This window comes from Ambystoma mexicanum, chromosome 4q (genome assembly GCF_040938575.1).
Source record: "Ambystoma mexicanum isolate Mex_15411 chromosome 4q, UKY_AmexF1_1, whole genome shotgun sequence".
NCBI classification, from domain to species: domain Eukaryota; kingdom Metazoa; phylum Chordata; class Amphibia; order Caudata; family Ambystomatidae; genus Ambystoma; species Ambystoma mexicanum.
In genome coordinates, this window is record NC_090928.1 from 1,004,591,002 (window position 1) to 1,005,549,319 (window position 958,318).

At 46.8% G+C, this 958,318-nt stretch overlaps 1 protein-coding gene across 3 annotated transcripts; it reads left to right on the forward strand.

The window, feature by feature from the left end:
• The first annotated feature begins 396,244 nt into the window (after window positions 1-396,244).
• Window positions 396,245-925,686, forward strand: KCTD3 (potassium channel tetramerization domain containing 3). 3 transcript variants are annotated; one of them, XM_069608570.1, is made up of 18 exons: window positions 396,245-396,527; window positions 462,548-462,601; window positions 470,767-470,812; window positions 519,433-519,506; window positions 533,649-533,707; window positions 547,190-547,270; window positions 630,027-630,197; window positions 631,701-631,791; window positions 668,436-668,626; window positions 730,840-730,955; window positions 774,159-774,246; window positions 774,569-774,685; window positions 793,808-793,978; window positions 821,613-821,768; window positions 862,866-862,962; window positions 886,304-886,488; window positions 886,597-886,729; window positions 923,766-925,686. In XM_069608570.1, the coding sequence occupies exons 1-18, from the start codon at window positions 396,427-396,429 to the stop codon at window positions 924,337-924,339; spliced, it is 2,505 nt and encodes an 834-aa protein (XP_069464671.1). In that variant the 5' UTR covers window positions 396,245-396,426; the 3' UTR covers window positions 924,340-925,686. The 3 variants fall into 3 exon arrangements, with proteins under 3 accessions (XP_069464671.1, XP_069464670.1, XP_069464672.1); XM_069608569.1 differs by having other exon boundaries at window positions 396,252-396,527; window positions 886,591-886,729; XM_069608571.1 differs by lacking the exons at window positions 396,245-396,527; window positions 462,548-462,601; window positions 470,767-470,812; window positions 519,433-519,506; window positions 533,649-533,707 and adding an exon at window positions 609,008-609,144 and having other exon boundaries at window positions 547,204-547,270; window positions 886,591-886,729.
• Window positions 925,687-958,318: the final 32,632 nt, after the last annotated feature.

Here is a 958,318-nt window from a genome sequence, read left to right on the forward strand (position 1 = left end):
TGGTGCAATATTTCTCTATTCTCAACTCCTACTCATGGCGCAGAAGAAAACCTATTTTATTTAAACAAAATAAAATGCCTCATTCTCTTTTTATTTGCAAAAATGATTTGCCACACATAAAACCAAATAACTTATGGGCATTTCTCAAAATGCATTTATCAAAAAGCATTGATTGTCAGCTAGCTAACATGACCAAAACACTTCTCTCACAATAAAACACAGTATGTGCAAGAAGGTATTCCAATTAATACTTCCCTTTAATCATGAGACTTCCATACCACATAATCAGTCAACCTCTTTCGATTTAAAAACAGCTCCTGTAATTCTTAAACAATGTGTCAGCATCTTTTCTCAACCTACACATGGCTTCATTGCTGTGAATATCCTTAAATCATACAGGCAACAACTCAACTTAAACAATTTTCCCTCAATCTAAAAATCTCAGCTTTTTCAACATACTGATTCAGTAAGGGGTTAACTTGTTCCGTACATAGACAAGGGCCTTTCCTGACATCTGTTTTTCATCATAATTCATGTCATGTTTTTCGTGCACACATAACCTTTAATTGCATTTTACTCAAGAAGACTCCTACTGTGAACATAAATTATCTGCGTTGGCTGTAACCAAACACTGTCCTTCACTAGTGCGCGCTTATCATGGCCAACAGTCAAGTTACATACTTCCAAAATAAATCTCCTTCTCTGCCCAAATGTCGTGTAAAACCAGTGTGGATGTATACTGTTCAAAGTATTTTAAGCTCCTAAAGGGGTTGACTCCATAAACATAAAAGATTAACCTCGGTCTCCTTGCGTTTTTCTGCTGCAGAGATCTTAAAGTGCCTACGCATTTGGAAAACACAAATCATAATTATTTTCCAAAAGGCATACTTTCATGTCGTGTGAGGTTAATTAAGTAGTTTAACCTGTCTATGTTTGGCAAACACAAGAATTAACTCCATATTTACTGGATTTTAGTTTTTACACAGGTTTAAAAATGACCTCTTTTTATACTTTCTCTCACTAAATATTTAATTTGCCATATTTTCAAACAACGCACCACTGTGCACTTTTATCCATTGTTCATATTTAAATCCTTTTTCATTTTAATCCACTATAATTTCTGGCTTGATGCCAATTTTTCCTAACTCAATACAAAATACATTTTTCTTAATCCTAAATCATAAACAAATGTAAAGTGCACACATATGACGCATAATACAACACACAAATACAATTTTTTAACAAACATAACAAACTGGCCGGCCAAATGCACTTTGTCTTCTCTCATAAGACTCATTTCACCCCTAAAATTACTCTATACAGAGTGTGAACAGACCTCATTAGCTTCGACTTTAATCAAACCCATCTCCTACGGCTTCCTCAATTGGATTTTAGGTCCTGTTCCTTCTATTATGCTCTTTAAAGCGCAGGGCCCGGATGTACACTTTATCGTGGCTCCTCCTCACGATACATCTTAATTGCTTGGCTCCTTGTTAAGTCAATTTCTCAATTACTCAATTGCTTGGCTCCTCCTCAAGTCATTTGCTCAATATTCAACACTTATTGTTTCTTAAGTTTTTCCCAGTCCCGTTTACTTCTAAGCTACCATATTCAGTCTAAAAACATTAATTCTCGACAAAAACAATTCTAAGGGGGGGTACCCCACAAGTGATTAAAGTTGTTTTTGAAAGACCCTTAAAAAACTTCCCAAATTCATTTTTTCTAAGAGAGGACTCCCATAAGTGCTTTCAAAGATTGTTCTAAAAAAACTTTCAAAAATGGTCAAGACTTTTTCTAAAATGGGTCTCTCAAAAGTGGATACATAATTAATTTGTCGAGGGAAAGGGAATAAAGGTGTGTCTAAGATGTTAGCAAGATCATGTGACCAAGCTACAAGCTGTAGCGAAACGCATAATCTGTGGAGGACTTTTGTCAGGCTGGGCGAGGGCTGGAAGTTTCCATGCAAATTTTTGAATAAAGACATTTTAAACATTTTTGGACTGCGGTGCAATCTGTGGTATGCAAGTTCGGAACCTGAAAGCGGAATCCCACTCACGCCGTTCAGTCGGTGTGACAAAAAATTGAAACATAATTAATTAAATACATTTTCTTGAAGACCCTAAAAAACACACAATTTAAATATTTTTGGAAGATTTCAAAAAAGAACTTTAACATATTTTTTCTTGGAAAACTGCCAAAAACAATTGTCCCCTTCACTCCCCAGGTGCCAAGGCCCCCTCCCAAGCTATCAGACATGCAAGACACTTCCCTTTAGTGTTGTGCAGGCAACTGCAGTTTTGCCCTCCCATCCCTCCCCCTCTTTCAGGACTGCTGGACTTGGCTCCCCAAATGTACAGACGGGCCCAACACATTCTGTGCGTCTTGGCACCCCGGCATCAGGAAAGGGACTCTGATGCACATCAGGAAACTGAAGCAGGATTTTCAAAGACATCAAGTTTTATTTTCTTCCAGCAGGCAGGACACATCATACAGAAAAGATATCTCTGGAACTCTCCTAACACTTCTGAGCTCTTCCTACCTTATATACACTCTAGGAAGGTGAGGTGATGGCCTGATCAAGTACAACCCCTTTCCTGTCTGTGATTCAATGGCCTATCATGGCATGATCAATGTACATCCCCTCTTCCTGCTTGTGTTTGGTAGGCCTATTCTGCCACTCCACAAAGTTCCCATGTCATACCTACATCTGTAACTGATTAAAATTGTGTGAGATGTACCTGACCTTTAAAATGGAAATATTATTGACGTCAATCCAGATATAATTTTAGCAACAGCATCATGCTATCCTGTCCCTGATATAGAGGCATCAGCTGTGCCCTCTCTGCTAATTGAAACAGCTACATGCAACAATCACTATCTTCCCTTGACTGCTACCTTGCTCCCACAGCTCGTCTCTGTCAAGATTAGGGCTCAGCAATACAAACAAGCCAGTCCTTGACTACTGAACTCCAACTGAACTTCCAAGAGGTAATTCTTTGATCACTTCAGCATGGTTTTACAGAAATCCACTTATTTGTATGGCCAGCATTATCTCAGAGTTTGCCTGACTCTGTCCCAACCCAAAATGGCTGATCACTTATGAAATGCCTGACTAACCCATTTTTTACTTAAAACTTGGCACCTGCTCGGATTCAAATCTAGTTTTTCAATAATTTATGATACGCAAGTACTACTTAACATACTTTCTATCGCACAAAACATTCTGACCCCATAAAATAGATCGTCGTTTATAGCGCCTTTCTAGAAAGCACTACAATTCTGATTTCTTCAACATTTAAAGTCATTGATCAACCCGACAAGTTATCAACATTCGGTTTGAGGTTGAGCGGGTCTATCTCCACTACTTTCAGTTTGAGTGGGGGTATAACCAACTTCTGTACAACATGGCGCTTGTGCGCAATGCATTTTGTTACATTCAAAGCCATAGTGTACATTTGCTTCATGCCTCAGTGGAATCTCCAATCGATGTGAGCTATTCTGCTGATAAATCATTTTTCAACGTTGCTCGTATTATGCCACAGGAAACCAAGTTTTCAATGCTATTCATTGCTTATGTTAGTCTGCACTGCTCATTCAAGTACACTTTGGGAAGAAGGTGCTTGAGTAAGCTAGAATAAGCCGGTGTTGTCTGGTACCTGATAATGTTGCCATAGATATTGGCAAAGCTGAATGTGAGTTATGGATTTGTTTTCATGCTTTCTTGAGAGAGGGAAGAGATCTGCTCGTTCGGGGTTACCATGGGTCATAAGGTTACCAAGGGATCTATAAGGTGCCACCCCGCAATTGTGGAGGGCTTAAAACGAGGGGTGCGTAGGCCGTCAGTTAGAAAGCTTCACTTGGAGGATGGACGCATCGCTCCAGGCCTGTTGATGCCGAGATCTCTCTCCTTGACTATTTTGGGGCTTTTCAGTGACTTTTGTCAGGATGAGGATTTTTTCTTCTACTGTGTCAACAGTGTTGTATTGTATCTAAATGTTTTCTACTCTTTGAATGTATAGCATTCATTTACCCATTCCTTATTTTCCCATTCATTTATTGTTTTTCTTAATGGTATGAATAAAGAAGCCACAAATAGCCACTTTGCAGTGCAGTTCGGTGTCTGTGTGAATAAATTCTCTCCGGCGTCTAAGGTTTTCATTCAGTGAACTAGGGAAAAAGACAGCTAAGTGTTCTGTGCAATATATCTGGGCACTTTATAAAATGAAATCACATGGAAACAAGGAGGCCAGACTGCGACAATTGTAAGTTCCAATATCTTATGAGCAATAACCAGATTTGAGTTCCTCCAAGTAAATATTAGTGGCCACAATATTTTAATAGTCTCCATGTATATAACGAAAGTGGTCACCTAGACTGACGTACACTGCAAGTATTGAGTTCAACCAAGGGCTTATTTGCCTCGAGATGAACCTGCACAACATTGTATTATTACAACAGAAATTGTTTGGAGGTTTGTGCAACCAAACGGCTAATTAAAAATAACCTTTGATTAACTATACACCCTTTTTGTCAGAGTATGTGGTACCAGTATGGGCAAGAGGAAAGAGTTGACACATAAACACTCTTATAATAACAATATAGTAAGAGCAAAAAGAGAATTAAGAGCAGAACTGAAAAAAGATAAAATTCGGCTTGGGCCCAAATATACTACCACTTTTTAGAAGGACCGACAGATGTATAAAAATTGGTTGAGAGCAGGAAAATATAAAATTATTTTTTTTAATTAAAATGTCATTGGTTTATAGAATTAAACCTTACATTTATCATTCATCTAAGGAATACAAATAAAAAGAAAGAGAGCGAGGAAAACATAACATAAAAAAATTAAAAAAAATATTCAATTGCCCAAAAGGATGCAGAGAATATGCTGTCAAAAATTCAAAATAAAAATCTCGGAGAAATTTGGCAATTGCTAAATACTGCTGTAATTCTGCAACAGGCGATACAGCTAAGTGCTACTCCTCAAGAGGTCTGGGTTAAACATTTACCAGCCCTCTTCGAGTCAGTTGCGAAACCTTGTACCACTACAGAGTTGGATGGTGAGGAAGATTGGTCCTTCAATTTTGAGAAAGAAGATCTGACCAGACTGATAAGGCGAGCCAGTAATTGAAGGACACCTGGCCCTGATGGAATTACCAAGGTTATGTTGAAAAAGGAGATAGATGCCTGTTCAGTCTTCATTTGATTCTATTTCTCCAGATCACTAGATTGAAAATTATAACGGGTTCCTAGAAAACATCAATAATAGTTCCCATTTTTAAAAAGGGCATTAGAACCCAAGAATTACTGCCCTATCTGACTCCTGTATGTGGTGGTCAGGTTGTTTGCCTCACTACTTCTAGATAGGCTGGTAGGGTGAGTGTCGACCTCAGGGAGATTCGATCAGTAACAGTCGGGTTTTGTCAAGGAGGTTGTTATAATATCAATCTAGTAAGGTCAAAAAGAGAATTAAGAGCAGACCTGAAAAAGATAAAAACCTGTCTTGCGCCCAAATATACTGCCACTCTTTAGAAGGCGATGACAGATGTATAAAACATTGCACAAGAAGATGCAGAGAATATGGTGTCGAAAATTCAAAATAAAAATCTGGGGGAAATTTGGCAATTGCTAAATACTGCTGTAGCTCTGCAACAGGCTGTACAGCTAAGTGCTGTTCCTGAAGAGGTCTGGGTTAAACATTTTAGATTTAGATTTTATACCCCTACAAAGTTGTATGGTGAGGAAGATTGGTCCTTCAATTTCAAGAAAGAGGATCTGACCAGACTGGTACGGCGCGCTAGTAATTCAAGGACAACTGGCCCTGATGGAATTACCAACTTTATGTTAAAAAAGAAGATAGCTGCCTGTTCAGTCTTCATTTGTATTCTATTTCTCAAGATCACTAAATTGAAAATTATAATGGGTTCCTGGAAAACATCAATAATAGTTCCCATTTATTAAAAGGACATTAGAGAGGAACCCAATAATGACTGCCCTATCACACTCCAGTACATGGTGGGCAAGTTGTTTGCTTCACTACTTCTAGAGAGGCTGGTAGGGTCGGTGTCAACTTCAGGGAGATCTGTAACAGTTGGGTTTTGTCAAGGAAGTTGTTAAATATATTAAAGACCTGTTCTATTATGGGAGTGTGCTTTGCTTTTGTCAACCTTGAGCACGAATTTGATTCAGTGAATATGGTTCTCCTCTGGAAGAAACTAATCAAAAGGGGTTGCCCAATGGGATTGACACAGGCTATCAGGGCCATGTACACTGTCACTTCCCTTCAGATAAAACTAGATAGTGGGGGAAGACTATTGAGACCTATATAGATTCCAGAGGCTTAAAGCAAGGCTGCCCACCACCTCTGGCCCTTTTCAATCTTTTCATTTCTAAGCTGGCAGAGACATTCAGGAAGTCAAGATCATCCCCTCTGAGTTTTTGAGGCAGGCCTTTGGGCCATCTCCTCTTTGCAGATGACTTGGTCCTTATAGAACAGATGCCTGTTGTCCTCCAAAGGGAATTTAGTGCCTTGCATAGATTATTACCATGGAATAATTTAAGGATTAATGTTCCCAAACCAAAAGGTTTGGTAGCACAGTCATCTGTCCAAAGGAGAATTAAGTTTAGACCATGGAGCTTGAATCAAGAACAGATTTCCAGTGTAGAAGCTTTTATCTACCTGGGAGTCGTGATAAATCCAAGTCAGAATGATACACATAGGGTTGTCCAATTAAGGACAAAAGTAAAAAATTGCGCCTGCCGGGGTGTATTTGTGTTGAAGAGATTGTGTCGTTTCTCTTTGACTTCACTTGTGAAGTTTTATAGAGTTACGGTGGTAGCCATTTTGACCTACAGAGCAGAGGCCTGCTTTTCCACTCCATATTCTATTTTGCCCATTTTGGAGGTTTTATTTTGGAAGAGGGTTCTGCAACTTGCTGGCGGAACTACAATACAGATAGTGATTAGTGAGTTGGGACTTATTTCACTGCAAGCCATGGTTGTTTGGAAGTCCCTCTCACCTTATCGGAAGTTCATCATGACTTCCCCCATACAGGGATTTTGTTTGGTAAAGGGTGCTTGAATAGGCCTTAGCAAATACATTCTGTAGGAATGGAGAAGGGTGTGTCAAGCTATAAAAGTAGATCTGGGAACATCAGTGGATGTTTTAATAACTAATCCAACAGCAGTGAAACTTAAATTGTGGAATGAAGATTGGTGCGAAACATTGAATCAGAGAGCAAAATTTAAGCTCTTTGGAAATTGTCTAATTGAGAACCACTTCTCTAAAACATTGCCAAAGTGAAGTTTCCTAGTAGTCTCCATAGGTCTAGGTTCATGAGGTTGTGCATAAAGCTATATCCTACTAAGGAGATCTTGATTGTGAGAAAGCAATGGATAGGTACTGATCAGTCTTGTAGGATTTGTTATAAAAGAGAGGTTCAAGAAACATTGTACCATTTATTGTTGATATGTATGGGATTAATTGAAAAAAGACCATTGTGGTTGGGTAGATTATTTCCTGAGATTGAAATACGGACAATGGACGATTGGTGGTTCTTTATGAGGGTGGGTAACAGATTATAGGTGATATTAGAATTAATTGGATTCATTGATGATGTATTGGGAGTGATATGTGTGGATCAATCAGAAGAGAGGACGAGGGTGGGGAAAAAAGAAACAACAAAGAAAGAAAAATTAGTTTGTATAATGAAATTTTGTTTTGAAATGTGTAAGTGGAAGGATTTTTATGCATAATTGGTTTTATGAACGAGTAATGTATTTCATGTATAATTGTTTTATGTGTTATTTATGAAGTCTGGTTTTATTGTGTATAGGGGGGAAAGGTTTACTTTTTTTAATGCCAAATACCTGAAATAAATTTTAAAAAGCAGTTAAATCATCAGTAGAATCAGGTATAGTGAACACTTGTTAAGAGTATGTTCCCACTTCTTCACAAATTATTTGTTCTCTTTACACAGTGTGGGTTTCAGGGGGAAATATAAGCCTCTAGGTATTCGTTGGGCCTTGTAGTAACGCTCCAGTGTTACTGCATGCAGTTTCCTGTTGATTTTTTTCCTTATGACATATTCTAGTTCTTTCATCTTTTTAGAAGGATCAATGCCTGTAAGTGTATTATTATTGTCCTTGATTATTGCGTCTGATTCTTCGGAGCAGAAGCCTAGAGTTCCTGCTCTTTTCTCTGTAAGGTGACTGATGTTGTCATTAGACATACTTGGGTGTGCCTCCACTGGCAAAAAATGCAAAGTGGAAACAGTGTGAGAGGGATGAGTGGGCACCAACACTATTAAATTGGGAGGTTCTTGAGTCAAAAAAAGAGATACAACCCATAGTCCACAGCTGCTTCACAGATAAACTAGAAGTGCATGGCCTGACACTCCCTATGTGTCAACTAGCAAAGTTTATATCAAACACAACTGAATTGGAAAAGGTTTTAAATCTCTTTCTAAACGGCAGAATAATACTAATACACAATCTTAACGTGGGTCAAGGTTTACTCAATGGAGGAATTGGAACAGTTGTTGTCTTTCAAACATATCCAAAAGAAAACAATATCCAGTTTGTCATCATCAAGTCTGAACAAACCAAAGAAATCTCCCGCACCACAGCACGTTTCCTTCTTTTTAACGATATGTATGTAAAAAGAGAAAAACTATCTCTCTCGCTTGTATATGCTGTTACCATTCACAAGACAAAAGTTATAACCCTCGACCACACACTTGTAGACATTGGCATCACAGTCTTCAAAGAAGGTATGAGTTGCTTAGAGCTCTCATGTCTTTATAGACTCACTGGTCTAGAATACAGCAGACTGCATGCACTGTACACTCCACATCTGAATAAATACACTTAACCTAAAAAAATAAAACCTTTAAAAGGACAACTAGTACAAACAGAAACCATAGCAGATCTCCACATAATCCCTGTAAAAAAATACAACATAAATGCAGGTTCATCAAACCAGAGATCAAATTACCTGGTCCTTTTAAATCCAGCAACACAACTGGAGTAAACTGCTATGCACATGTAGCCATCAATCTTCTATTGCAATTTCCACCAATTGTGGACAATATCAGCTTAGATGACTCAGAAAAGCTATGTTTACAACTCCTCATCCTGCACAAAAATGGCACTAACAACCCTAACACTATCAACAGTGTGTTAGGGAGAAGACAAGAATTGGAGCACTGTGCAATAATTGTTAAATTCACATAAAGAGTTCCTAGAGACCATGCACATGTTAGTGGTGCACCACATAAATCAGCATAACATAATGACACAGGAGGAACCACAAGAACGCATTTCATACATTTGGAAAAATGCATGCACTCTCTGCAACCATGTTTGTCAAGAGCATTTTCCTAATGATCGATTTGTGTTTGTATCTATACCAAAATGCAATATAATTCCATTTCAACAACTTCTCCAAAATGCAAATCCTGGCTTAATGTGCTCATTTTGCAATTCAGACAATCTTTCAAACATACAAATAGACTTACATGCCCAAAATGTACTAGGATACAATATAGATGGCACTAAAAATAACTGTGAACTCATTAACTTCACACACGCCCAAGTATCTCTTGCAAAAAAAAATTCACAACAGTAGACATAATATACCACACTGGTGCCACAACGACTTCAGGCCACTATACTGCTTATGTGAAAAAAAGTAGTCGGTTTGAATACAGCAACACTATTGTTGCTCAAAAACAAAGGTTACCGGCAAATCTAACAAATGCCTACTTAATGTTCCTTAAACCCCAATTTAGTAATTAAATTATATTTTAAATTCATATATAGTTTGAATACACCAATGGGTATCTAACTAATTTAAACATAAACAACCACACAAAACAAGTATGTCTTATTTACATCATACTTAAAGAACACCATCACCTATCTAATTACTTAATACATCCATACTACCACTATACAACTTTCTACAGATGCAAAATATGTCTCCTCTTCAGAAACATCACAGTCAGAAAAAAATGGAGATAAAGTTGAACAAGATGCACATTTTATTAACAGTAAATGTACGAAATGTGTTTTTTCAATCAAGCTTGGATTTATTTTCCCCATGACTCAATGATTAGAATATGTTAATACAACAACAGTGTTTAGAAAACAAATGTTGTGGAACATTTAGTACATACAATGTACTACTTATGATGGGCAAAAAAAAGTAAATGTATGTACACAACCTAAACTATGTATATTTTCTGGATCATGTTCCACAACTAACTATATTTTATTTTATTTACAGACAAAGAAACACTGATGTTCCCTTGTTACCATGTCCACTGCTTCGCATCATCAATTAATCCACTATTTACCACATTTTTGTGACGACTTCTATTGCTATACCACACTCGAAAAAACTCCCATTGTGGCTGTGACCATGGCCAGAGGTCTCATAGTCCAAACTACATAACTACTAAATGCAAAGTAAGCATACTGTTCTAGCCATGGCCAATGGCCAGATTGTTTGGGGCATGGCCAAAGCCCATACCCAGAATAATCTGGCCACCTGCCATGGACACAACAATATGTACTGTGACTACTAATACTACTATACCAACACTCAGAAAGTCCTCTTCTGTCTCTAGCCAGGGGTCTCATTGTTCAAACTACATAACTATTAAACCCATGGTAAGTATACTGTTCTCACCATGGCCAATAGTCAGATTGTTGGGGGCATTACATCTAGAGTAAGCATACTGTTGTGGCCATGGCCAGTGGCCACAACCATGTGCAGTGTAACTACTATTACTACTACTACAATAATCACACTTCAAAAGCCCTACTCTGCCTGTAGTAAGGGTTGACAATGTTCAAACTACATAACTATTACATCCAAGGTAAGCATACCGTTCTCACCAGTTGCCAGATTGCTGGTGGTATTAAACCCAAAGTAAGCGTACTGCATGGTCACAGCAGTATATCCTATATTTAATACTACTACCACTATTACTATTCCCACACTACAAAAGTCCTATTCTGACTCTGGGTTCACATTGTTCAAACTACCTAACTATTAAACACAAGGTAAGCGTACTGTTCTCACCACAGCCAGTGGCCAGATTGTTGGGGGCATTAAGACCAAAGCAAATGCACTCTTGCATCCATGGCCTTAACAATGTGGCTATAACCACATCAAACGTACTAGTCCCATTGCATAAATATTAAACCCAAATTAATCATTGTTGTAGCATATAACATAACACCACCATTCTAAATGGATGTTCACAGACAGACAAAATTACCGAGAATATGGCGACAACCATGCAAAAATGTTTACACCCAGTAACACATACATTGTTCCCTTTCTTTTCTCAGCCATACTCCCCAGGCACTCATTTATCCTTTAAATAACCAGAAATGTATTTTTCATAGCTTTTTTATACCACAAAGTCCACAAACCAATGAAAATAAGCGCCAATCCAACATGCCGTCCTTTTCAAAGTTTTTCACGTACCTCACATTTTCCCAATTGGCCAATCATTGATTATAATTAAATTCTGTTGTTATCTCTATGTTATTATTTCTACTGTTTGTCGATTTTATGTTTTTGCTGGTTTAACCTCAACGTTTTTGTAAAAAAAAAAAAAAAATAATGTACTGTATACACATGTATGTTTTACTTGTGAGCACATTTAATTGAACTACTTACATTTATATTATCATTGTCTATATATTGGTATGTATAGTTTGCTAGTGCCTATGATGGTATTTACATGTTAGGTATAGTCTACTAATGTGTTAAGCTGTGCGTCTCTGGAGCGCTGCGTACCTGGGGTTTCAGTTGCTGGTCTCACTGGTGACGCCAGACTGGTAGTTTCCAAACCGAATGTAGATATCGCAACGCTAGGAAGCGACCCCGACCCAACCCTAATGGAACAGGGATGGATTGGAATAACCTCCCAACGCCACTGGCTCACCTCCCTGTGGATTACAGTGACGTCGGGACAGTGCAAGCACTGACAGGGAGGTGACTAGGTTGAGCTGGTGCGGTCCGGTAGAAAGCCACAACTGGAGGACGAGAGGTCTTCAGCACGATCCACCAAGGCAGTTGATGATCCGGAGGGCTGGCACCCAGAGCCAAAGTGACAAGAAGTTCAAGGCAACCAAGGAGGTCAGGAAGAGAGAATGGACCCAGGAACAGGGAGACCCAAAGAGAGGGAGAAGGCCAAGATGGGAATCCCCCCCCAACCTCCTAAGAGCCACGGAGCCAAGGGAGCTAATCCCAAAGGAATTGGACCCAGGAAGGGAGAGGAACTGGCGGGTAGCAGGAGTAAGGCAGCCCGTAGTCGGGACAAAGAAACAGGAACCAAGGAGCAGGGACCTGATGCGAGGCACCAAGCGACGGTAAGTGGGGAAAAACCGCGTTAAGACGCGAACAGTAGAGGGCTGGACGCTATTTACAGTGTCCAGCACGAAAGCGAGGCGTGGACCGCTAGCGGGACAGCGCATGCGCGATGGCCGAGCGGGCACCGGAACGAGGCTTGGAACACAAGCTTGCCTGCCCGTTCCTGGTTACCCGCGGGGCTCGCGCACGCAAGCGAGCGCCGACCCGCTGCCCACAGCCACGCTTCCCAAGCTGGTAACAGGGGTAAAACCGCCACGTCCGGGAACGGATGCGGCGAGAAGGCCAGGTAAGTGTCCTAACACCATACCCCCCTCCGGAAAGGCCGGAAGAACCTGGCTTCCAAGGAAAACGGGCATAGAACTCCCTAATCAAACGAGGGGCATGAACGCTCCCAACAGGCTCCCAAGTGCGATCACTGGCAGGATAGCCCTTCCAGTCAATCAAATACTGCAATATACCCCTGAAGAGACGGGAATCGCAAATCTCCTGCACCTCAAATTCAGGGAGACCACCCACATCAATAGCAGCGGGCCGGGGGCAGGCACGATGGAAGGGATCAGGAAGATAAGCTTTCAAAAGAGACACATGAAAAACAGGATGGACCCTCCAGGATTCAGGCAATTTGAGTTCAAAAGCCACCGAAGAAATCCTCCTGACAATCGGAAAGGGACCCAAAAACTTGGGGGCTAGTTTCAAGGGTATGTTACGTGCGGGCAAATGTCTGGAGGATAACCACACAAGATCACCCACCCGGAACGGTGGCTCAGGGCTCCGGCGTTTATCGGCCTGTCTCTTCATGGCCTCACGTGCCTTGGCCAGGGTACCAGCCGCTCGATGCTGTAGATCCTGGATCTCGGTCACAAGGTGATCCGCTGAAGGAACATTACTTGGTAGCACTGGAGTGAAAGTCAGCAGTCTGGGATGAAGGCCAAAAGTACAAAAAAAAGGACTTAGTCCAGTTGCAGAATGAACCGCATTGTTGTACGCAACTTCGGCCATGTCGAGATGCGACATCCAATTAGTCTGGGAGGCATTGGCAAAACAACAGAGGTACTGCTCCAACGTTTGGTTCGTCCTTTCTGTCAGTCCGTTGGTCTGGGGATGGTATCCAGAACTGAGAGCCCTCCGGATGCCCAGATGCTGGAACAATCGACCCCAAAAGGAAGAGACGAACTGGGAACCACGGTCGGAGATAATCTTAACAGGCAATCCGTGCAAGTGATATACACAGTGTAAAAAGGCACGCGCCACTAGGGCAGTCCAGGGAAGGGTATGAAGTGGGCCATCTTGGTGAAACAGTCAACAACGACCATGATGCAGGTATGTCCTTCGGAGGGCGGAAGGTCGACAATGAAATCAGTGGCAATTGTATGCCAAGGAAAAGGTGGTGTTTCCACAGGATGTAAAAGACCCACAGCCTTCAGGCGCGGAACCTTGACCTGGGCACAGATGGGACAGCATTCCACATATCGTCTGACTTGCAAGGTCCATTTAGGCCACCAAAAATGCCGGGAAACGAGCTCCTGCGTAGACCGTATACCACGGTGACCCCCAATCTTGGAATCGTGAAAACTCTGTAGGATTGTCTTGCGAAGCTCATCCGTGGGTAGGTACAACTTGTTCTGCAAAAAGAGCAATCCGTCCTTCTCCCTAAGCTGGCGACGTCTTACCAATGTATCCCGAGAAGAGTCCGACGAAGTAGCTTGTACCACCCTCTGCAGGAACGACGGCACGGCCAGTAGGAAATGCTTGGGAGCGATTACAGGCAGGTCCCGTCCCTCATGTTGCACATCAGCAGCCAAAGAACGGGAAAGAGCATCCGCCTTCACGTTACGGTTACTGGGTACATAGGTGATACGGAAATCATACTGTGAGAAGAAAAAGGCCCATCGTGCTTGGCGGGAGGTCCGACACTGTAAGGAACGTAGAAATTGCAGGTTTCGATGGTCAGTGCGTACCTCAACTGGAAAACGTCCTCCAAGAAGGTGATGGCGCCATTCCTCAAAGGCGGTTTTGATGGCCAGTAGTTCTTTTTCGATAATGGGGTAGTTCCGTTCACTAGCCGTGAGTTTTCTGGAATAGTAGGCCACAGGAAACTCCATTCCAACGCTCGGATCCATCTGAAGCAGAACGGCTCCCACAGCAAAATCCGAAGAGTCGGCTTCCACGATGAACGGCTGGTCTTCTTGGGGATGGTGTAAGATAGGCGCGGAGCTAAAGGCCTTCCTTAGTTGCTCAAAAGACGCGGCAGCATTGTGCCCCCAAACAAAGGTTCTCCTACTGCTGGTCAAACAGGTTAAAGGTGCAGACAGCAGTGAGAAAGACGGAATGAATCTCCGATAGAAATTAATGAAACCAAGAAATCGTTGAAGAGAATTCCTGTCGCTGGGAACCTTCCATCCTAGGATAGCACGAACCTTGGCTGGATCCATGTGTATACCCGACGCACTGATCACATACCCAAGAAATTCGATATGGTCCTGATGAAAATGACATTTCTCAAGCCGCCGGAGTACCTCCTTTACTTGGACAATGTGCTCTTCAAGATTTCTTGAAAACACCAATATGTCATCCAAGTATACCCAGACTGAGGTCCCGATTAAGTCGGAGAATATGTGATCCATTAAACGCTGGAAGACAGCAAGGGCATTGCACAGCCCGAAAGGCATAACTCTGTATTCGTAGTGCCCGCTTGGGGTCTTGAAGGCCGTCTTCCACTCGTCCCCGGCCTTTATTCGTACCAAATGGTAGGCTCCACGGAGGTCAAACTTGGAAAACATCCTTGACTCACGTAAAGATTCCAGGATGGATCGAATCAAGGGAAGCGGGTATCTGTCCTTTCGTGTAATGTCGTTTAGTTGGCGATAATCAATACACGGGCGCAGGGTGCCCTCCTTTTTCTTTACGAAGAACAGCGGGAATCCTGCCGGGGAATTAGAAGGGGCAATATACCCTTTCCGAAGACATTCATCGAGATACTCCTGCAAGACCTCCCTTTCTTGAGCGGTCAAGGAGTACACCTTGCCGTGTGGAATCACAGCATCTGGCAACAGGTCGATGGCACAATCGAAAGGTCTATGAGGTGGTAAGGGTATGTCCTTAGGATCAGAGAAAACCTCATGAAAGCCAGCATATACAGAAGGAACAGAAGAAACAGAGAGTAAGCGTGGCACACCAACCCCTTCAGTCTGGGTGGCGACTGATGATTGCGTTGGAGAAGAACCGACATGGCAACAGTCCTGCACACAACGCTCAGAGCTGAAAACCAAGGTCCGAGTCTGCCAGTTGATGTTGGGGTTATGATCTAACAACCACGGCAGCCCTAAGATGATCGGATAAGAGGGATTCTTGATGATATCCAAAGAGATCTGTTCATGATGTTCTTCAATCCATAAACCTAGTGTCTCGGAATGTTGATGGACCGGACCCGAAGACAACGGGGTACCGTCAATAACTTCCACCACTGAAGCGCAGTTCTTTTCGATCAAAGTGATACCATTCCTGATGGCAAAATCTGCGTCCATATAATTTCCAGAGGCTCCGCAATCCAATAATCCAAGCACCCCTATGGGTTCTCTTCCTGACCAAGAGACCCGGAGCGTTAAGACCATAAGCACGACTGATTGCATGGGTTGCCGAACCAGTACCGTATCGGGAAGGACTGTAGAAGGAGAGGGGCCCATCGTCGCCTTACCCCTGGACGACAGGCCATTCAGTTTTCCGACCTTCGGAGCGGCCTTGATGGGCAAGCACTGAGATAATGACCAGAGGCCCCACAGTACAGGCACAACCGTAGGTCACGCCTACGTTTCTTCTCGGCATCAGATAGGGGGCCTCTAACCGCTCCTAGTTGCATTGGTTCGGGGTTTGGTTCAGACGAGGTAGATGCTTTGGTTGGTACTGGGACGAATCTTGAAACCGTCCTTTCTAAACGGCGCCTCTCACCCCTTCTCTCCGACAACCTGTGATCAATCCGCATCACTTGTTCTTGTAATGCTTGCAGGGTTTCGGGTTCTGGTATATGGAGGAGTTCATCCTTATATTCATCTCTCAACCCCCTACGAAAAAGGGTCTTTTGAGTAATCTCAGGCCATAGTGAATCGGTGGCCAGCTGACGAAAACGGCTGATGTAGGCAATTATATCACTGGATCCTTGCTTCAGGTCCATGAGCTGATTTTGCGCAGCAGCGGCAAGGTTGGGAGACCGGAATACTTCCAGAAAAGCCTTCTCAAAGGCCACAAAGTCTTCCAGGACTGGACTCTCGGCAGCCACCAAAGGAGTGGCCCAGGCCAATGCGTTTCCGGTGAGATTCCCCAAAACATACCCAATCTTAGCCTTATCTAGGTTGAAATGTGTAGGACGGCACAAAAAATGTATCCTACAATGATTGCAGAATTCAGCTACCCGTCTGGGGTCTCAGTCGAACTTTATCGGGGTGGTCTGAGCCATCACAGATTCTGCTGAGGTACCGGGGTGAGTCCCTTGAGCTACCAGCTGACGTAAGGCCACATTTTCCTGATGCAGTACGGTCATCTCGGCGCGTAGGGCCCTGATCTCATTCCTCAATTCTTCGGAGTCTTCCATTACAGAACCAGAGCTGGTTGTTAGGCGTCTTAATCTGTTAAGCTGTGCGTCTCTGGAGCGCTGCGTACCTGGGGTTTCAGTTGCTGGTCTCACTGGTGACGCCAGACTGGTAGTTTCCAAACCGAATGTAGATATCGCAACGCTAGGAAGCAACCCCGACCCAACCCTAATGGAACAGGGATGGATTGGAATCACCTCCCAACGCCACTGGCTCACCTCCCTGTGGATTACAGTGACGTCGGGACAGTGCAAGCACTGACAGGGAGGTGACTAGGTTGAGCTGGTGCGGTCCGGTAGAAAGCCACAACTGGAGGACGAGAGGTCTTCAGCACGATCCACCAAGGCAGTTGATGATCCGGAGGGCTGGCACCCAGAGCCAAAGTGACAAGAAGTTCAAGGCAACCAAGGAGGTCAGGAAGAGAGAATGGACCCAGGAACAGGGAGACCCAAAGAGAGGGAGAAGGCCAAGATGGGAATCCCCTCCCCCAACCTCCTAAGAGCCACGGAGCCAAGGGAGCTAATCCCAAAGGAATTGGACCCAGGAAGGGAGAGGAACTGGCGGGTAGCAGGAGTAAGGCAGCCCGTAGTCGGGACAAAGAAACAGGAACCAAGGAGTAGGGACCTGATGCGAGGCACCAAGCGACGGTAAGTGGGGACAAACCGCGTTAAGACGCGAACAGTAGAGGGCTGGATGCTATTTACAGCGTCCAGCACGAAAGCGAGGCGTGGACCGCTAGCGGGACAGCGCATGCGCGATGGCTGAGCGGGCACCGGAACGAGGCTTGGAACACAAGCTTGCCTGCCCGTTCCTGGTTACCCGCGGGGCTCGCGCACGCAAGCGAGCGCCGACCCGCTGCCCACAGCCACGCTTCCCAAGCTGGTAACAGGGGTAAAACCGCCACGTCCGGGAACGGATGCGGCGAGAAGGCCAGGTAAGTGTCCTAACATAATGTAACGCTAGTAGCTATCGGCACATTATTATATATCACCTAGTGCTATTAATACTAGGCTACTGCCTACATTTGAATTGACATTTCATAAATCAGGCTATCTTCAGTATGCAAGTGGCTAGATTCGCACTGATAGCATTACATGCTACTGCTTACATTTATACAAATATTTTGTATCTAGAAACATTTATATATGGTATTACCTACATTTGTTTTATATGTTATACACAGCGCTATTAATACTGCGCTAGGGCCTACATTTGTATTACCATTTTGTATATTGTACTTTTATCAGTACGTAAGTGGCTACAGTGACGATTCTCTACATGTTGTCACTTTTAGGCCAGGGAGGTGAGGCCAGTACTCGATAGTCCCCTGGGGTCGTACAATGTGGGAGGATCTCATTGGGAAGGACTCTCCCCCCTAGGAGAAGGACGACCATCTGGGGGCATAGCCGTTGTGAGAACATCAGACCCCCACACACTCTAACCTCTCCTTCTTCTGCTAACTTCTTTGTAGACAGTAGACCAATATACTGTTGTAAAGTGAACTACCTCAAGGATTTGGAAAGTACTGAGATGAAGAACAACTTCAGAAACATAAGTAATCCAAGTACTGGGACGAGGAGTGACACAGAAAGTATGAAGAGCATAACCAAGAAGTAACTCCTGAGGTATAGACTTCTGCTGAGGCATGATTCGTCCAACGCAATAAAGACCAAAGCAGGACTGCCTATCGAAGAGAATCAGCCAACCAGGACGGGATATGTGGAACCCGGGAAGCACAAAGCAGATGCAGAGAAGGCCAGGCAGGAGCCGAGAGCAGTCCACTATCGGAGTCAAGAGGACAATGGGACTCCTTTGCCCAGAAGCATGCAGCCAGTAACTGGAGGCTGGCAGATGGTGGCTCAAACGCAAGAAGCAGAGTCCACAAGAAGCAGCGTCCAAACCAACTGTCCAAGTGCTGGGCAGGAGATCCGCGAGGTGAAGGCACCACAACAAAGAGAGGCCCGCGCAGCACACAGAGTAGGAGAGAGGCCCCAAGAATAAACTGCACTCATCCCGGGAACAGATAAGGTAACCCAAGGGACGCAAACCAAGAGAGCGATACAAGTCATCATTCTCGTGCAGTACTTGCCAGGGAAGTGAACCAAGTGGGCCAAACCAAAGAAGAAGAGAAACAAGGGTGGAGGACCCATATCAAGAGAGTGATACAAGTGATACAAGTCATCTTCCTCATGACAGTACTTAGCAGAGTTGGGTGTTGTAAGTGTGAAACCTACTGAGGAGAAGGCCAGGGGAAGAGAATCATTGCACCTGGTTGTGAGAGATTGTGTTTTTGACTAACAGGAGAAGGGAGTCATTCTCCTAGTAACTTGGAAACGGTCCAACAGGCCTGGGGAAGGGAATCATTCCCCAGGCTAATTTGAGACTCAGACCGAATGCCAGGAGAAGGAAGACATTCTCCTGGCCCACAAACTAAATATTCACTGGAACTTTGTGACCTTTGGAAGGGAGTCATTTCCCAGGATATCTGAAACTGAACATCAGGAGAGGGGAGACATTTTCCTGGCCCACCAAGGAAATATTGTGTGGAACTTTGACCATAATTGAGGAGAAGGGAGGTTTTCTCCTGGGAACATAATGGTACTGCTTTATGCCTTCGTTTATAGTGTAAAGGACAGAAGTAAGGTTTTCTTTGCACAAGACAATGGACACCTTTACTTTAACAGACATCCTGCAGTCACCGTAGATCTTTTGACTGAGGCAGGGAATCCCCTCTTAGGAATAGAGAAAGATAGACTTTCTCTTGCTTTATTATCTAATAAAAGTCCTTAGCCCCAAACATGCCACCTTTGTGTCAGAGTCCTTCTGCAAACGTACACTAAATTCATATTGATGACATTGGAGGCTAGTGCTTAGATTTGTATTCAATTCACATTTTATATGTAGTAATAGTTATAAAACGCACGTGGCTACATTCATATTGATGCCATGTGATGCTACTGCTTACTATCTAGTACTATTTATAGAACAGTACTGCCTATTTTAGTATTGTACATTTGCATATGATTATATTAATTATATGCTAGTGGTTTATTCTTAAATTGCATTATAAAATAGTAAGTACAAGTGTAGGTTTTATCATTGGCAATGTTCATATTTAAACACTAGTTGCAATCAGTTGAAAAGCTTTTATTTGAAAAACTAAATTATTCACTAACCTTGTTCCGTTGAAGGCTCAAAAATAGCTGTTGTTGAAATTTAGAAATATGCCACAAAAAAAGTTACATATTATTTATTTTAAATTATAAAATTATAAAATGACAAGCATGACCTAATTTTAAAAGTATATACGTTTGCAAAGGGTACTTACTTTGCATCCGCACTGGGCGCTGTGTTCAATAGAAAGGACTTATTTGTTTAATAGGCGTGGTTGAAAACGTTGCGCATATGTGCAAAATGTCACATGTGTTTGTTGTATCTGAAGTACGCAGAATGTTTCTATATGTTGATTGGTTGATGCCCATTATGCATGCACAGTTGGTTATTATTTGCACAAGCTGTTTGATAAAGAAGAAGTTGTGTTTTCCTTAATACATTTCACAGTGCGATTTTCTGAAAATGTTACCCCAGGGAAGTTTGAAAGCAATATTATTGTGTATGCATTGTGTGTATTTGTCAATCTTGAGTTGTGAAAGTGTGTTACATAAATATATATCAACATCCACAATGTAAGTCTATTTGCCATTTCGCATGCATGAGTATATATTGTGTTGCTGTATTATTCAAGTCATGTGATGGTAAATGCAGCACTAGTACACTGTACATGTTTGGAGCTGGAAGTGTGCATATTGTGCGGTAGGCATGCATGCACATATGTTATTTTTTATGCAAGAAAAACTATTATAGTTACGTTTAGCATGTCTGTATGTATATTTTCATTCAGGTGTTTATAATTGTATTACTTATGCATGCTTATTTGTATTTTTGATTGGTGTGCAGTTATTTAAATATTAGTTTTTTAAATGTTGGTGATAACAGTCTTAATTGTAGGTGATTTGATATGATATGATATTTTATTTGTGTCAGGCTCGTACACAAGGGTTTCAGAGGTGATTCATGGATCCATTGGTTGGAGCATTATATTTGCTGAGTGCTCACAGTTTCACCATTTGGTGAAATAAAGGTGGAATGGCTTGCTTTTAGAGGTGGCGCCGGAAGTGTTGTGAAGCCAACTGATTTTATTTTAATCCATGCCAGTGGAAATAATCTTGTCTATAGAAGAGGAACTGAAATCTGCTGTAATATTAAAATGGATTTGCTACAGTAGCAGGATTATTTCCAGCAACAAAAATGTTGTGTTTGTGTTTGGCAGCACGTAAAGTGTAGATGCAGAGAAGTGCAAATCAATGAAAACTGAATCATGCCTGTACAAGTGTAAATAGGTATATTTTTACTTTTTCAGTTGAACATCGACTACATTTTATTTTTCACAAGAACATTAAGAGCAACGTTTACCCTTTTTCAGATGAATTTGACAGATATGGGGAATAGGGTTTTTATAGACAATATTATTGAAGACCTATGTTGCGTTTACCAATAATATGCTCCTTTCCTTTTTTTTTACAGCAGATACATTTTTGTTAACACATTATTATGTGTTTCCTCGGCTAAATGATGTATTTTATTGCATATGCTGTTTGTGGTTAGGCTAATGTCTAAATAGTGTTGCTATCATGTATTTTCATGCTTGTGTGTATGTTGGAATGTGTATGCAGAGGGGTAATTGCGTATGATGTGTGTGGTTATGGTAATGTCTGAATTTTGTTACTGGAATTGTGTGTTTTATAGTTTCAGTGTATGTTGGAATGTGTACCCTCTGTGGGTGCAGTGTATGTTGTGTTGTGTGTGAGTGTGTAAATTCTAATTGTCAGTGCTATGTGTGGATATTGTAATGTTTGAATATTGTTACTGGAATTATCAGTCAGTGAAAAACATACTTTTATTCTGCATGTTTACCGTTAAGTTATTAAAAGAAATGCATTCATACAAAACAGATACAGTGAAAAATATTAGCAGTAGATGAAAGGATCCATGCAAAATATATTGTTAGCAACATACGAGGGAGTAGAGTAGAAAATCATAAAACAGAGGATTGTAAGCACTGGACTTTGAAGTAACCCTGCAATAATGGGTCGGTAAGCGGCTATATTCTTGCTGGGATATGGGTAAAGTAGTTGTCAGGGAGAACAAAGCTTGCAGCCACTGGCTCTTACTCACCAATATCCATGCTTATAGGGCCGTACTTGATGGCCCTGCATCTCAGCAGCCAAAACCTCTGAATAAAAAGTGCAGTGCTGGATACCACATAAGAGAGGAGACATTCTCCTAAAACCCGTAGAGCTGACATTACTTGGCGAATGCCTGCATTGGTCAAAATACATTGCAGGTACATGCGTCTCAAACAATCCGCTTTTTGCATAGCCATAAATAATGCAGCATATTTTCCAATCCAGAACTACACATAGGGCACAGCTCTGATTGAGACCCCTTCCACCTATTAGTTTGACAGGCTACTATAGGAATCCAAGCCTAAAGCGAATGCAAAGGGATCAGTCCAAGGGCACAAGGGTGGATTCAAGATAAGCTTTGAACCCTACTTTTCCTGTGGTGTCAATGTATTCGACTCCAAACTTCAAATTTATGGCGTCTCCTCTAAGTTTATCAAGCATGTGCCTTTTAACCTTGTTTTTTAAGTCACTCAAATTCCATACCAGTAGTACCTGGGGTTTATCCATAGCTCAGGCAAACCCAATTCTAAGAGACAATTCTTCACATGTGCTAACCACTTTAAGCTTTCCCCCCCTTCATTGGTCATTACGTGTGACAGCGCCCTCCTATGTACTTCAACCCTTCCCCATTCCAGATCCAAAACAAGTGGCCCAGATAGGTGATGTCATCAATGACATTTGTGATGCCATCTTTGATGTCCTGAGTGTTAGTCTTAGCCGTGCACGGTGGTGGCGCGAGTTATGGTTGCTTACCTTACCATAACTGGCAAATTTCTGGGGGTTTTCGGTGTTACTTGTAACCATAAAGTCCCCTTAACAACGTTTTTTCACTGAATTTCATAGGATTCTGCTAGTGCACCTTTACTCTGCTACAAGTCCCTTATATTGAAATCCCCCCCCCCCCCAATGTGGCAGCTATGGAGTCGGTAGACAGTGCAGCATTTGCAAGGCTCAAAATCATAGGTGAGACCCAAAAAAGATATACCGATCAACCAACAAACAGATGTCCCTAAAATCACAACTAATATTTACAGCATGCAAGTATAACTTTTTGTACAAATTCTCACGTTTAAAAATCCTAATTTTTTTAATGTAAGACACATTGCAATGGAATGCACCAATCACAAACCATAAGTGTACACTTCATATCATCTCTCCAGTACAACTCTGGATACAGGTTAAGAAACAACAGGTGCTTACAGGATAAGACATTCTCACTAAATAGTAAGTGCATTGAAATAATTTCTCTTTTATTAGCTTTCATTACATAAACATGTGTTATAAGACAGAAGTCAATTTTTTCTCACAGAAATGGCAAGCACACTTGAATGGTTAGAGAAGAACTTCCCAAAATAAGAAATGAGTGACGATAACATCTCCAATGGTATACAATAGATATCTTAAAGTCAACAAATAATGTATTTTGTACACAACTTGCTAAAAATTTTATTTCTATTTCTGTTACAGAACATAGTTTTCATGAAGAAACCATGCCCTAGTGTAATCATTCACAATCCCAAGAATCAGAAATCGAAGTCCTATCCCCAAGTGTAAATACTGAAATCATGAACTTGTCTAAAAAATAGGATGAACTAAGTAATGATTTTAAGGAACTTTTACAGTACATCAAAAATCATGTGATTAAAAATGTTCCCTATCACTGTCCTTCTTGTACCTGTCCCCCTTATCCCCAGCAATCATACCCATCAAATTCTGAACATTTGAATCAAAGACGATTTGATGAAACCTCACTTCCTTCATCCCCTCATGATTATTGTACACACATTCCTAATTCTCCCATTTATGTTTCCCATTCCGATACCCCATCCCTTTCTTGAATAAATATATTGTTTGTACTACAAATGTTTCTTATTTTAAAACTCCCATTATGAGTCAGTGGACTATGCGACTGTCCGGGATGTCTACACTCAAAATGGAGGTACCCCCAGACAGGCGTGATGTCCGGACATGTCTGTTTTTACATGACGCACGTTTAATTAGTCCGCGTAAACTGTGCCTGTTCTATGGACATCCAGCGCCTGCACGCTGAAATTTCCTGCCCGAGGTGTCTGGGGATGGATGTCAGGCCGTGGACGTCTGGGGACATCATCATGTGGTCGCACCCATGCGGTGTGACAGCGGTGTCCGCAAACGGTATATGTGGCCGCAGACAGTTTAAATGTGCATTTCCTGCCAATATAGGGTGTTTCAAGCAGAAACGTTACCCTTGCACAGCTCCCACACCAATTCTATGTTGATCTGGCAACTTTTAGCAACTTTCAAAAGCCTATTTTTGACTCTGCAGTCTGCAGACGGATCCTCTAAAGGGACCCACTGATTACTTTTCCTTATTCTCAATCTGGCTGTCCAGGAGAGAATATCTGGAGAAGACCTGCTTTGCAAATCTCAGCAAACCTGCTGCAATGGCATCTGCGTTGGCCATCTCTGCTTCCACTCCGCCCCCAGCGCCACCTCAACAACTTGGAGGGCCTGAAGAGAGGAACAGGCATGGTGATACAGAGGAGGACCAAGAAGAAGAAGGTGATGAAGTGGACGAAGTCCCTGTCACCAGTTCTAAGAGTGAGTCCTGGGTGTGGACATTTTCACGACTGTTGGAAATGTCCCAAAGGCTCATGCACGCAAGGTCCGATGCACTGAGTACAAAGTTGTACTCAGTCAGGGAAACCCTGGCTTGTATTCCTATGGGACTACTTCCATGAGGCGCCACACCAAATCGGCCCACTGCAGTGCTCTGTTAAAGGCGATATCTTTGTCAGGTAATAGCAGCTTGACTTCCTCCACCCCATCATCTTCATCTACTCCTGTCATCACAAACGATAGTCCTTTGGGACAGAGGATCCCAGCGGCAGCTTCACAGGTCATACAAGACGCTGTTCACCCTTACCTTTCGAGGGTCACAGTGCTATGTATGTAATGTGACGCACCGACCTGTTGGGGGAGCAGTTTCAGAGTGCTTTCGAGGCTGCGGTCAAGGAGCATGAGCAATACTGTGTTGTGCTCTCCTGGTCTCTGCGGGGGCTTTGGGGCATGGTTGTAGCCCTCACTGGATTCGGCTCCCCTGTATCAGACTTCTTCCCCAGCTTCTGTAGTGTGGACTGCACTGGTTGCTGACACTGCCCCTGTTTATTTATGAGGATGAGCTCTCCGTCCTGCTTCTCAACTTCAGGGGTGCCTTTAATGGAACTAGTTACTTCACTGGTCCGTGTGCGAGGCAACCCAGACCAGCTGTGGCAGATCCACTTCAAAGATAAGTGTTTCTTAACAATGACTATTGTCCGTATCCTTTTGCAATGTCTTTTTTCCATGATTATTGTCCGTAATGCTTGTAATGTGTTTCCTTCTCCCCAATAGGTGTGATGAAGGCCCAGCGGAGTTGCTGTGTTGGGAGCAAGTCCAAATGGGTGCCAGAGGAGTTTACGAGGTCCCCAGTAGATGGTAAATTGGGTTCTAAGGTCAAGCGCAAGGATTGTGTAGCGCTCAACCTAGCGTAAAGTCTTTATGTAGTTTCTAACCTTGTTTGTCCTTTTCTCCTGCAGGGATGGCCTGGCGACGTCTGACAAGAGACAGCTATCCAAAGACCTGTCGGCTGTTACTGGATGGATGGATCCACGAGGGTGCTGGGGGAGAAGATCTCCCGTGTAGCTGGACACCCAGAACAGGTGAGGATGCGCCTCGACTGCGATGACTGTTGGAATCAGGTAAGATGCCCTGCAGGCGATGGGATTGCAGGAGTCTGGTAAGATGCACTTAAAGCAATGGTATGGCTGGAATCAGGTAAGATGCGCTTACGGCGATGATGTTGCTGGAGTCAGGTAAGCTGTGCTTCAAGCGATGTTATGGCTGGAATCAGGTAAGGTGTGCGCTGAAGATGATGTGCTGGAGTCAGGTAAGCTGCGCTTGAAGCGTTGGTATTTGCTGGAATCAGATAAGTGCGGTTCAGGCGGCGGTGAGTGTTACGCTGCAAGAAGCAGACTAACACGAAGTGCTTGCAAGTGGGCAGGGCAGGCTTAAATAGCCTGGTCCCAGCCACACCCCATTTGCTCTGTCTTGTGGCCCCACCTTGCCACTCCCAGCGGATGCTGCACGTGCACCCCAATGTTTCCCTATGCCACGTTTGGCCTGGGTGCACATGGGGAACCTGCTGGGGAGGAAATAACATGTGCCCCAGAAATAAATTGTGAAGAGCACACTTTCTCATGAGCCTGAAGCCAAAGGCGCCAGGACTGGGTCCACCTGGACCCTTTAGATGAGGGAGCTAGTGGTCCTTGCCCAGTGGCCATGACAGCACTGCCCTTCAAGGCCCCTCTCACGGGCGCTCTTCTCCCTGGTCCTGGTTTGGCGGGATTGTTGCAATGGAATTGTCTGATTAGTCATTGGGCATGGATGAATTTGAACAGGTTCCCATTTTCGGTCTTGAGGTCCATAACCCTCCCAGTCGATCAAGTAGTATAGTTTAGATCGCACTATCTTGGAATCCAGAATGGCTTTCACTTAGTATTCCAGTTCTCCTTCTATGATATCAGGCTCGGGTGGTGCTTTAATCCGAGTATCTGGTTTCATTGGTTTCAGGAGAGAAACATGGAATACCGGATGGATCTGCATATTGGCTGGTAAATCCAATTTCATGGCAGCAGGGTTAATGATGGCTTTGATGGGATACAGTCCAAGGTTCCTGGGACGGAAGGCTTGAGGTCCTTTCAATGGAATATTCTTGGATGCCAACCATACCTTATCTCCGACTTGGTAATGCAGGGCTTCTCTTCTATGTCGATCTGTTGTTCTTTGGCTCTGATCAGGTTTTCTGTTGCTTCTTTAAGGGTTTGAGTAATGGTCTTTTTTTTTTATTTGGTTAGTTGTTAAAAACAACTTTTCAAATCTTTAACATTTTTACACAACCACAAGACAGCATGTAACATTATACAAAAATTACAAATTTACACTAAGATTACATTTTTTCCTTCAACAAAAACAAGACATGGACAACAACACAAGTGGTAACATCACTAAATCTCACATTAATCATGAAGCCTCGGCATCAGTTGGTGACTGTTAAAATATCTGAAATAAAACATTGTTATGAAAGTGCATGAGTACCATCTATTGTGATTGAATCTCTCTTTCCTGAACACATTTTCTCTCCTTCATAGTATATTCATGTATATGCATGCAAATTCTGGGACGGTAGCTTCCAGAAAGTGCACAATCACAACCTTTACAGCCAATGTTGGGCTTGTAAAAACTAGTTTCCAAAGTGTGCCCTCATACAACTCAGAGAACAATACAAAACCATTTTGAAATAATTTCATGCAGAGCGGATTTAAACACAATGGTCTTATGTAATGTGGTGATTGCTGGCATTTCCAGTTCATCAAATGGATCAAAGGAGGACGTTCGAGGATGCCGACCGTGCATTGTGTAGAATGGGGTTTGTCTGGTGTTAGTGTGGATAGAGTTATTGTAGCCAAATTCTGTTAACCAGAGGATGCTTTTCCAGGGCCCTTCAGTTTGTTGCAACATACACCTCAGGTATTGCTCCTGAGTCTGATTGGTCCTTTCAGTTTGACCATCGGTTTGGGGATGGTGACTCATAAATAATCAAAGGTCAATTTGGGCTATCTTACAGCACCTCCTCCAGAGAGCTGAGACAAATTGAGTTCCGTGATCTGAAATCAATACAGATGGGAAACCATGTAACTTGACAATTTACTCCAAAAATACAGTGGCAGGAGCGGAAGCAGTGGGAAGGCCCTTCAACGGAATAACATGCGCCATCTTCGAGAATAAGTCTGCAGTGACCAGGATTGTGTTAAACCCGTCGCAGGGTGGAAGATCGGTAATAAAGTCCATAGACAGCGTATGCCATGGTGCGGGCAGTAACCCTGTGGGACTTAACTTTTGGGATGTGTGTTGCACGCAGACACCGCAAGACGCAATAAATTGGGCAATGTCTTTTCTCCAGGTTGGCCACCAATAGCTCTTCTGAATTTTGGCCCGATCTTAGCAATCCCAAGATGTCCTTCCATTAATGATTCGTGGTAGTTTGCTATTATTTGGATTTGCATTTCCTTGTCCTGAATATATAGTCTTCCTTGAAAATAGGGTAAGTCATCTTTGATGGAGTATTGGTCCGCCTTAACCCACCACTTCTGTTGAGCTGTTTGGTACATCTGAGAATGGGGATCGGTCTTCAAGTCCTCCCAGCAGGCGGTTGCAGCGCTCTGGTTTTGAATCCATACTTCGGGAATAATGGCCACTGGCTCAGATTGTGTGAAGGCTTCTTTATCCTCATCCATGCGTGACAGAGCGTCTGCTTTCCCATTATGTACTCCTGATCTGTAAGTAATGATGAAATTGTATTCAGCAAAGAAGAGAGCCCAGCAAAGCTGGCGCGAAGAAGGGGCATTTTCAGTTTTCAAGTATTGCAGATTACGGTGATCTGTGATAACTGTGACTGTGTGTCTTGCCCCTGGAAGGTAGCGTCTCAAGGTTTTGAAGGCTCCTTTGATTTCTAGTAGTTCCTTGTCAGCGATTGCATAGTTTAGTTCTGATGCGAAAAACTTATTTTGCAGGTCCTTTTGTGTTAATACGTCTCCCATGGCTACTCTGGAGGCGTCTGTTTCAACCACATAAGGCAGGTCGCGTTGGGGATGCCGAAGAACAGGTGCTGTGGTGCAGGCCAATTTCAATGCCTGGACAGTGTGCTCTGCTTCGGGGAACCAGAAGAATTTTTTATTTTTTCTCAATAGGGAGGTGATTGGATGAACTATTTGCAAAAACCTTGGGATACACCGTTGATAAAAATTGGCAAATCCGAGAACACTTTGCACTCGTTGTGTGGTTGTTGGGGATGGCCACTGAAGGATAGCATCCACCTTGCGTGTGTCCATATGAAATCCTCATGGGGTAAGCATGAAGCCCAAAAATGCAACTTCCGTAACATCGAAGAAGCATTTTTCCAATTTGGCAAACAGCCGGTGCTGACAAAGCTTCTCCGGAACTGCCCATACATGGCCAACATGATCTTCTTTGGACATTGAGTAGATAAGAATGTCATCAATGTAAACGAGGATGCAAACATCCAACAATTTGTGAAGCACATTGTTCATGAAGAATTGGAACGGCGCTGGTGCATTACATAACCCGAAGGCATCACCTGATACTCGAAAAGTCCATATTTGTTCAGAATGCCATTTTCCATGTGTCTCCCTTTTTAACTCTCGCAAGGTGATAGGCTCCTCGTAGGTCCAGTTTTGTGTAGATTTGAGCATTCTTCACCTGATCTAGCAGCTGCGGGATGAGTGGCAAAGATTATCTGTTCTTTACTGATAAAGTTGGTTCAGTGCTCTGTAATCTATACAAGTTCTTAGGTCGCCCTCCTTCTTGGGTACGAAAAAGACAGCCGAGGAGGCAGGAGACTTAGATGGGCGGATGAATCTGTTAGCTAGGTACTGATACAGGTAGGTCTTCAGATGGTGATTTTCTTGTTCAGTTAGAGTGTAAATTCGACTGCAGGGGATTAGTGCTCCGGATACCAGATCGATTTGTCAGTCGTAAGGTCTATGTGGAGGCAGGGTGTTTGCTTGCTCCTTTTGGAACGCATCCAGATAATCCAGATATTCAGGAGGTAGGGAACCAGAGAGCCCCAGGATAGATTTCATCTTGAGTTTCTGGCTCTTCACGCTTTTGTGGTAGCAACTATTGGCACATTCTTGAGGAAAGGTCAGCACTTGTGTTCGCCAGTCGATCCTGGGGTTATGGGTTTCCAGCCAAGGCATCCCTAAGATCATGTGGAACTGGGGAGCCCTGATAAGATCGAAAGAGATGTCTTCCCGATTTCCATCCTGACACATCAGCATGACTTTGTCGGTATGTTGCGTCACTGGGCTGGATGACAACTGAGAACCATCCACTGATGCAACGTTTTCCGATTGTAGCTTTTGCTGGAAGGGAAGGCTATTCGTGCAGCCAGATCTTGATTGATATAATTTCCCACCATCCACTATCAATATATGCTTCCAAGGCATGTATCTTTGACGGTTGTTGGTGGTTGACCAAGAGCACAGGGATGACCAAATGTGAGGTCTGTACAGATTCCTTCTTTTTTCTCGACAAGTCGACCCCTACGCTTGTCAGGCGTTGGAGTTTTCAGGTTTAGTTCTTTCTCTTCCTTGCTATTGTCCGTTGCACCTACTATTATCTTGGGGGGTTTTATTGGCATTCCGGAGGAAATGTCCTGCTCTTCCGAAGTATAAACAGAGTTGTTCTTTCCTCTTTTCTCTCTCCGCCTTGGAGATAGGGGCCCGTAATCCCCCGATCTGCATTGGCTTGGTTTGGCTTGTGGGCTTTGACTTCATTGTCCCGGGGTCACATATAGACTGACCTCCCTTCAGTTCTTGTGCTATCCATTTTTCGGTCCTGCAACCTATGGTCCAGTTGTACCGCCAGATTTATGTACTCCGCACAACATTCAGGAGGATTGACCACTTGGGCTAGAATATCCTTTAGTTCACCACACAATCCCCAATAAAATAGTGTGGTCCTCTTCACTTCTGGCCAATTTGTCTGTGCTACGAGACGAGTAAAGGTGGCGATATAAGTCAGCAGATCATGGTTTCCCTGTCTGAGGGACAATAGTGTGTTATCCAGGGCTTGTCATTGGGTGTGTCTAGCAAACATATTTTCCAATTACTAATGGTATCGACCTGTCCACTGCGCTGTCTCCCAAGTATGAAAGTGCAAAAGCGACTTTTGCGCTATCGTTAGGGAAGGCCCCAGGACGGCACAAAAAGTGAAGGCGACATTGGTTCATGAATATGGCATACCTGTTAGGATTGCCGGTAAAACGTTCGGGCAGGGCCAGTGGCACTGCCCCTGGGAGCACCACTTGGACTGGTGGTGATGGCTGCGCCATAGAAGTCTGTGCGATTCTGGGTAATGGAATCTGCCCTGTGTGTGTCTGAAGCATCTGCCTTGCCAGGTCATCCGTTCGTTCTCGGGCTACAGTAAGGTCTCTTCTCAAGGCATTAGTCTCTTGTCTGGAGGCATGTACTTCGGCCCACAGTTCCCCCAGCAATTGGACCAACTGGTCAGTTTATGAGGTGTCCATAATGCCCAGGCAGAGATTCAGAGAGGCTTCGCGTTCTCTTACGCTCACCTGGTCCTGTGGGGGCGTTGGGGCATGGTTATAGCCTTCCCTGGACTCGGCACCCCTGGATCAGACTTCTTCCCCAGCTTCTGTAGTGTGGACTGCGCTGGTTGCTGACACTGCCCCTGTTTATTTATGAGGATGAGCTCTCCGTCCTGCTTCTCAACTTCAGGGCCACTTTTAATGGACCTAGTTAATTCACTGGTCCGTGTGCGTGGCAGCCCAGACTGGCTGTGGCTGATCTACTTCAAAGGTAAGTATTTCTTAACAATGATTATTGTCCGTATCCTTTTGCAATGTCTTTTTCCGTGATTGTTGTCCGTAACCCTTGTAATGTGTTTCCTTCTCCCCAATAGGTGTGATGAAGGCCCAGCTGAGTTGCAGTGTTTGGAGCGAGTCCAAATTGGTGCCAGAGGAGTTTACGAGGTCCCCAGTAGATGGTAACTTGGTTTTAAGGTCTGTGAGACCGTAATACAAATATACCATTGGCTACCCCTAGTGGGCAACCATGTGTCAGTCTTAGACAATCTCCTAGGGGGCGTGGATCATATGCCCCCCCTGCCTTGTATCTCAGGGCCTTTGTGCACTGTGTTACTCCTAGATTACTCCTATCTTACTCCAATGGACACATTAACATAAGACACAAAGAAAACACATGAATCGATTCAACAATAGAAACACTTTTAATTATACATAGCAATGCATTATGCAACCACTATTATAATGCAAATCTCGAATTTGCACCTTTTATGCTTTTGGTGCAAATCTACTAGCAATGCAATAACTGCAAGCCGTACGGGCTTCTAATGCAAGCAATCTAATAGGCACATCATTCTTCTCCATTCCACACCATACTTCACACTCACTCTCTAAGACAAATCCTGTCTGATTACCCCATCTATCATGTCAGCCAAAGCTCTGTGTGAGAGTCTGTTCTAATTCCCCATGCACGTGTCTTATTCAGCAATACTCCCCTTTTCTCTGTGTTTTGCTCTGCCAGTCTGGTCACTCGAACTGCTGCAATGCCTCTGCCAAGCTCTCGAACTCTGCTCTCATCAGAATGCTTCCCCAAGTTTCCGAACTCCCAAAGCCATTGGATTCTTCTGCACCAAAAACATTTCTCCCTCGATGTCAACTTCCTTTCATTCGCCTCTCGATCTCATGCCAACCAAACGTCTCTCTTTAAGTCATCTCCATCTACATCTAAAAACTACAATCTCCACACCTCTAGTTATACTATTCAATGCCGTACACATTTCGATGGTTACACTTGTTCTCTCTAAGCTAAAATGCCTCTCTTTCTGTCTGTCAGCAATTCTAAATATGATCAGTGCCTAAATGTCTGTGTTGCATGTACTTGTACTTTTTCAATCACTGCGTGTTCTGGTCATCATGACATTTGCCATCATATCTATACCATATCTTTCTTCTTTCTGCCTGCTATCCTACCATCTACTCATATTTCTCCATTCAAATCCCTCTATCCTCCTGCTGCATGTCTCTGCCTACACAAGCTCTTCTCCCTTCATGGCGCTGCCTACCCCTACCTTCTCTGTCTGCGCGAAGCACCAGCCATGCTGATAAGGCCAGCATCCCTCTCCTCTCGGACAAAGGTCATGTTATCTCTGTCTGCCAAGCAAACTGTTTACGCATACTTTCTTCACACTGTAACTCAAAACATCTCTCCGCACTCCGCGGCACTTCTGTGTGTCTCATTCAGTGGCAATGGTTTTCCACGTGACACACTGCCACCTACCTGATTAAGGCCCAACCAACATCTTCCTCTCTCCACCTGCACCTTCATCCCTCTGGTTGGTGCCCCTTCCTTCCCCTCCCCCACCCACCTTGCCTCGCCTGAGAAAAAATTACAACAAATACAAAATTGAAAAAATACAAAAAAGCTTCCTTTAGGAGGCACATTTTACAGTTAAAAAATTAAAGTGAGAAACAAAATCACAGGCCACTGTGCAACCTACAAAGTCCACAGACTTTGCGGTAGTGCGCAGACATCTAATAAAAAATTCAGGGCATTGGACAATTATAATCATTGCAATTGTTTTGCGCTCAAAAAGGGTGTTTCTTAAAAGAACCGATTTTTAGGGTTTTTGGCTTTTACATTTTTTTTTAAGTTTTGGTTTTACAAACTGAACTAAGAAAACATATCACTGATTTTAATTATGTCTCCTCAATTTAACAGATACTGCTTCAAAGCATTATGAATGTTTTCCACAAACATCTGATTACCCACATCTGTTAGATGACCTCCATCTCGCCGTAAAATGTTGGCCTTATCAAAATTAATGTTGTCATTATGGAACAATGTCATGCCAACACACAGCTTTATTGATGTTGCGCCTCGCTTTTTCCATTTGTGGATCAAATGAACTGGATCACATACATCTGTCTCTGGGCAATTTGTGAAAGATTTATTTGGGTGGGGAGGGAAATTAAATACAATGTAAGTCATTTGATCTTTAGTGGTGGCTCTGAAAAGAATCTTTTGGGGTTGGGGGGTTGTTATCAAACACCTTTTTTTCCTTTTTTTTTGCTTTTATGTTTTTTTTTTCCTTACAGGAACCTCTTCCATGCAATCCTAAGATTGTAGTGGAAAATTGCATTTCCGACATCTGTGAAGTGAACTCCATCTCGACAAAACAAAATTCACACACTAAGAATTGTTATTATCATTCTCAAATATGACATTCCTGCAGCATACAAAAAAGCAGATACACCTTTATTGACAATCTGCCTTAATTGATCAATTTGAGGACTGAAAATGTTTGTTGGGCATCTCAATGTGCGGCTCTGAATTATTTTAGGAAAAATGATCTGAGCTGCAGGAAAGCTGCAGGAAAAATCCTTCAGCACAACATGCAAACACACTGGAGTCACAAACCCCAAACTGTCCCCCCCCCCACAATGGACAATCACAAAATCTGGACGTTTAAAGTGAGCCATACACTCACAGAATGAAAATAGGCTTGACCAGTTTGAGCCACAAACTGCATGCCAGGAAACTTCCACTTCTGAAAATCCAATATTTACAAGGATGCCATGATTATCAGCATATACCTTCATCGACTGAATTGAAGAGTCCCCCAGAATCCACACAGTCTGCCTTCTCAAACACATAGCCATAGTCATTATCACTGCTCTCACAACTCCTTCAAACAAAACTCCTACTACCCTCTCTTCCTGTATACCACACCCAGCAAACCAGATTCGCTGCTCCCCACAGCACCCTTTCCATGGCAGGCATCGTCAAAAGACCCAACTGTGGCACGTGCTGTCCGCGGACTACAGCAGTGTCCGTGGACCTGCTTACAGAGGGAAGCCCCTCTATCCTTTCCACTTTCATGTTCTCAACACTCCCTCATTGACTGCTTTCAAAGAGTCACACATCCATCCACCAATCAAGTCCAAAACCTCTACACCTAACCCTATCATCTCACTTCAACACTTCAGATGTACACTTGAACTCTCAGAGTACATATCTCCTGCAAATGAAAGACATATGCTTCAAAAACTACAGTGCAACTGTCCAGGAATTCTATTTCCAGATTCAACAAGATCTGCCTGTTACAAATCATAGTACAGGTATGCTTATATTTCTTTAAACAATTATTCATCTCTTTCACAAATATATATATATATATATATATATATATATATATATATATATATATATATATATATATATATATATATAAGGGTTCCTGCTACTGACCCTGTAATAAGCTTCTCAAAATAAGCATATTCTCTTTTTTAACCACTCTAGCAAATGCCATGCAGTGCAGCATTCATCACCTGCTCACATGAAGCACCAAACCATTAGAATGCTCTGCATTTCAAAATGTTTCTTTTTACAAGCATTTTAAATGCATGTACAGCAGCACTGTGTCACTTTTCCATAAAATAAGGGAAAGCCAGATACAATTGACCTGTAGGCCATTTTGAAGTGGCTCTTAGTGTCTCACAGTTTAATATGTTGGCAGCACATGCACACATCCCAACATCACCCATTCCAATGTATAGGTGCTTCTTCTGTTTTTTTTTTCCTTTGCATTCTATCACTTCCATTTGACTTTGCCTATTATAAAACTGAAACTACAAGTCCCAGAATGCAAAGAAAAAAACATGATTGAACTTCAAGATTTAAAACTATGACATGTATATCAAATAAGCATATGAAATGCAGTGCTTTTCAAAATATTTTTGGAAAGCATTTTTAAGAAAGTAAAAAATGCATATCTGCATTTCCAGCAGCACTGTGTCACTTTTTCATAAAATATAGTAAAAGCATAAAACATAGATGTGTATACCATTTGTAATTGGCACTCAGTGTGTGCCAGTTTAATACATTAACAGTACATGTATACTTCCTAACATAACTCATTCCAATCTTCAGCTGCTTATGCAGTCCTACCCTTTTCTCTACATTATGTGACTTGTTCTCTAGCTTTCACTATGGTAAAAGTGGAACTACAAGTCCCATATTGCAAACAAAACCTCAAGCACTAGATAAACACCTACAAATTAGAGTGCGTCATGTTGGCAAATATGCATATACTCCAAACACATTAAACTTATACACATCAACTGCCATATCAAAGTGTACTACAACTCTTTTCTATGAACATTTCCTCTCATTTACAAAATCTTACAGAGCTTCTGCAAATGCACATACGCATTGCCTACATTTCATGAAAATGCTCCTAAAAGCAACCATTTTTAATCATCCACCAATTGTATTAACTTTTCCTCAACACTCCCCCTTCCATTGTAAATATAAACCTTGCTTCCTAACAGTACTTAGCCATTACCACATATCCCAACGATATTTCTTTTACAATTATAGGAAAGAAACACATCACAGCAATCAACAACCGAAAAACGAATGCCTTTCGCATCCGACAAAGTAAGTACATTAATATACCATGTATATGTATGTAATTATAGCAGTACAGTCCCAGTATATATATTACCCCAGACTACTCTTTTCAACCCAACATTTTTCAGTCTAGCCCATCATGTTCCACAATTCACACTCCTACTATTTTGATCTACACACCACCATTGCAACACCCACTCTGTTCCCCAAAACAGCGAAATCACTGTACAGATTCCATCACACCACCACTCCCTTCATCACTAACCCAACACCATCACACATGTGTACATTTGTATTCTCACAACCTTCCCAACCACACCTAATATACCACCTCACAATCAAACAGCACTCCATTCACACCCACACACGTATGCACCATACATGCATATACAACGCAACTTCCCAATACAACAGTTCTCTTTTCCCAACAGACACAAAAAATGCCTACTAATGATAATGATAATGATGTGTTATTTATATAGCGCCTTTACTAAACAGCAGCTCTGCAGAAAAGAAGGAAAAAAAATAGCAGACAAGAATAAAAGTAGAGCACATACTCTTGCACCTCTAAAACAATGCATAGAAAACATTACAACGAAAGAGACAGTAACCTCACTAAAAAAATGAAACCAACCACGACTAAAAAGGGTAAGGCCTCTCTTGCAGAAACAAAAAGTAAAAATGATGTACAAACAAAAGCAGACCTAATAACAAACACAATCCTTCCATCTACCAGTGTTAACACAGTCACGGTAAAGCAATCCAAAAGAATGATGTTACAATAAATTTTCCACAATAGAGTTCTTCAAAATCTCATAAAAGCATATGAAAAGTCACGATCTTCCATTAAAAACTACTGCAGGAGAGTGATTGTGAAAGCTCTAATTGATAGTGCTTTTCTACTGAAGGGAAAATTGCTAATATATTGATTTTAAACAGAATGAAACCACTGACTAAATTAATCAATAAATTACAACAAGTACTGCTAAACATGCGCAGTGTCGATATAGAGACCTTTTCAAACTTCTGTAATGGTGAATGGATTCACATAAGCAGCTCAGAACCATACCTCAATGAAGAAGCTTATAAACAAGAACAACAACAAACAATTGCCATAGACAATAATGGTTGAGGGTATGAAATGGTGGAACAATGGTGGAACAAACCATTATGGCAAAAGAAATCCTTATAGAAAAGAAATCCCCAACAAACTTTGAACCAAATGCTCCTTATAAACAAGAACAACAACAAACAATTGCCATAGACAATAATGGTTGAGGGTATGAAATGGTGGAACAATGGTGGAACAAACCATTATGGCAAAAGAAATCCTTATAGAAAAGAAATCCCCAACAAACTTTGAACCAAATGCTCCTTTCACCCAAACAAACCATCCAGTGTACAAATGGACGTGCAGCTCAATGAGCAATGTATGCCAACAATCCTTTAAATCTTTACGACAATTCCTCAATCACTATGTAAAACTGAAAGACAAAAGTAAAATGAAAACTTTAAAAACCATAGACTCCTGTCCAGTGCGCAGCCACAATGGTCTGTGAGGACATTCATTAGCGTGAATTTTAGGAACTGCTTACAAAAGCACTTTCCACCACATCATAATGTTAGCAAAACACTGCTGCTCTAGAACTGCAAAAGTTAAATAACATTCTCCTACATGGAACAGCCAAAGAACTCCTTCAAGAAATAGAACACATCCAACATAAATACTTTGAAACTGAAGGCGACTTAGAAAATTCTGTACCTTCAGAAGACATTACCAAACACCTAATAAACACCAACGTCCTAATAAAGACATACAAAAAAGGAATAGCTATGTTTCAACATACATCTGCTGAAATACAAGACCAAATATGTGTCTGTTGCTGCAAAACATTTTATAAAAAGAGCACAAAAATCGTAGACCTAGCTTACAAAATAGAAGACAATGAAGAATCCCAATGGTTCCAATTAGAAGGTAAATACAAAATAACTAACCCCTCAATGGTGTGCACATACTGCCACACAAAGCTTGACAATATATTCCCACTTCCAAAAGCTCTCCAACAGCTTAACTTGTACGAGATCATTATAATACAAACAGTGTACCCTTTTCAAACTTTAATAAGCCTTCAACCAAAATCAGCCAAATGACCTGCAACCGAGCTACTAAAGGGCATCTGTGGCAAAGTAGTATGTTTACCATATGGATCTAAAAGAAAATGTTCAACTCTAGGACTACAATGGCCAATGGATCAATCTTTGACTATACTAACTAATGGTGTGCCAACAAAAGACAATAGAATTTGGCAACAACTAGTCGACTTAAACAAAGTTAGACAGGCCCTACAATATCTAAAAGAAAATAATGAATACTACAACGATATAAACATAGAGGAAAACGTAAGAGAAACCACCCACATTATTCAAGAGTCACCAGAAATGGGCCAATTTGAACGTGTAGATCCTGTTACAGCAGCCAACATTTTAGACCAGTATAACATTCACCCACTGCACTCCAAAGACACAATTGATGATACATTAGAAACATATCAAATGCATCAAGCCAAAGGATCCCCAATGAGCATATGGGAAATAAAAAGTGTAGAAGCGTGTTCTTTTCCTCTACTCTTTCCTACTGGAAAAGGAGAACGATATGATGAAAGGTCCACACAAATTAGTGCATCAGAATATCGCTCTTTACGAATGTATTCTGAAGACCCCATATTCAGGCAAAATGTTGATTACATTTTCCACCTCCTCTTCGAAAGTGAACTAGCAATTCTATGCTATGGAGTTGCACACACATTAAAAACAGGCTCTAACTTTTTAAACATATCCGCTACACAACTGCTTCAAAAGATAAAAGACAAAGATTAGGTTTTGCAGTCAAGCATCACAAATCTCTTGGCAAACCTGGGTGGTACAAAAGAAAACTGGTTCCAACGTCATGCTGATGTACGTTGCATGCTAAGGAACCTAGAGCCCCCACATGATTTGTTACTTTAAGTTGTGCACAGTATGCATGGGATGACTTGCACGACTTCTGATGCACTGGAAACCAAAAGACAGACAGAATAGACATAAAAACACCAGGAGAATGCTACTCTCTTGACCCTGCACATTTATCAATATGCTTTCCCCATCGCTTCATAGCCATGCTGTATTTTATCTGCAATAAAACTACCCCTCAGTTCAGAGAAGTTCAACACTTCTTTTGGAGAAACGAATATCAATCCAGAGAAGCACCACACATTCACATCCTTTTCTGGATAAAAGATACTCCAAAATGTGGCCATGATTGTGATGCCACTGTTTTACTGTTCATTGAAAAATACATAAGCTGCAACATCCCTTCGGAAGCCACAGATAGTGACCTAAATACACATGTGTTACGCTTATAAAAACATAAATGTGGCAAATACTGCCGATGTAGATATAAAAACAAAGGGAAATACTATACCAAATGTTGCTTTGGCTTCCCTAGACTAGTTTTGCAAAATAGGACACGTAAATAGCTTGATGTCTTCTGTTAGACACAGCGTAAAAGGCAAATCCCCTAAAATACATACAATATTAAAAGGGATGAAGCATCCAAGTACATCAATGATTACAATACATTCATTGCCCTCTTGTGGAATGCACACATAGACATACAATACATTGCAGACAATTCCACTACAGTTGCAAGATATGTCACAGCCTATCTCACCAAATCTGAGGAAACAGAGCTAAAAGACCTGTGGGATGGCATATTATCTGACAAAACACTATCACAGAAATTGTACAGCTTCAGTATAAAAATGCTCTCCCATAGAGAATGTGGGACCTACGAAGCTGCAGACCGTTTTACAGGTACAACCTGATAAGGCAAATCTGAGCACATTGTCTGGCTGAACCTTGGACTAGCTTCATCCCGAAAAAGAGTACTAAACTCCTACAAAGATACAGAAAACATAGCACAAAAGATCCCAATAGCCAGGACATTTAAAAAAATAATTTACCTAACACATGCTACCCAAACATAAGTACTACTTTGCATCTGTATGATATTGCCCAAAACTACACCTACAAAAACAATGCCACACCAAATGAGACAACTGGCAAACTTGTAAATGAAGCCTAGTGAAACTAAGCAAACCCAGTCCAATTAATCATGTAAAGTTATCAATTAAACCTCCACAACATAGAGAACTGTATTACATGGCCCTACTCCAACGTTTTAATCCTTGGAGAAAAGAAAAAGAATTATTAGGTGACTATCACTTTTTGAAGCTGCATTTAAAGCAAATGAAAGCAGTATAACAAATGACAATTTCAAACAGTACAAGCAAATGTTGGACTATGAACGCCAACAAGAGGATCAATTGAAGCTCAATTAGACAAAGACACTCGTGAGTGCAGTCAACCTTCCCTTACAGGAATCCAAAACCCACTTGGAGAACCACTCATTCTAAATTAAGCAGAAATAGCCATGACTGAGGTAGAAAATACCATGTATCAATACAAAAAATCTGAGGAAGACTTGTCAGTTCTGGAATCTAAGCTCAATGATGAACAACTCGCCATTTACCTAGAGATCGCTCAAGAAATTGAACATGGTTTTAAACATGAAACTATAATCTGTAGCTGTAAAAATTATAAACCTCTGCTCCTGATTGTAAATTGTCAAGCTGGTTCTGGCAAAACATTCTTAGTTCAAATAATCAGCAAATCTCTACAAAACTTAACAAACAACAACCTTTCAGCTGTAGTAACTGCCCCCAGAGTTTAGCTGCCTACAACATAGGTGGTGTATCTTTACACCGACTACTACTCCTCCCCGTAGAACATCAAAACAAATTAGAATACTACAAATTGTCACCAAAAGCTGCTACTGAGGTACGCATAATTTTAAAACAAATAGAAGTGCTCCTGATAAGCATGGTGTCCAACTGCATGTTGGCTTTAATTCATCTCAAAATGCAAGAAGTCCTAAAAACCAATTACGAAGAACTGTTTGGAGGAAAACATGTTATTCTTTTCAGAGGAAAACATGTTATTCTTTTCGGAGACCTCCTACAGTTAAAGCCAGTTAAAGGGCAACCTATTTTCAAAACATTAAGACATAAAGAATGCTGCAATAATCTCTGCAGCATTGGAAATGTAAATCTCTGGCAACATTTTCACTACATAGAACTAACTCAAAACATGTGCCACTCTTCAGACCTCACATACGCTAACATTTTAAAGCATTAGAACTGGGATGCTTACTAAACTTGCAAAATCCATCTTAAATAGTAGATTAATCCATGAGCTATATGAGCAAAATACATCTGCTCCTAGTGTCATGGAACAATTACCTCAAAATCTGAAATGTATGTTCTTAATGCCAACCCTTGCAAGCTGTACTCAATTCAACAACACAATGTTGAAAAAAGGAATGTTTGAACACATTTCAAAGCCATCACACATCCATAACTCGATTTAAATTAATACTGATAACACATTGTGCTACTAACTGACAAATTAAGTGAGTTGTCTAAAATGGACATTTCTTGACTCCTTTCATGGCATCTTTTGGTCTAAACCCATACTACTATACATGCATATACTTATCAATCAATATCACTTTACTGGATGTTATCTTTTCATTTTTGTTACAAACTGTGGGGTTCATTCTGAGGTTGGAGGTAAGTAACAGTCCTTACCGTCATGTCGAAAATAGCGCATCTGCGCAGTCATTAGTCTGCTAATAGAGGACTATTATGACTTTGTGGGCACGAGCTTTGTGCCATGCTGGTAAGGGAATTACCGCCATGCCGTTAAAGGCACGAAATATGCCCTTAGCGGCATCATGCATAGTGCAGATAGCACTACCGTCATGAACCAATGCGGCAATAGCGGTGACCGTTAATAGCGGTGACCGTAATTAGCAGTCACCATTATTAACGGTCACCGTAAATAAGCGCAACCGGAAGTAGCATCATCACACAGGAACGGGAAGGAGCACGTCGACCATCTTTAAAAACACAACCCATTGCCATCCTCACCACACAGGACCTGTGAGTCTCTGCTGTTTGTCTGAATAACTTCTCCAAACACACCACAATGCCCAAAGCCCTTAAGAAGGGAGCTGCCCGCTAGCGCAAGGAAAGATTCAACGAGGATGAGCTGGAGATGCTGGCCGGGACACTGCAGGAGCATGCTGGGATAGTCTTTACCAACAGCATGAAGAGGGAGGCAATTTTGGAAAAAAAGGAGATCTGGGCACTTGTTGCCCAGAAAGTTAGTTCTGTTGGAAACACCCCACGCACCACCAAAGACTGCCATAAGCGCTGGGACAACTTGCGACTCAGAGTAAGAAATATAATCTCAGTTCACAGGAGCCAGGCAATGGCAACAGGAGGAGGTCCCAGCTCACCCATCAAGCTGACCCCATGGGAGGACATCTGCGCCAGCATGATCAGAATGGAGGGGATCAAAGGTGTTGGCGAGATGGAGTGTGGCGCCACAACATCGGCCGATGGAGGTGAGTGTCCTAAGCAAACACTGTAATCCTGAGTCTGATGAAAGTCAACCAATATGTCAGTCCAAAGAGTCAAGCCATGGTCCAACACACACTCACTCCCAGCAAAGTAGGCGGACGCATCACAGACACATGCAGATGCCTGCTGCAAGGCAATGCCGTACCTGACACATGCCACACAAAGATGTAAATGCCATGAGTCACACAGAATGCAGGCCCCAAATAATATGCATGTCAGATAGCATAGCTCTAGGCCAACATGAGTGACCCCAACGTATGCCTGCATAACCCACTCATGTATCAAACAATGTGCTCATCCAAACACAAATGCCTATTACCCTCAATTGTGTGGATGATCAATTGTCCCAATTTATGTATGATGCCTATCAAAACATCACTCATGCCGTCCCTCTCTTCGACCCCCACAGGCTCTGACCATGACAGCGATGGGCAGGACGCAACCCCCGCAAAGACCACACCATGGGAGAGGTCCCGGCATGACGCCAACCGCCCCTCGACCTCAAAGGGACAACCCAGGGGCCGCCGTTCACTACCAGGCAAGACACCCCAGGTTGCCAGTATACTGGTGCCGCCAAGGGCTGTAGAGGCCGAAGCACGAACACCCATTGGCAGGCCTGCGGAATCAGGTAATGCACCACACTCTGAGGAGTCCAGTCTGGCTGGAGAGGTGGCAGCCACAGCACCCCAGGCTGTTGAGGACCTGCAGGATGAGGTATGGGTGCCCGTTGAAGACGATGCATTAGAAGTCCTCTGCGCGCCCACTCCACCGGCATCCCCCCAAATATCTTCCCTTGAAACTTACCACACCACCACCCTGGAGCAGTCTGTGCAGGAGCAAATGGAAGGGCACTCCAGTCCCATTTTGCCGAATATTGAGGCTGAGCAGGACAGCCAGGAACCATCAACCTCCACCGGTGCACCCGCAGGCCCGCAGCAGTCAGAACAGCTGACTGCCCTAGTGCGGCAATTCGTAGAGGACAACACATTGGCTTGGCAGGAGTGGCGGGAGAACATTGCCTCTCTAGGCAGGGCCACCTCGGAGAACACCGCCTCCATGGGCAAAATATTTGCCGAAAACACCAGCCGCCTCTGCGAGGAGGTCTCCGCCCTCCACCAGGTACTAGGCCGCATAGCCGATGCCATGGAGGCAGGGCGTCCGGCTACGCAATCCAAGCAGGCGACAACACACTCATCGTCGAGCTTGACCCAGACGAGCCCGATCCGCAGGTCTGCACGCACCCTGCGCCGGCCAGACATGCTGCCGCCTGGGAGTGTGAATTGACAGTCTTGGCAGCCTCATGTAGGCATGGGAGACTTGATGGAACATGTGTGCGGGAGTTGCAGGGGGAGTGGGGGGGTGTGAGGGTGTGTGGGGGAGTTGAGGGGGAGGGTGTGTGGGGGAGTTGTGGGGGAAGAGGAAGGGGGGTGAGGGTGTGTTGGGGAGTTGTGGAGGGAGGGGGGTGAGTGTGGTGGAGGGTTTTTGCACTTTCGTTATCATTGTTATATTTAATACACCCGTTGTGTCAAAAGAAAGACGTGAGTGGACATTCATCATTGCGCATGTGTCATTTATTCATATACAGTGCATAGTGTGCATATACCCACACACCCAGTGGCCTCTGTCAGCATATCATGTCACCCACTGCAGCCATGTCTGTCAGTAATATTGTGCAGTCACTGACTGACGCACAGCACGTCCCTCCTGTGCATCGGCACCGCAATGAGGTGCCGCCATTTCTTCTTCATCCCCTTCATCATCACCAAGTGGTAGCAGTTCAATGTCAGGGGTCAGGGGCACGTTGCATCGGATAAACATGTTGTGCAGCATAACACATGCCATGATGGCCTTGGCCACATTCTCATGCCTGTATAGGAGTGCCCCACCTGACGGCCTAAGGCTGCAAAACCATGCCTTCAACAGACCAAAGGTCTGGTGAATGACCACACGGGTAAGGGTGTGGGATCGATTGTAGTCGTCCTCATGCCTGTTCTGTCTGTTTCGGATAGGGGTGATGAGCCACGGCATCAAGAGATAGCCACTGCCACCTGCATGGGAGGCATGGAAAGCTATATGTCAGTCAATTAATGATGGACAGCTGTACTAGTCACACATGCCGGCAGATTATCGTTGGTCACATGCACATGTCCCTGGTTATATGCACGCCATTTTTAGGCCCTCAATGTGTCCTTTGCCATGGAATTATGGTGTGGGTTGCATCTTCAAGATGATACACGATGTGCTCTGCCGTATTGTAGCTCATGCATTGTGTATGCATAGTGCTGTGTTTGTGTAAATTTAGTGATGCGTTGTGTTCTGTAGGATTTTCTGATGGGCAGCGTCGGCAGTAGGCTCTGCAATGTTAGGCATTCTGCGCTGATTTTTCCCATGGTGACATGCAGTATTCCTGTGGTTGATCCAGGATATCGGGCACAACAATGTGTGATGATCTTGCTTGCGTCACCTTCCATCTGCACCTGTTTGTAGTGGTATAGTTTGTGATTGCAGTAAACCACCTCCATGGCATGGAGGCCACCTTTTGTTTCTAGAATCTCCTGGGGAGTCCGTGGTAGGGATATGTATTCCGTTGTGTGCTTGAGGTGGGCATCCGCCACTTGCTTCAGGATGCAAGTGAATAAGGGTGGGGATTTGCCATGCATGTACCACACTGTGTGCTGGTAGGTGGCTGTGGAAAGGAAGTGGAGCACCGACACTTCCTTCAGTAGAGGGGGGATGGCGGTGTGTATTTCAATGAGGCTGACAGTCGTGTATCATGTCCACAATGGTGTTGATGGTGTCCCGATCCAGAAGGTACAGGGTATGGTTGTGCTGCAGGGTTGGGTTGGAGGGACTGGCTCTGATGTTTGGGATTGGGGGCTGCATGCGTGATTGCGCTGGCTGCACTGGTGGGGCATGCTTGGCCTGCCTCACCCTCCTTCTCCTGCTGCATTTCCTCTGTGTTGCCCGCTTTTGTTGTAGGTATTGTTGCTGGTGTTGCATGCATGTCCTCCAGCTGAGGGGTTGATGCTACTATTGGATTGATCTTGGTGTGGTAAGGGGTGAGGTGTGTGGGTGTGCTCCTTTTGGTCAGGCCCAGACTCCATTGCCTCTACCTGTGCTGATGGTGTGCACCTGGGCAGTTGGGAACACTGCACATGGCATTTTACGGTTGGTCAGAGATGCCGGTATTTACGGCATGCCAGTAACCACTTTTCACACCTTCATGATGCCGGTATTTGCATGTCTGCTTCACTTTTGATCTCCTCCAGGTTATGGCATGCCGCTATTGCTGGCATGATGGCCTGCGTGCCCGCGTCCATGCTGCTATTAGAGGCACCATACTTTACGATGCCGCTAATAGCGGTTTGGCTGGTCACAATAGCCCGTAGCGGTAAGCAATGCCTGTAATCCTTTACCGGCATTGTTTATCCCTTACCTCCAACCTCGGAATGACCCCCTATATCTGGCTTGTCTGTTTTGTTCTCCAACTATCTCCCTTTTTGCCATTTCCCACATAACATTTCCTTGTTTGCATTTCATTCCCAGACCACTGCACCCAAACGGACAAGAGTTTGGTGCTTTAAGACCACTACGCTGGTGATGTGCGCAGTATAAAAGCCAAGTACATAGCATAACAGTACACCTCATGCTTATATTCAATAGAACTACAACTTCATTTTGATACATTTACATTAGCATCTTTGCTTGTTAGAATTAGTGTGTGTGTAGGGGATTATATTCCTTTTTGTGAGATTTAACATCACTGACAGAAATTGTATTCATCCACTGTTGAAAGAGATATATAGAGCGGTAGAAATATCAAGTGGAACAGTGTTTGCACCAAAGAGCACACACGTGTCACGGCGTCCTTAATATATATGAGAGTGGATATGAAAAGGATTTTACCTGGAATGATGAATGCCAGTATTTTCTCTATCTGTAGTACCCTGTAGAAACTCATCATTAGCTTTAGTAACTCAATCTCGTGGATAATTCAAGGGAACATAATATAAAAATATAATTTAATATTATTGACCTGCACTGAGGTACACTGTTCCTTAATAAAAAAACAGTAACGTGTGGCTATAAATCTCGCAAACGTTATCCTGTTTATCAAAAGGTTCAAAAGAGCAACTCAATTATTCTAAATGATTTTGTTAATATTGTCTCTTTATTAGATACTGGGGTGCCAATGTCCGTCATCTTCTGCTGTTGCTTCCTTCATAAAGCACAATAATGTCCAGGCGAAAGACACAGCGGGTATATGGTAACAAAATAGACATAGAAAGGTTCTAAAACAACCATGAGTGAATCTGGTATCTCTTAGCATTGTTGGTCCTAAACAAATACGAACACCTATTGATTTGTAGTCTGAGACTCATCAGATACAGCTGCAGAAATCCAATAGCCTGAGCTGTGAATTGTGTTTGCAGAGCTTAGTAATTGTAACTGCATGTTTCACTCATATGACTCTAACACCCTCATTCGGGAGGGTGCAGATGCAGTGTTTCCCCAGACATGCGAGAACATCACATAGCCCAAATAAATCATGATTCTGATGATATGTTGATCCTCATGCGTGTTGTGTGTGTTTTTAGAATACATTCGTCCCCACATGCATGTTGAAACATCCCTTTGTTTCTTGCAGGTGTTAGGGTTCTGGTGTGATGCGGAAGTTGTACTGAGTAAAAAGGTGTGACATACAAAGGCATTGGTCTCTATTTCTCTCGAGTGGAGATGTTACTTACATTGCACATGGAGGCAAGAATAAGGTTGGTCAACTCTTTCAGGCAGTGATCCATTGAAACATACCCATATTTCCCATTGTTCATGCCTGTGGTGTTCTGAGGGATGTGGTGCTTGCCTGGATTAACCCAGACTTAGTCTGACTGCCGGATGCAGCAGCTAGTGGGCTAAAATCTAGGGAAATACCTTATTCAGTAGAATGATACTGATATCAAATACTATGCACCATATTGTACGATCTAGCTCCTTGGCAGGGTTAGCAGTAGAAGAGCATGGGCAGAGAATGAGTCACTTCAGTTATCCTACAGATCAATGATTGGCCCCATATTCTCTAGAGACCTGAGCAAGATTTCAAAACCTTCCAGAGGATTTGTTTGTTCCCCTTATTGCAACCCTGCCATTATAATTACGTGAGGCCCCTTGCCAGTGACACTTACAATTAAGGATTAAGACCACATCTGGCAGGCCAGATCGGGTGTTATCGACCCGGGGCCCGAGTTAAAGGCACGAGCACTGCAGGGATGTTTAATGAGGGTCCCTGCTGTGATAACACCCAATCCGGCACGCTGGAGAGGGTCTTAAAGATATCAGCAATGCATCAGGGGGTAGCAGAACTTTTCTCTTCAGGCAGAGATTGTGCAGCATGGCACACACAAGCACAATTCTACCCAGATTCTCTCCACTGGTACGGTTGAAGCAGCGAAAACGTCCCTTCAGGAGGCCGAAGGTACGCTCAATGCAAACACAGATCCTGCCGTGAGCGTGGTTGTAGGCAATATCCTGCAGTTTTTGTGGATCACGCACTGGGTTCATTAGCCATGGCAGCTGTGGGTATCCAGAGTCACCTGCATGGGGGAGGCACAGACATCAGTCATGGTGCAATGTGTGGGGGGTCTCCTTGCACAGTATTAGGACAATGGACATCATTTGCATGCATATGGGGCTTCATTTTGTAGCATGTTCTGTGTGATGTCTGTGCATGCTGTGTCACTCATAGCATGCATTGTTTTCACTTCACATGCACCCTGTTCCCTTGCATGAGTTGTTACGTAAGGTGTCTGTCTGTGACATGTGCAGCATGTGGCATGCTGGTTTTCCCATCGACCCTCACTAGGCTTCTGGGGCCACCGGGTCAGCTTTGCAGGATGGGCGCACATTTGTGTATGGCTGTGCTACTGGCAGGATTGCTGTTGTGTCTTGTGGTGTGGCCATTTGCCAGCATTGCTTTGAATTGTGCATGTTGCATTGTGGTACATGTAGTCATGTTTGTGTTAGGAGTTGCTGCTGTATGTGTACATCAACTTCGCCATCCAGGTATGTCTGACATCTGTATGCTCCCTGGGCTGCACTGTGACATTGGTGCGAGAGGTTGCCAGGTACGTCTATTGCATTCGCTTATCATGCCATGCCTTGTGCTGACATTGGCATCCCCCCATTTGGCCAGGTGTTCTCTGCACATGCGTGCAGGCAATATTGTTCACCCACTATCCATTTCCATTGCCCTCTGTCCCTCACCATGTATCCAGGCAGTGTGCTGTTCTGTTGGACCATGGAATCGTGGGTGGAACCAGGGTAGCGGGCACAGCAGTGGGTGATATACAGCACATTCAGGGCGTGGTAGTGCTTATGGTTGTGGTACACTGCTTCGTGGGATTGGGGGCCACCAACGCAACACAACATGGGTACAGTCCAGGGCTGCTATCACTTTTGGCATTGGGTCAACGGCATAGAATTGTGTCTTCATGGCATTGACCTGAGCTAGGGTGGTAGGCCGTCAGATGTGCCGCTGCACTTGCCACAGAAGGGCTTCAAGCACCTGGGTCAACACTGCATAGAATGTGGGCTGTGCCATGCCATGCATCATGGCCACAGAGTGCTGGAAGGTGCCAGTTCCAAGGAATTGTAGGACGGACACTAGATTCTGCAGTTGGGACACAGCTGTCCGGATGTTGATCCTGCTCGATATGTCATCCCGTATTGTAGTGAGCAGCTCATTTAGGATCTCCCTGTTGAGGCGGTGCAGGGTGACAGTCCACCATTTTAGGACACAAGCAAGAGTTAAAATCAAAATGGCAGATGATTCTTAAAATGGCTGCGAAGTTGATCAGAAATTGGAACATTTCAGACGCGGTTTTTTGTGCAACGCGAATGGGCTTAGGCCAATATTCATAACAAGGCAGTATTATACGAATACAGTTAAACCATACCACTTGCCACTTCCCACTTTTTAAGGCTTACTGCCCAACTTGTGATGAGGCCCTAAATAGTAAGAGGGTTACAATAAACATTTAAATGTAGAGACCTTCACCAATGCAGAATCATTCACATACTGAGAGTTATGATTGCTGTGATCTAAGTGACTAAGTGACTTGGAGGTGGTGTAAGGGGCAACAGGGGTTGCTGTGGGCACAACGAGGGAGGTGGTTGCCAGAATACTGAAGGAATTGGGTGAAAAGGAATTCGGACAAGAAGAAGCAGCAGGAAGACCCGAGGGAGGAGACCTCTCTGATCATCACAGCAAATTAATAAGTAGCACAATGTCTTCTTATTCTTCCACCTACCTCCAGACGCATTAATGTGACAGTCTCTCTCTCTCTCTCCCTCCCTCTCTCTCTCTCTCTCTCTCTTCCTCTCTCTCTCTTTGCCCTCCATCACTAATCTTCTTTTCACAATGAACCTCTTCCATAAACCCATCAGTGATCTTTGCGACCAGCCAAGACTATTGATAGTCAATCTGTCTTCCTCATTAGCAGGAGCCTATCATTGAGGTAATTGAATTCCCTTCCTGCATTTAAACCTCATCTGCCTTTAACATCTTGACATTTTAAATGGTTCATCAAAAGGATATCTTCATTTATCAGGTCTTCCATATTTCCCCTTTGACCTCAAGCTCTACTTCAGTCTCTCCCTCTCCACAACCTCTCCACTCTCTCCTTATCCTCCTCTTACTATGCTCATTTTAACCTTTCATCAGTCCCTTTGTTATCTTAATCCTCATCCATCCATGCCGTTCATTATTCCCAACCACACACACTTCTTTCCTACATCATCCTCTCACCATGATGCCCACCCTTCCCCTACCCCATCACCTCTATTGCACTTCTCCCCTCTTACACCCACTTCTCAAAAACCCACAAACTCTGCAAAATAACACCTCACACCGGTGACTTCTCCCTCTTCCATCAATCTTTACACTTTCTACTATGATCTACTATTTACTACCATATATTCATTGCTCCCTTTCTGCTAATTGATTGAGTGATTGATTTGCTATTTATTATGCGCCTATACACAAGTGTTTCAAGGTGCAACAAGGCAAGGGAGGGGGAACAAAGGGAGGACAAATCAATTATCTAACTAGGCCTTCCTTGTGTCATTGAGATCAACCAAGTGTGCAACAAGAAGTGCAGGAGGAAGGGCACAGGGAGAAGTGCACCCAGAGCAGCATTACCCCGAGTTAAGTGCAGGGAAGGCTGTAACTACAGGGGCAAGTTCAGTCCAGTAGTGCAAGGTTAGCCAGGTGGCAGTGCAAGTTGGGCCAGGCGGCATGTTCAGGGGGACTAGTCAAGCTGGAGCATGGTGTCCTGTAAGACTCAGAGGACACTGAGCAACCAGCCAGCAGACAGAGCAGGAGCCAGGGAAGGTTAGCAGGGGAGAGGGAGCAAGAAAGAAGAGGAGAAAAGGTAGGTTTTGAGAAGCTTCCGGAACTGAAGGAGACCCGGCTCAAGGCAGAGAGAGTAACGGATGACATACCAGAGGGAGGCACCTGAAGATGAGAGAAATCTATGCCTCATTCTCTCCATAGAGAAGCAACTCACCCCCAGAGAGCTAGAAGAAGACAAGAGAAGAGCTCTAGGAGGAAGGTACTTAGTAAGAGAGAGTTGAAAGTAGTGAGGTCTACGGCCCCAGAAAGCCTTGTAGGCAATGCAGATGGTCTTAAACTTGATCCTTGCAGCCACCGGGAGCCAGTGGAGGGATTTCAGGCCTGGAGGGATGCAGTCCCTGGGCTTCAGGCCAAGGATAAGTCTTGCAGTCCTGTTCTGGGTGAGTTGAAGAGGGCAAAGAGTAGAGATAGGCATATTGAGAAAGAGATGTTGCAGTAGTCCAGCCTAGAGAGAATCAGGGCTCTGGACACAGTGAGCGTCTGGAGGAAGGTGAGAAAAGGGAGAATACCTCTTAGGTGGAACAGCTGAAAACGGGCCTTCTTGGCAAGGTCCATGATGTGTGGAGAGAAGGAGAGGTGGAGTCGAAGATAACTCCATGGTTGTTTGCCTCACAAGAGGGTGAGGGCCCAAGGAGGGTGGCCAGAATGATAGAGGAATAGTGGGAGCAGGGATCCCAATGAGGAGGATCTCAGGCTTACTGATGTTAAGGCAAAGATATTTAGAGGTGCACCATGCCTGAACAGCAGATAGCCAGTCAGGGATGAGCAAAGAGGAGAAGAATCCCGAGGGTAGCCTGAAAGAGAGCTGTTTGTCATCTGCATAACACTGAAAGTTAGAAGAAAGGGTGTAGATCAGGAGAGTCAAAGGGGCCAGAAAGATATTGAAGAGACAGGGAGAGGATGGAGCCCTGGGGAACACCACATGTGGAGAGAGAGGTGGTGGAGAGAAAGGACCCAAGCTGAACCAGGGAAGGTCGGTCCAGAAGGAAGGAGGTCATCTACGCCAGAGCCTGATCCATGATACCACGGATCTTGTGGAGATGAGTAATCAGGATGTTGTGGTTGACTGTGTCAAATGCAGAGGAAGGGTCAAGGAGAATAAGGCCAGGGGGAGAGCTAGTGTCAGGGTTAGAGAGCAAATCTTCACAGGTGTTCAGGAGTGCAGTTTCCATGCCTCTGGATGCTCTGAAGCCAGATTTATGGTCATGGAGACAACCAACAGATTCAGTGTAAAGGGTTAGCTGGGGGATAGCCAACCTCTCCAGGAGTTTGCCCAGTAAAGGAGTGATAGAAATCGGGTGATAGTTTTTCGAATGGAGGGGTCAGTGGAAGGCTTTTTTAGTAAGGGGTCCACAAGGGAGTGCTTGAAAAGAGAGAGGAAAGATCCAGTGGCAAAGGAGTGATTACAGAAATCGGCCAAGGCTGGAGCAAGAGAACCAATGTTGTCCTTAATGGTTTTGGAGGAGCAGGGGGTCACCTGTTCGGATGAGACTTGCATAGACCGAACTTATCTGGAAACATCTTCAGGTGTTACAGGAGAGAGGGTAGGAGAGAAGGAGAGGAGGGGGCAGCCAAGGGGGGCCTGCGAGAGGTGGAGGAAGAGTGCAGAGAAGAAGAGAGTGCAGACAGGATGTCCTGGGTTTTAGTGGTGAAATGAGAAGCCAGAGCCATCCAGAGGGCCTGGGTAGGTGTAGAAGAGTTCAATACTGCAGTAGGATAGGCCAGCTCCTTGCAGATTTGGAAAAGTTTAGCTGTGTTGTTGGAGGCTGCGGAGATGTGGGTTTGAATATGGACCCTCTTCTTAGAGAAGACAGATAGTCTGTATTGCCTTTGGTGCAGGCGGAGGGCCAGTTTGTCAGAGGGTGTACCTAAGCTCCCCACTACCGTTTAGCTACTCTGCACTTATGTTTCAGAGCGGCTAGATCGGAGTCATACCAAGAATTGCACTGGGTGGCAGGCTTCAGGCAGATCCTTATAACAGGGGCAATGGTATTCAGAGTGTTAGGGATGGAAAGGTGAAGGATGGAAAGGGCTGTGTCTGGACGGGAGTCAGCCACAAGAGTAGGTGGGGGAGAGAGCAAGGAGGCAAATGCAGCCACTGACACTGACTTCATAGGTCGAATGACCGCAAAGGAAGGTGGCAGTTCTGGTTGGGACTTTGCCAAGGGAACAGGAAGCTTCAAGTAAGAAGAAAGAACAAAGTGGACAGTCCAGGGGGGAGCAGTAGTAAGACAATTAGAGGGGGGATGGCTGAAGAGATGAGAACATCCAAGGTGTGGCCGGCAGAGTGAGTCGAACCAGAGGGTATAATGGAGTGGGAAAGAGTGTCGCATAGGTAGTGAAAAGTCCCAGAGGAGTCTGGGGAGTCCAGGTGGATGTTGAGATCCCCAAGGAGTAGAAGCTGGGAGGTAGAGGAAAGAAGAGAGGAAGTGAGGTCCGCCCTTTCAGAGAGGAAGAGGGTGACCTGGCCAGGTGGCCTGTAGATTGTGGCAAAGGTCAGAGAGATGCCTCGAGAGATAGAGATCCTGCAGACCAGGCATTAAAACGAGGAATAGGTCTGAGGAGGGGAGGGTGATGGAAGCAGAGGTCCACTCAGGAAAGCTCAGAGCCACCCCGCCTCTGGGACTGTTGGGCCTGGGCTCAGAGAGGATCTTGTAGCCCTCAGGGAGGAGTATGGCAAAACTCGTGACATAGCTGGCCTTGAACCATGTCTCAGTAAGAGCAAGAACATCCAGGACCATGAGTTCAAGGAGGTGGCAGATGTCAGAGGGTTGTTTGATAGTGGAGCAAGAGTTGAGAGTAGCCACATGGAGCAGGTTGCCACTTTTGAAAGACTTCCGGGGCGGGAGGTACAGAGAGAGGAGTACCCGTCAGAAGTGGCAAAGGAGCCAGAGAGGTAGTGGATGGCAAGGGAGCCATAGAGGTGGTGGACGGAGGTGGGCAAGGAGCCAGAGCAGTAGAAAAAGGAGGTTGCGGAGAAGTCAGAGAAGTGGTAGACGGAATAGCAGGAGAACAAAGGAAGTTGATGAGTTGAGGGAAGCACCTATCAAATAGTAAGCAATTGGGCTGACGGCCTGGGCCATGAAAGTGCCATTTAGATAGACATTAATGATGACTCTGGGGGACTGAAACGGGGTCAAGAGGACCTCCCACCGGATGCCACCATTAATGGGAGAAGTGGAGGAAGGAGAGAGAAGAGCGAAGGAACGACAAAGAGGATGTTGGTGAGAGTCTGTCTGGAGAAAGCACTGATATAGGTGTCAGTGATGGGAAGGCCTGGATTGGAGACCAGGGTGTCCTTCTTGAGCTTCTTCCTTCCAGACTTAGTGAGACGAGCAGGATAGGAGATAGAAAAGCAGTTAGAGAATCTGGTGGAAATTGAGAGCACCATATTGGGTGTAATAGAGGGACGAGAAAGGGCAGGTGAAAGGAGGAGAAAAGAAGGAAAACCTGCACAGGGCAACGCCCAGAGGGTGTACAAGGAGGGTGATGTTGAAAAATGGGGCTGAGGGGTAAACAGAGGGAGCAACGGGTAACAGCAGAGCACAGATGGAGACAAGTAAGCAGGGGCAGCAACAGGCAGTGAGTGGAGAAAGTGGTGGGACCCAAACAGGGACAGCTCAACCTAGAGAGGACAAAAGGCCTGCAGGGCAGTAGTAGTGATCCCAGCATACAAGGGAATTTCGAGAAGAGGAGGAAGCGGACACAGCAAGCCGTGTACAAGCACACCCAGGAGCATTCGCCTAGAGGGGAAATGCAAAGAACAGTTATAGAGGCCAAAACATTCACTTATATGGGAAAAATGCAGAACAAGCAGGGGAAAGCAGGGAAACAGTGAAGGAGGCCAAACAATCATATAGACAGGAAACATGTGAAAAGATGCACAAGAAATGCAGAGAATCAGTAGCAAAGACAGAAAACAAAGTACAGCTACCCGGAAGAGGTACAGCCTAATGGATGTGTAGAGACAGTGCATGGTGAGGTTTGCATTGAAATGAAAGTAAGCGTGAGGAAGGGCAGTTTAGTGGGATGCAGTAATGGCTGCAGCACCCACCTGCATGTGTCTTACATTGCAACTTTGAAAACTACTTTTCTTCTAAAATCTCTAAAATTTGTGACACTCTCACAGTCCTCCTCTCTCTCCCTCCACAGCCATCCTTGGGTCAACCACCTCTCCCACTGCCTGTTCTACTATTGGCTACTTCTTCCCTACCTCAACTATTGAATTAGAACTCATCCTTCACAACACCAACCCATCTTGCGATCCTATCGCCCCACTTGGTCCCAAATGTTCAAAGACTTAGGGGCTCATGTTGCCCACAATTGTAATTTGGTGGCAGGGAGTCGTTATGTCTACACTGTAACGTAAGCTGCTCCCCGCCGCAAAACCTTTGTCATTTGCACTGAGGCATGCAAATGCAACGGGGGATGTAAAGAGGAGACAGGTATCGAAATGGTCTCATCACAAATTGGGTGGTAAGCCCTGAAAGGGTCGGAAACGGAATCAGCACAGCCATAACTGCTTGGCCGGATATCGAGCCGGCGCACATACAGCTGACTGCAAAACCAGCCGGTGTTATTACAGCAGGGGCTATTACAGCCAGCGGTATCTGCTCTGGCAACATGAAGCGCAATCACAGCCACATCACAAGTCTATGTATGGTGGTATTAACGCTGAAAACTGGTGCTAAAAACAACGCAATTACCTCCAGCTTACAGCTGGAGGTAAAAAAACACATGTCAGAAATGAAGCCCCAGGGGATCCCAATCCACTCCAGAGGGCTACACATGACACAGCCCTGCCCCAATCCCTCTTTCCAATACCATGCTGCCACTAGCCACTGTGAGCTGGGACAGGCAGCTGCTCATGAGAGGCAGGACAACCAGGCGAGGGCACAGATGGAGAAGGAGGAGGAGGAGAGTTGAAGCAAGGCGTGCACTGGTCACCATGGTCAGGCCCTCACCCTGAGCTCTCACTGACAGCCAGTTGGTCACCCTGTACTGCCTCAACAGGGAGACCATAACTGACCTGCACATTGCAATACACGACAACATAGGGTTTAGGATCAACATCTAGACAGCTATGCCCCCACTGCTGAAGCTAGCATCCGTCCTACAATTCCTTGGAACTGGCACCTTCCAGCACTATGTGGCCCTGATGCACAGCATGGCACAGCCCACAATCTGAGCAGTGTTGGCCCAGGTGCTTGAAGCACTGCTGCAGCAAGTATAACGCCACATCTCACTGCCTACCACCCCAGACCAGGTCAATGCCATGAAGGCACAGTTCTATGCCGTTGTCCAAATGCCAAATGTGATAGCAGCCCCAGACTGTGCCCATATTGCGCTGGTGGCCCCCCAGTCCCCTGAAGCAGTTTTCCATTACTGCAAGCACTACCACTTCCTGAAAGTGCAGGTGACCTGCGACCCCAAGCTGTATATCACCCACTGTGGTGCCCCCTACCCTGGTTCCACCCACGATTCCATGGTCCTACGGAACAGCACACTGCCCGGATACATGGAGAGGCACAGAGGAAAACAGACATGGATAGTGGGAGAGTAAAATTGCCTGCACGCATGTGCAGCAAAACACCTGGCCAAATGGGGGGGTGACAATGACTACATAAAACATGGCATGACAAGCAAATGCAATAGACGTACCTACCCACCTCCCACATCAACGTCACAGTACAGCCCAGGGAGCATGCACATGTCAGACATACCTGGATGGTGAAGCTGATGTACACATACAACTCCTGACACAAACATGACTACAGGTACCAAAATGCATCATGCACAATCCAAAGCAATGCTGACAAACTGCTACATCGTAACACACAACATCAACCCTGCCAGTACCACAGCCTTCCATCCATGTGCGCCCACCCCACAATGCCGACCCAGTGGTCCCAGAAGCCTAGTGAGAGTCAATGGGAAACCCAGCATGTGAGAATTACACTGCCACCATGTCAGCTGCACTTGTCACTGCCAGACAACTTATGTAACATCTGCTGCAAGGGAACAGGGTGCACGTGAAGTGAAAACAATGGATGCTATGAGCGACATAGCATACACAGCAATTGCACAGACACATGCCATGAAATTAAGCCCCATATGCATGCACATGATGTCCTTTGCCCGGTTACTGTGTAAGGCCACCCACACACATTGCACCATGACTGATGTCTGTGCCTCCCTCCATGCAGGTAACTCCAGATACCCACAGCTGCCCTGGCTAATAAACCATGTGCATGATCCACAGGATATTGCCTACAACCACGCTCACAGCAGGACCCAGGTGTGCATCGAGTATACCTTCAGCCTCCTGAAGGCACGTTTCCGCTGCCTTGCATCCAGAGAAAGTGGGTAAAAGTGTGCTTGTGTGTGCCATGCTGCACAATCTCTGCCTAAAGAGACATGTTCCGCTACCCCTTGACATGGACATGCCTCCCCCCAGGATGAGGATGAGGATGCAGTGCCTGTGGCAGAGTCAAATGCATGCATTGCCAGAGATGACAAGAGGGATGGGAGACTGGCTCGCCAGGGACTGATAGACAATTTCTTTTGATACATTCTCATAGCACATGCCATGCACCACTGTGAGACACTCACGTCAATCAAAAAACACAACAATGACACAATCTGGAATGTCCACGCATGGATGAAGTTCCACAGTTTTACTGAAATAATGTGCACTAACTAACTCCCTACCCCCCTCCCACTACCAACTCCCCAGTACTCTATCCCCCTCCCACCACCCACCACCAACTCCCCAGCATAATATCCACCCTAACACCACCCACCACCAACTCCCCAGGACACTAACCTCCACCCACTACCAACTCCCCAGCACACTATGCTCCCTCCCACCACCCATCACCAACTCCCCAGCATGGCCACCAGGGCAAAAAGTGTCTCAATGGTGTTTACATTCATGGCCTATTTCCCCCTATGCCAGCCCCTGCTGACATTGAGCCCAAATGTCACTGTGACCAGTGTGTGGGAGTGCTGTGACTCCTCAGTAGCAGTCGTCAAACTCAAAGCTATTGAGCCTGGCCCCAGGATATGCTGGAGTGTGACCTCAGTGCATTGGCAGATGGCCTCTGCATCACTGAGACCCCTTCAGTCATCTCCCTGACCTTCTGCCCATATACTGTCAGGGCGGCCATACTGGCAGCTGCCTCCACCCGGTTCCTTGTCATGGCCAGCAGAATCCTGCATGTGGCGCTTTGCAGGCAGTCACGGATTGCCTGCAGGTGTTCATAATGGATATGCCCAATCGCCTTCATCGCCCTCTGTTGCCTCTCCATCTCCTCTAGCCTCTGCAGCACCATGTTGCTTGGTGGTGTGTGCCGAATGGGAGTGGAGCTGTGCATTGGCTCTGGGCTGTGGGCGTGGGTACCATAGGATGGTGTGTTGATGTCTGGCTCAGGTGCCTGGCCATGCTGGATGTGGTGAGGGCTCTTAGGAGATTGTGGCCCTTCTGCAGGCGGTGACACTGGGCTGATGTCCCCCTGTGTCTCTACAGTCTCCCTGCCTGGAGGTGTGGCCTCAGTGCCTGTTTCAGCAGCTGCAGGAGTGGATTCAGTGGGCCTTGAGGTGCTTCTGCTGGGCTGTGGTGTTGCCGTAGGCTTAGCCTTGCTGGGCTGTGGTGTCTCACGACAGCCTATCCACCTAGGCGTAGACTGTCTGCACCTTTGTGTGGTGGTGATGGTGGCTAACCTTGATGACCTGGATGTGCCACTCCCAGATTGGCCTGCCCCCTTGTCCTCCTCCGATACATATGGTGACCTGTGAGTGCCTGTCTGGGACATAGGAAATGTTGTCAGGTATGGTTTTATCAAGTGTGTTGCTATGCAAAACACATTTGCTATGGTATAGAGTAGGACCCCACACATACGGGCAGATGGGCATGGTTGGTCAGGGGAGATTGTATGTGGACACAGCATTGTGGGTATGGTTGCAGCAATGAGTGTTTGACCCATAGCCAGTTGTTCCTTGGCCTGTGTGTGGGGAGGGCACAGTATCCATGCTGGGACAGCTGATCTATGACTTGCATTCTTGTAGTCCTTCATGCCCCCACATCCCCTCTCGGGGTGGCACACACCTTGTGGGAGTGGGTGTGGTGGCTTACTCTATGGCACTGGCATGGGTCTATGGGGCACTAGTGTGCATCCAGCAGTATTGTGCAGTGGTGTACAGTGTTTGACTAGCTGTGCCCATGTCGGTTTAGGGGGACGTGTATTTCTATGTGGCTTGTCTGCCATGCCAACTGGGCCTGCAACATTCTGGTGTGACTGCTGCATGGTGTTGTGGTTGCTCACGCACCACAATCCCGCTGGCACAGGGTGCACCAGCAGGGTTGCGTTGTGCTTGGCATTTGAATAGGTCACTTGTCACCCCTTCCCGCTGTCCTGCACTATCCTGTGATTTTTCGCTGTCTACTGCTATATAGCTCCTCACAGTGGGCAATGACCTCATCAGTGAGGACCACCAGCTCTCCCTTACTGAACTTTGGTTTTCTCAAACGTTTTTCAGGCACCTTGCATCTGGTCCTCTCCTTTGACCTTTTGGTTTGTGCGGTCTGGATGGCTGCAGGAGGTAGCAATTCTAGATGGATTGTGTTTTTCAAGATGGCCACTGCAATGCTTCCCATTCCGGCGATGACGCAATTTCCGTCAGTGCTAATCGAGCCAGGGTTGCCGGAGATACCACTATTTGCACCAATATTTTGGTGGTAACCCTTATTTCGGTGCTGTTTCCGCATGGCTTTATTAGCGTTACCGGCAGAGTGTGGCGTGCATTCACACCAGGTTGTGATGCAGCGCTAATACCGCCAACATGACTCAGCAGTAACGCGATTTACGCTTGGTGGAAATGTCAGTCTAGAAAAATTGATACCTGTCATGATTGACGGCAAACTTATTTTGGTGGCCGAAGGCCACCCGTCTCATGCACGAAACGATAGAAATACAGGTTTCCGAGTTTACCAATGAACGGCCATTTTGATGTAACAAGGATCGCCATTTTGTTTTCTTTCAATTGCTTATTGCTTTCTGTTCAGATTGCTTCGCAGCACATTTTGTATATATGTAAATGACATACGTAATTCGCTCTCTTGCGTCCCTCGAGGTCTAGAGATACACGTCGCGGGACGTGAGACCGAGTTGGCCAACTGAGACTATTTGCTTTGCAATAAACCCTAGCTTTGGGAATACAACCTCGTGTCTGGCATATCTATCGTGTGTGGTGACTTGTCTTGTTTCCATAGATGTGAGGGACCCCTAGGGGCCCCTTTCAGAAATTGTTCTGGAATATCACCCAACTTGTGATGAGGTCCTTAGTGTCTTAGCTCCGGGAGCTTTACATATGAAAGAACAATGGTTGGAGGGAAAAGAGGTGCATAAAGTAGGCAGACCTCATGGAGATCTCCAGCATCTGTGCCAGCATGAAAATCCATGCCGGCACAGATGATGGAGTGTTCCGCCCTTCCACTCTGCCACACAAATCCTTGAAAATAAGCCATGGTGTAAATAAATGCAAGGCGTTAAAGCCTTACCCAAGGCTTTTACATCTTCCATCTACATTTTGGCAAAGTTGAAAATTAGCTGTGTAGTCTTGGTCACTTTCCCGTTTCTCTACGATCTCTATAACATCTCTCTCTCTCCACTGGACTCTTCCCTGACTCCTCCAAATCTGCAACTGTCTTACCCATATTGAAGAAAATTTCTGCTGAACCAAACATCCAAGCAAACTATCGCACAGACTTCCTTCTTCCCCATTATTCAAAGGTTCCTGAGTGGTTTGTCTTCAACATTGTGGAAAATGCCCTTGGAGATCCATTTCAATATGTCTTCTGTAGTAAATACTTCAGTGAGACTGCACTCATTCATGTCTTCAACTTTCTCTCGGATGCTCACCACTCCAAACACTTTTCTGTACTTTTGGACCTCTCTGCTGCTCCACCCATCTCTCCTCCTCACTCTCCAGAACCTTGGGTTTTACAAATCTGCTCTCACCTGGATCGTATCCTACATCTCCTGGAACTTTCAAACTTCTGACCGCATCCCTCTCGCTGTCAGCGTCCAACAAGAATCATTCTGTGGAACTCTGATCTTCACCATTTCAACCTCTGCCCGTTGCTCCAGGAAGACTTATCTCATCCATTGTCTTTCACTGTCACCTTTTGATGACACTCACATTTTTCTACTTTCCCTCTTTTTCCCCAGCCTTCTCAGAATGGATTATGATGTATGTACTGTCTCACTGCAATTCATCACTGGATGGCCCTCCAATGCCTCATGCTGAACTTTTCAAAAATTGAAGTAATCTGTCAATGCCATCCCTCCCCTTACCCATCTACTTCCCGCTTGACTTCTTGCTCCCTGGCCAAAGGCTTGTAAAATTGCAGACCTCTTTGATAGCAACCTCCAACTGCAACAATTCATCCCTACCACTGCCTCTGCTGCTCATATTAACCTCCTCAACATTCAGAAAGGTCATCATTTTCTTACTAACTACTCTGCAAAAACTCTAATCTCCACCCTCATGCTCAGCAAATGTGACTACTGCTCAAATCTACTCTTTGGCCTTCTCCAAACTCTTTCCTCCCTCTAGCCAAAGTCCTCAACTTTGCTATCTGCACTCTCCAAAACCAACCCAGATTCTTCCCCACTTGTACTTCGTGACAACATGCTGGATGCCTCTCCATGCACAACCACTCCCTTTTCAAGTGCCTTGTCCTAGTCTGCAAAGCTAGCAATGGTCTTGCTCCTCAGTACGTGTATCAGTGCAGCTCTATATACTCACCATCTCGTTCCCATCTCACCATCTTGTTCCTTTGCACTGTAACTCACTGTCTCATGCCTTTCCTGTGCCTTCTCACGCTTCTGCTCTTCTCCCTACTCACCCTGCTCTACTGGAACGCGCAGCCCATCACAATGAAAGCCAGCCTCAATTGTGAATCTCTTAAAATCTCGGCTTAAAATTCACTTACTTAGAGGGAGCTTCCTCTGTCCTCTCTCCCATCCTCCATACCTGACACCACCACTTACTCCAATGATGCTTCATAATATAAGTTTGTGTATTTACATAATACTCCTCTTTAGTTTGAAGCACTTGTCCCATTAGGTTAATGTTACCTTTGTAAATCTCCTGTTTTCTGATATATATTGTTTTCTGTTTGATTTGTTTGTCCCTGGTTCATATCCCACGTTTTACACCCTAATAAACTTGCTCCCCATTTTTTATCATTTTTGTGCTATTGTACAGGAACACTTTTGGGGATTATATGCGCCATCTGTATATGTATTATTGTAAGTAATGTCTGATCTAAATTGACATCCTTGTTCCTCAAATAAATGCAAATACAAATATTCTGAATCCCACACCATCGCCCCCTCACCCACACCACCAGTGTCTCCCTCCTTCATCCCACTAGCTACACTTGCCCCTCTACCCTCCTAACCCATAAATCCTACCATCCCACCCTTATACAACCCATTATACAACCCCTCTCTCTTTTTAGCACCCACCCAAATGATGACTATCTCACCCACTACCTCTAATCCCTCTCCCTAAAAGCCCACACCATTCATTGAGTAACTAGCCCTACATTTCTTTCATCAGGATACATGCAAATTGCATTGCAAATTCGAATCTGGTTGTGCCCAGCTGCTGCATGTGTTTTTCCCCTTGTTTTGCTAATTCAAATCTGGTTGTGCGCAGCTGCCGCATGTGTTTTTCACATTGTCCTGCAAATTCAAATCGACCTGCTCCATCTGCAGCCTCAACCTCCTGCCTCTTGTTTCCCCTCTGCCCCCACCCCATACTACCGCCCCCTTTCTGCTTTCACCCTCCTCTCTTCCTTCCTCCTTGTATTGTGGTGCACCATTCCCCTTCTGTTTCAACCCCCACACCCTCATCCCACCTACATCCCACTTCCCTCTCCCTATACCTTTCAACTGCTTAACTACTCAGAGCATAGTAATGCACAGTAGTCCACCTTCCTACACTACTCCTCCCTCTCACACTCCCACCCCCTAGCCTAACATTTGGAAAGAAGCAGACTAAGGATACAAGGGATAACTGGGAAAGGGTTGTCATGGGTGTTTGTAGAGTGTGGATTAAGTTGGCATTGGGAAGAGGGAGATGTGGGCAGGAGTAAAGGAGTGGAGAGCAAGGGGGGCCTGGTGTAGATTGGGGACAAGAGGTGGAGAAAGAGAAACATTAGAGATTGGAAGAAGGGGAATCACAGGATGTGGAAGGAGAAGAACTTCAGAAAGTGGAAGAAGGAGAACACATGTTGCTGGCAGGAGGAGAACAGCAGAGGGTGGAAGGATTATAAATACATGTAGTGGAAGGGTGAGGAGTAGAACAACAGGGCTTGGAGGAAGGAGAACAGTAGAGAGTGGAAGGAGGAGAACGGCAGGTTGTGAAAGGGGCCCCTAGGGGTCCCTCGTGCTATGGAAACAAGGCAATGACCATACACGAAAAGATGCACAGACACAAGGTTTCAAATTCCCAATGCTAGGGTTTATTGCAAGCAAAAGATAGTATCAATTGGCCAATTCTGATCTCACGCCCCGCAACGTGAGTTTCCTAGACCTCGAGGGACTAAGAGAGCGAATTACATACATCAGTTATATATATACAAAATGCATATCATACAATCAGCAAAGTCATGTTCAACACCCCTCTGTATTAAGTTCCTTTGAACTCGGGATGACGATGGACATATCCGACGAGTATGACGATTATAATGCTTTCGATGTCTATTCTAGTAACAATGTGCAATTTAGAAAGTGCAGAGGCATCTTTTAGAACACGGTGGTTCTGTTCTTGGTAGCAATCTGTACACGGGGGAAGAGCCACATTCCAAGCTTTGCTATCTATGAGGTACTATTCGTGTCCTGGGAGCCGACACGTTCTAAAGGGTTTTGCGAGGGGGGGCCGTAAGAGAAGCATAATTCAAGCCTTTAACTGTATTATTCTAACATATTCTACCATCGTACGAGACTGGCTGGATGCTGTGAAGTGATTAAATGCCCTGCAGCTTCCTCCCAAGGCTACAGAGAGGGAGCATGGGCATTCCTCTCTGGGCTACTCATGAGGAGTTTCAGCAAACTCTTCAGTCCCGCGACCTTGTCCTTTCATATTCAGACAACAATGTTAACAGTTGCAAAATGGCGATTCTTACTACATTTAAAATGGCCGCTCGTCGGTCAAGCATAGCAGTTCATATTTCTCCAATTCGGTGCATGAGACGGTTGGCCCACGGCCATCAAGTTACGTCTATCATTCAAATGAAGGGTATTCATTTTTCCAGATTGACAAACCCTCCTTTTGGCCGTGTGCCAAACGTCTTATTTATTCATTGTATCCTCCTCTTCTGAGGAGGAGTCTGGGGTATCTGCATCTGAATCATCTCCATCATTAATCTCTATCGCCATGAATTGTTTTACTATTTTTGTTTCCTCAGTGTCTCTGTTATTCCGGCCATGTGTTTGTTTTCCTCTCAACACCATGTGCACACATCCCTTAGTACATCCATCAGTTATTTCAGTGCATATTATTGGTAAGCATTGTATCCAACAGCAGCATGTTATGAATATCCCGAGCACCATCATTAGTATCGAAATTAACTTCCATCCCCAAGACCGCAATAATCCCCATAACCAGGATTCTATCCCCCAACACCCTGCTTCAGTAGAGAGTGTGGAACTTATGACATGTAATTTCCAGATCGCTTTAAATATCGTAGGGGAGTAGTCATCTATATATACACAGCATGCAGTTTTTACGAGCTTGCAAACTCCCCCACGATCAACTAATATTATATCGAGAGCCATCCTGTTTTGAAGTGCCACCAGTCTTATTCCTTTTTCTTCTAACGTCATATTCAATAAAATATCCGTTGTGGAATCTATTGTTTTTTGTAATATTCCAGACAGTTTTCTTATATTGTAAGAGTTTTCTATTTGGGACAAGAACGTTATAAATGATTTGGCTATATCCATTGCTATCATTCCATCCTCACTACTCCTTTGAGTTCTACCTTTTGTTCGTCTGGCTACTTCTGCTGTCTCCAAGAGGAACACTCCTGGAAACAGTAGACCTAGGTAGCATGTACCTCCCCAGTTCCTAGGTAACCATGGATATGCTTTTTCTCCACATATAAAATAAACAGGGTCTCCCACGTACACAGGTTCTATTCCATGTTTTAAAACCACTATGTTCAGGCAGTTGCTAAACGTTCCTACTTTATAGGAACCCGTTTTCTGTAGACAATGTATTGTTGCCGTATCCTTCTCTATGTCTTTCTTCCATTGGGGGCAAAGTACCAGTGATTACATGAACCGGGCTTTCAGTGGCTGTTTTTGGCAAAAGTGTTTCTAATGGGTGTACGTACTCCAGGAACCATAGTGTAATAGCTGTCATTGTTGGTACTATCATACTTAAGAAACATAGGACAAATGTCCAAATCAGTACCTTATTCCTTTTACCATGCTTTTTCCCTAAATTTACAGTCTCTAAATCTATAATTTTTTTAGCAGGGGTGCAGGAGGAGGCTGAAACCGGTCTTGACTTGTTCTTCATCGTCCTTCTTCTTGCTGGCGAAGTTCGTTGTGAATGTCTCTCAGTCTTGATGCCAGAAAAGTTCAACGAAAAATGTCACAGTTCAATTCTCCCAGCCTTTTCACAGCCTGGATCATTTATCCACTCCCGAGCAAGATTAGTTGTTCTTTCTCCCACTGCTCAGACGATTTCTGAACAGTTCTTTATTGATAGAGTACCATGTGCATCCAGCTTGTCCCGCTCTGGCTTAGGACACATGTACTCTATCAGCCTTAGTACTTATGTGCGTCCAGCTTGTCCTGCTCTGGCTCCTGACACATGTACTTTATAAGCGCACCGAGGCGCTGTGAGTTTTGAATTGTCCGACTTGCACGATTCTCAAACTTCTCTCCTCTACGCCCCTGGTTCCTACTCCGTCTGTGAGTAGAACCAAAGGCCAAAAAGAAAAGCACCAAAGATCTGTGGATCACTTTGCCTGTCCAGGCCGCAGATTATATCGATTCACTCCTGCTATTGTATGATCCGTGAATAGTGCCCTTGCATTTCCAGTATCAGGCTCAGTGTCAGCCTGTGGCACAATGATGGGCAGTGATGGGCGTCGTGGTAATGATGTAGTTCCTTTCTCTGGCTTTGGTGCATTCGCGAGAACTGGTGGGCGCCAAAGGGGTGCACGCGTTGTTTCTGCTCGTGTTTGCAATGCAGGGTTTGTGTCGTTCGGCAGTGATGTTGTTTCCGCTGAGCAACGTTGGGGCACTTTTCGCCCTTCCCCCTTACTGGCAGCCTCCTCAGGCTCTGTTTCGAGTTTCACTTCTCGTTTGCGCTTTGTTTCAACTTTCACTACTCGCTCAGGCTGATGCTGTGGCACTGGACTGGCAACAGTTTCTTTCATTTCCGGGACCGTTGTCTTTTTCTCGTCGTCTGGATCAGGCAAAGTTTTCAGTGATGCTGGGAACCTTTTGGCATGGGTAGCATGGATCCATGCCTTGCGTCCGTCCACTCGAATGGCCGTCTGTGTTGCCAAAAGTACTTTATAGGGGCCGCGCCACCTGGGTGCTAATGCTGTCTTCCGTTCAAAGTTTCTGATTAGCACCCAGCTCCCAGGCTCCAGTGAGTGCCCCGGTCCTGTATATCGCATGGGCAACGCCTCCTGCACCTGCTGATGAATCAAATGAAACATTTGTATTAAAAGTCCACAGTAAGTGCTTAACATAGGATGCTCAACCTCACATAATTTTCTGGGCTACGGTGCGCACCATACATTTGCTGGTCTCCCCATTATAATCTCATAAGGGGAGAGCCCAGTCTTAGCCTGCACAGACGTGCGCATGCACAACAGCGCTAGGGGTAATGCATCCACCCAACTCAACTTGCTCCCAGCGCAAATTTTCGCTATCTTTGACTTCAGGATTCCGTTGTGTCTCTCCACAAGCCCGGCAGAACTGGGATGCCTGGAACTGTGGAATCGCTTCTCTATTTGCAGACCTCCAAAGATCTGTAGCACTACTGTGCCCACAAAGTGGGGACCATTGTCTGACCACAGGACACGAGGCAACCCAAACCGGGAGAAATACTCCTTCAGCATTTCTTTTGCTGTGGACATGGCAGTACAGTCTTTTAAAGGATATGCCTCCACCCACTTGCTGAATGCACAGATTACCACTAACACGTACTTGTAGTTCTGGCACCTTTCCATTTCTATGAAATTAAAATGGACCACCTCAAATGGCAAAGAGGGTGGGCCGAAACTACCTGCTAGAGTCACGGTTCCCTTTCCTACATTGTGTTGCAGGCACGTGATACAATTCTGCACTAGCCTTTCTGCATTCTTTTTCATGTGCTCATTCTTCCATACTGTGGATAAATGCTGTACCATTTTCTTTGTGCAAATGTGGGTAGCGTAACTGCATTATAACCATTGCAGTTACGTAACAATTTGGCAACATCCAGTTCTTTGTTTCCTTGGCCACCCAACATCCTTCCAAATCTAACTCAGCAGAGCCCTTAGCCCACCCCTGAATCTCTTCGGTCGTGGCCTCAGCCTGCATTTCATTGACTGTGGCAACTCCATTCTCTATCATACAAGGTACTTCCTCAGTCTGTACTGTCATTATTTTATTCCCCAAATCTGTGGCTGTTTGCTTCGCAATCCTGTCTGCAAACGCGTTTCCCTCTCCCACTCTGCATGTTACTTTCTTATGCGCCTCGCACTTTACTATAGCTAGGCGCTTTGGAAACGTGAGCGCAGACAACAATCGCACAATCAAAGGGCCATGCTGAATCCTGGCTCCATGTGATGTCAAGAAACCCCTCTCAGCCCAAAGTCGGCCAAAATTGTGAACCACGCCAAAGGCGTACTGGCTGTCAGTATAAATATTTACATTCAGATTCTCAGAGAGTTCACAGGCTCGGGTCAGTGCTATTATTCCTGCGGCTTGTGCCGAATTGTAGGCGATCCTTCTGCTCTCTACAACTCTCGTTAGGATAGTAATTGCATATGCAACCGTTGATGTGCCATCAGGGAATTTAAAACAAGAGCCATCGCAAAATAACTCCCCATCTGGCTCTTTTTGTGGGATATCGCTCAAATCAATCCTTCCCTTTGTTTCTTCTTCAGTGATCATTAAACAATCATGGGGTGGTGATTCGTTGTCACCAATTTCTGCTATGGGCAGTGGCATTAATTCTGCAGGATTCAATGCGCTACACCTCATAATTTGGATGTGGGGTGCAAACAAGATGAGCTCATATCTTGTCAGTCTAGCTGAGGTGAGGTGTTGCGTCTGCGTCCTATTTAATAGAACGTCCATAGCATGTGACACCATCAGAATTAAAGTGTGCCCCAATACCATTCCTTCCGTTTGTTTCACTGACGCAGCAGCCGATGCGATGGATCGCAAACATTGTGGCAGTGCGCGCGCTACAGGGTCCAACGCGCAAGAAAAATAGCTGCATGGCCTATTTCTTCCATCTTGTTCCTGTGTCAAAACCGCCAATGCACATCCTTCACTCTCACTCACAAATAGTCTGAAGATCTTTTTATAGTTAGGCGTGCCTAAAACTGGCGCAGCACACAATGCAACTTTCAATTGCTCAAACGCTTTCTGACATTCCTCATCCCACTGCAAAGGCATCTCTGCATCCTTTTTAGTCAATTTTATCATCGGCTTCACAATCAACGCAAAATTACTGATTGTCATGATGTCTACCTCCAAGGAGCCAGGTCCGACCCAGCAACCCCAGAGGCAGGCATCATTTCCCCCAGGGAAGTGCCAGCGGGCCCAATCTGGGGCCCTTTGGACACAGTCCTGGCGCCTTAGGCGCCAGGCTCATGTTGGACCCCTGTCCTGGCGCCTTAGGCGCCAGGCTCATAAAGCTAGACATGTGTTCAAGTGTTTTAAGGTGCACTTACCTGCTGCAGACCATGCTGCTACATCCAGGCCCTTTTGAGGCCTGAATGGAACTACTTTACCTGTGGAACTACTTTCCCCTGGGTGTGGTCGGGGAAGGGTACATACCTGATCGGTGGAAGGATACATACCTGGAACTTCTTCCAAAGCTATTTAAACCACGCCCGATCAGCAACTCACGCTTTGCGTTGTTCTGCTCCGCGCAGCTGGACGCTCATCGTGTCAGCTCCTGCTTCTGGACTTCAGCCACGCCTGTCAGCATCCTGGGTCACCTGCTAAGAGAGAATTGGAGAGAAAGAAGACCTTACCTGCTAAAGCTGCATCACGGAGTCTTCACACCGATGATCCTGAAAGGGAAGACATCATTTTAAAAGCATTTTGCTTCGATCGCTGCAGCGCTGCATTTCACTCACCTTTCCTGGGCACCTCCATCTTCAGCAGCGATCATCCGGATCCGCAGCCACATCCCAGAGCCTAGAGAGAAAAAGACAAGAACACAAGGTGAGAGAAGGAAGGGAATAGGAAAAGCTCAGTTTCCTTCTAAGACTTACCTGTTGGGTCATTCCCATTTCATTTCGGGTCCTGCCGCTTCCTGACATTCCGGACCCCGGCCCGTATGGGGAAAAAAGACAAAGACATTGAATGAGCGAATGCAAAGACATTACCCGAACGCTCATCCAGAATTTACCTGCCATTTACTGAAACTGCCCGTTTCACTTCGGGTCGGCGCCATATCTCCGGCATTCTGAACCCCGGCCCCTAAGGGGAAAAAGACATAAGCGTTAGCGCTTGCTGCAATAAGACAATGAACATTATTATTAAGCTTGAAGTTTTGAACTTGCTACAGAACTCTTACAGCGCCTTACCTGAATAGTCAAGCTTATTTGAACTCCCATCAAACCTCAATCCAGTGAAGTAACTGGGTTTCAACGCGCCCCTGCATCAGAAGCAGGATGGAGAACTCATCCTTCCAGACCCTAAGGTGAGACTTCACGGGGAATCGAGGAAGGGTATCGTGGAGGGTTGGAAGGGAGTGGGAGGCTTGAGCATTATTCCGTCAGTAGGTAATACTCCCTTTTCACGCACAGGGGAATATTCCTGCGAGCCAGTGAGTCCATCTTCAGAGTCCTGCGCTTCACCATAGAAGAAGCATCAGCACTCGAAGCCAGACCAGCGCCTCCGTGGGAATCAGGTGAGCGTGACACTGATCCACTGCCGACAATAAGAGGCCATGCCTATTACAGCTCTCACTCCTTTTTGAGTTTTTGGAATAGGCATACTAGAAATATTTTGTATGCGTTCTGGTGTTAATCTTCTCCCTTCTTTCGAAAGTAGGTATCCCAATTAAGAAACCTATTTTTGATTATACTGGAATTTCTTCAAACTTGCCTTATGACCATGGGTCGCTAAATGTGTCAAGAGTAATACAGTACTTTCTTTGCAGATCTCTTTCGTGTCAGCAGCTAATGACAAGTCATCTATGTACTGCAAGAGTACGCAACCTTCGGGTAGTTCTAGCATGTCTAGCTGCTCTTTTAGCGCTCTGCTGTAAATGCTTGTGCTTTCTGTATATCCTTGTGGAATGCATGTGAATGTGAATGATGGACCTCCTAGAGTGAACGCGAACAGATATCTACTGCTTTTATCCACTGGGATGCTAAAGAATGCGTTCTTCAAATCAACTACACTAAAGTATTCTGCAGTGGCCGGTATCATTGTCAGTATTGTTGTGACATCTGGGACCAAAGGGAATTGTGGGTCTACCACTTTGTTTAATGCGCGCAGATCAATTATGAAACAATAGGGTACTTCATTGCCTCCTTTCTTGTAAACTGAAAGAATCGGGCTGTTGCACGTGCTCCCTGCAATTTCCTCAACCACCCCCAATCTCACCAGGTCAGTAACAATGCTTTTCAATCCCTTCTCACCTTCAACAGAAATTTTATACTGGGGAATTCGTGGTAGTGTTACAACTTCTTTCAAAGTTATTTTTGCTGGCTCTATTTTCAAGCATCCTACATCATTATCATGCATTGCCCACAGACAGGTTGGTACTCCACTTAACTCTTCTGGCAACTCTTTTGACATGAATTCCGTTACCGGTGCATCGTGAGGCCACATCGTGAGGAACACCCCGTCTGCCGTACAATGTATGACTGCCCCCAATTTTCTCAACAAATTTAATCCTAGCAAGTTCTCTCCACAATTCTCTGTCAAAAGAAATGGGCACTGCTCCATAAATGGTCCTATTGTAATTGGGACAGCTTTGGACATGGGGTTAATTACTGGTGTACCTGCGAACCCTACAGAAACATTGTTCTGCCACGACAGTGGTATCTCCGGAACCAAGTGGTGCTCTATCGAACACTTCTGTGCCCCTGTATCTACAAGGAAACGGTGCTCCTTATTCCCGACTCTCATTTCACATAGGATCTTCTCTGATTCACGGTAATAGACACTGGTTCCGACCCCTGTCGTGGGCTGTCCCATCGCAAAAATAACACATCGTCTGATGTGTAGTCACCGCTACTGCTATAATACGTGTTTGGTTGTGTATCAAAAATATTCCCATTTCCCCCTCCATGTCCTCCACTATGATCATTTCTCTGTTGGCCCTGCCTGCCCTGATTTTGGTTCGAAACACTTTGGTTCAATGTCTGGTTCTGTTGTGCTTGGTTTTGGCCATATGATTGGGTTTGAGTACCTCCATTGGTATATCCCTGCTGCTGCTGCATGTTACTTCTGCTTGGGCCGTTCGACCCCTGATGTCCTCTATGAGGCCTTCTCTGACCAAACCCACCTCTATTCTGTAGGTGCGGCATTGCGCTCACCTGTGTCCTTCCTCCTTACAGTACAGACATTGATTTAATCCGAATGACACCCCATGCATATTATTCAAATGTCCCCGGCCTTGTGCATTACCTCTATTGTATCCAATGACCTGCTGCAGTAACACCCTTGTTTTTAAATTTACTCTATCCTTCACCTCTCTTTCTTTCGCCACATTTACCCTGTTCTCGTAATATTGGGCTATGTGTAATATCTCACTCACCGGTTTTGCTGCCCAGGAACTTTCCGACGTCATTAACATATCTTGAATTGGCGATATTAGTCCCCTCACATATTTATCAACAAATAGCCTTTTCCCCGACTCTGTGCTCACATCCTGCCCACTGAAGTCTGTGAATACTCCTTCAAATCTATTGAAATAATCCGTTACTGGCTCATCCTTGCCCTGTACACATGTAGTTAATTTGTCCCACTGAATCCTTTTTTCTGGAATTATTTCCCTCAATCTCCGCATTATCTGTTCTGGTAGATCTGCCATGCGGGTTCCCGGATTTTCCCCTACTTTTCTATTTTTATCCTCCAGTAGTAACTCCGCCCATGTGGCGCCAAAAACCCCCGCGTCATCTACCGTCCTCATCTGTTTCCATATATCTGCTGGCAAAATGGCTGGGAAAATCAAATCTATATCGCTCATAGTAAGCACTGCTGATCTCAGGGTTGACTCCACTTCCTTGTAGAACCCTGCTGGATTCTTTCTTATATCAGGAATCGTCTGTTTTATAGTATTCACCTCTTGCCTGGAAAAGGGGATATGCACATACTCGGCGTTGAAATGGGTTGGTGTTACCTGCACTCCTACTGTTCCCGTCGCAGGGATCTCTACTTTTGGTACAAACGTGGGCGGGACCTCTCTCATTGGAAATGCCCCACTCACGATCTCTCCCCCTTCTCTTAGGTTCAATGGTATTCTGGCTTCTGCCTAATCTCGGGACCCTCGCCTCCTTTGCCCTTTGGCCCAGTATGTTGATCAGGGATCAGATGTGTGCAGATCTGCGGATGGAATCTCTCCTCACTTCTACAGGGCGTCCCGTACACTTCTTGATCCGCCTTTACTCCGTTACAACGTATACGATGGGGCAAGTGGGGGAGGGTCCCTATTCGGGCGCCATCTTGAAAGGGGCCCCTAGGGGTCCCTCGTGCTATGGAAACAAGGCAATGACCATACATGAAAAGATGCGCCAGAGACGAGGTTTCAAATTCCCAATGCTAGGGTTTATTGCAAGCAAAAGATAGTATCAATTGGCCAATTCTGATCTCACGCCTGCGACGTGAGTTTCCTAGACCTCGAGGGACGCAAGATAGCGAATTATGAACATCAGTTATATATATACAAAATGCATATCATACAATCAGCAAAGTCATGTTCAACACCCCTCTGTATTAAGTTCCTTTGAACTCGGGATGATGATGGACATATCCGACGAGTATGACGATTATAATGCTTTCGATGTCTATTCTAGTAACAATGTGCAATTTAGAACGTACGGAGACATCTTTTAGAACACGGTGGTTCTGTTCTTGGAAGCAATCTGTACACGGGGAAGAGCCACATTCCAAGCTTTGCTATCTATGAGGTACTATTTGTGTCCTGGGAGCCGACACGTTCTAAAGGGTTTTGCGAGGGGGGGGCCATAAGAGAAGCATAATTCAAGCCTTTAACTGTATTATTCTAACATATGCTAGCATCGTACGAGACTGGCTGGCAGCTGTGAAGTGATTAAATGCCCTTCAGCTTCCTCCCAAGGCTACAGAGAGGGAGCGTGGGCCTTCTTCTCTGGGCTACTCATGAGGAGTTTCAGCAAACTCTTCAGTCCCGCGACCTTGTCCTTTCATATTCAGACAACAATGTTAACAGTTGAGCAGAGTAAGCAGAATCTGCAAGAATTGCAAGCTGCAAAGCAGTTTTTAGACAAAAAGCAATGAGCAATGGTTAACAAGCAAAATGGCGATTCTTACTACATTTAAAATGGCCGCTCATCGGTCAAGCATAGCAGTTCATGTTTCTCCAATTCGGTGCATAAGACGGTTGGCCCACGGCCATCAAGTTACATCTATCATTCAAATGAAGGGTATTCATTTTTCCAGTTTGACAGTTGTGGAAGAAAAAGAAGCTCAGAAAGTGGTAAAAGAAGAATAGCATGTGGTGGCAGGAGGAGAACAGCAAAGGGTAGAAGGATAAGAACTACATGTGGTGGAATGGAGAGAACAGCAAAGGGTAGAAGGAGGAGAACAAGGATTGGAGGAAGGAGAACAGTAGAGAGTGGAAGGAGGAGCACGGCAGGTTGTGGAAGGAGAAGAACCTCAGAAAGTGGAAGAAGGAGAACAATATGTTGTGCAGGGTGTGAACAGCAGAGGGTAGAAGGAGAACAACAGGCCTTGGAGGAAAGAAAACAGCAGAGGCTTAAAAGAAGAGAATGGCAGGTAGCGGAATGATGAGAACAGGAGAGGGTGGAAGAAGAAGAAAAACAATTGGTGTAAGGGGAGAACTTTAAGGTTGAATGGAGGAGTACTACCAGTGAACACAGAGGACCACCCAGACATGGGGTACAGGAGGAGATAGATAAGACCAGTGATGTTATAACTAGTCAGAGTCAGAGGAGGAAGGCATGAGAGGGCACACATTTCCCAAGGTATGGGGCAGGGGTAAAGTCCTGGTCTAAAGGAGCTGAAATCATGGTGGGAGGAGAATTGAGCACCTCAAGGGGTAGCAGGATGAATATAGCCAATCTAGGGTCAGAGCAGCAGGGCAAGCAGTTGATTTCATGACCCCATGCAAGGAATGTGAAAAGACCCTTGAAGGTTTACTTCTGGAAACTGAGGCCAGGGTTGGCTTTCTCTGCCTGCCGGTGAGAAGCAAATTAACAAGAGGGGGGTCCTGGGAATCCCTCTGCCAGACATTAGTCCTGGTTACAAGAGACTTACCCAGAGTCTTTAGCTCACTATCTTTCACAGAGAAGAAATATCCCAAACATATCAGTCTTTGTCCTGCCCAGGGGCAGTCCAGCACCGAAATGCTAGGCAATTCTCCTCTGAACAAGAGTACCAACAGCAACCCCAGAGACGTGTTTTGGTCTGGTTGGACCTCATCATTATGGTGAAGCTGTGCCTCTCTAAGAATAGTGAGCAAGAGGTCCACGTCTGGATTCCCCTAGTAACTTAGGGTGAGACCCAAAGTTACTTAAATATGCAAATTAACAAGGGGGTCCTCGGAGTCCCTCCGCCAGCCATTAATCCTGGTCACAAGAGACTTACCTGGACCCAATCAGTAAGGTGGTGTTACACTCACCTGGTCTCTGAGGGGAAGTTGGGGCATGGTTGCAGCCCTCCCAGGATATGGCTTCCCTGGATCAGGCTCCTTTCCCTGCTCCCATGTTGTGGACTGCTCTGGTGGTTGAAACTGCCCCATTGAGGATAAGAGAGGTCGTGAGGATGCTGCGATATGGCTGTAATTCTCGGACCCTTCTTCCCAGAATGTGGTGAGCATGCATTTGCCCATATAGTCTCACCTATTTAACTATGAGGATGAGCTCTCCGACCTGCTTCTCAGGTGCAGAGGTGCTTTCATTGGACCTAGTTCCTTCACTGGTCCGTTTGCGTGGCAGCCCAGACCGGCTGTGACTGATCCACGTTGAAGGTAAGTGTTCTTCAACAATGATTATTGTCTGTACTTGTTTGCAATGTCTTTTTTCCCATGATTAGTGTTCTTATCCCTAATAATGTCTTTCTTTCATTCTCCCCAATAGGTGATGAAGGCCCAGCGGAGTCGCAGTGCTGGAAGTGAGCCCAAACAGAGCCCTGCGGAGTTTACAATGTCCCAAAATAGATGGTAAATTTGGACCCTAAGGTCAGCGCGAAGGTTATGTAGTGCACGACCACAGCGAATTGTCTTTATGAGCTTTCTGACCTTATTTGTCCTTTTCTCCTGCAGATATGGCCTGGCGACGTCCGATGAGGCGCAGCTGTCCGAAGATCTGTCGGCGGGTGATGGATGGCTGCAGCCACGAAGATGCTGGTAGAGAAGAGCTCCCGCATAAGTGTTGGACCTGCAGAGTAGGTAAGGAGCACTGCACGCAATGGTGTTGCTGGAGTCAGGTAGGTGAGCTTTAGACGATGGTAGATGGTATTTCTCAAAGCAGGCAAGATGCGCTTCTGGCGATGGTAGGCTTCGGGCGATGGTATCGCTGGAATCAGGTAAGTTGTACTTCAGGCGATGGTATTGCTGGAATCAGGTAAGATGTGCTTCAGGCGATGGTATTGCTGGAATCAGGTAAGAAGCGCTTCAGGCCATGGTTTTGCTGGAATGAGGTAAGGAGCGCTTCATGCGGCGGTGAGCGTTACGCTGCACGGGCAGACTAACGCCAAGTGCTGGCATGCGGGCGGGGAAGGCTTAAATAGCCTGGTCCCAGCCACGCCCCTTTACTCTGCTTGATGGCTCCTCCCTGCCACTCCCAGAGGATGCTGCACGTGTAGCCCAATGCATTCCTATTGCCACGCCCAATCTGGATGCATGTGGGGGCCCTGCAAGAGATGAAATAACACGTGCACTAGGAATACAGTGTGCAGGACTGGGTCCAACTGAACCCTTTACATGATGTAACTTGTGGTCCTTGCCCTGTGGCCATGACAGCACTCCCCCTCAAAGCCCCTCTCACGGGCACTCTCCCTACCGGTCCTGGTTTGGTGGGGTTATTTTGATGAAAATGTTTGACTAGTCGTGGGGCATGGACAAATTCACTAGGCTCCCATGTACGATCTTGAGGTCCATAACCTTTCCAGTCTATCAGGTAATACAGTTTAGATCGTACTATCTTGGAATCCAGAATGTTTTTGACTTCATATTCCGGTTCCCCTTCTATGTCGGGCTCAGGTGGTGTTTCAATCAGAGTATCTGGCTTCATCGGTTTTAAGAGAGAGACAAGGAATACTGGATGGATCCGCATGTTAGCTGGCAAATGCAATTTCATGGCGGCAGGATTAATTATGGCCTTGATGGGGTAGGGTCCTAGGTACCTAGGACAGAAGGCTCGGAGTCCTTTCAATGGAATATTCTTGGATGCCAACCAAACCTTATTCCCAACTTGATAATGCAGAGCCTCCCTTCGATGTTGGTCTGCACATTTTTTCTGTTGTTCTTTGGCCCTGGTCAGATTTTCAGCTGCCTCTTTAAGGGTTCGAGAGATAGTCTTGTGCAGTGTTGTGATTGCTGGCATTTCCAGTTCGTCTAGTGAATCAAAAGTGGACGTTCGAGGGTGCCGACCTTGCACTGTATAGAACGGGGTCTGTCCGGTGCTAGTGTGGACGGACTTATTGTAGGCAAATTCGGTCAACCAGAGGATATTTTTCCCGGACTCCTCAGTTTGTTGCAGCATACACCTTAGGTATTGCTCCAAGGTCTGGTTGGTCCTTTCAGTTTGACCATCGGTTTGGGGATGATAATCGGAGGTCAATCTTGGCTATTTTGCAGCACCTCCTCCAGAGAGCTGAGACAAATTGTGTTCCGCGATCTGAAATTAATACCAACAGGAAACCATGTAGCTTGACCATTTGCTCAAACAAATTTGAGCACAGTTTGACAAACACAGTGGCAAGGGCGGAAGCAGTAAGAAGCCCCTTTAATGCAATGAAATGGGCCATTTTGGAGAATAAGTCCACAATAAACAGGATTGTGTTAAATCAGTTGCAGGGAGGAAGATCGGTGATAAAGTCCATACACAGCGTATGCCATGGTACTGGTGGTACAGTCAAGGGACGTAATAACCCTGCAGGACTTAGCTTCTGAGATTTGTTTTGTGCGCATACAACACAGGTGGCGATGAATTGGGCAACTTCTCTTCTCCAGGTTGGCCACCAATAGCCCTTTTGAATCTTGGCCCAAGTCTTGGCGATCCTAGGATGTCCTTCCACTAATGATTTGTGGTAATTTGCTATTATCTGATCTTGCAATTTCTTGTCCTGAATATATAGTCTTCCTTGAAAATAGGGTAAATCATCCTTGATGGAATATTGGTCTCCCCGAGCTAACCACTCCTGTTGTGCAGTTTGGTTCATCCGAGATCGGAGATCCATTTTTAAGTCTTCCAAACAGGCGGTTGTGGCAATTTGGTTCTGAATCCGCTCTTCGGGTATGATGGCCACAGGCTCAGATGTTGCGAAAGCTTCCTTGTCCTCTCCCATATGTGATAGGGCATTGGCTTTCCCATTGCGCACTCCTGGTCTGTAAGTAATGACAAAATCATATTCTGCAAAGAAAAGAGACCAGCAGAGCTGGCATGAAGATGGGGCCCTGGCTGTTTTCAAATATTATAGATTACGGTGATCCGTAATAACTGTGAACGTGTGTCTGGCTCCCAGAAGATAGTGACTCCATGTTTTGAAGGCTCCTTTGATTGCTAACAGTTCCTTGTCAGTGATTGCATAGTTTAATTCCAGAGTGGAAAACTTACAGGACCAAAATGCTATGGGATGTGGTTGTCCCGTGTCCGGGTCTCTCCTTGACAGCATGAATATGCTGGCGGTGTCTGTTTCAACCACATATGGCAGGTCGGGTCGAGGGTGCCGAAGAACTGGTGCTGAGGTGAAGGCCAGTTTCAGCTCCTGGAAAGCTTTTTCTGCCTCGGGGGACCAAAGAAATTTCTTATTTCAAACTTTGCCTCTCTAAGAATAGTGATCAAAGGGTCCACGTGTGGATTCCCCTAGTAACTTAGGGTGAGACCCAAAGTTACTTAAATGTGCAAATTAACAAGGGGGGTCAAGTTATTTCAAGTAACTTTGCTCATTATTCTTAGAGAGGCACAGCTCCACCCTACTGATGAGGTCCAACCAGACCGCAACACGTGTCTGGGGTTGCTGTTGGTACTCACGTTCTGAGGATAATTGCCTAACATTTCGGTGTTGGACTGCCATAGGGCAGGACAAAGACGGATATGTTTTGGATATTTCTTCTCTGTGAAAGATAGTGAACTAAAGACTCTGGGTAAGGCTCTCACAACCAGGATTAATGTCTGGCAGAGAAACTCCCAGGACCCCCCTTGTTATTTGCATATTTCAAGTAACTTTGGTTCTCACCCGAAGTTACTAGGGGAATCCAGACATGGACCCCTTGCTCATTATTCTTAGAGAGGCACAGCTCCACCCTACTGATGAGGTCCAACGAGAGCAAAACACGTGTTTGGGGTTGCTGTTGGTACTCTTGTTCAGAGGAGAATTGCCTAGCATTTCGGTGCTGGACTGCCCTAAAACAGGGCAAAGACTGATATGTTTTGGTTATTTCTTCTATGTGAAATATAGTGAGCTAAAGACTCTGGGTAAGGCTCTCACAACCAAGACTAATGTCTGGCAGAGAGACTCCCAGGACCCCCATTGTTATTTGCCATTGAGAAGCTACAGCTGTGCCCTCACAAAATTCTCATACATGAGCTAAAACCAATATAGACATCGTTCCATCCATTTCATCACACTTTGTTTCGGCCTCAACATGGTGCAACTGATTATTCAGTCCCACTGATTGTTTTGAGGATTGCATTCATCAGGACAAATCACAATTTTACAACCCTTTAAATGACATCCCACTGGACTATAGTGTGTGCTGAATTTATAAATATGTATAAAACAAACCATTATAATTAGAATCTCTTATCAAACCTACTGTAGTTCTTAATAGTCTTCCAATACATCACAAATTACCCGGTTTCAGCCCAGAAGTGTAATATTCCTCATTGCACGGCTTTTGAGCTAATTTGCCTAACCACAATGCAATGCTCAGTCATGTTGAACTGGAGGTAAACTTCCACGAATGACTATAAGGTGGCAATGTGGCATTTGTAGCTTGTTAGTTGAACTCGACTATTCAACTCTGAGCTTTCAGGTTAAAGGGGGGTGTTATGCACATTTAAACTGAAACATGTTACTAAACATAACTTAATGCTTCAATCACAAAGAAGAAGAGGGGGATTTCAGAATATGCCAATGGATGACTCCTGATGAGTGTGAAGTGCTTATGTGATTGCGTACTTGATACAATAGCACCGCCCTCTAAGCCATAGGCATTATTCTGGAATTAAATGCATGCGTTGAGCTCATTTGCATTCCTAAATGCATTGCTACATAACTCTGAGCGTTATGTGAACTTCCAGGGATGGCTGCTTGGTGGTGCAGTGGCATGGGTGGCTTGTTATCAAAAATATCCTATTCTACTCTTATATTTCAGATAGAATGTTTTTTTCACACATTTGTAAACCCACCATAATACTGATGGTGAATGTTGCACTTTACTAATCATAAGTGATATGGAGCAATATCTTTGAAGTAACAACGGATCCCTGTTGGTGCCAGAGAAAATGACCATCTGTGCCTTCAGGGATGAACCACCCATGTCTTCTGTTTCTAGTATTACAGCTGCAGTAGATATATTCATGCTACCAAAAAGTATGATAACTTTCAGAAGATGACCTGGTCCAGTTGATTTACCCTTGGCCATGGGTTTAGTCAGGCTTCAGACTTCCTCGTAGGTAATAGATCTTTCCAGCACATCAAAACATTCTCTAGAGGCATCATGTGGAGGGACATCGTGAAGGAAACCACATATCTCTTTCTTTGAAATACAGAGGGAGTTCTCAAAGACTACAAAATCTGTGGCAATGCCTTCATCTACTACAATATAATTTAAAATAATTATTTTGGTGCTTGTCATTTACTGTAAACAATGGCACATTGTTGTGGCTCTTCTGCTGATAGCACATTTCCTTGCATGTGTTACTTTCAAATGCTTTGCGGTCAATCCAGTTCATATATTTATTTTTCACCCTGAAGTTATCATTTGCATCCTTTCCTTTGGATAGATGTCCTTACCCTTGCATTTGGCCTGCAAATACTTTACATTACTAGTACATTGATTTATATAAAGATCACCCACCACTGGAATGGAATGGAATGAATTTTGTAAAGCGCAACATTCGCCCGAGGGCATCCTGGCACTCCCTACAGAGCAGTGAAGAATCAGCCTAGAAAATAAAAGTTTTCAGAGCTTTACGAAAAGCCAAATGAATAGGGGTAGCTCTGAGAGACACATGTAGAGAATTCCAGAGAACTGCCGCAGCCACTGAAAAAAGAGTGGCCACCAATGCGACTGTACCTGACCGATGGAACAGTCAGCAAACAAGCGTTAACTGACTGCAGAGCTCAGCTCGGGATGTAGGGCAAACATTTTTCCATGAGATATTCCACCCCCTGGCCATATAAAGATTGGTGGACTAGGAAAAGGGCTTTGAATTGAATGCGTTTGGCCACTGGCAGCCAATGAAGTTGGCAGAGAAAGGGGGAAATGTGACAGCAACGAGGAGTAGAAGTCGCCAGCTGTGCAACACCATTCATGCTGCATCCGCTGGGGAGCCAGGCGGTGTCAGGGTCTGCAGCAAAGATGCGCACAAATTCAGTTTACCTTTTTTTATTGCGGATTGGCAGGACATTGATAAAACAAGCATTGGCACAGTCAATAGCTCTGACTATATAAATGGCATGGTTAGTTTTTTTTATACTGCTTCCACCAGAGATAAAAGGATCTTCATCTACTTCTGCAAAGCCAGGCCAAGTGGCTTTGCAAATGCTCTGTTGAATTTGAAATATATCCATTGGGAGCGCAATCAAAAATGAAGCTCATGTCTCAGACCATGATGGGCCTTAAACAGGACCTCCATTTGCCTTCCGCATTTGTGGACCTAGCAAGAGACCTGGCATAGTAGCTACAGGGGTGTGAGGAGTTTACTGGCTCATTGCAATGAGACCCTCAAGGGACAATGAAACTGTTCTTTTCTGTTTGAAAAAAAAAAAGGTGACTGGTTAGATTCAGTATGAGGATAGCTCAGGGGCAACGTGCTTGACTTGAAAGCAAGATGATGTGGAGCAACGCAGGTTTGATCCCCAGTTCCGTGCTTAGAAACCTCTGGGTATTAAGCGTGTTATAAATAGCCAACTATTATTACAATAAAGTTTTTTTGTACCTACTTCAAGTAGCTGTGGTTTCGCTGCCTATAAAATGGATCTGGCGGCGGAGTGCTTATATATATATATATATATATTTTATTTTTTTTTTCAGTAAAAAAACTTTGTTAAAGGGACGTCATGGTTAAGTTGCGCTACTAACAACCTATGAGATTCAGTAAAAAAGCGTTGACATCTTTGATGTCCTGGGTGTTATTCTTAGCAATGCACGGTGGTGGCGCGAGTTATGGTTGCTTAGCTTACCATAACTGGTGACTTTCAGGCGTTTTTTGGTTTTACTTGGAACCATAACGTCCCTTTAACAAAGATTTTTTACTGAATTTCATAGGTTTTTAGTAGCACAACTTAACCATAACGTCCCTTTAATAAAGTTATTTTACTGAATTTCATAGGTTTTTAATAGCGCAACTTAACCATAACCTCCCTTTATCAAATGTTTTGTTTTACTGAATATACATATACATAGTGTGAATTTAATAGATGTTTACTAGGATTCCCTTACTTTATACACATGTAACATAGAATATACTGAACCCCTTGCTAGTGATTTTGATGTCAGCGGACTGTGCGTATGTCGGCGGAAGGACGCGGACAACATGAACACTACTCAATAACTCAGGGGTTATCTTAGATTGTTCTATCATGCCATATAAACACTGAACAAGTTCAAAAAGCCGCACATTAACACATTATATGCAATAATAAATAAGAAGTGGAACCTATATATGTAACACATCAAACGACCATTTAAATAGCACATGTACCAAAATGGAATATACCAAAACAAAAAAGATATGCCTCCAACATTATTACCTCACAGAAACTGCACAGCAAGAAGCAACAGCAGACCTACACAACAGTAACAACAAAACTTACCAGAAACTAGTAAGTAAACGTCTGCCTCGGCACCACGCCCACCCCCTCCACCACCACCAACTCCCCAAGGGCCTGCAGAGGGGAACAAGCGTGAGGATGTAGAGGACGAGGATGAAGAGGATGAAGTAGTGGAAATCCCTACTACCAGCACTCGCCGTAAGACTTGGGTGTGGCGGTTGTTTACCACTCTTGGTGGAGTGCCAAAAGCACATGCGAATAAGGTCACCTGCAATCAGTGCCACATGGTGCTGAGTCGGGGGAGGCATGATTCGTACAGCTTTGGTACAACATCGATGAAGCGACACATAAGTTCGTTCCACGGTGGGGCTATTTGCAAAGTTGTACCTTGTGATAAACGTAGTAGCTTGACTTCCTATACAACATCCTCTGTTTCCGATCCTGTCACCACAAGAGACACCCCTGTGGGACAGCGCATCCCTCCAGCTGCCTCACAGGCCATTTATGATGCTGTTGACCCTTATCTTTCGAGGGTCACAATATTGTATATGTACTGCGACGCAGTACTCTGCAGGGGGGAGAATTTTCAGAGTGCTTTCCAGACAGCGGTCAAGGAGCACGAGAAGGTCTGCCCACTACCTGAATAAGGCCCACCCTACATTTACCTCCCTCCACCTGCCCTTTCTTATCCCCATGGTTGGTGTCCCTTCCTTACCCTCCTTTCCTTGTGTGTCATGTTTAAAAAACCAAAAAAATATAAAACAACAAAAACACAAAAAAAAGTCTCTTTTCAGAGCCGCCTTTCACAGTTTAAAAATAGAAGTGACAAATAAATAGTGCAGGGCCCTGTCCATTTATTTAGAAGTCTGCGGACAGTCGCGGACCTTTATTTTTTGGGGGTGCTGCCCTATCATAACCATTGCACTTTTCTATGGGAGGAAGTGGTGGGTCTGAAAAGAACCTTTTGGTCATGTTTTTTTGTGTTTAAAACCTTCAAATGGTCAACACCTACTGCAAAATGGATGGCTGTAATTCCAAAAAAAGGTTGCAATGCATTTTGTACATTTCTCAGAAAAATCTGATTGCCAGCATAAATAAGATGGACTCCATCTCTGCGAAAAATGTATGTGCTACGAAACATAATATTTTCATTGTGAAAAGAGGACATGCCAACATCTCTTAAAAAGGCACAAACAGCCTTACTGACATTGCGCCTCGCTTTCTCCATTTGTGGACCAAATGAAGAAGAACGCGGCCACATTTGTCTCTGCGCAATATGAGAACTAATTACTTGGGAATTTGTAAACATGCCCATGTCCTTCCAAAGTCCTTCTTTCATTGCAAATTGCAAATAAATTACAGACACATGTCCTAAACTGTTCCCTCCACAATGAATTATAATTATGTCTGGATGATGCTGTGTCTACAAAGTAGCAAAGAGAGGTACCAAGTCCAGCCACTTAATTCCACGCACTCCATGCCAGTGCACTTCCACATGAGGGAATCCAAGATCTGCAGCTAGTCCACAGCGTTATGTATGCACCTCCAACCAATGTATCCATGAGTCTCCCACAATCCAGATAATCTGTTTTCTAAAACACACAGCCATAGCTATCTGTTCTTCTCTAAGGAAAAAGACTTTCTGACAAACTCTCTCCTTACACAACACACCCAGTAAACTTCATTGACCAATCCCTTGCTCTACTCTTTCTCATTTGCATGCCTCTCCACCCCAAAATCCCCGTATGTAATACGCGGTGTCCGCGGACAACCGCCATGTCCGCAGACATGTCGAAAATCTGAGCGTGATGAATTTAAATTTAAATAGTGTGACCCATTTCCCCTTTGAGGTTGGCTCTGAAAAGAGCCATTTTCTTTGGTTTTTTTGCAGATGCTTGACAGACACATGTTATTTTGTATTTTTCTTGTTTTTTTTCTTCTTACTTTACTCATACAATCTTCACATAAGCTTCTCCAAAGCAACTCTTATATTCCAAAACGGCATGGCATTTCTCATAAAAGATAAAGAAATGCCATTTTATTTCAAATAAACAGCATTACTGGAATCAATATTCTCATTATTACATAAAAACATACCAGCTCTAAGCATGAAAGTAAACATGCTTTGTTTCATTGCACAACTAGCAATGTTTTGCTGAGGACAAAAAACAGAACTATCGTCCCATATTGCTCTAGGTACTTATCCAGAAAAAATAACTTTGGCATTTGGAAGGACGTTCATTACTGCTTGAACCAAGTGTTCCAAATCTGCCAACAAAGTAGGGGCACTGACATAGCCCAAATGCAAAGCACAACAGTGCAAAACTACCACATGGGGATTGTTAATCCTGCCCATATCTGTACAAACGTGTACAATTCCCTGTACATTGCAATCAGGCACAGTGTTCCACACCGCCTCCACTCCTTTAACACCAACATTGTTTGCCACATGCATGCATTGAGTACATTGCTGTAAACCGTGCACAAACATATCTCCAACCACAAACACCCAGGCTTTCTCCACCTTTGCCATCTTCACTACACACAGCCTCTTTCAACACAAATCCACAACCTCAACACCTGATTGGCTAATCCCTACAGTCCCATTTCCATGCTGGATTTGCTGGAAAACCACGGATGTGGCATGCCCTGTCCGCAGGCAGCTGCAGTGTCTGCGGAGCGCGTAACTCTTAGACAGCCCTTCTACCATTTCCACTTCACTCTCTGTGCCATTCCCTCATTAGATACAGGTAGGCAGTCACACAACCATCCACCAATCACAACCAAGACCTCTACATCTAACTCCATCATCATAGTTCAGCACTTCAAATGTACTGTTGATCACTCTGAGTACAAGTCTCATATCATCGGAAAGCACCTACTACAAAACTACTGTACAAGTCTCCAAGATTTCTACTTGCAGCTGCATGCATATCCACATGCATGGATACAAACTACAGGTATGCATATTTTATGCACAGTACATGTACAACTCTCATAAATGCATATAAAAAGAGTAACTGCCACCTAACCTGTATAACCTATAAAATGAGCTTACTATTATTTTTCCCATCTGCTATAATCAACTGTCACTTCCAACCTGTCTGGTATCTAAATTCTTTTTTTACACACACAGCTATCTAAAAAATTATTATATTAAAAGATGGGAGAAATAACAGTATAATTGTAGAAAAACACTTAGTAGTGTATTATAAAATTACACACAGCCAGGATAAGTTCATGCATCTTTATACACTCACACAGATAGACACTATCATTGAAAAGCTCCCAGCTGAAATAACACCACTGCCTGTACATCACATCCTTCTTCTTTATTACCCACACCTTCAAAATGCATACATTCCATGCTTTTCTATACAGTTTCTGCCATTTACCTTATAATAATTGCAAAATAAGTATATAATTATTTCTTCTATCTCCTAACATCCAATAACAGAGCCTTAAGAAACCAAGTGAGTTTCATACACTTAGTATTATTTGTATTTATTTTATTTGTATAGCGCAAACCAGGCCCGGAGGCTACCGGGCGCATTTCTTAAGGCAATGGTTACATACGTTGCATACAATGATGATATATCAACAATAAGTAAGGCATAGAAATAGACATGTGTAGGTGGTACATGGAGAGTCAAGTAATGCATCCTTACTGATGTTATTGCAGCACGTTTTAGTAAGAATCTTAGGCATTGGAGGAGGCGAGCCAACATTTGGCTTTGTGTTTGAAAAGGTTGAAGGAGGGGAGGTTTCTGATAGTCAAGGGGACAGTATTCCACAGTTTGGCTGCCAGGACTGGGAAGCTAGACCCACCGGCTGTTTGGAGCTTGTATCTGGGTATCGTTAGGCTCTGATTCAGGGTAGATCTAAGTGATCGGACTGGAGTGTACATCGTGAATCGTGAGGAGAGATATGTGGGGGCCAGATTGTTCAGGCATTTGTAGGTAAGGGCAAGCGATTTTAGTGAGATCCTTTGGGTGACTGACAACCAGTGAAGGTTCTTCCTAGTATCCGAGATGTGTGCAGATCTAGGGATATTGAGGGCTGCCCTGATGGCATTATTTTGTATAATTTGGAGCTTGTCTAGGTTACACTGGTTAGTGCCCTGGTACAATGCATTGCAATAGTCAAGTTTAGACATGACCAGGGTCCTAGCCAGGGTAGTGCAGTTATGCGAGGAGAGGAGAGGACGACAGGCTGTGATCAACTTGCAGGTATGGGCGGCGGCGGCCGCAACTGCATTGGTTTGTCTGTGAAGGGGGAGGGTGGAGTCAAGGTAGATTCCAAGTGTTTTTGTGTCTTTAGAAACTTTAGTTATGTTTCCATCAATGTTAAAGGAACTAAACATAGGGTTCAGTTTGTTTAGTCTTTGCTGAGTACCTAGGATGAGGAGCTCTGTCTTGTCATCATTGAGACAGAGCTCATGTTGGGCCATCCAAGTTTGAATGACATGGTAGACATCGTTCAAGGCTTTTGAGTCTAAAGTGTAATCACCCGTGATGTGGATGAGTATCTGGGTGTCATCCACATAATTTGTGTAGGTAACACCCAGGTAATCAAGCACATCGAATAAGGGTTTAGTGAATACATTATAAAGGGTGGGGGAAACACACGATCCTTGGGGGACTCCGCACGGGACTGGTGCAGGGTCAGCCGCAGAGGTGGGCGAGAATACCCTCATCTGTCTGTTTGCCAGGAAGGATTGAATCCAGTTTGTGGCCATGTCAGAGAAGTGAGCTGCAGTTTTCAGGTGGTGACAGAGGATTTGGTGATTAACCAGATCAAAGGCAGCAGATAAGTCTAGTAGTAGTAGCAAGGCTAGTTTACCTTTGTCTTTGATATCCTCGATTTGGGTCTTGAGATCAAGGAGGGCTGTCTCTGTACCATGCTTCGGTCTGAAGCCGGATTGTCTCATGCCTAGTAGGTTGTTTGATTCCAGATAGTTCTGTATCTGAAGATAGGCTGCTCTATCTAAGATCTTTAGCAGAAAAGGGACCGTTGTGATGGGTCTATAATTGGTTGGAACCTCCGGGTCTAGGGTGGGTTTTTTTAGGAGAGGGATAACCCAAGCATCCTTTAGGTTATTGGAGACCACTCCCGATTGAAAGGAGGCATTGATGAAAGATGTTATAAAAGGAGCGAGGTCATGAGCCGACTCCTTAATGATTGGGGCTGGACAGGTGTCCCCTTGGCAATTTGAGGGTTTTAGATTGCGGATGATTTTTTCAACCTCCAGAACGGTGAGTGGTGTGAAGCTAAACGGCACCGGGGAGTCGAGGGTTGTTTTTTTGGGTGGCCTGGTATTGCTAAATAAAGGGGTGTGGAGGGTGTTTTGTTTGGCGTTGATTTTGGCTTGTAAGGTGGATATTTTGTTGAGAAGGGCATTTTGTATGTTGTTGCACCAGGTGGTGTCCTTAGTGCACGTGTCCGGTGCAGGGGAGGGAGATTCTAGCTCTTTAAGGATTTTGAATAATTCCCTGGTGTTCGATTCTGCCTGGCATATTCGTGTGTTGTATGTCTCCTTTTTGGCTTGTAGTATGGCCTCCTTGTAATTAAGAGAGGTGATTAGAAGGGAGGCTTTGTTAGCAGCACTGGGATGGCTTTTCCAAAGGGCTTCAGCTTTGCGCTTTTCTTTACGCATCGCGTTGAGCTGCGGGGTGAACCAAGTGTTCAGGTGGGACTGTTGTTTAGCTTTACGGATTTTTAAAGGAGCTAAGCTCTCAATGGCATTGGTCATTAGGCTGTTATAAATGTCTACTAGGACAGTGGGGTCCTTATCCTTCTGCTGTGCAGCAAAGGTGTTCAAGCAAGGGAGGATAAGAGGAAGCAGTTTCTCCCTGGTGATATCTTTTTTGTTTCTGGTAGGTATAGCGGGGGCTATGGTAGGTATGGGTTGGGGGTTGGTGGCTGGAAGGAGGAAGGTAATAACATGATGGTCCGACCAGGCGCATGCATCATTAGAAGTGACATTGGTGTTACAGTTAAGGTCGGCTAGCCAGTCGAGCGTTCTTCCTTTGATGTGTGTGGGATCACAAATACGCTGCTGGAAGCCTAGGTTGGAGAGGGTGGTGTCTACTTCAGTAGCCATGTGGTCCTTGGGATCTGAGGGACCTAGGTTAAGGTCTCCTAGTAGCAGTATCTGAGAGTTGGGCTTGGTGTTAGTCGACAGGGTAGATGCAACCTCATCTGTGAATGAACCTAATGGGCCTGGAGGTCTGTATATAAGGTGGAGTGTTGCTGTATTGGTAGGAGAGAGTGATAGTTTCACTGAGAGAGATTCTGCAGAACTAAATTGTATGAGGGGAGCAGCTCTCATAACGATTTTGTTGCTGTGAATAAAGGCGACTCCACCACCTTTCGACAAGTTGGAGTGGCGGTCGTTTCTGATGATGGTATAACCCTTGGGTAGGGATAGAGCGAGGAGAGGACCAGAGGCGTCATGTAACCAGGTTTCGGTAATAGCTAGGAAGTCAAGGTTCTGGACCGTGATGAGGTCAGCGATGTCAAGGGCGTGTGCTGTGAGGGATCTAGCATTGATAAGGGCTCCCTTGAGTGCTGCGATAGGTAGGGTGGATGGTGGATGGCTAGGCGTTGCCCCTGGAAGGGCAGTATGATTGTGCACAATACAAGGTGGTCTAGGCAGTCTAGTTCTAAGTCTGCTATTCCTTTGTTGTACAGTACATGGGATGTTTGGGGTGGGTTTGGTAGCAAAGTGCTTGAGCCAGAGGGCTGGGTCATTGAGGTAAGGGTTCGATATAGGCACAGGATGGTAGAGCATGATTGATGGGCGAATCAATCGGCAGTGCAGGCTGATAGTCCTAGGAGGACTATACATATAAGGATAATGCTGGCAAAGGTTCTTGGCTGCATGTCGCAACTTGTATTTCTCAATGTGCCGAGGATATGGCTATAAGGGTTCAGTGCAGAGTAGTGTACCTCAGGACAATAGGCACAGTCCAGGGGCATCTATATGCGAAATGGCACAATTAGGCAGCTAGCAACAGTGCAAGTCAGGTAAGTAGGCACAGTACAGGGACATCTGGATTCGAAAATGGCGCAGTTAGGCAGCTAGCATCAGTGCAAAACGGTCAGTAAGCACAGTACAAGAATAACTAGATGCGAAATGGCACAATTGGACGTCTAACAGCAGTGCAAATCAAGTGAGTAGGCACAGTACATGGACATCTAGATTCAAAAATGGCGCAGTTAGGCGGCTAGCATCAGTGCAAAAACAGGTCAGTAAGCACAGTACAAGAATAGCTAGATGCGAAATGGCACAATTGGACAGCTAGCTGCAGTGCAAATCAAGTGAGTAGGCACAGTACAGGACATCTAGATTCGAAAATGGTGCAGTTAGGCGGCTAAGCAACAGTGCACCACGGTTTACTCGGCAAAGTAGAGGCATCTAGAAACAGGGTGGCATTGGATAGGCCATACAGGATATACTTGTAAATAATGGGGATGTAAATAAAGGTCTAAGGAGAGGTGCACGTAAGGGATGCACGAGGTTCAGTCGTGGGAGTACAGGACGTGGTCCATAGTAGTTGTAGCTGTGGGCGAGTGACAAAGGTGACAACGAGGTGATTTGGGGGGGTGAGGTGCTGGGCATGGACAGCACATACATGTGCAACCGTGCGTGGTGGCAGCGTTGGCTTACCTGGAGCGGAAAGGGCAAAGTTCCTGGCCCCTGGCTCCTATGGCTCCAAACAGGCACCCAACAGGCCTTAGTATGGCCTTCGTCGTGGCCGGCGTTTCCGCCTGCCGGCGGATGAAGGCCGAAGAAAAGTGAAGATGCGGCCTCGTTGTGGCGCCGCAATGCGCCCGGAATTGCGGGGTCAGGCGCTCCGTCGGGACAAGGTCAGGCAGGCCTTGCTCCGTGTGCCCGCACTCCTGGAGCTGGATTCTGGCTTCGGGGGGGGTGCGAGGGGCTCCTGCCCTCTACCCTTGCTGCAGGCAAGTGGAATGGAGGTCATGGGCACCCAACAGGCCTTAGTATGGCCTTCGTCGTGGCCGGCGTTTCCGCCTGCCGGCGGATGCAGGCCGAAGAAAAGTGAAGATGCGGCCTCGTTGTGGCGCCGGGATGCGCCCGGAATTGCGGGGTCAGGCGCTCCGTCGGGACAAGGTCAGGCAGGCCTTGCTCCGTGTGCCCGCACTCCTGGAGCTGGATTCTGGCTTCGGGGGGGGGGTGTGAGGGGCTCCTGCCCTCTACCCTTGCTGCAGGCAAGTGGAATTATACTCATTTGCAAAGAATGTTGAGCTAACATATTGTAAGTAAAATATAAAGGCTGCATATAGTCAAAGGAAACTACATGCACACACTATGTTCAGTTATCAAACAACAATACTACAACAAAAACATAAAAATCAACGTCTAAATTAACATCAGTGCTATAAACACACACAATTACTAACTTCTTTCTTTTACAATTGCAGTGAAGACCACGCTGCTGAAAAGCAGCAGCATCTGAAGTACAAACAACAACTCAGAAGAAACCTGCTCATTCCAAAGAAAAAAAGTAAGTACAATACTACCATAATATTGTTAGTGTTACTCAAACACTCTGTGGGGTTGATTCATGGAATTTGTGTGCCGAAAAACAGGGATTTGTCCACCATTCTGCCTACAAATCCCATTTGTTAAACACGGATTTGCAGGCAGAATGGTGCAAAAATCCCCGTTTTTTGGCGCACACATTCCATAAATCAGCCCCTAGAATGTTAATATTGCAGAACAAAGAACTGTTTTAATTCTATTCCATTAGATTTAGTATTAGTGCTTCTCCTCACCACTAGCTTACTTTCTACTGTCATCTGAACCCACAAAAAACAAGAATAGGCTTCCTAACTAGTTGTAGCTGCCCAATGCACAATCACACACCACCACATACATCCTTACCATCATACTCAGACACTCAGGGACACAGCACACATACATTGCAGAACAGCCCAACCCATACCTTCCTTTGTTTTCAACAGAGCCCAAAGAATGCCGACCAAAAAGCAAGTCCGTAGAAAGCAACGCAGAAGTAGAGCAAATGAAAATAAAAGTGTCCAAAATAAGCATCCATCTCTAGCAGAATTTGTACAAAAAGTTCAAACAAAAGGTCCAATAGAGTCATTAGGCGAAACAAAACAAGCTTCCAGTACAAAAACTTTGCCTCCTCTTTCAAAATTTAAAACGAAACAGAAAGTGATTAATAAGAAATCAACTACCACTATTGCTAACACTGCTCCTATAAATCTTGCTGTAGTGGCAAGTAACCATACCAAAAAAAGTATTTTACAAAAAATGTTCCACCACAGAGTCCTTCAGAATTTTTTAAAAACAGGAGAGAAATCATGTACATCCCTTAAAACCTACCGTAGAAAATTAATTTTAGAAGCTCTCATAGACAGTGCAATCCTTCTCAAAAGGAAGTTATTTAGTGTTAAACAGAATGAAACCATTAACAAAACTAACTACTAAACTACAAAATAGACTTCTCAATAAACGGAATGTCAACAAAAATAACTTCTTAAATATCTGTGGAGGTGAATGGCACCACACCACGAACATAGAACCATATTTAAATGAAGAAGCATACAAAGAAAAGCAAACAAACACAATTGCCATACATAGCAGTGGACGAGGGTATGAAAAACTTAATAATACCATAGTGAAACAAGAAACGCTGCTTACAAAAATATCCCCAGAAAACTCATTATCACCTCTCCATCCGACTGAACCAAAACGTCCAGTGTACAAATGGCCATGCACGTCAATGTGTAACATTGACAACAAATCTTTCAAATCTTTATGCCAGTTCCATAATCAATATGTAAAAGGCAAAGACAAATTCAAAATGAAACTTCTACAAAATATGGATACCTGTCCAGTGCACAAATACACAGGACTACAAGGACATTCATTAGCCTGCATTTCAGGACCTAATTGCAAAACCTTCATCATATAAAAATGGTATCAACACATCATTCAACTATAAGAAATCTAGTCCATAAACTGTACTATGCTAAAAGTCCAGCTTTAGCATTAGGCAATTTAAATAACAATCTTCTACATGGTACAGCCAAAGACCTACTCGAAGAAATAGAGCATATCCAGAGAAAATATTTTGGAAGTGAAAGCCACTTAGAAAATGCAATAGCATTACAACAGACTAGGAACAATTGTACAAATGGCAAACTTCTACTGCACACATAAAAAAAAGAAATACCAAAATGTAAAAGTACATCCGCTGAAGTACCAAACCATGGGTCTCATTACGAGAAAGGAGGTAGCTGTCATGATGCCCGCTCCCGGGGAGCCGGTTCAAGCCCTGTGTCCCCGAAAGCGGACATCCAGTCCCCAAGGAAGGACCCAGCAACCCCATATAGGGGCCCTTTGGACAGTGTCCTGGCGCCTATGGCGCCAGGCTCATAAAAGACATCAGTTCTGGCGCCATAGGCGCCAGGCTCATTATGGAAGTGCTTGGGTGCACTTACCTGATGCAGACCATGCTGCAGGATCCCGGCCTCCTTGAGGCCTGAAAGGAACTACTTTACCTGTGGGACTAATTTACCATCCTGGTGTGGTCGGGGAAGGATACATACCTGATTGGAGGAAGGATACATACCTGGAACTCCTTTCAAGGCTATTTAAACCCCACCCGAACAGCCACACGTGCTTCCCGTTGTTCTGCATCTTGCAGCTGGACGCTCACCGTGTCTGCTCCTGCATCCTGACTTCTGCCACGCCTGCCAGCATCCTGGATCACCTGCAAAGTAAGAGAAGAAGAAAACAGAAGAAGGAAAAGTCCTTACCTGCTAAATCCGCATCCCGGAGACATCTCGCCGACAATCCTGAAAAGGAAGACTTTTATTTAAAAGCTCATCGCGTCGATCGCTGCAGCGCGCATTCCACTCACCTTTACAGGGTGCCTCCATGTTCAGCGGCGATCATCCGGATTCGCCGTCACGCCCCAGCGCCTAGGGAGAAATAGACAAGAACAAAAGGTGAGAGAGAGAAGGGAATAAGGAAAGCTAAATCTCCATGTTAAGACTTACCTGTTGATTCATTCCCTCTTCATTTCGGGTCCGCGCTGCATCCTGGCATTTCCGGACCCCGGCCCCTAAGGGGAAAAAGAGACATCAGCGTTAATGAGCGAATGAAAAGACATTACCAAAAAAACGCTCATTAAAGACTTACCTGATTTCTACAAGGATTTCACCTCTCATCTCGGGTCGGTGCCTGTTCCCCGGCATTCCGTACCCCGGCCCCTATGGGGAAAAAGACACTAGCATTAGTACATTAATGCATGGACACAAGGGGAACCTCTTATCAAAAAACTTACCTGGAAGCCAAGCAAGTTTGGTTCTCACCAATCCGAAAATCCAGTGAAGTAACTGGATACCAACGCGCCCCTGCATCAGTAGCAGGATGGAGAGCTTGTCCTTCCAGACCCTAAGGTGAGACGCTACGGGGAATCACCGAAGGGTTTCGAGGAGGGTGAGAGGGGAAAGTGGGAGGCCAATTGCATTACCCCGCAGACAGTTAATCCCCTATTTTCGCCTACAGAAGGATACTTCTGCGAGCCAGACAAGCCAGATTTGGGGGCCCGGTCCAGTCCGTCTTCAAAACCCTGCGCATCCTTAGAAGAGGTCACAGCAGCGCGAACCAGGCCAGCGCCTCCGTGGGAGTCAGGTGAGCGTTACAGAATGCGAAGCCTTCCTACAAATTCCCACCCAGGCGCTATGGAAAGTTCTGAGACTGATCAGTTGGCCCAATTACTGGGGGAATTACGGGCCGAAGTATATGCCGCTCGTCAAGAGACTAATGCCCTCAGGAGGGAATTAATAATATCAAAGGAAAGAACTGATGACCTGGCCAGACAGCTTTTGCAAGGTCAAGCTGGGCAAACTCTTCTACCCGGTTCCGGAGGGAACCCCGCTCCTGTGGTTTCCAGTAACCCTGTGCAGATTAATCTACCTGGAAACATGCCGCTGGTCCCACCTGAACGCTTCGCTGGGGACCCCAAACGATTTGCCGTATTCATGAATCAGTGTCGTTTGCACTTCCTATGCAGACCTAGGGCCTTCCCTAATGATCAGACCAAGGTAGCCTTTGTATTGTCATATCTCAGCGGCTGCGCTGCCGATTGGTCAGTTCCACTGGTTACTCAAGATGACCCGATTCTCCGTGATTTTCAAGGGTTTCAAGCAAGCATGGAAAGGTTATTTGCTCGACACTCTCAGGGGCAGGCTCTGGATGACGAACTTCTATCCCTGCGACAGGGCAATCAGGACCTCCTATCCTATATTGCAACCTTTAACAGACTAATTGTGGAAACGGGATGGCCAGAGGATAAAAGAGTCACGTTGTTTTAGCGAGGCCTACGCGGAGAACTTAAAGATGTCTTGGCCCAAGTTGTAAATCCGCCCCAAGAATGCACACAGTATATAGACTTAGTGGTCCAATTGGATCACAGACTTCAAAACAGAAAAGCAGATCGGTCCAGGTTTGAGACCCGGGTGTTGGTCAAGACCCATGCTAACCCCAAGGGAGTTGATGTCTCTGAGCCTATGCAAATTGGAGGGGTTAAAGGACCCTTCACTCAAAAGGAACGTGAAAGGAGGCGGAAGTTAAAATGATGTCTTTATTGTGGGAATTATGGACACTTTCTACGAGATTGCCCGGCAAAACCGCCCCAAAAGGCGGTAGGAGCCGCTGATAAAAACATTGAAGACTCTGTTTCGGGAAACGACTCTTGCTGACAAGCGTAGGGGTCCGCTTGCCGAGCTTGAAAACTAACTCTCAGACCTCGCATTTCATTGTGCCAATGGTTCTCGTAGATCCAGAACAGCCTAAGCGGTTGCATGCAATAAAGGCATACATCGATAGTGGGGCTATTGGAAACTATGTGGATCGTGAATTGGTCTCTAGGATTAACCTCCCTCTCCGTCCTAAAACCAGCAAAGATGTCATCACCACAGTCGATGGAACTGAAATTGCCTCTGGACCGGTAACACATTCCACTACTGAGGTGACTCTTATTGGTCCCGACGGCCATCAGGAGGGTGTTGTGTTTGATGTAATCAAGGCTCCACAGTTTCAGGTTATTCTTGGAATCCCTTGGTTAGAGACACATAATCCTCAAATTGATTGGCGAGCTAAGAGAATAACCTTCCCGGATTGTACACAAACCTGCTACCTAGAAAACCTGAAGATTAATCTAGCATCTGTAACCTCTGCCTCCATGCAACTACCTCCGGAATACCAAGACTTTCAGGACGTCTTCCAAAAGGAACAGGCTAACACGTTACCTCCTCACAGATCGTACGATTGCCAAATCGATCTGGTGCCCGGTGCACAACCCCCTTGTAGCAGGATTTATGCCCTTACCGAATCTGAGAACCTGCATTTGAGACAATATTTGGATCAATACCTAGCTAATGGTTTTATTCGCCCGTCAAAGTCCCCGGCATCCTCGGCTTTGTTCTTCGTGCCCAAAAAAGAAGGCGACCTTAGAACTTGTATCGATTACCGCGCATTGAACCAGATAACGGTTAAAAACCATTATCCTCTGCCTCTGATCCCTGAACTCCTTGACCAGGTGAAGGACGTTTGCATATAGACCAAGTTAGATCTCCGGGGGGCTTATCATCTGGTACGAGTTAAAGAAGGTGACGAATGGAAAACTGCCTTCCGTACTAAATACGGATTATTCGAGTACCAGGTGATGCCTTTCGGATTGTGTAACGCGCCGGCTGCCTTCCAATACTTCATGAATGATGTCCTTCGGGAACTCATTGATGTTTGTGTAGTCGTATATATCGATGACATTCTGGTGTACTCCTCTTCGGAATCTGATCACGGAAAACACGTCAGGGCAGTACTTGAAAAACTGCGCCAACACAAACTATTTGCTAAATTGGAGAAATGTGTTTTCCATACCACAGAATTCGAGTTTCTAAGTTTCATCCTGACACCCAAAGGAGTCCGAATGGACTCAAGAAAAGTGGATGCCATCCTCAAATGGCCATCACCTAGCTCTGTAAAAGGGGTTCAAAGCATGCTCGGCTTTGCCAATTTCTATCGCAGGTTTATCCCGGAATTTTCACGCGTGGTACAACCCATTACTGCACTCTTGAGGAAAAATAAACGTTTTGAATGGTCTGAAGAAGCCGAGCAGGCCTTTCAGGATTTAAAAGCTAAGTTTACCTCTGCACCTACATTGAAACACCCGCGTCTAGATCTCTCTTATGTCGTCGAGACTGACGCATCCAGCCTAGCAATGGGAGCTATCCTGTCCCAAAGAGATCCCGAAACCAACCAACTGCATCCTGTAGCATTTTGGTCCAGAAAATTCTCGGCACCCGAGGTTAATTATGCAATCACTGATAAAGAACTGTTAGCCATTAAGTCCGCTTTTAAGCCTGGCGGCATTTTCTGCTTGGCGCTCGACATACCATCACAGTGATCACTGATCACCGGAATTTACAGTATTTGAAAACCGCCAAGGCTCAGTCATCACGGCAGCTCCGATGGGCTTTGTTTTTCGCTGAATTTGTTTTCGTGATTACCTATCGACCTGGCTGCAAGAATGGCAAAGCAGACGCCTTATCCCGAATTGGAATGGGAGAATCTGATACAAACTCAGAACCAGTACCAATAATTCCCGAACAGAGGATTCTATGCATGACTTCGTTACAGACGCTTGAAGACATTCAAGCCAGAGTGAAACAACTCCTGGACCCTACAACCTTACAGGATTGGATACAAAAGGGATCAGACTTTACCATAGATAATGGTTTAGCTTATTTCCAAGGACGCTTATTCCTGCCACATAAGGAATTACACGAACTAGTTATTTCCGGTTATCATGATACATTAATAGAGGGACACCCTGGTATTGCCAAGACAGAGGAAAAGGTGAAACGACAATTTTGGTGGCCCTCTTGGCGAAAAGATGTTAAATCTTTTGTTATGTCCTGTGGTGTTTGCGCCCAAAATAAAAGTCAAAAGAAAAGACCAGCCGGTCTCCTTCAACCTCTAGACATATCGCCAGCACCCTGGCACACCCTATCAATGGATTTTATTACGGACCTGCCTCCTTGTTCGGGGTAAAATACTATTCTGGTAATTGTGGATTTGTTTTCCAAAATGGCCCACTTTATTCCTTTGAAAGGTTTACCTGCAGCTTCTGTCCTAGCCAAAGAATTCCTCGAAAATATTGTTCGGCTACATGGATTCCCATCTATACTAATCTCTGACCGGGGAAGCCAATTCATTTCCCACTTCTGGTGCAAATGTTGTCAAATGGCGCAGATCGACGTAAGATTATCGACCAGTCACCACCCTCAGACCGATGGTCAGACCGAGAGGACAAATCAGACCCTTGAGCAGTACTTACGGTGTATGTTACAGCAATCTGAAAGCAATTGGAAAGACATTCTTTGGATAGCCGAATACGCATATAATAATTCGGTACACTCTGGAACTGGCCACAGTCCTTTTTATACTTTGTTTGGGCATCACCCTTGAACCTCAAACCTTGACTCACCTCAGAACCTCGGAATGCCTGCAGTAGAACATCTGCATTCTACAATTACCCAAGCCTTCAAAGAGGCAACTACGCATTTACAACAAGCCAAGAGAACATACAAGGAGAATGCTGATCTACATCGGAGTGAAGCACCTCAGTATCAGATTGGGGATCAAGTGTGGTTAGCTACCAGACATTTACCACTCAAAGGGCCTCGAACTTTTAACCCAAAATATCTGGGACCTTATTCTATTACGGCAATAATTAACCCAGTGGCTGTTAAACTTGATTTACCAGCTAGTATGCGAATTCACCCTGTTTTTCATGTGTCACTTCTGAAACCAGTGGGACCCGGAACCCGACTACTCAAACCTCCAGAGCCTATTCTAATAGATGGGGAGCCCGAATTCGAAGTGAAGAACATTTTAGACTCAAAAATGTTTGGGTCAAAACTGTTCTATTTAATTGATTGGAAGGGGTACGGACCTCAGGAGAGGTCGTGGGAACCCAGCGACCATGTACATGCACCTCGATTAGTCAGGAAACTCCACCGACTCTTCCCAGACAAACCAAAACTCCCAGAGGGAACAATCTTGGGAGGGGCCTTGGGGGGGGAGTGCTGTCATGATGCCCGCTCCTGGGGAGCCGGTTCAAGCCCTGCATCCCCGAAAGCGGACATCCAGTCCCCAAGGAAGGACCCAGCAACCCCATATAGGGGCCCTTTGGACAGTGTCCTGGCGCCTATCGCGCCAGGCTCATAAAAGACATCAGTTCTGGCGCCATAGGCGCCAGGCTCATTATGGAAGTGCTTGGGTGCAATTACCTGATGCAGACCATGCTGCAGGATCCCGGCCTCCTTGAGGCCTGAAAGGAACTACTTTACCTGTGGGACTAATTTACCATCCGGGCGTGGTCGGGGAAGGATACATACCTGATTGGAGGAAGGATACATACCTGGAACTTCTTCCAAGGCTATTTAAACCCCACCCGAACAGCCACACGTGCTTCACGTTGTTCTGCATCTAGCAGCTGGACGCTCACTGTGTCTGCTCCTGCATCCTGACTTCTGCCACGCCTGCCAGCATCCTGGATCACCTGCAAAGGAAGAGAAGAAGAGAACAGAAGAAGGAAAAGTCCTTACCTGCTAAATCCGCATCCCGGAGACATCTCGCCTACAATCCTGAAAAGGAAGACTTTTGTTTAAAAGCTCATTGCGTCGATCGCTGCAGCGCCGCATTCCACTCACATTTACAGGGCGCCTCCATGTTCAGCAGCGATCATCCGGATTCGCCGTCACGCCCCAGCGCCTAGGGAGAAATAGACAAGAACAAAAGGTGAGAGAGAGAAGGGAATAAGGAAAGCTAAATCTCCATGTTAAGACTTACCTGTTGATTCATTCCCTCTTCATTTTGGGTCCGCGCCGCATCCTGGCATTACCGGACCCCGGCCCCTAAGGGGAAAAAGAGACATCAGCGTTAATGAGCGAATGAAAAGACATTACCAAAAAAACGCTCATTAAAGACTTACCTGATTTCTACAAGGATTTCACCTCTCATCTCGGGTCGGTGCATGTTCCCCGCCATTCCGTACCCCGGCCCCTATGGGGAAAAAGACACTAGCATTAGTACATTAATGCACGGACAGAGGGGAACCTCTTATCAAAAAACTTACCTGGAAGCCAAGCAAGTTTGGTTCTCACCAATCCGAAAATCCAGTGAAGTAACTGGATACCAACGCGCCCCTCCATCAGAAGCAGGATGGAGAGCTCGTCCTTCCAGACCCTAAGGTAAGACGCTACGGGGAATCACCGAAGGGTTTCGAGGAGGGTGAGAGGGGAAAGTGGGAGGCCAATTGCATTACACCGCAGACAGTTAATCCCCTATTTTCGCCTACAGAAGGATACTTCTGCGAGCCAGACAAGCCAGATTTGGGGGCCCGGTCCAGTCCGTCTTCCGAACCCTGCGCATCCTTAGAAGAGGTCACAGCAGCGCGAACCAGGCCAGCGCCTCCGTGGGAGTCAGGTGAGCGTTACAGTAGCCATGGAGCTGTTAGCTCCATGGCTGCCTCCGTTCCGGGCTCCATTACCGGGTTCCTGCAATGGGAACTTACCGGGTTCCTCCGAGATAGGAGGACCCGGTAAGTCCTCCATGCAGGAACCCATCCCCATTCCCATTTGAGCCCCTATAGGGCTCAATGGGAATGGGGATGGAGGTAATAAGGGGCAGAGTACAACTTGTCCATTATTGCCTCCCTCTTCCCCTCGCGGGATGCAGAAAGCACACCTGGTTTTACCAGGCGTGCGATCTGGGTCCCGCGAAGAGAAGCTCGTAATCGGCGCTCCCAGAACCGGCACCCTTCAATCCGGGAGTGCCAGGGTTATAATGAGGCCCCATGTGTGTGTGTGTGTTGCCGCAGAACTTTTTATAAAAGTAGCACAGAAACTGTAGACATAACATGCACAATAGAAGACAATGAAGATTCCAAATGGTTTGAATTAGCTCTCTACCTTATAGCAGAAAACAAATATGAAATAAATCACCCCTTAATACTTTGCAGTTACTGCAAAACATGACAACAACAAAACTCCTTCACGTGCTATCACAAATAACTTGGAATTATTACCACTACCAAAACCCTTGCAACAACTCAATTCATATGAGAGCATCATAATTCAAACAGTGCATCCATTTCAATCAATAATACACCTTCAAACAAAAACAGCAAAATTACCTCCCTCAGAATAAGTGAAAGCATTTGTGGCAAGGTAGTTTATTTACCATTAGATCTGAAAGAAAATGTACAGACTCTAGGAGTGCAACGTCCAATAGAACAATCTTTAATGGTCTTAGTAAATGGTGTACCTACAAAAGACCAAAAAATGTGGCAACAACTCGTAGACTTACATAAAGTGAGACAAGCCTTGCAATATTTAAAAGACAATACCGAATACTACAAATAAATTAATATTGAAGAAAGCCTGAGGGAAACCACTGAAATAATTCAAGAGTCACCAGAAACTGGTCAATTTGAACTTCTAGATCCTGCTAGAGTATCCAATATTTTAGACCATTATACAATTCATCCATTATACTCTAAAGACACCATAGATGATGCACTAGACACATACCAAATACGACAAACCAAAGGATCACCAATCAGCATATGGGAAAAAAGTATAGAAGCATGTGCTTTTTGTCTACTCTTTCCTACTGGGAAAGGAGGAAGGTACGAAGATAGACCCACTCAGATAACAGCATCAGAATACCGCTCGTTACTAATGTATTCTGAAGATCCCAGATTTAGACAAAATGTGGAATACATATCCCACCTACTCTTTGAAAGTGAACTAGCAACTCTATGCTACGGAGTTGCACACACATTGAAATCAGGTACCCATTTTCAAAATATGTCAGCAGTGCAATTACTACAAAAAGTGCAAGAAAAAGATGAGGTTTTACAAACAAGCATTACAAATCTGTTAGCAAACATGCATGGTACTAAAGAGTACTAGTTCCGACGTCACAGAGATGTACATTGTATGATAAGAAACCTTGGCCCACCCACTTGGATTGTTACATTAAGTTGTGCAGAATATGCATGGGAAGATTTACATGATTTCCTACACATATCAAACAAAAAACAAAACAAACATAGATATACTAACACCTGGAGAACTTTGCTCTCTAGATCCTGTTAATGTTCCAAGATATTTCAATAATCACTTCATTGCTATGCTACACTTTATTTGTAATAAAACTGTTCCTCCCCTCGGAGAAGTGCAACACTTCTTTTGGAGAAAAGAATACCAAGCCAGAGGAGCACCACATATCCACATGCTTTTATGGATTAAAGATGCTCCTAAATTTGGTCAACACAGTGATGCCACTGTTTTACAGTTTATCGAAAAATATGTCACTTGTGAAATTGCTTCAGAGGAAACAAATAGTGATCTTCATGCACAAATTTTACAATTTCAAAGTCACAAATGTGGGAAATATTGTCGTCACAAATACAAAAACAACGGGAAATACTACACCAAATGCTGCTTTAGTTTCCCTAGATCAGTTACAGCAACAGGTCAAGTAAACAACTTATGTCTTCAGTTAGACAAAGTGTTAAAGGTAAATCACCTCAGAACACATATTACATAAAAAGAACAGAAGAAGCAAAATATATCAATGATTACAATGCAATTATTGCCCTCTTATGGAATGCAAACATAGATGTGCAGTACATTGCAGAACATTCCACTGCAGTTGCACGATATGTTACAGCCTACTTAACCAAAGCAGATAAAACAGAGTTTCAAGACCTCTGGGATGACCTATCATTGGACAAAACACTTTCTCAGAAATTGTACAGTTTAGGCATAAAAATGCTCTCTCATAGAGAATGTGGCTGCTATGAAGCTGCAGACCGTTTAACCGGTACTGCTTTGTATGGAAAATCTGAAAATATAGTATGGCTAAGTCTTGGTCCTGCTAAATCTAGAAAGAGTTCTCAAATCATAGGACAACATAGAGACAACAGCCAAAAATGATCCCAAAAGCCAAGACATTTTGAAAAACAATTTACTAGACACATATTACCCAAACAGGAGTACCACTTTGGAAACCATGTGTCTATACCACATAGCCCAAAACTTCACATACAAAAATAATATAAAACCAGATGAAAATAAAGGTAGATACAGAGTGAAAAATTGTGAAGGCAGCTTAGTGAAACTTACCAAACAAATCTTATTTAATCATATCAAATTGTCATTAAAAACTCCTCAACATAAAGAACTATATTTCATATCCCTGCTACAACTTTTTAAACCATGGAGAAAAGAAGAAGAGTTACTAGATATCTATGACTCCTATGAAGAAGCTTTCAAAGTAAATGAAAGCATTATAACCGATGTAAACTTTACAAAGTACAAAACAATGTTGCACAATGAACAGCAACACGAAGAAGAACTCCAGGCCCAACTAGATAAGGACACTCCCGACAGTAGTCAACCTTCTATAACAGGAAGCCACGAACCGCTGGGACAGCCCTAATAGTAAATGAAGAAAAATTTGCTATGATAGAAGTAGAAAACACCATGTGTCACTATGAAGAAGATACAGAAGACTTAACTGAACAATGAGCAGCGTAGCATTTTTCAAGAAGTAACAAAAGAAATTGCACATGGTGTACAACATGAAAATAAAGAATGTACCTGCCAAAATTACAAACCTATACTACTATACGTCAGTGGTCAAGCTGGTTCAGGCAAAACATTCTTAATCAAAATAATCAGCAAGTTCCTTCAACAATTGACAAACAACAAACCCTCAGCTGTTGTAACTGCCCCCACAGGTTTATCTGCCTACAACATAGGTGGTGTCACTTTACAGTGATTACTACTCCTTCCAGTATATTACAAACTTTCTACAGAAGCTGCAATGGAACTAGGCAGAGTGTTAAAACAAATGAAAATGCTACTAATAGATGAAGTGAGCATGGTCTCCAACCTAATGTTGGCTTTGATTCACATAAGATTACAAGAAGTACTCTAAACAAACTACAAACTATGGTTTTCGGAGATCTTCTTCAATTGACACCAGTGAAAGGTGAACCTATTTTTAAAATCTTAGCACAAACTATGCCGTAAAACTGTTGGCAGCATAGGAAATGTCTACCTTTGGCAACATTTCCAATAGAGAGAATTAACAGAAAACATGCACCAGTCTGCAGACTTCACATACGCTAACATTTAAAAAGTATTAGAGTTGGTGCACTACCTCAAGAAGCACAATCAATATTAAAAACACGGCACATCCATGGACTGTATGGCCATAACTCATGTGCTACTGATGTCATGGAAAAATTAGCACACAAAAATGTCAATTATAAGTCCTTGATGCCAACTCAAGAAAGCTGTTCAAAATTCAATGAAACAATGTTGAAAAAAGAAATGCATCCAATAATTGAAATTTGCTCTACAGACAAACTGGACGTACATGGTATGACACTACCCATGTGTCAATAAGCCACAACAAGACTAAATACCTTAGAAAACTCTATTTCCAACAGAGCTGGTTTGGAGAAAATATTAAAATTATCATTAAACTGTAGAGTAATGCTTAAACGTAACCTTGATGTAGAGCAAGGACTAGTTAATCGAGCACTTGGTACAGTTGTTGGCTTTCAAACATACGCACGTGACAACAACATTCAGTTTGTCAATATTCTCTTTGACAAACTATCAAAAGTAAAAAGGATATTATGCTCAACAGCTCGATTCCTTCTTTTCAAAGACATGCATGTACGCAGAGAGCAACTTTCTCTAACTCTAGCATACGCAGTCACCATTCACAAATCACAAGGTCTTACCCTAGATAAAGCATTGATAGATATTGGAAACACAGTCTTTAAAGAAGGCATGAGCTACCTAGCACTATCACGCTTACGTACACTTGACTGTCTATTTCTAATCAACTTTGATGCAAGTAAAGTAAACGCTGATATTCCTTGCATTTTAGAATACAATAGACTACATTCACTGTACACCCCCATCTAAAAACCTATCCTGTTCCACAAAAGCAAAAGTTGTAAAAGAAAACTACCTCAAACAGAAATGCAACAGGATCTAACCGCAAACCTCCAAAGAGAGTAAACGAAGCTAATACTTCATCAATTAATACAACCAAAGAAGAATCTACTACTCAAAGTAACTCAGGTACTTCTTCAAAGAAGCAACCCACACTCAGAAGAAATTACTGGACACAGAACTATCTGGTCCATTAAAATTTTCAAATATAACTGGTGTAAATTGCTACACAAATGTAGCAATACATATTCTATTCCAATTGCCACCAAATGTTGACAACATTTACTTACACAATACAGACCAATTGTGTTTGCAAATGCTAGTCCTTCATAGAAATGCAAGCAACAATCCTGACAACACATACAGTATTCATGGAATAAAATAAGAATTGGACTACTGTGCTGGAATGGTGAAATTCACTATAAACTCACAAGAAGATCCACAAGAATGTCTAATGTACTTACTACAAGTATTGGAAAACAAAACATACATGTGGAAACATATATGCACTCTCTGTAACAATGTGGCACAGGAATAAATCCCTAATGAATGCTTCGTGTATGTATCCATACCTAACTGTGTATCCGTTCCATTTCAGCAACTTGTACAAAATGCAAACCATGGCAGATTATGTACAACCTGCAATTCAGATAACCGCTCCACCTTACAAATACAAACACATAGTAAATACGTAATACTAATGCTTCTACGTTACAATGCAGATGGTACCAAAAGCAAGTGCAAGCTGACTGGATTCACACATGGTCAAATATCACTTCGTAAGAAAACCTTCACAACAATAGGTAAATTCTACCACACAGGAGCCACAACAAATGCAGGTCACTACACTGCATGTATAAAAAAGAATTGTGGATGGTTCGAATGCAATGATAGTACCATTACTCTAAAGCAGAGATTACCAGCAAATCTTTAAAAAAAAAAATAATAACTAATCTGTGCATAAACATTAATGAAACTTCAATTAGAAAACTATAAACAGTTAGAATATGCCAACAGGTATCTAACTGCCCCAAGATTCTGCAACAACCAAACAGATAAATCAATACCACTAAATTATAAGAAGAAATAAACAGTTATAATATGCCAAAAGATATCTAACTGCCCCAAGATTTTGCAACAACCAAACAGATAAATCAATACCACTAAATTATAAGAAGAAAAAAACAGTTAGAATACGCCAACAGGTATCTAACTTCCCCAAAAATCTGCAACAACCCAACAGATAGATGAGTAACTTGAAAATATAAATAAAAACTATAACCAGTTAGAATACGCCAACAGGTATCTAATTGCCCCAAGATTCTGCAACTACCAAACAGATAAATAAATACCACTAATATATAACAAGAAATAAACAGTTAGAATACGCCAACAGGTATGTAACTGCCCCAAAAATCTGCAACAACCCAACAGATAGATGAGCAACTTGAAAATATAAATAAAAAATCTATAACCAGTTAGAATGCACCAACAGGTATCTAACAATCTGCAACAAGCCAACAGATAGAACATTAGCCAGAATCAACAAATAAGCACTGAAAACAAAGAAAGAAATGTATTGTACCATAACAAAAAAAGTTTGTTTTTTAATCCAGCATGGATTCTTTGCCCACAGACCCAATGATTTAAGAAACAAACACAGAAACTGAGCAAATTGCACAGTACACTGGTTTTTAAACTACTAGGTATTAGGGTCGCAAATAATGCGGAAATGTCTATTATGCAATGCAACAACTCATTATGAACTACCTACACTAACATGACCTTTTCTTTTATCACAAAAATTGAAAAAGAATATCTGCTCCAGTTACCCAAATCATGAAAAAAATATATCCAATCAAAAAAAAACAAACAGTAAGTATATAATAATTCAAATCACAAATACTGCTCCATAACACAACCATTGAAGCAAACATCTAACCATACACCACAATCCAAAATGTTTACTTCCATGGATATGTTATACTGCAGTGCTTGTTACCAAACTCTACAATCTTAATTGCATGACGTAGCCAAAACTTCACATACAAACTATACAAATCAAAAAGTACACAAACTGTCGATTTGTGGATATTTGATTTATGTTTGATTCTATTGGTGTGTTATGCTGCGGTGGTTGTGGCCAGGGCCTAGAGTCTTGGGTGCATGGCCTACGGCCACATGCTATTCCTATTGGATTAGCAACTTAACCATAACTACACGGCCACTACCGTGGCCCGTGTAATATATATATACATATATATATTATCATCAGGAGCCGCGTGTCTATCTTGGCAGCAAGACAACGCAAAGCATCATAGGTTTGAATCCCAGTCCCACAGTTACAAGCTGCTCTCTGGCATGTTTTGCAGGAGCTGGAGTTTGGCAATGTTTTTCGGCGAGGTGCCCATGAGAAGAGCATTGCAGTAATCCAGTTTTCTGTTAATAATGGCTCGTGCAAGGGTGAGGCAGTTCCCAGGGGAGAGGAATTGTCCACTCAGTCATCTTTCTTAGCCATGATGCCCACTGTGTGAAATGAAGAATTTTTCATGATGGCTCCAGGTTTCTCTGTAGTGGATGTAAGGCTGCTTTCTTATCCATGTCTCCCTTCAGTTTCTTTGGCTCCTTTCCGTCGACTGTAATCCTAGGAGTCGATTCAAGCACTACTTTCTAATAACCTGACTTGAAAAGCCTTGTCAGATATGAGGTTCTACATTCGTAAATGGACCACTTGGAGACATCCACCAAAAAGACGGTTCCAATATCCCACAATGGACTGGAATTCAGTAAACAGCCAAAAGGATTGCGTTAGTATTACTGTGAATGTGTGGTGTGAATTGAAAGGTACAGTACCAGTGTTACATATGATTTAGACGGGTCTGTGGCTCAGTTGACTAATGCATCCACTACAGGGGCCTGTGTGTGATCTCCTGGGCACAGGTTTGAATCCTGGTAGGTCCACTCAGCCCTTCATCCTTCCGAGGTCGATAAAATGAGTACCATTAAGTTAGTTAACAATAAACATCTTTTATTAGTGCCAAAATGCCCCGTTGGGGTGAACGTGATCTTTACAAATATACCTTCTATGTGTTATATATGTGGTCTGGGGAAAAATGTCAATTGACAGGAGTAGCAACATCCTGATACAACAGAGGACTGGAGGTAAGGGGAAATGTTTTGATCTGCATGAATATTGCCCCCAAAATGCAAAGTTCCAATCACAACACAAAAGTCAATATACAAGCAGCAGTGAAACAGAACATGCTCTTATAAGCATCAGAAAAAGAATCTCCCCTTCACATCGACATCTTCAATTGATCCTTCAGAATAGCAGCTGCTTAACAGAGCGTTCAGCTTGCACTGTTTATGCATGACAGAGCAGCAGACCAACACCAGCGCCACTATCTAAAATGTATCTTCATAAGCTCTGTCAATGAGCAAAGACCACTATAACCGGACAAATGAAGATGGCGGAAACCCAGTGCTCTTATTGGGGCAGAAGTGAAGAGAGGATCAAAGGGTGGACATGCAGTTCTGCTACCTTAGGAAAAGTGACTTAATAATTTCTGTTCGTTGATGGAGAAGATCCTTCTGCGACATGTGAGGAAGATGGAGTGGCAGGTGAGTTGTCTCAATTCCCTTTGGACCCTCCTCTGCCTGCACACTACCCAATGCACCCAATCGAGGAGCCACGAAATTACCGTTATTGGTATAAAAACAAAAACAGGCCATGGGCCTCATTACGAGTCACTCGTAACACTTTACCAGCGCATGACTTCCCGGTGCCACTGGGACATTGCAAATCCCGCCAGATCGGGAATTCAGGCGCCGGAAAATGTTAGTCCCCATTCCCAGGGAGCCCCACAGCACTCCATTGAAGTGAAGACACGGAAGCACCAGCACCGTTACTAACGGTGGCGGTGCTCCCGTAAAAACTCTGCGGGCAGGTGCTGTTGCGCCCGGCAGGTCAGACCTGATCAGAGTTGTACTGTGGCAGTCCGGAAAGGGCGCCGGTATTGTGCAACCGGCACCCTTATTTCCAGACCGCCACAGTTATAATGGGGCCCACTTCAGAAAGGAGAAATTCACAAATAAAACTACAAGGACGTCATATAAAAATCTCCACATATGCACGTTTGGTGCAGAACGATAAAGGATGTCTCTGTGTTTTCACCCACCATCACAGTCTTGCTTAGGCCACGTCTTTGAAACAGTCAATAGAGCCCTATCACACTCTAAGCAAGAGAGCTCTATCACACTATTTCTTAACTCTAGGCAGGGGCAAAACAAAACCTGCATTTTGGGGGAAACTGGTGATGGGAGGGGACACTTTAAAAAATGGGCATGGCAAACCTGGAGGCTCCACCCCCTCTGTTCTACCCCAAGGGTTGTCTGGCATGGGGCCCAAGTATCAAATGGTAGCAACCCAGCATTACATATAGGCACACACACAATTGCACATACACTCACTCGTTTAAACATCCCATTTACCATACACTTGCTCATTTACATGCACACCCAGCCCCCCATACATCCGACACACTCACGCAGTCACACATACATACACAATGGGGGTCATTACGACCCCGGCGCTAAGTGGTTAACGGCGCCGTAAAAGGCTGCGGCGCCATTAACCACTTAGCGCCTAATTACGAGGTCCCTTTGCGGGACCCGACCTTAACGGCTGGTGTAGACCAGCCGTTAAAGTAGGGACCCGCAAAGGGACCTTGGTGCTAATTACGGTACCGCAATTTGCCGTACCGTAATTAGCGCCTTCCCCATTCCCATTATGCCCTATGGGGCAAAATTGGGAATGGGGAAGGGCCATGGGGAAATGGGGAAATACTGCCCTGCCAACCTTGGAATGGGGCGGTATTTCCCCATTTCACCATGGCGGACATGTCACGATACCGGCACCAACCATGGTGCTAATAGCGCCATGGTTTAGCGCCGGTATCGTAATGAGGGCCAATGACCTAGTTTCAGAAAAGGCTTTCCTCACGTCTCTGCCTAAGTAAGTGTGCACATCAGCCCCTTCCCCTCAGATGTGAAAGAACACATAACGTTCGCACAAATCCGTGGAGATGTGGCTGATGTGTTAATTTGATTTTTGTTTGGCAGAGAGTCGCTATTTGGAGGTCGAGTGGTCCATAAATGCTGACTACGCAGGTCCAAGCTTAAAACCCCATCGACAGCCCTGCTCTCGTTATTGCAATCATCACTCAAGTGCAGCGGTTTCAAACCAATCCACGTTTCTGCCAGAATATGCATGCCTTGTTCGTCAACTGGAAGTCGATATCTAACTGCGCATTTTCATAAAAGGAGATGCATGTCACATTTCTAGTAATAGTTGTAAACATGTTTATTAGGTGAACATCTACACGAGGGGATGTCTTCTCCCTCTATATAAACAATGAAGTACTCACGTCAAATCTAAATTAAATAAAAACATTATTACATAAAACGAGAATCAAAATCAAGCATGCATTGTTCAGTGGTGGAAGAGCGCCGCCTTGTGGTCGACTGCATAATTTTCGAACTGAGAGTTAAGTGGATTGAATTTGAAGCGTTAAAACAGACAAGAGACAAGCCGTGAGATGTGTTTCAATTAGTTCTGTTATTTCTTTTTCGCTTCTGTCCATTTTGTGAAGCCCCAACTTCCTGAATACCATAATATAACTGTGATAAAATAATAATAATAAAATCATATTTGTGCGTATATATTTCACTCGTTGCCAGGGTGGGGGGGTGACTTTATGGGAGCTATGCATTGTAAAGGTCCTGTACATTAGGTATATTTACAAGAACAACTAAAAGCTTATGACTGGTTCTCCTTGCACAATGACAGGTGGGGTCACGCTTACCTTTCCTTTCAGTGAAACACTATGTTAGGTTAGGCGATGTCACCCCATAAGTAGCACCTCCCCATAGTCCTCAAGTAGAGCTGGCAGGGAGGAACAAAAAACCAGGCTCGCACTGGCCTATATAGAATCAGTCAACGCCCGAAACAAAAATGCAAAATGCTAGTATGGCACCGTTTTTTAGGTCAGCCATTTTTTGGGCAATATGGGCCAGTTTAATGAGTTTCTTCACCATGCAGTTAGTAGTTTTGAGCAGTGTTGCTGATAGGGCCTCCTTACGCGTCTGGAGGTAACCCTGCCGATGCTACTAGCGGGATGCCGCCGGACCCGTAATCATTTACCGGCGCCACCGGCTCAGTCCGGCAGTCTGGGAAGTCTGGGAAGTCAGGCGCCAGTAAATTGTAAGTCCCCATTCTCATAGAGTTCCATTGGACTCGATAGGAGTGGGGACATGGAAGCACCGACACTGTTGCTAATGGTGCCGGTGCTTCCGTGACCGGTCTGCCTACCATGGCCACTGGGCCCATCAGGGTCAAACCTGTCGGGCACAGCGGCCCCGGCTGGCAGGTTCAGAGTTTGCCGATCCGGAAACATGGGTTCCTGTGAGCTTGTTCCGACCTGCAAACTCCTAAGGAGGCCCATAGTCTTTAAAAGGCACAATTTGCATTGCATTTTATCCAAAAACTCCCCCTTGAGTACTATTCAAAGAGTCTTTTACAAAAGGAATGAATTACTATTTGCAACAGTGGCCACTTTTCTTTTTCATTGGTGCCCGCAACAATTTAATGCCCCAGTCCGACCCTGCGTAACACACCTGCATCAGGCCACTAAAGTGAGGTGGGGAAGGGTGGGACGGGTGCAGAGGCAGTGCTCTTGCTTACCCACTGTACTGAGCCGACCCACAGATGTCAATGGCCATCACCTGAGTGCACTTTGTCCCTGTGACGACATATCTCAGGGTGATTGCGCCTATTTTCTATTCTTCTGTCCATTATCATATACTCTTAGGACAAGACTTTTAATTCTGATACTAAAAAAGAGCAACTGTAGAACAATAGTTAATACCAAGAAATGTGTGTGTTCTGCGCCGGACAAGCAAGCTGCCTGCACCGGGCACTCCTTCATTGAAGGGGCTTCAGCACTGAATGATAAATGTCGTCAGAATAATTAATGTTGTTCTCTATGATCTTTTGGGGTTTTTTTCACTGCTATTTTTTTTGTATATAACTGTTTTAATCTGTATTGCATTAATACTCGTTTATGAAGGTTTAACCTTCGAAGAAAAGAATTATATGGACATCAAGGCTACCCGTCTATGCACTTGGCTCCATGCAGATTGTGAAGAACGTTGGTACTGAAAATTAAGAGCTAGTGTGGGGGTACCTAACTGTGGCGTCTCTAAAAGTCAAAATGGGTTGGGCAAACCAAAGGTCACATATAGAACAAGGGGGTCAGAGGGTTGGCACATAAAATAAGGATGAGCAGGCCCAACTGGTTTAAGTGAACATATATTTTGCCAAGTTGGTTAGAAAATGTGACATTATGCAAGTTCAGAGTAGGTTTAAGACACTAAAGGTTTTGCATCAAGTTAATATACACTCTAAAAAGTTAACTCATGTTCAACACATGTTCAACAGTTGCAAAACAACCCCAAAAAACATTTCTTCTTACAAGTGCTTCAATGTGTGCTGTTATTTGAACACATATCAACATCTGCTGCTCTATCTTTAAACTAATTAATGAAAAAAGACATACCAACAGAAATGAACATTCTGCAATCAACCCACATTCTTCCCTTTCATCATGTACTTTCAAGTTCCAGCAAAAAACATCCTGAAGGGCACCCCATCCAAAATGAAATGTTACAATAGATAATCCATAACAATGTTCCATCAACCCCTAGTCCATTATTTCAAGTTTAACAATAATATATCATGTTTTTATCTAGTGCTTCATGGTGGATACCGCTCTCGTCTAGGTGCTGTAATATGTTTCATCATTACCCAAAAGTCCTGAGTGCTGGCATTGCTCTTTGTGGTTTGTTGCATTGATACTTGGGAATGAGTTTCCAGAGGAAAAACTCGAGATCTACTAGATGACAACACCGGGATATTAGGGGAGCCCCTGGCAGGGCATAGTATGTGATAGAACGACTGATGTATCGTCGTATCGTTGGCGAGCAGCTCAGAGCTCAACGGCTGTGCGATGAGCTCTGAGCTGCTCGCCAACGATATGTGCTAACAGGCATACATCTATTGAATGTGTTATAGTTCTTGTGTGTAGTTTAAAGGTGCTAGCAGATTGGAGGTTTGGGGAAGTAGGAGGTGGTTTGGGGCTTGTGCGGAGTCCTATTAGAATTTTAGGGTTACACTGAATCGTTAGAGTTCAGGTTTTGTTGCTATCCATCTTGCTGAGGTGTTGTTACTGTTCATTGATATTGATATTGATATTTTATTTGTATTGCGCTTGTACACAAGTGTTTCAAAGTGCGACAAGGCAAGGGAGGGAACAAGGGAGAACAAAAACAGCAATCTTACTAGGCCCAGTGACATTGAGAACGCGCAAGTGCATGGGAGAGGGAAAGGGAAAAAGTGCATGGAAGGGGGAGAAGTGGAAAGTGCGGAGCAAAGGAAAAAACAGGTAAATAATCAAAATAAAAAATAAAAAAAAGGTAACAAACAATGCTAGTGCAGCCAGCAAGTGGCAAGTGGCAGACCCCAGTGCAAGAGATGGTCGGAGGTCAGGGTGAGCAGGTTCCTGGGCCCGGAAGACAGAGGGGAGAGGAGAGGCGAAGACAGAAGCAAAGAGGAAGGTCTTCAGAGGCTTCCGGAACCAGAGATGGTTTTCCTCAAGTTTCAGAGTGGCAAGGAGGCTGTTCAAAAGGGAGGCCCCAGCTAAAGACAGAGATCTACCCCCAGCTTGTTTCTTTGAAAAACGCTGACCCTGAGGGAGTTAGAGGTAGATGAGCGAAGAGCTCGAGAGGGGAAGTATTTACGGAGGGATAGCTGAAAGAATTTCGGACCCTGGCCCCAGAAAGCCTTGTGGAAATTGCACAGGGTTTTGAATTTAATCCTTGCATCCACTGGGAGCCAGTAGAGAGATTTCAGGTTTGGAGAGATACGTTCCCTGGGCTTGAGGCCAAGGACAAGGCTTGCAGTCCTCTTCTAGCTGAGTTGCAAAGGGCGGAGAGTAGAGGCAGGTAGATTTAGAAAGAGGCTGTTGCAATAGTCCAAACTAGAGAGAACCAGGACTTGGGAGACAGTGAACTCCTGGGGCAAGAATACCTCTAAGGAGGTGAAGTAGAACATTTGACTTTTTAGAGACATCAGAGATGTGTGCATAGAAAGAAAGCGTGGAACCAAAGATGACCTCGAAGTTCTGGGCCTCGCAGGTGGTGGTAGGAAGGGGGCCAATGGAGGCCAACCAGAGAGTGAGGGGAAATGAGTGTGAAGGTGTGCCAATGAAGAGGATCTCTGTATTGCTGGCATTCAGGCAAAGATCGTTGCCGGCACACCAATCCTGAATGGCAGTTAGGCAATCAGAGATGAGAGAAAGAGAGGAGGTGGCCTAGGGAAGCCTGAAAATGAGTTGGGTGTCATCAGCATATCACTGGAAATTGTAGCAGAAAATGGCAATTTAGTGTTCCATTCCATGAGGATTGTGGGGTGGTGTCAATGTTTTATGTGTGATGGGGAGAAAAGGTTTGGGAGATTATCCCAACGGAGTTCTGATATCCGAAGTGTTATTGATGTATGTGTTGTGCACAGGCATATTTCACAAGTCAGCAAGGCTGACCCAATCTATTCCATCCTGTTTGTGAGGGTGGTGCTCTGCTCAATCTTTGTGTCCAGATTTGCAATTAGGTTGTTAGAATCTGAGTACCCCTTGGGCATTGCAGGACTAAGGTGGTTCATCTGCATGGTTCTGGTGAGTGCTAGTGCAACAGCCTTGGGTAGCTAGAGGTTAAAATGTGTGCCTGGTCCTGTCTTTACAAGGGGCTATGCTAGATTGTCTGTTGCAATCTAGTGAAAAGCTAGCTATTGAGAGATGTTCCAAAGATGAGGTGATCGTCCTCTGTGAGCAGTTGTATAGTCACTGGGTTCCACAGATTGGTTCATTGGAAAGAGAAGGATTTTCAAGGTACTCAATTTATCAACCCCAGTAGGATAAAGCACCAAGCCTACTATGCCAGAGTTCAACTGTGAGACTTCAGATAGTCTGAACTCATGCAGGGATACATTCTTGGGTTGAAACAATCTGCACACACTGCCTCTACCTTGCACATGACTCATCTGGGGCTGTCTCCTGAATCCCCCATTAGCTGCAGTGGCAGCAGATTAGGGTAAATGGTCACATGTGCATACCCGAGGACAGCCAACTCCAAGCAGGTGGAGGAAAGCCTTTGTAGTGAAAGTCTCCCCTTTCCCCAAAAATGATAATTGTGTGTCTCAAAAGGGCCTGGTGGCAGAGAGCACTATAAAGATAAGCTCTGCCTAAAGACCACACACTTATAAAACCACAAACACATTTGGTGTCACATAATTGTCAACATGGATCAGTAACTGATCCATGGCATTACTCCATTGATTCAGGTTTGACAGACCTAAGCACCACACAGGCATCTATTGACTGGAGGTCAGGGGGCTTCCCTTTTGATGTTCCTGTTAAGGAATGTTACATCCTCTCCCAGGACAGGCAATTCCCCTAGGGAATGGGCTAAAAACTCACTTCAAATGTTTGCTTGCTAGGATACAAAAGATGGTTCACGTCAGGGTGTCGATTACCAGACACCCTTTCAGGTTTAGCAGACAAAGGAAGGGGGCTGAGTTATGGTAGCCTGTGACAGAGGTACAGTCCACAGGGGGAACCAACACATTTCTTGCCTGCTCCCCACCTCCTGCAAAGTGTGAAGTATATAACATCAGAGGGCAGAGGATACTTGTTACAGCAGCCTGGTTTGAACCACTGACAACAAGCTTATTTTGGAATGAGCAGCCCATAAGAAGGTGGTTGATTTCTCTTTAAACTACTGAAGAAGAAGAAGAAGAAGGGTTCACCTGAAACCAGATCGGAGTACTGTATGCTTCAATGTCCACCGCCAAAGAGATGAAGAACAGGGACTTCCACAAAACAGGCAAGCTCTTGCCCCCAACATCCCTAAGGGCACATTTGGGGTCATGCTGCTGTGTGGACCAAGGTGTTACCTGCTGTCTGAACACTGGAACCAGATCCTGCTCACTGAAAGTAGCAGATCCATGCCAGTAAGGCTACTAGTGAGAACCTGCAGGAAGTTCAGAACAATGGCTACCCTTGCCCTAGTGATCCTGGGTTTGGGATGATTCGATTGAAAACATTTGGCTGTGGCAGATTTCATCAAATATGCAGTGGAGACTCCCCACAGCCCCCTCCTTAAACTCCCTACCTGAATTATTTCCCTAAACCCACCCCCAGATATATATGCAGTAAAATGCGTTGCGAAAAATGCGACAAAATCTCCTATGACCAAATGTTGAGCACAGTAATCTACCATTCCTGTGATCCTGGATAGGACTTCCCAGCAAACCAGAAGTCAAGGAACAGCTCTATGCAATGCATTATTCCCACAGCAAACAGCTTGAGAGCTGCACCTATCCAGACATTGCCTGCCTGTTTGCATTTATTTGTGCTTATATAGCGCCTATTGCCAAAGCACTGAACAAAGTATGATGCAGCACAATTTAAATGCAACAATAAACCATAAAAATACAGCCTTAAGAACAAGAAAGAAAATGCATTTTCAAGAGAGCACAAAAGGGAGAGAAAGGTGTAAGAGACGGAAGAGAGTTCCATAGTTTAGATGCCAAAAGAGGGCATGAATGAAAGCGTGATTTTCTGGGACTGTAAAAGAAAACATTACTGATAACGATGGGTATGTAAGGGCTGGTACCAAGAAATAAGAGCGGAAGGATATGGAGGAGCCTTCCAAAACAAACATTTTGAATATAATACACAAAATATGATATTGAAGGCGATTTTCAAAAGATGGACACTGAAGAGAATGAAACACTTGAGTAATGTGGTGGCGAGGTTGATGAGCAGTGATCCAAGAAGAAGAGAGGAATAATAATCAGTGCGTGAAAGAGTGATACTAGCAACCAGATGTTAAGTGGCTCTAAAAGTTAAAAACCTGCAACCCTTAGTAAGATTAAATACATTTAACACCACACAAATCTGAAGGGCAAAAGAAAGTGAAGAGTCTAACATTACACCAAAGTTATGAGCAGTAGTCAAGAGAGCTAAATGAGAACAGGCAAAGGTAGACAGGAGAGGGTGGAATGGATTTGAAATGTGGGGAAAAACAAGATTTAAAGATTCCTTTTGCAAGCTTCTTTATGTCACAGACCATTGCTGCTTGTGAACCACACTTTGGGCCTCATTACGACCCAGGCGGTAAGTTACCGCTTGGGCCGTACCTTTACCGCCATGGCGTAAACTACATTTACGCCATGGTGGTTGGCGGACTTACCGCCCCATTCCGAGGTTGGCGGGGCGGTAAATCCCCATTAACCCATTTACCCTTGCCCATTCCCATTTTTACCCCATAGGGCATAATGGGAGTGGGGAAGGCGTTAATTACGTGACCGTAAATTACGGTGGCATAATTAACAACATGGGGCCTCATTCCGAGTATGGCGGTAAGGGATAGCGGCCACCGGTAACGAGACCGGTGGCGGTAATCCCTTACCGCCATACTCCGCGGTTCCCTTTGCGTCCTCGCCCTTAACGCCTGCTTTGAGCAGGTGTTAAAGTCGAGGGCGCAAAGGGGCCTCCAAGCCAATAACGGTGACCGTAATGAACGGTCACCGCTATTTGCATCTTCCCCATTCCCATTGAGCCCTATGGGGGCTCATTTGGGAATGGGGAAGAGCCTTGGTGAATGGGGAATTACCGCCCCGCCAACCTTGGAATGGGGCGGTAATTCCGCCATCCACCAAGGCGCTGCCGGTCCGGGTACGGCGTCAACCAAGGCGTTAATAGCGCCATTGGTTAGCGCCGTACTCGGAATGAGGCCCATGGTCCCTTAGCGCCATGGTTTTAGCGCTTTTAGCAGGTGTTAAATCCTCCATGGCGCTAAGGGACCTCGGAATCAGGCGGTAAGGGTCGGCGCTGTTTACGCCGTCGTAAACCCCTTACCGCCTGGGTCCTAATGAGGCCCTTTGTGTTGGACCAGATGCCCAGCTCAACAACCAGATGCCACATCACCTCTTCAGAAAGGGCCTTGGAGCTTGGCTTCACTCTGTTGAGCCACAAGAAAAAGACAAGTATTTGGCGATGTCCTATCCCCATGGCCCACCTTTAAGGACCCTAATAATTTGCATGACTGCACTCTCTACCTTTTGCCAAAGACATCTTCTTTTTAATGGTATTGCTGCTGGAATATTGCCTGTGCCACCCCTGTCTGCAAGACCCAGAGCGCCCTTTTCACTATAATGTCTGCATGTGTTGTGCTCTCCCCAACGGGAGGGTGTGTTTAGTGTTTTTAATTGGTTGTGTGTCTCTTTAGCTTGATTGGAGGTCCTATATTATACAGCTTTGATTGAAAATGCGTCTATTGTGGATTACTTCTATTAATGCTGCTTGGGGTACTAATGTTACCTGATCACACACCCCTCTGAAGAGTATAGGCTACCCCAGGGCCCACCATACCAAAAAAGGAGAGGGGGAATCTCGTTCAGTTTGTGCCTTGCTCACCTTTACGTTTGGGATCACTGTTGGTTTAGTAGTAGTGTGGGGCTGATTCGGTGTTTTAGCCACTACTCCCACCATACTCCTGCAGAGCAGCAGGCATTTTGTCACTCCTTAGACTACCCCTAAAGGTTTTAGTTCACTTTTTATGTACATATTGATTGTTCTTATATATTTGTAGTTCTGTGTCAGTAGGGGGCTGGGGTTGATCACAGACACCTTTTTTCTAGCCCCTTTTCAGTCCTGGAAATAACCCAATGGTCTTGAAGAATGACTGTGGGGTCACAGGACTAACCCACCGCTGCTTCTTTACAAAATGTGTAATGTGCAGAAAGAAAGCTCTTGAGTTGTGCTCTGTCAGTTCTTTCAGCTCACCCCAGTCAGTATTTTTGTACAGTAATTGTAGTTTTAGTTTCAGGCTATAAAGCCAGGCTTATGAGTACCTGAATGCAATGTGATGGCGAGAACTGGTTTAGCATCTCACACCTGAAACACACCAATGTAAGATGTCTTTCTTCTTCCCGCTGGGTTGTAATAGTCACATGTTCTTCGTCTTTGTTTGATGAAGGCGTTCAGCTTGTTGTTATGCATGATGTGCATACAAGCAAGAGATAGCATACCTTTTATGAGAAGGCATCACTCATAGCTCAATCATCTAAAAGTATGCCCTCATTAGGAGAGACTGCAGTCTTTTAACTAGAACAGACATCACTCCCCGCACAGCTTCAAATATTATGCAGTTAAAACAGTAGGTTTAACAGAAGAGGCATCACTCATAGTATCAGTTTCAAATGATAGCTAATCAAGGACAGTCTGTTTAACAGATGAAATATCACACATGTGCACTAAGTACAAGGAAGAAAGGGGAAACAACCCCCTTAGTTCTTTAACAATGAGGGCAGAACGCCACTTCCCCCTGTGGAGATGTCTACAGTTTTCGGTTTCTGGTTGTCCATCCTATTTGAGACTGTGCACACTGTCAGTTTGGCTGGAAATGAAACAACTCTTGGCTTTAGAGTCATGTTCATAAACTGCATTGTTGGTAATGTTGTGATTTTGAGCACAATCAGGGAACGATAGTGTGACGCGTCCCAAAGTAGAAAGCTACCAAGGTTTGAGTGTGACCAGTAGGATGACTTTTGAAATGTGCTATTATTGTGGTGATTAATCTATAATTTATATTAAAAGAAATGTGTTCATAACTAATTCCTGTTTATCTGAGACATATTTAAAATACATGCCAGATAACAGGTTATTTTGAAAAATGTTACTTTATAAAAGGTTCTTTCAAATGTAATTTTAGTAAAGGTATTCTTGTTTTTCCTCCGGGTGATGCTTTTTTGCAGAGAGGAGGGGGGAAATGGAGCATGTGATCTCCGGGGATTGGGTTTGAGGAAATAATCCTTCCATTACAAATGATTCTCACACTCCTGGCAAGTTGGAGGTCAGGGGTGTACTTTGGTGTGTCATATAATTCAGAGACCCAATCAAAATAGAAAATCGATACAAAATAGTTGAAATACGAATATCTCATGGGGGAGCGGTAAATGTCTTTATAGGGCTTAACCGCATGAAGATGGATGGAGAAAAAGAAACGGAGACTTACTGATTCAGAAAGAAGAAAGAGGAAGGAGCTATCCTGGCTGAGGTGTCCTTACACCATCTTGGGGAGGCCCATTCTAGACTGGGACTAATGCAGAGTGAACCTAGCACTTAAGAACTGAACCATAAGTGCCCAGTGGTGAAGTTGGTTCCCTGCAATATCTGAAGGCACTACTGATGTTCAGGCAGCGAGGAGAGATTTGCCGCCCAGTGGCCAGGGGTGGCCATCCTGTGCAGAGTCCTGCTGCCTTCCATCCAATACAAGCACTTTAGAAATAAGTGAAATGATACCTTATCTCTACACCTTATGCAAGTAAAGCAACTTCTTAAGGGGAAAATGTAATTGTAACAATGTACTTGATCCATAACAATCTGTAAAAAGGTGTATGACTATCTGTAATTAACCAAACAGCTATGTACCCCTGTGGTACAACTGGAACCTATTACCACAACAAACCAACCTGTAACCATTTTCTTAAGTTAAGCGCCCAGATGCCCCAGCGCTTTGTACGCTATATAAATGGACAAATAAATAAATAAAACTACCCTGAAAGAATGTGTAAAAGTTATATCGCAGTAGAATATAGTGCAGGATACCTACTGTGTGGAAGCTAATGCCGCTGGTTTTCAAAAAAACATTATATCTTGTTCTCTGAGTTATGGCATGAAATGAATCCTACAGAGTCACAATGATTAAAAGATGTTTTCTCCCTATGATGAGCATGGTATAAATAAAAGTCCTAGATTAACTTAGTACTAGTTCTAGTACTTAAACCGATTGAAAATAATGCAGTCGCTTTATCACTGATGAGGCCCAACAAGGTTGAAACATGTCTGGGGATGCTTGCGGTTTCGTGCATAAGGGATGTGACCTAGAATTCCGGGCTGGACTTCCCCTTTTGGGATGTGACCAAACCTGATTTGCATATGGTCTTTCCCCTTCTGTAATGGCTTGGCAGCCGAAGAACGATGGTCTGGAGGGTTGCCCAGAGAAAGGGCAGAGGTGGAGATTGATTCTAAACCTTCCAACCATCACCTCTTTGTTTTTGCTTTGTCATCCCTTGTGGGGCGGGTATGCCCAGATGTGGGTCCCCTACCTGCTGGGCCTAGAGACCTAAGCTACTCCTCACTGATGAGGCCGAAACTTGTCTGGCGATGTTTGTGGTCTCGTGCAGAAGGCACGTGACCTAGCTGTTCGGGCTGGACAGCCCCTTTTGGGATGGGACCAAGCCTGATTTGCATATGGTCTTTCCCCTTCTGTAATGGCTTGGCAGGCAAAGAACGATGGTCTGCAGGGTTGCCCGGAGCAATGCCAGATGTTGAGATTCATTCTAAACCTTCCAACCATCACCTCTTTGTTTTTGCTTTGTCGCTTTGTCTTTGTACATGTAATATTAACCAGTCTTCTTCAGAAAACACATCCCTCTATTCACGTTTGTGTTTGTTTTGAATATGTATTGCAAATATAACTGTATTTTTAATTGTTCTCTGACGTTTTGGGAATGGATTTGTTAAGCTTGTCTTTGGCAACTGTTACGCAGGTGCATTTCACTCATGTTATGAGTCAGAATCCACTGCCACTCTTTTTGTGATCTATTTGGAATGTATTGTTATAACACATCCTTGTTTTTGTGTCCAAGAGGGTGTGATTGAGATTGCAAGAACAGTACACTGATATTAACGTGTGCAAATCGTGTCTGGGCACTGGTCATTACCCCCAAATTAGATCCCACTCAATTATGCGTCATTACAGAGGTCCCCAAAGTGATTCAGTTCACTGCACATGCTATCCCAAAAAAGGTTTCACTCATTGTTTACTGGATTTATATGTTGGCTAAAATAATAATACTAAAACAATCTTTTTATGTATATATTTCAAGCATTTCAATGGTGGGTTAACTTTCCGGGTGTCACGCTTCGTCCCTGGAAGCGTTGGCATCAGTGGAGGCTGGGGGGTTTTGTGTAACCCAAACCGGCTGCAGCGGTCTAGTTTACCCCTAAGATGGCCGCCGCATGGTTATAGGCGGTTACTTCCGGACACGCTTCGCGTTGTATCCATCTAAGGACCCTCTGTCACAGGTTTCCCCCTTCTCACCTGTCTGTGTTGTTTATTGGAGTTCTTCGATGGAGTCTTCTTGCGCACAGTTCAGGTCTTGTATAACCCTGTGCGTACGTCCTCGGGTTCCAGCGTGTGTTCAGCGTTCTGACTCCTGGAACGTTCATAATGTCTGGGAAGTCCAGGAAAACCGATGAAGAGTGTACTCGGAAAACAGGTACACGGAGATCCGGGATTCAAGAGGGGACAAAAAGGAAAGGAATGAATGAGGAGGAATAATAGGGGACAGGAACCAGGAATCAAAGTAGTTACCAAGAGCGAACTACGACAGCACGCATCTAGCCACTGCAAGCAGTAGTGTTGAGATGCTCAGGGCCGCGGGCGTGTCTTCTTTATAGAACGTGATGCGTCTGACGCGGAAGCTGGTAAACAGCGTTCTGTGTTTGACGGCCATGTTGGGAGTACTGCTGAGTGCAAGCCCCTATGTGTCAGGGACCAGGAAGTCCAGAAGGGACGCTTCCGATGGTTCATGACAGCATGCCTCCTCCGAAGGCCTGTTCCTCCGGGTTTGCCCGGGTGTATAAGATGATACCTTCTGAGTAATCTGGGGGCATTTAGGTTTGAGATTGGTTCCCAGGTGCATTCACTGGGAGGGTACCCTTTCTACTAAACCAGATACTGTAACTGACCACGTCTGTACCTGTAGTCACATATTCTGGGCACTTATTTCAGCTGGTCATCGACAATTACAGGGGTAGACCTTGGGGCAGTCCGCGAGGACTGGATGTATGGTTTCATTAGAAATGTGTGAAACACCGGATGGATCCTCTTCCAGGAGTCTGGTAGTTTGAGTCAGAAGGCCACTGGGTTTATGATTTCCTTTATGGAAAAGGGGCCATAGTACCAGGGAGCCAACTTATTCAGTCGTAAATGACGAGGCAGTAATTTCGAGGATTGCCAGACCTTATCACCCACTGCATGGGAAGGCCCTGGTCTTCTTTTGGAGTCCGCATAATGCTTGGTGTTAGTTTGGGCCCTTTCTAGGTGTTCTTTGGCTTCCTTGTGTACGTTGATGAGGGTTTCAATCCAGGAGTCGACTGTAGGTACAGGTGTAGGATGTGGGAGAATGGATGGTAGAACCGAAGCGTGGAATCCTTGACTGCTAAAAAAAGGGCTGGTCTTGACAGCCGAGTGATCCGAATTGTTATAGGCGAATTCAGCCACAGGTATTAAGAGTGACCAATTGTCCTGGACCTTGGTGGTGAAACAACGAAGATATTGCTCTAGGGTTTGGTTCACACGTTCAGTAGCTCTGTTGGTCTGTGGATGATAACCTGAGGAGAGGGCACGTTGCATTCCTAGTATACGGCATAAGTGTTTCCAAAATTGAGATATGTATTGAGGTCCTCTGTCTGATATGATCTTGGAAGGGAGTCCATGAAGTCGGAATATGTGTTCCAGGAAGATCCCAGCGAGTTCTGAGGAAGATGTTAGTTTATACAATGGTGTAAAATGAGCCATGTGAGTGAATAAATCAATGGTGACCATGATAGTTGTGTATCCTCTGGAAGGTGGCAATTCCACAATAAAGTCTGTAGTGATGAATTCCCAGGGCCTTGTTGGTAGCGTTGGTTGGAGTAAGAGACCCGCCGGTCTCTTGTTATCATGCTTGTTTTGATTGCAGACTGCACAGGCTTGGATGTACAGTTGAACGTCAACTTTCATTTTTAGCCACCAAAATTGTCTTTGTATTAGACGCAGAGTGTTGGAGATGCCACGATGTCCTGAGTGAAGGGTATCGTGACAGAGGTTCATAATCCTTTGTCGTAGTCTCTGTGTGGGAATGACCAGGCCATTATCCTTGAACAAATCCCCGTCCTTTGTTCTAAGATTCCATCGATTCTTCACTGTAAATTCCTTCCAGATCTCAGAGGACTGGGTTTGCATCTGAATGTCTTCGAGGAGGCTGATTGCTTGGGCTACAAAAATTGTGTGGGGAAACATCTTTGGGAAGGACCGATCTTCAAGAGTTTCGTAGTCGGGATGTCGGGATAAGGCGTCAGCAATTATGTTATGTGTTCCAGGGACATGATGGATCTGGAACTGATACTGGGCGAAGAAGAAGGCCCAACGGGCGTGGCGACTATTCCTATATTCCAGAGACTGTAAAACTTGAAGATTCCAATGGTCCGTACGGACCAGAACAGGATGTTTTGCTCGCAGGAGTAGATGACGCCACTCTGTGAAGGCTTGACGGATGGCTAACAGTTCCTTTTCCATAACAGAATAATGAGTCTCGCTGGGAGTTAGGGTTCGCGAAAGATAAGCAATGGGATGTTCTAAGTTGTCCTCGAATTCCTGCTTTAGAACTGCTCCAATGGCGTAGTTAGAGGCATCCGTCTCCACTAGGAAAGGTCGATCGATGTCAGGTTGAGCCAGGATGGGGGCTTGTGTAAACTCTGCCTTCAATCGTTGGAACGCTTCATCTTGGGCTGCTGTCCAGAGAAAGGGAGTATCTTTTTTCGACAATGTGATGATCGATTGAACTATCTAAGAAAAGGAAGGTATGAATTTCCGGTAAAAGTTGGCAAGCCCCAGGAAGGATTGAATCTGTTTCACGGTAGTTAGAACAGGCCAAGATAGTATGGCTTTTACTTTTGAATGGTCCATTCCTATTCCTTCTGGACTAAGGACAAGTCCTAGATAGTGAACAGTAGAGACATGAAAAAGGCATTTCTCAGGTTTAGCCAGGAGCTTATGTTCACGTAGTCGCTGTAAGACTGCCTTAACATGCTCTTCATGCTTAAGATGGTCCTTGGAGTATATCAGAATATCGTCCAGGTAAACTATGACGAAGAGGAACAGCATATCGGAGAACACCCGGTCCATGAAACGTTGGAAGACCGCTAGGGCATTGGCGAGTCTGAAGGGCATGACCAGGTATTCAAAGTGACCAACAGGTGTTCTAAAGTCTGTTTTCCATTTGTCACCCTCCTTTATACGGATCAGATGGTAGGCACCTCTGAGATCCAATTTCCTGAAGACTACAGCTCCTCTCACTGCTTCCAGGATATCTGAGATTAAGGGCAATGGGTAGCGGTCCTTGAGGGTGCATTGATTTAAACCACAACAATCAAGACAAGGCCTAATCTCCTTAGTATCTTTCTTGGGAACAAAGAACAACGAAGCTCCCGCCGGAGATTTGGATGGTCGTATGTTGCCATTTTCAAGGTTGGTATCCAACCTTTCTCTCGGAGGGCCCTTTTCTCTGGTTCGGATAGAATGAACATCCTTCCAAAAGGAATCACTGCTGAGGGTTCAGTATCAATAGCGCAATGTTCAGGTCTGCAAGGAGGTAGGGCCTGAACTATGGCAGTTGAACATCAGTGTAATCCTGATAGGCCCTAGGAACCTGGATGATATTTGAGACCATGAATGGGCCTTGCCGGTCTGTCAGCGTTCCTTCAGAAGATGTCGTAGAGGAATCCAGGGATAGACAGTGAGAGATAAAATACTCTGAACCAAGAAACAAGGATCCTGCTGCCCAGTTGATGTATGGGTTGTGCTTCTGTAACCAGGGCATACCCAGTACCATTGGATAATGGGCAGACTTTATGATGTCAAATTTGATCACCTCTCGATGATGGTTTATCGAGAGCTGGATCTCTTTGGTTTGTAGGGTTATGGGTCCTGAAGAGAGAGTTCTTCCATTGATAGCCTCTACAGGTTGCATGATGCCTCGAGTTTCATATGGAATGTGGTGAGTAGTGACCCAATCTTGATCTATAAATATCCCCATGGCTCCACAATCCACCAATGCTAAAATGGGGTAGGTTTCTTTCTTGGATGGCGATAGAAAGGCCTGCAAGATCACAAGATTGTTTTGTCCAGGAGAGTTCAAGGATGGAATAGATGTGGAGCAAACATCTCTCTCCCGAATCTGTGCTCCATCTAGGATCGGGAGCTGGCGTTTCCCGAATGCTGTGGAGGAGCTACGGGACATTCTCTCACAAGATGTTTGTCTGAGGCACAATACATACACAGCCCAGTGTGAATCCGTCGCATTCTTTCTTGCGGGGATATGGGTCCACGGAAGCCCCCCAGTTGCATGGGTTCTAGATCTGTAGTGGGGGCAGGAGTGGGCTCAGCTTTAGAGGAAGGTTCTATGGAGGTCTTTTGGTAAGGCACTTAAGTCTTCTTCTTTTCTGCCTTCCTTTGCTGGATACGGAAGCCTATCTGTAAAGAGAGGTCCATAAGAGCCTGGAAGGAACCTGGGCGAACCACCCTGGCTAGCTCATCTTTTATTTCTTCATTCAGTCCTCTTCGAAAAAGGGTAAAGCAGGCTTCTGAGGACCAATCTGCTTCTTTGGCCAGTTGCTTAAAGCGAGTCACATAGGTAAGCATATCCTGTGAACCTTGTTGGAAATCCAGTAGGCGTTCCAGGGCACTATAGACCTGATCTGGGCAGTCAAACATGGTCTTTAGAGCCTGTACGAACCCATCATAGTCATCTAGGAGGGCATCTCCAGAATTCCCGGAAAGATGCAAAATTATAAAGCCCACCTTTGCCCTGGGGGTAGAGAAGCAATAGGGGTTAAAGGTAAAGTGGACTAAACATGAATCAAGGAATCCGCAAAGGGTTTTTGATGAACCATCATATTTATCCACTACTCCGCCCAGCAATACGATTTCCTTGGTCGCGGAATCACGTGACAGGACTAATTGTTTTAATGCGGCATTCTCGGCTTTAAGGTTCTGCACTTCTATTGTTAACTCCTGCATGCCGCGCATGAGGTCTTGAACTGCCGCCTCCATGTCCGTATCAATTTCAGTTTGTTGACGTCTCAATCTGTCACAGGTTTCCCCCCTTCTCACCTGTCTGTGTTGTTTATTGGAGTTCTTCGATGGAGTCTTCTTGCGCACAGTTCGGGTCTTGTATAACCCTGTGCGTACGTCCTCGGGTTCCAGCGTGCGGTCAGCGTTCCGACTCCTGGAACGTTCAGAATGTCCGGGAAGTCCAGGAAAACCGATGAAGAGTGCACTCGGAAAACGGGTACACAGAGATCCGGGATGCATGAGGGGACAAAAAGGAAAGGAATGAATGAGGAGGAATAATAGGGGCCAGGAACCAGGAATCAAAGTAGTTACCAAGAGCGAACTACGACAGCACACGTCTAGCCACTGCAAGCGGTAGCGTTGAGACGCGCAGGGCCGCAGGGGCGTGTCTTCTTTATAGAACGTGATGCGTCCAACGCGGAAGCTGGTAAACAGCATTCCGTGTTTGACGGCCATGTTGGGAGTACTGCTGAGTGCAAGGCCCTATATGTCAGGGACCAGGAAGTCCAGAAGGGACACATCCGAGGGTTCATGAAACCCTCGCTGCTTGTGCGTCTTGTTCATGCTAGCGCATTTTCTCCCAATTGCTTGCTTTATATTACTCTGCTCTCTCTGTTCGCTTCATTATCTTTTTCTACTTGTGTTCTTTTGCTCTGTCCTGTTGCTTTCTATTCCTTCATATTCTTTCTGTGTTTATTTACTTTTGTTTCTGCAGTACTTCCGGTTCATTCTATCTGCTACTGACCTCTCTCTGGGTTATATCTTCTGTCCAGTTACTGACCTTAGCTATCTATTCATTTCTACATACATCACAGTGCTTAAGCCATCTCTATCCCTATTTTTATTTGTACCTGTTTTATACTTTACTCCGGTTCCTTCGATTTCTGTCATCTTCTTACCGTGATTATACATCACGTTGTGTACCGACATCAGGGTTTTTTCTGCCACATCAGGTTTTCCCTGGATGTCTTTGGGGGCTTGCTCCTTGGGGTTCCCCCTGATCCTGTTTTTCTACAGGTCAAGGTGGCCTCCGAGGGAGCTCACCTTTACTTGCACGAGAAAAAGGAAAGAAAGACAAAGGAAACTAAAGGGAACCGAAAGAAAAAGGAATTGGACATCTTAAAAGAAGAATCAGGTGAGTAGAGGGAACGGGGAGGTACCACAGACTTTGACAGTATACCATGCCCAATTACTACCATGGCTTCCCTGGAACAGTACCAGGAGTTAGCTAATGCCATACAGGGGCTTCGTTTGGAGATCTGACATTTAAGGATCAGAACGCTGTTCTGAGTCAACAAGAAGCACTTCGAGAAGACACCCAAGGAGATCTCCCCTCTCTTCCATTTCCCTATCGAAAGTATGATGGCAACCCAAAACAACTTAAAGAATTCCTGGATGCTTATCAAATATACGTTTCCTTTTGCCGAAAGACCTACAAGACGGACAGATGCAAGGTGGGCTTTGTGGTAGCCAACTTAATAGGAAACGCACTTGCTTGGGCATCGCCTTTGGTCACAAACGCAGAACCATCAATAACTAATTATGTGCAGTTTGTGCAAAACTTTAAGAGCCGTTTTGATCGGCCTGAGGTGCAGTTTTCATCCTTTGAAGCAATGGTAGATATCAGACAAGGAAAGCAGGATGTTAAGACTTATGTTTCACAATTCCAACCTTATTCTGCACAATCAGAATGGCCCGATTCAGCACAACAGACGCTGTTTTGCACAGGACTGCATGAGGAAATTAAGGATGAATTGGCAAGAATGCCCAGACCCAATAGGTTTCGAGGAGCACGCTACAGCGGCACTCCAGGTCAAATATTGCTGCAATGAAAGGAAAAAGGAAAGATGAAGAGGAAGGTACTATTCCCTGTTACCTACCTTCTCACCCAATCCAAGAGATCGTGGCTCCTCGGAAGAGCCTATGCAGACAGGGGCTACGAGAGAATTGTTGTCCTCCGATTATAGAAGAAGGAGAAGTGAGAAAGGACTGTGTGCCTACTGTGGTTCGGCTAAACACCAACTAAATTCCTGCCCTGAAATTCTACTTAAGCGCCAGGGAAACGCTCAACCCTGAACCTATGCAGGGGAGGTATCAGGGAGCTGTGCACCAAACCCTGTGACCACACCAGATCACTAGAAGAGGAAGAAGACAATTGTCTAATGGTGTTTTCGATACAGTTGAAGATTTCCCCTCAACAGAGTCTCAAGACACATGCCATGCTGGACTGTGGAGTGGCTGGAAACTTCATAGATGTTACCTGGGCCAAGAACAACATGATTTCACTCAGAGAGAAGAAGAAGCCTATTCCAGTGGAAGGGGTAGATGGTACCCCCTTCTCATCCGACCCCATAATTATGGAGACTCTTCCCATCCAGGTAACGTTGGGCAGTCACACTGAGCAATTAACATTCAACATAATCAGAGCTGCACACTTCCCAGTCATACTGGGAATACCATGGTTGAGACAACATAATCCCAAAATAGATTGGAAGTCCAATACTCTTCGTTTTGCCTCCACCTACTGCTCACAGTTTTGCCTCACAACTCCTGAGACATACTCCCAGACAAGTGAACAGATCACGCCTACCAAGGTATCTGTGTCCTTGATACCAAGAGCATATCAGGAATAGCAGGAGGTGTTTGAGGACAGATTCCCTCGGTTGTTACCTCCACACAGACCAGAAGACTGCAATATCGAACTCCAAGAAGGGGCGCAAATTCCATTTGGATGGATGTTTCCTCTCTCTGTTCCGGAGAAACAGGCACTCAGGGAGTATCTGGATGCCAACTTACATAATGGTCTTATTCAAGAGTCTAAATCCCCAGGAGGAGCAAACTTGTTCTTCATTTCCAAAAAGGGGTCTTCTGAATTAAGACCTTGTATTGATTACAGGGGTCTTAATTTTTTGACCATCAGAGACCGATACCCAATGCATCTCATCCGGGACATTCTTGAGGCGGTCCGTGGAGCTCAATTCTGCACTAAGCTAGACCTCCGTGGAACCTACCACTTGCTGCGAATTAAAAGAGGCGATGAATAGAAGACTGCCTTTCGAATGCCATTGGGTCTCTACGAATACAGGGTCATGCCATTCGGGCTGGTAAACGTCCCTGCATTCTTCCAAAGGTTTGTGGACAAGATATTCACTGATCTTTTATTCTTGACCATGGCAGTGTACTTGGATGATATCTTGATATTCTCCACTACACTGGAAGAGCATCACAAACATGTGAGAGAGGTGTTATGCAGACTTCAAGCCAACCAATTGTATGCTAAACCGGAGAAATGTACATTTGAGGCGTCTCAGGTTTCTTACTTAGGGTTCATATTAACCTGAAGGTGTCCAAATGGATCAGGACAAAGTAAAGGCTGTTTTGGAATGGAGACAACCCACAACAGTGAAAGAGGTTCAGAAATTCTTGGGACTGGCACATTTTTATAGGCGATTCATTACTAATTTCTCAGATGTCATCTTGCCTATAACCTCCTTACTCAAGAAAGGTGTTCCGTTCTTCTTTTCTACTGCTGCACAAGAATCCTTCCAGAAGTTGAAGAGGTTATTCACCACGGCTCCTATATTAATACAGCCTGATCAAACACAACCTTTTATTCTAGAGGCGGATGCTTCAGGAGGCGCCATTGGGGCAGTGCTGATTCAAGAGAAGGACGGAACAGAACATCCAATTGCATACTACTCATGCACTCTGAGCACCAGCGAAAGGAACTATTCCGTTCTAGAAAGTTTAGCCATTCGCCAAGCTTGCAAGGAATGGCGTCATCTTCTCCAAGGTGCCACTCATCCCTTTTAGGTCAGAACTGACCACCGCAATCTCAAGGTGCTCCAACAAATGGAATGTAAGAATTCTCGCCATGCTAGGTGGGCATACTATTTCTCGCGTTTTGATTTCAATATCACCTACGTTCCCGGCTCCAAAAATTTTGTGGCAGACTCATTATCCAGGAGTCTAGGAGATTGGTCTGGTAAGTATAGGGATACCGAAATTCTTTTACCTAATCCAAGGTTTTTGGATTCTGTGTTTCCATTCCTTAAGGATTTATGTGAAGCCACCAAGAGAATGAAGAAGAATGATTTCCCCAAGGATTTGACTCCACTTGAGAATGGTTTAATGGTACATAAGGGAGCTCTCTCTAGGGGGGCATGGCTTGGCAGCCATGGAGTAAGCTGCATCTCTACTGAGCTCTGTGATCCGTTGATTGATCCTGAGAAGCGTGAGCTGCCTGGCAGCAGATCAAGACATTAAAACAGCACCACGGGTACATGAAGGCGTCTGGAATAATAAGCAAGCACCCACGAGGAAATCGACCCAGGCAAGTGCAAAATTGAAACTTTGTTGCACGGACCGAGAGTGGCAACAATAAAGACAACAATAAAGACAAGATGGCGGTGTACTCGGGACAAAAGGGGCCCGTGAGGATGTAAGGAGCGAAAGCAGAACGAGCTGCTAAATGAAGCACGATATATCAGACACTGGAAGAAGACGTGCGCCGTGATACTATAAGCATACCCCTATTGGCCAACAAACAAAAGAAGACGGAAGGTGCGGTGCCCAGTGGTGTGAGGAGATGGCTGGAGATTACGCGACACGGCAGGCAGAGCGCGAGGTGGAGGGCAGCCGTGCGCAAACAAAAAGAACTGCGGTCCCGGCCCCTGCGTACACTAAGAAATGCGAGGTGGCCCCAATGGACGAAATAGCGGTGCAAATAAGTGCAGGATGTGAGGGGCTGATGGCGAAGCCACCCACTGGCACAAAGGCATACTGAGGCTTGCGACTCGCGAGCTGCGAGAGTAGCGCTGGTGGGGAAAAGGACACCGCAGAACACATAGCCCGCCGCAGCCTGTTCAAGCTGTGGCGAGCAAGAAGCGGAGGACGGACGACCTGGAAATATGCCCACAAGAATAATGGTGCAGCACGTAGGACCGTGCTGTGTGGCGGGGAGAGTTGGTCTGGGTGCGCAAGGCTGGGAACAAAGATTATAAGGAATCCCGCTCATCACGTGGACAGCAACAGGAGGCAGCCAAACTCGAGTATAAGAGCAAGGGGCGAAACATCACAATGATCGACACGCGGGGCTGCCTGCACTCATACAGAGGCTTAGGGATAAGCCGACAAGTAAGGAGCGGACTGGGACTAGGGTGCGGACCGTTGTGTGCCCCCTCTCCCCTAGAGACTGGCAAGGAAAGGAACTCCTGGAAGGGATGGAGGAGCGGTGCATGCCCCCCCCCCTGAGAAGCTGCATACAGTGAAGGGATAAAGTACAAGGTTCCTTAATAGACACACTGGCCATCAGAACGATTAAGCCAGTAAGCAGCAAGTAACAGAAACACCGGAGTAACAGGCAAGCTGGGGGCAGGGGAAAGCATAATATAAGACATATACTGAGGCCTTAGTAAAAGGAAATGGTTGCAGTAGACAAAGCGCTGAGATATAGCTTGAGGCAATAATTACTGGGGAGCACTGTAACTTATAACATTGGATGGGAACACATGATAAGTTGCAGCAGTCAGCCCTGGCGAGGACAGGCCCTACGGCACGAACAAAGCAGAGCAATGTCTATGACGGGCAGAAAAGTTAAAAGCAAGCAGCCCACGATGGACATCTTCGCAAAGTTGCAGCAATCTCCCAACACCCCAGCGCAGGGTACGGTGACTGCACCGGCAGATGTAGCCACTCCTCGAGAGGATAGCGCAATCTTAACGGCCATAACAGAACTGAAAACCTCATGGGGGGCAGCGATGGCAGTCATGAGAACTGCACTGGAGAATAAAATAGATGCAGTGGGAATCGAGGTCAACCTGTTGAGACAGGACATGAGGGCCCTGGTGGAGTGAACGAGTGGCCTAGAAAGTGCAGTGAAGATTAACACAGACACTAGCGCGAATAATGCCAAAGAAGTCCACATATTGAAGCAGCAGGTGGCTAACTTGGAGAATCGAGCAGAGGGGGCGGAAGGACGGGCAAGGCGCAACAACATACGGGTGGTCGGGCTCCCGGAGGGGGAGGAAGGGCAAGATCCCACAAACTATGTGGAGAACATGATATTACAGGAAATAGGAGCTGGTGAGGTCTCCCAAGGGTTTGCAATCGAGCGAGCACACAGGGCGATGATGAGAAGACCGCTACCTGGGGCCCCTACCAGAGCAATTAAATCTTGAACTACAGAGACCGAGAGAAGATATTGGAATTCTTCCGGAAAGGAGGGACGATAAAAAGAGGATCTGTGACCATCACTGCATATCCCGATTACACCATGCAGGTGCAAAGACAGCGGTATAGATATGTGGCAATCAAGAGGAGACTGCGCGCAGCTGGATACAAATACATGCTCCTGTATCCTGCAAAGCTCAAAATTTTCCACAAAGGAAAGCGTTATTTTTTGACACCCCGGAGGAGGTGGCAACATGGCTGGATGCAAATGGCTGTCCGGAATGAGATGAGCAGCAAGATCAGCAAGAACACGATAATTGACTATAATGCTATGTAGGGTGGTTGGAGGGAGGAGGGAGCCAGTAAAAGGGCAACAGAACTAGGAAATAGAATAGTGTCAGGAGATGTTAAACAAATGACATTTGGACATGATGGACTAGAATATAAACCGTGAAAATCAGGATGGGCAGCGAAGAAGGCGCTTAGACAGATATGTTAAGTTGGAGTTATTAGCTGGAGAAGGCTTACCCCCCAAGTAGTAGAATAGTTGAATCACCATTAGGGTGATATCTCCCTGCTGAGCCGTAAGTACGGCACTTGCTGGAAAAGGGCCATTTGTGGGAGGGTTGGGGTGGGGGAGATTGCAGTGGAAATTGGGGAAGGGGAAAAGGGGGGGGAGGGGAAGGTTGGAGTTGGGATGTTGAGGTGTTTAAAGTTGGGGAGTGTTGGGGAGGGGGGAAAGTTGGGGTGCGAGCCTACACCCCAGTAAAACGATATAAGCCATGGGAGACCTTAAAATTGTTACTTGGTTAGGGGGCTCAACAGCTATTTGAAAAGAAATAAGGAAATGATGTACCTGCGCAGGCAGAATATTGACATAGCCTTGCTACAAGAGACTCATTTAACACAGGAAAAGCTGAAAGTGATACGTAAGAAGTGGAGGGGGACGGTTGTGGGGGCAACATATTCAGCCTATGCCGGAGGGGTAATTATTTGGGTGGCACTGCATGTCCCGTTCCAGCTAATGCAATCTACAGCGGAGTCAGACCGGAGGATGGTGGTAATGAAAGGGCTGGTGGAGAACAGAGAGATATATATTGTATACACTTATGCCCCAAATCAGGACACGGCAGCATACTTCAGAACCCTATATGGTAAACTCAGTGGGAGTGTTGGGGGGGCAGTAATTTGGGGGGGAGACTTCAACTGTGTACTGAACCAGAAAATAGATAGATCGGACACCAAGATAGATAGACCCACTCCAGCTGCAAAGACATTGCAGTTACTATTAGCGGATTTTGGGTTGGATGACGCATGGAGGTCATGCCATCCGCAGGATAGACATTATTCACACTATGCAGCCCCTCAGGACCTACATACTAGGCTAGACTATGTGTTTGTTACGCATGAACTAATGATAGAAATTGTGCAAGCAGAGTACAAGACGAGGGTTCTTTCCGACCACTCGCCGCTGATGTTAGTATGGCAATACCGACCCCCAAGAGCAAGGATACCGACATGGCGCCTGTGAGCAGAGGCGTTGAAAGACAATGGCCCTCATTACGACCCTGGCGGAAATCAACTGACATGACCGCCATAGCGTAAATAGCGTTTCCGCCACTGCACGATGGAGGAAAGTGCGGCTAATTCTGACCCATCGGGCACGAGCATTACGCCATGGCGGAAGTGCAAAGTCCGCGATGGCGGAAATGACCCCAAAACGCCCCTTACCGCCGTCGTACGTCGCCCTAGGTGCAATTCCGCCACCCATCTTAGCGGTCACCGTAATGAGCGGTCAGCGCAAAATATGGTCACCGTAAATATACGGAAACGGAACTAAAAACATGGGGCCGGAACGGGAAACAGCACGCCGCACACCCATAAAATCAGAATCCCAACACAACCATTAAAAATCCGACCCTGAGACACATCCCAACCCGTAAGCCACCCCAGTCCGAAAAATCAATATGGGAAAAGTTGCTAAAAAAGCGTGCGACCGCAAGCGGCAGGTCCACTTCTCCCACGAGGAACTCACCGTGCTCACAGAGACCCTCCAGGAGAACGCTGCCGTCGTCTTCTCGACGCAAATGACCAGGACGGCACTTGCGAACAAGAAGGCCATATGGGCGCTGGTGGCACAGCGGGTAAGTGCGGTGGGGACCGCACCCCGCAACCCACAGCAATGCAGAAAGCGATGGGACGACCTACGGATACGCGTCCGGAGCATACTCTCTGCCAACCGGAACATTGCCACAGCTACCGGGGGAGGATCGGAATCACCCATCAAGTTGACCCCCTGGGAAGAAATCTGTGCCTCCACCATTGGAATGGAGAGCATAGAGGGAGTCGGAGGGATGGAGAAAGGAGTGCAGACATCAGAAGAATCAGGTAGGTGGCACAAATGAAACTATGCCAAATCCACAATTACCAACCATGTGAAGTACCATGTGTCCCCATAGTGCACTAGAAACACATGTCCAGGAGAACGACCACATACATTGCCATGACAGCGCCCCTTAAAAGTCAGATTAAATAAATAAATATTTAAAAATCCAAAAAACACACTCTACATGTGCAGCATGCACACCCTAACTGCAGACTGCAAAATAACTGCATCCCCAATGCACACAAAAATGAGACCACCTCCAAGGCCCTGACCCAAATCACCCCCAGGTACCACCCCAATGCATGTGATACAATTGCCATTACAATTACCACAGACCCATGAATAACGATCGCCCTCCTTTACTCCACCACAGGGTCCGATTCCAACGACGAGCTTCAGGACACCCCTACCAGCACACCTGCAAAGAGGACCAAGACCAACGGCCAAAGACCCTCCACCTCAGCTGCACGGATCAAGACACGGCAGCAGCACAAATCGAGTGGCAGCACACTGGAGGGGACATCAACAGGCACCCCAGCAGCCAGCATGTCCACAACAGCAGCACCACAGGTCCCCCCAATGGATGCCACAGAAGGCACTGCTTCTGGTGGCAGCAGCACCACAGGTGACACTGCATACATGCCAGCATGCTCCGACACAGAAAACGGTGCTGCCGAAGTAGGACACATCCATGACCTGTCTCAATCCCCCTGTTTGTATCATCCCGTACACCATGAGGAAACCACGCAGGGGCACCCACAAGACGACGACTGGCCAACCCCCACAAGGCCTGTTGCAAGGCAACATGAGGCGTCCAGCCCCTCTGTGACACCACCGCAAATGGGCATGGCCCAGCAGAGGCAACAGTCCCTCGAGCAGATGATAGTGCAACAGCAGCAAATCTCCACGCTCCTCAAGGAGCATGCTGCTGAATGTGGGGGTTCTAAGGCAGCCATTGAAACATCTACTGAGACACTTAGGGCAGAAATGGAGTGTAGTACAGAGACACTAAGGGCACAAATGGAGAGAAGTACCGAGAGCCTGAGGGGACAAATGGAGAGAAGCACCGAGAGCCTGAGGGGGGAACTGCATGCGACGTCCAAAGATGTATGTGGTGAACTTGCCGCTGTGCGCCGTGAGCTCACTGAGCTCTCACAAACCCTTAGGGACATGCATGGACGTGAGCAGGCAGAGACATCATCCGTTGCAAGTTCCGTCCAGGGCAGCACCCAACGTAGATCTGGGAGGAACCGGCGCTCCACAGGCAGGGGTGCCCCTGATACCCGGAGAGGGGGCTTGCAATAGCGTCTGCCCACTGACAATGAGCGTCATTGGACACTGGTGTTGGGGGGGTTAGGAGGGTGGAGGGGGTGTGTTGTGCTTCTTTGGGTGGCGGTTCGATTGGGTGTGTAATGTCATTTCACATCTGCAATACAATTCTTCATATTCATCCAATGAGATGTGTGGACATTGATCTCTGTGTACGAGGCCTATCTTGGCGTACAGTCCACATTGTGCATGTTCCAGACACACACAGTGCCACAAGTCCCGTGTCCATGTAACAGCCACCAGGCGTGAGTGCTAGAAGCATGCATCTATGAGATTCTGACGTAATTCACGGGCCTCCTGTGCCTCGCGGACCCCTTGAGGTGCTTCCACATCACCACCCTCATCATGACCATCTTCGGGTGCAAGCAGTTCTGCGTCGGGGGGCATGGCCACATTCCTACGTACGCACATGTTGTGTAGCATGACACATGCCATGACCATCTTTGCCACCTTCTCATGGCGGTACAGGAGTGCCCCGCCAGACCTGCTGAGGCAGTGGAAACGAGCCTTCAGTAGGCCGAATGCCTGTTCTACGACCACACGGGTACGTGAGTGGGCATGGTTGTAGTCCTCCTCATGCTGGTCCTGTGGGTTCCGGATTGGTGTAAGGAGCCATCTCTTCAGTGGATACCCGCAATCACCTGTATGTGGACAAGAAAGGATGTTTGTGGAATGTCATTGCTACGTACGCACCCCCCCCCTTCCTGCCAGGTCATTCACGCATCACCTACCCCACATACTCATGCATGAAATGAGACTCACCGAGTAGCCAGGATCGGCGCCCTGCGTGTCGCTCCATGTAGCGTGGTATTCTAGAGTTCCGCAAGACCATGGAATCATGTGTTGATCCTGGAAATCGGGCAGAACAATGTGTAAAGATCCTGTTGGAGTCACACACCATTTGTACATTGATAGAATGATATTGTTTCCGGTTGCGGTACTGGGCCTCCATGGCATGTGGGACAACCAATTCCACATGGGTGCAGTCGATGGCACCAATGCAACCCGGTATGCCGCCAAGTGCATGGAATCCCACTTTTGTGTTTGTAAGCTCCTGCTCCGAGCGTGGTAAAGTGATGTAGTCATCTGAGTGCTTCAGGAGGGCATCAAGCACTTGGAATAGTGTCCGTGAGAATAGGGGCTGTGAAATGCCATGCAACTGTCCGACTGTGTGCTGGTAGGTGCCTGTGGCCAGGAAGTGGAGTACAGACACCACCTTCAGTAGGGGTGGGATGGCGGTTGGGCTATCTATCATGCTGACAAGGTCAGCGTGTGTCATGTCGACAATGGCGGTTATGGTGTCCCGGTCCAAACGGTAGAGGGTGTGGATCTGCTCAGCTGTGAGGTTGAACGGATTAGCTCGGAGGCGTGGGATTGCGGGCTGCCTGCGTGGTGGTAGTGGCTGTGCTGGTGGGGCTTGCTGGCCATGCCTTGCCCTCCTCCTCCTCCTCCTGCGTCTCCTCTGTGCGGCCGGTTGTTGTAGTAGTTGGCGTTCGTCTTCTTCTTGAAGTTGGAGTACTTGCAGTGCTATCAGGTCCCCCAGGGCCAACATCGCTAGTCCTGCCGGTAGCATTCTGGAGTGGGTGTGGTTGTGGGAGGGGTTTGGGTATGCAATTTATGTGTTTTCAGGCTGTATAGCCTTCACCTGTGGTGATTCATTCCACCTGTGTCAGCTGCAATGCCTTTCGTGCGAGCACGTCCCGCACACGACGCTGCAATTCGACGCATGGCATCTTGCATTTGCATTCATGTTCTTAATCCCGAAGGCTGTGGAATATTGGTTTATATGTTAATTCTGCTATGGTCCCATTGTTGCACATACGATATTTGCATTCGCGAGCAGACTTGTGAAGGGTCAGTGGAATGTAGTGCTCGATCAATGGTGGACACTCATGCAGCACTGTACCGACGTTAACCGACGGGCGGGGAGTCCCATCAGTGACTGAGGCCAGTTACCATTTTCACACACAGCCGCACTGCATAGATGTATTTGTGAATACAAGCGTTCACAGATGCCTTTTCAACGTGATGTTGCAAATTAGGAATTCGAAGGACAGCGCTTTCGTTTTTCAACTAGCGGCGTGGAGACGCCCACAGGTCTGACTGGAAATGTAACGTTCTATTGTTGAATGTCCTTGAGACAGGGCCCATGACGGGAATGCAATGATTGATGTGATTTGAATGGGATGCGCTATAGCGTAGTGGACGATAAGGCAGGACGTTCCCAAATACATGTGACTTCACTACACAAGGAATCCGGGCAGGAGCACAGTGGATTTTGAAGGCTGCATTACGCACAGACTCAATGGAAATGTCGAATGTTATGTGAGTGAATATTCAGGCGTTTTCATTACGGGTTGAGGGAATGATGAATGGATGCATGGAAAGATGATTTAATTGGGAGTCTGCCATGTACATGGCTATTTGGAATCTATCCCCTTCCCCTGCGCTATGTGATGCAAGGCTGCCATAGTGGGACCATCGTCTGTCTGCCCTTGTTGAACCCTCCCTGTCTCGACGCGCCTTCAATCACTTGTGTCTATGCACGTTGATGATCCCATCTGATGGATCCTGTTCTGACAGGCGCATGCACACAGACACTCGTTTGAAATAGTGTATTCACCTCGATTTGTGTCGTTATGATTCGCAAGTGATTTTTGGGTGCAATTGATCCTTGTGAGTGGGCTAACATGCATATGGTTGTAGGTTTGGTGTGTTGAATGTAGTGAGTAATACATATGAAGTTCGGATGCCCATACTATCTTTTTTTTCATTTGGGTGACAGGTATCTCCTCCCCTTCTGCCGCTGCCATCTGTACGCCACTCCTGCAGATGGCTTCTACAGTCGACACCTGCAGCTTCGAGTTAATCAGTGGAGCACCATTACGATCTTATGGGACGATCGCCAATGGCCCACATGCCCTTACGCAGTACTAGTGGCTAGGTGCAGCATACCTAGCTTCCAGCTGGACTAGTGCCTACTTCATGGGACGGGCCTGCGGTCCTAGGCGCTTCCATGTTGCCTTTTTTGACGTGGATGTAGCCCCTGTGTGCCATGAAGGTACAGGGCGTCACACATGGGGAAGCTGGTCATTTATTGCGGATGCAGCCCACAGTAATGCTGATCATTTGTGAGTTTATGCTCAAATGGCTGTATGGGCTTGGTGATTTTGATGTGCATTAAATTTATATTCAGATATTAACCGTGTAGCGTTATTCTTTGCTAGTAATGTGGCATATTCCGATTTGTGGCGCGATGTGTTGTGAGGTGTTCTGCATTGGGTTCCGGCTTCTGGGTACAGTTGTGTGGTACGTGCTTATGCTGATGGTTGGTTTGACTACTGGCATGTGTACAGGGCTGGTGCAGTCTCCCTCAGGTTACTGCTTTGACTGTTGGTTTACACTGGTGGCAAGCGATGGGGGACTGTTGTTGTTTTGTGTCATGGCATTTTCAGTTCCTTTTGGTGTACTTGCACCTTCAGATGCCTGTGCTGCATCAGTACGGCAATGGTGTGTTGCCAATTGTGGATGGCCACTCACAGGGCACTTGGGGCCCCTGCATGCATTGGTTCGTTGGCATGCATGGGTGACTTGTACATTTCACTGGTTGCATGGTGTGACTGCATTGCGCCTACGAGGAGTTGTGCAATGAGGCCAGGGAGTGGAGTACAGGCACTCAGTAGGGCCATTACGGTTGGTTCGCGATGCCGTAGTTCTCGCCATGGCGGAATGGTACTTTCCGCCATGCTGGATGGCGTTAGGTGAATGTCCGCTGGGGTCAGCATTCGCGTACCGTTGCGCCATGGCGGATATTGCGGTTTTGCACGGCGCGCGTGCGCGTACTTGGTGCAGTTAGCGTTGGCATTCACTACGGTGTCGCTAATCGCATCGTACTTTACGGTGACGGGTCATGATCGCAACGGGCGGTATTCGATGGCGGTATCACATTTCCGCCATCGTTTTTCGTATTCCGCCAGGGTCGTAATGAGGGCCAATGTATTTAAGAAGGACATGCGAGAGGGAATAATATGTTATTTTGAGATAAACACTGGCAGCGCAGAGACAGCAAGCACAATCTGGGAAGCCTTCAAGGTGGTGGTGAGGGGGATAGCCATAGCTAAGTCCAAAGGATTGCAAGGTGGGATCTTGACCGAACTGCAGGGAGCGGAAACAGAGCTAGAAATGGTGTTGAAAAGGGGTGATAATACCAAAGAAGACACTGAAGTAGTACTTGAACTGCAACAGAAATGCGTGGGATACTGGGAAAGATTATGCAACCTCAACTACAAAAAGTATATAGAGAGACAACATGCAGGAGGGGACACACCAGGGAGAGTCCTGGCATGGCTATATAAAAATGAGACCCCTAGACCCACAATCAGAACGATAGCGAAAGGTGATGGGAGCATAGTAGATACTCAAGAAGGGGTTAATCAGGAATGTTTAGATTATTATAGACTCCTGTATGGAGATGAGGGAGGAAGCAACAGTAAAGAAATAGGAGACACGTTACAAGATATTGGACTACCACAGGTTAGTGCGGAAGAGAGAGAGGAGCTAGATGCACCGATTACCCTAGAGGAACTGGAGGAGGTAGTGAGGCAGCTGTCCACTTGTAAGACCCCGGGAACTGATGGACTCCCAAGCGAATTCTATAAAACGTATAAAAACGAGATACTCCCCCCGCTTTTAGAGATGCTCAACGATGCATATGCGGTAGGGAAACTACCGGAATCCCTACGAGAAGCAGTTATTATACCACTTCCCAAACCTAATAAGCCTGGCCGTGACTGCAGCTCTTATAGACCCTTGTCAATGTTAAATCAGGAAAGTAAAATATTAATGGCGGTCTTGGCAAACAGACTGAGGAGGGTCATCAATAAGCTAATACATCCCGATCAGACTGGCTATGTCCCCAATAGGAATATATCAAACAACCTCAGGCGTCTTCATCAAGTCATTGAATATGCTAACGGAGATGCGGGTGAGATGGCAATAGTATCGCTAGATGCGATAAAGGCATTTGACTCGGTCAGATGGCCCAGGCTAATTGTGGCCCTGGCCAATTATGCTATGGGACCGGGATATCTCAAATGGGTTAAGCTATTATACAGCGCACCACTAACCAGGGTGAAGACAGAGCTATAATATCAGAGAGATGGCAACTCAATAGAGGTACTAGGCAAGGATGCCCATGGTCCCCCATGCTGTATATTGTGGCCCTAGAGCTCCTGGCAATATACCTGAGGCAGCAGTATGACGCAATAGGCATCACCATGGGAGGGGAACCGCATCTAATTTCCTTGTATGCTGATGATATGTTATTGTACTTACGCTATCCGGAAGAGAACGTCCAGTACATATTAGAAGTGATGGAGCGATGTGCGGAACTCTCTGGAATAGCTGTGAACTAAGGAAAGTCCTGTATATTTCCACTGGGTAGGTATAGAGGGATCCCGTTAGAGCAGTTGCCAACCCTGCAGATACCATGGGAGGTCAACACATTCAGATATCTTGGGGTAGATATATATCATACGGTAGAAGCAGAACATAAACACAATACAGAGGAAACAGTTAAGAAAATAGAGAATGGTATGAAGTTTTGGGAGAAGCTCCCCTTGGCAATGATGGGACGGGGGGCAATGCTTAAAATGGTGCTATTGCCCAGACTACTGCACTGCTTCGCGAACATCCCATACTTGATACCTAGAAGATTCTTTGCCAGGTTAGACAGCGTATGTAGAGAATTCCTATGGCACGGGATGAGGAACAGGGTGGCCCTATGGAAACTACAAAATTCACACAAGAAAGGGGGCATTAAACTACCAAACTATGAAATTTACTATATAGCAAGCCAGCTACAATATGTAGCTAAATGGCTCTCCAAAGAGCTGACTTTAGAATTCAGGTTGTTCCAAATTAACTGCACCCCATCCTTCTTAAAAGAGATGATATGGATGCCCAAGTCGGAGATGGAAGGATGCCCAAGGATGATGATGGAGAATCCATCCCCGTCCTCCCCGCAGATTCCATCGGTCGCTGTGGCGGGAAATGAAAAGCAACTAAGACTAATGATTAGGAAGCACTGGGAAACAGTGGGGAGAGGAACAATGGGTGATGTGTGGCAGGAGGGGAAGATAGGGGATTTTGAGGGGCTGGTGGAAGAAACGGGGTTACATGTGGGGCAGTATATCGCATATAATGGGGTGGTGCAGCGAATTAAAGTGACCTGGTCTGAAGTGGTACTAGCAGATGAACCGGACGCCACCATAGACACGATATATGACATAGCAGAGGGAGGACATGAAACATCCAGATTATATGAGATGATAATGACCAAAGTGGGAAGGAGGTGGTGCAACTTAGACTGGACTGGGAAGAAGAAGTAGGGGCCCCGATGAGTGATGGGATGTGGGAGCGAGCTCAAGGATATCATAATAAAGTTTCAAGAAACGCCAGATTACAACAGATACAATTATATATAACTCACAGGGCATATATGACACCCCAAAGAAAAGCCAAATTCAAAAACGCAGGACGTCAATCATGCCCCAAATGTAATGAGGAAAATGTGGGAATGGTGCACATGTTTTGGTCATGTCCAATAATAGAGAGATTCTGGGGAGAAATAGCACAGAAGATGGATGAAAAAGGGATCAAAATGGGGGTGGATACAGCATGGGCTTGCCTGATAGGAGGGTTTCCCAGACCACGTTAACTTAAACATGTGAGCAAACTGAAAGATCTAGTGTATGTTCTAGCAAAGAGAAGAATTGCGATGGGATGGAAGGCATGTTATAGACCAAGATTGGAGATGTTGTGGAAAGATCTACAAAAATGGGCAGAGGCAGAAACTATGGTGTGGCAGGAAGCGTGTAAAGGTGGGGGGGGAGGCTGGAACCTTACTAGGTTGGAGGCAACTGATAGCTGAACTATTTGGGCCCACACATGAAGAGTCAAGCGACCGAGATCCAACAAGTACTGTTGTAGAGGAATCCCTACTGCAGGATGTAGCAACGGAAAATGAAGGGGAGTAGGCTGAGTGGGGGGGTGGGAATGGGAGAAATAGTGGACTTGGGTGCAGCAATGCATATTCGATCATTATTTTCACTGTAAGTTTGGTTTCTGTTGTATGTTGGAATAAAATTAATAAAATTGTTTTTTTTTAAATAAAAAAAAATAAGGGACCACTCTTTTTGCCATCTCCTGTATTACAAGCGCAGGCTCTACAATGGTGTCAGGACAACCCCATGTCCGGTCACAAGGGACAAAACGCTACTGGGGGATTGCTCTCTAGACAATTGTGGTGGCCTAACATGCATAAGGATGCCAAGTTGTATGTCAAGACTTGTCCCATCTATGCCTCAAGCAAGGTATCCAGACAAAGGCCACTAGGACTGCTTCAACAGCAGGAGTTTCCATCTAGGCCCTGGGAACAGATATCGATGGATTTCATAGTGGACTTACCTGTTTCCAATCACCATACTGACAAAATGGTGACAGTAGATACCTACAATAAATTGGCACATTTCTCTGAATTAATTGGAGTTCCCTCAGCACCAGAGACAGCCAGGATTTTTCTCAGGGATGTGGTTCGATTACATGGTATTCCCCAGACTATAACATCTGACTGAGGGGTGCAGTTCACCTCCAAGTTCTGGGCTTCTCTCAGTGAACAGATGGGCATACATTGGGCTCTCTCGTTGGGATATCACCCCAAGACTAATGGACAAACAGAGCGATTAAATACCACACTGGACCAGTATCTTCATTGTTTTTGTAATGTAGAGCAGGATGACTGGACTACATACCTTCCCATGGCAGAATTTTCTTATAACAAGGCCAAACATACCGCCATAGATATGAGTCCGTTCTTCTGCACCTATAGGTTCAATCCCGAACAATTTCCCTGGGGTGGTTTCTCTACCACCAACTCTCCTTCAGTGGACAACCTATAAACCTCTCTCAGACAAGTTCAGAAGGATGCCCTGAAATCCCTCGAGGACAGTCGCTGGTCTTACAAAGTTCAAGCTGATCAGTCCCGTAGACCTAATCCGGACTGGAAGACTGGAACTTTGGTGTGGTTATCTACAAAATACCTGCCTCGTTGGGTTCGCAGGGGAAAGTTTTCTTCCAGGTACATTGGTCCATTCTCGGTGATCTCCAGGATCAACCCATTGGCCTTCAAATGGAAACTGCCTCCTTCCCCTAAGAAGGTTGACCCTGTTTTTCATACATCTCTTCTCAAGGCTTATGGCAAGGATCCTTTTGGGAGAAGCTTGCCCCCAGTGAGACAACCAGGTGTTCAAGATCCTGATGAATATGAGGTGGATAGGATGTTGTATTCAAGTTATAGGAGAGGTGGTATCCAATACCTTGTACATTGGAAGGGCTATTCATCTTCCGAGAGGACCTGGGAACCAGCCCGCAACATTCACTCCCCCCGCCTTATCCAACGGTTCCATGCTCTGTACCCCACTAAGCCAGGAGGTGCTGGCTAAGAAGGGGGCATACTGTCACGCTTCGTCCCTGGAAGCGTTGGCATCAGTGGAGGCTGGGGGGTATTGTGCGCACAAACTGGTGGCAGTGGTCTAGTTTACCCCTAAAATGGCTGCCGCGTGTTTATAGGCGGTTACTTCTGGAGACACTTCACGTTGTATCCGTCTAAGGACCCTCGCTGCATGTGCGTCTTGTTCGTGCTAGCGCTTTTTCTCCAATTGCTTGCTTTATATTACCCTGCTCTCTCTGTTCACTTCATTATCTTTTTCTACTTGTGTTCTTTTGATCTGTCCTGTTGCATTCTATTCCTTCATATTCTTTCTGTGCTTATTTACTTTTGTTTCCTGATAGTGCCAGCGTTGTGGTACTTCCGGGTTCTTTCTATCTGCTACTGTCCTCTCTCTGGGTTATATCTTCTGTCCGGTTACTGACCTTAGCTATCTATTCATTTCTATGTACATCACGGTGCTTACACCATTTCTAGCTATCCCTATTTTTATTCGTATCTGTTTTATACTTTACTCCAGTTCCTTCGATTTCTGTCATCTTCTTACAGTGATTATACATCATGTTGTGTAGTGAATGGCTTCTTCCTGCTGGTTCCGTACTTTCGTTCTTCATTTCGTCTAGGTATTTTGTCTTCATACGCACCTCCACTTCCTCTGTCTATTCTTGTATCTCCTGCTATCCACTTCCTGTGTTCCATATCTGGTTGATACTACACCTGCTACAAGAATCTTTTGGAAGATTTGGACACAACAGTATTCTATTCTGTCAAAGGACCGGAAACCATTTCCTTGCCACTGGGTTTCAGGGGTGAACTTTGGAGGATCTCTACAGTGGGAAGAGGGACGCTACCCTTCTATCCTGGTCCTTAAGAATTCTAACATAAAGGCATCACCTCTGTTGTCTACTCAGATGAGGGTTTTTTCTGTCACATCAGCTTTTTCCCTGGACGTTTTTGGGGCTTGCTCCTTGGGGTTCCCCCTGATCCTGTTTTCCTAAAGGTCAAGGTGGCCTCCGAGGGTGCTTGCCCTTACTTGCACGAGAAAAAGGAAAGAAAGACAAAGGAAACTAAAGGGAACCGAAAGAAAAATGTATTGGACATGTTTAAAGACAAATCAGGTGAGGAGTGGGAACGGGGAGGTACCAAGGATTGTGACACTGGGGCTGTACATTGTGCAGGTCATGCATGTGATGCTGGAAATTCATCGGAGGGACAGGGCCTCCGTATCCTTGCCCTTTACTGCTTTTTTATCATGTGTTCTGTCTTGTTTTCCGTGCAGGAGTTCATGTGGGACTCCTGGAGGTGCAGCTCTCTCTCCTTTGGTTTGGTGAACGGACACTTGGGATACCCTTATGGCACCCATGGGTAGGAGTACAACCCTGTGCCCCTAGTGTATGTTTTTGGGCACCTGTGTGTGACCCACAGAGCAGGGTACGGGCTGGTGGCAGCTCCGTGCTGAAATGACTTGTGCCCTGAGCCTCCTCCATTTTGGAATGCCCAGGCCCTGTCATTGGAATCGGTAGAATCATGATGAAGACAAAATGCCCCCCATGGCCTCTTGCCTTCTATCACCTGTTACCCTGATCTTCCCGAAGTCCCGGGAAGCCCTGCCTCTATCCCTTCCCCCTGACTGGCTGTTGGGTGGAAGTTACGTATATGGTAGTGTGGGGAAGTGCTGACCAGACTGGCTGGAGCCTTCTCAACACCCGTATGTTGTGGGTACGCCTGTGGGTGGGACCTGGTGAATGAAGTGTGTGACGATTATACATTCTATGTTGTGGCTGTCTAGTATCTGGTGGTTGACACAATGGTTGAGACAGCCCTGCCCGAAACCGGTATTAATGCAGCTTGGAGTGTTGAATGGCTCGGTACTTGTCGCAATACACATAACTTGTTGTGAGTGTCTGGAGAGGAGTGAATGGCCTGAATACCTCGTGTGCCTGATTGGCTGCCTGCCTGCATGAATGCCCGTAGTCGTGATTGGATGCTTGAGTATGACCCAGCGGAGTGAATGGGAGATCAACAGTATATCTGGGGACCTCTCACTGCTAGGAATCGTGTTCAGAAGCTGAAGTCCACTACGACGAGTAACTGGAGTAACTGAAGCTTGACCCTGAAGCCCTGCTGGACGAGAAGAATTGCTGTTGCTCTCCTTCACAATCGGAAAGCTGCTTTGCTTCAAGAACTGACCCAGAGAGGACCTGGTAAGGCGCCCTCTTCCCGAGCTACGACGGACCATCGTGCACAGCTGATCTTTGCCTAAGCTCCCTGGTAGACAGACCTTCGACAGGCTGCCGACCCGATATGGGGACTGCTGCGGAATTCCAAGAAGAAGCGCCCGGACTGTTGTACGCCACTGTCGACGACCGCCGTCGCCGACTGGAGCCGCCGTGCTCCCGTTGCCTAAGTACTTCATTGATCCAAGGACGCTCTCGTCTGCATCGTCGCCGCTGTATGCTGCCAGAGAAGGCCTGACTGTCGACACGCCGAGGAGCATCCGCTGGTGGGTTTCCCGCCACCCAAAGACTACAGAGACGCCGACAACTCGACGTCCTTGCTGGGCCACAGTTCTTCAACTCTTTGCGGTCCAGAACTATAAAGACCGAGGTGCCCCGCACGCCTCTTCCTGGCAGGACGTTTACGCTTCCCTGTCAACGAGCACCTCTAGGAATGATGTGGCCACTTCACCATTGTAGCTCAACCTGTTCTCCGTCAAACGTTCGATGACCCGTGACTCCTGCCTGAAAGGGAGGACACTCAAGAAGGGTTGTCGATTTCCCCGACGAGGAACGCTACAACGCCAAGGTACTTTGGGGTTGCAGAACTATTGGGAAGTCTAAGGGTGAACAATATATGGACTGGGCTTGTAACTTAATTCTACAGGTTGCCCAGGTGGGGGGATCTCCACACAGAACTGTGTCCAGTGGTACGGGGCCAGTATTCTGCCAATTGCTCAACCATCTTGCTTTCCTTCCTCTCTATACTGCTGGTTCACTCTTTATTTTGATCTGTGTGTCATTCTGACCGTATGCACTTGAGTAAGATCTAATAACGTTAGTGGTACCACTTTAGAATTGTACATGTTTACTATTGTTGATTTTCAGAGTACAAAGTGAGTTATCGTGATCGTGTATATGACTTTGAATATTAATTATATAAAGACTGTGTTTTAAACCGATACAGTGTGTGGACATTCCTTCGTGGGTGCTCGGGGACTACACTGTACTTAAGAACCAGCTCGCATCACCTCCCGAGAAGCTAGGCCCTGATTGCTCGACTACGTCTGCCAATACTAGAGAATCTTGGCAGGGGTCTCTGTGCCTCCCCTCTACCATATAGAGAGCAGAAGTGCAAACCCCCCCTCTGGTCTTTACAGCTGGTGGCCGCAGTGGGATGCTTATGGTTTTAAGACTCAGTGTAAAACCGTGCCACTTACGAAGGACATCTGCACTTTGTTAAATTAAGGTTTAGTCGTGTACAAGATAACTCCATTACAAGCAATGGAATCTATTGCGAATGGTAAATTGACTCGGATGAGCTTAGAGGCTCTCCAGAGAGCTTGTGAAGCCAGGGAATTAGACTTTGTGGATAAGTCTAAGGCTGAGCTGATAGCTGCCCTGGTGGACTACCAGATCGATTGTGAAACTCTTGAAGGGGGGATTGCAACCAATGAGGACTTTACCCCGGGGGTTGTCACCGAGACTGATTATGGGAATGCCACCATTCCTGCTGCCTCTGTTCTGAACCCCAGCAATTCTTTAGAGCTTGAGTTATTGAGGATGAAGTTAGCCTTTGAATATCGCAAGTTAGAACTAGATGCTGAGTTTAAGAAAGAGGAGTTGGCACAGCAAGTGGAGCTCAAGAACCGGATCTTAAGCTAAAATATAGGGATCTTGACCTCAAAGATAAGGACCTTGAACTCAAGAACCGGGACACTGAATTTCAGCGAATCCATCTAGAGAAAGCTTGAGTGGAGACTTCAGCGAAACCAGTTGAGAGTGTCAGCTCCCCCGCAACCAAGTTTATGAAAGATTTGATTGGTGTGTATGCGGAGGGTTCTGATATCCTCCAATGGATTGAAGCGTTAGAAATGGCTTGTGCAATTCATGATGTTGATAAGAGAGATTGGGCTAAGTGTTTGTTAAGCAGAGTGCTTCAAACTGGATATGTCTGTATTCTGAAACTGAGTGTGGAAGAAAGGGGTCAGTATGAGTGCATGAAGTCTGCCTTAATCGCAAAGTTTGGCAAAACACCTACTCAATATCTTAAATGGTTCCGGGGTTTTAAGAAACGAGAGAATGTGTCTTGGGTTGACTGGGTGAGTGCTGCACACATAAACATGATGGGGTGGATTGATGGTTACAAAGTGAAAACGTTTGTTGAATTGTCTCACCTCTTTTATTTTTAGCATTTTTCGGATGCCTGTTCACCAGAGCTGTGTCAATATGTTGCTGACCAGAACATTTTGGACCCCTTTAAGCTGGCTAGGTTGGCTGACAAGTGGGTCTCCCACCGGGTGTCCCCTAAGGACTGCAGTCGGAAGGACAAGGACAAAGAAAAGGGGGCCTCTCAGAAAGCTGAGGAGTCCCAAAAGCAATCACAGTCGGGTAAACCAAAACCTTCCTCTCCGAAGACCCAAAAACCTAGTGGGGATAAGTCTGTTGTGGGTGGGAGTAAGAGTAGTGGTCCGCCTGCTGCAAAGCAGGCTCCCAGTGGTTCCAGTACTGTACCCCGCACGCCCGGCACATTCTGGGATTGTAGGCTCTGGATCAGGGAAAGGGTGACCCCAAGTGTAAGGGTAAGGCACTTGGAGTCCAGGCTGTCAGACTGACCTATCCCTACTCCTTACCTGAGGTGGAGGCCACCGTCCTCCCCTCCTCTACTGGGATCACCTTCGATGCTCCTGTAGAGATTTCCTTAGTGTCCCTTGGGGCCTGGGACCAGTACGCAGAAGTACTGGCGACTATCCCGCAAAACACTTGTAGGTTTTTGAGAAGTGTCCTCTTGAATGATCAGCCTTCTACTGGTTTGAGAGACACTGGGCCAAGCATGACAGTGGTGGACAGGACCCTGCTCAAGCCAGAGGACTATGTAGGTGCTCCTCTGAGAACCACCAGGTTAGCTGGTGGGCCTCCCAAATTATTGCCTGTAGCCTTAGTCAACATTACGATTGGAGACAAGACAGCAAAGCTTCCGGTCCTGGTTCAGGACAACGTGCCTGCGAATATTTTGTTGGGAAATGATTTGGTCGAATTGGAGATGATCACGGATGGTCTACCCCTGGCTGCTGTGGCAGTCACCTGATCGCAGGTCACACAGGGTCCGGCTGGGAGCCCGGTACCCTTGCCAACGGGGAAACCCAAGGCACGAAAGAAATGGAGGAGTAAGAAGGCTGCCCCTGTGGAGGGAGTCCCCACTCCTCCCGCTGTTGTGACAGCACCCATTTGGAATCCATGCTCCGGACGGGCTGGGTCCAGTGGTAAATCCTGGCTCAACTCCTGTGGGAGACGAGCCAGAAGACTTTCTTGCGGGAGAGGCTCTTAACCCGGAGGATCATCCCGACCTTCAATGCTTGTTGGCTGAAGAGGGACCCTCCCTGGCGGACTTCTGAAGGGGACAGAGAGAGTGCCACTCTCTCGAGGGTCTGAGGACACAGGCCCTGTCCCAGGCACAGGGAGAAGTGCCTAGGGCATTTCGGATTTATTGGGAGGGTAAGCTCCTTGTTAGTGAGCCCACTAAGCCTGAACCTGGTGCCCTCAAGAGGTTGGTGGTACCCCAGGTTTACCGGCCCTTCCTGCTGCAGTTGGCGCATGAGGTGCCCTTGGCTGCTCATCTTGGTACCAAGAAGAATAAGCAGAGGCTCCATGCCCATTTCTATTGGCCATGGATGGGAGTAGAAGTGGAAGCCCACTGCAGGACCTGCCCAACTTGTCAGTTGTCTGGCAAGACTGGAGGCAAAGTCATCGCCCCACTGCAACCGTTGCCAATGGTGGGCACACCGTTTGAGAGGGTTGGCATTGACATTGTCGGACCCCTTGACCCTCCCATGTCGGGTGGACATCGGTTCATCCTAGTTTTGGTAGATCATGCCACCAGGTACCCTGAGGCTATACCCCTTCAGACAGTTATGGCCAAGGCGGTTGCCAGGGCTCTCCTGGGAATTTTCACCCGTGTTGGATTCCCTAAGGAGGTTGTCTCTGATAGAGGATCCAACGTCATGTCAAGTTTAATGAAAACCATGTGGAAACAATGCAGAGTAACTTACAAATTCTCCACCTCTTACCACCCCAGACCAACGGTCTGGTGGAGAGATTTACAAAAACTCTCAAGGGCATGTTAGGCGCTTTGGAAGAGCACCTTAGGAAGAAGTGGGATCTTCTCCTGCCATGCCTGCTGTTTGCTTACAGAGAGGTACCTCAAGAGGGTGTTGGTTTCAGCCCCTTTGAGTTCCTGTTTGGACATCCCGTGAGCAGTTCCCTCGCCTTGATCGGAGAAGGTTGGGAGGCCACCCCTCCAGGTCCTGCCAAGCAAGTGGGGGACTATGTGTTAGGCCTCAGATGGAGGATGACACAGATGATGGGTTTGGCAACAGCGAATCTTAAGGCCAGCCAGGATTTGAATAAGTACTGGCATGACCTTAAAGCATTGCAAGTGGATTGGACTCCGGGACAGGAGGTCCTCGTGATGGAGCCTACCAAGCCTCGGGCTTTGGCGGATAAATGGACTGGACCCTTCAGGATAATCTCCAAGATGGGCGAGGTCAATTATCTGGTTGACAAGGGAGCCTCTGGGGTAGCCCCTCACATATTTCATGTTAACAGGCTCAAGCCTTTCCACAGCCACAGGCGGGCCGAAGTCTCATGCCTCTTGCTAGCCTCAGGGCAAGAAGAGGATGAGAGTGAGCCCCTTCCTGATTTGCTACATAACAAGCCTCAGGATGGCTCAGTGGAGGGAGTGCATCTCTCTCCCGATCTGACGACAGAGCAGAAGAAGGCCTGCCGGGCTTTGCTCCGGCAGTACGCCACTCTGTTCTCACTGACACCAGGCCTTACACCGTGGTGTAGGCACGAAATTGACACTGATGACAGTTTGCCTGTCAAAAGCAGGTGCTACCGTATGTCAGATACCGTCAAGAACCACATCCAGGCTGAGGTCAGGAAAAGACAGCGTTCTCAACACCAGAAGGACCCTACCAGTTTAGAGACATGCCTTTCGGGCTGAAGAACACCCCTGACACTTTCCAGAGATTAGTCAACCATGCACTCAGAGGCCTGGAAGCCTTTTTCGTGGCTTACTTAGATGACATTGCCGTCTACAGTTCCACCTGGGAAGAGCATTTGACTCATCTGGATAAAGTGTTGCAGGCGTTAAAAAGGGCTAACCTCACTATCAAGGCCACCAAGTGCCAGATAGCTTAGGGGAAAGTCACCTATCTTGGTCATGAGGTAGGAGGGGGTCCAATCCAACCTCTCCCCAGTAAAGTGCAGGATGTACATGACTGGGAGACTCCCACTACTCAAACCCAGGTGAGAGCCTTTTTGGGCCTCACTGGGTGCAATCACAATTTCATGGCAGACTATGGAACCATAGCTGCACCCCTGACAGTGTTGGCTTCGCCCAAACAACCTAGGAAGGTTAATTGGACTGAGGACAGTCAGAGGGCCTTTGATGGCTTCAAAGGAAGTCTGTGTCGGGCACCCGTGCTGTGTGCACCTGATTACAGCAAGCCCTTTATCGTTCAAACTGACGCCTGCGACACTGGAATTGGAGCTGTCTTGTCCCAGTTAGATGACAAAGGAAGAGAACATCCGATCATATTCATCAGTAGACAACTTAAGGGTAGGGAACCTAGGTGGGCTACTGTTGAAAAGGAATGTTTTAGTATTGTTTGGAGCCTTAGGCATTTTAGATCCTACCTTACCGGGTCTACCTTCAAGGTCCAAACCGATCATAAGCCCCTGAAGTGGCTTATGCAGATGAAGGGTGAAACCCCGAAACTGCTCAGGTGGTCCATTAGTCTGCAAGGACTAGACTTTACCATTGAGCATAGACCAGGGAAGAGTCACGATAATGCAGATGGCCTTTCCAGAAGGTATGCTGACCGTCTGGATGAGGGTGTCTATCCCGTGGGAGATTAGGCACCCTCCACGTCAGTCTGTGGGGGCGACTGTGATGCTGGAAATGCATCGGAGGGACAGGCCTCCGTATCCTTGTCCTTTATTGCTTTTTATCGTGTGGTCTGTCGTGTTTTCCACTCAGGAGTTCATGTGGGACTCCTGGCAGTGCAGCTCTCTCTCCTTTGGTTTGGTGAACGGACCCGTGGGATACCCGTATAGCTCCCATGGGTAGGGGTACAACCCTGTGCCCCTAGTGTATGTTTTTGGGCACCTGTGTGTGACCCACAGAGCAGGGTACGGGCTGGTGGCAGCTCTGTGCTGAAATGACTGGTGCCCTGAGCGTCCTCCATTTTGGGATGCCCAGGCCCTGTCATTGGAATCGGTAGATTCCTAATGGAGACAAAATGGCCCACATGGCCTCTTGCCTTCCATCACCTGTTACCCTGATCTTCCCGAAGTCCCAGGAAGCCCTGCCTCTGTCCCTTCCCCCTGACTGGCTGTTTGGTGGAAGTTCCGTATATGGTAGTGTGGGGAAGTGTCGACCAGACTGGCTGGAGCCTTCTCAACGACTGTATGTTGTGGGTACGCCAGTGGGTGGGACCTGGGTGAATGGAGTGTGTGACGAATATACATTCTATGTTGTGGCTGTCTAGTATCTGGTGGTTGACACAATGGTTGAGACAGCCCTGCCCGAAACCGGTATGAATGCAGCTTGGAGTGTTGAATGGCTTGGTACTTGTCCCAATACACATAACTTGTAGTGAGTGTCTGGAGAGGAGTGAATGGCCTGAATACCTCGTGTGCCTGATTGGTTGCCTGCCTGCATGAATGCCCATAATCGTGATTGGATGCTTGAGTGTGACCCAGCGGAATGAATGGGAGATCAACAGTATATCTGGGGACCTCTCACTGCTAGGAATCGTGTTCAGAAGCCGAAGTCCACTACGATGAGTAACTGGAGTAACTGAAGCTTGATCCTGAAGCCCTGCTGGATGAGAAGAATTGCTGTTGCTCTCCTTCACAATCGGAAAGCTGCTGTGCTTCAAGAACTGGCCCAGAGAGGACCTGGTAAGGCGCCCTCGTCCCGAGCTACGAGGGACCATCGTGCACAGCTGATCTTTGCCTATGCTCCCTGGTAGATAGACCTTCGACAGGCTGCCGACCCGATACGGGGACTGCTGCGGAACTCCAAGGAGAAGCGCCCAGACTGTTGCCTGCCACTGTCGACGACCGCCATCGCCGACTGGAGCCGCTGTGCTCCCGTTGCCTAAGAACTTCATTGATCCGAGGATGCTCTCATCCGCATCATCGCTGCTGTATCCTGCCGGAGAAGGCCTGACCATCAACGTGCCGAGGAGCATCCACCGGTGGGTTTCCCGCCACCCGAAGACCACAGAGATGCCTACGACTTGATGCCCTTGCTGGGCTACAGTTCTTCAACTCTTTGCGGTCCAGAACTATCGACACCGAGGTGCCCCGCACGCCTCTTCCTGGCAGGACGTTTACGCTTCCCCATCAATGAGCACTGCTAGGAACGACGCAGCCACTTCACCGTTGTAGCTCAACCTGTTCTCCATGGGACGTTCGACGACCCGTGACTCCTGCCTGAAAGGGAGGACACTCAAGAAGGGTTGTCGATTTCCACGACGAGGAACTCTACAACGTCAAGGTACTTTGGGGTTGCAGAACTATTGGGAAGTCTAAGGGTGAACAATATATGGACTGGGCTTGTATCTTTCTTCTACAGGTTGCCCAGGTGGGGGGATCTCCACACAGAACTGTGTCCAGTGGTACGAGGCCAGTATTCTGCCAATTGCTCAACCATCTTGCTTTCCTTCCTCTCTCTACTGCTGGTGTCCTCTTTATTTTGATCTGTGTGTCATTCTGACCGTATGCACTTGAATAAGATCTAATAACGTTAGTGGTACCACTTTAGAATTGTAGATATTTACCATTGTTGATTTTTGGAGTACAAAGTGAGTTATTGTGATCGTGTATATGACTTTGAATATTAATTATATAAAGACTGTGTTTTAAATCGATACAGTGTGTGGACATTCCTTTGTGGGTGCTCGGGGACTACACTGTACTTAAGAACCAGCTCGCATCACCTCCCGAGAAGCTAGGCCTTGATTGCTCGACTACGTCTACCAATACTAGAGAATCTTGGCAGGGGTCTCTGTGCCTCCCCCTACCATAAAGAGAGCACAAGTGCAGACCCCCCTCCGGTCTTTACAATGCACATAAGGTATATTTGCACAAATAACTAAAAGCTGATCACTCTTTCCCCTTGCACAATGAAAGATGGTGTCACGCTTACTTGTCTTTTGAGTGAAATACAATTTTAGGTAAGGCTGTGTCACTTTTAGCACTGACTCACCCAATTAATGTGTAGCAGAATCAGCACCTCCGCCAGGCACACATGACCCTCATGTAGACAGGCAAGTAGGCATAGAACACACCTGCATCTGGCCACCAAGGAGGAGCCTGAGGAGAGGTTCTTGCCTTTCACAAGTACTTCTGCCTGGCAAATGCTGTTCCACGCCATCAGAAGTAGACTTGACTGGATGGTAAGCTGCTGCATCAAGGCGGGTGGAGTTGGACTCCAGCTCACCCATCTATGCATAGGATTCCAAGGAAATGCTGAAGAGTGTGGCTTGAACAATACTTCTATGACCTCTTTACTATGTAGAAAACCTAAGTAAGCATTTCCAACATGCTTTTGCCTACGCACAGAGAAACCTCGAGAAGGGTGTGGTGAGTTGACATGCAGACATCCAAATAGGAATATGAGGTATGAGATTGAGTTACCTGGATCATTTCCAAAGGAACCGATCTAAAGAGTGTACATTCATTCAAACGTGGTTAGGGGCCTTTGAGACCATAGATAAGATCTTGCCCATTGCCTACAAATTCAAGATACCAAGGTGGGAACAGACAGAGGAACCATGTGAACCAGCTACATACCTGTCATCCCTGAACTGTCTGGAATCCTAATGAGACACCCTCTGAATAAAAAAGGAATTTGTGTAGCAATGGTAAATACAAATGTTTAGATGAAAGGATGAATGGTTGAGTATTAATATTACAAATAAAAATGTATAGTCTTGATTATGAAAAACATGTACTAGAATTAGAAATTAAAGAATAGTGAAGGTTGTTTATGCAAATTGAAAATTGTGTCAAGTTCTTATACTAAATCAGCCTTTCTACCCTTCTATCTTAGTTAAATAACTTGAAGTTCCTTACAGCCTCCAAGATCAGGAGAGAGGAGACAAGGGTGTTAACCCCAGAGATGGATTTCCATTTGGCATGGGTGTATAACCCCTGGAATTGTTTATTTGTATTAAAATAATACAATTATATGGGTAATTCCATCTGTGGATGGGTAATCTGCTAATCATATTCCCCCTTCATGAATTCCATGCTGAAACTATAATATACACTTGTGCCCTGCTGCACCAGTACCCTGATCTGCAGTGCATTCTCTCCAGTGGCACAAAGTAGGTTCAGAGTCACAGGAGCCAGTGTGAGAGCTGCAGTGACAGCTAAGTCTCTGCAGTGCAGGGACTGCATTTTAGATATGCACCCTTGTTCCACAAAACAACATTACTTTGAGTATGCTGTTCCGGTGTCACGTAAAACTTTAAATATAAGCCATACCTACGTTTAAGGTATGGTTGCCAGCATCTCTCATCGTAGTTATCAAAGCCACATACTTTTGATATCATAGATATGTCAGCCTTGTAAGACCAGTTCAGCTGTGGAAGGGTTTTGTGTATTCTCCTCCAGACAGGATTTCCTTTGTGCTGCTAGCAGGACGGTCACTTGGGGGGAAGGGGAGTTGCTCATTGTGAGGGCAGGTAACACCCTCCTCTGAGAGGCAGTCACTCCACAGGAAGATGTCCTAGCAACAAGAGTCGAAGGGGACACACATTTACAAAAGGCTAAGCCTCACACCAGCTGTTTATTGTAGGCAGAGGGACCTCATTACAGCTGGTGGAAGGTTCCACCATCTTGTTTCTTTTTGCCTCTATCTTTCCTTCCTGTTCCCTCCACTTCCATTAGCGCAAAGCAGTGTTGGGTGTGATGTCAGAAGGCAAATTCAACTTACTCTAAGAAGGGGGAATGGACCCCCAAATCAGGCTAGCTTTAGTTCAATCTCCTGTAGGCTCCTGCCTTTAAAAGAAGGGCTCTCCAACTCCATTGATTCCCTCTTCAAGAAAATTCATTAGACATCTGTTGGGGTAGTTGATCTTTCCAAATTTCTCCGTCAGTGAGGTGATGACTGAGTGTCCATGGCATGAGCAGGCTCTCTCACTTCACCAACCCCAGGCACCATTGGGGGCAGACTGCTTTTGGGAAAAGACCTACCTCTCTGCCCACTATTAGGCAGAATCACATGCACTGCCACTACATGCAATTGAGACTACAAGTGTCAGTACAATTTCACCTTTGGTACAAGCCTGTACAACACAGTATTGTGGTAGCAGTGGCTGAGCAGCCAGACTTATCTCAAGAGTAAAGTGAGCAGTACAGGGGGTTACTCAAGGGACCAACAATTCATTTGGAAAACATTACACTAGCAAGAGCAGCTCAATATCATATACTAATATACTACAAATACACAACCAATAAGTTATTGAACAAGTTCAGCTCCCCTGAAGTGGGAGCAAAATGGCACTTCAATTACTTTTAAAAGGGGTAAAAAGACAAGATTAAAAGAAATCAAGGCACAAATACTTTCATAGTCAGGGCAAATGGTTTCAGTTCACTACAGCCAGCAATTCAATTCAATAGGCCTGGGCCAAAGTCAATGGTTCAGAGTCTTGTAAAGGATAGCACAGTTCTGGTAGTAAATGGTTAAGTCTTTGCCATGGATCTTAGAAGAATTTGGTCAGACTAAAAGTTAGATGTTGGTTTAGGGGAGGACAAGCCTTCAAAGTTGTGAAGGTTTCACAAACTTTCACCGCATCTGAAAAGATTTCCTGACCCCATTTTCACAGTACCTTTAAAGTGAAGAAGAGCTGCAGCTGAGGCAGTTGTTCCTGGCAGTTCCTGCAGATCTCGCTGTTCCTGAGCTTCAGCCGTGGGGACAAGAAGGAGAACGTCGGGAGGTTCCAGCACTGCACAGGTAAGAGGCCACAAGCTTTGCAAAACGTCAGTTTAAGGTATAGAAAATTCAACCAGTATGGGGACGGTGTCCAATCGGCTTACGAGTTGGTTGTTCCCACCAAACTCAAGGGAAGAAGTTAACCTTGAAGGGCTTCACTGTCGACAGAGTTTCAGGCAATTTAGACCTGCAGCAGGGCTTCACTGGTGGACCCGCAGTTGTAGCAGTCGTCTTCCTTCAGCTCATCTTCGGTTCTTTCGTTCCAGTGGTCAACTCTGTTTTCCAAGTCCCAGAAGCCTGCTTTTAAACAGTTTTCCCCCATTCATTCCAGCTTGGCTGTCATTCACACAGCAGGGTGGCAGTCCTTGCCGGACAGCCAGCTGGCCAATCATGCCAGAGTGCATTAAGGTCTCCTAGGAGACTAAGCACATGGGGTTTCGGGCACCTCCCTCAGATCCTGTCCACCCCAGACACTCAGGCGCCAGAGGAGGGCTTCAGCACTGAAGCCCGCCAAAGGCCAACCGACAAAGGGACCAAACTTGGTTTGGCGTGCAGAGTTGGACACTAGAACACTAGAAGGACCTTTCCTGAAAGAAACAGCGAAAAAAGATGACTGTCGTCTGTTTTTACAGATATGTCTTGGGCGTCATATTGGAAAACATGGCTGACCCGATTTTTAGCTACTGGTGTTCGCGGTCGGAACAAATCATGGTAGTTTGTTTAAAACCACTGCCACCAGCCATTCAAAGTAGGAAAGGGTAACATCTGACTTTTACGTGAGTGTTCAGACTCAGGGGATGCTAGGCAACCTCTCCAGCACTCCATAGTAAGATAGTGTGTGCTGGGTCTGTAAATTTGAAGAGACTAGTAAAGTCAATTCAACTTTACAGGCTCTGGGAGACGGTAGTCAGTCTCAGAGAAGGTATTTAAACCTTGGGGAGTTTTAAAAGACACCCCTGTGCCACTGCACTGAAGGTGCTGTGTGACACATAAGAGAAAGATGATGCCTATGGAGTTTGTTTAAAAACCCCATAACCAAAGAACACAAAAGTAAAACACACATCAAAATACATGGAAGAGTGGGGAAAAAAGGCTCACATTCTTCCCAGATAAAAAATAAAATCCTAGAATTCCAGCAAAGTTGCTGGGGCTCTCAAAAGGTAAGGGAAATTAGCACATTTTGAGAATTCTCCCTAACATCCACCACAATAATATCCAGGACTAGGGGTGAGTACAATTTTTACTTGCGAAATGAAAAAGTGCGAAATTCACTTGGAATCTGCTTCCGCCCATTCCACAAAATCAGCATTATGGTTCCACCACCACTGAAATTTCGACCGGTTTTGTATATTTTCATGTGGAGCGTTGTGTTGTATTCCTGTGTTAGTTTTGTGTATGTAGCACAACAAGAAACTTCACACTGGTCTTTTTTTCGATCCATGCTAGTGACACGAGAAATGTCATACATGCTTATTTTAGATCCATACTAGTTTTTCATTGCGGCATGAGGAAATGTACATGTTTTTTCAAACCATGCCAAGTTCGCCCAGTGGCACAAAAAACTCCATGCAGTTTTTTGTTTGATTCGTGGTATGTTCACTCAGTGACACAAGAAACTTTGTGGCAGCTATGTTTGATTCAGGCTTGGTTCGTGCAGCGGCACAAGAAACTTCATACCAATCCTTTTGATCGGTGCTAAATTCACACAGGGGCATGAGAAACATTGTGCAGCTCATTTCATTTTAAGAGACGCAAGAGAAACTTTGCTCTGCTCTTTTCAATATGGCGGGGTGGATGAACGGCAGATTGTGGCAAACAGATTGAAATCTTACAGATTCCCATTCTTCAGCTGGTGGAATGGAACTTAACAATGTCGCCTAGCTCTACCCAGGACCTCACCATGCTGAGGAACACCTGCATTTGTGGGCCGGCCTCCCCTATGTGTGGGAGCATGAGGACACAGACTGAACATATCCTTGGGGCCTTGGAATGGGGTTCACAGCAAAAAGAGGACCAAAACAGCCAGCCTGTGTTTATCCAGTTGAACCACTTTGCTCTGTGATTTGAGACAATTTAAACCTCCTGGATCGCCCTCTGAGCTGCCTTTCACGCTATGATCTCAAACCACATGTTCAAACCTGTTTGCCACTGAATTGCTCTAGCGAATGTATTGTTGCATCGGCTCAGACTACAAGCTCTTGGTTGCATCTGCTACCTTTGAATCCCCACTCGCCCCACCAGCATCTTCACTGCAAAGCTGCATTTCCAGTCAAACCAACACTGGTATACCATTGAGCCTCAACCATCAAACGCCATATGGAACTGCTCGAACCGAACTGCACATACAGTCTCCAGCCTCTTCAACCATCGCACTGACCCTGATGACCCTCACAATACACAGCTGCTCAAGCACTCAATTCAACCAATCAAGTAGAAGTGTACATCTTGTTAGCAGCCTCTTTGCAGCCCAATTGACCTGAACTGATCCTGGTGGCTATCCTGATTCGTCCTTCTCAAGCATCGCCTTCGAAATGCAGCAATCTGCTGTTCAACTCCTTCTCCACACTGTTCCCCGAATAGAAGAACGTGACTGCTGCATGTGAACTATTGTACTGCATGTTCAAACCAGTTTTCCGTTGCATCCAGGAAGCAAAGCATGTCCTTGTGATGTTTCAATCTGAGACTTATTGTTGCACCCACCGCCTTAGAACCATCTCCTCAGACCACCAGCATCTTCATTGCCGATCTCTGTTGACAGTCGAAAAAGACCCTGTGGGATCGTTTGAACCCAAATCTTTGAATGCCACACTTGAGATGCCAGACTCAAATTGCATATGTCTTCACCTGCTGTTTTGCCATTGAACCGTCTGTCGAACCGACCCTGCTGGCCCACACAATCCGCACTTCTTCAAACCTTAACAAACATCAGCTTCCTGTCTGCAACCACGAGACCAACTAACTTCGAGCCTGATTCGTAATGTGCTTTGCTATTTGGGTTCCTACTTCATCACATTCACGCCTTTTTTGAGAGTATACCACGGACCACTTACAACAAAACGCGTAGGATGTAAATCTATTAACTGTCCCTATTTTACCTTTATTATTGGTATCACTCTTGGTTTGCTGCTATTTGAGGGAAGAGTAGATGCTTTAGCCACTACTCATCCCTTTACTCTTCCAGGGCAGAAGTCATTTGGTCACAAACCCTCATCCTAACAAAGAGGAAAAGAGGAGGTAAAGATGCCACATCCCCACACCACAAGACATGGATTTCCATCGATGTGGAAACCATAGCATTGACGAGTGAAGGCCAGTCGAGGCCCTGGTAAAAGTACACTTGGGGAAACTAAGCCTCTCTTCAGAGCCGAGGTTCTTATTCCAACTATATGTTGGATAAGTCTCTTTGTCAACTGCTAAGAAATAACAATCCCTGAAAAAAATATCTTTCCCCTTGAGACATTGGTCCCTGAGGTAGCGGAAATCTGTGAAGATAAATGGAACCTAACAATATTTAAAGCATGAGATGTTGAAAATTGACACTACTTCTGTGAAGTGTGGCTCATTTTATATAACGATGATGAGAAATATTGTGCCGGTCACTAGAAAATGAACTTCATTTCCAAAAATACAAGAAAGCCCAATGACTGGGTTTTAACCAACTATGATTTGACAGAAGGAAATGCTAAAAGTCTTAGTTCAAAATGGAACTCTGCATTAATGAAAAATGGTACTTTGCCAACTTGAAAAGTGTACTGTAAAGAACTCTACTAATGAAGAGCTGTTGAGTGTGAAAAATTTAAAAACAGCATTACATCTAATCACTAACAACATTACTCCCAATTAATAGGGGAGAGCAGAGTGAAAGAAAGGCATGGATTTCATTGTTAGTTTTACACTACTTGCAAAACATTGTAATGTATTAATCTGTAATTTTAGGAAATCAAAATGTTGGTATGGGTTTCAAATGAAGCACTGCGGGTCACATTCCTGCAATACCATAAAGTGTTGATGTGTAATTTCAAATGAAGCTCCATATTATAATTACCAAACCACCCTGCAGTGCATTCTATTCAGAATAGTGGAAATAAAATGTCTAAAACATGAATGTGATACTTTTATAGATGCATGAAGGAGTCTATTGTGATTACAGAAGGTTATGTCCATGCACATCTTTAAAAAATAGAAGTACATTACTATTTTAATGTAAAGGAAATCAGCGGTTTTCTATCATGGCTTTGGCAATGCCCGTTTTTGTTAACTCTCCAGTGAAAGCTGTGACAAGCTATTATTTCTGTTTTAGCCCTGCATACATTATGAAATAACGAAAGGTGTAGGAGTCAAAGGAGACCTCCCTTGGCCATCTAGAATGACTAGGCATGTTTGTTTTTTTTATCATGAAAACTAATTCAGTTTTTAGAACAAAGAGCCATGTGGACAAGGCCTCAGAGTTACTTCGATCCCCCTCCCACATTGGTAAATTTCAGGTAAAGATATTCTTTTTTTTTAATTTTAATAATTTTTTTTATTAAGGTATGTAGTATACAATCATAAAGTCATAACTACATAAACATAATGCAGTGAAACTTTTACATGAGAATAGATTAAACAATGGTAAAATGGAAGTGTTCCAGTAGAGCAATTAATTAATTACACAAGGTAAAGATATTCTAAAGTAAATGCATCTTTACATTCCAACAAGTCTGAATTTACAAATATACAAATTTGAACTGACCACAGAGCTTTGTTTTCCAAACTCTGAGCCTCAAACATCTCAATGCACTTAGAAGGACCACCTCTTGACATCAAGTTAGGTAATAAGGTCCACCAGATGGACAGCCTAATGAAAGAACAAACAAAGAGACCTAGTATTTACTAAAACCAATCATTGATTGAAGGAATTACAAAGAGCTGCTCACATGGGTCGTTATGCTGAACATGATGTGTCATGTCCATAATTCAAATCTAAGTTATTTGTGCATAGAAACAATATTTTTAACATAACTTTGCATCAATAAGACATAGAATCAAAAAGAAAGGTGCATGAGGACTGTGAGGTTTTTTATCAGACTAAATCCAAATTGCTTACATTTTAAAATAATGTACACAATTATGAATATTAATAACTTCAAGAAAAGGTATGGCACATATTAAACCTGCATGTCCCTTAATCCTTATGGACCAAGGGATTCACAGAAGTCATATTTCATTAATGTGTCATGGTGCTCTGAACAAATATGGAACAAAAAATATTTTGAATTCAAATGCATTCAGAGCAGGTATTCCCCACCTTTTCACATGTACTGAAAATATGATCAGCCGATTAAGATTAGGGGGTGTATTCCCTGGGAGTCTCTGCCTACTGAGCAAAACAAAGAAAAAATGTACTGAATCAAATAGTGTTGGGAAAAATTATCGTTGTAAGTGTCGAAACACACAGGGAATAGGGAAGACTCTGGAATAAAAATATGGATAGAAGGATAATACCTAATCCAAAGAGATGAGAGCTGAACATGCATAATATTTTGAGGATAGGGTTTGTACCTGGGGCAGACCTGCTTTCCAAGAGGAAGTAGAAACTGATTGGGAGTTCTTTTGAAAATTCATGAGGGTCCATCATGGCTCAGTGCCCTGAAGAAATGTTTAAAAGTGAGCATAACATGTCCCCATCCAGTTAGATAAGTCCTTTAGAATTATTGCCCTACTAAATCCTTAAGGTGGGAGGTACCTGGGGAGGTGATGCCACTATGGAGAGCCCAGTTCAATTAAAATACTTTATTAATGTAACAGGAAATGCACTTTGCTTTCTCACTATATTTAAAGTCAAGTGGGATTTTCATTTCAATGAAAACCAATAGCATTTTTGTGTGCAGTGTGCACAGTTTACAACCAATAGCATTTCTGTGCAGAGAAACTGTATTGATTTGTTAATTAAATACAAATAAATTGTAGCCAGAGTTTTTTCACAGGTGTAATCAACCACTTAGGCTGAGAATTGAATACTAATGCTCCATAGCCTAATGGAGAATTGCTTGACAACTTGTTGCCAGCGAACAACATAGATACTTAAAGGGAGTTATTGGAAGGTGACATGGAGTTTAGCTGTGCCACTTCTATAACCATAGAAAATGATTCCATTGTAAATTACATTCTCTCCTCTCTCTTGACATTGCACACTAGTGGAATGGCTTTGCACCTGTGGGGCACGATTGGTGGACCGAAGAGTGAGTGGTATTCATTCCTGCATTAGAAAATCATAAAACCATTCTACGTTTGGTGTCTGAACCAATATCCTCTACAGCAAGTGATAAACAAAGACGAAATGTTGGGAATAATGATGTAAATAGGCTTGGAACGCAAGAAGCTAAGGAAACGATGCTGCTTGCAATGCTGAGTAGGAGGATAGAGCGGCAAAGCGCTAAATATATATCTACCTCAGCAGCACATTATACAAGTGTGACTGCATTTTACAAAAGCAGAATTAAGCCTAGGATGGTAGAGGACGAACAGGCCAGGATTAATAAACTAGCTCAAAGTCAGACAAAAGAGCGGAATCGAAACTCAGCAAGAAGCAGCTCATGGCTAGGAATTTGAGGTCAACCCAAGGAAGATAGGAGAGCAGCAACTCCGAAGAATCGAAACTTAAGAGCATAGAAGCCTGCCCCTTGAAGGTCGAGATAAGGAGGCCCAGGCAGGTGGCAAGGCCGAACAAAGGATCAAATACACAATTAGAGGGAAAATGAAGTCGACCCACGGTGAACTGACACGTGACCAGCCTGGCGCGGAGAGGTGCCCACATTTGATGTCATTCAAACCCAGAGGATGCCATAACTTTTCCGGATAAGAATCTACAGTTCCAGTCCACACTCAGCCAACTAATTGACACATAGGCCTAAGGGTATTGATTGATGGAAGGGAGGCAGGGTGCATTTTGGGCCATCCCGCACCTGGGCGACCATTCTGCATGCTGCTAATTAAAGTGGAGATTTATGTCTAGGGGTGTAACCGACCCAATCACAATGGACCAAATAATCTAGGGTCCTTTAGAGAGTAGAACCAATAAGATGCTGTACTTTTTGTGATGTCTATCACGAGTGATGTAGAGGGATGGACATAGACGCCCACCCGATAAGAGTTATCCAATACCCACACTCTGTTACCATATACAGATATAGTACCTATACTTAAGTTACCTTTTCCAACCAATAGAATTGCATGTCAAACTTATGAGTTTTACACGTCAATGATAATGAGAATTTGCTATAAAAGTTACTGTTTCCATGAAGAATTAGGAAGTTGAAGTGAGACAGGCGATCGCAGCTTATGATGATTTCCATTTGTTTCCCCACTTTTTGTACTTGTCATTAAACGGACTTCCCTTTGCCAAACCATTGACTTGTCTTTATTGATTGGTGTTGGAGTATGTGAATCCTGCACCCCATCTGCCTCAAGGTGCAGCTATCTCGACTTAAGGTGCCGGAGGGCAAGCTCTGAATCTCATGGGCCCGTTCAGAGGTCGCTCCGCCCTCCTGTACAAGCCGTTTGGCTGAGAGTTCTCTGCTTTTGGAGTCTTCTGGTGGTGCATTGCAGGCCATTAACTTTGAATGCCTATTATCTTAAAAAAAATGACTTAAGTGGCCCCGGCGAGCTCATGCACACACGCTCACAGCAAGTGTGTGGTTTGGTGGTGAGTTCTCTGCTTTTGGAGTCTTCTGGTGGAGCGTTGCGGGCAATTACCTTGGATGCTGATTACCTGTAAAAACACTACTTAACTGGCCCCTGTGCGCTCATGTGCATGCACTCACACCAAGTGAACGTAAGTGATCAGTTTGGCAGTTCGGCGAGCATGTGATTGTGGGGTCTGTAAATTCTGTTCTGTTCCTGGTTTTCCTGCTTTGTTTGAAAGTTTCTATCTCCCACCCTTAAAGTGCGATGTGGCCTGGCAGAAATGGATTGAACACATGACTGAACAATTCGAAGCCCTGAAGGAAAAGGCATTGGCAGAATAAAGTAGGGGTGACTGTGGGTGTATACCTTTGAGCCCTTCTTGTTTTTCTTCCTTTTTGTAACATACAGTTTCATTGCGCAGTGTGCACTGGGAACCTTACTAGCGACTTACGAGTGGAGCAACATGGTAGGCAGTGACTTTGTGACTTTGAGCTCTCTGTCTCCCAGTAAAAGACAAATCCAGAGCCCATTACTGCATGTCCAAGCTGCATAGCAGCAAGCACTGGAACCGAGGAGTAAGTGCAATTAAACACATATAGTCAAGTGGCAATGACGCCATCAACGGCAAACAACAAGAAATGGAGAAGACATTTGACATGCTAAAAAGCCCTATTATCATTATGAGCAACCAGTTAGAGCAGCTGGTCCCAGCCCCTGCTTCGATGGCCTTCTCATTTTTAGGGGGAGATCCGGTGGCCATAAGGGAGCTCTGAGTCCAATATCTGAGTCACAGTAGTTGGTACTTCAACAAGATAAAAATGGCTTTCCTCCTCTGTCAAATAAAAATAAAAATTGTATGCCTAGATATCAATGGCCTGACTGAGATGGATAGAGATGGATAGAAGAATTAATGTGCAGGAAATTGTGCTATCACAGGAAAATGGGAATGACGAAGTTAGGAATTCCAAGAGCAAAATGTGGTCCTCATTAGGGGATTCTGAATTAATTAGCAAAATGTTTTGCTTTAGTGAATAGCACCCTTAATGTATTGAGTTGGAACACGAGGGATTACAAAAGTTATATTAATAAGAGTATTAGTGATGAAATCTTTGGCTCCTTTGATCTAATCCTACAACATGAAACATGGTTGCTGTCTGAAATGAAGCTTGACGGTTTCCCCATAATGTTTGATTTTGCGACTAATAGTAATGGTGGCTGGCCGTCTGGTGGACTAATACTGCCTCACGGAATTCTAAAATAGTAAAAATGGTGGAGGGTGCAACCTCTCACTATGGTAATTTAGCAACCAAACTGGGTTATAACTTTAAAAACTTACAGAGGAACATGGTAGTCCTCAATCTCTACTATAAACCCTCCTATTCCAAGCTGGATGATTTTTTGGAGTCAATGGCTGAAACCTTGTCAGATATTGTGGGCTTGAGAGAAATTACATGCATTCTAATAGCGGGAGACCTAAAGTCGTACTGTTTAGACCTACAACATTCCCAGTACAGAACTGGCTTAGCCGAGGAAAATGGTAAGAAGTGGTTTAAGTTCTTTGATGAATGGGATTTGGTTGTTTGTAATGTGATGGGAGACCTGCCCCAGGCTTATACCTGGGTAGGGAATCAGGCCAAATCCGTCATTGACTACATAATCCTGTCAAGAGATATGTTTGATTGCTGCTCTGGGATGTGCATAAGACCAACACAGAGAAGTGATCACAATATGCTGACTCTTAGGATGTTGGATGAGGGATACTCTGTGGCCAGGGGGCAACAGGCAGACCTTTTGGTGAACGAGGGAGGAAATCAATTGGTCAAGTTTAGTAGAAACAGGAAAGGAGTGAACAAAAATCTGAAAGACTCCTTAATTGCAAAATCAGATAAGCAATTAAGATTAGCATGCCAGCCAGATACCTTTAAACACTTTCTGTGGGATCTGGATAAACCTCAAACGGGAGGGACCAAAACTGTGTCTAACCATATATACCAATTTGATTAGGCTACTTGTATGCGCAAGAAAGAATTGAGAAAGAACCTTTGAAAAGTAACATTGACAAGGGTATTATTTTAAGGGGGAAGAAAATATTGCTTGCTGCATATCTTAAATGGAATCACGCCAATATGTATCTAAAATTTCAGCATCACGGGGAGTTAATGGTCGAAAATCTTGTCACAAAGAATACCTGTAACTTCTGGTCCTTAGTAAATGGCGGGAAAGCCTTGGAAACTACTTGTCAAATTAAAATGTGTGTTGCAAGATCTATGGTGTTAACACTTTAGATCTCTTTTTAATAAGGTCTCTCAGGACTCAGCCTGTATTTACCTGGATGTTCCATGGTTTCAGTGCATCTCCCTAGCTGTTGTACGAAAGTTAATAAAAAATCTTCCAGCTCAAGGGCAGCAGGTTGTAATGGGTTATCCAACTCTATTCTAAAGGCTGAGTCGGAGACCTGGACTACAATATTATATTCTCTTTTTAAGAACTCTATTGAAATGAGACAATGCCCGGAGACCTCGAAGTCAACTGTAATCATTCTGATCCATAACAAGGGGGATCTAGCAAATCCTAACAACTACCCCCCGATCGCCCTGCTTGATGCGGATAGCAATATTTTTGCTGGCACAGTGTTATTGCAATTGGAAAGCTGGGCCGAGAGTAATGGTATTTTAGACAAAGCTCAGATTGGCTTCAGGCGAGGTATGGGCTAGTAGTGAAATGCTCGGGGATAGTGCATGACAGGTGGGTAATCCACAACTATATGTGGCCTTAATAGATCTCAGCAAAGCCTTCGATACCGTGAAGAGGAATCGGCTGTGGGAAAAACTGAGGGCATGGGGAATCCCCTTGGGATTATTGCTAATTTTGATACACTTGCATCAACACACCACTATGCATGTTAGATTGGATGCATTGGGACATTTTACAAGACCAATTTGTACAGAGAGGGGAGTGAGGCAGGGATGCATACTTTCTCCCTGCCACTTTAACGTATACCTGGCACATTTAAATGGTGCACTAGGTAAACATGCATTTGCAGGTACAAAAATTGCAATTCAGAAGATCAGTTGGCTAGCTTACACTGATGACATCTTGCTCATTGATTTTGCACCCCATAGAATCCAGCAATTGTTGTGAACTATAAGTGAGTTGCATCAGCGAACACCTTGGTGATTAATGCTGGTAAGACCTACATAATGAGGTTTGGTACTCGGAAGAAGAAAGGAAATGTGTTTAGTTGGTCCATGGAGTCTAAAATAATTGAACCAGTGTTGGAAACTACATATCTGGGCTTTAGACTTGCAGCATACCTGAGCGTGAGTTTGATGGAGGACAGATTGAAAACCAAATTAGACCAACTGGCTGTCCAGATAAAGAAAATTAAGACCAACTATTGTAGATTATCATTGACCCCTTTTATAAAATCCTACAAGGATAGAGTAATTCCTACCCTGTTATATGGTATGGAAATTGAATCCCAGGCATAGACTCTTGAGTGGGATTGTTTGGAGGGAAGGCTTTGCAAAAAGGTCTTGGGCTTGCCGCTCTCCCTCCCGATAGTCTCGCTCCATTACGAGCTGTGTCAAAAATCACTCAGGGTTAGTATGAAGTCGATATGATATGATAGTTTATTTATATAGCGCCTATACACAATGTGTTTCAAAGCGCTTCAAGGCAAGGAAGGGAACAAGGGAAAATACAACGACATTCTTACAGGCCATGAACAGTAAGGATGTGAAATTAACTATCGTACTCGGCCCGATGACATTTCAGATAGTGCAAGTGCTAAGACATAGATAAGGAAGGGAGGGGGAGAGTGGGAAGGAAATGGAAACAGACAGGCGACTACAGTACTAAGCCTGACGACATTTCTGGTAGAGCCGGAGGAAAACAAAAGGTGAGGGAGAGGGGTTCAGAAAGGGAGGGGAGGAACAAAACAAGTGACTATCGTACTAGGCCTGACAACGTTTCAGATAGTGCTGGAGGGAGGGGGGGCAACAGTAAAGGGAGAGGGGAGCGACAGACAAGGTTGCTATCATAGTAGGTCCAGGGACAATTCTGATAGAGTAAGTGCATAGATGAAAGTAAGGGGAGGAGGGGAGGAAATGGGAAAAGGGAGAGGGGAGGGGAGGAGAGAACAGAGAGTAAGCAGTCAAAAAGAGTGGAGAAACAAGAGAGGAGGGCGAATACAATTGCAGAAGTCAGTAGTAACACATAATGTTGCAAACCAGGATACAAGATGAAGATGGAACAGCATGATTCAGGGCCACCATGAGTACAAGATGCAAAGGAAGTCCAGCATGAGAGTTGAGAAAGGGTGACGCACCGTGAATCAATGAAGTCCATAAAAGTAAAATCCAGCATTGGCCACAAGACGGTGATGGTGAAACCAGAATGTATCAGGACAGACAGAAGTGGAGACTTTTGCAATCATACAGGCTGATCAAATTGCTTCGAGAAAATTCCCTGTATATGCATATGCATCAAGAAGAAACAAAACAATCAAACGCCTTCATGAAAAATCTGACTAGAAATGTAATCGCTATTCTGTCAAACATCTCAAGAACAGTGGAGGACCTGCTGATTAACCCAATTAAAACCAAGATAGTACTAAATGAGAAGGACTGCATAAGGACAATTGACGCAAGGCATTTGTTAAGGCTTCAGGGTAGTCTCTCTATCCTGGACAAACCCATGGGGGTTTTGCCTAGCTATCTGATTAGGTTTCCGGATAGTAAGGGAAGAATTGTCTTGTTAATGTTCCGGATAAACCTACTGCCACCTGGAGACATTTTGTCCAGTAGGTTGAGGGTAAGGCTGTTGAAAGATTTGTGTCCCAAATGTAAAATCAGGATTCAACAGAACAGTCTCTGTTCCATACTGCACTCCTACCTCACTCGCCGGATGGGCAGGAGCACATAACTGACATCAACAGCTGCTACACACGACGACTCTGTGATCTGGGTAAGAAGGCCAGAGTGGGCACACATTGTGCTTCGTGGCTCCAGACTGCTCCGCTGAGCAGGGAAGACCCTTCATGGGCACTGCATTATTTATCAGGCATTGATTGCCTTTCATTGCACCTGATCGCCGCAAAATCCACTCCGTTTGCCATAACCCACAAGGACATCCACACAGACCTGCCCAAAATGGCCGCCGCCAGATATTGTTTAGTTTGCCTGGCAACCTGCTCGCTCCTCATTGGCGAGCACGACACATTTTAGGAGTCCAGCGCTACCGGAATGCGGCACCCTTTAAAGACACTCGCCTGTCTGTGTCTTCCAAGAAAACAAAAGATACAAATGAATAGGTCCAAGTATGCTAGGCTCAGAACAACACCTCCACATGTATTATCAAACTCTGCATTGCTAAGGAAGGAATCACTCTTCAATAGTATGTTGTAGAGATAAATCTCATTTTTTTATATTAGAGTTGTGTGCAAAAAGACATAAATCCAACATTTAGAGAAATTAAGACATCAAAATGGTTTGCTAAAACAGAACAATCAGACAAAAAAACAGAAAGATATTTACAACACACAGTGCCAAAAAAACATTTTTTGGGACAATCTCCAAATTGTGTGTGTGCAACAAACCCGACTCCTATTAGGATTTGCCAAGAAATTCACATATTACAGTGTACATATTCAAGTCAACTTTTGTGGAAAACACATAGAACAATGGTGGGTACACAAAATTATTTTTCTTGCGTAAACAGCATTAATGTGCTGTAGTTTTGGGGGAGTACTGCGTCTACACCAGGTGTTTCAGCCGTTTCTAGGTGGGCTAGGTGTGCCTCATCTTTAACACGGCCTTCATCAGGACGGAGTTCTGTGTAGATTGACGTCTGTGCTGCAGGGGAAGGAGACTACAGTCAGGGGGGTGTCTGAGCCAAAATTATTTAGTTTGAGTGAATCACGTGTGGTTGATGTAAAATCAAAAAGCACATAGCTTACCTATGGGTTAATATATTTCACAGGCGCTAAATTTGAGATCTGCTAGCCGCATGGGCTGGTCTCTGTATGATCCTGTTGCAAATAACAGAGAACGAGAGAAGCAAAGGGAAGTTGAAGCTAAACATGTTCCCGTTTAAAAAGGCATGAAAAAAAGTTCAGGTAAAAAAGTCTTACCTCTCGCTGGAGGTCAAAAAATGCTGATCCAGGGTGGTATCAGTGGGAAACAGACATGGCTTGCAAAGCTAAAAAATATATATGGCTCAAGGTGAGTGTGGTTACTTAGTAACAACTGTCTCATATATATAGCAGTAAGTGCAGGGTTTATTTTAAAGTACCTGTGAGGGTTGCAGCATGGGCAGCCTGTCTGCAAAAAAGTACGAGCTGGAGCTCCTCAGGCTGCTGAGTCACAGATGAGACTGCAGGGGCCTGACTGCAAAGCGTTGGTAACGCTGTTGCTAGGTCCCTGTAGTTATTTATATGTCGGTCATCTTGGAATGGCCCTAGGATCGAGTGGGAAACAAAATGATGGATTCTGGTCCATCCGGGGGGCACAAAAAAAGCTCAATCAATTATGGGTGTGATTAGTGTCAACGCGTGTCTAAAAAATTAATTTAGACAATATTGTTGACAAACGGTTGTCATGGCAACCGTAAGCATTGCGGAGTGGCATTGGTTTTTTATACTCTGGAACAACATAGCTAATGGCCCCATGAGGTTGTGATTACCGAAAATACTTCATTTCAATATGTTGTGGCATGGATCACAAAATGTTTATGTGTCTCAGGAATCTCAGCAGAGAAAAAACATAATTAAGTAAGTGGACAGTTTGTATTGTATTACTAACAGCCCGAGAGGGTGAGAATTAGGGCGTGTCGCCTGGAAACTAAATACATAGTTTCATAATGACAGAAAACATTTGGAATTAACAAAGAAAGTATAGTTTTTCATGTAGGTGATTTCATACATTGACTGTGTCTTCCAAGGCCATAGGTCACAAAACGCTGCTTCCACATATATGTCTACACACTTTGTCAAAGAGTAACAGCAAATATCACTTCACCGTTCCTGTAACTGTAGACATTGCCGCCATCTCTTTGTCCGAGATGCCCCTACCACAAGTTTGCCTCAAGTGTATGGTGCTGTCCGCTATACATACCTATCAGCCTCGTGCAGAGAGTCATCCTATCTAAAAATTACCTGATGCCAACCTTGCACCTTTGCTTTGATTGCCTATGTCTGCATTTAACTGGAATGCTTCCACTTGAACATACCGACTTGAACTCAGTCAGCCAATTGCATTGTAGGTTGTTCCATAGTCCTATGCCTCTTATACTGCTTGAATACGTCTCCACATTCCTTATATTAGTTTTGTGCCCAAGTCCTTCAAATCACATCGATTCGCTGCTAGCTATATCCCACTCACCATCTGCCTAACATGTCATCACGATTCGAGAGTTGGTTGCTGCTCTAGTTCATTCAGGCAGCCTGCAGGACTCGCAAACTGCCTGAACTGTTACCGCTTATATTTCATTTAGCTCCAAAATGTGCAAATTGCCTGAACAGCCCACATTTATATCCTACCAGTGTGTATTCTGTGCATACTGCCTGAATTGCTCATACGTTTTTTTTTTTATCAATGTGTAAACAACACACATTTCCTGAAACGCTACCGTTTATATCACATTGGGGTTGCCCTGCCTTACCTCCAGCAGCAGCTTATATTTGAGTGCCTTAACTTGACTCTCATCAGTACCCGTAAATAGGAATACAAGCTCGGGCCAGTCCAGAGCAACGAATGCCTACAATCGGCCTTTGTCTAGCTGGACCCCATTACTATGTTTGCCTCTACCAGACATATTACTGTCCTACCTCGAATTAGCCTTTATATTCTTATCTCCATCATAAGTGCGATCACCACCTTGACTAAACCCCTTTGGACTAGCACCACCTCACATTCCCCTATGTCCGGGAAGTTCTGTGACAATGTCCAATCATTTCTATGCTGAAACCTTCATCAAGGCAACTCACTTTCTTCTACCACTGACACTCACTGATAGGATCACGCCCACGCCATTCCTACCACCGCTGAAGCTAGCATATACACCACAACCCTCAGATACGAAAACCTGGAATAACTATAACAGGCCATTGGATATCCTACAAGGTACTATGCCCTGCAAACCAGGCACTCACCTAGATACCTTCCCCACTTCACCTATCTCGCATCGCCCGTGCCCAAAGACAACAAGAAACGCCAGGCTTGGCGCTAGACTAGGTAAAATGTACAAAACTCCTCCTGCCATTCTACCCACGAACAGACCCGAACAACGCCCTAAAAATGTCCCATTAAAATCCTACAATGTTTCTAGGAGAACCACTGCACCAATCACACATGATCCACCTTCTCTTAGCAACAGGGACAGTTTCCATGGGGCATTGATTAATGCCAGATTCCTGGTAGCCCACGCAGCTGATATTGCGGACTTGATCTTAGAAAATAATTTGGACTTCTTAGCAATTACCAAAACCTGGCTACATGCAGCAGCAGGCCCTTCACTCCTCATTGCTACCCCTGACAACTACACAGTCCTCAGGTCTGACAGAGAATCTTCCAGAGGGGGTGGCATTGCCTTTATTGCCAAAGCCACACTATGACTCAGAACTGTCCTGCACGCCCCCACCAAATCATGCGAACTAATGACTGTGAAACTGCCCCGTACCAACATGCGTACCATGACAATGCATCTAATCTATAGACCCCCTGGGTCCCATAGGCTCCTTTGACAAAGAAATCAGTACCTTGTTCTCTACTAACACAAAGCCCTTCTCACAAATCCTCATACTAGGCGACTTTGACCTAGGTTTCAACAACCCTACAGACCAGCCCGCATTGACCCAGACTAACTCCTTGATTAAACTCGGCCTCACGGTGAGAGCCCTCCTACCTACACACGAAAAAGGAAGAATCTTAGATTGGGTTGCTGACCTCAACTGTGTAACTAACATAACCTCTATCGAATCACAATCCTGGACTGACCATTTCCTACTGTCATTTTATCTGCAAGACTGCATACTTCCCATTAGAGAGAACCTTACTGCTCCACCCATTCCAACCAGGAATAAGTAAAATATTACTGTAGACAAATGTAGGCCTTTTCTCCAACCCCTACTTAAACCTCTACCTACCTTCTTCCTCCAATATGGAAGAATTAGTGGATCTCTATAACCAAACTATTACCACAGCCACAGACACTATTGCACCTCGAACAAATGTGCAAAAGTAAACCCATAGCACACCTGAATACTTGGTTCACTCCCAAACTCAAAAACCTAAGAAATGAAAAAAGGAAATGTGAAGCTACCTTAAAAAACAACCCCTCCACAGCTAACAAAGATACCATCTACAAATAAATCTCAGCCACTTATAAGGAAGACATTCTTTCTGCAAAGTGTAATACTTGCAACGATACGATTGATAAAGGCAGTTCTAGCACCAGAGAATGCTTTACTGTCTTATGAGAACTTGAATCTCCCACCCCACCAGTAGACAACTGCCTCAAGGATAAAAACTGGTGCACCAAAATTCAAGATGCCCTTTCTAACAAGATCACCATGTTCCAAGACAAAATAGCTGCCAAAAAAATCAACCTGCCTCTCCAGGCCTATTCCCAGAAACAGAGCCCCACCCTCCCTCAAACGTCTAGAGTTTCAATTTCACACCAGTGTCTGCCCAAGAAGTACAGAATATCATAGCCTCTCTCAAACCTTCCACTTGTCAAGGTGACACCAGCCCAGCAACTACCATAAAGGAAGCTGCTAGTGTACTTGCTCATTTTATCGCCTCTTTAATTAACGCTCCTTTCCGTACTTGCACTGTCCCCACCAACCTGAAGAATTGAAGTATTCATGGGTAAACCCATTCCTAAAAAAAACATCACTGGACCCAAGCATCCGTGCAAACTTTAGACCTATTACGACAGTCCCCTTTTTACTAAAGATCATTGACAAAGCAGCCTATATTTAGATACAATCAAACCTAGCGACCAATAGGCTACTTGGTCTCCGCCAATCCGGCTTCAGGCCCCAACATGGTACAGAAACTGCCCTGATTGATTGATGATCTGAACGATAAAGGGAAATCAGCACTCTTGCTTCTGTTGGACTTGTCAGCTATGTTTGATCTGGTTGACCATAAGGTTTTGTGTAAGCACCTCTCTACAGAGGGCCCATTTCTCAACAGAAGCAACGGTATGGATCCGATCCTTCTTAAACAATAGATCCATGAGAGTCTTCTCAGCATCGGCAGCAGCTGATCCTATCCCCAGATCCTATGGAGTCCCTCAGGGATCTTGCGTATCGCCTACCATGTATAACGTGTTCACCAAACCTTTGTTTGATGATCTGGACCGTCTAGGTGTCACCTACACGAATTATGCAGATGACACCCAGATCCTTATACCCCTGACAGCCGATTAACACAGATTTAGCTCTTGTTAACAGAATCTACCTCATCATCTAGGCCTGGATTGCAACTCATGGCCTGTGCCTGAATGATGAGAAGACCGAGCTACTACTCCTAGCCTTACCCAGTAATTCAAAAAAACTGAGTAACCAATACCTTAACTTTAACATTGATGGAAATTATATCAAGGTGGCCAACGAGGTAAACCTTGACTCTTCCTTGAATCTGCGCAAATAGGTCAGTGCTACAGCCTCGGCAACAGCTTACACCTGCAAGCTCATCCATGCCTGTAAACCATTTCTTTTCACAAAAAGCTGCACCACCCTGGCCAGAGCCCTATTACTGTCAAAAATTGACTATTGCAATGCACTGTACTTAGGCCCCAGTACATTTGTTAACAACAAACTTCAGATATTGCAGAACAATGCACTCAGTACTGCCCTGTGCATATCTAGAAAACAACCTATTTCTGCTATTAGACGTGACATCAACTGGCTTTCCATCAAGGAGAGAATACAACTTAAGACAGCGTCCTTGACCTATAAATGCCTCAATAACTCTGCACCCCAATACCTCACAGAGTAAGAAGGCCCGAGCGTGCACACATTGTGCTTCTTGGCTCCAGACTGCTCTGCTGAGCAGGGAAGACCCTTCATGGCCACTGCATTTTTTATCAGGCATTGAGTGCATTTCATTGCACCTGATCGCCAATAAAATCCACTTTGTTCGCCAAAACCCACAAGGACATCCACACAGACCTAACCAAAATGGGTGCCGCCAAATATTGTTTATAGGTTGCCTAGCAACCTGCTCGCTCCTCATTGCCCACGTGGGTCCTCATGATCAATAGTTGGTCAAGAATAACCCCTAGGATTTTTACTTTTGCATGTGGGGATAATTTCACATCACCAAGTATAAAGCAACAATAGTCAGGGTCCAACTTCGCCAGCATCGATGAGGTGCCCACAATCATCAGCTCGGTTCTACCTCTGTTAGAGGGAGAGATTGTTACCGTCCATCCATTTCTCTATCAGAGAATAGACTCTGTTGAGTTCACCTACATCTATGGCATGAGAGACAGTCAACGAGATAACACATTGAGTGTCATCCGCATAGTTAGAAAACCTGACCCCCTCATGCTTCAAAAGGGCAGAAAAGGGGGCCATGAAGATGTTATAAAAACATGGGGTGATGCAGCCTGATGAACCCCAAAGTCGACTGAAACAGGAGCAGCCTTTCGCCTCCCCCACCGAGAACCTACTTTCTCTATTAGCTAAAAAGGAGCCAATCCATTGAACTGCAAGTGGAGAAAGATTGGCCACCTCCACCATTCTGAAAACCAGAATGGCGCGATCGACCAAATCAAATGCGGCCAACAAATCCAGTGATATTAGAGAGACGAATATCCTTTATCTAGCCGCTCCAAAAGTCTTAATTAAAATTCCAGTAATGACGTCTTGGTTCCAAAACCCCTTCTGAAACCTGATTGATATTGGTTCAAAATGGGGAATTCATCAATGTGTTTCGAAATTTGATTGTATGCAATACGATCAAGGATTTTCATTAAGAACGGCATATTAGATATGGGCCTATAATTGAGGGAACCTCTGGGTCAAGACCCGGTTGTTTAGTATTGGGGTGACCCAGGCTTTTTTTATATGAACTGGAACAGACCCTTCTAATAAGGAAATGTTGACAAATGTACCAATAGCATCCAGGAGAACGGGGGGGACAAGATTTAATTATCATTGAAGAACATGGGTCGCCTTTACACCTGGTGGCTTTCAGCTGTTCTACAACTGTTGCCAGGTCCTCAACCCCAATAGGGGTCACATTAAACTAACACATACTCACTGCCCTCTGATTCACGTGTGCACACATTAACACCCACACTTACACACTCGCCACCTCACATTCACGCATGCATGCATAGGTACAACATTTTTCTTACATGATATCTCAGCTAGAGCTCAGCACTCCCTCCATATGACACACAACTTCAGCTTGTCCTCCAGATCCCCTACACCCGTCAGGCAGGAACCAAGATGCAGGTGGCGGCATCAATCATTGTCTCTCCCTTTCTGGCTCCTGACATGCACAGCAGAGCCAGAACCATACCACATGGGGAGGCACAGGAGCAACTTTTACACACTTTGGGCCTACAATACCTCAGCCTGAATGCCCAATGAACCATGCAAGTCTGTGTAACATAATGCCCTCGGCCCTGCATGACCCATTGGCCGTGAGGTAGCTATGATACTGTAAATCTGGGGAAATATTGTTTCACTCAAGAAGAACATGATCCCAAAAGGGCAGCCGCAGCTGCTTGGTGCAGATGAGAGCGTGCTCAGTGTTTTCACAGAGCTGGCTTGATCAGGTCCTCCAAAATGAATGATGGTTCAATGCATGTAGTGTGTAGCTCATTATGAATAATCCACCCCTAACTGCTTTACAAACGAGTTAACCAATAGGGATACAGGGAGGGATAGCGAACCCTATATGAATATAGTTAAAATTCCCAGTCAGTGTATTTTATTGGTTCTTTCGATACATGTAATGTGAGTACCACAGGATATCATGGGCACGGGTAGTAATGCTTAGTGGCAACAGGCTCGTCTTGGAAGCAAGATGACGCAGAGCAACACAGGTTCCAATCTCGGGTCCGCTCTTATCCACGCTTAGAAACCTATTTGGTATTAAGCCCTTATGAATAAACAATTACAACATGTGCCAAATTACTTCATCACCAATTACAACAAGTACCAAATTACTTCATCAAATTACTTCATCAACGGAGCAAATACGTGGCAATAGTCTGGAAATGCCTGCTTAGTATGTACTTGATGGTCACAAAAGACACCAAAGACCAACACGTAAAAGATCTGACGCCAATCTAAAAGAGAGCCGAATAAATATCAATCATCTTGGCAAATAACCTCAACTTCCTGGCAGTGACAGAAACCTGGCTACATGATGCAGCTGGCCCATCACTTGCACTAGTTATCCCCGACAACTACTCCATTCTCAGAGCGGATAGACCTAATGCTGGAGGAGGCGGCACTGCTATTATCTTCAGATCTACCCTAGATATGAGAACAGCCACCTCCTCACCTCTTAATTCATGTGAATTCCTATCAGTCAAATCCCAAACCTCACCCAAAAATACCATTACTATCCATTTAATATACAGACCTCCAGGGCCTCCAGGATCCTTCGAAGAAGACATCACCTCGCTAGTGGTGGACAACTAAACCAACGGTGCAAAACATTATCCTTGGGGATTTTAACCTTGGCTTTAATGACCCTAACGAGTTGCCTGCCATTTCCCTAGCCAACGCCTTGTCAGAACATGGCTTCTTACAAAACAGTACCCAACCTACCCATGAGAAAGGGAGAATGCTCGTCTGGGTAGCAGACCTTAACTGCAATCCCACCATAAAAGACTCATCACCCCTCTTTTGGACTGACCATCACCTCCTTTCCTTTGAAATCAATATCAATAACCTTGAGATGAAAAATAGCCCAGTTGCACCACCCTGCCTCACCAGAAATAAATGCAACATCACAGCTGAGGCCATCACACCTCTAATAATCCCCAAACTCAATTCACAACCTGCCACAAATGACTTAAACCTGATGGTAGACATCTACAATGATACCATGGCCAAAGCCATGGACACAATTGCCCCACTAAAGTTGTGTAGTGGCAAACCAAGAGCACATCTGAACTCCTGGTTCACCCATGAACATAAATTACTACACACAGAAAAGAGGAAACTTGAAACACTTTGAAAAAATAACCCTACTTCAGAGAACAAAACTAACTTAGCAAACATTACAGCTACTTACAAAAGTGAGATTAACTGTACCAAAAAAGAAACCTTCAATGACAGAATAAATCAAGCAGCCTCTAACACCAAAGAATTATTCAACATCCTAAGAGACCTGGAAAACCTCAACCCCCCAGCAGACACCTGCATTAAAAATAAAACCTGGTGCACTAGCATCCAAAATGCTCTCACCAATAAAATCACGGGGCTCCAGACTAAAATAACTGCCAAACGACAACAACTATCCACCTGTAATCCAGCCAGTCCTACTGTGCCCACCTCTGCACACCATAACTCAGGCTTCAAATTCACTAAGGTATCAATACCTGAGGTACAAAAAATCATAGCATCATTGAAACCATCAAATTGTAAAGGAGACAGCTGTCCAGCCCAGATCATAAAAGATGCGGCCAGAGATTTGGCCCCTTTTACCTCCATATTAATAAACTCCTCTTTTGCCAATAATGCAGTACCATGTAACCTGAAGCAATCTTGGGTTCTCCCATTACTCAAGAAACAAACACTAGATCCGTCCATACCCACAAACTATAGACCGATCACAACAGTCTCTTTCTTATTGAAAATCCTAGATAGGGATGCATATTTGCAAAAACCATGACTATCTCAAGACAAATAAACTACTAGGAACTTGTCAATCTGGCTTCAGACCCCAACACGGAACGGAAACTGCCCTTGTTGACCTCAAAAGCCAGATTGACAAACTAAAAGACAAGGTTAGAGTAGCCATTCTACTCCTCCTAGACCTATCGGCGGCCTTTGATCTGGTTGACCACAAGATACTATGTGACCAACTCTCATCGGCAGCACACTTTTCAAGCTCCTGTGTCACATGGATTCAATCCTTCCTTGACAACAGGACTATGTGTGTTTTCTCACCCACAGCAGCGGCCAATCCCATACCCATCACCTGTGGCGTACCACAACGTTCATGTGTCTCGCCCACTTTGTACAATATCTTTACAAAGCCCCTATTTGACAAATTGGACTGTCTGGGTGTCACCTACACTAACTACGCAGATGGCACCCAGATACTCCTGCCCCTATCCGGAACCTTTGACACAGATGTCTCTCGGATCAGCAAAGTCTACACCATCATTCAGGCACAGATAGCCATTCATGGCCTCTGCCTGAATGATCAACAACTTACTGAAACTAAGTCCAAACTATGCCAGTATCTACATAAATGGGAATAATATACCCATTGCCAAAGACGTTAAAACACTAGGCTTCTACATTGATGCCAACTCCAAACTAACCAAACAGGTAAACATGACGGCATCAGCCACTGCATATACTGGCAAACTGATCTGGGAATGTAGACCCTTACTGTCACCTAATAGCTGCCTCACACTGGCCAGAGCATTTATACAGTCCAAATTGGACTACTGCGATGGCCTTTGCTTAGGCGCCAATAAATCCATACTTAACAAACTGAAGATTTTACAGAACAATGCGCTTAGAGCTGCACTAAACATTCCCAGAACAGAGCATATTTCGGCAACTAGAAAACTCTGCAAATGGCTCTCCATAAAGAAAGAAATGGACCTGTAAACTCTATGCCTCGCCCACAAAGCTTTGAACCACCAAGCCCCACCCTATATTACTGACAAATTCACCCTGAGATCCTCAACCTGGACCACGAGATCCACCAACACTTCATGTTTAGTGGTACCTAGATACAACCTCAAAACAGCAGGAGGGTACAGTTTCCCGGACCTTGCCGCCCAGCTATTTAACACACTCCCACAGGACATCAACTCCATTCCAACCTTTGAAAAATTCAGAAGTAACGCCATATCCTGGCTACTCAATAAGAACTAACATTCTAACCCAGTCTGCCCATCTATGTTCCCGCATTTTTCATGTATGTATATAATTATGCTCGGATTACTTTGCTCCAAACCTCCTGCGACGTATCATATGCCTCAGGATTGCTTCTGTATGTACCATGTATCCTATGTACTATGATGTATGATTGTTAACTTGTAACCGCTATTTTAACCTTTTAGTGCCCAGATACCCCCGGGTCAGGCGTGCTATATAAATAAAATAAACAAACAAACAAACTATCACACACACTCTGAAGACTGCCACAACATAAAGGCAGTGTTGTTTCGATTTTGTTACTACATGCACATCCTCACATCCTCAAATCCCAGTGCTTTTAAAATTGCTGAGTACACATGCATGTGTCAACCACTGAGGAAAACAGGGAACACCATGCATTTCTGAAAATAAGACACCCATGGGAATCCAAAGAGGTCTGACTTTCGCAAATCGCCCTAGAAATGTTACCCACAAGGTCCGTCAAAATCCAAGATGTATGGAAAAAAAAACAATTTTCAGACATTTGCCACCATGAAACCACCGAAACAGGCTGTCAACACCACATGTCCTACTTTTCCATGTTCCCACAGGTGTCCCAATGAAAACAGTATCTCACTTGTGTGGGTGCACTAACCTGGGTGTAAAGGGAAAAGTGTAAACCAATTGTACATCCAACATCATGGGGAATACTGGATTTGGCCACCTGGAACAACCCACAAATGTGTGCCTGGGATGTCGCAGCAACCAAGGAAAACAGGTATCCCCATGCATTTCTGAAAAGAAGACATCAGTGGAAATCCAAAGAGGTCTGACCTTCGCAAATCGCTCTAGAATGTGTTACCCACAAGGCCCAGAAAACTTCAAAATGTAGGGTAAAAAACACAATTTTCAGACATTTGCCACCAGAAAACCACTGAAACACGCCGGCAACAACACATGTCCTACGTTCCCACGTTCCCACAGGTGTCCGACAAAAATGGTACCTCACATGTGTTGGTGCACTTACCTGGCGCAAAGGGAAAAGGCCAAACCACTGGTATACCAAATGATCTGGGAAGAGGACATTTTTAGGTTTTTGGTCTTGTGGATAACCCACAGATTTGGCCCTGGGGTGTCGGAGCCACCAAGGAAAACATGCAGCCCGATGAATTTCTGAAAAGAAGACTCCCGTGGGAATCCAAAGAGGTCTGACGTTTGCGAATTGCCTTAGAAGTGGTTACCCACAAGGCCCGTCAAAGTCCAAAATGTAAGGGAAAAAAACACAATTTTCAGACATTTGCCACCAGGAATCCACCAAAACAGACCGGCAACAACACATGTCCTACCTTCCCACGTTCCCAGAGGTATCCCAATGAAAATGGTACCTCACATGTGTGGGTGCACTGACCTGAGCGCAAAGGGAAAAGGGTAAACCACTGGTAAATCAAACACCATGGGGAATACTAGATGTGGCCTTCTGGACAACCCACAGATTTGTACCTGAGGTGCTGCAGGGATCAAGGAAAACAGGTAATCCCCTGCCTTTCTAAAAAGAAGACAGTCGTGGGAATCCAAAGAGGTCTGACTTTTGCGCATCACCCTAGATTTGGTACCCACAAGGTCTAGAAAAGTCCAAAATGTAGGGGGGAAAAAACACATTTTTCAAACATTTGCCACCAGGAAACCACCGAAACATGCCGGCAACAGCACATATCCTTCCTTCCCACATTCCCACAGGTGTCCCGACAAAAGCGGTACCTCATATGTGTGTATGCACTGACCTGGGCGCAAAGGGAAAAGGCTAAACCACTGGTATACCAAAGGGTCCTGGAAGGGGACATTTTTAGGATTTTTGGTCTTGTGGACAACCCACAGATTTGGCCCTTTGGGTGTCACCAGGGCTCAAGTCGAGGACACATGCGGGGGGATGGAGTTCACCCACTTTAATCAGGGGTGGACTCAGTCCCCCCCCAGCTAAAATGATAAACATTGAATATCCTCTTTAAGTTCCTGAGTTAAAGCCGACCTTGGGCATCAACCCGCAGTCAGCAGGTTTGTAGGGCAGACACTTCACCACTGCACTATTATGACCTCATGAAAAGTAACAAACAACTAAAGGTGAAATGTTCCATTTCTGTACAGCAAGTCCCAGGGAAAAATTGTGTATTGGGTTCTTGGAGTTTAAAACATGCACACCTTTTAAAGTTATTAAAACACTATCAGAAGAAAATATCCTCTCATAGTTTTGTGTGTATGTTAATTTTATGAAATGCAAATGTCATTCGTCCTGTTCAATTTGGGTGCTTATGCAAAGCCAATTTAATGAAATGTGCTCACATTCATATGCACATGTCTGGCGACGTCACCTCCCATTGTGTTTGTTGATGAGTACCCCAACTTGAATTTGTAGGACTTGACCCCTGTGTCTCATGTGTCGAACAGTTCTCGCTGTTTGCAGTAGACTGATTACGCTCGTTTGTAACACTGACCTACACAAGTTAGAAATATAAAGGAAGAACAAGGCTGCCACCTAACGGTCCTATATGGTACCACGTTAATTGTGATACCATAGAAAATGTAGAGGAAGCAGTAGGAGCATGATTCCGTTCAAAATTCTGTTCTGTACTTTTCCCACGAGCAAGTCCTGCCTAGCAATTCAATGGCTTATACTTGATTACAAGTTTCATGGCTGGATTATTGCCAGTGGCAGCTGCGTCTGCCTCTGCTGAGTCTGTTTAAATGATATTGGCTTAAGTATCATATGGTGCAGTTTGAAACACTGCATTGCTCCATGCATTGCAAGGTGAATGCATTTAGTGAGGTCTAACAAATGGCTGGGAGCAGTGCATCATAGTGACATGGAACCTTCCCTATCACATGGGGATATAGTACTGGTGTGGGAGCATTGCCGTCCTGGGGCCAGATTACAGAAATGTTGCACCGGTGTAAGTGCAAAGGTGCACGGTATTAGCACAAGTGCAAAGTTTACCCTATTTTTTTTAAACAGTGGGACATATTATAAAACTATTGCACCATGAAAGTGCAGTTTGGCATGGTATTAGCGCCAGGGCGTTCTGCAGCCGGCAATGCTGCTATGCCTGCATATTGATCAATTCAGCCGGGGGCAGGGGGGTCAGATTGGGAGTGGAGTGCTGGCCTGCATGGGTGAACGGGCTGTCTGTAGGGGTTGGGTGCACTGGCGTAACAGGGGCCCCCGCAGCCCCTGCGGTGCGGGGGGGCCCGCGGTGTGGGGGGCCCCACCAGCACATGGCTGGGAGGGGGCCCCAGTAAAAAAAATAAAAAAAAAAATGAAAATATTTTTTTCTAAAAAAAAAAAAGTTTCTTTTGAAATTCACTCTGCATTCATAAAGAACATTTCTGTAACAGAAATAATTTCTTTATGAAGGCTGAGTGACTACAAAAAGAAACTTTCTTTTTGAAGACTGAGGCCCCTCGTACCCCATGACATGGAAGACCCTAGGCTGGAGGCCTCCATATCATGGAGTGGGGGGGGGCCCTATGCCTTCAAAAAGAAATTGTTTGTTTTTGAAGCCACTCAGCCATCATAAAGAAATTATTTTGATTATGGTTCGGTCCTTAACTGAAATAATTTCTTAATGAAGTTATAGTGACTTAAAAAAGAAACAATGGGGCTCATTCTGACCATGCCGGTCCGGAAACAACGGTGCTGGTAAGCTTACAGGCACTGTTGTTTCCGGACTGGCATATTACAGGTCTGCCTGGTGGGGCTGCTGTGCCCGACAGGTCTGACCCTGCCAGGCACAGCAGCCACGGTAGGCAGACCTGTCACGGAAGCACCGGCACCGTTAACAATGGTGCAGGTGCTTCTGTGTCCCCATTCCTGTGGAGTCTGGGGTTTAACGAAATTACCGGCACCTGATTTCCCAGCCGCCGGACTTGAAATAGCACGGTGGCACCGGGAAGTCAGGCCATAGTAATTTTTTATGGGTCCGGCGGCAACCCGCAGGTAGCACCGGCACGGTTACCGCTGGACCCGTAATGAGCCCCAATTTCTTTTTGAAGTAATAGGGCCCCCCCTCAACTCCATGAGGTGTGTGTGTATGAGTCTATGGTGAAAGGGTGAACACTCAAATGTATAGCTGGCTGCCTGTGTGTATGGTGAAAGGGTGCACCCTTAAATGTATGGGTGGCTGTGTGCCTACATGGTGAAAGGGTGCACACCCAAATGTATAGGTGGCTACCTGTGTGAGTGTATGGTGAAAGGGTGCACACTTAAATGTGTGGATGACTGGGTGTGTATAAGGTGAATGGTGTGTGTGCTTGTGTACAGGGGCACAACAAAACCTTCATTTCGGGGGGGCTAACCCTTCAAATGTTGGGAGAAGCGCTAACTTCACATGTGGTGGGGAGGGGGTAACTTATTTGTGTGGGCGCATCCAAATTATTTACGCATTTTAATGAGACTATTCTAGTGCAGATTCAATGTTACAAGCAGTTAACTCTCTCCTATAAGTATCCTGTTCCCTCACTCCCCTGGCATGCAAGTACTAAACCCACATCACGATTTCAATTGCCTAAACAATGTGGCATTTGAATGCAGGTACTAACAGTGAAATGCTTTACGTTGGTAATTGCTGGGTTCTTGTTAACAGCAAAAACCAGGTGCCGTTTAAAATCTGTGTCCTGTTCGGTCTGGCAACTGCTCTAAAGGTTAGCCAAGTTGAGTCAATATAGCCCAAAATGTCAGGGGGGGTAGTGCTGAAGCCCAGTCAACTCAATGGTGTTGCGCTACTACTTGTGTTTAATGCCTTGCTTACTCCTAGCCCTATTCTTCCTCGTCCCAGTACTTATATATGAGGCAGTACGTGTGTTTGAGGCACTCTGCCTCATACACAAGTACTGGGAAGAGGTAGAGGTACATGGAGGTAATGCCTGATTTAGCTACCTGTAATCTTCATCACTCCTAGTCCCACTGTTCCTCATCCCAGTACTTACCTTTGAGACAAGGAGCCTCATACGTAAGCTCTGGGACAAGGAAGAGGGACGCAGAGGTAATTCTGGGCCAAGGAGCTGATTGTGGAGGTTGGGGTAGTGGGTGGGAGGGAGAGTGGATGTGTGGGGGGCAGGATTGTGTGATAAATCATAATGGTTGTCCATGTCCAGGCTAAGCAGGCATGATATGTGGTATTAGTGGCTAGAGAGGCATTTTGATGCAGTCAGTCTAGTCATTGCTCAGTTTGGTATGACTTTCTTTTAACTGGACATTTCTGATAAAGTAGTCCTGCTAACTTTAATTACCTGGCTAGATTGGCATTTGGGTGCTGCCAGTCTAGCCATTTCTTACTGCGGCATTGTATATTTTTCTGGACATCTGTGATAAAATTATATGATGTGATTCAAGTCATTTATAACGTGCCTGTACACAAGTGTACACAAGGGAGGGATGATAGAGGGAGGACAAGACAAACGATCTCACTAGGCCTTGTGTCATTGCGAGAACGAGAAGTGCAAGGGAAAAGGGAGCAGGGAAGTGCAAGTGAGAGGGGAGGGGAAAACAGGGCAGCAATGCTCTCAGTAAGTGCAGCCAGGGCAGAGCAGCTATTGGTTGTGCAAGGAGAACAATGGACTGCAGGGTTACAGTTACAGCCCCTAAGTGCCTGGTAGGCCCGGAGGCAGTGCAAGGGTGACCAATCAAGAAAGAGCCTGGACTCAGAGAGACTCTGAGGGTAGCCAAGCAGCCAGTCAGTACAGTGGACAGGTAGGTCAGGTAGGTTAGCAGGGGGGGGGGAGAGAGAGCGAAAGCAGCAGAGAAGAGGAAAGCTTTTAGCTGCTTCCGAAACTTCAGGTTGTCCGCCTCAAGTTTGAGAGGGGCAGGGAGGCCATTCCAGTTGGAGGCACCAGCAGAGGAGAGAGGTCTACCCCCACTCTCTGCCTGGAGAAATGTCTAAGCCTTAGAGAGTTGGAGGTAGCTGAGTGAAGGGTTAGAGAAAGAAGGTATTTTGGAAGAGAGCATTGGATTTAGTGTGGGCACTGGCCCCAGAAAGCCTTGTGGGCAATGCAAAGGTTCTTGAACTTGATCCTTGCAGCCAGTGGAGAGATTTCAGGGCTGGAGAAATACAATCCCAGGGCTTGAGGCCAAGGCTAAGTCTTGCAGTCCTGTTCTGGATTATTTGCAGATGACGGAGACTAGAGGAAGACAGATTGAGAAAGTGGCTGTTGCAGTAGTCCAGTCTAGAGACAGTAAGCTTCTGGTGGAGAGTGAGAAAGGGAAGAGTCCCTTTGAGGAGGAGCAGCTGGTAGTGGGACTTCTTGGTGATGTCCGAGATGTTAGGAGAGAAAGAGAGTGTGGCGTTGAAGATGACACCAAGGTTTTTTGCCTCGCAGGAAGGCAAAGGAAGAGGGCCCAAGGTGGTCTGCTATAGTGAGAGAGGAAACGCAGTGGCAAGGGTCCCAATGAGAAGGATCTCTGTCTTACTGGCATTAAGGCAGAGATCGTTGGAGGCGCACCAATCCTGAATCGTGGATAGACAGTCAGGAATGAGCAAGAGAGGAGAGGAGGATGAGGGGATCCTGAAGGAAAGCTGAGTCATCCGCACAACACTGAAAGTTAGAGGAGAAGGTAGAGATCAGGGAGGCCAAAGTGGCCAACTAGAGGTTGAAAAACCAGCGTGAGAGGATAGAGCCCTGGGGAATGCCACAGGTAGAGAGAGGTGGCAGAGAGAATGGGACCACGATCGACCTGGGAGCGGAGTGGCGGTCCAAGTGGAAGTAGGTCAGTCACTCTAGGGTCTGATCTGTGATGCCCAGGTTCTCACAGAGTCGATTAATCAGGATGGCGATGTTGACCCTGTCGAAAGCAGAGGAAAGATGAAGGATGAGAATAGAAGGAATGCTGGAATCAAGGTTAGAGAGCAGCACGGGTGTTAAGGAGAGCAGTTTCCATGCCTCTGGCAGCTCTGAAGCCAGACTGATGGTCATGGAGACAACCAACAGATTCAGTGTGGAAAGTAAGCTGGGAGATGGCAAGCTTTTCCAAGAGTTTGCTCAGGAAAGGTGGAGATTGAGCGATAGTTTTCCGGGCAGGTAGGATCAGCAGACTGCTTCTTGAGGAGTGGGTGCACAAGGGAGTGCTCAAAGGGAGAGGGGAACATTGCAGTGGTGAAAGAGTGATTACAGAAATCGGCCAAGGCTGGAGCGAGGGTGTCAATATGGGCTTTGATGGTTCTGGAGGAGCAGCGGAGCACCTGTTTGGACAACACTTTTATAGATCGGACTTGTCTAGAAACCTCGTCAGGTGTTGTCAGAGAGAAAGAGGAAAAAGGAGGAGGAGAGAAGAGATGGCCAAAATGGGCCGAGAGAGGAAGAGGACATAGAGGACAGGATGTCCTGAGATTTAGCAGAGAAATGAGAGGCCAGAGCTGTACAGAGGGCATGGGAGGGAACAGAAGAGGTATAAACCACAACAGGATTGACCAGTTGCTTGCAGATTTTAAAGAGTTTGGCCGTGTTATTCGAGGCCATGGAGACACATGCTTTATTGTGTGCTCTCTTCTTGATGAGTGTTATTGCTTTGACTGGCATTTTGCTGAAAACAGTCTAGGTATGTCTAAATGTGGCCTTGCATTCTGTACTATAATTTTATTACGTGTTTACACTGGTCTACATTGTGCAGCCAGTTGGAAGCATTAATGTTCCTGTGCACTGTTGGTGACTTGCATTTATTGGATTGTGTTACCCTACAAAACAATTGCAAACACTCTGGCTTTATAGCCAATTTATCTCAGAAAGTGTGCTGTATATTGCATTAAAACACATATTTATATCTTTTTCCTAGTGCAGTGTGCGGCATACCCCTTCAGCAGCACGTTCATGCGTATTGTGCAAGCGTGACAGTCTAGACCGGCCCAGAGTGTGGCGCAACCCGTGATTTGTTGCCGAGTTGGGGGGCCCCCACAGCATGGCTCGCAGGGGGGCCCCCACATTTTGTGTTACGCCACTGGTTGGGTGCCATACTTTATAACAAGCATTGGCAAAGTTGACAGTTTAGGCTTGTGTATATGTATTGGATAGGCATTTTCCAGGCACTGCTATTACATGTTCAGGAACTCACACCATTTTGCAGCTGTTACCATTTTATGACCCGGTACTACCAGTGTTAGTGCCGGGCAAATGTCTAGCCTATGCCTACACCACAAAAAGTAAAAACTGTTTGCTTTGCCAATTCTTGATTTTTTCTTGCGGGTGTCCTTCTTTCCCTGGAAGCATGAAATACTCTGTAGCGTGTACTCCACTGGCGAGCAATGCGTGCTGTACAATAATTGGCAAAGGCACAATAGTTCAATGGAAAGGAGGGGCAGGTGAGGGTGTAATGTTGAGGTCCCAGATGTGTGGATGGCGTGAGATTCTCTGATGAGTAGAGTTTTGAGTTACTCCTGAAGTCCATTAGGGAGGGAGCCTTTAAAGACATGGCATTGTTTTGGACACTAGAAGAAAGCGCCGAAAGGTATACATTTCCAGCATACAATAACAAGAAAAAAGCACCAGTCTTTTTATATGTTGAGACAAAAGGTCCCAAGCCATTCTGGTCAAATGAGCTGCTTTGTACGTCCGGACCAAAAGTGCGGGCCCTTCATTAAAGTTCACATAAAGTTACTAAATAAGCCTGATTTCAGAGGGTGGTCGTGGAACCCACAGTGATTTGGCGGAATGGCTGGTTTAAAATAATAACAGTAGTGTTGCGTTACTAAGCGCTGTAACAGCAAGCGTAACTACCCCATTGTGAATGGTACTTGATTACAAGTGAGGGCTCAAAGCTGGATTAGAAACGTGCATACAGGATTTCTTACTTACTTTGCTTTCTTACCATTGCCTTGAGCTAACAGCCTTAAAAAGTGTCAGTGTGGCTAAAAGGTGATGGGAAATAATCAAGTTTCTAAATTGTTGTATTTGAGGGAAGTCATCTTGGAGCAGCAGGATGCTGCTTCCTTAAACTTGTTGAAAAAAGTCAAAAAATGTGATTTTTTTTCTGCCACTAGTAGTCCGCATAAACTTAATAGATGGAGCAGACCTGGGAATAGCATAAGTAATTGGAGAAGCGTATTGGAAGTTTTTAACATTGACCACTCTTTGAGGGTGGTTTGACTGTCCGTTTACCTGATGAAATGCTGGCGCGCAATTTGCGCGGTTGATTAAGAATTTGTTCCACTTAAAACTTTGAAGACTATCTACCTTGGAAATGCTCTCTACTACACCAATGAATGAACTTTGGAAGGCATTTGGAATGTACCTACTAGCAGTGGCGTCATAGGGTTAGTGACACACAGTGCGTTAACTCATGGTGTCACTTTAATTTAAAAAAGTAGAGGAGCACCGCTCCGAACCGCTCCCGCTCACTTCGACCTCTGCATTGTAATCATTAGAGCCGCCATGGTCATGCGTCTACTTTCTATAAAGAGTATGTTGAAACGTTCCAGAGTCCCATTATTCTCTGGATGGTAGACAACATTAGTTTCTTGTCCTACCCTAACACAATGGAAGTTACCCTCCATCACTATGAATTCTAATCACATCGATTGCCTGTGGCAATCACTGCCACAAGCCCTTGCATTAAAAAACACCGCATTCATGAACTCGTTCCCATTATGGTTGTCACTGGAACATGTTGCAAAATCAAGAGATACTTGAATTCATTATGTTTAAGAAGTACACCAATATCACCACCCAGTTTCATCATCTGAATGTTTCTAGTTATGATTGGTCAGCCATGCTATCCCTTCCATATTCCACCCAACACATTTTGAGCTAATGCCACACTGGTTTTCATCCAAAAATGTTTCAAATATGCATCCAGCTATTTATAAGACCCACCCTGCAAACCGTGCCATGGGAAACACTACAAGCCTTAAAAAATAATTAAAAGAAGCGTTGACAAAGCCAACAGTTTTGGCTATTGTGTTGGCATGGGCTAGGCATTTGCCAACCACTGCTTAATGACAGTACTTGACCTAATGAAAACAACCAAACCTATACATGGCCATAGGATAGCAATGTCTGGCAAAAAACATACCTAATTCTTATGCACAAGCAAAAACGGTTGTCCTTGTCAGTGTTTGTTTTTAACAGGACCTGCAAGCCACAGATATAAATCAAGTGGCTGAAGGCACACTTTGTTAAGCAATTTCTATTACACCAGTAGTTAATTTGCAACTGTGCTTACGCCATGAACTCTCGGCAGACTGCATAGAAACAGCATTGGCGGGCCAAAATTTGAAGTTACTCTACAATAAAGTTAGCTCATAGAGATGTGAGAAGGGTGCGTTTTGGGCGTGGATGGGCAAGTAGTGGGTGGGAATGGCCAAACGGATTAGAACAGACATGGAGAGCTAATATCTCTCCCTTCTCATATGTCGTTTCCCTCTCTCCAATGCAAAGTTTTGGCATATAGGTGGCATTTAAGCTCTAACTTATAGCCAGTGACGTTACTAGGGTTCTAGGTTTAACTATAAGTTATATCTAAAACTATAAATCTAACAGCTATAGGAAACTGGGTATGGCAGTGCAATATGCATAGCCTATGACACCTATTCCAAAGGGCCCAGAAGGAAAAAAACAAAAGACGGGGGAAGGGACGGAGGATGTAATGGTGAGAGGCATGGAGGGAGTGAGGAAGATAGGGAGGTAATAAGGGATAAAATAAATTGAGAGTGCTCTATAGTGCTCGGAGGTGCATACCTTATTTGGGAATTTTCGGATAGGGCAGCATTAATACAAATTTCACAACACTGGCCCTGGCCTGCACTTCTGATATACCAAGTTGGGTAGCCTGGTTAGTATACACTCTTCTAATAATGTGTATATTGTTATCAGTTATGTGGTCCTGTCACCAGAAAGCACCCCATTTGCACAGTGGGGTGATACGTTATATTTGCCAAGTATTTGTCTGGGTTCGGTGCCCGAGACAGCTGGAAGGACCTGGGTGGCAAGCCACAAAATGCGTTCTCTAGTTCTTGTAATGGTAATCCTTTTTGATATGAAAAGAAATGATGGTTCATCAAATGATTGCAAAGTTTTCTTGTGGGGTAATATTTATTCAAAGCAATAGTTCAAAGAAAGGGCCTGTTGCAAATTGCATCCAATGCATTTCGGGCAATGATGACCATCTTCAGGGACTATTTCTGAATGGAGAAAAAAAACAAGTTGAACAAGATATGTACAATACGACTCTATAGTGGTCTCACTACGTCTTGGGCCTCATCACGACCCTGGACGAACAGGTTAACGGGTGCCGCAAAAGTATGCAGACCCGTTAAACCGGTTCTGCCACATTACGAGGTCCCCTCGCGGGACACAGTAAGCACGCCTGGTAAAACCAGGTAAAACCAGGCGTGCTTACCGGGTTCCGGGAGGGGAAGAGTGAGCAAACAACGGGCCACTCGTTATCGGCCCATTGTTTGCTCCCTCTCCCATTTCCATTCAGCCCTATGGGGGCTCAAATGGGAATGGGGAAGGTCCGGGTCCTTGGAGGGAGGAATTACGGGCCCTCCGAACTCGGAATGGCCCGGTAATTCCTCATTCTGGGAACCCAGACCCGGACCCAGACCCGGACGCGATTTTGGCGGCAGCCATGCCGCCAATAGCGGCATAGCTACCGCCGAGATCGTAATGAGGCCCCTTGTCTTGAATTAAACCACAATTTCAAATTAATATTTACCAGGCCTTTCTTGTCTTCACTTACCCATAGCAAAGACTTTGTCTCCCTGTTAATCTAGTGCCCTCAGTGTTTCTGTAATACATCAGTAAATTGACAATCATCTAGTTTCTTCAAAATCACCTAGGTTGTTATTATGTGGGTATGGTACTTCAGTGCAGAATTCAAACATGAGTCATACCTTAACCCCTTAAGTGCCAAGGACGAGTATGCTCGTCTTTTTTGCATAGACTTGCATAATAGCCTAGCACTTTTGTCCGTTCATTCATATACTCTAGAAGTCCTAGGTCAGGCACCTGCATGTAAAGATATTAACTGGTTTAAGTAAATGCCCACAATGCTATTCAGGTGTAAGTAATGTCTTTAAGAGTGTCATGCAGTCTGAGCAGGAGTACTGCTTATCTTGTTTCTTGTGGGATTCCATCAGCAGGGCACCAGGTGCGCGGGGATGCGAACGGCTTGGTGACCTGCTCGTTTGTAACGTAAATAAATGGCGCAGGTTTAACGATTCTATTTGTGTTCAAGTGTGAGCCTTTGCTTGAAGTATGTAAGCAATAGGTACAGTCACAATGGGCATGCAGCCCACTCGTATGGTGTTTAAAATTAACCACTGAAAAAAACGGGCTATTACTCCTGGTAGATTGAGGAGACATTAAGAGAAAGTAAATAAGGCGAATAAAAAGGCAGTACGACCGCTCTGCTGAAGATGCAGCTGACAGCTGTATTTGTAATCTCAAAGGGATATGATGTGCCTGGCTGTTGTAAAGCCCCTGTAGTCATCAGCACCAAGCACTCATACACAGACCTGCTGTGGAGTCTTATATTGGTCCAAGCAAGTCTTTATTATACAGTATGCACATTATGTACATATTCCAGTTACTCTTGGAGTATTTAAAGTCACGTTTGGACAGGACAGGAACATGGACCAACCACAACACTGGCCTGCACTTCTGTCAGCACCTTGTTGGTTTTAGCGCTGAGGTGTCTATATTGAACGAACATTGCTTTACACACACGCACCTAACCTGACACATACACATCACAATACAGTCCTTTGCATACAGGAATTCCACATTCCAGCCCAGAAAGGAGTGTAGGGTGTACATTCACCCAGAAACCATACAATCCCTAAGCAACACAAGCACTCCAGTGCTCCTGATTGTGAGTGGTGTGGTGTCGAGCAGCAAAGTCACACAAAGAGCAAAACAAATTAAGAGGTTCTCTCTTTAAAATATGTCAGTGTGAATATGTGGTGCCAGCCTTTGCAGCATGCAATTAACATGCATGCTGGTCAGATAGAACAATGAGTTGAGTGCTCGCTCCTGATACCTGTGCACAGTCTACTGTGTCAGGTTTGAATCCTGGCAGGGTCAACTTAACCTTTCATCCTTCCTTGGAAGGTGAATTGAGTACCAATCTGATGAGGTTATAACGGCATGTGTATGACTCAGACAGTCAGCCCTAGATAGAATGCAGACAGCTCAGCGGTTTGTGCTCTTGCAGCTCTCCAAGTGATTACTTTCTCCAACGTTTAGGAACATGCCTGGTAATACGATAGTGTAATTAAGATGTCTAGTCTCTAATAATAGGCGCCTTCCATTCAAGAACTAAGATAAGAAATGAAGTTTCTTGTCTTAGTGAACTGAACTAGGCCTCTACACAGAGTGCACTAGCAGGCACAAAGGGATGTTTAAAAGCTGGATTTAAGAGGAGAAAACACAGCACTGATCACTGCGATGAAGGATGCAAATTTGAGCAATATACACCTGCGTTACTACATTCGTTTGTATTGCTCCAAGGTGCAGCCTGTATAGGGCCGCTACTACGGGGGTGGAGAGGCATTATGCGGTCCGCACCCCACCGCACCTCTTAGTGATGTCAATACCTACAAGCACAGTTTTTTTGTGCAATTTGCTCATATTACAAAGTCACTTTGTTTACTTTCGTGCAACATTCTATCAGGACATGACTTGAGCATTATGCAGTTTCCTGATAAAACAAGATGAAGACGCAATGCCGTATATGTTCACAAGCCTAGAAAAATTTTTAAAAAAGCTGAATTAAAGTGGAGTGTTTCGAAAAGTATTCTGTTTTGGTTAGTAAGTAGTATATTTGATAGGTTGGTAGAAGAAAGGGGTTACCTGTACACCCAGAGTCCTCCAGGTAAGATTTGTATGGGTACAAACAGAAGAAATGGACCCAGGTAATAGGGCTAGAACAATTCAATATACAATTACTGAACACTCTTTATATAACAAAATATATATGTTGTTCTTTTCAAAATAACATTTTAGTTATTGTTCACTCGTTAATCATATAGTTATATTACACAATTTGACACCTAGCTGTGGAGCTATTTGTCACATACATACAAAGAATAATCACTAGTGTAATCGAAAGAGAAAAGTGTCAGAATTGTTTTTTGTGATTGGAAAATGTTTCCCGGACATGCTTTTTTGGTAGAATGAATTAATAACGATATGGAATGAAAGAATAGATGATTGGTGAAAAGATTGATAAGGTGTCAAATTGCATAATATAACTATATGATTAACTAGCGAACAATAACTAAAATGTTATTTTGAAAAGAATAAAATATATATTTTGTGATATAAAGAGTGTTCACTAATTGTACATTGAATTGTTCTAGCCCCATTACCACGGTCCATTTCTTCTTTTTGATAGGTTGGCCAGCAACATTCATTATAAATACAAAATGTTGTTGTAGCATATGGGTAAATCGATATCAACCAAAAACAAATGTGTTTTTGCCCTAATACTTCTAAAAGCCCTGATCAAATTGCATATAAAAGCACCTTAGAACCATGCTCCTGCTTTATTTCCCTTGCTTCCTCACTCACTTGCCCTCACTCAGCCCATCCAACCATACACTTGTTGGAGGGTATCTTTGTAATTAGTACTAGCCATGCACCCGGAACAACCACCGAAATGCATCAAAGTTCAAACACGCAAGTTGGTTACGTGTGCATGCAAAATACTGTCTGGTGTATGTGCCTTCAGCATGGCATGGCGTGCGTGTGACCAATTGAACTTGCATGCATTCTGCAAAGCCAGCGTATTGTCCTCTTAAAACATGCGTCCAGAGTGTTTGCACAGCTTTATAAAAATCGTCTGCTCAGACAATATCATTTCCTTATGATCAGAAGTCCAGGGTTGTGTTTGTCTTAGAAATGATGTCAAGATAAAACGTGCCTCCTGAAATACCTGCCAGGCTAGCCTAAGTTGTGTTCTTCATTCAGACTATCAGCCCACAGGTGCATTTTCTCTGCAAAGATCACACAGCATTGCTCTATCCTATTAGATGAGCGCGAGAGCTCTGTATGTAACCTGCAGTTCCAGGATAGACTAGCACCAGGCCCCACTCAAGCCTTTTGCGCTTACCAGGTCTATTGAGTCCCATGAAAGCAGGCGATTGTCACAGCACTTGGAAGCAAGAAGAACCTGGCATGGAGCACTGTATACACATGCAGTTATTATTCTACTGAAGACATGGACCCAAATATCACAACATATCACAACAAAACAATAATTTAGGCTTCTGTGTAGGTATATGATACTGGAAACAGCTGCACAATTCTTTTACATCTGAGGCTTTTGACAGCAGTGCCTGGCAAATGCCTATCTAATACTGATGCACAAGCCAAAACTGTTGACATTACCAATGCTTATGCATAGTTTGTGTAAATCTAGTGGCTGAAGCCACACTTGGTTAAGAGCTTGTTATTACACCAGTAGCGCGTTTCTAATTGCAAGTAAGCTATTAACTCTCAGAAGACTGCTTTCAAATAATAGTGGCAGGAATACAGAGCACAACATCTGAACTTACGGCATGATAACACTAGTTCACAGTGATCCCCAGAGGATGTGTTTTAAACAGGGAGGGTCAGGTAGTGGGTGGAAATAACCACAGGACATGGCATGGCCATGGGCAATCAAGGGGTGGGTAAATAACGAAAGCAACACCCACAACCTCTCATCCCATCTCCCTCCTAGCTGTACTCCACTTCAATATGTTTGGCTTGTAGCACCACCTAATAGCAAAAACTAAAAAGAAAAAAAAGATTGTGAATAATTCATTTTGTGCATTTCAGTGCCTTGAATGGAGTTGAAGTACCACTGATTTTAAAGTATGGGTGGTGTGGTAAGTCAGAATCAGGAGTTGAACCAGGAGGCATAATTTGCATAGGTTTTATTCTCTTTTCAAAGTCAAAACATGGCTACTTCCCAAAACCTCTCATGCTAATGCATAAGCTATTCAAACAAAGGTCCAAAGGGTGCTTGTCAGGTTATCAAGATGTCTAACATAAATTGGGTTCTCTACCCAGAAACCTATTCTAACTTTGTTTCTCTCCCTTTTGATCAAAGGAAAAACATAGAACAGTACTTTTGAGCATTGCCCAACGAAATTGATGGCTGCTGGCTTCTGTCCCTTTCCTATGTTCAGTACAAAACATATAGTTTGTGTTCTGCTTGAGTGTTGTTCTGGGGCTCCAACCAGTTCCCTAAATTTCTCACAGTCTTTGGGCCTCACTGCGAGTTAGCCGTTAAATCACTGGTGATTCTGCCATCCCGGTAGCATAGTTTCCAGCAACTGCAATGACGGAATCACCGGCACATTACAACCTCGCAGGAGCGCGCAACCCTTATTGACGTAATCAGTGTTACCGGCATGATGGAAACACCAGCAAAATCAAAAATTACCTGTTTTTCCATGATGAAAGATGCCGGTAACAGCAATTCCGGCAGTATAATCACAGAAACACCGGCATCGGGGCAACCAAATCAGTTGAAGCAATAACAGCATCATCACAGGAACTAGAAGCTTGCCATTTTGAAAAAGTCGATCCATATAAAAATCACCCACTTCCTGTAGCCATCCACTCACGGAAACAACAGAAACATGGCAGGATCAGCAAGATCACACATCCCTGAGATCCATCAGCGGAAGCTGCGCTTCTCTGAGCCTGAGCTGAAAGTGATGACCGACACCATAGTGGCCAATGTAGAGGCACTATTTGGCACAGACAACTGGCAAACCAGCCAACAGAGAAAGCCTGCAATATGGGAGGACATGGCCCAGAAGGTCTGGGCAGTGGGCACTGTCCCCTGTCCCCCATAAAACTGCCATAAAAGGTGGGGCGACATCTGATTCTGATTGAGGAACCTGCCCCTAGGCCCCGCTTGTCTCTCTTTCCCTCCCCGATCTGTTCTTGTCCTTCCCTGCCCTCACTCCCTCCTCCCAGCCCACCCTCCACTGTGATTGGCCAGTGCCATGGCCCTGCTGCCTGTAGCAGCTAGCGGTTTTCCACGCTCGCCATTTCCACCTGGCTGAGTGGGAGATCGCTGCTGCAGCTGCCCCTCCTGTGCTGGTGAGTCCCTCTTAGGGATTTTGTGTTATTTTGGGCTGATTCCTTTTGTTGCAGGTGCCCCTAGGCCCCGCTTGTCTCTCTTTCCCTCCCTGATCTGTTGTTGTTCTTCACAACCCTCCCTCTCTCCTCCCAGCCCGCCCTCCACTGTGATTGGCCAGTGCCAGTGCCTTATCTTACTGACCCCCCTGGGCAGCCCTATGCCAGCAGCCCCTACGGCTAAGGGCCCGAGGCAAAGGGCAGCTCCCATGGTAGCGGCTCCTGTTGTGTCTGCAGGTGTCCGAAGGGGATGCCAGTTGCCAGTCCATCTACCGGGATAGTACACAGGCTTCCCTGCCTACCCCCCTTCCAGCTTCAGTCTCTTAAACTCAGGGTTTCCCCAGCCCTATTTGTATAATATGCACTGTAACAGTATTTAAAATTGCATTGAGAAACCTAGGCCTTTTCTCCCTCCATTCAGGATTCTCAAACTTAGGTGTGTTTTTCCCGCTGTTTTCATAATATGCACTGTATCAGTATTTAAAATTGCATTGTGAAACCTAGGCCTTTTCTCCCTCCATTCAGGATTCTCAAACTTAGGTGTGTTTTTCCCGCTGTTTTATAATGTGCACTGTATCAGTATTTAAAATTGCATTGTGAAACCTAGGCCTTTTCTCCCTCCATTCAGGATTCTCAAACTTTGGTGTGTTTTTCCAGCTGTTTTCATAATATGCACTGTATCAGTATTTAAAATTGCATTGTGAAACCTAGGCCTTTTCTCCCTCCATTCAGGATTCTCAAACTTAGGTGTGTTTTTCCCGCTGTTTTATAATGTGCACTGTATCAGTATTTAAAATTGCATTGTGAAACCTAGGCCTTTTCTCCCTCCATTCAGGATTCTCAAACTTTGGTGTGTTTTCCCGCTGTTTTTATAATATGCACTCTATCAGTATTTAAAATTGCATTGTGAAATCTAGGCCATTTCTCCCTCCATTCAGGATTCTAGGTGTGTTTCCTCTCCTGCCTAAAAAATGTGCATTTTGTGAGCTCTTTAACCCTGAGTGTCGTTGTCTTGTCCTATTGCTCAACCTGCTTGCCTCTCGCTGTCTTGTCTGCCTACTCTAGTGTCCTTCTCTAGTGCCTCCCCCTCTCCCTTCCACCTCTCTCCTCTCCCACCTACTCTATGGTGCTCTCTGTCTCCCCTATCTTTTCTAACTGCTTCTCTATTGACTATCCTGCTCTCCTCACACAATCTGATAGGAAGAAGTTTAAAAAGAACATCCTGGTCTCCAGCCCACGCCTCCCTATCGCTGATACCTACACCAGTGCCTCCGCCAAGGAAACTCTCACTGACATCCTCTTTGTCGTTCCTTCGCCAGACCTATGGACCCCACATATGGTCTCTGTGCTTTCTCCTTTCTCCTCTTCTCCCATTAATGCTGGCACCCATTGGGATGCCCTCCTTGCCTCCTTCCACTCCTCCAAGGTCATCATTAATGTTTACTCGAATAGGACCGTCTTGGTCCAAGGCCCTCAGGCCAACCTTCACCTCTTTGATAGACGCTTCCCGCACCTCATCAATTTCCTTTCTTCTCCTGCTGTCCCCTCTCTCCCTTCCTCGGCTACTTCACCTCCCCCTTCTGCCTCCTCCGGGGCTACCTTACTTTCTCCCTCCCTCTCTGCCCCCTCTCGGGCTCCCTCTACACCTCTGAAGGGCATACCTCTGATCTGTACCCCTATCCAGAAGTCCTTCAAGGATGTAAACCTTCTCCATATTGCCACTCTTAACTCTTGCTCTGCTGTCAAACACTCCGCTGACATCTGCCGCTTTCTGGAAGAACTTGACCTTGATGTCCTCGGTCTCACCGAGACATGGTTCACGGCCAGCTCTGTCACTAGCTTTGACACGCTGCTACCTGATGGCTACAAGATTCTCTCAGCGCCCAGCTCCAACTGCTCTGGAGAGGGTGTAGCTCTGATCTTCCCAGAGTGGATTCCTGCCTCTGTCACTCCCACACAGGCCTACTCCTCTTTTGAATGCCTCGTGTGTAGGCTCTCTCTCTCTCCTAGCCATTCCCTTACTGTGGCTACTATCTATCGGCCACCTGGTCAGGTCTCCTCCTTCCTCTCTGAGTGGACGGACCTCTCCTCCTCACTCCTGGCCTCGACTACTCAACTCCTCCTTCTTGGAGACTTCAACATCCACCTGGATGCCTCCTGTCCTCCCTCTGGACTCTTTCGTGACCTCTGGACTCTCACTCACTCACTATTCTTCCCTCTGGCCTGACTCACTCTGCAGGGCACACTCTGGATGTTCTGATCTCCTCAGACCTTCCCGTTTCTGTCCCTCTCTCCACTCCTCTCTCCTGGAGTGATCACTTTCTCCTCTCCTCCAACCTCACCCTCCCTACCCCTCAGGCCAAGCCACTTCCATCACTGCGACCCAACTTCTTGGTCTTCCGATCCATGAAGCACCTATCAGTTGAGGCTTTTGCCGCCACCTTCTCTCCCCCCTATCCCCCTTTGGCTGACTATCACCCTGACAAAGCCCTCTCCATACTCCTTTCTGCTATATCTGATACTCTTGATATCCTTTCCCCTGTCATGAGAATCTGCATGAAGCCCAAAGCCAAGTGTAACTCCTGGTACGACTCAGATCTCGTCACCCTAAAACGCAAGTGTAGGGTGGCCGAGGGGAAATGGCGTGCTTCATGTACATCCTCTGACAAACTGGCCTGCCGCCTGCTCCAAAGGCAATACCAGCTCTCTGTTCTAACCAAGAAAAGAGCCCATATCCAAGCCTGTGTATCTGTGGCCTCTAACAACTCGGCTGAACTCTTTAAAATCTGCAAGGAACTAGCCAATCCGGCCACAGTCTCTACCTCTCCTGTCCCTTTCCAGGCCCTCTGCACAGCACTGGCTTCTCACTTCATCACTAATACTCAGGACATCATGTCCTCACTCTCCTCCTATCACCTACCTCCCTCTACTCCCTGCTCTTCCTCTGGCCCTTCTGCAGCCACCTCTCCTCCCTCCTTCTCTGCCTTTCCCCTGTTCTCCGCAGACAAAGTTTCTAAACAAGTCCGATGTATGAAAGTCTCGTCGAAACAGGTTCACCCCTGTTCCTCCAAAACCATCAAGGACCACATCGACTCATTGGCTCCTGCTCTGGCTGATTTCTGCAATCAATCCTTTGTCAATGGATTCTTCCCATCCCCCCCAAAGCACTCCCTTATGCACCCTCTTCTTAAGAAATCCTCTGCTGAACCCTCCTGCCCGGCTAACTATCGCCCAATCTCCATCACTCCCTTCCTGGGCAAGCTCCTAGAGAAACAGGCCATCTCCCAGCTTAATCTCCACACTGAATCTGTTGGTTGTCCTCATGACCATCAGTCTGACTTCATAGCTGCCAGAAGCACGGAAACTGCTCTCCTGAACATCCGTGAAGACCTGCTCTCCAACCTTGACTATACCACCCCTTGCATCCTCGTCCTGCTTGATTTCTATTCTGCCTTTGACACTGTCAACCATGCCATCCTGCTCAACCGTCTCCATGATAACCTGGGTATCACTGGTCAAGCTCTGGCGTGGCTGACTTCTTTCCTCTCTGACCGCCCCTCCCAGGTCCAACTTGGGTCCTTCATCTCTGCTATCTTTTCTTATACCTGTGGTGTGCCCGAGGGGTCTAACGTCTCTCCCTGGCTCTTCAACCAATACCTAGCACTCCATGCCCACCGCATTGCCGCTCTGTGCCCCAACTTTCAGTGCTATGCGGATGACACCCAGCTCATTTTCAGGCTACCCTCGGCTTCCTCTTCTCCCCCTCATCTCTGACTGTCTGTCTGGTATCCAGGAGTGGTGCGCTGCCAATGACCTTAATGCCAGTAAGACTGATATTCTCCTCATCGGCACACCTGCCCCCTCCTTTCCTGTGGGCAGGTCTCTGTTGGCCCTCTTCCTGCTCCCACCTGCAAGGCTAAAAACCTTGGGATCATCTTTGACTCCACACTCTCCTTCTCTCCTCACATCTCTGACGTCTCCAAGAAGTCACACTACCAGTCGCACCTCCTCAGAGGTAGTCTTCATTTCTTCTCCTTCCCCAGAAGCTCACTCTCTCCAGAGCTCTGGTTCTCTCTAAGCTGGACTAGTGTAACAGCCTCTTTCTAAATCTGCCTGCTTTTACTCTCCGCTCTCTGCAACTCATCCAGAACAGGACTGCGAGTCTTGTCCTTGGCCTCAAGCCCAGGGATCGTATCTCTCCAGGGCTGAAATCTCTGCACTGGCTCCCAGAGGCTGCAAAGATTAAGTTCAAAACCCTCTGCACCGTCCACAAGGCCCTCTGGGGCCTGGGGCCTCAATACCTTCAACTCTCTCTTCCTAAATATCTTCCTCCTCTTCCAATTCCCTTAGGGTCAGCCGCTTCTCCAAGCAACAAGTTGGTGGTAGATCTCTCTCTTCGGCTAGTGCCTCCCTCTGGAACAGCCTCCAGCCTCCCTTAAACTTGAGGAGAACCATCTCCGGTTCCGGAAGCACCTTAAACCCTTCTCTTTGCTTCTGCTTTTTCTCCTTCTCTCCTCTGCTGACCTCATTGCTGTTACCTGAACTGCACTGGCTACCTTGACACCCTCTGATCTAGGGCTCAGGTTTCCTCCCCTGCCAGCATCACACACCTGCACTGCCCACCTGGCAACCCCCACACTGGTGACTGTTTCTGTAGTCCTACAGTCCCCTTACCAGCCCTTGACACCTGATGTCTGCACTTACCCATGCACTTGCCACCTGCGTGCCGTTACTTGCTAATTGTTTTATCCATACCCCGCCCACTTTCCATGCACTTGCACGATCTGAATGACACCTGGCCTAGTAGGATCGTTGTCTGTCCTCCCTTTGTTCCCCTCCCATGCCTTGTCGCGCCTTGAAACACTTGTGTATAGCAGCGTTATAAATGCCATATCATATCATATTACCTGAGGGAATGCCTCGCGACCGGAGTCCGGCCAGCCTCCCCACTAAAACCAATTCCCTGGGAGGACACATGCAGCACGTTGCTGCACATGGAAGGGAGTAGGCGTGGCAGAGGTCAAAGTTGAGATGCAAGCAGAGTGTGGTGAGTAGAACAAGCCACATCAAAATACACAACATGAGATGCCTGTGAAATGCACCACACACATCATGCAGTCAGGTCCAAGTGCATGCAAATGATACATAACCACAACATGAAAATAGGCCATGCACATACAGCTGCCAGGCTCGTGGGCCAGGGTAAGACAAGCATTGAGCCCAAAATGCATGCACACACATATTTGGGGACATGAGTACCGGTCATGTGCTCAGAGACAACATGACGAGTAGCACATACATGAAGTACACACTAGTACTGTTAAACCATATTTGCATAAATACCGACTGATTATGAACATTTGCCTAAGACATTTGCATTTGTATTAAAACCTATGATTAACTCAATTTAGATAGAATTGACTTTGCCGTCATCTTGAAAACATCTGTCATTTTGATCCCAACTCCTGCTGCCTTTTCAGAAATAATTAACCATGTTTTAAGCTGCCACTGAGCAGAATGACCTTTGAGCCTATGTCAACACTAGGACTGCCAAAAGCAGAAATGTTTGTCCTCTGCAAAGAGACCTTGTAGTCAAAATGAACTCCCATTCAAAGTGTTATCTGTGCCTACAGACTCATCCTCTTTCAAAAAATGACACACAAAGCAAAGCAACTACAGCTGTGTGTTTTGGCAGAAATCCTTTATGCATCTCTTGGAACAGGACTTATCCTAAAGCTCAAGAAACAAGGAAAGGTCTGCACAGCTGAATACAACAAAGTTTGCCAGAAGTGTATCTTTAAGGAAACTTGGAGCCACAGTGCACCTCAATTCAAGTGTTATCTGCATCAATAGCTTCAGCAATATACAAACATCAGAATTGAATGGCAGACAAACTAAAACCATGTGCCTTTGCAATAAACTATTGAATTTGTTTCTTGAAACTGGGCTTAACTTGAGCTAGAGAACCAACATCGCCATTGAATCACCAAGGATAGGAAAACATGTCAAAAGGGTAAACTAATATTGTTATATTTGTCATGTGAACTGGGCACGAACTCAAATTTGTAACTTATTAATTTGGAGAAGGGCTGGGAAATGACCAGGACTGTGTATAAATACTGCATGCTTTGTTATGACCAGTACTCTCTCACCCCTCGCTGTGTCTGCTGGTACACACTGCGTGGCAATTGGGAGCCAGATAGCTATCTGCTTTGATATTTTTATATGTACAGAATAAAGTTATATTCATAACTTTGACTTTGTGACTGGCGGATTCAATTTTTGGTGGTACTAAGCCTTGATATTCCTTGCTGATCTATCAGTACAAGGCAGCGTGACAGCACTATGACCAATGTGCATCCATAACACACACACATGAACGCATCAGAGCATTCCTGACCACCAGACACCATGTACAAGCTAAATCATGCACAATGACATATCTGTGTATTGCAAGTCCGTTGAGGTGACACACAGGTGACACACAAGTGAATACATGCATGTGTATCTCATCCTGTGACAGTGACCATGCCATAGCCTCCACATCCCAGTCTGCCACACAGAAGAAGGCGACTACACCACATGGCACAACATCACAGCCAATGCTGGCTGCAGCCCGAACCAACTGGACCAGCAGTGCAGCCCACTGTCCCAGTGGCCCAACCACCTGCACCGGCAGGGCAGCCCTTTGGTCCGCCAACTCATCCAGTGCCCACCCAACACCAGCCACAGTCAGATCCTAGCACATGGGCAGATGATGACAGAGTGTCTGAAGCTACCCAGACCACACCCCATGCCGAGCTTCAGCCCCTCCGACCTGAATTCCCCACCTCCACCTCCAATGCCAAACATCCGTGAGATGGATGCATGCATCTTCAGAATTGAGGGCAGGCATGAAGAGATGGCAGACATCATCATGCAGAAGTTACAAGAGTCCTGTATGATACAGGAATGCATGCAGGCCAGCAACTGGCACTGTGCCTGTGCCCTGGTCCACACAACCTCCGTCCTGGTGGTTCTAGCACAGAGGGTCCAAGAAGGGGCACAAGGGCGTTTCTGCTCTCGCAGAGTATCTCACTCACACTCTTCAGGTGGCCCTGGACTGCATGGGTGTCCAAGGATTAGACACCCCCCTCCACTGTCACCACACCAGCAAGTTCCCACCAGGGCAGCCCAAGGCACTGCTCCAAGTGGCTGTCAGGGTCCCGGAACAAGGCAAGGCCTGTGACATAAAAATACATAGAAAGTGGCTATAAACCACACCATTGTTGATACATTGATTCATTGGTGGGTTTAGTAAGGGGGGGTTGGGGATGAAGTGTTTGGGAAGGGAGTGTTTGGAGAGGGAGTGTTTGAGGAGGAGAGTGTGGGGAGGGAGTGTTTGAGGGGAGAGTGTTTGGGGAGGGTTTTGGGGTGGGAGTGTTTGGGAGGAAGTGTTTAGGGAGGGAGTGTTTAGGGAGAGGGAGGGGGCACAGGGCGTAGATTGTAAATAGTTCCACCTAATGTCTGAATCTTGTTATGCACATACATCAATGATTGGACATTCCTTGTTGGTGTGGTCTGATTTATTGGTTGTGCATGTCACATGCAGTGAGGGGCATGGGTCATGCACATTGGATGGGTAGTCAAAAGAAGTTTTCAAATTTTTCTGATGGGCTACACACCCATCCCTGACATCCATGAGCATGTGTTAATGCATGGCTGGAGCTGCCTCCCCATCTTCATCATGTTCACCTCTGGTGGTGGCTTGTCCATATCCAGGAGTAGGGGTATGTTGCATCTGAAACATAAATTGTACAACATTGCACAAGCCAATACTTTTTTCCCCTTCTTCTCTGGCCTGTACATGAGTGCACCCCCAGACCGGTGTAGGCATCGTAAACATGCCTTCAACAGCCCGAATGTCTGCTCAATAGTTGTCCAGGTTTGCACATGTGCGCAATTGTAGGCCACTTCCTGCTGTGTCTAGGGTCTCTCAGAGGGGGCATTTACCATGGCAGTAGCGGATATCCAGAATTACCTGCAAGGGGTAGGACTCGAGGTGAGCCATGACATGCATGTGGCTGGACGGAGCTATTCACATTGACTGTCTGTGTGTGGATGCATCTGGTACTGTGGATTAGCGGTGCCTCAGGTACCCTGCTCCAACCTCTGACAGCCACTGCTGGACATGCTGTGTGTGCAGGGTTTGGGTACCTGGGATGAGTTCCTCGGGGGTAGGACAGGACTGGCCACTGACTGGCCCTAGCATGAGTTGCCCATATGCCTGCATGTCCACATTGTCTGGATTAGACAGTGATGTTCCCCTGCCACATATATTGCCTGTAAACAGGGCATGGCACCTGTAATGCAGATTTGACAGTGATTGACTTGTATGTACGACATGTGATGGCTCACTAGCTCAGAAGGCCTGAAAGGCCAATCCCCACTTTGGATGCACTGAAGCCATTCTTGGCATAGTGTGGATGGCTTGCCCCTCTTCTTTCCGTTCCCACTGAGATCCCACCCCTGTGCTATTCACAATGCAGTGCCAGCAGAGCGCAATGTGTCTACTCCAGTGGGCACTGTGCAGTGCATGGATAGCATTGGCATCGATATGATATGATATGATATGATATGATAGTTTATTTATATCGCACCTATACACAATGGGGGTCATTACGACCTGGGCGCAAAGGGATACCGGGAACCGGTAATGACACTGTTGCCGGTAATCCCTTTGCACCCTATTCCGAGGTCCCTTTGCGGGTCCCTCCCTTAACGCCTGGTTGTACCAGGCGTTAAGGACGGGGCCCGCAAAGGGATACCGGGGTCAAAACGGTACCGCAATTTACGGTACCGTTATTGACGCCTTCCCATTGAGCCCTATGGGGGCTCAAATGGGAATGGGGAATGGCTTTTCAAATGGGGAGTTACCGGTCCCGCAATGGTCGGAATAGACCGGTAAATCCCCATACCACCAAGTTGGTGGTGGTACCGGTATTGGTGCTAGTCATGGCGCCAATAGCGCCATGACTAGTACCAACCTCGGAATGAGGGCCAATGTGTTTCAAAGTGCTTCAAGGCAAGGGAGGGAACAAGGGAAAATACGACGACATTCTTACAGGCCATGAACAGTAAGGATGTGAAATTAACTTTTGTACTCGGCCTGACGACATTTCAGATATGGCAAGAGCAAAGACATAGATAAGGAAGGGAGGGGGAGAGTGGGAAGGAAATGGAAACAGACAGGTGACTACCGTAGTAGGCCTGACGACATTTCAGGTAGAGCCGGACAAAAACAAAAGGTGAGGGAGAGGGGTGCAGAAAGGGAGGGGAAGAACAAAACCAGCGACGTTCGTATCAGGCCTGACAATGTTTCAGATAGTGCTGGAGGGAGGGGGGGACAGTAAGGGGATGGGGGAGCGACAGATGAGGTTGCTATCATACTAGGTCCTGGGACAATTCTGATAAGTTAAGTGCATAGAATCAGACCCTCCAGTTTATAGCGATTTTGCGATCCCGCAAAATGCAGCTAAAACGGCCTTTTTTGCGCAAAATGCCGCAAAAATTGCCGTTTTGTGCAAAAACAGCATCTTTAAAAAAAAAAGTTACTTTTTTTTAAAGTAATCTGCAAAAATTACTCTTTTGAAAAAAAGAATCCTCAGGGTGCCAGGTTCTCAACTTTTTTTTCTTTTTACACAAGAAATTAAATCACTTGCGCCCCAAAAAAGTGCAGCCCAATCCACAAGGGACACATTAATGGGCACATTTTATATGCGCGCCCGTTCAGATGCCCTTTTTCACCTCCTTGATCAAATAAAGTGGCGTTTCTGTCAATTTAAAAGCGCATCCCTCATTTCCAAGCAAAATGCACTTTTAAATGTGCAGAAATTGTAGGCAACCCTACGCACACGGGATGTGGGGCTGCCACTGCACGACAGGGTCTTTCCTGACCCTGTCATGCATTTCTTTTAAGGTATGAACCGCTGCTGAGTCGCTTGCATTTTCATGTTCCTCAAACAGGATACAAATGCATTTTTTGAGTCGCATTTTACAGTGGCAGGCACCTGGAGTGCCTGTCCCTGTGAAAGGCACTGGGAGCTTGCAGAACACTGCCGGGAGAGCGATTCTATGCAAAGTACTGTCCATTTGGATGACAAAAATCTATCAAATGTTACAATTTGACCAATTTCGTCCAGTACTATTCGATCGATTTTTATAAATACTGAACATGTGTTGCGGGGGTGTCACCCGCTCCCCATGTTCAGTATTTTTATGTCTAGGGTGGTTGCAGAAGTGTTTTCCCCTTTTTCCTCAAAATTGGAGGCGGGGACAGAAAAAAAAGAAAATAACGAAAAAGGGATCCTGCGGAGTCGGATCCGACCCGCGTTGGAGGGACTGATCAGGCACTGCAGGGTAAGCGGCAGCGACCAAGCAGTTAAGTAGGGGAGGGGGTCGGGTGGTGGTGAAAGGTACATTTTGGGTTGTTTGGCTGAAGTGCAAATCAATTTGCCGAAAAATTGACTACGGTCAATTCTGCCGCAAATAATTACACTTCGGTCAAACAACCCAGAACACCATTCAAGGCAGCTGCCAGCGCACAATTTGCGCTACAGCTCAAGCCTGTGGAAATGTGCCGGTCACCTTTGAGAATAAGGTGACCTGCTCATTTCCAAAAATGGGTTGTCTAAAAATAGCATATCCTCTGTACTTTTTTTAAATGCCCCATTATTTGAGGAACTGGGTCAAAATCGACATTTAAAAAAATAAAAAAAATGGTTACACTATGAGAGAGAGGGAGAGTGATGGGTGAGATGTGAAGTGATAGGTAAGAACGCAGAGGGAGAGCAGTGGGTCAGAGGAGGAAGTGCTGCACAAGAGAGCAGAGGAAGCAATGATGCGGTGGGCCAGAAATCTGAGAGCGAGCATAGGTACAGAAAGTAGAGGGAGCGTGTGGTCAGTGAGCCAGAAAGCAGAGAGGAAGCGGTTGGCCAGAAAGAGGCAGTGAGCTGCAGATTGGGAAAAAGGATGAGGGAAGAATGCAATAGAATGGGAGAAAAGATGCAAGATGCAGAAGCAGCACAAAAGAATGAAGGACTTTATTTTGATGGAGGAATTGTAGAGTGTAAGTTGTGAGTTGGGAATATGATTTGGTGTGGCAGGGGCTGAGCAGTGCAAATTGTGACATTACATAGCACGTGAGTATTTGTATGACAGAGTGAGAGGTTAAGGAATGTAAGTTGTGATAGAGAGTTGGTGAGATGTGTGTTGGTGAGAGAGGTGTGTGGGTGTTTGGGGGATTGGAGAACATAGAAGGGGAATATTTTCAGCATTACAATTGATAATGATCAATTTAGTTAATACTATTAAATAGGCATGAACATTAAACCAGAAATGTAGCCAAAGCAAACACTGTTCTGCCAAGCCAGAGACATCTGGGACTCTTCCTATTAAATTGATACAAAAGATACATAATAATGATACCCTGGCTCCCTTCTAGCCTTGCACTCTGCCTATTTCCTGCAATGTGGCAATCTTACACCCTCCAGTTCATACAAAATGTCCCGCAAAAATGCCACAATAAATAAAGGTTTGTGCCGCAAAATTTGCCATTTCATGCCGCAAAATTTGCTATTTCATGCCGCAAAATCCTGGAAGGTCTGAGAAGAAAGTAAGGGGAGGAGGGGAGAAAATAGGAAAAAGGGAGAGGGGAGGGGAGGAGAGAACAGAGAGTAAGCCTCTGTGTCGCCTCTGTGGAATCAGAAAATACAATATTAAGGCTTTTACACCATGCAAAAGGAAAATACACCGACACGGGCTTGTAAAGATTCCCAGAATCTTTATTGCATAACTGAACAGTTACAAAACAAAGTACACAAATAGCTATTTGGCCGTCAATACATCACAGACACCACCAGCAGGGTTCAATGTGAGCAGTGAGCAGGATTTACTAGCTGGACATCGGCGTATTTATACATTTTCGTTATAACGATGTCCAGCCTCTTTCAAGTTAATCATGTACTGGGCTAGGGTCAAGCCAGGTTCATTTCTAATTTACATATCTCGTGCATACGGTTTACTTTTTAATACATTTACTAACAAACATTATTATTCTCTAAGTTTAATGTTACACTCTTTACACATTGCCTTAATACAGATCAAACAAATGTTTCGCATGTCGTATTTGGATAGCGTTATTGTTCTTGTATACTTGTAGGTTAACATCGCTAATTCAAGTAATCCCCTGATCCCGAGGTCGACAAAGGACAAGGTCTACATGACCCTAACATGTAGCCTGAAGGCAGGTTGGACATTAACTCTCCTTCGGAGGTTGAAGAGGTTAAAACAAGAACAAGAGAACACCAGATGGCCATTTTAGACCATAGGGTGACTTTGTACAATAAACTAAAATGGCGGATGAACCTAAAATGGAGGCTTGATTCACTTAAGGTCACGACCTTGTAATACGAATTTCTTCGCAAAGCGACTGGGCATAGGCCAACATATACAATGAGGACTAAACAATATTATATCAGTTCTAACAGCCACTTGCATGGCATTCATCATCATCATCATCCTTTTCCTCCTCCTCCACTCCCTGTCCTTATGTTGCTCCTGTTTATACAGCTGCACTCCAGTGTATAGCACCTCCAGGTCCATTGCTACGGCTGTGAGTGGCATCATGGTTGTGTTGGTCAGTGTTTCTGGTGCGGATGTGGTTCATTTGTGCAGGTTCTTATTGGGTGCACCAGGGTGCATTGGGTGCACCTGTGGCCTGTTATTCCCCACCTGTGCCCGTTTTCACCTGCTCCATGGTGCCAGTGTTTCCAGCATGGATTTGCCATTGGTACCCGCATTTTTATGCATGTGTTTCCGGCAATTCCAATCTCACAAAGATGCCTTCTTTTCATTGCACCAGTGGTTCCACCACATGTCCCGGTAGGTCTCGCTAATACTGTTGGCTGTACTACCTTCAACGGTGGCAGTGTGTGCTGTTACCAGCATCAGTGTTACCGGCGATATGCCTCAGAATGCTACGGTCTGGAAAAAGTTTCAGTAAATGGAATAACCGGCACTAAATTTCCAGACTGGCACACTTGTAATGACCCACTTTCTCCCTTTGGTGAAACCTTCCTCTGTTTGTTTTCCCCCAATCTGGGGTTCTTTCAGTCTCTCTCTCCCCACTGTGAGGTTCCTCTCCTTTTCACTTCCCCCCTTGGGATTTCTTCCTTCTTTCCCACTTTGAGGATCCACACTTCTCTCTCCCCACTATGGGTATCTTGGTTCTCTCCCCACAATAGGACATGTCTCAATCTGTGTCTCCACTCTGGGGATTCTTTGTGTGTCAGTTTCTCTACTCGGTTCTTTCCCCACACCGGGACTTGTCTCTTTCTCTGTCCCCACTCTGCATTTTCTCAGAGACTTGCCCCACTCCTGGACTTTTCTTTATCTATCTCCCCACCATAGGGTATCTCGGTTCTCTCCCCACAATGGGGCTTGTCTCTTTCTCTCTCTCTCCACTCTGGGGCTTCTCTTAGTTTTCCCCACTCTGGGGCTCTCCTCTTTCTGCCTCCCCATTCTGGGCACTCGTGATTCTCCCCACTCCAGGGTTTGTCTCTGTCTCTCTCCACACTAAGGGGCTTCTCAGTTCCTTCCCTGCTGCAGGGCTTGTCTCTGCCTTTCACCCCACCGTGGGGCTTCCTTCCTCACTCTGTGGCTTGTCTCTCTCTATATTGCGGTGGTGCCTGACTCCTATTCTGCTGGATTGACTATGTACCTGATTGTGATTGTGGTGCTCCTCTGGATGGTTGTGCAGTCTGTCCGATTTTCCTCTTTCCACAGAGCTGCTTATACGACTCCTCAATTTTACCCTGCATCACTCATCAGATTTTCTTCTTTCCCAGTCTCTCCATGTGAGGACCAGTGGCGGTTTCTTCTCAGGGCCTTTCATCGGTCCTCCTCGGTTCTCTGCTCTTGCGCATGTTGTTGTGCCTGATGGTTCCAGTTACCTATCCGTAAGGCTTTGCTCTATTCGCCAAGTGCACATTGTGGCCAGAGGCACCTCGCCTGGCTTTCTCTTTCTCCTGCCACACACACCACCTGTGTCGGTGTGCGCTGCAGTGTACTTTTTCTCTGTATACTTCGCGGATCCTCGGTTTTGACTGGTTCCTTAGATGACGTACCTCTCAGAGGCTGTTCTTTTTACCTTTCTACTGTTTCCCATAAGGACTAAGCAATGATTGGTTCAGAAGCTGAGCTATTGGTTCAGAAGCTGAGCTAGTCGTTAAAGGGGTCATACGGTTCTCATATACCTTAGTTCCTACATAGCTCTTAAAGATGGTAGTGTCTGGGGGAAATGGATGGTGACTTAAGTCCCTTCTCTGGGAGCTTCCTGTTCCCTAAGGGGGAGTCACCTCCAGAGGCATCCTGCTTACCCTGTCCCCTATGGAGTGTTAAGCACAGTGTGCTCATCCCCATAGTCCCAAATTGGGGGGCTCCCCCTAGGAAAGAGGTGACAACCCCCTTTGATTCATCACAGTGGCCATGGCTGAATGAGTGACATGGTCTTCCACACAAAGGCAATTCATCTTCAGGAAACGGAACACATTTCCCAACATAGTTATATATTTTTTCGTGCATTTTGTATCTAAGTTACCTAAAATACTTTTTTGAAGGTAAAATACCCTCCTCTGAGTCACATCATGTTGCAAGTGAAGACTGCGGCCTTACTCTGCACTGCATCAGTTGAGTGGCTTTAGGCCTAACACCCTTTGGAATCTAAATGCAAACAAAAACCCTTTTCGAAAGGCCAGTTCTAGGGTGATTGCTTACAGTTCAGAAAGCCCCTATAAAGGTTCACTTTACAAATGTAGATGATTTAATGAGGAACAATATCACTACTATGGGACTAATTGATGTGTATCCATAGGGCAGGTGGCACACCTCCCCATCTGCACAACTGGTTTACTACAAACTGTTTCTGATGATGATGTATGAAACCATCACACAAACACATAAGTTCGTATCCCTTTTAATCAAAGCAGAGTATCTTAAAGAAACAATATCAAAGAATTCAAGCAATGCAACTCCTTGGGAAATGAGCTACAGTAGGTTCTGTACACATCACAGAAAATAAAGCACACCCTATAACAAACATTGGCAAAGTCAACAAATGTGGATTTTGTGTAGGCATGGGAGTATGCCTGCACTTCTTCAATGGTACATACCTGGAAAACAATGCGGGTACTTGGGCCTACAATGTCAGTGCCTGCCAAAAGCCTATCTAATACATGTACAAGAGCCAGAACTATTGACTTTGCCACTGCTTCCTTTCAAAATGACTTAAGTGCAAGGAAAAGCTTTGAGGAGACGCTTATTGCTTGAGAATTAAGTATCTGATGGATACATGGCACGCATTCGGGAGAGTGCCTTTGGTGAGTGCTGTTCTGCTGTTCAGCGTGACAGCAACCAGCACTCGCCACAGGACACACAAGTTGAGCTTACTCTAAATCCATCCGAACTTGTCCTCAGCGGTAGAGGTTAGCAAGACATGGCGGCTTACACACTAAAAACAGACATGCCAATACTTGCTTGGAGCTCTTCCCTGACAAACGACTGCATTGCTACATCCTATGAATGGGAAAAGAAACACTTGAAAATGGTGTGATCAAAGTCATTGACAACAGACCTAAGACTTATTTGGCTTCCGAAGCCCAAAGCGACCTGTGGCAAGGAAACAGCAATAAAGGATGACGTAATACAACCCACTACATCCATAGAAACCCAAAGAGCAGAGCATTTACAAGAAACCAAAGAACGTGATAACAATGGCCCGCACATATCGGACGAAGATATATTAGCAGGCCCCTTACCAAATACCATGAAGAATAAATCATTTAAGATGACAGAGCTGAATGTATTGGAATCCAACCCAACAACAATTGCTGTCATACACAAAACAATGGATATATTTAGACCTATACTATACCCCGAAATCATTAAAAGAAATTAACCGACAAAGAAGACCCAGAGTGAGCGCTTATCGCATGATGAATATAGTAGAAACACCTTTCATAGACCTAAGCAAAATGACGCCGCTTGGCAAAATGTTCCTGACATTCAAAATTCTAAAGGTAGAACCAAGAAAGCATCAACTCATTCTCCTATGACCGAGCTAAACAGAGAACTAGAGGAAGAACCACAAACATCCCAAATTGTATATGAAACACATGTGGGATCATCTATTATGCATACATTAAATGTATTCCATTGCCCAATATTTTATATGAATAGAGGCAAATCCTTCACTAACACAACAATGATATCAGATGTGTTGTTAGCAAAACCCATGCCTAGATCTTCCTTTGAGATAAGACAGTGTAGTGGAAAGCATCTAGACACTGGCGTTAACCTACTGAGCTAACTGTGCTTTCTTGGCCTAAGGCTTGTTGAGCATATATTCCGCTTATTCAAAGCGTGTAGAAAAATGCTGTTCAAGCACATGATCAGGGTGAGCCCATCTGTGCTTGTGAGGGGTTAACTGCAAAAGCACCTCAGCGCGTAAACATCTATTTTGCAAGAGGCTCTGCACAGACATTTGCAAGCCGGCACTGCCTTGCACTGCTTTCACTAGGAGCACTGAGCACTGACTGATAAGAATGGAATGTAGAGAAGCGCAGCTTCCCAAAACAAGGTGAAGCGACCCTGGGAGCCAAAGAGCTTGGAAACTTCCTATCAAAAACATGTTTTTGTGCACGGCGGGCTCTGTCGAGAAGGTTCTCGAAATTCTAATACGTCACATTGATAGACAAGCAGGCCATAATAAGAAGCCTCCACCTGTGCAAGGGGGGAGGGACTCTTCATGGGCTGTTTGGAGCGTGCACACAGAGCAGCACCTGGAATACCAGGCAAGCACTGGAAGGCAGAAGCTCTTGCTGTTATATCCCGTTACTGTGCAGGCTGCCGGAGCTAGGCCAGTTCCGGAGCGGTGCCCGGGCACAAATTGCGGCCTGGGTCCTAGGTGTAACAAGATCACATCAAGATCAGCGATTTATAGGAGCATAAGATATTTACATCTCACTTGTAACTAATAATCTGCATTGTTTAGCTTGCATTTTTAATTCCCATTTTATAGAAATTGCTGCTTGAATTTAGTCTGATTTATTAGTAAATAAATGCAAGTATAAAATCCTCTTCTGAGTGGGTTTCGTCCAGACTGAGTACATTGTGTTTCGCACAGCTTGAAACTTATGAGGGGTGGTAAAGGGTCATCAGGCTTGTCCTGGGGTGAGCAGATACCCTTTTCACTACAGACAGATACTGAATCCATCATACGAAATAACATTAACAGTGATGGATAATGGCTTATATAGCCTGACTAAACTTTACGAAATCTTGGAGAAAAAAAATACAGGATCAGATACTTGCAATGAATGAGATTGCTGTAAAACTCAACCCGATAAATAGGTTGGAACTATTATATGGAAACATGGAAAAAAAACGAATTGAACAAACTGGCACAATAAGTGATATATTGGCCAAATGTGATCTTCTGATACCAAACAACATAGAGATAAATCATTCTAGACTGCAGAAAAGTTGCGATATACATCTAGCCACTAATATAATCATGAGTGACCTGAGCATAAACGCCCACCAAACTATAATGAACATCCATATATGCTTATCATTGAGATGATGGAGAAGGAAGCAGAGAAAACCTGTGAAATTGAACATGATCATCAGGCAATTAGCATCATTGAAACAACTGTACCAGCTCACGAGTCAGTATTCACGGTATTCACCTGACAAAAGCAGAAAATAAATATATGAAAGAAAAAACGAATGCTAAAAAACAAAACAAAAAAACAAGAAAATGCAAAAAAAATCAAGCACTCCAAAACCAAACAGTTTGTGAATACTTTGATTATCCCCAATAACGCTGAAGGACCAAATCTGAAAATCACCAGCTCGGAAAAAGCACAACAAAAAAACACATGACAAACTGAAAGACCTAAATCGCAACAAACCCCTAGTAGTTGCAAGCATAAATCAAGAAGATATGATAGACCAAGAACTCTTGAATCTCTCCACTTATTCTATCACTACTATCCAACAAAATGATGAAGAAGAACTCATCATCGCAGAAAGAGGTGATGACAATGATGAAATTCAAAAACTAGATGAAGACCGTAGAGCAGCTAGCACATGGATACATGCCCCAAATCAAAATATGCAAAGTTTCTTAATCTTAGGACAAAAAAAGATTATGCAGTCATGGAAAGAATAACCCTGCTCAACGAGATAAAAACAGAAATGAAAGCAAGGTACCAGTAAGCAAGAAAGATCAACACGAGCGAGATGACGATGAATACACAGAAGAAATTCGATCAAAGAAAGATTCTGCTCTATGGGGCGAAAATAGGAATGAAAATAAGATAGCAGCAATCACGCAAAATCGACATGAGCAAAATCATGATGACCATCAGAGAGAAACTCAATCAAAGAAAGAAAGAATAACACAAGACAATCCTAGTCGATCGGACAACCTGGTCTTAACCATGATTGACAGAAACTGGAATGATCTTTTCCCTAATAGAACCACAATATTGACGTGCTTCCGGGCCATTGCTGATCTAAAACTAATCGCATCAAGAGACATTGAAGCAATTCAGATTAGAAATACACAAAAAATGGATACAGCCACTTTGGGAATTCCTTCACAAATCGTAAAAGAATTAATCTGGAGTGTCCAAAGGGATTTGATCTAAACATTAAAAAAAATACATAACTACAAAATATAAAGATGAGAGAACAATGTTAAATGAAAATGAACAAGAAGAAAAACAAATGAGAGGACAAGATCTACTAATACATTGTGAAGGAACTAGGGGAAATCTGAAACGCGAGGTATTCAGTGAATCCAAAGAATCTTCTCTGCATACTACGGAATGGGCATGGCTCAAAGATGCTATTAAAAATACCAACCACTCCAATGACAACTAGAGCCAAAATAAGACATCCCCCTCCTCTTTCAAGATGATAGTCTGGAATACTATGGGTGTTATGCATCTATTAAAAGAAAACCCAAAACATCCATTAGGTAGATACAATCTCATCATTCTACCACAAACTTGGATCACGTCACAACCTACCATATGAAAAAAATGCAGATGAGGTGTGCACTCTGGTTCCCAGTCAGATTTACCTGCTAAAGCAACAGTTAGTCTTCTCCTCCAAACGTTTTCTTGACTCTATCAATCATTAGGGAGAGGGAGGCTGTTTTCCTAAAGCACAAATCTTACCTTTGATAGGGGGAGGGGGAAAACAATGTTTATGGCTCTCCATGGTAAGGCATGATGATCCTGGTGCTATTGCCTCTTGGCCCTGGGACTCTTGGAACACTGTAAAAAGTGGAGATGAGGCGCGCACTCTGGTTCCCAGTCAGATTTACCTGCTAAAGCAACAGCTGGTCTTCTCCTCCAAACGTTTTCTTGACTCTATCAATCATCAGGGACCGAACTACGAACATGCTGGAATCCTGCAATTAATCAAGACACAGGAAGACCAATGGCTGGTTTACTAGCTGCTTTGCGGTGTGATTCAGGTGGAAAACTGACAGCATGGCAAGCCCCACACCCATGTGTTAAATTACTCAGATTAGAATTTTCCGAAAAAATTATCTACTTGATGCATATACAGCAAACATCAATCTGTTTTCAAAACCTGCCATTATATCGGACGATGATTGTTTAAAACATGTGTCATCAATGCTGGATATTGTAGAGAGTGAACCGCATCATTATACCATTTTAATCGCTGGGGACTTGAACATAAGGTGTATTCCATTAGATAATAAATCACGCTCATCAAAGTGCAACAGATAGATGTCACTGATGGCTGAAATAAATTTCACCATCCTGAATGGCACAATTGAAGGTGATAATCCTCCCAAACCTACATGGAGAAAAAACAAGTCCATTGCTATTCTAGACCATGTATTCATATCCTCGCAAGGGATAAACTACGTGAGTAGTTTCAAAATTATTATAACAGCTGATAGTGATCACAACATGATGGAAACTTCATGAAAAAAAGTAATCAATCCAGCAAAACAATTCTACTTAAATGAATTATCACTAAATAATGGAAGAAACAGAATCAAATGGTCAGTTCCAAAAATAGACTTATTACTGAACAAAACGACTGAAGAAAATAAAGCATCCTTGAAAGATAAACTACTGATTAAAAATCACCAGTATAATTATTTCCTGGCAAAGTTCCAAGAAAAAACTCAAATGAATAACCGCCCCGAAATTATACAAAAGCGGCTGGCAATGTTCCAAGAAAAAACTCAAATGAATAACCGCCCCGAAATTATACAAAAGCATATAAGAAATCCCAAAATCAGATGAATAAAAACAAAGACAAAATGAGATATAAAAAATCTGATACACTGCCCAAAAGGTGAGCAAAAAAGTAGAACAGCAAAAATAAAATAAATTTATAAAAATCGTGTCAAACAACTCAAAGCAATGAAGAAACAGGAAGACAACAAGAACATGATCAAAGCTATGTCTGCAAAGTCAAGTGCCCAAATCTGGCATCTAATAAAAAATGCTAATACTCACGAAAATGACTCTCTCCTGTTAAACACAATAAGGCTAAAAGGCATGGGCAGACCATTATACCAAATTGTTTGCAGATCCTGAAATTACAAACTGGTCGGAGAAAAGAGAAAATTACATGCATGAATTAAAATTTGATTGCATGGATATCATAATACAAATTAAAAAGCTTAGCTCCTGGCGTGCAACCTGGCCTGATGGGCTATCCAACACCACATTAAAAAATCATCCGGCACAATGAGCAGACGTTTTATACACCATCTATCAAACAATTGTACATACTGGAAATACCCCTTCAACATGGTAACAATCAATTCTCTTCTATTCAAAAAAGGAGACAGGAATAACCCAATCAATTGTAGACCATTTGTTACACCTTTTCAACGGTGGCAGTTAAGACGACGATGGTCGTTGTATGGATCCGCACTTCACGGGAATTTCATGATGGCTGGGAATCACCGGCACTGGAGAATTGACGGTCTAGTTGTTGCATGTCTTTCACTCATGCGATCGAGCGATCACGTGACTGCATTTAAAGACCGGAAGCCTTCCCTCCAGTGCGTCGCTTCTGCTTTGTACGACGCTTCGTAAGTTCGCTATACTCTTTCTGGAATATTCCTGTGCATATTCAAGGACCTTACCGTATTCCCTTTCTGCCTTCCTTCCCATACAGCAATCCTGCACTTACCATCTCTCCCGCGATAGTTCCTCTCCCGAACTTCCTGATTCACAAACCTCTTCCTGCTCAGGTTTCGCCTTCCCGTGCAGAATCCTTTTTTGGGCCAGCCTTCCCTCTTGAGACAGTGAGTTTCCTCCTCTCCGCAACTAGTATTCCTCCCTCTTCCTCCTCTAGTTCTACAACTAACCCTCTTTTTCTCATTCGGAATCTCCAGGCAGCACACGGAGCCAACGCTCTCGACCCCAGCCTCCTCCTAACGATTTAAATCTGTTTAAAGTCTAAGTCAGTAAGCAGGGTTACCTTCCAACAGACTTTCTATTTCTGACACTCTCTCTTTTTCCATTACTCACCTGTTAATCCTTGTTCTGTAGGGAACTCCTCTCCTGCTTCAGCATCCTTGCGCCAAAGAAGAGCCAACTCCTTACCGAAGCACTCGTCAAGATCGCCCAGGGTTTTCTTCCCCAGAGGGTTTCCCTGGGGCTCCTGTCTCTCCCTCTCTGGCGTTCATACCACCCGGGACTCGGGAGGGGCAGGGGTCTCCGGGAGATGCTTGTATTCTCCCTTGCTGCTCCAGGAGATTGCCATCAGAACAGGTTAGTGACCGTAATTTACTGACCCGTCTTTAACACCATTGGCACTATTGGATTCTCCAGGCAAAATATATGCTCGTCCTGTTTTGAGAGACATGCAAAAATGGTTAAAAACCAACAAAAACAATGCATCATCATCAATCAGGATTCATCTCTGGCATAGGTACTGCAACCAATCTAGCAATAGTTTTGGCACTAAAAGAACAGGCGACTAAAACAAAGAGACCTCTAGATATAACGTTTGTTGATTTTAAACAAGCGTTCGATTCTATATCTCGCTCACTACTATGGGAAAAGCTAAAAAAAAGCAGATTGCCCGAAATACATCTTGAATCAAATATGCCAATTTTATAGCAACACATCCATTAGAATAAAGATGGATCAGAAAGGTCTCCTGTCACAACTAATCTTGACGCATCAGGGATTAAAACAAGGATGCATACTGGGACAACCCGAATTGATCGAGTACAATTGTTCGAATGGCACAATTGACCGTATTACAATGGTCCTAATTGACCTTCTGTACAATTGACCGTTTGGGTATTTATATATATATAATTGGTTGGGTTGGGGTTATAATAATATAAGGGGATTGGGTGGGGGGGCTAGTGGGGGGTTTGGATTTGGTGGGGTATGCAGGGGGTTTCCCCCACATATATAGCTTAATTGACCCTTTAAATTTGGTCAATTGTGCAGAGGTCAATTGTCATTCGAACAATTGTAATTCTAACAATTTGTATACAACCTGCATACTAGCATCCACTTTGTTCAACTTCTATAGCAATGACATTAATAAACATCTAACCATTTCTAACACCTATCCCCCCAAATGGGTCAGCATCCAATAGCATGGCTTCTCTATGCAGACGACTTGATGCTCGTAAACCAGACACCAATTGGCCTACACAAGTGCTACATAAATATGCAAGCCAAAATAAACTTTAGATAAATGCCTCCAAAACAAATATCATGAAGATACAGAACAAGAGAGGAATTTATAAATGTTCAGAATTCAAATGGTTCATAAGAGGTGACCCTTTAACCACCACCCTAGAGTAAACCTGAGAATTAATATCAACAACAATAAAATGGATACACCATATAAAGTGGAAATAAAGTACAAAATGCAGTCACTGTGTTCACAAGGAAAGATGATCCATGCCAACTATGGCAAATTCTCCAACACACCATTATTGATATATTATAAACAAAAAGTTGTACCATCCATGATTTATGGGGCACAATCCAAACTTCTTCAATATTAACCCGATTGGGACTACATAGAAGGTTTATATTGGAAATCATAGCTCCCTGTACCAATCAGTTTTCCTATTGCCATCATCAGATATGAATTAGGATAGGATTAACATCACTGAAAAGAAAAGTATGGTGGAACACATTGACCCTGTACAGAACATTTCTAATGCCGGAAGAGTATAAAAACATGTTAATTCCAACTATTTCTCAATCCTTGAGAAACAACGTTTTCAAACATCTTGACACCTTGAGGGACCATTTTAATCAATTATGAAAAGGGCGCATATCGATAGCACTACATCAATATCGACCATGACAGAGATAAAAGAATGCTGTGGGAAGTTCATTGGATCACCAAAACACAATGTAGATCATATAAAATATGCAAGAAATGTCGAGATCAAATTCCAAAATATTTACAAAAATATCCGGACCCTATCTATCAAGCACAAATAATGAGAATGAGATTCAACTTGTTGTCTATGAGAGCACTCCTCGCAATCTCATACAAAGAAACTGAAATCAATGCCAGATGTAGATTCCTGTGAAATGAAATGCAATATAGAAATGCTTGAACATCTATTAGTACAATGCAAGAGTCTGACAGAATTACGCAAAGAACATTATTACAGATACTTCAAGGAGTATCACAACATGACCCAAACACAAGCATGGAATTTGATAATTAATACAGAACACGTATCGATGAATATAGCAGCGACAAGATTTTTAGAAAGAATGAATTTGTAAATAGAATGGACATTTTCATTTGCAGAAAGTATAATGCCTAGACTGCTAGAAATCAATCCTAAAGCAGATTGCAATATACATGTTTTAGTATGACCTTTTTTTAAATGTATATAACTAGAGTTTTATAAGAAAAAGCATGACGTCCAGTTGAATAAGTACCAAAATGTATTTTACAAAGGAACACATTAGTTGTGAAAGGTTTTTATAATATGATATGATATGATATTTGTAACGCGCCTATACACAAGTGTTTCAAGGTGCAACAAGGCAAGGGAGGGGGAACAGAGACAGCAATCTTACTATGCCAGGTGACATTGAGATTGCGCAAGTGCAGGGGAGGAGTAAAGGGGGTAGGGGAGGGGGCAGTGCAGAACATGGCATAAGACAAGTTAGTGTAGACATCAGGTGTCAAGTGCTGGAAGGGGACTGCAGGGATACAGAAAACAGTCCCCAAGTGCGGGAGTTGCCAGGGAGGTAGTGCAGAAGTGCAGTTGGTGAGGGAGTGGATGTGAGCCCAAGATCAATGGGTGGTCAGGTGCCCAGTGCAGTTTCAGTTTCAGCCAGGAGTTCAGCAGGGGAGAGGAGGAGAGAAAGCAGAAAGCAGAAGCAAGGAGGAAGGTTTTGAGGTGCTTCCGGAACCAGACATGCTTCTCCTCAAGTTTCAGGGAGGCACGGAGGCTGTTCCAGAGGGAGGCCCCAGCCGAAGAAAGATATCTACCACCAACTTGTTGCTTGGAGAAGCGACTGACCCTGAGGGAGTTGGAGGCGGATGAGCAAAGAGCTTGAGGAGGAAGGTATTTAGGAAGAGAGAGATGAAGGTATTGAGGCCCCAGGCCGTAGAAGGCCTTGTGGACAATGCAGAGGACTTTGAGCTTAATCCTCTTAACCACTGGGAGCCAGTGCAGAGATTTCAGTCCTGGTGAGATACGATCCCTGGGCTTGAGGCCAAGGACACGTTTCGCAGTCCTGTTTTGGATCAGTTGCAGAGGGCGGAGAGTAGAAGCAGGCAGATTTAGAAAGAGGCTGTTGCAGTAGTCCAGCTTACAGAGAACCAGAGCTCTGGAGACAGTGAGCTTCTTGGGGAAGGAGAGGAAAGGAAGAATACCTCTGAGGAGGTGCAGCTGGTAGTGTGACTTCTTAGAGACGCCAGAGATGTGAGGAGAGAAGGAGAGTGTGGAGTTGAAGATTACCCCAAGGTTTTTTGCCTCACAGGTGGGAGCAGGAAGAGGGCCAAGAGAAGCCTGCCAGAGAGTGACAGGAAAGGATGGAGCAGGTGTGCTGATGAGGAGAATCACAGACTTGCTGGCATTAAGACAGAGATCAATGGCAGCACACCACTCCTGGCTAGCAGACAGACAGTCAGAGATGAGAGAAGGAAAAGAAGTGGCGGAAGGGAGCCTGAAAATGAATTGATTTTCATCTGCATAGCACTGAAAGTTGGGGCAGAGAGTGGCAATGCGGTGGGCAAGAAGTGGCAGGTATTGGTTGAACAGCCACGGAGAGAGGTTAGATCGCTGGAGAACACCACAGTTTAGAGGTATACATAGAGGAGAGGAAATTCCCAAGTTGGATCTGAGAGTGTAAGTGATTTCGATCCGGAACACACCCAAGTCACGCCCAGCATGTAGTGTGCAAATGAAACCCTTATTTATTTTTTATCTATGTATTATGTATTATGTAATTTGATCTACATTGGAAAAACCAAAAGATGTATCAGACAACGTATTTGTGAACACAAATCTTGTCTGAAGAATAAAGTGCCTAATAAACCGTTAGTTGCACATTGCGAAATAAAAAAACACAAACACACTGACATGTCATGGTTTGTGTTACAAACAATTCCGGCAACTGAAAGAGGAGGCAATAGGGAAATGTTACTGAGCCTTAGTGAACAAAGGTGGATTTATTCCCTCAACACAGCGAATACAGGTTTGAACTCAGTGGTAGAGTGGAACTCTTTAATTGCCTTAAGATAACCCAGATCAGAACTGGTGAAAAAGAATGCCCTAGATGATGGAGAGCACCAAAAACAAGGTTTGCCCCGATTTTGTCTGGGGGTGCCCACACTAGATTCAGCCATCTGGAAATGCGTGTCCGTTCATTTTCCAGAATATAGGACTTAAGGTGCATGTATAACTAAATTGAGAAATGATTTTGAGGTGCAAGGCACAGATGCCAATATGTTATTCCCTGCACATTGAATATAAGTATTTACAGTACCGTGTGTGCTCGCCACGTAGTTTGCCTGGGTGTTTTCCCACGGCCTCGATCGAGAAAATACAACGCTGTTGCTTTAAATGCCCTGAAGGGCAATGCACATGTTAATGTCACGTGAACGCGTAAGACAGCTATAAAACAAGAAGGTAATTACATACGCGATTCAAACACGACGGTTCGGACGCGTTCGTGAAGCGTTGCCGAAGCTTTACTGAAAAATTAAGGTAAGTCTGCTAGTTAGATCCCCTAAGAGTATTGCTGAGCCTGCTAGTTTACTGACTCGCGTACTAAAGCACGCGCGGCCGAGCACAAAGGAATTGCCGCGACCGCCGGCAAACTGCGTTTTGAAAAAACTCAGGCAGTAGCGTGGGGGTTGCCATAGTGTGCTTGGAGATTATGGAGATAAGTTTGACCAAACTTGCATGCCTGTCTTTGTTGTGTCTCCATAGGTAATCGAGTGAGACGCATTGATTTATTTACACATGTTCACTGATGGCTTTTCCAAGCTGTGGAGGTTCGTAGTGCTTTGGAGTTTTGCCCCTGCACCGAATAGAACAGACTCTTGTGTGTGTCTGTTGTGAAGGCATATATCCAGTGGAAATCAAGTAAGTTAACGATTTACCACGGATGTTCATTTAGTCTGATGGGCCTCATTGTTCGAATATGCTTGATACGTGGCAAACGAATGTGATAAAGATAAAAATAAGATCAAAAATAAAATGAATTGACAAAAGTACTGAACAAAATCACTTAACACAGGAGACTAACTAACCTAGGGTGTAATATATAGAAAGTATGGTATATACACTATGGGTTGATTGGACAATAAATAGAGGTAGAAATAGCACAATAGGAGTAATTTCATGGTGTCCTGCTCTGTATTAATATGAACTAAATGAACATTAACTAAACAAATATTGGGTTTCCTTATGCAAAATAGGTTTCCCACACAGCCTGGAATTATCGAAAAAACCCAGAGTTGATCCGTGAATACTCGGGAGTAGGAGTTAAGCCCTGCCACGACTAGGTTTTATCTAGCACAAAGCTCAGGTCCAACCAGGATGTAAGTAAAGGCTAGTGTTATTTATGGATACAATATTATTGTGAAAAAACTGTGAAGTAATTGAAAGATATTATGAAAATGCGATGCATTGAAATAAACAAGACAAAGAATAAAGAAAAAGTTGTGTGTTTGGAATGGAACCATTGTTTTACAATGTGCTAAATGTGTATATGTTTGTTTTTCGATTATGCTTATCCTGTTACGGGGGATTTGAAAAGAGGTGTCTACCATCTGAAAAGAAATTGTCTGTCATGAAGAAGGCCGTAAAAAGTATTGGTTGTAGAGACAATAGGGATAGTGTTTCATCTCCTAAAATGGCCAAAACATGTCGACACTTGACAATAGACTAGCTAAATAATATAGGGCCTCATTACACGGTAGGCGGTAGTGGTTTACCGGTACCGGTAACGGCACCGGTACCGGTAAACCCCTACCACCTTACTACGAGTTTCCTTTGCAGGACCCGACTTTAACGGCTGGTTTTACCAGCCGTTAAAGTAGGGTGCCGCAAAGGGACCTCGGAGCTAATTACGGTACCGCAATTTGCGGTACCGTAATTAGCACCTTCCCCATTCCCATAATGCCCTATGGGGGCAAAAATGGAAATGGGGAAGAGCCTTGGTGAATGGGGAATTACCGCCCCCACACACCTTGGAGTAGGGCGGTAATTCCGCCATCCACCAAGGCGGACACGGTAAAATACCAGCGGCAACCATGGCGCTAATAGCGCCATGGTTACCGCCTACCGTGTAATGAGGCCCATAGTCTTGTATCTGTAAACTGCTGAAGTGTACATAGTGGTTTTTACTAAGACGACGAACCCCATATAAAGCATACTGTTTTTTAAGAAGTGAGCAAGAAGAATATGTTGATGTACCACGATTAACGTTTGCGTTGTTGCTTTGTTCTCTCTCTCTTTTTTAATTTTTCTAAATTGGTCTTAACACTTAGGGCCTCATTACGAGTTGGCCGGTAAAACCGGGTTCATTACCGGCATGCCGGAATGAGCGGGTCCGTGCACGTATGAACCCGCTAATAGCGGGTCATTACGAGTGCGCGAGCATGTGCGTTCCCCCATACCGGTAGTGGCAATACCGCCATGCCGGTAAAGGGCCTCCAAGCCCCCTATACGGGCATCGCGGGGTCCGCCCGTTGCGCTACCGCCTCACACTAACCCGTAAATACCAGCACGGTAATACCGGCATGTTATTACCGTGTTCGCAAAAAACGGACTCGGAAATTACGTCATCGCGCAGGAACGGGAAATGGGCCGGCGGCCATCTTTAAAAACACAATCCATTGCCATCCTCCATTACTACCACTACACCCGTGTTGTTGAGTGCCAAAACACAACCAGGATGTCAAAGGCCACCGGAAAAAGCACACAAAGGAAGCGGAAGCAGCGCTTTTCAGATGCTGAATTGACAATGCTAGCGGACACCCTACAACAGCATGCTGACATAATCCGAAGCACGGACCTGAAGCATGCGGCCCAAACGCGTAAAAAACAGGTGTGGCAGGAGGTTGCGCAGAGGGTAACAGCAGTGGGGAGCACCCCAAGGAGTGTCCGGGATTGCAGAAAGCACTGGGACGACCTCCGCCTCCGTGTCCGGAAGATCCTTGCGGAGAACCGGAGTGCCGCAATGGCGACAGGCAGTGGCACACACTCCCCTGTTAAACACACCACATGGGAGGAGATTGCAAGTGGATTCATCGACCCAGAATCCATAGAGGGGATCGGAGAGCAGGAGTTCGGGGCAGCTACTACAACAGAGGAAGGTGAGTGAACCATCACATCCACCAATAACAAAACATGATGTGACACAAGTGAGGTGGGAGTCCGATTAGGCAAGGCAATTCCTTTACCCAAGGCAACATCAACTCACCAACAGAATACTGATGGCCACCCCCTGCACCACACGCATGCTGCGTGAAATATGTAAACCCAACAGAGGTGCAACATGACCCATCCATGCCCATGCCCCCCCCACACCTAGACAACCCATTGCCACCAGCCATGCAATCATTGCCAACATGTCCCCTCAGTACACCAAATGCCACACAACAGAAATGAAATCATGCCTGAATGTATCAAGATATTACACTGCAACAAATCACAGCTGCCATTTGGCAATCACACTGATGACCTGCATCTCTTCTATCCCCCAGGCACTGATGAGGTAGGTGGAACCCAGGACAGGGTCAAGCATATCCAGTGCACGCAAGGGGACCAGGGCCACCGCAACCCCCTACGCCAAAAAATTGCATGAGACCACTCCCAGTGTGCCACGCAAGGCATCATCTCTGCAGGGTGCACCTGCTACGATAGTGCCAGCTGTACCGCCGGCCACCACGGACGTCGTGTCCACAGAGGTGGTCGAAGAGGCCGAAGAATCTTTGGAATCGCCCAGCCCAACACCCATTGGCAACCCCTCCCCCCCTGCGGAGACAGAGAGCCTGGATGACCCATGTCTCCATGACTGCGACCTAGGAGATTCGGACATCGCCATTTTCGTGGACGACAGTGCCCAGGACGAGGGCCCCACGCAGGTGCCTGCCACCACCCAGCCTTCCACCACCCTGCCATCCACCACCCTGCCTTCCACCACCCTGCCTTCCACCACCCTGCCTTCCACCACCCCACCAGCCACCGGTACACCTGCGACAGAAACCCCCTTTGAGGTACGTCTGTCAAGGGTGGAGGCCCGCCAAGACGAGATGCTGCAGATTATGCGGCAACAGGTCGTTGCCGGTAATGAGGCCATGAAGGCCATGAAGGCCATAGCCATGGCCATTGCTGCAAATACAGCTGCCGTGGAGGCGTCCACGTCTGCATTCAGGCAGTGCATGGGGTCACTGACCGAGGCCCTACTAGCCAACATCAGGCAAGTGCATCAGCCACACCATGGGTCTGCAAGGGGATTGACAATTGACACCTCCACCACGTCAACACCTTCCACCTCTGTTCAATCAAGCCCTGTGCGCCTAACGTGCAGGAGCGCACGGCGCATGGCCATGGCACCCCCAGACCCAAAAGTCGCCAAAAAGTGACTTTCTGAAAAATGGAAAAAATGTGAGGAGTAACATTGGTGAAGGCAACACTGTTTGTTGCACACATGGGGACATTTGGGATCTGTGGGGTGGGTGAGGGAGTTTGTTGGGGGATTGGGCACAGTTTTGCACTTTCATATAATACACAATTTTTCTGGAGAACAATCCATGGCTGGACATTGTTGTTTTTGGTGTGCATCCATTTAATGTGTTACGGTGTTCAGTGTCCAAATTACAACCTTCCCTTTGTGCATGTTCACATTGGCCCAGTGTCTGACCTACAAAAGTCATTCATGGTCCCTGTGTCTTAAAAGTATTCGTCAATTAGTGCTTGGCGTACAGCATGGCCGTCCCGTGCATCACGTACTGGCAAGGGGGCTCCTTCGCCTCCGTCTCCATCCCCTTCATCCTCACCCGGGCCATGCATGTCAATGTCAGGTGGCAGTGGTACATTCCTTCGGACGCACATGTTGTGCAGCATGACACAGGCCATGGTGATCTTTGCCACCTTCTCAGGCCTATATAGGAGTGCCCCACCAGACCTGCTTAGGCAGCGGAACCGCGCCTTCAACAGGCCAAAGATCTGCTCAATCACAACACGGGTACGAGTGTGCACACGATTGTACTCCTCTTCATGGCTGTTCTGCGGGTTCCGCACAGGGGTAAGTAGCCACGGCCTCAAGGGATATCCTCCATCACCTGCAAGCAGATACAAATAGGTGTGTGTCACTCTGAACTGACACCTTGAGGGAGCACGGTCATGGCAGCAGCTATTAGGTGTGAGCATGGACATGTCCCTGTATGTGTACCAAATAGTCACCTATATGGAATGTATACTGTAAAGAGGTGTGGAACACTGGATGGGGTTGAATAGATGATGCAGGGTGTAATCATGCATGCTGAGGCAGATGTGCTGTGGCAGTGCGACAATGTTTAGCCTCCAATTCATGCTGTATACTCTTTACTATGCATGGTCACACTGGCCGCTTTGGCACAGTTGCCATCCTATTCAGTCATGCATTGCTTGCCATCACCATGGTGCCCCGGTTGTGCCTCTTACTTGTTGTCATCCATTTGCATTATTTGTGATATGTGGCCCAGTGATGTGTCATTTTCAGTTTGGCTATGTCAGGTGAGGAGTGTTTTGCTCTGCATTCATTCTCCACTCACTGGCTATTGCCACCCAGGTGTACTTTTAACCCCCCCTTTCCCACCCAGGTAAACTACCCCCCCTTCTGCATCCGCACTCATGAGTACCCCACAACATGGCCATGGGCCTGTTGTGCAACTCACCGAGCAGCCAGGCACGTGGTCCAGCATGTCGCTCCATGTGACGGGTAGCGTGGAGTTGCGCAGTACCATGGCATCATGTGTGGATCCAGGAAATCGGGCGCAGCAATGGGTGATGATCTTGCTGGAGTCACATACCATTTGCACATTGATGGAGTGGTATTGCTTGCGATTGTGGTACACCGCCTCTATGGCATGGGGGACTACCAATTCCACATGGGTGCAGTCGATGGCACCGACACAATTGGGCATGCCTGCCAGTGCATGGAAGCCTACTTTGGTTTCGGCTATCTCCTGGCCAGTCCGTGGTAGGGATATGTGGGTGCTTGCGTGCTTCAGGAGGGCATCCAGCACTTGGTTCAGCATACGTGAGAATAGTGGTTGTGAAATGCCATGCAGCTGGCCCACTGTGTGTTGGTAGGTGCCTGTGGCCAGGAAGTGTAGCACAGACACCACCTTCAGTAGTGGGGGGATGGCAGTGCGTATTTGTATGTGGCTGGCAATGTCGTTCTGTATCATGTCCACCATGGTGGTGATGGTGTCACGGTCCAACCGGTACAGGGTGTGGATCTGCTCAGGGGTTAGGTTGAATGGGCTGGGTCTGGTGCGAGGGATTGGTGGCTGCCTACAAGGCGCTGGTGTCTGCGCTGGTGGTAATTGCTGGGCCTGTCTCACCCTCCTTCTCCTCCTGCGTCTCCTCTGTGCTGCCTGTTCTTGCTGCTGTAGTAGTTGTTGTTGTTGTTGTTGCTGTTGTTGCTGTAGTTGTAGCAGTATAGGCATGTCTTCCTGCGCCATGATTGCAAATGCTAGTGGTAGCATTTTGGTGTAGGAAGGGGTGTGGTGTGTAGGTGTGCTCCTTTTGTACTGGGCCACTCTGCATTGCCTACACCTGTGGGGGGGTTGTGGTGTGTGGGTGTGCTCAGTTCATACTGGCGCAGCCTCCTTTGACTCCACCTGTGGGGATTGTGTGCACCTGTGGCAACTGCCTTGTATCTTGGTTGCTGTTTGCGGGTGGTCCGTGATGCCTGGTTTTCCGGCATCATGCAGCCCGTTGTTACCGTGTTCGCGATGCCGGTATTTGCATGTTTGCGTGGGTTGTGATTGCCCCCTATTACCGGCATGCCGGTATTTACTACCTGAAGAGGCGCGTGTACGCGCCTATGCCGCTATTAGCGGCACCGTGAATAACGGTGCCGTTAATACCGGGTTTGCGGGTCAGAATGCTACGGAACGTTAAATGATGCCGGTATACCGGCATCATTCTTCCCTTACCGGCATAACTCGTAATGAGGCCCTTAATAAATTGACGTGGACTTATTGAAGAATTGCTATGTTGTTAGTGTGTATTAATTGAGTGGGATGGTTCATTTTCCTTTGCACAAAGTATGAGATATGTCTTGTATGAACGTGGCTTACTAAATTTGAAGGTGAAAGCCATTATCACAATAATTCTGTAGATCACCATGCCAGCCCTGGTCGGACATAGAGTGGGGTAGACAGTTTTTCTCAGTTTACAGACAATCCAGTTTGTCTGGGGAAATGTTTTGCTCTTTACACTTTATGACTTTGTATATTTGCCATGCTTCATTAGATTACATGAATTTTAGCGCCAAGCAAGATTTTGAATGTTGAGAAGTGTTGTGTATAGGCATTTTGGAGTTTTTAGCAACAAAGCAATGTCATTTATAGCCTCATTTTGGAGTTTCATTTGCAAACCGCTGCTTCTCTCTCTGCACTCAGTTTGCTCGTCATGGAGCCCACTGCACCTTTTCTGCAGTGTGTGCTCTATCCCACCACCTAAGCACCATGGGTGGCAGGTAGTGCTTCCATCTTTTTGTGTGTTTAAATGCACGGTTTTGGAGGTTTTTGGCATGCAGAAGAGTTTTGCTGCCATTGTTGCTGTTCCTTGCACCATAACTATCAGAGTGATGCCGCATCAGATAGCGGAGTGTGTCAATACATCACACAGGAGGGTCGATCTAAGAGGAAAGAGGTCAGCCAAGCCAGGGCTTGATCGGTGATAGCCAGGTTATCACGGAGACGGTTGAGCAGGATGGCATGGTTGACCATGTCAAAGGCAGAAGAGAGATCAAGTAAGATGAGGACACCAACAAGCTGTTGCCCATCCTGCTCCCTACCTTAAATTCATCCAAATCTCTAGACCCAGTGGAACTAGTTGACTTATTTAACACTACAATGATCCAAGCTTTAGATGCTATTGCCCCACTTAAACTACGGAACAGCAAACCAAAAGCTCATCTCAGCACCTGGTTTACCCCCAAAATAAAGAAAAATGGAAGCCTAGTGGAAAAAAAGTCCATCAAAAGAAAACAAAGACAATGCAAAGGAAATATCCTCAAAATATAAAGCTGAGATTATCCCAACCAAACGTGAAACCTATAATGAAAGGATTCACAATGCTAGCTCCAGTACAAAGGAACTATTTGCAATCCTGAGGCAAAGGGAATCACCCATACTCCCAGACGATTCCTGCCCTAAAGACTAACACTGGTGCACGGACATACAAAATGCCCTATCCAACAAAATTACCACTCTCCAATACAAAAATAGCAGCTAAAGGGCTTAACTTTTCTAAATATGAGACCCTCTAGAGACCCTAAACATCTCTTCCCTTAATCCACTGCAAGAATTCAAATTCACGCAAGTCACCACCTTAGAGGTCGAAAAGATTATAGCATCACTCAAACCATCAAGATGCCAAGGTGATGTATGCCCTGCCCAAATAATCAAAGAAGCCGCTAGAGATCTTGCCCCATTCATCACCAAGCTAATAAATGCCTCATTCAGAACATGCAAGGTACCTACAAACCTTAAGGATGCGTGGGGTCTGCCATTACTTAAGAAATCGACATTAGACCCAGCCATCCCAACTAACTATAGGCCCATCACGACGGTCCCATTCTTACTGAAAATAATTGATAAACCTGCATACCTTCAAATCCAGCGATATGTAGAGACTAATAATCTCCTAGGATTTTGTCAATTTGGCTTCAGAGCACTCCACAGCACTGAAACTGCTCTAATATATTTGAAAATAGATCAACTGAAAGACAACAGACAATGTTCCCTACTTCTCATATTAGACCTCTCAGCTGCTTTTGATCTGGTGGACCAAAATATCCTTTGTGAACATCTTTCACCAGCGGCTAACTTCTCTCAAGAGGCTTCACGCTGCATCAAATTCTTCCTCAGTAATAGATCTATGAGAGTCTTTTCTCCATCTGCTGCAGCAGACCCATTCCCTATTACATGCAGAGTGCTGCAAGGCTCTTGCGTCTCTCCGACAATGTACAATATGTTCACAAAGCCTCTCTTTGACGTACTGGATCATTTGGGTGTCATCTACACAAACTACGCAGATGACACCCAGATACTTGTACCACTATCAGGCAACTATGACACAGACCTTGCACTAGTCAACAAAATGTACCTTATCATTCAGGAATGGATGGCAGTCCACAGCCTCTGCCTGAATGATGATAAGCCTGAGATCCTGATCCCAGGTCCTCCACTAACTTTTCTAAACTTGATGTCCAATACTCTTTCTTTAACATAGACAGCATCATCATCAAAGCCGTCAAGGAGACTAAGACACTAGGCTTCTACCTCGATTCCACCCTGAACTTTCGCAAACAAGTTAATGCGACAGCTTCTGCAACCTTGTAATACATGCTTGCAAACCGTACCTATCGACAAATAGCTGCATCACACTAGCGAGAGCTTTAATCCTGTCTAAACTTGATTACTGCAATGCACTATATGCAGGGGCCAACAAACAAATCTTAGACAAACTCCAAATATTACAAAATAATGCTCTCAGAACAGCTTTAAGCATCCCAAGGAGAGAGCATATTTCAGAGACCAGAAGGAAGTACAAATGGCTCTCCATCAAGTACAGGATTCAATTTAAAATAGTTTCCATTACCTACAAATGTCTTAACAATGCGGCTCCACAGTATTTAAGAGAGAAAATCACTAAGAAAAACTCATCACGACCCACCAGGTCTACCAACTCCTTCTGCATCATAGTACCACGGTTCAACTTGAAAAGAGTGGGCGGCAACAGTTTTCCTGTTCAGGCTGCCCAAGCCTGGAATGCCCTCCCCCTTCATCTGCGTACTGATCAGACCTTCCAAATATTCAGGACTAACACTAAAAAGTGGTTAGCTACAAATGACTGCACCACAGAGTGCTTTCAGCACACAGAGAACCTAATCTGCTCCCTCTTGGTATTGCACCTGCTTCCTTACGGCAGTATTTGTCTCCTCACCTGCCCAACATTGTATATTACCTGTTTGTTTTGTGCTGCTTTGTACTTATGTCCTTGTATTAATTTCCACTTATTATGATTATATGAATGTAACCTATGCATCTAAGCTGCCTTGTAATGCGCCCAGATACCTCAGGTGTGGTGCGCTTTATAAATCAATAAAACAAACAAACAAACACAGGGGGTGTTGGAATCAAGGTTGAAGAGCAGGTCTTCATGGATGTCCAGGAGAGCAGTTTCCATGCTTCTGGCAGCTCTGAGGCCAGACTGATGGTCATGAAGACAACCAACAGATTTAGTGTGAAGATTAAGCTGGGAGATGGCCAGTTTCTCCAGGAGCTTGCCCAGGAAGGGAGTGATGGAGATTGGGCAATAGTTAGCCAGGCAGGACGGGTCGACAGAGGGTTTCTTAAGAAGCGGGTGCACAAGGGAGTGCTTGAGGGGGAAGGGAAGACCCCAGCGGCGAAGGAGTGGTTGCAGAAGTCAGCCAGAGCCGGGCCAAGATGTCAATGTGGTCCTTGATGGTTTTGGAGGAACAGGGGTGAACCTGTTTTGACGAGACTTTCATAGATGAGACTTGTCTAGAAACCTCGTCTGGGGAGAACTGGGGTTTTGTTCAAAACCAAAACACAATAAAATAGAGGGAGCGTGGCCAACTGCGAGATGAGAAGGACATGAGTCTCCTAGGCTCCCGCGGCCAAAAAACTGTTAATAACGCCTGAATTTCCATTACTGCTGATCCCCTAATCACGCCTGCTGAGAGGTAGCACCTTGGGGCACAAACGGTGCTCAGGCTGACTAAAAACGCTGCAGTGTGGAGGAGTTAGAAGCGCTGTGAGGTCCAGAGCGGGCACCGAGCTGTAGGCAACAAAGATGGCCGCCGGAGCGAGGGAGTTGAGCGCGCCGTGAATGGAGAACAGAGCGGCGCTGCGGGGGTGACCGGGCCACCGTTCCACCTGTTGCCTGCTGCAGTGAGGGGCTACTGGACTGAGACGCTGCGGACGTCTCCTGGCCCCCAGCCGGCCTCGGCAAGATCAAAACGGAGGCAGTGAGGCAGTGAGGCGGTGAGCGCCCACCCGTGGACCCGACTGAGAAGCTGGGTGGTCGCGCTCCGGGGTGTATGTGGTGCCCCAGCGAAGGAGCGGAGGCGGTGGGCTGAGGGACCTCTGCCCTGCTGAGTCCGAACCGCCCACCCAGGCGGCAACACACAGTGGGAAAAGAAGACCAGCCAGAGCGGAGAGCGGAGCAGAGGAGGAGCAACACAACAGCTGCCAATCTTGCCGCACCGGTGAGTGCCAACGCCAGTGGCCCCCGCGTGGCACCTCAGTGCGGCCCCCCATCCCTCTGCTCTCCCAACCTAAAGTCCTTGTGCTGCCTTGGGTTTTGCTGCTCTGGAGCACTCTGCACTGATTAAGGGGCCCGGAGGCCTGCCGTGCACGGGGTCCCCCCAACTCAACAAACTGCGTGGCCGCCTGGCAGAGGCAGTGCGCTTGCAGCACACCGAGGAGGGCAAACGGACCTGCAGGGACTCGCAATTCTAACGGAGGGAACGAGCATTCACCCGTGAGCACAATTGGGAAAACTGAAGCGGCGGCTGCAGTCCCACAGTCTGGGTTATGACATGGGACCTGCAGCCCAGGCCATATGAGAACCGGCTGGCCGGCAGTGCAGCAGCAGGACCCTGAATAATTGCATAGCACGGCGCACAACCCCTGGATGCAACCTCAACCTCCTGCGACACTATCTAATACACCTAGCCGCTAGGAGCAGCAGAGGGTGAGCCAGGCATCACAGCACCAAGTAGAAACACAGCGTTGCCAACAGCCACCGATCTGGGGTTGATAACACGCGGCACAGAACCATACCCCACCTCCCAGAGGTTCTGAAACTCCACTTGTGGGATAAGCAGCTAGCAATCAGAGATCAGGCGGAACACAGGCGCTTCCCGACCATCAAAACAGGGAATTTTACAACAGAACTACGCCTGCAAGACTTGCCAGCAAGCATGGGGAAAGAAAAAGACAAGAAACCTCCCACACAAAATAGAATTGACCAATACACCATACCCCCATCGCAAGCTCCCGAACTCCAGCCGCTGTCCACTGGGGACGTAGAGCCTGAACATACGCTTTCTTTAAAAGACGTCATGGCCGCTATAGAGGATTCCCGCTCATCGATGGAACAGAAAATGGACGGAGTAAGTCTGGACGTATCCCTCCTCAGACATGACCTACAAAAACTATCAGCGCGTACTGGAGAGACAGAACAGCGTATCTCCAACACAGAGGACGGGCTACACAATGTGCAGCAACACCTCCAGGGAGTCACAGCCAAGCTCAAGACTGTGGAGGCCAGAGTCGAGGAAGGAGAAGGGAGATCTAGGCGTAACAATGTCCGCATACTTGGCATTCCCGAGAAAACAGAAGGCCCATGCATGGAACTCTTTCTTGAGCAATGGCTAGCAGATCTGTTCGAGCCGGAATCCTTTTCAAAAAATGTTTCTATAGAAAGAGCACACTGCATGCCCACAGGTAGACCAGTGCCCAGCACCCCCCCATGAACTGTGATAGCAAAGCTTCTAAATTATAGAGAGCGAGATGCACTCTTACAGCAGGCACGAGCCAAGGGCACAATCACCTTGAACGGGTCCAAGATAGCCTTCTTCCCCGATTACACGAGGGAAGTACATAAAGCGAGACAATCTTTTGAAAAGCTCAGAAGGACGCTCCAAACAATGGGAGTCAAATACGGCCTGCTCTTCCCTGCGTAGCTCAAAATCTATCACAAAGCTACAACAGTCCACTTTAACGACCCTAAGGAGGCATGGCGCTGGGCAGAGCAACACATAGAAGGAGACTGGTCAACACCTCATGGTAACAAGGGCAGAAACCCCTGATTACTAGCGGACCAACGTCCGGTCCCGGATCAGCCGCCAATACTGGACCGGCCGGAGGACATAGGAGACTGACCCCTGCCCTGATCCTCATTAGAGGCCCAGAACCTAAAAGTGAGTACAAAGCTGAACTACTAATTGTCCCGTGGAACAGCCCAGTAGCCCGCACAAGGTGTTCCATACACTCACAATACAGTAATGCGGTGGTCTGCCGCCCTCGCATCTAGGGACCCCCCCACTTTCTTGTTTTCTTTTCCTTTCTTATTGTTAAACACTATTGTCATCTACTACAGTACTAAAGGTAGCACCTCCCCAAGCACACAACACAAGGGGTGCCTACATGAGTTATAACCCAGTTCAGTGCATGTGAGTTGTCCGGTTGACAACTAAGAGTTTGTATGTTCGGGCGACCGTTGCTTCTAGTTGGGAAGAGTATAGGGTGGGGGGTTAGGGGTTTGATTAGTTTGAGTTTAAAAAGGGCACATCAAGCACAAAGCATACCAAAGTCAGATGAGAGAGGAACAGCACATGAACACAACCTAGCTTGGGTCGCCGGGCCGTCTCTATCGGCATATATTTTTTCTAAAGTGGGTAAATATGGCTGTACATAGCTACACCACCAGCATCCCCAGTACCCTCAAGTTTATGACATGGAATGTCAACGGCCTGGGCAATGTAGTTAAATGCAGACTAGTACGACAATTCCTAAATAGACACACCCCAGACCGTGTGTTTGTCTGAGACCCACCTAGCTGGAACCAGCTGCAACCTATTCAAACGCACAAACTATAGACTCGCAATACATGCGGGCTTTACCATGGGCTCACTTGGAGTCATGATACTAGTACACAAAAAACTCTCATTACACCTAAGCACAGTCATCCAGGACACCAGCGGGAGATACATATACGTGACAGGTACACTCTGGGAACAATCTATCGCAGTGCTAGCCATTTACGCACCACCCACTCTAGTGGCATCGCTACTTACCGACATTTCACCTTTGATCGCTGAAGGCACGTCTAATATTATGATCATAGGTGGTGACTTTAACGAAGTCATGGACACCGGTACGTACCATTCACACCTACGTAGTAGAAACCCCAACATACCTACCAGGCTCGCCACATTTGCAAACGCCATGGCCTGTGTGACGCATGGAGAGGCCTCCACCCTAACATCAGGGAATACTCTTACCACTCCGGGGCACATGCCTCGCTCTCTAGGATTGACTACTTCTTTCTCCCGTCAACTGACATACACAAGGTGTGTGAGGCATACCTACTTCCCAGGGGTATCTCTGACCATTGCCCACTGGTGCTAGGACTCACTACGTCCAGGCCAACCCCACCTCCTAGCTGGCGCCTCAACAACTACTACTTGGGGGTTCCAGACCTAGTAGACAAAATCCAAGAAATAACCAAATCATACCTTGAACTAAATTCTTAGTCCGTATCGGATCCCGGGATGCTATGGGAAGCCTATAAGACATTACTGAGAGGTGAAATCATCTCATGGATGACCGCTTACAAAAAAAAGCACCTACTTGAGGTACATGAAGCCGAACAGGCAGAGGAAATACACCTAGCCCAAGATACGCCTGACACGAACAGGTTATTACTAGCACAGAAACGACTCCAGAACGTGGCCCTAGAAAATGCCAAGCAAGCTCATAGAGCGATTCGGGCGAGGATATACAAATCCGGGGACAAGGCCAGCAAGATGTTGGCGTGGCTAGAGCGCAGGGAACAGGGTCGCAGCCATGTCAGACAGCTAGTGACTGGAGGCACGATCCTACTGGTATCAGACCAAGACATAGCGGGGGGATTTGCAGCCTACTATGCCGAGCTTTATGGGCCACCCACCACCCCTATGGACACCTCGTTAGTAGAGGAAATCATCTTCCCTACTCTAAGTATAGCACAATGGGACCTACTAGGGAGGGATATCACAGAGGAGGAGGTGGTGAGTGCCATGTCAGGTCTCCAATCCGGCAAGACTCCGGGCCCAAATGGCTTCCCGGTCGAGATATGTCAGAAAGTGGGAACGAACATGATCACCCCCCGCCTACTGCGTATGTACCAACACGCAAAGGACCAGGGCTCCCTGTCCCCAGACCTAAGAGAAGCCACAATAATAGTGCTACCCAAAACAGATAAGCCCCCCGAACTCTGTAGCTCATACAGACCCATTTCACTCAATAACAGCGAATCCAAAATATTAGCCAAAATACTAGCAGACCGATTGCAGCACGTCATCCCTTCACTGATCCACCCAGACCAATGTGGTTTCAGGTCCCAAAGATCGACCCGGATGAACCTTTACAGGTTACACTCAGCCCTAGAAAGAGCAGACAGTCTTCAAAACCCATTAGCGCTATTAGCAATCGACTTTGAAAAAGCCTTTGATTCAGTCAGATGGGAGGCCATATGGGAAATAATGAAACACATGGGCTTCGGCTGGAATTTTATGAGCTGGGTGCTACTGTTATACAACCACCCAAGGGCCAGAACTAAAGTCAATGGCTGGCAATCGGACTCCTTTGAATTGGGCAGGGGTACAAGGCAGGGCTGTCCCCTATCTGCTATGATCTTCGCGATCGCCATCGAACCTCTAGCCATACTCCTGCTTAACACCACACTCTCGGAGGGTTTCCGATGGACAGACACGTGGGAGGATAAAGTCTCACTATATGCCGACGACCTGTTAATCTATATAAAACACCCGGCCAACTCCTACCATAGAGTCACGCTCTTGCTGAAGAGATACGAGGCATTTAGTGGTCTCTGTGTAAACTGGTCCAAATCCACACTATTCCCCATAGGCGATGCAAGTGCTACGATACCGGCAAACTGCCCCTACCGAGTTACAGCGGACCAGTTCAGATACCTGGGAGTGCAAATTACAAAGAACCTTACAGACTACATAGCCTTGAACTTACATCCAATAGTGATGAGATTCGCGGAGGATACTCGCCACTGGATCTCCCTGCCACTGGCACTGTTGGGCAGAGCGGCCCTATTCAAAATGTTGCCCTCCCTAGGTTTCTGTACGTCATGCAAAACGCACCACTTTATATTTCGAAAACACAAATTTTGCAAAATCGATTGTATCCTGCGGAAACTACTATGGTCTGTGGGACATCCCTGGATAGCCCCCCCCCACTCTTCAAAGATCTATTTGGGAGGGAGGGATACGACTACCCAGGTTACAAACATATTACTGGTCCAGTCAAATGGCGATGGTGAACGACATGCTCCATGGGGTAAGAAACTTGCCACACACCAGAGGAATCACTGCCAATAGCACAACATCATCCTTAGAAATCCTGTACTGCAGTACGGGAGGAGCATCGCCCCCCACTATGTCGGCTCACATCACCCGAATATGGGCAGAGACACATCAATACATAGGGTGGGATTCGTAATTGACACTGATACAACCGTTATGGAACAATAAACTCCTCCCGGAAGTAAAGAAACTCCCCAAATTGCCCGCTTGGGTCCAACTTGGAATCATAAGAATTGGTGATGTGGGGCAGGAAGGCAGAGTGATCCCGTTTGAGTCACTACAATCTGATTCCTCCCTCCCACCCATGGAGAGATATCACTATACCCAATTGAAACATGCACTGCAAGCTAGTTTACGAAACATGAGGGATATGCCGGATTATACCCTGATAGAACGCAATATAGTCCAGGAACAAATTACATGAAAAGGCACCTCAACCATGTATAACGCGATTACGTCCTTTGTCACACCAGAACTATCCAGCCTAAAGGCTAAATGGGAACAGGATGTGGGATCCTTACAACCAGAGGACTGGATGGAAGCACTGATTTACCCCCGGGAGGTAACCATCTCATCCAGGCTTAGATTGGTCCAGATCAAATTCCTACATCACACTTACTATCCAAGAGTAGCTCTGTTTAAGTGGGGCAGAGTGTCGGATCCACAATGCCTGTGCTGCAAAAGAGATGAAGGGACCTTCTTTCACCTCCTATGGGAATGCGACAATATACAACAGCTCTGGCAGAAATGCTGCGATAAATTATCTAGAGTCTTGGGCAAGACAATACAAAGAGGACCAAAACAGCTACTGCTGGGTGTTTTTGATGAAAGCGATCTGTCGCGGTACGAGAAACTACTCTGGTCGACTGCCACAGCAGTGCTCAGAAGGAACAGTGCACAGCTGTGGGAGTCGGAGACAACACCCAGCTACGACCAATGGGTCACAGACGTGGACATTTGTGCAGCAACAGAACGCAGAGTGTACGCTGCAAGGGGATGCCCACAAAAAGCACTCAAAATTTGGCAAAAATGGGAGGATATCCGCTGAGGGCACGAAGCAGCATCACATGCGTCACACCTCCTGCAGACCGAGTGGATCCACCCAGGTGGGCCGGACATGAACAATCTGGAGTGTGTGAAATCTCAACTACCGTTTGACAGCCTTAGGGGGCGAGACTCTTTCTTATATGGTATTAATTGTAATGTGTATTGATGTTGTTTGGAAAATTTCAATAAAATTGTTTGATTAAAAAAAATAATAATAAGTAAATAAATAATTATCTGATGGAAAGCTTTGTTCCAACATTTTTATTACACCAGCAGCTCACGCTTGTATGTTCTGCCATATTTACCCAAACGCCTACCACCACATGACATCTTACGAACATCGATATCGAGGTTGCATTAGTCGCTCAGACAATGGTAATCTTTGTTAAAGCCGAGGTGGAAAAAGTGTCTTGAATTTTCAGGGGTTGAGCATCTCAGAATTTATAAAAAGATCTGATCTAGAAATAGGTACGGGTTCTTTGGTTGAGAATGGGTTGATAGCAAGGATATTGTCTGTTTGCCTTACAAGCGAACCAAAATAAACCCATTTTGTTTAATCATAACCTGAAATGAAGACACTTCTTATTGACATTCACAGATTGGCAGCGCAACTCAGACCTGTCGCACAACGAGATAGGGCATCGAACCAGTAGGTTACCTCCTCTCGAGGACCTCACATGCATGAAAAAAAGGAAGGAGTTCATAGTAAAAACTTGAAGGGGTTTATTGGATGGAGGATGCTGAGGTTAGTTGGAGCTGTGCGTGCATAACCGCTCAGGGAAGCCAAGGATTTTCACTAATATGATTGGGCAAAAGGAAGATCTGTTTACGGAATAAGCGACCATGGAGTGGACATTCTGGGTTGGTTACGATATACTACTAATTGGATTGCCTGTTGTATTGCAGTGGTCTTGGTTATTGTATATTTCTTCTACCCTGAAATTGATCTGGCATAATACAGGAAATGATAATTTGGTCAAGTAACAAACTCTGCAGGTTTCAGATCTACGTATCTGGATTTAGTCTGAATGTATTCTGGCTCTTGTAAGAAGAGCAGGCGCTCTAACGAGGCCTCCCTGTTATCTATATATATGTCTTAGATAAAGAACATCAATCAGGAAGAAGTAACGGGATCTGGTGGGTCAGTAGTGCACAATTTAAATAGGAAAAGATGGATACTTGCAGTCTGAGTGCCCCGTAGTCTATTCAGGACAACTCCGCTGAGTCACTGGTAAATTCCGCCTCCCTTCTCAGGACTGCGAAGAAGTGAGGTCAAAGTGTGAGTGGTACAGGGGTAAGTGAGCGCAGGGCACCTGAGAATAATAGCAGAGACATAAAATGGGAAGAGGCCGTCGAGGGAGGTGGGAGCCCCTCCAAAGGACTCATTATGAGTATGGCAGAATGAGGAAAAATTGTGGTAATGCATCTTTTACCACTGCATTACCGCCTCATTATCACACCACTGTATTACAATTTTGGTGGTAATGTGGAGGATTTTTCTCCAGCAAAATGCTGGTGTGAAATCCTCCACCTTACTGCCAAAATACAGCAAAATCGGCAGAATTACCACCAGTGGATATTCTGCCAAAATTCCCATGGCATCTCATGGAATACAAAAAATGTACACTGAATACCCCCACTTGTAATCCTGTAGTAAATCTGCTGAACCAAGTGCTGGTAACAGTAATTTCATTTGGTGGTGTTTCTGCAAATTTGTCACTTAAATACCGTCAAACGTCTCATGAGGCCCACATATGTTCATCAACTTTAACAGTACTACTTGTGACTTCTTCAACTTCTGGCATTATCTGACATGACTTAACAAGCACACCAAATTCCCCATAGAGGGAACTTTTAATCTGAACAAATTGGGAGCTCTCAAATTAAATGTAGAGGAGCAAAAGGGTAAGATAACCCCTAAGCAGTTTGCAACTCGGTTAGAAGAGGCAATGGCTAGACACAATTGCAAGATTAGGGGACTGAGAGAAGTCAACGACAGATTGTGAGGACAGATACAATTTTTTAAGAGCCAGAGATTTGTCCGAGAAATTGACACACATGTTTCACCAGACTGGGAAGGGAAAGACAGACATAGAGCAAGATCATAACAATAGTAAGACCGCTGAAGACATTATAGACTTCTTCACCAGTGAGTCCAGGCACCGGGAGCTGTCGAGCCACCCACTAAGATACCACCCCTACACAATGAGCCCTCTACAGCAGCGCTGCCTGGACCTAGAAACCTGGTTACCCACGGGAGGCATGTGATGCCTGATGCACCTCCATCTTCCACCCTGTCTGAGACTAGGGAAGGCACAGTGTATGGGTGAGACTCTCGGGTCCTCCAAGCACCCTTTAGACAAATGCGGGTAGGGAATGAGATGGGGCAGCAAAAGCCCAAGCATGTTACCATATATGTTGCGTGGACACCAGGCTACTTGTAAAGGCTGGCAAAGGAATAACCAAATATTATAGAGGAGCTTCAGTGATTCATTGAAGATCTGCACACAGTCATTCAGTGTTACAATCCTGCTTGGGCATATGTGAATCAGCTCACGATGGGGCTGATGCCGTTATTGTGTATGCTACTTGGACAGACCAAGATTAAGGAATGTGAAATCCCTTTGTCCAAGGAAGGGAAATAATAACTGCTGCTATCCTTGAAATCTTCCCCCAGAAGACTGCCTGGGCCAAGATAGAAAGCAGCAAACCAAATAAAGGAGAATCACCCCCAGTAATATGTGTTCAGCATTCAGATATAACTAAGCCAGATAAGACTGCACAGGGAGCCATTTCAAACACTATTGTAACCAGTTTACTGCTCAAAGTGCAGGCACATTTAAAAGACATGTGCATTTGGCAGCAGACAAAACCCCTTGTGCAGCCATTGGTGGTTGTGAATCACTGTGTAGCATGCTAGGAGCAAAGGAAAGATTTATTTGAGAATTAATTAATGATCCTCTAAATGCAGAATCTACAGGGACAAATGCAGGGACAGGTACAGAATGCACAGAATTCCACCCCAAAGGAGGAAAACCATGGAATAGGTGAAGAAGAGGTCCACTCCCTTTGCAAATGGGACCAGAGGGCAGGTGGGTGGTTCCTTGGAACAGCGGGATAAGCAGAAGCAGTGGGGTCAATGGGTCCTAGAGGGACAGTGGGGTCAGCATGATCAGCAGACATAATGGGGATCACAGGAACCGTAGGGAACCCAGCAAACCCACTAGTATGTGATTAATGGAAACAGATAGGGTACTAGATGAACGAGTGCACATATAGACCGCAGGGACCTTACTTTCTGTGCACCCAGGGGGAGAATAACAGTCAAGGTCCCCTTGCCCAAAATACTGCCCCATTTCCAAATATGAAATAGAGAGCCCCAACCCCCTTTATGAATCTAAGCATCAGCCTTTTCCCCCAAACCTCCACTGATCCCTCAAGGCAACCAAGACCCATTTTGACTAAAGCAAGAGGCTGTGTTCCCAATAGTTCTCCTAATCCTGATATATTAGGATGGATGATATGTACAATGTAGTGTGGAAGGAATATCGTTACCTTTTCTAGTGGACATAGACAGGGTCGGACTGGGACAAGAAAAAGGCCCCACACCTCAAAAAAAGTGGCCCTCAAACCATCAACCGTGAATCGCATCAATTCACGACTTTACAGACAATGCTATTTATGGAAGATTCATGTGTCTGTTGCATGTTATGTATTTTGTCAATGCTTCAGAAAGTGATAACATTCCTTTTGTTCTTTTAAAAAATAAACAACATCATCACATAGCTAAATGCTTAATTTGCAGAACCAGACTGTGTATTGTTTTGTCTTAATTGGCATTCTGAGAGTTTCTGGCATAGATAACCCTACTTGGTTTATAGTGATAATGTTGAAAAATAAATGTCGAAATACAAAAATGTCGAAATTTTTTTTTCGAAAATCAAAATATCGATGTTCGGTCATAATTTAGAATACAATAAAGTCGAAAGTCAAAATGTCGAAAAAATGTTATCGAAAAAAAAATGCTGAAAATTATAAATGTCGAATTCTTTCTATATTTTTTTCGAAATATTAATAAAAGCATTATATAAGGTAAGTAACACAAATCAAATAATAACATTATTTTATTATTATATTATTTTATTTTATTTATTAACAACACATTTTATAATAACTTTTATTTAGTATATGAATTAATAGTCACAAACCCTACTTATAGACCAACACAACCAATCAAGCGCCTTGCAGTTGTTTGCTTGTTGCCGGCACGATCTTTTGTTAAGCTAACCACAATATGCCAATGCTGAGTATTTGTTAAGATTAGTTTGTGAAGCCAAAAGCAGCGCCTGAAAGTTGTCAGAGGCCGTCGGTAGGCACTATAGAAAGTGTGTGTCAAACATTACTCCCCTCACCATAACTGACCCCTTATATGGACTTGAACCGTCTGTGTTGTTTGTGCGTTGGAAACTTGCTGGGGGTGGTGAAAAAATACGATGTCACAAATGAAAACTTGGAGTGCTGGGGAGACGTGGGGGGGGCACATATGAGGAATTAAGACATTTGCGATATTTTAAAACAGTACTTGCAGTAAAGCGGCAGGACTTTGTGCAGGTCCCATGCGCGGGCCTATGTGTTTTCCAGGCAAGGAAGTAGCGTGGGAGATTGGGACCAGACGTGCCGGGAGAAAAGGGGGAGCGGAGGGGGATGGAAGAGAATAAAGAGGGGCTTACAAAGTCGTAGGTTTGAACAGAAAGATATGCGAAGTGTGGGAGAAAGTGAGGGGGCAGGAGATATTAGGAAAGAGAGAAGACTGGGAGAGGAAAAAGAGAGGGGGTAAAGAATGTGTGGGGAGGGAAAGAAAGAGGAAACGGAGGAAGAGAGGGGTGACGGCCAGAGATGGAGACGAGGGACAGGACGAAGTGGATGGGTAGAAGTAGAGAGAAAGGGGGGCAGAGGGAAAGGGGAAGAGGTGTGAGAAAGAAGCGAGAGGGACGAAGAGTAAAGAGAGGGATGAGTGAGGAGGGAAGGGGGTCAGCCCCAGAGAGGCCCATGTGAAGGAGGAAAGGGTGGCATGGGCGGGCTAGGGATGAGAGCAAAGGAGAGAGTGGGGAGGAAAAGAGGGAAGTGCGAGAAGGAAGAAGAAAAGCGGAGGGCGGGGAGAGTGAGAAAGAGCTGTGACACCTGCCTCCTTGGCAGGACCATTGTTTCCTGGTACTTTGCATAGACAGTGTTCAAGTAATTCTGTCGGGTGGGGGAGAGGAAATAGGAAAGTCTGGGAGCCGGGTGAATAAGCACTTATGCTCCTTGGAGTGAGTGAGAATTCTGCAAACCCTGATGCACTCCCATTAATCCCCCCAGCCCAGACATCTCCCCAACTATATTGCCTCCAAAGTGGCTCCAAAAAGGGCAAATCCAATCCCTGATGGGAAAGCTTAAGTGGGGACCCTTGAAGCTGAAGTACAATTCGTTAGGAGGGAGCAGTCCGGGCACCGGTCCGGCCCAGTCCGGCCACTCCCACTGTTTTGTAACACTGACTGTTGGCCCCATGGAGTTGCGACAGTTGGCTGCCAGCCCGGCCACTGCATTCATCAATTATAGAAAGGTAACACTTTGGTGTTACCTTTCTCGGCGGATCAGCTGGGCCGCAAAGGATCTGAATCATATAAGTTGCAGTAACCTACTTCCGGCCCATAAGTGGGCTTCATGAACCAGCCCCCAGGCCGCCTCATCATGATTTCGGCCCAGCCACAGGCCGAATGGCCGACGGGCCAATCCGTCCCTGGACATAGAGTCCAGTAAGTCAGCTTTAATTATAGATAGTTTCCCCATTGTGCCCATATCCATGAAATCAGTATCGATATTGTGAAGAATTTCCATCTGGCTAGGGTGCAAAGCCCTGGCTTTTTTTATTTTTGGTAATACACAAAATGAGCCGAGTATTTCCATCTAATAAAGGGTAATCTGCTAACCAGATTCCCCTTGTCGTCATCTCCATACCAAAATTACAGTGTACTTGAACCCTGCTGAATCAGTAGCCTGATCTGCAGTGCCTACTCTACTCAATGTGTATGGCAGGTTCAAAGGCCACAAGATGCCCACTCAACAGCTCTAGCAACAGTCAACTCTCTGCGGTGCAGTGGAGGCATTCAAGATATGCCTCCTTGTACTAAAACTCTGATGATCATAAGTAACCCATGCTGGCAGCAGGGTAAACTCTAAATAAAGCTGTGCCTGAGGTTAATTCATGCTGGATGTTATTACTTATCATAGCCGCCATATCCCAATCGATACCGTCATGTGTTAGTTCCTATGAGTCAGCTTTGCTGAGGAGGTGATGTGTATTCTGGTCAGCCAGTTGGACACTGCCAAATGGCAGGACAGTGCAGGAATCTGGAGGACTGGCTTCTTCTTTGACCTCTTTGTGAGAGCAGGTAACACCCTCTGTCAGAGGCAGCCGCATAGTCAGCAGCTGTCCTGATCAAGTGCATCAAAGAACCATCATGATGGTGCATCTCCTAGGGCCCTTGTTCTCAGTGGGAAGGGAAGGGGGCAGGATTAGAGTAGGTAGGAATGCTCCCATCATTGAAAGGAGAATTCTACCATCTTGTTTCTCTCTGTCTCTCTTTCTCCGCCCTGTCCCCTCCACTTCCTCTGGAGCAAGGCACTTTGGGTGTGACATCAGAAGGGCACAGTCCACTCCATTAAAGAGCAAGGATTGGACCCCTAAGTCTTTCCCTTCTTCATATTCTCTCAGATCTCTCAAGACACAAAGATTCGCTCTGAACCACCTGAGAAGAACTCACTGGACTTCCTTTGGAAAAGTTGTACTTTCCAAAGCCATCAGCCTTAGGTCAAGAAGGAGCTTTTCAAGGAAGAAGGAAGCCATGCCCGCTAACCACTTCCAGGGCACATCGGGAGTGACATTTACTGTGGATCAGGACCTGCCACTAAGCACCGGAATCTCCTAAAGCCGGGAGAGTAGACCCTGAACAAAACCATTCTGTCCTTGTGTTCCCCTGAGTGGGGATCATGGCAACCAGAAATGTGAGGCCAGCCGTAGCTCCCTGTTCTCCCACCCCAAGCCGGTTACTCCCTGTTCACCTCCCCTCTCGAGCCCTTTGCTCCTCTACCTCTAACTCCCTCACCGTCAGACGTTTTTCCAAGAAAAGAGCTGGGGATAGATCTCTGTCTTCAGTTTGGGCCTCCCTCTGGAACAGCCTCCCTGCCATTCTGAAAGTTGAGGAGAACGATCTCTGGTTCTGGAAGCACCTCAAGACCATCCTTGAAGCACCTCAAGACCATCCTCTTTGCTTCTGCCTTCACCCGTCCACTCCCCTGCTGATCCGTTCTCTCTCTTGGCACTGTGCACCAGACCTACCCTCTGTCTTCTGGGCCCAGGTACCTGCTCACCCTGCCACCCTACCGCACTGCCTCCAGGACTCCCCTTGCACTGGGGTCTGTATCTGTAACCGTACAGTCCCCCACCCCTTTTATTTTGTGCACTTATCAAACATACCCTGTCTGATGCCTTGAACCCATCACTTGCCACTTCTGGCTGCACTACCACTGTTTGTTGCATTTTATTATTTATTTATTTATTTTATTATTTATCAGTTCCCTTGGTTCTGCACTTTCCACTTCTCCATGCACTTGCGTGTTCTCAATGTCACTGGGCCTAGTAAGATCATCGTTTTTGTTCTCCCATGTTCCCCTCTTGTCTTGTCACGCTCAGAAACACTTGTGTATGAGCGTGATATAAATAAAATATCAATTCAATCAATTGAATTCACCACACCTTGAACGAGAGGGAGGGTGCCAGCACTGGCTTTTACACTACTCCAACCAACTGAACTGTTGCTTGCACTTCGACACTGCATTGTGCCCTAGCTGAGCCCGTCCACTACTAAGCCCGAATTTATTGCTCGATGGAGGGGCACAAGCTGAATTGCTGGTGATTCACATGCCGACTCTGACCATGGGTTACAACCATGGTTCGATCCAGCTAGCCCATGAATGGCCACCTCACCGACCTGCACATCGACACCCCCAAGGTCGCCACTTCAATGACCGTTGTCTGCTGAATCGAACCACTGGCAATCATGCATCAACTCCTCCGAGTGGCTAAAACCTGCCATGGCTTTCAACTACTGTGAAGAGATACTGGAATTACCTGACTTGGATCATTAAAAGGTCCCCTTCGACCACACAAGTGACCTCATTTGTCCCTAGTAGATGGCTGCTTGCTGCTTGAGCCCACACAATCGTGTGTGCCAGAACTGAGCTTGTTCCACTTGCATCAACGTTCGACATTGGGTCTGAATCCAAGTACTGCCGACCACAAACTTCCCCCTATGTCAACTTGTACACTAGAGACTGATTAGGTTATGATCACGCCTGCTTTCAACAACAACATATCCTTTTTGTGGCTAGTAACTTACCAACCACCCCTGCAACTACGCTAAAAGTGCTACTTTCCTCAGTCTGTCAGAGATTCTCTGTCCTTTCTTCTGGGTGGGTTTATGCACAGTCCTTTCTATTCATTCTCTTGCAGAAGGTGTGTTCAATTAAAGCATATTTATTTTATATAGAACCTTGATTGGACATTCCCTTTATTTTGGACTGCATTACTGTGCTGTTTGAGTCACTACTGGTTCACTCTCAAGCCTCTCTTAATAGCATAGCCTTCCCTCAGCCCATGTTACCACAAAAAGCAATCTCTCAACGTCCTTGTTTTTACCTTAATGATTGCATTGGTTTTTGGTTTTTGAAGCGTTGGTTTTTGGTTTTTGAAAGCTGAGGCCAGTTTACCCCGCCTCATCCGCGTACTCCTGCGTAGCAGAATCCAAATCATCACAGATAGCCCAGTCATTCACTCAGTTAATGTATTTGTCAAAACAATCATATTGGCTGTTGGATTGTGAAAAATGTTTTTGATTCATGCACACACACTTAGATGAGGGATATGAGCAGATGAAGTGTAGAGAGGATGCAGGAGGGAAGGTTGTGATGCAGGAAATGCATCGGAGGGAAAGGGCCTCCGTTTCCTTGTCCTTCACTGCTTTTAACGTGTGTTCTGTCGTGTTTTCTGCGCAGGAGTTCATGTGGGACTCCTTGCGGTGCAGCTCTCTCCTTTGGTTTTGGTGAACTGACCCATGGGATACCCTTATGGCACCCATGGTTGGGGTTACAACGCTGTGCCCCTAGTGTATGTTTTTGGGCACCTGTGTGGTCCACAGAGCAGGGTACAGGCTGGTGGCAGCTCCGTGCTGAATTGACTGGTGCCCTGGGCATCCTCCATTTTGGGATGCCCAGGCCCTGTCATTGGAATCGGTAGATTCCTGATGTAGACAAGATGGCCCGCGTGGCCTCTTGCCTTCCATCGCCTGTTACCTTGATCTTCCCGAAGACCCAGGAAGCCCTGACTCTGTCCCTTCCCCCTGACTGGCTGTTGGGTGGAAGTTCCATATATGGTAGTGTGGGGAAGTGCCGACCTGACTGGCTGGAGGCTTCCCAACAACAGTATGTGGTGGGTACACCTGTGGGTGGGGCCTGGGTGAATGGAGTGTCTGACAAATATGCACTTCTTGTTGTGGTTGTCTGGTCTCTGGTGTTTGACACAATGACTGTTACAGCCCTGCCCGAAACTGGTATGAATGCAGTGTGTAGTGTTGAATGGCGTGGTACTTGTCCCAATCCACATTCTGTGTTGTGAGTGTCTGGATGGAGAAGAATGGCCTGAATGCACCGTGCGCATGATTGGCTGACATCCTGCTGAATGCCCTTCGTAGTGATTGGATGCTCGAGTGTGACCCAGCGGAATGAATGGGAGATCAACAGTATATCTGGGGACCTCTCAATGTTAGGAATCGAGTTCAGAAGTGTTCAGAGTTGAAGTCCAAACTACGAAGAGTAACTGGAGTGAAACTGACACTTGACCTTGAAGCCCTGCTGGAAGAGAAGGATTGCTGTTGCTCTCCTTCATCAATCTGAAAGCTGCTGTGTCTCCAAGGACTGACCCAGAGAGGACCTGGTAAGCCGCCCTCTTCCCAAGCTACGAGGGACCATCATGCACCAGCTGATCTTTGCCAAAGCTCCCTGGTAGACAGACCTACAACAGGCTACCGACCGGAGACGGGGATTGTCCGCCACTGTCGACGAGCACCGTCGCCAACCGGAGCCACATGCTCCCGTTGTCTAAGAACTCTTGATCCAATGACGCTCTCGTCTGCATCAGCGCCCTCTGATCCCACTGGAGAAGGCCAGGCCGTCGACGAACCGAGGAGCATCCGCAGGTGGGTTTCCCGTCACCCAAAGACCACATAGACGCCGACGACTCGACACCCTTGCTGGGCCACAGTTCTTCAAACTCTTTGCTGTCCCGAACTATCGACACTGAGGTGCCTCACACACCTCTTCCTTGCAGGACGTTTACGCTTCCCCGTCGACGAGCACCACAAGGAAAGAAGCTGCCACTTCACCATTGTGGTTCCCCCTGTTGTCTGTCGGACGTTCGAGGACCCGTGACACCTGCTTTAAAGGGAGGGCACTCAAGAAGGGCCGCCGATTCCCCGATGAGGAACGCTACAACGCCAGGTACTTTTGGGTTGCAGAACTATTGGAAAGTCTTGTGTGAACAAAATATGGACTGGGCTTGTGATATATCTTTATTCTACAGGTTTCCCAGGTGGGGGGATCGCCACACAGAACTGTGTCTAGCTATCAGGGCCAGTATTCTGCCAATTTTTCTAACCAACTGCTTTGCTCTTATACCTATTGCTGGTTTCCTTTACAAACTGATTTGGGTGCCATTTAACCATACAGTTGATGCACTTTAAAGAGATCTAATAGTAATTGTGGTACCACGTAGAACTGTATATTTGCCATCATAGATAACAGAGTACAAAGTGAGTTATCGTGATATTGTACATAACCTTGAATATCAATTATATAAAGACTGTCTTTTAACTAATACAGTGTGTGGACATTCTTTTGTGGGTGCTTGGGGACTACACTGTACTTAAGAACCAGCCTGCATCACCTCCTGAGAAGCTAGGCCTTGATTGCTTGACCACGTACCAATAATAGAGAATCTTGGCTGGAGTCCTCTGTGCCTCTCCTCTACCATATAGAGAGCGGAAGTACAGAATCCCCCCCCTCCGGTCCTTCACAGAGGTTGAAGGAATACAAATGTGAGGATTGATCAATGAAATTGAGCGAGGGATCATTTGTGAATCATGATGAGGTCTGATGAATAGGTAAGTGTAGGTTGCTGGAGGGATGCCTTCAAGTATTTGAAGGTGGATGAATGAAAATGTAAGAGCATATGATAGCATGAGGATGTATGGAATGTTAACTTCACTCAGAAGTGGCAAGAGAAAGCACATAAATACATGGAGTCGAGCGGGTGTTTAGGCAGGAGTGGGGTTGTGGCGGTATACAGAAAAGTGTGGAATAGGCTGGTTGCGTAGGTAGCCGTCCGGTTGGGTAGATGGTTGGGTTGGTTTTCTTTTCAGGCTCGAGGTAGCGCAAGTGTGTATGCACACAGGAATGGGATATGCCAGTAGTATTGTAAGGCAGAATGTGGTACGTGGTAGGGTAGGTACATGAGCAGTTAGTCAGGTATGAGATAGGGAAGGTATGTCTAGACTGGTGTGAGATAAGATGGATGTAGCGGTAGGCATGCTTTGGGTGGGGTGGGTCGATGGGCACAGGATGCAAGTGTGTGACAGACAATTAAAAGAGCCCATATGAAAATGTTACATGGTGGCTCTGATGAAATGACTTCTGCTGTGCAGGAGTACAAGGATGAATAGTGACTAAACTGTCTACTCAGCCCTCATACTTCTACAAACCAACAAAGATCCCAATCCTAAAGGTAAAACAGGCACAGTTTACCCTTTTGTGGTAACATGGGCTGAAGGGAGACTATATTCTTAGGAGGGGTGTGAATTTGAGACAGTACCAACCCAAACAGCAATAGTACACAAGTTCCAAAATAAAAGAATGCTTGATCAAGGTCCTATGAAAATATAAATATTTTAATTTAACAAATCAGTCATAATATTAACAATTAAAACACTATCAAAAGCCCACTTCGGTATTAAGCAACAGAAGATGCAGAACAGCAATATATAAGCACTCTGGACATTTTGCTAGGGAGTAAACATGCAAGAAATGGAACAATGTTGGTCAAAAGGATATGTCTTGGCAAAAAAAAGCGCAAATGGAACTTAACAAGTCTCTAGGGATCAAAATGTTGACCGGAGGGACGGGGTTACTTGAAAATACCTGATTCCAATGTTTGGTGGTTCAACAGTGTTGAGCCAAGCTTCGATGTGCACTATGTGTGGGTCAAACCAGGTTCCAGTGTAGCACGCTTGCATGAAGGTCCCAGGCTCCAGGCTCAACAGGCACTGAGGAGTAGAAAATAGAGTAGACCATTACACCAGACACTTAGTCACCCACCCATCCACGGATTGATTAATTCATGAATCCGTTTGAGCAGCATTAAGGCATCTAATAGAGTAGTTACATACCGACTATTCTTTATGGGCATCTTGGTTAAGGTCACACCAAATGCATAACTTACATCAGTATAGTTATTAACAGATTGTTGGACAGCCAGTTGGCAAGCCGTATTAAGGGCCACCAGTTCAGAAAGCTGTGCGGATGTTACCTGAGGTGACAGTCCACTTTACACAACCTCTCCATTGGCACAAACTGTGTACCCTACCACCACTTTCCTGTTTTGAACCCTAAAACAAGAACCATCCATGAAGTATTCTAAATCTGGATCTGGCAGGGGCACATCAGACAGATCAGTACTGGGCTTGACCGGGTCGTCAGTGACTGACACACAATTATGAAGGGTAGAGTCATGAAGCTCCCCTTCTTGTGGGGTGGGGAGCAAAGAAGCTGGGTTAAAGACAGAGCACCTAGTTCGGGTGATATTGGATGGCTTTTGCAGGTGCAACTCATATTCGCTGGCCCCTGAACTAGAAATGTGTTGTGTTTTCATGTTACGTAATAGGGATACCACTGCATGGGGAGCTGCCACTTCCAAAGGAATCCTTGTGCAATATTTTCACTCTGCTATACAGCTAACACAGCGGCTGTCACTGATCTAAGATAGGGTGGCATCCCGGCTGTGACCGGGTCTAATTCCTTACTTGTTCCTAGAAACTGGTCTAGAGTAAATTCCATGCTTTTAGATAAGCACTGCCAGTGCACTATGGTTGCTTTGATGACAGTATAACGTAAACCCCTTTCTATAATCTAGCAAGCTCAGAGCCGGTGCCTCAGCCAGGTGAGTTTTTATTTTAGCGAAAATCTCCTCGGCATCCGCTATCCACTGTAAGAGCTCTATGGGATTAAGGCAAGTGTAAGCCCAAAGTTATTTCACTATTTCTGTGTATCCTATGATCCATTGCTGGCAGTAACTGACTAGGACTAGGAACACTCTCATTTGGGTAATTGTCTGAGGTTGTATTAAGGGATTGTGTAGTTTCCTTTCTCATAGAGGATATCGGCTGATTTTCTTCCGCAATGTTATGTCCCCGGTAGTGAACCCTACAGATGCGCACATTGAGCTTTTTCTTAGAGGCTTTATGTCCCTTCTCGGCTAATGCTGTTAATAGCACTTGAGTGTCTACCTTACAGGACTCAGAGGAAGGTCAGGCGATCAACAAATCATCAACATATTGTACTAGTACTTATTTTCCAGGCAAGCTGATGTCATCTAAATCTTTCTTGAGCTGTTGTAAGAAGAGGGTGGAGGACTCTCCATACCCTCGGGTAAACGGGTCCATGTGGACCTGCCTCCTCTTTGAGAAAACGCGAAAAGGAATTGGCTATCTTTGTGTATAGGCACCGAGAAGAAAGCACAGCATTAATCAACTACAGTAACATGTGTTGCCTCCAGTAGAATACAAGACAGTATGGTGACTGGATTTGGCAATACCTGAAATGAGGATATGACCACTGCATTAAAGGTCCTTAGATCTAGTACAAAATGCTAATCTGCCTTTTCCAGCATTTCACTGGCAGAATCCGGGTATTGCAAGGGCTACTAGCAGGGACAATAATCCCCTGGTTTAGGGGTGATTCAATAACTTAGGAGATGCCTGCTTCAAAGAGCATTGGGGAATACGGGGCAGTTTCTTGAAGGGATCGATCTTAATTTGTACCAGTTCATCTGTGTGCATGTATCCTACCTCATTATCATGGGTAAACCAAAAGGAGCTAGGTATGGAAACCATTAGAGCCTTTAAGTCACTGGACCAGTGTCACTCCTCTTCTTCAGTAGTTTCCCCATATTATTCTCTATGGGTTGCTACGGATGCCTCAGCGTTGTCAGAAGGCACACTTAAAAACACTCCACTGGGGGTGCAGTACACAGTGCACCTCAGCTTGCATAGCAGATCTCTTCCCAGAAATGTCCAGGTACCGTGGGGCTCAAAAGGAATGCATGTTGGTCTTTCATGGGCCCTTAGTTAATGGTCAGAGCCTTAGTAACTGTGTAATTAATTGGTGTGTAAATACTTACCACATTAACTGTTTCCTCAGACAATGGAATGTGGGGGAAATGGCAATTTTCAATGTAGATCTATTAACTACAGTGTCTACTAAACAAGCTACCAGTTTCCCTTGCACCTGTCATTGAATATATGAACCCTCCTAATCTACTGGAATCCAAGGAGCCTCTAGAATTCCTCCCCCCTCTATTTGTCAGAAGCCGCTTTGGTCTGCTCTCGGGCCGCTGCGGTCCCTAGCAGTAAAAAGGATTTGGATGTGGGAAATTAGGTACATTCTGTGATGCTGGAAATGCATTGCAGGGACAGGGCCTCCCTGTCCTTGTCCTGCAGTCTTTTTTCATTTGTGTTCTGTATTGTTTTCTGCCCAGGAATCCATGTGGGACCCCTGGCAGTGCAGCCCTTCCTGTTTTTGGTTTGGTGCACAGACCCATGGGATACCCTTATGGCACCCATGGGTGGGGGTACAACCCTGTGCCCCTAGTGTATGTTTCTGGGCACCTGTGTGTGGCCCACAGAGCAGGGAATGGGCTGGTGGCAGCTCCATGCTGAATTTGACAGGTGCTCTGAGTATCCTCCATTTTGGGATGCCCACGCCCTGCCATTGGAATCAGTTGATTCCTGATAGGAAACCAGATGGCCCCTGTGGCCTCTTGCTTTCTATTGCCTGTTACCTTGTTTTCCCAAAGTCCTGGGAAGCCCTGGCTCTGTCTCTTCCCCCTGACTGGCTGTTGGGTGGAAGTTCCATATATGGTGTTGTTGTGAAGTCCAGGCCAGACTGGCTGGAGTCTTCCCAGTGACTGTATGTTGTGGGCACAGCCTGTGGGTGGGACCTGGGTGAATGGAGTGCGTGACCAATATGCACTTCTTGTTGTGGATGTCTAGTATCTGGGGTTTGACACAATGGGCCTCATTGCAACTCACCCGGTATGGAAACAACGGTGGCGGTAAACATGCCGGCACCGTTGTTTCCATACCGGGTGATCACGACTCCTGCAGGCGGAGGCGTCAATCCCGCCAGGTCTGACTTGGCGGGTTTAACACCGCCCGCCTGCAGGCGGACGAGGAAACACCGGCACAATCACGAGATGGTGCCGGTGTTTCCATGATCCTCATTCCCATTGGTTCCTATGGGACTCAATGGGAATGGGGATTTACACCATTCTGCCTCCAGAATTCCCAGGTCACCAGGGTTGTAATGCCCCGGTAATTCCGGGAATCATGGAGGTGGAATGGTAATACGAGTCCGGCGGTAACCGAGGAGGTTTTACCGCCTCGGTTACCGCCGGATTCGTAATGAGGCCCAATGACTGAGACAGCCCTGCCCGAAACTGGTATGAATGCAGTTTGTAGTGTTGAATGGCTGGGTATTTGTCCCAATACACATTCCTTGTTGTGAGTGTCTGAGAGGGAGGAGAATGGCCTGAATGCACTGTATGCCTGATTGGCTGACTGACTGCTGAATGCCCTTCTGAGTGATTGGTTGTCTGAGTGTCACCCAGCAGAATGAATGGGAGATCAACTAGCATATCTGGGGGCCTCTCACTGCTAGAATTTGTTCAGAAGCTGAAGTTGAAACTGACTCTTGATCTCGACACCGAGTCTGAAGAAGAAAGTTGACTGCTGTCTCCCTTCACCGAAATCTGAAAGCCGCTGTGACATCGAGACTGATCCAAGAGAGGACCTAGTTACGCGCCTTCTTCCCATGCTCCGAGGGACCATCCAGTACGGCTAAACTTCGCCGAAGCTCCCTGGAAGTCAGACCCTCGACAGGCTGCCGACCGGAGACGGGGACCACCGAGGAGAATGAAGATAAGCACCGGACATTCCATCCACCATCGTCGACCAGGGTTCGCAGGTTTGATATAATTGCTGGAAGCCCGTCGAAGTCGTGTTGCCCAGAAGAAGGTGCCGCTTAACGCCATGCCATCGACGACCAGAGCTGCAACGATCCTTTGCCTAAGACTTTTGATTCACGGACACGCTCGTTTGCACCGCCGCCCGCTTTATCCCGCCAGAGAAGGCCAGGCAGTCGACGCGCCGAGGAGCATCCTCCGGTGGGTTTCCCGCCACCCAAAGACTGTAGAGACGCCGAACAACTCGACGCCCTTGCTGGGCCACAGTTCTTCACAAACTCTTTGTGGGCCTGAACTATCGACATGGAGGTGCCCCGCATGCCTCTTCCTTACAGGACGTCTGGCACTGCTGGGACCGAAGCTGCCGCCTCGATGCCGAGTTCACTTTCTTCGTTGGATCTCGACGATCCATGGCTCCTGCTTTAAAGGGAGCCGCTCAAGAAGGATCCGTCGACGACTCGTCGTCAAACTCTGCTATTCCAGGTACATTAGGGTGGTAGAAACATTGTAGAAGGAAATAAGACTTATTGAACAATACATGGACGGGGCTTGTAGTGTATCTTTGCTTTACAGGTTGCCGAGGTGGGGGATCCTCATACCGAGTTGTGACTTAGTAGCTAACGTACTATTCTACCAAATGTTCTAACCAACTGCTTGTTCTCCTATATCTATTGTTGGTTGCCTTTATTAAGTGATTTGTGTGACATTTGACCAGAGTACAGTTGATGCACTTTAATGAAATCTGATTATAATTGTGGTACCACTTAGAACTGTATATATTTGCTATTAAAGATTAACTGAGCACAAAGTGAGTTATTGTGATTGTGTATATAACCTTGAACCTTAATTATATAAAGACTGTGTTTTAACTAATACAGTGTGTGGACATTCCTTTGTGGGGGCTTGGGGATTATACTGTACTTAAGAACCAGCCTGCATCACGTCCTGAGAAGCTAGGCCTTGATTGCTCGTCCATTGCTACCGTAATAGAGAATCTTGGCGGGGATCCTCTGTGCCTCTCCTCTACCATATAGAGAGCAGGAGTACAGACACCCCCCTCCAGTCTTTACACAGTCCTTTGTGGGGCTTACGGCATCTGTATTGGCCCACCCTGCTGTGGCATTTGGGTATTTGTGGGCCCCACATTTCCCTGTCAATATGGCCTCTGCGGTCTGAACAGACATGAATTTTTCAAATGGTCCCCCTTTCTAAAATAGTTCCATATTAAGGAACTTGGCATCGTCGCACTTGGGGCTTGTTGATTCTGCCACCCTCCCTGTCTCTGTTGGTCCTGCATCCTCTATGCCTTTTGCTGGTCTGATGGTTCCCAGGACAGCTGCTGAAAGGGTTGTCCCGTGTACCTCCCTGGTGGTCTGGTTGCATCTGCTGGCAAATATGATCCCCTCCCCGGTATCAATGCAAAACAAAACAAACGACTAAGGAATCCTATCGAGAATGTTCAAGGCAATATGCCATTTATTGCTGTTTTGCAAACCGATAAAGGGACAGCACATCACTAACCCACCACACAAGCTAAGCCAAGCCAATTCCAATTCGCCTTCCCCTATTTCCCCCTATGGTCTGGCCTCTTAAAATACATGTTACTTCCATGTAACCTCTCCTGCCCCCAAAACATGACAATAGTACTCCTTGTAATTTCCATAGTCCATCTTCTGTTTCCATCTCATCTCTCGTCATCAGGTGATCCTCTGCTTTAAGGACGGTCGCTCTGGTGTGATGAATTCTGGTATCCACCTCCTCTGTTGAGAGGCGTCGGGCCACCACCCCCTGACACACTTCTGGCAAAGAATAAGGCTCCACTGTCTGAACGAATTTAAGCTGGTGAAAACCGAAAATGGGGGCAAAGTGGCTTTCAGCCAGTCCCCCTGAGAGCTCCTGAAAGTGCTGCCTCAGGCGTCCTACAGTGCATGTCCCTTTGGAGAGCCCTTGGGGAAAACATTACTTAAAGTCAATGAATGATGATTTCCCTATCCAATGTCTGCTATAATAAAAGAAAAATAATAAACACTCTGGCACATTCAAGAAGTGAAGTGACACTTTGGGTATTCCAATGTCTGTCAAACTCCTCCTCCTACATCACTATTTACCTCCATGTATGAACACTCATTATTGCATGCATTTATGGCATCACCATGACATAAACTGTGTTCCCCCTGACCCTGGGGCCCATCAACTTTCACAGGCCCCCTAACACACTTGAGAGATGGCATCATAGCCTTAATGTAGCGATGGGATGAAGCAAGCCATCGATTTGGACATTTTTAAACGTCATAAATCTGGAACAGGGCATACAGAAAACACATATGCTTCAAAAAATGAGTGGCAAAAAAACGACTAAAATTATTGAGAATTCGCAAAAATGTAAAGAAATTGCCGAAAAGTATGAGACGCTGGGTTTAAGTGATTATATGGCGTTTCATGTTTCATTCATTGTGCTATAAATATGAGGCTGAAAAAGAAAAAGTGGTGAACAAATAGCTCAGTTGTGCAATATCAAAAAGTAAAAAATTGTTTAATGAAGAAAAGGTTCTGACATATTAGATAGTTAAAAGGTTTTAAAGGTTTTCCGTGACAATATATGAAATAAATCATTTTTTAATCCGTATTGTTGACTTATTGAGAAAATGTTTTGTGTTTTAATATATATGGAGGTGAATAATATACTTGGATAAGATATAAAAGATGAAATCACAATGATTATTTGCAGTATAATTGAATATGCTGTTTATAATTATGGTGCAGGTACGTGGCATGCCAGCAGATGACAGTATTGTTAACAAAAAACAGGAAAATGAATTGGGATATCACAGTGGAAAAACGGGAGAAAAACATGGTAAGTAAACAGTTATGATGTTAATGTACTGTTCAATGAATGTCTTATGGGGGTATTATATCATGATAACTTAGGAAACGACACGTGTATATGGAGCCTTGCGTGCAGTCACTTTCTGGTCTTTGTGGAGGACTTGCGTTCCTCTGTGTATGCTTTCATCTGTGGAGGACTCGCAGTGCGATTGTCCTATATTTTGGATAATACCATCATTTACAGGCACCTAGCTTCCCGGAGCCCATTACAAGTCCGGGCGGACTGGGAGGCTAGATTCTGGAAAATGTTAGTCCCCATTCCCATGGATAGGAATGGGTTCACAGAAGCATCAGTAGTGTTGCTAACAGTGCTGATGCTTCCGTGATGAGTCTGCCTACCAGGGATGCTGCGTCCGGCAGGATCATACCTGTCGGGCACAGCAGACCCTGCAGGCAAACTCTTAGTGTGGCGGTCCAGAAAAAGGGGTGCCAGTAAGCTTACCGGAACCCTTGTTTCCAGACCGCCACACTTGTAATGAGGCCCAATATTATCTCCAATACCTGCCACATCGGTTACATGTCTTACTGCTCTCAACTGCCCCAAAATCCTGAAATCTAAGTGACACTAACTTAAGCCACACCTTTAAAAACTCGACATACACCTTTATCATCCTTCTCTCTGTAGATGGTGTGAGAACCAAAGGGTGTCTCACCTGCTAGTCGCATGGATCTCTCTTACAGGCGGCCAGAGCACAGCCATTACCTTTGTATCCAGACCCTGGTGGTAGACCAGTGCAGGAGGATCACCTGAGTGAGAGGTCTTTGGGAAGTGGGGGTGAGGCGACCGATGGTGAGACGTGGTATTCCTACTTTCCCATACACATGATCCATCCTATTTCATATGATTCTCCAATGTCCCAACTCCCCCCATTTTTACAAAAACAGTGGGCAGAGGAAGAGGGTGACTGAGAGTAAAGAGGCTAAACCTTACATATCTCATTGGACATGTCCCGCTAATCGGGTCAAGCAAAGTCAGGCACTAGACTTTAAGTGCATACATCTGAAACCAATTAGCTCTCCACTCACAGATAAAAGGTGGAATATAGAGACACACTCTGAGCAAGGTGGAACACGAGCAAAAGCAGAACCTCCGGGCAAAGGTGAACCTACTGGAGCAGAGTGACTGATTGAAGGACAAGAGCAAAGGGTAGAGAACCCCAGGAGTTCCCAGCAGGAGGTTGTTGCCTCCAAAAGGCTGTGAAAGACATGTGGAGAAGTGCAAATCCCAGACAAGAAGACTGCATTGTGTTTCAAGGATGCCAGTGACCCTCCCTGGTGAACGGCAGAATTGGGGAGGCAAGACCAAGCCTGTGGTGTTAACGCTGAGTCGTGAAACTGCAAAAGATAAGAAAGAAATGCACACAGCCGGTGAGTTGGAAAGCAACATGAAAGCCTGGTGTGTGTTAAGGAAAGATTGAAGTTGAAACAATATATCACACAATTGATGGCTGAACGCAGCTGGATGAGACGCGAAGGAAGGCAGACCTGTGATGAACTTTGAATTACTGATTGTTGTTAAACCAGCGATACTGGGTAGCAAAGTGGTCCGGCGAAAGGAAGTAGCCCACTCAATTTTCTCCAGGAAAGGTGAAATGTTTTGTTATGAAGCGAGAAAGTGAATGAACTATAAAAAGCAAAGTGATCAAAATGAACCCCAGGAAAAGGGGAGGAGTAAAAAGGTGAACAGTGAACTTTTGTGCTTATGTCATCGAACCGCCCAGACCAAGAGACACTGGGGCAAATAACACCAGAGTGTGAGCTGGAAGGAAAGTCGAAGTGGTCCTGTGGAGGTCTGTAGTACACGTCACGCACATTCGAAAGTCTTTGACATTAGGAAAAGGTCCAAGCCTGACTGAGGGAGACCGGAAGTGTGATAAGTCAGGGCAAGGTAGCGCGCAAGGGAACCCCTAAAGGATGTGAATCAAGCTTGGGGAAGGAAAAACCCACAAGTTTGTGTTTGAAAGGTCTGAGCCTGAGTGAGGGAGATCTACCTGAACTTTGTGCTTTGAAAGGTCCTAGCCCAACTGAGGGAGACTGGCATGAATTGTGTTTTGAAAGCTGGAAAGAGAGACTTTGGACCTCATTACAAGGTTGGTGGTCCGGTAATAATGATACCGGTAAGGCATTACCGGCATCGTTTCCGGGACCGGCCCATCACGACCTGCAATGCCAGTCCTACCGGCATCGACAGGGACTGGCTGTGGCCGTGCACCACCGTACAGGCATGCGCGCGTGCGCGTAGGTACCGTGCCCGTAGTACCGGCATGCAGCAAGGAAGAGGACATTATGAGGCGCACAGACATGCACATACCGGCATCCAGATGCTGGTAAGAAGGGCCACCATGATGCCGGCAATACCGGCATCGCAGATCACCCGTTAATAGGAAACTGCTGTGTTCCCAACTGCCACAGGTGCACACAATCGGCACAGGTGGAGGCAATGGAGCCTGGCCCTGCATAAAAGGAGCACACCCACACACCACACCCCTTCCAAGACCAAAATGATACCACTTGCAGTCGCCATACTGGAGCTGGAGGACATGCCTGCACTGCTTCTCCTTGAGCAGGCAGTACAACAGGCAACACAGAGGAGACGCAGGAGGAGAAGGAGGGCGAGACTGGCCCAGCAAATCCCACCAGTGCAGGCAGTGGTTCCCCGCAGTCAGCCACCAATCCCACGTATAAGGGCCAATCCATTCAACTTAACCCCAGCACAAATCCTCACCCTGTACCGCCTGGACAGGGACACCATCACCACCATAGTGAAAGTAATACATGAAGCCTGATCAACATCCGCACCGCCATCCCCCCTCCGCTGAAGATGCCCTATGTGCTCCACTTTCTGGCCACAGGCACCTACCAGCACACAGTGGGGCAGCTGCATGGCATATCACAACCATGTTAGTCACGCATGCTGAACAAAGTGCTGGATGCCCGCCTGAAGCATGCAGCAATATCCCTACCTCGGACTGGCCCGGAGGTGAATGACACACAAATTGGTTTTCATGTACCCACGTGGAGTTGGTGGTCCCGCATGCCATGGAGGTGGTGTACCGCAATCGCAAGCTATACCACTCCATCAATGTTCAGATGGTATGTGGTTGCTGGGTAAGTCTGCTCACAGGCCCATGGTAGTGTTTGTTTGGGGGTGAGGCATGCATAGGCTACCTGGGTGTGTTTGGGGGGAGAAGACATGCATATGCTACCTGTCCGTCCTCTGGCCCATGGGTGTGAATGTGGTGGTGACTGGACACTGTCCATGCTGGCAAACACTGTTCCCCTAATCATCCCAACCTGAACGTGACACTGAAAATGTATGCCGACATACTCTGGCCGCACACCAATGTCAAAATGTCAGACTCTCAAGCAGTGCACAACCCTCATCATGCCCACTGCACATCATCAGACCATACCCACAGCACCACAATGCACCAACATGCAGTCACAAAGCGTAATATATAAGACTGCATCGAAGCACCTCACAGGTCATGCATCCATGAGTGCGTTGAATCAAATCCCGCTCAAGGAATCCACTATCACTGGCACTCCACCACAGGGACAACGCATACCACCATGGCAAAATGTGTAGATGAATGCCAACGCAATAATCTACTTGTGACAAGACTGCTAGAAATCCAACCCATCAAGTAGAGAACATCACCTATATGGGTGTGATTGGAGTGCTAAACATCCACTGCACATAAGTACCAGCATGCAAGTGGATACCCTGCATCATCAAAAGAATGCATCTCTACACTTGTGGACAATACCACCTTACACATCGTGGCATTATTACATGTGTGCAGACGTGTAGGGACATGTGCATGGCGTCATCAAATATCTGCAAGCATGATACTCCAAACAAGTTGTGAAAATGGCCCTCATTACGACCCTGGCGGAAAGTGACTGACCGGACCGCCACAGCGTAACTAGCGTTTCCGCCATTGCACGAAGGAGCAAAGTGCGGCCCATTCCGACCCATCGGGCACGAGCACCACGGCATGGCGGAAGTGCAAAGTCCGCGATGGCGGAAATGACCCCAAAACGGCCCACACCGCCGCCGTACGGCGCCCTAGGTGCAATACCGCCACCCATCTCAGCGGACACCGCAGTGTGCGCCTACCGGAAAGTACGGTGACCGGAAATATACGGAAACGGAAGTTAAAACATGGGCCCGGAACGGGAAACATCCCGCCGTACACCCATAAAACCACGAAATCCACACAACCACTATAAACACTAACCTGAGACACACCCCAACCCGTCATCCACCCTAGCGAAACCAAGAAAAATGGGAAAAGTAGCGAAGAAAGCGTGCGACCGCAAGCGGCAGGTCCACTTCTCCCGTGAGGAACTCACCGTGCTAACAGAGACCCTCCAGGAGAATGCCGCCGCCGTCTTCTCCACGCAAATGACCAGGACGGCACTTGCGAACAAGAAGGCCATATGGGCTCTGGTGGCACAGCGGGTAAGTGCGGTGGGGACCGCACCCCGCACCCCACAGCAATGCCGTAAGCGATGGGACGACCTGCGGATACGCGTCCGCAGCATACTCTCTGCCAACCGCAACATTGCCACAGCCACCGGGGGAGGTCCTGAATCACCCATCAAGTTGACCCCCTGGGAAGAAATCTGTGCCTCCACCATCGGAATGGAGAGCATAGAGGGAGTCGGAGGGATGGAGAAAGGAGTGCAGACATCCGAAGATTCAGGTAGGTGGCCCTAACAAAACAATGCCAAATCCACAATGTCCAATCATGTGAAGTACCATGCGTCCACATAGTGCAACAGAAACACATGTCCAGGAGAACGTCCACACACATCGGCCTGATAGCGCACGTTAAAACCCACAATAAATACATAAATAATTAAAAACCCCTAATACACGCACTACACGTGCAGCAGGCACACCCTAACTGCAGGCTGCCACACAACTGCACCCTCACTCCACACACAAATGAAACCACCTCCAAGGCCCCGACCCAAATCACCCTCAGGTACCACCCCAATGCATGTGATACAATGCCATTCCAATTCCCACAGACCCATCAATAACCCTCGCCCTCCTTTACTCCACCACAGGGTCCGATCCAAACGACGAGCTCCAGGACACCCCTACCAGCACACCTGCAAAGAGGGCCAAGACCAACGGCCAAAGACCCTCCACCTCAGCTGCACGCATCAAGACACGGCAGCAGCACAAATCAGGTGGCAGCACACAGGAGGGAACATCAACAGGCACCCCAGCAGCCAGCATGCCCACACCACCACCACCACAGGTCCCCCCAACGGATGCCACAGAAGGCACTGGCTCCGGTGGCAGCAGCACCATAGGTGACACCCCATTGATGGCAGCATGCTCCGACACAGAAGACGGGGATGTCGAAGTCAGATCCATCCATGACCTCTCCCAATCCCCCTGTCTGTCCGATCCCGTACAACCTGAGGATACCACGCAGGGGCACCCACAAGACGACGACCGGCCATCCCCCACAAGCCCTGTGGCAAGGCAACATGAGGACAACAGCCCCTCTGAGACACCCCCGCATATGGCCATGGCCCAGCAGAGGCAACAGTCCCTCGACCAGTTAATCGTGCAACAGCAGCAACTGGCCACGCTCCTCAAGGACCATGCCGATGAATGTGGGGGCACTAAGGCAGACATAGAAACATCAACTGAGACACTTAGGGCAGAAATGGAGAGAGGTACAGAGACACTAAGGGCACAAATGGAGAGTAGCACCGAGAGCCTGAGAGTCCAAATGGAGAGAAGCACCGAGAGCCTGAGGGGGGAACTGCATGCGACGTCCAAAGACGTATGTGCCGAACTAGCCGCAGTGCGCCGTGTGCTCACTGAGCTCTCACAAACCCTTAGGGACATGCATGGACGTGAGCAGGCAGAGACATCATCCGTTGCAAGTTCCGTCCAGGGCAGCCCCCAACGTAGATCTGGGAGGAACCTGCGCTCCACAGGCAGGGGTGCCCCTGATACCCGCAGAGGGGGCTTGCAATAGCGACTGCCCACTGACAATGAGCATCTTTGGACACTGGTGTTCGGGGGGGGGGTAGGAGGGTGGAGGGGGTGTGTTGGGCTCACTTGGGTGGCGGGTCGATAGGGTGTTCAACATGATATCACATATGCCATAAACAGTGCACGATCAACCAATGAGATGTGTGGACATTGATCTTTGTGTACTAGGCCATCATAGGCGTAAAGTCCATATTGTGCATGTCCCAGACACACACAGTGCCACGAGTCCCGTGTCCATGTATCAGCCACCAGGCGTGAGTGCTAGAAGCATACATCAATGAGATGCTGACGAATTTCACGGGCCTCCTGTGCCTCGCCGACTCCTTGAGGTGCTGCCACATCCCCACCCTCATCCTGACCATCTTCAGGTGCATGCAGTTCTGCGTCAGGGGGCATGGGCACATTTCTACGTACGCACATGTTGCGGAGCATGACACATGCCATGACCATCTTTGCAACCTTCTCATGGCGGTACAGGAGTGCCCCGCCAGACCTGCTGAGGCAGCGGAAACGACCCTTCAGTAGGCCGAATGCCTGTTCAATGACTACACGGGTACGTGAGTGGGCATGGTTGTAGTCCTCCTCATGCTGGTCCCGTGGGTTCCGGACTGGTGTGAGGAGCCATCTCTTCAGTGGATATCCAGCATCACCTGTATGTGGATGAGAAACGTATGATGTGGAATGCCATTGCTACGTACGCACACCCCCCCCCCTTCCTGCCAGGTCATTGCCGAATCACATAGCCCACATTATCATGCATGTAATGAGACTCACCGAGTAGCCAGGATCTGTTCCCTGCGTGTCGCTCCATGTAGCGTGGTATTGTAGAGTTCCTCAAGACCATAGAATCATGGGTTGATCCAGGGAATCGGGCACAACAATGTGTAATGATCCTGTTGGAGTCACACACCATTTGTACATTCAGGGAATGAAATTGTTTTCGGTTGCGGTACTGGGCCTCCATGGCATGTGGGACGACCAATTCCACATGGGTGCAGTCGATGGCACCAATGCAACCCGGTATGCCGGCAAGTGCATGGAATCCCAATTTTGTGTTTGTAATTTCCTGCTCCGAGCGTGGTAGGGAGATGTAGTCGTCTGCGTTCTGCAGGAGGGCATCGAGCACTTGCAATAGTGTCCGTGAGAACAGTGGCTGAGAAATGCCATGCAACTGTCCGACTGTGTGCTGGTAGGTGCCTGTGGCCAGGAAGTGTAGTACAGACACCACCTTCAGTAGGGGTGGGATGGCGGTTGGGCTATCTATCATGCTGACAAGGTCAGCCTGTGTCATGTCCACAATGGCGGCTATGGTGTCCCGGTCCAGACGGTAGAGGGTGTGGATCTGCTCATCAGTGAGGTTGAACGGATGTGCTCGGAGGCGTGGGATTGCGGGCTGCCTGCGTGGTGGTAGTGGCTGTGCTGGCGGCCCTTGCTGGCCCTGCCTTGGCCTCCTCCTCCTCCTGCGTCTCCACCGTGCGGCCGGTTGTAGTTGGTGTTCGTCTTCTTCTTGGAGTTGGAGTACTTGCAGTGCTATCAGGTCCCGCAGGGCCAACATCGCGAGTCCTGCCGGTAGCATTTCGCTGTGGTTGTGGGAGGAGACTGGGTGTGCAATTTATGTGTTTTCAGGCTGTATGGCCTCCACCTGTGGTGATTCATTCCACCTGTGCAAACTGCTCTCCCCTTTGGCCGAGCACATCCCGCGCACAACGCTGCAAATCGGGGAATGGCATCTTGCTATTGCAATCATGTATTTGTACCCGATGGCCGTGTGACATTGGTTGACATGTTCATTCTGCTGTGGTCCCATTGTTTCACATACTATCTGCGCAGTCGCGAACAGACTTGTGAAGGGTCAGTGGAACGTAGTACTCGAGTAACGGTGGACCCTCATGCAACACTGTACCGAGTTGCAACGACGGGCGGGGCGTCCCATTTGTGGGTGAAGGCAGTTGCCATTTTCACACACAGCCGCACTCGATGAAATAATTAGTGATTTCAAACGGTCACAGATGCCTCTTCGACGTGATGTTGCAAATGAGGAATTCGAAGGGCGGCGCTTTCGGTTATCAGCTAGCGGCGAGGAGATGCCCACAGGTCTGACTGCAAATATAACGTTCTATTGTTCAATGTCCTTGAGACAGGGGCCATGGCGAGGATGCAATGATTGATATGAATATTTTGGGATGCGCAATAGCTACGTGGGCGATGAGGCCGGCCGTTCCCAAATACATGTTACTTCACAACACTGGAATTACGGGCTGGGGCACTGTGGATTTTGCAGGCTGCATAACGCACAGACTCAATGGATGTTTCTAATGTTATGTGAGTAATTATTCAGGCGTTTTGATCCCGGGATGAGGGAATGATGAATGGATGCATGGGCAGGTGATTTGATACAGAGTTTGCCATGTACAGGGCTTCTTGGGATCTATCCGCCTCCCCTACGCTATGTGATGCAGGGCTGCCATAGTGGGACCATCGTCTATCTGGCCTTGTTGAGCCCTCCCTGTCTCGACGCGCCCTCAGACACTTGTGTCCATGCACGTCAACATTCCCATCTGATGGATTCTGTTTTGACAGACGCATGCACAGGTACACTCGTTTGTGATGGTGTTTGCACCTCGATATAGATGGTTATGAGTCGCTAGTGGTTTTGGGGTGGTGATGATCCTTTGGAGTGGGCTAGCATGCATATGGCTGTGGATTTAGTGTGATCATTGAAGTGAGTTGTTCGAATGTAGTTCTGATGGCCATTCTGTTCTTTTTCTTTTCTTTTGGTTGACAGGTATCTCCTCCCCTTTTGCCACTGCCATCTGTATGCCACTCCTGCAGATGGGTTTTACTCCCGACACCTGCTGCTTCGTGTTAATCAGTGGAGCAGCATTACGATCTTATGGGACGATCGCCAATGGGCCACATGCCCTTACGCAGTACTGGTGGCTCGGAGCAACATTTCGGCCTTTCAGCTGGACTAGTGCCTCCCCATTGGGATGGCCCTGCGGTTCTGTGCGCTTCCATGTTGCCTTTTCGTACGTGAATGTGGCTCTGTGTACCATGAGGGAACAGGGCGTCACACAAGTAGTGGCTGGTCATTTCTTGCGGATGCAGCCCACAATGGTAAAAAGTGTTTTGGAGTTCATGGCCTGATGGCTGTATGGGCTTGGTGATTTTGATGTGCATTAAATTTCTATTCTGATTTGGCCCGTGTAGCGTTCTTCTTTGCAAGGGATGTGGCATATGCCTATTTGGGGTGCGATGTATTGTGAGGAGATCTGCATTGGGTTCCAGCTTCGGAGTTTAGTTGCGTGGTACTGTACTGGGCGCGTTTGCCTACGAAGCCCGTGAGGTCAGGGATGGGGGCTGCCAATATGACAGTTTGAATGTTGTCATGCTCAGGGGCGGGGGATTGGGTTTTGTGTAACAGATGCCGGTCAGCCAGGTGGACTGGTGGAATGATGTGATTCTCGGAATATTGCTGGTCACAGGTGCCTGTGTTTGCGTGCGTTTCTTGGTGGGGGACTGTGGTCATGTCCATTGGGATGGCTTCTTTATTCGTGCCATCTGTGCCCTGCAGCTCCCATTGGCCCCTCTTGTGTTTCTTTTGTTCGTTGCCATGCATGGGTGACTTGTACATTTCAATGGTTGCATTGTGACTTCATTGCACCTACGGGGAGTTGTACTTTGTGGGCAGGGAGCGGTGTACAGGCACTCAGTGGGGCCGTTTACGGTTGGTTCGCGATGCCGTACTTCTCACCATGGCGGTATGGTACATTCCGCCATGCTTGATGGCGTTAGGTACATGTCCGCTAGGGTCGGAATTGGCGTACCCTTGCCCCATGGTGGTTTTTGCGGTTTGCCATGGCGCGCGCGCGCGTACTTGGTGCAGTTAGCGTTGGCGTTCACTACGGTGTCGCTAATGGCTTCGTACTTTGCGGTGACGGGTCATAATCGCACCGAGCGCTATTCGATGGCGGTCTTGCATTTCCGCCATCGTTTTTCGATTTCCGCCAGGGTCGTAATGAGGGCCAATGTGTATATCAACCTATATCATCAAACATTGGCCTATATGAATGTGGTCACATCACCTGCCACACATCCCTCACATGTGAGTACATCATGGTCCCTCTCACTCCATCTGGGTGAGTGGTGAGTCTGATGTCAAGTCCCCTCAGTCCTTTATGTCACACATGCCTACCACCATGGTTTGGCAAGCTGTGAACAGGCCAGATAGTTGCACATATGTGTAGTCAATGGCTGCCATCAGTAATATTCTGCATATGAACATGAACAATGTACAGGCTGAGCACAGATGGAATTGAAGAATTACCCTCACACATAACTTATTGTGCTCCCATGCAGGTGATGCAGACTATCCCCTGAAGCCGTGGCTCCTCACCCCTGTCAGGAACAGGCACGATGAGTACTTCAATCAGGCTCATGAATGTACCCGTGTCGTAATCATGCAGACATTCGGCCTGTTGAAGGCATGGTTTCGCTGCCTCAACAGGTCGGGTGGGGCACTACTGTATGGGCCTGAGAAGGTGGGCAAGATCATCATGGTATGTGCCATGCTGCACAACATGTGCATTCAACAGAACGTACTTCTGCCGCCTGACATTGACCAGCAACCACCGGGTGAGGATGAGGATGATTAAGGAGAAGGCGTTGCACATCAGCCAGGTGGCGATGCCCATGAGGGACGTGCTGTGCGCCAGTCTGTGATAGATCAATTTTACGAATGCGCATGGATGCAGAGGGTGCCATGGATATGGGACTTCGGGCACTGGGTGTGGAGGTAGATGGACACTGTGCACTGTAATGCAATAAATTCACACACACCCAATAAGCAGTGTCCAGTCATGTGTTTGTTTTTTAACACAACGGGTGTATTTAACAGGTGATGATTACAACGTGCATAGACCCTCCACCTCACACACACCCCCTCCCCCCAAAACCCCCACAAATCCCCACCACCCTCACCGCCAACACCCCCACACATGAAGTGCACAAAATGTTTCATGCTGCACTTGCAGTCAACACATGCAGGGTGCCCCTACTACCGCAGCCCCCACTTCGGGGAAGGGGTCTGCATTTCCGTATGCTGCATGCTGCACAGGGACCTGCGCACAGGGCTGTCTGCGTAGAGCTGGCAGGAGTGGCAGATAATGGGGTGGATGGTTGCGGGTCAGTTGGTGCTGGACTCAGGCTGAGGGGTGCCCTGTGGGGTGACCTGGGGGCTTGGGGTTTGCATGGCATCCTCAGAAAGGGTGCCTCCCTCGTCATGGCCCTCTTCCTCATCGCCACTAAGAAGCGCAGATGCAGCTGCCTCCCCAACACAACTCGTGGCCGCCGACTGTGTTCTGTCATGCTCAAATTCAACAGTTGTGGCCACGTCCTGTGTGATGGTTGACTCCTGGGGTGTGGCGGCAGGTGTTTGTTTGTCCTGTGCTGGGGGATCTGAAGACAGTGGTGCACTGGTGTGTGCCTTGTGTGGCACTTGGACCATCCGACTGCCCCTGGACGTTGAAGGCCTGGTACCGTCGTCCCTGGCCCTGGACCTTTTGGCAGGTTTCCTGACCTGGGCACCTGCTTCATGGTCATCACTGTCTGCATCCGAGCCTGTGGGGGACAGAGAGAGGCAGGGCATCAGTGATGGTAGTACTTGCATCATGCATGCATTGGTGTCTGTGCAGTTTGTGCCATGTAGATCGTTGCATGCTTGTTGTTGTGACGGGCAGTCTGGATGCAATATTAGTGGGGGTGGAATTGGCATAACTCAGGTTTTGATATGTTTGCCGTGGTGTCTGCTGTGGGGCCTATAGGTGTGTTGTGGCTTGCGTGCAGTGTGACACATGCTGTTTATCTGTGTGTCAGGTGTGTTTTGGGTATGGGTGCAGCATGCAGTATGCATGTTGATGTGACAGTGGTGGGGCCAGCATCTAGACAGGGATATGTGTATGTGTGAATGATGGGCCATGTATTGGTTTACATCACTATCACATGTGTTGGGCAACATTGTATTTTGGATGTCCGTTGTTTGTGGGGACACTCACCTTCATCAGCAGATGATGGTACTCCAAACTCCACTACAACAACTACGTCGATACCATCCATGTCTATTATGGTCCTGCAGGTCCCTTCCCACCTTACAAGCTTTATGGGGGAGTGGGCCCCACTGCCTGTTGCCTGCCCCTGGCTGCTATTTGCCGACAGGATGTTTCTTACTCATAGGCGTAGATCGTGCCACCACTTTTTACAGTCCTTCACGGTGCGTGCGGTGGTGCCAACCGCACTGACCTTCTGCGCCACGTCCTCCCAAATGTGCTTCTTCCGCAGCTGTGGCAGACGCCTCGGGTCGTTGCAGAATACCACGTCCGCCTGCTCCACTAAAGTGTCAGCCAACATATTTTGTTCATTTTCACTAAATCTTGCCTTGCGCTGGCGGGGAACGCTTTTCTGGGTGGCTTTAGACATCTTCTTCAAGGTGTGGATGGTATTTTGCCAGAACAGGTCTTGTCTATCAAGGATTGCAATGGATTGTGTTTTTGAACATGGCCGCCTGAGCATTTCCCATTCCTGCGCAATGACGTTACTTCCGGTTTCGGTAATTACGGACCCGGTAATAATGCTAATGTTATTAGCTGTACCATTATTTAGGGGATGACAATGGAGGAGGAGGTATCAGCGGGTTTCATGATGCCGCTATCTAGGGGTTTGAGGGTCGTTACCGGCATGACGGTACAGCCGTTACCGGCATGCAGGATGCGCATACTCGCACACTCGTGATCAGCCGCTGTTTGCGGGATCAAGGCTACATGGACATGTTGTTACCGGCATGCCGGTAAAGACAGATTTTTAGCGCAAATCTCGTAATGAGGCCCTTTAACGTGGAAGGCATGGCATACCTTGATCCATGTTTTGGAACTGCCTTGCTATGAGAACCTGAGCCAGAGTGTGTCATCCTGTCTACGGGGACCGCCTTATTCTGTACTGTTCAATGTGGGGAGGAGAGCTGACTCAGTCACATTTATTCTTTATATTCTAACACTGATTTTCCTTTGCATACATATTCTCCTTTACACACTTCTTGTGAAAGAGATAGGGCAGGCATTAAGTTTTGTTAGTGTAGGCCATTTTGATTTGACAGACTCTACTAGGACTGTTTTATTTATTATTTGATGGTTGAGACTACTCCCATCTTAGCTATAGGGCAATGTAGGAGTTTTTCCAAACTCTGAAGCTTGAATAACGGTTTTACAAATTGTACCTGGCGTGTCAGTGTCATACTTGTGATACCATGCCTCCCTTAAATATGGTGTCAGAAGTGGGATACGACTCAATTGAGACAACTTGGAGGACCCTAAAATTCCAGAAACTTAGTCAGACCCCTCTACCACCACAAACAAATCCATAGACTTTTGACATTTGTAGCAGCATAGAAGCCAATATCCCTCTCGGGAAAAGAGGGATGATTCCCATAGACTTAGTTCGAATACCCCCTGCAGGTTGTTATATAAGATTGGACCCAAAATCTGGCCTGGCCTGGAAGTTTGGTATAGATATCCTAGAAGGTGTTATAGATCCAGACTTTCGGGGAGACATAAACGTTCTCCTACAGAACCATGGCAACACCCTGTTTGAAATACGTCCTGGGGGAAAAATTGCACAGGGAATTCTTGAGAAGGATCTATTTCCCTGTTTTGAGGAAGAAATTGAACCAGAGGAAACTGAGAGAGGTAATTTAGGCTTTGAAGAGGGCGATGAGATACTCATCACCGAAGCAAAAAGGGAAGAAGAACCTACCATATTTCCAGATCTAGCCTTCGCCCAGCAAAATTATCCAGTACTCACAGAGGCTTTCTTACAGGTGATTCCTGAGGGAGAAGGACAGGAAAAGGGAAGTCCATTTTTCTTCCTAAAACAGGGGTTACTGTATAGAAGGGAAACCTCCTGGGAAGGCCTAAGTAAGATTCAGTTAGTAATACCCAAAACCCATTGCAAGAGATTGCACACTCTCATGGGACAATCTAAAACCCAAGCTCACATCAGTGGGAAATTCTATTGGCCGGGTGTCCATGCTGACATAAACTTCATTCACACATATGAGATATGCCAAAAAACAGCTCTCATATTCCCTTACCTGCCCCTCTAAACCCATTACCGATAACAGTAGCCCCTTTCTCTAGAATCGGGTGGATATTATCGGACCGTTGGAAACTTCTAGACTGGGTAATAAATATGTTCTTGTAATCGTTGATTACACAACTCAGTACCCAGACGCCTAACCCATGCAGAACAACACACCCAAGTAAATTTGAAAACACCTGTTGCTTTTTTATTCTAGGATTGATTTCCGCAGGCAAATTCTAACGGATCAGATCCAATTTCATGACTAAGCTTATGGGTAAAGTTACCACCTTAAGAAACTCAGTTTATCAACCCCAAATGGATGGATTGGTATGGAGATTTTAGAAGACCTTCAGAATGATTCTGAGAAAATTAGTAGACGAGGGTGGGAAGGACTGGGCTTGTATAATCCTACGGGCCCTATTTGCAGTGAGAAAGACCCCTGAGGCATCCACCAGCTTTTCCCCTTTTGAGTTACTCTACAGTAGAGAACGAGGAGATGTCTTAGACATGCTCCAGGAGACGGTGGAAGAAAGAGAAGAGGCACCAATTCCCCTCTCACAGACAGCTACCCGATTGCGAGAACACATGAAACACGTCCGGAGTCTAGTCCACACTCACATGGAGAAAGCTCAAGCACAGCAAAACTTTATCTTTGACAAGAAGGTACATTTAAGATCATTTTCTGTAGGACAGAAATTATTAGTCCTCTTACCTACTTCTAAAAAAAACTTGTTTCAAAGTGGCACCCGGCCCCATGAGGTGCTAGAGCAAACAGGGACCTGTATCTATTAAATAGACCAACCCGATAGAGGGCAACAGACCCACCTCTACCACATAAATCTCCTGAAAGAGTGAAAAGAAAATCCTTTCCGCTACTACCTCCTCTATATTGTCTTGTTTAGTACCCAAGGAGATAGACAACGCTGAACTTATTCCCGAAGAACTATCTAAACATAAGCAAGAGGAATGGAACAACCTTATTACTGCATTCCTTGATGGATTCTGTGAGAAACCAGGGAAAGTACATGGTTATTACCATTATATCAGAACTCCAAAGGGCAAAGTGGTCCATTTGAAGCCATATAGACTCCCAGAAGCACAAAGGAATATAGTAATTAATGAAGTCAGAAAAATGTTGAAGGCAAACATCACTGAGCCCTCTTTGAGTCCATGGTCCTCCCCTATTGTGTTGGTGACCAAACCCGATCACTCTTGGAGGCGTTGCATAGACTTCAGGCAGGCCACGCCATCGCCGACTTTGATGCCTATCCTATGCCATGCATCCATGAGTTAATGGATAAACTTGGAAATGCCACATTCCTGTCAACCCTAGATTTAACCAGAGGATATTGGCAGGTCCCTGTACATGGACCTGATAACGAAAAGACAGCTTTCTCGACACCAATAGAACTATTCCAATTCAAATTCAAAGTCCTCCCTTTTTGGATTGCATGGGGCCCCATGCACTTTCCAATGACTCATGGACTGGATATTACAGCCTTTTTCTGATTTCTGTGGGGCCTATATTGACGACATTGTCATTTATAGTAAAACCTGGGAAGACCATCTTGTTCATCTTGCTACTGTAAAGAATGGAGAGGGGTATCTGTACTCCTGCCGTCTATATGGCAGAGTAGAAGCACAGAGCACCCCAGCCAAGATTCTCTATTTGGTAAACGTGGACAACCAATCAAGACTTAAGCTCTGAGGAGGTGATGAGGGCTGGTTCTTAAGTACAGTGTAGTCCCCAAGCACCCGCAAATGAATGTCCACACACTATGTTAGTGATAACACAGTTCTTTATATAGATAAGGTTCAAGTTATATACACACACAATAACACACTTTGTGCTCAGGCAATATTATAATGATAAATGTACAATTTCGATGTGGTACCACAATTACCCTTTGACTCCATTAAAATGCACCAACTGCTGACCGTTTCAAATTACATACAAATCAATAGCAAAAGGTATCAACCATAGACTTGGGAGGAAAACAAGTTGGTTAAACAATTGGCAGAATAGTACTTTAGCTACTAAGTCACAGTTCTGTGTGATGATCCCCACACCTAAGCAACCTGTAAATAAGATAATAAACAAGCCCAGTCCATATATTGTTTAGCAGAGTCGTATTTCCTTCTACAAATGTTCTATCAACCCAATGTACCTGGTTTAGCAGAGTTCGACTTCGGGTCGTCGACGGATCCTTCTTGAGTGAACTCCCTTTAAGGCAGGAGACATGGATCGTCGAGATCCCTTGCAGAAAAGGGTGAACAATGGCGTCGAGGCAGCAGTTTCGGTCCTGGCGGTCCTCGTCGACGATCTGTTGTGAATGTCATGCAAAGATGAGGAGTGCAGTGCACCTCGACGACAATAGTTTGTTGCAGCAAAGAGTCAATGAAGAACATAGGCCCAGCAAGTGCGTCGGGTCATCAGCGTCATTGTGGACTTCGGGTGGTGGGAAATCTACTGGCGGATTCTCCTCGGTTTGGCGGCGACCTTGACTTTCTCCGGCGGGACAAAATGGTTGACGGTGATGAGCAAGGGAGTCCTTGATTCAAAGGGTTCATAGGCAATGGAGCGTTGTGGCTCCAGTCATCGGCGGCACAGCGTCAAACTGTCCCCGCTTCTGGGCAACACATCATGGACTGGCCTCCAGTGGTTACGGCAATCCTCCAAACCCTGGTCGACGATAATGGACTTAGATGGCCTTGATGTCCAGGTGCTGCACTTCGAGATTCCTCGGCGCTCCCCGTCTCCGGTCGGCAGCCTTTCGAGGACTGACTTCCAGGAAGCCTTGGAATTACAATGTATGAAACTAATAGGACTATAGTCACAAAAGCAAGGACTTTTTTTGTGAACCGCTAAAGCAGATGACAGGGACATCTGTAACGCTCACCTGGTTCCCACAGAGGCGCAGCGTCGAAGGCGCAGAACTCTGAAGATGGACAGGAAGGGCCCCTCTATTCTGGCTTCCCTGCCTCGTTGGATACCCTCCTGTGCGTGAAAAGGGAGTATTACCAACTGTGGAACAATGCTCAAGCCTCCCACTCCCTTCCAACCCTCCACGATTCCCTGTGAAGCCTCACTTTAGGGTTTGGAAGGATGAGCTCTCCGTCCTGCTTCTGATGCAGGGGCGCGTTGAAACCCAGTTACTTCACTGGATTGAGGATTGATGGGAGTTCAGGTAAGCTTGACTGTTCAGGTAAGGCGCTGTAAAAGTTCTGTTCAAAAGTTCAAGCTTAATAATAATGTTCGTTGTCTAATTGCAGCAAGCGCTAATGCTTATGTCTTTTTCCCCTTAGGGGCCGGGGTTCGGAGTGCCGGAGATATGGCGCCGACCCGAAGTGAAACAGTTCTGGATGAGCGCTCAGGTAATGTCTTTGCATTCGCTCATTCAATGTCTTTGTCTTTTTTCCCCATAGGGGCCGGGGTCCGGAGATGCCAGGAAGCGGCAGGACCCGAAATGCAGTGGGAATAATCCAACAGGTAAGACTTAAAAGGAAACTGAGCTTTCCTTATTCCTTTTCTCCCTCTCATCTTTGTTCTTGTCTTTTTTCCTCTAGGCGCCGGGGCGTAGCTGAATCCGGAAGATCGCTGCTGAAGATGGAAGCGCCTTGCAAAGGTGAGTAAAATGCAGCGCTGCAGCGATCGAAACAAAATGCCTTTAAAATGATGTCTTCCTTTTCAGGGCCATTGGAGAAATGACTCCGGGATGCAGATTTAGCAGGTAAGGGCTTTTCTTCTCCTATTCTCTTCCTTTCTCCTCTTGCAGGTGTTCCAGGGTGCTGGCAGGCGTGGCTGAAGTCAGGATGCAGGAGCTGACACGGTGAGCGTCCAGCTGCTAGGTGCAGAACAACGCGAAGCATGTGTGGCTGTTTGGGTGGGGTTTAAATAGCCTTGGAAGAAGTTCCTGGTATGTATCCTTCCATCAATCAGGTATGTATCCTTCCCCGACCACACCCGGGTGGTGAAGTAGTCCTACAGGTAAAGTAGTCCCATTCAGGCCTCAAGAGGGCCTGGATGAAGCAGCAAGGTCTGCATCAGGTAAGTGTGCACCCAAGCACTTAAACACATATCCTCTTCTATGAGCCTGGCGCCTAAGGCGCCAGGACTGGGGTCCGCTATGAGCCTGGCGCCTAAGGCGCCAGGACTGAGTCCAAAGGGCCCCGACTTGGGCCCGCTGAGACTTCCCTAGGGAAAATGATGTCTGCCTCTGGGGTTGCTGGGCCCGGCCTGGCTCCTTGGAGGTAGGCATCATGACAGTACCCCCCCTCAAGGCCCCTCCCAAGGTCTTTTCCTCCGGGGGTTTTGGTTTGTGCGGGAATCTTCGATGGAATCGTTGAATTAATCGTGGTGCGTGAACATAGTTACTGGGTTCCCAAGATCTTTCCTGAGGTCCATATCCTTTCCAATCAACAAGATAGAAGAGTTTCGACTTAACTACCTTGGAATCTAAAATGTCTTTCACTTCGAATTCTAATTCCCCATCAATTTGGACAGGGCCTCGGGGCTCAGACAGTCTGGTTCCAGGTTGTACTGGTTTTAGAAGAGATGCGTGAAAAACGGGATGAATCCGCATGTTGGATGGTAAATCGAGTTTAAAGGCCACTGGGTTGATAATAGCTTTGATGGGGTAAGGCCCAATGAATCTGGGATTAAAAGTTCGCTGACCCTTGAGGGGTAGATGTTTAGTTGCTAGCCATACTTGATCTCCTACTTGGTTAGGAGGAGTTTTACTTCGGTGCAAATCAGCGTTTTCTTTATACTTTTTCTTGGCTTGCTGTAAGTGGGTTGTAGCTTCTTTGAAGGCTTGGGTTATTGTGGAATGTAGGTGATTTACTGCAGGCATCTCCAGGGTCAGAGGTGGATCTAGGTCAGAGGTCCGAGGATGGTGACCATACAGGGTATAAAAAGGAGTCTGTCCGGTTCCAGAATGCACTGAATTGTTGTATGCATATTCTGCAATCCAAAGGATGTCTTTCCAATTTAACTCGGATTGGTGTAACATGCACCGCAGATATTGCTCAAGAGTCTGATTGGTTCTCTCGGTTTGTCCGTCGGTCTGGGGGTGGTGGCTGGTGGATAACCGCACGTCTATTTGTGCTAGTTGGCAACATTTCTTCCAAAAGTGGGAGATAAATTGACTTCCACGGTCTGAGACTAATATGGAAGGGAAACCATGTAACCGCACTATATTTTCCATAAATTCCTTGGCCAAGGTGGAAGCTGACGGCAATCCTTTTAAAGGGATAAAATGGGCCATTTTGGAGAATAGATCCACTATTACGAGAATCGTGTTGTAACCACCACAAGGAGGCAGGTCAGTTATAAAGTCCATTGACAAGGTGTGCCAAGGTGCTGGTGGAATGTCCAAAGGTTGAAGTAGGCCGGCTGGCCTTTTCTTTTGACTCTTATTTTGGGCACAGATTCCGCAAGACAACACAAATGACTTTATGTCTTTTCTCCAAGAAGGCCACCAGAAGTGGCGTTTGATCTTTTCTTCTGTTTTCGCGATACCGGGGTGTCCTTCCATTAATGATTCATGATGACGGGTAATGACAAGTTCCTGCAATTCTTTACTTGGCAGAAACAACCGCTCTTGGAAGTAGGGTAAATCATCCTTAACGGTGTAGTGAGGACCCTTTTGCTCCATTCCAGTAAGGCAGAAGAGTCAAAAAGCTGTTTTACTTGAGCTTGGATGTCCTCAATGGTTTGCAATGAAGTCAAGCCCAGAATTCTTTGTTCCGGTATGATTGGCACAGGTTCTAAACTCGAATTGGGTTCTTCCATGCCTATCCGGGATAAGGCATCTGCCTTACCATTCTTGCAGCCAGGGCGATAGGTAATTACAAAATCAAATTCCGCAAAGAATAAAGCCCATCGGAGTTGTCGCGAAGATTGAGCTTTGGTCGTCTTTAAATACTGCAAATTTCTGTGGTCCGTAATTACGGTGATGGTGTGTCTTGCACCGAGAAGATAGTGACGCCATGCCTTGAAAGCTGATTTAATAGCCAGTAGTTCTTTGTCGGTAATTGCGTAATTGAGTTCAGGTGGAGAGAATTTTCTGGACCAAAAGGCTACAGGGTGTAGTTGGTTAGTTTCTGGGTCTCTTTGCGACAGGACAGCTCCCATGGCCGAACTGGATGCATCGGTTTCCACGATGTAAGGGAGATCTGGGCGCGGGTGCTTCAATACAGGTGCAGAGGTGAATTTGGTTTTCAGGTCCTGAAAGGCTTGTTCAGCCTCAAGAGTCCATTCAAAGCGTTTATTTTTCTTTAGGAGAGCTGTGATGGGTTGAACAGTTCGAGAAAATTCTGGGATGAACCTTCGATAGAAATTGGCAAAGCCAAGCATGCTTTGCACTCCCTTCACAGAGCTAGGAGATGGCCATTTGAGAATGGCGTCCACTTTCCGCGAGTCCATTCGGATTCCTTGAGGTGTCAGGATGAATCCGAGAAACTCCACTTCTGTGGTATGAAAAACGCATTTTTCGAGCTTGGCAAATAATTTGTGCTGGCGCAATTTCTCAAGAACGGCCCTAACATGGTTTCTGTGATCAGATTCTGAGGAGGAATACACCAGGATGTCGTCAATATAAACGATGACACAAACATCGATAAGTTCCCGAAGAACATCATTCATGAAGTACTGAAAGGCGGCAGGTGCGTTGCACAAACCGAAGGGCATTACTTGATATTCGAAGAGCCCAAATTTGGTGCGGAATGCAGTCTTCCACTCGTCGCCCTCTTTTATACGTACCAGGTGGTAAGCTCCTCGGAGATCTAGCTTGGTGTACACACAAGCATCTTTTACTTGGTCGATAAGCTCAGGTATCAGGGGCAAAGGGTAACGATTCTTAATCGTTATCTGATTTAGGGCGCGGTAGTCAATACAGGCCCTAAGGTCTCCTTCCTTTTTAGGTACGAAGAACAAAGCGGAAGAGACTGGTGACTTTGATGGGCGAATGAAGCCATTGGCCAGGTATTGATCCAAATACTGGCGCAAATGCAGGTTCTCAGGTTCAGTAAGAGCATAAATCCTACTACAAGGTAGTTGTGCATTGGGTACCAAGTCGATTTGGCAATCGTAAGATCGATGGGGAGGTAAGGTGTTAGCCTGCTCTTTCTGAAAAACGTCTTGGAATTCTTGGTATTCAGATGGTAGCTGTACAGGGGTGGAAGTTACAGAGGCTAGACCCATAGCTGGATTCCTTGGGTAACAGGTTGGTTCACAATCAGGAAAAGTTATCTTCTTTGCTCGCCAGTCTATTCTCGGATTATGTGTTTCTAACCAAGGGATACCAAGAAGTACTTGAAATTGTGGGGCCTTGATCACATCAAACACGATTGCTTCCCGATGTCCGTCCTGACCCACCAGAGTGATTTCAACTGTGGAATGCGTTACAGGCCCTGAGGCTATTTCGGTTCCATCAACTGTAGTAATTACATCTTGGGTTACTTTCGGGTGGAGAGGAAGCTTAATCCTGGAAGCCAATTCACGGTCTATGTAATTTCCAATAGCTCCACTGTCTATGTATGCTTTTATAGCATGCAACTGCTGAGGCTGTTTTGGGTTCACAAGCACCATTGGCATGACAAAATGCGAGGTCAAAGAGTTTGTTTTCAAGCTCGGCAAGCGGACCCCTACGCTTGTCGGGCTAGGTCGTTTCCCGAACCAGGTGTCAATAACTCGTTATCAGTGGCTCCAACCACCTTCTTGGGTGGTTTAACTGGACAACTTTGAAGAAAGTGACCGGAAGTTCCGCAATACAGACAAAGTTGCATTTGTCGCCTTCTCTCTCGTTCCTTCTGCGTTAATGGTCCTTTAACACTGCCAATTTGCATAGGTTCGGAAACGTCAGTACTCTTGGAGTTAACGTGGGTCTTGATAGGTACTCTGGTTTCATACTTGAGCCGATCTGCTTTTCTATTTTGAAGTCTGTGATCAAGTTGAACCACTAAGTCTATGTAGTCTGCGCATGCCTGGGGTGGATCTACTATCTGAGCTATAACTTCTTTATAACTTCGCAGGCCTCGATGAAACAATGTGATCCTTTTATTTTCAGGCCATCCGGTTTCCACAACTAGTCTATTAAAGGTGGCGATATAGGACAAAAGATCCTGATTACCTTGTCGTAAGGATAGCAGTTCGTTGTCAAGGGCCTGTCCCTGCGAGTGTCGAGCGAACAATTTTTCCATGCTGGCCTGGAAGCCCTGGAAATCCCAGAGAATGGGATCATCCTGATTTACCAATCGAATAGACCAATCGGCAGCACAGCCACTGAGGTAAGATAGTACAAAGGCTACTTTGGTCTGGTCGTTGGGGAAGGCCCCGGGCCTGCATAAAAAGTGTAAACGGCATTGGTTCATAAAAACGGCATATTTCTTGGGATCCCCCGCAAAACGTTCCGGCGGGGCCAAAGGCATGTGTCCAGGTAGATTGATTTGTACCGGGTTATTCGAACCCATTGTTGTAGAAATATCTCCGGAAACAGGTAAAGGAGTGTGGTCTGCCTGGCCCTGCAATAACCTTTTGGCCAGATAATCAATTCTTTCCTTGGATAGGATTAGTTCCCTTCTGAGAGCATTAGTCTCCTGGCGGGCTGAGTGCACTTCTGCCCGTAATTCCCCTAAAAGATGGGCCAGCTGATCTGTCTCGGAAGTCTCCATAGCGCCCAGGTGGGAAATTGTGGACTGGCTTCGCGTTCTGTAACGCTCACCTGGTTCCCACAGAGGCGCGGCGTCGAAGGCGCAGAACTCTGAAGATGGACAGGAAGGGCCCCTCTATTCTGGCTTCCCTGGCTCGTTGGATACCCTCCTGTGCGTGAAAAGGGAGTACTACCAACTGTGGAACAATGCTCAAGCCTCCCACTCCCTTCCAACCCTCCACGATACCTCCTCCACGATTCCCCGTGAAGCCTCACCTTAGGGTTTGGAAGGATGAGCTCTCCGTCCTGCTTCTGATGCAGGGGCGCGTTGAAACCCAGTTACTTCACTGGATTGAGGATTGATGGGAGTTCAGGTAAGCTTGACTGTTCAGGCAAGGCGCTGTAAAAGTTATGTTCAAAAGTTCAAGCTTAATAATAATGTTCGTTGTCTAATTGCAGCAAGCGCTAATGCTTATGTCTTTTTCCCCTTAGGGGCCGGGGTTCGGAGTGCCGGAGATATGGCGCCGACCCGAAGTGAAACAGTTCTGGATGAGCACTCAGGTAATGTCTTTGCATTCGCTCATTCAATGTCTTTGTCTTTTTTCCGCATAGGGGCCGGGGTCCGGAGATGCCAGGAAGCGGCAGGACCCGAAATGCAGTGGGAATAATCCAACAGGTAAGACTTAAAAGGAAACTGAGCTTTCCTTATTCCTTTTCTCCCTCTCATCTTTGTTCTTGTCTTTTTTCCTCTAGGCGCCGGGGCGTAGCTGAATCCGGAAGATCGCTGCTGAAGATGGAAGCGCCTTGCAAAGGTGAGTAAAATGCAGCGCTGCAGCGATCGAAACAAAATGCCTTTAAAATGATGTCTTCCTTTTCAGGGCCATTGGAGAAATGACTCCGGGATGCAGATTTAGCAGGTAAGGGCTTTTCTTCTCCTATTCTCTTCCTTTCTCCTCTTGCAGGTGTTCCAGGGTGCTGGCAGGCGTGGCTGAAGTCAGGATGCAGGAGCTGACACGGTGAGCGTCCAGCTGCTAGGTGCAGAACAACGCGAAGCATGTGTGGCTGTTTGGGTGGGGTTTAAATAGCCTTGGAAGAAGTTCCTGGTATGTATCCTTCCATCAATCAGGTATGTATCCTTCCCCGACCACACCCGGGTGGTGAAGTAGTCCTACAGGTAAAGTAGTCCCATTCAGGCCTCAAGAGGGCCTGGATGAAGCAGCAAGGTCTGCATCAGGTAAGTGTGCACCCAAGCACTTAAACACATATCCTCTTCTATGAGCCTGGCGCCTACGGCGCCAGGACTGGGGTCCGCTATGAGCCTGGCGCCTAAGGCGCCAGGACTGAGTCCAAAGGGCCCCGACTTGGGCCCGCTGAGACTTCCCTGGGGAAAATGATGTCTGCCTCTGGGGTTGCTGGGCCCGGCCTGGCTCCTTGGAGGTAGGCATCATGACAGTACCCCCCCTCAAGGCCCCTCCCAAGGTCTTTTCCTCCGGGGGTTTTGGTTTGTGCGGGAATCTTCGATGGAATCGTTGAATTAATCGTGGTGCGTGAACATAGTTACTGGGTTCCCAAGATCTTTCCTGAGGTCCATATCCTTTCCAATCAACAAGATAGAAGAGTTTCGACTTAACTACCTTGGAATCTAAAATGTCTTTCACTTCGAATTCTAATTCTCCATCAATTTGGACAGGGTCTGGGGGCTCAGACAGTCTGGTTCCAGGTTGTACTGGTTTTAGAAGAGATGCGTGAAAAACGGGATGAATCCGCATGTTGGATGGTAAATCGAGTTTAAAGGCCACTGGGTTGATAATAGCTTTGATGGGGTAAGGCCCAATGAATCTGGGATTAAAAGTTCGCTGACCCTTGAGGGGTAGATGTTTAGTTGCTAGCCATACTTAATCTCCTACTTGGTAAGGAGGAGTTTTACTTCGGTGCAAATCAGCGTTTTCTTTATACTTTTTCTTGGCTTGCTGTAAGTGGGTTGTAGCTTCTTTGAAGGCTTGGGTTATTGTGGAATGTAGGTGATTTACTGCAGGCATCTCCAGGGTCAGAGGTGGATCTAGGTCAGAGGTCCGAGGATGGTGACCATACAGGGTATAAAAAGGAGTCTGTCCGGTTCCAGAATGCACTGAATTGTTGTATGCATATTCTGCAATCCAAAGGATGTCTTTCCAATTTAACTCGGATTGGTGTAACATGCACCGCAGATATTGCTCAAGAGTCTGATTGGTTCTCTCGGTTTGTCCGTCGGTCTGGGGTGGTGGCTGGTGGATAACCGCACGTCTATTTGTGCTAGTTGGCAACATTTCTTCCAAAAGTGGGAGATAAATTGACTTCCACGGTCTGAGACTAATATGGAAGGGAAACCATGTAACCGCACTATATTTTCCATAAATTCCTTGGCCAAGGTGGAAGCTGACGGCAATCCTTTTAAAGGGATAAAATGGGCCATTTTGGAGAATAGATCCACTATTACGAGAATCGTGTTGTAACCACCACAAGGAGGCAGGTCAGTTATAAAGTCCATTGACAAGGTGTGCCAAGGTGCTGGTGGAATGTCCAAAGGTTGAAGTAGGCCGGCTGGCCTTTTCTTTTGACTCTTATTTTGGGCACAGATTCCGCAAGACAACACAAATGACTTTATGTCTTTTCTCCAAGAAGGCCACCAGAAGTGGCGTTTGATCTTTTCTTCTGTTTTCGCGATACCGGGGTGTCCTTCCATTAATGATTCATGATGACGGGTAATGACAAGTTCCTGCAATTCTTTACTTGGCAGAAACAACCGCTCTTGGAAGTAGGGTAAATCATCCTTAACGGTGTAGTGAGGACCCTTTTGACTCCATTCCAGTAAGGCAGAAGAGTCAAAAAGCTGTTTTACTTGAGCTTGGATGTCCTCAATGGTTTGCAATGAAGTCAAGCCCAGAATTCTTTGTTCCGGTATGATTGGCACAGTTTCTAAACTCGAATTGGGTTCTTCCATGCCTATCCGGGATAAGGCATCTGCCTTACCATTCTTGCAGCCAGGGCGATAGGTAATTACAAAATCAAATTCCGCAAAGAATAAAGCCCATCGGAGTTGTCGCGAAGATTGAGCTTTGGCCGTCTTTAAATACTGCAAATTTCTGTGGTCCGTAATTACGGTGATGGTGTGTCTTGCACCGAGAAGATAGTGACGCCATGCCTTGAAAGCTGATTTAATAGCCAGTAGTTCTTTGTCGGTAATTGCGTAATTGAGTTCAGGTGGAGAGAATTTTCTGGACCAAAAGTCTACAGGGTGTAGTTGGTTAGTTTCTGGGTCTCTTTGCGACAGGACAGCTCCCATGGCCGAACTGGATGCATCGGTTTCCACGATGTAAGGGAGATCTGGGCGCGGGTGCTTCAATACAGGTGCAGAGGTGAATTTGGTTTTCAGGTCCTGAAAGGCTTGTTCAGCCTCAAGAGTCCATTCAAAGCGTTTATTTTTCTTTAGGAGAGCTGTGATGGGTTGAACAGTTCGAGAAAATTCTGGGATGAACCTTCGATAGAAATTGGCAAAGCCAAGCATGCTTTGCACTCCCTTCACAGAGCTAGGAGATGGCCATTTGAGAATGGCGTCCACTTTCCGCGAGTCCATTCGGATTCCTTGAGGTGTCAGGATGAATCCGAGAAACTCCACTTCTGTGGTATGAAAAACGCATTTTTCGAGCTTGGCAAATAATTTGTGCTGGCGCAATTTCTCAAGAACGGCCCTAACATGGTTTCTGTGATCAGATTCTGAGGAGGAATACACCAGGATGTCGTCAATATAAACGATGACACAAACATCGATAAGTTCCCGAAGAACATCATTCATGAAGTACTGAAAGGCGGCAGGTGCGTTGCACAAACCGAAGGGCATTACTTGATATTCGAAGAGCCCAAATTTGGTGCGGAATGCAGTCTTCCACTCGTCGCCCTCTTTTATACGTACCAGGTGGTAAGCTCCTCGGAGATCTAGCTTGGTGTACACACAAGCATCTTTTACTTGGTCGATAAGCTCAGGTATCAGGGGCAAAGGGTAACGATTCTTAATCGTTATCTGATTTAGGGCGCGGTAGTCAATACAGGCCCTAAGGTCTCCTTCCTTTTTAGGTACGAAGAACAAAGCGGAAGAGACTGGTGACTTTGATGGGCGAATGAAGCCATTGGCCAGGTACTGATCCAAATACTGGCGCAAATGCAGGTTCTCAGGTTCAGTAAGAGCATAAATCCTACTACATGGTAGTTGTGCATTGGGTACCAAGTCGATTTGGCAATCGTAAGATCGATGGGGAGGTAAGGTGTTAGCCTGCTCTTTCTGAAAAACGTCTTGGAATTCTTGGTATTCAGATGGTAGCTGTACAGGGGTGGAAGTTACAGAGGCTAGACCCATAGCTGGATTCCTTGGGTAACAGGTTGGTTCACAATCAGGAAAAGTTATCTTCTTTGCTCGCCAGTCTATTCTCGGATTATGTGTTTCTAACCAAGGGATACCAAGAAGTACTTGAAATTGTGGGGCCTTGATCACATCAAACACGATTGCTTCCCGATGTCCGTCCTGACCCACCAGAGTGATTTCAACTGTGGAATGCGTTACAGGCCCTGAGGCTATTTCGGTTCCATCAACTGTAGTAATTACATCTTGGGTTACTTTCGGGCGGAGAGGAAGCTTAATCCTGGAAGCCAATTCACGGTCTATGTAATTTCCAATAGCTCCACTGTCTATGTATGCTTTTATAGCATGCAACTGCTGAGGCTGTTTTGGGTTCACAAGCACCATTGGCATGACAAAATGCGAGGTCAAAGAGTTTGTTTTCAAGCTCGGCAAGCGGACCCCTACGCTTGTCGGGCTAGGTCGTTTCCCGAACCAGGTGTCAATAACTCGTTATCAGTGGCTCCAACCACCTTCTTGGGTGGTTTAACTGGACAACTTTGAAGAAAGTGACCGGAAGTTCCGCAATACAGACAAAGTTGCATTTGTCGCCTTCTCTCTCGTTCCTTCTGCGTTAATGGTCCTTTAACACTGCCAATTTGCATAGGTTCGGAAACGTCAGTACTCTTGGAGTTAACGTGGGTCTTGATAGGTACTCTGGTTTCATACTTGAGCCGATCTGCTTTTCTATTTTGAAGTCTGTGATCAAGTTGAACCACTAAGTCTATGTAGTCTGCGCAGGCCTGGGGTGGATCTACTATCTGAGCTATAACTTCTTTAAGCTCTCCGCGCAGGCCTCGATGAAACAATGTGATCCTTTTATTTTCAGGCCATCCGGTTTCCACAACTAGTCTATTAAAGGTGGCGATATAGGACAAAAGATCCGGATTACCTTGTCGTAAGGATAGCAGTTCGTTGTCAAGGGCCTGTCCCTGCGAGTGTCGAGCGAACAATTTTCTCCATGCTGGCCTGGAAGCCCTGGAAATCCCGGAGAATGGGATCATCCTGATTTACCAATGGAATAGACCAATCGGCAGCACAGCCACTGAGGTAAGATAGTACAAAGGCTACTTTGGTCTGGACGTTGGGGAAGGCCCCGGGCCTGCATAAAAAGTGTAAACGGCATTGGTTCATAAAAACGGCATATTTCTTGGGATCCCCCGCAAAACGTTCCGGCGGGGCCAAAGGCATGTGTCCAGGTAGATTGATTTGTACCGGGTTATTCGAACCCATTGTTGTAGAAATATCTCCGGAACAGGTAAAGGAGTGTGCTCTGCCTGGCCCTGCAATAACCTTTTGGCCAGATCATCAATTCTTTCCTTGGATAGGATTAGTTCCCTTCTGAGAGCATTAGTCTCCTGGTGGGCTGAGTGCACTTCTGCCCGTAATTCCCCTAAAAGATGGGCCAGCTGATCTGTCTCGGAAGTCTCCATAGCGCCCAGGTGGGAAATTGTGGACTGGCTTCGCGTTCTGTAACGCTCACCTGGTTCCCACAGAGGCGCGGCGTCGAAGGCGCAGAACTCTGAAGATGGACAGGAAGGGCCCCTCTATTCTGGCTTCCCTGGCTCGTTGGATACCCTCCTGTGCGTGAAAAGGGAGTATTACCAACTGTGGAACAATGCTCAAGCCTCCCACTCCCTTCCAACCCTCCACGATACCTCCTCCACGATTCCCCGTGAAGCCTCACCTTAGGGTTTGGAAGGATGAGCTCTCCGTCCTGCTTCTGATGCAGGGGCGCGTTGAAACCCAGTTACTTCACTGGATTGAGGATTGATGGGAGTTCAGGTAAGCTTGACTGTTCAGGTAAGGCGCTGTAAAAGTTCTGTTCAAAAGTTCAAGCTTAATAATAATGTTTGTTGTCTAATTGCAGCAAGCGCTAATGCTTATGTCTTTTTCCCCTTAGGGGCCGGGGTTCGGAGTGCCGGAGATATGGCGCCGACCCGAAGTGAAACAGTTCTGGATGAGCGCTCAGGTAATGTCTTTGCATTCGCTCATTCAATGTCTTTGTCTTTTTTCCCCATAGGGGCCGGGGTCCGGAGATGCCAGGAAGCGGCAGGACCCGAAATGCAGTGGGAATAATCCAACAGGTAAGACTTAAAAGGAAACTGAGCTTTCCTTATTCCTTTTCTCCCTCTCATCTTTGTTCTTGTCTTTTTTCCTCTAGGCGCCGGGGCGTAGCTGAATCCGGAAGATCGCTGCTGAAGATGGAAGCGCCTTGCAAAGGTGAGTAAAATGCAGCGCTGCAGCGATCGAAACAAAATGCCTTTAAAATGATGTCTTCCTTTTCAGGGCCATTGGAGAAATGACTCCGGGATGCAGATTTAGCAGGTAAGGGCTTTTCTTCTCCTATTCTCTTCCTTTCTCCTCTTGCAGGTGTTCCAGGGTGCTGGCAGGCGTGGCTGAAGTCAGGATGCAGGAGCTGACACGGTGAGCGTCCAGCTGCTAGGTGCAGAACAACGCGAAGCATGTGTGGCTGTTTGGGTGGGGTTTAAATAGCCTTGGAAGAAGTTCCTGGTATGTATCCTTCCATCAATCAGGTATGTATCCTTCCCCGACCACACCCGGGTGGTGAAGTAGTCCTACAGGTAAAGTAGTCCCATTCAGGCCTCAAGAGGGCCTGGATGAAGCAGCAAGGTCTGCATCAGGTAAGTGTGCACCCAAGCACTTAAACACATATCCTCTTCTATGAGCCTGGCGCCTACGGCGCCAGGACTGGGGTCCGCTATGAGCCTGGCGCCTAAGGCGCCAGGACTGAGTCCAAAGGGCCCCGACTTGGGCCCGCTGAGACTTCCCTGGGGAAAATGATGTCTGCCTCTGGGGTTGCTGGGCCCGGCCTGGCTCCTTGGAGGTAGGCATCATGACAGTACCCCCCCTCAAGGCCCCTCCCAAGGTCTTTTCCTCCGGGGGTTTTGGTTTGTGCGGGAATCTTCGATGGAATCGTTGAATTAATCGTGGTGCGTGAACATAGTTACTGGGTTCCCAAGATCTTTCCTGAGGTCCATATCCTTTCCAATCAACAAGATAGAAGAGTTTCGACTTAACTACCTTGGAATCTAAAATGTCTTTCACTTCGAATTCTAATTCTCCATCAATTTGGACAGGGTCTGGGGGCTCAGACAGTCTGGTTCCAGGTTGTACTGGTTTTAGAAGAGATGCGTGAAAAACGGGATGAATCCGCATGTTGGATGGTAAATCGAGTTTAAAGGCCACTGGGTTGATAATAGCTTTGATGGGGTAAGGCCCAATGAATCTGGGATTAAAAGTTCGCTGACCCTTGAGGGGTAGATGTTTAGTTGCTAGCCATACTTAATCTCCTACTTGGTAAGGAGGAGTTTTACTTCGGTGCAAATCAGCGTTTTCTTTATACTTTTTCTTGGCTTGCTGTAAGTGGGTTGTAGCTTCTTTGAAGGCTTGGGTTATTGTGGAATGTAGGTGATTTACTGCAGGCATCTCCAGGGTCAGAGGTGGATCTAGGTCAGAGGTCCGAGGATGGTGACCATACAGGGTATAAAAAGGAGTCTGTCCGGTTCCAGAATGCACTGAATTGTTGTATGCATATTCTGCAATCCAAAGGATGTCTTTCCAATTTAACTCGGATTGGTGTAACATGCACCGCAGATATTGCTCAAGAGTCTGATTGGTTCTCTCGGTTTGTCCGTCGGTCTGGGGTGGTGGCTGGTGGATAACCGCACGTCTATTTGTGCTAGTTGGCAACATTTCTTCCAAAAGTGGGAGATAAATTGACTTCCACGGTCTGAGACTAATATGGAAGGGAAACCATGTAACCGCACTATATTTTCCATAAATTCCTTGGCCAAGGTGGAAGCTGACGGCAATCCTTTTAAAGGGATAAAATGGGCCATTTTGGAGAATAGATCCACTATTACGAGAATCGTGTTGTAACCACCACAAGGAGGCAGGTCAGTTATAAAGTCCATTGACAAGGTGTGCCAAGGTGCTGGTGGAATGTCCAAAGGTTGAAGTAGGCCGGCTGGCCTTTTCTTTTGACTCTTATTTTGGGCACAGATTCCGCAAGACAACACAAATGACTTTATGTCTTTTCTCCAAGAAGGCCACCAGAAGTGGCGTTTGATCTTTTCTTCTGTTTTCGCGATACCGGGGTGTCCTTCCATTAATGATTCATGATGACGGGTAATGACAAGTTCCTGCAATTCTTTACTTGGCAGAAACAACCGCTCTTGGAAGTAGGGTAAATCATCCTTAACGGTGTAGTGAGGACCCTTTTGACTCCATTCCAGTAAGGCAGAAGAGTCAAAAAGCTGTTTTACTTGAGCTTGGATGTCCTCAATGGTTTGCAATGAAGTCAAGCCCAGAATTCTTTGTTCCGGTATGATTGGCACAGTTTCTAAACTCGAATTGGGTTCTTCCATGCCTATCCGGGATAAGGCATCTGCCTTACCATTCTTGCAGCCAGGGCGATAGGTAATTACAAAATCAAATTCCGCAAAGAATAAAGCCCATCGGAGTTGTCGCGAAGATTGAGCTTTATCCGTCTTTAAATACTGCAAATTTCTGTGGTCCGTAATTACGGTGATGGTGTGTCTTGCACCGAGAAGATAGTGACGCCATGCCTTGAAAGCTGATTTAATAGCCAGTAGTTCTTTGTCGGTAATTGCGTAATTGAGTTCAGGTGGAGAGAATTTTCTGGACCAAAAGTCTACAGGGTGTAGTTGGTTAGTTTCTGGGTCTCTTTGCGACAGGACAGCTCCCATGGCCGAACTGGATGCATCGGTGTCCACGATGTAAGGGAGATCTGGGCGCGGGTGCTTCAATACAGGTGCAGAGGTGAATTTGGTTTTCAGGTCCTGAAAGGCTTGTTCAGCCTCAAGAGTCCATTCAAAGCGTTTATTTTTCTTTAGGAGAGCTGTGATGGGTTGAACAGTTCGAGAAAATTCTGGGATGAACCTTCTATAGAAATTGGCAAAGCCAAGCATGCTTTGCACTCCCTTCACAGAGCTAGGAGATGGCCATTTGAGAATGGCGTCCACTTTCCGCGAGTCCATTCGGATTCCTTGAGGTGTCAGGATGAATCCGAGAAACTCCACTTCTGTGGTATGAAAAACGCATTTTTCGAGCTTGGCAAATAATTTGTGCTGGCGCAATTTCTCAAGAACGGCCCTAACATGGTTTCTGTGATCAGATTCTGAGGAGGAATACACCAGGATGTCGTCAATATAAACGATGACACAAACATCGATAAGTTCCCGAAGAACATCATTCATGAAGTACTGAAAGGCGGCAGGTGCGTTGCACAAACCGAAGGGCATTACTTGATATTCGAAGAGCCCAAATTTGGTGCGGAATGCAGTCTTCCACTCGTCGCCCTCTTTTATACGTACCAGGTGGTAAGCTCCTCGGAGATCTAGCTTGGTGTACACACAAGCATCTTTTACTTGGTCGATAAGCTCAGGTATCAGGGGCAAAGGGTAACGATTCTTAATCGTTATCTGATTTAGGGCGCGGTAGTCAATACAGGCCCTAAGGTCTCCTTCCTTTTTAGGTACGAAGAACAAAGCGGAAGAGACTGGTGACTTTGATGGGCGAATGAAGCCATTGGCCAGGTACTGATCCAAATACTGGCGCAAATGCAGGTTCTCAGGTTCAGTAAGAGCATAAATCCTACTACATGGTAGTTGTGCATTGGGTACCAAGTCGATTTGGCAATCGTAAGATCGATGGGGAGGTAAGGTGTTAGCCTGCTCTTTCTGAAAAATGTCTTGGAATTCTTGGTATTCAGATGGTAGCTGTACAGGGGTGGAAGTTACAGAGGCTAGACCCATAGCTGGATTCCTTGGGTAACAGGTTGGTTCACAATCAGGAAAAGTTATCTTCTTTGCTCGCCAGTCTATTCTCGGATTGTGTGTATCTAACCAAGGGATACCAAGAAGTACTTGAAATTGTGGGGCCTTGATCACATCAAACACGATTGCTTCCCGATGTCCGTCCTGACCCACCAGAGTGATTTCAACTGTGGAATGCGTTACAGGCCCTGAGGCTATTTCGGTTCCATCAACTGTAGTAATTACATCTTGGGTTACTTTCGGGCGGAGAGGAAGCTTAATCCTGGAAGCCAATTCACGGTCTATGTAATTTCCAATAGCTCCACTGTCTATGCATGCTTTTATAGCATGCAACTGCTGAGGCTGTTTTGGGTTCACAAGCACCATTGGCATGACAAAATGCGAGGTCAAAGAGTTTGTTTTCAAGCTCGGCAAGCGGACCCCTACGCTTGTCGGGCTAGGTCGTTTCCCGAACCAGGTGTCAATAACTCGTTATCAGTGGCTCCAACCACCTTCTTGGGTGGTTTAACTGGACAACTTTGAAGAAAGTGACCGGAAGTTCCGCAATACAGACAAAGTTGCATTTGTCGCCTTCTCTCTCGTTCCTTCTGCTCTAATGGTCCTTTAACACTGCCAATTTGCATAGGTTCGGAAACGTCAGTACTCTTGGAGTTAACGTGGGTCTTGATAGGTACTCTGGTTTCATACTTGAGCCGATCTGCTTTTCTATTTTGAAGTCTGTGATCAAGTTGAACCACTAAGTCTATGTAGTCTGCGCAGGCCTGGGGTGGATCTACTATCTGAGCTATAACTTCTTTAAGCTCTCCGCGCAGGCCTCGATGAAACAATGTGATCCTTTTATTTTCAGGCCATCCGGTTTCCACAACTAGTCTATTAAAGGTGGCGATATAGGACAAAAGATCCTGATTACCTTGTCGTAAGGATAGCAGTTCGTTGTCAAGGGCCTGTCCCTGCGAGTGTCGAGCGAACAATTTTCTCCATGCTGGCCTGGAAGCCCTGGAAATCCCGGAGAATGGGATCATCCTGATTTACCAATGGAATAGACCAATCGGCAGCACAGCCACTGAGGTAAGATAGTACAAAGGCTACTTTGGTCTGGACGTTGGGGAAGGCCCCGGGCCTGCATAAAAAGTGTAAACGGCATTGGTTCGTAAAAACGGCATATTTCTTGGGATCCCCCGCAAAACGTTCCGGCGGGGCCAAAGGCATGTGTCCAGGTAGATTGATTTGTACCGGGTTATTCGAACCCATTGTTGTAGAAATATCTCCGGAACAGGTAAAGGAGTGTGCTCTGCCTGGCCCTGCAATAACCTTTTGGCCAGATCATCAATTCTTTCCTTGGATAGGATTAGTTCCCTTCTGAGAGCATTAGTCTCCTGGTGGGCTGAGTGCACTTCTGCCCGTAATTCCCCTAAAAGATGGGCCAGCTGATCTGTCTCGGAAGTCTCCATAGCGCCCAGGTGGGAAATTGTGGACTGGCTTCGCGTTCTGTAACGCTCACCTGGTTCCCACAGAGGCGCGGCGTCGAAGGCGCAGAACTCTGAAGATGGACAGGAAGGGCCCCTCTATTCTGGCTTCCCTGGCTCGTTGGATACCCTCCTGTGCGTGAAAAGGGAGTATTACCAACTGTGGAACAATGCTCAAGCCTCCCATTCCCTTCCAACCCTCCACGATACCTCCTCCACGATTCCCCGTGAAGCCTCACCTTAGGGTTTGGAAGGATGAGCTCTCCGTCCTGCTTCTGATGCAGGGGCGCGTTGAAACCCAGTTACTTCACTGGATTGAGGATTGATGGGAGTTCAGGTAAGCTTGACTGTTCAGGTAAGGCGCTGTAAAAGTTCTGTTCAAAAGTTCAAGCTTAATAATAATGTTCGTTGTCTAATTGCAGCAAGCGCTAATGCTTATGTCTTTTTCCCCTTAGGGGCCGGGGTTCGGAGTGCCGGAGATATGGCGCCGACCCGAAGTGAAACAGTTCTGGATGAGCGCTCAGGTAATGTCTTTGCATTCGCTCATTCAATGTCTTTGTCTTTTTTCCCCATAGGGGCCGGGGTCCGGAGATGCCAGGAAGCGGCAGGACCCGAAATGCAGTGGGAATAATCCAAAAGGTAAGACTTAAAAGGAAACTGAGCTTTCCTTATTCCTTTTCTCCCTCTCATCTTTGTTCTTGTCTTTTTTCCTCTAGGCGCCGGGGCGTAGCTGAATCCGGAAGATCGCTGCTGAAGATGGAAGCGCCTTGCAAAGGTGAGTAAAATGCAGCGCTGCAGCGATCGAAACAAAATGCCTTTAAAATGATGTCTTCCTTTTCAGGGCCATTGGAGAAATGACTCCGGGATGCAGATTTAGCAGGTAAGGGCTTTTCTTCTCCTATTCTCTTCCTTTCTCCCCTTGCAGGTGTTCCAGGGTGCTGGCAGGCGTGGCTGAAGTCAGGATGCAGGAGCTGACACGGTGAGCGTCCAGCTGCTAGGTGCAGAACAACGCGAAGCATGTGTGGCTGTTTGGGTGGGGTTTAAATAGCCTTGGAAGAAGTTCCTGGTATGTATCCTTCCACCAATCAGGTATGTATCCTTCCCCGACCACACCCGGGTGGTGAAGTAGTCCTACAGGTAAAGTAGTCCCATTCAGGCCTCAAGAGGGCCTGGATGAAGCAGCAAGGTCTGCATCAGGTAAGTGTGCACCCAAGCACTTAAACACATATCCTCTTCTATGAGCCTGGCGCCTAAGGCGCCAGGACTGAGTCCAAAGGGCCCCGACTTGGGCCCGCTGAGACTTCCCTGGGGAAAATGATGTCTGCCTCTGGGGTTGCTGGGCCCGGCCTGGCTCCTTGGAGGTAGGCATCATGACAACAACCAACACAGATTAACAGAGGCGCTAACGAACAAGAGATTTAAATTGCATTACAATTGCGGATCAGGAAGCTCAATACACACACTCTTTAATTTTAGCTACGCAGGGATCGAACCCATGACATGACTACAAGCACTTTTCTATTGACCAATTATGGATGGTAAGCACGGGATGACTTGGGATTAATATCATGAATACGTAATGGTCGAGAATGACATCATCAACAGTGTATGGTAACACAAGACCTGATGAATCTCTCTGTTCTTTCCCATACTTTCTGGCCACCCCTACCAATCCTCCCAAAACCCCACCCTCAATCTCTGTCAACAAATGGTTACGTATAATTTTACGGGTAACATTTAATGATTGTTTCAAATACACATAATGTATGCATACAACAATTTGTGTTTCCTTGATGTTTCGTGAATCTTTTGATATTATTTTGGAATTTGTATTCCTATATTTTTTCTGTTTTCTTCAACACATTTTTATTTGTAATAATGATGGTTTATGATTTAGATTATGCCCTGATTTGATAAAGGCAAACCAGCCGAAACACGTGTCATCAGGAAGGGCTGTTTGATATTTGAAAAAATGTAAACGTACAAGAACTAATAACTTGGCGCAAGTCTCCGGGAGTTTTCCTTTACCCGTCTTAGATGCCCCCACACCCAAGAGCAAGAGAGATCTCAGGGCATGTCTAGGATTGATTGGTCATACCGTAGGTTTATCCCAAATTTTTCTGATAGAACAGGCAGACTGACAGACAGACTAAGAAATGCGGAACCCCAGAAGATTTGGTGGACTGATGAGGACAATGCTTGTTACAATATCCTGAAACAAACCTTATGCCAAAATCCAATTCTAAAGGTAGTAAACTTCTCAAAGGAATTCGTATTACAGACCGATGCCTCCCTCACAGGGTTAGGAGCAGTATTATTGCTATTACACAATGGATTAGAACACCCCATCTATCCCCATCCTATTCACTAGTCATAAACTATTCCCACGTGAGAAGAACTGCTCTGTTTTGGAATTAGAAGCCCTTGCCATCAAATGGGAAATTATCCATTTTAGGTACTACCTTCTAGGGAGAAAGTTCACACTCGTTACCGACCACTCACCTTTGGTATGGATAAATCAATGAAAGTACTCTGTATTTTGCACTGCATTCCCTGATGTGCCTGATATTTAAATTTAGCAGCACTCAGATTGCTGTAAACTGTGATACGTCATCCAGCCTATCGATGTCCTGCTACCTAATACTAGTTGCTCCTAGCCTGCCTGTACTAGGCCTTTCTAAAACGTACTGTGACACCTCAAAATTGTACCTAGCCGGTCAGTTACATCTAGTATCTAGCCTGCCTGTACTAAGCAACCTTATAGTGCACTCGATATCTAAACTGTACCTAGCTTGTTAGTCGCATTTAGCTTATATCTGCACCCAGCTTGTTAGTCGTATCTATCCTGCTTGTACTTAGCCAGTTAGCATGTACTCTCTAAATCTAGGTACACAAACCATCGCTGCCCATTATAGGACAGCTAATCCATCTCTCGACATCGCCTTTTCCATCATACTAGTAGCTTTATCATTTAGCTTGGCTACCAAAGCTAACATATCGACCCACTGTACCAGGTCCCACCCTACTCACCCCTCTTACCTTACCATGCCTGTCACACAACAAATCACAGGTCCTATAGTGAACCAGTATCAAAATGATACTATTATACATAGACCATGTAGCACCGCAGACAGAAACCTAAGACTATGCGCGCGCCTGTCCAAACTGTATGAGCCACCAGCAAAGAAAATTGAACAACTTAATCTCCTAAAAAAATAAAAACACCCTCCCTTGAAGGCAACTGTAGAGTATATTAGGAAATATGGCAATCCCAAAAGACCCACACAAAACTGCACTAAACGTACCGCTACAGGTAGACCCAGTACCACACACCCCAACTCAGAAAGCCACAAACATCATCTCAAAGGCGCGCTTATAAACGCCAGGTCTCTAGTCGCACACGCAACAGAGATCTCAGATATCATTCTCGCAGACAACCTCGATTTCCTGGCTATCTCAGAATCTTGGCTTCATGATGCAGCAGGCCCTGCCCTATCATTAGCAGTTCCTGACAATTATACCATCTTACGAGCTGTCAGACACACCTCACGTGGTGGGGGTCTAGCAATCATAGCTAAGAGCAGTCTAGACATGAGAATTACTGTAACCCCTAATATGAAATCTTGTGAATGCCTTACGGTCAAAATTGCCACTGCTAGCTCCCAAACATTAAACCTCTTCCTTATCTATAGACCGCCAGGTCCTATTGGAACCTTCGCTGAGGATCTCTCTACTACCCTGTCCATTAACTTAAAAAACACCTCCCAAACAATAGTGTTAGGCGACTTCAACCTAGGCTATAATGACATTAAGGATATCCAGTCAACAGCTACTGCCTTGATCCTAAAAGAATTGGGATTCTCCCAGAAAGTCAACCTTCCCACTCATAACAAAGGTCGAATCCTTGACTGGAGAGCGGAACACAACTGTGAAGCAACCATCACAGATACTGTACCCCAGATCTGGACTGACCACCATCTACTATTATTTACAGTAGCAACAAACTATGCTACGGCCCAGTCCTCATTTGCCCCTCCTATGCTCACGAGGAACAAAAAATTTATGACAGCGGAAAAACTGTTGCCCATTATACTACCACAACTTAACTCGCTCCCAGTCAATATGGATCCTAATGGGCTAGTTGAACAATTTAATGATACTATCAATACAGCCCTTGACCACATAGCACCACTTAAACTACGGAATAGTAAACCAAAAAAACACCTTAACTCATGGTTCACTCCTCATCTAAAAAATCTAAGGCTAATAAAAAGAAAACTTGAAACTATTTGGAGACTCTCTCCTTCAGCCGAAAACAAACTTAACCTCGCCAAGGCATCATCCCAATACAAGAAAGACATCCTACTAGCCAAACAGGAAACGTACAATACTAGAATATCTCAATCTAAATCTAGTGTCAGAGAATTATTCAGCATTCTGAAAGAACTGGAAACACCTATTGCTCCCCAAGAAAACTGCACCAAGGATAAGAAATGGTGCTCTAGCATACAATCTGCCCTAACCAACAAAGTAGCCAATCTACAAACTAAAATTGCCCTCAAAAAATCATCTCTAACGTCTCATATCCCGCAGACTATAGCACCACCACCAAATCCCAAACAAGAATCGTGTTTCCGCTTCTCCAAGGTATCGCCCATTGAGGTAGAAAAGGTTATTCTGGGACTTAAACCGTCCAACTGTAAAGGTGACCAATGCCCTGCCCAACTGATTAAGGATGCTGCGAGAGAATTATCGCCATTCATAACTAAACTCATCAATTCATCCTTTACCACAGGCACTGTACCAAATAACTTAAAAGAGTCTTGGGTACTGCCACTTTTAAAGAAGCAAACCCTTGACCCGGCCATTCCCACTAACTTCAGGCCCATCACAACCGTGCCCTTTCTCTTAAAAATTCTCGACAAAGTGGCATACATGCAAATACAAAACTTCCTTGAAACCAACCACCTACTCGGAACCCGCCAATCCGGATTCCGCCCACAACACGGGACTGAGACAGCCCTTATTGATCTTAAGGCCCAAATAGATCAATGCAGAGACAATGGCCAAGCAGCCCTACTCCTCCTGCTAGACCTCTCAGCTGCATTTGATTTAGTTGACCATTCAGTCTTATGCAGCCACCTAGACTCTGCAGCCCACTTCTCTAAAGAGGCCATAATATGGATCAAGTCATTCTTGAGCAACCGAATTATGAGAGTCTTCTCTCCATCAGCCTCGGCAGACCCGATCCCCATAACTTGTGGTGTACCTCAAGGATCCTGTGGGTCACCTACCCTCTACAATGTATTCACAAAGCCACTTTTTGACGAAATGGATCATCTGGGTATCGCCTACACCAATTACGCAGACGATACCGAGATCCTCCTTCCGCTTTCAGGAGATTACGTCAAGGATCTAGCCCTAGTGAATAAAATCTACAGCATTGTTCAGGCATGGATGGCCACACACGGCTTATGCCTGAACGATGACAAAACTGAGCTCATTATTCTAGGCACCCCAACATACATATCCAAACTCAGCCCTGACTATGCCAATTTCATTATCGATGGGAATAACATAAAAGTAGCTAAGGAAGTGAAGACCTTAGGTTTTTACCTAGATGCCACCTTGAACTTTGCTAAACAAGTTAACTCTCTAGCCTCAACTACTGCATACACATGCAAACTTATCAGAGACAGCAAACAATTCCTCTCTACAGACAGCTGCATCACGCTCGCCAGAGCCCTTATACTCTCCAAATTGGATTATTGTAATGGACTATACATTGGGGCCAATAAACAGACCATACATAAAATCCAGGTCCTCCAGAATAATGCCTTGAGAGCAGCACTCAAGATTAACAGAAATGAGCATATATCCTCAGTAAGAAGAGAATACAAATGGCTATCTACTTCTGATAAAATTCAACTCAAAATTGCCTCCCTCACCCACAAGTGCCTAAACAACACAGCACCACCCTACCTCAAGGATAGGCTACATCTAAGAACCTCGACCAGACCCACAAGAACAGCTAACGCAAACTGCTTACAAGTCCCACGATTCAAACTTGCTACCATAGGAGGACATAGTTTCCCAGTCAAGGCTGAGCAGCTGTGGAACTCATTACCCCACGGCATTAGAGAACCCCAGCCTTTTGTGAAATTTTGACAGAACTTGACCAATTGGATGAGCGCTAATGACACCTAACTACCCTGACTTGTATGTATCCGCTGACGAACTAACCTGAAGTTCGACTTGCACCCCATCACCAGGCTATGTGTATCCGCCTCTGTCTTTATGCACTGGAATGTTCGGTTGACTGTATTTTATCTCTGTGTTTATTATTACTATTGTATATTCCTCTCAAGAATACCTCCACATGTAAAACATTGTTTCAGGACCCAGATCCTGCCTTGGATATATCTACCTACTGTATATTGTCTGATGCTCCTACTTATCATGTACCTGTAACTAAGCTGAGCATATTCTTATCTTGTGCGCCCTGATGCCCCAGGGTCTGGCGCGCTCTATAAATAATAAACTAAACTAAACCCTCAAGTCATGCAATGGTTCTTAGACCTGCAACTCTACTGTTTCACTGTGGAAAACCAAAATGGTAAAGAACAGGGGAACGTTGATTTCCTTTGCCGGTTTCCCTGTGAAACAGGTGCAGCTACATTGCATAGGGTAAGGGTATATGAGAAACCAAAGGGTGTCTCACCTGCTAGTCCCTGGGGATCTCTCCCTCAGGTGGGCTGGGCGCGGCCATCACCTTTGGATCCAGACCCTGCGGGTGGACCAGTGCGGGAGGATCACCTGGGTGAGGGGTCTTCGGGGAGTGGGGATGAGGCTATCGATGGTGAGACGCCCCTTTCCTGTACCCATAAGCCATCCTATTTCATAGGATTCTCCAATGTCCCAACTCCACCCTCATTTTCACACAAACACTGGGCCGAGGAAGAGGGAGACTGAGAGTAAAGAGGCTATCCCTTACATATCTCATTGGACATGTCCCGCTAATCGGGTCAAGCAAAGTCAGGCACTTGACTTTAAGTACACACATCTGATACCAATTAGCTCTACCCACATGGATAAAAGGCGGAAAATAAAGACACACTCTGAGCAAGATGGTACACGAGCAAGAGCAGAACTTCTGGGGCGAAAGCGAACCTACTGGATCTGGGCGACGGATCGAGGGATGACAGCAAACGATAGAGAACACCAGGAGTTCCCTGCAGGAGTTTGTTGCCTCCAAAAATTTGTGAAAGACACGAGGGGAAGGGCAAATCACAGACAAAAAGACTGTGTTGTGTTTCATGGATGCCAGTGACCCTCCCAGGTGAACGGCAGTGTTGGTGAGGCAAGGCCAAGCCTGTGGTATTAACCTTCACTCGTGAAACTGCAAAAGACAAGAAAGAAATACACACAGCCAGTGAAATGGCAAGCAACATGAAAGACTGTTATGTGCTAATGAAAGATTGAAGTTGAACTAATATATTGCACAATTGAAGGCTGCACATGGGTGGATGAGATGTGAAGGGAGGCAGACCTGCGATGAACTTTGAATTATGGATTGTTGTGAAACCAGCGATACTGAGTAGCACAGTGGTCTGACGAAAAGGAAGTAACCCACTCGAATGTCTCTTTGAAAGTTTAAATGTTTTGGTATGAAGCAAGAAAGTGAATGAACTACAAAAAGCAAAGTGATCAAAATTAACCCCTGGAAAAGAGGAGTAGTACAAAGGTGACCACTCAACTTTTGTGATTATGACATCAAACTACCCAGACCAAGAGACACTGGGGCAAATAACGCGCCAAGAGTGTGAGCTGAAAGGAAAGTCGAAGTGGTCCTGTGGAGGATTAAAATAAAAAGCCACGCACATTCAAAAGTCTTTGCCATTAGGAAAAGGTCTGAGCCAGACTGAGGAAAACCAGAAGTGTTGATAGGTTAGGGGAAGAGAACCCCTAAAGGATGTGAATTAAGCTTGGGAAAGAGAATCCCTGCAAATGTTGTGTTTGAAAGGTCCGAGCCCGACTGAGGGAGACCTACCTGAACTTTGTGCTTTGAAAGGTCCAGGCCCGACTGAGGGCGACTAGCATGAACCTTTTGTTGAACTGTGTTTTGAAAGCTGGAAAGAGAGACTTTAATGTGGAAGGCCAGGCAGGCCTCGATCCACATTTTTTAACTGCCTTGTTTTGAGAACCTGCGCCAGAGTGTGTCATCCTGTCTATGGGGACTGCCTTACTCTGTGCTGTCCAACGTGGGGAGGAGAGCTGCACCAGTCACATTTATTCTTTATATTCTAACACTGATTTTACTTTGACTACATATTCTCCTTTACACACTTTGTGTGTAAGAGATAGGGCAGGCATTAGGTTTTGTTAGTGTATGCCGTTTTTATTTTACGGACTCAACTAGGACTGTTTTATTTATTATTTGATGGTCCAGACTACTCCCATCCTAGCTATAGGGAAAAGTATGAGATTTTCCAAACGCCAAAAGTTGAATAAAGGTTTTACAAACTGTACCTATTGCGTCAGTGTCATACTTGTGATACCATGCCTCCCTTACAATGGCCAGAAAACAGTGAACAGCTTAGTACCTGTATGAACAGTGAAATGCACATCAGACTCAAGCGGTGCCATTAATTCTACACAACAATCTTTCCCTCAGAACAACCTTCTTCCTACCAAGCTATATTCAGCTTTGTCGCCTTCCCAGCAAACTCCATTTCCAACCAACACTATCTGCCCTCACGTAGTTTAAGCAAACATTGCAACGGTGGCAGCTGCCAACACGGTCAGACTGGGGACTAAAATTGGTTGGACACCAATGAAAAAGTGGCCCACAGTCGCAAATGCAATTCATTCAGTTTGTGGCAGGCTATTTGAGTAATACCCAGGGGGGAAGTTTTCTGGTAAAATGTGTTTGCAAATTGTGCATTTTAAAGAATATTTTTTCAGGAAAGCTGGTCATAACTACTAGCAAAGTTGAAGAAACTCAATAAACTGGCCCACTTTGACCTAAATCTTGCCCACTTTGAACAAAATAACTGGCCCACAAAAGCATATTGGGTCTTTAATTCGGGCATTGACCTATAGGCCAGCCCGAGCTTGGCCGGCAAAGGCCATAACTGCCAATTCGAACCAAGACTAAACCACAAATCAGGGATCATCCCGAGCAGAGATCAGGTAATGAGAGGAATTGTTGGATGGTTTGATGTCCCATACTTTGTGATACATCACACACTCCCAGTTACATCCTGGACCGTATTCTGATAGCCAGGGTGCATAGTCCTTTGATTGGGCCAGGTGCTGTAAATTAACACTGTTTATCCTCACAGTACCAGCCACTGCACTTCCAGAAATTCCTCCATTGCCATAAACCTTCTGGTATGCTGGAGTCGTTGGGCCTCATTACACGGATGGCGGTAAGGGATTAACGGCACCGGTAGGGGCACCAGTGCCGGTAATCCCCTACCGCCCTACTACGAGGTCCCTCAGCGGGTCCCGTCCTTAACGTGTGGTCAGGCCACACGTTAAGGAAGGGACCCGCTGAGGGACTTCAGAGCAAATAACGGTACTGCAAATTGCGGTACCGTTATTAGCTCTTTCCCCATTCCCATTGAGCCCTATGGGGGCCACAGATATGAGCCCGCGGGCCTTTTGAAGTTGGCCAACTCAACCCTCTAAATGTGTACCTTTTGAGGCGGGTCAGAAGAAGGACACATACACTGTGATGACATTTCCACTGGTTATTTATTAAATGATAAAAATAAGGCCTATCTTTCCCTATTACAATACAGGTGCTCCCTGTCTTTATAAATAAGCAATGTGTTTGTCAGTCATCAGTAAGTCTCAAATGAATAAGTCTGTCATCCAAAAAATAAGTCTAACTGACCCTATCACTATTCTAAACAACTTCCATAAGGTCAGGAAAATGTCTTCCTTCTCCTGGTTGTCTTTTCCCGTGATGTTTCTCCTTCACTCCAGAGTTCTTTTTAGTATACTAGTTTTAAATAGTATCTTGTCACTTTCTGTATAAGTTCTTGCAACTCCTTGGCACGGTCTTTGGGTTTTCTTTCTTTGCTAGGGTTAGTTTTGCATTAGTTCCTTTTTACACTCTGTCTTATCTTCTGACCCAGGCTGGCATGCATTTTTGATTTCTGTACCATATACTTTCCTAGGTAGGATGTTCGTTCTTGACTGTTAATGTTCCCCTTTCCTGGGGCGGCTTACTTTGCATATCTTTTCCCTTATGGGTTATACCCAACTTAGTTCATAATCGTAGATGTTTTTTTCTGGTATGCTCCACCCTGTACTTCTTGAACTATGGGATACTTTCCCCTCTTCTCAGGGTATTTGTACTGCAGTTTTAATTGCTCTCTCTTTCAGGCTTAAACGTGATTTCCTTTCTCACTTTGGTACAGTTTCACTGCATCGACTTTATATTCACTATCTCATCCATTTCACTGGGACAAGTTTCTCTTGCTTCATAATGATTCTCCGACAGCCTTCCATTTCTCCTGTACTTCCTGTTACCTCTGAGTCTGTTGGAGAATATCTTCGGTAGGAGAACCTCCCCAGGGCCTGCACTTGCTCGGGTTCTCTTTATTCGCTCAGTTTCACCGCCTTCTCAATTCTGCCAGCGTCCCACTCTCGATCCTCTCTCACTCTACAACCAGGAATGTCTGTGGGTAACTGGACGTCTCACGGACTTCTCAGTGGAGTGGTTTCAGCATTGTCTGATGGAAGCACTGCCAACCAAGAAGTTGTTGCATGTAAACACTGGGACTGCAACGTTTTGCTTTCACAATCAGGCCACTTTTGAAAGTCCTGAAAGTCGATGGATGAATTCCCTCGATTCATCTCACTTTGTATGTACCCCACATGGCAAGTGCAGTATTAGCCCCAGCCCACATTTTAAATAGTACTTACCTTTTCTGCGGTCCTACAAACAACTCCTCTCGCTGTTGCACCAACCAGATTCCAAGCCCACATTGTGTAATTACAGTAATGGGTACTCACCTGGAAAATAGACAATGGAACAGTAAACAAAAAAAGTTGGGCCATGTGGTAGAAGTGTTGCAGTAATAGCCTTACAGCCGCATTACTGCACCGCCCAATTACAAGTTTGGGGGAAGTTAGAGGATTAACCTCCAGCTATAAGATGGAGGTAAATCCACTAACTGTATGCCCATGTTTGGTGGAATTACCGCAGTGCAATTACCGCCACAGTAATTGCACAGAAAATGCCCCATTGAGTCCTGTGGACTCCAAAAAATGGGGCCTTACACTGCCACTGCCACTTGTAATACCGCCGGACACAGTAATTGTGTTGGGTGGTATTCTGACAGATTTACTGCTAGAATACAGCCCAACTCATATATATCTACAGCCAGACCTATCCAGATTCAACTCACTGTTGTTCCACAACTAGTGATTATACACTTGAGTATACGTCATAAACTCCCCTATGTCCATATCTGGAGACTGTAATTGCTGAATCATAGTACATGTTCTATTGCTTAAATTGTCTGAAAAAACTGCCACTGGGCATCTGTAGAATTCAAACAAACGTTACTATTCTTCCCATCCACTATAGTTAGTAAATAACACTCCAAACATGTTGGGCGTTCCTTTCCTTTACCTACTACAACACAGAGGTCCTCCAAATCATAATACCCTGTCACCACCACCCGGTGCAAAGCCATGGGCAAGATTACCAAGTCTGGAGCTACACTTCCATTGCACCAAGTTCCTCTTGCTGTCACCACTGTGGTTCCTGTACATTGTTTATACCAATAGATGAGTTTAGATATAATTTTGTTTCTTCTCCTAATAAAAAAGAACTGAGTGAAATAATATATTAAATCAGAAACATGTGGAGGGTCTGGATACAATACAGTAATAGTATTGGTTACTTTAGTAGTTGCACTCGTTTCTCTATCTCTAAGGGTAGGCTGGGGCATCACTGTGGGCTCTTCCAATTCAGAGATCAAGATTTTCAAATAATTTTCCTCACTCATCCAATTCGGTAGAGCCTCACAGGGATGGCTGTGTTATAAATCCCAACCAAAGATCCACCCCATATTCCCACTTTCCATTTAGATCACTTGTTCCCCCTTTCCAATGCACTAGCCACCATTTCTTATACCATGGCAAGGCCCTGACATCAGTTGATATCAAAACGTTGATCAAGTTTTTCATAGCTAAAATAGTTTGCACAATAGAGTCATGTTCTCCTATAACTACATTAGTCTAAGTCAGCACAGATAGACAGATCAGCAAAGCAACACAAACTACACTGCCGGGGCAACAACCCATTTGCAATGACTCACATTCACCCCTGCTGGATGCCCCTGAACCTTTACAGCAGAGTTTGAGGTGAGTAGTATCAGGTATGTCCCCTTCCACCTAGGGGCTAGAGCTGTCTTTTTTGGTGAACCGTTGTCAGGGCACTGTCACCATGCTGCAAACAATGACCTGGGGAGTCTGGTACCCAAGGCAGAGGCGCTTGAACCTGATTGTGAATGAGCTGACAGAAGACAGAAGACCTTAATGTCTTAACATATTCAATTGATCATCTGACAATTCATCTGGTACTATTTTCAGATGTTGTGCTACTGGCAATCTCATAGGTCTTCCACAGAGAATTTCAAAAGGACTTAAACCAGTTGTCCTATTAGGTGTGCTTCTCATACTAAATAGAACCAGTGGGAGGGCTTCTGGCCACTTCAAACCTGTTTTCTGACAGAGTTGGCCAATTTTATTTCTTTATTTTTACATGTATAAAGAGCACTAAACCCATGGGCATCAAGGTGCTGTTACCTTACATGTTACATGATCGAAGTTCTTGTGTTGACAGAAGTTGTTGAGGGTAGACAGATAGGGTACTGCCCTATGTGAAAAGCCAGATTTTCAGAAACTTGGAAAACCCAGCAAGATTGTTAGGCTCTCAAGGCAAGCGGTAGTGTTTTCCAAAGTTTAGCTGCAATGACTGGGAATGTAGTTTTTAAAACCCCATTTTGTTGCTCTATTGCCCCTGCTGACTCGGGGTAGTGAGGGCAATGCAAATTATGTTGAATCAGTGTGGATAAAAGTGTTTTTAATGATGTTATTGACAACATGAGATTCCTGATCATTGTTAATACATACAGGTATTTCAGACTTGGATACACATTCCAGAATCAATGATTTTGCAACAGTCACTGCATCTAGCTTCCCACAGGGGTGGGCTTCCACCCACCCAGAAAACACATCCTGCTTTCCTGCGGATTCTGAGCCTACGTGGATAAACTACTGTGACCAGCATTCCCTTAGGATGACTGTTGGGTACTTGCCCTAGTAACCCTCTTTGCTGCTTTTAAATTGGAGGGACAGATGCTGAAGCGGTGTGTACCTGTGTAAGGGTGCAGAAGCAGAGGACTGACAGAGAGGTGGCATGCTTTTTGGCATAATTGTGTATTTAATCCAAATAAAGAGGAAACTTATCCCTCCTTAACACTAAGCGGGATTTCCCTGCCTCAACTAAGGAACTAAGGATTCTGTCAGAAGTAAACATAAAGAATCCAGCGTTGTGTCAAAATGCCTACTTCTGTCCCTCAAATCTGCAACTCACATAAAGAAGTAGTGGATCTTCTTTGTCCAGAAGAATTGCTCCCTTCTTCTGGACAACAGCTCATAGTTCAAATTGGTAGGTGAGAACTTTGCTTGAGATAATTACTTCTAGCCCCAGGTCTCAGTTCCTTTCCAAGATACAAAACAAGATTCCAGCTTGTGGTGCTGTAAAGTTCTCAATTCAAACTCAAAAGGTAAAGTTCCAACTCAAACATCATTCCTTGTTGCCCACAGTATTCTTCACTATTGGGCTCCTGGAGAATGTCTCCCTTCTCCAGCTATCTTGATTTCAGTACTTTCACAGTGCCAGGGGAATGACTCCCTTCCCTGGGGTTTCCTTGACTTTGGTTCACAGTACACAACACCAGGGGGTATGGCTTCCTTCCCCTGATCTATGTTGGCTTGCAGTTTCACTGCAGTAGGGGGACATCTCCATTACCCTGTCCCTTTTCAGGCTCTTTGCCACAGTTCACAAATGCTGGGGAATGACTACTTTCCCCAGGCCTTTCTCAAGTTGACTTCAAAATGTCAGGGGGATGACTCCCTCCCCCTAACCTACTTTATGTTTCACATTGCCAGGGGGAATATCTCCCTTCCCCTGGTCTTTCTCCAGCTTTCTTTTCACAGTTCACAGTGCCAGGTGGAATGGCTCTCTTCCTCTGGCTCTTATCAGGCTCAATTTCACAATTCCTAATGCCAGGGGCAATGTCTCCCTCCCCCTGGTCTTTCCCAGGCTTAGTTTCACAACTCAAAATGCAAGGGGGCATGTCTCCCTTCCCTTGGCCTTTCTCAGGCTTCACAATTAATAACTCCCTTCCCTTGGCTTCTTTTCACATGGATTCACAGTCAAACACATCCAGGGGAAATAACTCCCTTCCCCTGGTCTCTGTTTCCCCTGATACAGGCCAAATTGGTTCACTCTCCGGCGAGGCCCCAATGAAAAAAACAATACTCACGTCTCTCCGACTTGATCTGTGGATACTTTCTGTCTGTCTCCGATGTGCTAACTCTTCTACTTCTTTTTAAGGGTGTGGGTCCCAGACCCATTCCTCTCTGTCAAAGTAGTTTGGCAGACCTGGTTCACTAGCTTCTGGATGGCAGGGGTCCTCAACCCTTGTTTGGTGGCCTATGGCCTTTGCCCAATCCCCATGACAAATAGGAGTGGGATTCACCCACTTCCCTGTTCCCCCTCTGGCACTTTCATGTCACCCCTTACCTTCTTTGGGGTTACGACATGTCCCCAGGTCTTCCTGGGACAGCAGGCTTCCTGTGCAGACCCTGCGGCATCTCTTTGTGGCATGACAGGGACAGCGTTCTGCACTCCTTCCTTCCCTTTCTTGACACCTCTCTGCATAGGTCCACTCCGACGGGTCCTTCTCCTGCTGAACACGGCTGACCGCCAGCGTTCTCGCTTCTTCTGCTTGTCCAGCGCATTTGGTACCCCATGCCGGGTGCTGCATGCACCAGCAGCCGATCACAGCTCTGCCACTCAGCACCTGGACCCCGTCGACTTTCTTTAGTCCATCTTCTCTGTTTATAGTGGTTGGCCTCCGATTGTTGGCATTGGGGCTAAAGTCCTTTTTACATTTCCTGGGCCTTTCAACCTTCATTCTTCTGCATTTCCAGCTCTTTTCAGTATTTTGATCCAAAGACTTCCAACTCCTCTTCCTGGTTGCAGTACAACCTGATAACAGTATATAGAGATAGATTGATAATAGAGCTAAGGTGAACCCATAGGTTGAAACATATGATGTGGTTCTATGGATTTGGGAGGTGCATTAGGTGTGGGTGGAGGGTTTGATTACTACGTTCTCTACTTATAGTGGTCCCTAGTCCCACATGGGGGATCCCTCCTCATAAAATCCTGCCCCTGAGCCCAACCCCCAGAGGGACTATCAGGTAGCGGCCTCACTTCCCTGGCCTCATGGTACAGGGATCCCCCTAGGGGAGAAGGGACAACATCAAAGGATTCATCACATCTGCTTTCTTGGTTTTTCTGAGCCTATGTGGAATGACTACGGCAACCAGCATTCCCTGCAGGTGACTGTCAGGCACTTGCCTTTTGAACCCTGTTTACTGCCTTTAAATTGGAGGGACAGACGCTGAAGCAGAGTGTTTTCCTGCTTTCCTGGTGATTCTGAGCATACGTGGACTGACTACGGCAACCAGCATTACCTAAGGGTGGCGGTCTGGTACTTGCCCTTTGAACCCTCTTTGCTGCCTTTCAATTGGATGGACAGATGCTGAAGTGGTGTGCAAAAAAATTGACTGTGACGTGCGTGTATGCGCAAATTGCCTCGCCATTATACTGTCATCAGGGTGCGCAAATGATGAGGGATAGTTTCCAAATTGTGTGTATATTGGAATGGAGTTGCCTTCGAACTGTGAAACAACTATGCAGGATCCATCGGAAGACCCCGTAAACTCTGACATTACTTTAGTTTGCAAACTCCACACCCATTCTTACGATCTTTGGTAGCCTAAAGGGTGCCAACCTAAGATCATCAAGGTCCCCCTGTTGTGAGTAATACTGCCCAAAATGAACAGACTTTGTTCAGCCCGCACCCTAAGTGAATCTGACCTTTCCACTGTCTTTAAATAATAATAAGCTTTCCACTTCTCTGAGCTGCCTCGGATCCAAGATGCTCGAGCTTGTACCGAATGCTTTACTCACTTCCTCCAATGAAGTCCCCTCAGGCGTTTTGGCAGCTCCAGCTTCTCAACATCCTCAAGCATGCTCAAACTAGGGCATGGCTGCCTCCATACCGGGTTCCAGTACCAGGTTCTGTGACTGAGGAATTCTGTCATGATGCCTATCCCCGGGCATCCGGATGAAGCCCATCAGCCCCAGGAGCAGGCATCCAGATATTTAATAAGACCCCAGCAGTCCCGGCTGGTGGCTGTCTGGGTTCAGTCCTGGCGCCTTAGGCGCCAGGCTCATAATAGAAATCAGTCATGGCGCCATAGGCGCCAGGCTCATAGACTTTAGTTACCTCATGCAGACCATGCTGCAAATGAATCTAAGCCAACGTGAGGCCTGGATGGGACTATTTTACTACAGGGACTATTTTTTACTCGGGTGTGGTTCTAGGGACTTCTTACCTGAACTACTTTGGAGGCTATTTAAACCACACCCGAACAGCAGCACATGCTTCGCATTATTCTGCATCCAGCAGCGTAACACTCACTCTGCCTGTAGTCAGCATCCAGTCTTCAGGCACGCCCGTCTCGAATCCAGAGCGCCTAGCAATAGAAGAAAGAAGAAGGAAAGGTTAGAAAACAGATATTATTCTCAATCCTTACCTGAATTCCGGATCCATCACGTCTTCGAACTTGAAAAGGACATTATTCTACACGCGTCACATCGCCAGCTGCAGCGCCGCGCCATACTCACCAGTCCTCACAGCATTTTTCGATCCGGCGCAGCCTCCATCATTTTCTCTGCCGAATTCCACCATCTAGGGGACAAAGAAACATAAGGTGAGCCGAGAGAGCCAACAAATACAATCTCTCCACCATAGACTTACCTGATTAACAACCGGAGGCATTATTCTGTAACAAACCGCAATTTCTTACACCGCACCTTTAAGGAGAGAGAAACCAGCAATTAAAACACACGCATCTTTGCCGGACAGTGTTTGATAATACAGACTCTTACCTGAACACCATCAGCTGCCACAAGACAATCTTCTCTTGGACCCAGCTGCAACACAAGAAAGGAATGTACAAGAGTGAACATCGGACATATTGAACTCTTTGAACTTTATACGTACGGGTTCTCGACTGGCACCTAGGAGTCAATATTCACCGGAACTCTTCCAACACCTTCAAACCAGTGAAGTAACTGGTATCTACGCACCCCTGCATTCCACGCAGGATGGAGAGCTCATCATTTACAAACATAAGATGAGCTTACTGAAAGTGAATATCGGTGGTGATTAGTGGGGAGAACAGTGGGGTGCCATTACTAAAATCCACGGGTGGCTAAATCCCTTTCTCCACTTGCAGGAGAATACTTCTACGGGTCAAGCAGACGAGATTAAGCGGCCCAGTCCAGTCTGTCATCTCTGCACTACGCTTCACGTTGGAGGAGGTCACAGCTGTCCGGGTCCGATCGACGCCGCTGTGGGAGCCAGGTGAGCGCAACAGAACGCGAAGCCTATCTACAAATTCTCAACCGGGCGTTATGGAAACCTCCGAAACAGACCAACTAGCACAATTATTAGGGGAACTTAGGGCGGAAGTGTACTCTGCGCGCCAAGAGACTAATGCCCTCAGCAGAGAACTGATTGTGTCAAAAGAATGCACAGATGATCTGGCTAGACAACTGCTGAAAAATCAAGCTGGGCAAACATCCCTACCTGGACTCGGGGGAAACCCAGCTCCTGTTTCATCGAGCAATCCTGTGCAGGTAATCCTACCAGGGGCTATTCCTTTAGCTCCACCCGAACGCTTTGCTGGGGACCCAAAAAGGTTTGCAGTGTTTATGAATCAATGCTGCTTGCACTTTTTATGCAGACCTGGAGCTTTTCCAAATGACCAAGTCAAAGTAGCATTTGTACTATCATATCTTAGTGCCAGCGCAGCTGACTAGTCAATTCCACTGGTCAACCAGGATGACCCTCTTCTTCGGGATTTTCAGGGTTTTCAAAGAAGCATGGAAAGACTATTCGCCAGACATTCACAGGGACAGGCCCTGGATAACGAACTTTTATCCCTTCGACAGGGTAATCTGATCTGCTAACCTATATCGCAACCTTCAATAGGTTGGTGGTTGAAACCGGATGGCCTAAGGAGAAACGAATTACATTATTTCATCGTGGGCTTTGGGGAGAACTCAAAGATGTTTTGGCTCAAGTTGTGAACCCACCTCAGGATTGCGCAGAAATATAGACTTAGTGGTCCAGTTAGACCACCGACTTCAGAATAGAAAGGCTGATCGAGCTAAGTTCGAGAGTCGGGTATGGGTTAAACCCAATGTTACCCCCAAAGGAACAGATGCATCAGAACCTATGCAGATCGGGGGGGGTTAAAGGACCCTTAACTCAAAAGGAAAGCGAAAAGAGACGGCAGATGCAATTGTGTCTGTACTGTGGAACCGCGGGACATTTTCTACGGGATTGCCCTATAAAACCACCCAAGAAAGTAACAGGAGTTGCTGACAAAAGTCAAATAGAGCCTGATTCGGGAAACAACCACGCCCGAAAAGCGTAGAGGTCCGCTTGCCGAGCTTAAAGAAGGACATTCAGACCTGCCACCTAATTATACCAACGGTCCTAATTGAGCCAAGGCAGCCATCACGTATGCACGCAGTAAGGGCATACATTGATAGCGGGGCGATAGGAAACTACATGGACCACAAATTGGCTTCAAGGATGAATCTACCCCTTTGCAAAAAAAACGTTTCGGATGTCATCACCACAGTCGATGGAACTGAAATTGCCTCTGGGTCTGTAACTCATTCCATACTGAGCTGACACTGTTGGGTCAAGTTGGGCATCGAGAAATTATTGTGTTTGATTTAATCAAGGCCCCGCAATTCCAAATTCTGGGAATGCCATGGTTGGAAACACATAATCCTTGTATTGATTGGCGAGAGAAGAGAGTGACCTTCCCAGATTCTGCACACACCTGTTACCCGGAATAAACCTTGAACAAAAGCCTGGCCACCGTTACTAATCCAGTTGTGCAGTTACCTCGGGAATATCAAGAATTTCAGGATATCTTTCAAAAAGAACAGGCAAATACCTTACCACCTCACAGATCATACGATTGTCAAATTGACCTAGTAACCCCCATGCAGTAGAATCTACGCCCTTACGGAACCCGAAAATCTTCACCTACGACAATATCTCGACCAATACCTTGCTAATGGCTTCATTCTTCCATCCAAATCTCCTGCATCCTCAGCTCTATTCTTTGTGCCTAAAAAGGAAGGTGACCTTAGAACATGCATAGACTACCGTGCATTAAATCAGATTACGGTAAAAAACCGATACCCATTGCCTCTGATCCCCAAATTACTAGACCAAGTAAAGGATGCTTGTATCTACACTAAGTTAGACCTCCGAGGGGCATACCATCTGGTACGTGTAAAGAAAGGCGATGAATGGAAGACTGCCTTTCGCACCAAGTACGGGTTATTCGAATACCAGGTGATGCCCTTCGGGTTGTGCAATGCACCAGCAGCCTTCCAGTATTTTATGAACAATGTCCTTCGTGAACTCATTGACGTCTGTGTTGTCGTATACATAGACAATATTCTAGTGTACTCCTCGTCAGAATCAGACCATGTGAAGCACATTCGTGCAGTCCTAGAGAAACTACACCAGCATAAGTTATACGCAAAATTGGAGAAATGTGTTTTTCATTCTACAGAAGTTGAATTCCTGGGATTTATCCTGACTCCAAAAGGGATTCGAATGGACTCTTGAAAGGTGGACGCAATCCTCAAGTGGCCATCACCCAGTTCTGTTAAAGGGGTACAAAGCATGCTTGGATTTGCTAATTTCTATCGCAGATTTATTCCTGAATTCTCACATATTGTACACCCCATCACAGCACTTTTGCGAAAAAACTAACGTTTTTTGTGGACTGAAGAGGCTGAAAGAGCCTTCCAAGAGCTAAAATCGAAATTTACGTCTGCACCTGTCTTAAAGCATCCATGCCCTGAGTTTCCATTCATAGTTGAAACCGATGCATCCAGTTTAGCCATGGGAGCTGTCCTGTCCCAGAAGGATCCCGAAACCGGTCAACTTCATCCAGTAGCATTCTGGTCAAGAAAGTTCTCAGCTCCTGAATTAAACTATGCGGTTACTGATAAGGAGTTATTAGCCATCAAGTCCGCCTTCAAGGCTTGGCGGCATTATCTTCTCGGTGCCAGGCATACCATCACTGTAATCACCAATCACAGGAATCTGCAGTATTTGAAAACAGCCAAGGCCCAATCATCGCGTCAACTTCGGTGGGCATTATTCTTTGCCGAATTCGATTTTGTGATAATTTATCGACCAGGTTGTAAAAACGGCAAGGCAGATGCCCTATCCCGAATCGGGATGGGAGAAGTATATTCGAACCCGGAACCGGTGCCTATAATTTCAGAACAACTTTTCGATCCAGAAGCCCTGCAGGACTGGGTAAAGAAAGGCCAAGATTATTCAGCCATCAATGACCTGCCTTACTATCATGGACGTCTATTTCGACCACACAAGGAACTACAAGAACTAGTCATCTCCAATTATCATGACGCCCTTATAGAAGGACATCCAGTTATCGCAAAAACTGAAGCTAAAATTAAAAGACAATTCTGGTGGCCCACCTGGCGAAAGGACGTAAAGTCATTTGTGATGTCTTGTGGTATCTGTGCCCAAAACAAAAGTCAGAAGAAAAAAACAGCTGGCCTTTTACAACCCTACACAGGGAACCAGGCTGCACCTCACTGAGGAGGTCCAACAAGGCAGAAACATGTCTGGGGTTGCTTGGTTTTCTGTGCAGAGGGGACCTGGCCTAGCAGTTCGGGCTGGGCTGCTACCTTCGGTGGCGGCAGCTGCTGACTGATTTGCGCATATCTGGTCCCCTTTTGCAATGGCGCAGACAGGCTAAAAAACGGTGGTGTGCAAGGTTGCCCAGAGCAATTGCCAGTGGTTTAGATTCATTCGAAACCTTCCACCCATAACTTTTGTGGTCAGTTTGTTTCTCCTTGTGAGAGAGGGTATGCCCAGACGTGGGTCCCTTGCTCGCTGCGCCACAGGGAACCAGGCTGCACCTCACTGAGGAGGTCCAACAAGGCCGAAACATGTCTGGGGTTGCTTGGTTTTCTGTGCAGAGGGGACCTGGACTAGCAGTTCGGGCTGGGCTGCTACCTTCGGTGGCGGCAGCTGCTGACTGATTTGCACATGGCTGGTCCCCTTTTGCAATGGCGCAGATGGGCTAAAAAACGGTGGTGTGGAAGGTTGCCCAGAGCAATTGCCAGTGGTTTAGATTCATTCGAAACCTTCCACCCATCACTTTTGTGGTCAGTTTGTTTCTCCTTGTGAGAGAGGGTATGCCTAGACGTGGGTCCCTTGCTCGCTGCGCCACAGGGAACCAGGCTGCACCTCACTGAGAAGGTCCAACAAGGCCGAAACATGTCTGGGGTTGCTTGGTTTTCTGTGCAGAGGGGACCTGGCCTAGCAGTTCCGGCTGGGCTGCTACCTTCGGTGGCGGCAGCTGCTGACTGATTTGCACATGTCTGGTCCCCTTTTGCAATGGCGCAGACGGGCTAAAAAACGGTGGTGTGGAAGGTTGCCCAGAGCAATTGCCAGTGGTTTAGATTCATTCGAAACCTTCCACCCATCACTTTTGTGGTCAGTTTGTTTCTCCTTGTGAGAGAGGGTATGCCCAGACGTGGGTCCCTTGCTCGCTGCGCCACAGGGAACCAGGCTGCACCTCACTGAGGAGGTCCAACAATGCCGAAACATGTCTGGGTTGCTTGGTTTTCTGTGCAGAGGGGACCTGGCCTAGCAGTCCGGGCTGGGCTGCTACCTTCGGTGGCGGCAGCTGCTGACTGATTTGCACATGGCTGGTCCCCTTTTGCAATGGCGCAGACAGGCTAAAAAACAGTGGTGTGGAAGGTTGCCCAGAGCAATTGCCAGTGGTTTAGATTCATTCAAAACCTTCCACCCATCACTTTTGTGGTCAGTTTGTTTCTCCTTGTGAGAGAGGGTATGCCCAGACGTGGGTCCCTTGGTCGCTGCGCCACAGGGAACCAGGCTGCACCTCACTGAGGAGGTCCAACAAGGCCGAAACATGTCTGGGGTTGCTTGGTTTTCTGTGCAGAGGGGACCTGGCCTAGCAGTTCGGGGTGGGTTGCTACCTTTGGTGTCGGCAGCTGCTGACTGATTTGCACATGTCTGGTCCCCTTTTGCTATGGCGCAGACGGGCTAAAAAACGGTGGTGTGGAAGGTTGCCCAGAGCAATTGCCAGTGGTTTAGATTCATTCGAAACCTTCCACCTATCACTTTTGTGGTCAACAAAGTCCCTTTTATACCATATATGGACATCATCCTCGAACCTCAGAACTCGATTCGCCTCAACACTTAGAAATGCCTGCAGTGACTCATCTGCACTCTACTATTACACAAGCCTTTAAGGAAGCAATAGAACACTTGAAACAAGCAAAGGAGAAATACAAGAAAAATGCTGATCGACATAGAAGTGAAACTCAACAATACCAGATTGGAGATCACGTTTGGCTGGCTACAAAACACATACCGTTAAAGGGAACTCGAACTTTCAATCCTAGATATTTGGGACCTTACACAATTAAGGCCATTATCAACCGGGTGGGCGTCAAATTGGAATTACCCTCTAATATGCGGATTCATCCTGTCTTTCATGTTTCACTTCTAAAACCAGTTCAACCTGGGACAAGATTAACCAAGCTACCTGACCCCATCCTAATAGATGGAGAACCTGAATTTGAGGTAAAGAATATCCTGGACTCTAAGATGGTTAAATCAAGACTTTTTTATTTAATCGACTGGAAGGGTTACGGACCACAAGAAAGGTCATGGGAACCTAGTGACCACGTTCATGCACCTCGGCTAGGTGAAGAAATTCCATCGGAACTTCCCAGACAAACCAGGGCCAAGGGGAAGAGCAACTTTAGGAGGGGCCTTGGGGGGGGGGGAGTGCTGTCATGATGCCTAGCCCCTGGCATCCGGATCAAGCCCATCAGCCCTGGGAGCAGGCATCCAGATATTTAATAAGATCCCAGCAGCCCCGGCTGGGGCTGTCTGGGTTCAGTCCTGGCGCCTTAGGCGCCAGGCTCATAATAGAAATCAGACCTGGCGCTATAGGCGCCAGGCTCATAGACTTTACTTACCTCATGCAGACCATGCTGCAAATGAATCCAAGCCAACCTGAGGCCTGGATGGCACTGTTTTACTACAGGGACTATTTTTTACTCAGTGTAGTTCTAGGGACTTCTTACCTGGAACTACTTTGGAGGCTATTTAAACCACGCCCGAACAGCAGCACATGCTTTGCGTTATTCTGCATCCAGCAGCGTAACAATCACTGTGCCTGCAGTCAGCATCCAGTCTTCAGCCACGCCCGTCTCGTATCCAGAGCTCCTAGCAATAGAAGAAAGAAGAAGGAAAGGTTAGAAAACAGATATTATTCTCAATCCTTACCTGAATTCCAGATTCATCATGTCTTCGAACTTGAAAAGGACATTATTCTACACGCGTCGCAACGCCAGCTGCAGCGCTGCGCCATACTCACCAGTCCTCACAGGATTTTTCGATCTGGCGCAGCCTCCATCATTTTCTCCACCAAATTCCACCATCTAGGGGACAAAGAAACATAAGGTGAGCCGAGAGAGCCAACAAATACAATCTCTCCACCATAGACTTACCTGATTAACAACCGGAGGCATTATTCTGTAACAAACCGCAATTTCTTACACTGCACCTGTAAGGAGAGAGAAACCATCAATTTAAACACACGCATCTTTGCCGGACAGTGTTTGGTAATACAGACTCTTACTTGAACACCATCAGCTGCCACAAGACAATCTTCTCTTGGACCCAGCTGCAACACAAGAAAGGAATGTACAAGAGTGAACATCAGACATATTGAACTCTTTGAACTTTATACGTACGGGTTCTCGACTGGAACCTCGGAGTCAATATTCATCCGGAACTCTTCCAACGCCTTCAAACCAGTGAAGTAACTGGTATCTACGCGCCCCTGCATTCCACGCAGGATGGAGAGCTCATTATTTACAAACATAAGGTGAGCTTACTGAAAGTGAATATCGGTGGTGATCAGTGGGGAGAACAGTGGGGTGCCATTACTAAAATCCATGGGTGGCTAAATCCCTTTCTCCACTTGCAGGAGAATACTTCTACGGGTCAAGCAGACGAGATTAGGCGGCCCAGTCCAGTCTGTCATTTCTGCACTACGCTTCACGTTGGAGGAGGTCGCAGCTGTCTGGGTCCGATCAATGCACCTGTGGGAGCCAGGTGAGCGTAACAAATTCACAGGTCATTCCAAACTTGGAGGACCCAGTAATTCCTAATTCACAAAACCAATCCCCATTACCATTTGAGCCCCATAAGGCTCAATGGGAATGGGGATGGAGCTCATAATGGGCCCATTTATAACGGGCCTGTTATTAGCTTCTTGGTCCGATTGCGGGACCCGCAAAGGATGTCTGGTCTGACCAGACGTTCTGTGCGGGTCCCGCTAGGGGACCTCGTAATAAGGCATCCCGTAATGAACGGTGACGGTCCTGTACCGGCACACTTCATTACGGGAACGCCATGGCCGTAATGAGGCCCTTTGAGTTTGAATTGGTGTATTATTTTGTGGTACTGAAAACACCCAAACACCCAAACATTCCTTGTATCATTGTGTTGTGTGTATTAGTATGAAGGTCAGAATCTTTCTGGACACTAGGTAATTTTTTCTTAGTCTTAGTTTACTGGGCAGGGCCATCCGTGTTAGGTTAGGGAAAGATAGGTGTTTATCTCACAGCTTTTTATTTAATAAAATTGCACATTTTGAGAAAATGATACCTTTGTGTCCGTCTCGCATTTCTAACCCTGTACACAACACATGTGGTATTGCTTTCAAGAGCCAGCTTCAATCAGAAAAAGGGGAGAAGCACTGAATGAAGTGAGTGCGGCAGCAACACAGAAGCTCGGCTCCACCTCCACAAGAGACTAGAGCCCACCCAAGTCTTTCCAGAGGTAGGGAAAGGGTTGGACCGGTTTTGGGGGCACTGAGGGAGCTGATTGAGCTAAAAAGGCACGTAGATACATCCTGAAGAGCAAACAGGGATAAAAGAGAAATTATACAATTTGATACGCACCTTGTAAACCTTGCAAATGCATCCCGAGAAGCAAGAGGGGATAAAGAGGAATAATACAAGTTTATTCAAACTTTGCAAATCAGATAAATAATCCCAAAAAACAAGGGGATAAAAAAGGAAGCACAGAAGTGATGCAAACTCTGTAAATCACACAAGACAGCATGAGAAGCAAAAGGCAATAACAGAGGAATTGTACACATTAACACCTGGCAGGAGAGCACATCAGGTCTATCTAGGTGGACAATAGGTGAAGCAGGGACAGGGGTCCCACAAAAGCAGAAGAGCAGGGTCTTGGACCCATATGAAAGCGGGGGACACTTGCCAATGTATAGAAAATCGACAGAGCAAACTTTTGGAACTCAAACTTTAGAAATCAAGTCTGGCAGGTTAGTGAACCAGACTTGGTACCCCATTTGTGATTACCATATTGAGACATTTGGTAAAATCTATGGTCAGGTCTGGCAGGTTAGTGAACCAAGCCTGATACTGGATAGCTACATTTTGTTTTCACAGACAGTGGAAGAGTTTCACTCCAAAAAGACTGGGGAATTGTGTGTTGTTTACAAGCTGAAGCACTAACAAGATAAAGAGGGTCCCTCCAGAAGATTGGGGAACTGTGGTTCATGTTTCATGGACAGAGATGATTTAAGAAAGAAGTTCCCTCAAGAAGATTGGGGAACTGTGTTTTTTTGTTTAAGAATAAGGTTCCCTCCAGACGATGGGAAAACCAGAGGCCAGAGACCGGGAGGCCGAGACTCTGAGGAACTGCAGTGCAAGAAAGCAGAAGCGTGGCAAGAGAGCCGTATCTCCAGGGAACCAAGAAGGGTGCGCGTATGGGAACCGAGGGGCGTGTGGGGCCCCTGCAGAACCTGTGTATGCAAGTGTTCATTACTCTGGGCCGGTTAGACAGACCAGGAGAGTCCGAGGGGCAAGCAGGGATACACTGACCTCGGAACAAAGAGCCCCATGCAGCCAAAGTGCAGAAGTCATCCCGGTGAGTCTGAATGCATTGCAGAGCCAGGTTGTGAAGAGCGCAATCCATAATAACACTGGAACCGTGTAAGAAAGAGGACCGCATTTGTGGGAGTGTTCAATTGAAGCTAACGGGAAGATTTCAAAGAGTGCAAAGATTTTGATCCAAGTAACAGTGTAAAGTATAATCGCGAAACTGGGAACACTCGTGTCTGTGCAAGAATAAAGAAAGTAAAATTGGACAGTGAAGTAATGTGAATACAAAGGGGGCTTGAAGCCTGTGAAAAAGGTGCAAGAGGCACGAAAGGGAATGAAAAAGGTGCAAGAGACACGAAAGGAAAGAATAATGCAAAAAGGGTGCGAGTGACCCGGAAAGACAGAAAGAAGCACAGAGGAGTGTGGTAAAGTAGAAGATGCGTGAAAGAGGTACAACACACAAAAGGAGTAAAGGACAGTGCAAGTGTGCACGACAAAAGGAAAGGAGCACATGAAAACAAAGAGAGGGGCAAGAGGGTCAGAGTGGTCGCGCCGAGAAAAAGCAAAGAGCCTGGCGTTTTCAAGAGCCTCTTATTCTACTCCATGAGAGGATGGCATGTAAGAAAGGCTATATATATATATGAAAAAAGCACATCCTGAACAGATAAATTGGTGTTTGGAACTAGAGGGGCCTAAGCTTGAGGAAGGGTGCCCTAAGAGATTAAGAAGGAACTGTGATACATATTGTTTTGTGATTTGGAAATCTGGAAGAGGCCTGAGCTTGTTGAAGGGAACCGTCAGAGGCCTGTTGAGAAAAGTAGACTTTGGGCCTCATTACAGGTATGGAGGCAGCCATGCCCTTGACAAGGGCATGGCTGCCTCCATACTGGGTTCCAGTACCGGGTTCTGTGAATGAGGAATTACCGGGCATTACAACCTTGGAGGACCCGATAATTCCTCATTCACAAAACCAATCCCCATTCCCATTTGGGCCCCCATAGGGCTCAAGGGGAATAGGGATGGAGCTAATAACTGGCCCATTAATAACCGGACGGTTATTAGCTCCTTGGTCCCCTTGCAGGACCTGCAAAGGACGTCTGGTCTGACCAGACGTTCTGTGCGAGTCCCGCTAGGGGAATTCGTAATAAGGCATCCCGTAATGGAGGGTGCCGGGTCTGTAATTGTATAGGTTGTCTGTTGCCCCCTGCTGTGCTCTGGGATAGGCTTGGGTGGCACCTATGTTGAGTACTGTTCAGCTTGCTGCTACATTCAGAGATAAGCATTGTGACATAGTTAAAGTCACAGTTAAAGTCTTTAGCTTCGACCCATTTACTGAAAGTGCAAATAACTACTAGAATATACTTATAATTCTGACAACGCTCCATTTCGATAAAGTCAAAGGGCCTTAGTACAAGTGAGGCGGAACGGGTTAACAGGACCCGCTAAAGGAGGCAGACCCGTTAAACCTGTTCCGCCTCATTACAAGCTCCCCTCGTGGGACCCGGTAAGTAACGCCTGGTCAAACCAGGCGTGCTTACCGGGTCTCGTGAGGGGAAGAGGGAGCAAACAATGGGCCGCTCGTAATCGGCCCGTTGTTTGCTCCCTCCCCCATTCCCATTCAGCCCTCTGGGGGCTGAAAGGGGAATGGGGAAGGTCTGGGCCCGGGTTCCTGGAGGGAGGAATTACCAGGCACTCTGAACTCGGAAAGGCCCGGTAAGTCCCCATTCTGGGAACCCGGACCCGATTTTGGCGGCAGTCATGCCGCCAATAGCGGCATGGCTACTGCCAAAATCGCAATGAGGCCCAAAGTGTATAACCTCAAAAGGCATAGATGGGGGACCAAAACTACCCCTCGGTGTCGATGTACCTTTCCCAACATTATATTGCAAGCATAACATGCAATTTTGGACAAAACGCTCAGCAGTTTTTGAAATATTTACATTGACCCAGACAGGTTCTAACAATTTATAAATCTTCTTGGCACATATGTGAGTTGGACCATGAGGCATCGTAACCATAGTGGTGACATAAGCATCGGGCAGCATCCATTTTTGTTTTCCATTATCTATCTAACAACCTTCATCGTCTAAACTTGCTGACCCTCATCCCACTGTTTAAGTTCATCTGGAGTGGCATCAGCCTGAATTTCTTTTATGCAACCTATTCCTACGTCTATCACACAAGTGTTAGTGACCTCTTTTGTTATATACATTTTGGAATGCAAATCAGTGGCAGTCTGTTTGGCTATTCTGTCAGCAAAAGCGTTTCCTTTCCCCACATCATCTGTTACTTTCTGGTGTTCTGCGCACTTCATTATTGCTAACTAAGTAGGAAGCGCAAGTGCTGAAAGTAGCAGAACTATCAAAGTACCATGTTGTATCTTAGTTCCATGCAAGGTCAAGAAACCTCTCTCTGCCCATAATCGACCGTAGTTGTGAACCACCCCAAAGGCATACTGACTGTCTGTAAATATATACACGCTAAGCCCTTTGGAAAGTTCACAAACTCGAGTCAATAATCTCTGCAGCCTGCGTGGAGTTATGCGGAATTCTTTTGGTTTCCACAATAGTGCTAATGTAGTGATTGTGTAAGCAGCAGTGGATGTACCATCCGGAACTTTGAAGCAGAAGCCATCGCGAAACATCTTCCCTTGTGGATCTTTTAAGGGAGTAACACTTAGATCAATTCTGCTCTTATTTGTTTGTTTGTTTGTTTGTTTGTTTGTTTTAATATTTATAATGCACGCCAGACCCAAAGGTATCAGGGTGCAGAAGGAAAAAGAGGGTTGTTCAGCTTTGGTTACATTGCTGCCATGTAATATACAGTATATACATAATAAGGCAATAGGGGTTGTTCAGCTTCGGTTACATTGCTGTAAGGTAGCATGCATTAAATACATAATTAAGGCAGATTACATCAAGAAAGCAAATATGTACAGTGTATACAGGTAGGGCAAGTAGTGTTATCTGAAAGTAGTGAGGTGTCAGATGTAATTTTCCTTAATCCAGTTGATAAGGATGGATCTAAAGCTAAGATAGGGTAGTTCTTCTCTAAGAGTCGGTGGGAGCGAGTTCCAGTACTGGGCAGCTTTGACCGGAAAGCTGCTTCTGCAAGTCTTAATGCGATTAAATCTAGGCATAGGTAGAAGTTTGGTGGTGGCTGTTCTCGAAGAGCGATTGGATGATTGTCTGGAGAATCTGGCAATGAGGTATTGTGGGGCAGCATGGTGTAGGCATTTATGTGTCAGGGATGCTGTTTTGAGAAGAATTGTATCTATTGTAGAGAGCCAGTTGTTAGCTCTTCTAAGGTCAGATATGTGGGCTTTCTTGGGGATGCTTAGGGCTGCTCTCAGGGCATTGTTTTGAAGAATCTGGATCTTATTGGTAATGTATGTATTGCTCCCCACATATAAAGCATTATAATAATCCAATTTGGATAAGACAAGGGCTCTTTCTAAGGTAATGCAATTTTTAGGTAAAAGGAAGGGCTTAGCTGCTCTAATTAGCTTACAGGTGTAAGCTGTAGCTGAGGCCATGGAGTTAACTTGTTTTTTGAAGTTTAAAGTAGAGTCTAGATAGAATCCAAGGGTTTTGACTTCCTTGGTTACTGTGATGACATTATTCTCTATTTTGAATAATGAAATGATAATTGTTTTCTTAATAGATTTTTGTGTACTGTGAAATATGTAATAAGTAGCTAAAAAACACATGTATTACATAATTGCATTACTATAGACAAAACACAAAGACACAAGAACACATACCAATATGGGTATATACAGGGAAAGTGAAGTTAGCAAAAAAGCACAAGTAGTAGCAGAAACAATTCATATGATGTGATTGGACCCTAAGGAAAGTAGTGTGAGTACAATGTGGGTGGGGGAACAGGAGACAGACACGGAGCATGAGCGGGGGGTGGGGAGAACAGGAGACAGACACGGGGCATGAGCGGGGGGTGGGGGGCAACAGGAGACAGACATGGGGCATGAGCAGGGGGTGGGGAGAACAGACACGGGGCATGAGCGGGGGTGTGGGGGGTAACAAGAGACAGACACGGGGCATGAGCGGGGGGTGGGAGGAACAGGAGACAGGCACGGGGCATGAGCGGGGGGTGGGGAGAACAGGAGACAGACACGGGGCATGAGCGGGGGGTAACAAGAGAGAGACACGGGGCATGAGCGGGTGGGGGGAACAGGAGACAGACATGGGGCATGAGCGGGTGGGGGGAACAGGAGACAGACACGGGACATGAGCGGGGGCGTGGGGGGCAACAGGAGATAGACACGGGGCATGAGCGGCGGTGGGGGGAACAGGACACAGACACGGGGCATGAGCAGGGGGTGGGGAGAATAGGAGACAGACACGGGCATGAGTGGGGGGCGTGGGGGGCAAAAGGAGACAAACACGGCACATGAGGGGAACATGAGACAGATACGGGGCGTGAGCGGGGGGTGGGGAGAACAGGAGACAGACACAGGGCATGAGCGGGGGGAACAGAAGACAGACATGGGGCATGAGCAGGGAGTGGGGGGAAGGGGCGAGGGACACATGGGGCATGAGCAGGGTTGGGGGGAGGGAGAAAGACACATGGGGCATGAGCGGGGGGTGGGGGGATGGAGAGAGACACACGGGGCATGAGCGGGGGGTGGGCGGGAGGGAGAGAGACACACGGGGCATGAGCGGGGGTGGGCGGGAGGGGGAGAGACACCTGGGGCATGAGCGGGGGTGGGGGGAACAACAGACACAGGGCATGAGCGGGGGGTGGGGAGAACAGACACAGGGCATGAGCGGGGGGCAACAGGAGACAGACACGGGCAGGAGCGGGGGGTGGTAGGAACAGGAGACAGACATGGGGCATGAGCGGGGGGTGGGGGCAACAAGAGAGAGACACGGGGCATGAGCGGGTGGGGGGAACAGGAGACAGACACTGGGAAGGAGCAGGTGGGGGGAACAGGAGACAGACACGGGGCATGAGCGAGGGGTGGGGGGAACAGGAGACAGACACGGGGCATGAGCGGGGGGTGTGGGGTACAACAGACACGAGGCATGAGCGGGGGGTGGGGAGAACAGACACGGGGCATGAGTGGGGGGGTGGGGGGCAACAGGAGACAGACACGGGGCATGAGCGGGGGATGGGAGGAACAGGAGACAGACACGGGGCATGAGCGGGGGGTGGGGAGAACAGGAGACAGACACGGGGCATGAGCGAGGGGGTGGGGGGCAACAAGAGAGAGACACGGGGCATGAGCGGGTGGGGGGAACAGGAGACAGACACGGGGCATGAGCGGGTGGGGGGAACAGGAAACAGACACAGGGCATGAGCGGGGGGGTGGGGGGCAACAGGAGATAGACACGGGGCATGAGCGGGGGTGGGGGGGAACAGGACACAGACACGGGGCATGAGTGGGGGGTGTGGGGGGCAACAGGAGACAGACACGGCACATGAGGGGAACAGGAGCCAGATACGGGGCATGAGCGGGGGTGGGGAGAACAGGAGACAGACACAGGGCATGAGCAGGGGGAACAGAAGACAGACACGGGGCATGAGCAGGGGGTGGGGGGAAGGGGAGAGAGACACACGGGGCAAGAGCGCGGGTGAGGGGAGGGAGAGAGCCACACGGGGCATGAGCGGGGGGTGGGGGGAGGGAGAGAGACACACGGGGCAAGAGCGGGGGGTGGGCGAGAGGGAGAGAGACACACGGGGCGTGAGCAGGGTTGGGCGGGAGGGGGAGAGACACATTGGGCATGAGCGCGGGTGGGCGGGAGGGGGAGAGACACACGGGGCATGAGCGGGGGGAGGAGGAGAGACACACGGGGCATGAGCGGGGGGTGGGGGAACAGGAGACAGACACGGGGCATGAGCGAGGGTGGGGGGAACAACAGACACGGGGCATCATGAGGGGGGGGTGGGGAGAACCGACACAGGGCATGAGCGGGGGGTGGGGGGCAACAGGAGACAGACACGGGGCATGAGCGGGGGGTGGGAGGAACAGGAGACAGACACGGGGCATGAGCGGGGGGTGGGGAGAACAGGAGACAGACACGGGGCATGGGGCATGAGCGGGGGGTGGGGGGCAACAAGAGAGAGACACGGGGCAGGAGCGGGTGGGGGGAACTGGAGAAAGACACGGGGCATGAGCACGTGGGGGGAACAGGAGACAGACACGGGGCATGAGCGGGGGGTGGGGGGCAACAGGAGATAGACACGGGGCATGAGCGGGGGTGGGGGGAACAGGACACAGACACGGGGCATGAGCGGGGGGTGGGGAGAACAGAAGACAGACACGGGGCATGAGCGGGGGGGTGGGGGGCAACAGGAGACAGACACGGCACATGAGGGGAACAGGAGACAGATACGGGGCATAAGCTTGGGGTGGGGAGAACAGGAGACAGACACAGGGCATGAGCGGGGGGAACAGAAGACAGACACTGGGCATGAGCGGGGGGTGGGGGAAGGGGAGAGAGACACAAGGGGGAAAAGTGGGGGGTTGGGGTAAGGGGAGAGAGACACACGGGGCATGAGCGGTGGGTGGAGGGAGGGAGAGAGACACACGGGGCATGAGCGGGGGCATGAGCGGGGGGTGGGTGGGAGGGGGAGAGACACACGGGGCATGAGCGGGGTGTGGGCGGGAGGGGGAGAGACACACAGGGCATGAGCGGGCGTGAGGGGAGGGAGAGAGACACACAGGGCATGAGCGGGGGGTGGGCGGGAGGGGCAGAGACACACGGGACATGAGCGGGGTGGTGGGCAAGAGGGGGAGAGACACACGGGGCATGACCGGGGGGTGGGTGGGAGGGGGAGAGACACACGGGGCATGAGTGGGGGGTAGGCGGGAGGGGGAGAGTCACACGGGGCATGGGGTGGGCGGGAGGGGGAGAGACACGGGGCACGAGCGGGGTGGGGGGAGGGAGAGAGACACACGGGGCATGAGCGGGGGGTGGGGGGAAGGGGAGAGAGACACACGGGGCATGAGCGGGGAGTGGACAGGAGGGGGAGAGACACACGGGGCATGAGTGGGGGTGGGGGGGAGGAGAGAGACACACGGGGATCAGCGGGGGGTGGGGGGAAGGGGAGAGAGACACACGGGGCATGAGCGGGGGTGGAGGGGAGGGAGAGAGATACACGGGGCATGAGCGGGGGGTGGGGGGAACAACAGACACAGGGCATGAGCGGGGGTGGGGGGCAACAGGAGACAGACACGGGGCATGAGAGGGGGGTGGGAGGAACAGGAGACAGACACGGGGCATGAGCGGGGGGTGGGGAGAACAGGAGACAGACACTGGGCATGAGCAGGGGGGTGGGGGTCAACAAGAGAGAGACACGGGGCATGAGCGGGTGGGGGGAACAGGAGACAGACACGGGGCATGAGCGGGTGGGGGGAACAGGAGACAGACATGGGGCATGAGCGGGTGGGGGGAAGAGGAGACAGACATGGGGCATGAGCGGGTGGGGGGAAGAGGAGACAGACACGGGGCATGAGCGGGGGGGTGGGGGGCAACAGGAGATAGACACGGGGCATGAGCGGCGGTGGGGGGAACAGGACACAGACACGGGGCATGAGCAGGGGGTGGGGAGAACAGGAGACAGACACTGGGCATGAGCAGGGGGGGTGGGGGTCAACAAGAGAGAGACACAGGGCATGAGCGGGTGGGGGGAACAGGAGACAGACATGGGGCATGAGCGGGTGGGGGGAACAAGAGACAGACATGGGGCATGAGCGTGTGGGGGGAAGAGGAGACAGACACGGGGCATGAGCGGGGGGGTGGGGGGCAACAGGAGATAGACACGGGGCATGAGCGGCGGTGGGGGGAACAGGACACAGACACGGGGCATGAGCAGGGGGTGGGGAGAACAGGAGACAGACATGGGCATGAGTGGGGGGCGTGAGGGGCAAAAGGAGACAAACACGGCACATGAGGGGAACAGGAGAGCAGATATGGGGCATGAGCGGGGGTGGGGAGAACAGGAGACAGACACAGGGCATGAGCGGGGGGAACAGAAGACAGACACGGGGCATGATCAGGGGGTGGGGGGAAGGGGAGAGAGACACATGGGGCATGAGCGAGGGTGGGGGGAGGGAGAGAGACACACGGGGAATGAGCAGGGGGTGGGGGAGGGAGAGAGACACACAGGGCATGAGCGGGGGGGTGGGCGGGAGGGAGATATACACACAGGGCATGAGCGGGGGTGGGCGGGAGGGGGAGAGACACATGGGGCATGAGCGGGGGTGGGCGGGAGGGGGAGAGACACACGGGGCATGAGCGGGGGTGGGGGGGAGGGAGAGAGACACACGGGGCATGAGCGAGGGGTGGGGCAACAGGAGACAGACACGGGGCATGAGCGGGGGTGGGGGGAACAACAGACACGGGGCATGAGCGGGGGGTGGAGAGAACAGACACAGGGCATGAGTGGGGGGCAACAGGAGACAGACACGGGGCATGAGCGGGGGGTGGGAGGAACAGGAGATAGGGCGAGAGACACAGGGGGCATGAGCGGGGGTGGGCGGGTGGGGGAGAGACACATGGGGCATGAGCGGGGTGGGCGGGAGGGGGAGAGACACACGGGGCATGAGCGGGGCTGGGGGGGAGGGAGAGAGACACACGGGCATGAGCGAGGGGTGGGGGGAACAGGAGACAGACACGGGGCATGAGCGGGGGTGGGGGGAACAACAGACACGGGGCATGAGTGGGGGGTGGGGAGAACAGACACAGGGCATGAGCGGGGGGTACCAGGAGACAGACACGGGGCATGAGCGGGGGTGGGAGGAACAGGAGACAGACACGGGGCATGAGCGGGGGGTGGGGAGAACAGGAGACAGACACGGGGCATGAGCGGGGGGTGGGGGGCAACAAGAGAGAGACACGGGGCATGAGTGGGTGGGGGAACAGGAGACAGACATGGGGAATGAGCAGGTGGGGGGAACAGGAGACAGACACGGGGCATGAGCGAGGGGTGGGGGGAACAGGAGACAGACACGGGGCATGAGCGGGGGGGTGGGGGGCAACAGGAGACAGACACCGGGCATGAGCGGGGGGGTGGGAGGAACAGGAGACAGACACGGGGCATGAGCGGGGGGTGGGGAGAACAGGAGACAGACACGGGGCATGAGCGGGGTGGTGGGGGGCAACAAGAGAGAGACACGGGGCATGAGCGGGTGGGGGGGAACAGGAGACAGACACGGGGCATGAGCGGGTGGGGGGAACAGGAAACAGACTCGGGGCATGGTGGGGGTGGGGGGCAACAGGAGATAGACACGGGGCATGAGCGGGGGTGGGGGGAACAGGACACAGACACGGGGCATGAGTGGGGGGTGTGGGGGGCAACAGGAGACAGACACGGCACATGAAGGGAACAGGAGACAGATACGGGGCATGAGCGGGGGGTGGGGAGAACAGGAGATAGACACAGGGCATGAGCGGGGGAACAGAAGACAAACATGGGGCATGAGCGGGGGGCTGAGGGGCAACAGGAGATAGACACGGGGCATGAGCGGCGGTAGGGGGGAACAGGACACAGACACGGGGCATGAGCAGGGGCTGGGGAGAACAGGAGACAGACACGGGCATGAGCGGGGGGTGGGGAGAACAGGAGACAGACACTGGGCATGAGCAGGGGGGTGGGGGTCAACAAGAGAGAGACACGGGGCATGAGCGGGTGGGGGGAACAGGAGACAGACACGGGGCATGAGCGGGTGGGGGGAACAGGAGACAGACATGGGGCATGAGCGGGTGGGGGGAAGAGGAGACAGACATGGGGCATGAGCGGGTGGGGGGAAGAGGAGACAGACACGGGGCATGAGCGGGGGGGTGGGGGGCAACAGGAGATAGACACGGGGCATGAGCGGCGGTGGGGGGAACAGGACACAGACACTGGGCATGAGCAGGGGGTGGGGAGAACAGGAGACAGACACTGGGCATGAGCAGGGGGGGTGGGGGTCAACAAGAGAGAGACACAGGGCATGAGCGGGTGGGGGGAACAGGAGACAGACATGGGGCATGAGCGGGTGGGGGGAACAACAGACACGGGGCATGAGCGGGGGTGGGGGGCAACAGGAGACAGACACGGGGCATGAGAGGGGGGTGGGAGGAACAGGAGACAGACACGGGGCATGAGCGGGGGGTGGGGAGAACAGGAGACAGACACTGGGCATGAGCAGGGGGGTGGGGGTCAACAAGAGAGAGACACGGGGCATGAGCGGGTGGGGGGAACAGGAGACAGACACGGGGCATGAGCGGGTGGGGGGAACAGGAGACAGACATGGGGCATGAGCGGGTGGGGGGAAGAGGAGACAGACATGGGGCATGAGCGGGTGGGGGGAAGAGGAGACAGACACGGGGCATGAGCGGGGGGGTGGGGGGCAACAGGAGATAGACACGGGGCATGAGCGGCGGTGGGGGGAACAGGACACAGACACGGGGCATGAGCAGGGGGTGGGGAGAACAGGAGACAGACACTGGGCATGAGCAGGGGGGGTGGGGGTCAACAAGAGAGAGACACAGGGCATGAGCGGGTGGGGGGAACAGGAGACAGACATGGGGCATGAGCGGGTGGGGGGAACAGGAGACAGACATGGGGCATGAGTGTGTGGGGGGAAGAGGAGACAGACACGGGGCATGAGCGGGGGGGTGGGGGGCAACAGGAGATAGACACGGGGCATGAGCGGCGGTGGGGGGAACAGGACACAGACACGGGGCATGAGCAGGGGGTGGGGAGAACAGGAGACAGACATGGGCATGAGTGGGGGGCGTGGGGGGCAAAAGGAGACAAACACGGCACATGAGGGGAACAGGAGAGCAGATATGGGGCATGAGCGGGGGTGGGGAGAACAGGAGACAGACACAGGGCATGAGCGGGGGGAACAGAAGACAGACACGGGGCATGATCAGGGGGTGGGGGGAAGGGGAGAGAGACACATGGGGCATGAGCGAGGGTGGGGGGAGGGAGAGAGACACACGGGGAATGAGCAGGGGGTGGGGGAGGGAGAGAGACACACAGGGCATGAGCGGGGGGGTGGGCGGGAGGGAGATATACACACAGGGCATGAGCGGGGGTGGGCGGGAGGGGGAGAGACACATGGGGCATGAGCGGGGGTGGGCGGGAGGGGGAGAGACACACGGGGCATGAGCGGGGGTGGGGGGGAGGGAGAGAGACACACGGGGCATGAGCGAGGGGTGGGGCAACAGGAGACAGACACGGGGCATGAGCGGGGGTGGGGGGAACAACAGACACGGGGCATGAGCGGGGGGTGGAGAGAACAGACACAGGGCATGAGTGGGGGGCAACAGGAGACAGACACGGGGCATGAGCGGGGGGTGGGAGGAACAGGAGATAGGGCGAGAGACACAGGGGGCATGAGCGGGGGTGGGCGGGTGGGGGAGAGACACATGGGGCATGAGCGGGGTGGGCGGGAGGGGGAGAGACACACGGGGCATGAGCGGGGGTGGGGGGGAGGGAGAGAGACACACGGGCATGAGCGAGGGGTGGGGGGAACAGGAGACAGACACGGGGCATGAGCGGGGGTGGGGGGAACAACAGACACGGGGCATGAGTGGGGGGTGGGGAGAACAGACACAGGGCATGAGCGGGGGGTACCAGGAGACAGACACGGGGCATGAGCGGGGGTGGGAGGAACAGGAGACAGACACGGGGCATGAGCGGGGGGTGGGGAGAACAGGAGACAGACACGGGGCATGAGCGGGGGGTGGGGGGCAACAAGAGAGAGACACGGGGCATGAGTGGGTGGGGGAACAGGAGACAGACATGGGGAATGAGCAGGTGGGGGGAACAGGAGACAGACACGGGGCATGAGCGAGGGGTGGGGGGAACAGGAGACAGACACGGGGCATGAGCGGGGGGGTGGGGGGCAACAGGAGACAGACACCGGGCATGAGCGGGGGGGTGGGAGGAACAGGAGACAGACACGGGGCATGAGCGGGGGGTGGGGAGAACAGGAGACAGACACGGGGCATGAGCGGGGCGGTGGGGGGCAACAAGAGAGAGACACGGGGCATGAGCGGGTGGGGGGGAACAGGAGACAGACACGGGGCATGAGCGGGTGGGGGGAACAGGAAACAGACTCGGGGCATGGTGGGGGTGGGGGGCAACAGGAGATAGACACGGGGCATGAGCGGGGGTGGGGGGAACAGGACACAGACATGGGGCATGAGTGGGGGGTGTGGGGGGCAACAGGAGACAGACACGGCACATGAAGGGAACAGGAGACAGATACGGGGCATGAGCGGGGGGTGGGGAGAACAGGAGATAGACACAGGGCATGAGCGGGGGAACAGAAGACAAACATGGGGCATGAGCGGGGGGCTGAGGGGCAACAGGAGATAGACACGGGGCATGAGCGGCGGTAGGGGGGAACAGGACACAGACACGGGGCATGAGCAGGGGCTGGGGAGAACAGGAGACAGACACGGGCATGAGTGGGGGGCGTGGGGGGCAAAAGGAGACAAACACGGCACATGAGGGGAACAGGAGACAGATACGGGGCATGAGCCGGGGGTGGGGAGAACAGGAGACAGACACAGGGCACATGAGCGGGGGAACAGAAGACAGACACGGGGCATGAGCAGGGGATGGGGGGAAGGGGAGAGAGACACATGGGGCATGAGCGGGGTTGTGGGGAGGGAGAGAGACACACGGGGCATGAGCGGGGGGTGGGCGGAGGGAGAGAGACACACGGGGCATGAGCGGGGGGTGGGCGGGAGGGAGAGAGACACACGGGGCATGAACGTGGGTGGGCGGGAGGGGGAAAGACACATGGGGCATGAGCGGGGGTGGGCGGGAGGGAGAGAGACACACGCGCATGAGAGAGGGGTGGGGGGAACAGGAGACAGACACGGGGCATGATCGGGGGTGGGGGGAACAACAGACACGGGGCATGAGTGGGGGGTGGGGAGAACAGACACAGGGCATGAGCGGGGGGTACCAGGAGACAGACACGGGGCATGAGCGGGGGGTGGGAGGAACAGGAGACAGACACGGGGCAGGAGCGGGGGGTGGGGAGAACAGGAGACAGACACGGGGCATGAGCGGGGGGTGGGGGGCAACAAGAGAGAGACACGGGGCATGAGTGGGTGGGGGAACAGGAGACAGACATGGGGAATGAGCAGGTGGGGGGAACAGGAGACAGACACGGGGCATGAGCGAGGGGTGGGGGGAACAGGAGACAGACACGGGGCATGAGCGGGGGATGGGGGGAACAACAGACACGGGGCATGAGCGGGGGGTGGGGAGAACAGACACGGGGCATGAGCGGGGGGGTGGGGGGCAACAGGAGACAGACACCGGGCATGAGCAGGGGGGTGGGAGGAAGAGGAGACAGACACGGGGCATGAGCGGGGGGTGGGGAGAACAGGAGACAGACACGGGGCATGAGCGGGGTGGTGGGGGGCAACAAGAGAGAGACACGGGGCATGAGCGGGTGGGGGGGAAGAGGAGACAGACACGGGGCATGAGCGGGTGGAGGGAACAGGAAATAGACACGGGGCATGGTGGGGGTGGGGGGCAACAGGAGATAGACACGGGGCATGAGCGGGGGTGGGGGGGAACAGGACACAGACACGGGGCATGAGTGAGGGGTGTGGGTGGCAACAGGAGACAGACACGGCACATGAGGGGAACAGGAGACAGATACGGGGCATGAGCGGGGGGTGGGGAGAACAGGAGATAGACACAGGGCATGAGCGGGGGAACAGAAGACAAACATGGGGCATGAGCGGGGGGTGGGGGGAAGGGGAGAGAGACACACGGGGCAAGAGCAGGGGTGGGGGGAGGGAGAGAGCCACACAGGGCATGAGCGGGGGGTGGGGGGAGGGAGAGAGACACACGGGGCATGAGCGGGGGGTGGGCGAGAGGGAGAGAGACACACAGGGCTTAAGCGGGGGTGGGCGGAATGGGGGTAAACACATGGGGCATGAGCGGGGGTGGGCGGGAGAGGGAGAGACACACGGGACATGAGCGAGGGGTGGGGGGAACAGGAGACAGACACGGGGCATGAGCGAGGGTGGGGGGAACAACAGACACAGGGCATCATGAGCGGGGGGTGGGGAGAACAGACACAGGGCATGAGCGGGGTGGTGGGGGGCAACAGGAGACAGACACGGGGCATGAGCGGGGGGTGGGAGGAACAGGAGACAGACACGGGGCATGAGCGGGGGGTGGGGAGAACAGGAGACAGACACGGGGCATGAGCGGGGGGTGGGGGGCAACAAGAGAGAGACACAGGGCAGGAGCAGGTGGGGGGAACTGGAGACAGACACGGGGCATGAGCAGGTGGGGGAACAGGAGACAGACACGGGACATGAGCGGGTGGGTGGAGGGCAACAGGAGATAGACACGGGGCATGAGTGGGGGTGGGGGGAACAGGACACAGACACAGGGCATGAGCGGGGGGTGGGGAGAACAGAAGACAGACACGGGGCATGAGCGGGGGGGTGGGGGGCAACAGGAGACAGACACGGGGCATGAGCAGGTGGGGGAACAGGAGACAGACACGGGGCATGAGCGGGGGGTGGCGGGCAACAGGAGATAGACACGGGGCATGAGTGGGGGTGGGGGGAACAGGACACAGACACGGGGCATGAGCGGGGCGTGTGGGGGGCAACAGGAAACAGACACGGCACATGAGGGGAACAGGAGACAGATACGGGGCATGAGCGGGGGGTGGGGAGAACAGGAGACAGACACAGGACATGAGCGGGGGGAACAGAAGACAGACACGGGGCATGAGCGGGGGGTGGGGGGAAGGGGAGAGAGACACACGGGGCATGAGCGGGGGTTGGTGGGAAGGGGAGAGAGACACACGGGGCATGAGCGGGGGGTGGAGGGAGGGAGAGAGACACATGGGGCATGAGTGGGGGCATGAGCGGGGGGTGGGTGGGAGGGGGAGAGACACACGGGGCATGACCGGGGTGTGGGCGGGAGGGGGAGAGACACAAGGGGCATGAGCAGGGGGTGGGCGATGGGGGAGAGATACATGGGGCATGAGCGGGCGCATGAGCGGGGGTTGGTAAATGTGGAAAACAATCGGGATCTAGAAATATATTCTAATATTCCAGGGGCATGAGCGGGGTTGAGGGGAGGGAGAGAGACACACGGGCATGAGCGGGGGCATGAGCAGGGGCATGAGCGGGGGCATGAGCGGGGGATGCGCGGGAGGGGGAGAGACACACGGGGCATGAGCGGGGTGTGGGCGGGAGGGGGAGAGACACAAGGGGCATGAGCAGGGGGTGGGCGATGGGGGAGAGATACATGGGGCATGAGCGGGCGCATGAGCGGGTGTTGGTAAATGTGGAAAACAATCGGGATCTAGAAATATATTCTAATATTCCAGTTGGAGGGGCTGGGGTGTTGGGTATAGGGTTGTACTTTGGGAGTGATAAATTAGCTTGTGGTTTGGGCTCTGGGAACAATACATATTTCTTTACCTCTGTGGAATGTTTGATTGTGTCTGATTCTGCAGATTAGCCTCTAATATAAAAAATACTCACTAAATATATTCTGAGGCTAAACATAGAATTGGCAAATACAATAGCTACGAAATGCATAGCACACATACCTGAATACAAAAAATCTAGATCTAACATCATACTCATAACGCTTTCTAAAATGTATAGAGTGATTTGGAGGCGCTGGTGCCATTTGCTCATATTCTGAGTTATTCGTATACGCTAGCTCCAAGCTTTCGATGATTCTGAAAGGCAAAATGTATGCTCACAAAAGAGAGAGAGATAGAGACCATTCTGGCAATCTAAACTTAGCATTGTAGCAGCTTTTTGCATGTGCATGCGCTTGGGGAGGACGTGAAACTGAACTTTGAGTTATGGCAGTAGGAAATGGAATGAGGTAGATGCCCACTGCCAATTATGAAAGTGCTGGTGTGACATCTGAAGGGGCCTTCCGAGCGTTGGACAAGTGGATCCAGTACCGCAGGCACTTCACTCTGACTGCAAGTGTAGTGGAATAGACCACTTCGAATGGTCTGTTGAACCTGGGGATGTTCCACCTATGGACAAAGGACTGAATGTAGACAAGTTCTCCCGACAGCAATGGCTGAGTGGGTGGGTGCTCAGTTGTGCAGTTAGAAGTGTCGCTTTGCATGTCTTTTGATCTGGGTTTTTGATCTGGGCGGTGCAATCTGTCGGGAAATACATTTAATGGCATGTGTTAAGGTTGTTAAATAGTTCTTAAGCTCATCACCTAGAACCGCTGCTGCCCTGTGCACATCTGACGCTCTTCTGATGGGAGATATCGGTGTGTGCATGCGATAACCAGTTACCACCTCCTGGGGCGATAAATGGTGGTCCTTGCTGGGCTGCGTGCACAAACTGAACAGGGCCAAGGGTAGGCAATGCACCCAGTTTTTCATTAACATGGTGCAACGCTTCGATAGTTTACTTTTTATCCATCTGTTGAGTCCCTCCACAACTCTGTTGGCCTGGGGGTGATAAATCATACACATCCATTGTTTAATGACAAGCAGTGCAGTAATCTCCTTAAACAATTCATTGAAAATGTGTGTGCCATTATCTGACCTTAACACATTGCACATGCCCCATCAGGGGAACACTTCGCGGACCAAAAATGTGGCTGCACATTTGGCATCTGGATGTTCACAAGGAGCCACGTCAACACCGTGAGAAGGGGCAGACAACAATGATCAAATATCTGGACCCACAGCACCTCTACACCATGCCCGCTTAGTCGATATGCAATTTGCGGAAAGGCCCAGTGGGGCAGGGTAGGGTGCCTGTCAATGTTCGTAGGGTCATGCCTGTAATGAAACTTTGACATGTGGTGCATCTAGTGACCATGTTTGTTAGGCGTTCCTGGAGATTTGGAACAAACCAATCCTCCTGTATGTCTGCAGCATTGTCCATGGTGCTTGGAGCTGTGAGAAGGGAGATGGAGCTGATCAAATGCTGTGACGAGCAGGTTACGTGGCATTATTATCTTTCCTGTGCATTCCTAACTCCATAATAAATCGGGGCGCTTCCCTGTACTTAAATAATTTACACAATAGGCAGGGCATTGTAGTCGTCAGTGGGCTAATCAGTAGCAGGTGTCGTGAGGACATATTCAGTTACATTGGGAACTGGGAGGTATGCTGCAAGTTTGGTCACAGTGTCTGCAGCAGTGATTTTAGTTTGTGGGGTGCATTTGGTGACCGCCACAACAGAAGGTTGGGACAGTGCAAAGATCAGTTTGTCTAGCAGCGCTGCGTGCTGTACCAGGGATCGCTCTGCCCTCCTAAGCAATTCCTCTTCCACCATGACAGACCGGCGTGCACAGTGGTAGTGACGTATGCCGAATTCAAGTATACAGTGACGTGGAACCCCTGTGATGCTTGCAGTGCTTCAATCAGTGCATTGTGTTCTGCTGCCTGAGCGGAGTAATGCATTGGTAGTCTTTTTAAAATCAGTGTTTCATATTCACCATCAGCTAGGTGTACTACTACTACTGCCCCAGTGTGTCTGAGACTTGTGTCCTGGTCAATTGTCACTGACCAGTCAATGAAGAGGACCCCCCCCCCTTCGAGTGGCCTGTACCTTGCCTTGTAAAAGAGGTGCACTGCTTCCCGTGCACAGGTGCTGAGCAACCTACTGAGTCTCTCACGTGTATTCCTTGGGTGCATGCAAGTGGTGGCCAGGCCATTCCTGGCCACATAACTTTGGCGACAAGTGAGTACAAACACGTGTATCCACTGGCCGTGCCGTCACAGGCTACAAAGAGTGCCCGCTGCGTGGTGCTCTACATTGGTGCCAGTCCTGCCCTGGTCACCGTCGGCCTCCTTGATAAGGTCTTGTTGTGTAAGGGGTGGTGCTTCCGGAGTCCGCAGAGCATTCTCGGGGCTCAGCGCAAGGTGTGCACACAAGTCCCTGCTGCCAGGCTTGTCCTGGTGACTGCCGGTTCCAGGTGAGATTTTTTGTTTTGCTGTTCTACACCTGTTGACAACGTAGGATATTCCTATGAGTGCCGAGGTGGACCGCACAACCATGCTGTGGCCCGAAGTTCTGTAGGAGGAAGCTGATGGTGTACTGATCCTCGCCAGCCATGGAGTGTGCTTGTGCGGTCTGGCCCAGGCCCACAGGGGGGCTCTGGTCAAAGAGGGAGGAGTAGGCATGTCCAGAAGAGGATAGGTCGTGGGATAGGTCGTGTGACGGCATCAGCAGACATGACTCCCAGGTATTTTCCCAGCAAAAGGTGATGTTAGCCTACCTGTCACAGCACTCACCCCTCGGAGTGTTTTATGTGGTGTGGTCCATGAGCCTCATGGCTACCAGGTTAAAGAGGTATAGCCCAGAAATGGAGAGAGAGTGGATGGACAGGGATCTCAGGTTCAGTGGGAACAGGGGAGCTGGCAGCAACATGCTCTTCAGTAGGCCCTGCCCATGTAACATGCAAAGGCCTAATCAGAGGGTGAGCGGCACTCCAGCACCAAGACAAGGGGTGGGTGAACCTGTACAATCTCAAGGTGCCCTATTTCACAGTCACCCGCTACCAGAATTTGACTTGAAAGGAAGCCCCACTTCCATGGGGGCCAACTGGGTGCACTGGCTGGAGAGATTAGATATGTTTTATGAGGCGGCTAAAATAGTTGATGATGCAAAAAAGAAGACCCTACTGTTATTCTATGCAGGGAGTGATATCCATAGACTCTATAAGACATTGCCCCCGGGAGCTGGAACAAATCAAGAGGCGAGAAAGGTGCTCACTGAATATTTTGCCGCGATGGTGAACATTGATTTTGAAGGTTCCCGCTTGCGGCAAGCGGCACAACACTCAGAGGAGTCCCTTCGACTCATCCTATTCGTCTGCTGGCTGCTACTACTTGTGCTTTTGTGGATGAAGAGGGAGAGCTTGGCGCCCAAATAATTCAGGCATGCCACTTCAACAAGTTGTGCACTCAGATATTGAAGGAGCCAGGGATGCCCCTATCAAGAATGTTGGAGCTAGGAAGGACACCAAGAGGTGGCTACAACACGATCGGTGTCTAAAGCTGGATGAAGTGTGCACAGTCTGGGAGCAGATGAAGAAAAATGGAGAGGGAAGTGTGGCAGCCTCGAAAGCCAGAGTGCAGGAAGTAGGCCCTCTGCCTTGTGAGTACTGCGGCAGAGTGATGATGCATGTCGGAGGGTTCCCAGCGATGGCGCGGCAATGTGGGTGATGACATAAGTTAGGGCATTTTGCCACTCTCTGTAAGACCCAGTGGCCATCCAGAAGTGTCACCAAGACAACAGGCTCAGAGAACGACCAACATCCCGAGGTAGTCGCCCAAGAGACAGCCAGCATGGGAGAATGAGGCTGGTCTGGTCCGGAAGCAGCGGGCAAGATGAGGACCTGGCCGGCAAACGTGGGAGGTGGAAGATGAAGATGTGTTCTTCCTACCTGTTGGAGGGCAAGCTGGCCCGGTGAACAGTGGCAAAGAGAAGATTGTGTAACAAAGTGGTGGTACAGCCACAGAAGAATGCCTGTGGACAAGGCTGATCGAGGCTGTCGGCAGTTTGAAGCAGCGGCGCATTATGTTCTGCTTTAAAGTTATGTAACGTTTGGTTTTGTTATCCCATGCGCAGTTCTTGAGCAACCTACTGAGTCTCTCGCCTCTGTTCCTTGGGTTCATGCAGGTGGTGGCCAGGCCATTCCTGGCCACAAACAGGTTTTAAAGAGGGATAACATTTACATAGTTTTTGAACTACTGACCTATCTGTCTAAGAGAAATGGTGTGCTGGGTGTGTTTCTTTCATCAAGGTGGAAAGCATGCTACAAATGCAGCATTTAACTGTCATGTTGCTCGGTGCCATGACAATACCTCCAGTCCCGAATTTACATATGGGATGTGTACCCCCTTCGCCTCCCCCTTCAAAATACTTGTGGGCCTACACGATGCAGAAAGCTACGTGAAAAACGAAGACTAGCTTGTTGCATAGAAAGAAACAAATGTGCCATTTAAGGGCAAGACATCTGATGAAGGGAGGGCACATGGAGTGGGGAGGGCGGGGGGGCAAGGGAAGGTTACCCCCTCTGGCCCGTGCCGCCACACACTTGCAGGTTGTCTGCTGACTGTGTTCCCCTGAAAGTATCTCTACTGGCAACCCCTGGAGGCTAGGGTAGCTGTGATTTCTCGACAGAAATGTTGCATACCCTGGTTTGATAGGTGGGTGCCGTCTTTAAGAAACAGATCTGGGTCACCTAACGTAATGGCCGGGTGTTTTATGAAACCCAGGCCTCGTGATATACAAAAATTTTCCAGCCCCCTGTTCAGTTTTCATCTAGAAATGTCTATTGATTTGTAACAATTGGCCCTGCCATTTCTTTCTGGGCAGGATGGCCGAGAAGTAGATTTCTGTGTACCTCCAGTCATGCGAAATGCCAGCTAAGGAGGAGCACATTTCTTCCAGTAGTTTTCTCCTTCCTGCAGACACTAGGTCGTTGCCCCCTAGATGTACTATCAGGAATTCTGGCGGGTCTCTGTATGCGACCAGCTCTTCTAGTGTGTCGTGGATGTCAGCCCAGAGAAGACCTCTGTATCCCCACCAGGAAGCTATGGTGTTCCTAAAGGGTGGACCCTCTTTAGTTTCTTCTACCCATCGGCCTGTCCTTAAGACGAATGAGTGGCCAACTATCTAGGCTGATTGGAGTGGTGTCCTCTCCCGGGCAGTTGTTTCTGGAGGGGTGGAGAGAAAGATAAAAAGGGGGGGGAGGACTATATTAGCTGTGGTCTGATGTATCTTTTGTAGCAATCTGACTTCCATCCCCCTATGTTTTTTAGTTGTTCTGGTGCCAGGCCTCCTTGCCATGCTGAGGTGGCGGCCCCGATTCTAAAGGAATGGGTGCCAAAATATTTAGGGTCCCATCATGCTGACTGCTTTCATCAGCACCGCTTTAAATTGGTAGCGTTTTAGTGCCGAGGCATCCCTGTGGATTATGATCCTCCCCCCCACTTTTGGCCTTTGAGCGTAGTAAAGGTTGGTGATACACACTGGGCAGTTTTCTGCATCGTCGATGCAGCAGATATTGATGGTTCTTTTGGCCCCTGTTTTGGACAATTGGATGTCTAAGCTGACGCTGTCTTGTCTGACCCTGGCCTCCATGATGCCTAACCCAGTGTTGGCTTTTATGCTGGAGGCGATGAGATCCCCTACCCGGAAGGCCCCAAAGTACGCTAGAAAAAATGCTGTTTTAAATAGCATGGTCTCATATGGGTGCCAGCATATGGCCTCCAGTTGCTCCGCTATTTTTGCTAGTTTGTTGAAATCTAAGGGGCAGCGGGTGTCTACCTGGGGTCCCTCTGTTCTGCCCCAGCCTTTCATGGCGTAGGAGATCAGAGTGTTCTGAGTGGGGTCTGAGTCTCCCCGTATTTTGGAAAAATATTAAATTGCTACCAGGTGTCTGTTTGCCCAGTCACTCTTGAAACCCTGGTTGTGAGCCCATTTTAAAAAATATTTCTATGTCTTTAATCGTTATTAATTCTACATGGTTTAAACCTGCAGCTTTGAATACTGTTTGTAGGCACTTACTGTATTGAGCTGCGGTAGTGCCTGCCAGTGCCTTCTCGGCCATTTCTGTTAGGAACCCCGTTCCAGGGTTCCTGTTCTCAGTGGATAGCGTGATGTTGGCACCCGTTTTTTAGGTGCCCGGTTCTTGTTGGGCATCCTGGCCTGGTCTCTCTGGCGTTGGCGTTGATGCCGTTTTTCTTAGTTTCCCATTATTGACCAGCATTCCGCTGGTATTGCCATCATCTGTTTTCGAGCGTGTGGTGCTAGGTCCCGGAACCTTGGCCACTGAAAGCGAGATAAAGCATCTGCAATATTATTGTCTGCTCCAGCAATGTGTTTTGCTTTGATCACAATGTTTTCCTGCAGTGTGAATGCTGTAATGGCTCGTAGTACTTTCAGCACAAAATGGCATTTGGTAGATCTTCTGTTTATGGAGCCTACCACCGCCATTTTGTCACACCAGACCAAGAGTTCCGTGTTAGCTAGCTGCCTGCCCCAGATGTGTATGGTTAGCCAAATGGGAAATATTTCTAGGAGAGTGATGTTTTTTGTCCATCCTGCCGTTTGCCATGAATTGGGCCAGTGTCCTGCCACCCATTCTGCGTCAAGTATGGCTCCAAACCCCCTGCTCCCAGCTGCATCAGTAAAAAGGACCCTTTTTGTCCATGTATTCAATGGCGTGCACCAAAGTGGGGTCCCGTTGAAGTTTCTGAGGCAATTCCCCCAAACTTCCAGATCTTGTTTTACTTCTTTGCCTAGCCGAATGTGTAAATGGGGTTTGGTGTATGATTTGATTTTTAGTTCCAGACTTCTGGAGAATATCTTCCTGGGGGGATTATTCTGGCTGCAAAGTTGAGGCTTACAGCCAGTGACTGGATTTCTTTTACTGTGGCCTTGTCTTTTGTTGTCAGGCCTTGTCTTGTTTCCAGTAGTTCTGCTATCTTAGTTTTTGGAATTCTGCATAGGCCCCGTGCAGAATCTATTTTAATACCCAGAAAGATTATGTTGGTGGCTGGTTTGGTCGTTTTCTCTGTTGCCAGAGGGATGCCCCACTGTGCAGCCATTTCCTCTAACTTGGCCAGAGCTCTACTGCATTCTTCTGAATTTGCAGGTCCCATTACCATGAAGTCATCAAGGTAGTGAACTATTTTGGCTCCTGGTCTTTCTTTTTGGAATGCCCATTGGAAAAAAGAGCTGAACTGTTCAAATAGGGCGCAGGATACTGCGCATCCCATGGGGAGGCATCTGTAAATATAGAATTCGTTTTTGAAAGTGAACCCTAGCCATTGCTGAGAGTCTTGGTGCACTAGCAGTAATCTGAAAGCAGATTCTATGTCCAATTTGGCCATAAATGCATTAGTACCACACTCCTGTATGAGTCTCACTGCTTCTTGGAAGTGTGTGTAGGATACCGCAGATTCTGTGTGCGGGATGCCATCGTTCAGTGATTGGACTTTTGGATAGGACAGGTGGTGGATTAGCCTCATCTTTCTGGGTTCTTTTTTTGGGGACCAAGCTTAGTGGGGAGACTATGAACTCTGCAAAGGGCATGTAGTCCCAGGGGCCTGCAATCCTGCCTAGTAGTAGTTCCTTCTCAATTTTGGTCTCTTCCATTTCTGGGTTGTCCATGGTTGATTTCAGGTTTTTTTGGGAATTTTTGTGTCCCTGTCCCTTTGAAAGGGATGATGAAACCATTGGTGAAACCTTGCAGGATAGCCCTGCTGGTTTCTTTATCTGGGCAGTTCCTCAGCGCATCTCTAAAGTTGTTAGGATTGATGGGCGTTCTGCCTGGTTCTAGAAATGGGATTGGTGGGGGAGGGTGTTGCTGCTAGGCTTTTGCATTTTTGGCTGGGAGTTTGGTGCAATTGCTTGCTGCATGGTCACCGTTGTAGTTGGTGCACATGTGTTTGTACCAGCATTCCTTCCCCCAGTTGCACTGATTTTTCCCAAAGTTCCTGCATGGGATATTGGCTTTGGCGGGGTGGTTTTTGTTCTGTTTGTGGGAATTAGACTTAGCCGCCCATGGCTGGTTCTTCCAAAAGGGCTGCTCTCCCATCTTCAATTTTTCATTTTCAGAATTTCTGGAGCCCTGTGAATTTCTGTTGTTTTTGGGTATTGCTTGGTTGGCCTCTTCCTCTGATGGAGGCTCGGCGTTTTAGCATGTATAGATCATTCTGTACCTCGTCCCATTCTATGGCTGGCCTCTCTAACATGCTCCGCCTGAATCTAAAATCATATGCTAGCCAGGTTTTTCAACTCTGTGCCTTTTTTACTTCTCTGATCTTGTCCATGCATGGCCCTACTTTTCTACCATCCCTGGGGAATTTTTCCTCATAGATGGTTGCCAAGATGGCGAAAGATTGTAACCAGTTGTCCCAGTTCTGTTCTACCTGGGCGTTCCTAGCTATGGCTTTTTCCTCTATCTTTTTGTGATCCCTGAAAGCATCTCTCCCTTTGCGTTGGGCTTCTATAAGTGAAAAGATTTCGATGAACTCTTTTGCCCATATGGCTTCTTTGATTGTAATGTCAATGTTCCATGCCAGGCATCTTTTGTATCTGTTCAGGATTTCTGTTTGGAAGCATTTCAGCTTTAGGTCTAGTTGGGCACTGCTGATCATTAACATGTCTGCTGGGTTGTTGCGGTTTCCCCCGTCTGCCCCGGTGTGTTTGCACTGGGGTTTGCCCATGCTTTCAGTGCACCTGTCGGATCTGGTGATGCCGTTGTTGTTGCAAGTGGACCTGTAGCGGCTGTTGTTAGTGTTGTCATTGTGAGCGGAAGGGGCGCTCTTAAAGGTGGTGACATAGGTGTTGTTAATATTGTTTTGGGAGTTGGGGGGTCTATAATGATGTTGGATTCAAGTGGAGTGGTGGGGCTTGGGGAAACGGTCCTGCCTGGGGGAGGTGGCTGTTGACCCCTGATTTCAAGCAATAGTTGTTGCATTTCACTCATGTTTACACATAATTGAGACCGTTTTTTGTTTTTGTTACCTTTTCCCATGCCTTCTGTAGGCTTTCTTTTCTTTGTTGGGGGTGGGTTGTTCTCCAGGTAAGGTGGCAAGCTTACCTCTTCTTTAGGTAGGCCGTATATGTTTTCCCTGACTAAGGCCCTGCCATAATGATCAGTTGCTTCTATTGCCACCAACAAGTGGGGCTTCTGTGGTGGGGTTGTGGGTTCTTGTGGTTTTCGCTTGGGAGCCATTATTCTTTGCCTGTTTAGTAAAAGAATTGGAAATACTTTATTCCCTTTTGAACTTTGTGCGGTTACCTAACTGTCTTTGTGAACACATGACTAATCATTCACCATTCAATTTGTTTGTTTGTGCCACACAATTCTGTATGCATGAAACTTGTCTGTGCTGCTGCGTGCTTTGGGTAGCTGGCTGTTGTTGGGCCTGTATCGTCCAGCTTTGTGCACTTTATCTGCTATCCAGTTTCAGTATTATGGAAAACCCCCTTCAAGAAATATCAAATGGCTTCTGTAACGTTCATTGGATTGTGAATAATATTGCCCAGGGAGTGTGGTGCTTATTTATTGACCTTGGAGGGATAAAAGGCTGAGTTAGGCCCTGCCAAGATTCGAACCTGCATCAACAGGCACTGCATGGCTGTCGACGCTGGCGCTCTACTCGCTGACCCACTTGACCGGGTGTGGACAATGTGGGTCTGCAGATGGTTCTGCAACTTTGCAGCTTTACCCACACAACCCTTTAGAGTATAAGCATCCCCGTGCCCCTTTACACAAACAGATGTTGGCCTGCTGTTTCTATTTCAGCCCCCCCCGTGCTCCTGTTAAATTTTATGATTTGTTGTAATTTTGTACCAAAAATGAGCAATATTGAGTGCTGTCTGTGAAATTATGCTTTGCCACAGACCGCAAGGCTCGAAACCCCGTTGTCAGGTTTGTAGGCGGGACACTTCACCTCTGTACTATATAACCTGGTGGCTACAAATGTTATTTTCTGGCATTTTACTAATCAGTCAACGTTATTGCAGACCATGTTGCTATGTGTTGCCTTGCTTCCAACTGGAAGCAAAATTAATGGAGCTCCTTATTGTGGCGTACGAGCCTCCCCCGTCTAGATAGGGTGGCTGCGTACTAGCGTGCCTGTTTGTTTTGTTGCATTGACTCCAAACGGAGGCTTAGTCTATTTCATTTAGCCACTCTTCATGAGCGGCGGGCACCGCTGCCTCTGCCCGGCGCCGCGCCCGACTTACTTGAAATAATGTTGCAAAATCGCTGCGGCGCCGGGTTCCTTCCTTCGCGCTTCCTCAGGCCGCTCGTGCTGCAGCTTCACGACTCCCTGGATCACTCAGCTGGGCCTCTCATGTTTGTTTGTTTATCCACGCTAACAGCGAAGCGGGGGAGCCGCAAGGGATTTACTGAAACAGTACAATGCTTCCAGAGCGAAAGTGACGCCGCGTGTACGGCGAACACCAAAAGTCAAGTAATACACGATGCTGAGTGCACGGCAAACGTGTTAAAGTAAACAAAGAAAGATTAGAGGATGCTGAGTGCACATCGAACCTCCTGTTTGTTTGGGTCCCCGTTCAGGGTCCACAAACAAGTAGTGTTTTCTTCGAGCATGCTGCTCTTATTTATAAGACCGAGGGGAGCCCTGGGTCTTTGATGTGCATAGTGGGGGAGCTGTAGTCCAGCCCCCAGGCCAGTGTAGCCGACTGTATATGCCCCCAGGAGGGGGGGCAGATCCTTGACCCTGCGCCCAGCCTGATAGCTACCTTCCTGGTGCTTAGCGCCTTGTTGCTTGGTGGAAGGGTCAGGTGATTGTTCACACCTCACCCTTCCCTTGCTTTTGTATGCTGGGACTGCGTGTCTCCATGTCCGTGGGGGGGAGAGGAGCAGGCTTGGGGGTGGGAGCTGCCCCTATACCAGGCCTGTCACATGGTAACATCAGTTACCCTGCCTCGCCTTGGGCGGCCCTGTGGCATTGCCCACAAGTGACTGAAGAGGCAGAAGCAGGGACAGGAATACCAGCAAATCTCATAGTAGGATCTACATCAAGAGCAACATTCCTGAGACGGCCTAGTCCGTTCTTACTTCAACCACATCATGACCAAGGACAAAGATGGGAAGAATGGATGAAAGAATTCAAAGACTTCATAAGGGCCATAGGAGATCAGAATTCACCCAATAAAGCAGAAATAGGACAGATGTGCATGATGTGTGGCCAGGAAAATAATTTCCAAGGATTGTGTAGAGAAAAAGCCCCAACTCTCCCAAACTACAAGCCGGCAATCCCCTCAGTGATGATGAGACGGCAGGAACCAGTCCGAGGATTCAACTACAAGATGCACCCTAGTCAGAATAGCTGGGGAACAAACCCAGGAAGGAACTCAACCGCTTTTCCAACTCAAACTGGAACGGTAAGAGCAATGGAAGACCTAGACCTACAACCACCGCTGTAATGCCAAGTTGAATATAGTCGCACACCAAGCCAATCAAAGAGCTGCACCTATCTTTTGGTGTACCCTGACACCAACTATGGACTAAACCCATTTGCCGGATATGCCAAAGACCCATATGAAAACCCACCCACAGATCAAGAAGATAAAGGACAAAACTACAGAAGATATGGCCATCAGGACAGATACAGCAAAGAGTATGTGAGACTAATCAGCGAGGAGACAGATGACAGTGCAGCCCCAAAGGTCACTGTTCAAATAGGAGGGCTGAACCATCAATACATCATTGACACAGGTGCAACCGTAGATGTTATGGACCAATCATTATACCAAGTAATAAAACACATTTACCCATTAAGCCCATCCCAAGCTCGCATATTCCAGTGGGGTGCAGCACACCCACTCCAGTCGACAGCTAGTCTCTATGCGGCCTATATCATGAGGGCCAAAGAGTATCCACAACCATCCACATCATACAAAGTCCCACGGCAGGACATTGCCTACTAAGCTCCCGCACAGCACGAGAACTCGCCCTAATAGACATAAACTACGATCAATTAGAGGTCGTTCAGGGCCTCCCGACAAGAAACTCACGAACTGAACACTATGTTTCCCCAAGAGATGATCCTTGAGACGATCAAAGCCCTATTTCCCGCACTGTTCGTAGGAGTGGGCATGCGTGAGGATTCCGTAATCTCCCTCCACATTCACCCGAGATTCATCTCAGTGCCCCAACACCCACGCCAAGTCGACAAGCACAGGTGACACAAGATATGCATCTCCTTTTAAACAATGACATCATCAAAAGGGTAAGTGGCCCAACCCCATGGGCGTTGCCATTAGTTGTCATTCCGAAAGAAAATGTCCGGCTATGCCTCTGCGTCAACATACGCATACCAAACGCAGCCATCCAAAGAGAGAAGCAACCCGGCCCAAATACAGAAGACGTGATGGTCATAATGAACCAAGTCAATCGATTCTCCGAGCTAGACCTCAACCAGGGGTATCACCAGCTGGTCATCTACCCCGACTCTAGATCCATTACCACATTTGCAACACATGAAGGATTGTTTCCGCTATAAGCGACTCAAATTCGGGATATCTTCCATGGCGGAGATATTCCAGGAAACCATTTGCAGATTGATAGCACCCGTACCTAACGCATTGAACTACAGTGATGACATACTGGTGTTCGGCTTGTCTCAAGATCAACATGACAAAACGGCAGACATGACACTAAATGGGATCAAATGTGACATCAATAAGCCCAGCTTGAGATTCTTTGGGCACATCTTCTCGAACCAAAGAATAACCGCAGACCCAGAGAAGAAAAGAGCAATAGTCAAGCTCACTCCCCCGACAAGTCTCCTTGAACTCCGGTCATTCCTGGGCATGGCGGGCTATTGTGCTTGCTACCTTCCCAATTATGCCACACTCACATCTCCCCTCAGACGGCTGCTCAAAAACAACACCCCGTTCGAATGGGACGTGGCATGTCATTAAGGCAGAACTCACCAACAACCGCATACTGGACTATGTTGGGATAAACTTCCAGGTAGGTTCGGGGGCTGCTAGGAGTTTGCGGGCTCAAGAGCTCATGGAAGCCCAAAACCTTCCATCCAAAAGGAACCAGGACCAGACTGACAGCAAGTTCAAACAGCAGTTTATTACAGCCAAACCCAACAGGGATCAGTACAAGGATAGAAGGCAATCCGTGGACTTCTCGGTGCTCCCTGGCTCCCTGGCCAGTTTTAACCTAAGATTGCATCATAGTGACGTCCCAACTTGGGCCTTGGACCCCAGAAAACCTATCGTCTCCTGGGATTGGGCATTGAGTGGTAGTCCACCTATAGTGGACACTAAAAATGTTAGTTCACTGGCTCTCGCATGTCAAGTGGCTGGACTGGCCCATCCTCAATTATCTATTTCTAAACAATGTTGCAGTGTAAGGGTCTTACCATTGATTCTTGCTATTGCTACCAAACCCTAGGACACTTGACTGTGGTTGGCTAGAGCTGACGTCCCCCAGGCCTGGGATTACAAAGGTTCTCAGCTTGAGGTGTACCTTCTCAAGGTAATGAGAGCAAATATGATGTGTGTGTACCTCCATGGTCTATGAGAGTTCCCGTTGACATCATGCAACTCTTATCTTCTGTTGTAATGACTTTGTTGCAAGCTTCTGTCTGGCGGCGTGAGATCGCTCCTCTTTCCCAGCACCAGTTTCAATTCAACATCCAAAGTTGGCAAGTCAAGAGTTTTGGGGACCGTGTTTGAGCTCCTTCTGAGCCCTGAATTACTGGAGAATTCTTTGGTTTCACTGCAGCTGGTGTTACTGTCGTTTATGGAATGGAATGTCACTCACATCTCTGGCCCTGGCAGGTTCCTTGTTTCACAAGTTGTTTCTTTGTGCAGCCTGAATTTTGTGGGATGTTCTGGCCTACTAGGCTCTGCCCTGCAACATCACTGTGTGCTGCTTTCATCAAAAACAACAGAATGGCTGCCAAAAAGCCTTATGTGTGCTAAAAATCTCTGAGAAGTGCACAGGGAAACCTGAAAAATAGGCCGCCAATCCATTTTGCCTGTATCACTGGTGGAACCGGAGACCACACTACCAAAACCTGTCATTGGGCTGCCCACAGAGTGAAATGGAATTATTTGAAAAGGCAGTGTTGCATTGCCAGAAAAATCCAGAAGTGCTTTAAAATCTGTTTTTCCTTGGCTGTTGAAAGTGCAAAATCATGGTTCCCAAACATCAGAAACGGTCCAACATCCTTGTTCGGTTTTAAACATCACTTTATTTAAAGAATCCACCTAAGCACAATGTCCGGAGAAGCACATTTCATCACAAGAAAATCCACATTCAAAAAGGTGCTTGCCTGGAAAAATCTGTCAGATATGGGCGCAGTACTGCCGCTCGCCTGTGTCAGAGCTGTCGTTTACTTATACTGTTAGTTAAACTTGTACATTAAGATCAAATTGTGGAAAAGAAGAGACTTGCCATCAAAAGCATTATAGGTTGCTCCAATTCAATTTCTATGTTTTAAAAAGACTGGAATTAAGAGATCTGTGGGTATATTTGTTGAAAATGTAAAGTTTATTTTAGAAAAGACAATTTTAAAAGGCAAGTTTAAAAGTGAATTAATGTTAGTGACAGTACTTCAAAGGCATCTTCCCCCTGCTCTCTGCTCAGGAACTGTCATTGAGTTGTTAATGGAGGTGGGAGGAGATTTTGGCCTGTTGCTCTGAGGAGAGACAAACGACTCCCTTGATTGAAAAGATATGCAGATTCAACTGTCAGCAGAAAACAACTGCCAGAAGGAAGGGAGCCTGGGAGTGCTCTGGCTCAGCCAAATCTTGGGGGCGGGACCAGACAGATATGTGTATCCTGGCACACAAGAAAATATCTTTTTGAAAAAGACTCATAGAGAACTGAACGAAATTGGTAAAAATCTGTAAATATAGTGTTGTTAAAATGAAAAGGCTGCTCACCGTTTGAAACTATTCTGAACTCTGTGCGATGTTCAGAGACAGGACTACCAAAATGTTGATGTTGTAGCAATTGTGATAATGCTAGAAATATGAAACTTCACAGGATTATGCCCAGATGTAATGCACATGTATGGAGAAAAATGTGGACAGATCTGACACTGGGTACCCAACCAAAAGTGCAAAAAACTGTAAAATTGGAACTAAAGCTCTCACCGAGATGGAACTCGGACGGATACGTGCTGTACTAAATCTGTGATGGGAATATGTATTATTAGCAAGTTGGTTTTATTGTAAATATGATTTATGTGAAAAATATATTTACTTTACTGAAACAAAGGGGAGGTACTCCCTGGATTGTGAAATGCAGCATCATTATGACACTAGATTTCCTTCTCAAATCAGGAGAGGGGAATACTTTAACCAATAGGAATCCTAGAGGGTGTGCTTAGTATAATTCAGCTTACCCACCCCTTTGGGAAATACATAATAGGGACAGTTTAGGACCTAGAAAGACACACATTCACCCATCAACTGATTGTCGGCGAAGCGCTTTTCAGGAGAACCCAGATCCAAGACTCAAGAACTCTGAAAGCAGACGGCCCAATTCCAAAGCTGATCCCTTCTCAGCTTGGCCTTTAAAATCTTGAAACCTGATTTTACCCCCAGAACTCTAAGGGGCACATCAAAAATTGAACAGCCTGGCTGTGCTGATTCTGTTTCTTGCCAAGAACTCTTTATAGTGTTGCTGCAATCGTTTTTCTCGCGCGCTGAAAAGTTTACCGCAAATTCGCGTTTGGCTCAATTTCAACACGTGTAAAATAGCTATTCTTTGCATCCGACCTCAGAATTCAGTTTTCAATCTGCTAGTTATTCAATCCTCATTGCTAGTGTTTACCTGGAACTATCCAAAGTGGCTCCCACTAGTTTTGAATCCAATTTAGTGATTAAATCCATTTTTGGTGTTTTTCTCATTCATTACAAACCACATTCGAAAGCATTTGACCTGTTTCAAATCATTCCTATTTCTCTCTGCTTGCTGTGGGGAACTGGGATTGAAACTGTATTTGTTGAGATTGTTTATTCCTGAAACCTGTTTTCTCTCCTTCAATCTCTTTATACTGCATATTGGGGGAATTGAGTAGTATCAGGGGGAAAGAGTAACATTGCATTTGATTGAACCCATACCAAGTATTATTCTGTGCTGCATTGTTTTCCTATCCATACCAAGTATTATTCTATGTTGCATTGTTTTCCTATCCATATCAAGTATCATTCTATGCTGCATTATGCTTCTTATCCATACTCATACAAGAGATTGTTGATTGTTGTGACATCACCAATGGTGATCATTGTATAAATAGTAGTAGTGTGATATACATCTTGTTCAATTCATAAATATAAATCTTTTAACTTTGCAAAACAGCTTGCTTCCTGGTTCATTGAGACCGGGGGGATTGACAGAGATGGGCGTGATATAAGGGTACATCATTAAGAAATAAAAATGTATAGACAAAAATATATAATTAAGGGTTCCAACTGTGCATCACACGCTAGGCATTGACTTAGGTCGAGTGCCGGGTTGAAATCACTTACAAGATTGGGGGCTCGTCCGTGATTTCTGAATTAGACATACCACTTGTGACAGTGTAATACAGTGTGCTAACTAGTGGGGTACATAATCCCTGTTGGGCTACCACGCGGTGCTACCCTGTCAGAAGCACCCCTCAATAGGAACCCTTTAAGGAATTGGTCTGTTTTGTAAAAATAAAATAAAACTCTGTAAGTCAGGAAGGAAATTAATATTTCCAGAATGGCAACATGGGTACAGATCAATATGGCTAGAGAACACCATTGCATAAGTTATTTGTGAGAGGTGAATGGACAGAGCAGGATCAGAATGTGTGGTTGCAGGCAATCACAGAACACATCACTGCAACAGGGTTAGATACATGGCAAGATCAGGGTCCATTACATATGGCCCTGAGTGAACTATATATGGCCCCTAAGGCAAAGGAAGAGCAAAACAAGATTGCCAAAATAGCGGCATATGTATACCTATATATTTGAGCAATACAGGACAAACGTGCTGAAGGCCAAGATTTGGCATGCAAGCAACTGCAGGCATTAGGAAAGGCCCAACCTGATCTGGACTCTTCTGAGCAGAGGCTACAGAATAGCCAGGAATTAGAAAAGTAAAGTAGGCAGTACCTAACCAAAATAAAAGAGGACATGGGTATTTTGCAGTAGGAAAAGGCAGACCAGGATACCAGAATGCTGGCCCTGCAGAAGGAGTACCAAGAAAGTTTGGACTCCCTACTGCAGAGCCAGAAAAAGCTGGAACAACAAATAGATTTCAACAGGGCATGCGCAGAGCAGGTAGTCACCCTCCAAAGCCACTTAGACAGAGAGAAAGAGGAGAACAATAAATTAATCCTGAAAGACCTGGATACCCAGGCAGAATTTGATGAAGAGCACCAGAAAGCTGGTGCGCTTCAAAGACAGAGGGACGACCTGGCGGCACAGAGGCAGGCTCTTGCTCAGGAAAGGGACACCTTAGGCCAGGAAGTCTGCTATTTAAAAGAGAAGCTGGGAGAAAATCACCTGGTCCTCCAGGGACTGGGTGACCTCCAAAAAGACCATCAAAAATTGTTAGAGCACACCAGGAGGGTGGAAGATGCTCTAGTAAGGAAGGACCAGGCCAGTATGGACAGGACTCAGCAGTTAACCCTCCTGTAGCAAAGACTGGCCCAGTACTCAAAAACAACCCAGGAAGCACAGAGAGAAAATGAGGCTCTCTGTGAGAACAATGATAGGCTCCACAGACAGGTAGCTATGCAAGAGTGATTGATAGAAACCAGCAAGGCCTTGATAGAGGAACAGAAAGCTCAGGTTCTTGCATGGCAACAGGGAGCAGGGGCCGACAGAGATGAGGTTCGCTGGGAAAGGGAAACACCTGAGCATAACCTCAGGAACCCTAGTACCAGAGGCCTTCACCTCTTCCAATCCCTGGACTCTGCCACCCCCATGTCCACTGGCGCACATGAGCCAAGGGCCACGGGGATGGCAGATTTCAATCCAATCAGAAATATGGGGCTCATAGACCAGCACCTCCCAGGAATGGATGGGCGGGCATCTGGGTATGGGTACCCAACTACTGTGAAATTTAGTGGGGAACTCCAGGAGAGTAGGCCCACTAAGGGCATCCTGAAAACCTCTGCCCAGCTAGGACAGTGGGGGGGGGGGTACCCATCAAATCCTGGGAGCAAGGAGGAATCAGAAGACACCTCTGAGCGCCCCAGGACACAGGAGACTGGGTACCCGCATTCTGCCAGCCATTTTCAGGCTCGCAGAATCTGGGAGAGCCTAGAAGACCAGATGGGCACCTCTGGGAGCAGTGCCTATGTGTCAGAGGAGGAGTGGACCAGGGTTACCCAAACCAAAAGGCCAATAAGGCAAAAGGGGCTTTCCTTAAGGACCCCTTAAAGCAAATCAAGGCAATAAGGAGCATCATTACGCCCTATCATAAAAACGCTACGTATTCTGTTTGGGAGCACTCAGAGCTCTTTGAGCAGATGATGGAAACTTTTCATTTGAAGGACAGCCAAAGCTGTATTCAATATGTGAAATGGAACTTCTCACCAGAATACTCCAGCTTTTTTGCGGGGATGGAGGACCTAAATCATTCTAGATGGTCCACCTATAGGGCAGCCATCTTGAAGCATTTTTCTGTGCACAGAAATCCTCAGGAGGCTTGCAAGGCAGCCTACAACTTGCAATGTTGGGAGGATCAGGCCCCACAAGAATTTGTGCAGGAGTTAAAGCATGCCTTTGCGCAGACCACCAGAAGGGTGCGCACGGACAGCAAAGAATTTGTGAATACTTTTTTCCACGGTCTCCTCAAGTACATCATGACCCAGATAGTGAGATATTTTCCTGAGAAAAGATCACTAGACTGGGTCATTGAACAGGTCACACAAATTTATGAGGTGCAAAAGCCGATAGAAAACAAGAATAATGCAAAAAGCCCCAAACCAACCAACACCCCTGCTGCTGCTAAGGTGGCAGAGGTGAAGGTTGCCCCCATTTTGTATTTGGAGATGGGGGGCCTAAAAACCTGCCTGCACAGCAGAATAATCCCAAGCCAAGAAGGCCCTCTGGCCAGTCACAAACAGGGAGCCAAGGAGGTAGCCCCACAAATGGGATCCCTCACTCCCCTGACTACATATGTCCCTGCTACAAGGGGAATAGACCCATCCTGGGTTATGTGTGGACTCCCTCCAGCCCAAGGGGGGATATCCAACCAAACAGCAGCTAACCCAGGGAACCTCCCTCCTTACTTCCCCCAGGAGGGCAAAATTCCCCAAATCCTGGACAGAACTTTTTCCTCAGGTACCCACAAAACTTTCAACCCCAGAACAATCCATCTTTCTTTCCCCACTTTCCTAAACCCAGACAACCCAATCCAGGAGAGGGGAGGCCAAGGGTGGAGGAGTACCCACATTTTCCAAACCCGGGGTATTTTCAGAGAAGGGATAGCTACCCTTCCCAGGATCAGCCCAGGGGAGACAACAGAGCCCCGTATCAGCCTGAGCGGGTGTCACAGCTAGAGCGCCAGGTCCAAAACATGGTACAGGATCTGGGTCGCATGCTGAGGGCTCAACAGAACCCTCAGATGAGCATGCCGGCGCAGAATGCCTCAAACTCCGGACCTGGTGCTCCAGAGCAATGACGGGGGCAGGACCCTGAAAACCCACCAGTTCCCAGGGAGGAGGCACAAGGGGAAGGGGGATGTAAAGCCTTGGAGGAAGCTTCCTTCCCCACTTGTAAAAAGCCCCTGGAAACCCAGGAACCGGAACCAAAATCTAATGCCTCCGAAAGTCTGCCACCGAAGGAGCAGAGGGGGGGTAGGAGAAACAAAGGACGCAAACAGACCCATTTTGAGGAGGAGGTACAAATCTTGCAATTTGAAGGAGAGGGATCCTCAGAGGATCCTGGGAAAAGGATCTTCTCCTTCAGAGATGGGGGCACTCCTCCCAAAGAAAAATGGGTCCCAAAGGATCCAAATCCAGACTGGGTAGATGTGGGGACTGAGCTAGCGCCACCCATCATCCAACCACAGAACCAACAGCATGAAAATCCCCTGGTTCAAGCCCATTCTCGTGACTGTCTCCAAAAAGGGGGGGTTGGCCCAGAACCAGAACCAGGGGAACCCAAAACTTCTCCCATATCTAGTTGCCATCTTTTATTTTCAGATTCCCAAACTCCTCACACAATTCTGCCCAAATCACCTCCCTATCAGTGTCCAAAACTAGAAAACTAACCCACCAGTTGTCCAAAAATGTACATTATCTGTGCCCCCTTGCGGAGAAGGAGGGAAGATTCTATGCCCCGGTCCAAATACATGGGGAGGGTACAATTTTGGCACTGGTGGACACTGGATCCCAAGCTACCCTTCTGTCCAAAAAGGCCTTTGATAAACTGAATTCGGCAAGGGGGGAGAAATACCAAATTCCTCTCACCCCTCTTCCTGCACAACTTCAGAACTTCGACGGGAAGGCAATTCCCGTCAAGGGGATGGCGGATTTGGATATTAAAATTGGGTGACACAAGGTGAAGCACCCGGTCATAGTTGTGACTCCAGAGGGCACCCCTTGTGTACTAGGGAATGACCTCCTGCAAAGGTTGTCACCCCTAATATATTGTGTAAACAAGGTCCTCTGGACCCAGACTAACTGACCGATAAGATTAAAACAGAGTGTCAACCATTTTAGTTTAAACGGCACCTGCCACATGGTTGAACAAAAATCTGACCAAGTAGAATTTCACTTCCAGAACAACCAAATCCCAGACGTGACAGTAATAGCAGTAGGACAACAAACTGGTGATGGGGGGTCCTCTCTATTTCTGAAAATCAACCTTCCTTCCAGTTTAAGGTGGCATTCCACACTGGAAGGAAACACTCTAAAATTCTTTACCAATCCACAATCAGACATTCCCACTCCTATAGTCCAGAAAGATGAGAAATCCGCTCAAAGCCTGGCTGATATTCAGCAAATTGGAGAGCAGTTGTTCATCCCTGTTCAGTTAATTGAAGGGAAGGACTCTGTTCTCGACCGAGTGTGTGTGAACAACGGTAAGAACTTCATCAGCAAAGTCATATTCCGCAAACTCCCAAAAGATCCAGCCATTCCCACATTTAATCTGATAGACAAATGGGAAAGGGACCTGGAAACGCACAATTCCAAACATCTCCTGCCAAGCAGGTGTATGTTCAAAATCTCCATAGGCAACAAGACCATAGTCCATAATTGTTGGGTCGTGCGAGACATCACTGCCGCCTTTTACTTAGGCAGTGACATTCTCAATCGCTTTGCCATTAGTTTGGACCTAATAAACTTCAAAACTTGGTCCCGATTAGCGGATAATCCCATGGGCTTTGATGATCCAGAGAAAGCATTTTGGTCAGCTCAACTGCTGCCTTATGCAGATGAAATTCAGATTGGAGAGGAAGTCACCATCCCAGAAAGGACCCGACAATTCGCACTGTAAGTGAAAGTGAAAAGAGGACAGAAATTGAAAAACCCTGATGCTTATATTCATCTAAATGCCTCTCTCCAACAGCAAGGGTTGGGGGTAAACCCAACACCACTAGTCAATATAGAATATGATACCATTCCAATAGAGGTGGATAACAGCGACTTAAAGAGGATCACTCTACCCACAGGTACCATTATTGGAATGGTGGTTGATGACTGACATTTTTCCACAGATTTAGGAAATTAACTGTTAGGACCAATCCCCAAGGAGTGTTTTGACAGTGATAGTGATGACAACACAACACCAGAGAGGATCTTTACCCGGCATGGGGGGAACTTCCTGGTGTACACTTCCTGCCCTTATGGTAAGGAAGATGTGACCTGTGACTTCAGGAGGGATGAGGTGATTTTCGAAGTCCGCGAGGACTACCTTCCCCACCTGAAGCAACCAGTCCAAATCAGCACTTTGACCAGGGACATCTCCACCCAGCTGGAGGAGGCCACTGAGATAGCAAAACCAGAAGTCTTTCTAGGCTTCAGGCAGATGGTTGAAGAGAGAGTCAGCCCGTGAGACTCTGGAGCAGAAGCAAAAATTGAAACAAGTGTTCCTGGATTTTCAAGGTCTCTTTGCGGTGGGTGGGCTCATATGACTGTGGTTGCATCGACATCCACCCAAAAACCATTCCCACGGATCCTGGCAGGACTCCAGTGTTTGTGAAGCAATATCGCTTGCCTCTTGCATCAATGGAGTCCCTTACTGAAATAATTAAGAACCTTGAGTCCCATGGGATAATCCGTCCAGTCCACAGCACCTTCAATAATCCGGTGCTGGGGATATTGAAGCCAAACGGCCAGTGGAGACTCTGCGCCGACCTTAGGGAGCTCAACAAACGGGTCCATACTTCCCGATGGCCTCTTCCCTACATTGACCAAGGGCAGGCCCAGATCCAGGGGTCATAGGTATTCACTGCAATAGACCTGAGCAATGGATACTGGACTGTACCTGTCAGTAGGGAGGACCAATACAAGCTGGCCTTCACCTTTGGGGGGCAGCAGGACACATGGACCCCGACTCCATCGGATACATCAACTCCGGCAATGAATTCAATATTTTTCTACATAAGGCCTTGCCCAACCTGGGTGAAAGGGGTAACCTGGCTTATGTAGATGATGTTCTCATCAAAAGCTCAACTGTGGAGGAACACATAGCGGAGATCCGTTATGTTCTGACACAGTTGAGGGCCATCGGAGCAAACCTTTCCTTTGAAAAGGCACAGTGGTATAGAACCTGTGTAAATTTCTTGGGGCAGAGATTACTGCCCAGGGTCTCTGTCCCCAGGAAGAGAAAGTGGAAGCACTCCAGAAATTGAAAGACCCCATAACTCTGCGGGAACTAAGGTGCCTCCTTGGACTGACTAATTACAGCAGAAAGTTCATTGCAGAGATCACAAGACCCCTGATCCATCTTTTGAAGGGAGGGTCAAGTGGGAGTGGGGTCCAGAACAAATAAGACAACTCAAAAGAAGCCTCTCACAAGCGCCTTGCCTAGCTTACCCTGTCAAAAACAAGGAGTTCTTCTTGGAGACAGGGTTCTCAAATACGTGCTTGAGTGCAGTATTATACCAAAAGCATGACAAGGTCAATAAAGTAATCACCTATGTGAGTAAAACGTTATCCTCTGTGGGGGAGAAATTCAACAATTGTGAGAAGGCACTCCTGGCAACGGTGTGGGCATTGAAGAATTACCGGCTGCTTATCCAGGGGGAACACATTATAGTGGAGGCCCCACACCAGCCTCTGCAATATCTCCAAAGTGACAGAATCCGGGCCGGAAATGTAAGTAATTCCCAAATTACTTCCTGGATTCTGTCAATGCAAAGCTTTCCTGTGGAGGTCAGATATGACCAAAACAAGAACAGTCCCCTCGCGCAAGGTCTGGCTGACTTGCATGATTGTGCCAGAGAAAACTGTCTCGAGGACGAAAGTCTAAAAATCATGGACAACATGGAGGCATACCTTAATTCCCCACACAAATTCTTTGAAGAAGACAAGTGTGAGGGAATGCCCACTTTGTATGTGGATCATTGCTCTTACCATGTTGACAACAACGGGGAAAAAGAACATGTGGCCGGCGTAGGGAATGCATGGGTGAATGAGACCCCAGAACCCTCCGCTGGGTACAAGATTGGTGCCCAAAGTAGTCAAGTGGCAGAGTTGATGGCTGTGCATCAAGCCATCCTCACTGCTGTCCAACATCAACTCCACAAACTGGTCATAATCACTGATTTGGATTATGTACGGAACGGGTTCGTGGAGCACCTGGTTAACTGGAAAACCAGAGGCATGCTATGTGCTAATAATAAACCCTTGAAACATGGGAAATTAATTCAAAATATTGATCTGGTCACCTCGAATGGGATGACCATCTACTGGAAAAAGATCAAGGGTTATTCTAAAGTAAAGGGTCCAGACAAAACTGGAAATGACCTAACTGATCAGCTGGCCAAAACCGGAGCTATCCAAGGTGATCTACTAGAGATCGAGTCCCTGTATGGGGAAATCCAGGTCACTGTTATCACTAGGTCCCAGACAAATGCTCACAATGAACTCTCAACTGCACAATGGAGTAAGGAGACCCCAGATGCTGATTTGATTATGGCCCGAAAAGGGGATCAAATAATTGGTACATTTTATCAACACATTGAGGACCCTGAGAACTTTCCCCTGACGGATACCGATTACATTGGGAAAGAGGACCTCTTAGTGTTGATAAAATGTCCAAAAATGTTCCTAATCCAAGACGGTTTGTTGGTGAGGAGATATCTAGCTGGCCATGATCAGTGTGTGGTCCCTACCTTATTCCTAAGCCTGATGTTAAGTCACGCCCATGATGCGGCCACAGCCGGTCACAGGGGGTTTCATACAACACTTGAAATGTTAAGAGATGTTGCATACTTGCCACACATGGGGCTAGGACCTCGACCAATACTTGAAGGCGTGTCTTGTGTGTGCTGTCCTCCCTCACACTCCGTGCGCCTCTACAAAAGAGGGGGATGACACTGCCATGGTCAGATTTGCAAGTCGATTATATTGGGCCCGTGATTCGCTCCTCTAGGGGAAATAAGTACATGTTGACCGTGACATGCTTGTTTACTATGTGGGGAGCATGTCTCCCGGCCCCAAACTGCAAGGCAGAAACAGCAGCTGCCCTGATGATCAACCACATCATCTCGCGTTTTGGACTACCCCAAAGGATCGAGTCAGACCGAGGTAGCCACTTTACTAGTGAAGTAATGACAAAGATGTGGGAGATACTTGGGGTCAACAGGAAATTGCACATTGCCTACCGGCAAGCCTCTAGTGGTGCAATAGAGAGATACAAGAAAACAATTGTGAGCATATTAAAATAATATGTAGCCGATTCTGGGCCAAGTTGGGATATTCGATTGCCTCTTGTCCTAATGGCCATCAGATCTACGCCTTCATCTGCAACTAAAATGTCACCCTTTGAGCTGATGACTGGATGCAGGATGGTGCTTCCCAAGCATCTGCTCTACAGAACCCAAGAGCAGACATTGATCAATGCCTCCACAACTCATGAGTATGTTGAAAATCTAAGAAAACACCTTCAACATGCTTTTGCCTAAGCTCAGCGAAATCTAGAAAGATCTGCAGACAGCATGAAGACCCACTATGACTTAACGACTACTAGAAAAGAATGCCATGTAGGAGACCGGGTCTACTTATACAATTTCCAAAGGAACCAGGACAAACAGCGCAAATTTTTGCTTAGCTGGAGGGGACCTTTTGACATTGTAGACAAAATCTCACCAGTCGCCTACAAAATCCGCATCCCCAAAGGCAGTTTGGAAGAGGGGGAAGATAAGTGGGTCCATATTAACCAACTAAAGTGTTGCCATCCTAGGCACACTCTCCAGCAACTGGAGGAGTCTTCTGGAACCCCAGAGGGGGTCACTCCAGCTCCCTAGAATTCCAACTATATAATATTCCATATATATTCCATAAATTAAAACAGAAAAATGTGTCCTGATTGTCAAAATGGATGTGTCCGCCCCACTACATTAATAGTGGTGGGAAATGTCTCCAAATATGTTTTGCTTTGTGATCATAGAATTGGAAACCATGGAGACTAAAACCAAGGAGGACCATCCGGGGACTGGAAGGAAAGATCCAAGGGGCCCTGGGTATCGCTTCATACCCACATCAGGACTGGGCGAGGAACTGGTCGATCCACCCCTGATGGAGGAAAAGATGATAAACTTTGCCATTTTTGGAACCAAAAGAAATGAGATTGATCATCCCAGTCTTGTGACTTCCCATTGATGCACGCTCAACGCCAAATTGCAAGGGGGGGGCTTGTGGGATGTACTGACCCACTAGGCTCTGCCCTGCAACATCACTGTGTGCTGCTTTCATCAAAAACAACAGAATGGCTGCCGAAAATCCTTATGTGTGCTAAAAATCTCTGAGAAGTGCACAGGGAAACCTGAAAAATAGGCCGCCAATCCATTTTGCCTGTATCAGTGGTGGAACCGGTGACCACACTACCAAAACCTGTCATTGGGCTGTCCACAGAGTGAAATGGAATTATTTGAAAAGGCAGTGTTGCATTGCCAGAAAAACCCAGAAGTGCTTTAAAATCAGTTCTTCCTTGGCTGTTGAAAGTGCAAAATCATGGTTCCCAAACATCAGAAAAGATCCAACATCCTGGTTGGGTGTTAAACATCACTTTATTTAAAGAATCCACCTAAGCACAATGTCCGGAGAAGCACATTTCATCACAAGAAAATCCACATTCAAAAGGGTGCTTGCCTGGAAAAATCTGTCAGATATGGGCACAGTACCGCTGCTCGCCTGTGTCAGAGCTGTCATTTACTTATACTGTTAGTTAAACTTGTACATTAAGATCAAATTGTGGAAAAGAAGAGACTTGCAATCAAAAGCAATACAGGTTGCTACAATTCAATTTCTATGTTTTAAAAAGACTGGAATGAAGAGATCTGTGGGTATATTTGTTGAAAATGTAAAGTTTATTTTAGAAAAGGCAATTTTAAAACAGTGTTTTAAAAGTGAACTAATGTTAGCGACAGTACTTCAAAGGCATCTTCCCCCTGCTCTCTGCTCAGGAACTGTCATTGAGTTGTTAATGGAGGTGGAGGAGATTTTGGCCTGTTGCTCTGAGGAGAGACAAAAGACTCCCTTGATTGAAAAGATATGCAGATTCAACTGTCAACAGAAAACAACTGCCAGCAGGAAGGAAGCCTGGGAGTGCTCTGGCCCAGCCAAACCCTTGGTGGCGGGACCAGACAGATATGTGTATCTTGACCCATAAGAAAATATCTTTTTGAAAAAGACTCACAGAGAACTGAACAAAATTGGTAAAAATCTGTAAATATAGTGTTGTTGAAATGAAAAGGCTGCTCACTGTTTGAAACTATTCTGGACTCTGTGCGATGTTCAGAGACAGGACTACCAAAATGTTGATGGTGTAGCAATTGTGATAATGCTAGAAATATGAAACTTCACATGAATATGTCCAGATGTCATGCACATGTATGGAGAAAAATGTGGACAGATCTGACACTGGGCACCCAACCAAAAGTGCAAAAAACTGTAAAATTGGAACTAAAGCTCTCACCGAGATGGAACTCGGACGGATATGTGCTGTACTAAATCTGTGATGTGAATATGTATTATTAGCAAGTTGGTGATATTGTAAATATGATTTATGTGAAAAATAGATTTACTTTACTGAAACAAAGCAGAGGTACTCCCTGGATTGTGAAATGCAGCATCATTATGACACTAGATTTCCTTCTCAAATCAGGAGAGGGGAAATACTTTAACCAATAGGAATCCTAGAGGGTGTGTTTAGTATAATTCAGCCTACCCACCCCTTTGGGAAATACATAAATAGGGACAGTTTAGGACCTAGAAAGACACACATTCACCCATCAACTGATTGTCAGCGAAGCACTCTGCAGGAGAACCCAGATCCAAGACTCCAGACCTCTGAAAGCAGAAGGCCCAATTCCAAAGTTGAACCCTTCTCAGCTTGGCCTTTAAAATCTTGAAACCTGATTTTACCCCCCAGAACTCCAAGGGGCACATCAAAAATTGAACAGCCTGGCTGTGGTGATTCTGTTTCTTGCCAAGAACTCTTGCTAGAACCCAGAGATCCATACCAGTAGTGCAGAGCTGTAAACTGATACCTGTAACCCAGAACCAACCTATCTGATCCAGTTCAGAGGCCCTGAAGAGACCAGAGTGCCATGCTAAGTGCAGAACCGGGTGCCTGAATCCTGTCCGGTGGGCTAGCAGAATTTTAGTCCAAACCCTTTGACCAGATCTTTGACGGGCCTATTCCAAACCATAGTTGTGAGTATCTAGCATAGAATTGTCCACAGCCAATCTCTTATCCTTAAGTAATCTTATACAAATCATTCCATCATATCCAGAACTGCATTTTAGAATCTCTTTTGTTTTTCCTGAATCTTTCCTTCATCCATATAGTCCTTTGTTAATGGTAGCGATAATATAATCTTTGCAGTAATGTATTTGCTGGAGAAAGACAAGTGTCTCGGTGGGCAAAAGACAGAACAGAGGCGCCCTGATCTGGTGGCTGTCCGTTGGGTATCTTGCATCTTCATAGACTCTCTAGTGTACAGAAAATTATTGTTTGTAATTCAAAAGCGCATCTTTCATTTGAAAATCTTGACTCTTTTTGAGAAAAATCGACCTCTGCTAAAACCTTCATAACTTCTGAACTGAACATGCTAGAAAATGTAAGTGTCATATTGAAGCTAACATCCTCAGCTTTCAAACGAACCCAAAACTGCATTCCAACTCCTTATAGTTTTGCTGCATCCGCGTTTCTCGCGCACTGAAAAGTTTGCCGGGAATTTGCGTTTGGCTCAATTTCAACACGTGTAAAATAGCTATTTTTTGCATCCAACCTCAGAATTCAGTTTTCAATCTGCTAGCTATTCAATCCTCAATGCTAGTGTTTACCTGGAACTATCAAAAGTGGCTCCCACTAGTTTGGAATCCAATTTAGTGATTAAATCCATTTTTGGTGTTTTTCTCATTCATTACAACCCACATTCAAAAGCATTTGACCTGTTTGAAATCATTCCTATTTCTCTCCGCTTGCTGGGGGAAACTGGGATTGAAACTGTATTTGTTGAGATTGTTTATTCCTGAAACCTGTTTTCTCTCCTTCAATCTCTTTATACTGCATATTGGGGGGAATCGAGTAGTATCTGGGGGAAAGAGAAACATTGCATTTGATTGAACCCATACCATGTATTATTCTGTGCTGCATTGTTTTGCTATCCATACCAAGTATTATTCTATGCTGCATTATGCTTCTTATCCATACTCATACTGATTAAAGAGATTGTCGATTGTTGTGATATCACCAATGGTGATCATTGTATAAACGTTAATAATGTGATATATATCGTGTTCAATTCATAAAAATAAATCTTGTAACTTTGCAAAACAGCCTGCTTCCTGGTTCAGTGAGACCGGGGGGATTCAAAGAGAGGGGCGTGATATAAGGGTACATCATTCAGAAATAAAAGAACCCTTATATAATTAAGGGTTCCAACTGTGCATAAGATGCTAGGCATTGACTTAGGTGGAGTGCCGGGTTGAAATCACTTACAATTTAGCTCAGCTCAGCACCTTGCCAAGGGTCTGTGGGTTTTCTGTAATTTTCCTAAGCCATATCACGGCTTCTGTATGTAATGCTATTCTATACTCTCCATATATTAGTCACACTGGGCTGTCAAGTTCCATAGGTGCTCCTACAGTCCCATGAGGTTAGTTGCAAATAAGCATCTGCAAGCATTAATTCAGGATCTCTTGCTTCTTGTGGTTCCTGTGTTGCTGCTTTTAAGCTGGTGACAAAATAATAAAGCAATGACAGTATGTGCATGTATCTGTCCTCTAACGATAGAGCTGTGCATCCGTGTTCTTTGGGTAATCGAGTGCGTGGGTGTCTCATTGTGCGGATAGCACATGTGCTTCTTGTCTAACGCTGCTAAGTCGTGGTGTCTCTAACAACGTCATTGGCTTCAGTTTCTTGGCACTTTAGTCAATACTGTCAATTGAAGTCTCCGTTGCCGCCTGAGGGTCTTCATCCACTCTGGGTAGGGTCTGTATCGGCCCTTGGCTGTAAGGTTGGTGCAGTGGGTACATCTCGACGTACATGTCCATGATTGGAGCACTGGGGATTGGTGCAAAATAATATGGACAATCACAATATCTTCTGTTCCTCTTCTGTGCCATATACTCCATCTGTGGGGTAGGAGGGGCTGATTTTGCCCATCCCTCTACAGTCCTCCATCTGGTTGTCTTGTCAACCACATCCTTCTAAGCTGTCCTCCTGCTCTGGGTTGTCACATCTTTGTTATTCTTCTGAGATGCCCATAGTAGTTTGTGTGGTTAGCGAACAACCATTGCATGTAATAGCATACTCCCTTGGGGTTGCACCAGACCCACTTCCCTTTCTAAAACTTCAGATCATGGCGTTGTCCAGCTTTATAACTCCTGCTGGAAATAATTCACTATGCAAAATCCTCTCTCTCAATTTGTCCCGGTCTCTACCTTTGTTTCTCCTATGTTCACATCCATCATGATCTGCATTCCAATTGCCTCTTCTGCTGTCTTCCTGCACCTCGCTATACACATGTTTAACCCTCACAAGGATGCTGCTCCCAGTATGTGGGCACCTGCTATTACCTTCAGTTCATCCGATAGCCATGATGGCATCCATGACCACATGCATGCTAGCAAGCTCTTGTCCTTCCCTGTTCCACGTGCTTCATTTTCCATCTTTGCATGCATTTGTGCCAATTGTGCAACTGCGTCTGAGAAAGTCCCATTATCTTCAACGCTAGCTGGTTTGAATGTGCAACATGAACTCTTGATCTTGATGCAAACTCTTCCTACCATAGCTGTGAGGAGGTCGAGAACATATCTATTCTAGAGTGCCTCCAATCCTATTGCTATAAGCTCCTCTTTTATGGCGTTGACCCTGTTCACTGTTGAGTTAATTGTTACCATCAGCTCCCAAGAGGTGATCTGTAGCCATTTGGCATTTGTGTACGTTTGCAGTCCTGGTATTAACAATGTAAAGAACATTTGTGTTCTGCTAAATAGTCGGTTTTCTGCTGGTATCTCGTCCAATGCCGCTTCTGACTTTGCTGAGAAGTATTTCCCCTCTCTCTTCACTCTGCTCAATCCACTTTGCTTCTACACCTTCTCTGTCTGGGCTGTTGGTGCTATCTTGACCAATCTTTTCTTCCTTCTGCTATTGTCCATCTTTAGGAAGTCATTGAGCTTCACATCCTTTCTAGGTACCACCAACTAAGGCATGTTGATGTGCACCAGGGAGCACACTCTTCCCCACTCAGGAGGCAGCTTTTTGTAAGCCTTTGATCCACATGCCCAATAGTGATCCATCAGGACTGCCGTTCCTGCTCTTATTGCTGGAAGCTGTTCAACTGTTTTGGACCCTAAGTTTTCACCAACCTCAACTTCACCATTGTTCTGGTAACACAATGCTGGCGTCTTCAGAGGAATGATTGGCATTGGCCCAGCTTCATTCTACACCCATGTCAACAAATTGGTGCTTGGATCCCATTCTTTCAGGCACTTGTCATTTTCTTCCTGCACTTTGTTTACTGCTGACTGCTGACTGTGCGTGGGTCAGTGCCTTGCTTACTACCACTCCATCTTTCCATCCGTCATTAGTATACACCCATCCAGAAATCAATAACTATAGTCTTTCTCGGGATCCAGGCTCTCCTCCTATCTCCTTTACTCTTCTCCAAGGATGTGGTAACTCCTTTAATGTGATAGTGTTCATCTCTCCCGGCTCAGGCCTGCCTGTTATGCACTGCAATCCTTCATGTAGCTGCCAATGGTTATTCATCATTTCTAGCATATTTATGTAATTATTTTCATAGGGGAAATTCTTTTTAGACATCCATCTCAATGTTGCTATCGTCCCTTGAAAACTTCCTCGTGTCTGTACCATTGAGAGGTGCATCAGGCATTGTGCTCTGGCTGCTGGTATTTCAGTTGCAATGAACGTTCGAGAAACACTCATGGCGCAGGGGATTAAAGAGCAGACAAAATAGCTCTCCCCAGTGGTTTCCCTACCCACTTTGGACATGTGCTCATACCACATGTTATTTGTAACCTGTGCTATGTCTGTAAGATACATTTCAACTCCCTTCATGTTTGTGTCAACACTGCGCTTACCTCTCCTTACCTTATCAGCAGTGTCTTCTTGTCCACCTGACATGGTCATCCATCCTGCTAGGGTTGGGTTAATGTTAGTAGCGGGTACAGCGGTAATACTCATAGCGGTATAAAGTGACCAGAAAACAATTGCCAGTACTCCACTGGGAATCAGTAAACACACCATGATAATAATGCTCTTTATTGTCTCTGGCATAACCACTTACGCTGCTGGATCCTTGCAGCTGATGAGATGATAAAGTTGCCCACCTGAAATTAGCAAAGAAAAGCAGTTATTGGTTTAGTATTTATCAGTACCCTCAAGCTCCTCCAACTAAATTATCACAAAGAAAGCAAAGACCTCCTCCCAGACCTTTCTTACTGAGGGGTGTCTTAACGTGGGCAAAAACGGGGTATGCACTTTGTTCAAGTTGCGGGTATGCTTGGGCCAAATATTCTAGGAATACAAGGACATACACTGTAGGGGATCAGGCTTCTTATATAATGCACAAACTGATTGGAGAAAGCTTCTGGGTGATCAATGGGAGGTAACATCAGGAGGACAATCTATACAATCCTCACTACATTCACTTAGTGCAGAAAGAAAAACAACAAACAGACAGTGGGGGTCATTATGAGGTTGGAGGTAAGGAGTTAACGGTGCTGGTAATGGTGCCGTTAACCCCTTACCTCCACATTATGAGGTCCTTTAGCGGTTCCCGCTAAGGGCAGCTGGTTTTACCAGGCACCCTTAGTCGGAGCAGCTAAAGGACCAGCATGCTAGTAACGGGCCCGTTATTAGCATGCTCCCCATTCCCATTGAGCCGTATGGGGGCTCGAATGGGAATGGGGAGGTACCGGGTCCGGGTTCCTTGAATAAGGAATTACCGGGTCCTCCAAGGTTGGAATGGCCCGGTAATTCCTCATTCGAGGAACCCGGACCCGGTATGCAGTAAGGGGGTAGCCATGGTGCTATTAGCACCATGGCTACCTCCAACCTCGGAATGAGTTGTTTGCTACATTCACGTAGACCTGCATGTGCAAAAAGGAAAATAATAAACATACAGTGTTCTAGTCTTCTAGCCGAACAACTGTGTCAGTTGAAACTTCTGCTACTTAGGATCGTCAAACCATTGGGTGACCTGGCCTCCCTAACCATGTGAGATCCATTTGCACTTGTTGTCCATTGAGATCTTGAACGTTGGCCCTGTCGGTCTATGCATTTCTGTTGCCAAGTGAGGCCGCTGCTTTGTAGGGCTTGATGTCCTGGATGTGGTTCCAAACTGTCCTGCCGGCGAGCTTCACTGCTTGGTCTGCTACGGCCTCAACTACGTGTGGGACTGTAAATCGGGGCACATTCCAGCACCTTGGGTAATTGCGGAGGAGCACTGTGTCTCCCACCTTCACTGAGTGCTTTTGTCCTTTTTCTTGTTCTGTATCATTGGAGTCAATCTCTTCATTGTCTTCAGGCCTGCCCTGGGTAAGCTGTATCTGGTGAGAGATAAAGGAAGTGCTGGAAACTAAGGCAGTAACATATGCATACATCTCTTGACCTAACACATCTGCACTATTCACACAATCCGTTAATGCCTTTGTGGGAGGAGCCAGGGGAAGGTGCATGCGCTGTCCTGTCACCACCTTATGGGTTGTTAAATGATGGTCAGACCCTGACTTGTTGCGCAACTCAAATAGTGCCATAGGCAGACAGTGAAGCCAGTTTTTCTTGGTGCCCTGCTGAATTTGGGCAATGCACTCCTTCAGGAGTCCATTCAGGCGTTCACACAATCCGTTTTTCTTGTGGGTGGTACGCACAGGAAAATTTGTGCTTGATGCCTAGCAAGGCTGTGATGTGTTGGAATAGCTCATTGGCAAAGTGAGGCCCATTCTCAGACCGCAGGACCTCAAACATGCCTCATCATGGGAAAACTTCCCGGACCATAAACTTTGCTGCTCTGAGTGCATCAGCGTGGGAAAATGGCCCTGCCTCTATCCACTGGGAAAACGGGAAAACTACCACTATAATGTAGCAGTACCTCTGACAGACTTGGATCATGTCCACGTAGTCTATGTGGAGGTGTAAAAATGGGCCGACAGTCCTTGGTGTGGCTCCTCTCACAACTCTCAATGTATGACCTGCCGTGAACTGCTGGCAGGTTAAGCAGCCACTAATGAAATCAGCTACATGTTCATTCATGGTTGGGCAACACACATTTCTCCAATGCACACAGTAATGCCCTCTTTTCCTGTGTGTGCTGGGAAATGCAACTGCGCTAATGCTGTTTACAACAATGCTAGTGGCATAACCACCTTTCCTGTGTTGTTCTGTCACCATAAGTCGTCTGTTGGAGACATTGAGCATCCTCTCTTTACACATAGCTCCTTTTCTTCCTGTGGTGCAGCTCCCTGCAATTCCATAATCTGTGTCTCTGCTAGCACATTGGACCCCTCTCTCATCACCATGTTCCTGACCCCCGCTTGGGCTTGCGGCCTCTATTCTAGTTCCCATAATTGTCCAATGTAGGCTTCACATTTTGCCTCATAGTCTGCTGATTTGTTCCCTCTTGAAATAGGGTCATACCCTTTTGTGTGGGCCTGGCATTTCACTAGCGCTACTTCCTGTGGATATGCAATTGTGATGCTGGAAATGCATTGGAGGGGCAGGGCCTCCATATCTTTGTCCTTGATTGCCTTATCATGTATGTGTTTTCCCAGCAGGAGTTCATGTGGGACTCCTGGCGGTGCAGCTCTTCCTCTTTTTGGGTTGGTGAACAGACCCTTGGGATACCATTATGGCACCCATGGGTGGGAGTAAGACCCTGTCATCCTAGTGTAGTTTTTTGGGCACCTGTGTCTGGCCCACAGAGCATGGTATGGGCTGGTGGCAGCTCCATGCTGAATTTGACAGGTGCTCTGAGTATCCTCCATTTTGGGATACCCAGGCCCTACCATTGGAATCAGTTAATTCCTGATAGGAAACAAGATGGCCCCTGTGGCCTCTTGCTTTCTACTGCCTGTTACCTTATTTTCCCAAAGTCCCGGGAAGCCCTAACTCTGTCCCTTCCCCCTGACTGGATGTTGGGCGGAAGTTCCATATATGGTAGTGTAGGAAGTCCAGACTGGCTGGAGCCTTCCCAATTACTGTATTTTGTGGGTACGCCTGTGGGGTGGGACTTGGGTGAATGGAGTGTGTGACAAGCACGCATTTTATTTTATCAGTGTCTAGTATGTGGTGTTTGACACAATGATTGAGATAGCCCTGCCCGAAACTGGGATGAATGCAGTGTGGAGTGCTGAATGTCAGAGTGTTTGTCCGAATCCACATTCCATGTTGTGGGTGTCTGGATGGAGAAGAATGGCCTGAATGCAATGTGAGTGTGATTGGCTGCCTAACTGCATGAATACACTTCTGAATGATTGGCTGCCCAAGTGTGTCCCAGCAGAGTGAATGAGAGATCAACAGTATTTCTGGAGGCCTCTCACTGATGTAAATCATTCAGAAGCTGAAGTTGATACTTGATGCTTAGCCCTGAAGGCTGCTGGAAGAAGAAGAATTGCTGCTGCTGTCCTCCGCTAATCTGAAAGCTGCATGACTGTCAAGGAACTGATCCAAGAGAGGACCTGGCTAGGAGACCTCTTCCCGAGCAATGAGGGACCATCGTGAACCAGCTGATCTTTGCCAAAGTTCACTGGACGTCAGACCCTCGAAAGGCTGCTGATCGGAGAAAGTTCTGTTATCTTCATCGTTAGCTGGTTTGAATGTGCAACATGAACTCCCAATCTTGGTGCAAACTCCTCCTTCCATAGCTGTGAGGAGGTCCAGAGCATATCTATTCTTGAGTGCCTCCAATCTTATTGCTCTAAGCTCCTATTTTATGGTGTTGACCCTGTTCGCTGTTAAGTTAATTGTTACCATCAGCTCCCAACAGATGATCTGTAGCCATTTGGCTTTTGTGAACGTTTGCAGTCCTGGTATTAACAATGTAAAGAACATTTGTGTACTGTTAAATAGTCAGTGTTCTGCTGTTATTTCATCAAATGCTGCTTCTGACTTTGCTGAGAAGTATTTCCCCCCTCTCTTCACTGTGCTCAATCCCTTTGCTTCTCCACCTTCTCTGTCTGGGCTGTTGGTGCTATCTTGATCGATCTTTTCTTCCTTCTGCTATTGTCCATCTTTAGGAAGTCATTTAGGTACTCCTTTCTAGGTACCTCCAACTAAGGCATGTTGATGTGCACCAGGGAGCACACTCTTCCCCACTCAGGTGGCAGCTTTTCATGAGTCTTTGATCCAAATGTCCAATAGAAATCTGTCAGTACTGCCGTTCCTGCTCTTATTGGTGGAAGCTGTTCAACTGTTTTGGACCCTATGTTTTCACCAACCTCAACTTCACCACTGTTATGGTAACACAATGCTGGCGTCTTCAGAGGAATGATTGGCATTGGCCCAGCTTCATTCTACACCCATGTCAACAAATTGGTGCTCGTATCCCATTCTTTCAGGTACTTGTCATTTTCTTCCTGCACTTTGTTTACTATTGACTGTGCGAGGGTGTTATGCTCACCTGGTCTCTGTGGAGGCGTTGAGGCATGGTTGCAGCCCTCCCTGAACTTGAATCACCCCCTTCAGGCCTCTCCCTCAGTAGAAAAGCTGTGAGTGGTGGTATATGGTGATACTGCTCCTGTGTGGAGACAAGAATGTGTGAGTGCACCAATCTGTGATTGTTGTACCTCTTGAACTCTTCACCCCAAAGTACGGTTTTTGTGAGCATACGCTGGCCCATAAAGCTTACCTGTGAATTGTGGAAGATATGCTCTCCATCCTGCTACTTCTGGCAGGGGCGTGTTGAATGGGATCTAGTTTCTTCACTGATCCCTGATAAGGATTAGTCTAGTCCAGCTGCAACTATGCTTCTCCTTACGATTGGTAGGTCTTTCTTGAGCTCTTGTGATGCTGTTCGTTCTGTTTAATGTCTTTATATGTTGCTTCTATTTATGCCCGCAATAATGTTTCTCTTCTGTTTTCTTCCCTTAGATGGAAATGCGGCCTCAATGCAGCTGTGAGACGCGAGACGCGGCAGGATGGAAGATGGATGCTACTGCAATGTTAGACAGCAGGTAAGTTATGGTTTAAGGAAAGCGTGAAGAATGGCGATGCACAACCTTAAACTGACTGTTTTTCGATGTCTAACCTTGTGTTCTGTTTTTCCTTGCAGGTGCTGCTGTCGACGATGGAGCGTGTCGTGCTGCGGTGCCAAGATGAAGATTTCGTCGTTCCGGAAAGTATAAAGATTAATACTTGGTTTGCCGAAGAGATGTACAGGTAAGAACAGCTTCCCCCAGTTGGTAAGTATGCTGGCAGGAAGCAGGATTTCCAGGAAGCAGGATCTTCAAAGGTAAGTCTGACCTCAGGTGACAGTGAGGATCTTCAAAGGTAAGTCTGACCTCAGGTGACGGTGAGCTGTGCGCTGCTTGAGGAATGACGTGAAGAGTCTGTCTTGAGGTTGGGCCAGCTTATGTAGCTGAGATTGTGGACACGCCCATTAGGGCCGGCTTACCAGCCACACCTTGCCACTCCTAGAGAGTGAGCATGTGCAAAGGCAATCCATTAGCAGCCACGCCCAAGAATACACTTGGGGCTGCTTAATGGATGGAATGTTTAAGGTTAATGCATCTGAAGTGCTATGTGCATAATAAAAGCTTTTTGGTGTTAAATGGATGATCTTGTTTACTTTTGTTCATGAGCCTGGTGCCAAAGGCACCAGGACAGTGTCCACCCATGTCTCCTGTGCATGCGACCCCTGCATGCCTGTGCCCCGGACTTCATGACCATGACAGAGTGTCAGTGCCTTGGTTCCTACCACTCCATCTTCCCATCCGTCATTAGAATACACCCATACATAAAGCAATATCAGAAGTCTTTCTCAGCATCCAGGCCAAACCTTCCTTGCGTCTGCACCATTGTGAGGTACATCAGGCATTGTGCTCTGGCTGCTGGTATTTCAGTTGCAATGAACTTTTGAGAAGCAGTCATGGCGCAGGGAATTAAAGAGCATACATAACAGCTCTCCCCAGTGGTTTCCCTACCCACTTTCGATATTTTCCCATACCACATGTTATTTGTAACCCGTGCTGTGTCTTGAAGATACATGTCAACTCCCTTCATGTTTGTGTCAACACTGCGCTTACCTCTCCTTACCTTATCAGCAGTGTCTTCTCGTCCACCTGACATGGTCATCCATCCTGCTAGGGTTGGGGTAATGTTAGTAGCGGAATCACAGCGGAATCATGAAGCGAAGCGCCGTTCATTGAAGTCCGTCACCGCCGATGACTGCCGTCGCCGACCGGAGCCACAGTGCTCCTTTGCTTGAGAAATTTGATTCAAGGACTCCCTTGCTCATCACCGCCGACCGCTTTCCTCCCGCTGGAAGTCAAGGCCACTGATTACTGAGGAGAATCCGCTAGTGGGTTTCCCGCCACCCGAAGACCACAGAGACACTGATGACCCAACGCCCTTGCTGGGCCAAAGTTCTTCATTGACTCTTTTGTGGCAACGAACACCCGTCGTTGAGGTGCACCGCACGCCTCAGCTTGCAGGACATTTTCGACCGATCATCAACGAGCACCGCAAGAACCAAACCTGCTGCCGCAATGACAGTGTTCACCCTTTTCTTCACCGACTCTTGATGACCCATGGCTCCTGTCTTAAACGGAGTGCACTCCAGAAGGGCCAGTCGACGACTCACCGAAGAACTCTGCGAAACCAGGTACTTTGGGGTCGTAGAACCTTTCAGAAGGAGTCAAGATTATAGCAAGCATAATTGGACTGGGTTTGTCAAATGCGCTTTATTTACAGGTTGCCCAGGTGGTGCGATCCTCGCACAGAACTGTCTCTAAGTAGACAGGGGACTGTTCTGCCATTGTTTGATCTAACTTGCTTTCTTTCTGTGTCCATCATTGATCCATCTAATAATCTGATTCGTATGCTATTGTGGGGCTGTTATCCGTGGACGCGTTTCAAAGGAAACGATAGTTAAAGAGTGGTACCACGTAAACCTGTATATATTTGCCATTATAGTATTTCCAGAGTACGAAGTGTGTTATTGTGATTGTGTAAATAATGTGAACCTTATTTACATAAAGACTGTGTTTTCACTAACATGTGTTTGCACTCACAACCACCGCACTTGTCCCGACCTCCTTCATTCGTACCACTGCAGTCCCAGTCCTCCTTATCCCATCAGTCTGGTACAATCATCAACAAACCAACAATGTACAGTACGTTTCCCCCTCAAGTGCATCTTCCTCCACCTTGCATGTCTCACTGATCACCTCTATGTTCTTTGCACAATCATGTGCATAGTCCCCTGGTTTGTGGACATCTGCCAAGAATAGCGCTGAGTTAACTGTCCTGCATCTTACTATATTCAGTCCTACTTTTGATAGTATCATCTCGTACCCTGAGGCTCTTTGTGTGGTCCGTGTGCTCTTTGGCTTATTCAGGATCGCAAAAAGGGCATGCTCCAAATGAAGAGTGGTAGTGCACCCCATTGTCACTGCCGATGACCTTTCCACCGCAAAGCCTGCTGCAGCCAATGATTGTTCACATGGATAATACCCTCTCATCACTTGGTCAAGTTGTCCAATGTAGTAAGCTATGGGCGTGTGGCCCATGATTGTCTTCTGAGTTAGCACCGCCTTCATTACTATACCCTCAGTGTGGGGAAACAGGAAAAACGCCTTTTTGTGGTCTGGGGTCGCTAACACGGGAGCTTCATATATTGCTTGATTCAGTTCGTGAAAGGCATCAGTGGTCCATGTCAGTGTCTTTGCTCCCTTCTGGGCCTCTTTCAGTGTAGTAAGTAGTGGCCTACTATATGTGCTGTAGTCAGAAACCCAAGCTTTGAAGTAATTACATAACCCCAAGAACCGCTGCATTTCCCTCACTGCCTTTGGCTGGGGTGTGTTACGTATTGTCTCTGCTCTCTCTGGGCAATATGTCGGCCATCTTTAGAGATCACCTGTCCAATGTATAACACCTCCTTCTGATAGTACTGCAGTTTGGCCTTGTCTACTTTGTACCCCTTGTCTGCTAACACTGTCAACATGTGCACTGATCCTCTGTCTCGCTGCAAATAAAAATATCGTCCACATACTGTAAAACTGTTCTCTCTGTCTCTATGCTGCTCAGATCCATTTGGATCACCCTGTTAAAGATAGATGGTGACTCTCAGTACCCCTGTGGCAAATGAGTATGTTTCCACTTCTGGTTGCGGTACATAAAGCTGGTTAGGTCCTGTGAGTCTGGGTAGAGTGGCACTGAAAATAATGCATTCTTTAGATTAATGACAGTAAAACATGTGGCTTCTGCTGGAATGCCACACAGAATGCTGCCGGTTTGCTGCTACTGGATATTCTGCTTCTACAATATGGTTAAGCGGTTTTAAGTCTTGGATAAAATGCCATGCCCCCGTTGGCCTTGTGCACAGGGTACACTGCTGTGTTGCATGGAGATTCCGATGGTACCAGTATGCCTCTCTCAATGAGGGCACTGATTGTCTCATAGATGCCCTCATCTGCCTCCTTGGACAGGGGATATTGCTTTACTCTTGGCAAATTTGCTCCTGGTTTCAGTTTAATCTTCACTCCCCTATGATCTTTATGCACCCCACGTCGTAGGCACTTGTGCTCCATAAACTGTCAAGTACCATGGCCATATCCTCCTACCAGAATGGGGGCTGCACCTCCAGTGCCATCACCATTGTCTGTGATACCTCTATGTAGTGGATTTGCAACCGAAATGTTACACTCATCTTGAACACCATCTCCAGTTCTAGTCTCTCGTCCCTGAATAGCTCCTCATCTGTCACTGTTGGGAGCCTGCACCCTTCTGCTACTGCAATTATTGCCCTCCATGCCCTTCCTGTGTCATCTGCTGAATGCACTGCAATCCAATCCTCTCTTACCAGCACTGCCTCAATCTCAATGGACACTACCGTTCCTTCTGTCTCATCCAGTGGTGTCTCTAGCCTGAACAAAAATGTGTTTGGTATGGGGGTGGTGCATTAGACAGAAAAAACGATTAAGCGAGTGGATTCTGATTCTATTCTCCCATCCCCTGAAACAAATCCACACCGTATAACAACGTAAGTGGTTTACCTTAACCAGCTTAAATAGAGTAGATTAAATAAGAAGACGTTAGAGAGAGAGGAACTATTTAATAAGGCATGAGGGGAGCACCCCCATTCCTTGAATCTGGAAGACCAGAAAGGGTTTATGCTAAATGGGCACAACAAGGTGACCAACGTACAGGAGCATTACCAGGGAGAGAGACCATGTTTAGGAATCGAAAGGAGGTGTTGTCTCCTTTCTGTGATTAAGACACACTAGCTGTTTAAATGTACAGTGTAACTAACAAGCATGGTTAATAATAAACCAAAGTTATCTGTACTTGTCTTTCCAGGAAGACACAGTGAATGGCATAGAATAAAAAAAAGAAAAGAAAGTGAGGAGCCGAACCATTTACCCCAACCTGCTTTGGAAAAAGAGATCACCATGCAGAAAAGAAGCTGTTTGATCAGGGTGGGAAATGTATGCCCCAGAAGAATTTCCTAGTTATAATGTGCAGTTGAATGATTGAGGAATGAAACATGTCGGGATGTGTGAATTGTTAGAGTAAATGGATGATTGAGTATTATCACTGGAATCAATGTAAATGAGGGACTGTTCTGTGTTTTCATCATGTTTGAGGAGGAGCAGTATAACAGATTAATTGAATTAAGTTTGAGAAGTAAAAAATAATTAGCAATGTACAGTATCCACCGACTGATCATACTCTTTGTTTAACATTAGTGATTGTTTTGCATTTTTTAAACAAATCAATAAATATATATGTTTTGTATAAAAATTTCAAGGATCTAGTAAAAGTCCTTTTCTGTATTAAGAATGATAACTGGAAGTGGGTGAGACGCAGAGAATAACCAATAGTAGTTCTATGAACCAGACGGTGGAAGTGCGGAAATACAAGGGACCCTTTAAACAAAGTTTATGAACCATATTGTTCGTTTGGTATTCACCACACCTTCTGTGCAATGCCTGGCATCTATGCAATGTCAATTGCAATGTCTTTCCAATATTGGAACATCTCTGGGTACAATGACACCCCCTTTGTACCGTGTGTCCATAATATGCCTGAACGATCTTCCTTACATTCAACATATGTATGCCTGGTGTTGAGCATATTATGCCCTTGTCTGTGAATGAAATGGTCATTTCTAGTCTGCTCATGATGTCTCATCCCATTATGTTTACAGGTGACTGTCAGGAGTAAAGCAAAGGTAGTGATCGGTGGCGTGGCTTGGCGGCCATGCAGCATGAGCTAGTCTTGAAGAGCTCCCACTGATCCGGCAATCGATCCTTAAAAAGGCCGTAAATAGCCAGAAACAGGAGAGGCACTGGAGGGTCCAGAGAACGCACAGGAAGAAGCCCGAAAAGAATTGGTGGCCGGGGAGGCAGTAACGGAGAGAGCGAGAAACGTGACGCCGTCAAGCAAAATGGTGGACGCGTCTTGCTGATGCTGCCGCCCGCGTCCTGAGATACGAAGGAACGCAGGAGACGGAAGGCAGGGCTTGGAGGCGCTGACGGCTGACATTCAGCCCCATGGAGGCCAGTGAGTCACCCTGGAGGTGTGAGGGGCCGGCCGCTGCGGAAAGGGGAGAAGATCGAGGCCATTCTACGCACTGCTGCGCTGTGGCGCGGATGCCCGCATCTGCAGGAGACGAGCAGCGACCCGCAGCGCAGACCAAGCCAAAGAGGGAGAGCCCATGTGGGCAGCGGAGCTCGCAGGAGTCTGGGGAGCGCGGGCCCCCCTCTGGCCACCGGCACGAACACAAGCAACTGTGCCGAAGCGGAGGCCAACGGTAGGACTAATACAGGGACCCAGTGAGGCAATGGGAGTTCCCGAGGCCAGCAGGCGAGGCGGACAAACAGAGTGTTGGGCCCTGGGCCTGGAGGCTAAGCTGGGGGATCACTGGACTTGCGCAGGGAGACACAGCCCACGCGAGGCAGTACCCGGGCCGCCAGCAGCAGCCACCCGAGGGAGGGAAGCAGAAATCCACGAACACGCAACGGACTGCGATACGGTGGGAGACACAGCCCCACGTGCAGCCGGCCTCCTCCCTAAAAACACTGGGATGAGTGGTGGCCACCGGCAGGGCCACTGAAGAGAAGGCCAGAGAGGATAAACACGGAGTCTGACCCCAGGCCGAATAGCCACTCCGGGGATCACAGGACAATACGTGGGAGGACACAGCCCACTCAAACAGCGCCTAGACCGTTAAGAAAAGGGGGGGGCAAGAAAGAAGCCACGAATCACGCAACTAGATCATAGCACAGTGGGGGACACAGCCCCATAGGCGGCTTGCCTCCTCCCACAAACACCAGGGCAGGTGCAACAACCAGGAAAAACACTACTCCATGACCAGACAGATAACAACGCTCCCACTGAGCGGCCACCTGAGACAGCAGTGCCGCACAGACACGGCTGCTGGACAACACAGAGAGAAGATGGGGAGAGACCACCGCCTATCAGAAGTCGGTGCAAGTGGGCGACTGCGGAAGGGACCGCAGCCTAACGGGAAACCCGTAAACAAACACCACCAAAGTATAACATAGACCTTGCACGAGCAAGATCCACATACTGGCACAGAGCAGCGGAAGCCAACTGTCATGATGCCTACCCCCGGGGACCCAGACCAAGTCCAGCAACCCCAAAAGCAGGCTTCAAGTTATCCCAAGCAAGCCCAACAACCCCTGCTAGGGGCTATTTGGGTGCAGTCCTGGCGTCTATGGCACCAGGCTCATATGGAGAGTCAGTCCTGGCGCCATAGGCGCCAGGCTCATAGATTAAAACTTACCTGATGCAGACCATGCTGCAAACTTACCTGATGCAGACCATGCTGCAAGAGCTCCAAGCCAAAAGAGGCTTGGAGGGGACTACTTTACCTAGGGAATATTTTTTACTCGGGTGGGGCTGGGGAGGAATACTTACCTGGCACTACTTTGGAGGCTATTTAAACCACGCCCGAAGAGCAGCACATGCTTCGCGTTATTCTGCATCCAGCAGCGTAACGCTCACCGTGCCTGCAAGTCTGCATCCAGTCTTGTGCCACGTCCGCCTCGAGTCTGGAGATCCTAGAAACAGGGAGAAAGAAGGAGAAAAGGTTAGAACAAGAGCAATATCTTTGATCCTTACCTGAATTCCCGATCCATCGCGCCTTCGAGCTGGAAGAAAGAAGTTATTTTATGCGCGTCGCCTCGCCTGCTGCAGCACCGCGCTGAACTCACCGGCCTTCGCAGCATCTTCACATTCCACCGCATCCTTCAGCATGTTCCCGCCGCACTCCGGCACCGAAGGGGAAGACAAGAACAGCAAGGTGAGTCAAGGGAATACACAGAGGCAATATTAGTTACCCCCCCATAGACTTACCTGATTTTACCACCGGGGGTACTATTCCTCTTCACGGGTCGGCGCAGCTTCCACTGCATCTTCGCCAAACCCCGGCCCCTAAGGGGAAACAAAAGGACAGCAAGGTGAAACAAAGGGACAAACAAGGGGAAACCTCCTCACCACAATAGACTTTCCTGATTTTACCGCCGGAGGCATTATTCCCCGAGACTTCATACTTTCTCTCAGCACCTGAATAAGGGAGAAAGCAACAGGTTACAGATTGACATACTGTGTTGGATAATACAAATCCTTACCTGAATATTACCAGTTGCCACGAGGAACTCTTCGCTAGGGTCAAGCTGCAACCTGCAAGGAATGGGACAAGAGTGAAAGTCAGACATTTGAACTCTTACGAACTACATACTTATGGCGTCTTGCCGGGAATCTCAGAGTCAATATTGTTCTGGAACTCACCAATTCCTTCGAGCCAGTGAAGCAAATGGTTATCTACGCGCCCCTGCGCTCAATGCAGGATGGAGAGCTCATATTTCCAAACCATCAGAAGAATATTCCTACGGGCCAGCAAACGAAGCTAGGTGGGCCAGTCCAGTCCATCATCTCTGCACTACGCGTCACATTGGTGGAGACCGCAGCTGTCCAGTTCAGATCGACGCCCCTGTGGAAGCCAGGTGAGCCTAACACCAACATGCCGGATAAGCAAAAAGGCAGCAGGGGGAGACAGACAGTCATGGAGTCATTCGCCGGCAAAAATGAAGACCAGCAGCCTGAGGCAGCTGAGACAGACACACCGGCGCCATACGCCACGCAGGGAGAGATTAGACAGGTGGAAGGCAGTATTCTAGAGGCCATAGAAGCACTGAAGACATTGATAGAAGGCAAGTTGGATGCAGTGATCGTAGATGTGGGGCTACTCCGACAGGACACGAGGAACCTAGCAGAGAGGGTGACAACGGTGGAGCAACAAGTACCGAGTAACACAGTGAATATGACCACCTCCCAATCACAAATGTCGGAGGCCTTGGAGCGGATCAGTACACTAGAACGCAGAGCCGAAGACGCAGAAGGCAGGGCCAGACGCAACAATGTACGCATAGTGGGGCTGCCGGAAGGAGAGGAAGGCAGAGATCCTACGAACTACATAGAGAACCTCCTGATCCAAGAGGTGGGAGCAGGGACCCTGTCCCAGGGTTTCGTAGTGGAGAGGGCACACCGAGCGCTAACCAAGAAACCCCGGCTGGGGGCACCACCAAGACCTATGATCGCGAAGATCATGAACTTTAAAGACAGGGAAAAAATCCTGGCGTTCTCGAGAGAAGGTGGAGTCATAACTCGAAATGGAGCTAGGATAACCATCTACCCAGACTACACGGCACTCGTGCAAAGACAGAGGGCTCAGTTTTGGCCGACCAAAGAGCGCCTTTGGGCTGCGGGTGTGAAATTTATGCTGCTATACCCGGCTAAGCTCAAAGTGCTGCACAATGGGAAGACACAGATCTTTGAGACCACGGCTGACGCCCAAGAGTGGATGGACCAACAAGGGATCTCACAGCCAAGAGAGGGGAACGGACGGAACAGGGAGGCACCCTGGCGCGTCAGAGAGTGATATTCAGAATGGCATGCATGTCCCAGGAGCCCGGACTAAGCCGGGCGAAGCAGAACTCGAGAAACACTGCAGTGGGTCGCGGAGTGCCACACAGTCTCGCTGCAACAAGAAATTAGAGCTACCCTGTTGAAATGTGAAAGAGCGGAATAATCAACAGCCTAAGAGTTAAAGGCCTGAACTAGAGACTTAAAATGGGAGCACAAGACTTCTGGAGCAGGACTGCCAAGACCCACAGTTGGAACCCCAAGTAGAGACCATGTTTGCAGTGTCAGTTTTAGGACACTACGCCGCGACAAGTACGCCAGAGGAGAGGAAGGCGGTACCTGGAGTGCGGTGGGGCCCGAGCAGGGGGAGGGAGGCTGGGCGTTCGTTATTGTTGTTGTTTTTAGTTATAGTAGTTCGAAGGTTAAGTTTGCGGGGAGAAGGCACAAGAAAAAGAGGACATGACAGTTGGCGAGGATATGGCGGAGGCACGGAAGAAGGGCACAAGTGGCAGCACCCGGGCGCGGGGGACCGGTGGAACACACCGAAGAAAACAGACAACAACGAACTGCAACCAATGGCCGGAGGATCAATTACATCCCAGGAAAACACGAGGGAAGTAGGACATGCAAACCATCTCACACATGGCAAGTGGGGGGCGAGACACCGATCCCCAAAAGCGGCACACCAGGAGACCAAAAAAGTGAGCAGGCCCATGGAAAAGAGCAGGCCGCTTGCGTCAACTCCCACAAGGACCGAGATGACCTGAAGATCGTCACATGGAATGTTAGAGGGCTGAATGCATACATTATGAGGCTAAGGAGCTACACCTGGTTAAATAAAGCGAGAACCCATATTGCAGTGCTGCAAGAGACACACCTTATGGTTGAGAAACAAGCCAGGGTGGCCAAGAAATGGGGAGGCCAGATGTATAGTTCAACATACTCTAACTATGCAAGGGGGGTGACGACCTGGATTGCTCCTGGCACCCCATTCCAACTCATCAATCAGGAAAATGACGCTGAGGGTAGGGTCTTGATTGTCCACGGAATGTTGGAGAACTGGGAGGTGTGCCTGGTGAACACCTACGCCCCCAATCATGACGCGCGGCCTTCTGTAAGTCACTCCTGCCCCAGCTGGCCCCGCACAGGAACGCTACGATCATCGGGGCTGGAGATCATAATTGCACATTGGACCCCCGACTGGATAGGTCGGACGACAAGCATAAAAGAGCAACGCCACCGGCACGGGTGTTACGGCAGATACTGGACCAGCTCGAGCTAGAAGACATCTGGAGAAAGGTACATGAGGGAGAAAGGGGATACACGCACTACAGTGCCCCGCATGGGACATTCACTCGGATAGATTACCTTTTCACGGGCAAAGAAACACTGGGGGAATTCACTGAGGCACATATACACGCACAAACCCTGTCAGACCACGCCCCCCTGAGAGTCACATGGGCACATACACACAGAGGGGCCCCCATACCCACATGGAGATTAAGGGCAGAAGCACTGCTGGATGGGGAATTCCAGGAACACATTCAAGGCACGATAGAAGATTACTTTGAGAATAACTCGGGTAGCGTGGATAGCACAGGGGCGGTCTGGGAGGCCCTTAGGGTGGTGGTGAGGGGTGCGGCAGTAGGGAAGATGGGAGGACCCAGGCAGGAAACCCTAGCACAATTGGACAAGTTAGAGAGGAAGATCGAGAGGGCTGAGGAGCGGGCGGGGGAAAAAGGAGGAGAACAGGGCAACCTTACCGCCCTGCGACAACAATGCACAGCGACCTGGGAAAGACTAGGGCACCTAGACTATGGGAGGTATATACAGAAGCTGCATGCAGAGGGGGATAAGCCTTGCAGACTCCTGGCCTGGCTAACTAAACAGGAAACCAAACGCGAACCGATTAATGCAACTAACAGAGGAGCAGGCCCAAATGCTGGACGCTCCCCGTACTGTAGAAGAACTGGCGGAAGTGATTACCCAACTACCGACAGGGAAGTCCCCGGGGCCAGACGGGCTACCGGGGGAATTCTATGAGAAATACAGAGATAGCTTAGCCCCGAGACTGTTAGAAACACTGGAGGAGACATACAAGACAGGGAAGCTCCGGAACAGCATGTCAGAATCCATTATAGTCCCAATACTTAAACCAGGGAAGCCACCCCTCGATTGTGGGTCCTATATACCGATATCCCTGATAAATTAGGACTCTAAGATCCTGACAGCGGCGCTGGCTATCCGGCTGAAAAGGGTGATACCCACCCTAGTCCACACAGACCAGACAGGGTATGTACCAGAACGAAACACGACATGGAACCTTCGAAGACTCCATAACGTTGTTGATAGGACAAACCAAGCGGAGGGAGAATGTGCTGTAGCTTCACTAGATGAGATTAAAGAATTCAATTCAGTGAACTGGGAATGGCTCCTGGGAGCGTTTACCCATTTTGGGATAGGACATGGGTTCCTGCGCTGGATAAAGCTGCTCTACAAAGATCCAAATGCAAGGGTCAAGACAGGTTGGCACGTTTCCTGGGAATGGAGCATAGGGCGAGGCACGAAGCAGGGGTGTCCCCTGTCCCTAATGTTGTATATTTTGGCCCTGGAACCATTTGCGGCCCTCCTAAGAATGGACTACAAAGACACGGGCATAGTGATAGATGTGGAAACACACCAGATATCGATATACACAGACGATATACTGCTCTACGTTCAGGATCCACGCACCCACCTGCGGGACTTGCTAGAAGCGCTGAGTGCATTCGGCAGGTTATCTGGGATTGTCGTCAATAGGAAAAAATCCTCATTGTTCCCCCTGGCTGGCCTGGGAACAGTGTTCCCACAAAAAAGTAGGCAACACAACTGTGTAAAGGCTACTAGCAGCTACCAGAGAACCCAAGACTCTGGTAGCTGCTAGTAGCCTTTACACAGTTGTGTGTTGCCTAATTTTTTGTGTGAACATTATTTACTTAGGGCAATACCCTGTCAATTTATAGAAATTGCCCCATTGTTTGTTTATGGCCTGGGAACAGTGCCATCAGATCAATTGCCACGCCTGGGCCTAACATGGACCCCGACCACCTTCAGATACCTGGGGGTGGACATTTATCACGACACCACGGAAACACATATAGCCAACATGCAGGCAGCCCTGGACAAATTGGGAACGCCATGCAATTCTGGAAGACCCTACCACTGGGAATGATAGGCCGAGCGGCCTTACTAAAGATGACGGTCTTGCCCCGGCTCCTATATTACTTTACCAATATCCCTTACAACATCCCAGGGGCTTTCTTCAAACACCTGCACACCATGGTGAGAACCTTCCTGTGGGGAGGGGAGAGAAACAGGGTAGCACTGAGTACACTACAAAGGGACTACGAGTGGGGGGGCATCAGACTTCCTCATTTTGAGCACTATTACCTAGCGGCACAGCTCCAATTCGTGGTGCGATGGCTGGGGGAGGAGACCTCCATAGACGCAATACTTGTTCGGCCAGCATTCCAACAATATTACTTAAGATAACTCCTTTGGCTAAATTCTGCTCAGGCCAAAGGCCTCACCAGCATGGCCCAGCTGAGCCGAACATTATGGAAAAGAGCCTGGAAGACGCAAGGCATTCAAGACCCCTGCTCGAGACAGATCCCGCTGGCGGGACTGGTAGATACCCGAATAGCAAGCCTGGCCACGTACAGAGCACAATGGGAGGACAAGGGGGTAGCCCAAATATGGGACCTGTGGCAAGAAGGACAATGGGTCTGATTCCAGTCCCTGGTAGAGGAACAGGATGTACACAAAGGCCAATTCATCCTGTATAACAGCCTAGTGCAGGCAATAAAAAAGAGATGGGAAACCATGCCAGAGGCAGAGGACACGGAAGGTGCGCTAGACGCATGGTACAATGTTTCTGAAGGAGGACACACTGTGTCCAGGCTCTATGAACAACTATTAGGAACCACCAACAAAAGGACACTGAACGCGCAAGCAAAATGGGAGGAGGAGCTTCAGCAACCCTTCAAAGATGAGGAGTGGAGCAGAACCCTCCGGTACATGAAAAAGGTCTCCAGGAACGCTAGGTTCAGGCAGATGCAAATCAACATTGTGCACAGAGCATATCTAACCCCCAAGAGAATGTCGAAGATGGGAGACGGACAAACTCGGAGCTGCCCACGCTATGGAGAAGAACAAGCTGACATGGTGCACATGTTCTGGTCGTGCCCGAAAATAATAGACTTCTGGAACATGGTGAAGGACAAGGCGATGTCAGCAGGAATCACATGCAAGCTTGGTCACCGGCGTTTTACATATTGGGCCTGTTCCCGAGGGGAGACAGGCAGATGACGCACGTGGCAAAGATGAAAGACCTGATGACAATACTGGCAAAGCGCCGCATAGCAATGGCTTGGAACACAAGTGAAGGACCCTCGAAGGAGGGCTGGTGGGCAGACCTGCAAAAGTGGGCAGTAGCTGAAACGGCAGTCTGGACGAGAGCCACGCAAAGGGGAGAAAGCAACAGCGGAGCTAGAATACTGGCGTGGAATACCCTGGTGCAAGACCTGCTCGGAAACAGGGTTGGAGACAGCATGAGTGACTCAGGCGGCTCAGAAGGAGAAGAAGCTGATTTGCTCGCGCCCGGGAGCGATATATAAACCAGAGAGAAGATTACACAACCAGGAAGGAGGAGGCCAGGCCGCGGCCTGTGTAGACAATGGACAATATAGCTCCAACTTGAAAGTGCCAGTGTACATGCTCACGGACAAGGAGGAGACACTCCCAGGGGAGGGAGGGTGGGTGGCAGGGAGGGGTAATTTCTCCGTCATAAACTTGACAACTATCGGAGAACGGTCCGAGGCGATGATGGACCACGGACAGAATGTAGCTGCCTTCGGGGGAGGAAGGGTGGGGTGTGGGGGGGAGTTGGGAAATGCTTTTTTCTCTTTGTGTTTTCTTTTTTTTTCTCTTTGTTGTAAATCAATAATAAGAATTTTAAAAAAAGTAAAGGTAGTGATAAGTCATGATCTCCTATAGATAAGGAGATAGTATCAGTGAAAGGAACCACTTCCCGAGCCCCAGAGAATCCTTGAGTCTTCATGGCATCGCCTGACAACTTAAATGTTCCTTCCCTTATGCAAGACCTAATCGCCCCAGTGTCAACAAGAAATGAAAAGATGTTGTCACCTATCGCCACCACTATGCATGGTTCCTCCGCAGGTTTGGGTGTGATCGACAGGATGGGACACATCATGTTTGTCCTATTGGGTGTATATTGATTGTCTGTTTCCCGTGAAGGGGTTGTTCCCCACCATGGCAGCCCCTCCGACTTGTTGTACTAGTAATGTTGGTTACTGTGTCCATGAGCTCTTATGTATTGTCATCCTGTAGTTGTGATAGCTGCTGGTTGTTTCCCCTGATATGTGGTGACTGTAAATATCGTGGTAGTGGTGCTGCCATTTGTGGTGTCTGTGTCTGCACCTGTGACTGCGGTGGTAGCTGTGTCTGTGTGTGTGCTTGTGGCATCTGATGGTATGTATCCTGCATCTGACCCTCTAGTTGCTGGCTCGGTGCGTAATAATCGACTGGTCCCCCTTGGAAATGCTGTTGGTCTTGCCCTCCCCAATTCAGTTGTGCCCCTCTGAATCGACACGCTCGTGAAATATGTCCTTGATGTCCGCATGACCGACACTGTGCTGGCTCCCTGCCCTGTCCTGGAAACCCCCCTGACATATCCCCTGCGTTCTGCTGTATATGCTGTTCATAACCCCAAAATCCTCCCGTGAATCCCCCTTGGGTTGGTACATCTGCGGCCTGAAACCATGCCCCCTAGGTAAACCTCCCCTTCCCTGAAATCCCTGCTGTGGGTTGCCTCGCTCCATATACCATTCTCCCATGGCTGGTGTGAACTGTTGCAGATGTTGATACTGCGGTTGTGTTGGTGGGGTTGGGCTGGCTATAACCGTCCCTTCCACCGCGTACTTTGATAACTTCCTTTGCACCAATTGTAACTCCCTAGGACTATGAGGGTTGGTAATAGAACCTTTTAATGTCAAAGCACAGAGGAATGACCTCACAATCATAGTAAACAGTTAATAGAATGTGGTTTCACTGACCTGTTCTTTGGGTGTGGAAAGGTGAAAGGAAAATTCACCTAGCACTCTCTCACCCTGCCTAAGATAAAGGCACGGCGAGAAAATGCTAGGGGAAACCCTTGTGGGGGAAAAAACCCTGGGTGGCTGGCGTGCGTTGGGATCAGGTCTGGTAGATGTTTCAGTGCCTGAGGAATGTCGCCAGGAGTGCTCCAATGTGCTGGAGTTGCCGGGTCCTTTCCTAATTAAGTTTGTATGAAGAGAGGTAACAATTAGAATTGGACTATGGAAAAGGTAACACACCTTCCAGATCATAATTACCTCTCGAAATGTTGCAGGAAATCTGTGAATGAATGGGAAGAAGGCGGGGCTTCTTTCGGGTATGTAAGGTTAGAAGCTGCAGGAAGGATTGACAGCGATTACTTAAGTGAAAAAGGCAGAAGGTAAGATGGAGTGTTGTTTCACTTGAGTATGACCTCCCCGACGGTGATATGGCTATGCGTGAAAAGGTTGTCGCTGTTTCTCTATTGAAACTGCGAAGCGTGTCAGTAGGTGGGGTCCTGTTTGTTTTGCGGAGGAACTGTGTCTGCAGTAGAGAGTATATGTTAATTCCAAGGAACAGAGAGCTCAATATGTACGTAGGGAAAAGGAAAGACACCTACATTTAAGAAGGACTCAGGGATGTTCTGTAGTAATGCAGGAGTTGACGAATCGGAAAGTGATCCTGAAATCGGGTCATGATTTCTAGGAGGAATGAGGATGAGATTAAAGATTGAGAGGGAAATGAGATGTCGTAAATGCTAATCTAGAAACTAGAGGAGCCGGACTTACGAAGCGTGGCTGCCGATAGCAATAGCAACGTGCTGCTGATGGGAATCCGGGGGATGAAATACCTCTTGCGGGTAAGGAGGAGAATCCTGCTTGGAGGCAGTCGGAACAACTGTAACACTAAAGTTTGTAATGGGCACCATCTTGGGAGGGGTGATATGAACTCCCGAAAGATGACGCCAATGCTGCCAAATAGAGCATGACCGCGGCCCGCCCCTCTGTCTGCGCATAGCACCAATTTAGTCTCATCTGCATTCTGTCTTATGTTTCTTCTTTTGTTTAACCTTCTCCTGCAATAATCTACAATGGTGCACTCTCATGAGTTGAATTTCTGGCCACCCCTTCACTTCCACCCCCATTAGTTTCTTCACACTTTTCTGTACTGGCTCTGGTAATCCTTGTACTAAAATGTGGTAAAATATTGCTGTAGTTGTGTCCCAAGGCTCTCGAGTTTCGAGGCGCCAAAGCTCTTGAATATCCTGAATGTACATCACAGGGTCTTCGTTGTCCCTCATTTTGCGTGACGTAATCAGCCCAATGTCTGATGTGACAGGGTATTGTGTTCATAATGCTTGCCATACTGCTGCCCTACATGTTGCAAATGGAGCCCCATCGTGCTCTGTGTTCTGTGTCATCACCCCTGGTACCCCTGCCCTCTTCCATATATCAGCTGCGTACCCTAGTATGGATACTAAGAGCCCCTTTACGTCATCCACTGCTAGTCGGTGGCACGCTGTCATCTTCTCCATCTCATAAATCCATTTCCCTTCTCCAGCACTTAATCATGGTAACCTACACTTCACATTCTCCTTGTCAGTGTGCATCCAGGGCACATACTGAGGCCTTGTCCACCCTCTTTCTAGTAAGGGTATTTGCGAATACGCCGCCCTCTGCTTCGGTGTCCTTCGGTACAGTCTAATCTGTTGAGGCCCTTGCTCGTCCTCAATGTCCGTGCATACATCTACTGGTTCTAACGTGGGTACCCTTTTTCTGTCATTTTTTTATTTTAATGTTTTTTTATTGCCATTTATATATTGAGAAACATATCTATAACTCATTATTTATCATTTCCACTCCGTTTAGCGGTTCTCGTAGCAGTTACATACCTTTTAAAAACAAGAACCCACAACAATAAACATGAATCTACTACACATGGTGGTCCAAGCTACATATTGTTTCTTCACTCAGTTATGGCAGAAGTACAGGGGTACCTAGTCTTGTACTCACATTTTGCAGCAGGGTCTGACCTGGATGGCATTGTCTCCATTATACGTCAAGCAGGGCTGACGTCAGACTTACTTTTCCAAGTGGACCACTTAACAGCAGTCATCAGCATTTAGTATCTTAGTTTTAGGGTGGTTTATTGTCTGATCCATGGAACATGTCCCAGATCAGTGTTTTCCAAGATTCATAGGTGACACTAATGTTGACGTCTGATCTGTTATCTGACGCAGCCCACACTTTGGTTTCTGCTTCAGCCCATAATTCAAATTCTCAAAGCCAGCGTGTGTATATCGGGTCCGTAGCTGATTTCCATGCCATGGGAAATGCACCTTTTAGCCAGCCATTGTACAAATGCCATATCATATCATATCATATGCCTGCCAAATCCATGATTTTTGTGACATGCTTGAACTTACTATTTCTGGGGTATGCACCCAGAAAACATTCCTTTGGATTCCAGGCATAACGAACAACCCTGCCCGTCTGCAGGCATGCTCTATTCGCTCCCAAGACTCCTGCGTCTTGACGGATCCCCAAAACATGTGAATCAGGTCCGCTTCCACAGTGCTACACCAAGGGCATATTGGCTGTGCATTTTTATTGAACATAGCTACCCTGCATGGCGTCATGTAGGTGCGGTACATCACATTGAGCTGAATTAGTTTCAAGCAAGAGTTCCTCGACACGTCCCGGGGGAATCCCAATGTGCGTTCCCATTCCTTCTCACCTATACCTTGGGCCAGGTCCACCACCCAACGTTCTTTCAACACAGTCTGAATACTGTTTACCAACCATCTACCAGATTGTACATGAGGGTCAACATTGAGTTTGCTGCTGGTTCCTCTGGCCATTTAGCCCACTTCCCCTTGGCTACTCCCCGCACCTTCATGTCATATACCACAAGAACTGCTCCAGGGGTAGCTCTTCTTTCTCTAGTAATGACTCAAATTCCCTAAACATACCCTCTTCGTGCATGTCCCCCCATGTGGATATAACCCAGTCTTCCAAGCGCCTTATGACCATCAGATCATCCCTCTTCTTGCAAACGTCTACCGTTTTTGGGATCTCTGGTGAATAGGGGTGTACTAGTTGCAAGAGTGTCATGGTTCTATTCCACACTTTCTGCCCCAATGTCACAAACATAGGCATGCTGCCCAGGCAATTTAACGGTATTTCTGTGATGTATGCCGGGGCCACCATTCTCAGTCTCATCCGAAAGCCATTTGGTGACAAAGCTGAGTTGCGCTGCCAAGTAATACCTTTCTAGATCTGGCAGATGAACCCCTCCTTCCCTGTAGGGCAGGGAAAGCATCACAATCACTAACTTGTGGCGAGCTGCTCCCCAGAGAAATTCCTGTAGTAGTACTTATAGCAAACAGAAAAAAGGGAGGTTTGATGTAATAATGTACATTATTGAAGAAATACAAAACTCTCGGCAAGGTTATCATTTTTGTTATGGCGATCCTGCCCATTAGTTATAGCGGTAGCTTTGACCAGAATATCATAGACTTCCTCAAGCCTTTTACCACACTTGCGGTATTACGTTCGTGCATACCCTCTGTTGTGTGTGTGATATTTACCCCAAAGTATCGGAAGTACTGCAGTCTCCATGGGAGTCCCATATCTGGCAGATCACGTGCACCCAATCACCTTAACCCAGCCAGTGGAAACATATAGGACTTTTCTTTGCTAAAGCAAATTCCAGACACCCTTGCCAAGTTGTCCAATACCTCCAGGACCAGTGGTGCGGTATGTTGTGGGTCCTTCAGGTAGAGCAGAACAGCGTCCGCGTATAAAGAGATCAGATGTCTGACTCCTCCCACCCATATGCCAGCTTCCAAGAACTCCTTGCAGAGGTAAATAGCTATTGGTTCAAGTGCCAGCATATATAGCATGGGCACCAGTGGGCACCCCAGCTTTGTGCCGCTTTGTATCTCCCAGGCCTGCGACACTTGCCTGTCGGTTTTGACAGTGGCCAGTGGTGAGGCATATAGAATCCGTACCCATTGTATAAACTGCTCACCAAACCCAAACTCTCATAGAACTGCAATTAACCACTCCCAATACAGTGAATCAAAGGCTTTAATCATGTCTAGCGATATTACTGTGTACTGTTCCTGGGAATTTGCGGTTTTCGTGATTATGTGCTGCTGGCAGCGCAAGTTTAAGGTAGTGCTACGACCTGGGATGAAGCCGTTCTGGCCCCCATGTACCAGTCCCCCGATCACCCTGCATAGCTGCCCCAGCTAATATAGTCGTCAGGATTTTCATATCATAGTTTAGCATGGCCAATGGGCGGTAAGATTTGCATTTATCAGTGGAGTTCCCAGGCTTGGGGATCAGGATTACCAGAGTTTCCCTCATAATCGCTGGTAGCTCGCCTTTCACGTAGGCTTCGGTGAACACTTCATGTAGCACCGGAGCCACTGTCGATGCATACCTCTTATAGAACTCCGGTGGGAGCCCATCATTGGTTTCGGTATCTAGGCGCTTTAGTTAATATTTTCAATTGAAGTCTTCTTTGTTGCCGCCTGAGGGTCTTCATCCACTCTGGGAAGGGTCTGTATCGGCCATGGGATGTAAGGTTAGAGGAGTGGGTATCTCTCGACGTACCTGTCCACGATTGGAGTACTGGGGATTGGTGCAAAATAATATGGACGATCCCGATACCTTCTGTTCCTCTTCCACATCATATACTTCATCTGTGGGGGAGGAGAGGGTGATTTTTCCCATCCCTCTTCACCTACTTTCACCCTGACTGGCACACTAGCCTTGTGGGACTGGGGGCAATCCTCGTCCAAACTGAACCAAAAGGACAACAAACTCGGCAAATTGTCATGTCTGCCAGCAGAGCTTTATCATCCACAAAGTGCGCATGCTCCGAAGCAGAGAGAGAAAGCCTGAGAGCTGGGTGAGCCTGCGAGAAGTTTCATCATTTTGCCATTGGAAGGAGATTCACAATCATAATGGACCACTAAGCGCTCATTTGCATATTTGGGAACCCAAAAACCAGAATGCCCCCATGCATTGAAAGATGAGGCATCATGCAAATCCAGCAGATTACTTATCCAGACAGCCAGAAGTGCAAGGAAAAGACGCAATGGAAAAGGAGGCGGAGCACTACATCATGTACCTGTCGGAGAATGCACTCCCTCAACTCTCACCACCACGTTATTCGCTGACAAAAGCAAGGCTGACCACACCATCCAAACCCCAGTCCACCTCACCAACACAAACAAGTGGAAGAACTACTGCAACAAACTGTTTGAGAACAGGGAGGTGGACAAAAGGGAGATAGAAAGGATGGCCAAAATACAAAGACAATTAGCCACCATCCCGTGTGCAGTTCCCGGGCAACCTACTCTCTCGCGTGTAATTCATCGGTGTATGCAAGTGGTGACCAGGACAGTTTTATGGCCACATAACAGGTGTAAAGGAGGGATAACCTTAAAATAGTTTTTTTAAATACTGCCATATGTGGCTAAGAGAAAAGGTGTGCTGGTGTGTTTCTTTTCTCAAGGTGGAAAGCACAAGTGAAGCATTTAGGTGCCGAGACAATACCGCCAGTACCGAATTTACATACGGGATTTGTACCCCCCGCCCAAATACTCGGGGATTTTTACACCCCTGCCCCCCTTCCCCATCGTGAAGCTCTTGTCTAAATACTCGTGGACATACACGTAACAGAAAGCTAAGTGGAAAAAGCAGGACTGGCTATCAAGCAGGGTAACGTGCATGCATGGGGCAACTTGGGAGTTACCTGTCAAATCTGTGGCATGGTGGTGTTGGTCATGTCACATGTTGGGTTTGGTGATATCACGTGGATATACTGACTCAAATAATTGCCTTTCTTGTACACAAGTCTAAATAAGCTTTGTGAGGTATAACAGCTGAAAACGGTTGCTGTGTGGCGGGTATGTAAACTTTGAGCCTGTTGACTGCCGGTGGTTAACATGGTCCCTGGTCTGCTGCCCGCTGCTCTCCCACAGCCCTGTGCTGAACGGCGGCGCCTCCCTCCCCTCTTGCCGCTACCCTGGCCCTGACAGGCGCCGGATCACGCCCCGTTCCTCCTCCTCCTCCCTGCCTGCCTCCCTCCCGTCCCTCCATTCCTCGGCTCTGGCAGCACAGGCGGCCGCAGCGGGCCGGGGCTGCTCCCGCGCCTGCTGCTGCAGCAGGAGGGAGGGCGGCAGCAGGGGGCCATGGCCGGGAACGGCGGCACTGGGGGAGGAGGAGGAGTGGGAAGCGGCTGCCTGGCCTCCGGCATCGGGGAGATCATCCAGCTCAATGTCGGGGGCACCAGGTAAGGATGGGCCGAGGCGGCGGCGGGGTACTAGTGCGGTGAGGGCTGCTGGGAGCTCGGCTCTCTGCCCTGGAACGGCGGCGAGGCGGCCGCTTCCACAGGCAGATCCTAGGCCGAGCCACGGGAAGTCACTAACGGGAACAGCCTTGCATTACCACATGGCCTAGAACCACTGGAGACAGATTCCGGGGAAACATTTTGGGGATCATAGGTGTTCGCCCCATGCGGGTGTTTGGTGGAATACATAATCTTGCGATGCCATTTGTGTGATGCAGTGTTGTTCTTCTGCTTAAAATTACTGCTCTATAAAATGACAAGTAAGGTTGTAAATATGTGGGTTGTAAATGACACGTGACAAGGCTGAACATATGTGGGTTGTAAATGACACGTGACAAGGCTGAAAATATGTGGGTTGTAAATGACACAAAGTATTTTATTGATCGTGAGCAAGGAGGGTATGAAGTATTTGATCAAGATGACATGCATCCCTACAGTGTTGCAACAGGGACGCTTGCTTTCCTTCACACGGGCTGCTAGCACGGCAAGTTCAGAGAGACCTGTCATGTGGGACTTTGGACAGCAACAACACCCGCTGCTGGCGTGTCTGACCGCACACCCTGCTCGCTCCAGCTTGCCAGGTCCCATATTTTAACATTTCTAGGATATTCACAGGCTCCCTAGGCCTATAGGAAGTGGCCTCCATGTTCATAAGAACCGCTGAATCGCTCGCAGGCAGGGAACACAGCCTTTATTGATTGAACGGCAAGGCTGGCCACCTCCAGCTACATGGAGCCGAGCCGAGCCAGGCACGGCTCCAGGGAGAGCTGCGTGATGCAATGTGGCTGGCAGCGGTACCAGGGCATCCGCGTGCACGGTGCTCGTTTTGTTATTTAATGTTGTTTACAGTGTGTGTAAAATGGATGTGGCATTGTATATCGACATCGTCATTTGGCAAAAAAAACATAGGCGATAACGTCGTCATCTGCCACATACTGCTGCAACTAAATGATGTAAACTCTCATTACCAATAATATGCATAACAGCTAAACGTGTATTCTCCTTTATTAATCTAGTGCTTTATTACCGTTAACATCATAATGATACAGAGAAATAATATAACAAAATACTTTAAATATACAAACATGTACAGAAACGATGTCTCTTTTTCTTTTCTTTTTACAACATAGGTCATTGACCCTCAGCTACACATGGCCTGTTATTGATTTTATTTCTAGTAAAAAACCCATCTGGCTTCACCTTTCAGATCTTCAAGTACTGGCTCTCCGTATAAGTCGGAAATGCAGATCTTTTGTATGTCCCAAGGGACTTCTTCAAGAGTCAAATGGCATCTGTGGAGGGAAATAGTCCATTCCATCCCCCTCAGGTTTTGATCAAGGGTACTTCATCCCTCATCACTTTTCGGCGTATAAATCATAGAATTCACTGAGGGTGCTGTGTCCAGGAGTGATCAACCTCCCTCGTGAATGTTCCAGGTAACATGTGGAAGGTAGATGTCCTAGTTGAGGAAGTTGAGCTTCTAAATGCTTGTTGAGAGCTTAAACATCTCATTGACCCCTCCTGCCCGGCTAACTATCGCCCAATCTCCATCACTCTTTTCCTGGGCAAATTCCTGGAAAACCTGGCCATCTCCTAGCTTTATCTTCACACTGAATCTGTTGGTTGTCTCCATGACCATCAGTCTGGATTCAGAGCAACCAGAAGCACGGAAACTGCTCTCCTGAACATCTGTGAAGACCTGCTCTGTAACCTTGATTCTAATCTCCCCACTTTCCTCATCTTACTCAATCTCTCTTCTGCCTTTTACACAGTCAACAATGCCATCCTGCGCAATCATCTCTGAGATGACCTGGCTATCACCGATCAGGCCCTGGCCGACCTCGTTCCTCTCTGATCGACCCTCCCAGGTCCAACTTGGGTTCTTCCTTCCATCTCACTCTCTACCTGTGGTGTTCCCCAGGGGTCTAACCCCTCTCCCTGGCTGTTCAACCAATACATGGCACATCTTGCCCACCACATTGCTGCTCTCTGCTCCAACTTTCAGTGCTATGTGGATGACACTCCGCTCATTTCCAGGCTATCCTCTGCCACCTCTTCTGCTTCTCTCATCTCTGACTGTCTGCTATCCAGGAGTGGTGTGCCGCCAACGATCACTACCTTAATGCCAGTAAGACGGAGATTCTCCTCATTGTCACACCTGCACCCTCCTTTACTGTGACTCTCTGGCCAGCCTCCCTTGGCCCTATTCCTGCTCCCACCCGTGAGGCTAAGGACCTCAGGGTCATCTTTGACGCCACACTCTCCTTTTCCCCTCACACTTCTGACGTCCCTAAGAAGTCCAACTACCAGATGCACATCCTCAGAGGTATTCTTCCTTTTCTCTCCTTCCCCCAGAAGCTCACTATCTCTCAAGCTCTGGTTCTCTCTAGGCTGGACTACTGCAACAGCATCTTTCTAAATATGCCTGTTTCTACTCTGTGCCCTCTGCAACACATCCAGAACAGGACTGCTAGACTTGTCCTTGGCCTCAAGCCCAGGGTTCGTATCCCTCCAGCACTGAAATCTCTGCATTGGCTCCCAGTGGCTTCAAGAATTAAGTTCAAGACCCTCTGCTTTGTCCACAAGGCCTTCTGGGGCCTGGGTCCTCAATACATCAAACTCTCTCTTTGTAAATGCCTTCCTACTCAAGCTCTTCGCTCCTCCACCTCCAACTCCCTCAGGGTCAGTCGCTTCTCCAAGGAACGAGTTGGTGGGAGATCTCTTTCTTCGGCTGGGTCCTCCCTCTGGAAAAGTCTCCCTGCCTCTCAAGGAGAACCATTGGTGGTTCTGTAAGCACCTTAAGATCTTTCTCTTTGCTTCTGCCTTCTCTCTTCCTCTCCCCTGCTGATTTTGTGTCTGATACTGCACTGGTCACCTGGCTACCTTCTGATTTCGGGCCCAGGTCCCTACCCGCCCAGTTGCACACCTGCACTGCCTCCCGGCAACCCTTGCATTTGGGTCTGTATCTGTAAACCCTACAATCCCCCTACCTGCACTTTTGGACACCTGCTGTCTGCACTTACCCTTGCACCTGCTACCTGCTGTATGAACTTGGTGTCTGGTCATTGCATATAATGCCATTGCATCTAATTCCATTCCATCTAAATTTTTGCATCAAAACATTTCCATCGAATGCATATTTTTGGAGGGTAAAGTGTTAATTTTTGTTTAGGTGCATTATAAAGGGTAAAAACGGGTGTTGAGGGAGACCCCCCAAACCCCTCGAAAAAGTGCATTTGATGCAAATCTTTTAGATGGAAAGAATTTGATGCAAATGCATGTCAATGCAAGGAATTTGATGCAATGACCATAAACCGATGCACTTCTTGTTATTGTTTTGATCCCATGTACAGCACTGCCCCTCCCCTGCACTTGTGCAATCTCAATGTCACCTGGCCTAGTAAGATCGTTGTCTATGTCCTCCCTCTGTACCCCCTTCCTTGCCTCGTCGCACCTTGAAACACTTGTGCGTGTTACAAATGCCTTATTATATCATATCATATTGTATTATTTGGATTCACGTGGCGTATTCTATTAGCAATAATATGCATGCCAACCCTCACTTGTTAGGCAAGAGGCCGCCCCTGAGTAGCCAAACAAATTGATGTTCTCGCTCAATTCGATTAAAAAAGTGAGCTGTCCAAGTCCTTCGCTAATCAGTTTAAAACATTTAAAAAAATGTGCAAATGTCCAAAATAATAGCAATTGTGCACTGCTGGGGTTGCATATTGTAATCTGGATTGGTATGAAGCAATGAAAGAACAGGAATTGTAAAAAGACAATTTTGGAATTAATGTTTATAGTTCATGCAGTGCCCTTTTCTCCGTTTATGCAGTGCAGTTTTTCCATCGGACCTCATCTCACCAATCCTCTGAGACCCGCCATGAGCCCTTCTTCTGCCAGACACCGCTAATGTATTGGTACTCGAACTCTACTCTTGCAAATCGTGCCAGCCATCGTTGTATAAGGTCCGCTTCCCTTCGAAAATAAGGAATGAATGCCCTTTCTTCAAAGGGAGCCATTTTTGGGCAGAGACTAAACACTTTTAGAACCCTGAGCATGAGCTAATAGCATTTATGGGTAACAGCCCTAAGCCCTAGCAGGGTCCCTCTCCCCGTTTGACCTGCCACCTTAGGCTAGGCTATTGTATGCCCTCCACCAGGGCATTACTGTTATATTCATGAACTTTAAGGTCCTAAAGCTTTCAACATTAACACCAACATGTTTCGACATTCATGGACTTGAATGTCACAAGAATATATCCTTTGCAAACATTGTCGTTATTTATTGCCGATCTCCCCCTGTTTCATTACCCAGAGTGTTGCATCATTCTATCTTTGCATATTCTGTGTTCTTTCCACAGCGTGTCAGGTCTGCTGGTTGTTTGAAGCAAAGCAGGACGACATGTAAAACTCTCAGTGGCTGTGGATGTGTATACCCTCCAACCTCAAAGGAAAGACCCTCTTGGCAGCATACACTACACAAGGGGATTATTCATCCCAGGCGGGAGTGCTACTAGACACTTCCCTTAGGTGTGAAATCAAGACAGGAGTTGGATGGGAAAAGTTGAGAGGGTTAGTGGGATATCTATTACAACAGATATTGGTGCACAATCGTTATAAACAGAAAAACACACAAAAGGCTCACCATAAATATTTGCCTTAGCCGCTGGAAACCTATAGTCTCCATTGAATGTGAGATGAACAGAGCTTAAAACTAAGTACCCAACTAAATACCTTGAATTGCAGCAAGATGGATCCGAGCTGGTATGATACCATTGCTAGAACGGTGCTGTAATGACAAGACTGCATCTTTATTGAGCCGCACGATTGCACACAGTCGTCGGGTCCTGATTAGAAGAGAGGACCTACGCGGCAACCCGCCGCTGACGTGATATCAGCAGACCGCATTTCTCCACAAGCATCCCGCTCCGAGAATGTAGCAGAGCGTCCTGCTCCAAGAATGGTGGCAGAGCTGCATGTCCTGCGCCGTGACCCCTGATTGCTGGAGAGCAGCTTCCAGGAACTCCAGAATGCCGTTAGGAATGGCTGAAAACAATGAGAGGGGCAAGTTTGTGGCGAGATCCCAACACAAGGGTGGGTTTTGTGTAGTGTTTTCTATTTAGTTACTATTGCATATGATGTGTTTAATTAAAGTGTATCCATTTTTGTAGAACCTTGATTGGGCATTCCTTTATTTTGCACTGTTATACTTGCTGATTGAGTTGCTACTGCTTCACATTCACACCCCTCTTGAGAGTATAGCCTTCCCTCTGCCCACATTATCACAAAAGGCTGAGGTGGTATATCTCAACTGTGCCTGTTTCATCTGTATGATTGGGATCACTCTTGTTTTGTAGAAGTGTGAGGGCTTAGTAGGCAGTTTAGACACTAATCATCCTTGTATTCTTGCATGGCATAAGTCATTTTGTGACATGGTCACAGTGGTTGGGATTTTAAAAATAAAAGCGCTGTTAACATTAGAATCACTATAAAGCATTTTTCATTGCTACAAGGGAACTTGATATGAGCCCTGCAACCACCTTGTCAGTAGGTGAGCTCTGTGAGCTCTGCCAAGTAAGGTGAGTCCCAGCAGCAGAAAGGTTAGGAAAGCCACGCTGTTCAAAATCCTCCAAGCATGTGAGTAAGCTAAGGGGATGGAGCTATACTGCCCAGTCTTCCATAGAGTAACATAAACATATTTCTTTATCCATCTAGGGCTCAAATAACCAATCACAGGTTTATTCTGTAAGCAACAAAAATAAATGTGATATTAGCTAACAAAGAGAAGGAACCATTTCTGCGATAACATGACTTACTCCTCGACCAACATTTTAGACTTCCGAGTCGTCATGGAAACCTGGCTACTCCAAGCTTCAGGCCCCCTATTGGCCCTGGCTATCCCCACACTGAATATACCACCCTCAGGGTGTTGACCGCCAAGATACCACGGGAGGTGGAGCAGCCCTCATAGCCAAATCCACATTACAGCTTAGATCCTGCCCTCTAGACCATGTGTTGGGTTATGAACTCCTTCTACTAAAACTTACAACTGATCCCAAAACCTCAATCGATTTCCTTATCTATAGACCTCCGAATAATGCCAACCACCCTGAATCTGATATCCCCTTACTCATCACCCTCCTCCTTAAACCTAATACTAAATGTATTATCCTAGGTGACATTAACCTCAGATATAATGATAATCTGGACTACAAAGCCACTGCATTTTCCGAGGCCCTCCAAGAAATGCATTTCACTCAGATCATAAACTCCCCAACACATTCCAAAGGAAGAATCCTGGACTGGACCCTGACATTAAATGTAAACCTATCTCTAGAATCCATTTCTGAAATCACCTGGTCAGATCACTACCTAATACGCTTTGACATCTTAACTATGAAAACTCAGGGTCTGCCTCAAACCAAACTTTCCCCTATCTCAGTGAGAAACACCCGCAAACTTACAGCAGAAAATCTTGTACTGATTCTTGCTGATACGCTCAAAACCTACTCAACAGCTAACACCAACCTTGACAGTATCTCTATCATAATTGCCTCAAATCTACCATTGACGCAGTAGCCCTGCTCACGCCCAAAACACCCCACAAGCTAAGACGAACCAATTGTTGGTTTAATGAAGAGCTCATTGTACTTCGCCAGAACGAAAGAGCGTTGGAACACTTACATAAAAAGACCCCGACCAACGCCATAACAAATGCGCTTGTGGTAGCCTCCGAAACATACAAATCAGTGGTGATAGCTCATAAGCCAATTCCTTGAATACTCGCATAAACGACGCCTAACTAGAAGCCCCCAACCACTCTGCCATTCCAGCTAACACAAGCAAAGCCTGGTGCACTACTATCCAAAATGCCCTAGCATCTAAAATCATTATTCTACAAGAGAAAATACTAAAGAAAAGCAAACTACTGGCTGGTAAAAGTATGCCCTCCATTGCGGCTGATGCCATTGCCAGAAAAACTGCCCCCCCAATTCTAATTCAATACTGTTTCCCAAGACCAGGTCCAGGATACTATCTCTACTCTGAAACCTTCTAACTGAAAAGGTGAAGGCTTACCTGCTCGATTCGTCAAACTCTGTGCCCCTGCCCTAGTACCCATTATCACCAACTTCATTAATGCTTCTTTCACAACCAATTCTATCCCCGCCAGCATTAAAGCGGCCCGGGTTACCCCACTTCTTAAGAAACCATCACTGGACCCCTCCACAACTACTAACTACTGGCCCATTACCACTGTCCCCTTCCTACAGAAAATAGTGGACATAATAGCCTATACTCAAATCCAAGAGTATCTAGGAAGTAACCAGGTGTTAGGAGCTAGACAATCAGTCTTCCGTCCTAAACATAGCACAGAAATGGCATTACTAGACCTTAAAATCTAGATGGACATCATTCGAGACTCCGGTAACATATGCATCTTCCTCCTACTCGACCTGTTTGCTGCATTCAACCTGATAGATCATAAGCTATGCCATTCTCTGTCAGAAAACTTCAACTTCCTCAGATGCCACCTTATGTGTTAAGTCATTCCTATCAGAACGAACCTCGAGAGTCTTTATTGGGGATGAAGCTGTGAACCCTATACCAGTACCTCGAGGGGTCCCTCAAGGCTCCTGCCTATCTCCCACCTTTTACAACACATACACCAAGCTTCTATTTGCAGAACTTGATGCCATTGGAGTAATCTACACTAACTTTGCAGATGATACACAGATCCTTATCCCCATCACGGGAGACCATAAACAAGACTCCATATCCATCAACGAGATCTATGCCAGCATACAAAACTGGATGGCCACCAACAGTCTGTGTCTTAACAACGAAAAAACTGAGATCCTCATTGTAGGTTCGCCCACCCGATTAAAAACACTACACGCTGACTACTCAGCCATCACCATTGGTGGAGCCTCGATCCCGGTACTCAAACAGGTTAAAACTCTGGGCGACTATCTAGACACCAACCTTACCATGACTAATCACATCATTGCCCTTTCCTCCTCCACTGCCTATACTGCTAAACTCATTTCACTTAGCCGGCAATTCCTCACACCACAAAACTGCCTCACCCTAGCTCGAGCTCTCATTCTATCAAAACTCTACTACTGTAATATCCTAATACTAGGAACTACAAGTACTAACCTGGCTAAACTGCAACTGCTACAATGCTACAAAACAAAGCCCTACGGACAGCCTTTGGTCTTCAAAGAAATGGCCACATCTCTCATATCAAGAGAGAGGTTCAATGGCTCCCCATCCAAGCTACAATTATATTTAAGACTCTGATCACTGAACATAAATGTATTACCAATGATGCCCCTGCTTACCTTAACAACTGTGTCACCCAAAAAAGATCAACTAGAGCTCTTGGATTCGGATGTAGCACACCTTTCTGTCCCGAGGTTCAAGAGCTCTAGGGCGGGGGTTCTAGCTTCCCAGTAGCTGTACTTACGTTTTGGAACACCTTCCTATGCACATTAGAAATGAGCTTTCGCGCAACCATTTTAAGAGACTTATCAAAACATCGCTGTTCAATAAATTCAACTAGTGTCTCAACTATATCCCCAGTGCTCCGGTCCGTCTGACCTTCTCTACCCATGGTACGTTCTGTACTGTAACATAACCTGTAACCAGATAAGTGCTCTAAGCAGCTTACGCTGTGATACCTCTGGGCTTGGGCATGTAGCAAATGAAATACATAAAAAAAAAGAAAATCAGACACTCAGCAACACTTGGAACAAGACACATTTTTTTGGATGCTAACCTGCCTGTGCTTCACTAAGGTCCCTCGATACAAAGCTACGTCTTGAGTAGCAGAAAGCTGTTCAGGCTGGTTTAAACTACAACATAATAATCTAGGTGAGGGCTACTGGCATATGCAAGTTGAAGGCTGGGAGCACAGTCCAGACATTGCATGTGCCTCAGTGAATCAATGCTGCATGGAGCCAGGTGATACTCAAGGTATAAAGAATGCATGTAGGATTAAATGGTGGCAAGATCAATGTAGGTTGTAGACACATCACACAGGGGGGAGGTTTTCTCAGTCATAGATAGGGTACATATTTAAGGTGTCATACTGTTATGGTATTGAGCAAACATACTTGGTTCACTCATGTTATCGTGCTAGATCATTGCCAGTGTGGGCACTGGGTCCCGTAAAACTGAGCGTGGGGCGGCAGACACTTAGGAAGCACAGGCATGGTGAAGACTGAGAAGCACAGGCTTGATGAAGATGAAAGGACGCAGGGTGGGTGTGTGATGTAGGCACAGGCCAGGTGATGCATTGGCCGTAGTGTCTTTCATAGTGCACGCTACCTTGCAGTTGTTTATTAAGGTATCTAACCCTAGAATTAAGTTGCAAGCACACATCTGAAGATACTGTACCACTGAGGAAAATGTTTTTCCAAGAATCAATGAACCCAAAAGGTATGTTATTTTGATTTGTACCACGTATAGCAGCTATTTCCATGGTCCCCTGATACTCTTGCGGCTCTGAAAGAGATAAAGAGATAAAAGGGGGGAGGGAGTCGTTAGAGGAGAAAGGATAAGGTTTTGTGCTCAATTGTTGGTGCTTTTAGAGCCAGAAGTCACTGGCGTCTGTGTAGGTGAGATATCTAGATGGTTTGTAGTGTTTATCCAGAGGTCTGTCTCTCCAGATGTGAGACCTGAGAGAGCAGGGTGCCGCGGCATTGTTTGTGGGTTTTAGCATTTGGTTGGAGAGGTGTACAGTTTTGACTAAATTGGGATGTATGAGGTATTTGTATTAGCCGTATTTTGTGCCTGTGAATAGGTGTGTGTGTGTTGAGTGAGGTGTTTGAGAAGTGGGGTTGTTAGTCAGTTGGATTCTTTGGACAGATCTGCCAGACTAGGTTTTGTTGGCATTATACGATCTTTCAATCGAGCAAAAACAACTTCAGGGGAACTTTCCACCCACTCCAAACCAGGTGCACACAATTTTCGTTTATTTAGTAAAGTTATTTTTATGAACCTAGGACTGCCGATTTAACAGTTGATTTTCGATGGCCTCCCTCTTCTTTAGGGATCAAGAAATATTCAGAGTTGCACTGATGGTCTGTTTATTAATAAATAGGAATAATCAAATCAATTTAGATAAATAAGTTATACTTCCATTAAATTCCAATGTAATGATGACAAATAATCAATACACTATTCCTTCAGTTTTCATTGCTACAGTTATAGAATTAGAGACTTTTGTAACACACACATCACCACTTATGTTTTGTTTACCCGTGGTGTGCATGCAACGTTAATTAAAAAATGCATGACTTTCATTTGTTAAAAACAACAAATGAATTTTAAAACATCCCTGCCTATTCAATCCTCTCTGCTTCCCCTTTATTGAAAATAGATACCACCTCCTTACTCAATAGGCATGTCTGAATTTCAACAGCATTCCAAGAACTCAATTCAACAAACTACTGGACCTTCATGTATGTTAATGGCTTGTAGAAAGGAAAATGTATAACATGTATGTGGGCTAGATTCCCTTCTGTGATGTTTCTATTTAATTACTGTGTAAAAAAAAAAAGACCTTAGTCCTTTTCAATGGGCAATTTAAAAACATGAAAATGCGTAGCAAGGAATCACGCTTTCCCTTTTATCTGCAACAACTTGGGTTTATTAACAATATTCTGCTTGGTGGTATACCCAGGAATTACTTAATTTATATTCTTTTTTAATTATGCACACAGTGAGATGTCCATTTAACTCCCCTAATGATTGATCGTGCAAAAGAGCCCAGGGAAATCACTGTATACACACCATGGACCTACACATACCGGTCTGAAATATTCCTTAACTTCTCAGGATGCACAATCAATTTATATATTCCCAACCCGCAGTACTTACAAATAACAGGGGTCAGGATTTAATTTAATTCCCTGCATAGTAGAGTTCTCAGGATTAGGTCCCCTTTTAGATCATACTCGTTTATGAATTTATTTTGACTTTATCACAGACAGGAGGGCATCCTGATAAGGGCCTTTTCAATTCTCCCCCTCTAGGAACAGGTGGGCATCAGTTAGCAAGATGGGATCAGCTTTCCTCCACAGGCTGTCTATTTCTTCCACTGAAGAAGGCCTCAGGTTTTAAGCCCTGATATGCCTCACTTAGTCTCTGCTAATACTCCATCCAGGGCTCCAATAGTAGAGCAAACTATTCCTTCTCCTTCCTGTTGTTATTCATTTCTCTTTCTTGACTTTCCAACAGTGACTGAGTGAGCCTGTCAGTTTCCCCCTGAGTGTGTGTTGATTCCATATAGAACAGGAACTCCACCTTTTTGAAGTTTGTATACTTTCCACATCTAATTGGTCAATATATGCAACAGTGTTGGACAGTGTTCCAAAAGTAATATCACACTAGACATACCCCTACAAGTCAGTTGCCATATTAATGAAGAGGGAAGTCTAATGGGAGTAATTTCAAAACCCAGTTTCCCTTCCATTTAATGTGATGTCATCTGTGATTTCTTGCATTAAACCTTGCAACATTCCAAAATAGCAATTTCCACAAATATGACCTCTTTACTAATAGGCTCACCAGATTTCTCTCTCTGGCGCAAATTAACCAACACCATTTTTATCATAATAGCACGAATGGGTACTGAATTATAGATTTTTCTATTTAACTTTCTTTTATATTTATATTAAAATTATTTTCATATTTCAAAGAAATGGGCGTGTCACTGCGTACACTACGAGGTCTGACAAAATACAAATTTGCCTAATTTACATACTTAAAAAATCACTTTAGAAAAATAGTTTTTCCATCATCAAATAGAGCATCTCAAGCTAAACGTTTTACAACAAGAATTATTTTTCTGCAACATTCTGTTTCTGAATTATTGACCATCTTGTGTCTTTAGTCCTCTAGCTGTTAGTTCAGGGATATAGTGTAGTACTTATGACCCATAGGCCTTGCATAAGATATTTTGAAGTTTGAAGTCCTTAGGGGCTTATGACATTTGTCCTGCCCCTCTTGTGCAGTTTGCAGGCCTGGTAGATTTTCAGATAACTTTATTTTTCCAGGTATCAAGATATCTTCTTTCCAGAGAGGCCTGAAAGATGAAAATCTCAGATCAGGCAACACAGATCTGCTGAACCCCTATTAATTGTCCATTATTTTAATCCCACCGTACATAGATGCAGCCCATAAAATGCTGCCGTAGGATTATTGCAGTTTTAGCCTCTTAGTGACCTATGATGCAGGCCAATCATTCTACCCTTGATGGAGCAAGGCAGATCAATTCTGTTGTTTACCTACTGAAGGTGGTGAAATTAACAGAAAGGCAGCTGTGAGTTCAAACCTGTAGATGAGGCTTGATTCAGGTTTGTTTCTGCCAATTCCCATTTTTTATAGTTACATTTTTCTGTGCCCTAGATTTTACATTTTCAACAAAAACACAACGGTTTATCCATTGCACTGGCCTTTCGAAACCCCCAACCAAGGTCAACAATTTCCACTTTTATGGCCCTTGATTTCTGTAAAGGAAATAAACACACATAGCAGCATAAAATGCAAGGCCAAATTCATTTTTCTCTGTCACTTTACTATGTGTGTTCTTTTTCCTCTCAGATTACGCAGTTCCCCATTTTATTAAAAGTTGCAGAAAGCTTTCTGGCATGTAATATTTTCATCCTGTGCCATGTCACTATATTTTGATGTGAGGATACTCAAAAACATTGCACATGTGTTTTTCAAATGCTGCGCAGGGAGACGCAGCTTGCATGTTTGTTTTTGAAGTAGCACATTGCTTTGCATCTTCTCTTTGATATAGATTTTCCTACACTTTGGCTGTCTCATAGCCAGTTGGGCATCCTCTTATAGACTCGTTCAATTCTCCCCCCTCTATGAACAGGTGGGCACTAGTCAGCAAGATAGGATTAGCTCTCCTCTGCAGCATGTCTGATCTTTCTTCCACTGAAGAAGGCCTGGAACTTTTACTCCTACTAGGGCTCACTTACAGGGCTCTCACCATAATCCCAATTGGGGCCAAAAGGAGAGCAATCTGTTCTTTCTGTTTCCCGTTGTTATCAATTCTCCTCCTTCCTCTTTATCAGTCAGTGAGCGAATGAGTGTGTGTTGCACCTTTTATTAGGAAAAATCCACTCCTTTTTGAGGTGTGTATAATATTTCTAATCTAATTGGTCAATGTATGTTATTGGACAGTGTTCCAAAAGTGACATCACAGTAGACAGACCCATGTGCAGGCCTTGGGCAGATTAAAGGGGTCAGTCTGATGGGAGTAACTTTTCAACCCTTTTTTCTCGTTCCGTTTTGATGTGATTTAATCTCAGAGATTTCTTGCATTAAAAATTGTAACATTCTGAAATATTAAATTCCACACGTGCACCGTTTCAGTTTGACGAAATGCAAATTCCTTATATTTGCATAATTATAAATCCCTTTTGAAAATTCTTTTTCGGTCCTTCCAAAAGGCATTTTGAAACTGAAAACTTTACAAAAAAAAACAATTAAGCTTGCTACGACTTTCCGATTGGGAGATATCACCAGAAATAGGAATGTAGTATAGCATTTTTTCTTTTTACAAAATATTACAGGGCATCTGCAATTGGGTCTGTCATTTACAGAGCATCTGGTGTTTTTGTTTTTTTAGCTGTTGGTTCTGGGCTACAAGTATAGTATTTATGATCCATAGACCTGGCACTGGTAAGGTATTTTGAAGTTTAAGTTCTTGGGGGTTTATGACTCAAATTCCTGCCTTCTCGGACAAGTTCCCGGGTCTTGCATATTCCAGATAAACACTTTGTTTTTCCAGATATCTTTTCCATCCTTCAGGAGAAGCCAGGGAGATTGAAATAGCAGATTGGGCAAAGCAGATCCATGGTAAAGCTGAACCCCCTGTTCTTTATTTTAAGCAGTGAAGCCCACTAATGCAGCCCATAAAAATGCAGATTTAATTGTAAATTCGGCCTCCCTGAGACATAGTTGCAGGACCATCATTATCTTTATGGCTCAACGTCTTCAAACGAAATCCAGTTCCTAAAGAGGGCAGGGCAGATCAATTATCTTATTGTTTTGCTTGGGGTTTGGTGGATGGAGTAGAATATCAGATGTCAAAGTTCAGTCCTGGCTTCATTTGAATTTGATCTCATTCACAATTGCCACTTTTAAATGACTTTTTCCTGTTGCCCTTGATTTTACATTTACCATGAACAAGCAGTTTATCCATTTTATTGGCTTGTCAAACCCGTATGAAAAGGTCCACATTTTCAACATCTGTAGGATTCCTAATCCTAAGTCTTCCTTTCTATAAAGGAAAATCAAACCAACAGCAGCAGAAAATGCAAATTTGCTTTTCTTTCTGGAACTGTAAATTGCCATACTTTTCTTGTCCTCTGATTAAGAAGTACCCCCTTTTAAGTGGCAGAATGCTCTCTGGTACTTGGACATCTTTATCTCCGGCCTTGTCACTATATAGTGGTTTTAGGGGACTTGAAAATATTGCGTATCTTTTGTGATTTTTTTTTTCAAACTGCTGTGGGAAGGCTGCAGTTTACATGTTTGTTTTTAACATGGGCTCTTGCTCTGAATCTCTTCATTCAATTAGATTTCCCTACGGCATGTTTTACGTTTTCTTGACAATGTGTTTCCTGTGATATCTTATCTCTGCCTTTGAATCCTGCATTCTCTGGTGGTGGTGGATCTGGAAGAAGACAAAGCTAAATGTGCTAGTCTGAGGAAGCTAGATCTGTTTCGTGTTGTCCCTTTGTTTTAGAAGTTTTGTTGGGCTGTATACAATGTTTTAATTGGGCAACATCTAATTCGGGAACATTTTCCACCCACTTCAAACTGGGCATGCACAATTTGTATTTATTTAAGTTCTGATCTTTGAACTCCAATTTTTAACATTATTGATCCTCAAAAGCCTCCCTCTCCCTTCGGGACAAGAAACCTGCAGGACTGCACAGAAGGTCTATTTAGAAATAAGTAAATCATTTTAAATATAAACAGACTATGTATCTATGAAATTCCAACTCCAATGGTTATCAATACACTAGTCGCCTCAATTTTCCATGCTACATTTAAAGGAATATTAACTTTTGTAACAGACACACACCACCATATGCAAATTTGATTTATCCTGAGCGCTCATCCACTATGTGTTCAACAATGTTGGAGGGCTTCGGATACAATTGTCATTTTATATGAAACCAAATGATCCCTCCATATCGAAATTGTTCTACTTGTTAATCATTGCAAATAAACATTTCCCCCTCCCACTCAATGGACATGTCAGACCATTAAACAGCGTTCTAGAGAAGTCAGTTGCAAGACAAACTACTTCCCAAATGTGAATCATTCACAAAATGAAAATATATGTTTGCTAGATTTCCTTCACTCGTGTTTCTATTGCTTTAAAGTGTACATTTCTCATTTTAAATGGGCAACTTAAAGGCTGGAAAATGGGTGGTGAGTAATCACCACTTTTCTTGAATGATTTCACATTGTTAATACACAGAGAGGAATGTAGCTACCAGTGGTTGGTTCGAAGATTATTTAATACATTTTTTATACTAGATCAATTTGTTTATTACAGCATCTTGTTCAGAGAAATCAAGTGAATATTATTTGTCTTGATTCACTCAAGCATTTTTATCAGTTTTTGCATTACTCTCATTTCCCAATCTGCATAATTTCTACACAATATTGCAGCATGACTCCACATAGGCGTTCATACCAATAGTATTACAAACGTGTTAGAGTGATAGGCTGGTGGGAGTGACCGTGTATACATTATTTCAATAAATACACAACAATAACAACACAAATACAGTGACCGTATCCAAAAAGTCAGTCCAGGGTCATCATTAATATCTAAAGGCAAAAGCTGCTGCTGTTGGAAAGTCTGGAGTGCAGGAGCGATGTCCCCTACAGTGGTAGGAACTGGGGAGGATAACTAATGCACGGAGAGGGATGTTTTTACCAGTGGTTGGTTCGAAGACCATTTAATCATTTTTTATACAAAATCAATTAGTTTATTACAGTTTCTTGTTCAAAGAAACTGAGATTAGGTGAATGTTATTTCTCTTGATTCAATCAAGCATTTTTAGTTTGTGCATTACTCACTTTACAATGTGCATCATTTCTACACAATATTGCAGCATGATTGTTTTAAAAAAAATTATGTATACACTGTTACTCGCACCAGCCTATCACTCTAACATGTTTTTAATACTTTTGGTATGCACGCCTATGTTGAATCATTCTGCAAAATTGTGTAGAAATTATACACATTGTGACTTCAGAGTAACGCTCAAACTAATTAAAAATGCTCGTTTGAATCAAGACCAATAATGTTCACCTAATCTCAAGTTCTTTGAACAAGATGCTGTAATAAACTAATTGATTTTGTATAACAAATTATTAAATGCTCTTTGAACCAACCACTGGTAGGAGCATCTCTCTCTCTCTCTCTCTCTCTCTATTCGTTATCCTCCCCAGTCCCTACCATTTTATGGGACATCCCTCCTGTATTCCTGATTTCACACTGGTAACAGGGCTCTGCTTTGTGATGTAACCCGGAAACGGCTTCAGTTTACATAATTTTTCTAGGTATCCACATAGTGAGATATCCTTTTAATCCTATAATATTTATCCTTTGGTTGGTCATTGCACAGAGACGGAGGCCTTATTCTATCAAATCAATTATTACAGAAGCACATATACTTCTAAAATATATATATATATTTTTTAATTGTCATACTGTTAAAAAAGCTTCCACATTGATACACTCTATAAAACATGATTATCCATTATAACAAAAACTTTAAAATATGATCACATTTTATCATTAAAAACAGACCTTGCGAGTCTGTCCCTTCTCCCTCTTCCCCCACGCGTGCCCACCTCGCAAGTTAGGCCCTGCTTCCCACCCACCTGCGCGTCCGCCCCTTCTCCCTTTCCCTACTTGGGTTCCTTTGCAACTTAGGCCCTGCTTCCCCTGTCTTGCGTGACATGTACATTCCCGTTGCAATTTAGGTCTAGTTCCCCCGTCTTGGCACCACGTGCATCTCCACGCAATCTGTCCCTGCACCCCCAGCCTAGCGCATCCTTCTAGCATTGCTCCCCAGGCAACTGGCCTAGCGCATCCCTCTCTGCGTTGCTCCCCACGGAACTTGTCCTTGCTCCCTCGGCTTAGCTCATCCTCCTCAGCGTTGCTCCCCCCGCAACCCAGGCCCATTTCCCTCCTCTCCTTCCTCTTGAGGTTCCCCTGAGCAGCGACCACTGTATTTCCCTGCTTGTGTTCTTTGCATTCCATTCCAGGCCCTATCATACTGTGACTATAGTATTGTCAGTCTATTGCATCGCTTGCATTTTCCTTTTACTTCCAGGTCTCCTTGATTTACTAGTGTTTGCTCATTTTATTTTGTATGGTGAACATTTTATTGTATATGTGCTTCATTGTGTGCATGTCTCTTCTTCCCCTCTACGTCCCGTAGGGCTACCAGTTTTGAGTATTCTGAATTGTACTTGCATTCTCACGCCCTTGAGTACTATTGTAGTGTATATTTGTTGCTTGCGCTGTTTTCTCCACTCCACTCACTCCTCTAGGGCACCCCAAGGTTCCAGTGTTCTTTTTCTGTGGTGTACTTACTTGTTGTCCCCTCTATTGTGCGTGACCCCTCTTGTGCCTCCCTCTTTTTTGCCCCTAGCGTGTGACCCCTGCACCTCCTGTGCCTGGGCTGCCCCCCACCGCTTACACTCCACCCCCACCCTCTATGGTGCTCTCTGTTTCCCCCATCTTCTGTAACTGCTATTTTATTGACTGTCTTATCCTTCTCACTAAGTCTGGTAGGAAGAAGCTCAAAAGGGACATCCTGGTCTCCAACCCAGGCCTCCCTATCGCTGATACCTACATCAGTGCTTCCTCCAGACAGACCCTCACCAACATCCTCTTTGTCGTTCCCTCTCCAGTCCTTTGGACCCCCCTTATGGTCTCTGTTCTCTCTCCTTTGTCCTCCTCTCCTATTAATGGTGGCACTCGGTGGGAGACCCTCCTGGCCCCCATCCTATCCTCCAAGACCATCATTAATGTTTACTTAAATGGCACCGTCTTGGTCCAGGACCCTCAGGCCATTTTCTTCCTTTTCGATAGATGCTTTCTGCGTCTTTTCAACTTCCTTCCTTCTCCTTCTGCTCCTACCTACCCCTCTGTGGCTCCTCCGCCACCTCTCTGGCACCCTCCTCTGCTTCTCTGGCTGGTATGCCGCCTCCTTCTTCCAACACCTCTCTGGCACCCTCTGCTGTTTCTTTGGCCGCTCTGCCTTATCCTTCCTCCGCCAACTCTCTGCTACCCTCTTCTTCCTCTCTGACTACTCTGCCATCTCCTCCTTCCTCCTCTGCCCGTTCTCAGGCACCTCTAACACTTCTGCAGGGTGTATCTCATGCCTGTACCCCTCCATAGAAGTCTTGCAAAGGTGGCCATCTGCTCCACCTGACTACTCTTAACTCTCGCTCTGCTGTCAAACACTCCTCGGACATCTGCTGCCATCTTGAAGAGCTTGATCTGGAAGTACACGGCCTCACCGAGACTTGGTTCATGGCCAGATCTGTCACAAGTTTTGACACTCCCCTTCCTGATGGCTACAAGATCCTCTCCGAACCCAGAACCAACTGTCTTAGAGGGGAAGTAGCCCTGATCTTCCTGGAGTAGATCCCTGCTTCTGTAATTTCTACGCAGGCCTACTCCTCCTTTGAATGCCTAGTTTGCAGGATCTCCATCTCTCCTTATCTCTCCCTCATTGTGGCCTGCATTTACAGGCTGCCTGGCCAGGTCACCCTCTTCTTCTCCGATTGGGCTGACCTCTCCTCCCTCCCTGCCTCTACCTCTCAACATCCACTTGGATGCTTCCAGCCCCTCCTCTGGGCTCTTTCGCAAACTCTGCATCTCTCTCTCTCCTCTCTCTCTCTCCACTCTCACTCTCACTCTCTCTTCGTCCCTCTGACCTGGCTCACTCTGTAGGGCACACCTTGGATGTTCTGATCTCGTCAGACCTCCCCCTCTCTAACCCTCTCACCACTCCTCTCTCTTGGACTGACCACTTTCTTCTCTCCTCTCACCAGTCGCTCTCTGCCCCTCAGGTTAAGCCAACCCGAGCACTGCCACCCACCTTCTCAGTCATCCGGCCCATGAAGCGTGTTTCAGTGGAGGCTATCGCCGCTACATTCTCTCCTCCTCTTTCACCTTCGACTGACTCACATTCTGACACAGCCCTTTCCAACCTTCATCTCTCAGTTTCTAATGCTCTGAATGTCCTTGCCCCTTGCTCCCGTCATGAGCATCTGTTAAAGTCTGCATCCAAGTGCAACGCTTTGTACGATTCAGACCTCGCCACCCTTAAGCGCAAGTTTAGGGTGGCTAAAAGGAAGTGGAGGGCAAAAATTGTGTTCTCCGGGGCCTCTGTCCAAAAGTGAATTTGCTTATCATTATCAGCCTTATATTTTGTGGATACTTATGGTCCATTTGAGCCCTTAGGAATTGTCAAGATGAGTTGCCATTGTTAACTAGATACCTTGTTGTGTTGAAAAGATCTGCATCAGTCCTTTCATGTTGCCAAGCGTTTCTTTGTCATCTTTAGTTGAGGAAAGTTGTGCTCTTTATGTTCCTGGAGGTTCGTTGGTTGCTAAATTGGACCATTCACAACTTCTGTATTTAAGTCTTGGCTGCATGCATGTTTATGTTGTGATATTTGTTGTCCATGTGCTGATCTGTTGTCATACACAATAGCGCCTTTAATGTGTGGTAAGTAGTGCTGACAGTATGCTCCTACTGCCTCCATTCCCTCCACCCGAACTCCCGGCGGCCAGAACATATCTGCATCAGTTCCCCAGCAAGAGAATTGGAAATTACTCCAACCCTGACTAGTCTGAAAACATGTGTGGTTTAACCAATGAGAGTTGTCGGGAATGTTGAACCCGCTTTGATTGGTTAAAAGTGGACTTTTCTTGGCAAATCACTTCCATGTCCACTAAATCGGAAAAAGATGTGGAACGATGCACAGTCTGCTCTGGTGGGAGGGATGGAAATACGCAGACTCTCCACATCATTCTGTTGAAAAGTTTAGTGATCCATGACAAAGTGTCTGCCCTCACTCCTCATATCGATTTGTAACAACTGCTGTGTCAATAATGTATGTGCAGATTTGATATGCTTTCCTATTACTCATATGGAGTGGCTCCAGAGCAAATTATGGCAGAATATCAAGGCAACATGCCACATCATTTTAACTTCAAGCTGAACAATCTGCTGCTCCTTGTTGTGAGGGCAATGGAGTTACCAACTAAGTGCATGAATTTTTCAAGCAACCACCCGAGTGCCAAAGTTCAGTTTCCGCGAGAACAAAGGAAACGCCAGAACTCTCCAATGCTAATGTTCTTTTCTCAGTTGGCAGTGTGATCGCATTCCTAGAATGCCACACAGCAGTAGTTTTTTATGCATGCCACAAAGGCTTTTATTTGTCTGGCTTGAGCGTACAAGTTGCAGAACAGGAAGTTGTGTTCTCTGCCGTAATGATAAAGATGGGCATTGAGATTTGCCAATTTAGGCCCGAAGTGGTTCATAATGTGTCACTGTCAAAGCACCAATATGCACGTGACAGAACACGTGGTAGCTTTTCTGTCAAAATACGTTCCCAATTACGTGATTCTTGTGCTGGTGGCCATAAGTCGCGTATTTATTTGTTTTTGTTAGCACTAACCCTGGCACTTTCCTTTTTATGGAGTGATTGGGAGTGCTGATTTTAAAGGCATGGTCCCATAAAGTAAGCTAGACTTGGAACCAGGGGTGATATGGCACACCTCGCTACCCACACAGCATCTATGAAAACATCAACATAACATATAATGTCATACTATGAACAATTGGAGCACTGTCAATTTCACAGTACCCACACTGCTGATCGTTTTTAGCACTTATTTTACAGGCTGTCTTCGTCCTCATCACCCACTCAATCTAATGAGTGTGAGATCCTCTGAGGCGGCTCGCACGTGACTTGATTGGAAGTGGATCTGGTCCCTTGTCCATAATTTCCAGCGTAGATGATAAAACAGTGCATGTAAGGCGGGCTAAGACTGCAAATGTCTGAGACCAAAAACAACTGTTCACAGAAGAGTAGGACCCCATGTACGGGAGATACAAAGTATTCATTGTAGTATTTCTATTTCGTCCCGCTTCCTCTTTGAAGTTCTTACATGATGAGAATTTTTCAAGTAGTGTATCAAGGACTGATCCTCAAAATACACATGGGAACAAAACATGCATTAGCAAAACCATTCCTTTGATGGTCTGTGTGCCTGTGGAGGTGCCTGATGGACCTTCTGAAGATTGCTGCAAAGTCTGCAGTGCCTCTTTTAGACTCTGGGACTGCCAGTTTGAATCATAACTGTTGAACCCATCTGCAGCAGACTTACCTTAGTTGTTCTGGGGTGTGTGCATCATGTCTTGCGGCCCTTGCCTTCCCCATGAAATATTACACACAACAATATGGTCAAGTGTTGGCAATAAAAGGCCGTAGGATTTTATTGTTACAGTTATGGTTATGGGAACATAAACAATAACCGCATATCATAATAAATCATACTTTTGGGCACCGTGTCCAGAGGTTACCCCCTCTGGCCCGTGTCGCCTTTCTTGTCCCACGACTTGTTGTGGCCACTGTACGGTGTCCTGAGTTTCTTTCCGTTATTCTTCTCACCTTTTTCTGTGGTGGGAGGGTTTTTGAGGCAAAGAAAAAGAATGGGAAGACATTGAGTTAACAGTGAACTTCACAGGTACTGTTCGGGTCCCCGTGCAGGGTCGACAAAACAGTTTGTGTTTAGGAGCTGCTCCCAGCTCATTATATAGGCCGCAAGAGGCCCTTATACTTTGTACTGTGAGGGGGGCTGTGCGCCAAATCCCCCCGAAGGCCAGCCTGCGGCTGACTAACCTGCCTACGCATCCAGGGTCTCCCGGGTGCACTGCACCCATCTATCATCCTGGAAGGGTGAGGTATTTATTACCTCACCCTTCCTGCCTTTCATGTGCCAGACCCTGCTGACTGTCTCTCTTATCTGAGAGACAGAGAGGGGCACTGACCTTGGAGGAAGGCTGTGCCCCTCTCTCACCTGCTGCCATGTAACAACAGTTACATGGCCTCGCATTGGGCGGCCCAGCGGCATTACCCATAACTGTTAAACCCATATGCAGCAGACTTACCTTAGTTGTTCTGGGGTGTGTGCATCATGTCTTACGGCCCTTGCCTTCCCCATGAAATATTACACACAACAATATGGTCAAGTGTTGGCAATAAAAGCCCGTAGGATTTTATTGTTACAGATATGTGGTTATTGTTTATGTTCCCATTACCATATCATAATAAATCGTACTTTTGGGCACCGTGTCCAGAGGTTACCCCCTCTGGCCCATGCCGCCACAACCTGGATGGGTTACCGGCTGTCCAGGTTTCCCCCAAAAGTTGTTGCTTGTTCCCTCCTAGCTGCATAGTCTGTTCCCCTTGGTTTGGCTAGTCCCTTGATCGGGCCTGCGCTCACCCCTTCAGGAATTTGGTTTTGTAGTTATGTGTGAGCCGGCATCTTGTGCTGGCCTTACATTTTGCTTATGTATGGCTGCTCTAAGTTTGCTTCCTTTCCTGTGCCGCAATCCAAACCCTGCTTGTTCGGGAAAATTTTGATTCCCATCTTATGCTGGTTTTAGCGCATGGTCCGGAAGAGCCCCGAAGCTTTCTGGGCATGGCCTTTGTGGCGTTGGTTTGTCTATTAAAAATGTTTGAGAGTTCTAGCATTTGCGAACATGGGTGGGCTAGCCCTGTGTGTAGTTGCTCAAAATATGGACCCTGGAACCTGATTCCAATGACCCTGGCACCTTTATCTTATATGGGTGGGTGACTTCCCCCCGTGCCCCAAGGTTCGGTAACCATTGTGGAATTTCCTGGGCCTTCTTAGGGACGGTCCCCCTTGTGATACTCTTGTTTGGTAAAACATTGTTTTCTACCTGCCTTTAGGTCCCGAGCTTTGTGGTTCCCTGGCCCTGGCTGTTGGCCATTTGTTTTGTTGAACCGGTTTCACGATTCCACGCTCCTTATAGCACTCGGCCGTTGGCCCGTTGTGCTGTGTGGTTTTATTCCGCACTGCTTTTACTTATGTTGCGACCGCATTTAGGATTGGTGCTTATTAAGCCCCCTGGCCCCGGCCTTCTGGTGTATTTTGCTGCTGTGTGCGATGTGTTGCCCTAGACTCTGGTCTTTCCTTGCTTTTTAAAACATATACTTTATTATCATTTCTTTTGATTCATTCTCTATTCCGTTCTGTAATGCATGAATTGCATGTTTTTTAAATTTATTTATTTATTTGCCATTGTCATGGCGCTACGTCCTCTTAAGCAAAACGCTTATATATACCCACCGTGTGTGGTGTTCATTTATCAACCCTGGAGAAAATTGACAGGCTGGGCTAAGCCCTGCTAGGGTTTGCACTTGCGTTAGCTGGCTCCGCCCTGGTGTCAGAGATTGCCGGATGCTGGGTGCTGGGGAGGAACTGGACGTGCGGTGAGGCCACCCCGATGAAAGCGGCAACAGGGTGCAATTCTCGTGGCCTCTCTCTGAACTGTATGAGGTCCTTCTTTCCCCCTTACCGATGACCTGCGAGTGCCCACTGGATCTCTGACACAGTGGCTTGGCATAAGGGATTGTGTGGGATTGGGCAGAAAACTTTCGTTGAGCTGCTCACTGGAGCTAGAACCCTCAAGGAGGAGCCGCAAGACTCCTGTGAAAGGGAATGACTAATACAATGATTTTTTTTTCATTTATTTGTTTATTTAAAGCGTACGTCAGCCCGGGGGCATGCTTTTATGTGCAGGCACTTTCCTGTATTCGAGCCCTCTGACGTTATTTCGATTTCGCCGCCTTGCAGTCCTGATAACATATATAATAGCAGCAGCTTACTTCAGATTTTTGTTCCATCACCCCCCTGATTATTTCTCTTACTGGCAGTGGGCAATTTGCTGCTGGTGCTTTTCAGATTGAAGACCCACTGCCATGCATCACAATTATATTCCAAAATTGCATCCTGCAGCAAAGTCACTTGGTTTTATTTTGGACTTTGTCTTAACTATGAAACTTCATGTGCCAAAGAATGTTCAATTAGTTCATTATAATCAAAAATGGTTTACTGTTGACTTCAATACTTTGCATCGTCTCACTATGTCCTGCTGTTCCTTGATTTTGCCGCACCTTGACTGCTCATAGTGTGACCTACTGCAGTTCACACATACTGTTAGTGAATGTCGAAGGGGAGGGATCTTTATGGGACCCTGGAGGCTACATTTTCCAAGGCTTTTCGCGAACAGATGGAAATGGCAGAAGGTGAGGCTGCGCCCTGGTGCACGTGACCAGGACAGAGGACCCCTCCCACGTGGTTTTGAGTTTGTTGATCCTCAAGATAAAAAAGCAAATCACCAATTGACTTGCTATCCTTCTTCATGGCACAGTTGTGGCAAGAGCTGCACATATTGTGAGGCGGAAAATCGGAGGTACTGTGTAGGTATGCGATGAACCGAAGAACACTAATAAGAATACCCTGCTGCAACGCCAAGATGTGTTGAAGAAACAGGCAGCCAAACGTAGTGATTTGGAGGACAGATCCAAAATTAACAATGTTGGCATTCTTAACCTTTCAGAAGGGCTTGAGTAGGAGAACATGGAATCTGTCATGCACGTTTGTATCCACTCCCTATTTGACAACAATGACTCCTTAAAAGGAATACAGCTGGGCAGAGCTTGCAAACCTACTCCGTGACAGCCACTGGGGTCGCTTCCACATGTGGCTTTTCTGTCCCCTGCATGCCTACAAATTGAAATTAATGGAAGTGCCACTCTGATCCCAAATGCATTCTTCTTTACTTTGTAGAACTCTTAGGGTGGAGGAAGGGGAACAGTGTGTAACAAATGTTATTTTTTTTTTTCTGTTTCATTCTGTGCTAGGATGCAGAGGTGCTTCTTATTCTGACCTGGCATGGCATCCCGGCCATTCACATGTTCAATTGTATTTGATTACTTTTGAGACCATCTAACTTCTTTTTCACAATTGAGGACTTCTATGGGTTTTGATGTTGAGGCTTTTACTCCAGCAGAGTGTCTGCACCTAAGCGGCCGTCGCTCATAGTTTCAGTGAAAGTACTGTTTGAATGAGAGAGCTCTCATACTTTTTTCACAACTGTTGGGGTGTTCAATACTCATATTATTGGTGTGGTGGGGCAGCGATATTGGGGACAAGGCTTCATTTTACTTCTTGGACATTAGGACAACACGCTATGAATGGCGGTTCCCAGTTACAATCCCAGTTGGGGCCTCAATTCAATGCTCAACACTTAAGGAAAAGATTTGCTACAGCACCACATTTCATATTTCAACGACATGCCTCCAGCAGAGCATTAACAGGGAGCACAGTCTTAACCTAGCCAGGCTAACTTGAATGGTTAATCATAGGATTTTCTCTTGGAACCTCAAGGGAATTAGTGGCGTAGGAACGAGCTAGGATGTGGTCATATATTGGGAGGTGACATTTAGCTATAGTAATGCTTCTTGAGGCATACCTTACATCTAATTAGCATACAACATTGGGAATAAGGGAACGTTGATCACCTGGACGTTCTTTAGATAGAGCAGTGTTATTTTAGGTGAGCGATGGGAACCTGGCCAATGGGTGAAACTCTACATAGTGGAAATGATAGAAACATGGGAATAGTGAGGTTATTGTGCAGTCAACCTATGCTATGTCTCCGTAATTATGCCCCAAATATGGATGACCCTCAATTTTGTTTACAGCTGGCTGAGATTTTAAGTACACATGTAGACCACTCAATTAGTTGGACTGGTGTTGTTTTTTTAAATTAAAATTATAATCAGAGAATTGATCTAAAGTATTGCATATTAACTTAAGTATCGCCGTCCAAGTAGCATATGGTAAAATTAAGCTTCACGACAATATTTAATGCAAGTGTTAATAGTAAATAGAAGGGGTAACAGACACATGAGACAATAGGGCACAGGGAGGGATCAATTATGTGTGATACAGTATATAAGAAGTGGTAATGTATGCTTAAGCTAACTAGTAAAAACGTTCAATTTATTAATGAATTTAGGCATGTTACCATTAGAGAATGCTGCATTGTTTTCAATTCTATGTAAAGAGGAAATAGCATTTCACCATAATGTACATGACAATTAATCAGCATTTTCCCAGTTAGAAGCCAATACAGACAAAAAGGTTAAACGCGCATGGGGATGAAATAGTCGTTTTAAGATTTACCAATATTATGGACTGGTGTGTTTAACTAAATTTTGCATAGGAGATTCGACAGATCCGAGGAAGGGACCATTATTTTAGCATATTATAATAGCTTATAGGCGACTATAATCGGATTGAAATGTGGCTGCGTTTTCAACCAGCTGACAAAGGTTACTCTTTTGTTTTTTTCTCTTTTGCATGTCAATATTAAAGGTATATCGATTTTTGTTTCATTCAGGATAATTGGAGTTACATGATTTACTCGGCTGAATACCAGGATTTAATACTCTCTGATCACACATCTTTGCAAATTGTGTTCACTTTATACATCCTGTTTAGTCCACGGATAATTTTGACACAAGTAATAGTACCAAGAGGTTTTAGGGCTCTGTGGACGATGTGGTAAAGATCATGGAGGCCTTCAAAGCCACAGTAAGGGGGGGTTGCATTGCCATCTCTTGTGGTCTTGGTCAAATTGACCATCTGGAGGACCAGATTAAGGTATCTAAGGGGGGAATTTGACGAAACTGAGTTAATGATGGACACCACAACAGAAAAGGAGAATGTATTTGTCGTAGAAGAGCTATTGGACAAGCATGACTATGCAGCATATGTAGCTAAAATGCATGATGATGTCGACAATGTTGGGAAAACACTGGCTTGACTTGTCAACATTGAGTCAGGCCACAGTACAATCACTACTTACTTTGGGCAAGGTTATTTGTAACCAGCACATATTAATAATGCCTTCCAAAATGTAATTATGCATTTGTACTCCTAACCGATAAGAGTTGATCTAGATCAAGTCTTTCTGTTTATTGGATGGGGATTAGTCGCCCACAATAAGTGTTGAAGACAGAGAGGTTCTATATGGCCCCTCCAGTTATCAGAAGTCCTATGGGCAGTGGAATAAACAGGTAGGAGCAAGACAGTAGGCGGGTTGCCCTCCCTGTAGAATTGTGAAGTGCATACTTTTACCTCCTTTCTCCACGTTGGTTTGAACTATAGGTTGCTACATTAGAGAGATTTTTCCTGATACTTTGCAAGAGGTGTGAGTTATAATATCACCTGAGGACCATGCAAGATTTGTGCCCCAAAGAAATACCTTGTAAATATTGGGTTACTGTTCATAATTCTGGAACACTTGCAAGATGTACCATGTCAATGGATTGTTGCAGTTTGGATTCCCGCAAATTGTTTGACCGGTTTTGTGTGTTTTTAAAAAAAATGGTTTTAGTGATGTTTGGTGTGGGGCAGAATGTTATTAAATTGGCTGAATTACCTGACCAATGTCTATTTTACAGGATCAAAACAAAGCATACTATTTCTTTCATATGGCAGAGTAGCAGAAGCACACTACTGGGATGTCCCTTTTTGTTGAGATTCTCCCTTTAGTTATTGACCCTTGGCTGACTTGATTGTGAGTAGATTGTCTTCACTGGGATTCAGCATTGATGGACTGGCAGATGTACTTTCATTATATGCATGACCCGGCCTGGACTTTCCCTCCCATACAAGACAAAAAAGAGGGTCTTTTTATTCTATGGCAAGACAGGAAGCCAGCATTATGCTTCAACTTCCTTTACTTGCTATCACAGCAGCAAACAAAATTGAGACACAAACCATTACCAGATACAGAGAAACTCAATAAAACACTAGTAGCTTCTTCAGTCCAAGACAGACCGACATCTCTGAAGGTGGCACGCAACTGCTTCCTTAAATTCAATCTTTGTGCTTTCGATTGTTTGCTTGGTATTTTAGTTTTTAACATGGTCACCCTGGCAATCGTGTTTTTGATACGATTTGCACTTTATATACATCTTAAATTAAAACAAAATAAGTGTCTACTATGGCATCAGAATCGGAGGTAGCCCCAGACCCAAACGCCAGAGAAACATATGGATGCTTGTGAACTGGGGGATTCTGTTGCATCTCACAAGACGCACAAACAATATGATACAGACGTAAATGAAGAAGTCAACTTTCATTTGTTAGATAGATGGATCATTTCACACACATTGCTGCTGCAGTTTTGGGCATCCCAACAGTCACCATAATGCATTCAGAGTTGTTTTTGCTGCGGTTTTGGTTCTCCAGTTGGCAGGCATGTCGGGCATTCAAGTACAAAAGGAGGTTATGTCCGTTGCTGTGAAAATCTGGGAGAAACTCGATTATTAGGCTAATAACAGGATTGAACCTAGTTTCGTCAAATTCTCTTCAGCTGTCACTCCATACAGCCTTAGACTTTGGTGGTTTTGGCAGCCTCGCTGCATGGTAAGCCATCCTCTTCTTTTGCCTACTGCACTTCCCCATCGGTTTTTACCAAGGACGATAGGGTCTTGGAGGTGTATGGTTTCAATCTAACAAAGCAATGCAGTGAGATAGGCTAATGCTGATGAAGAGTTCGCTGCAGAAAATCAGCGCTTGCAGCATAAAATCGCTGATGTTCTGCCTGATCTTCCTCAGGATAGTCGGGCAGCTTTCAATTCAGTTCTTGGCAAGCCGAAACAGTTTGCTTAGAATCGTCTTGAATCTATGGTACACAATATTGACATGGCCAGCCATCAAATTTGCGCAGGTGCTGATATGCGTTGCTCATCCTGGATGCGGTCTTACCAGTTTGTCTCAAGATGTACAAGCTTGGATTCCAGATCTTCCTCTTGATGCGGCTGATCTATTCCATTTGTCCACGCACAAGGAACTAAAAAGAAAAACAGTTTCTTGATTTCAAATTCTTATCAGTCCTAAAGAAACCAGTGTCTAAGTCTTATCCTCAAGGACATTCCAGATAGGACTCCAGGGCAAGGGCATTTGGCAACGTCAGCTGCCTGTTACCAGGACAGGCGGGCTCATTAACCTGATAGATCTCTAAGCACTCATTGCAGCAAGCAACCCAGACGTGGAATTCAGGGTTTTTACTTTTCCTTCTGCCTCTCCTGTGTCTCCCCCTACCTAATTCAGAAAACTATGAAGCTGATCCAAATGAAAGGTATGGAGCAAGTACCTGTCATCTAAACATGCCTTGTTTTTGACTTTCATTTCTTTCCGTATACAAAAGAAAAGCAGGCAGGGTGAAGGGTGGTGCTGGACATACTTCAGGTATTTCCTCCTCTGAGAAAAATGCAAGATGGTGATGCTAGGACAATTTGCAGAATATCTTTCTGCAGGGGATTGAACAGGGTTAGTGGATATAAAGGTTGCATACTTTCATGTCCTGATCTGGAAATCAAACCACAAATTCCTGAATTTCCCGATTATGTATCAGCATTTCCAGAACAAGGTTTTTTCCTTGGGCCTCTAATTGGCGCCATTGGTATTCGCCAAGATCGTGAATGCTGTGGTGTGAATTCTGAGGTCAGGAGGTATTTGCGTCTATCCTTACCTGGACGACTGGTAAGAGGCTTGTTTTCAGAAGAAGCTTCAAGGACCTTGCAGGTACTCAGCCTCTTTTCTGACCTTGGATTCACCATCAACATTTAAAAATCATAGCTCTCTACAGTCCAGAGCTTGACCTTTTTTGTCACTGTGTCACTCATCTGTCTCCCAACCACTATTAGAGCAGATGAATCATTGAAACCTGCCGACAGCAATCACAGTCATGATCATAAACCACAAGTGAAATACAGGATGGTGGAGAAGGTGGTGCAGAAACAGGTGGGTCTGTGGGTGAGACTGTGAATGCAGTCACGTTCTTACCATGAGTCTGCTTAAGTGGGAAAACCAGGGGAGAGCTGGGGTATATGTTGAACTGAGGTAGTGAGGCCTGGAGAGCAAACTGTACACATCAACCAGGGAAAGCCATGGCAGAATCGGGAAAAATCCTTGACAAGGCTGCCAGATTTCAAGATGTCGGGCCTCCAGATAAAACCTCGACCCACAGAGGCACGGTCAAACGCACTGTTAAGTTAACTTGGCAAAAGTAGGGCTCTCTGGTCAACAGCCATTCGCAAATGTTCACCTTCTACAAGGCTCTGATCCCCAGTCAGGCTTCATTGCCCCAATTTGCTATTGACCTTGGATATAAAAGGCAATGACGGATCCAAGATGAGGATGTTTGAGTGCAGTTTGACTGCGAGGAGATGTGGTGGAACCAGAAAGGAAGTGGTAGGAGAAATTATCGGGCAGAGCAATGAGTTTGGGAAGGTGAAGTTTAGAGACAAGGGCCAGTGGAGAAAGGAGGAGCAAAACTGAACGAGGAGGAGTTTGGAAGAGGGATGTCTGTCATCAGTGAGAGGGAAATGTTTGAGACAGAGGAGGCACAGAGGGGCAGGGTAAACTGGATGGAGAGGTCTAGACAGGAAACAGACATTGGCCAAGCAATGCCAAGCGTTGAAGGCAGCCCTGAGAGGCAGATGTCGAGAACGGTGGGGTCTGAGTTTGGGGAAGAACAGGAGGAAAATGCTAAAGAAATGGAGAACCTTGTGGACCTGGGCCCAGAAAGTGGCGGTATCAGAAGCCTAGAAACCTTCAAAGAAAGTGAAAGAATGTGAGGTTACATGGTATCCATAATCCTAATTTTGGCACAACTAGAAAACCCACCAAGGAGAACTGCTTTGCAAGGCAGCAAGAAGTTTTGACTTTCTGAACACAGCAACCCTTAGCTGGAGCGACTGCACCCTGGAAATACTCCTGTGAGACTGAGAATAAATCAACAGCTACAGACCTTAATTGCCCCAAAGGACCTGTGAGTGACTTTATACGATTTCTAGGGAGTCCCTTATCTTCTTTATCTTAGGTCTGGAGCAACTTATTCACACATTTGGGTTTCCCTCTGACCTTTTGTACTGTTGTTTTGAGAATCCGTTCTCGTAGGCCTTACCACTGCACTACTGTATAGCTTTGTATGCCTACCGTACACACTAACCAATGGTATTGACTCTAGTTGATCCCCCAGGTCCTTGTCCCACAAATTATGTGTAAGTAAATAGGAGAGGTTGTGTTGCTTTTGATTTTCTTGTTCCTGATTTCCTCTATGAACTCTGGGCACATACTGTGTGTAGAAAATGTTGCATTCATGGGAAGTGCATGGCTGTGGCTGAGGTGTGAAGGATTCAGTGGCTGAGTTATGAATGTTTTAGTAACCATGACTGGATATTGTGAGGGGTCAGAAATGCGAGACTGGCAAGTTGATCAAGGTTTTTCACAAGAAGCCATTTTATTAACTTAAAAGGGTGTGATAAATGCTCACTTTCCCTAATCTAACGTGGGTTTCCCTGCCTATGAAACTATGGCTAAAGGAGAACACTCTAATAGAAAATGGTTTCTGTCCCTCACACTTATAAATACAACAAAAACATGTAGGTATTTAGATGGCTGTTCAGATTCAACAAAACAATAATTAAACCAAATATTCTTATCACCAGGGTCAGACCCCTTCCCCAGGATCAAGGTAGAACTTCCAACATGAAATTTCAAATGGATAAAGTTCACTCCAATAATCAGGTTCTACTTAAGAAAGTAACACACAAAAGGTTCTTTCTAATAGCCAAGTTTTGTTTCTAACACATGTTCCTTCACTCTTGAAAGGGTTCACTTGGCATCGTGATTGTTTTATAATTAAACAAAGTTCAACACACTTTGTTTGTCAAACCAAAAGCCTCTGTCTTCTCTCTTTCAAAGAATAATTCAATATGACTTTTATTTTCTTGGGAAGTACAATTACTGCACACTTTGTCTTTATGTACAACAATATTTTTGTCAGGATGGTGTTTACCACAGTTCATCAAACTCATTAGTGGCCTAACCACTTTCTCTTCATCACAATGTATTACTTTAAAGTCTCCTGGTTCACTAACCTATTAGGACTCCCACTAACAATCCCTTTCCTGGTTTACTCTCCTGCCAGGATAAATCTCCTAACACTACTACAAGTACTCTGTGGTGTGGTTCACTTCAAACATCATTAAAGTCTTTGACTTTCAAAAACCGTATAATTCACAACTTCTTCCATAAGGATACAACACCCATTGATGCTGTTTGTTCCATTGATGGATTGGTCTCATGAAATGCAGTTTGTCCCTCTTCCCCCTTGCCACTCTCCAGAAGGAGGGCCACTTTTCTGCCACCTTTGGGTTTCTACAATCATACCAGATAATTGTTGAAAATCTCTTTTATTCAGTTTTACTTTTCAAGAAAGATGCTTTCACCTTTACTTCCAATAACCTTTCTTTGGCTTAGGCAATGGTGGTTACCTGTTTCACATATTGCCTCCTCTTTACTTTGGCAATGCGGGTTATATTTTTGGTTTACTATTGCCCCCTCTTTACTTTGTCAATGGTGGTTATGCTTTGGGTTCACGACTACCACCTCCTTCTTTGGGCAATTGTAGTCCTAGGCTTTCTTAAATATCGCTCTCTCGTTACTTGGATAGTGATAGTTATAGGTTTTCGCTTCTTGTTTCCTTTTCACATGTGTTTTCGGCCATAAACACTTTCTTTCATTAGTTCGGTATTCAAAAGGTCTGTAAGCAGTTAGCGGTTCACTATGGAGTGCCCCGGGGTTACCGCTCAAAGGCCAACTCACCGGTCTCTCTATGCACCTCGAAGTGTCCCGTTGCTGCTTCCACTTCTTCTCTGCTCTTCGCTTTCGGAGCTTCCAACAACACCGGTTGCAGTCCCGCCACTCGCTCCTTCTGGAACAGGAGCCTACAATGCTCCTACTGGTCTCTGGTGCTCAACAGCCACCAGAGTCAGGCACACAGAGCAATCCTCTCCTACGGGGTAACCTGCAATAGCAGCACTTCCCGCTGTGCGACCACTGCAATTCGGGCTGTGCCTTCTTACGAATCAGCACCATCAGCCGTCCCAGATAAGGCAGTGGTCCCCGTCGTCCTCGGCTCTCTTCTCCATGTTACATACACAGCCGCTGATAACTTCTTCTGCTACTACCATTGATTCTCCTGCTACTCCTTCTGATCTGCACCTGAGGTGGATTTAAATAAAAAAAAATTCCTGCTCAGGTTTAGGCTGCCAGAAACACTAGACTGCGTACTGCCCTCTTCCTCTTCCCAGTACCTATGGCATTACGGGACTTGAAGTCCACAACGTTTTTATTCTTCTTTTCTTCACAGGTTTCTTTTTTAACTATACTAAACTCACTCTATATATGACTCCTTTCTATATAAAGGTTTTAAGGATATTAATGGTTGATTTGTTAATTTCACAACTCAAACCAAAGGGGACATCACATTTCTTAAAAGTAATGGTTTTGATGTTCTGATCCTTACAAGTTCTATTGTTATGCAAACCATAAGGTTTTTCATTATTAATATTCTGAGTCTCTTTGGGAAGGGGAGCCTTACTCTGACAGCAAGCTATTATGTATTCTGGCATCATGGATATCTCACCCTCCGAAGAAGATGAGTACTGCGTCTCTCCTAGCAGGTGATCCACCAGGCTACTACCAACCCCAGGGTTGGATCTGGTAGCGGTTTCACCTGGCCACCTGGGAGGAAACTTTAGGCAGGGATTTTGTTAGGACGCTGCAGGATTCATCACAAAATGAACACCCTTCCCTGATGTATCAGAAAATCAGGTTGCATCCAATCCAGGCTGAATCAAACGATGTAAGCCAGGTTCAGAGAATCCCGATAACTCTGTGCACCCGCTGGCCATCTTCCTTCCTGCCCCCTCTGTTTCCTTTGTCTCTCCCATGCCTCCTGATCTGCTGTACTTATCTGAAACTCCTGGTTTCCAAGCACCTCTGCAGCTCTCCTCACCTCATGCCTACCCACAGACACCAGGGAAATGGGGCTTCACACGGCACCCACCTCCATTTTCATGCCGGTCATTTTAGATGAGGAAGTATTTGTGAGAAACAACGGGTCGCATGCTCACCGCAACACATTGTTTCTCACAAATTCCTTTCTATTTGGACATGTGGCTTGACCTCTTGCTTGTAATAGCTATAAGCACCCGTTTTGGGGCTGAACTGGGTGGTCACAACGCTGGGAACACAGTCCATTATCACCTGTTTCAGCCCCTAGAAAGGTGCTTATTGCATACTTGTGTGGTTTTGTTGTTTTGTGCTGAAACTATAATAGCCCTTTATCATTCTTTTCAGTGGATACCAATGTTTTTTTACAGGAATCCTATCCATACCATTTCCTGTATCTAAAGTATTTTCACTGAAATGCTAGAGTTTCAAATGATATATTGTACAGACACTGCTGTGCTGTGGCCTTACTTTGCCATAGTCAAAGGCATGCCACTGGCCCTCTAAAGCCTGCATACATGTGGACTGTGGAATGCTTTTTGGCTAGGCCCTCTGCCGCCTGAGCAAACCAGTAGCGACCACTGGAAATTGCTGCATCCATTGCCAGTGGTCATTTTGCCAGGGGCATAGCATTAACCTTACCCTGTACCCCTGTCTCGTTACATGGCATAAATACTAGCCTACAGCCATGGCCACAAGTTAGTCTGCCCATATCATGCCCTTTGGTCAAGGTCCAGGCTCTCCAAGCCACCCGTAAACTGAAATGGCCATAACTTTCAGGCATGGCCACTGGCTACTTTTCCCGGTGCTTGGCCTTTTGCGAAGTCCTGGGTCCTCCTAGTCGACTCATAGTGGGCACTGCTCATGGCCTTCCCCATGGCCAGTGGTGTCTTTGCCAACGGAATGGCTTGGAGCCATGCCATGGTCTCCCTGAACCCCCCTGTAGTTGACACTGGCCATGCCCTTCGACAAAGGCGAGTGCTCACTTTGTCAAGGGGTTTTCCTTTAGCCATGTCCAGAGACCCCAAGCCTACTTTAATGGGTACTCTACATGGCCGATCACTTTGACCAGTGCTTCCTCTACCGTCCTCCTACTGAACCTTCTCTTAATAACCATGGCAACCGGCCACCGTGCTGTCAGAAGTGTCTTGGCCAGTGGCCATGTTATCCAGGGCATGACAGTCATCGCAATGGCAAACATGAAAAGGGACTGTTCCTTTTCCAATGGCAGTGGCCATCTTTTTTATTTTTTTTGTGTTTCCCTCTGGAGATCGGGCAGAACACATCTCCCGTGGAAACTATTTGCACCCTGGAAAAGCCCTGGGATGCGAATCGCTATTGCGCCTTAGCTGGGGGCTGTACAAGCCGGTCACGGCCCGAAGCCATGGCCAAGGCCCTCGCTTCACTCTGGCCTGATTTGGGTCTGGCTGCAGGCCGTTACCAGCCATTTATGCCCCCTCGCTGGGGCGTGATTGCTACATTCGCTCATCTTTTGGTTTCGAGAAACCAGCTAAGAACCGGCTTTGCAGCCTGTTTGCAAAGTTATCTTCTTCAGAATAAACACTTTTCACCACCCAAATTCTTGGACGTTGGTTTATCAACTTTTTATCACTTTAAAAAAAATATCATGAACCAATTACGTTCTACATAGCGTTCAAAGCGCTAACTTAGCTCCGACTAGCAAAGTTAACATCTCCGGTCATTCTTCCATAAACGTAAGTGTGGATTTGTCCAGTAGAACCAAAAACGGGAACACATTTTTGTATGTTTTCGTAAGATTTTTTTGTCTTCCAGTCTGTTTTGTGTATGAAAAGTAACCTCAAAGCCTATTGGTTTATAAGTATCACCTGACCCCCGTGCTGGTATTCCTGGACCAGACTACTGATCAATAAAAGCCTATGTTTGCTTGAAACTGAAGTTCATGCTATACTACAGAGCTTCACACATGACATATATTAAACCATTCCATAGTACACAACTGCACACAGGTGTGATGTTAATCACCGATAAATGATGCATTGTCTCTTTAGATGCCAGCTGTTAGGCTGTCAAGCTCGATCATAACGGTATTTGCTTTTAGTAGAATATATTATAATTATTAAAATGATTTGAGAACATACACTTTTACGTTAAAGAGACAAAAACATACGTAATAGAAAAACCGGATACATTTATAAATAATTCAGAGCATGAAACCAGTAAGCAATGCTAGATTTTAAATGTTTGTATCATTGAAATCCGGCCACTCATACACATTAGACAAAACAATTTAGGAGAGCATAAAATACCATACAGATTATAAATCCCTCCAAGGTAATTTAAATTGCAATGAAGAGCATATACATGTACTTATTTAAGCCTTCCTCACTGATCACCCTTGCCAGAATAAATAACACACAACCCTGTACAAATGAGGCCATGATAGATGCTGCCGCCTATTCAGCAGTGAGACACTGAGAAGCGGAAATAGACCTGACTTCTACGCTGGACGTCCCCAGGAATATGTTACCTTCTAGATTTCCGGTGGTTGTGTTTATCCTGCGGCTTCCCGCTATTTTAAATGATTCCTTTATGTTTCCCTTGTGAGGAATTCAATTGACCTGTGGATGACTGATTTACGGTTATTCTGGCGTTCCTGTTGCATGTTAGAGCTGCCTCTGCTTGAGTCCTGTATGGAGCTGTTATTATTTGCTTAGGCTCGTCACTTGAAAACCTGGGCAGTGCTTCACAGATGTGGCGAAATTCCTACTAAAAAGGCACTGCATGTTTATATGCAGCCCATTTATTATTATGATTAGTATTGTATTTATTGAGCACGGACCTAGCTTCAAGAAGCAACAGAGCGCCTTACAGAGGTATACAAGAGTACAGATACATAACGGAGCACTTTTCAGCGGTAACAGAACAGATATACAGCAGGGTGTAGAATACTCGGGGGCACAGAGGAGGGGTACAGCTGTACAGGGTTTTGGAGAGGAGAGCAGTGGGCGTGATCTACTGAGTCAGGTGGCGCGAGGGGCGACATGATGCCCTAGGTGTTGAGGAGGAAAGCCTCCTTGAAGAGGTGGGACTCGTTTTCTGAATAACAGGAGCGTGGGGTGAGTCTGATGCTGACTGGGAGGAGGTTCCATAGTTTTGGGGTGTAGGCAGAGAAGGCTTGTTTTCTGGCCCTTTTCTTTTTGCAGTGGCGGATTTCAAGTCTGCACGTGCCCTGGCTTCTGGTGGTGCGCTGTCTGACGGAGATACAGTTTCTCTGCAAGGTAGCTGGGATTACTTTATAGCTAATGCAGCAAGACTTGAAGGTGATTCGTGAATGCAGTGGGAGCCAGCTAAGGTCGATGAGGGCCAGGGTGATGGGGGTGTATCTGCATAGATCCTTGATGAGGTGTGCAGACACGTGTAGGACACTTCTCAGGGGCACAAGGGAGGATGACAGTAGGCCTTTGAGGAGTGCATTGCCCCCATTTTCACTTAAAGTTGAATTATCTCGAACACTTACATTTCCTCATCTTATTTAATTCTTCTTCTTTCAGCCCCTGTCCCTGCAACAATAACTTTTATCCAATCATCATGTGCCACTCCTGTTTCAAATTAATTTTACTCTTATATAAAGTCGATTCAAATGTTCTGAGTGTACGGTTGTCATAACAGTTTACGGCACATATTTCTATCTGGGCATGCCTACCAGTTGCAAAATAATATTTGTGAAGATGTTTATATAAAACATTAATGCTCAGAAAACTAGGATGAACTATTGCATGCTGTAGATAAGTATAGATCCTGGAATAGCACTTAATCTGATGTGCATTTCCACTTAATTAAAATGTATTCAAAGATTACCGGATTTAATTGTCAATTTCCCACAATTTATTGCTACATTAAGAGTTTCTTAGACTGGTATTAATTTCATAGCATAAAGGCAACCTAGACCCAAGAGCAATATTGTTTTGTTTGATCAATAGAGGATGGGTTGAATGAATTATTGGATATGTAATCATGTTAAACGTGGTATAGTTTTTCTCCGAGCTCTTGTTTCATGTGTGAACTATGTTTTACATGTAACTTTTTTGATTAGTTGCACCAACTTAGATTATAATTCTCCAAATAACAATATAGAAAAGCCTCCTGCTTGATGGTCTATAACCTGTTGTTAATACTAACCTGGCCATAACATTGGAATTGCACATTTTCTGGGAGCACTAGAAAGTAGAAAGTCTGTATGTTTCCAGTTTACCTGTACCAATTAAATGGTTTTATGTATTTTTACAGTCTTCTTTTTTAAAGTGGTCATTTTGGTCGTGCACTTTTGTTTGTCAGGAATTTGACCATTTCATGTTTTCATTATGGGGTCTCACCTCACATTAATTCCTGTACCCACCATCCCTCTTTTTGCCCCCCTCCACTTGCTGCCTTACTCCTTCATTCATACATACCCATTAAAATAAATCGGGTCGAATTCTGGTCGTACAAAAGTGTACGACCAAAGTGGCGAAATGAAATTGGTAACACATGTGATCTGAAATTATAAAAGGAATACCAGCAAAACCAATATTTTAAACTATTATACACAAACCTAAAAGTGTGCTACCCAATTTCAGGACTAAAGTCACTTCCAATACCAGATTTAAACTTTTATTAAAAAATATAAATGTAATCATAATAAGAATTACACAGTGACATAACACTAAACAAAAGTATAACAATCAAAAAAGAATTTAAAAAGAACAAAGAACAAATCCAAAGTGTCACTGTTTTAAAAAAATACAATTAAATTCATTTTTTGGTTAAAGTGAATTAAAAAAATGAATAAAAAGTAAAAACGTTGTTCGATTTTAAAAAATATATTTATAACATGTTTTTATTGGTTTTCGTTTTTATGCCTAAACATAACAAATTAGAAATTCTGTTTCTTGACCATGTTAGTGTCAGGTTGCTAGATAAAGTGACACTATTTGCTACTTTAACAGAGTTTACCTTGTCACAAAGAGTTGTCCAACAGCATGGATTGCTACCAGTGTTTATGCTTTACGATTGTAGTTAAATTATAAAAAAATTCTGTCTATAGATCCTGACCCTCATTTTTTATATAAATCATTCTCTAAATATGTGGACAATATGTTGGGCCGTTTTCCTTTCCTCTTCTACATTACTTTGGGAAATTAACTAGAATTAACAACTTTATATTTTCATTACATTTTGTTTAATTGGAAAAATGTGATGGATTTAAACTGATACAGCATGAGATACCCGGAGTGGGACGGTATGCACAGACGTGGGTCCCGTGCCTGCTGGGCCTAGAGACCCAAGCTACTCCTCACTGATGACGTCCAGCAAGGCTGAAACATGTTTGGGGATGCTTGTGGTCTCGTGCAGAAGGGATGTGACCTACCATTTCGGGCTGGACTGCCCCTTTTGGGGTGGGTCCAAGTCTGATTTGCATATGGTCTTTCCCCTTCTGTAATGGCTTGGCAGGCGCAGAACGATGGTCTGGAAGGTTGCCCAGAGCAATGCCAGAGGTTAAGATTCATTCTACACCTTCCAGCCATCCCCTCTTTTGTTTTGCTGAGATACCTTATCCTACATTTCTGGGAATTGATATTGTATATAAACATCTGTCATGTAATTTGTAAATATTATGTTGCAATTAAGCAGCATATTATCAATGATGCAGATAACTGCCTTGAATTGACTTGAATTATACAGGCAACTTAAGGGCATTGTTGTTTAGTTGCAAGTAACAGCCACAGTGAATGGAAAATTAAATATTCTTACTATTGGAGGGCAGGCTATTTGTCTTAACGCGGAATCTGGACAACTATGTCTGTAGCTTTAGGCCACTAACAATTTAACTGAGGGCACAATGCCAGCTCCATTCAAACAGCTGCAACATTTTATGCTGCTGAACATAAAAACATACACTGTCCAACTTAACCCTTATGTAATGTCATTCATCATGCAGTATATTATCCTGTTAGATATAATCAACAGCATTTCAATGTATTCATTCTCATTTGAGTAATGACACATTGGAAACTAGCATTGCGGTGTATGACATTTTACTACAAATAGCTTTGTGATATTTTGCAAATCCCGTTTCCTCATATTTCTTTATTTCTAATTTATTTGTATTTACCCATTCAATGTTTGTTCATATGTATGTATTGTGTAAATAAAATGTCATCTGAATATAAGTGAATTTATGAGATCACATCATTTTGCCCATGCATAGACCTAACCTTCATAATGGTTTAAATAACTATTAGGTTGGGAAGGATTTCAAAAAAGGGTAGCAGGCGCTCCTCTCCAGAAAGAACATGGCATGATAACCTGTTATGAGAGAGAGTTTGCAGCACACGCCTTTTGCTCACTGTACCTTTCACAGATGGGAAATATCCATTTGCATATCAGTCTTTGTCCCACCCACATGGCCAGTCCAGCACTGCAATGCTATGGCAATTACTCTCTGAACAAGAGTACCAACAGCAACCCCATACACATGTTTCAGCCTTGAACAGGTTATCATGCCATGTTCTTTCTGGAGAGGAGCGCCTGCTACCTTTTTTGAAATGTTTGCAAGGAACTTGGGGTTGGTCACCCTGAGTTACCTGGGGACAACCAGCTGTGGACTCCCTGCTCACTGTGCTTAGAGAAGCTCAGCTTCACCTCACTGATGAGGCCCAACAAGGCTGAAACACGTGTATGGGGTTGCTGTTGTTACTCTTGTTCAGAGAGGAATTGCCATAGCATTTTGGTGCTGGACTGCCCATGTGGGCGGGACAAAGACTGATATCCAAATGGATATTTCCCATCTGTGAAAGGTACAGTGAGCAAAAAGCGTGTGCTGCAAACTCTCATCTCAGAACAGGTTATCATGCCATGTCCTTTCTGGAGAGGAGCGCCTGCCACCTTTTTTGAAACAAGTTGGAAAGGTTGACTATTTTTTAATTAAATTGGTGATGCCATCTAATTAAGGTTTCTATAAAAAAAAAAGTATGACATTTTCTAGTAGGTGCAATATTTTGTGAAACCGATGGTTATCATATTGACATTGATCAAACCAATAAATACGTCTCAGTTTATAAATATTGAGGTGATGCTGTACACTATACATGAATGATATATACTGGTGTCTCTTGCTGTAACAGAAACATTGTGCCCCCATGAAAAATTATAAATACTTCTTGAATTATACCTGCATTCAAGGTAAACTGTAGCAAATCACTGTCCTACTGTCTGCGATATGCTTTAATCTACATTTTGAGGGAAGGTGTGCTCATTTGGTTAGCTAAGGATTTAAATGTCTGGGAATCCGTATTGCTACTGATGTAAGGCAGTTTGGATTGGATTTTCAAGGGGTTCTGCATGACCATAAAAGCTGGGAACGCTTAAATATCAACTTTGGTTCACAAACGAGCACTGGGCAGTGGTCTCCTCTATCCCCCGTGCTGTTTGTAGTAGCTGTGCACCACTGACATGTTATTTCGTGTCTACATATGTCAGCCATGCTTAAAGCGGCATGATGTGTGAGCCGTAGGCGCAGCCTTGATGCTAAACGCACAGTGCGATACAAACACTTTCATATTTAGTAAATGTGAGCATTGACTTATTATGTTGAATTACAGTACATTAGAGGGTTTTTTCAATATCCTGGGCTGAACGGTAGTGACCTTGAGTCTGGTACATTATAGTCCTCTTCTATAAACCTAGCTGTTCACTGCTCTTCAGACTTTTCTGGGATGAGCACCAAGTGTCCTGATAAATAGCAAACAATGAGATAACAATACATGAAATGCAGCACTGTGGATGAACTACAAACCTCTGTCCTTGCTGTAGTTTACACAGGATCGGAGCTGTCTGCTGACAATTCTGTTGGAAAGATTCCTAGTGCTGGATGAAAAGATCGTCCTTGCTATAGCTTACACAAGAAAGATGTTAGTTGCTGATATTTTGTTTATAACGATTTTTAGTGCTGGATAACGAAGGTCGTCCTTGCTATAGTTTGCACAGGAAAGTTCGCTCTATTTGTGCCCACGCCACTGACATCCATTACCTCATTCTTGATAATAAGCTTGATCTATTGGCTATAACGGAAACCTGGCTGGACGAGGCAGCACCCCCCCGCCCCATCTCTCACTCTACCCATGGGATACTCCACCATATGAGCTGACAAAGTAGCCAAGATGGTAAAAAAAACACAAGGATTAAAACAGGCAAAGGATCTGCATAGTGTATGATGCCTTTAAATAACTATTGCGGTTGAACAGACACAGAAGAAATGTGTGTATCTAGAAAGTGGAATTTACCAGCATAGATATTGGCTTTTTAGAAACTTTGGAGAGCTGAACAAAAATGTGTCTTGAGATCTGTGCCAAGACATTTCAGTACGTCTGATACACCGTTTTCCTTCATTAACTAGGGAGTAATCCAAGGGGTGACGGGAGACGGGAATAGGCTTATCTGCTACTTGCAATGTAAGTGATAGGTAAATCGAGATTAGAGTATTTTATTTAATGGAGGAAGAAATCGAGAGGTCAGAATATGAAGAAGACAGAACTTTGCTGATAATTACTGGAGAAACACTTTTAAAAGATCTAGCGTACCACATCAAATTGGAGGAAGGGACCAATATGATACAGAGCCAGGTAATCAGTCCAAACTAGCACCAAAGGAGAAGCACATACAAGTATTGATTGAAAATAAATAATCATATAAAAGTATTCTCTAAGCTATGCGTAGGATGTTAAATGAACGTGACGAAGAGCTAAATATGAGAAATTCTAGGTAAGTTATTTGTGATCTTCTGCCCTGTTAAGGGCAAGCATCATCCATAATATATTGTGAGAATGTGAAATCGATTTTGGAGTGATGAAATCACAATAGAATCCACTATAGAAATGATCACTGGAGGAGGGACAGAAAATGTGTCATAACATAGGGAAAAAAGAATATTGAAAAATAAATGCAATAGACTAAAACCTAAGAAAAGAATAAGAATCTAAAATCTCAAGTTGAAAAGAATTGTTCAAAACTATCAACTTCTGCCTAAACGAACAGGAGGTAGGACTTGAGGGATTACATATTGTGCCTTGAATTGCAAATCAAAAATCAGCCAGACGTGCATTTTAACAAGGTTTATGTAATACTTAAAAGATCAAGATCATGCCATACAGTTAGATCATGGGTAGGAATTAGAAACTACTGAGCTGGCATTTTGAAGCATATATTTGAAGCGCCCATCACTAGAAAGTACTGTAGACAAGGGTGTCCAGTCAAAGAGTCGAATACATTGATTCGAATTACAATAGTTTCGAGTCAAAAGTACCGAAAAAAAAGGTTGAATGCCTTTTTTTAAATGTATTTTTTTTTTTTTTTTGGCTTCCGTATAGGAAAGAAAGTGGTTTTTACACCAAGAACAGGGGTTTGGGGGCATGCCCCCCCTTCACAAAAAAAAAATTCCCCGGTACTTTTGACTCAAAACTATTGCATTCGGATCAATTGCAGTCGACCCTTTCACCTACAACCGTAGGCAAGCATAGAGAACTGGGAGTGATGAGTTATAATAGAGGGCCTAGTTGTGGACACTCCCGAAGCTGGCAAGTGAAGGGTGATGAGCAAAGGGTAAGAGGAGGTAGAACAACACATAGTTCCTACACAGTACAGGGGCGGAACAGCAGGGTAGCCATTACACTAAACAGGCACAGAACTGGTAGTGTGATACCCTACCCTTACTTACCCTTAACTGCGTTGGCCTTTACTGGGACTTCCATGCAAAGCATATGTACATGAATTGCTGATTTTCGAGGAGTGGAATTTGAGAAAACGAGAGCCCTATACTATTTTCTTGGAAGCGGAGTGAAGGTGGGAGGAACTGAGTTTCCTGATATCAGGAAATATACCACCCGGCATTGACCCGTACAGATTCTCATTGGTGAATCATAAGTAAAACCATACAAAAAGAGTAATTCCAGTAATGTTTGGTGATAGAGTCCTGACTAGCAAATCAGATTTGGTGTAAAATAATAAGGTTTTGCTGTGCATGGATGATATGCTTGGAAGTATAGATAGGAATTGTAGATAGAAAAGATCACTAGGAAGGATCAATGGAGGAATCGAAGAAAGGATGGACGGAAGGAAGGAAGGATGGATAAGAAGGGCAATGTGTAGATATTATTTTTTTAAACCTTTATTTTAATACGCTTGACGTAACAATTGAAGGGCAAGCAGTGGGAGACAATAGACGATTACAGCAATAGCAATACAGTAAGTGCGCAGAAACAACAAAAGGAACCAGAAAGGTACCATAATATTTGCTAGACGTTGAGCATAGGTGGCAGGACATTCAGAGCCATCACTCAAGTAGGATTAGAGCGGGGGGAGGATTGTACTGAGGAAGAATGATCCGACTCAATGGATATAGATGCCAGATAGCGGAATCAGGGCCACACATCCCTGGGTCTAGTTGTTGACGGCAATCGAGTCGCCCATGCCTCTTCCGCATCGGAGGCCCATGTAACGGCAGATAGCCACTGCGCATGTGTACCCAGGGACAGAGCCAACTCAACAGGATACATCGTACTGCAAGTAGCATACATAAACCAGCAAGCTTTTGAGAGTCACAGTGAAGGCTGGGGAAGTAATGGAAGAGGCATTTGAACGGTGAGGGAGTGAACGCATGGTCTAGAATAGATGAGAGTGTGGAGCAGACCTCCGACCAGAATTGGGTAAGACAGGGGCAGGCCCAAATCATGTGAACATAGGCTGCATCATCAGACCTATATCTGGGGCAGCGGGGAGAGTGGTCTGGGAGCATTCGGTGTAGTCGAAGTGGCGTGTAGTGGTACCTGTGTAGTATTTTGAATTGGATCAACTTGAAACATGAGTTAGACAAGACTTCAAGAGTACGGGCACACATTTGTTTCCAGCATTGGTCGGTCATTTCCAGCCCCAGGTCACAGGCCCCGGATTGTTGCTGCGCATCGAATGTGGGTGAGGTTTTAGATTGTAGTAAAGAGTATAATCTAGAGATTTTCCCTCTAGTGGTCATGGTATTTGTTATTTCGGCCAGAATTGGATCATCAGGGTGTATAATAGGGAAACTGTGGTATCTATTATTCAAGATACAACGAAGGGCCGAGTACTGGAGCCAAACTGGCGACCGCCACTCGATAAAGTTGTCCTGGTCAAAGACATCCCAGATTACTTCAAAGCCTGTGTCCGCCCACCCAACTCTGTACCACCGACAGGGGAACGCTGGGGACCCCAGGAAGGGAGTTCAGAGGGGTAGGCAGCTGTGGAATGGATGAGAGTTGCCAGATAATATCCATATTCTTGTAAGTGCCTTAAATGTAATGCCTACCGGATCCAGCGGATCACTATTGTGGTTGCGGGGGTGGGAGTAGTAAGGGGCAAATATCACGGTCCCCTACCGCACAGCGTTCCAGACATATGTGCGAAGGGGGATTCATGATGGTAAACCAATACGATGCAAATTGTGCTTGGGCAACCAGCCAATAGTTCTCAAAGTTAGGGGCCCCAAATCCATTGTGTTCTATGGAAGTAGCTAGGGTACATATTTGAGGCGGACGGCTCCGGAGTGCCTTAGGAATTCATTAAGTATGCGGTTTAATGATTGAAAAAATTCTCTGCCCGGCCACAGGGGCAGATTAAGAAAGCGATAAAGGAGTTGGGGGAGCACTACCATTTTTAGGACACCAAGTTTGCCAGCAAGAGACAGAGGCAGTCTGGCCCAGCCCTGGCATTTCTTTGTGAGTGTGGTTAAGTAATTCAGGTAGTTGGCCTCATATGCTTTCTCACGCGTGAGAGCAACTACTGCACCAAGATATGTAATTTCAAATTGTGCCCATGCGAAGCCCATGAGATCAGGAGGAGGGCGAGTGGCGTCGGTTAATGGGAAAAGTGTCGATTTGGAACAATTAAAGGCCGGAGAGTTGAGCAAAATGTAAAACTTCTTCTAGGATCGGGGCATTGTTGTGTTCAGGGCAACAGACGAACAGTAGGGAGCCCTCTGCATATAATGAAATAATATCGGGTGCACCCAACAGTCGTAGACCCCGGTGGGAATGTGTCTGCCGTTTTCTGTCTGCCAAGGGATCAATGGCAATGGCGGAGATTAGGAGAGAGAAGGGGCCTCCCTGTCTCGTGCCTTGAGATACACAAAAGGGTGGGAAATATCTATCTTCAGTGCGGACCCTGGGTGCAGGGCCCAAGTAAAACAGCTGAACCCATGAGAGAAACCGGGGCCCAAAGTTACTTTTCAAAAGCACTTGCGAAAGGTATTTCCAGTACATGGAATCAAAAGCCTTCTGCATGTCGAGAGCGGCTGCCACAGCACGGGTGCTAGGGTCGATCCTGCTGATGATGTTAAAGAGGCAATGTAGGTTGAGAGAAGTGGAGCGGCCAGGGATTAATCCCGACTGATCCGGATGTATAATATGAGGCATGTAAGGAGTCAACCACATGGCCAGCGCCTTGGCATAGATCTTAACATCGCAGTTTATAAGCGAAAGAGGTCGATACTACCCACATTGGGTGGGAGACTTGCTGGGCTTAAGCAGTACAGTTATAATAGCTTCACAGAGATTGGGAGGGAGTGTGCCCAGTGTGCAGGATTCTTCCCATAATGCGAAGAGGTGGGGAACCAAACCTGATTTGTACTGCTTATAGAATTCAATCGGGGAAACCGACGGAGCCAGGGGCTCTAGCTGAGGCCAGAGAATCGGTGGACGCAGATAATTCCTCAGGAGTAATAGGCAAGTCCAGGTCGATGCTAATGTACTTCGGAGAGAACAGATAGCGGGAGGCCATCCAGATATGTATCTATGTCCGACTCTGGGATAGTGTCAGTGTTCGTGTATAGCGAAGAATAGAATGATTGGAACTGTTCATTAATATCTTGTGGAAGGAGGGCCAGAGAGCCATCCGGCTTTAAAATGGCAGGAATGTGTGGCGATCCAGTCTCATGATGGAGGAGCCTGGCAAGCACACGGGCCTGTCGTTCGCCCTCACCCTAACGTCTCGCCGACCAGGGAGCGTCTATGAATTTCCTTTCCCTCTCAGCATGGGCATGGAACGTGTCCAGTTCGGCGCCGATGTTGGCGAGGATGGTTCGAGACTGGTGTAGGGCATATTGGGCCTCTAGGGTGGAGAGTGCAGATTCACTTAATGATATATCTCTCCGGATAACCTTGAGGATCCCTGACACTTTTGAGATGGCTATTCCCCTGATGTAGGCCTTGAATGATTCCCAGAGGGTGGCTTGTGTGAGGACAGAGCCGACATTCAGTGTAAAGTAGTCATCAATAGCCGATTCTAGGTCGGTCTTGAAAGCCACGTCTGATAGCGACTGAGGCTTTAGTTTCCAGGAGCGATTCGCGTAGTGACCTGCATCCCAGGTGAGAGAGATAGTCACAGGGTAGTGATCCGAATGTGTTCTGGCAAATATTGACATGTGTGTGACATTCCTGAGAAGTGTCTCGGATACAAGCCATCTCTCTATCCTGGAGTGGGAGTTGTGTACAGAAGAGTAGAACGAGTACGTTCTGTAGTCAGGGCGCACCATTCTCCACGCGTCCGAGACCTCCAGTCGTGGCAGGGATTCAAGGATAACATTGGCAGCTCTGGAGAATTGGCGTGGTCTGGTACCTGATCTGTCTCAGTCAACATCGAGGATTGTGTTTAGGTCCCCCCCCCCAACCCCAGAGGATGGGAACCAAGGGAAATCCAGCGAGTAGTGTAGTAAGGTTGGAATAAAACTCGGGGTCATCTATGTTGGGCCCATACACATTGAGGAGTACAATCTCTTTACCATGCTGACAACCATGCAGTAAGACATAACGCCCTAGAGGGTCTATGCAGGAGGAAATGGTATGGAACTTAACACTCTTATGAAGTAGAGTCATGGCACCCCTGCTCTGAGTGGAATAGTCAGTATAGAATCTTTGTGAGCCCCATGACTTTGCAAATTGTAAGCATCCCTGCGACTTGGCATGTGTCTTTGGAGGAAGAGTATTTTGACACCATGGCGTTCCACTTATAGTTGTACATTCCGCATGTTTTTATAGTTTCCCAGTAGCCTCACATTCCAGCTCATGCAGGTCAGATTAATGTCAGCCATTGTAGATATCAAGAAAAAGAGTTTATGTAGTAGCGAAGCCACACGCTGTGTGCACAGTTCGATTGGTACAAGAAAGGTCTGTCTAACAAATAAGACAACCACAACAGCGTGATCCCATGCCCCCCCTCCATTGAAAAAGCCAAGCATTTTCTTAAATAACACCCAACGAGATCCCTCTCCCAAACAGAGGGGCAGTATCTATCTCACCCACCCCCACCCGTACCCCTCCCCCAAACGGAAGAATGAACCCCATCTCGCATGAAACCAACTCATAACCATTGGCAACTTTGCCGGGGGTGGACTTAGCGCCAGTGGAACATAAACTCACTCGTGCTGGGATAGTGACTAGGTCATTGCGGCGTATGAGCACTGAAACAATACTTTCAATTCAATAGCTTGGTATGACTCAAAGGGGTCTAGTCGCTGCCAAGAGGAACCAGCTCCATAGAGGATACAAGACACAGGCCTCCCCGCAGTTAGGACCGTGGAGGGGGAAACCACTGGCCTAGTGGATAGCAGAGAGGCCTTTCACAAATAATAGCACATCAGTGTTGGGGCCTCTCACCAATGGGGAATGTACGAAGGGAACAGTGTGCAGACAAGGCACTAGCAGAGAGCAGGAGTCCGGAGAGCCTGTAGAGAAATATACGCAGGGGGTGTCCATAATGGTGAGGTCAACCATGGAAGTGTTCCTCTATAAACTTAGTTGCTTCCTCAGGGATAGTAAAAAAAGAGATTTGGTTTGCGTGCTCAATCCTGAGCTTGGCAGGGTACAGCATGGAGTACTTCACACCAAGGTCGCATAGTTTCTTCTTCACGGATAGGAAGGTTTTGCGTTCCCTCTGGACGGCAGTAGAGAAATCCGGATAGAGGTGAATTTTGGAGGATGCCAAGAGCAGCTCACCCTTGACTCCTGCGGCACGCAGCAGGGCGTCTCTGTTGCAGTAGTTCAGTACCCTCGCAATGATTGGGCAGGGAGGAGCCCCCGGTTTAGGTTTGGCCGTGAGGGTGCGGTGAGCTCTCTCAATGGCGAATTGGGGAGACAGTTTGGGGGACTCCATCATGGTGAGGAGGGTTTGTTCTATGTATTCCTCCATAGGACTGTCAATGTTGTTCTCAGGGATACCTATAATGCGGATATTGTTGCGCCTGGAGCGCGATTCGAGGTCATCGTTCTTCCTGATGACCTCCTTGACCCTGCCGGACAGGGTGCTCACCTCAGGAAGTAGGGAGGCAATGTCATCCTCAGCAGTGCCTACTCTGTTCTCGACCTCCGTCACTCGGGCATTTGTTCTCTCCATATGTGCCTTAATCGAGCAGATCGTCCCACTCATATCGTCCAACTTGGAGTGAAGGGCAGTGTACCCTTCATGCATGTATTAGAACATTTTAGAAGAGTCATGGTTATCGGGGGACGATGCCGCAGCCATCTCGGGTTCCGGTCGTGTCTCTACCGACTTTTGCGATGCTTTCATGAACATATTCATTGTACTCTGCTTCTTATTGTTTCTGCTGGGCATGCTGCCCAAATGTGCGTTTTCGCAACCAGTAGTTTGTTAGAGTTCACAGGGCACAAAGTGATGATCCCTGATGGTTGGGTCGGGGGACCCTGCCAAATACACCTGCACGGAGTGGGGTGAGGAGTGTGGAAATCGGAGCCTCCGGTGCAGGGTCAAGAGGTGGCCCGTCATGTCTGTATTGTATGACCGGTATTGTAGAATGGGTTGCGACCTCCCACTTTTACATATTGGACAGGCTTTGTGCTAGTCTTTATCACGTATCGGGGCTATCGTGGCTCCGCCGATCGTCTCCAGCTGGGCGACCAGGTAGTTGGTAAAATTATGCTGGACGCAGGAATCATTGGCAGACGCTGGATGCATGGGGTGGTTTCAGTATTACAACAATATCACCAGCGGAGGCCTTCGGTGGAAGCAGACCCCTCAAGGGGAACACCAGCCAAAGTGTGTTGGATAGTTGGCCACTGCACGAGTAGAGGATCGAGTAATCGGCCTCACCAGTACACCAATAAATTCACTGCGTGCGTCTTCACCCGGGACCACTTAGGGCTTCGGAATAGTTTGTAGATCCAGGGAGTGCGGGAAGGGATCATGAATGTAGCATAGTAAGCCACATGAACGATGAACATGAAGGTCCCCCCAGGGCACAGCCAAGAGTGCAGCAAACGACTTTCCCACGTCGAGTTATGGACCAATCCTCTCAGTGTATCAAGCTGGCCCCACATGAATTGAGGGGTGTAGCGGTGGATCATTGCCGTAGGGAGGCCTACCTTGTGTAACTAGGCGGTCCGGTAGAACTGGGAGCCTGGCTGCCTCGAACCAGGGTCCGGAGATGGGCGATCAGAACCCTGTGGGCTCCAGGGGTGCGGACTCCACATCAAAGTGTCTGTTCTGTGGGAACGTTAATCGCTCCGGTATGGCGCCCTGGGCCGGGCCGCCAGCGGTGGATGAGGTTGGACCGGGTCCAGGCACAAAGGGATACACTGAGGGGATGCGGCAGACTACCAGGCCAGGTGGTGTCGCCCAATGAGAGAGCGAGGCCCCCCTCAGTGTTCAGGCCAGCAGCGCCCCTCCCCCAAGCAGGCCCACAGCACCACAGCCTCAGATGATCAAAAAAAGGGGCCGCGCCTGGAGCAGCGACGGGTGCTCGGCCAGGAATCTGTAGCGGTGGGAATTGGAGTCACTCTATCTCCTTGATGCCGGTATGTGGAAGACCAGGACTCGCCCAAAAGATGTAAAAGGATCTCGTGTCTCTGGCAGCTCAGTATAACGGCAAACCACGCTGTTTAAGTGCTCCAATTTGATGAAAAGGATGTGCCCAGCACGGAGCGAGTGTTCTAAGCGGCCATCTTCGACCGTGCACAACAGTGTCCCCCCAAGGGGTAGATATTTGATAGGAAGCAAGAAAGAATGGATGAATGATGAAGTCAAAATCATTTACGCATGGGTACAGACATGGCTTAATCCCAACCTTCTTACTCTGATCTTCCTGCATCCTAGCCTCCTTTCCTCTATTTCCTCCTGTCTTGTCGCATTTCTTTTTTCTTTCTCCCATCTTCTTTCTCTCAAGAATCCCCTTCCTTCATCATCACATTCTTTCTTCTCATCTACTTTGCTGATCATTACCCTTTCTATCATCAAATATCATCAAATATCCTTCCTTTTGGCTATTTCTTCTACTCTAATCGCCTGTATTCCTATAGTAACTCAGATTGTAACTTCTTACCACTCCTTCAACTAGACAGACGGATAAGAATCAAAAAAATGATGCGTTGGGAGGAGTTATCTTGGTTCTGTAAGGAGGGTTACAGACCTAGCCCTTCCTGTTATCCATTATTGCTGCTTGATGTCATAGCACACATTTTTGTGAAAGTATTGGTGTACACAATTATAGATTGGGCCATTATTTCAGCCCCAATATCTGATGTGCAATTCGAGTTCTGCGATGGGCTGGAACTATTGAACAGGCCTTAATTTTATCCTGGATCCTGCCTCTGTTTCCAGTTCCTTACAAGCATCATGTGGTGCTTCTTTCCTGGGTGAGCCTCTATCTGACAACATCCGGTATCCACCTTGTAAGGTGAGGCGCGGCGAGCTGCCGGCTCCTTACGTACATCCACTGTGAAGCCCGGTATGGGCTGGCCGCATCTGAAGATGGCGGCTGGGTGGGCTTCTCCCAGTGCACTGGAGAGCCGCATTAAGCACGATCTCACCAGTCCTACAGCGCATGCCCGCCAGAGAGCCTTCAAGTGCAAGCATTACCCAAAGTCCATTGATGAGGATTAGCCTACTAAATGTCTGCTTAAATTTAAAGTAACATAGTAAACTCTAGGGCTCATATGTGAGAATAATGATTCAGGAATTAAATGTCTGGGGTAATCGTTCATAACAGACTTTCCCCTATCAACATTGTCATTCACCCACAAACCAAAACTGCATATCGCGTCGCGCCTTTATTGCACTACCACGTCATTGATTCCCCCCCTCCCCCCCTCCGTCTGAGGTTGCTAATATTAACAATCTTGTGCTTATTCATAAGCAAATTTAGAGTGGGGTTCAGGACCCCACCTATTTGGCATTTATGGATGTGTCCTCTATGTTCAACTGCATAGATGGAGCGCCTCTAGGGCAGCTGCTTCAATGCAAAGGAATGCCAAATAATTGTCTAAATATATTGGGATAGTTGCACAGTGACCTGACGTTGTCAAGGAGGGATAGTCCTGCTGGTGAGTTAACCCCCACCTTTCCTTCTGTAAGAGGCGCAGAGATGCGTCCTAACACCCCGCCTTTGCAACCTATACATTGATGATGTAAATGAACATCTTTTTAAAATGGATATAACGCCTACAATGAGGTTGTGTTAAAATACTCTTATTACACGGATACACTACGATAGTCTCGAGCACCCGCAGTGCTCTGCTGGAGCTAGTAAATAACTATACAGGCTTAATGAGCTCTCCTAGTTTAAAGGTAAACCTATCCAAAGTTCTGTATCTTGAGCCGATGAAGGAACAACTATTTTGTAATGGCCTAAAAGTGGAACAGCTCTGCCTGTTTGACTCTTTGGACATTCACTTTCTAGACACGCTTTGCTGATCACATTAACACAAACAATCAAACGTTATGGCAAATTCGGCAATTGTTTCTGGTTAGAAAGGCATCTTACCGGTTGATGCCAAGTCTGTGGTAAATTGGTGGAAGGGGCAGCATATGGTGCGGCCTAATGGGGCTTAAGGGAGCATCATCACTGACAGAGAATGCTCTTTTGAGGTTGACTTTGTGCGTCTGCAAATCAACACAGATGTTTTCTATGCAATGTTAGCTAGGCGTGCCCTTTATTGCAGACCAAGCTACATCAGGACGAAAAACAAATGCCGTATGGGTCTTGATCTGGTGTAACTAACTCAAGGGCTGATAAAAAAAATAAAAAAATGGCTATTGATTTTGCCGACAGTATAGCCTGACTCGCACACAAAATGACAATGTTATCTAAAGTAAGACTACTAAGCTGATACTCTTATACATTAGCATTGAGACCCTTCCGAAGAAAGCACAGTGAAGCAAGGGTTCAAGCTGATGTTCAATATGGAACTCCTTAAGACCTCCAATCAAAGTATCTGCCTCTAAAATTGTCAGCTGGACTTGCGAAATATTTGGCATGGGTGAAAAGTTTTAGAGCCTGCTTCCTGGCATGGATGAAACGTTTTAGAGCCTGCTCCCTTCTGAAGAGGCCCCAATTTAATATTCTCTCTCTGGTAGAAATACGTGGAAAATGTGGCTGTAAAAAGGAAGGGGATTGTGTCTGCCTGTGGCAGCCTCTCAACTCAAAAATCACTACCTTTTATGTTGAATTTCCCCCCTTTACGAGACAGCTGAGACATGTTCTCTTGTGCCAATACGGAAGGCATATGATTTCAACTTTCTGGTTTTATTTATAGCTTTTTGAAAATCTAACAATATGGGTTTACAGTCATATACTTTCTGATTACAGCACCCAGGACAAGATCGAGAGTCAACACGTGCTGATCCTCGAAGGGAAAACCTAACTTATCTCAACTCCTCCCCCACTCCCCCATCCCCCTTTGCAGGCAGAAGTGCTTTCTAAGGAGAAGGTGTTTCACCCTCCTCTGATATATGATGTAAGTCATTTATAACACACCTATACACAAGTATTTCTAGGTGCGAGAAGACGAGGGAGGGAAGACAGAGGGAGGACAAGACAATCTTACGGCCTTGGGTCATTCAGATCCTGCAAGTGTGACAACGCCAAGTGCAGGGGGAAGGGAGAATGGGAAGTGTCAGGGCAAGGGAAGGAGGAAGTGCAATCAGAGCAGCATTGTTCTGAAAGTGCAGCCAGAGCAGCACGGGTCTGGGTAAGTGCAAGGAGGCAGGGGACTGTAGAGGTTACAGTTACAGCCTCTAAGTGCGCGGTAGGCCCGCAGGCAGTGCATGGGAGACTGTTTATGGGGGAGCCTGGTAACCAGTGAGACTCTGAAGGTAACAAAGCAACCAGTCGGCTCCGCAGACAGGTGGTCAGCAGGGGAGGGAGAGGTAGAAGGCAGAGGAGAAAAGGAAGGTCTTGAGCTGCTCCCGGAACTTAAAGTGGTCTGGCTCAAGTTGGAGGTAGCTGAGCGAAGGGCTCGAGAAGGAAGGTATTTTGGAAGAGAGAGTTGGATGTAGTGCAGGCGCACCACCCTCATAAAGCCTTGTGGATGATGCAGAGGGTCTTCAACATTATCCCTGCAGCCACTGGGAGCCAGTGGAGATATTTCTGGGCTGGAGAGATACAGTCCCTGGGCTTGAGGCCAAGGATAAATCTTGCAGTCCTGTCCCGGATGAGTTACAGAGGACAGAAAGTAGTGGAAGGAAGGTTGAGAAAGAGGCTGTTGCAGTAGTCCAGCCTAGAGAGAAGCAGGGGTCTAGAGACAGTGAGCTTCTGGGGGAACATGAGAGAAGGAAGAATACATCTGAGAAGGTACAGCTGGTAGTGGGCCTTCTTGGCAAGATATGTGATGTTCGGAGGGAAGGAGAGGGTGGAGTCGAAGATGGCACCAAGGTTTTCTGCCTCACAGGAAGGCGAAGGAAGAGGGCCCATGGAGTGCAGCTAGAGGGAAAGCAGGAGCGGGGGTCTGAATGAGAAGGATCTCTGTTTTACTGGCATTAAGGCAGAGGTCGCGGATAGACGGTCAGGAATGAGTGAGAGCGGAGAGGAGGCTGAGGGAAACCGAAAGGAGAGCGGAGTGTCATCCGCATAACAGTGAAAGTTAGTGCAGAGCGTAGAGATCAGGTGAGCCAAGGTGGGCAAGTAGACATTGAAGAGCCAGGTTGAGTGGTTGGAGCTCTGGGGAACACCACATGTGGAGAGAGAAGTGGTGGAGTGAAAGTACCCAAGTTGGACCTGAAAGCGTCGGTCCCGGAGGAAGGAGGTCAGCTGCTCCAGAGTCTGATCTCTGATGCCCAAGTTCTCACATATTCGCCTAATCAGGTTGAAGTGGTTGACTGTGTCAAAAGCAGAGGAAAGGTCAAGGAGGATGAGGACTGAAGGAAGGCTGGAGTCCAGATTAGAGAGCAGATCTTCACGGGTATTCAGGAGAACAGTTTCCGTGCCTCTGGCTGCTCTGAAGCCGGACTGATGGTCATGGAGACAATCAACAGATCCTGTGTGGAGAGTAAGCTAGGAGATGGGCCGCTTTTCCAGGAGTTTGCCCAGGAAAGGAGTGATAGAGATTGTGCGGTAGTTTTCCGGACAGGTAGGATCGGCAGAATGTTTTTTTAAGGAGGGTGTGCACAAGGGAGTGCTTGAGGAGAGAGGGGAAAGATCCAGTGGCGAAGGACTGATTGCAGAAATCGGTCAAGGCTGGAGCGAGGGTGTCAGTGGTCCTTGATCTGTTTGGACGACCGTTTCATAGATCGGACTTGTCTAGAAACCTTGTCAGGTGTTGTCAGAGAGAAATGTGAGAAAGGAGGAGGAGAGTGAGAGGCGACCAGAGGGGTTTTGCGAGAGGTAGAGTTTTAGTGGTGGAGTGAGAAGCCTGAGCCTTACAGAGGGCCTGGGTGGGAACTGGAGCGGGGGAGACTGCGGAAGGATTGGCCAGCTCCTTTCAGATTTTAAAGTGTTGGGCTGTGTGGCTAGAGGCCGTAGAGACGCAGAATTGGATGTGGGTTCTCTTCTGGACAGGGGAGCGAGTCTGTGTTGCCTTTGGAGCAGGCGGCAGGCAAGTTTGTCAGAGGATGTGTCCGGGGTCCTCCACTTCCTCTCAGCCACCCTGCACTTGCGTTTCAGGACAGCGAGGTCAGAGTCATACCAAGAGTTGCACTTGGAGGTAGACTTCAGATGGATTCTCATGACAGGGGCAAGGATGTCCAGAGTGTTGGAGATAGAAAGATGCAGGTTAGAGATGGAGGAGGAGAAGGAGGAGAAGGAGGAGAAGGAAAAGGAGAAGGAGGAGAAGGAGGAGGAGGAGAACAACAACAACACACGCTTCATGGGCCGAATGACCGAGAAGGCATTGCTGGGGTGGGCTTTGCCAGGGGAGAGGAAAGCAGAATGTGGTAAGCCCGAGATAGAGGAGTGGTGGGCGGGTTAGAGAGAGGGATGTCTTAGGAGATGAGAACATCCAAGGTGTCTGGCAGAGTGTGGGGGTAGGAGGGAGAGGAGAGAGAGAGAGAGAGATACACCGACCAACCAGTGGCAGGATTATAAGGATCCAGGTGGATTTTGAGGTCTTCTCAGAGAGAGGAGAGGTCAGCACACTCTGGGAGGAATAGGGCCATCTGCCCTGGTGGCCACAGCTAGCTGCTGCATTTATGGAGAGGAAAACTTCCTTCTCCATCCCCAAAGGTAAAATGATTTTGCACAGGTGGAAACTTACTAGAGGTTTTCATGTCCCTTGTGATCACAAAACAATCGTCTGTGAAGGGAGACAGCCAGGAGGCAAGGCAGGAGCGGAGCAGCAGACAAACACCACTTCCTACACTGAAAACAAACTGAAAAAAATGCAAAATGGCAGCAAGTCTTTTAAAGACTTCCCTAACTGGCTTGGAGCAGGAGTCCAATTATCCAGTCAATTTGAATGTTTGCCACAGGGAATATGGTGATGGGTTTAAAATGGAGGCATAGATCCACAGACAGTGTCTGCCAGCTGGGAACTGAAGAGAGGAGAAATCGGGAGAGCACCAGGGAAGGGGAACCCCTTGAGCAGAGAAGAGATGTGCTCCAGTGGGGGCAGAGAAGCCCTTTGAATCTCAGAGGTTTGTTCAGCTCAGTGGGGTGGTGGGTGAAGAACCCATTGAATCCCAGATGAGGTTTGTTTGCCAGTGAAGGGGAGAAGAGCACATTCAACACCACAAGAGGAGGGCCCTGTGAGCCCAGATGGAGGTGTTCGCCATCGAGGGGGAAGATAGTCCCTTTCCTTGTGATCAGAAGAAAGATCTCAGAGCCACGAGAATGGGGCTTGAAAAGTAGTAAGAGGGGGAGAGTATGTAACGGAAGAGGAGAGCCCCTTGTACCGCAATGGGCAGGAGGTCTGGCGGTGCTGGGTGGAGTCCTGTGAGAACAGAAGACAGAAAGAGATAAAGGGGCAATGACCATGATATCCAGGAGATGGTATGTGACAGAGGGGGGGAGCCCTTTGCCCCTGGAAGAGTAACTGAGAAAGTAAGGGATAGAAGGAGAGACCCAAGAGGGGGAGGGCATTTGGGGGAAGAAGCCCTACAAATTCTGAGAGAGGCCTTGTTGTCCCAAGAAGAAAGGATAAGAACTGAGCTCTAAAAATCTCTAAGCTGGAGACCTTCCTGTTGGGAACTTTCTGTATGCCTTTTTATTTGCCTTCCTTCATGTATAATCCTGATTTCAAGAACTGTGTTTCCCAAGAACCTTTGCGTTACAGCCACCCAGAAACAATCTCCATGCCAATAGTCTTATATTTTACTTTTGCCTAGTATAACCCATTAACTTTATTCCAGTGCCAGTAGTTGTGCGTTTCCTTTGCCACATGACACTGTAAGGAGTTGACTCGTTTCAAATTATCCATAGTTTAGTAGACTGGTTTTTACTTTCACTCCAAGAAAACGATCATGCCCTCAAAATGAATGTAACTGCTACATTTAACTCTCAAGTTGTTGCCCACAATACAGCAATCCCCTTAATTATCTCACGAGAAGTAAGGCATAACATGTGCCAAGATGGTGAAAGAAAGGAGGCATGGAAAAAAAAGGAGTTGAGGAAGACACAGAGGAGCAAACGAGATGAAATGATGTAGACAGAAAAGAAATCTGCAATGAATCAAAAAGGAGCAAGCAGGAGATGAGGATGAAAGGGACTATAAAGGAAGCAGAAAATAACTGCAAAAACTTAAAAAGAAAAGATGAAGACAAATGAGAAGGGTGTTGACGAAGAAAAAAGATGGAAGGTGCAAGCAAGAAAGGGAAATTGAAAGAAGGCAATTAAAAAGGAGACGAGAGCATTAAGAAAGGCGAGGAGATGCTGACGAAGAGACAGTAGAAAGAGGAAACAATGTTTCTCTTTTTCAAGGCTACTAACACTGTTAACAGGAGAACAAAGGTTTGAGGAAAACAGGTAATTTAGTGAATCAGTGAATTCTAGACATTCTACAGTAGACCTCTTTTACTTTTCTTTTCTCCATAAGACATGACTGTTCATAATGCCTCACAGTTGCCAGCAACTTTTGAGTTGGAATCATTTTGCTTTTATATTACCTTGAGTTCAACATAACTTCATCTGTGTAGTGGAAACTGCACTCACTCCTGAGTAAGAAGATCTCAGAACCTTACACTGTCCAAATTGCTGTTAACCTATGTTTATTCTGAGTTTATGTTTGAATTACAAAAAAGGCACATTTTACATCGTCAGTTATCTCAATATTCATCAGCCTGCACTTAAAATAAGACACTCTTGGCGCGGTTAGCTAACTCAATTTTTTAAATAGACATTTACAGTGTCAAATTGGAGTAATTAAATATGAACCTTGTTATTGGCCCATCCTTATTGTTTTTTTTTTTTTTTTAATACGGTTTGGAGAGATCCAGGGGGCTACGTGGCAATGGGGGAATGTATATCGAAGGTACTCGCTGCAGCGTGCCCATGCATTTCAGTGCTTCTGCCATAGCCTTTTAACACATTTAAAAAAGACTGGTACGTTTTAAATGACATGAAATTATCGAACCACTATAATGAGCACTTTATTTTTCATTAAGTTCTATATTAGAATTAACTTTATTTTTCAAATGTCAGCCTTGAAAGCAAGATGCACAATGTCTGTCACCCCATTTTTGTTGTAAGAAGATCCAGCCTCATAGTCGCATATTTTATAATTACTCTTTGACACAATTTACAGGACTCGTAATGTACCATCTTCATGGTCCTCTTTGACCATTTACAAGAAGGGGGATCCATGGGACCCAAGTAATTATAGGCCTATAGCCTCGATCGATGCAGCGAGTAAGGTTTTTGCACTTCTGCTGCTTAGAGATCTGATCAGCTATTTGAGTCAGTTTTCCACCCTGTCCCCTTTCCAAGTGGGATTTAGGAAGAACATGGGAACCCCACTCAATACTACTATTCTCGATCATCTTCTTCAAACTCTTAAACGTGGTCAGACGGGGAATATGTATATGGCCTCGCCGGATATATCCTCAGCCTTCAAGTGTGTACATCGTTCTAGACTCTTGATGAAGCTATTTAACTATAATGTCCCGCCTAAGCTGGTTCTGCTGATGGCACACCTCCATAAAAAATCCAACTTGAGGATTCGGCTGAACCAAGAAGGGGCATTGTCTAGACTGAGTCCAGTTAAATTAGGTTTAAGACAGGGATGTATCCTTGCCCCTACTTTGTTCAATTGGTAACCTCAGTGACATCAGGGATTTGTGGCAAGACGAGGACACTTTCCCAGTGAGGCTGGCATCTGAGGATCCATTGGTTGCCATTCGACGATGATCTCGTACTTTTGACCAAACCCTGGCTGGCCTGCAACGGAAATTAGATGCATTCCATCTTTACACCTTGAGGAATAATCTGCAGGCCAACAGGGCTAAGCCCAAAGTTGTGATTTTTACAGCTGGTAAGAAAATCAAATCTATGAGGTGGTCTTTGGGGATCAAACAGCGGAGCAGGTTCCTTCAATAATTTGGTGGATAACATTGAATGACAGGTTGCTTCCCCTTATTTCTCACATGAATCTTTAATATGGGAAACTGTGTATGTTTTCCATAGTTCCCATCTTGAATGACTATCTCCTAAAGATTCAACCCATTTTATGTTGTGGCCCTTCTAGATTTGGGGTCTCACCTGGATTCTTTACAGGGTATTACATGGAGAAAGGTTTTGGGGCTTGCAGTTTCTGTGCCGAATGCTATAATTCGACACAAATTGGATTTAATTTCTTCAAAAGTACTCTATCAGTGGCGTCAGCTGTCGAATTATGCAAAACGTCTGTTACCTATGCCAAATTCCCTCTATATGGACTTATCCGGAAGGCTCAGGGATTCTTCTCTGAGCTCTGTAAATCTGCTCAAAGTTAGGATGTTTACTCTACTGGAATCCATTGATTCTTCGGAAGATGAATTAATGAAGTTTCCAGACGTGGTTTAGCACAAACTATTCAGAGAGGAGTGGAGGCTCACTGTAGAGACACTTCCATTATACTCCACCGACTGTGCAGTATCATCTTATCTTAAATGATTTCCGTCCAATAAAATCCACATTCTGTACTTACGCCACTGATGCCCCCGCAGCCCCCGCGTTTCGGGGGGCCCCGCCAGCACATGTCCTGGGAGGGGGCCCCACTGGAGAAAAAAAAAAGAAAAATATTTGTTTTCCCCCCAAAAAAAGTTTTCTTTTTGAATTCACTCTGCTTCATAAAGAAATAATTTCTGTAACGGAAAACATTTCTTTATGAAGGCAGAGTGACTACAAAAAGAAAATTTCTTTTTGAAGTCAGAGGGCACCACCCTCCACATGGCATGGAAGACCCTAGGCTGGAGGCCTCCATGTCATGGGGTGGGGGCAGCCCTATGACTTCAAAAAGAAATAGTTTATTTTCAAAGTCACTCCGCCATCACAAAGAAATTATTACTGTTATGGTTCAGTCCTTAACAGAAATACTTTCTTTATGAAGTCAGAGTGACTTCACGAAGAAACAATGGGCCTCATTACGGCTTTGGCAGTAACTGTGCCATTGCTACTGGCAGGTTTCCGCCGGACCCGTGATGATTTACTGGTGCACGACTTCCTGGTAACACCAGGGGATTACAACCCCAGCAGTATGGGAAGTCCCCATTTCCATGGGGAAAGGGGACCACGGAAACACTGGTACCATTAATGATGGTGCCGTTAATAATGGTGCCGGTGCTTCTGTGAAGGTCTGACCTGGCGGGCGGGACGGCAACCGCCCTCAGAGCTGTAATATGCCGGTCCGGAAACAACAGTGCCGGTAAGCTTACCGGCACCGTTGTTTCTAAACTGGCATATTTGTAATGAGGCCCAATTTATTTTTGAAGTATTAGGGCTCCCCTCAACCCGATGACGTGTGTGTGTGTGTGTGTGTGTGAGTGTATGGTGACCGGGTGCACACTTAAATGTACGGGTGGCTGCCTGTGTGAGTGTGTGGTAAAAGGGTGCACACTTAAATGTATGGATGGCTGCCTGGGTGTGTTTTCCTGTATGGTGAAAGTGTGCACACTTAAATATACAGATGGCTGCCTGGGTGTGCCTGTATGTCGAAAGAATGCACACTTAAATGTATGGATGACTCTATGGCTGGGTGTGCGTGTGTTTATATGGTGATTGGTGTGTGTGCTTGCATCCAGGGGCGCAACAAAAGATACATTTCAGGGGCCTAATGCTTCAAATGTTGGCAGAGGAGCTAACTTCATGGGACGTGGGGGAGGGCCAAACTTATTTGTTTGGGGGGATCTAATTTCTTAACACATTTTAATGAGACTATTCTAGTGCAGCTTCAATGTTACAAGCAGTTAAGTCTTTCTCCTTTAAGGTTGAAGCACCCACTTATGGACTGCTGCGAGAATGAGTGGTCTCCTCTTCCCTCTCTACCCTTCCAATCAATCCCCTGGCATGCACGTATTAAACCCACATGGTGATTTCAATTGCCTAAAAAATGTGGCATTTGAATGCAGGTACTAACAGTGAAATGCTTTGTTAGTAATTGCTGGGCTCTTGTTAACAGCGAAATCCAGGTGCCATTTAACATCTGTGTCCTGTTCTGTCTGGCAACTGCTCTGAAGGTCAGCCAGGTCGAGTCAACATAGCCCAAAATTTCAGGGGGCGGGGGGTGCTGAATCCCAGTCAACTCAATGGTGTTGCACCAATACTTGTGTTTAATGCCTTGATTACTCATTACTCCTAGCCCTATTATTCCTTGTCCCAGTGTGTATGAGAAAGTACTTGTGTATAAGGAACTCTGCCTCATACACAAGTACTGGGATGAGGTAGAGGTACATGGAGTTAAGGCCTGACTTAGCTACCTATAATCTTCATTACTCCTAGTCCCACTCTTCCACATCCCAGTACTTACCTATGAGGCAAAGAGCCTCATAAGTAAGCTCTGGGACAAGGAAGAGGGATGTGCTAGCCAAGGAGCTGATTTTGGAGGTTGGGGTTTGGGTGGGAGGCAGAGGGGATGTTTGTGGGTGGGCGGGATTGTGCAACAAATCATAATGGCTGTCCATGTCCAGGCTAAGCAGGCATGATTTGTGGTATTAGTGGCTAGAGAGGCGTTTTGGTGCAGCCAGTCTAGTCATTTCTCAGTTTGGTACGACTATTTTAACTGGGCATTTCTGATAAAACAGTCCTGCTAAGTGAATTACCTGGCTAGACTGTCATTTGGGTGCTGCCAGTCTAGCCATTTCTTACTGCAGTATTGTATATTTTTCTGGGCATCCGTGATCAAATGATATGATATGTCATTTATAATGCGCCTGTACACAAGTGTTTCTAGGTGCGACAAGACAAGGGAGGGAAGAGGAAGGATAAGACAAACGATCTTACTAGGGTATGTGTCATTCAGATCGTTCAAGTGCGAGAATGAGAAGTGCAAGGGGAAAGGGAGGGGGGGGAAGTGCAAGGAAGAGGGGAGGGAAAAACAGAGCAGCAATGCTCTGAGTAAGTGCAGCATGGGCAGCAGGGCTCTGGGTAGTGCAAGGAGAACAAGGGACTGTAGGGGTACAGTTAAAGCCCCTAAGTGCGTGGTAGGCTCAGAGGCAGTGCAAGGATGACTGATCAAGAAAGAGTCTGGACACAGTGAGACTCTGAGGGTAGCCAAGCAACCAGTCGGTACAGCAGACAGGTAGGTCGGGTAGGCCAGCAGGGGAGGGAGAGAGAGAGAAAGCAGAGGAGAAGAGGAATGTTTTGAGCTGCTTCTGGAACTTCAGGTGGTACGGCTCAAGTGTGAGAGGGGCAGGGAGGCACCTGCAGAGGGGAGAGATCTACCCCCCACTCTCAGCCTGGAGAAGCATCTAACCCTTAGAGAGTTGTAGGTAGCTGAGCGAAGGGCTTGAGAAGGAAGATCATTTGGAAGAGAGCGTTTGATGAAGTGCGGGCCCCGGGCCAGAAAGCCTTGTGGACAATGCAAAGGGTCTTGAACTTGATCCTTGCAGCAACTGGGAGCCAGAGGAGAGATTTCAGGGCTGGAGAAATACGATCCCTGTGCTTGAGGTCAAGTATAAGTCTTGCAGTCCTGTTCTGGATTAGTTGCAGAGGGTGGAGAGTAGAGGAAGGCAGATTGAGAAAGAGGCTGTTGCAGTACTCCAGCCTAGATAGAATCAGGGCTCTGGAGGCAGTGAGCTTCTAGGGGAAAGTGAGAAAGGGAAGATTCCCTTTGAGGAAGGGCAGCTGGTAGTGGGACTTCTTGGCAACATCCGAGATTTGAGGAGAGAAAGAGAGAGTGGAGTCAAAGATGACACCAAGGTTGTTTGCCTCAAAGGAAGGCAAAGGAAGAGGGCCAAAGGTGGGTGGCCAGAGTGAGAGAGGGGAAAGCAGGGGCATGAGTCCAAATGAGAAGGATCTCCATCTTACTGACATTAAGGCAGAGATCGTTGGAGGCACACCAATCCTGAATCGCGGATAGACAGTCAGGAATGAGCGAGAAAAGAGAGGAGTCTGAGGGGAGCCTGAAGGAAAGTGGAGTGTCATCCGCATAACACTGAAAGTTAGAGGCGAAGGTAGAGTTCAGGTGGGCCAAGGGGGCCAAGTAGAAGTTGAAAAACAAGGGTGAGAAGATGGAGCAGAGAGAAAGGGACCAAGATGGACCTGGGAGGGGCTGTCCAAGAGGAAGGACGTCAGCCACTCAAGGGCCTGATCCATGATGCCCAGTTTCTCATGGAGTCCATTGATCAGGATTGCATGGTTGCCCGTGTCGAAAGCAGAGGAAAGATCAAGGAGGATGAGGACAGAAGGAATGCTGGAATCAAGGTTAGAGAGCAGATCTTCACAGGTGTTCAGGAGAACAGTTTCCATGCCTCTGGAAGCTCTGAAGCCAGACTGAAGGTCATGGAGACAACCAACAGATTCTGTGTGGAGAGTATGCTGGGAGATGGACAACTTTTACAACAGTTTTCACAGGAAAGGAGTGATGGAGATTGGGTGATAGTTTGCTGGGCAGGCAGGATTGGCAGATGGCTTCTTGAGGAGTGGGTGCACAAGGGAGTGCTAAAGGGGAGAGGGGAACGTTCCAATGGCAAACAAGTGATTACAGAAATCGGGCAAAGCTGAAGCAAGGGTGTCAATATGGTCCTTTATGGTTCTGGAGGAGCAGGGGAGCACCTGTTTGGATGGCACTTTCATAGATCAGACTTATCTAGAAACCTCGTCATGTGTTGTCAGAGAGAAAGAGGAGAAAGGAGGAAGAGGAGATGGAGGACAGGACGTCCTGAGTTTTAGCGGAGAAGTGAGATGACAAAGCCATACAGTGTTCCTGGGAGGGAACAGGAGAGGTAAAGGCCGCAACAGGCTTGACCAGGTCCTTGCAGATTTTAAAGAGCTTGGCCGTGTTGTTAGAGGCCACAGGCTTGAATGTGTGTTCTCTTCTTGATGAGTGTTATTGCTTCGACTGGCATTTTGGTGCAACCAGTCTAAGTATGTCTTAATGTGGCCTGGCATGCTTTACTGTAATGTTATTAAGTGTCTACACTGGTCTACATTGTGCAGCCAGTTGGACATGTTTTCATTGTGGCATGGCATTTTAATAGCAAAGCATTAATGTTCCTCTGCACTGTTGACTTGCATCTATTGGATTGGTGTTACCCTACAAAACAATTGCAACCACTCTGGCTTTTTAGCCAATTTTTCTCAGAAAATGTGCTGCATATCGCATCAAAACACATTTATATCTTTCTCCTAGTGCAGGGTGTGGCATATCCTTCAGCAGCACGTGTGTGCGTATTTTGCAAGTGTGATAATCTATGCCGGGCCAGAATGTGGCATGACCAGTGATTTGTTGCCGAGTTGGGGGGCCCCATCAGCATGGCTCACAGGGGGGCTCCCACATTTTGTGTTACGCCACTGACTTACGCTTTAGGTTGAATCAGTTCCATACAAAAAAGAACCAAGAATTTGGAAACCGGGAGGTGGGGGGGATTTTGTGTGGGAGGGGAATTTGTTGAAGTGAGTGGAGTGTCGTTTATGTAAGTCACCAGGTGTTATGGATTGCCAAGCCTTCGGTAATTTGAGGAAAAAAGCATTTTGTAAAGAAGTGGGCAGTTTTAACTATGCATTTTCAAAGGCTTTTTTATGGTCTCGACTAGAGTGGGGCGAGAATCTGTCTCTGTTCATCGCCATGGGTCAATTTATAAACGACATTTTAAATCTGATTTGATGACTGTGCTAAGGAATGGTATTAGTTTGATAGCTGTACAGGTTTTTTTTTATTGTGGTATTGTGTTTTTATGTCTGCTTTTTTTATTTGGTGTAAGGTTTTCTGTAAACCATGTCACAATAAACAAACACATGTATGCCATGCATCACTCGGCGATCTTCACAGTGTTTCTATAAAACATGTTGTTCAGTGTCTTCTGCTTACTGCTGCTACTGTTCATGGTCATTGTTCTGTGTGTACGAGTCAAGCAAGTTGACTTGTGTACATACAAAGTGCACCGGCTTGCAGCCGAGCTTGCGGTTTTAAATGGACTATTGGCCCTCAGCTCTCCGTTCTTACAGAGCAATTCCCGTATAATGATTGTTTTAAGTTAACCTTTCTGGTTCTGTGTTTGTTCCGGCAGATTCAGTACCTCAAGACAGACGCTGATGTGGATACCAGATTCCTTTTTCTCTAGGTAATTTATTTGAGCCGTTTAATTTGCACATGAGTGTGTTCCCTTGGCTGTAAAGCAATATTGAGCGCCCACGAGCCGGCAGTCCAACGTGTACTTCGTGAAATGCCACTGCACATTTAAATTGACCTTTAGTCATTGGGCCTCATTACACGGTAGGCGGTAAACCATGGTGCTATTAGCGCCATGGTTCATGCCGGTAATTTACCGGTACTGCCTTGGAGGAAAGGGGAATTACCGCCCTATTCCAAGGTTGGGAAGGTGGTAATTCCTCCTTCCTCCATTGCCCTTCCCCATTCCCATTTTTGCCCCATAGGGCATAAAGGGAATGGGGAAGGCGCTAATTATGGTACCGCAAATTGCGGTACCGTAATTAGCTCCCTGGTCCCTTTGCGGATTGGATTTTTAACGCCTGCAAAAAGCAGGCGTTAAATTCCCCAACCCGCAAAGGGACCTCGTAGTAAGGCGGTAAGGATTTACCGGTAAAATACCGGTACCGGTAAACCCTTACCGCCTACCGTGTAATGAGGCCCATTGTGTCCAATAGTGATTTGATCCAAGGTATATTGCATGCACCATGATTTTATCATTGATAAATATGTTTGTCTCATCTACTGCTCCTTTATGCATATGTATTTCTACGGGAAGGATTGCATTTATTCTGCTTGTTATGTCAACGCGATTAGTGAGCACTGCACTCGCTTCATATTCAGAATGGGCAGGCAGAGTTTGATTCTTGATTTGAGTTTACCAATCTGTTGGCACCAGGTTTCATGTGGACTTAGCTGTACACCTTTACTCCACAAAATAGCCTGCTCCCAACCAACATCTCTGCACAAAATATAGGAGGGACAACCCCCACCCCATAGCACACCACAATGCACAACACTGGCCGGGGTGCATGCCACAGGTTGGCGAAAGCGGAGGGGTTACGATGGAGCGTCACCACTAACCAACGCACTAAAAATCTCATCCCTCTGCTTGCATCTCTCAAACTGCAAACCAAACACAGTCATACCTATACAGCACAACAAACCGCACGCACTTCACTGCAACAACGAAACAAACCACACATAGCCTTGCACAACACCACATGACAACTGCCGACTGAAAAATCACACCTACGCTCAGCAAACGGTGTAAACCAAACTGAAGCTGCCAACAGCACATCACAGCTCTCTTGCGCCTTTCTCCCGCTCAGTCCTACTAACATACCATACCCTCTTGCTTTTCTGATCCGCCAGAGCGCCATGGGACCACACAGGTGGTGATAGTGTGCTGTATTTATATCCTTTAACATAACATTATACTAACCTAACTCCTATGCCCAAAAAGGGCAGAATTGCTACTTAAATCATTCTGGGTATGGCAGTAAGAGACACTGTATCCACAACAGATGGCATCCACCCTCCATGTCACAATCGCCTATGTCTCTCCAACCACAACCCATTTCCCTTTCCCTCTGTCTACAGCCCCTACCTTTTATTGCAGTGGTAAAGGAAATGCAGACTGCACAATCACATCAACCTTCATTTCCTAGCTGTCGCCCTGGGATACTAGTTATGAAGAGTGTGCTTTTGAATGCTGAAGGGTTCCTAAATGTGTAAGTGCTATAGGGCTTGTACGTAGCAAAGAGTGTCTTTATGTATTCATGCTGGCGGGTGTTTGTGTATTGCTTATTATATTTTTAGATGCTAGAGAATGCTGCTTGGAAATGCACTTGAAGGTGTGTGAGACTGCGTGTGTGAGCGGCTAAGCAATGTAACGGTGTATACACACACACACACACACACACAAGTGCTGGAATATTTGTAAGAGATGAATCGGTGTATGTGAATTTGCTTTAAGGTGTTGGTGATAGATGGTGCGCATGTGAGAGTGCTGCAGACTGTGTGTATGTTTGTGTGTGTTTGTGTGCGGGAGAGAGAGAGGTGTGGAAGGACAGAGGCGTGGAGGATGTTGTGTATGGTCACACACAATCACGGTCTGTAGAAGAATCGTTCTTTTCAATATATTTTATATGTATGTTCATTGCATCTATCACACATAGCAATAAAAATTTCTGTATCTCAGTGGGCTATTCCCAACATCGGAAAATGCACCACTTATCAACAGCCGAGAGGAAAAGGATGGAAATCACCTTCTGCCTATTGATACAATCACAATATGAACAATTGAGAATCAGTCCCAAGTGTTTCAGAAAAAATAGGCATTTTACATTAGATAATGCCTGGTGCTTAGAATTTTCTAGAGCTATATCTGCACAACAGTGTATGTAACTTTATTGGCCAATGTAGTGCCAGCCACTAGAAAAGAACAACTTGTACTAATAACACACAATACATATAGGACACCTTAACTCTAAGGTCCTCTTACAACATCTAAAAATGTACAGACGGTAGTCTTATGTGAGACCTGGTGTGAAGCACAGGTCTAATTGATTTAATTCAGTCTATGCCCGTTTATTCTGTACACAGATCGTAAAAATGCATGAGACCAGCTCATGCTATATCGAGGTCGACCGGTTTCATAACCGTATCTTGTTTAGGTCATCTTCATCAGGACTTTACTCATAACAAAGGGGTGTTGACTCCCTGTTTGGGTAAGTTGCTTGCTCCCATACATGTGTTTTCATGCTCTGCACTTTTTTTGGTGCAAGCACTGTGTCTCAATGCCCAAAGCAGTTGAAAGGCTGTGGTCTCCTATTTCACCTCCAAGGTGTATATCCAGGCGCTCAGATGATAAAGTCTGGATTGTTGTGTTCCCATACTTCCTAGCTAAGTGGTCCCATGTGTCAGCCACTAGCTTTGTTATGGTGCTGAAATACAGATGCTGAGGCCTGTGCAGACTCGGGTGCTGCAGAACTTCTCGCAGGTCCCTTCTGAACACCGCCCAGTCCATTGACACCCATACTTTCCCCCTGCTGCCCGAGAGCCACTCCCTTATGATGCAGATCTGGGTTGCCTCATAGCATTGCTGGAAGTTAGGGAGTATCAGTCCACCCTCCCGTCTGGGGACATCAAAAAAGTTGCAATTATGCTGCGGGCACGTTCTTCTCAGATGAACTGGCAAGTTATTTTCCACAGGTCCTGAAAAAAGCTATTGGTCCCGCCAGCGGCAGAGCCTGAAAGAGGTACAACAATCGAGGAAGCGTGACCATCTTGACTGGCGCTATTCTGGCCAGCCAGTAGATTCTTAGATTTTTCCACTTAGTAAGGTTCACTTTTATGGATGCCAATATAGATGGGTAATTGGAGCTGAGGTGTTATGTTTATTCCCCGGTATCAGGTCCCCCCTGGAGCCCAGATAAATGGTGAGGCTGCCTTCAGGTCCTTAACCTCTCTACAACTCGCCGTAAGGTTGAGCAGTTCCGATTTAGAAATGTTGATCCTCAGGCCTTAGACCCCCCCCCCGAACTCTGTTAGCGCCCTCCTAAATGCCCCTACCGACTCCACTGGTTTGGTGAGTGCAAGCAACATGTCGTCTGCAAATGCTGTTGCTTTCTGCGGGACCCCTCCGAAAGGTTTCCTATGTACCTCTTTCGACACCCGCAGAAATTGTAGAAATGGCTCTTAAGTAGATGGTGTAGAGCAGGGGGGATACTGGGCAGCCTTGTTTGGTCCCTCTACTCAGACTGAAGCGCCTGGATAAACACCCATTGATGGAGCTACGAGCTGTGGGGGTATTATAATTCGTCTGAACCATATGGATGAAATCCACATCCAAACCCATCCCCCTCATCCCCTTAAACATGAATTACCATTATATCCGGTCGAAACCCTTCTGAGCGTCGAGGGAGAGACTGACCTTTTCCACCAGGTGTGCAATGCGCCTGATATTATCGAATGGCGGTCGCCCCATCACAAACCCTGATTGGTCCGGGTGAATAAAATGTGACAGGAGCCTACCAATCTATTGGCTAGGATTTTGGTATAGATTTTGGCGTCAATATTGATTAACGCAATTGGCCTACAGGAGCTGCACCTGGTGGAGTCTTTATTTGGTTTGGGAATGATTTCTGCCTCCTCCATTGATGCCGAGATCGACCCGATTCTCGAAAGTGATTGCCTTTTCAGATGGGGTAGTAAAAAGCAGCGGTATACCCATCCGGCCTAGGTGACTTATTGGGGGGATCGTAGAAATAACTGTCCTTACCTCCTCCTGTTATCTCCCTTCCCAATGCTTCCCTAGCCTCTTCTCCCACTTTAGGAAGTTGTACCACATTGATATATTCCTCATGCATTTTCCCCGGTAGGGTCTGAGAGTGGTACAGCTCCCCGTAGTATTGGCAAAGACTTCCTGGATCTCCTCCCTGAGAGTGCTGCAACCCTTGATCATTTAGTATTGACGTTAGTGTTGCTAGCTGATGCCCCCCTCAATAATCGCGCCAGTAACTTGTCCACCGTGTTGGCTTTGGCGTAGAATCACAGCCATACAAATAATGGGGATCTCTCTGCCTTTGTAGTTCTAAAGACATTAAGCTGACCCACTGCCTACCGATACTTCGTCACGGCCCATCTAGTTGGCGCACCTGCCATGAATTTCTTGAGTGCATCTACCTCGGCCTCCAGTTATGCCTCAAGCTTAAGCGCTTTTCTCTTGCCACCTTGGCCGCTTTGAACTCTCCCCTCAGCGTTGCTTTGAACGTATCCCACCTGGTAGTCTCCACCGCGTTTAGGTAAAACACAAAATCCCTGATATTATTCGCTTGGGTCTCTCAGCCGTTCTCCAGGTAGCGTCCAGTGCTGCGGTGCCACCTTACGCCCAGTGAGGGGGAGAACCTTTGAGACCACTGTGTGGTCTGCAATGCCGAGGGGATCCACCTCTACCTCCGTCACTTTCCCCAGAAGGGGGCCCGAGACCCCAATATAGCCAATACGTGATTGTGAGCCATGTACTGTGGAGAAAAGGGTGACACCCTCCCTGTACACGTGCAGCCCACTCCAGACATCCCACTCCAGACATCCCTAAAGCCCAAAGTGTCGAACCTGTCCCTCCACGGCTTGGACGCCACCTCGCCCCAATGGGTCGACCCCTTTGTGTCCCTGTCCAGCTCCTGAGGCCATTTTAGATTGAAATTGCCCAGCAGTTTCATGTGGCCTCCAGCGAACCCTTCCAGCGTGTCCAGAAGTTCCCTCAAAAACCTTTCCTGCCCTGTGTTAAGGGCATATAGAGTAGCTACTGTTTATGGGATCCCTGCAACCTCTCCAACCAACACTACGAATCTGCCCCCTTTCTCAGCCTTCGTGGCTCCTTCCCAAAAGTCCAACGTGTCGAGAAAAGCCCCGGCCACTCTGCATGTCTTGTTTGGTCCTGAAGCCTGGCAAATCCATACATTTCCCCCCTAATCTCAGTCTCGCTTGATCGGACCACACAAGATGCATCTCCTGAAGTGCCAAAATGTCAGGACCTGACTTCCTCGTGAGCCCTCTAATTTCTTTCGTTTGAGTGGGGAGTTAAGTCCCCTCACGTTATGTGTTGCCCACTTGAATGCTCACGCTATCAGTACGTGTGCAACTTGCTACCCCTCCCCCCAGAGTCCATCTCCTCCTCATATCTCCCTTGTTACATTGGTCTCCTCCCGTACACCCTTCCCTTGCGTTAAATGCCTTGCACCTCTACCTAGCCCTAGCATCCCTCCTGTCTCTGTCCCGACAATGGTCCCCAACCTCTGGTCCCTCCCGCTCTCCTCGCCTGCCCTCGATCCCTCTCCCATCCCAATCCCCAACTCCGGGATGTCCCCTCCCCTGCCTTTCAATTCTTCTTTTGAAATGTTTGCTCATTCAGTGCAATACACTGACCAGAAATATTGCAGGCCCCTTCACTAAAGGTGATGCACACCAATGCACCATATCGCTAAAGTGAAGTGTTCCAACAAAGATTCTGCCAGTGCTCAGTATGTCTGGGGCCAGGTCTCCCCCTGGCAAATACACGCAATAAATCATAAACTTACAGTCCGGGTTCTAAGAGGTTCCTGCACCCTTTTCCTCGCGGTTCTTGGGTTCTCTTCTCCTGAGGTTTCAGTCCCTGGTTTAAGGGTTCCAGCAGCCTGTTCCCCACAGTTCTCAGGGTCTTTTCTCGTTGGCTCGAGGTCCCATATGTTACTGTTGGTGGATTATACAAAGGGGGCTGTGTGGCGGGCCTTTCAGATGGATTGGGGCCACAGGATGACAGGAGAATTCTCTTTCATTGGTCCCTCACTTCCTTCCTCTGTCAGGGTTCCTTCCACTCCTTCAACCACCTACACCAATCCCTCCTCCCGTTCTCACCCCAAGAATCGCTCACACAAAACTGTTATATGTGATTTTTACCGATCGACATTATAGAGTGGTACATTTAATCGGGTCTATACACCCCAAGCCCCCTGATTTTCCACCCTTATAATGCCACCCCATCCTGACCCATTTTAACCCCTTACCCACTACCCTTTATATATTTATTTAATCTTTTCAGTGTTATTGTCCGCTCTGTTATGTACCACTCTGTAATGTTTGCGATAAAATGTCTGGCTACCCGCAAAACTTCTCACCAGGGTACCCGTCTTCCTAGAAGTATATTGCTTGCTCTTGGGTCTGTTAACATCTCTTTAATTTAATTCCTCTACACATCTCTCTGTACTGCCACCTCCCGTTGTCTTTTCCTAGTCGTTGAAGTCCTGTCTTCAGTTCTTTACACTGACTCCTTGAGGCTACCCAATATTTCCCCCTCAATTCTTTCCGTCCCCTCCTCTTTCACCTTTATGAAGTGTCTGCGCTCCTCTTCCCTTTAACACTTTCTCTACTGGCTCTGTTTCACTTTCCTTTGTTGTTTCGTATTTTCTCTCATTAATTTCTCACGTCAGCTGCTTGTTCTCACCACCTCCTTCACCCCTTTGGGCACTAGCCCTAGAACCATTCAGGGTCTCCAATAATGTGCTGTCTCTTTCCTTCTGCTTTCTTGTGTACACCTCCTTTAGAGCAATTTAGACTAATATCCCTCCATCTTCTTCACCTCCTTGGGCACCTCCTTCACCCCCTTGGGCACCTCCTTCACCACTTTGGGCACCAGCCTTAGAGCAATTCGGATTCTCTAGCTTCCTACTTGGCTTTTCTTCTTCTCACTCCTTTGGGCCCCTCCTTCACTCATTTGGGCATCTACATTAGAGTCATTCAGACTCTCTAGCTCCCTAATAGCCCCCTCCCCCATCTTCTTTACCCCTTCGAGCCCCTTCTTCACTCATTTGGGCAGCTCCATTAGAGTAATCCAGATTCTCTAGCTCCCTACTAGCCCTCTCTTCTTCTGACTCCTTTGGGCCCCTCCTTCACTCATTTGGGCATCTCTCTTGAGTAATTCAGATTCTCTAGTTCCCTATTACCGCACCCACCCACCCCAATCTCAGCTTCTTCACCCCTTTGTGCACCTCCATTACCTTCTTTGGGCACCAAACTTACAATATTTCAGGTATTTCGGTTTTTGTTCTTGATTGCCCTCTTATTTCACCCCTGTGCATCTCGTTCACCCCTTTGAGTGTCTTATTCCCTCCACTCTTCTGAGCCCTTCTCCTTGACCTCTGTTTCAATCTCCTCCTGAACTCCATGACCCTTTCCTCCCCAGCCTTGGGGTCTGCCATATTGGAGTTCCCCAGCCCCTCTTTCCCTTCATGACTGTCCAATAGGGTCTAGCTAAATGCCTCTGTGATCCCTTGGTCTAGCTCAGGTGCCCTTCCTCCAGGTGCAATTTCAGGACCAATGAGAGCGAGAGTTGAGCGCACCGCTGCGTCCAGCTCCAATGCTTAAGGGCCTGGCGTAGCTAGAATTACTGTGTGATAACCTTCTGTGCGTGGCATGGTGGACCCATCCCTAAGCTTTTCCCCGTGCTGACCCTTGTACCCACAACTGGCCCCATTGGGCACCCCACCATCCATCAGCGGTGTCATGCAGGGCATTTCGTCACAGCTTGTTAAGGATCAACATCTTTTTATGTTCCAATTTTCCTCACATTTGAGAAGTTGATGTTGTGTCTGGATCTTTTGCATTTGTGTGATTAGACGTTTCCTTTACTCTAGATGTTGTAGTTTTTTGCTGGGATCATTTTCAGGAATAGCCTGATATCATTGCCAGATAAACGAACAAAGAATGCGTCTAAATGGTTGTTCAAATAAATAGTTAAAACCCTTTTATGTTTTTCAGCTTGTTGAGTGGACGAATTTCAACACTACGGGATGAAACTGGAGCTGTAAGTATGTTGGTTGAGCACAACTCTAGCTGTACCCGGCGTATCATACACTGATCTAGCACTGCCCCCTCATTACCTCTGCGCTCTCTCTTTCTTCCTCTCTCTCTCTCTCTCTCTCTCTCTCTCTCTCACTCTGTCTATTTCTATTTGGGTGAGAGTCTTTGTCAGTTTCACACGTTTTCTAGAGCCACCCCAGCCATTGGTGCATACAATTCAGTAATGGTAAGAATGTTACACTTGCCTTATTGAACAGTCATTGCACTATTTTGACATATCCCTACATCAGAAATCCAGACACCTTTGCGTAAAATCAAAGAGCTTTTTGGGAACATAGGAATGACCACAGACCTTTATACTTGACATATATGGCTGTGATAAACTGGTTGCGTGTCTTAATCATGTAGTACACAATACACACCGAGCTTGGTGCACATTTCGTTTTTCAAAACACCCACCCCGACATTAAAATGTTTTAAACATTGAACCATGTATACTGATTCCAACAGCCTCAGGATGTGGATGTGAGGATGGCATCCCTGTGACATCAGTCAGGCTGATGTGGTCTGTCCTGAGATAGCCCTTCCCGGCATCCCTGTGACATCAGTCAGGCTGATGTGGTATGTCCTGAGATAGCCCTTCCCGGCATCCCTGTGACATCAGTCAGGCTGATGTGGTCTGTCCTGAGGTAGCCCTTCCCGGCACGCGCTCCGTGTTAGCTGGGTCTTAGGGTAAGGTTGCCTGCGCACATGCTCAGTCAGTTCCCAGAGCACAGACGCCCTTAGAACATTGTTTTAAAGGCTTGCTACCACTGATAAAACGATTAGCATTTGAAAGCATGCTCGATAGTACACACATGTCCATGCCGCCTGTAGGCACTATGAACTGAATTACACCACACTCCAAATCTTACTGTTTTTGTTCCCAAATATCTGAACTCCTTGGAGCTTGTCACCTGCGCATCTGGCCGACTTTAACATGACTGTCTGCGTTTCATTGGCAGAACATGGATGGCCCTGTCCCTCAGATTGGACATGGTTGGAAACCCTCTTAAAACTCGCAACTCTTTACTGACACGCATCTGGCTTTCCAAGCAAGTTGAAATGCATTCCCTTAGGAGCCCAGTGCAAAGCATGGTTTTAAAAGTTAGAATTTAGGGAAATTGAAAGAGATCTGCTGGTAAACATTGATAAAGCGGACAGTGTCCAGCATGTCTGCCCGTATCGCTGAATCGAATACAGAAATATTCAACAACATTGATTAAGGAACTGGAAAGATTAAAATTAAAAAATTCGTACTATTTTCTTCACAAACACATTTGTAGTACTTTTTTCAGATGCACATGTGTGTGTGTGTGTGTGTGTGTGTGTGTGTCTCAATCCAGTATTGCAAATGTACCAACTTTTCACGCCAAGAAACATGTTATAAATGACATATCAATTCGTGCAAAGGAGAAATTACGTGTAAAATCACTTGGTGATGTCGTTTGGAAGAGGATATGCATGTAAGTTAATTTTGAACTGTACACAAATCTACCACGCAGCAAGCTTTCTTCGATTGGTAAACGAGCAACGTGTACTTTTGTGTTGGCCCTACAGCCATGGTATTCATGATTTGCAAGGCGTCGTGGCATGCTAGTTAAATTGATGGTGTAATCTGATCGGTTAAATTGGGTCAGTGGACTAGTCGAATAACCCAGATGACAGTAATGCACAATTTGCGTGTTTCGGATAAGAAAACATTTTTGAATCGGTAAAGTTAGTTTGAATTGATTTGCATGGCCTGGTCTCGGGGGAGATAGCTCAGGGGCAACGTGCTCGCCTTGGAAGCAAGACAACACGGAGCAACACAGGGTCGATTCCCGGGTCTGCGCTTAGAAACCTCTTGGTATTAAGCACAATATAAATAACCAATCATATCCTATCATGGCCTTGCTATCTGTGTATTGTGGCTTATATTCCTATTGAAAATGGACACATAACAGCCCTGTGGAATGCACTCCGACCCTGGGGAGCGTTAGGGAGAACATTAGAGGTTTGGCTGTTTACTATTTTTATCAAAGTTGGATTTTGTGATAGACTCCAGAGATTTGGTGATGGATCCATTGATCCAGCTGACCTGACCTAGACCTGTTGAAATGGTCCTCTTCCTGAAATTGTCTTAATTAAACTAAAAGCCTACCTCCTCGCCTCAGAGTTACCCTCTCTACCAATCTGCCATCTGCCTCCTGCCTCTGTCCCTTACTTCCTCTGCCTCCACTCTAGCACTTCCTCATGGTCACATCCCTAATGCACCTGGCTGTACCGCCTATCTGCACTTAAAAATGTCTGTTGGTTGTCCTTAATCTATGGAAGTCCGTCCACCCATGTATTGTCCCCGGTGACTGTTCCCTTTAGTCCGCTCCACAACCTGGTCAGGATGTCTCTCAATCTCATCCCATTGTAAGAAGCTCACTGCTTGCCACCAATTCTGATTTCTTATTGTACGTTCCTTTGTGATCAAAAGAGCATTGTTCCTTTCTGTATATAAGCAAATCAAATAAATAACATAAATACATTAAAATAAAAGATTGGTGAGGATTGTGGGGGCTGCAGCTGTTTTCAGCCATGCCCCCGTCACAGTGGCCACTGGCATAGCCACAGGTAAAGTCCACTGTGGTCATGTTTGTTGTGGAAGTGTTAACTCTGCCTGGAGCCTGGAAGAAGGTAATTCACCAGGCACAGTGTGCACTGCATTGCGCCATCCGCAGTCAAGGCTCAGTGGCCACTCTGGGTATGTTTGCTGCGCCCTGGGCTCTATGCACAGTGTCTGGCCAAAGAAAAGGCCTAGTCAGTTATATTGCTATGTTTGCCCTACCCCAGACACAGCAAAGGCATGCACCAGGAAGGGGCAGGCCTGTGGGTATGTTTGCTGCGCCCTGGGCTCTGTGCACAGTGTCTGGCCAGAGAAAAGGCCTAGTCAGTTATATTGGTATGTTTGCCCTACCCCAGACACAGCCAAAGTCATGCACCAGAAAGGGGCAGGCCTGTGGGTATGTTCGCTGCGCCGGAATTGGACATGGACGCATGTTGTTGCCACATATGTAAAAATAAATGTTAAGCACTGGTATGATCAAACTTCTGTAATAGAAACATTTAACATTCACTCAAAATACTTTACTTGACTGTTTGTTATGGTTAGCCTGTTAATAAAACGCACACATTCAGTGAACCTATGTAGCAAATACCAAGTGGAATTCGCCAGTTAGCAACTGTAGCTTACCACCGCCTTTCACTGGTTAGGAGGTCAACCCCATCACAGGGGACGCAAGTGTGCCCACAGCTCCCCCAGGGCACGAGAAAGGAAACCGCTGCGGAAAAACATTTTCACCCCGAGGCACATGTTGAATTTTGTTTTGAGAGCCAATTCCAAACCAATCCAAATGGACCGTGCACCTTATTTTAAAGGGAGTCACCAGCATGTCACATTGGACCTAGTCTGCACGTTTATTCTGTGGGTGCAATTTGTACAAAGCAATAATTGAACTTCTACACAACACAACAGGGGCGTGATTGTTATTAAACCCAGTTGGTCTATTTGGAAGAAAAAGCAGACACATTATGGCGCATTAAAAGAATACTCTCCAGCTCCATTAATAAAGAGCATCGGTGAGTACTAAGTGTTGCTAATTTAGTAATAAAATTGGTCAAACCCCCCCAAAAAAGCGATTTAATATTTAATTGTTGCAAACCCCTTGACAGACAGGAGACCTGTCAATAATGAACGTCCACGGACTCACGCCGCACAAGGCTCTGATACAGACACACGTGGACACCGGGCAGAACCCATCACGCCGCGCGCAGACACCACTTCTCGCAGTGCAGGGGCTTAGGCGCTCCATAGGAAGACGGTGTAGTGTGACATCATGCGTGTGGTCTAAGAGGTCACACGGGGCGGCGTGTGGGCACTACAGGGGATGATGTCCTGCACAGTCGTCAATAAAGGAGGCCACCTGGCGGTGTAATGCGATGCTATTGGCAACTGTAAGCCGCCATAGCCCTGCCCAGCGGTGTATGGATGGCCCCATCAGCCGGCATAGGTGGCAGAAGGATGTGACCCAACGGGCAAGCACCACTAACCCATCCCGGCCGCTCCCGCAGAATCTTCACTCCAAAACCAGGAGCGCGACTCATGCGAAGTGAAACGTGGGAAAGCAGCATTGCATCCACCGTTCCTCCCTGCCTGCTGACAACACTAAAGCGAAGTGGCCATGAACTGAAAGGACGCTGCTGCAAAACGAATTCTATTAACACGCAGGAAAAACCTACATTCATCCGTGGGAGGGCAGTGCGGGAAATGGGGCAACCTATTCCAAATCGCGGAGGCAAGGCGCTATTATTTACTGCACCAGAATTGACATGCGTTGTTGAGGTGTTTCAGTTTTGTCTCTGCCAATGAGTGGAACGCAACATGCACTTTCAATTGTGCACATTTCGAATCATTATTTCATTAAAGGAAATTGCCGGTAAGAGTTTTTAATTTGAATATACGCGATACAAAAAGATTGAATGTGCTATAGGATAGGAAAAAAAATGGTCTCGGTTCTCAATCTTTGGTCTCCAGCGTCATCTAGTGGCCAATGTTAAAATTCACACATGGTTGGGTAAAAGCTTCATTGGCAGCGCATAACGGCCCTTAACTTCACACTTAACAGCAGAAACATTCCCGTTCAAGGAATGCACTGGATACGTTTATTTTTCTAATTTTAATATATTTGATAAAATAAAAAAACGGGGTATTTCAGTTGTGCGCTGCCCAGTCAGTGTACACGATTTAGTAGTATCTTATTTGTCGAGGTCAATGGGGCCTCATTCCGAGTACGGCGCTGACCAATGGCGCTATTAACGCCTTGGTTGACGCCGTACCCGGACCGGCAGCGCCTTGGTGGATGGCGGAATTACCGCCCCATTCCAAGGTTGGCGGGGCGGTAATTCCCCATTCACCAAGGCTCTTCCCCATTCCCAAATGAGCCCCCATAGGGCTCAATGGGAATGGGGAAGATGCAAATAACGGTGACCGTTCATTACGGTCACCGTTATTGGCTTGGAGGCCCCTTTGCGCCCTCGACTTTAACTGCTCAAAGCAGGCGTTAAGGGCGAGGGCGCAAAGGGAACTCGGAGTATGGCGGTAAGGGATCACCGCCACAGGTCTCGTTACCGGTGGCCGCTATCCCTTACCGCAATGTTTTGCGTACAAGGCGACGGGATAGTTCTCAATCTTCTGGTCTCAATCGCTATCTACAGGGCAATCTCAAAATCACACATTATTGTGTCAAAGCTACATTAATTGATCTTGAAGCACATAAAAACACGTAACGTCAGTTTAGACAGCAGAAACATTCCTGCTGAATGAATTAACTGGATACTTAGTATATTTTACTAATTTTATATATTTTGAAAAATATGAAACAAGGCATTATATTTGTCTGGTCAGTGCACGGAATTTGGAAGTTTTCAGTGGTTTACAAAGCCTCAGTCCCGTCTAAAGAACTATTTATTTATTTTTACATTTGTATTGTGCAATAAACCCAAGGGTATAAAGGCGCTAGTTGCGTTCAAGGTTGCATGACGGTCAGAAGTAAGTTCCACACAGGGTATATGTGCGAGCATTGGTGCAATTAATTTCTTAAAGAGGCATGTTTTTAAGACATTTCGAGAAGGTCCAATATGATTGCTCTGCTCTCTGCACAGTGCCGAGTGCATTCCAAAGTTTTCCCATGGTGACTGGGAATCTAGATCCACCAACTCTGGTGAGTCTACCTTTGAGTCTACATTTTCTCAGGATGAGTCGGTTGGTGTAGGCGGATCTGGTCGGGCTTGGGGATTGGGCTCTGGTGAATATTTGAATGAGGTACGTTGAGTCATGTTGGAGAGGCATTTGTGAGTAATTGACATTGCCTTGAAGGTACTCCGTTCTTGAATAGGAAGCCAGTGTACCTTTCTCCTAACCAAAGTAATGTGATCACGCTTGGGGATGTTCAGTGCTGAGCGGAGAGCATTGTTCCGGATTATTTCAATTTGTGCATGTTGCGCTCGGTTGTGCTGGTGAAGAAGATGTCGCAGTAGTCTAGTCTCGAGCCCACGACTGCACGTGCGATGGTGAGGTGGCTGTCGGCATAAAGGAAGTGTCTACAGGCATTAATACGTTGAATTGTGTGGGCAGCAGAGGAGGAGATGGTGTTGACTTTCGTTTAAGTGGTAGGGAGGTGTATAAGTGGACTCCCAGTGTCTTCACTGACTGGGAGACTTGAATGGATATTCCATCTATTGAGAGGGCGGATATTGGTGATTCAGGTGTTTTTGGACTGAGGGATGGTCGACGAGTAAGAGTTTGCTTTTTTCATCGTTTAGACTCAGAAAGTTGGCAGGCATCCAGGCTTGAATGGTTAGGTGAATTTTACTTTGCAGAGTCTTGAGGGTAGTTGCCTGATAGGCAGAGAATCTGAGTATCATCGGCATAGTTGTATACGATATGCTGATTGAATCAAGGAGGTCAAAGAGCGGTTTTGTGAAGGTATTGTAGAGTGACAGAGAGTCGCGTCAAACCTTCACTGGTCAGATGAATAAGTTATCGCGACCCGAGGCCCCAAAGCCCCCCAATCCCCGGACACAAACATTTATGTACACTGACCAGCCCAATACCCCTGGCCATTAAACTGTAAAGTGACCAATCAATCAAAAAGATGAGAGAGCCGGGGCAGGCTGCCCCCACCATTAGTTCATGTGATTTGTGCTGCGAGGTGCCAGGGGAGAAGGTAACACATGTATGCTGCGGGTGGGAAAGTGTGGAGGTGCCAACGTTTCTTGGATTGGAGCAGGGGTTCACATAGTTCTGAGAAAGTTATCACAACCTCAAGAGTATCCACCTCGCTCATGTCCTTGGTACCAGGTGAACTGTAATGACTTGTAGAGCTAAAATGGCCAATTAGAGCCTTGTGTACCCGATGACGTAAGACGAAGATCCCCACATGGAAGAAGACGTACAGAGGTTGCTGGGACCAATCACCTGGTATCCTGTAGGGAGCAAGTTATATGTGTATAGTGTCACACCAACCAGCTATCTGGATTTGTAACCTATGTAATGTATGTCATTTATGACGCTGTGTACCTTTAAAACGTATTGCTCATGCTGTTTTTTGTCAGAGCGCTCCGTGGCAGCAGTTATTTGCTGTCACCTATTTGTATTTTCCGTGAAATTAAACCTTGTTTATTTTTTATTTATTTTAATTTATTTTATTTATAACGCACTGGAACAAAGTGCTTGGGCTTAGAAGCACAGCCAGGAACACAAAAAGGGCTTGCCATTAGGAGTGAGTTATTTGAAAGATACAATTAATTCAAACAGGAAGGTCTTAAGTCTGCGTTTAAAGGACACCAGAGAGGAGCAGGACCTTAGGTCTGGTAGCAATGCATTCCAAAGGCGAGTAGCTGTTATTGGAAAACATCCTTCCAGCACAATACAGAGTTTAGCCTTTGGAATCAGTAGTAGGCCGGAATTGTTGAACCGTAATGTACTTCTAACTGGGAGCCATCCCAGCAGAGAGGAAAGGTAGACAGGACTCTTTCCAAAAAGGCAGCAGTGCGCGATGGAGGGGGTACAAAAGATGATTTGTTTACCAATCGGAAGCCAATGATATGATATGGCATTTGTAACACGCCTATACACAAGTGTTTCAATGCAGAGACTTCCTAGCCACAGATACACGATCAGATTTGTGCAGTCCACAAACCAATCAGATATCATTGTTCTGAACCACAAGAAGGCAATTACGTTGCCCCTGACCCAGGCCTTGCAGTGGGCTTGAACAGTAATCCAAGCGTGACCCAATATGGCACAAGCCAGAGTGGCACAGCAGCTCAGGTTAGGAAAAGGACAGATTCAAGCTTAAGATAGTAAGGGGAGCATTGAGCAAGATGGCTAACATGAGCTTTCATTCTCAGATCTTGATCCAGGATAACACCTATGGTCTTGACGTTTGGTAGAGATTTAAGAAAGAATTCAGCCACTTTGAAGAATTGGTATGAAGGGTCCAAATTGTGAAGCCTATGTGCAGTGCCCACAATCATAATTTCAGTTTTAGAATTTTCAAGCGCTAAACCATTAAGTAGCATCCACCCGTCAATATGGTTGTAGGTGGTATTGATCGTCATGGAGTCATCCGCATAATTACCCGTAACGTGAATAAGACACTGGCTGTCATCTTCATACTTTGTGTAGATTATTCCTTCCGATTCCAACATTTCAAACGAAGGCAGAGTGAAGATGTTAAAAAGCATAGGGGACATATATGATCCCTGTGGAACACCACAGGGAAGCACAAAGCCTTCTGCAGTCGTCTCGTCACAATACACTCTGGCCATTCGATCGGACAACAAAGACAGAACCCAGCTTGAAGCTTCATGCGGAAAAAGCAGTGGATTCTTAAAGCCTGGTGACTAATGTGGCGTGATTAACCAGATCAAATGCTGCAGTCCGGTTCAGAAGAGAGGTCTGTCCTTCATCAGGATGTTGTAAGATATTTGTTTCCAGGTCCAACAAGGTAGATTCTGTATTCTGATGGCTTGGGCCTAGAAAATCTTGGATTTGTTGGTGAGCAATCTTGTCCAGAATTTTCAAAAGGAATGGTGTGTTGGTTATGGGCCGATAGTTGCCAGCCAAGATTGGATCCATGGAGGTTTTTTTTTTTAGCAAGGGGGAGATCCAAGCATGTTTGATAGAAGTGGGAAAATATATGTAATATATATATATATATATATAATAGTTTATTTATAATGCGCTTAATACCCAGAGGTTTCTAAGCGTGGACCTGGGCATCGAACCTGTGTTGCTGTGCGTCGTCTTGCTTCCAAAGCCTATGAGCTATCCTCCGAGAAAATCCATAACTTTCTGTGAAAGATAGGTTGACAAATTTAGTAATAATAGGGGCAAGAAGACTAGCACAAGATTTGACAATGGCCGCAGGGCAGATGTCACCCTTACAATTGGTCCGCTTCAATTTTTCCAATGTTTATAGGACTACAACATCAGTCACTTCAGAAAGTGAGGCTAATGCGCAGTTTCTTTTTCTGTACTCAACATGGGAGTATTATTATGCAGCAAGGAATTCAAATGAGCAGAAATATCAATTTTGATATTCTCCATCTTGAGTCGCATAGAGTTTTCAATGCCCAGACACCAATTTGCATCTTTTGTAAGCGAGGAAGAAGGCGGGCACGGATTTGCTAGTTCTTTTAGGATCGTGAACGTCTCCTTTGAGTTTGAAGAGGCCACCCTTAATTCTTTTCTCGTAGAACAATTTCTTCGCATCAGAGAGAGCCAGTTTATGGGTCTTGACTGCTGACATGTAACAGTCCTTATCCTCTACAAAGAGGGATTTTTTGAAACCCCTTATCTTTCAGAAATGTTTATTTATGGATGTCCAAGGAATACCATAGTTAAGACGGTTGTGTCTTTACCAGCCTTTGTTTTAATGGTGCCAAGCTGTTAACTGCCAAGGACATCATATTGCCATAGGCTGATGCAAGTTTTGACGCAGGATCAATTGTCCACTATGGGGGCGAAGAGTGGGCGCAAAGAGGAGAGAGCTAGTTTACGCAGATTGCGACACAAGGTCTTCACCGGGGCATTTCTTTCTTTCAGGAGACGTTATCCTGGGCAACTGAAAAAGGATGAAGAAATGGTCAGACCACGGTCAAGGATTCACTTTAATGTTGTCTAATATTAATCCATGGGAGGCCACCCAGTCTAGGGTTCTACCACCAGTATGTGGTGGTTGCTTGTTGTGTTGAAATTCAGACCCTCCAAGATTGCTTTCACGGATCTTGCTAAGGAGTCATCAGCGTCGTTAAACCCCAAATTCAAGCACCTTAGATTGTGGTTTCAATGATGATGAAATTGATCAATAAATAGGATTAGAAAATCCTGCATGCGGTAAGGATGACGATATATCAGGAGCGTATTCAGTGTCGTATTGGGGTCAATCAACATCTTTGCATGCAAGGTTTCACAGTCAGCGATACCCGTTGTGCTAATAAGGCAGATGTTCAGAGATTCACGGAAGGTAACATCCCTTCCGGGATGACCTATGTGCTCTTAAGATCCTATAATCCTGGGGAAGGGCAAGGGTCAAGCGGGCCCGCTGCTTCATGTAACCAGTACTCTGTTATAGCACAAATGCCAATATTGTGCTCAACCAAGAAGTTAGCGACTTCAGTCAAGTGCTTCATCAAAGATCTAGTGTTTACTAGCAAGTATTTGAGTGTTTTCGAGGTGTCCGAAGGACGAACACCAACATGGTCTAAACAAAGGTTCACAAGGTTCTCCTTGGAAAAGGCGTGCTGGGTCCATTCCCTAGTGGGTTGTATTTTCTCTAGTGTGAGTGTTTAGGGGTTACTCTACATTATGCAGAAAAGCTCCCATTCTTCCCCAGCCCGCTTCTTGGCCTCTCTCCCTAGGAACCTCACCTAACCTGGCTGTAAAAGTAAAAAACCTGGACTGTCTGATGGATTCTAAACTTTCTCTCAGACCACCGCATTGCCATTTTCTGATCCAATTTTCAGTGCTATGCTGATGACACTCAACTCATTTTCGGGCTTCCCTCGGCCGCCTCCTCTCCTTCTGTCATCCCTGATTGCCTAACTGCTATCCAGGAGTGGTGTGCCGTCATTGATCTCTGCCTGAGCGCCAGCAATACGGAGATCCTCCTCATCGGCGCACCTTCACCCTCTGGCTGGCCTCCCTTGGCCCGCCTCCTACTCCCACTTGCGAGGCTAAGAACCTCAGAGTCATCTTTGACTCCACGTTTTGCTTTCTGTTTACATCTCTGACGTCTCTAAAAAGTCAAACTTCCTACTGCACCTCCTCAGAGGTACTCTGCCTTTCCTCTCCTTCACCCAGAAACTCTCTCTCTCTCTCTCTAGCTCTGGTTCTCTCTAGGTTGAATTATTGTAACGGTCTCTTACTAAATCTACCTGCTTCTACTCTCTGCCCTTTGCAACTTATCCAGAACAGGACTGCAAGACTTGTCCTTGGACTCAAGCCCTGGATCGTATCTCTCCAGCACTAAAATCTCTCCATTGGCTCCCAGTGGCTGCAAGGATAAAATTCAAGACCCTTTTCATCGTCCACAAGGCTTTCTGGGGACTGGGTCTAAAATACCTTCAGCTTTCAATCTGTAAATACCTTCCCTCCCGAACTCTTCGCTCCTCCACATCTAACTCCCTCAAGTTCAGTCGTTTTACTAAGAAACAAACTGGGGGTAGATCTCTGTGTTCGGCTGGGGCTTCCCTCTGGAACAGCCTCCCTGCCACTCTGAAACTTGAGGAGAACCATCTCCAGTTCCAGAAGCACCTCAAGACCTTCCTCTTTGCTTATGCCTTTGCTCCTCCTCACCCCTGCTAATCTGTTCTGTTTCTGCATCGTGCACCTGGTCACCCTCTGACTTTCGGGCCCAGGTACCAGCTCAGCCTGCCACCCACCTGCACTGCCTCCTGGCAATCCCTTGCACTCGGGCCTGTATCTGCCACCCTACAGCCCCGCCTTTTTTTCTTTCTGCACTTGACAACCCCTGTCTGTTGCCTTAAACCTAGCCCTTGCCACTTGCTGGCTGCACTGTCACTGTTTGTTGTGTTTAATTATTTATTTACTTATTATCTATTCTTAAGTTTATCTATTTGTATTCCTTTACTCAGCACTTTCCACTTCTGCCCCCTCTCCCATGCACTCTCCCCTTTCCCTCTCCAATGCACTTGCGCATTCTCAATGTCACTGGGCCTAGTATAATCGTTGTTTTTGTTTCTCCCTTGTTCCCCTCCCTTGCCTCGTCGCGCTCTGAAACACTTTTGTACGAGCGCAATACAAATACAATATCAATACCACATGTTTACTCAGTGGTGACAACTTGCTTCCATCATATCAGTGTCTTGTGACGTATTTTCCCATTTCTTACTTTCTCACAGAGTATCAGCAATTATTGTCATCATCTTCTCTCGCTTAGACTATGCCCATGCGCTGCTCCTCGCAGCCCCCTCCTCTCTCCTGAGAACATTACAGCACATTCAGAGCACAGCAGCAAGCCTGCTCCTACAACTAGGACCAAGCCATCATATCTCTCCTGCACTCCACGTACTTCACTGGCTTCTGATTGATTGAGGCGTCACCTTCAAAGTCACGTGAATTACTCATCACGCGTTACACTGCAAAGGCCCTGAATACTTGCAAGAAGATCTCTCCATGCATAGCCACCAGACCCCTCAGATCAGCCTCTGCATTTCTACTCGCCACCGAGTGACCAAATATGCACAAATCAGCGACTCCTCCTTCTGAGTTCAAGCACCTACAATCTGAAACTCACTCCCACTGAACATCCTCGGCATATAGGGCCACCTGCTCTTCAGGACATTTCTGAAGGCTTGGTTGTTCCCTCCGGAGGTATACACTTCCCCCTCTAGCTCAGCTCCTTTGCATCATCGACCTTTGTAATTCACAGAAGTTGGGCTTCTCGCCCACCTCTCTAAGCCTCCTGTTAACCCCCAAGTTGATCCCTCCCTTAGTCAACACTTGCCCTTCACCTTCCCTCTCACTTCTTCCTGCCTTTCGCAGCCTACCTCACTGATTTCCTACGGACCCTCACTGACGTCACTTCCTGAATGCTGGCACACTCTCTAGAAATCCCTCCTCCACCTCCAAGCACACCGACCACTCTTCACCTCACTCTTCCAGCACTTTGGATATGGACGTGACCTTAACCCTCATTTTACATTAATCACTTTTGCATGCCAACGTTCTTGAAAGACTTGAACGCCCACTCATATGATCAATCCAACAGAGATGACCTGTATTTAATCGTGAGCCAACTTCTCCTGGGTAATCCCCCCTTCAAATGCGCTCCCCTTCAGTAATCCCCTCTCTGTACAACCTCAACCTGACGAGATCCTGTAAACCTCCCCTTTCTCCTCTGCAAGGATTCTGGTCATCTCCATTGGGACCACCTTTGACCTTGCTCGCTCTACAACCTCTGTATCTCCCCTCTCCTCATCTCCAAATCTTTCTTGGTCTTTTGGCTTCTAGGCTTGAATGCAACCACCTGCAACTGCCATTGAATGGCACACGTGAAAGAAATCAATGCTATATTGTATGCCCTCCCTTCTTTAATTTCGTGGCCGTATGGCCGGGCCAAGGCACACAGTGATGACATTCGGCCAGATGCTCCTTCGGCATGACTTCCCATCTCTCTTACTATCTCCCTCTCCTGCGTCCTTCAGTCTTTCCGTCCTTCCTCCTCCGGACTTCCGTAGCCTCCTTCTAGCCTCCTCCCCAATCCCAACTGAACTCAATCTTTGGCTACCCTCTACTGTCATAGGCTCCTTCCCACTACTAAGCTTGCACTTCAACGCCATGAATTATGGCAGGAGGCGCTATACAGTTGCAAGATAGCATAACATAACCTTGTTTCAGGAAAGGTTTTGCTTACAAGACAATGGAATACACATACATTCATTTATCCAGCAAAAAACGTTCCTAAAGGGTCATTATGGTTGCAAAGCAAACAAGCCCAAAGTGTTCACCAGTCATGGGGCCTCATTAGGAGGCTGGCGGTAGCCGTGCCTGTATTTTTTTTTTTCTGCCACCCAGAAATGGGCAATTAACGGGTCATTACGGCCTTGCCGGACCTGGTATTTGCCCATTCCTGGGCGCCGGTAAAAATTCTTCCCCATTCCCATTTGAGCCGTTAGGGCTGAATGGGAATGGGGAAGCCGGATGCACTGACACCGTTATGATCGGTGCCGGTGCATCTGACATGCTGTGCTCCCGGGTGCCGCTCTGCCTGCCAGGTCCGACCTGGCCGGCAGAAAGGCACCCGTGAGCACAACTCGTAGTTTGCCGGTCCGGGAACTACGGTACCAGCAAGCTTACCAGTACCATAGTTCCTGAACTGGCAAACTTATAATGAGGCCCATGGTTTCTAAAGGAACTACGAGTATTCCACCCGCATCATAAAAAACCCATGACCTGATTGGCGCTATGCACTGCTCACAAAATCTTTGTGTGCTGATTTCTGTGGGGAAACTGAGGCTTTTATTTTTATTTAGTGGTTAGCAACGCAACTTTCCCTCCCACAAACCCCACCACTGAATTAGCAGATCGATGGCAAATACGCAGATCCGCCCTTAGGGCAGCGCTGCCGGGGTGACCGCCCGGGGGCCCCATTAGGACCCACCACGCCAGCTCAGGTGGAGACTTTCAAAGTCCCCCCCGAGCTGGCGTGGTGGGAGATGGTGCGGCAGGCGCCCTATTGAAATGAATTGAAATTAAATGCCCCCTGCTCTTGTGCTGGTGCCAGTCTTTCCAGAGTGGGAGCGGGGTGCATTTAACAATAGGCTGCTGATGCTTCTGCATCAGCACCCTATTGAGGTGATTACTTCCCCGCTCCGCAATGGGAGTGGGGCGGTTCTCATTGGAATAGTGTGCTGATGCATTTGCATCAGCGCCCTATTACAGTGATTAACTTCCTGCTCCCGCGCCACTGCCTGGGGCGCTGCTGCCACTAAGGCCAGCTCTGCACATACGTTGATTGCCACTTCAAATCCAAATCATAGTCAACATCATTGACATCAGTGTGATCTATACGTCCGCTGCTGGCGACGGATTTAGAAGCAACCCTGCCGAGCGCCCACCTCACTGGTCGCACTCCCAGGCAGCCTGTGTACAGCAGTGCAGGGTGACTGCGTCCGAGGGAAGCCTGGGAGTTCCGCCACCAGCCCATTCTCGTCACCTGACCACCTTATTCTGCACCCAGACCTTAGAATCGCAGGGCACAGTCGGATCCAGGCATGTCCTTGCCCTTTTCAGGGCCTGCCCGAACAACGCAGTTATGGTCAGCAAAACAGTTCCTGTGGAACACAATGCGCCGTATGCAGTGATGCTCCCTGTGGCCATTTTCAATGGTTGCAGAGACACAGTGACCTCACCATCAATGCCTTCTGGGCATGACCTACATCCTTGCACAGCAGCATGTGTCCCTGGGATGATTTTCTGTCCTTCCCTAATATTAGTGACCCTACGCACAGTGCCTGTTGGTCCTGGGCTGTGTTCATGTTTCAACCAAAGTGATCTTATCTGCACTCTATGCTACACAGCGGCAAAGATGGGAGAGCAATGTCCTGCACTAGGACCACATGCCATGCGACAGGCAGAGTGTTAGGGAGAATTCTCTCTTTAGGCTGAATTTCCTAACCTAGTGAGTCCCCCAGCAGCTTTGCTGGTTTTCTGGAGCTTGGTTTTTTTCCTCCTGCCAAGAGTGAGACTCTTTTTCTCCCACTCTTGGACATGATTTATGGTATTCCTTTGACTGGTAATGTGTTTTGTGGGCTATGGGGTCCTTTACTCCATAGGGTCTCATGTGTTTTTCCTGTGTGTGTTACACAGCACCCTCCGTGCAGTAACACAGGGGTTTCATAGTGACACCCCACCATAGATTCCATACCCTGGGGCTGACTACTGTCTCCCAGGGCATGTAAAGTCACCATTGGCTTTACTAGTCCCAAATTATTAACAGAAAACAGTACAAACCATCATATTGTGGACGTACTGGTCGGGGCAATTCGATTGCCCCGGGGTCTGTTAGTCGAGGGGGCACGTCTCCGTCCCCCCTGATCGAGTTTTGGCTGGTGGCAGTGGAAACTACTTTTTATATTCGACCGTGAATATTTTACTATGGGATTTTCCCATTGTTCGAGGCTACCAACTTTAATTATTTAATTCTCATAGCCACGAAGATACCGCTGGTTTATTTAATTAATATTAATTCTCCGGTTGGTATTTTATGCCAAGACTCGATTCTAAAATGGCGTTTGTGTTCTCTTCTGTGACTCCAACCCAAGTCGAGCCCTTTGTTCCACTTTTTGGCGGGCTTCTCCACAAAGTGGTGCCACACTGTCTGGGTACCACAGGGGGTGTGGGAGGGGGTTTAGGCATCCTGGACTGAGTTACCTTGGTAACTCAAGTCGCACTCTTGTGTGATTGGCCCCGGCTCACCACTTAGCATGTTTGAGTGACAGCTAGGCTGAGTGAATGGGGTTTTCTGCATAAAAGCAGGGCTTTGGGGACTGGAACTTCAGAAGTCGCCACAGGACCTGAGAATCCAACGAGGGAGAAGCTGAGCCGACCTACCACGACGACACCACCGGTCACAGAGAAGATCTCCCGGCTGGAGAGGCTTCTGTAACGCTCACCTGATTCCCACGGAGGTGCCGATCTGTTCTGGACTGCTATGACCTCTTCTAAGGTGATGCGCAGGATTCGGAAGACGGACTGGACCGGACCCCCAAACCTCGCCTGTCTGGCCCGTAGAAGAATCCTTCTGTAGATGGAAAAGGGGATTAACTGTCTGCTGGATAATGTGTCGGATTCCCCCCCTTTCCCCTCTCACACTCCTCAAGCCCCCTCCGCGATTCCCCGTAGAGTCTCACCTTAGAGTCTGAATGGACGAGCTCTCCATCCTGCTTCCGATGCAGGGGCGCGTTGATTTCCAGTTACTTCACTGGATCTCGGGTTTGGTGAGTATTCAACTCCGCTTGACTTTTCCGACTTTTCCGATATGAGGCCGTAAGTATTCAGTTGCAAAAGTTCAAGCCTTAATTGTCCGTTGTCCTTTTCTCTATTTCAGATGCAGGATGAAGAATCCGCGTTGAGGAATGGATTCGCCGAAGGTAAACTCTGGTGAGTCTTTTTGATGGATGGTTCCCTTAGTGATCTTGCTTTCACCCACTAATGCGTGTGTCTTTTTCCCCTTAGGGGCCGGGGTACGGAAGTGCCAAAGAAGCGGCGCCGACCCGAGGTGAGGAAAGATTGTCCCAACAATAATCAGGTAAGTCTTAAGGTGGAAGAATCAGGCCTTCCTCAATCTGTTCCTTCGCTCACCTTTGTATTGTCTCTTTTTCTTCTTAGGCGCTGAAAGGCGACGGATGGTGCCAATGGTCGCTGAAGAGCCCGAGGGCGCCTCGTGAAGGTGAGTGGAATGAGGCGCTGCAGCGAGCGATGCGATGCGCTTCTAAAAATAATGTCTTTTCTCAGGATCGTCGGAGTGATGGTTCCGGACTCTGGATGGAGGTAGGTAAAGTTTAATTATTCACCTTTCTCTCCTTTCCTTCCTTTTCAGGTGTTCCAGGTTGCAGGCGGGCGTGGCTGGAGCCAGGATGCAGGAGCAGACACGGTGAGCGTCCAGCTGCTAGATGCAGAACAAAGCGAAGCGTGAGCTGCTGTCTGGGCGTGGTTTAAATAGCCCCCAAAGTATTGCCAGGTAAGTATTCTTCCTCAGCCTCGCCCGAGTGGTAAAATAGTCCCATAGGTAAAATAGTCCCTTTCAGACCTCAAGGAGGTCTGGATCCGGCAGCATGGTCTGCATCGGGTAAGTCCATCCAAGCACTCCCATAATGAGCCTGGCGCCTATGGTGCCAGGACTGATGCCTTCTATGAGCCTGGCGCCAAAGGCGCCAGGACAATGTCCAAAGAGCCCCTATAAGGGGTTGCTGGGTCCCTCCCTGGGGATATGATGTCTGCTTTCGGGGACGCTGGTCCTGAACTGGCTTCCCGGGAGTAGGCATCATGACAGCTTCTTCCCCTGACTGGTGGGCACAACCAGTTTACCTTTCTTTCTTCACACCCCAGCCCGGTTTGTGGTCAAACTGCCCATGCCAAGCACCCCGGCAGCCGGATAGCCACTCACCACTGAACCGCGAATCACCGGACCGCTCCTTGTACCTGAGAAACTCTGTGGCTGGTTTCTTCCCTGGCAGTGCAACGGACTCCTGTCTTCCTCCACGACGAGATCCTCTCTTCCCCGGATGAAGCACCGACTTGCACCCGCTGCCAGTAACAACTGCCCCCGCTGGAGCGTTCTCACCACTTTAAGGTACCGTGTCCGCCAGGCCTCCCTTTCTAAAGATTGCTACAAGGTAATAATAACCCCTTAACCTTCTGGACTGGGCTGGCCGCCTTGACCCTCTAACTGGTCCCTTTCTTTGGTCCAACTCCTTTTTGAACCTTTACAAGACTTTTGTGCACTGCAACCGTGTGACCTTGGACACATTTCGTTTGGATCCTCTGAAAGTGGACCCGGCCTCTTGAACTCGAACTTCACGGTTTTACTTTGCCTTCCTCTCTTGTTATGTTCTGATAAAAGTGTTGGGATCTGTTTCAATTTGTTCTCTGTTTTTCTCTGCCTTTTTAAAACAAACTATTAGAGTGCCATCTACGTTGAGCGCTCACCGCTGTCTGAAAATAAGTGGGGTTTTACTTAAGACTTGTCTAATATTCTTTTAAGGGAGTGTATATCTTTTAGTGACCGTGTTTTTGAATTGCTTACTATTAGTGCCTGTATGTTTTTCTAGATGTGGTTTTAAATAAATAATTATTTCTCTTTTACACCAAGCCCTGGTCATTGTTTACTTGTTCTATTGTGTTCTCTTGACCTATTGTGAATACTCTGTATACTGCCTAACTCTTCTTGAGGGAAGTCTGCCTGCTCAGCCACAGCTACCAAGTGAATCTGTGTGGTACAGACTGCTACCAAGTGGGTTTACTGCCAAACACCTGTAGTCCTAAATCTTTTGCAGTGGTCCCAGAGGGAACTGCACAGGTTTCTGCCTAACACTGGTGGCAGGGGTGGGATTTGTATTGAGTATACACTTTAGAGTGCTTGTTGAACACTCTATGACAACTAACCACAGAGCTTAAGCTGATTGTCTAACTGTCTGCTATGGAGAAATATACCCTAGAACCATTGTCTGCCAAAACTGCTGATTGCTTAAAAGTATTGTGTAGACATAAGAATCTCTCTGAGAAGGGCAAGCAAATGGAACTTATAGAAAGATTGTTAGAAAACCAAAGTCTGAGTGGTACAGAGGAATCTGCCCCCCCAGAAAATGTAGAAAACAGTAATGGTATTGATCTGAATCAAAGTCTTGATAATGAGTCAGAAGAGGAAAGTGAACCTAATGAAGTTAGCCACTCTGAGCCTCTGCCTGCCTTACCTACTGTACCTACTGGGCCTATACCGGGTCCCACATGTAACCCTGCTTATTTTGAACTTGAAAAAATGAAGCTTGAATTAGAGTACAAACGTTTTTTATCTCAATCTGAAAGAAACCAAGAGCTAGAGTTCAGAAGAATGAATGCCCAGGCTGAGCAGAAGCAAGCTGAGTTAAGACTCAGAGAAATAGAGCTTAATCATGAATTAGAAATAAAAAAGTTGTCTGTGGAAAATGCTTCTCTCTCCTCTGGTTCTTCTAGGAGTTCCAGTCCCAAAAGACCACGGATGCCTAAGGAATTAGTGGGTATGTATGAACCTAGATTGGATGTGTTGGATTGGTTGAAAATGTTTGAGTATAATCATGGGCTCCAGGACATCAAAGGGAATGAGTTACTTCCCTGGTTGTTCTCTAGGCTTCCCCCTGTTGCAACTGATGTGGTAGTGGAGTTGGGGGAGGTGGATAAGAAGGATTATGAATGTGTGAAGCTAGCTTTGATAGCTAGATTTGGGAAGACCCCCTTCCCAGTACTTTAAGAGGTTTAGGACGCTCAAAAAGCATGATGGTACCCCTTGGGCTACCTGGGTGAGTGAAAGTTTGAAAAACTTAGAGGGATGGATTAAGGGTTACAGAGTTAACACTTATGAAGGAATGAAGAATCTTGTAATGTTGGAGTCAATTTATGATGCCTGCTCTCCTGAGCTCAGACAGCACTTGGCTGATTCAAAGGAATTAGATTCCAGGACGTTAGCTAAGGCTGCTGACTTGTGGGTTGCCAACAGGGCCAATCACAAGGATTCTGGGGCTACTCAGAAAAAGGATGAGGGAAAACAGCCAACAAAGGACTCCAAAGAGAATTCTAATAATTCCAATTCCAAAGAGGGCCCCAAACAGAACCAAAAGGGTAAGCCACCAGGGAAACCAAATCAGGCTAGTGTACCTCCTGGTGCCAAACCAGAAAGAGGTCAGAACAAGCCACCATTCCAGAAAGCATTTGGTAAATGCTTTGTTTGTGGCTCTACTGACCATGTGAAAGGAGATCCCAGATGTAAGGGTAAACCTTCAGGGGTCCAGCTTGTCTCCTTAGCCTTCGCTCCAGAGGAGGAAGTCCAAATGGCAAGTGGAAACTTTCTATTACTGGCTGATGAACCCATTGGAGTCTCAGCTAGTGTTTCTTTAGTGTCTCTGGGTCTGTGGGAACAACAGAACTTAGATGTCTATAATTCTATCCCAGATAATACTAAAGAGTATTATAAGGACAGTGTCCAGGTGAATGGTCAGGAGACTCCTGCCATTAGGGACACTGGGGCCAGCATAACTGTGGTGGACAAATCGTTTTTTCAGGCTGAGGATGTTGCTAAGGCACCCAAACGCCTCACCAAGTTAGCTGGAGGGCCTGTGCAGATGCTTCCCCAATTACCAGTTCTCATCTAGTGTAATGACATGACTGTGAAGATACCTGTCAGCATACAAAGTGAGGTGCCAGGAAGGGTTCTGCTGGGTAATGACTTGAAAACTCTTGGAGTAGTGTCACATACCCCCAGACCTCCTAGTAAAAGGTTACAGGAGCTGACCAGACCTGCAAGGGAGAGAACCATGAGAGGTACTCCGAAGGAGATGATGAAGAAAGAGATCACTCCTGCTCCACTGGAGATGTCAGCTGCTGTCTCTAAGAAAATAGAAGAAAAAGGGAAACCTAAAACTTCTAAAAAGAACCTCACAGCCAGCACTCCAGTGCAGCCAACAAGGACTTCCCCTAGGCTGTCCAAAGTTACACCAGTAACCCCCCCTCCAGCTGAGGCTGTGAGGGAGGTACAACCCTGTGTGGTTGAACTAGACTCTGAAGAAGAGCTAGTAGAAGGCCAGGAACTCATTGGAGATCTGGATCCTGTTGACCATCCCGAGCTGCAGTCTTTACTGGCAGAAGGTGGACCCAACAGGGCAGACTTCAGTAAGGGACAGAGAGAATGTCCAAATCTGGAAGGTCTTCGCCGCCAGGCAGATGCTCGGGCTGAAGGGCAAGAGCCTGGGAAATATAGGTTACACTGGGAAGATGGCCTCTTCTACAGTGAACCAACCGAGTCTGCACCTGGGGACAACAAACGACTTGTAGTACCCCAAGAGAACAGACTACAGTTCTTGCAGTTAGCCCATGAGATTCCTTTGGCTGGTCACTTGAGTTTCAAGAAGACTAAGGAAAGGCTCTCACTCTACTTCTATTGGCCAAAGATGGGGGCCGAAGTAGATAAATACTGCAGGAGCTGCCACACCTGCCAGACTTCTGGTAAGGTTGGCTCCAAGAATGTGGCACCTTTAGTGCCTCTCCCAGTTGTGGGAGTCCCATTTGAGAGAGTAGGGATCAACATTGTTGGTCCCCTTGATCCTCCATCTTCCTCAGGCAACAGGTTTATACTTGTTGTAGTAGACCATGCTACTAGATACCCTGAGGCAATTCCTATGAGGACTGTTACAGCTCCGGCTGTGGCTAAAGCCCTCCTTGGTATTTTTACCAGGGTGGGGTTTCCTAAGGAAGTAATCTCCGACAGGGGGTCAAATTTTATGTCCCACTACATGAAAGCCATGTGGAAAACCTGCGGAGTTACTTACTAGTTGTCAACCGCATACCACCCTCAGACAAATGGGCTGGTTGAAAGGTTCAACAGAACCATGAAGAGCATGATCGGTGCTTTAGAGGACCCCCTTAAAAGAAAGTGGGACCTTCTACTGCCATGCCTTCTCTTTGCTTATAGGGAAGTCCCTCAGGAGGGAGTAGGTTATTCTCCCTTTGAACTTCTCTATGGCCATCCGGTCAGAGGTCCATTGGCGCTGATCAAGGAGGGGTTGGAGAGTGCTCCTTTCCCCAAAGCCAGTCAGAGTGAGTGACTACGTGATAGGTCTCCGTAGGAGAATGTCACAAATGATGGCAGAAGCAAGTGATAACTTGAAAGCTGGACAAGCATTGGTCAAGCACTGGCATGACCAAAAGGCTAACATGGTTGAGTTTACTCAAGACCAGCTAGTTCTCGTTATGATTCCAACAAGACAGAGGGCCTTGCAAGACAAATGGATGGGACCCTTCAAAGTTGTGGGAAAACTTGGAGAGGTCAACTATCTGGTGGACTTGGGCAACCCCAAGGAGGCTCCAACAGTCTTCCACACCAACAGACTAAAAGCGTATGTCTCCAGACCTGATGTAGGAGCTTTGCTTCTAGCATCATCAGAGGAAGAAGAAGAAAGTGAAGCTCTTCCTGATCTCCTCAGAGGTTTACCTTTAGACGAAAAAATTGAAGGAGTAAATCTCTCTTCAAATCTGACACCTGAGCAACAGGAAGAGTGAAAATCTATGTTGAATCAGTTTGCCTCCCTGTTCTAACATTCACCAGGCTTGACCCCTTGGGGACAGCATGACATACTCACTGGTGACTGTCTGCCAGTCAAAAGCAGAGGATATCGAATGTCAGAAAATGTAAGAACCCACATCAAAGGTGAGGTCAACAAGATGCTTGATCTCGGGGTAATAGAGCCCTCTACTAGTCCATGGTCTAGCCCAGTTGTGTTAGTTCCAAAGGCAGGATCTAAAGAACTTAGATTCTGTGTGGATTACAAAGCTCTTAGTGCATTCACTAAGACTGATGCCCACCCTTTGCCAAGGACAGATGAGTTGGTGGATAGACTTGGTGCAGCCAAGTTCCTCAGCACATTTGACTTGACGTCGGGCTATTGGCAAAAAGCCCTGACAGACCATGCCAAGAAGAAAACTGCATTTTCTACCCCAGTTGGCTTATACCAGTTTAAGGTTATGCCTTTTGGATTGAAAAATGCACCTGCTACGTTTCAAAGGATGGTAAACCAGGTTCTGAATGGGATGGAGGACTTCTGCATGGCATACTTGGATGACATAGCAGTATTCAGCAATTCCTGGGAGGAACATGTGGACCACCTGAGATATGTTTTGCAGGCTCTTGGAAAGGCCAATCTGACCATAAAAGCAAGTAAATGCCAGATTGGACAGAGTAAAGTTGTCTACCTTGGACATGAGTTAGGAGGTGGAGAAATAAGGCCTTTGCCCAGTAAGATTGAAGCTGTGCAAAATTGGACAACACCTACTACTCAGACCCAGGTGAGAGCCTTCTTAGGTCTCACTGGCTATTACAGGAATTTCATTGAGAACTATGGGTCCATAGCTTCTCCACTGAATGTCATCTCCTCTCCTAAATTCCCTAAAAAGGTTAGATGGAATGAGGAATGCAATCAGGCCTTTGAAACCCTGAAAAAGGCTCTTTGCCAAGCCCCAGTACTCAGAGCTCCTGACTATCACCAAACTTTCATTGTGCAAACAGATGCTTCAAATGTAGGAATAGGTGCAGTCCTCAGTCAACTGGATGGGAAAGGTAGGGGAGCACCTCATTTGCTTCATCAGCCGAAAGCTGAAGGATCCTGAGACAAGGTGGGCAACAATCGAAAGAGAATGCTTTGCTATTGTGTGGGCACTGAAGAACTTTAGGCCATACTTGTATGGTTCTACTTTTGTCATTCAGACTGACCACCAACCCTTGAGATGGTTAATGCAAATGAAAGGGGAAAATCCAAAACTATTGAGATGGTCCATCTGCTTTCGAGGGTTTCATTTCACCATTGAGCACAGGTCAGGGTGTCACAATCAAAATGCTGATGGACTCTCTAGGATGTATGTCATCGACTAGAGGTATGAGGTTCATCCAGGAGTGGATTAAATCCTCCTGTCCCTTAGTCTGGGGGGGGGGCTAGTGTTAGGGAGAATTCTCTCTCTTTAGGCTGAATTTCCTAACCTAGTGAGTCCCCCAGCAGCTTTGCTGGATTTCTGGAGTTTGTTTTTTTCCTCCTGCCAAGAGTGAGACTCTTTTTCTCCCACTCTTGGACATGATTTATGGTATTCCTTTGACTGGTAATGTGTTTTGTGGGCTATGGGGTCCTTTACTCCATAGGGTCTCATGTGTTTTTCCTGTGTGTGTTACACAGCACCCTCCGTGCAGTAACACAGGGGTGTCATAGTGACACCCCACCATAGACTCCATACCCTGGGGCTGACTACTGTCTCCCAGGGCATGTTAAGTCACCATTGGCTTTACTAGTCCCAAATTATTAACAGAAACCAGTACAAACCATCATATTGTGGACGTACTCGTCGGGGCAATTCGATTGCCCCAGGGTCTGTTAGTCGAGGGGGCACGTCTCCGTCCCCCCTGATCGAGTTTTGGCTGGTAGCAGTGGAAACCACTTTTTATATTCGAGGCTACCAACTTTAATTATTTAATTCTCATAGCCTCGAACATACCGCCGGTTTATTTAATTAATATTAATTCTCCGGTTGGTATTTTTTGCCAAAACTCTATTGTAAAATGGCGTTTGTGTTCTCTTCTGTGACTCCAACTCAAGTCGAGCCCTTTGTTCCACTTTTTGGCGGGCTTCTCCACAGAAGCCTCCAAAAGTGGTGCCACTCTGTCTGTGTACCACAGCGGGTGTGGGAGGGGGTTTAGGCACCCTGGACTGAGTTAACTTGGTAACTCAAGTCGCACTCTTGTGTGATTGGCCCAAGTGGTGAGCCGGCCAGTCACCACTTAGCATGTTTGAGTGACAGCTAGGCTGAGTGAATGGGGGTTTTCTGCATAAAAGCAGGGCTTTGGGGACTGGAACTTCAGAAGTCGCCACAGGACCTGAGAATCCGACGAGGGAGAAGCTGAGCCGACCTACCACGACGACACCACCGATGGAGCCCTGCAGAACCGACTCACCATTTCCCGACGACAGAGAAGATCTCCCGGCTGGAGAGGCTTCTTCCCCCGACTGGTGGGCACAACCAGTTTACCTTTTTTTCTTCGCACCCCAGCCCGGTTTGTGGTCGAACTGCCCATGCCAAGCACCCCGGCAGCCGGATAGCCACTCACCACTGAACCGCGAATCACCGGACCGCTCCTTGTACCTGAGAAACTCCGCGGCTGGTTTCTTCCCTGGCAGTGCAACAGACTCCTGTCTTCCTCCACGACGAGATCCTCTCTTCCCCCGGACGAAGCACCGACTTGCACCTGCTGCCAGGAACAACTGCCCCCGCCGGAGTGTTCTCACCACTTTAAGGTACTGTGTCCGCCAGGCCTCCCTTTCTAAAGATTGCTACAAGGTAATAATAACCCCTTAACCTTCTGGACTGGGCTGGCCGCCTTGACCCTCTAACTGGTCCTTTTCTTTGGTCCAACTCCTTTTTGAACCTTTACAAGTCTTTTGTGCACTGCAACCGTGTGACCTTGGACACATTTCGTTTGGATCCTCTGAAAGTGGATCCCGCCTCTTGAACTCGAACTTCACGGTTTTACTTTGCCTTCCTCTCTTGTTATGTTCTGATAAAAGCGTTGGGATCTGTTTCAATTTGTTCTCTGCTTTTCTCTCCCTTTTTAAAACGAACTATTAGAGTGCCATCTACGTTAAGTGCTCACCGCTGTCTGAAAACAAGTGGGGCTTTACTTAAGACTTGTCTAATATTCTTTTAAGGGAGTGTATATCTTTTAGTGACCGTGTTTTTGAATTGCTTACTATTAGTGCCCGTGTGTTTTTCTAGATGTGGGTTTACATAAATAATTATATCTCTTTTACACCAAGCCCTGGTCAGTGTTTACTTGTTCTATTGTGTTCTCTTGACCTATTGTGAATACTCTGTATACTGCCTAACTCTTCTTGAGGGAAGTCTGACTGCTCAACCACAGCTACCAAGTGAATCTGTGTGGTACAGACTGCTACAAGTGGGTTTACTGCCAAACACCTGTAGTCCTAAATCTTTTGCAGTGGTCCCAGAGGGAACTGCACAGGTTTCTGCCTAACACACTGTGACCTCTGGGTACGGCCACAAGCCATAATGTGGTCTCCAGTCTATACCCACTGCTCTCCAGCCACTTGCAGATCACGCTAAAGTTCACCCTGGCCTAGTGGCAGCCTTGTTGTGCAAGGTATTCATAGCTTTTCCTGCTCCACTCTCACAAGCTTTTGCCAGATTTCTCTCCTCCTTGCTCTCTTGCTCGTTTTTTTTGTCTAAATGCCACTGTCAGAAGCGCCTTATTGCAGAAAGCCGCCAACAGAAGGCTGCTCCCTGGCAAGGTCGCTTTTGGGTAGCGCTGTAGTGCCATTTTCAGTGGGACGGGGTCCTCCTAGCCCTTCTATTGTTTGTGCGCCAAGTCGTACTCCTCTTCTCCCTCCTCCCTCTCCTTCCCTTGAGATGGGTGCGCTCTCCACAACTCCCACCCTGCCCTACACCACACCCATGTAGCTCAAAGCTCCTGCTGGATTGCTCTGGAAGACCCGCTTTCTTGGGCTACAAAGACCCGTTTAGGCCTTGAGATGGGCGTCAGATGTCTTAGTTATGGAATCAACATATATTATTGTGTAAATGAGGCTAGTACCTGTCTTAGCAAAATATATTTGCATAGCATAACATTGCTAAGCGTTTCCTACTGAATATATTTCTATGTAGATGAGCAATGTGGCTTTCTTACAGACGTGTGTTTAACAGTGAAGGTGGGAGGGTACATTTCCTAAAGATGTATCATAACGCGCCCCCGCGCATTGGGGTAGTGTGTTAGGAAATACACACACCAGTAGTTGGGGTTTTCTTGGTTTACCCTCTTTAATCCACCTGAGTGACTGTTATGGGCGTACTTCGGCCCAAATAAGGACACAGACACCAGAGTACATCTTGACTCTACTTTATTCCAACGGTAACTAACTTCCCTCCACTTCCCGCCTCCCCTCCTCCCGCCCCTCCACCTGTCCCTCTTCTCCTTTCGTTTTCATTTAAAGGGGCCCGGTCCCTTTTCCCTTCACAACACCCCCCTTACTTATTGAGTAAGTCCGAGGGCTACATTTCTTCGATGAGACGGGTGGGCTATCGGGCCATTCTGTGAGGTCTCTCTGCCTGATCGCTTCTCTCATCCTCTGGGTCTGCTTGCATGGGCTCCTAAGGTAGATCTGGGGAAGCCTTCGGGCTCTCAGGCTCTTCATCCTCGAGGGGCATGTCCTCCGTCGTATCTTCCTGGAACATTCTCTGGAAGAATGAGGCGTTTCTGGTTATTTCGCCATGGTCCCCTATCGCAGTGATCATGGGCCCTTTTACTTCAGTTACAACCATTGGTTCGGGCCGGTGTGTTGAGTCAGTTTTCCGGCGCTGAGCCTGCCGTACTAGTACTATCTCTCCCACAGGAATGAGTGGTTCTCTGGCCTTACTTTTTCTGTCAGCCCATTCCTTGGCCTTTTGCCCTTTCTCTGCTTCTCGCTGCCTTATTTCGTTGTCTTCTTCGGCTGTGTAGTTTTCCAGTTGGGGAAGCCGGGATTGAGGTTTGTACTCGATCATGAGTTCAGCCGGAGTGCGGCCGGTCGCCTCATGCGGGGTGTGTCGGTAGCTTCGAAGCAACTGCGAGGTGGCTTGGGGCATCGAGGCTTGGTCTGCTGCTGCTCTTTGGCGCGTGCGCTTGATGTTCGCCATGAAGCGTTCCACCATTCCATTGGCCTGGGGCCATAGTGGTCTAATCTTTTGGTGGTGGAACCCTGGGTGCGCCGCAAATTTCTTGAATTCTTGGCCCTGGAACGGGGACCCATTGTCCGTTTTCACTGTGTTGGGGATGCCCCATTCGCTGAATAACTCATCTACTGTGCCCACTACATGATGGAAGGCTGTGGACTGCACATGTTTCACCAGTGGGAATCGGGAATACTCCTCGATGGCCACCAACAGGTGTCCTCCCTCTTTCAGTGGGCCGTAGAAATCGAGTGCCACGCGCTGCCATGGTCCTTCCGGGAGGGGCACTATCTGCAGCGGGCATGGTGGTGGGCTGGCTGCATTTATCTGGAATGGGCTGCAATGTCTCAATATGTCATCCACGATCGTGTCCATGTGGGGGAACCACACCTGGTTCCGTAATATCTTTTTCTTGTTGGCTACGCCTCAATGACCTTCGTGTGCAATCATGACCAGGAGTTTTCTTAGGCTCTTTGGTGCTACGAGGCGATTTCTTCTGAGTAGGGTGCCTTCGCTTGTTGTGGCTAATTCGTTGTGTATTTTATCCATTCTCGCTAGGTCTCTTCTGTCTACCTCCCCCCTCACCCCCGGCTCCAAGTGTTCATTGGCCATGTGTCGCCACTTGTTCGTGAGGTATATCGCTGCTCTGATGGTGGGGTCTACTCTGCTCTTTTCCACGAAGAGTTGTGCTGTGATCGCCGGGTGAAGGGCGTTTAGTGACAGGTATGCCACGTATTGGTCAGCTTCTCCTTGCAACATGGTGTCGGACGCCTCTTCCGGGTTGCGCGACAGGTAGTCTGCGGGTTTGGCATCGCCCCCAGGTTTGTGAATGATGTTATAGTCGTATTCCTGGAGGAGAATGCCCCATCGCTCGATGTACGGTGGCATCTTGATTTTTGGGTTGCCAAAGAGAGCCAACAGGGCCTGGTGGTCCGTTGTGAGCGTGAAGGTGTGTCCGATGATGAAATGATTGAACCTTTTGCACGCCCATACAGCGGCCAGACTCTCGCACTCTGCCTGCGAATAAGCTTGCTCGGTAGTGCTTAATGCACGGCTGGCATATGCTACGATGTGGGTTGTGGCGTTGTGCTGGGGTCGGTTTGGGCCAGAATTGCTCCTAGCCACACTGGGCTGGCGTCTACTGTAATTTCCGTTCGCCATCGTGGATTGAAGTATGCCAACTGGCGGTTGGTCGCCAGTTCTCGTTTGATGGAGGAGAATGCTTGTTGGCACTGGTCTGACCACTTGAATGGTTGATCCTTCTTCAGCAGTTGTCGTAGCGGACATGTGAGTGTGGCGTACTGCGGGAGGTAGCGTGCGCAGTACCCTGCCATGCCCAGAAACGAATGGAGTTCGGACAATTCCTGCGGGCTGGACAGGTTTGTTATGGCGCTGATCTTGTCTGGATCGGTTTTAATGCCCTGGTCCAAGAAAATGTGGCTGAAGAAACATAGGGTGTGAGTATTAATTTTGCACTTCTTGCTGTTGAGCGTGAGTCCAGCGTCTTGGAGGATGTGACAGACTTGGTGAAGCGCCTCGTCGTGTTGGTCTTGTGTAACTCCGAAGATGAGGATATCGTCACTGTAATTGAATGCGTTGGTGACTGGGCGTTGGTGACTGGGCTGATTAACCTGCGAATTGTTTCTTGAAAGATCTCCGCGGCAGATGATATGCCGAAGTTCAGCCGTTTGTAGCAGAACAGACCCTCGTGAATAGTGAAAGTCATGATGGGCCTTGATTCAGGATCTATGACTAGCTGGTGGTAACCCTGGTTAAGGTCCAGCTTTGAGAACTTGGTGGCTTGGTTAAGTCTTATTAGCATGTCTTCTATGTTCGGTCCTGGGTGCCTCTCTAGTTGAATGGCTGTATTGGGGATCCTCATATCAACGCAGAGGTGAAGGCATCCGTCTGCTTTGGGGACTACTACTAGTGGGGACACCCATGGTGTGGGCCCCGCCGCTCTTCTCTATGATATCGTTTTTTTGTAGTGTTTGCAGTTCATGGGTGACTTTGGCTTGTAGATTAAAACCTATCCGCCTGGGGTGTTGTGGCACTGGTCGTACCGACGGGTCGATGTCCATTTTGATTACAGTGTCCTTCAGTATGCCCACTCCTTCAAACAGGCCAGGATAGGTGGTTTTTAGTGTCTCAACGTCTAGGGGCTTCTGGCTGATGTCCCGTACGTATTGGGAGTTGGGTGGGAGCCCTTGAATTGCTTCAGACTGGTCATAATGAATGTCGATAAGGTGTAATGCGACGGCTGTTGTGTGGCTGAGGAGGCACCTCCCTGTTGCTGGGCTGTGGATGACATGTATTGCTGCCTAGACTCTCCTTGCTCCGTGTATCAGGTCACAAGCGAATTGTCCTTTGGCGTTCAGTGGTTGTGTTTCACCCCATTGAAAGATATGGGTGTGTGATGGTTGTAGCAGGAACTTGTCCGCTATGTGTTCGTAGGTTTGGTGACTCATGACATTGATGGTAGCTCCCGTGTCTACCAAGAACGGGGTATCGGTCCCTCCTAGGTGGACTGTCACCCTGGGTGCAGTGCTGTCGTCTGAGGAGTCAGATATGAGGCAGACATACTCCCTACTGTAACAATCGTATTCTGTATATTGTTCCGGTTCTGGCGATTGTTCTTCGATGGGAGGGTTCTCGCATGGGTCTCTGGTGGGATACTCTCGCCTGAGTCCTTCGTCGGGATAGGATTGCATGTGGTATATTTGTTCTTGGTTGGGGTAGGTTTCATTTGTCGGTTCTACTTGCAGGTTCTCAGCTGCTCTGATGAACCCTGAGTTGGCTATGGTTCTGGGATTGCTGGTCTTGGTGTTCTCTCGTTCCGGGTACGGTTGTGGGTTGAAGGATCTCGGTGGTTCGAAACGCCTCACCGGTAGTTGTTGGTTCGGTGGACGGTATGCGGGCAGTGGGGGCGTTTTCTCCAGGCACATACTCTAGAAATGATTTTCTTGATCTCACCTCATGCACATTTGGCATGTTCCTCCTCGTGCACTCTTACGCGGCTGGGCCTCCTCCCCGTATGCGCTGCGGTCCTCTGGCGGCTTCCGTCTGTCCTGGCAGGCAGCACGTTCCTCGGCTCCTCCTGGACTGGCTGCTGGTCTCCTCACCGGCGCCTCGATCTTGCTCCTTGCTGGGGGCCGTCGAAAATTAGTTCAATAATGTAATCTTCCTTGAAGCAGTCTAGTGCCAGAATTTCATAAAAGGATATATCAATCAAATATTATATGCTCAATTCATGATCTGTTGTATTGGTTCGTGCAAATCTTAAAACATTTTAAATACATTCTTTAAAGATTTCCTCTTTTAGGAAAGGAGAGGCGGATGTGATTCCTGCCTGAGAAATGCACAGAGCAAGCATTTGTTGGTCATAGGCTATAGTTGCTGTGAACTGTGGTTCCTGAATATCATTGAGCCTCTCGCATTGCCCTCCACAGCAGAAGGCATTGTGTAGACGTTCCATCTACCTTCAGTAGTGTGGATGGTATCGGGACCTGGAGATGACTTGACCCTGGTCACACTTGACTTAATGCCTGGGAGATGCATTTGTGCTTCATATTTTGTGGAGAGCAGAGGCTGTGGATATACCAATTTTCCCCCTAAACTCCTCCACAGCAGCAGACTTTAAACTCCTCCACAGCAGCTAGCCCCCGCTCACCCTGTGGAAGGCACTGACTAGACTGATTTGCAAGGTATGGCGACATTTTAATGTTCTTTGTGGTAGTATTTGTGTGCTGCACTGATGCAGATAATTAACTTGAGTATGTGAAGTGAAGCACATATACCTGGAATCTATATTTTATACTTACAATTAAAATTTGCGATTGTTCGATATCGCAAACATATTTTATGATGTTTCATTTTGTTACACCTAAGGGGTATGGTTAGATTAGGACACAAATTAGGCTTGATGCGTAGACAAGCGGCCCGTAGTCTGTCTGCTACTTTTCAAGACATGTTTCTGTGGTAGTTACTCATTTTAAAAACATATGTGCATTTTTAAAAAGTTTGAGCCAGTGACACTGACTCTACCTACCTGCAAAGCGCGGCACTGAGTGATCACATCGGTTCCAAAGTTAACTCTATGGGGTGTTTTTAAGGTATGCCATCTAGGTTTTAAGGAGATGTTAAAAGACTCAGTCAACTTATCCCTAATAGATGTTTGAGAGTTAAAGGGCATCCCATCCACTGTATGGCATTTAGACACATAAGACGGGAGATGCCAGAGACCCTGCACACCTCAACCTGCAGTTTGTGTTTAACGAGGTATTGTGTTAATGAGGAACAGAACTGTGTGTTAAAACAATAAGCACATACTAGCATATTATATTGATGTCTGAAAAACACTGCTAGGCTTATATCGTTGCATTTTCCACTGTCGTGTGCCAGGGTGCTAAAACCTTTGGCTTTCCATATGTTTCAGATTACGACTCCCATGATCCCTCGCCTTTTAACTATGCTGTCTAGAGCTGGTGGGTTTTGTAGTCCAGGACATTTCCCGAGCCAAAGGTTGCAGACCCCTACCGTACACACTGCTAAGTCACCTCTCTTCCATTATTTCTGCAGGACACATCCTAGAATGATATTGCTTGCCGATAGATATTGTTACAATACACAATGTGAGGAAAGGGAAGACCTACCTGCAACTGCGTTCTTCAGATGTAATTGGGTCTTCAAAAGTATGCACGAGAACAAGGTTTTGGTGTCTTTCAAGGGCTTGCACGAACAGTCCTGGTACCCTCTTTTGAATGAACGGCTTTAAATTGCACCTGTGACAGACTTGGGGCCTGATTCATGGAACCTTTAGCACGGTGCAAAGTGACTCTGCAATGCCAACAAACACCCTGATTCACAAAGCGGTGCAAAGTGTATTTTTGCAGTGAAAAGCGACTCTGCACTGCCAACAAACACCCTGATTCACAGAGCGGTGTGTAAGAGGATTCAATTCAACACTACAGCTAAATCAACGCCTAGTCTAGAATACTGAATGAAAACCCTTATTGATATACCTTTATGTCCAGTTCATGCATTCTGGATGACTACCCCTATATAACACCCCTCTCTTGGAATCCTCCTGACCCCACTGAGCCAAGAAGTAGTTCTGTTTTGCAAGTTAAAAGGTTTATTTGATAATTTAAACAATAGATATATATATCACACTTTATAATAAATTAATAATTGAATAGCACACTTAATCTGATATGATAAAGATTAACAACGGAGAATCTGGCACCAACACGCTTCTCTATAATCAATAAGGAGTTGACATGAAATGGATAAGGTAGCACACAGGTGAATAGGAACAAAAGAAGAAGGTGGTACAGAATGCTTTATGTAAGCTCAGGTGGATGCAATATTCAATGAATGCAGTACAGAAAATACTCAATATGATTTCAACCAAACAATGTAATCACTTTTCTCTGGCTATTCACTCCCCCCCTCTTTATGCAATGCAAGGAAATGGGAGGAAAGCACACAGTTCTCAGAAATGCAATCAATGTAATTCAGTTCAATCCCCCCCAAGCACGCTTAAAGAAAACAGATAGGAGTTTTGAAAACACAGGCCCAAATGCTTTTATATGTGCTAGCGATGGATGAGAAATATGCTGGAAATGCTTTTAATTCCCTTTCAGAGGTTCAGGGTGAGTGGTATCTAGTTAATATTAGTCCAGGCTCACTCTTGCAATGATTCAGGAATGATTAGCAGGTTAAACGAATTTCTGGCAAATGGAAGGCAAGCAGCAGCTGAGTTTTACACGTGAAGAAATTTGCAAATCGAGGTAAAATTCGCGAATGCGTTTTTCACGATTGCGGCAAAACTATAGGGGGGTAGGAATGCGGTTCTAGATTCGTAGAAAAGCCACGATTCTCAGCTTTCAGGGGAAAGTTACTGCAAGTCTCTATCACAAACGGTCACGGAGATATGAGCGATTAAATAAAGGTCGTTTTTCAGATTTGAAATTTTAAAGTTCAAAAAGACAAGTGCAGCTTGCAACTAGAAAATGACAAGTGACAGCTTTACAAATGACAGGTGACAGTTAGGAGACAGTTCTACTTAGATTAAGCTAGATTGAATTATATTATTTTAACTAGGAGATTGGTTCTGCACAGTTTTCTAGGTACTCACACTATATTCTTCAGTGAAATGGGCCTTGCCACGGATCTGGTCAGGTTTTGGACTGCACTCTGGTCTCTGCATTCCACAGTGATCTGGGTCAGCTCTCTCTGGTTCTGCTAACAGGTCAGCTCTACTCTGCTGGTCTGGTCTGGGTCTCTAGTTCTGGATAGATTGAAGTCTCTAGGTTGGCTCTCTGAAGGTTGATGGAGGTAAAGTATGGATTTTCCCGGCAGAGCTTCCAGCTGCAAATGGATTTGAAAAGCCCTATCTGTCCTGTCTGTCTGCTTTTATGTGTTTTTAAAATGGGTGTGTGTGAGCAGCATCACTAGCCAGCCCCTCTCCACTTATCATTGGTCAAACTTCCATTTCTCACTTGATTGGGGGAGCTAGGTTGTGTCAGAGTGATGTCATTTTACAGCCTGCAGAGAGGACACTCCCCAGTCAAATTGCACACAAATCTAGATTTGATAACAAAAGACATATTTGCACAGGTAAACATTGGTTTAAAATTACATGCACACATCACATATCACAGGAGATATACCCTGTCCAAACTCTGCTCTTCCTGGGAGCTTGCATTCAGAAATGGCAATAATTTGCACTTTTTAACTGGTTTGCGATACCGTACATTACCCCAAATTTACACACATGTGCGCAAGGAGTATGGACATTAGTTGATGAAGTGTCAGATTTTTCACATGCACACATTTAGAGTAATATCCACTTTTCCGCTAACACCCCCCTGAACATACCACCGGGTCCTACCATGTCTTAAAACGTGAGCAGAAAAATCACAAGAATTATGGTATCATTTATAAAATTTTCACATGTCCGCTCTATGAATGATCCATCTTTTTAGATTTATGTTCTGGCCCCCAAAGGGGTGTGGTTTACCCTCAGCACAAGGTTGAATTTCTGGTTTTTCCAGTTCTGCCAAGCCAGCTTGCTCTCACAGGCAGTGCTCCTCCCCTTTCCTTCAGGAGGAAGCCACTTTTTACGACCATTTACGACTCCTGCCATAAACCATCTGCCTGGGTGAAGGGGGTTACATTGTTCAGAGCTCCTGTATTCTGTGGGGGGGCTCCCCTTAATTCAATTATCAGAGAGATGGTATATCCTTAGTGTGGCCAGCAAAAGGCAGATAGGCCTGGGAACACAGTTGTGACTCAAGTTTCACTCCTGATGGGGGTAGCTGTCAAGCAAAATCAAGTTCCTTAAGCCAGACTTTCAGCTAACTGTCATGTTTTTTTTGTTGCTTTTTAAATTAACTTGCAATTTTACACATGCAGCTAGAATGCTGATTCTAAGTGCAAAACTATGACATTTCAACAATTACAAAGGCATGTGACACCAAACATAGGTCACTCATTTAATCTAAACATTTTCGATTTTAGTGTCTTTAAATCCAGTGCAACTTAAACTGCTGACTCCATAGCAGTTTTGTTATAAGCATTGTTTTGGGCTCTTCATTTCCCAGATTTTGTAGGCACACAACACTCCATTCTACCAAATGTCTGCTGGTGTCCAGTGAGTTTTTAGATGTGTTGCAATGTTTAAAATAGACATTTTGAGCCTGCCTTCAGAGAAACACAGGGTGGTTTTAAAGCGCTTTGAAGCTAACCGGCGCTACTGTTTTTCCTTTGGCAACCCATTTCCCTCATGGCAACCCGGCCTATCATTCTCGCACTGGTGGGTGGCAAGTGAGGCAACCATTTTGGTGTGCGCACAAACTGCGCAGCTTTCCTGGATTTCGGCGCACATGTGGGTTTTCCGCCATCTTGAATTTTCTAAGCCCACAGCACCAAATGTTGTAGCATGATAGCTTAAACGTGGGTCAGGACACCCAACAAGCCCCCCCACGCGACTGCACTTTGAATTTGAGTCGATGGGGAGTCGGGTGCACAAGGGTTTTGACCCACGCACCGGTCTGTCCGCATAATCTTCTTCCAATTCTGCAAATGGCACAGCTCAGCATCTTCTTCTCCATCCGGTACTGATCGATCGGTTCTCCTCGCCGGTCCTGATGGGAGTATTGGGCGGTACACAGGGCCCATCGCGTCTCTGCTCCCGGTCTCCGGATCGTCCTCCTTGGCCCGTCTCCAGGTTTTCTTTCTCCTAGGACGACAAAGGAAGAGCGGCAATACCTACTCATAGACGTTTTTCCACCACTGTTGAGATAGTGGGGCAGCATATGCATTTCATCATCACGAAACATTACATTCTTATTTTGAAAAAAAAACAGTATAACTAAGAGACAGTTTCATGCAAATCACAATATTTTAGAGACTAGATGTTGTATGTTTTATGGTTGGAACTGAATTAGTCTGAGACAGTACCCGCTAGGATTCCAGAGGATTCCTCCAGTTGTTGCAGAGTGTGCCTGGGATGGCAACACTTCAACTGGTTTATGTGGACCCACTTGTCTTCCCCCGCTGCCAAAGGACCTTTGGGGATGTGGATTTTGTAGGCCACAGGGGAGATCTTGTCGATGATCTCATAGGGTCCCTTCCATGTAGGCAAAAATTTGCGCTGCGTGGCCTGGTTCCTTTGGAAGTTGTATAGATAGACCCGGTCCCCCACCTGATATTCCTTCCTGGAAGTTTTCAGGTCATAATGGGTCTTCATGCTATCAGCCGATCTTTCTAGATTCCGCTGAGCGTAAGCAAAAGCATGTTGGAGGTGTTTCCTTAAATTCTCCACATACTCATGAGTAGTGGAGGCATTTATCAGTGTCTGCTCTTGGGTCCTGTAGAGCAAATGCTGAGGAAGCACCATCTTGCGCCCAGTCATCAACTCAAATGGTGACATTTTGGTTGCAGATGAAGGGGTAGATCTGATGGCCATTAGGACCAGAGGTAATCGGATATCCCAACTTGGCCCAGAATCTGCCACAAACTTCTTTAATATGCTCACAATTGTCCGGTTATATCTCTCTACTGCCCCAGAAGAAGCTGGCCGGTAAGCAATGTGTAGCTTTCTCTTGACCCCCAGTATCTCCCACATCTTTGTCATTACTTCACTGGTGAAGTGGCTACCTCTGTCTGACTCAATCCTTTGAGGTAGGCCGAAACGGGAAAAGATGTGGTTAATCATCAAGGCAGCTGCAGTTTCTGCCTTGCAATTTGGGGCTGGGAGACATTCCACCCACTTGGTAAACAAGCATGTCACAGTCAACATGTACTTATTCCCCCTAGCCGAGCGAATCACAGGGCCTACAAAGTCGATTTGTAAATCTGACCATGGCAGTGTCATTCCCCTCTTTTGTAAAGGCGCCCAGTGTGTGAGGGATGTCGGCTGAAATTGTGCACACACAAGACACCCCTTCAAGTATTGGTCGAGGTCCTGCCCCATGTGTGGCCAGTATGCAACCTCTCTTAAGATTTCCAATGTTGTGTGAAACCCCCTATGACCGGCAGTGGCCGCATCATGGGCGTGACTTAACATCAGGCTTCGGAATGAGGTAGGAACCACCCACTGATCGTGGCCCGCTTTGGATTTCCTTACCAGCAAACCGTCTTGGATCCGGAACATATTTGGACACTTCATCAACACTCTTAGGTCCTCTTTCCCAATGTAATCGGTATCCGTCAGGGGAAAGTTCTCAGGGTCCTCAAGGTGCTGGTAAAATTTACCAATTATTGGATCCCCCTTCTGAGCGGTAATCAAATCAGCATCAGGGGTCTCCTTACTCCATTGTGCAATTGAAAGGTCGTTGTGAGCATTTGTCTGGGACCTAGTGATAGCAGTGACCTGGATCTCCCCCAACAGGGACTCAATCTCAATTAGATCCCCTTGGATGGCCCCGGTTTTGGCCAGCTGATCAGCTAAGTCATTTCCAGTTTTGTCTGGTCCCTCTACTTTGGAATGACCCTTGATCTTTTTTCAATAGATGGTCATCTCATTCGAGGTGACCAGATCATCAATGTTTTGGATCAACTTCCCATGTTTCAAGGGTTTGTTATTAGCACATAACATGCCTCTGGTTTTCCAATTAACCAGGTGCTCCACGAACCCGTTCCGTACATAATCCGAATCTGTGATTATGACCAGTTCGCGGAGTTGATGCTGGACAGCAGTGATGATGGCCTGATGCACAGCCATCAATTCTGCCACCTGACTACTTCGGGGACCAATTTTGTATCCACCGGAGGGTTCTGGGGACTCATTCACCCATGCATTCCCTACGCCGGCCACCAGTTCTTTCTCCCCGTTGTTGTCAACATGGTAAGAGCATCCATCCACATACCCAGTGGGCATTCCCTCACACTTGTCTTCTTCAAAGACTTTGTGTGGGGAATTAAGGTATGCCTCCATGTTGTCCTTTATTTTTAGACTTTCGTCCTCGAGACAGTTTTCTCTGGCACAATCATGCAAGTCAGCCAGACCTTGCGCGAGGTGACTCTTCTTGTTTTGGCCATATCTGACCTCCACAGGAAAGCCTTGCATTGACAGAATCCAGGAAGTAATTCGGGAATTACTCACATTTCCGGCCCGGATTCTGTCACTTTGGAGATATTGCAGAGGCTGGTGTGGAGTCTCCACTATGATGTGTTCCCCCTGGATAAACGGGCGGTAATTCTTCAATGCCCACACCGTTGCCAGGAGTGCCTTCTCACAATCGTTGAATTTTTCCTCCACAGAGGATAAAGTTTTGCTCGCATAGGAGATTACTTTATTGACCTTGTCATGCTTTTGGTATAATACTGCCGTCAAGCACGTATTAGAGAACCCCGTCTCCAGGAAGAACTCCTTGTTTCTGACAGGGTAAGCTAGGCAAGGCGCTTGTGAGAGGCTTCTCTTGAGTTGTCTTACTGCCTCGGCTTGTTCTGGACCCCATTCCCACTTGACCCCCCCTTCAGGAGATGAATCAGGGGTCTGGTGATCTCTGCGTAGCCCTCAATGAACTTTCTGCTGTAATTAGTCAGTCCTAGGAGGCTCCTTAGTTCCCGCAGAGTTGTGGGGTCTTTCAGTTTCTGAAGTGCTTCCACTTTCTTTTCCTGGGGACAGAGACCCTGAGGAGTAATCTCATGCCCCAAGAAATTAACACGGGTTCTACACCACTGTGCTTTCTGAAAGGAAAGTTTTGCTCCGGCGGCCCTCAACTGCGTCAGAACATAACGGATCTCCGCTATGTGTTCCTCCACAGATGAACTTTTGATGAGGACATCATCTACATAAGCCAGGTTACCCCTCGCACCCAAGTCGGGCATGGCCTTGTGTAGAAAAATGTTGAACTCATTACCGGAGTTAAGGTATCCGAAGGGAGTCCGGGTCCATGTATACTGCTGGCCCCCAAAGGTAAAAGCCAGCTTGTATTGGTCCTCCCTACTGACAGGCACGGTCCAGTATCCATTGGTCAGGTCTATTGCAGTGAATACCTGTGACCCCTGGATCTGGGCCAGCCCTTGGTCAATGTAGGGCAGAGGCCATCGGGAAGTATGGACCCGTTTGTTGAGCTCCCTGAGGTCGGCGCAGAGTCTCCACTGGCCGTTTGGTTTCAATATTCCCAGCACCGGATTATTGAAGGTGCTGTGGATGGGACGGATTATTCCCCTGGACTCCAGGTTCTTAATTATTTCAGTAAGGGACTCCATTGATGCGAGAGGCAAGCGATATTGCTTCACAAACACAGGAGTCATGCCAGGGTCCGTGGGGATTGTTGTTGTGTGGATGTCAGTGCGACCACAGTCATATGAGTCTACCGCAAAGAGATCTTGGAAATCCAAGAAAATTTGTTTCAACTTTTGCTTCTGTTCCAGAGTCACACAGGCATCAGCTAGGTTGACTCTCTCTTCCACCATCTGCCTGAAGCCTGGAAAGACTTCTGGTTTGGCTATCTCAGCGGCCTCCTCCAGCTGGGTGGAGAAGTCCCTGGTCAGAGTGCTGATTTGGACTGGAGGCTTCAGGTGGGAAAGGCAGCCCTCATGGACCTGGAAAATCACCTCATCCCTCCTGAAGTCACAAGTCACATCTTCCTTACCATAGGGGCAGGAAGTGTACACCAGGAAGTTCCCCCCCATGCCGGGTAAAAATCCTGTCTGGTGTTGTATTGTCATCACTGTCACTGTCAAAACAGTCCTTGGGGATTGGTCCTAACAGTTCATTTACTAAGTCGATGGAAAAATGTCGGTCATCAACCGCCATTCCAATAATGGTGCCTGCGGCTAGAGTAATACTCTTTAAGTCGCTGTTATCCACCTCTATTAGAATGGTGTCATGTTCTATGTTGACTAATGGAGTTGGGTTTACCCCCAACCCTTGATGTTGGAGAGAAGCATTTAGATGTATGTAAGCATCAGGGTTTTTCAACTCTTGTCCCCTTTTAACTTTCACTTCCAGGGAGAATTGTCGGGTCCTTTCTGGGATGGTGACTTCCTCTTTAATCTGAATTTCAACTGCATAAGGTAGCAATTGAGCTGACCTAAATGCTTTTTCTGGATCATCAAAGCCCATGGGATTATCCGCTAATCGGGACCAAGCTTTGAAGTTTATTAGGTCCAAACTAATGGCAAAGCGATTGAGAATGTCACTGCCTAAGTAAAAGGCGGCAGGGACGTCTCGCACGACCCAACAATTGTGGACTATGCTCTTGTTGCCAATGGAGATTTTGAGCATACAACTGCTTGGCAGGAGATGTTTGGAAGTAGGTGCTTCCAGGTCCATTTCCCACTTGTCTATCAGTTTGAAGGTGGGAATGGCTGGATCTTTTGGGAGTTGGCGGAACATGGCTTCGCTGATGAAGCTCTTACCGTTGTTCACACACACTCGAGCGAGAACAGAGTCCTTCCCATCATTTAACTGAACAGGGATGAACAACTGCTCTCCAATTTGCTGAATATCAGCCAGGCTCTGAGCTGATTTCACATCTTTCTGGACTGTAGGAGTGGGAGTTTCAGATTGTGGATTAGTATAGAATCTCAGAGTGTTTCCTTCCAGCGTGGAGTACCACTTTAGACTGGAAGGAAGGTTGATTTTCAGAAATAGAGAGGACCCTGCATCACCAGTCTGTTGTCCTACTGCTATTACTGTCACGTCTGGGATTTGGCTATTCTGGAAGTGAAATTCTACTTGGTCAGATTTTTGTTCAACCATGTGGCAGGTGCCGTTTAAACTAACATGGTTGACACTCCGTTTTAATTTTATTGGTCGGCTAGTCTGGGTCCAGAGGACCTTGTTTACGCAATCTATTAGGGGTGACAACCTTCTCAGGAGGTCATTCCCTAGTAAACAAGGGGTGCCCTCTGGGGTCACAACTATGACCGGGTGTTTCAACTTGTGTCGCCCAATTTTAATGTCCAAATCTGCCGTCCCCTCGACGGGAATTTCCTTCCCGTCAAAGTTCTGGAGTTGTCCAGGAAGTGAGGTGAGAGGAATTTGGTAATTCCCTCCCCTTCCTGCATTCAGTTCGTCAAAGGCCCTTCTGGACAGAAGGGTAGCTTGAGATCCAGTGTCCACCAGTGCCAAGATTGTACCCTGCCCCTGTACTTGTACCGGGGCATAATATCTTCCCTCCTTCTCCTCAAGGGGGCACAGATAATGTAAATTTTTGGACAACTGGTGGGCTAATTTTCTGGTTTTGGACATCGCTAGCGAAGAGATTTGGGCAGAATTCTGTGGAGAGCCTTGGGAATCTGAAAGAAAAATTTGGCAACTGGAGATCAGAGCCATTGTGGGTTCCCCTGGCTCCGGTTCTGGGCCGCCCCCCCCTTTTTGGAGGCAGTCACCAGGATGGGTTTGAACCAGGGGATTTTCTTGCTGTTGGTTCTGGGATGAGATGGTGGGCGGCGGTAGCTCAGTCTCCACATCTCCCCAGTCTGGATTTGCATCCCTAGGGACCCATTTTTCTTTGGGAGGAGTTCCCCCCTCTCTGAAGGAGAAGATCCTTTTCCCAGGATCCTCTGAGGATCCCTCTCCCTCAAATTGGAAGATCTGTACCTCCTCCTCAAACTGAGTCTGTTTGGGTCTTTTGTTTCTCCTACCCCCCCTCTGCTCCTTAGGAGGCAGACTTTCAGGGGCAAGAGATTTTGTTTCCGGTTCCTGGGTTTCCAGGGGCTGTTTACAAGTGAGGAAGGAAGCTTCCTCCAAGGCTTTACACCCCCCTTCCCTTTGTGCCTCCTCCCTGGGAACCGGTGAGTTATTGGGGTGCTGCCCCCGTCATTGTTCTGGAGCACCAGGTCCAGAGTTGGGTGCGTTCTGCGCCGGCACGCCCATCTGAGGGTTCTGCTGAGCCCTCAGTATGTGACCCAGATCCCGCGCCATGTTTTGAACCTGGCGCTCTAACTGGGAAACTCGCTCAGGCTGATACGGGGCCCTGTTTTCTCCCCTGGGCTGATCCCGGGAAGGGTAGCTGTCCCTCCTCTGGTAATACCCCGGGTTGGGAAGATTTGGGTACCCCTCCACCCTTGGCCTCCCCTCTCCCGGATTCAGTGGTCTGGGCTCAGGGAATTGGGGAAAGAAGGATGGATGGTTTTGGGGCTGAAAGTCGGGTGGATATCTGGGGAAAAAGTTCTGCCCAGGGTTTGGTAAATTTCTGCCCTCCTGTGGGAAGTTTGGAGGGAAGTTCCCTGGGTTAGGTGCTTGGCTGGATCCCCCCCCTTGGGCTGGAGGAGTCCACACATAACCCAAGATGGGTCGATTTCCCTTGTAACGGGGACTTACATAATCAGGAGAGCGAGGGACCCCATTTGTGGGGCTGCCTCCTTGGCTCCCTGTCTGTGACTGACCCGAGGACCTCCTGGGCCTAGCATTATTAGGTGCAGGTAGGTTTTTAGGCCCCCCCATCTCCAAATCCAAAACGGGGGTGACCTTTACCTCTGCCACCTTGGCAGCAGCAGGGGTGCTGTTGGCTTTGGGGTTTTTCTGGGCATTACTTTTGCTATCTATCGGTTTCTGCACCTCATAGATCCGGGTAGCCTGTTCAATGACCCAGTCTAAAGATCTTTTCTCGTGAAAATCCCTCACGAGCTGGGTCATGATATATTTGGGCAAGGCATGGAAAAACGTATTAATAAATTCCCTGCTATCCGTGCGCACCCTTCTTGTGGTCTGTGCAAAAGCACGCTTTAACTCCTGCACAAATTCTTGTGGGGCCTGATCCTCCCCACATTGCAAATTGTAGGCTGCCTTGCGAGCCTCTTGAGGATTTCTGTGAACAGAAAAATGTTTCAAGATGGCCGCCTTATAGGTGGACCATCTTAAATGATTTTGGTCCTCCAGCCCCGCAAAGAAACTGGAGTATTCCGGGGAGAAGGTCCACTTTACATATTGAATACAGCTTTGGCTGTCCTTCAAATGGAAAGTCTCCATCATTTGTTCAAACAACTCTAAGTGCTCCCAAACAGAATACTTAGCGTTCTTATGGTAAGGCGTGATGACGCTCCTGATCGCCTTAATCTGCTTTAAGGGGTCCTTAAGCAAGGCCCTTTTTGCCTTATTGGCCTTTTTGGTTCGGGTAACCCTTGTCCATTCGTCCTCGGACTCAGAGGCACTGCTCCCAGAGGTTCCCGTCTGTTCTTCCAGGTTTTCCCGGATTCTGCGAGCCTGGGAATGGCTGGCAGAATGTGGGGACCTGGTCTCCTGTGTCCTGCGCAGTTCAGAGGAGTCTTCAGATTCCTCCTTGCTGCCAGGATTTGATGGGTACCCCCTCCACTGACCTAACTGGGCAGAGGTTTTCAGGATGCCCTTAATGGGCCTACTCTCCTGGGGTTCCCCATTGAACTGTCCTGTACTTGGGTGCCCATACCCGGATGCCCACCCCTCCATTCCTGAGTGGTACTGGCCTATGAGCCCCATACTCTTAGCTGGATAGTAATCTGCCATCCCTGTGGCCCTGTGCTCATGTGCGCCAGGGGACATGGGGGTGGTAGAGTCCAGGGACTGGGGGAGATGAAGGCCCCTGGTATTAGGGCTCCTGCGGTTATGGTCAGGAATCTCTCTTTCCCAGCGGACCTCATCTCTATCCGCCCGTGCTCCCTGTTGCAATGCAAGAGCCTGCATTTGTGCTTTCAGTTCCTCTGTTAAGGCCTTACTCGACTCTATCAGTTTCTCCTGCATCGCTACCTGTTGCTGGAGCCTCTCATTGTGCTGGCAGAGAGCCTCATTTTCCCTCCGTGCTTCTTGGTTGGTCCTGGAGAACTGGGCCAGTCTTTGCTGCAGGAGGGTTACCTCCTGAGCTGTGTCCCTATTGGCCTGCTCCTTTCTTGCTAGAGCATCCTCCACCCTCCTGGGGTGCTCTAGCAAGTTCTGGTGTTCTTTTTGGAGGTCACCCAGTCCCTGGTGGGCCAGGTGATTTTCTTCCATTTTTCTTTTTAAGTGGCAGACTTCCTGGCCTAAGGTGTCCCTTTCCTGACTAAGAGTCTGCATCTGTACCGTCAGGTCGTCCCTTTGCCTTTGGAAGGCACCAGCTTTCTGGCGCTCCTGATCAAACTCTGCCTGGGTATCCAGGTCTTTCAGAATCAGTTTATTGCTCTCTGCCTTCTCCCTATCTAGGTGGCTTTGCAGGGTGACTACCTGCTCAGCACATGCCCTATTGAAGTCTAGCTGTTGCTCCAGCTTTTTCTGGCTTTGCAGTAGGGAGTCCAAACCTTCTTGGTGTTCCTTCTGCAAGGCCAGAAATCTGGTATCCTGTTCTGACTTTTCCTTTTGCAGCACATCCATATCCTCCTTTATTTTAGTGATGTACTGTCTGGTCTCATTTTCTGACTCCTGGCTTCTGTGCAGCCTTTGCTCAGAAGAGTCCAGATCAGATTGGGCCTTCTCTAACGCCATCTGTTGCCTTTTTGCCAGATCATGGCCTTCAGCACATTTATTCTGTATGGCTCCCATATATAAATATAAATATGCCGCTATCCTAACAATCTTGTCGTGTTCATCTTTGGCCTTAGGAGCCATATATAGTTCACTCAGGGCCACATGTAATGGACCCTGATCTCTCCATAGGTCTGACCCTGTTTCAGTGACCTGTCGCGTGATGGCCTGCAACCAGGCATCCTGGCCCTGTTCAGTCCATTCACCTCTCACAAATAGTTTATGTAAGAGGTGCTCTCTGGCTATTTTCATGTCTACTAAGGTCGTCATTCTAGAGATTGGTCTCTGTCCTGACTTACAGAAGTTTGTATTTTATTCTTGCAAAACAGACCGTTTCCTTGGAGCGTTCCTTTAAGGAGTGCTTTACAGCGTAACACAGCGTGGTGATCCGACCGGATATGTGTATCTGGTCAGCTGGCACGCTGTATTAAGCTGCACAAGTGGTTTTCTAACCCAAACGTCCGGCCCGAGCCCCCACTTTGTAAGAGGATTCAATTCAACACTACAGCTAAGTCAACGCCTAGTCTAGAATACTGAATGAAAACCCTTATTGATATACCTTTATGTCCAGTTCATGCGTTCTGGATGACTACCCCTATATAACACCCCTCTCTTGGAATCCTCCTGACCCCACTGAGCCAAGAAGTAGTTCTGTTTTGCAAGTTAAAAGGTTTATTTGATAATTTAAACAATAGATATATATATCACACTTTATAATAAATTAATAATTGAATAGCACACTTAATCTGATATGATAAAGATTAACAACGGAGAATCTGGCACCAACACGCTTCTCTATAATCAATAAGGAGTTGACATGAAATGGATAAGGTAGCACACAGGTGAATAGGAACAAAAGAAGAAGGTGGTACAGAATGCTTTATGTAAGCTCAGGTGGATGCAATATTCAATGAATGCAGTACAGAAAATACTCAATATGATTTCAACCAAACAATGTAATCACTTTTCTCTGGCTATTCACTCCCCCCCTCTTTATGCAATGCAAGGAAATGGGAGGAAAGCACACAGTTCTCAGAAATGCAATCAATGTAATTCAGTTCAATCCCCCCCAAGCACGCTTAAAGAAAACAGATAGGAGTTTTGAAAACACAGGCCCAAATGCTTTTATATGTGCTAGCGATGGATGAGAAATATGCTGGAAATGCTTTTAATTCCCTTTCAGAGGTTCAGGGTGAGTGGTATCTAGTTAATATTAGTCCAGGCTCACTCTTGCAATGATTCAGGAATGATTAGCAGGTTAAACGAATTTCTGGCAAATGGAAGGCAAGCAGCAGCTGAGTTTTACACGTGAAGAAATTTGCAAATCGCGGTAAAATTCGCGAATGCGTTTTTCACGATTGCGGCAAAACTATAGGGGGTAGGAATGCGGTTCTAGATTCGTAGAAATGCCACGATTCTCAGCTTTCAGGGGAAAGTTACTGCAAGTCTCTATCACAAACGGTCACGGAGATATGAGCGATTAAATAAAGGTCGTTTTTCAGATTTGAAATTTTAAAGTTCAAAAAGACAAGTGCAGCTTGCAACTAGAAAATGACAAGTGACAGCTTTACAAATGACAGGTGACAGTTAGGAGACAGTTCTACTTAGATTAAGCTAGATTGAATTATATTATTTTAACTAGGAGATTGGTTCTGCACAGTTTTCTAGGTACTCACACTATATTCTTCAGTGAAATGGGCCTTGCCACGGATCTGGTCAGGTTTTGGACTGCACTCTGGTCTCTGCATTCCACAGTGATCTGGGTCAGCTCTCTCTGGTTCTGCTAACAGGTCAGCTCTACTCTGCTGGTCTGGTCTGGGTCTCTAGTTCTGGATAGATTGAAGTCTCTAGGTTGGCTCTCTGAAGGTTGATGGAGGTAAAGTATGGATTTTCCCGGCAGAGCTTCCAGCTGCAAATGGATTTGAAAAGCCCTATCTGTCCTGTCTGTCTGCTTTTATGTGTTTTTAAAATGGGTGTGTGTGAGCAGCATCACTAGCCAGCCCCTCTCCACTTATCATTGGTCAAACTTCCATTTCTCACTTGATTGGGGGAGCTAGGTTGTGTCAGAGTGATGTCATTTTACAGCCTGCAGAGAGGACACTCCCCAGTCAAATTGCACACAAATCTAGATTTGATAACAAAAGACATATTTGCACAGGTAAACATTGGTTTAAAATTACATGCACACATCACATATCACAGGAGATATACCCTGTCCAAACTCTGCTCTTCCTGGGAGCTTGCATTCAGAAATGGCAATAATTTGCACTTTTTAACTGGTTTGCGATACCGTACATTACCCCAAATTTACACACATGTGCGCAAGGAGTATGGACATTAGTTGATGAAGTGTCAGATTTTTCACATGCACACATTTAGAGTAATATCCACTTTTCCGCTAACACCCCCCTGAACATACCACCGGGTCCTACCATGTCTTAAAACGTGAGCAGAAAAATCACAAGAATTATGGTATCATTTATAAAATTTTCACATGTCCGCTCTATGAATGATCCATCTTTTTAGATTTATGTTCTGGCCCCCAAAGGGGTGTGGTTTACCCTCAGCACAAGGTTGAATTTCTGGTTTTTCCAGTTCTGCCAAGCCAGCTTGCTCTCACAGGCAGTGCTCCTCCCCTTTCCTTCAGGAGGAAGCCACTTTTTACGACCATTTACGACTCCTGCCATAAACCATCTGCCTGGGTGAAGGGGGTTACATTGTTCAGAGCTCCTGTATTCTGTGGGGGGGCTCCCCTTAATTCAATTATCAGAGAGATGGTATATCCTTAGTGTGGCCAGCAAAAGGCAGATAGGCCTGGGAACACAGTTGTGACTCAAGTTTCACTCCTGATGGGGGTAGCTGTCAAGCAAAATCAAGTTCCTTAAGCCAGACTTTCAGCTAACTGTCATGTTTTTTTTGTTGCTTTTTAAATTAACTTGCAATTTTACACATGCAGCTAGAATGCTGATTCTAAGTGCAAAACTATGACATTTCAACAATTACAAAGGCATGTGACACCAAACATAGGTCACTCATTTAATCTAAACATTTTCGATTTTAGTGTCTTTAAATCCAGTGCAACTTAAACTGCTGACTCCATAGCAGTTTTGTTATAAGCATTGTTTTGGGCTCTTCATTTCCCAGATTTTGTAGGCACACAACACTCCATTCTACCAAATGTCTGCTGGTGTCCAGTGAGTTTTTAGATGTGTTGCAATGTTTAAAATAGACATTTTGAGCCTGCCTTCAGAGAAACACAGGGTGGTTTTAAAGCGCTTTGAAGCTAACCGGCGCTACTGTTTTTCCTTTGGCAACCCATTTCCCTCATGGCAACCCGGCCTATCATTCTCGCACTGGTGGGTGGCAAGTGAGGCAACCATTTTGGTGTGCGCACAAACTGCGCAGCTTTCCTGGATTTCGGCGTACATGTGGGTTTTCCGCCATCTTGAATTTTCTAAGCCCACAGCACCAAATGTTGTAGCATGATAGCTTAAACGTGGGTCAGGACACCCAACAGGTGCAAAGTGTATTTTTGCAGTGCAAAGCGACTCTGCACTGCCAACAAACACCCTGATTCACAGAGCGGTGCAAAGTGTATTTTTGCAGTGCAAAGCGACTCTGCACTGTCAACAAACACCCTGATTCACAGAGCAATGCAAAGTGTATTTTGCAGTGCAAAGTGACTTTGCACCACTTATACACCAGTGCAAAGTCGCTTTGCACTGCAAAAATGCACTTTGCACTGCTGTGAATCACGGTGTTTGTTGGCAGTGCAAAGTCTCTTTGCGCCACGCTAAAGGTTAAATGAATCGGGCCCTTAACCTATCTGAAACAAGATTTCATGCTGACTAATCACTCTGGCTATATTTGAAACAACCTATTTTGTAGGGAAAGTATTTGGAAATCAATAGATTATCTTAACTTTATTTATTGAACGGAAGTTTGCACATGCACTTTCGCAAATCATTAATTCTACACAATTAGTGACCACCTCCGAACACGCATATACTTTGAGTGCACTAGGAGCATGCTTCTTTCCACCGACAGCACTCGTAGAGACTAACGGATCTCTTTTACTTTCCAGATATTTATTGATCGAGATCCAGCAGCATTTGCACCGATTTTAAATTTTCTCAGAACAAAGGAACTAGATTTGCGGTAAGTAAGAGTTGATCTTCTTGCCCCTGTTATAGTGCGTTGCCAGTGTGCTGTGGGAGCAGTGAAATGAACTCATTCTATGCACTGGCACGAAGCCAAGGGGCTGCCACAGAGGGCACAACTCATGGATCAGGATCAATAAGAAACGCAATTGTCAGGATTGTACAATAGCTCAAAGTGAGCAGAATGTTTGTCCCTTTTCCCTGACAATCTTTCTCAGTCACTGAGTCTCTTGGCACAGCTTGGTGGGCATGCTTGTCGATTTCCTGTCTGTGACCACAAGGTGATGAATGTCCTTAAAAGTAAAGCAAGCCCATCTGCTGAATTGTCAGTTCCTGTAGCAGGGTCCTCAACATTTCCCAGGGATAAGGAAGGCCAGGAGGGTCGCTAGGTACCTGGGTAGGTCTATTTCCTGGGACCTCATTGTGTCGCCCTCTCCATCTTGCTAGCCTCCTCACCAATCCAATACCTATTCATTCCGGGGTACCCGTCTCTCAACTTGGATAATGGCCCTCGGGCTAACGGTTGGCTGACCTCCTTGCAGATTCGCCACACACTCAATGTTCACCCACTCACCCCAGGCAATGCTTTGGCAGGTGTTGTCAACTCTCTCAATCTCGCTGGCCCTATGCATCCCGGAACTTCCCCAGTTTCCAAATCAGGCCTCCTCTCCACTTCTCCTTCCAGGCTTCAGCTCCACTCTACCTTTAAAGTGGTCCACTCTACTGTGTCCCGCAGTTTTTCCTCTACCTCTCTGCTCTTTCCTCTCAAACTCCACTGTCCTATTTTGACGGTAACATCGTTTAACCTGTCATTTCTTCTCCCCTGCTGCTTGTGATCTATCGCCACCCTCTCCCATTTTCTCTATTCCTATCTGATGTTCTCATTCTCCAACCACTCGTGTGTTTCACCCTTCTGTCTGATGTTCTCCTCCAAGCTCTCTTTCTTCCAGTTTCTCTTTACCTGCGCATGTACCTTTAGTTCTCTCTGCACCACCACCCCCTCCTGCATCTTCAGCTCTCTTTATCACATGTATTTATTTATCTTCTTTGCATTTATTTCAGCGCACAAAGCCCTGGGGCATCTAGGCGCTAGTTACAGAAAGTGCATAGTACATTGGTGAAGTGAAAGAATACATATGTAGTTTACAGACATAATTGACGTGTGTACTCGGACTGGAAAAGCCCCACCTCATACCACAGGGGCCTACATCAAGCATGCAGACAGACATATGAGACAAATAGGTGTGATTAACCCCTTGCGTGCCAAGGACGAGTATGCTTATCCTTTTTGCATAGACTTGCATAATAGCCTGGCAGTTACAGACTGCCAAAGCCTCACCTCATGGTACTGGTGGCTACACCAGGCATGCAGACAGGCATATGAGACAAATAGGTGGGATTACACAGACTGGCAAAGCCTCACCCCATCTTCTGCACATTCAGCTACAACTGCCCCACATCCTACTCCTGCACCTTAGGCTTTCTTTGCAGTGACATCTCTACACCTTCGCTCTCGCCACTGCTCCAAATACCCACACTCCCCAAAAACCTCTCCTGGCTTTATTCCTTTCCAGCCCACCTGCATGCTGTGCTAATGTCTGTGGTCTGCACATGTTGGCGTAAAGGAGTCTGCTTTGGGGATTGGTTGGGCTGTAGGTATTGTTGGGAAGGGAGCAAACCCATCCCACCCCCCCCATCCAGGGGGCTGGGGCGATCTAAAGGTCACCACATGATCGTGATATTGCACGTAACTCAGACGTTTAGACATAGGGCGTGTGTATATAGGCAGACGCCATTTTCCAGATATTAAGTGGCTATAGCCGAAGCATAAGGCCTGCAAGGCCTGCAGTATTCAGCACGTTAGACACAGGCAGCAAGCCCAAAGGAGAAATCTGAATAGGCCGAAGTGTCGATGAGGGAGGCCTGTGCTGCAAACCTCCACAGAAACCCTTTTTGTTCTAAAATTGTTGTCAATATGTTCTAAGAAAGAATGTGCCCCGCAAGGCCATGAGACCTTACTGGGCGCCTTGGTGTACGTGTTATCACACAAGGGCCAAAGTAGGCCTCTGACCCCCACCCATCCAACCACGAGTCCCAGTCCTAAAACCCCTGAATTCCAAGATACCAGTTGACCCCAGACCACCGACCATAAACCAATCTTCCCCAAAAGATCTAAGAGTATGGACGTCCCACCTTTATTTCACAATGGCATGATTTGAAATGCGAGGTACAGGGAGGAAGAAATTATAGCTCAAAGCGAGGGTGGATGCCAAAAAACGTGATCGGGATGAGTGAAATGTGTGTGGGTTAGTGTGACCTTGAGACTCCCACTGTGCTAGTCATTGAGCATACCAGGTGCACTACATAATGATAGAATAGTACTATTTACAGATGTAGCTAATTGCTCCTTTGGCCTTGGTTCCCTGGAGACGATGAGCCCAGCAGACCCCACATGATGATGAAGGACGGACAGACGGACGGACTGGGACCAATGGCCTGGCATCCCCTATGGAACGGGCCGGCCATGTATAGGGTAGCACCAACCAGCCATGCAGGTTTTTACTGTATACAAATGATGCTGTGTCCCCTTTTAAGCTTCTGCTTGCCCCCCATTTCCTCAGAATGTTCCCTGGCAGCAGAGTTCTTTGCTGATGCACTGATTTGTTATAGAAATAAAACTTGTTACCTTGAGTTTCTCCAGCCTTTTTTCCCTACAACCTAGCATGTTGTATTTGTTCTGGTGTGAGGATGAGGGGCATGCCTTCAGTATTAAGCTAGTGATCATTTAGCCCTAACCTTGTTCCCCACCGGCGGGGCAAGACTTTAATAGACCTGTCCACCTTTTTAGAAGTGGCTTGGGTGTGCATGCATAGTAGAACACAGAGGCAGTGCTGAAGCGAAGTTGCAAACACTTTGTCAGGTCAGTGCGTCATCGAGAGGTAGTCCCTGCTGAAGCACCAACTGGCTTTATCTATGTTCCTTCGGACAATGTTTTCTGTGTGTTTGTGTGTGTGTGTGTGTGTGTGTGTGTGTGTGAGTCTAGGATCGTAGTTCGCAGTGGTGATTTCTCCTCCTACTAAAGAGTGATTTACCAGGTTAATAACCTTCGCCCATTGGTGCATATGATCCTGGGATCCAGGGGTTTGGCTTTGTCCTTAAAGTTGCAGGAACTTTCATGTGGCAGTTGTAACAGATTGCCAGTTAGCAAAGGTGTAGAGGCCCTGGATTTTTTCATGTTTATTAAATAATAAAATGATGCAGGTAATTTCATCTCTGAAAGCATAATCTGCTGATCAGATTTCCCTTTCCTAGGCTGCAAGGCAAAAGCATTGCGTGTATCTGTGTCCTGATGCATCCGTATCCTGATTTGCAGCACCTGCTCTACCAGTGGCACAGAGCAGGTTCAGAGGCCACAGCTGCCCATTTGACAGCTGCAGTGACAGCCACGCCTCTGCAGCGCAGGAGCTGCATTTAATATATGCACCCCTGTACCAAAACTACGATGAAAATTATGGTGGCAGGGTAAACTCTAAATATAAGCTATGCCTGAGTTAAGGCATGGTCCATGGCACTATGTATGATTATTGCAGCCACATCCAATTTGATATCACACGTGTCAGCTTAGCTGTGGAAGACTGGCTGAGCCTGCCAAATGACAGTACAGGAACCTGACTGGCCCTGCCGCATCTTTGATCTCTCTGTGAGGGCAGGTAATACCCTCTGTCAGAGACAGCCGCACAACAGGCAGCTGTCCTGGGCTCAGACATCAAAGGAGCATACCTATTCAAAGGGAGTACCCCCACACCATGATGCTGCATTTCTAAAGGCCTTTTATCCTAGTGAGAAGGGAAGGAGACGGGTTAGAGGAGGCAGGAGGGCTCTGTACAGTGGAGGAAGACTTCCAGCTTTTTTGTTTCTCACCACCTCTATCTCTCCTCTTCCTGTTCCCTCCTCTTCCTCTAGTGCAAAGCACTTTGGATGTGATGTCAGAAGGGCAATCGTCACTTCTTTGAAAAAGCAGTTTTTAAAGCATCCGACTTGGATAATTGTGGGGGCACAAATATATGATCATGTTACTCCAATATTAAAAACCCTACATTCACTTCCTATCGAACAGAGGATCATGTTCAAATTATTTAGTATTACGCACAGAGCACTTCATGCCAAGACCAAAATGCTGGTATGCACTTTCCAGTGATTTAAGAATGACAACAGGTTACTTAATTTTTTAAAATAATTTAACAAAAGCATGGCTTTGTAAAAAATGTTAAACAATGTTTTTATGACATAATGAATACTTTCAGGTTTCGATTATTGTTCTTAATGAAGAGATGCTGAAATTTGATTTTAAGTACAATGGGCCTCATTACGACCCAGGCGGTAAGTTACCGCCTGGGCCGTGACTTTACCACCATGGCGTAAACTACGTTTACGCCATGGTGGTTGGCGGATTTACCGCCCCATTCCAACCTTGGCGGGGCGGTAAATCCCCATTTTCCCTTCCCCATTCCCATTTTGCCCCATAGGGCATAATGGGAGTGGGGAAGGCGTTAATTACACCGCTGTAGAACCCTTACCGCCTGAGTCGTAATGAGGCCCAATATCTTTTAATTATAACTGTTTTGTTTTAGTGATCTTTGTTAGATAAATGTGTATGTGAATTGGTATGAAATATGCACAGTGCTCTGATACATTTGCTTGTCAAGTTTGCGCTATATAAAAACTATAAACGGATGCAAAAGAGGGCTTAGATCACTAAGGCAAGCCAGCTTTATTCCACTCACCTGCAGGCTTTTGCCTTCAAAAGAAGGGGTCTCTCACCTGTACTTTTAATTATCTTGGAATCATATTTTGGACTCCAACCTTTCAAGAAGATGTCAATGGACCTCTGTTGGGAAGTTGATCTTTCCAAAGACCTCCGCCAGTGAGGTGAAGACTGGAAGTCCAAGGCAGAGGAAAGCCCTGTCCCCTAACCATCCTCCGGGACCAGTGGGGGTCAACTGCTGCTGGAGCAACACCTGCCTCTCTGTCAACCACAGCGGTACCCAGGACCTCACTGTGTTGACAGATGCCTGCAGTTGTGTGCCAGCCTCCTCTGTGTTTGGGAGCACTAGTAAAGGATTTGTCTTGGCCCGGAGCGCCTGGTTTGCGACTCGCAGCACCCTGAGAGCCAAGACAGCTGGAAACCTAGTATTTTTACCATGCAACTGCTTCAAAGTGTGTTTTCAAGAACTGTTCAACACATTCGACCCACCACGACATTCCAGTGCTGCCTTTTGCACTCTCTTGATCTCCAAATCGATCATGCAGTGCCAAGAAGTCTGGTTCGGCCCTGCTGAACTCCAAAAAGGTACTATTAACTGCCCACTTGGTCCAGTTCTGGGTCCTTGAGATTGCTTAGGTCAGTAAGTCGCTTTTTTCATCAAGGAACATATCCTTTTTAAAGAATATTTTAGTTTTGACTTGCCTTACACCCCTGATTAATTACCCATAGTTCTGCACCTTTGCTTATTCTCTGTTCTTTCCTAAGGGACGTTTTTTGTGTAGTATTTGTCTATTTAGTTATTTTTGCAGATGGTGTGTTTTATTAAAGTAGATCTATTTTTATATGCAACCCTGATTGGACGTACCCTTTATTTTGGACTATTGTACTTTGCTTTTTGGGTCGCTACTGAATCACATTCACACCCCTCATAAGGGCATAGCCTTCTCTCAGTCCACGTTCTCAAAGAAGGTGAAGGAGGTATATCTCCTAACTGTGCCTGTTTTACTTTTATGATTGTGTTGGCTCTTGGTTTGTAGCCGTTTGAGGGGTGAGTGGGCATTTTAGAATCCAATCATCCTTGAGCTTCTGCAGGGTAGAAACCAATTTGTCCTAACAGTCCCCTGTTACAGCTTCCTGGTGTTGTGTTGAGTAGGGCAAGGGGTCCTCCCAATACCAATCCAGAGACCCACATCACAAAGTGGGCAGTGGATCACAGTTCCCTGATTCACCCCACATATGCTTTTGTGACCAATTAGGGGACATCATCACAGTACACACGCTCATCGATTTGCATGGTTTAAAGGGAGCTCTCCCCCATCCATGATGCATGATTTGTGGTAGGGACTTTTATTATCAGGTTGCCCATTGCTTCTAAAACATTTTAGAAGCAATGGGCAACCTGCTGATAAAAGTCTCTACTACAGATCATGCATAAACGTGTGATCTTTATTTTCCTTGTTCAGGGAAAGCGAGCACACAGCATACGTTACACCGAGAGTCTTCTCTCCTTTGCTGCACTGCCTTTCTCCCTCTTCTTTCTCCTTGCTCCCTGTATCATCATTAACCCCACCCCTTTCGCCTATGGAAAACATTGTCAAAATCTGCTAAACCACTGTCTGTTCGCCAGGACCTCATTGTGTCGCCCTCTGCAAGCTAGCTAGCCTCCTCGCCATTCCAATACTTAATCCTGGGGACCGGTCTGTCAACTTAATAGTCCTTGAGTTAACTGTCAGCTAACCTCCACAGAGATTCGCCACACACTCAATATTCACCCACTCCCTCCAGACAGGGATCTAAATTAAGACACGACAAGCAGGAGTCAAGCCAGCCCTTGGATATCCAGCATTAACCAGTGACCAGGAGTTACCATTGGGGAACAAGGCTCTATTACATAGCATTCCGCAAATGCAACTTTCATATAAAGTGTAAACTTATTTTGTCCATTATCTGTGACCCCTTTTGCATAATGTCATACAGATGTGCCTTAATGTTTATTTATAGATCGTCCCAAATGCACATTAACGCATGAGTTAAATTCACATAGGTGTGTTTGTTTGGTTTGGGTGTGTTTCACCGGATGATTTTTGATCGCGTCAAACTGACCGCAATTTATCGGGCCCAATTTAAACACAAATGTATTTTTTTTTGCCCCCGCCTCCAATTATAAGGGAGCGGGGGACACCCTAGTAACCCTCAAAATTGCACAATATCAAACATGGGCAGCGGGGGACACCCCCGCTCTTCAGGGTTGGTATTTTGCAATATATGCAACCAAATTGCACTGAAGGCCAAATCACCCATGCAAAATTCGATCAAATTGGTCATTAGGCCAATTATTTTAGGTCAAATAGGCCAGTACCTTTTGTTCGGCATCAGTTGGCCTCGGGAGCCAAATGTAGCTCCTGGTAGAAGTTGGTGTCCAGCTACCCAGGCTCTTCTATGCTATAAGCAGGACCTAAATAGCTCCCAGATCCCCTCAATTTCGAACACTGTCAAGTGGTGTTTTTCTGTCTTAATTTCGCTCGCCATGTGCCTCCAGGAACTTCCCAAGTCTCTACTTCAACTTCTTCCTTCCTTCTGCTTCACTCCCCTCTTAAGGTGGACACTCTACCGGTAGGTACATTTGCAGTGCATTAGTTACAGAGGCGAATTATGCTGGAACTGAAACATTTCCAAATCTGCAGGTGATTTCTAAAATCCTCAGAGAATGTTGAAAGCCTGTGCTCACATGAAATCTTCATTCTCTGCAGATGTACACAGTCTCTACCCATGGGTGTTTTATCTAGAACACTCTTGGCATTTTTCACTGTTCTTCCTTCCACCGTTCCTTCACCATCAGTGTTGGCTCTTCGATAAGAGTTCAACACATTCCAAGTTTTGTTGGTCTGTAGTCTTGATATTTGTTTTTCTTGCCCTCATAATCTTTATTAGGGCACTGTATTTTGACTGGGTATGCCTATCTCTGTGTGGCAGCTTTATTCTTACCTAGCCACTAGTCTTTCGCTTGCGGTTGGGTGTTGCTCTCTGGGTATCATGGAGCTCTTTTAGACTAGTTTGCATTGTCCTTTTTCTGTGTTTTATCTGGTCAGGTCGAGTCTGAGGCTCCTTGCTCTCTGTTACCCATCTCGATGAAAGTGATGCGCTTACTGGTTTTCTGCACATCATGGAGAGAGGTTATACACTTGTGGCACTGTTGAATATTATCCTATGTGATGCTATTGCTTTGTGTGCTTCTTCGACTTTGTCTAGCCCCCTCCCCCAACTATTTCTGCTTGGTGTATCCCATTTATGTAGCTATTGGCCCTCTCTAAAGGTATAAAGATGACCTGTAGTGCTTTATTCCTATGTGTTGCCGGTACATTTCCATCTCCCGTGTTGTGAATTGCGCTCCATGTCTACGCAGTCAGGATTTCGCTCCCTCCTGGATACCTCTTTGGAGAGCTCGATTTTATATCTGGTGTTTATATCATCTCGGAATCTGATTTCTATCCATTCAAACGTGTCGTCCTCTAGCGCTATGCCATCTTTTTCTCCTGGCTTCTTATTCCATTTGAGTCGGCCTCCACACTACTGAGGGTAGGGGTGTTGCCCTACTGGGTAGACCTTTGTCACTGTTGCACCATATGTGTCACCTCCCAATTTGCTGTCCTGAGTTGGCGTCCATTTATGGCAGCCAGTGTCGTTCAGATTGCCTTTTTGTGTCATTTCCGCTGTGGCCTTGGTGGCCTCATTTTATTACCCTTTTTCTCAGGTTTGTGGCAGGAATTAACGTGGTGTTCCTCATCAGTGACGTGCCTTGGAGGAATATTTCAGCAGAAGCCTCCCTGATAGCCATCCGTCTAGTGTGTAGGCACTTACCCTTTATAGTTTTTGCATCTTCACACTCTGTGCATTATCACCCCATATTTTCCATCACCGTTGTTGATCAGCAATGCTAATATTCATTTGTTTTTGTCGTATTTAAGAAAAATATATTTTTCGGTTCTTACTGTAAACTTAGACAAGCAGTTAGCCTGGGCATTTTGCCATCCTGGAATTTATTTGGTGGCGTAGCTGAACTCTTGTGTCTTTGATGCTAGCCGCTGTAGGTGGGAAGTTTGTCTTCCTATCCTTATTAGGCCTAGAATGTTTATGGATTGCTTATGGGCATCCTTACACCTTCATTTTATACCCCATATATATTTCCATAAGAGGATCACTGTCCAAGTGCATGCCAGCATTTCTCATCAAGTGACCAAAAAGGGATTTTCACCTTCATTGAGTACCTTTAAGAGGTATGCTAGTGTGTTCTTGTTTTGGAATCCTTTTTGCGTGAGAGCAGCACCGAGCCCTAAGTGTTGTCACCTTTTGCTTGGAATGTTTTCCTGTTTGTGTTGAATGGGCAAAGGCATGATGTTGAATTCTTGCTTGCGTTGTTACTTCCAGGGGTAGTGGTCACTCTTCTTCATTCGTGCTCTCAGGTATTCTATTTTAGTTGAGAATCTCGAATTTGGCCTAATAACGCACTAGGTCCATGTTCTGGTGTTTTTTAATGTCAGTGACTATACTCTCGGTGGAGCTCATTTTGAGCTTGGTGTAATGTTAACATAAACAAAATGTGTACATTATGCCCCTTTTTCATTGAGTTGTATGGCGGATCATAACATACTGCTGCTGGAACTCCTTACCTACCTCACTAAGGAACGAAAAATCATACCATACCTTCCGTAAAAACCTCAAAACCCTCCTATTCCGCTAAAGTCTTCCACATGCACTCTCATGCTTGCATTGTAACCACAGCATAGCATAACCTCTAAGCTCAATGTTTATTACCAATGTGAAATGTACTCGGTAACTCGGTTTACATCTGTAAACACATTCCTATGCTTGTGTTCATGACTAAGTCTGCTGTAACAGCGCCACGATGCCCCAGGGCAGTTCTGTGCGCTTTATAAATGCAAATAAATAAAATAAATAAATAAATAAATAAATAAATACAATTCTGCCACCCCCTTCCTCTTTGCCATACAAATACTAAAGCATTCGCGTGGGTTTTCATGCCGGTGCAAATGCTGTGGATTCCTATGGCGTCGACCTGTTTTTCACACGAGCAAAAAGTATGTGGAATCCATAGGAATCCATTTTAGATAACGGGCAGCGTTTACTTCATTTTCATGGCGGAGTGCAAGTATGTATGCCACCTTTTTCCACTCCCCTTTTGCATTCTGCTGCGCAAGTGAGGAAAATTTGGCGGTAGGGACATGTCTCCACCAAAGTGCAAACATAACGGGTCCCTGCCTCCAAATTATGGGAGATTCGAATATGAGCTCCTTTGTGTTCTGTACCTGCCACTGAGACTGAGTATCATAGCAATTCAGGTTTCCACGCTACAAATTCACATTCTTCTTCGTTGAGTAAAATCTGCTTTTCTCTAGACTCATGACTACTTTGTCGAGCACTCTATTGCGTTGTTCTTTCTTGGCGGCATTCACAATTCTATAGTCCTCGAAGTACTTAACTTTGTTGATTTCTTTCAGCATATCAGTCTTTTTTTCAATGGAAGCTAAAGTAGATACCAAGTGGCATGCTGGTGTGCTGGAGGCCACTGAATGTGGTCACAAATGCTGTTAAATGCTTAGTACCCCAGGATGCAACATTACCTGATGGTATGCACTTAGGGTGTCTAGATTAGTTGAATATGATTGTGGATGTCATGAAAGAACTAGGTTGGTGATGTCTGGCAGGGAAAAGTCATAACATTTTACCCAACTATTTGAATGATGCTGTACTTTACAAGTAGAGATAGTAGATGATAAGTCCCTTTTTTACGGCTATTGGCACTGGTCTCATCTGTTTCATGGGTATTGCATCATTTTTCAGTTGACTTGTGCATGTACCCCTTTACGGTCTGCATGGTGGATTTGAACACCTTGAAGTGTTTCTTTTTAGTGTGTCTTATATATCTTCATGGTTGACTGACAGCACTTGTTCTCTGGTATTAGGATCTATTTTTATGTACAGCTTCTCTTGTTGTTGCCATTTTAGCAGAGTGCTCAATTTTTTGTTTTTCACACCTTTATAGTGTTTGACCTGTCTTTCAGCTCTAAGATGCTCTTCATGTACAGGCCTCACAAAATCTACTTGACCAATTGCATAGTCGTGTCGTTTTTATGAAGGTCGATTACCATTTACATGGCACTTGACCTTGCTGGTGAGTACAATGAATTTCTGGGATGTTTGAAAATTCTGTTTGACATTTATCGCAAACAAAGTTTGTTTGCAGAAATTTTAAATAAAACGTTTCACTGTGTGTGGCTGGCCTCTGGGTGGCAGCAGTGTGCCAAACATTAAGTGGGGTCATGGTGACATACACCTTTTTGCAAAAAGTACTGTTAAAATGATTGACACCCATCATGAGTACAGGCCATTTGTTTTGGGTACCGTAGGTACTCAACCTGCTGGTCTAGCAGGATTTTAAAGAGTTCGAGAGGGCTGCTGTAGCCTTGTTCCATGTGCTCTGGGATTGGAGTATGCGTTTTTGTTGCCCTACTCCTTTCAAAAAAATACTTTGGGATTTACAATGAGGTGTGAACCATGTGTGTCATCACTTTGATTTCTTTCCAATCAAGTGCTACAGAGCACATGGGTTTGGCATATTTGTGTTTGCGTATCAAGCCTTTTATAGTTTGCGCTTGATGTAGTGGTGATTCGCTGCTGTCTTCTGTTTGACTGCTGCTGCTCTTGCTATCTTTTTCCGTCTTCTCTATTCTGACTTTGGCTTTGGCAAACGTGTTCTCGGTCTGGCTGTTGGCACATGTTTTCTGTTTGACTGCTGCTGCTCTTGCTATCTTTTTCCGTCTTCCTCTGGCTTGCCATTCTCAGCTGCCTGCCATGAGCGCGTAACTGCCTCAACATTAGCACCCTTTCAGGGGGAACCAGTCAATCATGTGGCTAGGAATACAGGCTTGAATCGGCATCAAAAGCCCCGGTGATATGCCGCCTCATGGCCGGCTCCCCCCACCCTCCGTCCCCTCTTTCTTTTTGTCTTGATTACCCCCCCTACTTACCTTATTTTGGTGGCAGACATGCCGCAGCCGCCCCTTCCCCTTGGCTCCTGCACGCCGCCATGGAAAGGGAAGGGGGATCTGTATGCATGAGGGCTTTGTACGCATGGCGGCCATTTTAAGACAGTATTTCCAGTCATTGAACAGCACTTGTGCCTTCCTGAGTACCAGTTGGTGCAAGAGACCCACCTTGAGAAGGCAGGAATCGGAACCAGGAAGCATACAACATCCGGAAGATCCAGCACCCCCATATTGGTCAGTTATCCATACAATTTATATTTGGAATATTCTCAAACAAAAAGCCTTTGATGGGATCCCTAGTATTGATTTGCTCTCGCAAATGAAAACCAGCAGGGTCTCATTTATGCGTAATACATCCTTTTTCTCAAATACCACCCAATTTTGAGTTGGGGTGACATGTGATATTTGCAGTATGAGGTAAGTAGAAACTAAAGCATGGGGTACATTGAAATCTGTTCTTAACCCCATGCACTACTTTCTATGGCCCCCATTGCCATACATATCCCACGTGCACCCTAGTCTTGAGGGGTATTTTAAAATAGGAGGTATTTCAAATACTAGGTGTTTTTACCATAACCACCATACTCCATGAGGCGTGAGATTGGTTCACCCTGATTGTAACTGGTTTTTTTTATTAACTATCCTTTGTAACAGATGCACAGAATTTATTTTTTGTAAAATATGTTTTCACAACAAGAGTGGTGAAAGGTAAGTTATTAAGATTTTAAACAGAAAATAAACTGCAAACATAGGGATCTGAAATCATTTTAATCAGAAGAGGAAGTATGCTGATATTTTTCGAGTTCTATTAAAGGAATGGTTCGGTCAGAAAATATTATTGGCCAAAAAGATGGCCAATATTAAAACAAATACCTAAAATATATATTTTTTTAAGTCCCTATGCAAAGTTTCGAGCAAATGAAGCTCAAACTTTAAAATTGCAAGCACTAGAGGGCATCCGTTTTGTGAATTCAGGCAGCCTCCTCGGCTCTGCCTTTGCGGCACTAAACAAGCATCAAAAGCCCCCTACTGGGAGCTTTTGCTTACTGCAGCTTAAGCAGAGCTGAGGAGGCTGCCTTCACTTTCATTTTACGTTTTCTGTGCTCCTCAAGCCCAGGGAAGCACAAAACTTAAAATGAAGGCAAAAAAGCTGAGGTGCACCAATTAAAAATATAACGTGTTTGAAAACCACGGCAATCACAACAACGTTGTTATTCTGACAGAGGCAGCTTTCACTGGGAGTCTCCTGGGCTCCCCCAACCCTGAGGGAGTCCAGGAGACTCTCAGCAAAAGCTGCAGCATTCAGAATAACGTATTTGGATTTGTAAATACTGCAGCATTTACAAATACAAAAACGTTGTATTTCTAAACACACCGCGGCACGGAAACACAACTGTGTTGTGTTTCTGCCTACAGCAGCTTTCACGGGGAGCCTGAGAGCCCAAAGTGAAAGCTGCTGTAGACAGAAACACTGCGGCATGGAAACACAACCGCGTTGTGTTTCTGCCTGCAGTGGCTATCACTTTGGGTCTCCGGTGCTCCCCTGGGGGGAGAACGCTGCAGTTTTTCTTTCTAAGTTTCTCAGGCTCCTCCGGCTTGGAGGAGCGCAAGAAACTTAGAAAGAAAAACCGCAGCGTTTTTAAAACACAACAACGTTGTATTTATGTTTGCGGTAACGTTTTAAAAGCTGCGGTTTTATTTCTAAGTTTTCCGTGCTCCTCCAGCCCGGAAAACCTAGAAAAAAAAAAACAGCTAGTGCTTATTTTTAAAAAAAAATAGCTCTTACCGAGATGCAGCTGCAGTTTTCTTGCCTGTTGTCTCTGGTCCCCGTCCGGCACCAATGAAGCAAAAGCCACCCAGTGATAGCTTTTGTTTACTACAGCTGGCTGGCTTTTGCTTCATTAGTGCCGCAAATGTAAGCACAGGCGGCATCCATTTTACAAAATGGATGCCCCCTAGTGCTATGCAATTTTAAAGTTTGAGCTTCATTTGCTCAAAACTTTGCATAGGGACTAGGGACTAAAAATATATATTTTAGGTATTTGTTATCTTTTTGGCCAATAATATTTTCTGACCGAACCATTCCTTTAAATATGCACCACCCTATCTTCTCCAATCCCCCTTTTGTCTACGTATTGGCAAGACAACAGTATCTTGCTAAGCTGTTTGCTCTATAGAAAATGCAAAAAGGAATATTGAAATACATTTACAATTTAAGAGTGGAAAGCGGACTGCAGATGGCTGGGAATATAGACTGTTTTGTCTCTGAATGCTTGAACAGCCATAAACGCTGCACTTTTGTTTTTTGCAGGGGAGTGAGCACTAGTGTTCTCAGACACGAAGCAGAGTTCTATGGCATCACCCCGCTAGGTACAGTACATGTTTATTGACTTTAGCATTCCTGCTTGCAGTGTAGCTTGCTTTGCCTTATACATAAAAAGAGGGCACCACTTAACAACTAGTGCTTCACTAGTGCTGAACATCATGGCATGTACTTGCAGCTGGTAGTTGTTAAACAGATTATTTTATGGATTTTCGTTTATTTAGTAATTTTACATGTAATGGAGAGTGAGACCCTCTTTCTCTATGTATAGATGGCGTTTAAGAGCTTGCTAGACTTGGGTGATAGCAATGATGGGTGCTTAGATGAGACTATTGATGAGAATCCTACTAAATGATGTTGCTTTGTTAAACCTCCTTTTATTTTCTTGCATTCCATCATCTTTATGATTGTGTAGCCCATTCTTATCATGCTGTGCAAGCAGCAATAAACACTGTGGCCTTCACTTGGCACTTCATCGCAAGCTAAAATGGTGCCTTCTTTCTATTGTGCCAGAATAGCTCACACCCCTTAGTTGGTGCTGTTTAGTATTGGTTATTAGGTGGCACTAAAAGCACCCCCTAGAAGACAAAACTATTCTTGTAGGATGTGAAGATAGTGTTATGTGAGCAGGACACAGCCTGGAGATGTTGTGTAGCTATGTGTCTCACTCCAAACACGCACCAGACAGAAACACAAAGGATACATTGGTCAGCCAATTAGTCTTGCCTGCCAAACTGCCAAACACTCGGGTCTACCCGCACAGGATGTCTACCTGCAATGTCTGGCACAGGAAACTAGTCTAAGCCAGTTTTAATCCCAATGCAGGGTGCATGTCTGGACTCGGAGTTAGCAAATATCGGCACAGTGGCCATTTTAGGCCTTCCTCAGACTTCCTCCTGTTCCCCACTGACAAAGGTGTATTAATACATGTAAACCCAGTCCATTCATAAAAATAAGGAAGTGCGGCAGGTGCAAGAAACCCAGCTTTATTCAATTTATTAACAAACAAATTGTCAGTAAGGAGTCATGCAAGATACAAAAAACTCAACCCGCCCACATCGAGCTGAGGACCATAAGGCAAGAAACCACACGCTTTGCATATTTACAAAAAATAATACATGGGACATTTTCTAACATAATAATTGTCTACACTAATCGAAACCTCTATAGATCCCTATACATTGGAGTCTACAATTGGCTATTCCATTATCTGCAACCCCACCCATGTCCATCCCTCCAACCATGGTCATCATTTCAATCGCATCACTGTCACACAATCCGGTTGGTTGTCACAGTACATACTAACAGTGATGAGAATACTTCACTGCCATTCGCTAGCACCTCTTAAGGTGGTTTTGAATGTTGCAACTCTCCTAGACAGTCCAATTATTTGATTTACTGAACGGGAATGGAGAAATCAAACACCTGCTTGCAAGAACAAAATGATACTCCCATCTCGTCTCCCGTGCCAGGGCCCCATTTGTCCCAGACAATTTACCCAACCTTGAATGTTCCAGTTAGCAACTGTTGTCTTGATAATCGCTGCCAACGCAGGTGCATAATCTTTTAATTGAGTCATGGGATGAATAACAGTCTTTATGAGCTCTGTCTGCAGGGTATATTTTCTTCTATTTTACTGCATTTAGTACAGGGTATAGTGACATCAATTGGCCTTAGGGGGCACTGTGTATACAACTTAGTTTAGTGTTTTTGGCAATGTTTCTTCTTGAGGCACCATGCATCTGGTGATCAAAACTTCTGTGTGTTTATTCAATCATTGTATAGACCAGAAATAATTGCTACATATTTGCTCTTGTCTCATGGGAGAAATATCTTTTCACTGCTCCGTCAAGCACCATTGTGTAGTCCCTTCCACTGTAACCTTCGCTGTCTCATACTTTCAAGCGAGAAAGGGCTTCTTGTAAAGTTGGTCAAATCTAAGCACTGTAGTACGGAAGCTCTAAATTAAAAACTTTGTCTATTTTCACATGAGGCCTTTGCTGAAAAATGGCTGAACGTCTGCTCGATGCTACCTTTATAGTTCATCAGGAATGCCGTTTCTTCATGTATGTATCACGTAGTAATCTTGAAACAACATGGGAGGCGACAGTGTTCTCAATATGTAACACAATGTTTTAAACCACTTGAGTGCAGAGGAGAAATAGCCCTGACACAAAGCGGACAATATAAACCTATAAGGAAAAGAGTCCAATCTATGAGCCCTCCGGTCCTCTGCACACCTTAATTCCAGATTACTGGCTGAAAACACTTCAAAAAGTTAATACACAGAAAAATTCATGTAGTTAAACGTAAAACAAGTAATTGGTATTTAATCTTCCAATATTCCACAATGAATGTGTAATATACAAATACAGTTGATGCTCAACACGTCTTCTGGGCAATCCCCTTCTTCAAGAGCTAAGCTGTAAATATTAAACGAAAAAAACAGTTTAAAATATGTCAAATTCATAATAGATTCAATATAACCATCACCACTACACCAGTTATGAGTAAGCAAATAAACATGCCAAGGGTTCACAGACTAATATGCCACCATCCGAGTCATCCATGGGTTCACAATCCATGCTGTAGTGTTGAAGAATTCAAAACAAGGGTATAAGGCTGTGCTACCACTAACACCCATGATTCATGCCAGTGTCACCTAATGGGACTTCTACGTTCTTGTGACCAGAGATGTGGTTTTTGTAATCTGGCATTGCTAGCACTGGCTCAGTGCCAGTCCCATTTATTTTGTTAATTGAATGCTTCGGCCATCTCTGCTGACCAGACAATGAACTTTTCCTCCTTTTGTGCGTCTTTTAATCATTGTGAGAGGGGCCTGGTGTATGAGGCATGATCTAATATCCAGGATCAGCAATAAGTGCACAGCCCTAGAAACTGCTGCAATTTCTTTTCCTGTATGTGAGGAACCTGAGGGGACCTCACTTCTTTTCCCCATGGATCCTCCTCTCAGGTGGCCAGGGAAAGGCCATCAGTTTTGTATCCCGACCCTGGGGGTGGATATGCGAGGGAGGATCACCTGGGTGGAGGGAACTTGGGGAGGTGGGAGAGGACATCCTTTGAGACATGGTATCCCCCATTCCCATTTCAGAACAAACCTTCTACCCCTCAAGCCTTTGTAGGCTGTCAGTCCTTTCCCTTTTCATCCCTCCAAAACATCCCCTAAAAACACCACTTCAATGCTGGGACGAGGAAGAGACCAACTAGGAGGACACATCCTCATTTAGGTGGGATAGACACATGTCAGTCCAGTACCAAGAAGAGGAAGAATCAACAACAAAGAGTTATGCACACTTCCTTTAATTCAGATATGCCCAAACACCACTCTGGTAATAAGACAAAGAAGAGGGCTATGCAATGAAACAGCCAGGCATGTTCAGCTAATGAGTTTCGTTATGGTCAGGCAATTGAACTGAATGACACACACCTGTGGTCATTGCAATTCCAAAAACTATAGAAAACCCTTGCCGCACAGCCAAGGCAGAACACAGAAGCGGCCTGCAGAGAAGCTGGCTGGAGAAAGGAGTGGGAGATACGAGAGCCAGGAGCCGTGTCGAGCAGGAGAGAGGGAAGCTGTGGCAGAGGCTGGCCCTGGGAGGGTCAGGAAGCCCTGCAAGCCCTCCTTGCCGAATGCACGCAGCAGGAGCAGTGGGGCGCTGAGGCACACCAGTTGCCGTAAAAGCCAGGAGAGCAAAATGTGCTCTTTATTACCTCCTCGAAGGGAAAGCGGAGTCCCAGGAAGCCCGGAAGCAGTGCTAGCCGTAGAGCGAAGCCAAAATGTGGAGCCGGTGAGTCAAAATGGGGCAACACGCCAACCGGAGTGCTCCGGGGCCTAAAACACGCACATTTGAATATTGAATGAACTTCAAATGTTTAAAAGCACTGTTGAATGTCAAAACAAGTGCTTTAGAAAATCAAACAAACTGGAAGCTTTTATTAGCACTTTTGAAAGCTTAAATAGATACTTTTGAATACCGAACAAATTTAAAGACGTTTTAAGCACTTTTGAATGCTGCACAGAGCAAAAGCAAGTTATGAGTACTTGTCAATAGAATGAAAGCAAGGTGGTGCAAGTAGCAGATACCACGGAATGAATCACATGTGTTGGAAAAGCCAAGAGAATACCAAGAAGGGTATGAGAGAAGAAACAAAGTATTGGGCAAAGCTAAAAGAGTTCAAGGAACTGCAGGTTAAGGGAAAACCTGTATTGGCAAGAGTCAGAAGAGTACAAACGCTGTAGCAAATGTGAAGGCATCAAGGAGTGGACACAGACACAAAGGTAAAGTTCTTGGGATACACCTTTATTTAGAAATGACAAAAGGTTGGTCAAATGCCTATCATGCCCTGTTTTAAGATGGAGTTTCCCTACCTAACAAAAACGAAGGGTAGTCTGTGTCAGGAAGTCCAAATCAAAGTATGCGTCTATGTCCAAAAACCTATCCTTGCCCTCACATCTAACTCTATAATGTGTAGGGATCTTGATCAAAAAGCAGTAAGTGTTCTAAAAGCAATAGTCTCAAAAGAAAGGTTTCTCTCAGTTTAGCAAATAACAATTAGGGGTTCCTTTCCTCTAGATGCGACCCGTTCTACAGCTTAGAAGCAGAGGATATTCTTCCTCCACAAATTGTTAAATGTTCCAACTTTTAAGTAACTCTCAACAGGCAGAGGGTGCGTCCCAGCCTCTCCTTTTGAATTAACAAAAAACATGTTTCCTTGTAGTTCACAATCTAAAAAGTGCCTGGGGGATTCCCTTCCCCCAAGCTTCAAGACACAGTTCACAATGCCTGAGAAGTTCCCTTTGCCAGGCTTCAGGATACAGTTCACAATAACATCAGGGTTCACCCCGTTTAATTGCAGTTGTCGGACCGCATGGCCCACCCACTACAGGTCACGCAACCGGTTTCCTGGTTTGCGTCCTTTCCCCCAACTCAGTTTGCTGTCACAAAAAGTTCCTTTATTACCATACTTTTCACAGGCTTCTCTGCCTAAGGTGTATTATAGTAATTTCCTTTCACAGTCTCTTGCCCACACAGTTTCACAATACTTCGTCTTGTCTTGCCACTTGTTTTCAAAGAGGCTCTAGCCCCTATTGGTTCCACACTTCAGTTGGTTCTGGCTAATGATTTCCACGCAGTTTCCAATATTATATAACAGTAGTCCCTATTAGCGTTTCTTTCATACAATTCTCAATGGTTTTCCAGTGCTTGTTTCAGACCAGTTCCAACTAATACTTTGTTCAGTATTCAAAAATAAAGGTACTTTATCTGCCTTCTCCAGCTCTTAGACCACCTATCTGGCTGTTCTGCAATAAGACGCATATATTTTCCAGCCCAGGGAGTCCCGGTCCGAGTGCCCTCTTCTCAACACTCACTGGTATTGTGCCTCAACTCCTTCAGGCTGTCTGTTGTGGTTTTGTTCTGCTCTTCCGCGGATACATCCAGCGAGCCCAGCTCTCTCTCCAGGTGTTCGGTGGCACACAGCTCTGCCTTTCCCCGATGGTAGCTGATCGCAACGCCGTTTGGACTTCTGGAGTCTGGCAGTGTTTGAGGAGGCACCACTGTCCCACAGCCTCTTCAGCGTGCTCCCGACAGGGGGCTAAAAGGAACATCGGACTCTCTTGTGGCCCACCTTGGCCTACGTATCCTTTTCTCGCTCATGCTCGGCACAGCTCTGACACAGCACTCTCCGGCTTTCCTGTCTGTGTCTCTCTCTGTCTCTCATTCCAGTCTGTCAATGCTGCTTCATTTGGCACACTTTTTAAATACATGCTGAATGTATTGATTGGGCCCAGGTGTGGGCCATTGAGTTTCCTTGTCTGACCTTGGAAGCCTCCATTATGGGGACATGCCTAATGGTTCCAAATGTATGCCTCCCTAGTCCTCTTCCTCGTCTCAGTAATAAAGTGCTGTTTCTGGGAGACCGTTTGAAAAAAGGAAAAGGGCTTTCGATACCCTACAAAGGCTTGAGGGTTACTTTCCTCCCTATGAAGTGGAAATGGAGGATACCATGTCTCATCTGTGGGGACCTCCTCCACTCTCCCCAACTCTCCCCCACCCAGGTGATCCTCCCCCGCATATCCACCCCCACGGTCTGGATCTAAAAGCGATGGCCTTTTCCTGGCCACCTGGGAGGAGGATAATTTGGCAAGAGAAGTGAGGCACCCTCGGATTCCTCCCACAAAGTGCATGGTGGCCAACCAAGCCACTGTAAAGTGTTGGAAAAGTGTGATACTGATGAAAGAGAGGCAAGCTTCACTGACGAAGGAAAGCAGTGGACAATTGTTGATGAAAAGCAGATAAGGAGTATCGGTTGCCTGTCCTGTAATGGGTGGACAGTGTGGTCCGACATCTGCACCTGGACCGAGTGCCCCCCTTTTGGAAAAGGTCCATGGAAGTATACATTAAGAAGTTTGTGTTTTGCACAAGCCGCTTATGTGATTTTGAGGTCAAGAAACAGACTTATCTTTGTGAACCAATGGAAGTACTGATGACAATCTCCCGTTGTAGCGGAGACGGGGTACAAAGTAAATAAAGACAAACTGCAATACCTTCAAAAGGAAGTGACATATGTGGGCTAAATAATATCATCAGAAGTAAGAAGAGTGACACCGGAGAGAGCAGATGCAATACACAACACACCACAATCAGTTACATGTTAAGGCATCGTGAAGTAGACACAGACAACAGATTCAAATGTGCAGTCCAATGTTTTATTTAACTTAAAATGCAGGCTGGAGTAAGGCCTAATTTGCCCTATATTAAGGTGGGATTTCCCTACCAAAAAGAATCTAAGGATAGTCTGTGTCAGAATGTCCAAATCAAATAACAGTATCCAAACCCCATACTTGCCCTCACAACTGTCTATGCAATGTGTGGGGATGTCATCATCTAACGAAATAGTGTTCCACATTAAGTTTGGAGCTTCTTCCAGCTCTTGGCTTGTAAGCAGCTTCCCCTTCCCCAAGTTCAAAACAGTTCACAAAATATCAGGGTTCCCTTCCCCAAGAGTTTAAATCTTCCAGCTAACGATGCCTTTCCTTAGGATACTTCCTAACAGGGCTTCATTACAGAATTTACGTGGGTTGAGGTTCTGCAATAATGTCACAGGTGCTCCCACTTTGAGAAGAAGTTTGTGTTCAGGAAGACCAAGAGGATTTAAAGTGTTCAAGAACGCAACAGGATAGTGGACTGCGTCATCACTTTGAACCAGTGAGTTTACGGATTTGTACTCCATTTGGACTCCCCGGAAATAATGAATTGTATCTTTATTGAATACAGCAGTCATTCTGTTCTATGGCGTTAAAATGGCACGCTCACATAACCATTCTGTAGATTTCTCCATTAGATTTTTTACGTCCGGTTACATTTGGGATGTGAGGTTCGCTAGGGAATTGACGACTGTGCCTAGGTCGAAAGGGACTCTAATACGGGATGCTCGAAGCAGTTCGGAAACTTAATTTGTAGCATCATCGGTTTGTGAAATATGGGTATCCTCATAAAACAATGCCCCCCGCCCCTTGATCCCCACCAGGGATGGAATTTTGTTTAGGGGTTCCATAAAATGGGCTAATTAAACCCCCAAAATTGAATTATTTCCTAACATCCACTCAGGACAGGAAATCACCATGACACCTACCCGAATTGGCTTATTTAACCTGAAAGGTTATGTACACTGATTAACCCTAGAACTGCAAGGAGGGCAATTGCCTTTTTATAGGTACTGCGAGGAGTCAGAAATGAAAGGCGGACACAAAGGTTTGTTATTCTCCGAGTCAGACATTTTATTCAACAGAAATGGGTTGAAAAAACACCTCTCTAAACCTTTTCTACAGGGGATTCTCCCTAACTGAAAACTAAAACTAAAGGTCTGTCTGTGTCATGTAGTTAGTAACTGAAACAGTCCTTGTTCCAGAACATTTTAAGCTGACACTAACACTAGAAGCAAAGCAACAAAAAATGCAGATACATGTCTTTGACTTAAAAATAGTAAAACTTGTTCACAACTAAATGTGTTCACAACCAAAGCATAGTTCCAACAGTGTTCCACGAGAAACCCAGAGAATGGTTCCCTTCCCTTGATACTCAGATAGGATGGCACAAGGAGCCTCTTGTCCAGCAATTCCTTTGTGTGGTGTTTCCAAGGTAGGATCCTTGGATCCAGAGAGAGTGTGGTTCCCTTGCTCTAGATTTTTAGGTGGCATGTAAAAAAGTATCTCTATATCTACCGTTTTTTTCCCCTCAGGCACTGGATTCACACAGGTCTTGTTCCAACAATAAATCCCATAATGGTCTCGTTTTAACTTCAAACAATACATTGTAAGCAGTCTTTCTTTACTATTACGGGTTGCCTGGTATTCTCTCCTGCCAGGAATCCTCCTATGTGGTTTTCAGATCTCCTGGTGTACTCCCCTGCCAGGTATCTTTGCCATCCAATGTCAAGCTCTTTACAGAATTTCAGGTACCTGGTATACTCTCCTGCCAGGACCTCTGCAAAAGTTTGTGAGGTAAGGGGTTTTCTTTCCCTCTCACGGACTTTGCTTCCCAACTGCTTGGTATTCTTCTATCAGGGCTTCTGCAAACGTTCACGATGTAAGCGGTTTATGTCCTCACCTTTCCCTCTCACAGCCTTTGCTTTCCAGCAAATGTTTGAGGTAAGGGGTTTCCCTTTTCCCCCTTTCCCTCTCAAATGTTTTGCTTGCCTGCAAAAGTTCATGAGTTCATGAGCTAAGGGGTTTCCTTTCTCCCCCTTTCCCTCTCAAAGGCTTTGCTGGCCTGCAAAAGTTCATGAGGTAAGGGGTTTCCTTTCTCCCACTTCAATCTCACTTGCTTTGCTTCCCAACTGTTATTTTTCCCGTACAAAGTAGCGAATGTTCTTAAGATCTACAATATGTTTGCTCATGGTAGCACTTGTTTCAACTGTCCCCCACATTTACATCTCATGAAACCAGTTTTGCAATTAACTAAGCTTGGTATCTTTCTGTCACTTGCAACTTCATACAGTTCAAACGTTTGCTGGCGTGCATGTGGTAATGGTCTGGAGTCTGCAACTGCTCTAAGCAGGCTCACCAGACTTTCTTTGCGTCTCCACCTATGTTTCTTCCGCTTCAGAATCGTACAGGCGCTCTGCCAGCGTCTAAAGCAGCTCTGTGAGCAACTGCTGGCTACCCTGGACCGGAAGACACTGTCCGTTGGTGTGGTCGTGTTCCATGGAGTCTCTGTGTGGTCTCCAGCCTTCCCACGGCTGGCCTTTCTGCATGCTATGATTTCCGTCTTGCTACACCAGTCCGGACACCTTGCGGTCAGGAATCCCGGCTTGGGATTCCTTGTTCTCTCCTGCCGAACAGCAACGTTCTGTACTGCATCTGCATTTTTATATATTGTGCTTACTTTGGGTGAAACACAACAACTAGTCTGCACATAAGACTTCAGGCTTCCCTTGTTGTTCTGCATGAACTCCTTCCTCTGCTTCCTCGTTTTAGTCCTGGAGTATTTATGGGAGTTGATGTCCATAGATGTAAATGGATTTCTTAGATGTGGTTGTTCAAAGGCTTTACATAAAGAAACACCAGAACCATAAAATGCTACATATGAGAGATTGTTTAAGTCGTAAATGGGGTTTTGACTACTGTGATTTTTAGGAAAGGGTGTTTGACTTTTACTACAGGGTGGAACTGTTCGATGACAACAGGCTCTCAAGGACATTGGTATTTTAGAGTCTCCCTCTAGTGAAAGATGGGAATAGCTCTGCTTATTGGATTGAATCATCACCTCCCCCCAGTAACTGTCTTCCTCTATGAAATCTTTCTTTATACAGACGCACCCAGGATTCAAATCAGGCAGGAACTTCCATCCCTTGAATTTAGGAAAGGAGGCTACAACAGGGAAATCGGTGATGATTCCACTGGATTCATCGCAGTACCCACTTTGGCAGCATCAGCACTGAACCAAGCAGCAGTCCATTTGAATCAATTGCTGCCTCATACAGCTTGAATTGTGAAATTGAAGTCCTTAGATTTGGGCACTTTAAAAGTGTCATCCCAAGTATTTTGCCACCACGAAGTAGTTTTGATACCTTAGAAGTAACTGTCTTACTAAAGGATCTGTGTTGGTGATACAGAGAGAGGTCACAAAATGAATGCTTTATTTATGTTTTTGTGGAGAATACATTTTTACCAATTTGGCTAAAAACAGAGGAGCCCATTATGGTGTAGAATTATGACGATCTGGTCATGTCACTCTCCTAGGGGTCAAAGTGGGCACAAAAGGAGGGGGAGTGCACAGTAAGTAGTACTTATCAGAGGATGAAATGGGACATGGACATGGGGACACAAAGCAATACCACATACATAAATATCGGTCTTGTACAAAGTGCAAAGGCATCCGCTTTTGACCTCTTTGCATACGTCATGAGGTTTGGTGCGGCTCAGAGTTTAACACCGTGTATGCCCTACTGCTTGAAATTGCTGAATGGATAATTGATATTTATGCCCTTGACACAGAGGACCTACAAACTGACTCGCCCCCTGTGCTCAGGGTAGTTCCAGTATGCACTTATCAAAATGGGCAGATGCACCTTGGAGCGTATCTCATGCGCAGAATGGAATTAACATAATAAATGACTGTGGGCCCAAATAACCGGACAGACTCAAAGAATATGTCAAAGTGCTACCTTATTGCCATCTCTAATAAAGTAGTGACATCAGGTGACCATACGAAATACAGCTAACACACTCTCATCGAAGTTTTGATTACACAAAGGCTTCATACTTCGATGTACGTCAGCTAGGATGTCATCCTACTTGGCAAACAGTAAAACCTATCAAGGGTAGGGATTGGTTAGGGAAACATATATATCTATATTATGTATACCTATTAGTACATTATTGGCTGCCCCTTATCTGGTAGGCACTTCTCGAACTACCTCCAAACACATATAATACTGATTATAAAAAATAATAACAGTGGATTGGCTTTTGCAACACTGTATAGCATGCCACTACAACCTTGGACATTCAGCTTGCTACCAGCATGTGAACAGTACAAAACCCAGGTGCGCGGAACAACGGCAGACCACTGCCCACATTGGTCAATACGCCTACCATCTCTCATCATGAGCCAAGGCTTCTCCTTTGTAGTTGACCTTGCTGACTGTTTCCTTCTCTGGGATTATTAAGGGAGTCGGTGTACACCACTATCTTCATCTGAGGCTTAATGTATAGACTTTTTCAAGACTTGCACCACGTGTCAGTAGACCACACATTTGTCAGTTTCCACCTGTTATTTACTGCTATTTGATTCAATTATGCTGGGTGCTATTATTCCTCTTGGCCTCTAGAGATTTGGTTGCTCTGTTTTACATGTTCTTTCTTCACCCTTGATTGTCCAATACTTGCCACTTGCATATGTTTTAGCTTCTGCTTAATCTAAGAGAAATGTACCCTTCGTGTATAGATTATCCTGTTTAACTCTCTTTGTACTTTATTTCAATGATGTCTTGCTGTGTCATCCTTCGTCTCAGCAAAACAGATATTTTTTGTTTCTTGCATGAAGCTGTTTTTAGCAGCTTTTCAGATCTGCGGCCCTGGTTTGTCTCTGAGGTAATTTTGACACAATCCGACATCCAACTTCTCATCATGTCCTCTTTCCTTGTTATGTTATAGTTACTACTGCAGTACGCTTCTGTGCAACTCATCTACCTTGCGTTTCTGCATATATATATTTGTTGAGCTTCCAATCGTATTCTCAGCATAAATGATTTCTTCATCTCTCTATACTTGATTACTTTGTTACTTGAATTACACCTTCATTCTTTAGGTATTCATAAATAGTTTCTGTGCGTCATCGTGTCTTCCCTTTATGACGGCACTTTACTCTCGTCAGTTTGTACTTACAGCTCTTCCATGTCCAATGGTGTATGCTGACATCCTTCAACCTTGTCTGGCTGGACATCTCACGTGCATCTACTGTAAGCATAAAGTGAACAAGAACCTTAATCTGTCAGAAATAGATATGGCTGTCATTAGTTTGGGCTATTGGGTGGGGCTTGCACCTCATATAAGCCAGAACTATTGCATTAGAGTACTGATAGGGAGAAATGGCATATGAGGAGGGACACACAGCTTGAAAGTGTTGTTTGGCTATTTTGCCACCCATTGACTGCCAATGGGCATGCTAATCCCTATGGCCGTTCTCAACCAGTTCTTGCCCATCCCCGCCCAAAACACTGCCTCCTATGAACTCTTTGAGCTCGCTTTAAACAAGCCTTACCACCAAACTTTGCACTCAAAGTGCCAGCCAGTGTTTTTGAAAGCAGTATTCTCAGAGGTAATGACTTAATTGGAGCTATAAGCACGCTACAGGTGTAATAAAATATCTAAACCAGGTCTTCCTTCAGCCACTCGATTTAAACGCACAAGTAATCTTTGATAACATGCTTGATACTGGAAACCTGTCTCTGCATGGGCCCGGTATGGAAACCGGTGTTGCTCTGCGTTGTCTTGCTTCCAAGACAATGCAATGTCCCTGTGCTATCCTCCCGGCTCACTATGTGTATCCTCCACTGAATTCCTGTAAAAAAAACAGCATTGGCAAAGCCAACCGCTTTGGATTGTGTAGAAATAGTAGGCATTTGTCTGGCACTGCTATTAGATGCCCAGGTACGCGCACCATTTTACACCTGCTACCATCAATGGCCAGTTAATACCACTATGGCAATGGCTGGCAAGTGGCTTATCCGTCCCGAAACAGAAGCCCAAACTGTTGGCATTGCCAATGCTTGTTTTATTTTGTGCCTGGTCTTAAAATGGTGGATACATGCTTTGAATAACTATAGGTTTAGACTTTTCTTTTTGTACTCATCAAAGAAGATAGTCTTCTGTGCCACTAGAGCTCGGTAGGGTTTGAAACAACTCCCGACAGTTTTATGGGGTGAGATTATACTGACTGGACATCAAAAACCAGGGGAGGCATGACCCGGAGACCTCTGATAGGAGTTATGGGTGTAGGAGGGTAAAGAGGCTTTAAGTGGATTGAACAACATGAAACTACAGACTTAAAGCGCATTGGTCGTTGACCAGACCTGCCTTAGGTGTTCACAGTTCAAACACTGAATACAATGACATTCGTCCACCAGACATCACTATTTATGGATTAATTCATGATCTCAAGAAAGCGAAAACATTAGATAGGATGACAGACTTTTAATGGAGACTTAATGTTCCAAGATGTGCCATTTTACAGTGCTGTGCAGACCTGAAGTCATTTTATCCCACAGAATACCACCGAACCGTAGGTTGTTAGATAGCCTGATACTATTCAAATGTTCATGAATACTTTGTAATATGCTGACTGCTGTATTTTACACAATGTTTGCTACTTTGTGAAAAGATAATGAGTTGAGTCAGATTTATTGTGAGGTGTAATTTGTGAGTGTCTGTTTTTGCTGACAACTCAATTGAAGTTTGCTTTCAGGCGTTATCTTTTCACTAATTTTGCTTCTTTTTTCTTTAGTGAGAAGACTTTTGTTATGTGATGAACTGGAGCGCTCATCTTGTGGGAGTGTTCTTTTCCATGGCTACTTACCCCCTCCAGGTACCTGAAGTTCCCTTCTTTATGCTTTTGCAATTCTTCACTTATAAAAAATGTAACGATGATGACCTGTGGAGAGCTGAGCAGGCAGGCATGCTAGAGATCATGGGTGAACTTCTGCTAGAAGTCTGAGAGGCCTTCATGTTAACTCTGGATGTTTTCATTCTATGTGCTAACAGCATCAATTTATAGCTGGCATATATTTTTCGTATTTACTCTTTTGGGGTTACAATGCCTTTGCAAGTAGGCAGGAGAAATCTAAAATAAAACCCAAGTGCTGAACCAACATGGAGCAAAAGGAGGAAATGAGCAGAGTGAAAACAGTATAGGAAATCAAGCAACACCCTATTTTCTTCCGCCCATGCTGATACTTGGCCACTATCATTAAGCACTGGATTAGTAAAATACCATCCATCCTCAATTATAAAATTACAGGCCTTTACCATTCCAAATTAACAAGGGGGGGTTCTGGGAGTCCCTCTGCCAGACATTAGTCCTGGTTACGAGAGACTTACCCAGAGTCTTTAGCTCACTATCTTTCACAGAGAAGAAATATCCCAAACATATCAGTCTTTGTCCTACCCTGGGGCAGTCCAGCACCGAAATGCTAGGCAATTCTCCTCTGAACAAGAGTACCAACAGAAACCCCAGACACGTCTTTCGGTCTGGTTGGACCTCATCAGTAGGGTGGATCTGTGCCTCTCTAAGAATAGTGAGCAAGGGGTCCACCTCTGGATTCCCCTAGTAATTTAGGGTGAGACCCAAAGTTACTTAAATATGCAAATTAACAAGGGGGGTTCTGGGAGTCCCTCTGCCAGACATTAGTCCTGGTTACGAGAGACTTACCCAGAGTCTTTAGCTCACTATCTTTCACAGAAAAGAAATATCCCAAACATATCAGTCTTTGTCCTGCCCTGGGGCAGTCCAGCACCGAAATGCTAGGCAATTCTCCTCTGAACAAGACACCATTCCAGACACAATGTCACAGCTTTTGCATGATTAAAATGCCATCCAAGCTAACCTGGAATAAGCAGCAAAAGCACCTTCTGACACATGTTTCGCTCTCATTAGAGATCATTAGAGAAGTACTGCTTATCGAGGCATGAGCTGTTAGGACAGTTTTTCTGAAGTCCAACTAAGGGCTTAGTAAAACAATTCAATTGAGACAGTACAAGACTCCACTCTTGGTATAAGGCTGTACCACCTGAGTTCATGGTAGTGTAGACAGAGCAACCAGGCTTTTCTTAGGAGGGAGAGAGGGCTGTAGAATCAGTACAAAGACATTGTATTCTACATATGGTCCAAAGAAACACTGACACACTATGTATTGTAAAAAAAGAAAAGTTTTATTTGATATCCAAGCAGACCAAGCAATTCTTGGGTAAGTAAGTACAATCATAAAGCAGATAAACCCATTATGAAAATACCACACTATGCTTTAAATACACACATCAAAGCACATAACTTGTTTAGAAGACCTAACAGTATTTCTACGTAAGTCAGACCTTTGTATACACATTCAGCACAGGGCACACCTATTCGTGGGGAGTAAAACAATAAGTTACTTTCAGATTACATTCACTAATACAAGGGTAGTTGACCCTGTCATTTATGCAGTGACCTCCAACAAGGAAATCATATAGTCAACCAACTTGCATATATACTTTTTTTTCTTTTTTTTTAAAAACACTTTTTATTAGCAATTTATAACAGAACAGTAACCACAACACCCAGAAATATCCCACAAGTAACCCTCCTCCCTCCCACGTATGTGTCTACTGGTTGTTCCTTTCAGGGCCTCTTCTTCTGTTCCATTCTGACAGTTGACAGTCAAGTAGGTTCTATGGTTCATCACATATATACTTTTCTGAATAGGGGAACACAGATTCAAGGAACAGTATATACCTCTACTACATTTGTGATAACAAACAGTTATACTAGGTGAGTAAGACCGTGTTGGTGTAATATACAATTACAGTTGCTTTTCAGCTAAGTAGAACACATTCTAAGATAAGCAGGAACTCTTTACACTAATTGTGGATACACCAGATAATCCAAGGTCAGCAACGCCTAAAGGAACACTTTTCAGGAATGGCACAAAGCTATTGTAGGCAGGTAAGACCCAATGTTGTTCTGTTCTATTGCAGTTGCTTTTTAAGATCAGATTGAGATACGCAAAAACTCTTTAACTTGCTTTAGGATGGCACACAGCTAACACAAGGCACGTAAAAAATATATGCTTTTTAAAGGGGCTATCAGCAATTTAAAGGTAACCATAACCTTTGGCTGACTCATTCTGGACAGGCTAACAGCAAGTCAGGGGAAGCAAGACCCAATTGGGGACACTCATACATTTTATCCTAACAGGAATAGTAAAGTGAAACCAACAGTATTAGCTTTGGGGAAGAGGCACAACCAATCCACAGGTGAGTAAATTAACCTTATATATACTTTTCAGAATAGTGCAACACACCCCCAATGTAAGAACCTTTGCAACTGTTTACTCTCAGAGTTACAGTTACCAACCAACTTCTTTTACAAGTAAGTAACTTTTGCACACGTGTTGTTCTTTTCAAGGCAGAGCCCTTTTTTATCCAGCCCTTCCCTTGTCTATAGCATGAGTTTACTCGGAGGCAGTAGAGGGACCCTAGTAGTCTGGGTGCCAGCTGTACACCGGGTGAGGTAGGGTTCAGTTGCAGGGAAAGTTAGAGTTCCAGAGGAAGACTGAGGGGAGACTGAAAGAGTGCTAGGTGTCTTCCGCATAATACTGAAAGTTGGACCAGAAAGTAGCGATGCGGTGGGCAAGAGGTGCCAGCTAGTAGTTGAAATGCAAAGCAGAAAGGTTAACACCACAAGTAGTGGGAGAGTGAAGTTGGACCTGAGGGGGCCGGTCAGTGAGAAAGGCGGCCAGCCAGGCCAGAGCCTGATCAGTGATACCCAGGTCATCACGGAGGCGATTAAGCAGGATGGCATAGTTGACCATATCAAAAGCAGAAGGATCGAGGAGAATGAGGACAGAAGGAAGGTTAGTGTCAAGGTTGGAGAGCAGGTCTTCACAGGTGTTCAGGAGTGCAGTTTCCATGCTTCTGGCAGCTCTGAAGCTAGACTGGTGGTTGTGGAGCCAACTAACAGATTCAGTGTGCAGATTAAGCTGGGAGATGGCCAGCTTTTCCAAGAGTTTGCCCAGCAAAGGAGTGATGGAGATTGGACGATAGTTGGCAGGAGAGGAAGGATAAGCAGAGGGCTTCTTTTGAAGGGAGTGCACAAGGGAGTGCTTAAGGGGGAGGGGGAAGATTCCAGTGGCGTAGGAGTGATTGCAGAAATCGGCCAAGGCTGGAGCAATGGTGTCAATGTGGTCCTTGATGGTTCTGGAAGAGCAGGGGAGAACCTGCTTTGACAAGGCTTCATAGATCGTACTTGTCTAGAAACATTGTTTGGGGTGAACGGGGGAAAGGAGGAGAAAGTGGGAGGAGAGATGGCCGCAGACGGGACAGGAGTGGAGGAGGAGAAGTAGGCAGAGGAAGAGAGGGTGGCTAGGATGTCCTGAGTTTTAGTGATGAAATGAGAAGCCAAGGCCGTGCAGAGGGCCTGGGAGGGAACAGGAGAGGTAGAGACTGCAACAGGATGGACCAGCTCCTTGTAGATTTTGAAGAGTACGGCCGAGTTGTTGGATGCCGCAGAGATGCAGGCTTGGGTGTGGGTTCTCTTCAAAGCGAGGACAGAGTCTGTATTGCCTTTTGGAGCAGGCAGCAGGGCAGTTTGTCAGGTGGTGCGCCTGCTGCCCTCCACTTCCTCTCAGCCACCCTACACTTGCGTTTAAGGATGACGAGGTCCGAATCATACCAAGAGTTGGGAGGAAAGGAGAAAGTGAACATTCCAGGAGAGAAGGGAATCAAACGCTAATGCAGTTCTAAAACACACACTAGACACAGCAGATTCTGCTGGTAGAATAATTGCTAAGGGAACCATAATACAAAGACATGCTTGACTCAGAAACACAGGCTTTATAGAAGAGTTTCAAGCTACATTAATAAATATGTCAATAGAAAACGAGGTACTATTTGGTAAATCAGTCAATCAGGCCCTGGAAACTGCTAAGAAAGACCATAAAACCATCAAGATATTGAGATTTCAAATCGACCTTTTCATCAAAGAGGAATACAGTCGACTGGGTTTTCGTGGCCAAAGCTTCTCAACGTCTGCAGCGCAGACAACTTACTCCTCGGATGCTGTTTCCTCCTCATGGTCCGGTAACCAAGGACAAATGTCTACCACTCAGTCTTTGGTTCCAAGACAATTTAGAAGAGGACGAGGCAAAGGCAGAGGCCAAACCACAAGAGGTTTTCCTGCCTCCGCAAAATAATGAAATTTGGTTAAAACTTCTATTATCACACAGAAGATTGGGAAAACACCTATCTGGCCCTGCTCTAAGAGGAATTTCCCTACCTAAAACCAAAACTAAGGATCTGTCCATGTCAGGATGTCAAAATCAAAACTGTCCTTGTGTCCAAACGTGCTATCCTGAACCCCACACTTCAAATCAAAACTATAAGGTGAAAAGGGAACATGTCTTTAAATGGTGATTACACAAAGAGTTCCTTGGCTTGAAATCTTTCTTTGCTGTCTCTGTGGTTTTAATGTTTGCAGTTTGTATTTGGCATGGTCACCGACATGCCCCAGGGTCCCCAATTTGCTTGAGTTGACTCGCCGGCTCTGTGTAGTGTCTTCGGTCCCGTATGTGCTTCTGCGGCAAAGCTTTGCCACCTGCTTTCCACTCTGCACTGCTTTAATTTATTCATTGATTTATTTGTCCAGTGCACAAAGCCTAAGGGAATCTAGGCACTGGTTACAGACATATAAGGTACAGTAGAATATTTGTTAGATGAACTGATGATACTTTAGAAGTTTTTTCGGATGCGTTAGTAGGATGGTTCAGAGCGCAGGTGTAGGGGTAGGGTTTGGGCAGATCTCAGAAGTATGGAAGAGGTGTGAGGAGCGATTTTCCAGGTAAGGTAAGGTAAGGAAAAGCTGGGGCAGTGTTAGACAGACATTTGTGGGTAGTAGTGAGGATTTTGAAAGTAATCCTTTCTAAGATTGGGAGCCAGTGGACCAATTTCCTAGCTTCAGAGATGTAGTCATACTTGCTTAAGTCCAGAGCTGCTCAGAGGGCATTGTTTTGTATGACCTGGAGCCTGTTTCTTTTTTCTTCAGATGTGCTACATAGCAAGGCATTGCAGTAGTCCAATTTTGAACCTACAAGTGCTAGGGCAATGATGAGGCGATTGTTTGTAGATAGGAAAGGTTTGCTAGCTCGTCTCAGTTTGGTGGCATATGCTGTGGATGAAGTGATGTGGCTGATTTGCCGTGACATGTTAAGTGAGGCATCAAGATAGACACCCAGGGTTTTTATGGCTGGAGAATCTGGGATTTTGTGCCCATCGATGATGAAGAACCCGCAAACTGGGTCAAGCTGTGCCAGTCGGGATGGTGTCCCGATTATGAGGAGTTCCGTCTTCTCGTCATTTAGACAGGGACTATGTTGGGCCATCCACTGTTGGATCAGTTCATAGATCATATTTACTTTTGCGGAGTAGTGGAAATGGAATCTGGGTGTCGTCTGCATAGTTTGTGTAGGAGATGCCCAGAGAGTCGAGGTGATCGAAGAGAGGTTTAGTGTAAAAAGTGTACAAGGTGGGGGAAACACAGGATCCTTAAGGTACACCACAGGATGTGGTGGTCGGGCTGGCCGCTTCTTCATCAGCAAAGACTCTAGAGGTTCTGTTGTCGAGGAAGGATGCAATCCAGTTGGTTGCTTCAAGGGAAAAGCTTGCGATCTTGGTGGGGTGGTTACAGAGGGTTTTGTGGTGGACTAAGTCGAAGGCCGCTGCTAGGTCCAGAAGAAGAAGGAAAGATAGCTTTCCTGTGTCATTGGCTTCATCCAATTGATTCTTTAAGTCAAGGGGGCGCAGGTTTCTATCCCATGTCGGGGCGAAGCCCGACTAGTGGGGGCTGAGGATGTAGTGGGTTATAGAGTGGCCTATATTCAAATTCAGGCCTTCCTAGAAACCCACTCTATTGATGATTTTCAGGAGGAAAGGCTCTGTGGTCATGGGTCTGTATTTAGTGTGGAGTGATGGGTCCAGAGAAGGTTTTTTGGGGGGGGGGGGTGATTCACAATTCTTTAAGGCAAATTGGGATGATGCAGGAATTGGATGAGGAATTGACAATGGCACTAATGAGTGGGCTCAGAGGGTGGGCACATTCCTTTACCAGTGCAGTTGGGCAGATGTCACCCTGCAGCGGGGTGGTTTGAGGCGTTTGATGATGGTAGCTAAGTCCGACTCTGAAGTGGGTTTAAATTTAAAGGATTGGGTTGGGGGGGTTCACTTTAGTCTGGGAATGTTCTGATCCATTTGTCGGGAGATTACCAACTTTAGATTTGATTTTGTCCTGTAGCTGTGTGACTTTGTTGATCAAGGCTTCTTGAATTTTGTTGCACCAGGTGGTGTCTTTAATGACGTCCAAAGGTGGGATGATGGGGGTGTGGGGGATTCGAGTTTACGAAGGATTTAGAACAATTCTCGGGAGTTGGATGCTGCCTCTGTGATTCTTTTGTTGTAGACTGTTGCTTTAGTCATGTGAATGGATTTTTTGTATTCATCATGTGTCGTGGATTTCTGACAGGCAGCTTCTGCTGCTTGTTTTTTAGCACGTAAAGTTTCGAGTTAAGCAGTAAACCAGGTATTTCTGTGCCTAGGGTTTTGGGGTTTCCGAGGCTTGAGTGGGGCGAGGTTCTCAATGGCCTTGGCTAGCATGGTGCATTGATGTCTAGGTTGGTTGGTGTGTGGTGGTTGAGCTAGGGAAGTAGGCGCTATTTAGACAAGTTGAGCCAGCTGCACGTTATGGCAGGGGGCATAAGCATGGTCCCTTCTGAGTGATAGATGGGGATGGAGATAGTGAAGCTAATACAGTGGTGGTCAATCCACGGGCGAGGCGTGTTGCGTAATCAAGATGTTATAGTTGTGATCTAGGATCCAATCGAGCGTACGGCCAAGTACATGAGTTGGGTCAGGGATTTGTAGGATGCAGCCGAAGGCAGTCATGGCTTTAGCGAGGGCTGCTGCCTCTGAGTCTGCAGGGTCGTTGTATCCTAGATTGAAGTCGCCTCGGATGATGAGCTGAGTTGAAAGTTTAAGGTTGGCTGATAGGAGCTGAGTGAGGTTCTCTCCAAATGATAATTGGGGCCACGTGCTCGGTAGATGAGGTGAAATGCCATGTCGTTCCGGTTTCTCTTGCGGCTTCATTTCAGCATGCCTGTCTTGCTTAAGGTCTTGGTTGGTGAAACGCTGCTTTCTCTGGTTACTGAACGCCCATGAAACTTCCATTGGCTCCTGGCATCTCTGTGGCACATCCTTCTTGCAGAGTGTTCCTCTGCTTCCCTGTTGGCGAGCCCCCCCCCCCCTAGAGATCACTGGATTGACAGACGCAGAGACATTTGCAGACATTTTGGTGGACATCAGCGCTCACTTAGAAGGTTATAAAACAGACCTAGAGGCGAAAAAAATCAGGAACTTTTGTCGAAACATGTATGACCACCTGAACGACGAAGTCGACACATGGGTGGACACGTACCAATTTCAGCCCTCCAGAATCAACAATCCAACTTCGGATAACAGCAGTTCTGATACCGACTCAACCAGAGGTAATACCAATCCTCAAAAATCAACCTGAGGGTCTGACACCACAAGCATAGGAACTGGCCAGCCAGACACCAACACAGCAGGCGGATCAAGAACATTTTTAGAAGACAACCAAAAGTGAAGATAAAAGGAGGGGGAAGCGGAAATAGGCAGGGAATGATAAGGTTTCAAGCACAACGAACCTAGTAGTTTACCAAGCAGGAAAATTACACATTAGAAAAGGGCTTGACATTTGTGCATACCTATAGTACACACATGTTTAATACCAAAGTGGAACTACATAAGTTGGTTTGTAAACTGAAACTAAAGGTATTCTTCGCTGAACTACCCTGCAAGAGAACAGGGATCGTGTACCAACAGAATTTGTGGAATTTGAGCCCAAAAGTACTTAAGTTGCACCTAACAGCGTACCGTCCATCGAGATTTTTGAGAGAATTGTGCTATTCGATCTTAAAGTCCACTTTGGTAAACCCAGACATAAGAACCTAAACAGAGGAGAAATGTCTATTATTCAAGGACTCTACACAGACGAGAGCATAACTATAAGACCAGCCGATAAAGGAGAAGCCCTTTTACTTCTCAATACTGAGGATTACAGAAAGGAATGTAGAAGACCACTAAGCGACACCACAGTCTATGCTAAAATTGATCATGACCCAACTAGCGATATCCAGAGGGATTTGAAAGAATTATTGCAAAAAGCAGAGGAAATGGGTTTTATCTTGCAGACAGCTAAATAATTTCTACAGAATAAGCACCCTCAAACTCAACATTTTTACCTTCTACCCAAGATTCACAAGAGTTTGACAGATCCACCAGGCAGACCCATAGTTGCGGCGACAGGAGGAGTTTTACAACCACTAGGCACATATATTGATTACTTCCTTCAGCCACTAATACAGAAAACTGGTAGATACGTGAAAGATAGGACACATTTTTTGAACATTCTGGAGAATATTACCCTAAAAAAAGAAGACCTTCTGTTCACCATAGATGTCAACGGCCTTTGCACTAGTATCCCGCATGACCTAGGCCAGGAGGCCGTTGAGAGGCTCTTACTCCAGGAAGGAGAAATTGGGGCAGCGAAGGAGTTCATCATGTCTTTACTGACGTTCATCTCCATTAACTCTAATACGAGAAGGAGTATTACCTACAAACATCCAGGACAGCCATGGCGGCCACCATAGCACCGTCTTATGCAAATTGTTTCATCTATCGATTTGAGAAAACCTATATTCTGGGCAACCCACAATGGAAAGACAACATAACAACACAGATGTTGGGGCTCAAATGGGAATGGGGATTAATTTTTACTGGGTCCATGGAATGGGCAATTACCGGGTCTGCCAAGGTCGGCATGACCCGGTAATTGCCCATTCCGTGGCCCTGATAAAATTGTATTACCGGCGGCAGCCGTGTCCTTAACATGGGCACGGCTACCGCCAGCCTCGTAATGAGGCCCATAGAGTATTGGACATAAGCATCCAACACTTAACACTCGTACAACATCGTTGCAAACAGGACCAACCCCAGATGGACGCCAACGTCTCAGCTGGTCGTCCATCTTGTCAGGCATAATCACCATGACAATGCATCAGATTATAATACAGCAAGCACGACAGACACGCTTGACTACCATTGATCGCGCTTGTATCAAGACGCTCGGAAACACACATTTAAGCGATCAGGATTTGTACAAGATGCAGTAACATGAGATAGGATCGTTATAGTAGTTTAACAACACAATACGATCTCTTTAATACAGCGCAAGACTGCAGACAGCAACGTGAACTAGGTTTGCCTATTCTGATTACAGGTCATGCCTAGTTTTACACAACCACCATGTGTGCATGCATTGTAGATAACACTATCCATGGGGCAATACTAAACATTTTAAACACTAACCATTAGCCGAATGACTGCGACGCTGATAGACATTTACCATGGGTTAACACACATGAGAGCACCCAATATGTAACTACTAAGTTTAGACGGAAAGTATGAATGGGTATTTATTACTGGTCAAACATGAACCAACACCCAACTATTCACTCAACAGTCAACTGAATTACAGTGTTCACTTAAAACGTCTATCACAATGGCATACATGGTGACAATATAAGCACATATCGGCTCCCGAAATGGTGCACAGTAAACACAATGAGATGTGTCAGCACAGACAGCATTAAGGGTTATGGTGCACACGGTTTTTCAATGTACCGCTCAGTATTAATGAAGATTTAATGAGCAAGTTTGATTTAACTCAATAATGTTACTGTATGTTTTTCCTCTCCTTTGTTAAATGTTAATGTATGTCTTGTGGGCACCCTGCTAATTTGTGCTACCTTGTTGTGTCTTGGAGTGTATATGATTGCAATGTTTGTGGATGACGCAACTTGCAAATATACACTTTAGATCCTTATTATATATTACTGTGTTGGGGACAATTATAATCGGGCAATAACCAAAGGCCCTGACGAATGACATTATGTCCGAAATGCAGTGGCCAAAAAATTTGCATTTGCTGAGATTGTTGATGTCTAAAGAATAACATTTTTTAATTTATTTCATTGAATTCGAAGACCTAGTTTGTGACTGAACCATCACAAAGGCCAATACACCATTCTATAAACAGAATTAACCACTAGCGGGTAAGAGGGTGTGCGGCCCACACCGAAGGCTAATTAGCCTTGGTCTTTCTTCCACGAGCCCCTTTGTACTGCCACACCGGTATGAGCTTCCCAGTTGCACAAGCCTCGTGGAGAGGTGCAACAACTACTCCTAAACAGCAGCAGCAGCCTCTTGTAGTTTTTAGATCTGTAATTGTCCCACGCACAGGTGCATTTGCACAGGTGCATTTTGAAGACAACTAGAACGGTCATTGAGCTTGAGGCTCCTTCTGCTCTGCATCGTTCCCGTCCTCTTCTTCGTCCCAGTGCTTGTTTAATTGTGGGGCATGTAGTCCATTGATGTTAACTGATGCAGATTACTTGGGAAATCACTTTCAATGGTTCCAAATGATGAGTCAGTTCTATATGGAGGATAGTTAGAACTGGAGAAGTTAGTCTTAGAGCTTTTACCTTTTTGACCAGGGATGGTAGTTTGGCCTAAAGGGTTTTGGGAAAAGGTTTCTCTGTTTTTCCTAAAGGGAGGTATAGCTGCATGGCAATCGCCATTAGGGCATTCAGTAACAAGGGGTCTTTTTCATGGGCAAATGGGGGATACCATGTCTCATCCAAAGAAACCATGACATCTCTGCGTAGGCTGTCTCCTCCCATGTGATGCTTGCTCATACAGCTGCCCCAGGGTCAGGATCAGGTAGCGGCTGCCATCCTCTTCGCTTCCGCCTTTGCCCCTCTTCTCCCCTGCCTGCCTGTTTTACTCTCTCGGCACCGTGCACCTGGACGCTCTCTGTCCGTCAAGCCCAGGTACCTGCTCACCCTGCCTACCTCCAGCACTGCTTTAGGGCCACCCCTTGAACTGAGTTTCTGTATCTGTACCCATACAGTCCCCCACTCTTTTTCTGCACTTATCAGATATACATGATCTGACTAATCTTGCACTTGCCACTTGCTGGCTGCACTACCATTTTTCACTGCCTTATTTATTTACTGCACTTATCATTTATTCTGTTCCCTCCTCTGTTCCACACTTTCCACTTCTCCCCCTTCCACGCACTTTCCCTCTTTTTTCCTTTTCCATGCACTTGCATGTTCTTAATGTCACTGGGCCTAGTAAGTTTGTTGTTTATTTTGTTCTCCCTTGTACCCCCTCCCTTTGCTTGGTTGCGCTCTGAAACACTTGTGTATGAGCGCTATATAAATAAAATATCATATCATATATCATATCCCCTGGACACATGGGAGGAGATTTCCGCTGGGGGATCCATGATGACTCCATTGGATTCATCACACACCCCAGTAAGCGAGGTCGCATAACATCATTCACCCACGTGTGGGAGGTGATCACGTCAGACAAGTGGGTGCTGTCTACAGTAAGAAGCAGGTATTGCATGGAGTTTTGAGAACAACCCCGCAATGATCTTTCAAGACCCAGGAGAATACAGGTAGAATATCTACAAATTGTACAAGATGAAGTACAGAAACTACTACAAAAGGGAGCCATATAACTTGTTGTACCATCCAAGGTAAACTAGGGTATTTATTCTGTGTCCTTCCTTGTTCCCAAGAAAGACAAAACGGCCAGTGCTCGATTTAAGACTAAGACACTTATGTAAAGCCACACACATTCAGAATGACAATGTTACAGGAAGTCAACCTTTTGCTCAAAAGGGCAGACTTTATGGCAACGCTGGCTATGAAAGATACATACTTTCATATTCCAATGCTGCCAGCATATCTAAAATAACTAAGGTTCAAAGTGGGTGAAGCGCATTACCAATTCAATGTGCTCCCCTTCGGGATCGCATCAGCCCCTTGTGTATTCACGAAAGTACTAGCGTTGGTGGCAGTGCATCTACGCAGTGAAAGTATTCCACTGTACCCTTATCTGGATAATGGGATAATAACACGAGAGTCAACGGAAGTCTGTCACAAAAATACATAGAAAACAATACATCTTTTCTATATAAGAAAAGAAGTCGAGCCTAATCCCAGCCAATAAAAACAATTCCTTGAAACGGTAGTTCATACCAAACATACCCGAGTCTTCCCCTCCAATGAGAGGGTCCAAAACCTAATAGAACAAATCCCTTGTTATACTGCCAGTCGGCAGATAACAGTCAGAAAAGTAATGCGCTTACTCTGGATGATGCCATCCACCTGCAATGTTATATATGCGTCCAGTGCAAGAGTGGTTAGTGAAACAATGGTTGCAGGCAGAAGGCATTTGGGACGATTTAGTGGAGGTTTCGCAAACACTGGCTTGGCACTTCAGTGGTGGACAAAAGAAAGCATGCTAGAGGGGAAGCTTTTTGTCAACCCAACAGCACACCTCTTAATCACAACAGATGCATCGCTCTCGGGTTAGGAAGCCCATTGTCACCAACAAACAGCGCGTGGAATGTGGACACACACTTTCCAGGAAACACATAATTATTGTGGAATTGCTAGCAGTTTACAAAGCACTTCAAGCTTTCCAACATCACTTAATAGTAGGGGTGTACCGAATAATAGATTTAAGTATTCGGCCGAATACCGAAGAGATGGAACAAGTATTCGACCGAAGCCGAATAGTTGCCTTTTTAATAAATAGTTTTGCAGACAGAAAAAACACGTTATACATTAAAAACGCACTTCAAAATATGTATATCCATTCTTTATTGCATTTCCTTTCTACTTCGTATACAGAATATGTTTCTGTAAGCCATGAAAGGAATACATCATTAGAATATAAACTGTTCAATAACAGCACTGTTTATATGTTTGTTCATTCATAGATGTTGCTTATTGGGCAGGGCCTAAGTAACTAGCCCAAAGGTATAGTATGAATGTATGCAATCACTGTGAGGGGAGACTGGGATGTAAATGTTCCTTTTGGGCCTGACCATCTTTAGCCTTCTGGCCCCAGCAAGGCAATGAAACACAAAAAGAGTGATTACATCAATCGGCATTCTAGGACTGGGAAAGAGACTTCTGAAAAATTGATTTCCATTAATACTATAACAAAACATTGATTTTCAGTCTTTTATTCGGGTGGGGTATGTTTGTGGTGTTTTGGGACATGGTAAGGCACCAGGCAAAAATATACTGAGAATGCTCAGTGCTCCGTAGCTCTCGGCTGACCCTATAAGGAAGAGACGCTGATTTTCAGATCTTTAATTGGCATGTGCCCGTTTATTTTACTTATTTGTTCCACTTGTACATACATTTGGGCCAATGTTTCTATTTTGTAAACTTGTTTCTCCTTGTCGTTATTACACAAATATCCCTCATTTCTAACTTTCTAATGTTGGGAGGAATATTTCTACTGCCACAGGTTGCGACATTTTGGTATAAAAATATAGCCACATTAGTTTAGTAAGATCTGCAACATGAGGAAGTTGGAGGGCAGGAATTGTAACATATGATTTGATTTTACAAGCACATCTCTGCTACAGGTCCACTTCCCACTGATCCATCTTACTTGCTTTATAGCCTTGTTCTTTTCTGCAGGCACACTATCTACTGAGCTATTTTACTCAGGGCTTGGAACTTACTGGATCTCTGCAACAACTATATTAATCCACTTATTTATATTATTCAGTAATGGGAATTGGTTTGATTGGGACCTGCATCTTTCAGATTTCTCACACATGTCGTCAGCAAATCAAAAAGCCCCTAACGAAAATAGCATTTTCCAATAGTGATTTCATAAACTATTGTTCCAGCTCACTGGTTTTCAACTGCAAAATACAGGAAGACAAGAGATAAATTAAAAATATTTAGAGTGTTGCCTACTGCCAGCCCTCCCCAGCAAACTACCAGATGAAAGTCTGTCTGTCCAGCACATGAAGGGCAGGGACTTTGTTTGCACTTTCACACCTCTGCTCTGCATGTACCCAATAGAAAAAGTGACAGCAGCAATTGTTTAATGATACTTTTAAAGGATAAACATGACATGCCTGAATGATTCCAGGCACTGCACTCAAAGCGGTACATAATGCATTTTGGAGGGGAAACTATTCGGCTTCGAGTGATAATTATGTATTTAGCTAAAGCCGCTTATCTCATTTTAATCTGGAGTTCAGCCGAATACTTAATCGAAGCCAAATTTCGGTACACCCCTTCTTAATAGGGAATAATGTGCTGATTATAGCAGAGAGCACAACGGTCAAGTTTTATATCAACAAACGGGGTGGGACTCGCCCCCTCAGTCTATCCACAATAGCATAGAATATCTGGAAATGGAGCATCCAAAAAACGAACACATCTCCAATCTCAGCATGTTCCAGTGGAACACAACTGCCTAGCAGTCACACTAAGCAGAAACGCAAATCAACCCTCAGAACACTAGTGGGAGATGCATTCGGACAATCTAAACATTTTTACACACCTGGGACAACCGGGCATAGTTCTATTTGCCACACAGAAAAAACAAAATGCCTAAATTATGCCTCCAAGTTCCCACAGAAGGAATCCAACAGGAACACGCTGTGGATCAGTTGATTTGGGATATTTGCATACGCTTTTCCCCCAACCCTACTCTTGAACAAAATAGTCCAAAAAGTGCACCAGGAGCACTTAACAATGATTCTAATATCTCCAATGTGTGCTTGTCAGACGAGGTCACCTCGCCCCCAACTACTCAAATTGTCCAGCTGTCCAACAATGAAGCTAAGATGTCCTTACAACATGTTGTCACATAATCTGGCGTTAATCCTAGATTCTCAGCCTCAGACAACCCATTTAGTAGCTTGCCTTCTGATGTCATAGTTTGGACACCTTAATCTACCTGTCAGATACATGGAAATTCTAAAGGAAGCCCTTAAGCCAACAATAGATACTGCTAGTTTAATAAATGGAAAATATTTGTAGTATGGTGTAAAAAGCCAAATGTCAACACAATTCACTGCTTTGAAGGTCTCATGAAGCAAGACGCAGACAACAGATTCAAAGTTGAAATAAAAGGTTTTTTAATAAAAGTCAGGATGGTGTAATGCCTAACTTGCACTATACGAAGGTGGGATTTCCCTACCTCAATAAACTAAGGATGGTCTGAGTCAGTAACTTCAATCTAAAAGTCTCTGTGTCCAAAACCTACACTTGCCCTCATAGCTAAAGCTAAGCAACGTGCAGAGATGTCAGCAACCAAAGAAACACTGTTCAAAATAACGTTCTGAGCTTCTTCCAGCTCCTGGTTTACTCTTGGCACCCTTCCCTAAGTTCAAGACAGTTCCAACAAAATGGCCCTGGGGTTTCCCTTCCCCAAATTCAACACAGTTTCATGCAAAAGGTCTTGGGGTTCTTTTTCCCCCAAGTAGGCAGTTCTTCTGCCTTCAAATTCACAGTTACATTTTTTTTTATTTTATTGGTTTAACGTGCCATACAACTGTACCAAGGACAACTGTTCAGCACAACACAGGAAAATATGTTTTTTAAAAAAGTTTTAAAACCCACCATCCACCTCCCTTTTTCCTTAGATCCCCTGAATAAAGTCCAGAAATGTTGACAACTTTTCAACACAGCAGAGGAAGTGAAACACCTAAACAACCATTACTTCTCCCATAGTTCCCCTTGAGGCAATTCAGAGAATTACAACCCCTCTTACATCAAGTCGTTGCTAGTGACAATTCCCACCTGCTTTCGCTCCCCCCCTACGAATCCCACACTCACAATGGCTAGACGCACCTTACTCCTCTGAACCACTGAGTGCCCTCCAAGCTCTTTCAGAATCAGTGCTATCTTTCTCTTCATAACTGTGAATAATATAATGCAATGCTCATCATTCTCATTCATTAGGCGGGCCCATAGCTCACCCTCCCCCAAGCCATTGCAATTTCCAGCAGAATTCAGGGCGCTCGTCCTCATTGTAATGCAGGCTTTGCACTTCACCCATAAGTGCGTCACCGTTTCCAAAACCTGGTCTCCGCACAAGCGGCAATTTCTTTTCAAGCCTATCCTGCTTTCAAAAATGTTGGGACCCCACTTCAATTTTGTCCCTTCTTGACAAAATCCCTTCAAACTTTGCACAAACATTCAAAGATGGGTCTATAATCTGTTTACCAACTTGTGTGTGGATTTGTCAATTGGCACCTAAGTTATAAGCCATGCAAACATTTTGAGATCTCGCCTCTTGATAAAATAACACCAAACTGTGCAACGACATTCAAAGTGTGGGTCTTCTATGTTTTTATTGCAAGTTTTCGTGCAGTTTCATTGAACAGCGCCAAAGTTATAAGCTGTTTTAGAACTGCTCTTCACCGACCCTGTAATGCACAATATGCATGGTTGTCCTCAAACATTTGTCAGGATTGCGAACAGCACTGCAATGCCCCCGAACATCTGAGAAGTTTGTGGACATCAGAGAAGAAAAAACGCCAGATTTGTCTTTTTCTAGACATATCCTATTCCATCCTCATCACCCCTAAACTTGCCAGAGATTGTTTTATTTGTTTGCCAAGTTTAATGCGTTTTTTAATATGTTTTTAACACAATGTTTTCAGACTACGCCGCAGTTTGCGAATCTAGCATGGCGTTTGTTTCAAACATTTTGATGCACGTGACGCTCCCCGATTGGTTTAGAGTCATCTGCGGACACTGAACCAGGAAGTGAGTCAGTGAACTGGACAGAGATATCACAATTGTTTTTCCCTACTAGATGAATTAACGCCAAATTTGCAAAAGCACGCTTTCGGGACCAGGCCGCCACTGCTCTGGAACGTTTGGTACAAATCCGCCCAGCAGTTTAGGCTGTAGTCGCAAACAAAAAATGTTTCCATTCATGTCTATCTGGATTTTGGGACCCCACCTATGACTTTGCCCAACCATTTGATGAAACCACACAAAACTTTAATTCAGAGTGGGCTCTATATTTTTATTGCAACGTTTCTTGAGGATTTGTCAAAAGGCACCAAAGTTATAAGCTGCCCAAAAACTGTTCTTCCTATTTCGAAGAGCAACTTAACCATAACTATAGGGTCACTACCTCAGACACTGTAATAAACATATACATTCAAGGAAAACACTTTAGTTGCAGGGATGTTAAGGTGAGAACTTAACACAACAAAACCCCTGATATTCAGCTAAAGCCACCCCGACTTTGTGCCCTGTTGCGCAGCCTTTGACCACAATGATGTCATCACAGATCACATCACAGATCACATCACTAAATTACATTACAGCAGTAACTGGCATTAAGCATGGCCTTCAGCCATGGTCAGTGTGCATGGCCAAATCTATTTTAACACATGTATGGGTACTAGTCATGGCCTTCAGTTATGGACAGTCACAACCTTCACCCATGCACACTGAATATTTTAAAACGCTAACAGGCTACCAACTGTAGATTTTGGCCTTTACCAGTGGAAAAAGCTTTCAACCGTGTCCACTGTATTACATATACTGATCAGGCACTAGCCATGTACTTTAGCACAATGCTGGCCAGTGGCCACAATCTTTGGTTGTGCCCACTATATATTATAACATATAAATGGGCCACTAGCCATGGCCTTATGGCAGTTTATACATCATTTGGCCATGTCCAATGTATATTTTAAAATAATAAAATGCAATAAGCGATTGCCTTTGGCCGTGCCCACTGTGTATTATATACACTAACCTGCCACTAGCCATTGTCTTCAACGCAATACTAGCCAGGGGCCACTGCCTTTGGGCTGTGCTGACTGTATATTCTAACATATTAATGGGCACTAGCTATGGCCTTTAGCCATGGGCACTGACTACAGCTTTCAATGTTGACCACTGTATATTTTAAAACAGTGATGGACTTCTAGGCATGGCTTTTAACCATGCACATTGGTATTTTTGAACACTAATCGACCACTAGCTATGGGCTCCGGTGCTGGCCAGTGACCCCAGCCTTTGTCATGCCCAAGTTGACGGCCTAAAATGTTATTAAGGTAATCAAAGTTTTCATGAGCTAACTTATAAATTATGTTATGTCTAATTCCATTATTGATGTAATCACTTATACACAATGTAATTAGTGTTGTCACCAGTGTCAGTGATGTTACTTGTAATGTCATCAGTGTTCGCATAAAACATGTAATTGGTGATTTCACCAGTAATGGGATCTGTGATGTCATTTATTTATTTTATTGTTTGCTTTTTTGGTGCTTATACAATAAGGAAATACTGTTTCAAAGCGCTCACAGGGCAGGGAGGGAGCAAGGGTGGGAAATACATTAAAAACACAATATTTAAGAGCGGGGGAGATAGAAGGTACAAACTTACTATGCCTTGTGAGTATTCAGAATGTGCAAATGCAGCAAGGAAGAAGGAAGAGGGGGTAAGTGCTGCGGTGTCCATGCTCATGGGTGAGCCACAGATGAAGTGCTAGGAGTGTTGAGTGCTACACGGACTGAGGCCATGGGAGGTGTAAGTGCAAACCTCCAGGGTGGAGAGTGAGCAGCTGCAAGTGCTGTGGATAGACAGGAGCTGGGCAGAATTGTTATGGGAGGTCAGGGCCCTGAGAATGCATAAGGGCCCAGGACACCGATCGCAGCAACTGTGGGATTAGTAGATGAGAGAAGAAGGTAAGGAGGTGGAAAAGAGGAAAGTGTTAAGGAGCTTCCGGAATTTGAGAAGATCCTGCTCAAGGCGCAGCGGGAGGGGCAGGCTATTCCATAGGAGGGAGCTTGCAGAGGAAAGTGAACGACCACCTACTCTCTGTTTAGCAAAACGCTTTACAGACAGAGTTGGTGCCAGAAGAACTTTGTGGACTAGAGGGAGAGTATTTAGTTATATAAAGTTGAAGATAGTGTGGTCCCCGGGCCCAGACAGCCTTGTGGATGATGCAGAGGGATTTGAATTTAATACGTGTACCAAAGGGGGCCAGTGAAGAGATTCTAGTGCAGGAGAGATGCGGTCCCTGGGCTTAAAGCCAAGGATAAGTCTTGCTGCCCTATTCGGGATTAGCTGGAGGGGTCGCAGAGTGGAAGATGGAAGGTTTAGGAGGAGGCTATTGCAGTAGTCAAGCCTAGAGGGAACCAGGGCTTGGGTCACATTAAGAATCTGAGGGAAAGTGAGAAAAGGTAAAATTCCTTTGAGAAGGAAGAGCTGAAAGTGGGACTTCTTGGCGATATGTGAAGGAGTATGAAGAGAGAGGAGTCAAAGATGACTCCAAGGTTTCTGGTTTTAGTTGAAGGCGCAGAGGGAGAGCCCAAGGTGGAAGTCCAGAGTGAGGGGAAGAAGGAGGGAGCATGGGTCCCGATGGGAAGGATCTCAGTTTTACAGGCGGCGAGTCAGAGATCGTTGGAGGTGCACCAGGACTGGATGGCAGATAGGCAGTCACGGATGATGGAGGGCGCAAGAGGGTCAGCAGGAAGTTTGAAAAAGAGCTGTGTGTTGTCTGCGTAACACTGAAAGTTGGAGGAAAAGGAGGCGATGAGGCGTGCAAGGAGAGCAAGGTAGATGTTAAAGAGCCAGGGGGAAGAGTATAGGAACACCATAGGTGGAGAGGGAAGTAGAAGAGGAGAAGGAGGCCAGGATGACTTGGGAAGAGTGGTTAGTGAGGAAAGAGGTCAGCCAGTCCAGTGCCCATTCCGAGATACCAAGGGTATTGTGGAGCCTTTGTATGAGGATGGAATGGTTGACTGTGTCAAAGGCAGAGAAGAGATCGAGAAGGATAAGTACAGCTGGGGACTTGGAGTCCAGAGATGCAAACAGTTATTCACAGGTGTTCAGAAGAGCAGTTTCTGTGCCTCTGGATGCTCGGAATCCAGATTGATGGCTGTGGAGACCACCAACAAGTTCATAGCCCGTGAAACAGGGCGCGGGAAGTTAAGGTGGCTTTAGCTGAATTTCAGGTGTTTTGTTGCATTAAGTTCTCACCTTTACGTCCCTGCAACTAAGGTTTTTTCCTTGAATTCCAAAGGGTTGTTACAATGTATTGCTCACCTTAACGTCCCTGCAAGCCATGTTTTTTCCTTGAATTTCAAGGGTTTTGTTATTCCGTAGATTTTAGAATGCTTCCAGACCTCTAGCAAGGTCTTAGGCCATGGTCAGTGGCCATGCCCACTGTCTATTTTTAAACACTACCAAGCCACTAGCTATGGCCTTAGGGCTGGTTTTGTCCTGTTTTGACAGTGGTATAAAAGATTGCAGGCTTTGAGAACTCACAATGTTTTTAGGCAATGCATAGTGAGATTAAATTATTTGCTATGGACCACATACTTTGGTTAAGTAGCGTTCTCCGAGCCCCTTGTTTTATGGACGGTCTCTTGGTGACTGTTGTGATACATCACATGACCCCAACTAACCACATTTAAGCAGCACGGAAATAGGAAAAAAATGCAAGAATAACACGTGCCCAGGTACTTCTACACCCATAGCGAAAATTAAAAGCTGGCACCCATGAATATATGCACAGTAATTTACCCTATATCTTAAAGTGAAATATACCAATATTAAATATTATGTAGTTAATTTGCCCTTCCCCTTAGAAGAAACTGCGCTATACAACATAGTATTGGAGTTTGGGTAAGCATCTTCACTGGCAACATGACAACCTGAGTAAAATCCTAGCAGCCAATACTTGAGCAAGCTGGCCAACATCAATAAAACCCATGTATTGCATCCGCCCTCTGAAAAAAAGTTATGCTCTTCTCCCACATGTGTCCTTTACTTGTGTTTACTTGTGCCCTGAAAATCAGCCACAATTGAGGGAGAATAACTGCACCAGCGTCCGGTATTACAAACTCTCTTGCCACATCATGTGTAAATACTCATGACTTAGTTGCCCTCTGATCATTTCCCCTCCTCAGCCTCATGTCTGGCTTTCAACAATAATCTGCTTTATAAAGATAACTTTACACATTTCATAGTTTCACTCAAATATATGAATCCTAATTGAACTATGTTGGGTAACACGTGTTCAATTGTGCTACTACTTCCTCCCCTCTTGACTGGTAGACTACCAATACCAGAATGAAATTCAGCAAAGGGAAAAAGAATTGTCTGAGTGCAAATCTTTCAAGGATTGACAGTAGAGTGGTTTAAAAAAAATAATGTGGATACGTGTGTTATGAGATATTAAAAACTAGGAAAACATACAGCATTCGGGACTGTGGACCGTCTCGCTGTCATGATGCCTACCCCCAGGCATCCGGACCAAGCCCATCAGCCCCGAGAGCAGGCATCTAGACATTTAGTAAAACCTCAGCAGCCCCGGCTAGGGGCTATCTGGGTTCAGTCCTGGCGCCTTAGGCGCCAGGCTCATAGTAGAAATCAGTCCTGGCGCCTAAGGCGCCAGGCTCATAGTCATTACTTACCTCAGGCAGACCAATCCAACATGAAGCCTGAAAGGGACTATTTTTCTACAGGTTCTATTTTTTACTCGGGTGTGGTTCTAGGGACTTCTTACCTGGGACTACTTTTGAGGCTATTTAAACCATGCCCGACCAGCAACACACGCTTCGCGTTATTCTGCATCCAGCAGCGTAACGCTCACCGTGCCTGCAGCCTGCATCCAGTCTTCTGCCACGCCCGCCTCGAATCCGGAGCTCCTAAAACAAAGAGGAAAGAAAGGGACAAGGTTAGAAAACAAACTTATTTCTATTCCACACCTGATTCTGGATCCATCTCGTCTCCGGACCTGTAAAGAACATCATTTCTGCACGCGCCGCACCCCCAGCTGCACCGCCGCGCCATGCTCACTAGTCTTCACAGCATCCTTCGGGTCGGCGCTGCCGCCATCATTTCTTCGCCGAACTTTGGCACCGAGGAGACAAAAGAAAACCACAAGGTGAGCCGAGGGAACCAACAAATATAATTCTTACCACCATAGACTTACCTGATTTACCACCGGAGGCATCCTTTTTTGACTCTCCATATTTTCACGTGCCGCATCTGTAAAGAGAGACAAAACAACACGTTTTCCACATGCAAAATTTACCGGACAGTGCTGGGTAATACAGACTCTTACCTGAGTGCCACCAGCTGCCACAAGAGCATCTTTTCACAAGCCAGCTGCAAGACAAGAAAGGAAGGGGGGGGGAACAAGAGTGAACATCGGATATATTGAACTCTATGAACTTAATACTTACTGGTCCTCACCAGGAACCTCAGAGTCAATACTCTCCGGAACCTTCAAACCAGTGAAGTAACTGGAATCGACGCGCCCCTGCAAATCCACGCAGGATGGACAGCTCATCTTTCAAGAATATAAGGAGAATATTTCTACGGGTTAAGCAGACCAGATTAGAGGGCAGATCCAGTCAGTCATCGCTGCACTACGCATCACGTGGGTGGAGACCGCAGCTGTCCGGGTCTGACCGACGCCCCTGTGGGAGCCAGGTGAGCGTAACAGAACGCAAAGCCTATCTACAAATCCCCACCCGGGCGTTATGGAAACCTCAGAAACCGACCAACTAGCCCTATTGTTAGGGGAATTTAGGGCACAGGTGCACTCCGCGCGCCAAGAGACTAATGCCCTCAGGAGAGAACTGATTGTGTCAAAGGAGCGCACTGATGATCTTGCTAGACAATTACTGCAAAACCAAGCTGGGCAAACACCATTACCTGGATTCGGGGGGAATCCAATTCCTGTTTCATCAAGCAATCCTGTGCAAGTGGTTCTACCAGGGAGCATTCCTTTAGCTCCACCCGAACGTTTTGCTGGGGACCCAAAAAAGTTTGCCGTGTTTATGAACCAATGCCGCTTGCACTTTTTATGCAGACCTGGAGCTTTTCCGAACGACCAAACCAAAGTAGCCTTTGTACTATCATATCTTAGTGGCAGCGCAGCGGATTGGTCAATTCCATTAGCTAACCAGGATGACCCTCTTCTTCGGGATTTTCAAGGTTTTCAATTGAGCATGGAAAGACTATTTGCCAGACATTCACAGGGACAGGCCCTGGATAACAAACTTTTATCATTACACCAAGGTAACAAGGATCTACTAACCTATATCGCCACTTTCCATAGGTTAGTGGTGGAAACCGGATGGCCAGAGGTAAAACGAATTACATTATTTCATCGTGGACTTCGGGGTGAACTCAAAGACGTTTTGGCCCAAGTTGTGAACCCACCTCAGGATTGTGCAGAATATATAGACTTAGTGGTCCAGTTCAGAATAGAAAGGCTGATCGAGCTAAGTTCGAGAATCGGGTATTGGTTAAACCCAATGTTACCCTCAAAGGAACAGATGTATCAGAACCGATGCAGATCGGGGGGGGTCAAGGGACCCTTAACTCAAAAGGAAAGAGAAAGAATACGGCAGATGCAATTGTGTCTGTACTGTGGGGCCTCAGGACATTTTCTACGGGATTGCCCTATAACTACATCTAAAAGAGTAGTCGGAGTTGCTAATATGATATTATATTTGATATGGCATTTGTAACGCGCCTATACACAAGTGTTTCAAGGCGCGAAAAATAAAAATCAAACGGAGCCTGATTCGGGAAACAACCACGCCCGACAAGCATAGAGGTCCGCTTGCCGAGCTTGAAGAAGGATACTCAGACCTCGCACTTCATCATACCAATGGTCTTTATAGATCCAAGGCAGCCATCACGTATGCACGCAGTGAGGGCATACATTGATAGCGGGGCCATAGGAAACTATGTGGACCACGAGTTGGCTTCTAGGATGAATCTATCTCTCTGCAAAAAGACCACTTCGGATGTCATCACCACAGTCGATGGAACTGAAATTGCCTCTGGGTCTGTAACTCATTCCACTGCAGAGATGACACTATTGGGTCAGGATGGGCATCGAGAGACTATTGTGTTTGATTTAATCAAAGCCCCACAGTTCCAAATAATACTGGAGATACCTTGGTTGGAAACACATAATCCTTGTATTGATTGGCGAGAGAAGAGAATAACCTTCCCTGATTGTGCACATACTTGTTACCCGAAATGACACTTGAACCAAGGCCTGGCCACAGTCGCTACTCCAGTCGTGCAGTTACCTCGGGAATATCAAGAATTCCAGGATGTTTTCCAAAAGGAACAGGCAAACACCCTACCACCTCACAGATCATACGATTGTCAAATCGATGTCATACCCGGTGCACAAACTCCATATAGTAGGATCTACGCCCTTACGGAACCCGAAAACCTTCACCTACGACACTAGATGGACCAATACCTTGCTAATGGCTTCATTCGTCCATCCAAGTCCCCTGCATCTTCAGCTTTGTTCTTCGTACCTAAAAAGGAAGGTGACCTCAGAACGTGCATAGACTACCGCGCATTAAATCAGATCACGGTTAAGAACCGATACCCATTGCCTCTGATCCCCGAATTACTAGACCAAGTAAAGGACACTTGCATCTACACTAAATTAGATCTCCGAGGGGCATATCATCTGGTACGTGTAAAGAAAGGCGATGAATGGAAGACTGCTTTTCGCACTAAGTACGGGTTATTCGAATACCAGGTGATGCCCTTCGGGTTGTGCAATGCACCAGCATCCTTCCAGTATTTTATGAACAATGTCCTTCGTGAACTCATTGACGTCTGTGTTGTTGTATACATAGACGATATTCTAGTGTACTCCTCTTCAGAATCAGACCATGTGAAGCACGTTCGTGCAGTCATTGAGAAACTACGCCCGCACAAGTTATATGCAAAATTGGAAAAATGCGTTTTTCATGCTACGGAAGTTGAATTCCTTGGATTTATCCTGACTCCAAAAGAAGTCCGAATGGACTCTCGAAAGGTGGATGCAATCCTCAAGTGGCCATCACCCAGTTCAGTTAAAGGGGTACAAAGCATGCTTGGATTTGCTAATTTCTACCGCAGATTCCGGATTTCTCACATGTTGTACACCCTATCACAGCACTTTTGCGAAAAAACAAACTCTTCTTTAAGACCGAAGAAGCTGAAAAGGCCTTCCAAGAGCTGAAAGCGAAATTCACGTCTGCACCTGTCTTAAAGCATCCACGCCCCAAACTTCCATACATAGTTGAAACTGATGCATCCAGTTTAGCCATGGGAGCTGTCCTGTCCCAGAAGGATCCTGAAACCGCTCAACTTCACCCAGTAGCATTTTGGTCCAGAAAGTTCTCGGCACCCGAGTTAAACTATGCGGTTACGATAAAGAATTATTAGCCATCAAATCCACCTTCAAGGCTTGGCGGCATTATCTTCTCGGTGCCAGGCATACCATTACGGTAACCACCGATCACCGGAACTTGCAGTATTTAAAAACAGCCAAGGCCCAATCGTCGCGTCAACTTCGATGGGCATTGTTCTTTGCCGAGTTCGATTTCGTGATCACTTATCGACCAGGTTGTAAAAATGTCAAGGCAGATGCCTTATCCTGAATAGGGATGGGAGAAGCATATGCGAACCCGGAACCGGTGCCTAAAATTTCAGAACAAAGAATTCTTGGCATAACCACTCTACAGACACTAGAGGATATTCAAGTAAAGATCCAACAACTCTTCGATCCAACAGCCCTGCAGGACTGGGTGAAGAAAGGCTCGGACTACTCAGTCATCAATGACCTACCTTATTATCAAGGACGACTATTTCTACCACACAAGGAACTACAAGAACTAGTCATCTCCAATTATCATGACACCCTCATGGAAGGACACGCAGGTATCGCAAAAACTAAAGCTAAAATTAAGAGACAATTCTGGTGGCCCACCTGCCGAAAAGACGTAAAGTCATTTGTAATGTCTTGTGGCATTTGCGCCCAAAACAAAAGTCAGAAGAAAAAAACGACTGGCCTTTTACAACCTTTGGATATTCCACCTACACCATGGCACACCTTATCGTTACACTTTATTACAGATCTACCTACATGTAATGGATTTAACACCATTCTAGTTATTGTGGATCTTTTTTCCAAGATGGCCCACTTTATTCCTCTAAAGGGATTACCTTCTGCTTCAATTCTGGCCAAGGAGTTCCTCGAAAACATTGTTCGAATACACGTATTTCCTTCCGTATTGGTCTCTGACCGAGGTAGTCAATTCTTTTCACATTTTTGGAAGAAATGTTGTCAACTGGCGCAAATCGACGTGAGGTTATCAACCAGTCACCATCCCCAGACCGATGGACAGACGGAGAGGACCAACCAGACCCTTGAACAGTACCTACATTGCATGCTACACCAGACCGAAAGTAATTGGAAAGATATTTTATGGATTTCCGAGTATGCATACAATTACTCTGTACATTCAGGAACCGGACAAAGCCCCTTTTATACCATATATGGACATCACCCTCAAACCTCAGAACTAGATTCGCCTCAGCATTTAGAAATGCCTGCAGTTAGTCATTTGCGTTCTACTATTACACAAGCTTTTAAAGAGGCAACAGAACATTTGAAACGAGCAAAAGAGAAATATAAGAAAAATGCTGATCAACATAGAAGTGAAACTCCACAATACCAGATTGGGGATCAAGTTTGGCTGGCTACAAAACACATACCTCTGAAGGGAACTCAGACTTTTAACCCTAGATATTTGGGACCTTACACCATTAAGGCCATTATCAACCCGGTAGGAGGGCAGATCCAGTCAGTCATCGCTGCACTACGCATCACGTGGGTGGAGACTGCAGCTGTCCGGGTCTGACCAACGCCCCTGTGGGAGCCAGGTGAGCGTAACACTCCCATCCATGCAGTAATCGGGCCGACCCTGCTTAAGCGAGGAAGGATCCAGCCCCTTCAGGCCATGCTGCTCTAAGTGATCTTGTAAGGAGGGCTCATTTATTAGGCACCTATTGGCCTTAGGGGGTTGACCCCTTCCTCGCTTTGAAGCATGGATGGGAAACCAACTGTTGCTGTAAAAATATCTTTTAGTTTTTATTATTGACTGGGAGCCTACACATACCAGAATGCAATTCAGCAAAAGGCAGAAAAAGCAAAACTTTCAAGGACTGGCAGTAGCACGGTTTCAAAAAAATAATAATTTGGATGCCCATTCGGTCACCCATCCAGGCAGTAACCGGGACTGACACTGCTTAGCTTCAAAGCGGGACTGACCCTGCTTAGCTTTAAAGCTAGGAAAGGGCCGTGCCATTTTTCTAAGTGGTCTTGCAATTGTGGCTCATTTATCAGGTAACGTGGCCTGAGGAGGCTGGCCCCTTCCTCCCTTTGAAGCTAAGAAGGGTTTGTCCTGGTTACTGCATGGATGTGGGAGAGCTGGATGATTTTTCACCCCTAATGTCACTATAGCTGTAAAAATATCTTTCAAAGAAAAAAAAAACTGTTACTGCAGTTGGCAGAAAAAAATTCTTTCCTGCCCCCCACACCCATACCAAGTGCTCCTGGACCTCTTCCACCACTGCCCAGATTGCCTCCTCAGCTGCCCTCTCCCCTTCCCCCCACAACACACACTGATTCTGTGATGGTTTGCTTTGAGATGTTGGCTATTCGAGGCTACAGAAAGCTTTGTGTTGCAAACTCAATCCCTTGACCTCCTGCAACTCCCAAATTACACTTGGGTCCCTCTATCCCCATCCAGCCCCCGACCTCTAGCCTGATGGCATTTGCATGTTTTCTGACCTGGAAATTGCTTTTTGGCTGAGTTTCATTTTCCCATATCCTCGGCTATAGCCGCGGTTATATCTCGCTCTGAGAGAAAAACAAGATGGTGGTCGCTTCATTGCTAAAAAAAACCTGCAGGCCGATTCATGGAATAATTAGCGCGGCGCAAGTGGCCAAAAACGTGCGATTTCCAGTGGAATAGCGAAAATCGCAGTGCAAGTGCGAAATTCGCACGAAAAGCAGCGCACATCGATTCATGGAAGGCCGTGCGCGAGAAAACCATCGGATGTGCGCTAAAAAAGTGCGCAGCGCACGTTGGCGCACAGGCCATCTAACGGCGTGCGCCAGGTCACAGCGAAAATCGCACAGGCCACAGCGAAAATCGCACATAGCGCGGCGCACACAACAAAAGTAGGCGGAACACGGGGCGAGACACATTTGGAATGGGGAACAACTTGCCAAAATGTGGGCGTCACGGGGGAAGTACAGGGTGCAAGTGCGCAGAACGCCCACACGCTTGCCTACAACACGTATTCATGGAATCGAATAGGGCAAAACAGAGCACGGTCAAACCAGCGCACAGGCACAAACATGACCGCCACAAGAAAGCAGGCGATAGCGTCCCTGCGCCTGTAATAAATGTGCGCCAAAAGGTGCGCCAACAAATAGCACCTATATACAGCTATGATGAATGTCCTATACTATGGCCCTCCAGGACAAATGACATGCAAAGGGGTACCCACAAACACGGACACCCGCTGACTGAGAAATAGCGTGTGCGTGTATTTCGGGGTGCGCGGGAAGTTTCACACGTGATTTGGCTGGGTACGTGGATTCCAGGGGTGTGCGGGTAGTTTCACACGCGATTTCGCTGGGTACGTGGATTTCAGGGGTGCGCGGGAAGTTCCACACGCGATTTGGCCGGGTATGTGGATTTCAGGGGTGCGCGGGAAGTTTCACATGTGATTCGGCTGGGTACGTGGATTTCAGGGGTGCGTGGGAAATTTCACACGCGATTTGGCAGGGTACGTGGATTTCAGGGGTGCGCGGGAAGTTCCACACGCGATTTGGCAGGGTACGTGCGCGGGAATTTCCACACGCGATTTGGCTGGGTACGTGGATTTCAGGGGTGCGTGGGAAGTTCCACACGCGATTTGGCAGGGTACGTGGATTTCAGGGGTGCGCGGGAAGTTCCACACGCGATTTCGCTGGGTACGTGGATTTCAGGGGTGCGTGGGATTTTCCACATGCGATTTGGCTGGGTACGTGGATTTCAGGGGTGCGCGGGAAGTTTCACACGCGATTTGGCTGGGTACGTGGATTTCAGGGGTGCGCGGGAAGTTTCACATGCGATTTGGCTGGGTACGTGGATTCCAGGGGTGCGCGGGAAGTTTCACACGCGATTTTGCTCGGTACGTGGATTTCAGGGGTGCGCGGGAAGTTCCACACGCGATTTGGCAGGGTACGTGGATTTCAGGGGTGCGCAGGAAGTTCCACACGCGAATGGGCCGGGTACGTGCGCGGGAATTTCCACACGCGATTTGGCTGGGTATGTGGATTTCAGGGGTACGCGGGAAATTCTACATGCGATTTGGCTGGGTGCTCCCAGGTATTCCCTGTACACCCTCCACGGCCCCTGCAGGCAGCCGACACCACAGGGGACTACCCTGCACACCTGCTCATGTCACCCAGCACCCCCACCCCCCAGCACTGTGGGGCACCTGCCACCAGGCCCCACTCATGTCCCCCAGCACCCCCACCCCTCAGCACTGTGGGCCACCCTCCACCAGGCCCCCACTCATGTCCCCTTGCACCCCCAGCCCCCAGCACTGTGGGCCACCCTCCACCAGGCCCCCACTCATGTCCCCTTGCACCCCCACCGCCCAGCAGTCATGGGCACCCTCCACCAGGCCCTCAATCATGTCTCCCACCCACCCCACCCCCCAGCACTGTGGGGCACCTGCCAGCAGGCCCCCACACATTTCTCCCACCACCCCCACCCCCCAGCACTGTGGGGCACCTGCCAGCAGGCCCCCACTCATGTCTCCCACCCCCCACCCCCCCAGCACTGAGGGGCACCCTCCACCAGGCCCCCACTCATGTCTCCCTGCACCCCCACCCCCCAGCACTGAGGGGCACCCTCCACCAGGCCCCCACTCATGTCACCCACCCCACCCCCCTACACTGTGGGGCACCCTCCACCAGGCCCCCACTCATGTCCCCCTTTACCCCCACCCCCCAGCACTGTGGTGCACCTGCCACCAGGCCCCCACTCATGTCCCCCAGCACCCCCATCCCCCAGCACTGAGGGGCACCCTCCACCAGGCCCCCACTCATGTCCCCTTGCACCCCCAGCCCCCAGCAGTGTGGGCCATCCTCCACCAGGCCCCCACTCATGTCCCCTTGCACCCCCACCCCCCAGCAGTCATGGGGCACCCTCCACCAGGCCCCCACTCATGTCTCCCTGCACCCCCACCCCCCAGCACTGTGGGCCACCCTCCACCAGGCCCCCACTCATGTCCCCTTGCACCCCCAGCCCCCAGCACTGTGGGCCACCCTCCACCAGGCCCCCACTCATGTCCCCTTGCACCCCCAGCCCCCAGCAGTCATGGGGCACCCTCCACCAGGCCCCCACTCATGTCGCCCACCCACCCCACCCCCCAGCACTGTGGGGCACCTGCCAGCAGGCCCCCACACATTTCTCCCACCACCCCCACCCCCCAGCACTGTGGGGCACCTGCCAGCAGGCCCCCACTCATGTCTCCCACCCCCCAGCACTGATGGGCACCCTCCACCAGGCCCCCACTCATGTCCCCCAGCACCCCCACCCCCCAGCACTGGGGGGCACCCTCCTCCAGGCCCCCACTCATGTCTCCCTGCACCCCCACCCCCCAGCACTGCGGTGGAAACCTCCACCAGGCCCCCACTCATGTCCCCCAGCACCCCCACCCCCCAGCACTGGGGGGCACCCTCCACCACGCCCCCACTCATGTCCCTCAGCACCCCCACCCCCCCAGCACTGAGGGGCACCCTCCACCAGGCCCCCACTCATGTCACTCACCCCACCCCCCAGCACTGTGGGGCACCCTCCACAAGGCCCCCACTCATATCCCCCAGCACCCCCACCCCCCAGCACTGAGGGGCACCCTCCACCAGGCCCCCACTCATGTCTCCCTGCACCCCCACCTCCCAGCACTGTGGGCCACCCTCCACCAGGCCCCCACTCATGTCCCCTTGCACCCCCAGCACTGTGGGCCATCCCCCACCAGGCCCCCACTCATGTCCCCTTGCACCCCCACCCCCCAGCAGTCATGGGGCACCCTCCACCAGGCCCCCACTCATGTCCCCTTGCACCCCCAGCCCCCAGCACTGTGGGCCACCCTCCACCAGGCCCCCACTCATGTCCCCTTGCACCCCCACCCCCCAGCAGTCATGGGGCACCCTCCACCAGGCCCCCACTCATGTCTCCCACCCACCCCACCCCCCAGCACTGTGGGGCACCTGCCAGCAGGCCCCCACACATTTCTCCCACCACCCCCACCCCCCAGCACTGTGGGGCACCTGCCAGCAGGCCCCCACTCATGTCTCCCACCCCCCACCCCCCAGCACTGAGGGGCACCCTCCACCAGGCCCCCACTCATGTCTCCCACCCACCCGACCCCCCAGCACTGTGGGGCACCTGCCAGCAGGCCCCCACTCATGTCCCCCAGTACCCCCACCCCCCAGAACTGAGGGGCACCCTCCACCAGGCCCCAACTCATGTCTCCCTGCACCCCCACCCCCCAGCACTGTGGGCCACCCTCCACCAGGCCCCCACTCATGTCCCCTTGCACCCCCAGCTCCCAGCACTGTGGGCCACCCTCCACCAGGCCCCCACTCATGTCCCCTTGCACCCCCACCCCCCAGCAGTCATGGGGCACCCTCCACCAGGCCCCCATTCATGTCTGCCACCCACCCCACCCCCCACGCCCCAGCACTGTGGGGCACCTGCCAGCAGGCCCCCACACATTTCTCCCACCACACCCTCCCCCCAGCACTGTGGGGCACCTGCCAGCAGGCCCCCACTCATGTCCCCCTTCACCCAGGTCCTCACAATCCCCAATCATGTGCGTTATGGTCAGCCTCCACAGCCAAAAGGCCCTACCAAGTAACCCGTTCACCCACATGGAAAAGGAAATTACATGTTACACCCCCAATGTTCATAAAGCAAATGAACCCATGTCCGTCACACACAATGGTTGCAATTGAATGGGAAAACACCCAACATGACATGCATGAAACCAATGAGATGATACCACACAGTGAAGTATGAAAACAAAATTGTATTAAAAAAATTGAATGCAAATGAAATGAAACAAACTACAATGGCAATAAAAAAAAGATAAGCTGCATGTCCATCAAAAAAAATTAAAACTACAAATCCCAATTCAAAAGAATGTTGTCCAAAGTCACATTAAAATTAAAATCAATCCAAGAGAGAAAAATAAATGCAAAAACCATTGCTCCATGGTGAATAAATAAAAACTAAAAAAATATAACAATCCAATGAAGAACTATGTACAAAACATCCAAGGGTCCATGAGCCCAACTGAACAAAGGAAACCTACAAAAAACCCTAACTAAAATGCAACTATATACAAAAAGTGGAGCAGTGTCGGTCGACTCCAAATCATAAGAAGAAACAAAGGAAACCTAAAACTAAAGAACTATATACAAAGGTGGCGGGCAAGTCCAGCGGCTCACTTGTTGGTGTTCCGGCACAGGGCATCATCAAACTCCTCTTCGATGTCCCGGAGGCGGTCCTGTTCCATGGCCCGAGGGTCCGCAGGGACGACGCCATCTCCTCCTCCAACCCCCTGCGGATTGCCTCGAGGCACTCGGCCCGCCTCAGGGCCCTCCGCATGGAGTTCTCCGCCCTGACCATCGTGAGCCGCGCCTCTTCCGTCCGCCTCCGCTCCGCACCTATCTGCTGGCCCAACCGCAGCCACACGGAAGACACTTCCCGTCCTGGGTCCTCCTGCCCTCCGGCCGATGCCTGCCGCTCCGATGTTGATGGCCCCGAGCCATGATGCCTCCCACGTTGACTCTGCTGCTGCCTCCGACGCAACTGCCTCTGCCAGCACGATGGCATCCAGGATGATGGAATCCACCGACGCCGTCGTGCACGTGCCCTGCCTGATGATGCCGGCACATCCTCCATCTGCTGGGGTACAGTTGCTGTGGTGTCCACCCCTGCTGGACCTCCGACTCCCGACTGTGGCAGGGATGGGATCCCCACCGAGCTGGCTGCATTGGTCAGGGCAGGTCCACAGGGGGCCCTGGTGGCATCTGGGCCGGAAGACGGCAAGGAGAACGACCGGCGTATAGCCTCCACAGAGGAGGAGAGGGCCGCCAGATTGGCCGACACATGCAGGAAACCCCCGAACATGGAAGATCCCAATTGGGCCACGTCGGCACGGTGCTCTTCGTGATGACGTGCGTGCTCCTCCCGGGAAGCACGCACGTCATCACGAATTGCACCCGCGCGCATCGTGACCCCAATCAGGAACTTCTCCATACGGCCACGGGTCCCCTCGTCCGCAGGTGGAGGGGAGTCAGGTGACATGGACATCCCCTCTACCTGCGGACAGGCCTGGGACGGGGCATCCCTGCTGCTGCATGGTGGTGCACTCACAGGGTCAGGGACAGCGACATGCACAGGCCCCTCCACGGTGACCTGTGATGCCCCCTGCCCCTGCCCCTGTACTGCACCACTTGCACCACCAGGTATGCCCCCACCAGGCCCCATGTGCACCTCAGTGGCGGCCTCCTCCTCCTCTGTGGAAACCACCAACCTGGATGGCTCCTCTTCCGCCGGGCCTTCACGAGGGTCCTGGACCTCAAGTCCTCCCAGCGCTTCTTGATCTTCTGGACGTTGCGGGTTGCCACCCCCTCCGCGTTGATGGCAACCACACAGTCGGCCCAGATCCTCTCCCGTCCTTCCTTGCTGGCGCGGGACGATCCGAAGAGGGCATCATACTGCCCCAGGACATGCTCCACCAGGACACCAACTTCGGTGGCAGTGAAGCTGGTGCCCCTCTGCCCCTCTGGCCTGGGATTGCCACTGGTGCCAGATGTCGAAGTGCCCGACATGGCAACCCCAGAGGCAGGAGTGGGTGGGCAACTGGGTCCTGGGGCTGGGCTGTGGAGCGATGTTATCCCAGTCGGGAGTCTTCTGTTCCAGCAGGGGTGGACACAGCAACTGGACCCCTGCAGATGGCTGATGTGCAGGCATCAAATGGCAGGGCACGGTGGCAGCAGGCAGGCAGGCAGGCAGCAGCAGATTGCACGTTGGAGGCTGCACGGGGCACTGGGGGGCAGTAATTCGGCCTTCTGGGCAGGAGCTTGGTCTTCCGTGTGTTTTCACGTGGCCAGCTTGATACGGAGTGATTTGGCACGTGCAAATCCTGCACGTCAGCGTGAAATTCGAGGAAAGGCCCTTAGCGCGTAAGCGCGTCAGCACGCATACGCGATTCCATTGGACCAAAGGCCCTCAGCGCGTAAGCGCGTCTGTGACGTGACCCGCACGGGTGTTTCCCTCATAGCACGTGATGACAGAGCACACGTGGAAAGACTGCATGTCACAGTGTCATCGCGTGTAATTGGACAAAAGTGCGTGTACACGCGATTGGCCTATGTACGTGTATTTCAGGGTGCGCGGGCACTTACACACGCGAGTACATCAGCGCACGTGTATTCCGGGGTGCGCGGGAATTTCCACACGCTATTGGCCTGGGTACGTGGATTTCAGGGGTGCGCGGGAAGTTTCACACGCTCGCCTACAACACGCGCAAAAAATGACGTCCTAATCCGGAAACACGTACGCCAGCAGGAAGCAGGCATACGTCGACCCGCGACGCATAAAATTGCGCGCAAAAAACTAACAAGCTTAGACGCCAGGATGAATATACCGTTCCTAGCAGCAGTGGCCGTGGGCTACCAAAGGAGGAGGAGGAGGATAGTCAGGGCCAGAATTTTCACACCCAGAACCAGCCTTTTTGGGATGCCTGATGACCAGGTGTATGGGAGGTACAGGTTTCCACCACACATAATACTGGACCTGGTGAGTGAGTGGGAGGATGACCTCACATCACCCACCCTGTGCTCCCAAGCACTCAGCCCCCTGGAGAAGGTCCTCAATGTACTGCACTTCTTAGCCACTGGATCATTTCAGCGGACAAGTGCCATAGTGGGTGGGGTCACAGGCCACGCAGTCACGCTGCCTACACCAGGTCTTGAACATCATCACTGCACGCCCATCAGTCCGCAGGCACATATACCTGCCCAGAACACCTGCAGAAAGGCATGCTGCCGCCCTGGATTTTTACGGTGTGGCACGATTTCCCAAAGTGCTAGGTGCCATCGACTGCACCCATGTGGCTCTACGTCCCCCCAGGGCATCTGAGCACATCTATAGGAACCGCAAGCACTGGCATTCCATCAACGTGCAGGTAGTATGTAATGCCAAGGGAATCATCACCTCAGTATATGCCAACTATCCCGGGTCCACCCACGACAGCTTCATTTACCGAATGTCCACCCTAAGCCGGGACCTAGAAGCTGGGCGGCATGGCGATACATGGCTGCTTGGTGAGTATGAATGGCACTGCACATGCATGCATGTCAGATACTGAGCAAGGTCACAACCCCACCAATGATACCCATCACCACCTCCACAGGGGACAGTGCCTACCCTCTCAGCCCCCACATGATGACGCCAATTCGGAACCCCACCACGCCACCCAAGGTAAGATATAACACAGCCCACATTGCAACCCGGGGCATAGTGGAGCGCACATTCGGAGTGCTTAAGTCACGCTTTCGCTCCCTTGACCGTTCTGGCGGGCAGCTGTTATACGCTCCCCCAGTAGTGTGCAGGATCATAGTGGCAGCATGTGTCCTGCACAACGTTGCAACACGCCGGGGCCTGGCCGTGGACATGGTGGTGCCCCCACATCCCCAACCACATGCACGCCCGCTGCGCATGGGAGGGGAAAGGGCACGGGGGGAGGCAGCCCGTACACAGCTAGTGGCTAATTACTTCACATAGAAATCACACCCCTGTGGAGTGCACACTGCCCTGGCACATACCATCTGACAATCAATGATGACTCAACCTGACAATGATCCTGAATGTCTGGAGAATCAACCGTCAAAACCATATCAGCCTGAGATTGTTCACTTGGAAGTGTTACAATGTGTGCATCCCTACCTACACAGACACCACCAATGCAGTTTCGTGAAAAGACACATTCATGCAGCTAAAATGAATACCCACTTGCAAAATGCAACATGAGGACAGTGCCATGTCACCCAACCCATCCCCAGCACCGCCACACGACACACCATGCCATGTCATGCTATGTGAGGGCAAACAAAGTAATCCCCACAACATGACACAAGTGTCACAAAGTACAGTGTCCCTAATTGAAACTCGCGACACCTGAAATGCTCACAGTAATGCAGGACCAACAACACACTTGAGCAGGTATTTAGCAATAACACTTATCAGCTACTGACCCTCAAAACTACCATTAACATGACATTACGAATGTAAGAAATTAGTAGTCTCACCACCTGGAAATGCCTGCACTCCCAACACTTCCAACTGTACAGTGTTGCCGCCATGTAGAGTTGTAGGTGCACTGCTGCCAACATGGACTCCATCTCCAAAGTAGAGGGCCTTGTGTAGACATGAGGAAAGGACCTGCAAATTAGGAGGTAGACATGGATGATGAGTTACACATCAATGCAACATGCAGTGTACAACACAACAGCAATATGCACTAGGAATGTATACACAGTATTGACTAGACTACCCACACATGTAGTGGGAGTCCAACGTCACCGTGTAAGTCAATGTCACTTGGGGACACCCTTTGCAAGCCCATGGAAACAGGAAGCAGGAGGGGTGTGTGTCTCACAAACCCAAGCACCTAACCCAAAATCAGGACAAGCCTGCACGTGCCCAGCTACAATACAGCGGATGCCCATGGGAGCCACACAAGGCAACACACTGTTAAAAAAAATATGGAAAAATTTTTTTTAAAAAAAAAAAATATTAAAAAAAATCAAAAATGCCCATGAATGGGCCAGGGGGGGTGGGGGAGGCCACCCAGGAGGTCCGAGGTCAGGATGCACACCAGAACCCACCTGTGTGGATTCTGGGGAAAAAAAACACCTCCATGGGCTCGTGGCCGACACGGCTACCCTATTGTGAGAGAATCACTGTGGTCGCTCTCCTCAGACTCTGCAGCTGCATCAGGAGGTGGTGGCACTATGGGAGGCAGCCCACGCAAAGCCCTAGTCTGCTCCTCCATGGCAGCAAGCATGCGAGTGTGGAAGGTCTGGTTCTGGAGGAAGGCGAACTGTCTGGGGCACTGCCTGAGGCTGCAGGACTGCATTCCCCCTCTGATCTGCTGGCCCAGGAACAGGATCAGATGTTGCGGAGTGTGACCCTGCATCCGTAACCACCAAAGGCGGACCTGCCAACACTGGCATCCCCATTGAGGGTACTACCCCTGGTGCAGCTGGGTCGGACAGAAGAGAATCCCTCCCAGGAACACTCACCTGCGATGCCACATAGGTCTCATCATCCGAATCGACACCTGAATACAGCTCGGGGGAGGTGCACCCAGAGACACCCCTTGAGAGCACGACCTGCAGCAGTTGTGGGTTTTCACCCACCACCACACCACGTCCCTCACTGGTGGTCGGTCGGGCCTGAGACCCCTCCTGGGTCTGCACCATCTCCACAACCCCAGCTGTATCAAGTGCGTCATCCCCTGCAAAGACATGAAAGAAAAGAAATGGAAACAGGCATTAGCACTATGGCACACAATTAGGGCTGAGAAGCAACAGAACCAGTACTTGATTGACACATGTCCCACATGACTAAAACCCTCCCATGCATGCACCCTCACTGCGTATGAAGGGGAGGCAAATGGCACACATTGATGACACCAAGATGGAAGATCAACACATTTGCTGCATGCTGCCTAGCAGTGGCATCACACATTGGCCTGTGATTGCCAGGTGAAATACACATGCCATCACACAGATGGCATGTACCATTGCTATTGAGTGAAGATGGAGAGGAGGGCAGCACTTATTCATTCAGTCCAGTTCCCTCATGTAATAGCTTTTCTAATTCAAACAGGTCTGATTTCTCACCTGGAGCTGCCAGTCCAAAATGGTCCTATTGCACAGGGACATGTCTAAACAAATGATATCCAGGTAACAAAGTCACTCCACTTTATCATAGCCATGTCAGACATGTGACTAGAGGACTGAGAAATGCCTAGTAAAAGTGGTGGAATGCAAACAATCTGCCTGAATGAACAGAGAAAAATAAGCAACAATGTTGTGGCAAGGTGACACTTCAAGGGCAACTGGCGTGGTGTTGGGCTAGATGTCTACTGTTGGCAGAAGGGATACTGCTATGGCCAAATGCTGCTGCGCAGAATGTATTGGATGAAGCACATGGGTGACCCAAACAACTCGGGCACACACACCCTCACCTGGCACACAAACAGAAGCCCTCACACACACACCATGCACATGGATGACACACACATGCATGTGCACTCACCGGACAATGCCTCATAATCTGGCAGATCTCCCACGCCTTGGATCTGTTCCTCCGTGACGTAGATCCCAGCGACTGACTCATGTGGAGTGAGTTCCATGTCTTCTACTGGAGACCCACCTCCAGTCACTAGAGTTGCGGCATGACTTGAGGCCAGCTTATTCTTTGCCCTGCGCTTTAGGTCATTCCAGCGCTTATAGCAATCATTGGCTGTGCGCCTCACGATTCCAAGGGCACTTGCGATGTCTGCAACGGTCTGCCAGTGTGCCTGGCGTTGTGCAGGTGTGGTCTTGGATCCTGCAACAATGACCATTTCCTTATCATGTGCGGACACATACTCGACAAGTTCATTCAGTTCGGCATCCGTGAAGCTGGGCTTCCTCGACGGGCCGGACTGTGTAGCCGTGTCTGGGGCATCAGCCTGTGCCGGATGAGCACTCTTCCTCTTCCGCTTCGAAGGTGGTGGGGATCCTGAGTGTCCTACGCCGCTCTGGACACTAGGGGCAGGAGCCCTGGTGGACTCTGTATCATGAGTGTGGGATTGCACACTCAGCATGGGAGTTGGTGCAGGCATTGGCTCAAGTGTAATGGTGTCAGGGGGAATGTCAGCAGGATGGACTAGGACCGACACTGTCCTGGCTGGGTGTGTGAGAGCTTGGGTGGATGGAGCCGCAGCTGCCCCTGCAGCCTCTCCACCCTGCCTACTTGGGGCAGCAGATGACCTTGCTGCCCCTGATCCACGTGGCCTGATGACATCAACGTGCACCAGCGCACGTGTCATAGGCCTGCTGACCTGGAAGTCAGCCATGGAGTCAGCCAGGTCTGGTGCCACAATGGGCTGCTCCAACAAGGGCTGAGCATGGATGGTGTCAGCCACATCACCCTCAACCAGGGGGGGCGGGGGGGATTATGGGTGCCCTTGACTGGTCCTCCACACATGAGTCCCAGCGACTGACTCATGTGGAGTGAGTTCCATGTCTTCTACTGGAGACCCACCTCCAGTCACTAGAGTTGCGGCATGACTTGAGGCCAGCTTATTCTTTGCCCTGCGCTTTAGGTCATTCCAGCGCTTATAGCAATCATTGGCTGTGCGCCTCACGATTCCAAGGGCACTTGCGATGTCTGCAACGGTCTGCCAGTGTGCCTGGCGTTGTGCAGGTGTGGTCTTGGATCCTGCAACAATGACCATTTCCTTATCATGTGCGGACACATACTCGACAAGTTCATTCAGTTCGGCATCCGTGAAGCTGGGCTTCCTCGACGGGCCGGACTGTGTAGCCGTGTCTGGGGCATCAGCCTGTGCCGGATGAGCACTCTTCCTCTTCCGCTTCGAAGGTGGTGGGGATCCTGAGTGTCCTACGCCGCTCTGGACACTAGGGGCAGGAGCCCTGGTGGACTCTGTATCATGAGTGTGGGATTGCACACTCAGCATGGGAGTTGGTGCAGGCATTGGCTCAAGTGTAATGGTGTCAGGGGGAATGTCAGCAGGATGGACTAGGACCGACACTGTCCTGGCTGGGTGTGTGAGAGCTTGGGTGGATGGAGCCGCAGCTGCCCCTGCAGCCTCTCCACCCTGCCTACTTGGGGCAGCAGATGACCTTGCTGCCCCTGATCCACGTGGCCTGATGACATCAACGTGCACCAGCGCACGTGTCATAGGCCTGCTGACCTGGAAGTCAGCCATGGAGTCAGCCAGGTCTGGTGCCACAATGGGCTGCTCCAACAAGGGCTGAGCATGGATGGTGTCAGCCACATCACCCTCAACCAGGGGGGGCGGGGGGGATTATGGGTGCCCTTGACTGGTCCTCCACACATGGGGAGACAGGGTCACCCTGCAAGTAACGACCACGTCCCCTACCGGATCCACCACGGCCACCACTTGTGGCTCGTCCACCTTTGCTACCCTTACGGATTCCTCGCCTCCCAACCATGGCACTGATGTTAATGTGCGTATGGGAGTGGCTGTAAACTATTGTCCTGGGCAATTGGGGGTCAAAGGGGTTGGGTACCAGGTGGTAATCGTACCCTAGTGCTCTAGCAAGGCTGAATGTGACCCCTGGGAAAGATGACGGGTCACGCAACGCACAGGAAGCCCAAAAAAGGGAGATAATGTGCACACAACCCCTCCTAGACCACGTGTGCGGAAAAATAAACCTGCACTACGCTGTGGCACCCAGTAACACAAGAATGAACGTATGCGTGTCACACGCAGCCTAGAATGACCTCTGAAGGGGTAGGCTACACACGGGGCAAGCACAGATGTTAGATACGTGCGTGACTCACCGTCTGCCAGGAAAAAGAGCGTGAAAAAGAAGCGCGTGTGCGCGTTGGCAACACCCCTGCCAAAAGAAGAATTGTACGCTGTCTGAGGAGACAGGACAACAGTAGAAGGGAACGTTGTTTGAGGGAACAGGCCCAGGAAAACCAGAAAAAGAGAAAAAAGAGAAAAAGCTGTCAGAGGTAACAGGGAGTACGAACTTGAAACGCCGTGAAGTAAATCGCGTGCGAAACGACAAGAAGTACAGATTTCACCCACTCGCTCTCCACGAAAAGCACGTACAAGGAAATGGTGTTCTACACGTACCTTTTATGCAGGCCCACATGTCCAGCGTCACTTCCGCGTGTACGCGCTAGGGCCATTTCCACCAATTACACGCTTTGTCACTTCCGCGTGTACGCGCTAGGGCCATTTCCACCAATTACACGCTTTGTCACTTCTGCGTGTACGCGCTAGGGCCATTTCCACCAATTACACGCTTTGACACTCGTACATGTCTTTCATTTTTTTAACACGCAACATTTCAAACGTGCGCCATATTCAACATGCACGTGACTTCATAGACACGCATACGCTGGTGGCCTTTGGGCCAATGAATGTACAGACGTGTGCTGACGCGCTTACGCGCTAAGGGCCTTTCCTCGAATTACACGCAGACGTGCTGGATTTTCACATGCAAAATCACTCCGTATCAAGCTGGCCATGCGTTCACACACGGAAGACCACGCTCCTGCCCAGAAGGCCGAATTACTGCCCCCCAGAGCCCTGAGCACGCTCCCACCTGCTGCTGCCTGACTGCCTGCTGCCCACGTGCCCTGCCATTTGCTGCCTGCACTTCAGCCAGGGGTGCTGTTGCTGTGACCACCCCTGCTGGAACCGAAGACTCCCGACTGCTTTTCCATCGCTCCACAGCCCAGCCCCAGGACCCAGTTGCACACCCACTCCTGCCTCTGGGGTTGCCATGTCGGGCACTGCAAAATCTGGCACCAGTGGCAACCCCCGGCCAAGGAGGCAGAGGGGCACCAGCTTCACTGCCACCGAAGTTGGTGTCCTGGTGGAGCATGTCCTGGGGCAGTATGATGCCCTCTTCGGAAGGTTGCGCGCCGACAAGGAAGGACGGACTCAGATCTGGATGGACATCGTGACTGCCATCAACGCGGAGGAGGTGGCAGTCCGCGACTACGAACGTGTCAGGAAGCGCTGGGAGGACTTCAGGTCCAGGACCCTCAACAAGGCCCGGCGCCTCCTGAAGGCAGCGGATGCTAAGGGGCGCCTGGGCCACTTGTCGGAAGATCAGATGAGGGTCCTGGAACGCATATCCCCAGCGCTCCACGTCCAGGTCCTTGAGAGGCAGACCCGTCTGGAGTCGAGCGGTAAGTGTACATGCATACTGATTGTAAGCTGTGCGTGTGGTGGTGTGCCAGGAGTGTGCAGGTTGGGCAAGTAGGGGGGGGGTGTACAGGGCCGTGAGGGTGACACATGCGAGGGGTCTCATGTGTGACACATGGATGGTGCTTGTGTGTGTGGGCTTGCATGGCACAGGATGTGGAGGAATGATTGTCAGGTGTGACATGGATGTCGATCGGAACACTGCGACAGTTGGCGGAGGTGTACACATGCATGCAAGTTTGGTGGTGTGTGTGCATGTGTAGTGCACTCCCTATGTTGCATGTGATGTGTGGATGACCTTTGGCTCCTCATGCTGTTGTATGTGAATGGATGGTGCTGGCTGTTGCAATATGCCTGTGGTATGGCTCATGTGTGCAAGTTGAAATGACATGTGTGTTGGGGATTGTGATGCCATGTCTGAGGTTTACCAATGCCATTCATGTATAACTGTCATGTGTGTATGAGTCCATTGTACAGTGCCCTGATGGCTGTGTTTTCTTTCTCCCTGTCTGCAGCGTCAACTGATGAAGAGGGCGAAGAAGGTGCTGTGGAGCACAGCGGCAGGGGTCGCACCACCAGCCGGAGACGCAAGGCCCGGCTCCCCTCCCAGGTTCTGATCTCGTCGGGGAGTGAGGAGTCCAGTGCTGTGTCCCAGGCCGCAGCTGTCGAGGGGAGGTCCAAGAGGCGGAGGTTGGAGTTGGACTCCTCGGCAGCAGAAGGGGCAGCTGGGACCCCACAGGGCCCAACGGAGGAAGATGGCACGGAGTCATCCAGGTTGGTGGGGGGTTTGGAGGAGGAGGAGGCCGTGCAAGCGACAGAGGCGGGGTCTGGAGGTGGGGATTCCACTGGTGCTAGTGGTGCAGTGCAGGATCAGGGACAGGAGGCAGCACAGGCCGCCGCGGAGGTGCCTGTGTGCAATCCTGTCCCTGCTCCTGTCACTGCATCATCTTGCACCAGCGGGGATGCCTACCTCCAGACCCGTTCTCAGGGAGGGGATTGGCTTACAACACCTGGCCTTCCTCTCCCTGCGGATGTGGCTATCCTGCACCAGGTTGAGCCTGTACAGGGTGGGGTGGCGTTGCGTCAACGGGCCATGCGAGCTGACCTGCAGTCTTTTCATGATGAGTCTGCACGTCTTCTCGCATGGCTCGTTGACCGCGTTGACCCACTGGGACAGCTCACCAGGGCTGGATTCCTCCGTTTCCTGGACCTTGTTCCGACCCCCTCCTCCACAGAACCCCCTATGCCCCAGTCGTCCTCCATGCCATCTTCCCACCCATGTGTCACCTGGGTGCCCTGTGGAGCTGCCTCTGACCGTGCGGCCATGCTGGTGGACAACAGATCCCTGCCACAGTCGGGAGTCGGACGTCCAACAGGGGTGGCCACATCAACGACTGCACCCCAGCTGGAGGAGGATGTGCAGGCACCATCGGACAGGGCACATGGACAGCAGCAGCTGCAGCAGCAGGAGGCTGTAGGTGGGAGCCACGATAGCTCGGGGCCTTCAACATCGGAGGGGCAGGCATCGGCCGGAGGGCAGAAGGACCCAGGACGGGAAGTGTCTTCCGTGTGGCAGCGGTTGGGCCACGCCATAGATGCGGAGCGGCGGCGGGCGGAAGAGGCGCGGCTCACGATGGTCAGGGCGGAGAACTCCATGCGGAGGGCCCTGAGGCGGGCCGAGTGCCTCGAGGCAAACCGCAGGGAGTTGGAGGTGAACATGTCGGCGTCCCTGCGGACCCTCGGGGCCATGGAACAGGACCGCCTCCGGGACATAGACGAGGAGTTCGATGATGCCCTGGCCCGGAACACCACTGAGTGAGCCGCTGGACTGGCCCGCCGCCATTGTATATAGTTATTTAGTGATAGGTTTCCTTTATTGTTTATTTTGATTTGGAGTCGACGGACACTGCTCCACCTTTTGTATATAGTTCCATTTTAGATAGGTTTTTTTGTAGGTTTCATTTCTTCTGTTGGGAGGATGGACCCTGAATACGTTGTACATAGTTTGACTTTGCATTTGGATATTTTTTTTACTATGAATATTTTTTTCCATGGAGCAATGGTTTTCTATTTCTTTTTTCCCTTCATTTACTTTTTATGGACTGGAACTTTGGGAGACATTTTTTTGGATTATCATTTATTGAATTTAATTTGAAAAGGGACAGCCAGCTTAATTTTCTTTTTTTTTTCCTTGTGTATTTTGTTTAATTTTGATTGCCATTACTGTTGTTTTTAATACATTATTTTGATTTTTTCATTCTTCAATGTGTGGTTTCATCTCATTGTTTTCATGCATGTCATGATATGGGTTTTCAGGTTCACTTGCAACCATTGTGTGTGTGTGAGACACATGTGTTCATTTACATTTTTTCCATTGGAGTAGTATCATGGGCGCATGTAATACTTGGTTGTGTCTTTGGGCTGTGGTGGCTGGCCATGAGGCCCATGCTTGAGGATTGTCAGGGCCTGTGGGCAGGGGGACATGTGTGGGGGCCTGGTGGCAGTTGCCCCACAGTGCTGTGGGGTGGGGGTGGTGGAAGAAATTGGTGGGGGCCTGCTGGCAGGTGCCCATGACTGCTGGGGGGTGAGGGTGCAGGGGGACATGTGTGGGGGCCTGGTGGAGGGTGCCCCATGACTACTGGGGGGTTGGGGTGCAAGGGGACATGAGTGGGGGCCTGGTGGAGGGTGCCCCACAGTGCTGGGGGGTGGGGGTGGTGGGAGAAATGTGTGGGGGCCTGCTGGCAGGTGCCCCTGACTGCTGGGGGGTGGGGGTGCAGGGGTACATGTGTGGGGGCCTGGTGGAGGGTGCCCCATGACTGCTGGGGGGTGTGGGTGCAAGGGGACATGAGTGGGGGCCTGGTGGAGGGTGCCCCACAGTGCTGGGGGGTGGGGTGGGTGGGAGACATGAGTGGGGGCCTGGTGGAGGGTGCCCCATGACTTCTGGGGGGTGGGGGTGCAAGGGGACATGAGTGGGGGCCTGGTGGAGGGTGGCCCACAGTGCTGGGGGTGCAAGGGGACATGAGTGGGGGCCTGGTGGAGGGTGGCCCACAGTGCTGGGGGGTGGGGGTGGTGGGAGAAATGTGTGGGGGCCTGCTGGCAGGTGCCCCACAGTGCTGGGGGGTGGGGTGGGTGGGAGACATGTTTGGGGGCCTGGTGGAGGGTTCCCCACAGTGCTGGGGGTGGGGGTGGTGGGAGAAATGTGTGGGGGCCTGCTGGCAGGTGCCCCTGACTGCTGGGGTGTGGGGGTGCAGGGGAACATGAGTGGGGGCCTGTTGGAGGGTGCCCATGACTGCTGGGGGGTGGGGGTGCAGGGGTACATGTGTGGGGGCCTGGTGGAGGGTGCCCCATGACTGCTGGGGGGTGGGGGTGCAAGGGGACATGAGTGGGGGCCTGGTGGAGGGTGCCCCACAGTGCTGGGGGGTGGGGTGGGTGGGAGACATGAGTGGGGGCCTGGTGGAGGGTGCCCCTCAGTGCTGGGGGGTGGGGGTGCAGGGGGACATGTGTGGGGGCCTGGTGGAGGGTGCCCCATGACTGCTGGGGGGTGGGGGTGCAAGGGGACATGAGTGGGGGCCTGGTGGAGGGTGCCCCTCAGTGCTGGGGGATGGGGGTGCAGGGGGACATGTGTGGGGGCCTGGTGGAGGGTGCCCCATGACTGCTGGGGGGTGGGGGTGCTGGGGGACATGAGCAGGTGTGCAGGGTAGTCCCCTGTTTTGTGGGCTGCCTGCAGGGGCCGTGGAGGGTGTACAGGGAACACCTGTGAGGACCCACCCAGCCTAATCGCGTGTGATAATTCCCACGCACCCCTGTAATACACGTACCCAGCCAAATCGCGTGTGATAATTCCCGCGCACCCCTGTAATACACGTACCCAGCCAAATCGCGTGTGATAATTCCTGCGTACCCCTGTAATACACGTACCCTGGCTAATCGCGTGTGAAACTTCCCGCGTACCCCTGTAATACACGTACCCTGCCTAATTGCGTGTAAAACTTCCCGCGTACCCCTGATATAAATGTTACCCGTTTTGCGTTCCTTGTTTGGCAGCCCTGTAAACTGGTCCAGGGTTAGCGCAGCCCTTTGCGATGATTTAGCGATTTTGTTGGCTTTTCCTTGCGCGAGGGCATTCTTGGGGGCGTAAATGGCGCTGCTGCAGGGTCGCTGATATATGTGATTAATCCTACAGACCCCTAACTAAACCCCTGCCTGAAGTCTCCCAGGTGGCCAGGGAAAGGCAGACGCTTTCTGATCCTGACCTTGTGGGTAGTGTTCTGCAGGAGAATCAGCTGGAAGGAGAAAGGGACCAGGGGAATGAGCAGATCGAGCAGGAAGAGCATTGTAAGCCATGTATGCAGCCGACGCAGACGCTGGAGGAGGGAGGAGATGCAGGGACCACTGTGAAGCAGAAGACAGTAACCGGTCCTTAGAGGGTCTGTTCCTCCAGAAGTCTTAAGTGCAGAGGTCTTGCAGTGGGAAGTGTGAAGGAGGGAAGCTTGCCTTCTGGAGATCTGTTTTGCAGAGGCTGCACAGCGGAAAGTGAAAGCGACAGAAGCTTTCCTTTCCAGGAGGCTGTCTCCAGTGGCTGGCATGCACCAGAGAGCCTCCGGAGAAAAAGAAGGTCCTGTTGCGGGTGACGGCGGACCAGGACAAACAGTTTGCTGGGTTGCGAGGAGCCACAGCAGCAGAAGTCCTGCGAGCATCAAGGGGATTGGACACGCATATCTTGTGAGTTCACAAGCTGGTAGTTAACCTGGAGCTCTCCCAGACCGCTCACGTGCTCAAGACAGGCGTTTACTTAGTGATCAACACTCGCATATGAGAGAAAACAATTCTAAAAATTATTTTGAATACCGAATTATTAGAAAGCAACAAAATCAGTGTTTGACAAAACCAAATGACTGTAACTTTAAACATGTGTGTTTTTGGAAGACCCAGCAAACTGATGGGGACAATGTTATTAAGAACTAATACATATACACATTGCCCAAGCCAAGAGAACCCAAAACCAACGCAATTCAAATCCAACAGGTATTGCCAAAGACAAAAGGGGACTAATGAAAGGTCCATAAACTGTGTCACTTGTTGCCCATGTTTTGTAAAACCTATAACAAAAGCTGGTATAAACCCACATTGCCAAAGCCAAGGGAGAAGCAGAATAAGACCATATCCTTGTTAGTATTTGGTTACTTATGCAGTGGGGTAACGAGAGTGGCAAAAAGGCTGCCCTTCTGGAAACGGTTATTCAGAAGGCGAGGAGCATAATTTGCAGAGGAGTATTAAAAAGTACCATTGTGAATCTCGTTTCCCTCTAGAGTTGTTAAATGTTTGAAGCTGTAAAATGATGAACATTGTGAAGCTGTTGTAAAACTCTTGTCAGTTAATCTTAACTACAAAAGCCCTTGCTGGTGTGAAGTTTACCCAGATGGCAAACCTATGGAGCAGTTGGCATGACCTGGGAGTAAACCAGGTGTGATTGAGGTAGTAGACCTGGCATGGAAGTAAACCAGGTAGAAGTTGAAGAGGTGCTATAAAGTGGTGCTAACAAAGACAATTTATGTTGCTTGTGGTGCTGAAGAGAGAACTGTATTCAATTGCTGTAAAGGAGTGCTATTTCTTCAAACCTCCACAGTTGTTGCAAATCATCCTGACAAAGACAATTATTGTTGCTATTGGCAAACTGAGAAAATGTTCTTTATTTGAAGAGGAAAACGCGTACTTCAAGAATGTTCTTTGTTGAATCACTGGAGTGCTGGTACTTTCTGTTATCAAATTGGAGCTGTTAAGAACTGTTTTATTTTTCTTGGAAATGTGAAACAGAATCCTGCTTGAATCTGAGGAAGGGGAATTTACCCAGGTTATAAGGAGAGACTGTTGTTATATCACAAATTCAATTGTTATATTAGTTTGTTGCCTTTGAATTACCATGCATTTCCTCATTTATTTATTGTATGCATAAGTGTGAGGGACAGATATCCTTTGTTAGAGTGTTTCCTTTAGTTTATTTTAGGCTGGGACATCCTCGTCAGGATAGGGCCAGTAAGGTGTTTATCCAACCTTCTTATTTAATAAAATGGCATTTGCTGAAAACCCTTAACAAAGTTGTCCACCTCACATTTCTGACCCCTCACAATATATATTTCGGAGGCTTGTGGAATCTGCGTGATCACATGCTGTGCACAGGCCGACATCTAGTGGAAGTTGCAGAGTATTACAGTTGTTGTTTTTGAAACCCAAACGGGAACATCGACACGGCGTGCCTGTAATACTATCCCTATTGTGACATCCACTGTACCCATGATCCCTCACGCGTCGACATCCCTCAGCTTGTTTTTTCCACCATGCTAGACGGATGCTTATAGCAGAGTTCCTCTTTCGGCTGATAGCCATTTACGTTTACCTAATTACTGATAATTCCTGCTTTCTATGCTTAATACCACCGATTATCGATATACAGATGCCGTTGAAGGTCGAGAAGAATGACCGTTGAGCGACATTGTTAGGCAAAGTTTGTATGCAGTACCCTTAGGGAGCACTACAAACAACTATGACCACAGGTATAGGCAAACCAACCGTTGGTATAAGCTTGTACTTCACAGTTTTGGTAGAGTGTTGAGCAGCCAGGCTTATCTCAAGAGGGGAAATGTGAGCTGTAGTGGAGTTACACAAAGATTCACAGTTATAGGTATTCAAGTAAACTCTTACACTCAATGTTTCTTGCATAAACAATTATTAATTTATTTATCAGTCAGTTATAAAGCCTTCTTCAGAAGGGAGCAACACACAAATATACTTCAATACTGTACATTGAGTTTCTGAATCAGGCGAGACCCTTTTGGGATGGCCCACAGACACAACCTACACCCACAGGTGACTTCCGTAACAAGGGTGCTGGGGACATTAATATCTTACTGTTGGCATTCAGGATACTCTTAAAAGTTGGTAAAGGGCAAAGGTTATTAGAACACAATAGACCACAAATATTCCTAAGCAGTGCAATTACTTTAAGAGTTCACTAGAAGAGTCATTCAGTTCAATGGGCTAAGCCAAAGTCAATAGGCTAGAGTCCTGCCTAGGATAAAGCACTCCTGGTAAGTAAATGGAAAAGTCTTTGCACAACTTCTCAGGAGTCTGATGAAAAGAAGAATCAAATGTAGGGCTACAAGCTGATTAGACTTGTGAGTTGCCGAAGTTACAAGAACTCGAACACTAAGAGGTAAGTTCTCTTAGACTTGTTTTTCAGTACCTTGGTAAAGACGGAAAGATGCAGCTGATGACTTCTGTTCCTGTGCAGATCTCACTGTTCCTGGGCCTCAGTCGTGGGGACAAGAGGTAGGACGTCGGGGGACTCCTGCAATGCACTGGGACTGTCAAAACTGGCAACGGGTAAACTTCACTCTCAGTGGCTGTTTCACGTTTCAGCTTCTTGCGGTTACAGAAAATAGCAACAAGCGCGGTTCCTGGCTGTCAAGGTGGACTGTCCTTGCTTCTGGGGTCTCGCGCTCTCCTGAGAGGGATCAGGCTTGGTCAGTCCTGCTTCGTGGGAGTCTGGAGGATCTTCCAAAATCTTTACACAATCTGGTGTCCCTCTCCCTGGCTCTACGGTTTCCTGCAGCAACTCTGAGGAAATTCAACCAGCTCCGATATGGGTGTCGAGGTGGCTTACTTTGAAGTTGATTGGTCCTACCAACTCAAAGGGAGAAGTCGTCCTTGGCGTTTCATCACTGCAGCAGAGCTTCACCGGACAAACCAACTGTCCAGGAGTTGCAGCAGGCGTCTTCTTCAAGCTCTTTTTTGGTTTGTTTGTCCAGTGGTCGTCTCTGCCTTCCAAGCCAAAAGACTTGCCTTTTATTCAGTTCTCTCCCATTCATTCCAGCCTAGCTGTCACTCACTCAGCAGGGTGGCTGTCTTGCCGGACAATCAGCCAGCCAATCACCACAGAGTGCATTTGAGTCTCCTAGGAGACTAAGCACAGGGAGGTTCGGGCACCTCCCTCATTTCCTGCTTACCCCAGACACTCTGGAGCCAGAGGCGTGTTTCACTCAGAAACCCTGCCAAAGGCGAAATGAATAAAGAGACCAACCCTGGTTTGGCGCGCAGAGAAAATCTCTAGAAGGACCTTTCCACAAAGAACTGGCAAAAGAAAAAGACTGGGGACCATTTTGTCAGAGATTGCTCTGCGCCATTTTGAAAAAGATGGCTCCTGCAGTTGCTTTACCGGGGTCTGCGAACGGTCGCGGTAAATGCAACCCATGGTAGTTCAAAACAAAAATACTGCCACCAGCCATTCAAATGAGGAAAGGGTAACATGAAAATGTTACATGAGCATCTAGACACAGGGGATACTAAGTAACCCCTCCAGCACTCTATTGTAAGATAGGGTGTGCTGGGTCTAGCAATTTACAATGGTAAGTAAAGTCAATTTCACTTTACTGCTCTGGGAAACAGAAGTTTATCCCAGAGAAAGATATTTAAACCTTGGGGAACTCTGAAAGACTTCCCTGTGTCACTGCACTGAAGGTGCTGTGTGACACAATGTAAAAGAAGATGCCTATGGAGATGGTTAGACTCCATAACCAAAAGAGACAGTGTATAAAATCACATAAAAATACAAAGTTGCTGGGGGTCTCTAAGGTGGAGGGAATTAGCACATTTTTGAAACTTCTCCCTAACGGACATCAGCGACGGATCCGTTTTGGCCTTGGAAGGCCGCTACAGGCTTCGGCTGAAGCAGTAGGGAGAGAGAGGTGAGGTCATTATAGAATGTATATGCCCTTTTCTTGCATTACATCCGCCTAGCTGCTGTTTCATTCTGTGATGGACAAGACCCCCTTTACATTCTCTCCCAAATGCAATAGGAAATTTCCCTGGGTCGATAAGCACCTTGTGTGTAACTTGTCTCCGACAAGACCACGTGAAGGGTTCTTGTCAAGCGTGCAGGCTCTTCAAGCCCAAGACTTTGAAGGACCGATATATTAAACGCTGTGCCCACTACTCCAGGCAGCTCGAGGCCATGGAAGTAGAGGGTGCCTTCAGCGATGGTAGCAACATCGCGGTATCCGACGGCGAAGGAGATGAGGTAGTTCAGGCTACCCAAGCGCAGGCCCGACTTTTACGCTCACCTGACTCCCACGGAGACGCTGGCCTGGTTCGCGCTGCTGTGACCTCTTTTAAGGTGATGCGCAGGGTCAGAAGACGGACTGGACCGGGCCCCCAAATCTGGCTTGTCTGGCTCGCAGAAGTATCCTTCTGTAGGCGAAAATAGGGGATTAACTGTCTGCGGGGTAATGCAATCGGCCTCCCACTTTCCCCTCTCACCCTCCTTGAAACCCTTCTGTGATTTTTCGTAGCGTCTCACCTTAGGGTCTGGAAGGACGAGCTCTCCATCCTGCTTCTGATGCAGGGGCGCGTTGGTATCCAGTTACTTCACTGGATTTTCGGATTGGTGAGAACCAAACTTGCTTGGCTTCCAGGTAAGTTTTTTGATAAGAGGTTCCCCTGTGTCCATGCATTAATGTACTAATGCTAGTGTCTTTTTCCCCATAGGGGCCGGGGTACGGAATGCCGGGGAACAGGCACCGACCCGAGATGAGCGGTGAAATCCTTGTAGAAATCAGGTAAGTCTTTAATGAGCGTTTTTTGGTAATGTCTTTTCATTCGCTCATTAACGCTGATGTCTCTTTTTCTCCTTAGGGGCCGGGGTCCGGAAATGCCAGGATGCGGCGCGGACCCGAAATGAAGAGGGAATGAATCAACACGTAAGTCTTAACATGGAGATTTAGCTTTCCTTATTCCCTTCTCTCTCTCACCTTTTGTTCTGGTGTTTTTCTCCCTAGGCGCTGGGGCGTGACATGGAGGCGCCCTGTAAAGGTGAGTGGAATGCGGCGCTGCAGCGATCGACGTGATGAGCTTTTAAATTAAAGTCTTCCTTTTCAGGATTGTCGGCGAGATGTCTCCGGGATGCGGATTTAGCAGGTAAGGACTTTTCCTTTTTCTGTTCTCTTCTTCTCTTCCTTTGCAGGTGATCCAGGATGCTGGCAGGCGTGGCAGAAGTCAGGATGCAGGAGCAGACACGGTGAGCGTCCAGCTGCTAAATGCTGAACAACGCGAAGCACGTGTGGCTGTTCGGGTGGGGTTTAAATAGCCTTGGATGAAGTACCAGGTATGTATCCTTCCTCCAATCAGGTATGTATCCTTCCCCGACCACGCCCGGATGGTAAATTAGTCCCACAGGTAAAGTATTTCCTTTCAGGCCTCAAGGAGGCTGGGATCCTGCAGCATGGTCTGCATCAGGTAAGTGCACCCACGCATTCCCATAATGAGCCTGGCGCCTATGGCGCCAGGACTGATGTCTTTTATGAGCCTGGCGCCACAGGCGCCAGGACACTGTCCAAAGGGCCCCTATATGGGGTTGCTGGGTCCTTACTTGGGGACTGGATGTCCGCTTTCGGGGACGCCAGGCTTGAACCAGCTCCCCGGGAGCGGGCATCATGACACCGACCCCGGAAGATAGGCCAGCGGCCTTGTTATGGGGACAACACCTGGCGGCAGAAGTGCTATCACTTCTGCCGCCACTAAGCACACAACCCAAGGCCAAGATTCAACACACGTGACGAGCGGACGGCAACGCATGACATTCAGGGAAAGGTCAGTGGATTCTCTGTCCTCTGGGCACTCTCGTTCGAGATCGCCTCTTGACATGCCCGACCGTCGAACGACTGTACAGATGTCGCGCGAAAAACTCCCACTGAGGGCTGATCGTCCGCCGACGAGGCTCCGGTTCAGCCCGCACCCGAAATTCAACATCCTGCATCAAGTCAGGTACTAGGCCCCAAACAGTCAGGGAAACGCGCCTCAGGGGACCAGGGTAGGGAGAAAGAGCCCAAAAAGAAGTCCTCTAAGACCCTTAATAGGGATAAACCCCTCATAGGGAGAAATCTCAGGAGGCTAGGCCCATCTCTTATAATGAGACCTCAAGAGGCTAGGCCCAAAGAACCCTCATTACTTATGAAGATTTAGGGATTCCTTCCCAACCATTAGTCATCCCTAGTTTGGCACAATAGTCGGCTGAGGATATAGACAGGGTCATGAGGAGGATGTCCTTCATGGCCAACTTCTATGAAAAGGACTCTGCCTACTTTCAAAGTTTCCACTTCACTCCCCCACCACAGCACCCTCTGGGTCGCAGATCCCTGCTCCACCTGTTCAACCCCCCTACTAAAAGGTCTCGCCCGAGAATCCAGTGCAATGCACAGTCATTGATCTCTATGACCCGGACTCTGACCATGAAGACCTCTCTATTCAAGAGGCAGCTGACCCTTATTACGGGGATGATGCAGCGGACCCTTATTATGGGGGTGATGAAGACCCTGAGGTTTACCCCGAAGAAAATATGTATCCCGCAGACTCACCTGTTGATAAGGATCCTCCGGTCATGGACTCACCCATTGACAACCAAACCCTTCTAAATGAAGTGCTTGTCAAGGCGGCAGAACATTTTCAGATAGAAACCCAGGAGGTACAAGATAAGGATTTTGTAGAAGAGATCCTTGGGGATAAGAAGGCTGTTACGCAATTCATCCCTCTCCTCAAGTCCATTCAGCGAAAGATGCAGCCATCGCTGGAGACCCCTAATCTTACGCGGGCAGTGAACCCCCGCATAGAGAAACTGTTTAGACCTGCCCTATCCGACCCAATGTATATCAGAGGGCAACTGAAGCCCGATTCATTAGTTGTATCTACAACAAGGAAGAGGGCTGGTACTCCCCTAGCTTCCTCTGAGGCCCCGCCTGACAAGGAAAGCAAGAGACTTTACAAGATGGGCAGAAAGGTTGCTTCGTCTGTGGCATTCCAGACTAGGATTGCTAACAATTCGACCCTGTTGGCCAGTTTCAACTGCCACAAGTGGGATGAGGTCTCGGCCTTACTATCATCAGCCCCAGAACCACTTAAATCTCAGCTTGCCCAGGTGGCAGCAGAAGGCAGAGCAGTGTCAAGCTGCTTATTAAAAACCAATCATGACGCCACGGACAACGCAGACAGGATAATAGCAGAGGGAACTATTATTAAGCGTCACGCTTGGTTGTACCAATCGGGGTTCAAACCAGAGATGCAAGCTACCCCTTATCAACATGCCCGTTGAGCCCAATGTGCTCTTTGGCTAGGCTGTCGCGGACGCATTAAAGACGGCCAAAGAAGAATACGAGACTCAAGTCATTGGGCCAACTCACCAATAAACCTACTGGCTGGGAATTTTCGTCGCTCACGCAGCCAGAACTCTCAAAGGGGTTCCACTTATAGCCAAATCCAAGGTACTGCCTGGGGAAACAATCGAGGCCAGTCCTCCCAGAATTACCCAAGAGGTGCAAGCAGATCCCACGGACGCGGAAGAGGCAACTCCTCCTGAGGTGGCACTCCACCTCAAAAGCAGTGACTATCCGCTCCAGGTGCCCTCCCATGCCTCTCCATTAGGAGGGCGCATATCCAGCTTCACCCACGCATGGGAGGGAATCACCACAGACAGATGGGTGCTGTCCACTGTAACAGGCGGATACTGCATAGAGCTCCTTGCGCGACCCCACAACCGCCCACCACGACAAAAGACCCATTCCAAGGAACATCAGTGCATCCTCATCGAGGAGATTGCCACGCTTCTTCTAAAGGACGCCATCGAGGTTGTCCCGGCCAACCCGGTAAACAAGGGTATTTATTCAACCTACTTCCTTGTGCCAAAGAAAGATCTAACAATGCGCCCAGTATTAGATTTGCGCCCTGCAAACAAATATGTCAAGCCACAAAAGTTCTGCATGACTACGCTACAAGAGGTAATCCCCCTACTAAAAAAGGGGATTAAATGGCAACACTGGATATGAAAAATGCCTATTTTCATATTTCAATGTTTCCAGCGCACAGAAGATTCTTGTGTTTCAAAATAGCGAACCGGCACTACCAATTCAAAGTGCTGCCCTTCAGAATAGCCTCTGCTCCAAGGGTATTGGCGATGGTGGCAGCACACCTGTGTAGGGAGACAATCCCAGTGTACCCTTACTTGGACGACTGGCTGATTACAGGGGATTCTCCCCTAATTTGCAGAAAAAACATGAAAAGAATTATCAACCTTCTCTTTCAATTGGGCTTCTCCATCAACAAGAAAAATTATGCCTAGTGCCAAGCATGACCATACAGTTCCTAGGAGTGTCCTAGACACTTAAGAGGATTGGTCTTTCTGTCAGAGGTAAGAGTTCACAACATGTTACTGCAAATACCACATTATCAGGCCAGCCGCCAGATAAGGTGCGCAAAGCTATGCGTTTGCTAGGCATGATGGCATCTTAGATTTACCTGGTGCCACACGCGCGCATGCGACCCATTCAGGAGTGGTTGGCGAAACAGTGGTCTCGGGCAAGTGGTCAGTGGGACGATCTAGTGGTCGTTTTGCCAACACTAGTACAAAATCTTCACTGGTGGACAAGAGAAAACCTGTTGAAGGGGAATCCCTTCTACGATCCGGAGGTACAAGCGATTGACATGACGGACACATCGCTCACTGGGTGGGGGGCTCACTACCTTCACGACACAGCTCTGGGTCTGTGGCCTCATGCAACAACACAGAACCACATCAATCTACTAGAACCTCTGGCAGTATTTAAAGCCCTTCAGGCGTTCGAGTCTCACCTAGCGAACTAATCTGTGCAAGTCCTGACAGACAGCACTACAGCAATGTTTTACATCAACAAACGGGGGGGCACACGCTCTCCAAATCTGTCCAGGTTTGTGCAACAAATTTGGAAATGGGCACTCAAACGAAAAATATTCCTATCGTCACAGCACGTTGCAGGGGAACTCAACTCTCGCTCAGACTCATTGAGCAGAGATCCCCCTACCAGAAGAACACGAGTGGCAACTCCACGCAGGAGTCATAGAACACCTCTTCTCTCAATGGGGTTTCCCCACAATAGACTTGTTTGCTACAAACGAAAACAAGCAATGCCCAGACTTCGTATCCAGGTTCTGCCAGCCAGGTTCCAAGGGGAACACCTTATGGATGAACTTGTCAGGGAAATTTGCTTATGTTTTTCCCTCAACACCTCTAATGAGGAAGGTGGTGAACAAGATCCACAAAGAACAGTTGACGCTCATCCTAGTTGCTCCTATGTGGGCAAGACAACCCTTGTATCCACATTTGCCCAATCTGGCAATCTGCGATCCTATCAGACTCCTGTGCCCGTACAATCTACTCACTCAGCATAGGGGCCTAACATTGCACTCTCAACCCCACTCAATGAACTTGGCAGCATGGCTCATGAGGTCATAGTTTGGACATCTTAATCTGCCACAGAGATGTATGGATATCTTGAAGGAATCAAGAAAACCTAACACTATACACGGTTATTTTGACAAGTGGAGGAGATTTGTAATCTGGTGCCAGTCTAAACAAATTAATCCCATTGAATGTACCCCTTCACACATTCTAACCTACATGCTCCACTTGCTAGATGCAGGGTTAGTATTCAACTCCTTAAAGGTCCACATGGCGGATTTGTCAGCCTATACCATCTCCCACAATAAGGTCTCATGGTGGAAGGTCCCTGTCATCAAGCCATTCATGGAAGGAGTAAAGAGACTCCACCCTCCAATTTTTAACCCGCCGCCAGGATGGGATCTTAATGTTGTACTTGGTAAGCTCATGGGACCCCCTTTCGAGCCGATGCATACTTCTAGTCTCAAACACCTAACTTACAAGACTGCCTACTTAGTGGCTATCACTTTCATAAGAAGAGTTAGTGAAATACAAGCATTGTCAGTGCAGGACCCTTTCTTTGTTGTACACAAGGACAAACTGGTATTACGTACTCACCCTGGGTTTTCCCCTAAATTCATCTAAAAATTTCACGTAAACCAGTCTATTGAGCTACCGGCTTCCTTTCAGGAACCCACCAGCTCTGGTGAGGTAAAACTCCACACAATAGATGTGAGGAGGGCGGTCCTCTACTATGTAGACAAGACCAGACCGCTAAGAAAGACAGATCAACTGTTTGTCTCCATAGCGCCAGGCAGAGAAGGTGACCGCATTTCAAAGAATGCCATCTCTAGGTGGATAGAAGACACTGCCTTTTACACCCAGAGCTCACTCCACAAGGAGCACAGGAGCCACTTTGGCTTTCATTGCAGATGTCCCTCTAGACCGCATTTGCAAAGCAGCTACATGGAGTTCAATACACACTTTCACTCAGCACTACTGCATTGACACTCATTCCAAGACAGATACACAGGTGGGACAAGCGGTTCTAACACATCTGTTGACCCATGATCCTTCTCACACCCCACCACCTTCTTCTAACACTGCTCGCTAATCTATGCACAGCATGTGATCTAAGCAGATTCCACAAGCCTCAGAAGGGAAACATTACTCACTGTAACTGTATTTTTGATGCTTTTATCTGTATCTGCTTAGATTCACATGCAACCCACCCTTCCTCCCCTGGGTGCTTACGAGCTTGTCTGATACGTATCTGCTTGGATATAAGTGTACTCGCGCTACACCTCATGCTACCTCATGTCAGAAAAGTTACAATCTGAGGGTCCTCGATGCGTGAGGGATCATGGGTACAGTGGACGTCACACTAGGGATAGTATTACTGGCACGCCCTGTCAATGTCCCTTTTTGAGTTTCAAAAACAACAACTGTAATAGTCCGCAGCTTCCACTAGATGTCGGCCTACGCACATCATGGGAATAGAAGCAGATACAAGCATCATATCTCGAAACATGGCAAACGGGCGGGCACTCGCACAATGGCGCTGTGTCCCAAAAGTAGCTTCAGGGCATGTAAAGCATAATGGGCTTGGCCAAGATGTTCAGGGGTTTAAAAACAAAACTTTAATTTACAGCATGGTTAAAAAAATAGAGTGGAAAAGTCAACGTCAGTTGAAAGCCAAAGTTTTGTTGTATGCTCATCTTAATCATGTATTACAAAATACAGAGACAGGACTACAATGTATACACCAAATTCATTAGAAAACAATCTAGGACGACGTTTAATGAATATGTAATTAAAAATGTAAAGTTGTACATCACATTTGAATGCTATTACTTTAAACACATATCCTAATAATATTAGAAAACATGGTAACACATACAAAAAAAACTCAATTGATAATCTTATTCTCTGTGTGCAAATATAACTAACATGTTTTACTTATCCTTGACTGTATTCAGTCAAGGATAAGTAAAAAGGGCAGAAAAGATGTGTGCATGTTAACACATTGAAACCATCCTTTAAGATAAAGGTTTACTAAAAATAAACCAAATGTAAATGATGAAATGTTCAATTTATCAAAGACAAAGGTTGTATACGGAAAACGGGGAATTACCCTTCAAAAGCAATGCATACAAGTTGATGTACAGCTTGCGGCTTTGTTTTTTATGTAAAGTGAAACACTGAAAGGAAAGACTCAATGGTCATCTACAACACAAAGTTGGGAGACATCGAAATTTTATCCCTCAGGTAAAGTGCATATCCATAAAATAGAAGTTAAACATATAGGCCAATAAGGAATAGCCACAACTCAAACCACAATGGTATCGAAAGGCATGCATAGTGCAAATTACAAAGTGCATGAGAATATACATACCACATCCAAAAGAGTGGTGTAGTTCCACAACATGTGAAATGCATAGAATAACCTGAACTCATGGGATTATTTAATCCAATAAAGTGCATAGTGTATCACAGAAAATATATGAAAACTTGAAAGGTGCAGCATAGTGTAAATCATACTTTGACAATACCTTCAATAATCAAAAGGTACATTAAATTGATTTAAGATTATATAAATACTTTCACAGTATAAAATGCACTCATTATTATGAATAATATTATTGTTATTAGGGTATTTATTGAGCACAGACCAAGCTTCGAGAAGCAACAGGGTGCTTTAGAATCATAGGATTAAGAACAATGTTAGGGAGCAGAGAAACAATGGAGTGGGGATCTAACAACAGGGTAGGGAGGGCAATGGTCGGCAATGGGCCTACAAGTAACAAGGGAAGGCAACAGTGGGGATCAGATCACCCAGTCTCAGGTATTGTGGGTAGTGTATGGACATAGGTGTTCGGGGGGAGCCAATCATCATCATTATAGAGGAGGATCTTGTGGTCCTTCCTGAACTGTAGAAGCAAAGGGGTGAGCTGTATGTTGATGGGGAGGAGGTTCCAGAGTCTTGGGCTGTACACAGAGAGGGCCTGTTTTCTGTTTTATTGCTTCCTACACCGCCAGAGTTAAAGTCTGTACATGTCCTTACTTCTGGTGGATCGTAGGCCTCCGGAGGTGCCACCCTTCTCAGTGAGGAAGCTTGGAGATTTCAGGTTGACATCCTTGTAGATGATGCAACAGAATTTGAAGATGATACAGACTTGCAGCGGAAGCCAGTGCAGTTCGAAGTGATGTGGTTGAATTCCCAGAGCCCATTTTAGTCGTGCTGCAGCATGCAGGACAAATCTCAGGGGAGCCAGGGTAGTCGCAGAAAGGCCTTCCAAGAGGGCATTGCCACCATCCAGGTGGGAGAGGACCAAGGCTTGGACTGCAGTTCTGAAGTTGTTTTCTGGGATCAAGGGCTTGATTTTCCTCAGGAGAGAAATGTGGTACCAAGCCATTTATTTCGTCCTTGCTATGTACTGTTTGCAGGAGAGGTAGAGCTGCGTGTCATCTGTGTATTTGTGGATGTGGATGTTCTGTGGAGCAAGGAGGTTGTCAAGCGCTTCATATAAAGATTGTCTATCACAGGGAGAGGATGGATCCTTGTGGGTGTCCACAAGAGATGGGCAGAGTTGGTGATCTTAAGAAATCCATTTGTACAAACTGGTGTCGACTAGCAAGGTACGATTTGAACCAGCTGAGGATGATCTTGCTGGACCCCGGTGGCTTAGATTGTCAGTGAGTGTCTGGTGGTCGTCTATGTCAAAGGCTCCTGAAAAGTCAGAGAGCCAAGAGGCAAGGATGCCATCCATAAAAGTACATAAGATCATAGTGCAAGTGCCAAATGGGAAAGACTAGTACAATATAATATGAGAAATACCCACACAAAGGTTCTTTTCTTATATCATACTGATACTACAATCTCTGTAGAACTGTCAAATTGAATATACCCAATAAGAGGACAGAAAGTATACCAATGTGATTAAATGTGAGAACTGAACTGAATGAATAGACCAGTTATATAATAGCATTGCACCATTCTGTAGTGTTAAGTCCATTAGGTATTTTACAGTTGTTTTGGATAATAATCCTACTTTCCAATTGTCTTAATAGAGACTCTGTCACCACCCCATGGTTGTACTGTGACAGGGCTTAAATCAACCCATTTCATTAAATTACTATTCTGACTATGGATGTCATTGAAATGGATGCCTACTGGGAAGATGCTGTCAAACTTGTAGATAGCTCTAATATGTTTTATGTCACACATTTTCAATTTGCGCATAATTTAATTTAAAGTTTAGAACATGGTACAAAAGACCATAAACCACATGGCCAGTATTACAATCAATATGGTCTCTGATGTAATCAGTCCATCGTACATTGTCCATATCGAAAACTGTAGTTGCGATATTCTTCTTACAAATGGAACATGTGCCAGAAGATGTAGACCTCATGCATACCCCACTAATGAATGCATTTTCAGATGTGAAAAAATAACTTCTCATTAAGAAATCTCCAAAATTCTTTCCTCTCCTAAAATAAAAATAGGAGTGTCTTTTGACATTGACTTTAAGGAAGCATCTTGAATGAGCAGATACCAATGTGTACGTATAATCATAACTGTTTGGGATTGTATGCTATGAGTTGTGATAAATCTCATAATAGAGTCATTGGGGGGCATTACGACCCTGCGGTAGCCGTGCCAGTAAAAAGGTAGCCGCGCTGCCAGAGTTGTTTTTTTCCGACGCCTGGGTTCAAGGACCAGCGGGGCTGTATTGCCCCGGTGATTCCACATTTCCAGGCGCCAGAAAAAGTATCTCCCCATTCCCATTCCAGTCCCATAGGACTCTGGGAATGGTGAGGACGGTAGCACCGGCACCATTCATAATGGTGCCTGCTACAGTCAAAGTCTGCCCCTCAGGCACACCTGGTTTGCTTTCAATTCCAGAAGAATGAGCACTGTGAACACCACGATAAGGGGCAATCTCCAGGCACTGCTCCCCGTTGAATGTTTGCTTGGTCCCACAGAGCCCCAGCACCCGGACTCTACTCCTGTGAACCATTAACGTGCTGCATGCAAACAACTTCCCGCTGCATCCTTTGGCCTCTCTGCTGCTGCTCCCTCCACGCCAGAGCTTCTCTTGGTTCACCTTCTCCTGGTCCTCACCCTCCTACAACTAGGTTGGCTTTTTATACACATGCAGCCCCTTAACAGGCTGCAGGTGGTGTTGTACAATTAGCCCTGCCTGTCCATCATTACGAGGACATGCCTGACCTCTATTACTCACAGCAGGCATCTTCCTCATCCCATTCCCAGAGTGGGAGCCGTTTTGTCACAAAAGGATGATGGGTTTGAACATCCAATCTTGTATATCAGCAGGACGCTCATCCCCAGAGAGAAAAACTATTCAGTCATTGTGTTACAGGCATTGGCAATCAAATGGGCCATAATTAATCTGAAATATTATCTTTTGAGCCATAGGTTTCGCCTTGTGACAGACCATTCTCCTCTAGTCTGGATCAGCCAAAGAAAATAATCCAATCCTTGGATAATGCACTGGTTCTTAGACCTTCAACCATATTGCTTCACAGTGGAACACCGGAAAGGCAGAGAGCAAGGTAATGTTGACTTCCTCTCCTGGTTCCCATGTGAAGCCCCTCGGTCCAACCCACATTGGCGAAGGGTATGCGGGAAACCTGAGGGCAGTCTTACTCCTATTCCTCATGGGTTCCCTACACAGGCAGCCAGGGAATAGCCATCACTGTTGGATCCTGACCCTGGGTGTGAACAAGCGAGGGAGGATCACCTGGGTGGAGGGTCTGTGAGGACTGGGAGTGGGATGCCTTTTTGAGAGCCATGGTATTACTCTTTTCCTATGAATGATCAACCCAACCCTTACCACGCCTTTACGGAGTATTTTGACTCCATTCCCCTGACTTCCTCATGTGTGACTGTTACAAGTACTGGGACAAAGAAGAGGCAACTAGGAGCTTTGGGATTCTGCAGCGAACTTCACCCTGCAGCTGGTAGGACCACCGCCTTTCATTCGCCTCCTGGTCCCGTCTGCTCTTCTTCCATGGTCGTGCCATCTTTCTGGGTTTTCCTGCCCTTCCGTTCTGCTGGTCTTGCTCGCTTCGGTTGTTCTTCTCGCCTTGCTCTCTGGGTGCTCTCTTGCGCTGCCTTTTATCCCAGTGGGGAAAGGTAACAGGATTCAGGTGAGAGTCATTAAGATTAAGTGCCTGACTCTGCCTGACCCTGATGTTGTGACATGTCAAACGGACTGGCTGTGTGTGAGTCTGTCTTTCCCTGAAGAACTTTGTTCGTACAGCAGATTATGTGTAGGAAAGGGGGGGTGGGTAACATTCCTTGATAGTCCATGGAAAGAGGGTGTTCTACAGAAAAATGGGGACATGGATACTGTGTCTCTCTCCCCATGGACCCCTCATCCAGGTGATCCTCCTGTACTGGTCCACCCCCAGCAACTGGATCCAAAGGTGATGGCTGTGTCCTGGCCATCTGAATGACAGCTCCCAAGGGACTGAACAGTGAGACACCCTTTGGTTTCTTACATACCCTTCCCCTATGCGAGGTAGACCTACCTGGTTTCCTCCAGGGTCCTACTACCGTTGGACCCCTCATCCAGGTGATCCTTCTGTACTGGCCCACCCTCAGGAACTGGATCCAAAGGCGATGGCTGTGTCCTGGCCATCTGGATGACAGAGCCCAAGGGACTGAACAGTGAGACACCCTTTGGTTTCTTACATACCCTTCCCCTATGCATGGTAGACCTATCTAGTTTCCTCCAGGGTCCTGCTCCCGTTGGACTCTTGGGGGACGAGAGGTAGATATGTTAAAAGTTTAAAAAGGATATACTGGGCTCCAACCCAGGCCTCCCTATCGCTGATACCTACACCAGTGCCTCCGCCAAGGAAACTCTCACCGACATCCTCTTTGTTATTCCTTCGCCAGCCTATGGACCTCTCATATGGTCTCTGTGCTCTCTCCTTTCTCCTCTTCTCCCATTAATGGTGGCACCCGTTGGGACGCCCTCCTGCCCTCCTTCCACTCTTCCAAGGTCATCCTTAATGTTTACTCGAATGGGACCGTCTCGGTCCAAGGTCCTCAGGCCAACCTTCACCTCTGTGATAGACGCTTCCCGTGCCTCATCAATTTCCTTTCTTCTCCTGCTGTCCCCTCTCCCCTTCCTCGGCTACCTTGCCTCCCCCTTCTGCCTCCTCATCAGCTACCTACCTTCTCCCTCCCTCTCTGCCCCCTCTCGGGCACCCTCTACACCTCCGAAGGGCGTACCTCTGATCTGTACCCCTCCTCGGAAGGCCTTCAAGGATGGCAACCTTCTCCATATTGCCACTCTTAACTCTCGCTCTGCTGTCAAACACTTCTCGGACATCTGCCGCCTTCTGGAAGAACGTGACCTTGATGTCCTCGGTCTCACCGAGACACGGTTCACGGCCAGCTCTGTCACTAGCTTTGACACGCTCCTACCTGACAGCCACAAGATCCTCTCAGCGCCCAGGTCCAACCGCTCTGGAGGGGGTGTAGCTCTGATCTTCCCAGAGTGGATTCCTGCCTCTGTCATTCCCACACAGGCCTAATCCACTTCCAAATGCCTCGTCTGCAGGCTCTCTCTCTCTCTCTCTCTCTCCTAGCCATTCCCTTACTGTGGCTACTATCTATCGGCCACCTGGTCAGATCTCCTCCTTCCGCTCTGAGTGGGCGGGCCTCTCCTCCCCACTCCTGGCCTAGACTACTGAAGTCCTCCTTCTTGGAGACTTCAACATCCACCTGGATGCCTCCTGTGCTCCCGCTGGACTCGTTCGTGACCTCTGTGACTCTCTCTCACTCATTATTCTCCCCTGAGGCCCGACTCACTCTGCAGGGCACACTCTGGATGTTCTTATCTCCTCTGACCTTCCCCTCTCTGTCCCCCTCTCCACTGTGCTCTCCTGGAGTGATCACTTTCTCCTATCCTCTCACCTCACCCTCTCTAACCCTCAGGCCAAGCCACCTCAATCACTGCCACCCACCTTCTCGGTCATCCGACCCATGAAGCGTGTGTCAGTTGAGGCTTTCGCCACCACCTTCTCACCCCTCATCCCCCTTTGGCTGACTCTCACCCTGACACAGCCCTCTTCATGCTCCACTCTTCTATATCTGATACTCTTGATATCCTTGCCCCTGTCATGGGAATCCGCATGAAGCCCAAAGCCAAGTGTAACTCCTGGTATGACTCGGATCTCGTCACCCTAAAACGCAAGTGCAGGGTGGCCGAGAGGAAATGCGTGCTTCATGTTCATCCTCTGACAAACTGGCCAGCCGCCTGCTGCAAAGGCAATTCCGGCTCTCCATCCTCACCAAGAAGAGAGCTCATATCCAAGCCTGCATATCTGCGGCATCTAACAACTCGGCTGAACTCTTTAAAATCTTTAAGGAACTGGCCAATCCTGCCGCAGTCTCTACCTCTCCTGGACCTTCCCAGGCCCTCTGCACGGCACTGGCTTCTCACTTCATTTCTAAAACTCAGGACATATTGTCCTTACTCTCCTCCTATTGCCTCCCTCCTTCCATTTACTGCTCCTCCTCTGGCCCTTCTGCAGCCACCCCCTCTCCCTCCTTCTCTTACTTTCCCCTTTTCTCTGCAGACGAGGTTTCTAGACAAGTCCTAGCTATGAAAGTCCTGTCGAAAAAGGTTCACCCCTGTCCCTCCAAAACTATCAAGGACCATATCGACTCCCTGGCTTCTGCCCTGGCTGATTTCTGCAATCACTCCTTCGCCACTGCAGTCTTCCCATCCCCCCTGAAGCACTCCCTTGTGCACCCTCTTCTTAAGAAACCCTCTGCTGACCCCTCCTGGCCGGCTAACTATCGCCCAATCTCCATCACTCCCTTCCTGGGCAAGCTCCTGGAGAAACTGACCATGTCCCAGCTTAATCTCCACACCGAATCTGTTGGTTGTCTTAATGACCATCAGTCTGGCTTCAGAGCCGTCAGAAGCACGGAAACTGCTCTCCTGAACATCTGTGAAGACCTGCTCTCCAACCTCGACTCCAACACCCCATGTGTCCTCATCTTGCTTGATCTCTCTTCTGCCTTTGACACTGTCAACCATGCCATCCTGCTCAACCGTCTCCGTGATAACCTGGGTATCACTGGTCATGCTCTGGCGTGGCTGATCTCTTTCCTCTCCGACCGACCCTCCCAGGTCCAACTCGGGTCCTTTCTCTCTGATATCTTTTTCTCTACCTGTGGTGTCCCCCAGGGATCTAACCCCTCTCCCTGGCTTTTCAACCGATACTTGGCACTCCTTGCCCACCGCATTGCCGCTCTCTGCCCCAACTTTCAGTGCTATGCGGATGATACTCGGCTCATTTTCAGGCTACCCTTGGCCACCTCCTCTCCTTCCCTCATCTCTGACTGTTTGTCTGCTATCCAGGAGTGGTGTGCCGCCAGTGACCTCTGCCTTAATGCCAGTAAGACTGAGATTTTACTCCTTGGCGCACACACTCCCTCCTTCACTGCATCTCTTTGGCCGGCCTCTCTTGGCCCTCTTCCTGCTCCCACCTGCAAGGCCAAAAACCTCGGGGTCATCTTCGACTCCATGCTCTCCTTCTCTCCTCACATCTCTGATGTCTCTAAGAAGTCACACTACCAGCTGCACCTCCTCAGAGGTATTCTCCCTTTCCTCTCCTTCCCCCAGAAGCTCACCGTCTCTAGAGCCCTTGTTCTCTCTAGGCTGGACTATTGCAACAGCCTCTAAATATGCCTGCCTCTACTCTCCGCCCTCTGCAACTTATCCAGAACAGGACTGCGAGACTTGTCCTTGGCCTCAAGTCCAGGGATCGTATCTCTCCAGGACTGAAATCTCTGCACTGGCTCCCAGTGGCTGCAAGGATTAAGTTCAAAACCTTCTGCATTGTCCACAAGGCCTTCTGGGGCCTGGGGCCGCAATACTTTCAACTCTCTCTTCCCAAATATCTTCCTTCTTGAGATCTATTTGCTCATCCGCCTCCAACTCCCTCAGGGTCCGTCGCTTCTCCAAGCACCGAGTTGGTGGTAGATCTCTCTACTCGGCAGGGGCCTCTCTCTGGAACAGCCTTCCTGCCTCCCTGAAACTTGAGGAGAACCATCTCCGGTTCCGAAAGCACTGCAAAACCTTCCTCTTTGCTTCTGCTTTCTCTCCCCCTCTCCGTTGCTGAATTCCTGGCTGAAACTGCACTGGCTACCTGGCCACCCTTTGTGACCTGGGGCCCAGGCCCCGCCATTTGCACACCTGTACTGCCTCCCTGGCAACCCTCGCACGTGGGAACTGTATTCTGTATCCCTACAGTCCCCCACCAGCACTTATGTCTACTCTTACTCTGCACTTGCCACCATCCTGCCGTTATTTTTCTTATTTATTCTAATATCCATGTACTGCACTTTCCCCTCTCCCATGTACTGCACTTTTCCCCTCTCCCTTCCCCCTCGCACTTTTCCCCTTCCCCCTTCCCATGCACTTGCGCGATCTGAATGACACCTGGCCTAGTAAGATCGTTGTCTGTCTTCCCTCTGTTCCCCCTCCCTTGCCTCGTCGCGCCTCGAAACACTTGTGTATAGGCGCGTTATTAATGCCATATCATATATCATATCATATGTCTACGGGATCTCGCATGATTTTTTTCAGCCTTGCTGAAGTAAGATGTTAATATTAGTCTCTTGGGTATACCCTCTAACTAGGTGTGGAGGGATTGGTTCTGGATATTTCTGAGTTGACCTTTGATAGAGTATAGGATGTGAGGAAGGCATGGTATCGCAAGTAGAGATTGACACAATATTAACAGTTTAGACAAACTTTATTTTTGGTAAAATGGATGGAGAAACTCCTATCTGGTCCTAGACCTAAGATGGGAGCTCACTCTACCATATAAAGAAAAAAGAAAACAGTCCTAGTCAGTCGTGTCACAAAATCATAATCAGTTAAACTAATAAACCTAATGCCTGCCCTAACTCGAATACAAAAATGTGTATAGGTAAATGTGCTTTTCAAAGGAAAATCAATGTGGAACAAAAATGTCAGAATGTCAAGTTTTCTATGGCCGTCTCCCCTTCCCCACGTTCTATGGCACATGGGTTTAAGGTGCCACTTGGACACACTCTGTCTGGTGGACACTTCAGCAGCTGGTTCTGTCTTTCAAAATCTCTTGGTAATGCAGACAATGTCTCTCAATAGTTCATCAATGGCTGCCCCCACTCGGGCTCAAGCCAACAAAGCCTCTTTTCATCACTTACTTTCTCAGGGTTCGCTTCCCCTGTGGTTTGCTAGCACCTTGTCAAGAACTTTCACTCAGACTTTCGTATGGGCCTTCATCCTTTGCCTGACCACTCGGTTACTCTGTATCCTTATCTATTCCTTTCATCTATGTTGCTTAATCTTCACTCGCGTTTCATTTTCATTACACGCAGCCTTCAGCTTCTGACACAATTGTTGCAAGCACTCCACAACACAAACCGGTCTTGACTCACTGGTTGCGGTGGGATTATTGCTATTTTTGCGGCTTTTCAACTAAAGTCAAGGCCGTGGCTCTCTCAATCTGCTGGTACCTCCTCAACTCCGCTGTTCACCCAGGAGAGCAGCTTTCAGCCTTTTGGCACGGGATACATTAGTCTTTCCAACTGGGCTGGCTCTCATAACCTTCTCGGCCTCTTGGAGTTCTCACATTCTGGCAAATAAAGGGCTTTCGCTTGCAGCCTCTCTACCCTGGTTCTCTGACCTCTCGCTCTCCTACGCTTGGTCAGCCACCTCTGTGGACAAGCAGCTCCTTGGTGCCTTTTTCCTCGCTCAATAGGTACAGTTCACACTTCAACAGGTCTCCGTCGGCTGGGTCTCGGACCTGTCTTCCACTTTAGTTCAGTATTGACAGTAGGGCTCCCTCATCCAGACCAGTGCATTTTATCTCAAAAGTTCACAGATCTTCCTCAGCCGAGCTTGGACCTGTTTAGGCCTCCTTCAGCCGGGTTCAGGCATTTTTCTCAAAAAGTTAACAGATCTCCCCCAGCCGGGCTCTGGCCTTTTACTCACAGTTTCTCAAAAGACATGGTTTTGGATTTCCAATCCCAGAAGGCATCTGTCTTTATTTTGCTCCCACTTCTCTCGCTCCCCAAAACACCATTCTTGTGGGAGCAGCAGGAGCACAAGGGGATGTTTACCTGTTTGGCACAGGGGAGGAGCTCTGATGTCTGTGCTGCCAGGCAACCCCAGCTGCCCCTGGGTTTGGTTTCCTGGAGGCACAGCTTTTACTCCACATTGCAGCCTACCCAGCACACTCGGGCTCAGTGTCTGGGTAGTTCTTCCTCCAGGCCTTCCAGGCTCCTTCCAGCTCCATCGTTTTCTCTTAGGCCTCTCTTCACCCTTCTGCATCCCCATCTCGCTCAGAGTGTGTCTCAGCACTCCACCTTTTATACTGTTGGGGAGGAGTAGAAGTGTCAGGTGTGAGGAATTGTCCAGCCCTGCCTGACTCTGCCTGACCTTGTTAATGGGAAAAGATGGAGACCGCCCATAGGAACTCATGGTGTATTGGTCCCTATGGGTAATCTCCATCGCTCTCGTCTGCCTCATCCTGGTCTTGAGAAACAGTATTGGGGAGGAATTATGGGGATTGTAGTTGTCGGGAAGGAATGTATCAAAATCATGGGGGGTTCTTATCAGGGTGAAGGGGGTGTATATACAAAGGTGGTTTTATTTTCCTTTTGTGTTTCTTTATTGTTATAGAAGTATACTGGTGTTTGATGGGATTTGATTGACAGTATCCCATAATGACAGAGGGTGTGTTGGGTCGGGGAGTGTCAAAGGGGGGAATACTGCTTCTCGCCCAGGGGCGTTCCTCCCATAATCTCCAAGGGTCCCCTTCCCAAGTGATCCTCCCTCGCTTGTCCACCCACCAATGGAGTAATATCGGATCATATATACCCCTCCAGGAGCACCCGTCAGGGATGCCCCTTCTCCCCTATCCAATTTGCCGTCGCAATGGAACACTTGGCCTGCCATATTCACAAACAACTTGCACATCGTGGAATCGAGAGTTCACACGCACGTCTCAGTTGTGTCATTGTATGCCGACGATATTTTATTTTACATCGGACCTACCAGGTTGAACCTTTCACCCCTGACTCACAAGATAGTTTGATTCGGGGAACGCTCGGGCTCAAGATCAACTGGACTAAATCTGAAGTGCTCCCCCTGACACCAGGGGTACAGCAGACAGATGTGGGTAACGAGTTCAGGTGGTGCCCCCAAGGGATACGCTATTTGGGGATCAAGGTGTCCACGAGGGTAAGCGATCTTTACAGCAATAATTATCTGAAAGTGCTGGACACATTAGAACAAAAAGTGTAATCATGGATCCTACCACCAATATCCAAGGATGCCCTCATAGCCCTAGCCAAAATGGTAGCTCTCCCCCCAAATTACTTTACATATTCAATAACGTTCCCATATGGGCCCCTGTGCAGTACTGGACTTGTATCCGGAGTTGGATGACCCGGCTGGTTTGGGCAGGTAGACCACCCCGGATAGTTTATGACACCCTTACAAGATCTTACAAACAGGGCGGACTGGAATACCCCGACATGCATTTATACTACCTGGCGGCTCAGGCCCAATACATAGCAGAATGGAGGACCCCCGCTGTTGACTCATAATTTCAATTAGCCAAAGCAATTAATGTCCCGAATGATTTGATGGGAATGATCTGGGGATACAGAGGTGCGGTACCCTGGTGCGAAATTCAACCCATCGCCGTGTCATGCAAGGCCTGGGAACAAATTGGTCAAACCATGGGGACAGAGTCCTGCTACCTCCCTGAGCTCCCTGTATACAAAGTAATAGAACTCCAACTAATACATGAAAGATCCTTCCAAGTACATTTCCAGGCCCTCTGGGTGTAGACCCTAGGTGATGTGGTACAGGATGGTCAATTTATTGAATGGGAGGTAATCCGAACAAAGGGGGAACAGAACGCTGTCACTCTATGCCTGTTTTATAGACTCTGAGAAATACTAAAGGCCACATGGCCCGAATTTTCTTTGGCCCCCACCTCCCACCCTGCACAACAATACATGATTAAACCACTAACAAGAAACGTGTCTCAACTATATACAGGTTGGTTAGAGTGGGGAAAGCGGCAATGGAAAACCCCCACAGATGCACTAGGTACACCACTGAGCGAGGAACACTGGAAAATTGTTTGCATGCAATGTCAGACTCTATCCATGAACTGCCAGTTCAGATTAATACACTACAAGTTTCTGCACCAAGTATACTATACCACCCTCAAATTACATAGACTGTATCCTGACAGATCATCCTTGTGTAAAAGAGGAGTTACTGAACCAGCAGACTTTCATCATGTAGCCTGGTCCTGCCCGCACATTAGTACTTTCTGGGAGAAGATTGAAGGGGCAATGTCCGCAATGCTCCCCTCAACACAGACTTACTCACTGGAACTGTGGCTCCTGGCCCTAATTACAGAAGGATCCCGCACTGTAAACAAGCTACTAGGAATGGCCTCAGTCACAGCCAGATACCTGGTGGCAAGGTGCTGGGGGAAAGACAACACCCCCACATTTCAGAAAAGGCTGGAGACTATGCATACATGTGAACAAAGGGAAACTAGATATGCCTCAACTCTTCCAATCAGTAGAAGACAGTTTGACTATTGGCCGCCCTTCCGTCAATACTACCTGGAGGCGCACCAAAGGACACAAACCCCTGAGGTGTTGCCATAAAAGAGCTTCACTGAGCCCTGACCTGCCAAGCCTGGGACGGCCCAGAGCATGACGTGTCCTATCCGGGACATGAAACACGAGTAATGCCCCAAATACAGTACACATACAACTGAGAAACAGACAGAAATGCCCTCGGAATGAGACTAGAAAAGCTCCAAGATATCCTCGGATGAGGAATAGGTTGTCTCAATACTGCCTGCATGATGCGGTAGAACAGAACTAAAGAGTTCAACGGTAACGCCAGAGGAGGAAACGGCGTGAGCCGGGAGGATGGATGAGGGAGGGGTTGTTCGGGGACAAAAAAGTGAATTGTGGTCTACTTGTTTTGTAAAACCAATAAAGAAAGTTTTTTTTTTAAAGTTCTACCTCAGGTCTTCTGGGGAGTCACAGTAGAGTTAGCCCCAAAGAAAAATGTTTCAGGAAAGGAGGGACTTAAAGCGCCAGGTCTAATAAAGTATTGGTATGGTCTGATTCTTAGGACTATCCGATCCCGCTGTTGGATGTTATAATGAGAGACCAACAGAGCATCCAAAGGACCTGAGCTTTGAAAAATAAGTCTTATCGGTTGACTGGGATATGTAGTTGGCACATAACGCTTCCTTAAGCGTAAAAATATGATCTGACTTGTTAATTTCAATAATTCTATTTCCCCCCTCCACTGGTATGACTATCACTAACATGGGTTCTACATTTTTATCAATTGAGTCACGTCCCACTCCTGACACCATATATAAGGAAGGCATGGTTATCAGAAGTACAACAGTACAATCCAATGCTGATTTTTTTTTTAACATTATATGGGTGAAAAAACAACGCCTACCCTAAATCTGAGATGGGAGCAAGCTACGACCTTCAAAGTAATGAAAGCCCTTGTCAGTTGTCTTCAATGGTAGGGTACTAATATCCCCACTTCCCTCCTCAACCTCCTCACCTGGAGTGTCCGAGTCTTCCTCCACTGGACTGAGGCTTCGATGTGCTCTGTAATCCTTCTTTTCTTTTTTTCTCTGCTGATTGCGTCCCCCACAGGAGGAAGCCACAGTGAGAGTGGGAAGACACGCCCTGGCCGTGACCCCCTCCCTGGAGGGACAGAAAGGGGAAAAAAAAGCCATTTGAATACCATGGGATGAAAGAATAAACCCTAAGTAAGGGACTGATGAAACTCTGAAAACGCACTTTTCCCGTTTGGCCAATAAGTGATGCTCTTTCAGGCGCTTCAGTATTTCGGTGATGTGGAGGAGATGTTCTGTCATGGTGCGAGAAAAAACCAGTATATCATCCAGGTATACGACTACCGACACGAATAATAGATCTGAGAATATTCGGTCGATAAACCTTTGGAAAATGGCTGGAGCATTAACCAGGCCGAAAGGCATCACGTGGTATTCGTATAGTCCAAAAGGTGTTCTAAACGCGGTTTTCCATTCATCTCCAGAACGTACTCTGAGTAAATGATAGGCATTGCGCAGATCCAATTTGGAAAATACTGTTGCACCCTGGACTGTTTCCAGGATGTCCGGGATAAGCGGCATAGGGTACCTGTCCTTTATAGTGACATTGTTTAAACCCCTGTAGTCAATGCAGGGCCTGAGGTCTTTCGAATCCCGCTTAGGAATAAAAAACAACGGGGCCCCTGCTGGAGATTTGGAAGGTCTGATGAGACCGTTGCATAAGTTGTCGTCCAAATAACTCCGCAGAACTTCCTTTTCCATCTTTGACAATGCAAACATCCTGCCGAAGGGCACTAAAGCATTGGCAACCAAATCAATGGCACAGTCCACGGGTCTGTGGGGAGGCAATGTTATAGGAGCAACTTCTGCGAAAACTGTGGAATATTCTTCCAAGACTTTGTCCAAGGAATGAACCCCAATGGTCGTGTGAAGAGATGTGGAAGAGATGTTTACTTCCTGGTAATGTGCTTCTTGAAAACAATGGACTTGGCAATAGTCGGAGTTGAAATGCATACTGTTCGACTTCCAGTTCACACTGGGATTGTGTTGACGCAGCCAGATGATTCCTAATATCAAAGGGAAGTGGGTGGCTCAAATAATGTCAAAGGTTATGACTTCCGAATGTTGGAGAATGGTAAGTGATAGAGGTTCAGTAGTCTGGACAATGGGTCCTGAACTCAAAGGCTTACCGTCCACCCCTTCGACTTTTTGGCTGTGTCTGCGATCGATCCGTTTAGCTCCAACCTTGTCCACCCAGAGAGTGTCAGCAAAGTTCCCTGCAGCCCCGCAATCCCGAAGAGCCAGAGTCTCCAATTGGTTGCCATGAATGGTAACTTTCACTGACATAACCATCAGGTGGGAGTCTTCTGTAGTGTCCGAATATTCAGTCGACATGGTAACATAGGGTCTAGAAGAATGCCCTCGACAGCCCGTCACTTCTAGGATCGAGGGTTCTCGTTTTCCGCCGGTTTGTGGGAGAGTTCTGTACAATTTCGTACTGTGCGACGATCCGAAGCGCAGTAAGCACATAGGCCTAGTTCTCTTCTCCTTTTTCTTTCTTCAGAGGTCAATGATCGACGAGTGGCATCAATCTGCATGGGTTCGTCGTGATGTTTTGGCGCAGGTGACGGAGGTGAGGAGGTCCGTGCAAAAGAGGACCGTGTCTTGCGTCTCTCTTGACGTCTTTCTTGCAACCTGAATTCCATCTGTAGTGCAGCAGTCATTAGTTCTTGTAGGGTAGAAGACCGAGGAAAGTGAGCCAATTCATCTTTTAGCTCCTCTCTGAGACCACGGCGGAACAATATGAATTGTGATTGTTCGGACCAACCGGTCTCCATTGCCAGTCTTTTGAATGTAGAAATATATGATAGCACGTCGGATTGCCCCTGATGAACGTCCAGTAAATCTTCTCCTGCTGCCATGGATATTTCAGTTCTCTCAAAGGTGCGTTTTATTAAATCTACAAATGCATCAAAATTCTGGAGCACTGGATCAGCTCCTGTGACGAGAGGGGTGGCCCAAGCAAGGGCGTTCCCTGTCATGTTTGATATTAGGAAACCGACTTTAGCATGGTCAGATGAATAAGTGCGGGTTCTAAATGAAAAATACACCTGGCAAGCATCCAGGAATTCCTTAAGAGTCTTGGGAGACCCATCGTACTTCCCTGATGAGAGAGACATTGGAGGCAAATCTGTTGAAGGCTGCTCACGCGCAGCCACCATTTGTTTAAGAAGGTTATTCTCTGCTTTCATGTTCTGCATCTCGAGGGATAAATTCTGTACCGCGGCTATTAACTCCTGCACTTGTTCAGGAGTAGCCATCCTGGGACGCTGGCGTTGCAAACTGTCAGTTGTCTTCAATGGTAGGGTACTAATATCCCCACTTCCCTCCTCAACCTCCTCACCTGGAGTGTCCAAGTCTTCCTCCACTGGACTGAGGCTTCGGTGTGCTCTGTAATCCTTCTTTTCTTTTTTTCTCTGCTGATTGCGTCCCCCACAGGAGGAAGCCACAGTGAGAGCGGGAAGACACGCCCTGGCCGTGACCCCCTCCCTGGAGGGACAGAAATGGGAAAAAAAGCCTAATGCAGGCAAAAAAAAAAATCACTGTGTACAAGGGCCCGGCAGGTCTCCTGATGGCAACTGGGCTCATAGGGAAGTGGAATGATGGATAGGCGAGCGGCAACAAGGTAAATAGAGGGAGTGGAACTCCAAAGCAAGAGTAGCGGCTGAGCGCAGAAAGTAGTGCTCAGGGAAAGCACGTAGAGGAGAATAGCAGAGAGGACAAGAGAAAGAGCCCTGTGAGAGAGGACAAGGCGGGACGAGAAAAACAGGAAACAAACAGACCCAGAGGAAGAAAGAAAGCAAGGCGAATGCTCAGAGGAGCAGAAATAAAGCGTTAGGCGAACCGCGGTAGCAAAAGCAAAGCACAGCTGACCGTGGAACGGTTGCAACGCACAGATCAGAGGAGTGGGTGTGGCTAAGTAACACTACGTGCACTCGAGCGGGTGAAAGACTAGACTTCTGAGTGCACGTAGTGCCGAGCGTAACAGGAATCAGGAAGGATACAAACGCAAACGGGGCCACAGCCGCCACCTGGAAATGCGTCGCATGACACCCCTGTCCTAGTGGTGTTGTGTCAAAACAAAAGGGCCTATACTAACAAACCTATCGCCAAATCCTTACTCTATATAACAAAAAGGTGTGGAACAATGATATGTATAACAAAAGGGTGCAAACTGAAATCTCCAAAAGGTTTTGGTAGTTCAGAACTGTTGAATTAATGCACTCCCTTCCGCACGTTACATCACGGGACAAGGCGGAACAATGGCATGACTGTGAGCACCCCTTTAGTCTATACGCATCAGGAAGCAGTTTCTTCAGAAAGGGCAGGATCCCACGAATCAATGTTTTTGACTTGGCCTCACAAGACATTTCCCAAGCTCTCACCATGCAGGATTCCCCCTCTTCTCTGGCTTTCTCGTGATACCCTTTCATTGGGTTCACATTTGTCTTTTACACCACTGTTCAGTCACTTTATCAAAATGCAGGATTCTTTATCTCTTGCTTTCATTTGGCATCCCTCCTTTGGGTTCACTGTAGCCTCTAAACGACAGTTCAGTTAACTTTACCAATTCTACAAGCTTATAACACTCAGGAGCTGTTAATGTCTTTTTAAACAAATATTTGGTTCACTTTCACTGATTCACTCAGGTGGCCCTCCTCCGGGCTCAGACCTTCCTCTTTAGGCAGTTCTGGTTTCCCCTCGATGGGGAAAAAGCATTCTTGTTACTTTGCAATCTTTCAGGCTTTCACTTCAGAGTACTTGCCAGTTCAATACAGAGACTTTCGATAGGCGACTGTGCCTCGCCAGGTCACTCTGTTATATTGTAGCAAGTGCGTTTACCTTCAACAACCAGGCTTCTTTCTCACAGCTGCCGTCCTACGCGCAACCCACAATACTGGATACAGTTCAAAGGTTTGTAACAGCCTCCTCTCCCGAGGCCTTCTGGTACCTGCAGTTCTTAGCATCACAGGGATAAGGGTAGCTTTATAATTTGTTTCACCTTTTTTTCAAAGACTTTTGACTGTATGAGGGGGGGCTTATACCTTACCCTCGTATGACCACTTTGACTACTCGCCTCCTTTCTCGGTTTCTTTTGCGGCTTCTCTCACACGCTCAATCTCGGCATTCTTCATTCTTGCTCCGATGTCCTTTCGCCCTCCGTTTCTCGACAACCCAACAAGCACTTCAAACGTTAATGATCTTTTCATTTATCAACACAAGGCGGTCTCCCATTTCGCTCACCGGCAGCAGCTGATACAGTTTATCAAGACTCGTGTAGTCCCGGCTTTTGGCCCAGCGTGGCTAGCCTCCTTTCAAGTCCTCACACCGGACGTGAAAGAGGTCCTGCTGTGACCTTCGGCAGTAGCGGGGAGTTGCCCCTTTGGGATTCTGCAGCGACCTTCACCACAGAGCTGGTAGGACTACAGCCTTTCATTCGCCTCCTGGTCCCATCTGCTCTGCTTCCATGGTCGTGTTGTCTTTCTGGGATTTCCAGCCCTTCCACTCTGCTGGTCTTGCTCGCTTTGGCTACCCTTCCAACCTTGCTCTCTGGGTGCTCTCATGCTCCGCCTTTTATCTCAGTGGGGAAAGGTAACAGGATTCTGGTGCAAGTCATTAAGGTTAAGTGCCTGACGCTGCCTGACCCTGAAGTTGCGACATGTCAAACGGACTGGCTGTGTGTGAGTCTGTCTTTTCCTGAACCGCTTTTTATCGTGCAGCAGAGTATGTGTAGTAAAGGGGGTGGAGTAACGTTCCTAAATAGTACATGGAATGATGGTGTTCTACAGAAAAATGGGGACAGGGATACCATGCCTCTCCTCCGGGTGCTCGACTCCCCAGGGAAACCTCATCCAGGTGATCCTCCCGCACTCGTCCACCCCCTGGAACTGGATCCAAAGGTGATAGCTGTGTCCTGGCCAACTGGATAACAGCTCCCAAGAGACTGAGCAGTGAAATACCCTTTGGTTTCTCACATAACCAACTACGGTACAATGAAATGCTACTAAAGGCTGCATAGCACTTTATCATCGAAACTCAGGAAGCACAGGTCGACAAAGACTTTGTGGAAGACATTCTGGGAGACTAAAGGTCTGCCACAGTTTTTTCTGCTCCTGCAGTCTGTACAAAGACGCATCCAGCCATCCCAACTGACGCCTAGTTTCACAAGGGCGATCAACCAGAGAATAGAAAAACGATTCAATCCGGCACCCACTGACCCCCTGTATATTAGGGGCCACCTTAAAACAGAGTCGTTAGTGGTCACCACTACCAGAAAGAGGGTGTGCACTCCCCTAGCGTCAGCTGAGGCCCGCCAGACAAGGAAAGCAACCAGATCTATACTTTTGGGAGAAAGGTTGCCTCCTCAGCGGCATACCAGACCTGAATCGCAAATAACACTACTCTTTAGATACCACAAATGGGATGATCTGGAACACCATATAGAAGCCATCCCGGAACCCCTAAAGGCTTAACTGTTAAAGACTATTACAGAAGGCAAGCAGATATCAAACTGCATCCTGAAAAAAAACCTTGATGCAGCAGATAATGCAGGACGCTTCATAGCAAAGGGCACGCTCATCAAGCACCACGCCTAGATCAGACTATCCGGGTTTAAGTTAGAAACCTAGATAACCCTTCTAAACATGCCGGTGTAGCCTAATGTATTATTCAGGAATGCTCAAGAGTGCTTAGGAGGACTACAAACCTCTCAAATCCCTTGGCCAGTTAACAAACAAGTCCTGTGTACAACGGGGCTCCTCAAACTCTACAAGGTTTCAGGGTCAGGGTGCTCAACGTTCCTCGGGCTATATTCTGGGCTGACAGTCCTCATCTTGGAGCCAATCGCAAAGAAAAAGTTCCTCTAACAATTTTCAAAAAGGAAATAAAAGGGGCAGAGGAAGGGGCAGAACCTCACACGGGAGATGCTCCAGCCTTCCCAAACAATGACGCACCTCATTAGGTCCCCTCCCATGCCACTCCAGTAGGAGGCCGAATTTCACACTTCACCCATGCATTGGAGGGGATAATGTCGGACAAGTGGGTGTTGTCCACTGTGGCAGGCAGCTATTGTATCGAGTTACAAAAACCTCCCTACCGCCCACCAAGGAAAATGTCAACAGAAGAAAAACGCATACTGTTGGAAGAAGTAAAGGCACTGCTGGAGAAGGATGCCATAGAGATCCAGGTAAACAAGGGTATTTATTCCACCTGCTTCCTTGTGTCAAAGAAAGACCTTTCCATGCTCCCAGTACTAGATCTGCGCCCTGCGAACAAATGTGAAACCCCAAATGTTTTGCATGACCACGCTCCAAGTAATCCCACTCCTAAAATGGGGGAACCACATGGCAACATTGGATATGAAAGGTGCATAATTTCATTTTTCAATTCTCCCTGCTCACAGAAAATATCTGTGTTTCAAGATAGCGGGAGTTCACTACCAGTTCAAGGTACTTCCCTTTGAGACATCGCCTCAGAACCAAGAGTGTTCACAAAGGTACTCACAGTGGTGGCAGCACACCTGCGCAGAAAGCCCATCCCAGTATACCCTTATATGGACGACTGTCTAATTACTGTGGAATCTCCTCAAATTTGCAAACATAATACCTTCATTTAAATCTGGGCTTCTCCATCAACTAAAAGAAATCGAGCCTAGTTCCCTGCCAAATAAAACAATTTCTAGGGGCTATTCTAAAGACAAAGGAGGAGCTGACTTTCCCCTCAAACACGACAAAACATGCTTTTGCAAGTACCTCACTACAAGGTCGGTCGGCAGATAACCGTACGCAAAGCAATGTGCTTGCTCGGGATGATGGCCTTATGCATTCACTTGGTTCCACATGTGCGTCTGCGCATGGATCCAATGCAGGAATGGTTAGCAAGCAATGGCCTCAGGCAAGCGGTGAGTTGGACAATCAAGTGGTTGTTTCGCAACCTTGGTTCAGGCTCTTTGCTGGTGGTCGAGGGACAACCTGCTAAAAGGAAAACCCTTCCGCTTTCCACCAGCACAAGCGATCCTAACTATAGACGCCTCACTCGCCGGATGGGGGACTCACTTCCTCCACCCCACAGCCCACGGCCAGTGGACATGTGCTACAGCTAAAAGACATATCAACTTCGTGGAACTATTGGCAGTCCTGAAGGCTGTCAGCAACATCTTATATGTCAATCAGTGCAGGTCCTGACAGACAGCGCCACTGCCATGTTATTCCTAAACAATCAAGGAGGCACACACTCTCAAAGTCTGTCCAAACTATCCCAAAAAATATGGAAGTGGGCACTCAAACGGAACATGTTGCTAACATCTCAACATGTTCTAGGGGAACTCAATTCTCCGGCAGACACTCTAAGCAGATACCCTCTACCAGAGGAACACGAGTGGCAACTCGACAGAGATATCCTAGACAGAATAATCTCACAATGGGGTCACCCTCGTTAGACTTGTTTGCCACAAGCCTAAACGCACAATGCCCAGTCTTCGCTTCCAGGTTTCCCCAACCAGGATCCAAGGGGAACGCCCTGTGTATGAACTGGTCAGGGAAATTTGCTTACGCTTTTCCCCTGACACCACTCTTGAGCAAAATAGTGCACAATATGCACCAGGAACAAGTAACTCTAATCCTGGTTGCTACTATGTGGGCAAGACAACCTTTGTTTCCACATCTGCTCAAACTGGCGATGTGCGACCCAATCAAGCTCCTGGACCCCGTACAACATGCTAACACAAAACAAGGGAGCATCCCTCCACCCGTGCCCTCAATTTATGAACTTGGCAGCTTGGCTCCTGAAGTCATAGAATTTGGCCACTTGTATCTTCCACAAATGTGTATGGATATCCTAAAAGAGGCTTGAAAATCCAACACCAGACACTGCTATTTCAATAGGTGGAAGAGATTTGTGAAATGGTGCACGTCACAAACACTAAACCCAACAGAATGTTCCCCAGCTAACATTCTACACTACATGCTTTACCTACTAGACTCCGCCATAGTATTTCATTCCATCAAAGTGCATCTGGCGGCCCTGTCAGCTTATACCACTTCACAGAACAAGGTGTCCTGGTGGAAAGTTCCTGTCATTAAGGCATTCATGAAAGGGATAAAGAGGCTATACCCCCCAATTACCAAGTCTTCCCCGGGCTGGGATTTTATTTTTTAATTTAATTTGCATTTTTAAAGCGCACAACTGCCCTCGGGCATCGTGGCGCTGTTACATGAAGCTTACTTGACATAGGTGTAATATGAGGACAACAATAGGAGATTGGTTACAGACATTGCTCGTGTTCCAGGGTTTCATGGGAACAGTGACATAGGTACAATATGAGGACACAGTAAAAGATTGGTTACAGACATTATTCGTGTTCCAAGTACCTAGGAACAGTGGGTAGGTACATAATACTTGAATAAAATGGTTTTCAGTGCCTTTCTGAAGGCCATGAGGGATGTTTCCGATCTCAATTTACGTGGCAGTGAATTCCAAGATTTTGGTGCTAGAACCTCAAAACTCGAGCCGCCGGCTTTGGTTCTGTTGAAGGTCGGAATTGAGAGTTGGTGTGTGTACATGTCCCTTTTAGGTCTAAGTGTCTGAACTTGGTGTATTCGTTCAGTTAGATAACTGGGAGCAGCTTGGGATAGGCATCTCTGGGTTATAGTTAGAGTCTTGAACAAGATGCGCTCTTTGACTGGGAGCCAGTGGGCTTTTTGTCTTGCTAGGGAGATGTGCTCCCTCCTGGGAATACTGAGGGCTGCTCTCAGTGCGTTGTTCTGTGTAATTTGTAATCTGTTAATGTTTTTGGCAGAAGCGCCCAGTAGGAGGACGTTGCAGTAGTCCAGTTTTGCACCTATAGTGGCCCTGGCAATGTTGAGGCAGTTTTCAATGGATAAGTGGGGTTTTACAGCATTGATTATTTTAGTTGTCAGTGCTGCTGCAGAAGAGCTATGATTTACATGTCTATCCATGGACAAGGTTGAGTCTAGGCACACTCCCAGAGTTTTTACCGAAGAGGAGACTGTAATTACAGTGCTCTCAATTTGGAAATTGCAGTATTTGCTGTCTAGTTTACTGAGTATTTCTTTAGGGCCCACTAGTAATATCTCTGTCTTGCCCCCATTGAGACAGAGGCCATTGGCTGCCATCCAGGCCTGGATGATAGCATATGTGTCTTGTAAGGTTTTTAGGTCTTGCTCGTAATCACCAGATAATGGGAGAAGAATTTGTGTATCATCAGCATAATTGGTGAAAGTTATGCCGAATTCTTCTAGGTCGTTGAAGAGCGGTAGGGTAAATAGATTGTAGAGCGTAGGACAGGTGCAGGAACCTTGTGGTACTCCACAGCTAATAGGGGAGGGAGTGGCTGATGCTTGGTCTGAGAAGACCCTCATAGCTCTGCCCTCCAGGAAGGACATTCCTTAATGGGATCTTAATGTTGTTCTATCCAAGCTCAAGGGTCCACCATTTGAGCCTATGCACAAGGCCAGCCTTAAACATCTGACTTACAATACTGTATTCCTAGTAGCTATCACCTCTATAAGAAGAGTTAGTGAGCTACAGGCTTTGTACGTACAAGACCCTTTCTTCATAATACACAAGAGCAAGGTTGTCTCAGAACACATCCTAGGTTCTCACCTAAGTGAATTTCAATGTTCCATGTTAATCAACCCATAGAACTCCCTACCTTCTTTCAAAATCCATCTAACTCAGCAGAAAGAAGCCTCCATACACTTGATGTACGGAGGGCGGTCTTGTACTATGTGAACAAAACTAAACCTTTAGGGAAACAGACCAACTCTTTGTTTCCATAGCACCTGGAAGGAAGACGATCACATATCAAAGGACGCCATCTCCAGATGGATAGTCTAGTGCATACAGCTCTGCTATTTCCTATCCAAGAAAATCGTACCTTTCACCCCCATGTCTCACTCTACCAGGGGTACAGGAGCTACCTTAGCTTTCATTGCAAACGTCCTTCCAGACGCCATTTGCAAAGCTGCTACATGGAGTTCCATCCATATGTACACATAACATTATTGCATTTACACCCCCTCTGAAGCAGATTCACAAGTGGGTCAAGCAGTCTTAAAACATCTCTTTTTGCTGCTGTACCTTCCCACTTCCCACCTCCTTCAGCAGATACTGCTAACTAATCTATGCAGAGCATGTGATCTAAGCAGATTCTCAAGCTCCAGAAGTGATGCATTACTCACCGTAATCGTATTTCTGGTGCTTGTATCTGGTTAGATTTGCATGCGCCCACCCTCCCTCCCCTTCTGGAGTGGAAGGCGCATAGATGTTTTCTGGGCTATTACTGTTTCTGCTTTATTACATCTGTACTCCTGCTACACTTCATGCAACCTCATGTCAGAAATAAACAATCTGAGGGACCTCGAAGCGTGAAGGACCATGGGTACAGTACACGTCACACTAGGGATAGTATTACTAACACGCCATGTCGATGTCCGTTTTTGAGTTTCGAAAACACATCTTGTCATACTCTGTGACTTCCAGTAGATGTCGGACTATGCAGAGAATGTGAATCTAAGCAGATACAAGCACCAGAAATACAATTACGGGAGTAATGTATCTCATATATATATATATATATAAGCATCTCATCTATGTGAGATGAAAAAGGCATTGCTTTATAGCAAACCGCAAATCAATATAAGAATGCCAGCTTCTCAGTAATGGGTGACACACTGTATTCACTTTTCTAGGTATTCCCAGTCGTAAACTGAGCTGTGCAGCTGCTGCTGCAGCTGCGGCTGCTGCTTCTACAGATGCTAAACTTGTGCAGAGTCCTTCAGAAGGTGTAGTCCGAGGAATTTCTGTGCAACCTACGCTACTTGCTGCTGCTTCTGCCGCTGGAGAGGGAATGGTTAAACTTGGTAAGTATGAAGGTGCCTTTAATTTTGTCTGGTGGAGTGTCCTACCCATTTGCATGTTTTACGTTGACTGGCATTCATGCCTGGCCATTTATTTTTTTAGCTAGTATGTAATGCTTTTATCCATATCATGAAGCATTTAGCAGAATGGCAAGAGGGCCAGGTGTGGCTGAGGAAGAGGATGGATGCGATGCTCCAGCTCTCCTCATTACCAGCTGCTGCCTCTACATCCATGTCTTCAGGAGCTGTTTGGCCATGGGCAACTCCTTTCTCTAGCATTTCTGACAGAAGGGCGTGGAAGAGAATTGTGGCATCCCTTTTCTCCCAATTCGCTGGATGCACTTCATTTTGGGCAGATCCATCGAACCTAAGTATGTTTGGTGAGAGAAGGGATAGCCGCCTCCTCTGATGCTATTTGTCAGCATTTGTTGAGATCATTTACCATGTTATGCAAGTATTTGGGAATTTCATGAAAATACCTGCTAAATATGGGAATAAGAATACCTGATCAGTTGATGGCACTACCTTACATAATGTTCAATATGTAGGCATTTTGTTGCAGTACTTGGCATTTGGTTTGAGTACCTAAAATTGAAGATACCTGGCACAGGATATGAGGACGTGGCTATGGGAAACCTTAATTAATGCTGCCATTAAGCTCAGGTCATTCCTCCTAACCCCGGTCAAGTGTGTTACTACTGCATGTGATCAGAACCTCCCTAGGGGAATTATGATTTTTGATAATGAAGAATACACAACAGTGTACTGTGCGATTTGTTACAGGAAATCCACATTCTTGGGTCATAATTTCTTTTTTGATTGTACAGCTGCCCTTTCCTCTGTTGGGTTAATGGATGTGGGGGGGCGAATGTTGTTGGCTGACTCCTGGCCATAGATACTCGGACAATATAAGGAACAAATGGGTTATATCAATCACTTGCAGGGCACAACAAATCTAATAGCCCACTAGCATTGGTGAGTAGTTTTTTATGCAGGGCAAGCTACTTAACCTTGCTGGTGAGGATGGGGATGTTAGAAACCTATTTTTCATTTACTGCAAAAACAATTTGTTTGCTGTAAATGGAAAATACATGTTTCACTGTGCATGCTTGACAGCATTGCAGCAAATATGAAGTGTGCTTATAGCGACATGCACCGTTTTACAAAAAGCACTGGTAAATATTTTGTCACCAGTCAACTTGGGGCAAGTGCATTTATCTTAGGTCGAGTATTTAAATTTAGGAACTCGGCCTGCAAGTATAGTGGTATTTTTAAGAATATGCGAGGTCTGACTTCCTTAGTTCTACCTTTTAGATGTGTTCATGAAGGATAGACTGAATATATTTGTGTAGCTCTCTGTGTCATACTCAAGTTTTTAAACAGAAAATTCACATACACTATGCGCTCTGGAGACCAATGACATCCCTAAACTATAGCAATTAGGCACATAGAACAATGTATTGTGTGGAGGCTAATGCACCCCTATCGTGTTGTTCCTGTTTCTAGGACTCCCTGTGGATCCACGCAAGGTGCTGATAGTGGCCGGCCATCACAACTGGATTGTGGCTGCTTATGCCCATTTTGTGGTTTGCTACAGGTACACATTGTTTTGCAGCTTTATGTGATATCTGTTTCTTTATTTAAGTTCCCCTATTTTAAGATGTTTGTGATTTCCTCTGCTGCCAGTAAGTTACTATCTATTAGAGCTGCCTGGTACTTTGGAGACAATGGTGTTGTTAACAGGCTTTCAGCTGAACATGTACAAAGTAATTTGCCCTTGTTTTACTTTCACTATATAATGATTGCCGAAAAAGTACTTGAAGAAAATACAATTATGCAAAACGAACAAATGTAATAACATGGCAGAAATATATGCTACTCGGGGATTTGTGCAAAATATATTTGCAGTCGTTCAGAATAATGCACACTTAGAATTCAAGGGCACGGTGGTGGTTCCTTCTCTGATGATGCATGGCTCGTGTCATTTGTGCAGTGATAGTAGGAACTATGCAACATTTGCACTGTTGTCGCTTCTAAACTACCCTGAGCAGATGCATGTGGCAGGTTGCTATGGAACATTACACATAGGCCAACATGTCCAGAGTTTTGCAGATCCAATCATATCGCTCTTAGCCATGTTCAATTAGCCGTCTGCTGCAGAAATGAATTGGCTTAAATATAAGAATCTTCTCTGATGGGCCTTAACTCAGTACGTGAAGTTGTTGCCAGCCTTGTTGGTTCAGGAGGTTGATGTAAGTGGTCTTTCGTTGATCATAAAAACGAGGCTAAAGCCATCTTCCATCTCATGCATAGTTTGTTTATGTTTGTTAATTTGTACCGCGCTCCCGGTACCTGAAGGCTTAAGGGCACAAACAAAAATACAAGAAAACATTTCATGCAGTTGGGTTGGTCCGTGTTTGAAAAAGCGGCCAGTAGGCTTTGGGAAATCTACCAGAAAAGAAAGTGGAAGGTATGTGTTGAACTCAAAGGAGATGGACCGCTTGTCCTCTTCCCATGAACATGGTGGGTCCCTTGGAACACATAGTGGCTGGTTAATGGCATCTTTCTTTGGTACCTTAATACAAAGAGGCCATTTGGTCAAAACCCCCTCTCTAGCGCCCAACTGAAATTAATATCACACAAAAAAAGAGGGAAAAAGAAAATGTGTGTAACACAACAACTAGGATATTGTCCCTATCGACAAATACCCTTCTAGAGTGGCTACCCCTAGCCTGCGGTGATGTGCCGCCTGTCTAGGAAAAACAATTCAAGGAACTCTCCCCTAACTGTCTATCACCTCAATGTCAATAGTCAAAACAATAAAAAGAATAGTCCTGGACTGGTAGCTCTACTTTTATTTATGTACTGACCAGACTGTTCAAACCAAGGTAAAAACTAGAAAAAGAGCAAAAAGGGATTACATGCTCTATATTCCTGCAAAGGTGCACAATTTGATTACACCTATTAACAATGTTTCTCTTGTATTCCACTTGTGTCACTACTTATCCGGCATCAACAGCATGGAAAAACATTGTGAACCAAATGATGTCAGGCTCACACTCAATTCTTTCGATACGCTAGTGTTATTCTGCTCTTTTGACTTCCATTAAAAACCATAATTTGCCAAGTATAAGCCCAAACTAAATTCTGCTCATTCCAATCGGGTCAACCGGTTTCAGTGGCACTTATCTTGTTATACCACCTTCTTCAGGACAGAAACATGCGGGTTACTTTTCAGACTTTCAATTTTATTCACTGTTTTGCCAAAATAATGTTCACCTCTACTGCGTGCTCATGTTCTTGTACTTGCCATCTATAGGTACAATAAAGAGAGAACACCTATCAGTGCTCCCTTTCTGACCATTTACTAATGAGATCGACAACGTGTGATTTTTCTTTTCTTTTCACCACAAAACATGCCAATATCTGCGTAAATCATTTCTCCACTCATCCTCATTTATTCGAAAGCGGGCATCCATATCCTTGTTTGTAAAAGGTATAGTCTGTCTACTGTACTAGCCACATCCCCTCTGTTTAAATCTACAAAGAACAAACAGAGCGTGTGGATCAGCAAGTGGTTATTCCTAAATTTCATGCATCCAGCTACAGTACAGCTACCTACTGCAGTCAAAACCACGGTTTATGTATTTACTTGCAGGAATTTAGAAACTGCTTCTTCATCATTAGTGTGCTCGCTGGGTCATTCCTACCCCAACAACATCCCGTTACGCTCTATACATGCTGGGAAAGTGGTTGGACACTACTCGTGAGTAGAACACAACGACGGCCATTGCGCCCGTTAATTTTACTCGCGGCCATCTTGGAATATAGTCCTACTCATTATAATCCTATGGAAAGTGGTTGGACACCACTCGTGAGTAGAACGCAACGACGGCCATTGCGCCCGTTAATTTTACTCGCGGCCATCTTGGAATATAGTCCTACTCATTATAATCCTATGGGAGTGGGATTAACCGGAACTGTGATGTGTCCCTTATTACACCTATGTCTGTCCACATGGCCCCTCAAATCCAAACAGTCTGTTTTTTGTGAATTTTATTACTAATATAATTTATCACCAGGTGAATACTAGCATGTGTTCTCAGAAAAAGCCTGCATGTAAACTGGCTTATCCCGACATTAAGTGCACAATACTGTTTTGTTTATTTCCAGTTAAATACCCCATGTTAACTTAAATGCAGCTATCTTAGGGAGCACAAGTTCTGCTTTACATTAAAGTTGACAGCTGCTGCCAGGGAATGTTGTCATTTATTCCATGGGTGTCCGTTTCGGAAAATCCAATGTTCCCTAATTAAGAGGAGACTAGCAATATTGGCCCCTCTCCTTGGGACTTTCATTTGTTCAATCGCAGTCATCTCAAATCCTACTCAGAGACAGCCTTCTCCATTGAAATGCGGCACCATGAGAGCTGTTATCTTTTTTGTTGTAACGTATGGCCTATGTTCAATTATCCTTTGTCGTGCTTTCCCAGTGGTCATACCCACATACCGTAATCCACACAGGCATGTAATAAGGTAAACAACATTTTGTTTGCTGCAATTGGTGAAATCTCTGTCGCCATGGTGTAGTCAAGCCAACATCTATTTCCTTGCTCTTCGCTGTCTGTGGGCACATTGAGAAACTCCCACAGGGTGCATGTCCAGTCACCGGATCCCGTGCCCACAGTGAACCTTGTCTTTGTTCAGTATTTGCCTCCGTATTTTGTAAACTTTTCACCTGGATATCCCTCAGATTTCTGCGACGTTTCACTACAAATCTGGGACGCTCAATACTACTCGTGCCCACATTCAACAAAGGCCACAGGTGGTAGATTTCTTTCTTAATACAGTTCACAAGGGGTGAATTGCTCATCACCCCCACTATTTCTGTGTTTGGTTTCTTATACCAGGAGTGTTTTTTAAGCGCAGGATCAGGATTCGAACCTGTATTACGCAGCCTTGTCTTGCTTCTAAGACAAACACGTTGCCCATGAGCTATCCTTCCTGATGGGCTCCCATAGCTTCTTATGCAGATATAGAGATCATAACTATATACATATCTAAGACCAAGTGCTGGGCCAGTAACATTCACAGCTCCCCAAATTTAATATGGAGAAAGAACTGGGAAAGTTCTCGTCTTCGAGTACCTTAGGAATGTTTTTAGCAAAAAATTGGGAAATTCTAATTGAAAAGTATTATTACTTTAACTAAACATTTCTGGGCCTCTCTAAAGTTTGCAACACTTTATGATGGGAGAGCACTTTCATCAGCCATCAAAGAATATAGGCCTCATACTGTTGCGACAAGTATGGGGTGGAGATTTAGGGTAATATTAACTTGTATCAATTGGTTACAAGAGGAAATCTATTTTTGTAACTTCACTTTCTTATCCAGTATTATATACAATATGCTGCTTCATTTGGAGTTGGGCTGTACGAGTATTGCAGTGGAAGCCTGCTTGAAGCTGTTTCACTTTCCTGATTTAAGCACATCAGGGAAGTTTGCTGTCATGTATATTTGGCTTATATATGCAGTGACTCAGACATAATTAATAGTGGGACAATCAGGATTGTTAAAACAGCTTTTGAGGATTGCATCCTAATTGCCGATTTCGACTTTTGCCATAGGTCTGTGCAAAGCACCAGTTACCTTAGAATTTAGACCGAGGCCAGTCTTGAAAAATATCTGTCCAAGGTAGAACTATCTATTGTAAGACATTGTTTCCCAAAGCTTGGAAGCTCATCCTCAGAAGCTCACCCCTCTTTCTTTTTATCTTTCAGCAAGATGAACTTGGTTGACTTAAATCAAGCTTAAGGGTTCCCACATCCTTCTTCATTCCCTCTCTCAATCTCAGGCTTGTAGGTTTCCAGCACCCTTCTTCCCTGTCGCAGTCTTGGGTTTAAATGTTTCCTGTACCTTTCTTTTCTCTTTGTCTTGGGCATCAGGGGTTTCCATCTCCTTCTTTTCTCATACAGTCTCGGGCGTCTGCTCCTGTTTTGGCATTGATTTGCTGGTATTCTCGTATGCATTGGAGTGTTTCCTTCAACCTTCTGGAATATGGAGTAACTTCTCAAGGAACATTTAGTAGAGTTGAGGAGCCTGCACCAGCCCCAATCTAGCCAGACCCCTACTGAAGGATTCCTCATAGTTCCGGGGTCTTGCCCTCCTCGCTTTTGCACCATAATCTCGTTCCATCCAATATGGGTCTAACCCCTTTGGATCACAATGTTTTTACTTCTTGCACCTGGCTGTGCTGTCTGTCTTTGTTATTTTGGATCTAGGTGTTTATTCTACCGCCCTGCATTGGACTGAGCTGGCCTCTTTGCACCTGGCTGTGCTGTCTGTCTTTGTTCCTCTTGTTCTGCTCATCCTCTTTTTCCTGATGGTCACCAACCTCTTCCTTATCTTTCATCACCTTCTCCTGATGCTGTCTGACATTCTCCACAATTCTCTGTCACTTCCTCTGGTTATTTATCAACCTTCACCTTGTCCTTTTCGCATCTCCTTTCGGATGGTCTCCAACCTCCTCCTTAATTTCTTCTTTCACCTCCTCATGTTTTCCAAACTTCTCTTCTACTGCCTCTTGATGTTTACCATCCTTCTCCTCAAATCCTTTTGCCACCTCATTCTCCTCCTCTAATTTCTGACTTCTCCTCCAGGTTTCTTCTTTGTCCCAACCTCATCCTCTCAAAACTCCTCTTTATCCTCTCCAGGCTCCTTCTCCTCTCCAACTGTCACCCACCTGGACTGGCAGAGTGCCTTGGCTTAAATAGCCCTGTAACTCCTTACACTGGGCAGAACTCCCTGTATGGGTCTTTACATGCAATGGGAAATTGAAGAGGACCGAGTCTTCAAATGGCTCATCTGCTATCATTGATTTTATGTATTTTATGTATTGCTTCGTTGCAGTCTGTGAGGAGGCAGCAGGAGGTTTGTTGCTTCACTATGGTTGTTATTTGAAATTTGTAGTAACCACCAGATAAATGGTCTAATGTCCTCCGATTCTTAGTTGCTTTGCTCATGGAATAAGTACTTGCATTCTCAGAGATATCTTCAGTTTTGCACAAGCCCACTTCACAGGCTGCACAGAAGACTTCTGCAAACTCCTAATAATGTGACTGGCCCCTGAGACCTATTTTCTAAGCTTTCCTGTAATTGCTTGGTTTTCTGGTCTCTTTAAGGGACAGTGTGGGCTAGTGTGGTGTTTCGTGAAATTAAGGGATCACTCGGTCCCAGCAGCACAGTTAATGAGTGGGTTGCTGATCTTTCTCAGGCCAGGATGTCTCTTTGTAGTTTCTTAAATTGAATGTGTTATGGGAGCATTGTATGGGGGTCATTCCGAGGTTGGAGGTAATGGAAAAACGATGCCGGTAAAGGATTACTGGCATCGCATATGGCTCCGGGCTATTCCGACCGAAGACCCCACTATTAGAGGCACCGTTATTAACGGTGCCTCTAATAGCGGCATGGACGCGGGCACGTGGCCCATCATACCACCAATACCGGCATGTCGCTAATGGGAGGAAATCACAAAGCAGGCGGACAAGCACATACCGGCATCATGAAGGTGCTAATAGGGGATACCGGCATGCCGGTAATACCGGCATCGCAAACCAACCGTAAAATGCTATGTGCAATGTTCCCAACTGCCACATGTGCACACAATCAGCACAGGTGGAGGCAATGGAGTCTGGGCCAGTACAAGAGGAGCACACCCACACACCACACCCCTTCCCACACCAAGATGATTCCAATAGTATTAGCAATACTGCAGCTGGAGGACATGCTTGCATTGCCACACCAGCAACAACAACAACAACAGCAGCAGGCACCACAGAGGAGACGCAGGAGGAGAAGGAGGGTGAGACAGGCCCAGCATGCCCCACCAGTAGTGCCAGTGGTACCACGCAGGCAGCCCCCAATCCCTCGCATCAGAGCCAGTCCTTTCAACCTAACCGCTGAGCAGATCCACACCCTGTACCATCTGGACCGGGACACCATCACCACCATCGTGAACATGATACACAACGACATTGTCAGCCTCATTGAAATACGCACCGCTATCCCCCCCTCTACTGAAGGTAATGTCGGTGCTCCACTTCCTTGCCACAGGCACCTACAAGCACACAGTGGGGCACATGCATGGCATATCGCAACCCTTATTTTCTCGCATTCTGAAGCAAGTGCTGGATGCCCTCCTCAAGCACACAAGGGACTACATATCCCTACCACGGACTCCCAAGGAGATTTTTGATACAAAAGTTGGCTTCCATGCACTGGCAGGTATGCCAAATTGTATAGGTGCCCTCGACTGCACCCACGTGGAGTTGGTGATCCCGCATGTCAAGGAGGTGGTGTACGGCAACCGCAAGCAATACCACTCCATCAATGTGCAGATGGTATGCGATGCCAGCAAGATCATCACACATTGTTGTGCCCGATATCCCGGATCAACTCATGACTCTATGGTCCTGCGGACCTCCACGCTACCACGCTTCATGGAGCCACATGCTGGACGACATGTCTGGCTGCTTGGTAAGTTGCATGACAGGCACATGGCAGTGAAATGGGGGGAGAGATGCACACACCACCATGGTGTCAGTGTTGATGTGACAGCACGATGTGCACATCACCAAACACTGTGCCCCGTAGCATCCCAAACAGAACATGACATCCAAATCCCATAGGAATTAAGTAAGGTCGACATCTAGCACAGCATGACTAACAGTAAACCACCCCACATCCCACAACATGTGCACCACTCATCAGCGGACCTCACCCTCCGCGACACGATCCAGCAACATGCAGTGTAAATGCACTATGTTGCTGTCTCCAGCAAATAAGAAGCATCCATGGGAGTGCATTGAACTGAACCACCAAGGGAATTCACTGTCTGTCACAGGGCTGCCTCAACCACAGGAATGCTGCATGTCACCATGGGAAAAATCAGCGATGAATGCCTAATATTGCAGAGCCTCCCAGTAAGAAAATCATACAGAACATAACACATCACAAATTTGACACAAACACAGCTGTATGCGTACACCATGCATGAGCAACAAGATGGCAGTGCACACCGTGTATCATCTTGAAGATGAAACCCACACCATTATTCCATGGCACAGGACACATTGATGGCCTAAAAATGGCGTACATACCACCAGGGACATGTGCATGTGACCAACGGTAATCTGCAGGCATGTGTGACTAGTACAGCGTCCATCATGAATCGACTGACATATACCTTGTCTTGCCTCCCATGCAGGTGGCAGTGGCTATCCCTTGAAGCCGTGGCTCCACGCCCCTGTCCGAAACCCACAGAACAGGCACGAGGAGGACTACAATCGATCCCACACCCGTACCCGTGTGGTCATTGAGCAGACCTTTGGCCTGTTGAAGGCGCGGTTTCGCTGCCTTAGCCGGTCGGGTGGGGCACTCCTCTACAGGCATGAGAAGGTGGCCAAGATCATCATGTGTATCCGACGGAACGTGCCTCTGCCCCCTGACATTGAACTGCTACCACCTGGTGATGATGAAGGGGATGAAGAAGATGTGGCTGCACATCATCGCAGTGCCCATGCACAGGAGGGACGTGCTGTGCGTCAGTCAGTGATTGCACAATATTTCTGACACACGTGGCTGCAGAGGTTGACATGATAGTTGGACAGAGGGCACTGGGTGTGGGGGTACATTTACACTATGCACTGTATATGAATAAATGACACATGCGCAATGATGAATGTCCACTCGAGTAATTTTTCTTAACACAACGGGTTTATTGAAATGTCCAATGAAGATGAAAGTGCACTAACCCTCCACCACCCTCACCCCCCTCCCCCCACAACTCCCCCACACACCCTCACCCCCCCACAACTCCCCCAAACACCCTCGACCCCTCCTCTTCCCCCCACAACACCGCCACACACCCTCACCCCCTTCCCCCTACCCCCACAACTCCCCCACACATGTCCCAATAAGTGTCTATTGCCTTCATCAGGCTGGTCAGTCTACTTCCTGCCACTCCCTGGACCTGGTGGCGGCATGTCCGGGCATCGCAGGGTGCGCAATGACCTGCGTAGTGGGCTGGTCTGTGTTGAGCTGGAGGACGATGGGGTGGCCTCCTGCTCCATTTGGGGGGCCGGACGCTCAGCCTCCATTGCATCAGAATGCGGCCGAGGACCTCCCGCAGGGCTCATACCTCCTCGCACAGTCTATTTGTGTTTTCGGCAAAGATCTTGCCTAGGGAGGTGGTGTTATCGGCAATGATCTTGCCCAGAGAGGCGGTGTTTTCGCGCCACTCCTGCCTTGCTTGGGCATTGTCACTTACAAATTGTCGCACCAGAGCAGTTAGCTCCCCCTTCCGCTGCCCCCCCAACGGTACACCTGTGAAGGTGGAGGGTGCTTGGTTGTCATGCACAATTTCTATGGCCTCCCCTATGGGACTCATGGCCCCTTGGTTGTCCGCCCCCGCCCCCAGACTATTCCGGGGTGGTGGCGTGCTCGGAGTCTAGCAATGTGATCTGGGGGGATGGTGCTGGACTTTGTGCGCGAGGCAGTTCGGAGGAGTCATCCTCCACGGGCACCCACACCTCTTCCTGCACCTCCTCCTCAACCAGGGGTGCTGTGGCTGCCGCCTCCCTGACTGAACTGGACTCTGCTGAGAGCGAAGCTTCAGCTGTGTCCTGTGCCAGTGTGACTGGAGTTTTGGGTTCTGTCTCGACGGCCCTTGGCGACACCAGTGCCAGGCATCTGGAGGTGGTTTCCTCTGCAGTGCATGGCGAGCCTTGTGTTGGGCTTTTGAGGTCGAAGGCCTGTTGCCCTCATCCCGGGTCCTCTTCCGAGGTGTGGTTGGCTGTGCGGTTGAGTCCCGCGCCTCGCTGTCATGGTCTGAGCCTGTGGGGGTTGAAGAGAGGGACGGCATGAGTGATGGTTTGCTAAGCATCATGCATACATTTGTATAATTGCGCATCTACACAATAGAGGGTAATAGGCAGTTGAGTTTGGATGATCACGTTGCTTGCTATATGGATAGGTAATGCAGGCACACGTCTGGGTCACTCATGTTGGGGCAGACGTATGGTATGTGACATGCATATTTGTTGGGCCCTGCATGCAGTGTGACTTATGCCATTAACATCTTAGTGTGGTTTGTGTAAGGTATGGCATTGCCTTGCTGCAGGCATCTGCATGTGTCTGTGCTGCGTACGACAACTATGCTGGTAATGTGTTTGTATTGGGCCATGGCTTGCCTCTTTAGACACATATTGGTGCACTATCATCAGACTCTGCATTACAGTGTTTTCTTAGGACACTCGCCTCCTTCCCCCGATGATGTTGCGCCACACTCCATGTCTCCCACGCCTTCAATGGCCTCCATGCCGATCAGGCTTGCACATATGGCCTCCCACCGGGACAGCTTTATGGGAGAGCTTGCTCCACCGCCAGTTGCCATGGCCTAGCTCCTGTTAGCCGAGAGGATGTTGCGGACTCGCAGGTGCAAGTCATCCCACCTCTTCCTGCAGTCCTTGGTTGTGCGGGGAGTATTGCCAACCACGCTTACTTTTTGTGCCACTAGTGCCCAGATCTCCTTCTTACGCATTACAGCCCCCCTCTTGAGGCTCAGGGCAAACACGACATCAGCATTTTCTGCCAGGGTCTCTGCAAGCATGGTTAATTCGTCTTCATTAAAGCGCTCCTTGCACTGGCGGGAGGCGCCCTTTTTCACAGCCTTGGGCATTGTAGTGTTGTTGTGGATTGGATTTCACACACAGCAATGTCCTACCTGTCCTGGCTGCTGAGGGTGCCAATGGATTGTGTTTTTAAAGATGGCCGCCGTGCTCTTTCCCGTTCCTGTGCGATGACGCTACTTCCGGTTCTGCTTATTTATGGTGACCGTTATTAGCGGTGGCCTCTAATGGCATCTTGATTCATGCCGGTAGTGCAAAATGTTCTCTAATTGATGCCGCTAAGGCCATTTTCAGGACTTTAGCGGCATGCCGGTAATGTCGTTATCGGCATGGCGCAAAGCTCGTGCCCGCAAGGTCGTAATAGCCCTCTATTAGCGGGCTCTAACCAACAGGGACACAGTATTTGCTCCATGCCGGTAAGGACAGTTACTTACCTCCATCCTCGGAATGACCCTCTATGTGTCTATACCCTGCCCTATGATCGGGGCTAAGTGAGATTGACCATGGGATAATCACTGGACAAGCTCTGGGCCTGTCATCCTCTAACTTGGGGAGGTACCGTGTCCCATGGATCACCCCACTGGATGTCCCCATAATCTGTAAGGGGACCATTTTCAGGCAGGACATTTGTAGCCTTGTAGAACTGGTTGAGGCCTTACAATGGGCCTCATTACGAGTTTGGAGGCAGCCATGCCCTTAATAAGGGCATGGCTGCCTCCAAACTCTGGTCCCGGTCCGTGGTCACTAAATGGGGAAATACCGGGCCATTCCAACCTTGGAGGACCCGGTATTTCCCCATTCAGGGAACACATCCCCATTGGTTTATAGTGATAAATTCGAATGACATTATGTCGAAAGTCATAATGTCGAAAAAAAACTAATTCGAATGTCTATTTTTAATTGCTTTTTGTTCGCAATGGGGGGGTTCCAACCGTTTTGGTTTTACCCATTTTTTTAACCCGCGGAACCCAAAAAAAACATGTAAATAAAAAAATAAAACATTCTAATTTTTTTTTCAACATTTTTTTTTCTCGACATTATGTCTTTCGACATAATGTTTTCGACTTTTTCACTGCCTACCATCCCCATTCCCATTTGAGCCCCCATAGGGCTCAATGGGAATGGGGAGGGAGCCAACAACGGGCCCGTTAATAACGGGCCCGTTGTTGGCTCCCTGGTCCCCTCGCGGGACCTGCAAAGGACGTCTGGTCTGACCAGACATCCAGAGTGGGTCCCGCAAGGGAACCTCGTAATAGGGCGGAATGGGTTTAATGGCACCGGCACCTTTACCGGCGCCGTTAAACCCATTCCGCCTGGGTCGTAATGAGGCCCAATGCCATTATCAGCCTGAATTTAAAAAGTTACCGAGTTCTATCCTTCCCAGGCAACCAACGCTCATAGCAGACTGGTTGATGTCAGATAATATCACCATGAACCTAAATTCTTTAATCCTTTCCAAATGTAGGGCTACCAGAGATTACCAATGTTCTTTTGCTTTTATTTTATTGGAGAAAACACCAATTGAAGCCTGCATCTTTTCACACTTTACAATGCAATGTAGCAAAGGGTCAATAATGACCTTTCTTTGCATTATAAAAAATGTAGGACAGCAGTATAATCTTCTGCTGTACAGGATCCATTTCATCCCTAAAACAAGGATAAAAAGTTACAAAATAATGCATGCAAATATACTTCAACGTTGTATGCAGTTTGCTGGTAAATCTAAATGTTACTGCTGTGCTAGTGGTATTCTCATAATGAGATGGAGCTCCTCAGGCTATCTCCTGGGGTCCTTTTCATTCCTTTCTGCAACAATCGGCCTTACTTTGTAATGAGACCATCTGTAAATATGGTTAGGTTGGAGGAAACCCCATAGGAAGAGCACTTTTTTCAGGTGCTTATACCTTTTGGTGATTCCTGGTAAAAGTTGCTTGACACTTTTCCAGAAAATATAGAGCTATTTTTTAAGGTTTCAATGGTTTCCTCTGAAAGGGAGTTCACGTACAGCAGGGTTGTCCAACACCAGGCCTCTAGGACTGGATCCATGTTGGGTTTTCAGGATGCCACTCATTAATATTCATGAGATAGATTTGCAAGCAATGCTTCTAAATGTAGGCACATTTTTCCTCGTGCATATTAATGAGGGATATCCTGGAGGGCCAGAGTTGGACAAACCTGATGTACAGGAATGGTTGCAAAGTGGCCTGTAATGAGTTAGTGAGGTAGAGCTTGTCAGCCAATTCATTTATCTGCTTAGCACTTTGGCAGGCAACGGTTTCGGGTTTTTAAACCTGACTTGGTCTGCAGAAAGAAGTAAAAACACGCTAAATGGCTAGTTCAAAGTGCGCTATTCTGATTGGTTTGGCCAGGCTGACCAATTTTGTCACTCCTGCCATTGCAGACTGTTGATCCCATGTCGCGTCTGCGGATTACGCTGTGCAAATAAAATTTAAATTGGCTTAATCCAGTACTCTGTGAACGCACACCACTCCCTTGCTCTCTGTGTTCTTGGTCACCCCGGTGAAGATGATGCCCCAAACAAAGGAGAAGCAGAGCAGGGAGTGTGAAGAGGGCACGGAGCAGAGGGAATAGCGGTCAGAAAATGCTGCAGTACAAATACTAAGTTATTTACTGAAAAGGTGAGTCTGCTTGCAAGCATTTAAACCTACTAACTGCAGGTTGCACACATACATCTATAGCAGGTACACAGCTCATCATACCATACATGTGACGTAATATAGGAAATTACACGTTTATAATGTGCATTCTGTCCTTTGTCGCAGCTTTGTGTAATTTGAAAAGCTCGAGTAAACTTTCAGAAAATGAAAGGTGGGAACTGGTGTTTCTGATGACTAAAGTGCACAAGCATCACTCATCTCTTATTTATCACCCAGAGAGCTTGGCAGTTCACAGTTCCCAGCGGATCACGCACTGCCCCAAACACAGCCATTCTGCAAAAGATGTCTTTGCGTCCATGGTTTCATTTTTAAACCATCACTCCATTATCACATAAACAGTTGGACACTACCCAGGCAGTATTACATAAGAAGCCGGACAAGTCTCTGTAACGTTTTCCGACAAAGTACTTAAAAACGGAGATTTCCTCTTTAGAAAATATGAATGTGAACAAACTCGGCAAAGTGGAGGCGATTCAGCTCACAGTGATACAATGAAGAATGCAATGGATTTAGAAAGATGTCATAAGAGACGGACCATTGCTTTTCAAATGGATTACCTGTCTCTACTCACTCGCGTGTTCAGATGGTCTCCGTCACAGTGCGAAAGTCTCAAAACAATTTCAAGTAAAACCATCTTTATCTTTGGGCAACGGAATCTAAAAAAAAAAAAATCATCTCGGGGAAACATGAAGATAAATATTATGTCCGTCTAATGCCCCTTGTCTAGTCCATCTTCATTTTCCTCTTCTGAAATTCATTTTTCAAAAGGTCCATCAGAACAGGACGGATGTGTCTTTTGATTTTCACATTCAGTTTCACGTTCATGTTTGTACTCCTGAATCCCTGCTTTCTGTTTTTTGTTTTGTTTTAGGTGTTTGGGTTAGATGGTCTTGTATAGATTATCTCATACATGTATGTTATGTTATGTTAAAGGTACTTATATAGTGCACCGTCACCAACAGACTTGCTCCCTAGGCCCTCTGGCGGATCTCTGAACAGGAAGGACGGGTAGGGTTAGTCGGGAGGAGGGGAGCAGGAGAATGGGAGAAGTGATGTTCTGTTGGCAGCTTCGGCTCGGTATACACCGAGTGCTGGGCTTTAGTGCCAGTATCGGATCGGGCGAGACCTCGAGTGCTGTAGGTGATGGTTATGAGTTGATGCGGTGTGGTAAAGTGCGTGCGGATTGCTGGGAGAGAGATGGTTGTGTGGCTTTGTGTGGTTTAAGTATGCAGAAGATTGAGGGTTGGGTTAGTGGGGTCTGTATTCTGATTCAGGTACTTCTGATTCCGTTAGAGTTGTATCCCTGTGGGTTGGGTTGATGCTGGTTCCTCGTGGGCCGACTCGCTTTGTTGGTACTGCGCTGACCCCGCTGTATCATAGTGAGTATTGTTTGGATTGATAGGTGTGTCTGAACCTTTTGTTTGGGTGTGGGACTGGGTTGGTAATAACTATTCTCTTGTTATCTAGTGTGACAATGGTCAGTTGAGGTTTGAGTGGTTCAGGGTCGGAGTGGTATTGATGTGGCGTTCTGGTGCTTCCGTCTTGGTGAGCTTGTATATTCAGTCATTCGTTTTCTCCTGTCTTTCCGTCGGATTTTTGGTTTCTGTGGGGTGAACATCCTTGGGGCTGCTGTAGTTTTTGTGTGATGGGGCATTGTGCTTACCCGCTGTGTAGTAGGTGGTCAGTGTGTAATGATGAAACATTCTGTTTCTCACCCACTGGATTGGGGCTAGTAGTGGGGTGCTTCCTTTCCCTCTCTATCTGTTGTCCTTAGGTCTGTTTGGAATGGCTATAGTTTAAGATCATGGTCCTCTTGATGATTCATCCTAGTGTTTCTGTCTTTGTTTTGCTTTGTATACAGTCTTTGGTCGTATTGCAGCTGTCTCCCGTTAGTCGTTTAGTATGTCATGGGATATTTTCCTGATGGTTTTTCCCATTGATTGCTTGATGTGGGTCTGGGTCTCTCTCTACGTTCATCGATGTTTTAGTTGTGTGCGTGTATGGCAATGTATGTGTTTCCTTCAAAAGGCAGATCGATTATTCATTTAAAATAAGACCTTGGTTTTTGATCTGTACTTAATCAGTCTTTAGTCTGTCTAAGAACCAGCTTCGTTTCAGAAAAAAAAATAAAACTTGCAACGTGATCCTTAAGTGCCAAGGATGAGTATGCCCATCCTTTTTGCATAGATTTGCATAAAAGGGGTTAAAAAATAATTTGTCATGCCTGTTTTGTGATATGGTGTTTCCCACCCCCTATTCTTTCACCATCCTATGCTCTTCCACTTGATCCCAACTTCTATCCTATTGTGGTCCTCCAGAACTTATCTATGATTGTTAAGCACTTGATTATTGTGCATTAAATAATAGTAAATAGCAAGCACAATAATCAAGTGCTTAACAATCATAAATCAGTGCTGATCTGTTTTTCTACTCTTGTCTGATTTGCATCTCCTCCAGAGATTTTAAGTTATCATTTTTCCAGCTCCCCTTACTGTTAGGCAATGTTTGCATGCAGTATCCTCTGGGAACACTACAAACAACTCTGACTACATGTATAGGAAACCCAACCTTTGGAATAAGCTTGTTCTACACAGTTTTGGTAGTGTTTTGAGCATATTCATATGACGCCTTCTGTTTCATCTAACCATCAGTTGAAACAAAATAACTTTGGGAAACCTAAAAACATTATGGAAATCAATACCCAAAATGTATATGATACTTGGATGAGGAAGATGAGTGAAGAGTCAATGAGAATCAATAGTGAGATCAAATAGTCTGTGCAGTCTAGTTGTTTCTATTCTAATTAAATGAGCGGGACATTAAAAACAAAAACCGAGCCGTAGGTGAGGAGAGCAGCAGGAGCTGCAGAAGTAAAGGCCACTGCAGAGGCTGCAGTTGGAGAAGTCGCGGGGGACTGCAGAGTGTGCGCAGCGGGACGTGGAAGCACGTAAGAAATCTGAGGTGGCGCAAGATGCCCAGTCGAGAGGGAGAAGTGCTCCCGAGTGACAGAGGACCACTCCGGCAGATTGGAATAACCAAAGACCCGATGGGGCCTGGCAAGCTCCCAGGAAGTGCCACATAAGCAACAGTAGTCATGGTAGAGCTGACAACAGCCAAAAGACCATAATGATGAGAAAGAAGGGCAAAAGGGTGCAATTTTCTTCACACGGGCATCCGTTTGGGGTAACCTGGAATCCACATTGCCAGAGTATACAAATATGGAAACATTGTACAGTTCTCCTCATATGAGATGTTGGTGGCTAGAAACCTGGAACAAATGTCACAAGCAGACAAACTATTGATAGTTGTATGTAGTTAAAACCATACTTGGCAGGTGAGTAAACCAGGAAAAGAACCATTTTCTTCAAGGAGAGAACTTTGTTGCTGTAAAAGTTGTATATGAAGTTGAAATCCGATCCTGGCAGGCGAGTGAACCAGGGAAGGAACAGTTGTATTCAAGGATAAAACTTTGCTGCTATAAAGAGTACGGTAGAAAGAAGATATTTTCCTTATCAAAACGTTATCCTTCTGACAAACTGTTATGTAACTAGAGACATTTGCTATGTTGTCCAAAAGTATTCTATGGAAAGGAGGGTTGTGACATAAATTTAAGTAATCATTTTTGCAATACTTTGTGGAAGAAACAGGTGCTTTTAGTTTTGAACAAGTGTTTTCTGCAAGAGACATTTATCATTGAAACGAATAGAGCATTGTTGAAACAACTCTTTCAAAAGTCTTCCTCTGGTTCAACTAAAAACATACTTACCTTTATGTATTTTGATTGTGTCTATTGGTGTGAGGGTCAGATACATTTGGACACCAGGTCGGCTTTCTTCAGCCTTTAGTTTGCAAGATCGAATCTTTCTGGTTCGTATAGGGACAGACATGCGTTGAGAAAACTACAACTTTGTGTCTGTTTCTCATTTCTGACCTCTCACACTGCCCTGTGATGCAATGAGCGTCTCCCTCTGCCTGTCCAAAACAGGTGCAGGGGAATGTTTTATATATCTGCTCATTTTAAAGTGCATCCTGTTTGTGGGTTTGGATTTACATTAAAATGCAAAGAAGCGCCCTTATTTGCGCCAATGGTTTACAAAGGGTGTGTGCACATTGAAATGCCCTTTGAGAATAGGGCACCACTTTTATTGTGCGAATGATGTGATGATGCAATGCTCTAGTGCATCTTAGATTTGCACCAAAATGGTTTTGAGAACTTGCACCGTAAAGTGAAGGGCAGTAAAAGTATTTGAACATATAAAGAACTATATATGAAAAGCAGAATTTGTCAGCAATACTCAAAAAGAAAAATATTAAAACATAATTACATTCTCACTCAAGCAGAGAAGGACGTATGCATGCCATGACCAGACCTGCCATACAAACGTTTGTTAGAAAAAAGTTTGCAGCTCCTTACTAAAAATGATCATCAATGAAGGTGTAACTCACAGAAAGAGGATACAAATTCCACAATCATTACTGGCCACTGAAAATTATTGATTGCAAATATGGACATCGTTAACTTGTGGAATAGCTAGGCATACAGGTGACCTGCTATGGGTAAAGGTTTGTAACATAAAGGGGATTATTTCACTAGCATACAGTATTATGTATGTCAGAGAGCAGTTATATTAATCCGTAAAAAGTTACGGGAATTCATTTGATATCATTTAAAAATAAACATGCTTACTGTGGTTTTTGACGCAGGATCAATTCGAGACCATTATCCAGTTGATACTCGTAGCCATAGGTGATAGATTCCTGTGAGCATTGGGATTGCCATATTGAGAGGGTTCAGTTGTTAAGTACAAGCAATGACAATTAAAGGGGCTCTTTTATCAATCTGGTAAGGCAAGGGGATATGTTGTTGTCAGATGTTGAAGGTTATGTGAATTCATGTTCAGAGATGGGACAGGAATCACCCTGAGTTTTGAGGATGGTTCCAGGGTTTTTACTTTAATTTATGTGATCCTTAGAGCCATCCGTCTGCCTCTCGTTTCCCTTGTTACCTCCTCCATAACCCAGGCTTTGCGAACCCCTGGTTCGTGCAAATGTATGTTAAGCCCTACTGCCCATCATTATCACAGGCTAGAGATGTCGAGTTAAACTCCCTGGGGACATCCTAACTGTCCCTAATCTAAGCAGTTGTTGGTGTTGTAATGGAAGATCGGGATAGTGTATTACACTTGCTCAGTTAGATTCAGGCTGGCTTCCTTCTTCTCTTCTACTCTCACTGTCTCAACCGCCACCGTTCCCCTCCCACCACATGTCTGTCCCTCCGATGTTTCACTCCTCTTAGTTCTTGCCTCCACCTTTGATGTTACTTCTCCTCCCGTTCCACTTCAACTTTCTACTCGACAATACCACTCTCTACCGCACTACTATTCTCCACGTCCCACTACTGCTCTTCTCCCCACTAACAGTCTCCTCCTCCCACTACTACTCTCCTCCTCCCACTACTGCTCTCCTCCTCCCCTTTCCTAATCAAACACCCTGCTTTCGCCCCTTTCCCATTCAGTTCACATTCAATCCTTACACACACCTATTTTCACTTGTCTCCCAAACGCACACACTTGCACTGCAGAACCACTATCACTCCTAAACCAAAACCACACCTTATACACGAATCACGCAAGCCATCGCTTCCTCTTTCCTCTTGCTGATCTTTTGATCCAGCTTCACCCCAATGCTGACCTCATTCAATTACTCACAACTTCCTGCTTCCTTTCCCCTTTCTTATCTCCTGTGATTGGACTGCTGGCCATGATCATTGTTGTTGCTCTTTCCTTGCATGGGAGGTGTTGCAATGTGTCAAAGGCATAATAGAGCAGTTTACGGTCTGCACCCTTTCTACACACAGGACGATTCCACAATGGAGGTATGCCAAGTCAAATGTTAGCTACTGTGGCACATCTTGAGGTCTTGAACCGATTGATGAGTTCTGTTTATAATCACATATAACACATATATTGTTTTAACCTATGTGTTTGGAAAAAGTATTGTAAGATGCACCCTTTATGCAGATTAGTAAAGAATTCCAGTGGTTTGGAAATGGGCAGTTCCTTTTCAAACTCTCTTCGGAGATGGTAGCTCCCAAACTACGCATGCTCACAAAGTGTCCTACCTCGTGAGTCAATTACGTACATGGAAAATAAAGTGTGTACGAAAGGCAACTAGTTCTGCACTGAGAGAAAAATAATTAGAGGGAACATTGCTTACACTGCAGAACCACTATCAATCCTAAGTCAATGCCTCACCTTATGTCAAAGTTCTAAGTCGAGCAGAGCAAATCGCTGAGAACGGTGGAATGGTTTTGGGAAGCCTGTGTCCTAGTAGTTAACAACATAAAAACTGTGGCTATGGCTTGCAATTCTACAAAATCAATTAAAACAACTGTAGAACTACATGGGAGGAGAATCCGACACGTCAACCATTTTGATTATTAACAGATTTGATTATTCTGGGAATGATAAGGTAACTTGTAGTTAATTAATGTTGAATCACTAAGTGTGGCTACTTTGGCCTTTAGTAACCGCTTTGGGGGTAAGGTAACGATTCCCACAGTTGAGATTTCTAAGGCACAAGCTTGCTCTGCTCTCTATTAAAGAGTAGTTGTATGTGGCCATGCTGAAACATGGGGAATCTACCTTCCCAAAACAAATCCTGAGCTCCCATTTAACACCCCTTCTATACTGGTACACAGGGAATTGGGTTTAAATTGTATTTTGCTGCTTAAAGACGCTGATGCTCTGCCTCTGTATCCATAAAAAGGATGCAGAGTTGCTCCCTAAAATGGCAGCTTGTTATATCATTGAAATGGTTGTAGGTGCCACTTAGAAGTGGTTCAGTGACATCAAGCTTCTTTCATACTCTTTTTCTTTGCGGCCCTGGGGGGCGGGTGATGAACCCTAGTTAAACATCATGTATCAAGCGTAAGCAAAGGAGAGTCAAACTCAGGCGTTAGCCACGTTTAAATGATGAAGGGCAAATGGGGAGAGCGCACATGAAGTGCATCATGCACCAAAGGGCATGTGCTGAAGTGATCTGGCATTCCCATCATTGGTCCACAGTCTTGTCTCCTACATTTCAATATATCCACCTCGGCCATTGTATCGTGCTCAGTCTGTTGTTCTACTCACTATGGTTATCATGGTGTGTTAACTACATTACCATGGCAACCACCCCATCTCAAATGCATGGGCATTTAATAACCCCTCCACACACTCACAAAAGACACAAATGCACATAAACCAGATGTCAGAAACGTATAAGTAACTTTGGTTTTCTGAGCGCGAGATAGACAGAGAGCGAGAGATTGAAAGGTGCTCAGAGATCATAATTGGTCTGGAAAATGAATGTAGGCAATATGTTTGAATTGGGCTAATGAATAAACGTGTATTACTTTTATGGGTTTCCATTGAATTTAGAAGAGGGAATAGAAAAAGAGAACCCTGATAGAACACTTTCGTTGTGATGTAAGTGGATTATCATGATAATGTTCACACTGGAGAGGCATAGAAAATGAGCAATGACGCTGAGATCAGAAGAGCGGGTAAGCCTTTACATGAAGAGCTGAGTTGTATTTAAGACAAAGAAACAGAGCTGTTTTATGAAGTCCCATGTCTTGGGCACAGTGATAGAATGAGTTGACCATGGGGTTCGGATCCCACCACCACTTTTGTGACATAGAGCCTGCAGTAGGTAGACGGGGGATCTTCCTAATTCCCCAGGTCATCAATAGCCTTGAGGAAACTACCCACACACTGAACACTATTGGAACCCAACCTAGGATAAGACGGGAACTGGCAGGGTGTGAGAATCTACGAATGATGGAAACTCTGGGTAGAAATAAGGGTGCCAGCAGCTCAGCAAAGTTGAACCATGGCATAGACAAAGGTGAGGCTGACCTTGGCTGAGACATATTCCTTGGAGAGGAAGACCCATGCTAGTTTCCCAAAGCAGCACTCCAAAGAAAATATGTGAAACCCCAACTGCTGCAGCCCCGCTTATGAAGAGAAATGACCATGTTAATCTTTCTCCAAAAAATCCCTTTTTTAGACAATCAGAACAGATCTCACTCTTCCCTGGCTTGGGTAATTGAGCCTTTGATGAAAATGCTACATTGTTACCTCGGCCCATGGGTGCTGTGTCCCGTGGCACCAAAACCAGCATCAGGAACCTTTCAGCAGAATACAATGAGCACCAAGTACTCGAACCAAGATTTTGTAATAGTGAGATCCGCCTGGAAGACAGCAAGCACACGTTCCAGACAATGTTAGTCTGGTGACTTCATTGTTGGTTTCTCCTAAGGAAACATCAGGCAGCGACTGCCAGGCCTGACCCGTTGGCCCGCTACCGCCAGCCTGGATGATTGATGCTTGTGTAGGCTAGTGGGACTGTTAGAGGAATGTCAGGAGACACTGAGTTGGCCTGCGATAAGAGCAATGTAACCATGACAAGCAAAATGTCAGACAGGCCTTGGCTTGCTCTGAGATTCTGCCCTGAGCTGTGCCAAAAAAATGAGGAACTGCTTAGGAAATGAATATGCATTTGGCGGCACAGTACACGGGGGAGACACAAGTCTGCGTGGTTCATCAATTGTGAACCATGTGGGTGGATCTGCAAACATGTAGAAAGTTCCAGCATCATACCCTGGTTGTGGGTTTTGGTGTATGAAGTTGGAGAGATTCAGAGTAGGTCGAGTAGGTATTGGTGGAGAGCGAAGAGTAGAAGAGAAGGATCGGGTGGTGGAGCAGTACATGGAGGAAACGGGCGATCACAAGGTGGAGGTGTCGCCAATCGTCTCTTCCATTCATCATTATCGCTCACTGATGCTCAACTCCTCTCAGATGGAAGTAACCTTCCTTAAGCCTGTAACCCTTCACCCATTATGCCATTACATATTTCATATGCCCCTCATTTCCACACGTGGTTCCCCAAGGCTGACAACCTTTGGGTTCTCTTTCAAAGCAACCTGAAACTTCAGTAGATTGAATAATCTACTGCAACTGCTCCTTGCCTTAACTACTGCAAATCTGCCCCCACCAGTCCTGTCACTCACGTAAACCCTTATTCCCCCTCCCCCACCCAACGTAAACTGGATTTCTCATGCAACCTCCCAATGAGACACCCCTACACATTTTGATTGATTATGTAGTCCAAAGCGGAGTTTGAGTTCAATTGATCTGACAGTGAAGGGTGCCTGAATGAGTGGTGTGAACAAATAGTTTTCATATATTTTCATCAGCAGAATTTTTCAGTGGTTTTCTTTTCACTATCTTTCTTTTGTTGTTGCTTTTTGTTTTGTATAATGGGATGACACTGAAAGTAACCCCTACATCAGCCTTTCTATTTCCCCTACACCTTTTTAGTGTTTGGATACTTTTTGGTGTTTTTTGTTCTGCTTTTATGTGACCGACTATGAAAAGCACAGAGGAAAGCCCCTGAGTAAGATCTGTCAAGAGTAGAAGTCTCACTGAAATTCAGACACTCATCCTAACTGACAGATATTGTCATCAAATAAATACTAAACAAATTGAAGACTTGAATAACTTTGGACAGTCTGCGCAATTTGTTAGCAGTTCTTTAGCTTCAGATATTGATCTTGCAGAAACCTGCAGTGCACCAATACATAATCAGAGGAAAGAGGCACCAAATGCAAAGAAAGGGTTTATTTCCATGCAACCCTTACAGAAATGGGTTGGAATCCATCATAATAGTCCCGCCCCAAACATGTTGCCCCAGAGAACAGAAACCGCTGGTTTTTATATAGTTTTGCGCAATGAATTTGAAACAGAAAATTCAGTAACATTAACAATGGACTTCCTAACAGTACATAATGGTGGCATGGCTTTACAAGACCATCCAAGCTCAGTGTAAAAGTGCTTAGCACACCCACGTGACACAGACCCCCTCTGCAGTCATATGGTACTTATTTCGGTTCTCAGCAACTAAACCTGCCTTGATGATCCGAGGCAGGCCGTTTAGGTAGGAGTAGGTGCGCCACAGATGCGCTTGCCAGCCAATCACTGTTTGAACCCCACCACCAACGCATAACATGGCTGCTGTTTCTATGTCATTGCCACAGTGATGGCTGCTGTTCTGCACTATCTGAGGTTCATGTAAGTCCACTCATATAAAGTAAAATGCCACTAGCATCCACATTTACCCCTTTTGTGCTTTGAAGCACAGTTTTTCTTTTTTTACTGATATTTCGTCCCCATATTTACATATTTCTATGATTCATCTTTATGTCCTCATTCATAACTCCTCCTGGACCTCATTGTCTCCATATAACTATCTGACCAGTTTTATTAGTGTGTTTTTTTTGTTATGCACATTTTACCGACAGCAGTTACATTTAAAACACAAGCAGGCAAATGCTTTATGCATACTCTATCTTCGTCATTTAAAAAATCAATTCATTCATCTTACCTAACACCTAGGTCCACACGCTCTCCACCCAACCTGAGACTGGGCGGTCTGCACCCCCGCTTTCTCACCCATTCACTTTTGTATTCCTTGCTGCCAAATTGCCTGACCGCCCTACCATCCCCAAGTGTTCGCTCCCAAGCCCTCTGCTTCCCTCTGTGTACTTCCCCGCCTCCCCCCATGACTTGTAAAGCACTTTGTTGCTTTGTGAAGCTAGGTGCACTCAATATAATAGCCTAATAATAATTATTTGATTCGTTTTTTTCATTTTTCACAAGTGTCTACATTCTCCAACTCAATGCTGCTAACAATGAGTTTATGCGTTCATTATGAATATGGTTTACTCTTCTTGACAATTCCTAAAGCAGCACCATAAACGGAATGAGAACATCGTTATCACAACAGTAATGGCAATGGGCAATATGAATAAAATCCTATTCGTAGGGCCAACCGAGTTGCCACACTCGATGTGACAGACGACATCCAACGTTGTTCATATTGTAATTGGTCACCTAGCCAGTTCAATGTTTTTGTTTATATTTTGTTACTATGACATACAGTTGTTTCTTAACATTGGTTAATTTGTGTATTTCTCGCAATAATAATAATACTTTAATGTGATACAGATTGAAAGTAATTCAAACTTTACACATATTGCAAATTACATAGAAAAATAAGCTCTTTACAAATATAAACATAAATATATACATCAATACATAGTTCCTTTACAAACATCAAAATTACTTCAAAGAGAAAATAAAATAAAATACAACATGCTACATAGCCAGTTATCCTTGGCTACATGTTAGTACACACATTGTAATGGTTATGCAGAAGTTATACACCCCTACCAATGACATCATGCCTCTATACCCATTAGCTGTGTAGGAGAAGAATTACCTCTTCCGATCAGAGTCACTCGAATATTAATAAAAACCTTCCTATTAGGACATTTTAAATCAAGGCGCCCATAACTTTTTTGATCTGTAGCCATACATTATACAATGCAGTATAAAGATGCATGTTAGAAGTATTAGTACAATAAAGCCAGAATTGTCTTTCACATATAGTTTGCAGGTCGTGCACAAATTCCCCAAGATATTTGGTAATTGAGGATCCCAATACAGAGCACTCGGTTAGTAGATGCTTGGCGGTCTCCAGGCATTCAGGGAGGTTACATAAACGACATACTCGCTCAGCAGTAGAGATCTTTTTCCTGGATCCTAAATTATACAAAGTCGGTAATTGCTCCAGGCGGAATAGAGTAATAAACCGTCTGAGCCTTATGGAGGGGCAGAGGTACAAATAGGCTTGAGGTTTCATAAAATTATAGAGTCTATATTTAACAAAAGCACATGACTTTAAACTACTCAAGTGTGAGAAGTTCTCCAACCAGTCCCAGAGGTCTACCTTTTTACCAAGCGCTGTTAAAACATCCTGGGAAACAGTTGCCCCTCTATGAGTCCAACCTATGTCTCTGAGAAATTTGATCATATCTTTCTGGAGGGGGGAAGTGGTATCCTTTTTACTCACTTCTTGATGTATGATAGCCAATAACGGGTTAGGAGAACTGCTCTTCATCTTGAGATAGAAGCCCGCCCTCTTTTTAAGTACCAGTGCTTTGAGTGAAGGAAGACCCAGCTGAAGCCTAATCAGGGCCATAGGGACACTCGGAGGTAATCCCAGTATACGTCGCCAAAATTTTCCCTCCATCACTTGCAGCCAGGCCAGGTCGAATGAAGTAAGGGCTTCCAGCCCATACGTAATCATGGGCGCAAACACTTGAATATATAAGTGTCTCGTCCCCCATAGGGTAAAACCGGCCTGCTTGCAGGTGAATGACGCAATTAAAGCTGTTACTTGCTGCGCCCTAGTTATTCGCCCTTGTCTGCACAGGGAATAATCGCCCAGCGGTTCAATTTCAACACCTAGATACCGATAAGAAGGGGAATATAGTATATTGTTATTATACACCCAGAGCTCAACTCGGATACTCTTTTCTTCGTAAATCTGATCACCTTTGTCTTGTCTAGGTTGATCGACAAACCATTGATCTTAGCATATTCCCATAGAGTCACTGCAGAGCGCCTAATACCAGCTATAGTGTTATCAAAGATGACCAGGTCGTCTGCATATGCTAAGACTATGCACGGTGCTTCCCCCATTTTGGGTGGGCAGTTATTCGCCTCGGCCAGTGCTAATGGGATATCATAAACGTATAGATTATAGACCAGGGGTGCTGTTACGCATCCCTGTTTTACCCCCCTGTTCTGTCTCACCTGTCTAGTCATAGTGCCCTCTTGGTTTAATCTGAGGCACACAGTGGTATTATAATGTAACTGTCTTAGATAGTGGAGAAGACCTGGCGGACAACCCATGGCTTCTAGCTTAGTCCACAGCCTAACTCTTGGAATGGAGTCAAAGGCAGCCTTAAAGTCCATGTATAGTGCATAGAGCGGGGGCTGTCCCTTGCTAAGCGCCCGCGTTCGAAGCGTATCCATCACCCACAGATTGTGCGTGGTAGAGAAGCCACGGCGAAAACCACATTGGAATTTGCTAAGAATGTTGGTGTGTTCTACCCAATTCTGCAGCTACATAAGCAAAAGTGCTGCAAAAAGTTTTCCCGTGGTATCAAGCATGGAGAGGAGCCTATAGTTATTTGGATCCATGCGGCTACCCGTTTTGAACACCGGCACCAATATAGCCGTTTGCCATGAGCGGGGAGTCGTCCCCTGGGCTAAGACCTTTTTGAAAAGTATAGAGATGAGGTATGCCCAAAAAGCAGGGTGGTTCTTAATAACTACATTGGCCAACCCATTGGGGCCAGGAGCTCTGGAAGCTTTCAAGGTGGCTATTTTATTAAATATGGCCTCTTCCGAGACATCAAGGGGCGGAGGAAAGAGAACCTTCACTACTGATGTAGTTGGATCATCCACCTCTCCAGAATTACGATCTAATAAACATTTTACCCATGTTTCCTCACCAATGGGGTTATCTAAGTGGCCCTTGACCTTCTCTCTGTTCTCATTTAATAATAGCCATATATTACGCGAGTTTCCAGAGCAAATGGTTTTAACAAGCTTTTGATTTCTGATATTCCTCTCTATTGTTCTGATGTTCCTAATACAAGCTCTGTATTTATTTTTGGCTTTTCTGACTTTGTCGTAATAGGTGGCTCCCGCTATATGCAAGTGCTTAAGACCCCGCAACTCTGCTCTTAGCCCTCTCTTGGCATCACGTATACCCTTATTATGAGGGGGAGTAGAACCTCCAAGTTTTATCATATGACTTTTGTTTATGGTGGCATGGAGACCCGAAAATCCCAGGATCCATTCTTCTATTTCATTTGCGGTCATCTGTTCGAAATGAGGAAGAGACCCCTGGGCGGGAGATGAAAGTGCTTCTGTAGCCACTCTAATGTTTCTCTCCGACCATACTATTCTGGATCCTGCACAATTAGTTTGAATATTGCCAATGTTAAAATGAGTGGCGGAGGGGAGAGGGAGACGGAGAGAGCAAAGAAGTAACACATGGTCACTCCATTTATTGGGTATAACTTTCATGTCAGTAACTATGGACTGCATTTCGGGGCACATAAATATATAGTCCAAAGTGCTAAATGATGTGCCATTGGACCATGTGTGTTTCCCCGGCCGGTCACCTAATGTTCGACCATTAATCATGGTTAATGCCCAGGTCTCAAACAGTTGTAACCACCCTAACCCTTCGCTCTCCCTTTTCCCATGAGACATCAAGCATATTTCACTCAGGACAGGGTTAGGAGAAACCAGATGATCGCCCCTCATATGGCAATTAAAATCCCCCATAACCACTACCGCTAAATTACCAGATCTTTGTGTCCAAGATGACAATAACTCATGAATAGCCTCTTGTAGTGGTTCTCTTAACAACGCTCCAGGGGGATTATAGAGGTTAATCAATAAGAATCTACTTTGCCCATTTTCATTTGGATAATCCACCTCAACTGCCAAAAGGTAATCAGCGGCTTTGGCCTGAATCTTCCGAGAGTTGACCGTGTTAACCACCCCCGTGAGTAAACCCCCATATGGGCGACCCTTGTCCCCTCTTTTGGCAAGTGACTGATATACTACAAAACTATCCAGCAATAGTGGATTCAGTGTCCATGTTTCCTGGAGACATATGCAACTATGCTTAGACAGCAAGTCCACTGATCCCTCTGGCCTCAGGAGATGGACAAAGCCTCGACAGTTCCACGAAATAAGAGAAAAGCTTCAATGGTTCTGTGTGATTCGCGGGAGAGCTTCCAACAATGTTTTAAGAGCTTGCTGTATTTCAGTCATCGCCGAATTTTCCAGTGCCACTAGATTGGCCAAGGGGGCTTGTATATCAGTGGTCTCAGTGGTCTCAGTTTCCTCATTTGAGTCCCTCTCCTGTGGATCAACATCAAATGCAATATCTACCGCTATCAGTTCTTCTTTAAATTTTCTAATCATTTGTGCAGAAGCCAAGAAAGTACAATGTATGGCAGAGACATGGGAGTTAGGGACCTGTAGGGGTTCAATAAACAAGAAGTCATCAGATTTCATAACTTGAAGTTGAGGAATATAGTGGAGTCTAGTTAAAAATTCTGATTGCGACAACCAGGGATTTTTTCCACTAGGATAGAGGTTCTTGATGTAGCAGATGCGACTCAGATTACATTCCTCATCTGAGCTTCTTTGTACCGGCCGTATTGGCTCAGGTGTTTCGCCTGTTCCGCCTGGCCATATGGGATCTTCAGGATATAGTGTAGCACTGTAGTCTAGGTCTTGCTCAGAGTCCACCCGTGAGACTTTGTCTAGATCCACCACACTAGACTTCTCTCCCGGTACTAGCCAATCTGACAAAGGCCCCTTTGCTTTTATAGCTCGAGCTGCCGCTCGTGCCATTCTTTTTCTGGCTTTTTTAGAGCGAGATTCCAGGGCTGATTGAGGTCTCACGATAGGGAGTGGGGCGTTCGTTGATACTTTCTTGTTTTTGAGTGCCCTTTTGGCTAGTCTACGTTGTTTCCGTGTGGGAAAGGTCCCAGGACTTTGTGCAATCTCTTGATCTTCTACATTTGCTACTGAAAGTTCCTCAACTAGGGTGTTGTCCTTAGGGACAGGATGCTCGGCAGCTTCCTCAATAATCTTATCCGGCTCTTCCATCTCTTCCACAATATGAATTGCATCCGAAAGGTTCGCTTCCACCTCGTCATGAGGGAAGTCCTTAAGCTCCAATGCCCTCGTAATGATGTTCGTATTTGTCAATATACGCCCTGACATTTGCAAGAGTATTTTAAGTGCAAATTGTAAAGAGGCTATTGACGATTGGAGCTCGGTTATTGCCGTAATATTGGCGTGCGGGCTATTATCCTCTTTAACCTCATTTTCAGGGCCATCCTCCATGGAGGCCATCGCTAGATTTGGAGAAGCAGATAGGCGACCACAACTGGCCTCAGGATTAAATACCTCCAATGTTGTACTGATGCTTTCTTTTTGATGAGTTAAATTGTTAGCTGCCCTCTGTGGATTCTGCGATGCCATACCTCTCTGAATACTCAGACAGAGGTCAAGTAATGAGTTGTTATCAATATCCTCAAAATTCGTGGAATTTAGTGAGATGCTGCCATTAATGCCTGGTTCAGCTGTTTCCTCATTTATTGTTGAATTCATTTCCGGTGGTGGATTCACACCAAAAAAGTCTGTAATAGCTCCTTGTGCCACAGGCACTGGATTTATTGAATACTTCTTGCATTTTTTGCCTTTCTTATTGTTCTCCTTGCCTTCTTTCAATGGTGGTGTCTTGCCTTTCCGCAAGTTGTAATTCGACTGGGGAACTCTTTTCCCCCGCTGCATGTCCACAACGTGACAACACAATCCGTAGGAAATTTCTTTGTCAGAGTCCTACTTCAATGATAGCAGTACTACTCGGTGCACCACCCCAAAGCGGTCACTTCCAGGACCAATGCCGGGTGTGCCGACGGTCAGTACAGTTCACGTGCCAACTGCCCTGTACCCCTCCAATTCCCCACACACCCCTACTGTCTGTTTTTCAGTACCCTAGGGGAGCGGTTATCAGGGATATCAGGGATACTAACCCCACCTGATCCCACCTCCACACTCCCACTCCTCGCTGTCACTCCTGCTCTGGTCTCACTGTTCTCCCGGCCAGTGCAACGACAGCACAGTGGTGAGTGGGTAGGTCAGAGAGGGTGGGTGTGGGGTACCGGCGGGATACCTGAGGCCAAATACAGTAGGCCACTAATTGGTGTTTTACAGGTCAGCTATGCAGAAAGCCTCCTTGCCTCCCTGTATCAAGCCGCACCTCGCTTTCCACTAAACACACAGTGAGGCCGCTTCCGACACAAACACTCATATAGCCAAGACAAATGGTGTTCATGAGATACGTAGTTGGCACAACGGGAGGTGCACTAAAACATTCGGGCACCGCAGGAAGTTGGGGGCACTACTGGGGGCTAGAGGCAGGAGACTACAACACACGCCTCCACTAAGCACCTCACCAGCAGTCCTAGCCCTAGGTCTGAACCAGGACACGGACCACTAACCCAGCACCTAGCCCAGCACCTGCATTCAACACCCACCGCTGCCGAGCAACACAGTCCTACTCTCTCACTCACAGCTTCCTATTGACTCCGCTCGGCACGGCTTCCAGTCACCCCGAGCCCCGAGACCTACTTGGCGTCTTCTTCCGTGCGCACAGCAGCCTCGGGCTTCAGCGTCTCAGCTCCCGCGCCTCACAGCTGACCTCTGCCTTCGCGGAGCCTCGGAGCTCGGAGCTCAGAGCTCGGAACACAGCATATCCTGCGTTTCCTGCAAACTCGGGATTAGAGGGATTAGAGGAAGGGACCTGCAGAGACCACAGAGTCCACAGAGTCAAGCCGCACTGTCGCTCGCATACGAATCGCAATCACTATTTCTCGCAATAGTTTTCTCTGATTCTCAAAACCATATGGGACCATATTAATCCAATCAGCATTCATTTTATATTTCCATGTAATGTTATATTGGGCCACTGCAGGCCAATTAATGGCATGTTACGCAGTCAGGGTGGTAATGGAAAATCTTAGATCATGTGCAAAGGTGTTTATAGGGTGTAAATAGTCATTTATAAGACAACTGTCAATGGTGTTTGGCATCAAACCTCTTCAGGTTCTTCTTGCAGTAGCCGGTATAGGACCCGTCTTTACCTTTTCCATATATTGGACTTGTGAGGGTTCCCTAGGATATAGAGTCCAGTGGACACCCAGGCCGATCCACGTGTCTTGGTTTAATTCAGGCCCATAAGAATTATCCTCTAATTGGACTTGCACTTCCAAGATATCTCACTAAATAACCTTGCCCCTGACACAGATTGCCCAAATTCTGATGGTCCGTTTATATGCGTACTGAATAAACGCACTCATCATTCAACATTGCACTGCTAGCTGGTGTACTTCCATACTCATCCAGCACTAAACATCCCTCTTAGAGAGCATGTCACCAAATTTAGGAAAGAGGTTAATTGGCTAAAAATAACGGACAGAATCCTACTCAAAACAGCCTCCCTCACCTCTAAATGTCTGAACAACTTAGCCCCTGCGTACCTCATGGAAAAAATCACGAGGAAAACCTCCATGCGACCTACAAGATCTGCCAACACCTTTAAACTAGAGACCCCTAGGTTTAAGTGCTTGACTGCTGGAGGAGCTAGTTTCCCTGTCAAAGCTGCCTATTGCTCGAACAAGCTACCACTTGACCTCAGAACTGAACAACCATACCCTAAATTCAGACACAAGTTAATCAATTGGCTGCGCGCCAATGACACATAACCTGACTAACAGCATACCTTCTCCCACTTTTACCCGCTACCATATCTCTTGCGCCTGTACTTCTCCACACTATGATAGCCAAGCATGAATCCCCATCCATCTAGCCTATATATGATACACCTAGACCCATAGTTTGACCTACACATCTGAAACCTGATCATATATGCAGCCTGCTAGATTACATCAGAATTTTCTAAATTATGCCTTTCTCCTGTACATATATGTTCTGTATATATTTCTGCATTTATTCTTTGACTATGTGCTCTTTATATCCATGCCAAATATTGTAATAAGCTTAAATTTTCTTGTACACTGTTGCGCCCGGCTACCCAAGGGTTTGGTGCGCATTACCAAAAAAACAAACAAACAAACAATAACATCTGTGCTGGGGCATCTGTGTCTTCCTTCAGTGCTTCAAGTCAGGACTGATGGAAGATATCATCTGTATGGATCTTAGCTGATCATTCAGTTTGCACCTCGTTGCAGGTAATGTCCGACTCCATCACCGTTCCCTCATCTGTGATGTTGAAAACAGAACTCATTACAAAAATTCTGTGTGATACTTGTAAGATCCTGTATTATCTTAATTTCCATAGACTCCCATCATTCTCCCTGAACTTGGATCCAGTTTCTACTAAATCTAGTATTTTTCCTAACTCCAAACTTTTTTTGCTTTTAAGACTGATTTAAGACCATCCCAGATTCGACCCTCCAGTCCCCTTGAATTTTGTCTTTTACTCAACAGCATATAATTCTGGTGAGCCAGATTGATTACTGCACCTGAGCAATTGGGACAATGAGAAGGAAGTCACAAAGAAGTTTATAGTCGATAGAATTAATCAAATGCATTGTGCCGAACATGCCATTTTATATTGTCCACGTTTCTGGACCTTTTCCATTGTGCACATTTCGATACCATGGCATTTGTGACTGCATTACAATTGCCTCGATACAGTCTGTTAGTTTAGAAACACTGAACAATATTTTCTGTTCAACTGTACATATCAAGATTTTCTTAAAAAGCATCCTATGCCTACATTCAAGTTTTTTTCCGAAACAATGGGCCTCATTACAATTTTGGTGATAGCCCGCTGGTAAACCCGGCGGGATACCACCAAACAGTAATACTGTTTCCACCATGTGATCTGCTGAATTACAGGCAGATTACAGGTGGCGGGAAGTGTGGGAATTCCCCATTTCATGAAGTCCAATTGGGGAATTGTCAGTATTGCCTCCAAAACTCCCTGAAGTGGAAAAAGGTAAAGTAGTTACTCCAGAAATACTAAAAATAACCCACATCACACGCGACAGAGAGAAGCCACTCTGGTTTTAATTTTGATGGAAAAGCAACAGAAAATACATGATCTAACTGAACGTGTTAATGTCTGTCACTGCTTGGGTTGAGGGTTTAAGCTGGCTTTTATGAACTGTTGATTGCTACTGGGCATTCACCTCACCACTGGTTGTTTCTTATGATTGTTGCTTGGTTTTCAAGAGGCAGAGTTGCCATGCACTTAAGCTAATAAGCCTATTTCACATAATCCAGTAAACAGGCTTGCAAATTCTTAAAAATCCACCTAGACCTGCAGGGCAAGTCCCTTAGTTTACATACTCGACCTAATAGAAAAGCACCTGCCCCATTGTGACAGTTGACAACATATTTTTGTAAAATTGTTCATGTCACTATAAGTACACTTCAGATTTGGTGCAATGCTGCTACCGAAAGGCCAGCCATACACAATGACATTTTTATTTGTCATTTACTGCAAAGTGTGTGTTTACAGTTAACGACACATTTTTCAAACATACACATGCTCCCAAGCAAGGTCGAGTAGCATGCAAATCATATTCCCCCTACTCCAATCTAAAATGTCCTAGCCAATGCGAGTGGGCTAGTAGATTTTGCAAGCCCTGTTAAAGAAGCAGAGCTTATGAAGGTGAAACACCTTCTCCAGTGGTGCATTCTGGGCCAACTACCACGAGAATAGGATGGTGCAATGTCATGGATGATGCCATCTTCATCAAAGTACAACCGTTAAAAAAAACAATTGAAAAGTATTGCTTGTCATTGCACCTCTAATTTGATCCCTATTTTTAGATTACTGTGCCGTCCTACAACCTTCTCACATTAGCTTATCCTACCATCCAAATTCAGAATTGCCAGATAGAGATTTTTCCAGCCCCTTGAGAAACCTCACAAAATAGTTTTCCAAGCAGTCTTCAAGTAGGCTACTTCAACCCAACCAACCTGAACAGTGAATAACCCCTTCACTAGACCCCCCCCCCCAATCAGACTACCTAATGAATGTTTAGTAAGGGTGGCCTATATTGAGTCCAGAGATAATTTATCCATATTCAGCACTGATCACTGCATCAGAACTTACTTAGTTTTATTTGTTTTTCCTCTGTTATTTGTTTCCCATTTTAAGTGGCAACACATTTAATATAAAATGATCAGGCAGAAATTTATTGCTATATTACCTTTTATTATTAGTATTAGTATTAGTATTAGTATTAGTAGTAGTAGGGTATTGAGTACTGACCTAGCTTCAGGAACCAGTAGAGCACTTTACAAGTCACGGGAGGAAGTACAAGATGAGTAAAACAGTCAAAAGGCATCACTACAAGAAAGAAGGGAGATAACAATGTGGAAGAGGGTGAGTGTGCAATTTGGCATCAAGGAATCTACAAGCAGCCAGCTGAGGAAGTGCAGGCGGAGAGGATTGCCCATTCTCAGCTTAGGTAGGTAGTGGAGGGAGTGTGGACCTATGTGTTGAAGAGGAGCCAATCCTTCAAAGGAGAATCTTGAGCTCCTTCCTTAAATGTAGAAGTGAGAGGGGTGAGTCTGGTGTTGAAGTGGAGGAGGTAAACAGAGTCTTGGGGCGAAGACATCGAAGGCCTGTGTCTTGGTTCTTTTTCTACCTTCACCAGCAGAGTTTAATTCTTGAAATGTCCTGGCTTCTGGTAGATCACTCTTCCAGAGATGCTGAGCTTCTCTGACTGGTACTTTGGGGACTTGAGGGTGACAGCCTTGTAGATGATGCAGCAGGAATTGAAGGTAATATATGCATGCAGCTGGTGCAGTTTGATCGGTGCCGGGTTGATGTCGTCAAATTTACAGAGTTCTTTTGATGCGCTTTGCTATCGCATCTGAGACACATCTCAGGGGTTCCAGGGTAGTCCCGGGAAGGCCTTCTAGGGTGGTTGCCAGAAGGCCTTCCAGGAAGGCATTGCTGCTGTTTAGGTGGGAGAGGAACAATGCTTGGGCAACAGAAGTTGTTTGCTGGGCTGCAGGGCTTAATTTTCTGCAGTGGGAAACGTTGGTATCAAGCCGTTTTTGTTTTCCATGTTATGTGCTTCTTTAAGGAGAGGTCTGTCGATGTAGAACATAAGGTACTTGGTGCAGGTGATCAGATGGGGCATGAAGCCCTCGAGGTTCACAGCATTGAGCTTGCTCTAGATGCCAGGGTGTTCAGTGTTAGTCTAGTCAGCAGTATGAATTCTGTCAGAACATACAGACTGGATCAATGTGGCAGACCTTCGATGGAGGAGATCTTGAGATAGAGCTTTTTCATCTGTGTATTGGTGGAAGTGGATGTCGGGTTGTGTCAGGATTGTTCTGTAAAGTTTGAAGATCAAGGGGGAGTGGTTGGATCCTTGTGTCACTCCACAGGTGATGGGTGGAGTTGGTGATCTGGTAGAAAACATTTCGACAAATTGGTGGAGGTTATCAAGGTAGGATTTGAACCAGATGAGAACAGTCTTCCTGATTCCCATGCAATGATGTAGAACGTTGGTGAGTTGGCTGAGAGGTTGAGGAGAAGGAGGCAACGATGGTCATCCTCGAGGACGTTAATGACTTCATTGATCACTTTGGTGGCAGCCATTTCTGTGCTGCAATTGAGACTGAAGCCAGACTGGTAGGGCTAAGGAGGTTGCTGGTGTTGATGCATTGGAGGTGATGCATGGCTACTGCTTTCTCAAGGATCTTATCTAGGAACAAAACATGGGTGGTGGTGGACAGGGTGTAGTTGCTGAGGTAGTTAGGGTCAAGTGTTGGTTTCATGAGAAGCGGGAGGATTTGACCGGTCCTAAGAATTGGGGTAAAGGTCCCTTGAGGGAGGGAGCTGTTGATGATTGCCAGGTAGAGGGGTGGTACTTCGGTCGAAATGGAAGACACTCAAGAGAGTGTGGAGGAAGGGCGGATGTTGTCTGTCTAGGATGTGGCCTTGAGGGATGCTAGGGTGGAATCAGGTCTTCTATGGTGATGGTCTTGAAAGTTGTCCAGGTAGTGGTGGGTTTGCGAGATGGGTTGTGCGGTACACTGTCAGTTGTGGCATTGGTGTTTGTGCTGGCGCAAATGCTGATATTGTTAATGAACAAAGAGTTGATTTCAGGGATTTTTTGATGGAGTGCCGTACACTTTAAAGAGAATGTTGATGCTATGCTAGATGGGTTTGAAAAGGGCTCTGCTTTTACAGTTGGCCTTGGATATGGTGTTCCGGCAGTAGTGGGCCTTGGATATTGTATTCTGATAATAGTTGGCCTTGTCAGTAGTGATATGTTTTCTGTATGTTGGAGTTTGTTGATCAGGGTGAAGTTGGAAGAGCTTCAGAATTGCCGCCAGATCGTTTGGCTTCTGATGGTTCTGTTGTTGAGGTTTCTTGCGTCTACTAGTGTGCAGAGACTTTAGGGTTCATTGTTTCATTAGGGCATGAGGGTTGATGTTGGCTGGGAGATTGGTGATGAGTTCTGGGAGAAGCGAGTCACAGTCCTGGTTCATCTGAGATAGATCGGCCCATGGAAGTTGGAGATTGTGGAGATTTTCAGTAAGATCTTGTACATCTTGAATGACACGAAGGCATGTTTGCTGGTTTTTTGATGGGTGAGCTTGACTGGTGGTGTGACTAATGTCAAATGGGATGGCAGGATGGCCCAATCAGTCGAGCGGAATTGGAGAGCTGTGACAGAGGGTGGGTATTGTCGCGATTATGAGATTTTGGATATTACTTTTCCTATGCATTGGGTCTTTCATGTGCTATTTGAGGTTCAGGGTGTTGTGTGGGCCGTGGAGATTTCTCTTCATGGACTTGGTTGTTGGGTTACAAGGGATGTTGAAGTTGCTCAGGGTGATGTTGCTGGCATGGTGGAGAGACGTGGTGGCCCTGTCTCGAAGTCTCTGAGAAAGTTGGTGTTGGGCTCGGGTGGTACGTTTATGGATTATTGTAATTGAGTCATCATTCAACCGACATTTAGCCTTTATTTATGTTTTTATTATTAGAATGTTGTGAACTGCACTTTTCATGCAGTTCACAAAGCCTCCATTACTTTCCTGTAGGTTTTTCCTTCATATTTTTCCCAAAAAGTGAGAATTTATTGTGGCCAGAATTACTGGCTGCTGTTATGTCCCATACGTGACTCCAATGGAGTCACGTATGGGACATAACACCACCAATCCACTGCTAGTTATCTGACTGATTTACCAAAATTACGAGTGGTGTTAACAGTATTAGTTGGGAAATACTACTATGCTCCCAATGATGCCCTATTTGCTGTATTAACAGAAAAGAAACATATATGAAATTGTTGTCTAGTACTGAATGTGTTTGATTTTACAGAATTAAAGAATCTTCTGGCTGGCAACAGGTATTTTCAAGTCCCTACCTTGACTGGACAATTGAGCGTATTGCTCTGAATGCAAAGGTTGTTGGTGGTCCGCATGGAGATAAGGACAAGATGGTGGCTGTGGCATCAGAAAGTAGCATCATTCTGTGGAGCATTCAAGATGGTGGAAGTGGTAGTGAAATAGGTGAGTATGAAGAAAACTCAAACAGTCAAGCTTTAATTGATTTTTCTGGGTAAAGTTGTTACAAGGTTGCTTTAGAGTGGTTGTCATTGGAGAGGAGATGGGCCATTGTGGTCACCGTCAGAGTAGCAATGAAGTGTGGGGCTTGAAGAGGTGGTAAAATAATATTCATCTACAATCTAAATTGCTTACCGGGTACTTTAGTAGGCAAATAGTTCAATCCTGATCAACAGAAAGACCGCTATTTTCCATGTTCAGATCGGAATGTTTGGTTGAAGTTCGAAAAACCTTTCTGTACTTTATTGAATTTAGCTTTAAGAAACCTGCATTTTGTTTGTCAAAGAAGTAAAGACACCAATGACATTTCTACATTAAATATGAAAACTGTTTGCCAAGACGGGATATCTCCAAGGCTTTACTAAAAGATGTTTAAATTCATGTGTGTCTCTTTGCTTGCTTGGGGGGGAAGTATTTTTACAACTGTCCTTCCTTTTAAAAGAGAAAGCTGTAAAACCTCAACAAGTCAGTCATTTCCATACTGCGCAAAATCTACTCGACCATTCGCATAGTCGGTCCTTTTTATGATGGTCGTGTACCATTTGCATGGTACTTGATCTTGCTAGTGAGTATAATGAAGATTACCCTTGCATACTGTTCAGGGAGTCTTGATTCTATTAAAGACACAGAGGCAAGGATTATGCTTCAACTTCTGGAAGTTGCAAGTGTGGTTTCCAGCTCTGATGGAACTTTCCGCAGATTCTCATGTCAGGAGAGCACCTGCTCACAGACCCAACTGGGGTCTGTGAGCAGGTGCCGAATGCAGCAGTTTGCACTGCCCTTCGTGAAGGCTTTTATTGGAAATGGTCCAGCTAACAGTTATAGACAGTTTATATGAAGCTGTAACTCCTCTGAGCTCCATTTACATCCTGTCTCTAGAGCACCACAACACGCTCCCCAGCTCGCTCTGCTGGCATCTGATTCCACTACTAGAACAGGTATGTCCCCGAAAATGGCATCCACCACTGTAATTCTGTGATCGACTCTTGATCTAGCGGTACTGCCTGATTATACCTCAGACCTTGCTTTAGGCGTCTGATTTTTAGCCTTTGGAGGGAATATGGCTTGAATGGAGGAAGCCAACAGTCCCACTACTCTCGCTAGTGCCTGCAGCTAAATAACATGCTTGGCGAGACATACTTTGATCTCTCTCTTGATAGCTCGTACCTTCCTCGCTGGCAGCTCTAGCTTCGCAGCCTTCATGGCCACCTTCTCGTCTGAGTAATGTCCGATTTCTCTTGATTGAGCAGGAATCCTAGTGATGTCAAAAGGTCTTTGACCCAGTTCATCTGGTATGGCAACTTCTCCCTGTCAGCTGCTAACAGTAGGATATTGTTTAGGTAAATAATTATGTGTATTCCTTTCTCTCTGATAGCCGCTGCTACCGGTCCTCATGAGTTTGGTGAATGCCTATGGTGCCCACGCGATGCCAAAGGGCATCGTCTTGAATTGCCAGAATCGCCCTGCCCAACTGAACTCTGGAAATTGACGATATTCTGTATCTATGGGTATCGTGAGGTAGGCGCCTTTCAAGTATATTCTCTATAACCTGTCCACTTCTCTTAGTGTCTCTCAATTGATGGATATCTTCCATCTTGAAATGTCTGTATATCACACAACAATTCAATTCTTTGAGGTTTATGACAGGCCTGACTTCTCTTTCCCGTGTACTAGGAACATATTGCTAATGAATTTGGGTGTTTGCATGCATAGCTCGATGGCTTCCTTCTTCTCAAGCTGTCTCGGCTCGTTGTGAAGGAGCTCTAGCTCTGCTTGCGAGCACTCCAGCATTACTGGAAAGCGGTCGCCGGTTCTACCAGAACTGCAATGTGCTTCCCCCTACTGGCGGGTAAACAATGGGTCTCACGTGTGATAGAGCTTTGCGCTCTTTTGGCTCCCCTGCTCCTGCGTCCCGTCCCCTGGGGTATCTCCCTCTGGGCGGGTAGAAAGAGTCTTGCTGCCTCCCTTCCCAGTAGTGGGCACTGCTGCCCTGGGGTCTTCACAACTATTGAAACCGACTAGCCGCTCGACCCCTATAGCGGCCGGTCTCGTCAAAAACTCTGCTTGGCAAGATCTTCTTAAAGGTGTCCTGAGCCTTCTCAAGGGAGGTGCAGGTGCCGAAAAATCTCATCTTCTTGCTAAAATCTTCTCCGGAAGAGTAAACCTTGCGCTGCCTCCTCTGCTTCGTATGTTGCGAGGAATACTGCAGAAAAAGGTGGCTTTTATAATACCCAAAAGCAATAACCCAAAAAGCAGACTGTATAAAAAGCAAACTACTAAAATGGCCGACACATTTTCCCTCCAACCTATCACAAAGAAGTACACAAGTACAACAGTAACAACAACCAATAACATACAATGAAACACACAGAAATCTTTATTTTTCTTGACACCATCTCTCGTACCCGTGGCTATTCAATGCAGTTATAAACATTGCCTTGTAGCCGCGGCTATGCATACATTTTTTACTAGCTCAAAAACAATCATTGCCAACCTTCAACTTATGCGCGTGGCTTTAACACCAATCGGTGGATATCCTTTGTTTGTAGCCTTGGATAGTCAAAACATGATATAAAAAATGTGTTTCCACACTCCCAAACAATAACTGAGTGCCCCAACATCATTACCAGGTCCGGCCACTCCATCCACCCTCTCCCATACTATCTTATTCCCCCTTATAACACTCGATCGTTCTATGACGCACTTTCCCCTCAAAATGTCGAGTAACCGTGGCTATGACATGTCCAAAAATACACAATGTTCCAATTGTCTTTATTTAGCCGCGGCAACACAGGGTCCCGTGTATAGCCGGTGGGACGAATAGCGTGCAGCAGTGATGGGTAGGGTCGTGCCCATGGCTGTGCGCTGCACTGGTGGCTGCTATTAGTCACGCATCGAATTCCATCATGTGAATTTGAAATTCCATCATTGGCTGATGTGATTGCCCAGCAACCAATCAATATATAAAGAATATTTTTTTTATATATTACACGCCTGCTGTAGCAGGCATGTAGTTATGGTTAAGTTGCTTAACCCATAGGAAGAGCACTTTTTGGGTGGATTATAAATTCGACCCCCCCTGGACAGATCCTCACCAAACTTTGGAAAATAAGTATATTGCCCCCTCGTGCAGGGGTGGGGGGCAAAGTTATAGGGGTGTCCCAAAATGTGTGTTTTTTCTCATAGATGCAACAGAAACAATTATTTTGCTCACGCCTACAGCCCAAACTGCTGGTCAGATGTTCACCAAATTTCACTCCTTTTAGATGAGTACATTCTTCAATACATTAAGTAGTTCATGATGGGTCTCCCTATCACCCCTGACATCTTGTTACCAACATTATAAACACAGCCCCTGGTAGGGACTTCATCAAAATTAGTTTCATATGTGATGTCATCAATGACATTTGTGATGTCATCTTTGATGTCCTGGTGTTACTCTTAGCGGTGCACAGTGGTGGCACGAGTTATGTTTGCTTAGCTTACCATAACTGGTGAATTTCTTTTTTGTTTTTTGTTTTACTTAACCATAACATCCCATTAACAAAGTTTTTTCACTGAATTTCATAGGTTTTTATTAGTGCAATTTAACCATAACGTCCCTTTAACAATGTTTTTTCACTGAACATACATGGATATGGATATATTCAGTACTCCTTGTAACTTTACATTTTAAAATATATAGACTGCAAAACATGATGGAACTATGGTGCACTACCAATAATACATTCCATGACAACAGCATAAGAAGGGTTCAATAACATGCAGATAACATGCAGATAACCTGAATACAATTTCAATGAGATACATAACATGTATATAATAACAGTAGTCAGAATTAAGTAAACTCAGTAGATTTCATATTAGAATTGGACTTTTAATAAATAGGCTAAGAAAAGTATAACATCTTCTCTTCTGTTTTTAATTTTACTTTGTTATATGTTTCTTCTAAGTATTTCCATTGTCAGTGGCAGACTCTTTTTTTAGATTGGGCTATTAGGTTTCCCTGAAAACGCTATCTTTAAGCCAAAACTATTGTCATTAAAAAAAGAGCTTTGACATAAGAGCTTTGAATGAGGGTCTGTAATGCTTTTCTGTAGTATCGGGGATGTTAAGAAGACATCTGGATTCAGGTAAGGCACAGGAGACTTGTATATATAAAAGGAGTAAGTTTATTACTTAGTTACAGAGTTGCAGGGCTAGTTATATAGAAAGGGGCAGGGAGCTAAACAGATGACATCCTTTCAGTAAGGTTCTCCCATCCTGTGTTCCCAACTGTAGTTCTTGGAACCTTCAGGTCCCATCACATTCCATATGACATAGCTGTGTTCTACCATCAGCAGCACTGTGTGCACCCAGTGCAAATAGATAAGTACAACACTACACATCTCCCTCTCTTCAATTGAACACCAAACAAAGTATCACAAACCAAGCATTAAAAGAGGCTCTCAAAATTACACACTCCTGCAAATCCGTAAAACCATTACAACATTCACAACCCAGAAAGCGTATCCACATTCACGTAACTAACAATCAAAACAATCAAGTACACAAATCACCACCTGCCCGGGACTGCCACTCCCGGGCCTCACAACTGCCACTTGCGAGCACATACGTTCCTTGCCACACTCTCAACCATCAGAGCGTATCTCCTCCCACTCCATCTGCCACCTGGAGACAAGGGTCTGCCACACCCAGCACAACCGCGTACTCATGCAACCATCAGGAACTATCTAACATTCATATGAACCTATTATATTTTATCCTTATCAACATTTGCCTCACAACCATAACTGCATAACTACATACACCACCATTCCTCTCAGAAATACCTGTGGTTTGCGCCATCACATATTCACATACACACCCTGCCATAAGAAACAATGAAAAGTGGGAAAATGCAGAAAAGAAAACTCACAAAACAAAGATCACATTAAAACAACGCAGCTGGAAAAGAACAGCGCGAGAAGAGAATACACCGCGACAGAGACTGATCAGATCTGAGTCCAAGTGCAAAAGATCTTTGAAAACAACATTTTTTTTTTGAATGCAGCCAAAAAAATGAAAGCATCCAAGGTTTCAAAAACATGTTAGGCCAAAGAATCTAAACCGGTAAAATATTCATATACATGCCATAAGTAATATGCCCAAAAATGTGTATGCATACCACGCAACATCTGTGTCACATTTAACCATAGGGCTCTCTCATTTAACATGAAAATCACTCATTATTTTCACTCATGTATTACATGACATCAGAACGATGCTGTGCCAAAAATATTATACTATAATATGGCATCAGAACGATGCTGTGCCACTTAAATTATACTTTAACATGACATCAGAACGATGCTGTGTCACTTAAATTATACTTATAACAATTCACATCATGAATTCTATAATATGAATCGACATCAATGCCCTTTGGATTGCATAAACAAATAAAATATCAATATACATTAAAAGTCCAGAATTAGAAGACCTGAAAATCCTAAAAAATAGTTAAACACTACACAGGAAAAAAACATTTTTTTTCTTTGTGTTGTTTGTTGGTTATTGTTATGAATGAGTATATTATTATGCATAGACCATGTACCCTCATTTACACATATAATGCTTAACAAACTATACAATGCAATGCACCGTGTGCCTTCCCAGCCAGGCACACTACAATATGCATAACATTCTGTCACCCATTAAAATACTAGCACACTCCATTTATTTATATCGTGGCAGCATCCACACTGCTTAAACCATAAAGAAATATACATCTTTTACATTTAAAACCGCATATAACATTAACTGCATACGTTTGAAATGCCTTCAAAAAGAACATCAGCTACATCACAGTAATAACTCTGTAGTCCATGAATTGCACGTAGAAAAGTAATTGCAGCAGACACATAAATCACAACAGTGCCCTTCGTGCTTTCATTCATGCGGAAAGCATTGCTAGTGCCCCGCACAAGTAGTATTTTCAAATGCTGCCTGCAGCAACATAAACGGAAAACAGGAATCAGTACCTTTATAGTCGGCTGCAAAACGAAATGGAAAAGATTTCTGGTGCCTTTAAATTCCATCGTCAACCAGCACTCCACACATTGGTATACACCATCGTCGCAGTGAAACTCCACATTGACACGATAAAGAGTCTCTTACTTCCTCATACGTCATCACGTGTATAACGTTGAAAGTGCCATTCCTTTAATATTCTGAACTTCGTCACACGGCCAGGAACTTGAGCATTGCTTCGTTAGATAAGCAGATACTAACACTCTGCCTTGACGTTCTCAGCTTCGCCGACACCACGTAAACATTCTGAGACGTCATCATTGGCTATGTGTACAAGAGGCCAAGCAGAGCTCTGTGATACAGCAGTCATTTAACGGCCAGTCAGCGCTTCATCTTGAACAGTGCCCAAACTCATAACAAACTTCAAAAGGTTTCCCAGATGCGGCACACAAATCAAATGTTTCCTCAGGCATATATGTTGCCCAAATTTACTTTTATTTAAGCAGCGCCTTTAAAAGAGGCATGAGTCCCTATGGGAAACAGGATGCGCCAACAGCTTCCAGCGCACAGAACAACAAATCAGATGGCCCATGAACTCACACTGTGAAGAGTATTTCTCACACATTTCATTCACGGTACTTCATCAGCTGCTGCATTAAAAGGGGATCTCAATCCTTCCATAGCCCTGTAACTTAGTCATTGAGAATACAGCCCTTATTTTAACTGTTGCTGCAACGCCTCATCCAAAAGCACAGTACCTTAATGTATGGAAGTAAACAACTTCTCCAACAGACGCTGCATGTTGGCTGCCTGCCACAGCATTCACAGAACTTACACCTTGCACGGATGATCCATGAAGTCATCTCACATAGAAGCTGGCGCTGGGCTGTGCCACTGCTGGGCTCAACATGGACCTCTGCCAAAAGCATTTTTATGATGGCAGGAGTCAGCAGAAATTTCATCAGTGGGTCCTTTTATCCTGGGATCAACAGGCAAACATATAACAGTCCAACTGGAACCAGCAACACCTGTTAATCCCATCCTCGTCGCCATTTGTAGTATCGGGGATGTTAAGAAGACATCTGGATTCAGGTAAGGCACAGGAGACTTGTATATATAAAAGGAGTATGTTTATTACTTAGTTACAGAGTTACAGGGCTAGTTATATAGAAAGGGGCAGGGAGCTAAACAGATGACATCCTTTCAGTAAGGTTCTCCCATTCTGTGTTCCCAACTGTAGTTCTTGGAACCTTCAGGTCCCATCACATTCCATATGACATAGCTGTGTTCTACCATCAGCAGCACTGTGTGCACCCAGTGCAAATAGATAAGTACAACACTACACTATTGTCATTAAAAAAAAGAGCTTTGACATAAGAGCTTTGAATGAGGGTCTGTAATGCTTTTCCAGTGGAGATGATATTTGAGGAGGCATTATTGAATCCCTCTCATTTCCTGCCCCTAGCCATACTAATCCCAATGGCTAATCCCACCCATTCCTGCCCATCTCAGAACTGTTTGAGCTTTTCCATGGAGGCAGCCATTTTGGATGGAAACCAGCCAAAACTAGCAGCCATCCTTGAATGGGAAAGATACCATGCATCTTCCAAATAAAATGATACATACTTTAAAGTAGCTAAAGTAATTTGCATTTTGGGAGATTGTTTTGATTTGCAACAAAATGAGGGCTAGTTTTGGTAAACTGCCACTATAGTAACTTGGCATTCAGGATTCAGGATTGTTTTTATAAGCAGTCAATCACTCTCATACACTACTTACGTAAATATAAGCTTGCTATTACAAATGTGTCATACTGTACTGCTGAAAATACAGTATGCTCGTTTGGCCCCTACGGCTAGTTTCCTTTGCAGGATTCCCTTGCCATCTACTTTTATGGGAGCAAGTTTGTTGATTCGACAATGTTCAATTTTTTGCAAACTCTGCATCCCTTAACGATGGCAGAAGCATTGGGGACAATGGCTCTATCGTTTTTTTTTTTCAAGCATCTGTGTGTTATGGGGTGCCCTGTAATACGGAGTGTCAAGTGTTTGATAAAAGGAACAATAATGTATTTTAAATGAGTCTTGTTTAGTCATCGGCAGTGTCTCCTTCCGCACAGATGTTTGCTTAAGCTGTTCTGTAAAGAGGTTCCACCAAAGTATTCTAAAGAAAGGTTTGTCCTTTTATAAATAGCATGAGCAGGGCATGGCAGCAAAGGTTGCTCCTGGAGTGTAAGAGGCCTTCTGTGAAACGGTCCTAGCCTTGCCCCGCCTGCCTGTGGCAGTGCGCCACTGACCTCCGGACGGCCCTCCCCCCCCACTGCCTGTGGCTGCAAGTGGCGGTGGGAGCGGGTTCCGGGAGCCGGTGTGCTGCGGTTTGGGGCTTCTCACACGTTGTGTATTGGCATGACGCCCTGCGTGAATGCATGATGTGTCTGCAACCTTTAAGATTTCTCTGCATGGTGTCTGTGTTGCCATTCATTTAAAAGATGTAGTATAGTACGTTTACATTTTTTTCACAGCATGATTGTTTCGCAGTCGTAGTGGAATTTTATGCAAAATACACATGACATTTTTTAAGAAAAGGGGCGAAAGTGAAATCCCCAACTTTTCCCAGCACTTCTGTGTATCCCATGTGTCAACTCTCCGTCATGTTCACAATTACACAGTGAGCCAATGATTCCAGGGTACACATGTCTGAAATCTGCAACTTGCATCTATGAAAGTGAGCATCATGGATCACCCAATTGCTTTGGTGATACCCATCTAGTCGACCTTCCACTAGCACTGTCTTGTCTCTGGTTTCCTTTTATGTTGGGGTAAGGCAACATTTACAGACCCCTGGGATCCATATTTACTGTCAGCCCAGCTGTGTCTGCGTGCCTGCTTACATTGTTTGTTCTACAAATCTTTTACTTTCTAGCTCCCTGGTCTTATTGTTTTGTGAGGTCTTGTAGAGCACTCTACTGCTCTCGAGCTAGCACTGGTATGCTTGAGGATTTCATTGTACCTTCCGTCTGCGTGGGTGAGCTTTGGTTGTTCTTCTAGTGTGTACTGGGTAGACCCCAAATCATTCATATTTACCGCTTGGGCTGCCAGGGAGGCTGTGAGCCGTATTCTTGACCTTTGTTAGTTTGGCTACTAGGTGGTGCTTTAGCGCCACCTATAAGCCAAAACTATTGAGTACAGATAGGGAGAAATGGTATATGAGGAGGGACACAAAGCTTATAGGTGTTTGGTTATTTGCTCACCCATTGACTGCACATGGCCATGCTAATCCCTATGGCCATTCCCACCCAGTTCCTGACCCAAACACCTCCTTATGGGAACTCTTTGAGATTGCTTTAAGCAAGCCTTACCATCAAACTTTGCATTCAAAGGGCCTGTTAGTGTTTTTTCAAGTCAGTCTTCTGAGAGTTACTGATTTAATTGGAGTTGTAAATGCGCTTCTGGTGTATAGTGTAATAAAAATGTCTTAACCAGGTCGGGCTTCAGCCACTCTATTTATAAGCACTATGCATTTCCTTCACTGAAGTCCTGTTAAAAACAAGCACTAGCAAAGCCAACGGTTTTGGCTTGTCTATAAGTATTAGGCATTTGCCAGGCACTGCTATTATATGCCAATGTACTTGCACCATTGTGCACCTGCTTCCATCAATACCGAGTTAATACCACTATAGCAGTGCCTAGCAAGTGTCCAAAATAGTCTCCCAAATACCTATCATGTCACTGGTCATGGGCTCCTTTAAAAAAAATTAAAAAACACAAACACCCCAAAATCTATAGCCGCAGGTATAGAACTACCCATACCCACCGGCTATCTGTAGTCCTGTAACCACGGTTATTGGAAAAAATGATCGTGCAAAGAGAATCCCTCACAGACCCCCATGCCAAAATGAAGTGCCCCATGCCAAAATTAAGTGCCCCACCCCCCACTCACTGCTAGCTCCTCACACTACTTACATGGTCTCCTCAGCTCCCCTACCCTCCCCCATTGCCCCATGACACACGCTGTTTCCATGACGGAGTTTCCTTTGAAATGTCAGCTATTCGCGGCTATAGCCGAGGCTACTGAAAGCTTTGTTTTGCAAACTCAGTCCCTGGACCTCCTCTAACTCCCAGATTTCACTTCAGCCACCTCCCCACCTCTAGACTGTCATTTGCAATTATGTTAACCTGCTTTTCAACTACTTTTCATTTCCCGATATCCGCGGCTATAGCCACGGCTATCTGTCGCATTGAGAAAAAAAAAGATAGAGGCCGGTTCATTGCTGAATAACCCCGGTTCTGGTAATTTACCCGAGATATAGCTGTCTATTTCTGAGGAGGGAGCACCCACTTCTCTGTCAAATGTTTAAAAAATGACTGCACGGAATAACCCCAAACCACAAAAAGTCCTCTTTTAAACACTTTGTGCCCAAGTTGTTTCAGACCTGGTGCAAATCCGTCCAGCGGTTTGGCAAAAATGGACCTTGTTTGTCTATGGGAAAATGAATGGAAAGTATGCCATAACTTTGGACATAAACTAATGTTTACCAAACTTTATAGTCTGGGTAGGCCCGCAAATCCGTAATCATTTTCACATTCCCGGCCAAATCGGTTACTTGAATCAAAGGTTATTAACAAAAGAATTTGAACTGGTTCCTATGGGAGTCCAACTCACTTTAACTATAGGGAGGGTATCACCACCCTATAAAAAAAAAATATATATATATCTGTTTTTGGGTATCTCAAATGTATTTTCGTTTGTACTTTAGGTTACCACATATTATAAATACAAATACAGTACGATACACAAGCTACAAACAATTGTTTGTGGTGAGACAGAATGTGCAGCTATTTTTAGAATAATATTCAGCCATGTTTCTCACATATTATATACATTTGTAATTTGTACACGTGCACCAGACACAACTGGAAGACAAAATTTGCATGGGTGGGAAAAGGTGTCCAATAGTATGTTGGCATGTTCTTATATCACGTATTGCGTACATTGTGTGCACAGGTAGTCTGTCTCTGATTGCCTACCTATACATCTGTTTGTGGGTGTCTATCTAAATGTATCATAACATCTATCGAACGTTGGGCTTATATGTCTGTCATATACTTATATTTTCATGTCACTACCTATCTATCTGTGTTTGTCTTTGGGTGCCTCTATCCATCCCTCTCTCTGTAAACCTGCCTGTTGGTGTCTCTAGACAACTCTCTGGTTTTGGGTGTTTCTGCATATTAGACGTATGCATATTTGTATGTTAGTATTTGAAGTTACAACTTACAAAAACACCTGTTACAAAACATGTTGGTGGCTAGACAACGTGTGCTAATTTTGATGTGCTTTCAGCATGTTAATTTGTTCGCATATTATTTAGGACGTTTTTGCACAGGTGGTTGGTTGTACTAATTGTATTTGGAATTGTAATTTGTAGTAAACAATACATTGCGAAATGCAAGTAGGTGTATATTTGGACGCGTCAAACACATATATTTCATACATGCGTGTTCCATACACAGCTGAAAGGTAAACTTTAATGGTATGGGAAAAAAGCTTTCATTTGTAGTTTAGCATGTTGGTATAGCCCATTTCATCTCTTTTTACACAAGTCTGTCTTTGAGTGTCTGTAACTCTTTCTATTGACGTATCTGTCTAGTTTTGGGTGTCTATCCACCTTTTGGTTCTCTATCTTTTGGCCACTATGTCTCTGGGCTGTTGTGCGCTATATAAATGTTAATAATAAATCAAATAAATATCTGTATTTGTGCGTCTGTGCCCGTCTTTGGATATCTCCATCAGATGTTATTTTTGTGTGTTCGGTATTTCACGTTACAAATTACAAAGGCAAATGTCCATTTGTTTGTGGTTTCTCAAAATGTGCTATTTTTAGATGCATTTTCTGTCATACACTGGTATGTTTGTATATCACATATTTCAAAAAAGCTTCTCAGATGATTGGTCATAGTATTTGAATTTGGAGTTGTAGTTCTTTAAATGGTACATTGTGAAGAGAACTTGGCTATCGTATATTTTCTAACAAGCCTGTTTTTTTTTTAATTTTGTATACTTATGCTTCATACATACATGTTTGCCTACAATATATTTCGTATATTCTGACACCAATCTGTCTTTGGATGTCTGTTTGTCTGTCTGTCGATCTATCTTTTAGTGTTTGCTACAAGTACGAGAGTGTTTTTTTCTGAAACAAAATGGCACCTTTATTTTCCTTAGTTCTTATATCAGTGCCACCAAGGACACATAGGATCAAGAAGTAGTGTTAGTTCAGTTTTTTAATTTGGGAACAAGGTGTAAGAAGGAAGCCAACTAAAATCTAAACTGGGATTGCCCCACATGAAATAATCACAATAATCAGGATAGTCTTCTCCAAGAAGTGCCTCCTCTGCCTTAGCGGTTTGTTAGGGCTTTGGGCCACTTCGACCCAATGAGTCTATACAATCCCTAGGAGGTTTATTAACCTCCCCACCTCCGGCATTGGAGGCTTACAAGCCCTCTTGATTCATCCATGCTAGTTGCAAGTTTCATAGAGTCCCATACCCCATGACCAGCCCTGACGTCAAATCCTGAAAGTAGAGCAGTCTGTGGTCATGGTTCACAGAGGGAGCTAGAAAGGTGTCACTGGACCTGGCTATATGCCCTGTACTTCACCCCAACACATCACTTGACTAACTGCAACCTTCCTGGCCCCATGGTATTCATGCTCACATTGTCTGGGCCTATCCAGTGCTCATCTGGTCCGCTTTCCTTCGTATACTTACTATCCGAGCCCTTGCCTTCATCACTCCCGACTTCAATATTTGTTCTTCTTTCCTTCTTCAACCTCTGTGCCATTCTCTTCTCTGGATGCTCGAGGTTCTGTATTACCCCTGATGTCAACTCCTGGGCCCAAAAGAAGCAGAGCATGTCCAGATCTCCGCAACTGTATATTGTTGTTAGCTGTCCCTTCAAACTATTCCGTCCCGCCACCTCTTTATTGCCTTTCAACTTCAGATGTTTCAACCTCTGCCTTGGTCTTGCTTTTTACCACCACCTCCTTCTGCTCACTCTCCTATCCTAATGTTAAACTCCTCTTCCTTGATCCCTCTGCTGCCGCCAACTCCTTCCATTCACACTAAGCTCATAACTTTGCCACCTCATCCTTGATCTCTTCTGCCACCACCACCTTCTCTCCACCTCTGCTCCTGATGCTATTGCGTCCTTGACCTCTTCTGTTGCCACCACCTCCTTCTTTCTACACTTCGCTGTTGGTGTTACCACTGTTTCTGATCTCCTCTTCCATCACCTCCCCAGCTTCTAACTTTCCAGCCTCCTCCGTCTCTGCAACCTCTACTTCTACCACCACTCCCTAATCTCCAACTTTCTCTAAAGGTGATCCTCCTGCTCTTGAAACCCACACTCAGCAACTTAGACTGGCTTCAATTGTGCCGTTGCTTCACTCTTAAGGTCTTTTAACTGAGAGTGCATTAAGGGCTTAGATTGGCCAGCTTCCCTGAGGCCACCCTTTACTGATCTGCACGCCTGGGGTAGGATCAAGGGCATATGTGGTCTGTCTGCTTCCTGGCTTCCCCTAGCTTCTCCCCCGAGGCGATCTGTGCTCAGATCAGGGCTGTGGTGTTTGCCAGCTTTAATTGCTGTCAGCATTAATGCTACCATTGTGCTAGCGGGGAGCCTGATACTTTGTTAACCAAGCATAGGTTTTGTTTGCTCAGGAATACTGGAAATGCTGTTTCCCAACTCGGTGTCCCTGCCTTTGGGGAGTTGGGGGCTTTTAAGGGGACCCCCTTCTTTTCAAGTATGTGAGATTTGCGCCTGGCAAGGACCTGTTTTGAACTCTTGTCTTCGGGAGAATTACCTTTTTTTTATTGCCTGTAGGTTATTCTTAGGGTTTCTATCAGTGCTTATGTTTTTAGAGCTGGCCTGTCCTGACGGGCGAGTATGGTGAGGAGGGACTGGACCCCATGGATTGGCCTTTGGTTATACACTGTGATTGTAACCAGCCATGACCTTAGACCAGGGTAAAGTGACATAGGCATCCTCCCCATACATTCTCAGGGCACACACTCTGCTGGCTCGGGTTGGCCCTGTGAGTCCCTGCCCGGTAGTTCCCAGAATCATCCAGGGCACTCTGGTCAACATTGGCTACTGCGTTTAGTTGATGTCAATACAATTCGGCTCAGGAGACTTTCTGGGTTGTTTCTCTCTTCTTCGTTCTTTCTCGCTCTGGTTTTCTCTCACGGGCGCAATTTCATATGTTCGTGTTTCAAGATGAAAATGACAAATACACACACATTGCAAGGACAATGGACCATTTGTTTGTGCTATGGTTGTTGCTGTCTGCGTTACGCATTAGATAGATAACAAGGCTAAGTGGAATATCCCGATTGTCTGCTCGTATGAATCCATGTATTTGATAATTCAAGCATATTGTGCTTAACTTGGTTATGTGAGTGGTGTGTAAAATCCTAAGAAACTCTATAGTTTTGGGCTGTTTTACTGGTGCATGGGATTCTTATCGTGTACCTTAATTTGTATGTGTGCAGTTCATCTATCCATCTGTCTGTTCGTCTCTGTGTCTCTATATATATATATCTACCTATCTGTCCATTGTAAAAAAGTACAAACATGTTGATTTTCAACTTCTTCTAACTTTTGAGCTGTGCCTGGATTGCTAACCAATGGCACTCTTGATCAGATTGTCAAGGATCAGTTGCTTTCCGACGTTGGTGAACATCCACCCACGTGTTGCAATGTTATAGAGGGGAGAGATCCATTTTATTGGCACATATTTGATGTGACACAGTGTTCTGTACTGAGAGGAGTTATCGGGTGCATAGTCATATCTTCATATGTCACAGTATACATCAGCGATGCAAATCCATACCTGTAATGGTTGAGTCACCACTTTATGGGACAATATGTTCACTCTCAAGCACTTTGCTTTGAATCAGTGTGATTACAGTCCTCAACAGCAGCCACCTAACACAGTGAGCTATCTGTCCTGCAAGTGAACATCGGCTATGCAGATGTAGATGACCACATGTGGGTTATATGTTTGTATTTCACATTACGCAGTAGGATGACACGCACATTCGAAGGTACGTGTGCATGTTCATTTTTCACATTAAACACTAGGACTCCAAGGCACATAGCACAAATATATTAAGTCCCATTTATTTCGATGTTAATTACTCGAGTTTAGCTGATGTGATTGTCAAAATGTTTTAATGTGAAGCATGCGCATCTTCAAGGTAAAGTGTGTGCATTTCCCCGAAATCTTAATTTAGTTTCATTCATATTCAGAATATGGGTGTCCAGTTGAAGTTTCGAAAACAAAAGGATCGAATGCAAAAGGTGAGAGTGCATTCGACCGAAAACCAAAGGATCGAAAAAAAAATGTAAATGTATTTCTTTTTTTTGTTGCTCTAGTTTAGCTTTAAAAGGGTGTATTTACACCAAAAACAGGGGTTCGGGGGTTTAGGGGAGGGGGGGTGGAAGGCCCCCCACAACCCACCCACAAAAAAAAATGTCCTTTTTTTCGGTCGAATTGACTCGACCCTTTTGTCATTCGATCCTTTTGATTCGGTACTATGACCTATAACCCAGAATATGTATTTTCCTCACAAAGATCTCCATTCTAACACTGAAAACTTGATTTTGTTCAACTTCTTATGCATTTTAAACCACTGCATGGATGGTGATCCAATCTGGCTTGCTTTACAAGTGCAATTGCACGCCATATTTGGTGACAATCGATCCACGGGTTTAAAAGTGGAAGAAGGAAGCAGGATTCCATGTTCCTATGTAAGGTGCAATGTAACCTTAACTATACTGCGCGACAGCAGCGTTATGTACAATTGCTACACAGCGTGTGATATACTATCAGGCCGATTCATGTAATTCCTCTCAGAAGTGTCGCACGCGGCTGGCGCACAGCGTGCCCGTGTGAATGCCTGCGCCAGCCGTGTGCAATAAAATCAATTCCAGCGCACAGCGTATTCATGGATTCTCGCCTCCAAAAGCAGACGTGGCGCAGGGTGGCGCAGCGACCCTGCAGCAGCGCCAGTTACGCCCCCAAGAACGCCCTTGCGCAAGGAAAAGCCATCAAGATCGCAAAACCATCGCAAAGGGCTGCGCCAACACTGTACCAGTTTACCGGACTGGCAAAAGCGGGGAACGCGTATTACGGGTGTCGGGAACACGCGTGCGCGAGAAGATTCACACGCGATCGGGCCAGGGGGAGCGTGTGCGTATATTTCAGGGGTGCGCGGGAAGTTTCACACGCGATTGCCCTGGGCGCGTGTATTACAGGGGTGCGCGGGAAGTTTCACACGCGATTGCCCTGGGCGCGTGTATTACAGGGGTGCGCGGGACGTTTCACACGCGATTGCCCTGGGCGCGTGTATTACAGGGGTGCGCGGGAAGTTTCACACGCGATTGCCCTGGGCGCGTGTATTTCAGGGGTGCGCGGGAAGTTCCACACGCGATTGGCCTGGGCGCGTGTATTTCAGGGGTGCGCGGGAACTCCCACACGCGATTGCCCTGGGCGCGTGTATTTCAGGGGTGCGCGGGAAGTTTCGCACGCGATTGCCCTGGGCGCGTGTATTACAGGGGTGCGCGGGAAGTTTCACACGCGATTGGGCTGCGTGCGTGTATTTCAGGGGTGCGCGGGAAGTTTCACACGCGATTGGGCTGCGTGCGGGTATTTCAGGGGTGCGCGGGAAGTTTCTCACGCGATTGGGCTGCGTGCGGGTATTTCAGGGGTGCGCGGGAAGTTTCACACGCGATTGGGCTGCGTGCGTGTATTTCAGGGGTGCGCGGGAAGTTTCACACCCGATTGGGCTGCGTGCGGGTATTTCAGGGGTGCGCGGGGAGCACCACACGTGAATTGCACGTGTGGGTCCTCCCAGGTGTTCCCTCTACACCCTCCACGGCCCCTGCAGGTGGCTCACACCACAGGGGCCTACCCTGCACATGTCCTGCAGGCACCCCATCCACCATGGCCATGCCCCCCAGCCAACCCACATGTCAACTTGCACTACTGCCCACCAACGCATGTCCCCCTGCACCCCCAGCCACCAGGGGCACCCTCCACCAGGCCCCCACCCATGTTCCCCACCCTCCCCACCCCCCAGCACTGTGGGGCACCTGCCAGCAGGCCCCCACCCATGTCCAACTCATGTTCCCCACCCTCCCACCCCCCAGCAGTGCAGGGGCACCCTCCACCAGGCCCTCGCCCATGTCCCATCCATGCCCCCCTGCACCTGGGTCCCAACAATCCCCAATCATGTCCGTAATGGCCATCCTCCCCTGCCAAAAGGCCCAACCAACTATCACATCCACCCACATATCAAAGGCAATTACATGTTACACACCCAATGTAAATAATGCAAATGAACACATGTCTGTCACACACAATGGCTGCAAGTGAATGTTAAAACACCCAACATGACATGCATGAAAGCAATGAGATGATACGACACATTGAAGGATGAAAATAAAAATGTATTGAAAATCAACTTGAATGAAAATGAAATGAGAAAAACCACAAAGCAAAACATCCAAAAGATGAATGTCCATGAAAAAAATCAAAAACACACAGCACAATCAAAATGAATGGTGTCCAAAGTCACAGTCAGAAAAGTAATCCAAGTGTAAATGATAAACAAAAACCATTGCTCCATGGCGATGAAAAAAATCCAAAAAATAAAAGAATCCATTGAAGAACTATTTACAAGATAATCCCGGGTCCATGAGCCCAACCAAATGAAACCTAACTATGACAACTAACTAAAAACTGAACTATATACAAAAATGTGGCGCATTGTCCAATCGCAACCAAATAAAAAAAAAAATTAAAGGAAACCTAACACTAACTATATAACTATATACAAAGGCGGTGGGCAAGTCCAGCGGCTCACTCCGTGGTGTTCCGGGCCAGGGCATCATCGAACTCCTGTTCGATGTCCCGGAGGCGGTCCTGTTCCATGGCCCCGAGGGTCCGCAGGGACAACGCCGTCTCCTCCTCCAACCCCTTGCGGATTGCCTCGAGGCACTCGGCCCGCCTCAGGGCCCTCCGCATGGAGTTCTCCACCCTGACCATTGTGAGCCACGCCTCTTCCACCCGCCGCCGCTCCGCACCTATATGCTGGCCCAACCGCTGCCACACGGAAGACACTTCCCGTCCTGGGTCCTCCAGCCCTCCGGCCGATGCCTGCCCCTCCGATGTTGATGGCCCCGAGCCATCATGCCTCCCACGTTGACTCCGCTGCTGCCTCCGACGCCACTGCCTCTGCCAGCACGACAGCATCCAGGCTGATGGAATCCACCGACGCCGTCGTGCACTTTCCCTGCCTGATGATGCCGGCACATCCTCCATCTGCTGGGGTACAGTTGCTGTGGTGTCCACCCCTGCTGGACCTCTGACTCCTGACTGTGGCAGGGATGGGATCCCCACCGAGCTGGCTGCATTGGTCAGGGCAGGTCCACAGGGGGCCCTGGTGGCATCTGGGCCGGCAGACGGCAAGGAGAACGACTGGCGTATAGTCTCCACAGAGGAGGAGAGGGCCGCCAGATTGGCCGACACATGCAGGAAACCCCCGAACATGGACGATCCCAATTGGGCCACGTCGGCACGGTGCTCTTCGTGATGACGTGCGTGACCTCCTGGGAAGCACGCACGGCATCAAGAATCACAGCCGTGCGCATCGCGACCCCAATCAGGACCTTCTCCATACGGCCAGGGGTTCCCTCGTCCGCAGGTGGAGGGGAGTCAGATGACATGGACATCCCCTCTACCTGCGGACGGGACTGGGACGGGGCATCCCTGCTGGTGCATGGTGGTGCACCCACAGGGTCAGGGACAGCGACATGCACAGGCCCCTCCACGGTGACCTGTGCTGCCTCCTGCCCCTGCCCCTGGACCGCACCACTTGCACCAGCAGGGATGCCCCCACCAGGCCCCATGTGCGCCTCAGTGGCGGCCTCCTCCTCCTCTGTGGAAACCACCAACCTGGATGGCTCCTCACCGTCTTCCGCCGTAGCAGGCCCCTGTGGGGGCTCACCCACCCCTTCCGCTGCAGCTGTGGGGGCATCCCCGCCGCCTTGCTCCACAGCGCCGTCTCCGCCCTCTTCTTCACTAGCCGCTGCGTAGAGGGAGACATAGAACACAAGCATCAGGGAACTGTATAATGCTCCCCTAGACAGGAAGCAATAGCAGATGAGTGCCACTGTCAAAGTACACTTCCATCATGTCCCTCCACAACACGTGTCAGTCCAGGCAAAACACACACAGTGACAGTCATGGTGCATGCCATGGACATTTCCATACATGTCCAATGGACTCTCGAAACATACAATGTAATGGAACTCACATGCATCATGGGTCATGCCTATCACATGCACACACTTCACCTCAGTCACATCCATCTGGCCCCGTATACCCCAATCACAGTGGATACAAGGATGACTAGGCTGCATCAGTGAATCTGTAAATTGTCACAGACATGTGTCATGCATCCATGGCATTCACAAGTCACAGACACGCAGGTCAGGCACACAGACATGGATACCATATATGTACCTGGCATCAGCACCCATCCCTCACCCCCACCCATGTCCAGGAACAGAGACTGCCATGCTCTCATGTGTACAATCTGCATAGGGCTCCCCATGTCGCATTTAAACACATGCAACAACCGTGCGGTTCACACATTACTGGTCGCACATGCATTACCATGATGTCCCTGCACACATACATGTGTACATGGCCTATGTCACACATACAGGCAAGTATCAGACAACCAGCACACTGCAACATGCCCTGTCTCACACAGCAATGCTTGGCCACTTACCGCTCAACTCCAGACGGGTCTCCCTCTCAAGGACCTGGGCGTGGAGCGCTGGGTGTATGCGTTCCAGGACCCTCATCTGGATGGAACTCATGCAGACCCGGCCCCCCTCCACGAGGCGCCGGGCCTTTATGAGGGTCCTGGACCTCAAGTCCTCCCAGCGCTTCTTGACCTTCTGGATGGTGCGGGTTGCCACCCCCTCCGCGTTGATGGCAACCACACAGTCGGCCCAGATCCTCTCCCGTCCTTCCTTGTTGGCGCGGGACGATCCGAAGAGGGCATCATACTGCCCCAGGACTTGCTCCACCAGGACACCAACTTCAGTGGCAGTGAAGCTGGTGCCCCTCTGCCCCTCTGGCCGGGGGTTGCCACTGGTGCCAGATGTTGATGTGCCCGACATGGCAACCCCAGGGGCAGGAGTGGGTGGGCAACTGGGTCCTGGGGCTGGGCTGTGGAGCGATGTTATCCGAGTCGGGAGTCTTCTGTTCCAGCAGGGGTGGACACAGCAACTGGACCCCTGCAGATGGCTGATGTGCAGGCACCAAATGGCAGGGCACGGGGGCAGCAGGCAGGCAGGCAGCAGCAGATGGCACGTGGGAGGCTGCTCGGGGCACTGGGGGGCGGTAATTCGGCCTTCTGGGCAGGAGCGTGGTCTTCCATGTGTTTTCGCGTGGCCAGCTTGATACGGAGTGATTTGGCACGTGAAAATCCTGCACGTCAGCGTGAAATTCGAGGAAAGGGCCTTAGCGCGTAAGCGCGTCAGCACGCGTATGCGATTTCATTGGACCAAAGGCCCTTACAGCGTAAGCGCGTCTGTGACGTTTCGCGCACGGGCGTTGCCCTGGCAGGGCTTGGAGATCCCGCGTGCCTTTACACTGCTCTGTACGTGCTTTTCGTGCGGTGCGTGTGTTTTCCATCCGTTGGGGTTCACACGCTATTACTTCACAGCGGGTGTTGGCTACGTGTTCTTCTACACGCAAGGCAGACGGTGAGTGGTACCCCGCTCCCCCCCAGGCCCGATCACTTGAAAAACTTCACGCGAACCCCTGGAATACACGTAGCACGCTCCCCCAGGCCCGATCGCATGTGAAAACACCTGCGAGCCCCTGAAATACATGTACCCCGCTCCCCCAGGCCCGATCGCGTGTGAAAACACCCGCGAGCCCCTGCAATACACGCGCCCAGGCCAATCGTGTGTGAGAAACTTCTCGCGCACCCCTGAAATACACGCGCCCAGGCCAATCGCGTGTGGAACTTCACGCGCACCCCTGAAATACACGCACACGCTCCCCCAGGCCAGATTGCGTGTACCTCTGAAATACCCGCACGCAGCCCAATCGCGTGTGAAACTTCACGCGCACCCCTGAAATGCCCGCACGCAGCCCAATCGCGTGTGGAACTTCTCGCGCACCTCTGAAATACACGCACATGCTCCCCCAGGCCCGATCGCGTGTGAAAACACTGCGAGCCACTGAAATACACATACCCCGCTCCCCCAGGCCCGATCGCGTGTAAAAACACCTGCGAGCCCCTGGAATACACGTACCCCGCTCCCCCAGGCCCGATCGCGTGGGAAAACACCCGCGAGCCCCTGAAATACACGCGCCCAGGCCAATCGCATGTGAGAAACTTCTCACGCACCCCTGAAATACACGCGCCCAGGCCAATCGCGTGTGGAACTTCACGCGCACCCCTGAAATACACGCACACGCTCCCCCAGGCCAGATCGCGTGTAAAACTTTGCGCGCACCCCTGAAATACCCGCATGCAGCCCAATCGCATGTGAAACTTCACGCGCACCCCTGAAATGCCTGCACGCAGCCCAATCGCATGTGGAACTTCTCGCGCACCTCTGAAATACACGCACACGCTCCCCCAGGCCCGATCACATGTGGAACTTCTCGTGCACCCCTGAAATACACGCACACGCTCCCCCAGGCCCGATCGCGTGTGGGCCTTCTCGCACGTGTAGGACTTTGGCGCACATTTTTTTCCTGCGCAGGGACGCTACCGCCTGCTTTCGTGTGGCGGACATGTATGAGCCTGTGCGCGTCTTTGGCCGTGCGCTGTTTTTCCCTATTCGATTCTATGAATACGTGTTGTAAGCGAGCGTGTGGGCGTTCTGCGCACTTGCCTCCTGTACTTCCCCCGTGACGCCCACATTTTCACGAGTTGTTCCCCATTCTGCGTGTGACGCCCCGTGTTACGCCTACTTTTGTTATGTGCGCCGCGCTATGTGCGAATTCGCTGTGGCCTTATCGCACGGCGTTCGATGACCTGTGTGCCAGCGTGCACCGCACACTTTTTCGGCGCACATCCCACATTTCGCGCGTGCACGGACTTCCATGAATTGATATGCAATGTTTTCTGTGCGATAATCGCACTTGCACTGCGATTTTCGCTATTTCTCTGCAAATCGCACGTTTTCGCACGCGTGCGCCGTTTTTTCGGCGCACATTAATTCCATGAATCGGCCTGTATTTGTCTCTTCGCAGAAGTCCAGTGCCAGTGCGTCTTATCAGCAGAGCCGGTCTAGCTAACACTCAAACATCCAAAACAGGGTCCAGAGCCTGCAAAACACGCTCGGGAAATGGTGCTGTAATGGACCCCACACGGCAGTATCAATAGAACACGTGCCTTATGAAGCATCCGCCCTGTCAAAGAACTGAATCTTGTGCGTGCCTTAAAGATGCAAGTTCTTGCATCCCTTTACATTTCTAGACGCGCTCCTAGGCAGAGGTACGCAGTGATCAGCGATGATGCAGCACCCCGCCGCAGAGCACTCCCCTTTTATTGACTTTGGTTTGAAAGGGGCTTTAGGCCATTCACAAGAACCTTTGCGCCTTCCAAAAGTAAGCCTAGTGTCCTACAAAAGTGAAATGGCCCTGCCTTCTTCTAGCCCCTAGCAGCTCCCCATGGATGTGCAATTGGGAAATGACTAGACACAGCATTGCACAGTTGACTCTGGCATTATACATTTACAATGTGAAGCTACAGGCGAATTGGCCAGAATCAAATGTTGTTTCAAGTGCCAAACCCGGGATTAGAACCCAGGTCTTCAGGTCATACGGTTAGCCACTAGACCTCAGTATGTGGCAGGCCATTGTGATATCGTTTTATTACCAAAGAGCACATCCAAAATCAACCATTTGGGCTGCATCTGTGGGCAACTAAAAATGTCTGTATTGTGATTATGGGGTTTCCCTACTCGCCCTGTGAAAATGAAAGCGTGCATTGTCACAAACACTCTCCAGTTGCTGGCAGGGCCGTCCACAGAACATTACAAGGGCTGGCATCTCCATGATGGAGCTCTCCCAGAGGCGGCACTGCCTTCACCGCTACTTACAGAAGACACCAGCACTGGATGCTGCTATAAGCAGGATTTTGCATGGAAGGGCCCCTTAAGACAGCAGCCTGTCATTGCTTGTACCATCTTCCTCCCTGTGGAAGCCCATCAGAATGGCTGAGCCTAAGCAGGAGTGACATTTTACATTTCTTCAGACCATCCGAGCTGTCTTCCTTGATTTCCCTGTATCTCATCCTTCTCTAGAGTAATCAGTTTTAGTTGTTTCTCTGTTTTTTAATAATGCCTGCCTCTTATATGCCTTGTACTGCTCAGTGAACTCTGCATCAGGGATGATAAGAAATGGATAATTGTGCATAATTAAAGAACTGGTGCATAGCAGGGCACTTATCTGGGCTTCGAAGCTTCGCAGATCCTAGTGTGGCCTGAAGCCACATTTGCATTTCACATTGTTTAAGTACATTGGAATTATTCGGAATGTAACCACGTTATAAACGTATTTATGCTCTTGTAATATGTAAATTCGTTTTTATTTGAAATTAGTGGTCTTGTGCAGTGAAACCTCTGTTACTATACTAAATTATACGTTCAGGGTGTCGTGCACAACATACACTAGCTTGACTGTCTCAGATGTATCTGGCGGGAAGTACGAGTTGTTTAGTAACTAGATGTTTATATGCAGCTCAGTGTGATGAGTGTATACACATAATCCAATGCTGATTGGAACTCCTGCACACACCTGGAAAACAGCTGATGTAGAAAGATTCGAACATTCCAACAGTTAATTGGTCTGCTTGTCAGCGCTTCCATCGGATTCAGAAAAATGCAGGAAGTGCCTTCACCGCATTGTAGAAAGTGGGCACTCATGAAAGTCTCCAATGTTAGGGACACCTTTTCTGCATGATACTGTGGCATAACGAATTGGAATTTTGGCCAGAAGACAGATTACCTTGTTCTAAAAATACATGTACAAAAATAGTTGCTTGTGATTGAATCCTTGTTGATTGACGTGGCTATAGACCCACCCGATTTCACAAGCTAAACCTCTGCACTGCAAACAGTGAGTTCCTTAAAAGACGTTTTTACGTGGTATGTTTTTTATAGTTTAATATGCACACAAAGCCAGGTAATGGTCAAATGATCCCTTCCGACTCAAGCATCAAGAATCTGTTTTGAGGAGCAACACCTCCTGTAGAGATTGGTGAATACATTTTCGCACCCAAGGAAGTGTGATTAGCCAATCGGGTGGCCGAAACAGCGTGCGAGAATACACATTCTCCGCCCACTGTTTACTGCCAACCAAGGCCCTTCCCCGGGTGGCGCTATATGCCCGAATGGGGCATGGCCACCAGGGACCGGCTATGGTAAATGTTTCGAAATTGGGATAGGTTTGAATGGGAAAAAAAAATCTGCTTGTGGATACTGGTTGAAGTGCTGGATGGGATTGCAGCAAATATGCAGAAGGCGGGTCAACAAGAACTTGAAAGCATGGTTTTGCAAATATGTCCTGTGTTTGATTTTTTTCAAAAGTATGAAAATGTAAGTACACAACACTGTGATATTATTAGTGTCTGGGCAATAGGCCTGGCTGTCAGCAAGGAGAAATGTGTACTGTAATTTATTTGTTTGGGCATGCCGCATGGCCGAAACGGTAGGTTTGAATGGGAAAAATATTGTGCTTGCGGTTACAGCGAGAAGTGGTGCACTAGATTACAACAAACTTGCGCAACGAGCATTAGCAAGAACCTGAAAGCAAGTTTTTGGAAATATGTCATGTGTTTTATTTTTCCAAAGTGTAAGAATGTAAGTAGAAAAAATAGTGATATACATTTGGTGTCTGGGCAATGGGCTTTGCTGTCATCAAAGAGAACAGTGTACTGTAATTTGCTTGTTGTGGAATGCAGCATGGCTGAAGCCCATGCTCCATGGATTTGGGGACTGGCCATAGCTGCAAGCCATGAGCACTGGCCATTGGTTACATTATTAGGGTATAGTAGACACTGCGCTAGGATGCAGGGTAGGTGCAGTGAATAATATGGGTGGTTTGGTTGGGCTGGGGACATGGTTGAGCCTTCTGCTGTAGGCAATTAAACAATGATTTAAATCCCCAGCATGCGCTGCTGATAACTACAGACATAAGTATGTGTTGAAAAGAATGTTTCTCACACAAGGTTTATAGTTCTTCTTTAATATATATGAAATGATGAATTATTAATAACTTATATACAGTGATGTAACACCATGAAACGTTTTCACTTATAAAAACCTATTAACTTGACAGAAAAAACAATTTTAAGGGGCTGTTACGGTTAAGATGCATCCAACTTTGGGACTCCTCTGCTCCAGTAGTTAGCTAGTGGCATTCTAAATTGGCATCCCTTTGCATTTCCCTCCTAGGTTCTCATGAACACTTGTCCATCTGTACTGCCCCTTCCATTTATGCACTTCTCTCACTGCACAATGCATATGTGCATTTATAGGATCACTGTGTACACTGTTTTTGTTTAAGTAAGGGAAATGCAGATGCAAAAGATTTGTAGAAGATTAAGTGGCAGTTGGTGTGTGGAAGCTTAATATGGTAATATGGTTATATGTACAGTTTTTTGAAGTGATTGGTGGATGGATGTGTGACTGTTTGAAAGCAGACATTGAGGGAGTGTTACAAATATCAAATGAAAAAGGGCTGCCCTGTGCGATGGTGTGCACGTGCCATCCAGGTCTTTTAATGATCCATGGCCTGGAAAGGGGACTGTGGAGACCGTGGCTAGTTATAAAGGTCCATTGATTATGGTCCTTATTGTATGCTAGAGAAATGTTTTTCTCTACTATACAATTGTCCGTTATTCCCATTAGCATAACACAAAATGCTAATGGATATGTTGGAGCATCTTATTGAGTCTAACTATTTTCCTAGTTCTATTTTTTAACTGTGAAAGGTGGTTCCTAAAGGAACGTTTTAAAAGAAAAAAATGTTTTTAAGGAAAGCTCAAAAAGTAAGGTGGGGAGGGAAATGAGGGAAGAGGCACCAATCACAAATATGATGTTACGCCACCTGGTATCCACGGGGATGCCACCCAGCCCTGGTTGGATGATTTGCACTCTCGAACCCTCTCCCTGTCCGCTGGTAAGGCCTCTGGTTAAAGATGGGTCTTAATATTGTAAAAGGTGGATTCTCCGTCCTGCTCCTCGTGGCAGGGGCGCGTAGATCTGGGGGGCGAGCAGCAACCAAGTTACTTCACTGGTGCAAGCCCCCCTGTGGGAATACAGGCCTCCTGCGACTCCGTAGGTTTGCTGCTTTCCAGTCTTCATACGCAGTTCTTATGATCCTCTCAATTCGAATAATAATGTCTTGCTTCTTTCCTTTTAGGTATGGAAAGGTATTCTGGTGTTGTCATGCAGTTTGAAGATGAGCATGGGCCGGTAGGCGAAAGCACGGTGTGCGTGATGCTGTCCGGTGAGCAATGCGCGATGCGCGGCGCTGTTTCGTCTTTTATATTACTAACCTGTATCTTTTCTCTCCTTGCAGGTTGCGATGTTCCTCGCCGAGCGCCGTAATGTTCCAGCAATGATGCTGACCAGGAGATGACTACCCAGGTAAGAATTGTGTGGCTTTCTTCATTCGGGAGGAAACGTGAGTAAACGCTTACTAATGCTGTCTTTCTTTCTCCTCTTTCCAGGTTATGGTATTGCAGGATGCATGCGGTGCCGGATGATGGAGTTCGTACCTTCAGTTGAGTGGAACTGAAGTCGGTGATGGATTGAAGACAGGATACTGTTCCAGGTAAGTTTCGTAGTGTTCTCTCTCTCTCTGCAGGTCCTTGGTTTCAGGTAAACTGGTATCAAAGAACTGGACACAGTGAGCGTTACGCTGCCCACAGCAGAATAACGCAAAGCATGTTCTGCTGTTTGTATGTGGTTTAAATAGTCTCAAGTAAAGTAGTCCAGGTAAAATAGTCCCAGACCTGCCACACCCAAAGTAGTCCATGTAAGTAGTCCCAGGCCTGCCACACCCAAAAGGCTAGACTGCAAAGCTCAGTTCCTTGTAACTGAGCTATGTGTGTGCCTCCATGTTGGCTGAACCCCACCCCCCAAGTTAAATAGTCCCAAGTAAATAGTCCCATTCTAATATTGGTCTTCATGATGGTTATGAGCCTGGCGCCAAAGGCGCCAGGACTGATTCCAAGAGAGTCTTGGATGAGGTTTTAAGGCCTTTGACCTGGCCCTAACTGGAAGGCTGACTTGCCAGTGAGGGCCAGGGGCAAGGGTCATGACATATGGAGGGGCAGGTGGACAGGGTAAGATGGTGCGCGTTTGTTACATCTAAGGTAGAGGGCAGTGTTTCTCATGCTCCTTGATTACAGCTTCAAAAATATTTTGAAATTGCTCCCCCCTGCAGAGTGGTGTGTTGCAGTATATACAGAATACTGTTGTTTTCGAAAGATACGGATCAACAGCCTCTTTTATCGCTTGCAAGGTAGCTGGTGGGATTTTGTGTCCCACAGAAGTAGGCTGTGTGGTTACAGTATTGGTTGAGGAAGATGAGGTGGAGGAAGACAACCTACTACTTGCTAAGAAAGGAACAACCTTTCTGAGAGCATTGCAGTGGTTGGAGTTGGTGTGGCGCCACATGGAGGTGGTACTGTAGGAGTACTGTCCAGGTAGTCCGCGTCTGAGTACATTTTACTGAGTACATTTTACTTTGGTAGCTTTAACCTTTGATACATTCCCAACAGTGGTATCAAACTGCCACACCCCTGATTCTCTCTGAGTGCTAGAGGTAGGCACTTCCTCTACCTCATCTTCTTGATTGTCTTTTGACTGTGCTTCTTTTGTTCTGTAGGTCCTCCAGGTGGTGGTGATGGTGGCTTTTGGGGAGGAGGGATGGCAATAGCTGATGCCATTTTTAAAATAAATAGCAGTTTTGCTAATATTCTCCCAAGTATGTGCTGTGCGCTAGGTTGTTAATGGATAATGAGTAAGAATAGGTGTAGGAGCTGTGCAAACTTTGAGCTTCAAAGTTCCTAGATCAGCTGAAAATACACTTCTGAATGGTTCGTGAAGCACAGACCCCTTCACGAAGTGCAGACGCGTTTGCAAAGATATCATAATGCAGAGCATGCTCATGGTCACATGACACTGTCCAGAAAGTCGGCGATTATGTCAGATGTTCGCGAATGTCAACGAACACAAAACAGTGGAAGAAGTTGCAAAATGTGTATAGAAGTGTTAAAAATGTTGGTAGAAGGTGCTAAATGGCAGAGTTTTAAGGTGACACTTGCATCCTCTGACGCCCCCATTTCAGCCTCCACATCAATGTTGGGCCCCTCTTCCCCAGCAGACATCGTTGCAGCAGGCGCCAGGTCTCCACAGTCTAGGGGGTAACCACCAAATAAGGTGGGGTTGTGACATTCCATGATTGCCACAGCCTCAGAGCTATTCCAGGTTGTCCCCGAAGAAACCAGGATGGAGGGTTTCTTGTATCAGAGACACAAGACCAAGAGGAAGACAATTATGGTGGTGTCCCTTCTGAAAGACTTGTGGGAGGAAGGCCTGGCCTTCTTGAAGAGCGCTTGCACGGCTTCGGCCAAACGGGATAGGCTGGAGAAGAAATATCGGGTGTGAGAATCTGCCCCCAAGTGCCTGAGGTAGCAACCAATCACTGGATTTGGTGGTTTAAGTGGCCGCTAACCCATCCTTGTCGTCTTCAGTCCCTCCTGACAGCGAGGGGAAGAAGATGGATGCCATTGGATGGAAGGTGATTTACACTGCAGCGTCCACCTTCAAGGTGGCCAACGCATTTGTGATCCTAGCCAGGTACGACATGGAGCTGTGGTGCAAGCTGGGTCCGATTTTGGAGTTCCTCCCCGACGACAAGAAGATGGAGGCAATCGCTCTCTTCCAGGAATGTAGCATTGAATCACGCCATCCGAGTTGCGCTGGACATTGCCGACACAGGGTTCTGGCAGATGGGGAACAGTGTCTGCCTTCGTCGCCAAGGCTTGATGAAGGCCATGAATTTTTGCCAGGAGGTCCAAGTGAAGCTACTGGACTGGACTTTGACGGAGATAACTTTTTCAGGAAGGTCGTCGACGAGTCCCTACAGGCCATCAAGGCAGATACAGAGACGGCCTTTTTCCTTGGCACCCACCAGAAACACTGCTCTTCTTTTCACTCTTCCAGAGGAAAGTCTAGCAGGGCTTCTAAAGGTTTCTCTTCATCGTACTGTCAGCCTTCCAGATCCATGACTCAGGAAGCCTATAGAGGCGATTCCCAGGTCTACGATGGAGGACAGTGCCGGCGCCGAAGGAAGCCTGAACTAGCCAGGACTTTAGGCCCCCACCCATGCACCCCGGTGGGAGGCTGGCTGACGCGGTTCGTCAGCATGTAGAAAAAGATCACCACCAACAGATGGGTGCTGGACGCTCTTGCCCAAGTATATACCCTGGAGTTTCAGCGAAGGTGTCCGCGGATCCCTGCTGTGGCCCGTCAGGAGCAACGCATCCCTCAGCTCTTGGAGGAGGTAAGCTCCATGCTGCAAAAAAGGGCAATGGAGCTAGCTCCCCAGCGACTGTGGGGCTCCGGAGTCTATTCCAGATACTTTTTGGTCAGAAAGAAGACCGGGTGCTGCAGGCCCATTCTAGACATGTGAAGTCTGAACAAATACCTCAAGTCCCAAAAATTCAGGATGGCCATGTTGCAACACGTGCTTGCCCATCTGGAAAAAGGAGACTTCTTGACGTCGCTGGACATGGAGGACGCCTACTTCCATGTCTGTATGCACAGGAAACATCCAAGTCTTGAGATGTTTGCAGGTGAGCTGCGGTGCCAGGAAGAAGCGTACAGGTGAGAGCAGGATCCTCCAGATGGTAAATATGGATGTAGACAACAGGATTTTTCCAGGTAAGTTGAATCCCAGGCGGCAGTGAGCGTTACGCTGCATGGAAGTGCAGAATAATGCAAAGCGTCTGCCTCAGGGATTGGAGCAGCTTATATAGCTGTGATCGTGGGCACGCCAAAGGCGCCAGGGCTGTGTCCCCCTGGGCCCCCTCTGCGTGTGACCTTGTAAGGTCAGCGCCCTTGGCCCGATGACCATGACAGTCTTTTGAGGATTCCTGGCATGGAAAAGGGAGTGTGGGGATGAGCCAGTTAGGTTTGCTGGGTGTGATGTACAGGAAGTGAAGGTAACAGGAGTTTTGTTTGCAGGAGTTGTGAGAGTACGGAAAATGGTTATGGCTATGTGTTTGAGAAGGCAGAGTGTGTGGATTATGGGGGACTCTTCAATCCAGTCATTGAAGGTGTATGCTGACAATCATGGCATCTTTAAAAGATTGGATTGGCAGAAGTTCACGTTTTGTGGCTTGTAGTTTGTGGCTTAAACTGGTCAAGCTTGTTTTCATTTTGTGAGAGTATGGCTCACTTTAAATGTCCAGACATTGTAAATGTGCATTGTGGAGGGGACAGTTTGGGGTATGTGACTCAAGTATATTTGCAGGCTGCCATGAAGGATTATTTTAAAAGCCAAATGGAACTGTTGATGTGAATTTATTTGTGAAGATGGAGTTCATTTCACAGATGTCGGAAATGCAATTATCCTTTATAATGTTAGGAACGCATTGAAAAAGTTCCTGTAGGAAAATTGTAAGGGAAGATTTAGAGTGTACAGTGCTACTGTAGATGAATGCAACTACAAAAAAAGGAAAACAAGGTGTTTGTTGAAAAAAAGGTTCTTTTCAGAGCCACCACTAAACAATAAATAACTGAAATTGAGTTTACACTACCACCCACCCCTTTGATTAGTTGCAACATCAAGGGACACTGTAGAAGTCCATAGGCGGCATGTGCCACATCCAGGTATTTTGTGGATGTCTGGCATGGAAAGGTTGTGTTGTACAGGAAGATAGGATAGCAGGAGCTTTGTTAGCAGGAGTTTTAAGAGCAATGGCTATGGCTATGTGTTTGAGAAGGCAGAGTGTGTTGATTTTGGGGGTATCTTGAGTCCATTGGTTGAAGGTCTATGCAGAGCAGTGTGGCTTGGTGGATAATCTTGGATTACATGAATGTGAGGTTTTGTGGTATGGAGTGCGAGGGATGAAGTGGATGGACTTGCTCCCATTTTGCACAAATATGGTTCAATTGAAACACTCAGACATAATTTCTTCATTGTGGATGAAACAGTTTGGGTTATATGAATGGAATTTCATTGCAGTTTGCAATGAAGGCGACATTGGAGAAATTGAAGAAAATGTTCCAAATTAAAAAAAAATGTTTCTGGTTTGCTCAGAGACAGATGTGGATGTGTTTGAGTTTATTTTGTCTGCAAATCGAAAAAGTGAGGCGCAACATCAATAAAGCGGTGTGTGCTTTTCTGCAAGATATTGGCATGACATCTTTTCATAATGAGAACATTAAATTTGAATACAAGCCAGATTTCCCGAGACTGACCACTCAGTGCATCGTACCTTGCTTGCACAAGCCTTTGGGACATTTCAATAGGTTGTGAAAAATTGCCACACCCAGGACTCACTCAGAGTACTGGTGACAAGGACTTCCTCCACTTCATTCTCTTCTTCCTATTGATCCTCCTCTTCTATATCACTGTGCATGTTCTCCTCTCTAGGCCCTCCAGATGATGATGATGCTGGTGCTGGGAGTCTCCAAGAATATGTTCTGCAAAATAAATTTGCCCAGCAGTAAAACAAGTGCTTATAGCCAGATTGAGAATGAGGAAAAGTAATTGGTAGGTACCTTCTGAGGAACTGTCCGCAGACAGTCGCACTGTCCGCAGACTACTGAGTCGAAAATAGGTCTTGAAAAGTTGTAAAACGTTGCCAGATCAACATAGTATGGGTCTGGGAGCTGTGCAAGGGTAACATTTCTGCTTGAAACTCTCTAGATTGGCTGGGAAAGCACTTTTAAACTGTCCACATCACTGTTGGCGGACACCACTGTCACACCGCAATGGTGCAGTCACATGATGATGTCAGCAACAGTAACAACGTTTTTTCATTGAATTGCATTGCTTTTTGTTAGTGCACCTTAACACCCTAACGTCCCTTTAATAAAGTTGTGTGTGTGTGTGTGTGTGTGTGTATATATATATATATATTTCTGAGGCTTGTGGAATCTGCTTAGATCACATGCTGTGCATAGGCCGACATCTAGTGGTAGCTGCGGAGTATTACAGTTTGTTTTTCGAAACTCGAAAATGGGCGTCGACACAGGGCGTGCCAGTAATACTATCCCTAGTGTGACGTCCACTGTACCCAAGATCCCTCACGCGTCTAGGATCCTCAGATTGTTTTTTTCCGCCATACTGGTCGGAAGCATTTTGCGGAGTCCCCTGGCCTTAGCCATACTTTTGCTAGAATTTAAAATAATAATCTATTGACATCCTTTCCCACCCCAACGTCGAACTTCGACACTCGACGCCGGCTGGAGAAGAAATCGACCGTCGGCTGCTGCACGACGGATTTGGGCCTCGGAAGGCCGCTGGCCTCGGCCCGGGCCTGGTAGGCCGCTGGCCTCGGCCCGGGCCTGGTAGGCCGCTGGCCTCGGCCCTGCAAGTAGGGAGAGTGGGGGGTGGTACATACTCTACACTCTTGGTATATAGGTACACCTTATACATTTCCTACACTTAACAGCCCGCTGACTCAAGGTGCGTATGGAGGGTACCCCTTTTCAATTCTGCCCCAAGTGCAATCGCAAATACCCTTGGGTCGACAGGCACGCCACGTGCAATCTCTGCTTGCCGAGGGACCACCCCGAAGCGAACTGCAGAGCGTGTAGTAGGTTTAAACCTAAGACACTTAAGGACCGTTCGACGAAGCGTTGGGCCCACCACGCCAGGCAGGCGGCCATGGCAGCGGAGGACGCCTTCAGCGATGGCAGCAACGCCGTACTTTCGGACGGTGAGGGCATTACGGCGTCGAAAGACAGCCGAGCGCAGGTCCCCGACCTCGGAAGGTCGTCCGGCAGGGCGGCTATGGGGAAGACCCCCGGCGACACAAGCGCTTCACATACTACACACACTAAACACACTAAGTCCAACCGAGACTCGACAACGTCGAGTTCTCGGAAAGAGGCACAGACAGAACGGTCCGATTCGGTGTCCTCTGGGCGCTCTCGATCGAGATCGCCGCATGACTCCAGGCAATCATCCACTCTTGCCAAGAGTGCCTCACTCCCTAGGCTAACAGAAGTTCGATCGTCGGAAGACGAAGACGACTTCCACCCCCAGGCCGTGCTCCAGGAGTCGGAGCCCGCAATTAAACCCAGCGAGGCCCCACGCTCGAAGGACAGGGACACCTCTCCCGATCCTTGACGCCAGGCGTCGAAAAACTCCAGAGCCACTAAGGGACAGGGAAAACATTTTTCTACGCACGGGGAGGGGGGAAAACAGCAGAAGAAACTACCTGTACATTCTTCCACACCTGTGAAACACTCCACCCCCCTAAACAGACAGACAAGCCCAGGTCTGCTGATAGGTCCACAACCAGCAAAGCTACTCAAGATAAATCCCATAGACTTGCTGAGAGAGTCATTCTCAGTTCCAAAAAATGGTCCAGTGAAGACATAGATAGGGTCATGTCAAGAATGTCTTCTTTGGCTGATTTTTATGATAAAAATCCAGAACATTTCCTCTCGTATGATCCACAAGGGCCCACACCCTCAGGCTCTACTGATCCTATCCCCCCGAGTAAGAAGGCCCGGTTTGAAACTCCAATGAGGTCCGAACCCTTCGAGGTACAACCTTACGCAAGACCATACTCGCGGTATCAAGGAGAGGCTTCCTTTTGTGAAGACCAAGAATTTGGGTTGATAGAAGAGCAAACCGGGACGGGCTACTATGGGGATGATGAGGACCAGGAAGAAGAAGAGGATGACCCGGAAACATACAGAGTAGATTCCCCGGTAGAGAACGAAGCCCCGGTTACCGACTCCCCGGTCGATAACCAACCCCTCCTAAATGAGGTTTTCGCTCGCGCAGCAGAACATTTCCACATTGACACCCACGGTGTACAGGAGGAAAGGGACTTCGCAGAAGAGTTAGTGGGAGAAAGGAGGCCTGTTGCCCAGACCATCCCTATCCTTAAATCCATTCAGCGAAGAATAGATCCGTCCCTGGTGAACCCAAACCTCACCAGAGCAGTCAATCCCTGGGTTGAAAAACTTTTCAGGGCAGCACAGTCTGACCCTCTCTATATAAGAGGACATCTGAAGCCAGACTCCGTAGTTGTCACCAACACTCGTAAGAGGGCTGGGACACCCTTGTCTTCGTCAGAAGCTCCTCCCGACAAGGAGAGCAAAAAACTATACGGTTTCGGCAGGAAGGTAGCCTCAACGTCCGCCTATCAAGCAAGGATTGCTAACTCCACCACCCTGTTGGCCAGCTACAACTGCCATCAGTGGGAAGAAGTCGCGGCTCTCATAGCCTCTGCTCCTGAACCGTTAAAAAGCCAATTAGCTCGGATTTCCGCAGAGGGTAGAGCGGTGTCTGGTTGCATTTTGAAAGCAACCTTCGACGCCGCGGACAACGCAGGCAGATTGATAGCAGAAGGTACTGTTATCAAGAGACATGCGTGGTTACGGCAGTCTGGTTTTAAGGCAGAAACTCAGGCATCATTGTTAGACAAACCGGTGGAAGCCGATCTGTTTGGTAAGGCGGTCGAAGAAGCACTAAAAAATGCCAAGGACGAATACGAGACACTCAAATCCCTTTGCCAGTTAACCAATAAACCCCCTAACCAGAGAGGGAATAGTAATTTTCGTCGCCCACGCGGCCAAAATTCCCAGAGAAGATCTAACTATTCCCAGGGGCAGGGTACACAGTGGAACAACACCCAACAGGCTACCCAGGGTTACTGCAGAGGTAACAGGAGAGGTTGTGGTAAAGGCAGAGGCAGCCCCAGCAAGGGAGGCGACATGCCTCCACCAAAGCAGTGACGCTCAGTTCAGGGTGCCTTCTCACGCAACCCCAGTAGGGGGATGCATTTCAAACTTCACCCTATGCTTGGGAAGGGATCACATCAGACAGATGGGTGCTGTCAACAGTATCCACGGGATATTGTATAGAGCTACTGCAGCGTCCCCGGAACCATCCTCCACGACAAAGAGTACACTCCTTAGAACATCAGAAGATTCTCCTCGAGGAGATCGCCATTCTTCTACAAAAGGACGCGATAGAACTCGTCCCGGGACACCAGGTAAACAAGGGTATTTATTCAACTTACTTCCTTGTGCCAAAGAAAGACTTGACAATGCGCCCAGTATTGGACTTACGGCCTGCCAACAAGTATGTCAAGCCCCAAAAATTTCGTATGACCACGCTACAAGAGGTAATCCCCCTCCTAAAAAAGGGGGATTACATGGCAACCTTGGATATGAAAGATGCTTATTTTCATATTTCCATGTTCCCAGCGCACAGAAAGTACTTGCGTTTCAAGGTGGACAGTCGCCACTACCAATTCAAGGTACTGCCCTTCGGGATAGCTTCAGCACCAAGGGTATTCACCAAGGTACTGGCGGTGGCGGCTGCACACCTACGCAGGGAGGCAATCCCAGTGTACCCTTATCTGGACGACTGGCTCATAATGGGGGAAACCCCAGGAATTTGCAGGACAAACATTCAAAGGACTATCAACCTCCTCCACGAGTTAGGCTTCTCAATCAACGAGAAGTCGTCAAGCCTGGTGCCAAGCACCTCAAAACAATTCCTAGGAGCAATCCTGGATACCCAGGAGGGGTTGACCTTTCCTTCAGAAGAAAGAATTCAGAATATACTACTGCAAATTCCGCATTATCAGTCCGGTCAACAAATAACGGTATGCAAAGCAATGCGTTTACTGGGCATGATGGCGTCATGCATTTACCTGGTCCCCCACGCGCACCTGCGCATGCGTCCCATGCAGGAATGGTTGGCGAAACAGTGGTCTCTGGGACGATCTAGTGGTCGTTTCGCCAACACTGGTACAAAGCCTTCACTGGTGGACAAGAGAAAATCTCGCACAGGGGAAACCCTTTTACGATCCCGAAGTACAGGCTGTAGTCATTACAGATGCATGTCTGACGGGGTGGGGAGCTCACCATCTCCACCACACAGCTCAGGGTCTCTGGTCTCACTCAGTGACCAAGAACCACATCAACCTGCTAGAGCTTCTGGCAGTATTCAGAGCGCTTCAGGCGTTCGAGCCCCACCTACTAAACCTGTCAGTGCAAATCCGGACGGACAGCACTACAGCCATGTTCTACCTGAACAAGCAAGGAGGGACTCGCTCGCCAAATCTGTCCAAGCTTGCCCAGAAAATCTGGATATGGGCACTCAGACGGAACATCTTCCTGTCATCACAACATGTTCCAGGGGAGCTCAATTCCCTAGCGGATGCTCTGAGCAGAGACTCCCTCCCAGAGGAACACGAATGGGTTCTTCACAGAGAGGTCGTAGAAGATCTCTTCTCTCAGTGGGGTTTCCCCACTATAGACTTATTCGCCACAAGCGAAAACAGACAATGCCCAGGATTTGCATCCAGGTTCCCCCAACCAGACTCCCAGGGGAACGCCCTGTGGATGAACTGGTCAGGGATGTTTGCGTACGCTTTTCCACCAACTCCTCTCATCAGGAAAGTGGTGAACAAGATGAACAGGGAGTCGATGACGCTCGTCCTAGTTGCTCCCATGTGGGCAAGACAACCGTGGTTCCCACACCTACGCAGGATGGCGGTGTGCAAGCCCATCAAACTTCCAGCCTGGTACAACCTACTGTCCCAGCACCAAGGTCAAACAGTGCACCAGCAACCCAACTCATTGAACCTGGCAGCATGGCTCCTGAGGTCATAGAGTTTGGACACCTCAATTTACCACAGAGGTGTATGGACATCCTAAAGGAATCTAGGAAACCAAACACAAGGCACTGTTACTTTGACAAGTGGAAGAGATTCGTTATCTGGTGCCAGATTAGACAAATCAACCCAGTTGATTGCACTCCTTCCACTATTGTTACATACATGCTCCACCTGCTAGATGCAGGATTGGTTTTTAACTCACTGAAAGTGCACCTGGCAGCCCTCTCGGCTTACACCACTTCCCATAGCAAGGTTTTGTGGTGGAAAGTACCAGTAGTTAAAGCATTCATGGAAGGAGTAAAGAGACTTCACCCTCCTATTTCTAACCCACCACCAGGGTGGGACCTTAATGTGGTGCTAGCCAAGCTCATGGGCCCCCCTTTCGAACCCATGCATAAAAGCAGTCTCAAACACCTGACTTATAAAACGGCCTTCTTAGTAGCTATTACTTCTATAAGAAGGGTCAGTGAAATTCAGGCTCTGTCAGTGCAGGATCCCTTCTTTACTATCCATAAAGACAAACTGGTTTTACGCACACACCCTAGGTTCTCGCCTAAATTTATATCAAAATTCCATGTAAACCAGTCCATCGAGCTTCCGGCTTTCTTCCAGAACCCGCAAAGCTCGGCTGAGGTGAAACTACACACCCTAGATGTGCGTAGGGCGGTCCTCTACTATGTAAATAAAACCAGACCGCTAAGGAAAACAGATCAACTGTTTGTCTCCGTAGCTACAGGCAGAGAGGGGGATCGCGTCTCTAAAGGTGCCATCTCGAAGTGGATTATTAACTGTATCCAGCTGTGTTACTCACTCTCTGAAAAGACTCTGCCTTTTACGCCAAGGGCCCACTCTACTAGAGGCATTGGGGCCACTCTGGCTTTCATTGCAAATGTACCCCTTCACACCATTTGCAAAGCAGCTACTTGGAGCTCTATTCACACTTTTACTCAGCATTACTGCATTGACACCCATTCCAAGGCAGATACACAAGTGGGACAAGCGGTTCTAAGACACTTATTTGCTCATGACCCTTCTCACATCCCACCTCCTTCTTCTGGTACTGCTCGCTAATCTATGCACAGCATGTGATCTAAGCAGATTCCACAAGCCTCAGAAGGGATACATTACTCGCCGTAATCGTATTTCTGATGCTTGTATCTGCTTAGATTCACCTGCGACCCACCCTTCCTCCCCTCCGAGAGAAGGCGCATGATTGCTTGTAGTCTTACCTTTCTGTCTATCTGCTTGGATTATCTGTACTCACGCTACTCCTCATGCTACCTCATGTCAGAAAAAATACAATCTGAGGATCCTAGACGCGTGAGGGATCTTGGGTACAGTGGATGTCACACTAGGGATAGTATTACTGGCACGCCCTGTGTCGACGCCCATTTTCGAGTTTCGAAAAAAAAACTGTAATACTCTGCAGCTACCACTAGATGTCGGCCTATGCACAGCATGTGAATCTAAGCAGATACAAGCATCAGAAATACGATTACAGTGAGTAATGTATCCCATATATATATATATTTTTTTTTTTTTAATGTGGAGAGGCAGCAGGGAAGGAGTCTTTTTCTGTTGCATCCCCACCCCCCAAAACAAACCTTGCCCCTACCTCACCCCCACTCTCCCCACTTACCTGCTGGACAGGTGCTTTGGGCTCTGGTCCCGGCGCTCCTCCCATTTCCCGCCCGCCAACACAGAAATGGAAAAGGGACTTTGTCCCTTTTTCCTATGGCAGTGGGCATCTTTTTAATTTTTTTTCGACCTTCAGGTGATTGGCTCCGCAAGCGATGCAATCTCTCGAGGAAAAAAAAAACATTTGCACCTTGGATCACCCCCGCTGTCGGGACGGACATGGTCTTTATCAGCCCCGCCGAGGGCTACCTGGCCTCGGACTGGCAGGCCGTTAAAGGCCATGTCCGGACCCCCACAGCGGAGTCGAAAGCCATAATCTCGATCATATACTGCCATCGTAAAGTCATCCACTACTAACCAAACATCCATTTGTATCAACAGATTTTGATCTGGGCAATGATAATGTAACCTCGCTTGCCCGTAGGGGATAGTGGTTTTTACACTGCTACACTGTGCTTATATTCTCGTATGGGGTACACCATATTATTTCACTTGCAAAAGATGTTCATGGTTCCTCACCACTCCTGATGAGGTAATTCTCATTCCCATCATTCAGAATCCCATTCCAATACATTTTGAACATCATGATACCAGCCACCATGTTAAGTATTGAAGATAGTAAGATAGTCCAGTGGGTTGAGCACTTGCTGAGGAGATCTCTGTATGATCTACAGGTTGTGGATTTCAATCCCAACCGGCCAGCTCAGCCTTTCATTCTTCCTAGGTCAATAAATGAGGAGCAACTTTGGTTTGGTAAAATACTTGTAAATACAAATGTTCTGACCAAAGTGCTATGGCAGATTATTAATGAATATCCATGACTGTTTATTGCACTTCAATTTGTTTAAAATGCTATCAGAATTAAAGTGCTCAATAAATGTGGTTCTCTGCAAAACACCTATGCCAAACTCATAACAGTGCAGAAAGTGATCAGTTGATCACAGTTTAACAACAATAATGGTAGACTGTCCCTCTGAAAATGGATGCTTCTGTGTCTACTTAGAGGCCATGAAACGGCAATACAATGCAGGAAAGTGTCATGGTGCCGACACACAACTGTGGTTCTTAGGTTACACAAAGTTCCTTCTGCCTTTCCATGGTGGCCATTGCCTTGTTAGGGTTGCGCAGGGAACACCAGTGTTCCCGGCAAGGGATAAGGGATTGCCAAGTAAGTGGTGTAGACGTGAGGGGGTTGAATATGTGGTAAAGTGGCTGGGGGAGTGGGAAGGGGACACAGGGGCACGCAGTGCCACACTTATCTTTGTCCTGGTAGGGGAAGATGGCGGCCTTCCGATCCAAAGATGCTAGGAACGTGAGGTTTAACCATGTTGTAAAGACCACATTCTGAGCCTCCTGATTAGCTGGGAGGCCACCACACCCCCCCCTCACCAGGTACTAATCAGACTTATGGCTCAGATTGGTCATGTTTCCAAGTACTTTGATTGTGAAGTCATTAGTAAATTATGTAATCCCATCTCGTTTTTAAATACTATCACTCCTTCACAATCCATGTGTAACACTATTTCAGATCATTTCTTCTTCAAATGATTAAAACAAAAGGAATGTATAAGGAATAAACTAGTTCTTTCACAACCCAATTCGCACTAATCTTACCCGCTATTGTCATTGCAACATAAACCTAGTATATCGCTTCTTCCATTACTTGTAGAAGACCTAGTCCATCAAAGCTCCTTAGTACGCTCTACTACAATCCTCTGTCCTTCATATTTTTTAAGACACTGGGCCTCATTCCGGTTGCCGCTGACTCAGAAACACTGAATCTGCCACCTGACTTCCCAGTGCCACCGAGACATTACAAGTCCCGGCAGTGCAGGAAGTCAGGTGGCAGATTTGGTACCTCCCCATTCCTGTGGACTCCATGGGAGTGGTGAGACGGAAGCACTGGCTCTGTTGCTAACGGTGCTGGTGCTTCTTTGAAGAGTCTGCCTGCAGGGACAGTTGGGCCCGGCAGGTCTCACTGTGCCGGGCACAACGCCCACTGCAGGCAGACTCGTAGTGTGGCAGTCTGGAAACAAGGGTGGCGGTAACGTTAACGGCACCCTTATTTCCGGATTGCCATACTTGGAATGAGGCCCACTGTTGCAAACTGGTAGGTATCTGAACCAGCCATAACAATCATTAATTCTTCCTTCTCTCACAGTAAAGTACTGATGGACTTCAAGGATCAAATTCCATATCAAATTGTACATTTTGCCATCTCCCAGCTTAATCTTCACACTGCTGGTTGTCTCCATTACCATCAGTCTGGCTTCAGAGCTGCCAGAAGCATGGAAACAGCTCTCTTGAACATCCGTGAAGACCTGCTCTTTAACCTTGATTATAATCTCCCCTCTGTTCTCATCTTACTCAATGTCTATTCTGCCTTTCACACAGTCAACCATGCCATCCTGCTCATTTGTCTCTGTGATAACCTGGGTATTACCGATCAGGCCCTGGCCTGGCTGACCTTGTTCCTCTCTGATTGACCCTCCCAGGTCCGACTTGGGTCCTTCCTGACCTCTATCTCACTCTCTACGTGTGGAGTTCCCCATGGGTCTAACCTCTCTCCCTGTCTGTTCAACCAATACCTGGCACGTCTCGCCCACCGCATTGCCGCTCTCTGCTCCACCTTTCAATGCTATGCAGATGACTATCGGCTCGTTTTCAGGCTCCCCTCTGACGGTCGGTCTGCTATCTAGGAGTGGTGTGCCGCCAACCATCTCTGCCTTAATGCCAGTAAGACGGTAATTCTCCTCATCAGCACACCTGCACCCTCCTTTCCTGTCACTCTATGGCCGGCCTCCCTTGCCTCTCTTCCTGTTCCCACATGTGAGGCTAAGAACCTCTGGGTTATCTTCCACACTCCCCTTTTCTCCTCACATCTCTGACATCTCTAAGAAGTCAAACTACCAACTGCTCCTCCTCAGAGGTATTCTTCCTTTCCTTCCCCCATAAGCTCACTGTCTTCAGAGCTCTGGTTCTCTCTGGGCTTGACTACTGCAACAGCGTCTTTCTAAATCTGCATCTGCATGCTTCTACTCTCCGCCCTCTCCAACTCATCCAGAACAGGACTGCAATACTTGTCCTTGGCCTCAAGTCCATGGATCGTATCTCTCCAGCACTGAAATCTCTGCATTGGCTCCCAGTGGCTGCAAGGTTTAAGTTCAAGACCCTCTGCGTTGTCCACAAGGCCTTCCGGGGCCTGGGTCCTCAATACCTCCAACTCTCTCTTCATAAATACCTTCCTACTCGAGCTCTTCGTTCCTCCACCTCCAACTCCCTCAGGGTCAGTCGCTTCTCCAAGCAGCGAGTTGGTGGTAGATCTCATTCTTCGGCTGGGGCCTCCCTCTGGAACAGCCTCCCTGTCTCTCTGAAACTTGAGGAGAACCATCTCTGATTCCGAAAGCAGCTCAAGACTTTCCTCTTTGCTTCTGCCTTCTCTCTTCCTTTTCCCTGCTAATTTCCTGTCTGATATGCACTGGTAACCTGGCAACTCTCTGATTTCGGGCCCAGGTGCCTGCCCGCCCAGTTGCACACCTGCATTGTCTCTCAGCAACCCTTGGACTTGGGTCTTTATCTGTAACTCTGCAGTCCCCCTACCTGCTCTTTTGGACACCTGCTGTCTGCACTTACCCTTGCACCTGCCACCTGCTGGCCACACCTCTTGTTATTGTTTTGATCCCATGTACAGCACTGCCCCTTCCCTTTCCCCTGGCACTTTTCCCCTCCCTGCTCCCCTGCACTTGCGCAATCTCAATGTCACTTGGCCAAGTAGATTGTTGTCTCTGTCCTCCCTCTGTTCCCCCTTCCTTGCCTCGTCACGGCTTGAAACACTTTTGTATAGACGCGTTACAAATGCCATATATTATATCATACATTCATAGCTAAACTAATTGATAGAGCAATATACGCTCAACTCATGAAACACAGAGTAAAATGTGCTACTAGATCCCAGGCAAGCAGGCTTTAGAACCAAATGCAACACAATCAGTTCTCTTGTCCATCTGGGATGAGCTAAAAATGAACAGAGACAAGGAGAACACATCTGCCATGATCTTACTTGACCTATGATCTTACTTGACCTTTCCGTGGCATCAACCTAGATAATCATACTATTCTTACAGAACGCCTTTTTAATTTCGGCATCAAAGAATTAGCCCTGGATTGGATTTTATCCTTCCTTCACAAAGGATATTCTTCGATCCCTTCTTCTCTGACCCAAAAGAATGCCTATTTATTGTACCTCAAGGGGCCTCCATCTGCTCCTGCTATTTAACTTGCACCTTTTACCCTTCCCTGCCTTTCTAAGATACTATAGTTACATTGATGACGGCTCCTCATTTTGAATATCCTTACTAATAGCCTCACGGATGCAATGTTACAAATAGAACAATGGATGGCCTCAAACCATTTCTTACTGAATCCAGAGAAAACCGAAGTTCCTATTACATGTAACCCCACACCGCGCAACCCTTTCCCTTCTGTTTTATTAAAATCAAAATGTCCCATCTCTCCTTCGAATGAAGTGATGAATTTAGAAGAGATCATGGATTACAAGCTTTCACTAGAATTTCAGATTAATGCCGTAGCTAAAAGATGTTTTATTATACTGAAAACACTCCAGAAAATCTGCCCTTTCTAACGTTACCCCCAAAAATGCACTGCTATCTCAGCCATCATTCTCTCAGAACCCGACTATACCAGCAGTTCTATCTAGGTGCCCCAGATTTCTTACTCAACATGCTGCAAAGTGTTCAAAATGTGGTGCCAAGCTTCTGCCAAAACAGGCTGCTGCTGAACATCCACGCGGGGCACAAATTAGCCCTGCATTGATTCCTTCACAGTGGGTACTGGTTGCCTCAAGAATCACATTTAAGTGCTTATGTATTATGCAGTCTTTGGTCTGGGAGCTCCCTTGATTAAGAGAAGATCAAGATTCAATCCCCTTGTTGGAAACGTAGAACCTCAGCTCTTATCTACCTGGCCGTGCCTTCATTCAATAAAGTGAGATCCTGGCTCCCAAACTCTTGCACTCTTCCATATCACATAAAACCTAATCAAATGAGAATGTTGTGCTCCACTTCCTTTGAACCTTTGGCTCAAGGAAGTGGACATTGCATCCTCTATTGCGTAATACAACAACTTTAAGATGGTATTGTGCTGTTTTTGTAATTTTTATTTTTCAAAGAAATGTGGCCGAAAGCTAAATATGTTAGGGGGGAAAAGGGGTCGGGAGGGCGTTGGCGTAGGGGGAATACTATAGGGAAAGGAGGGGTTTAGGGGGGATCCCCATTAAAAAATAAATCAGAGGTTTTTCAATGGAATTTGTTTGGCAAAAATTCCATCGAAAAAACTCCTGTCAGCAAAAGAACATAGAACCACCAAGGGACCTAGTACTACTATCCTTTTCATATTTCACTTCATAACTTTCAGTAAGGTCGCTCTCTCATGTTATTCTATACTGAAACTTTATAATGTGCTTAATTTCCTTTAAGTGATAACACTACTTCTCACTTTACCACTCGAATCTTTGTTAGTTTGTTTTCCATTTTAATTACTATGAGGAGTTCCTACTGATATTATGAATTGACTGATTTCCTCTTGTGCTTCTAAATATTTCCGCTAGTAAACCGTTCACCTATATACCACTTTTGTACTGTGTATCCTTTATCTCTCAAAGCTCCTGTAGGATGGTTTAATCGTGTGACAACTAGTTTGGGGCACTTTTCCACCCCAAATCAGGTGCGTACAATTTTCATTTCCATAATAACGATTTTTAATGAATCCGAGATCCAGCTCTCACTTTTCTGGATAAGAAAGACATTGGGTTGCAACAAGGTTTTGTTTATTAATAAAAAATAAATAATTGAATCAATTTAAATATACACAAATTATGCATCTGTGCAATACCAATTATCATTATGCTATTTATGGAGTGCAGACCTAGCTTCGAGAAGCAACGGAGAACTTTACAATCGTAGAGGGAAGAATACAGTGAGGGAAGCTGAGAAAAAAAGGTGCAACAGGGGAAGGTGTGCAATTGCAAGCAAAGGTATCTACGAGCAACCAGTGTAGGAAACAGTAAGGAGCAGATTACTGAGTCTCGGGTGGGGAGGGTTTGTGGACCTAAGTGTGTTGGGTGTCCTGACCCACGTTTGAGCTATCATGCTGCAACATTTGTTGCTTTGGGCTTAGAAAATCCAAGATGGCCAAAAAACCCACATGTGCGCCAGAATCCAGGAGAACCACGCAGTTTGTGCGTACACCAAAATGGCTGTCTAACTTGCCACCCACCAGTGCGAGCATGATGGGCCAGGGTGCCATGAGTGGAATGGGTGCCAAAGGTAAAACAGCAGCGCCTGTTAGCTCAAAAACGCTTTAAAATTACCTTTGGTTTCTCTGAATGCCAGCTCAAAATGCCTATTTTCAAACATTGCAACACATCTAAAAATCTCACTGAACACCAGCAGACATCTGGCAGAATGAAGTATGTGTGCATACAAAATCTGGGAAAATGAAGAGCCCAAAACAATGTTCATAACAAAACTGGCTGAGCTATGCATGTCAGCAGCCTAACTGAAACTTGATTAAAACCACCAAAATCGAAATGTTTAAATTAACTGAGTGACCTACTTTTGAGTGTCACATAGTTTGTAACTGTTAAAATGTCATAGTTTTGAACTTAGAATCAGCATTCTAGCTGCACATGTAAAAAATGTATTGATTTAAACTTGGGAACAAAAAGTGACATTTTAGCTGAAACCTGGCTTAATGAAACTAAATTCTGCCTGACATCTACCCCCACAGGAGTTAAAACCTGCTCAGCCACTCTTCCCCTTGCCAAAAGGAGTTGTCACCTCTCTGATTAGATTAGGGGTGGAGCAACTACAGGGAGGTGAACAAAGGCCTGTCCTGGACTCAGGCAAATGTTATATTGGGGGCGTCATAAAAGTGGCTTCCTCTTGGCAGAAACGGGGAGGGGCAGCCCCCTCTGAGGACAGGCTGAGCTTAAAGAAAGTGGATAGACTGGTTTCTCCACCATGTGACCTGGGAAGACGCACCCCTGGTGGCCAGAATATGATTTTAAGAAAGATGTATAACTCATGGTGCGGACTTGTCAAAATTATCTAAATGATACCATAATTCTTGTGATTTTTCTGTGAACATTTTGAGATGTGTTAGGACCCTGTGGTGTATTCTGGGGGGCTGCTAGCGGAAAATAGGGTCTCACTCCAAATGTCAGCATGTTAAAAATCTGACACTTCATCAATTAATGTCCATACTGCTTGCGCAAATGTGTGTAAATTTGGGTAAATGTCCGATATTGCAAAACCAGTTAAAAAGCGCAAAATGTTGTCATTTTTTAATGCAAGCCCCCAGGAAGAGCAGAGTTTGAACAGAGTATACCTCATGTGATATGTGATGGGTGCATGTAATTTTAAATAACTGCGTATCTGTGCAATATGTATTTGAATTAAATATAGATTTGTGGGCAAACTGACCAGGGGAGGATCCTCTGACCCATAAAACCTACAGCATCACTCTGACTCACATTTCCTTCCCCAATCATGGGAGAGGGGAGAATTGGGCCAATGACAAGTAGAGAGGGGCAGGCTTAGCTAGGCCCAGGCACACACCCATTTCCAAAACACATAAAAAGAGACTGCTGGGACAGGTAGAGACATTCAAATCCAGTTGCTGCGGAGCGTTTTGCCGGACCACACAACATCCAGAAGATACCAGTTGCAGACTGACTCCAGCTACATACTCCAGAACCCAGAACTTATACTTTAGAACCTAAATCAGAGGCCTAAAACCACAAACTGAGTTCTCTGCAGCAGGCCTCAAATCATTGCAAGCTACTCGCAGCCGGGCGAGCTGCTTGAATCCCTTGCAAGAACTTTTGCCAGGACCAGTGCAGAGATCCAGGAGCCGTGCAGAGACCGCTGTATCTGGACAGACCAGACCAGTGCCAGACCAGACCAGACCGTGCAGAACCGCAGACCCAGAGACCAGATCGCTGTGAAGTGCCGCTAGCCTGATTGATCAGATCCGTGACGAGGTCCAGTCCTTCCAAAATATATTGTGAGTACTTGGGTCAGATTGTGACAGAAATAAGCTCTTAGTTTAAAATAATCTAATCCAAACTATTTTAATCTAACTGCCTCCTAGAAGTTGTCACTTGTCATTTTGTGAAGCTGCACCACTGTCACTTGTCAATTCTGCAGCTGCATAGCTGTCACTTGTCATTTTGAGTTTACTTTAAATCTGGAAAACTACCTTTATTTAATCGTCCGTATCTCTGGAACCGTTTGGGCTACGAACTTGGTTTAACTTTCCTCTGAAAGCTTAGAATCTATGCTTTCCAAAAAGCCTAGAAACAGCTTCCGACTCCTTATAGCTTTTCCGCAATCACGATTCACGCACTCGCGAATGTTACCGCGATTTGCGATTTGGTTCAAAATCCAGCCACGTGTAACCATCAGCAGTCATTTCTTTCCTTGCTAAAAATTAGTTTGCCTCTTAATCACCATCTCTGAATCATTGCTAAAGTGAGCCTGAACTTATCCCAAGTAGCTACCACTCCCCCTGAACCTCCTAAAGGGAATTAAAACAATTTTCAGCATATTTCTCACTTCATTGCCATCACCTTTTAAAAGCATTTTGGGCCTGTGTTTCAAACTTCTATCTGTGGTCTAAGCTTGCTGGGGTGAACTGAATTATATTTGATTGCATTCCTAAGAACTGTGTGCTCCTCTTTCCATCTACTTCCATGTCTTACATTGCATAGGGGAGGGGGGTGAATTGCCAGAGAAAAAGTGATTATTTTATCTTTTGCTAAAATCATATCAAGTATTTCTGTACTGCATTTTATTCCTCATTGCTTTTCCCTTGAAATCATAAAAGTAGTTTTGCTACTTTATCCTTCCTATACTAACTCCTCATTGATTGTAAAGACGTGTGCTAGTGCCAGATTACCCATTGTTGATCAACATCATATGTCTAAGTGTACTATCAGATATTAATTTATTATAAAGAGTGATATATATATATATTGTTTAAATTCTCAAATAAACCTTTTAAACTTGCAAAACAGAACTGCTTCTTGGCTCAGTGGGGTCAGGGGGATTCTAAGAGAGGGGTGTTATATAGGGGTAGTCATCCAGAACTCATGAACTGGACATAAAGATATATCAATAAGGGTTTCCATTCAGTATCCCAGACTAGTCATTGACTTAGCTGTAGTGTTGAATTGAATCTTCTTACAAGTGTAAGGACAGAGCCATTCCTTAAAAAAGGAAGGTCTTAAGCTCTTTCCTGAACAGAAGAAGTGATGGGGTGGGTCTGATGTTGATGGGGAGGAGATTCCAGGATCTTGTAGCATAGACAGAGAAGGCCTGTCTTGTGGTTCTTTCCTTCATAGGCGAAGTTAAAGTCTGCAGTTGTCTTTACTTTTGGTGGATCGCAGGCCTCCATAGATGTTCAGTTTTTCAGTGAAGGGGGAGGAAGGATAGCTCAGGGGCAACGTGTTTGTGTTGGAAGCAAGATAACGCAGCACAACACAGGTTTGACTCCCAATCCTGTGCTTAGAAACCACTTGTTGGTATTAAGCGAGTTATAAATTAACAATTATAATTCAACATTATAATTATAAGTAGCTTGGGGACTTTAGGGAGACAGCCTTATAGTAGATGATGCAGCAGGATTTGAAGATGATAGGGGTTGCAGCAAGAACCAGTGCCGTTCCATGATGGTCGGGCTGATGTGGTTGAATTTGCCAATTCTGGAATGCATTGAACTGTTGCATGCAGGACACATCTAGGGGGTGCCAAGGTAGTCGCAGGAAAGCCTTCCAAAGGGGGATTGCCACCATCCAGGTTGGAGAGGATCAAGGCTTGGACAGCAGATCGGAAGTGGTTTCATGGGATGAAGGGCTTGATTTTCAGCAAGCTGTTTTTACCAAGCTATTTTTCGATAATGACTTCAGTGAAGAATAATCAATGCTCTGGTTCTATCACTTTTCTATGCTGTGTTTATACTAATCCACATTAGTATAAACATAGCACAAACATCAACATATGATATGATATGGCATTTATAACGCGCCTATACACAAGTGTTTCAAGGCGCGACAAGGCAAGGGAAGGGGAACAGAGGGAAGACGAACAACAATCCTACTAGGCCAGGTGTCATTCAGATCACACAAGTGCATGGGGAAGGGTAAGGGGGAAGTGCAAGGGAGAGGGGGAGGGGAGAGTGCAGTACACAGGATAATAGACTAATAACATAGTAAGAATGGCCAGCTGGTGGCAAGTGCAAGGGTAAGTGCAGCCATCCGGTGTCAAGTGTTGGTAGCCGGACTGAAGGGATATAGCGACAGTCCAGAGTGCGGGGGTTGCCAGGAAGGCAGTGCAAGGAGTGCGACTGGCAGTGGAGGGAACCTGGGCCTGAGAACAGTGGGTGGCCAGGTGACCAGTGCAATTTCACCCAGGGGTTCAGCGTGTGAGAGGAGGAGGAGGAGGAGGAGAAAAAGCGGAAGCAAAGAGAAAGGTTTTGAAGTGCTTCCAGAACCGGAGATGGTTCTCCTCAAGTTTCAGTGAGGCAGGGAGGCTGTTCCAGAGGGCGGCACCAACCGAAGAGAGAGATCTACCGCCAACTTGTTGCTTGGAGAAGCGACTGATCCTGACGGAGTTGGAGGCGGATGAGCGAACAGCTCGAGTTGGAAGATATTTAGGAAGAGAGAGTTGAAGGTATTTAGGCCCCAGGCCCCAGAAGGCCTTGTGGACAATGCAAAGGGTTTTGAACTTATTCTTCGCAGCCACTCGGAGCCAGTGCAGGGATTTCAGTCCTGGAGAGATACGATCCCTGGCCTTGAAGCCAAGAACAAGTCTCGCAGTCCTGTTCTGAATAAGTTGCAGAGGGCGGAGAGTAGAGGCAGGCAGATTTAGAAAGAGGCTGTTGCAGTAGTCCAGCCTAGAGAGAACCAGAACTCTGGAGACAGTGAGCTTCTGGGGGAAGGTGAGGAAAGGAAGAATACCTCTGAGGAGGTGTAGCTGGTAGTGTGACTTCTTAGAGACGTCAGAGATGTGAGGAGAGAAGGAGAGTGTGGAGTCGAAGATAACCCCAAGATTTGTGGCCTCACAGGTGGGTGCAGGAAGAGGGCCAAGAGAGGCTTGCCAGAGAGACAGGAAAAGAGGGGGTGGGTGTGCCGATGGGGAGAATCTCAGTCTTACTGGCACTAAGGCAGAGATCATTGGCAGCGCACCACTCCTGGATGGCAGACAGTCGGACATGAGAGAGGAAGAAGAGGTGGCTGAGGGTAGCCTGAAAATGAGCTGAGTGTCATCCGCATAGCACTGGATGTTGGGGCAGAGTGCTGCAATGCGGTGGGCAAGAAGTGCCAGGTATTGGTTAAACAACCAGGGAGAGAGGTTAGACCCCTGGGGATACCACAGGTAGAGATGAGGAGAGGAAGGACCCAAGTTGAACCTGGGAGGGTCGGTCAGAGAGGAAAGAAGTTAGCCACGCCAGGCCTTGACCGGTGATGCCCAGGTTATCACAGAGACGATTGAGTAGGATCGCATGGTTGACTGTATCAAAGGCAGAAGAGAGATCAAGTAAGTTGAGGACGCAGGGGGTGTTGGAATCAAGGTTGGAGAGCACGTCTTCACGGATGTTCAGGAGAGCAGTTTCCGTGCTTCTGGCAGCTCGGAAGCCAGACTGATGGTCATGGAGACAACCAACAGATTCGGTGTGAAGATTAAGCTGGGAGATGGCCAGCTTTTCCGTGAATTTGCCCAAGAAAGGAGTGAACGGGATTGGACGGTAGTTGGCTGGGCAAGACAGGTTCGACGGAGGGTTTCTTGATAAGAGGGTGCACAAGGGAGTGCTTCAGGGGGGAGGGGGAAGACTCCTGTGGCAAAGAAGTGGTTGCGGAAGTCGGCAAGGGCAGGAACCCGGGAGTCAATGTGGTCCTTGATGGTTTTGGAGGAGCAGGGGTGAACCTGTTTTTATTAGACTTTCATAGATCATCAGGGGAGAACAGGGGAAAGGCAGAGATGGAGGGGGGAGAGGTGACCGAGGAAGGACGAGAGGAAGAGCAGGGAGTAGAGGGAGGAAGGGGAGAGGAGGAGAGAGCGGGCAGGATGTCCTGGGTTTTAGAGATGAAATGTGAAGCCAGAGCTGTGCAGAGGGACTGAAAAGCGACAGGGGAGGTAGAGACTGCAGCAGGATTGGCCAGTGCAGATTTTAAAGAGTTCAGCTGAGTTGTTGGAAGCCGAAGAGATGTGGGCTTGGATGTGGGCTCTCTTGTTGGTGAGGACAGAGAGACGGTATTGCCTTTGGAGCAGGCGCCAGTCCAGTTTGTCAAAGGAAGTACCAGAAGCACACCATTTCCTCCCAGTCACCCTGCACTTGCGTTTAAGGGTGATGAGGTCTGAGTCGTACCAAGAGTTGCACTTGGCTTTGGGCTTGAGGCGTTTCCTCATGACAGGGGCAAGAACATTGAGAGTATCAGATATAGCTGAGTGGAGCATGGAAAGGGCTGTGTCAGGGTGTGAGTCAGCCAAAGGTAGAGGGAGGGTGAGAAAGTGGTGGCGAAAGCCTCCACTGACACGCGCTTCATGGGTCGGATGACCGAGAAGGTGGGTGGCAGTGCTGGAATTGGCTTGGCCTGAGGGGTAGAGAGGGTGGGATGGGAGGAGAGGAGAAAGTGATCACTCCAGGAGAGAGGAGTGGTGAGAGGGATAGAAAGGGGAAGGTTTGAGGAGATCAGAGCATCCAGGGTGTGCCCTGCAGAGAGAGTCGGACCAGAGGGGAGAATTGTGAGTGAGAGAGAGTCGCAAAGGTCGCAGAAGAGTCCAGAGGAAGGACAGAGAGCATCCAGGTGGATCTTGAAGTCTCCAAGAAGGAGGAGTTGAGTGGTCAATACCAGCAGGGAAGAGGAGAGGTCCGCCCACTCGGAGAGGAAGGAGCAGATCTGAGCAGGTGGCCGATAGATAGTAGCCACAGTAAGGGAATGGCTAGGAGAGGGATAGAGCCTGCAGATGAGGCATTTGAAAGAGGAGTAGGCTTGCGCAGGAATGACACCGGCAGGTATCCACTCAGGGAAGATCAGGGCTACATCCCATCCGGAACGGTTGGACCTGGGCTCGGAGAGGATCTTGTAACCGTCAAGGAGGAGAGTGTCCAAGCCCGTGACAGAGCTGACCGTGAACCATGTCTCGGTGAGACTGAGGACATTGTGGTCAAGTTCCTCCAGAAGGCGGCAGATGTCAGAGGAGTGTTTGACAGCTGAACGATAGTTGAGAGTGACAATATGGAGAAGGTTGCCATCCTTGAAAGACTTCTGGGGAGAGGTACAAATCAGAGGTACGCCCTGCGGAGGTGTAGTGGGAGCCCGAGAGGGGGCAGAAAAGAAAGGAGTGGGCAAGGTAGCCAAGGAGGAGGAGGCAGGTGTGGAAGCCGTGGAGGGGGGAGTGGGGACAGCCGGAGAAGAAAGGAAATTGATGAGACATGGGAATCGTCTATCGAAGAGGAGAAGGTTGGCCTCAGAGTCTTGGACCAAGACGGTGCTATTCACATAAACATTAATGATGACTTTAGAGCAGTGGAAGGAGGGCAGGAGGGCCTCCCAACGGGTGCCACCATTAATGGGAGAGGAAGAGAAAGGAGCGAGCACAGAGACCATATGAAGAGTCCATAGGTCTGGTGAGGGAACAACAAAGAGGATGTTGGTGAAGTTTGCCTGGAGGAGGCAATGGTATAGGTGTCGGCGATAGGGAGGCCTGGGTTGGAGACCAGGATGTCCTTTTGAAACTTCTTCCTACCAGATTTAGTGAGGAGAGCAGGATAGTCGATAGAGAAGCAGTTGGAAAAGATGGGAGAGACAGAGAGTTCCATAAAGTAGGTAGGGAGAGGAGAGGAGAGAAGAGGAAGGGAGAACACTAGAAAAGGACACAGGACAGAGAGCATGCAGACGAGACTGCCAGAACAGAAGAAAAAGTTGACACGGATCAAGATAACTGGCAATAAGATTTGAGTACTTAACAATGCAATTTCCCACAGTGGAAAAACACACCCAAGTTTGAGAGTCCTGAATAATGGGGGAAAGGCCTAGGTTTCACAATGCAATTTCAAACAGTGGAAAAACGCACCTAAGTTAACTTTTAGGAGAAGGTAGTGGGTGGAGAAGGGTCTTGGCCTAACATGGGCCACTGCTACCTTTGTAACTTGCTGCAGGGGGGGCGGCTGGCCACTGGCTTCCCCAGCTGACACCTGCAGACACAAGCTGGGGCTGCCTCTGATGGAGCCGCCCTTGCCTAGTGGCCCTTAGCCACAGAGGCGTTCCAGGCAGAGGGCTTCCCTGGAAGGCTGCTTAAGGGGGTCCAATGGGCTAATGGGAGTTGCTGGGCAAGATGGGAGGCGGTTGGAGAGGGGATTGGAGGGAAGACCATGCAGGGGAGGAGGGGGAAATAAAATAACACACTAAAAGGTACGCTGGAGGTTTCACCTACCGCATGGCCACAGTGCTAAGAGGTGAAGAAAGGCACACAAAGGATCAGTGGCTCACCGAACGGCGCTGCACTGCAGCGTGTGTTTGAATCTCACCGGAGTCAGCGCATACACACATTTTATTTACCCTGAGTGCACATGCATCATGGATTGAAAAATGCATGAGGGTCCAAGGTAAGGCTTTTTGTTAAAAGCAAAATGAAGTCAGAACATCCCTCTGTATCTAAAGTTATATACTTCTCCATTGAAAATAGATACCTTCCCCTTTTACTCATTGGACCAACAGTGTTCTAGAAAACTCAATTGAACTACTTGCCCTTCTAGTCTGTAAATAGCATGTGAAAAGGAACATGTATGTTCAACGTGTATGTTTGCTAAATTTCCATGAGTGGTGTTTCGAGGGGATTGGGTCCTCCGACGTATTCCATATCTATGACCGTAATCACCACAGCTATGCTGCGGAAAATTTCCTGCGTCAATGACGTCGATACGCCGTCCTCGAGGGCCTCCGTCGAGCCGACATCAATGGATGTCATAAGTAGGACGCATGACGCCCGTAGCCTCAGTTCCGTTTTTTCCGCAAACGTGTTCGGTTCGGAGATCTCAGCGCGCCTCGGTTCTGCTGAATCCTGTTCTTTCGGTTCTTCAAACCTGTTTGTTTGTGTTTTGAAAATGATGTCTTTGGCTTCTTCCACCCCGCGGTCGGGTTTTAAGAAGTGTCGGGTGTGCGGGGTCCAAGATGTCGCTGACGGACACGCACAACGCTTGCCTTTGGTGCCTCGGGGAGGACCACGATACGGATGATTGTGTCGACTGCCAGTCGCTAACATCCAAGGCCTTGCGGGAGCGTAAGAAGAAGCTGTCGGTGGGTAAGGTGGCCAAGCCCCAGAAGTCACGTTCCACTGGTCTTTCGATGGACGATTCGAGGGGCGACTCTCTGCATCGTCGTGGTGAGTCCGGGGGGTCTCGGTCCGGGAGTCTGTCCCGCCATTCCTCTGCCTCTTCGAGGCACTCCAGGAAGCGCCGTCACAGGTCGCCTTCCCCGTCCTCGTCCGAGGACTCCGCCCATCGGCGGGTTGCTTGTCCCAACAAGCATTCCACTCCTGAGGAATGGGATTCCTTCCGAAAGGAGATGATGGCGATTTTTTAGTCTCAAGGCTCCGGTCCGTCTGCACCGTCGAAAGACACCAGCCGTGACCGTGCTAGAGACGCCACTCGTATGCCTTCGGGCTCGAGCCGTCGTCGTGACCACCGGGAGCCTTCGAGGTCCCAGTCGGACAAGGATGGTCGCTCTAGACATGCCCGTTCCAGGTCCCGGTCCTCGACGCCCTCGAGACTGCGAGAACCTATGAGGTTTTCGAAGAAGACATCGGCGCCGAGGTCGTCGACAGACTCTCTCGAGGCTCTGTCTCTGAGGAAGTCATCGACGCCGTCAGCGCCCAGCCTGTCGAAGGACACGCTCGGCGCTCCGCCCTCGAGGCCTGTGTCAACGCCATCGAAGTTGTCGGCGCCTCGCTGGATGCCAATTCCGTCGACACCCTCGACGCCTTTCGAGGCTGGTTTGTCAGAGGTTTCCCGGTGGCAGGGTAGAACCCCCAGAAAGGCTCTGGCCAAGGCTAGGCATGTCTTTGTCCTTTTTTCTGTGCCCTCTTTCCAGCCTCTGGATTATATTTCTGAGGGGGATGAGGGGTCTGAGGAAGGTATGGTGCCTGAGGAGGTGCCTGACAAAACTTTGCCTGGTCATAGCCAGATTGAGGACCTGCGTCAGTCACTGCACGACACCAGTGGTCTGGACACCTCTCTGGAGGTGGAGTTCTGTAGGCCTGAGCCTGGCACCCATGCCGAGTCCTCGTACCGGCACCTTTGTCGAGGGTCACGGAATACTTGGGGTGGTCTGCGCCCCCAGTGGGTTTTCTGCAGGATGACCTGACGGACATCCTCGACCAAGGTCCTCCAACTGACCCGGTACTGCCATTCCATACGGCTTTGCAAAGAAGGGTGACTGCAGCTTGGACTGCACCGGAGAGTCTCCCGGCAGTGAGCAAGTCTTTGCCGCAAAAATACCACCCATCCAGTAGCGACCGCTGCTACTTGACCAAGCATCCCACTCTGGAGCGTTTGGTGGTGCAGGCGGCTACGGCCCCAGCAAAGCAGGCGTTTTATCCTAACTTCCCTCCTGATAGGGACGACAAGCGTTTTCATGGCTGGGCAAAGAAAGTGTTTTCTTCAGGGGGTATGACTCTTCAGACAGCCAACTCCATATGTGCCTTGTCACGTTTCACGCACACTCTGTGGAACTGTATTTCGTTAGCCGCTGAACATATTCCCGAAGGGGAACAACGGGATGGTTTTCTTGCCATTGTACAGGATGGCAAGAATGCCATGTGTAAGTCCGTTCAGTCGGGTCTGGACATGGCAGATTGTGTCAGTCAGTCCATGGCGGGGAGCACTGTAATACGCAGTTTGCGTGGTTGCGGAAGTCGGGGTTTGCTCCTAATGTGCAGGCCTGGCTCCTTAACATGCCCTTTGATGGTGAACATCTTTTTGGCAGCAAGGCTGACGAGAGCCTTGAGAGGTTGCAGACCTCAAAAGCTTCAGCGAAGTCGCTTGGCGCTGCAGTTCGCCAACCTCCGCCTTTTCATCCTAGGGGACAGCAATGGAGAGGAGGTTCCTTTTGTTATTACTCAACCTTTAGTAAATCGAGAGGAGCTGCAAGTCAAAGGGGCCACCGTAGGAGTGCCAGAGGTGAAAAACAGGGTACTCGAGAGGCGCCAAGGCCGCTCAGGAAGTTGCCTCCTTGCCCTCAGGCACTGCCGCAGCTGCTTCAGCTCAGTCATGAGGCCATGTCCCATGGTTCGCCGGTTGGGGGAAGGCTGGTGCAGCATCTTGTAGAGTGGCGTGCCATTACTTCAGATGTGTGGGTTCTGGAGATCGTAGCCCACGGCTACTGTCTTCCTTTCCGGCAGAGGCCTTGCGACAATCCACCAGGGAATCTCTCTTTGAAGAATCCAGATCCGCTCCTTACGCAGGAAATACAAGCCCTGCTGGAGAAAGGCACCATAGAACTGGTACCTGTAGCGGAGAGGAACAAGGGATGATATTCCCCTTATTTTTTGATTTCGAAGAAAGACGGGGGATTGAGACCCATCATGGACTTGCGCGGGTTGAACAAGCTCCTCAGGAAGGACAAGTTCAAGATGGTTACTCTTTCTCAAGTCCTTCAGATTGGTTGATCAGGGCGCACTCTCCCGAGCAAGTCCTGGATCATCTGTCACCTGCCACTCCCTTCACAAGCTGGGCTTCTCCCTCAACTTAAAGAAGTCCCATTTGACGCCAACCCAGCAGCTCCAGTACATCGGAGCAGTGCTCGACACATCCTTGGGGCAGTGTTTTCCTTCCCAGGTGAGGGCTCATCACATTCAGCAGATGGTGCACAAGTTTCTACACGCCCAGAGTCTCCCAGCGTTCGAGTTCTTGAGGTTGCTCGGCCTCATGGTATCCTGCATTCTTCTGGTGCCAGAGGCCAGGTTGCGGATGAGATCTCTGCAATGGGCCCTCAAGATGCAGTGGTCACAGTCCTCCGGCAGGATTTCGGACCCCGTTCAGGTGCCGCCCTCGATCGCCCAGGACCTTCTGTGGTGGGCCGTTGAAGGCAATCTGATGAAGGTGGCTCCGTTTTGGCTACTGTGGCCGGAGGTGACGATCGTGACGGACGCATCCCTCACGGGTTGGGGAGCTTATGCCAACGAGTTGACAGTCAGTGATCGTTGGTCTTTGTCGGAGTCCAGACTCCATATCAATCTGTTGGAGCTGAGGGCCTTCAGGCTTGCCCTGAAGGCTTTTCTGCCGACTGTGCGAGGGAAGAATGTCCTGATTCTGATAGACAACACAGTGGCCATGCACTACCGCAACAAAAAGGGGGGCATGATCACTTCCTCTGTGCAGTGAGGTGATGCAGCTCTGGTTCTGGGCCATCCAACAGGAAGTTTCAATCTCGGCAGTTCATCTGGTCGGAGACGAAAACGAGACGGCGGACGCTCTGAGCAGGCAGAGCGCGATTTCTCACGAGTGGGAGCTGGCTCAGGAGATTCCCTTGGAGATCTTCGCCCTTTGGGGGACCCCCAGGTAGATCTCTTCGCCTCCAGTGTCAACCGGAAGTGCGAAAAGTTCTGCTTGCGGGAATTTCCTCCAAGAGGAGCCTTAGGAGACGCGCTCATAGTGGAGTGGTCCTTCCCACTGCTGTACGTGTTTCCTCCAGTCCCCGTCATCCCGCAAGTGCTGCAGAGGTTACAAAGGTTCGGTTCCCGGATGATCCTCATTGCTCCGGCTTGGGCCCGGAGGACGTGGTACCTGGACCTTTTCGACTTGTCCATCTGCTCTCCACTTCGTCTTCCCTACCGAGACGATCTGCTCTCACGGGGGGGGGGGTCAGGTTCTCCATCCAGAGGTCAGATCCCTCAACCTTCACGCTTGGCTTCTGAAAGGTTGACTTATAAGGATTGGGACCTCCCTGAAGACATGATGGAGTTGTTGCTTTCGGCCAGACGGCCGGCAACAAAGTCCCTGTACCGTTGCCATTGGAGAAAGTTCTGCGACTGGTGCAGGGTTAAGAATGTGGATCCTTTTTCATGTGACATTCCTGTGGTTCTGTCCTTTTTGCTTTCTTTGGCCCACAGGGGCCTGCAAGTGGGTACTGTTAAAGGTTACCTGGCGGCGCTGTCTATATTTAAGCGCTCGTCTGAGGAGTGTTCTTATTTCAAAATTCCTTTAATTTCTCAGTTTCTCAAAGGACTCACTAATGTGCTTCCGCAGTCACATTTCCAGGTGCCCGGTTGGGATTTGAACCTTATTCTGAAATTCCTTATGGGTGCTCCGTTTGAGCCTTTACATTATTGTCTTTTGTGGATGTTAACCCTGTGTTTTTAGTTGCGGTCCCTTCTGCTCGCAGAGTGAGTGAGTTGCAGGCACTTTCAGTTAAGCCACCCTTCACTGTGTTTCATAAGGACAGGGTTGTCCTTGGAGTAGTGCTTCCTTTCATCCGAAGGTGGTGTCGGAATTTCATTTAAGCCAGAAGGTTATTCTTCCAGCGTTTTATCCTCCTCCACATCCTGGTAAGAAAGAGGAGAGGCTCCATAGTTTGGATCCTAGGAGAGCTTTAAGTTTCTACATTTCTCGCATGTCCCGGGTCAGAGTGGACGATCAGCTCTTTATTGGTTATTCTGGAGCGCGTTTGGGACAAGCTGTTACTAAGCAGACTTTGTCTAAATGGATTATCTTGGCAATTTCTGAATGTTACCGCTTGGTGGGTAAGGATCCTCCGGTGGGCTTACGGGCCCATTCTACTAGGGGTATGGCTGCCTCTACTGCCCTGCAGAGGGGTGTTCCTATTCGTAACATCTGTGAAGCAGCCACATGGGCTTCGGTCCATACTTTTGTACGTCACTACTCTGTAGATTCCATCCATGGGCAGGATCTGGCCTTTGGCAAGGCAGTCCTTTACTCTGCAATTTGATTGGTCATTGTAAATTTCTATTTTCTAAATTCTTTTTCCCTCCTCCATACATTGGTACTGCTTTGGGAGTCTGTCATAGATATGGAATACGTCGGAGGACCCAATCCCCTCGAAGAACAAGTTACTCTCTTACCTGGTAACGTTCTTTTGATGGGATTGTCCGACGACGTATTCCATATCGCTCCCTCCGTACCTGCCCCGCTACAGAATTTCTTATGTGATTGCAGCTTACGTTTCCGCAAGACTTTCTGTGGTCATACTGGCTGTTCTTTGGTGCCACACGTTCTGGTGAAAAAACTACAACTGAGGCTACGGGTGTCGTGCGTCCTACTTGTAACATCCGGTGACGTCGGCTTGACGGAGGCCCTCGAGGACGGCGTATCGACGTCATCGACGCAGGACGCAGACGCCGAAAACTTTACGAAGCAGCACAGCTGTCGTGATTACTGTCATAGATATGGAATACGTCTTCGGACCATCTCATCGAAAGAAAGTTACCAGGTAAGAGAGTAACTTGTTCTTCTATTGCATTCATGTGTTAAGAGAAAGTACATTTCTAATTTTCAATAGACGGCTTAAAGGTGGGAAAGTGGGGAACATTTAATAAGCTTTTCCTTTATTCTTGAGTGGATCAGCACGAGTTACAAGACTCTGATTGGAAAACAGGAAATTACTTCAATTGCCTTACCCTTCTAGGCATGTGCAAAGTGAGAGATAATTTAGCCCCTAGTCTGCACTTGGCCTTTGCACAGAGAAGAAGTTGGGGATCTCTCAATTCGCATTTGGGGTCAATTTTTATCAAATTGAAAGTCACCAGTCAATTTATATAGCCTGCGTCCTCGGTACTTACACAAATGAAAGGGCTGAGATGTAATCTATTCCCCTGTAGAGTATTGCTGCCCTCAGAATTATTTCCCCTTAATATTATACTTGCTTATGAGTTTCTTTTGGCTGTCTCACAGAGTGGTGGGCACCCTCTTAAGGACTGGTTTTATTCTCCTCTTTAGAAACTGATGGGCATCAGTTGGAAAGATGGTTTCCGCTATTATAATGAAGATAAAGTAAAATAGTTTTCCATTTAGCTGAAGAGTTTTTCACTCTGAGCAGTTAATAGCAAAAAAGGCTCTGGGACATTTCTTTCGATAGTTGCAAGTTAAAATATAATTCCCAGTGTCAAATTCAAAAGATTTTTTTTTTCTCTCTTCCTCTTTCCACAATATTTAATGGCATCTTCGGTTCCTCTGTTTATGGAATATCTGGTGTCCATACTTGTCAGTTCCTTTGAGCTTAAGGCTGGGGCATTTATGACTCCTGAGAATGCCTGGTCATCATGTCAAAAGTCCTTTGAAATCCAGTTTCTCAGCTATGTGTTGACCTAGTTCCCCTGCTGCTTTAGTAATTAAAGCATCTGTCTGCCCCATGTCAGACACCCTGTCGCTAAAAGTATTATGTTCCTTTCCTTTGAAAGATGGGGGATTTGGGACTTCACTCTGTCTGTTCCCATAGCGAAAAAAAAAAGCTGGCACCCATGAATATTACACACAGTAAATGAACATATCTTAAAGTGGCATAAACGCATGTAGTTTAAATTACCTTCCCCTTAGAAGGTGTGCAAGTCAAAAGAGCATTGGACTTAAAAAAAAAAAAAAAAAAAGTAATGAACCAAACAATCTGTAGTGAGGTTTTCCCTGAAAAACAAAATCCCAATACGAGGCAAGTTCTTGTTTTCCTGTGGGTAAGCGTCTGCACGGAGTACGTGACAACCTGAGTAAAAGCCTGGTGGCCAAATACTTGAGCAAGCTTGCCAACCTAAAATAAAGCCAAGAGATGGGTCCACCCTCTGGAAAAAAGAAAAGTTACGCTGTCCACATGTATCCTCTACTTGTGTCCTGAAAAGAAGCCACAATCGGGGACAAATAACTGCACCAGTCTCATGTATGGCAAACCCCCTCTTGTCACATCCTGGGTAAATATTCATGACTCACTTGCACTCTCATCATTTCCCCTCCTCAACCCCATGTGTGGCTTTCAACAATGCTCTGCTTTATAAATATAACTTGAAAAGTACACATCCATAGTTAAGTACTCACACACATATTTAAATCCTTTATAGAACTATGTTTGGGAAAAAGTGTAAAGTTTTGGCACTATTCCCCTCCTCCACCCCCATCTTGACTGGGACACTACAAATACCAGAATGCTAATCAGCGAATGGCAAAAAATTACCCTTTGGGTTTTGAAAGACTTATACCAATGTAACGTGTGAAAGGGTTACCTTGTTGTGTTTGCCAAATGCACGGTTCATCTATGATGAGATGAAAATATTATATTCTACAATAAATAAACACCTCTTGGTGTCAAAAATGAGCATTAGAAAATAATGTAGTTATTTTAAAACTGTTTTGTGTGATATTAGCCTGGAGGACGGAAAGGTTATGAGCATCTTGCCCAAAACAATGATCCCTTAAATGAGCCATCATTTGTAAATCGCTCCTAATTTATAAACTCTCCTTGCAGAAAGAAAGTGCTAAGCAGCAATTAAGGGGCCTGCAGCCTCTGATGGGCCTCTGATGGGCCGCTGGATGAGGGTGCTCTAGAGAGCCACGGGAGTTTGGGAGGTGACCGTGACATCGTGGCTCACCCGATCCTCATTCATGGAAGCATCACACGGCTTTCCTTTTAAAGCCCTTTTAAAGTCGATGGGCAGCTGACACTTTTCTGCTTTCCTCCAGATAGATACACGGAGGGTCTGTGGCCACAAACAGACACTGAAAAATCCCTGTTAAACCATTTTTTGTAAATACAAATATTTGTCAGTGGTCAAGGGCTATTTGAGGAATCTTACCCAATTTTAAGACTTGAATCGGCAACCACAAAAATGGCTCACATTTGTTTATTATTCCCCAAAAAAGCTCTGACCAAATACAAATATATTTTTTACAAAGAAAATGATGTAACCTTGAATGTGCAGTGCTTTTGAATAAGGTCAGACTACAGAAGGGGAAGTAATGGGAGAAAGCAAACAAGCATACATGGAGCGGAGTAGTGTCCTTTTCCTATTGTCTGCCAAGCCCCCTCTCCAGCCATCCCTTCACCCCCAAACTCCCCCCCCCCCGTCCCTGCTCACACTAAGGCTCGGGGAAACAGTGTTTTTTCAGTTTAAACCGAGAAGGCACTTTTTCTTCTTGGGGTGTTTTTCCAGTGTTTTTCAGATTTCGCTGAAACAGGAAAGCCTAATCATAGTCTGGAGAGGAACTCTTTGCAGACCCTGCCCTATAACATGGTCGGCAGGTGAAAATGTTTCTTGACAACTCAGATATTCTACTTTCCTGACAAACCACAATGAACTTAATTCCAATGTACTATGGGCATATGCAATCTCCTATGCTTTGTTTCATTCCATTAAGATACTCTTACACTTCTAGTGGCCTTATTTTTACATTATGCCTGAATAACTGGTACATTTCTAATTACTTTTCCAGGAATGTTCAGCCTGGGGGTCCCTGTTGACGCTCTCTTCTTCATTGGCAATCAACTTGTGGCTACCAGCCACACAGGGAAGGTGGGAGTGTGGAACGCTGTGACTCAACACTGGCAGGTGGGTGACATGGGACTATAAGTAGTGACTGTATTATGAGAAATTATTTTGCTCATGTTTGCTTTGTTATAATAGCAAACGGGCTATGTTCAATGTTGTTCTTTCTCTTGTTTTTATAACGAGTACAATTATCTCATAACAATGATTTTAAGTTTATGCATCTCACACAACGATGCTGTATCTGCTAATGATTGGTTTAATATTCCTGGTGCTAAAGTCATTGTTTTTTTTCTCACAAATTCCATCGTACAAATCGAAGTTCTGTGATATAGCCGTGAGATTGATTGCATGTTTCTAAGCAAGATCAGTGTTCATTTGCATTTTAAAATATTACTTCTTACTGCATGTTTCAAATGGTCATATCATCTTAGAAGGCCTCTAAAAGAATTTGAAAACTGTTTTACAAAGTGATATGTGTTTTTTTTAATTGTATAATAGATGCATTTATATTACATTTAAAAATAATCTTTCTTTAAGGTTTTCTCTTGTTGTACCAAAATAAAACCATAAAATAGTACAGGTTCACCATTTCAGTAGTATTGAAGTTCACTTGAAGATATAGTTTTAGACGAAACACAGTGCGGCTCATTATGCGTTTGTTGTAATTCTAGAGGAATTACTGCGATACTCTATAGCAAACTCTATACTCGACTGGTATAGCCAGTCAGTCTTGCAAAATTACTGCCAAAATATGCGTGCAGTAACATTGATTTTAGTCCCCATTCATGGACACGTAGGGAATTTTGAGGAATTATTGTTGGTGATTCTGTCCGGTGAGATATCCTCCAGTTTCTTTAGGTAAAGTGGATGATTTACTTCCAATATCGAAATTTGACAGTATAGTAAAAGTGGCGGTAATACCCCAACTACTTAATTTTTTTACTGCACTGCCAAACTTGTAATATGCACCATTGAATGGGGTTTAAGACCTTAAAGTGTTCAGATTCAGAAGTCACCTGTTCCACATTGTGTTCTGAGCTCTAGATGGCAACTAAATCATTTGGGCTTCAATTCCTGCGAATATTCACACCACGCATGAGAATTTTCAATGGATTGCTTTTCTCCCGCAGATTCCTCATCGGACAGATATCCCTTCCAACGTCAGGTGCTCTGAAAACATTTTGACAGGGGACATAGTGCACCCAAACTCGGCCGCTGATCCGTCTTGACTCGATGCGTCGGTCGTCGACACTGTACGTGACGTTGGTCGCAGTACATATACTGCTTCACTACGCCCCGTAACCTCAGTTCCTTTTTTTCCACATGCCCAGCACGCTGCTCGCGGAACAACTCTTCTCATGAGAGAATATTTTTTCATTTAAATTCAATTCCGTTTACCAATATTCTACATTTATTTGTTTGCGATGTCTGCTCCGAAACCATCGGGCTTCAAGAGATGTCCCCACTGTATTTCTAAAATGTTTTTGACCAACCCGCACAGTATTGGCGTGTGGTGCCCAGACACCGACCATGTGATGGAAGACTGTGGATCATGTCAAAAGATGAACACCAAACCTTTGAGGGAGCGGGCTGCTAAATTAAAAGTGGAACCCCCGCCGTCAAAGTAACCGGCCCGATCCGCTACAAGGTCTTCTGGTCACGAAACAGAGAACCCCCCCTCCCCCTGGAGAAAGAGGAGAGGCACCGTAAGAAAGCCAAAAAGAGGTTGCATTCCAGGAGTCATTCCTCATTGTTCTCTTCCCACATAAAATAATGTCGGCATTGTCGGCACGAATGGCATTCATCCGAGGAAAAAGGTAAGCCCTGTCTGATGACGTTGCAACCTGGGCCGAGTGGGAGACCTTTAATGAGCAGATGCTCTATATGATGAAGGCGGTCGATGTGGGTACTGGGTAACCCTTGAAGCAGCAGACCTTGTCAGTCCCAGCTATGCCCGGTCTGTCCGGTGACACGTAGACTGTGTCAGGTTCGAAGCCCTCTTGTCCGACGCCGACCATCGATTTATCAATGATGCCTTATAAACCACTTAAGGCGCCGGTGCGCTCAACGCCACCTGCTCCAAACCTGTCAGTCAATATCGACGTATACTTTGGAAAGTTGTTTGTTCCCGAGTCAAGATCATTCTTTGGCACTATGCACTCAATTTTTGGAGATGATGGGGATGACTTTGAGATGATTTTGTGTTCTTCTGGTGGCATGGATTTTTAACAACCAGCCAAACCTTCTTTCAGCTTTGCCTCTAGACGTAGAGGCTACCAGTGAATAGCCTAGTTTGGAAGGAGGAATCAACTTATGCAACCTAAGCAAGGACAGAGGCATTTCTCCCGCTGTGGCAGGCTGGCTCTGGCCTCAAAATCGCTTTGAGTTCTCCCACCACATTTCCCCAGTTGGTGTGAAGATTGGAGAGCACGTGCTACAGTGGCGAAAGATGACATCAGACGCCTGGGCACTGCGACTCGTCCAATGGGGTTACTGTCTGCCTTTCTTGCGGAGGCCACAAGATAGACCACCCTGCTCCTCATCAACCGGAACAGGAGCTCCAGGAAGAACTGAGAGCACTGCTATTGAAGGGTGCCGTAGAAGAGGTACCTCCCGAGCAAAGGGAATCGGGCAGGTATTCCCTGTATTTCCTGGTACCCAAGAAGGAAGGACTGCATGCCATTTTGGAACTCAGGGCCTTGAACAAGTACCCGAGGAAGGCCAAATTCAAGATAGTGCCTCTCAGAGAGATTCTCCAAGCTCTACAGTCTCAGGATTGGTTGGTGTCGTTGGATCTTCAGGATGCGTACTTCCATGTCCTTATCCACTCTCAGCACAGAAAGTTCTTGAGATTCCTCACAGGGGACAAGCACTGCCAGTTCAAGGTGCTCTCCTTTGGATTGACCTCCTCTCCGAGGGTTGTCACCAAGTTGATGGCCGCAGTAGTGGTGCACCTGAGGAGATCCAGCGTTCATGGGTATCCATACTTGGAGAACTGGTTGATCTAAGGCAGGGGTGCACAACTGATTTTGACAGAGGGCCGAAAGTACCTTATATGAGGGCTATAGTGGGCCGAAAAGTAAAAGTGGGCGGGGCGGTAGGCGGGACATGTCAGGAGGCTTTTTCAACCCCCAATTTGTATTAAACACATGGAAAAAGATATGTTTTTGAGGGGTAACGATTTTTATTGCATTTCAAACTTACATTTTGTACTACACATTTTCCATTGCTATCATTTATTTCGATTTAGTTATTGTATATCGTCTGTTTAATTCAATTATATATATATTTTACTGACCCTTGATTGGACATTCCGTTATTTTGGACTGCTATAGTTTGCTGTTTGGGTTACCCAAGAGGAGTATGGCCTTCGTTGAGTCAGGTTTCCTCAAAAAACAAAGGATGTACATCTCCTAACTGTGCCTGTTTTAGCTTTATTATTGAGTTCACTCTTGGAGTGCAACACTATGCCCCATGGCTCCCATCCCCAACCAAACACTATGCCCCATGGCCCCCTCACCCCCAACCAAACACTATGCCCCATGGCTCCCATCCCCAACCAAACACTATGCCCCATGGCCCCCTCACCCCCAACCAAACACTATGCCCCATGGCTCCCACCCCCAACCAAACACTATGCCCCATGGCCCCCTCACCCCCAACCAAACACTATGCCCCATGGCCCCCTCACCCCCAACCAAACACTATGCCCCATGGCCCCCTCACCCCCAACCAAACACTATGCCCCATGGCTCCCACCCCAACCAAACACTATGCCCCATGGCCCCCACCCCCAACCAAACACTATGCCCCCTGACCCTCACCCCCCCCAAGCAAACACTATGCCCCCTGTCCCTCACCCCCAACCAAACACTATGCCCCATGGCCCCCCTCACCCCCAACCAAACACTATGCCCCATGGCCCCCCTCACCCCCAACCAAACACTATGCCCCATGGCCCCCTCACCCCCCTAACCCCCAACCAAACACTATGCCCCATGGCTCCCACCTCCAACCAAACACTATGCCCCCTGTCCCTCACCCCCCAAGCAAACACTATGCCCCCTGTCTCTCACCGCCAACCAAACACTATGCCCCATGGCCCCCTCACCCCCAACCAAACTCTATGCCCCATGGCCCCCTCACCCCCAACCAAACTCTATGCCCCATGGCTCCCACCCCCAACCAAACACTATGCCCCGTGGCCCCCTAACCCCCAACCAAACACTATGCCCCATGGCTCCCTCGCCCCCAACCAAACACTATGCCCCCTGTCCCTCACCGCCAACCAAACACTATGCCCCATGGCCCCCTCACCCCCAAACACTATGCCCTATGGCCCCCTCACCCCCAACCAAACACTATGCCCCATGGCCCCCTCACCCCCAACCAAACACTATGCCCCAAACACACTCAAGCATGCACCCATACAGACCTGAACCCCCCACCCCCCAACTCAGCACACACACTCTCAAACATGCACCCATACAGACCCGAACCCCCTACCCCCCAACTCAGCACACACACAAACATGCACCCATACAGACCCGAACCCCCACCCCCCAACTCAGCACACACACAAACATGCACCCATACAGACCCGAACCCCCAACTCAGCACACACACACAAACATGCACCCATACAGACCCGAACCCCCCACCCCCCAACTCAGCACACACACAAACATGCACCCAACCAGACCCGAACCCCCCACCCCCCAAATCAGCACACACTCAAGCATGCACCCATACAGACCCGAACCCACCACCCCCCAACTCCAAACCCCCACCCCCAACTCAGCACACACACACACTCAAGCATGCACCCATACAGACCCGAAGCCCCCACCCCCCCAACTCAGCACACACAAACATGCACCCATACAGACCCGAACCCCCCACACCCCCAAATCAGCAAACTCTCAAACAAGCACCCATACAGACCCGAACCCCCACCCCCAACTCAGCACACAAACATGCACCCATACAGACCCGAACCCCCCACCCCCCCAACTCCAAACCCCCACCCCCAACTCAGCATACACACACTCAAGCATGCACCCATACAGACCCGAACCCCCATCCCCCCGACTCAGCACACACACAAACATGCACCCATACAGACCCGAACCCCCCACCCCCCCAAATCAGCAAACTCTCAAACAAGCACCCATACAGACCCGAACCCCCACCGCCCCAACTCAGCAAACTCTCAAACAAGCACCCATACAGACCCGAACCCCCACCCCCCCCAACTCAGCACACAAAAAACATTCAAATCAAAACATTCATACACATCCGACACACATCCGACACCCCCCACCCCCGCATCTCAACATACACACAAAATACATTCAAATACAAACATTCACACCCCCCCCACATCTCAACATACACACACAAACATAAAGCAAAACGGACCCGACACACAAACACAAACAGACCACTTACCGGAGATGTGCTGGAAGGCAGGCAGGTAAGCTGGAAGTCGCTGGAATCGCACTACGGCTGGCATGGTCCAAGGCTGAAATGCCTTCCGGCATCAAGCCTTATGGACCACGCCAGCCGTAGTGCTGGCCTTCCATTTGTGCAGCACACACGCATTACGTGGCTCGTAGGAGCGACGTGATGGGTGTGTGTGCTGAGCCAATGAGGGCCAGTGTTTTCACCGGCCCGGAAGACAACAAAGACTTTCCAAATGGAGGGCGGCCACGGGCCGCCCTCCATTAGGAAAGTCTTTGTGCCTCGCGGGCCGGTCAAAAGGGCATGGCGGGCCGCAACTGGCCCGCGGGCCGTATGTTGTGCACCCATGATCTAAGGTAAGTCAACGGAATACGTTTTTTCTCATCTCAAGGACGCTTGTTCGCTACTGCACAGGCTGGGCCTTTCCCTGAATCTTCACCAGTCTCACACGACACGGCACAAAAGCTCCAGTTCATCGGTGCAGTCCTAGACACTCGGAAAGGGAAGGCTTTCCCTTCCGAGGAAAGAGTCACCAGTGTAAAGGCAGATGGTCGAACTGTTCCAGAGCCAATCCAGCTTGCCAGAGGTCTCCTTCCTCCACCTTCTGGGCCTCATGCATCCTGCATTTTTTTGGTGCTGGAGCCGAGGCTGAGAATACGTTCTCTGCAACGGCTACTAAGGAGTCAGTGATCCTGGTACTTCGGCTCAGGGTTTCGAGGTCGGTGGTCAACAATCTTTCCTGGTGGGCCAGCCGGGCCAACATGATGGTGGGTGAACCTTTCTGGCCTCCGTGGCCTCAGGCCAGGGTAATCATTGATGCGTCTTTGAAAGGGTGTGGTGCTCACTTCATCAATCTGCAGGTGAGCAGGCCTTTGGATTGGGCAAGGAGAACATGGTACCCAGAACTTCTGGACTTGGCTGTCTGCCTGCTTCTCTGGTTTGCAGGGGGCCAGGGAAAGGTCATCGCTCTTGCATCCCGACCCTTGATATGGATAAGCGAGGGAGGATCACCTGGATGGAGGATCTGTGTGAACTGGGAGTGGGATGCCCTTTGGAGAGGCATGGTACCCACCCTTTTCCTAATAACGACCAAACCAACCCTTCCCCTTCTTCACAGACGATCCATGGGGAATTGGAGTGAGTGCACCGTTGGTATTACTGAAGGTATGATCGGATCTGTAACAATCTTGATAAACTATATTGAAAATGTCCAGAATAACTTTAACCGACAAATACAGTAACACCATCATCATTTTTTTAAATCTGAATTCTAGAACATTCCTTTCTAAACTTTAGATAAGATGCCAGGGATCTACTTTCTTTGTTAGAAGATTGATATATTTTGGCCTTATATTTTTAAATAGATCACAAGAACAACCACAGAGTAATTTATTAGTTAGTCTGAATAGCAGTTATACGCTTATATGTCTGAATATCAGGTTTACCATTATAAACCTTCTTGAGGAGTTTCATTGTTTTATGTATTGAATCCAAGACTTTTTCATATCCCATAAAAGTTTCTCCATTATATCATTAAAATCCCCATACATTATTAAATTGGGAAAATCACATTGTAAGAAATGTTTTTTAGATTTACCTGTATGCAGGGATCGGTTGTAGTAGGGCCATACATATGTATTCTAGAAAAGATTTCAGATTACACTAATAACTTAATAAGAACCTACTCGCTCTGATCATCAGATTCACTATGCAGCAAATTATATTTACAGGCTTTTTTTTTTATAAACCCAGCCAACCCAAAAATAATTTAACTTAGCTGCTTCTTGTAATAAGTCTTTTTCTTGTACACAAACAATGGTTGGTTTAGATCTGTTCAGAGTCTTTTGATTGGACTATTTAAACATTTGACATTCTAAGAAATTAATTTTAGTAACATTATATAAGCATAGTAAATAATACAATAATCGTAATCGTATGTAGAAAAATAAAACATTCTACATAGAATCTTTAGATGGATAATGTGGGTTTTAAAGCAACATTAGAAGAATTACAATCACAAACCTGTCTTTGCCCTGCATAGACGCAGAAGAGGGAAAACAGAAGAGGGAAAACACAGACAACCGGAAGAGAAGGCAATATATCAAATTGGATCATCAGAATATAAATTAAACACTTGATATGCAATGTGGGCAAATAGAAGTGGCCACACCGGCCAAAGCTAAAGAGGAATTGAACAGGAAGAGGAGAGGAGAGCCAAAGTTAACAGGCCATCAGTGCCACTTCCCCACTCCACTTGAAAAACCTTAATTTAATCTACCAAAGGCAAAAAACGTATTTGTAGGCAAGCAGATCCAATGACATATCAAAATGTTTCATGTTAAATCACTTGAAGTAGAAGGTCCCTGAACACCCGATGGAAGTGAGACATCCCTACCTCCCATTTTGCATGAGCAGCTATGCTGTTTAAGATTTAAATGCCTCTTCAGAAGTGGGAGTAAGTCCTCTAATAGCAACTTTAAAAGAGCAAGGATGAACAGTCCCATACCGAGCATTAGGTTGTTTCAAAGTGGGACGAAATACATGAAATTCCTTCCTCTGTTGAAAAGTAGCATTTCTTTAATCTGTGTAATATATATTTTAAAACCATTCCATATCAATTGTTTAGAAGCTCGTACTTTGCTTAGAACCAGCTGCAACGAAATCTATTCCAGTAAAGCAAGGATTAACGTTTGTGGTCCTTGATTTCTACCCGTGGAGGACCCACTCTATGAGCTCTTTGAAACTTACGAGCAATAGTGTTAGGAAGTGTTAAGCGCTTAGTTAACAAGGCTCCCAGAAAAAATTTAAGATCATTGCCTTCCACTTCCAAGACCCAATTTTAGGCAGATTAATACACTTTCTGCAATTCTCATGATTTTCTGTGTGCTTCTGAAGAGTTTTCAGGGTAGTTCCGAGATGTATGCCTTTATTAGGCACGTCCTCAGCATTGCTAATCCTCCTTTCAACTTCATCCATCCTGGATTCAAAAGAGGACCATCTGTAATCCAATTGGTGTAATTTAGAATTTGTAACCTCCATGTAGTGTTTGAGAGCTCTTAGTTCTGTTAAAATGTACTGCATTGTATGATAAGAAGCAGAGTCTTTTGGTGGTGGTGAGTCAAATTGTTGGCCTTTTCAGAGCGCTTGTTGATGACAGAGAAGTTTTTATTCACACTTCCCTTTTGTGTGGCCATATTAAAGCTTCACCTAGGAACTAGGGTCCATCACATATTGCTTGAAAATGTAAGCAGCAACATCTCATTGTACCATACAATGTCAGATTAGGAGATTTAAAGAACTGCTACAAAGATAATTGTTTGAGAGTGGAAACCCGAGCTCAAAATAAACAGATGGTCACTAGATAATTAGAGAAATTGCACAGTTGTATTAGACACATGCAGCATGTCATCCATGATGAGCAACATAAGCACAATCACTATTAAAATATTAAGATTTTACTAGAAGAGAATTATTCATTCATGCCCAAAGCATAAAATAAGCAGTATTGCACAGCAATTTGCTATACAATTCTGTACGTTTGCTAATTAAATGGACCCTGTTCATTTAAAGCACAACTCCCCCTGCATTGCTCTCTTGCCCTTAGGAGACTGCTGTGCATATGGTCCGACATCCAGTGGTAACCGCAGAGTATTGCATCTTGTCTTTCGGGGACCGAAAGGGGACGTCGACATAGGCGTGTCTGTAACACTATCTCTATCGTGACGTGTGTAGCACCCAAAATCCCTCATGCGCCGAGGTCCCTCAGATTGTTTTTTTCCGCCCAGATAACAGGCCGCCCTATAGCAGAGCTCTTATTAGAGACATTGTTTATCTTACCGAATTGTCGGTTTATTCCCCGTTAAGTCACTTCGCCCATCAAGAACATCTTCGACGAAGACTATGGGGGAATCGCCTATGGCTGTGGATTTCGGTGCCTAAGATCTGACAGCCGGATTTTTCCACGTGGTCGGGCCTGCTGGCCGGCCTATACAGCAGGGAGAGTGGGGTCGGGGTGGCCATATTGTTCAGTGCGTCTTTTCTCCTTTCCCCTCTTTTCCCTGTCGGTCTGGTCATCCTTCCCGTTTGCTATGGAAAGGACTCCTTTTAGATTCTGCCCTAAGTGTAGGGTTAGATATCCTTGGAAGGACGAACACAGGACATGTAACGCCTGTCTCCCCCTAGAGCACGACGAGAAGCAGTGTGCGGCGTGCGAACTCCTTCGGCCCAAGACCCATGTAAAGCGGTGGGCCGCGTATGGTATGTCACGCGTGGAGCCCTCCTCCCCCACAGCCACGCCAGCTGAAAGTGACGGGGGTACTTTGGTTGACCAAATGTCCAATGCAGATGTTATAGACCTTGAGGCGGACGCTTCTAGTTCTGCCACGCCCAACCCGACCCTTCCAGGCTCGACTCTGGTCATGTTACAGGGACTACACCCAGTGACAGGGGTGTAAATGCGCATCGCACTAAGCACACAACCCCTATGCCAATTTCGACATGCAAAAGCGCCAACGGGGCCGCCGCGAAGACTTCACTGGTTCCCTTGGATCGTCCAGATCCAAAGCCTTCCCTGCATCTGCAGCAGCGTATTAAGACCGGGAGCACGATGCTTCGACGATTTCCAAGGCCTCAGTAAGCCCGGAAACTACGGCTAGGCCTCTTCCCAGAAAACCGACCGCTAGACCCCCTAGTGGCGTGGACTGTATTTTTACTGCCGACAAATCATCGGAGCCTTTGTCTCACGACGATTCGACGACTATCCAAAGTAGCATCGGAAGAATCGCAGCAGAGGTGGGCCTTACTCCGGTTCTGCCTAAGGTTGTGGGCCAGGCCGCGGAAAAGATTTTGGCGGATTGGGTTCCCAATTCCGATGACGCTTACGTAGATAGTCAAGAGCCTCTCTCCGACACCCTGAGAGGTTCCTTTCGATGCCACAGTGCGAAGAATGTAGTTTCTTCTCGCGTAGGCCCGTTTGGGTCCTCTAAATGGACTACAGAAAAATTAGAGGGTTGTATGGATCGGCTGGAGCAGATTATCAGTTGTTCTGATCATCCTCCCCCCGAAAAGGGCTCGGGTAGACCCTAACCCCTAAATTCAGGAAGATCACTCTCGCGGTTTCCAACATGATGATGTGGTCCATATGGACACATATAGAGACATCTATAATGAAGAAGAAGCAGCTTCTTTTCTCAAACTATGAGGAGGATCAACAGGATACGACGGACAACTGGGAGGAAACCCAGCAGGAAGGTCAAGACCCTTGGACACAGTAAGATCAGGACACTGATATTTTGTGCCTAGACTCTCCTCCGTCCACCCCGGCTCGCCAGTCCTCCCCTGTGGATGACCAAATGTCTTTCAACTCCATGTTGAAAAAAGCAGCTGAATACTTCAAAATTGCCACTCAAGAGGGGCGGTACCTGAGCAGGATTTCGTGGAGGATTGTGGGATGTATTTACCCATGCATCCGAGCCCTACCTCAAAACTGTGCAGTACTGACATGGAAAACATCATGATGGCCAGAGCTTCCCAGAAAATGCACAGGGAAATGCATGAAGAATAGGCTGCCACTCATTTTTGCTGATGTTATGGGCACAGAAGGACACTGCCTAAAACCACCAGTGGACTACCCACACAGTAGTCTGAAACCATTGGGAATGGCAATGCTGATTGCCAAAAGCAAACCCATAACTGTTGGGAATTCATTTTCTTAAATCCCAAAAAGGGGTGCAGTACCAGTACTCACCACTATCCAAAAGCCGGCGTTTTAAAACCACCAGATTTTGTAGAAAACTGAATAAATGAACCCAAAACATGCCAAAGAGACATTTTAAGAGGTGGATCCAATGTAGTTATATTCTGAAGTGATTTGAAGGTTTATAACAAGACTGGCTGAGCTGTGGATTTCAGCAGTTTAAGTAAATTTGGACTGAAAGACACTACAAATCTAAATGTTTAAAAGAAATGAGTGACCTACTTTGAGTGTCACATAGGTTGCAATTGTTTAAATGTCATAGTTTTAAACTTAGAATCAGCATCCTAGCTGCATATGTAAAAAAATGTCTTGACTTAAACTGGGGAACAGAAATGACATGTAGCTAAAAACTGGCTTAAAGAGATTCCAATTTTGCCTGGCAACTACCCCCCATCAGGAGTGAAACTTGAGTCACAGCTGTGTTCCCAGGCCTATCTGCCTTTTGCTGGCCACACTAAGGATATGCCATCTCTCTGATAATTGAATTAAGGGGAGCCCCCACAGAATACAGGAGCTCTGAACAAAGCCCTGTCCTGACCCAGGCAGATGGTTTATTGCAGATGTCGTAAATGTAGCTTCCTCCTGGAAGGACAAAGGAGGGGCACTGCCTGTGAGAGCAAGCTGGCTTGGCAGAACTGGAAAAACCAGAAATTCAACCTTGTGCTGGAAGGAAACCACACCCCTTTGGGGCCAGAACATAACTCTAAAAAGATGAATAACTCATAGAGCGGACATGTGAAAATTTTATAAATGACACCATAATTCTTGTGATTTTTCTGCCCACATTTTAAGAGGTTTTTAGAACCGGTGGCATGTTCAGGGGGGTTTTAGCGGAAAAGAGGATATTACTCAAAATGTGTGCATGTGAAAAATCTGACACTTCATCAACTAATGTCCATACTCCTTGCGCACATGTGTGTAAATTTGGGGTAATGTCCGGTATTGCAAACCAGTTAAAAAGTGCAAAATATTGCCATTTCTGAATGCAAGCCCCCAGGAAGAGCAGAGTTGGAACAGGGGATACCTCCTGTGATATGTGATGGGTGCATGTAATTTCAAACCACTGTGTAGCTATGAAATATGTATTTGGTTCAAATCTAGATTTGTGTGCAAGTTGACAGGAGGAGTGGACTTTCTGCAGGCTGTAAAATGACATCACTCTGACACAACTTAGTTCCCCAATCAGGGGAGAAATGAAAGCTTGGCCAATGATAAGTGGAGAGGGGCTGGCTAGTGATGCTGCTCACACACACCCATTTTCAAAACACATAAAAGCAGAGAGACAGGACAGATAGGGACCTTCAAATCCATTTGCAGCTGGAAGCTCTGCCGGGAAAATCCATACTTTACCTCCATCAACCTTCAGAGACCCAGACCAGACCAGCATAGTAGAGCTGACCTGTTAGCAGAACCAGAGAGAGCTGACCCAGATCACTGTGAAGTGCAGAGACCAGAGTCCAGTCCAAAACCTGACCAGATCCGTGGCGAGGCATATTTCTAAATATAGTGTGAGTACATAGTAAAACTGTGCAGAACCAATCTCTTAGTTAAAATAATATGATTCAATCCTATTTTAATCTAAGTAGAACTGCCTCCTAACTGTCACCTGTCATTTGCAAAGCTGTCACCTGTCATTTTCTAGTTGCAAGCTGCACTTGTCTTTTTGAACTTTAAAATTTCAAATCTGAAAAACGACCTTTATTTAATCACTCATATCTCCGTGACCGTTTGTGCTAGAGACTTGCAGTAACTTTCATCTGGAAGATGAGATCCTAGGCTTTCCTATGACCCCGAAACGATATTGCTAGCCCTTGTAGTTCCTCTGTAATCGCCCCAGACACATTCGCGAATTTTACCGCGATTTGCAAATTTCTTCACGTGTAAAAATCTGCTGCTGCTTGACTTCCATTTGCCAGAAATTCGTTTAACCCGCTAATCATCCCTGAATCATTGCTAGTGTGAACCTGGACTAATATTAACTAGATACCACTCACCCTGAACCTCTAGAGGGAATTAAAAGCATTTTAACATATTTTCACTCCATTGCCAGCACATATCAAAGCATTTTGCCTGTGTTTTCAACTTCTGTAGTCTAAGTTGCTGGGTGAACTGAATTACATTTGAATTGCATTTCTGAGAATTGTGTGCCTTCCCTCCATTTCCCTGCATTGCATAAAAGGGGGGGTGAATTGTACAAGAAAGTGATTAGATTGTCTTTGCTGAAATTCTATCAAGTTATTTTCTTTACTGCATTTCATTCCACATTGCATCCATTGGAAACCATAAAAGTATTGTTGCTATCTTATCCATTTCATGTCAACTCCTTAGTGATTATCAAGAAGTGTGCTAGTGCCAGATTCTCCTTTGTTAATCTTTATCATATCAGATTAAGTGTGCTATTCAATTATTACTTTATTCTAAAGTGTGATATATATATCTATTGTTTAAATTATCAATTAAACCTTTTAACTTGCAAAACAGAACTACTTCTTGGCTCAGTGGGGTCAGGAGGATTCCAAGAGAGGGGTGTTATATAGGGGTAGTCATCCAGAACGCATGAACTGGACATAAAGATATATCAATAAGGGTTTTCATTCAGTATTCTAGACTAGGCGTTGACTTGGCTGTAGTGCTGAATTGAATCCTCTTACAAATTGGGGGCTCGTCCGGGACGTTTGGATTAGATCTATCACTTGTGCAGATTAATATAGCGTGCCAGCTGACCAGATACACATATCCGGTCGGAACACACGCTGTGTTACGCTGTAAAGCACTTCTCAAAGGAACGCTCTAAGAAAAAGGTCTGTTTTGCAAAAATAAAATACAAACTTCTGTAAGTCAGGACAGAGACCAATCTCTAGAATGACGACCTTAGTAGACATGAAAATAGCCAGAGAGCACTTCTTACATAAGTTATTTGTGAGAGGTGAGTGGACTCACCAGGACCAAACAGTCTGGTTGCAGGCCATCACACCCCAGATCACGGAAACAGGGTCAGATATATGGAGAGACCAGGGTCCCTTACATGTGGCCCTGAGTGAACTATATATGGCTCCTAAAGCCAAGGATGAGCACAACAAGATTGCCAGGGTAGCGGCATATTTATATTTACATATGGGAGCCATGCAGGACAAATGTGCTGAAGGCCAAGATCTGGCGAGTAGGCAACTGCTGGCATTACAGAAGGCCCAATCTGAGCTGGACTCTTCTGAGCAGAGGCTGCTCAGGAGCCAGGAGTCAGAAAATGACAGTAGGCAGTATATCATTAAAATAAAAGAGGACATGGATATACTGCAACAGGAAAAGGCTGACCAGGATACTAGATTTCTGGCCCTGCAGAAGGAGCACCAAGACAGTTTGGACTCCTTACTGCAGAGCCAGAAAAAGCTGGAGCAACAATTAGACTTTAACAGGGCATGCACGGAGCAGGTAGCCACCCTGCAAAGTCATCTAGATAGAGTGAAGGTAGAGAGCAACAAGCTGATTATGAAAGACCTGGATACCCAGGCAGAGTTTGATGAAGAACGCCAGAAAGCTGGTGCCTTCCAAAGGCAAAGGGACGACCTGGCGGCACAAATGCAGGCTCTTAGTCAGGAAAGAGACGCCTTAGGCCAGGAAGTCTGCCATTTAAAAAGAAACATGGAAGAAAATCACCTGGCCCACCAGGGACTGGGTGACCTCCAAAAAGAACACCAGAACTTGTTAGAGCACACCAGGAGGGTGGAGGATGCTCTAGCAAGAAAGGAGCAGGCCAATAGGGACACAGCTCAGGAGGTAACCCTCCTGCAGCAAAGACTGGCCCAGTGCTCCAGGACCAATCAGGAAACACAGAGAGAGAATGAGGCTCTCTGCCAGCACAATGATAGGCTCCAGCAACAGGTAGCGATGCAGGAGAGACTGATAGAGTCTAGTAAGGCCTTAACTGAGGAACTGAAGGCGCAGGCTCTTGCATTGCAACAGGGAGCAGGGGCGGATAGAGATGAGGTTCGCTGGGAAAGAGAAACTCCTGAGCATAACCCCAGGAGCCCTAGTACCAGAGGCCTTTATCTCTCTTGGTCCCTGGACTCTGCCACCCCCATGTCCCCTGGCGCACATGAGCACAGGGCCACAGGGATGGCAGATTACTATCCAGCCAAGCACCTAACCCAGGGAACTTCCCTCCCAACTTCCCACAGGAGGGCAGAAATTCTCCAAATCCTGGGCAGAACTTTTTCCCCAGGTATCCACCCAATTTCCAACCCCAAAATCATCCATCCTTCTTTCCCCAATTCCCTGAGCCCAGACAACCTAATCTGGGAGAGGGGAGGCCAAGGGTGGAGGGGTACCCAAATTTTCCCAATCCGGGGTATTACCAGAGAAGGGACAGCTACCCTTCCCGGGATCAGCCCAGGGGAGAAAACAGGGCCCCGTATCAGCCTGAGCGTGTTTCCCAGTTAGAGCGCCAGGTTCAAAACATGGCGCGGGATCTGGGTCACATACTGAGGGCTCAGCAGAACCCTCAGATGGGCGTGCCGGCGCAGAACGCACCCAACTCTGGACCTGGTGCTCCAGAACAATGACGGGGGCAGCACCCCGATAACTCACCGGTTCCCAGGGAGGAGGCACAAAGGGAAGGGGGGTGTAAAGCCTTGGAGGAAGCTTCCTTCCTCACTTGTAAACAGCCCCTGGAAACCCAGGAACCGGAAACAAAATCTCTTGCCCCTGAAAGTCTGCCTCCTAAGGATCAGAGGGGGGGTAGGAGAAACAAAAGACCCAAACAGACTCAGTTTGAGGAGGAGGTACAGATCTTCCAATTTGAGGGAGAGGGATCCTCAGAGGATCCTGGGAAAAGGATCTTCTCCTTCAGAGAGGGGGGAACTCCTCCCAAAGAAAAATGGGTCCCTAGGGATGCAAATCCAGACTGGGGAGATGTGGAGACTGAGCTACCGCCGCCCACCATCTCATCCCAGAACCAACAGCAAGAAAATCCCCTGGTTCAAACCCATCCTGGTGACTGCCTCCAAAAAGGGGGGGGCGGCCCAGAACCGGAGCCAGGGGAACCCACAATGGCTCTGATCTCCAGTTGCCAACTTTTTCTTTCAGATTCTCAAGGCTCTCCGCAGAATTCCGCCCAAATCTCTTCGCTAGCGATGTCCAAAACCAGAAAGTTAGCCCACCAGTTGTCCAAAAATGTGCATTATCTGTGCCCCCTTGAGGAGAAGGAGGGAAGATATTATGCCCCGGTACAAGTACAGGGGCAGGGTACGATTTCAGCGCTGGTGGACACGGGATCTCAAGCTACCCTTCTGTCCAGAAGGGCCTTTGATGAACTGAATGCAGGAAGGGGAGGGAATTACCAAATTCCTCTCACCTCTCTTCCTGGACAACTCCAGAACTTTGACGGGAAGGAAATTCCCGTCGAGGGGACGGCAGATTTGGACATTAAAATTGGGCGACACAAGTTGAAACACCCGGTCATAGTTGTGACCCCAGAGGGCACCCCTTGTTTACTAGGGAATGACCTCCTGAGAAGGTTGTCACCCCTAATAGATTGTGTAAACAAGGTCCTCTGGACCCAGACTAGCCGACCAATAAAATTAAAACAGAGTGTCAACCATGTTAGTTTAAACGGCACCTGCCACATGGTTGAACAAAAATCTGACCAAGTAGAATTTCACTTCCAGAATAGCCAAATTCCAGACGTGACAGTAATAGCAGTAGGACAACAGACTGGTGATGGGGGGTCCTCTCTATTTCTGAAAATCAACCTCCCTTCCAGTCTAAAGTGGTACTCCACGCTGGAAGGAAACACCCTTAAATTCTATACTAATCCACAATCAGAAACTCCCACTCATATAGTCCAGAAAGATGTGAAATCAGCTCAAAGCCTGGCTGAGATTCAGCAAATTGGAGAGCAGTTGTTCATCCCTGTTCAGTTAAATGATGGGAAGGACTCTGTTCTCGCTCGAGTGTGTGTGAACAACGGTAAGAGCTTCATCAGCGAAGCCATGTTCCGCCAACTCCCAAAAGATCCAGCCATTCCCACATTCAAACTGATAGACAAATGGGAAATGGACCTGGAAGCACCTAATTCCAAACATCTCCTGCCAAGCAGGTGTATGCTCAAAATCTCCATGGGCAACAAGAGCATAGTCCACAATTGTTGGGTCGTGCGAGACGTCCCTGCCGCCTTTTACTTAGGCAGTGACATTCTCAATCGCTTTGCCATTAGTTTGGACCTAATAAACTTCAAAGCTTGGTCCCGATTAGCGGATAATCCCATGGGCTTTGATGATCCAGAAAAAGCATTTAGGTCAGCTCAATTGCTACCTTATGCAGTTGAAATTCAGATCAAAGAGGAAGTCACCATCCCAGAAAGGACCCGACAATTCTCCCTGGAAGTGAAAGCTAAAAGAGGACAATATTTGCAAAACCCTGATGCTTACATACATCTAAACGCTTCTCACCAACAGCAAGGGTTGGGGGTAAACCCAACTCCATTAGTCAACATAGAACATGACACCATTCCAATAGAGGTGGATAACAGCGACTTAAAGAGTATTACTCTAGCCGCAGGCACCATTATTGGAATGGCGGTTGATGACCGACATTTCTCCATTGATCTGGGAAATGAACTGTTAGGACCAATCCCCAAGGACTGTTTTGACAGTGACAGGGATGACAATACAACACCAGACAGGATTTTTACCCGGCATGGGGGGAACTTCCTGGTGTACACTTATTGCCCTTATGGTAAGGAAGATGTGACTTGTGACTTCAGGAGGGATGAGGTGATTTTCCAGGTCCATGAGGGCTGCCTTTCCCACCTGAAGCCTCCAGTCCAAATCAGCACTCTGACCAGGGACTTCTCCACCCAGCTGGAGGAGGCCGCTGAGATAGCCAAACCAGAAGTCTTTCCAGGCTTCAGGCAGATGGTGGAAGAGAGAGTCAATCTAGCTGATGCCTGTGTGACTCTGGAACAAAAGCAAAAGTTGAAACAAGTTTTCTTGGATTTCCAAGATTTCTTTGCGGTAGACTCATATGACTGTGGCCGCACCGACATCCACACAACAACAATCCCCACGGACCCTGGCATGACTCCAGTGTTTGTGAAGCAATATCGTTTGCCTCTCGCATCCATGGAGTCCCTTACTGAAATAATTAAGAACCTTGAGTCCAGGGGAATAATCCGTCCAGTCCACAGCACCTTCAATAATCCGGTGCTGGGAATATTGAAGCCAAACGGCCAGTGGAGACTCTGTGCTGACCTCAGGGAGCTCAACAAACGGGTCCATACTTCCCGATGGCCTCTGCCCTACATTGACCAAAGGCTGGCCCAGATCCAGGGGTCACAGGTATTCACAGCAATAGACCTGACCAATGGATACTGGACCGTGCCTGTCAGTGGGGAGGACCAATACAAGCTGGCTTTTACCTTTGGGGGCCAGCAGTATACATGGACCCGGACTCCCTTCGGATACCTCAACTCCGGCAATGAATTCAACATTTTTCTACATAAGGCCATGCCCGACCTGGGTGTGAGGGGTTACCTGGCTTATGTAGATGATGTACTCATCAAAAGTTCATCTGTGGAGGAACACATAGCGGAGATCCGTTATGTTCTGACGCAGTTGAGGGCCGCCGGAGCAAAACTTTCCTTTCAGAAAGCACAGTGGTGTAGAACCCGTGTTAATTTCTTGGGGCATGGGATTACTCCTCAGGGCCTCTGTCCCCAGGAAAAGAAAGTGGAAGCACTTCAGAAACTGAAAGACCCCACAACTCTGCGGGAACTAAGGAGCCTCCTTGGACTGACTAATTACAGCAGAAAGTTCATTGAGGGCTACGCAGAGATCACCAGACCCCTGATTCATCTCCTGAAGGGGGGGTCAAGTGGGAATGGGGTCCAGAACAAGCCGAGGCGGTAAAACAACTCAAAAGAAGCCTCTCACAAGCGCCTTGCCTAGCTTACCCTGTCAGAAATAAGGAGTTCTTCCTGGAGACAGGGTTCTCTAATACGTGCTTGACGGCAGTATTATACCAAAAGCATGACAAGGTCAATAAAGTAATCTCCTATGCGAGCAAAACTTTATCCTCTGTGGAGGAAAAATTCAACGATTGTGAGAAGGCACTCCTGGCAACGGTGTGGGCATTGATGAATTACCGCCCGTTTATCCATGGGGAACACATCATAGTGGAGACTCCACACCAGCCTCTGCAATATCTCCAAAGTGACAGAATCCGGGCCGGAAATGTGAGTAATTCCCGAATTACTTCCTGGATTCTGTCAATGCAAGGCTTTCCTGTGGAGGTCAGATATGGCCAAAACAAGAAGAGTCCCTTCGCGCAAGGTCTGGCTGACTTGCATGATTGTGCCAGAGAAAACTGTTTCGAGGACGAAAGTCTAAAAATAAAGGACAACATGGAGGCATACCTTAATTCCCCACACAAAGTCTTTGAAGAGGACAAGTGTGAGGGAATGCCCACTGTCTATGTGGATGGATGCTCTTACCATGTTGACAACAACGGGGAGAAAGAACTGGTGGCTGGCGTAGGGAATGCATGGGTGAATGAGTCCCCAGAACCCTCCGCTGGATACAAAATTGGTCCCCGAAGTACTCAGGTGGCAGAATTGATGGCTGTGCATCAAGCCATCCTCACTGCTGTCCAGCATCAACTCCGCGAACTGGTCATAATCACAGATTCGGATTATGTACGGAACGGGTTCGTGGAGCACCTGGTTAATTGGAAAACCAGAGGCATGTTATGTGCTAACAACAAACCCTTGAAACATGGGAAGTTGATCCAAAACATCGATGATCTGGTCACCTCGAATGAGATGACCATCTATTGGAAAAAGATCAAGGGTCATTCCAAAGTAGAGGCACCAGACAAAACTGGAAATGACTTAGCTGATCAGCTGGCCAAAACCGGGGCCATCCAAGGGGATCTAATTGAGATTGAGTCCCTGTTGGGGGAAATCCAGGTCACTGCTATCACTAGGTCCCAGACAAATGCTCACAACGACCTTTCAATTGCACAATGGAGTAAGGAGACCCCTGATGCTGATTTGATTACAGCTCAGAAGGGGGATCCAGTAATTGGTAAATTTTACCAGCACCTTGAGGACCCTGAGAACTTTCCCCTGACGGATACCGATTACATTGGGAAAGAGGACCTAAGAGTGTTGATGAAATGTCCAAAAATGTTCCGAATCCAAGACGGTTTGTTGGTAAGGAAATCCAAAGCTGGCCATGACCAGTGGGTGGTTCCTACCTCATTCCGAAGCCTGATGTTAAGTCACGCCCATGATGCGGCTACTGCCGGTCATAGGGGGTTTCACACAACATTGGAAATCTTAAGAGAGGTTGCATACCGGCCACACATGGGGCAGGACCTCGACCAATACTTGAAGGGGTGTCTTGTGTGTGCACAATTTCAGCCATCATCCCTCACGCACCGCGCGCCTCTCCAAAAGCGGGGGATGACACTGCCATGGTCAGATTTACAAATCGACTTTGTAGGCCCTGTGATTCGCTCTGCTAGGGGGAATAAGTACATGTTGACTGTGACATGCTTGTTTACCAAGTGGGTGGAATGTCTCCCAGCCCCAAACTGCAAGGCAGAAACGGCAGCTGCCTTGATGATTAACCACATCTTTTCCCGTTTTGGTCTACCTCAAAGGATTGAGTCAGACAGGGGTAGCCACTTCACCAGTGAAGTAATGACAAAGATGTGGGAGATACTGGGGGTCAAAAGGAAGTTGCATATTGCTTATAGACCAGCTTCTTCTGGGGCAGTAGAGAGATATAACCGGACAATTGTGAGCATCTTAAAAAAGTTTGAGGCAGATTCTGGGCCAAGTTGGGATATCCGATTACCTCTGGTCCTAATGGCCATCAGATCTACCCCTTCATCTGCAACCAAAATGTCACCATTTGAGTTGATGACTGGGCGCAAGATGGTGCTTCCGCAGCATTTGCTCTACAGGACCCAAGAGCAGACACTGATAAATGCCTCCACTACTCATGAGTATGTGGAGAATTTAAGGAAACACCTCCAACATGCTTTTGCTTACGCTCAGCGGAATCTAGAAAGATCGGCTGATAGCATGAAGACCCATTATGACCTGAAAACTTCCAGGAAGGAATATCAGGTGGGAGACCGGGTCTATCTATACAACTTCCAAAGAAACCAGGCAAAACAGCGGAAATTTTTGCCTACGTGGAAGGGACCCTTTGAGATCATCGACAAGATCTCCCCTGTGGCCTACAAAATCCACATCCCCAAAGGTCCTTTGGCAGAGGGGGAAGACAAGTGGGTCCACATAAACCAGTTGAAATGTTGCCATCCCAGGCACACTCTGCAACAACTGGAGGAATCCTCTGGAACCCTAGCGGGTACTGTCTCAGACTAATTCAGTTCCAACCATAAAACATACAACATCTAGTCTCTAAAATATTGTGATTTGCATGAAACTGTCTCTTAGTTATACTGTTTTTTTTTCAAAATAAGAATGTAATGTTTCATTATGATGAAATGCATATGCTGCCCCACTATCTCAACAGTGGTGGAAAAATGTCTATGAATAGGTATTGCCGCTCTTCCTTTGTCGTCCTAGGAGAAAGAAAACCTGGAGACGGGACAAGGAGGACGATCCGGAGACCGGGAACGAAGATCCAATGGGCCCGGGGTACCGCCCAATATTCCCATCAGGACCGGCGAGGAGAACCGATCGATCAGTACCTGATGGAGGAAAAGATGCTGAACTGTGCCATCTATTGGAAGAAGATGAGGAAACATCCCAGGTCTTGCGAGTCCCATTCGTGAAATAGAATGGCCATCGCAAGAGGGGGGCTTGTGGGATGTATTTACCCATGCATCCGAGCCCTACCTCAAAACTGTGCAGTACTGACATGGAAAACATCATGATGGCCAGAGCTTCCCAGAAAATGCACAGGGAAATGCATGAAGAATAGGCTGCCACTCATTTTTGCTGATGTTATGGGCACAGAAGGACACTGCCTAAAACCACCAGTGGACTACCCACACAGTAGTCTGAAACCATTGGGAATGGCAATGCTGATTGCCAAAAGCAAACCCATAACTGTTGGGAATTCATTTTCTTAAATCCCAAAAAGGGGTGCAGTACCAGTACTCACCACTATCCAAAAGCCGGCGTTTTAAAACCACCAGATTTTGTAGAAAACTGAATAAATGAACCCAAAACATGCCAAAGAAAGACATTTTAAGAGGTGGATCCAATGTAAAGTTATATTCTGAAGTGATTTGAAGGTTTATAACAAGACTGGCTGAGCTGTGGATTTCAGCAGTTTAAGTAAATTTGGACTGAAAGACACTACAAATCTAAATGTTTAAAAGAAATGAGTGACCTACTTTGAGTGTCACATAGGTTGCAATTGTTTAAATGTCATAGTTTTAAACTTAGAATCAGCATCCTAGCTGCATATGTAAAAAAATGTCTTGACTTAAACTGGGGAACAGAAATGACATGTAGCTAAAAACTGGCTTAAAGAGATTCCAATTTTGCCTGGCAACTACCCCCCATCAGGAGTGAAACTTGAGTCACAGCTGTGTTCCCAGGCCTATCTGCCTTTTGCTGGCCACACTAAGGATATGCCATCTCTCTGATAATTGAATTAAGGGGAGCCCCCACAGAATACAGGAGCTCTGAACAAAGCCCTGTCCTGACCCAGGCAGATGGTTTATTGCAGATGTCGTAAATGTAGCTTCCTCCTGGAAGGACAAAGGAGGGGCACTGCCTGTGAGAGCAAGCTGGCTTGGCAGAACTGGAAAAACCAGAAATTCAACCTTGTGCTGGAAGGAAACCACACCCCTTTGGGGCCAGAACATAACTCTAAAAAGATGAATAACTCATAGAGCGGACATGTGAAAATTTTATAAATGACACCATAATTCTTGTGATTTTTCTGCCCACATTTTAAGAGGTTTTTAGAACCGGTGGCATGGTCTGGGGGGTTTTAGCGGAAAAGAGGATATTACTCAAAATGTGTGCATGTGAAAAATCTGACACTTCATCAACTAATGTCCATACTCCTTGCGCACATGTGTGTAAATTTGGGGTAATGTCCGGTATTGCAAACCAGTTAAAAAGTGCAAAATATTGCCATTTCTGAATGCAAGCCCCCAGGAAGAGCAGAGTTGGAACAGGGGATACCTCCTGTGATATGTGATGGGTGCATGTAATTTCAAACCACTGTGTAGCTATGAAATATGTATTTGGTTCAAATCTAGATTTGTGTGCAAGTTGACAGGAGGAGTGGACTTTCTGCAGGCTGTAAAATGACATCACTCTGACACAACTTAGTTCCCCAATCAGGGGAGAAATGAAAGCTTGGCCAATGATAAGTGGAGAGGGGCTGGCTAGTGATGCTGCTCACACACACCCATTTTCAAAACACATAAAAGCAGAGAGACAGGACAGATAGGGACCTTCAAATCCATTTGCAGCTGGAAGCTCTGCCGGGAAAATCCATACTTTACCTCCATCAACCTTCAGAGACCCAGACCAGCAGAGTAGAGCTGACCTGCTAGCAGAACCAGAGAGAGCTGACCCAGATCACTGTGAAGTGCAGAGACCAGAGTCCAGTCCAAAACCTGACCAGATCCGTGGCGAGGCATATTTCTAAATATAGTGCGAGTACATAGTAAAACTGTGCAGAACCAATTTCTTAGTTAAAATAATATGATTCAATCCTATTTTAATCTAAGTAGAACTGCCTCCTAACTGTCACCTGTCATTTGCAAAGCTGTCACCTGTCATTTTCTAGTTGCAAGCTGCACTTGTCTTTTTGAACTTTAAAATTTCAAATCTGAAAAACGACCCTTATTTAATCGCTCATATCTCCGTGACCGTTTGTGCTAGAGACTTGCAGTAACTTTCATCTGGAAGCTGAGATCCTAGGCTTTCCTAGGACCCCAGAACGATATTGCTAGCCCTTGTAGTTCCTCTGTAATCCCCCCCAGACGCATTCGCGAATTTTACCGCGATTTGCAAATTTCTTCACGTGTAAAAATCTGCTGCTGCTTGCCTTCCATTTGCCAGAAATTCGTTTAACCTGCTAATCATCCCTGAATCATTGCCAGTGTGAGCCTGGACTAATATTAACTAGATACCACTCACCCTGAACCTCTAGAGGGAATTAAAAGCATTTTAACATATTTTCACTCCATTGCCAGCACATATCAAAGCATTTTGCCTGTGTTTTCAACTTCTGTAGTCTAAGTTGCTGGGTGAACTGAATTACATTTGAATTGCATTTCTGAGAATTGTGTGCCTTCCCTCCATTTCCCTGCATTGCATAAAAGGGGGGGTGAATTGTACAAGAAAGTGATTACATTGTCTTTGCTGAAATTCTATCAAGTTATTTTCTTTACTGCATTTCATTCCACATTGCATCCATTGGAAACCATAAAAGTATTGTTGCTATCTTATCCATTTCATGTCAACTCCTTAGTGATTATCAAGAAGTGTGCTAGTGCCAGATTCTCCGTTGTTAATCTTTATCATATCAGATTAAGTGTGCTATTCAATTATTACTTTATTCTAAAGTGTGATATATATATCTATTGTTTAAATTATCAATTAAACCTTTTAACTTGCAAAACAGAACTACTTCTTGGCTCAGTGGGGTCAGGAGGATTCCAAGAGAGGGGTGTTATATAGGGGTAGTCATCCAGAACGCATGAACTGGACATAAAGATATATCAATAAGGGTTTTCATTCAGTATTCTAGACTAGGCGTTGACTTGGCTGTAGTGCTGAATTGAATCCTCTTACAGGATATTATTAAGGGAAAACCTCCGGCGAGTCAATCCTTCCCCCTCCTTAACTCTGTTAAGAGACGGGTAGCTCCCTCATTGGTTTCACCTGCTCAGACGCGGGCACTGAACCCGAGAGTCGAAAAATTATTTCGACCTTCTCCTTCCGACCCTCTATATGTTAAAGGGCACGCCATCCCAGACTCACTGGTAGTGACTCCCACTCGTAAGAGTCTAAGAGGTTGTATGTCCTGGGCAAACGTGTCACGTCAGCAGCTGCATACACCATTCGGGTTGCTAATTAGCAAGCTATGCTGATGCCCAATTGAATTTGCTTCAGGAAGGCCTCCAGGAGGTTCCTGAACCCGCCAGGACAAAGCTTCTCGCCATTGTTTCTCACCATGTGTCCTGTTCTAGATCTGCACCCAGCGAACAAGTTTATAAAACCCCAGAAGTTTTGCATGGTAACACTGCAGGAGGTGATCTCATTGCTGAAACAGGGGGACTTCATGGCAACATTGGACATGAAAGATGCATACTTTCATAATTCAATGTTGCCAGCACACAGGAAATACCTAAGGTTCATGATCCAGGACAAACACTACCAATTCAAGGTACTCCCCTTCGGCATCGCCTCGGGGCTAAGGGTGTTTACCAAAGTCCTGGCAGTGGCAGCAGCACACCTGCACAAACTTTCAGTCCCAGTTTACCCATACCTCCACGACTGGCTCATTACGGGGGACTCGTTGGACGCTTGTTTTTCGAACACCCAAAAAACAGTAGACCTCCTCTCCAGCCTGGGTTTTTCAATTAACGAAAAGAAATCCAGCTTAGTCCCCAGCCAAGTAAAACTATTTCTGGGAGCGCTATTTTGGACGGAAGACGGTCTTGTCTTCCCCTCCAGCGAGAGGGTTCAGAACATGCTCTCTCAGATTCCTCAATATGTAGCCAGTCGGGAGGTGACGGCACGCAAGGCCATGTGTTTACTAGGGATGATGGCGTCATGTATATACTTGGTTTTCCACGCGCGGCTGCGCATGCGTCCCATGCAAGAGTGGCTCAACAGCCATTGGTGTCAGGCCAGCGGACAATGGGAAGATCTGTTAGTTGTCTCACCAGCCCTCGTTCTCCCTCTGCAGTGGTGGTCAAGAGAAAACCCCTTGTAGGGGAAGACCTTCACCACCCCTGCAGTGGAAGCCACTCTCACGACAGACGCATCTCTCACGGGGTAGGGGCTCACCTGCTTCAGCAGACAGCGCACGGAGTCTGGTCCCCTCGAGTAGCGTCCAATCATATAAACTTACTGGAACTATTAGCAGTGTTCAAAACTTTGAAATCCTTTCAGGTACAACCGACAGCACTACAGCAATGTATTACCTGAACAAACAGGGAGGCACTCACTCTCCAGGGCTATCCAAGCTGTCCCAAAACATTTGGATATGGGGTCTCAAACACAAGATGTTTTTGTTGTCCCAACATGTTCCAGGGGAACGCAATCTTCTGGCAGATGTACTCAACAGGGATTTTCCTCTGCCAGAAGAATGCGAATGGCGACTGCACGAAGACATTGTGTCCAACGTCTTCGCAGAATGGGGTTTCCCAGAGATCTACCTGTTTGCTACTCACGAAAATGCCCAATGCCAAGACTACGCCTCCAGATACCCCCAGAACCAATCCAAGGGGAACGGTCTCTGGATAACTTGGTTGGGGAAATTTCTCTACGCTTTTCCCCCCCGACCCCCTCTTCTCAACAAGATAGTGCACAACCAGTTAACATGATACTGGTGGCCCTCATGTGGGCCTGCCAACCCTTGTTCGCTCACCTGAGGGAAATGTCCCTCTCCCCACCAGACAACTACCCTGCCCGTACAACATGTTGTCTCAGGACAGGGGGGAGACCCTACACCCATGCCCACAAACCCTGAATTTAGCAGCCTGGCTCCTGAGTTCATAGAGTTTGGACACCTGCAACTCCCTCAGAGGTGCATGGACATACTCAGGAAAGCGAGAAAACCTAATACACGTTATTGCTATGCTAGCAAGTAGAAACGTTTTGTCGTCTGGTGCAATTCCAAGGGCATCAATCCCATCGATTGCTCGCCCTCACACATTGTGTTGTATCTAACCCACCTGTTGGACTCTGGGTTAGTCTTCATTTCCCTAAAGGTTCATCTGGCTGCTCTGTCAGCCTACACCACATCATACCAAAAGGTATCGTGGTGGAAAATACTGGTGATTAAAGCCTTTATGGTAGGGGTTAAGAGGATTTATCCTCCCATCTCTCACCCAGCCCCTGGAGGGGATCTGAATGTGGTTTTGACCAGGCTCATGGGAGCTCCCTTCGAGCCTATGCATAAAGCAAGTCTGAAAGACCTGACTTAGAAGACAGCCTTCTTAGTGGCTATCACTTCTATCAGAAGGGTTAGCAAACTACAGGCTTTTTCTGTTTTAGACCCCTTTGTTACAGTCCACAAAGATAAGGTAGTTCTGCGCACACATCCCAGGTTTGCGCCTAAATTCATCTCGGAAGTTTCATGTGAACCAGTCAATCGAACTACCCACTCTTCCAGAACCCTACTAACATGGCCGAAAGAAACCTTCACACACTAGAAATGCGCAGGGCAGTCATGTTTTACCTGGAAAGAACTAAACCACTAAGGAAGACTAAACAATTCTTCGTTTCAGTGGCAGCTGGTAGAGAAGGTGATCCTGTCTCTAAATCGGCCATCTCAAGGTGGATTGTCAAATGCATCACACTATGTTACACTCTTGCTAAGAGAGAATTGCCCTCCAAGCCTAGAGCACACTCTACTCGAGGAACTGGGGCATCCATAGCATTCATTGCAAATGTTCCTCTTGAGTCCATTTGCAAAGCAGCAACCTGGAGTTCTGTACACGCCTTTACAAAACACTATTGCCTAGACACTCATTCTAGGTCTGATTCTCAGGTGGGACAAACAGTACTAAGACATCTTTTCTCTACTGTTCCTTCTCACAACCCACATCCAACTCCGGGTACTGCTCGCTAGTCTATGCAAAGCATGTGATTTTAAGCAGATTAACAAGCATCAGAAGACATGCATTACTTACCATAACAGCATTTCTGATGATTGTATCTGCTTAGATTCACATGCGCCCTCCCTACCGCCCCGCTCGGGGTGGAAGGAACATAGACGTCTTACTACTCTCTCTCTTTTATGTACTCACTCACTATAGCCTTGGGCTCCCTCATGGTAGAAAAAATACAATCGGAGAGACCTCGGCGCGTGAGGGATTTTGGGTACTACACACGTCAGGATAGGGATAGTGTTACAGACACGCCTATGCCGACGTCCCCTTTTGGTCCCCGAAAGACAAGATGCAATACTCTGCAGTTACCACTGGATGTCGGACCATATGCACAGCATCGAATCTAAGCAGATACAATCATCAGAAATGCTATTACGGTAAGTAATGCATGTCTTTCCATGCATCTTACCTCAGTTTTCCTCACTTTTACACATGCAAAAACGTGTTGTGCGCAGCCATCTTGTGCTAATCTTATCCCTGGATCGATCGCCCTAAATACCAGTGTGCTCGCGGCAATAAATGACAACACCCGCTCCCGAAGCTGACATCACTTGTCAGAAGGATCTGCTCCACCTATTTTCATTACGTTCGTGGCCAGCGTAGCCCAACGTGCCACATCATCACCCATGACCACAGAAACGGGAACATCAACACAAGATAATCACAGACATCCACACAAAGAGCATACCTTCTCTGTCTTGCCCTAAATAGCATTTCCCTATATAATATTTCAGTAATAAATCAACAATAGTTTGCAATGTTGTAAGTGCTTTTATTTTTCAAAGAATGTTCCCACGAAATGATAAACTCCCGGAAACAAACTATTTTTTAATTTTCAGACTCTCGAGCTACGCAGATTACGATGAACGCTCAATGTTCTTTGTCCTTTTGTGTCCTTGTCTTTCCATATGGCACAACTGCAAAACAATTCAATGACCCCCTTGGTGCTCTGTGTGGAAGAAGACAAAGGGCAACTCTCTCGCTTCTCTGCTTTCTTACATCATGAATGCTGACATGTTGCTCCTTATTATCGGAAACGCAAATTGACATATAGGGCCATATCGATCATCCCACATAACACTGATCGAACATACACTGCTTATGGTAATTCTCCAGTGTTGATTCCAGAAGCCACCTGCTGGCACTTGGAATCTTTCGCACGGGCAGTATGGTACAAAGTATTTGTGAAAACGCAATAAAAATACATTTCAGTAACCGTTCTTTATTTTAATATAAAAAGTTACCATATAACTCATAATTGTTTGAAACCTAATTATATGCACAACACAACCAATATTTAACACCCACATGAAAACATGGTGTACTACTTGAGACCACAAGTTGCGTACAATTTGAGGGCTGTGAAGTAGGTATAGCTCCCAATGCGATGGAGAACCACATGGAGAAAACGAAGAACAAACATCGCAACCATTCAGCTTGAACCCTGGAGGGATGTCATTGTAACAAAGCTTGCAAGACTACTGTTTGAAAAGCGATCACAGTGCACATGCACAATGTTTACCCCACCGTCAATTAATTATTATGCCTACAGCACCGCACCCTACTCGTTTTTAATCCCAATAAAAATGTTATGTAAACTTGAATTTACATAATTTCTGGAAATTCCATGGTTAGTCCACTGCTCTGTACGATGTATCACACACTTTCACACTAACTTGGCAGTACATGTCCGCTCTCAATATAGTTGAAGTTATCTTTTTTTTTTATTCCTCACAACGTATGTCCTTCGAGCAAATGCTGCCTAGCGTTCAAAGCCAAATTACAATAAGGCACTTGTCCTATTCAAAGGCAGAGAAGTTTAGCTTTCGATTTCGGCAAAGAATGCAGGGAAAAAATGCATTGAGGCGGTACAGTGTTCAGAACAGGAAGCACTGTTTGAATCATCCTTCTAAACATACCATGTTACCATGTTTACATTCACAAATTGTGTGTGTTGATGCAACGCATGAGTGTCTATCAGCCCTCAAAGGAAATTCCAAATAAATCGACCTCACCCTCCTCCAGAACTGTTTCATTCAATCAAGCAGTTTACCTTTTGAAGGAGTAGCCAACGCTCTAGCATATTATTGTGTCTTTCGCAGTGTAACTTGTGAGAGTCAGATAGACCTTGCCTTAGCTACATGGAGAGAGGATCCTAGCTTACACACGCTGCAATCAATAGACGGATGAGCAAAAAAACTATTGTAGCTTTCCGCCCCCTGGGTAATACTGTTATGTACACTGTCTTAACAATTAATGGTGCATGTTCAGACACTGTGTGTGATCTCATTACTGGCACTGCAGCCTTCCAAAAGGCGCCTGGGTCAGCCCTCCCTGTAACCATCATGCAACACAGGTGACAAAGCACATTCCTGAGCAGTGTGTCAACATGTTTTTAAAACGGCAGTAGCTGGTGAAAGTCGTTGAAGAATTGGTTCCCACTATTCAAGTAAAGGGTGTGCCCTTGACGTCCGAGTAGTTTTCAGAAGTCTGAGCATACCTGGGTGACACAGGCTAACAAAGAGAACATCCAATGTCACTGACTGTCTGTCTGCTATCCCAGAGCCTTGTGCCGCCAATGATCTCACCTTCATCCAGATGCACACTGTGTCTAGAGCACTGGTTCTGTCTAGGCCTTTCCAAAGGCACCAACATTCACTCTGTACTGAGAGAACTTCCGTGACTTTTTTCCCTGTAGGTAAAAAACTAGAATGAACTTGACAATATATTTGTATGATCTAGTGAAACTCATATACTAGTCACAATATAAACCAATAACTCTGATGCGGGATATCACATTTAATATAGGGGAGTTTGACCAATGGGTTTAATGTTCAATTACAGATTCTTTTGAATTGAAATTTTATTTTTTGGCATTCATGATTTGGCATTTATAACACCTGCAGATGTGTATGTGAACACATTTTACAGAGAGCTACAAATCATTTGAATCTAGAACTACACGTTACGATAAGTTTGGATTTTGGAGGACAAGGCTCGTTTGCAATGTTTTGTGGCATTGTATGGCTCCTGGGAACAAAATCAGCTTCCAGTCCATGACTATGCATGGCCAACACAATTAATTTCAGATCTTTCACAAATTCAAAATCCATTTCCTTGTATATTGTAACGTGGCACCCCCAATTTTACTCAAGTTCTCGCTTGATTCCTGCCGACGTTATTGTTATGGGCAAGTACTGCTAGTCTTGTTCTCACCTCCATACCGAAGTGCAACCTTTTTGGCCTGTACCTTAAGCACATATTATGGAACACCTCCAAATCTCCAGTGTTACAGAAATCAGTGAGTCCCTTCGGGTCTCTCGAAAGTTTTCTATCGTACACAATCTTTTCAAGTGCTTTGTGGTGAACATGGCACCAACCACTTCTTCTTCCGTTCCTCCCCCCCTCGTTCCTCCTCTCTCGACTTTCGTGGAATTGTTGGTTTTCTGTCCATGCGTGTACGTTGGTAGAATGGTGCATCAATGAGCGCCATATCTCAAGTAGAATTTCTACAGATCTGTCACAACAAACAAGTTTTGGAGCCCCAGCAAAGATGGTTGCTGATGGACTGACACCAGTTTATAAAGTTTTCCGAACCCTTCTTTTTCCCAGCAGCTGTAAAAAAAAATGTATTGATTGATTTAGTAACGTGCCATACATCAAATTGATGCCGAATGGGTGGAAACTGCTCTTGCATGGTCTTCGCTATAGAAAAGTGCCTGTCAGTTGCTATCGCGTCTATTTTCATTCCCTTGGATTGCAGAAGTTGAATGGATTTGATGAAAGTATGTTTCTCCATGGCAACAGACAATGAACATTCAGACACCTGCAGCACCATAGAACTCACAATTATTTTTTACTTTCCAACTCTTGAAAGTGGCAAGTGCAGTACTTTATGGAAAATCCTGGACTGTCCCGCTGTCCGTCGCCAGCTAGCCAGAAACGTTTGCCAGAGAATGTACTGTCCATTGACCTCTGTTCAACATTCCAAGCATTACTAATAGCACAGAATAAGAATTCCCTTTGATATTTGTAGTATTGAGTTTTAGCAAGGAACTCAAGACCCACAAACTGACAAAAACTGGAAATCTTGTTGAAAGTCGATCCGCTGAACAGTAAAGCTGCTGAACAAAGTAGATTCCCTGCTGGCACTTTGCCAAGCATCGGTTGAGCAGACCGTGTAAATGTATTATGGAGGTGGACACAGGTTGCACATTCACCAATGGCTCCCTGCATATCTTGGCCCCGGTTGTATGTTCACATTTCAGCATGTGTACAATCTCTATCACGCAGCTATCAAACACAATGTACTTTTGCTCCTTTAGTACCCATTCGTCCTGCAGTACTGATTTTTGTGAGTCGACGGTGGTGGACAAATCCTCAAGACTTTGCAAACTGAAGTCGAGATCTTGTGCAATATCAGCAGTCAATTTCGTTGAAGCTTCAACCTCCGTCAGTTCATGATCTGATAATTCAACATGAATTGGAGAAACAGCTAACTTTGAATGTTTTTTTGGTAGAACATTTTTAGCGGGTGTACATTGTGTGAAGGGGTCGGCAAGCAGTTGGAATGCATCATCACTTTCTTAATTTTCATGTGTGCGACCTGGCACAAAGTAGCAATGGTCCAGGCTGACTTTGCAAGGGTTGCATGTGCCATTCCATTCTTTTTCCGGCCCCTGGACAAATGCATCACTAGTCTGCTTGTTGACTGTGCCACGCTGCGCCCGAGATATTAGTTGCTTCAATGTTAAATCGGTTTTCGCAAGCGACATCTTTGGTTACAAGTGATGTCTGCGTCTTTTTACTCCTCTTACTTCTTGGCTTCTAAAAGAATAAATGGAAAAAGATGCTGAATGTATTGCACACATACAGAACATATGATCTTGCAACTAAAGACCTAGAAAGACTAAAATATCTGCTCAAAAGCTTTTGCAAAACAAACTGGTGCGTTCTTTACCCTTGGTTTCTTGATTTGCTTTGAAACAGTGGCCTTCTCTTTGTGGACGGCAACATGAAGCTGCAAAAAAACATTTTTATATGGTTTTAATACAGCAAACCAACATAACTACATATCTACAAATCGTAAACAACTAGACGGACTGGAAAAGATATCGACATAATGAAAATGTATTCAGAATGCAATGTGATGCCCAATTGCGCTTCATAAATGGTTCCATTAACCTCGTCTAAGTCCACATCTGGAGTACATTCCTTGAATAGAGTAATATACAAACAAATACAATGGGCCTCATTACACGTTGTGCGCTAAAAACTGCAAATTAGCGGCATGGCGCTATTAACGTGTCCGCCTTCGCAAGAGGGCGCTAATGGCGTACCATTACGAGTACGCGGACACGAGCATAGCGCCATGCTGTTAATGACCCTACCGCCATGCCGCTAAAGTCCCCAAAAAGTCATTTACCGCCTTCCGCGAAAGTGCAGATAGCACCTCCGCCCTCGCGCCATTAGCGGTCACCGCTATTAGCGATCACCGCTATTAGCGGTGACTGTTAATTTGCGGAACCGGAAATAGCGTCATCGCACAGGAACGGGAAAGAGCACGGCGGCCATCTTTAAAAACACAATCCATTGCCATCCTCTGCACCCTGGACCTGTTTTGAGTTGGGAGCTGTGCAAATTCATCTGGGACACCTGCATCATGCCCAAGGCTATGAAGAAAACCAGTGACAGGCAGCGCAAGGAAAAATATACCAATGAGGAATTGGTCATGTTAACACAGACCCTTGCAGAGCATGCAGAGGTAGTCTTTGCAAATGACATGCGCCGCCCAACCTTGCCGAAGAAAAAAGCCATCTGGGAGGAGGTAGCTCTCAAAGTCAGTGCTGTGGGCACCAGCATGCGCACCGTGCGCGAATGCAAGAAGAGGTGGGACGACCTCAGGCTGCGGGTGAGGGGCATCCTGGCTGAGAACCACCGCATTTCCAGTGCCGGTGGAGATGGCTCACCAATCCGGATGAAGGAATGGGAGGAGACATGCGCAAACATGATTGCCGTTGAATCCATTGAGGGAGTGGGCAGCATGGAGATTGGCGTGGCTACCACTTCAGATGGAGGTGAGTGTACACATGACAGGATGCGGTGTGAATGTACTGTTACCCCCATATGTGAGCACAGACTCCTCTCATGCATGGACACACATCCACACATGCATCCATTCAGTGTCAGACCCAAACACACACACATGCACACATCACCAGAGACAAGTCCCAAACACACCCATGCATGGATGAGGCACTGAACTGGCACATCACCTGCATCCACAACCACTGAGTCCCAATGGCCACAACTGCATCATTCATGTAATCTTCATTAAGTAAATTGAATTGCAACCAATGATATCCCCCTTCTCGTCCCTCACAGGCTCACATACAGATGGGGAGGATGCCGCTGATGCATCAAAGGCACCAGCTACATGCATGAGGGCAAGGGCACAGGAGCCGGAGGATATCCCAACAACATCCAGGGGCAAGGGGGGGAAGGGCACACCTGACGGGTAGGAAACATTGTCATGGTGCCACTGCCAGGGCAGTAGTAGCTGCACCACCAACTGCGGCCCCACCACCAGAGGTGAACCCACTGGCACCAATGCCAGCCACCGAGGGACCACCATCAGCTGCGGCTAGCCCTGCTGGTGAGGCAGCCGCCACTGCCCCCCTATCCGATCCGGAGGACACCCTAGGCCACCACATGGAGATGCACACCCCAAGCCCCCCTAGAACACCAGCGCCTGTGCCATTCCAGACCCCTGGGTCTGATGGGACTGTTGAGCACACCAACCCTGCAATCATGTCCCCCATGTTACCATCACCTGCTGCAGTGGATGCATCGGAGGGCACAGCATCCAGTGCACGGTCACCCAGCACTGCCCCCCAACTCACCACCATCCTGCAGCGCCAAAACGAGCTGACTGTGCTGGTCGGCCAGCATGTTGTGGAGGCTGCCAATCTCAGAGAGAACATTGTTGAGGCGGCGAGGCACTGCACTGAGCGGATGGACGCCAACACCGACAGGCTATGCGATGAGATAGCGAGGCTCAGGGAGGTCCTTGTCCGCATGGCTGACACTATGGACCGCCACTTTTCCTAATAAGGCCAGTCTGCCCCGTCCTCATCTTCCGGGTCGAGACAAACAAGCCCCCTCCGGCGCTCATCGAGCACCACCAGGCGCACGTCTGGCAACCCTCAAGATCCTTTCAAGGACAATGGAAAATAGGGGGTTGATGGAGATTCCTCTGTATGCATTGTCCAGGGAATACATGGCAGACACATGAGGGACTGTAGTGGGGGGTGGTGGGAAGGGTGTTATGGGTCTGTTGTGGTGGGAAGGGTGTTATGGGTCTGTTGTGGGGGGTGGTGGGAAGGGTGTTATGGGTCTGTTGTGGGGGGTGGTGGGAAGGGTGTTATGGGTCTGTTGTGGCGGGGGGAGGGTGGTGGGATGTTTTTGGGCTTGCACTACTACACCTTTATGTCACTCAATACACTGGTTTCTGATCAAAACACAGGCTTGGACATCTTCATTGTGTGTGTGTACTTTATTGGCGACAGGGTCCATTGCGTGCTTCAAAACATACACCAGTGCATTACCCCCCATATCCATGTGACAGTACGGAAACATGTTCCTCAGAATATTTGGTTGATCAGATGCTGTCTCACAGCACGTCCCTCCTGGCCATCCCCTCTTGCAACACCTGCATCCCCTTCACCTCCGTCCTCATCACCATCATCATCCTCATCGGGTGCTTCTATTTCAACGTCAGGGGGCAGTGGCACATTCCGTCTGATACACATATTGTGCAGCATGACACATGCCATGGTGATCTTGCCCACCTTCTCATGTCCATACAGGAGAGCACCACCAGACCTGCTAATGCACCTAAAACGTGACTTCAAAAGTCCAAAAGTCTGCTCGATCACGATGCGGGTACGGGTATGTACACGATTGTATTCCTCCTCGTGCCTGTTCTGTGGGTTCCGTACAGGTGTGAGGAGCCAGGACTTCAGGGGATAGCCCGCATCACCTGTATGGGGGAATGAACGGGGTCCTGTTACTGTTCACCTCAAGATCGGCCTGTTCACATCACACAAATTGACATTGCATTGTGATTCAAGTACTGAATTGACAGCATACATGCAGATGGTCTGTGTGACAGCAACGTGCAAGGGGGAGGTCGACCCTGCAAGTAGAAATGCCACATTCATGCCTCCAACAGTAATTGACGTGTCCTGGGTGAGGCCAGGTCTTAGGTGTCCCTGGCCCATCCAAATTAGGTAACACACTGCTAGTGTACTGACATCCTGACACCGATGTTGCCATGCTGTGAAGCATCACTTCAGTGGTGCCATAGGTGTGTGGTTCAGTGCTATGTCTAGGGGTGATCCCTTTGCATACATTCAAGGGCGCGTTGCTGGATTGATGTTGTGCTGCACTGATTCTGTATTACGGTCTTGACGCCATGTTGCTGATTTGTGTAATATGTGGCGTGGCATGATGTGCAATGTGGATGGATGTGTGATATTTTGCAACCTGCATTGTTCTCAATGTTGTGCACCTTCGAATTGCATGTGGGTTCTTCTCAAGTACATCGTGGCCTTCCCTGAAGGACATTGGCGTACATCTGTATGTCCATTTTCCCTACGGACGCCAGTCAACACCCAGTTGGAGTATGTATCTCTCCCCCCCCATTCACACCCAGTTGGAGTATGTATCTCCCCCCCCCCATTCACACCCAGTTGGAGTATGTATCCCCCCCCCATTCACACCCAGTTGGAGTATGTATCCCCCCCCATTCACACCCAGTTGGAGTATGTATCTCCCCCCCCCATTCACACCCAGTTGGAGTATGTATCTCTCCCCCCCCCATTCACACCCAGTTGGAGTATGTATCTCTCCCCCATTCACACCCAGTTGGAGTATGTATCCCCCCCATTCACACCCAGTTGGAGTATGTATCTCTCCCCCCCCATTCACACCCAGTTGGAGTATGTATCTCCCCCCCCCCCCATTCACACCCAGTTGGAGTATGTACCCCCCCCATTCACACCCAGTTGGAGTATGTATCTCCCCCCCCCCATTCACACCCAGTTGGAGTATGTATCTCTCCCCCCCCCATTCACACCCAGTTGGAGTATGTATCTCTCCCCCATTCACACCCAGTTGGAGTATGTATCCCCCACCCCATTCACACCCAGTTGGAGTATGTATCTCTCCCCCCCCATTCACACCCAGTTGGAGTATGTATCTCTCCCCCCCCATTCACACCCAGTTGGAGTATGTATCTCTCCCCCCCCAATCACGCTGCCATGTGCTTGCCCTGCTACTCACCAAGTAGCCACGAACGTTGTTCGGTGTGTCGCTCCATGTAGCGTGGGATAGTTGAGTTGCGCAGAACCATGGAATCATGTGTTGATCCTGGGAATCTGGCACAGCAATGTGTGATTATCTTGTTGGCGTCACATACCATTTGGACATTGATAGAGTGGAATTGCTTCCTGTTTCGGTACACTACTTCATTGTGATGTGGGACCACCAATTCCACATGGGTACAGTCGATGGCCCTGATGCAACTTGGAATGCCTGACAGTGAATAGAAGCCAACTTTTGTGTTTGCAATCTCCTGGGCAGTCTGTGGCATGGATATGTGTTCAGGTGCATGCTTCAGGAGTGCATCGAGTACCTGGTTCAGCGTGCGTGAGAATACTGGTTGTGAGATGCCATGCATCTGTCCCACTGTATGCTGATCGGTGCCTGTGGCCAGGAAGTGGAGCACACTCACCACCTTCAGTAGCGGGGGGATGGCAGTTCTGATGTCTGAGGCTCACAATGTCGTCGTGGATCAGGTCCACGATGCTGGTGATGGTAGCCCTGTCCAGACGGTAAAGGGTGTGTATCTGCTCAGGGGTCAGGTTGAATGGACTGGATCTGATCCTGGGTATTGGTGGGTGCCTCTGTGGTATGATTAGGTGCTGTTGTGGTGCCTGTCTTGCCCTCCTCCTCCTCCTCCTGCGTCTCCTTTGTGCTGTCTGTTGTTGTAGCAGCTGCGCTGCAATGAGGTCCTCCAGGCCATGTAATGCTGCCAGTATTGGAACCATCTTGGTGTGGGAAGGGGTGTGGTGTGCTCCTTTTGAGCTGCCACAGTCTCCATTGCCTTCACCTGTGCTGATTTGGTCCACCTGTGGCAGGTGGGAACACTGCTCATTTCCCTTAACGGGTGGTCCGCGATGCCGGTATTTGCACCATGGCGGTAAGGGGTTTGGGGGGATTTACCATGCTGCTATTAGCATGTGCACTGGCCTTGTGATGCTGTGCTAATAGCGGCATGGCGTAATTAACGGGATGGAGGGTCGCGCGCACGCGGCCTGCCCGCTATTAGTGGCCCCGTAATTAGCGGTGCCGCTAATTGCGGTGTGCCGGGTCGTGATCCACATGGGGTTTTAACGTTACCGGTAATGCATTACCGGTAACGTTAAATCCCTACCGCCATCCGTGTAATGAGGCCCAATGTCTGCCAAAGTGCACAATACAAGTTTGCATTTAACAGAGCACCTCCAAGCTAAGTATTTCACATAGACTTTGTCCCATATACTGTTAGGCTTGCTGTCGCAACACAAATAGAACGTTAGTATGAATAAAAGCTCGAATCGAGTGTACCTATCTTGACCATAACATTCAATTTATATTTCATCTGATATCCGTCTGAGTTCAAACATGGACTAGATTTGAGGTCACCCTGTAAAACATAGTGATTCAAATGTTGCCCTGCAAAGTATTTTGCTTTATAATGTGTCCTTGGTAACTGTTACACATTAGGGAAGCGGGGTGGGGGGAGGGAGTGGGGAGTCAAACGTTACTACCAAACTCAGAAAAGTTTTAAACGGTGCACGGTCACATACATTTATCTCTCAAGTGTATCCAATTTTGGATGTACTGTGATTCTTGAAAGTGAAATGTGAATAGAAATACCTCAAGCTGTGGACCTGTTCCAGAGGAGGACGAGATAGTAGTCGACGTTCCACCATCCACCTATAATACAGCACTTGTTTCAATACGGATTAAAAAGCTAAATGAAACAGAAAAATGCAATGCAGAAGAAGGTTCATACTGAACTGAAATGCATACAATGGTACACACATACACAAAGCCATACCTGCCACTTTGTACAAATAGCCAGTTCTGCACATAATACATTTTGATATGTTTAGATTGAAAACATACCACATGCAAGTAATTCAATCACATGCAAAGAGTAGTGTAATATAATTACTTGGTATGTTTATGAGGTTGATGTTGACGGAAATGTAATTGATGCAGAATCTTGCTCCTTCATTTTCAGCCTAATGTACGAAAATAGTACAATGGAAAAGGAAAATTAGTTCTTGAAAAGTGGACTTATGCAACGCTATGACATTTCACATTGTGCGGGTCGGTTGGGCTCACCATTGGGATAGAAGGGATGTCGGTGGTTGCGTCGTTTGCGAGGGTCTGTTCTTCCATCAATGCATTCTGAAGGATATGTCAACCAACACATTTCCCAAACATAATTTCCAAGGGGCACTTTGGAAGTTTTCATCAAGGATCACATTTACTGGTCAGTGGCTCCAGAAAGTGGGAAAAGATGAAGTATACTAAGATGAAATATTTGACACTTGTATTGAATCCAGTGACTATGGAAAATGGAGTAATTGAACAGTGATGTAGATAACAGATGGAAGATAATACTTATTAATGCAGACCATCGTCCTACATACCAACAAACATAACAAACTCTGTTTGCTACTCACCTCACCAGCCGCATGCGGAAATTGAGTTGGGATGGCATTTGGAAGCAATTTCGGAAGAACTTGCAGTGGACGTTTTTATGTGTACCTTGACTGGTTGTACATATCCTGGCCTGGGTGAAGTGCGGGCTGCAGACGCAGTATCGATTGGCCCTCACGTCGGCCAAGATTTCCTTGGCCTTCATTTCAATCTTGTCCACTTTACAACTGCAATTTCTAAGCCATATTCCTATTAAATCATCTTTGACGTGGCTTGCAGAAGTGCAACCGGCAACCACACATGATGGCATTCTTGAAAAGTGTGTGAGATCTGTATAAAGAAATATGAACTATTATCACGAATACCACAGGATGAATGTGAATAAGGCAATTTGCACCAGAGATTTGTCTTAAAAGTTTCATTAGAATAAAGACAGAAATGCTGTGAGACCTAGCCCAGTGAACTCTGCAAAAACTTTATTATACAATTGTTATACTGCACATTGTACTACAACACACAGTGATGAATTGTGGTAGTTATTGAGAGGAAAATACCTGAACTAATTGCTAATGCATACGTCTTTGAGGTACATGAACATTAAAATCCTGAGTACATTTGGTGGAAATCGACATAATAGATCTCCCAGATGTTCTCAAGGTAAATCTCAAGGTGTTTAAAAAGGCTTACATAAGTGGGTGTGTATGTGAATGGATGACATGTTCATAGATACCCACTCTGCCACCATCCCAATGGCTCCCATCTGCCATATGGTTGGGTGGATGGGCATGAGGCGAGCGCGAAAAGGCCGGAACAATGCTGAAGGGACACAAACTTTTGTTGATTGCTGGGGTTGGCGTTTGAAGAGGAGAGTCTGCAGACACAGGGTCTGGGGAGGCCATGTGGACAATGGTGAACGTGCGGCAGATGCCCTTGAAGTGTACATGGTGTTTGACAACTCCAGCGGTCACACCCACCCCGCCCCCTTGGGAGCGCACCGTCAGAGGTACAAAATGCCATTGATACTGGAAGGTTGGGTGGATGGGGACAAGGTGAGCGCAAAAGTGCACCAACCAGTGCTGGACTGGGCTACTGGGTACTGTGAAGATTTCCCTGTGGGCCTCTGCACTCTTTGCCTATTTAGTATTTTATTTTCACATTACATCATATGAAAAGGGTGGAGCTAGATCAACATGTGTAATATGGGACCACTTTGCAAATTATTTCCAGTGCCTCCATTCGTTCAGTCCATCCGGGCAACAACCATTCTAGCATGACACTCAGACAATTGTGCGTGTTCTTGACTCACTGAAAAACTCAAAGAATATGCTTATTTACTCAGGTGTATTTTATTTAATTGGGTAATGTTGATGGCACCAAGAAACTATAAATGGTATACTTGAGGTAGAAGTACAGTATGAGAAAATCCCCTGTACTGTCCGCTGTCACTGGGGAATTGTTTTTGCGAATGGCATCGAACGACACTGGTGGATATTACTCGTCGATTGCGGTATCCAAGCCTCCCATAAAGCCACCATGTAAACGAACAATAGGCCACCAGCCTGCACCACCTGAGAAAGAGAAACATCCATATTTTAATTGAATGAACCTGGTAAGTGTAGCAGCCAAATTCAAAAAGTGCATCTGAAATTCAATGGCATATTTGCCCTTAGAAAAATGAAGGCGGGAACCCTTACAGCACAAGTCCCCACTATATGCTAAAAGAAATAATTATAACACACCACAGAGGTTTGATCTACCATCTGCCTTGCTTGGATCTTAGTGATATAGGTGGAGGTGTGTTGCTTTTGGGAGAATATATACTGATGCACGGCATTAGGGCTGTGGTGGGTGTTCTGGAATTGTCAGTGCAAGGGGGTCAGATGAGTATCAGAATGAAAGCAACTGGGGGGTCGGGGCTGGTGGGACCCTGGACTGGAACAGTTGGGGTTGAGAGGGCACAGGCAGTTTAATGGAGATGAATGTAGACTTGGGATATGTCTTGTCACGGTTTCACGCTCTCTGCATAGCACATTCTTTCGGTAATGATACTACAAAACTGTAACAACGGGTGGCAGGACTTTTGTAATAACAGATCTCGCGCGGAGCTGACAGGGGGAGGCGATGGTGTGTGTGTGTGTGTGGGCTTGCTGTGCGAGGCACTGGGGAAGCTAGAGCTGCATTTCTACAGAGAGATGGATCACAATTCAGAGAAAGTATGAGAAAAACATGAAATTTAAATGGTCTAGGTAGTAAAAATGACATCACCTCTGGAGTATACTTACTTGTTACTTGGATTGCACAGCTGAACTGTTCCACGAAGTTCGTGCATAAGCACCATCATAATCCTCAACACGGACCTTGTGAGGCAGGCTGCCCTGAAGTCATGCAGCTCTGTAATGCAAAGCAGTGGTGTGTCTTCTTCGGCTATGTAGGCAGAGCATCCAGAGTTTGCTCGGCTGCAGCGGTTCTCCACCTCGGTTGGCATAACCTCGCAATGATTGTAGGTACACCACGTTGAAACATCTCACATGCGACTCGGCTGTGGCTCATGCTCGGGAGATTGATCTTGCAAACTATTGTCTGATTCCCCATCGTTTCGGCAGCCTTCTCTTTCCATTAGTTCCTCCTCTAAATACTTAGGCTCGTACTGGTAGGGCTGAATTGTTGACATTGTACGGCAAAGAATTTAGCAAAATGCAAGTAATGAGTGAAATCAGTTCCGCTACTGTAAGTAACGGGTCACAGGTGCTTTGTACTAGTAAGATAGCTCAACCAAGCAGAAACCATCCACAGGGAATCTAAACTAAATATAGTGAAACTGGTGACTAAGAAACTAGAGTGTCGCCTGATCAGAAAGTGCCTGTTTATACTTATTGAGGAAAGCAGCGTCCTGCCATTTCCAAGGAGACACGTCAATAACTTGCGGACAGAGAACAATAAAACGAGACGTGCATTGGCGTTGTGGAATGGGCCGAACGTGTCTAGTGATGTCAGCTTCAGGGGCGGGTATTTTGATTTATTGTCACGAGCGCACTTGAACTTAGGGCGATCGATCCACAGATCAGATGAGCACAAGATGGCTGTGCCCAACACGTTGTTTTCGCATGTATAAAAGTGAGGAAAACGAAGGTAAGATGCATCGGAAACATTTTTACGATTGATCACTGTATGCTTATAACGACTTGCCCGAATGATCAGGACAATACAATTTTTGAGCAACCTATTCCTTTAAGTTGGCCTTGGATTGAAAAAGTAGGGCATAATTAGTGTTCAAAACTCTTCGTTTTGACCATTAGTGCTTTACAAATGAAACATCAGTGCACAAACTTCTTTTTCGCATGAATGAAGACTTTGATATTACAAAGTAGATTATGCGAACTTCTATGAAAGATGAACATGCTTTGTTTAACCACTCACAGGTTCAGGATGTTGTACCTATAACCAGTTATGACACCGCAGGATCATTCCTTCTATTGGGCTGCAACAACGGCTCCATCTATTACATAGGTAAGATAACCAAGGCTACACATACTTGATCTGTGCAGACTGTGTAGACTGTGTGCCCTTTTTATTGTGCAAAATATGTTGCACTTGTAACGTGTGTGAAACTTCCATTCTCCAATACAAGAAAGCAAATGGTATTGGGGAGTGAGGGGTTCTTGGGGTGCAAACCGGGGTCCTTTTCACGACTTCCGTTGCACGAAAACCTAAGCACAATGTTAGTGAAAAGTATCTTTTTGCAACCATCACATAGCTTGTAGACCGAACTATTGAATAATGTGTTTATCGTTACCATATATTCACATGTACTGTTTCGTCTGTCCTGCAGATATGCAGAAATTTCCGCTGCGGATGAAGGACAATGACCTCCTGGTAACAGAACTCTATCATGACCCCTCCAACGATGCAATAACAGCTCTCAGCGTCTACCTAACTCCCAAAACAAGTAAGTGCACTGGTGACTGAAGGTGCCTGGTTAAGACATTTCTATTACACTGGTAGCGTGTTTACAACTCCAATTAAGCCACTAACTCTCAGAAGACTGCTTTGAAAAAGCACTGGCAGGCACTTTAAGGTTTGCTGGTAAGGCTTGATTAAAGTGAGCTCACAGAGTTCCCTTGAGGAGGTGTTTTACATGGGGAGGGGCAGGAACTGGCTGGAAATGGCCATGGGAATCCCCTGCCAAAACCTGGAACATCCCGTGGAAGCTTAAGTCTGCAAATCTGTTTCTCCAGCATGGGGCCTTGCATGGATTCACATGACATCAGGCTCGAAATCCTTGGTAAAAAGAAAGCAGTTTAGCTTTAAACTTAAAACTGCTTGTCTCCTATATAACCTATCAGTGTCATTTGGGTCCTACTGTCCCCAGCACATGACACTTGTCCTCCTAAGCGTCATCCCTGGTGGCCATCTTCCGATTTTACAGCACGTTCCTACTGTGGGGAGTTCTCATGCTCTGCTCCTCGAAAATCGTACATGTTTGGTTGATTTTTTGCATTTTTCAGAAGATATCTTCCATCTCTTCTTCGTTTACCATCGTGCGGCGACTACCGGCAGCAGGGACCTTTGTCAGCAAAGATCTTCATCATTGGATCTTCAACCCGTGGCGCCAACAGGCCCAGGCTTGGGCCTACATCTCAACACCACGACCATGGCTGATGCTACAAAGAAGAACCTCTTCAGGACTTGTGAAAGCTGTGGTCTGAAGACCATCTTCGTCGAGGACCAGCACCTCAAGTGCTTGGCCTTCTCCCTGACCACGACGTGAACGGATGCGACATATGCCAATCCTACTCATCGAAGACCAAGAGGGATCACCACCGAAGGTTGGTGTTATGGATCAAGGACGGGAAAGCCTCTGACGTGGCCTTTGGGTGCAGTTATGGCAACACTAAATGGCCACCATGCACGTTTCTGGGTCGTTTCTTTTAACCTAGAGCAACCGTCACTCTTGTGTGCGCGCGCATGCAAGAGGGTCCTTAGTTCTTACTTTTCGTTTCTGCCCTCAAGCCTGGATAGGCATTGGAGCCGTGGATGCCTCAATATTTCCGCCCCCAGCTGCTGCACCTTGATGGACGCCTGCCTGCATGCTGCACCACTTGTCCTCTGCTCGTCGCCACTTCACCGTTGCACGCCTGTGTCTGCAGTAAACTCCTAGCCGAGGGGTGGTTCTACCCTCTCGCTATTCGCCCTTCACTGCACATGGGCCACTGGCTCTGCCAAGAAGTTGTCCTGCAGCAGCAGCAAGCACCGGGCATTCAGGTTGGTCCTCATGCACTCTGACGTTGCCACAGTGCTGTACTCTGCATGACCTATTATGCCACTTTTTCAAAAGTTAAGGCGATGTACATGCAAACCCTCCCGCCTGCCCCTCTGCAGCTCTTCTCTTGGTCCTACTGCCACTTTACGTGCTACCAAATCTGAGGATGGCTGCCAGAGGAGGGGATTAGGTAGAGGGCAATCATTGGCTGGAGGCAGTGTGACCTAGAGCTCAGTGATTGGTTGTTGGGAGAAAGACAGTTCAGAAATGAAACTAAAACTGATTTTTTCTTTACCGAGGATTCCCAGCTTGACAACAGGGAATATTCATGAGCATGTGAATCCATGCCAGACCCAAGCTGGAGAGCAATAGTTAGAGATAAGTAACTTGTTCCTTTTTCTGCAGCAGGGGGCTGCACGGTGAAAGGGATCGCTCGCCTTTTACCCCCTATATTTACAGGCCCAACTGGGGCCTCTGATGTCACCTGTTGGAGGTGCGAAGATGCCTTTGCCCTGCATCAGGTCCTTCCACCAGGAATGGGGCTTCCTCCCACTACTGCTCCAGTGTCCCTTTTTATTCCCCTATTTCCACTTTCCCTGGGTCACCATATCTTCGACCCTTGCTTCCTGTCTTCTCCCAAGGAGAAGAGGCTAGGTGGGAGGGCTTGGCCCCTCTACCATGTTAAGCTTTGGCGCCTTTAGCCCCTTCTTCCTGGGGGCCGCGCCATATGTAAATGTTGGCGGTCTCTTGAGATTGCCTGGGTAGGCTTTTGTCCTCTGCATGTATGCTGCTGCCCCACATAAATGACTGTTTTCTTACCTCAACAACACCTGTAAGCCCAAACTAAGAAGATGAATTATACAAAAGGATTTTGCAAAGGTCGAATATTCTACTCTTTTCTAAGGTTTCAAAGTAATTGGATTCAGGCTGAATGTGTTTCGTGGATATTATTTCAAGCGATTCATTAAATTATAGACCTAATGCCATGCTTTTGTCATTTAATTCACTTTGCATAAGTAAGCAAATGATGTGATGTATTGAATTTGTGCTAGAGTGGCTATCCCATGCAGTCAGAAAGGATAAAGAGTAGAGAGGCATATTTGTTAAAGAAAGGACACTTGATGAGACAGGACACTATTTGGATTATTCCGTACTGCAAGGTTGGACACATCTGTTGTACTCCACCAACTCTGACTGATACTTCTTTATGCACTGAAAGACGAGTTGCTAAAGGAAAAGACGACCCAACATATATGTTGGTGTCTTCCTGAATGGGCTATGCAGATCTACACGATTTTAAGTGAAGATTTCGCAGATTTTCCCTGCATTAAAATGCCAAAGTATGGGGCGTCAGAACGAGCAGTAGTTGCGGTAGAGGCCCTTTATGGACCTGGGATCTCCTCACCTGATATAGAGCAGGTGGTGTACCGGGTGGGTATGGCTCCGCTGGTTTAGGGCGTGGGTGTTGGTAATATTGTAGAACCGTGAGAAAGTGGCGGTTAAGCTGTAGCAGGCAAGCCAATTGGAGTATATGTGCAAAACTCTTCCCTTGTATTGAGAAGAAACTCTCAAATATCACAAAGAATGGTTAGCGGAAATGAAAGGAGGGATTTATAAGCCATGGCTGGAACAGGGAACAAATAACATAGACATATTAAGTCATATGTACACATTCTTAGCAGACAAGTACAAGGGCAGAAAATTGAAAAATATAAAGGAGGTATTAGAGTTATGGAAAATGGTGAAGGATTTGGAAGATGTCCCTATAGATCCCCCTAAAATGGTGAGCAAGTTGTCCACTCCCTTCGCCCTGCTAACCACTACGCCTGCTGTTCCGAGTGCACCTGTGCCCCCACAGAGGTAGCCCAGTGGACCCCGATTGGATGTTATCTTACGTGTGCTGCATCATGATATACATATACAAATCGCACATACGTTCCTTTGCGCACTACAGCTCCCTCCCACCCGTACCGGCCCAATATCACAACCTCCCTAACCCTACAGCGTCTGCCGCTACGAGGGGCAGAGCACCGGAAGGAACTGCCACAAAACCAGTGAAAGAGTTGGTGGCCTCGTTAAGGAAGGTGGAAGGAGAATTAGCCAGATTAAAGTTGGACAGAAGAGATAGGCAACAAGTACCTTTAGGAACCAGATGAATGGAGAGCGGGTGATATTTTGTTTTTGGAATAGACAGCACTGCTATTAAGGACATGCATATAGAGGAGGAGAGGAAAAAGCAGGCCGAAAGCTTGGACTATGGTATTGTACAGCTGGATGATGAGTATGACCGTACATGAGGAGGGAGATGAGTGGGATACTGTAGATGAGGTGGAAAAAGAGAAACCAACACCTGTTATTTTCCCACGAGTAGAACATTTGTGGGGACCTCGATTATGTAATAGATATGGGCGCATTGCATTGGCTAAGAAATTGGCAACAGGGAAGAAGAGAGCGGTGATGACAGCAGCGCCACAGTTTGCATTATTACACAAGGGACCAGTGAGAGAGCAGTACATACCATGGGCCCATACGGATAAAAATCTTATAAAGGCACTCCAGTTTCTCACTGCTGGAGCGGGTAAGTGGATATATGCTTTTAAGAAGCAAACATCTGGTACGACCTTGGCTGCAGGGGATCTGAAAAGCCTATTTGTTTCAATACTTGGGGATCAGACTAATGACATATGGGTTAAAGCTGAGTACCCGGGTGTGAAGCTGGGTGACGACAATGATGACGAAGCGCACTTTAATGGCATTAGGCCCCAAGAGTGGGCGGCATTACAGCACAGACACCCAGATACGCCTGACCTTCGATCGAACATGCAGAGGACAATGTGAGATGCCGAGGATCCCGCTCAGTACATATTACACATACAGGAAATGTGGAGGGCAGAAATGGGAGATTCTTGGGACCGAGCAATGCCATTCTTTTATTTTGTTATGAAACAGGGACTTCCAAAAGAGGCACAGAAACCCCTTGACAAGATAGTGGGGATTGAGGCAAAAGACTGGGTGGAAATTCAGTCTATTATTGTATATCATTGCAAACAGTTGAAAGAAAAGGAGAAGGAAGCAGCGCAATGAGCGCAAATGGAGGAAGCAAAACTGGTACAGAAGAAGTTAGCTTTGGAAGGGGCTGTAGCGACAGTACAAAGAGAAGAACTGGTAGAGCCCAGGGCGGTTTAGGCGGGCGTGCTGTGTGGGGGAGGTAAAAATGATTGGGCAGGTGGGTATCGGTCTCAGTATCAAGGAGCGTTTATGGGGGACTTTCAGAGGGGTGGGGGAGGTTTCAGGGGTTTAGGGCGGGCAAGCTGGTTTTCAGAGGAATGGGACCATGAGGAGGAGGACGAGGAGGAGGAGCAATGTTGGACATGCGGGCGAATGGGCCATTTTTCAAGAGAATGCAGAAGTAGGCAAACGTTTGCTTACCCCCAACAGATGTATCCCTATTCTAAGGGATGTCCAGTCCCATACCCTCAATCTTACGGACAGCCACACCCGGCAGTTCCCTATAGTGCACCATTGCCTGCTGTACTGCTTGCTCCCTGGCTGTCACTTCCGCAGTTATCAGTCCCAGGCTCCAGTAACATGCCGCCGTACATGCCACCATACATAGTGCATCAAGGACAACAGCAGGGCCCTCAGATACAGAACAGTAACGCAGTACCTAATGCACAATGACGCACTATCAGGGGGCCACAGTGGTTGGGGGGAATCCGCTTGTTTTTCTGGGAACTAACACATACCCAGATTAGGACAGCCCACAGACAGCCTTAGCATGCCCAGTCCTATCGATCGCTGCCGACCCAGAAGAGGAACCCTTGATGGGCATGGCAATAGGCAATAAACCATTCATTTTTATGGTGGACATTGGTGCAATCAAACCGTGCATTAGGGGGGAGGATTCCTTTGTCAGGTAAGGTAATGGATATGCACAGCTTCTCTGGGGCAGTACAATCAGTTCTATTCACAGAAAATTAACCGTTAACATGGGGGAAGAGAGGTGTGGGCTGCATTGTTATATTCTACTACAACCCTGCTCAATTTGTTGGGTAGGGACATCTTGAGTAAGCTCAACATGATCATCTCATACATTGAAAGAGGTGTGGTGTGGTCGATGCCTGATATGTGTACCGTGAGGGTAATCTTGACTATGCACGCATTGGGCATTGATTCAGCAGCGAGAGGAATAATGGTGGCCCCTGATTTGTCCATATATGGCATTGCAATTCTTCTTAGTGCAGTGCCAAAGGTTGCCAACAAGTACTGGTGAGTACCCTCCAAATTTCTGTTCAGGCTAGCCCAACCCCAAGAAGTAGTTGCAGGAACAATTATCATGCTTGACATAGAAGGAGGTGTGGTGTCAAACGACAGGATCTTGTTAAAAGCAGTTGATTCTGATAATGGGGAGTAGCGCACAATTTTGTGTATTGATCCTACTTGACCATTGAAAGATGTTTCCGATGAGGACTTTTTCGAGAATAAAGATAATGATGGGGATATAATATTGGACGTATGCACCCCCTGTAAAATACTGATACAATGCAGGCATGTTTCATGTTCCTTATTACTTGTAGGGAATGCCCACTCTTTTGTTTCAGAAGATTTGTCTCAAGTGCCAGACAAGCTGTGGACGAATAACCTGCATGACATATGGCTCTTACGGAGTTTTGCACCAATAAGCATAATATTAAAAACAGGCACTGTTACCCAGAGTTAAAAAGTACCCTTTATTGAAGGTTGCACAGGAGGCAATTTATGACACGAAAGTGGCTCTTTTACATCAGGGTATTCTAGTACCACCCAATTCTCTGTGTAAAACGGTTATTTACCCAGTGAAGAAATCAAAGGAGGCTAGTCGGAGGATTATTCAGGACTTGCGCCCTCTCAATGATGTAGTGCAATCAGATTTTCCTGTGGTTCCAAACCCTACTACAATTTTGTGTAATATACCTGTTTAGGCAACCCATTTTACTGTGGTGGATCTGCAGAATGCCTTTTTCTTAGTCCCTTTACTTCCAGACTCTCAATACCTCACAGCGTTTACGTTTGCCGGGAGCCGATTCCAATACACTAGACTTCCTCAAGGGTACTGTGAGTCCCCAAGCATTTTCAATCGCGTTTTACATGAGGGCTTAGGGAATGTTCAAGTCCCCAGCACTATTATCCAATATGTGGATGATCCATTGGTGTGTAGCACTACTGAACAACAGTGTAGAGAGGAATCCATTGCCTTGTTACAATTGTTAGCTGGCAAATGATATAAGGTGGATAGGGCAAAGTTGCAGTATTGCCAGCATGAGGTATTGTATTGGGGTCATTTGATTTCAGTGAATGGTAAAAAAGTTACTCCAGAACGTGCTGCAGTGATGCGCGCTACTCATCAGCCAGTGACGGTTCGAGATATGCAAATATCCATGGCCTTTGTAATTACTGTATAGCATGGATTTTTGATTATACATCATACACTCAACCACTGATACTTTTTAAAGTTATTACTATGAGACACACATGTCTTTTTGCATCTGCACCATCCTACCAAGGAAAGCATTGCCTTGCAAACATATAGGAGAGACACAAGATCAAGTAATACCTTCTTGCTTATTTGCCCTAAGGTTAAGAGAACAAGAGGGAGTGGTCATTCTTTTCCAGTCTAGGCAGCTAGTGCCTGGAATGTACTCCCTGTGGGTCTACGAAGAGATAGTAATCTCTTCACGTTCCGCAAACGATTGAAGACATTGCTCTTCAATTGTAACACCCTCAGTCGTGATTAGGATTCCAGGTCAGCAGTGTCTGTCTTATGTCTGTCTCTTTTTGTGTGCCCTGATGCCTGTGTCCTGTGGCACATAATAAATAAATAAATAAATAAAATAAATACTGCTTCAGGCCCTCAAAGAAGCACAACGGATAAAAAATATTATTATTTGAACTGATAAGATGGTTATCAGTTTCCACGAGTTGAAAAATGTTATCTCACTGCTTCTGTTTTAGCAACCACTGATTACACTAAAGAGTAATCTTTTTTCACACTCTAATGGCCAGATGATGACAGCAGTTTTGACACAACACAGTACTACGAGCTATAAACCTTTAGTGTACTATTGTGGCATGCTGGACTGTTATGCAATGACAGTTTCTCTGTGAACAACCATTGGTTGCATGTGCCTTTGCCATTGAGAAGTCGGCCACCATTGTTATGGGATGTTCGCAGACCCTGTATGTTGAACATGCAGTATTTGCGACATTGGAGAGGTCCAAATCCACATTGACTACACAAAGGGTCTCTGCATATGAGGTAATTCTTTCAAGCCCATCCATTCACATTGTTCGTTGCAAAACCGTGAACCCGGCTCCCTTTTTAAGAGAAACCATTACTGAAGATGATGAGGTGCATGATTGTGTCAATTGTGTCACTTATGAGGGCCTTGAGGATGACCTTCCTAAAGCATGTAACTCTGCTTTGATGATGGAGAGGTATTCTTTGTTGATGGGTCGTCAACTATCAGTAGGCAGGTCAGCAACATACTGGTGCAGCAGTGGTTTGATTGGTTGACGGAGTACGAGGATTTTGTGCAGCGAAGATTACCAGGCCATTATTCAGTACAGGCAGCAGAACTAATGGCCCTTATTGAAGCACTTGTGGCAGCGCAAGGTTGCCAATTAACAAGTTATTCTGACTCGGCCTATGATACAACCACTATTCATTCAAGGTTGTCGAGATGGATGAGGAGCAGGTTTTGCAGGGTGGATGGGTCCCCAGTGCAGCACGCAGCACTTTTGGATCAGTTGATTCATGTCCTTTCACAGCCCACACTTGCCACAGTCGTTACTTTTGCCACCCATACAAGTGGCAGATATTTCGTCTTCCTTGGGAACAAAGCAACAGACACAGCAGCAAAACTGGTATCGTACTTGCCAGTACCAGACATTGCTGAGCATCCAGCGCTTGCTGATATGCAGTTGAAAGTACAGGTATCATATACTGCCCATCACTGAAATAATTTAAATCCAAGGTCATGCACCGCATAGTCAGAAGTTGTTATGGCAGAGAAGGGAGTGTGCACATTCTGAAACTGATTTGGTCTGGAGACAGACTATGGAAAGGTAGTGATGATCAACTGCAGTACCGCGCCCATGTGCCCAAACAGCACATCGCTGAAGATATGCAGGAAGATTGGTATGTGCCCAACATTCAGGAACTACTGTCCATGTTTACGTCCAGTTGTATTGTCTGTCAGACATATATCGCTGGGAAAACCTTGAAAACCTTGCAAGGCACATTAACCCTCCCAATCGGCCCTTTTTGAGAACTTCATATAGATTTTGCAGATATGGGTAAAAGCTGCAATACTTTCTGTTACCTTTCTGTTACCTTATAGTTACGCACACCTGACTACCATTACACTTCCCCACACGGATGAAAGGTGGGGCACGAGAGCACACTCTGAACGAGGTAAGACACTTGAGGAAACAGCAGTTCCAAGATGGCAGTTTAACACCCGGAGAAAGACGGCGAAACCAAAGGAGATCACAAAGAGGGAAGTTTCCTTGACCTTTTCGACAAGGAACCAATACTTTCACAAAACCTCGAGAATAGAAAGCGTAAGACCAGGAAACCAGGCTTAAGAATCCTGCATTGTGTGTCGGAGGTACCCTGGACCCTTGTGCGTCATTAATCAAGTAGGGGAGAATTGCCTGCTGCTCTGGTACTGTCCTTGGCTACTACAACAAAGCAGCACCAGTGAAATCAACACAGCCGGTGAGGTGGGGAGACCGATAAGATACCGGTCTGTGTTGAACCCAAGGTTGCAAGGGGCAACATTGTATGATGAGCGCTGAAGTGAACAATGTATGAAACACAAGTGATAACCACTGTGGGCAAAATAGAACAATAGATGAGTGATTGAACTTTAAAACCAAGATATGATACCTTTGACAGAGTGGTCCGGCACTGTGTGCATGCTAATTCGAAGGTCTCTGTTAGGTATCCAACTGAGAGGTGGCAAAAGCAAAACAGTGGCAAAGGATTGTGAATCGAAGTGGTCCTGCAATGGGTCAAGCAAAATCCTGTGCACAATCTAAAGTCTTCGATGTTGATACCGCCAAGAAAGTTGATGAAAAGTAGATAAAGTTATCCGAGCTCGAACAAGGAGATTAATTGAAAGCTTTGGGTTAAAGCAAGTTTGTGTTAGAGTGAATTAAATTGGTCGAAGCCTGGCGGAGGGAGACTGATTGAACATTGTGTTAAAACGGATCTGATCCCAGCTGAGGGCGTTCCGGGGTGAAACTTGAATCACCTGAGAAATTGAATACATGAAAATCCTACGAGCATTGTGTGAAAGGGTATCTGAGTCCAGCTGAGGGGGATCCAAGGTGATAGTGAATCACCTGAGAAATTGAGCATGTGTGAAATCCTTAGAAGAAAAGATTGTACTGTTTGTCGCATCAGGCCCTCTGAAAGAAGAGACTTTGAAAGGTAAAGAGACTTGGGCAGGGACGGCGCTGATGCTAATGTTTGAACTGCACCCTCATGCTAGAGAAGCCAGAGACTGTGCTAAGATCGAGTGTATCGCCTTGTCCTGTGCTGAGGAAGGGAAGCCAACGGCCTGAATATCCTGACATATAATTTCTTGAACACTTCTTTCTTTTACATAACCTTGTTTCCCACACTATTTTTATTTAGAGGTAAGGATTGGCAATAGTTATTTTTTGTATAAGCCCAATTGTTTTGACAACACACCACTAGGACTGCGTTATTATTATTTGATGGCCATAGCTTGCTCCCATCTTTAGATTTAGGATTAGATAGGCGTTTTTCAAACCCTTTTCAAAGTTCAATAAACACCCTTGAACTGTGGTCACTTGTGTCTGTCTTACTGTTGGTACCATGCCTTCCTTACACAGTCTCTCCTATTTCTCCTCTTTCACTCTCCGTGCCACGCCTCTGATGTTTCTAACCTCCTTGCAACCTTTCGTCACCCTCCCTCCGTCCCTCCCTCCTTCTATTACTCCACCTCCTGCTTACCCGCCTCCACTCTTGGCAACCTCCTCACTGCTCCAAATCGCCACCTCCTCCGAACTGTAAGATTTTGGGACTCTATATATTTGGGCAGTCCAACAGATGGGCCTGTCACTGCAACCTGCACTCAGCTGTGTCCATGAATCGGCAGAGCACAGGGACTGGTTGTCTGAATTTGACCCTGTTTCCTCAGCTGTTTATAAATATTTACCCCAGTGCTACTTGGGATTGCGGACCAGACCCTTAAAAGAGCAATCCATCATCTTGTTTGGCAGATCAGCAGTGTTATCGTTGTGGGACAACCCTGAGACTCCTTGTTATCTGCATGTATGTTCTCTGCATCCTCAAACACTCTGATTTCAGGTTTGTGGGTGTGCATGTTCTGCTTGGCTTTCTGATTGGCAACTGACTAGTAACTTCTTTGATCAAACCAATCTTGGATATTCTTTGTTCTCAAACTCCCCGGAGCCATGCTCTTTCCTTTATTGGTTTGGTATTTTGTTGTGAGGTGTTTTTCAGTCAATCACCTGTGCTAAGTGCTTAAGTTTGATTTGTGTTTTGTAGATATGTCGCAGGTCAGATTCTGTAGTACTGGTCTGCTTCCTTGACATACGTTCTTGAGCAGCGTCCTTGCCATTAGTTGTCCCCCGAGAGTTATAAGGGGCATGTGCAGATATAAGGGCTACTCCTTGCTTCTTATTTTAAGGCCTGATTATGCCAGGTATGTTCCATATGTTTAAGTGGCAGATTATATGAGGTAGGGGCTGTAGGGGATAGCTTATCTATGCAGGGTTAATATGGACTAGGAATGGTTTCTAGGTAAAAAAAGAGTGTATTTCCAGTGAGTAACTAGCGTTGACTGCTGGAGTGGATTTCCTGTGGTTGGTAATGGACTGGGGAGCCTGCAGATCCTCCACATACCTCCTCTGGAAGCTATATCCCGGAATGGAATTTGGCACCCGGCCCCCATGGTCACCCTGGTCCTATCATCTATCCTAAAATATGGCACTTTGTTACAGCAGACATCCATCACATGAAGAAACATTGGGCCTTGTTCCGACTCTGCCGGTCCGGAAAGAAAGTGCCAGTATTTCCATATCTCAGAACATTTCCAGACTGACAGAGTACAAGTTAGCCAGTGGGGTTTTACTGATTTACCTCCAGTGAAAAGCTGGAGGTAAATCATGCCCCCAACGGCAAAAGAATGCTTATATTACTGGTACCGGTATTACAGATTCTGTAATACGGGCAATCCCCTCCATCGAGTCACATGGTATTCCATGGAATGGAGAAGGACGACCGTTGCCGGCACCTGGAATATCCCATAATACTAGGATATCAGTTGCCGGCACTGGTAGGTCCATTTGCCAGTATCCTGGGGGATTTACCGCCAGGATACCGCCAAACTCAGGATGATCCCCATTGTAATGTACTGTAGATGAGTGCCTTTTCAAATGTTTGTCTTTTGAAACAAACCAGACAACTTTACCTTTAAGAAAATGAGTCCTATCATCTTTAAAATGCACTTATGTAAACATTTTAAAGCATAGAAGGTGAACCTGATGGTTGTATGGCTGTGATAATCATGCCAGCCCGCCACACTCAGTGATGCGGTATTGTAATGTAATATGGCATTTGTATAGAGCTTATTGCCATTGGTATGGCCTGAAAGCCTTGTAGGTGAACGCCCTTGGAAGTCCAAAGTCTGAGGTATGCGGGATTAGTCCAAGGAATTTAGAATGCGTGTGTGTATTTATGCCAGTACCAAGGTAGGTAGAGGTGGCTAAGTCCCTGCTAGCGACCCATGTAGGACTGGCTTGTGCTGTGAAGGCTGTCGGCAGAGTATGTTATGTTATTGGGACTTGTACTGCGCACCGCTGCCATTTTTCATGGCCCCAGGCGCTCAGGCTGATCGGAAAAGAAAGGGGGTTGGGAAGGTTGTTGGGGTTGGAGGGAAAAACGCAAGAACGCTTTGATGTGATGATGGTAGCTTCAGTTCGGAAAAGATGGTCACTGTGTGCTGGTATGATTTTGGTAGATTGACATTTGAATGCTGTATGCGGATATTTCCTTGTGTGATGGGTGTTTTAAAGAGATGGTAGAGTGTTTATAGTTTAGGTGTTTCGTGTCTGTGATTTGTGTCAAGTTACTTGTATGTAATGGGCGGTGGATATGCTGAGTGTTAGAGAGTTATTAGTAGGGTTCAGTGGGACAGTTTGGTTTTGTTTCCGATGGGTTGGCCCTTTCGCCAAGTCTTGTTCCTGGGGTGTTTGCGGTTGACATTTGAGTGGTCCATTCTAGCTGAGTTTTATTGTATTGTGGTGGGTGGATTTTTGTCGATCCAAGGTTTTACTATAGCCTGGAGTGTTAAAGAGACACATTTTTAATAGTTTACTGAACTTCAGGTGATCCTCAGTTGTTTGTATTTCCTTTGGGAGCGAGTTCCAAGTTTCACTGCTATGCAGGAAAATGCTGTGGATCTCTGTGTAGGTTATGCAGAGCGTTTTGAAGCAGCTTTGTTTTTTGACTGGCAGCCAATTGAGCATTCTCAGTGCTGGTGTGATGTGTTATTTTCTTGTGAGTTTAAGGAGTAGTCTTGCAGCTGCGTTCTGTATTTGTTATAGCTTCCTCAACAGGTTTTCTGGCATTCCAATGTAGAGGCTGTTGGTGTAGTCTATTTTTGACTTGACGAGAGAGATGGTGAGCGTTCTGTGTGTGAAGGAGAAGGGAAGTATTTTCTTTATATTGTGTAGGTGGAACAAACATTTCTTAACAACTGCCTTTATTTGTGGTTCTAGTGGTAGCTCATTGTCCATTAGGATTCCAAGATTTTGGACCTTTCTGGACAGTGCTGGCGAGTTGCCTAGTTCGGCGGGCCATGGAATGTGCCTGTTGTTTCCCAGGTCTTTGGGTGTAATCATGGTTTTGCTTTTGTCCGGGTTGAGTTTGAGGTTGTTGGTGCTCATTATTGGTTTAGATCAATGAGGCAGTTGGTCAGTGTTGGGTTTTGCTCTTCACTGGCATCGATTTTATAGATGATTTGGATGTCTGTGTAGTTGTAGCAAGTGGGGCCGTTTATTTTGATGAGGTTGATCAGTGGAGTCATGTAAATGTTAACGAGTAACAGTGAGAGCTGTGGGGTGAAAAGACAGCCCCAGAGTGACAGATATGCAGAGGCCACGCTATGCCCCTTTTGTGATGGTGAAACTTGCTAATGTGGAGTTTCATTGAAATATAAAAGCCAGTACAACACAGTGATTTTCGACATACGGTCTAGTGAAATGGAATGAAATGGGCCTAGCCAACTCCACTAAAATGGACAGGTGCGCAAGTAAAGGGGAATCTACTTGGGAGCCTAAAACTGATGGATACGTCCAATAAATGGAAAGTAACATGGGGGCTGCAGATGCTACTTTGTGTAAACTGGGAAAAGGCACTTTGACAGTGCACGTGGAAAGAAAAGATACATTTGATACACTGCATATGGAAGATGAAAAGGAGGAATGATGCCTGACATTTAAGACACAAAGTCCAATGACAGATTAAATTCATCAGGAATAAAGAGACTTAATATTAATCAGATAAAATGACAGCCTGTAAACAGAAAGGCCTATTTCGGTTTTTGTAGAAGTGAGCACTGGTTTCCTATGTTAACTGCAGCCTATCTGTGAGTTTAAGATAGTATTAGCATATTTGACCGAATATATTTGGCTGAATGGTACATGTCACCAAATTTGGTCTGTACCAATTGGCTAATACATACCGAACATGTAAAGCATGGGTTGCAGGCGTGTCCCCCGCTCCCCATGTTCGGTGTGTATTGGCCTGGGGTGTTGCTAGGGTTGTCACCTGCTTCCTCGATATTGAAGGTGGGGGACTGAATAAAAAAGAAAAAAAAAGAAAAAGGGACCCTGCATCGTCGGATACAACCCGTGTTAGAGGGACGACTCTGATGCTGCAGGGCTGATGCGGAGCAATCGGCGAGCGAGCAGGTAAGTAAAGGTGGGGGTGGTGTATGATCATATGAAAAGTGACCGCATGCAGGCTGTTTTTTTTTCGGTCAGTTTGCCGCGGTCACTTTTCCTACGATCAAACACCCCCAATCCTTTAAGATTAATAATTAATCTACCTCTGTTCTAATATAGTACAAAAGAAAGATTGTATTTATGAACAGCAGGCATAGGTATAATACAAAATGTTACATGTAAGCACATCTTGTCAATTTAAAGCTGTATTTTCTGAAGTATTAATGCAGCCGGTGTTTTCCCCACTGAACTGAAAGGTCTGTGCCTTTAAAAATGTGAACTCAAGACCTTTGGCTGAGGACCTCCAGGAGAAGGTCTGGTTTTCAGTTATAAATACAAAGAATATACAGAGAAGTAGATACAAATTGTGGGATTTGCAATTAACACAGCCAGCAGAAATGACCTTTAAGGTCAGGTCTCCCCATTAACTGTGCATTAGTGGCCAACAGAAATGACCTTTTCAGGGCTAACTCGACCTCGAGAAATGGCTTCAGAGCCACTAATAGATGATCAAACATTGTGTATAAAACAGATTTCTGATAAGCAGATGTTCGTGTCAGGTCACCAGAACAGGCGTTCATCTTAAAATAGATGGGGGCTGGTGTGAAACTCGAGGACACTTGCAGTGCCTTGCCATTGACTAACATTGAATACACTTTCTTGAATAAAAAGTGCATCATCTGTTCTACTGAGCTCATCCCGGGTTCATAATAAAGGGGATCAGAAACCCGCCGGGACCATGTAAAAATTAATTTTGAGTGATGAACTGGAGTTATGAGAAAATTATGGTTTCGGCCTTCTCATAATTCCGAGGGAATAGAAAGTTGTTGTGATGATAGGTTATGGAAGTAAGGTTTGAATCAGGAAGGTGCAGATTTGTGACTATTTTGGCTCAAGAGTAAATAGATAAAAAATGGTAGATCCTCGCAGGAAGGGCGTGCTGAGATATTAGTATTTTCCGACTCGCCATACAATATAGAACTCAAAAATATATATGTGACAGCAATTATCTGAAAAAAAAAGGTTAGCTGCCATGTTGTTAGATTTTAAGGTCACTGAAAAAGATAAAAACCAACTTATCATTTTGGGATGATGAATCTTTTTCCTCCCTCAGCCTCCATCATTCACACCCCCTAACTCCGTGTCCTATTAGCAAGCAGGGGGCATATTGTGGGGTGGGAGAGGGAGAGAGCTGGCCAGTCCGTAGCGTGAGAATTATGATAATAATGCAGTGTCGCCAGCCAGCCTTATAAGAGATCAGTTTTCAATCTGAGAGGGATCTTTCTTTGACTTTTCTAATCTTGGAACCCTTCTTCGGAATTTTGATTTTTCCCCTCGCTTTCCCACTGTATTGCTGGAGGTAGTCTGCTTCTGAACTAGCGGAGGGACCGGAAAAGCTATCAAGGCCTTGAACATTGCAGGTGTGACAGAGACTGGGAAATCTAGAAGCTAGCTGGGCCTGCCATTTGAGGAGCAAGAGGATGTCTGGGTGCTGGGGACTACCCTTGACCGAAGCCTTTGAACAGATCTGTACTGTCCTCAGAGGAGCCCTGCTGTTTCCCTGGATGCCCCATAATCAAGGCCTCCCATGTAAGAAGATCAATCCAAATGCCAACAAAAGTATGGGGGTAATCTGCCACCCTTAATCTCCTTCTTGCATAGCAGCTATGGGGGTGGAACTGGGCAGAACTGTGGCACATTTTATTATATCTAACTCAGATTAATTCCAAATGAGAAAATCACCCTATACATTTAAATTTAATTTAAAAAAGGAACTGCCTGCCTTAATCCTTTGCATTAAATTGTGGGGATGGGGGAAGCTGTGTAGATCCTTAGCGCATTGAATTGAAGTTAAGTCAATTAATTCCTATATAGAAAATCACGGGATGAGTGTTGGTAGACTTCGAAAGTAACAAAGTTCATGCCCAGTGTGTTACACCAAGTATAGACAATAAAGTACTTGGGTGACTTTCCCTTTTGGAAACCCCTATCTTCTGTACAGAAGGGGGGTGTCCATAATCCAAAAATAAGGAACCCTAAAACGCTGCCATTCAAGTGAATGTAAAGTGTACACAACATTTCCCATTTATTTACTTGCATCCCAAATCAGAATTCCAAAACATTGCATTTTACCTAAATAAAAAAAGGGCAAAATTGTTTTCCATTGTGTTCCCACTCCCTGTACCTTGCCTTCAGATCAGAGGGGTCATATCTAATTGATGCGTGGAGGGTGGGGGTTGCTGGGAGAAAGGAGTATTGTGCCAAACTAAGCAATCACTGTGTGTTTTGTATTTGTCATATTGGTTAATTTGCAAGATAGCTGATGTACATTTTGACTGCCAACTTCAAAGTTTTACCTGTGTCATATCACAACCGAAAGTCCTTTAAACCTGTGTTAGTCAATTGGTGCAAGACATTTGAATTGGTGATATTCTGTAGTGCCACAGCGTTGGTGGCTGATATTTTGGTTGCTAATACATGTTGTCATACCTTAAATAAATATATATTCTTACTATACACTGGCCTGGTTACTAGCTCATTGGTGGTACAGAGGGTATTTGCTGGGGGTGGTGTGAAATAAGTTGTAGGCCTCACTAAAGTTGAATCTGTATAAGCGCTTTGGGTGTGCGTCACCTTGCTTGGAAGGAAAGGAACTCCCTGAGTTGAGAGTGACCACCTAATTAATTGCGACAGAGTATTGCGCACTGTCGGACTCCACATGTTGTTTTCCAAGGCGCTGATTTGAATGGCTGTAGCCAGATTGGGCCTCATTACGAGGTCAGCGGTAACCCTCCGGTGCTACCGCCGGATTGCCGCCAAACTTGGAACACTGTTTCCAACGCCTGATATCCCGGTGCCACCAGGATATTACAAGTCCCGGCGGCCGGGGATGTCAGGCAACGGGACTGTAAGTCCCCATTCCCGCCGAGTCCCATAGGACTCCGTGGGAATGGAGAAAGGGAAACAATATCACCGGTGATAATGGTGCCAGTGCTTCTGTGAAAACCATGCCTGCAGGGGCTGGTGCTACCAGCAGGTCAGACCTGTCCGGAGCACCAGCCTCTGCAGGCATTCTCGTAGTCTGGCGGTCTGGAAAGGGTGCCGGTACGTTGCTACCCGCTCCCTTATTTTCAGACCGCCAAACTTGTAATGATGCCCATTATTTCTGTTCTTTCAGTCAAGAAGGATCTTAACCAGAGGAGAGCAGTGTTGTCGATCCTGGTTATTTTCTATTCCTTTAATGACTGTCATGGTTGACTGTGTCAAAGGCTGCAGCGAGATAGAGTAGTATTAGTACAGAGTTAGTGTTGGAGTCGACGTTGGTCTTCAAGTCGCCCCAGATAGATAACAGTGCAGTTTCCGTTCCTCTCATGGGTCTGAAGCCTACTTGTGTCCGATCCAGCAGCGGGTTGTTTTCCACGTATTCCAAGATGTGCTCGTAGGCATAGCTTTCTAATAGCTTTGCCGGGTATGGTATATTTAAAATTGGTCTGTAATTAGTAAGGTCTTCCATGTTTCCCGAGGTATCTTTAAGGAGTGGTTTGATGTAGGCCGATTTGAAGGCTTATTGCACTGATCCAGTTGCTAGTGAGAGGTTGAAGAGGTTGAGGTAGTGTTCTGCTGGTGTTTTTTGGTCCAGGGTGGCTTTGTAGACCTCTGGTGTGCAGGGATCTACTGGGGAACAGTTTAGTCTGGTAGTTGGCTCTGGTGCTGGCTGATTGAGGTGGTCTGTGGAACATTTTGGCTTGCTTTGTACGATTAGCTGAATGTTGGTGATTTTGGTTTTGAAGTGGCTGGTGAAGTCATTGCATAGTTCTGATGTTGGGATTGGTGTGTTGTCTCACATAGATGGGTTTCTCATCTCGTTTATGATCTTGAACATTGTTTTCCGGTTGTTGCCTGCTTTTGCAATCCATTCATTGTAATATGTATTTTTGGCTTTGAGCATTTCAGCTTTGTATAGACTAATGTATAGTCAAAGAGACTGATTAGGTGTCCACGTAGACCACCTTATATCGTGGGACATAAATGCATTCTAGTGGCTTAGGTGATGTGCAATATGAGATTGAGTAGCAGATGTTTGCGGGTGGGTGGCTGTGCCTTGGGAGGGTATGTCTAACTTCCATCGAGATGGAGAGCCAAACCTTCTGTTTTTAAATATGATTTTATATTTGCAGGCAGACTTTAATTAAATTGTAACCACACATTTCAGATTAGTTTATTTTCATTATTCTTGTGGTAAATCCTCAACTTCAATGCTAAGTAGATTGGTAAATACGTTACTGCAAAAAAAGAGACCATGACGGAATGACTGCCACTTTTTTACTGCACTGCTAAACTTAATGAGGCCCAATGTATATTGTACCTAGTCATAGCTTTGCTATTTGTTATGAGATAGGTGACACGATCATAAGGTATACACAATGAGTGAATATCCAGCATTCTTGCAATGCAAGTATTTATCCACCCATAAAATAAAAAAGCTTTCTTTCTATAAAAAAAGTATAGCAAGAAAACCAATTGAAAAATGCATCTAAAATAAAATCAGTACGTTGGGCATTTATTGTAATTCACAGTAGAGCAACTCTTGTTTGATTTTTCTTTGAACCAATTCCCCAAAGCACCACATTATTATATTTTGTTTAAATAATTTGACACTGACGCCATTCATAAAGGTTACAAGCATGAGAGTGTACGAATCTTCATCCAAAGACTGAGTTGTGTCTATTGTTATGTGTTGTTTACTGTGGCTCTGTTTTCTAGGCGTAAGCGGCAATTGGATCGAAATTGCATATGGTACCAGTTCCGGGGCAGTGAGAGTGATAGTCCAGCACCCAGAAACAGTTGGGTCGGGACCTCAGCTTTTCCAGACCTTCACGGTTCATCGAAGTCCTGTAACAAAGATCATGCTATCTGAGAAGCACCTAGTATCAGGTAATCAATCGCCTTAATTTGGGATGTTCTTGCATTATTTTGGTCTTTGTTTTTTACTTTCCTTGACTGTTTTTGTACACATGGCAGGTGCTCTGTTGAGTGAAAAAATGAAATTGTCATACATCTTCTGTACATGTTGCTATTTCTGAAACTTCACCAAGGATTTCGAAAGTTTTGAACTGCAATGAACTAAGAACTGCGCCACATGTGATGATATCCTGTCTGAGATTACAAATGCACACCAAACAGGCTGCAAATGCTCTTGCTTGGCTCCCAATAGACAGAGGTTCTGAATTCAAAACCTAATGCTTGGTGTAAAAGGTAGAGCATGGTCAGGCATATGGATGATCTAACTCAACCTGTCAACCGTCGGCTACTTAGAATGTATTCACTGCCTACCTGTTCAGATATTGTATGTTTGCTGGCAGATCCTTTCATTTTCGAAACCTTTCCCGGTGCGCTCCTTCATACCATCCTCCTTCCCCCATACTTACAGGATTTTCCCACGTAAAGATTGGACCACAAATGTTTTATGAGCATATACCAATAATGATGAATGCAGAGCATTAGATATGTGTAGAGAGAAACTCTGCCCTTCCATTCCCCGCCCACCGGCTACACCGGCCTGTCCGTTTAACCACACTTTGACTGTTCTTGGTGCCTAAAGCATATGGGCTCTGTTTTACCTGTGTTACTACTCTATTTTTATTTTGTATTTCTATTCTCTCAGTTCACTCACTAGTCTGAGCTGCCTACATGTGCCATAGCAGTAAGGGTTCCCTTTGTGTGCATTTTGTGACAGGAGCATTTCTGCATCAGATTCCCAAGCATTATGTCTGGGGTGTTTATGCACAAATCATGAGTGGGATCTTTGTGCTTTTTGTGATGTTCTTTCATCTAGGACTCTCAGGAAGCAGCTTATGCTCTGGGAAATCCTTTATAAGAACACTCCCCCATTGCAAGCTGTCCCCTTTTTACAGAGGTAAGCGAAGAAGAGACTTCAGGTAAGTACCTCTCTTTTTTCCAAAGGACCATGGCCTGAAGACTCTTTTCCTGGGATCTCCAACTTTAGAAGGGTTCTGTGGGAATCTATTGCGGCTCACCATCAGAGTACCAACACCAATGAGGTCCCCTCACTGTGGCTAATACCAACTTCTGGGCGGAGGGCTATGACCAGAGGCAAAGTTGAGGTTGTTTCCAGACACATCAAGGCTAACAAAAAAAGGGATAGTACAAGGGGTGGTGTTCCTGAGGGCCTTTGGCCTGATTCCAGGGTTCGCCCAGAGGTTTCCCGCCAGTTTGATTCATTTGCCTCTTGGAACACTGTGGCTGCCAACTGTAAGGAACTCAATGTTGCAAGAGTAAAGACAGACACAAGTGATCACGGTTCAAGGGTGTTTATTAAATGTTTTAATGGGTGAGATAAACGCCTAATCTAAACCTATATCTAGGATGGGAGCAAGCTACGACCATCCTATAATAATGAGGCAGTCCGAGTGGCGTCTTGTCAAATAAAACGGGCCTATACTAAAAAGAAAACCTATTGTCAATTCCTTACTGCTAAATTACAAAAAGAGTGTGGGATAATGTTCACCAGAAAAGATACAAGTGTTCACTAAATGAAAAGTCAGGATGTATGGCTGTGTCTCCCTTGCCCACGATTTAAGCACGGGACCATGCAGGACTCTCGAGCACAGCACAATCCTTGGCCACACCAGCACGAGGTTCACGGTACAAGTTCAACTATATCAAAACCTTTAGAGGCTAAGACTTTCAAATGTAAAGTCCCTTGCCTTAGAAGGCCTGCTACATCACAACGACAAATGAACAAACAAAAGGTTTGTTCAGTACCCTTCTACCTCGGGCGATTGCTCTTCGCCCTTTGGATCTCCCTCAGCCGGAATCCCTCTTGCAACTTGGGCCTCCCTCCGTCGGGTTGACTACAGCCTTTCAAATATTGCTAATAGTATTCAAATATCTTTTTAAACAATTCCCCACTGCGGACAACCCTTGACCTGGTTTATTCTTGTCGACACAATGGGCCTCATTACAAGTCCGCCGGTGTATCCGGCATGCTGCCGCCAGACTTAAGACCCTGGTGTACCTGGAAGTCAGGCACCGGAAAATCGTTATTCCCCATTCCCATTGAGTCCAGCAGGACTCAATGGGAATGGGGATGACAGTAGCACCGGCACCGTGAAAGTCTGTGGGCGAGTGCCGTCCCGCCCGCGGACTTGGACTGTGGCGGTCCGGTAGCAACCGTGCTGGTAGCCTTAACTGCACCGTTGTTACCAGACCGGCACACTCGTAATGAGGCCCAATGTTCACAGGTGTTTTATTCTTGATGCAAAATAAGAAATAAACAAAATTTCTCTCTGTGATCTTGCACCTTGGGCTCTTGCTCCTAGTATCTCCCTCTGTCTGGCTCAGATCCTCCTTGCAGTTTAGTTTTTGCCTCCCTCCGTCGGGATCACTACGGCCTTCTTTAACACAGTTCATGGATTGCTTCTTTGCATCAGAAAGCGGGGTTTTCCTTCTCCTAGCTTTCTTTCGACATCCCTCTTTCGGGTTCACACTTGCCTTATTTCACAGTTCACAATCTTTTTGGAAAGCAGGGTTCCCTTCCCCTAGCTTTCCTCTGGCCAGCGTTCAGAGACTTTCGAGTGTATAAGGGATTTGGTGTAATTCTCATAGGACCTCTCTGATGCCTCAAGCAACCCTTTCTTAGGGCCTTCTGGTTCTTGTAGTTTCAAAGAACAGGTCCTGGTCAGAGTCTTTCGAATGAGCGCTCAAGTGGCGCCGGGCCCCTCTGCACTTGGACCTTAACTGGGCTTTCTTTAAAGTTGAAGCAAATATACAAGTTATTTCTCTTTTGTATTCCTTGCGTTCAAAATGTTGCTACTTGCAACCTTGGGCTCAACACAGTTTGGTTTGCTATCAGCTTCCTTCGACTCACCGGCTGTGCTGAACCAGTTGGCTTCTTTGTTCTCTGGAGTTAAGGATAGTACCACAGTAGCCTGCTTGCCTCTCCACCTGCATTATCAAAGCAGGAGGCCCCCTTGTACCATTGACGTCTGCTGGTCCACACGTAAGCTGCAACTCCCAGTCTTATACTTTCCCTTTGAGAGGCTTTGCAAGTTTGAGTTGAAAAGGGCAAGGGTGATTCCCCTTTCATCGTCCTTTCTTCGCTGTTTGAACTGACGGTTTAGTGTAGCTGTCTCCTTGTGCGTTTGGCCTTGCTCCAAGTGTGCTTTCATTCTCTGCCTTTTATCCCTATGGGGAAGGTAAAGGGATGTCAGCTATGCGGGGTTATTTTCACTTGCCTCACTCTGTCTGACCCGTGTGTTGGGACTTGTTAGGTAAACGGCGCTGGTGTTAGTCTGTTGTCTGGTACAGTGTAAGAAAGTGTTCATGTGGGAAAAGGGGGGCAAGTAGAGCCTCTAAATATCCTACAGGGTAGGATGTGGAAAAGGTGTTACAGGGAAGGGCATACCGCATCTCAACCCTCTGTGTCCCACCTCCACTCCCGAAGACCCCTCGCCCAGGTGATCCTCTCCCACTGGTCCACCTCCAGGAACTGGATCTAATATTGATGGCTGTGTCCTGGCCACCTTGACGACAGATCCCTGGGGACTAGTAAGTGAGACACCCTTGGGTTTCTCACAAAACACTGATCAAATACACACAGTAGGCAGATCAGAGATTACTCCTCAGATCAGTGACTCATCTCAAACAGTCTGTTTCAAGGCTGTGTCTGACAGGAATGCCAGGGCCAGAAATGAATTAGGAATTCATGCCCGTGCTTTCTTGGTGCAGGGGACAAAAACCTTTTCTCCTCAAAGGTTGATTGGTCACCCATGTTGACCTGCAACTTTAGACGCTTGGGGATCTCGCACACTTGGTTGGTGTACTCATTTGCATTGGGTTAGGAGCTGTGCACCTCCAGGTAGCACTGCATGGCGTGCCCTGATTCTGATGCTTGTTAATCTGCTTAGTATCACATGCTGTGCATATGGTCCGACATCCAGTGGTAACCACAGAGTATTGCATCTTGTCTTTCGGGGGACTGAAGGGGGACGTCGGGATAGGCGTGTCTGAAACACTAGCCCTATCGTGACGTGTGTAGTACCCAAAATCCCTCACGCGCCGAGGTCCCTCAGATTGTTTTTTTCCGCCCAGATAACTGGTCGCCCTATAGCGGAGCTCTTCATGAGACATTGTTTATCTTACTGAATTGTCGGTTTAATCCCCATTAAGTCACTTCGCCCATCAAGCACATCTTCGACGAAGACTACGGGGGAATCGTCTACGGCTGTGGGTTTCGGTGCCAAAGATCCGGCATTCGGACTTCCACGTGGTCGGGCTTTCTGGCCGGCCTACACAGTAGGGAGAGTGGGCTCGGGGTTTGCCATACTGTTATGTCTTTCCTCTTTTCCACTGCTTTCCTTTTCGGTCTGGTCACCCTTCCCTTCTGCTATGCAAAGGACTCCATTTAGATTCTGCCCTGTGTGTAGGGTCAGATATCCGTGGAAACACGAGCACACGTCGTGTAACGCTTGTCTCCCCCTAGAGCACGACGAAAAGCGGTGTTCGGCGTGTAAACTCCTTAAACCTAAAACCCTTAAGGAGCGCCGGTTGAATCGGTGGCCCGCGTATTGAATGTCATGCGTGGAGCTTCCCTCCCCTGCCGCGATACCAGCCGAAAGTGACGGCGGTACATCAGATGACCAAACGTCCAACGCGGACGTTATAGACCTTGAGGCAGACTATTCTAGAGCCGCCATGCCCGTCCCCGGCCCTTCCAGGCTTGACTCCGGTCTTGCTACAGGGACCACACCCGGTGACAGGGGCGTACAATTGCACCGCACAAAGCACACAACCCAAGCGCCCTCCTCGATGACTTTGTCGAAGAAGGCGAAAGCGCCCACGGATCGGTCTGATCCGAAGCCTTCCCCGCATCCGCAGCAGCGCATGACGACTGGGCATAACAAACATAACAAGGGCGCTACTCCCCAAACTACACACGCCGAAGTTTCAGAACAAGAAACTTCGACGGTTTCCAAGGTTTCCAAGGCCCGTACAGGCCTGAAAACTACGAGTAGGCCTCTTCCCTTCTGGAGCCGCGGAAGACATTTTCACTGCCGAAACATCATTGGAGGCGTTGTCTCCCGAAGATTTAGTCACTATCCGTAAGAGCATCAATAGGATTGCTACGGCGGTGGGCCTAGTACCGGTTCCGCCCACAGTTATGGGCCAATCCGCCGAAAAGTTTTCCACGGATTTGGAAGATGATCCTGAAGACTCTTACAAAGAAAGCCCTCTCAAGCACCTTGGGGAGATCCTCTTAACGCCTTAGGGCGGAGAACACGGTTCCTACTCAGCTAGGTCCATTTGGGTCATCCAAGTGGACCACGGAGCAATTTGAGGGGTGTATGGATCGACTGGAGCAGTTTTTCAGGGTTTCTGATCAACCTCTGCCGAAAAAAGCTTGGGTAGACCCTAACCCTCAAACACAAGATGCCCAACAACTAGATGTCCAACACCAAGTTGACTATCAAGAAGATGTCCAGATGGACACGTATAGAGACATCTATACATAAGAAGAGGAGTCTTCTTTTCTGGACAACTATGGGGAAGATCAAGGGGCAACGGACAACTGGGAGGACACCCAGCAGGACGATCACAACTCTGATATCGTTTGCCTCGACTCTTCCCCATCCACCCCGATTCGACAAGCTTCCCCGGTGGATGATCGAATGGCTTTCAACAACATGTTGAAAAAAGCAGCAGAATTCTTTAAAATTGCCACGCTTGAAGCCTTGCCCGAACAAGATTTTGCGGAGGACATTATTAATGAAAAGTTTCCGGCAAGCCAGTCTATCCCTCTCTTGAGCTCTGTAAAGAGACGGCTGGCCCCTTGCTTACACCCGCTCAGACTAGGGCTGTGAACCCATGGGTCGAAAAACATTTCCGGTCCTCCCCCACCGACCCGCTTTATATCAAAGAACACGCAATCCCAGACTCGCTGGTGGTGACCAACACTCGCAAGAGAGCAGGGGTTCCCCTTGCCACGGGAGAGTCACCCCGGACAAGGAGTCCAAAAGGTTGTATGCCTTAGGCAAACGGGTTAAGTCAGCGGTGGCCTATACCGTCCGGATTGCCAATAACACGACGTGACTGGCAAGCTACGTCGACGCCCAATGGAACCTACTCCAGGAAGGCCTTCAGGAGGTTACGGAACCAACCAGAGCCAAGCTTCTCGCCATTGTCTCGGAGGGCAAACTTTCCTATCAGAATGTTGTAAAGAATGCCCTGCACACCGCAGAGACAGCAGGCAGGTCTCTCACACAGGGTACTCTCCTAAAGACACGCGTGGCTGCGCATGTCGGGCTTCAGGCCTGAGACCCAGGCATCCATTATCAACAAACCCATCGAAGAGGCCAACCTCTTCGGGAAGGCTATAGATGATGCGTTGGAGACAGCCAAGAAGGAGCACGAGACTATTAAGTCGCTGCACCAGATTTCCCAAAAACCCTCTTCACAGAGGGGCAGTAATTCTCGGCGGTCCTTTCGAGGACAAGCCCGCGCCGCCCAAAACAATTTTGGCACAGGCAACTTCAACTCAAGTCAACCTGCTGCAAGCCCCACTTCCTACCCCCAGAGGGGTCAGAAGCACGGAAAGAATTCCAATTCCAGCGGAGCGTCAACTTCGGGTCAGAAATGCCCACCAAGTCCAGGTCCCTCCCATGTCTCCCCGGTTGGCGGGCGATTTACATCTTTCCTCAAGACATGGGAGGGGATAACTTCAGACCAGTGGGTCTTAAAGACGGTCGCCCAAGGTTACTCCGTGGAATTCGCCCGACCTCCACAGTTGAGACTGCCGAAACATCAACGCCTTTCACCGGAACATCTGCAGATCCTGATCCAAGAGGTGGAAGCTCTGCTGGGAAAGGACGCCATAGAAGCCGTCCCGATTCTTCAGGTAAACGAGGGTATCTATTCAGTGTACTTCCTTGTACCGAAAAGGATCTCACCATGCGTCCTGTTCTAGACCTGCGCACAGCGAACAAGTTCATAAAGCCCCAGAAGTTTCGCATGGTAACACTGCAAGAGGTGATCCCATTGGTAAAACAGGGGGACTTCATGACAACATTGGATATGAAAGATGCATACTTTCATATTTCAATGCTGCCAGCGCACAGAAAAAAAAATTCCTAAGGTTCGTGATTCAGGACAAACACTACCAGTTCAAGGTACTCCCCTTCGGTATAGCCTCGGCGCCAAGGGTGTTTACCAAGGTCCTGGCAGTGGCAGCGGCACACCTGCGCAGACTTTCAGTTTGTTTACCCTTACCTCGACGATTGGCTCATCACGGGGGACTCATTCGACGTTTGTTTTTCAAACACCCAAAAAACAGTAGACCTACTGTTCAGCCTGTGATTTTCTATCAACGAAAAGAAATCCAGCTTAGTCCCCAGCCAAGTAAAACAGTTCTGGGGGCTCTAATTCATACGGAATATGGTCTAGTCTTCCCTTCCAGCAAGAGGGTTCAGAACAAACTCTCTCATGTTCCTCAGTATGTAGCCAGTCGAGAGGTGACGGTACGCAAAGCTATGCGTTTGCTAGGGATGATAGCGTCATGCATATACTTGGTTCCCCACGTGCGGCTGCGCATGCGTCCCATGCAAGAGTGGCTCAACAGCCAGTGGTGTCAGGCCAGCGGACAATGGGAAGATCTGTTAGTTGTCTCGCTGGCCCTCGTTCTCTCTCTGCAGTGGTGGTCGAGGGAGAACCTCTTGAAGGGGAAAACCTTCACCACCCCTGCAGTGGAAGCCGCTCTCACGACAGACGCATCTCTCACGGGGTGGGGGGCTCACCTGCTTCAACAGACAGCGCACGGAGTGTGGTCCCCTCAGGTAGCGTCCCACCATATAAATTTACTGGAGCTACTAGTAGTGTTCAAAGCATTGAAAGCCTTTCAGGAGCAACTGCAAGGGAAGACAGTGCTGGTCCTATGCGACAGCACAACAGAAATGTATTACCTGAACAAACAGGGGGGCACTCACTCTCCAGGGCTATCCAATCTGTCCCAAAACATCAGGATATGGGCTCTCAAACACAAGATGTTCCTGATGTTCCAGGGGAACTCAATCTGCTGGCAGACATACTCTGCAGAGATTTTCCTCTGCCAGAAGAGTACGAATGGCGACTGCACTAAGACATTGGGCCTCATTACGACCCTGGCGGAGTGGGTTTACGCCAGCGGTATTCGCGGCGGACCCGTCCGCCCTACTACGAGTTCCCGTAGCGCCATGGAGCGTTTTCCGCCTGGTTTTTCCGGGCGGAGAAATCCATGGCGCTACGGGACCTTGTTGTTAATTACGCCACCGTATTTTACGGTGGCGTAATTAACGCCTTCCCCACTCCCATTATGCCCTATGGGGCAAAAATGGGAATGGGGAAGGGTAAAATGGGGAATGGGGATTTACCGCCCCGCCAAGGTCGGAATGGGGCGGTAAATCCGCCAACCCCCATGGCGGTATCGGCAGCTTTCCGCCGTGCTCCATGGTGCATATTGCACCACGATTTCCGCCAGGGTCGTAATGAGGCCCATTGTATCCAACGTCTTCGCAGAATGGGGGTTTCCAGAGATCGACCTGTTCGCTACTCAGGAGAGCGCCCAATGCCAAGATTAAGCCTTCAGGTACCCCCAGAACCGATCCAAGGGGAACGTTCTCTGGATAACTTGGTGGGGGAAATTTGTCTACGCTTTTCCCCTGACTCCCCTTCTGAAAAGATAGTACACAAGATGCACCAGGAACCAGTCACCATGATTCTGGTGGCTCCCATGTGGGCCCGCCAAACTTGGTTCGTGCACCTGATGGAAATGTCCCTCTCCCCACCAGTCAAGCTGCCCTGCCCGTACAACATGTTGTCTCAGGACAGGGGGGAGACTCTGCACCCATGCCCACAAACTCTGAACTTAGCAGTCTGGCTCCTGAGGTCTTAGAGTTTGGACATCTGCAACTCCCTCAAAGATGCATGGACATACTGAGGGAGGCAAGAAAGCCTAACACACGTTATTGCTATGCCAGCAAATGGAAAAGTTTTGTCATCTGGTGCAGTTCCAAGGGCGTCAATCCCACCGATTGCTCGCCTTCACACATTGTGTTATATCTAACCCATCTGTTGGACTTTGGGTTAGTCTTCAATTCCTTAAAGGTTCACCTAGCGGTGTTGTCAGCCTACACCACGTCACAGCAGAAGGTGTCGTGGTGGAAAATACCTGTGATTAAAGCCTTTATGGAAGGGGTTAAAAGAATTTATCCCCCCATCACTCACCCAGCCCCTGGATGGGATCTAAATGTGGTTTTAACTAGGCTCATGGGACCCCCTTTTAAGCCTATGCATAAAGCTAGTCTGAAAGACCTGACTTACAAGACAGCCTTTCTAGTAGCTATCACGTCTATCAGAAGAGTTAGCGAACTACAGGCCCTCTCAGTTGTGGACCCCTTTGTTACAGTCCACAAAGATAAGGTAGTTCTGCGCACACATCCCAGATTTGCGCCGAAATTTATTTCGAAGTTTCATGTGAACCAGTCAATCGAACTACCCACGTTCTTCCAGAGACCTACTAACATGGCCGAAAGAAGCCTTCACACACTAGATGTGCACAGGGCAGTCATGTTCTACATGGATAGAACTAAACCACTGAGGAAGACTAAACAATTCTTTGTTTCAGGTGCAGCTGGTAGAGAAGGGGATCCTGTCTCTAAATCAGCAATATCAAGGTGGATTGTCAAATGCATCACACTATGTTACACTCTTGCAAAGAGAGAACTGCCCTTCAAGCCTAGAGCACATTCTACTCGAGGCACTGGGGCATCCATAGCATTCATTGCAAATGTTCCCCTAGAGTCCATTTTCAAAGCGGCAACCTGGAGTTCTGTACACACCTTTACAAAACACTATTGCCTAGACACTCATTCTAGGGCTGATTCTCAGGTGGGACAAGCAGTACCAAGACATCTTTTTGCTACTGTTCCTTCTTACAACCCACCTCCAACTCCGGGTACTGCTCTCTAGTCTATGCACAGCATGTGATTCTAAGCAGATTAACAAGCATCAGAAGACATGCATTACTTAACGAAAAGCATTTCTGATGATTGTATCTGCTTAGATTCACATGCACCCTCCCTGCCTCCCCGCTCGGGGTGGAAGGAACATAGTCTTCTTACTACTTTCTCTCTTCATGTACTCACTCACTATAGCCTTGGGCTCCCTCATGGCAGAAAAAATTGTAACGCTCACCTGACTCCCACGGAGGCGCTGGCCTGGTTCGCGCTGCTGTGACCTCTTCTAAGGTGATGCGCAGGGTTCGGAAGACGGACTGGACCGGCCCCCAAATCTGGCTTGTCTGGCTCGCAGAAGTATCCTTCCGTAGACGAAAATAGGGGATTAACTGTCTGCGGGGTAATGCAATCAGCCTCCCACTTTCCCCTCTCACCCTCCTCGAAACCCTTCTGTGATTCCTCGTAGCGTCTCACCTTAGGGTCTGGAAGGACGAGCTCTCCATCCTGCTTCTGATGCAGGGGCGCGTTGGTATCCAGTTACTTCACTGGATGTTCAGATTGGTGAGAACCAAACTTGCTTGGCTTCCAGGTAAGTTTTTTTATAAGAGGTTCCCCTTGTGTCCATGCATTAATGTACTAATGCTAGTGTCTTTTTTCCCCATAGGGGCCGGGGTACGGAATGCCGGGGAACAGGCACCGACCCGAGATGAGAGGTGAAATTCTTGTAGAAATCAGGTAAGTCTTTAATGAGCGTTTTTTTGGTAATGTCTTTTCATTTGCTCATTAACGCTGATGTCTCTTTTTCCCCTTAGGGGCCGGGGTCCGGAAATGCCAGGATGCGGCGCGGACCCGAAATGAAGAGGGCATGAATCAACAGGTAAGTCTTAACATGGAGATTTAGCTTTCCTTATTCCCTTCTCTCTCACCTTTTGTTCTGGTCTTTTTCTCCCTAGGCGCTGGGGCGTGACTGCGAATCCGGATGATCGCTGCTGAACATGGAGGCGCCCTGTAAAGGTGAGTGGAATGCGGCGCTGCAGCGATCGACGCTATGAGCTTTTAAATAAAAGTCTTCCTTTTCAGGATTGTCGGCGAGATGTCTCCGGGATGCGGATTTAGCAGGTAAGGACTTTTCCTTCTTCTGTTCTCTTCTTCTCTTCCTTTGCAGGTGATCCAGGATGCTGGCAGGCGTGGCAGAAGTCAGGATGCAGGAGCAGACACGGTGAGCGTCCAGCTGCTAGATGCAGAACAACGCGAAGCACGTGTGGCTGTTCGGGTGGGGTTTAAATAGCCTTGGAAGAAGTTCCAGGTATGTATCCTTCCTCCAATCAGGCATGTATCCTTCCCTGGCCACGCCCGGATGGTAAATTAGTCCCACAGGTAAAGTAGTTCCTTTCAGGCCTCAAGGAGGCCGGGATCCTGCAGCATGGTCTGCATCAGGTAAGTGCACCAAAGCACTTCCATAATGAGCCTGGCGCCTATGGCGCCAGGACTGATGTCTTTTATGAGCCTGGCGCCATAGGCGCCAGGACACTGTCCAAAGGGCCCCTATATGGGGTTGCTGGGTCCTTCCTTGGGGACTGGATGTCCGCTTTCGGGGATGCAGGGCTTGAACCGGCTCCCCGGGAGCGGGCATCATGACAAAAATACAATCAGAGGGACCTCGGCGCGTGAGGGATTTTGGGTACTACACACGTCACGATAGGGATAGTGTTTCAGACACGCCTATGCCGACGGCCCCTTTCGGTCCCCCGAAAGAGCAGATGCAATATTTTGCGGTTACCACTGGATGTCGGACCATATGCACAGCATGTGAATCTAAGCAGATACAATCATCAGAAATGCTTTTACGGTAAGTAATGCATGTCATCTCCAGCATCAATTAATCTGGTCTTTGCAAAATTCCAAAGACGAATAACTACATACGCCATGAAGGTTTGCTTCAAAATCAAAAGAGGTGAAGAGTTCCATGGTACCATCACACCCCTAATACCGGGGTAATTGCCTGAGGAGATACCTCCATCTCCTCCATCATTGCCTCTGTTATCATCTCCAGCACATTCCTTCTCCTGGTTCACAAATCTATCCACAGAAAGGCATCACTTTATCTATCCTTCTCTATTCAACTCTTTGAGCCTTATTGTACGTAATCTCTGCTCTGCCTCCTCGACGACCCTTGTAGCTCCTCACCCTCCCTTTGCTTCCTCTCGCTTCTGTTCTTTCTCTCGTCTTGCTCCACTTGCATGGAATTCTATTCCGCTGGACAACCGAGAAACAGTCCACACGGATTTGTTCAAAAGAAAACTAAAAGCCTACCTTCTCGCCTCTGAGTGACCCTCTCATCTGCCTGCTAGCTAACATGTTTCCCTTGCCTCTAACTTGCATCTGTCTCACTTCCTCTGCCTCCATTCTAGCACTTCACCCATCATGGTCACGTCCCGAGCACAGCTGGCCGTACTGCCTACCTGCACTTAAAAATGTACAATGTTTGTTTTCCTTGATCTATGTATGTCCACTTATGTACTGTCCCCATGACTGTTACATTTGCTCCCCTGCACAGCCTCATCAGAACGTTCCTCAAATTCACCCCTTTGGAAGTCTCACTGCTTCTCATCAAATCTGATTTCTTATCTATTGTAAGTTCTTGTGTGATGAAAAGAGCATTGTTCCTCCTGTATTATATGAATAAATAAATGTCATCCCATCTGTGCTCTCGGCTCCAACAGATTCCCTGGTTAACTGTAGATCCTTCAGCGCGATTGGCACCACATCAGCTTTCTGATGGTATCGTACAAAAATGTTGCCCTCATTTGTGCGCCCCCGCAGTCGCTGCGACTTTGGAGGCGCACAAAATTAGGGTGACATTTTCTGCACCCAAGCAGAGCGGGTGTTGCGGGGGTGTCCCCCGCTCTTCATAGGGGCAGTAATGGGGGTCAGGGGTTGCAGGGCTGTCCCCCGCTTACCATTTTGGAAAGCGGGGACACATAAGAAAAAAAAAAGAAAAAAGCACCCTGCATCGTCCACTCCAACCCACGTTAGTGGGAGGAGCTGACACCGCAGGGATTGCACAGTGCGGGCGACACACGCAGAAGTGTGCCGTCCTAAAGGTAAGTGGGGTGGGGGGTTGGTAGGGGTAATGCAGGCCAGGGGAAGTGGGCACAGTGATCCATATGATCACTGCGCCGCAACTGCCGTCAGCATTTTTGGCGTTGCATCTGCAGGCAGCGCAGTGATCACACATATCCCTTTCTGACTGCTAGCAGTCAGGAGGTCAAGATGATCAAGGACCTGAAGAAGGATGGTAGTGAGTTCCCTTCTTTAGCTTCAACTTTTTATGAGAGGCTGGTGCCCCGTTAGAAATTTATCAGCATGACAGTGCCAGAAGCAATTGCCTCCGAAGAAGATGTTGAGGCCTGTACCTTTAGATGCTAAAATGGAAGCCGCCAAATCAGAAATCTACACCTCGAAGGATATTTTAGGTGGAGCTAGGAAGATCTAACCTAAACACCAGAAATCTCTGTGGAATGTGGAGTTTGTGAACATCACCTTTTGAGATAGTGAGATTCCAGGAAAGTCGTTGACGGGGAGAGCTGAGTGTACTGGACAGTAGAGGGTTGCAGTTGACGATCTTCATAACAATAAAAGATTGTTTTAAGGTGCACGGGTGACGCCTCCTTCATTTCAGTTATCTCGGTGGGTTTTTCACTTTCCCATCCCTCATGTTCACCCCCCTCTAAGGTAAATGGGGAGCAAGGCTCTTTCGAGGGAGAGTTACAACCTCCTCACCATGAGAGTCGTTTTTGTCCCTTCACCTGAGAGGAGTTGAGGATTTGGGTTGGGTCTATTTGACCTAAAACATTGGACCTAATCACATTTGATTGAATTTGTTTGACCTTGTTTTCAGTTTGAAATGCAGGGGTAGACCCTCCGCAATCCTCTCATTTCCCCTCAACCTAATCTATACCCTTACCCACCCCATATATATATATTTAATTACATTTGACCAAAAACAGGTCAAACAAATTCGATCAAATGTTTTAGGTCAAATGATTTTAGGTCAATTATGCTAATACCAAGGATTTACTCAATTCAGTACACATTTGTTCAGAAAAAAGAACCAGGTGGGCTTGGCAATCATACAGAATCTTTCACTCATCAATCTATCCGTCCCCTACAAAAGTTCAAGATGATTACATTATTACCCCTGCACATGATTCTCCCTATATATCCCCATATTGCACAACACCTCTGCCATTAGAATACAATTATCTCCCATTACAAAAATGTGGTTTAGCTGGACACATAATTAATCTACTAATCTTGCACTCTCTCTTGCCAACTTCAAAGCACCTGCTCAGTGGCCAGCTCGATGTGGGTAGCTACTAGTGACCTGGCCACCCCTACCCAACTTCGGTTTGGGTAAAATGCACACACACACATTCTAAACTACTCTGATGAATTTCCCATATTTGGACTTCAGTTCCCAGAGTGCATTCAACCTACAGCACATTAGGTGAAAGACGCTAAACATATGTATAAGTACTACTACTACTACTATCCTTCTGAGATTGAATATATGTTTTCCGTTGGGGAAGGATGGTTACCTTCATGTTCCCATTGCGCCCCTTATCCGAGGTGGGAACTCATCAGGGAGCCACCATTCTCAATATATGGTTTTTGCTTTTGGTTTTAATGCAACCCCCTGCTTTTCAACAAATGGATAATGGAAGTAGCTTATTTTCCCAGGCCCCTTGCTATGCATGTATATCCCTACCTAGATGGCTGGTTTGTTTGAGCTTGGAGTCTGAGGCAGTGAGTTGCTTCAGCTCAGACTCTGGTTGACCTCCACAACTACTACCCTATCAATGACTGATATATGTTGGTTATGTCTGGAACACAACACTGGCCAAGACTTTTACCCACGGTGCAGAGAATGACACACTACAGGAAGGCAGCTCAGCATTTCCTGCAGAGGACCCACACTTCTATGTAATGGTTTCAGAAGCTGCTGGGCCTGATGGCCATTTGTGTTTTCAGAGTGCCATTGGCTCAATTGCAGATGAGATTCCCTCAATTACATCTTGCAAGTGTTTGGAATCGGAGCAAATATTCACAGTTCAGGGCTGTCTCCATCCCAAATGCAGTCAACCAGGAAGTGGCTTGGTTGTCCATGGACAAACTTCCCCCCATTTTCACAGTCCTCTATTCAAGATGATCATGACTGCAGACTCTTTAGGTTTAGTGAACATCCCTAGCGAACTACTACATTCAAAACCTATGGAAATTGAAGGATTCTCAATCACAAATAATTGATCTGATTTTGAAGGTCTTTTGGATGAGCTTTTTCTCTGTCTAGTGGAGGGCAGGCGACTCATGGTGATGACAAACAATATGACTGCAATGCTCTACCGGAACCAGCAAGGGGGCACCAAGTCTGATCAGCAATGTTTCCTAGTTCTAGATATTTGAGAGTGGCCCTCTCAGTGCAGCATTTTACTTCAGGCCTCCCATCTTCCCCGGCAGAAAACTGTGCAGGCTTACAAGCTTGAGTGGTAATTGTCTGTGGAACTTCTTCAACCAATCTTCCCAAACTTGGGGATTCCGACAATATGCATGTTTGCCTTTCAGGAGAACCCCATGTACATAAACTATGCTGTTTGGATGGGGGTGGGGTGGACTCTGAGAGGTGGGAGTATCTGGCAGCATATGCGATTCCTCCCATTCCCCTTGGATTCTCAAGTTGTTCAGAGGGTTCAAGGTGGAAGTCAATTATTTCATCATTCTGATAGCTTCCAGTTGGCCGATGACATTTTGTTTGTCAGAACTCACGAGCCTTTTGTCGATTTCCCTGCTGTTTCTTCTAGGTCTCCTGTCTCAGCAGGGCGGTCAGGTTCTTCTGTTTTTCCAACAATCACTGAACTTGGCTGCCTGATGCCTGGGGACTTAGTTCTAGAGCACCGTGTACTTTCCGACAGCAATCTCACAGTTTTAAAAGCCACCAGATAGGACTTCACTAGGGCTCAATAGCACAGCAAATGGCTTAGGTTTTGCCATTGATCCCTCAGTAAAGACTTGGACCTGGCTCTGTCTTTATAGAAGATCTCACACATTCTGGCATCAGGTCAGGTTCCTGCAGGCTTCTCAGTTCTGACAAGTTCGATCACTCTTTCTCGAAAATGATCATGAAGAAACATTTTGAGGGCCTTTGGTTCTATACTCCAGTTATGCCTCACCTGTCCTGGGTTTTAAAATAATATCCTTAGCGCTTTGGACCACAATCCTTTTGGCCCCATGGCTTCAGTAGACATTAACTTTTCATAGAAGACGGCCTTCTGTGTGGTCATTACCTCAGCTAGGAGAGTGGGTGAGTTTCAAGCCCTATCTGTACAGTCTTACATAAATGGTATGTTGAGGATTTGTCTTTGTTGCCCAAAATAGTGTCCAATTCCAATATAAACTCGGATGGAAAATCTGGCTCCCTAGCTTCTTGACAAACCCAGGGTTGGATGCAGAGAGGACCCTCTATTGCATTGATGTTCGAAGGGCGTATAAATTCTATCATCCGAGAACCAGGGAGATTAGATAATCCAACATGATTTTTGTAACACACGGGTCCCGTCTTTGGGTGCTGTTAAGCAGGCCTCAGAGGTACCAATGATAGGTGGATAGTGTCATGCACCTTAGAAGCCTACAAAGATCAAAGCCGCACCTAGGGGTCTTCATGCTCATATGGTTAGGGCCAAAGCTGCCCCATAGCCTTCCAGAAACAGGTCCCTATTGATGTAATTTGTAAAGCAACCACTTGACCCTCTTCCCTTGCGTTCTCTGCCAACCACCCGTAAATTCACGTCTTTTGAAATTCTCCTGTAAGTATGAAGGAATGGTGACTGGGTGTAGGAGTTTGAAAATGTTTCGCACTGTAGTGACTAGTGTACTCCTAAGAGCTCATTTTCATTATGGTGTAACGTGAATGGAAGGCGGAAGAGCCTTCAGTAAGGCTTTAATACCTTTCATTCAAGCCACACCATATTTTCAGTCGTTTGTATGGCAGAGAGAAGGGATGAAACGTTTCCACCACCTTCCTTCCTCTCCACCATACAAATGCTCCAGCATTTACGCCAGCATGAAAATACATGCCAGCGCAAATGCTGGGGATCCCTATGCGTTAGTTACCTAATTCCAAGCCTTTGTAAAGATTCTGAGAACTCAAAGGCTCTTCCCATTGATGCTATTCATCTCTTTGAAGTCTACTTGAAGATGTGGTGGTCCTGTGCACATTTGCCACCACACAATGCACATTATTTCACGCACAACTCAGCTTTCTCTAAAAGACTTTTTGTGCTTACAGCCCCGCAAAATCTCTGAAGCAGTTGAAAAAACTGTTGTAGCTCTTTTCACACTTTCGTCAAATAACCTCAAAACAATGAAGAACTTGGGGCTCCCAGGCTAGAGGTTGTCCCTGCAGATTACTGCTACCTGGCTGGTTGTTCTGTCTCTTCCCTTTCAATGGTTCACCCCACAGTCTCCTTACTTCGCTGTCTCCTCTCACTCTATTGCACAGCCCCCTCCTTCTCATTTTGTTTCTCTCCTCGCTCTTCTTCCACTGACAATTCCGATCTCTCCTATCTCCACCCAACAAATGGTATCTCCCCCCAGCCATATGCTCCACTTCTTTGTGTTACCTCATTCCCTCTCTCTCACTACACTGTCCCTTGTTCTTACCACTCTCGATTTTCTCTCTCTCTCTCTCTCTCTCTCTCTCTCTCTCTCTATATATATATATATATATATATATATATATATATATATATATATATACATACATACATACATACATACATACATACATACATACATACACACACACACACCCTCACCCCCCCACCCTACTTTTATCTATCTTCCTTATGGAAGTCTCTCACTCACTCCAAGGAAACACAATTAGTACCGCCTACTGAGGCCCAACCACTTATTTCACTCCAACTGGTGCACCCTCCTTGCTGGTCTTTTTGTCCACCTCCTCTGCTCCCAACCTCAATCGAACATCTTTCATCCTCCTCTGCAACTGCTGGCTTTTCATAGCCTGGTTTCCAGTATTACCTAAATTGTTTGTTTACAATTGTTCGAATGAACAATTGTACGAATTTAAAGGGCCACAATTGATCTTTTCACAATTGACCGTGTGTATATATATGTATGTTTTGCGGGGTTTGGCGTAGGGTGGGGGGTTTCCCCCCACATATATGTCACAATTGACCATCACAATTCGGTCAATTGTAATTCGAACAGTTCGAAAACGAACAATTTGTATACAACCGAGAGTCTAAACCCTTCAATGGTCTCCTATTGTGCATTTACATCAGCTGTTCCTGTTGGCTAATTGCTCGCTGAGCTTTTCCTCAGGAACCGGCACCACCCCCTCTTCATTCTCCATTCTTGTGCAGGCAGCCATGTGCTAAGGCCGCTTGTTTTCCTATGATTCTCTCCAAAGTTTGGTGAGGTTTTGCTTCCAGCTGGTCTTGGGAAGGATTTTTGTGTCTCCCTTGTTCCCCTGCAGTCTCTTTTGACTCTCAGTTCTTTGGCTATTAGCCCCCATTTCCCTGTGGTCTATCTGGGGTAGGTGGTTTGGTTGTTGGGTGTCTATTTCCTTTTGCAAAGGGAAAATTCCAGTCCATTACAGTTTTGTTCACAGCTCCATTCCTCTTTCTCCAGGACAGTTTTCCAGGTTCGCTGGGGTGTATTTTGAGAGTTGCTCTTCCGGTCAACTGCTACTTGCTCTGTGCTCATGTGTTCACAGTCCTGGGGTCTTCTGGGAAAAAAAAGAAAGAGACCAGGCCAGTACAGAGGCGGATAGGTATTTCTGTAGGGACAGTGGTACCAATAGCTCTGCACATCTTCAAGTAATCTGGGGAGCCAGGGACTGGGGTTCCTCTCGACTCTCCTACGCCACACCTTGGATTTGACCGGCTCTGACGATACCATAATAGTCCAACTACCCCAGCATGAGAGGGGTTCCTAAGCTTCCCTGACCCTGTCCCACAATCTTTAAAGAAGTAAGATAGATAAAAGAAGGATCCACCAAAAACAAACAGAGCTCTTAATTACCCCTCCCTCAATCATTAAAGCATTTATCATGGGTTAATGACCCACCCCCAAGTTATGGCCTGATGCAAGTCTAAGGGGCACAAGTTAGGGAAAGGTCTTAATCCAAACATGATAATGACCCCTCCCGAGGACTATTGTCATGATCTCTGCTTCCAAAAGGTCAGGGTTTTCCCAACTCCCTTGGAAGCAGATCCATAACCCAGGTTCCGAGTGCCAACCAGTCCCAATTGGGACCTTTTGGACCCAGTCCTGGCGCCAGTGGCACCAGGCTCATAAATATGCCCAGTCCCAGCGCTGGAAGCGCCGGGCTCATAATGCTTGGGTGGACTTACCTGCAGCAGACCATGCTGCTTACTTGCCTGCCAGTTGAGCCTCTGATCCTCTTCTGTTTGGAACTACTTTTCCTGTTGGGTGGGGCAGGAGCCACTCCCTAGATTCAGAACACTGGAACTCTTCTGGAAAGCAGGAACTCTTTTCTTACCTAGGCGTGGCTGTGGAAGGAGACACCTAAGCACTACAGGAGGCTATTTAAACCACACCCGATGGATGAATCTTGCTTTGCGTTATTCTGCATCCTCTGCAGCAGAACGCTCATCGTGTCTTCTGCATCTGATCCTGGGCCTAAGGAAAAAGGCTTACCATCCTGAATCCAGTCTTCAGCAACACCTATAAAGACAAGAAAGAACAGGTTAGCATTACAGTCTTCAGTGACAGCTCTTCACTTACCTGGTCCATCGGCTGTCACCAACGCCTCGCGCTGCATTCCGGCATCTGAAAGACAAAGGCTTACCTACTCTTCGTGCGCTCCGGAGGTCTTCACACTGCATTCCGGCATCTGAAAGACAAAAGCTTACCAACTCTTCGCACCTCCGGAGGCCTTCGGCGCTGCATCCCGCATCTGAAAGACAAAACAAGGTGCGCTTAAAGACATTGGGGAACTTTAATACTCACGTGCCATTACTCCTTTCCACATCTAACCCAGTGGGTATTCCGGCACCCTGCAGCCGCTCCGAACTTGTACCTGCAAAATAAAAAGACAGTTAGAGCGCATCGTGAAGCAGGCAACAAGCGCTTACTTACGTGCTTCCAGGCGCTTCTATTCATCACACGGGCTCCATCTTCAACTCACTTCAGCCCGTCATCCGCCATCGTCGGAACCCTGCAAAACAAGAAACATCATTACTAAAGACTTTAAAGACATCAGAATTACTCGAAACTTACCGTTCGTGCAGTAAACGACGGACAGCAGTCCTCTGAAGTCAAGAGGCCTGCTCCCCTTATCCAGTGAAGAAACTGGTTACAGCACCCTGCCCCGAGGCAGATGGAGAGCACGGCGTTCACTTACCTAAGGTGAGAGCGTTAACCTTTGGGGTTCTACAGGAGAAGAGAAAGGGAAGAAGAGAGAGACATTCAATAACCCAGTTCCTTAATCCCATATTTTCTATCTGCAGACATCTTACCCTTCGAGTCAGACATACAGTGCACAGAGGTCCAGCCCAAAGAGCCAGCCGTGTGTTACACATCACCTTTGAAGATACGGTATACGCCCAGTCAAGACCGGCGCCTCTACGGGAATCAGGTGAGCGTTACAGAACGCAAAGCCTACCACAAAACTCCCGTCCAGGCGCTATGGAAACCTCGGATACCGACCAGCTAGCCCAGTTACTTGGGGAACTAAGGGCAGAAGTGCATGCAGCCCGTCAGGAAACAAACGCTCTAAGAAGGGAACTGATTATTTCCAAGGAGCGAACAGATGATCTCGCTAGACAATTGCTACAGTCACAAGCCGGTCAGACCCCGTTACCAGCATCTGGGGGAAATCTTCCTTCTACATCCTCTATGAATCCAGTGCAGATCAACCTACCTGGGAATGTACCTCTGGCTCCGCCCGAACGATTTTCTGGTGACCCAAAGAGGTTTGCAGTATTTATCAATCAGTGCCGGTTGCATTTCTTATGCCGGCCAGCAGCCTTTCCAACTGATCAAGCTAAAGTAGCTTTCGTGCTTTCGTACCTTAGTGGCAATGCGGCAGACTGGTCGATCCCTCTAGTAAATCAAGATGATCCGGTCCTCCATGATTTTCAAGCTTTTCAGCTCAGTATGGAAAAACTGTTCGCAAGACATTCACAGGGGCAGGCCTTGGACAATGAGCTTCTTTCGTTGCGACAAGGTAATCAAGACCTTTTGGCTTATATTGCGTCTTTCAACAGACTGATAGTGGAAACTCAATGGCCTGAGGACAAAAGGATTACGCTGTTTTATAGAGGTCTACGTGGAGAGCTCAAAGATGTGTTAGCCCAAGTAGTGAATCCCCCACAAGATTGTTCGGACTATATAGACTTAGTCGTTCAAATAGATCACAGACTGCAGAACAGGAAGGCCGATCGTTCCAAGTTTGATGCTCGAGTATTTTCCAAACCGCCAACTCCTTCCAAAGGAGTAGACTCCGGGGAACCCATGCAAATAGTGGGTCTGAAAGGTCCTCTAACACAAAAGGAGCGGTAAAGGAGAAAACAGTTGCAATTATGCCTCTATTGCGGAAACTCAGGGCACTTTCTTCGAGACTGTCCGGTGAAACCTGCCAAGAAGGCAGTAGGAGCTGCAGTTACCAAAGTTACAAACTCTGAGCAGGGAAACAACCTCGCCCGACAAGAATAGAGGTCCTCTTGCCGAGCGTGAAAACCAGTTCCGTGACCTCGCATTTCATGATACCTATGGTCCTCATTAGCCCTGATAATCCGGATCGATTACATGCAATTGAAGCTTACGTCGACAGCGGTGCCATCGGCAATTATGTGGATCATGAAATGGTTTTGAGGATGAATCTAACTCTTTGTCCCAAGGCTGTAAAGGACGTCATTACTACGGTGGATGGTACGGAGATAGCCTCCGGGCCAGTAACGCATACCACTCAAGAGGTGACGCTAGTAAGTCAAGATGGACACCATGAGAAGATCGTGTTCGATGTGATCAAGGCCCCTCAGTTTCAGATTATTCTAGGAATACCTTGGTTAGAGAAACACAATCCTCTGATCGATTGGCGAGCAAGAACGGTCCAGTTTCCAGAATGTGTCTCTACTTGTCACCCTCCACCTGGTGTTGCACTGGCAGCAATTTCTTCAGAGACTCCCCAGTTACCTCCCGAATACCTAGAATACCAAGATGTTTTCCGGAAGGATCAGGCTAACTCTCTACCTCCTCATAGGTCTTATGACTGCCAGATAGACCTGATACCTGGATCTACTCCTCCTTGTAGTAGAATTTATGCCCTCACCGAGCCTGAGAACCTTCACCTTCGACAATACCTGGATCAATACCTGGCAAATGGGTTTATTCGTCCTTCCAAGTCCCCTGCTTCTTCAGCTTTGTTCTTCGTTCCAAAAAAGGAAGGAGACCTTAGAACTTGTATAGATTATCGCTCCCTGAACCAGATCACCGTTAAGAATAGATATCCGTTACCTTTGATCCCTGAACTCCTGGACCAAGTCAGAAAAGCATGCATATATACAAAGCTGGATCTTAGAGGAGCTTACCACTTGGTACGAGTAAAAGAGGGCGATGAATGGAAGACGGCCTTCCGCACCAAGTATGGGCTATTTGAATATCAGGTCATGCCCTTCGGACTTTGCAATGCCCCGGCCGCCTTTCAATATTTTATGAACGATGTCCTCAGAGAGCTCATAGATGTGTGTGTTGTTGTTTACATTGACGACATCCTCATTTATTCTTCATCGGAATCTGAACATCGGAAACACGTGAAAATGGTCCTCGAAAGATTGCGTCAACACAAACTTTTCGCTAAGTTGGAAAAATGTGTTTTCAACGTGACTGAAGTTGAATTCTTGGGATTCATATTATCACCTGGCGGAGTGCGTATGGATTCAAAGAAGGTCGATGCAGTTCTCAAATGGCCATCACCATCCTCCGTAGAAGGTGTGCAAAGCATGTTAGGCTTCGCTAACTTTTACCGCAGGTTTATCCCCGAATTCTCTCGACTAGTCCAGCCCATCACTGCCTTGTTAAAGAAAAACAAACGTTTTGAATGGTCTACCGAGGCGGAACAAGCTTTCCAGGATTTGAAGACTAAATTTATCTCTGCACCAATCTTAAAACACCCTCGCCCCGAACTCCCCTACATCGTGGAAACTGATGCTTCAAGCCTTGCCATGGGGGCAGTTCTGTCACAAAAGGACCCGGTAACCAATCAGTTGCATCCCGTGGCATTTTGGTCCCGCAAATTCTCGCCTCCTGAAATCAATTACACGATTATTGACAAGGAACTTCTGGCTATCAAGTCTGCCTTTAAGGCTTGGCGGCATTATCTGCTGGGGGCCCGACACACCGTTACTGTGATTACGGATCACCGAAACCTGCAATATTTGAAAACCGCAAAAGCCCAATCCTCTAGACAACTCCGTTGGGCATTATTCTTTGCCGAGTTTGACTTCATAATTACCTATCGACCTGGTACAAAGAACGGTAAAGCTGATGCCCTTTCTCGGATGGGAGTGGAAGAACACTTGATCAACCCTAAACCTGTACCAATCATTCCCGAACAAAGAATTCTGGGTGTAATCGCCACAGAATCCATAGAGGAAGTTAAGGATAAAGCCAGGCAACTTGTAACTCCAGCAGACATACAGAATTGGCATCTGCAGGGAAAGGACTTTGCAGTAAAGGACAACTTATTGTATTTCCAAGAACGATTATACCTACCCAGCACAGATTTACAGGAAAAAGTAATCTCTTGTTATCACGATTCTTTAATGGAAGGACATCCCGGTATGGCCAAGACCTCAGAAAAGATCATGCGCTACTTCTGGTGGCCGTCTTGGAAAAAAGATATCAGAGACTTTATAATGTCCTGTGGAGTATGCGCCCAAAACAAGAGTCAAACGGAAAGACCAGCAGGCCTCTTACGCCCTATTGACATCCCACCTCGCCCTTGGCATACGCTTTCTATGGACTTCATCACCGATCTACCTCCATGCTCCGGATACAATACGATTCTAGTAATCGTGGACTTATTCTCCAAGATGGCGCATTTCATTCCGCTCAAAGGCTTGCCAACAGCAGCAACTCTGGCCCGAGAATTTCTCGAAAACATCGTCCGACTGCACGGTTTTCCTTCGGTTCTAATTTCGGATCGAGGTAGTCAATTTATTTCTCATTTTTGGCGAAGTTGCTGTCGGTCGGCTCAAATTGATGTGAGACTATCGACCAGTCACCACCCTCAGACCGACGGACAAACCGAGAGGACCAATCAAACTCTGGAACAGTATTTACGCTGCATGCTGCAACAAACTGAAAAAACTTGGAAAGACATCCTTTGGATAGCCGAATATGCCTACAATAACTCTGTCCATTCGGGAACTGGGAAAACCCCGTTTTTTCTTTTGTACGGCAGTCACCCTCGAACCTCGGAGTTGGATCCCCTCCAAGATCTTGAAACACCAGCAGTAGACTACCTGCATTCTACAATCACCCAAGCCTTTAAGGAAGCTGTTTCTCACCTTCAAAGGGCTAAAGAACAATACAAGAAAGGAGCAGATCAACATCGGAAGGAAGCCCCTCAATATCAAGTAGGGGATCAAGTCTGGTTATCCACCAAATATCTACCTCTAAAAGGGCCACGCACATTCAACCCAAGATACCTTGGTCCCTATTCCATCACTACCATAGTAAACCCAGTAGCGGTCAAGTTGGACTTGCCCCCGCACATGAAGATACATCCGGTCTTCCACGTCTCTCTATTAAAACCCGTGCAACCTCAAACCCGACTAACTAAATCTCCAAAACCTATCGTAGTTGATGGAGAACTCGAGTTTGAAGTCAAAAGCATTCTGGACTCCAAGATCTCCAAATCTAAACTATTTTACCTAATTGACTGGAAAGGCTACGGCCCCCAAGAGAGATCCTGGGAACCTGCTGAATATGTCCACGCTCCTCGCCTAATCAAAAGATTTCACCGAACATTTCCTGACAAGCCAAAACCCCCGGAGAAGCCCGGTTTGGGAGGGGCCTTGAGGGGGGGTACTGTCATGATCTCTGCTTCCAAAAGGTCAGGGTTTTCCCAACTCCCTTAGAAGCAGATCCATAACCCAGGTTCCGAGTGCCAACCAGTCCCAATTGGGACCTTTTGGACCCAGTCCTGGCGCCAGTGGCACCAGGCTCATAAATATGCCCAGTCCCAGCGCTGGAAGCGCCGGGCTCATAATGCTTGGGTGGACTTACCTGCAGCAGACCATGCTGCTTACTTGCCTGCCAGTTGAGCCTCTGATCCTCTTCTGTTTGGAACTACTTTTCCTGTTGGGTGGGGCAGGAGCCACTCCCTAGATTCAGAACACTGGAACTCTTCTGGAAAGCAGGAACTCTTTTCTTACCTAGGCGTGGCTGTGGAAGGAGACACCTAAGCACTACAGGAGGCTATTTAAACCACACCCGATGGATGAATCTTGCTTTGCGTTATTCTGCATCCTCTGCAGCAGAACGCTCATCGTGTCTTCTGCATCTGATCCTGGGCCTAAGGAAAAAGGCTTACCATCCTGAATCCAGTCTTCAGCAACACTTATAAAGACAAGAAAGAACAGGTTAGCATTACGGTCTTCAGTGACAGCTCTTCACTTACCTGGTCCATCGGCTGTCACCAACGCCTCGCGCTGCATTCCGGCATCTGAAAGACAAAGGCTTACCTACTCTTCGTGCGCTCCGGAGGTCTTCACACTGCATTCCGGCATCTGAAAGACAAAAGCTTACCAACTCTTCGCACGCTCCGGAGGCCTTCGGCGCTGCATCCCGCATCTGAAAGACAAAACAAGGTGCGTTTTAAAGACATTGGGGAACTTTAATACTCACGTGCCATTACTCCTTTCCACATCTAACCCAGTGGGTATTCCGGCACCCTGCAGCCGCTCCGAACTTGTACCTACAAAATAAAAAGACAGTTAGAGCGCATCGTGAAGCAGGCAACAAGCGCTTACTTACGTGCTTCCAGGCGCTTCTATTCATCACACGGGCTCCATCTTCAACTCACTTCAGCCCGTCATCCGCCATCGCCGGAACCCTGAAAAACAAGAAACATCATTACTAAAGACTTTAAAGACATTAGAATTACTCGAAACTTACCGTTCGTGCAGTAAACGACGGACAGCAGTCCTCTGAAGTCAAGAGGCCTGCTCCCCTTATCCAGTGAAGAAACTGGTTACAGCACCCTGCCCCGAGGCAGATGGTGAGCACGGCGTTCACTTACCTAAGGTGAGAGCGTTAACCTTTGAAGTTCTACAGGAGAAGAGAAAGGGAAGAAGAGAGAGACATTCAATAACCCAGTTCCTTAATCCCATATTTTCTATCTGCAGACATCTTACCCTTCGAGTCAGACATACAGTGCACAGAGGTCCAGCCCAAAGAGCCAGCCGTGTGTTACACATCACCTTTGAAGATACGGTATACGCCCAGTCAAGACCGGCGCCTCTACGGGAATCAGGTGAGCGTTACAACTATAAGGCTTTTAGCACAGCAATAGCAGTATACATTTTGTAGTTGTAGTGGTAAAGTAAAACAATGTTCGTTTATTAGTGAGTAAAGTAACACAAAACTTGTTAGTAAATTAAATGTGAATGTAGTATTTAATATTTACATAACAAGGATGTATTTCTAGGATAAGCATTTTAATTGTAAACTAGTGGAACTAGGACAGTTATAGCATGAGCATGCATTAGCTGTAAATTAACACTGAATGGGTATTTTTATATGTGAAAGTGAAATTGTTCAATGTGTTAGTTTGCACTTTGGTGCGTTAAATTGGAGTGTCGTGTTTAAAGAAATCTTAGAGGGAAATTGTATTGCTGTTCTTGAATGCAAAGAAACACTTTCTGTTGTTTCCCTGTATGTTTTTGAAGCCAAAATGCTTGGAATTCAGTCTATACCAGTAGTTCTTGACTACATCCTGACTGGTCGAGAGGAATTCAGTAACACTCCATGTTCTAATGGACATTAGGAACTGAAAAACCTCCTCATAGACCACGGTGCCCTTCCCTATGACCCTCACACACCAACCCACATTCTCCCTTGAACTTCTCCTTCCACATCGCAAATTGATTCTATATGTATTGTACTACGGGTATATATAGCATGTACTTGTCGCCTAAGGTTAATGACTTATAAATACACCCAAAAACGAAGTAACTACAAAGTATGTTTTTTTTTAAAAACAAATACATGAGTTGTGTTGTACTGCAAATATTATTGTTTCCTCTGGTTGCTTGAGGCACATATATAGCCTTTTCATTTGTTAAAAGTAGCACTGGTAAGACTAGACTACAGTATTTGAATAGATTAGGTGCATTTTCCAGGATGACTGATTGCCTTCCTCAAAGGAATGTGGTATCACAACTCATTGGACTTTTCCAAAAATTCTGCTGTATTGTATTGTTTCATAATTTTTCTTTGTCTCTCCCTAGTGTGTGCGGATAATAACCACGTGCGTACATGGACAGTGACTCGCTTCAGAGGGATGATCTCCACCCAACCCGGTTCCACCCCACTGGCTTCATTCAAAATCTTATCTTTGGAGGAAACCGAGAGCCACAGTAGCTATTCCTCAGGAAATGATATAGGTAGGCAGCTATTTCCATGAGTGAGTTGGAAAACTAGAAGTAAATATGTACATGTATGAATGGTCAATATCCATTAGCACCCAGGAGGTGACATAATGGCACCTTCCAGTCAATCAGTAAGCTCAAAAGACCTCATAATTGTGCCCGCCAGTTAAGCCTCCCTAGAATTGGGAGGACTTCTCTTTTCCCCTGGGGCAAAAACCTTTAGTCATCCCCTGACTCCTTCCTCCTACCTCCTCTCGATACCGACACCACACTTTTCCATGCCCACTTACCTGTGGCAGACTCGCCCATCACTTCCTCTCCACCACACTTACTGTTCTGTCCCTTCCCCTCTGCGGCAGTGGCCATAATAGAAGGAGACCATGTGTAGTTCCCTTCTCCTTGCATCCATGGTGTCCATTTTGTTGCGCCGTTTCTTCACTTAAAAAAATAAAAACAAATATTAGCACCCTACTTCATGCCAGGGCGCGATAAACCCCTGAGAGTGGGGCAGCGTTACCGGTCAGGAAATGGAACATGGGCCCACAATACTCTGACCATTACCTCACCGGTAACGCCACCCGCCTCGATGCTTACTTCTTGATTAAAACATTAGAAAGTTGCTGGGCCATTATAAACAATGGTCTAGTAGAGGGCTTTAACCCCAGTTGAAAAGATTGAGATTTTTCTCCTAACATTCCTCTCAATGTTTAATGTTTCCATTTTCCACCAGAAAAATGCTCACTGCAAAGTGTAAGATCTTCTTCAACTGTTTTTCTTTTTTTTTAATCTGTTTTTATCCTGTTTTTGTGATTTAGTCATAGTATAATTGGCATTGCAGCGATGTGGGGGGGGGCTGTAACAGGTCGTATTGTCCTTTGCCCTCATGGTGCACCCTATGCTTCTCCTTGGCCCATAACTCTAGTATGGTCTGATAACACCTGTTATGGTCCTCCTCCTCTGAGCTGTAATGCCTCATTACAATATTGGAATGCTCATAGGTTATATTGAATAACTGATCAGCAGTGGGCCTTAACTATTGTTACAAGTCCTACTTTTTCTCTCTCAATATTCCTCATCAGTGCTCAGTGGGGCTCATTATTACCAGGATATTACAAACGGCAGAAAGGGTGGTAAATTCCCATTTCATATGACTCCATGGATGTGATTGCCGGAATGATTGGCACTGGAAGTACCGGTGATTCCAGCATGTTTGCTGGTAGGCCTGTCTGTAAATCAGTGCCCCCACCGGCAAACTTGTTTCTCCAGCATGGGGTCTGGCATGGATTCACATGCTCATGAATATTCCCTGTCGTCAGGCTGGGAATCCTCGGTAAAGAAAAAATTAGTTTCAGTTTTGTTTCTGAACTATCTTTCTCCTAACAACCAATCACTGGTTTCTGGGTCATACTGCTCCCAGCCAATGACTGCCCTCTACCTAAGCTCCTCCTCTGGCAGCCATCTCCGGATTTTTACTGCACGTTCAAGTGTTGGGAGTCCTCGTGCTACAGCTCTCGAGCTTTTACTGCATTTGCGATTTTTCTAAGAGTTTGCTCTTTATTTTTTGGTCAATCGAGCCTCAAGCTCCATCGATCCTTTATCTGACTAACAGGGGCCCGTTTTTCTGAACTTTCTACGCCCCACAACAGCGTTTTTTCATCGAGTTACCTTCTTGGAAGATTCCAGAAGATTCTTTTAGGCCTAGGACATGGCTGAGGATAGAGGAGAGTCAACGCCTCTGTTCAGGATTTGCACTGGATGCAGCCTACAGAACATTTTCCTGGACGATGGGCACTCGCTGTGCCTCTACTGCCTGCACACCGACCAGACGCACGTGGAGGTGGACTGTGCATTCTGCAAGGACATGGTTCCCCGCACCATGAAGGACCGTCGCGAAAGGCTTACGTCACGTGACTCCAGTCGGGTGAGTCACGATCACCCAGCCGCAAGAAGAAATCTGAGCGGTTTCTAAGACCTTTGAGGGCACCCCGGTGATGGGGGCCCAACAGAAGGCAAAGCACTGCGAGTCCCCGGGCACCGGGAGCGTCATTGCTGCGGGCTCCTCGGCGGCCAGGATGGGCGCAGCATCTCCGGCACCTGCGACCACGAGCCAAAGGTCAGGCTCGGCGAAGAAAAGGAATTCAGAGCACCCGGGTAAATTTCTGGAGAAGTCCCAGTCATTGACATTAGGAACTGAAAAACCTCTTCTTAGACCACGGTGCCCCTTTCCTATTACCCTCACACCATCTCTGACGGAGAAGGCCAAAGGGGAGCGTGGCGCTGACCCTCCCCGCACGGTGAAGGCCCCAAGCACGACCAAGATCGTTAAGGCCCAGATTCACCCGGCGAAAACCTCCATTGAAGGAGTGGTGGAGTCCCCAGGCGAAGGCTGTTGATACGGGTTCACAGGACATCTCAGTGGACATCCTTAAGGCGCTTCACACTCTGTGCTCAGAGATTCGGACAAGGATGCCTCTGTCGCCGGCGAGAGACCCCACGACACCTGGGCCATCGGGGGAACCCCCGCACAAGAGGAAGAGAGTTCATCCTCCACCTCCTTACCATCCATCGCCTCCCCTCCCCCGAGGGATGAGACAGAACCGGATATGGAGACGTCGGGCACGGGCGACAGCGGCAAAGTGGATCTCCCGTCCCCACCACCCAGAGCCTCGCCGCCCAACGAGATTGGCTCATTTCACGCCATGAAATCACGGGCCTCGGAGTTGTTCCAGCTGACTCCAGAGGGGAAGGAGGGCTTCCTGTACCAGTGCCGGGAGGCTAAGAGGAAGACTGTGAAGTCTATCCCGCTTTTGGACGACATTTGGGACAAGGGACTGTCCCTCATGAAGAACCTGTCCTCGGCCCCGGCGTAGTGGGACCGGTACGAGAAAAAGTACAGGGTGCCAGACTCTGCACTCAAGTGCTTCAGATCACAGCCTTCTCCTGATTCAGTGGTATCGGCGGTGGCTAGGAAGAAGTCTGTGGGGTCGTCTGCGTCGACATCCTCCTCCCCCCCAGACAGCGAGAGAAAGAAGCTGGGCGCCATGGGACGAGTCATCTCGTCGGCGGCGACGACTATCAAGGCTGCCCTCGCCATTGTGGCTCGTTATGACAGGGAGCTCTGGTTCAAGAACGCTCCCCTCTTGGACTTTCTGCCCGACGACAAGACAGAAGATTCTGCAGGAAGGTGAGGTGGCGTCGACCATACCGTCACGGTAGCCACAGACATCGCCAACTTGGGATTCCGCCAGATGGACAACAGCGTTTGCCTTCGTCGGCAGAGCTGGTTGAAGGCCACCAACTTCCGCCAGGATGTGCATTCCAAGGTGTTGGACATGCCCTTCGACAGAGATAACTTGTTTGGCAAGACTGTGGATGAGTCTCTCCAGGCCATCAAGGCAGATACAGAGACGGCGCACGCTTTGGGCATGCTTCAGCAGCGACGGCCGTCCTTCCGGACCTCCTGAGGAAAGTCCCAGGGTTCCTCCAAGGGTTTCAGTGGCTTCACGTCATGTGGGATGTTTTAACCCATTAGTCTCTGCCCTGCAACATCACCGTGCGCTGCTAGAATCAGAAACAACAGAGTTGCTGCCAAAAAGATCTTTGCGCTAAAAATCTCTGAAAGTACACAGGAAAACATGAAAAATAGGCCACCAATCCATTTTGCCTTTGTCAGTGTTAACACAGGAGACCACTGCCAAAACCTATCATTTAGCTGCCCATAGAGGAAAATGAAACTACTTGAAAAAGCAGTGCTGCATTGCAAAGGAAAACCCAGGACTGCTTTAAAAATCCGGTTTTCCTTGGCTGTGGAAAGTGCAAAAATCATGGTTCCCAAACATCACAAAAGATCCATCATCCTTGTAGGGTGTTAACCATCACTTTATTTAAAGAATTCACCTAAGCACAATGTCAGCAGAAACATATTTTGTGAGAAGAAAATCCACATTCAAAGATGCTTGCTTGGAAAAATGTTAAAAATGGGCGCAGTACCGCCGCTCGCCTGTGCCAGAAACTGCTGTTTACCTGTCAGTTTAAAATTGTACATTAAAATCAAAGTATGGAAAAGAAGAGACTTCCCATCAAAAAAAATATAGGGTGACAATTCAATCTCTGATTTAAAAAGGCTGGGACTAAGAGATTTGTGGCTATATTTGTAAAAATGTAAATTGTATTTTAGAGAGAGACTATTTTAAACATTGTTTTAAAAGTAAGTTAAATCCAGCCACACTGAGCTTCAAAGACATTCCATAGTTTCTCGCAAACAAAGGAATCTTCCCCCCTGCCCTCTGCTGAAGAACTGGTAGGGAGGTGTGAAAGGAAATGGGAGGGGACTTTGGCCTGTTGCTCTGACAAGGAACAAAAGACTCCCCTGAATGAAAGGAAATGCAAATTCGGGTGTGACAGAAAACAACTGCTGGCAGGAAGATGCTTGGGACTGCTCTGGCCCAGCCAAAACCTTGGGGGCGGAGACAGACAATTTTGTTTATTCAGAGAACACAGACTATCATTTTGAAAAAAACTCATAGAAAACTGAACAAAATTGCTAAAAATCTGTAAATATAGTGTTGTTAAAATGAAATATCTGCTCATGTTTTAAAACTACTGTGGAATCTGTGCGACATTCAGAGACTGAACCACGGAAATGTTGACTTTGTAGCAGTTGTGATAATGTTCAAAATATGAAACTTCACAGGAGTATGCCCAGATGTTATGTGCATGTATATGGAAAAATGTGTACAGATCTGACACTGGGTAACCAACCAAAAGCACAAAATACTGTCATTTGTGAACCGAAACTCTTAGGAAGATGGGACTTTGATGGATACGTGCTTTATTTGATTTGGGATGCAAGTATGTATTATTAGCAAGTTGGTGATATTGGAAATATGTTTCATATGAAAAACAGATTATCTGTGTAGGAACAAAGGGGAGGTTTTTCCCCTGTGTGGTGCAGTGACGTCACAGAGGTTTTTCCCCTGGATTGTAAATTGCAGCATCACTATGACACATTATGACACACTGTTTCCTTCTCAAATCAGGAGAGAGGGAAGACTTTAACCAATAGGCTTCTTAGAGTGTTGGGCATAGTATGATCAGCCTACCCACCCCTTTGTGAAATACATAAATAGGGACTGTTGAGGACCTAGAGACACACACATTCACCCATCAAATGATTAACTGGCGAAGCGCTCTGCAGGAAGAACCCAGATCAAGACTCCAGAACTCAGATCAAGACTCCAGAACTCTGAAAGCAGAAGACCCAATCCAAAGCTGAACCCTTCTCAGCTGGCCTTTAAAATCTTGCAACCTGATTTTAACCCCAAACTTCCAAGGGGCACAACCAATTCAACAGCTGGGCTGTGCTGTTTTTCTGCTTCTTGTCAAGAACTTTTGCTAGAACCCAGAGATCCAAACCAATAGAGCAGAGCTGTAACCCAGAATCAACCCGTCAGATCCAGTCCAAGAGGCCATGCAGAGACCAGAGTGCCTTGCTGAGTGCAGAACCAAGCGCCTGAATCCTGTCCGGTGGCGAGCAGATTCCAGTCCAAAACCCTTGACCAGTTCTTTGACGGGCCTATTCCAAAAACATAGTTGTGAGTATTTACCATAGAATTGTCCATAGCCAATCTCTTATACTTAAGTAATCCTATCCAACCCATTCTATCATATCCAGTACTGCATTTTAGAACCTCTTTTTTTGTCCGGAATCCTTCTTTCATTCATATAATCCTGTGATAATTGTAGTGATAAATCATCTTTGCGCAATATATATTTTCTGAAGAAAGGCAAGTGTTGCAGCGGGCAAAGATGAGACAGGCGCCTCTGGACTGGTGGCTGTACCATTGGTATCTTGCATCTTCATAGCCTACCTTAGTGTTAAGAAATCCTTGTTTGTAATCTTCAACAGTGCATCTCTCATTTGAATCTTGACTCTTTTTGAGAAAAATCGACCTTTACTAAAACCTTTATAACTTCTGAACTGTACATGCTAGGAACGAACTGTAGGTGTCATTTTGAAGCTAACTTCCTCGGCTTTCAAACAAATCCAAAACCGCATTCAATTTCCTTATAGTCTTGCCGCAATCGTGCTTAACGCGCGCAGAAAAAGTTTCCGCGAATCCGCATATGGCTCAATTTCATCCCATATAAAACAGCTATTCTTTGCATTTAACCTCTGAATTCAGTTTTCTATCTATCAGTCATTCAATCATCATTGCTAGTGTTTACCTCAACCTATCCAAAGCGGCTCCCACTAGTTCTGAATCCTATTTAGAGAATTAGTCATTTTTTAGTGTTTTCCCCATTCATTACAAGCCACATTCAAAAGCAATTGACCTGTTTTAAAATCATTCCTGTTTCTCTCTAAGCTTGCTGGGGAATTGGGATTTAAACTGCATTTGTAGAATATTTATTCCTGAAACCTGTTTTCCCTCCTTCCATCTCTATATTGCATATTAGGGGGGATTGAGTAGTATCAGGTGGAAGGAGTGATTACATTGCATTTGATTGAATTCATTTCAAGTTTTTAGTTCTGTGCTGCATTAATCTCATATCATTGCATTTCATTGAACCCACACCCAGTTTTATTCTATGCTACATTATTCTTTTCATCCATGCTCCTATTGATTAAAGAGATTGATGACTGTAATATCGCCCAACGCTGATCAATGTATAAATATTAATGGTGTGATATCCAGATATTGTTCATAATTCATAAAAGTGTGATACATATATTGTTCAATCCCTCCAATAAATCTTTTAACTTTGCAAAACAACCTACGTCTTGGTTCAGTGAGACCGGGGGGGATTCAAAGAGAGGGGCGTGATATAAGGGTACATCGTTCAGAAATAAAAGAACTTTAGACATAAAAATATATAAATAAGGGTTCCAGCTGGGCATCGCACGCTAGGCATTGACTTAGGTGGAGTGCTTAGTGCCGTCAACTGTCCCGCTGTTCGACCCAGGAGACCTACAGGAGCCGTCGTCACCAAGGTACCCAAGGTGGTGCCTCCACGGCAAAGGAGGACAGAACTGGCTGGGATGTCAGGCTCCCACCCGCGCACCCCTGTGTCTTGACATGTGGAAGACCATCTCCACCGACCGTTGGGTGCTGGATGCGCTGGCCCACGGACACACTGGAATTCCTATGGAAGTGTCCACGTATACCACCCGTGGCCAGGCAGGAAAACCACGTCTCCCAGCTTCTGATGGAGGTGCGGGCCATGCTGAAAAAAGGGCGCGATAGAACTCGTTCCAAAGAGGCTCCGGAGCTCCGGAGTGTACTCTCGGTACTTCCTCGCCAAGAAGACTGGTGGATGGCGGCCCATCCTGGACCTCCGCCGCTTCAACAAGTACATCAGGTCCCTGAGGTTACGAATGGTCACCCTTCAGCACATGCTGGGACTACTGGAAGAAGAGGACTTCCTGTCGATGCTGTACATGGAGGATGCTTAAATTCAGATCCCCAACCACAAGAGGCACCGCAAGTTCCTGGGATTCGTGGTCCAAGGGCAGCACTATCAGTTCAAGGCCCTTCCCTTCAGTCGGCGCCAAGGGTGTTCACCAAGTTCCTGGCGCCAGTGGTGGCGCTGCTGCGTCTCAGAGGGATCCACATTTACCCCTACCTGGATGACTGGCTCATCTGAGCGAAATCGAGGGAGATCGCCGTTGCTCACACGGTGGAAAACGTCAGTTTGTTGATGGAACTGGGGTTCTCCGTGAATTATGCAAAGTCTTGCTTGGTCCATCACAAGACGCACTGTTCCTGGGGTCCCGACTCAACACAGTGTCGTGCCTGATGTCTCTGTCGGAGGAGAGGATAGCGGCCATCCTGGGCAAGGTGCAATGGCTATTGACCCTGAAGATCGCAAGGGTGAGGTCCATCTAATCCCTTCTCTGCATGATATTGTCATGCATATACCTCGTTCGGCTGTGCAGGCTGTGGATGCCGCCACTGCAAGAGTACCTCGACGCACGGTGGATCCAGGTATCGGGAAGCTTCGAGGTCAGGATCTCTCTCGACCAGACGTGCCGTCGAGCGATATGGCGGTGGGGTGTCTGCGCGCATCTGGCGGCGGGCACGGACTTCCAGACCCCACCTCATCAGGAGATGGTCACGACGGACGCCACCCTGGAAGGATGGGGCGCGCACATCAGAGATCTCCACGCAAGAGGCCTGTGGCGACCGGAGGAGAAGTCATTGCATATCAACATCCTGGATCTTCGAGCAGTGTTTTGGGCCCTCAAGTCTTTCCTCCCGTCCCTAGAGGACAAGGTGGTATGGGTCGTCACGGACAACACCACCACAATGTTCTACATTCGGAAGCAGGTGGGCACCAGATCCCCAGCACTCTTCGGAGAGGCACAGGACCTATGGCGGCACTGGGCCATGGCCCAGGGGATTTTCCTTGTCCCGTTTCATCTGGCAGGAGTGAAGAACATCATCGCTTACTCCCTCAGCAAGGCGCTGCGCTCGTGCCACGAGTGGGAGCTTTGGCAGGATCAACTGGATCTTCTGTTCCGACGATGGGACAATCCCCACATCTATCTGTTTGCGACAGCAATGAACAACAAGTATCAGAGGTTCGCTAGCAGGTTTCCCCAGCCGGGGAGCATGGGGGATGCATTCTCTTTCCCCTGGACTGCCTGTTTCTCTATGCCTTCCCTCCGTTTCCATTGCTTCTGCGACTAATCAATCAACTCAGATGGTCCCGGTGCAGGATGATCCTCGTCGCACTGGCGTGGCCGAGATAAATATGGTACCCAGACCTTCTGGACTTGTCAGCGTCCCCTCCAGTCAGGCTTCTGGCGGACACAGATCTGCTCACCAGGGAAGGAGGCACGATTCTGCACCACGACCCAGGGTCGCTGAACTTGCAGGCCTGGCTCCTGCAGCACTAGAATTTGGAGGATACGAGATCCCGGTGGACTGCAAGGAGGTACTTGCCAAGTCCAGGGCTTCGTCCACACTGAAGTGCTAGGGACATAAATGGAAGAGGTTCACCGTCTTTTGCCGTGCACAGAAGAAAAACCCCCTACGGATTATGGCCCCTCCGGTGATGCTGTTCTTGTTGTCGCTGGCCAAAGCGGGGCTGGCACACGCTTCCCTCAAGTTTCATCAGAGGCTATCTCCTGCTACACCAGAACTCCGGGGCGGTCATCGCTGTTTTCGCAACGCCTGGTCAAGGAGTTCATGAAAGGACTTTTCCACTTGTTCCCGCCGGTGCAGGCTGTGGCCCCGGCGTGGGAGCTCAATGTGGTGCTGACTAGCCTCATGGGTCCTCCGTTCCAACCTATGCATTCAGCGCTGCTGAAATTCCTGTCGTGGAAGACAGCATTTCTTGTGGCCATCGCCTCGGCAAAACGAGTGGGAGAGATCCAGGCCCTCTCTTGTAAACCTCCGTACTTAACTTTTCATGAAACTAGGGTAGTACTGCGGACGCACCCCTCCTTTATGCCGTCGGACTTGCATCTCAACGAGCCCTTGGTGTTACTTGTTTTCTTCCCGTCGCCTTCGTCACTGGCTGAGAGGACTTTGCACTCGCTGCTTGTGGCTAGAGCGCTGAAGTTCTACGTGGACTGCACAAAGAGTTTTCGGAAGACATCACAGCTGTTTGTGAACTTTGGCCCTGTGAACCAAGGGAAAGCCCTCTCCAAGGCTTCCATTTCCAGATGGCTCTACGGCTGCATCACCCATTGTCACCGGTTGTCAAACCGACCATTGCCTGGCCATCCGAGAGCCCATTCGACAAGAGCGATCGCTGCAACTACGGCATTCCTGTCAAGTGAGCCTGGTGAGGAGGTTAGAGATGGTTAATGTTGAGCTTTGCCACCTCCCGTGGTTGTGCATGTGTGTACTGCTATGTATTCATTATTCATGAGCATGTGAATCTATGCCAGTCCCCATGCTGGAAAAGGAACACGTTACGTACATGTAACTTGTCTCCAGCATGGGTCTGGCATGGATTCACATGCAAACCCTCCCGCCTACCCCTCTGCGCCTCTTCTTAGTCCTACTGCCACTTTACGTACTATCAAATCTCAAGATGGCTGCCAGAGGAGGGGCATAGGTAGAGGGCAGTCATTGGCTGCGGGCAGTATGACCCAGAGACCAGTGATTGGTTGTTAGGAGAAAGACAGCTCAGAAACGAAACTGAAACTGATTTTTTTCTTTACTGAGGATTCCCAGCCTGACAACGGGGAATATTCATGAGCATGTGAATCCATGTCAGACCCATGCTGGAGAACAGCAGTTACAGGTAAGTAACTTGTTCCTTCCCCGGACTGGAAAAAATTCTGCTGCCGGAATTAACCGCAATTTTACCGGCATTTTTTCTGGACCGGGGAGCTTTTAAAGAGGCCTAGTGTCTCCCAAAATTCCACATCTACAATACCCACTCCAATGTTCCCAGCACCTTAACAGTTTAATTTTATTTGTAACCTCTTTTTGTGTTGTTCTCCATACCATAATGGCATTACAGCCATTGGGACTAGGTTTGCTACATTTGTTGACGTCTCTTCTCCTGGTTATTCACCCCAGCTTTGCCTCTGGCCCATAACTCGGATTTGCGGGGTTAAAACCTGTTACTGCACTGTTTCCCATGGTGACAGACCATTCCGCCTGTGGACAGGTGGAGAGCAGGAGGACACTGGTACCTGTGTAATTTACCCAGCGTGAAAGAAGGGACTGGGGAGTGTAGGGGATGAGAAACGGGATAGGGCCCAGGAGATTTCCGCTTAGATGAGACAGGGCAAATACTGGGTAACAATACCCATAATTGTGTCCGAATGCTTGTTCTTGATTGGCTGAGCCAATCGAAACGTTAAAAAGGGTGCTAAAATTACATTACAACCCTGAAAGGCGGGCTGTGCAAGATGTGTCCTTTATACTCGTCTTCGCCTCTGGCCCATTAACTCAGTCAGTAACCCGCGATTGGTAAAATCACTCCTCCCACTGGCACTATCACACATGTGCACTCTTAAAATAGCGTTATACTGCCCTTCTAGATCTGCCTTCCCTTAAAACAGAGGTGCTTTCTGTTATGTAGTGGCTGTCTGTGTAATGCTGTCTTGCTGTGAGCCTGTGATGTCACATGGAATGTCACTGTGTGGATGGTGGAATGTTTATCTGAAGGTTCCATACTGAGGCAGTTAGAGCTCCCCTGCCTGGGTGATGGGGCCAGTGCTGTTTCAGTCCACACTCTCTATTATTTATCTTTATGCAACTGTAATCTAAGTTCCTGCAATAAACCTAAGAAGTAACTAAGAAAGCCTGGAAGTCACTTCATAACATTGGCGACGAGGAGGTCTTTCAAGAAGAACCTGCGCACATAAAAAGAAGTTGAAGTATGAAGGAGCCTGCTGCGGGGGGGTGCAGGAGAGAGGAGGACAAAGTGGTGGTCAGCACTGCCCCCACATACAAGTAAGACCCATCACCCAGGGCCAAGGTGGAGAGGAGCAAGGAAGACCCACTTCTTCAGGCATCAACAAAAGTAAGATGATACTTTTAGAAGAGGACCATTGATGGCAGTTGGCAGTCCAGTGATGTGATGGCGCCCTGTGGTGAAACAGAAATTATGAGAAGTGCCCACAGAAATGAAGCTGGTGAGGGCAGCTGTGTAAATGATGCCCTGAACTCGACGTGGCATAAGTCCTGTTGGGGATGGGAAGACACATTCGCCCTTGCAGGCAGCCAAAGAAGTGGTGAGCTGAAAATGCCTGCCCTGCCTTCCCCCTTCCTTTCACAAGGAATATAAGGTACTGTAATGTTGTGAAAGAATGACTGAAAAGAGCAAATGTGAAGAGTAGAGGAAAGTCATAAGCAGAATTAAGGGGGGCAGCAAGTGCAGTGCAGTACAGGAAGAAGCTGTTTAAAGTACTGTAAAATATGGTGTGCTTTACTGCTAGGATGAATGGCAGCCAAGAAGATGCAGCAAGTTTTTTTTCCTGCTATCAGCTTTCAGTAAAATAAAGCACTGCAGAGTACTGTAAAATTGGTTCTTAAAAATAAAAAATAAAAGGAAATGAAATCAACCCCTGCAGTAATGAGGATTGTAGTATGGACATGAAGCGGCTTGTGATGAAAAGTGCTGTTCAGCTTTAATGACTATGCAAGAATGTCATTATTGATGTGTGTGCTCCTGCATGGCCGTTGGAAATGATCGTATTCTGATGATCTGCTTTCCTTGGCTTGTGTTTGAAAGTGATGACGCAATGGAATGCTCCGATGGTGTTGGCGAACATAGAACGCTGGTGAACAGGTGTTCTCAGCAATCCTCGAACAGACATTCATCATCAGAACGTGTAATGAAGCCGTTCGTATTATGGCTGTGATTGTCGGAAGAAATAGGGAAACATTTGAGGAATGGTCCCATGAGCGTGGCCCAACGTGATGACGTGCGCGGAACAAATGGAGTTCTGCTTTCCCTATCATCAGCTCTAAGTGAGAGAGAGCTACAGTGAAATACAGCCTCCTGTCAGTTTCAGGTTCAAAGGTGACCGCGATGTTAGAGTGCGCAGGAAAGGAGCGTGTGCAATGCAGCTTGAAAAAAAAAAAAATGTGAAAAGTAAAAGGTCGCCGAGGGATTATGTGATTCTTTTATTTTTTAATGTCTCAGCAAGGAGGATTGGTCAGTGCTAGTGGAGGCTAATACGACGACAAAAGGGGAAGTTACAGCTGTTGTGCTCGTGTTTTGTTTTGGAGAAAGCATCATATGCTAATGTGAGATGTGGTCTGCAATGAAAAATAAAAGGGGATGTTTTCAATTTACTTCGTCATGGCAGCAATAAGTGACTACAATGCAACGTTGTTAAGAGGATACCATTAAAGCATAAATATGGAATATTTGTCATGAAAACAACAACACAGAGTTGTGTAAAGGTAACGACGAGTGAATAACATTAAATGTGAATGTGACGGTTCTCTAGATTTAGGTAATGGTGTTTATGTGTGCTGTTAAGGGCACCATTGCTAGTATTAACATGAATCTACGAGCAATTTATGGACTTCACAACTTAATGTTTGGTTAAATGTGTGTTTTTAAATTAATGCGTTATATATATGTATCCTTTTTATTAAGTGTGGAAGATTGAGCTAAAATAACCTGTTGAGGATTTTCAGGTGTAGGTTGCTAACAAGCAACATGGACTTTTAGGAGCAGAGTATTTATCTTAAGGTCAAGAGATGACCATGGACTTCTAGGTCAAAAATGTTGATTATCTTAATAACACTGCAGTGATAACATGGTAAATTGTAAAATGTCTTTTACAATTCAGTTCAAGTTGGAAGTAAAATAGTTGCACAATAGTGGGCACGTAGATGGTATGGATCTGGCAGTAACTGAAGAAGTAGCGCTTCTGATGTGGATGGCATTTTGTAAGTACTTAGAGGTGGCGCCTCTAGTATGTGGGTCACGAGTGAGAGAGGTAGCGCCTCTGTGAGTGTGGCTCAATTGGTATTTGAGGGAGGTAGCGCCTCCGATGTGGTAATAATGAGAGGTAGCGCCTCTGATGTGTCTGTGTCACGATTGGTATGAAGATGAGGTAGCGCCTCTGGCTTGAGTGACATTGTAGTGGTAGTTAGAGGTAGCGCCTCTGGTATGTGGGTCACGAGTGAGAGAGGTAGCGCCTCTGGTGAGTGTGGCTCAATTCGTATTAGAGGGAGGTAGCGCCTCCCGTTAATGTGGCAAAATAAGTTCTGAAGTGAGGTAGCGCCTCTGATGTGCGTGTCACTAGGGTGTTTGAAGGAGGTAGCACCTCCGGTGCGTAGGCGAAGAATTGTATTGAAGAGAGGTAACGCCTCTGGTGAGCATGGACCCTAGTGTACGCGATGGAGGTAGCGCCTCCAGCGTGTGGAACATTCTATTGTGCGAGAGGTAGCGCCTCTGCCAGTATGGAGTAGGGCTAGAAACTTAGTAGATTAGTGTCGCGTTGGATTGTTTCCACAGATATCTAAAGAAGGTAGCGCCTTTGTTTTTTTTTTTTTTTTTTGCGATATTCTTCCTATATTTTGCTGTGCCAAAGACTGCGTTTTCTCCGGACAGCCTGTTTGGCATAGTACTCTTGTAATTCTGTCTTAGGTCATCAGTGGTCAAATGCCTGGTACGCAGATGGACTTGGGATGTCTGGCCAGTGTCTCATGGTGATCTGTGGTATTTGGTCGTATTGACTAATCTGGTACACCTGATAGGCTGAGTCTATTTGGAACTCTTTATTGTTTTGCTTCTGTGTGTGTCCGGTAAGGAAAGGAGATGTGTTGTGTAGTGACCTTATGTGTGGGTGTCTGGTAAGGAAAGGAGATGTGTTGTGTAGTGACCTTATGTGTGGGTGTCTGGTAAGGAAAGGAGATGTGTTGTGTAGTGACCTTCTGTGTGGGTGTCTGGTAAGGAAAGGAGATGTGTTGGGTAGTGACCTTCTGTGTGTGTGTCTGGTAAGGAAAGGAGATGTGTTATGTAGTGGCTGTCTGTGTAATGCTGTCTTGCTGTGAGCCTGTGATGTCACATGGAATGTCACTGTGTGGATGGTGGAATGTTTATCTGAAGGTTCCATACTGAGGCAGTTAGAGCTCCCCTGCCTGGGTGATGGGGCCAGTGCTGTTTCAGTCCACACTCTCTATTATTTATCTTTATGCAACTGTAATCTAAGTTCCTGCAATAAAGCTAAGAAGTAACTAAGAAAGCCTGGAAGTCACTTCATAACACTTTCCTCGGAATATTCTATAGCTGTGGAGAATATATCCACAGTATATCACTGGATTATGATATTGTCTTCTCATAAATACAAGTATTTCTTGCGCACGCAGCCCCATCGGTGTTGGCTGTCAAAACCTTTCACCGACTATAGCTCCTTTACTGAAACTGACATTCATATTTGTTTTAAATGTACCGTGAGCTTGACAATCTTTTAAGACGTCACAAGCAATACACTTGGCATCAAGCTTCAGATTCAATCAGTATTTCAGTCCCATGGAATCTTTGAACGTGTTCCTTGTGCTGGAAAATGACAGGCTCGCCACAGGGGAGCTTAATGCAATTTACTGTACCATATGCACGCGCCTATTGTGTAGCAGGTTGTGCTGCACCCGTGTAAATTAATTTCAGGCACTGTGTAGATTTTTAGGAAAGCAAAATACAAAATAAGGTAACTTTTGCAAGACATTAATAGAGAGGCTGAACGTAGCCGTGCACGTTGTGTGCAAAAAAAAAAAAAGAGCAAGTGAGATGTAGTGTTCTGTTAATAATCTTTCAAATCATGTAAGCAGTGTCACTACACATTTCATCCCATGTTGAAATCCTCATCTTTCAAATGAAAAGCAATGTCCGCCTACTGTGCACAGACCGGCGCATTCACTTCACGCAGCCATGATATTTACCTGTCAGTACCCGCTTAGACCCACAGCGGCATTAAGAGCTGGGCGTTTTTTATGCCAGCGCGTACCCAGTGGTATTCCTGGAGGTAATCCGGAAATACCACTTGTTTTATCTGTGTATCGATTTCCGGATGCAGTCATTGATAGTGCTCATAGTTAATACCACTACTAGACCTTTTTTTTTAAATGCACAAAGGTGTCATTTCTTAGCCTTGCATGGATTACATGGGTAAAATAGTGTGGAGGGCGGAGGGGAGCGGAGATTCCCACCTTTTCCACACCCTTACTTTCCCAATCTAAATATGTGTATTCACTGTACTGAACGCGGAAGTGGCTGCCTGCGAGTCCCATCTGTACACTTAAAAAAAACAAAATGTCAAAACACTTTTGGGGCCAATTTAAAATGGTTGCTTTAGGGAAAATCCAACTAGTAACACCTTCTTCAGTGCTCCTTGGAAATAGCACCAACGAGTTATCTAGACTCAAATAGGGACCCGTTAAAAACGGCAGCACGTGGCCTGCACTGCTGTTTTTACCATCACCCCCTAAGTTGTAATGACCTCTGCACTCTGTATAAGGCCTATGCAGTACAGAAAGTCTTCCAAAGGTTCATTCTAAGACATCACTTGGTGTTCCAAGGGAAGAATAGTTAAGCACCCAGTAGCCGATTGCTCATATTGGGCCTCATATGTTCTTACCACAATTATGATTCAATTCCATGGAATTACATAAGAATCAGAGTAGTAATTATGATTTGTCTTCTTATATAGCACTTCATGCAGGATTCCTACCGCTTCTGAGTAAGCTGTCTGAACAGATGTGATTGCCCAATGTACCGACCTCAGGAGGGAGAAGGGCTGAGTTGGCCCTGCCTAGGATTGGAAACGCAGGCTGACGTATCCACCAAGACACAAAGGACCTAATTCACAGAGCGTTTTCCAAGGGGGCTGTGTCATTATAAAACGCTTCTCTGAATTAGGCCCAAAGTTGGCTACGCGCCTATTATAGTTTGTGTAGTTCATCCCAGTACCGACACCTTCCCGTGTCCTGCTGAGGGCAAAGGTTACAAAGGAAATGGGACGAACCTCCAGGATGATGGCATCGATTAAAAAAGGAGAACGAGCAATTCTGGCGATGGCCTTTGTTTTAGAATGACACGCTGTGCACACGTCGCCATTTAGTGGTCGGATTAGAGCTTTACTATGTGCACCTCCCTTAGTGCTCCATGAGTAATTATCATCCTGGTAAAACTGAAAATAAAGATTTGTGGAACCCTCAACATAAACATTCTCACATTCACACATCAACATTCCACATGACATCACCCGCTTACATCGGACACAGGAAAGCACTATATAACACATCTCCCTCTATTATAAATACACACACACACAGTAGCACAACACAGACAGGCATAGTGTAACACACACCCATGTATGCACATCACACCACCACCGCCCATACTGCATTCTTTCACCATCAATTATGTCGGCCACATACTGAGTGCACCAAAAATGTATGAAAGAAAGCGGGTCAATTCCAACCTCCATGCAGGAGAACAGAAACCAGTGGAAGCCTTATGCCTCCATCCTCTCACACAACACGATTGTACCTACCACCAACTAACACTCCTCTCTGGATCGCCACAGTGTATGGCCAGACATCGCATTACTGAAAATCCATGCTCACTGTGCTCAGAGAGGCACTGCTTCACCTCACTGATGAGGCCCAACAAGGCTGAAACACGTGTATGGGGTTGCTGGTGGTACTCTTGTTTAGAGAGGAATTGCCAAGCATTTCGGTGCTGGATTGCCCATGTGGGTGGGACAAAGACTGATATGCAAATGGATATTTCCCATCTGTGAAAGGTACAGTGAGCAAAAAGCGTGTGCTGCAAACTCTCATCTCAGAGCAGGTTATCATGCCATGTTCTTTCTGGAGAGGAGCGCCTGCTACCTTTTTTGAACTACTGGAAATCCATACATGCAAATGCACCCTTCACATCCTCTCAACAACACTGAAAGCCCATGCATGTGAACGTACCCTTCAAACATTGAAAACAACGACGAGGAAACTCACCATGCACCTTTTTATGGAGAGGTGCAACTCACGTAAGTTCTTGTATCTTCAATCCTATGGTTGGAGGCGCTACCTCCTATTAAGCTTTGTGGTACTGTCAAACATACTCACTAATCCAACATGCCCAAATGGCCACACAGGATGCGCTATCATCCAGTAACCATGCAGCACAATTAACCACATATGCTAATTCATTTGAGGCACTGCCTCCTTGAAACCCTTGTGGCATATACTCCATATTCATATCACAAACTGGAGGCACTACCTTCCAGACACAATCTCGACGATGGAGGACTTTGAACACAAAAGGACTCCATCTGTATGCAGTTGAGCCCATCAGTAAAGGAATTTTATGGATTTCAAAAGGAGAACCAGAGAAAGAATTCCTCAGGACATTTGCGTCCATTTGAATGACAGAAAAGAGGGGTGGAACGCAACTTGCGTTTCTGCCGCCTCCCTTCCTCCCTACCATACAAATGCCCAAGCACTTGTGCCGGCATGGATTTTCAAGCCAGCGCAAATGCTCTGGGGCACGCTGACTTTATGCACCAAACCAGGCAGACTCCATAGGGATCCATTGTACACACTGTCTCCCTGTTGGTTTTGCTGTAATAAACTGCAGTTTGAACTTGCTGTCTGGCTGGGTCTACGTTCCTTTTGGGGAAGGTGTTGGGCCTTAAAAGGGTCCTTTAACTTGAACCTAGTGGCCTTTTGGTCTTCTTGGGAGTTTGTCTGGCATATTTCGAGAAAGATAGGAAAATGCATGCCTGTTTAAAAGTCGTCAGGAGCCCCTTGGAAATCATCCTGCCTGAGATCAGCGAGTTGTCCAGACAGACCAGGACGGGGAGGCGAGTGCCATGACATGGAGCTGAGCAGCGCCAGCACAGCACGGAACATAAATATTTATCCAGTCCGACGGCATTTGTTGGTCTGAGGGAGGGTACTGAGTATTGTGGAGTATTGTTTAGTTTTGTTGAGTAATGTTGAAGTATTGTTTCATAGTGTATTAGTATTGTTTAGTGTTGCTGTATTGAGTAGGGACAGAAGCGGAGGGAGAAGTCCTTTTCTTATGTTTAGGGCGCATTTGGTCTTCGAGGTAAAAGGTTCTGGTGAATAACTTAGACTACTGACTCAAGGGCTAGGATGACAAAAGTTATGTGTAAGTAAGATACCTGTGAGTTGGGTGTTTTAGCTCGGGTCATGGATGATGGTATCCTCGTAAGGGTTAGCAAGGGATCTAGTCTAGATTGCGGAAGGTGAGTCGGCTGTTTAAGTCTACTGGACAGAGGCGTTTCACACGTTAAGCGACACAATGGGTGCAGTTCGAAAACAAGACAATATTGGTATACTCTGCCTTGACAACAAGAAGACAGCTCTTGGGGGTTTTGTGTGGGTTTGGAAGTAACATGCTATTGCAGTGTGCGTGCAATATTTGATTTATATATATTGTGCCGATAGCTTGGTGACGTCACCCTTAGGTTTGCATATAGGACACAGAGGATTTGAGACAGTGAGGAGCTAGCATTAAGAACTTGGGATTGGCAGACAAGGTGAACAAGTGATGGTGTGCCGAAGGCGCATGCGCAGGATTGTGGGTGTGTGCCAGAGGAGGCAGTGAAAATCCGAAATCCAGCCATGGTCGAATACCGATTTTCGATGCTGACAACTGACTCCCACTGCCGGGTCTATGTTCTTCCCCGAGTCTTCTTGCCAGCACCAAACTCTTTGCATCGAAGTGCACCGCACGCCTCATCTTCCCAGAACTTTCCCGAACAATCGTCGAAGAGCACCGCGAATATCAAAGCTGCTGTCTCAACGCTAGTGTTCACATTTCTTCAAGGAATCTCGACACCCTGTGGCTTCTGCTTTAAAGGAAGTTCACACTCGAGGGATACGTCGACAACTGGTCGAAGAAACTGTTCTAACTCTGGTACATTGGGGTAGTTGAACATTTTAACCAGGAAACAAGACTATTTAAACATTAATGGACTGGGCTTGTTAATACTCTTTATTACAGGTTGCCCAGGTGGGTAGATCTTCACTCAGAATTGTGCCTTGGTAGTGGGAGAAAACATTCTGCCATTGTTAACTTAACCATGTCTTCCTTCCTATGATTTATGTTGTTACCCATTGCTGTGTGATTTGTATGCCATTATAACTGTCAGCAGTTGATGCATTTCAAAGGAGTCAATAGTTAAGTGTGGTACCACATAGACATTGTATATATTTGCCATATTGAAATTGCCAGAGTACAAAGTGGCTTATTAACTGATGTATATATCTTGAACCTTATGTAAATAACTGTGTTAGCACATAACATAGTGTGTGAACATTCCTTTGTGTGGGGTTTGGGGGCTACACTGTACTTAGGAACCAGCCTGCATCACCTCCTGAGAGCTTAAGCCTTGGTTGCTCGTCCAAGCTACCAAATGAAGAACCTTGGCTAGGGTGCTCCGTGCTTCTACTCTGCCGTATAGAGGGCAGGATTACAGATGCCCCCTCCAGTCTTTACAATTATCAAGAGTAGAGGAGGGAGATGTATGAAGGGTAAATACTGCTTGATCAAGAGAAACGGTAGGAAAGTGTTCAACAGAAGTAAGAGTAGATGAGAGGGAGGTGAGGGAGGAAGATGAAGAAAAAATAACGTAAATTATGCTGGAGAAAGCAGATGGGAGATGACGTTACGGTGGCAGTTGCAGGTAGAGAAGGAGAGGAGGAAAGTGATCAGAAGAGTAGATTGGATCGAATGAAACGGGTGAATTTAGTGGGATTTAAGAGAACATTTGGTCCAAGAAGAGGAGTCAGAGATATGGGAGTGGGGTGTAGGAAGATCGGAGAGAGCAAAAGAGTAAAACGGGATGACAAGTGGGTGGTTGAGAGGTGCAGAGGCAATGAGCAGGAAAGCATGAGACCAAAAAGAAGGGAAATGAGAGATATCAGATCATCATACAAACTAGCAGTAGGGTCCGGAGGGTGGTAGCTCGTAAGAAAAGGAAGTGAGTAGGGCTTGAAAAAGGAGGACTGATGGTATTCAAAGGAATGGAACATAGTAAGGTTAGGTGGAGGAGGAGGAGACCAGGAGAAATGGTAAAGGATGCCAGTGTCGCTTCACCTGCCAGTTGGCCAGTGGGTGTGAGAGAATGTAGTTAAAGGAAAGCAAAAAGAAGCAGAAGTGAAAATATTATAAGTGGTGAGCCTGGTCTCAGTGAGATATCGAAATTGCAGTTTGAGATGGAAGAACGGGCCAGGACTGGCCAGATGGAAGAATAACACTTGTTGCAGATTGTAAAGACCATTGGAAATAGGTATGGGGGAAGATGAAATTGTGGGGTAAATAAGATTAAATCCAGAATAAAAGCCAGAGAAGGATAAAGGCGGGTAGCAAGTCAATCAAACAATTGGGATTGATGAAGAAATAGGACTAAAAAGAGTAGTGAGAAAGGAGAGAGTAGATATGATCTGGACGTAGGAGATGCATATTAGAACTATAATGGATAAACAGTACAGGACAAATGACAACAGATGAGGGTCATAGATGCATATGAGTCCAGGCGCACTTGGCACAAAGAGGGAATGATCAGAGCCCTTAAATTAATTCCCCTTTAATGAGGATGCCCAAGGTAAGGATGACTAGGCGTGCCGAAATATAAGGGTGAGGGACGGAACATGTTACTGATCATGTGATCGACCTTTCTGGAAATGCAGCTCCTTTAGGCGAGGGCCATGTGTGGCAAGGCTGCAGTGGTAACAGGGGCAAGAGGATGAGGAAGTGCATGTAGCCGACAGATCCCCAGGGCTGCAAGAGGATGGTTTTGGGCCATGTGACCGATCATGTGACCTGCTACGCTGGAAATGCAGCACCTTCGGGCAGCAGCTAAATGCAGGTGGAGTGATGTGTGTGGTCAGGCTGCAGTGGAAATAGGGGCACCTCTGGTGGCTGCTCAACAGCAGTGGCAGGAGGTGGAAGTGTCAGGACCAGAGGGCTTGAAGACGATGGTGGTCTGCACATGACTAATCACATGATCAGCAGCACTGGAAAATCATCTACTTCAGGCAGCTGGTAAGTGCGTGTGCAGTGTTGAATAGTATAATGAGGCCAGGTCCCCTCGGTAGCTATGTCCCCCGTACCTTGTAAGAACACATGAAGACAAGTTTGCATGCTACAGAGTCCCAGCCGCAACTGACGGCACAGGCTCCCTTTATTCTACAGTGCATGCGCGGCCTCGTTCCGGCCCGCACATGCGTGCTTCACTTCATGACATCCCTCCTTATTCATAACAAACAAACTCAAACAGTGGGATAACCAACGAAATGTCAACGGGACACACAGTGATAACCATTACACACACAACATGGTGGAGGCCGGCTTCGGCCCTTACCGTCCCTTCTGGCCCCTTAGGTTGCAGGGTCCAGAATATAGTCCTGGAAACGGTCCAGGCATTGTCGTCCTTCCCTGCGGGGATATCGCCCCTCTCGGTGTCCCTCCCAAGGAGGCGCCAGCGGCACTGGCTCCCCGGGGTCATCTTCAAACCGAGGTGCCGCGCTGGAGGCGTAAGTGTACTCCCCACCGCCCGGATGTTCATCGGGGCTGTCCTGGAGGTCCACTTTCTTGAAGAAGCAAGAGTTCCTTGTGACAGTTCCACTTTGGTCCGACGTCGTCACCATGAAGCCTTTGACGCGAGTCACCGCCATGGGTTTGGACTTGTAGTTGATCGACAGCTTCCCCTCGGGATGCCGCGTGCAAACGAGGACGGTGTCCCCTACTTCGATGTTCACCGGCCTGAGATTCCTCTGGATGTTCTCACGTTCATTGCGCTCCCTCCTGGCCTCCAGGGTCTCCTGGTTATCGATGACCGCAGAGGTCTGACCTCCCAGCACCAGTGGTAGGCCCTGTGGGCACTGGCTGAACAAGGATTCAGCTGGAGCCACCCTGGTGGATTGGTGGGGTGTGGCTCGATACACTCGGAGGGTGTATTACCATGGGTAATCCGAAATACCATGTTGAGGGTCTGCATAAAACTGGTGGGTGACGCTGCATTCCTCCATGAATGCTGCAAACCGGTGGCCCTGGAACGGGCAACTATTGTCTGAACACTGTTGTTGCGGAAACCCATGGATGGCGAAGATTTTCTCCAGCGCCTGGATGGTGTGATCGCTGGATGTGGACTCGACCAGTCCACCTCTAGGTAGCGGGAGCACTGATCCATGACGACCAGGAAGTGCATACCCAGCCCGATGGACCCAAAGTCTGCGTGCACTGTGCCCTAGGGCTGGTCGCTCCTGTCCATCGACTCACTGCAGGGCTCCCGAGACACTGGCACATCTGCTTGACACCAGACACACTGTTGCACCTGCTCACCCACTCTTCTTTCTAGGTCCGGGAACCAGACTTTGGCTCTTAGGCGTGCTTTGGTCTTGGCAGTCCCCTGGTGGCCGCTATGAGCGAGCTCTAACACATGGTCCACCAACACCCGCGGAACCACGATCTACATTCCCCTCAGCAGGAGACCCTCTTCGGATGCCGATAGCTTGTGACACACTCGCCACAGCACCTGCAACTCACGCTGCGCCTCTGTCTCTCTTTGGGACACGACCGCCTCGGCACAGTCCCCTCATGTCTGACATGTCTGTACATCACGGGTCCTGGGATGGCGGGACAGATAGTCCGCTGGGTTGTCCGTGCCTGGCCTGTAATGCAGCTTCACCCCATACTCCATGAGGGTCAGCATCCACCTCTCAATCCTCAGGGCGGCTTGGATTATGCCTCTGTCATGATGGGAATCAGGGGCTTGTGGTCTGTGACAACCGACACAGGTTTCCCCAGTATGTAGAGCCTAAAGTGTTTGCAGCCGCACACAATGGCCAGTGCTTCCCTCTCTATCTGGGAATACTGTTGCTCAGTATCGGTGAGAGCCGTGCATACACTATGGGCCGCATCTGCCCTTGAGGGTCCGGCTGAGGAAATACCGCTACCAGTCCCACCGGGCTGGCATTCACGGCCAGTTGGATTCCTTCTTGGGGTCAAAGAACGCCATTGTCTCCACCCCGGTGAGGGCTGCCTTGATTGTGTCAAACGCCTTCTGCTCAACCGCTGACCATGTCCAGGCAGCGTCCTTTTTGGTGAGGGCACGGAGATGTTCCGAGAGGGAGGCCAGGTTCTTGATTAACCTCCCGCAGTAGTTAACCATCCCCAGAAAGCTGCGCACCTAATTGTCTGGTGCTCTGGCCTCTTGAATGTCCTTAACCTTTTGGGGGTCCGGTTCGATCCCTCCAGCGTGAAAGATAAACCCAAAGAATTCAATACTATTTTTCAAGAATTCGCATTTCTCATGATTTAAGGTTAGGCCAAGGTCGTGAATCCTGTCCTATGCTTTCTCCAGCCTGGCCAAATGTTCTCTTTCCGTGGAGGCATATACCAAAATGTCATCACTCAGATTGATCACCCGGCCAGTCCAGCCAAAACACCCCTTATCACATTTTGGAATACTTCTGCGGCTGAGGATATTCCAAAACTCAGCCTCTTGTATTGATACAGACCGTTGTGAGTGGTAAAGGTGGTAATATACCGGGAGTCTGGATGTAGTTCAAGCTGGTAGTAACCTGAACGCAGGTCTAGCTTTGAGAACACCTTGGCACCCTGCAGCTCCCCCACCACATCGTCTAACGTTGGTGTCCGTTGTCGCTCCCTTTTGATGGCCATGTTGGGAAACCTCAAGTCAACGCAGATACGCTTGGCTCCAGGCTGTTTGGGCTTCGCTGCCACAGCAATGGGAGACACCCACGGGGTAGGGCCCTCCACCCTCTCAATGATGTCTAGGTCAATGAGATCCTGAAGCTCTTGTTCCACCTGCGCCCTCAGCTTGAAGGGAATGCGTTGGTGTTTGAACGCTGTCGGCCTCACGGGTTCATCAATGTGGAGGCGTACCAGTTGTCCTTTGAGCTTGCTACACCGTCAAAAAGTCCTGCAAACCGTTCAGTGAGGCCATGGGTGTCTTACTGGTACACAGATAGCACGAAGTACACTATATTCAGAGCTTCAGATGCTGCGCAGCTCAGCAGCGAGTGCAGGCTTACATCGGTCACTAAAAACTTGGCCTTGATGGATTGGTTGGCATGCCTCACTGACGTAGTGCAAACCCCTCGGAGAGGGAGTGGATGATTTCCCCCAAATGAGTATATCTTGGTTTTGGACTCAGCCAACGCTGGTGGTCCTGGCAGTGCCTCATACCGTCGCAAGGCCATCACGCAAACTGACGTGTCAATGAGGACTCAGGTCAGAGTTTCACAAATTTCGACCTCGCACATGGGCTGTCGTGGTTCTTCGCGACGGCATCAATGTTCGAGATGAAGAATACTTCTTCTTCCTCTTCCTCCACAATGTCCAGCTTTTTGAGGTCTTGCTCAACAGCAGCCACGCTCTTCTGCTTGCGCTGGCCCTCGCTGTTCGCCCTGCGTTGGCCCCTAGAGACAGCCACAGGGTTGGCCGCCCGGCACATTCTGTCAAAATGGCCGGCGGTGCTACATCTTCCACACACCCTTAGCTTTGCGGGGCATTCGCCGGAGTGTGGGAGGTCATACCCACACTTTTGACATTGTTGGGGGACCTCGCCCTTCTGCGGTGGCTTGAATTTCTTTTGAGTCCATCTTGGCCGCTGAGTTTGCATTGCGCCCGAAGGCGTACACCTCCTCACTTCTACCGGTCTTAACTGTGGCGTCCATTCTCGAGGCACGACTGTCTGCCAGCTCATATGCTCTCCCCATGTCCAGAATCTGCATCAGAGTGAGCCCTGGCTCACAGAGCACTTGGCTATGCAGTTTTCCTGAACTGCAACCTTGAATGAGCTGATTTCTGTCACGACCCTCAGCCCTGATCCCCACTGGCAAGCCCTTTGGCCAGGTGGAATCAGACTTCGGATCAAAAATAAGGCCTGGCATCCTCTTCACAGACCCTCTTGGGGCCAGTCCTGGCGCCTTTGGCGCCAGGCTCATAAACGGGGAAAAACATCAGCTAAAGGAACTACTTTATTCAGGCTTTCATCCAACTCGGAAGCATCCACATAGCTTGATTTCTAGAGCCAAGCTATGCGGTATAGTGTTTTGGGTGGGGTGGCCTAGGGACTACTTTACCTGGACTACTTTGCAGAGACTATATAAAGCACACCTGAACACGACAGCACTCTTCGCGTTACTTTGCTACTAGCAACGTGACGCTCACTGTGTCCAGCATCTCACGAGCCTGGCAAGATCCGGACCTGCAGAAAACAACAAAGAACATCGTTAGCAGCAGAATCTTACCTGCAATCTCCATCCTTCACTGTTCACAGCTCTGGGCAGCTCCGTGTGGATGGTTCGCCACCCGGATCAAAGGACCTGAGAAAGGAAGAAAGACATCATTAAAGAAGGTAGTAGAGACATTTCAACCATGAATTGCTTAGAGACTTACCTTGCTGGTGGTTGTTCGACCGGTATAACTCCGGAACTCCATCCGCGCTGGGAGCACACCGCGACCTACAAAAAGTGAAAACACAGGTCAGTGAAGACAATATATCGCTGCGCAAAGCGTCTACTTACCGCATCATAGCGCTATTGTGCGCCATCATTTACCGGCGAGAACCGGCCTACGCAGTTCGCCAAGCGGACTCTCCATGCACCTAAGGGAGATTAAAAAAAAAGAGACATAATCGAACAGAGAAAATGCATGCAAGAATAACAACTCCATAAACTGCAATAAGACCTACCTGAAAGACATTGCTTGGGCCGCTGTCAGTGAAGTAACTGGACCGCACGCGCCCACGAAAGACAACGCGCCCCCTGCCCAGAAAGCAGGATGGAGAGCCCACCAACTTCGATAACAAGGTGAGAAGAGAACCCGGAGGGGCTGAAATCACAAGGGAGGCAGGAAGGCTTACCTTGGCTGTCCAGTCCTAAACATAGTCTTCATTTCCAGGTGGAATTCCACCGAGAACCGCACCAGGGAATCTTCGAAAGGGCACCAACGACCAACTGGCTGGGTGGCGTCCCCGTGGATACCAGGTGAGCGTAACAATTTCTCACCATGCCTTCCTCATTCTCCCACTGGCACATGCTTGTCAGGTGTCTCAGCCTCCCGCAGAAACTGTCCAGTGACTCATCCTGCTGCTTCTCCCCACACATCACAAAGCGGTCAAAGTCCAGGTTGGCCAATGGAAGAAAGTATTCCTTGAGGGCATCTTTTGGCAGCTTGGTACGTGGCTGCCGGAGGGTTCAGTGATTCGTATATCCGATGGAACCAGCAGCATACAGTAGGGTAGCTACCTTTGCATCATCCTCTGTCTCACCGGTGGCCTTAAAGTACATCTTGAGCTTCTTAACCCACAGCAGCCACTTGGGGCCCAGCTTCAAAGGAGGTCCAGACATGTCAAACTCTGGCATGGGTTCCAGCGTGTCGAGGTGCAGGTCTGACAGGGGGCAGCGCCCCTAGAACAGGTGGTGCCACCACCCCTTGACCATCATCGTTGTCGGCCATGGCTGCTGACCGCACATGCACCTCCCACTTGACAGAGGCCGCAAGTCAGCACCAGCACTGTAGTTGTCCGCACAGGTCCAGTGTGAGGCATGTGTACCCTTCAACAGGATGTCCCAGGGCGGTGGTGCCAGAAAAATCGACCCCAGATGAGTCCAGTGAAAACACACAGATCTCCAGCAGAGGTGGGTAAGGATGGGAACACAGTTTAAGGCCAGAGGAACACCAGGAAGACAGCAACACCCAAAATGGCCACCAAGCAGCAGAATGTACTTGAAAGTGGGTGCCCTAACTGACCCAACGCTCCAAAACTGACCAAAATGGTGCACAACGTCCATAGAAACACAGCCAGTAGCAGATCAGAGCTTTGAGTGTTCCAAAAATTATCAAACATCCAAAACGTCCACCCCACAGCAGGATTTTCCTGAAGATAGCTGCACAAGTAGACCAAATCTTCACAATTGTTCACAAATGTCCATAATCATAAATATAGGCACAGCCATTAGTAGAAAATAGCTATGAGGGTTCCTAAAATTGCCAGTACATCGCACAAGCACCCTGTGAGGGGCCGCTACCGTAGTAGTCCACAAAATGGCGGCCGCACGTGCATCTATCGGGTGACACGACTAGAGAGCGCCAAGAACAAGGCTCTGGAATCGATCGCTCGATCCCGAAATTCCCTCCCCACTCCGGCTTGTCCTTGTCACCTGTGTTGAATAGGCCAAGTTCTCCTCCATATCTATGTCCCCCACCCCCTGTACCTTGTAAGAACACACTGATACAGGTCTGCATGCTACGGAGTCCCGACCGCAACTGATGGCACAGGCTCCCTTTATTCTACAGCGCATGCGCAGCCTTGTTCCAGCCCGTGCATGTGCGCTTCACTTCGTAACATGCAGGGGATGGCCATGTACGGCAAGGCTGTGATGCAAAGGGTTACCTCGGGCGGCAGCTTGACAGCAGCACCAAAAGGACGAAGTGTCTGGAGCATGCAGAGTCCGGTGGACGAAAGAGGATGGTGTTGGGTCATATGACCGTTTGCGCTGGAAATGTGGTTCCTTCAGGCATCTGTAAACTGCGGCGCAGGGGAGTGTGCAGCAAAGCAACTGGAAACATAGGCACCTTGGGCTGCAGCGTGACAGCAGCAGGTAGAGTTCAGTGGTAGACTTCATTTGGAGGTTGAATAGAAGGAATCACAGTGGTCCAAGTTACATACTTGGGGTGCAGCATCAGTAGTCTGTCAGTCTTTGTCACAAAACTGCTAGAGACTGCCTGCACTGCATGGCAGGCTTCAGATAGGACAGCTCCCAGCTCAGGAGTTTTATGGTCCGCGCAGTAGAGCACACCCCCACAAGAAGAGCAGAACCTAATAAAGAGCATGTGCTGGAAACATTGTATTGGAATGTGCAAATGCCTACCAATCAATAAATAAACCTCTTGTTCTATTAATGGGTGAACTGTAGCATCACCACTTCACAACTGGATAAAAGGACTGGGGGACACCCCAAGCTAGTGGACGCTGTACCCAAAGAAGATATATGGAGGATCCCCAGACCACCCCAACTGGGTCTCCACAATAAGGCAGGAAGCGGTCGTATGAGCATACCCACACCCACGAACAGCAATAACATGTATGGAAAGACTTTGTAATATTGATACAATCCTCCTAGAAAGCCTATCCAGCTCGCCAGCCAGACCCAAAGCCCTACTGTCAGAACTAATGCCTTTCTCTTTAAATGAACTAAGTTACAGCATTCTGAATTCACTGCCTAGTGGAGAAACACTATGTATCTGCTAATGGAGAAAAACATTCAGTATGTGCATCAGATTAGTGCAGACCACTGGAGTTCCACAGATACAAAGTTGCGTTCAAGTGAAATTCTACCTACTTGTGATGCTCATGTGGGGTACATGGCAAGCGTACTCTGTTCTCTCACTCACACCAGAGATTGGAATGTTGCAATTTATCAGCAACAGGAGAATTGCACTGACGCCAAACCGCTTACCTTGCTTACCAAAGTGTTTTCTGACTTTTGATTTACATACTTCAAAAATAAAAATGGGGTGTCCGTTCGAAGCAAACAATTTCAGCAGGACTCCAAAGGTGAGGGTAGGAAACCTAAAACATGTCCAGGACAGTTCTGGAATCCAGAATTGCCCCAGCCCTTAATGTAAGTGCAGGCCATTTCCATTTAAACCAACATGGTGAGGTACATAGCAAGCATGCACTGTTCTCTCATTCCAGTCATTTTCACAATAGTTTTCTTTAGCACCACATATAAGGCAGTGAGACTAGAATATAAAATCCAGCTGGCTCAGTTAAAGGGGGTGGGTTGTTCGTGAAGTAGCTGGAGGACGGGTTTTGGAGGAGAGCTGGAGGTCTACTGAGAAGAGAGCTTTGGCGGGATAGTTGGAGATTGGAGGGTGGAACGTTACCTTCGAGGATCATTGTTACCATTTAGAGAGAGAGTTATGTTATTGAGAAGGTTAGAGAGAGTGTATTAAGGTTTGAAGGAGACTTGGGGTCTCATTACAAGTTTGGTGGTATCTCTGCAGTAAATCTGTCGAGATACCACCAAACAGAATTACTGTTACTGCCACTTGGTCTGCCGGAATTACTGCCAGGTTACAAGTGGTGGGAGGCCGTGTTAGTCCCCTTTTATTGGAGTCATAGGACTCCATGGGGAGTTCAGCAAAATTACTGCCGGTTGTAATTCAGCCGATTTTCGATTTTTCGGCAGATTTACATCCAGCATTTAACTGGAGGTGAATCCTTCTCCTCTCCACCATACTCATAGTCAGGCGGTGTGGTAATGGAATTACTGCCACATTTTTACCTTACTGCCCACATTGTAATGAGACCGGTGGTACCATTTGTAGAGAGGGGTATTGAGGAGGTTGGAATGCAAGTGTTATCTGGAGAAGAGGAGTCGAGGAGTGGGAGGAACAGAGAGCAAACATTGTCTGAGCCGGAGGATACAGAAGAGTTAGTAAAGATAGAGTTGCAACACCTGAGGAGGTGTGATGAGAGTAGCCGGAGATAAAAGGGAAACGCAGGCAGACCAGGTCTGTTCAGAGCAAACATCAGAGGTGGGAGGAGGTATGAGATGATGTAATCAATCGGAAGTACAGGGAGGCTGTCGCAAGTGCAACCAGAAAGAGTGTGTCCCGGGAAGTGAAACCCTACAATGGGTAGGTGGTCAGGTGACAGCACACTTTCCAAGCCAATCCCTAAAAACCTGGCAGAGTTCACCTGTGTTGAGAAAGATCCATGTTTGGCTCAGATTTCTGGAAGGGAATTTCAGATTTTAGCCTTGCAGTCACCATAGTATGGACTTGGTGAAAGAGGCTTTTGGGAACCCCCTACAACCTACAACCCAAAGACAAGGGTGTTCTAGTAAACAGAAGACAGAGGCCAAAACGATCCCAAATCAGGTACTTTGTAAGATACATTTTCTCTGATCATGGTCTGTTATTGGAGAATCCTTCTCTTTATATTGTATAAACAAATACTACTGCCTTGATAATTATGTCCTAGTGTCAGCCTTTTTGCTATTCTTATTCGCGCTGCCTGGAACAGCTGCAAGACTGAACCTAACAAACATCAGAATTATCTGCCCTCAACTCACCTACCACTTTGCCAAAACTCTCATCACTGCTGTTGTTTTAAGCAGATCTGATTTCTGTTGCAAACTCCTTGTCTAAACCAAGATCTGAACTTTGATACTGAAACTCACTTTAACTCTCCTACCATACATCAACCCACTGCCTTCACAGTGTCTGACTCTTGATCCCTTCTAGGATTTCACCTTTCTTCTTCAAATCTTTAATTTGTATTGCTTACCCAATCTGGCTACCTCTATTTCCCGATATTGAACACCCCACACTCTTCGCTTTAATGCCCTACTTAACCTCACTGCTCCCAACTCAATCTGTACTGCTTCCTGCTTCCTATTCTTACCCCTTTTTGCCTTCTACAACTGGAACTGTCTTCCTCCCAAAATCAAGGACATCACCACTATAAAATCATTGAAATCTGCAGTCAAACAGCACTGCCTCATTTTTGATTGTACACCGACACTTCCAATCTCACTATCTCTCCCCCTGAACATCCTTCTCCCAACTGTTCTTAAGAATTGTAACTCATGTACGTTGGCTCATGTAGGCATCTTCATCTACCACAGGTTGAGCCCCTTTTATCCGGACTTGGATTGGCTGTCTGGTCAACACTTGCGAGTAGGATTGGGCCCCATGGTTTGTCAACCAGGTCATGGCTTTGGGATTAGTTTTTCCTTCTTTGCTCCTTCATCCGTCTCCTTGATGGTGTCTTCTGATTCCCAGCTCCCACAGCCTCACAATCTCTGGACCTCCTCTCAACGTGACATGAGAGATCACCAATCATGATGCCCCACAAAAAGATCCAGTTCCCTGGCCAAGACCAGACTGCTGACCAATGCCAGGAAACCACCATCTCTTTACAGAACATCTGATAGATTGTACCAGCAGCAAGTACCATCCTCTGGCCTGCCACTACTAGTCCAATTAGCAGTTGCCACAGGCCAAGGTGGTCAGTACGTCTTCATTATGCCGGGCCCATCTCCTAGAAAATACCCTCAATGTCTCCCCAGTTCTGATCCCGGCAAGACTGCACTTTCTCAGTTCTACAAACCTCAAATTTGGCCTCTGTGAGGCATCGGGAATGAAACTCAGACACAATTGAGTCATGTTTTTGCTCAGATTTTTACTGAAATAAAAAGTGTTTGGGAAAATACCTCTCTGACCCTGCTCTAATATAGGTTTCTCTACCTAAACCAAAAACTAAGGATCCGTGTGTGTCAGAATGTCCAAAACAAAACTGTCCCATGTCCAAAGTTCTATTCTGACCCTCACACTCTAATAAACTAAATTCTAAGGTGAGAATGGTAATGTCTTTGGCCAGGGGTGATTTAGGAAAGTGTTCAAAAAGGAATAATAAATAACTCCAACACAAATGTTCAAGGATAAGGATCCTTGCTCCGGAGGGTGGCTCCCTTCCCCTGGATTCTTCTTTACTTTCTGATATTTTCACAAGTAGCTGTTCCTGTGCCTTTCTTGTCCAGCAACAACACGGATACACAAAACTGCCTGGTTTTCTACTTTTGTCTCTTTTAGGATACCTGGTATACTCTCCTGCCAGGTTTGTGTTCCTTCTCTTCTGGTTAATACAATCCTTTTCCTAGTGCTGATGTATTCTTCTCAGGACTTCTTTAACATCTATACTTTCATGTAACTGCCTGGTATACTTTCCTGCCAGGGCTTCTTGTAATCAAACACTTGTAACTGCCTGGTATACTCTCCCCACTGTTGTGTCCTCAGTTATGGCACATGTTCTTTGAAACGTATTGTCTGCTGGCAGTTGTAGTCTATTATTTAATGATTATCCACTTCACACTTCAACAAGCGTTCATTATTCCCTTAGCTCACAACATGGCTGTCCAATCCTGAGCATTGTATCAAAGCGAATGATAACTTCACTCAACTCAATGGTCCTGAAGATGATGGCATCAACCATTTAAGTCATCAAAACCGGTCGACCCCCTTCTGCTTTGATTTTCTTGAAGCAGCAGGGATACGGCTTTTTAAAAAATCTAATACCGGCCTAATGGCTGATAAATCGACCCCCACATATAATGCTCCTTTCTTGCGATGTACAAGAGATTTAAGACAGCAGATACTAGCTATCACACATTTACTGAACACACTACTTGGTGGGTTAATACAAAGGACTCTACATCCATACGAAATTCCCTCTGAAATGTTCAGAATGTGTAAAAATTTGACAGAGCCAGTAATTTCTCCCTTGGTATGGGACATCTTGTTTTTTAACTATTGACCCCAATAGTATAGGTTTTTGATTAGAGGCACAGTCCTCTTTCCTTTTAGATAGGTGTTGCACCATTGCCGATCTAGGGACAGTGCTTCCTGACGGGGACAGGGTGTGCTTCTACCTAGGGACAGTGTTAGTGGTTCTTGTGATTTGTTTCCGACAACAAATAAGTTTGTACTTGATTGTGCTCCAATCCATTCCTGTGTGTTAAGACATGGTATACTCTCCAGCCTGGGCTTCTTGCAATCATACACTTGTAGCTGCCTGGCACACTCTCTTGCCAGGATATCTTCTTATACAGGTTTTGTGCCCTCTTCCAGGCTTGCACGTTTACTTTTATAATGTGTCTGCTTGATATATTATCCTGTCTGGGTTTCCCATATACTTGCATTGTATACACTGACAAACTTGAAAGGTTTTCACTAGCAGCTCTTTTGCTCTTTCTCTCTCAGCTTCTTTATTCACAATTATTTGCATTCGGTGTAACTGCTGATATGTCCTGGTGTCCCCGCTGTCTCTGTGTGGACTCACAAGTTCTTGTTGGCGTTCCTGGTTTCTCCCACAGCCAGCCAGTGACAGCCTTTTGGTACTTTCTTTCTCGCACTACTTTCTCTCGGCTTTCCTGTATCTCGTGGCTCTTGCTGGGCTTGTCTACTTCGTTGTAGGCTCCGGTGAGTTAGATTTTTTTTATTTTATTTTTTGCTAGCGCCCAGACCGAGAGGTATCACAGCGCTAAGGTACATAGTTACGACTTGATGGAAAACAGTAAGGTAAATACATTACAGTATAGAATGTGCATCATACAGGGTATAGTAGTTGCGTTACGTCAAAGAACGTGAGTTAGGTTCACAGTAGGTAGGGCAGTCCGTGTTACTACAGATATTTGTTAAACCGTGAGGTTTCAATTTCTTACAGAAGAGTGCATAGGAAAGTTTGTCTTGGATCTGCTTAGGGAGGGTGTTCTAGAGAGTGGGGGCGATTTAGGCTGAAGCAGGAGCCCCAAGCTCTCTTTTTGGCAAATCTGGGTATGTTCAAGGCTAATGTGGTGGAAGAGCGTAGATTGTGCTGCTTATGTTTCTTGGTGATAAGGTTGGTGAGGTAAGGGGGGGCAGTGTGTGTAAGCAACAGTGGGTGATGGCGAGGAGTTTGAAATCGATGCTGGCTACGATGGGAAGCCAGTGAGCGTCCCATCTTTTGTGAGAGGTGTGGTCGGCCCGCTTTAAGCCCCGTACTGCTCTTAGGTCATTGTTTTGGAGCAGTTGGAGTTAATTGATGTTTTTGGTGGAGGTTCCTGCTAGGATAGCATTGCAGTAGTCTAATTTGCTACCTATGATGTTTCTGGCAAGGCTTAGACAGTTGTTAGAGGTAAGGAATCTCCTAGAAAGGTTTATACATTTGGTAGAATAGGCTGCAGAGGAAGTAACAGCTTTGACATGTTTTTGCATGTTTAGTTCAGCGTCCAGGTAAACACCTAGTGTTTTTACATGGGCGGAGACAGGGATGGTATTACCGTCAATGCAAAAGGAAGAGAAGGCAGGGCTGAGGAGTTTGAGGCGATGGGGGGCGCCCACAATAAGGAGCTCTGTTTTTTACATCATTCAGGCAGAGATGATGGGTAGCCATCCAGGCCTGTATGATGCTGAAGACGTGATTGATGTTGATAGAGTCTCAGTCATGGTTGTCAGTGATTTTGAGGAGGACCTGCGCATCATCGGCAAAGTTGGTATATGGGATCTTGAGGCTGTCTAGGTGGTCAAAGAGGGGTTTGGTATGCATATTATAGAGGATGGGGCAGAGGCAGGACCCCTGTGGGACACCGTAGGAGACCGGTATGGGGTCAGCAGATTCGGGGCCTGCAAAGACCCTGGTGGAACAGCCAGATAGAAAGGATTGGATCCATAAGGTGGCTTCAGGTGCGAGGTGAAAGTGGTGGTGAGGTGTGTGCAGAGGATTTTGTGGTCTACTTGTTTGAAAACTGCAGAGATATCTAGCAGTAGGAGGCTAGCGAGCTTGCCGTTGTCTCTAATGAGGTCAAGGAGAGCAGATTCAGTGTTGTGTCTGGATCTGAAGCCTAATTGGCGGGTACCTATTAGTTATGGCTTTCAAGATGTGATTGTGGCTATGAGTAGGCAGTGCGGTCTAGGATTTTGAGGAAGTATGGAACGTTGGTGATGGGGAGGTAGTTGGTTGGGGTGGTAGGGTCTAGAGTGGGTTTCTTCAGAAGAGGCTTGACCCATGCTTCTTTGATGGCAGTAGGGATTGAGTTGGACTTGAAAGATGCGTTCATAAAGCTAGCTATGGATAGGGATCAGGGGTTCTGCACGCATTTTGACAATGTGGGCTGGGCAGATGTCACAAACACATTTGGAAGCTGAATGGTAGGGAGGACTTCAGGAGGGGAGACAGCAAAGAATTGAAATTGGGGAGGAGGGGTTGCGTTTGTGGAAGTGGCTGTGGGGGCGGGCTAGCAGAGGTGGTAAAAGGGATTTTTTGTTTATAGCTTTATCCCTTAGCGTCCGAGTTTTGGTGTCCAGGGAGGATTGGATGAGTGTACCATGGTTTGTCTTTTGGGAAGTTGTTAGAAGGATGTACTGGGTATTCAAGCTCTCAAAGAGTTCTTTGGTGTCTGAGCTTGCGTCAGAGATTCAGGTGAGGACGATGGCTAGTTTATAGATGTCGGCTGAGCACTGGAAGGTTGCTTTGTTGGCAGGAGTAGGGTTTTTTTCTCCACAGATTTTCAAGGGTGCGTTTCTTTTTCCGGAGGAAGGCAAGTTCTTCAGTGAACCAGTTTTGGGTTTTATTTTTTTACGGGAGGTGGTTTTGAAGGGTGCGTGTTCGTCAAGTGCAGAGTGTAATTGTAGGATGCTAGGATGATTCGGGGGGGGGAGAATTGATCGGGACTGAATTGGGAGGCTAGGATGGAGGGGGGTCATCAGCTTGACTCTGAGCTTGCAGGTGTGTCTGGTGGTGATGCGACAGGGTTCGCTGGAGGTAGGGGTGTTTTTGGTGGTGGTGATGAAGGTGAAAGGGATCAATGAGTGATCAGACCAAGGAATGGGGAAAGGGGGGATACTTGGAGGGTAGTGTTAAATTGGAGTACCCAGTCGAGTGTTCTTCCTTTTTCGTAGGTTGGTGAGTGGACTAGCTGGGTGAAATTCATCTCATCAAGGGTGTATGCGAGGGCAGATGCCTTGTTGCCCTGTGGTCGGAGGGGTCATTGTGGCCTAAATTGAAGTCTCCTAGGAGGATAAATTTGGTGTTAGGCTTAAGGAATGGGGAGATGAGGAGGGGGAAGTCCGTTTCTGGATTACCAGACTGGAAGGGTTGGCGATGGAGGAGAAGTAGGTTAATTGTAGTTTGGAGGGAGGATTCCAGTTTGGCCTGAAGGATTTCGTAACCTGGTAGTTGCTGCAAACGTGAGGCTCTGAGGGGATGGTGGATTTGTGTATGAGGGCTACACCACACCCTAGGCCATCTAGATGGTCGACTTGTAGGATGGAATATCCAGTGGGTACGGCAAGAGAGAGGAGGGGTCCGGCAGCATTGTGTAGCCAAGTTTCAGTTAGGGCTAATAGGTCTAAGTTTGATACTAGTAGGAAGTTGTGAATGTTCGGGGCATGAGTGCAGATGGAGCGCGCATTAATCAAATCACAGGCGAGAGTATTGGAAGGGGTGGGGGTGTGTGGAGGGGGTATGTTAGGGGGTAGTGGGGGGCTAGTAGGCATGTTAGAGGGTGATGTAAAACGGTGGCTACTGTGTAGCAGGGCAGAGCGAATGCAAGATGTTGGGGGGGGTCTAGTGTTGTGGAGGGGGTGGCTGAGTGTTTGCACTTAGATTGGGGAAGGCTGGGTGGGTACGAGGAGGTATCTAACTTGGAGCTGGTGTTGCTGGGAGGTTTGCATGAACGATTAGCCGGTTGGTTGAATGTAGATGGGCTTGTGTGCTGTCTGGTGCTGTTTGACACCTGGGAACGTCCAGGAGTCTTTTGTCGGCTCCTAGCATTCCAGCATCGTGTTCTCTTCCCATGGCAGCTTCTTTCTTCTTGGCTTTCCAGCCTGTCTGCTCCACAGTACTGGTCCCAGCCTTTCAGTCTCTCGGGCCACATGAAGAGGCACATCTCTCTTCTGCCAGCAGCCACATGGCCTCTCTGCTTCTGCTCTTTAAATTCCTTGGCCACCGATATCTGCGCCCAACAACTTGAGCGCTCCTTGTGCTTGTGGCCTCCTTCACTTTGCAATACTCGGTTCCTCTTCCTCGTCCCAGTATTTTGGTAGTTATGGGAAAAAAAGTCCATTCTTGACAATTTGCACGATAAACGCGGGTGAGTATTCTTAATGGTTTTCAAGGGCCAGTCAGTCCTGGATGATTTGTATGTGGAATCTGAGAAGGTGTTTTAATGAGTTGCACAAGGCAGACCAGAGTTTGAAGGTTGGCCTATGGGTCTTGGCAAAAGGCTTTCAATACCCTTCATAGGTGGACGAGGAGACGTATGACAATATGCCATGAGGTCATCGGGTGTGGGAGGGTTATCCTCAAGGGAAAATGGCGAATACCATATCTCGTCTGATGAAGTCATGATGTCTCCCTGGAGGTTGTCTTCCCACTATGTGATCCACCCTCATACAGCCGCCTCCAGGGTCAGGATCATGTAGCAGCTACTGTCTCCTGGCTACGGGGAGGAGGTCACCACCAGGAAAACAGTAATGACTTGGATTCTTCACAGATCTCTGAGTGACTAGACCTTGATCCAGATTACTACCACTAAAAGTAAGGTTAGAGCTCTAGAAGGGACCTATCCAAGGCCCAGATAGTACAATGGTCCAAGCCCACAGGTCAGAGAATTCTTCCTGAGGTTAGAAACAGGGACCATAGAGAGCTTTAGGGGAATAGCCCCATGGGCTGTCCAAGAGTGCAGCCGGCGACCAATACCAGTTGGCACAGAAAGCCCCATACCTGTGGGAAAACGGATCATTACGCACACGCTTGCACAGAGAAATAGTCAGAAGAGGTCATTGATCTAAGCTACTTCTACCTAGCAGTTAGCCAGTGAACACAAGGATTTGTGCAAAGAGTCAAGAGAGCCAGAGGAGGACCCCAAAAGCCACTTAGAAATGCTGGCTCAAGAAACCTGGGACAAAGACAACTATGTTCTACTTGACCACAAGGGGCAAAAGGTGGCAGCCCTCTTAGAGTCCTCAAGTCAGCAACTGGCCATTCAGGCTGATCTCCTCTTCCCAGAACAACAATTAGCCAACCGCTTTGTGCCCGTCACAAGTGTTCACAATGTCCAAGAGACCTACAGTAATGTACAGGTGAATGTGGAAGTTGAGAGAGAACATGCCCATGTATAGGCCCCCATGATGCCTTCCCTCGCCTGAAAGAAATCACCCTCGGGCAGCATTTTACGGTCCCCCCTAGAAGATCGACAAGGCCCAGAAAAAGTTAATAGCCACACTAGTCTGCAAAATGTCTGACAGAACACTACTGGAGGCATGCCAACTTGGGTGGTTGGACAGTGGTGCACTATACAAATGAATGACAACAGGATTTTATGGAGGAAACTCCAAGCGAGACCAGGTAAGGGTTTCCCCTGGACGATCTAGCTCAAGGGAGAGCTTCATGGAAGAGGGCAAGGTATGTGATGCAGTCCCATGCTTGAAGCTTTGGAATGGAAATTATTTGACCTTGGGGGACCACAACCATCAACAGTCTGTGATGCAGTTCCTGGAGGAGGAGGAATATTGCAAATCTCCCAGCATCACCTGCCCATCCTTACATTCATGTGTATGAGCTGAATCTGGTAACTGTAAAACGCATTTTCAGCTGGGGAATCATTTTTCTTATGTAAAGAGCAGGGCAGATTGGGGGAAGTGTCAAGCTGCCTGTGGAATCCCACTGCAATGCATGGGCATGCTATGGGTATCTGCAAGCACACAATACATCTAGGAAAGCCTGGTTTATTGAATGTAACATGGTTTATGAGTGCTGCACACAGATTGAATTGTGCAATCCACTCACAGAGTCCTGTGCATGTCAGAACATCAAATTCCTATTGAGAAACATAGAGCAGACATGGTAGCCTGCACAAGCACTTGCAGCAACGCAGCCTGCCCACGGTTTGAAGATATCCTGACAACATCGACAACAGCCAAGGAAGACCAAACAGCAAAGAGTGTGAGTGTTTTCAAACAGGAAGGTAGACCTGATTAAGAGGGAGAGAAATGAAAGAGGTCCCCAGACCTACAAACAATTGGTGTAGTTTGATATGCTACTACCCATCCCATCATACCCCAGTCAAAACCTATTCCTGGTTGGTTGATTTGATCTAGAAATACCTTCTAAAAGTGAAGACGTGTTTGTGTTTGACCTGACTGTTGATCGCTCGGCTATGACAAAGGACATTGGCTGTATTACTCCTCTATGGTCATAGTGAAGCTATGCTGCTAGAACTGAGTACATGAGGCCTTAAGGCTTGTATTCTCAGGCTTAGCAGCCTCATGCATCTTTTATATTGGCATATGCCAAGGTAAAATTCTACTTTGCTCTGTGGTTGCATTTGGCCAGATGTGAACATATGATTGTTGTACCTGGATGCTAGAGTCTGTAGAAGGATACATGCATCTGTACTTGGAGTATGAGATTGTACTGACAAATGGAGGTCAACAGGGACATGGTACAGGTTACAACCAGCCTCCTGCTGAGCATTCAATGGCTGTTTGTGAGAATATAGTAATTGTACCTGGGCATAGAAGGTGTTATTGGACACATCTGACTGTGTATATATATATCAGCACTTGGCATATGAACTGTATTGGAAAATAAAGACTTAGTATCTGCATAATATGCTATGACTAGTATATGGCTGTTTACATAAATCTATACTTGGCATAGGGCAGTAACTGGGTAAGCAGTACTGTACTGTGCACTTGAGGGTTTATGGGCCCGGGCATAAGATGTTTATAACTCTGCATATGATGGGACTGGGTGTGGCTGACATCATCTTGCATTTGATTGCTTGGTAAATGAGGATGCCCTTGGCATAAGATTGTAGTACCTAAAGAAATGTGGAAAACCTGGCCAGCTGAGGCTGGGCCTTGGTACGAGCAGCTGACACTTATATTTGCTGGTCTTGCGGTAAAGATGCAGATTCAGCGCTGCAAAGGGCGGCGCACCTACCAGTTGCAGGAGTGATGTGAAAAGGGGAAGGGGCATCCCTGGAAGGAGGGGGGGGGGTCATCAGTGACAGCTGCAATGTATAAATGATGTGCCGTGTGCGCAGGTTCAGCTAGAGAAGCCCGTGGGGAAGAGCAGGCTGGGTGGCACCCAAGGGGGATAGGTCTCCGGGGGAAAGGGTAGAAGGGGTAGTACAGTATAATATGAACCACAGAACAGCCATTTTGGAAAATGACCTTCAGATAAATAAACCTCTTGTCCTTGCGCACCCACAGGCCCTGTATTTTGGGAACACATGCATTTCTTGTGTGCTCTGCCACAGCAGTGTGCTGGAGAAATGTTGCAAGCTGACCATTCCCAGGAGACTTTAGTTACTGGGAAATGGGTTCAGCTGATACTTTTGAGGTCAGCAAGCCAGGCACCTGGGCATTCTCTGGGAAACTAAGGATTTCAACTAGAAAATTAGAGACAAATAGGAGTACAATCACGGTGGGGTAAGCAGTTTCAAATCCCACATGGCGACATTTGATTGTGGTGTGTTATTTTATGTTATGGTAAGTAAGCATTTTTTATTATAGTGCATTATTCACCATTTGATTGGCGTCTTAACAGTGTCACTGATCACTGTTGGCAAGACACAGTTCTTCTGAGTTGGGTTGACTTTATGAAGGTTCTTCCTTCGCAGTGGTACATTAAATAGCTTTCAATCTGTTTCAGTAAAGTTCTTTGTTTTCTTCCTTTTACAACTTAAGTTTTTTGTTGTTCTTAAGTGAGGCAATTTCCTGTAATGGGATCAGGAGTAAAAGAAATGTGATGCCACTGATCAAAAGATTTCATGTTCCTTCCTCAGGTGTCATCGGTTAAAAGGGTGCGTGATGTCACTTCTGTTAAAACTGGCATTTTGAAAATTGATTTTATGGGTGCGCTCTTTTGCTGCCAATTAGGCGAGTTGTCAAGTGTTCTCATATATTTGATATTTATTTTATTGGGTATTTATTGTTGAGTTTTTTCAAATGCAAAAGCTGAACATAGTTGACCTTAAAAGTGATGCAAAAGATCTTGCACATGTTACGCACACAAAATGTATTTAAATAAATCTTTTACAATAACTGTTTTTTCTACAGGACCTTTCGGGGAAAGAGATGATCAGCAGGTTTTTATCCAAAAAGTTGTGCCGGTGACTAACAAGCTCTTCGTTAGACTGTCTTCCAGTGGGAAAAGGTATTCTTCACAGTGCTGATCAGACTGCTCTATATATCCATGCCAGTCTCTTCCCGCAGTTAGAGTGCAGATGTGGTAGACCGCAGGTGTAAAATGAGAAGATAAAGGATCGGATCATGTAGTCATTGAAATGCAAAATTAAGTTTATTTAAAATGATTATAGATTTAAACCCTGCATTCTGCGGTGGGATTGTGTGGTAACGGCCCTCTATCCCGAGCCAAGGTAGTCCTGAGCAAAGAATTTTTGTCTCGTAGACCATTTATTGAAGCTGTTGGACAGTACACCAAACTCTACAGTACCCAGAATTTCCCAGTTCTGCTAAAAGTGATCGAAATCATTGTATTTAATCAAATGCTTAAGTGCTGAGCTTCCCTTAAGACATTAGTCTTCTGAGTGACTCTTGGATTCTTGATTTTGTTTTGCTTGTTAGAAGTTTTTGAATTGTAATTGACCTTGTTGACAAGTTCTTTGGATATGGTGCATATGCTACCACTGTGGCTTTCTTCTGCTGTTGTTGCTTGTCCGAGTCTGCATAATGGGGTCCACGTCTGAGATGTCAGATCTGAGTCTGTTGTTGGAAATAGGAGGGTATTGGGTAAAGTTAGACAGCAGGTGAAATGGGTACGGCAGGAAGATGGCGGGCAGTGATAGTATAGATGCATGACGGATACAAAAGGAAGCAAGAAAGCCATACTGCGCTAGATGGTTTGGAGAACTATGAAGTTCTTTATGCAGTAGTCTTAGGAGTGAGTATTTTTGTGTGATAGGCTCAATTTGTGCTTGAGCATTGCCATGAAGTATGGTAGTGTGATGTAAAGATGGGTATGAAATCCTTTTCTCATATTCCACCAGGTGGCAGGACGTATGCCCTGTAGAGCAGCTACATCGAGAGTTGACTACATGAGGAGAATGTAGGTTTAAGGAGATGAGGCACTGATGCATTATATGAGAGCATGATGACTTGGATTACCAGATAATCTAATCAAAATGTTGTCAAATCTGCATTCTGGTACCTTAACTTTCAGATGAATTAACATGTCTGCTTTTATGAGCTATACCTTATTGTCAAAACCTGTTCAGCTGATGCAGGAGGGAATGCAAATTCACACTGACCTGGATAGCATTCTTCCATCATACATCCCACTCTATAAATCATATATAGTGTAGTCTGTGTGCCATTGGCACAACTTTAATTATACTACTGGGAGTCGATTATGTGGTATTCATCTACATTATACTGCCATTGTGGAGCTACCCTTTTTATTTGTCAATTGAAACAAATTTTGGTATTAAATGAAAGTGGCTGGAACATCTTGAGCGTCTGAGGTTTTTCTTTAAATAAGTGCCTAACCATACTGTATAGTTCAATTCTAGAAACATTTCTACAATGAGTGGTATGGCAAAGTGCGTTCATCACACCACACTAAAAATGAAATAGCTGGGGGCGTGGCTCGGAGCTGCCGTGATCGGCATGTCTTCCTAGGAGCGCCTGCCTGGCCCAATGCGTTGCGCAATAAAAATGCCGTTTCCAGACCCCGTTGGAGCCCGCAATTGAAACATCTGCTGGGTGAACCTCGGCTGCGGCGACCGCGTGAGTGGGTCCCGGATCTGATGCCGATCCATTCTGTTGTGGACCGTTTCCACACCGGGGCCCGCCCGGCGAGAAGATGGCCGCTGCAGCCCCAAGGCCTAAGGAACTTCCATGAGGGGGAGGGGCAGGCATGTTAACGCTGCCAAAGCTGCCAAACAGCGATAGCCCGCCGCCGGCACTGCTACAGGCTACACCGGCACCCCGACGAGGGACCCTGCACCCGGGTGCACAACGCTTCGTTCCAGCTCCCCTCTCGGCTGACCCCCATGGCTAAACGCTGGAGGATCCCCAGCACACACCGTAGCTCCGCCGATCAGGATCCGCTACTCTGGTGCCTCCCACTCCCCTCCACCCACCGGTTCCGGTGTGCCTCCCTCTCAACAACGCTGACTCCTGGACTGAGCCCGAAGTGGAATCAGAGTCAGAGGAAACCAGTCGGCCCCCGTCCGGATCTCCCCAGAGGCGATACAACACCAGCTGCAGCCCGCCCATTGCCCCGGAGAGCCGGCGCTAATCTGAAGCGGGGCACTACGCCCCTCCCCGGCCGCACCTGCGGGGGCCCAGATGGCAATCCAGGGGACGGAGGACCGCCAAGACGGGCTCGGCAATCACCTGGCTGCGCCCGCCTCAGGCAGCAGCTAGCTGCCCACTAAATCAGCGGAGCGACCACCCGCCAGCGGTCCATCCAGATCTTCGCCCCCCCGCCCTCCCGGCAACATCAGCAACACCAGTCCGGCTGGCCTGGGGCCGACACTGATCCAGGCACTCTACTGGGGAAAACCCCACCACGCCGGAGCCTCCTGCTCCCTGCCACCCGCCCAGTACCAGCCAATCCCCCCTCCAGGTAGGCCGACCTGCAGCGCATTCATCTGTGGCTCCCCACGACTCCGGCAGCCAGGGGGCTGATGAGCCTGGCACAAGTGCGAGCCCCGAACCTGAGGCTGTGCCGGAGACAACCCGCTGGGGCCAGTCAGCACCCAGCCCACCACCCTCCAAGCCAGCGGAGCGAACCCCCGCTGGGGGGGCCATCCAGGTTTCCGGCTTTCTCAGCAACACCAGACCGGCTGCATCAACCTGCCTTATCTACGGGGGAGCCGGTCCGACCAGGGTCCACCCCAGACAGCTCACTACCCACCATCCCAGCGGAGCGAACCCCCGCCGGTGGGCCATCCGGGTCTCCGGCTCTCCCAGCTTCAGCAGACCTGTCGGCCTGCACGGGTGGTTCCCCCTGGTGCAGGCAGCAGTCCAGCCCTCAAAGACTCAGCACTTCGGAGTGAAGCAGGTGAGGAGTTGGGGTCACGGGGGGGCCCATTTAAGTCCTGTCTGGCTCCTTGCCCCCCCTGCCAATAGCAGCCGCTGGCTCCATCCTCAAGGGGCCCCAATCAGGACACCCACCCAGATTCGTTGGTGGCCTCAACCCCCTCCCCCCGCAAGTGGTCCCATCACTTACAGCCGGCATCTGCCGAACCACCCACCGGACTCCACTGCAGCTAGCATCGCAACCAACAAACGGCCACCAAGGTTGAGGCACCCACAACCCCCCCTCTTCCCAGCTGAAAATACAAGGCTGAATCTGAACCCCGGGGGGCGGGGAACAAGTGCTGACCCCCCTAAGCCCCTCATCTGCGGGGGAGAGCCAAGAATGTTCTGCAGAAAACACAACCGGCTCCACCCTAAAGCGGCAAAATGTCAAAAAGCGGGAAGGCATCCAAACAAACGGACATTGCTGCCCTAATGTCCAACTCAACTATTGAAAAATCAAAAAAGGGAGACCCGCCTGAGGACCCTACTCTCAGCTCCGCGCACACCACGACTGCCTCAGCTCACAACCCATCACAAATGGTCACAAAGGCCGATCTCCAAGATTTACTTTCGGCCCTGACCAAAGAAATCCAAAAAAGCATGGAAGAGGTCACGAAAAAAATCAATTCCCTGGACAAAAGAGTGGTGGAAGTGGAGCGCCGCACAGCCAAACTCGAATCCGAGGTCTGCGACCAAAGATTTGAAGAGGAGCAGGACAGGGATAGAATCGCGGCCCTAGAGGCGAGATGCAAACTCCTGGAAACGAAGCAAGAGGACACAGAGAATCGGTCCCGAAGGAACCATATCCGCCTGCGAGGGATTCCAACCTCCATCTCAGACGCAGACCTCAAAGGTTACGTCTCGGATTTACTCAGGTTCATAATCACCCTCCCGAATAAGTCACCACTGGAACAGAATCGGGTGCACAGAACAATCCCTAGAAAGGCGTATACACTCCCCCCAGACGTCCTGGTGCGGATCCACTTCCTCCAAATTAAGGAGGAAATCATGCGCGAGGCTAGGCAAATGCGACAAATCACCTTCCAGGGATCCATAATCTCACTCTACCAATACCTAGCGAATTCCACTCTCCAAAAACGAAAAGCGATGCGCCCATTCACAGAGTGGCTATGCGGGAAAAAGGTTCCGTACCACTGGGGATTCTCGACGTCGGTCAGATTCACATGGGAAGGAGCCCAGAAGCAAATTCACTCAGAGGGAAGTGGACAAATTCATGGGGGTCAGTAGAGCGGAGGGCGAATCGGAATCCGAAGAATCAAACCGTGCACCCCCCAGGAAATCCGGGGAGGGGCGCATGGTCGAAAGCTGGAAGGAGGCGCAGACTCCGGGGCCCATCCAAGAAGGACTCCAACCCGGGTTGACCGTGCATTATCTCCACCAGAGAAATAAGGATCCCTGGACCAGGATGACAACTCCTTCCGACCCAACAAACTAAAGGCGAAGAAAATCCACCAGTTTGGTAGGAATCTTAATCTTCCCAAAATGTAGGTTCCTTATCAGAAAAGGTCCACGATTACCCTATCAGTGCGGGAGCAATGAACAAGCTCCAAGTTACCTCACTTTGGCAGCCTAGTTGGCCATCTTCCAGCGCATTGGTTTCCCAGTGGCAGTAGGATGATGTTTCTCCTACGAGTTCAAAACGGGGAAGGGGATTAAGAAAGGACTATTCCAAAGCCTGGAGTGCTGGGATGCCCAAGTTCCGGCCTCCCGATCAGCACTACAACATGTAACAACAACAGCAACCTCCAAACTAGACGAGCACAAGGATCTCACACCGCTCTCAATAGCACAGCTTCCAGCGGGGGACCCAGGTCAGATCACAGCCGCAACGGAAAAGAGAGGTGATGGCTGACGTAAGCAAGGTTACAATTCTCTCATGGAATGTTCAAGGCCTGAACTCGTCAAAGCGAAGATCAGTCGAACATAGACTGGCGCAATTATCCAGAGACATCGTTCTCCTCCAGGAAACTCACTTGCTGCAAGAGGACGAACGCCGAGTGAGATTCAACAGATACAAAAGAGCTTATTTCGCCACGTCTGGTCAGAAAAAAAGAGGGGTTGCGATATTACTAAGCGACAAGGTTCGCCGATCCAAAATCACAATAAGAAGAGATCCGGAGGGCTGCTTCCTCCTACTTAAGGGCCTATTCGAGGAGCTCCCCGTCACTGTCGTCTCAATCTATGGCCCCAACACAGCCCAAGCTAACTTTATCTCAGATCTAATCCCGACCATACTGGCCTTCCAAGAAGGGCACCTGCTCATGGGGGGGGGTATTACAACTCCATGCCAAACCCCCAAGTGGACAAAACTCTACCCCCCACAAAAGCAGACTTCGTGCAAGCTCTATCCCTAGCCAAGCTACTCAGAGAGACAGTCTGTCGATGCTTGGAGACTGCGCAATGGTACCTCGAGAGACTATACCCACCACTCCGGCGTGCATAAAGGATTCTCCAGGATAGACCTCATTCTAATCTCTGGGGTACTTTTCCCTTGCCTAAACAAGGCAGAAATCCACACACGCATGATATCGGATCACGCCCCTGTGTCCGCAAACCTAGTAATATCGGGCCAAAAGCACCCTGTCCACAAACACTGGAGGCTGAATGACTCCTTGCTACTGGATGAATGCATCAGATCGGAAGTGGAGGACACGATATCCAACTACTTCGAGGAGAACACAACGGAGCATTCCCCAATCAACATTATCTGGGATGCGATGAAAGCAGTAGTCAGAGGGTCCCTGATTAGTGCCGGAGCGGAACAGAGAAGAGTCTCGAATATCGCAGAGGCGAAACTGGAGAACAAGTTAAACCAACTAAAGACTGAGCTGAAGTCACGCAGGAGAGAGCCTTGAGGAAATCCAAAATAGCACTTGAAATGCACTGCGCTGACTGAACTGCCAAATCCCTGGCCTTCACAAGACAGTTCTACTATAGCAAGGGGAATAAAGAAAACAAAATGCTAGTTCAAAAGCTGAAAAAGATCTGCGGCCGAAACAATATCCTAAAATTAGTGGGAGTAGATGGGAAAGTACATTACTCTGAGATGGACAAAATTAACAAACTGGTGAGGCACCAGAAGACCATAATGTCAGGGGATCCCACAGTATTAGATAACCTGCCAGAATATCTGCGATCTATGCCCCCCCCAGAGCACATCCCAGCTGGAATCCCTAGAATCGCCCATCACCATCGAAGAAATTACTGAAGCCATTAAATCTCTCAAATCCACCGCCCTGGGCCCAGACGGCCTATCCGCAAACTTCTATAAAAAAAATACGCCAGAACTTTAGCTTCCCAGATGGCGGCCCTATTTAACTCCTTCCTGTCCTCAAAATCGGTCACCGGCTCAATGGCAGAGTCGCTCACAGTCCTGATACATAAACCCGGGAAAGACCCCGAATTCGCCGCCTCCTACCGCCCCATAGCATTCCTGAACAATGAAGAAAAGATTTTTGCTAAGGTTCTGGCCGGTAGGCTGGGGGCAATTCTGCCAAACCTAATTGACCGCGATCAAACAGGATTCATCCCAGGGAGAGGGGCCCAGGAGAACGATAAATATCATGGAAAGCGCCCACAAACTAGGGGTGGGAATGGGGGTAATATCCTTGGACGCCCATAAAGCCTTCAATTTGGTGGACTGGGGGTACATCCGGGCTGTCCTTAAGAACTTCGGCCTCGGCCCAAATTTTATAACCTGGGTAATAGCCAACTATCAGACTCTCACCACGCAACTGCGGGTAAACGGCACTAGGTCCAGAGCAATACATATCTCCAGGGGCACCAGGCAGGGATGTCCACTCTCACCCTTGATTTTCGCCCTATCCATGGAGCTCTTTGCAGCTAGAATTAGACAAAGCACTAAGATCAAAGGGATATCCGTAGGTGGCCACGAATATAAAATCGCGCTTTATGCGGATGACGTGTTGATAACAGCGTCCAACCTAACTTCGTCACTGGGGGCCCTACTGGATGAGATCAAAGAGTTCGGAGCCCTTTCAGGGTTCAGAATAAATCTGGACAAATCCTCAGCCCTAGCAATCAACCTCTCCATGCAGGAAAGAGCCACTCCCTTGGCGGAAAGGCCCCATCGTATACCTCTGGGTACAAATCACCAAGGACCCATCCCGCTTGTACTCAAGCAACTTCCCGTAGTTAATGAAAGATCTCCAAAGCGACCTGAAGAGGTGGAAGCCCCACAAAATCTCCTGGTTCGGGCGGATTACCGCCATAAAAATGAACCTAATTCCCAGATGGCTGTATCACTGCACAGCATTGCCGATCCATATCCCGGGTCCTGCACTAACAGCTCTGCAAAAGAAAATGCAGGAATTTGTCTTGGGGGGGCGGGGGCCCAGAATCGGTAAACGAATAATGATGCAGGGGAAAGCGCAAGGGGATTTGGGTGTTCCCGTCTTGGCCAGATATACTCTAGCGGCACAGCTATCGCACGCATTCTCCTGGGCACAAGAGGCAGACACCCCGAAATGGTTACAGCTCGAAGAGGCCTGGTGCCCTGTCACACCCTCAGATCTCCCACACCTACCAAACATAAAGCCACAAGCAAACGTCGGCCCCCTCTCGGCTACAGCCATAACTGTCCGCTGCATATGGAACAATCCTGATTTCTCACCAGGCATGACCCCGCTCAGCTTCCAGTCCTGGAGGGAGGGTGGATTACTGAAAACTGGCGATTTTCTAGAAGAGGGAATGCCTAATTTCAATCGAAAGGTGCAAGGCTAAATTTGGGGTGGACGAGCAGGAAAGATTCCACTATGCCCAAATACGCCATTGGTTGTCCCCCAGGGTGGTCTGGGAAAAATGCTCCAGGGAGTTATCGGCGCTGGAACCCTCACTAACAACCCCAACGAAAAGAGGTAGAACCTCTACTCTCTATCGCCTCCTAGACAGAGTTGATCCCACCAAAAAAGAAAGGTCCATGCTGGAATGGGAGAAGGACTTGGGTCGAGAAATAGAAGTTGAGGAATGGGGAAAAATATGGGCCAGACTGCATAAAAGCTCTCAGTGCATCACAAACAGGGAAGGGGGCTATAAACTCTGCTACAGGTATTACGTCACCCCAGCTCAACTCAACAAAGCCAATTCAACCATCCCCGGCTCACTATTTCACATGGTCTGGCAGTGCCTGAAGGCAGAGACCTACTGGAGAAAAATATTACAACATATCAAGGAAATCACCGGGCTCTCCATCCCCTGGGACCCGGGGGTTATCCTTCTTTGCGAAACCGGAGGAGGCGCACTCCCAATCTCAGGGCATATCCCCCGTCTATGCACGCACCTACTCCTAGTGGCGAAAATTGCAATGGCCCGGCTATGGAAAAACAAAGATGGACCCTCAGTTGCACTATGGTGGTCCAAATGCTGGGACATAGCAGTGGCCGAAAAACTCACTGCAATCCGTTTAGGTTCCCTAAACAGAGCCTTGAACATCTGGGACCCATTCATGGACTACGCAGCCAAGTTCCCAGCTCTTACCAGACGACCTCCATTAACCAGATGGCTCCAAGGCAACCCGCTCTATTAAGACGTAGACTCAAACCAATCCTGCCTAGAGCGTGTTAATCGTCCGCACTCCGCGAACAGCCGAGGCCACGAACAATAACGAGCAGACCACCAGGATCTACCTCCCCCCGCCGGACAGCCCGAATGGCAGTTTCACGCTAATGCTAAGATCTATTGCTGTATTGTTGTTGATGTGGTGATTATCTGTAAAACCTAATAAAATGATGTTATGAAAAAAAAAATGAAATAGCTGCATGTGGTTTTCCATTTCAGGGTCAGAAGAGCAGTTCTGAAGGTCCACAAGTGAAAGAAAAGCCACCCGAAGAACAGGGGAAAAGAGCAAACATTCTGCTGGAGCAGAAGGAAACCCCTGATGAGAAGGACATATCGGGACACAGGTGGGAGACTTATGAATAAGGCCCTGCGAGAGATTCAGAGGGTGCCATCCGACTAGATTGCTGAAGAAGCATGAAGGGATTGGCAGTTGGATATCTGGCAAAGACACCATGAGCAGAGAGGGAGAACCAGTGAAGGATGAAAGAGGAGAGAAGCAGAAAACTATGCAGAGCAGGTAGTAAGGCCCCACATTGTCAGGTCATTGGAGAGAGAAGAATGCTCTCGTGAGGGACTACCCATGAGGTGGGATGTGTGAGAGATACAGAGTTGGTAATGTCATAAAAGGATCGGAGAATATGTAGGAGGAGAAACCTATGCACAATATCGGCACCATGGTGAATAGGTTGAAGGACCTTAACAAGGAGAAGGCAGAAGGAGAAGAGAATTGGTGATTGACTCCAAAGACTGACTACAGTGGAATATTTTTAGGACCCTGAAGAGAGGAGAGCCCACTGGTGAGTTACTACTAGGGAATGTGTGAGAGGCACAAAGATAGTACTGTGGAGAGAGGTTCGAGAGAGCCCTATAAATGAGTGAGAGGAAGAAGAAAATGGGCAAATGACAAGAGTGGACATTTTACCTGCAGAGTCAGACTGGAATACAGGGAATAGGCCAGGATAATGACTGAGTCCACGCCACAGGATAAAGTTGGACTGCAGTCAGTGTCAGGAAAGATTTTATATTTTGCTGCTCTCCCTCCATAAGACATAGGGAACTCCCTTTTTGCTAATGTTTTGAATCTTTCCTGACTTTTGTAGGTAGGTGAAGCCTTTTTTTCTCCCCTTAACTTGCTAAACTCATCTGTTTTGAGTGCACTGATCAGTCTCTCAGGTTCCCAGTGCAGGAGAATTCTGTTCTCCATTGTGAAGTTCTTTTTTCCTGCACACATCACCTTCTGTGAACTGCAGTAGGGACACTTTGTTTGCCTGTAACTTTGTTTCGAGGGGATTGGGTCCTCCGACGTATTCCATATCTATGACGGCAATCACCACAGCTGTGCTGCTTCGGAAAATCTTTCGGCGTCTGCGTCCTGCGTCGATGACGTCGATACGCCGTCCTCGAGGACCTCCTCCGACGGCCGACGTCACCAGATGTTATAAGTAGACGCACGACACCCGTAGCCTCAGTTCCGTTTTTTCCGCCAACGTGTTCGCATCGGAGATCTCGGCGCGCCTCGACTCTTTGGAGTTTCTGTTCTTTCGGTTCGAACCTGTTCGTTTGTGAAGTATTGTCGGGATGTCTTCCTCTTCTTCCACCCCACGTCCGGGATTCAGGAAGTGTGGGGACTGCGGGTCCAAGATGTTGGTGACGGACTCGCACGACACCTGCCTCTGGTGCCTCGGGGAGGCCCACGACACGGATGATTGTGTCGACTGCCAGTCGCTTACGTCCAAGGCCTTGCGGGAATGTAAGAAGAAGCTGTCGGTCGGTAAGATGTCCAAGCCCCGGAAGGCGAGGTCCACTGGGCTTTTGACGGACGATTCGAAGGGCGACTCTCCGTATCGTAGTCGTAAGTCCCGCCACTCCTCTGCCTCTTTGAGGCACTCCCGGAAGCGCCGTTATCGGTCGCCTTCCTCGTCCGAGGACTCCGCCCGTCGGCGGGTTTCTTATCCCACCAAGCGTTCCTCTCCGGAGGAATGGGCTTCCTTCGGGAAGAAAATGTTGGCGATTCTTGAATCGCAGGGCTCCGGTCCGTCCTCGCCTCCGAGAGGGGTCAGTCGTGACCGTACTGGAGACACCGCTCATACACCTTCGGGTTTGGGTGGTCGGCACGATTCGCGGGAGAGGTCCCGCTCGGACAAGGAAAATCGTTCCAGTCATGCCCGTTCCAGGTCCCGGTCCTCGACGCGCTCGAGCCCGTGTGCACCTGTGAAGTCTTTGAAGAAGACGTCGACACCAGTGGCGCCGAGGTCATCGATGGACTCTCTCGAGGCTCCGCATCCGAGGAAGTAGTCGACGCCATCGGCGCCCAGGCTGTCGAAGGACACGCTCGGGGCTCCGCCCTCGAGGCCTGTGTCGAAGCCATCGATGTTGTTGGCACCGCACTTGACATCGACGCCAATTCACTCAACATCAACGGTGTTTCACTCGATGCCCTCGACGCCTTTCGAGGCTGTGGTGTCGGAGGTACCCCGTGGCACGGGGGAACCCCCTAGAAAGGCTCTGGCCAAGGCAAAACATGTCTTTCTTCCGTATTCTTTGCCCACTTTCCAGCCTATGGAGTATATTTCCGAGGTGGAAGAGGGTTCTGAAGATGGGTTGGTTCCGGACACGGTACCAGATGAGATTCTTTGTGGTCATAGCCAGATTGAGGACTTGCATCAGTCACTGCATGACGCCAGTGGTCTGGACACCTCTCCGGAGGTGGCGTTCTGTAGGCCTGAGCCTGGCACCCATGCCGAGTCATCGTACCGGCACCTTAAGTCGAGGGTTACGGACTACTTGGGGTGGTCGGCGCCCCCAGTTGATTTTGTGCAGGATGACCTGACGGATATCCTTGACCAAGGTCCACCCACTGACCCGGTACTGCCATTCCATATGGCTCTGCAAAGAAGGGTGGCAGCGGCTTGGACTGCTCCGGAGAGTCTCCCGGCAGTGGCCAAGTCTTTGCTGCGAAAATACTGCCCAGCCAGTAGTGACTCCTGCTACTTGACCACGCACCCCACTCCGGAGAGTTGGTGGTGCAGGCGGCTAAGGCCCCAGCAAAGCAGGCGTCGTATCCTACCATCCCTCCTGATAGGGATGACAAGCTTTTTGATGGCTGGGCGAAGAAAGTGTTTTCTTCAGGGGGTATGACTCTTCAGACAGCCAACTCCATATGTGCCTTGTCACGTTTCACGCACACTCTGTGGAACTGTTTTTCATTAGCGGCTGAACATATTCCCGAAGGGGAGGAACGGGATAGTTTTCTTGCTATTATTCAGGATGGCAAGGATGCCATGTGTGAATCCGTTCAGTCGGGTTTGGACATGGCAGACTGTGTCACCCGGTCCATGGCAGGTTTGCGTGGTTGAGGAAGTCGGGGTTTGCTCCTGATGTGCAAGCCAGGCTCCTCAACATACCCGTTGAGGGTGAACATCTTTTTGGCAGCAAGGCTGACGAGAGCCTTGAGAGGTTGCAGACCTCCAAAGCTGCAGCGAAGTCGTTGGGCGCTGCAGTCCGCCAACCTCCACCATTTCGTCCTAGGGGACAGCAGTGGAGGGGAGGTTCCTTTCGTTATTACTCATCCTTTAGTAAAGCAAGAGGAGCTGCAAGTGAAAGGGGCAACCGTAGGAGTGCCAGAGGTGGAAAACAAGGTACTCGAGGTGCCAAGGCCGCGCAAGCAGTTGCCTCTTTGCCCTCAGGCAACGCCGCAGCCGCTTCTGCTCAGTCATGAGGCCCATGCTTCGCCGGTTGGGGGGAAGGCTGGCGCAGCATCTTGTAGAATGGCGTGCCATTACTTCAGATGTGTGGGTTCTGGAGATCATAGCCCACGGCTACGGTCTTCCTTTCCAGCAGAGGCCTCACGACATTCCACCAGGGAATGTCTCTTTGATGAGTCCGGATCCGCTCTTTGCGCAGGAAATTCAATCCCTGCTGGAGAAAGGCGCCATAGAACTGGTGCCTGTAGCGGAGAGGAACAAGGGATGCTATTCCCCTTATTTTTAGATTTCGAAGAAAGACGGGGGATTGAGACCCATCATGGACTTACACGGTTTGAACAAACTCCTCAGGAAGGACAAGTTCAAGATGGTTACTCTTTCTCGAGTCCTCCAGGCCCTTCAACTTCAGGACTGGTTGGTGTCTCTCGACCTCAAGGACACTTATTTTCATGTGCCGATCCATCCAAAGCACAAGAAGTACCTGAGGTTCGCGGTTGGCGACTCGCACTTTCAGTTTCGGGTCCTGCCGTTCGGATTGACCTCCGCCCGAGGGTCTTCACCAAGCTCATGGTAGTGGTGGCAGCGCATCTCGGGAAAGGGGGGATTCACGCCTACCCCTACCTGGACGATTGGTTGATCAGGGCGCGCTCTCCAGAGCAAGTCCTGGATCATCTGTCCATCACCTGCCACTCCCTTCACAGACTGGGCTTCTCCCTCCGCTTAAAGAAGTCCCACTTGACGCCAACTCAGCGGCTCCAGTACATCGGAGCAGTGCTCGACACGTCCCTGGGGGGCAGTGTTTTCCTCCCCAGGTGAGGGCTCATCACATTCAGCAGATGGTGCACAAGTTGCAACATGCCCAGAGTCTCCCTGCGTTAGAGTTCTTGAGAGTCCTCGGCCTCATGGTGTCCTGCATTCTTCTGGTGCCAGAGGCCAGGTTGCGGATGAGATCTTTGCAATGGGCACTCAAGCTCCAGTGGTCTCAGTCCTCCGGCAGGATGTTGGACCCTGTTCAGGTGCCGTCCTCGGTTGCCCAGGACCTTCTGTGGTGGCCCGACGAAGGCAATCTGATGAAGGGGGCTCCTTTTTGGCTACCCTGGCCGGAGGTGACGATCGTGACAGACGCATCCCTCACAGGATGGGGAGCTCATGCCAACGAGTTGACAGTCAGCGGTCGTTGGTCTCCGTCGGAGTCCAGACTCCATATCAATCTGTTGGAGCTGAGGGTCGTCAGGCTTGCCCTGAAGGCTTTTCTGCCGACTGTGCGAGGAAAGAATGTCCTGATTCTGACGGACAACACAGTGGCCATGCACTACCTCAACAAAAAGGGGGGGGGGCAGGGTCACTTCCTCTTTGCAGGGAGGCGATGCAGCTCTGGTTCTGGGCCATTCAGCAGGAAATTTCGATCTCAGCAGTTCATCTGGCTGGAGACGAAAATGAGACGGCAGACGCTCTGAGCAGGCTGAGCAAGATCTCTCACGAGTTGGAGCTGGCTTAGAAGATTCTCCTGGAGATCTTCGCCCTTTGGGGGACCCCTCAAGTGGATCTCTTTGCCTCCAGTGTCAACCGGAAGTGCGAAAAGTTCTGCTTGCAGGAATTTCCTCCAAACGGAGCCTTAGGGGACGCGTTCGTGGTGGAGTGGTCCTTCCCGCTGCTGTACACGTTTCCTCCAGTCCCCGTCATTCTGCAAGTGCTGCAGAGGTTACAGAGGTTCGATTCCCGGATGATCCTCATTGCTCCGGCATGGGCCCAGAGGACGTGGTACCCGGACCTTCTGGACTTGTCCATCTGCCCTCTGCGTCGTCTTCCCTACCGAGACGATCTGCTCTCACGGGAGGGGGGTCAGGTTCTCCATCCAGAGGTCCGATCCCTCAACCTTCACGCTTGGCTTCTGAAAGGTTGAGGTATAAGGATTGGGACCTCCCAGAAGACGTGATGGAGGTGTTGCTTTCGGCCATACGGCCGGCAACAAAGTCCCTGTACCGTTGCCCTTGGAGGAAGTTCTGCGACTGGTGCAGGGTTCAGAATGTGGATCCTTTTTCATGTGACATTCCTGTCATTCTGTCCTTTTTGCTTTCTTTGGCCCACAAGGGCCTGCAAGTGGGTATCATTAAAGGTTACCTGGCAGCGCTGTCTATATTTAAGCGCTCGTCTGAGGAGTGTTCTTATTTTAAAATCCCTTTGATTTCTCAGTTTCTGAAAGGGCTCACTAATGTATTCCCTCCGTCACCTTTCCAGGTGCCCGGTTGGGATCTGAACCTTGTTCTCAAGTTTCTAATGGGTGCTCCCTTTGAGCCTTTGCATTCTTGTCCTTTGAGACTGTTAACACTTAAAACTGTGTTTTTAGTTGCGGTCACTTCTGCTCACAGAGTGAGTGAGTTACAGGCACTTTCAGTTAAGCCACTCTTCACTGTGTTTCATAAGGACAGAGTTGTCCTTAGAGTTCGTCCTTCCTTTCTTCCGAAGGTGGTGTCGGAATTTCATTTAAGCCAGAAGGTTATTCTTCCGGCATTTTATCCTCCTCCACATCCTGGTAAGGAAGAGGAGAGGCTCCATAGGCTGGATCCTAGGAGAGCTTTAAGCTTCTACATTTCACGCATGTCCCGGGTCAGAGTGGACGATCAACTCTTTATTGGTTACGCTGGAAGGCGTTTGGGACAAGCTGTTACTAAGCAGACTTTGTCTCGATGGATCATCTTGGCAATTTCCGAATGTTACGGCTTGGCGGCTAACGACCCTCCGGTAGGCTTATGGGCCCATTCTACCAGGGGTATGGCTGCCTTTACTGCCCTGCAGAGGGGTGTTCCTATTCGTAACATCTGTGATGCAGCCACCTGGGCTTCGGTCCATACTTTTGTACGTCACCATTCCCTTGATTCTATCCGGGGGAAGCATCTGGACTTTGGCAAGGCGGTCCTTTACGCTGCAATTTGATTGGGCATTCTAAATTTGTATATTCTAAATTCTTTTCCCACCTCCTTAACGTTGGTACTGCTTTTGGAGTCTGTCATAGATATGGAATACGTCGGAGGACCCAATCCCCTCGAAGAACAAGTTACTCTCTTACCTGGTAACGTTCTTTCGATGGGATGGTCCGACGACGTATTCCATATCGCTCCCTCCCTGCCTACCCCGCTACAGAATTTCTTATGCGATTGCAGCTTACGTTTCCACAAGGCTTTCTGTGGTCATACTGGCAGAAGATTGGTGCCACACGTTCTGGGAAAAAACTACAACTGAGGCTACGGGCGTCGTGCGTCCTACTTATAACATGTGGTGACATCGGCCGGTGGAGGAGGTCCTCGAGGACGGCGTATCGACGCAGGACGCAGACGCCGAAAGATTTTCCAAAGCAGCACAGCTGTGTTGATAACTGTCATAGATATGGAATACGTCGCCGGACCATCCCATCGAAAGAAAGTTACCAGGTAAGAGAGTAACTTGTTCTTTTAGCAACTTTGTGCTTGCTTGCTTGATGTGGCCAGAATGGGCTAGTGGCAGTGGATACTTTTACCATCGTTTTTTTCTTGTACGCTTTTTCATTTTTTTGCTTAATTCCAAATAGAGTACCATGTAATCTAAAATGGCTGTGCCACAGAAATTATGCCTGTCTATTTGCTGTCTTGTATTTTGACCTCCTTCCTTCTCTGGAGTGGTTGAATTTTACATATATGGTAACCCTTTCCAAGGGAAAACTTTAGCATTCACAGGCAAAGTGGCAGTCTGCCTGTGTGGCTGGATGTTGGGGCCTAGGTCTGACTGGACCCAATCCACATTTCGACCAGGCGTGTTTGTTGCTGAACAGTTTGAATGGTGCAGATTCTTGCCATTAGTGGTCTCCAGTCTGAATCCTGGATACAGCCACACTTCAGATCATCGTTGAAGCCCAAACACCTACAAAAGCGAGCAGCCCACTGAAGACCCGGAACTCGTTGAAATATCGTCAGCTGCCATTTTGTCACTTGCTAGGTGAAGCCCTGCATCTCAGCAGATCTCAACAAGACTCAACACACCCGGAACCATCCTGCAAGCTAGTCAAACGTCCTCCTGGGCTATTTCGCTGCAATGGTCGCTGTCCAGAGTTGATCCTAGGGACTCCGCAGATACTCAGCATATGGAACAAGACGGTTTTCTCTGAAGTTGTAGCTCTCCACCACGAAGAGGGGCCTTGCAGGGCCAGCTTCTTTGATCTCGCCAGGAGAGTTGTCTTCTGCCCTTTTATTCAAGAGGCTATTGCTGTTTCCCACCTGCATTGCATTCTGTAAGTCCTCTGAAGTAGCCACCAGAGTTATGTTGTCCTGAGTGTCCAACTATCCAGAATCTGGTCCATCTGAGATCAGACTGCAAACTAGCGAGACCCAAGGACCCGATGCCTGAAGGGACCCTTGCACCTGCAACCCCATGGCTTCCTCCAACAGAACGAAGGCATGAATCCAGAAGGCCCAGCGATTTCATGAACTGCTACAGTGGTCCCTGAGTGAATCAGAGTACAGGGGGTGAGTAAACATAACTATTTTGCCCCCCCCCCCCACAGTGTTCTATGGGCATAAGTCCTAGCACTTCCTCACCTTTGTCTAGCCTTGAACGGTCATGTTCTGGCCTGGTGTCCCCACCTGGGTCTCCCCTAAGGTGGTTGGTTTAGATGGTTTAGTAGAGGGTCTTTTAAAGACATTCCTCTTTGTTTTAATGAACTTTGAAACACTTACAACCACCTTTTGGCTCAAGTCAACACTGGTTCAACTTCCAAAAAGCGACTCCTAGCCTCTTAAGTCTTCTATTGTGACTCGTGACTCTAAAGGCACTAGACCCCTCCTTATCTAGCCAGGGAATTACTTTTTATGATTAGAACCTTAGTTTTAATTATTATTATTATTATTGTCTTTGAGCGCGGACCTAGCTTCGAGAAGCAACGGAGCGCTTTACAGAAGCATACAACAATACAGAAACATAATGGAGCACTTTACAAAGGTATACAAGAGTACAGATGCATAAAAGAGTGCTTTAGGTATACAGAGGGGCACACAGGAGTGCTGCAGCTGTACCGGGTGGCAGGGAGATGAGGGGTGGGCGGTGTCTAGCGAGTCAGGTGGCGTGAGGAGCGACGTGATGGCCTAAGTGTTGAGAAGGAGAGACTCCTTGAAGAGATGGGTCTAGAGTTGTTTTCTGCATTGTAGGAGCGTGGGGGGTGAGTCTGATGCTGACAGGGAGTTTTAAGTTTTGTAAGGTGTTTTCCAACATCTTTCTTCTAATCCTGTTAGTTCTCAAGGTCTCATTTACTTACCCTGTTCTAGCTATTCACTTGCTTTGCTACATTTGTATTTCTCACTTTATTTCAAAGTTAAGTGTTAGTGCTCTTAGCAGACCACACCAAAGTGAATGTGTTTGATCTGCCCATCTTAACAGCGAGAAAGCTGATGAATTCCCTCCTCATATACTGTATTCCTGCTCCATCTAGCAGGTGAGACAGAAAAAGTGAGAGAGGAAGGGAGGGAGAGAAAGAGAAAGAAACGTCAGCTGCATCCTGGAACCTGCAGTAAAGGTTGGAGAACGATGAGAATGAAGAGAGAAATCCTGCTGCATCGTGGAACCTAGAGTGAAGGTCCCAAGCAGTGACCAGCATTGATTAAGCATTGTAGGGGAAAAATAAAATCGCACTGAAACCTGAAGGGACGGTACATGAAAGTGCCTCCATTACAATTAGCTACTGTCAGACACGAGAGGCACCGTGTTTCATACTGGAGCGTTTCATACTGGAGCGGGCTGTGAAGCACACAGCAGTACCAAGCAGCCCTTGTGAGAAAGACCACACTGCATCCCAGAACCTGGAGACAAGCTTCCCCATTGTGTGACCATAACCATTTGATACGGGTAGAAAGAGTGAGAAAACATGCTGCGCTCTGGATCATGGAGTGAACCTACCAAATCAACCTGCTGTGCCACCTGGCCAATGAGAAGGGGAAATCAAGTCGCATCCTTGAACCTGGAGTGAAGGTTGCCAAGCACATAACAGTGCAAGTTGAACATTGTAAGAACGAGTAAAGATTCCCAAGGAAGGCGCAATAAACGTTTCAATGGACCTGCTGATAAAACCAGCCAGGAGGACCTTAACCGTAACAATTCCTAAACGGAAAGGTCTTTTCCAAATTGATTTTCCATTTTTAAGATTCTTCTTTTGAATCATAATCCTACAGTGGCCATTGTATAAAACAGACGCTCCCAAGTCCATGGCTGTCTCAGGAAGAATGAGTTGGTTTTGCACAGAAGTCAAGCAAATGTAAGTATGTTGTGAAGTAATTCAAGTAAGGAAAATCAGATAATTGAAGAGAGATTACCCAACTTTTTGAAAAGAATATTTTGTAGTACACCGGATGATGCATTTTCAATTGTTCTTATCCTCTCTATTATTTTAAGTTCTCCATTTATGTTCTACCGGCTGTCTGAAATGTTTTTCCATCACAAGTGGAAAAATCAATGTGACAGACTCTACTAAATCAAGACTGCACAATTAAACTAAAAGTTAAAGAAAACATACTTTTTGTTAAAGTTTTGTTACTGATGTCAGCTCTGCCTTCAAGATTAAACTGGTCAAGATTAAACTGGTCTACGCTTTATTAAAGTCTCTTTTCGAGGATGCATGCAGAGTTATGCCTCCTATATCCATCATTCACCATACTTCTTTTAAGACACTTTCCAGAGTTTGTGTCCTGTATATGGCTGGGGATTATAATCCTGCAGTGTTTTTTACAGATAAGTTTCGACGCCTATTGTTCTCCGCATGCAATGTGGCTCTCATCTCTTTCTCAGTTGCTTTAAGTATTTGGAGTCCTGTATCAATCATGAACTGTCTCTTCTTGATATGGATTTCTTACTATGTTCTGGAAGCTTGTACTGTAAGTGCAAGCATGTGTAGGAAAGCCCCTCAACACTCACACCAGAAAAAATACAACCCGCTAGGGAAAAAGGCCCAATACACATCTTCCAAGGATAGCAAGTATTTTATTCCTAAAAAATAGGAGAGCACCATCAAAGAGCTCTGCTGCCGCCAAACTTTCTGCCAAAACCTGCAGGAGCAGCACGTTAAGAAGGTACATAGCGTCATCAGTGAAATCATGACATACAGTAAAAACCCGCGCGGCTGGTTGGTGAGATCCTATACATAGGCCGCCTGCTCCATATGGGGTGCCAGGCCATTGATCCCAACCCATCTGTCTATCTTCTTCCACGTGGGTGAGGCTACAGTCCTCAATAGCCATGAGGTGGCGGCTAATTGGCAATTATGTACAATTTGAACAATACATCTCTAATATAGCAGTGCAACTGGTACAAGCCGACAGGGGCCCAAGGGAGAAGCCGTGGTCATACTAACTCACAATATTCACCTGACCCAGACCGGCCGGAACCTTTCCAAGCTCTTCCACCCTCGTTCTGGGATGTAATTGTATCGCTCCCTGAACCTTGGAGTACAGATCACGTGACCCAGAAGTGAAGGCAAGAAAGCCCTCCTTTCTGATCTTTCTTGATCAATCGGGGGTCTAACAGGTTTATGATCAGTGGTCTGTGGCATGATCAGTGGTCTGTGACTTGCTGATACCTTCGAATTCAGAGGTCTTAAGGCTAGGGCAAATGGGTGCTATAATTTAGGATTTGGACTGGTGGGGGTCGGAAGCCCATGCCCTCCTTCTCGTGGGATTGTATCATACAAAGACGCTCAGCCCTCTTCCCGTGACCTTGCAGGGCACATTCTTCCCAGAACACAAAGGCTGGCAACTTTAAAGACAATGAAGGGTTTATGGATCTCTGCAGCTGTTAGGGAGAATTCTCTTATAAGGCTACTTTCCCAAACCTAGTGAGTCCCCCAGCAGCTTTGCTGGATTTTTGGGGTTTGTTTTTTTCTCCTGCTAAGAGTGAGACTCTTTTCCTCCCACTCTTAGGCATGATTTGAGGTATGTCTTTGACTCTTTGTGTGCTTATGGGCTATGGGGTATTTTACTCCATAGGGTATCATCTGATTTTGTGTATATGTTACACAGCACCCTCAGTGCAGTAACACAGGGGTGTCATAGTGACCCCCAAACATAGACTCCATACCCTGGGACTGACTACTGTCTCCCAGGGCATGTAAAGTCGCCATTGACTTTACTAGTCCAAAATTGTGAACAGAACCAGTACAAACCATCATATTGTGGAAGTACTGGAAGGGGTTCATTCGATTTCCCCTGGGTCTGTTGTCGAGTTTCTGGCTGTTGGCAGTGGTTACCACGCAAAATATTCCACCAGAATATTTCCTATGGGATTTTCCCATTGATTTTAAACGCACCACTTTTTGGTGCAATGTTAAAGATACCGCTGGTTTATTTATTTAATATTAAATCAACGGTTGGGTCTTTTTGCCAGAACTCTCTTCTAAAATGGCGTTCGTGTCCGTCTCTGTAACTCTAACCAAGGTCGAGTCCTTTGTTCCACTTTTTGGCAGGCTTCTCCACGGAAGCCCTCCAAATGGTGCCACTCTGTCTGGGTTCCACAGGATGTGTGGGGAGGGGAATTGGCACCCTGGACTGCGTTACCTTAGCAACTCAAGTCACACTCTATTCTGATTGGCCCAGTGGTGAGCCGCCCTGCTCACCACTTAGTATGTGTGAGTGACAGCTAGGCTGATGAATGGGGGGTTTTCTGCATAAAAGCAGGGCCTTTGGGACTGGAACTTCAGAAGTCGCCACAGGACCTAAGAATCCGAAGAGGGAAGAAGCTGAGCCATCTGCAACGAGGACACCACCGGTGAAGCCCTGCTGCAACAAACTCACCACTTTCCCAACGACAAGAGAAGATATTCTGCTGGACTAGTCTTCTTCCTCTGAGCTGGTGGGACCAACCAGTTCACCCCTTTCGCCTTCCAAAGATGTCTCTTGGTCAAATCGCCCGTGCCAAGCACCCCGGCGGCCGTATAGCCAAACCTCACCACTTTGACCGCAAATAAAAGGAACGCACCTTTTACTGACCAACTCCGCAGCTGGTTTCATCCCTGTGCAGTGCAATGACTCTACGTTTCCTCCTCGACGAGATCCTCTCTTCCCCTGGTCGAAACAATGAACTGCAACCACTGCCAGGAACAACTGCCACCGCTGGAGCTTCCTCTCTCTTTAAGGTACTGTGTCCTGCCTGGCCTCCCTTTCTTCAGTTTGCCCAAGGTGACCCTTAAATCCTTGGCTTTCCAACTGGGTTGGCCCCAGACCTTCTAACTTTAACTTCTTGAATCACCCCAACCTCTTTTGAAAATTCTACCAAGACTTTTAGTGCATTTTAAACCGTGTGATCCTGGGCATATTTCGCTTTGCTCCATTTTAAAGTGGGCCTGACCTATGAACTTTGGCTCTACAGTGTATACTGCCTGTATTCCCTTGCTGAGAACTCCTAAAAGTGTTGGGACCTGTTTTATTTCTATGCTCTGCCTTTTTCTCTCCCTTTAATTTAACTATTGGAGTGCCATCTAGGTTACGTGCTCACATCCGTTTTAAACAAATCGTGGTGTTTTAACTCTGACTTGTCTAATAGTTATCAAGGTGGGTGTGTATACTTTACCTGACTGTGTTTTAACTTGCTTTTGATTTAGAGTGCTAGTATATTGCTTAAAGTGTGTTTTAAATAAATAATTATATACTTTTTATACAAAGCTCTGGTCAGTGTTTGTTTGCTCTACTGTGTTTTTAGCCCTATTGTGTATACTCTATATACTGCCCTACTCTTCTTGAGGGAAGTCTGACTGCTCAGACACAACTACCAGGTAAATCTGGGTGGTGCAGACTGCTACCAATTGGGTTTACTGCTTACTCCTGTAGTCTTAATCTTTTTACAGTGTTCCCTAAGGGAACTGCACAGGATTCTGCCGAACAGTGGCCCTGGCCTTTCTCATCAGTGCCCGGGATACAACCTATTCCTTTGCTCATGTTCGCGGCCTAAACCTGTGTTGCTGGCTGCTGCACTGCGTTTAGGCCATACGTTTCAATATGGCTGCTAATATCTAAAATGGCATTTGGTCCAGCACGACTCAGGCCGACGTCTCTACACACACCACACCAGACATGGCATTGGGTCCAGTATATATCCCGGTGCCGTGCCCCATGACCTCAGTTCCTTTTTTCTGCACACTTTGTTCGCTTTGCGAAAAAAAACCTTTCTTTTTTGTCGAGTATTCATAACCTGCTAAGGACTCGGGGTTTAAGCCGTGCACTGATTGCAACCTTTGCCTTTACTACCTGGGCAGAAGCATGATCCACAAGAACGTGTTTTGTACCAATCCATGTACCCTAAGACCTTCTCGGAAAGGGCGGCAAAACTGTTCACCTACTTCGACAGGTGAAGTCGCACAATCTCGTTTGAGGTTGCGCATTACGGGATGCTGGTCTGAGGACAAGTTACCCTCATGCATTGAGAAAGAAAGAAGAAGCACCACAAGAGATCCCACGCCCCAAGCAGATCTTCTCAGCAGCATTCTTATGCAGCCTCCAAGAAGAGGAGTCACAATTCTAAGAACTCTCTGGAAGCAGTGCTGCAGGTACCATTTCCCACCGAGTTCCACCCCCCGGAGGAGGGGAGAACCTCCACTTGAAGATGCTCGACTACAAACCGGTGAGGCTCCCAAGGTGGAATACTCTTTCACGCCTCTGAGCTTTTGCCCGATTCCTGAGGGCATTGACGCCTCACAGTGCAGAAAGGTTCACAGCATATACTGCACCCCTTACTATTCCAATACGGAGGATGCTGCCCACCCTACTATATAATACATCTCATGGAGGTCTATACTGGGTGTTTCCCTGCGATGGTTGTTAAGGGGTCTGGTGAGTGTTCAGAGAGAGGAGACTGGGTGGGCTCTGGGGGAGCCCCAGATATCTCCAGGGTTCCCATGACCTAGCTTTTTCACTGCCCTGATCCAAGTTCTCCCTGTAAGTGACATGTCTCAATCCCAAATGTCGGGAAATGAAGGGGTGCTAGTTTGATGGATACATGTGAACAAGTATCATTTTAAAGGTGTTTTTGCAGCCAAACACTTAGACATTACTCAGTGAATTTAACACACAACGTTTAACAAATGAATACAACTACCATTAGAAACCCCAATCACAAGTATATCACTTTGTATTTTCTTCATAGAATTTGTGAAATCCAGGCTGTTGACTGTACTACAATTACATCATTCACTGTACGAGAATGCGAAGGCTCCAGCAGGATGGGTTCGAGACCTCGGCGCTACCTCTTCACAGGGCACTCCAATGGGAGCATTCAGATGTGGGATTTGACAACTGCAATGGACATGGCGACCAAAAGTGAAGACAAAGGTATGTAGAAATGGCTTTTCTTTCCATTCCATCTGATTTGTAAATGCGTATCTGTTTGACAGTGCTATTCAATTCTGTTAATGAGTGTGTTCTTTTTCTAAGATGCAGGGGGTCCAACGGAAGAGGAACTACTTAAGCTGCTTGATCAATGTGATCTAAGCACGTCCCGGTGTGCCACGCCTAACATCAGCCCTGCCACCTCTGTACTCCAGCAAAGTCATCTGCGCGATTCAAACACTAGGTACAATGTTCATGATGCTTGAAATCAAACTGACCACCCAAATTGCTAGAGTATAATTTAAGTGCATAGGAATATTAATTAACTAATGATGTTTATCACACATGGTTAAATTATCATCTAAATTAACCTCAGCCTGCCCTGATAAATCAGGCAATCGTTTTGAGGAGAGCCTGTGCCTGCCTCAAGTCCTTGCCCATGTAGTGCCAGAACCAAGAAAGAAAACAAAATAAGAAAAATAAAGGAACTAATGAACATATTTAAGGTGTATTTGGATGTATTGTCCAACCCACCCCTTTCTTCTTTGTTTTTCATTCATTGTGATGCCTTCCTGTATCCATAATCCTTTCTCTATGGAGTTTATACAATTCTTTTTGTGCAACTGAATTCTTGTAATGGTGATGCAGGTCAAGAAGGTAACAATTGATTGTTTTTCATTGTCACCAGAGAGTCTAAGAAATTTTGACTTGCAGCTTATCCCTTGTTTTACTTCTTATCATTCATCATGGTTCTACGGAAAATGGCAGGTTTTCATAAAATGTTGCTAACTTGTTTCATATCATTTTTATAAACTGGCATCAATATGTTCTTACATTCTGACAAAAATATCTACCATTTTGTGTCAGAAATTCAAACAATTTGAATGCCAGTTGAAAGTATTGGCTCTTCAATCTTTGACTGAATTCCAGTAGCCACATTTCAATGGATTGATTTTTCTTCCAAAGATTCCTCATCCGATGAATATCCTCATCCAGCTCTACTGCTCTGAAACTTTTCGATAGTGGGCATAGCAGACCTCGGCTCGGCCATTGATCGTCGATTCATCTTGCTCCGTGCTCGATCGTCGGCTCCGGATGTGATATCAGGCGTCGTACATATACCATGTCACTATGCCCCATACCTGAGTTCCTTTTTTCCGCGTGCTCGACACGCTGCTGTGACAAACACGACACTGAGTCTTCGACTCTGTTTCTTGACAAAGAACATTACATGTGCGCTCCCCGGATTTTGCGCTTTAAGAGGTGCACTGACTGCCATTCCAAAATGATGATGACCGACCCCCACCGCATTTGTCTGTGGTGTCTGTGGAAGGATCATAACACAGAGGGATGTACGTTGTGCTCAAAATGCACTCAAAGTCCAGACGCGGCTGAGCTGCCAAACTTGCTTTGGCCTGTCCGTCTCCGAAATCCCCGGGCGGTCGATAGTCCTGTTTTCTGAGACTGAAGGGCCCACTACTGAAAAGGAGAAGGAAAGGCATCAACTGAAGTCCACAAATCAGTCAGACTCTAGGAACCACTCTTCCTCGTCTTCATCGCATAAGAAAAAGAAGCACCACCATCGTCGACACGAGTCCAGCTTGTCAGCGGAAAAAGGTAAGCCCTCGGCTGGGCCGGCCATTCGAGAGGAGTAGGACGATTTCAAGAGCCAGATAAATGCAGGCTTTCTGCAGGTGCGGGTGTGTGCCCCGAACAGCAATCCTCAACAGCTGAATCAGCGCTTGGTACTCCCAACCCCTCACATGCCAAACCGTTGATGCCATCAGCGTCAGAGAAGCCTTAGAGCTTGATGCCGAAAAAGGTGCAGAAGCCTTCCCGAGGCTATCGAGAGGCTGGCGTTCCTGGCGTCACGGTGGTACACAAGCCCCCATTCGATGCAGACGGTTATTCTGTCAACCTTGAAAGAGAGACCTTCGGCGCTGGTGGTCACCGCTGGATCCTTTGCCCCCCTCTCCAGGTCAGGGTTCTAATAGTCCATTACTTCAATTTTTGGGACCGACCAGGGCGATGATCAAGGGGACATTGATCCTCTATATATATACTTGGGCGGGAGGAGTTGATTTATTTCGACGAACAGACAGACCTGTTGCCACTGTCCCAAGGGCTGCTTGATGCCAGCAGTCTGGACATGTCTCCTGATGTAGAGCTCCAGCAAGGTCAGCCCTACACATACACCCCTGTTAAATTCAGGACCATAGTGGAAAGGGTGGTAGACACCCTAGGTCTAAAGACCGCATCAGTGCCTACTCCTAGCTATGAGCTGATGGACATATTGGACTAGGGTCCTGTGACGGTGCATAACATACCACTCAAAACAGCAATTGCTGATCCCCTAGGCTCTTTGTGGCAGCATCCCTGTTCCATTCCCCCAGTCAACTGTACATTTATGGGGAAGTACAGGCCGGCGAGAGGAGACCCATCATTTCTGGTTCTCACCCTTCTCTGGAAAGGTTTGTGGTGCAGGCAGCCACAATCTCCATCAGACCTGAAGCCTCCACTTCTAATCTGCCCCCAGATAACGAAGGGTAGACGCAGTGGCCAAGAAGGTCTTCACTTCAGGCAGCATGGCGTTGAAAGCCACCAATGTAGCCTCTGGGTTTGCAAAATACTTTTTTGGCTTATGGAAATCTTTTCAATATGTTCCTGCAGGTGATAAGCGGGATGGATATACACAGCTGGCAGAAGATGGGAAGAAGGTTGCCAGGCAGTTGCTGCAAACGGGCCTGGAGGTGGCCCATTGAATGGGATCGGCGGTAAAACGAGCATATCTCAAAAAGTCTGGCTTCTCTCCGTATGTCCAAAATATGCCTTTTGAAGGAGAATTCCTTTTTGGCCAGAAGGCTGACAACTCTTTGGAAAATGTTAGTCAAAATTATCCGCAATATTGCTGGGCCTAGCTGCACAGCCGGCCAAACCTGCCGTCAGCTTTGCCTCTAGAGGCAGAGGCTACAGGTGCTATGTGCCTTACGGCAGGAAGGCGCAGCTCGTGCAGACCAGGCAGGGGCAGAGGCGCTTTTCGCAATCAGGAAGGGACAGAGGGGCTTCTATAGGCCAGCAAGCAGCGGTTGGTGTGGCTCCGCCCTCGAAGCTGCTTTGATTTTCCCTCCCACGACTTACCGGTTGGTGGACGGTTGGCAGGGCATTGGCCCCAGTGGCAGGAGATTACGTCCGATGCCTGGGCTCTACAGCTCGTTCGGTGTGGGTATTGTCTGCCCTTTTTAAGAAAACCTCCGGACAGACCCCAACCGCCTCCAATGCAACCAGGACAAGAGCTCCAGGGAGAACTGAGCGCCCTGTTGTTGAAGGGTATCATGGAAGAGGTACCTCCTGAGCAGAGAGGATTGGGTTGGTATTCCCGTTATTTCCTGGTTTCCAATAAAGGAGGAGGTCTCTGTCTCATTCTGGACATCAGGGCCTTGAACAAGTTCCTGAGGAAGGACAAATTCAGGATGGTGATGTTGAGAGAAATTCTCCCCTCTCTCGAGCTTCAGGACTGGCTGGTGTCAATAGATCTGCAGGACGCTTTTTTCCATGTGCGATACATCAAAAGCACAGGAAGTTCCTGAGGTTCCTCATATCCTCATAGGGGACAAGCAGTATCAATTCAAGGTTCTTCCCTTTGGGTTGACCTCTGCACCAAGAGTGGTTATATTTGGTATTACCAAACCCAATTTCAGAGTGGTACATTTAATTGCGGACAAAATACAGAAAAACACCTTTTTGTTTTTTTTATTTTCTTGTTTTTCTGTCCTTATAACCCCCAAACTCCATCCCAACCCGTTTTACCCCCTTTCCCCTCAACCCTTTATATATTTATAAATATGTTTTTGACCGCAATTAAATGTACCACTCTGAAATTGGCTTCGGTTTAATGACTTGGTACCCCAAGGGTCTTCACCAAGCTCATAGATGTAGTCGCAGCTCACCTGAGGAGATCCAGGGTTCATGTATCCCATACCTGGACAACTGGCCAATCCGAGGGAAGTCAGCAGGACTGGTCTTGTCTCATCTGGAGGACACCTGTCTGCTACTGCACATGCTGGGCTTCACCCTGAACTTGAAGAAGTCACATGTTACAACGGTCCAGAGGCTCCAGTTCATTGGAGCAGTCCTAGACACTCGGGTAGGGAAGGCTTCCCCACTCGAGGAGAGAGCCACCATAGCACAGATGGTGGCATTGTTTTGGAACCACGCCACCTTACCAGCAGCTTCCTTCCTCCACCTCTTCGGTGTCATGGTCTCCTGTATTTTTCTAGTGCCAAAGGCCAGGCTGCGCATAAGATCCCTTCAGTGGCTTCTAAGGAGCCAGTGGTTGCAGTACTTAAGAGCCCTCACGGATTCCATCAGGGTGTCCGGGTTAGTGGTCTACGACCTCAGCTGGTGGACCGATGACAACAGTCTCATGGCAGTTGAACCCTTCTGGCCTACATGGGCTCGGGTTGCAGTGGTCACGGATGCGTCTCTGAAGGGTTGGGGCACTCACTGCAAGGACTTGCAGGTGAGCAGTCTTTGGTCAGCGACAGAAGCCAGGTGGAACATCAACAGGCTGGAGTTGCAAGCCATCAGGTTAGCCCTGAGGGCTTTCACCTCGTCTCTGAAGGGGAAGCATGTCCTGATTCTGACAAACAACATGCTTTCTGTCATGATCCCAGCACAGGAATACAGATTCCATTTAGAAACACTAGGGAGGCAAGGAACTTCATATCTATCAGTGGGTCAACAGTGGCTTCAGGCTTGGCGCAAGAGACATTTGCCTCACTCTTAGCATTGTACCCATAGACTCATAAAACTTACATTGCCTTTCCCCACCCTCAACATGGCCATGGCTAAATCCATAGATAACTCGCAGTGCATTCTACACCTGTTGCAGAGGGAGCTACTTAAGCCCCGCCTCCGCCGAAGCTCTCGCTTCGCGTCTTCTCCGTTGACAGCGGGCAACACTTCCAGCGATCTCCTGACAGAACCTGTCAATAGAAGAAAACAAGTCAAAGATATTAATTTCCACAGCAAAATCAACAGAATACCAGTAGAATTGTAAAGACTTACTGAACCAAAGTTTTTTGCAAGTATTTTCCTCAGTCCGCTGTTATATTCGTAGTCTCTGCATCTTCTGTCAGAAGTTCCGTCGCAGCTGCAGCATTTCTTCTCTCAGCAACTTTTGTCCACGGTCGCAGTGTATTCTTCCTAAAGTTTTCCTCAGCAGTCTCTGCATCGTCCGAAGGTATTTTCTTCAACAGTTTCTCCGAAGACCTGCAAAAAAAAGGTATTTAATGAATGAATGAACTTGTAAAAAGGAAAGAAAGAAGTTACATATGTGCTTACCTGAAGTCTCAGTAAGACTTTTCTTTGCTTATTTCTTACCATACTTGTTTCTGAAGGCAGCTATTACTCCGTTTTTTCGACGAACTGTCGTGAATTAATGTTTCCTCAAAATGAGTATAGCTGCAGCCATACAACAGCATCAGCTGGTCTCTCCAATGTAGGGACCACTCAGAATCTGATGAACGGTATATAATTATTATTTTCACCAAAAGACTTGCCCAAGATACCTCTAGAAGAAGTTTTGGACATTGTTCAGTTAAGAATCTTTCAACGCCACGGCCCCCTTAGACTAAAAGTTACCTACCCAATGCGGCACTGTAGAATACAGGATGGAGAGCTCCACAAAACAAAAGCACAGGTGAGAAGGGAAGGTTTATTCAAAGGTACACTGTATCACAGTTTCAGTTAGTGAATGGGAATTACAATAGTGGTTTTTTATAATTGTTGTTTCCACAGAATCAGTGCCCAGATAACAGGTCCTCAGCTGAAAAGGCATTATGCTCCCGCAGAGACTTAAGGTAAGCGTTACAGTTTCCATGCACTACCTGAACAAGCAGGGTGGCGTGCACGCTCTCTCCATCTGCAGAAAGGCAATGCAGCTGTGGTTCTGGTTGCTGTAGAACCAAATCTCGGTCTCAGCAGTTCCTCTGGCGGGGGCAGAGAACGTCTTGGCGGATGCTCTGAGAAGGCAGAGCACGGTATCACATGAATAGGAAGTGTGCCAGGAAGTCCTAGACGAGGTCTACTCTTGCTTGGGTACCCCATCAGTGGATTTGTTTGCCACTTCACCACAACTTCTCTCTGGTTCCTGTTATCCCATGGGTTCTCAGGAGGTTGAAGAGGTTTTGTGCAATCATGATCTTGATCACCCCGGACTGGGAGAAGAGAACTTGGTACTTTGAACTCTTGGATCTGACCATCTGTCCACCTCACCAGTTGCCTCAGCGCCCGGATCTCTTGACCCAGTCGGAAGGTTTGGTGCTTCACCTGAACTCAGAGTCCCTCAACCTGCATGCATGGCTCTTGAGAGTATGAGGTATGATGGCTTGGGTCCTATATGAGGAATTACGTGAGGTGTTGCTGGCGGCTACAAGATCTCTGTACGTGTGGAGTTGGAGAGGATGTGAGGCGTTGTGCAGGGAACTCAAGATCAATCCCATCTCTTGCCCCACAACTATAGTGATGGATTTCCTTCAGTACATGGCCTCAGCGGGCCTTCAGGTTACCACAGTCAAAGAATATTTGGCGGCCTTGTCTGTGTTTAAAAGGTCCCTGGATCAAAATTCCTTCTTTACGATCCCAGTTATGGCCCAATTCCTGAAGGGCTTTGTAAATAAGTTTCTGCCAACTCACTTTGTTTTCCCAGACTGAGATTTGAATCTGGTTTTAACGTTTTTGATGGTGGCTCCCTTTGAGCCCATGCATTCCTGTTTATTATGGCTGCTATCATTGAAGACAGCCTTTATGGTTGCGATTACATCAGCCAGGAGAGTTGGCAAACTTCAGGCCGTGTGCTGCAAGCCCCCGTTCCTATGGTTCTTTCGGGGAAAGGTTTCCCTTAAAGTAAGACCTGTCTTTCTCCTTATAGTGGTACCTGAACTCCACCTTTCTCAATCCATAGACCTACTGGTTTTCTGCCCTCCACCACATCCCTCTAAGGAGGAAGAGTGGTTCTGTCGCTTCAACCCCAAAAGAGATTTGAGCTTGTATGTCCCTAGGACGTCTGAGTTCCGGAAATCTGATCAGCTGTTTGTGGGCCATTCTTTGTCTCGCAAAGGTCTACCCATAACAAAGCAGACTCTATTGCGATGGATTATTCTGTGCATCGCAAGTGATACCAATCTGCAGGCAAAGAGCTTCCTTCTGGCATCGGCACACTTGACGAGAGGAGTCTCGGGTTCTATGGCCGGTCAAGTGGCACAGCGAGTAGAGCGCTGGCTTTGACATCAGTGCAGAGCCTGCCGACGTAGGTTCGAATCCGGCAGGGCCAAACTCAGCCTTTCATCCTTCCAAGGTTGATAAATGAGCACCACACACCGTAGGTAATAATAAGCAGCGCTCCGATACCTGAGGGTTCGTAGCGCAATATGAATGCAAAATTATTATTATTACAGAGGGGAGTTCCCATAAGGGACATTTGTCAGGCCACATGGTCATCCTTGCACACATTTACCAGGCACTTTTGTCTGGATGTTGCCCGCGGGGCTGACGCACATTTTGGTAGGGCAGTGCTGCAAAATCTGCTACTGTAACACTTTCTGCCCACCTTCGTCTTCGTAACTGCTTGGGGAGTCTATCAGATGAGGAATCTGCAGTAGAAAAGCAATCCATTGAAGGAGTAATTTCTTACTGTAATGATCTTTCTATGGATTCTTCTCCCACAGATTCCTCCTCCATCTTCCCTTCCATCCCCGTTCAGAAAGTTCTTCTGGCCTGGTGCACCCATCTAAGCAAAGGGACGCCTGATGATGGCTCTGTGGTGACCACTCCTAGCTGGCTAGTCGTATGCCTTTGAGAAAAAAAGAAAAAAAACAAAAAACAATAGATATATTCTTTCTAGAAAGCTTTATTCCAATCTTTTTTCACCTCTTGGGATGTCTCCCTTTGTTAAGTTTTTTGCAGGCTGGTTAGCCCGGTCTCCCATCGTTTTCCGCTGCAGCGTTCAAGCATGAAGAACAAAGGGGGAACGGAGGTATGGGGTGTAGTGACATGGTATATATACCAGGCCTGACATCACGTCTGTAGCCGACGATCGAGCACCGAGCAAGACGGAACGACGATCGGCGGCCGAGTCGAGGTCCACTGCGCCTCTTGTCGAAGAGTTTCCAAGCAGCAGAGATAGATATGAGGATATCTATCATATGAGGAATCTGCGGGAGAAGAATCCATAGAAAGATCATAACAGTAAGCAATTTCTCCATTTCCAGCATCCCTTGTTGAAGGTATGTTTAACACTGGATCCCTTGTGGTGCCAGTGACTTATCTGCCTGTTCTTTTGTTTTGGGATCTAACTCCGGATCTGGTCTTACTGTGTGAGAGTGTGTTTCGTTGTTACTGGTTTACTCCTTTTCACTTTTGCTCGCTAGATGGATATGCGCATGGCAAATTGATATTTAAAATATCATGCTTTTATTCTTTAAGCCCAATACTCTTATGCAGTGGTGTTATGCCAGGATTCATCATAAATGCAGGCCCAGGGCACGGCCACCTCAACTAAAGAAGATATATCTATTTTATTGTGGTGTTTTCTTTCTTATGCTCCCTTATACCATTGGGGAGGTTACCATGGGGAGGTTTGAACTATTCTAGGCCATTAAATACTTTTAGTGAGTTAAAAGGTACAATTCAACCAAATACCCACTTCCATTGTCCTAGGACATAAAGTAATGTGAGCGCAAAAAATCCTCCTCTGAATTTTATGACTGTGGGCATCATTCCGAGATTGGAGGTAGCCATGACGCTATTTGCGCCATGGCTGCTTTCAATACCGGGTCCAGCACCGGTCTTGTTCAATGGGGGCTTACTGGTGCATTCCGACCCTGGAGTGACCGGTAAGTCACCATTGAACAAACCATTCCCCATTCCCATTTGAGCCCCCATAGGGCTCAATGGGAATGGGGAAGTAGCTAATAACGGTACCGAAATTTGCGGTACCGTTATTAGCACCCTGGTCCCTTAGCGGGACTCGTAAAGGACGTGTGGTCAGACCACATGTTCTTTGAGGCTCCCGCTAAGGGACCTCGGAATTGGGCGGTAAGGGATTACCGGCACCGGTCTCCTTACTGGTGCCCGGTATCCCTTACCGCCCAACTTGTAATGACCCCCCTGTATCTTCAAGACACTGCAAAAAGACTGTCATAAGGGTGAGATGTGAGATGATAGCCGTAGTAGCCCAAACTAACTGCAATAGCCCAAAATTAATGAATGTTGAAACAAGGGTCTATAAAAATATAGACTTATAACTAAAGAATACAATGCAAGCAACTAATCAGAAAACCCTATAAAAACTCACCCCTGTAAAGGAAAACGCAGCAAACGCAATCTGTGAAGGGGCACTGAGGGTACAGGAGCAGGGTTGTGCAGGCACAAGATTGGCACAATGTCACTGTCCAAAGAATATGTCTTTAAGAACAAGGAAGAGAAGGTGGGCTTAATAGTCACTGTGGATCATATGTGGGACATGGCCCTTTCACAGTATCTTATGTTCCTGTCTTCCCTGTTGAGCCAGGCTTTTTGGCACTGAATTGGGAGTCTGGGTGCCTTTGGCGCTGAGCTGGAGTCGATTCAATGGGTGACGGCGCGCGTCCACCGGACAGTGACGACTTGCGGGTTGAAGACACTGGAGATGGAAGGCGATGTTGGGTTGGTGCCACTGGAAGACTCTGCAGCCTCGGGTGCGAAGAAGCAGAGACCGAAATTCGGCACAAAGCATGCACAGCTGGTTCAAAAGGCTTTTGAGTTATTGTATCTGCTTCAATCTCAAAGAAGCTGGCGACAAGGTGGCGGTGACGACTTTGGAGTTGGGGGGCTGTAAAAGACTCAGCATGCCCATTTGCAGAGACAGTGACGCTTCAGCGATGCCATCAAGCGATACTCAAAGATGCATGTTCAATTGGGCGTTGGGTACAGAGAGGACTCGGCAGTTCCCATGCAGCAGCTTTGATGGCCTTGAAGGTGCCCAAACTGACATTGATGAGGTTCAGAGTTTCATGGAGAGCCAGGAGTCACTTCCTTGGCTCTGTCATTTCTGGAAGTCCCAGTCCATGTGTGCCAGGACAAGGTGAGTGCAACCTCGTCACCTTCTATGAACTGGAGCATGGTTCCAGAGCTGCTAATATAGAGGCCTTGGTCCAACAGCAGTCACCACTACTGTTCCCTGGAGATAGTTAGGCGTCGGAGCTCTCCTGTGCCTTGTAGTATGCCTTGTGTCTTTACCTCAAAGGCAGAAGACTTCGGAATGGACTGCTCTCCCAACAGATGTCGCAAAGTGTGTCCTACTCTTGATGATCCCAAGATAAATCAAATAATGATGGGGTGCCCCTCTTTTTTTTTTAAAGGCAACATTTCAGAGGATTGGTCCAAAGGAAGCCTGCTATAAGGGGACCAATCCAGGGTGTTATAAAAGGTTCCATTTGCCTTCTGACATCACACCCAGAGTGCTGGTAAGATAGTTCAGCGGGTTGAGCGCTTGCTGCTGTGATCTGCAGGTCAAAGGTTTGAATCGCAGCAAGACAACTCAGTCTTTCATGCTTCCGAGGTCGATAAGAATATCATCTTCAGTTGGGTGATAATTGCATGTAAACCTGTTCTATGCACTGGGCGGGTATAGGAGTAAGAGTCAGACACAAGGGTGGCATGTTGATTGGCATAAAAGCAGGGGGGGTAGAGGAAATCCAAATGAACCCTACCTCTCCCTGCCTCATCCAAACTAGCTAATGAAATGGTCTGCGTCAATGCAAAGTTTGCTGTATGGGGCCAAATGCTATCCTATCCCTCACAAGCTAAACTCAACATAAGGAAAAAGGGAAATGGCTCTTTGACTTCCGACCTGCAGCCCGGCCTTGTCTGTCAAAATAAAAGTTCCAAAAAGGTGTATAAAATCAAGCAAAGGTTCCACAAGTCTCAAGGGGCCGATCCCCTTTCCCTTGAGTCTTTCCATTTTATCCAAAATTGTCTCTGTATCTTTAATGTTCAGGATAGGTCTTTATCCTTACTCCCAGGCCCTGCACAAGGAAAAATGGCCTCAACACCTTTTACAAGCTGTCTTGAGGGTCCCAGATCCTTAATGGGCAGACCTGACTCCCAGGTACTGCAATGATAAGGAGTAGCCTGCTTTGCTCTCCCACGCTGTGCTGAGGGTCCCTGACCCGTTTCTTAGTACCCCCTCCTTGGTCCACTCTCTGGCAAGTAGGGTACAAAATGTTATTGTTCCCACAGATTTCTCTCTCTGTCTTCACTTCCACCCATGTACTTGTTTACTGAGTGTCATTTGCACATGTAAGCTTTGTATTCTTCTCAATCACTCTTTGGGGTGTATGACCCATTCACTTAGTGCCAAAGTCTGTACCACTTGTATATGTAAAGTATTCCTCTTTATTACTGTTTGGGGTGCGTTTCCCCAGCGTGGGTCCCAGAACCCATTAACTGGGTCACTCTGCCTCGGCGAGTATTCCTTCTGTTCTCTGCTTTGGGCCTTCAGTACCCTCTGGGTCTCCCCAACCCTGAGACTAGCCACCCTTGTACCTGTAGGGCCTTCGTGGGGCTCCGGGGAGCGTCAGCTGCTTCTCTGGCTCACCGGGACCTTCCCCTGGCTTCCGCGCACTCCTCTGCAGTTCGGCGGTGGTTTCCTTGCTCTCCAGTGACCTTGGTCAGTGGCGGGTATGTTTCCTCTTCTCTGGTGATGCCTTCTGCATCACAGGCTTTTTGCAGGTCCGTCCCTCCCTTGGACACTGCCTGCCTCTCTGCTTTGCTGTACTGCATGTACCTAGGCCCTTTCCTGGCTCATGCTGAGCTGATAACGAAGACGTCATCCTTCTCTTACCTCACTGCCTTTGAATGACAGCTGACCAATAGGATTGTTCTAAAGGCTAGAAGGCGTGCATTCTTTCTTGTCAGTGATCTTCATTACTCTTCTGGCCTCTTCCTCATCCCAGTAGTTCTTGCCTCAGATATATTGCAAAAACACATAGGTGACATAGGGTAGTGTGGAATTGGAGGGGTTTTGAGGGAAGGCGGGAGGTTCAAAGGAATACTGCGTTCTCCCGACATAGTCCCTACTCTCAATTGGGTACTGCCTCCTCATGAGATCCTCCTGCTGAGTACCACCCATAGGGGGTTATCGGGTAGTGGCTTCACCTCCCTGGCCTCGTGTAAAGGGGGTGCCCCATCTGAAGCAGTGGCGATACTTCGGGATTCGTCACAGTACTTACTTTGGTGAAAGCTCTCTATAAAAAAACGAATAATTATCATTACCTTGCCTGCAGGAAGTGGAGGGACAGGAAAAGGAGGTGAGCCCCAAGAGAAACCAAGATGGTTGTACCCTTCTCTCAATACACCTCTTTCTTCTGGTTAATCTAACTATGACCCTTCCCCTGCCTGCTGATTTCAAAGGGACTCCAGTGGTCAGCACCCTGGTGTGAGAGTAGCGGTGTTATGTCAGTTCTGCCTTTGAGGCACCAATTCCCTGCAGACCTCCTGAGGGACGTTCATGTGCTCTAAGAGGAGGTGCTCCTGCTGGAGAATAAAAGGCGCAGCATCATGGCCTTTGTTCCACATGTCTGTAGTGGAGATAGTCAAATCAGATGCTAATTAACATCAGTCCTGTCATAGCTGCAGTCCTGTTGCCAGAGCTGATAGTAGTGTGATATCAAATTGCTGTGGCAGTGCATCTTTTTATTTGAAGATCATCGACGTCAGTGTACCTATAACACTAACCCTATCCTAACATGTAGTGTACCCATGAACCCTCACGGCTCGAGGTCCCTAAGATTGTTTTTTCTATCATTCTTGTTGGTTGCTTTCATGCAGAGCTCGGGTTAACAATACATATTGCTGTTCCACGTGTCTTCGACGCATCCTTCGACTAATTCTTTGACGACTGTTCCTGAGTGCTGTCCTGTGATTCTTCAATTGACTTTCGACGGATGCTGCTGACCTTTGCCTTCAGGCTTCAGCCTTTACAGTAGGGAGAGTGGCAACCCTTATTCTCGTCATTTCTCTTTGGAAAATGCCTTTTCTTTCCTATTCCTCCTCTTCCTTCCTTCACTTGTCTGGCTGCTCTTTTTCCACTTTACGATGGAGAGAACTCCATTTAAATTGTGGCCTTTGTGAGAAACCTGAAGGTGTCTCCCTGGCTAGTCCCCGGGGGTCTGTCATCCAGGTGGCCAGGACATGGCCATTGCTATTGGATCCAGTTCTGGGGGTGGACCAGTGAGGGAGGATCACCTGGATGGGGGTCCTTGGGGAGTTGGAGTGGGACAGCAATGTGTGAGGCACGGTATCCCCCTTCTTTCACACCTTTTCCCCATCCTACCACACAGGATATTCCAAAACACTGCCCCCCACCCTGACACGAACACTTTTGCACAACACGGAAGACAACGGACTAACACCAGAGCCGTTTACCTGACATGTACCAATACAAAGGTCAGGCAATTGACCAGAATCACACACACCGGACGGCCCTTTCCCTTCCCCACAGGGATAAAAAAGGTGGAGCACAAGAGCACAAGATGAGCAAGGAAGACTGCACGACGTGAGATTTAACTCAGCACAGCAGTTCAAGAGGAGGATAAGGATGGCACAGACCGAGAGGGTGACAAGGAGAGAAATGACCTTGCCCTTTCTGACCAAGGCCCGTGAAACCTCAGCAGAAGGAATCCTACATCTGCAAACAGCGTGTGTTGCAGCAGATGGCAACGGTACAAGAGACACCCCTCCACTGATTACCAAGCCGTGGAGAGACGCTTGTCTTTGTGGTACCAACCTTGACTCCAAGGAGAAAGAAAACCTAGTGTTGATAAGAAACTGAACTGTATTTAATGATAAATAGCCAACGGCTAAATTGAACTTTGAAAAGCTTTGAAAGAGGGGGAAATCCAGCAACAGAGAAGTCTGGCACCACATGGATGCTTAGGCAGGAAACTGGGCAATTACCCCATGGTAGAAACTACCGTAACCAGAAGCCCTTGGGAAGAGGTGAGAAGAGGTCAAAGTGGTCATACAGGGGTCTTTCAAAATCCTCTGTACAGTCTTAAGTCTTTGCCCGTCAGATGATTGCCAAGCTAAGGGAAATCAGTCCCGCTTGCTGAAATGAGCGTATGAACAGTATGTTTCAAAAGTTGGCGAGAGTGAACCCGGCAGAGAGAAGCCGACAAAAGGGGCGAAGCCCAAAGAACTGTTTAAAAAGACATTAAGATTTGTGAAAGTAAAAAAAGACACAGTGAACCAGAAGGAGGTAGGCTAAAGTCTGAACGGGGTCCGAGCCCGAAAGAGGACGATCTGGAGTGGAAAGTTATCACCCAGAGTTCCTTGAAAAAGGAACTGTTTAGTCGATTTGTGGAATTCAATTTTGTGAAGGGTAAACGCCCAGAAGAGGGGGCTCGAGGGGTGAAGCCATCACCCAAAGTATACGTGAAGCAGAACTTTGTATGTGTTTGTTGGATACATCGGGCCTCAAGGCAAGAGACTTTTTTTTATTGAAAAGAGACTTAACCATCGAAGAACCTGACAGCTGATATGGAACTGTCGGCTCGTGCTGGGAAAGCTCAAGCGTGTCCGGTGCTCAGGTGATCCACTTTATCCCATGCTCAAAACATGGGGAAGGAAGACCCATGGCAATCACATCCTGACTTATTATTGGTAAACTCTTCTTTCTTTATTAAAAACCCTATCCCACACTCTTTCTGTAATTAGTTGAGGATTGTGCAATATTTTCTTTTAGTATAGGCCTTTTTGACAAAATGCCACAAGGACTGCTTTATTTTTCATTTGATGGTTGAAGCTTGTCTGTCGTTACTGTTGCCACCATGAATTCCTTACACCTTCCTGCAACCGGAATTTCTGTGGAAGGGCACTCATAGGGAGTGTAATAACTGTTTACCTTGTGACCACGACAAAGGGCATTGCAAAGCATGTCGACTATTAAGGTTCAAGGCGCTAAAAGAAAGGCACACACAGTGGTGGGAGGCCTATGCCATGCAGGCTAAGTCCCATTCTCCTGCCGGTGGTGTCTCCTCGGACAAGGATTCCTCTAGCAGCCACGGCTCCAGTTTCGGATGGCAAAGATATCGTTGTGGAGTCGGCTGTCTCCCACGTGCCTGTCCCCAGCTCCACTAGGTATGCCGTGCGCACTTCTATGGGAAAACCACCCCCTCACGACAAGGGCACACATTCTAATGCCAAGGCTAAACACACAACCCCTCGGTCTTCTTCGGTATTGTTGAAAAAGACTCTGGCCCCCGCAGACCCGGCAAAGGTTTTGGCAGAACCTGGTGAGCTTGAAGGTTCAGGGTCTGCTGGGCCTCCGCTGTCACAGTTGCCGTATGGTACCAAGTCTTCCACTTCCAAGGGTGCCCCTCCCCTAAAGGTTCCCCTTTCACATGGTTCCGGGCCCCAGAAACTCCCTTCTCTGCCCTGAGGTCACACAAATGTCTCCTCTCCTTTGTTCCAGTCCCTAAAGGACCCCAGAGGCCCTTTGCAGGCTGAGTTCACTTTTCCACTTCCAGAAACCCCAGCCACTACTTCCTGGACTAGGGAAAGGTATGAACAGTGCATGGACCAGGTATCTAAATGTACTGGGTTTTCAGAAAAATGTGATGAAATTCTCAAAAGGACCCCTTCCTTTGAGGAGGGTCCTAGGCCCTACAAGTCCCCTAGACTTCAGTCCCCTGTGGATCACCCTGCTTCCCCTGGTGTGAAAATGTCTTATCCCTCTGAAGACATTTTTCAGGATGATCGACGTGATGCTGGCTCCCAAGACCCTATTTCCCCACAACCCAGATGCTTGACTTACTACAGATGACCAGGGGAATTGGCCTACTACCCCTGCTCATGGGTCTGAGCCTGATAATATCATTTTGGATGCCCCTCCTGTCTCCCATCCCAGAGAGGCTCCCTCTATTGATGACCATTTGCTTTTCAACAATATTATTTGGGTAAGCAGCGGACCATTATAAAATTGTCGCTCTGGAGGCGGTGCCTGACTCCGAATTTGAGATATCCTCAAAGAATAAGTACCTGTCAGTCAGGCTATCCCACTTCTTAAATCCATTAAGAAACGTATTGCCCCCTCTTTGCTTATGCCTTCCCTTACTCGGGCGGAATGAAAAAATGTTTAGACCCACGGCCTCTGATTCATGTTATATTCAGTGACACTCCATCCCGCACTTCCTGGTGGTCACTGCGACTAGAAAAAGAGCAGGCGTTCCCCTGTCTTCATCCCAGTCTCCCCCTGATGAAGACTGTAAGAAGTTCTACGCCCTGTGCAAGCAAATTACTTCTTCTGCGGCCTACAGTACCCACAGCGCAAAAAATAACACTCTGCTTGACAGGTACAGTGACATCCAATGGGGTCTGGTACAGGAGGGTGTCCAGAATGTTCCTGAACTAACTAAATTTCAACTACTTGCGATCATGCAGCGGGACGTCAGATCACTCAAAAAATCTTTAAAAAACACAGTTCACAGCAGACAGGTTGTTGGCAGGGGAAACTCTTCTGAAACGCCATGCATGGCTTAAGTACTACAGATTTAAACCCAAGATGCAGGCCTCGTTCATCAACAAACCCATTGAGGAGTCGGCTCTCTTTGGCAAAGCAGTGGATGGCGCACTTGAGACAGCAAAGAAAGCGCATGAGACATTGAAATTTCTCAACCAAATCTCTAGCAGGCTGTATGTGTAAAGCAGGGTATTTAAAACCCACCACTCCCTTCGTGGGCAATCCTTCTCCAGCACCTCTCAGGTGTTCCTGTGGTACAAGCTAATCACCCTGGTATTATGGCCAAGGAACGTCCAGCGCTTATCCAACACCTCAACATCAGGCTTTCGGTGTGACAAAAGAAGGGGTAGAAATGCAGCAGCCAGAGGCTCCCCTGCTCCTGCCAGCAAATGACTCTACGATTTGGGTCTCCTCCCATGCCTCTCCAGTAGGAGGTTGGATAACTTGCTTCACCCACACATGGGAAGTGAATAACTTCAGACCAGTTGATGCTCAAGACTGTAGGCAATGGTTATTATATTGAGTTTCTTCAAACACCTCTATACAACTCGCCAAAGAACAGACTGTCTCCAGACCACCTCCTCATCCTTCAATAAGTGGAGGCCCTTCTGCAAAAGGGGGAGATCAAACTCGGCCCAGAACATCAGGTAAACAAGGGTATTTATTCAATATACTTCTTTGTACACAAAAAAGGATCTAACCATGTGCCCTGAATTAGACCTGCACCCTGCAAACAAGTTTTTGAAGCCTCAAACGTTCAGGATGACAACTGTGCAAGACGTAATTACACTTCTGAAGCACAGAGATTCCATGACCACCTTGGATAGGAAAGATGCAAACTTTCATATTTCAATGTTGCCAGCACACAGGAAGTATGTAAGGTTCAAGCTAGAGAACACTCACTATCAATTCAAGTACTCCCCTTTGACATTGCCTCTGCCCTGTGTGTTTTTACCAAGGTCCTGACAGTGGCAGCAGTTCACCTCCATAGACAGTTTGTTCCGGTGTACCCTTATCTAGACGACTGGCTCATAACTGGAGACAAACATCAGGCATGTCTGGAGAACACCCAAAAGACTATAGACCTTTTGTTCCAAATGGGGTTCTCCATCAAAGAGAAAAAAGTCTTGTCCCCAGCCAAGTGAAACAATTTCTGGAAGCAATTATTTGGACAGAGGATGTGCTGGTCTTCCCCTCCAACAAGAGGGTGCAAAATATGTTGTTATAGATCCCTCATTATGTTAGTGTGAGGGGTCAGAAATGTGAGCCGGACAAAAGATGCCCTTTTGATTTACTCAAAAGTTTGGATAAACGCATCACCATCCCTACCCTGACGGATTTCCCTGCCTATCAAAATAAACCAAAGGAAACACTTGTTTCTATCCCTCACATATGTACATACAACAACTCAGAAAGGTAATATATGGCAGTTCAAATATAACGGAAATAACAGTTATGTTCAAAACCTGGTAACTGTTTCTCCTTATAACCTGGGTGAGCTCCTGTTCCCCAGATTCAAATGTGATCTCAATCAACAGTTCTAAAAGGATCTGGAAATCCAATCTTGCAACAAAGTTCCAGTACAGTTCTTTTGGTTCCAACTTGAACTCCACCAACCGTTCAAAAATGTTCAACAGGTTTCCACCTTTCCACTTCGGTTAACGAGTTCAAAGCAACCTCTTCTTGTAAACCAAGAATGCTTCCACAGTTCATTAGGATCAACAAAATTCTTGTTTCAACAATATTCATTTGTCAGGATGATTCTGCAATAGTTCAAAAGGACTCTTTAGTGGTTCTTCCACTTCTTCATCAAGACTTGTAACCACACCACAGTACTTCATTGATTTCCACCTGGTAACTCACCTGCAAGGTTTACCAATACAGGGTCCTCTTGTGGTCTCCTGCCAGGACTAGGACTAATGAAACGTCTAACTAAAAGATTCTCCCAACAAATTAGAAAAGTCTTTGGCTTTTCCACAACATCAAGTTTAATTACTTCTTTTTGGGAAGACAAGAAACGCAATGGTGCTGTTTGTTACATCCTTGGAATTGCCACATGCAATGCAGGCTATTTTCCTCTCCTTCTGAATATCTTCTGTCAGAAGGGTAACTTTCCTGCAACTCTTGTTTCCCCACTACGGTGTTAATCAAATGCTGATAATGGTTTCCTACACCGTGGTGGCTTTGGAAATGTGGGTTTAGGTCAGTTCCTCTTCTTTCTTCTTTCACACTCTGGTAACATGATGTACAAGCACTTACTTACTCGCTCTCTCTTGGCTTTGACAATGCTGGTTCTTTCCCATTTGTCTTGATATTTCTCTCTTTTGGCTTTGGCAATAATTGGTTGTTTTGCCTTCTCATGATATTGCTTTTTTTTTGTTGCTAGCAATTATTCTGACCCGCATAAATGCAATGACCACCTTCTGGTCTTTTTTGTCACGTTGTTATTCTTTCACTTTCGCCTCTTTAAACTAGCTTGGTTTTCAAAATAAATATTATTCTGCTTTATTTTAGTTTGGTATTCAAATATTTTCCATTTCACTTTCTTTGTATTAGTTCAGTATTTAATGCACCCAGGATTGGCCAGCAAACATTCATGGAGCGCTCCGGTGTCACAATATAGTCGTGAACTCACCAAGTCTGGCATGCATGTCCACTCACTCTGTTGCCTCCGGGTCGTCTGCTTCTGCTGCTCTGTGTGGCCCGGCAACCTGCTTCTCTCGGTCCCCCGGTTCCCGCGCCAAAAGAGCGCTCCTCGCTTCATGGGCTCTCCGGTGCTCGCCTGCTACCGGTGCCCAACTTACTATGGGGAAAGCTTTCCAGTTTTACGCTTCCCACCGCGTGACCTCTGCAGCCCTAGTCTTCAAGGGGAAAGCTTCCAAATCCAACGCTTCCCACTGCATGACCTCTACAATCAAGGTGTCTGGAAGAAGAGACCCTCTCAGGACCGGCATCCATTCAGCACACGATGGTGGTCCCGGCATCTCTCCTCTCCTCCAGCTTCTGCTTCTGCTGCGACGTGGAGTCGGAACATTCACTCTACCTCCTACTACTGCTCTCTATGGCTTGTACCTGAGTGGGGACTTTTATGCCTCCCACTCCCCCTCAGGTGTGGGTGATTAACCTTATTAAGCTTCAATTTGCAGTCCCGTGCCTCTGCAGCCCTCTTCTACATCCCAGTACTTTGGACATTGTGGGACCTGAAGTCCACAATGTTCAAATCATATTTTCCCACTGCTTCAATTTTAAAATAAGCCATTAGGATGGTTGGGTCTCTGAGGAAGTTATAAAAGGGGGTTTTACCATTCTTCCTGACCTGCACCCTTTCCCCCCATGTGATCCTCCTGCAGAACACCACCCCCAGGGTCAGGATCAGGTAGTGGGCCTCATTACAAACCAGGCGGTAAGTTCCCTACTTTACCACCATGGTGTAAACTCTGTTTACACCATGGTGGATGGTGGATTTACCGCCCCATTCCAAGGTGAGTGGGGCGGTAAATCCCCATTCCCCATTTACCCTTCCCCATTTTTGCCCCATAGGGCATAATGGGAGTGGGGAAGGCGCTAATTACGGCACCGTAAATTATGGTGCCGTAATTAGCACCAAGGCGGGTTAGCGCCTTGCATTTTAACACCTGCTAAAAGCAGGCGTTAAAATGGTAATCAGGCGTTAAGGGTTAACGGCACCGACGGCGCCGTTAAACCCTTAACGCCTGGGTTGTAATGAGGCCCCGTGTCTGCCTTTCCTTGGCCACATGAGAAGGGACCCAGGTCAGGTTTTCTGGGGAAGTCATCTCCAATAAATCACAGTAGCCAGTCATCAGATTACCATACGGAAAGCCATGCGGCTATTGGGTATGATGGCATCTGCATTTTCCTGGTTCCTCATGCCTGTTTGCGCATGTGTCCTATGCAGGAGTGCCTTTGGAGCCAATGGTGTCAGGCAAGCGGTCAATGGGACGATCTAGTGGTTGACTCGAAAGCCCTTGTTCTGTCACTGCAGTGGTGGTCGTAGGTCAACCTTCTGAAGGGTAAATCGTTCACTAACCCCGCAGTGGAAACCACTCTCGCCATGGATGCATCCCTGTCAGGGTTGGGATGCTCACCTTCTAAACTATACAGTCCATGGCACATGCTCACAATCAGAAGCGAACAAACACATCAACCTGTTAGAGCTACTTGCTCCATTCAAAGCCCTGAAAGCCTTTCAGACACAACTGCAAGGGAAAATTGTTCTAGTGCTTACAGACAGCACCACAGCCATGTATTACTTGAACAAACAGGGAGGCACTCACTCTCCAGGGCTGTCCAAACTGTCTCAGAGCATTTGGAAGTGGGCACTCCAACGCAATGGGTTCCTCCTGACACAACACATTGTAGGCAAACACAATCTTCTGTCAGACATGCTCAGCAGAGACATGAAGCTACCCGTAGAACACGGGTGGCTTTTGCACAAACACATTTTCCACAAGGTCTTTGCAGAATGGGCACATCCATACATCGACCTCTTTGCAACACTGGAGAATGCACAATGCCCAGACTAAGCCTCCGGGTATCCCCAAAGGATGTCCAAGGGGAACGGTCTCTGGATCACATGGTCATGGAAATTTGCATACGCTTTTCCCCCAGTTCCTCTCCTCAACAGGATAATTCACACGATGCACCAGGGACAAGTTACACTAATCCTGATAGCACCAATGTTGGCTCATCAGTTGTGATTCTCAAATTTCATGAGAATATCCTTTTGCCCTCCAGTGAAGCTGCCTTTCCCCTTCAACATGCTGTCCCAAGATTAGGGGACAACTCTACACCCATGCCCTCAAACTCTCAATTTAGCAGCATGGCTCCTGAAGTCATAGAGTTCGGGCATCTCCAGCTGCCTCAAAGGTGTATGGACATCCTAGGGGAGGCATGGAAGCCTGATACTAGGCACTGTTTTTCCAGGAAGTGGAAGCGCTTAGTCATTTGGTGCAGTACTCGTAACATCAACCCTATTGACTGTTCACCCACGCATCGTCCTTTATCTAACTCACCTCTTAGACTCGTTTTTAACTCACTGATGGTCGACCTTTCTGCTTATACCACCTCTGAAAGCAAGGCTTCCTGATGGAAGGTCCCTGTAATCAAGCATTTCATGGAATGGGTCGAAAGACTTCACCCTCCTATTTCTAATCCAACTCCGGGAGGGGACTTGAATGTTGTCCTTAATTAACATTTGGGCCCTCTTTTTGAGCCAATGCACAAAGCTAGTCTTAAGGCTTTCACCGTTAAGACTGTTTTTCTGGTGGTTATTACTTCTATTTGGAGAGTTGGTGAACTGCAGGCTCTCTCAGTTCAAGCCCCATTTGTTACTATTCATAAGGACAAAGTGGTCGTGTGCACACACCCACACTTTGCGCCTAAATTCCTGTCCATGTTCCATGTAAACCAGTCCATTGAACTTCCAACTTTCTTTCAGCATCCCACTAACTCGGCTGAAAGAAGCTTCCATACACTGGAAGTTAGGAGAGTAGTGGTGTATTACCTTGATAGGACAAAACCACTTCTAAAGACAGATCAGTTCTCTGTCTCTGTTGCCATTGGTAGAGAAGGGGATCCTGTCTATAAACCTGCAATTTTTTTATTGGATTGTTAAATGCATCCACATGTTTTAATCTCTCTCTATGAGAGATGTATCCTTTATGCCTAGAGCACATTCTACTCGAGGCACAGGGTCTACTATAGCTTTTATTGCAAATGTTCCTCTGCACTCTATTTGCAAAGCAGCAACTTGGAGTTCAGTTCAAACCTTCACTCACTATTACTGCGTGAATACACATTCTGATTCTCAGGTGGGTCTGGCGGTGCTAAGACATCTCTATGCTGCTGTTCCTTCACACATCCCACCACCATCTCCTGGTGGTTCGCTAGTCGTTCACAGCATGTGATTCTAAGCAGATGAACAAGCATCAGAAGACGTACATTACTCACCGTAATTGTATTTCTGGTGCTTGTATCGGCTTAGATTCATATGCACCCACACTTCCTCAACTTCTTGGACTTGAAAGAACATAGACATCTTATACCTTCTTTTATTCTGTAATCACGCACGCACTCTCTTCAGGCTCCCTCATAGCAGAACAAAAACAACTGCGGTACACTACACATCACGATAGGGATAGTGTTACAGGAACGGCCAGGTGGATGTCCCTTTTCGATCTTCGAAAAAAAATGCAATACACTTAGATTGTCACTAAATGTCAGACTACATGCACAGCATGTGAATTTAAGCAGATACAAGCACCAGAAATATGATTACGGTGAGTAAGGTATGTCATTTTTAGTAGTCATCATGCCACAACGAGGCAAGGCTTATATTTAAAGATTTACCTGCCACCAGACTGACTAAGGCATTACATTATTACTGGGAGTTGCTACCTAGTATTTACACATTTCATCAGGAGGCACCAAATTCTAGACCTGTACCATAATAATTCTTTCATTATTTAACTAGACTTGTCTGCTGCAGGTATGTTGGTCTGGTGGCAAGGTCGTTGATACTATCGTCAAAGTTTATACACGAAATGTTGTGAACGCTCAAGCAAGAAAAGGCTAAGTCTGCCTTGCTAGCATTTGGAACTATTATTTGGCATATGAACACATCTCTGCAATTAGTGCTTAATACACTGATCTATATTTGGTGCCATTGTGAAATGTTGCTTGAATTATTGAGGTTTGTAATAAACCAAATGATAATTAAAAAGAATAATAATTGTGATTCTCAACTACATGAATTTCAAATGTGGTAATTGTACATGATCAATATATTCTCCAAAGAAAGAGTTGATCAATTCAGAGCTTAGTTATCGACAACAGTTAGACTGCACACCCAGTTCCTCATCAATGTGTCACACAATATCATATTGTGTTATTTATTTTATATAAAATAAGAGTCTACTGACTTCTTTGTATCAGGTAGCCAGATGGGGAGCACTCCCATGGTTTTAATTGTGTTCACATATCAGCCAGTGATCAGTATTGCAGTGAGCTCAAGAACAGAAGCAGCTTTCCACTCCACACTCCTTTCCTCCTCTGTATTAATGTGACTGGTTGAGCCAAGGGTAATTGAGGGTGGGCCTTGCTTCTCAGGTCACTGCCTGTCTATGCTACTGCTCTAACATGATCAGATCACGAGGGCTCCTACAGCCAAAGACCCTCCGACCTACACTGTTCAGCCCACCTCCTAAAGCGAGTTTTCCAAAATGTGTCATCTCTCTATAATCAGGAATGTCCAGAGTGTCCAGCTTTTTCATGACCTACTGGGAATCACATTGTTTCAATTTGACTTTTATTGACCACAATGCCTTTCAGGATCTAAGCATATAACTCTTCTTGTAACTGATGTTACTTTAAAGTTGTAAATTTCACTTCATGATAACATGCACAGTGTGTGTGAACTATAAACAGCTCCTAAACTGCTTCGTATAACCCTGCTTGATGATGCAGCACGTGAGAGGTCTGAAGAGCCAGAGCATGTTGAACATTCTCAATTCATATATTTAGTTTGTGCAAGCTCCTTCTACCGACATCTATAGACTACCAATTAACTTCTTTTAAATCAATTTCCACACACTGACCATGAGCCATTTTATCCATCGTCATCAATTAGGCAGAAGCTTCTTTTTATCAGTAAATAGGACTTACCAAGGGTTTCCTTATTCTTAGACTGGACTTCTGTAACTTTTTGTTCCATTATTGGGTACCCTTTTATTCATTTCAGTTTGATTTAATATTTATTTATTTAACCATTGTCAAAGTTGTAATGATCTGATTCAATTTTATGTCTTACATTATTACGATGAATACTATTTTTTTTTTTATGTTAGTATTTGTGACTCATATATTACTGAACCAAGTGGCTTCTTATATTGCTTTCTATCTTCAGAAAATGTTTTATGAGAATGCAGTAAGTGAGATAACCAAGAGTTCATTAAAGTAAATTAAGAATGGTGCAATTTCATGACCGGACCTGTTAAAACATCAACTTAAATTATACCATAGATGTTTATTGTGCTTTCAGTGGGGGATGGGACATATGTGGAAATAGAATATAATAATGAACAAACAAACGTGTCACATAACAAGAATATGCTGGGAATTAGCCTAGCAGCCAATGGAGGGAGGGTAGGACATGGAATATCCACATTGTATTCCGTATGTGTGCTCTCATCATGCTGAATGAATTTCACAAAAGGCACAGAACCAGAAATAGTGTCATAAAGGGTTTATTTGTGATATTACAAATCGTGGTAATATCAAATAATGCAAACTCAAAAGAGTAAACAGAATGGCTCATTCTATTCAGTTCTACAGATGGGGGAGACTGTGCTCCTCCGTGTTAGGCAAGATTAGAACCCAACCTTTGGTATAGGTCTGTACTACACAGGTTGGTAGCGTGTTGAGCAGCCAGGCTTATCTCAAGAGGGGTCAGTGTGACCTATAGGACAGTTACACAGAGATTCACAGTGACAAGTATTTAAATAAACACACACAAGGTTTTTTGAATAAACAATTATTCATTTATCAGTCAGTTAGAATAAGCCTTCAGAAGGGAGCAATATAACAGTAACACTCAAATACACTTCAAAACACACACTGTAATTACTAAATCAGTAAAGACCCTTTTGGGATGGCCCACAGTCACAACCCACACCCACAGATGACCTCAATAGCTAGGATGCTGGAGACATTAATATCTTACTGTAGCATTTAGCACATTCTTTGGAATTGGTCAAAGGAAAAGGTTATTAGAACACACAAGAAATCACAAATATTCTTAAGCAGGCAAATACTTTCAGATTCCCTAAGGAGAGTCATTCAGTGTAATAGGTTAAGCCAAAATCAATGGGCAAAAGTTTATATGAGCTGAAGCACTTCTGGTAGGTAAGTAAGAAAGGTATTTGCACAATGTTTTAGAAGTCTTTGAAGAAAAGAAGAATCAATGTAGGACCACAAGCTGTTTAGACATGTGAGTAGTAGAAGATGCAAGCAACTCTACAATAAGAGGTAAGTTCTCTCAGACTTTACAGTACCTTTGTATTGAAGAAAAAGTGCAGCAGATGACTTCTGTTCCTGTGCAGCTCTGCAGATCTCACTGTTCCTGGGTCTCAGTTGTGGGGACAACAGGGAGGACTTCTGGGGACTCCTGCACTGCAATGGGACGGTCACCACTCGCAACCGGCAAACTTCAAACAAGTGGCACTTTGGTGTTTCAGCTCCTCCCGACTACCGTATATAGCAACACTGCAGTTCCTGGCTGTCGAGATGGACTTTCCTTGTTTCTGGGGTCCAGCACTCTGTTGAGGGGTCTCCGGCTCAGTCAGTCCTGCTTCCTGGGAGTCCGGAGGATCTTCCTGGAGCTCTTGGGCAACTTCAAAGCAAAGCACACAATCTGGTGTTCCTCTCCCTGGCTATTCGGTTTCCAGCAGCAACTATGTGGAAATTCAACAAGCTCTGAGAAGATGTACAGGTGGCATACTTTGAAGTTGATTGGTCCCACCAGCTCAAAGTGAGAAGTCATCCTTGCAGGGGCTTCTCTGTCGATACGAATCTGGAGTTTCAGTACAGCAGCAGGGCTTCACCAGGCAAACCAACGGTCCAGGAGTTGCAGCAGGCGTCCTCTTCAAGTTCTTCTTCGGTTCCTTCGTCCAGTGGTCGACTCTGCCTTCCAAGCCAAAAGCCTTGTCTTTTATTCAGGTTTCTCCCATTCAGTCCAGCCTAGCCGTCAGTCACCCAGCAGGGTGGCTGTCCTTGCTGGACAGTCAGCCGGCCAATCACCACAAAGTGCATTTGGGTCTCCCTCACTTCCTGCCCCCACCAGACACCCTAGAGCCAGAGGCGGGCTTCACTTGTGAATCCCGCCAAAGGCTAAGAGAACAAAGGGTCCAAACCTGGTTTGACGTGCAGCATAAATCTCAAGAAGGACTTTTCCACAAAGAAATGGCGAAAAAAGAAGGCCGTGGCCATATTGACAAAAATTGCACCCTTGGGTGCTTTACTGCAGCTGTGAACATAGCCCGCGGAAAAATGCACACCACGGTAGTGATAAAGTAAACCATTGCCACCAGCCATTCAGTCAGGAAAGGGTAACATACAAATGTTACATGAGAAGCTAGACAAAGGGGATACTAGGTAACCCCTCCAGCACCCTATTGTAAGATGGTGTGTGCTGTGTCTAAAAAGTTACAAATGCAAGTAAAGTCAATTTCACTTTACTGCTCTGGGAAACAGTAGTTTATCCCAGAGAAGTTATTTAAACCTTTGGGAAATCTAGAAGACTTCCCTGTATCACTGCACTGAAGGTGCTTTGTGACACAATGTAAAAGATGATGCCTATGGAGTTTGCCAGGCTCCATAACCAGAAGAAACGCAAAGTTCAGAAATCACATTAAAATACATGAGAGGGTGGGTAAAAAGGGTCTCACTATCTACAGGTTAAAAAAAATCATGTCCCCAAAATCCAGCAAAGTTGCTGGGGATCTCTAAGGTGGAGCGAATTAGCACATTTCTGAGAATTCTCCTGACACTATGGGCCTCATTACAGGTCAGGCGGTCTGGAAATAACGGTGGCGGTAAACCCGCCGCCACCGTTGTTTCCGGACCGCCTGATCCCGACTCCTGCAGGCGGGAGGTGATGTTCCCGCCAAGTCTGACCTGGCGGGTTTAACACCGCCCGCCTGCAGGCGGACGAGGAAACACCGGCAGCATTACGAGATGATGCCGGTGTTTCCATGATCCCCATTGCCATCGAGTCCCATATGACTCAATGGGAATGGGGATTAACACCATTCCGCCTCCGTGATTCCTGGAAAACCGGGGTTGTAATGCCCCGGTAAATCCGGGAATCACGGAGGCGGAATGGTAATACGAGTCCGGCGGTAACCAGGCGGTTTTACCGCCGGACTCGTAATGAGGCCCTATGTCTCAGATCTGGACTTGTAGCCACAAGTTGGATCTTAAGAGTGGTCACAGATGTGCTGGTGTCTCACATGTCCACCGTTTGATCCACAGAAGAGGCCATCTCACAGTTTCCACAGGCATTTCTCTAGGTGTCTTGCACCGTCTTGTCCTAGGGTCCTGGCTTTACTGCCCTCAAGCCTATTCTTACTCTCCTCAAATCCTGCCCATGAGCTTATAATCTAATGGAACCACTTTGCTCCCTCCCCTCTTCTGCTTCCTCTGCACCTCCTCAACCTTCTGCCACATGCTCTTTCCTCCACCCGTCTCAGTTCACCATTCTCAAGCTCAGAGCTTGCCACTCAATCCCAAACCTATTCCACCTCAATCTTCTCCAGGCCTAACATGCCCTCTCCTCTAAACTCCTTCCTCTGCCTCTCTTCCTCCTTCCACCACAGCTCTCCACCACCTCCCTTGACCTGTGGTTATTGCCAACCTCCTTCTCAAATCTCTCCTCCTCTCTTCCCTGAATACAATCATCTCACTCTGTCACTCCTCCTTCCACAGCTTGCCGTTCCTCCTCTTCTCCACTCCTTTTGCCCTCCACCTCACTCCTGCTGATGTTCCTCCTCTCTGTTGCTGCACTCCTTTTACTCTCCTCACACCTGCTGATGGTTCTTCTCTTCACCTCTCCACTGGACTCCTTTCTTCAGTCATGTTCCGCCTGCCCTCCCTCTGGCTGTTCTCCAGCTGCCTTCAAATCTGCTCCTGTTCCTTCTCAAAACACCAACATGCTGACTGAGCAAATTGCTGTTATTAAGGCCCCTCTGACCCATTTGTTCTCACCCAGTATATCTGAGAACTGTAATTCGAGTGTTATCGGGATTGGTGAGCTAATGGAATCACCAAATTATGCATAACAAGCTTTCAAAATGCTCGGCTGCATTTTCAATCTAATGTGAGAGGCAAGCAAGACAGTGGACCGCTAATCCTCACACAGCTCTCCCTCCACAGAGGATCCCAGGGCTCACACAACACCACTCCACACAAAACTCCTCCAATTCTGAGGATACGGTGGGACATAGTTTCTCCTTCTGTATGTTTGTATGTGCTGACTTTTATACCGCATTTAACACTCTAGGATGTCCCTTAAACAGGCAAGGTACTGAACTCTAGTTTTGGGACACACATCTGTCAAATCAGCAGTGAGGTTGATCAGGGAATCTTCCCCAGGAAGCCCGTAGGCCCAACATCATGCTACACCAAGGCAGAGGCAGGGGACTTCAGCAGATCTAGAAGAATCCATTTGTAAGAACTACTGAGACAACATGTTTGTAACAAACAGTAAGATAGAGTAATTGGATAATCATTGAGAGATATAACAGTAGATAATGTGTAAAGCCTTGTAGAAATGTTAAGAAGGAGATATTTTAAGGGTAATAAATAGGTGGGGATGGTCAGCCTATGTTGGGATGTAAAGTGAATGGCAGATGGAACCAGTAGCAGCAATGATAACTGTATGTACATTGATCTGAACACAGGAATATGTCATAATTGGTAAACATTACTGAGACAGGAACAGTTTAACATGTGGTGTCTTAAAGGACCCTTCAGAGACTCTGAGCCTCATTATGACCCTGCCGGTCCGCAAACAACGGTGGAGGTAAATCCGCCGCCACCGTTGTTTCCGGAGCGGCTGATTCCGAGTTCTACAGGAGGGGAGGTGTCACTCCCGCCAGGTGAGGCCTTGCGGGAGTAATGCCCCCCCCCGCCTGCAGGCAGAAATGGAAACACCAGCTCCGTCAGACGGAACCAGTGTTTCCATTGTCCCCATCCCCATAGGGGATTTACGGAATTCCGCCTCTGGAATTACCGGGTCGCTGGGGTCGTAATGCCCCGGTGATTCCGGCAATCACGGAGGCAGAATGGTATTTCGGGTCCAGTGGCAGCCTGCCGGTTTTTTACTATGCATTATGATAATGACACATTCATCTATCATATGAAGCCAATTTCAAATTGCCTGTGTTTCTTTATAATCCTTAAAATAATTAATATTAATACATTTAAAAAAATGTATGCCGCGCATGTATGCCACATATCAAGACCTCTCTCTAGATATGCAGCATAGATGGAATAAAAATAATTTCTGCATTCAAAAATGTGAGAGCAAGTAGCCGGCACTTTATTTTTCTATTCAATGTATAGGAGTTACAATCAACATTTGAAGATTAAGGTGTACATTCTTTGGGAGTGTATTACTATTGAGCAAGCCAATGAAAAGATTTGACCAAAAGAAAAGAGTGACCTAATCAATGACAAAGTGAGCCACACTACTCCCCCTGTCGAGATTGTCCTGGAACAACTTTTGCTGGAGTATATCTATCCAGATGATGAATTTGTGGGAGGAGAATCCATAGAAAGAACATTACCAGTAAGTAATGTTCCCATTCATAGTTGACATTAAGTAAGAGGACAGTTCAAATCATTCCTCGAATTTCGTTTAATGTCAACAATCGGCCGACAAGTTTCTTGTGCTGCACTTTACCAAACGTTTGCACATAATGCAGTGAAGTGCGCTGTCAACTCCAAAGCCTTTTATCCCTTTCAAAATATATCTTTGTGCAGTGACAAAATTATATGTATTTGGCCATATTCATTGTCATGACACTATCCAGCATCCAGGAGCACAATCAACACTTGACGTTTCCATGCCAGTTCTAGTTGCTCAGCCGTTTAATAGCAGCTGTCCCAATGGTAGATGGTGTGTGCTGTGATCTCTAGCAACATAATTTGGTTGTCCATCTTACCATAGGCTGCTATTCACTGTAGACAAAGCCTCTGCTTAGTGTGGTGCACATGGCCTATATAATCCATTGCCTTTGTTGTACTGCAATGCGCTCGGTTGATAACTTTAGCCCCAAATGTAGGTCTATGTAGAACAGTCTTCGCTATATGACGGGTTTGAATGTACTCAAAATCATGATGCGTTACTGTGTGTGTGGTGTATTTCTGCATGAGGTTACACTGCACTCAGAAGACTGTGGAATCTGAAAATATCTTCCCAAACCGTGTGCCTGCATCTTTTTCCATTTCTGCACCGTCTGCAACACCGCTGTTCTTTTTTTTTTTTTGTTATAATTTGTAACGTGCCAGTGGCACATGGGCAAGAAAGGTGCAAAACATAGCCAAAACAGCTCAAAAGGGGTACAAAATCACAAAACATGTTCAGTCCGATAAGCAAATGTAAAGGAAGGTTCTACACATATGTTCAAGCGAATAATGAGGTAAATATTTGCTAAAAAATGAACGTCTTTTGTAAATTGGCAAGGAGGCTATTTCTCTTAGGTTGGTTGGAAGGCTGTTCCAGATATAAGGCACAGTGGAATCAAAAGCCAAACCTCCAGCTCTGGCAAGTTTAGCAACTGTTTTCACTATAAACCTAGGGTGGTTAGATCGCAAAACGAAGGGCTAAGCTTCAGAGCTGGTATATTTTGCAAATAGACAGGAGCACTCCCCCGAAAGACGATATACTCCCTAACAGGAAGCCAATGAAGGGCTTCACTAACATGGTCCCTGCGCCTAAGTTATGCTATGCTATTTTGCGCTGTCTGTAATTTGGTCATATTGCCCCGTGATGAACCATACAAAAGACTGCTATAGTAATCTATTTTTGCACTGAGGATAGCACTTGCCAAATGGGTACAGTTCTCTTTTGATATTAGTTTGTGTAATCATTTTTTCTGATGCTTATAATCGCATGCTGTGCATATGGTCCGACATCCAGTGGTAACCGCAGAGTATTGCATTGTCTTTCGGGGACCAAAAGGGGACGTCGGCATAGGGGTGTCAGTAACACTATCCCTATCATGACGTGTAGTGTACCCAAAATCCCTCACGCCCCGATTTTGCTCAGATTGTTTTTTTGGAGCTCTTTCATAAGAGACGTTGTTATCCCCTTATTTATCGACTTTGTCGATTATCTCCTAAAGTAATTTCGACGGCGCTTCTTGTACTACGCCGAAGACTGCGGTGGACTTTTGACAACTGCGATCCGGCGGCAGAGCCGTCCACGTGGCCGGGCCCTCTGGCCGGCCTACACAGTAGGGAGAGTGGGGTCGGGGTGGCCATATCCTTTCAGCTGTCCCCCTCCTCTTTTCATCTCTTTGCCCTCTAGGTCTGGTCATCGCCTTCATTGCCTTCCGCTATGGAAAGGACACCATTTAGGTTTTGCCATTCTTGCAGGGCCTGATATCCTTGGAAAGACGAGCACTTAAGTGCAATAATTGTCTACCCCTTAACCACAACGGTGCGTGGCCTGTAAACTCCTGCGTCCTAAAACGCTTAAGGAGCGCCACGTTAAGCGGTGGCCTTTTCCATGCGCATAGCAAACAAAACTACATTGCTTGCCAGTTATGCTGATGCGCAGTGGAATCTACTGCAGGAAGGTCTCCAGGAGGTGCCTGAGCCCACTAGAACCAAATGACTTGCCATCGTAACCGAGAGCAGGCAGGTCAACCAGAACGTACTCAAAAACACTCTGGATGCTGCGGAGACGGCGGGGAGATCACTAGCTCAAGGCACCCTGCTCAAACGGCACGCTTGGCTCAGGAACTCGGGTTTCAAGCCGGAAACCCAAGCAGCTCTTAATAATATTAATCTTTGGTAAGGCAGTCGACGATGCCCTCGAGACTGCCATAAAGGAGCATGAGACTCTTAAGTCACTTCAGCAAATCACACAAAAGCCTTCCCCCTAGAGGGGAAGCGGTTCCCGCAGGTCCTTTCGGGGCCAATCCCGTTTTACACAAAACCTGTATAATACGGGGAATACCTGGAACTCAGGACAGGCATCCAGCACCTCCGCCAACTATCCACACAGGGGACAGCGGCACGGGAAAGGCAGAGGAAGAGGCCCCAACTCCAGGGGAGCCACAGCCTCTGGTCAGAAATGACCTACGGATCCAGGTCTCCTCCCATGTCACCTCGGTTGAGGGGCGCTTAACATCTTTCCTTTCGGCATGGGAGGGGATAACGTTAGACCAGTGGGTTCTCAAGACAGTCGCCCATGGGTACTGTGTGGAATTCACCTGACCACCACAATTCAGACCGCACGACGCCAGACACCAGACCATCTGCGAATCCTGGTGCAAGAGGTAGAAGCACTTCTGGAAAAGGACGCCATAGAAGTCATCCCTATTCTTGAGGTAAACAAGGGTATTTATTCAGTGTACTTCCTTGTACCCAAAAAAGACCCGCACCCTGTTCTAGACTTGCGCCCAGTGAACAAATTTATCAAACCTCAAACGTTTTGTATTGTAACTCTGCAGGAAGTAATCCCACTGTTGAAAGATGCATACTTTTATATTTCAATGTTGCCAGCGCACAGAAAATATCTAAGGTTCATGATAGAGGACGGGCACTATCAATTCAGAGTACTCCCCTTCGGCATTGTCTCGGCACCAAGAGTGTTTACAAAGGTTCTGGCAGTAGCGGCAGCGCAGCTGTGCAGACTATCCGTCCCAGTTTACCCTTACCTCAATGACTGGCTCATAACAGGGGACTCTTACGAAACATGCCTATTGAACACTCAGAAGACAATAGACCTCTTGTTCAGTCTGGGATTCTCCATCAGCGAGAAGAAATCCAGCTTGGACCCCAGTCAAGTCAAACAGTTTCTTGGGGCTCTAATTCGGACCAAGGACAGCCTCGTTTTCCCCTCCAACGAGAGGGTTCAGAACATGTTTCCGATCCTTCATTATGTAGCCAGTCGGGAAGTTGCGGTACGCAAGGCCATGCGACTGCTAGGAATGATGGCGTCATGCATTTATTTAGTTCCTCACATGCGGCTGATCATGCATCCCATGCAAGAGTGGCTCAACAGCTAGTGGTGTCAGGCCAGTGGACAATGGGAAGATCTAATAGTTGTCTCGCCAGGCCTCGTTCTCTCGCTGCAATGGGGGTCGATGGAAAACCTCTTGAGGGGGGAAGACCTTCACCACCCCTGCAGTAAAAGCCACTCTCACGACAGACGCATCTCTCACGGGGTGGGGGGTCATCTGCTACAACAGACAGCGCATGGAGTGTGGTCCCCAGAAGTAGCGTCCAATCACATAAACCTGTTAGAGCTATTGGCAGTATTCAAAGCACTGAAGGCCTTTCAGACACAGCTACAGGGGAAGACAGTTCTGATCTTGACAGACAGCACCACAGCCATGTATTACTTGAGCAAACAGGGAGGCACACACTCTCCATGGCTATCCAAGCTGTCTCAGAACATTTGGATGTTGGCTCTCAAACACAAGATGTTCCTGCTCTCCCAATACGTTACCGGCGAACTCAATCTTCTGGCGGACGTGCTCAGCAGAGATTTCCCACTACCCATAGAGTACGAATGGCGTCTACGTGAAGACATCGTCTCCAACGTCTTCGCAGGATGTGGCTTCCCAGAGATCGACTTGTTCGCCACTCAGGAGAATGCCCAATGCCAAGACTAGGCCTCCAGGTACCCCCAGAATTGCTCCAAGGGGAACAGGCTCTGGATAACATGGTCAGGGAAATTCGTTTACGCTTTTCCCCCGACTATCCATACTCAACAAGATAGTGCACAGGATGCACCGGGAACCAGTCACAATGATATTGGTGGCTCCCATGTGGGCCCACCAACCCTGGTTGTCTCATCTGATGAAATTGCCCTGCCCGTACAACATGTTGTCTCAGGGCAGAGGGGAAACACTACACCCATGCCCACAAACTCTGAATTTAGCAGCCTGGCTCCTGAGGTCATCGAGTTCAGACACCTTCAACTCCCTCAGAGATGCATGGACATACTTAGGAAAGCTAGGAAACCTAACACCCAGTATTGCTATTCCAGTAAGTGAAAACGCTTTGTCATCTGGTGCAATACCAAGGGCATCAACCCTATTGACTGTTCTCCTACCCACATTGTGTTGTACCTGACCCACTTGTTAGACTCGGGACTGGTTTTTAATTCCCTAAAGGTTCACCTAGCTGCTCTCTCAGCCTACATTATGTCACAACAGAAGGTGTTGTGGTGGAAAATACCTGTTATTAAGGCCTTTATGGAAGGGGTTAAGAGAATAAGAGAATTCATCCCCCCGTTTCTAACCCACCTCCGGATGAGATCTAAATGTGGTATTGACCAGACTCATGTTGTCTCCCTTTGAACCAATGCATAAAGCAAGTCTAAAAGACCTTACTTATAAAACGGCCTTCCTATTGGCTATCACTTCGATTAGAAGGGTTAGCGAACTACAGGCCTTTTCAGTTCCAGACCCTTTTGTTACAGTCCACAGGGATAAGTTGGTTCTGCACACTCATCCTCGGTGGTTTGCGCCTAAATTCATTTCTAAGTTCTGTGTGAACCAATCAATTGAACTACCTACTTTCTTCCAGAATCCAACTAGTATGGCCAAAAAGAGCCTACACACACTAGATGTGTGCAGAGCAGTCATGTTTTACCTGGAAAGAACGAAACCACTGAGGAAGATAAACCAGTTTTTCGTTTCAGTGGCAGCTGTTAGAGAAGGGGATCCTGTCTTTAAATCAGCTATCTCAAGGTGGATTGTAAAATGCATCACACTCTTCTACTCTTGCTAAGAGAGAACTGCCCTTCAAGCCTACAGCACACTCTACTCGGGGCACTGGGGCTTGCATAGCATTCATTGCAAATGTTCCCCTAGAGTCCATTTGCAAAGCGGCAACCTGGAGTTCTGTACACACCTTTACCAAACACTATTGCCTAGACACTCATTCTAGATCTGATTCTCAGGTGGGACAGGCAGTATTACTTTTTCTCCTTTTACTCCTGCCTGCTGATATTATCCCATAGCCCCAGTGAAATCTTAATATGCACGCACGCGTTTAGATCCGCATTGCCCGTCAGCTATTCCACCTAATACACGGTTTTCGGACAGTTAATCACTTCTTAGCCAGCCATTACACGGGTCCACCACATGACGCGTGCTTTGAATGATCAAATCTGCATGCCTCAAAACAACACAATTCTTCCTTGCGGGCATGTTTTTTGTGGATTCTGGTTATATCTGATACTCGCCATGAACCAGCACAGCTCAGCAATTAATTTTTTCGACAATTATGAATCGTACAGTTACTTACCATCCTGTTCCAGCATAGTTAAACAATGAAGTCTTGTGACAATTAAGAATCTCCGTGTTTGAGACACCACCTTTTTCCTGAGGTAGGTCTCATACATATTCCATTACCCTCTTATTACGAGCACTTCGGGAGCATTTAGGATTAATACCCAGTTCCTCTCTCCCCAGATACGAGATACTGCCGCATCTCACGGCTTATATTTCTGCCAGTACTGATGACAGCATATGATTAATGCACCATCTTTCATTCAAGATGCCACCTTACTAATTAAGGTAAGTCCCCAACTGCAGCATTAAGTCGAGTTCACAACTAGTTATGACTCAGATCACAATTTTAATACATTGCGTTTCCCCTCCTAGGTATACCCTTATACCTCACATCAATTCCAGTGTCCTGACGACAGTTCGGTGCCCTCAGACCATTTGCCTCCACAAATGCAACATCTGTCGATTTCAACTAAGTTCCGAACCAGAAACACCCATTGTATTGTGTCGACAATGATTGCATACTACTACCTTTGGAGTAGTACATGAAAGTGCACCATACTCTGCTACTAACCCACACTATTGTTTCAATGTGATGCTATTAATATAATTTGTACTTTACCCATGTAAGCCTTTTGCCTCTCTCTTTTTAAATGGTTCATCTACTTCATAAGTAAACTTTGTTTTATGATAAATCTACTCTTGTGATCCTTTTGGGCTAGTATTTGTTCCCCCTAGCCTAGCTGCTTTTGAGGTGCACCTACTGTGCATCTATGAACAGGGGTAGCCATTGACTCTATCTTCTGTCTTGTTAACAAGCAGTATTAAGACATCTTTTCACTACTGTTCCTTCTCATAACCCACCGCAAAACTCTGGGTACTGCTCGCTAGACTATGCACAGCATGTGATTCTAAGCAGATTAACAAGCATCAGAAGACATGCATTACTCACCGTAACAGCATTTCTGATGATTGTATCTGCTTAGATTCACATGCGCCCACCGTGCCTCCCCGCTAGGGCGGAAGGAACATAGACGTCTTACTACTTTCTCTCTTCATGTACTCGCTCACAATAGCCTGGGCTCCCTCATGGCAGAAAAAATACAACCGGAGGCACCTCGACACTATAGGGATTTTGGGTACACTACACGTCACAATAGGGATAGGAATTATCAAATAAAAAATTAGAACTAGAATTTAAATTACACCTATTCTATATGAAATGGCGACAACTCTATGCTGTAAACTCTAGAAGATTATGACGTAAAGGGAACTAATGCAGCACTACCTTTCTGATAATACCGGAGCAATAACCTATTCTTAAATAGGTTTTCATTTACTGACATTTGGTAAAGTCTATAAATTGTAGCTACACATCTACCCTCTTTTCCTTGCAACTTGGCTCTTGTTCAATAACACACCTGATATCTGCATTGCTCATTTGCTCTTTTTGATTTTTGCTCTACATCAAAACCCAGGCGGAAAGGTGGTTCAAATGTACTTGCTGCTGGCTTTTCACTAAGTTGCATGATATGAATGAATTGGGCATTTTTTTTTATTCTCACTGCTTAATCTAACATGATATTCGAAACATCCATGTAAAATATAAAAAAAGAAATTTGAAAGTGGATTTCCTTTTAAATATGGTATAATTTTGTTTTTTACAGCCTACAGCTCCAGCATCATGAAACTATCCACGAAACAGCGACCTACGGCTCCATAAGGCCATATCGAGAAAGCCCATTATTGGCCAGAGCCAGGAGGACAGAGAGCTTTCACAGCTACAGGGAATTCCAGACTTTTAACTTAGGCAAAAACTTAATTGAGAGTAGTGTTCCCGAATACAGCAGCCCGTTGACACTGCAAGATGAAGTCAAGATGACAGCAGCAGAAGAGAGTCCCCCTAACAGAAAGATGTCCACTGCAGAAGTGAGGGCTAACAGGGGCTCCAATGGAGGGACTGATTCTCAGAAGACTCCTGAGAACTTGCTAGAGTTCAAGAAGAAACCATCTGAGGAAGAGGGTGAACTGGGCCGAATAGAGACCAAAAAAAAGAGTGGATTTGATGGAGCTTTCCTAATGAGGAAGAAAGGGGCCCTAGTGCCCCATTTGGCCTCCCCGCCTATTACACCAGAGGCAGGAAGCGATTCATCTGGTACAGCATCTCCTTCACCAACAAAGTTAAGCACATCTCCACGGCATAAGAAAAGTGACTCTTTCAGCCAGGACTACAACTTGTAACAATGACCACAGTTAATATATATGATAACAATGATTTGTCTTCCAGCATGTGGCCTGGGGTGTACAATTAACTCTTTCAACAGAGGGGGAGAGGGCTGATCAGGGGAATTTATTTGCCTCCAGCTAGTGGATATTCTGGGTGCCATAACATTTCATGGAGGATGGCACTATTCAGGGTTAATTTGATTTGCTCTAGGAAATGGAAGTTTCTGGGTCCCCTAACAAAATTTCACATATGCCCCCTGTCACTTTTAATGATCTCACTGCATGAAAAGTCGATTAAAAGAAGTGCAAACTGGAATTTTAAACAATATATTTGAGGACTATATTTATATCAAAATTATTCTGTTTTTAACTTTCACCACCTGTACTGGGTATCAAAACGGGATGTGAAAATGTTATCATAAAGCCCTAAAACTCGTTGATTATTCAATGCATTTCAGGTTTCTGGGTGCTGTTGTGTGCAAACAATACCACTCTTTGCCAATGAACCCTTGGATAAGTGGCATGTGAGTTATATAAGGAGAATGTGTGGGAAGGCGCATGTTTAATAGAGCAGTTATTGACTCTCACATTTCAATTATGGTTAAATGCCTCTCCTTTCATACTATTTTATGCATCTCCAATGCAGTTTCTTCTAAAACTAGACAGATCAGGATGGTTAACTCAAGGCTATTAACATATTAACAGCTGAGAGAATGCTTGTTCCACAAGAGTTAACTTTTTCGGATGAGCATCGATCTTGTTTTGTAGTAATAATACAAAAAATTAATCTTAATTTTATATGCTGTATTTGTCTGACAAAGATTTTTAATAATTATTTCCAAATGACTAGCTGCGGCTTCTGAATGCAGTGATATTATTTTTAAAGTTTCGTTCTTCTAATATAAAAAAATGTGTACATGAAAGTTTATTTATGAACATATATAAATATATAAAAATATATACATACGGTTGTTTTTATTGTTGAGAATGTTTTCAGAGTTTTGTGTCTAGTTAACTGTTTAACAATTGATGAGTCACAAAGTATGAATAGCACGGGACTGATGTTTTGCAATAAAAATGTTTAATTGAACGTAAGCTGCTGTGCAAGATAACTGAGGACTGTAATAAGAGGAAACATATTACGTTAATATTTCAGCGGATTAGCATTTATCTTCCTAATATCTCTCACATGTGAATGTGGGTGACTGGTTAGGATGACTATAAAGATTCTAATCGATCAGAGACTGGCTGCATCTGTTAGCGTCTAAGAAAGTACCAAACTAAATAATTCCTTGACTCAATGTTTACAACTTTAAAAAAGGACCATGAAAAAGAAAAAAATAAATGCTGCTTTTTAATATGCACCTTTGTTTGCCTGTCTTTTTGCTGGTGAAACTCTCCATCTGCTCCCCTGCTGCAACAGGTAAGTGAGATCTTAACTGTTGTAGCTACTTTATACTACTATAAGAGTGCCAAGGGACTACATAGGTGAGGACAGCGTGCAGTTTAAGAACCTTTAACATAATGTAACAGAACAGTTGATTCGCATCACAGTGTATTGTGTGATCAAATATACCCTTTTATGTGTTGCACATTTATGCTTTCGGGATCTCCACCTTAGCCTAACAGCACCTGAGTGAATACTTGTTCCACAAGAGTTAACCTTTCTAGATAACTATCAACATTGTTGTTTTATAGTAATAAAAAAAAAATCAACCTTCATTTTATATGCTCTATTTATCAAAAAATATGTTTTATGGTGTTTCAAAACCACTAACTGATGCTTCTAAACGCATTGATAAATATTTTTGTATAGGTTTGTACTAATATGACAAAATGTGTATATGAATGTTTATTTAAACACATATATATATATATATATATATATATATATATATATATATATATATAAACAACACCTAGGAACCTATGATCGGGAGAGTAAAGTAACGGCTGCAGGTTTTCGCAGACAAATGTATCCCAAAACGGTAATTGAAAGGGCCTACCGGAAAGCAAGACAATTAAACAGACATAGCCTCCTATCTGGACCCCGAAAGAAAGAAAAATTAGAGGCAGATAAGAACAGTTCATATCTTAGTAGCCAGGCGACAACGATCAGACGTATTTTGCAAAAACATTGGAGCATCCTCTTGGCAGATCCCGATCGAGCCAATAGCCTCAAAAACAACCCCGAGATCAGCTTTAGAAGAAATCGTTCCCTGAAAGACACCCTGGTTCAAAGTTTTATGTCCAAAGAAGAAGAAAAGAATCAAGCGAATTGGCTCACAACTCAAAAGAAGGGTTTTCATGAATGCACATGAAGCAATCTTTGCAAATATGCAATAAACCGTGGAACATTGAAACATTCTGTTACGGGACATACCATTCTGATGTCAGAAAAAATCCCTTGTGAAACAGACTACGTAGTTTATGTCCTGCCGTGTGCCTGCCAGAAATGGTATATTGGCAGCACGAAGTGCAAATTAAAAATCTACATACAACACCATAACGATGTGAACTACCCCATGGCTAAACATTTCACTGATTGCCACAACAACAACATGGACAGTTTCGGGTTCTTTGGAATTCACAAAATAGAAACTGGTCCTAGGGGAGGTGACTAAGAAACTCAGTTGCGACAAAAATAAACTTGCTGTATTCTTGGCTTTGAGAGCAAACAGCCCAATGGGCACAATATCGACAAAGAACTTTATACATTTTTGGGACAATGAACCACCAACACCAAGGGAGAAAGTGGAAAAAAAAACAAAGAGGAAGGGGTGTTTTTTTGTGTGCTGTCTGTGCCCTTTAGCACATTTGGTGCACACCCACTACCTCACAGTTCCACATGTGTGGTATTCTGTTTCTCCAGCATGGGGTCTGGCATGGATTCACATGCTCATGAATATTCCCCGTCGTCAGGCTGGGAATCCTCGGTAAAGAAAAAACCAGTATCAGTTTCGTTTCTGATCTGTCTTTCGTAGTAATATCCAATCACTGGTCTCTGCGTCATACTGACCACAGCCAATGACTGCCCTCTACCTAAGCACCGCCTCTGGCAGCCATCTTCAGATTTTTACCGCACGTTCATGTGTTGGGATCCTCGTGCTATTGCTCTCGAGCGTTAGTGCTATTTTTTCACGTTTTTTCTCAAAAACTTCGTTTTTTCGGTCAAAAGAGCCTCAAGCTCCACCGACTCTCCATCTGATCAACGGGGACCCATGTCGGATTCGTCTGCGCCCCTCAAGGGTGAAGATTTCGTCGAGCTACGCTTCTTGGAGGACTCCAGAAGTTTCTCAGGCCCGGACATGGCCCAGGAGAAGGGATGCTCGACGCCCGGAAAGCTGTTCAGGCGAGAAGAAGAAGAAGAAATCCGAGCGGTCTTCTAAGACCTTTGAGGACGCCCCGGCGACGGGGGTCCAACACAAGGCAAAGCACCGCGAGTCCGCTGGCACCGGGAGCGCCGAACGGTCGGGCTCTACGGGCGCCAGGCAGGGCGCACCCTCCCCGGCACCATCAACCACGAGCCAACGCTCTGGGTCGGGTAAGAGGAAGGCCGAGCACCCGGCGAAGCTCCTGGAGAGGCCCCGGTCGAGCTCGAAGGCCCCATCGGAGGGGGAGCGAGGCAGTGTCCCCCCCCCTCAAGGATAAGGCGGTGAGCGCACCTAAGGTGGTGAAGGCCTTAATCCATCCGGCCAAGCCCTCTATCTAAACTGTCGCGGCGGCCCTGGCTCAGCCTGTGGGGGCTACACCAGTGGTGGCGACCTCGGGGCTCAGAGTCTCCCTGCCACCTCGGAGGGAGTCCTCTTTTGTGCCCATCGATAGGGCCCCCGTGAAATCCCCCGTGGGGAAGAAAAAGGGGGGGCAGGGCGTCGTCGTAGATTCGGCCTCAACCTCGGAGGAGGAGCTGGTCGAAGTCTTAAGCCACGGCCTCGGCGTGGAAGAAGACCGGCCCGTCGGGATGGATCGACGACGACATCATCGAGGGTACCGACGGGGCCCCTGATCGCCCGTCGGATTCTCCTCTGCCAGCGCCGCGAGACAGCTCGGCGGCCATTTTGTTGGCTATACAGTCCTTATGCTCAGAGATAAGGATGAGACTACCGTTGCCGACGGAACCTCTCCCGTCGGGGGACCCAGAACCGGGACCTTCTGGTGTTCCCCCTACCAAGAAAAGAAGGATCCACCCTCCGCCTCCTTTTCAGCCGTCGCGCCCCTTCCAGCCCTCCTCCCCGTCCACCCGAGGGGATGATACGGGGACTGACACGCAGCGACGGGTACGGACGACGAGGTATACGACGAGGATGTACCGTCGTCGCCTCCCACCAGGGCTTCTCCGCCCGACGAGATTGGATCGTTCCACTCCATGATCACCAGGGCATCCGAGCTTTTCCAACTCTGCCCTGAGGAGAAGAAGAAGGAAGGTTTCCTTTATCAGCGGCGCGAGGCCAAGAGGAAGACGGTCCTCTCAGTGCCTCTATTGGACGACATTTGGGATGAGGGCCTCACCCTCCTCAAGAACCCTTCCACGACGCCAGCTAGAAGGGACCGGTACGAGAAGAAGTACCGGGTCCCGGACACGGCCCCCCTGTGCCTCCGGGCGCAGCCTACCCCGGACTCCGTCGTCTCTGCGGCGGCCAGGAAAAAAGCGGGGGGGGGGTGCGGCCTCCACATCGACTTCCCCACCGGACGGCGAGGGAAAGAAATTGGACGCTATGGGACGCAGAGTCATCTCGTCTGCGGCGACGACGATTAAAGCGGCCAACGCCTTGGCTATCGTGGCCCGCTACGACAGGGAGCTCTGGTACAAACTGGCTCCCCTACTGGACTTCTTGCCGGACGACAAGAGGGCAGAGGCCCTGGAGATCCTGCAGGAAGGTGAGGTGGCTTCGGACCACGCCATTACCGTTGCGACGGACATCGCCGACACCGGGTTCCGCCAGTTGGGCAACAGCGTTTGCCTTAGGCGGCGTGGATGGCTCAAGGCTACGGACTTCCGTCAAGACGTTCAGACCAGAGTCCTGGACATGCCCTTCGATGGGAACAACCTGTTTGGGAAAACAGTAGACGATTCCCTTCAGGCCATTAAAGCGGACACCGAGACGGCCCGGGCCCTTGGAGTTCTGCAACAACGACGTACGCCCTTTCGGAGCAGCGGAGGCAAGGGCGCCTCCAAAAGTTCAGGCGGCGGTTTCTCCACCTACCGTCAAGCGGCCCGCTCGTCGGCTCAGGAGGCCTACAGAGGACGAGGCAAGTCTGGCGGACCCCGCCGTCGTCGCCAAGGAGGTCGAGGCGGCAAAGCCTCGTCGAAGCAGGATTGAACCGACCGTGGGGTCGGGCCCCCACCGAAGCACCCCGGTGGGAGGCCGGCTGGCGAGATTCGTCAGCGTGTGGGAGTCCATCTCCACCGACCGTTGGGTGGTGGACGCCTTGGCCCAGGGCCACGCGCTCGAATTTCAAAGAAGGTGTCCGCGCGTCCCCCCCGTGGCCAGGAAAGAACTTCACGTCCCTCAACTTCTCCTGGAGGTAAAGGCGATGCTGAGGAAGGGCGCCATCGAACTCGTCCCAAAGAGACTTCGGGGCTCCTGGAGTTTACTCGAGATACTTCCTCGTGAAGAAGAAGACGGGGGGATGGCGCCCCATCCTGGACCTGCGACGTCTGAACAAGTTCATCAAGGCGCAAAAGTTCCGGATGGTCACCCTCCAGCACGTCCTGGGTCAGCTGGAGGAAGGAGACTTCCTGTCGTCGTTGGATTTGGAGGATGCCTACTTCCATATTCCCATCCTAAAGTGGCACCGAAAATTCCTCAGGTTTGTGGTCCAAGGGCATCACTACCAGTTCAAAGCCCTCCCCTTCGGACTACGGTCGGCCCCCAGGGTATTCACCAAGTGCCTCGCACCGGTGGCGGCGCAGCTGCGCCGCGAGGGAATTCACGTCTACCCCTACCTGGACGACTGGCTCATCCGAGCCAAGTCGAGGGAGCTCGCCCTGGATCACACGGCAAGGACCGTCCGACTTCTCACGGACCTGGGATTCTCCGTGAACTACGCCAAGTCTCACCTGGTACCCGCGCAAAACGCACTGTTTCTGGGAGCGAAGCTCGACACAGTGTCTCTTCTGGCCTCCCCGTCGGAGGAAAGGACCAGGTCCATCCTGGGCAAGGTACAGCGGATGTTGGTTTCCGACGCGGCCAAGGTGAGGTCCATCAAGTCCCTCCTCGGAATGATGTCTTCCTGCATCTACCTCATTCCCATGTGCAGGCTCCGGATGCGCCCGTTGCAGGAGTTCCTGGACGCGCGCTGGATCCAAACGACGGGCAGCTTCGAGGAGAGGATCACACTCGACGAGAGTTTCCGCCGAGCGGTCCGGTGGTGGGGCAACCGCACGCATCTGACGGCGGGCATGGACTTCCAGACCCCAGATCACCAGGAGACAGTGACCACCGATGCCTCCCTGGAAGGGTGGGGAGCGCACACCGAAAATCTGCACGCGAGAGGCCTTTGGCTCCCGACGGAGAAGTCCCTCCATATCAACGTCCTGGAGCTCCGTGCAGTGTTCTGGGCCCTCAGGTCCTTCCTTCCGTCCCTCAAGGGCAAGGTGGTGAGGATCTTCACCGACAACACCACCACCATGTTTTACATCAGGAAACAGTGCGGAACCAGGTCCCCACCGCTGTCCAAGGAGGCGCAGGACCTGTGGCATTGGGCCGTCACCCAAAGGATGTTTCTGGTGCCGTTTCATCTGGCAGGGATAAAAAACACCATCGCCGACTCACTCAGCAGGGAGCTGCGCTCGTGCCACGAGTGGGAACTACGGCAGGATCTAGTGGATCGCCTCTTCCGACGGTGGGGCACACCCCAGATCGACCTGTTCGCGACGGCGACGAACTCCAAGTGCCGGAGGTTCGCCAGCAGGTTTCCCCAGGCGAGGAGCATGGGCGATGCCTTCTCGTTCCCCTGGGAGGGCCTGTTCCTCTACGCGTTCCCTCCTTTGCCACTGCTAATCCGGCTCGTCAACCAGCTCAAGAGGTCACGGTGCAGGATGATCCTCGTCACACCTGCGTGGCCGAGGCAGATATGGTTCCCGGACCTTCTGGACTTGTCAGCGTCCCCGCCAATCTAGCTGCCGGTGGACGCGGACCTTCTCTCCAGGGAAGGAGGCGCCATCCTCCACCACGACCCGAAATCGCTGAACTTGCAGGCCTGGCTCCTGCAGCGCTAGAGTTTGGAGGATACGACATACCGGCCGACTGCAGAGAGGTTCTTGCAAAGGCCAGGGCGTCCTCGACTCTTAAATGCTACGGACACAAATGGAAGAGGTTCTCTGTCTGGTGCCACGCACAGAAGATTAACCCTCTACGGATTACGGCTCCCCAGGTACTGCCGTACCTGCTGACGCTGGCCAAAGCTGGACTGGCACACGCGTCCATCAAGATTCATCTTGCTGCGATCTCCCGATACACCAGAACCACGGGCCGGACGTCCTTGTGGTCTCATCGTCTGGTGAAAGAGTTCATGAAGGGACTGTTCAGATCGTTCCCGCCGGTGAAGGCTCCGGCCCCGGCGTGGGAGCTCAACGTGGTGCTGACCAAGCTCATGGGACCTCCGTTCGAGCCTCTGCACTCGGCCCCGTTGAAGTTTCTGTTGTGGAAAGCAGCGTTTCTTGTGGCCATCACCTCCGCACGACGGGTGGGAGAGATCCAGGCCCTTTCATGCAAGGCCCCGTACTTGACTTTTCACGACACGAGGGTAGTGCTCAGGACGCACCCCTCCTTCATGCCCAAGGTACCGTCGGACTTCCATCTCAACGAACCCTTGGTGTTGCCTGTGTTCTTCCCGTCGCCTTCGTCGCCGGCTGAGAGGACTTTGCACTCGCTGGATGTGGCTAGAGCGCTGAAGTTCTACGTGGACCGCACGAAGTGTTTTCGGAAGAGGTCACAACTCTTTGTGAACTTTGGACCTGTCAATCAGGGGAAGGCTCTCTCGAAGGCTTCCATTTCCAGATGGCTCTCCGGCTGTATCATGTACTGTTATCGGTTGGCAAACCGACCGCTGCCTGGCCGTCCGAGAGCCCATTCCACCAGAGCGATCGCAGCTACCACGGCGTTCCTTTCTGGTGTGCCCCTGCTGGACATATGCAGGGCTGCTACGTGGAGGTCGACGCACACCTTCACGAAATTCTACTGCGTCGATCGGGATTCCAGGGAGGAGTCCAGGGTCGGCCAAGCAGTGCTGCGCAACCTGTTCGCCTGAGGTGAGCCTGGTGAGGAGGTAAGATGCTTAATGTTGAGTTGGATGTACTGCTTAATGTTGAGCCTTTGCCACCTCCCGTGGTTGTGCATGTGTGTACTGCTATGTATTCTTTATTCATGAGCATGTGAATCCATGCCAGACCCCATGCTGGAGAAGGAACAAGTTACTTACCTGTAACTGTTGTTCTCCAGCATGGGTCTGGCATGGATTCACATGCGAACCCTCCCGCCTACCCCTCTGCGGCTCTTCACTTGGTCATACTGCCACTTCACGTGCTTCCAAATCTGAAGATGGCTGCCAGAGGCGGTGCTTAGGTAGAGGGCAGTCATTGGCTGTGGTCAGTATGACGCAGAGACCAGTGATTGGATATTACTACGAAAGACAGATCAGAAACGAAACTGATACTGGTTTTTTCTTTACCGAGGATTCCCAGCCTGACGACGGGGAATATTCATGAGCATGTGAATCCATGCCAGACCCATGCTGGAGAACAACAGTTACAGGTAAGTAACTTGTTCCTTCTAAAAATCTTCAGAGACCCTGTGATTAAGTAGATAAGCAATGACCATGATGTATTTTAAATGTACAGTTTGTTTGAATTGTTTTTAACTGGTGGTGGTTTCTAATGCACTTTGTTCAATGATTCAATTGAACACATTTTTAATGAAGAGAATAGTCGGGTTTAAGGTGGAAAGTGGGCATTTCAAAAGCATTCTTGAGGTGTTACAGTGAAAGACTAATACGAATAACAAAATCGTAGAAAAATGACTATGATGGCCACCAGAAAGTCAAAATAATGACTAAGACATTCATTGATTGTGGAGAAATTGAAAAGATTGTCGATCAATAGAAAAAGTCATGACCACACTATCTACCTCCATATGACCACCCAAGATGATCACTACATAGTGAATCCTAAAGTTAATTAGTTTGTACATTGAGAATGACATGCAAATTAGTGGCTTGAATGCCTATTGTAGATACGACTGGCCAGTATATGATGTATTTTACAACTATTTGTTATGTTGTATGACATTATGTAGTTAAAGGTAACCACATACATTTCTATTGCACTATGCATTTCAGAGATAGCAAGGGAACCTATTGAGCATGACATATCGATGTGACTATGTCTTGTTGCCAACGTGGATATTCTTTGTGAAAAAAGTATGTACTTCATTTCACTGCGATATTGCACTAAGCATTTTTGCACATTCCCATATGTTGCTTGCTGCTAATTTGAATACATTCCATGAGTCAATCATGCACCTTATTGAAATGTGGTATTGCACTATGTACTTTAGTATACTTCGACATGCTGCTATCGCACCATGCACTTTCCGCTCATTAGAAGAACATATTTGACATTGGGGCTTGATCACATCTAAGGCATTACCCATGAGAAAAATATGCACTATGCACCTGTTGGTTAGTTGAAAAAATAGGGAGGTAATCATCATCAGCCCATTGTAACATCCTGTTGAAGGGCCCTGTTGAAGGGCGAGTCGCCACGTTGTCTGCATTTTTGGGTTCATTTGACCATGGGTAACAGCAATTAAATTGCAAAGACCATACTTATTGTGCCTAATCAGGAGTAAAGTAGAAGGAATTAGCACAAGATATTTAGGCACTATTAAAGGTAGTGATGTGTACAATGTGGATTGTTTGGGAACCCAAGGAGTGCAGACAGGGCGAATATGCAGCAGATTTAACTACTTCATTAGGACTAATATGGATATTACGGGTGCCCCAGTGGAATGCAGATTGATTATCACAATGCATTCTTAAACCAATCCCATTACTCACTATGTATATAGGAAAGTAGGCAAAGATGGCTGAGATGTGGAGTATGTCTTTTGCAAAACAAAGTAACCTAGTCCTCTTTCCACCCCTAACCTTTTTAATGAATTTCTGAGAGGTGGCACTCTGTTGTGAACAAGCGGCAAGCCAGCCGCGAAACGCGTTAACGCCTCAGCAAAACTAATTGCTACATCTTGGGAGGGCCACACTTTGATGGTTTTATTTTAATTTTGTGTGCCATGATTTTCCCTGATTTTTACTCAATAAAGGAGGAAATGTTCGTATGAAGTATTGCGGATCCAGATTACTTATTTTTTTGATCGCTGTGGAGAGTGCAGCTCACTGTTTTTTTGAATGAAGAAATCAGCTAATTCTAAACATATATTAAAATATATATGTACAGTTTTGTTTTTTGTTTCTATAATGGACTTTTCATCAGAGTCTGCAGCTTTCTTTAGGAACCTACACAAAGACCACCTTCTAATGGATTGTGTCTTCCCATCAATTCCTCATCTTAGATATATTCATAGCCTGCTTTGTGGTCTCTGCAAAAAAAGTTCAACAGCATCGAGTGCTGTGCAGCAACAGCATCGATGTCCTTCGACGGTTACCATTCCTACATCCAGACAGGACATCGATAATAATATACATATAGCATGCTCCAGGCCCCGTTACCATCTGTTTTTCCGTATGCATCGCACGCTCTCGGAATGGTTCAAATCACCTAAGCGAAAAAATGTCTTTGCCGAATGTCATACTATTAGATTTTTTGTTAACTCCCTCAAAATGTCTGCACTGAAAACAAGCATCATGAGATGTGCGGTCTGTGATTTGAAAATGTCAATCACTGATCCACACAGAATTCGTCACTGGTACCTCAGCGAAACTCACTAGGTCATTGAGTGTGGCTCCTGCCAGTTGATGACCAGTAAGGCCTTGAAGGAGAGGAGATAGAAGCTTGTCCTAGGTCGGTATCTAAATATCCATCCTCCACCCCTTCAAAATGAAAATCCTGCAAAGAACACATCTCCTGAGAAGCCCAGAAACGCTCCTAGCACTCTAAGAGATCCAGATCAGGAGGGATTTGCTTCCATCTTTCTCTTTGTCATCAAAAAAGAAGAGTAAAAATCGACGCAATCCTTCGTCGTCTTCTGATTCCTTGGCCGACAGGCGTGAGGTACTTTTTCTAAAGACCACCTCTGCAGCTAAATGGGAACATTTTAGAGAGAACATGTTGGAGCTGTTCTCAAAAGTGGCTCCTTCTCCAGCATGGGGTCTGGCATGGATTCACATGCTCATGAATATTCCCCGCCGTCAGGCCGGGAATCCTCGGTAAAGAAAAAATCGGTACCAGTTTCGTTTCTGATCTGTCTTTCTCAGTAGTAACCAATGACGGGTCTCTGGGTCATACTGCCCTCTCCCTAAGCCCCGCCTCCGGCAGCCATCTTCAGATTTTTACTGCACGCTCAAGTGTTGGGAGTCCTCGTGTTTAGCTCTCGAGCTTTTGCTGCGTTTTCACGCTTTTTCAAAGAGAATTTCTCATTTTCCGGTCAAATAGAGCCTCAAGCTCCACCGTCTCTACATCCGATTAACGGGCATCCGTGTCGGATTTTTTTCTACGCCCCTCAAGGGTGAATATTTCGTCGAGTTAAGCTTCTTGGAGGATTCCAGAAGTTTCTGTGGCCTACCCGAACATGGCCCAGGAGAAAGGAAGCTCGACGCCCAGAAAGCTGTTCACGGTCTTCCCTGGATGCCAGCTACAGAATGTGTTCAAGGAGGACGAGCATTCGAAATGTCTCTAATGACTTTATGAGGAAAAAACGCACGTGGAGAAGGACTGTGCGTTTTGCAGGAACATGTCGGAGCGGACCATCAGGGACCGACACCTTCGTCTCTCCAACTGGCTGGAAGGAAGGAGTCCGTCAGGTGAGAAGAAGAAGAAGAAGTCCGAGCGGTCTTCTAAGTCCTGTGAGGACGCCCCGGTGACGGGGGCCCAACAGAAGGCAAAGCACCGCGAGTCCGCGGGCACCGGGAGCGCTGAACGGTCAGGCTCTTCGGCTGCCAGGCAGGGTGCGCCTTCCCCGGCACCATCAACCACGAGCCAACGCTCTGGTTCGGGGAAGAGGAAATCCGAGAACCCGGGTAAGCTTCTGGAGAGGCCCCGGTCGATCTCGAAGGATTCGGCCGAGGGGGAGCGAGGCGGTGACCCTCCCCCCAAGGTGAAGGCCTCAAGCAAGCCTTAAGGCGGTGAAGGCCTTGATTCACCCGGCCAAGGCCTCTATCGAGGGAGTCGTGGCGGCCCTGGCGCAGCCTGTGGAGGCTACACTAGTGGACGTGACCTCGGGGCCAAGAGTCTCCCTGCCTCCGCGGAGGGAAGCCTCTTTCAGACCTATCGAAAAGACCCCCATGAAGACCCCGGCAGAAAAAGCGGGGGGGAGCCGGTGGCCATTGTGGACACGGACACAGCATCCGAGGAGGAGCTGGTAGAAGGCTTAGAGCTCCTCGATGAGGGCGTCGAAGAGGCCTGTCCCCACGGGAGGGATCCCGACGAGGGTGACGACGAGAGTGACGGCGGCACCGGCGAGGGTCCTAGTCACCCGTCGCGCCCGTCGCTTCCGGAGCTGCGGGATAACTCGGCGGCCATTTTGTTGGCAATACAATCCTTATGTTCGGAGATAAGGACGAGATTGCCCTTACCACCGACGGAGGATCCGGAACCAGGCTCGACGGAGGAACCAGAGCCGGGCCCGGCGGGAAGCCCCACGAACAAGAGAAGACGGATCCATCCAGCCCCACCTTCTCAGCCCTCGCGGCCTGCTCAGCCTTTACCCATGTCCCCCATCCCTGGGGATGACACGGGAACGGACATGGCCACGACAGGTACTGATGGCGGTGACGGGACGGAGCTCCCATCGCCAGCCCGGGCCTCCCCGTCCGACGAGATCGGATCTTTCCATGCAATGATCACCAGGGAATCCAAGCTTTTTCAGCTCTGCCCCCAAGAGAAGAAGAAGGAAGGTTTCCTTTACCAACAGCGCAAGGCCAAGAGGAAGGCAGTCCTCGCCATGCCTCTGCCCGGGGACAACTGGGACGAGGGTCTCACCCTTCTCAAGAACCTGTCTACGACGCCTGCCAAGAGGGATCGGTACGAGAAGAAGTACTGGGTCCCCGACGCTGCCCCTTTGTGCCTTAGGGCACAACCGACCCCTGACTCGGTTGTCTCAGCGGCAGCCAAGAAGAAAGCGGGCGAGGGGGCATTGGCCTCAATGTCAACTTCGCCGCCTGACGGCGAAGGGAAGAAGCTGGACGCAATGCGACGACGAGTTGTCTCATCGGCGCAACAACGATTAAGGCGGCCAACACCCTCGCGATCGTGGCCCGCTACGACAGGGAGTTATGGTACAAGATCGCCCCCCTGTTGGACTTCCTACCGGATGACAAGAGGGCTGAGGCCCTGGAGATCTTGTAAGAAGATCACGCCATTATGGTGGCAACGGACATTGCCGACACTGGTTTCCGCCAGCTAGGCAACAGCGTCTGCCTTAGACGACGAGGTTGGCTCAAGGCGACGGATTTCCGCCAGGATATACAAGCCAAGGTGTTGGACATGCCGTTCGACGGGAACAACCTGTTTGGGAAAACAGTGGATGAGTCCCTCCAAGCCATCAAAGCGGACACGGAGACAGCTAGGGCCCTAGGTGTTCTCCGGCAACGAAGGCTGTCCTTTCGGAGCACCGGAGGCAAGCAGTGTGCCTCCAAGGGATTCGGCGGTGGCTCCTCTACGTACCGCCAAGCGGCCCGCTCCTCGTCACAGGAAGCCTATAGAGGACGAGGCAAGTCGGGTGGGCCCCGTCGTTGTCGCCAGGGAGGCCAAGGCGGCAAGGCGTCCTCCAAGCAAGATTGAACCGACAGCGGTGTCGGGTCCCCACCAAAGCACCCTGGTGGGAGGCCGGCTGGCGAAGTTCGTCAGCGTGTGGGAGTCCATCTCCACTGACCGTTGGGTGCTGGATGCCCTGGCCCAGGGGTACGCCCTCGAATTTCTAAGAAAGTGCCCACGCATTCCACCCGTGGTCAGGAAGGAAACTCACGTCCTTCAACTGCTATTGGAGGTAAGGGCGTTGCTCAAAAAAGGTGCCATTGAGCTCGTCCCAAAGAGGCTCCGGGGCTCCGGAGTATACTCAAGGTACTTCCTAGTGAAAAAGAAGACAGGAGGATGGCGCCCCATCCTGGACCTGCGACGACTGAACAAGTACATCAAGGCACAGAAGTTCCTGATGGTCACCCTCCAGCACGTGCTGGGACAGCTTGAGGAGGGCGATTTCCTGTCGTCGTTGGATTTGGAGGATGCGTACTTCCACATCCCCATTCTGAAAGGACACCGAAAGTTCCTCAGGTTCGTAGTTCAAGGATGGCACTACCAGTTCAAGGCCCTCCCGTTCGGATTCAAGTCGGCACCCAGGGTGTTCACCAAGTGCCTCGCACCGGTGGCGGTGCGGCTGCGCCTGCAGGGGATCCACGTCTACCCCTACCTGGACGACTGGCTCATCCGAGCAAGGACAAGGGAGCTCGCCATGGATCAAACAGCAAAGACCGTCCAGCTGCTCACGGACCTTGGATTCTCCATCAACTTTCCCAAATCCCACCTGGTCCCGTCGCAAGTCGCACTGTTTCTGGGAGCCAAGCTCGACACAGTGGCGCGTCTGGCCTCGCCATCGGAGGAAAGGACGAAGGCCATCCTGGGCAAGGTGCAGCGCCTGCTGGCCACGGACGTGGCCAGAGTGAGGCCCATCAAGTCCCTCCTCGGGATGATGTCCTCCTGCATATATCTTGTGCGCTTCGGATGCGCCCTCTGCAAGAGTTCCTCGACTCCCGCTGGATCCAAGCGACAGGCAGCTTCGAAGACAGGATCCCGCTCGACCAGACCTTCCTGCGAGCGATCCGGTGGTGGGCCACCTGCGCTCATCCGACGGCAGGCACAGACTTTCAGACCCCTTCGCACCAGATGACGGATGCCTCCCTGGAAGGGTGGGGAGCGCACACCGGAGAACTTCACGCGAGAGGCCTTTGGCTCCCGGAGGAGAAGACACTCCACATCAACATCCTGGAGCTCCGTGCAGTGTTCTGGGCCCTCAGGTCCTTTCTCCCGTCCCTCCAGGGCAAGGTGATGAGAATCTTCACGGACAACACCACCACAATGTTCTACATCCGGAAGCAGGGAGGAACCAGACCCCCAGCCCTCTCCAAGGAAGCCCAGGATCTGTGGCATTGCGCCGTCGCCCAAGGGATGCTTCTGGTGCCTTTTCATCTGGCAGGGATAAAGAACACCATCGTTGACTCACTCAGCAGGGAGCTGCGCTCGTGCCACGAGTAGGAACTACGTCAGGATCAAGTGGATCAACTCTTCCGACGATGGGGAAAACCACAGATCGACCTGTTCGCGACGGCGACGAACTCCAAGTGCCAGAGGTTCGCCAGCAGGTTTCCCCAGCCGAGGAGCATGGGCGATGCTTTCTCGTTCCCCTGGGACGGCCTGTTCCTATATGCGTTCCCTCCGCTGCCGTTGATGCTCCGACTCTATATCCAGCTCAAGAGGTCCCGGTGCAGGATGATCCTAGTTGCACCGGCGTGGCCGAGGCACATCTGGTTCCCGGACCTTCTGGACTTGTCAGCGTCCCCACCAGTCAAGCTGCCGATGGACGCGGATCTTCTCTCCAGAGAAGGAGGCGCCATACTTCATCACGACCCGGAGTCGCTGAACTTGCAGGCCTGGCTCCTGCAGCACTAGAGTTTGGAGGGTACGACATCCCGGCTGACTGCAGAGAGGTCCTTGCAAAAGCCAGGGCGTCCTCAACTCTCAAGTGCTATGGACATAAGTGGAAGAGGTTCTCTGCCTGGTGCCGTGCACGGACCGGGATTCCAGGGAGGAGTCCAGGGTCGGCCAAGCAGTGCTGCGCAACTTGTTCGCCTAAGGTGAGCCTGGTGAGGAGGTAAGAACTGCTTAATGTTGCGTTTTGATGTAATGCTTAATGTTGAGCCTTTTTTCCACCTCCAGTTGGTTGTGCATGTGTGTGCTGCTATGTATTCTTATATTCATGAGCATGTGAATCCATGCTAGACCCCATGCTGGAGAAGGAACCAGTTACTTACCTGTAACTGTTGTTCTCCAGCATGGGTCTGGCAGGGATTCACATGCGAACCCTCCCTCCTGCCCCTCTACTGCTCTTCACTTGGTCATACTGCCACTTTCCGTGCTACCAAATCTGAAGATGGCTGCCGGAGGCGGGGCTTAGGGAGAGGGCAGTCATTGGCTGGGGGCAGTATGACCCAGAGACCAGTGATTGGTTACTACTGAGAAAGACAGATCAGAAACGAAACTGATACTGATTTTGTCTTTACCGAGGATTCCCGGCCTGACGGCGGGGAAGATTCATGAGCATGTGAATCCATGCCAGACCCATGCTGGAGAACAACAGTTACAGGTAAGTAACTTGTTCCTTCTGGCCTCTCGAAAGAGCCGAAGAAGGCTGTAGGTCCCAGCACATCCTTCAAGACCGGCAGGGAATTGGTGAAGGCTTTGATCCCCATGCCTAAAAGGCAGAGCCGAAAGTTCTGAGATGACTACTTGAGTGGCATTGACCTCTGTGTCAGCATCGAAGCAAAAGACTGCTATGGTATCCACTTCGAAGAATTTGGTAAAGTCGAAGGGACCTTCGACGTCGACCTCTGTGTCGACGTTGAGATGTATACCGCAATCCAAGGTGGATTGCTTTAAATACTATGGTTCAATTTTCGAAGTGGAAGAAGAAGAGAATGATACCATTCCCTTTGGGTATGAATGTTTTGGTGCTCTGAATGTTCTAGATAAATACATTTTGGAAGGCTCAAGGCTGGAAGACCTAGTCTCATGCCTAAAAGACACCAGTGGTCTAGATACTTCCCCTGAGATTGAGTTTGACACTCCAGATGTGCATTATCATCCAAATGCAGCCTATAGAACTGTAATGAACAGGGTCATAGACTATTTGGGATGGGGCCGCCCTGCAAAGGGCATTACCTAATGGACATCCTAGATAAGGGCCCTCCTAAGGGGCCTGTGCTGCCCTTGCATACAGCACTAAAGAATCCGCTTTTGTAATCTAGAAAAAAACAGATACCACTCTGGCTGTAAATAAGGAGTTGGTAAAAGACAATTAAAATCCCTCTTCAGTTGACCCCGATTTCTTATCTGAGCACTCTACATCAGAAAGCTTGGTGGAACAGGCTGCTACTTCAACATCCAAAGCTGCAGCTTATTCCATCATCCCTCCAGGTAGGGGCCATAAGCGTTATGACGCCCTTGCAAAAATGGTTGTTTCAGCAGGAAGCATGGCATTAAAAGCCATCAACACATCATGTGTACTTGCAAATTACAGCTACACATTATGGAATTATGGAATGTGATTGCACAAGCGGCTGAAAACATTCCAGAAGCAGAAATGAGGGAAGGACTCACTAACCTTATTAATGTTGGAAAGGAGGCCTCATGTCAATTCCTACCATTCGGGTTGGATGCATCAGACGGTGTTGACAGATGGATGGGATCTAGCGCTGTTATTAGGCACTTTGCATGTTTACGCGAATCCGTTTTCGACCCAGATGTTCAGTCAATGCTCCTGGATATGCCCTTGGATGAGTCCAATTTATTTGGCCCCAAGGCGGAAGTCATCCTGGAAAAACTGCAGGCTTCTAAGCAGCCATCCATCAACCACAACAGCATCCACCTTCACAGTACTGGATAGAACAGTCTTTTAGATACTACTCTTCCTTCAATCAAAGAGGAAGAGGTCAGTCAGTACAAAGACACAGGAAAAGATTTGCACGTGCCCTAAGAGGTTGTGGAGGAGAGACTGTCCAGGCAGCCAGCCCCTCCTTGCACACAGCCACATCCCTAAAATCTCTATGAGAACTTTGCTTCAGTGGGAGCAGATTCACCCAGTATCTGCAAGAATGGCACACCATTAATTCAGATGCATGTAATAATAACGGTGGCCCAAGGGTACTGTCTCCTATTTCTGAAGAGACCTCAAGACTATCCCCCGAGTGAACACTCTCTTCAGGATCCAGGTCCGCTCCTTTTACATGAGATTCATTCCCTGTTGGAGAAAAGTGCAGTGAAAAAAATACCTGTAGTAGAACCCAAGAAAGACAGAGGACTGCGACTCATCTTGAACCTGAGGTGCTTGAACAAATTACAAAGGAACAATATATTCAATATGGTCACTCTTTTGCAGATCCTCCATGCCATTCAGCTCCAGGACTGGATGATGTCACTCGATCTTCAGGATGCTTACATTCATGTGCCTATACATCCCAGACACAGAAAGTACCTACGGTTCGCCATGGGCAGTTCTCAATATCAATTTTGAGTACTGCCTTTCGGGCTCACCTCTGTCCTATGGTCTTCGCCAAGTTGATGTTGGTGGTGGCAGCGAATCTAAGGAGGGGAGGGGTTCACATCTTTCCCTACCTAGAAGACTGGCTGATCAGAGCCCGCTCTCCCAGACATGCTCCAGAGCTTCTCAAAGCACCTGCCACACAAACTGTGCTTCTCCCTGAATTTCAAAAAGTCCCAGTTGACACTTTCTCAAAAGCTTCAATTTATTGGCGCGCTCTTGGACTCTTCCTTGTGTAAGACTTCCCCTCCCGAGTTGAGGGCTCATCGTATCTTGCAGATGGTAAGGAGATTTCGAAACGTCCAATATCTACCAGCATTCGACTGTCTGAGGTTGCTGGCCACATGACATCCTGCAGCTTCCTGGTGCCAGAGTCCCATCTGAGGATGATATCCCTCCAATGCACCCTCAGATACAATGGTCACAGTTCTCAGGCAGGATGACAGACAGACCTTCTTCTGGTTCTGAGCAAGGTAGCACAGGACCTCCTGTGGTGAGCCTGCAAGGAGAACATGATGATAGGGGAACCAATTTGGCAACCGTGGCAGGAGATTACTGTAGTCCGGAATGCCTCCCGCATGGGATGGGGAACACACATGAGCAATATGACAAGGAGCAGACTTTAGAGCTGAGGTCAATCAGACGGGCACTGATGGCCTTTTTTGCCTTCCATCCAGGGAAACAACATCCTGATTGTGAGGACTTGTCATAAGGCAAGTGTGCAAAGCCCTGGCTTTTTTAACTTTTATTAGCAAATAGAATAATGAGGGTAAATCTGTCTCCAGTCTGCCAACCAGATATCCCTTTTCCGTCGACTGCAGGCCAAAAGCATAATGCACTTGTGCCCTACTCCATTGGAAGCCTGATCTGTGGCACCCGCACACAGGACTTGACACATGTACAAATCAATTAGAATGTGGTGATTGGGATCATAAGTAGCACCTTGCACTATGCCTAAACGTAGGCATAGCTTTCATTTAGAGTTTACCCTGCCGCCAGCATGGGTGACTCACGATCAGAACCGCCATATTCCTATTGATATTACATATGTCAGTCGGGTGTAGCCCCCCCAAAATGGCAGGATGAGAACCTGAAAAGTCTGGGCCTCCTCTTTGATCTGTTTGTGAGGGCTGGTAACACCCTCCCCCCGAGACAGCCGCACAGCAGGCAGCTTTCCTGGGCATCAAGGGAGCACACCCATTCAAAGGGCGTAGCCTCACACCAGGATGCTACATATCTACAGGACTTTGCTCTCAGTATGAGGGGAAGGGTACATGATTATGATAGGCAGGAGGGCTCTCGTCAATGGGAGGCGGTTTCCACCATTTTCATTCTCACTCTCCCTCTCTTTCCTGTCCCCTCCACTTCCTTTGGAGCAAAGCACTGTGGGTGTGACATCAACGGGGAAAAGGGCACTGCACCCCGGAGCAGGGATTGGGCCACTAAGGCAGGCTAGCTTTAGTCCAATCACCAGAGGTATCTTGCCCATAAAAGAAGGGGTTGTCCACTTCTTCAGCCGATTCACTCAGTTCCTCTGACATCCTTTAAGGCTGCAGATTTTTTTTAAAGATCTCATTGGACTTCCTTTGGGAGAGTTGTACTCTCCAAAGCTTTCAGCCTGGGGTGAAGAGGGAATCATCCAAGACAGGAGGAAGATCTGTCCACTACCACTCCCACAGCACATCAGGAGTAACCACTGATGTGGGTCAGAACCCACCACTCTGCCCCAGAATCTTCTGAACTGGGAGAGCAGACACTGAACAGGAATCAACCTATCTTTGAGTCCCCCTAAATGGGGGTTACAGGAATTGTAAGGCCAGACCAGCCAAAGCTCCCTGTTTAGCGCACCTGTAACAAGAGGGAAGGTGCTCGTTGCAGTACTCCCCCACCAATCGAACGTTTGCTTGCACCTTCGACCAGCTTGACACAGCATTGAGTCCCAGCCAAAGCTAGCCACCTGATAGGCCCAAAGCAGCTGCTCAACGCTGAGACCTGAACCAAATCACTGGAGTCACTCGCTGACTCTAACCTGGGGTTACAACCACGGCTTGCCCCAGCTAGCCCATGAATTGCAGCCAAGATCGCCACTTCGACGACCGGCAACTTGAACCACTGGAGTATGTGGCAGCTTCAAAGTTTGCTGCCTTGAGGAAGAAGGTAGTGGTGGTTCTCGGCCAATAGAAAAAGGGCGTAGTGGTGAGCACTATAGAGTTGATCTATCACAGGAAATGAGAGCCGAAAAGCACCCTGACGAGTAACAGTGAAGTTTGCATATGGGTTTTGTGACTGCTGTATCTCACCGAAATGTCTACCACATCCAAGTTACTGTGGGCATCTAGGCTCTTAAATTCACGTCAATGGGAGTAGGCACCGAATTCTCTCTACCGAGCCTATGCAAACTGAAAATGTATGATGTTAGCGACTGTTAGTGGCCCTTCAGTCACATACACCAGCTGATGTCTCGGGTTATCAGCGACCTGATCAAGTTAATCCAATGACGCTGTGTGGCACCCCTGGCTGCTGATAGATCAAACACGCGTCTCAGTATTTCATTCGCTACATGTGCTTTGATAGAACTTGAAACGTGACCTGACTAATCCGTCTCTTAAACGCGACTGAGTGAATCGGCAATCCTCTCGTAGAATGACCTCCTCCTTCCCACAATCAACGTAATTCAGCCAGACCAAGTGCTGCTAATGGTAATTCCATTTGACGGTACCCTAGTGGTATTACCACCAGGATAGGACTCAGAACTAGTACATATGGCCATCACTAATCGCAACACCTTAAGATGAAGGATGAGTGACTAGAATGAGGGATGAGAGATTACAATGAGAGAATAGGATGAGGTGAAGGATATGATGAGTATAACATATGAGAGACAAGGATGAGAGGCTAGTGACTGGAAAGAAGGGTAAACAACTAGGGCAAGGGCATAGACTGAGATATGAGATAATAGGATGAAGAAACATGACTAGGATGAGCAACATCAATATTAGTCTAAGATGTGAGACTAGGTCCCGTATGAGGTACAATGATTAGGAAGAGGACCAGCATGTGGATGAGGATGGGTACAAAGACTAGGACCAAATAAGAGACTAAAATGAGGATTTGGGTGAGAATCTTACAAAAGAGACAAAAACCAGGGTCAAAGAAGAAAGGCTATTATGAGAGACTAGGATGAACGACTAAGAATGGGACTAGGGCAAGGGATTATTATGACAGACTTGTTTAAGGGAATAGGATTAGGGACTAGGATGTTGGACTATCATTAAGATATGAAACAATAGTACTGGTATGAGAGACTAGGGTTAGAAACTAGTATGACAGACTAGGACAATGGAATGAGACAAAGGTCACGGATGAGGCACCAGGTCAATGGAATAGGATAACATTTTATGAGGGATTAGGATTAGTGAAAGATGATGGACTAGGACATGAGACTAGAATTAGGATGAGCAACTAGTAGGAGGGGCGAAGAGAAGAGGCTAGGACGAGGATTAGGTACTAGGTTAGACAAGCATGAGAGGCTAGCACTAAAATGAGGGCTTAAGATTTTAGACTACGACTAGGATGAGAGATTTATACTAGTCTGAGGGCCTTGGATGAGGCACTAGGACAAGGATGAAGGACTAGAACAAGAGACTAATATTAGTAGGACAAGAGACTAGGATTAGGACACAAGACTAGGATGTCAAATTAAGAATAAGATATTCGAATGAGAAATTGGGACTGTGACCCAGACTCCATAGATTACAGGTGGATGTACTCTTTTGCCACCAATCAGTTTGCAGGTGGACACAGGCTCACCAGAGCATGTCGTCCAATCTCCTCGACCATGGACACCCTGCTTTGTGAAGCACTGTACGGGTTGGCAGATATAACCCTTACGAGTTGGCAGATTTAACAGTTTGTAGTTGTGCGCACCCTAATTTACTGCATTTGTGGCCTATAATTGAAAATCATTTTTAGCTGTGTGCAGCCTAATTTACTGCATTTGTGGCTTTCATTGAAAATCGTTTTTAGCTGTGTGCATTTACATCCTCCACCTTAATTTACTGCATTTGTGGCCTTTAATTGAAAATCGTTTTTTAGCTGTGTGCTTTTACACCCGGCACTCCAACTTCATTGCGTTGTGTCTTTGCTACTGCTAGGCCACCTGTGAGATTAGGTCAGAACTGTGCAGTGCAGTCACCCCTCTCCTTTCACCTTCCCTTCGTCACCCTAATGGCACTCACCATCTCTCCTATCTTCTCTAATTGCGACTCTCTCTCCTATCCCCCCTCTCTCACTAACTCCGGAATGAAAATGCAGTAAAAAAAATCTTGCATGCAAACCCTGGCCTTCCCATCACAGACACCTACGTCAGGGCAACCTCCAGAGAGATCTTCACAAATATCCTCTTCTCTGTCCCCTCTGCAGATCTTTGGACCCCTCATCTCATCTCTACTCTCTCCCCTTTCACTTTCTCTCCCATTAATGGTGGGACCAAGTGGGAAATCCTTCTGGCTGGCTTCTCATCCTCACGCTGCATCGTTAATGTCTACCACACTGGCACTATCCTGGTTCAGGCTCCTCAACCCAACCATCTTCTCTTTCACCGGATCCTGCCTTCCCTCATCAACTTTGTTCCTTCTGCTGCCTCTCTCCTCACCTCTCTCACTGTCCCTCCTCCACTGACCAGAGTACCACGCCCCTGTACTGCTCCTCATAAACCCTTCAAAGGTAGAGACCGCCTCCACCTGGCAACTGTTAATGCCCGCTCTGCCAACAAACACTCGGCTGACATCTACCTCCTTCTTGAAGACACTGACCTCGACTTTCTCACTCTCATCGAGACTTGGTTCAATGCCAGCTCAGTCTGCTTTTGACTTCCTCCTCCCTGTTGATTTCAAGATCATTTCCAAGTCTCGACCTCACCCTGCTTGCAGTGGGGTCGCCTTAATCTATCCTGAGTGGGTTCCTTCTTTTATCGTACTGAAGATAGGGTACCTGGAATGCCCCTCTTGACCCCTATAAACATGACAGCCCAAAGAGAGATCAAGATGCCAGTCGCTGTTTGGACATCTCACAGGAGGACCAGTGAAAAATACATATGCAAACAGCTATTCTCTCAGAAACCCATTTAAACCTTATCCAGCTAACATCAGCATGGTTACAGGTGCCCCAACACTGATTATGGAACCAGGTGCCTCTCTGGACCTGATAGACTTATGACAAATATCTAACTCGCTTCTTTGTGTAGCTGAGCGTGGGAGAGTGGTCGCCGGTGGCCCCGAGGGAACTGCAGGCCTGGAAGCCCTGCCTCGGCATCCGTGAGTAGATTGTGTTTTGGTTTTTTAAAAAAAAGAAAAGTTTCTTCTGCGCTCGTAGCGCGTTGTTGTGCCTGCTCTCCCGCTCCCCTCCCACTTCCTGGTTCTCCTCTCCCTCCCGCCTCCCTGTCCGCCCACACCCCCCCTCCCCTTCCTCTCCTCCCTCTTCCTATAACTACACCCTTTGGGGCAGCCCTCTGCCCGGCAGCCCCCTGCGGCTAAGGGCCCCAAGGCCAAGGGCGACTCCTTCAGTTGCGGCTCCCTGTGTGTCTGCAGGTGTCCGCAGGGGGCGCAAGGCGCCTGTACTTTGCCATTTCCACCTTCGCGCGGCCCACCCCACCTACACCTGGTCACTTCCTTCGCATGGTGTCTTCACCTCACTGTGTTCCACAGTTGAGGTAAACTTGGGTTTTTTCTCCCCTCGCAGGATTCTCTAACTTAGGTGGCCTCTGTACCTAATACTCATTCACTGTTCTGAAATGTGGTAAACTTGGGTTTTTTCTCCCCTCGCAGGATTCTCTAACTTAGGTGGCCTCTGTACCTAATACTCATTCACTGTTCTGAAATGTGGTAAACCTGGGCTTGCCGCTCACGTCCTGCCTGCGTGCTTCTCGTATCGACTGTCTTCCCGCCCCCACACTCCCTCCTACTTCATGGTGCTCTCTATCTCGCCTATCTTCTCTAACTGCTTCTCTATTGACTATCCTGCTATCCTCACTAAATCTGGTAGGAAAAAGTTTAAAAAGGACATCCTGGTCTCCAACCCAGGCCTCCCTATCGCTGACACCTACACTAGTGCCTGCTCTAAGGAAACTCTCACTGACATCCTCTTTTTCGTGCCTTCACCTGACCTATGGACCCTTCATATGGTCTCTGTGCTCTCTCCTTTTTCCTCTTCTCCCATTAATGGTGGCACCCGTTGGGATGTCCTCTTGGCCCCCTTCCGCTCCTCTAAGGCCATCATTAATGTCTACGCTAATGGGACCGTCTTGGTCCAAGGCCCTCAGGCCAACCTTCACCTCTTTGATAGACGCTTCCCTCGCCTCATCAACTTCCTTTCCTCCCCTGCTGTCCCCCCCCTGTCTTCGGCTACCTTGCCTCTACCCTCCCTCCCTGCCCCCTCTCGCACTCCCTCTTCACCTCCTTCTTCTACAACTCCGCAGGTCGTACCTCTGATCTGTAGCCCTCCCCGGAAGTCCTTCAAGGATGGCAACCTTCTCCACTTTGCCACTCTTAACTCTCGCTCTGCCATCAAGCATTCCTCCGATATCTGTCGCCTTCTTGAGGAACTGGACCTTGACGTCCTCGGTCTCACTGAGACATGGTTCACAGCCAGCTCTGTCACGAGCGTTGACACACTCCTACCTGAAGGTTACAAGATCCTCTCTGTGCCAAGGCCCAACCGTGCAGGGGGGGTGTTGCCCTTATCTTCCCTGAGTGGATTCCTGCCACTGTCACTCCTACGCAGACCTACTCCTCTTTTGAATGTCTTGTCTGCCGACTCTCTCTCCTAGCCATTCCCTTACCGTGGCTACTATCTATCGGCCACCTGGTCAAATTTCCTCCTTCCTCTCTGAGTGGGCTGACCTCTCCTCCTCACTCCTGTCCTCTACCACTCAACTACTCTTTCTTGGTGACTTCAACATCCACCTAGATGCCTCCTGTCCCCCCACTGGACTCTTTCGTGACCTCTGCGACTCTCTCTCACTCTCTATTCTCCCGTCTGGGCCTACTCATTCTGCAGGGCACACTCTTGATGCTCTGATTTCTTCTGACCTTCCCCTCTCTGTCCCTCTCTCCACTCCTCTCTCCTGGAGTGATCACTTTCTCCTATCCTCCCACCTCACCCTCCCTACCCCACAGGCAAAGCCACCCTCATCATTGCAACCCACCTTCTCGGTCATCCGACCCATGAAGCGTGTGTCAGTTGCGGCTTTCGCTGCCACCTTCTCGCCCCCCCCTCCCCCTTCGGCTGACTCCCACCCTGACACAGCCCTCTCCTTGCTCCACTCTGCTATATCTGATACTCATGATATCCTTGCCCCTGTCATGAAAATCCGCCTGAAGCCCAAAGCCAAATGTAACTCCTGGTATGATTCGGATCTCGTCACCCTAAAACGCAAGTGCAGGGTGGCAGAGAGGAAATGGCGTGCTTCATGTTCGTCCTCTGACAAACTGGCCTGCCGCCTGCTCCAAAGGCAATACCGTCTCTCTGTTCTCACCAAGAAGAGAGTCCTTATCCAAGCCCGCATCTCTGCGGCATCTAACAACTCGGCTGAACTCTTTAAAATCTGCAAGGAGCTTGCCAACCCTGCTGCAGTCTCTACCTCTCCTGTCCCCTCCCAGGCCCTCTGCACTGCACTGGCCTCCCACTTCATCTCTAAAACTCAGGACATCCTGTCCTCACTCTCCTCCTATCACCTCCCCCCCTCTCTTCCCTGCTCTTCCTCTGGCCCTTCTGCAGCCACCCCTCCTCCCTCCTTCTCTGCCTTTCCCCTTTTTTCTGCTGACAAGGTTTCCAGACAAGTCCGATCTATGAAAGTCTTGTCTAAACAGATTCACCCCTGTTCCTCCAAAACTATCAAGGACCACATCGACTCCCTGGCTCCTGCCCTGGCTGACTTTTGCAACCACTCCTTCGCCTCTGGAGTCTTCCCATCCCCCCCTCAAGCACTCCCTTGTGCACCCTCTCCTTAAGAAACCCTCTGCCGACCCCTCCTGTCCGGCTAACTATCGCCCAATCTCCATCACTCCCTTCCTGGGCAAGCTCCTGGAGAAACTGGCCATCTCCCAGCTTAACCTCCATGCTGAAGCTGTTGATCGTCTCCATGACCATCAATCTGGCTTCAGAGCGGCCAGAAGCACGGAAACTGCTCTCCTGAACATCCGTGAGGACCTGCTCTTGAACCTCGACTCCAACACTCCGTGTGTTCTCATTCTGCTCGATCTCTCTTCTGCCTTTGACACTGTCAACCATGCCATTCTGCTCAACCGTCTCCGTGATAACCTGGGTATCACTGGTCAGGCTCTGGCGTGGCTGACCTCTTTCCTTTCCAATCGACCCTCCCAGGTCCAACTTGGGTCCTTCCTCTCTGACATCTTTTTCTCCACCTGTGGCGTTCCCCAGGGATCTAATCTCTCTCCCTGGCTGTTCAACCAGTATCTGGCACTCCTTGCCCACCGCATCGCCGCCCTCTGCCCCAACTTTCAGTGCTATGCGGACGATACCCAGCTCATTTTCAGGCTACCCTCGGCCTCCTCCTCTCCCTCCCTCATCTCTGACTGTCTATCTGCTATCCAGGAATGGTGTTCTGCCAATGACCTCTGCCTTAATGCTAGTAAGACTGAGATCCTACTCATCGGCACACCCACTCCCTCCTTCCCTGCAGCTCTCTGGCCGGCCTCTCTTGGCCCTCTTCCTGCTCCTACCTGCAAGGCAAAAAACCTCGGGGTCATCTTCGACTCCACACTCTCCTTCTCTCCTCATATATCTGACGTCTCTAAGAAGTCACATTACCAGCTGCACCTCTTCAGAGGTATTCTTCCCTTCCTCTCCTTCCCCCAGAAGCTCACTGTCTCCCGAGCCCTGGTTCTCTCGAAGCTGGACTACTGTAACAGCCTCTATCTTAATCTGCCTGCCTCCACTCTCCGCCCTCTGCAACTCATCCAGAACAGAACTGCGAGACTTGTCCTTGGCCTCAAGCCCAGGGACCATATCTCTCCAGGACTGAAATCTCTACACTGGCTCCCAGTGGCTGCGAGGATTAAGTTCAAAACCCTCTGCATTGTCCACAAGGCCTTCTGGGGCCTGGGGCCTAAATACCTTCAACTCTCTCTTCCTAAATATCTTCCTTCCCGAGCCCTACGCTCATCCGTCTCCAACTCTCTCAGGGTCAGCCGCTTCTCGAAGCAACGAGCTGGGGGTAGATCTCTCTCCGAGGCAGGGGCCTCCCTCTGGAACAGCCTTCCTGCCTCCCTGAAACTTGAGGAGAACCATCTCCGGTTCCGGAAGCACCTCAAAACCTTCCTCTTCACTTCTGCTTTCTCTCTCCCTTGCTAAATTCTTCACCAAAACTGCACTGATTCTGCAACTGGGCCACTCTCACCGACCTCGGTCCTGGGCCCAGTCACTCTTCACTTGCACTGCCTCCCTGGCAACCCCTGCACTGCGGGACTGTCTCTGTATCACTACAGCCCTCCCCCCCCCCAGCACTTGTCTGCACTTACCTTGCACTTGCCACCAGCTGGCCCTATTTATTTATTATTTTATTTCTATTCTACTTATTTGTACTACACTCCCCCCCCTCCCCCTTGCACTTTTTCCCTTCCCCCTACCCCTGCACTTGCGCGGTCTGAATGACACCTGGCCTAGTAGGATCGTTGTCTGTCTTCCCCTTGTTCCCCCCTCCCTGCCTCGTCGCGCCTTGAAACACTTGTGTATAGGCGCGTTACAAATGCCATATATCATATCATAACTGTGCTGACGTCATTGGAGACACCATGACATAGTAACGTTAGCCATGAAGCAAACTCGTATGCATGCACAAAGTTACACAGACATACACACACAAAGAACATGCTTACAAAGTTCTGTAGATAGAGTACAGATACATATAAAAATTGTCAAAAGCCTGTATTATTTTCTCTCATTAGCCAAATGCAGAAACGCAAGGAAGCAAGAGATGCATAGCATGCTTGCAGCAGCTATATCGCAACTAACCATATTGAACTTCAGGATCGTATAAGAGACCAGGAAGGACCAAAATACTACTAACCTGTAAAACGAATAGCTCAATATAGAGATATGGCAATTATAGCATAACTGTAGCAGAATTACATGAAGCCTCAGGACGAGAGGCGAAGTAAAGCAGAATTAGGCTGCACGAAGCATCATGCCAGAGCTTGCAGCCAAGGTCAGAGACAAGCAGAACATTCCGAAGCCTCAGAGCCAAGGAGCCACCTGCAAAATGGCAGAATAAATCCTCACTAATTGTAGACCAGAAAGCTCAATTTTGCAGTCTTCGCCCACATGGTGCAGCCGAGGCGAACAATGGCCATTTACTTGTGGTGGGAAGAGTAGCAGTCCCCAGAAAAACAGTGATAAAGAGATACATGTGTTGTTTTACAAGGTTGCAACCCTGCAGGCACTCTCACAGGTGACGTGGTAATACTGGTGGCAACAATGAGGACACATATTCTTTCTCATCACCTTGAGAAGGTGCATGGAGCGCTAAGAACAGAGCTGGGTCCCAGGCCTGGGGAGATCAGCTCCAGCCAATCAGGGAACACAAATCTAGGGGTGGATGGCAGTGGACATGGGCTACTGGTAATCCTGCGACCCTGCAACAGTGTAATAGATAGCTTCTGGGGAAGGTTCAGGCAAGCAACCTGACATGCAGGGCCAGTCAGATAACCTCTATATGTGCTGGCCAAAGGTAATACCACTCCAACCACCCAATCATGCATGTGCTTAGGTTTTTGGGGAAAAGCCCTGATATCTGATGTCAGACCGTAATAAAAAAAGCCCCTGACACGGGCTCAGGAGCTGTGATTGCTGGAGAATTCTGTTTTTCTTGTATGATCGCAGTCTGTTGGGGAAAATAAAGGAGAGTTCTAACTTACTGTTGGCTTAGTCCTCCATTTGTATGCCGGGGAGGGTTCGTTGGGCCCTGGGTGCTCTGACCGGTGAATGCGTGGTGTGAACCCCGGTCCCTCTGGCATACCTAATACAGTACCCACCCAACTGTACACTTCTTTCGAGAGCCTGGTCTGCAAGATGGTCATCTCTCCCCCTCCACTCTGACCATTGCTACCATCTAATGGCCTCCAGGCACTACCACCCTGTTCCTCTCCGAATGGGCTGATTTCTGCTCCTCCTTTATCCACTTCCAACCTCCTCTTCTTGGGTGACTTCGACATCCAATTGGACGCCTCTGCCTCAGCATCCCCTCTTTTCATTGAATTCTGTGCCTCTCTCTCCATTTCCTTTCCATCCCCCCTCCAGTCCAACCCACTCAGCTGGACACACCCTGAATGACATTATCCAGAGACGTTTTTATGGGAGGGCAAAAGGGGCACTTGCCCAGGGCCCCCACCTTGGAGGGGCCCCCCACAAGGCTAGCTGATCTGAAGAAGTAAGATTCCATTGTTCACCAGTGTTAAATAGAACATGTCAGGATATTTTATGGGGTGCTGCTGAGGCTCTAAACCCATTGCATTTCTGTTTTGGCAAGTGCATTCTGCCTTGATCAATTCATTGTGTATTGCTTGCTGTGTTCACTGTGGTATACATAGTTTGTGTGTTCCTTATGGCACAACCCTGTAGCATTCTTTCCTTCCTGTGGGAATTATGTTGATCATGTGCAATACGCAATGGTGAAATGCATATTGATAAATTGAGTGCCACAATGGTTCAGAAGTTAGCTCAGTGTGTGAAGCACCCATTCCATAGATATGAGTTCATATGCAAAATTAGAATATCACATTCCAGCAAGGCTGGCTGAGCCTTTCCTATGTCTGAAGTTTATAAACCTGCCTGCATATGAACAACATCTGCTATTATCAGCAATGTACCTGTACCAGATAGGGGTTGCTATAAAAACTAAAATATCACCCTTATTGTGAAGGTCTAGAAATTGCTTTGTTCAGATAGGGTGTTGAAAAACCTAGGCAATCGCCTCCAACAATGGTACCAAGAGGTGAATAAGTACACAAATTCAAGACTATGGAACGACAGCATTCATGTTTATATCCTGGATTTGCCAGCAGATGATACAGTGATCCTGGTCAAATCATTTAATATAGCTTACATTACTAAGCTGTCTTTTGTGAGGTTTGCCTTCTTGCATGGTGCTGGTATCGTTTAGCCCATTACTGGATTTTTCTTCTTGTGTAGGCCATTTGGGTGGAAGGGTTGGTAGAGAGCGGACCATATGTTGCAAGCCTCAGGCAAGCATATTTTAGGGTCTGCTTGTTTGACACAGAAACGGGTTTCTTTTTGGTAAAAGTCAAAGGTTTTTATGTACTTTTAAAAATGAAAATGTCACAAGCCATTGTTTTGGAAGTATTTTAAAATACAAAAGACAAACCCAGAGTAAATTTGTTAAATCACATCAATTGGTATGCTGGTTCTTATATACTTCCCTTGATGATGGAGAGAATGAAGCTAGAATTATTCCTATTTTGCATATCACCCTTCTATAATATTTTGTTTAAAAATGGTCATGTTTGCTAATGTGATTTGTGTACTTTCCAAGTCTGGTTTTTTTCATGGTAAGAACTGGAAGAACTGGAAAAGACAGTGTTCAAATGCAGAAATTGCAGAGATGGCACAAATCCCAGCTTCACCCTTCCACCCTTAACCAATGTGTGATCCTGGGCATCTTATTTAATCTTGTATTGCCTAACCTCTCAATATTGCCAGTCTCTAAACCTTTCAAAACTGTCAGCCCTTCCGAGTGATTTCCTCCTCATGGTATGATCTTCATAAAAGCCTTATTCATGGTTTCACTGTCTAAATAGTGAGCATATTTATATCGCACACCACAGGTTTTTGTTCCTTTGATATCTAATGGCAACACCATGTGAAAACCATATCCCAATTCTAATCTCTGTCTGGATAAAGACACCTACCTGGTAGCTTCTAATCTGCCTCCACTATCCATGCTATGGTATGTGTAGCATTCTCCTTCTTTCCAATTGGTGGCAGCTAATGTGAGTTGTCTGTCTGTCTATTATGGGTTACATGTACCTTTTACATACTGTCCTGTATTAATACTGTATCTACCTTCCTGGATGTATTTTATAAAAGGTATCCTGTATGTGCTAGAACAGTAACCCCTTTGTAGACTACTCATGTTGGTCTTCAAATTCTACATGTTTATCATTCTGATTAGAGCAAGAATGGCGAGGACAAGGGGACTTAAAGGGAGTAAACATGCTTATAATGCTGCTAGACAGCATATCAACCTATAGGATGTGAGCGCGACGTTTGGGGGGTGGAGGGCGCGACCAGTATTCTTGATCCCTTAATTCCTTTGGTTTGGTGGAGGGGGGCCCCAAAGATGTCCGTGCCCAGGGCCCCAAAAGTGCTTAAAATGGCACTGCCATTATCCACTCCGACATATCACTTTCTTCCCCTCTGGTGGCCCCTCTTTCCTGGTCAAACCATGCTCTCCTCTCCACTCACCTGGAACCCTTTGTCCCCCCTACAACACCCACAAAAGCCCTGCCAACCTCGTTGTCAAACATGTGCCCGATGAAACGTGAAACAAATGTCAGCCGCTGCCTTTGCCTCTACCTTTATCCCCCTTTGCCCCCTACCTTAGACTCTAACTCAGACTCTGCTCTCAGCGATCTTCACTCAGTAATCACCAATACCATTGACATCCTTGTCCCACTCATGTGGATCTGCCTGAAACCTGCTTCTAAGCGTAACACCTGGTATGACTCCTAACTTGCAGCCCTGAAACGAAAGTTCAGAGCAGCGGAACCGAAGTGGCAAAAATCAGGTTCACCTTCTGACAAACTCGCTTGCTGCCTGCTCCAAAGGCAATACCGACTCAACATCCGTGCAAAGAAAAGGATCACATTCAGGCATGGGAATCGCGTGCATCCAAATAACACGGCCAAACATTTCAAAATCTGCAGGGAGCTAGCCAACCCTTCTGCAGTCTCGTCCTCCCCCTTCCATCCCAGGCCCTCTGCAATGCACTGGCCACACACTTTACCACCAAAACTCAGGACATCCTGAACATCCTTGTTACTCACCCACCTAACCCATCCCACACCCCCTCGCCTCCCTTGGCCACTACTCCTCCTCCTTCCGCCTTCTCCTCCTTCACCCCGGTCACATCTGAAGAGATTATCAGAGTTGTCCGCTCTATGAAGGCTTCTTCCAAACAGGTTCTCCCCTGCTCATCCAGAACTTTCAATGCTAACATTGGCTCACTTGCCCCCGCGCTCACTGATTTCTGTAACCACTCTTTCGCCACTGGCTCTTTGCCCTCCTCCCTCAAGCACTACATTGTGCGCCCACTATTGAAAAAGCTTTCAGCAGACGCTGCATATCCATCCAACTACTGCCCTATTTCAATCACCCCCTCCCTGAGGAAACTGCTGGAGAAGTTGGCCTTGCCCCAACTCAATTTGTACACTGAACTTGGTGGTCTCCACGATAATCAATCTGGATTCCGAGCATCCAGAGGCATGGAAACTGCTCTCCTGAACACCCATGAAGAACTGCTTGAATCCCTGGACTACAACTCTCCAGCTGTCCTCATTCTTCTTGATCTCTCTTCGGCCTTTGACACTGTCAAACATTCCATCGTCATACAAAGGCTCCATGATACTCTTGGTATCTTGGAACAGGCACTGGAATGGCTAACTTCTTTCCTAACTGACTGCTCTTCCCACTTCATTTTGGGCTCCTTCTACTCTCCTGCTTCCTTCTACACCTCCGGTGTCCCCCAGGGATCTATCCTCTCACCATGGCTCTTTAAAATCTACTTTGCTCAGCTGGCATGCCTCATCTCCTCCTTCTCCCCCAACTTCCAGTGTTATGCAGATGACACTCAACTCTTTTTCAGGCTTCCTGCTGACTCACTCACACCTTCCTTCATCCATGACTGCCTGTCTGCCATCCAGGATTGGTGCTCTTCCAATGATCTCTGCTTCAATGCAAACAAAACTGAGATCCTTCCTATTGGGACTCGTGCTCCCTCCTTCTTCCCCTCTCTCTGGCCTGCCACCTTGGGCTCTCCCCCTGCTCCTTCTTCTGAAGGCAGAAACTTTGGAATCATCTTTGACTCCTCTTTATCCTAACTCCCTCACACGATGGACATTGTCAAGAAGTCCCACTTCCAACTCTTCCTTCTCAAAGGAATTATCATATTTTCCCTTTTCCCCCAGAAGCTCAGTGTTTCCCAAGCCCTGGTTCTCTCTAGGCTTGACTATTGCAACAGCCTCCTCCTCAATCGATCTTCTTCCACTCTGCGACCCCTTCAGCTAATCCAGAATAGAGCAGCCAGATTTATTATTGGCCTTAAGCCCAGAGGCTGCATTCCTCCTGCCCTAAAAAGCCTTCACTGGCTCCCAGTGGATGCACAGATCAAATTAATATCCCTCTGCATCATCCACATGCCTGTCTGGGGGCATGGACGACACCATCTGCAACTCTCTCTTACCAAATACTCTCCT

Bases quoted from the DNA above. Each gene is read 5' to 3' on its own strand.
- KCTD3 (XM_069608569.1), top strand. From the start codon at position 396,427: ATGGCCGGGAACGGCGGCACTGGGGGAGGAGGAGGAGTGGGAAGCGGC. The intron at 533,708-547,189 runs GTACAGTACATG...TTTTTTCTTTAG, and splicing joins CTATGGCATCACCCCGCTAG to TGAGAAGACTTTTGTTATGT. The intron at 862,963-886,303 runs GTATTCTTCACA...TTTTCTTCATAG, and splicing joins CTGTCTTCCAGTGGGAAAAG to AATTTGTGAAATCCAGGCTG.